The sequence below is a fragment of the Bombus huntii genome, chromosome 9 (genome assembly GCF_024542735.1).
Source record: "Bombus huntii isolate Logan2020A chromosome 9, iyBomHunt1.1, whole genome shotgun sequence".
In the NCBI taxonomy this organism is placed as follows: Eukaryota; Metazoa; Arthropoda; class Insecta; order Hymenoptera; family Apidae; genus Bombus; species Bombus huntii.
In genome coordinates this window covers 7,712,828-8,706,173 of record NC_066246.1, presented here as the reverse complement: position 1 = coordinate 8,706,173, position 993,346 = coordinate 7,712,828, and the positions used below count along the sequence as shown (strand labels likewise).

The 993,346-nt window shown below is 36.1% G+C and overlaps 8 protein-coding genes, 3 long non-coding RNA genes and 1 pseudogene across 26 annotated transcripts; 4 read left to right on the top strand and 8 right to left on the bottom strand.

Annotated features, from left to right (window-relative positions):
• Window positions 1-72,270: 72,270 nt before the first annotated feature.
• Window positions 72,271-93,556, bottom strand: LOC126869244 (uncharacterized). Its single transcript, XM_050625512.1, has 5 exons — window positions 93,178-93,556; window positions 86,815-87,053; window positions 78,315-78,455; window positions 77,454-77,591; window positions 72,271-76,357 (listed from the first exon to the last, which is right to left on the bottom strand). Exons 1-5 carry the CDS (start codon window positions 93,524-93,526, stop codon window positions 76,145-76,147), a joined length of 1,080 nt encoding a protein of 359 aa, XP_050481469.1. The 5' UTR covers window positions 93,527-93,556; the 3' UTR covers window positions 72,271-76,144.
• A 41,040-nt stretch (window positions 93,557-134,596) lies between these two features.
• On the bottom strand, window positions 134,597-164,912 carry LOC126869224 (uncharacterized). 5 transcript variants are annotated; one of them, XR_007690849.1, is made up of 13 exons: window positions 164,759-164,912; window positions 164,555-164,688; window positions 164,323-164,480; window positions 164,069-164,234; window positions 163,732-163,987; window positions 163,510-163,647; window positions 162,103-163,421; window positions 161,916-162,017; window positions 161,768-161,811; window positions 160,717-160,788; window positions 159,399-160,019; window positions 138,630-145,359; window positions 134,597-138,537 (listed from the first exon to the last, which is right to left on the bottom strand). XR_007690849.1 is itself a non-coding variant. In XM_050625480.1 (12 exons), the coding sequence occupies exons 1-12, from the start codon at window positions 164,781-164,783 to the stop codon at window positions 159,992-159,994; spliced, it is 2,322 nt and encodes a 773-aa protein (XP_050481437.1). In that variant the 5' UTR covers window positions 164,784-164,903; the 3' UTR covers window positions 159,481-159,991. The 5 variants fall into 5 exon arrangements, 4 of the variants coding, with proteins under 4 accessions (XP_050481434.1, XP_050481437.1, XP_050481435.1 ...); XM_050625480.1 differs by lacking the exons at window positions 134,597-138,537; window positions 138,630-145,359 and having other exon boundaries at window positions 159,481-160,019; window positions 162,103-162,486; window positions 162,607-163,421; window positions 164,759-164,903; XM_050625477.1 differs by lacking the exons at window positions 134,597-138,537; window positions 138,630-145,359 and having other exon boundaries at window positions 159,337-160,019; window positions 164,759-164,903.
• Window positions 154,785-333,035, top strand: LOC126869238 (Kv channel-interacting protein 1). The gene is made up of 7 exons (XM_050625506.1): window positions 154,785-154,908; window positions 157,466-157,637; window positions 157,718-157,792; window positions 303,110-303,298; window positions 311,796-311,869; window positions 322,747-322,959; window positions 330,384-333,035. Exons 2-7 carry the CDS (start codon window positions 157,523-157,525, stop codon window positions 330,492-330,494), a joined length of 777 nt encoding a protein of 258 aa, XP_050481463.1. The 5' UTR covers window positions 154,785-154,908; window positions 157,466-157,522; the 3' UTR covers window positions 330,495-333,035.
• LOC126869248 (uncharacterized) lies at window positions 205,568-293,260 on the top strand. Its single transcript, XR_007690862.1, has 3 exons — window positions 205,568-205,799; window positions 291,386-291,685; window positions 293,114-293,260. It is a non-coding gene; the product is annotated as an uncharacterized LOC126869248 (long non-coding RNA).
• Window positions 333,036-339,299: 6,264 nt separating the features above from the next.
• Window positions 339,300-341,556, bottom strand: LOC126869237 (protein farnesyltransferase/geranylgeranyltransferase type-1 subunit alpha). The gene is made up of 5 exons (XM_050625505.1): window positions 341,186-341,556; window positions 340,366-340,720; window positions 340,075-340,275; window positions 339,806-339,989; window positions 339,300-339,725 (listed from the first exon to the last, which is right to left on the bottom strand). Exons 1-5 carry the CDS (start codon window positions 341,322-341,324, stop codon window positions 339,618-339,620), a joined length of 987 nt encoding a protein of 328 aa, XP_050481462.1. The 5' UTR covers window positions 341,325-341,556; the 3' UTR covers window positions 339,300-339,617.
• Window positions 341,557-342,759: 1,203 nt separating this feature from the next.
• LOC126869228 (heat shock 70 kDa protein cognate 5) lies at window positions 342,760-347,471 on the bottom strand. Its single transcript, XM_050625484.1, has 11 exons — window positions 347,262-347,471; window positions 346,788-346,849; window positions 346,525-346,670; window positions 345,796-345,919; window positions 345,391-345,699; window positions 345,016-345,178; window positions 344,470-344,926; window positions 343,996-344,292; window positions 343,698-343,885; window positions 343,447-343,587; window positions 342,760-343,365 (listed from the first exon to the last, which is right to left on the bottom strand). The coding sequence occupies exons 1-11, from the start codon at window positions 347,352-347,354 to the stop codon at window positions 343,282-343,284; spliced, it is 2,064 nt and encodes a 687-aa protein (XP_050481441.1). The 5' UTR covers window positions 347,355-347,471; the 3' UTR covers window positions 342,760-343,281.
• Window positions 347,472-348,442: 971 nt separating this feature from the next.
• On the bottom strand, window positions 348,443-356,477 carry LOC126869226 (peroxidasin-like). The gene is made up of 8 exons (XM_050625483.1): window positions 356,337-356,477; window positions 352,679-353,450; window positions 352,004-352,431; window positions 351,284-351,531; window positions 349,670-349,919; window positions 349,420-349,538; window positions 349,141-349,300; window positions 348,443-349,039 (listed from the first exon to the last, which is right to left on the bottom strand). Exons 1-8 carry the CDS (start codon window positions 356,390-356,392, stop codon window positions 348,961-348,963), a joined length of 2,112 nt encoding a protein of 703 aa, XP_050481440.1. The 5' UTR covers window positions 356,393-356,477; the 3' UTR covers window positions 348,443-348,960.
• Window positions 356,478-357,631: 1,154 nt separating this feature from the next.
• Window positions 357,632-360,371, bottom strand: LOC126869229 (U4/U6 small nuclear ribonucleoprotein Prp3). The gene is made up of 5 exons (XM_050625485.1): window positions 360,101-360,371; window positions 359,627-359,838; window positions 358,730-359,516; window positions 358,292-358,649; window positions 357,632-358,207 (listed from the first exon to the last, which is right to left on the bottom strand). Exons 1-5 carry the CDS (start codon window positions 360,243-360,245, stop codon window positions 357,811-357,813), a joined length of 1,899 nt encoding a protein of 632 aa, XP_050481442.1. The 5' UTR covers window positions 360,246-360,371; the 3' UTR covers window positions 357,632-357,810.
• Window positions 360,372-360,508: 137 nt separating this feature from the next.
• LOC126869243 (U4/U6 small nuclear ribonucleoprotein Prp3-like) lies at window positions 360,509-364,264 on the bottom strand (annotated as a pseudogene).
• Window positions 364,265-367,755: 3,491 nt separating this feature from the next.
• Window positions 367,756-953,718, bottom strand: LOC126869231 (nucleolysin TIAR-like). 9 transcript variants are annotated; one of them, XR_007690850.1, is made up of 12 exons: window positions 950,233-953,718; window positions 949,609-949,918; window positions 707,290-707,347; window positions 506,407-506,494; window positions 437,195-437,270; window positions 430,459-430,561; window positions 396,906-397,086; window positions 389,039-389,168; window positions 386,363-386,604; window positions 381,162-381,342; window positions 379,072-379,183; window positions 367,756-378,037 (listed from the first exon to the last, which is right to left on the bottom strand). XR_007690850.1 is itself a non-coding variant. In XM_050625491.1 (11 exons), exons 2-11 carry the CDS (start codon window positions 949,858-949,860, stop codon window positions 378,029-378,031), a joined length of 1,320 nt encoding a protein of 439 aa, XP_050481448.1. In that variant the 5' UTR covers window positions 949,861-949,918; window positions 950,233-953,717; the 3' UTR covers window positions 367,756-378,028. The 9 variants fall into 9 exon arrangements, 3 of the variants coding, with proteins under 3 accessions (XP_050481448.1, XP_050481447.1, XP_050481446.1); XR_007690853.1 differs by having other exon boundaries at window positions 367,756-377,274; XR_007690852.1 differs by having other exon boundaries at window positions 367,756-377,252; window positions 950,233-953,717.
• Window positions 583,210-588,413, top strand: LOC126869247 (uncharacterized). 4 transcript variants are annotated; one of them, XR_007690858.1, is made up of 3 exons: window positions 583,210-583,546; window positions 585,946-586,139; window positions 586,480-588,413. It is a non-coding gene; the product is annotated as an uncharacterized LOC126869247 (long non-coding RNA). The 4 variants fall into 4 exon arrangements; XR_007690859.1 differs by having other exon boundaries at window positions 583,210-583,550; XR_007690860.1 differs by having other exon boundaries at window positions 583,211-583,546; window positions 585,973-586,139.
• On the top strand, window positions 591,311-917,326 carry LOC126869250 (uncharacterized). Its single transcript, XR_007690866.1, has 4 exons — window positions 591,311-591,904; window positions 690,994-691,063; window positions 744,485-744,553; window positions 916,986-917,326. It is a non-coding gene; the product is annotated as an uncharacterized LOC126869250 (long non-coding RNA).
• Window positions 953,719-993,346: the final 39,628 nt, after the last annotated feature.

The following is a 993,346-nucleotide window of genomic DNA, read 5'->3' as shown; positions in this document are numbered from 1 at the left end:
TTTTCGTCGTTTCGTACGAAAATTCAAATTCATCTACTACAAATGCGGAAATTTCGTTCCGTGAGTAACGAATATCTCTTTCATTTTCTTCCATATAAGTTTGAAATAACACATCGTTATCATTATCTTCTCAATCGAGGAGGAATTCGATGCATGATAAAGATATTGATGGTTTTTGTAACATTTCGATAAAAATAATAAATTATCATTTATCTACTATTTTCTATAACGTAATTATGAGTAACGTTTGCTTTTCTTGATAAATACGACTTACTGAGCTTACTAGATTAACATATACTACTCATGTAATATACTTCAAAAGCAAACAAAAGAGCGGTAGTGTAATTTAAGAAACGTACACCTGTATGTTGGACCGCCGCAACCAACACGGTTACGCTAACGTTTGCATATCTATCAAACCGCCGTAACCAATCTGGTTAAGTTGACGTACGCGTGTACATCGAAGCGGTTTGAAGGAATAGAAAATACAAATAATAGAAACACATAACACGAAATATGTAACTATACGCACATATAAGTACCGAGTATTCTTGATGAATCAAAGAGAGGATTGGCTTTTTCGGAAGCTAGATTAATCCGTTAAATAAATTCCTATTGTACGACTCATTGAGAAGAACGATCAGTTAGACTCTTATTGTAAAAAGTTCCGCTATCGGGATAAGCTCGGTGGTCTCTTTAAATGACTCGAGTGGAGTTTCGTTCTTTCCGATTACATCGGATGCCACTGGTATCGTACGTTATTCAACGTTCACGATGCCTAATGGTCCATATTAAGCGGGCTGCACCGCAATTATCTACGTCACCAGTCAAAACTTGACCGGGACACCGATTACGTGGCTGAATTAGGTCGGCAACGGGTGCAATTAATAACGAGGCGACACATCCATTAGCCAGCAACCGCACGAGTCCTCCTCGTATGGTTTCTTGGCTTCTCCTTCGGCATCGATCTTCTGGCGTAGTATGTGTATCCCGATAACATCTTTGAATATTGATTCGTCTAACGATGAAGATCGCCTGTAAAAAATACGCTCGACCAACAAAATGTCTCCTCAAATTGATAGGTTCCATAATTCAACTCTAATCTTGATGATACAATGAAGGATAATAACTGAAGATTATACACACAGATTGAACACTTCGCGAACATGATCAAGGCGAGTGTTTATCGCGCGTTCTACAATACTTGCACAACACGATTATCTTGTGCTCTTTGTTGCTCTAAATGTATGTATAGATATGACGTTAATCATTATATATGTAAAAAGTGATTACTAGTGGTAACATTTTATTAAGTATGATGTATCAAACGTGAAGTCATATTTACGTCAAAATGGTAATATGTCTTTATTACAAATTACGATAATGACATAAGGAATTTTCTATATACGTACATATGTAAATATTTTTTTTTGTGTCATACGCACTTTGTGTATAACATACAGTAATACTGATATTTGTTACTAAAGCATTAATATTTAATTTTCAATTGTATAAAAGAATATCTAATTGATAATAAACTTTCCACTGTATTGTTTCTTTTTTATAGCGTGTTCAAAATATTACCAGAAACTGAAACTGAGAATATTCTGCTTTGTATTATTACGAATTGAATTAATTAGTTTTACGCTCAAACTTGCGTATTTTTATGAATAACTAACTAAGCGACAAATGTATTTGCCTTTGGTAAAATTACACTTAAATTACATTATATTCTTTTTACAAAATCATCCGAAAACATGTGTTTCCATTACACACTAATAATCATGTTACTTATGTATATAACTAAGAGAATCGTAAAAATAGAACTGAAAGGTAGTCCAAATAAATTGTAAGTTTTTCTATTGGTATATTTGTATGGTTTTGTATAATGTATTGTATCACAAGTGTGAATGTTTAAAAGAAGTGTTCATTTTTTCTCATGCAAACTTTACAGTTAATATTCATATGTTTTTTATTTAAATTTTTTATCAGTAGTGAAGAAAATTCAAAACATTCTAGTTTATGAAATGTCACTGTGAAACATATATTGATTGCACTTTTACGAGCAAGAAATAACCTTCTATTATAATGACAATTTCTTTCTTCCTAGTTCCTCAATAAAAATATGTCCTACATAACTTGACACATGATCCATAACTTGTACATATGTATGATTTATTTTCAAACCATTGCTTCATACTATTATTTCTAAATTTCGTTCTTCAATATTTCATTTCGAACGATTATATCTGAGATATATAATCTGAGAGGAAATGTTACAAACTTCAACACTTTTATATTATAAAGGTATTCTAACGACTTAACTTAATGTCATTTTATCTGTTCTCTCAATTTTAAATTTCTAATTTATCGCTTGTGGATTGATCGATAAGATTATACGTGCACATTTGCACTTACGCACCTAAAGAAAAGTGTAATAATGACAGATCAATATCATCGACTGCCTTTCCAACTAAAGATTCCATCCATATCCTTTGTTCTTCAATATCCTGAACTCCTGTTATTACTATCTTTCGCTTACTAATTGCAATACAAGCAACAAATTATTGAAAACAGAAGAAAGATAGAAATAAAAGAAAAAACAAGGATTACGAGAAAATTAATGTAATAGCACATGAACTTATTTTGCAGATAAGCGTAGCATCTATCGTCTGTACGATTGAATGGTTTCGATCGACGGAACCTGCGTCATCGACGATTGACACGACGCCACAACGTTACGGTGACGTCGTAGCGACGCGACTTTGCAATACCGTCTCTAAATATTTGTTCGCGACTGAAGTGAATCTTCCGGGAAATGATTCAAAGCCCGTACAGTGTGCGTTGTCGTAATTGGAAGTATATCAACCGGAAACATGATGGCACGCTTTTTCTTCCGACATTTTTTAACCCAGCTAAGATAGTTCGTAGCCGACCTATTACCGTTAAACACACGTAATTCGAATTTTCCAATGACTAAAACTATACCGACAGTGGAGAAATCTCGCACGTTGTAAAGGTTAATCTTCTCATTCCCACGCATATTTATCTTCCAAAATCAGCGCAGATTTGTCGCGTGGAATCGCATCTTTTATGACTCAGTCAATCTATTTTCACGGTCGTACAATACGTTTTAAATATACGTCCCCTACGTTGCTTATAATTTAAGGAATAATAGGTACCATCGTATAATTCTTCAAACGACAATTTTATCGTCACAATGATACTTTCGCTCTCACGAAGAAAGGATGCGACTTTGCTGCAGGCAATATGAATGCAGATTCCATTCGTAGACAGTCGTAAGTTTCATATTCAAATTCGTAAGGTTTGGCCCGCGTCAACCTGTCTTCTGTGAATTATAGCAGTGACACGAGCACGGATGAGTCGGGTAGATTAAATAAGCAGAGGAATCTTAGGATCTTATTTAGGATCTTGGGATTCCTCGCATCGAGAACAGTTTTATTTGATTGTTATAGAGGGAAAATGTAACGAAATATTTGCATTTCCTATCTAGAATCGAACTGCGTTTATTTAAACCAGCTCGAGGATAAAAAATTCATGTAGAGGAATTCAGCGATTCTTCCTATTTTACTCATAATTTCTCATTCAAATAATAGGAGTTCATATTCGGATACATGGTACAATGGTACACATTGAGAATAAATATCGAGATTGGATATCTCGTCTTTCTAGTTGAGCTGGTTGATGAGATATCTCGCATTCTCTATTTGTCAACCAAGAACAGTTACTTAGGATTAGTAAGAAGACACAATGTTTAGAATTTTGTTTTCGAAATCTTTTAAGTAGTACTACTGATAATTTTAACTATGATCAATCAACAACTGCAAAATTTGTAAAAGTTAAACGAGTTAGAAATATATATAATTTAAAAACATTTTTAAAATTAATTATTTAACGCAATAAGAACTTCTTACTACATAATAACAAACCATAATGACAATATGTGATTCAACAATATTTGACACAAACGGATAAAAATAATCAGTAGTCGTTGTTAGCAATAAAATATCGGTTCTGTAACAACATCAAGATCGTTCTATACAATACGTTCATGTACAGAACTTATTTAATCGGAAACTATCTAAAATTCCTTACCAATATCTAAACTTCACTTTAGAAATCAAAGTACGTCCCAAGAAGATCGTAACAAAATGTATGCAAAATTTTATCAGCCCTCAGCGTACAGGTAGGATTATTTTTAAAACGCGTGTCATCGGCAACCGTTATCGATCGGAGCAGAAATTTCGTACGATTTCGTGGCAGCTAGTGACCAAGTGTATTCCGTACGATTCCATGTCCACGGGAAAGTACATTTACTGCGTGAATCGCGGACAAAATTCACACACGACTGACGAAAAGCGAGATCAATAAAACGTGGCTACACAAAGAGCGTTATTTTCACCCGACCGGATTTCGCGGCGATAAGATAGACGCGAAGGAGCGCATTATGTTCAGTGGCGTACACACGAATGCGCGGCTCGGAGCGAAAACTTTTTCGATGAAAAGCTGTTAACGGCCGCGTTTCGACGCGCTGGCCTCACTCGTAAAACCGACCACGTAACGCGTCCCACCGCGACGTATTCGTAAAACGCACGCTTAACAGCTTTTACGAGTCTAATAATGCGTCAGCGAACGCGTGCGCGTATTCACGCCGCGAAACGAATTAATTCCCGTCGCGACGGCAAACTGGTTAGGACGCGTAGTGCTCGCTCTCGTCGCGCGTGCACGCTGCCTGCGATCCTTCACGATCTTTTCCATTGATCGACCTTTCCGCGAGATCTTCCCTTCAGTACGATGCTTTGATACCATGCACTAATACGCTGATTGGTAATTTAAACTGTGAATATTTACTCGTGTAACTATTTGCTATACTATTATTATTAATTATTTACATAATATTTACTCGTTAATCTTTCAGCCGTGGACGATTTTCATATCTTTTGGAAAAAAACGCGAAATTTGTATCGCGCATAAATTTATCATAAGGAAAATATCTTAGTAGAATGCAAAAGACGCGACGTGCTCATAGCACGTCCAGTTAAAATTAACAGAATAAGCAGATATAATTTCGGTGTCATTCGATGCTGGTGAGTTAAATACGCAATAAACATATGACGGTTATTTATGATATTTATTTGTTATGGAAAATTATGAACCAAGAGTATGCAAAATATATCAGCTAAGAATATAATAAATCCATCTACGATACAATATTTCAAAATAGATGTTTAATGATATCACTGTATACGACATTGTGTTATAATAAATTGTAAGCATTTTATTTTTTAGCATTTCGTTGTTTAGCAGAATTTCGTAATAAGCAATTCCCTTCAATTTCACCAAAACACGCAACGAAATATATCAACCATCAGAAATACTATAAATCGAAAGAACCGATATTAATACAATCGTGAAAGAGGTTGCAGAAGTAACGTACGTTCCTAAAACCTTCGGCATTATATTTTGCTTTGGCATCAAACCGGCGAAATCATCGACGTTTTCGTAAATACATTATGATAATTGTGAAATAATGAATTTATAATTCCCGCAAATGATACATGATGGCTGCGGCCCTGCAAATTATATGGCACGGCAAAACAATTTCTGTCTCTCGTTTTCTCGTGCTCACGCTCCCCGCGGTGGACCCCGTTTTTTGCGCTAATCGTCGAAATTATCTGCGTGAGAAAATCGCGAAAAACGCGATATTTGCCCTTCTTCCATTCGTCCGGACTTCTTTCTGCCTCTCCGCTCCCTTTTCTTTTTATCCTCCCGGTTCCCGAAGCCTCCGTGCGAACGCAAATACGCGCGTAATGATACGTCATTTCGCGGGGATTTCTGCTCGTCCTGTTACTCATCGTTTATTGGTACAAATATTACGGGCACCGGATATAAAAGTCACCGTAATGACTTCGGCCAAGAATGTTGATGATACGAAGATAAGGATTCCGTCGACTGATCCGAGCCGCTCCTCCGCATTATCTTTAAAATCACCACTTTTTCTTGTTCCTCTTAATTGCATGATCGTGACTTACCCGTGAAACGATTAACTTTAGTCGTGACTTCTTGCTGTTACGTCTACTGATGTGTTTTAATAAATGCACGATTGTTTATTCAATGTACGCGTCGATAACTATCGTAGAAAGGAACTAGAATTGCATCAGTAATAGTCGCTTCATCGCGTTCTCTGGGTACGAAGGATTTGAATTAATGGAAACGAGCACCCATCTATCTTTTTACCTCGCTTTCAGCGATTACGTCGCTTTCACGTCGTTCCTCTATCGTTTGTATTAGTTCGTAATCGTCCATGAGATAAGCTCTGTTTTCTAGCTTTCATAATCAAAACTATTTGAGCTGTCGAAATGGCCAATTTCAGATTTCGTATCTTTGCAATTACTAGATATATAGTTTTTGGAAAGATTAATGTTCATTTCTATTAAGATAAAAGCGTCATATCTAATAATCTATTGTTATTGCAGCATTTAAATTATGCTTATCCGTTATAATTATCTATTATCTTTGTAGTAAATATCAAATCGGTAAATTTAGTAGCTTTAAAATTTTATTTATGTGAAATATCGCTGCCACTTAAAAATGACGTACCTTTCACTCGGAAACAAAAGAATGTATTTTGTTAAACGTGTAAAACATTTGTATAATAAATATAAATGCGTATATTCAAATCTGGTATTATAAAGATTACCGTTAAAATGATTCTGTACGAACAGTGTTGGGATTATGATTTTCGTATTGCTTTGCTCTTCCGTAGGTGTGGATGCTCGGTAATTACATAGAGTTGGTCGCTGGACGACGAAAACCAACACCCACTTAAACATACCGAATGCTAAATATTAATGTATATTTAAATAAACCTTTAGTGGAACAAAGGCTGTACTTCGATAATTTCGTTGCCTTCAGCTGTTCCGAAACAAAGCAAGAGGTTAATATCGATGTGCTAATTAACAAAATATTCACACTTGTTGCGTTAGTTAATTAACGCGATTTTCTGAAATTGTCTTACGCCGTTAACGATAGGCATATACATACTGTATTTAACAGATGTTCATTCGTGTTATATTGTTACCGTAAATTTTCCTACAATTTATTTTAAATCGATTGGTCATTCTTAAATGGAACTATATCGTTAAAACAACTAAATTTCAAGAAACGAAGACAATAGGAAAGAAGCAATTATAATGCAATAATTGTTAGATTTTATCAATGTATTTCCCCGAGATATATGCATCTGTTAACATTGAAATTAAGATAATGAAGAAGATGAATTAAGGGTATTCCATGGATGGAATTTCCATTTTTCAAATGCATTATCATGCAATTATCTATACTTTATTCTACCTATTTATATAGTATCTATATTAGAAGCGAGAATTGCATGTTACAAACTTGAAGATTTTATATGTCTCGTGAAATTACAAAAAATATTAAGAATTTGATCGATTCTTCATTTATTTTTACGATGATAACTGCGGAAAAATGTTAAATTATAGAGACGTAACAATTAACGAATTAGAATTTGTATTTTAATTTCGTCAATATTATTTTCTTAAAGCAGACACTTTTTATTTTCATATTTCCAACGGCACTTTGGAAAAAGATGACTACTTCATTATTTGGACATTTCAATTCGCGTTAAAGTTAAAAAATTATTTAACAGCTGCCATAATCTCATTCCTTTGACATTGTTTGTAGTTTGAAGTACGTTTATTCCATTTCAAATATTTCGTGCAACCCTGATTTTCTTATTTGCGTCTGATTTGAAATCATTAGAGGCAAAATATACATGTAGAGAATTGAAAAAAGCAATCAGTCATCATTTATAAGAACTACAGAGGAAATAAGCATCCTATGAGTAGGTAACTCGTGAGAAAGTGGGTAGCACACGTGCAAATGGGAGAAACAACCTCGCCATAAAATACTTTATTGATGACAGTCGATTAATTGAATCCACTGACTCCAGTATAATTCAAACGTACGTTAAGGTCACTTAATATTCCGTAACTAATATAGATATATCAATATAAAATATATCGGTCCATATAAGATTAGATCGCAGGTGAATTGGGCAACATTTGATAAATCAGGTACGATTTCTCTTGAACTTCGATCCTAGTGCAACAAGAGATTCCATTAAAATACCGGAAGTGCAAACCATGAGTGGTGAAAGCTGCAAGGAAAAGCCATTGAATTCATAATTTGTCGTTTCATACACGTGGGACTAATTTTTTGCGAATACGAACATTTTGTGGGCGTATTTTACGTTTATTCTAACGTGCGACATCTTATGATTATTGATTATTCTAAAAAGTTATTATTTTCTGATTATCAATTTTCCAAAAAAATCATTTATTCAAATAAAATGTAAAAGAAAACTGGTATATTATAAAAAGAAGTAGTTATTGAATTAAATATTAGATTTGTAGATGTATTTAAAAAATATATACATTTATTTAAATACCTATATCGTAGGATTAAATACTAAATAACTTAGAAAAAAATTGGAGCTGTTCCAGCGATCTTATAATTTTTGCAATGGTAAGTAGTTGCCGTTTACGATACAGGTTTATACATCGTTCTTTGACTAATAATTCTTAGTTTCTACATGTTTATAGTCTATCTTCCCACGATCCTCGTTTGTCAGATTATCGATGTCAACACATTTGTTAACCAAGTGCATTAACCGTACAGTGTGCTCCACATACGGATAGTTGTAATTTATTGTCCCGCTATATAACGTAAGTACCGAAAGATTTTATAAGAGCTTGTTTCTTTTAAAGAACGCAGTTACCACCTTAGTTGTGCAATTTCTGGCGACAGAAATATTCTACTTTTAAAATGTTTGATATATTTATATCAATATAAATAAAATGTTAGTACCCTTAATAAATTAGTTATTATCATATTATAATTCTTACACTCTTTTGTTTTTAACAATTAACGGGATGTAGGTGTAATGTAATTAATATATTTATAGATTATACTCGAGCAGAGATAATAACAAAATTACGATGTTACTGCGCGCCGGAGCAAAAAGTCATTATTTTTGTAAAACATGCGTATAAAACAGATATTTTATATTTTCCATTAGGTATGTATTACATAAAATAAATTTTGTAATATTTCTCTTAGGTTTTAAGTTCACTGGAAAATCTTATAATAAAAGATTATATAATTTTATTCTTGAAATTTGTATTGATGAATATCATTCATATGAAAACCACAAAGCTAAGGTACGGCAAATTACTTTTCTGTAAGGAAGCAATTTTAAAATTCTATTGAATTTTGTAGTTAAACATGTGGTGTTGCCATGTTCTTAAACGTTTCAAAAATATTAATTACGACAATATTGGTTATGTTGTTGGTGCTTTAGAGAACTTGACATATTTGTCAAGTTAACTATGTCATACAAATAAAATTCCCTTCTAGTCAGTAAATTACATTAATAGTATATATTCAGTATAATATAGTAACATAATATACTAAATATTATTTCGATACGATAGTTGAATTTACTTCTATGAAACTATTATAAATAAAGAGATAATATTGCTTATTGAAGTTTACAAGTTAGAAACCACTATATAAAATTGAATATGGACAATAGCAAAGCTGATAGCGAGTCAATTATCAAGCGTATAATAGAGTACAAAGATATCGTCTCGGTTAAACGGATATTGAAATATACTTTACGATGTTACTGCTGCTTTTGCTCGCCGGCTTACTCTAAACACCTACACGCAAAGTATGTACAGTGATACAAGTGATCGGAAAGATTCAATAATGGCAAAGTATGTACGGAGATAGAAGTGATCGGAAAGATTCAATAATGGCAAAGTATGTATAGAGATACCAATGATCAGAAAGATTCAATAAAGGCCAAGCTTTGGTGTCGCACTTGCAATTTAATAATCTTAAATAAGATAAAGTTTTCGAAAAATAAATAAGTAGATATAGGTAGATCGTAGAATTAATAAACGTTGCTATTCGGATGAAATGGGGAACGGGTGGGCGATAAAGTGGGAGGATTCTTGCTGCCGTGAAAGTAAATTTTCTTAACGTAGAGAAAATTTAGTGCAGTTCCTCTTGTGTCTCTATCTTAGTGCATTAATTTTTGTATATTAAGAGGGAAAAAGATAACAGTATATAGTACAATAGATAATTCTTTTATATAATAAATGTAACAGTAAGTTGTGGATTCCTCCATATACGAATATTAATATTCTTCATCAAAACTATATCCCTATATCACAAGATGTTACTACAACTTAATAGCGTTTGTTAATTGACGCGAACGAAGAATTTATTAAGAAAACATTCCTGCTGAACAATTTTTGATAATATTCCATAAGGAATATGAATAAAATTCTCCTTTTTTGTAGAGGAATATTTTGTAGGGCAATTTTTTTCTTTTTTTTTCTAGATTCTCCTTAACTCAATTGACCAGTACAGCCTTTCGAGTCCTGAAATGTGAACCGCTGCACGTCGCTGAAAGTATGCGCCAGTGAAGCAAGGTAGTAGCATTGATACAAAGATATGTAAATTAAGGCCGAGGTTCTGAAGTATATAACAGAATGGTAAGAGAGGACAGCGGCACGAGAAGGTATGGCGACTAGGTGCTCTGCTAACGCGAGCAAGGTCTGAAGGATGAGCCCGGATAAGCGTGCACTTTATTACCAGGACGTGCCCACGCGACCTTATTAACTTACTAACGATGACCTCACCGTCATTAACAAATTTCCAATATTACTACGATTTCGTTCGTGTTCTTTGCCTTCACCTTTCCTTGTCTTTCCCAAGCCCCAGCTTCGATATATGTAAATGGAATAACAAATATTGCTAAATTTATTACGTATTTATACGCGAGGTAGATTAGGTATATATGAAATATATGAAATATTACGTAGATCTTGAAAAAGATTTCTTCTTCGCCCAAATGATTTTACATATCATTCATTTGGTTATAAATTGGTTATACTGAATATATAATATGTTAATGTAAGATAAATCTTTGATTATGATATATAATTAGATAAGTGATATAAAAATAACGTTATAATCACGATATAATCATTAAATGATATACGAAATATTATGCCATTAAATGGTATTTCTATGATGCGTATTATAAATAAAAATATAGAAGGAAAATATTTTTTTAATATGGATTAAACAAAAAAGCCACAAATTAATAGGAAGTTGATATTTGTATATTTAATTATAGTTTTATGAGCACTAATGATAATTTTATTCATTGAACATTCCATAGTAGTCCACTGCTCAGCAACTATAAATAAGGGTTACTGATTTATTGCCAAAGAAATTAAACTTCGCATGGACGTATGTATTCATTGTTGCATTTCATAGCATGCAAATACTATATCAAATTATTTATTCCATTTGATTATTATTTAATAAGAAGAAGGCAATTATATTATTATTCATGTAACAATATAGGATAAAAGATAGGTATCTATACCCTATCTTTTAGGTACATGTATACCTATCCCCTACATATACATATATATGTACGTATGTATTATCGCCTTTTGCGACTATTGAAATTACCACAAACATTTCACACGAATTATCTTTAATGGTAATTAGAAATAAACTTTTTTACCAAATTCTAACATGTACCTTTCTTTTCTACGAAAGGAGCTTCAAAATTGCAACCTAATTGCAATATCGGACGTGCAAATAAACCCTCGCCGCTAATCAGGATCAAATACTTTGAACCCTAAAAAAAGTAAAATTTACGAAGCGTACAAACGTAATTAGTATCTGTTACAGATTACTTTTCGAGCAAAAGTACGAACGGACAGCAGCCAAGGAGAAAAATGAATCCCTTAAGATTCCGTAAACGATATCTAAATATAGGTTCGCTCTCCTTATAATTAACGAGCCAGTGCCGTGAAGTACCTGTTATCTGGTGGAGTGGGAACGGAGAGAGGGGTTGGAGCACGCGCGTACACACCCTCTCTCGTAAGAGTGGAACGGCCCTGTACACATTCTAGAGATTCTAGGTATATAGCGAAGCGAACGGCGCGGATGCACGCGCATTGTGCGCGCCGCCGAAGGGCAGACGGCCGACCAGCGATTCCTGTTGTATCGTTGGTTCCTTCTGCGCGTCCGTTTCGTTTCTTTCCTTTCGAATGTTTCTTTCTCTTTCTCGTTTTCAACGCGAGCTTTTTTCCTCCCGCGGCTACTCTCCCTCCGCGATTACACGCAAAGACAAATACAACGGTGATTTATCTGGCCGGTTCACGGGGACGTGCGCGTAATTTACCGCGACTTAATTGCATTTAATTCAAGCGGCGCAACTGTAAATCACAAAGCGTCGCACGTTGCGCGGGTCAGTCACGCCTGCTGTCGATACGATATAATTACGTCTATCAGCGAGTTCTGTGAGTAGATCGCGGTGGCGGTGAACTCGATCGAAGGAGAAGTTGCAGATTCGTTACGGGACAACGTACTTACATACGCCCCTCTATACGAAAGTGGATATACATACAGTGAGTCACGAAAGTATCCCAACACTTGTAGACGCCTTTTATGAATATATTATGCGTGTTATTCGAAACATTTTGAAATTTCATTGCATACCACTGTTAGGACTGTTTGACTATCATGATCATATTGGTGAAGCTTAAAAATCTGAAGACGTGTATAGAAATTATAGAATAGTTTAAATCGTCAATTATATCAATAAACCTTAGTATTTTCCAAAACCATAATTAACACGTATAATACGTTTACGTCGGCTATTCGCGCAATTTGTATATTAATCTTTTTATTAAACATATGTTTTTGGTAAATATCTTGTAATTTTTATATACATTTCCAGATTGGTTTCAAGTTTTACCAACGTAGTCATAACGGTCATGTCTTATTACAGCGATAACGAAATTTTAAAATGTTTTATACAACACGCACAATACGTACATGAAAGTTTTCTATGATAAGTGTTATACTTTCGTGAGCCATTGCATACCCGTGTCTATTTTCTCTTGGCTAGCGTCAATTTGCTTGGCAACAACCGCGGAGGTTCCTTGCTCGTTCTTGCATGCGCTGCTTATATAATTAAAAATCGCGTCTTCGTAATCCGGACCGCGTAAAGATACGTTGCTACTTCATTGCAATATATAATTGCTTATGTATGTGTAATTTACGATCCGCTTTGGCGAAATAAAAACATATTTTTTTAATCGTCCTGGACGGTAATCAGGAGAATTATATACTGGTACTCTTGAGTAGAGCAGCGCAATTAAGAAAGTAAGATCGCCTTGCTACCTTTGTGCCTGTGGAACGCACCGAGTATCTTATTTCATTTACAACCGAGATAAATTCCATGTAACCTTCGAATCTTTCCTCTCCGGAAAGTCTAAAGAGAAAAATGCCTTTCCGACCAGACAATTCATCAGTCGCTGAAGATTTGTAATTAAATTGATGATTGATCTTGACTCGCCTGTCGCGAAGGACAATTACTTTTGCATGACGAAATATTATTTATCGAATTTCGAATATGTAAGCATTAATTCTTTTTTCGCGACAAATTTATATAATTTGACAATGAATAAATCTCCTCAGAGAACAATCATCTAACTTGATAATGTTCCTACGAATATTTCGTAAAAATATTTATTTCTAATTAATACGATTTAGAATATAGTTGAAGTAATATTATTATAAAATTACAATTTTTATTGGAAGTAGGAAATAACGATGTCAATAAGAGTTACAAAGTTTTGCATGATTAAGAATTGTTATGATGCTGTCTGTATCCATCTGTTGCTTACACTGCCTGCCATTTCTAAGTAGAATGACAACGATTGAAAGAGAATAAACCAAAGCTAGTTTTTATTATAAGCTCCTCCTTTGTTAGAAATGTCCTCTCACTACAATAATGTTAAAAATAAAGTAATTTCAATGTCTCCATGCAAAACCAATATAAGATATTTTACGAAAACAATTTTATCAGTTTTATGTTTGATCTAGGCTGTATTATTCAATGAGATTAGAACAACATTATACATCTTGTGAGACTAAAAAGAACCATAAGTCACGATATATCGAAGTTCGAATATCTCTACCACTAGCTTCAAAAAACCGCACGCAATCTCTAGGAAAACGTTTCTACAAAAGGTTTCTAATCAGGTTAAGTGACGTTATTTCCTTACAAGAAATAATCCATCGGGAGTTGCTCGTGACACTGTTCCGATAAGGTCTGTACCGCGGCGGTGCAATGAAGACCAACGTAGCAAGGAACGATGAAGCTCAACGCGCGCGCTTATTAAATTTGCATATCGCAATTTATAGCACGAACCTCGAGCATCCACCTTCGATCACGATAGTATTGTCCCATCTAGAAAAAAAATCCGGAATTCATTCCGGTGTTTGAGAGAGGGGTTGGGTGGGTGCAGGGAGGGTTGCACTCGATGAGAACAGGTTGACCGAAGACTCTTTGCAAAGAGTCCAAATCGACCGTTCTTATTGGTGTTTCTTTTTGCAACGAGTCGGCGCACATTATTCGCGGTTCCTGAGCCGTGGCCCGCGCGCGGCGCTGAGTGTGCGACAATAATTTCAAGGCGGTCTCCTCGTAAATCTAGCCGACAAACTGGTACCACACCTCCGCGCGAGCGAATTTCTCTTATGGGCAAAAACCGACGAGATTGGCAACCAATAAGCGATCTCACGGGCGTTACCAAGTGTCTAGCATGCACATGAATACACGCGTCGTGACACGCTCGAATAGACACGTACCTTCTCGGACACGTACTTGCCTGTAAGAGTCTACGTTTTTTTCGCGCGTACACTCTATGTGCACGTTTATACACTGGTCAAGTGAATTCGACTGACAAAGCACCCTAGTCAGCCTGACAAATGCCTAAGGGACTGCGAAAGCGATTGTTCAATATCTTTTTTAAGTCCGACTGACGCTTCGAGTACTTCGCAACAAGTACTTTGCGAGGGAAAACTTTGAAGAGTGTACGAGCGCTACTGCAATTTTTATTTTTGCTGTTGACGAAATTCTAGAGCTTGTTTATTAGTATTTCGGTAGAAGATGTTGTATATACAAAATGTATATGTATTCTAGGTTTAGAAACTATGTAAACTACTTAGCAAATACTAGCAAATACAATCCTGTCTAATTAGAATACATCAGAAAATTTTAACGAATGTTACTTTATTTAATATTTTACATTCTAAGGTACGTACAGTGTATATGTATAATAAAGGTAGTAAAAAGACTTAACTTGTACCAGATATCACAATTTGTGCAGATATAAATGTTCTAATATTTATGGCCGGAAAGTTGCACGAATGCAATATCGAAGGTATAGGTATACTATTTTAATGTATTCAAAAATGCTATAAAAGCTGTCAATATACATTATGTTCATGAACTTTGTTACTTGACAGTGCCGTTGTTTCGTAACTTCCTTGCAGTTATCGTAAGATTTTGAATGAATATGATAAAATAAAAATAAATTTCATCTCATAAATATCAATTCAGATAATCTGGCATTACTGATAAAAGAAAGTACAAACTCTAATCTGCGTAACGATACTTTTACAGACTGAGTAATTCCTATGTGAATTATATTTATCTACTTATCGAATGTCTTAATAGTGTAGGTATATTTCGACTTTTTAGCATTTCTATCATCATTCGTCGATTACATCATTTGAGACGTTTACTACTGTCTTTAATTCATTGAGCTTTATTTCTTGGCCTTTCGATCTGAAGGAGAGTATGCAGCTTCTCTACGAGTTAGTATCAACTGCTGTGCAACGCATAATAATATCAAGAAACGTACGACTGTCGCGTTACAACAGACACTTAACTCTTGCCTACGATTTATGCTGAATGTGAAAACGCATGACATCATCCTGGAGATAGCTCAATTAGTTACAAAGATTTATAAATACACGAGCGCCTGGTCCTCTAAAGTTCTAATTTATCTCTCCTCTTCACCTTTACAATTGTCTCGGAATCGTTATTACTCTAATAAATTTATTAATTTTTAGAGACACAAAAATATATCGTCGATCTATTGGATTCTTCATAACGCGCCTTCTCATCTATTTTAATTAGACTGCGAATGTTTAGCCAAATCTGTACCCACATCTTTATAAACAATTTTCATATGTATAGGTATATTCACAAAATATAAATTTCGATAAAAATCCGCAGTCAATTTATATTATAAGGAATATAAATTTTGTTGAGTTCTGTTTTTTAAATTCTATACTTTACCGTTATTGCGATACAAAAAAATATAAAATGTTTGCATTAGTCCAACGTCTATTAATACTCCACTGCACCTAGAGGATTTCTTCTTGACACGAATCATCTCTCTAATTTCTTGCCCTTCACCATTACGCTACATACATACGTACGAGAATCATTTGCGAGAGTCGCATTATTTATGATTGAACATGAAATTGTTCGCGTCCCACGCTTCCATACGTACTTACCTTAACATAGCCATGATTGTCACATAACTTGATACTTCATCGTGCATCTTAATACATTCTACCCTCTCCGTTGTTACAGCTGCTGAGTTTCATTGAGATTAGTCAAGTTGCTTGAATTGAAATGGGGATATTTAATGAAAAATGATATTCAAAGAATTACATTCACGTAAAATGTCAATTACCATGAATATGAATATATGAAAACCATGATAATCCACGTTTCTCTTATAGAAGAACAATTCAATTCGTTACCCAAATAATTTCATATCGAAACTATCTTTTCATTTGATTTCGCAAGTAAAGTGTTCTTGCCACTCTTTCTTACATTTAGAAAATATTTCTTGCTGCACTTGAAGCACACACTCTTTCAATTGCTGCAAGAACAATTGTCATACATCCCTATCTTCCTACGTCGATGTTCTACGTCTTTTCTTCATGCTTCATCAAATTGGACCCGATTAATTAATATTTAAACGCTATATTGAATACAATGATGTGCCGATAGGTACTTTTCGTTGCTATTGATGCCTCCACAGCTGAGATTTTCGACCGTTAAATATTAAAAAAAGAGATTTATCTTTTCGAAAATTTAAAAAACACGATCGTGGACGGATAACTCATCCGTCAGGCGCGTCGTAAAGGATTATCGATGCCGTAACGAGCGTACGGGTCGCGAAATATCATTAGTGCGCGCAGTGGCGTAGAACGAAAAGACAGAGGGAATAATTCGTTGAACGCCGAAGGGAACGTAGGCGGCCCCCGGTACCATTTGTTTTGCGCTGTACGCGATAGGACAAGCTCTATCCGTCTTGCCAGGTTCTTCCTTTTCCTCGTGCGCTCCGGTCTCGACGAGAGGACTCGAAGCCTGGAGATAGTCGCCGGCTCATGGGAGTCGAGAGAGTTCAGAGACAGCACGCGACGGTATCGCGTAGCAGGAATTAAATCGATGATACACGGAGGACACGCTTCTAAATTATACGCGAAACCGGTGCCCAGGATACCGTTCGCGAAACCAACTACAGTGCAATTGAGAATACCTATGGCGCTGTGGCGTAGGCGAATTTTGACGTTCGCAGATGAATCGAGCTTTAAAGTATCGCGATAAACGACGCACGGGACTCGCGATGCAGAAACAGGTCAACGAGGTTATCTCGTTGAGAACGAGAGGTCCTGCTGGAATGCGATTTTTAATCTAGAATGGGGCTAGAATCTTGGGCCATTTATAAATGCGTTATCTTGTTGTTATACTTAAAAGTAACAAAAGTTGAAGCGTGTTCTTGAATTGTTTTCCGCGTGCTTTTAATATTCAAATATCATTTTGGTAATTGGAAAAGAAATCGATCCAACGCCATTTCGTATAAAATTCTACATTCTCTAGGTACGTAATTGGTGTTCGGCGTTTCAATAAAGAAATCTTGTTTTGATAAATTTATTTATTAGAAGGAGATAGCATAAATAAGTGTAAATACAGTGTAATAATATATATAATGTATCGCGTTACAAAATTCGTATAAGAAGAATATTAAAAAATGACTTCTTTTTGTAAATTATTGACAGTATCGTAATTAAGAGTTTTATTTAATATTCTTTTATAAAGGATTTTAATATTCACCGATAAGATCACATATCATGTTCTGATGAATCGATCAGCTGCTTGTTCAATAATTAATGATGCTGAATAAATTTTACGTTAATCATGATTTAGAATAGAGAAAGTTAAACAAAACATAGTGTGGATCAATTTATTCTGAAATTATGTGATGCAATCTCGTCTTATCTTAAGTGCTGTTGAATATAGCGATTACTGTCAGGCATTGCGATCAAGTAGATTATAAATCGACATATTGATTCGCATAATATTTATTCGTATTATCTCTTTACATCGACTTTTCGCAACGTATGTAGTAACTCCTTTATCTTCTATAAAGAAATATAAACGCCATTCAATCAAAAATCAAGCGCATATTATAAACGCGTGAAACACAAAAGACTGTTTACATATAAATTGAAGTCCGCACCTGTTAGTCTCTGCTGAACCGGATGTCGGTCAGACAACAGCGACTGCACAGAGTATTAAAGGAATTATGACGTACTTCCGTACTTTTTTTAATTCCTTAACGAACAAATTTTTTTCAGTTTAAAATGAGATAAACGTATAAATCGAAATGATGGAATTTTTTTTAGAATAAAAAACAACTACTATGCTGTAAATAAGTTTGTAATATATTCTCTACGAGATATTGTATGTATATTAAAATGTTTTAGTGCAAGATTTCGTAACTTGAATTCGTGAAGATCGTTAATATATTATCGGAATAAATTAATCCTCTAGATTAAAAACAATCTATGCTTCTATATGGTAAGTTAGAATGGTCTACCTACAGGTGATTAATCTTCTTCAATATGTAAACTCGTATTATTCTTCTGATTTATGAAGTTCGACACTTTGAATGGATACTTCATGGAACCGTGCAAAAAGAAGATAGGATCAAAGCGACAAACGATTACGATCGTTTAGTTCTGCCGTGATAATCTTACGTATTCCCGACATCGCTTTAATAGACTCCTTTTATTGCCCAGTTTGGTCAACAAGCAATTTCGTGTTGGCAGGTAGACGAAGCCAGTCCTATCTCAAGCTGTTACGAGCTTCTCGAACACCGCCTCTACGTCTTAAGTGGGAATAAATCTGCCGACCTTCGTAACTCTTTCCTTCGCTTCTCGCCTTTACCCGAAAAAAGGGGTCCTCGTCATAAAACGCGTTAATACGTTTAGTGGTGCCGGGGAAATGATCTCGAAACACGTGTCGCTATAAAACTCGGTTCTAGCGTGCGAGGATTTCAAAGCGGAGCAAAGTAAGTCGTCCGAACTATTTCGAAACGATAAGCAATCGTATTGATTTAAATAAACATCTTAATTGTCAGAAAATAAGTGTGTTACCCGTTTGTAACAAAACTATCTTGATTCGTGTGAATTAACATATTTCGAAGAAGCGTATTTATAATAGTAAAGAGAATACATAGTACAAAAGTTTCTATGATTAACTTATTTGATACGTCTCCTAGTAGTTTGATCTTGCCACTTCTTCTTCAATCAATTTTGATGCAATTGTAATTTTCTAACGTTCAAATATATTTTATTAGTTCTCGTTTCAAGTTCGTGTTAAAGTTCTCTCAAAGCATCGAAAACCTTTTTTGTTTATCAAAATGAGAACGAGTACAATTGAAATAGAAATATTCTAGGGTTGCTGCAGGGTCAATTAAAGCACCATACGTTTCGAATATTACATTAATATTTAAAACAATGCACATAAAACACTGTACAGTGTATTCATATGTATATTATGTTATGAACGAAGAAAAATCGCCCTTAAACAAGTCCTCCGTAAACCATCGCTGCGTCATTGAGAGAACCATTCCGAGTACAAGTACCGGGAAGCTTTCCATTCTAAAGTACCTTATGACGCATGCATTTTTCTTGAACGATCGGAACCTTGATCGGACCTTGGCCCGCGGACCAGGTGACACCCTCCAGGATTCGATCGATCCTCGGCGGTGGATACGACCTTGTTCGTAGGAGCTCCGCAAAGTGGAAGGCGGCTCGAGCTAAAAGGGTCGATGACGAGAGAGTTCGGAAATGCGCGTCCTACGTGGGTGAGTTAGTGCAAAGCCATCCTTCCTCGGCGAGTGCAGTCCTCACGCGGGTTTGGTCTCCAAAGCGAGTAAGAGACGAAGCAAGAGAGTCGAGGGGAAAGAGGGTCGGATAGTGGCTCAGAAGAAGCTGCAAGAGCAGAAGACGAAGAAGAAGAAGAAGAGGTGGAGGAAGAAGAAGAAGAAGAAGAAGAGAAAGAAAAAAACAGAGGGGAAAGAGGAAGAAGACTGAGAAGAAGAAGAAGAGGTGGCAGTAAAGGGGCAAAGAAGTGAAGGGCCGGGCAGAGGTAGGACGAAAGCTCAGGTGTTCCGTTTCTCGGGTCCGGACTCATCTGCGCGACGGTTTGGCGAACCCGTTGTCGGTGAACCGTCGGTTCACGATACCCGTTCTCATCTTCGCCCCACTGGTGCATCTCGCGTCCGTCTGCACGCCCACGCTACCGCAGGACTCCTTAAAGTCCTACTCACAAGCCGAATACTCGCAGCTATCGGTTTTCTCTGCCAACCAGTTAGCGACGATTGATTTATTTCTTGCTCTTTTTTGCAACTCATGCTAAGGTTTACTAAAGGTCTACTAGGTGCTGTTCTTGTGGGGTAACGCGGTTATATTGGTGTAAAGGTTCGCCACTTTGTTGTTGGAAGTGAAATAGTATGGAGTGGATGAATTGGACTGCGTACATTTTTTAATACGAAGCAAATGTTATATTTGAATATGTGATCGTTTTTATGTGGAAATATTTCTGACTCTTCGTAGAGGATTAAACTTCGGTTTTTGACGGGAATAGATTTTTTTGTGCTGAGAGAAGTTAATTTTTCTATTATTTTGTCGCTTTGGATATGAAGATTGAGACGTTAAATGTAATTTTGTAACAGCTCGAGTTTGAATGAAAACTATTCATATTTTTTTATCTTAGAAATGCATGCAAAATATAAACAAATATGTATAAAATCTTAAATTAAAAATAAAGAAACTTCATTCAAAGTGGAGTTGTTTAAAAATTGCAGAATACTAAAGTCGCCTTTACATCCCTACAAACAGGTTTATTCATTAACTTATTCAAAGAGTAAGATACCTTCTTAAACAAAATGCCTTCTAGATCCTCTTAGGAAAAACAGTAAAATAATAAGCATTTTAAGTTCAGAACAACGATAATAGAATACAGATAGATTTTTTAATTTATTTCATAAACATTCGGAACCATATTCCATTGATACCATAATAATAATAATTAAAGTAATATAAATAAACTTTTGCACAATAAAATGTAACATTGCAGTATTGAACAGTACGAAAGGTTACATTTTACTTTTAGTAATGCGGCTACGCTAATGTGGGGCGCAAAAACAAAACATGCAATAAGTTCTCGGAATATCAGTGTAGCACGTACTTTACGTTTGGTAACAGGTGAATTTACGTCCCAGTGGATTCTATTAGGCTTCAGTCTTACAGATTGCGACACAACCTTCCTCATTGGTATGGACAACTATGTTGCTCTTTTTTATTGACAACACCGACTGCGATACTAATTATTTCCCGCCATTAGAAGTAGCGTTTATCGTGTGACTGGGCTACATTTCTAGCACATAATGAAACTATTTTGCAAACTCGTCTTTTCTTGTCCGAACGTCCTACTTCCTAATTGGTTTCTGTTTTCCAAAATAAGATATCTAAGGTACGGATCACTAATTATAAACCTGATCCGGTTTTAGACCACTTTCGAACATATGTCGAAATGATTACTTTAACGGCTTAAAAATTTATCGTTGCTATATTACAGTACTGTTGTTACAATCTAAATACGTAAACGTATGTATACCAAAATACATACAAAAATGTATCGAATATCCAAAGCAGAATATTCATTGCAACATTTAGTATGTGTAACAAATCTATGCTTATCTTCTATTTCTTTAATTACGTTTATAACAACGTAAATTTGCATAAACGTTAACAAACAAATATCGACGAACATTGATAATTTTCTTACAATATATATATATACATATTTACAGCAAAGGAATAACCAAAATAATTTGAAATAACTTGAAATAATTCCTTCTATAATATATAGAGTAATATAATAAATTGTACAAAATATTTGCACTTTCGTTTGCCCTCGTTACATATCCTGCTGCCGTAAGGTAATTTCAATCTATTTAGTGTCGGACAGCCCTTAGCCTCTGACAAATCGTACGTACACCAATGTCGACAATACGAATACGACGAGTACACTAGTGTTGAGTGCAGATCTACCATGCGATTCAATACGCGTAAAAGAGATTGTCGGGCGTACGAGCAATTATGACCACGATTGCACTACATCATCCCTAAGTGAATCAACCCTCGCGTGGTAAAACACCGTCTTTGGATTTTGCTTGGCGCGTCACTGCGTGTCAAGAGACGGCTAACGACATCGCTGGATTTTCAAACTAGTTCCTGCTCTATAAACAGAAACCAACATGGCAACTTATGCGTGATAAATTGCAGAAAGGGAGGTCGCTCCGCGTAACAGATAGGATAGCAAATGTAACTTCGTGATCGTAACGCGATATGCTCGACAAGAATTACAAACGATGTCGATTGATAACTTTTCATTTGTTGTAAAAATCCTTAATGACGCGCATAAGAACCCAGAATAACGCGGCCGAGGTAATGGTGCAGTGCAGATCGATTTGTATAAAATATTTTGATGCAATACCATAGCTGTTGGATACTGTTAGGAAAAAATATATCCGCTATATAAAACGCTTTGAGTGAATTGAATTAGCGAGGCTAGTAGTGTACTGTTGGTATGCGTGACGAATATATGTACGTAGCTGGAACAGATAAACTTGCATTTCTACGTCTGCTGCAACATTAAGGAGAAAAGAAGTGTCTTTTTATCAAATCTACATCGTATGCTTGGAAATGTTGCAGAGGTGAATGGAAAATAATTGTGTATGCAAAAATCAATTAATAATTAGAATGCAAATGTTCATACATCTATGGGAAATTTAAAAATCCGTTATATTCCATACGTTTTTTAGTTATCATGACGTTAGTATTCTTCTCGGTGATTTTAATAAAAAATTAAATAAATCAAAATATTTTTTACCTTAATATATATCAAAATTGTTCTTGTGCCCATAATTCGCGATAGTTAAGCTTCGGTATTCCAAAGCTCTTCTTATACTTGCTCTTGTGTGCATGTAAATAGAATCACCGGTTTGTGGTTCCGTGCAGCGACTCCTGTTCTTTGTTCGCATATGGCCGATCATTATACAGCCGAATCATCGGTAGGTGCTTATTCTCGCAAACTATAGTACACACAAAAGTCCCGAGGCAGGTCCTGCGAACGTAACCCGAGATCGTGCGCATCGAAAACGTTTAGAAGACGTCCGTGAGTCGTTCGCATTTATGAGTCGTATGAATATAGACGGCCGGGTATTTCGCGGTGTGTGCCATGCCACGAGGTGTAATCTTTGTCCCTCACGCAACGAGGTGTTCTGAAAGGAAAGGGTTAGAGGCGTACGCTCGACGGGAATCGGGACACGGCGAGCTGCGTTTTACAATCGATTCTAGTTCAACGTCTATCGACTTTGTGTTATATCGTTTACGAGAAACGTATGTCATTTCATATATCCGCACGAATGATTCTTTCTTGGTTTTACGAGCAACCAAGACTTCATATGGAGCAGAGGTAGCGTATGTTATATAAACTTATTCTACGATTATTTTATTTCTCCTATATTTTGTACAGTTGGATACAAATGATTCCTTAAAGTTGTCATAGTTCTATAATTATTCCTAAAAGTTTTATAATATTATCTGGAGAAAAGATTAGTATTTGAAGCAGTATCCTTCTCCGTGTTTTATTACCAGCCTGTTCCTTCTAATAATCCATATACACTCTAACATAGTGACAAAATAGAACAAGGATCTGGCTGAATACAGTCAATCACAAAATCACTCATTAAATATAGAATGTTATAGTAAAAACATTGGCTTTGCAAATTTGTTAGCATATTGTTAGAATGTAACATAATTTATCTACTTTCACCTTTATTAAAGACAAAGAAGTAAAAAAAATATAAAACATATTATAAAATTTACAAACCCTTGTTATATCTACGTCCAACTATAAAAATAGTACGATTAATAGAAATATTATCAATATCTTGTATGTTTCTCCCTACTTAAGCATCAATAAGAAGCTACTCTCCGCACGGCATTGACAAAATTAAAGATTTTATCATTTTTAATGTAATTTTATCCCAAGATTTTTGTGAGTTAGTCTTAATTCTTTTAATTCCTTTAAAAAAATACGTTAATTACTAATTGTATCGATATGCGAGTATAAGTGATATCGTGACAAATTACTGCTAGTTTCTTTTGTTAACCAGGCACACGAAATTCCATAGATGTATGTAGACTTTCGTGACTGACTGTATAATAGGTACGCGATTTTACGACCGTTCTCAACGTTCATCATTACTAGCCTACGAGTTCGTAGCGAACCACATCCTCGCGTACGTCAAAACTCGCGGTTACTTCGATTTTACGATCAATCGGAAGTTTATACCCACCATCGACGTGTTTATATCGCGCGTACGCGCATCTCGATGCGCTCGACCGGGCCGGTGAATCACGTGGCCTACTAGCCCACGTGCTGCTCGTCCCCGAGCGAAAAAGTTTTGTCCATTTCACTTGAGCGACCAACCACTCGCCGCACCAATTTGGTACCAATTTCACTGCTACAAGAGCATTATGAAGACGTCAATCTTTGATGGGAGCGCTCCCACGGCGAAAGGTTGTGCGCACTGCTTGCGATTTAAATCAACGTCCGTAGGGCTGCTGTGAAAACGACAGAAGTAACTCGGTCCCCGAAAGGTATAAAACCGAGGGCGGACGTAGATCTATCGTCGCCTGCTGGAAATCGCCAACGTACCCCGTGTTGCGCCGTAGCATTCTTCCCGTTCAGGCTTTTCGGGTGGGAGAAGAAAGTAAGAGTAAGCGGGAGGATTGACCCTCTCGAGATTCAAACAGCGTCGCGTCGCTTCGGTAGCAAACGCTCGTGCGTGAAACCTCGGCACTTGCTTTAATTTTACAGGAAATTTATCGTATTGGCTAAGTTGAACGAACGAATTGCTGGAACGAATGCTTTATAAGCTTTGTCAGGGTCTAAAGCCAGTGTGGGACTGTAGAACGATAAACGATGCGTCGATGCAAAGTGGAGATTTATGGAAAGCTTGGGAAATTTTGTTGGTGGTTGTAGTAAGTTGAAAGAGAATTTAGAATGTTGAACTACATATTATTACTGTCTAAGACTGGAAAACTTTGAGATGCTATAAAGGTTGTCACAACTGCACCTTTAAATTCAATTAGGACCAATCTTGTAATTGTAACTCGTAAGTTCAGATTAAGTTCTTCTATTAATTCGATTACCGCCAGGGAATTAGGTAATGTATCTTCCATAGCAGGTAAGGATTAAGTATTTATTATATCGAAGTTTTAACGCGAACAAAACGAAAAAATGTTTAATTAGAATAAGCGTTTAGCCGATAAGCGCTTATAAAGGAAATGATACGACATCAACAAATAGTAGGATGGAAATGATAATAAATGAGAATAACTTTGCAACAAACAAGAATTCCTACAAATTCTTTCTGTTCTGCTGCCATTTCTATTTTGATAAACAGTACAGGTTCTATACTTATTTATAATGCACCGTACGTTGTTAAATTAGAAAACTATTACGCATCCTGTCACCAAGCGCAAATCACCATCTAGCAACGTTCATGATTGAAATAAATATTTCACGTGCGTAAAAAAAGAAAGTTGCATAAGGTGAAAGTGAAAGCGAATGACAAGTTAAGGAAGAAACGGAAAGAAGGAAACGAGAGCAAATCATAAATGTTTCCTTCGACAAGACAATTACCCGCTGCGAACGAAACGATTACACGCGTTCGGGGATCCAGCGAGACAAATCGATATACTCGGATTCGGAATTCGATGTTTGCCTCTAGATAATGGTCGAATAAACCGGCGAAAGTATCTTGTAACGAGGAAGATAATCGCGCGTCGTTATTAAGACAAGCAACACTGGCATAAGGGCGGTCTTGGGCGGCAGACTGGCCCATATCTTGAGCGCCCACACGTCGCTTCGCTCCGCATTGTCGTCGTCGAGTTTTACGCCAGGCCATTAACACTTCCACGACAAATGAAAGGGCCTTCTTCTCTTCCTGCTAGCACAGTGCGCCAAATGCACGAGCACAGACGCAAACTGAAGTGACACGTACACTACAGTTCATAAGTATCCAAGACACCTTGGACGATATGTAGTAACACTAAGTACGTGAGTTTTACCAGACTCAATTACAAATTAATAACGTGCAAGTTAATAATGAATTAGTAATTAATAAGGTGTGAATTTTTCTGTGTTTAAATTTGCAAGAAAAATGCGTAAAATATACATACTGCATGGACATGTATAAAATACCCAAAATACAGTTATATACAGTTGTTATAATACTTGATAAATGACTCAAACCCCTGTGCAAGTACTACTTTCTTGAACTATTTTCACAAAAATATGAATTTTGTGGAAAATCATAGTAATTAATAATAATGTACATAATATTCAAAAATATCCAAAATAAGGTATTCGTTATATTTACACGATTCAATTCATTTCCTTGATTGTATTGACAAAAGTTTGTCTTTTCGTTTTGCATTCGTCTAAAAGAACGTTACTTTGTGATAACTAACAGACCACGATTATCCATACGTTTATGAAAAATTGAAATGTGCAAAAAAAATACAGAATGCCCGCCATATGATGGCTACGAAGGATAAAATCATCGTACTTTGATTTTATTCGTAATTTTCTAAATAAAATACATGTTGTCGAAAATAAGCAAGTGTCAGGATACTTTTGAGCGGTAGTATATATCGCAACGCCCCCGGAACGAGCAATTACGGGGACGCGTGTACGCGCAGCACCGGGCCTTCGAGAATTATATCGCGGCAGCACGGATACGTTGTTACGCTCGAAATTCGCGACGGTAATGCTCAGGGCGAGAGCACGATAACTGCATCTTACGTGTACCTTACGACCCGGTTTCACAGTTCGAGGGACGAACCCGGAGGAGTGACACCGTTCGTAGGCGGAGAATTCATTCTACTTGAAAAATACCCAGAGCTTGCTGTTAATGGTTTGGTTTGCAAACTGTAGAGAAGTTTGGCAAAGGGGAAACGCGATTTAACATAGGGGCCAACTCGAACAACGTATGTACAAGCTTCCCATTGTTGCACCGTACCTGTTTACATCCCTGTAGTATTATTCGTCGGTATAAAGGTGTGGATTTAGAAGAATAAAGTTTCTCGCGACATATGCTGTATTATATCTAGAAATCGAATTTTAATAAAATAAAAAAGAATACAATGCAATATATGGAAATATAATGTACAAGTTGCGTGACAAATAATGTTTCGATCTTCATAAAAGTTTGCGGACAATAATTTGAAAATTGATTGCATTCAAGTATCTAATATCACTGTATGTTAAACTAAATATGCATAAGTGATGAAATTGCATTCGTCAGAGTTCATTCCGAAATGAATATTTGATCGAAATTGTAAAGTAGGATCGGTGTTGAAATCCATTTAATTTAGAGCTTCCTTTGTTATCGTTTTGCTTCACAATGCATCACTGTCAATGCTTTATTTTTATTATTCTATATCAGCAATTAAATTAGCAAGAATGCATTTTCTACTCATGAATCATTTATAGAATGTCTCGATCTTGGTAGTCTATGTCGCTGCCCTTTCGCGCGTGTCTCGCTGCATCCTACACATCGAAATCACTGACTCATGAATAATATGTTTGCACCACCGCACCGCAACTAAAAGCACAAAGATTCAATTCAAAACACCGGGACACACGTGAACACTTCCTCTTAAAAGCATTCAATGAAAATATCGTTTTATAAAAAATATTGAATAGAAATGAAACTGTTTAGAAATCTCTAGTCTATTTTCAAACGTTACAAACGGATTTCTACATACAAAGTGTTATAAGCGTCGGTATTAATCACCAAATTTTTCAATCACCTATTATATTTCATCATTTATATTTTTACGATGTTCAATTTTTCAACTTTGTCAATGTTCTTTTCTTATATAATTTAGTACCATATTTTAAACTATCGACATCTTATTTAAAGATTATATATTCTTATTTACAGATTTCCAAGTATCGATAACAAATCTTGACGCCATTCCTTCCAACAAAATTTGTTCAATTAATTTTCCATTTCGATAAAAACGAAAAGATTGACAAATTTATACGTTTGCGAATATAAATAGCGGAGATTTACGTCGTCGTTTAAATATTACAACAAATACTTTGAATATTTGGCGTATTATAATAGATCACGTGTATTTTATACACTTTTGCACATTCTAGTTTCCTATAAACCCACAAATACTCGTAATCTATTTCATATCGTATCGGTATTAATCAAGTTGTATTACCTGAACATGGCTGCGTTTCTGTAAAACGATTTCGCAGATAGATACAATGTATGTATCACGAGGGAATGTTGAAAGCGCTGGCTCACCTCCATCATGGCGTATCATAATTAAGGAAATCGGCTTATAATCCGACAGTTATGATCCAGTGTCCCGATCATAAATACAGTTTTGATTTCTGCGGTTCAGCACAGCAACTATTTGCAACTTGCAACGGATCGTTAATCGGCAACGATAAGTAAGACGACCGTTTCGGTTCCCGGTCGTGAGCAATGAACACAGATGCACAAGAAGTAAGAAAAGTATCTTGGTTTCACTTGGACTTATTTCGTGCAATAATAATCGAACGGTTCGCGGCGCAAAGCAACGCGATTATACCGCTACGCGTCCACTGGTTTCCATTTTTGTTCGCAAACTTCTTACCGTCGCGAATTATCCGTACTGCGTATCCTAATATGCGGAAAGCAATTAAACAGGCTCAACCTTCTTCGCATTGCACAGCTCCGCTGTAAACAACGGTACGTTCGAAAAACATGTAACAATATATCTCCGACATTGCACGAAAGAAATGCATTTAATCTGAATGCATCAGTTTTATACGTATAATGCGTTCCACGATTTCCCAGCAAATGGGAGCTCTTATTTTGATTTATACTTAAATAGATTTATATCTTTGAGAGCCATTTTTTACATGAAATTTATTACAACACCTTAGGATAGTTCATATCGAATGGTAGAAAGATTTTATAAACTACCTCCATGATGCTCGGTAGCAAGTAAGTCAACTAATTTACATCAATGATAGGTCAGCAGCTGCTCGAGGTTATGGTAAATGCATACCTATGAATATATGTAATGAATAGCATGTACGTATCCATTTTTGCTGCAACAGAAACGATAACAATGCCATTTGCGAGAAATTATACTCTTATTTGTGTTTCCAACTATAGACAAAGTAAAAAATTAGCATAAATGTGAGATACAATTAATGTAAATTCAGTATCACAAATATTAGCGTGAGTTGTACTAATTCCATCAAATTCAGAAAAACAATATATACATATATAAAATAATAACAAAATACTTTTTTACTTATTCAAGTTTAAGAAGATAATAATTATCTTCAAATCAATTTCACACAAACTGATCGAACTGAGATTTCCTCTCTCAATTTAAATATTCAAAATCGAACGATCAAAATCTACGATTTGCTTTTCCTTTCCTTTCACTTCGTCTGCTCCTCGGAGCGTCAATTACAACAGACGAGCCGTCTCGATTCCTCGCTTCTTATGTCACATAATCGGAATTTGATTTGGCCGAAGCAAACGTATATTATCTATGCAGCTGAATGAAGTAACCGCGGATAAATGCGTGTTTGCACATAAACACGCCCGGTTCTTTTCTACGACGCAGGTGTATGCATAATATCGTACCAAGTCATAAATAACGAGGTTGCCCTTTTCCCATTTTCATTAGCGTCGAAAACAGTAACCTCAAACGCATTCCTCGACGTATTAAATCTGAATGGAGGCGTATCTTATTGCGTGATACTGTATTCGCGCCAACCAGCACGAATTTACTTACCACGGTTTCCGTTTCCTTCAACGTTCTGATCACCCGTATACCTCGTCGAATCCTATCGTTTATCGATTTAACATAATCGCGATCGCTTCATCAAAGCGGACAGGCTCGTATAAAAGAAGACGCTCGTATACGAGGAGGTGTTGATTACCGAAAGCAGCAGTTCGAGGTGCATACGTGCGCGCACGCACACTCCAAAGGATCGAAGCTGGTGTTTTTTTCGTTATCAAGGATCACGACCAGCACAGCAGTGGTACGACCGGGCCAGACAGGCTGGCAACACGTGTCGCCCTAGGCAAATGACGTCAGTCCTTGTAAACATACACTGAATCCTGCTTTCCTACGGCGGTCAATCTCGGATACGACCACGCATGCCTTGCCAACCTTTGAACACCGTACATCCATTAAATCCTTCGACGATGGCAGGATTAGAAATTAATTTGAAGATAATACGAGACAACCGGTGTCTGTGCGGTCAGACGACCGTTCAATCGGTTTTCAAGCAAAAGAAAAAAAAAAAGAAATATTTCTTTCGGGAGAAACTGGATGATGGAAAGGCTATCAACGCGGCCCGTTTACGAAAAGACTTCTTATCTCTGCACAAATTAGCACCTTTCTTTATGAGAAGTGGCTGCTTGATGATGAATGATTTAACTTAATTGGGAATATTTATATTATTTCTTTGTTATTCATCTGTGTGACTTTGTACAGTTAAAATATTTTCACATTCACATTGAATTATGTGCAAGTTACTTTGATTTAACGCATAACGTTTTGAAGAAATCATACTCACGCCCAAAGATTTTAAAGTATATTCTACTTTAACAAAGCTTTAGTACTTAAATTGTTATTTGAATTATTCATTTACAATTCACCTTTTAATACAATTATTGTTACATCGATAAGTATATTTTCCTTAGCATGTAAAATATTAGACTCAATAATATTCTTTCATAGGCATTACTTACTTAATCTTGTCTAGTTTTGGAGTAAATATAATAACTAACCCAATTCCTTTAAACAAAGGCATGCGCGATTAAAATTTTACTTTTAAAAAACGACATTTTATAACCATCGATTTGATATAAATTTTAAATAATAACTTTAAATTCTGCCTCGGTATCGTTAAATATTTATTAGCAAACGCCGAAAAATGTAGATGAAGAATTTTCCACGTCGACGAAACACCAGGAACAGTTCCGAGCGATAAATCGGGCTCAACCTCGGTCCACCTTTTAATTAATCGATTTAATGCAAATCACGGCGGTAGCTTAGCCAACGGATACCTAGCGGTGCTTTTCATTCAGCAGGTATAAAAATGACACACCTGACGAGGAGTAGGCCACTGAATGGAAGTTACGATCCATCGAGGCCGGTGATGCTAATTTAATTGCCCTACGGTCAGCCAATGACTTCTGAATTGAGACATAGTAATAACTACTTAAGCAGCGACTAATTCACCAATACATCGGAGGTGTCCGCTAGCTAACGAGTTGACGGCTCGAAAATGAACTCCGCGCGCTATGTCCCGAAGCTAAAACCGATAACTCGTAAAATTAGAACTGATCTAACCTGAGAGAACCTCACAGAGGTTTTGATGCCTACGCACGACGGAATCGTGCTGGATCGTAACGCGATTATCGGTTGTATTGAATGTCAGTGATTCACCCGGAATTCTCGACTCGGTGGTCTTCGCTCGTCAGAAGACCTGCAGGATGAATCAGCTAAACTGCAGACCCGACCAAATTTACGCGTTCCCGAAACTCCGGTCGATAAACTAATATTAGATCGCATTCTCTACGTTCCAAGTTCTCATGACGCTATTAAATGACTTCCCTTATCCACTCAGAGGCGAATCGACTGGCTCAACGAATGTCAATACCGCACGTCGATCATTTTGAGGAATAATTCAGGTTTAATTTCAGGACGACAAGTTAATAATTTTGACAATTTTAATGACAAATTTAATATGTCGATCTTGTACATACGTATTTATTTTTGATGAATAAATGCACTAAACATCTTGTTAGGCGAACCGAACACCTTTTGTCTCCTTATTACATATAAAGTCGCAAAAGTGACTCTACTTACATCTTCTTGAATTCTTATGAAAACCTTCGAGCAACAATCTTATAATACGTATCCTTACTGAATTAAATTATTCCTCCACTGGCCTGAAACAATATGGAGTAATAAGAGACAATGTGTATAATAAGATATACCTCTTTATTTCAAGTTTGCGTGCATGTAAAGGACAGGCAACGTATTTTGCAATAAAATACGTATGATAGGGACTGAGAAGTAAAAACTGCGTCGGCGAGAACAAAAATTAAAGATGTGCATTGTCTCTTCTTTCACCTTGCTAAGATCCAGAAGAAGGCATTCTCCGAGATCCCGCAGTCATTCATTTTGAAAGAAATGTTTTCAAATCGTACGTTTTTATTCATAAGTTCCAAAACGTTAGATACGCCTTTTCCTTACAGTGTATTCGTATTGCAAGAACATTAATTTTTCATATAGAAGAAAAATCGTGGAAACTCTCGAGATAATTGCGATATGTTTCACTATATATAACATTAGAAAATATATTTTATACCGAATCCTGATAGATTTTTGAAATATTTCACTGAAACTTGATCGGTCCATTTGTTTTTCTTGACACTCCATCGCCATCACAGGCCCATCCACGTATACATTGCCGGATCCAAACAGAACAATCTAATAATCCGGATCGGTATAAAGTGGTATTTGTTGTCGGGCCAAAAGGTTAATCCAAGGATCTAAAATTCAAGGAGATCCGGGCCTCGTAATCAGTAAAAAGGTTGATTTGATGTCGATTGAGAATATTAAAGGAAAAGGAAGTAAAAAAAAACGGGAACAATAAAGGTGTCTGTACGCGGGTGTCCCGAGGTACGAAATTCATTCTGGTCGGAAATTGATCGAGTCGTTGAAAGCGACTCAAACGATCGCGCGTGAACGCCCGCGCGTTATGAATCAGCCAGTTGGTAATTGCGGCCAGATCAGATATAACGCCTTTTTGCGTCGTCATTTATCTATAAAAACAGAGATCTGGTGCAATGCATGTTTACAAATGATCAACACCACGCAATTTGTATTACGGAGTTGCAGATAAATGGTATTAATTACTATAGCTAATTGCGGATGTTTATAGCTGCACGGATGACGTTGACAATACGTAGTAACGTCAAAGGTATACGTGAAATCTTTTACCCAAATCTTCTCCTAATCCCTTCGATCTTTTAAGACCGTACAAAATGACTCGTGTATTTTACCCTCTTTTTTAGTTGCCTTTCTTACAGATGAGGAACTTGGATATTACCTGATAAGACAAAAAAGAGACGCTAATTGCTTTTTCATGTGTATCATTAACGTGTTGCAATTTTCCTTACACAATCTATGTTATACTTTTGCGTTAAAATGCGTACGAGGTAAGGCAAGAAATAAGAAGGAATAATATCATACCTTGCAGAGATGCACTTTTTAAGTTATATACAAGCGTTATTCTACGATTTTTCGTATTTTCTAGAAACAGAGGAAATGACAATAATGTGGATCACTATGATTTCGAGCTGTATCCAGTAATAACATCTATGAAAATTTTCCTTAATTTCTTGTTGTAATTTTTACAACGTTATCATACAGTTCCAGTCGTTCATTTTCATCTTACTGCGTAACGTCTATTGTTAGTGATGCAGTGAAAAGTTTATGTATGCTTCTGTGATTTACAACCGTTTACTTTGCGATTTTCAGAAAATTACAAAAGGTTAGATAAACTTTGAGAACTATGGTTTCAGAATATCAACAATAATTTGTTGTATATTATATTTCTTAATGTGAAACAATTTTGCATGGCAATAGTAATATAATATGAACCACTTATGTGGTATATCATATAATAATATATATTTCCTATTTCTATCAACTTAAAAAACTTAGATAGCAAGTAATTCGTTGTTTTAGAAGCCAAACACAAAATTAAATAAAAAAAATAAACAACTGTTTAAATGTCGCCTCTACTCCAACAAACAAAATAATTTTTAATCATGTAAGGAAAGCTTTAACATTAAATTGAATCGAGAAATCACACGTAATAATAACGACCCTTCTACACTTTCCTCAAACTTAAAAAATCTTTTCAACAATGGAAAACTATGATCAGATTCAAATAAATCCAGATAGGATTGAAGATGCACTGAACGTACTCGTATCGCTTGTCCCATCTGTGTGAAACACTCTGTATAATATGAGCCACACAGAAGCCAAACTAATCAACTGTATCAAAGTTAATTAATTGGATTCTGAAAAATTAAACACCAACGTATCGTAATAACGAAATTAAGAAACTTTCAGAAAATCATCTGTTTGGCTTCTGAGTGATTCATATACTTTAGATAGATCTTATCGTATATTTTTAGAAAATTTAGCCAAAAAACTCGATATTAACCAAAAAATTCAATATTAGTTAAAAAATGTATATAATATTTAGGGATAGTAAACGATTGGAATAAAATCGTAATAATAATGAATACTAACAATAGAATCAAGTACATTAAAAGTTTGAATCTAACTGTAAGATTTTAGACATTTCATAAATCGACGAGAAGAAATTATACTTTTAAGTAGATTCAAACATAGACATTCCAACACTGTATAAATACATGGTACATACGTACACACTTTGAGAAATGCAAGTGGTTCTTTCGAATACAATCGTATCTTGAACAAATAGATCTGGATCTTTCATGAGTATTTTAATCAGAAAATTAATCCGTGATAGCTTTGCGGTAGCTGTCTCTTTGTACAATGAATGAACATTAAATTCCAGCAAACTTGCATTGTATATTACACGTAATAATTTTTTCTTTCAAAGTTCAAGTACTTTTGCGAAACTCGATTATTTTAAACATGATTTATTTAACATTTTCTTAATGAAGTTTATGAACAGATTGTAGACATCAACATATATTAATTTATTCTTTTTCTAAAACTCTTACAAATATCTTTTAGAATATTTTGTTATGTTGCACTTATGAATAATTCTAGCCAATTAATTCTTCTTCTAATAATCCAGTTTAATTATTATATTCTGTACGAACTTATCACGTGTCCTAATACCAGTGAACAAGGGAGAACATACTCAAACCTTACAAGTACTCGTATATTTTATAGTTCCAAATTAGCCTGTATCCGCTTATATACCTTTTAAATACAGAAAATGCCAAATCAGATACCACAAAATGAAACTTTTAACGTTACTTTTAACATTCTATTTTAACATTAGACTTATTAAGCCCGGTTTTCAGACCTTTTTTACGATTACTAAAAGTATACAGATATTTTTGCCCAAATTAACGTTCATTTTTATTTACATACATATACATACATTACATAGTATCATTTGAATTACGCCGATTTATACGTAGAATATTTAGACCTAGTAATAGACATATCAGAAACCGGATATTGACTTGAATTCCTGACTTCGTATCGAACTCAATCCCATCACGGACGACGAATGGCGCACAAACTCTATCCCGTAATGAAAACAAGGCGACATAGCGGGTGCAGAACCTTCAACGTTAAATTCCTCGCATCCATTTTTCCCAGCGTAGTTACCACTTGGAAAGAGTCGGCTTTTGCCACGCATGCATTAGTCGCGATAGCAATCGTGCAGGTGGTATAGTTCAGACGTGACACGATTATGTCATCGGTCGGATAAACTGTCGCTCCAAGAACGTTACCACCTTACTTATACGGCGTCAGACTTCTCGTGGATCAGCATCGAGACACCTGCATACCTTATCGGCTTAGTTTACCGTCTCCATAGTTCCTCCTACCCTTCATGTTGTACCCTTATCAGCGGACAACCGGTCGTTCTTCGTGTTTACCCTAGGCTACGTCATTCTACGCGCCGCGAACCTGACGAACGCAGTGAAAATATCCTGCTCCGGCGAATCACCGCCCTCGTTAAGCCTAGAAAATCTCACGGCGTAAAGTTATATCGAGTTGTTGTACGTAGAACTGCACCGCAACAGGGCAGAGAAATTTACACGAGTTTTAGCTTCGATAACGATCAAGAGGGAAATCCCTAATTGCTTCATAACCCTTCGTGTTTATGGGCCGAACACATGGTATTAACAAGAGTTGGATGAAGAAACGATATACAACATCATACGCTCACTCACTCGTTTGCTTATTCCATCGAACAGAGTTGTGAAAATATATAGATGGCTTTTATTAGGAAAAATTTGTTTAGTTGACATATTTTACAGGCTCAGCTTGTATGTGACATAGATTGCGCGTGATCGCGAAATGAATATTTAGGTAGGAAATTAGACGATGTGTGACATTGCAGCCTACATTTCTTTTTAAATATCATAAATATCTTAATATTTTAAATATCATGTAGAAAATAATATTAAGCACGTCCATTGCTTAATATGCTTTTTATAGTCACGAAGAAAATAATAAATTAAAAATTAATAGCAATTCGTAAATGAAACGTTACGGTAACGTAACTTTTGTCTTTAATGGGTTAATGTAATACGTAGGTACCTTAAAAATAGTTAAAGAGTAGATTTGTGTTACACCCATATTTGAATAGCATGAAACGGTGTTTGCTCACAGTTTAAATCTACTTTCTAGAAAGAATACGTATACTGAAACTTTGTATATAAATTAAACATTGCGTAGATTTAAATACCGATATCGATTTTAGTTACGTTTTTAATTTAAAAGTAATTATTTAAAATGAAACAGAATATGTATATATATAACATTGCAAGTATGCAATGCGGAGAGGATTACAGAACTATTTTATTGTAGCGAGTAAGTATGTAAAGATTTGCCATAACTACTGCTAGTAGCAGAATTATTTTATCATCAGAGCCACACGTATGTATATAACCCTATACATAAATTAAAAATTTCAGAGGAATATACTTCCTGAATTCTTTTACGTTTACGTAAACACACAAGTCCCAAATATTCAGAATTCTTCGTTTTCGTGTGTCCAGTAACGTTCGCCAGCGTCTTTAATCACTAAATCTTTTAACATGATGTCACTGTATCGCTTTTATTGTACCATCTTGTCATAATTTATTATTTATATACACATAAATGCAAGATTGGAATTTTGAGTAATAATTTTGTAGCAAATTACAACAATATAGATGGAATATTTTTGGAGATATGTTAACGAATTGTAAATAACGAGTGATTAATTTTTTTATTGAAAGTCTCTGCATAAAAATGGTGTACAATGTTTCAAAATCACAGTCAAAATAAAAAAGTAAAATATATAAAATGAGCCCGAAAGATAGTATAATCCAAAAATCAAAGAATCGTTTATATCCAATAATCATTTATGATTAACATGTTTATCCGTAAAATAAGAAAGGAAGATCGAAGAACAATTCTTATTTCTTCTTACACGTCTACGCGCTTGTCGTGGGCGGTTCACAAAAAGTCACCTGACATGGTGCCAGGTTGACGAACTCAACGCGCTTCGTCTTTCTTTCCCTACTTACTCTCAAAACATGTTAATAACCTTCATATATTGTCCGCTTTCCTTTTTCTCGTGCCACTTCCACGTTTCACCCTCCATCACTGAATTAACATTTCCAATTTATGATAAAAATTGGGCGAATCCGTTGTTATTAGTTTGAAGTATATCGTCGTTCTTAATTGGTCATAAAGCAATATAAACGATACGATTATGGCATATTCGAAATGGGCCATGTTTTAGTTTTAAATAAATTATAATTAGGAGCATAATGATTTACAATTGGAATCGTATACTTTGAACATAGAATAAAAAATTGGAACGAAGTGGAAATGGAATAGGACAATACTTTGGAATATTAAATTGTATATAGTTTTGCGTAGTATGTGACAAATTTTCGTAATTTGTTAGTGATAAAATAATACATTTGCTATTTCACAGTATGTTCCGCGAAACTTCATAAGAGTGTCACAAGACTGCAACGAAGTAAAGCATAATAGCTGCACCAACATATTTCACGTATATGCTTCATGCATATATTCAGAATAAATTTCTTTCTTTAGTGGAAATTGCTTATTCAGTTATTTTCAATGCCTTTGGTGAAGTTTGCTGTAAGCAGCAACATCTGAATTTGCATATCATCGAACGAATAATGGACAAGTATTGATCGCGATGGAAACAATGTATTGAAAGGTCACGTACAAATTCTGTATTGCGATTAACATCAAGACATTTCGTGTCGGCCGGTCTGTGAATTGTAGGAATAAAGGCAATTCGATTAGTACACCGTGATTGCACAAACGTTACAACATTACGAATTCAAAGAAAACTGCATGTAACACGAACGCGTGGATTACAATATTAAACTGCAGATCTGAATTAGATCGTGATATACAATTTTTATATTTTACAGTTTTTACAGAGCAGTAGTTTTAAAACAATTATTCCCATGTTTCTAAGTTATTTGATCTTAAGATGAAAGATCTGTTCTTTCACTCTCCAATATTGCTTGTCATAATATAAAAATATTGAAGTTATTTAAAAGAATGTTTGTCTTTGGGCCTCACCGGTTCCTTTCGTTCATTTGTAACTATTTTTATACCAAAATATCCTTTTTCATCATAATTTTTAATCATAATGTGATATTAAAATAAACAAGTCGAGAAGACTATGCTTCTTACGTCCTTCTATGATCTTGAATTACATATACAATGACTTAGCAAATAAGTTCTTGCTCCAACGACGTATAAAATATACGTTTGATTGGTTATCATGACAAACGATGGTACGTAATTTATACAAATAACGTGTGAAAGTCATTCTGTCAACTAAATTACGGAAATTACATTAATTCGCAGAAGCCGGTTCGCAGAGGCAAGGGTAATTGTTTCGCAACTTAGCATGTCTGTCGTTGTATCTGGTTTCTTTCTTTTTCCCGAAATTCGAGATGATGCGTATACAGTGTGTAAAACACGCACATAGTCACGAAGAGCACGTACAACGCAAAAAAGGATGAATTAACGAACGGTTAGCCGAATGACTAAATTGTGCATGCAGATGCACCATTAATCGAATGAAAAGAAGGAAGATGGATAAAGATAGAGAAGGAGAAGCAAAGAGAAAGGTAGTTGAAAGAGCAGTAGAGCCCTCCTCTGGCCTACCCACACTGAACGATACGCTACCATAACTGGCATGACGTCACTGTCGTGACTGCACTCACCCATCCCACATTCTTTGTCCCTCTGTTCCCCTTTCATGCGCCCTCCTGAGTGATTATCAATATAAAAATGCGGGGCTGAATTTTGAACGATAAATCTGGGGGGAAAGTGATGAGCCGCGTGCCTTGGAGAATACCAATCAGCCGGTCCGACTAGATGTTTGCTCCCGATCTGCATAAAGATCGAGCAGCGCCGAAAATTATACCGAAATACACCGGTTAGAACGTTCTCGGATCCATGCCAGGATCTCGTTCGAGACCCATCTTGTTCGTTATTCGCTACTTCTCCCCTTCCTTTTCTCACCCTTCGCGGCTTCATGGCCGCGCCCTGTGAAACGTTTTCAACGACCTGTTGCCTCGAATCAGAATCCTTACGCTCGAAGCGCACGCGTACCAACGCGGAATCGCTGTCTAATCTTTCATGTCCGCATACCGGTGGCTTTGAAAACACGGCCCATGCGGTTTCGACTCTTTGCTCCGCAATGTTCGATCGATGGTATCGCGAACGCGAGACAGCTTGATAGATAGATATAATATGTAGTCCACGTTCTCCGCAATTCGAATTAGCGTGTACAGATATGTATAAGAGCATTCGCGTTATTAAAAGAATCACTTTGCTTGTTTCTCAATAAAATATTATCGATAAATCTTATTTAAGATTGTCTTTAAGCTTGTATGAAGATAAAGCTGTATATATTTGTATTTTGTTTCGAAAAACACGTTTTTTTTAATTGCATAATCTCTTGATTAGTAACGTAAACTGTAAGATACTGGAGATTTAAGAAAAATTGACAGACAAATCCTAAATTAAGAACTGTTGTATTGCATGCTTTATTCGTTTAGTAAAAAGAGCAACGACGATAACTGAAAGTATAAGTCGGCTTATCCGCATAGTCTGGATATCAGAACGTATCAAAGACATATCAAGAGCCTTCAAGGTCCCGAAAGAATATTTTATAAACTACGATTAGAAAAATTAAGTTCTATATGGGTAGGATAATAGAACTCCTAATGCTTTCCTAACTTTCGATAAGAATACGAATCTCTCAATCTCATATTTAAAATTCTACTCGTCCTGTTCCTGTATCTTCGATCGCCGCGAACAGACACGAGAAGAGACAAAAGCGCACTGCTCGAACGATAATTCAAAGTTAGAAACCCGTGAAACATTAACAACGCGCCGGCGAGTCCTAGTGATCGCAATTGCGAGCATTAGCGAAAGACGCGTGCAGCAGTGCGATTCGAAGTCTCGAGCCGAGTTTCTCCGATAGACAATTATCTCAACAAGCAAAACAACGATCCGCTGTTGAGGGCGAACATCTGGAACTAGCTGCTCGGGTTTATTTGTCACTGGACAGTCATTAAGCGACCGCCAGGGAAGTAAAGGCGGTAGGTAAGCAAGAGGAAACGGTCTTCGATCCGAGGACACCGACGACGCAGGAACGGAGGAACAGGTCGTAGCAAAAACGAAGTGCGCTTCTCAGAAACCGCGTAAACACCTTCGTGGCGTAGATCTTAGGATGCCGGCGGACAATGTAGGTATCCAACTGTCCCAGGCTCTTTTGCTACCACGGCTCCTTCTTCCACTGCCACTGAGATTCTTTCAACGTTACGCGTAAATTGTAATTATCTGAGAGTTGAAACTCGTTTATAATTCTTCCTGCTGAGCGTTCAACGTTTGCTGCGCGTACTCTGCCCCTCCCTTCATCCCTTTCTGAAAAAAGTCGCATTGTTACGGTTCCGTTTTTACGCCGCGCGTATTCGCTACGATTTCATGTTTCTGCTGGGTACGTGACACCTCACTGTTTTTGGAAGTTACAGTTGTAAGTTAATAATAACGAGCGTCTTGTATCGTATCGTGTTTCTGTTGTGTTACTTATCGCGTACAATGCAACAGCCGGTGCATATTACGTTACTAATTTGAATTTCTAAAAGCGTTATCGAAGGAACGAAGCAAATTTAGCATTAAATAGCCAACTTCTAATCGTTATAGGTTTGAATATTTGTTCAGTCTCATAAAGATATATTTTTTAAGGGTTGTTAATAATAATGGAAACTTATCTTTTCTTATGTTTATATATGTGGAACTTTCGATTTACATATGTACAATATAATATCGATATAACGAATCGCGTGTCTGAATCATGTAAAATATTGTTCAAATTGGGATATAGAGAAAAATTCTCGAAACAGGTAGTATAAAATAACTGATTAATGATAATTGCTTAACCTTTCCGAAAATATATTAATTCGCTAATTAGATTTTTCATGGCTTATTACTATACTCAACAATAACATGCGTATAAGATAAATAACTATTTATATTTAAATTTACGTTATACAGTTTAGTAGACACAACTTTTACCACGATATCTAAACGTAACTGTAAATCATTTGTTGCCTTCAACTGTAATTTAACAATTTAAAAAAAAAACAATGTATTTCAATTGTGAATGTAATTTAATCGATGATGTATAATATGTATACGACTCAATTATAAAGGAATGTCTTCACGGGGATTTCAATTTCGCTTATAAAAAAAAAAGGAAATTTTTAATTGCAGATTGTTGGCAGTAATAACACAGTAATCTAGTAACATACGAATGACAGTTAATAGGAATCTTGCAATTTATCAAGTATAATATTATTACAGTTAAATATAAATTGTATTAAAAATTATTCGCGCTTTCGTATAAACCATAAAAAAAGTATTTCAAATACGGTCTCTCTCAGTCGGTGGTGTTTACGAAAAAAAAAAGAAAAAAAGGAGAAAAGAAAAAAATACGATCTGCAACTCTTGCAATTTCTCATTAAAATATGTAAAGCCGGATTCGCTTTGTCGTTCGACATAAGGAAACGGCGTAGGAGGGAAACAGGTCTCCACGGGTGAAATACGATAAAACACCGACTTATCTGATCGTCAGAAGGTTATTAACTTGTCATATAGTTTTCACACACTTCGAATCTGGAGTAGATACGGTGATTCGTGCAAAATACGACGCAATCTTCTGTGACACGTACCATGGCCAATCTCTTCATCGGAAATCATTATCATAATTAAATCGGCCAAGAAATTAGTGGTAATTTAATACTTTAATCGATCGTAAAATAAGTTGTCCAAATTCTACTGATCGTTCGTTTCGGTAACGTAACTTATTGCTGCTAATGTTTCCATAATTAACGGTAACTAGTGTCAGATATTATCAATCTTTTCCTTAATGAACACGAAATGATCAGACGAACAAATTTGTAAAACATTTCTAATTCGCATAGAGATTTGAAATATTATTATATGGAGATAATTATATAGAAACTGGCATGTTTCATGTGCCTGTTCATTTATCTTCAATTATATCCCACGATTAGAATGTTATTTTATTATCTCTTAATATTACTAATCGTTGGTATTATATATTAATCTTCTTGATATAAAGATTTACACATTTTATTATGATTTTATTCTTCTACACTATACGCTTCATAAATACAATTTGTTTTTACTTTAATGAAATTTATATAATTGTTTCGAGTTATCGTAATTAACGTATCAATTAACAAATACCCGTTTGATTTGGAATTATTTATCGTTTTGATACTCCTATATAGCAACATAACGAGAAAGTAAAAGTTGCTGGGACTTTACGTAACAAGGTACCCGAAAATATCATCAGAATGTCTCGTTGTCTCTTAGAATGGACCGCACGAATGAATAAAAGGGGTCACAGGTTGCTGAACGGGTAGCACGCTTTCGAGGTAGATCGTCGGACGACTCGGCTGATCGACCGATATTCAAATTCGCGCAGTATCCCTTTAGTGGAATGCAGGCCACTCTACCGTCCGCAGGATGGAACCCGTGCGTGTGACTCCGTACAAGATGTACAATGTCACCCTTTAACCTCCACAACGGAGTCGGTGGCATTATTCCGGCTGCGTCGAAATTGGAGCGGCCAAACTCCAATTTAAGATCTCTGTATATCATTCTTTTGATGAAAGGAGGCCATTCGAGTGCTCTGAAGCTTTCGAAGGATCAACCTGATCAGCCAACAATTTATCAGGCTGCAATTTTCAACCATGAATTTCGTTGTGTGGACCGCGATCAAACGATGATCGACGTCGTCGCCGAGGTTTATCTTAGCCGTGGCTGTCATTAAAATTCAACCAACTGGCTGAACAAAAGACAAGGATCGACGTTAGTCTTTGGCTTGTAGTGTTAGTTCGGTTAGAAGTGTGACAAACGGACCACATCGTAGCGGCGCATTAAGCGCGATATTCGATGGCGCGCCGTTTCTTTTAAGTGCTGCGCACAGAGCAATGAAGGTGGATTAGCATTACGCGCATATTGTCGGCAGCGAAAACGTACGATCGTACGTTGGCATTTTCGACGGCTGCGAGATCTCGACCGGCTCAATGGGTCGCTGATTCCCTTCTGATCTCTATTTACGAAGCACTATCTTTCTCTCGGTCCTTTTCGAATCTAGAATGGTGTACGCCACTGCCGCGTTCCCTCGGCTCCAAAGGATTTCACTTTCACAATGGTAATCTCATTTTATTGTCATTGAGATATTACAGCCGGCTTTGCGGCTAATATCGCGTTTTCGTTTCAGTTCTAGGATGACGTTCATTGCGTATGAAATATGCATCGGAGGATGATGCGCTCGGATATTTATATCAGTAGGATAGAATAGCACTGGGAAGGTTAATGTAAATATCGTTAACTGAATTCTATCGTTACAATCGCTACTACTGTCATTAGCACTATTTATAACTTCTTACCATTTTTTCTAGTACATTTATACATATCTCGTGAACGTTTATTACGAAACGTCAATTTATAAATATCAAAGATTGAGATTGATTCGATAATAAAATATTTTATTATCGTATAGACCAATCGTGGGGCAGATCTTCATAAATAACATCGAGGAAATAAACTTTACGACAATTCCCGTATATTATCGGATAATTCAAATATTGCGCAACAACGAATGTATCCAACATTAAGAAATCCTATACTAAAACTAACGCGAAATCTGACAACGCGGAACAGCTAAAATATATTATAAAGAATGATGCAAGCAGTTTGATTAGTTCCTAATTGTTCGATCGCGTCTCGTGGTCTGGCCAGAGTCGCTGGCTAACTAGAGTCGGCCGATCTGGTTACGATGCAGGGGTAAAATTCGCTAACCGGTAAAAACGAGCTGATTAGAAAGCGGCAAGTTGCAGGTAATTCCGGCGCGGCACGGTCAGCCTAGCGAGCTCTCGTTTCTACACGGAGAAGAGAGCTCTCAGTTTGCGCGGGAGAGCAACCGCAAAAGAAGACAGAACCGGACGACTATCTTGGGCTAAGGACCAAGGACACGGAGGAACGTGGTTGTAGACGGCCACCCATACCGATCCATCCGTGGACCAGGTTATATTCCCACGTATGGCGCCCCGGGCAGCGGGCTCCAGCGAAACTCCTGAGACCCAAATTAAAGCCGTTGGTTACCTCCTACGAACTGTCCGTGGCCGGTCCACCGGTGCTGCATAATTAAAGGAACGTCATGTAATTGGACGTGAGCGCTCCCTTTGTTTCGTCCTTCCTATAGAGGACTCGCGTAAACTACTCCCCCGCTTTCTCTGGTGTCTCTTGCGAATTTTCGATCACCCGGTAACTGCTGATAGCAGAATTCGGGAAAGTAAAGTAACTTTTCATACTTTCGATTTATTTCTTGTTATTTGTTTGAATGTAGTACATATCGTTTACGTATGGTACTGTCTGTAACGTTCTCTTGTTCGCATTTTTACGAATATAATAAATAGATGTATATAAAACATGTAAAAAGATATAACGCAAACAGAGAAGCTACTGGAAATTACAACGAGTACTATATTTCGAATATGTTACTCATTTTGAATTGTTCCACAAATGCATAAAAATGTTCATCTAGTGCTATCCAGTGATAAATGTTCAAATATTTTCACGAGTATTTGTATGTTGTATATTCATCGTTATTTGTAGGTTGTATCATTAATTTACGTTCAAATTTTCGTTCGCCACGTTTGTAAACAATTTTTAATTTTCTATTTAAACTTGCTAACTTAATCTTCTCATGTACTATCAATTTTTTATTTTTTACTAATCCATTTTTTTTAATTAATGGTTATGAATTATTTATTTGTGGTCGATGACACATTATGTTTGAAAAAATAGTGATGAGCATCAACAGTTTTATTAATATCTTGAAACGGAGCTAGATAAATATAGGAGAGACGCGAGTCACGCTCCTTTGAATAATTTTTACTGCCGCTCTGCCACTAACGCGTTTCTTCGGCCATAGTGTGAGCTTGTGGTTACCGGTTGATTGGTCTGGTGATTAAAAAAGACGACCGAAGGCAGGCGAGAACATTCTACAAATCATAAAATGTGAAATATATCGTCGGAAGGCCAGTGAGTCGAGAATTCATTTAACTGTCGAGACTAGAAGAGAGAAAGCGAGAAAGGAATTTCTGTCTGTTGCGAAGGGGGTTGGTATTGAGGAAGATAACACAATGCAACGACCATCCACTGTAAGTGAAAGGGGTTCACGCATTAGCTTTTTATCACTTACGAAAAATACATTGCAGGCTGCTATCGACTGGATTATAAAACAGAATGGAATCCGGTAATATTCCAAATTGTTAAAATGAAATGTAATAACTAGACTGGGAATATTTATGCATTTATAGAAGATTTAAATATCCAAGAATATATAAAATATGAATATAATGTAAATTACGCAAGTATTATTGTCATAATATTTAGAGAGCAAAATTAATATTCGTATTTAATATATGTTTCAATAATCAGAAAACAAGTTTCCGTAGCGTAGATTCAGTCGTAGATAGAATAAGAATGAAACGACGGATCTACATCTCGCTCGATAGTCCGATTTAAATATTTTATCGATGTCGCTTTAATGTAACATAGTAGACATTGAACACAATTTTTATTGACAAATATGTTGAAAGAGAAAATAAATGCTTTTGAATTGACATATTTCAGAACGTGGGTTGAGCTTCTCGTACTCTTTGCATAAGTAATATACGTATCTGCGATTTCTATCGTCTAATAAATTATTATCAATCACCTTTACAAATTTGCCGAAGAAATGAAATGTTGCTTGACATTATGTGCATTTACTTCCAGTTTGCAGATTACCAATTCACGGACAAATAATTCTCATGCGATGTAAATTATTAGACAGAATGTTAAGATCTAAATTTTCATTGTAACGAGCTATGGTCACTTTTTCTCCTGATATATTCATCTTTGTTCTCTGACCGAACTCCCACGTGACGTTATCTGTATAGAACACTTCTGACAAAATCACCGAAGAATTACTTTCCATGACTATACTCGATCAAGATGATAAAATAATCTTAACGTTACCGAGCTCCTATTACCGGCAGATTTCCTCCGGCCGGTTCTTCCGGCAATGTCAGCTCGGTAGACACCTCGAAGAAAGCGAGCCGTCGCGTTATGCAAAACTCTCAGGGTCCACCTTGTTTGATTTGAAACCGGGGACTCGCCGCTCGAAGGCTTCGGTCAAGTGAAACGCGTCAATCGTACTTTTCTAGCCGACGAGGATCTCTCGATCCCCGCGAAAGTCGAAAGTCCGCCACGCGTGTCAAGAAAATCCGTCCGCGGATACGGACGTGGGTATCGCGCTTGGCTGCAGCAAAAAAGGAGCACCGTTAGCAAACAGCTTTAGACACGCCCCCTGACAATCCGTAACGTCGCAGAAGGCAATGGGCTGAATAAACGCAATAAGTAGAGCCGGCGATCGGTTTTCGTGGAAGCGAGTTGGTAAATCGGTTCGCCGCCTCGCGGGTCTCCTCGCGCGCCACCAGCAAACGATCGGCCATAAAAGTTCTAGGTAGCCGCGGGCCTTTCCCACGATTTATTTAGCTGCTTGTGACTACCATTGCGCCTCTGCCCTCGGCTCTCTACGTCGTGGTTAGCCACCAGACCTCGTACACACATTGTACCACGCCACATCCAACAAACGGGTACGCGAGGGCTGCTTTTATGAAATTTTAAATCACTCGATTCGGGAATCGTGCGAGCCTTTATTACCCATTCGAAGTTGAGACGCGTCCAACCCGCGACGATCCAACTCGTGAACGAACGTGAAATATCGTTCTGCCAACTAACCACTCGACGTTTACATGCATTCGGCGCAATTTATTGTGTTATCGTGGAATCTAATTTATACGTCCCTCTAGTTGACGCGGTAAATCGCGTCGGTTGGTATCTCTGTACATAAAAGTAGCGGAACAGACGAGGTATAAGAGTAGCGGCTACGTTACCGCGAAGGTACGATGCTTGGAAGATTGGTAGCATATTGCGTGGACGGTAGATTGATGATTCAACGTGATGTCTTTTTGCAGATATTAGGCGTGGTTGGATGAAATAGGACGGTGGAAGAGGTACTTTGTTTTGGTGATTCTTTGCCGGTAAGAAGTAAGGGATAAGAGTTGATCGAAGAGAAAAGCGGTTTTATTGAAAGGGAAAGGTTACTTTGTACTAACTCAATGACGTTAACGTAGAAACCTTCGATACCGATCAAGTATTGAGGTAGTTTCGCTATTTGACACGGTGGAGACTCTTCCTGGGAGCTTGCAATTTTAAAATTGTTAAAAACGAAATATACGATTTTTGGTATGCATTCAATTTCCCGATATTACTATATATCGTATGTTAAATATTATTGCCACTAGTTCGAAACTTAAACGACCTTATGGGCTGTTATTTAACTACAAATATTTTGTTGTAAACAAAAATTTGCATTCACGGTCAACATAATATTAATATTATGTGTATATGTATACATATATCTACGTAACCTGTAGGTATAGAATTTTATCATAGTTTCGTTAAGTTTTTTGGAAAACCTAACACAGTTTAGTTTATTTATAAGTGCAGCGCCCTTAGAGACGCGCAACCATACTTACAGGGATGCTGGCAAAGGAATGACACTAAGGAGCTTAAACGTAAGTACAGACAAAACGCGATAAGAATACTTAACTTTTGTACAAAAAATCCAATGATCGAATTAACTTTTCAACTTCTCAAACATCTTTTAACCCCCACACCCCTGCAACTTTGCGTTAATTATAATAATTAATTTATAATAAATTTTTCAAATTCTTTTGCATTCGAGTCGCAAGAATCGTAGAATGATAATTCGTTTAATTAGGTAATTCGGTATTCAAGTTATTCTAAAACTTTTCTCATTATGGCGTAATAAGCGATAGCCAGCAGAAGCGACGTTCGCCCAAATTCCGACACGGTTACAGTAAATCTGGTCGATCGTTCCGAGGGCCTTGGGAAAGTATGCCTTATCTACGTTCTTATTTGGTCTCAGTGTGTGCTCCGAATGCAAAGGCAACCCCGTTATCGTGGCGTGGCCATCTCCTGCGGGGCGGTTTGTTTTATACGCAATTACTTGATGAGTCATTTCGGTAATTGGGGCATATTTTTCCGGAATTTATTGACCGTGGAGGCTAGCCGGCAGCAAGATTAGCATAAACCGAGGATGACTTACTCGTTCTGTCCACCGGCGACATTTTAACGAGCGTAAACTCGCCGAGCTTTATTCCTCGTGAACGTTATCAGTCTTGTCTACCTTGCCTCGCGTTTCGTCCTACGCTCTCGACCAGCAACCTTTTTCGTCGTAGACGTGCACCGCGGCGCCTCTGTTTGACATTTGATCAGGCTTCCGCTGCTTGTCCGAAATTAGATGCATACTCTCGAGTTCTTACCTTTTTGCATTGCGTGATATACTGAATCTACTGGTATTATTATCTCTATGCACGCTATCGCTAAATGGTATCCGGGTACTTATTTATTTTTCACGAGACGTATTTAATTTATAAAGTTATAGATGACAAAACTGCAATCATATATATGATATATCGTGTGACTCGGATCAATTGAATGTTTAAAGCTAATACGCAATAATAAAAGTGGCCTTTCGATTTATTAGAATTGATATATGCTAAGTTACTGAAAAACAGAAAGAACCTTTTAATCCTCTGTAAGAAACCTGGAATCGTTTATGATTCCATCAAAATTTCACCGATGACTTTCTTCCAATCGAACTTTTATTTTTCCTGAAGATTCTCTTAAATTCAAGAGACGCGATCAAGTATCATAGATTTTGTCAGATTTTGTTAAAGCCTCGAACAGTAACGAAATTAAACGTAGATACGAAGTCAGCTTGCTCACGAAAGCTACGAAAATATTAATACGAATAAGAATATTCATAAAAAGTATAAGTGTTCAAGTACTGTCACGAGATACCATTTTCTTAGATTTCAAGGAATTTAACGTTCGATTAACAGTCGATTAAGAGGAAGCACGACGCACATTAGACAAATTGCATTTAAATAAATTCGACTAACCCTTAATCGTTTCTTCTCTCTCTTTACCCTTTGGTAACACGAAAGAGACAGAATGTAATCAGAGGGCAAGGAGGATCGAAAGTCGCGTATCGAAAGCAGCTGAACACGCGTGAAAGCCTCGAATACGGGACTTTGGACGGGGCCGGCGAACGGTATTTAAGCACGGCACGTTTCCTTTGGCAAAAGTGCTTCTCCAATCGGAACAGATAAATATTCATGTCTCGGGGGCCTTCTTCGTTCGTCTTTTGCGTGCGATGCATTAGCAGATGGCCGATCTAGGCCCAAGTCGGTCGATATAAACGGAGCATAAGCGTCCAAATGCGTACAAGGTCGTTATCTTAACTCAGCACCATTAAAAACGGGAATAGGCGGTGGAAAAAGGGAAGAGAAGAGAGAACGGATAGAGGCAAGATACGAAAAAACGGAATGAACAAGCGAGACGGAGAGTAAAAGAGCGGTGGTTCACGTTGGTAAGACAAGGAACGGTGGAATTGAGTTGTCCCGGAGGTGCCGGGTGAATCCTCCGTGAGCTCCTCAGGCAGGTTAGGTATGTTAACAAGTTAGGCGATACTCAGATAAGAATCATGCGCGATCCTTTGTGGAGTCCATGGTAACGCGACACCAGAAACAGTTCAGGCCGAACGAACGAACCACAGCCAGCTCCTTCGAGCTTTGCTCTTCTCTCCGCTGCTTTCCTTTTTCTAGCTCCTTATCCTGCTGCTGCTGTTGCTGCTGCTGCTGTTGATTCTTCTTGTTCCTTTCTCTCCACCTCCTTCTTCCACTGTTTTCTTCTTTTTTTGCTCGTTCTCGTGCTCCTCAACTCTCGAAAATAGAATGAGATGGGAGCTCAATGAACATGGCCCTGGTAGCCGTAGGCAAGCGTCGTATCTCTCATTCATTCGAGCGAGATCAAAACCGGCAGACCGCGGCTGACGAAACGTTCGCTACTTTGCTTTCCCACGTTAGGCCACCTTTTTCAGATCCGAGCTGGAAACCCGTTTTTGTGGAAATGACATGCTTTTTCGGTGAAGCGGAGACCATCTTGTAGACTTTGTTAAATTGATGAACCGTAAGATAGATGTTGCTAGCAAATTAGGACGTTTGTTCGAATAAATTCGTTTCTTGTTTGCGCGCGTTTCAGTTACTTCGTGATTTATGAGTTTTTGGTATTTTGTTCGGTCGAATGAAATTGTTAATATGTAAATTAAATTTACATTGAAAATGTCGATTTCTAATATATGAATATGTTGTCTAAAATAAACATAAACACAAGATATTCAATGCAACAAATTTTTCATTTTCCATTGTTATCTAGTTGTGGTTAGGAAAAAATAAATTCCTCCACTTTAATATGACTAATTCATTAGGATGAATTAATGCTATAAAAGAATATAGAAAAACCGACTTTTGTCCTTATTGCGTGTCTCAATTCTCCTATCACAGCAGTCGATCGTTCATTATTTGTTATAACAGTCATATTATAACAAATAAAGTTTATAAAGTTTAAGAAACTGTATCAATATTTGGAAGCTGATTTATGTCACACAAATTGATGGTGACATCAATTAGCAGAAGTCGGAAGGCGCTGCACTGAAACTCACATGTCCACTACGATGTCAAGTGTTTGACAACACATTACGCTTGTGTAAAGTATCCTTGTTACTGATGCACTTACTGCTGTGCCGAGGTAGGCACGCACTTGCGTGTAAAGGGACTACACTGCGTGGCGGCACCAACAAACGTTCGCTCTTGTAGTTTGCTTGCAGCCACAAATCACGTCGTCGCACGCCCTTAATTTTTCACGGCTCTCAGCCGCCATCAACCGTACGATACATTTCTCTCTCGCCCTCGAATGTGTGACTTACCTTTCGTTTCAAATTGACGCCTCGTTAAACTTTCAAAGCAATCCACTCCAAAATTTCGAATGCTCGTTTTTCATCGAACGTAATATTTAACAAAAAGACAAATTCGTTTGTTTAAGACAAATCGAATGAAAACGAAGCTGTACATCAATTTATGGTTAACTTAAGAGAAGCCAGAAACATAATTTTTCATATCACTTCATGTTTTACAAATCCTGTAACGTTCCTCTTTCTTGAATTTTGCTAACTAATATTCAATGCATTTAACCGCGTTATTTTAAAAAATATATCCCAACATTTGGCCAAAGTGATTTCTGAAGTCTCGATGCTCCTGTAATTCTTGTCAAACGTAACTTATCCTCGCAAGCTTCCAATCGTACCAATCTTAGAGTGCTTTGCGTTTAAACACCAATTCCAACGTAATCAGCCGTGACATATGTAAATAACAATAAAATTAATTTCAAACCAACCTGATTATAAGCAACGACAAGAAATAATAGGTATTGCGCTATGTGGTAGCGATACATCGATGATACTCCGTAGCAGCTACCATCCAAAGATTATTCAATCTGACAGCTTAGCGCCGAATCTAGCCCGCCTAATTGTCCGATAACAAATGATTCAAAACTCGTCGAATCATAACATCGATTATTCCGCGCATTAGATTTGACAAACGATCGATTTCCTGTAGCAATGGTGGAGAATCATCGATTGAAAAGTAGCCGTCGACTCGTGGTGTCGGCAAAGGAGGAGAGAAAGAACATGTTTTCGGGGAGGGCGAGGGAGGGAGGGCCATCTTTAGTTAGACGTGAACCGTATAAGCCTTGGATTTACGAGGCTCGTAGGAGGTAGGGCCTCTTATTGGTACAGCTCGTCGAAACGGCGTTACCAATAGTGGGAAGTATCAGCGCCAGGGTGATTTCTCTATTAGCTTTGGCCAGACCCCCGTGGCGTGGGCCCGAATTCTCCTCCTAACTAAAGGGCCACCTTGGAGCTTTGTGGGTAGCCGCCTTCTGGGGCTGACAACATCATGATTTTACCGGCTTTTTTTTTCTTCTTCTTCTCCTCCTCCTCTCGAACGATCAGATAGACGGGGACCCGAAACCAGTCAAAGTGGCCGCTTTTAGAAACGAACCGAACTAAAGCGCGAGAAAGCCTTGCAAGGATTGGTGGGAGTCAAAAATGCTTAGCTTTTGTCGCAGTAAACACATTTATGCTAGTTTTCTTTCGTGCGAACGCTGCTCAACGATATCCGCCAGAAGAAGGGTGGGAAAGTGGTATGGCACCCTCGCGAGAGAACGACATAGCTTCACGTCCCGCCCTTAGCATATCCCACGAGAGACCGTGACATTTTTTCGGTTTAAACCGGATCGAGATTATGAGGCTCGATATCGTTTGGACCACGATGGAACGTGGCCCCACTCTTACTAGGGGTTAACTGCTTTTGACGCTCCTCAGGGTTATCAGACTCTCTATGCATATCGCGCCGTCATCGTCTTTTCGGTAGACTAGGTGTTCTTTGCCTTCTTGTCGAACATCTTGCAATCTTAATGTGTGAATGCTTGTGATTCCACAGTGACGCCGTTGCTATACTACTGCATTAGGGTACATGATTCACGTTTATTTTCGTCAGTGTCATTTTAAAATCAATTCCTGGCTATGTTCAGAAAGTTGCATTCCATTACAATTCCTTTCATTCATTCGATAATATTTTGGAAGCAAAAGTAAAATGTGGAACCGTAATTTTTTAATGATTTTTTTCTTATGAATATCAATTTGATGAAATTGGATTCAAACAGTAAGGACACTAGGTTTTTACAAAACTGATTAGAATGTATTAATCGTTTATTAAAAGAATTGTTTACCATGTAATGATATAGATAATGCAATTTGCATTAATTATACAGAATCCTATGAAAGTGACGATAGAAGAACTATGTTCACGATAAATGGAAATGTACCTTCTACAAATTGCACTTCTCGTGGTAAAAAATTCTCCCGTGAACTCTCATCAAACTAATAATGATGTGATTAAATAAACAGAGAACAAGTATGTAACTATAACGTAAAATTATGTGGTCACTGCACTGAGAATATGTATGCAATTTCATACTTCGTATTTTGGCTATTTTATGTACATTTATATTCCACGCGCATTCTATACATTTAAACTTCCTACGAATAAAAATTCTCCGTCTAACGATCGCTAATTACTTAATAACATTACACAAAACTTCACTAACAAGAAAATTACGGAAGCGAAAGGCCGGCACGGCATTTCGCAAAATAAACGAAGGAAATCGGTCCGCCCCAGGGGACGGGCGCTTTCTCCTAAAGAGCGCCGTAAATTGATTCGGACTCGGTAACAAATCTAAACAGGTCGTGAGTATGTAGCTGAAAGAAATCGAGAGTTAAATTATCACGGTGCCTACTTAAGGAAGGGTGGAAAGAGGAATAAAAGCAGCAAAGGAAAAGAGCAGAAGAGGAAAAGAGAGCAGCAGAGAACGCCGAGAAGGAAGGAAGAAAGAGATCAATCGGATACCGGTGTGGTTCCCCCTGCCTATAGAAGAATAGTTCTGTTTGTTTGCGTGCTCGTGTGCATCCGTGTCCGATCGTGTTTCACGAGGTTTCGGTATGTGTCCCCCGCGGGCCCGACAACTCAATAGCCACATACAACACTGAGGAATAAGGCACTCTCGGGACCCGAAAACCGTCGTGTTTGGTCCCGACGATGAGTCCCCGGGGCTACTCAGGTAGGTCCTAACGAAACGACAAAGATAGCCTCGGAAGATCGATGCTTCTCGCTCCGACCTGAATTCTCTTCGTTCATCGTACAAGTTAGGATCTTCTATCCGACACCCCCTAACACCACCGCCGCTCGACATTCTCACGCTAATTGGCCGGCAGCGCCCCCCCCCCCTGTAATTTCATTAAGGGGGTCTCGTGCCTATGATGAGTTTAGGGCCCCGCCAACGCGCCTTCCTCTCTTGCTTCTGTCCTCCTCTCTTCCTCAGACCAAATATTTGCCAGGTTTGATGGCTTTACGGGGCCCGACACAGTCGTGAATCAGGGAATTGGAAGCTGTGTATCCTTCCAAGGATCTCACTCTCTTGTACCTTGTTAATCCTGCCAAATTGTCCGCTCGCTCTGTTCGAGCTTCCTTGACACGGATTCAGCTTTTGTAATTTGTTCAACATGATCTCGCTCATTCGCTGGAGTAACGACGTAACTAAAATTTCCAATTTTCTCAGTTACTAATATGTCGCCGTTCGATTTCTGGTCGAATAGAAGTGGCTATTCGATATGTTATCAAATGGAAGATAGTACATGTCGTTACCAAGCAAGCGAGAATTAAAATGTAACTTATTGCTCGACGTGTCTCCGACGAAAGAATTAAACAATCACTGCACAATTCACGCGATAACCTGTTGGACAAACTGCAGAGATTCTCGCATCCGGTCTATTTTTTCAAAAGGAACCGTTCCTTGCCTGACTCTGTAATAATTCCTGATGCTTGGTAAAAGCAATGTGTAATAGGTAGGTTAACCAGTGGAAAATCGTTCCGTCCATAGACCCAATGATCTTACCATCTCTGCAGGTGTCTCACAAAGCGTGACAGTGTGAAAGACGGCATGAAATCAGCTGGAAATTCAGTAAATTTCGAAGGCGGTTCATTAGGTTGACGAACAGCTCTTCGACATCCGGCGTTCGGTTTAGTCGGAAAAAAGATCCCGTGCGCCATTTATTTCACGCGTTTTGCGCCGCTTCTTATCCCCAGGTAGGTATACGCGTTTTCGAAGGTGCTTCCCGTCGGAATCACCGTGTGGGGTCTACTGGCACGCCAATGAAAGGCGTTGAAACGACAATGGAGCCCAGGAAGTGTACTCGAGTGATCCACCGATCGTTCTGCGGGTTCCTCGGGAATGCGCATAACTCCGAAACTTACCTTCCTCTCGTCTTCTTACCCTCTTTTCTTCTCTTTTTTCCTTTTCTCCGCCTTCCTTTGGCGGCACTTAACTTTGAGCCGTCGGCTACAATGCACACTCCTCGACAATGCAGGCCCACAATCCGCCTTCGCCTTCACCTTCGCCAGATGCGATTTTGATGTACTGACTTTTTTCCCTTTCTCTCTAAACTACAGGTCCACGGTGAACGCGCGCGTCCGATCCTTTAATCACCTGGCCGTTTTGCTTGCTTCGGATGCCTTTCATTCCGAAACACGCTTAATCGCGTACATTTCCGAAACCTTGTAGGTATACCGTTCTGGTACGTTCTTCAGAAATCACGTATTTGGAGTATGAATCTTGGAAAGGCAAATAAAAATTCGAGCGCGGAGAAATTTAAAATTTTATGCTGTCCATGTTCTGACACTGCATAGTACGTAGTTATCAAGTATATTCGATAGTTGTAATTCTCATACTAAGAAGATGAATGGGAGCGAAGAAGTGACGAAAATATTGTAACGTTATGACTACTGTCGATTAAAGTGTAAAACGTGTACTAATTGTAAGGAAATGAAACTGATAGTTACGTAGATTGAATACATAACGTAAGAAAAGAATAAATCTTATTGTCACTTAGAAAAAATCATTCAACTCCCTAAAAATATATCGCTGTAGATTTTGTAAAATTTCTATGGAAAATTATGGATTGCTATCTTTGGCCACTTTAGTATGACAATCTAAAGTGACCTAAGCGTGTAATATTAAAAAGCTTAATTGTCCGAATAATTAGAACATCCGTATGATTTTCTCACGTGAGTTTTCAAATCTGTGAAAAACCTCATGGAAAGTATTAGAAACATAAATTTAGTCAAAAACGTCTTCTCTTCCATCTGGAAGGTTTCTGATCTAAAAATTATCCTACGAGAAACTGTATTAACTTTCTTCCAAGAATTTTTGAATTCCAAAAGCTACTCTAATTCTTAACAAATAATTCGTACAACTCTGAAATAATCGGTCATTGAGAATGAGTATTACATCATACGGAAATTATTTCTATTGAATATATGACATTTTAAAGAAACTGTACCGTTAAACATTTTATTTTTAAAAAACGACAACTTAATATACGTATAAGAGTGTTTTGAACATACAAGGTACTGACTTCCTACCAATCACGGTTCTCGAGCAATCGTCTTCGTCGAGCTGGCAAACCGTAGTTCATGGCTGACCGTCTTGAATGCTCGGCCACAAACAATGTACCAGAGCGTGCATACAATTTGCCGGCGCGTTGTCGCCAACGTCGCGCAACGCGCGTTATTGCATCGTGGTCTGTTACGTTGTATGGAGTCCTTCAGGGTTCTTTTCCACGGCCTATGTGGCCCAGACGTGCCTCGGCATACGATCTGCTTGCTAGTGAAATCGCGAGTGCCATTGCTCACGACCACTCCACCACTGCACGCTCTTCAACAGGAATTTCTTCACCGATCACTCCACGTTTCCTTTGTTAATGTGCATGTTTCTATATTACATATGAAATATTTAATTTAAAAATAAATCTAACTTTTGTCCAATGTACAGGAATGATCCCCTAAAACTAAAGTTGTTTCCCCATTAATTGCTAAATTTCTGACGCTTCTTTCAACTACTAAGGATACCAGTGTGTAATATAGATAGATTAAAAGCAGAAACTAATGGACAAGTAAATGATTCGATGAAAAATATTCGATAAAGAAAGCAGTTAAGTACTTTACGTAAAACTTGCGTTTCGTATCAAAGTATCAATCGTATCAAGTATCGTATTCAAGTATCTAAAAACAATACATTGTTATACGTATAATCTCACTTTAGGAGTATTAGAAATCAGTAAGATATTTATTATATTCGGTATATCAGTGTATTATTATATTCAGTTATAATCAGTAAGATATTTTTCAATGATCTAGCGATAAAGTAACCTAGTTCTTATTATTTATTATAAATCAAGGAATTAAGAAACATTATGATGATAAAACAGTTGATATTTATATTTCTTTGCGTCGATAAAATAACGATAATTATATCATCACTTCATTACATTGCGCACACATTGAGACAGTAATATCTTCTGTCGACTTGATTTACTACGTGATTGCTGCTAATGTGTTACCCAGACACTTGATGTAGACTATGTTTCTAACGTGTCGGTAGGTTCAGAGATGGTGAAGGGCCTTCGTAGATCTCTTGAGAAGCATCCGCAACAGTCGGTCCGTGAAATCCCGATTTGCTCGCAGATTATGTTCGCAGATCGGCGAAGTTTGAGGAGCGTGAAACCAAGAGGGCGGAGCGTGACGCCACTTGATGCCACTACTTAAGTAGCACAAGCATTTTCACGCCATTACATTTGCCCCAAGTGTCGAGAGTTGTGCCAATAAGAAGCATCGTTTAATTACAGATATTAAGCACTAATATGTGTATTACACTACAAGAACCGTAAATACACGTCGTACGTACAATTAACCATCATTAGTGCTTTCATGTTCTAATGTTTCGATGGAGAATGTAGTCTGATCACTTTTACGTTATACGTATATGGCGTTTAAATATTGTGGAACAATTTGTAGCGGTTGATATCATTGTACTGCCTATTACATCAACGTTGTAAAAATATGTCCTTTCCTTTAAAATTATTATAGAAGAAACTTATTTTATATTAATAAATTATTATACAAATATTTGAATCTAAAGATAAATCAACAAGAATATCATATTTAGATCGTTTGAATTTATTTGCAATCACAGTGAATGTAAAAGGTATTCGTAGACTCTTTGAAACCCAATAACTTTTTTAAAATTGAGCCAAACGACTTGACTTTTCTCTAAAAAAAATCAGAAGCATTAGTTTACTAGATGACGCGTAAAAAGAATTTTGACAAAGTTACAATTAATCGGATCTACGAAGAAAGAAGTAAAGATCGTTTTTACAGCCTTTTTATCTGGACCTGTAATTAATATCTAAACAACATGTTTTGGAGATTTCTGTCAGGTATATACGTGCTAAGAATTTCGTCTAAATCGGTTAAGAATAGCGAAAATCGCAGTTTTACACGATTCTTCCTCTAAAATCTAAGGATTCTTAACGTCATTCGATCGCTTTCGCTTAATCCCACGTGAAGCGATTTCGACGCAGCAATGTAATGGTAGCAATGTAATGCGTAGCAAAGCAATGGAACGTGCATAATCTGATAGCGCATATAGTGTACACGATTTGAAACAAATCGACAGAAAGATGGAACGATAAGGCGGGTCGCGAAGGAAGGATCATACAAAGCGAAAGGAAAGCCACGACACAAAAGAGGGTGCTTCAGTTTCCCGGTGAATCAAAGATAAATAATAACCGAAAAGAACGACAAAGAAGTGGGCTAACCATGTTCGATGGACGAAACGTCGAACTGGCCCCTAAATCACAGCCCAAACAAGCCTATTGTTACGCATTTAGCGTGTGAAGGAATGTTGGCAAATCCGAAAGGGATTGTCGGCCTCTTGGTACTCGATAGAAGAGTCTGGAGTGAGAGACCAGTGAAAAAGAGAAGAACGGACGAGGAAAAGAAGATGAAGAGACGGTGGAGAAAGGACGTGGATAGACCTAAAGTGGCGCCAGCTTGTCGTGTTCGACTCTGTTCCTCTCTTTTTCCTGTCAACGCGCTGTCTTCTTTTCACCGATACATCTATATATGTCCACATAAGTGTCGGTACTACACTAAACGTGGAAACCACCCCCGTAAAATGGGACGCCGTCGATCACGTCGGCTAGCTGGGATTTTTCTACGATAATCGTGTATACCTTTTGGGTTTGGGCGATAGGAATCTGCTAGTTAGGCGCATTGTGACGCGTTCGTGAATGGTCAGAGCTTACGTTTATTCGACGATGCGGACAACTCGGCAGAAGAAAAATAACAGGGAGATATGAGACGGATTATTTTCAATGAACTTCTTATTATGGTTCTTTGTGAATGCTTTACGCGATGTACTACAAACGAATAAACCAATATAAATCGTCTTGACACTGGATATATGTGATTCATAATAAATTCCATTGCCTTCGGTGTAGTCGATACTTGACGATATGACAAAATGTAATTATTATTTTATTGCAATACGAGTTTAGAAAATATAATATTTCGTGTCTATTTAATAGACGTAGTATTAAGCGAAAATATAAAATTGGATTTTCAAGAAACTAATATAATACGATTTTACCGACAAGGGTCCGCTATATTACGTTGAAATTTCCAGATTTTATTTGTTGAACAGGTTATTTGAAAGAGTTGTTAAAAATAGAGAAATGCCTTCCTTTTAATACAACCACCATTAGAAAATTACCAATGTTCCAAAATTACCAATTTAAAATTATATTTAAAAAATAATTATAATATTACAATGAAGTAGTATTTACTATATGACACTTTATACGTTGAGTAAGAAATATTTTGCTATTATCTTTTTAAAATTCTACACAGACTAACGTTAATAATAAACGTTACGCGTTAAAAATTTCTTTTCTTACTGCAGCTCTGTTTAATACTGTTAACAACTAATAGCTGGTATAGTTGGCGATTGTCTATATAAAACATACGTCGAGCCTCCGTGCAGGTCATCAGCACCGTCGTTGGCGACTCACGTTCGATATCGTCACCTTCGGATCTTTGAACGTCTCTTCAAGCAACACGATAGTGGCCGACCCTCTCACGAGACTAACGAGAAACGAGATTCTCTCGCCACCCAACCACTGCAATCGATGACGCGTTCGATACAGCGAGCGTCTTCTGTTATATGAAATATAGGATCGATCTTCTACACCCGTTGGCTTGTTAGGTCGCTTTTCTCGGATAATCCACCGGCAACTGTCTCTGCTCCAACGATTCATTAGACTTGTCTTATTTCAATTAGTTTTCCTTTCAGGAAACAACTGACGTCGGATACAAGTTCGATGCGTTAAAAATAGATGCTTCTTACTTCCTCGAATAAGACCATTATATTTCGATCCAGTTTCGAACAGTTGTTTATTTTGTTACGAAAAGAGTCGAGAAATTTAATAGTCGTTGCAGGCCTTAACACGATAACTAAGTCTTAGTCACAGAAACGGTATAGAAATGTCAAAGCACGAGCTACTAGGTAGAGTTTCGGTCGCTAATATATTATCGCCTGGGCCGTGATGTATTTGACACGAGTGTCGGAAAAATTAAAGCAATCCTTCTGCGTGTATCGCCGGTGGTCTAGGTCGAAAAGCAGCCACCGCTCGTGGTAATCGGAGATGCTTGGATACAAATATGCGTGCATTAATAGAGGGCGGCTCTACGAGCGTTACAACAGGTACATTCTGTTAGGAACCGAAAGAACAAAAGTAGCCACAGTGGTCTGGACCTTGAGAAAAAATTACCGATTCTCTCAGGTATTTCAAACTTAAGTTGATTATTCGTGATGATTCACGCGTATATGGTGCATTAATTTATACATGTGTGTGCGTGTATAATCGTTATGCCGTATCGCAAAGGAATTGTACAACGTGGTAGATTAATAATGTAAGAGTTTACATAATTGAATTCTGCGTGATTTGCTTTGACAAAGAATCCCGGAGACACGAATGCGTGGTCGAGCGCTGTTTGAGAGATTGTAACGTTTATTCAATAATAATTGCACACATGTTTATTCGAAGTGCAAGGTAAAATAAAAAGTTACATATTTGATTCCACTTGTCTCACTTCGCTTTAAATCATTTAAATCGAATTCCATTTTAAAGATACTGCATTACCTTTGAAATACTCGATTTTGTCGTGTGTATTTTATAAATCTTTCTCGAGAAATATTTTATTATTTATTTCATTAAATGTTTTAACATCCTTATGAAACGTATCATTATGTATCATTTTTAAGCTAACAGTAAGAATTTTCTCTTTCCTATACGTTTCCAATTTTTTGACGATCGACTACATATAAATCTCTCCAATTAACACTAGAGCTACCATAGCAGTCAAATTGACTGGTTTTACAATTTTATTTTAAAATTTTTACTTCATGTTATATTTCTTTCCGCAGTGATATAATGACTTTCGTAACGATAACTAAAAGAATAATATAATGAATTTTATTTTGTTTCTTACGCATTCGAGCTCAAAATAATTTTGTATCAAGGCTACTTATACCAATACCAGTGAAAATAACTGGTACTTGTCAAAGTGTAAAAGGGTCCTGCAATGTGTTTATCGAACCCCAATTAACCAGTTTCCTCGTTTTCTACAACTTGCCACACGTTTTTTTTTTTTTAATTTTTACTGCGTATCGTTCGATATGATGATATCAGTTATCAGGAAAATTCCGGATCGAAATTACCGGTAGTTCTAGTGTTAAGAGACTAAAACGAGAACAAGAATGAAAATTTAAAAATTCGTATCACAGGATTAAGATCAAACATATTCTCGGTCATTTTCTCGATGATCCATTTCAAACTGACGGTCGACCGCTCGCTAATTACACGGCTGAAATTACATCGAATCGCGTTTCATCTGACTTGACGCTTAACAATCATGTTCGTTGATGCGCGACAAAATGGCGGGTAGCATAGTTACACGGTGTTCATACAGACGCCGTTATGAAGGGACTCTAGAGCTACCTACCGACCGGCTTATACCTTGGACAGCTCTGCCGAAAGAAATACGATTCCGCATTGCGGGGACAGCTCTGTTGTGGAAGCAAAGAGTGGGCGAAATGGAGGGAGAGGAAGAACGAGAGAGGGTACAAGACGGGACAGGATAGGACAGGACTAAGACCCCCCACGGTCAAACCTCGCACTTTCCCACGTGCGGGTGATCCCGTTTCATCCCGCCGACGAGATCTCTCCTCACCTCGACTCTGCATATTTTGCGCCTGGTCGACGCGGTACCACAAAACCAAATACCACAAACGGAACAACCAAAATAACTGTGGCTGGGCCACAGAATTTGTCCTCGGTATGATTTAACGACCGTCGCAAACTGTATGAACGATGTGAAATTTAACAATGTAGAAGTAACCATTGTAGAAAAGCGAAGGATTTGATACAAACGTTGTTTGGTTTTGATACCTGGAAATTTATATCATCGATAAGATATTGTTTGACACGTACGGTAGACAAATTGTTTGTGTCAAATATTGTAGATTATTTCATAGCGGAACAAACATTCCATTTGGTATCGTCATACTTCGATAAATTAATTTTTTTTCTATGAAAGATGTGAAAAATTCAAATTAAACGATGCAAGTGTTGATATACTTTTGAACGAATCGATCTTCCGTTGGAAATAGTGAAATATCGGTGATGAGTTCTATTCGTGCGATTGTAAACGATCAATTAAATGTATTTCACAATTTCCCCGAACTTCGTTGCAACCAATTTTCAACAACTTTGTCTCAGGCTCTCATCGTATTCGCGCATTCGCAAAGTTCTATTTTATGGAAAGTTGTATGTACGTACCAAGTCCTTTGCAGTATCTTTCGTAACGTGATTTAAAGCCTATTGGTCGCAGGATTTCAAATAACAAGAAACGAAATCGAACTGTTTACAATCTCTTCTCTATCTGTCGCCATTACTCGGGTCTGGAAATTGCCTGCTCATAATGTTATAGGAATCCTTTTAACATTATTCGGCCGAAGTATATAAAAGCAGGCGATATTATTGCTTTTGTATATGTTGTACGTATGTGTGTGACAAATCTACATGGAAGCCAGTCATCCAAAGCAGCTTCTTCCTTCTCCCAGCCGGTTCTAATGCGGCAAGCTCTTTGGGATTCTTGATGGTCGTTTCGCGGATGTTAACAAGGCATCAGCATGAGCCTCGTGCCCGGCTGCGGTCGGCAACAAGTGGGACGATGAAGAGGAAAGGCGCGGCAGCCAGAACGGCCTGGCAAACTGGACAACATCGATTCTGAAATGCTCGATTCACGGCAGGTTTTGCGGTTTGGCAAGCCTTTCCTAAAGGTCTTCATCCCATACGAGTTTTTCGTTTTAACATCTCGCGTTCTCCGCCTTTATCCTTTTCCAACAATTCGTTCGTCTTTCGCTCTCTCCTTCTCACCTCTTCGCAGCTAATTCATCGCGTATTTTCGCAACGCGCGTATTTCTCCAGACCGCATGCGAACGTTCTCGCTATTACTCATCGAACATGTTTACGTGTCCTGAAACACAGTGTTTCCGAGACAGAGAGAGAGAGAGAGAGAGAGAGAGAGAGAGAAAGACAGAAAAAGAGAGTAGATGCTAAATTACGGATCGCTCCGCTTTTTGCCTGCGGGAGACTCGAATCAGAACTATGAGGAGCATTTCCGCCGCTTGACGTCCTCAAAGAACACGGGCGATCTAGCGTCGAGTCCATTTGTAGTTTCCGGAGATTATTTATTACTAAGCTCCGAGGAATTATCACTGAGAGCATTTTAATTTATTTGTGCTTCGTCGTTTCCAAGCTTTCTGCGGTATATTGCTTATATTTGATGTCTTCTTCCAATCTTATCGAATTCAGGACAGAATACAAGTGTGGAGAATATGTAAACTATAACAAACTCTACCGCAAACGATACGAAGGTTCTGAACAACTGAATAGTTTCAAGAAATTAAATACACCATCTGTTACGATTTATATCAAATTGATACGTACGAAGATCATAGGAAAGAACATAAGTGACATTTTTCATTTCTTATAAGATGAAAATTTAATACGCTATCCAGCGCGATCTTAAATTTCATATTATCAAAATAATCCTTCTATCTCTATTTAGAATGTAAATCGTATGTTTGTTACTACGTTGAAGATTCTGCTGTGACTTTGACTATTCCAAAAAATACCGATTGCTACGAATCGTGTATTTGGCATTAACAATACCTCGCGGGTTTGAATGTTCGTATCTTCGAATCAAACAGTCCAAGAAGATTCAATGTACTTTTCCAACGACTTAATTGAACGAAGAAGAACAAAGTTGACAATGATTAATTTTCAGTTTCGGAATAACCATGTGGAATATTCTGTACGCTGCAATTTATTTTCGTAGTGCAAAATGCATTTTGCATGCAGAACGATGGTTCTCCTAAGTAAACTTTCGCCTGACAGAAAATCGCGTCTATGGTAAATCCGTTGTCGCTGAAGATTCGTCACGCGATTCTTTAGCAAAAAAGCGGCGCCATGTAGCTGTCGTATTGTAAAAGCAGCAAAACTAAAGGTGCCAAGGACTTTTGATTTAGTGCATTAGAAAAATGGACAAACAAACGCGCAGTTATACCTGCAAAAGAGTCCAAAGCAAAGAACCCTTAACCTTCTGTTTCCATTATCTGCAGCACGTTGTTTATTTGCTTTTGCAACACCTTAATCCGCCGCGAGGGATCAGTTTTACAGCTCTTCGCACCACCGGGCGCCTTCTATGCATCCACCTGGCCAGGGGTTAACCGACAGTTCCGTAATCGATGCTCCACGACTCTCAAAATTCTCGTTTTTACTCGGGAGAATAGCACGAAAGAAAGTGTCAATACCTTCTCACCGGACTGACAGACGCGTCTCCTTCATTTGCATTGAATACGTCCGAATGGACATTTGTCGAGTATCTGATGCGTTAAAATCGACAAATCTCTCTGTTTCGTTAGCGTAAATTATGAGTGGATCGTGGACGTTTATGGAAATTCATATTTTTACGAATACGATTGAAAAAGGGAAAAAGAAAATGAAACGCAAGTAGAAATTTCACTCGCTAGATATCGTAATTACACTTTGTACATTTTACATACGTTCGCGTGTATTCTCCAAATTTCCTGCTGTCTATCTTTACGTAAATGGAAGCTTTTCTTCTCGACGCTTCATTGGTATAAATCCAAGTATAAAGATTTTTTCGCATCTACGGAATTACAGGATAAAGAAAGAGATTCATAGATTTTAGGGAATATTTTCACACTAAGCGGAAAATAAGTACACAAATTCTTTTCTTTTCTTATTTGGAAGAATTTTACAATCAATTGTCATTGAGAATCATAAGTAAATTATTCTGGCGTGGTACTATAACTCGGATAATAAGTATTTATCGTATGTTTGATTCTAGTTGAATCTAATGTTTAAATCTAGAGGGTAATGTCTTTTTAGCCTGCGGATCTGATCCGTCGTGTCAAGTAATTGAGTAACAAATGAACAGATAGTCTGAGAAATTTCTAAATTGAAGAATATCGTTTCATTTTTAGGAAAGGAATAAAATTGAACTGATATTTTGTTCCTTAAATTCACAGAACGTTGCACTGGATGCTGTTTCCGATTGGGATGCAAAATGTACCTGTTTGTCCAACGCTATGTGTACAAAATTCTAATTTTAATCGATGTTCGATTCGATGAACTTCTGTTTGAAATCACAATACGAGGAGAAAAATCAGCCGTATCATACAAAAATCATACATACACCGCATTTACACCAACTACGTGTTTGTCTGCCGTTACGCCAACTATTCAAGAACAATTAAATTAAACAAAAACATTGGAAAATTTGCGATCATACCTTTAGATCTTGAAAGCGACAAGGGAGCGAAGAAAAGGAAAACAATTGGTACAGCGTTTGCACGTACGTTTGCTATTATCCGTGGGAATCAACGACGCGCGACTCGAAGAATTTTCTAATCTGCTGATCGTCGGCCTTGCTCGTTTACAGCGAATGGAACAACAGAAAGGGTGTCGCCGTTCGAAAAATGAGAATGCATTACCCCGACGCCTTCTCTCTGAGTTCTCGGGGAGATCGACGTTGGTGGTTCGGTGGATAGCACCGGCGTCGGGATCTGGACGCTATTACGAACGAAGTAGAGAGAAAAAGAGAGTCCGAGCCGAGAAAAACGAAGATGGAAGGCTCCTCTCCTCGCTCTCGGCAGGCATTCCAAAACAAAGAGCCGCGATGCTGCTTCACTGGTGGACAATATGTAAATCAGTGGCTGGCCGTGGTCACGATGTCGCGACCTCGTCGTCCCGCTTCAGACTACGTTCTTAAACCTTCGCCACCGCCACTAAACCGACTACCTTCGAGCCGCGACTACTTCCCATAAGGGTCTCAGAGATCTGTAACGATCCGTAATGGCTCGACGAAGCACGACGGACCATGTATTTTCTTTAACTCGTGAAACGACGCGCTGCCTGGTTATATCATCGAGTAATTATTTCAGAAATTTTGTCATTCAGAAATTTCTTTCGTTAGTTTCGTAATAGGAAACAGAGGAAGCAGCGGTATACGCTTCTGATTAATCGTGAAAACAGCGATTATATTGGTAAAATTTGAAGGCAATTTAAAAATATATGTATTTCACTTGTAAAGTGTTAGTAAAAAATTAATATACAACAGGAACGATGAGTTTGAAGACGTAATCAGCGCTGATGATGGTCTCGCTAAATACTGAAATATATCTATGCCTTCAATAAAATATCTCGTAACTTTTACATACGTTTACAAATTCCTTTCAAATTTTACCAATATAATTATATTTACCATGATCGTCTTGTCCTAATATAGTGGCAATGAAATTCCAAAATGTTTCGCATAATACATATGATATATTTATGAACAACTTCTGCAAAACTTAATGGAAATACTTCACCGAATACTTTCATCAGCCACTGTATGTAACTAAGGAAATGGAACATAAATAGAGTACCTTACTTCATCTGCTAAATATCATAACTCCTACTTACCTTTTTATACGTCCCTTTTATCATTAAATCTCTCATATGGATACATAAACATTCACAGTCTAATGATTGTAATGTAACAGGATCGAGGAAAGCTATAGTCATTGAAAATAGTAGTCCGACACCGTTCGGTCTTTCATTCCTGACCGTCATCGTTCTTCACGGTAGCAGGTTGCACATGCAGATCAAGATCGTTATGGAAATCCACATGGATACAGGAATGATGACGCACACCTCGGCCAGATGACTCCGGTTCCCATGCATTTTGCGAGGACGATCGACGATATTATACCAGTTCCACACCCAGCTTCTCGAACGCTCCTATCTACGGCAATTAGTCGTTAAAAGTGTTCGTGTGTTTCACCGGTTATCGGTTGTCCCACCCACGTGCCCGAATCGTCCACGCCGCGTTATCTCGCGACAAAATGCATCTCGTTGGCCCAGAGCAGCTGGTCGAAATCGTGGCTCGAACCACCGCGACGCGATCATCGTTCCCTCACAACCGTCGCTGTACCACACCGACGCTAATATTGCGAAACAGCCGAATTTCCATAATGCCGATCGTCCCTCCACGTTCCAATCTTCCATCCACCTTCTTTTTTCCGGCCGATGTCTACGTGCTGTTCAGCCTTCTCGGAAGCGGTCTCACGGTTCCCACGAACGGCACCTCTTTTCTCTGAAGCCATCTCGACATTGACCGAGAGAAACCGCGTCCTACGATGCTTCAGATCATGCTCCTATATAGATTCCTAGCGAGACAAACCGACGAATATACGTATCACGCACGATTGTTCGATTTTTCAGCGTTAGCTTCGTCACTTTGTCGTTCAAAGATTGCCAACTTTTCCAAGGGTTGATCTCGCAACGTTTCGATACTGTGACTAATTTATTCATCGGCGTAGGTGCACACGAGCAACGTTTTCGTCACGTATCGTTTCATTCGATATTCAAATATCCCATAGTATTTCTATTAGAGTCGTTCGTCGTTTACCACGTCTCAACGAATTTGTTTTCACAAGGGAAAGAGACTACAGCTACGAAACTATTATTAACTTTCATGCTATATACGTTTAGACAAGGCAGATACTTACTTAGGTTAGCCAGGCGTGTTTTCCTAACTAGCCTGTCAAAATAATAAATCTAAATCGTTCTAAAGCACGGTGTCCGTAGTAATAGGATGAGGGGTGAAAGCTATTAGTACGGAACCGCCTCTCAATCCACTGTTCTTAAAAATAGTTATATATTTGCTTTTCTGAGTGCGATCCCTACAATTTCAGATTTCACTTTAGAAAAACTAGAACACTTCCTAATTCTTCCTTAACAAGTCGGTAAGTTACACCATCGATACAAACGAAGAGAAGGCGTTTCTTTTCTTTTTTTATTATTATTTAATTTGTACTTTACAATTTCTCCAGCTGGACATTCGGTAAATTTTTCTAGTTTAAGAAGTATCTTGCGAGAGATAAATTTCGCTACAATTTCGTTCATCTTATAATTTTAGTGTTAATATAATAGTATAATATATATAATAATGACAGTTGAAATTTCAAGCTGTTTAACATACACGACACATTGATAAAAGACGTCTACAAGCGTTGAAATACCTTCGTAAGCCACTGTGTATTGCTGATCCGATTTCGATCGGCATGGTAACGATCAACGTCCTTTTAAACACGGAGCAACCCCAATCGTCGAATTCTGGCATCACACGCGAGGCGTTACGTCCACACATGCAATGGGTTGCAAGGCGCCCCGCCACAGCACCACTCAACTTTGGAAGCCTTTTGTCTCAACGTTATTGAAAGTTGTCTCGAGGGTCACTAGGAATGTAGCGGCAAGATGCCTTCGGGTATTCAAGGACGACAGAGGAAGCGAGTAAAAGAGAAGATGGTAAAGGATAGGGATAACAGAAAAGAGAGAGCTACCGGAGAATAGAAAAAGACAGGAGAAGCGAGATAGCGGGTGATGAAGGAGAATGGTGAGGAGGTGGTGGAGACTCCGTCCAACAGGCCATGCGGGCGCACTGTCCTAATTACAACGAGGCCTCCTATTTTTTTCGAGCTGAAAGGAGCCGAAGTATTTGCCCGCGGCAACGGAGGCTAGACGATTCCGGTCCGCTCCCAGGACTCGCTTCAGAAACGAAGTGCAAAAGGATCGTCGGCACTTCGCCGTCATCGAGGATCGGGCAAAACGAAAAAAGAACAGCCGCAAGGAAATGGAAGATGAAGAAAGAGAGCGAGAGAGAGAGTAGGATTCTCCGCGGGAACGTCGCAGTTTTCCCAGCCATTCATGGTACCGACCGATTTTTTTGGCCTCTTCTCACGACTCATTCATACCTCGCCGCATGAGATCCGATCGTCGATCCCTACCTGCATCATCAGCGAAGACACCGGCGAATCATCCTTTTCGGCCCTCTGCTATTGGGTCCACCGGTATGTATGCGCCGGACCTTTCGGATTCCACTGTTCGCTGCCGCCTTGTTAACCACCTTTAAATACTTGTCTGCTTTCTGATCATCTCTTTGTAACGGGCCGTATGAATATTTATATCTTCTCTGACAATATTTCAAAACACGCTCGGCTCCTCTGAATCACCGCGCGATTTCACTTTTCTACTTTACTCTTCTTTTCACATTTTCGCGCCTGTTTTCGGTATACGTCTTCTTATTATTAAACGTGTCGGGAATAAAAGAGCGAAAAGATTATTAGCAATCGTCTGCGGTCGAGATGAGTTCAATACCGTAATTTCTCTTATTCCTTTTACTTTCCGCGTCTTTTCAGTTTAAACGATACAACGTTGGAAATCTGTTAAAAAGCTTGAGTTAAATCTGGGCCAACAATTTTTTAAACGATGGAAATAGTTATTTACCGAAATCCAACTCCATCTAACTTTTTCGCTAAATTTAAAACACCGAGCGAATTGAGAACATAACATAATTTTGTTTACTTTGACGAAGGAAGAAAACATTGTAAACACTTTCTTGATAAAACAATGAAACTCATATCGTTCCTCGCGCTTCTCCTCTTTCTCTTACGTTTTAACAGAGATGATAGACGCGAAACCTTTTAAAAAAGACTGCAGTGAAATAATCAAAATTGGTACAAGTCACGAAATTCTACAATTACCATAATCCCAGACACCAAGTGTTTCATAATTAATTCCAAAGTTCGTATTCGACTAATGCTGAACAAGCTAGTTTGCTCGAAGCATGATTATGATAAAATTCGATCGTCAGGATCGTTCTCCAACCAAATATACGCAACGATACAGGAAGGAGGACTAACGATCTTAATGGCTAGGCAAAACATTGACACCTTGGCGGCGCTCGGGAAACCACCTGGGCGAGGACATAGAAGGGAAGGCGGGCAGGGATCGTCAAACAGACGGTCAGCACGAGTGAAGTGGAAATCCTTATGAGAAGGTAAGTTGGGAGAGCGATGACAACGAGCTAACAGCATGGGTAAACACGGCGGCTTGGGACAGAGCCGTGCTCGGGACGATGATCATGTACTTACGCGTTTCCTCTCAAACATCGAAGACGTAGACAGCACCGAACGCACAGCGACTCGGCCATTGATCATGGGAAACGACCAGTCGTTCTTGCTCGACTAGCAAATTCAGCAACGGGATCGAGCGACGATCGATACGCACCGCCATGACAAGAAAATCGAAACCGAAGAACGTGTTACAATTTTACAGGAAGCCACGCCAGAAATATGATAATTTCATTCTTGATATTTGTAGTTTCAGAAGGTGAGCTTTCACGACGATTGAATCACGTACCACGTGTGATTATTCAGCTTTCAATCTCGTCTCGGATCTTTCCTGAAGAAGGGAATCGAAATGTTCACGAAACGTTGGAACAAAGCGAAACGTACCGACTTCCTTCGTTTAATCGTCGTGAAAGTTTAAAATCTAAAACTTCATTTTTGTTAACTCTGAATTTTGTGTCATTTGACTAAAAAAAAAGTGTTTCAATACGAAATAGTCGAGGAAGGAAAATACCTGATTAGATTCAAAGGTATCAGCTTTTTGGAAATGGGTGATAGGTTCGCGATCTTTTGTAAGAAACGAATAAAGTTACTTTGTCGTTGATGCTAGTTTGACGTAATTAAACAATGTCATTTATATTTTTTAAATATTCAGGAAGCTTCAAAGTCGAAGGAAAAGATATCTAGCTTTAACGTGGAACTGGTTGACGACAAAATGTGACTTATCATTCTTTTCACCTGTGTCCTTAGTTCTTTTATGTCACATTCCTTTTAAGCCTCCAACCTTTTAAGAAGCCTTTTTCCGGTGCTGTAAATACCACGGAACGAAGTGATACCTCTTCATTACTGCTATCACTGGTTTCATTTACTCTTTGATTATTATTCAAAATGTTTCGGAAAGTAACTTTGTCCGATGGACGTGCTCGGTTATTGAATAAAAGTTTTATGGAATGCATATCGCAATCATTGTATTTTTGTATTTCGTGTAATAACGCCCTGACAATACATCTGTGTTATTTCTATATCGATTACACCGAATCATTGTGAAGAAATATCGCTTTATAGAAAAAGATAGACATTGTATATTTATTACATGTGTAGGTATAATATTTTAATAAAATATATAATGTCCGAATAATAGAACGTTCGAATAACAAAGATTCTCATTATTCAATTACGAACGTGTAATTCTGGACATGTACAGAGAATAAAAGAAAATTTGAAAAGAGAGAATTGATGTTTTATCGAAAACCGCTAATTGCCAATAACTGTACTTTTGCATTGCTTAATATCAATTTAATTGATTTCGTGTTTCTGTTTCCTTCGATAAATATTAAAAGGAATTAATTAAAATATAAATTAAAACTTTTATTTTCCACCTGATAAATATAATAAGAATACTGTCAAGAATACTGGAGTTCGCGCCAATAAATTACCATGCATTATAATAAAATATTCGATATTTGGATACACTGAACACTTAAAAAATAAAACATCTCATCATGCTTTCTAATTTATCTCTCAAACGAAGGAAAATACGCAAGAGGATTGGAAAGTATCGCCAAAATGAAATGAAACGCAAGATATACCATGTTGAACTGTCTTTGGTTTAATATGATACAACAGAGCGGACGTTCTAGGGTAGGGGCTCGTGTACATATTACATATTCACATATATAATTATACTTTGCAGCTTCTATATCATCAAATCTGTTTATGTACAACATATACCAAGCGATCAATAATTATTTTACGCAAAATTTTATATCGCCCGTATCGATCACGTAGAATCTGCCCGTGAAACGCATCACCGGAAACTACTCTAATATTCTTCCAATCGTTTGAATCAACGATCATTTCATCCAATTCAATTCCATAGGAAAAATGAGCTTCCTTTTTCCTTCATTTTTTTAACAGACACGTTCCATGTATCTTTACATAAATACACCGCGTCTAATGACAAAAGACGGGAAAAATTTGCCAAAGAAATAGCGTGCGCGCGGTGATTCGACGTGAAATTAAATTCGAATAAAAAGTTGATCGAATTCAAATTCAAAGAGAAATAAAAAGATAGAATCCATATCGGCAATCGGTAGGATTATTTTGCTAATCGACGCTCGAACAGGCTGCGCTGCTGCTTTCTGATCAATACGTGCAATTGCCGAAGTCCTTCCTAGCGTTTACAAATCTGCGACCTCTTTTCTTCTCGAATGTCAAACGCGTCCGATTTTTAAATAGATTCGTATCCTACGATGATTGGAACGATTCTAACTAAAATGGCAGTCTTCCTTATGTAAAAGAGAGAGAGAAATAAAAGAGGAAAATGAAAAAGAAGCTAAAAAAAATGATCGATACCGTCAAAGAATAAGTGACGATCTACTAAATAAAAAATATATAAAATAGCAGTGATAAAATGAAATACGCATTCGAGATCGATTCGTGAGATCGACATTGCCACACACATCGGCCTTTCTCTCCCTCTCTCATATTGTTTTATATCAGCACGCATAAGCGCCTTCTTTTGATACATCCTCTATTTATCTTTCTTCCTTTCCCTCCCCTTCGACGAAATCAGAACTCGGAAAAATCAGTTAGTACAATTCGACGATGATAATAATTAATCATGTGAGCGACGTTCGACGATGCATATCACAGATACGATGATATCGGATTGAAAGTGCGTCTCGTATAACGTGCATCCGCGTACACTTTACAAAATCACACGAACAGTGCGACCAGTCGTGAACTTTCTGCACGCTTTATACTAACTATCTATGGTAAGCTTATAGGCCGCCAATGACATGAAAATTAAATATGAAAGTAAGCGGTCCTTTCTTTTGCGGAACGGAACGCGCTTATCCGTATCCAAGTTTCGGATTGTAAGTACGAAAAGTCTGTGAAGTCGACCGTCTTCGAGCGAATGTCGAAGTGATACCTTACGCGACGCTTTCTTCTAGACAGGAAAGTGTATGGAATAAAAAGTGAAAGTGGAATAGTAAAGTTTCAGTAAAAATCGATGGTAGTAAAAATAAACGAATTTTACGAGAGATTAAAATCCTAGTACAGAAGATAAAATGCACTTGAATTACTGATAAAATTATAATACTTTCGAGTCATTGAAGATTACGTTTTGTTCAGCCTACAACAGTCTCGGATAAAAACGGAAGTATCAGGCACTATATATATGTATATATGTATATAAAACAAAAAAAAAAAAAAAGAAAAGAGAAATAAGGAAAAAAGAATAAAGAAGGAAAAGAAATTTTGTCATAAAAGCCCAGCCAGTGAACCAATGCCGGATAAAATTGATTTAGAATCAATCGTTGAAAATAAATCATCACAACGGATAAAAAGAGCGGGAGGAACGCACGTTGCGGATCGTATGTATCGTTATGAAATTTTAAATGTTCATACCGTAGAAAAGTACGTCGAGCGAAGGGAGTTGCAGCAGCAGCGCGGCGCGTAACGTAAAATGGCGTCGGCCGCGTCGATGCGTTTCCTTCTTCCCCTAATGATACTATTAAAATTCTACTAATAATATTAATAATAATAATTAATAATAATAATATATATCCTTCTGTATTTTTCCTATACTCTAGGTAATTTTAAGCTCAACTAGATACTTTAAATACAGTTAATCAGACATGTAAAATCTTTACAAAAATAAAATAAATAATCTGAATAAATACGAATATAATAATATTACAGTTAGTCAATAAATTATCATGTAGGATTAAGAGTGGGCGCGGATGGCTCGTCGAGAGATTTGTTTTCTTTCGTCGTCGATGATTCAATCGACGCCGTGCTGTACCTTTTTTCAGGGTTCGCGCGTGATATCACGCGGCATAGCACATACGCAGAAATTTCTCTTACTTCCTTCTCGCACGACACGCATAGTCTAAGTTAAAGCGCGAATACTGTATTTTCTTGTATACTTATGATATAATGCCATTGCGGCGCACAAGCTCGTTTAGACGGATTCCCTCTGAATCCTTTCCTCTCTCCCTGTCGGCTCAACTTCTTTCACGTCTTGTTCGTTTCTTTTCCCTCAATGAATCCCTGAATGAAAATGACAGTGAAATATTTGTTGGTGCCGCTGCTTTGAAACTTTCGAACACGAACGAAGCAACTCCGTTTTTAAAAGAGAATTATTCGAAAGAGAAAACACATTGATACATTGTCCAAATGGGCAGAATGATCATCGATGATTAGTGCTCAAGGAGAATAAGTTTGCAATTGTATAAACATCTATATTTTAAATGCACGCGGATTAAAAGTGAGATATCATGGAGTAAAATGTGAGTAAAATTGCCGAGTAAAATCAGATAGCGTTTTGTTAAATGACAAGAAAGAAATTTACGTTTAACGGTATAAAATATTAGAATGGGTCATTAAGCCGATAAAATGCTAAACTTTATGAGTGATTTTCTAAAAATCGATCGATGCACACGAGTAATTTAAGAGCACAATGTCAGAGCAGCGATACCAAACGTGAAAGAACTGATAAATCAGAACAAACTTAAGAGTACAACGCTTTGCTCGATGATGGAAATCTCAAGGAACGGTAAGATGTTGCACGGAACTGGTGTCTGTCATCTTCAGCGATCCTCTTCTATATAATAATTATACTTTGGACATGGATTTTCACGCGTAATATATATGACGCGTACTAGGTGTAAGCGCGTACGAAATCGAGTAATATTGACACACGTTCGTGAACTACGGCGGCGAAAGCCAATGGGCTGCTCATCGTACGACTCTCTGTTTCTTGTTGTTCACACTATCTCCTTGGTTGTCTCACTGTGGAATCTCGGTGAGCATCAACGACGGGCGGTGTATGTTATTGACGAGATTCTTGAACGATTTTCGTCGATTCTCTGTCTCAAAGTCATGCTAGTCAACTTGATACAGATACACACGCACACTTTCGCGTTCCGACGATACGGTATATCTGTCGGTTTCACTGTGATGCAGCATTATTAGCTGATCTGTGGCCGACGGATAGGCCGATCGTCGCCATGGAGACACATCTCACTGGAACCGAGAAGAGTAGGTAGCCCCTGGGCCTGCTTGGCAGAGCACGCCTAGGTTCTTTCCCCGTTACCCACTTTCTTCTCCAACCTCATGACGAGAGTTGGCCATCCAGGTTGAACTGTTCCGGTTTCCTGAGATGGGCGAGTCGTCGCCTGGTAGCCCTTCTTCGGCTTCCGCCTTGCCATCCTCAGGACTGCAGACCGCGGAGTAAGTGTTCGAACACTTGCACCACGTATTCCAGCCCGTTCATGTAGTCCCGAAAGATTACCCAGTCGCGTAACATGCGGGACGTCTCTGAAGATGCCAAGCCACGAATATCCGAATTCATGATGTCGCGTGACACGTCTGGCCGTGGAGATAGCTGCCGCTCCATCAATGCCACTTGCAGCTCGCACAACACCTGCAAATGTATATTTCCTAATGTTATGGTTCGTTCTGATGAACATCGAAGTGCTTTCTATGCGTAGGAGACAAATGTTAATTGGAGCGCGGATGTCCAAAATGATTTATGCTTTTGTAAGAACAATCAGAGAATACTTTACGAATACTTTAAATATTTCATACATTTTTGTATAGTGCATACATTCTATATATTTCTGTATACTTAAACTTTCCGTAAGCGAGACAAATATCCGCAGACTATTAACGGAAAGTCTCCTTAGATTTATAAATGAATAGATAGACGTTTACCAATCTAGTGAACGTATTCCGTATAAATTCAGTGGAATTGATGTTTCGATTCGAACGAGTATAGAAACATTGAAATATGGAATGCAAGCAATGTTATAGCGATATAGCTTAGATCTCTGATAAGTGAGTAATAATTTAATTACTGGTAAAAAACTTGGCTAACAAATGGTCTTGCGTTGTCAGAGTAGCAGAGACAGTCAGCGAGAAGTGCGATAATTTTGGCAGGAAAAATAAAATGCGCGTGGGAAAAATATATATTTTACATTTTGGCGATTTAACTCGTATCAGACTAATAAAGGATTGAACAAGTGTTTAAAGAATCGTAGTGTGTAATATTGATCATTAGTATGAATACATAATAATTCATAACCTATGTTGTATAATGTAACAAACGTATCAAAAAATATTCGAGGTATATAATGCTTTGTTCTCTCAATGTTAAATGGCTGGAAAAAGAACCGATAATAAGAAATCAGAGAAATCGAGTGGAAGTTGACTAGACAGAACAGCGATCCAGATTGGTCGAACGGACGATATAGCTATAAACTTTTTCACGAGGTTCGAGTGTTTAGTCGCGCAAGTTTTGCGTCAAACTCGTAAAAGCAAAGTATCTTTTTTATCGCGTTTGCGACAATAGAAGGTAACGTGATTCAGGCTAATAGCATTCAGTGAGATGGTACCATTGTGAAAGCTGTTCAGTAACTTGTTTTTTTTATCGGAAAAAATAAAGGGAACGGGAAATAAGATATCATAATTTAGACTAGCGTTCTCCAAGACAAAGTGTTTCAACGTAAATGTACACTCACCGTTCGCAGTGCAGTTTCGGTGGCCTTAAATTGCTTGCTAAACTGAAGGTTTAGATCTTCTTGATCCCAAACTACCTGTTCTAGACCCACTGCAAACTTTTGCATATATTCATACGTATCGATCAAGGCCGTATCAAGCTGTGAAAACAAGAAATTATTTTTTAATTTAAGTGTATCTCTGAAAAATAATTTGCATTTGAATTGATTCAAGGGAACAGTAAAAATGGACTGATCTTAATATTCAACGAACTTTGTAACTAGCTATTAAAGGTGAACATAAAAGTATTACATAAAGATATATAGATACTACAAGAGACTTTGTTATATTATCTGAAGTTTATTTAGAAAAAATTAATTCCTCCACTGTATATAATTAATACAGTTTATTGGAATAAATCGTGTAAGCTCGTATTTAGAGAAAAATGTGGTTTAGTGCAACTTTTACTTTCAATGCTTTTACGAAAATTTCCTTAAATTCTATACTTAATTACGTCAGTTTTGCTACTCAATCTATGACAAAATTACATAATGTCTAACAATACTTTATTTTTTATTGTTAAAATTATTAAAATATATACTTTTTCCACTTAACACGTGTAAATGAAAAATAATGTATAAAGCTAGGAGATTATATTAGCATAGAATGCATTAGGAGAACCAATTTCACAAAGACGATAAATGTAAATCTACTGCTAGGTCTTTAGGGCATGATGACTTGATTAATTGAATGTTAAATAACAAGTGACTCGAAATTAAACGTTTCGTTAATTACTGTCTTTATTTCTGCTATTCGCATTCTGTTAGTGAAGAAAAAAGAAGTAAACAAGCAGGAAAAAAGAAGAAACTGCTATCTATACATACTTCTAATCTGTCTAGAAATTCTTGCTCCAGCTGTTCTCCTAGTTGCTTGGGAATTTGCTGTTGCCCGGGAAGCCAATCGTAATGACTGTTTTTAAACGATAAGTGTAGCTCGGCGAAGTCGATGCTGAACGTTCGTCTAGCCTGTAAAATCACGAAAAAAATTGTACGTGTGATTAAAATGACGTTTGTCTAGAAAAGTGACATATTTTAAAATAATTTTCAAATTACAAAAAGACATTATACATCGAAATGTAGTTGAAAATATCGTACAATCTGAGAGCAGATGATTCGTTATATAAAAATAAATCAAATTCTCTTCAGAATCTTCAACCACAACCCATGTAATAACTAATAATTAAATTTCACCCGTCGTCTTTCCCCGGTAGAAAACGTATAAAAAGTAAAAAAGAAAAAAAGCTTAAAAAATGTTCAAATCTACTCTTCCATAATAAATCGTGTCCGACAGTATTCATTCTACTTACAAAGTCGTCGTACTAGATTTACTAGATCGTAACTACCTCAGCTGCGTTGTTTTGATGCCTTTTTGTACCTTTCAAAAAAAAAATTACGCATATTAGCTGAACATTATCTGTTTTCCTTATGAAACAACACGTGACGAATGACATCAAACTTAACTTGCGTAGACGTTATTACTCGTTTATATTCAAAGTTGATAATTTATCGATTAGGAAAAAGGAAAACACACAAAAAGAGCGGAGAATGCAGCATCGACGATAAAAGATCGTACACAGAGCAACAAAGTTCCTAACGAAGAACGTACATTTTTCTTCGTGTTAACTGTTATGCGACGTGCAAATACCCTATATTCGTGCGTCAAAGGTACCAATAATCGGCCATGAAACACCAAATGTCTTTATTGTGAAAGTTAACGCGATCGCGTCGTATCCAAACTGGTTCATATATATGCAAAATTTTCGCACTGCACCTTCATTATGGGAGCAGTATGGTTCAATAACAGGTTAGCGAGTTTAGTCACCGATTAAACAGGGAGCAGCGCCTCGTTCACGAGCACAACCTCTCTCGATATCCCTCGTTCCTGGTACGATGGGAACGTGGACAAGCCATGCTGACGGATGAGTAAGCGTATCGCGAGTCCCCATGCGAACGGTGCACGCGCCCGCCTCGAGCTACGTCGTTCACTTTTTGGGAATACCAAGGTGGCTCAGCTTGTGTAAAAGCTAGATCGTTACCAAGAAATTACTTGGAAGCTCAGGCGCCAGGCTAGTCCCGCTAATTGCGTTACCCAAGTACAGGTTCCATCGGTCTGAACGTTATGAATCACGAACCATGCGAACGAGTATGTACTTACAGAGTCGAGTAACGAGCTGAAAGGAAGGGAGAAGCCCTCGCGCGTATCGTGTCACGACTTCGGGATGCTCCATTACAGCCTACGTTCCGCGAAACTTTAAGCGCCGCGTACCCAATATAAAAGGATCTAACGCGATCACAAGGTCGCATCGGCACGCGTCCAAACGCTTCGTTTCGCGCGAAAATTCTCGTTTCATGGTACAGTACGGTTACCGGTCAATTACTCGGAATTAAAATCGCCCGGAATTTTTAACATTTTTTAATTGTTCAGTTCTTGAGTAAAACTTGGATACGTGAACGAATGGCTAATAATAACGTTTGTTAATCACTCGGGTATTATATATATACATATTATATTAGATTGTTGAGAAAATTCATAGCAGATGAATATACTCTGATATAGTGTCTAATTATTAGTAATTGCTATTGTAACCAAAAAGGTGAAATATGTGCAGGTGTGATCCTAATTCAATGGCCAAAGATCGTAGGACTCGTTCGATGACCCAGCCGCGATTGTGCAAGGAAGTTGACTTTAGCCAAAGGAAGTCGAAACTGCGATAGAAAAGTAATCCGATATTTTGATTGATGTAACAACATTGACGTTCATATAGGCAACTGGATATCAATGTTTGTATCGATTCACTCGAATTTTGTAAGACGAGACGCTGGTAGCAGATTTGACGCGGTGGAAGATTTGAAAAATGCTTCTAATCCATGTAGAGATATTTCATTAATTATATGCTGATATTGAATGTTAATATTTCTCTTCTGTAAATGACAGGAATTTTCATTCGTTGCCTTCGTATTTTATTTCTATAATCTTGAAACATAGTGAAACGTAAATTGTAAATACGATAATCTCGTAATGGTTTCATTGAGAGTTTCGACTTTGGCATACCATTGTATCATGGTAAATAATCAAACCCGTCGATTGAATCACTTAGTGATTACATTATAAATGCTTTCACGTTGAAACTACTATTTTAAATAGATTTAAAAAAATCGATCTGTCTCAAGCTGAAATAAGCACTTATTGTATCATCGAATGTGTCTTCGACCTCGCATCTCGGACCAGCTGGCCCGCACAAAGATAACGTAGTTATCCAGGCTCTTATCTGGCCCAGGAATGGAAATAATCATCATGCGATACTACTCTCACGAGCTGCAGACTGCGATAATACTTTGACAAGCAAACAACTAGAGAACTATGCGGCAACCTGAGAACTATGCGGTTGCCAGGAATAATTTCGATAAATTATTTATTAATAAAACGAACCATCAGTTAGCAAATCGGAGGTTAATCAGCCAATAAGAAGTAAGAGGTAAATCGAAATGTAAGTCGAATTCTATATTCGCAACTTGCAGAATTTGAAAAATATATGGATTGAAAGAAATGTCGGGCTGAAAATCCTAGTAGTATAAATCAACATTTTGGAAATTTAAATTTCCTCGTGTAAATACTTCGACTGTTAAAATTAAATTTAAAAACAATTAAGTTGTAATTTCGTTCTTCGCCAAGATACTTTCTCGAGAAACTTAATGAATTTTTAGAATAACGAACGCAGAACACTACCTGATGAAAGGTAGCAGAGCACTGACTTACACCACTACGATTGTGACCCTGCAAATATCTTGAAACGTACAGTGGTTCATGACAGTATTTGATCAATGACCACAGAAATGTTAACATTAAGCGTGTCATGTAGAATATTTTGAAATTTTATTAACGCTGTAACACGCTAATGAAATTTCAAAATGTTTCATATATAACACATATACCTGATACATTCATAGAAGATGTTCGCGAGCCACTGTACCTAAAATGTAAATTTGAAGTGTATCGCGGAAAGGCAAAACAGGAATAGAAAACGGCAGAAAATCGAAAGATGAAACGAACTACTCGATGAGTGGAATCCTCGCACAACAGTGTGAGCCTGTCGTATTTAAAGCTAGTCGTTCTCTTCGATCGGTAATCGATCCCTTTCCACGCCCAAATCATTACGAAACCCTTCGAGAGGACACAGATACCTTTCAAAATAGAGACTTTGTATTGGGAACATTAAACACGATGATTAAAACCGAGCGGTCATTGATTGCGTCACGAACTATTATTATCACCAAGCGTGTATAACATTGACTGTCCAGGGAACCCTTCAATACGCGGAGGAGCTTCATGAACAGGCATCGAAATGGGTAATTAAATAATTTTATGATTATTTTACGCGAACGGTTCCCGCGTATAACGAACGGTATAATAAATACGCGTTAAAACGTATTCTTACAAGTTCATTTCTGAATTGATCTTACAGCCTTTCCGCTTCATCCCGAATTGAAGTGTTCAAATGATCTACTGGAATTCCATCGGCACGTTTTATGGCTTATTTCTGCCGATGCTCGTTAGTTAACCACGAGTCTCTCATTTTTATTATATTTTCATGATTGTGATCGAACAAAGTGTCTCTACTTAATTGAGAATTAAACGCTCCGGCAAATTTAAACCAAAAGCCGAAACATATACCTGTATCGCTCTAATCCTATGATTATCTGCAACGAACAGTTGACGCTTCATGAAATTTATAGAAACTTTTCTGATTGTTGCTAGTCATACGTATTTCAATCGCTTTAAGGTCTAAACAGTGAACAGCTATTTTCAATTATTGATCCCTTCTCTATACTAATTGATGTTAACTATTATTTTTATTATTAATATCTACTAACTGTATATGATTATTTGAGATAAGATCAAAGCCCAAAATTGGACTAAAGAGTTTCGTTCGATATTTTATAAATTTGCGATAATTCGACTGTGTCGAAATACTTATAGTCAACAGTATACACAGCTGCGAGCCACAGGAACTAGAGAAGTTATAAAAGGTGGTGTTTTATCGATTTCGAAACCGAACGGATCGCGAATATCCGCAGGTCAGGTGAAATGCGTGGGTTTCTCGTATTGTTGCTTGTTGGAAGGCGGTCACGAAATGGTTTTAGCGAGCGAACGAATAGGAAAGGGAGAAGAAACAACGAAGAATGAAAGGAATTGTCGCTAACAACCACTGGCGGCGAGCAAATCTGAGACGCGGGTCTTTTGTGCCTCGTAAAAGTCTCCTCGGCCACACCGAGGCACGAATAATCGTAAAACCGGGCTGAAAACTGACAGGAAGTAGGCTGGCGAGAGTAGGTATGGTCTCTGTGGTACTCCCGAGGACCCGTCAAAATCAATTAGCCTCTCAGTCTTTCTTCTAGCGCGGCTTCACCGCTCCACCGCTTATTAGAAGTTATAAAATTTCGGTGCGACGGCCTCGAACCGATCGAATGGCTCGCTCTGTGCTCGCGACTCCACGAGACACAAAGGGAATGCTTCACGCGAATGGAAATCTTTTCAATTTCAAACTTTCCCGCTCGATTAATTCTACTTTCGTTTCAGAATATTTCTAGATCTACGAATTTTTAGGAATTTTCTGGGAAAAGAACTCGTAAGACGAACTGGTGAATCGAATAAATTCTCTTGGAAGTTCTGAGTCTAGTTTTTTCATTCTGTCTACGATCCTCGCGAATTTTGATATTCCAATCTTGCTCTCGTTTTAGCAAACGAGAAGTATCTTTAATGCTTCAAGAAAACGTTTAATTCGAAGTCGCGCATACCAATAAGACTTGTTTCATATATTGTTCAAACTGAAGATATTTTTAACCTTAGGTAAAAGTATAATTATGTCGAAAACGACTGAAAGAACGTGGCGGAGTTCGTATTGGTTACGTTCGAATTGATAATTATTATGCTACAGATCTTTATGCATTTATGGGACATATGAACGTGCAAAGATAATAAAAAAACACTCAAAGTACGGTACTCGCAGTAATATTTTCTAGGTAAAACGATTCTCTACCTACATATTTGAAAAATATGTCAGCATTAAATGAAACCGTACGGATCGACATCCAGCCAACCGAGTAGCAGAAAATACGTGTCGTAGTGCGTACTGAATGTATCGAGGTGAGTAAATGCACTGGCGGGTTGTATATCCGGTCTGCGCTTTAGTATGCAGGCAGAGTGCCGGTGTGGTGTATAGATGCCCCATCCTTGGCGGGGAGGGGCAGCTTCCGATTCTGATTTATTGGAATCCTCCGCTTCCGATATTTTATCCGATTCCTTCACGTACCGACGCGCATATACGCGACTCGTAGACGTCGGACTTCCTATCTACGAAGAACAGAATATCGGATATGTAATCACCCATACTTGCTCACGAACGTCTTACAAGGACGTGTCACACAAATCTATGTTTACCCGAAAGCATGGTTTTTCGCTTGTTAATTTTTCCCATTAATAGATATTCGACGCGATAAAAATCGAAATAATTATGATAAAATTACTTATGATAAAATAATATGATAATAATTAAAACGACTTGTGATGAAATAATTAAAAATACAAACAGTTGGAAGCGTGCAATCGAATAGCAAGAAATCTCCTATACTACTTAAAATAGCCAGCGGTTCACCTAAACCTAATACGCGACTATTTCTAATATTTTTAAGCGTGATAAATTTTAACGAAAGTCACTTGTATCGATTAAAATATCTGATACAAATACGTAGCAAAGTTCGCGCACAAAGGATTCGCGGATCGAAACTGTATCGCAAAACACGCCACGTGCATGCGAGAGCGATCAGTCTCACGAACTTCCTTGCTTCTCGGTATCCCTTGCTAATCTACCTTTTCCCTACGCTCTACAGAGTGTCTGTCGACGTTTAAACGATAACGAGGTGGACGGTGACGTCACTGGACCACCAGACAGTACGTCGCCTAGAATCGGTATCAGCACGAGCGTCCTTAGAGGCCCCCTGCCGAAGCTTCGGTTGGATCTGAGAAAGTTGGATAAATGTCGAGGAGAACGACGATAATTCTGTCTTGGTAGAACACGTTTCTACCTAAATGGCGCAACCTGCTGTTCAAAGCCGTTCGTTTTCCCAAGAAGGGCCAGAATAAGACAGAGAACGAAGGAGGGGGAGGAGGAGAAGAAGGAGAAAGAGAAAGATCGTTAGCGAACCAAACGATATCGGATTATGCGCTGACTTAGAAAACATCGGTATCGAGTATCGCGGAACGATGATGTAACGGTGACTTTGGTGGAGCCACAGGGCGGAACGAGCCCTATACGTACGAAGAGACACACAAATACCCTTTATGGTCGCACGCGATGAATGCTAATTCTCGCTGTCGTACACTCGCCTCGCGTAGGCAAATATTAGCGGCATAAGCATAGGAATCGGACCTTTCGTCGTTTAGTAATGGACATTCGGCACCAATCGCGCGTTGAATGTTCCTCCAGCTGTATTATAAAACTCGCATTACATTATAGATTTATAGTTTTGCTGCCAGTGACTTACCAGTGATTATCATTTCGTTCGACGCACTAACAATCTCGCTAAGTATCTATTAGAAGTAATAGTTTGAGTACGCGATGTAATCGATATTTTAATTCACGCCACAGTCGCTCAGTGTATGATATGAAGAAACAGGAAGCGCATGTAGAATGGTCAAGGATGAGTCAGGTGAGTCTAAGAATTTGGCGGGCGCGTAAGGACGCGCAGTTATAGAGACCCGGAATCGTGTCGACACGTGTGCACGATGTATAACTAGGGGGACGAGCTTAATCTATCCTAAAAAACGAGAGTAAAGTTTCGCGTGTGTAACCGTACCTTCGATCCTGCGGTTTCCACGTCTCTTCTTTCGGATCGTTTCAGAAGAGAAACCTTGAGCAACGAGAGGCCGAACCCGGTCCGTGATTTATTGTCCTTGGTTAGAGATAATAAGGCACGATCAGGCTGGGAAGATTCTTTCGAAACGAAGGATCTCCGTGCGCGGTCGCACGAATCTATTTTTTTCTCCCAAAGATCGCTTACATGTTTGATGATATACGCAAAAAAACGTGGCCGAGAGCTACCTGCCGGTACACAATACAGTGACAAACAGCGACAATGATCGTTATATCGGATATGCGACTGAAATCGAACAGTTTTTCTCCCGTTCGAACAATTTTATTTCCGGCGATTATAACTCTGTATTTCCAATGTGCAATTACGAGTAATAAAAATTACGCGTAATACTGGCAATAAGAGAAACGGGGTAATTTTATCCTGACCACTTTCCAATCCATCCCGCAAGAAAACCAATGTTTCAATGTTCGAATACACGGCGGAATCGACGACTGTCACCGTCTAATTACGTAACAAGAGCAGGCTATTTTTTAAAATAACGACTTGGTGATTAAAATTTGGTGAGAATATAAGCAAGTGAACAGCGAAAAGAATTACATATTTCATCGAAATCGTTTATCTGATAGTTGCAAGATTAAAATAAGAGAGAGTTTGCATTTCCACTTTGTCAAACAAGCATCGTTTATATATTTAGTAATTACATTTTTTCTACTTTCAAGTCGATGAATTAAGAATAAGGAAAACGTAATCAACAAATATAGATGATAACTAAGATAGCAAAGAATCATGCTAGAAGAATATAATTCTTGAGCAAATTCGAGAATAATATTCTCCAAAGAGTTAAAATAGATCGTTAACGATAAAACAATTTATAGAATATTAGAGAATAAATTATCCTCGAGTTATTTCTAAGATTTCGTTTTCATTTACAACTATGGCACGCTCCACTTTCATTTTCTCCGTATATGTATTATATGGTTTAATGTATTTGCTTTTCCTCAGATGATAGACATTTTATAATGCCAAAATTCACTAGTATAAAGCATTTATGAAGGAAAACAAAGCGGCGTAATATCAAATTCGAAAGTATATTCTCGAGCGGCTACAAAAGACGATTCGTAAGTCCGAGATCTCTTTCGAAGGTCTGTGCGACTCTACGATCAACGTCCGTACGACCGGAAGTACTGCCATAACTGCCTTCCGCTCGATGTCCCCTTTCCCCGTCCGATCCTCACCAGAAGTCACGTCAGTAATTATTGAACCATTGATGAACTTAATCTTCGTCTCTGATCGGCGATACCGCGCGCGAGTTGGATCGCACCGAAGATATCCCGAAAAATATTCGAGGCATTTCGAAAATGTTTCTCCGAGGGGAACGACGACGAGTATACACACGCGCGCGCGCGCTAAACGAAAGAGAAAAGAGGAAGATGAACGTGCAATCTGTACTCACGTAATCATCACGAAAAAGTTCCGCGTGCATCAGTGCTGTTTTCGCTTGAAGGACAACTTGTTGCAGAAGCTGCGAGTCTGTAAGCTGCACCACGTCCAAATCACCGGTAAAATCTTCGGCAGCGAGGCCACAAGGATTCACCCATTTCGGGGGAGAGTTATGTCGTCTACCCTCGAGGGTCATCGTCGGAGCGCTGTGCACCGAGACCACGAGCAGGGTCAGCAAAAGACTACCTAACCCTGAAAGTGAAATTGAACAACGAAATGATTACATGATCAACGCGATACAAGATTTCTATGAAATAACTATTTTATCGGCCGCTTTTCAGCGATATATTTTGATCGGTAAAGAAAGTAATTATCCAACTGTGGTCTTAGAGTTGGTTTAAAGGATTACCTAGTAGCAAGTTAAATGTTGAGACTTTCATACGTCTTCGACACGAAGTACATCAGAATCGAATAGAATGAAAACGTCGAAAAAGCAGTTGGGTTAATTTCGTTGGTATCGGTGGCTTATTTCGGTTTTATAGGTCTTATTTCCAATTCATGGATAACTGCTGCGGTACGTTATTAACGGAATTGTCCATGTATTAAGAAGATAAGAACCAGCTCACTGGTTGGTAGTAATCAACGATTTGACGTGAGACTCTTGGGGAGGATGCCCTCGAGAGAAATCATCCTGGAGCTTCCGGCTTGTTTCTTCTACCTTCCCCCCACCCTTCGATGCTGTCTTCGTCGATAGTAAGCGCCTAAATGGTAGATTTCGATCGAGACCGTCTTATGATCATCCGGCAGTTTCGGGATCACCGCTCGTCGAATTACATCCACGCGAATTCGTCGTCGCATTATTTCACGAGTTACGACCCTTGATGAGGGGCCTGGGATCACGTGCACCGCTACGACGACAAACCATCAGCAGTCGCGTACGCATTCGGAGGATGTATAACCACCGCAGTCTACCGCGTACGAGTTCTCTTCCTTCGTTTAAATATCGTCGTCTTTCTTTCCCGACGCTGACGAGTATGCACGCTTCAAGCGAATACCTTTATATTTGATTTGTAACGCTAGAATCGTTCCGATATCCGCGTATAAACGCCGTCGATCTGTCTAAACAGCGTTATTTGCCAACGAAGTATCAAAGTCCGGTCAACCGTGATACATTAAAATACACCGATCAAATATTATGATAGATCGCCGAGAATATCAACGCAGAGGATTTTTGTCGTTTGTCAAGTTCAACCGTTTCGCTCGATGTTCTATCATTTGCAGTTTCAATTTGTCGCTCGCTCGTTACCTGCCAATTAGCACGATTTCGATGCATCACCGATGCGATTACTTTTCATTCGCGGCGATATTCGCGAATACGCTAAAGACTAGCCGCGAATGAATTGGAAAAACTATCGGCCGGTGTGTAACGGTCGTATCAAGGACTAGAAAATGTAGGTATGTTGTGCGATCGTACGGGCGCTAACGAATTTAATTTTAATGTGCAGCTACGCGTGATGCAACGCGCATGACGGACGCGTTCTCGAGTCGCAAGGAGAAAAATAAGCGGACGAAGAAAGAGAAAGAAGGATACAGCGAAAAGGAGGGAACGAGGAGGAGGGCAGGGAGACACCTCGGACACTTAACGCATATTAATAAGCGGCTCTTAAGTGCGTTTCGCGTCTTAGTGAGAGAGTAATTTGCCGCGGGGAAGTTTGCGCCCTGAAGTAACCATGAAATCCGTGTCGTCGTGTGCACCGTGTCTAACGGTGATATCCTTTCTTCCTACTACATACCTAACATAATCCTCGAATCTCCTTTCGGATGTTAAAAGCCTCGATTCACGTGAACAACGACGGACTCATTCTCGATAATTCGATGGACAGATACGTGTAACAAGAAATTAGAAGACACACGTGTTAACTCTAATCGGACAGATTGGATTGGAATTCTCTGGAAGATAGATACATAGGTCACAAATCACGTATTCGCAGACTGTAGCAAGTTTCGATGAAAATCACGTGAATTTGTTTATACGTGCAGTTGCACCGAACTCGATGATAAACACACGCGCATGTTTTTCAGACAATTTCTTTCTGCGTTATGATGCATTTTGAATTGCGACGCATTTTGAATTACGCCGTTATACGAATGCAATACGGCGGAAAACGCCACGCGCGAATGTTTTTACGCGTTTCGGTGAATTTCAGCGGCAAAACAGCCTCGAAACAGTCAAGTCAGCAGAACAGCGATTAAGACGGTTAAACGGCGCAATTAGGATCTTTGCAGCAGCGTGGAAACGATATCGTCGAGTCTACAATTTTCAGTTAAAACATGCCGAAAGAAATGTGTACATACTTTGGAAAAAGAGTCTGTTGAATAATGCGGCAAGTATTTTTACCGTACAGAAGTTCCCATCGTAGAGGTAAATGATCTCAGCGTCTACGATTATATTTCCTTACTTGTCGTTCGTATACGCATCGTGTACTTTCTCCAGTTTCTTTAATTGCGCCGCGTTTTTACACCGCTGAAAGTTAATTGCCATACGATATGTCCTCCGTGCCGGCCAAATTTGTCCGGAAAGGGAATTACGATGATATGTGCTGTTTCGAGCAAGATCGCATTCTTAAGCCGTAAGAAACTCAAAGAGCCACCTGTGGCTCGTAACGTGCAACCTTGCCAGCTGGAATGCATCATCCGATATGCTTCGTTCACAAACTCAGTATGTACAATGTACATATCTCGGCTATCTCGGAGATAAATATTATTTGTTTCTTATGTAGGCAACCAAAAATTAGTGCAAGTTAACGTTTCATAAGGAATAATTTCCTTTGTAATTTTTTAAAATCAATTTACGTTATTAAATTCACGTAGCAATTATAAGAAAGAATTTCAATGATTTGATCGATATCTTTTTTGTTGCTATTTCTTCCTTCATCTAGATCCTACAATTTAATGAAACTTTGAAAATATCAAAGTATCTTATAACAATATGACAAAATCTTTATTTCAAATTATAGAAATTCGTTTTGTAAGCTCGATTAGCATGACAGACTTGAGTTTATAATCCTAATACGGCTTTTGTAATTTAACGAGACACGAATTTACTTCATTTACGTTTTTTCGATAACGTTGCATTTACGTAACTTTTACATATTATTTCACTACTTGCTTCTTAATGAGTTAAATGAAGCTTTCAAACGAGCTTCTAGACGAGTGACAAATGAACCGGTCTAGTGTTCTTCATCGAATCGCGCGATTTACCGCGGATATTCGGTAGACGGTCATCTAACGGTCGACGTTCGCATCTTTTGTACTTTCGCCCCGTGTGGCCTGGACGATGTAGACGGTACAGCTAGGACCTACCTCAACGACGACGCTCGGCGACGGCGTTCCAACGAAATTCCTGAGAACCCGCGGTTGCGTGGAAAAAAGTAAGGCGCGCAAAGCCGGTGGACACCGGTGCAAGCGCATCTCTGCTGTTGGTCGGCAAGAAGATGGTGAAAAATGCGGTAATGACGCACTGTCCTCGCATTGCTCGCGACAATTATACCCCATTACGCCCGTCCCGCCACCCCCTTATCAACCTGATCGTGTTCGTGCCCGGACCGAAGCGCGTTGCGGTAGGTCGCGATGCGCGCCAAGTGTACCTATACGTTCGCCGATTTATTACACGCCCTTTTCCGACTATTCTTGTTCCTTGTTCGCCATTTCTCACTTCAACGTACTTTGACACCGAAAAAATTTCGAAATCAGGGTTGATCACTTGGTCCTGATCGATAGAATCTTGTTCCATACACGCTAAATACCTTCAACTCTTATTTTAGTCGAACGTAACCTTCTAGTCGACGAAGATGAAGTAACTCGTACATTGAAAATGTCTCTACGTTTTTTCAAATGAACTCTTTACGTGGTAAGAAATCGTTCTGTCTTTAGTCTTGGTATGATAGGTATTCGTTTCAGGAATATTATCAAATACGGTAAAATCTTGCTTCTCCAAACTAATATACGTAATAGACGTTGTTCGGATAATCGAACGTAACTTCTTACGAGAGTTTGAAAATAAATTTCATAGTTTCATTATGCAAATACACGATTAAATAAATTCCAAAATGAAGGAAAAGTAATCTTTGCAAAACTCTACTTCTCGATTTATGGAATTAATCAGGCTGATTTATAAACGATTCGATTATTGGTATGAACAGAAATAAAAGCATCTAAAGGGAAGTGTAAAAATTTCTTTCAGTTTGTGTTCTAATTTTCCCGTTTTCCTTGTAATTCTCAAGTTTTCTATCAACTAACGATTTAGATTAATCAGCCTTTCGATACTCGAGGTTCTACCGTAATATATATACTATCGACAAGGATTTTACCATTTAGTCATTAAATTTGTCATTTCTCGTGTAATAATATCTGTGCTTAAAAAATATACCGGTTAACGAGTGGAATTGCGTACAGAATGGCGCATTATTCAATCTCGTATAGCTTTAGGGAACTGTTGCACGAAACACGGCAGCAACATGACGCATGAAAATTTTACGAACCGGCGCGCGGCATCAGTCAGGACTCTCCGTAGACTCGCGAGTGTTCAACAGGTGGGTGTGTCGAGCGCGTACGTCGCTCTTCGAATCGATGTCACATTTCTCACCGATTTCGCATCAAATTTGTCATCATGCTTAGTTATATCGCGCTCCATTCTACGTAATTCATCGTTACAGAACAGTTGTAAATGGAAAAGAATACAATCAATATATGCAATCGGATGAATTTCGAAGGAAACAACGAGCAAAGAAGAATCGATAAGAAGGACCGTTACAAGGAGAATGACTAATGCGTTCATCGACTTGTTCAATAGTGACGTCAAACCGCGAGAGAGAATGTCAGTAGGGACAAAGGATCAAGAAAAGAAGAAAACATTATATGATCACGTTTACGTGGTAACTGCTACGTTAAAGTTTCAGAACGCGTGTATTATCTCCCACTTTTATGATACATCTCAAAAGTCGAATTCTGTGACGCGTATCGATATCACATTAACTGTCGTTAATGTCGAGTCGAAGCACATTGCAACAGGTGATTCTTGTACGAACAGAATCTCCTGCAACAGTCTTTACTCCGTATTACAGTCAACTTGGAGAATATCGGAAATAGTAAGAACAAGGTACGTTTGTGTTCGTTTTATCATGGTGAACGCGTCCTGTTAGCGTTGAATGGATAAAAGTAAAAGCGTCGAATGAACGAAGAAGATTTCAGACCCCGGGAAAGATGCTGAACGATCATTACGTAAGAAAGTATTGATTTTACGTGAGTCAGCGTCAGGTGTGTTGATGTACATTGCACATTGAACGGACAGAGACATAGAGCGTTAATAAATGACACCTTTATAACAATATATGTTTTTTTGCCAACTGTTATTTGTTGTACGTTGACTAGTGTCTACGAGGTGCAATTCAATAGATGAGAGATAAAAAAATATATGTAAATTCAGTCGATACTAGGCTCATAAGTCCGCTAGTAGTCAGTTATTAGCTGATTCACTTCATAAAGCAATTAACCGATTTATTTCAATAAATATCAAAGGATAGAGTTTCTAGTGTTATTCTTGAGATAACTGATTAAAGAGCGAAAGAAAAGTTAAAAATATCGTATCAATTACACGTATGATGAGTAAACTGATTTATCTGTTAAGGACGACGACCGCTATACGAGCTGTTAGAGTTATTAATGTAAGAAATATGTAAATTAGTTGTAGAAATGAACGGAGAATATCTCAAAGTGTACAGATTTAGAGTACACGTTGTAGCTGGAAAAAGGACGCAATCTTTACTTTGACAACAAACATTCGGTCAAGATAAAAAAAAAAAAAGAATAGACTAGTTTAGAGCATAAAGTAGAATTTCTGGACTAATTGCTTGATATTCGCTTTTTGACAGTGACCACAAATTTTGTCAGAAATGATTTAAAATATCGCAGTGAGACATTTCTTGACGAATTAGTTACGAATATCTGGTGAAAATTCTTCCTTTGCTTCCCTGCCATAAAATGAAACGTACGTCGGGATTTTCGTCAATGTCAAATCGTTGTACAAAAATTATTCAGGACCAAAGTTGCTATCTGTCTAAACAGATCGCCTTAAACATTACGCGTGAATAAAATAGAAAAGAATCGTGCTTGTAAAAAACATTAGCGCTCAAAGTTGCATTTCGACGAGACAGATACGTTAGTTTCGATAAATTTTTAGATCAATATAACACATCGAGTTGCCAATTATGCAGAGAAGAAAGAAAAACATAGAGAAAGAACAGTTACCGCGCACATTTTCTTGGCAATCGTTGGTATCGAAACATCATCGTGTTCAGTAGTAAGTAGTTGAACTTACTCAGCCACGTGGTCGCAGTGACGGATGCATTGTATCTCGATCGTATCCCTCGATCGTCGTAAAAAGCAGGTACAGGGCACGAATCACACGATAAGTGTCTCTTCTTTTCATCGTTTCTTTTTATTCTCGGAGCGACATCCGCTGCGTAACATGGATTCTTATCCAAAATAGGTTTGTACCATTTAGTGGACGTTGTCATGTTGTTGGACGCAGTAGTATTGTTTAGACCGTTCGATGAGGTACGATGGTCAAGAACTCTGTGCGATGTGGTCCTTTGGTCACGAACTAGAATGGCCTCCATTGTCATTTGTCGATCGTAAGCGATCGTCGTATCCTCCTCAACTGTCATATTCGCATAGCACTTGATCACTCTCGTCGCACGCAGGCACTCGCGGTGGCGCGTGGCAGCCAAGGAGCAAGCGAGACGTATCTATCCTCGCGTGTCGCAGCACCGATGTATACCGTACTGGCTGCGTGAAGGCGCGGGTCAGTGGTACCCTGTCATCGAGCGTGTATTTACGTAGTTGACAGATACGAGTCGCATGGAGAATGCACTGTTATTATAATAGATAGCGTCTGTTTTCTACGATGCGGTATCGTTGAGAAAGCAAATAACGAGTTGTTAGAAGACAGGACCTTGATTTAGCCCACGCTCTTGACTAAATCATAGAAGTTGCCGATGGTTCGGGTTATCGGGTGGAACGTGTGATCACACTTGAAAAACTGTCCGCACAGAATCACAAGCCGTTTGGCACTGGTCCCGACACACGCGATGCACTGATTCTTATACGAGGGGGGAAGGGGGTTACGAGAGCTGTCTCAGAAGATGGTAGAAGGAGGGGAACGGTAGGTGCTTAAGAATGTGGCGGGGAGGTTCGCGTGGAAAGGAAAAAAGAATCAGCGGCTCGGTACACCGTTAAGGGTGGTCCGTGCGGTAGCGGTGGTAACAGCGGAGATGCTTTCTTTTCTTTCGTTTAGCGTCCCTATTCTCGGTTTTTCCCAGTTGCCTCTTGTTCGTGGGTGATTATCCCTTTCACCGGCTGTCTTCGTTTGATCTCGAGTCTCGGAGATCTTCTTGGATGTTCTTAACCCTCTTTTTGGCGATACCTTCTTAGTTGCACGCCAGTGGGGTAAGGTCGTACCATACCGAATGTCAGGAGGTGACTGAGGTCTTCGTTGCCCTCGTCTGGCTGACTGTATCGAGTGTATCACCTCTCGCCTCTGTCCGAGTTAACCACGGCGCAGAGAAGGTAGGTAGGTAGGTAGGTATAGAAACAGAGAAGGAGAAGCCAGCTATAGGCAGGCGAGCGAGCAGAGGCAGGCTGTTCGTTCGTCGTTATAGTAGGAGTGAACCTGCGTAAGGGAATGGAAGTGGAAGGTGGACTTCTGTCTGTCTGCCTTGCTTGTCGGTAGGTCGTTTCTCTTGTCCGTTCCTTCTCTATCTATTGTATTCTCTTTCGTTCTCTTTCCTCTTTTCCTTCTTCTTCCTCGACCGACGCGACGTCGTTCTTTTCCTCTTTTATCTCGTGCGGCCTGAGTGTATGACTATCAGTGTATGGTAGTGGCCACTCGGTCGACCGGTGCCTATATACGATTGTATAAAGGCACCGAAGCACGTGGCCCACACCCCGCTTTCGGTCAATCCTAAGTACCCCCACTATCATCCTTGCCCTTCCTTGATCACTCGCTTTCTCGTTTCTTTCTCTCTCCTTCTCCTCTCCCTCCCTCCCTCGTCTCTCTCGCACTCCTCTCTCATTACTTCTTGCTTCTTTTCTATTCTTCTTTCTTCCCCCGGCCTTCTTTTCCTTTTGCTCCTCCGCCTCCTCCGCGCTCTACCGCCTCCTGCCTCCGATCACATCCCTCCCCTTTACTTCACGCTCACCACTACCGCCTCTCCCACCACGTGGCACTCGTGGGTCAGGACTCCACGACTCATTCATAACTCCCCGCGAGCGACCAACTATCCCCACTAAACACCTTCCATCGGTTTACCCCCACTTTTCACATCGTAGAAGCCGGGCATCTAAACGAACCGATCTCGTCTTCGCCTCACGATCAGCTTGCTGGAAGCTCGATGCTACACCGGCACGTTCCGCGGCTCCTCTAACCGCGCCACTCACAGGTGCACCGTGATACCATCTGCCACAGATCATTGGACATCGTCCTTCAAACGGATGCTGCATTTTTATTTTCCTCCTTTCCAACAATCGAATGGGTCTTCTACCGATCCGAAATCCGTAAGATAATCGTTAATTTCCCATATTTGTTTAACACTTTTTATATACTGCTCTTTATAGTCTCTTAGACGTAGATATGAAATCTTTGCAACGAGATTTTTTCATTTTAATGTTTTGTCAGATTGATTTCTTCGTTAGTTCGAACCTACTCCTTCGTTATTACGTAACTTTTGCATTTCGCGAAAGAAAGTAGATAGATCGAATCTTCCTTCTCCTCCGTTTGTCAGCATGTTAACGAACGATTGTAAATTTCGCCGAGCGTGCAAACGTCTAAAAGGCAGAGGTAGTTACGCGGTTTTACATCCTACGCCTGTTTGATCCTTAGGACAGACATCGGTGGTATGTCGTCTAGAGAAGGCTAGGTCCTCACAGCTGCAAGAACGTTCCGTCGTTGGCACGCGAGCGCTTTTTCCGTACTCGGAACAGAAGACACGTCGTTAGTTGGTTCGTTTCCTCCATAAGAATCAGCGGTGCATTAATGTTTTTATAAATAAATCCGTTTCTGAGAGCAAGTTTTCCGTGGCAGGGGGCATCCCACAGGCGAACGTGTGCGTCATTAGCGGTGTTGTACGCGTGATTCTGTTAATTACCGTGGTCGTTGATAATCCAAGGCATGTCGCCACCGCGTCGAGACTTTTGCATGTAGCATCCATTACGCAAAGACGAACGTTCGGCCTCTCGAACATGCAATTAATAAGCGAGAACCGTGGCTCGTGACTTTTAACTACGTCAGAGTAAGCGTACTCGCGTGTAAGTGTGTACGCGGTTATGCACGGTAAGCATGTTTCCGTAGACATAACACCGTGGAACAACGCTAATAATAGAGAAGATGACGATAATAGTAATAATTACAGCATCTCGATGCCCGCGCTACAACATGGATTAATTGCCGTTGAGATTCTGATGATAACGAACGTATCGAGCAAAATGTTCGATGAACATGGCAATGACAATGAGCGCTTTACGTCGATTCTTTTAGCGGAGTATCTTACCCTCTCGCGATGCTAGACGCATTAAAACCAACTTATCATAACTGAATGACTCATTTGCATAGTTATACGTCTGCTTATCTATTATTAACGTGTTCTATGTATGAACGTTCGTGATAATACAGGTTTTTCTTGATTCAGCCTTCTCAAAGGAATTCGTAATCGATCATCACTCATCTCGTCGCAATATCGAAGCCAGAATGCAATAGATGTTTCACACATTTATAGGTATTATAATAGCAACATTATCGAGATTTCTACATGCGTTTTTATCTGTTAACCGAGTAATTTATTAATTAAAAATTTCTACAATTATTGAATGTTAACAGAGAGATATTAATTCCAGCCTTTGCAAATACAAATACATAAAATGATAAAAAACATTTCTGTAAATAAGAAGATGAATATAACCAAAAAATTATTATTAGAATTTGTAACGGGTTAATGTATCGAAGAAACGATAATATCTAGTTTGCGATTTTATCTACGATTTATCTAATATCTTCTTTTTCTTCCTTTCTACGCGAACGCTCTTCTTCGTTTGACATGTTTGAGAACATAATTGTTATCGATGTGGATGTCGTTAAATCTCAGATCAATTAGTTGCATGTTCACCTAACCGTGTACTCATCTCGCGTGTGCGATCGGCCCACCTCGATAATAAACCTTCCCCTTCTGAAAGTTACCCTGTGTCCTCTTTTTCCTCTCACTTGAAATCAATGATCACGTTTCTTTTTACCGAGTCTTCCCTTACTCGTATCTCGTAATCGTAATTCTGCGTGAAACCCCCATTAAATCGAAGGGAGGGATGAGCAGCAGCTTCGTTAACGTTATGACGAACGCTACTATTTCCGAAAAGGAGCGAACGATCTTTCTCGGTAGGACAAAGGCGAGTAAGTCAAAAGACGATGACATCTATTTCGCAGATTTTTTTTCGGAAGCTTCTCCAGTAGCATAAACATGTCATACTTCTCAGTAATGAGTTAGTAAATTCGTGTTAATTGTGTAATTTTAATAAGTCACTGTGTAATCGGTGTCTAAGTATCGAGAACTTCATATGGGACAGTGATCTTTTTATTTATAGTAAGATTCTTTGTTTTAAGACTCTTAGTAAGTACATCGATAAACAAAAGCACATTGACGTGGCTCCGTTCAACTGTCTTTCATCTCGAGACTATCAATAGAGGTGTAAATAAAAATTTTCAGAATATTAGTTACTCGCGTTTTATAGCCTAATAGATATAATAAATATTGTTATAACTCTGTGTACAATTTTATAACCCAATATAAACAGTAATATGATGTTTATAATTCATTTTACTTTTCATTTTAACGTTGCCATTTTTAAATGTTTAAATTTCCCTATTCGCACAACGCAGGTGTAGGTAGTTTAAACTATTATAACAGTTAATACTGAATTGACGTACGTGTTATAGTACAAGAATCGATAGAGAAAGGATTTCTAGATGACTAAGCGATTTCTATTACACTCGCTTTAGAAATCACGTTACGAGTGAGAACGATCGGACTAACGATTTGTAGGTTATGGTGCCACGGATTATACCACATAACAACGCAACTATTTTTTTATTACGTGTGTGACGTCACAGGAGATCAAAAATCTCGTGAAGCACGTATTTTACGGTAAAAATAGAAGCGATCTTGAAAGTAGAAGGGACGAATTTCGAATCAAGGCCAACCTCTCCTCCCGTGCCTTTCTTCTACTTTCGCCGCTATTGGTTTATGGTATAAACTGGTTAACGGGATGACGTGCGAGTTTTCGCAATGATTACGGCGGTCTCGCCAATAGTTGCGAAATGATTTCGCGCCTACGAAAGCAGACGTCTACGTTGTCTACGTCACGTTAATTTTCGGGGTCAAGTGCATAAGAAACGCTGTTCGAAGAATACCTCGTGTATGACTACGCATGTGTATCCCGATACATTAGAATACTCTGTTATATAATAAAAAGATAACCATCCTAGTTAGTATTACATCTGAACCATACGAATTAAACCATTGAAGAAATTAAGACAGGATAAATGAAACTTATTTATGTTATGAGAATCGGAGGTGTATTGAATATCAATTTTTTTAATGTTTATGTACCACATTATCTTTTTATACCGTTATATTATATTTTTTAATAATTAACGTTTACAAACAATTTAAACGAAATGGTCTTGACGATTGTAGAATCCTGTTATTACAATTTGCAATAGCGTTCAATTTAAAACTGTTCCTTTCTGATGCACGTATGGGAAATCCATAATGAATAAATCAAATTTAGTGCATTACTGTTCCCATAACGTCTCATCCCTTATTTTATATTACCTTTATATCTAATTCCTTTAAATATATTTCCCATTATACACCCCAAAGAAGTTATAAAGTATCTGGATATGTAAAAAAAAAATTACGCTTAATTGATAATAACAGGAAGGTTTATAGAATTCCGTTATTCGATTATTGCGAGAAATCTGTTATTGTTTTTATGTAATGTAAGCAACCCTATTCATTCAAAACTCATTATGTCATGTCATAAAAGGGATGAATGTTAGCCGTGTAATTAAGTACATAATTCAATCATTCGATCCGACAATCGTCCAGTCCTTTCTACCATTGCTCAACTCTTGTAGGATTATGCAGGTCGTCTGCTGGGGAAGTACGCGTGCCAATTCGAACCGTTGTTAATACCTTCTCCTGGAAGTCGCGTCTTGACTGTCGCGTGCGTACTCGTACATACATCATGATTCAATCGTTCACGGCCTCGATAACGCTCGGTATTTCAGCTCGGCCCTTGCCGCTCTACGAATTCACACCGTATCTAAAATTCTCAGGTGGACCACGATAATTTTCTATATGATAATTTTATAAGTATGCAACGACGATACGTGACTATATGTTTGTTTAACGGAACTATAAATGCGATCACGCGGAGTTCGTCGTTATCGAGAACACGTATCATATGCTTTTAAGCTTTCGCGATCACGTTGTTTTAGGTTCTTGAAAGATTGACAAGACAACCTTCATTGGAAGTAAATGCAAGATTAAGACGAATACAGGATGTCCTAGCTTTTTCTATGATAGACAAACATCATCAGAATGTTTTATTGGTACAAAGGAGGAAAAGATATAAACGCAAGTTTAAAGTTTATTAGAAAGTTAGAAGAAAATCACCTGATTCCAAATTGCCTGAAATACAACGTGAAGTGGAAAAATAATTTAAACATGGAAAAACTGATGAGCAAGTTTATCGTGTAAATCGTACTCTTCGGGTAATGAAACTGTGTATTTATAATGGTCGGCATCGTTTATTGGCGTCCTGATCGGAATCTGATTAACATCTTCTATGATTAATAATAAACAGGTGTGAGCTTCGTCAGTGACACATCCTGCGAGGAGTTGCAATTTAATTTAAACAGTAAGGTGTACGTGACCGTCCTCACGAGATTTTTCAGTAGGTTCGCGAGCAATCTTGAGTTGCGTACTACGTATACACATGATTCTTGTTATGTATACATAATATAAGTTATCACATCAGAATCATGACTCCCGATGATAACGGGAAAACGTAGCTGCACGCGGCATGAACATTGTAGAAGAAACGTAGAAGTACGCGTTTAGCGCAAATACCGCGTTACAAAGCTAATAGAAAATCTTGAATTTTCATTATTTGCCTCTTTTAAGCACATTGAATTATCTCTAAAAATATAGATATAAACGGCGTCCTACTCATGAAATTTTAATAATCACTTTTAGTCGAATTTATTATTAGTTTGTACGTGCAGTTTTCTTCAGTTTTTTCTCAATTACTTGTTCCAACCTTTTTGAACATCAATTGCTTGAATCTAACTTCTTACACAAAACTTTGTTCAAGTTCCTTCGTACCTTATAAAACGTGTTGAATCAAACTATTCAGATTCAAGAATTTCTCTTTGCACATGGAATGTGAATGGATTATTTAAAAATCTTTTGGTATCAATTTTATTTACATACGAACATAATACAAGCTAGTATAACATTTAATTTATCCCGATTTACTTAGTTGCACTTACAACTTTATTTCAAATACGCCACATTAATTTTTTGTTCCGACTTCCGAGTAATTAGTATCATTTCTTCCTTGACTTACAATAGAAAAACTGACCTTACTGCAACATACTCGCCAAACAAGTCGTGCCACATATTCCTGCTGCTCGTAATAATAACGCAAGCATATCCGATCGAAGGTATTACAATAAATCTCACGAGACGAATCACTTTTTATACTAAAATTAGCAACTACGTAATACATATTTTACAAATCTGTCTGTCATCGTCGCTGTGAGAAATTAGTCGTGTGCGTCACACGTGGACATCTAGTTTGATTATTTGCATGCAGGATTTTGTTTCCGGTTCAAATACGTTACACTGAGTTTAAGTGGTGACTAGACGTTACCCAGAAAACGTACGCGTTCCTCGTGGCGCTTGGCCAAAACAAAAAAAAAAAAAAAAAAAAAAAAAGGACAAGCGAAAAGAAGCCGCAGGAACGAGAGCAACGCGGTTCGAGCCGGTTGATTAGTGAGTCAACATGGATTATTGTTTCGCAGGAAATACGCGTGTTTTTCCGAAAATAAGCAGTGGAAGCTGTCATACGCAACCGGTGCGTGATGAATTCATCTTCTGCTAACATTTGCCACGATACACGCTCATGGTGTATGTTAGCTATGCAAATTAGCCTAATTTGGTATCACGCTGTTACGCGAGTAGTCACGCATTATCGCGTAATGTCTGTCATCATAACCGATAATCGCTTCGATAGAAATGAAAGAGAATAGTCGGAATCATGCATTCTGACCATCGACTGTTAAATGAAACATTACGTCGATATAATGGATTCGTTCGTTAGTTTGTTCGACGATCGTTATAAAATAATATTGAAAAACGATGCGAGAAAAGAATACGTTCGCGTGTACCTCTTCTTGCGACGAACATCTTTTCTAAATATAGTAAATGACATGTTCGTTGACAAGCAATGAACATCGGTGCATTTAACGTTACCATCTTTGAGCATCTTTAGCGCGTTCGTACTCCTGTTTGTCCTCCCCATACTTATGTTTACATAATGTTGTTAATTTTACATCCTTTTAGCTTATTTCGTTTTTTCCTGTTTTCTTTTTTTGACGTATAGTCGAGTCTAATACGTTATGCCGAAGTAATGCTGCTACGAGTACGAATAACGAACCTAAGTAAAGATTCCTTTGGTCTTTCAATATTATATCGAACACTTCGCTTCAATACTCTCAATATTAAGTGCATTCTGTACATGTGTGTACAATTCAATTTTTCACAAATATGGAATCGAACTTTGTTTGCATATAGCATTTCTTCTGAACTTCTTTGTAAATGTTAATATTAAACAAGAGCCAAAGCTTTCAAGCAAAAACACAACGATTTCTTCCTTGTGAATTTTCTATTCGCTCGTCCAATAATGCATCGTCTCGTTAATCTACGTTCTAATAATTCATGTCCCACTGCATCGTTATAATTCGAAATATTTATGTATAAAATATTTAGACACACATTATAGATCATCGGTATAATTCTATTGTTAAGCTACCGTCATTATTTCAAACTCAACGAATAAGTACAAACATCTATTGTTATATGTATAAGGAGAACTAATTCGACCGAGTGACGACATTCGAGAGCGAAGTTCGTTGGACCCTCCGGCTCGGAACATCCCGATGACAGAAGCCGCGTACTTTGGATCTCGCTTCTTCAACCGGTCAGGTTTTCGCGCTCGGTATTACGCGAGCGAATTCGAGGCGCGTACCGACGCGTTGCCCAGAAAAACGACGTTTAACTGGTCCAAGTGGAAAAGGCGGGAGCAATTTTTCGAAAGAGGCAATTATCGATTCGTGTGGTCCCCGTGATCGTGGCCGCTGCAAGAAGCGGATAGAGACATCGGCCACATTCCAGGGGTACGAAAGGCACGCCGAGAACCCAATAGGGACCTGCACGTTTTCTCTCTTTCTTTATCTCGCTCTTTCTGTGACCGTCTTGCTGTCCGTTTTGCCCTTTCTGCTTAACATTTCGGCCGCACAAGGACCACCCAGAACCACTCTCGTTGCCTGGCGCAATATTCAATACCCGAGGTATACCGGCCGCATGAAACCCAAAGAAACAGATAGCGGGTCAATCGCAAACGCGATTCTGCTCCCAAACCATTCCTGCCACTTTACCATTCCTGAACGTTTCTTTGTTGCTCAGTGATCACATATCAGTAGAAAATTTCACGCGATTACGGTATTCATATAGATTTTGTTATTAACTTTGTCTATCGGTGCATGAACTTCAATAGTCACGTGCAACGCTAATGCTATGCTTAATTGTACAACATGTTTATGATTTATATGCAACGATATCGTCTACAGCTTAATTACGTATAGTAGTATTCACTATAATACCTCCAGTGAACATTCATATGTTAATGTGTTTATTAATGTTCATCGCTTGGCAGAGATATGATTTAATTAAATACAAATGCCATGGATAAAAAAACATTTCTTTTTGGATTTGATGCCTTCATTGGCGAACGAATTATAGAACATTTGCAATGAATTTCTTATTAAATCTTGTTAACTTATTGAGTAACGGAGTATTATATGGGACAGAGAATACGTCCGATAAGAATAAAGGAATCGGTACAAAGAATATTAAAAAGTGCATTTCAGGTCAAGTATAATACCATAACAGGTTTACACTGGTAAAGTAGTGGCCAACTACTTGAAGGCAGGTAACATGACTAATTTGGACGAAGTTGAACGGAAGCGCAGGTCAGAATGTATTAGATTGAAACGAAATAAAATCGCTTACCGGTGCGATGGAGAGAGGTCAGCATCGAGGCAGCGGTGATTTAAGAATTTTCTGGGCCGTGAAATCAGCGTTCATTTATCGGTGTTCGTGTCAGCGAATGTTTTTTGCGACGCACCGAGAAATTACTTGCCATATGGATGGCCGCGTGACATAAAACGTCTCTGAGATTAATTCACATTCGAAAGGATCGATAATTTTTTGTGGATACAACGGTCGTGGAGAATTGGAAGGATAGTAAATTGACGAAGCTGGCTCGCGCACGCATATCAATGAAAACACGACGACGCCAAAGGAGGTAAACAAAAGACAGTGACAGTTCGCTGGCAATGAATACGTAGAATCACATTGTTTTCGTATTAAAATATGTATCTCGTAATTTCGTTAGAATTTTCCAATTTTATACAAATCTTGTTTCGACGATTCTATTGAAACGACTAGACTCTTTTTCTACATTGTACGACTTGATTTTCTTGCTGATGCGTACATACCATAATGAGAAGTCGCAACTGGAAAAAAATTAATGCGTTGTTAACCTATCACAAGTGATTAGCGTCTTTGTATTTTTACACACAGACGTTCTTGACCGACCATGAGAATACTTGTATTTACACATGCGTTTATGCACATATGTAATTATGAAAGTACAAATTTATGTATGCTGTCATTATAGTGTTTCTTACTTTAGATAGTGTTTGCTTAATTTTGATAATACTTATTTTCCTTTCAAGTTTTTGTAAACAAACAGAGTCGCGTTTATGTGTCCAAGCTTAATTTTTAAATTTCATTCTAGATTTAAAATGAAATTTAGGAAAATTCCGGATGCTTATAATTATTATTATTACAACATTATAGAATTATACAGATCGTTAAATCAATCGTTTGAAACGTATCTCGATAAAAGTGAAAGATCGAAGAAAATCAAGAGTGTAGGAAGTAAATTATACGTTATAACTAATCTCGATTTTATAATAAATTATTTTTGTAATGATTGTGTCTTTGCTTATTCATTAACTTCAATTAAGCCAAATTGGCTTTAATACCGATCAAATTTTATCTATTTTATTCTCTTGAATGTACGTAAACGTCTGTAATGTTTACTGTATACAGACAGAGACAATACGAATATACATAAAATTACTTTCGATCGATACATTTTTTCGCCAAACAGTTTCTCATTGTTCGATGTTTATATTTCGTTGAAATTAATTAATTGCAGATTCGACGGAAACAGATATATCATTTCGTTTTTGCCGCAACCTCCAAACATCGATATTTCCACCTGAACACGTACGTAAGGTAATCTCTCGGCATGTTTAAGGTAGAAAGAATGGTCATCGTTTAGTAAGACTTACAGGCGGCATTCCACGATACATTGCAGCGTAGATCCTCAGGCGACGAGTCCCACGCCATGGAACATTCACGTCGCGATCACGTTCGAGCATTTCACCCGACGTACGTTATCCGACCGTGAATGTCGTTTGCACGATCGCACGTTCTAACACGCACTGCCGCGTCTTTTCTCGCGGCACGAGCCGATCAGCTGAGCCAACCATTGGAAAATCGTACTCCTCGCGAATACCGACAACCTTTATACCACTACGTCCTTCTATAGTAATATATAACACGTGGCTAATTTTCCCGCGATATAGCCTCTAGCCTTTTACCGAAATCGACATAAATCTGAATGGCTTCGATGTTGATCATATACCGGCAGGAATTCGTCTGAATGTTTGTAAATCACAGATTAACACGTTCACTGTTGATGGAATTTTCATTGCCCACCACGATATATGCTGACGTGTGCTATACATATTCACAGATATGTAGACGTTTACATACATATTTTACACTAATTAACACGAAAAGTTTTTTCAAATGTCGTGATTTTTAACTCATCCGCGAAGTTAAACATTTTGAATAACTTATACCATTTATTTCTTGAATGAAAAAAGGTCGACGTAATACACGAATCGTAAAAATGCACGGAGTTTTGAATTTGACAATGAGATGTAAATACGCGATGAAGAAGATGTAAATTAATACAACGATTCAATACGTCTGTGACAAAGAATATGTTTTATCAATGTGTCTGTACTACGGTGTTTTATTGTGCTTTTGTCCACTAGATTACCATGCTTGCAATACTAATTTATACATAGCGAAAAGGTTATAGTGGTAGAAGAATCAACTGATTCTACAATATACATAATCACGGTAAAGTATCAAAAATAACTAATAATAGCGTAATTCAACGATGGGTATAATAATATAACAATAGCTTTGTTATATTGAAATTATATTGAGATATATTATATATGAAAAACAATACGAGTACTAGCAATAAATATCAAGATGATTATTTTTTTAACAAGAATACTAGAACGTTTTAATGAATTTTACGAACGTTCGTTTGTTCGCTGTTATAGTCATTATCGACTCCAAATGTGTACATGTGAGTATTATATACTTACTTAGCAATCGATTCTGGTGTTATTAGAGACAGCGACGTGTAAAGTTCTCAAGATCGGCAAAATTGACGGTAAATCATGGAATATAAGAATTCCAGTACTACTTCATGGAATCGCGAATTTGTAGAGAATCAACAAGTCATCGAGAGAGATTCTTGTATGTAAATATCGTAGAACCAATGTCACGAGTTTAAAGTTGTACGATGATCGGCGGCGCTCAGTTTAAATCAGCGGGTTTAATTTTAGGCGGTGTAACCGTAAAAACCGGAAACACATCCTTGAACGATCGCGCTTTATCAGCCAGTTGTTGCAATCCATTCAATCAAGCTTTAAAATTAAACTTCATTTGTCTTTCAACGCACGACGTTCGAAATATGCATTATACATTGTCCTTTCGGCATTAAAACGATCGTTAATGAAAATTCGTTTCCCGACTCTGTGTGTATACTGATAAGCAAACTGGCCATTTTTATGTATTTATAGGAGATTTCAAGGTACAAAAATACTCAGAATGCGTATAATATTAGAAGATATATAAAATATGCAAAATAAAGTACTTGCTATAATACGTATTAAAGAAAATATGATTAGGTTCCGTCTCCTACGTAAATATCCGGACAGTCTGTCATGATAAGCAGAAAGGACAAAGGAAATTTTGTAAAGAATGATGATATCCATTATGATGTCTCTTCAGGAATAATAAGAAGTACCGATGTAGAAGTTTGCATTAAATGTTCGTGTGTTTTGTTAAAAGTTTATTATGTGCTACGTATGTCATTAAGTAATAAGGAGAACGTGAATAATCTTTATTAAGCGAGCGCTATCCCACAACACATTGAATATTATTAACTCATAGTATGATCGAAGTTACAAACGTAATCATTTGTATTATTGCAATAAATTGCTGTTTTCGATGACCGATAATGCAAATTTTCTTTCAATACCACTTTTGAGGAGATTCAGTTGAGTATAATTTTCCGCATAAAACCATATAAACATTCTGCAATTTATCGCAATTAGAATAAGGAAAATTGCTTTCCAATCGCACTAAAGATTCATCATTCATGATCGGCGCGTATCCAGCATAGAATTGCACAGACACGAGTCTATCGCCACGAGAAACGAAACGAAACGAAACGAAACGTACAACGTATATTGCTCGATGAACAGCTATTTTTACGAATCTCAAGTAGAGATTCGACTTCGGTGTAATGGTCGGTGGATGAAGTGCATCCAAAATCGCCAGTCAAAATCGGCGTTATATATGTATATAATCGTAGTGGCCGAGTCGTAAATGAGTAAGGCAGTAAGGAACCGCGCGAGCCGCTACTTCCTCCGGGGATTGATTCACACTCGCCTTCGGCTCGTCTGGCCGTGCCTGTCTGCTATTATTTTTAGCGCGTGATCACGAAGCCGCGCGAAGAGAAGACCAGGGAAAGCGGCTACGGATCCGTCGCGATGCCGACCGCGTGCGTTAGCTCATCTCGCGGGCTTGGCTCGCATAATTGTCGGCCATTTCTGTCACCAAAGGCCGATCAGCGTGTTCGACCGATCGCGATCTAGCTACCGCACCCACTGCAAATGCTCATCCACCTGGTATGCTCGCGAAATCATCAGCGAATCGACACCGCTCCATTTTGCGCAAGTGTGCCTTCACTTGCGATCTAGAAAATGCACAAGCTCCAGAGAGAGACACGATTGTTATGCAGATTACAAGTTTCAGATACTTATTGCGTATTGTTTCATGGTTTATAGGCTAATTGAGAATTTTGCAATACGTTAGATCGTGGATTAATACATTCGCTGCTACTGAGATGTGAAGAACACAGAAAAGGGACGCAAGTAGGTACATTTTTGTTAATTTTCGAATTTTTTGTCACTGACGAAAGTAAATGCCATTTTATGATATTCTCATCTAATTTAGAATCATTGTTTTGACATAAAATATCTAGAAACTGGCAGAATCTGTTAGGTCCAAATGTCTAGTAAAGTTTCGCAGGAGCCAAAGATGTAACAGTAAAGCAAACAGCTCTTTTTTTATTATTAACGGCTATCTATTGTGTTGCTTCTCTTGTTTGACGAAGAAACATTTGTGCATGGAATATCGTTCTTTTCGAAACGTTATAAAAAGCAATGAATAATTACTTATATAAGTGTTTTCTATATAACGGAAAGTATAATGTGGTCTAGAAACCACGAAAGCACAGTGACACACGTGGAAACTCCTACCAGCCATTCTTGAATATCTAAAATCGCTCTTCGGTTGATTGCTAGGAACGATTTTATTCTCGATGAGTATGTTAGAAGTACAATGGGCTACGAGGATTTTCCAATTATGTCACAGTGAAGTTGCATTTTCTCTAGAAGAAAAATAACGACAGCTAATTTTACTGGAGATATTGATCTCGCGAAATTAATTTTATCGATTGCTTTTATCTATATCCGCGTATCGAAGGTTATACGGCCTTTAAAGTATTCAGAGGAGAAATACAGAGAATTTGGACAGTCGTTGGTCAGATATATTTATTACGTTATTCATTAAATATCGTTCTAATTAGAAAAACATACTTGTAGAATAATTTCTCTATGATAAACATTACGCATGACGAAAGTCATAGATGTGATTATTCACGTGTTTAATAAGTACAATTGACCTATTGTACTTTATAACTGTGGATGAAAATAGAATTCATTTCCGTCTAGCCAATATCCTCATTTTCGGAAGATTTTTCCAAGAAAGGGATATTAAGGCTACGTCTTATAAGTCTGATCACACGTCCGCTTCCGGACAGTAACGTTTCTTTCCTCACAGAAATTACGTTATTTACGTCACTACGAGGGACTTCCTCGACCTAAGAATAGCAGACTTTTTTAGCTGATGCACAATGTTATCATGACGCATTCTGGTGAGAAGAACAAATCTTTTAAAGTTGCACACGAAGAGACGATAGCTACATAAATGACTAAGCGTAAAGATTTGTTATTGAAAAGTTAGATTAGAGAATTTATATAACGCTATTTTACGATATCAATTAAATCAAAATTAGAATTACTAACGACATGTGATTTATAGGAATTTTAATATAATTTTCAAGTTTCTTCTATACGAAGTATGTTGCAGGCATACAGTATGGAAGTAACGATAGTAGATGTATATAACAAAGTTATACGTATAAAAGGTGTATAAAATTTCGTAAGAAAATCCAACATCTATAAAAATTCATAGTATTATAAATAGTACGGCGTTGACTTATGTATGAGTTCTACATCTTTGAAATCAAGGATTGGCGAACGCGAAAGAAAAGAATGATTATTAATCTTGATCACAAGAGTACGTATTCCCAACTACTGCAATTAAAATGCAGGTAAACATCATGGAATTTAGCTTATATACTGAATTTGCAATTAGCTCGTTTACACGTTTATTCCTCTACTTCCTCTAACTGTAAATGAAAGAAATATATCGCCTTTGCAACATCTTGTCTATAAATGGCTTATGTTCTGCAGTATACATACGCTTCATCCAATATTTCAAAGTGTTATAGTCTGCACGTTTTATTTTTTACAAAATCTCATGACTTTCTTTTTATGAAATTGTTTCTAATTTTATGAAACGAATGATTCTTTAAAACTAGATAGAATTTATTTACAATTATATAATCACGAGTTTTCTTCTGTTAATCATAAACTAGTTTTTCCATTATTTATTCATATATTCCATTTCTTATTCACAACCATTCTTACAAGATAAATGCGTAAATAAATTTCTCATTGAAGGTTTCATTAAACAATGAAATTGTTAGAACTATAAATATTTGATACGAGAAATACTAAATCTGCCCAAAACAAACGAACATATTTATGCAGATGCTGCTACTGCACGATTAACGTTGACTTTCGTTAAATTTGAAATATGATTATATGTACGTATCTATTTTATTCTCGTTATAGAATTCTGACCAGAATAATTTATGTACAATGCATATTTAAATATACGTTAGACAGTAGTTGTTCTAGCGTTAACTGTCTTGAAAGACTCAGTTTAGTTTTAAGTTACGTGGATCTTATACGTCTTCACACAATTTATGACAGCTTAAATGAATCGTTTACGTTGTACCATTCTAAGAAAGTTAAAAGAGAGTTGTAAACGGCAAAGCATATTAATTTTACTGTCTTTACTAAGCACGCGCAAATGTTGATATGTTTGAAAGAAGAATTATCACTTGGAAATTGCAAATCCCTCATATGTAGCACACAGATTGCACAATGTTCAAGTGTAATGCTATCGATTTTACGAGTTTCGCGTAGGTGAAAAATTTTACTACGATGACGAAGTCCGCCTACTGGAATTGCGATGTAACGTCATGGAAGCTACGTCACTGCGAATCTCTCCGATTTCCATGAATGAACCTACATATTACGTACTGTCCCTTCTTAAAGAATATGCCGTTATTTGGTAATGGCATTCAAAGTTAGTCACGTAATTCGGGTATTTTTCAGTAGCTCAGGAAACCATGAGTAGCTATGACTCTCCACTCCTTGATGATTCAGTTTTTATATCTTAATAAGTCGAATTAAGAGAGCAAAAATGCATAGAACGTAGATCATATGCAAAATTATACAAAATATCCAAAATAGAGTACTCATTACGATATTTAATGGGACGAAACAAACCTTCATTTAAAATCCCACTGTTTTAATTAACTTCTGAGGAATATGAATTTTTATACAGCTTTATAGTCTAGTTATTATGTATTGTATTATATATAACTCACCTTTCTTTTAAATCGAAAGCTCCTTGAGTTGGCTCTGTAACAAAAAAAAAAAAAAAATATAGAAATTAAATTAGTTTCTTTGGGCATTATAAAATTATCAAGTGTCTATAACAAATAATAATATTTGTGATAAAAAAACATTCAAATACATGAGAAACGAGTTTAAGGACGCGACGATAAAGTGTAAAAGATAGTAAAATGTAATATCAAGAAATCGAAGTACATTAGTATCTTCATCTATTTTATATCCGCTTGAAACGTTGTACGATACATAATAAGATATTTTTAAGCTTTATGTAATAGTCGTCATGCACTAAGGAGCATTTTATCCTGGTATATCCCTATATTTATCCTGCGGCTTTTAGTTACTCTACGCGTCAGGCTTACCGCTGTGGTAATAAATGGTCAGCGAGAAAAAGAGTAGTCATCCTTCGAGTATGCAGATATTGTTCCTTAATCACAGGTTTTGAATCATGTTCTCTTAGATGTTGAACTCGTTGATCAAGATACGCGAAGTTAAGTCGTTATATTGTCGTCTCTTTTCTTCTACCTTTCAAAAATTGTTCTTATTGTTTTCGTCATTTTTTGTTCATTAATTCTGTTTTATACACTTATAAAGAGCGTCGATGACAACAAAATTATATATCGCTTCAATAGAAGTAGGTTATATTTTAAATATTAGGTTATATTTTAAAATATAGGTATATAAAAAAACGTTCTTTCTTTGAATCTAACATCTCGGTATATCCATATTTTTATATATTATATAAATATATTTATTTAATTAAATATATGTATCTTTATTGATATTTGTTTATTTAGGCTTCCAATACTGGCCCACCAACAATTGATCAAATATATCGTACTTTGAAAAAACTAGCAAAGTTTCATTTGAAAAAGATCGTGTATACCATAGGTATGCACCAATCTGATAGTTTATGTCGTTGTGTCTCATTTTGCACGGCGCTCCTGAAAGAAATACCATGAAATCGAGGGGCTGAGGTGTTGAGATAAGATTATAAAAGATTCCCAGTGCAGACAACACGGCACCTGTTGCGCTCGTTTCCCCGTAATCACCCTGTATTTCAGTAGAGTGTGCACCGCCTGGGACAGCCGTGCGAATGGCATTTGTAAATCATGTATCGTTTGCATTTTCTTGACACTGCATACTGAGAAAAGCCAGTCTTCTCGGAGCTTTTGTTTTGGTATTCAACTGCATATTTTATTATGTTCTCATACTACATTATCATAACAATATATAATGCTTATAATTCTATACATACTTGCGTTCATTGGAATACCGACGTGTGAAGAAGTGACTGTTTCTTTTTATCATAATTATGTATTTCTTGGCCACGGGTGTATATTTAGATACACAGGTATAATTATAATCGACACGGGAAAGAAAGTAGTATCTTTATAATTAAAGCTATGGTTTTTTTTAACGGATAAAGTGGGAGGCTATAATTTTGAGGAAAAAGAGGATAGATATCTGCAAAAATTAGTTTCTCATTTTTGCAAAATTGTTAATATAGCTTTATATAAATTATATGTTAATGATACCAGACACTTTGTTCCTGTCTTATTCCACTTGTTGTGCACAAACCGGTATACAAACCGACAGTCATGTCGAATGGTATATTTTATTACGATATATTACTGCTAATAAGTTCCTTATTATTGAAAATCAATCAAACTGTATTTATTCTTATGAGCGAAGTTACGAGACATTATAATTACGCGTGATAAATATAAATGGACGTCATAGTTATGAAACAAAGTTCAAACTTATAAATCACGCAATCATAAACGAAACTATGTTATCCTATGTTTCGAAAATTTTCTTACAGACATATATTATTAAAGCTTCTATTTAAAACCAATAATCGTAAATAGTTAATTGATCTGATGTTCGTTAATAATAATTTTAGCGTTCAAAAAATATATATACCTAGTATAATATACCTGAAATAAAGTGTCGAATGGAACTTCATCGATCGAGTAGGAAAAGAACGCGAAGGCTTATGTGCGCAAGCAAAAGAGCGCAAAAATATCCGTCGGGTGGCAAAGATAGCGAGGAGTCGCGATCACGTGCAGCATAAGCTCTCGAACGCTCTCACGATGGCGCGTGGTTTGAGAGGCCGGTGCACACAAGCTGGCTTACACTTGTCGGTCTCGGAGCGTCTGTATGTGCACATCATTTCCTCCGGGTGATTCATCGCGTACGCTAGCTGCGCCCTTCAGGGTCGTAATGGCGGATCCTCACTCGAGGTCGAAAGATCGCACGATATCGTGTTACCCTCTCATAGGGTGCACCTGTGCACGAAACCACCTCGGTGGCATCGTGCCACACATTCTCCTTCAGATCACCCCACGTTTCTTCCTCTTTTCCTCTCTTCCACTCTTTCTCTTGCCTTTCCTCCACCGCTTTCCGTTCTCTCTTTCCCTCCATCCATTCGGACAGCCGTTTGCTTCCGATAAGATTGCCAACAGGCCCTACGCGATTGCGCTACAGTCAACAACACGTGCCCGGACATCGTGCGTTCATTCATAACCACGTTCATTCAACGCGACTACATAGTCGTATCGATTGAATCAATGATATAATACAGGAAGTTCATCAGCTTTCGAATCAACTTTAAAATCGTGTTCACAGGAATTTAACTATCCTTCGTGCGTATCTTCGACGACGAGCATTATAAACTGCACGTAACGCTAACTTGTTTGTTGGTAAAATTGGGAGCTGCATAAAGAATATCGAAAAATCATTGAGATAAATGCGTTTTTAATAAGACGTTCGTGTTCTCAGGCTTTTTATCCACGTCAATTTATTTAGAAAATTGTTGGTTGTCTTGATGTTCGTATGAATCAAAACAACGATGCCTTATGCTTTACTGGTGTGTCGAACACGCGTGCAACAAATATAATTATTCTAAACTCGCATTTAATGATTAGTAATATCAATTTGTTTCGTATTACGATTATGTTGCATTAATCACTTTGTGAGAAACGAACGGTTCAAAATAAAGTCCAGAAATTATTATTAACAATAAACTATCTAGCATCTATGACAATTTTTTTAGTTAGCACAATTTCGCGAGTTGTCCGTTGTTTGTTAGAAATGCATTGAAACGTAACAGGAAACCATTCAAAGAGAAAAGCCATTATGGTATCGGTTTGTCATAATATTCTTCCTCAATGAATATCACCTTACGTCGCTCTTTGCAGTTACTCTGATAGTGAGCAGATTCTACGCAACTGCGTGCCATTGATACTTTGTTCCTCAGTCACGCATTATTCATTCTTAATTTCTCTCTCGTATCCACTTCTGTATTCCTTTCTAATTGTTTACTTTCAGTTCTTTATTTGTGTCTTTCTAGTCTCCAAAGAAATTTATGCAAATATTTTAAATATTCAAGCTTCCAGCTTTTATTTATTAACTTGTATAACCGCAGCATTGCGGTTGCCTATATAAGGGTTGAGAAAGCGTGACCGAGATTATAATCCTTGGAATTTCCGGTGGAAGCAAAGAGTTTGGCATTTCACTAGAACTAAATTTTTTCGGGGTAGGTTCATGAAGGAAAGACGTAGTAAACGGGTTTGTACGTCCTGGAGTTGAATCATCGCGGATCAATTCCAGGAATGTTCCATTCATCTCGGAGCAATGTCTCGGACGCGGAAACCGAAGGTCTTGCGGAATCGACGAACCTACTCGCGGAAGAAACGCTTTTCTGACCTCATTCTCATCGAGAGTAGGCTGAATTCCACAGACAGTTGCGGTTTCGAGGTCGTATCTTTTTCAATAAGAGCCTGCTAAATTTTAGGAATACGTTATGTGACTTCTAATTAGAACAGAAAGCCATAGACGAATATGGAAATTAACATCAAAAAAAAAAAAAAAGAACGCGTATCGAGTCATTCCTAACGTGCGACAATTTAAACGTTCTCCTTATATTGGATGAATTTCTACACTACCTTCGATTTTGAATGCAACCCATTATGTACTTTTGCATTTTGTAGTGGAATGCATGTGAAATGTTTTTTTAAGCAAAACTTCAAACACGCGAAGTTTTTCAAGAGATTGTATATTTAATTAAAATAATTTTCATGTCATTGTCATTCTTATCTTGTCGTTAGATCTTTATGCAAATGCATATTTCTGTAAATACAGTTAAGGAAATGGGTTTTAAATAGAGATTTATTCCACGAAATGTAATGCAAATATTATAATAAGTACTATGTATATTCTAAATACCTTGTATATTTTTGTACAATATGTGTGTTCCATATTTTTTATAAGTGCATAAATATCGGCGGTCTAATTTAATATTTCATCCACGTATAAATATTAATTCTATTTAATTATAAATATACTTATAGAAATGATCGATGCATAAATTAAGAAACTATTTGCAAAGATAATAATCCATAAGAGCGAAGTCGAAGCTATAGAGCACTTAATAGAATCTCATATTTCATAATAAAACCTGTTTATTTCTTCGAAACAGCAAAATAAGCAGTCATCTTTAATTGCCATAACTTCTGCATATCATATAACTCATGCAGAATTCGTTTGTCTATTCTCTTTACCTTTCCTGTTCACATCAGTCGACGAGTAATCGTAAAAAGTAAAAGTCTACTTTTATTTGAAATATTAGTTCTCTCACTATGTAGATTATTTTCAATAATATCTCATATTTTCTGTTTTAAAATATTATGGACTACATTCTCTGGTCTATCTCTTGGTTCATTTTCTACAGAATTAGTTTCACAAAATTTCCTTAAACTGTTCTAACATTTGCATAAGCTTCTTCAAATACTACATACAATATACATTTTTTTACATTTTATATTAGCTAAATTTCCTCGTAGAAACAGTTAGGGGATGTCCCGGTGATTCACGGCAACACATGTACAATAAAATTGGCTACTGATCTAATATCAATTTCGATTATTTGTTCGATTTTAAATATACCAAATATTTAAATACTTATTTAAAGTTTGAAATATTAGAGATTGTCCAGAATCATCGTTTCAGACGTCCATTTATCTTGCACGTATTTAACACAAATTACGAATTAAATTACAAATTGCATCATTAAATTATTAAACAATAGATAAAGAGAAAATACACTGTTACCATTGCAATGTTGTCAGTTACTTAATTTTAATAAAAATATTGGAATTTTATTATACATAAATATACTACCTGTTACAATTTCTCTTTCATATATATCAACTTGCTTTACGAAGCACGATTACGAGGCATCTTCTAATGGTTTCGTTAAAGAATATCCGCTTACGTGCGCTTAACGCGCGAAAAATACACTCAATAAATATTTACCAGTAACGTCTTTAAACATTTGCCCGTACTTCAGAGAAACAAGTTGATTATTTGATTAGATGAAAATCTATTATTTTTAGACATTCTGAAAATCGAAATGGAACATTTCGCAATTTATACACCGGATCTTGGTGGTATGCTCTGAATCATTGTAAGTGAATTCTGCGGTCGTCCGGAATGTCCACGTGTTGGGCCCACGTTCGGTACACGTTTAGTCATGATCGGCTCTCGTTTTGGACTATTGCGCAAGATCAGGTCCCGTTACAAACATTTCGTGTCCTGAACAGTTTTGTTCCGGTGTAACCGCCTGACGCCAAATTCTTTCATTTTGTGCAACTCACCGATTGACCAAGATACGTGTACACGAATAATGTAATACAATTTATATTCTCTTCGCATGATCAAAATCATTGTTGCGTGTATTACTAAGTTTTAACGATTAACTTTGAAACGATTGCACCGAAATAATTAACGTTTATGGTACAATCATAATTTCATTGTCTCTACGTACAAAAGTGTTAAACGAGTATTTGTGTTATTCGCGTGTTTGGAATTTATTATTGAAACTTTGAAATTTATTGAAAACGTAGTCGGAAATTTGACTGGAGAGAAGAGTTGTTCGATATCTTGTGTATAAAGAATATAACAAAATGTATGGAATAGATGGATACTAAAAGAAATCTACTTAAAATCTGAATCTTCACTGTAAAATTAAGAGAAACGATTAATATATAATAATAATACGAATGTCGAAATTGATCAAAATGATGATCAAAAGACGTGTCAGTCATACATAGACACGAAGAGAATTAACTTCGTTGTATGGACGTCGATATATTATTGATAAAATTACTATTATAGTATTGATCTTTTATAATATAACATTTTGAATCAGATGATCATTTTTAAAGGTTTTTATAATGTCCTAATACCAACGAATTGGACTGCATCTATTTGTACTTCACTCGTATAGCTATCTTTCTATTCGACGACATAATTTCCATACCAAGGTGAAAGAGAAGGAAGAAATCGCGCAGTATACATTTATAACCATAATTTTCCCGACCATCATAAAAAGTACACTTAAAGTTTAGATCGGCTTACTCGTCTCGTAGGTCGACAGCGGAAAAACGGTGCTCCGTTCGAGTCATTCGCTTCCGAAGGAACTCACCTTCGATTCTCGATCGAGGTTACGTCCCATCGTTAAAGCGTTACAACATACTCGATATGAAGTTGCAATAATTTCTGGGTGACCAGTCACTCGGCCGAAGGTGACATGGAAAAAATACAAGGATCTTTCCCGTTTGTCGTTGTCTACGACGCGACCATAAGAATATTTAACGACATTCGCAACGATATTTTCCTGTCTCGAAAATGTATTTACCGTCGTGAATGACTGATCCACGATCGTAACCACGATTCTCACACTTGACGACGACCACGACGTCCCGTGTCAACGAGAATTATCGCCGTTCTAACATCCTGAGTCTCGTACCGGACCGTTTCGGTCAGTGACGCGTGACAATCCTGACTTCAATATTACTGGTTCGCGTGGCGAATTAGCATACCCGTATCATTTTTTTCGTCCGACCATAAACTTTGTCGCGAACGTGAGCCCAGTCATGTTATGCCCGAAGAGAGTTGCTTGCAATATGTATATCTCACGAGAAACGAGCTTCGCGTTCTTCGAAATTAGTTTTTTGTAGCAAAAAAAAAAAAAAAAAAGAAGGAAAGGAACAGCGGACCGAAAACGCTATGTTAAAAGGACTGCCTAATGTTCTTAAATGTTTGGGTGCTTATGCTTGGAATACTACCGAAAGAGGAACACAAAGATGTTAACGTTTATAGTAACAGCAGACTTGTTGTGTTAATAAAATATTATTTTTGAAATTTTGGATATTTAGTTTTTCATGTCCACACACTGTATATTATTATTTGAAATGTATAATTATAAATAAATGTAGAAATGTGTGTGTGTGATATAAGCGTATGTGTAATTATAAGGTAAAATTGGTTGCACATATCGGGAAGTTTATGCAAATACATATCAGTTTTATCAAAAGATAAAGTAAATTTGAATTGTACAACTTGTAATTTGATATCATCATTTCACTAGTGAGCGTTATCCGCACGCTCACGATATCCACATTATCAGATTTGCTGGTTCGTTCAACAGAGCCGCAGTTTGTAAATATAATATAATTATTAAAAAAAAAATAGTATTATTTAGCACGTTATTGGTGAAAGGAATATTATTACATTAAGAATATATATATACATTCTTATCTATATACATATTTCAAATAAATAGCATAGGTACAACTTACTGTTGAAAATTTATTTAACTATGTACATACGTGTATAGCATATTAAGAATTAAGACTTTTCATATGATAAGTTATAAGAACCCGACAAAAAGTTTATATATTATCCTTTACAAGGAAATTACCATAATTATACCTGTTATGCTGATTGTAGCTAATCGTTAAATCTATTCCATAATGCATATAATATTTGACGCAGAACACAAATGAAAAATTAACATTCTATTGTGTAACAAAGGGTTTTTATCGATGCTAAAATATAAACATATTTATGCAAGTGTAACTTCTATAAATTGACCCGTGTGATGGCTGGCGATTAAACGAGTGTGAAAACGGCTCGTACGTGCGTCGAGTTCCCGCGGATAATAGCTTCACGGTCCGAAGAAGACCATAGGTAAACCCCAACGCGATTGCTGAGTCATTATGCGACTCCGAGAAGCCAACTACAGAGTTTCTCAGTAACCAGATCATTTTCCTCTTAAACTGAACGTACCGCATATGATTATCCATTGAATGAAGCGATTACGGTCTATAAACGACATTATATTATGTAGATAAGGCAGCGAAATGGGCAGCTGCTTGTTTTAGTTGATAAAAGTCTTGCGATTAGTTAAACAATAGTTTAATGTGCTGCATAAAGGAAAAATGTATACGGCAGAGAATGATACATAGGTGAATTATAATAAATCGTTTATCGTCAGTTATAATGAGATTAGTTTTTTTCATCCATTTCATACTTTTGTATATAATTATATATATAATTATTCGAAGAAATCACATAAAGACAAGAAGATGCAATCTTCTCAGTTTTCTAACTCAGAATTCGAAATCTTTCTTAGGTTGTGAATAGAGTTTGCCAAACTCCTTTGCACAACCGAACTAATATTATTAGTAAACTGCGGCTTTTTATGAATTTATGGGAACATTAAAAATTCAAAAAATAGTCAGAGAGCTGATAATATGCAGAAACATATCAAACATCCAAAGTATGATACCTTTTACAATATTTGATAGATAGAAAACAATCTTCTATCTAAGTTCCGATTTTTTAATCAAAGATAAAAATTCATAAAAATATTAATTTGCATATATGTCCACAGCCTAGTTGTTAGCGAGGTTTGACAAGTCACTGACTAAAAGTTATTATTATTAATACATCTTCTTATACACAACAATGAAAAAAAGTGCAAGTGAATTTTTCAAATTATACAAATCAATTGTTTGCCCTATTCCGCTTTAAATTATAAAATCATCAGCTATTTGTGGTCATAGAAATCTACGATCGTTATTCGTTAATTCACTAATATTATTAGTTAAAAAATTAACCAAGATTATAAAAATCACCGTGTTTAGAAGCATAAGATAATCAGTTTGATTCCACGTTGGCAATAACGTTACTTCGAAGAGCAAAAGTTTGGCGTTACACGATCGATCTACGAGGACACTCTCACTATACGATCGACCTACTTCGGAATACCGGGTTTGGTTCCTCGTTTGTTCTTACGCACGTCTGTGCAGGTTTTGACCTGTTTCCCTGTGCACCTTCGTTCATCAGGTGAATGCTTATTATATTCACCTAAAACGATCTTCTTTTTACTTCCACTTGTTTGTCACATCACTCTCTCTCTTTCTTTTTGTAGGATTCGGTTCAGATTGCATTCTCAATGGAGGAGCGAATGCTTTATACACTAAATCGAAGTCTTAATAGGAAATCTGTCTATCAAAACATTTGTCTGTATTGCATCAGATGTCTCGCTTACGTTAACCTAAATTCTTCAGCTCTTTCTTTCATTTTAAGTAGTATGTAGCTTTCGAAAATCGTTTTTACTTGCAGTTACACTTGCATGTAGTTCATAAAATTTTTTATATAAATATATCGATGATACAGTAATTAAATTGCGGATGTTTATACGCTTATAGAAAATTTAATATCTTCAGGATTGAATCCTCTTTCTTTTTATTTTTTTGATTGTGGCAAAAATTTTATCGTATCATCTATTCCTATTTATCATTATACATTTTTTTATTTTTTATTCTTAGTTATATATCGAAGAGTTCTAACAGATAACTTATGATAACACATTAAGTGTTTGTTTACATGCAATACTATCGGCGGATTACAAGTTTAGAAGTAGAATTACCGAAGACAAATAACATACGCATGCAGATATTTTAAGTTTATGCTAGGCAAATAATCGTTCGTCTGGCGACGGATATTCTGTAAACGCTACAACTCACTTCAACCATTCAAGCGAACATGACGTTTAATGGTTTTAAAGGCAACAATAATGTACGATCATTAAGATTCTTACTTTGAAAATAATTTAAATTTTTATACATTTTAACCATAAACAATAAATCCAAGTTCTCTTACAATTCCTCAGCATCTGCTCTCATTTTTATTTCAACCAAGGACATTTGTGAGTACCTATCTTATAATAGAATTAGAAATTATTTAAGAAATTATTTCGAGAAATTATTTATTCAAATAAAAATAATAAAACATACCTTCATCTGATAATCGTATAATAAAAGAATTCGAAGAAAAATCATTTCTCCTTACATGAAAAAATTAAAAGAAACTAGGTAACGTACAACTAATTACTTTTCAATTAATTTGAAGAAACGAATAAATGTTGAAACCACTTGTTTTATATATATACAAAGGATTTACAGGAATGGATTTTACATGAATCACAACAATGATCGAAAAGTAAATTTATCAATCTTGTTTCGAACGATGACAATATCTTTCGAATATGCCACACATCTCGAGTGTAAATTTCCTCTATCACAAATGCATAATTTTCCGGTATGCTATGCAATGTCGTACAAAGTACAAGTGCAGTAAGAATCTTCTACGGAGCTCAAGTGTAAGTAAATGTTCGCCACGGTAAATCCCGAGTTTTTCCACACAGACACGTTCCTATGTGCGCGCATACGCACGAGAGTTGAATAATATGTTGGATAAATTATTACGTTAACGGCGTCCGTGATCTGACGCACGTTATCTCACAATACTGACCTCTTTTTTTCATTTGACTAAGAGAAACAGATACGTCCTACACCAGACAGGACACTTATCATCGATTTCTTTTCGTGAATTTAAAAACATATCGAACAAGTGTCTGATACATGTGTACGTGTTATCTATAGCAATTACACGAATTAAATCGCCATTACATTGACGATAAGTCAATTGATTCATTGACCTTCCTTGTCGATGTGGACATAAAAAATGTTCCGCATTTTTTCATTAGTTATTGATATTTTTATATCAGCCTATTTGAAATCGCTTTTGCAGTTTGTGATCGAAATTAAGCTGTTGAAATAAGAAATAGGTATTCCTATCTATTTTCCAACACTACCAATGCTTTATTAGCACCTTGACACTCACTTGCAATTTGTACTAACATTCTAACACAGAATTAAAGTATACAGTATTTTGCCTCGTAATAGAATCAATAATAATAATAGAAATCTCCGATATCAACTAAAATAAAACTCTATATTGTGCTTCCAATATCATATATTTCAATCTTCAATCAAGTCATAATTAAATTGAAATCATTATTTCTAAAGACGAATTGATATTTTATATAAATAACAACTTTCCATCATTTTTTATTCGAGCACTAAACTCCTTAAAAAGCTGTCAAAGGCATATATACTTTCATAATAATTCTCTACTTTACCCGTGTGCATTATACAGAACATTGTTCTTAGAAATTGTCTTGTATTACCTAACATTCAAAAAAGAAAAAAAAAGGTTAATTAAAAATGAACAGATTGATAACGACATCTCCAATTAATTACTGTCTCATTTACAGTGTCAGAGGAACGTTCGATTTTCGCAGTATTCCGTTTACGCGGAAATAGCGCGCGCGTTTCTAGACGAGCTCGTCGAGAAACAAACTAAATCAGTGCTCGATACAAGAAACGTTCCGCGGCGATATTCCTGCAACGTGAAGGAAGAGAAGACGACGAGCGCGGCGCGCAACGCCATGACGTGTATGAATCAGTCGAAGCAAGTGTAACGACCGAGTGACGTCAAGAAGGTTGCACAACGAAGCGCGCCGGTAATTCCAACCGTTAGTTCGGTCGATCGATTTCTAGATCCTCCTATGAACGCTTGGGAGATGGAACACAAATCACGCTCAGATTTAGTATTCAGAATTTGTTCCTTTGACCGTTCGAACGACACAGTAATCATCACGGAACACTAAATCGCTTCGTTTTGTTATTTTAAAATTAGCCACTTATTTCTGGTGATATTTGAAGTACAGCATTTTAATAAATATGACGACACATTTGGTGGTGAACTGTGTCTTACATGCAGAATAGAAGATTTCGTGGTTTTAAATTTTGATTTAGATGATATGTTCGTTTTAAAAAGATCGAAGTATCGTTCAAGTACCGCAGGTCTTTTCTAACTAAGCGATTATTACTCCTATTGCTGATCTTTCGGATCGATGGTATTCCTTGCAATACTTTTCATATCATTTTTTACGTACGCGTTGTTGTATTAATCAATGACGTTAAAAGTAGATATATTTGAGGAACACAAAATTGTCGGAATAAGTATAAAAGTACAATTTATCGCGGAATATCTGTGATGTCAATTAAGTTCATGCGTACTCGATTAATCTTCAATGACGTTTTTCTCAGAAATCTGGTTCCGCTTGAAGAAAATTTCTTTCATAATTCTGACTTAATTCATATTATAAAATTACGTGATTGAAGATACTAATTACGTTAGATTGAGAACGTTAATCCGATATTTTATTTTAAAACAATTGCAAAAAGTGATTTTTCTCATCTATCATACTATTATGTCTATTCTTTAAGATGTTGTAATAATTTCATAATAGATAGTCAGATTGAAAGTGAATTCTTACACATTATGAAACAATGTAAAGGAAAAATGAGGCGTTTCCGGGAATCCTCTCTGTTTCTGGTAGAGCTTCAAATAATTCTGGCAAAAGTTTGGATTTATTAGTGGAAAATCATATGTTCGACGTTCATAGATTTTTCAGATTCTTGACACAATCCGACAAAAAATAGCATAGCGAGATGTAAGGGCAATCGTTGTGACGTCACTAAGAACAGTGCCACTTGTGAGACATGGCCTGAAAGAATCACTGCAACACACCTTTCAGCGTGAAAGTGGAGACAGTTGCGAGTGAGTGAAAGTGCAACGTAATAAGGCCAATATGAATCATTGGTTTCCAAATTCACATACTGAGCGATCTTTTCTCTTCGACATGAGAAATAAATCGATCGGTTGCATCTTGAATACGTGCAAATTTGTGTTCGAAAAATAATATACCTACATACGTATCTTCTACAATATGTAACTTTTCAAACGTAAAAGAAAATAATGACTACAGAAATAAGATATTTTTTTTTAAAGAAATTTAATAAAGTATAAGATTCATTTGTTTATATTTCAAGTTCAATTCCCTCGCTATTATAATTTTGGAATATTATATTATTATTGAAATATCTTTTTTTTATTTCCTCCATAACATATGAATAATGATAACATTATGAATGAAACACAAATATTTAAATTGTATGTCCTATTTACCTTTTACAACGAAAGATATATACAACGATACTGTATATATGTATGTTATTTAAATGTAAACTTTGTCAAAAACATATAATTTTCCATTATTTTCATTAACTATGTTCCATGTATCTCAGATGGCAGCTTAATTTTTTTCACTTATGCCTTTAAACAATGAATCAAAGTTTTCCATCTTCGCACATAACGCGGTAGGAATATCATTCTGGAAATGATTCTGTGAATGGAAGATCGATCGCGATCTCGAAGAGACACGTCTCTAAGAATTGTTAATCAGGTCTATTTTTTCTATACCTTTGCTGCTGGCCTTTGTGGAAATTTTGATGATGTCAACGTCATGTTTGCAAACGTCATAATAGTTAGTACCTAGAACTCGTGATATTAGCCTTCGCTAGTAGAAAACTGCTTCATTCATAACAGAAAAATGTCTTTAACGAGCATAATTTTCATCGCACGAACGAACACGATGGAAAATTCTACAAAAACTAGCGCATTTTTATAATTCAAGGTTACCAGGGCTTGATAATAGAACTACCGAACCATCAAAATGACACGACATAGTCTTGACAAAAAAGAAAAGTTAATGTCAATAACTGCTATGATTTCGGGAAAAAGGGTTTGTAACGTTTAATTAGAGCATCTTATATGATATTATTTCAATGTTATACATTTTAATGAAACGTAGCGTAATTCTTTAGCGTAATTTAAAGAATCTTACCTACATGATTAAGCAAATTCAAAAGATTCTTATTGATTTGTTTGCGTTGATGTATGAAAGTTTCCTTTGAGAGTTTACGTGTCTAGATGAGTAAATGCATACACGTATACGTATACGTATGTACTTAATTGTACGGGATTATTCACTCGTTTACGTAATTAGGCTTCCTTATACCGTATGGAATATTTTGTTTCTCTCTGATGTAAGAGAATAATTCCAATTTCGATATTCGGTATTTTTCTATTATTTATCGCTATTCTTAACCTGGTAAGGGAATATTCTCCTGTGAAAGTCGCAAAATTTAATAATTCTCATGAATGCTTTTTAAAGCAATGGTACGTCTAAAGTTACAATCTTTTTCATACCTTATTTAGTACTTTTTACACAGTTTTAATTGTTTCTCGTTTTAATCTCGCCCGCAATAATCACTTGTTTAAAAATTGTATCTGGAAAGATCCTACCACTGTCATGTAACAAATGTCATGTGAAAACTGCTAAATTTTGCAACGTTCACAGGAGAATGCCCCCTTAAGCAAGAAAGACGAGTAAATTCGTCAGCCGGATTTCCAGTCTTCGTACATAATATAATTTCTTTACTTACAGATTCAATATCCTTTGACACACATTTCTTTTCTTTTTTTGAATAAATTGTATCATATTTATATCTCTAAAGATTAAAATAAACTTCACTGAAATTGATACTCTTTATTAACTTTTAATTCTATGATCGCAAATAGACCGACGACCATTATTCGTTTACAGGAAATTTGCAGATAGAAAATTGCAAAAATATGCGAAATAAAGCATTCGTTGTAACATCCAGAGAAAAAAATGAATCCCTATTTAGATTTCATTTCTTTATATATTCATAAAAAATGAGAAAATTCATAGATATCCAATGCAAATATAAATACCCATAATGTAGTCCAATTATAAAGGTTTCTCGTTAAGAGATAACCCGATTAACTGATAAGTAAAATATATAATTAACCATCATTGAGTCATTTTACGTAACAAAGTGTACTAGTTAATTTCTCACAATACAAGTATCCAACTATTAAATTAGTTATCTCTAATCGAAGGAAACCCTATAGGTGCATGAAAGAAGAAAAGAATCAGCCGAATATCATTGATACTCGGTCACGGTTAAGGCGGACTGCGTATTATTCACTGGCGACACGAGCGTGGAAGAGCGGAGACTCGTACACGTGGGTGCGCGCGCTCGTGTGTACTGGCGCGCAACATGTGGTCAGTGACACACGAAGGAATCGTGCGTGCGAAAAGTTTAAGGCCGCGATTGCGCTCGTGTGCGTCCCTCTTAACCATGCCCCTCCACGCTCACACATCGCTCGCGTATCATATACGTGTGCACACGACGCGTGTCTCGCGCTTATGTATCGTGTCCTGCTTCCTCTCTCTTACTTTTTGCCTCTTTATCTGTCCCTTTTTTTCTTTCTCTGTCTCTCTATCTGACAATGCGGCAAAGACCGCTGACCTTGGCCTGCTGACCATGAGTGTCGGCCGCTTGATTCGTTACGTTGGTAGGAGGGCGCTACGGTATTCGTACTTGCCAGGTATTCGCGGACTTCATCGATGCTTGCTTGCTCTACGCGTTTAATAGCCGAAATTACCGGCGAAATCAAGTTCTATAGGCGCTTATAAATCCGAATTTTATCCGATAGTCAAGCTTCTCTTCGTAAGGTTCGAGTGTTTCCTCGAGAAAAGTGTCTTATCTTTGTTGCGAAATGTTAGGAGATTTCTTATACAGACGGCTGATTGTTTGACTTGCTGATTGACGCGAAAACATGTGTCGCTTTTCTGTTTACATAGCATGAAGTTTGTGCACAAGGCGCACGTTAAAAATAGACTATTCATGCTTTTATGCATTATATTTATGCATTTATACCATATGCTAAAATATGCAAACTATATACAACACGTACAGATTAAAGATATACAAAATATCTTAAGCTAATATAGTATTCGTTACAATATTTAAAGAATGAAACTCATCTCTATTTGGGTTCTATTTCTTTTTTCTTTACTCATTGCATCCATAAAAATAAGAATGTGCATAAACGTTCAGTTAGTGTAGTTTTTTAACTATAAATTGACAAGTACAGGGAATAAGAGAAAATAACAGGTAACAGGCCAAGGAGCTAAAGAAATATTAAAGAGTGAAATAAAAACATTAAATATACGTGTAAATTAAGTTATAGTCATGAGGACCAAAATTTCTAAAACGAGTTTATAATATGTACATCAAGTACAATAGGCTTACTGTTAAAACCAATAAATAAAGCTAAAATAAATAAATTTGGATAACGTTAATTTTTATCAAATATATGGCAACAAATTTTTAAAACGAAATAGAGGGCATAGATTTAGAGAAACAAATGAAAACGAACATGGAAATCTACCGTGGATAATAGCAATATGCATTGGAATTTTACAGGATATGACATACATAATAGATAGATGATAATTTTGATTACAGCAATCTTATAAATACTTACGTATCTCTATAATACGATTGTTTTGCTTAAAATGGAGCAGAATAATATCAAAGAAAGTATTTACAGAACATAGATATGGATACAACATGTAATAAAAAAATTCATGAATTAGATCAGAACGAAGCAGGTTCGAAGTATCTGTGTCTCCATACGATAACGTATGTGAGTCACTATCACGAAGAATGAGTCACGAGATAAATGTAGAGTAGAAACTCGTAAAACACGTAAAATTTATACATATGTAATAGTATGAATTCTTAATCATTATATATTTTAACGGAAAGCAATATATTACATACTTTAATAATAGCAAATTTTTCATTACATAATCTCCATCACACATATAATAAAACTTATTGTACAGTAGTGATATTTTTGAAAAGAATGCATCAGTTGGATACTGGTCGTAACCGGAGACTAGGATTAGAGACAATCGAGATGTAGAATCATCTAAGATTGCAGAAATGCTCAGATGAAGTCAGCAATTTGATTAAGTAATAACAGTGTTCATATGTATATTGTACAGCTTATTTTCATCAGTTCAAGATCTCTTTGAGTTACTTGTTTATACTTCCTACAGTTTTACATATAACCGTATGTAGATCTATTTATACATTTTGAAGAATTATCACCTAAGTTTCCACGGCCTGCCCGATGGCAAGCAAATGCAACAGGAATTTGTGCGATATGCGCGTTTCTACGGCATGATTCATTTAATTTTTTCTCTCGAGTAGTAAAAGAGGTTTCTGTATACATAGTCCCAGAAAAATAAACATAAAAGACAATTGCAAACTTTCAAAATTTTAATTGTAAAATAATATTTTACAGACTTCTATCGCTAGATCATATTTTGATATTAATTGCTCTTCGGTAAAGGATAATTTGACAAATTTTTGTGAAGTATTATAACTGAGAAACACTGTAAAACATATCAATCTTTTTTAAAGATTGTGAACTCCGTAATTTCAACCGCATCGCTAATAATGTATTATAGTAAACAATCTATTTAAAAAAAAAAGAAAAGAGAATACTTATTCTTAAATGATATTAATTTATATGAAATGATTAATAAAAAATTTGAATTGTAAGTAAATCGCAAAGTTTGTATCGAAATATAAGCTACGAAGATATCCACGAAAATTTAGCTCTTTTTAATTCTACATTGAGCTTGAGGTTGTCAGTGTCGTGTGAACGAAACTTGTCGCACAAGTTTATGCGATGGTTAGTTTCTTTAATGTCCTGCTTTATTTCTCGCATTACATCTCCGTGAATAAAATACAAATACTCGGTTGAATTTCATCGTAGTACGCGCAGTATATTTCAGTATACTGTTATCCTGTTACCGTGATATCCTGTGGCACACGTGTCTCATTATTTGCAGGATAGTGGTAAAACAGGAATGAGTGGATATTTAAAATGGCTAGATACATATTTTCTGGTGATAAATATAACACAATTAAAACTAATTTCATCTCTATAACTATTTATATATATTATATTCTTTAATTACGGATCCAAAGAGAGAGAGAGAGAGAGAGAGAAAGAGAGAGAGAGAGAGAAGAAGTGATATAATAATCTTTAATTTCATGCAACTATTAACTGTTTCTAAACTTTTATAAATTATGCATGAAAGATTGTGTCGACTAAAAATAAGTATAGCTCCAAACGTAAGATAGATCATTTGTTAGTCATCTTCTGTTGGATAAGATCTATACGTGTAATTTATATGTAATTTTTAAACTTCAAATTTAGAAAATTATCGTATATTAAAAGATATAGTTGAAATATATATGAAAATGGAATAGGTGTATATTTTGTGTCATTAAAAAACGTACGACACTTCTCGTTAATTTTTGTCCCTATCTTTATCTGTATCTTCATTTAATAATACCACTTTATTTTTATTTAGTAAAATAACTAAATAAACTAAATAAAAATAAAATATGTTTATCTTTTAATCTAGTTTTACTCCAGTTTAGTCCACTAAATTGTAGCTATGTTTATGGTTAAAATATACTTTCTTTACATAAATTATGACAAGTTAAAAGCAATTGTATGCTTAATTGCAATGTTGTTACGTTAACGAATATTACTGTGTAATTAAAAATACGAATATAAAAATAAAAAACAGCTTAATCACATTGATCGCATGTATGGAGACATCTGTAGAAGAAATGATTAACCCGCTTGAATATCTACACAGAAATAGTGATTCAAATACATACTATGTCAGAAGGTACGCATATTAGCATAAATGATAGTGCACATAATTTGAACTATAGCGAACTTCTTTACCGATTGACTGATTCTTCTGTATCGACTGTGGAAAAAACCACGTGGTTGTGTATGCACGTGACATGCACATGAGTTTGAATAGATGCTCGCACTGAAAACGCACTAGTTCTAACATATTTTATCAATGAAAAAGGTAAAACTAAAATATGATTGATTTTCTAGAAATAACTCGCTTATAGATATACCTAATTATGAACGGATTCTATAAATATATAGTTTGAATAACACGATACAGTGTCTGTTCAATATTGCATAATATAAAAATTGAAGATTGAGCTTTATGTTGCCTCCAATTACAAAGAATAAACGTAACTTAAATATAATACCGTGTAAATCACATTATCGTGTAAATGTTACTTGGTCTTTCTTCGTAAGATTAAACTAAATTGTAAGTTTACAGCTAAATTTGTACACAATAGTTAAATTCCATTACTAGAACAATATTTTGTTTGCACTTTATTACACAATATTTATGGATATTCGTTCAGAAGAAAAAATTCTTTCAATGTCATGATTTATACTGAATTTAAAGTTAAAATTGAAAATAGAAAATGAACGTGGAACGTTTATTTTTCTTCATTTCCAAATGCTTTCTTTACGTGAAATATAGATTCAACTCTGACAAATGATAATGACAAGAAGAACTTGTATTTGTAACTAAATTTAGTTTTAGTTCCAACTGCAATTTATCGCTAGATAGAAAAACAAAATCATCATTAAATACGAATGATGTACATAGGTATATACATATATTATTTTAATATGTTGCATCTAGTCTAATGCTCGTTTACAAAAAGGATTTTAAAATAAAAGATGAAACATGTGACTTAAAAGAAAAATCTTTAGCACGATATTTGCCCTGTTGTAATGTATTTTCCAATTTCTACCTTTCAATGTAATACAAATACGTACTTTGGTTTGGCATAAAATAAGTGCAATTTTGATTTTCAAAAAGTATCAAGTTCTTAATAATATATACTAAGTATTGCAAAAACTTTACTGCTTTTTGGAAACAGGAAACGACGTAGAAAGCTACCTGAAGTATTACATCTGTTCGTTAGCTATTAATACAATACAACACACTTTATGTAACATTTTGTGGCCTTATACAAATTCAAAAGAAAATTTCCCGTGATTTGGCAATAGTAAAACTGAAATTAAAGTGCAGCTCGATAACTGACACAACTAACGTAACTACGTCAGGCTCGACTTATCGATTTCAGACTTGGGGTTGACCTCTAAAAGAGTTTGAGCCAATTTTAGCAATCATATTGAGTACATCAGTTTCAGAGGAATGTGCACATAGCTCTTGTCATGTTAATATCTTAATTGTCTTAATTATGTTAATTATCGTTATACGTATTATACATATACATAGTTTATCAAATTTTTAAATAATATTATATTGATTTCAAACAAACAAATCAAGTTGCAAAATGAATTTTATCAACAATAATTTATTTATGAGCATTTATATAAGGCTCGAAGTGCTTAAAAAATAAAATTGACTCGATTAGATAATTTTTTCAAAAGAACCATTTTTACCAAAAATATGAGAAATAAAAATTTTTCAAAAAGCATGTTATCGATATTACGTGAAATTATCCAGTATATCTACATTACGTAAAAGACTTTATAATACACAATGAATATTCTTAGTTCTTTAACATTGTTACAATAAATTACGTAAGCAATTATACGTATGAAGACTTATTCAAGATTATTCTTATCGATAGATACTGTCGTACAATACCACAAAACAGCATGATCTCACGAGAATGTTAAAGATAGATTGTTACACTTGTTTTAAGTGATTGTAGTCAAGCTACTTTGCACCTTGCCACCTTTTATTAAAATAACTTTTTCATTTTCATATACAATATATATTATTTATATATTGAATTTTTGCTTTCGAATTATAAGCAAATTATAAACAGTTTATTATAAAAATTATTAATGCATTAAAAATTTCAGTACTATAATTGTCATGACTATTTTGCAAAGTGCAGGACTAATTTTGAAGCTCAATAGTTTTCCATAGTTCATATATAATAATGTATAAACGACATTGTAATACTAATTATTATAATAGTCATGAATTGAAACAAAAACTAGTAAACGCGATGATGTTATACACTTTAAGTGGACGACTCGATAGTGTGTAATTTCTCAATGGAAGTATGTACATAGTGTAATAGTGATGGTTAAGTGATTGATCATCAGCAGTGATTTAAAGTATAAGTGTAAGTAAAAAATATGTAGCTTGTAAGTGTTGCTTCAGCTTAAGGTTATGACGCTTATGCTAGTAACCATAACAGAAGGAAAAAGACGATCATGATTATATGATATACGTAAATTATGTGATTTGAACACTGGAAGAGGAAGGGCTTGTTTACGTCATAGATAATTCGTATTCGACATTAATTTACATAGATTTAAATAACATTTCCCGATTGATTTCTGTGTATTGAAAATTTACGTAAGTACTTCGTTTCCTATGTATATTTGCAGTTTTAATATTGACATAAATTTGTATATTGCGAATGATACTAAAAAAGAAAGAAGACAATAATCGTTTTAAACTTGGTCAATTATTTCATGCTATAAAAGTACTATATACCAATACATAAAATAGTATAATAAAAATAATACGTAACAATATACCTATGTATTCGAACAAAAGTGTCGGTTCATTTAAAAATATTACGTAAAATTTTATAATCGACAAATCGCTCTGTTATGTTTCTATTTACATACATCAAACTACCTTTAGGTGGCTAGTTCTCTCACTATTTCTCATGGATCGATAATGGTTAAGATAATATCACAGTTTTCAAAAGTATAGCACATGTACTACGTATGCAATGGTGATAATGTTAATCCCTGATATCGGTGATATCTGCGATGTTAATGTACAATATTACACAAATATTAATCTGTATAATATAGAGCGCAGCGTTATGTAAGTATAAAAAAGACGATTGCATTTAATTGCTGTATCTCATTTAGTGTTGGTATTCAGGCCATTTTTATTAGCACAATAAATGTCTCTTTTGTGACGTTCGCTTGGAAGCAGTTACACGCAAGGTGACTGCCAGTAGAATATTTTAGAAACATGTAATCTCAAATCTACACTCTTTTGCAAACAAAAAGGGAAGAAATAATTTTTTATATAAATGTCACGTATTTCAAATTTACAGTTTGCTGATAAGAAAATAAGCAGTAATTATTGATATAAATAATAAAAAAATCTAAAGATACAAACTATATACTGTTCTGTAAGATAAACATCTAAGAACATCAGTGAAATATCCAAAAGCATTATTGGACTGAACATAAAGAAGTGGTAAAAATTTGATACTAAAAATGTAATATAGAAAATCACCGAACTGTGGATGTTTATGCATATTCATGTCATGAAAATAATTAAAAAAAGAAAAGCTAAACAGAGATTTTTTTTATTTATTCGCGTATTCACTTTACTTGGAATTCTCTCGTATTTGTACTACTCTCTTTCAATACATCAAAACACTTATGTGTTAATAAATATTATCTATTCAATGAACATAGTTCTCTTTTTGTGTAATATATGGTATATCAAATAGTAAAAAAATTTAATATCGCAGCAGCATGCATCTCGCTTTTCAAATATTTAATAAAAAGGATCTATATAGTCTAAGAAAACATAGCTTTGGTATTAAACTTAGAGTACAATGCACCGTAGAAAAACATATGACGAAATAATTCATAAACCCACACTCGTTTAATATCCCAACGCGTTCGGCGTTCTGCGTCACATGTTACGACAGAAAGTATACGCGATACCTGTTGGCAAGGAACCACGAAAATGTAGTTATTATACAATCGATGGTTGATATCTTGCATAGAACCTCTCACCAAGCCAAGTCTGATTCAATTAATGGAAGCGTTGATAAATTCGATTTTACGATACGTAACGTAACGATCGTAGAAGGAAGTAGAGGTTATTTGCGGCCGGCAGTCAAGGACTTTCTCTTACATAATACGTTCACACTGCTACAGCTACGCTATCCACGTAGCAATAATTATTACGATGCTATACAAAGAATGGAATCGTGTTTGACGATTTTCTAGTTCAGGAATTTCGATAACGAGGAACAGACTATTAATATCTATTGCGTGTTCGTTTGATGTGAACCGGCACCTACCACGTTGCTAAACATACTAGACAGAATAAACTACACGGTTGTGATCTAAAAACAAATTAGCAACCAGGAAATATCTATCCTTATACTTATAAAACAATTCTAACCTTAAAACTTGTTGGCCGTTCCTTTCGAACAAATAAAGCCTACTGTGGAATGTCAAATTCGAGATTTTCATTGAACTTCTCTTTGATAACACAACGATACAAAATGAATTACTTATCTATTAAAACTTACTATTTAAATCTTGTATTCAGGGGCGTTAATTTTATCAAACATCTACTATGAACAGGAACATTCAATCGTTACTTGCGTGCATAAAGACTTGCATTCATAATACTACTTTCATAACCTTCATTCATACATTTCTTGGTAAAACATGTAATAAAAACACAACACGAATGAATCAATAAAACTGAATATTAAAAACAACATACCGTTCGGAACCGTGAGAATTTGTTCGATGGGAGATCCGAATAGCGAGATCGATGAATCCCAAGCACGTATTCAAACACCGGCGTTTCTGGTTAAATGTCCAGGAATCGATCGGATCAATGGAATCTGACGATCCCACGAACACTGCGGCTTCTCAATGTCTAGATGCTTCTTGTAAGACTGGTATCTTTTCAAGGACGGAATAACGGTGCCAGAAGCGCGAACGACACAGTAAGCTGGTTAAACGGCTGGCCACCACTTCGGCTTGTCTTGTCCTACCTGACGGATATCCGGCGAAAAGCTCGAGACACGTGTCGCGACGCAATTTCCGGAAAATTTTGGAAGATCACGCGTGGCTGAGTTGCGAACGATGCTAGAAACGAACTGCCGTCGTGAAAGATCACCGAGAACAAGACGGACGGTTGTGCATATCGGTCTAAGTTAGCGTCGTATTGGTAACAACGTACACATAGGTGCCTCCTCCGCGCCACTATGTAGATATGTGTTCTGCTGCGACCGTGTTCAGAATCGCGTGAGAGTGGGGCGTCTGCGCTCTCTCGTTGGCGACCTTTATTTGCATGCAAATTAGTGCGCGGGCGTGTTATTACTTCCATGTAAATCGAGCGTGCGCCTTTCACGTGAACGCTTTTCCTGAACACCGCGAGAATTATTTTTCCTCCTCCCCTTTCTTTCATTCTCTTCCTTTCAATTTTTATCTACTTAAACCTTGATACTTAGCCTGATACACATTGAATTATCGCGACTGATTATTTTGATTAATATAACAGTATTTGAGCGATGATACGATTATCGAATAATGAATTGTGATTAGGAAGATGCGTGATACGATAACATTTTTTGTATATCGTTATTTCAGTTGAAAATTCGAGATTCTCGTTTTTAGGGCAAGGAATATAGAGCTGATCTCGTAGAAGTAGAAACGTGGGAAAATCTTGGCGTTAAACCGAGTGAAAAGTGTCTTTCTTGGTTTTTCTTATATTTAAATGTTGCGTCAATTGCTCGGTCAAATTATGTTAATTATTAATTAGGTAATAATTATTATTAATTAGGTAATAAATAATGAATGATAATTCACTGTGTAATTTTAAGAAGAAAGTTTGGACTGGTGTATCATATTACGTATGTTGTTTTATTCAATTTTTCGTATCTTTTAAAAATCTGATAGATTGTTTCTTTCACGTTTACGATTAAAGATCATTAAATGTGCAAGCTATTTTAGAATTACGTTTTGTTAGTCTATTTTTGAAGAACTATTTCTAAAAGTATGTATATAAACACCGTCTAAATTTGTGGCAGAAGCGAAGATTGACAGATTTTATGTCTCGAAATACGACGAAAACCAGGAACAACAGAATTGCGTTGGAGGTTTTATTTTCGAGAAAATCATAAATCTTTCGTAGAACAATTTCTTGTACATTCCTATCTAGTTGCGAATTTGGCAAACTCACGTGTATATTTCCAAATAAAATTTCAGCGGAAATGAAGCCCCCAACGTAATTTCATTATTCTTGATGTTTGTCTTACTTTCAGCTATATATATCTAACAGAATATGTGCTTTTACGTATAAAATTTATTCTCGATGGAATAAAGATTATTTTTAGATTGAATTACATAATATTACAATATCGTAAATTCCACATAAATTCCGCAGAAATATGATAAGTAACATTTGTTTTATATCACATATACAAATTATAAATTATGGCTAATGAACAATACTAACAGATAAGAATCTAACAGATAAGGATATTAAATTACGCCATTAAAGTCAGCTCTTACGGAATGTACCTACACATATATATTTATGTTTGTCATTAAACATAATTGTTAAACTTCGTAGTGCTGTAATGTACCTACATATTAGGCTATTATGATTTTGTCTTATCATGTTTAATTTTTTCTCATTCAATTCCCGATAAAATTTTTGAAAATTCATTATTGAAAACTAAGAACACATTTTGCTAAATGACCTATTAAGTTGAGTAGATTCTTTACAAATGTTCTATACATATCACGTATTCTTACTTTTTGTATCAATTGGATACAAGTTGATGTAAATTGTGACTTATATAACGATCAGAGAACAAGATGTAAGCTTCTTACTTACTACCGACGCCAAAAACATTTATTACGGAAATTGCATCAAGTTATGTTGACGATTAATTTTATTTTTAACTTAATCAAACGTTTGATATCTTAACAGGAGTTCAATACTCATACAATGATGCATCTCAGCGGGACGATTATCACGTCGTGCACCACATATATGAGAGAAATAAGTTTGATATTGATAAAATCAATATTTTAGTCGTCTCAGTGATTTAACATGAGAAGTAATTTGAATTTAGAATATTAAGGTAATCGTAAATTTTCGGATCCGTTTATTTATTTATTATCTGATCAAAATATTTTGTATTAATACTGTCACGCAAAAATCAATAAAACATATGTATTTGAAAAAATAAGTAGTAAATGGATAGTATTAATTTTATTAAGCTTATTTAATTACTTTCTTTATTGTAGTACTTCGTAAACTGTAAGAGTTCGTTCAAAATTAAACTGCTACGGTCGACTCTATGTGTATCTATTAATAAGAACCTGCAGATACCTAACAATTCGTGCATGAGAACTAAAATGAAAGACATTTCTAAGTACAGATAGCTAGAAATTAATAGGCGTATTAATCGTAATTTAATTTAAAATTTACTATAATTTCTTTAATTAAAATTAGAAACTTTATTTATAAAGATAAAATTTCTCAGAAATTTTCGAAGATTAGTTTTATAAAATCCTAAACTAACAAATATAGGACTAAAATTATTATACTGTTTATTATTATTATTATTATTATTATACTGTTAGTAACAATTTCACAATATCATGTTGCGTAAAATTCATTTTTTATATTTTATGTTGCATCAAAAAATTGCGTATCCTTTATCATAAGTTAAATTATTAATATACGTTATACTAACGTTATTATATGACTTCTTCTAATTCATATTTATACACGCGTGGTATAATCCAAAAAGTTAATACTAAATAGATATAGCATGCTTAAGAGGGCAAACAGGAAGCAATTCGTGTAAACATCTATTTGACGATAATTTCGTTATTTGTTTAATCAGTATCACGTAATTTATCACTTTTAATTGCTCAACGGGGTTACACAAATAAACAACTGTCATTATTATCAGTCGTAAAAGCTGTTTGTCAAGCTTCAATTATGTAACGTGCCCCAGAAGTTTAAACGATCAAATGTCTCCAATATGTCCTATAGGTGGAGATAAGAAAAAATATGTTATAAACATAAGTCTGCTGACGTTTTATAAAAAAGTTATAACAGAAATGCGAAACCTAAAGGCATTAGAAGAACATTATCGTGAAAAATTGATCGGGAAGAACACATTATTTGTTTCACGAGGTCATCAAATCTTACATCGTTAGTCTTTTATCAGTGGGGAATAGCGAAAGCGATTGTGCATCGTGCAAGAATCAATTCGCGACAAGAAGCAATAGAAAAGATTAATGGTTCATTCATTGAATAAATCAGCATTTGTTCACAATTGCAACAGCAAGATAAACATGAAATTCGAAGCGTAATAGACTCAATTTCCCTATGATGACAAACTTGTGTTCGAGACGAAGGGCGGCACTTTGAAATGGAAATACAAGTCAACTTCTTTTAACGTAATAAAGCGTCACAGACACGTGTTTATGCAACTTCTTCTTGTTTCCCGATCGCTTAAACTTGGGACACTCTGTATGTTCCGGAGTCCATAAGACAAGACTATAGAGGAAGACGATGGATTTGTTGATATTGATGACAAAATCTACCTCTTAGCCTACACACTATCTTTTAAAGTTCCATCAACCGATCGTCAGTGACTCGATAAATAAATAATATTTACTACAACTCTTTTACAACAGGTTTGCCTTCGATTCTTTCACTTGAGCTGGTTCGTGGAAAAACTGCCAGGCTGTCTCGTAATTCGTTCCGTGAAAGCGATACCTATGAATTTTCATGATTTGCTGGAATTGGCGACACTTTACGCGGAACCAGGCTATGCCTTCCACGATTTCATTCTCGTACGTGGAACGAATTCCTTTCAAAAGTTGAACGTGCACTAAAAAGATGCAGGTGAAGATATACATAAACACTTGCCTACTTTTTCTCTTGATATATATCTGCTGTATTTATGCACGACTGCAGATAAGTAAGGCAGATAAAGAACAAAAACTAGTCTGGTAGCATTAAGAGTCTAAAAGAATATCTTATATATCGTCTCATTCCAAACAAATTGAGATGAATTACTGTAGAATTACACTTTCGAAGAGATATAAAAATCACCACTGGTTGGAACAGCAGCACTATTTGACCTTTCAATTTGAGTGTGAAGCGATCGATAAAGTTATAGTATCGGTGTAGTAGAGAGAGAGAGCAATTGTACCAGTGAATGGTTTAACAGGTACGAGCCAATGGCAGAACCCGCATCTTCTGGTGCCACGCCCCATCAGCCTCCAACAGATCAGTACCTGGACCAGGATGCTCGAAAGGCAGATTTGAAATTGTCCTAACCACTTCAATCTGTATTGTGCATCCTTTGAAAATAACGAATATCGTATTCATTTAAAACAGCCAGGACAGACTTCAGCTAAGATATATCTATGAGTGTCCAGTTTCTATTACTTACAGAATTCTGTTACACGTTGGACGTGTTCCAAGACGGTATCATGCAAATGAAATCTCAGCACAAGGATTCCAAGTGCAGCCCATACTTTTTCAGTAGCGAGCTTACTGGAAATGTATAACAGGTAGCCATTATTATTACAACATCGCGACAAAATGGCGAATCAGTTGATGGATTGCAAAGAGTAAAAAAGGTAAATAGATATACACATGTAGAATAGATTAGGGATGAAATGACAAGACATTAGTTGCCGTGAGGATGTTATTAATCGGCTACTTTGATTTAGAATAGTAACATGAAAAAATGGATTTGTTAACGTTCGTAATTAATGTTTTATATTAATTTTATATAGATTAAAGCGCGTCTTTAATATAGAAATTTCCAAAATTTTACTAACGACTACTTGATGAGTAACATATAGTCTAAATCTACTCGAGTAGTATTTGAAATAAAATTTAATTCGACTTGAAGCGCTAAATTCTTTAATAAAAGTTGAAAATAATATTATAAGAGGTTATTATAATGTATCATAATTCATTTTAGATTCTGGAATACAATATCGTTACAAAATTTGAATTAGCAGATGGAATTAGTAAAGACAGTTCTTTAATATTCAAACTATTTGACAAAAATTATATAATACCAATCACTCACTCTCATCTGAATTATGTCGATTCAGAAACAATATACAATACATGTAATAGATGCATTGTTGTCCCTTTATTATACCATATACCTCACATCTTAGAGAACAGCCGCACTTTCTCTAAAAAGAAAGTACCATTAAATTGTTGAAATGAAACAACGCTCTAAGTTCTTATTCCCGCCAATTTTTATATTTTTTCCGAAAAAAAAGAACGAAATCGATATATTAATAGCATTTGAAAGTTACGTTAATCGCTGCTGTTTGTTCATTGGATAAGTTATAAGTTACTCCAAGTACAGTACATCGAGAAGCTTAAGCTGATCCTGAACGTGGCTCGATACCAGAAGAGCGGCGAGTTGTGACAACTTCTTGGAAAAGATTAGGCGTCGTTAGCGGCCTTCGCCGGACATCGACCCTGTCGGTAGTGAGTCTGTCTCAGCCTCAATGTTGCTCAAGTTCTCAGATGTCTAAACATCGAATTCTTCCATATAACGTGATCAACGTACGAGATCGAATATTTCCGTGATATGTTAATACTTCATTTCACCATAGGACTATAATTATAAGTTTTAAAAGAATCCGTATCCGGTAATTTTTAGCGGAGTGCCACTGCGTGCGCCATTTTGGTACCACGCTATTACGATTCGAAATGTTGCAATTTTAAAAGCAAATTGAAGTTTGAGTTAACTTCTCTGGCACAAGTTTTGATCGAGACTTTACCTCAACATTGATTGATTAATGAATCATCAATCCTGTTCATTTTATGGTAGTTGTGATTGCTTTTACTCAGATTACTTTACATTTCTATTAAAACACCGACTACCATATAACGTGAAAAATTAGAAGATAAAATGTAACGGACAGAGCTACGAATACTTTTACTTGCTTTAAAAGACTAAACTAATTTCACTACTCGTCATATCTTATTATTTGAAAATACTTTAAAACTACCGATAAGAGGTAACAAGAAAGCCTGGTTAAATTAGAACATTTTTACTATTTATCACACCATATATTCGAGGATAATTTGAAGAACGAAATGAAATCGTTGGAAAGAAGTAGAAGATATATAATTTAAATAAACAATGCTACGTCTCGATAACCCAAACCCAACCCAAATCAGGTTCTAAACTTTTCCACTACAATCGTATCACACATATCGATTTCAACGTGTCATTCTAAGCAACAAGCGTCGGTATTAAAACGGTGTCTAAGGAATCGGAGCCTCGTAGCACGTTAATTAAATCTTGTCAGAAATGGAAACAGGTAGTCATTGACGGTGAGAAGCACACGAGCCCTTAGAAATCGGCCCGGACAAAATCTCTAGAGGAAGAATGAAAGTAATGTCGTAAATCCTTTTGCGGGAGGTTCTCGCCGTTGCATTGCGAGCACTTGTGCAAGAATCTCTCGTAAGTCAATCCACTTCCCCTCCGATGGTTCGCCACTCCGGGTTTCCCACTCGACAGCCATCTCTCCCACCAAATCTGTCCGGGAAGAATCCGCAGAACGTTGGAAGGGATGGATCTGCCCTCCTCCCTGCTTCAGAAATCTTTACTCTATCGGTTAGGTGGAGGAACCTTGTACTACAAGATGGATAATTTGTCGTTTTAACGGCAGCGCACGCCGACGCAAAAATCTTGTCCTTCGACGAAACAACCAGCCTACCGGATCTCCTTTCTGGTTTTTGCGCCAAAGGGATACTGTCGGAAATATTCGTCGGAAGAATACCGCCCTATCCTTTCCGGGTTTCCCAGTGACGTAACGCTACGTCACGGAAACGCGTTACGCGTATTTCGTCAACTTATCAGTAGAAATTCATATATCTCGCGAGTTCTGATAAGAGAAAATGATTTGAATGTATTAATAAATGGGATTCCGTTTTTTTTTTTTTTAGTATTATATTTATTAATCTGTTAATCCGTCTATTTGACCTGTTTAATCTGTTGTCCTGGTCTCTTAGCCAAGAATATTTATAATTTCAGAATTAGTAACTAACGATGACATTCTAATTGGGTCAATCTTAACTTTTGCAAATATAAGTACGATATGGTTTATTTTTAATGGAAATGACACGCACAGTACGGCGGTTGAATGAGAATTCGGAATAAAAATCAAAATTCGCTGGTGGTCGTAGACCACGTTTGCCACGGTCGCACGTTCGCAGTCCACGTTCGCAGGTTCGCAGTCCACGTTCGCAGACGACGTTCGCAGGTTTGCAGACCACGTTTCCACGTTCCACAGTGCGGCATTTGAATGAGGATTCGGGACAAAAATCAACAAATGCGTATAATTCGAATATACAGTTTTATAGAAACTTGATATCAAAGCATGTGACACGAGTAAATTTTTGTTAATATTTTCGTTACCCTTTGGCTCAGTTGAATATTTATTTCCTTGGCCAACCACACGCGGTGACGTTCAAGCAAATAGTGTTGATACCAAGGACGATCTTTCTATTATTTCGTAAGGATCATGCACAAGTCATTTATCCCCCCTTTTATTCCATAAGATATTGTGTTGACACTTAGCAAAGGACAGGGAGTTTCCATAACTTAAAAAATTTGTTTGGAATAAATATAATCAGAATTACACTCCTCGACCAAGTCGCGATTGCGAATGCATTTTGCTAGAAAAGTAAACAACATCCAATGTAATAGTTTGTAGCAGAAAAAAGTTATATAGCAATGTGATACAATATCTTCTTGACACAGAACAATTAAAATTATAGGATAATTTGGATCCTTTTCTTTTAAGATCGTTCTTTAAAAAAAGAAAGGAATTTTTAAATTAGAAATTAACATTGTACATATCTTTGCTCAAATTCTTTATATTTAAGATGTAACAAACGCTATTTAACAAGAATTGGAAAACAAGAATATATAATTGAGTGAGTGAGCTAATTTTCATGCGATTAAATTTTAATGTACAAGCGATGTTTACTAATCCTCTATCGATTTTAGGGGGAATTATTGTTTACATTTATGCTATTTACAGACTGATGATATCATCGAATAATAAGACCAAAATCGAACAATGATTATTTCGATTTTTATTCACTGTATGACACACTATGCTACATATTAAAAACTAATAGATCCATGTATAAATAAAGAAATTGTTATATTCAAGAGATTGGAAATCCGAGTAACGAGTTAACTCGTTCTCCCTGGTTAACAAGTGAAAATGTAAAAAACGAAAAGACTTTTCTCACTTGTGACGTTCTTATTTCCTTTTTGTGTATCGAGTGATCCATAAATGCGCATAAACGATCGGTGAAACGCGTTGATCGATTTGCATAATAATCGAAGCAAAGCTTTTTGATATCGGAGGCCAGTATGACGCAAAGAAATATGTAAAAGTTGTCTATGTGCCATATGATATATAAATGAAAGGCGTTAACGGCGCGTTACTGCGTCGCCTAGTTAATTAGAAGAATTAATTAGCATCGATAAGTAGCATAATTAATATGCGCAACCGAGGCGCCTTCCTCCGGATGTCGATGCGGTGTCGAAGATGTCGCGATTTTCGGCATCGTGAAACGAACTCCCACACCTCCATCTTCGACCACCTACGATGATTCGTGCATCACATCGAATTAGCAGAATACCAAGGTTCGAAGGAAAAGTCTCTTAACTCGTATAAATCTTTATTGTACTTGATCGAGCGAATCAAACGAGTTTATTGAGAAAATGAATTTTCGAAACTCGCAAGTATTTGCATAAAATTAATACCGGTTCTATATATATTCGGCTGAGTTCCGTTTTGCGATTTTGTCGAAAAGGAACGTAACGTAACGAAGTAAGCAGATAATGCGTTGGCATATACTAATGTCATCGTGTTGCGTTCATGCTGTTTCTCAATGACATTCCACGGGTTTCATTCATGATGCGCTTGTTACTACGCCTTATTTTGGGTTCTCTGACTGTACGGTGTAAAATACGTATACAATTTAATGAAAGTTATGGGATTCAATATATTATTTAAGTTGATTCAATATACACCTGTAAAAGTGGCACTTATAATCAGAATATAAAGAATGTTATTTTAAAAGTTGTCATTTGTGACTTTAGACAACTAATATTTCGTAATACTCAAATCGTGTGTTTAATTATTAATAGACTGCGCGTATTTATGAATTAATGGAAATTATAAAAAATGTAGTTAACGTATCTAATTCGTAAAAATGTACAAAATAAAATGCTCGTTGGAACGTTTAGAGGATAAATCAAATCTCTATTTATATTATAAATCTCTATTATAATATTGTAAAAATAGTAAAGTAATAATATTACCTACACTAGAAACAATATTAAGACACGCAACGTTATTCTATCAGGGTGCGACGACATTAAAGGACAATTGTACGAATAGAAAAGAAAATGATGACAAGTGAGTGGCATTATTTGATCACTGGAGCTGATCGAGAATGTAATCATAAGGTCGGAATGAACGGTTGGCTCGCGCGAATCGCGACGATCATTTCTGACAGGAAGTCTGGCCAAAGAGGAAGCCTCGGTCTGCGTCAGCAGACGTCGTTCTCTACCGTACGCCTTTCGTGCCGGCTCGTGCCGTTTCAACTGCATTCATGCCTTTTGCATTTGCTCGTGCAGGCTTGCCGACAAAGACCGCCGGCGTGGCACTCGCATCGCATTTTCGATTACCTGCTCGACACAGCTCGCTCGTGTCTCGCACCCACGTTCTTTCATTCCGACTCCGCGTCCTCGAAACGAATGATCTGTATGCCATCGTATCGCTCGAACGATACGTCGTCCACCTTATTCTCGTTTACGAAACGAGCTGATTTGCTTATTAACACATCTCCTGCTGGTCACGTAAAAATACCTTTTTTTCGTAATATCGTTTCACCGTTGATTACCTTAAAGTATATCCACCTTGTACAAAATTGTTGTATTTAGATTTACGATTATCCTTTTAAAACATTGCTATAATCGATGAGGTACTTGATAGGAGAAGCAGGAAATAATACGTTATAGACAAGTAGAAGGACGACGTACTTTTATATGAACGATTAAGCGATCATACGAAACAGATGTATCTTTGTGTAATCAATGCGAAATATGTTAACATTTAGTCGATATGATCAGATGATCGTTCTATCGATTAAAAATATCATTGAGGATTGATCCATCAAAGAACAACGACAGATCAAAATTTGCAACCTTCTTCAGTGAATTTATTTTAAGTTGGCCAAACAGTTCTTTCGTTTACATATTGTTGTATACATTAGTGGTTATTTGTAACATTATTGAATTCTATTTTTAACATTGGATGTATTTTTGATATAGCATTTTCGTAGTAGGTTTAATATTCCAGTCAAAGTGTAGTATTTATACGTTGTTCTGTTTAATTTTAGAATTCTTCTGATCTAGTGTATTTATTATAGTACTTGCTCTGTGTTTCGCAGCAACGTTCCTTTATATTATTGATTTACTCTGACATTTGTACTTTGCGTGCCTATCTTTAGTATCAGTTTCACCATCACGTACGCCAATCGATCACATTTTCTACCGTGAAATACGCGATAAAGAAAGCTTGTTATTTTCCATTGTAACAGAACGTTATCAACGTTCGTGTTACACGTCAAAATGTTACATTGTGTTTCTCCCGGCAATGTTTCGCATAATTTAAGTAAAAAATGCGTTCAACCGAGCATTTCGTATGTTAAATATAAATTAAATCCCTAATCTACGTATTATGTACGTACTTTTAATTCAACACATTGTGGATCATTATTATCGCGCTCAAATTGATTTACTTCAATTTGCACAATTAATTTCTTCAAGAGTGATCATTTGAGAGATTAATAAATACTGTTGCACTCAGTTCACATTCGCAAAGGCTTCCGTGCAATTCGCGTTCGGTAACTGGGTGCCACACCCTTCCGTGCCGCTTCCGCCCTTCGTTGAGAGAAGTTAGTAGCAAATTGGAGACTCCCTTGCCTTTCCTTCCAGTAATTGGCAAGCGATGCACTGGGCGTTTTTCTCGGTCCGGCCCCGATCCGTAATTGCATCCGACCAGCGAACGGATCCACTGTGCACACGCATAGATGGAGGCAGGCCATGCTCGCTACAAAACGATTGAGAAACTTCTAAGTACATTGTTTCTCTTCCAATAGCCGACGAACGAACATCAATGTTCGAACGTCCATTTGTACCGAGCTTATTGATGGTCGAAGTTAAAGTTCAGTAAACAAGTTGTAAAACTTCTAATAAGTCGATTAATGTTACAAATCGTGGTTGCTTAAAGAAACTTTTTAGGGTTGAAATTTTCATACTAAGAATTGAATACGTGAAAGTAAGCGCGTCATAGTCAATCGGTAGAATAAACGAAATTTCCTATCGTCATCGATACGTTCAACTAACAAATTAAAATAAGGCAACTTCCTATTAACAAATTAGGCGACCTCGTCAATAGTTTTATGTTAGATCGATATTTATACAAATATACGTTAACGATGTTACGAATTATTATTAAAATTATTATGGTTGCTAACAAAAGCGATGATTAATTTCAACAAATTTCCCTTCCATTCGTAAGTTACAAACGTATTACTAGACTGCAGCTTTTTACATTTCATGGATTTGTGAGAAATTCAAGTGTGCAAAAATGTGCAGAATGCACGTACTGTGTGAAGATATATAAAATATCCAAGATAAGTACTTCTGTTATAATAGTTGGGAAACAAAACGTAATCTCTGCCCAGGTACCATTTCACCAGTGTTTATAACAATATGAATTTACATAAATGTCCGCAGTCTTATTACAAAAATCATTCACCGTAAAATACACACTTTTTCGTCAACTTAATTAAGTTTCCTCATAAATCATGTCACCCGAGTTATACTGAATAACGCGCAAAGAAATCTCTCTATTCCCAGAGGAACAAAGAAAAAGGATTAGCAAGCGACGGAAAACTATCGGTGAGAAGTTGATGGTCATACTTGCGCCCTGTCATTTCACAACTCGTAAAAGCTGCTCCTTCTCCACCTTCTTCTCGTTCTCTTCATTCGGTTGATTATTTCACTGGCGGATCGTTGGCCGATGACAGGTGAAGCCAAGTTGTGCAAGGAAGGTAATGCAAGAAGAGATTGGAAGCGATCCATTCGACCGGATATAATTGTTCCGTTACTAATTGACTTTTGCGGAGTACCTTTTGCGCGGATCCAGCCACCTACTTGCCTTCTTACGTTAACAAAGCTGATTTGCTTTACCTTGGTCTTCTGTAATAAGCGTTAATTCGAAGAATAACTTGTGCAAGTGGATCTTCCTTATTATAAGGAAGATATAACTGTCGATAGATTGTTTCTGTTTTAGCTCGACAAGATTTCATTATAGAACTTTCCGATCGAAACAGCACATATTTAGAAAAGTACAAACGTGGCTCACCTAACTCGACTTTTAGTTCTACGTAACGGGCTTGTTAAAGGAAAGAATATCTATCTAATAATAATCTTAGCTTTTTTACCATTGTCGATGTTTATCTAGAAATCGAAGATGAAACCGGGATTCTGGAAAGATCTTCGTTCCTTCGACAATGAGATGTGTAAAAAGTGAGAGCAAAGAATGAAATAGTTAATTCAAAATAAAATAAATAGAGAATTTATCTTGCGTAGTTAAAAACATTCAAATGATCGTATGTTACTAGATATATCGTTTATCTATCATTCGTATCTTCTGTTTGATTTCAGATCTTATAGAAAGAGAGCTTTATTCCAGAAAGAAATCGAACGAAAGTCTATTAACGAAATTCAACTGTTTTTGATCATTTATAGCATAGGTGTGAATAAAATATTTGTAACGGCAAAGTTTTGTTTCTTAAAGAATCTACGCCTTACACCTCATTGTATTTCCAATGTATCCATATATTATGCTTCACTAAATAATGATTCACGTTTCTCTGCTTACTTTCGATACGTCGTGCTATAATCGTCGTTACAGCTCCCACGATCTGCGTATATCGCGATCAATCGACTAGAACTATCGTACTGGTGATTAGGTATCGCAATGACAAAAATTCGAGGGGAGTCAAGTAAAAAGATCACGCACGTGATCATGTGTGCCGCGTCGTCATGTATTATTAGCAGGTAGCTTGTTAGGCGGTCGGTTTGTGGATAATGGCAGGTATTACAACACGCGACCGTTATTAACCCCTCGGTTGGTCTCCCTTGCTCTGTCACGACCCCCTTTAATCTGTCTTTATTTCGACCCTGTAGCCGCGGCTCGTTCACTCGATTGAGAGGAACACCCTACCAGACCAGATATAAATCATTATTCATAATAAGCTGTCGCGACAAAAAATTTCTACCGACAGATCTTAGCTACGCTAAATGATCGCCGTCGTAGTTGTCTCTCGCCCCACCGGATGACTCCCCACCGGTTCTTCAGAAGACCTCGAGGAGATCATCGCGCGATTAAAGGACGCCGCCTTGTGAGAATCCAAACGTTCTCTTTTAAACTCATTTTCAATTCGGAACTTCTGATTTCTAGAGAGACTAAGCGCCATCCTATAAAAGTAGATGAAATTATCGGAGATGACTGTTTGACGTGACCTAAACTCCGTCTATACTATATATATAATGAAACAATTGCCTTGAGCATATAGCAAGTTGTTTTTATACTCGAGCTGTACGATACATTCTTATAACTTGTTCTTATATAATTGTTGTATCTTTCTCATATCTTATATTCTTATATCTTTTGATTTTGTAACAAGTTTTTATAAGATTTTGTATCTTTTTTGTTAGTAATGGTGTCGAGTGTTAACTCGACAGTAGTAGCTTAGGTGATCTAGTCAAAGATTTTACTTCTTGCCGAATTTGATTTATAAATGATCATAAGAAGGCAATGAGACGTTGCAATTAAATGTTCATGTACCCTTAGTAACGAAATGATCATTTTATTATTTAAATTGTGAGATACAAAGGTAAATGTTTTAATTCACTATGTGTATATTTGACTAAAAATGAAATATGAACAAACTTTCTAAATTTTCTTTATAGATTGACTTTGTATCAAACCTTTTTCTAGAAGCGTAACATAAACTTCCATCGCTAATTTGTTACTAACTCTCAATAAACGCAAGTGAAGTATCTAACGAACAATCGATACCGATCCTATCCCATTCGCAACGAAACATGCTAACAGATTTGAAACACGGCATTCGTCCAGTTTATTTGAATCTTATAATCTAGTAACAAGCATCGACGACCGCGATCAAGAATCATATTCCCAGGTGGTTCGAACCCGGCAAAGAACACGTCTTCATTTTAGCAGTTCGAAGGTGGTGGTGACATTCCAATGGACTAGGACGCGGGCCGAGCGGAAAAGACACGATATTCCCGTGCACGTGGAGATCGATGTCCTGGAGAACGTGGTCTTCACTGTCCTCGTCAAGCAGCACCTCGTGTCCCGATCATCTTCGTCGTGTGGGTCCGAGCGTGCCGGACATAGCACCGCGTCCTCGCGATCGCCAGGGTTTTGCCGTTGCGCGACCCGAGTTTTTCGCTCGACTCTCCTCTGGCGGCAACTCGAGGCTTGGCAAGTCGGGAGTGCATTACACGCAATTAGACGCCAGGGTGGCCCCAAGGTATGTCCGATAAACGGTCCTCCTCTTCCCTTCTCCGCCTACCACCATCGCCTTTTCCTTCACGACTCTCTTTCTTTCTTTCTCTTCCTTCTTCTTTCTTCCTTTCTTTCCTCCTTTCTTTCCCCGTGCTTCTACCTACACAGGTCTCTTTTCATCTCTTTTCCCCTTTTCGTCTCTTCGTCGTTCCATCTCTTCTCTCGTCCCTCTTCCATTTTGTCGCAGATTTCTCAGCCGTACGATTTCTCTTCCTGCACCTTCCAATACCCGTGGAGCATAGCATGAGAAACAGACTCTGTGCCAAGCTTCGGTTCGTCTCCCCCTTTGCATCATTCCTCTCCATTCCTGCCTTGTCCTTCTTCCTCTCTCGGTAGTTCTCCCTGTGTTTGCCGTTTCTTTCATCCACAAAGGGGACCTTTCCTTTCGGAGCAAACGTCGCGGACCTATCATCCGCAACTCTATGTAATTCGCCGTGAAAATGACCATCATGAACTTTCAACCCCGCCGTGTGCGGCTACATATTACCTAGGCACTTGTTTTACAATATAATGTAATGTATATATGTACGACTTTTAAAATAAGCAGGAAATATATAATATACTCGTTCCATATCAATGATATATATATTCTCCATATAAAATTGCAAGATTCTAATAAATGTTCGATGTTGGTCCAAAAACTGGAATTTAGATTTATTTCAAATTTGACGTATTTATTTCTTCCTCGTTATTTTTAATATATATTTGGAAAATGAATTAAAAATAATAAAAATAAACAGTTGATTTATACAGTTGATTTATAATATTATACGATAGATAATAAAAAACTAATAACATAAGGACAATGTCCCATGGAAAAGAAAGAGGAATAGTGAAATAAATTTCGAATTTAATATGTACTATCTGTTAATTTAAAAATAATATCTCCTATTAATTTGCGATATTATATTGTATATATCGAAGAACGACGATACAAGGACAATGTTCTCTAGAGAAAAGAAAGGAATCGTGAAAGTCTGTTACACGAATTTCGACTACAACGTCGATCGTCTCGTTCTAAGAAAATGGGATGACATATCAACGGGCTTCAGACGTTCATCGCATTAAAGACTATGGAAACTGTAGACAAAACCAGAACACGTTTGATTCGCTTGAATAGTACCTCCCGACGACAAATACAATTGTGGTATGCGTGTCGCAAAGTGAAAGAGGCGAACAAACATAGTATCGCCTCGGTCTCCGCAAAAATGTCCAACTAATTATATTTGTGCGTGTGCGAACACGTGTTTCACGCTTGTACGGACAGTCAATGGAGACTGTGACTATCGTCGAACAGGTTGGCACACGGCCCTGTCGTTGTACAAGAGAGGCTGGTACGCTCTCAGAACAAAATGGGAGGAGACGAGAGAACGCAAGAAAACAGCTCATAGAAGAAGTACTAGCACCGTTTAAAGCAGGATGCGAACAGACCGGCGCGTTCTAAGTGTAATTACCATTGGCGCAATTAATTTAGCTAAAGAGTCCCGGCATTAATTTACAATGTGAGTCTCCCTCTTTCTGATGTCCTCTCCTCCTCTACTTAATGCCCTCGTCAACTGTAGCTGCCTGCATCGGCATTCCTTTCTCGCGGTTCTCATCGATGTACCGCCGTGAATTTCATCCGATTTATAAATCATCGTCGAAATATCGAGCCGTCGATGAAACTGCGGTAAACAAGCGTTCGCGTTGTAACAATGATAATTGACACTTATTACTGCATTTTTCTTTACAATTATCAGCTGCTTTCACAACGTATAAGGTTTTTATCCAAGTTTTGTGTGACGAATCTATGTTTTCAATCGTTTAACGTTTGGTAATTTAGCGTATAATAAAAGATCAAAATTAATAAAAGCTAAGAAATTGATAGATGAAAATGGAAAAATATTTCAGCGAGCGTAGCGAGCATTAAGATCAAAGATCAAAGATAGAAAGATCGTTGTGTATGAAATATCGAACTGAAACGATTAATTACTAAGAACACATTGATCACATTGATCTTTATTTCTCATATTTTATAAGTGATAATCTAAGCGTTTTTCTTTTCAAAACGCGATATATCTGTGACCTTCTATACAAACCATTTTCGAGGTATTAATTTTCAGAGTTGATATCTTGGTCGTTTAAATATGAAAATAATGTATTATACGTATAATATATAGCCAGTTAATAATATTTGTTCAATGATTTAATTATATTAACAATTAATCTATTTGCTTGCGCTTTTATAGAAATTTTTATAGAAGTAAAGCAATTCAGATATATTTTAGGGACTGTTGCGTTTCTTTTAGGAATTCTTACATCTGATAGACGTTAACAACTTTACTACGTAGCTGAACGGCTAAAGAAAATGGACAATGTAACTATCCAAGCTTGACTGACAGAACCAACTTTCTTCTAGTTTATAATCTTGTTACAGCTGTGGCAGATAGAAAGGTGGAACATTCGAATAGCTTAAAATTGCGATCTCTACACGAGATCAATTCTTCGATATTCACTGCAGAACACGTGTCTCTTCCGATTCTCTACTTCGATCACCTGGTACTTGAAGTATCAGCTGCTGACCTCTTATTTCCCAAGCACTTTATGTATTACAAGATAAGTTACCAGCTTTCGATTTAATATCAATCATTTAATAACAACTTGATTCGTAAAATTTGTCATTTCGTTAATTTTCTATTCGTAAGAAACAAATATTCAGAAATTGAGTCGAATATAGACTCTCTATTTTGTATTTTTGATCGTACCAACATTCCTAACAATAATTTATACGTTGCACGTAATATTAAATCTATCTAATAGAAGATGAGTTTTTTTTCAGAGCTGCCAAATCTATATTTTACGTTGTCAATCTATATTTCTATATTATAACTATATTAAATCTATATAATTTATATTAAAACAGAGTTTGACAAAGGATGTAAATTCATACATATACACAGCACAGCAGTTAATAAACGACTCTAAGACACAACTCGACAAGAAAGGTTTTATTCGAAAATTTCAATGTCTTGTTAACCCATTGCTGTAATATTTTGTCGGTTTTTTCTGCATGGACCTATTTTAAAATTAACCATTTATTCCTTTGCCAGTGACATCGAAAGTCAAGCGTAACGAAAGAAACAGAGGCAGTTTGCGTAGCCTGAAAGAATACTAGAATCTTGACACACCTTTAAAGCCATGGGTCAGTCATTGTGAATGGTGAAGTGCCGTGAAAAAGATCACGGAGCATTGTGCCCAGCACTGGCTTTACAACTGGGCGGGATGACTCCTAAATATTTTACAACTGCCTTACGGTCCTAACACAAACGACCGCCCGTCAGGACGCTCATTTTTTCCCTTCTAACATCTATATAATATTTCACCTGGTGGGACGTGCTCGTGCCTTCTCTATAGAATGCGAACAAGACAGCTATTTTGTCGCACCACCTTGATGCCAACCGATTTCACGCAGTCGCAGCTTTTCTGCCTGTTATTGCCGTGAGGCTTCGATTAGTTGCATGAGAAACTCGTATACCCAGTTCTGCTTTCATTTCGACATTTTTCTTACAATTTCAATTCAGCGTGGTCTAGAAGAAATCCGCAATTCTTTTCTTACACGATACAACTCGATCTAACATGGTTTAGTCGGAGATTTCGATATGATTTGGAAATAATTTATTATTTATACTAGATTTTGTTTGGAACTGATGAATTTTTTTCTTGGAAAGCTATTCACCGTTTAAGAACAGAATCAGATTGTAATGATATCGTTCTTGGAAAACTGTTTTATATAAGACGTTTCGTACAAACATTTCGTATATTAGAAATAACCAAACAAACCATATGAAAGCAATGGATCCGTCATTTTTCCCTTTCATCTTCAAAATACCAACAATACAGCATGTCTCCCGTATTCACCCTAATACATTTTGAAAGACAGAGACCTCTTATTTTCCATTAAGATCGCACGTTTGCTGTACGTTTGCCAAACGATCCGAATCCATAAATTCCCGGATGAGGAAACGTTTCGCGTCTCATTCGTTAAAGAAGTCTGTCGAATTACAGCGGAGCAGCGGAGTTGCGACAAAAACCGTCGAAAAGAACAACATTGCCGCGGAATGGTTGGGAAGGACGAAATCCTCGGTGTGGACAGTAGACCGCGTCCACGAGGCGCAATCACGAGCACGGTCCATTGGCATTGGCCGGTGGTCCAATTAGCGCAGCATCCGATAAACGAACTCGCGGCAGGGTGGCTGTGCAATTGCTGGTAAGCCGCCATATAAATTTCTTAGTAGAAGCCGGTCTCTGTACAAGCAGCCAGGCTAACTGTGCTGTATACGCCGAGCTGGGCTTTCTTGCGTGCTCGCGCGATACTCGCCTCGACCGGGCGCGCTCGCTAAAGGGTATTAAATGCCTTCCTTCTAGGCTGACCGATGATTCTGCCGACGACAGTTACTATCTGGAATTTGCCGCTTTCCGTCAAACGACCAGGAGCCACGGACCGAGGCTGTACAGTTACCCGTTGCATGGCGACAAAGCGCGCTTTTAAAACGCGGCCGTCGCGCTCTGCACGCAACCCTTCTTCTTCTTGCTCTGTCATTGCCCGACGCTTTGCCCCTGTTTCGGACCTTATTCGTGTCGCTTCGATCGTTCTACGTTGTTTCGGGGTAAATGTGGCAGAATGTCGGTTTATGCAGATGTATATGATATTTGATAAAAGAATTCCTAGGTATCATTCGTACTGATAGGAGTAGTGTACGAATGTGAGACTTGAAGACATGGGAAATTCGAATCTTTCTGCTAAGAATTCGCTTATGTTTTGTCAAGCTCTATCAGGCTGCGTTATTAGCGCGTAGCTTTAATCAACCTGCCCTTATTTGTCAACAACTGACAACAAATGACGCTTATATGGCAGCAGCAATTATCAACACTTGACATATTACAAATGACGCCAATGTGGTTTCAGCGGCGATCAAAGTGTTAATTGAGTTGTCACTGTTTTGAGAACACGTCTTTTGTATTTCATATTGCGATTCATCGCCGTGAGTCATTTCAGACAATATAAGGTTTCGATATACAGTTGGAGAAATTGGTACGAACGTTTCAGCTTTGAACCACCAAACTTGAAAATAGGACAACAACAGTTACGATCGAAATTCGAACAGCCACAAATATGTCCTCCAATCATCGTGCAAGTTTAAGATTTAGAATTCTTAAAGATTTCTTAATAATTCCCTAATATATCTCTTCTACTTTTGACTAATATTTAGGTACGTAATTTTATTATCGATGGAAGAAAACTAGGTTTTGTAAATATTTCTCACATTAGGATAATTACAGGTGACACTGAGAACTGCCAACTTGGCAAATTAACAAATATGTAAATAATTTCCCCAGTTTTGTTATTTGTATGAGCTATAATAACGGAGCAACAAGTTACGACGTTCCTATTGCAAACTATTTCTTATTTCTCCTGAATTCAAGGCGTAAGGATATCAAAACACACATAGTTTTACGATTTGTGTATTCGATTATACTAACCATGTCAAAGTCGATAATGTATCTATCGGTAACGTTAAAATCTTTTTGTTTTACGTTAAAAAATATGACGTCGCGTAGGAGGATTTGGCCTCTGGCCAAAGTTTCTTCTTCCGCTCGCTATTCAGCCAAGTTCAAAGTAACCCGCGAATAGCCTTTCGTTATCCTACAACCAACGAAGATTGCGAAGATTTTAGTTTGCAGTTTGGCATTCGCCAATCATCGCTACGTTCGTGGATCGCACTTCTTTCATATTCTTCGGTTCGATATCTTCGCGGTCGACGATATTTTTTTTTATATACGTACCATTGATTTGTAAATTAGTGTGCTGGGTGTAACTTGAGGACCAGCGATGTTGATTTTATGTAAGTTGCATGTTGCACAGCAGATTATATGAATAGAGTGATTGAGAAATATTCCGTTGAAATCCTTGAAGAAACTGCAACTCGAAGCCACGTGATGATTGTGTTATAAAACGTAAGTTTTCTTGTTCGTACCTTATGTTTATATTTTATTTAATAACGTCACCAATACATGTTCTTAATACCGTCGTGTAAATTGTGCAAATTTTTTACTATTTTGTGATATAAAAATTTTGATATAAAATTGATGTGACATTGAATTGACATTTAAGATTGCGCAACAATGTTATAGTACCGGTAGAAACAAAGTTATGATGTATAAGTTAAAAATGTATGCATCTGTAGTTAGACTATCGTATGTTTTGCATGTAACCAATGTAATAAAACTGCGTAAACCGAACAGGAATATTACTCTGACCATTTCCTTTCATCGCTTGAGTGAGATTGTCTTTTTCTTGGCAAAAGAATACACTTATTCCGAAGATTCATATCTGTCTATCTATCGATTTCTAGAATGTTATTTCATTTCTTCTACGCACAATTTTGTCCTTCCTGCAAATAGCTACCAAAGTAAATGTTGGTAAATACTACCTATAATAGCTAACTATTAAAATCTGAGAAAGTTGTATTTTGAAAACTTATATTATAATTTTGTCGTGCAAGAAATCCGGGGTTAACTTCAAATTTCCAAGGAAATAGTAGTATCAGGTTATCCGTTTTGTTATGTATACACTATTTACTTATTTATTAATCTAGTATAATTATTATATTATTCATATTGCACCAGCGCCATATATGTGACTTTCAATGGCATTAAAAATAAATTTATAGTCATCAAGAATCTTAGAAGTTTATGAACTATAAGAAAGGGTTGAGATTTCTAAAGATTGAAATTTGCATAGCAGTTTCTGATAATTGCTTAAACATCGTAAACAAGATAATAAGGCGTTATCAGAGTTAAATTTATCATGAGTTGAGTTTGTCGAGTTTACTTAGAAGACTTATCAAACAAATAGCTACATATATTACTTTTTATTTATAACTATAGCTATATTTTATAGTCTTTTATTTATAACTAATGTAATCTGAATATTTTCTTAAAATTCTAATAAATTAAAAATATAAACGATAGATATTTGCAGATTTTTTAAATCTATTAAAGAATAGAAAGTTAAACTTTGTTATTGATAAACTAAGAAATTGCTTATAAAATTTGAAATTGCTGTATTTGTAAAAATTGTATAACATAAATCTGATAAGACTTTATTGATTGAAACTATTATTATTATATATTGCAATATACTTATAACCTGCTAACATGATCTACATTAAATCCAAATGTGCAGATCTGTCTTACGAAATGTATTTTATTTAATAAAAAATATGCATCTTCCTGACTGTGCAAGATTGCACAAGCAAATATCGTTTATGCAATCAGGCTGGATGTAGAAGAGATAAGTTTGTGTCATATGTAATAACTAGGTCAACAGCATACAAACGAGCCATTAGTAATTTTATAAACGGATATACTTATCACATTAAATTCTTGAAATACGTCCAAATTCTATTAGCAAAAATTTATTATGACACTGTATTGAATATAAAATACTGCTATGTGCAAGAATACATATTATGCAGTGTCTCATATGTTCCACTGAACTACATATTTGTACTTCTGATATAAAGAGAATTATAGATTGGAGAAACAAAGTTTCTTTCCTTAATAAAACGAATAACTTGAGAAATAAATACTATCTAATATATTGATATTAAAGAATGTTAAGAAGAGAATAATAAAATAAGAATATTAATATTAAAGAACTTAGAAAGCAGTAAAACTTCTAGAAGTAAGAATATTTATATTAGGGAATTCAGGAAGGAAGTTAAGACTTTGTTCCTATAGTTTAATGCACAGGGTAATCCATTATTATAACCTATAAATGTTTATATTTCGGAAAGTAAGTAGAATCGAAAAATTTTCTTGAAGACGAACACGTAGATTTTTTGTAGTGTTCAATTCTTAGCTCTTGAAATCTCGCTTTGGTGGTATTCATCTTCGTTTAGCACAGAACCGAATTGCTTGTTGCGGAAGGTCAGGAATATGCATTTGTGTTTTCTTTGCTTTTGAAACGTTAGAATTGGCCAACAAGAACGAAACTAAAACCTCGAAGGTTTAATACAAATAATGCAAAATTTATATTTACCGTAATATTTAGAATAATTAGTGACCATTCTAATAGATGATAATTTGGAGTACTTTAGCTTTTAGCAAGCATCTTTTTCATATTTTACGTAAATAATGTAATAGCGTGAACAGTGGTGCTAATAAAATGAACATATGAAATATTCTCATGATTTCCATATCCATAGATAACAAAAACAATTAAATAGTTTCCTCAAATAAGAAATTATTTATTAAGTAGTATGTAATATTGTATTGTATTAGATACTGAATGTTAATAAATTCTAAGTTAATAACAAACATGAGTATTCTAGAATTCTTCTTCTAAGTAAACTACCAACGATTGAAAGAAAAATATAGTTGAAGAAAGATACAATGTAATATTCGATCAATCAAAGAACAATAATAAAGTGTGGGTTTTTGTACAAACCAAAGTTAATCACATTGCAACAGTTGTATTAACGTAAATTTTGTTATTATTTATTTTTAGCACACATCTATTACTTTCTCGCTGTGATTCATTTATCCACAAATACATAATATCAACATGGATATGGAGGACGATGTAAGCTCAATCGCAGAACAAAATACAAGATCACCTAGACGTAATAGACGTAATAGAATATCTCATAAAACAAGTTTTAGAAAATTTCTCAGAAATGGTAAGTAAATCTACATCAATAAAAAAGTTTCAAAAATTTGCGACTAAATAATATGCTTATTTGTATTATTTTTATCCAAGTTTGGCGCAAAATCGAAGCCGAGATTGATGGAAAAGAATACAAGAATACGGATGACAATGGGGATCACTATTTCTGTAAGTGACTATGTTTGCAAGTGAAATTGTATAATTCAATAACAATTTTTATATACGCATTTTAATAGATAATTTGATATTTTATCAATAAATATTACAGTTACAATACTTCTTTATTTTAAAAATTCTTCTTTATCTGCAAGTGGTAAGAAAGAAATTTTTTGCGTCGAAGATGAGAAGACAAATATGCAATATAATATTCATCTAATATTATTATATTTGCCGTGTAAAATGTATCGCTGTCTAACGTATATAATTCTCATTTATAATATCTAATTACTATATTTATACAAGTTTTAGAAATAGATGTAGTTGTTACCTATAGTTGGGAAGTAAAACTTTGTAAAATAATTTATTTTTAATATATATTCAGAAGTTTTTCGGGCGTAATAAATAAAAATGTCACTGAATGGAATAATAGACTCCTTAAGAAATAAATAATTTACTATTTAAGTTCATTAGCTATACAATAATGTTTTAAATATTATATAACAATATTAATTCTTAAAATGCATTCAGTAAAAATAACTGTAATTATATATCTCGATAGAAACGTTTAATATGCGTGATACTTATAAATCATAATACTACAAAGTTAATTAATTAATGTCTTCTTAATTAAATTTTAACTAAAGCAAAATACAACTAATCCTAATAACATTTTATAAGAAATTATAGCAGTCTATAATAAAAAAATTCTAAAAATAATAGCAGTATCTTATAATTCGTAATTCCAATTCCAAGTTGCATCTAAATACGTGAATGAGGCCCTAAAACGTGACGGAAAGGGTTAAACTTAAAAATCCTGAGCTAAAAAGGTGATATGTATCTATCTTTTATCTAACGGGCTAGTGATCTTTCAATTCGTATTTTGAAATTTTGTTTTAAATTACTAGAACTCTTCACTCTACTTCACTAGTTTTATAAATTATTGAAATCTTCTCATTAAAAGAAAAAGGTTGTAGATAAACAACAAATTTATTTATAAAAAGACAAACTCACTGCAATGTAATATTTAACACTACATTAGACGTAAGTATCCATAAGGTAAAGTATTCATAAGCGATTCCATCATCAAAGCAAAATTTGTTGCTTTGATTTTGAAATTTGCCTTTCGCCAATAAATTATTAAATACAAGTCTTCTTGTATTTAATATCTGACACATGACGAAAACTGAACTTTCATATCGTTGTGAGTATTTAAAATTATACTTAAACATAAATCAATCACTCAAAATATTACGGTAACACAGATGTAATATTTATTGCAACGAAATTAGAGAATATCGGATTTCTCTATTACAAAATACGCAATTCAATTTTAACATTCACTTATGTGATAACTTCTGTAAACATCAAATGTTACTTTGAAGTTATTCAGTTTATATTAATACTACTGATATAAAATTTTAATCATCAGAAGATACAATATACAAGGAGATTCTATCCTGAACTAATAACTAAAATACACAAAATGTTACCACACTACGGGTAAATATCTGTGGTTCTTATGCTCACAAAAAGATCTAGGTTCTAAGGTCGATTCGAATTTTTCACCCTACGATATGATTAAGTGACCGGAAGAATAAAAATGCATGCGACTTACCACTAGGTGCGAAGAATATTGTTATTAGTATTATCTTTGCCCGGGAAACATACGAAGGCACCGACCTGCATAATTAAAATGGTAGTTGTAAAAAATCTTTAACAAAAGAAAGATGGAACTTTATTACATTTAGAACTTTAGTAAGAATAAATGTTCAATCTAAAATCTGATTTTATTTCAATAAAGAATAAAAATTTGGAACTTCACTAAATTGCCTTCATGATTAACAGCAGTTTAAGCTATGAATAAGACAAAGTGGTATATAATATATAAAGATACTTACTTTTCTTGGTTTTTAAAGAGGTTGGATCCTTTTGAGGGGAGGGCTGATTCTAATACCGGAAAAGAGTATTTAAAAAGAAGAATATATCTGTGTGTGTGTGTGTGTGTGTGTGTGCGCGCGCGCGCGCGTGTGTGTGTGTGTATAAAAAAGATAAAAGACTATTAACGTGCTCGTTTAAATTACAAGCGACGGACAAACACTGGCGTTTAAATTCGCGTATGAATTCTGATTCAATTTATGATCACTAAGAACTGTCTTAATCTCAAAAATATTGGAGATAACTTTACGTAGCAAACACTGACTCTGCTGATCACATTACACACGGCCACGAATGTTCCCTGAAAATGAATAAAGGATTATATTAGAAGAAATTTAGAAAAGCTATATACACGTGTGTGCGTGTGTGTGTATGTATATTTGATATATATATCAAATGCCAGTTTGTGACAAAAACAGTTATATTGCGTAGTAGCTAAAAATCATGTTTATCAAGGATTGTCAATCAAGAATACTTAACCATGATACATATAAAAATCGTGATTCGTATAAGATTAATCCATATAGCAAATAATAGCAATCTACTGTTGTAATAGCATCAATTACGGATTCATCGGAATTTTATTACAAACTTCTAATTTTTACTAGTTATCATAATATACCGTTAATCAACAATTATTTATTTAATAAATAAATAAGAATATAATATGTAAATCTAATACATTTTTACACACACAATTCTACTTTACTTTTTAATATGAGATTATATATTAAAGCATCACATTAATACAATTATTAAGCATATTAAGAATTATATTAATTATATTCGACTATTCCTTGGCCTCTTAAATCGTACAGTACGAAAAGATATACATCAAATTCATTTTGCTCTTCACGATATATATTTCGCCTGCTCTATTTTTATCAACTTCCATGATTGAATTACAGATATGTAACTTTAATATTTCTTTAATCTAATTAATAGACATATTCGACAATGTAGAAAGAAATTTTAAAACTAATAATTTTAATTTTTACCTAATGGGATCTGATGTTCCGTTTCGCTGGACTTCCCGCGTAAAACTAACGTTTCTCCAAGACGCCATCAATCTATCGACCACGAGAAATTATATCGATGACATAATCGAATATCGCAGTATGTAATTAGTAATTAGCGATTGCACACTCTATAGTTTCACTAGTTTCACGAAAGTGACGGTCTTTAATTCTTTTTTTAATATTTATATAGACAAAGTGTATTTTTAAATTTTTAGACATTACAGTTTTTTAAAAAGTTGTAGATATAAATGTATGTATTTAGTTAGCTAGTTATAAGTTCTTTGCTTACAATTAGAGACAAGTAAAGTTTACTCCTTTCGAGTTCACTAATTAATTTTGATTGCGAAAGAGCGTTACATGTTGTTACATCGGATAATTCTGTGCTTTAAATGCTGTGAGATTTAGTGAGAAAGATGTCGATTGATAAATGTAATTTTTTTCTGCGATCAAACTTCAAGTTCTATGGCTGCAATTCAAGCTATGTAAATACATACATTCATACATACATACACACATCTCCTATCATTTATATAACTCTGTACTTGTAACATCGGCACATAACTGTAGTAGTGAGAGTGCAATGCATATATGTAACGTGTATTGTAATTTTACGCTATTGGCATTCTCTTGTAGATCCTAGATGATGTATGTTAGATTTAAATGAATAATGCTGTACATACTATCATTATAGAACCGTTTTCTTATTAAAATATAAAAACATAATGTATTTGATTTTCAACATATATATACTATATATATATATATATATATATATATAGTATTTACACAGTCGTATCTTAAATACGGTAATTCTTAATGTTTAAGGTACTCATGAAATTATTTTAAATAATAATATATTATAAAAGAAAATAATATAAATTAAATTAATATAGAAATTACATTTTCTTTACAATTCGAATTAGAAAAATAATATTCTCTACAACATAAAAATATTATTTCGAAGTTTAATACAATTTTTATATTTTAACATAAATTCTCATTTGTTGTATTATATTTGTTCCATACATACATATTATCGATTTTTATCCTTTTCTGAGGAACTATAGCAGGAATCTAAATTAATAAAACTTATTAATATTTCTTATTATTTTTAATATTCTTACATTACTTTCAATATTTCTAAATAGAAAACAGCCTAAAAGTATTTTATAATTTACCTTTTTGAACACTTTGAAATTAAGATGAGCTCGAAGTGATGAATTACTTTTTAGTGCGGAACTTATAACATTTTGTGCTTTATGTTTCCTTTTTTCTGTTTCCTGAAATTTTGAAGTAAAAATGATATACAGTAGAATCCCCTACTTTAGAATTTTTTAATGAAAGTTATATATTTATTAAACTTACCACAGAACATATAAGAGAATCTTCAGGTGTATTTAGTGGTTCTGTTGTATGTGGTGTAATTGAATTTTCTGAACATGTCGTTTCTTTATTATGCTTTTTCTCTACTTCTAGTGTTACAGGGCGCACATTTTTTAATTCTATTTTTTTATCGACTTCACACATTTCTTTTAAATTTGCGGCAGCTATACGATTATCAGTTAATCGAGCTGTTTGTTGCATTTGCCTATTTTCATCTCTTGAATTACTTGTTTTAAATATATTATTCAATGTATTATGTATGAAATCTTTATTAGAATTCGTGTTATTATTTTTATTTTGCTGTACTGGTTTTAGTTCAATTTCATCATCACTTAAGATTATTACTTCCTTTGATTGTCTCTTATCCTGTATATTACCGTGTTTGTGTAAATTCTGGTTATCATGGTTAGAATATCGAATGATTTGTGAGAACATATTAGGAAAAGTCGAATTGTTTTCATTAGATCGTATATCTTGCATACTTGCCTCTGTTGCTGAAGCATCATTAGGAGTTTCGTCTATGTATTGTAATTTATTACATTTTTGCTTTCTTGTAGGTTGTGTATCAGCAAAATTTGAATTTGATTGTAATTCTTGGCTACTAATGCTGCTCAGTGTTTCAGGAATAACACATTGTCTTACTTTCACGAATGTTGTTTTCGAAAGGTTGGAAATTTCTTTTGGTTGTGTAACTTGCACATTTTTCACTGTTGCTGAAGTATCAGTAGGAGTTTCTTTTATGCACTGTATTTCATTATATCTTTGTGTTCCTGTTGGTTGTGTGAAAATATAATGTACATCTGATTGTGATTCTTGACTACTGATGCTACTCAATGTTTCAGGAATAACACGTTGTCTTATTTTCACCGATGTCGTTGCCGAAACGTTGGAAATTACTCTTGATCGTGTAACTTGTACATTCTCTGTTGCTGAAGTATCATTAGGAGTTTTTCTTATGCATTGTATTTTATTATATTTTTGCTCTTCTGTAGGTTGTATGACAACACCACTTACATTTGGTAATGGTTCTTGACTGATATCCAATGTTTCAGGAATAATACGGTGTTTTACGGGTGTCGATATCGAAAACGAAGAAGTTGGTAATGCTGACACTTTGGCTGTTTCATCTTGTGTATCAAGATTTAAAATCTCACATGAATCATTCTTTCGTTCCGATCTTTTTAAAAGCTTTGCGAATTTATACATAGGATTGCAATATTTTTCTGTCGAACAATGCAATATTGCAAGACAAATTTCAACTTCAGCTATCATTCTATAATTATTTGCTTTCAATGCTTGTTCTGAAGAAGAAAGCACAAGATAATTAAGTACATATGACCAATAAAAGATAACGCTCAAATTATTTTATAATGTGTAATAATCACTTACGTATTGAATGATATGTACAGAAAATATTTTCCGTGATCTGTGTTGAATCATTGTCTGAATATTGTAATACAATCACGTTTGGGCTACAAAATTCTGTAGTTGTTAGGCTTGCTCTTTCAAATAATTGTGGTATTCCACCTAAAATATATTTTTTATTAAGAACAGTATTTAATATTTTATTCAGATAAGTCATGGATACAATTTTCAATTTTTGGTATTTACCTGCTATTCTAATGATTTTTTTATATTTCCTATATTGAGTTGTACTAAAATGTATAAATGTTAAATTTTCAAATAACGTTGTTCTTTTCTTGTTTGGAGAAATCAATACCTTTTTTTTAGCGATTAATGGTTCACTAATTGGTGGAACAAAATTATTTGAATCTGGGAGTTGTTGACCATTATCTATTGCAGATTTAACTTCGTCCCAATATTTCATTGTCACTATTGGTAGAGCAGAAGCCATAGCAGAGGCAAGCTGTTATATATCCAAATTAGTAATACTCATTCGATTAGGAAATAAATTACCCAAATTAAAAAATTTTCTCAAGGAAAATACCTTTAGTGTTAAGATAGCATTTCCTACTGTTAAATAAGTGGATGCCCTTCTCCAATCGCTGTCAGTAATTATTACACCATCAATTTCTTCCATCAATTGTTTTAATCTTTCTATTTCGTTATCACATAAAGTAGATACTGTTGTTATTATAGGCACATTTATCACCCTAATATGTAAATTTCCTCCATGTAGAAGACTTATATTTATATGTAACATTTTTAGATAAAAAAAAAAGTAAAAAAACCAAAACTTACTTAAATACATGGTTCTGTAAACCAAATCTTATTGTATCTTGATGTTTTAAAATACATTCAGTTTCAGTTAGTTGTATTATGTCACGTTCATGAAGGATAAAAGTACCATATTTTGACTTTAAGTCTTTTAGTTTACATATAGATGTTGGTTCAGTACTCTGAAACAATGTAAGAATTTTTATTTTGTAAACAGCATTTTCTTATTATATTATATTTTCCTGTTTAAAAATACCCTTATCTCCTCTAATTTTGTAACGCTAATTGAGGCATGTTCCTTGCTGATTGATTTATCATTTGGCAAAACAATGTCAGCTTTCTTCCTGCCGATTAACGTCTCTTGATTTGGTTTTAAATATATGCGGACACCTAAACACAAAAGCTAGAATAACATTGTCATTTATGATTGATCTATTACTTAATCGATAACAGAACGTACCTTGTTCATTAACCAAGTACCACATTATAATCAACAATTATAAAGTTACACTTAATTGACTTAGTTCACACATCTACAATAAGTTGACTCGCTCATAGCCTGGCATACGGTATATTGGTTAGGTATGCATGTTTATACCATGGATATATATATATAAAGATAGAGTGCGTGCATGAACGAACTGGAAAAACGAAGAGGGAATAGAAAAAGAATATGATATTCGTGCAGTAAATATGATAATGTAACACTAATCAATGAGTGGCATCAGTTTTTATGCCTGATTAGATAAAATTAATGATTAATTAAATTTTCTTTGTATCAATTCAGTGTACCAGTTCATCAGCTCTATTTAGTACAAAACAAGGAGACCTCTATTAAAAATTTCTTTTTCTTCAAAATTCAAAAGGTTTTCATTGCAAACAAAGTATAGATGTAAAATAAAATAGACATAACAATATCAATACGCTCTTAAGTATGAATCCCAGAGCCCCATTGGTATTTCTATTTGTGACCTTACTAATCCACTATAGAATAAGATTATAACAATTTTATAAAACAATGACAGGGATTTAAATGTTCAAATTAATTGTAATTATGAAGTTATGAATATGGTATAGACTTGGGCACATTTGATTTAAAATAAAATAAAAAGTAACAATACGAAATAATGAATTATTTTAACAAATTTATTATTTTTATTTTAGAAATAGCATAGCAAAAGTAACTTAACTTATATATACGTACATTCATACATTCATAAATGCATATGCATTTCTTTAGACTGAGCCGGTAATATCGCATGTGATATGAAAATGGTAAGAGTAGTTTCACAATATCGTGAATAGAGTCCGTTAGTAGCATACAAATTGTTGTGATCGAGACACACGCGCGCACACGCTCACGTATGAATAAAAATAATTTTTTATCTTCTGTAATATTAATCTTTGTAATAACGGCTGGTAATTCGCTTAAAACACAAATTAAATATATCGTACCTTTTGATATTTTATAGATTTTTATTTTATGAGTACATATGTATGTGTTTTTTAAATAATTGTATATACTTATGAAAAATACATTATAAAATCGCAGAGCAGTTTGCTGAATACGTAGTGTTAAATTTGAATGTAAATCAATTATTATCGTTAAGAAAGACAAACACATATTATAACGAGCGCATCTTCCTATAATTCGACAAATATATCTTGAGTCATTATGACCTCAATATGCTGCATTTGGACTAAGTAAGAGTAATCGATAAATTTATATGACATCATGAAAATGGAGTACCTTTTTAAGAAGGATAAATGGTTTAATTTGCAATTCTTAAAGGTAAACTGTAAGGATGAAGTTCTGTTACATATAAATAATTTTAATTAAAAAAAAGCTTCTATTGATAATAAATAACGAATGTGTTAAGGAATACGAGTACACTCGTGTATGAATGTATATTCTAGGAGAAGACAGGAATACAAATTTTAATAATTATAGTTGAGTTGCAGACATAGAATGCAAGATGGAAGTTCAGGGGATATCCTCTATTTAAAGAATTTCTCTATAATAATTCATTAGACATTCTCTTTTTTCAAAGAAATACATTTCATCAACGGTGAAAGGTAATAAGATCAACGGATTATTTCTTTTTATTTCTATATTAATCTTTTCTCCATGATCTCCTAATTGGTTAATATATATTTTAAGTATTAGTTTCTACATATACATAATAGATTTAAATTTATGGAAGAGATAGCATTTAATGTCAGTTTTAGTTTTCTGGGAAGGAAGAGGGTGACAGCAGTCAGATAGGTGGAAGAGAGGCTGTTTGAGCACAGCAATTTCCTTCTTAGCTCAGTTTACATAAAGGTTTATTCTGTGATGCTTTATTTTAAAAACTTCGACAGTGTAAGCAAAGATATTTTAATACAGAGATATGTTTATATAAAAACGTGTTTATGGACATTAGTTAATAAATCATGATTTATATTAAATTTCAACACATTTTACGCATCATCTTGTGTAATTCTATTTATCAGAATTATTTTTATTTCTTGCTCTTATTTCTAATTATTTTTTTCAGTTTATTTTTAAGCGAAACTACGATCTTTGGAAAAATAAGCTTATAAATGTCATAAAAAAGAATAACGATACAAAAATATATAAAAATTTTATTGAGGATATGTAGAGTAGTCCTACATTTAATAGAATATCGGACACAAATATTAATATACCTTCATGTTACGTAATGATCCTCGACGAATTGCTTCGCGAAGTCCATCTTCTTGGCTTATTTCCTACTACGAAGAAAGGAGGTTAACAAGCATGGAAGTAACGCTTCATGTATGTAAATGGATCTTCAGTAGGCTTAAACTGAAGAGCTCGGGGCTGATTTCGTTGTATGTACGAATATTGATCGACTCATTAAAAGTGTTTTCAACTGAGACAGCGCTATTCGAAATGCCGTACAGATCTATATATGTGTTTGCGAAAATACTATGTGTTTAACTAACTGAAAGAGAGTTAACGAACATTAGGGGTGCAGATCATGCACAAATTTCCCGAATGTTCAAATCGAGATACTAAATCCAATTATCGTTAAATATTCAAACAGTACAACAGCTGCATATGAGTTCGTAATTTGGTATCGTAGCATCCCTTCAAGTTGCTTATTCATTTAACCACCGAAGTATCCGATTCCGAGAAATCATGTTTTAAGATAATGTGAAATATTAGATAAGTTATTGCATAATATGAAATGGTCGATTTCATGAATATGTGAACTCATTCAGAAATTAGTTACTGATAGTGCTATTAAGTAATATTTATTAGATATCAATTTATGTTTGAAACTAGCCGAACACATTATGATCCGTATTTTGCCCATTGTTTTACTACAAGAACAAGATATTTACATATATACAATGATTGTTAAGGTTAATTGTGTTTTATGAGTATTTATAGCCGAACCATTTGTATTTAACCATTAATCAATCCCTAACTTTCCAGAAGTAATATATGCCAATATACAGGGTGGTTGGTAACTGATGGTACAAGCGGAAAGGGGGTGATTCTACGCGAAAAAAGAAGTCGAAAATATAGAATAAATATTTTTCGTTTGAGGCTTTGTTTTCGAGAAAATCGACTTTGAATTTTCGCTCGGTACGCGTGCGGTACGATATAACGGATCTCATTGTAGATCGTTGTCTCGATGGAAAAATTTAAAAAAGAAAAAAATAAAAAGAAAATTTTATTCTATATTTCCGATTTCTTTTTTCGCGTAGAATCACCCCCTTTCCGTTTGTACCACCAGTTACCAACCACCCTGTATGGATATTTAAATGTATTTCCAAAATTAATGTCGATATACTAATTTTTTACCAATTTGTTAAGTCATTTAAAAACTTAGATCTTCGGTATATACGTAGATCGATAAGTTCGGTTGTCTTTTAGAGTTATCAGCAAAGGTGCATTGTCCTTGTAAGTCGGGCGTTGAAAGTCATTAATTAATTCACATTTGGTAAGCATGTGCATTTATAGAACCCTAATTCCCTTAGCTATTGACATATCATGAACCTGAAATTGTGTCATAGCAATTAACGAGACCGTTGGCTGGGTAGGCATCCAGAGTCTGATCCCTCATGACCCTTCTTGTGTTATACATCGCTCCCATGTATTTTATGGTGAACAATAGATACAAAATATCATTCGTTTGTTCTGTTATCGCTTTCTTATTTTGTATTAGTATTTAAAATTCATTTTCTGTCAGAAGTGTTTTTATTTTAAGTAATAACGACTATCTCAAATACATTATCCACTGATTTCGTTAACTTTTTTAGTCATTTTCTCAAAACGGATAAAGATAAAATTGTAACAGTTTCGTCGAAAGTATTATTTAAATAATTGCTTCGACACAACATATGCATCAATAACAAGGAATATTAGAGAAACATCAAACTCTATATAGTTAGAATAAACGAATAGGAACAAAAGGTCATACTTGATTCTTTGGTATAAAAAGATCGACATGATTTTCCAATACAAAAGTTCGATGCGTCATATTTACGTTTATCAATTTAGAAAAATCGCAAAACGTTAATATAATCTACAGCTTAATAAGTGATTCATTTTTACAAAGTTTACTTCGATTTTTTTTTTTTTGTATTTCCGTCGATTCCAATAAATTCAAGAAAACGAAAATACTTTTTGATGTAAAAGGAATCCCTCAAGGGATTGGCATTGACCTCTATCGTATTTCAAAGTGTTCACTCGAGACGTTTCTTAATCTCGCTGTTCTATGCGACTGAAGCTTGATCTACTTTTATTCGCAACGATGAAAAGTTCTACCGTACTCGACAACGATCTCCCTGTTATGCAGGCTGCTTTACACAGCCATAGCTTTAGTCGACACTTTATCACTTTCATCGCCCAAGAAAACTTTTGCAATTAACGCAGTGTCAGCTAGAGAATGTTAATTTGACCGAGTTACCGACGCCCTCTATACGGTGAATACCATCACTTTATTATTCATTTTCCTGATTTGATTGCTATAATATTTTCAACAAACGATCCTCTATCTTTTCACTTTATCTACAAAAAATCACAATTTATATGTGAACGAAAATTATTAATAGCATGATGCGAATAGGTTTAATTTCTCGCGTGTATATGTCGTGTGAGATATTTGAAATTTGATCGTGGAATTTACAATAAATTATTATTGTTACATATCAATGAGACTTAAATAATAATTGTAGAAAGTAATGAACTTATTAGTGCAAGTTTCTAATGTAATTCCCTAAAGTTATTGTATGTGGATATTTGTGATGTTTAGTATCAGAAAAATTAAATAGATTAATAAATAGACACATGTGAAGCTTTTTTTATATGCATTATGAACTACAAGTTTTGTCAACTTCATATTCAGATAACAAAATTTGAAAATCGTATAATTCGTATATATGACTTACACAATTTTATTTACAATTAGAATCGGAATTTTTTAAGAAAACTATTTAAAAGTCACAATTGTAATAAGAATGTTTATTTTTATGTGTATATTAAATTAGAATTTTGTAACTTTAATACTATCTTTTTTTTTAATACTATCTTTTTAATACTTTTTTTAATTCTATCTTAATATTAAGTATTTTATGACTGCTTCTTTCTAATAAATCACTCTTTTTTATCCATGAACATAACTCAAAATGCTTACAGTGAATGCAAATTTATAGGTTTTCGAGAACGACTAAGACGAGGTGGCATTTACTGGCAAAAATCTGAACTATATTTAATACTTTCGGGATCGAATTTTTTTTAGCCTATAAGAAAAATTGCTTTTTTTATTAATTACGAATAATAGAAATACATTTCTTGAAATGATTCTGTGAACATCATAATATCATAAAACATGCATATTCATTCCTTAAATTCAAATATTTATTCATCGACACACGATTACTAGTAATCTGGTTGGAATTTGTTCGCCAAATTTTCGAACTTTGCTCTCTCATAAATCTTCGTTAAGTAGCGATGAATGAATCCGAACTTTCTACAATCTCTTCCGCTAAATAATGGTGTACGTCACCCAAAGTCTTAAGTGCTTCATTATCAAAGTCGACTGACCGGCCCGATTTTGGTTCACCTGAGAGATTAAGGTTACCCTCAGGGAATTTCAGAAACAGGTGTTGGCATTTTAACAAGTTTGAAGCATTGTTTCGCAAGTGTTCTGGATAACAATCATGGTAGCAGTGCCTTGCTTAAATATAGCAAACGAACTAACAGGTAACTTGTATGAAATCTTACAATTATTTCTGTATTCTATGCGAGTAAAATGTAGCTAAAGAAAATAATTTAAAAGATGCGGCATGACCGTTATAATTAATCTGATCATAAAAAAAATGTATTTGCTTTTATGGATAAGAAAAAATAATGATTTTGTTGTACAATACCTTATACTAATCTTGTTTGATGTTCTTTAATACGTAAAATGTCGCAATAAGTATTTAAAAGATCGATTAATATCATTAGTAAAATTGTAGAAATCACGAAATATAAATAATCAGTTTTAAAAGAGTTAGAATTCTCTATTACAATATCTTTGCGCGTTCTGATACGTGACGCAATAGGAAACACGATCTTTTTGATAAAAATGAAATCCGAATGAGTGATAAAAGCGTCACATCACCGGAAGCTCATGGATGAAGGGACTAAAATGTACTGTATGTGAGTAGTTTCCGTTCAGTCATCGTTCCGTTATGCAACAGAAAGCACGAAAAAAACGAAAATTTCAAAAATTGGTTACATTTGTGAAATTTTTACGTGTACTCCACCAATGGTCACTCGAATATTACCGAAAATTGTAGTTTGAAAGCCAGTGAAGATCGAAGCCACATTGATACACGATCGGAATTTATCCGTAACGATGGGAATATCGAAAAACGTGAAAGGAAATTTAACTGCTGGCTATTGGAGCTGGCTGGTTGCTGTTGAAAGCTTTGAATGTTTTCTTTTAGAAAGTATAATGCATGATACTAAAAGAAGCAACGAGAATTTGTATCTTTAAAATACTAGCGAAAAGTGTTGATAGTACATAAAAATGTTGCACTTATATACATATGTTTCTTTTATTTTTGTTTTATTACCTATACGTGTACAATGAATTTCAATAAATTATGCAGTTACCATTTTTATAATAGTTTAAGTATTTTTAGAATTTTTGTTTTCCAAAGATATATACATTATAAGATATATTGTTAGATATGTTGCAGTATTTCTAATATCATGTGAATTCATAAATGTTTTAACTATATTTTTAAATTGTTAGTTGAAACAGTATATTATAGCATAAAGATTATGGTATTAAAATATATCTAAAAAATTTTTATAGTTGATCTTATAACATCATCTTCATTCCTAGGGATTAGGTAAATTGCTTGTACTAAAATCTTTTTAAGAAATTGCATTAGAATCTTTTCCATTCAAGTGTTAATGTCTCAGTGCCTATTCTTCTCATGCATATATAGATACATGTATAGAATATTTATTGCTTCTTTCCATTGAGCTACAACGTTTTATTGATTTTTCTTTCTTCTTCAAGACTCACGTACATACTTGCATTTCTAGCCGCTGCTCGTATTTCTACGTTCATTAACTGTTTTATGTAATATTAGTTAGATTGCTCTTAAAGGAGAATATCATGGCAAAAGTAAAAGCTGGTGCAACTAAGAATAGGATTTAATACAAAAGGAAAGGATACTAATAAACGATACGTACGTCGTATTCTGGGCACATTGTTCGAAAGTTTTTGTAGTGACAACAATCTTCATCCAATTAATTAATTCAGCGTATTTGGATCTCTCTTTTACTTAAAAAAAGGATAAATAAATAAGGAAAGATAAATATCTTGGATTGCTAAATATTGCGGGAATACGATGAGTAATGAAATGGAAATTCAAACACTGATGTACTTTTGATTAAACGTTTCTTCCAATAGCAGTAACTACCAACAGCAGCAATTATTCCTTTCCGCGAAATGTTTCCCTTCTTCCAATTGTTACAAGATGAAACGAGTCATCTGCAACTCTCGCTTTATAATTCCAGCTTCATTAATTGTTCCAGTCCCTCTTTTCTCTGTGTCACAGAGATACAACAAACGTCTATTTCTGATAAAAGTCAAGGTACATGAGAGAGAAGCAGATAAGTATTTACTACATAAAAATTATTCCCTTGGCGTTATTGTACATGTACCTGCGAGTAATATTTTTGATCTACGAGTTCACGAATCTCATTGCTGAACAATAGATAAAATCATATCTTTATGAAGGATGAATGAAAAATGAAACCTAAATGGATTTATTTCATCCTGTAAACTTTATAATGTGTATATACTTCACTGTAAATGTTCTGTATATTTTTGCATATTATGCGCACTCTTTACGTTTTTGTACATTGAAATTTTCCATAAATGCATAAAAGTCCTGTGCATACTTATCATTATCATTAGACATGATGTGGATTATTTAAATGTGTGAAAACGTACAGGATGCATAATAATATTTTAAAATATACAAAGTACCCGAGAGGAAGTATGCATTATAATATTTGGGTGACACAATCCGTTTCCTTAACTGTATCTATAAAAATTTGATTCAAAAACTATTTTCAATTACTTTTAAGTATACTCAATGTACTACGTATACACACATTATTTCTTATATAAGTTTCATGTAGAAATTTGGAGCAAATGTAACGTACTTTTATCCCGATTTTGCAGAAGTTACAATTGTTTGTCGTCACGCTACCGGGGAGTATGAAAGATTTCTATGGAAATCACAGATACGTTGAATTACGAAAGTAATGATATAGAACGCGCGCTGGTTCCATGTTCTACATCTGTCGCATGCGTTAGAATCGTTATTCGATATATGTATTCGTTGTATGCCGTCGGGGATTCAGCTTTATGACCAGATGCTTGTCTTATGCTATGAACGAATTGTTTCCGACGAGTTGTTATTGGAATTGCTTCATGTTATTTGCGAGAAAAATACGAAGATTGGAACCTTTATCCTTGGAATGATATTTAGATTGTGAATGAGATTTGCACACAAGAATGGAAATTGTTGGTCTGTATTCAGTATTTCATGCGAAACATATTTTAGAGAACAGATTTTTTAGCAACTTTTGCAAAGTTATTTTAAGATCTTTTCATTACTAACAATAAAATCTTATGATTAAAAATCAGTTAAATAGTTCTCGAAATATCTTTCTGTTCTTATATTTCACGATGAAAAAGTTAATGATTTAACATTAGAAAAGAGTTGTTTGAAATGTGAACGAATATGTTTCATTAATATGTTTGTTAAATACATTGTATGTATGTAAATGTAGGATCGGAATCTTCTTATTTAGAAAGGAGTCTGTGAGAAATTATCGAGGACGCTTCCACGAAGTTGCTTAGGGGTTGGTTGGCTCAACTGACAGGAACGAGATATCACACGTTCGATTCCCACTATGTGGACCGACACTTTCTCTCAGTTCTTATGTGAATGCAGCAATACATTTTTGAAAAATGTAAATGAGAAAATAAAGACAGGAGAGTAAAATTTATTCAAGGATAACAATGAAAAATGTTAGCAATGTTTGCTTTATGTTTAAAGGAAACTCGATGATAGAATAATCTTACGTAAAGTAGTTCATAGATCATTTCATTTCTCTGTGCAAGGTGCTATAGATGATTTAATAAAATAGACGAAATTAATTCTTTACAGCATCATTCGAAGTTATGTATTTCCAGTCAGAAGTGCTTTTTATAATTCCAATTTTATTTCTTTTATTAAAATTATGGTAAAATGATTAATTTTCAAAACAAATAAGAACAAAAATTTGCCAGTATGTTACTTATTTATACTTTATTTCCGATACAAATAAATTTTCTACCTGTATAACATCGAACGACAATGTATCATTGTTTGATACCATGTGCTTGAACTATCAGTGATGATGTATGCTTTTAATTATATTCCATCCTGCCCATATTGTGATTTTTTAATATTCACGACTATATTTATAAATATTATTTATTGATTACGTATATAGACGAGCTCAGTCATTTATTACACAATTTTTAAAATAAAAGATACAATGATAATTCTATTAACTTTATTATTTATTAACTTTACAAATTTAAATCATTCATATAAATGAACAAAGTTGAACGTTTAATAAATAGAATCATATAGTTCTATTTATACTGTAATCATAAATGTAATCATTTATAATTATGATTACATTTTGTTAAAAATTACGAATACTTAATATCGCTTAAAAAAGCTTAAACGTCTTTCGTTAAAACGACATATTTTTTTTATATGAATAGTGTTTATGAATGTGAATATGAATTTAACTCAAGTGTGAAAATAGCTTTTACCTACTGATTTTACGGTTGAAATTTCATTCGTGTATTCCTGTACGTTCGAGAAAGGCAAACGTTAGAATAATGGTATTTTATTATTATCCGAATCGGAAGACAGTATATTTCGTTTCCTGTATTTGGTGATGACGTACTCTGAGCAAAGTAAGGGTGATCTTTCTCGAAGAATGAAGCTTCATAGCTTTCTTGTGAAAAATGTACGAAGCAAACTTCCATCAGAACATTGCTGCTAAATAATGTAGCTGAAAACGAGGAAGTTTGATTTTCCAGTTTACACACTTTCGTTCTAAATACATAATTCTTTTTCACTGTCACTTCTTTTTTGTCCTATTCTCATCCTTAGAAGGATGTATCCCAGAGGTAAAAGCACTGATTATATCTACACTTTACACGCGCGCTAGTTTTTAGACAGTGTAGAGAAACGTTTTATTTCAGTTTTTCACTGAGAAAGTATTTGAGAGGTTCTAAACCCTTTTATAGGTTATCTGATAGAATCTTTGTAGAACATACTTCTTTTGCGGTTTTATATTCGGTTTTATATTCGGCTTTATATACACTTCGAACAAATTGCAGCAGAATCTCGATTATTAGAAAGTTGATTAATGACACGATTGATTATAGTAACGTGAGTACATAGTAACAAAATTTACAAAATGAAAAATTTGAAAGTGTTTTTTAAAAATAGAATTTGAATGGAAAATTAAAAAATGAGAAAAGAAACTAACTTATTTAACAATTTTTGATCTTCTTAGTTCCCAAATGCCTAATTTTTTCAAATGTAATAAAACATTTCGAACTGACACGTTTATGTGTTACATAATCGTAGAAACAACGAATGAGGCTAATCTACCTAACGTTTACAAAATGCTTTTTATTTAGAGAAATGGGTCCTTGTCAAATAACTACAATATATGTGAAACATGCAAACAAATTATTTTGGACAACTATCTACCTCGCTCATTTTAAAGCATTTCAACGTAATAATTTTCTAAATATAAAAGTAAAAAATAGATACAAATAACACTGAAATATTTAGGCCATGGCAGGTAAGCTTAAAATAAAAAAGTTTATTTTGTGCAGATGATCCATTTATTCGCGTACGCCTACGCTCTATACCATGGTAGTACATTAGAGCACACTATGCAATAAGCGTTATATGTCCGATACATTAGGAAATATAGATATGCTGCCAAGTAGCAACACTATGCATTTGAGAATAATTGACATGCATAAATTCACTGTATTATGGGTTATCTATTCACGTAGACAAAAATCCTCAAATAAAAAACGTTCAAACAAATGAATCCTACTCGTATGCAAACATTTATCTTATTCACTAAATATCATAATGCGTACTACATTTTGGATATTTCGTATATTTTTGCATATTCAGTGCATTCTGTAGAGTTTTGCATCACTGAACTTTCTGTAAATTATTTTGACTTTTTAATTATATATAATTAAATTATTTAATTATATAAATTATTTTGATTTCTTAATACTTGTAGAATAAATTCTCCTATCTGTTACTATAATTCCTCTATTTCTAAGTGGCATTATTTTAAATCCACTTAGAGTTATATATACTAATGTTATGTTCGTAAGCCAAATCTTCGAATTGCAATAAAATATTCAACTGGAGTCCCATAAAATATTTCATCTCATTGCTATTTGTCTTCCTTGCCTACCCACCCCTCCCCCTATGTCCGGTAATTCGGATGTCGATAACGACGTCGTAGGTAGTCGTTTAATCGGGCCACGGCAAATCGAGGGAAATGCCACGTTACTCGCAATAATCTGCAGCACAAATTGAAGATTGTTTTTCTTTGTCTCTTTTTCATTTCGGCTATGCTCTTCCGACGCTTCTTTCACTGTCTGGAGCGATCATTACACGTCTACCATGGGCGATATTTTTTCCATTCGAACAAAGTAAACATTATTTTCGAATGACCACAAAGCAACGTACAAGCGACGTTTTCTTTTTGGTCTTTCTATTGGAAACTTTTAATACGCCGAACGTATATTGCGGAATGTGGTACGAAGTGGAAAATCTTCGCCAATACTCTATTTCCATCGATGTTTACTGTTTATTCGAGGAAGCTGTTAACTTTTCGAGGAATCGCTGAATAGTAGAACTGATGGAAAGCAAATAACGTATTCGATTGATTGATGCCGAGGAAATGGAATTTATTTATGTGTACGTAGCACGATCAGCGTAGTTCGTACAAATGATAAGCATGTCGATTAGGAATTAAAATTCTTTTCTTTTAATGCTGTAAAGTATCGTTCATTTATCTGCAAATCGAATATATTCAGGAAAATATTTAAATCAATTTAATGTATATGTATTAGGTTGTATTGATTCACGGCATTTCTCATAATACAGACCATAATGGAAGAGGGATTTGTATGATGAAGAAGTTCGAAGACAGCTCCGTACAAGTTCGAAACAATATTTAGTAAACATGACAAACCAAGGCTTGATATCAAGAGGTTCGACTGGTTTGGAGTGTTGTTGTCGATTTGTCTCAATGAATGAAAACTGGTAGATTATAATGGATAAGATTAATTTAATAATCGATACATTAATTTAATAAATTTCATAAATATTTCGTTCGCTATTTTTCCGCTTTATTAACTTTAGTACTTTCAACTTAACGCGTTAGTTATGCGTTGATTTTACTTGATGCGTTTTCATTAATCTATTGAATAATGTTTATCTTTTCTAATATCAGGAGGGAAGCGTCTAGTTGATGAAAGTATTTTTTATGAAAAAATATAATGTATTTATAGACTTTATAAAAATATTTTATTTACATGCAATAGAAATAATTTTCTGAAATATATATCACGATACATCGATCGAATCAGATACGTTCAAAAGCAATAGCAAAATGTCCACGAGCCTCAAAATTAATGGACACCTCGCACATATATTATCGCACTACACTCGTTTGTTCGAAATCAACCGCTGTTTTCCATGCTCCGTTGAGCAGACACCAGCAGCGAATTAATTTGCAGAGTTCTGCTTTACAAAGAACTACCTTCAAGTATCGAAATACATGGAAATTAGGGAAATGGAATTTACGAGGTGTGAAGAGCGTGCTTTACGCACTGTTTTTCCCTCTTAATTTATACGTGATATTACGCGTCATATGCAAAATATGTAATAGGCAGTTATTTAAAAAAAAATGTTTCAGTAGGACAGTTTATTTGAATATGTAGGTCAATTAATATTTCAAGTAAATGTATAAGTAATTGGTAGAGAATGAATTGGGGGAGCAACGAACGAGGTGGGAGTTATACCGGCGGGAATTCGTGAACGTCCCAGATTGTGGGAGTGTGAGAAGATTATAGTGAGACGCAAATGTGTGATAAGCAATTGTAGCAATTATGAAAGGAGAGTGATATCGGTTAATTTATATAAGCGTCGTTTCCTCTTGTTATAATTAACAAGATATATGAACGAGTTTATACAGATTGATACATATTATAGAGCCTGATAAACTGTATTCTTCGAAATACAAAATATACATCTCTGTTCGTAAGCATTAGATCACTTTGTCAATTCCATATGAAATGTAATAATTAGTCAAAATCATTAAGAAAAAGATTCATTCTTACCAGACTTACGCATAAAAAGTTTGTAAAAATTATTTTTAATAATAGATCCTTAACTCTAGAGAAATAACATATTCAAAATAAATTTCTCTGAATTTGGTAACAGCTATCCAGAAATAATAAATAATTATCTCAAACTTATCGCATCTCAAATGATTAAAACGTGATTCGTTTGTCCTTTTTAGTTTAAAAAAGATAGCATATCGATATCTGAAGTATTCTTTTTTTTTTTAGCAAAATACAGTTTTTATGTTCGTAAAAATCTTATTCATATGTATAATTTTCGTTTTATGACTTGAGTTACATATAACATATTCCATTTGACATTGTCTTGGCTTGATAGCTTATAACAGGTATTAACGGAAGAGTTTGGTGGAACATTGTTCACGTAACTGTAGGAGATACAATTTTATCTGTGTAATGGACAGCGGAAAGCTGCATATCGTACCGGATGGAACGAGTTCCTGGTTGTGCATCTATCGAATTGGTTAACCAGATCCAAACCCATAGGCGAACGTGACGAGATTGTTGACTGTCCTCGATTGTTTGCAAAATGTTCACCTAGCCTGTAGTCCTAATTTGTCTTTGTTGGGAATTGCGGTTTAACGCTCACTACATGTAGAATAACTACATTTATCACTTTGATATAAGTTTACTTATTTAAGAAATATTGGTATTTGTTACTTTAACGAAATTTTAGGCTATATTAATAATTTTCTATCCATTTGCGCGAAGTTTTTTTGTATCAGAACTAAATTTTATAGAACTGTTACAGTTATTAACAAAGAATGATTTTACAAATAACTTATTAGCATAAATTTATATATTCTAATATTTTTGTTTTTCACGAAAGCAATTTCCGGCACAAGAGTTTGTCGATGTACGTGTGTATATGTGTATACACGATCTTTAATTCAATATCAACATCGATTGTTGCATGTGTGTGTATGTGTATGCCTTTGCTCACTAGAGAGTTGACTTTCAAAGTGTTACATAGCAGAATAAAACTTTCTCGTGTACATATTTTCATTCACGATGCTGAATAAACGAGAGGCTCGGCATTTTTAACTTCATAAACAATTTAACACATATAGTGACCCATCCGTAACTTACAGCTGATATACCTCTGAAGTGGTGGTTTAACGACCGTGCGAAAATTGTTTCACGAAAAGGATACGAACATTTCAAAATGTATTTAACTTGAGATTCTGGGAATATTTATTCATTAGAACCAGCGAGTTACGTAAATAATTTAATTTGATGTACCTCCTAAGAGCGTGAACTGAAAAGTGTTTGAAAAAGTAAAATATAACATATGAATATACGACGTAATACTTAAATATCATTGCTGCATATTTTTATATAAAAAAATTAAAACATCATTTCGTATACGTGAAAATCCTTGAACGCTTGCAAGAAATAACATCGAAGGAGATAAAGTACCAACATTAGTAGTACTATTACATTAGCTACTATATTGGCAATGATAATATATTATTTCATTCATAAATGAACAATCTATATCAACAATATATTTTTTTATTAAATTAGTATATCGTAAAGCGTTTCTAGAAAACCTACCTATTTTTCTTAACCCTTCAATCGAAATCACGTTCTGTTTATTCTGTTAATTTCGATAGGCCACGCTATTATCGCATTGCATTTTTTGTAGTGCATTAAATCTATGCAAAGTATATACATATCTATATACACCTATTTATATAATTATAAATTTCATTCGCGATTTTGTACAAAGAAGTATGAAAATTGCCTGCGGCTGGAGCGTTGTAAATATATCCTTAATTAATTTTGGCCACGTGTTTATATGAAATTTAATTAATTTCTAGAAGTATATATTCTACATAAATGTTAAAATATTTAAAATATTTCAATCTCTGTTTTATTTATAATTATTTATAATTTAATTATTATCATATCTAACAACGAATTCACGACTGAAGCTTTTTCGTATTGCACTGTACTAACAATAAACAATTCTGACTTTTATAACACGTTATATGTATGTGTGTATTTAATATTATAGTATACTGTGAACTATGTATATCAGAACAATTCACATATTTGAATTCTTGGGTGATATGCACATACATAATATATGTCGGAGATTGGCTTGTGATTAGATTATGCACGTAGCTTGAACGTTATTAATAAACGTATTATAGGTAGATAGACGCAACGTATTATTTACTGCAATTTCGATAGCTAAATATTATAAATATACATATTGGAAATCTTTAAAACCATTGAAATTACTTCCCTTTCATTATTAACTTTAAAAAAAATAATACGAAACATATTTTTATTCCTCAGGAAGTTTCTTCTATTTTACAATCCTCACCGTTAAAAATAACTGAAGAATAAAAATGTTTTCACTGGAGTATCGTTTATCAATATGGTTTCAAGTTAATTTGAATATCGTGACGTTCTATCTTTATAAATTATCCGCTGCTCCAAGAAAGGTCTATTTTAGTAAAAGGATTTGGAATGCAAATTGCTTGCAAAGCGATATCAACTGCTGAAACGAGTTCACGGGGAATGATCTCCCAAGTTTCATTCGAAGCCTATAATGTTTCCTATGAATTTACTGTTTTTTCCCCCTTTTTCTACATGTACATGTATATGTTTCGTTTGATGTAAAATAATTGAAAATAATTGGCATATTTGTGTATTCCAATCGTTTACAAACATTTAATTAAACGCCTGTTTTTTTGTGATAATTATGGTAGGTCCATCATTTCATTTAATAAGCTGTAAAGAACGTAGTTAATTCGTAAAGTGATGAATTCAATAAGCTGATGAACTTATAGCCGCCCACGTCTGACGTGATGTTGAGTTATACTACTGAGCAGTGTCTCGCAGATGGGCATATGTACAGCGATGATTGGAGATTAAAGCATGCGTCTAATCAAGATGAATATCAATTTAACACCTCATCGTATGCAATGATATGTGATACAACTTTTACACGTTTATGACGTTGTATCTTACACATAAAATTAAAATTAAAAATATCGGGAAGTACACATAGTTTGTTGAATACGTTAGTACTGTAGTAGTATTTATTCAAGTTTTTTGTTTAACACCGATCATCTCAGATATTTGTAAAGTTTTAACACGTTCATTGAAATTTTTCAATTTTTAAGGCTTCGAGACAAATGCAGATAGATATACAATCCATATAGTTACGATTCCAGTCTTATCTCTTATCCTCGCTTCACTTCACTCGTCCTGTACGCAAGATCGTAACCCACTGAATTCTCTGATGGTAGTGTGGCGGGTGCCCGTGGCAACAGGTTGCCTAGCAACTGTAAACCTCTTACATCCCTCGTTGACTCGTTGGCTACGGCACAGTTGCTGACGCTAACGTTGCTGCGGTATCATCCGCTTTGTTCTTTCCGTTATACTATTTGTGGTATCCTTTTTTCCATATTAGTCATTTTGGCTATAAATGAATGATTTCTGATGAATCTTCATTTCGATGTTTCGGAATATACGAACGGTTTAGCTCACGGAATACCTCTATCAATATTCCTTCACGTGCACGCGGAAACATGTCGAAGGGATGCATAATATAAGGGATATCCTTCTTCTTCTTCTTCTCCTTCATCTTCTTCTTTGATAACGAACTGCCAGAGTTTTCGGGGAAGCTAGGAGGCATCTGGAATATCTCCAATTGTTCATCATTCTATCCAGCACTTGAATATGCGAGAGAAGTTTTGTTCTAGCGACCCTCTTTGCTCCGGTATTGGTGTAATCCCAGTGCCCGCGGCTAAACATTTTTCCAGAATAAATTTTCGAGAAACTCTTCCTTGACTTTCTCAGGCTCGAACTCCATTATTTACGTTGTATTGTTACTGGTTCAATTGAAGATATTCGATGCAGTAAACGCGTTTGATGCTCTTTTTTATTTGAATTTGTTTATGTTTTACACTAGAAGCTTTGAATGAGATATTTTTCTATCTTCGTGGCATGCAATTTATTTTTACTTTATTGCAACTTTCTTACAGACAACGATAGTAGTAAATCTCGGTTAAGGAATAGGAATTAGTAGGTGGGAAGTAATAGAGGTAATAGAAACAAATGGGAGAATATTATTCAAATATTGCGTACATCGAAATATTTAACATCATTGAATTTGTGCAATATGAATGCGTATAATTATATTACGTACTTAATCGCGCTTATGGATTACTAATTAGCTATCAACATGAATATTAATAATTGAATTATTTGAAATAGTGTAGTACTCAATTTTATAAAGTTACGTTTGTCGAGAGGATATATGTATTTAGACTAATAGGTTGATATTAGTAAGGTACCTAAACATTGAGTTATCTTCCACTTTATAATTAAATATTTTCTAAATTATATTAACCGTGTAAAATATATTATGAAAGACTGTTACTCGTTTTCGCAAAAATTGTTCAGGTGATTCAACTAACCGTAATCCAGACTCACATTTGCCAGTGCAACTTGCTTGTAAAAATTAAGTTTGACAATTTGAGGTTTCAGTTGTTCACGATGTTTGTAACTGAATTCTAGTTAAGGCCACTACTTAACTTATTTAACGAAGATAGGAATAAAAGTTTCGTAATTAATTCGTATTCAATAAACTGAAACACGTTATATACAATTTTCTACGGTTTACTTGTTATCTAAAAGCATAGAAACTTTTTTAAATCCACATTCCATTTATTTATTAGGATCCCATCAACTTATATTTAAACCTTTCTTTCTTCTTTTGTTTTAAATAGATCATGTAAATTCCTTTTCCTCTTTCTCAACATTTAAAATAAAATTTGACTGAAAATTGAATAAATGTTCGATTATAAATAGAAATTAAACAAACGTTTTTACTAAAGATCGATAGGTCATTTTTATTTAAAGTATATTTCTACTAATATTCTATAAAATGTTTGAGAAAAAGTAAGATTCGTGTAAAGAATTCGTTGGAAATATATTAGTTAGTGCGTTGTGCGAACGAACGACGTGCCACGATAAATCTTCTTGACAGTCCAAATCTTCACGAAAAACATCAGACATTTTGCTGTGAAAATCGTTTATCTCCCGTTATATGAGCTAAAAAGAATACGTCTGACCGATGAACAACGAATGTCAGATGTCATTTCTCGGCTTCGATATTATATTTGTCCATGTTCGTTTTTGAACTTAATTCCTTCTATTTTATTGTTATTGTATGAGCTGTCTTTTATTTTGTCACCTTCTGCTATTAATTTACACTTCACATGTCTGCTGTTAGTTTGAAGATCTACTTAAGGGAATTGCTTGACTTTTTTTTTGTCACGTCTTTTGCTGAAAAACTTTTGAATTAATTGTTATTTCCTATAGATTTTTTACTAAGAATTTCTTAATGCAAGTTCACGTTTCTGCGTTGTTGTTTAAAATGTGAAATATTTATTTATTGCAATATTATGTTATTCTTTTTTAGTGTTTAGTAATATTAATATTCTCTTTTAGAGTTTTATAGCGTATTGTATAGCTTTGTTCATAGTTTATACTTTATACCTTATTGTATAGTTTATTTATGGTTTTAGTTCTATTGTTGTTTAATACTAATCATAAGTTCCTTGGACTATTTTATGTGTGTTGTTATACACATAAATTCGTATTCATTTAGACTGGACACGTGCATAAAAATTTTATACATGAATCTAAGTCTGAGCAATGCCACTATCTACTTTATGTCGTATGATTTTTCATGAGAAAAATATCGAGAGTCCCAGTTCTTTCAACAAAATTCAGTCAGCATATTCTAGGAATAAAAATAAAAATAACAACAAAATGATGTATAAACGTAGGCTTAAGTTATAACAAAGTTACGAAATAACAACAAATTAGGTTTTCGTTGAATATATTGATTAAGCGAGTATTATATTCAACTATGATGATGGCTGAAATCGATTATGTGATTTTCAAGATTATCAGATTTTACTTGAATATGCGAATATACTTATATACAGAGCTTGACTTCTTTTGTTCGACGAAAAGTAATACAAGAGGCAAAACTTTCACAAAAAGTTATGAAATCTATTCCAAGAAATAAAGAACGCAATAAAGACAACAAAGACGTAGATATACGGGTCACAGTGCGTCGTATAAAAGTATAAAAACTACATAGATATTGAATATTTTTAGAATTTCCGTAAAATAAACTATCATTCCGTGTCCAGGATAAAAAAGCGTGTACAAATACTTCTTTTCGCAGATATTTTCAGTCTTTTTCTTTTTTTTTTTGGAGGGCGGGGGATTACGTAAGCAATAATAAATAACTTCTTTGCTTTAAATTTTAATAACATTTTTTACAATCTGTAGCAACCATATCATTTCATTTCTGTGAATTAAATAACGTCTATGTGAAATATTTGTACACAAGAGTCTTTTTTCCATATCCTAGTCTCTGCGAATAGAATAAATATGATTTGCAATATTTATTGTTCCGAATATAGTTGATACGAGCGTAATAATTAAAGTATTTGAAAGAGAGACGGCAATGTAAAATAAATAGCTTGTCCTAAAATCGAAAGTGACGTCATTTCTGGAATTAATTGTAAATGCAACGAGTTCAATATTCATCTCTGGCAAAATAATTTCAAACATTGACATATTGATACATGCCACCTATATCTCAATACATATTTAATTTTCTACTGTTTTGAATAATACAGAATTTCTATCAATTTCTAAGAAATAACGATTAATAATTTTACTAACTAAAAAGTTAATTAAAGAAAGCATCAAATTAATATGCGATAATACGAAGTGTAACATATTCTAGGCGTGATTCTCCTGTCTCTAGAGTCTGAGATATGTGATTTAGGTGTCCGTTTCACGTCTCTCTTAGATTTCTCACGTCATTTTCAGTCTATTGTAAGAGACTCGTACCAGATCTTAGGTTTTCTTAGGAAACCCGCTACATTAAGCTGCTTTACTGCTCGCTTGTTAGGCTGCGTTTAGAATAAACTTCGACGATCTGTTCATCGGGCTAGGTAACATACAGGCAGCTGTTGGAAAGAGTGCAACACAGGTTTCTCAGATTTGCCTCTTTCAAGTCGGGAAGGAATTCAGAAATGGATGTTACGGACCACAACTACACACCGATCTCGTGTAGTTGTGATCTTAAATCTCTTGAATCTCGTAAGACTGCAGTCGACTTAATCGTTTCATACTAAATTGATTAATAGCTTTACACATTGTCCGAAATTCTCAAAGTTAATTAAAATTTACGCATCTTTGAGATAATTTAGCTTTACGCGAGCACTTCCACCACTTATGTTTATTTACTTTTTACTTTTATTTACTTTGCTAATCGCGTACCACTTATATTTATAAGCAAATTGTCTCCGACCAATGCTAATAAGTTTTGTATGTTGTTCGACTTTTTTTTACCGGATTTGCAAATACTTTAAAGATTTCTGTACTTAAGCTTTTATAAATTGTATCGATCTTACTGGTTGTCTAACTGCGCACATTGTTCAGTTTACGAAGACTAACGGGTTTCGCCAGTATATCAGTGAATAAAGAAAGAAATATTCAAGTGTTAGAGAAATAATTTACAATCTTAACTTCCACTCGATTACTATGAGTTATAAACATACATGGAAGCTTAGATTACTTAATTTTAAGTTATTTAATCGCATTTTGCACTTTGTATTTTATGCGACGAGAATTGTTAATGGTACCTATTGTTTAGATAAAGAGTATAAATTAAATTGAAAATTTTATCCTAAAGTGATATGATGAACCATGATTCAACGATACCAATTAAGGGTTAAACAAGCGCGATGTAAAATTTATTATGAGTAACCAAAATATAAAAACACGAACCTGTGAAAATGCAAATAACTGTAACATCGAATTTCGAATAAATTCCAAATGTAAATTCTTTGCAATTTGATGGTTTGTGAATTCTTGAATTTGAGAAAGTAATCCAACGTTCTGCAAAATATTCCAATTTTTCGTAGCAATGCGATTTTGAAGAGTTCGGGGACCGGAAGCGTAGGTGGGAAAATGCCAATGAAGATTTTTTGGGCGATGTCCTGAATCTTGCATACGTTATGCACAAGCTTGCTGCATAGAATATGCAGCCATGCAATGCAGAAACGTTGCACGCGTGCTTAAATTGGGAAAACGAGTCCTCAAACGGTTCGTTTACGACCTTTCGAGATCTGACATCCTCGAATTTTCGATGTGTCAATCGAAGTGATCGGAGGACAGGGAGAGATCCTGAATTTAAATCCTCCAATTTCAATCGGAATTTCGGTGATTTTCTGATCATCAAGTGATAGATTTTTTAGGTTAATCCCAAAGCAACAAAATATCACGTACGTGTCATAAATATAAAATTCTGTAGCTGTTACATTTTAACAACAGCGTTACTTTAGCACTGTGTAACTAAAAAGCCGGTTTATTATTTAGCAACAATGATTATATTTTTCGATGAACTATGTGTTGCCTTGTAAAAAGCATAACTTACAAAGTTCACCGTTGATGAATGGAAAAACGTATTGAAGAAAAGAGAAAGCTTAACACGAAATTATGAATAGAGTTTTCGAAACGAAAGAATGGATCCCAGAATTTTTAATAAGTTTTTGGTTTACTCGTTTATAACAGTTTAAGTATCAGTTTACTGACCTTTCAATTTTATTAAAAAAGAGTAGATGGAAGGTGTTGAATGCTTTGAATAATCCTAATTTGATTGAGGGGTTGTACAAATAAAAATATGCGTTATGTAACAATTATCTTTACGTAGAACTAATAAAAATTGTATGGTTATTTAATTTCAAGGGTAATTATCATTCTGACATCAGCAATTACACATGCTACAATCGCTCTAAAAAAATGTGAAATTTAAGACGAAATACTTATCCTTTACGTGCTACATAGTACAAATACATGCTTACTTACAAAAAGGCCGAGATTCCTTCCGTTTATTCCGTCTCTTCTTCCCTGAGTGCCCGAAGTCCGGACAATTTTCTCGGAGTTCAAACGACTTCCTTCCTTTTTTCCCTTCTGTCTCGTTTGATAATATGGGAAGTAGGGAAGAAACGAAGATCGTGACAGTCCAGCCGATAAATTACGAAGTTAAAGTTGCCTCGCAAGCCCCGTTTTTTCGACTTAACGATATTAATAGCACCAGTGGAGATATTAATCTTCCCGACTGTCACAAGAACGGGAACAGACATTCGGTGTACATGCGCAGAAAAATGAACGGCTGTGGAAGATATCATGGAATAATTTCATAATTTTCCTTGAACTTGACTCTCGAAGTTTAGTCGAGATAATCCCGCTCAGACCACTTGTCGTATTTTCTTCCTTAAATTAGAGGAAATTACTAAAATACAGAGAGAAACGTAATGAAATAATATTCGTCGTCTGTTTTGTGTCTTTAATGTAATATATTCGACATTTTATCGGACAAAACTAATAATCAGATAGAAAACTAAATGGAGTAAGCGGTGAACTAGGAAGAGATGGTCGTGTGGTGTTTCTTAAACATATTTTAATTCCATACCATCCATATATATTCTAAATTTGATATTTTCTAAATACATAAACTTTATTTACAGTTAGATGTAGTTTAAAATAATGTAATAAAATCTTAATATTGTTTTAAATTATCTGAAATAATTTCTATTCGTGATATTCTCATTTAGATCAGAATAAGTGATCGTAATATTAATTTCTATAATAGTCAACAACTTTTTATAAGTTAAAGGAGAAACTCCAAGTGAGATATATTATATTTTTATAATTAAATTTGGAGCCACAGCTTCTCCTTAAAAGTGGATTAAGTGAGTTTGCGAGTAAAATAGGGCCATAAAATATGATCTTGAACTTAATGAAGTATAAAATATAACAGATTTATTTTAGCCTCAATTTGACGTTTCATTAATTGCGACCTTTCATATAATGATCCAATGATCTGAGAAACTTTCCTGCAGCTGATTAATTTTGTAAAGTCAATCCTGCATACGTTTTGTTTGCTGATAAGAGCAGGAGTTAATAATACTTAATTAACTTAAACAAATATGACTTTAGATACAATTATTTGCTTTTTAGCTCTCTTATTGATTTCATCTTGATTTTAATTATGTAGCAATTTAATTTACTATAATATAAGTATTTAATTGAAACTGATAACCACCATGGCTATCATATTCATTATGCAACAATTATCTCCGACTTCTTTAAAATAATTGCTTAAAAAATTCGTTTTGAAGAAAAACGTGTAATAGTATGGTAGCCATATGAAATCGACACGGAGAATTATTGTGTCACCATGTAGGAGATCCTCTTCTGCCGATTCACGTTTTGTATGTACGTGTGCATCTTCCATTAAAGAATTACGACACATATCGGAAATATGACAATGGAAGAAGAAGCATATTGGCAGAAGCGTCGTGATTTTCATTTTCGATACTTCAAAAGAAGATTTGATATAGAAATAGTAATGGTACGTGATAGGGCCACAAATATGTTATCACTTCGAACATTTGTTATAAATTGCAATGATTAACCCGAATGATTGAATGAATCTACGATATCCAAGAAAAGATCTAAAATCTGTCATTTTGGTGGTAGATCTAATATGAAATGGGATATAAAACAATTCTACTAATTTACAAATTTCCTTCTCGTGTTAATTGCTAGTATTGAAACGCGTTTGCATCATAAATGTTATTCAAAATGATCTTGTATATACCTATAACAGTTTTATGCGGTTCGTTGTAAGAGTTCCAGTCGTGTGGAATAAATGATTAATTCTGGGAATATTATACATTCCGGAGACACAGTTGAGAATTCAATTTAGATATGCACGTGGCTTGGAGATGCTGAATACTTGGTGGTTGATGGAATGATTTCAATTTCGTCTACAACACGTGCTTGCTGCATAGAAAATACATACTTGTCATGATATATATAGTATAAATAATGAATACGAATAATGTACATTTTACACACATCAAATAATCATATTATAAATAACCTGTTGAGAAGTACTATCATTTCAGTAGTATAACATTAAATTGACGTTCCTAAAGGGCAAAATTAAATTCTGCCTTTCTTTTTTTGAAAATTTTTCTTAATGAAGTTGCTTACTTAACTTAATGAATAATTAAACATATATATATATATATATAATATACTTGATACTATTGCATAAATAATGAACAAAATATAATTATCTTTATATTGTAATTTTTTCTTAGAATTTTGTATACATTATTATTAGAATTGTATACGTTAATCAAATTTTCACAATTTCGTTGTTGCTTGTTATGGAAATACAATTCTCCGAGGTTACGAAAGTATTTGATTATAACTTTGTCATTGAAGTGAAGATAGTACTAAGTTCTTTGCAGTATATGCCATCTTCTCAGTCAATAGAAACCAAGACCCGAGAAAACAAGGAGCCAATTAGTACGGATGATAGCTAAGGAGACGATGGATTCTGCTGCCTGTCCAAAACAGATATCTGACACGTTCTCTGTACCGGTTAGCACGATTCTCGGGCACGTTTATGCCACCCGGAATCTTCATTGATCGTATCTTGCTTCGAATTTCTATGAGACCCGATTATGATGTAAAGCTTCAACGTGTTCCGAAGAAATCCTCTTAGGAATTTGGGTTATCTGAAAAAAGAAAAATGAAAAACGAATTAAGAGTCAGCGTTTAAACAACAGAATTCACCGTCCCAATTTTGCCTATATCAAAAATTCAAATGCCTCCGTTTTAGTGAAGATTACGAACTTCAATAAAATTGTAATGCAACATCCAATTATACAATACAGCGCGCATCGTCATTTTTTTACGTACATAAAATATTTATATAGAATGATTTTGTTAATTCAAATCGTTTGTCACATATGTATGTTACATATGCGCCGGTTTCGCATCTGTATATTTAAGTTTTGTTAGAATCTACTATGATTACATGTAGGAGTTAAAATATGAATATGAACGATGGTACTTATAAGTCTTCAGCTATAGTTATTTTTATCTATCCTTTGCTGATAAAATAAATTTTATTTGATTTTGTAAAATATTTCGATCAGATTAACTTTAAATCTATACCGTTATATGTATAAGTATTTTCCTTTCTTGTGGAAACATAGTAAAGATTTAATTAAATTTTGAAGTAATGTTCTAATTAATTCAATCGAAGTTATTCGATTTTAACGGACATGTTTTGTAATAAACTGAATTTTCTTCAAGTTGAGGCACTTCTAAGATTTTGTTCAAGTTGTTTATAGCTATACGAGTCCTTATTGTCATATCGTTGTATTATTCATTGGAGAAGTCATTCGTACTAATTTCACTTAAACACACAAAAATTACGTTTACTGTACAGAAACTTTGTTTTACGCAAATTATACACATATAGATCGAAACTGTATATGGTCGCATAAGAACAAGCATTTTTATCGTTGCAGTTTTTCGCTCCTTCCACCGTTCTCGAAGTCGATAAAAGGTTTTTTTATCCTTTTTCTCTCGCGTTATTGGGAAGTAGGTCATCCATTAGTTGGTTAACTGCGCTGTTTATAGATTTTGTCTTAACGATGATGGCATGTCAAAATATGCAACTGGATATAACAGCAAGTTGAACAAATTTATACCAATTGCAACAACCTTTCGTTTCGCTTCTTCTTATTTTTTCCTTAATATTTACAGAGAAGAAAAATGAGAGTATTTAAGAATAAAAGTTAGTAGAAAAAATAGCAAGAAGGAATTTTAGTTGTAATTGATCACAGTACTTACGAGAATACTTGTTATATTCATCTTATTTTGTTCATCTTGCAAAGGTGTGTTGAAATGTAATGAAACCTTTCTTCGTCGAGACGCTAAATAAACAAATATAGAATATGTTGTTGCTATTGCTACGACTGCGAATATACAGTTTGATATGTGATATTACATGCCTTTGGAATCCCCGGAATTGCCTGGAAAATAATCATTTAATCATATGCTATATAATATAGTATATCTTATAGCGAAACAGGGTCAAATTATAATTTCTGGCAAGCACTGCGGAATATATGCACCAAAACCCAGAGGAAATTTGCAACACGCAACAATATGATCCAAAGTGGGTGCATCGATCATCTTCTCCTCTCACGTTATAAATCATATATAACGAATGTAATAAAAAAAATACGAATAAATGTGATTTATTAGAGAAATTATAAAAGAATTGAAATATTAACATTAAACTAAGAAATATTTCATTATTCAAAGTTTAATCGACTATTGTCTTCCCACGAAATTTTGCGAAATGCAATGTAAAAATAATTATAGGTACAATTATAATTTTTGCCACAGTCGTTTACCACTATTCACACAGTTTTCCATTATTCAGAAGCTTTCGATCATCGGAATTGCCCGAACAAAAGTGATCACCGATTGATCCAAGTATCGAGGTAAAAACTCAGAGCGTTTTAGTGCTTGAAATCGTTATTCAACGCACGCAACGCATAGTTGTATAAGTCGGTATGGTAATGCGCTGAATCATAATAATCCTCTTTTAGAAAGCTGTCCCCTATTTTTCGTGAGCGATTCGCTACCGGTGTTTCGGAAAATCCGAATGGCATACGAATCGCGACGGACAACAGGATCGGAGACTGAACTGGATTGGACTAGTATGTTTAGCCGAGCATGTAGAGGATACACCAGGGAAAAGGATTCCTTTCTGTCGGAGGAGTGTACGTATTTCGGCGAATAATACGGTAAACGCTAAAAAAGGAGCTTGAAACCCGTCACCCCGGAAACCAGCTTCCAACGTCTTTTGCATCAAAGGCACGCGGCTTGAAGCACACTTCAACGAGCGCGTTAGTCAGTGGTACACCAGTCGAGAGCTTTATAGCACACCGCGTTAGAACTGCCAACTTTGAAAAAAACGTTACGCTTTTACAAGATTTTCAATATCATATGATTCCGTATTTATACGTACGTGTATAATATGTTAGTTTTTGTCCATTCGTTTATACAACGATTCATTTAATATTCGGACATCAAGGTGTTCGACAGATTATTACTCCATATGTATATTTGTTTACGTGAGTAACATAATCTATGATATAGTGTTTAATTTAATAAAATACTTATGGCAGGTACGCTTAGCAGGAACATGGAATTTTATTTATTTTACTTAGAAACTTAGCTTTTTTAAGCATTTTATTTCAATATGAGCAATCAAGTTAACAATTTGTTAGCTTTAGCGCTCTCCTACAATCGATTTTTCGTATCTTGTAGAAGTAACTCTATGTGACGCATATTTTTACTTACAACTATTCGCTACTTTACTGGAAGATTGAAGTGGAGTCTTTGTTTCAACAACGTAAGTAGGATGTACAATAAATCCTCTTATATAATAAATCTGAAGTTTCCTATTTTGCGTGTCGTATTGTGAAATATAATGAAAGGGAATTTGCTTACAAAGGGAAGTTGCATACCTAACTATTTTTCTTCAATGATAATTTCGAATGTAAGAGGGTAAAATTTCACTCCAAGACTTTTGAATACCGTTCGCTTAGTATTCGCTTCGTTTCATTAAAGCTTCGTAGTTAGTTAGCTCATCTTCCTAATATTTCTTAAGGTCTGCCTTTCTCAGTAGAAAAGCACGACTCTCTTGTTTCACTTTGTATGACCCGAAGGTAAGGAAGATCTAATGAGTAAACCGAATTACCGGGGAAAAACAACCAGAGAACATGGTGTGGAAAAAATGTAACGATAAAATTTTATGTTTTGTCGTTAAAACCTATAATGCAAGGAGCTTCATTCATGTACCTAAGAACTGCAAATTATATATTTGTATCTTTCATTCTGCATATGTATACTACACTGATATCGATATAATTTTACAAAATGAGTGATATAAGAAATATTAAATTATTAGTAACCATATCAAATTTTTCGAGATAGAATTTGTATTATTACTGTATGATGAGATTTTTATGTTTTAATAGATAAATTTAAATATATTGAAAATTAAAAATTAAATAAAACTTAGCGATCAAACTTGTTGCTTGACCTCTGAACTCGTTGGCAAAGTTTCTTGAGTACATCACTAGTCGCTCTGTTTGTGTATATAAATGTTACAACAGCAATAAGAAACCAATTCTAATTACAAGGCTAGATAGAATACAACATAACGGAAAAGCTCTTTCCATGGAACAATTCGAGGAAAACAAAACAAAATCAGTGGAATAGTTCGAAGTGTAGTGGATGTGGTAGCAAACGTATGTACTCAAAATATCCTAGATACCACATGTCAGAACCGCAATTGGAAAGGCCATATTGCGCAGAGGTTTCTGCACGAGATAGATACTTGGCTATCCGAACGATAACAGTCGCGTATAGAAATAGGCGAATTTATACCCAAACAGCTATGCAGAAGAAACCAATCAAGTTTCAGTGCAATATACTGAATCATCATACAATATACCGGACCATGCACAACTGTGATTGGCAATGATAGATAGAAACATGTCGATCAACTAACATATCTAATTCTGGATCCGTGAGTAAAGACATACACGAAATGGCAATAAGCACGAACGAAATAAATCTTTTCCTTTTCTCCCTTATCTCTTTCTCAGGGAGGGTAATGTCGAGGAGTTCGAGAGTTTATATTAATTGTCAAGCGGGAAGAGCGTGACTATCAATTTTTCTCCGTCTCTTCGCACACACGATCGAGGTCAGGTAGTTTTATACAAACTCCTAAATTCGAATCACATCGTACCCTAAAGTTCTATACCAAATGTAATAGCAATTGTACAATAAAAAATAGTATTTCAATTGTTATCATCACAGCGTACATCAGTAAAAGTAAAAGTAAACTTCGAATTTCTTGATACCATAGAATATTTAGAAATAATATTTCCCCATATTGCTGTAGAAATGGTGGAGATATTTTAAATAGATAAAATTATTATCTCATCCTACATATACAGAACGTTCCGTTTTATTAAACAATTATCATAAAAATAGAGAGTACAAGCAGAACAATACTTGGATTCCCAATATTGCTTGATTGCGCATCATTCGAATTTTATGTGTTGATAACTTTGAAAGAGCATGTGGTGAACTGATACGAAGAGGTGGTGGATTCATTACGGCAAAGCAAAATCGATACGCTTAACATTTTGAAATAGGATATTAACACCTAGTGGACATATTGATCGCGCACCTACTCTTTTCTTCTGACGTAATGATCGCAAGTTTGTTGGTATTGTCTCTGTATTTTGTAAAGATATAACTTTCAACGTAAATTTATGTTCAAATAATATTTTTCTGGTTTGTACTCGTAGTAACGAAATTTGATTGGAAAAACTTGGAATATACGTAAAGACTCGTACAGTGCTTGTTCGTTATAGTATAATATAGGAATGTAATTGTCCTTAGCATTAAAACGAGGCAAAATCTTTATAATAGCGTTAAATACTTTGTGTGAATGGAATAACACTTTTAATACAGATTTTATACGTTTTATGTTTTGTCTGAAACCTATTTGTAAAGTTCATCGGTGTGAAAACTTTTCTACATATTCTTGATGTTTTGAGTACTTGGACGAATGCTTTAATAAATGGAAGTTCTTATCGTTAGCCAAATGTCATTTAAGAGTAGCTTATCGAATGCCTTCCAAATCATTGGAGTGAACTTAATGACAATAGATTGTGGCCGCATCTATCTCGAAAATTAATGATCCTAAATGTTTTTATATGCAGATAGCGTCTTGCATTAAAGTCCAAGAACTAGGGACAATGAGTACAAACCGAACAAGAAACTCGGAACTATAGAAATGATTCTATTCTCAAAATCACCATTTCCTATATATATAACTGTTTTAATTATCACTTTATTAATTTCATTTTAATTTTCAACCTTGCTACATTATTTATACCATTTTCGTTTAAAATATAATTTTATTCTAGCAGAAAAACGGAAACAATACATGAAATAATTTCTATTCTAGCTGAAATGTATTTAAGGATATCAACTTTAAAGCTATCTTTTCGTCAAGTATGTACTTTAATATGACCCTTTATCTAAAAGTAATTGTATATTATACTTATACTTGTTTCAACGATTGAGAGAATTCTGAAAGGTTTATGTATTTAATACTTTTATACTTAGAAAAGAACGAAATGTTTATATATTTACCATTCAAGTCAGCTAGCTATTTTGGTTAAAAAGATTATTAGTTAAAATAAGATATTTATTCAGATACCACGCAAATCCAAATTGCGATTTGTATTACACATCATCCCAATATTTGCTGAGCGGTAAAATTAAATTAATTAAATCCGGAGATTAAAGTAATACAAATATCTATATACAACCGTTCGAAGAAACTAAAATCTTTTTCTCTGTTTCTCTCTCTCTCTCTCTTTCTCTGTTCTCTTCCTCTCCTTCTCTGTGTAAAGATCGTAGAATTTAATTTTTTAATTCAGTTCTCAGCAAGATTCTTGACAATTCGCCACTGATGTGAGAAGTTCGCATTCAGGTATATAGATATAAAAAATACACTAAAAAGTTATCAATAACGATCAACTAAACTTTGTAACTCTGTTATGCAATGGTTAAAACGTATTGAATTCGGTAAATCATAATTTGATTAATTATTATCTCTAAAGAAAGCTATGAACACTGACGGTTTTATTACGAACTTTGCCATTTCATTCGCAACAATCTAATAATACACGAGCAACATTTGTATGATACTTTTATTACTCAAACGTGTAATTTATAACTTCAGGAGAAATCATTTATTGCATGCATGCAATCGCGATTAAAAATGTACTTTCAATCGGCGTCCTGAAACAAGTTGATTAACAGAAATTGATTTGTATTGCCTTAATATTTCCTATATATTACTCATGGAACTAATTAGAAATATTACGTTATTAATTATGCTCATTTCACGAGCATGGCCTAGTAAGTTCGAAAACCACAAATGGGATTTATTCCCTCGAGTTTATATTCTGTTCAACTTGATAAATTACTTCATTCCATTTGAAATTACTTTGCAGCTTATCCTTCAAATTTCTCATCAGGAACGCTTGCCTAATTTATTTCTACGCTATTTCTCAACTTTTTCAACTTCTTATAAATCAAACACTCGTTAACTGTAGAGAGTGTTATTGATAATTATACCTGGAATTGCTATGATTGTCATTATATGATACTCGTGAAATATGCGGTTATGTATTAACTACAATTCAATGACAGTTACAGAAATGTATCACAAGAAATATCATAATCTGTCATATCTGTTGCGAATATAATGAGAAGAGCTTGAGAGAAAGAAAAGAAATAGAAAGGAACTTGAAAGGATGGTTTATTTGATTAAGCTAAAAAAAATTGTGAACCGCCGAGTGGAGCAAAATAAGTGAAATAATGATTGAATTTAGTACCAATGAAATATTTATTATACTTTAAACAAGTAAATATTTATTATAATTATAGTATATAATTTAAAAATGATAAGAAACAAAACGCGGTAGTATCTTGCATATATGGTAATATGCTATCGAATAAAAGGTATATTATAAAGTAGTAAAGTTTCTTTAAACCAAGAAAAAATCTTTCTTGCAATATTTTTTAATCTTCACTTAGAACGAGGGACTAGAACATGGCCCAGTTATTAAAACAATCTTGCACATAATTGGCAAGTATGCTTGAATAACGATTTAATTAAAATACTTTAATTTCGTTCGAAATACACGACAAACACAATTCTGATGGATTCTATCAGAAGGGATCGTCACGTCGGAAATTCTTCGTTGTTTGACCTAGATACGATTAAAAGAATTTGCTGGTTAAAATGTCCTTATCTGATACTTCATGAAACTTTCATTGGAACATTTAGCTGTTGTTTAAGAATATCGAACATTTTCTTCGTTCAAAAAAGACATTCTGACAATCGTCAGTCGAATAGTTTTGGAATACCGAAGATGTTTTGGTAAAAAGGAATTCTTAACCAGCTTGTGCTGGAAATAATTTCAATTCTTAACTCGTCTGTGCTGGAAACAATTTTAATCCTTAAATTGTCTTCAGCTACTGTGTAAGAAACATTTATTTACTTGGATTACAAATTAATTATCAGGCATATTTAGGAACAGAACCTTTAATATGTTAATATTTTCAGTTTTTCTTTTCACCTTAGTGTATTATAAAAATTGTTAAGTATTATTTCCAGGCACGAGATATATATTTAAAAAATCATAAATTATTAACGATAAGCTATTAAAAAAACGACGCTCTCATAAATTATGAAATATTTAAATACACACTGAAATATGATAAAGAATAATTTTCTAGGACAGCAACAAATTTGTAAAATTCTTGTATCAAGATATTAACATACACAATTGATTATTTTAGTACGAAAAAAATATTAATATGATATTATTAGTAAATGCCTAAGAAAGTAACTGTGAACGTAATTAAGTAGGTAATGATATTGTTTCTTTAAGATGAAATGCTTTGCTATTGGAAGCTTAGGTTTGGGAAGATCATACCAAACTTATAGTTAGCTCAATAATTGAATTTTCTGGGCACATGAACTATTGAACTTCCCGTAAGAAATTCCCTTTGACTAATCAGGGAACGGTAATGACTTGTTACGTTTATAATTGAGTAAAGGTATCAACTTGAGAATTAGTTTCGATTAAGCCTCATTAAACTTTAAAAGTCTCCGTTCGATAATCTCAGGATTTAGAAATCCGATTATAAAAAGTAATATAAGTAATACTTCATTCGATTGTAAGTACAATCGATTTCCTTTCGTCTTTTTGTTATCATAGATGATAATATTCAGTTCACAGGAGTTGTAAATTCAATCAGTAAATAATAAATAATAAAGTTCAAAATAATATTAGATTAATAATATCAGAAAATAAAAATCATTTCTATTTTTTTGTGAGCCATATTATTTTCATCACTCATCGGAGCTATAAATATTTTGATGATAAAAAGATTCACGTGTATGATATACCAGTAACTAAGATGAAATTAGTTAATGAATAATTAATGCTACTTGCAATTTAAATTCAGTTGACGAAAAGAGACGCTCATTGTTCATATAATTACTTTATTTGTCACTCCACCTGATTATAGCCATGATGAAGTAAATAACTCGGTATTTATTGTTTGTAAAATACAGCTGTAGAGGTAATGATTCAAAGACAATTTGAATCCCTTAATTATTTTCATTATTTAGAGACTGATTAAGTTTTCCATTTTATTACAATTCAGTAATTATTCTTTGTGAAGGGTTGCATTCAGTTCATAAATTTAATTATATCAGAGTATCTCATAGAGTTTCATTTCTTCCAATGTGGTTTATGACTTAGTTTACATAGCATAAATATTATTTATTCATTTTTTTCTTTATTGTGTTAAAAATAAGTCCATCGTCAGTTTCTTCACGTATACTTATACTTTTGTTATAGCCTTTTGATAAAACTTTTAAAGACTTTTGTTGAAACTTTAGCACCATTTCTAACTGTAGAACATGATATCAAAGTTTGTATGAAAACCTATGGGACACCCCGTATACAAAGTTATCTACAACTTGCAGCGATAAACATTCGCATGAAACAACATTCTTTTTGACTTTTGACACATAACTATTTTCTGTCGGTAATGTAATTTAAATTGAAATTGTAGTAATTTAATTAAAGAACAGAAATTATTTGTGTATCGCCAGAATTATGTATCAAGTAAGTAATAACACATAAACTATTTCAAGAAATAGCCACACATCTAAAGCTTTCACAACATATAATACAATTATCGAAATTGAAGCTTCCGGATGTAAACCGAGTCTTCTCCGAAGACAACCCAGTATCGGTATATTTGTCATTCAATCTTTGATAAAGCTATGCGCAGTCCTGGCGAAATGTCAGAATATATCTTCCAAAAAGACAAGGTTTACAACCGAAAGCTGCAATTTTGGTAATTGCACACGTTTCGTTTGCACACTATTTGCGCGTAAATATAATACTACGATACGTTGCAAAAACGTACCGTATAGAACTGATTTTTATATTTTATATAGTATTCTATATATTCGCAATAAATATTCGAAAAATATTTTTTTCAGTTTGCAATTCTAAAAATATTCCATGTGCTTATTTTTATTAGGCCACTCTATATAATACCATAGATATAAATTCCATGTAATATTCCATGTAAGTTAAATTTCGACAGTGATAGATTATAACAAGGTATAGTATCAAAGTTTAATCATTAATCCTTTTTCCCTATGTTACTTATATTCCAGGCGAAAAATGTTTCAACTGGATTATTCCAACGAGTCTAGTTTACATTGAAGAGATTTTTATAAAAATCAACATTTATTTGAAAATAAAATTTTGCTACGAAACATGTAATAGCCTGCAATTTCCTGCTTGAGTGACAGAGTGCAGTTATCTTTTCCATCCATCAAAATACGTGTTAGAAAATGCATCGCATTTTTCAGAATAATTTATTTTGAATTTAAAATGAAAAGAACGAATTCGAATGGAAAATATCAGATCGTAAAAAATTTCATAATCGGACCTAACATAATTTTACTCGAACCTAATTAATTAGTATGCAAACACTAATATATAATAAATCAATTAGTGAATGCTATATAATAAATACAACAACAGTATGCAAATACCTTCTGTAGCTGTTGCATTAAAAAATTGTATCTATTTTATATTACAAAAATTAGTAAATGCAAGATTTTTATTTTTCGTTGTAGCTTCTCGCCTGCTACCCTTTTTATTCCTACAGGACGCGTATACATGTGTAATAGTATTGGTACAAGTTGCTGTAACAATATTTTGCGGAAAGATTTATTGAGGTCACATGATCGCGTCGCTTCGTGCAAACATTGCTACGCATTAAAGATGCACAGCTACATACATACAAATGTGTTATGATTCTGCGAGAATCTAATACAAGACAGATACACACAATGCTTCTCCGCTTTCAACATAAAACTTATGCGCTCTTATAAAGGTACTAAATTTTCATAAAGAATGTACTAAATTTTCATAAAGTATTGCTTAAACTGACTGATTCTTTCTACAACATTTGGTCCAAATGTAGTGTAAAATCGTCAGATCAAATAACGTGTTAGACGCTCCCTGTTATAAATTAGTTCGACTACGTTGCGATGCAAAATGCACTGCTTCTATGTACAGGATGCTCCAGCATTCACAGTACAATCATAAGTGATAAAAACGTTGATAGTATATGTGAAATAAAATTTCGTCATATCACTCTTCAAATAACTTGATTTTCTCGAAAACGAAGCATTATATAAAAAAAGCGTCATATGAATCGTCCCTTTGCCAATTTTACCATGACCGTTGCGACACACTGTATAGATACACACACATCATCGCCTATAAATATTACATTTGGATACTTTCACATTATCGTAAACATACAAAGTGTCCGTGTTTAACAGCCAAATTTTGCAGATGTTGTTCGCGTTTTCGATGTTTGCATGTCGCGACGTCCGTGTCAACGCGTGCTTCCTGCTTTTTACTTTCGCGTTCCTTCCATACTTGTCGCGTTACTTACAGGATTGTACGATTTCGGGAAGGTCCAATCCTAATCAATTTCCATCGTATGACAGCCATAGATCAATCGTTAGGATAATCAAAAAACGGTCTTCTTCGCTCGGACTTGTTTTCGATTAGCGAGCCGTTCGAGTGTCGTCGATACGAGTCTATCGCATTCGTATCGCGTGAAAATCTCACTTTTTCCAAATCTAATCGCGTCAACTTGTCTTTGCGAAAGTTTTAACTCGGGCGGTACATTCGTACAAAGTACAAGTTTATAAATGCAAGTTTGATGTATCATTTCCGTCAAAGTTCTCCGGTTACTTCGCCGAGTCTTCGTCGATTTACTTCACGCTCAGCGTTAAACAATCCCGGCGCCTCTGCAAATTGGATTCTGCGGTCAGCGGTCCGTTCTGGTACAGGTATAATTAAGCATAAAAGTCCCTCGAGGCTTTAGTAGAAAGTTTTAATAAAAAAAACGAAATACAAAGGGAACAATAACGGATTTACGATTACTACTATGCTATCAGACAAGAATAGGATTAAAATCGACATACTCATTAGCTACTGAAAAAGATTCGTTTGGCTTTATGGTTGTAGACTTGTTTCTTTGGAAATATTTAAAAGGAAAGATCTCTGCGAACAAGCCAACCATAATTCAACACTTAAAGCAATTAAAGTCACAATATTCGTCAGGAAATTGAACAAGTAATATATGGAACGTGTTACGAGAAATATTATTGATGCACGCACATACACGCGTTTGTAAAACAACTGGAAGAGGTCATTTGGCCGGTATCATGTTTCACATATAATTGACAGAATGATCCAATAAAGTAAAAAATATCCATTGATAGAGGATATACAGCGAAATATACTTTGGAAGCATGAATTTTATTCGAAAACTCTTACACGTATGTTGCGTAAGTTGAAAATAGATTGGAAAAATATAAAGTATGTAGAAATACAGATTAATAGTAATAAAAGCGTAGATAACTCAATATTATACGATCCCCATTTTTGTAACATTTCGTTTATAAATTATTTAAAAACAAAGTGACGAAGCTTCTTTTACGACACCCTGTGCATATCAGGTGATCTTTGTACGCTACGATGCGATGCATCTCGTACAATGAAACGACGCGTGCCAGCTTCGCGAGTGCACTCTGCTCGTCTATACGCCTCAGCCAAGCTACAAGATAGCGATAAGAGCACCGCGAAGAAAAGGCGCTTTCTTGCTAAAGATAAATACCTACATCGTCATCTCTGAAAATAGCAAATCAATACGTCTAGCCAGTCATCAGCCTTTGTTTCTCATATATTTCCCGAGGTGACCAACCTATTGTTGGTTATCGTCTATTTACGCGTGCCTTTGTCCACCTCCATCGTTTTTCTTTTATCACATCATTAATCGACTGATATCTAGCTGTTCTTTCAATTTTGTTGTCGTATATTTTTTACGCAACTAAATGATTGATATTCATTTACGTCGATTCAACAGATAGAAATGATTGATAAAATAAGAAAAAGTATTTATCAGAATAATTGGATTTACATACATATATTACGAAATATTCGAACTTTGATTTTTAACATTTATTTAGTGATTATTTAGTATTTATTTAGTAATTCATTAATTTGTTACGTAATGTATACAACATCTATTTATGTACCCATATCTGTTTAGGTCACGGAGGTTTGTAACAGAAATATTTTTCCTGGAATTAGTTTAGACCATCGCGAAGATGATTAACGTCGATCGATTAATAGCCAATCATTCAAGATAATAATTTTACCTTGCGAGTATTGAGAGGACTATGAATGAATTTCTAGTACTCCCACAGCCGTTGTAAATCCTTCAATTGTATCTATAAGCTGGCTTAATGTTAGTTTCGGAGTGGATCGGAGAAAGCATTACAACTGGATGCAATACTCTACCTCACAATTTGAACGTTGCTGATAATAACGATTTAAGTTTTAAATTTAATATTAAAATTATATAGATTATTCTTGTTATTGATTTCCTTTCCATTTTCCATATTAATATTATTTGGAAAGTATTCATATGTGTTACACGAATTCACATAGGAATGTATTAGCAATAAAAGCAGAATATGAGTCCTCTATTTACAGAGAAATGAACGATAAATTGGAATATACCTTTATATTATTATTATACCTTTATATTTTTATATTATGAGAAAAATGTGACTCTGTAGAATCTTGTGGTTTATATACGCATAATTATTTTTAAATAAATTCCTCCGTTGATATAACTTACTTTTTAGATGATGGACAATAATGTCTGCCCTACGTATCAGAAATCAATACAGAGGAATTAATTGAATTGGAATATGAAGTTCTGCCACTTCCTATCTTCCGACCTTGTTCCTACGTATTATTACATTTTCATGTACTTTAATAATTGTTTGCAGCAAAAATATTTTGCTATAACGACTATGATAATCGATACATCTTTTTAAATATAGTCATACCATTATAAATTAATATATTACATAATCAAATGATGTAATTATTCCTACATTAATCATACCATCAAATTCATCTTCCTACGAATCACGATCGTTGAAGTGATTTTGCTTTTATCACGATCTGGGATCGTGATAAGACACTTCTAACTTGTTCTGCTGTTCTTGTACTTGCCGAAACTCAAAAGGATTTCGACCTATCCTCCCTCTATCGCTCGCCATTATTTTCTTCTTCGATCTTCGACACTTCGCTAACTCTGAATCACTGATAGCACTTTAACCGCGAGCAATTCCAGTATGAGAAAACGGGAATCTCGACTTACCCTTCGAGATGCATCGGTCCAACAGGACCTTTCACGTAATCTCGAGACCCGATCAGACTCCAAAGAAAATATTCTCACACGTTAAGCCAACTTGATTTGCCAGAATTGTGGCACCGCAGTTGAATTATAATGTTTCTTGAGAATATATTATAGTCGTAAATTTATATCGTGACAATACCGATAGGATTCTTGCATGTTCATTATGTCATAGTTACAAAAATTTAAGCGATGATGCAGACAAAATGGACGAGTAATCTTTTAACATTATTCCTAAGTAAAATCTTGACCTATTATAGATTTGTGCTAAGGGTATACAGTCGTTCGTGAAAATCTTTACACATCCCATAAAAGACTCCCGTAAAATGATAGTTAAAAATATTCAAACACATGCATAGGGAAAAAATTGTGCTCGTACAATCTTGCCATTCCTAACTGTATTATGTCAATATACTACGGAGTTCTTTTTCCGCCTTTATAGTAGTTCTTATAGGGTACATTATAAGGTACATGGAAACTTTTGTAGTAAAATGTACGAATTTATGTGCCAAATAATATTTTAAGAACAATTCTCAAAGTGCTATATTTGATAACAATGATATTCATATGAAAGATAGTACAATAGATATTAAGGAAACTAGATTTCAGTAGCTGCTTAATTTACGCAGTTCTGATCATTAGGAACATACAATTTTATAAAATATTTGAATAAAAGAACTTTCTTTACTTCGAGAAAGAGAAGAAAAGAAATGCAAAACTAAAAAGTGTAGGCAGCTTAAACGTATACAATTTCATAACGGTTCACAAGTTTGCCAAGTTCGTGAAAGGTAGATCGAGAATGAAAGTGACAGACTGTGATGGAGGTTGATGTAACGCGAGATAAAAGCCACATAAGTTCACGAAGAAGAAAGCAACTGCAATATATCTGGAAGTTCCGAGGGTTGAAAGATCGTCTAGGTGGTTTCAAATTAAACTTTTCCAAAGAACGACTCTTTTCGTACATCTACATATATCATACGTTCTATGAGAGAAAAATTCTATGAATCGCATTAACATATTTTGTAGTAACTATCGTTCCTTATTATTCTTTGTTCCAATCCAATCCTAACTGTAAAAAGTTTCGTTAATCTCATTAAAGACGAAGTCTCACTACAAAATATTCTTCCTCTCTTACATATCTACTATCTTAGCAAAAACTATATCGTTCTAGAAAAAGCTAATGTATTAACGCAATAACTTTTATACACCGTAGTTACAAAATCCACTGATACAACGTACTTCTTAATAAAACAAAAACTCTCGTATATTCGAGAAAAAAAATGTCCTTCCCTCGCCGTTTTAATTTGAACCTACAAATACCTTGCAAGTTAAAAAACTCCGAGTTCCCCTTAAGATCTTTCGTAAGTTCTTACATAGCACGTCTGAACGGCGCAATAAAACGTCAAACATAAACTAAGAAGCTATCTCTTTATGCGGCTCCGTCCGGACTCCATTGGGAAATAAATAACAGTCAGCCCTTGTTATACGTCGTTTAACGGTCAATTATCTTGGGGTAATGCATTTTTTTGGCATTCGTGACGGAGTATGGGGAAGGGGAGATAATAATTAAAGCGGGAAAGTGAAAGAAGGGGAAAGGTGCAATGTAAAATTGAAGGTGTCGAGTGGCGAAGGACCGACGAGGCCACGTTTCGTAGACGTCCCCAGTGCGCAAGGGCGTTGGCGCTGACGACGAACGGTACTGGAAGTGTTGAGGGTGTGGGATCGTGGGGAGCTTTGGAGCTTCATGGCGGGATGCAGAGTGGGGATGGTTTGAGGAGAGCATGGGGTGGGACAACCAGAGACGACCGTACTCTCCCAGTCGTTCAGTCCGCGCCCCGACACGCAATCACGCGCACACTTCTCGTCGTTTCGCTGAGAATCCGAACTTTCCGTTTCCTTTTTTTTCTCTTTACGCTCTCGCTTGTGACTCGAGAGTTCTTCGAGTGGCTGCCACGCGCGTCTTACACCCGCCGATTCTTCTTGTTGTCGCGATTACTCTTTTCCCTTTCAACGTGACGCGACTACACGCGGTCCTCTTTGGTGAGTACTTTCTTTACTTTCAAACTTTCTCTTCCTGTGTGTGCTCGTGTTAATTAAAACATTCGACAACGTCGCGTAACATGGTGGCAGGTCCATTTTCCACGAATTTCTACGTATCCGTCGTTCTATACGGGTTTAATAAAATCGTTGCTTTCACGTTCTGTTCTTTTCTTTTTCTTTATTTCAAAGATATTACTGCGTATTCGAAGAATATTCGTGTGATTATGTTATTGAAGAAGTTGAAACGCGGTGTTGTACGTGGTGATCGAGAATAGAACGCTAGTTTATCTGATTTCGTTGTTCTCCTATTTGCTTTGGATCGTCGATGCGACCGCATTTTCGATACACCGCGTCCTCCGGCTCCATTTGGTTAATGAAAGCTGCGATAGGTGTCCTTTGTCCCTGAAAGTTACAAGCGGCAGAGCAAGTTGTTTCCGTAATTGCAACGGATACGCTAAGCCGTCATACCGAAGCACCGTGAAAACTCTGAAATGAAGTTGTTTCATCAACAGGATTTTTACTTAACCCGGAGACTCGATCACTGCCTCGGGTACTCTTTAAATGGAAAGAAGGATACGCGACAGGCTGCTGCTTTTCATTAAAGTAAGCCTAGCTTGTCAGTTTCACAGGAAATGGGTGAAATCATAAATGACAATGAAAGCGGTCGCTTTGAATTTCATTAAACGTTGAATTTACCCGCGTATATGGAATATTCTTCGGTATTTAGAGACGCGCATCAAAGCAAGATATATCAAAGCTATTTTCTGATTCGTACGCTACGCGATAATCGCGGAAATTTTTTCGCCCATAAAATGTAGCTTTCGTTTAAACTCTAAAAATATTTTAATAATGGCACCATTATTCTTTTCCAAAATTTACTTCTAACTTAATTGATACCTTCAAAAAGAAAACGAAGTTACTCCGACTACTATATTCTATTAAAATTACAAAATAAATATTATATCTCAAATAAAACGATTTTCTTTTATTTTACAGAATGTGTGTACATATTACATATAATACATATTTAATAACAATAATTTATTGTATATATAGTTTAGTACAATTTTAATTAATTTTAAAAGCATACGTTCCGTATCATGTTTTAAAGGATAATCGAGAGTTTAATGTCACGTATTTTCAAAGTATGTACGTACAGCTTCACTTCATCGAATAAACAAATTGGTAGGGTAGTTTATCGCAGTCAAGAAGTTGAACAGCGAGTTTCCGGTTTCCATAACTCAGTTGTGAACATTTTGCCCACTTTACGCGTACATGAATCAATCTTCCCTCTAGGACCATACATACGATTTGATGCTTTCTAAATTCTATGAGCTATATCGAACCTGGTGTTTCAAGTTAAACAGGAACTAATAAAATAATTTATGAAATGTGTCGTACAAGTGGAAGCAATATATTGGAAGATTATGAAAGTAAGTATTCCGCGAAACTTGGTTGTACCAGTGAAAAAGTTTGTGTGCCAACAATGTGAACACCCACTATTCGACTCAGTGCTCCACGAAACTTTATGCAAATTTAAACTTTCTTTCCGGTACTAATAACGTTGATGTAATAACTTGTTTTAGGAAGAAGTTCAATTACTCGAAGTTAATTTAGTTAGTGTGTTCTTCGGTTTACTTATTCGCAAACGACGGGGGAATTATTAATTTTCGCAGTACGTGGGTCAGTTGAACTTTAGCGTTCGATACCTTCGTCTGTATCTACTATAATACAGTTTATTACTATTCTTAATTTTTTCTATAGTTTTTTTGCCTTATATGTCTATTAGCTTCTTATTTTTTCCTAGTTTCTTTGCTATTAGCGCTAAAATTAATAAGAAAATGTATATTATTTATGTATGTATTAAATGTATGTGCAGTTTCAAATTAATTTTCAATATAAATCGTAGATACGTTACAAACTATAATTGGCTTTAGTCATGTAACTACACTGTGTTTTTCTAAAAAATGCAATACAACTTTCTGCTGAAAACAATTATTAAACAATAACATCTGCAAAAACTCCATACATTTCAGTGTTATATGAACTTAATATCAAAATAGAATATTTTTATTTCGTACTTTTATATTATTTTTATATTAAGGCATTTAACATATCGTGTTATTCTCATTTCAGACTTAAAACTTGTACTACATTAAAAAAATTTCATTATGGAAAACATTTCAATAGAGCAAAATTTAAGCTATGCATATATTAAATCCAAACAAAGCTGCGCAGACAAAGCAGGGAACTTATTTACATATGTGTCGTTACTGCTACGATTAATGTCAAAATGTAATTTAATATCTGTATAAAAGAAATTTCTCTGGATTAAAGTAACATTTTTGATAGCAAACTACCAATGTTATGACTAAACTGTTTCAGTTATGTCATATCACTATATTCGATTAAAAGAAAACAGTTCTACCAAAAATTTACGAAACGATCAGCAAATTTACTGGAGAGGCTCAACAAATCTATTCAACTGAATGTAAAATTTATTATTGCGAGTTCCAAATGAAATGTCGCTTCTTTCATTCTTAAATCATCTTCGAATAAAAAGCGCACTTTGAATGTATTTCGTAACGACCGAAATTATATATCGTCGTTGTGGTTGATCGCGTTGAAGATAGCTAAAAGTTTTTCCACAGGATCGTATGTGGAGATAAGGATGAACGCCATTAAACAGAAAAACGGTTTCCGATACGGATGCAGGGCAAAACGCGAAGAAACGTAGAACGCGGGCACCGGGGAAAATATCGTAGTATGTGGGCGCGGTGAATCTCAATTAGTACTGTTCTTTTGATTTTCCCACTGAACTTTTCACCGTGCGAAAGGCGTTGTAATTAAAGTCTTTGGCGTTGCGTTACACGATGGTCTTAATTTTATCACTTGAGACGCGACTGCATGGAGTTTGCTGGTAATTTCGTATTTAGCACCGTTCCGCTAGGCCTGTAGAAATTTACTACGTCTTGGGATCACCTACGGCTTCCCTTCTAGCGTATTAATTACTCTCAACCTGTTGTTGACGTAAGCAAAATGACTTAATCCGACGTTGCAAATTTTTTTCGCTAAATTTGTTACTTGAAAGCCTGGAGTAATTGGTAATATTAAATTGGTAATATTAAAGGTATAGAGCTTTTACTAGTTTTTACTCTTTTACTAGTTATATTATATAGTGTAAATTAAACGTAAGACATCTATAATTCTTAATTTGCGCGCGAAAGTTCAATTTTTATAATTATATTCACCAAAAAATTAAATTTTACATGACCCACTTACTTACTTACTTACAATAGAAAAATTTCTTAATATACTTATAACATCCTAGTTGATATGAATTTACTATATTAATTATCATATCACTTAATTTTATGATATTACAATAATACTCTACATCATAATTTCATAATATTAATTTATATATTGTATATATATGTATAATTGTAATATAATATTTATATCTATATAGTTATTAAATCTTGTATTACAATTACATTAAATGTTTCATTTTAAATTATATTTTAATTTAATTCTAGTATAAATTATGATTAATAGTTTCAGTTTGAAATTATTTTACATCGATACACGTATGTATATTCAAATTTTACTATGAGATTCAGTTTGTGTTCCGATATTTATCGAAAATCAAAGTTTTAGACAATTTCATGAATAATTTTCTCTGGCGTTCGTATTCACGTAGATTTTAATCAAAGCAAAGCTATCGATAATAAAAAAAAGTCACTTTACGTGTTGTTAAGCTTTGGCATTTCATTTCATTCTGCCTTTGGTGGTTTCCTATGCTCCTGTTACTAATTAACATAAAATAATATAATGTTGCGTCGGCGTGTTCAAATATAACAAGAGTAGTTAGTAATGGCATCGCTTATCCTATAATAAATAACAAAATAACGTCAAAATAAAGAAAAGAGCGTGAAGAAAGGAAAAAGAACAAGGACAGAATACGTGCAGTCACCATTAATTATGAAAGGTATTGAGTTCCTCTCCTGTTTCCCAAACATGTACTGCTAATAGCAGTGAAAAATTGAACCAAGGCTGTAAAATGCAAGAAATAAAGTAAAAAAATCTTCGCCATACTTTTATTGTTAGATAATACAGTATTATAACAGGTTGTCTAATATCGAATAGAAATCGTTAATGGAATTTAACGTTCAATAGTACAGTGTTAATAGAAGATCTCTAATATCGAGTAAAACTCGTCAATGTATTTTTATTGTTAAACAATACAGTATTGGTATAAAGGATATCTAAAATGGAAATAAAAATCTTGAAAATCTTGAAAATTACACTATACGTGTAATAGGTTTAGATTTTATTTATTACGGTAAAGATTTAATACATAAATTTTCAAGCTCGTTAAGCACGTTATTAAAATACGTGACGTGATTACAGATACGTCGTCAAGTGGATCGGTTAAATGTAATTAACAAATTATTAGTTAATTAATCAACGGTCGCGGAAGCCATACTTGTACATTATAGTAATTGCCGTGTTTTAATACTTTTATAGCATTTTTAAAGTACAATAAGTAGTTTATGCACACAAACGCACAAGCATGTACACACTCTTTGGTCTAGTATACTTCTATGTCGATATTTCTCGAAAACAAACTTCATATGAACAAATATTCTATATCTTCAACTTATTTTCCGCATAGAATCACTTCTTTCTTCGTTATACAATGATTATTTTTAAAGAAAACAATTAATTTTTTTTGTATAAAACAAAGGGAACTATCGTTTGTTATGAATTCAGACATAAAAGAAAATTAATATATATTTCTGTATACAAACGTTTGGAAACTTACGAACTATAAGTTAAATATCCTCATATTGTATGTATCCCATTTTCAGGATTGTGTGAAGTCAAGATAAATAATACGTATAATAATAATTTATAACAGTTAACAAATTTAAGATAGTCTGTTTTACTGGAATTTCTTTTTCCATTATTTATTGACAAATAAATAGACAAAAGACCTATTTACTATAGCAATCGCAGATTACTTTTATTTGATAATCAAACTTGCACCATTTAAAAATAGGAAATATCACAGATACAGCAAAAGTTTAATCGGAAGCATAATTAACATCGTTAAAATTATTTACGAGATAATTTTCGCCACATATGTACACAAACATTATTTATATGCTGCGATTTACAATACTAATAATAGCCATTATGATAAAGCAAGATTTATCGTGGCCATCAAAATGTTAACGAAAGTATCCACTGCTCGACGTTCATTGTTCCTTCATATATAAATCGCACGGTTTACGAAGTGAAACGTTCAATGTTATTGCAAGGTAGATTACAGCCAGCTAAAATGCCGTTTCGCGTTTCGAAAAAAAAAAAAAGAAAAAACAAAACAAAATAACGTAATGTTTGGCTCCGTTTACGAGGTCCGGTGAACACGGTGATTCTTGCCCTCGAAGTTAACCGACAGAATGATGTGCAAACATTACTTTCCAATCCTGTAAACGGTCGTCCCTGATATTGGATTCTCGGCGAAGTTCGCAACTTTTCCACGGAACGTCCTCTACTCTTTTTCCCACTCTTCGAATCCACCAGCGAAACTTGATTCATCTAACTTGGTCTCGTAGACCTGGCTGCACAGTCTTCATTCCGGTGAATCAACGCAAGAAGAAAATTTTCCAGGAATCGCCTCTTAGGTTCTTCGATTTCTATTCTCTGAAGAATTTTAGTTTGTACCAGATGTTCCCGAGATTCGATAGGTCAGATTAACTCGTGCGACATCAGCTTGCAACATGCGAAAACGAGAGGAAATTCGCCTTGTCAAAGTCTCAAAGAATTTTCAGAGGAAATTGTCCTGGTCTTGTCATATTATATTATTGAAAAAGTTCCTGGAAAATTCCCGTTACTTTAACCAGATTTCATAGTAGTATAATTGCTTCTTAAAAGTTTGCAAGTTCTTCTTTGATACTTAAGAGCGTCGTCGTTGTATAAATATGATGTTTGAATTTCGTTTAAAGAGAAAATTCATGCTTTCAATCTTGCAGGTATGTTGTAGTTACGATAATATTATTGTAGGAATCGAGCTTGAAATATCATTTCAAGTGTATATATTATAATGCAAAAATATTTATTAGTAAAGGGTTGATATTTTATTTTCATTCATTGAAATATATTTGTTTGAAAGTAACGTTCAATTTATACGCATTTGTAGGTTCATACGCTTAGTAATTACATAGTATTTTATTTTCTTTATGCGTGAATCTATTTCGATTCCTTTTATTGCAATTAAATATGTCAAAATAGTATATCCGTTTAGTATATAATACTCCATCACGTTTAATAAACATATACGAAATTTCTAGTTCGACCTAATTTATCTTGTTCTCATTTGGCACCTCTCGTTCGTTGCTGAGTTATTTGAAGGAGTTTTTCAGTATCGCTGGTGTACGGTACGCAAAACTTTTGTGAAAGCTTATGCCAAGGCGGCAATGTCCAAGTTCGACAACTTCAAGGTTTTCGATGGGTTTTTGTAAAACGAGCTGGCTGTTAGAGACATCTTGATGCAACTGCTATCTTCAGTACTCACTTTTTGACGCGGATCGATATTTAGGAAAGAGAATCGGAATGGGGCGGATATCTGTACACGAGTTTGAAAGTTAATTTTTAATGCCAAGATCAAAGCGATGAACCGATATTTTCTTAAAACTGTGCAGAGTTTTAAAACTTTAGAACCGAATGCTTCCGATTACTTCGATATTTCAAATATTTTTCGATTAAACATGTGAAATCACTTTGAGCTGTAACGCTGAAGCAAACATTTTTTCACTTTTTCTTTTACTTGAAGTAACTGATAAACTTATTCTGTTTTCATCTAATCGTATATGAATAATACCTTTCCTCTGATAAATTTCTCTAGATCTTCATTTTTTTTAGTACATTCTGTTGTAAACGTAGAATTGACTGCAATAATACAATTAATAATAAGAGTTTAATTAATTAAACGTTTAAAAAATAACATTGAAAACAGTGGATGCAAATCGGAAGAAATTATAGATGAGCAACATCATGAAAGAAGCATCTTAAGATTCGCTTGGCTGCTGCATGTTGCTATTACCAAACCATCAAGGTACATGATCTGAGAGTTTTACACAGTACTGTATATGTATAGTCAATAATTTATGACTACATCTTTCGTTGGTCCATAAAGTCGCAAACTTAATTCTCCACCAACTTAAAATTTTATAATTTCAATGTTTTATAAATTTCAACATCAATAAAATGTGAAATTAACTTTATCTCGCTTTCTGCGCACACGTGTCACAAAAATCACCATTTTATTTTCATTTACATTTCCTATATCACATTTTCATTTTTTTCTTACACGAAAACATTTCTACCGTTTTCCGTGTTTAATTTCTCTGTTTTAACGTATTTACGATGTGTGAGTAGAACAGAACGAGAAAAGATTACACGGTTGACAGGTTGCCTGAAATTCTGTTTCATTACGTTAAGCCAAAGCTGTTTCATTAAGCCAAAGCAAAATGGCAGCCTAATCCGTGATTTATAAAAACGTGCGAGGACTTGCCTCCATTTGAACGTCATTTTTTTCTTCTAGCAGAGTGTGCAATACTGTGCCGTGTAATTACCTTTTGTAAGCCGGTCAGTTCATTAATCTCGCGTTAATGAAACTGGCCCTACGTACATGGTTTGAAGATCGAATCGATCCCCGTGTTGTGAAGTGCTTTTCATTAACCGGTTGTACACGCAGTTTCAATTAAATTCAGCCAGCATATTCGGAAATTACAAGGGTTAAACGCGCATGCGTTATATTTTTTAAAGGGGGAAATTAAACGCTTCACCTGTGTCCCTGTTTTCAATGGTCAATTGTAAAAAACTAAACGGATGTTTCATGCACAAGAAATGTTACCGTTCCTTCATTCTCCCTCCTTCTCTTTTGTTTCGTTCATATTAGCTTCTTGAAGCTAAGTTTTATTATCCTTTGTAAAGCAGCGGTCTGCATCGGTCGCTTCCTTTTGTTTATCCACGGTTATTTCGAATACACGTAAACAAAGGAATGGGAACAATCGACGAACGCGGTTTCTAATTTAAAAAGAAGGAAAAATTTCAATCTAGGAGACCAGCATTTTACGTTTCGAGTTACGAATTTCGAGTTCTTACAATTTCTCCTGATTTAAATATGCGTTGATAAAAGTTCACTTGCGCGAATATGTTCGTCTCTTGATGGAATTTCCCTGTGTCACACTGTTTGCACTCCAAGAACGTAGACTAACGTTTTGAAACCAGAATGATGTAATTATGGAAAATGAAGCAGTTTTGAAACGTGTAACACACGTATATTGTATTAGATCTTTTTTCAAAGCATATGAAAATTTACAGAAGAAGAGAAATATGTCCAGAGAATGATCGTCTGTTTTGAGAGATAGCAGAAATTTGAAGACGATCATAAAATACTAAATATAAATCTTCCAACTTCCAATTAATTATAGAACATGATATTTATGCTACAAACTCGCGAATACAACTAAAAAAAACGAGGTAGCTAAAGCTTTATTATTATGCTTGCAAAACTTTTTAATTATTGTGGAATATTTTTTTCTCTGTAATTACGGTTTCGTAAATAATTAGAGTTTCGATATGTTAATATATTCATATAAAATATAGCGATACACATTTCGTCGACAAATAATTTGAAGAATGAAAGAGGAAATTCTAAGTATTTTAGGAATTCGTTTCGTCAATTTAGAAGTATTTGCACGATAAACATACGGTTTAGTTGCAGTTTAACTTTTGGAGAGTTGCTAAAGCTCGCAGAGTACTGGCTGCATTGACTTTGAACGTTCGTATCACTGGTATCAGAGATGCCAATTTATGTGGTTTCATCGTCACGTCAATTGGAATTTGTTTCGCATATTTACTGTTACTTCTCTTATATCTTATTCTGCTAATTATGCCAGCCATATTACAATTTCTATTACAAACATAGGTGATTGTGATTACGATAAGTTAAAATATGGAACTAATTAGGATTTAAACAAATTAGGACTTATTAGTACATGTAATAGTGAAAAAAATTGAATGAAGTTATCAAAAACTATTTAGTTTCATATAAACTTGCAAACTAAAACAATTACTGTAAAATATACGATTTTTAACTACTTTTATCAAAAATTTCTTTAATTGGATTTTTTCTTTCACATAAGATGCAAAATTATGATTCGTTACGATTAGCCGGAGAAATGTCATATTATAATAGGAGGAACTGGAATTAACCCAGATATTCCAATCATCTTTCTGTAAGAATAATCGCAAGCTATCTAATTTTACTTCTACCTTTCGCACTGTCCAACATCCGAACTACGAGCTATGTATAATACGCTTTCATATTATATTTTATCTCCCTAACTTTGAAAATAAGAGAACGTAACACAAAAATTCGAAAATCATAGATATCATAAAAGTAGGTCGTAATACCCATACATCAAAATGTACAACTGCAAACTCCCCTTTAAAATGATACTTTAATACAAATGTTCATCCTTTCGCGAAATATCTTAGTTAATAATCATTATACTTGCATGTTGAATCGATTAATATTTTTATGCAACAATCCCTTCTCGAGATAAAAACTCATCGTAACATAAATTAATAAATAATAAGTACACTCATACAGCAAAGTCTCTATTTCTAAATAGCTGTTTATTTGCTGTTTATATAATTTCATATTTTCACAAACACAATTATGAAACATACAACATAAACTTTATTTATTTATTTTTTCACGCTGATAACACTTTTGCACACTTATAATCGTCATATATTTATTTTTACAAAATTACATTCTCTATAGGTAAACACGTAAATATCAATTTATACAAAAACTAAATTAACTACATTATATTTCTGTTCCAATATACTGGTGGCAGAAATAAAACGAGAATAGGTTGGAGAAAGTTACATAAATTTGATCAAGGACCTACCTGTCGGGGCAAGATTCGTTGAATTATCGGGGTGAAATCATATTACAAAGGTGCCCTTGAAAGGAAGTAGAATATCATTACCCCGGTCGTTATTCCTAGGAGGATATCGATACTGTCGACTGCTTACTGGCATAGAGAGCCTACTCCTAGGACATATTTACGAGCTTGTTTTCCAGAAACAAGCCAACTTACGTCGAGTAAAAGTGTCCATCTACGGTGGTCGCCTTGGAGACACCCGGGAATTTCTTGATCCCCAAAGAACGGCGTCACTGACTTTCCGGTCGCCTTTGAGACAAAGCTAGGTCTACAAACGTCTATCTCGCGACCCCTCCTGAATATTCTCACAGTCTTTATCGTGTTGCATAATGCAGCAGCCGTCGTGGATCTTGGTCCGCCTGCTTTGCTTCTATTTCAATTAATGTCCATTGATTCGCAGCGAAGGAGGGAAGTTAGTTACCATTACCTACATACCTCGTATGGAGATTTGCATGAAAATTCACGGACGCTACGATATAACGTTAATCGGCGGAACAGCGGCAGGATATCAACCGGTGCTATATGTCTGAAAGAATTCTCGCATAAGTTCATCGTTATTCGAACGTCGACTATCGTCATATGGCGCATACTTTTCCTTTAATATCGTATCGTTCGAAGGCTTTACGGAAAAATTTTATGGGAAAGTGCTTTGCCGATACGACGAATGCCTCGCTCTTCGATATCAAAAGTTTTATATGCTGTATTTATTACGTCTGTGAACAATAAAACTCAGTGGGTGAGGCTTAATCAGGAATGGATAAAGGCATGGAATTAAATGAGAGGTTCAAAGGAAAAGTGATACATATGGTAGTGGATATATTTAATCTAAGGGCTGTGTGATGAGAAAGTGAAATACGTTTTAAGTAAAAGTATTATACGTTTCAAGCAATTTATCGGAAAATTTAAATTTTGTAATTATAATTTGTCGATAATAATAAATGTGTCTTCTTATATTCATACTTAATATAATGAGGAAAAGAGACGCGATTGTTATTTCGCAAATTATCAACAAATATTTCTTCAATGTCTTTTAAGTTTTGGATTCAATTATATTTCCTCAAATTGGCAGTATCTATAAAACAGAGCTGTTTGCCTCAGATTTCGAATAATCACAATCACATTTAGCTTCCAACATGATCTAAAGAAGTTAAGCGTTAAATATTCACGAGATAGATTGTAAAACTCTTTAGATTTTTCTCCGTCAACCGCTAATTTGGTTGCATCGGAAATGAGCGCCGATTAATTAGGCAGGCAACATGATTAGGAAATTCTTAAAGGTTAATAGAAGCGTGTGCGAAATATCGACCCAGTAGCTTTTGTACAGTAGCATCGCCATACAAATTGCTAACGAACTGTTGACGTTGTAAGGACGTCAAACATTCCGCCGTTTGGTGCATTCTAAAGATTTAAATATGTTTAGGATCGTAAGTTGTATGGAAATAAGTACACGGCAAGAATAATACAGGGGCAAAGTTTTAAAGGAAACGATAATAAATATACACGGAAAACACGAGATAGGATGCAGTTGCAATTCACAGAAAGCTTTTGTTACACCTATTTTCCTTTATCTTCACGTTTATATTGTCTTTTAAATACCCCTTTTGAACATTGTAGTTAATTGTTTGGCTACTTAACGTCCTGGAACCAGTTGCTGTAAAGTAATAATTTCGGGCTCGAATTCAACCCATAAAAATGTTAAAAAGGAACTTGTATAAAAGTTTGTATATCTAAATTGTAGATATTTCCGTATTAAAACGGTTCTTGACATCAAGCGAAGTAGTATAATATTATATTTAAATATTTTGTATAATTCTCCCTTTTATAATATAGTTTAAAAATAATTTGTATATGTTTCATTCTTTTTCTTAATTTTTATGTTATATAACTTCTTCTTCTAACCTCTTTATAAACAATTATCATAAAATTTCTCTTCTTTGTAAATGAATAGCATCTAACGTACAAAAGTTAGAAATTCTTCTAACTAGAATACTTCTTCTTTAATTTTTATTAGAATACTTCTAATAGAAAACTTCTTAAAGAATGAAGTATATAATATAATATCATATAATGTAGTATTTTAAGAACGAGATATATATAAAACATAAAAGTTGTTTCTTTATGTATTTATTAAATATCAACGATGAACTAATTTCGATTCAAGAACGCTATTTAAAAATAGTAATTATTGGGAAATTGTATTTTATATTTGTTCGAAATATCATCATTGCTTCCAATGTTATGTCTTATCTAAAACAATAGTTTCTAATCTGCGAATACCGAAAGTATTTGGAAGTAGCAAATAACAAGGATATTATTGAATTATCAACGGACTGAATGCTGATAGTGTGGTAATAGTATTATGTTGAGATCGATAGATATCTGAAATGAACATCTTTGGACTAACTGGAATTTAGACGTATTTGCATAATACGTGCAATACAGGTGACAATAAATCATGCAGAACTTGAAATTATCAAACTACAATCAACTCTATATGCAAATAATATACCACGTATAACACACGGTGTTAAACACATTGTGTTTTAATACGTAAATTTTGCACAAATGTACCTATATTCAATTACATGTATCGTATTTGATAGGCAAATAAGTTTCACAATCTGTTACTAAATTTTTACCGCATATGCCAAAATAAGATGGAAAAGAGTTGGATGCAGAGTATGATCATTATGTAACAGGTGGCTTTCTATGGCCTTGCTAAGTACCAATTTACACGCATGTAGGTTCTGAATGCATTTTAAAGGATGATAAAATTGAAGTACCGTACCGTTTTCCTTTTGAAACTTCCAAAATTAACTGTGTCTGCAATAGTTGGATGCGTTTTCTTTTAATAGCTGCAACAAAACGTGAAGCGAACGATGAATTTTAAATCGATAGAATTGATTTAAAGAACGATTTTAACAAAACTCGGTGATGATATTGTTGTATTTTTATGAAAAGTATTGGTGTTCAGTTTCAATCGCTTTCCTTCGGGAAATTTTTCCTTTTTCGATCAAAAGTGTCGATGTAGCTATATAAATAAAATTCTGATTCAATGTGATTAAATTTGCAACTTTGCTGATTTTATTTTTCTGCCTTATCGTGAAATTTGTGGAGCATGTAGAGCATGATCGATCGCGCGCATTCTTTCACATGATTTCGTATGCAAAAATGCACCCATCTGTTTCCACGTGAAATTCACCTTACATATGTAGATTGTAGATACGTGTGAATGTCGTATCTTGAAGATTTCCAATGAACTGTCGAAATAAAAACGTACAATCTTGATGGAAAAATAGCTTAATACCTTGCAGAAACGACATGGATTTAGAATTTTCTTCGTTCACAGCATATTTGCATACGTGATCTGATTATTATCTACATATAGAATATTCATGCCTACTTTGCATTCCTTTTCATCCTGACAAAATTCTTTTGTCTGCACGTATTTTAGAATCTTCTTGTATTTTGTATATATGATGCCTCAGGTTTTTCTCAACAAATGAGTTCATTAAATTGCACGAATAGAAGTAATAGAAAAGTATTATGTACGTATAAACATAGATGATAATTTGTTAAGTATTTTATTGAAAAAATGTAACGAAAATATAAAATACTCTGTGTATGAAAATTACTGTGATATTAAAAGAGATCTTTAGATAATGCAAAAAGTAATTACTAATTTATTTATTTTAACAATGTGTCTATAATCGAACGTATAACTGAATATTAGGAAATTTTATTATTTATGTTTAATAAAAGAATTTGCAAATATAACTGTTTATCTTGTCTCTATATTGATCTTTTATTATTCCATTGACTTATGTTACAAAGAACTAAATTACGTGTTAGAAAATGATATGTGAAGTTATATAGGTAAGGGAAGTAGTCTATATAGTTATTTTCTTTTTCTCTTAACCATTATATCAGTGAAACGTACTTTTCACATACTCACACGCAGACATATCACAAATAGACGATTTGAAGGATGCAGATCCGTTTCGGTGAAGAAGCTGCACATAGAAATAAACAGGCTAGTTGCAAGTTTCCTGAATCCTTCCGCCTGCTACTACGAAGATAAGGAATCGCTGTTGGGCGAACGAATAGATAGATACGAGCAATGGGATAAGACGAAACTTCTCATAAGCTTGAGAAATATGGTTCGATTTAACATCAGCAGAAATTCCGAATTATGGATATCAGTAGCATTTCCCAAATCTATGAAACAAATATGTTGCTACCATGCAACCGCGTGAATAAGCGAAAACCGCACGCCAGTTTTATTTATTGCACACATATCCATGATCTTTAATCAATCGCCCTGTGCCTAGACTTCTGGCAATTGATTGAACGACTAGGACATTTTTCAGTCGACACTTCGCAACTATTCATGAATCTTCCAACTGTTTCCAGTCGGTTTACCACTACGCGCCATTTTTCGACATTTCGTGTCGAAGTAATGATAAATCGCATAATTATTCTTGTCCTCGAACAGTTTCTAACAAGTTTCTGCAGCAGAATGGAAAGTTTAAATAAACTGCAGAAATTATAGTTCTCCATTAATCAATTAGGGATAATAACATCATGCAGGACTTTATGTTATATGATTATGATTCTGTACAAAGTATTCTTAAATATGTTGTTGAAAATATTTAATAAAATATTATATACGATACACGTCGTAGCATATGTATTTTTTATAATGTAAATATAAATGTTAATTTTTGTAATAAAATAATAGTTATTCTAAAAGGGAATTGCTATTACTTTATTGAAGCGTTAATAATTTATCCGTCGTTCGTATATAAAATTTAATTAAATGTTGGCAAATGTTCATCAAAATGTTACATAATATTCTAGGTACATTTGCAACATAGAGGAAAACGTTTATTAATACAACGAAATCAAATTATATTGTAACGTGATTAACGCAATTTATCTCAATATTTAGACCCTTGAGCATAACTGTTTATCCGCTTTTCACCTATTGCTCTTTTAAAACTGCACGTCAATAATATTCAACCGAACAGTCGTTCACTCATGTGAATCTAAAATTAATTAGTAGTTTCTATATACATGCTAATGTTCTGATGAAATTTCAGTAAAATTCATTACACTGTAATTTACATTGAGGCTGAATTTATATTAAAGTCTCAAATTTACTGATATTAAATTCTCAGTTGCAAAATTTAGTAAAACATGTACAATAGAGGAAAGTTTTCCAAATAAATTTTATGAAATGATGTTAAAGTTCGTTTTTCATTCAATAGATAACATTCTAACACTATAGAGAAGAAAATGAAGACATTACGAAAGTAAATATAAATTAAAAATTAGATATATATCAATCGAATTCATGATAATTCCTTACAGAATAATACGCCTTAAAAATGAAGATATATAATGCATAAAACATTAAATAATATAATATCTACAATAAATATTTTAATTGTGGTGTAAATGAAATAATAAAGTAAACTTTCAACAATGTATTCTCCTTGTATTTCAGCTCAACAAAAACGTTGCTGAAATTACTGAAGTGATTTGTCCTATTTTTAGCGACAGTGTCGCGATAGATATCACATGTAAAAAGTGACAAACGACATTGTCCAAAAGAGATTTTGATTTTAAAACCAATCACGTTCCAATGGCTGTAAAAACTTTGAGAAACTAGAAACAATAAAACTTACTGAATCAAAGTAGTCGAAAGACGAGAAGAGAGTCATTGATATGAAAAGAGGATACTCCAGTGACTGAAAATATTTCAGTTTTTAAGAATAAAGATACAGACTTTTACACACAAGTCGTAGAGTATGAAAGTGTAAAATATGAAGCTAGAAACACGGAAATTTTTTTATCGTGAACCTTATTACTAGCATCTTTTAATATTCATAATCCTACTATTTTAAATTTTGTTGTATTTATTAGTTTACTACGCTCCCCTTTTTACCTGGAATTTTCCAACTCGACGCTTCGCTTTCCAACATCACATTCCACTCTCCAATTTTTTCGCTTATTTTTAATTCGCTCGATCAATAAAAATCTCGAATATCTGTCCAATTTCCAATATCTACATTAACACAGAAAATAGAAATTCAATTTCTACCACCTACATTTACGTAGAAATTTAATTTTCTAGTTTTTAATGCCTTGTACATATATCGATCTACATCTCTTTCAACAATAAGAAACTTAAGTCTCGTAGATACGAACGAGGACCAGACAAGTTAAATCGAAACTGAACTGACCAAATATCGCTATTCTGTGATAAAAACAGTCGAATTTCGTCGCCAATGCTCGGAATCTGTGTTTTTTGTGATTTTCTTCGAGTTTCGTAAAACCAATGAATTTCTCTTATCAGAATCCAGCTTTGAAACAACGTAAAACGACGAAACGTGCACAGTGAAGATAGTAATATATAGTATGTTTGTATATATGTACAATATGCAATGTACAGCACAAGAGTATGTTTCAAATTAATACTCGTGTACATAACTAATTATTAGACTAGATGTTTTTTTGCTGCATTTTAAACGTGATACATATGTATATTATATATCTTAAATTTAATATATATTATATTTAATTATATATTTATTATATATATATTTAAACAACAATTGTAATTATAATATTTTAGTGTTGCAAGACTATATACTTGCTTAGATAGAACTGATTGCTTACCTGTATACAATGTATGTATATCTATTGCATCCTAAATTCTACATTATATTTTATTAAAGTGAACGTACCGAGTACAAAGATCGTTCACACTTGCGTTATACCAGATTACAATCGATAGCATGACGCAAACAGGATTAAGTCTGACAAATTAGTATTTCACGTCACTATAACATGTTAGAGAATAGAAGAGACTTTATAATAACATTAATAAGTCTATGAAAGCATAATCATATAAAATTACAAACAGGTACGCAAAGCATCGATTTTTTTAATTTCCTGTGTATAGAAAATTTTGTCTCTTTTTAGTGTTATTGTTTAAGATTGTTTATAACGAAGTGGTTGTTAATGTCGTTAGAAAACATACGACCTCTATTAACAATTTGTTAATCTATCTTTCAAGAATAACGTCATTCGTTTGCTTTTAAAACGTAGAATATTTTACGTCTGTAAGCATAAAACTCTTGTTCATCAACAAGGAAAATACGTACACATAGCTATTCGAGAAATGCGATGTAACTTGAAAATGAATGTTATATATTCATTGTCATGAGTTTATGTACATATGTACATGTTTATTTTATTCGATATTGCGTGTTATATCAACATGTGTAATGTGTTGTCCCTGACATAACATATGAGACACATATTATGGAAGAGTGCTTGTGTCATGTTAGATGAATTGAAATTAATGGCAAACGCATATTTCTGTTACATTGCAATTGGCCAAAATCACAAGATTATTAAAGTAGATAACATGACATCAAGATATAAAACTTGAATAACACTTCGAAAACATTCTACTGAGTAAAACAAATTAGTACTTCAGAGGAAAATAAAAAATCTATAGGCGATGAAATTTTCCCATGAAGATCTGGCTAAATGATTAATTGTGTGAATTCTTGTGAAATCTATATAACAAATAATTTGTGAATAACTTAAGGTAATCGAGTTAAGTGACTCACCCTGTATATCTTACTTGGAATTATATTTTCCATTTACTGAACTTATAGGGCAATTTGAGACTCATGCTGCGTATTTGCACTGAAAGCATTTCTAGAATAAGACCTACCAGTTAATTGTATGTATGAATGTACCAGGGATGCTGAAACTACTTTTGTACTTTTAGACAATTAACTAGCTTATAAAGCGAAATTGTACACAAAGAAACTGGGTTGAATAGTAAATGCAGCTAAAGAGAAATTCTATACAACAATTACGATAAAACGATTTAAAAAGAAAATTGTTTTGAAATATTTTTCACGTGCTACTAACTCAAACTACAAGCTTGCTTTTCACACGTATGATTTTAATTACATTGTCGGTGCAAGTTTGTCAACTATGTCTAATTGAAATAAAATATCAATATACCTTATTTATATATTGCAGTTTTAAATAAAAATCGTGTTGCCAACAGGATTGTGCATAACTGAAGCGAGTTTTGTAGAAAAAGCTTAGAGGCTGTTATGAAATCTTTTATTCTATAAAGGTGACTTTCGAAGGTATTAGAATGCAATATGAAAAACTATTTGGAATAGTATCAAAATCCACTCTTATATTCTCGAGGTTACTAGGATTTCCTCTTCGATGCATGTAGGATACATATAACGCATATACGAATATACATATATATTATTTACATGTGTATTACGGTATTGCACTAGTCTATAACATATCAATTTTAACATTTTTTATACAAACAGCTAACATAGGTTTATAGAAACGACGTATAGTTTACACGTATGAATACGATAATAAATCTATCCTTGAAAATCTATCCTTGGAAAAATGTTCTCGACCATGTTTGCTTTAAATGCGAGACTTCGACATCGACACATTTTCCTGTCGCAACCGCAGAACCAAACTTTCTACGATGTCAGCGACATAGCGCGGATGCTGGGAATTATTTACGACAACGCGTATAGCGAACAGCGGTTTGCTAGGACTTTCGAACCGCTCCTGCCGATTTATCGAGCTTAAGGGGAATTTAAGCTGGCGTGGGGTGTCACCTTGACGTTGCTCGATAGGTCCCCGATAAATTTTCTTTAATTGACACGATCATTTGACACGCAAGATCGATCAACGGGAGACCGATTAATTTGCGTCTACACGATATGCTTGCATGCATGTATACGATACCTTTATTTCCATGGTTGTGTAGAGTTTAAAGCGGCCTGTGCTGAATACGTTCACGCTTATGCTTCAGCACGTTGGAAATTCCCGTGTTAATGAAGATATTACATCTGAAAATCCTGTTAAATAGTTCGATTTTGAAAGACAGTTTAGAAACGAGAATGTTAATTGTAAAAGACGTTTGTAGCGCAGACTGGAATTTATGATCACTAAATCGCTGTAATTGAATCAACGAAATTTGAACGTGAAAACTTGCGATAAACTGCGACATAAATTCTATGCACAATCGAAATTTAAAACTTGAGATCACTTGAATTAGGATGGCCATGGTAATTGGTCCTCCTCTTTAAGTTAACAAATGGTTTCATTTCCTGTCCACCCCTGCTTGAATCGTTAGATTTCTACGCCCCTGTGAGATCATTCAGACAATCTGTTACATTTCTACCGCGTAAGTTCTCCTCCAAATATAGATCTCGTTTATAAAATATGTACTATCGCAAACGACTTTTATCTTATACTCTACTTCTTCTCCGTTTCTTTTGGTTCTTTTAAAAAATCTATGTCGAGCTTTTCGTAAAGTATCCGCGCTATGCAGCGTATTACATTCAGATGGGTTTCTTCCGCTTATGCGAAAATTAAAATAAAACAGCCACATCTGTTTGAATTATTAAGCCGAGAAAATGGACATTCACTTCGACCTCAGCTTCCAACGAGTTTGTGAAATTTAAGAATTAAAGAACGTCGCTGGAGGCGTTTCGTTTCCGGGATAAATTCAAATTATCTCGAAGTGGCATTCCAGGCTGATCCTTCTTCCGCTGTCTCTGAGAAGAGATTGGACGAACGTGAGCCCTCGAAACAGTTAGGTAAGGATAACCGAAATTCCTTTGGTCGATCTTCGACCGATTGAACCATTACGCGTCGCTAATGACCTTTCCGAAGTGACCGCGTTTATGACACTTTCGGCTAACGAGAACATGACGAACATAGAAAATAAAGAAAATATTGTTACAATTGTTAGAAGAAATCGTTCTCAATTCTGAAAGTTCCGATTCAAAAATAATCTATTACAACCAAATGCGTGTTTCATAAAATTGATTACGAAATTCTTCACATTTCTTTCTTTTTTTTTTTTTTTATTTCAACTGTACAAAATCGACAGACATTTTCACTATTCCTGTTTCTGAACTGTAGAGTTTGCAGATTATTAAAGTCTAAAAAGAGATAATAGCGCAAAGAACTAACGTCAAGAGAATACGGAAGATATATAAGAAGTTCCTATTCGTAAGTTTAAAGCTTGACACAGATCACAAAAACGAAATACGGGATTGCATTATCGCGCAGCAAAATACCTTTGCGGTTCACCAACATTGATTGCTTTTTCCAAGTGCTCCGTGAACCCGCTGTAATTGGACACAGTGGACTTTCGCAGCAATAGACAATTTAAGCCGGAACAATCACCTCCAGCATCAACGGTTTAGGAAATAGGAAGTTCGTAGAAGCAACGTCGAGGAGCTTTTTCACTTTGCAAAATTGTAATTTCTATACGTTCTAATATCTAAAACAAAGAGATATATTATAACTTTATTTATATATACTGTACATGGACTAATATTAATTGTACTATCATTATCAATCGATTCAACAGCACGGTGTTAACTTGCAATTCAGAATAAAAAATTACGATAAGAGTATTAGCAATTAATATTTTGAAACATTGTAAAATATTAAAAAAAAAAGTAGCTTTTACGCTTCAGAATTCACTTGCGAGATTTAATAAGCCGAATAGAAACGTTGTTTAAGTTTTTAAAAATTAAAAGAAGGAAATGTCAATAACAGACTATATGACCATTTTTCACGAAAAAGTTTCGCGTGGAATTCAACATAAAAATTTAATAAAATTTAATTCAATTTAGTGAAATTTATTTTACACGTTGTGAATATAAAGAACATATACATCGTGTATAGTACAAAGCCAAGAGACACGTACAAATGTTAGGCATGTTATGTTAAATCTGTAATATTCATCATGTAGAAAATTGTCAAATCTGTACACGTACTTGCAAGCTTTTTGTATGCTGAATTGTACTTGTACCATTTCAGAAACGTTTGACAAAAAAAAAAAAAAGAAAAAAATTCTCGTTCATATACCTATCTATGTAGATGCGACTGAAAAATAGAGGATATGTTTTAAATACGAATATGAATGGTTTCCTGCAGTATACATATATAGGTGATCGATTTTCGAGTGTTCTAGGAATTCTACGTTGAACTTGTTAACGACCCAAAGTGGGCCGTTTGTACGAGAAAAATGCGGAACGAAAATGTGTCTGTTAAAGGTTGAGCTGTGAAAAATAAAAGACTGCAAAAAAAAAGAACTTGTATACTATAAATAAGAAATCTTTTATGATAAAAATAATATTTATAATAAAAACTATATTTTTAATATACGCAGACTTGCTCCACAGATTGCATAACCTAATTGGTAATTCGTTACCTTTTTACAATCCTTGTAGACAGCTTCTGCCGACTTTTATCGAATATTTTGTATGATTATTTTGTAAGAATACAAAATTCTGATGAATCCATTTTTTTCTGATGTCCTAGATCGAATATCGTATTTCGAACAATACCAGTGAATGTCCTAGCATTTACGAGCGCATCAACGCTTTTTACAATATAGCAAGATATAAATGGCTAAGGGTTCGATCATTTCATATATTCCAATCTGGATAGGAATAAATTATTTCCTCATATTCTTGTTTCATTTTATTTCATTTTAAATCGCAATTCATAACGTAAAAAGATGTTAACGACGAAGTTAGAAGAAACGCGGTCATTCTAGCGTACTACATTTCACACAGGAGGCAATTAAGATATTCAGACATACGCGATCGATATTCTGTCATTGTTTAAACAGAAGATAATTCCGTCAGATACGTGTATACACATGCCTGAATATTGTAACACGTTGGAAAGGACAGTATTCGTGAATTCATAGTCTGCATCTGAAATGTTGATTGATGTTCCAGCGTTTCTCTTCTTTTTAAGCTGAAGAGAGGAGAACATCTCGGAACGAAGGAGTTTTGCGTCCAGAAGGAAGCAAACTAGCTCGCTATAAGATGACTATCGGATGAACGCGACCATTAATCATCGCGAGCACCGGAGATAGCGGTGGAAAAATGTTATCATATCCCGCATTATGATAGCGTCGTTACCGGCAAAATGCACGAATGAAAATTAAGTGGCTGCTTGGTGAAGCGATAGAAACGAATGACAATAACGAATTGTATTCCCACAGTTAGTTTTCTTTATGCGCAGTATCGACCATCGATCGTCGACTATCGACGATATCGACATTGCACATTTGTGACACGGAGATGTATACTATTGCTCAAAAATATTCGGGTGTTCGCTTACTTTTCACAGATGTATTAGATATATTTTTATTACAGAACAATAAAATTGTTCGATGAAATTGATTTTTAAAAGCCAATGTATAATAATAAAAGTTAGTTTGGTTTAGAGTTTACAATTTTGCGAATCTCAAAGTGTTAGTGGGTATGTTGGGTATGGAAATGTTTATAATTTTTAAGACAGGTGTAGAAAGAATAATAGAAAAACAAAATTATAATTTTATTTTATCTTTACGTTTAATGTGATAATTAACAGATTAAAATTTAATTATATTGGTTCATCGAAAGCAAACTTCAGAGAAGCTATTTATTTCACATGTACATACCTAATAAATATGAATATAGTATATATACATTTAGCATTCTATACTGGGTCGCTGTCAACCAGTTATTTAAAGCAGTTTTTCATTTTTCCATAAGTTTGTTTAAATTCTGTTTCGCTTAAAAAAGTTAAGGTAACACGTATAGTAATAAAAACTGCTGGATGATATTCCAGAAGCTTGGAAAAGGATTCAACAATTTTTGGGAGTATTTTAAAACAGGGAAACTTTAAAAAAATTCAGCAACCAAATTAAACGGACGACGTCACTACAAATAAAGTTTACAGACGAAGGGTTAATTGAAAATATGCCAGAATATAGTGTATGAATAATTAAAAGCTTCCGGCGTTGAGAACGTAATAAAAAAGTTGCATGATTAAAAATTAAATATAGTAACTTGGCTTTCTCCGAGAAAATTCTCCAATCTCTATATGAAACCTATATAAATATAAATCATACGTATGTGCATACATGGTGTTCGAGATACATCTTTCATAGCGTTTTCGACAGAGTGTGCAAGCTTCATATTGACCTTTCTTTAATGACTAGCAACAATTTACTGTAGAGTAATGGATGACTGATCGATCGAGCTCTTAATAAGACGCGAATGTTCAGTTGTTCACACTCTGGATATAGTTGATTTACGCGAAACCAATTTTCCAAGTTTCGATACTTTTCCAGTCTTTGTTAAATGAGTATAAATGAATGTCGACGCTGGAGCCTGTCTCCACTATTTTTCTTCGGGCACGTGCAGAATTAAAGCTTTTAATGCTCTGCCATTAAACTTCGTTTCTATATCTAATCCGTGTAGTAAAACGTAGAGTAAAACGTAAAAACGATTACTTTCCCATGCATTTTACATTTATAATTCATGCACATGCCATTTGTATCGTTTGAAAATATAAAATGCCGCAAATAAATTTCATCTGCGTTTATGTTTCGAATATTCTTTCAGGCAGAAAGAATTGACAAACTGACAGAAACACTTTATCCGACCGATTTAAATGGTGAAGACAGAACGATTTTGTTCAATGTATGGAAGATTGGAGATAGATTTTTACACTTTTTATTTGATCATGATGTTATTTCTGTTTATTAAATACTTTAGCAATTGTATCGTAATATCAAAGATACCCAAGATGCCTCAAAACGAAAATACGACACCAAAAAATATTAATGAAAGTGCAAAGATCTGTCTGTCCCTTGTATATCTTTGTGAACAAATGTAAGTATTCTACATACTGAAAACTTAGAAAACAAAGTGATACTTTTGAGAAAGATTTTTTTATGCGCATAGTACACAAGATATATAATATTGTAAAATAAAACTATGTCTTTTAATATACTTTCATCAAATATTGAGATATTTAATATTTTTATCTATATTTTTGTACTGTGAAATTTTATATTGATTTATTTTTCCGGTTCGACGTATCCTATTTTTTTTTTTGATTGATTTGATTCAGTGAGAAATAATAAAAGTTGTTATACACGACCAATTTTATCAACTATACGAAGTTTTGCTATGTAACTCGTTTTGTTTCAATATCTGTATTTCATATGCATGAAATAACTGACAAGCGATAATATTTGATATTGGTCTATACTAACGATTCTAGGAGATAAAGATGAGTTTAAGAGAATCTGAAAAATTGCTAATTGAAATTATCAAAACCTTTAAGAATTATTATCTTATTTGAAATGATAAAATATTTTATGTAATATAATACTATACGAATAATCTCCTCAACGTTTGGCACAATAAAATTAATTTTTTCGTATTCATTTTCAAAAAGAATCTTAAATTCAAAATTACATATATGTTGTGTATCTTTTAGAAATTCTTCTCCCACTCATTCTCTTCATATTTTTAACCAGTTGTTCATCTTCTCGCAATGACGTTCACCGTATGAAAAACTAAAATTTATTGACAATTTTTTAAAGTGCACTTTCAAGCAATGACACTTTCGTTATTCCCAACATTTCAAACAGAGATGCCATATCTTTCAAACACGTTTCAAGTATTAGTTCAACTTATGTTTTTTTCCCCTTTTCTCAAATTGAAAAGTTAATATATTCCTTCTAATTAATACGATTTAAAAATAATTTACAAATATACAAGCTAATGAAGAAGAACAATGGAGTAAATTATAGATTACATTAATTATATTCTTATTATGTAGATACTTATTAGTAATATTGTAATATTCCTAACTTACCTTTAAATTTGTTATTTTAAGCCTAAATTTCAGGAAATTAATAGTATCCTTGTGTACGCACAATATCGAAAGTTACGCAACCAGTGTATTCTTTCTATTCGCGTAGAAAAATACGCTCTTTCTCGCGGATACTCGATTTCTGGTCACTCTGTGAAGCAATTTTGGTAACAGATATTGATTTTTAGCTTCTATATCATGCCGAACTGCGATTCGTTTGTACAAAGCGCTACCATTCCTCATAATAACACCGATCATATTTGTACCTAACAAGTTTGAATTATTACTTGTCCAATTGTATCTTCTTAGCATCCTTCTATTACATTTTCTCTTAAAATTTTTTTAATTTCGATAAATTTTATTTCGTTATCGGGACGACTAGAAATAAAAATATTTCCTTTATGGAATCTCTGATATTGTGTTACTTATTGTTATTTTTATTACTTAAACTTTTTTTCTTACATATAATATAATATTTCCATATTCTCAAGCACTCTGTTCACCATCTGGAATCATAGTATTATCCTTTCTGTTCCTAAGACGACCGATATATCGTGCTCAATTTTCCTCGACCTATTTCTTAAGTTCTTTCTCGTCTAAATTCGTCTTTGCCTTTAAATTATGTGAAGGATTTTACTTTCTTTCAGTACAGATATTTATAGACAAGATGAACGTTCAAAGGATTCCTCGGATATTATGTTCATCGTTTTTTATACGCGTTAATTTATTTTGCCTCGTTTGCCTTTTTCATTACATGTAAATTCAATTTACAAATCCTACAAATTCATGTATTATTATAGACACAATGGGACGTTGGAAAGAACTAATTTCCTCTCGTTTCTCGTAATATCGTCCTTTTCTTTGCATATGAGAAATGAGAACAAAGTGTAAGAAGCGTACAGGTAGATGTAAGAAATAATCGTAGAAATAAACCTTTCTTAATGCTCTCGCATTTATACGTAGTTGCATTTAAACAAAGACAATTGAAGATATTTAAGCATAACGACTGCAATCTCTTTCAGAAGTCTCATCAAGAACGTGTCTCTCACAGTTAAATGTTTTTATTCGGAAAAATAAATTCTCCGGAATATTAATTAAATCTTTATTAGAAGAAAATTTCTCTAGGATATTTTACATTTGCCTCGACAATGCGTTCTAACTTTTGGGATATGTTGTCCAAGTGAAGCAATACGAATTTAATAAAACTCTAAACGTTCTTTCCAACGAAACACAGTCTTCTTTCTCTAATTTACTGCTGTTAATTCAATTCAGCTAAACAGATCTTAAACGTTTTACGTCTCTCAAAATTAAGAAAGTAGCGCTTGCAAAATGAATGCGTGAGATACATAACTGCGTACTCCTTCAAAAAAGTGGCTGGCAATTAAGAACGTATCAACGCGAATGTATATTGAAATTTCACGGCAGTTTCGTTACGAAGCAATTGTTTCTCGTTAAACGCGTGCAGCGTGTTTCGTACGAGCAAATGCGAGGCAAAAGCGCAATAAATTTCAATAGATTTTTACATCCTAATTCCTCACTTTCGTTTATTAGCCAACGAAGTCGAAACATAATGGCGCTGCTCTGAAATGGCGTTTACCATTGTGACGACATTTCGCGCGTGGGAACGGGCATTAAATGCGGCAATTAATTGTAGGAGCCGTGAACAGCGCTCTTAACGTTTTCCATTGATGTTGATCATACGTACCGGCCCTCTTTTCTTTCCCTTCTTTTTTTTTTTCAATTGTCAAGAAACGAAATTGGGGCAAAGAGGCCACGTATTGCAGAGAATTTTTCAGCCGTACAGAAATTATTAAAAACGTTAAGAACGTGAAATACGTGTCACACTCTAGTGGGAATTATAACGTAGTAACGCGATTTTTTAAATTCGTTGAGCGATAAAAATGAAGAATTTCTCTTACAGCCTGCGACTTATATTAACGACATCGATGTATGTATCGGGCGAATTTTGTCGTGAATTAATTAGACGAATTACTGGCAATGAATTAGAGGCGACGAAGAATTATCGCGACGTTGTTGTCACGAAATAAAGATTGGAAAGAATTTGTTGTAAGTCTTTGCGGAATTTAATAAAAGTTTTAATATCTGGAAAGCTTGTTAAAACCTTTTGTAACCATTAGCTTTTTCGTAACGCTTAGTACTTTAAGATTCTTAAACGGTTTTTAGAGCTCTGGCTTATTGCATTAATTACACTTGATTGTAATTCTCAAAGAAACCTAAGAAACGAAAACATTTATTAGCGGACTGTTCCCGAGCATTTACTAAAAGTGGGAATGCATTTAGTACGCTTCGTAGCGATGTTGTTTAACGCGGAAATAAGCTAATAAATAAAATTGCTTAAACGAAATGCAAGCGTCTGACAAAGTCTGAGTAGTCCCTCTACAGTTTGCTAATTAACTCCAAATTAGGAGTGAAAGCACATTTACCAGAGGAATTAAAGAGCACGCGCTACGTCTTCGTTCTATTCTTTCTGAGCAGTTTTGTAAATTTTGTAAATGTGCTTGTCCAAAGGTGGAAATGTAAAGTAAGAGATAAAAAGAGCAAAGCAATTGTAAACAAACGTGGATACTGTTCCGCATATTTTATTTGTTGCTGAATCGTCTGTGATGAAGCTCTTGGATTACATTTCCAAGCATCCCGTTTCTTTCCAAGTGAATTTTATATTTTTCATATGATAGGTGTAATGAAATATTACTTTTACAATTTTTAAGCCAATAAAAAATTGCAATTCGATAACATCAAAAACTTCCTTGTACAGGAAACATGTTGCCATGTTAAATCAAAATATTACTTTATTCTTCTTCATATCTATCAATCACAGAAATAATAGTAAATAAAACATATTAAAATGTTTTAAACATACAATTTCCAGACGAATTATTCGAATAAAAGTTGGGTAAGAGAAATAACCATGTAGCCCCATTAGTCGAAGAAAGGAACTACATTTTCTTATTTGGTACTATAATGGGCGAACATACGAAGGATTGAAATTTTGCCTTGCGTGCTTCCGATTTAACATGGGAGGAGAATGTCATGTGCATACAAAAAGGAAACGCGTTTCGGAAACGAAGGAACGTTGAAAAGTATGCCGGCGAAGGACAAGAAAGGTATCGTATAAATTCGGGAAAATTCTATCTCGTGCAAAAAATCAAGTACGTTTCTGTTGCAGAATTTACAGAGCGAATATTCTCACGTGATATTCGTACGTGGAGGTTGGGTAAAATGAAGCGAGAGAACAAATTTTCGGAGGAACATAAAATACGTACAGCTCAAGTTTTATTATGTTGACGGAATAGAATTCGTTTACGGAGTATACTGTTCGTACAGTTATAGATACGCGGAATAAAGTCGTTTTGTCGTTAATTAAGTTGTTTATATTGTTGCGAACATTCGTATTTCGCAGAAACCTCTGCGTACATAGAAAGCTGTGATAAAATGTTAAATAAAGTTATAAATACGAATTTAATCAAATCTTATTTTTCTTCTCGTCTCAGTGAAACGAAAAGGCTTTGCAATATTTTAAGCAGATAGTTATCATAAGACTGAAATGATTTTTTTCATATAATATATTGACCAAATTTTGAGATATCTTTCAGCGTTAGAAGAATACAATACGATATCGAGAATGATCGAAAGAGCATAGCGGAGTTAACCGTATCTAAAAATATAATAAAATAATCCAAGTTAATAGCTATTATTCACATGAAAATTTTATAATTTATAATTTATATTTATAATTGATAATTGTTAATTTCTCAAATATTAAACATAACTATAAATCTACGTATACTACAATTTTTGCATGTAACTGTAAATGTTACGGTTAAAATATTAAAAAAATGTAGATTATACGAACACGAAAAAATTTCCCTTGGCACTTGTTCAAATTCCATCGCCTTGGAAACAATGTTATTGTCAACATCTGGCTTTCTATAAATTCCTTAGAGAGCAATTAAAACGATCTTACACAGAATGTCTCCAGTAGTTTGTTTCGTTATATGTCTTACCCACGGTGGCGATACCGTAGAAAAGTTTCCAGCCAAAGAAAGTTCCCACTTTATCATTTGAAAGCGAGATGCCGAGAAAATTTCAGTCTCATTTCGCTTATGAATCAAGCGACTAATAATTATATTGTAGCATTAAAAAGTTTTTCAATATTGATTTCCTATTAAGTACAGGCATACAAAAGTTTATGAATATAGAATTTATATAACTTTGGAAGATACCAATGTATATTTTGTAATACCAACATCTATTCAGTAACGTCAAATCAGAGGAAATTTACGTAATTATGCAGTTAAAAATTATTTTCTATTAAGCGTATATATAACTAGATACGCCTAATTTTAATGTCTATTCCAATTTTAATAAAAGAAACTAAAATAAATAAAAATTTAATAAATAAAAATAAATAATAATATGTTCATCTTATCGATGCTACGGATGCTTGTGTAAGTGCAGAGAATAGGATATCAGAATGAAAAGGTATTGTACGGCGGTTGTCACCGAATTCTGTTATCCTGACCATATAAGGATGCTTTATAATGTGACATATTCCTTGACTCTTTGCTTTCCAAGGAATATCAGTGCCAGATAGCCCAAAGGATGGGAAACTCTTTTTGTGTGAGAGAAAATATATTAAGCAGACGCGAGTACATCTATTCACATGAATCTGTGTATTGTAACAGCCGCATTCTTTTGTGGCCTTTAGATCGCTGGTTATTCCGGAAACCAGCGGCTAATGTACCTATTTGGCAAATATTTCTAGACTAGGTGAATGCTCATATTCTTTTGCCTCGCATTATGCAGGCTAGCACATATTTATTCAAAGCCAGGAAAAACCTTTTGTTTTAGTATAATTAAAATATTACAAAGTTTTATCTATAACGCGTAACTAAATTTATTTAACTACAGTTATTCTCTATATTTTTGAATAATTTTATTTTCGTCTTATTTCAGTACGATTACAATATAAAGTATTACAATATACTACACACAAGTTGGTTTAATTATAATCATATGTTATTTTGTATGTTGTTATTGAGCTCCAAAAGTCGAATGAAATTTTAGCAATTTTTCATAAGCATTTTATTTTCATGAATGCTTTGTAGCAATCATTTAAATGCGATAACGATACTTGATACCTTTTCTCAAGGGGAGAAAAGTAAATCCGCTGAAATGAAATCGATTATTCTATTACGTGGTAATTAGTATGCATAGACCGTAAAGAGAGATATATTAAAATGCGTTTTAAGCCAATTCTAGTTTCGAAAGAAGTCATTGCTTTCAGAATGGAGCTATCAAAAGCAATTAAAGAATAAAAAGCATTTAAATTAATGAGAAGCAATGGCTTTCTCTCAGCTATTTATATACTTGGTAAAAATAAATACATTAATAAATTTGCAATTCTGCACAAAATGAAGGAAAGTTCGGAAGGATGAAAAATAAGCAAAAGCACTTGTTAATATTTTTATGATACATAAAATTATGATACACTTTTCATCTTATTTTGCACAATACAATGTTTCTTCATAGTTACGATGAAATTATTTTATTCGATTAAACTAAACAAATAAACATTGCAATCGTGTATTGAGAAATTTGTACATTTTTTTTGCTCTTAAGATTATCATTAAGGACTTTAATTTTGCTTTTTATTAATTACTCACATTTTTTTGTTACAGGTGAGTAGCTGTTTGAGGTTTATTTTGATCTTAGTAAGATAGTTCTTCAACGCCAGTAAATATTACGCTTTCCGTAAATTTCGTAAGTATTCGTAATATTCGTTTCTTTAATAAAATTCAATATTTAATCAAATAACAGAACAATGCATAATTTCTATAATCTATTATCATACCAATTTAATTATTTGTGCAAATCTCGGGCATTAATTAGTGCACATTAACGCATAATGATTAAAGAAAATATTTACCGTTATTTGATATACAGGGTGGTTGGTAACTGGTGGTACAAGCGGAAAGGAGGTGATTCTACGCGAAAAAAGAAATCGAAAATATAGAATAAATTTTTTTTTAATTTTTTCATCGAGACAACGATCTACAGTGAGCTCCGTTATAACGTACCGCACGCGTATCGAGCGATAATTCGAAGTCGATTTACCAACCAGTTACCAACCACCCTGTATATATGCTAGAATATAAATACTAAATACAAAGCACTCGATACCACTATGTTGAAAGAGATATGCACCATTGCACTGAAATAACGTATCATAACAAACAGCAGTGTAAGTTCGTCTTGGTATTGGCATATCTGACAACTTGTGACATACGCTTTTCAAACCGCATTCTAATATAAATAATATGACGTCTTATCTACGAAAGGAAGTTCGTAAGCACTTATTAAGTAACTATTGATTGTATCGGAAACATATATTCTCTGTACGATAAATTCTGTATCCTTAAAAGGCAAAAAGATTAAGAACTAGTAACCAATAACACTTCTTTTATATTTTTCAATATATTTGTAATTTTATTCGAAGCTTTACATAGTATACCTTTTGAATAAATTTACATGAATAGGAGTTGGAATTGTATATTGTAAATATGTGTCACAGATCAACTGAATTTTAAGAATAGTGCACATGATATTAAAAGTTTCGTTTCAAAGGTTTAAATCTCTGTTTATAGAAATTTCAGTTTAGAGCCGGTATACACAATTTTTTTTTAAACAGCAAAGAAATGTTGGCATCATACCAGCTCTTTAATATGCTACGTTTTAGAGAAGTCACGTCAATATGCAACTGGAATTAGGTTAACGTGCGACGTTATAGATGCACTATTGCCATTCCTGTTACTAATATAAATACATCAATGGTTTTGGATCAAATTGCGGAATATACATACTTCTATGTCAACATCAAAGATCTATTCGAAGCCCACTATAAATTTTCTCAAAGAAGAAAGGACATTTCCTTGCCTGTCCTTCTTTAATGGAGGTGAAAGCGTTTCCTTTACGACGAAACACCTAATCGGATTTTCCGAATATCACGGTCAACGATGGGCGTGACACGGTCGCGTTGAAATTTCCAGAGAATCTCCCAAGTGACAATTTGTGACAACACCGTTCCGCGAGTCAATAATAGCTAATGGTATATATGTACATACGTAGGATTACGTGCCACACCGGCCGACTGTGGAATTTGCCTTACCCTTTCATTCCCAAATTGCTTGATAACCGCAAACATTTGTTTGTAATGTTTCTATCCGTTACATGATCAATATAGGCAATTTAGAAACGTTTACGGATTGTTTGACACAAATACAAAAGCATAAAAGAAAAAGTACGTGTGTTGAATGTTACGATTCTCAAAGAACCTTCTGCGAATTTAGTAAACATTATTTGCTACTTTGAAAAGTTCAATGCTAATCACGTATCCTCAGAATGAAATTTACAAAAATTGGGATGGTTTAATTCGTACAACAAACCCGAGTATAATACTATAACACGGAAACGAGAGGTCGCAAAGGATCGGAAGAAAATTGTATGTATATATACCTTTCTTTCGCGCCTCATTTCCCTTGCTCTATTTATCTCAACGGAACTATATCTCCGTGAAAATAGAAAGCTGGGGAATTCACGATGAAAGGTTAGAGAAACGTGAATGTGATAACCAGTCGGTGTTGCGGTGGTCTGAAGATACGCGCACTTAGGGCGCACTCAGGTGTGCAGAAAATGGTGGGGATTAAGATGGTAGGGTGCTTGGACCGAGGAAAAGGCTGAGAGAAACGGATGCGAAGAAAAGCGTTAAGTTTAAGGCCTTCCAGACATCTTCAAAAAAATCGAGCTGGTAAAAGACTGTAAGGTTTAGAACGTAGAGTGCAGACGCTGTAGTAGGGCTACGTACAAATCTGCCAGTCACGTCATCAATTTTTCCTCAAGAACGAATTATTTTTTACTTTCTCTTATTTCTTCCCCGAAACAAAAAGTCATAGATATTTTAAATCTTATGTACTCGATGACTAATGATATATACCTTCACTAATTATGTTAAGTACATTACACTACAATACATACATCACTGGTATAAATCAAATATAAATGAAACTAAATATTCTTTTCAAAAAAGAGTGAAGAAATTATCAGATTTTTTGTATTCCGTCTATCTTTTCATTTTTGTTACCATTACAGTTTTTCTACTTTTAATCTTTTTTAACCATCTGTGAAATCGGAAATATTTATCTTCCTTTTTTATTATGAGATTAAAGAAGAATTCGAGTTCCATATAGCAAGTGCAGTGATAAATATATGAGCCAAGTATCGAGTACAATAGCGTTTGATTTCTGAAAAGTTAAAGACATTAATTATATACTCTGAGTGAAAAGAGAAAACGCTGAAACTGCTACATAATTTCAATAACAAGAAGGAAAAAGGGAGTAAAACTTCAATATCTTTAACCAATTACCCTGGTCAGTATGTCGACTATCGATTCTTGAAATATAGAAAGTTCAAATAAATAATGTCAAACCAACATACAGTAAGAAACGCATAAATGAAGAAATGCCCATTCCTAAGTTCAACTAATCGTATCATAAGAAACTTGCTTTCTATTTTGTTTTCTACAACGTAGAATCTAAGAATACATTTCTTGTACTTTGAAGCATTATAAATTATATGATCCAAATTTTTATTTCAAGTAATCATTATCAACTAAATTAAGTTAAATTTGATGTAAGGATTTTTCCTATTTATATACACACATTGCAAAAATATTAATGCGAAGCAGCAATTTTTTGTTTAAGCCCATTAACCCAAATAATAAGGAATTTTGTTTATACCGAATACAATTATTAGTACACGCTATGTTAAGTATATAAAATAATATTAGACTCATCGTTGTTTGCTTCATTTCCCATCCATCAAATTACGTTAAACGCAGGAAGATTTGATGTCCAGTCTCAGTTTCCTCAGTCCTTGTTCAAACGATAGAGATATATCATTAGCCTTTCACCATCGACATCTGCACACGCCTTTAACCGTCGCTTAAATGCACCTGTTTGTTGGCTCGACAAGCAACGGTGATTCGCCCGGTGGAAATTGTTTGCGAAATGGCAACAGATAGGGAGCACAGCCGTTAAATGTGTAGCGACTCGAACGCTAATGCAGCTCTCAGCATCGCGTCCATATTTTATTCATGCAGCTGTCAGCGAATATGAGAGTGAGGAAGGGTCGAAGGTCGTCACGCCGCCTTTCTCCGGATGTCCGCCACGATATAAGGGCCAAAGGAAAGAACCGATCATTGTCTTGCAAAGCAGCAAACTGTCCAACTGATCTACGTTGTTCAATATCATCAATCAATCCGGCTTTCGACTTCAATGGACACCGGTGAAAATGCCGTCACGTGATGCGTGAATCATCGATCCCTCTCATCATCGCACTCAGTTCGCTTACATGTAATCACGCTGATAGTGATTCTTCCTGAAGTACTATGCAACGTTCGCGAAATTTTCGTAATTGCTATCAGGCGATAATAATTCTGCCGCGATTCTCGAAGTTTGATACTTTAACTTTAATCGTAAAATTAGGACGGGAAATCACGCATATATCAATAAAAAATTTGTTCATAGTTTACTCAAAATTGAAATATTTTTAGGATTGACATTTTTGTGGTTTTACAAAAATCACATATTGTCAATTCTGGATACGAAAATAACGTTTGGAACTAGGCGATCGTCATAGTTTTAGTACTAGAAAGCCCAGCCTAGCAAAAATTATTATTTCCATTAACAAATATAGTTAATCGCAAGTTCCTGATTTTTAAAAGAAGATAAATGTTCTTTTGTGTCGTGTTTAATATAATAGCAATTTTTTGCTCGTAAAAATCGAGACATTCCTATAGTGCATGATTAATATCCTGCATCTCATACCCGCACTGACATTCCTGGATCACTTACAAAGCCCCTTCGTGCAAGTGAGTACGCAAGACTATAGCAACCCTACCTTCATCGTCGTTACAGTCTCCCGTTATAAACTCTACTCAGCATACCACGTAATACTTTTTTACTCTAAATCTGTAGTAGAAGACAAATTTTTGAAAAATTGCAATCTGATGATTTAAGAAAATAATGTATTTGTAATTCGTATTTTATCTTGTATCAAAGAACGTACATACGTTGTGCCACAAAATAACCTCTTTATGAAAAATCAAAATGTTTCCAGCATTAAGAATAAATCCAAACAGTCATTTTAATATTTCAATATACAATTTTTCAGTTAGAAGTATCACCTCCGATCTAAAACATTTTAATTAGAAAATATGCACTTCACAATTCAATTTCCAATCTTTCATATCTTTTAGGAAGCTGTGGTGTCTTCATGGGTGTTACGCGAAGTATAAAGCGACAGTCACGCTGAGGAATGAAACATTTATCAAACGTATCATCCACAGTAGACTTTGATGCTGTAAACAACGGGCTTAGATCCGTTTTATCTCTGTTAATTCAATCGTTTAACAAAAGCTTCATAAAGATGCAGCAAAATGATAGAATACGAGAGTTTCTGCGGATGACACGTAACCGGTCTTTGCCACGAACACTCTTATATGCATAGAAACGTTTCCACGTTTTCATTAAAGAATTCTATGCATCTCTAAAGACCTGCCGGGCAAGGCCTGACAACTTTCATGCATCACTGCACCTTTATAATTTCGCTTTTGAGTCATATTATGCCTTTGAACGTCTGAAATATTCAAAATGAAATTTGTTGTTCGCTGTTCCATGTAAGATCTGCGGCATAATCTTACCTTGATGAAACAGCCAGGCACTTCTATGAAGTCAAACATAATTTCTGATACTACAACCTATGTTTAATCGTCGAAGGAATAACATTCCATTAAGGAAAAAGCAATTTATGTATTACCATATATGTATGATATATTTATGTATTACCATATATGTATGTCCAGTGTATGATTTTTCTTTCTAGTCAATTTATCGCATAGATATTTAGAATTTTTCTTTTATATTTGTTATTTTATATGATTATACTAATATTGTTTCGAATATGTAGAAAGTAGTCGATGTATCATTTTTCTTATGACATCTTTTTGTTGAAGCGAGAGAAATCTATCGCGCTGAATTGATTTTGTGTGTTTCGATTAACCTCATTAACAGTCAATCGCGTTTTTCTTCCATCGTTCTTCTCGGCTGTTATTGAAGACACTTGCATTAAAGTTAATCGATATCCTATCTAGATAAAGCGTCGCTTCCTTCCTCAGACTTTAATAGTACTAGCTCTTTCACACGACGGTTGAGTGCTTCAACGATCTTTCAAACGATTTCTATCCTATAATCGCTTCATGAATATTACCCTTTGAAATATTCTTCCGATTTTCCATCAAATTAATCCGAAAATGATGAATCTTCAGGAGTGTCATGCTTCTTCCATGCTGTAGACGAGAAAATGCAATTCATACCCGTGTCATAAAAGCCTAATGATAAATCAGTGTAAAAAATGTACACGTGTACTACGAAATAATTAGGTTTCCTTTTTTATTAAAAATTATATTACGTTTATTAAAGTATCAGATCACAACACGTTGCAGATAAAATGATGAAACTCTTTTCATAAAGCTTTTAACGTTTCTCCTTCATTTATAGCGACCATTATTCTATGATAATATAATCTAATTAACACATAAATCTAGTAATTCCTTTGTTATCTCAAAATTAATTTGAGCCTTCTCACTCAGCTCAATAAAACATAAACTCCGTATAATTGTCACGGGTTAGCGGTTAAGTCTCAACTGCCGGCGGTATTTTCGCAAAGCATAATCTAATAATTCGTCTCGTTTCATTAAGACACAAATGAAGAAAAATTCTTTCATATTTTTATTTATTTTTTCTATTCTCGCAATCTCTGTACTACGAATAAGGAAATTTTAACTCACCATTGACCTGAACAATACTCTTCCGCACAAAGGACAAAACAGAAATTACGTACGTAATTCTTCGTTTTCGTACCGCTGCCAACGTGTCAGAGTCATCAACTTGCAACTTCTGTCTGCCAAAATTAAGAGCTAATGTAAAGCAGAATGTTAACAAAGGTGTTCATGTGTACGCATCCTGGGCGTAAACAGTGGACGTGTTGCACGCTGGACGCATATTTTGCTTCTGGCGAAACTAGATCTGCGACAGACATTGTTCCGTACTATACATAAGCTATGTACCTACTACTACGTAGTTCATGCACATGTTATCCCGTAACGAGCTGTGCTAGCAGGTCTAAGAACAGAAAGTAAAGACGCAAAGAGTTCATGGGTGACACTATGTTCCATATATCCTGCATATTGGAAATAACGAGCATCTATAAAGATTAATTGCATGAATTAACATTTTCTAAACGATTCTAATGTTCTATAATGGAAAGTTTTCACTCTAAATGCATTAAAAATTTGTTTTTACACGATAGATCTTGAAACAAGCAATAACTATTATCATATTTTTTCTGATCCGATGGTGCGAGCAACGAATTTTTTTAATTGATAATTTACAGTCGCATCAATCGTTGTGATAATTTATTATAAGCAATAAATCGTCATAAAAGTTACGTACAAAAGGGCATTGGACATGAATAACAAAAGGGGAAAAACAATTGTAAAAACCCTGATCTTGCAAAACGTTTGCAATGTTTGCTGAAAAACCGCTTTTTTGGCTTAACCCACTTTTTTTTATTTCGTCGCAGAAATATTATCGCACGTATACAGGGTGTTCCGTGAATAAACCGACAAACTTCGCCAGTATATTTGGTACAAAAAATGTTGTATAAATAACAGATCGGTTCAGCTTCGTTACCGAGATATGGTCTAAAATATCGATACTAGCTATTTCGTTGGAAGACTGTATACTCGTTTTGATCGGGTTGTGTGCATTGCGCCGTTTTACAAAGTTGGTAACGACGAAAAAACTTGATGGATTGACGAGACCTACAAAGAGTTTCAAAACACGGATTTCAAACGTTCATGGTGAACAAACTCGGCTTACTAAAGCTTGTTACTGAAGCTTAGCCTACTAAAGCTTGGACAGTCAACGTGTTTGTCGCCGTTTGAGATCATACTAATGTTCTCTAGAAGAGAAGTTGAAAATCAGCAAAGTTAGGATTGCTGTGAATAATGGAACACTGGAAAGATATTTGGATTTTTTATTGATCATAGAATGGACAATCGATGATAAAACGTATAACAATTGGGGACTTAAATTTTCATTTCTGAAAATTTCCTCTTCTTTGCTATCAATTGGTTTGCAACTGTGTCTTTTTCCTTCCAAGGATCCATTCTATGCATGAAAGGGTCGTAAAAAGTCAGTTATTAGTTCAAAACTAAACGAAAGTTGAAAACGAGAGGAAACAGAAGAAAAAGGAGGAAGCAGCGCACGGAAATAGATATCAAACGTATCTCAGACGTGCATTTTGGAACTTTTATATGTTTCAAATCTTTTCTCATTAATAATTTTACTACCAATTTTATCTCTACATTACTCACCAATTTAAAACCAAAGATTATTTTCATTTAAGTTTGAACTTTTCTTCTTCCTCCAAGTATCATCTAGAGGAACCATATTCAATAGTTAGTAAATACTAATAGAAAAAATAGTGAATATTAATTAGTGTATAATTATAAGACTAACAATTAAAAATGATAACTGTTTACATGTTCATTTATTTTTGTCTCCGACTGTACCTGTATAGAAACATAGCTTCATTATTTAAAAGTTAGCGAATTGATCGGTCCGTGGCCCTAGTATGCGCTCGTGGATTGATTGTGCAATCTCAGCGTGTGTTGGTGGAACGAGAGAGGAGGAAGATATACGGAAGAAGTTGAGGGATAAATAGTAGTTTAGCCGCCAATATCCGATTGTGGCACGAAACTGCATTTCACAAGGACAGTTTGGTGAAAAATAACGAATGCTTCGGCCGCTCCGCCTCGCTAGGGAAATTTATTTAAACGAAGCCATTCAATAACGACATCCCGAGCCAAACTGTCCGCGCTCTTCTCTTTTGGTTTCTCTCTTAGCCGATCTCACTGAACTTTCTCGACACTCGACCCATTAATTTTTCAACCAGTCAGCAATCCACCGCCACTTCCTCTTCCTTCTTTCCATCTTTCTTCGGCTATTCGTCCCTTTGAAGAGCGTTCATCCGCGGGCCGTGTCTTCGAATACCACTTAACCGGTCACCCGGCTGTTAGGCATGAATAAAATCATCATCGGTAAAGCGATGGGTCGATCGATCGATTCGTTATCAAGTGTCTTTTCAGCTAGCTCCATTCAGACAGTTCACCAACCTTCCTAGCAGCCTACATTGTGTACATATCGAGATCTTCTTGCTCGGTTATTGTAGAACTCCAATGTTTTCACTAAAGATTGGCGTTTGCATAATAATAGCGCAATTATTTGAAAGATTACATTTTAATTTAAAATGTATACGGTTTCCGTAATAAAATTGATAAGGGTAGCAGTAACGAGGTAGTAGCAGATTAATTTATTAGGGTGTACACTGCTGTCGATAAGTTACGGGATACTTGCCACTTCGAAATACAAGTTTTAATGGAACAAATCTGTGATAAAGTGTTTAAGAGAGTATAATTTAATTTTCTTTATGGTAGGTGCGGTAAATAAGAATTAATTTCATTTTGTAACTACAATATCAATCGTTTAAGTTTATTCCAAGTTTACTAAATAACAGGCTACAATTTACGCTATTTACGAATGAATTCTATTATTTTCATTCAATACCGATGTATTATTTCATTAAAAATAGGATATGAAAAGGCAGTATTCTCTTTTCGATACATAGCAGTTTCGTATCTTCAATATTATCTGGTTGATCGATCACATTTTATCGAATAGAGAACCTCCCCTTCGTAAACAGATTTTCTCCATTTCTACTCAGTTTCAGTTTTTATTAGTCTCTTGAGACGATTGCTTTTATGTGAACCTTCACTGACCATTTCTGAATTGGATTCCAATTTACGTGACAAATAGGTATCCTAGCTCTATTGATCCTCAGATTTCAAGCGTACGTCGCTTTTCAAATATTTTCGTGAAACGAAGATAGTGTCGTGTTACGACATGCAACTTCATTGATCTGGAGACAATATCCTGCATACTGGATGCGATACCGCCCTTCAAATAAAGCGTTTCAAATTGCCATCGGTGTAAAAAGAGATCTCCTTTCCGAATAGTAATCTGGAAGAGGAAATGTCGTTGCCAACGCGGTATTATAACTTCGAATGCTTTGCGAGTTCAAGCTGCATTAAATAGATCTGTGTTTTACTGGAAATCATTTCCATTATTAAGCCATCTGTTTTGTAATTTAAACGAGTTGCATCTAATAAATATCGCCTGAAAATAACATTTAAATCTTTCTACAATTCATGAATTATTTTATGCGTCCGTAAACAAAATATAGTATTTAGCATGATGTTATTGGACAATTGATCAACGTGTTACAATTAACGTAATTTTCTCCTATTCAGAAAATTAGATTAGGAAATTGTCTCGTTTCCTTGTATGAGAAATTGAAAAACGTATCTTACTCGTATTATTAAACTATTCGTTATTAATTTAATGAATTATTGAACATCAACTAATTTTGCAGTTACCATTAAATCTTCGGGAAATAGCTGGTAATATTTCACACGAACAAGTTATACGTATGCGTATAAATTTCGACAGTATATGACTTGTGTTAACGATAATGTATGCACATGCCACTGGCAAGTGCCTCTCGAATTTATGGATTTCAGTTTTACAACCAATATACGTTAAAGGGGTAAGAGAAGAACGTCCAGCCAGAAGAAATTAAATTTTGTTGCTTGTAATTACGAAATTTTCATTTATCGCAGCCTCGATAACGTAGGTACGTGGTATAAAACTAGAAATTTCTGAAGAGCGGATTGGAATGGCTTTTCAACAGTTCTTGAAATGGTATTAAAGAAACTTTGCACTAAAATTTCATCCATTACTGGAAAAGTCGCTATTGGCGTATCTACTTTCTCTCTCTTTCGTCCCTTCTCTTTTTCTTTTAATTTCTCTCCAATGAAAAAGTTGTCAGTTAACTGCATCCATGTCCAATAATTGAAATGACTTACAACAAAGATAAAAGCGATCTATTTCCGATTAAAGATAATTTAATTACTGACTCACAAGAAGAAATTGTGCATTGATAAATAACGTGATTTGGTTTTGTATGCAATGAAAAATGCGGCACATTTCATCGAAGTTTCCAACAAATCTATCTGACTAATTTCTTCGTGTTTAATCTATCTGCATAGTGTCTAAGATAATAGTTTAGATAGAAAAATTCTTCAACATGTACAATTTTAATACAATTTATGCAATTTATACAATATACAATTATAAAATTGTTATTTTATACAATATTTTATAGAATTATAATTGTATATTCAACTTGTAGATAAACTATAGTTATTAATAGGTAAAATAATTAGAATTTATATTAATAATAAATAAATTGTTGAATTAAAATTTAGCATTGAAGCAACGTTAAATTTCTATCAATTTAGATTTTTATTTAATTTGAAAGAGATTGAAATTAAACAAGGAATAAATGGCAAAAATCAGCTACAAATTTCTGTGACAAAAACAATTACGGAATTAAATCTGATATAATGCAATCGAATAAAACAATACTATGTTGTTGTGTAATTCGTTTCAATATATTGTTATCTTTTTAAAATAAATCATAATTATTTTGCATATACCATCGTATTCATGCCACTTTGCCGAATAGTAATACCTTTTCCAACTCGTTAATTCATATCCAAAATGAATAACAGCCAGATAACACTGGAATATTTTAATCATTACAAAATAAAGGAGTAATTGCAATGAAAAACGTATTGCTTTCGATGTGGTGAAACGTATAATCTGAATAATACTTCAATTTTAATTATCATTATACTTGTTTTCATTCAAATATTAAAATGCGCAATTGAGATTGTCGTTGTACTAATGTCAGATAAAGGAATACATTTCACATATGTATAAATGAAGTAATTTGGATAACTAAATTTATTCTGTACGCTTACAAATTTGATATACCTGATGTGACATAGAATACAAAGTGCTATATTTTAATATTAGTTTCTGCAATTGTTTAATTGTCTAATTTCATTTATCTAATTAAAATAACGTAACAAGTGCACATTTATGTAGGTCATGTTCGAAAATACATAGCTTATAAGCATCTAAAGAGAAATGGATCTACACGAAAAAATAAGTATGAAGTTTCGTTTCCGAATAATTTAATATTGAGCGTTTGCCGAGTACACATATATTTTTCAATAAAACGAAATATCACACTTCGGAAAAACTATTTCGGCAAAATTTATGGACTTCTTAAATTACCGATATCCCTGTTGGATCGGTCGTAATATGATGACTTGCCCATCGTACATAAACCCTGAATATAACACCAATATCATAGCACTGCGTGAAAGTTATTTAAAATTTTGCAGAAATTTTGTTTTTGCATTGTAGTTTTTGCATTGCAATATAAAAGTTATTAACATCAGAAACTTATTTACTATTCTTGGAAAAGGATGTAGGTCAGACCAGTCCATTCATAGTCATCTATGGTAAGATATGTCTATTATAGTACATACCTTCAGAACCAATCGAATTATCGATTTAAATCAAAATGCACTAGCAAGGGTATACTTTTCACTATCCTCTGAGCCGATAATACATGCAAATTTTCATGTATTTATTACATTTAAAAATTATATGTAAAAATTATATGTAAAAATTACATGTAAAATTACATGTAAAATTTTCGTAATTGTTTTGCGTGCATCGTTTATAAAATATCAACGTATTATTTGGTGAAACTTACTGCTATATAACTCCTCATAGGAAGTTATATGGTTTTACATTAGCTTTTCTAAAAAGTTGTTACATCATAGATTTACTATTTCTCTCGAGTACTTGTGATTTTGAACGCTAATTGTGGGCGATTAATAGTTAGAAATTACATCTTTCAGGTTAAAGGTACACGTATAAACTAGTTTCAATCTCTGGTTCATAGAATAAGGATCTCACGTTCAGCGGTGGATACAGTTTACGTTTTCATAAATTTTCGAATAGATCAAATCTGTGGGAATTCAACCAAGAGAATCGTCAGACCATATGATTTAAATCGTGTTTCTAGAAATTATTACACAACTATATTTGCCGTTCAAATATAATTGCAAAATGTTTCAACAGTTTCCTAATGATTTTCGAAGTTTTTCTCACTTTTTGTAGATTCTCACTAGTTAGAAACAGATATGCGATTTACCATGTAAATAGTTCCGAAGCTGTAGATTCAGGAAACGCATTATTGACTTCACTGTTATTGACCTAAGTTTGTGCAAATCCTACATAAAAGTTGATTGTTTTCGTGCACGAACGGTCAGCTGCAGCAATTCAAGGTTTCGAAGTTCCAAAATACGAATATGCCGGCAGGGTTTATACATCACGTTTACATCTCTGTCAGAGGATCCAAATAGAAAATATTTTTGTTGTATTTCCTGTTGACCTCGGTGGGTAAGTCAAGGCGAGCTTAGATTTACGTGTCAGCCAGGACAGTCGCGTTTCTCCTCTTGCGCTGATAACACCATTCTGATCGTACGTTATTCGTATGTGTCACGTAAGAGTTTTATTGCGAAACAAAGTAAATAGTGTACGTATTGTGATGTGAAGTGACCAGTGACGTTATAAAGTGTGCATCAGTGATAATTAATATTATAATTAATACACATCAATGGTTTCGAAGATTTCCGACGATTGGTGAGCGCACAAGTGAATGTAATACATTAACAATTAATTAATTTCTCAGTGCTCGTGTAAATGTTAGGATCGACATAAGCCTAGCAATATCACATTTTACGAGATGTAACATTGATCGAATCATTTTAACTCATAGATTGGAGAAGTACTAGATTATTCAAATATTTCATCATAGAAGTCCTTTTATTTATTGTATTTAAATAATAGATTGTGTTATAAAATATGTCGTTCGTGTGATACTTTAATCGATTCCAATCATTACTATCGAGAAATACACCATTGGTTATCGATTTTTGATAGAAATAGAAACGAAAAGTAAGCACTATCTGATACAAATAAATTTTCAGCGACTGACAGACAACTGATAACGCGTATAAAACTTTTTGCGATGAATCGACCTTTTCTAGAATTTTCTCACTTCAGATAAGCAAAAATCAATTATTAGCGGTATTTTTTTAAAATAACGGTATTCCAATTCACTGTTAATATGCTGTTATTCATAATTAAATACGAACATATAGGTCGACATCAAATTCTTTCATTCATTTATTTATTTCTTCACTAAAAAATAGCTTTCAAAAAATAATTTTTATATTTCGTACTCTGCTCATCAAAACGAACTAATTGATATACATATGTTGTATAATATGTTATATTTCGTGAAAAGTAACTTTGCCGGGGAAATATGCCCATTCATTTAACTTTTTAATATACGCGTAAATGTTAGATTCAAATAAATGTGTAAAACGTATATAGAACTAAGAGAAAGGAAAGTAGATTAATCTGGAAATGATTTCTCTGTTACTGGCGTACGTAAAACAATAGAAGAAAAGTGAAATAAAGTGGATTAATCTGAGAATTTACTCTGCAGAAAAGTTAAGAACGTTTACTACAAAAAGATATAATTTACGTGTATTTTAAACGCAGATAATAAATCAGACTGGGGATCCGTACATGCAAAAAGAAGATAATAGGAAAAATGTATGTATTGTGCATCCCTCGAGATATGTTGGCAGCAAGGGATTAATGTTGAACACGAAAACGGATAAAATATACGTTTAATCTAGTATTGTAAAAATATTTCTCTAATAATGTTATAAATTTTTTTATAATTCCCAATAGGTAGATAATTAATTAAAATGCATAAATGGATTAAATGGATTGATTTATTCAATAAATAATATAAACTAAGATATTACAGCATACGGAAATTCTAATGAAGTTTCAAAATATTTTGTATAACACAAATAATATATTTATAAAAAATATTTATAATTATTCAAATGCTTTCGTGAGCTACTCTATTGTATGTATATTTGCAATGCGTTGTTATTACGTGTCAGTAAAATACAAAACTTTTGTCTCACATATTTTTTAATAGTCCGATATTTCTTTCCGTTTTTCAAAAGAAAAATTTCAAATTACTAAAATTGAGAGGGCAAACAATTGTTATATTCGTTAGTATCATCAAGAGAACAAAAAGAAATACAGTCTCACAAGCTGTAATTCCCTTTGACAATTTTGCACATTGAACAACCTGGTGCTACGAGAAGATGTACGAATATCGGCTTGAAAATGGAACAAATTCCGCTTTGTCCTTTATTTCTATTTGTTTGCGCGATAATAAAAGCTCTATCGTAACGAAGAGCCAGACTGGTTTCCGTAACTGAAGCTCATAGTGGAGGCTACGCAGAAAAGTTTCAGGCCAGACAGAGTATTCTGTAGAAAGCAAGTAAGGAAGGCTGGTTTGTTGGGGAAATGAAAAGCCTGAAAATAGAATCTGGCAAGGTTAATAAACTTTCGACGCAGAAAGAAAAGCTGCCGGGAAATGGCAAAATCTCTCGTGTTATTCGCTTCGATTCGCAGAAGAAAAATAATGAAGCCAGGATGCAGATATAATATTGATTGCTCGTTAAGGTTAACAGTAAAATGAATTTTTAAGCAGATTGTTTGCAGCCAGATCAACCATCATAATAAGTTATTAACGACTCGATTGAAATCATTAGTTGAACTGTATTATTTATACGAAAAGTTTGTCCTAAAAATTTCAGCAGCTGCAATGTTTAAGCAAAATTTGTGTTGTATATAACATCATTGGGGATGGTATTTGATGAGTTTTCGTCTGTTTCAAATTTTCAAATATTTCCACGAATGTTTTAATAAAACTTAAAAAAAAGACGTTGTTGAAAAAGGAATATTGAACGTATCAGGAAAATATCCAGCTCAGGAGAAATAATATTATGATTTCATCCAGAAATTAATTCCCAGTAGTATCCTTCTTCCAGCGAGAAATAGGTCATGATAATGAGTGAAAAACAGTAGCATAAAATTTTATAAATCGATCGTTCTTTGCAAACCTTATGCTGTTATCTTTTCATCGTGAATCGGAGAACGTGTACAGAGATTAAGAGATATTTATTGCAAACATATATTTAGCAAAAAATGAATACACATAGTCGCATTTTATATTCATATTTAAGCATATAATAATACGATAAATACGGTTCCACTATCTATTTTCATCACTGTCTTATTTCATCGTTTAAATGCATTCATGATCTCTGGAAAATATTGAATATATTCTACCAAATATCTTGTAATTTCTATACATAATTACGATAATCGAATCTCATAACAATACCAATAAAATCTCAAAATTATGTATTTCTAATATAAATTATATAAATTTATAGCATAAAATATACTTTATATACATACAAAAGGTGCCTACAAATGTTCGAATTCCTTCCGTCAGCTCGTGTATGTATCATAACAAGTACTATTTCTTTAAAAGTCTTTGGCAAACGCAAAGTTCGACGAATCGAAGTTTCTCGCTATTCCCGAAGAAACCGTCGGCTTTCGTTCCACTGGACGCTGAAAATCCCTCGCGAATCTGAGGCGCGTTGAAGTTTGTATTTCATTTCGTGAGATTTATCGAGATCGTTTCCATCGCAGCACGCTACACATTGGGAACAAATCACGAGTAATCCGCGAACGCCACACGGGAGAAGAGTGTGCTCCCGTTCCATCCTCACTTTCCAGCCGCAGCCTGGATTTTATTTACTTGTTTTATCGAAATAGAAATCCTTTTGATTTAGTCGTCTCACAAACCAACACACAGTTATGATGAACGCGAAGCTTCACGGAAATGAGTTCTTTGAACGTCACAAAGGCTCTGATTGTTTCTTTTTTTTCTCTCTTTTCGTTGATCTATCTTGATGCACGGAAAGAAATGAATGCATGAAAGTAATACAGACAGAAATATTGTTCTTCTTATAGTGTATCTCCTTGAGAAATAGAACTATATGCTGTTTCGTATATTGGAAGTATAAATATTTTATACTATAGGTAAGGAGATAGATAAAAAGAATACATCGACAGCGAACAATTCGCACCTTCATCCTTTGAAAATGAAACAATAAAATATGATCGAGTAAGTGAATAGGAAATGTAAATATGTTCTAAGTAGTTCTTACAGTTAATAACGTAGGAATAGTAATATTTCCGTCAGGATATTGCGAATATTTATGGATTTGTGAAAAATTTAGAGTTGCACAAATGCACAGAATACACGTAGTTTGTATAAAATATTCAAATTAGTTCACATAAATATCCGTATTCGTTACTTATCATCCTACTATTCACATCCTACTCTTTTATTAACAACGATATTACTTTCCAATTAATTTTTGGTTAGAATTTCAATCTAGCTTCTTAAATTATATCACTATAATATGAAACGAGTGTGGCATTTTGTATTACATCGTAAATGTAACAAATGAAACTGCAAGCATAAAATCCAAAACTTTCCGTAACATGAATTAAGTCATCGAAGTTAAAATTACTTTAATGTGAGAAAAAAGTAAAACTTTTCACGTAAATGCATTGCTATAAAAGCACAGACATTGTGGCTATAATAATTTCATAAACATAAATATTAATCTCGTAAAAATGTTATTTACTCGCTATAAAATAATAATAAAGATTTGAATTGCCATGAGATTCAATTGTTTGAAAATAATCGAAATATTCTACTTCGTTCTAATTTTATTGCGTCGATGAAATAATATCGATCATCTTTTATTGCAAAGCTTCTATGTGTATTGATCGCGATTCTATCGTAAATTCCTTTGGTAGTAAAAGACTTTTTTATAATTTTGTAAAATTCAGCATTATTCTGTGGCATACTCTGTTCCAGAATCTACGCAGGAAAGGATAAATGAAATAGACCGCGAAATAAAAGTACTTTTAAAAACTACTGTGGCACTTACGCTGAATTACGTTATTACAGACATTCTGGTTAAAAGCACAAGAAGCAACTCCAAGTTTCTTAACATTTCTGTGTTTCTAAAATTTATTTGCGGTATAAACGTGCACACGTCGCTGATTTGTTTTGTAGAAGATAAAAATAGTAATTTCTTGCTAATCTTAAATAGGAACAAGTAGAATTTTATATTTTACATTCCAATATGTTCGAATATGCTTTGATACGTATTATCTTTTCAATATCTTACGCAAGATTTTCGCAAGATTTTAATGATACATGGTTAATGTGAATTATTTATGAAATGGTACGAAACTTTACTAACACAATTATTCGCGTGTCAAGATAATCCAATCCAACCACTGTATTGAATATTTGCATATTTATAAGAGACGTGTAAACACAAATCAATTATGGATTAATAATGTATTAATCGAATATGGCGTATCATTCGTTGAAACGAAATAGTTATGTTCCTAAATCCATTCTCTGATATTGAAAACATGTAATAAATTTGCAATTGTGTCTGTGACCTATATAATAAAATATAAATAAATATAAATAATAAAAACGAAAGCTGTTACTTGTAGTAGATAGTACAATATTCTGCGGTATCTAAAAATTATAATCTTAAAATATTATACATTTACATTTTTATATCATAAACATAATACTCGTGGTTTAAGCATATTACAATTGATCGTATGTGTAAAAGTTACAATATATCTTTGGGATTACAATTCTATTATTTTATATTAGCTATGAAAGTTTCGTTTGGAGGTAAAATTTTGGAAAAATTTGAAGATGGCTATCATCGAAAATACTTGTATTATTATTTCCTTCTTTATTTATTTATTTATTTATTCATAGTTCTTCCCTTCGAGGTTAAGGCGCGTTTCCAGTTGCATTTCTCTTTAATTTAAACTTGTGACCTACTTCCAGCCACCAAGTTTAACATCTTTCGCACTAAACATTTAGACGAATTTATTTTTATTACGTTCAATTAAGGAATGTAATATTGTAATAGCTTTGACGGTAATTTACTTTGCAAATTGTTTATATATCTTCGTGGAACAACATTATTCTGCAAACATTTATCTAATGAATATTTCTTCTCCTTGGAATTGTAATAGCCGTTTAACACCGCAAGATATTTTTGTTCGGTATGAATTTTCCGCTAGTGGTAATTTGTATGAACTTCCATTAACATACAGTTAGTTAATACAGCGTATTAGTATCTATTCATACTTCGAATAATGTGTAATACAGTAATGAAGTAATACTGATAATACTAACTACGCCCTTGCACTATTTTTATACGTATTTAGAAGAAAGATACTAACATGAATAATTGTTGAAAAAATATGAAGAACGGAATAAATAACGTTGTATCTGCGAATGAAAGTAAATGTAATATACATGGCAATTATAATGCTTGATAACTTTGATTTTATCGAATCACTGAATATTATAACTACTTAGTGCCATCTGTACAATGTATTGTAGTATCGAATAGCATAAACTCGAAGGATTACCAAACAAATTATTACGAACAAATCCTAACTATGCTTCTAAAATTGGTTGGAAATTGCTTGAAATTGTCTGAAATTACATACCTCGTGGTATTATATAAAATTACATAACACACATGTTGATCATAAAGTATCAATACAATTATTGCAGTTCGATCTATTTAAATTTTTTATTGTTTTAATTTTATGATTAAAATACATGTCAAACACGAGCAAGTGTTCAGATATCCTTGTGTAGTATTATATTTTATATTTATAATTTAAGCAATAGGATCATTGTCGATTATGGCGTGTGCTTATCAAGTTTGCGCCGGAATTCCTAAGAAAATACCGCTTTAATTGCTGAAACGACTTCGTTTTTGTTCAAGCCAGGTGCAAACAGAATATGGTATGATCCAATTCAGTTCACGGCGATAAGCCTGGGATTAAGAGATCTGATGTTAGGAAACGTAACGAAAGCTCCTCTGTCGTTCGGAGATTCACCGTGATGGATGCTTTCCATTATTCTGAATTGAATTGATCGAACCTGGAAATTGATCGAACCTGTTTGTCGTTAAATTCCACTGTTCTTCGATGGAACCTCTCTGATCATAAATTCAATGGAATTATATGTGGATGTAAAATGACAAGCGCTTTCAAAGTGTTTGAAAAACTATAGAAATCGTACATGGGATATAGCTGCCCCTCGGAACAATTCGTAAACGTTTTTATAGAAATTTTTGATGAAGTACACGCGCTATTCACAGCGTTTATTTGAAGTTCCTTTTAGGCGTTTGAATATTTCATTCCAGTTTTAGCTTATATCTGGATTTCTTTTCAGTAATATATAAGATTAGAAGGAAATTTTTAATTATCTTCTCATTGTAGCTTACATAAACAAAAGTATACTACATTTTACAATTTCGGATTAAATTCCAAATCAAATCAGCGCGTTCTCGAATTTTCATTTCAATTTGAATTGCATTTTATGATTCCAATGACGCTGCCTAACAATAGCGATTAATAATAATATTAGAGTGAATTTCCTTTTTACAAAATTTTTAGAGAAAAAAAATAATAAGTTTGATCTTCGAGCAGACTAAATTGAAATCTTTAACTGAATTTCTATTTGAATTCTATTCGTTTGAATACGCGTTAGAAACTTCACTCGATCAAATAGTAACTTCAAGCATGCAATGAGAGCAAGACTAACGTCTGTATCGAAGATTCAACCGAGAAGAATATCACGTAATTTGATGTACTGAAGGGAATTCTCAAAATCCAATATTGCTACTTCATTCCGATTGCAGTACGTTTTATAGAGTTATTCCGTAAAACAGAGAATAAAATTAAGAAAATAGCCCCATCTGCTAATTAAATTCCAGAGAAAATATAAACTAAAATCAGAGTGAAAATCCAAGAGAAATATATCCACCAAGAGGAGCTTCAAACGCATACGGTTTAATGGTTCGATTCAAATGAAAAACTTTTACAATAGTATCGTTTGAACAGCGTTAAATCAAAATCGTGTAAAAGCTTTTGGTAGTTTTAATTGTACTAAAAACACATTCTTTTGATCGAATTCCCGATTCTAAAAAATACTAGAGTGGCACACGATATTTTAAGGTTGATGGTATTAATCGAACAATTTGAGTTAATAACCAAATTGCTGATTAATGGATATAACCGTGTTGAACTGATGCGTGATACTTTTAAGGTCGATGATTTCCATTAAACTATTCAAATCAGAAATTAGTCACAAATCCATTTGCAATTAATGTATTGACACTCAATCTGGTGTACTATAATGATATGGCTTGTCTGCGTTACTGTCTGAAATATCTAATTAGTCAATAAGTAAATAGCATGTTTAAACTATGCACGCTATTTTTTCTTTAACTATTAAGAATACGATAAAAATTATAAATACACATGAATATATTTAAATATTATTATAAGTATGTACTAATAATATACATATAAACATAAAAGTATTACTTGATTTGATAGCGAAATCTTGATAGAATTCGAATCTTTTTATTATTCTATTTCTGTCGTGCATTATTTTTTTCTTTTTTTTTTTTTTTATTTCTTACACATTTGAAAACTCCTTGAATAACGTCAGTAAAATAGCGAACATATTGCTGATTTCTAATAGACGTTTCATATATCTAGCAGCAACTCACAACGTAAGTTGACAATCCAAGTTAGCGACGCGATTATTTCTAACTTTCAACTATCGTAAAAACTTATTAGACGATCCAAATTAACGAGAGACAACGATTGTAACGATATTGGTCGTTAACCCTTGGAGAAATGATATAGTTTTGAGGTCAGATGAGAACTCGAACGTTTCACCAGTAATTTAATGTTCAGTGACTTTTAAAATGTGCGGCCAATCGGCGCAATTCGATGTTATATTCATCACGCGATATCACTCGGAGATTCAAAACTGCGAATCTCGCGGACGAATGCTTTCCGTTTATTCACCCGTGTAATATATTCGCATGAGAACGCAAGCGGAAATCGTGAAACAACAAACTCACAGTGGAATTACACGGCATGCTAGGCTCTTAAAAGGTAAAATGCGGTATGGCATGTAACTCGCGTTCCATAATTCGCACCCGGCAAAGAGGTGATACTCCATAAAAATATGAATTAAACCATAACAATGAATATAAGACTTGTTCCAAGACAAGTCTCGTTTTTAGAGAAATAACGGTGAAAATTTTGTTCCAGGCAAAAGAATATTGATTGTTTAGTTGTTCTCGAGGATATATGAAAAATAAAAGATATATAAGGCACAAAAGGTAGCAAAGTAAACACTGATCGAATATGAAATGTTCATTAACCTTCGTAAGTAAAGCAGATTTGAAAGATAGATAAATTCTTAGAAAAATGTTGTACTTTTCTTTTTGTTTTTATCTGAAAGGCCTTAAAAACTTCCTGTAACGTTAAAATTCACGAAAAAGGGGGACATAAATGAAAGCACGGACGAAACGAAGCTCCGTTTCTGAAATACGAGTGAATTATAAATCAGCCATGAAACTATAGAGAAGATTCACTTGCATGGAAAGTTTTATAGTAGATTCAAAACGCCAGCGAAACTTTGTCAGCCAAGGAAGGAAAGACTGCGAACATCTGAAATTTTGATGGAGCGAAATTTTTTCGTCGTGGTGGGTTAGATTATTCTTCGAGGAAAATTTGATTCTCGTTGGCTATAACCTAAAAAGCTAAAAGTTTTATAAATGACAAGGCTTCGAGTATTAGCTACGCCGTAACAACGTGGTTACCCACTACGTGCAAATATCGCTGTCATGTTCGCAGCATGTGCAAGGTCTCCTGGCACGTAGCCTGCTAGTCGAAAAAGTTATCATGCTTCTGGAAAATACAGAAAATATGAGGCTAGGTCAACAACTTGCGATTTACTGAGCTCGATCTAATAAAGTAGAAAGGATCGATTTTCAACTTTTAATTAAGAATCCGAAGAGATAAAATTTAGATTGCCATTTTTATGCGACGTTTACACTCCGCGAGGGCTGAACTTTTAATTATATGACCTTTCTTTATCGCTATAGACACAGTCCCCTGTTACTTCTAGTTTATTTCTCACGCTAATGGCACAATCCTGCTAATCCGTACATTAATCTTTGCAAAAGGATGATCGTCGAGATAATTTCTGTACCTATTTTTCGACTTTCGATTTTTTGTTTCTCGAGCGCTGCTAAAAAACGTTCTCCATGGATAATTGGGATAATAAATTAATGACATGCAGTACAAATTTAATTAATACATTTAATTCAAAGTTCAAATAGAAGGGAATTATATAGTGGTATTGTTTTCAGAAACAATATGGAATAGGAGGAAAATGATATTATTTTGAGAAATAATATAATATGAAAGGGAAATGATATTGTTGTGAGAAACAATATGAAATAGAGGAGAAGTGATATTATTTTGAAAAAGAATGCGATGTAAAAAACATTCAAATATATCTGAGTTATTTTTCTCTATGCACGAGCAATTTCTCCAAATCTTTTCACAATGTTTTTCATTCCTGTAAAAATATTTAGTGTAATCTATGTTATATAATTATTTACGAAACTATTTTAACTTGAAGTAACGTTTGAATGTGAAAAGTTACTCAATTCTTGTCCAGCTGCTAGAGTAGATTCAATAACATTTATTGTATTGGGTAATTTTCTTCAAAAAATATAACACACTTATATGTACGCAAATATGCGTCAGACTCACAGCTTTTCAATTCATGCGCCTAACTATTAATTAGAGTCGCTTAATTAATTGCTAAAAATTGAAAAAAAGAAGCATTGAACGTTTTAGAAATGAAACGTATACGACACCACAAATACAAAGGAAGAAAATTGAAAATCCAATATCAGATTTAACAACCGTTGGAAACTAAATCTGGAAATCTGAAAACCGACGAGGAATATCAATATCAACTCTCATCGGCATAAGAAACGTTAGATCGCACAATATATATCTGCACGTTAGTGGATATTGAATCATTGTTTTTGACAGGATGGAATACTGGTGGAAAGACGGCGAAAAGCAGATACGATAGAAACCGAGAAAGAATGGAGATTGTTTCCCGATGAGATCTGTCTATTCGATGTCCGGCAGACATCGGTTACGGTTTACCTGTGGCGTACTCTCGAAATCTCTAAACGCACTTGGACGAAATGGAATTGCAAGTGACGGCAAACAATTTCGAACAGAGCGACGTCGGTGATAGTTGTGGAGCGTTGGATGGTGGAAGTGAGGCTGAAGGCGGCGAGAAAGAGCTGGGATCGGATCGGATCGGTTTCACGTGCACGGCAAATATATATGGGCGTTTGCCATTGTCCTGGTGATTCGCGGCGTTCGTGGTGGCGGCGGTGCTGGGTGCAGTATTACTTGGATCGATAGGACAAGTAGCGGGATGTAATTGAGTAGCGAGCCCACGACAAGTACCGGGCAGTATCAATCAGCACAGAAACGCTCTACTCGTGCGTCATCTATCAGACAGGATATATCGACGTAACTCGAGTAAATTGATGTGGAACATTGATTTAGGAACTGCAATTGCCACCTACATTCCAGCAATGCGTCGTCAACGTGCAGCAAGGATCATCAACGTTGCTATTCACATATTTCAATAGGTCTGGCTGTGTCGCGGCCAACGGATGTTCCGTTTTCGGGTCACCATGGGGGAAGAGGACGGTCACCGGATTCGGTGGTCCGGTGAATTTTTTTAAATGAAATGCTCTTTGCAAGCACCGAAATATTTTTGCATATGGAAAGCTCGTTTTCAATCGAACAATAGACTCCACTATTCACGATCGCTTAAAACAGACTTTTACTACTGGGAAAATTTTGCTATCACGCGTAACCAGATTTTTGCGTTAATACTTGCTTGATTTTTGCTTTTTAACTCATTAAGAATAATTTCTCATTAACGCAACGTTATTAAACGAATATAAATAAAGCAAGTTGTTTTGTTAAGGTACAGAAATGTATTAGAGTAATAGATGCATTGTACAAGAAAAAGCTCTATAATTTCCAAACGAATAATTTATCGTTGTGCTATAAAATTCCGTAATTTCTTCAAAATTCATAAAATCATAGAACGAAGATGAAAGATTATAATCACATGTTACATGAATACAATAGAATTCGACGTTATTGAAATATTACACGTTATAACTGACGTGAAACGTCTACTATGATAATAACACTTTGATATTTCGAGTTATTAAAATATGTGAGTATATATAATTCACATGTAACATTTTGAAATTCTAACGTTACTGACTACTGTGTCGTGATAATATTGGAAAGGCTACAAAAATGGTGATTTAATGTTTCCACTCAAGTAACTCTGAAGTAAGAGAAGTTCTTGGCATTTAATTGACTGTTACACCCTTACCGTTTCCGACAGATGGTTCTGCTCATCCATGAATACGAATTCTAAAGGGTTAAGGGGAAATTGTAGGACGTCCATACGGACGAGAAAGAGTCATAAGAATGTACCACCTGTTGCCATGGTTACCGTTTTAAGCCAAATGCCTTTTTCTGGATTTTATGTCACGTCGAACTATGTGATAAATCGAACTGAATTTTTATTTGCCAGTTATCGAGAACAAACAGGACGCTATAAAGCATAATATACGGTGGACCCAGCCAGGAGTGTTATAAGCTGTTTTCTCTTAAACTATTACAGACAAAGACAAATTTTTATCTTTTATTGATTCAGTAGGACTTTTTATAAAATCTATCGACTATCTTTTTACAAGGCCATCGAGGAGATGATTACTCTCAGCATTTTTAGCAGGACAATATACCAAATATTATAGTTCAGGATAGTCTTACTAAAAATGACTGTATTTTGCCTTAATATTTTTTCTTTTTGTTGAAGTGAAGAATTCTGTGAGGATAGCTACGACATGCATCGAAGTTGGTATATAAATTAGACGTTTTACCAAGTGTTTAAAACGATTTATGTGCTTGTTTAAGGTACTTTCGTGTGCTAAAATACATTTAAAATTATGTTGTAACTAAACCAACATTTAAATAAAGTAGATATGCTTGTATTTCGACATGATGAAACAAAGATAATAGGTATTATTGAATTCGTGTGTAGTTATCAATATCAATTGATATAAATTTGTACAAGTTACCGCCAGTCAGAATTATATTAAATTGTAATGATATTCTAATGATATTAGGAGAAAACGCGAATAAAATCTGGTAGATGAGCCAAACTGAGGAAATGAAGGATACTCTCTATTATAACCTCGTTAAGTACATTTATTTGATTGATTCTAGTAATTCACCGTCTCATTGCCTTCGAAAAGGTTCCATTGTAGTCTTTGAAGTTCACTTTTTCCACATATCCATGCACCTTCATTACGTATACGTACAATTTGCTCAATTTTGAGAATTTCATTAAAAGTCAAATTATCTGTAACTGGAAACGATCAAATAAAATTCCTCGCTAAAAGTTTCATTTGCTCAATTCATATTCACGTATGAATTAATACTTCTGATACTTTTCAGTTTTAAATCATAATGGAATATTAATAAGTTTTCAAGACTACTTCGTAACAATTGCTGTCTATAATTAGTTATTATACTTTAGAGAAATACTTACAAGAATTTAAATCGCATTTATAAGAAGGTATAACGAACATTAAAATTTTAATATTTTCATTCAAACGCGTGATGGACTCTTTGTACGTATCAATGAATTTCATTGCTAATAAATACGTGATAGCTTGCCATGATTTGCAAGCACGCGTAATATACGGCATATATTAAAGGAAATTAACAAGCTTTGAAATTTATTATTACCGTACCTTTTATAGTCATATTCTGTTGTATACTCTACATACATTCCACATGAATAAAATGACTAGCATTTCGTTTATTTCAAGCAGATAAGCTCATGAATGTAGCGTCGTTCGAATAACAAAAAATTAAAATTATGTATCATAAAATCCTATAAATTTAGCTTTCACATCTTCAAGTTTAATTTATCCCCAATAAATATACCAGAGGTTAACTATTACGGGAAATAAATAGACTGGAAAGACGTAGCTTTGGTAAGCAAGAATACATTTATAGTCACGCGAAAGGACTGAAACCGGATCGCTTTTGTCGTGACCGTAAAGCTCGAATCGAAATGTTATCCATTTCTCGTTAAAATCGTTTCTTTTCCGGCGTAATTCCATTTCCTGGTAGGCCGATCAGATCAGGTCGTCGAAACTAATGAAATTCAAAGACGTTGGTTTGGTTTGTTAATCACATTGAAGCACGTTTCTTCGGATTTCGTGCAGGCTTCCGAAGTAATACACGATCAACGTGTGAATAGCTGCAATCTGTGAACTTGTGTTTCAGCGTAGTTTCGCAATCAGTATTCGATTGACAAATTGAGAAACTCTTGTCCTCGAGATGCAACAAATTTTCACGTTAAGGACATTTTATATATTAATAAAAAAATAAAAATAAAAGCAGAATGAAATTGAATAATTCCGCGTAATTTCTGAGCGCGATTAATTATTTACATATTAATTACGGTCAAGCTATAAAGCCTATTGGAAAATGGCAATAAACATGGAAAATATAAAATCAACGATGAACAATTTGAAATTGCACGTATCTAAAAATGATATTTAAAACTGTACACATATAGGTATATACTGATGGCTATTTAAAATTATGTTTCTTATATTATCTTATTATTAATCAATATTTTACTAAAAACATTAATAAAATTTCATTTATTGTTTTAGTTGATTTAAAATTGTTTGCTAAAACGTTCCATTTTCGTGTTATCGAAATAATAGAGTACAAATAGTAATGTGCTACAGAAGTTTACTTTCATTTCACCTGGATTCTAATCTTATATTTGGTTTTATGCTCTTCTTCTAAGAAATGGTCTTGTCGAATCAGATCTACTCGAAGCGCACTACCGATTTTCAATCGGTGTAGCGAATCTTGTAATCTGCAACGAATTGAACGAGTTAGCAGTAAAATGTCGAAAGGAGCACAATCGTTTCAAAGATATCAAATTGATGAATCTATCGAACTCCAAACGAACGTATAGGGTATAGACGTACACGATCCATCGAAGTCATACTATTCATAAGAACGAAGCTAACTAAAAATTTGAGAAAAATAGATATTGTGTATTTTGAATTTAAATAAGTTTTGTCACTAACAGTTTATATTGTAATATTATACAAATAGGTTTAACACAATTTAATTTTTCCCTCGAATTTTATATATTTGTGCATAATGGAAATTAACTTCGCATTAAAATAAACGCGATTTCAGATGGACAGATAATTATCATGAAGTTAAAGTCAAGAGGTTTTGTGTCATTTTACAAAAATCAAATTTTCCATTTGATAGAAACATTAATTTATTAATATTTCTCATTAATTAGTTGTGAAATGTACTCTACCGTACATAGTTGTTTCAAGCACTCCTCATAAGTGATATTGGTATACAATTAGTCAGACGTCGAGCATGGAGCATCCACTGTCGTATGCCAGCTGTTATTGAATTTCAATCAAACTGTATTTTACTTAAAATAATTCACTTGACAATTTTATCATTATTCAGTTAATAAAAAGGACTTTGTTTAAGTAACTGGCATTCTGTTATTTTTATAATAGATATAACTATATGTATTAGATTATTTCATAAATAATGCAGTTTCCTGCAATACGTAGGTATACGTTTAGCAGTAACAGTACTTTTTCTCATTTCTACAATTGTTTGTTGTAAAACTTTTTAATAACATTCTTACTTTACAAACTTGTTTTTCAAATAAGTTGCATTGCATATGAGACGAGTCGATACACATTTCTTCGTTTCTCTATAAAATGCCACTAATAAACTTACATAACAATCTATACGAGAAGTTACAAATAAATTAAATAATATTCAGCGATTCTGTCGATGTATAATAATCTAATTACAATATTCTAAACTAAATTCTCTGACTATACGATATTTTCTAAGTAATCCAACAATAAATAGGCTTAAGTTAATGTTGTTTGCTTGATATAGATCCATTTTGGTAAACTAGGATTGGAAACATTAATTCGCAAACAGAACACGATATTCGAGCCTGATCGTTGGATATAAATCTATCAGAAAGATACAACAGGAGAGGGGAAAACTGGTTAAGAACATAATAGCGCATTGTCAGTAACGAAATGGCTTTTCTATAGACATCCCAAAAATAGGTTCTTTCTATATCTTCATTTTTTCGCACAAGGAAAAGCCTTTCAGCGCTAAGACGAAAATGGAACTTCCAAGAACATACATATGTACATTTCTCTTCTCCCTTTCCATTTATTATTTTATTCTTCCTATTCATGATTCATTTTTCAACGGTATAATCGTGAATTCTTTATTCCGTAGAACGTTTTATTTAATGATGAACTTCGTTAAAACTATTTTGTATATTATATTGTCATTAATCTACACTTATGACTTTATTAACTATTCGTAATATTATTATGGCTTGCTAGTATTTAATTTAATTTTATATAAATGTGTTCGTCATTACTCATACGTTCAATTCAATTTTTAGTTTTATATTGTCATTATTGTATTCATTCATTAATATGTAAATTATCGTATTGTTAAAGTAGAAATATATTTTACTTGAAAAATAAATTTCGTACGTCAGGAACATAATGAGTATCCTGTACAGTATGTATCTTCACATTTTTCAAATGAAATTATGTAATGTGACGCTACAATACCTACATTATAATATTTGTATCAAAAGAACAGTGTCGGAACATCAAACGAAGCAGAAGTATAATATTTAAAAATGAGAAAGTATCCATTAGCGTCCCAGACACTGGATACATTGAAAGCAATTCGAAATATTTCTCTCGCAGTTGTTTTGCATTCGCATACGTCTCTCGCGTCGTCGCTGACTAAGCGTTTGCCTAGAAGATGCATTTGGAATGCACTGTATGTTTACATATACCCGCTGTGAAGATTTGCAGGAACACTTTTGCGAATGTTTATTTTTCCTGGCGGATCGTTTCAAAGCCTCTGGATCGAAGAATACGTACTTTTATATTACCTTTATCGGAAATCCGTGCTGCGCCTTTCCTATCATTCCTTTGTACGTGACATGGCTGCAATTGCACGTCAATTTGAAGCCTTAACATTCGCAACTGAATTTCTGTTGAAGAAAATATAAACTTATAACGATTCTGTCGTCGTCTTCTTTAATACTATAGTATTTGAAATTTGTATTTTATTGAAAACATCAATCTTATACGGAATATTTGATTTCAAACGAGATATTAAATAAACGTATCGGGGTGTTCAAGTTATTTTGTTTACATGTATATCTTTAGATAGAATATTATAGCCTTTTTCGCTTTAGAATATTATACTTAGTATACTTACACATACTTTGCAAAGTAATTATAAAATAGTTTGTTTTTAAGATGAATTTACCATATGAAAATAATAAAAAGGTTTTCAACGTATATCCGTATTTGTTAAAATAATCGTTGTTATATAATAACGTACAAAATAAATCGGGAACTCTGGAACGTGACTTTATTTGATGGACACTGCGTATTTTGATAAAATCAACTCCAGCGATTAAACATATTGCAGTTGTAATTTAATATGGTATTTGTTTACTTTATACTTATTCTTAATATTTGTCTCATATGTGATATTCGGTAAAAATGATGGATAACACTGGCTATGGAATATTCATTTTCTACTAAATTTTAGATACTTTATTTCACAGTTCATTTCTCTTCAAACCAACAATGTTTTTACTTGCGATTTGAAGACTGAGTGCTAACATAAATCTTCGCAAATGACTGGGAAGAAATCGTAAGACTAGGAAGGTATTCTGGAATCGTCCCCAGTCTTTTCGACAGTATTTTGATTGGCGCAAAGAAAAGGGTGCTAGTGGTTCAGAGGACGTCCTAAGTCGAAGTTGAGCACTCAGGCTAAAGAAAATTTATGATACTACGAACTGAGTAAGATTTTCTAGAGAAACGTAATTTAACTTGACATTTGGTTAGGATCATGTATGCTGGATCAGCGGAACTTAGTTATTTCACTTTGTTTCCAATTAACTGTAATGTACTAAATACACGATAGATTAGTTCAGTTTAATTATTCCATTTTGCTCCCACTTAAATTAGCTTAATTATGGAATCTCTATTGCGAAAACTGTCATATATTAAAAATGTACGAATACGTCCTTGACTCACTGTATATTTTTTATAAGCACGATATCTATAACATGATACTTGATGATCTTTCGTAAACTTTCCGTAAAAGTAACTATTCTAACACGCGTTACTCGCAATTACAGTAGAGTAGTTCAACCATATTCAGACGTTCAATTATCCTCCTGAGAACAAAATTAAAAAAAAGTTTTATCTTTGTACAAAGTTTCGTCTAAAGCTTTGTTATCTTCGTCTCTTATAAACTCTGTGGTCGGAGATATTTTAATTTTCGCTCAAAAGATTCTTTAATTAGTAAGTTATACTGCTTCCCTTGGAAAAGGTTTAAGAAATTATACCTCTCAGAGCGAGAGGCAACCTAATTGACAATCTGCTGAGAGAAGATTTTAGCCTTTACTAAAAAAAAACGCTTCGTTTGGTAAATATTCTCTGCAGATATAATTCGTTTAATCTTCTGATTCGACTACGATGATAATCCTATACGCGAGATACGGTAAAAAAAAATAATGAGATTAATGAAAAATAAGAAAGACAAAAGTTTGTCTGCGAGCGAAAATGTAAAACGTAAAGAGAAATTGAAAAAGTAAAATACGTTACGACACTAAAAAAAGGAGGAACGAGTTTATGTATCTACTTGAAGAGAGAGCAGCACTCTTCACGATGCTGTTATGTCTCCATTTGTACTTTGAGAGATATCTTCAATCCATCTTACGTTTTCTTTGAAAGCATGAAATTTTGATCCAGTTCATTTTTTCTGAAGAGGATAATATTGATGTTATGACAAGATTATATCCTGTGTGTAGCAGATGATGCAAAACTTGAAATCAGTTTAAAAATAATATACAGTTTTTCATTTTATAAAATAGATTATAATATTTTATTTGAAAAAAGGCAGATTATATTTCGGTATCGTAAAACATAAATACTTGCAGAAATGAATTTCACATTTACACCTAATATTTCGTAATACTTTAAACTTTCTACATTTTCTGTGCGCGAATTTTCCATTCAATTTCATGTTAAATATTTTCTTAAATCGTTAAAAATCTGTTTAGTTTACTACATTAAGAACCAGATTGAAACATAAAAATTCAAAAATTGCAACGGAGTTAAAAGGAAATTCACCTGGCAAACATGAAATTCTGAAATATTTGTCACGAAAAAAGAAAATGTTGAGTCTATGGCATTTTGTGTGTTAACACAAAATTCAAACGTTCCCGAATGCTCGAAAAATAATTGTAAATAGCATACAACTGTTTGATGGTAAACTAGAACGAATTCACAAACGCTGGAGGCAATTTTAGCAAGCGAGTCAGCGATTAGAAATTAAAGCCGTGGCCCGTTTGCGGTTGGTGAGTGTGTGCAATTAAAGAAAAGCTGATTGCATTTGCATAGAAAGTTTAAATTGGTGTAAAACTTAACTGTCTGATCGTGTACCGAAGAACTTTTTATAATATGGGAGAAATCCATTCGTGCAATGCGTTTTGACGACGTTGTTCACTTTGATTCTGCGAGCATTTGTGAAACGGTATCTACTCACGAAGCAGGTCACGACGTTTTCACGTGAGATTTCTTCTCTTTCGCGAAAGAAGAGGAAAAGGTAGAGGAAAAAATACAGAGAGAAAGAGAAAGGAGCACCGCAAGTCACTCTTTACTCGAGATCTTTTTACATAGACGTTATCGGAGAGATTGCATTGATCCTTACGAATCGAGAAAGTGGCGCATCCCACCGATCCAACGTTGGAATAAAATGGAACCAGATAACCCACGAGGATCTCAGGGAAAAGAAACAACAGGCGTTTTTCTAGGGTTGCGTCGACCTGGTGGATTGCGTCCTTTTTCCTTTCTGTCGGAGAATTCTCAGGGGTATCAATAGCCAAAGCTACAGGAAATGTTCTTGAATTTGTGGGAAACGACTCCAACAAATTCTAATTCGGAGGAGGATGCTCTTGCAAATATCTATTTATTCCAAGTGTATCAAGCTGACTATGAATTATATACGTGGTGTATTAAAATATATACTATTGCGAACATAAATGATATATGCAAAGATCAAAGTTACCTTATTATTTTATTAGAGGGTATTTAACTGAAATTTTTCAGATACACTGGCCTATTCATGTTGTATTTGTTATACGAAATATTTGTTCATGAGTATTACAGTGCTATAATATTTAGATTATGGATATCTATACAATCCATATTTTTATGGATACAATTAAAAAGGTGGAAAATTAATAATAAGTAGAAAATTATTTCATATATTAAATATTGTAAGGAATAAGATATTTTAGATATTTATATATTTTTGCATATTATGTATATTCTGTGGATTTTTACGCCTTCAAACTTGTTATAGATGCATAAAAATCTGCAATTTAATAACGACGTAATTTAATATATGAATATTAAAAAATTTATCAAACTCACCGATCCAAGATAGAAAGCAAGCGTCATTACTTTCTGAAGCAGGCCACGTACATCTAAAAATATGTACAAAAAGCGTATCTCCTCCTTATTGCCGGAAAGCCTTCCATTTACAGTAAACGAAACGATGAATAGCGAATCTAGATTATATTTAATTTTACCGGATCGACCTTTTCAATTTTTGTAAAAATATCCCCACACAAAATTCAATCATATATTCCAATATCGAGGCCCGCGGAACCCATGAATTTTCATTAAAATGTGGTTCGCTCATTTGAAAGTTGATTTCTTGGCTCGCGATAAATATTCATATGGCGCATAGTCGAAAACTTTGCCGAAAAATCTTGGGAGTTGGCTGATTGGTCGCAACTATAAACCGACCAGAAGCAAATCGAACAGACCGTAGAGTGTAGAGGACGATGGAGTAAGGTGCTAGCTAGTAATCCATCATAATGATGACAATGAGAGAAATGGTAACTGGCTTGTCCGGCTTTACCTTTTGACAGCGCATTGTGGCCGATGACAAATGATTTCGCGTCCGTCCTATCAACAAAGACGCTTATCTGGATCCGTCGTGGAACTTAAATTGCCTATCTGTCATGGATATTTACCGTGGCTTGCTCGTTTTGTTTGTAGCCAGCGAGCGAGGACTGTCGTTCCTTTTTGCCTGAACGCAACACGCCCACCGACGCTCCATCAAAGAAGACCCAATTTTTCAACCACGCGACACGACACATACCCGTAGGCTTTTTCACTACGGATCAAATTACCGCGACTCCTTTTCCTTTTCAACGGCGAGAGAACACGCCCACCGATCGTGCCTCTTTCTGTCACTCGTCTATGGACCCCGGAGTTGTCGAAATCAAACGGATAGATGCGATTACTTGGAGTGAGAAAGGAAGTGCTCGATCCGGATTTCGTTCTCCCGAGATTAATGTCAGAGACAGGTTTTCTTTATTGAGGATTTTGAACCTCTCGATGGTAGTTTATTTCAACCTTACATTGAGTGATAACGAAGAGATTTAGGATTTTAAGACATAGATAAAGCTCACTTTCTATATAAAAAATTATATATACTTGTATATAAAGAAAGAAAAAGTGTATAGGTATCCTTGAATTTATTCGGTGGTTGATTATTATTTGATAGCTTATCGATAGAAAAATGTGTTACACCAAGCTTCAACCACCTATCTGCTCAATTTCCAACCCCTAATTTTCTTATTTCACGAAACGAAGTATTCCTCGAAAAGTTCATTCTATATTCTTTATTTTCTCTTTCATTTTTCATCCTTTTTCGGATAATAAATGCACAAGAAGGAAACAATGAACATTTTTTTATGAGAGGATCAATGAGCGCATTTGAAAAGGGAAATAATAATCACCTTTCAAATAGGAAACGATACAGGAAACGGTAGAGCCCATAATGTTTGGGCTATTGTACTTAAATATGTGTTTGCTGAAAGGGATTTTATCGCGCCGCATGTATTACAGTTGGAAATCCACGATTTCATTAATGCAGGGTCATGTAGACGTTTCCTCTCGGTTATTCGAAAATGTTGATTGCGTACTTTTGTTTGAACCGCAATTCCACTCGTATCTTTGATTGCACAATCGTGTTCATAATAAAGATTATCGTCACAATTACAAGATATCCTTTGATGAATCGAGTCCGTTCTGTTTAATAAAAATGTAGTGTGCTTCGAAAAGTATTGCACTACCAAACAGATGGAAGATAACGTTTGACGTAAAAATAAATCAAAATTGAGCATCGTGTTTGAGAATACCCGAGCTTTTGCACATTTGTCAAATAATAATATGTGATCTGTAAATGACAGATACTGAAAAACGGCTTTGTGGAGAGCACGTTGCAGAGAACTTATTGTTCAAGTCACATTGCATGTTTGATAGACAGATCAGACAACATTTCAGCATTTACTCGGAAATGAGTAAAATTTCAGAATGTTGTTACCCACAATCGTAGCCTGTTAGATTCTGTGGATACAAGCAACACGTGTCACTTTACAGTCGCGACAGTCTACCGCTAAACGCGTTTTAGCAATATGTCAATTTACATGAACGACGTTGCATGCCATTTCTGACGTTCATTTGCAATTCGCATGTATTTTTGACAGGCCATGGCTGTCAATCATAGCTACATTACAGGTGTTCTTTTCCTTTTTCTCGTGTTAATTGTTTTGAGTGAATTCAAATCAGCATCAGAATTAATTCTTATCGCTTCGCGTGCAGTTCCGAAGAGAATCAGAACTGTGATTTTTTAGTCAAGTTATCGTATTCTAGGTTTATTCTTACAGTCTATCAGAGATAAAAGATTCTGTTTAAATCACCTTTCTTAGAAAATATTCACTGGATATTTAATCACCTGGAAATAATTATAGTGGACAGTGATTATAGTGGAAAATATTAGCTTCTGTTAAAGAGGTGTTTTCTACATGATTTATCTGTCTAGCAACAAGCTGTAATCATTTAAAATGTGTATAATTTCAGAAAAGAATAAAATGGAATATATAAAAATAAATAGGTTGCAAAATATTATATATAATCAGCTTACTGTTTATTTTATGTTATGAAACTTTTAATACTTGGAATTTAAATATCAAAACAAAATCTTCAATCTATTTTTATGAATGAACAAAATGATCTACAATTCTAGAATATGCATTATCGTCGAAAATAGCTGATCTTAATTTAATGAATAATATGTTCATGAGTTAAAGTACAACTAAATCTGATTAGATTATAATAAGAGTAACTTTTATCTGACACTATCTTAGTGTAGTAAAAGAATTGCTGTACCAACTAAAAAATATTTAAAACAAAGTACAAGTTGAATATCCTTAGAATAATTAAAAGACCTGACGTATTTTCATAAGATATTATTGATGTCTCATAACATTTTAATTTTATACTATTTAACAAGGTTCCATAATTATGATTATCTTTCCTAATTTACTGAAAACATATTATCCATTTTATACTCTTGTATCATGAGAACCTAATATTTTAAATTTTCTTTTCATCGGCACGCCGTAGAGAAGAGGAACTATCAGTTTCCACCATACGCTAGTCATGTTGAAAATATAATACCGCGGTAAAGATCGCTGCGTAGTAGAAAAATTAAAAAGCGCCAGGCAAAGTAAAGTTGCTATAAAGTAATCTAATTTTGGCGCATACCCAGGTTTTCATCTGCCTTCGTTCATTACATGGCCACATGCAGAATTTTTCATATTAGCCACTTATCTTTAAAATTTCTCTCTTTATTATTGGTCTCTTAAATATATATCTGTCAGAAAATACTTTCGACTTTCTTATTATACTCTTGTCGGTGGTCTATACGTAGAATTTCTTTAATAAATCTCTTTTCTCAGTAGAAAAGTTTTAAGTTGAGTGTCCAACATAAGAGACAAATCTCTTATAGTATAATGAATATTAACGATAATACGATACATGGAATAAATCAATGAATTACAAAAATTTTAAAACAATTATAATTACTAAATTAGACATACTGTACATTGGTATTATTCCAGATATTTAATAGAATATATATAGAATAATAATTATTATCCTATAGCAAAACACGTATTCTCTATTATTATATTTTTCATTCCATAGCTCAAGGACCTATACAAATTTATGTGAAAATGGATGCCCAGAAAAGCACTAATCCCTAATATATTTTTCAAATTATTAACTCTTTTCCAAAATTTGTGCGTGAGTTGTTGCTACACACTTTGCTACTACTTGCTACTTCCCACGTTATTCTAAAAAATATGCGTTCAACCCACCAGTTTAAACCAGAGTTATTTTCATCTCATCGATATAAATGTTTACCCATTAAAAGAAACACAAGCGTTAGACATTTTTTTGAGAAATATTTTCCACATAAGTTTCACTAACATTCATCTGCCTGCTTGGAATCTCCCTTTGTGAGTTCCATTCGTTTCGTGTTCATTTTCTATGACGAAAGAAATGTTAGAGGAAGCATAGATAGGAAGGCGTGAATCAATCCTTCTTTCACATGCACGTTGATAAGAGAGGTATCCGGAAGTTTGAAATATTACGGTCACGTCTTTGGCGAAAGGGAAATCACGATCGTCAGCACTTGAACAAGGTGGGTCCACCAGTCCAGCTTGCTGGCTGGAAAAGTGCCAATCGGTTTGACCTACATTCGTTCGAAATGACAGTGGACCGAGCGGCACTCGTTAGGAACTCTGATTTCCTCGAGAATGCTAAAAGTTTCCACGAGCAGTCTTACGATTCGAAGTTCCTTTATCACTCTGATCTGTAGTATACAACTCGTGCCCGGTACAACTTTCATCCCTTTGTCCCCCAGCTTAACGTCAAATTCAGTTCGACCGAACCATATACCCACGATACCGAAACTAAGGAAATCGTAAAAATGGGGCGTATCTATGATGCTTCCTTTAATGTAGTCCGAGGTAGTGGATCAGGTCAGCTGAATTTATTATTGTTCTTATCCTTTTTGGGTAAAAATTTTTCGTTACGTTCGTAAAGATTGCCACGATCGTGGATTTTTATGCATTTATTGGAAATTTGAAAGTCTTACAATTGAATGCGCATAATATGAAAAAATAAATAAAATATCCAAGATATAGTGCTTTCTATAATACTTGGCAATATACTCAAAAATATGAATCTACATAAAAGTAGCTTTTATATTATTTGATTTAATGAGCTACCGAAAATTTGTATGATTCTACGATATCTGATAAAATCATATAGAATCAGTAAAATAAAAGAAAAATGCAGGAAATATATTTTATGCGATGTTCAATCTTGAGTAGAAGAGTAGAAATGCAGCCAACGTTTGAGATGTTTAGTGATGGGCATAGTGCCAAAGTGAAATACGCAAATACCTTATTTACGAAAGCTTTTCTCTTGAAAGCAGCTAATAGCTGACAAGAATTACTTTAGCCAAGAACAAAGTTCTATTTCTCTTCAGCTATGTACGTATTTACCATTTGCCACAAATATTAGATTTTTATATTTTCGTTGTTTAATGGATTAATTACCAAATAGACAATGAAATTATCAAAGTAAATTGTACTGGAATCATAAAACAAACTATCTTGAATCATACAAAACCTAATATAATAAATAACAATGTAGTTAATACAGTCAAAATAATGCTTCACTATATATAATAAATAATAATTTATATCGAACGATTTTTCATTTACATTGTTTAGATATTATCTATTATTTGTTGATATATTCTGAATATCTTTAAAAAAATATATTATCTTCACTTATTGAATACGTGCTATCTACATCATTTTGATAGGACGAATCGTTCTATGACTAGCATTTAATAATTTTTTTATTAACATAGAATTTTCATCCAATCAAACAGTTATTAAAATTCATATTAAAACTTGTCAGACTGTCGAGAGAGGTGAGAAAACATGTTTATAATTGATCGACGTCAATTTCAATGTTTGCACAACCGTAAACTCGTTAAAGCATGAATATAAATGAATATATTTACGAAAGAAACGAGTCATGAGAAAATTTCAGCATGTGCAATGTAACGTATGATTTTTGTCAAGCTATTCGAATTTATTCAGGCAGAAAAAAGCTTGGTTATGCATTCTGAAAAATACTGAATTTTACGAAGTCACTGACTTTAAATATTTCCAATTTATTATGACCGGATATCGATTTCTATTAAAAATTTCTTTTTAATTAAAAGTAACTTTAACAGCTTACACTAAAATTCTGAAACAGATTAAAGTGATAGTTTGTGCAGTATAATAATTTATAGAAGCGAGTATAAATATTCTTACAAAATATATTATTAAACGACAATAAAAATATATATTGGTGTTCAGTATGTTCTAATCTGACAAATATTCAAGATCGTGCAGGTAATAGTTTTGCTAGGCCGATTATGGCCTAATCGGATCAAATTGGTTATTCCATGGACGCTCTCAATTTGGATCAATTTTTAAAATGATATAATAGCTAAAAAAATGATATAGTCCAGCCTAGGAATTTAATTTGATACAATGACAAATTATAAAGTTACTTGAATTATGAAGTTTAATTCAATTTTAGAAAATTTCATGAAAGGGTTCATATCTTAATCTAGTTTGTCGGAAGTTCCAATTTGCGAGTCCTTTCACTGCTTTGTTGCATGTAAATAAGGTTTATAATTTCAATATACGGTAGCATAAATTATGATATCCCACGTGTAGTACGATATAAGCGGTTTATATTTATATCAAGTTAAATTAATATTACCCAGTTTTCACAGTTTCGTTGGCAACTGCAATTACTTGAGATAGTCAATGGTAATTTTTCGAAACGGATATCTAACTAAGTGGTCTATTTTAAATAAAAAAAGAAACCTGTCATATAATTAATTAAAATAATCTGTCGTGATTTTTTCTTTTTATCTTATAGCTTGAAATAACGCGAAACATAATTATTCCATTTTCTCAAACGACAACAATTACCCTACAAAAATAAGTGTAACACGAAGAATGAAAAACATTCGTTTGCTCGCGATTGTAGAGCATGGATATCATAACGGTGATTTAGTTCAATGATTTCCTTTAATATACCGCTAGTATTCGTGTAATCAGTGTTTACAAATACACGCGCGAACTGTGATCACTAAAAAATAAAGGTACCTGTTTCATTTTGAAATGGTAATGCGGAATTCATTATCTGGAACAATAAAAATGCAAATCGTTTTCGATAAATGAATTTTCGGATAGCCGACCGGAAAAAACAGCAAAGGTTAAAAGTGTGTGATAACGGGAGGAGAAAATCAATTAGGATTAAACGTAAATATTTATTAAAGGAAATAGACGATATATATTCTCGGCAAAAGATATTTATGCCAGCGTTTATCAATTTCATTTCAACGGTAGCTTTCAGATAATTGATTTTTTGAAACTTGATATTATGGAACTTACTTTCAATAAAAACTAAACGTAGTTTATTAATCTAAAAGCGATAATTGCGCCTGGATTGCGGAGGTGTACAAAAGTTTTCACTTCTTCAGTTATTAAAATTCAATTAAGATTGAAAGAATATCAGAGCAAAAAGGATATTTTGAAAAAATAAAACGTACTTGAATAATAAATCAGCACGATGAATATTGGTTTTCTCTAGTGATCAGATTTATTATTCGAAGATTGTTGTTATTGTTCCATTAGTTAAAGTACTTTTGTCATTATCAAATGACATTTATGTTACATTATCGCTTTTAATTTCAAACTAACTTCCAAGCCTGATTATAACTTTACGCTCCCTACATTTGTTTGCTATCCTCTGTAAATGTTAGATAGTTTATACTTCTGTTAATTATAAACTTCTACATACCTACTGTGCCAACCAATTATGCATTCACATGAAACAGTTTCGGAATTAAGCTCTAAATTATGAAAGTTTCGAATCAGTTTAACAGGATTTGTAATTTTCAAAATGTCAAGTTTACTACGTATACATATATACGTCTAGATCTTACACTAGTTCATAGATCATAAATATTAAAGAACGTGGTATCGTAAAAATGAAATATAACTGGAAATAACAGTAACTAAAACGAATATTCTTCTGGCGTATGCGTGTCCCAAAAGTACACGTTTCGAATAAATGCGGAATGGAGAATTGCACGATTTGATAGTCGAACCACGAAACAAACCACACGTGTTGCGTGTAGATCCTAGATCCTCCAAAATCTAGTCTTTCAAGTTTAATTACCAGCACTCAATCGGTTAGCCGATTATCACGATGATAACGTAGCAATCTCTATTATCGTTTCACCGACTGTTCTGTATCGCTTCGTTGGCATCGGTTCCACGCTGGGCTGCAGCTTTAACTGGACGGATGCAGTTCGGTAACGCTGTGCAACTAGCGATTTTGGCATGGTTAGGTCGCAGCTTACTAGCCACGTAAGTAATGTATTATTCTACCTGTTGCCCGATAGCTTCGCGGCCTATAGTGCCGAAGAAGAGGCTGTAATCTCGCCAATCCTTTTACAAGTTCGCAACACTTGCGACACATCCATCATTTATCCAGAATCCGCCCATTTCCTTTCGCTGTCTTTATATCCTTTGCTAAAGGAAATATCTCCTTTAGCTACACAATTCTGGTTACTATGCATCGAATGTAGGATAAGAAAATATGCATCGACCTGTACAGACTATGACCGAATATCTCTCAAACGCGAACAGGAAGTAATTTCTTATGCAAAAGTAAATTAAATCTCTAACGCAATATTCTTTCACACTTTACTTTCAACGATCTATCCGGTTTTTCTACGCACCCCAGACACTGAAAACTCACTCAGTTGCAATAAACGTTCACACTGAATTTCCAGTCTCACGAAAGTTTTCCAGTCTTATCCCTTTTAATGGTAATTGACGCGGCGTAAATTCACGCGCAACGAGAAAGCTTAAGTTGGTTCTTTTAGAATAAGGAAGATTTTTTGCAATGTCGTACAAGAACAGCCATCGGGATTCTGTGAACGTCGCAATTTGAAGAGGTCATCCCAATTTTCCTACAGGGTTTTCTCTGCCCCGTACATTCTGCGGAACTTTTTAAAGTTTCTAAAGTGTTATTGAATTTTTCGCAGGGAAAATTAGAGGCTGATATAAGTGATTTTCTTGAAAATTGTGGTTCCACTGAAAAGATTGTCTCTCTGCTACTATCGTTACCTTGGCTACATGTTGCATATTCTCTTTGTTAAATACGTTATTTATATAGACAAATATATCATATATTTGAGACACGTTAATTTTTTGGGACGCAATGATATCTTCTATGCTAAATTAGTTTCTTTGAAATTCGATGGTTTTATCGTTCGCGATATCTTGAACTAGATCGAACATTCGCAGTTTTTAACTAATCTTCCACAGGAGGTTACTTCTATAGAGGAACAAATTTTGAATAGAAAAATTATGAAACTTTTACGTAGACCAATTACTATCAGGTACTTTTATTACTGATCGCACATTTTATATTACACAATTGTAAATCATATCTTAAAAATTGAACTCTGTGTGTATTCATTGAAATACCTTTTGGTCAGAAATTTTTTATTTTCTAAATGAAGATTTTTCAAAGGGAATATCGATGTGCAAAGATCAATCTCAGTCCTTGGACCTGAATACAATTAGCTCAAACTGTGTCGGACGTTAATTACCGCATAATCAGGTTTCAACGTGATTTTACGGGCTACTTGATACTATCTCGACAAAATAACGATTCATGCAATTAAAGTCAAGATCACGGTTTTGCAGTACACACATTATAGATATCATTAAATTCAACACCTTGTTAAATTAAATAACGTCCAGATATCAAAAGATCCATGTATTTATTTTTAATAATTTACATAAAAATATATTTTACAATATTAAATTTTTAACAGAAGTCTGTTAATAAATTTAAAAGACAAATGTTTTTATCGCCAATATATGTTTTACATAAATTAACAAAAAAACAACTCGAAAGTGTCTTAATTTCGAAACTAATTAAATTAAATTTAATATTTTTAACATTTATTATAAAAGAATGAAAGAGCATCAACGAAAGATTAAAAAAGAAAATTATTCAATATATTTGATGAAAAAGTATCTTCGAAAAAATTTTAATTTTATTAAACTACACATTTTTAAAATCTACTTTGGCAGAATAAAGGAACAATGGAGAAAGATCAAAAGATACGATTAGTGAAACTATTTTAATCATTCGAACGAAATTACATTCCAGACGAAAGGAACATGTTTTGGCGTTTAACAGCAAGTAAGGATAAGTGTTCGAGCTTTTACGAAGGAAGTCATGCAAAGGGAAATAGCTGTGGTTTCTGCGGTTAAACGCCTTTGCATAGCATATTTATCAACCCTTATGGACAGTGGCGGGTGTAGGAATTTCTTGGAACATTAACTCATACCTCGTATAGCTATTCATCATGCTGAGTGCTTGCCCGTGTAGTTCTGCCTTCAAAGCGTACAATTTTTGGTTTTGCGCGGTCTGCAATTTTTTCCAGTTAATTACTGTAGCGATGATTAGCTATTTAAAAGAGATGTAATGAATCAAATCAAAATATATAGGCTGGAAAAATTGATGTGAAACATTTAACGCATAATATCACGAACAATAGCATATCATATTGTGTATCATCATCAATTTTTCTAAAAAAAAAGTTACTATAAAACTATATCTATTAAATAAATTGGTATATATAAAATTTACTTGTACGAAATTTCATCTTGATACTTGTAATTTGTGACTCGTAGAATTTCGTTTATGTACAGTGATATTAATTCAATTGCGCTAACCGATTCAGAAATAAAAAGATATTACCCGGACCAACACACGATATTCATAACAGACTTAGAGTAAGACGCTATAGTGAACGCAGCAGCTTATGCTACCGATGCAAAAATTTTCCGGCAAGACTGCGAATTTGTACTGCTTTCTCTCGTAATTGCGAGATAGCACGCGTTCGAATACAATGTAACTTATCGTATCGCTTTCTCTAAATGCGTGCAACGGGTAGAATAGAAAACGATGGGATTCGAACAACAGAAGGAATTGTCTCCTTCAATTAGCTGTTAATGTGTAACATGGCCGTCTGAAAAGCGTCAACTGTGACGAACAGGTAATCTGGTGACCGTGTTTCCTGCTTGGGAGAAGATCGATAGAGACGATGGAGACGAGAATCGAAATTGTAACGGTGTAGAGAATAATCGAGGACGAAGGCCTAATAGCCGAACCGCGTAATAGCGGTGAACCGGCCAATATCAAGTTATGCCGTGTAGGGAATAGGATATCAAATAGTACATCAAACAGTGTCACGCCTTGAGCCACTGTTAACGAAGGTTCGCTGACACTTGATCGTTTAATTAAATACTCCCAGGTGGCCTTATTTAGAGTGGTTTAAATGAAATTTAGTATCCTTCAGAAACGTGTGTTATATCCTGCCTGTATTATAAACCTGACTACATATCTTCCTTCGAAGCCTTCTCATAGTAGAAAATCATTTAGACTCCTGGCGGGTATATTACTGTTTGAAAAATAGGATGAAATTATGACTGTATAGACACGAGATTAATATCATCAATGTGAAAATGTTGGCTTAGATACACAGAGTGTTTAGTCTGCTTATATAATTTTTCAGACGTATAAAATTAATGAATTCTCTAGTCGTGACAATGTGTTGAAAAGAAATTGTTAATCCTGATTTATCTGTATTGTGTATAGAGTGTACAACATATAACAAACTTAATAATGGAGATATTTGAACAAGACGTACATTTTGGATATTCATTTATCTCGATCAATATTAGACAATTATTATATAATTATTGAAGTATTAAATATTATATATACGTAGAACGAACAAATGTAGTTAACAGTGCCATTAATTCTCCTTTCAAGGTTCGATTCCATTCCAAATTTCTAAAGCTATTAATTTTTGGTATAATGTAATATTTGTATTCAGAGTACTGAAACGAAAATCAGACAAACTTTAATGATTTATGTATACCACGTGTCAGCTATGTATGCTTCCAAGTAACTAGAATTCTGTTGGGATGAGAACGCTATAAAATTGATGAAATTTTAATAGATATTACGGAAGCGTCGATACCAATAAAAGTTTCAAAGATAAATTGACATATTATATTCGCTAATGGCATAGATAATCAATATGATACAATAATTATATTGGAATTATTCTGGAATATCATGATATTTCAATTTCGTAAAATTTCTTCCTGATTATCTAAAACGCAAGCTCGTAAATTCCAATTTTGTTTGAAGGTTTAAAAGTACCGATAAACTATAAGAGAATTTAATCGATTATGAAGAGTTAAAGAAATGGAAAAAATTTGCAAAATATTACATGCAAATTTTAGTGTTTGTCGAATATCTTCTCGTGATTACTAAAATAATTATTCTACAGGAATAACAGAGATTAAAGCGATAAAAAGATTTTTGGAAATTAAATGATTCTTTTTCACCATTTGAACATATTGGATTAATCACAAAGAGAGTATGGCAATTCCGTTTTGTGTGCACCAATCTAACCGCGGTATTAGCTTTGCAATACCAATGTAGACTTTAATTATTGTCTGTAGTACAACCCTATTGTTACGGTGTTCCATAAACTTTGATTATATTGTATGATTAATTCTCTGATTAACGGAATTTTTATTAAATGTAAACGCGATGCAAATTCAAAGTCGATAATTTTTTAGGTGCAGTATTTGTATTTATGTATTTTATATACAGCAAGATATTGATTATTGGAGGATCAATCAACGAAAAATTTGAATGATAGGATGGTTCCGCGTAAGAGAAATTGGAAAACGGGAATAAGAATTGAAATAAATTGTTACATTTTTATTCAGAAAAGTTCGTTCTTCTGGAAAATATCGGTATAACGATATACATAAATTTTATTTTTACGCTACATATTTCAGACAGAAATATAAACAACTATGTCATAGTAGAGTATAATTTCTAAATGTAAAGCATGCAAAGATAATTTACTAATTGCACAAAATGTTTAAAGAATGAAAGAAAAGAAGTTAGTTCACATATCATAAACATATACAAATATTTAATACACGTAATAATTTTCCAATTTTTCCTAGAAAATACCAGTTGAAAATATTAAACTAATAGTATTAAACTAATACTACAAATACTAATAGTATTAAACGAAGTATTAAACTAATTTACAGGAATATTCTTTTCATTGCATATATCGCTTAAATAACAGAGAAAAAAGGAGGACAGTTAATTCCCATATTATAAAAGTATTCAGACAGTTAATACACGAAACATTTTTCCAATCTTTAAATGATACTAAATAAAAACATCGCACAGTGCGTTAAAGTAGTATTAAACATGCTGTTTAAGCTTACAGCGTAATTTTCTAAAATATAAAACTGAAATTACGGTGGTAGTGATCGCATAACATTTCCACCGATATTATCATGTCAGAAGCTTGGATTCCGTATAATACGGTATATGTAGTTTAATAAACATTTCGGTGATATTTTCATCCTAAAAAATTCATTACAAAGGTACAGGTAACATGATCGTGGAAATTGCACTGGTCATGTTTTAATTCCCATTTCCAGCAGCTGCATTTGAAAAATTAAAGGCCAGCGCACAACATGCATTGTAAAAAAAAATCGCGCTTCGCTCACTTTCTCACTTGGCTTAGTTCCATTTACATTTAAGCATGGCTGCGTGAAATAGCTGGTTTAGAGAAACGCAACAATGCATCTATGTAGAAAAACAATGCAATGGTGCAATTCACACGATCACAAAGAAATAGAAATACGAACAAAGAATTTCAGGCACTCAATTGAATTAAATGACTTTGTAACATTTTTGAATAAAATAAAAACAGTCTTATATAATAACACATTCGATTACCAAATATACTTACCGAATAAGAACTACTATTTTCTCGGTCGTTCTGTATTTCACGCTGTGCTTGAGAATATTCTTCGCGTACATTAAAGCTCTTGGCCTCTTAAAGACTTCGTAATGGATGATAACAGAACAAAAATGAGGTTACACAGCGGTTGAAACGCGTATTTCTCTATTTTCTAGAATCAGAATTGTTCTTTTCCTTTTTCACAACCATTTTCGTGTTTCTTGTGGCCACGATGAGGCAGATAAGTATCAGTACATACGTATAATGTGTAGACGTAATTAAAAAAACTGTATTTTTTGGAGACATTTCCTTTTTCGTCGTATTTAAGACGGAAGTATTCTACGTTGAAGCTAAAAAGTTTGTATCACATATTATTATACGGTGTGCAAAATATTCTTATCGAATACGCATTCTACGATGAAATCAATTTTGATTAACATGTAAATCTTTTTTAATGTTATAATATTCTTGGAAACGTAATACTGAATGATAAACGAATTTATTACACAATACTTCTTAATACTTCTTAATACATCGTTAAAATTAGTTGTATAATTAATGCATAAATGAGAAGAGATTATTATGGAAATGAAAATAGCATGCAAGATAAAAGAGAAGAATGTTGGTCAAGCTGAATGTCTTGTTTAAGCAAGAATAAAATGGCCTCTCTATGATAATAAGGTCGCCGAATAAGATGCAAATACAGAGAATGTTCGCTTTAGTCAACTACGTGAAAAGATTTAACGATTCGCTTAAGCGGCACTATTGTACACTCAAGTTAAATTCTACCGTTGCTCGTTCTTCAGTGTTAACATGTTTTATTATCCTTTCATATTGCCTCTATTGTCGCACCTTCTTTTGATACTTGCTTATGCCATTTGTCATCTAGACGCAGACGACTCCGTGTAAATAGGGCAAACTTAATGTACTTAAATTTTTACATTATGTCAGCATTTTAAAAAACTGGTAAGTACGGTAAAAGGAAGGTGTTTTAATTTTTGAATCACCGTTTTGGAATTTAGTAGGGATCATATTATTTGCAATACTTATTATAGTAACCAATGCACATAACAACAACAATAACAAAGAAATATGAGTACAAATATTTAGCTATAAAATAAATTATTTTCTACCCACAGTATAGATATCTACTTAAATATTACACTTTATTTGACTCTTAATGGGCTCATTTTAATTAGTGTCAATGGTATCGTTGATTTCAGAATACAAATTAAGTTACTTAACCTTATTATAATGTGACTGAGTTAATTACTAATACGTGACTGTTACTACAATAATAATTATTATGTTAGAACGTTCATGTTGAATTATTTCATTTTATCACAGCTTTTGTTTCTCGTGTAACAAAGGCTAGTATATGCAGATTAAAGTCAATTATAAAATCTACCTTAGTAATCTACCTTATACCTACCTATCTAACCCAAAGTGATTCTCACATTTAATCCACCCAGCAATAGTAATTAAGAATCCCAAACGATTAAACGAATATTTTCGTTCCACTTCTTATCATTTTTATTAATGTAAACTAATAATAATACTATTAATAAAATAAAACTGTTATCTACGCAAAAGTTGATGTGAGACACGAGTGAAAACATCACCGTGTTACAAGTAAGAAAGTTTTCTAACAATACTGAATGGACAAAATACCTGCAAAAATTAACATTGAGAGACTAACGATAAAAGGATTGTACTTCAATCGGGATTGTGGAGCGACTAGGATTAGAAATGATTCGTTTAGAAACATCCGATGTAAGTGTTGTTAGTTAGTAGATTCGAGTTTCCTATGAAACAGCAAATGTACTCAGGATGAAGGCGCCATCCAGAGACAATGCAATGACGCGGCTTAGCCAAGATTTATACAGCTTTGCACAGCTTCGTGCATCCGTGACTCTGTTGAAGGAATACGGTGGTATTTGCTCTAACTTAAGCGTCCTAGGAGATGCCAAAGATTACTTACCTGCAACAGACTATATTTTAACTGATCGAATAGACTTTGCCTACTATTGGCTGGAACTGCTTGAAGTCGAATCGATCGATTGAATTTCAGAAGACCATAAATTAAATTCCCGCGAACTATAAGCTTCTTCAGAATTTCATAGCTCTATTTTTTTATCGTAAAAAGTCCTTTGAATCTTTCAATAAAATATGGCGCAGAGAATAATTGACTGGATCGTAGATATTATAAATTGTATATCACTATCATTTTGTCTAAAGTATCTTAATGTTTAACACGTGAAACTCAAAGTAATGTTTCCTATAAAAGGAAAGAATTTCACACGTGATAAGAACTTTTTCATTGAGATAAATACGCTAATTTTTGATAATGTTTCATACCTTTTCTATCTCGAATAACATTAACGCTATAATCCAAAGAAGTTCGTCACTCCTTGGAGCCACAAATGGATTAATTGATTTATTCTTTTTCCTAAAATAAAGCGTTGTTCTTCTACGTTTTCAACTTATTTTGTACCATTTTTGACATTTCAAATAAATTTTCCTATGCCATCATATTACACATTAATTAAAATAGCACATTAATTAACCGCTATTTACATTGCGAAGCACGTCCTAATAAAGTGGCCGGTCGAACCTCGCGCGTTCCAAAGTAAATAATGCATCGGTAGGGAATGAAGGCGCACGAACGATAATGGAGAGCGACGTCTGAAGGCTCTGGAAGCTTCCATTCCCCGGGGATTCTTCTTCGAAAGTAAACTCGATTGTCCGTTGGCTGGGGTAACGTGGTATTGCGCGTGAACTAGCTAGCCGCAGCGTGCATATGTATATACTAGAGACGACTCCGTTCTGTCGTTAGAGTTGGGCTAATTTATGCGCGGTAAATCGGTCAGCTTCGGTACGATGAAGTGCTGCACGATATAAGTTACGTGCACATAAAATATCTGTTATGTAAATCGTTCGACCGAAATGTCTAAGGCCCACGCGCGCGATATCTCTGTCTTCTTCGGCGTACCAGTGAAAATTATAGGCCGCAACCACATCGTAGCTCGGAGTATCCAATAGCGAGACATTCCTGCAAAGACTGCCACTAGGCTGGAAGATTTGTAGAAGGTGGCGACGATGTCTTCCTTGGCTGACCTCCACACGAGACAAGTTCACTCCCCGGTCTCGACCAGGGTCGGGTTCGTTCGTGCCGCGTTCATAAATCTTCTAACTTTAAAGCCTGATTTACAGTGAGAACATGAGTCACGACGATACACCAAGTAACACCGTGATACGATTGCCAGGTGAATAAGAAATTGCGATGGTCAACGCTTGCAATTTCCACGGTAACGCGTTCCTATCGTAATAGCGCTTTTATATGTTTTATGATTCAGGAATTAATGTTCTTATTATACAAATATATATGTACATAATATGTATTTTTATTAGATATACAATAATGAAATTATATAATTCTTGAATCAGAACATATATATGAATTAATTACTTTAACGATTAGTTATAAATTACTGATAACTTATTGATATTTATCAATATCTGCGTAATTATATTTGGTCCATGTGCTATATTATATTCTATGCTTTAAAATTATTTATATATCTAAACGTAGTTTCATTTCGCACTAAAATCGTCCTTTCACCTTTCAAAAATTACTGTAACTATCTAAGATACTGTGTATCGATAAGTTCAAAAGAAGAGGACTGGGGTACAAAGTAACACGTAATAAGTCTATTACTCGGATTCTTATCCGAAATTATTGCAAGAAACATATCAGCGTATTTTCGGTGTAACCTCGTTCTATCGTTAGAAAGAATTTGTCGTGTTCTAGAGAACTTGCGTAATTTGCGTAGAAAGATATTTAACAGCCGTAGTCGTAATATCAGCTTGTTACTCGATATTTCTGTAATGTTTGTGTCTTAGAGTGCCTCGAATTAACACAGTTCTATTACGATAGTATTAAACGCACTTACGATTAGTGGATTTCGCATAAATGTTAGCTACTCTGAAAGAGAAGCAGAAGAATCTACCGACCGGAAGTATTGATTTATCAAGCAACCGATGTTCACGTAGTGCAACACCTTGTTATCCTACGACATTCTAGTAGCAATGTTTTTTACTTATTTCACATTTGGTTTTCCTGATAGGCGCACGATCAGCTCGTAATAGAACTTCTTCCTTTTTCGAGCCGTAACATTCTCTAATTCGTTGTCCTCCATTTTCTTTATCGTCTCCATTCTTTTTTGCATTCTTCCCCCAATGCCTCTTTTCTTTTTTTTTTTTTTTTTTTTGATCGTTTTCTCGATCGTCGGCAACACCAACGGAAGACCTACATTGGAAACCATCAACGAATCCAAGAAGAAGATTGGGTGGAAAGAAAAGTGGTCCATCGTGATGGTCGTGCGGTGAAATTCAGAGTGGAAACTGGTAATATAAAGAGATAGTCGTTCGAGCAGATAGGAATGGGTTTCGGGGGAAAGGAATAAACCTTATACGACTGTCACGATCGATCACGTAGTTCGTTTTCCACGTGCAGACGCTTTCGCCACTTCCATCATCGGAATGTACACTCCATACTCGTTAGTGTTTACAATTTTATAAATTCCTCCGATATCTCGCTGCATTCGAATCTTGCGGAGAAACAGTAAATCTATATACGATTGGATTATATCTATACACGTAAGAAATAGTCAGAAGACAAAACACGATTAAAAACAAGGTCATATTGGATATATGTTTATATGAACTTTTTCTGTTATTTTTATATCCTTAGTACACCCCTGTTTTACTTTGCTCGTGCAAAGAGATAACGTATATTATTCATAACAATACAACGATGCTGGAAAAAAATTGAAGTTATTTTATTCGTATAGTATAGCAAGTATAAAAATCTAGTTTCACGTTTGTATCATAGCCATATTATTGTTCTGGATCTCTTACGGATTTGTAAGAACGAAATATCAACGGGGAGGTGGATCTAAAATTGACAGATATTCCCTTGGACGTAGTTAAAGGAATTGCTGCAATTACGTGCTAAAGCTTCACTATTAACGAGTACCCTGATAGCTGAAAATTAGAGCGGATAATGCAATTTAGCACGTAGGCTGGCAGATATCCATGAAAAATTGTCGATTTCATGGCTAACCTTAGACAGATGTCTATTCCATTTTCCAACAGCATGACGTAAAAAGTGAGAGAATTACGATTTAATAGATCTTGCCCGATTTGTCGATATGAACGAGGGTCGAATTACGTACTACTGTCATTGATATTGCTTAATATCTCTATCATTCGTTTGTTTTCTAACAACAATACTTTTTAACAAAAGATAGATTTGCATTTACAATAATTGAAGCTATAATTAATTGTTTGAACTGGATATATTTAATAGGTTTAGGCCATAACAAATAAAATTTCATCATAATTGTATAATTATAGTTGCTATATTTCTGAAATGCGTGATTTTGTCAAATATATACATAACAAAACACTTTGCTTTAAAATAGCTCAAATATTTAACACGTATTATTCCTTGGAGAAAATAGATTTCAAAATAATCGATAAAATATTTCTGCACGTTTTCTTGACAGTGGTTATTCGTAAAAGTAACGTAGACATTGTAAGCAGGAACAATACGTACACACGTGAATGCACGGACACGCAGCGGATTTTCAAAATCGATTTTCTCGGAAACTAAACTTCGGATGGGAAAATTCTATTCCATACGTTTGATTTATTTTTGTACCAGGTATTATCTTTTTCTCGCCTGTAGTACTTTCACATCCACTGTACTGCCCTATTTTAAAGACAAACAGTGAAAGGACCTCGATTAATGAATATATATCATATCTTTCAGTAAAAATAAACGAGTGAGAAAAAAACGGCTAAGCCAGTTAATTTCGTACTCAGTGTTAGAATTGTGTGAGAAAAGGTCAATTCCAAATAACGTTCGGAATCACCATGTTCGTGTACACCATTATACCAAAACACGTTGCAATAGCTTGATTACTAGGAATATATACTCTTTTACATAAAAAAATAAATAAAAAGATATATACAATTGACGACACAATAGACAGAAAACAAACAGAGTATGACTGATTATTGGATGGAATTTATTGGAACGTCGAACTTGTGATAAAATCAATGTTCGCACATTTCAAGCCCGCACCGTATCGGTATGTATGAATGCTTGAAAAATGTTACATTCCGCCTGTTTATACTGCATAATCTTTACGTGACGCGCATACAAATACCAAGCCTCTGACAGAACATTTAAATAAGCGATTGATAGACATTTTCTGGACGAGGCGATGCAGAAACATCTTGCTTGTCATGTGTCATTTACATACATTTCAACACTTCCACATTGTTGCAAATATATAGAACACACATCGAACAAACGATGCAGACATATTCTTCGTTATAATTTAAATTTAACAACATTTAATCTCAGCTATGACAAGAAGTGGGAAATTAACAGTAGAGAAATTTCTTTTATTATAAGTTTGAAAATATATATGTTTTTTATATCATCAATAAAAATATATTTCTTTTAATGGAATCGCAATTATTCAAATACATATGGACGAGAGTGTATTTGTAACTGGGAGCTCTTTCGATGGAATATTTACGAACGGTTTATATTTCTCTCTTGGTTAGGTATTCTTCTTGTCTCCATTTTTTATAGAATTCTTGAAAACCCGTGGTAATACCTAGACTTGAAACTACGTGGAATTCTTTTCGTTCGATATGCGCCTCCTCCATGTTCAAAGATGTTGAATATTCTGGATTATCATAAGCTTGCATCTCATGTAGTAATTTCGCAATAAATTGAAATTATTACGATTTTTAGGAAAACGAGAAATCACGGCGTATATCATTATAAAAAGTTCTCTATATTTTTTCAAATCATAAAAACATATCTTGGCAAAAAATGAAGTTACTACTTGATTAATTATGAAACTAGTAGAATAATATCTACAGGAGTTGCAATACGCGATTAAATTCAAATTCTCAAATCGGTATAGCGATGAAAATGAAATAAAATTTGAAGAATTTTTTAATTCTACCGTAAAAACAAAACATCTTGATGATACAACGCTATTGGCTATTTTCTACTGCTTAGTTGGTCTTGATGATTGTTCAATTGCACGCCCCAGATTCACTCGCACGATTTTCATATTGCCCCGATGAATTCTCTAAAAGATAGAGTATCTGTTCTGTACTTCCACTTCTCGAACCGTCCAGCATTTGACCAGAATCGAGAATAAGAGGATATACCTACAAAGTGCACAGAACACAAGGTCCTCTATTCCAAGTGATCTCGAAGATCTTCGTTCTAGTGGTACTTTTACGAGCGCTCTGGCCCCGACTTTATCGTTTGGACACATGTGCATTGTACATAAACCGTGTTCAATGAATATAGACAAGGAGCGCGTATTCGAGTTTCTATGGGTCGAAATCTCGTTAGTTCTTGTCCCCGAGCAATTAGTTATTACACGTTTTGCATATTTCCTTGTATATGCACGAAAATTAAACGAATGTTATCTGTAATTACTTATAAATCGTTGACATCATTCTTGGCAAGGTATTCGCTTCAATACGTTTGAAATACATATATTCTGATAATAAAGGAAAGTAATACTTACATCGTACGTGTTATTATTCTACTTTGCGTGACAACGTGATTTAGATAGAATAACGTTGCAAATAAAAAATCGAATATATAAGCTGGAATTTTCAACTGTTTGCTATGACTGGGATGATTTTTATCCAGGTGATTATTTTCAAAATGAATCGCAAATTAATTTTGTGAGATTAACTTAAAGGTACAAAGTCAAGAATATAGTATATAATCGTGAATTATTATGACTACGCTGGTATTGTTAGAAAAACAGCGAATTATAATTTAAAAATTGTATTTTTCACACTCAGAAAACCAACACACCACAAAGTACGTTACTTACATTTACACCCCACGAGCAAACAATTCTTACCACGTTTCCCCGCTTGTCGTCCACAAAGTATGGTAAATTTACAATTATCCTACTTAAAGTAGTATTTCTCGCATGCTAGTTAATCCGAGGATAACTACTCTTATCATCCTAGTTTATGTTTCTCTATTCTTTACAAGTGAAACAAATCACCTCGTTTAAAGCTGACTAATCTAGATTGTTATATAGATTGATTTAGGATAACTTCTACCTTCTCTCACAGACTATATAAACATGTATGTATGTGTTGTATACTTGATAGAAGATACTTCTAACAAATTAGATTTCATGATAACTAGAGAAACAAAACCCAAACAGAAAATTTGACCCTTCCAATATTTTAATGAGTGTTACACGATACTTTTGATATTTTGTATAATTTTGCGTGTTGTATGCATTCTGTCTATTTTTTTTTGTATTTAATTATTAAATAAATGTGTAAACACGTTCATATCCCGATCATAACAATCCCTTATTTTACTTACTTCGTTATTAACGCTACTCTTATTAACACCATGTTAACAATAGTTACGTTTTCATGCAAAAATAACAGACATGCTTCTCTTTATTGATTTCAGGTTCTAACAAGGCAAAATCAACGCAAAGCCAAACTAATTACCCATAACTAACCAGTGTACCCATTATGACAACTCTGAGGATTCCTCCGCATCGTCTTAAATCGTAAAAGGATCGGGAAAATAGCGTTCTCCGTGAAAAGGGAAACATCGTGAACTATCATCGAAATTAACGCATGTGTACCTAATCCATTAACACATCGTGGGTTCCGGATACCTGATCGACAAAACTAATATCCGAGGGGTTAATTTAAACACTCCATCTCTGAAGAGAGGGAACAACGTGGTTGTACGCGAGAAAGGGTGAGCACGTAACTATGTCGAAAAATTCCATTTTCTCCGTGTCCCAATTTCTCAGGGAGTGATTCTGTTCATAATGAAAATTAAAAGTGGACCGGTTTACCTTTTACCGAGACAGTTACATACGAGCCAGCTGAAATCTCGTACCTATTTCTAAATCAATTTATCCTCTTTTCATTTACGATTAAAGTGTATTTGCTTAACGTACATCGGGCTCTGAAATTTTATTAATTAATACTTGACGAACCACTGCTCGAATCGAAATGATAATTAAAATTTAAAGGACTTAAACAAAACTGTACAGAGCTTATGGTAGAAAATATATGAGTTTATTAACTTCATCGAATGCGAACTCGAATGGATCTTTTCGATTTTACTATATTAATTACATGTTCGAACAATGAAATATACAGATATTAAGCTTGATTTCGATTATTCAAGTAATTTCTGACCAAGTGTGCATTCACAGAAATCAAGTTATTCGATTTAAATTCGAATGGGCAAAGATTCGATTTATGTGAAATAATAAATTCACGCAGACAAAGTATCTCCAAGTTGTTTGACTCCGAGTAACTTGATTAATTCGTTCGTTGTCTAGGATATTCAGACGATGACTGTTCGAGTACGGAACGCTTCACTGTATTCAATTAATTATACAAATATGAGAAATAATCTTGTACAATAAAGATTCATAACACAGAACAGTTGTAATTACTATCGTAAGCTAAGTGCATTCACATTAAATTACAATAGCTTGTCGTTGAAAGAAGAGAAGTGCAGCGTTAACGGAGATGCACGTAGGTTATTAGAATCCGATGAAAACAAAAATTGAATAGGAAGAGCTTGTTTTGAAGCAAGCTGATGGAAACTCGATTTGCCCAGCGAACTCGACGGCTGTAGAAAAGATATGCGTAGAAAGAGCCGTTTTAAATCGCAATCCTCGTAAATTCTCTACTATTCCTCACGAATTCCGAGATCGCGAATGTATCCGGCTGGAAAATGCGTTACTGCCAGCTGTAAAGTATGCTGGGAAAGTAAGAAAAATCGCTGACATCGATCGATTTCAAATGCATAGCAGTAGCTAATACCGACATGCCATAGGGAAAGATCAGCTGCAAAGTTCTATTCATACAACATTAAAGTACGATCTAGCAATGGAAGACATGTCACGATATAGAATGAGACGATTCGCGGTAATCTTTGCATTCGTTAGAAATATGTATGCGTAATGCAGCGATTTCTTTAAATCGAATAACTCATTTTTCGTATGAGAGACCGTTTATAATATTTTTAAGTGTTATCGATGTTCTGATAATCGAGATTCCGCTTTACTTTCATTTCCAAGTAGCAAAGTTTCATGTAAATTGGAGAATACTCAAAGATAATCGAAGATGGAGAAACAAAGAAAGAACGAGAACAAATTTATTACAGGATTCGAAGAAGCCTGCGAGTACGGCGTCAGGAGATCGCGGGGCCCTCCTCTGAAAAAAGGGGCTCCGCACGAGAAGGGGCACGTAAGCGTACCCCTGGACCCGTCGTGGTGTTGTCCGCCGGGGGTGGCGGTGGTGGTGGGGGCGGAGGTGGGTGCAGACGCCGTGACTTGGAACGACGCGGAGGTGGCGGTCGGGGAGCTCCCTGTCTTGCCACCATCAGCTCCTCTGTCGCGGGGAGTGCGGGGGGTTGTGGCTCTGTGGTGGGGCTCCCCTCCTATAAAAAGCGTCAAGGTATCTTCTTCAACCCGAAAAAGATAAATGTTATCTTCACGAATTTTTATTCGAGCAATTATCTACAGTGTGATATTTTCTATATTTTTCTGATTCTTCCAATGAAACGTGAGAATTAATACCGTAATCCGTTTATAACTTGCATAGCTTCAAGTCAGATTTTATTATTTTTTTGAAAATAATTAGTTATCTTTTATTATTTTGTATGTTTAGCATATTGTACCGAAGTATAAGCAAGTTCTTATAATTAAATTCAATTTGCTTATTTGTAAATATAAATATTATTAATTGATATACAAGTATTAGTGATTATATTTGTAGCAACATTACAAAATAAGTTAAATCGAAATACTAATTATTATATTAAAATTTCATATGATATGTTGAATGTAATTTCGTAAAATAATTGAAACTTTTAATTGTCAGTTGTACTTGAACTAGAAATAAGGGGAAACGATAGAAAATTTCACGTAAGTAATGAAACTTTTTCTGCAGCAATTAATTAAAAAGATGTTCTAATAGAATCGGGGAAATTACGAAATATTAAAAAAGAATATAATAGAGGATATATAATTATAGAATAATTGAGGAATTTCCTAGGATAGTGTAGATCGGCAAAGTATTTACTATAAAAGATACAACAAATATATTATTGAAAGGAATAAAAATGTTTTATAGCACTATTGCATCTATTTGATAGATTTAGATACATGTTATTAATATAGGCATTTAAATGACTAGTAGATTATTGTTCTAATAAAAATATCACGATTTGCTTCGAAACATAAAATTTCATTCTCATTTGAAAATTCATCAAAATTCATTTTCAATATTATTCGATAATCAAAAATATCATTTCTCATGATAAAAAGGATAATCGCAAATGCTTTGTCAACTTTGAAAATAATTGAATGCAATGTTATGTAAGAATATACCTTTTACGTATTTTAATACAAATATTTGAGGCCATTATTTAACGGATGTACTTAGACAGACGCAATATTAAATCTTTGGAATATAATTCCTATCGTTTTAATCAAAAACGAGAACATTGGATTTATATGCTTATCGAAATACACAAGAGGTGGCTACAAATAACGTTTTATATTTTACTTTATGATCTGTATATTTTATATGCTTTATACATTGATGTTTACGTGCATTACGTGAAATAGCTCTTTTAATAGTTTTGTATTGAATAAATTTGATAGAAAGTCAAAAAACTGTTTCAGAAAATTACATAAACCCATATAATTGTTATGTTTCATATTTTTATTGATACTGTAAATAAAAATTGTCGGTTAAAAAATTGAAGATAGTTATTATAACGTTATCGTATTGATCAGACCATATACATAGTGAATAAGGAAAGACACCTAGTTGACTGTTCTCAATCTTATCTAGCGTGCCAGGTTAAATGTGTTAGACTTGCCTTCGCTTGTAAAGGCTTAGTGCTTTATTCAACCTTTCAGTAAATTTCACCCGTTAGGATCAAACTTTACACAGAAAATTTGCCTTGCATAAAAGCTTCTAGAATACAATATTACTTCCTACACTCATTCGACATAATATTCCAAATTATTATTTTAATAAATATTGATAAAACTAGCAGATTAATTCTATGCTCAGTTACATCTTATATTCAATATAACCAGTATTACGGAGTATACAAAGCTATTTGAAAGGTATATATACTTAACCTACAGTAAAATTAATAATACAGTAATAATATTATTTTCAAAATATCGATATAAATGTCAGTCTTTGCTTTTATAACGAATATCCACGATCTACTAAGTGAAATACAAAATTATAGGTTTGCATATTGCAGTTTGTTCATATCAAATTATAATTACGCAATGATTGTTGTGTTTTTCAATAAAATTATCGAAGTATTTATTCTAATAAATTATAAATCATTAATATAATAGCTTATATCAGGTAGTAAATGTAATATCCATCGTATGCAGTGATGTACGTCATTCTCAGATACAGCCTAAACATCTTATTCCACGTCACAGAGTATCTAGGCCATCATGGTCATTCTCTTTGTCCATATTCGACTTATGGCAAACATACCTGATCGTGATTAGTGCATTTACTTGATCAAATTATAGGTAATATTCAGTACCTAAATTAGTGGTAAATTATCACAAACTCTCTTTACTTATTTACTTTACTTACTTATTATATAAATTGATTCTTTTTTTATTTTATTTATTTTAACAGATTTCGAACTAAATAGTTAAGTTATAAATCCATGCAAATTGAGACAATAACATCTCGTATCTCTATCTTTAAGAAAATAAATAGTTCATTTGCATAAATATAGAAATCACTGTATTTCAATCTGAAACTAATAGCTGATAGTTAGTGATTAATTTAATATCTTGTTTTCAGTGATGGACAATTGATTTCGTTAATTAGTTTAAACACAGTTACGTGGAATAATTGCCTTTCAATTAAGCAATTTAACTAATTAAAGAACTAATTACCATTGCCCTGTACTATTCTAGTAATACCTCGTTTCAAAGTCAGTTAACATTATTACTACTGTGGCACCACCGCTTAATTCCGGAACACAATTACAGCTTATTTAATGTATGAATGTGTTCCATCTACTGTTATCATTCAAGCACATAATTTGTTTCCATAGCTACCGTTTCTAATTATTTAAAGTTTATTACAAATCGGTCGCTTACACAAGTAGGCACGCTTATTATGTTTATTACACGTCACTCTGAGTTATGCAGACAGATGCACACTGGTATGAACATTATGGTCAATTTATGCCAATTTTGGAATTCATTATTTGATAGAAATCTCTCAATGAATCTTCTCAAAGGAATAATGAAATTAGAACGTTAATCGTTGTTCAAGGTAGTTTATCGTCGGATATTATGCATTCAACATAATTAATACAACTTCATTTGAATACGTATTGTTAACAATAATTCGTAATTAAGGAATATGAAATATGTAATTCTCAATTACTAGTAATAATTCATTTACAAACATCCAAAATCTTCATCAAACTTTAGATACAATAGCATTACATTTAACGCCATTTTTATGCAAATTGTAATCAATTTTTTTAAAGAATTCTCTTTTGTATTCTATATAACATATTTTGTTTTTATATTTTATAATTAATTGGCAAGCATCCAAGATGTTCAGCGTGACTTTAATTACAAACAGCACTTCCATATTTTGATAGAAATTGTAATTCATAAATTCAACTTTACGAAATCCACCTTTGTGAATTTCGATCAAGAACGATGCTAAAAGAAGCTAAGCAGAAAATATTTTATCAAACTAAATAAAACCATTACGGCCAGTGGAAACATTTTATATATATATATATATTAACCGCACTTGAAGCCGTAAACAGGAATAGAAAAACGTCCACAGGGCACGAGGCAGATCGATAACTCTCGGATTCGCGTTAATTGAACTTTTTCATTCTCATGAATGTTTTAACGCCTGTTTCATGAAATTCTTCAACTGAAGCTGAATCTAATATTTTTAATGCCGTTCCCATGTTCTCGTTAAAAATTCAGCAAGTTTCATGCGACGCGGACGTGACTTTCGCCTGTGATTTACCCAAAACGTATATATCTTGTCAAGAATGTTGTCGTTTCAATGCGTCTCGCTCTAATCTCTATGTTGCTTTATGTCTAGAGATCTAGAGAGTAGCAGCGTGTTTCTGTACAGAGGTTTTGATAGAAGTTACGTCAGTGTCTCGAAACTACATGATCTCTGGCTTCCTTCCTTGAAACTACCCTTATCCGACTGTTGTTGCGTGTAAGGTAGCAAACAGAAATGTGCTTCGAGTTCAGGCTAAGCGTGATAAATGGAGGGAAATAAGCTAAACAGCCAGGATCAAGAAAACTACCAACCAGAATAATAGCAGGGTACGTTGACTACGCGCAGCAAAAGTACGAACCACACCTTTTTGCCGAACAATGCTTCTAAATACGTGGAAGCTCGAGAAATGTCATTTCTTGTTCTGTCTTGTTACAGTTTGCGAAATATATACAGGTATAACAAGAAAGTTTATTATAACGCTACGAATATAAAGTACAGTACCTTCTTACTATCATTTTATACTAATATTTATATTCGTATCTAATTTAAGCTTTTAAGTATTGGTAACACTGATGAAATTTAGGAAAATGTAACATAGTATTCAATTTTTCGTGTTTACTAATCACATACGAAAAGGAATTCTTCGAAGTATTCTTATCTTCGAGCAAAATACTATGTTACGAAATTATCGATCAAACAATTTCCTGTAAAAGTACGCATTTGTATAAACATCCACAACCTAATTCCGAGATACTTTATCTACGAAAATCACCCTTTCGCGAATGTAAATAGAAATGTAGAACAGATCATGTACGTATCGAGCGCTGAAACACACTCTGTACATTTTCACAAAAGTTCCACAAAACATACTACCTGCGCAACGTACTACTTTAGGCTATGAAATAACGAAGTCAAACGAACTTAAATTAATCTTTCGCTGTAAACATGGTCTCTTTGCTTTTGGGTAAATCGTGAGTTTAGTATTATATTGCACATCATTGCGCGTCGTTGCGCATCAAGCCCATGCAAAATATCGGTATTCTTCGAAATCTCGTCACGTTTAAACGTAACTAGCTGTATAATCTCGAAGGTACCGGTACCACCTGGGGTCGAGGTAGCCGGGGCCGTGGCAGAGGTCGCGGGGGCGGCGCGAGCCTTCTTGGTTCAGGCGTCGCCCCCGCGAATTACTCTCCAGGACTGCAGGGCGTAGCGCCTGAGCTACGGGAAGTAGTAAATATTCTTGGCGAGAGGAACCAGGTTGGCACACTCACAGGCGTGGGACCACCTCCGGGAACCTTGGACAACGATGGCCAAGGCGACGAAGAGGAAGGTGCTCCAACGAAAAGACCACCAAGACCTCTCTACAGGAGGTTGATCAATTACGTTCGACAGGCGTGGACCGGCGTGAAATTCGCTTTAGGTATTTGGCTAGCTTATTGTTGAAAGTATTCTTATGTAATGTATCTTTGCATGATAAAAATTCTATAGAAGTATTCGTTTATGTATATGTGTATATATACAGTGTGTCCGGTTTATCTAGAATCATTTAAATGTCTCGAAAAACATGAATGACAAAAAAAGAAATGATGATAAAAATGAAGAAAAAATGTTTCAGATAAAAATTGCGTGACGTAGAGGGAGGCACACTATACTCTTGCGTCTTTGATCTTGCGGTGACTTTGAAACCTTCTGCGAGAATGATATTATAATTTTTAAGCCAACACCTCTATTTTTTATTACGTATCCTTCGAGCTGATATTCAGACGTTTTCAAAACGCTACATACTTGTGACATAGGTAAACCTTCAAAATTTGTCAGAGCAATACAAAATAATACCTAGAAGTGCTGATTGGAATGGACTAACTGTTTTTGAAACGTTAGGAAACTGCAACCTTGTCTTCCGACAATGCCATACCAGTAACAGCATGATGAAAAATATTCCTGCGGTGTACATCGGATAACGCTAATGCTGACAACGCATCGAATTCTAAAATTCATATCTTGGTAGCGGATGGTGCAAAAGATATGAGTTTGTAATGTTCTGTATAGTAAAAAATGGAGGTATCCGTGTACAAATTTTAATATTTTCTTCATGTGAGGTTTTAATGTGATCAATCACTCTCTAAAATATTTGTATTGTGTTATTCACGTTTTCCCAAATATTTATAAATTATATATTTAATATATAATAAACCGGACACCCTGTGTACGAATATTGTAGTTGAAATTATACTAGTTTGCAGAGCACTTTATAGCATATTTTTGAATTACAATAGAATTTTTTTCAGCACATGTTCCTTTCTAAAATATAGTTTAAAGTTATAGAAGATAAAATTGTGTAGTGTAGAATACATGAGTATAGAATGTGTATTATATAGAACACTAAAAATGAGACAGTAAAATCCCAGTAGCGTTCACTTCAACGACATATCATTTTCTCTTATACGTGTTGCTGTTAACTATATTTTACTGAAATAAATAATTATTATTAAATTAAAATTGCAAATAACGAGCACCAATGACTGAAATAATCAATGTATGCTTTAAAGGTAAATTAAATTTCTTTTTTTGTTCCGTTAAAATCCATTCTAAATTTTTTGACTCACATCGAATTTATTTCATGCTTTTAAAGTTTATACTTTTGAACTTTTAGGAAAGTTCCATACAAGTAGTATTGTTTAAAACTTTTGACATAGCTTGCGGTATGTCTATTTAGAAAAGATTGCCGACATTTTGACAGGATTATAGCTAGTCTCCATCAAAAATTCAGCAACGCAGAGAGGCGGGTTTTCCGATTGTCATGTATTCAAATTGAATGTTCCACCATCATGAATCGTGGACTATCAACTAGGGTTGAACAGGAAGTGAGAAATATATTTTAACCCGTTATGTTGGGAACATAATTCCAATTGAAACTGTTCTTTATTTCGATTCTTTAAACAATATTGACTATTCATTTCGAAATTAATTAATGTCTCTTTCTTATTACGAAGCGATATTAAAATTTAGAAATCGACGAAAATGTACTTATCAGATCATTCTTCTACGATCTTATTACAATGTATTCAAAAACTTTTCATACAATAAACATCCAAATACTTTCGTGAGTCTTTGTGCGTTCAAAACTACACCGATATTTGGAGATTGAGCAAGTTACGTATTAGAATACAAATATGTTTTACAAAGTTCGTAGCAATTTATCGCGTGCATCATCGTACTCTAGAATCGTATCCCACGAAGTGGTTAGAACACATTTTCCTGAAACGTGTGAGTCTCCCGAGCTTCTGTTGCGAGGGGCCTTCAACTTGCTTACGTGCTTTACCCAGCCATCTATGTTGCATGATATTCCTATATGCTTCTTCCTCTGTATGTGCACGTACGCCTTTGTTTCACGTGTTTCAAGGGTTATTGTGTTCGACTTACCTCCAATCGACCTTCTTCTTCCGATGCCTCGTTGAGTGACTATCATCGCTTTACGGTTTTTTCTCGTTTGGCCGTATCGTGCTTAACTGAGGCTCGTGAAAAATTTAGATCGCTACTTAGAGAGTTTTCGAAACGTTCCTAAAACGATATTACAATTTATCCCAGTTTAATTGAAAACTCCTAACTGAGAGCATTTATTTATACAATAGGGAGAACAATATACAGTGGCAAAAGAAAGTATGGCCACACCATTGCATGCAATATAGCATTTATATAATTAATTAAGTCCAAGTATATTAAACTTCGTGTCATGTATTTTTATATGATTACAAAGTTTGATACTATGATATTTCATACCAAAATGAAATGCATAGAATGTAATAAAAGGACACTTCACCGGAGAAGAAAGGTGTGTGCGAGTACTTTTTCTAACCGCTGTATATGTATAGTATTATCTTGTAAATTTTATAATTTCGAAGCTTCGGAAATTATACTATGGAGGCATAAAAGATAACTTACTTAATAAGAAAAATTTAACACGTTCACTCCCAACCAGTCTTAGTTCTTTCCTGATAGAAAATCATCAGAAAGTATAAATGACAAACAAAAAGGAGGAACATCTATCTCTTCCAGAAAGTGAGATATTACTCAATAACAATCAACTAATGTATCGATTTGACAATTTCTTTTTCATATTGAATACGTATAGAAATTGATTGTATTTGAAGGAAGCAACGTTTCGACGCAAATTATAATCGTTCAACAGCAGTGTCTAAAAAAAGTAGGTTGATACTTCCTATCGATGGAACAACTTCCAATAAATTTCTTTACTGTTACTCGCACAAGCCACCGCCTTTCGTTCGCATGAAAGGTAAATGAATTCTGGAAAGCATTTTCCGGGCTGCAATTCAACGCCTCGTTTAATCGGAACGAATAAAAGCATACGTCGGTGTGCATCGAAACAAGCTGACAATAGGTTGCTCGTTGCACGCCACTCGCGGAAAATTCATTTAAATGTGCAAGAGGTACTGTTAGTCATGACTGGTGAATCGTCTACGCGCATCGATCGTACGTGCCTCGAATCCTTCTTCTTTTTTTTTTTTTTTTTTTTTTTTTTGCGACCGTAAAGAAACACAGACGTGCGAATATTAATTGTCCGACGTTTTATATCGTTCAGCTAAAGTGTTACTGTTAGAGTTGGAAAGAAAGAATTTCAAACCATCCGTCGTTCTGTTCAAAACGACAAATTACGTGTAAATACGGAATATTCTACTGTGCCGCTTGAAATACTTCAAATTTTTAGTAGACGCAATAGCTGACAAAGGTATTTGAACATCTTTTACATATTATTTCGATAAAATTTTCAACAAAATCTTATTACGAGATCTGTTTAGAAATTTTTGATTTATATCATTATTAGGAAACTAATTCGTCTTATAATATTTTATGATATATCGTACAGTAATAGAAATAGCATACTTTACATATGTGTACTGTACTAATTATAACCACGTTTCCTAATTTAACCATGTTTCAAATTTGATAGTTTGAATGTTGCAGTATTAATGTTGTGTAACTATATACGTATAATATCAAATACGATTATTTAATGTCATTTCTAAAATCATAAAATATTGCCCTTACATTGTTTATTATTTGTCAAAGATGAGTGATGTGAAAATTTCTTTTAGTTCCTCTTTTGTGGAATGTTTCGTGCTTTGTTTTGAAAAATAATGCGAATAAATATTGGAAACACGATATATTGTTTAATTTGACGATCTGTAGAAATCTAAAGAGCATTTTTCTTTCATTATACTGGCAAAATTGTACGATAAAATTTAATTGTATTATTATTAAATTAATAATCGTGCAATTAAATTTGTATGCCCAACAAATTGATTGTAGTCAATGAATTTTATGAACATTTATAACTATTTATTAAATACCGTACAAGCGTAATGGTTCTATTGAATATTTGTTATTTCCGAATTCTACGAAGCGTAGAAAAAAATTCACTTGAACAAGATCAATAAATTTTATACTTTAATACAAAAGCAGAATAGCACAGAATTGATTTATTATTTGGTATTCTCTTCTTTATCCCAAAGGTTACACAACAAACAATTTACAAGTAACTCGAACCACATGAATTGCACGATACTGTCTATAGAAAAATCGTTCGTCTTAATGAATGTACTATGTACTCTTTTTCACCATATACACATGATCAAGAAGAGGTATATATTGCATTTGCATACAAATAATGTGCGAAACGTGTATGATAATTAACATTATTCGTATGAATTTTCAATATTAACTAAATATGTTATGTAGTAAATAGCTATGATAAAGCCAGAATTAAGTAAAAAAAGTAAAGTATTTTCATTCAGGACTTCGTTCATGGAGTACACGTGTACTCACAATACCCGAAGACAACTAAATTAAACTTTACTTTCTTTTACTTTCTAAACTATACTTTTCTCAATCTTGAAACTTTCATACACAATATTTTCGCTTGCTATTTGAAATACCGAAGACATTTCAAGTGGACAAAATTAATGGAACACCCTACATACGTATTTTTGCAATTTAAAGTTACTATCACGGTACTCCGGAAAGTAAATTGCAAAGGGCAAATGTACTTGGCAAGTTTTTCCATAATTAACAGAAACCTTTGATTTCGATTTTACAGACTCGGAGTACGAAGAAGAACAGACCCCGAGATATAGACCCGACTCGTTGGCGAGTCTTTGTCGAGCTACGAGATTCACCGAGGCAGAGCTGAAGAGAATATATCGTGGCTTCAAGGCAGAATGTCCCACGGGAGTCGTCAGAGAGGAAACTTTCAAGTGCATCTACTCACAGTTCTTTCCGCAAGGAGGTGGGTGCATTATGGCATAATATACGAAAGATTTTACCATCGTTTTAATTAATGACGGATACGTGCCGGAAACTTAGCGGAAAATGAACACAGCATTTTAATTCGTTCAGCTAGGGATGCACAAACTAACTTTCTCCAACTCGACTCTATCCAATTTTTGTGATTTCTAGATAAAGCGTATGACGTAGTACTATCAATAGCATGGAGAAATAAATAAAGAAAATTATATTTTATACGTATATAAAATGTTAAAAAGTAACATGTAATTGTATAACAATACATAGTTACATCACCATGTTGCGAACTATTCTTTTACGGGATTAGATAATTTGTAATTTTGAATATTTAACCCTAGTACGTCCTTTGAGTCATTTTTTAATCAATCGTGTACATGAGCACATTTCTTTTTGAATTGAAGCGAAAAGTGGTAAAATCTAGTTATAAATAAGAGAGAAGTCATTGGAAATTCTATACTTATTTATTCGATAAACGATAAATAAAAACTGGTGTAGCATTAAAAAGTATGTTGATGTGAAATTCGAATATAAGGACCAGACGAATACTATTCCATTCTGTTTATTCGAAGTGTGTATTCACATTTAAATTCCCTCTGCTTCGCAGTAACGCGGAGCTTCGACGAAAACCATAAACAATAGGCTAGCTATATGCGTGTAGATACTGGGTAAAGAAAAACACAATGGGAGAGAAAGCACAATCGAATAGAGCAAATAGACCCACGATACTTCGTTGAATGCAGATATAGTTACCATGGTAACAAACTCTCGTATCAAAATCGTCCTACGTTTCAGCGTTTCTCTTTATCCGTAAAAACGATATCGATATTCGTCAGTGAATGGCTTTCTATCGATTTCAAATATTTTTGTGCTATCCGAGGCTTCTGTGTAACTTGCGAAAAGCTTGCTTTAAATTCCCCTAACGACAAAGACCCCTATTCTACTTTACTTAGAATTTATGGCGTATTCAATCAATCGAAGGGCTCAGAAGAAAAGTAGTATAAGCAATAAAATTTTTAATTCAACGATATTTACATATAAGTTACTATATTACATTTCCCACATTTATATTATAATTTTGTATTGTACATTTGTTTCAGAGAATAGAACTGCCAAACGAATTTCATTGTTCAATTGTTTTCATATATAACATATCGCTTTCTTGCTTATAACTATCGATTTGCTACCATGTATGTAATATGCGGTATGTATTTCAGAGTGAACGTTGCGTTAGTATATTCAGAAAGCTGTCCTAAAAATGTCACTGCAGTTTTTGATTGACGGATCAATTATCTTCGCTTTAATTAACACGTGTCGACCACTGTAAAAAAGGAATAACTAATCTACACTTCAGTTATTATTTGCTTTATTATACTTCATAGTACGATATTTACAATAATGATATCGATAAATTAAGAAGATAATAGAACCTTTTAAACCGTGTTGTAGAAAAAAAATGACTGCACCGCAAAATTGGCGCAAAAAATTGTTCATGACAAAAATAGTTTGTGGAAAATCCTTCAATTCTCCTATATAAAAAATATGTATGCGTAGAGCAATATAGTACCGGTGGAAGTTAAATTATAGTACGAAATTGTTCGTAGTCGACGTTCTAATATTCAAAGTCTTTAATCTGCAACGAAAAGAGTAAATTTATTGTTAAACGCGATTTTGGGAAAGCATTAGAAGTTTTATTGGTTTGACTAAGGTAAAAACCTAAGATTTTTGGTCAACGATTCTTTTAAACGTGTATATCGGATTTTGAGCTCAATCTTGATGGCATTATCGATTAAAGCATTTATGTTGGCAACGAGCACACATGGCTGAAGTGTCGTACTACTTTGTACGCAACTGTAAGTACACAAGACGACCTTCGATCCCCTGATAGTGACAATTTCTCTTCACGAACAATTTTATGGCTGAGTGCTGCATGTCGTATCGATACCGTCATTTGTTTGTCGTTCGATACAAGAGGAAGAACGATCGAGAATTTACGGAGGGCAAACCTCAAAATCTGAGAAAAAATGTTCCGACAAGCGTACAAATTCCAACCGTTTATTCTTCGTCGACGAAAACCAACAATATGCAATGATTTATGTAGCCTTAAAACTCTAACTCTATTTATGGAAAAACTTTGGTCAAAACGTTAAAGCAAAAACTTTTTTTAATTAAAAATTTAAGAGGCACATATTTAGCTACAGTGTATTTATAAGCTTTTATATAAAGCAATGTAGATAATTTTAAGAAAGAAGAATTACAATTTTTGTCATATAATATAATAGAAGAAATATTTGTTTCTATAAGAAAAATTAAGGAACAGGAATTTATTTATACTTAAATCATACAAATATTTCAGTAGTGAAATTTTAAATAATCAGATTCTATTAAGTTATATTTCTGCTTCGTGAATAATAGTAAATAAATGTGAAATCCACATAGTTTTTCGTAAATCTCGATAGTAATTACCGAGAGAATAAATTCGACTGTTCCATACGCGGTTGTTTTGCATAATAGTTGCGTGTATAACAGCTGTAGTATCTCACGTGTTACAATTTCACCTGCAACATTTACTACAATTTATAGGTGTAGGGTATTAGTTTCATTTACATTCGCGATAGTAGCGTCAAAGAAAGATCATCAAACTGATTGCCATAAAATTATTGTTATCTGGAAAAATTTATTACAAACGCTAAATAGAGTTTATTATTATTAGCTTCCTGTCTTACAAATGTAATTAACTTTCGTTACAAGTAGCAACTTTATTGTAATAATAATATTTCATTACCATTATATATAATCATGATTATTAATTATAATATTCATTAGTAAAAATATAAAAAAGATACAACAAAATTATTTTTACCCTTAATTGAGAGAGAGAGAAAGAGTAGCTTTTAAGCATTCATTAAATAAGAAACGTCTATTTGTTTAAACAACCAAATTATTATTGTTAATAGAGCAAGTTATAATTTTAATGTACTTTTTGTTCTAAGAGTTACAATAAGAGCGGCACTGGTCCATACTATCAAATACGACAAATAGAATTCAATTGACTACCTAAAACTTTTGGATGTAAGCTATATCCGATGGCAACATGGTTCCGACATTTCGTCGATCCTACTGATACCAGCCAGACTTGATACCAGATGTTCAGTTTCACGATCGACTAAATTATAACTCAGCGACGCGACGACTCGATCAATTACTTCTAATTCTGTGACTACTGTAAATCCATTTTCAAATCCTTCTTTACAACACGTAGTATGTTCATGAGTCTCTTATTGTGTCTTTTCGATCTATGTCAAGAAATCCAGACAATTCCATCGTTAATCGAACTTGCGTGAATAAAAGTAAACCTATACGTAAAGATTCTCGCCTGTAACTCTCTGTGAGATCAGTTGGTTCTCTGAAAAATACTCTTTTTTCTTTGTTTGTCATTTTTCGAAAACTAAGTGTCTGATTTGGAGCAGCCCTGATGAGATAACCTTCCTGAAGTAAAACGGTTGATTAAACCAGGAATTTGTGGAGCAGAAATATTTTGTCAAAAACCTCGGAGAGCTTATTATATTTTCTTTTCTCTCTTTTCATTTTTTCATGTTGTATTAGGAAGCTTGTGCTACCCAATCGGCGCTGACCCGAGTACAGCGTCGCAAAGCACAGTGAATTTTATGACTGTTAATCTGGGTTTCGCACCATTGTATTCGCCTGTGTTCCTCTGCGTTCCACGTATAATATATGTGATATGATGCGCTATTTTATGTACATATTATATAAAATATTGTACGCTACATCATATGAGAACACCGACTTCGTTATCACAGCCAAATACAGAACTGAGCGATTAGATATATTCTTGTTTCTCATGCTGAAATTTCAATTAAAGGTTTCCATGGTAGCACATTTTTTTGTAGATTCTCAACATTTTCATAAATACACATTGCCGAAATCGAAATTCCAAAATTTCAGTGCTATAAAAAATACGTGTTTTGCGTAGGAATTTAAGAGCAATATACTTAATTAGGTCACTCTCGTATATTTCTGTTTCGTTTCCAATAAAACAACCGAACATTTTCAAAAAATAATTTGATTAGTTATTAATATTTGCTTGACAGAAACAGTTATAATATTACGAAAATAATACATGGCTATATATCGAATTCTTTTCAATAACAATCAATTTTTCGTGATAAAATACAATACAAAAATATATAGTTGTAAATGCTAGCGGAGGTACAAGGGTCAAAAGGATCAGCCGCGAGCGTCTATCCCTGCTTCTTATCAAAGAGATACATGTTTGTACTTATCTAAAAGCCCTCAAGCGTTTCGAGAAGGTAAACGAAACTCTCATGTATGTTCGTGCAATGAAATGAGATTTATACCTTTGGATCTGTCGGAGGGAATGTTCAATGACAAAAGGACGTCCTAAGGTTTGGATCGATAGTCGAAAGTCAAAGAGGTGAATTACGACAACACGATACCACCCATTTTACTGAATAGTGAATTTTCGCTATAAGGTTGCTTACAGCAACTATTGTCTAACTTTGGAAAATTGTATATGTCTGATATAGTATAATGTACAATATCTAAATAGATCACATCTAATATCAATATATAAAAATACAATATTTCACGTCAAATATAGATTTGAAATTTTATTCGTGTAGAATTTGAAATCAATTAGATATATTGACATAATAAATATAGTGAAGTATCTTTATAATCTTTGCGAAAAATATTCGTTTCGTTAAAAGCTTGGAGCATTGTGATTTGTATAAGAAAGTATTCTCGTTTCAAAATGATCATCTAAATGTTGAAAAGCTAATAATACACAACACACGTTTTGAATTATAATTTATATACAAAATTAAATGTTTTAAAGTCACGTTATTCAGTAAAATCTGATCTTTCCAGCGCAATTAAAATACTTTAACTTTTCAACAGTATAAGAATAATTAAAAATCGTTGGCACGGTAATGTTATAAATTGGAAAATGTGAAAATATGATGAACCTTATTGTTAATGGAAGAGAAATACGATTTTTCGAAGCATATAAAAAATACATAATATATTACAATTGCTCTTAGAAAATGAAAAATTAATAATATAAATATGTTTTAAATAGAAATATATTGTATAAACTTAGGTGTATTCTTAAGAAAGGTATACAATATAAAATAATAAAGTACCCTCTAAAAACGTGCAGTTTCTCGATTTGGAGCTTGTGATATGTAAAATTAGTATAGGTATACGTGCTATAAACCGTTGTTTAGAAAGTAAAGTCGAAATTGACTCGTTGTTCAATTTAGAAGATAGTAAAAGTCTATTTTCATCATAAAATAGAATCCTTGTGCGGCGAACAAATTTAACTTATAATATGGTTCCCAAATTCTTCCATAGTAAACAGGAAACTCGTATAAAGTTGTAAGAAAGAATATCAGACGAAATGCAAGTGGGGAAAGTTATTGTTAGTATTCAATAGATATCCATTTCCGTTCTTTAAAAGAATATAACTTCCCAAATCCCTGAAAAATGTAAGTTTGATCTGCAAACTTTTACTCTCCTAAAAAACTATTCATTGCTTTGACAATATCATTCTTCTTTTACTATTCTTAATACTTTTCTCTCATATCTTCTTATGTCTCTCTTTTACCATTATTTATGTAGCAAAAGTATACTCTTATAAAATATTCATATTACACAGCGCAACTAATCTTTAATAAAGAAAATTATTTAAAAATTGATGGGATTCAGTTTATAATGAGCTCATCAGTTAGCCTAATTAATTCTAATTAATTTTTATAAACTTCATAGATTAGATGAAAAATCAAATGTGTGCAAAATACTTGTGTTTCGAATTTTCAATTCCAAATGGATAATTTTACATTCATTTACTTTTCAATTCCGTATATCGAGTAAAAATTTCGAAAGCAACTAGAATGTAGATTAGAGTTTGCTTTCGAAGATTTGGTCTCTGAGCAGGTCTTTTACCATAAAAATATTACCACTTTACCCCCAAGCGCAAACGTCGCTGCGTCGAATTCCCGTTCCAGTGAAAAATGTCCCAAGAATTTTCACAGTGAACGAAACTTATCTCAACCGTATAAATATTACTCGAGAAATACAAAAGATATCTTAGACTTTTTATGAGAAACTTTTATTGTTCGATAACAATCCTACTATATTTTTACTAATGTATTCGGTTAAATCTATTTTGTTAAACAATCAATGGGATAAAAAAAATTATCAGAATCATTTAGCAACAACAAACGCATAAATTTGATAAGTTTCATAACTTAGAGAAATCTAGTTCAATAACTGTTTCCAATTTAATATCGCATGTTTGTATAGACTTGGTACATACATATATACATTTATACGAGCAATATCGTCACTTTGATGGTTTCAATTCCTGTTATATATAGGAATTGAAACCATCCTATAGACATGTACATACGATTTTAATTGGCTATAAACACGAACAGTCAGAGATAAAAACAGAATAAAAGTAATTATAATATTCTCGAAAACAGAGATCAATACATGTATTTAAAAAAGAGGACAGTTTGTGGAAAATAAGGAAATTTATAAATATTTAGAAAAAATCTATTTATCATAATAAATAGCTTCCAATGCGCAAATACAAAAAAAAGGCGATTTTGTTTTTAATTGCAGTTGTTGTAAATTATTTCGCACGAAATACATTCTATTTATGTGTACATACTTCTTTACTTTGAAATCAACAAATTTGCAAATTCTACTAAATATTATGTTCTTAAAGGACTCAAAGTTTTTATATTTAGCGGAAAGCTTAAAAATGTTGAAATTAGATATTAAATTAATTAGTATTAATCTCTTTATAGTTTGTGATAGGGTGACATTCGGAACACAAAACTAATTTTTGATTTTTGTCTTGCCATCAAGTAATAGCATATCTGTCTTTCTCTAGAAGCCTAATTCGTACAAGCTTGACAACTTTAACGAGTTAATCTGCTTTACGCTGGTGCTCGTGCTAGCACAAGAGTCCCACTGTGATAATTCGCTGGAAGGAGTTGAGTACTAATTTCTAGACGAATCCTTTCAATTGAAGCAGCACCTCCGAGATTTCTGCTTAAGTAAAGACGAGACTGACATTCCTTAACCTTGACACTTCTCTACGAAAAGTCTCCTGTAACGAAAGACATGTAAAATATCGTCGTTCAATTTTTGGAATTATACATTTTATTAAACTGTTATGTAATTCTTTTAATTATTTTTTAAAAATGTAATTAACAAAGTCATACGTAACAAATAACATTTTTTAATGATTTTTCATAATTTTTCCTAATTTGGAGTCGTATTGAATACGTATCTAATTTTCATTCAAGTTTTATCTCATCTTTACATAATTATTTTGGTTATTTTAGCGACTTTGAATGAACATGCTACGAATATACATATAATAAATGTAAATTTACCAACATTCAGTTGTTTCATAAAGTATCAAACTGCTATCCTCGTTTCTTTAAATTCTATACATATATTTCCATTGAAAACTACGAATAATAGATTATTCAAAATATACTTTTCTCAAAGAACATGTATTGTAACTACAAGTTTTCCATAATATCGATTTATTTTGTTTGATAGGATAACGATTTTCTTTCGAAGAGAACGAAAGAAATGTGTTCCTTCTAACAGAAATAAAGTAGCATCTCCGTCAAATAATTTCGAGTATGAACCTCTGCTCTGAATTGAACTTCTGTTGGACAAGTAGAAGTTATTAGCGCACACCGGTAGAGTTTCAATTTACCATGTTAAATTCGACGATCTGGAAAGGTTTCCTTAGAAAGGTCACTGAGTATTTACCATCTGAGAAATTCAAGTGCTTATTAAGGCTGTACTTCTATGTATATTCGGTAGACTCTCAAAATTATTATTGCCAAGGGTTTTCTTTTCGACGAATCTTCTTTAAAGTAAAAATTCGGAGTTAATTTTGGTGACGTCTAAAAAATTAACTAAAAATTGTAAATTATTCGCGTTAGAAATATTAGATTTAAAATACTGTCCGTATCGATGTTTGCTATGCTTGTATATTATGTAGCTTTTCGTTTAGTGATGACATTTTGTGTTAGTGGAAAATGTGTTAAGGAAGACAGTTTTATCTGTCTCTTGTGGCTGTGACCTTTTTTTATGGGTTACCACTTTTATCTCTTCAACGTCATTTCTAATTCTATGAATGTGAAATCTGTTATTCGTAAATTATATTTATATTGCAATTTATATACAAGACGAAGTTATAGAGTCGAGTTGGCACCATTTACCTATATATATTTCCTTTAAAATTATTCAGTCTTTATCTAAAACACTTTCCAACGTATCGTTAATAGCTTCGAAGGCACTTGAAAGGATTAACATAAGCAATAATTTATTTTTCCTGGTGAGGTATAACTATACAGATATTCCACGAACGTGATTAAAATATCTACCTTTATTTACTTTTCCAGCTAATACTAGCCAGTATGCACATTACGTTTTCAACACCTTGGACCAGGATCATAGCGGTATTCTCAGTTTTGAGGTAAGCACGTTCTAGTATGTGTTACATTATTTACTGTTAACTTTATTTACTCGTGCAGTTCTATTATCCAAATTCTAAACCATTAAATTAAATAATATTTACTTAAAAATTCAAATGATTAAAAGTATTAAATTATTTAATCTTAAAATAAAATAAATTAAAACATAAAATTTAAAAAATATGTATTCGGTTAAGGTGCAATACTCCGTGTGCTTTAAAAATGGTTATTGTTAAACAACTTAGAAAAAAAAAACTATGGAAATAAAAAAGAACATAAGAAGCGATAAAACTAAATTTAACGAAGAAACAGGTACGATATTTGTACGCGAAACCTAAAGGAATTTTGTTTCGAGAGTCTTTAAAATCTGTCATAAAAATCTGTTCTAAAAATTCATCGAACATGGAAATAAAAACACTGTAGTACGAAAGCATCGAGATTCATCGTAAACACTGAAAAATTTGCTTTGAAACTGAATTAAAATCCAATCAGCAGCGTCGTTACTCGGAAAGCTGTTGAAAGTATGTGCAAATAAGGATAGGATATTAACGGCGATCGATTTTCAACAAAGCACTCAATTCTACTTCCAAGGGGAAAAAATGAGCCACTTTCAGATCTAATTATTACAAACCGTAGAAAAAAAATTACCAATTCGCAACGTTAACTACATTTAAAACCAGAATTACACTGACAGAAAGTCTCATTATCTACGAGATATCGCATAAACGGAATTGCCCATTATGAACTTTCGATACTCTCAAATGATTGTTACGCATATTTGTTGCCAGTATTTAAACTGTTAAATTATCATTAGAAAAAAAACTTGCACTTGAAATATCTTTAAAATGTATTTTATTCAGTAATATAGAATGTACAAATACAAATTAACATTAAAAGACTCAAGTGTTATACGTTGATTTATTGAAGTCAAAGTAAAGGGTGTAGTTTAGTGTGATATCTATATGTACCATGACCGTAGAACACTATAATTTCTCTGACATAGATGTTCTGATAAATAAGAGAGAATCTACAATACGGCTATGTACTTTATGGACATGAATCCTTAAAATTACATGTTTTTTTCAACTAAAGATTTAGTAGATTAATGTTTTATAGCACACGTTCATTGAGAAGTATTTTTAAACACATGTTTCTTGTGTCTCTTCTCTTCTTCTATTTTGTAATAATGTTTGAGAAAAGAATAGAAATCTCTTAAATAATAACTTAACTAATAACGATATAACCTAATATTTACCATTTCAGAAAGAGAATATGTTATAAATTTCGCGTGGAACCTAAAATATTTAAAATATACAGCAACGATTTAAAGCGAAAACGATTAACATGTCAATGTCGAGACAAAAGAATTTCTGCGCGATATTTGCAAATTTGCGCGATTGGCAAAAACGAAATACGATATATAAAGTAATATAATAACGTTTACCGCAATAATGTTAAACGCGTAATAGAATATTTCCAGCGCACACTAACAATACAAAAAAATAATTATAACGATATATTGAAAAGTAGATGTTACTTAACATTATAACGATTAATCGTGAAGTAAAACTACTTGTGTTCCGCTAGCTCCTATAAATTAGAATCCAATGCATCGTTTAAAATCGTTAAGTGTACCCATAATCCTCCTTAGATAAACATATTTTTTCACGCTAGATCGGCAAACTGGGTCGTTTATCTTCAAGCCTGATCTTTTCACCGTTCTACGCTCTTAAAAAGTCTACTTCTATTGCATTATACATTGGTCTGTTAAGTCGAATAGTTGGAACTGTTTTTTGTATATTTGTAAAACTAAAAGCTTCGTGACTGTGATTTCGCATGAATTGTCAATGACCTAGTTTCCATACAACGAATTGACAATGTAGAGTCAGATTAAGCTATTATACTCGCAGAACAAATACCTTAACGAACGAACTAAAAATGAAAGGATTAATATGCAAAATATAGAAATCGATATGATAGCGATAAAGAAAATTCCATTTCCTTTGCTCCGATACAAATTACACATAATAGCGCCATATGACCGATGCTTAAACGTTGTTCATGCATCGCTCGCTGAAGCAAGCATTTCAACGTCCCATATTCATCACGCGAATTATTGTCGCCCTTGTACAATTAGCCATTCGCACCGTTCAATTGGCAAGTGTGCTTCGAACAAATATTCGACGGAGATTAACGATAATTGCCACCAGCAGGATGCCACTAACGAGCACCATAGATCTAACTAAGTTTTCCAATCAATCGATGGTGCAGTCCAATTAATCGATGATTCGCGGTTAATTTGCCGACGGTGCAGCCGTTCCTCCTCTTCTGTTTATTATTTCGAGAATCGAGAAATAAGAAAACTGAGGGGAAGTCGTTCGAAGATAATTACCAACTAACATAATTATCTCTGAACGCTTCGGGCTGAAGATGTACCTTGTGTAATTAAACCTCGGGTTGCCCGAAGCTCACACATTGCAGTAGCTTTTTACGTCGCAAACATTTTCTCCCGTCTGTTCTTTTCGTTTTCTTCGGCACACAATAAAGCTTCTACAGTAGCCTTTGACGTCCAACCTCCTTTAATTAACTCCTTTTATCAGATTCTCTTTAACCACGTACATACAGGCTTGTTTATAGAACAATATATGTCAACTTTCGAGCGTCCGCCCTTTTTGCTGCTCTGACAATGGCGAACAATCGAAAATGGATTGTGTTCTCGTTGCGGTATGTCTTGACCATACGAGGTTCGATTACATACAGCTCTGTATTATATAATAATATTTTCTTTCGTTTTTCCTTTTTTTATTAATATTAATAATTGACATTATTAACAATTCTACTTTTCTCGCTTAATTAGGTAATTTAATTGAACAATATATGTTTATACTGGTATTTATGAGATGGTAACATATTAGTAAAATATCCAAGAATATCAGCTGACACATCTTCTTTAACAGAAATTTGACTAAAATTTAACTGAAATTCGATAATTAAGATGAAATTCTAGATAAAGAATTATGAATTTCGAAAGAATTAATCGGAAATCTCTTCTCTTAATACGTACCGCTGTGCATTTGTCTGCAAAGATGAAATGCAAACTCCAATACTTTGCTCGATGGTATTAAAATTTCTCGAAACATAGTTTCCTCTTTAAAAGTAGAATGTTTCAATTTCAGAGAAGTAAAACCTGAGTCGACATTTTACGTCCTGGAAACTTTCTACGGTTAATAGATCGAACAAATTTATCAGAATGTCCTATGAAATAACTTTCCAAAATTATGGAATATCCTTCCAAAATTATGGAATAACTTTCCAACATAATAGAACGTTAGCTTCTTGTTTTAGGACAAATAAAATTAACATCGCGTCTGAGAATTTACTATAATTTTCAATCAAATACATCGAGATTATATGAAAGAAATAACATTTTTCTCCTTCTTGTCACACGTTTCACCAACGAAAGAAGATTCAAATGTTAATAATACATCGACATTAGAAAAGTTTTACGTTGTAAAATTTCGCGTGTGAAAGAACAGAATATAAATGCTTCACCAGGTCGTTTCAAAGAATCGTTCCCAGCTTTCTTTCACAGTTTCTAAAATTGACCAGGGGAGGACAGCTTTATCCTACACGACATACATTATCTTGAACTGAAACGGCTATTGGTCCAGTAACACTTTCGGGTAATACACGTCCTTATCGAGCCGAATCGCATTACGAGCTCACCCTAAAATCTGCGAACGCGTGCAGATCACCGCTACTGCTTTACGATACGATACTTTTTGTAGAGAAATTTTTATCTCAGCACGACATGACTCCTCCATCTTCGACTCGATGGCACATTTTGCTTCTACACCGGTCGTTTTCCTCGAGACGACAAAAATGAGTTCACCGATTTTTAGCTCAATCGTATTGTTTTAGAAAGCCTCAATGTATAGTAACTAAGTATGTTTTTAACATAGATACTCGAGATAATGTAATGTTTCGAAATTTTTGATTATTTCTCGAAATGTGTAAATAAACTGAGCAAATTTAAAGTTATTTTTTGTTAATATGTAAAAATAAAAAATTTGATATTTGTGATAAAATACATTTGTATTTTATCTCGATAATCGTTTAAAAAAAGTTTTAGAACTGGATGTAAATACTAATCAAATGAGATACATACTTTATGTACTGGTCAAGTAGAATGAGTCTTTCAATTGATCGATAAATTCAATTTTCGTTAAATAATCATCCATTGCATAGACGTTCATGACTAAATTCACAATGTACCACTCAATGCGTTTTGTCCTTTAAGCTCAATCGAAATCGTGTTCAACGTTAAATCGCTGGCGGCATAATCACGAAGACCTAAATCAACAATCGCTATTTATTCCGGCGAGCATCGCTGTTTGCGATTAGGACTGTTGCGAATGTATCTCCTATATTTGTGACCAAGGCATTCCTACTTCGGCGTTATAATGCTTACTTACGCTACAGGCTTATTTGCCTACACGTTCACTATACAGCCTTGTTCAAATTGGAAATTAATGTTCGCTATTAAGCTCACTTTACGCAAAAACAAAGTTGGCAAACACGTTCTTATTAAGAAAATTAAAAAAAGCAAGATAAAGGTTTGTAAAAATAATAGAATATACAGTGAATCTCAAAGGTAATTATACTTTTGCAATTATTGAATTTGACGAATTGAAATAAGCGTATAACATAAATGAAATATAAATTAAAATGTATGCCATAGTGAATTTTTTAGTAAATTAATTATGTCACCTATAATCTCTCTCTCTCTCTCTCTCCCTCTTTTTCTCTCATAATCTTTCGAGGTTGAAATTTTTATTATAAGATGACCTCCAAAATCATTAGTACGCTGCACGTTAATTACTAATTTTCACATTCTTCTATATTAACAACAACTTCGTTGGTCATCTTCAACAGCTTATGTATATTAGATTTTCCATATAAACGCATCTTCAGTTTCATACGACCCCATAGAACAAAAATCTAAAGGCCATAGGTCGAGTAATCGCGGGAAGCATGTCACAGGTTCACCTTTTCCTAACCATTGACCATTAAAAGTTTCGTTCAACGATGCTGTTATAGTATATCTACAGGGACATTATCAAATAGGTCAATGTTTTACTTTTATCACTACAAGATATTATCGTATAATCGAACTGGGTCATCTCGACCTTATAGTATTAATCTTACATTAAAAAAAAACGTAAAATATAGCATTAACAATACAAAAAAATATATTAGTTTATAACCATGAAACAATTCCGCTGAAACAAAATTGTGCACATTTGACCGGTTAGATCGGAAAAAATTGTACGTTAAAGGGTTAACACGCGGAAACAAACAACGTTACAACTGTCTGCTTCCGATCCGGCAAAATGCCCGTAACTCGAACATCGAGTATCTTTAACTGGTTCGTGCAACGCACGAAACGCTCTCCATCGATTGCTTTCGAATGAAAAAACGCCGTCGTAACTCAATTTGCCATAATTGAAGCGTGTGCTAATCCAATTTGTCCCATGAGCATGAACTCCAAAGTGCTTTTGGCCGTGGCGTGTACGCGGCGTGACTCGTGTTGTAGGGCGTTATTATTAATTCTTTTTACAGTTTTCAATTACTTCGTACTGGAAGATGTCGAAGCCATTATTACAAAGTTGAGCACGTTGTATGCGCGACATCGAATAAAGTACACGACAAATTACTTCGTTTGTCTTGGTGCACGAAGGCAATTTATTCATAAGCGAGGCAGAGGCTGCCTGGCTTTTTACGTTTACTCGCATCATAAAGTTGTCGACGACATGTAGAAGACAATATAACGTGTCTCTTGGTAATAATCAAAACTTCAATGAAAGCGTTCCCGTGGCTAGAATACGACCGAATAGCAGTCGCAAACCGAGTAACAACGTATTATGAAGCACGTTTTTCATGTATTTTTCTTTATTATACTTCGTAACTTCGTTATTTGAAACTTTATTATCCCTTGCGCTGATATCGTGCAGATGATAGGTAGTATCTATATACTTTTTTTTATACCTATACGATATTATATCTACACTTTTTTTGTAAACTATTCAAATTATAACTAAATTTAGAAGTTTCGATTATTTTCCTTTGTACTAATTTGTATTAAACTATTGCGTCGTGTAAACGTGGAACAGACAATTTGATCAACGCAAATGGAGATTTATTAGAAACACGTAAAAAGCCTTGTTTCCAAAGAAAAGCGCGATACAAAGTGTAAAATAAGGATAGAAAAGCGGCTCGAAAGGTCCATGAAAATTTAAACTTTGTACGTAACTAAGATTAAGTATCGTTGCTACTGATTCATTTCGATCTTTGTAACACCTAATAGAAACAACACTTTAGATAGGATTAATGATTATACATGTAGAAATCAGATTGAACAAATTCTTGGTATATTTAGAATCATGGCTTATAAAAGTATAGAGATTAATAGCAGTGCTATATAATACTGATATTTATTTAAAAAATCATGATATTATAAATATCATTATCTGGGAAATATTTGCATAATTCTTATAACGTAGCATTCTTGTTATTTACATTTTTACGATATTTTTTGGTATATTTTTCGGTCACTAAAATGTATTGCTATCCAAAGAGATAGCATAATTTTAAGCATTTCACGTTCTCTTCTCTCTCACGACAATTGTACCCTTCGTTCGTTGGTCTTCACTGACCTACTCCAAGCTTTGACACCTGCATTCTGTTCAATGATAAACGCTGATTCAGCGTTCTCCCTTTTCACTATCGCCAGACTGGCGTGCGTATTTTCAAAGAAAAAGTAGGTCACCACCTTTCCGGAAATTCGATTGCCATTCAGTATCTTTTGCAGTTTAAATGTTGCACTTTGAAGTCATATCCTTCGAACCAATTGAAATAACAACTTATAACAAACTGCACTTCCCAAGACACGCTTCTTTCCCGGTGTTCTATGGATTCACTCAGAAACGTGATACTTTTCCACTGTACATTTTACATTCAATGTGTAATATTCATTTTACACGGATTATTGTTACTAATACAACCGAGAAGAGGATAATTCTATGTAAAAATAATAAGTCGGAAGCATAGAACGAAATTTCATGATTAATAGACAGCAAATGCTTCGAATATATAATTAAACTCCATACTGTTTTTCTTCCTTTAACAACTTGAAATATTGAATTTCAACCATATCGACTACAAAATCACTAGATAAATTTCATTCGCGGGTTATTCATAAATCATTTTAGATACACATTAAAGTTATTTCAAAATCTATTTTATACATCGTTAAAAAAATTCCACTATCGTAATATTCCATCGTGAAATACGTGATAATTAGAATCTTTTGCTTCATCTTGTTGATTTTCATATTCCTTTCCCATTTCTAGTTTCTCATTTATTTTTAACAAAATACTGTCCGTAAATATAATGCTGTTCTTATACTCATAAGGAAAATAAATTCGAGGCCTTAAACGCGAACTTCAACGCGAAACGCGAATTTCTCGGTATATGATAAAATTTGAACCGACTGCGTAATTCCTCTTTATGAAACTTTTCTCTCAATTTTGCAAAAAATCCGCTTCCTGTTCTCATCTTTCGCTTTCCTCGTTTCATCTCTCGAACCCGTTAGTGCTCTTTGCTCTCTATGCTGTTCGAAATGAGCCACGCTAACAGCGCCGACGAATACATCTCTTTAATGTATAAAGAAGTTACTAACAACGTACTGTTCGTACTGTGATATGGTATCCTTTAAAATTAAGGGAAAACCATTTTGGTCTCTTTAATCACAGTATTTATGCGCTTGTGCTTGTCTCTTTAAGCCGTTTTGCAAAGGTGATTCATTGAAAGGAGGAAATTCGTTCAAAATTAAAAGATTCTCCTGGATAAAAGAACCGCGGAATTCTTCGTATGTTTAGGGGCAAAGTAAGTTATTAATTTAAAATTAATTTTTAAAGACACAGGTAGAAATGATGTACGATTAATGAATGCGTAAATGCATGTACAAATTATCAAATCATGTTATACTTCCTTGCGAATGAAGACACATAAATATGTATTTAAAATTATACATAAATATCGAACGTTTTAATTAAACTAATATATCCGTAAGCTCGTTTTAAAGTATCGAAAGTAATAACGAGACAAAAATAATAATGAAAATAACTTCGGAATCATAGAATACCGGCAGAATTTTCGAGAAATTAATTCTCCACGCAGAACAAATATTGTCTACTAACTAGAAATATTTACAGTGTCACGTTAAACGATCTCACACTTTTGATCTTTAATGGAGCCCTTTTTTGTGATAATTTAAACTTCGCTGAAAGCACGAAACGCTTGGTCTATTTTAAAACGCCATGCAACGTCAATGCCCACTTTTCTTGGTGAGTGTAGTCGAAATTGCGCTTTCGCATATGTAGAGCGTACGGAAACGGAGACACAGTGTCGCTGCAATCATTCTCTTCCGGCGTAAAGTCAAGCGTGAACGAGTGGTACAATGGAACAGAGACGAAAGCTACTACGAGCCAGCTCCTCCATCTTCTATCGCCATTCAAACTTCTGCTAGAATTTCCATAATAATTATTGCGTCTGCATTGGAAATAGTTAGCCTGTGGTTCGAGCTACTTGTACGCGTAACGCCCACGTTTTATTTACCGCGATAATTCTCTGACATTTTTCATTTTCGCTCGATATATTTTAATTTTGTACAGAACGTAATTTATTTGCAAAGTTACAAACGTAGAACTCAAAGCAACGTCGATCCACGGCTCGTTTTTTCCCAAGCAAAACGACGTTTTGGCTTCCTGGTTTTCTGCTCAATGTATTTCAACCCTTTTGGCAGAATGAAATTTAATGAGAAAATTACAAATGAGCAACTCGTAACAAAAACGAACCTTCTCCGTGTTTGCCTTCCTTTAAGAAAACAAAAGAATACTCTAGTACCTTTAGTTTCAATATATGTACTTGAGTTTTCTAATAAAATATTCACATCACAGAGAAACCGCTTAAATTGTTTGGTAGAATCTCATAGCGAAGAAAGTTTCCATAGAATCTATCGATTTTCAATCAAATGAAACAATGCACAAATCAATATTTTATAACAGTGATTAACGTCTCTTGATTTTCACTAAATTAATTCGTACGCTTTGGTAAAATCCACATAGTGTTGTTATAAATCGATGAAAATGTGTGAATGTTTATGATCGTTAATGTGTCTGTTGATTTCATAAGAAGATTGTAAATGTCGTTTTCCATCGTCAATTTATCGCTAATTCGTGCATCATATTTTAGTAACACATTCGCGTATTGTTAATAAAAATCCTGCAAGCTGTCCACGTACTTATGAGCAGCAGTGTACGCTTTCACGTCGTGGCGAGTTTCCGGTTCGTAAGTTGGTGAACTGGCATTAAAGTTTATTACCCGTGGGACGATGTAGTATCTGTCGTTATCGTCGGACAGTCAATTATCGCGCGATTAAATGGGCTTTTCGCGTGTGCACTTTGATTTCGATTTAATCTCCTTCTCGCGTGAACAAAATCGAAATTTTACGAAAGCGATACAGCGGCTACCAACGTCTGTTACGTTAATGGATTTCTCGTTACATCTATCTTTTAGTATTGAGCGAGAGGAACTCGAAAACATTATTTTAATCACTATCTTTTGTGCGATATCGGTAACGCGGAATACGATAGTGCGTATAGTCGGGTAATGACAAAACTCGCGTATAAAACGGTGAATAATTCGATATGTTTTACATTCTTGTTCCAAAACGAAAATATTCATGCCTCTAAAATAGAGAAATTCGTCTATTTTACTGTGGAAACAACATTAATTGTACAAATTAAAATCTAATACTTTGAAATTAAATGATTCAAAGTCGAGATCGCGTACGAGCAAACAAATCGGGTGAAGATTAAATATAATTACAATGCAATAAATAATATAACTAGTTGAATTTAATAAATAAATTACTTAAATACAATAAACAATGCCGATCGATCTGTTATAAATCGTTGTGTAATATATCTACAAACATTGATAGAAAAACAAGTTTTAAATCTCATCGTAATGGGCTGTTTCAATAAAACAGTTCCCTAGGTGATAGAGAACTCTAGATATCAATGGCTTTCCCAATTAAACGACATACCATTAGTTGCAGTCTATATTCTATGGCATGGTATCATCCAATCGAAATGAAGGTGTAAATCGAATTTTAACTAAAGTATACAAGCTGAATCCACGATAATCTATTTAAATCGACTTCTCGTTCATTAATTAAACACACGAACGATGTTCGTCGTATTTTATTCCCTTTTCCATTCTCTATCGTTAATATTTCATCACGTTTCAATTCCTATGATATTCGTAACGCAGCAACTGATTATATCAACAATTTCGAAATTTTATTTTTCGAAGCGCGATTATATTAATTGTACCAATGATCAATAATATTGATGAAAATTGACGAGAGCCAAGAACAACGAAGACAACTTTTGTTTTTAATAAATAAAATTCCTTCATAGATAATAAAAAAAAAGGCGGATGACTGTAATCGTTTATAATAATAATCATCGTGCCTAACCAAAATCATTTAAGCTATGACGTGAATCTTTATACTTTAACTTTTTAAATTTGTGTTGTAAAAGTTATAGACTGACTTCTATTCTGAATATTCTGGTACGTTAATTTAACGCACGATGCTCATTTCCAATATTCATATTTCATATCATTTTATTGTTTCTCCTCTTCGTTCTCTATTATGGATATTTTGTCCGTGCACGAAACAGCGAACAATTTCAATATACGAGATGTCGTATCTAATACAGCAAAGACCAATTTTATTCCGATGTTGCAGGACTTCGTTACTGGTCTCAGCATACTGTCTCGTGGTTCCATCGACGAGAAGCTGCGCTGGACGTTTTCCCTTTACGACATCAATGGCGACGGTTGCATCACAAGGGAGGAAATGACGGACATCGTGACAGCTGTATACGAGCTGATGGGAAAATTTTCTGACCCGAATATGGACCATGAGGGTGTGCGAGAGAAAGTAGATCGAATGTTTCAGGTATGAATTTTTCCCTATTGTGCAGATTTCCTTATCGTGCAGATATTCATGCGTGAACTTTGATTAAAGTTCGATTAAAGTTTGCACAACGATAATTCATTACGTTACATTATTGTGTTCGTATGTTACATATTATACCAATACGTTAATTAGAAACTTAATGTGCAACCCTTGGTACATAGTTAAATTCATAAATCTTCCCTAGAGAACGATTCGATATAAAACTCGGTATAAAGCGCAATTTAAAATATCGTAAATCAAAAAGCAATTTTAAAATACATCGCGATAAATTAAATTAAAAAACTTTCGCGGCAAAGAAGAACATTGCTTGCGGTTAAATTACAGTTAGTGAAGTACAGAATCTCAAAGTTTCAAAACACAAATCGGTACTTTAGAACATTTCTTAAGAGTTATTTAATATAAAATGAAATTTTGTCAGCTATTACGTCCTTACATCTGTATATACTATTCCTGTAATTTTCTCCATATAACATTATTTTTGTGCCATGTTTCATGAACATCGAAAGCATATTCGTTCCATAGACCATTTGGTAAAGCACCAGCTATACTGTCTGAGAACTACGTATATAGAAATTTTTATAAAAGAAAAGTTATAATTATTTTCTTCTTATTGTACATTCATCATTCGCGTCGAAATTACTTTGTTAGCTTTAATATTAAATTAAAGAGAACAGATACATATATATTCGAACATAGATCGAGTAGCAGTATTCATTTGAACACGTTCATTTGAAATTGTTACAAGTATACATTGTACGCTTCACTGTACATCGTACAATCGTGTTACAAGAAATTCTGATTTTTACCTTTGTACAAAGTACATCAAACAGCTTAACTTATATAGTTGACAATTAATTTGTCGAATTGAAGAGTTGCTGGTATAGTGCGACAGCTAGAAAATCGATGAGCTACTCGATGATCTTTCATCGTAGAAGGTAACAATAGACAGAAAGTTTTCACAGGCTTTGACAAGCTTGTTCGTTCACTTTGACGAAGGAAAACGAGTGCTCGTAAAGCATCCAGTCGATTTCAATGATGCAAGGAAAAGCCTTTCTTTTTAGCGACTGTCACATTGTTAGCTGCGAATGACAATGTCTGCGATGATGTACTCGTACCCTTGTCTCTGTTATCTTTTTTCTACGTCGAATAAAGGACGATTCGTTTCAGCGAGACAATTTTGGTGCGGACCCCATACCACTGATTTATCAGAAAGGAGTTCCTGTTATCCTTCGTCTTGAGATGTCCTCAATTTCAACTAAATATCTTACGAAAAGAAAAGATAAATATATCATAGCATTATTACAATTATTCTTTTTACTAATACTTTTTTTTTTACTAATTAGCAAGAGTAACATTCAACAAGTAAGTGTATCAAAGCACGTACCAGATATTTCGAAAATCTTTTAAATACGTAACATAATTGTATTAGTAATTATGAAAATGGCCTAATCGCAAGTTAAAAACTAAAAGAGACTAAACTTGTTATTTATCTTCTATTATATCAATTTACATTATAATAATATGGAAACATTTTTTAAGATGCATATCTAATAAATTAGATAGATTGCATTGCAATAAATTGAACTGCAAAATGAAGTTTATAGTCATACAGTTAAAGCAAAATATACAGGGTGGTTGGTAACTGGTGGTACAAGCGGAAAGGGGGTGATTCTACGCGAAAAAAGAAGTCGAAAATATAGAATGAAATTTTTTTTTTAATTTTTCCATCGAGACAACGATCTACAGTGAGATCCGTTATAACGTACCGCACGCGTACCGAACGAAAATTCAAAGTCGATTTTCTCGAAAACAAAGCCTCAAACGAAAAATTTTTATTCTATATTTTCGACTTCTTTTTTCGCGTAGAATCACCCCCTTTCCGCTTGTACCACCAGTTACCAATCACCCTGTATACTTACACTAAATATCACTAAATATTGTTTTCTTTCAGAATTATTTCAAGCTTTGCCGATATTATTAGAATATTCGACTCTCATTACAGTGATTCTGAAATCTTATAACGTTTCATACAGTACATACGATATACACATAAAAATTTTCTACGACAAACGTTCACAGTTCGAAGTGGCTTTCGTGAGCCACTGTATATGTACGTAGAGTAAACGAATTAACAAGCAATTCAACGGTAAAATACTGTAATTATTTGTTGCATAATCAATTGATAATTTCCAATCTTCGTCTCGAGTGCTTGCTGTAGCTTGATCATGTTTATGCGCAAACGTCATGAATGTTAAACTTCTGCCACGAGGAATGGTAACGCGAATTTATTGGCAAAGCTCGTACGAAATCCAAGGGTAAACGGCTTGTTTACGGCTACCGGTTTTCGCGTTCACATATGCATGCACATATATGCACAAAGAGCTAAGAGAACTAACAAACACGAACCGGGGGATGAGTGGCGAGGAAACTAGTACGATTCTAACGTGAAATCGCATTGCAAAACATGCACTGACGTGCACTGACTAAATATCCAAAGTTCTCTAAGCGCTTCGTAGTCTATACTTTTCGAATCTTGTTGCTAAAGCTACCGAACTTCGCCGTGTTCATTCGACAAAATGTTCACTAGTTCTATGAAATTCAGGAATATAAACGCTTCATTCGACGCGAGATCAATGAAACTTGGAGATAAAGTATATATCCATATCTTTTACTTTCTTTATAACCAGATTATCGATTTTTACATATTTATATTAAGCGTGAAAAAAGAAAAAAACACAAGAACGAACGTAAGTTTAAAAGTATATGGTCGTATGCTTGGAACTAGAGAAGAAAAAATTATATGAATCCTAGCAATTTATTCGTTACTATCATATTCTTAGCATTATTTCCGATACTCTTATTGACTTTTTATTAAATCTACATGAGATACGGACGTTATTCTTAAATATTCGTAAATATTCTTATACATCAACACCTAATTTTTCGATTTTCCTATGACCTACAAAACAGATGTATTCTTGCATTTTCGACGAACGAGGACAGAAGCAACCGGCAGCAACACGGAATTGCCAATTTAAAGTTTGTTCCTCCACGATACAAAAGAAGAATACGAAGTTTAAAGTGGTTGATATTTCGTTTCTATCGATTACTTTTCTTCATCGGTATCCAATACCGGTACGCTTTACTGTCCAACGTGTCCGAATGAATTACTGTACTTCTTTATAGGTATTGTGCTTCCATAAGAAACTGCAAAAAGGATATTATACTACAAGTTTGTAGTTGTATTGTATAAGAATTGTTTCGTTGAAAATACATAAGCGTATATACGTATGTACGCAGACCAAATTCACAATCCTAATAACGAAATAGCAAACGTATCCCCATTGAAACTCCGACGACACCTTTGTCACATCGGCGCTCTTCCTCCTTCCGGTTTTCCGGAATACGACTCCTGGTTTCAACAAACGACGATGACGCTTCGTGGTGCGGTAGATTCAATCGGTGCTAATTAATCAGTGAGAAAGCAGATGTAACTGATGTGAGCCACGTCATACGCCGTTCGTTACTCCGTATAGACTTTTAATTAAAAATGAGCAACGTATAGATCGTAGAGAAAGGATCGAGGTTTAAATCAGATCCATTGTTTCTAAAAGCCGCTACCGAGCTTTCGAGAGCTCTTTACGCCCAGCCAAACATGCGGATCATGTTATGTTTAAAAACAGGGTCAAGCGGCTTCAATGATGTACACAAATAAATTTAAATCAGTTACTTAGCGCGATGAGATATTTTCAAGATTTTAAGACTTCGAGATTTTAAATAATCGTAGATTATTGATTTCACCTAAAGTGATATGTTATATTTATGAGAGAGTTGAGTCTATTTTTAACCATTAAGGGCATGATTTTTGTCAAATATAGTGAAAGATCTTGAAAACGCCAATTCACTGTTGTCACAATATTAGAGTTTGGATGTCAGAATGCCGCACCGTAGGATTAATAACACGAACATAAAATTACAATGTTAAAGTAAAGATGAATATTATCTGTTTTGCTATTTGATTGTGTTCGAAATTTAGCGAATGCTTCAAAATGAATTACATCCAAAATGTTCGTTCAAGCGCGGTAACCATTTTCAAAATTATTTCTTCTCTTATTAACAATATCATTATTATTTGTTCGCAGAATTATTAAATCTTGTACGAACGAAACAGTAAATTAAAGTAAGAAAAGCTTCTTAATTTATCGCAGGAAATTACATTATGAAAATCTATACGTTTCTAATTAATGAAATCTAAAAACATGTTTGATTAAAGAGTATCACATCACATAATATGAATATTGAATTTATGTTTGAAGAACCTACGTTTCGATAAATGTGACGGTGTCCATTACGTTATTGAATGATGCACGATAAAATGCAATATACGAATTCCAATGCACAAATTGATGAATGTAAATTTTTATTTCTCGATTTACCTCGCCAATAAAGCACATGAAATAAAATACACATTACTAATAATATTCATACGTTATCAATATACATAATTCGACGACCTTCTTTTAAAACTGCCAATCTAACGATATCCTCTTTTTACTTAAAATTATTAAACAACACCAGTCGTTAAATAACAACAGTTACTAAATAACGTGTCGTTGGAGCTTTCGCGTGTCATTAGAAGAAAACTTTACTTGGGAAAACTGATACTGACTGCAACACAACACAATATCTACCAAGTTTAATGAAGTGTTAGCTTAGAACCATGATTAATAGCAACGTCCAAAGTAAGCTTGTTATTAAATTTCTCCTTCTAGTTTTCTAAAGTAAATCTATATCATTGAAAACTAAAATATTCCGTATTAATTTTCACTCGATGTACATAATATTTATTCTGTATAAGCGTGTGAAAGATGTCAAAATGCCAGCTCGCTATTTAAAGAAAACAGAGAAGGAGGAAACCAAAGCATCACAGTTAAAGTGACATGTGGAAACGTAGAAGAGGAGAACAAATATCGAAGGTCGGAACAAGAAAGAATGTGTAAAATCTGCAAGAAGGATATTGGGACGTTAAAACATCTGGTGGTAGACTGCACCGGAGTAGAAAGAATACAACACGAGTGTAGAAAAGATTCTGACAGATGAAAGATAGGAGCAGGAAGGAATAAGGATAGAAGGAGACGAAGAAAGAAATGGTGGAAGAAATACCCAAGATTAAAAGGTGCAATAAGCAGACGGTTAGCAATAGGGGCTGCTGACGGAAATAATAGTTTTAGAATAGGAAGAACTTCTGGCGTGCTCTGTAACTCTTAGTATGTAGTAACTAGGTTAAGGATAACATAAGAATAAAGGAAGGACGAATGAGAAAATCGGACGAGAAAGTGTGTGATTAAAAAAATCGTAAGCGAGTCGAGCTTTTCGTTAAGAAAATCCACGTCAAAATGAAATAAATTATTATTATTGCTATTTATTCAAAAATCAATGAACTCGACTATATTTGGATAAGATTTTTAATAATTTAATAAAATTATTTAGTTTTTAATCGTATGAAAAATGATACTTATACATATACAGGTCAATTCAATTTATTGAAATTTTATATTATTATTGTTATATTAATATTATTATATAATATTATTATTCGATATATTACAATCAAAGTTTGAAGGATATTTTAATTTTAATTTTGTAAGACTTACGCGCTGCATATATAAAACGCGTGATTATTATAATTGTCACTTTCCATTATCCAGGGGAAATTCTGTATAAACACAGCGTACTATCGATTAGCAATAAGCTAGTATCCGTGGCATTCGATTTCTGCAGTTTGCGAAACACGGTTCTCGAATTACACACGAGCTTTGCAGATACCATCCTTTTGTCTTCAACCATTTCTCCTAGAATACTAATGAGCACCGACGTTTTCAGCATGGTGTGTAACGTTTCAACGTAGTTTGAACTTTACATTCAGTCAAAGCATTAACCACTTACGCAAAAGTTTACGTTCTCTAGTTCGGACGTTTAACATCATTAATTACCAAATTTGTAAGGGTTAAAGGAAACTTGGAAATTTTACAAAATACCATTGACTTTAAGAGTTTCATAAAATAACAGATATTTTCAGCGCATTAAAAACTGAAACATACCGATAATAAAGTTTCTTATGAAATTATTATCGCTCTCACGTGATACAAAATTACCTGCTCTCTCCAAATTTCATAAAATTGTAGGATATGGATGGAGCATGAAGTAATAACGAGGAAAATGTTACACAGATTCTTAAATTTCCTTTTTATAGTTACGATATAAATTTGATAGAATTCAATAATGTAAACTCATGAGAAAAAAATTACAAATAAAATGTTGCGTTAACGTAACTTCGATCTCTAACACGTTAACTGCCCGGTGGTCATCGGTTATGGTAAGTATTTTAGAATAATTAGAATAAAATAAATTTCACGGATAACATTGTCAAAAAATGAAGAGTACTCAAAGGCAGTATAATGTTTTGTAAAAATTAAATGTCGTGGTATAATATATTTCAGTCTATTTGAGCTTCCAGCACAAAATATAGTAAAATGAAAAAGTTTCCCGAACTTCTCTTCGTATTACAATAGATAAATACAGGGTGGTTGGTAACTGGCGGTACAAGCGGAAAGGGGGTGATTCTACGCGAAAAAAGAAGTCGAAAATATAGAATAAAAATTTTTCGTTTGAGGTTTTGTTTTCGAGAAAATCGACTTTGAATTTTTGCTCGGTACGCGTGGGGTACGTTATAACGGATCTCACCGTAGATCGTTGTCTCGATGGAAAAATTTAAAAAAAAAAGAAAAAATTAAAAACAAATTTTATTCTATATTTTCGACTTCTTTTTTCGCGTAGAATCACCCCCTTTCCGCTTGTACCACCGGTTACCAACCACCCTGTATACATATATCGTGAATCATAGACCTTTTTTGCATGATAACATATCTATGATAGATTATAGTATTTTGTCTTTTTTCGATGAGACATTACTAAAAAACGAATATTAATATTCGTATTTCTTTCGTCTTCCTTCATTTTAAGTATACTTGGTATTTTCTCGATAAGAACAATAAGAATGATTTACTTTATACCTCCACTGAAAATTAGTAGCCTGCGTCAGAAATCAAACAGAACTGATTTTCCACAAGGAACAATTATGCTTTATTCGATATTTTTCCTCAAGTCGACGAGAAATGCAATACTTCTCATGGCGAGGTAATACTTAACAGACTCGTATATAACACGAAGAGAAGTTCACGGAATTTCAAATTCGCGTTGACAATCAACGTGTTATCGGGTTAAACAAATGGATTCTGTTCGTACAAGGATTTAGATTCCGTAAAACTAGAGCGATCCTTTCGTCGCATTCTATCCAGCCGCAGAGAATTGAGAAAGAACATGAATATTTACGATTGTTGCAGAAGATGGATGGGAACAAAGATGGAGTGGTGACGCTGTCGGAATTCTTAGAAGCGTGTCGCGCCGATCCCGATATTTCAACGAGTATGGCTGCTTTGGACACGGCCTTCTGACACTCGGCGCGACCACGATACATGCCATGGACCTAAAGAGTTTCTGTTGATTTAGGAATATATCGCTCAACGTTGTACCTTATCTCCTGGACCAGGGGAATTTCCTCAAGGTTATTACGAGGATTTCGACCGAGAGATAGACTCGCCGAATCTCGAATTTCCGATGTCGAAACGCCTCGAAGGAAAACGAATGATGTATGATCCGGTTGGAACAAAAGCGTCTATTATTAAGTGAAATTCGTAGCGTTTATCAGGTGAAATTCAAAGACGATGTTTGGATGTATCGAATTCTTTTCTACGTAGATTTATTCAATAACGTATACAGAGTGGGGCAAAATTCAGATTGGTACAAACAAGATCAGAGAGGATAGTATACGGTTGAAAATGAAGAGAAAATCAGGAATAACAAAATTACGTTAGAGGCTTCGTTTTCGAGGAAAATACATTTGAAAATCAATCTAGTACGCGTACAATCGATTGATGACTGGCGTTATACAATAAATTTCGCTGCAGACAGTTACCTACTGTCAATGTTCTTGTACACGATACACTGTGTGACTGTCAATTCCTATCGGGCAAAAGACACGGCGATTGCGTTGGAAGCTTATGGTGGAAATATATTTGCTGCACCCTGTATACCATGCGACGTGTCGCGTCACGTATTTTCAATTAGCATTACGATTTGGTCATTGTCGAACATATAATACCGTAGATCTGCCGGAACGTCGATCAGATTTTCCACTTCTGAACCGATCTAGCCACTTCGAAATGATATTCTCAGCTACAGCAGCGTCTCTATAAACGATACATATCTTTTTTACTGTTTGTACGACGTTTCTTCCCATTTATATTAGCAGAGCGTCGAATGACGAAAATGCACCTTACTTTCCTTCGTCTTTACTTTTAACGTAAACACGCTCAAATTTGCAGAGAAAGACGCGTTAACCAGTTGACAGCGGAATTTAGTTTTAAAAGTTTCATACAGACAATGACGATACACGTCGAACGCAGGGCAAAAGCTTATAAAAATTTTACTAAAAAGGTAGAACGAAACGGGGGAGGATTACATTTTTATTCGATAAAAGATTCACAATTCATCGTTGAAAAGGGTATTATTATCAAAAAATTGTAAATTGTCAAAAAACAAAATAACTCGGGGAATAGCCAATATACGCAGTGAAGTACAGAGATGGGGATACATCTGAGAAAATAATCAACTAAATTTATAAAGAGCAGTACATTATACGAAGTATAACACGGAGAATAATCAAATAATCAAACTGTTTTTTTTATAAAATACACAACAGTTTTACTAAAGGTATAAAGGAAACGTACCGCTAAATGTCATTTATGTTACTTTTTACTAAGATTTTGAATTTTTACAGTAAATGGTAATTTTTTAGTTTACATGACGAGTATACGCGTCAACCGCAGAGAAATAAAGTTTTGGATTGACGTGTATAAAGGCTGAACGCAGTTGGCTGGTTAAAATGTCAGAATGCGGCGAAACGTTAGAGAACGTGTAACACGTGCTTCATTTTGAAATGGTGACATTTCACGCGTTCATCATGTCGCTGTGGAAAAACGCTACGAACTTTTGTTCCAACCTACACACTTTTTTTTCTGTAACATGGTCGCGTTAAAGAACCCTTTCAAACCGAAGATCACGAAATGGTCCTAAGAATAGAAGAGATTGTACTTTCGATATTCGTAGTTCTAGTTGTCCAGTGTGCGTTTCGCTAGGTAAGGAAGGATTAGATGAGAGATGAATAAGAAAAGCGTTAAACGAAAAAAAAAAAAAACAAAAAACAGATAATATACCATATGATCGTTAGTAGTTATGATCGGAACTTGTTGCGAACTGTGTCCGACAGTTCACTTTTTAAAGAACGCGCGCTACAAACGATGAACAAATATGCAAATTTAGAGAAAGCAAAAATAATAAAATGAGGAAAGAAGCAACTGTGCCATTGAGACTTGACGTAAATTGTACGTGGCATTCGGCATTATTCGTGCCAAAAAATACATATATTATAGTTCTATAGGAAAGGTATAAAAAAAAAAAAGGAAGAAACACAGACATTTGTGTGGAAATAATTGAGCTTAACTTATATTTGTTTTACCTTCATGTTCTTTACTTAAACAACAAATGTATTTTGACGAAGAAGAAATGGAAGAAAGAGAGACATCTTCACTTTAGCTGATATTTTATATTGAAAAACACGCATGCACGGTAACATATGGATTCTTAACGACTTACGATAACGACGTAGTCTAGTTTTCTACGACGACCATATTTTTTTACGAGGCTATTGCTCGTTACGTCGAGGCATAGCTTTTACATTTACATTTTATGTATTAGACTATCCGTTCCCGTAGAGATTCACGCTGTTTTTAAATGCAAACGAGGCGTTTCTTTTTATTCGCGTGTTATCATTGCCGAGAATACCACAAAAACTATCCCTCGTTTCGTTTCATTTTTGATACCACCATTGTTTCTTGTGAGAGCGAGCATTCCTAATTCCCCAGAGCCGCGAAAAATCTCAAACTTAATTCGTATTAGATATAAAACGATCGTAGATTTTATTCGTCGATTTCGACGAGATTGCGAATTACCGGTAGATTTTTTTAGTTTGCAAGACGAGACAATGTAGCGAGCGGAGATAGGTCACGTATTCGTCGCAAGGTGTTCTTCCCAGCGTGGCAAATAAAAACGGGTAGCAGTAAACGTTGAGTACGATTTTTAACGATAATAAGACACACGAATCGACACGTTGAACCTGTTCGGTACGAGCGTCGATAAAGTCAATCGCGATAATAATTGCTACGCCTGTACGCGGTCATCGGATGATACACGGCGGACGAGGGCCGTACCGAAAAGGTTGATCGAAACGCGCGACAGAATTTAGTAAAGGAAAACCGGTCGGCGAGAGTACACGAAGAGAACAAAGAGAGAAAAAAAGAGAAATAATTAGCATGAGACACGTAGAAAGTATAACAAAAAAGAGATATCGTAAAAAGCCGCTAAAACAGCTGGCCATGTTAAGCGGGACTCGTTGTTTCTAGTACGTAAGCAAGTAGATTAAGCGATATAATAAAAGTATTTATTTTTGTGACAGGTAAATGAATTATTAATCGTGGTAAGAATTTAGCTCGTAAAGACTGCGTGCTGCTAAAGAGAGAGAACGAAACAGAAAGATGGATGGTCAGGGAAGAGAACAAGATCGAGAAAGAAATAGAGAAAAAAATGGTGAATACGAGAAGGACAGAGGAAAAAGAAAGAAACGCGGGAACAGTCTATTGATTTCCCATTCAAAAGATCTTCGATCAGTAACCTACGATACCGAATTTTATTGTAATTACTAAAGTTTTGCGATGACTAGACCAAAGCGTCCGCAACGGGCAATGACGATTGCCGAGCGAAATATATTTAATCATTTTCCATCACTGCCTACTTCTGATTAACTTGTAAATAAGGTCGGTAAACTTGAACGAACGGAATAAAACTCGCGATGCATCGAAAACTTCGGATCTACTATAAAGTTCAACGCGTCTTGAGAAAAAAGGAACAAGACATAAGCGAAAAAGCAACGGAACAGTCCGAAGAACCGCTAGTCAAACTTTCTTTTCTATAGTACATTTGTGATAAAATGTCACGCGAATCGTGAAACAACCATATGCTTCTTTTGACATCGAATTCGCGTTATAATTCTCTGTTACTTAATTTTCCTAACAGCGATACGAAAAGAAAAAATTGCACGATGCATCGATAAGAAGCGTGGCTATAAGCAAGAGGAAAGGAAAATCGTGAACGAATATTTTACGGAAACGGGAATTTAATGGAAAGGACATGGAAATAGATCTAGCGCAGATCTAGTGCAGATTTTTAGCAGCGCCTACACTTAGACGATAAGACTTACGTATAAAAAGTGAGGCAAGCATTTCAAGGCGTTGCCTCGTATCAACTCGATCACTACCGCATGTCTTTGAAGTTACTGAAGTAAGTATAGAAAAGACAAATGAAACGGCGTAATTATGTTATCTAGATATTTTCAACCCCAACCAAACGTAGAAACTAGATGTCAGAGATGAAGCGTGAAATGTCTCACGCCCACGTCATGTTGATTGAGAATACGATAGGTCTAATAGGTTGTTTCCTATTTCCCACTGATTCGAGTATCGAAGTAACTTTATTATTTTTTTAAGACGAAATTCAGCTAGTCGTACAAACCCAGGAAGAAAAAATTATATAAAGTGGCACACGAATTGAAAGCGTAATGATGCTATTTCAAAAACACACTATCCTTTCGAAAGCACAATTTCATTGTACCATGTTAACTCTATCCTATACTTAGTCAACTCGCGTGCATGTTTTCGTACACGTATACATATTAAATACGCAATTAAAAACACGATCGTATTCACATACACACAAAGCGCGTACACATCATCACTAACAGTAAATTGTCTTGTCTTACTTATAGTGTGTCTAGAGCATTGCGTCTGTAAGATCTTGTATCTATGATTAGAAAAACTTGACCGATAAACAGCAACTACTGTACCGTTATCGGTCGTTAGCCAAAATTATTATATACGTATTTGACGTGTCTTTTAGAACGCCTTGAAAGCGAGGTAACAGCATGTAAGAAAAGATCAGAGAAATACTCTCAAATAACGGAAAAGAAACTCACAGCAAGATGAAAATTGAATTGGCGATCTCTCCGACGACAGGCGCTACAGTGTTACTTAAAAATTTGCATCGTATTAGGTCGTTCGATAAGTTTCTTTCGTTTTATAAGGAAATAATGGATGCGCAATATTTTCCGTTTTATATTATTTTGTCGAATTACGTATGATCCATTTTGTTCTATCAAAGTAAAGATCACAACGTTCGACAGATTAGGTTTGTATAAAGATACATGGTTGTAAAAGACGTGTCTGTAAAAGAAAGACACTTTTCGGACAACCTAATACGTGTTACATATGCTACGAAGAATACTGGAAAGGATATTCCTTTTTCAAACGATCTCGCAGAGTATTTTTCTGGTATTTTTCCTAAGGACCAGAATTCATATTTTTTAGAACGCGATCAAGGAAAAGTATGGAAGACGTTTTTCTTAAGTTCATCGATGTAGACAATAAAAACAGGCTCGAAACGTTGCATCGAAATCGTTTCTACGTGCATGCATCACTCGAGCGTTCGTGATTTTCATTCTATATAATTTCAAGCAAATAGATGATCATTATAATGCAAATAGCACCAACTTTCCAACAAATAGTAAAGAGCCATTTAACCGTCTGTAGCGTCGCGATCTTGCTTTCGTCGCATTCGTGTAAATGGTTTGCAAGATTCTTGCTACTGCGTTACCACACACCTTACACAAATATTTTTAACCGGTTTAAACATCTCTCTTCATTTTAAATGTACGTACGTATGTTATTTGGAATTCTTGTGAATTTCGAGTATCTATCTCTCGTATGATATTTTAGTGTTACATTTCATACACGAAAGGGAATAAAATATCCAAAAGAAAGTGTCGTACTAAAGTTCACGGATATTGGTCACTGAAGGCCATTAAGAGAAAATATCTACCGTGCCATTTCCACGTCGGTTATCCTTTTCTCAACTATATTATTCCGTCTGGCTATCTCAAAGGCCAAGTCGAGATGTGTTCCGTTCACTTCTTAATGCATCGCTCTAGGAGCAAGCACTCGAGCATGCGTCAGATGTACGATTTTCTCTCGATCGTGGCTCAAAAAATGGTTCCAGCCAACTAGTATCCATGAACTCTTCTGTCATATTATAACTGGAAACGATGTTTAAAATAGGTATAATCGTGAATTTTGTATTAAAACGGTTAATAATAAACGAGTAATGATCGCTCGAAAGTATTCTTCACGACGTAACGTAATAGCAAGCAATCTTGCGTTCTAGATATAAAAGATTCATACGTTAAAATTAGGAGGATATGTAATGGAACGCAAAATTTAATATAAAATTGATTACCTAATTTTTCATCGCGGTACTTTTAGCGAGAAAAATATAACGATAATTGATATCCACGTACAATGAAAACTTGTTCAATTGGCTCTATTTTAAACGACGAAAGGATTCGTGAGGGATACAAAATATTATGTAATATCTCGTCTATCGTAACGTAGGAACATACTATTCGAATAGGATTCAATGATCTATCTTCTCTATACGAAATCTATCTCCTTCTCGATAGCTACTCGCATCTTTATCGAGAATATTTTCGGTGGTATCTACTAGAAGTAGTATTATAACTGCTGGACAGAGAAATCGAAAGGGAATTGATTCGTGTAAAGGGCTCGGTGTCCCATAAAAGGAAATCAACTAAAGCGACGAGAGGTGTTTAAAGTTTAAAGGGTCATTGAGCCGATCACGGCCAATATGAGTACTCACAGAAAGCTACTAAATAAAACAGTGGAAGATTATGGTCGGGCTGTGCTTGTACTGGCTGACAGATGGTCCAAACGTATAGATTATGTATTCATTAAGAAAAGAATATTAATCGAGGACATAAAAATATAACTGACTGTGTTACACGGCGCACGAAAAAACCATGTACCAGAAGAATTACGCGTTTACATAAGAAAGTTTAGATAAGAATTGGAGATACCTTACTCTTATAAATCTTGTCCAATCGATTCTTTAGAAAACGTAAGGTTGATTTCAATGTATTTTAACTTTCAATCTCCTCGAGCGAAATGGAGAAACCGTTTGCGCGCTGTACGAGATTTCGCTATTCCTTGGAGATTTCTAATTCGTATAGATTTGAATGCATCCGAGACTAAACGTTAATATCAAAATCCCCTACTGCTCAACTCAGTGAATGTTAAAAAAGTGAATGGAAATGACACTCTCGGTTATTTATTATGCAACTTAACAATTTAACTCAACCATCCTAACTTCGACTAATATTAGCAATGACAACCGATATACATTTTCCGAGAGGCAAAATGTTGTTTACGAAAACGTGATAATTACTCGAATCACGAATATTTGAGGGAAGAAATTGGGTAACATCGCGTGCACGCAAGGAAAGTTAAATAATCATACGTTTTTCATTATTAAACAGCGTTAATATCGATCTTTTCAATGTAACCTACGTGTGTATGTAATACCTCGGATTAATTGTTTAAATAGTTTGAAAGTTGAAGAGGTAAGACGATATGCGTGTTTTCAGGCACCGTGCGCTAATCACAGCAAGTTGACAAAACAAATACTTATACGATATGTTACGAGTAAAGAAATTTAAACAATGAATATGAAGAAAGAGAGGGAGAGAGAGAGAGAGAGAAAGGTAAAAATATTCATACGACGGTATATTTTCAGTGTAAAGAAAATATATATGTAATATAATCCGTGGTAATAACTACGTATATCTTGTAGCTTTAACGTACCGATGGAAGCGATCTTCTTTATGAGCGTTTCGAAAATTTGAAATTTAAAAGAGTAAACGTTGTAAAATAATCACGAAAGCTATACGCTGAAAATAAATTCATATTTTTCTTTTAATAACATAGAGGAGAACTTGTTTCCGATCGGTACAAGCATATAATCGGATTATTCGTTTGAATGTTGATTGTTAAATGTTAGGATAGAGAACTTTAAGAAAAAAATGCCCAGTCTACAAGCATCGTGCATCGGAAGTATGTTTCGTTGCGTGTGGAATTCTGTTGTACCAGTCAAATTCTTTCATCGAAATGGAAACATCGATCGTTTCTTAATTTTGCCTTAAATATACGTTCTCAGAAACTTTAATCGTGTAATTTTCGCGTGTCACGTATCGTCTAATATGCATATATTGGCAATTAAAAATTAATGTTACTTTGTTATTTACACATATCGTTAAAAAATTTGTGTCATGTGTAATATCGATTATTCTATTAAAAACTTATAATATTACGAGGCGTCTGGAATCAATACCCACCAAATCCATTTCTTGTTTTGATAATTAATTTCGTGATTCATTGTTATTATTGTTTTGTATAGTTAACAAAGTCGATCGGACTTGGCGAGTTTTGATTTTAAATGTCTCACATATTTGCTGGAAGCTAAATATAAAAAAGGGTATACATACGTTAAAAGTCTTCTGTATTATTTACTAATGTGTACAAATAATTACAAATAATTTGATTCTATTGATATATGAAAATAATAATACATTGAATTCGCATTTCCGTATTATATGAAAAGGCTGCCCTAAATAATCTTTAAATTTATACATAATTTCACTTGATTTTGCATGAGAGAACGTACGTTTATTGTTTTATTTTCATAAGATATTTATCAAGTACTGGAGTCAACCTTTCGCAAATATAATTTATATGCAAGATTATTTATAATTTTTTCGAAACATAAATATAGTTTGATTTAAGAAGTGCAATCACTGCCATTGCTTCTTTGCAACGATATTCACTTTCCTTATTAGAAATTTTAACACTGCCTCAAAGGGGTGGCCATTAATATTTAAAACACTGGTATCAACGAATGAATTTGAGTTTATACTTACTGAAATAAATTAAAGTTTTAAAAACACACGAATATATTTTTGGCGACAAAATCATCGTTTGAAACGCTGCGTTCATAATTACCTTAATTATAACAAAGTCTATATAAATATATTGATATGATTATCTTAACTAGTTATTGTATTATACTTGAAAGTATGTAACTATTTTATAAATAAATAGATAATCAATGTTGATTGTTTTATATCCTTTCGTAATAGTATACCTATCAAGAATAAGGTCTTAACAACGAAAAAAAAATTATACTTTATAAAAGTCTTCACCATTTTTTATTTTCCCATCATAGTTACATAACTTATTTATTTTTTGTTACACTTAAAAATATTGCAGAAAGTATTATGAATTTGTTGTATATATCTTATAAAATCTTTCCAGTAACTAACTCTTATTTGTAAAGTGATTTACTTTAATTAATAATATTGACTGAAATGTATTATCAAATTTTATGAACAATATGCTTCATATATCAATATGTATTTCAAACATATAATACACAGTTCCTTTCAAATATATGAATTATAACATATTAATTAAAGTGGTGTTTTTATAAAAATGTAGAACAAACTACGTACTTATAGACTCTGACTTCATTTTATCCAATAATTGTTGTCCAAAAAAATCCCAATATCTCCTTCTTATTGTATCATGTTTCTCAGATAATTCTTTACATAGCTAAAGTTGTAATTATACGTACAATTATAAATTCTATTAGTATAATGCATAAATATTTATACAAGTAAAAATGACAATACCTTAAGAGCATTATTAATATGAAATATTGAATCTGGTGACTCATCTGTTATTGGTTTTTCTTGACAAATGTCTATAATACAGGCCAATAAATGATTAACACGGCAGCCAGCATTATACAGGTCTTCACATTTCTGTCTTACTTTTTCATTATAAGCCAAACCATTGCTATCATGCATCAAAATACTAAAATATGGTATATAATCCATACATTAATTAAATTACATAATTTACAAATATGGATTACATAAACAACAATGACAAACAGTACCCTCGAAGGTAATTCCAAGCACTTTCATTGCCTTTAACTAATTCTATTTTATCTAAGGCGTATTCAATTTCTCTGTCAATTATATCTTGTTCAAACTTGGTTGTGTTATTTATTACGAAATAACGTTGATTCCAAGCAGAATTATTACGAATATCTTCGTTCAATAAATGTTCTGTATATTCCAACTCTTTATCAAATAAACTGTACATTACATAAATAAAATATTGTTATTAGTTAGTATCTGAAATCATAAATTAACAAACATAATAAAGATAAACAAGATATACTAACTTAAATGTTTTTATACACCATTGACGATGCTGCCAAACATGATAATTCTTTGCATCAATTTTTAAAATATTTTCTGTAAATTCTAGTTCCCCACTAGCATCTTGAAGCCATTCAACAATAAGTTTCCTATGATGCCACACTTGATAGTTCTTAGAATTATATTCCGTTAGTATATTAGTAGATTTTAATTCATCTCGCAATTCTTTGCCGAGAGCTCTAAGTATCTCCCTCCTGTATTGCCATACTGTATAGTTTGCAGGATTAAGGTAGATACAATCTTCTGTTAAAGCTAGTGCACGCTCCGACTTTTCACCAGATTTTAAGATAGCCCGGAAATAGTCATATGAGTCCCTAACTTAAAACAATAATAAAATTTTAGTTAATAGAAATATTATATATAATTATCAGAAATATATAGGAGCATGGATGGAATATTTTTTAATTTCTAAACATTATGATCTATTTTATACAAAAAATAATAATGCACATGTTTTTTGCACAGATTTTCATAATTTATTTTTATTATCTGAACTATTTATGTAATATTTACTTTCTCTTTCTAACCATGAAATAGATATAATTAAAACTTAATATGATATATTTCATAATAAACAATGCGATATTGCATTAATTTACAGTTTTATTTTTCTATTTTAACACCTACTTAAATACTTATCTATTATATTTTAAAGTATATGTATAAGGTTAGGTTATAAGGCAGCGAATCATGATCAAGAATATAATACAAACGAAATAGAACTAAGGACCTTATTGTTATTTGATCATAATATACATTCCATAAAACATATAAAATACTTACATTTCTCAGAATAAGCAATTGAGACAATAGGATTAGGGCCGTCATCCTGCGGTACAGGAACCACATCTCTCCATTCTTCACGATCCCTGTATAATACCCAACTTGTCTCTTCGGAACTTTCGTCAGAGCTTTCCATCATTTTTTATTTTTACAAAAGACTAGTAAAACGACAAAAATGAAAATCTACTTCCACAACTGAACTACAATATCAGTTTTATGTTTTATCTTTTCAAACCTGTTAAAGCCTCCATTACATATAGTGAAATATCGATAATGTATCGATAATTTCCGCTATCGAAAACTATCGATATATTTTTTATGACAATCGATAATTTCGATATGTTTTATTCCACGAATGTGGGTTTATTCCGATATACCCCATGCACCAAAGTTTGAAAATTTATAGTATATGTTACTATCTATAGTATATGTTACACTGCTAGAGATGAATAAGGAAATCGCCGATGAGTATGGGTGGAATTCAATCAAAAGTATGCCCTACAAATTATCGCCTCTAGTGGTCAACCGACCAAACTTCTATATATGCCTACAGTTAATCTGACTATGTCGTTGGATGGACTATATATAAAATCTTATCACATCCATTTTTTTATTGCTGATAAAAAAGATATAAATACAATATATCCACAAAAATAATACTATTTATATATTATTTCTGCTCACTACAATTATAATATTTATACGTTATTTCCATTTTTATCTTTTTTATCGATGATCTCTATAGCAAGACACCAAAAGTTGCACTTCCGATACTTCATATGTTATCCATTACGGCTAACATTAAAATCGGTTACATCTTATTATGTTTATATAATTACGGTAATTACAAGTACAGAGTGCACATAAAGAGCGTGAAATAATCTTTATAAGAATTATTATTATTTTTGCTGCGTATTTTACCTATAGCCATTATTGGAGTTTGTTTTTTCTTAATAAATATAGGAACTATACGTATAAGTGTATATGATATTTGAGGTTCTATAATAATTTTATGTTTAACATTATACTTTAATCACACATTATTCTTATTTGTACATATTTGTGCATATACGATTGATTTTATTATTATAACTATGTAATTCCTATCTAATTCCAAAAAACAATTGTTTAAAATATACATAAATACCTTATAGAATTACAAAATACAAACTAGTCCTTGTACAAAATCTTTTCTCAAATTGTTCAATATTTTGTTTGGATATATACATTTTCTCTCATACAAAAAAACAAAAATGTATTTACCTATATATTAAAAACCAATTTAACTGAAGCTTAATGTATTAAAAAATGCAAATTTATGAACATGATTTACATATTGTGAAATAACTCAATATTTTTATTTTTAAATAGAAGTACCTTATTCAATGTTAACCAGGATTTCTGAAATATATAAATATAAATTGTAAAAATATTTCAAAGAAAATTTAGGATACATTTCAATAAAAAAGAATGAAATTCATTATTGATAGAACTTAATAAATATTAAAGTATTAATTACTACTTCTAACAGTTGCAAAAACATTTTATACAATTTTATAGTAAGACACTTTGCATATATTTACAAATACATTAATTTTTCATAAATTTATTAGATAACACATCAAAAACATTGTAGTTATATTCTAGAGCTGTGTGTTTCAAATAAAAAATTTTAATAACATCATATTTCATAATACAATATTACCTAAAATAATCTACATATCGCGCACTTCCTAAGGAATAATCTGTTTTGTATCGAGCATTCATCGCATTCTCTTATTATTTTCTCCCACATTCATACTGAATCAACAGTTTTACAATCGCATTTTTGTGAGCTACCAATTTTCATTACTGTTGTTATATATGGCCAAGTGTTTGAAACCAATGAAATTATGTTTTGACACTTTTTGCATGTAATGATACAAAATATGATAGCAACAAATGCTATAATGCAAGCAGTTATATACAGAGTTTACAATTTTACTTCTGATAACAAAATTGTAGTGCATAATAAATAACGTACTATGTATAGCATTTCTTTGCAAAGATTCACTTTACGTACATAATGAAAATTTGGTACATATTTAATTCTTGGATTAATTCTTCTCTTCTTTCTTCTCAGGCCCATCTTCTTGTTGCTGATGTTGATTTTGACTTTGTCCTTCTCGTTCTGCGGCCATCTATATATATAATCAAATAAATTTAATAAATATAATGAATTTAGTAATAATCAATATTTTAGTAATAAATAAAGTACGCACTTTCTTATACGCCATTTCAAACAGTTTAAGACTAGCTTGTTGTAATTCATTTGTCTGTCTCTTGATCTCTTCTGGTTCCGTATCGTCTTTCTTAGCTAATGTTTCTCGCATTTTTGCAACCAATTCTCTGAGTTTGTCACACTATAAATCATTGTTAAATGGTATTATGACAAAAGGGAAGTTGATTTGACATGGTATATCATATAATATCATATACCATGTATGTAATAATGCTATATATAAAGCCTTACTTCGTCTTGTGGCAATTGTGCTTTAAATTCTTCCAATTTGGATTCCGTATCGTGAATAATTCCCTCAGCTTGATTCACAGCTTCAACTCTTTCTTTTTTTACTTTATCTTGCTTAGCATATTGTTCAGCATTTTTCACCATGTTTTCAATTTCATCTTTACTAAGACCGCCACTTGATTGAATAACGACTGTAAATAAAAAATAAAAATTGAATAAATAAAATAATTTTGTTTGTGTGTATAAAAACTTAATTCATTCGTAAAAAAATATATTGGATTTAATTCATACGTTTACATACTTTGTTGTTCTTTTCCAGTTCCTTTATCCCTAGCAGATACGTGAACAATGCCATTGGCATCAATGTCAAATGTGACTTCTATTTGTGGTACTCCTCTAGGTGCGGGTGGAATTCCAACAAGAGTAAATTGTCCCAAAAGTTTATTATCACTAGCCATTTCTCGTTCGCCTTGGTGTACTTTGATTTCTACTTGAGTCTGACCATCAGCAGCTGTAGAGAATACTTGACTCTTTTTGGTGGGAATCGTTGTATTTCGAGAAATTAATCGTGTGAAAACGCCACCCAGTGTTTCAATACCTTAAATAATACATTAAACTTCAACAATTCTATGACCATAACTAAAAAATAAAAAATTTATTTCATCAAAACTCAGGAGATTAAAGTCTTCATTTTGTTCAGAGAGAAGATTAGTTGTTATAAACATCATAGTCTAAAAATAGTTTTGATGAAATATATAAAGAAAGAATCATTTACCAAGTGACAGAGGGGTAACGTCCAAAAGAAGAACGTCTGTTACATCTCCAGCAAGGACACCACCTTGAACAGCAGCACCTACAGCAACAGCTTCATCGGGGTTTACTGCCTTGGATGGTTGCCGTCCAAAAATATCTTGTACAGTTTGTTGAACTTTAGGTACTCTTGTCATACCACCAACTAATAATACTTCACCAATGTCAGACTTCGTTACTTCAGCATCAGAAAGTGCTTTTTGACATGGCTGAATAGTACGTTTAATTAAATCAGCAACAAGACTTTCGAATTTACTTCTTGAAAGCTTGAGGTTTAAATGTTTTGGCCCACTAGAGTCCATAGTTAAGTAAGGTAAATTTATATCAGTTTGTAAAGAACTAGACAATTCAATCTTTGCCTTCTCAGCTGCTTCCTTTAACCTTTGCATTGCCATTGTGTCTTTAGTTATATCTATGCCTTGCTGTACGCAAAAATGAAAATGTTGAAATATCATATATAATCACTTTTAGTACATATTAAAAATAATACAGATTACTTCAATATATATACCTCTTTTTTAAATTCTGATACAAGATAATTAACTAATGCATTATCAAAGTCTTCACCTCCTAAAAAGGTATCTCCATTTGTGGATTTAACTTCAAAGACTCCTTTTTGGATTTCCAAAATTGAAATATCAAAAGTACCACCTCCTAAATCGTATACTGCAATGCTAAAAGAATATACCATATATTTAAAGAGTATGCTTTTTTTATTAATCAAAATAATGAATAATATTTTATAAAAATAGTCAGAAAATAAATTCAGCATGTATAATGCAATAGTTCTAAGAGACGAAAAATAATGGCATCATTCTTGTTTTGATGTACTTTATATGCATTAATATTAAGTTTATAATATAATTAAAAATATTGGAATTCTCACATTTTATCTTCTGTTTTATCCATGCCATATGCAAGGGCAGCTGCTGTTGGTTCATTGATTACCCTAAGTACATTAAGCCCTGAAATTTGACCAGCATCCTTGGTAGCCTGTCTTTGGGAATCATTGAAATATGCAGGAACAGTAATTACAGCATTTTTTACTGGTGTACTTAAATACGATTCTGCAGTTTCCTTCATCTTTATGAGTACAAATGCACCAATTTGACTAGGGGAATACATTTTACCATCACCTCCTTGTATCCATGCATCTCCATTAGAAGCTCGAACAATTTTATAAGACACAGTTTTCCTAAAATTATAATGATTTAAAAAAAAATATTACATTTATTAACATATACGTGCGCATGCGCACACACACACATACACGCGTACAAAATGTACATACATATCCTTTTTGACTTCAGGGTCGTCGAATTTTCGTCCAATTAATCGTTTTGTAGCATAAAATGTGTTTGCTGAATTTGTAACTGCCTGACGTTTAGCTGGCATACCAACTAAACGTTCATCATCTGAAAGTTATTTATAATTAAAGTAATTTATAGAAAGTAATTTAAGTAAGAAAGTAATTTATAATTTAATTTAATTTGGTATCTTATGTTTTAATGTTTCAATTCTACTTGTATTATAAATAGAAATTAATTATAATATTGTATTTATTGTACAAATTGTTTTATTTAACATGACTAAAAATCACTATCTCATTCACTTTTAGTTTTATTTACGTACTATATAGTCTTTAAATAAATTTTATTTGTATGTTTGTATTCTCTGATCAAGAAACAGTTATTTCAGTACAGTACAAACAGATAAAAAAACAAAAAACACGACATAACTGAACAACACAATAAGACCTTTTTCACAAACTAATACATTGAGCAGAGAAAAAATTACAAAAGAAGTGAATAAACATATTTAATAAGCAGTGTGTCTTATGTACCTTACGAACTTTCTATGGAAATCACTCATTTCACTAGCATGTATAAATCTGAATTATTGATAATGTAAACTGTTAAATATTTATTTCATATATGTGAAGACATATTTTACTGCAAGATAAATATGTTTAAAACTTTAATGTTGCACTACTTAAGAAAATAAAATTTTAAATTCTGACCTTTAGTAAATGCTACATAAGATGGAGTTGTTCGTGATCCTTCTGCATTTTCTATAACTTTGGCTTGTTTTCCTTCCATAACTGCTACGCATGAAAATGTTGTTCCAAGATCAATGCCAATAACTGCACCTTTCACGCCTTCGGATCTAAGTAAATAATAGATTTTCATTCATGATATTTAAAAACATAGTTACATTATTAACAATACATAAAAATTAAATACAATTTTAATGCATAAAATAATTATAACATGAACAATTTACTTGTATCTATATTGTTGCAGATCTGTAAATCGTTGGGGTACCGCCAATGCAGGAACCGCAGCCTGAAAAATATTTTAATTTACGTATTCTAAATGTTATATTTAATATACCCTACTATAACATAATTAATTATAATACAAAAAAAAACTTCCTGTAACATTTGTTATAAATGACATATAAGAAAGACGTAAATGTAATAAATATCATGCTATCTTTTTATAAAATTAATTTAAAATACATAAAAATATATAATTTTTGTTAAAGGCAGGTCACGTGCCGGCTACGAAATAGCTAATGCTTAATGTTGATAAAAAGAACATTTAGCTATAGAAAACATTGAAAAAATAAAGATAGATATGAAATAATAAGTTTAATCCTATTACATGATCAAATAATTGTACAAATTCAATACAAGATAAAAATATTCGATAAATGAAATTGCACGCCGTGCCGTAAATCGCCATCGAAACTTACATTTTTAACAATTGTACTGAATTGTTGTTTTCTAGTAATGTCGTAGGTTATATTGCTACAACTACGAGTTAACAATCTTGCAGCGGTCAACATTTTGATTTTATACGTTTTATCCTTTCAAATTTATGAAAAACTTAAAGAGACGCGAATACTCCAACTTAATGTGTAATGATGCAACCTTCAGAGAGACTAGCACAATGCGCATACCATGTGCGCAGTAGGAACCTTCCATTTTGTCGACCAATGTAGAAAGTACTATTTGGCCAATGAGTACTCTGCCCTGGAAGAATATACGAATCAACGTATTCCATGGCCTTCCTGCTCTTCGTTACTCGAGAATTACCCCGAATATTCCACAACAGTATAGATATCGTAATCATTAATCAAACAAATGATAAAAATCTGAAATTAGGGAAATAAAATATATTATATAATATTTAAATTATTATAATATGAGTTGGTATATTTCATTATTTTATTATAAAAAGTAAAAGATATAATTAGTCAACAACGAAAATTGTCTATGGAAGTATTACATCCAGTTGCTTCCGGAGTTTAAAAAGTGATGCCACGAGATATTGTAGTTATGTAATACAATCAACAATAGTAAAATAATAATTAGCTTAAAATTTACAAGACATGCAATTAATTATGAATGTTATTTTAAAATGTGCATTATTTAGAAAGTATAAAAAAGGTTAATTATATAAGCACACTGTAATATTGTTATTTGATATCGTATATGTTGCAAAAATTTACAACATGAACTGATTTGAAGTATAAAGTTTTTATTGACAAATACTTCTCGTTACATTGTTTTAAGCAATAATCTATTATTCTCTTGTTTAATTTTTTGGACATTAAATAATTGTTGGTAGCTATTAATTTTATTGTAATGATAAAAATGAATGAAAATGTTTTTGTTGCGAATTATCGACTAAAGAGTAACCGGTCAGGTCAAACCGATCGGTCGATCTGGTCCTTTCTAAGGGTTTTTTTTACCTCACCTCGGAGTCGTTAGGTTTACAGCTCGGGGAGGACATGCAATTCGGAATTTACTAAAGAGAATGGGCCTGCCCCTGCCATAATCGGACGGCCACTCAAAATTCCGAATAGTTTTATATATGTATATTACGAGGAATCTATTTATATATAGGAATAATTATTGTAGAAATGAAAACATCTCTGTATTTTGATATTTTTTATTGTTCTTTAACTATTTATTATTTTCTCTAATCTGTCAGTTCTGAAAGATATTTGATGTTATTTTATGTACAGAAAATATGGGAGTGTTTATATTTCAATGATATATTTTTAAAATTTTTGTATTGTATATATTGTATGTATTGTATGTATTTTTTAAGTACAATCATTATTAATGTAATTATAGTTGTAGTTATTACAAAATGTATAAAAAATATTAAATACGACATAGTGAAAGAGATACACATTAGTATGTGCATCAGATACATAATTTTTAAGTAGTAAGTAGCAAGTGTGTGTTTCATTTATAATTACTTTTATTCATTTTTGATTTAATAATTTTTTTTTTTAATTTATCGTCTTGGAAAAGAAAATGAAATATACGGATTTATAGCTTCTATGATAAGGAACAATGTTGATTAACATAAGTTCTAGCGTTTTCTGTTAATAATAGCTATGTAATATTTGCTATGTACAATTACAAGTAGCTAAAAAGTTATGAATTATTCCTTTCTTCCCAAAATGAAAGATTCGGCGATCCGCTTTTGTGTATCGTACAGTTTATCACTTCGTTTCTAAAAATTAACATTGACTATTATTTCTTTTGTCTGAGGAAAATAACTATATACTATTATTTTAAAAGTTTATTCAAATAAAAATAAAGCAATAAACTTACAAAAAACGATCTCTTAGAAGAAACGCTCTAGGTTGCACCCAATTCAATCTTTCACCATTGTAACATAATATTTGCGTCATTGTGATTTTTCGGATCTCTTCTAATTGATATAAGGTAAACGATCCTGGGGTATTTCCATTCTCATACCAATATCTGTCACCTGTATTATAATTTATGAGATGTTACATTAATCAATGAAATTAATCATAAAATATATACTTCCAAAGCGAAGAGTCTTACATACTTTTGTAATGAATATAGACATCGCGGATCACTTACCAAAACGAATATTCCGAAAAGTGCGGCCCAATAAACAAAGAAACGTTGGTCCTAAGACTGAGTCAGGTAATGGTGCTTCCGAAAGCAATCCTGTTACTAAATCTATATCCTCTACATTTCTGTAAATTGAAAAAGAAACTGTAAATAGTACTCGTTTCAACAACTAGTTAATGAAACAAATTATTAACTATAAATTATAAATTAAAATGTATTCAGGTTCAAATAATAAATTATTATAATTATATCTTACTTATAAACATTTCGAAGTCTTTCTATAGTATCTTTGGACATTGCTCCTCTAAGATGTTCAAAACTACTGACATGTGCTAAATTACAAAATGATCGCCATCTGACATAAGATGGCAAACCATGATCCCTTCCCTGTTGTATGATCTGCGCAGCGTAATCCACGGGAATGTCGTTGCTTTTTCCATCATGGAAATATCGTTCCAAAAGTATTTCATTCAGTCCTGGTGGCAATGGCTTCCTAGAATGTCCCGCTGTCGCGGAAATTAAATCTTGCATCCTAGATCGTCATTAAAACCAAGTTCTCATGGGGCAATGTGTTAGCAGATCGTAACAATATTTAAAAAAATTTTATCTAAATTCTATATATACTTTTAACACATTTTAACATTTTTCTTTTAAATATTATTGTAAAATCTTAAAATCGTAGTAGATATGTACAATGAAAATATAAATTGGATAAAACCGTTTTAGTTTTCTATTTGACAGAGTGTAATATCCTAACAGAATTTTTATACGAATAAATGATTTTACATCGCAATATATCATTTCGATCATCGCTCATCATGTCATCGGGATATGTTATTACACAATTTAAAAATTATAAATTTTTGTATCTAAAGGTCTAGACTATTATGAATCTTCGAACCTACAGATAGTAAGGATCACTTAACGTAAATAGTCTATTACATTCTGTAACTGATGCATACTTCGAAAGGTTGCGTTAAAAACTTTGCCATTTGAAGCAACAAACGACTGTACAAACGACTCTAACAATAAATAACTACGAGTCAAATAATTTACTTGAACTAATGCCATTTGGATTGACACACATTATTGTACATTAACCGTAACTATTCCTTTTGTTTTGATTGGAGGAACAAATACGAACGAAAACTTAATTTTAAAGACTAAACAATCAAATATTATCAATTACGCAATCACAATCGAGTTTAGTTTTTATAGTTAATCAATTATAGTATTCATTTAACTGACTAGATCTAATTAGAATTTTATTTGATATATAATCGATTTCTTAATATAAATATTAATTATACTAAATATGAAACTGAGTAAAGAAATTTATTTAAGTTTCATAAAGTTTTTAAAATAGCATACTATTCGATGTTAAAAAAATGATATTGGAAAGTCCCGTAATATCACAGTCGATTGTCAAAAATTGTTGAAAGTTAACTATATTTTAATAGAAAAATGTTTACAATTAGAAATTTTTAATAAACCTATGATTAATATATAAGGTAGCTTAACGGTATCTTGATGATCTTTATCTGTAAAATTATGATTTTTAATAATTCTTTAGAATAGTTTAAAACATATTTTCTGTTCATGAAACGAAAGTACGTATCCACTACCATTTGGCATATCATAGCAGAATCCTCGTGTATTTACAGTATGTAATTTATGTTCAATAAAGTAATTGATCTTGTGAAACCTATAGTCAGACGTACACCAGACTAATCGTATCTTGTGCTATCACGTCGAACTCTATTAGCTACATGTATATGCATATAACTTTTGATGATTAAATCTTATGAGATGTACGTATGCTTAGGGATGTTTTTCATTAAAATTATATTTACATGTAATTTCAACTGACCTGTAGCGCCAGCAATCAGGCGATCAATAGCACCAGCTTCATAGAACTCTTGCGGAGCGTAGAAGGCCGATAGTAAGGACCTTTCTCCAGACTTTAACGCCGATCGCGAGTCAACTAGGTCGAGGGTTTTTGGGGTCAGCGTGGCAATGAAGAAGAGTCCAGCAGAGGCGGCAGCGTTTGAAAGTGTCGCATCCGTTCGAGTATCGTAGCCTCGAAAGTATCCTCGATGCGTTAAGCGTAACTGATATCTTCCAGTTTTCCAAAAAATCGAATCATTTTACATACACATATATACAGTAACATCCATAAGTATCTAGACACTATCAAATTATTGCAAATATGCAAGTATACTAGAAATGAAACTGTAAGGTTTAGTTTGAATCTCTGATCTTATTTCAGGCAACCATATAAAAAAGTAGTAAATATCGATGAGAACACTAGTTAAATAATAAGAGTATTTGATTCCAGCTATGGTAGCAGATAACAAACTGACAGTAGAGGAACGTTTTTCAATCATAACTTTAAAAATATAACGAATATATGAACCTTTAGATTGAAATGTACTATTGTAAGTGTCTAAATAGTTATGGGTTATAGTCATATCAATAAAATAACTATACAATTATTAATAAGACTGAATTAAAATTTTGTGGTGCGTATGTAACGAATGAAACTGTTAATCCGTGAAATTAATTATAAAAGGAAAGAGAGAACACGTACTTGTCGAGAGTTGTTTCTCCGAGAACAACGGGTAGAAACTCGTTGTAAGTTATATGCTCCATTTCTGCGATAACGATCCTTCTTGCTTCCTGATAGAGTCTCTCGTCATCCCAGTGAGGATTCAGTCGTCCTAGCTCTGTAGCGACTCGGTTATGTTCACGTAGAAAAAGTACATGCATTAGAGTGAGACCGGGGTTCTCGTTTACCCGTGAATCCCCGCTAAGAAAACATGGGAAAGCTTTGTTCGCGCTTCTGCAACTTTCATACTTAGGCGAAGGCATGGGCAAGTTCTTCCTCTGTGTATTAAGCAAACCACCCTTACCGGATCGCAGAGCTTGCGCTACATCTTCGGAACTCCCATAAACAGGGGAAAGGTCTAAGTACGATGACGCTTGGTTGATTTGCTGCCGAGGACCCAATTTGCATCCCTACGTAGAAAAATACTTTTACACTGTTTGGTAAGTACCGCGTTAAGACATTTTAACTAAGAAGAACAAAATTAATTTCTACTCAAATCCATCATAATTTATTGAACAAAACTATGCTGCTGATGGATAATACAAGAACAGACAAGACTTTCCCACTTATCTAATACTTAGTAAACACGTTACATATCAGGAATTCCTGCAAAGAGTTCCTGCAAGGGATTTCATTCACACGCTATATTTCAATTACCTGTAGCGAATTTCCTGGGTGCGGCGCCGATCTAGAATATTCCATGCAGCCGACAACATTATTGGCTCGGATTGGAAAACATTCTGGATGAAAGTGTTCGTAATCCACGTCGCAACATTTTAGTCTCGCCCCATCGGGTAGTTCCATCTTTGGCGTGTGCGCGAGATCGTGAATGAGGAATTGACCAAAGAGCGCGGTGAGCGCCATTAGATACGGATGTTTAAGATCGGATCCTCCGGAATGAACTCTCAAAGAGACGTCCCTGGCGCTAGGTAAATCTATACGCGGTAGAGAAACACCATCGACGTATTCAGTTGGCAAGAACCGTATATAAGCTTCTAGAGCTGCGCCCCAAGTCGGATGCAAACCGTTATTGCATTTCCCGCTGTGCGTTCTGTAGCGAGGATCGATCTTCTTGCAGCTGGCCATCACTTGCAAATATGTAGGCGAGTCAGGACAACTGATTGCAGTTACCGATGGTAATACGGAAGATGCTTCTTTTGATGACATGTTCAAAGCTTCTACCAGCATTACGGCCATCGTTTCTATCCGTAGAGCTTTCCTTGAGAGATTCTGAGCGTGTTCGGTCATTTCATGTGACACACCGAGGTACCATGAAGGAGAACCGTGATTCAAATGTGTCCGCGAGTTCAGGATTGCTCGCTCCGCCTGATCGTATTTCTCCATCGAAATATTTGTACGCCTACCCAGATCCAGTAACATATTTGAAGGTAATGTAGTACCTTTGATGAGTACCAACGTGGCAAGGAATCTGCGAATCGAAATCTGAAGATAGAAAATATAGCTTGTCTCTATCTATATTACCGCACATAATTATCCGAATATTACGATCGATCTGTTTTTATCTCATTATGTATATTGTTTCCACTTGTAGTTAAGCTTCAATTTTTGATAGTGAAAACGATGGTAACGGTTTATATATAATATTAAAATTCAATGGCAACGGCAGACCTTTAAAAGAAATAAAACTGTGGGAACAGAAAGCGTTTATATGATAATAAATGCTGATTCTTGCAGCAATTCTAGTTCGTTCGAGAGTAATCTTGTGAGAAAAAAATTCATCAATTATCTGTAATAAACTTGGGAATAACATACCCATAGAAAATAACTTTACTACCAGTATCGTGGGAACGAAAAGGTAACATTCATTTCTTGTTACAAGCACTACAATCATTGTTAGGATAAATACCTATTGGTATTTTATAATCTTATGGGTCATCAAGATCACCGTTAAAGGAATCTAATCATAACAAAGATAATATCTGCTAAGAACTTTTTTTTACCAAGCAATAAATGATAATGTATATAAATTGATTTTTTATATTTAATTATTTATAGCAATTACATATTATAACGATAGTACGAAGTATTCTTCTATATCGAAACTTACATTATATTTCTTTCCTATTAATTACTTTCTTCGTATCGAAGGAAACGAAAATGACTAATTAAACGTGACAAAAGCTGAAACTTTCGTAGCAGTATGAAACCCCTGACTATTAAGATTGTGAGAATATAGAAGGTGTTGAGAACACCATGATAATCTTGTACCTTCCACTTGAAGTGAACTCGTGAGAAATCGTGTATAACTTCTATTATACAGTAGTATACCTTGACGTTACCTAATAATTGTCATGTAAATTCAATGGTTGTGTTATTACCTAACTTGACAATGACGCGATAGAATCAACCATTAAAAACACAATTATAGGGTTGGGCACATTCGGATTAGAAGTTCGTGTCGTTTCTACATCCGCATTGCAATTGAAATGAAGTATGCGACAAAAATAACTAATTTTTCACACGATACAATTAAATATATATAGAAAAAATTCGTATTATAATTTCTCCATAGATTAATCTTCTCGTTAATAAAAAACGACGCCGACACGAAGCAAATCGCGTGACTGACTAATGTCTGTTCTGTTGCAGATACTGCAATGGATCCTAGAGACCTTGTCTAGGAGATGGCATTTCGCCTCATTCTGTACGGAGCACTGTTCGTCATTCTATTTATCGTGTCGTCTTATTTAATATTAAATTCATTCATCCTTTCATCCACATATATCTTGGAGTTAAGTCTGGTACTTAACTATTTTTTTTTATCATACCGACGGGATACACGGGCGACCTTAAGAAGAGATTAAAGAAGATTCGTTGTTTGACATTTAACTCTTTCCTGGTTCTTTTGTGACTTTCTTACGTAATCTTTTCTGCGTCCACGAATAGTGGCTGTACAAATCGATGAAAGTTATTTGGAAACATGGTTTGCTCTTGCTGAAGAAAATTTTCAAATTCCCAAATAAAAATCAAATTCAAAAATAAATAGATATAATCGTGCATACACGTTATTTTGAGATGTGACTTGATAACACTGATGTTGGTAAATCATTAATGCTATATCTATATCAATTATTTGACGATTCTTCCTGTTTCTCTATTTTTAAGTAGGTACACACATATAAGTACAATTAAAGTATATATAAAAAAAAATTCTGGTTGTATATATAATCTACTATATTTTAGAGTTTCTAAAAATTTATATCTCATATGATTTCATATATTTTTTTTTACTAGTAACTATTTTGAAATGTCTTTTTGTGAATGATGATGAACTGTCTTTTAATTATATGTCAAGAACATTACCTAGAAAATATATGCCTATAAATATTGATTTAAAAATAATAATGTAAAAGGAACCATGACCTTTAAGAAAAACATGTTTCATAATATATTTTTTGTCAAACTTTTGATGACATGGTGACAAAGGTATTCAACGCAATAAATTTCCAGTTTGAAAGATTTATAACTAAAAGTTAGCTTTCTGATACATCGGTATGTATATCAATAAGTCTGTTTTATATTGTATCTCATGTAAAATATACATTTTCCTGCACGAACATTAACAATTCTTCTTAATAAGAATATTTATAAATATCAATCTGATGCAGGTACAAAATAAATGTTATTATATTGTTATGGGTGTTATATTGTTGTATTATATTATTGTAAACGGATGAAGCTTTCCAAGAGTTATACATGTTAAAAATTTGTTTATATTAATACTATTATTGATATTTACTACGAAATTAATATTTATTCAAAAATAAATACATGTGATCTTTTTTCTAGCATTAAGATTACTTTGTAAACTAAATATTGAAATAATATATAAAATATAAATTACAAAATATTTGCTTGTAACAACTTCAAAAAATAAATTATGTAACTTTTATTAGGAAAATAAGTCACTGTGCATTGAGTGATTATACTCACACATGTTTGTTTTGCTGACACACACGTGTTTCTATGATCTATGCCAAATCCACTCACTGAGAAAGTAGGCGACACATTACTAATGAATTTTTAAAACATTTTTAGTTTCTTTTCATTAATTAATTAATGTACTAGATGAAATTTTAAACACATAATTATCTGTAATGTTGACATTATTTTAAAAATGCAAATGGAAAAATCATTTTCAAACGTTAAATTATGTCAAACATTCGGATGAAACAACTTTATTCACAAAAATTATTCAAGTATATAGTTGTAATCATAGGTCGCGATTCGAGATGTACCGAAGTATGTAGTCGAGATATCGTTTATCTCGCAAAATGAAAGCGGAAACACTCACCGTGACAGGAAAAGAAATATACCGTTGACCGGCCTTCGTTTCACACACAAGTACATTTTTTCCAAAACTATCGTATCAGTAGTAATTGACAGACAGTAATTGATTGTACATTAATTACAACAACGTATAACAGAATTCATTTGCCTCGTAAAATTTCGCAAGAACCGCGCCGAGTATACGCAAGAGCACGGAGCGGTAAACCTGAACTGAGACCGATCCTCGAACGAAAGTAAAACTGCAGTCCGTTCCGTGGGTTTAAAGAGTGGGGCCCAGTAAGAATCATGCTAGTATAGGATGTCAACAAGGTACGCTGAACCAACGTATATAACTCTTATAAATACGGTAAAAGCGCATCATTCCTGCAACCGGATTGGTATTATGAACAAGACCAAGGTTTACCTTTCATAGTCTATGTTATCCGTAGTCGCGGTTGGACGTACAGTTTCAAGGATCCAAAGTACATTAGCACTTTCGTGTACACAGCACGCTGTATGTGCATAATTACATGCATGTTCTTTTACAGCATACCTCTCGTATAGGGTCTTAGTACCATTATACTGTGCTAATTGACACTTATAGGCTCGACTATAACGTTGTCCAAAGATTAAGGTTCTTGGGGACGACGTTGCGAATGATTAACTGCGTTGGTTATGCACAGTCTTATATACGCCTACAATCCTCATGCGGCAATCCGTAAAATAGTATGTATTACGCGTCTCGTGCGATTATTTATGGCGCGCGTAGGGAGATAGATTACAATTAAGAGAGTGAAACAACTTTATAAGAATTATTTGTATGCTAATAACAATCTGTATCTGCTTTCAACAAACAGTTGATGTCAGTTGTTTCAAAAATAATCAAAGTTAAGTGATGGGGTCACATTTCTTATTGAATATGAAGATTTTTGCCTCATAAACGTGAATTTAATATTACATATTGGTATGTAAAAGAGAAAGATAAGTAAAATAATATGTACTTCGTGATTATTAAACTGGCTTACTTAAAGGTCAGTGATAGCAGATGAGAGTTATACAATTTTATATTAATATGTTCAATACATTCTTTAATAATATTTTTGAAAATCCTTATTCCTAATTAATAAGAAGTATAGTACTTATGTAGTCAACTTTCCTGTATTCGTAATAAACAGTACAGTTCTCCAAAGAAAAATTTATATAATAATGGATAAAAAAATCTTTTCTTAGATTGGATATAATAAATAACAAATAACTTCTTTTGAAAATTAAATTTTATATCTTGGATCCAGGGTTTCTATAACTGTTCAAAGATAAAACTGTTATTAAAGAGGCTTTGAGCACTTTTATTTTCGCTCCATGTGTCACTGTTTACATTAGTCATTTCTTGCTATCTTTTGCTCCCATGATAATTGTTTATTTAAAATGTATTGAAATTATCTATGATTGCGTTCATATTATGGTGTTAATATTTATTGCTGTAATTATAAAAACCGTTTCTAAGAATGAACATCGTCTGTATTTTCAAGCACTGCTCCACTATATGCTAAGTCCCAATAATGTTCTACTTGATGTTTCTTAAAATGTTCACGCGCCATTTTTTCAATCGGGCAAACTTTGAATTTGATTTCTCCAAAATGACGTTGTTTACTAGTACCTTCCCATACAAGAACACATTTGTTCGGCACATCATTTCCGTTATCTTTTATAATATCTTCCTCCCATTTAATCCGGTTCATCATTAGTCGTTTGTATTTACTTAATTGTTTGGCTCCTCCTTCAACAACAACAACATTGCAATCTCGGAAGAGCATTACACAGCCTGTTAGATAAAGTTGCTTTGCGTTTGTTTCCACTTTAAACTTTTTCGAAGCATTATTTAAAAGATCACGTATTCTGTAATGATAGTATTACTTTTTACATGATACGTATATGTATTATATAATTAGATAGTATTTATTTACATATCTTTAAGCTCACCTATAAACAGCTACATGTACACCAAGCGTGGTATCCTCTTTAATTTTTCTTGCCTTCTTTTCTCGTCGCTGATCAGCAGTAAGTCTTCGAGCTGCATTAGCATCCTCATGTGCCTTTAATCTTTTAGCCATTTGTTGTCGGACATGAGCTTCTATTTTCGTAGGATCTTGTACAGCTTCTGTACCTAATACTCGCATAAGATTCGAAATTCGTAATTTTGGTTCTGGTGGAGGTTCAAGACCTAATCGTATTTTCTCTTGTTCTTCTTTCCATGCTTCTCGTCTATTCTGCCTACGTAATTTCTTGCGTTCCTTTTTCGTTAAAAATACAGGCATATATATTGGTTTCAAAGGGTCAGCTAAAATAAAAAAAATAATTAACCAAAATTACATATTTGAAATAAGTGTTCTCTAAAAAAATGTACTAGGTAGTGCATACTTGGTGGTCGCATTTGCGTGGGATGTTCTACAAGATTTGTGATAGTAGAACTTTTAATGGTAGTAGATTCATCTTCGTTCGGATATCCTCCTGTTAATATAACAGAATCCCACCATTCTACATTAGGCACATCTTCACTAAGAGCTTCTGTTTTCGGCGCTATTAGTGCCAGTTTAGTTGCAGAACTTATACCAGTCTTTCTGGCAATTTGACTAATCTCATTTTGTAATTTTTCTAATTGGGCTTTCATACGAATTCTTTCTGCTAATTGCTGGAATTTTCCAGGTTCGTGAAATTTGAGTGTCCGTTTGCCTCGCACTGCCGGTTTGACACCTATCCTATTATCAAAAAAGTGGGTGTCTTGAATTTCTTCTGGGCCTTTTGATTCTTGCAATTGGGCTTTAAATTCTTCACGTTTTTTTGCTCGAATATTAGCTTTTAATGTTGGTACCACTTGTGTGAGTTGCACTTCCTTGCCGGTTATATCTACAGTTCTGCCAGATTCATCCAAAATTAGCGGAGTTGGTTTATCTGGGACACTAACATTTCCAAGTAATCCGGAGCTTAGTTTACTTCTAATTTGTGCTTGCAAAGCAGCAATTTTTCTTGCTTTGTCGGAGTCTGTCTTACTTAATAAACCTTGATTATACATGCTTCCTACTGTTGGTAAAGAATCTCGTGCTTTAAGTAGAGGTTTTACTGGGGCAACTTCTTCTTGTTTTATAGCTTTCAATGCTCTTTTCCTTTCCTCGATTTCTCTTTGGGCATTTGCCATCATTTGTTTTATCTAAATAAAAATAATAAAATAATATAAAATAAAAGCTATAATACTATATGAATTAATATAGTAAATATATCAACATGTTTATATTAGTTCACATTGACATGAGTTTATACCTTATCTGCAGATAGTTGTGCTTCTGTTGTTTTTTCATTTTTGACTTCATCATCCTTAAATCTAGGTTTCTTTGCATCTTTGTCCTTATCCTTATCTTCCACATGATTTCGTTTTTTACTTTTCTGCGCTGCTTTGGCATCATCATATATTGTGAATATTTTTTCCGTCAATTTTAAAGCTTTCTTGTCTTCCAATAAAGCAGATAATTTATCTACAATGTTGGGAATATTATAAAAATATATTATTTGTGTCATAGAAATTACATATCTATAATAAAGCTTATGATTACTCATATTAAATTATTTATAAGAAAATATAATTCTGATGCACTTCATTCTATGCTACGATAAAATAGGAATGTATGTGAATAGTATAATAATAGCATAATTAATAAATAGTGTTATAGTATAATTAATAAATAATACAATCAAATGATGTGATGATTGATAATCATGTAAGTGATTATTACAAACCTGCCGTTTTGCGTTTATCATAACCTGAAGTCATACAATTGACAGCCGTGGTAACAATAGCAGGTTCTCCAAAACCGAGAAATTTATGTACTGCTTTTTCGATTTGTGGTTTCATTTCATCTATTTCTTTCCTTGTTAATGCCATTTTATTAAATATGTCAATATTTGTTGCAAAGAATTAATTACGATGATCACGGTCGTATACAATATACATTATACATAGGTTCGAAGGGGATATCATTTTGATGTCATATGCATCTGTAATATTAATTCCTTTACTAACCGCATAGTGGCGCGATCATGAAATTACCCAAGCGCGCATGTGCATTTGTAGCGGTCTAGCGACTACTGCGCCTGCCGCTACATATTCGAATAGAAAAGAGAAACGAGTAAAGAGAAAAAAATGTGTGTACTGTGTTGTGTTGCAAAGGATTCGTTATCTAAAAAACTTAAAAATGTTGATTTAGAAAAGAAATGGGCGGACGCCATTCCTGGTATAACAAAATTTAACTCACAGTTGATATATGAAAAACATTTTAAGGATCATAATAAAAAAAGAAGTGATTCAAAGAGACAATCGTGGTAACATACTTTCTCCTGGTAATTCTGTAGTGCACATTTTATGTCGTTATAATGATATAGTAGTAGAACTATCTTTATCCTGTTTCATTTATTTTAAAATGTTTTGAATGAACAATAACTTTCCATTGATTATTAAGTGCTTACTTTAATTTTCAAATTTTGAGTCAAATAACGCATTACTTCTGTTACTAATGACAAACGCGTATGTGCGTGCTGGAGGAGTTTCATAATGGCGTCATCATGTGGCTAGTAAGGGAATTAAAATATGTACATCAAAATGATAACATCCCCCCACCACCAAAAATTGGAAGAGTTGCTGAACCTATGTATAAGATCGTGGAATTAATTCTTTTATAAATTCCTCAATTTAATACAAAATTAGGTACTTCACGACATAACCTCTATCAGTTAAAGAATCATCATAATATCTGTTTATACAACAATATTTTTTTCCAAATTAGATATTGGTAAACATATGCAAATATTACCGGCGTCACATTGCAGCACCGTAATTGTTATTTAGTTATTCAGGAGTCTTCAGTCATCGTGGTAATATATATCAGGTAATACCAATAAGTTTCCCAGGATGTTCACGAAAATATTCCTAGAGTATGTAATGCTAGTGAAAACTGAATATAGGCAATTTTTAAAATCAGTTTTATTACTAAATAAATAATAAGACTTGGGGAGGATACGTAGTGGTGTACTATTTAAAAATGAAAATAAACAATAGGTAAATTTTGAAAAATTGTAATATTTTTTTAACATATGAGAGTCGCCCAGAAAGTAATACCCGTTTTGAAATAACAACAATACAAATGCATTTTGGAAAGATTGACATGAATAAAGCTAGATGAGCTTTTATAAGCACATTCTATCGTGTTATATGGCTTCTATACGTAGATGGATATTATTTTCTGCACGACCCTCGTATTTATTAGTATGTAATATAAAATTATCACTATACTAAAATTTTGATGTAATTGTATATATATAAATACTAAAATATGTAAATAGATGAGATGTATACACTTATATAATCAAAATGGGTAGAAGAAAAAAAACAATTGTTATGTAAAAAGAACGTTAAAATTTTTTAACAAATCCTAATTTAAATTTTTTGAAGTATCATTATTTTGCTTCGTTCTGAAAAGTAAAAATGTTATAAATTAATTCAATCAGAATGTTTGAAGGTAAATATATAAATAAGGTTAAAATGTATCTTTTATACCTTATTATTTTATAAATTCTTTTATGTAGGCCTCCTTCTAAAAGCTACTTTTTACTTTTTTTTTATTTTTATTTCATATTAACTTAATGGGCTTTATTAATAAATTGATAATAACACAATATGTGATAATTATTACAATATATGAATCTTGTGAAAGAGACAAATGTTTTGCGCAAACTTCTGAAACCAGCTCTTTAGACTTTAGACACTGGACATCTGTTGCTGCAGAGTATGATAGAAATTCCTAAGAGGTCACTCACGCGTAATGAATCTAGATACAGCCCACGCAAACTTCTACGATACCAACTTTAGATGAAACTAGTGATGCAAATCCACAAAATAGCATATGTGATGGTTCTAAAAAATTTGTTACTTTATACATTTACCTCACTGTAGTTATCAATAATTTCTACACTATGTCTCCGCGCATATGGTTATTAATATGAAAATCTATGAAAGTTATATATCTTTTTAAAGCAGAAAGTTTCTAAACATTTGATTTATTAATGTGATGTACAAATAACATTCAATTGATAGTAGAACTTTTGTTACGTTTGTAATTTTGGTATTAAATTTCTATCATAGTAAATTTTTCATAATTTTATTTTTTTTGTTACTCTTCCTTATCTTATTTCAATAATTTTGGTGAATTAATTAATTTACTGTTCATTAGATAAAGTACAAGAAACAAATATATGTAAATAGAATTCTAAAAAGTATTGTTCCTAGTCGAGTAACAAGCTAATGAGGAAATTCAATGGAATTTTTAACAGTTTTGATCTACCCAATTTTAGTTTCGTAATATTTGGAAAGGAAATAGAAAGGTATTGCATTTTAAAATATATAGCGTTAAATCATGTTAAGTATTGAATGAGTTTAATAAGACTTACAGTATCATGTAAACTTGTTACAACGAAATGTATGAGGGTATAGGGGATGAAAACAGCTGTGGAGGATAGTCGAATAGCAGTGGACCGACAACCGCAAATGAGAATGGTAGAGGGAACTATGCTGTTCCACGCTTCCTTGGTGACCGATGAGGCCAATTCTAGGAACCACATTTGTTTCATTCGAAACTGTTGTTCTAAACTTTTCTGTTAATTGAAACGAAGAAATTGAAACTCGTAACTGTTGTTTTAGGCTGCTATCGAGCGGGAATTTTACAAAAACTGCGGATGCAGTGTGGACAAATACTGGAAGGAATCGAGTTACCTTCACTGAGAAATACATTGATTAAACCTCTTTAAATAGCCTTAAGAAAGCTTACCTGGCTGGAACTGTATAAAGAGGATTGGTAACTTCGGTTGAAAGCCGCTCGTTTTTTGCAATTAATAGAAATATCTTTCGCGCAAGATATTCTACGACCACGGTATCGATTATTGTACTTATGACACTCGAAGTTCATTAGTTTGTTGTGAAAGCATCGCAGTTAATTACGTTTGAATTAAGTTTATTGCAAGATCTTGTTATCATTGAAAATAGAAGAAGAAAATGTATTAAAGAAAATGATTCTAATAAAATAGAAAGAACTACTTTGTAGGGAAATTGATTAAATTGTAAAAAAAATGGTAATAAAGTAATTAAAAGTTAATAAGGTCCTGGCAAATGTCGTAGCAAAAATGTCCTTTTAATATCCATATGTATTCATTATTAATATTCTATGCTAAGCTAAGGCTAAATCCCAGTACTCTTGCGCCTCGTGTTTCTTAAAGTACTTCCGAGCACTTTTTTCACTTAGGCAAACTTTGAGTTCAATTTCTCCAAAATGATATTGCGTATTAGTACTTTTTCATACAAGAACGCGTTTGTTCGGCGTATCATTTTCGACCCTGTCTTTAATAATATCTTCTTCTCGCCGGACACGATTCATCATTAATCGTTTATATTTATTTAATTCTTTGGCTTCTCCATCAACAACAACAATATTGCGTCTCATAAGAGTATTACACAACCTTTTAGATAAAATTGTTTTGCAATTTATTTCCACTTTAAATTTCTTTGAAGCGTTATTCAAAAGACCACGTATTCTGCTACATGTACACAAATCGTGATATCCTCTTTAATTTTTTTTGTCTTTTTGTCCCATCGCTGATCAGCAGTAAGTTTTCGAGCTGCGTTAGCATCTTCGTGTTTAATCTTTTAGCTATTTGTTATCGGATGTGAGCTTCTATTTTCGTAGGATCTTATACAGCTTCTGTACCTAATACTCGCATAAGATTCGAAATTCGTAATTTTGGCTCTAAAGAAGGTTCAAGGCCTAATCGTATTTTTTCTTGTTCTTTAAATGCCTCGCGTCTATTTTGCCTACGTAATTTCTTGCGCTCCTTTTTTATTCAATATGCAGGCATGTATATTTAATTTCAAAGAGTTAGCTAAAAATTTAAAATAAGCGTTCTCTAAAAAATATATTAGATAGTGTATAGCTGGTGGCCGTATTTGCGTGGGATGTTCTACAAAATTTCAGATAATGGAACCTTTAACAATAATAGGTTCGTTTTTGTTCGGATATCTTCTTGCTAATAAAATAGAATCCCACCATTCTACATTAGGCAGATTTTCGCTACAAGCTTTTTACGTATGCTAATTTAATTGCATTTTGCAATTTTGCAATTTTTGACTTTCACGAATCTTTTTAACAATTTGGCTAATCTCATTCCGTAAGTTTTCTAACTGGGATTTCATATAAATTCTTTCTGTAAATTGTTGGAATCTTCCAAGTTTATAAAAATACGCTACGTATACGTGCATTACGATACGTACACGTATCGCCGTATGAAACCGGTCTTACAGTTCGACGCAAAGCCGTTAATCCTTCGCCGAACGCGAGATAAGATTAAAACCAAAATTACCAATTACTTTCCACTCTACGGCGTGTATACCAAAAAAAGCTTTCTCATCGAATTTCATTTGTAATTTATCTCGGTAACCGGGTTCTTTTTTCTTCGATGGTGTTAGGAAAGCGTACATTTTCATCGCGTGCGACGCGATATCGATGCCGCTAGTGGCAGCTCCACTGTCCGCGCGGAATACCGAAACGTACATCGCCATCCGTACTACTAATATTCAGTCAGTATCGGGTCAGTCGTGTTTCTTCGTAAATTTAACGATTTTACTGGCAGACGTGGCCACGTCCCGAAATGATGTACGGTTCGCTCGTATGACTCGGTAGCTAATGCTTTAATATGCGCAAAGGGTGCCATGCCCGTGTCACGCGGATTACCGCTAATTGTAGTTTATGCTTTATACTACGCTATTCTCTTGTACGTTCTGCCGTCCGTTGGGTATTCGATATATACAGGCCCGTACATTTACCTGTATAGGTGAACGCACTTCCTATGAGTATATAGCTATCCATCTAACAATTTGCGAGAGCGCGCTCATTATGCATAACGTACAGCTTGTACAAGTTAGTTGCTTCTAACTAAGTACAAATGTTATCGTTTCCGAAGATACCGGAAATTCGAAAGCTTCTTTGCTTGAAATTTACAAATCTATTTCGTATATTATCCTTCGAAAGTATTCGGGCCATAATATGAAATTGAACAATTTTGTTTTTTTTTAGTCGTCAGTTTAATGGTGAAAGTTTCAAAGCTATTAGAACCAGAAGCGTGCATTATCGATGATGATCAAATGGTACCTACTTTGATTTCATAGCGTGTCGTAATGCTTACACAACTCAAACACGTGACGGAAAGGAAATGTCAGAGATAATCATAATAGAAGATGCCCTATAAAATCGTACGAAAAGTTCTTTGATTTTGAGAGGGTGAACAGTCTTTGTGTTAGTTGAAGAAGAATTTCTTTTGTTTGACTTATAATTCAGAAAATAAAACCGTCTGAAAAGAAAGAGATCTTTAAATAACAAAATGGTTGTGCAAAGTTCGACGAATTACCAATACCAATTTTGTTATTGTATATTAAGTTTTAGAAATCATCATGTCATAATATTTTACTATACACAACAATAAAATAATTGCAAATTTCTTTTCAATTTGTGATTAAATTACATCGTGTCATATACATATGTCATACATACATCGTGTCATAACATAATTACGATAATCTCATTATAGCATAATGAAATTCGAAAGTTTTCTATGTTAGGTATTCAAATACTTTCCTGAATCGCTATATGTATTATTAGTCAAACAGGCTCTCCACTTAGAGTCCTTATCTTTAAAAATAACGCAACACTTTAGAAATTAAACCGAAGCGTAGCGTAGCGCACGTCCAAGGACAGGAAGTTCAAACTTTCTCGGTTGTCATGTCCGTGTGTTCGTCAGTTTCGCTAACATAACCGAGCACCGCACCCCTATCTCGCAATTAAACGTGCCTATATCCATACCGTGTATCCAAACAGAGGATCTCATGTATGTTCACGGCCAAACAACCGCGTATGAGTGAACCAGCATCGAGACAGTCGATTCGCGTGGATATTCTCGTCTCTTGGCACATCTCTCCTATCACGGCGACGGGCCATCGGTTTGTTCGTTCGTTTTCAATTTTGTGATGATGCGCCCGCGTGACGCTGGCAACGGCAACGCTAATTACACCGGTGTTTCTTCATCCGCGATCCGAATTCACCGGCGCGTCGTTTCTATTTCAAAATGTCGTTATTCCGGTGACAGTAAAACCGTACAGTCACTTTGAGTGTTCCGAATATCTAAATATGATTATAATAGCGAATGCGAGAGGATGATTCCGTTTTAATTAACGTTCCGCCGCGTCCTTGTACGATGTAACACTTTGTGTCGTGCATTTGATATATATTTAATAATACTTATTAAATGCTTAGATGCCACATAAGCAGAATTACACTGGTTTACGAAAGTATTTTGAACACACAGCGAAACTTTTATGTATATTCCGTGTCTGTTATATAAAACATTCTGCACTATTACTTATATACGTAATGTATATTTGGGAGGGATATTGGATACAAAAATAACTAGTTTGATGCTAATTAAGGTTAATAGTTGCTAGAGTTCAGAGATCATGTAGTTAAATATCACATATATGTAATATTTATTAGTATTTTTTATTACACAATATCAGACACAAAATGAATCAATATTATTTAGCATCGTGAAAGTATTTATAATAATAAAAAGTTAGACGTATTAATCTCAGAATAAAGTCAAAATAAGAAAGATATTATATATTTTCTCTTACCTCTTGTTAATTTCTTCTTTGCACGAATATAACTTTTATTAGCAACCATTAATGACTTGTTGAAAGAGATCTCAATTGTCGTGATACGCGAAAGGAAAACCGTAAACTATACATACCATTCTCTGGGAAGATATGTTTGATAACGTCAGACAGAACTTATGCTTTGGTTATATCGTTAATCTTCTAGTCATTGTACTTGTTCGTGTCGTTCACATAATCTACATTTAATCTACAATGCTCTTAGTGTCCGAATAAGCTTGTCGTATCTAATATGGATTTCTATCAACGAACAATATATTATTACATATTCACAATCGTTGAGAAAATCTTGATTATGAAAGTTCATGAAGGTATGCAAACATACAGAATAAAATCATGAAGGTAGTTAAAGGTATAATTCATTTTTCATTCTCGTTTATCATTTGACGTTGAACCTCTCTTAGCAAATGACGTAGGAAGATTAAGATATTGTGGAATTCATTTATGTAAGTAATTAGATAAACGCGAAAAATTGAGTAAACACGTTGGTAGAAGTTTAAGAAAATCTATAAAATTGTGTAAAAGGTTTAAATTGAGATTTCTACTTGTTTGGTAAATTGTTGTTACGTAATATAAAATTTTATACGGATATGCGGTATTTTGGGGTTAATCAGGAATAAAAATAACAATATACATTTTCTATAATATATTTTACATTATAAACCAACCATATATCATCATAATAATATCTTATACTCTTAAGCCTAAGCGTGTTTTATCCTATATTCTCGTTTATATACTTCCTTCATATTTATACTTTGTTTACTTCTTCATAGTATTTATATATATATTTTTTATTTATATTCATCATTATTTATAATATACTTTATATGCTATATTATGTATACATAATATCATACACGTTTTTTTTTCACGCACGTCCCAGGGCGTCTCGCGTTTCCATTGTTATATCCTGTGAAAATTGTCTTTTGGAGGTATCTTCCATCATTTTTCCCTATGTGCACGTGCACGTGTGCATCTATTTTTTTTCTTTTCTTTTTTTAAGTAATGTCACCTGTGTGATTCGTGTATAAAGTGTACGTTTGTATCATCCATTCCTATGTGTCTATCTGTTTCACGTGTACGTGTATTTTACTATTTTATAGGTATACGCGTGTACATATATGTGTATGTGTGTATTGGCCTGTATTCGCGCACGCGCACCTGATACATTATCGCGTATCATCTCTGTCACGTCGTTAGAAATTACATGTAAGTACATTATACAAGGTTTTGCCCGGTTGTTGCTCCTTGAGCTGTGTCCAGCGACTGCACATCTCCTAAGCTTAAGTGTATGCAACGAGGCTGCCATGGGACCCCGCGGGCCGTTCATCGAATCGCGGAAATACATTTCGAATTCTCGATTACATCATTGTTCACAATGCCGTTCAACACTTCGCATTAGAGTTTTGGAAAGGGATCTTCGCGACGTGAAAGTATGTCGGACGACGTACGATGGATGGATGTCACATGCCCCTTCCCTTGAGCTCCGTTGTGCCGTTTCTACACGTGATACATAAAATCTTACGTTGGATTTTTCCCCCTTTGTTTACTCGCGTTTTCTTTTTATTTTCTTTTTTTTTTTTGGTTTCTTTGTTTTGTTTGTTTGTTTTAACCCCGAAATACATACACACGATGAAGTGAAAAAAAGGCACCTTACTCCTTATCGTACGGTCGTAAGTGATATGCCGCATACCGCGCTGGGGGGTTGGAATGGGAGTGGGAAGGGGTTTATACGATATAATAATGGACCCCGTGACGCGCACGTCGGATCGTACGAAACACTATGAAACAATGAAGGAACGTCGTAATCTCTGTATGAATCGGACGTGATCGTAATTAGCGTTTATTATTAAACTTTTGTTTCTCCGAAGAACTTGTCTTTTTTCCGTCGAGGCGCGTGAATTTCTATCGTTCACACTTTCTCTCTCACACACGCTCACTCTTGTTCATTTATTCACTCACTTGCTAACCGATACATACACGTATTTTCTTTCTCATGCGCTTGATCGCTTTCTCTCTTTTTTTTTTCTTCTCCTTTCGCTCTTGTAATATCGTTGCGTTCCTTTCATTCGATGCAGCAAACGTATTACATATTCATATTTTTAAGGGCTCAGGGGGTCCGGCAGGCTAGCCACAACATTTTCTCTCGTGTCTGTTTCTTTCACGAAATACGTTTCAATGGTTTTGAAGTTTCCTTACGGCTAAGGGTATGTAACACAGTATGTCGCGGAGTACGCGTTAACAGGTGACGCGTCTTCCGCCCCCTTTTCCTGTTCTCGTTTCTAAGCTTATACTCGATATAATCTCTAGTTGTCGGCTATTATCTTCTTACACATTTATATCTGGTATGTATATATAATATACATATTTTTTTTTGTATTATACGTGTGTGTATATATACATATACATATAGACGTATGTATGTATACACATATAGATGCGCGTGTTGGTTTTTTGTAGTCTTTTTTTATATATATTTATATGATCATATACATATGTTATTTTAAGGTATGCTCGGTGACTACGCTTACGGCTCCTACTTTTGCTTTCTTTCGCTGTGTGCATCATCTCTTACAAATTTCTGTTAAACATTCTTGTGTTAACGCTAAACTGTTTTCACGGTACTCTGCATCGGTATTCTAGAGTGGCTTGACTGCTGCCTTCCTACCCTTTTGCCAGTTTCCGATTGACAAGATGACGTTACAGGTGATGATTGAATTCAAGCGGATAAACTTTTCGAAAGTTCAAGACTAGGTTTCCCGGTGTTTGACGTTTTTGTTTCCCCGTGAATAAAGAAAACCGTGCATGTCATCCATTTGTTAAACACTTGAATTATTTTCATTGCGCTCGTAACATTCTATATTTTTTTTCCTACTATGAATTTGAACGAAAGGAGAGCCAAGTTATCGACGATAAAAGCAGGAATTCTTGCGTTTATGTGCATTCACTAAACTATTACGTTTCTCTGCTTGGCCTACTTACATGCGTTGTATTTCATGGTTAACAATTATCGACGACGATATTTTCATGTTATGTTTAATCTACCAACATGACTTCTACGCTCTTTTTACGATGTTTCAGAATCCGATGCGATATTATTTGTACAACATTAAACAAGCGCAAACGGTTAAATACACAATTTTGTTCACCAATTTTCTTTTTCTTTCATTTGTACAAACACAAAATATTCTTTGTACACAAAGGACAGACGAATACTCCACTGCGGGCTGCTACAAAGAATCAGCAATAGCTGTGACTAAATCGTACGGTTACCTAGATCTGGTAGTTATCTATAGTTTTCTACGTCGTATTTCTCTAGATTCTTGCTACATATGCGAAACGACTCTATATATGTACAACGTTACATGATCGTTTAATTACTGTATATGCCGTGATCTTATTTGGCGCGTATCATCTCAGAGTAACATTTTTAAACAAATGTAACTACTCTTAAACAATGTTATTTTATAGGACGGTAAGATAGGTACACGCAGTCCGTCTGTCTGCGCATGGTTGAAGGAACGGTTGACAAATTGCGTAAAAGGATAACTTCTACGTAAAATAAATTTCTCCTATACGAAATAGTTAAATCAATTTCAATCATGAAAACTTTTTGTTCACGAAGCGTGTACAAGAACGAAGAATTTTATATAGGAATGTAACCACGTTACCAATTTTAATTATAGAGGTTGTCTACGAAACAATACAAGATACTTAACAAGCATTCTGTTTAAATTTCCTAATTCTACCATACAAACTTCATATTTTCATTCACCGTTTCACTTCTATCAAGAACAAAAACCGCTTTAAGCGGCTAATACTTGCGACTTACGCCACTGGATCTAACAACAACGTTACATTTGTTGTTTCTTTCTACGACTTCTAACGAAGATTCACGGACTTTGCTAAACAACGCAGTGATATGTTTTATATGTGCTTTATGCGCGTGTAACGCTTTTGACGCATTGAAACAGTGTTTCGTTGTATATTTGTTAAAAGCGAAGGTGTAGTGACTCGATATATAGAATATTAACAGGGCGTTCGACAAAACCGATGCGATGGCGTTTCCTATTTTCCTTCGCCGCCGATGCCGATAATCCTCTCTGTCCATTGTTCGTAAGACGTCGCGTGAAAGCATACTGGAACTTGGTTAATTATTTTCACTTAGTCCTCGATGAGAGGAACATGTACAAGTCTCTAAGTGTATGTTTCTTGAATGATTGTCGGCTATCATATTTGGTAAATCTCCACGAGAGGAATCCTTCTGTGTAGGAAATCATTTGTAGAGCGATTCGGTCGTTCGGCACAGAAGGATGGCAAGGAAGCCAGAAGACAAAACGAAGAAGAAAGGACATCGGGACAAAAGAATGTCACAAAGACGTGATACGTAGTAATGAAAGAAAGTCGAAGATGCCAGTAAGTGTGAAAGAAGAATAGGAGAGGAGGTTGGTAAAAAAAAAGAAGGAACTGGGTCGTGGTAACGCGAGAATGTCGTGATTCGATAACGGCTAGGCAGCTGGTATGCCAGCTTGCTGAAGCTTAAACGACACGACGGTAAAAATTCTTGAAACGGCGAGAATTGCGAAATATCGGACGCGTTACAGGGCTGTAGAAATTCTAGAGTTTGCGTCTCGAGAACACGGACGAAGGATGGAGGCAGCAGCCGCAGCTTGTTTCCTATATATTTTTATTTCCGTGTTTATGTCTTGTTGTGTTTTACGTTTACGTGTAGTATTTATGTGTGCGTGTGTGTATATGTCGTGTAACGGTGCTCGATGTGATTTGCGGATATAGTTATTGCGCTATTCATTTTTTTTTCGTGAACGTTTCTTTTCTTCTTCTTATTTGTTAACTTAGCGATCGTCAAGCTAGACTAGATTACTAAGCCTAGAGTTGTTGTTAAGTTTCTCGCCGCTACGTTCTCTATACGTACGCTGCCGTGTAGAGAATGTGATTTTGTTTGTACGTGTGTATTTACATACGTGTACGTGTGTTTGTGCGTGCGTGCGTGCGTGCGTTTTACCTGTACGAATGTCAGTGTACGTGTCATTTTGTATTCCTTTTCCTGGGCGTGATTACGCACATGACTTAGGTACCATAAATGGATTTGACCATTTTCTATTAGACGTATCACTCTAGCGTGCATTCTCTCTCTCCCATTCTCTCTTGCTCTCATCCTTCTGTATTGTTCGCATCATTCTCACCCTTTTTTGCCTAAATTTCTTTACACGGTTTTCCTCGATTCCACTCTCGCTTCGTGGTCGTTACTTTCCAAAACCCCGTGGTATCTTCTACTAATTAAATTACATTAATTATCTACTTATCACTTTATACTACACTTTGGTTTCCCCTTTGACGCTGCGCCGTGTATTTTACTTGGCTAGCTTCATTCACTTTATTACCTAGACAACGTACTCGAGACTAGCGGTAAGTTCTATACACGCCTTAATGCTTAAGGCGTCATTCTTCAAATACTTTTTACAGGATGAGGATCCCCGCTGATTCTTTAAAAGAGTGGGGGACCACTCTCTCTCTTCCCGTTGAAAGTGGAATCGAGTCGAGAAGTGAACTTTCTGGCAAGGGGAGTGATTATACGGCCGAAGGACGTAAGAGTAGAGTGTACCAGACGTATGATTTGATTTTCTCCTTCATCCCCCATCCCCCCTTTAATCGACTTTCTTTCAATACGACGCCTCGCGCTGCCCCTTAAATTCACGCTACGATTTACGTCGTACATTCTAACTCTTACCTGCCATTTTATTCGCCGCCCTTTTCCCTTTTTCTCTCGCTCGTTCCACTTTTCAGAAAAATAACCTATATTTTTATTTTTTTTCTTGTTTGTTCGCCTAACTAATAATGTACACGATATTTTGTTTCACTTATGTTCTTATGTCGTCTCTTAAAAGCTATTTCTTTTTTTATCTCACGCACAGCGCTTTCTTTTTTCACTTACGACGATTCAAAATAACAGCTTTCGTCGTCGCTGCACGTTTTGGTATTTATTTATTTATATATATATAATATATTTTTTGTATTTATATGTATGTATATATTTATTTATAATTCTTTCGTTTCTTCCTCGCGATCGGTACCGTGTCCTTTAGGCTGTGTATTTCATTACGTTTGTGTCGAGAAACAGAACTCCGTTACTGTTTGGAATAGCCAATGATTCACGTCCGCGCTTCACGATAACGTGTTATTGAATTTTGTATCACTTCGTTGTATGTTCGTGTAATTTCTTTTTCTTTTTTTTTTTACAAATGGCTCTTACCTCTCTCGTGTTTATCAATTATAAAACAATTGACGGGCATAGAGTGAAATATGTTTGGTGTTGGTTTTAAATCTTGGGCCACAATCCTTATGTTTTAAGTACACGATAAAAATTTCTCCATTGTACAAATTTTTGATTCATCTGTATAGTTCTCGCCTTAAACTTATCCGAATGAAAATATTCCACTGATCTCGTATCGAATATACAGAGTGTCAATTTGAAAACTACATAACAATATGAATAATCGGACGAAGATTCGCCGTTTGAGAAATAAACGTCAATAAATACCCGAGTCAACCGGGTAGTCAAATTTAAATGAAAATTAGTTAATTAATTCAACTAATTTAACAATTTCAACAATAAAATCGAACATCTATAAATCGTAATAAATTTTAACAAATAATCTTGCTACGTAAAATTTGTGAAGTTCTGTCGAGATGCTTTTCGTACTGGGAAGACACTAAGAGATTATCGAATTACGCGTAGTTGTCAGATTTATATACTTACATACGTTTTATGTTTCAGGCATAGAAACGTTTGCTCGTTTTCTCTCGCCGAATAGAACAATATTAGTTTACAAGGAATTAATGGTACGAAATATTTGTGGTCCGCGAGATGGACTGAAGGCACACCTTTTATATCCATATCCACGTACTACGTATCGAATCGTTCGGGAAATTAGTAAATTTACTGATATTTCCTAAATGCTACGTTGTCCCAAGCGGGTTTGATTTCGTCATTCTCTTGTATTCGATGCTCTCGCGATCTCATCAATTCTAACGTCTCGCAAACGTCCCTGTATCGTTCTTTGATCGTCGCGTTTTTTGATTCGAAAACGTTGAACGCTTTTGATTCGTTTAAAGCACGATCCGTCGTCTATCTTTTGATTAATAACAAAGTCGTCCATCTCTCTTTATCTCTCTCCCCGTTTTCTTCCCCCTTTCTCCATTTTTCTCCTTTTCCTTTGCCCGTTTTCCATTCTTGATCATCCCCTTTATCCCCTCTTTCTTTTCTTTTTCTTCTTTTTGCTCGTCTCTATTTCTTTCGTTTCTCTATCCGTTATTCGGTTCGCTCGTCTAAATCCTACGGGATTCATCGTATCATAACGAAACTCATGGCTTTGCACCCGACGACGCGCGCTCGTATGATGAGACAGTTTCATTATTGAGAAAAAAAGACACCGTACAAACACGGGCGCAAAGAGAGAGAGAGAGAGAGAGAGGGAGAGGGAGAGAGAGAGAGTGGGCGTCTATCAAAGGGTGATTTCGAACGGTCGACGGCGAAACAGAAGAAGTACGATACGGAAGCATCGGATCGTGCTTAAAACTGAAAGAGACGAAGCATGGAGTAAGTATGGACAGGTTACGAAGGTCTAAAGCGGGGATCATAGATAGGCAAATCAGATGGGATTACTTCGTCCTCGTTATACTTGTTAAACCGTCGTCGGTCTTCGCGTTCATTTTTTCTTAATCCCTAACCTGTTTCTTTTCTAACGATCTCTTCTCTCGTTTCTTTGTTCGCTACTATATACATATATAGCAACGGTTTAAAGGCTGAGGGATTTTGTTTTCCGATTCCGACGGAATTACACAAAGAGAGACAACCTTTGAAAGATTCAATCGGAGGACAGGATACGCGTTCGCGAGGAAGGAACTCGACGGATCTCTAATCTAACTTTCGTGCTGTTTGTGCAATGTGTCTATCTACGAATTGTTTAATCTTTTTTACTCGTCTCTCGCTTGTTGTATAATTTCTCATTATTCGCAGACTCTCGTTCGCTCACCCTCGTTCTCTCTTCCTAACATTCTCTCGTTCGTACGCGCGAGCGTATCCACGCATGCTTACACTTGTTTCTTACTTACACTTGTTTCAATTTCGTTTTTTTTTATTTCTTTTGTTTCGTTAGATTGGCCAAGTCGAAATTCGGGACGTCGGACAGACCATTTACCGATTCATTCCATCTTTTCTTTTTCTCTTATCGATTTCTTAAAACTCGCGTCGTGTCCCTTCTCTCCGATCTATGTACCCCTTCGTTGTTACGAATTCGTGGCTCACAAGCTGAATAGCTGAGAGCGAGTTACAGTAGAGAGACGCAGGGATAAACGGTTTGTTTCTTCGCTTTCCTAAGCTTAGTGATTTATTGCTTAAGCGTCTTAAAGTCGAGATTTTTCCCTTTGGTTCTATGGTATTCGTATTATATAAAAATCTAAGGTATAAGTTAAAAACCACGGTAGACCCGACACGATTGATTGGAGTCGATCGATCGCTGGATGACGCTTTGTTCAATCGTCGCTTCCTTACATCCTTTCATATCCTTTTATCTTGCTTTTTTTTTATTGTATCGTGTGTTACGTTTGTTTTATCTTAATCGCGAGATCGGCACGCCAACAGCATCGGTCGACACCCCTCGGCGCATACGGCTGATCTTTTATAAAAATATCCAACTGTCTAAGTGCCGCGTCAAAAGGATCAAGTCGAATAATAAAAACGGCTCTTCGACTGTTCTGCGAAGACTTCGTGCATGATTTGTCTTTTGGCCTCGAGTCTGATAATAAATATAATAACCGAAGGAAGAAGTCCTCGCAGTGGCGGAAAATGGATTAAGACACGTGGATCTTTCAGTTCCGTGGTTCACGATAGTCGAGTAAACAGTTCCTCAGGAACGCGGAATCGTTGAATTTCTGAAGGTCTGTTTCCGCCTTGCCGCCGAATTTCGAATCGTCCTCGAGTAACTTTTTATTATAACATACCTACCTAACTAGCTAATTGTTGAATTTCGTTTATAATAACTTTTTTTTCTGTTAAATTTACTTTATATAATCTTCACGAGTGTGCACGTGTTTATCGATTTCTCTTATTTATCATTTATACAGCACGATTACTTGACGGTCGCTGGTTCGCGCTCCGAGTAACGCGTTTACAGTTTCTTTTTACGTTTTCGACTTATTAATTTTCACTGTTAAGCCCAAACTACAAAAATAATGAATCCGGGTTACGGGTCGATAACTGGCGGCGTCCTATCGCTTTTCTTTCGCTCTTTTTTTTTCTCTTTTTAGGAGTTTATCGTCGATAAAGGAGTTTAGCGTCGATTAAATGGCGGAAAGTGCAAATCACGAGCTTGTTCAACATGCGTCAACTCGTTCGTCTCTTCCGTAATCAGTCCTTTGTGGACGATACAACACACAAAATATTGGTTGTTTACGCTACAAACTGTCTTTGATGATCACATGGTGGTCCGCGTATCCCGGAATTCGTGTTTCATTACTGAAGCTTTTGACACTACCGTGACGGCAACGCTATCTATTAATTCAAGCCGAGAGAGACACTACATTACCCTACAGACTGGACGAGAGGATACCTCCGACTTGTTGACGGTACCAGTTAGTTTTCTTTCCCGTTTAAAGATTGCCGGTTATATTGGACGTGAAAATTTTAGGGGAATCTGGAAGTACTCTCTTTTTTCTTTGTCATTCTCTCCTTACATTTTTTTTTTGTCTTTTTTTATCGTTTACTTTAAGAAATGCTTTTATAGATAAGAATTCATCCCCTTTTCCTGTCATACTTTTTTTCCCTTGCTCTGTTCATTAAAGCGATCGTTAACTACGTTCGGCAATTTCTGCCCTCTGCTTTTATGTTTCATCAAGCCGGAAGCGGCATGATTTTTGTTGCTTTTGCTGTCGCGGTGGCGTCGATGGTGACGGAAATTTTGTTGTTGTTGGTAGTTGTGGTAGTGGTGATAATGGTGGTGGTGGTGGTGGTAACTGTTGTTGCTGTAGAAGTTGTTCCTGTTGGTGGGGTGTACTTGCTTACCATCACACTAGAAGGCTAGGCGTCAGCCAGTCCTCATCCGCTAGCTGGACCGCAACCAAGAACACACTTTACCATTTGAACACACAAACGCTGGTTAAGTCTTGGTCCGAATTTCAAGAAAATAATAGAAATATTCTCGACAACTTTCTCTCTTTCACTCTACCTCTCTCTATCTTTCACACGTTTCATTCGCACATTCCACACTTTCGTTTTTCCTCTCGCTCTTTCCTTTTTAATTCTAAAAATCATTTCATTCTTGTTTCTCTATCTCTCCTTATGCCTCTCACATATCCTTCGCATTCCAACACACGTAGACTGGTCGATCTGAATCTACCTTTACCGTGACTCAACCTCAATTGCTTTCAATGTTGTAAAAGTGTGAGCAAATAATTAAACACATTATTACCCTAAGATAATTGTGTTGCTTGGCTTTGACAACGCTCAGAGGAATGTATCAGTGTGGTGTAAACGTTTTCAGATTATTTAAATGTGGTGTTCGATCAATAAACTATTCATTCTCTTATGGACCGATTATGAAACTATGGATCGATTTCAGAAGGGTAATTCCAATAAAAATATTAGCGACGATATTATTGGTATAACGAGACTTTCGTTCACTCTCTCGCTTTTGTTTCTTGCGTTTCTTCCATTCAGTTGCAATTTCATACGCAACGATGATATCCATTTTATAGATACGTTCTCCAGCGACACTTTTCTGGTTGAATACGAGGTTGAGCCAGGTTGTAGATGCAGTTTCCTTGACGCAAAGTGATATTTGAAAGTAAGGATAAGCCAGGCCGTGCGATGATAGTGGTAGCGATCACTGTGCCTGCGAATCGAAATATGTAAATAAAAATAATCCTTCGGATGGTTTCGAGTATCTCTCCTATTTAATAACGAACGATTCAGTGTAATATTTTCCTAGCTTTTTAACTTTTCAACAATTCTAATTTTTGCAAACTTTTAACAGCCACGGTAAGAAGGTAAAAATCTCTATCGATTTGCAAGTATCTTTTAGTAATTTTTATACTTTCTATTATGTTATAGATAGCTAGAAAATGTAAATGAATTATTCGTTATTAATTTGTACGTGTTATATTTTGTATATTTTACAGTATCGCATCGTTAAACTCGAGACACCATCATCGTATTTTTTTTCATAGCATTTTATTTTCTTATGTATTGTGACAATTTGGAAGAATTCAACGAGATACTCGAGTTTAGATAAACAAAGCCGAATAAGCGTGTAGTTCAGCCTTTATATGACTAATATTCGTGCACATTAAGTATCATGCAAAAGAGTATGATAGTGATTGTAATGCTTGGGCACACTTATATAAGCTTGCATTAAGCATGATTACATCATTTTCTGTTTAGCAAAATTTGCTGCCGAGTATATTGAAAATACGACTCGTAATAATCTTTACTTTTAAATAATACACTGATTAAAATGATTTGTATTAAAATTTTGTGAAAATTTGTTAAGCATTTGGATTATCTATATTATAAGAAACATAACATACTAAAACAGGAATAATTAATAAGTTGAATTTTGTTTATGTAGTATTATTCTTTGTGTCGGTTCATTTACGATTTTCATGAAGCACATCACTTGCATACAAGGTCTTGCATACTAAGATCTTTGAAAATTTTAACAAACCAAAGAAATTGTATATAAACACACTTTCAAACATTTGATATTATCAAGGTTTAAGTTTAATATACAAAGAGAAGCTTTTTAATCAAGTGATAAAATGGTAAAATTTCTTACTGTATGTTAACTACAATACAAAAATATTTATTACGATGAAAGGTTTTGGAAAACTTCATACTGTATGATAACTAAGATACAAAAATATTTACTGTGATGAAAGATTCTTATGCAGGATCTTGATAGGCTTTATAACTCTTTTTCATTAGTATTCCCTCATCTCGAATATGTATTGCTAGGCCCTCTTACTTCTTCAAATACATACTGAAATTAAAGAAAATACAGTATAAATTCCTTATATCACTAGAAAGTGTCGTTTATAGTAGAGTAATTCCATTATACGATTTCTTAATCTAAACTTCCTAGAAAGCTTATATGTAGCCTGTTGAAATTCATTAACTCTTATCGCAAAATTATAAGGGTACCCTTAACTTAGACTTCTATGTTTAATGCCACTTCTAAATCAACCTAAAAGTTGTTAAAAAGAAGTTTAATTGATAAATATCGATCTATAGATAATATTATATGTGTACGTATATTATACGTGTATTGTTATATTTCAGTATAAAATATATTAAATTTAATTCAGAGAAAAACTCAAATAGAACAATCAATAAAAACGATATTTTAGAAATAAAGTACAATTAGATTTGTTTTAATGTACTCTTTTTGCTTACAACAAAATAACTGAAAAATAATGTAAAACGTTATTACAAAATTATGTAATATTAGACATAATACGTTTTTAATTCCACATATGCTTGAATTTCAAGTTAACAATTATTAAATAGACTATTTTCGCTTTAGTGTTCAAAAAATTACCTTCAATATGCCGTTAAATTGCAATATACTTAACAAAATGCTTAACAAATATGATTATAATATAATTTCTACTTCCTTTTTTAATTAACAATTATATATGTTAATGGAGTTGTAACAGTTATAAATAAAACATTGACAATACGTTCAGGCGATTAGCGTTCTACGAAGCACAATTATAACAAGATTCTGGAACAAGTGATTATAAGATCCATGCAAGTGATTACCTGAAAGTTCATTATTTGAGCAAAGCGTAATCAAGCGTGGTTAATGAATCGACGTATATGTATGAAAACATGTACTGAAATCCATACATGTGGTACAAAGGTGTGGCATTACATAACACATGACATATTGGAATTTCAGACAACTGGAATAAAAAACACAAAAAGATTTTATCTGTCACATTCATCGAGATAATGGGGTCCTATTAACAGTTCTATTGAAAAGCCACTCTTAACACAAATTTTCGCAATCAACATCATTCAATCATCTCAATAAATCCTGTACTGTATACAGAAGCCAAGACTAGATTTTATAAAATTGTCATTATAATTTGATCCATTCATTCACTATCGATTCGATAAAAATTATCGTTGATACGCGATCAATCTTTAAAACACGAACAATATATCACTTTACCATGTCTATTATTATTATTATTATTATTATTATATGTATCGCAGTGATTTGTATCGAGTTAATGTGACAAAATTTGGGAACTGTATCAAAGTCGAATGATATCTTTTTTGTCTCAAGTATTATACAATATAAACTAGAATCTCGATTATCAGCATACTTAACAGAAATATATGTTAACGTGAAATTTGAGGATGATCCCTTGCAAGAAAGATGAAAATCAGGATAGAAACTGAGAGATTGTTATATTTTTACTCGAAAGCTTTTGTTTCTATTTAACATTTTAAACGCTATTATGGATGAAATTTCACCTCATATAAACTTAATATTACCATCCTGTAATAAAACAATGGCGTTATTCGTGATTTTTGTAAACAATAACTTTTTTTATTTCTTGCCTAATATCGAATAACGATAGAACACTTGATTATATTTATTTAGCTTTATCGATGCTTAAAATAGGAAAGATATCCTGAGATAAAATTCAACGCGTGATGTTATGAATTACAAGTTTTTTTTGATAACAGCTTCCAAGGGCTAATATCGTATGTATAACCTTCTCTCATACGAAAATAGAGTTGTTCCCCTGCGTATGAATCGTTACTATACATTTGCAACGATCGATGGTTTTCCAACGAATGGATCAAAATGACGACACTTGATGCAAAAATATATAAAGCAAAGTACGAGATACAAGTATAGGTTCGAATAAAAGATACAAAAGGTAACAAAGTATGCAATCGGATAGGAAAAAGAGAGAGAGAGAGAGGAAAGTAATGGTTACCTGGAACTGTTGCATCGGGTAGGCCATCATTTGTGCCGGAGGTGGTGGTGGTGGGGGTGCGGCTTGCACCCCTGGGGGTGCCGTGACCGTCGTGGCATGGTGTGGCGGTAACTGTGGTCCCCCAGGTAATCCCTGGCCCCAACCTGCTGCCGTGCCAGCAGCGTGGACACCCATTCCCATCCTGTATTTACACAAGTTCCTACATGTAATTTCCGTGCAAATAAACAACTTCGCTCGAAAGCTTGTAAATTGTCGCGAGTTTTGCAATTCAAAATGAACAACGTGATAATAACTTACGTCGGATTTGCGATAATTAAACTCTGGTTTTTTGTGCATTTCCGCGAGATCTAATGATGCAAAAATGCATACAAATGCACTTAATATGCAAGAATATGTAAAATATACAAAATGTAATATCAAGTGTAATATTTAGTAGATTAATTAAATTTCCGGTTAGGTTTCATTTCTTTGCCAGTGTTTATGAAGATATGAATTTTCATGAATATTCGCAATTTGCTAATAATTTGTGGAAAAGTAATAGTCGAATATTACTATGTACACTATCGTTGAAAAGTAGCCGGACGCTTGTTTATCAGTAGGTTTCTAAAATACGTGCATTAGTTATTAGGCGAAATTTATACGACAAGAAACGAAGGTAAAATCGCTCATATCACATATATAATTATGGGTAGCGTATCATTTAAAATCGTTGTAATATAACGTTTAGTAGTAAACTGACAGCTTTATATCATATTTACGTTCCAATGTTATAACACGAGATCTTTTATGGCTATGAATTATGTAACGTCAACGCCTACTCTCTGATAATACTTTTGACACAATTTATAAAGTTGTACACGAACATAACGAATATCGTAAAGATAAATCTATCGAACAAACAAAGTACCTGTATACAATATTTTCAAATTATCGAATCGAACAATTCTTACCTGCAGTGATTAAAGATTAACGAATTTAAATCATTTGTTTGACTTTACCCATGATGTTAAAAAAAGAAGTAAACTAAATATTTAGTAAATGCAGCTTAACAAATCTATACCAGTTTTGTGAATTTTAAAATGATTTTGGACACGAATTAAAGAAGCAATGGAACGTTCGCATACTTTATTCGCGTTTGAAGTTTTACATTTGTTGACCATTTTCTTTCTTTCGAAAATTCTTTCGAGAATGTCTCAGTGGTTCTTTTGACGGATGTTCGATTTTCAAATGTGATTATATTTATTGAAAGTGTTGGGAATTATTATAATTCGTTAACTCTTTTTACCATAATATTTAGAGATGTTATAACGAAAACGTTTCATTTTCCAGACGGTGCGGTTTAAACATAAAATCGCACGTTCCAGATTCATGAATATATGTATCGTTACATAAAGGTTTCAAACCCTTTCCTGTACGATGCACGCAACTGAAAACTTTAGGTTATCTAGGATGTGTTACATTACTGGTTTACAATCCTGGTAATGCTTGAAAGGCATTCGGGTACGGTCTTTAAGGGTGCCATTTCACGGATCGTAAGAACGCTGAAAGATATTCTGCTTGCCAGAAAGCACCCCGTTCGTTCCTGCCGCGTAATCTCTAAAAATTGCGCGATCGGCAAATGCACAAATTCGATTTGATGTCTGTGTTAAGAGTGCAACCATGTACCCGTTCGCTATTTCGTTTAACAATCCGATCGGTTAGGCATCCTATAAAAATTTGAGGAATAAAATTGTAATGTTATCACGGCGTTTTATGTTTCTCTCTATTTATATCGATCGGAAACTAAAATTTTCACCATCCACATTCAAGTTTTGGTAATAGTGATCGGGCTGTAAAAATATTCTTTAAATGTGTGTATAATAACTGATATATCTTTTTATTTGCACAAGAATTATTATATTTCAATAGCGTTGTGCCTACTCTATTTTTATATATTTTTCCACTGCTTTGCCCGTAATGGATTAATATATTGGTAATTGAAGTATAAGTATTATAATGGAAATAGACAGATGTTTCTATAATGTTTCTTCAATGAAAGTCAATATTAAATTTGATAAAAGTAAGTTGCGTATCTTTAGTAATTGTAAAAACAATCAGAAATTGTCATTTCTATGGATTTGATAGTTCAAGTGTAATTTTAAATCAAATATACCAAGCATTGTATGTACCTACATACAGATTACATAATATATAATACGTAATTATTTCGTGGAATGCAAATGACTTCATTTATGATACAAGTAAATAAATTTAGTTGCTATAGCTAGCAAATGTGACGCGGGTTAGACGTAAATGGAAACTCGAATATGGTTAAATTCACCAAAGGATATGTAAATTCGAGTGAACTGATTTAATGTGGTGATTTGGGGATTGATTAAATGCCATCAATTATACGGCACGTAGTAAAACAAGAAGCTCAATAGTCAGTAAACATTTTCTGAAGTTACTTTATTATTCTCGAGATACTCTTTCCCCTTCCCTCTTTTCGTGTTTTGTGATCTATCTTAAGCTCAACTGGTGCATCTTATTCAAATTCCATCGATTTGTCAAGGATAAATTTAATGTCAGACGATATTTAAAAATAATATATAGTATGTCTGACGTTTCCTTGGCTTTTGTGCCGCTCAAATCTCATAGGGAGTGTAAAATGACAGTCTCAACCCTTCAACGTATGATGCACACAATTGAGAGCTTTAGTTTATTTCGAACGTGTACCATTTCTACTTTACAGTCCTGAGAATACTCCAGAAGCATTCGGATACCCACTTTAAGGGCGTCATTTCATAGATCGTAAAAGCGTCGAAAGATATTCTATCCCAGAAATTACCTTGGCCTTTATACTATGTGATCCTTAAAAGTTGTGCTCTTTTGTGCTCTACACATTCTCAGGTTACAGTTTAAAGGCTGGCAATATTTACTATTTTATGACATCGTCAAATTTTCAATTAAATTTATTCACCGTTTTATTACCACCATAGCCGGAAGTCTCAGCCTGATATAATCGTTTGTACTAGCAAAATGTGATATAATATCGCGTTAGATAAAGCAAGCACATTTGTTGTTCGAGATTTCACGTTGAAGTCATTGGAAATAATTTGTATTATAACTTTAAAGCGAATGAAATATTGATAATTCACGAAAGATATTTATAAAGAAGCTATAAAATCTACTAATTATATAATAATAAATATATTCTTTGTATCGTCGATAAATAGTCGGTGTGTGTGAAGCTACTGTCTTCGCTCGGGAAATTGAAACAGAAAATCGAGCAGCGTATTGTTAAAGTTTGTCTACTTTTATTTTCTGGAATCAAACGAATTGCTGTCACTTAACTCGTTTCAACAAAAGTACATAGTTTCGTTTCAAGTAACTGCTTGTGCAGTAACTACCTAGGTTCGAATAACTATCTAGCTGCAATTGATCCTGGTTCTTTGTACAGAAAGATAGGTATGTGTACGAAAACGAAGACAATAGATACTCGTAACAAATCAGATCGGTAACAAATCGGTAAGAATAACATTCGTTTGTTTTTCACATTTACGTAAATAGTAGAATAAAAGCTATTTTTTATTAAGTAGTAAATTGACTTTTTGATCATTGATTATTAATACACGTGTGAGAAATTAAAAGTTGAAAATAGTTGACAGGAAAGTACAGCTTTCAAGTGTTCTATCACTGACTTTTGTAATAGAATCAAATATCTTTCAGATATCACAGAACATAATTTATTTTTCTTTTTTATCAAAAAGTTCTTATGAATACAGCAAAGAATATGTATATATTTCATATTATTTCATCTATAATTTTGTAATTATAATTAGAACTGAATGGAAATATTACATGAAAATATCACAAGTTCTGAGATCCCTTTATCAATATCATAGATGTATTATACACAACTATTAGGTAATTTTATTCTTACACTTAGTAAAAACATAAAGTTACTAATTATCTATCATTGTACATAGAAATTGATCATTTTTAAAGACTATAACTCTATAGCTTTTCTTAGCATTTCGCAGGAAATGTTAGTTTATTTCTGTCGGGGATTTCACTACGAATTCAACGATGTATAATAATGTGCAATTTTCATCGGTCATTTGCAGGCTATTGTGCCATGAACATTAGCGACGTACATTAACTTCAGCCAACGTTTTAACTTACGATGTTATAAGAACTGACTTGACCTACTGAGCTATGTTTACGTTTACTGGTATATATTAGCTACTCGGTACTTCGCCTAATTGATTAAGATCAATGATGAGACTAGGATGGTTAGGGGTTACACTATATTCAACATGTTGGTGTAGGTTTTAAGTAGGATGAACATCTTCTAAAAGGTTTTTGTCATATTGTTTTCATTTCGTTTATATTTCGTCTTTAAAAGTTTTGTTAGTTATTATTCATTTTTAATATATTTAGTAGTTTGTTAATGATAACAGAGCAGTAGGAGTACGTTTTCATGTTAAAACTGATAATTTGATTTATAACGGAATAGATATATTTAATACTTTTCCGCTATTACACTATAATTCTTTTTGTTAGTATTAAGGTACAGATAATTAGTTATAAATAAAGAAATAAAGACAGCAATTAGATTAGATTGTATGTCACCGTGTCTTCTAGATTATTTTTTGAAGTATGCAGTACATTAATACTAATTTGAAATATTCTACCTGTCAAGAAAACAAATATTAAAATATCATATAGGAAATTTAATTCTTTAATTAAATGCTGCTTCTACACTTCCAACAATTCGAAATGTGTACCAATGTATAAATAATATTTAGCGAATCTCATCTATAAAAAATATAATATATATAAAAGAATATTCGAGAGTAATACTATTCATAGGTATTTACTATTCATTAACACCTATATCAAGGAAATATGATAAATTCAGCGAGTCCAATACTGACGCTACATAACTCATTCCATATCATTTCACAGTGAATTATCCATACATCAGAAGAGAAAAACACTGCGGTTCTAATGACATTTCAATCCTATTTTTCCGAATTAAAATTATATTACCTTCTCGACGATTACATTATAATACACCAAATTCAATGCAAGAAAAATACAATTTACGAAATAAAAGTCACGTTTATCCTCACCATTTGTAACCTACTTAGATATCTAGCCGATAGTGTATAGTATCACAGAATTACCCTGTACGGTAAAAGCATAAGGGAGCTTACCCCATGTACTGCGCCTGTTGATATCCGGCGAACTGTCCATAAGTATATCCTTGCATTCCTTGGAGGAAGCCACCAGCTTGCATCTGCGTCGCTGTCGTAGGATAAGATTGGGGCGGATACCAGTATCCTAGCTGGCCAGCTCCGCCGACGCCACCGACGCCTCCGACACCCGCGACGCCTGCCGCCGCCGCGGCGGCAGCTGCTGCCGCCGCGTAGTATGGGTACGTCGCCGACGATAACGCCTGGAAGAGCACAGTGATCAATGAAATAAAAAAGACTAGGAGCATCGCCTAGATTTTATGCTTAACCATCTCTATACGGTTAAAGATGCTAATACTGCTCGTTTAAAACTCATCTTAATGCCTCATATATGCCGTTAAATCGTTATTGCATCAAAAACTCCGCGTTTACTGTAACGCGCTGCCGTTAAGTTCATAGGAATTTTCCCTGTGGATGGTTACTGGAAAAATCTTTCGATGGAAATATTGTTCGCGTGGGAAATGGATTGAATCGGTCAGATTGAAAATAAAAAGGAAGAAGAAATGCTAATCTTGCTTTTATAGATTCTTAGAAGGTAACTAATTTTTCTAACGTTTGCCTGATTCTTAAATGTTACGATGCTATATGACCAACAAGGCATCTACGTTTTGTATTTGCGTATATTTAGTACAAATGATATTAGGAATTGGAGGAAAGTACGTCATACAGGGTGGTTGGTAACTGGTGGTACAAGCGGAAAGAGGGTGATTCTACGCGAAAAAAAAAGTCTAAAATATACAACAAAAATTTTTCGTTTGAGGCTTTGTTTTCGAGAAAATCGACTTTGAATTTTCGCTCGGTACGCGTGCACATTATCACGTCTCGTTATAACGGATCTCATTGTAGATCGTTGTCTCGATAGAAAAATTAAAAAAAATATTTTTTTTTCTTCTTTTATCCAGTGCTGTTTCCTTTAACGGGAATGTCCTACGTACCCAGCATCCCAAAATTTTTCAAGATATATCGGAATATTTGAAGTTTCTTGTGTCTTTTAATCATTTCAGTGAAATTATATCATACAGGCTACCAGATAAATACTTCCTTCTGGTCTTCAAGTAACAAGGAAATTAGAAAATCAAGAAAACTGGATTTACTTGACACTTCTATGCGCATTCTAAATGCATCGATGCAATATCAATCGTTTTACAATCCAATATATTCATAAAATACTTCTGCAAGTGATTGGATACTTTCGTAACTCACTGATTTTCAGAAATTGTACCGGGATCTAAACGTTCACACCTTCTAAAGCTGCATGCGAACAAGCCAAAATCTTGAGACGTGAATTATCCTGTGCACCACCTGGCGATTAATTTAGCCTGGTTAAGAAGGAGATCGAACATGAAAGCAGACCAACTGCGTCGAGTATGAGACTGAGGCATGATGAGATACGTAGTAATGCGATATCCCGGTACTACTCGTGGGAGAAGCGCGTTATGGGAATAGGGATCAATTAGAGCGATGTCACGGGCCGAGTAACAGTGGATGGATGGACGGAAGTACTGCTGAGGAGAGTACAAGGGAGAAGAGGGCGTACTTCGGCTACCATTCCCAGATCGGACGTACTTACTCGTCCTACCGGCGCTAATTGCTAAGAGACCCGACAGACACACTTTAGAGCAAGACCCGTGAATAGACCGGAATCTTGCCCGATTCCCTGTCCTCCCTTCCTCCTTCCGTTTTTACTCTTCTACTAGGCTCGTACCAGTCGGTCATGCACTGAACGCAAAGCCCGAACCGGATGGAACAGGCAATCGAATACTGTAACTATTTCCTTTTTCCAATATCTCGTAGGAGGCTGGTTTTTGCGATTTATTCTTGGTAACGAGGCGCAATACGTTTGTGCCTTGCGTTTCTCTTCGATACGATCAACGTTCGTAGATATTAGTATTGTATGTTTAACGAAATGAGAAATATTCTTCTTGTTGATCTTATTAAGATACGTATCCTTAATGAAATGAAAATTGTTCGTCTATTTCGGTTTACTTGTTTTTGCTTGTAATTTAATGAAGATAAAAATCGCACGATAATTTAAGAGACCTTCTATTTTGAAATTATGCTTGCCTCTTATTTAGTTTCAATTATATAGAATGCTTACCAAGGACATATATACAATACGATCGAACGGACTTATATGATAATGCATTTGCCAAGATATCTCAATCCCTAATTCAAACCGAACTCATGTTCTAGTTCGAAGTGGACTTGGTATTAATTGCTAGGATCTTTGGCACATATCTCGAAGTTAAAACATAGTTCGAGCATAAACCTGCTGAAGGATATTCTCCTTGAATTTATATCGATTTCATTCGATCTTTTGTGTTAATCATGATATACGTATATTATGAATTCTGAAAGTATCCCTATTTTTATTCTCGTTACAATATTCTGTATCTTTATTCATTTTTCATACACTGTATTCGAAGAATTACGAAAGAGAATGTACAAAGGCCTTTTATTTCCCTTTCTTAGTTGGCCAGCGTTGTTGCCATTTTCCGCGATCGATGGAAGAAGTGATTGGAAACTTTATTTGAAATTTTATCTTAAGCGTCTCGTTTCAAACTTTATCCAGAATTCTGTCGCGAATTTCATTGCTTCCTCTTTCCATGAGAGGTCGATAAAAGAGCGAACGTTTACCTGTCCAGTTTGTTGAGCATTGTTCGGATCCCCGCTCTCCTTGCCCCAGCTACATTTCACCGTTTGACCATTGATGTCGGTGTTGTGTACTGCCACAATAGCGTGTGTCGCCGATTCTTTGGTAGAAAACCTGAAATACAACCAAACCACGAATTTCAGATTAGCTCTCAACGTTTCGTTCAAATGCTTTCACACTTAATAATTTTTAAGGTTCAACGAATTCGACGATCGTCAATTATTTCAAAAGAACAATGTCTCTTTTCATTTTAAATCCGCTTGTGCTGACAGACAGATAAATAAGAGCAATTATTTCGACAAAAGAATTATTCGATAGACAAAAAATATGTCTTTGTCATCAAATCTTTTCTAGTGTCGCATATTGAACAATTTCATCTCGTTTCACAAAGTGCTTAAAAATGAAGTAGCTTGTTTCAAACGTTTGTGAATTATGTATCGTCCAATGGTACTAACTGAAGGTTTGGATTACATCAATTCTTTATCTTAACTGTTCCAATTTTCCACATATTTTATTTAAGTAATACCGTCCAAAATTCTCAAAGAAAGGAAACGAACAGAAAAGGAAAAGGGACTTCGTTGAAATCTACGATCTCGAGCTGTAATATTTTTTAATAAAATCTTTATAACACGTTGCATCAATTTATCCCTAGAGAGGCAAGGTCGAAATTTCGGATTTTTGTTAGAGACAGCTGAGAGGAGAGCTGGAGATGATATGTAAGGACAATTATGCATATAGTAGCCTCTTTCTAAAAAGCAATTAAAGGACGGGCGTTAAAAATTCGTTTCAAGCGTATTTGCTACCGCCACGTGTTACGAGGATAGACGGAATTTACAAATACGCGTGCACGCCTGTGAAGAAAAATATGTAGCACGATCTGGCTGCACTTTTTTCCGCCAGTTACACGGAACCTTATTATCGTAGCTTTAACGAAATGGTCGGCTACTAGTGCTCTCAGCGACTCTTGCAGTTTAATTTATGCGAGTTTACCGTGCGCACGAATAAGCACGATAATTGTGAATCCCGCCGAATCTAGATTATACCCGTGGATCTAGAGATTCCATGTTAAATCGTAGTTTCGCGTATATGTATATCGTGCGGTGCTACTTTGAATTTCATACAGTTTGGAGAGCGTTCAAAGTGTATCGAGCATGTGAACAAACACCCTCTACCCTCGGTGATATTATCATTTTGTCGATAACGACCGAGTTAACCGCATGGCCTGCTGCTACTCCTATCGGTCGGCTTTATCTTCCTCTTTGTCGCGGATTATTTATTTATTACACCACGCGAAAATCAAAATGCCGCTGCTCGCACCGGATAACAGCCGGATCGCATTACTGAAAACGCAGACGTAGCCTTTATTTATCGAGTCCTTCAATTACGGCGAGGTTAAGGTTTGCCATTTGGCATTCAACCAAGATTCAGATGGGCCGAGGGGGTGGTATGTCCTCGTAAATGTCGTCTATGTAACCGGCTGCTGAAGGGGGTACGTTATGCCGTGTGGCCGGACATAAACACGTCGTTTTTAGAGGCATTATAAAGATAATCTTATATACGGATGCTTGCCCTGCAGGATTCGGGCTGCAGTTTCCGTTCGTTAATGAACGGGGTTGCATTACGATGGAGCGAATTCGAGAAACTTTAAACTATAAAAGTTAAGGACAAGAATTAATTCTCGCATATCGTGACTTTTCTTTTATTTTTTAGCAGAATATAGCAAGGTACTTAGGTAAGATATTATTAAGTTGAAATTCTATTATTTCGTTACGATTAATTTGATCTGTAAGAAATCTTTTGTATATTATACTTTATCCTTCGTACATCGCGAATGCTGTGTCACAGATTGTATAGAAAGATGCATTTTTAAATAGCAGTCTTCAGAATCAAGTGGTAACTCTGATTGATAAATGCTTTCTTTTAACGTAATACCTGTTTTTGTGTATTGTACGTGCCTTTGAATTGTTTGACGAACGTAGCAATGAGCGAAGTAACTTTATTGTTTCTTGAGAAACGCTTTGGATTCAGGTTTGTACGTATAAATCCCAGCAATGGACAACGTGCTTTGTAAAGCATTCAATTACGTGGGCAGATAAACTGATTTTGTAACGGGAATAATTTATTTCGCATTTATGATTCGAAAGCTTTATTGTGCCAAGTAAAATATCGTTTCACTGATCATTTTACTGTCAATTGCAAGAAACAGCAGTGAGTCGTGTTATTATAACTTCCAGTACACGCGAACATTTTTAATTATACACTTTATTACGCTTAGTTGTTATAACTTTGATAAATGAATTTGAATTTAACAAAGTAGGTAAAAGCTATCGTTTATTCCTCTTTTTATAGGCTTCGTGAACGAATAATAATATATATGATATAAAAACTGAATTGAAACGGAACATATTCAATTTATATCGTAAATAGGAAAACTAAATAGCAATATTTTGAAAAATAAAATTCACAGCAAAATATCTGCATCGATATTAAAATACAAAATGTCGTAAAGAAGAGCAGGCTAATATTTATAAAAAAAAAAAAAAAAAAAAGAAGATTGGGAGTATTCGAATACTAGGTGGTAGCACTTTCAATGCTCGTATCCCATATCCAGTTACTTTAAAACGTATATCAGTTATCGGCTGTCCATTCCAAGCACGTTTCCCAACAAAATTCGATCAATTTTCGTCGCTTGAGCGTCTCACGAGAGCTCGATCGTGGATTGACGAATACGACACCGGCTGCCAGCGAGGACCAACGAAAAATCATCGAATTTATCGAGAGATTAGGTCACTTTTAACATCCTCGCCCGGGACTGCCACAATAGGAGCTCCGTCCAGGAGTTCATTCTCCATCCACGTCTTCGAGTACGACGAAGGATGGTCATCGTCAGCAACCAACCCCTTTTCCATCGCCTCGTTCTCACACCGACCAAAGCCCGACCGATAACCAGTAGTAGATAAGATTCTTTCTTTTCACCGAGAAGAAAGAACCTCTCTCTCTCTTTTTCTTCGCCTCTCTTACATTCTCCATACTTCTTTTTCACTCCTCTGCAACGATCTATACAGTGTATCCAAGAGTAAGTCCATACGTCATCCCGAGATATTCGTTTCCGGAGTTTCTGACTATAGAAGAATGAAAGAGGGAAGAGCAATTAGACGGAAGATATCCGAACGACGGACATTGTCCACGGGTGGCGGAACTGCAGAAGACATACGAAGAGATTCTGGGGTAACAGCGATTGCTAGCGGCGGGACTACAAGAAAGAAGAATGATGCCGAACAGCATAGAACGTGCGCGAGAAACGTCGACCAAGTCAGACTCGAAGGAACTGCTGCGGAGAAAGAGTTTTTTCACCTCCTTATGATCCCGCCTTTTTCTTCCACAAGCATCGCTTGTTTTGAATCCGTCTTCTCATACTCTTCCTGGTTTTCCGATTCAGGGGAAAAATTGATCGTCTTTAAACTCTTTTAAAAAGAATCTTGAGCGAACTATGAAATATGCTTGTCAGAAGTCAAGTCGAATCCTCGATTCTACTTACCACGAATCTCGCAATTTCATTACGCTAAGATCAATGATTAATTCTCGAAATACGAATTACATATTCGTTTCTGTGAGTTAATTTGTTATCAACTGATTATTCTCTGAATCGCCCATTTTGAATTTTTCGTCGCTTTATTATATCGTAAAAGGATTAAAAGATATTGGTACGATATATATGTATGTACATCGAAAGTGAAAATGTTTCTCCGATCTGTCGATCTTTGTTACTCGCGTCCATTATGATCGTTCTTCCGTCACGCAAAATATCGCCATATTGCATTCTAACAATGGCTAATCGTGAAATGGACATTTAAAGGTATTGCGTGATGATGTATGCCGTTATTGCGATAACGTAGCACGTGAACTTTAGAACGTGTGATTGGCTGCCACAGAAGGTATGCGTGTGTGATAGGCGTATATACTACGTGCAACAAAGGAGCTAGAAAGAGAGAAAGGGACGAGCAAGACGGTAAATATGATTAGCGATCAGAGAACGATATACATTCTCTCCCCCACGTAAGTAGCCGCGAAGGCATTAGTCGTGAATCAGAGACGATTCCTTGAGTCATCCAAGTTATTTGATAGCCTTCATTTCTCTTGACAATAGAATTCAATTATTGGAACGTGTATTGTCTACTCTCTGTAGCGTATATGTGTATTTACGTGGCAAAGTGTGTGAAAGTAGAAAAAAATTACGATGCTTGTGAATGTCACCTTATTCTGGTATATCGATGGAAACGATAATATATTGATCGCACCGATCATTATTTCAATGAATTGTATTGCAGAATAACTTGTCAGATAAGCTGTCGTTACCTATCTATTAGTAATAAATCACAGCAATTGATGTGAAAGGCGAAAGACGGATTGGAATACATAGCTGGAGAACAAAATCAATTAGAATTCTTTCGCAGAAGTAGAAAATCATTCTTGACTAATTTTTTATAAAATATATCTTTGCTATTTTCGCTTGAAAATTCGAGTGAGATTATCTATGGAGGAATGCATAAGAATTGTACGTTATCATAACGTATAAGAATTTACTACAAATACAAAAATAACTGATACGCGTATTCGTTTTTAGATAAAATATGTACTATATACATAATGTACATATTTGTAAATTTTTCGCATCTATGTTAACTATGTTGATGGTACAATTAGATAATAATATGTTTCATCGTTAAATGTATGCCAGACGTTCAATAATTCTCGCTTTTATAAATACGATGAGAATGATCACTATGTGAACTTTAAAAATGTGGATAAAGTGATAAAACTTATGACTTTCATAACTGGTTGAGCCTTTACGACCTCAAAGCTGTACGTAAGATACAACAATTGCTTTGAAGATTGTGAAAGAAAGACAACTATATGAGAGAACAATACCTTATTTATTATAGTATACAGGATGCAGCCGAATAACGTATACAAGCGAGCACGAGGTGATTCTTTATGAAAAAATAAAAATAAAATATGGAATAAAATTTTTTCATTTAAGACTTAGTTTTCGGGGAAATCGAGTTTGAAAATTTATCAAATATACTTGAACGTGGCTAATTCCGGATTGGTACTAAATAATCGACAGGAGGTTGTTCAGGAGGTGCAAAGATAAGTCGAACATTTAGAATAAAATTTGTCCGTTCGGGGCTTCATTTTCAAGAAAATAAAGTTCCAACACGTTTAGTTAAGAATCGACCTAGTACACGCGTATGATAAATTTTCAAATTTATTTTTCTCGGAAACAAAGCGTCTTGAAAAAAAATGTTATTCTACGTTTTCGACTTATTTTCACACGTAGAATAACTTCCTGTCGATTATTTAATCCTGCCTAGTCCGGAATTAACCATATGCAAATATACTTCGTAAATTTTCAAACTCGATTTTCTCGTAAACTAAGCCTTAACAGAAAAAATTTTATTGCATATTTTGTTCTTATTTTTCCATAAGGAATCATCTCGTGCTTGCTTGTACATGTTATTCGACCGCATCCTGCATGTAATGTATATATACTATAAACAATTATTATTATTACGTATTAGTTTATTTTAGTTTATTAAAAATACATTTGAAACATTAATAATTTGACTCAGCTATGTATGTACCGTACTTGTACAAATCTATTTTACAGTTTCATTAGTGTCACAAGTTTTCATTTTACAGAATTAAAACTCTCGAACAAAAATAATTTCATACCTGCCGTTAAAAGTAAATTGTCTTTATTACCGCACGACGACTTGAATTGAAAACTGAAACTAATCACACGTGGAACGGATTGTATCACGCACAATTTGCCTGGAGGCAAATGAGAGAAGTTCATGATTGCAGTACGTGGTCTCTGAAATTGCAGAGTCATGATTATTTTCACTCTAATTGTATGACGACGTACCGATATTCGAAGATATCGATTGAATACGCAAGTGATTCTGGCCGCATTCCGAAATCAGCTATCAATTTTGAAAGCATCATTGCATCCCTGTCAGATGCCAAAAGTTCGGTTAAAGACATCATCGTGTTATCAGTGTACTCGGTAAACTTCGTGACGCATCCTGCCTCTTGCTTTTCGATTTTAGACGCTTGCCAAGCGAAATTTGGCAAAAAGGAACGTTGGCTCGAATTTATACTTTTTACCATTTTATTAAACCGACGTAAAGTACGGTTAATTAAACTATACGTTTTTTACGTCGATATTTATTAAGTGAATTTATCGTCCCTTCCGTTCCATTAAATATCTGTCTCTTATAGTATTCATTTTTCACTCGCGATTTTATAATTGATGTATTTAGCGTCTCTTCTATAAGATCCACTCAGTTTTCGTATTTTTCATATAATCAGGCTGCGAATATTCGTGCGTTATGAAAAATTTAAATGTATAAAAATACAGAGAGTACACGTAATATATATATACACGATATATACTGGTTGTTACAAATATTTAAAAGAAAAAGCACATTTAAGTGCAAATTCTTTAATTATGTTCATAAACGTATGAATTTGCATAAACGCATTCGCTGTTTAATTATATGATCAAATTACATGTAATTTATGTAAAAATTATAATATTAATTATATGTAGAAATTGGAGCAATCTTATATAGAGACTAATATAGCTTCTGCATACTACAACAACATACGAGAAAGATGGTGATATGTAAATGGTAGCGAGGAGGCCAAAGTAGATAGATTAGCATATGACATAATTATGAGTTAATTATTTTAATTTAAGAAGAATTTTCTTCCACAAGTTTTATCATTTATATTATCACTTTATTCTACATACCGTGAATTTACTTTTTAATAATCATTTGCATCTTATTGTTGACCTAGGAATAAAGCACAATACTTCAAGTAGAATATTTTTCCCAACGAATAAGGACATATGTATATCACAGAAAGATAGCGTTAATTAATAAACTTTCAAAACAAATGATTTCCCGAGATCGACTACGATCAGTCTACAAATAACTTTTTATGAGTTTTATTATTAGTTTGCAAAACTAATAACTTTAATATATCTAGCAATTAGACTAGCCGGTCCTAAAACTTTTTGTCCGCTGGAAGGAAATCCGGCTTTAGCGTGAAGAATTTATTATCTCAAACTCGGCGTTGTACGTGAGAACTTTTTCTATCGATCAGCTTAACTCCCGTTTTGCTCGCTTTCTTCCACGCGATGATCTCTGACTGCGGCGTACTTCAACGCTACTACCTTCACCGTGGGGACTTCCCGTCGCACTGACATCTCCGAGAGATATTACACGTAACGTATATCACCACGACATTTCAACAACAATGCGCCACAGTCTTCAGGGACGTCAAGAATCGAGAGATCGTCGGAGCTGTACACTTACGCGAGCAAACTTTTGAAATTAATAAGTTTCGAAGGAACTGCCCACGTTCCGCTTGTCTTCGTATATACTACAAGTTTTGTAGACCACTAATTTTCTAAAACAATCGTTGAACCACCGGGGAACTTCACCGTGGATTAAAAGAATAAAAATAGAAAATTATACCTTACTAGGATTTCACGCTGGAAAAGTTTGCCAGTTAATTATTGTTCGCGTTATTATAGATGCCATATCGTATTACATTTTTACGAATGCTTTTACAAATTTTGTAGTTTTAATTACGAAACATTTCAATTGTTATTTGTGTAAATTTCGCCCGCTCGAAACATTGTACGTGTACACAGCTTTATTTTGTGCATTATAAACGACTAATCAAACGAAAATATAGCCACCTTTATACGTGAACTCTTATATGGAAACTATATGTTATAAATTTGCGAAGATAATGTAAAAATTTAACGTTTACCTGATAAAAGCATAACCCTTGTCCTTGAATACACGAATCTCTTGGATGGATCCAAAAGGCGAGAAAGTTTTTTGCATTAGCTCTTCTGTTAGACCATTAGTTAGTCCACCGCAGTATACTGTACAGTTGGTCGGACTACTTTGATTGTACACTTCATCGAAAGTCAATGGTTTTGCGTTTGCTGCAAATAAATAAATAAAAAATGTTAGTTAAATTTAGATTTACTCCATTATCAGGATAATGCTGTGGATCGAAGTGATGACAAATATTTGTCTGTTTGTGTTCTCTTTTGATTACGTTACCTGTTAATACATTATATGTTTTATACTAAACATTCTAAAATATTAGTTACTCAACATACACTTGTATGCATATGTCTTTAGAATTTTCTAGCATACTTTAGATATATCAGTATCATACACTTTTTTTGTCACTGTCAGTTGGACACTTTTTTTGTCACTGTCAGTTGGACATAATAATAAAATCTTAATGATGTAAGATAATTGGTAAAGAATATTAAAAGGTAGAGAAAATTGTCTTATGTTAATAACGTCCGATTAGCATAAAATTGGATAATTAATTAGAATTTCGGATATTTGAGGTAGAAATTGATCTTCCGTCGATGTCGATACATTAATAAAGTCGTTAACACTGTCAAATTTGTAATCTAAAGTTCCTTGCAAAGTTCACTAGCTTCGCGAATTTACATCAAAGTTACACTTAAGTCTAATTAGCTGCAAAGTTTGCCAGATATAACTTTGCTGTGCTGCGGAAATTAATTGTAAAATTGCAAATAAAATATGTGGAGAATGGCAACGACGTTATAAAATTCGATCGCCGGAATATTAAATGCTTTTTAATCCCGATACCAGTCTGATAGAGCTATTAAATGGCAGGCTGCATAATCAATATCTTCACCATTTGGTGAACCAGTTAAAATCCCTGATTGCTTTATCTTTAGAAACTTAGTTCGTAGTTTGATCATTAATAACCTTCATTGAAAGTATGAACAAAAAAAAAAAAAAAACTATTTAATTTATGCAATGTATTAATCACGCCCGAAATGTTTCGTAACTTTAACAAAGTAAGGAACTCGACGAAAACCTAGCGGAAGATTAACAACTTTCTTTTTTACAATTTCAAAAAAGCCGTTATTTCGACGTTTCTACCGCATTCGAGAACATTTAATGTATAAACTATGTATAAGTTCATCGAAAGCTCCGATACTTATTGTCAGAGTAAAAGCTAATGCAAAACTGATGTGCGTTCGAATTATGGAAAATCTTTCTCTGACTCAACGTTTAAAGCTGAGATTTAAAATTGCTTCATTCTAAAGAAATATTCGACGTTTTAATGTATTTCAATATTTTTGATTTAATATGGTTATGCATCCAGTGTTCGACTATATTAAAACGTGTCGATAAAAGAAATATTCACACGTAACCAGCATTCCGTCTCAATGTGATTTATATTATTTGAAATACTACGCATTTTAAAGGGATTAAAATATTTACTTTGAATATACCTACATTGTGTGAGTTCAATGTGTTATAATATTTATGATAGAATATTGACAACCGAATGGTTTTCCAGAATAATGGACCTTAATGGAACGCATGCATCTACAACTTGTATGAGAAAAAAAAGCCGGTACGATAAAATGAAATGTTTTATATATATAATTTTTATTCATGACTACTCCATTGATAATTAATGGGTTTAGAATATACAATAGCGATGAAAAGACACTATCTTTTAGAAAGTATACACAGTTACATGCACGTTTGTTTCATTTATTGTCTCTCTATTTATCTTCAATGATATATGATATCTGCATTCTCAAATAATGATAACGTTAGACAGCAAATTTTGTCGATAGTTTATCGAATTTACGCTTTTAATTTCTTTCGTTCCTCATATTGAAGCGGCAAAAAAAAAAAAAAAAAGAAAAAATATAACATGCAATTACCTAATTACCAGTGCTTTAATAATCTTAGAATTCCGCAACAATGTCGCTACTCGGTGCAAAATTAAAAATTAAGAAACTGAGCTGGTACACGATACAAAGTCATCGATGCATGCGATATTCAATCTTATCGATTAGTTTCCTATCGTAAGAAAATGTAATCGGTTCTATCTGTAAACGAAGAAAAATTTGCACACGTTAAAGAAACTAACTTCACCGATATCTGTTTGCTATTATCCGGTGCGTCTGCTTTGCTGTTTTAGCATCGGTGATACCCGGAGAAACGGGTCAGGTTTGACGACGCGGAACTCGGTGCAGCAGACTAGCCGTTCGAGATATCGAACGGCAATGCCAAAGAGGTTGAACCCCGTCAGCTAAGTTTACGATCGTACGGGGGCTTAGCCTATAGTAAGGTAGCAGACTACGGGTGTAAACGCGACCGGTAAACCACAGCCTGTAATTGCCTCGTTCGAGGATAGAAGGTTCTCAGGACGTTGGAACGTTCCGTTAAGAACTTACCAGGGGGACGTTCTCTTCGTTTCTGAAAGCTCGGCATTATCTCTTTATTGCCCCCTGAATGTTATTCTCAGTATTCTCGGAATGTCTCAAACTCCCTTCTTCCTTCTCTGTCCCATCCTTCTCCCTCATGCGTTATCGGTTCGCTTTAAAAAATTTTCTTCCCGCTAAAACGCTTACGTAGCCACTATAATATCGATTTTTCTCTTGTGTCCATGAAATTATTATTTCCTTTTTACGAGGCCTCGAACCGCGCCGCTTTCGACGATCGATGTCGACCGAACGGCGAATGTCAAAGCGTTGCTCGTTTCGCGAACATTAGATATTGCCTGTAAATTTTCCTCTTTCATTATTTGAGACGTTTAGAGATTACAGGATATGCGGTCGGTCGATGAAATCACGCGACAAAGGTGCTGAACGAGCTAAACGCTACAAATGGTAACAGGTTCTAAGAGTTTGATCAACGATTCGATTTTTAATATCTCGCTTTCCATATAATTTAATTTTCTTCGGACGATCGTATGGTTGACGTTTGTGGTTTTCATCTGTCAGCAATCTTTGTGAGATTTTGGCAAAACTGATCACGTCTATCATCTTGACTGTCGTTTCTATTAATTATACAGTAGAGTATCGATTATTATAGAATTCTAAATAACGGGACGATCGATTATCGGAACACCGATCGGTGGAAAATGTAAGGGTGGTCCTTTGTAGGTGAGATTAGAAAATAAAAATAAAAGCCGACGTTCTTATTTCAATGTAACATTAGGTAACTTGTAAAATATTCCCCGAATGGTGTCTGCAGAGGGAATAAAATTTCTTCGACAAGAAATCTTTTATTTTTTGTGTATCATTGCATGCTCATTTATTTACATGTTTTGCGATAACAGGAATCTTTATTTTTATGTGTAAGGTTGTGTTATCAGTAATTATATTAGAAGTTATCTGTACCGAAGCATCTATATTATTGTACAAAACTATTTCATCCGTAAAATTTGCCATGTCACGCACAATCTCTTAGTCATGAAATGTGTTTCAACAAACTATGTACATAATGTTACTTATTGCAGAGAAAGTATGTGTTACATAAATCAAATGACCTACGTTTTTATTATATATTTTATCAGTGTAGAATTGTGTAATAGGAATTTAACTTAACTTGAAAAATCTTTCTGAATAATTAATTTTTTCAATAATATGCTTTCGCATTAAAATACGCATATTAAATTGTAAGTCGGGCATTTTTTCCTTTCTAAAAAAGACTACAAATTGAAAAAATTTTTTTTCTTAAACGTGCATTAATCGCAAATCTCTTTGTGTTTTCAAAAAATTCCAAATATCGTTATCAATTTTCCAACAAGATTTCTAAATCTTTTTTAAAAGTCTTTTAGAAATTACATTAATAATAATACTTTTTACGCTTCCCGCGTGAAAAATCATCGATCGAGAGGATAGCTATAACATCTGATCGCTAATCTACGATTTCTAAGTTAATAGGAAAGAAAGCCAACTGATCTTGTCGAATATACTTTTTCGTTCCCCGGATTTAATGTTGAAAAAAATCGAAATTCATATCGGAAGATCTATACGAAAAATTGCCACGAAAGCTTTAAGGGATAGTAGGCTGAAAAATTGAGGAGTTACTATAGATCCATACTATGATAAAGCTTTCATACTGGCAAGACTCTTTGAATGAAAATCAGCTTTAAAAGAAAAGATCGTAGAGATGAGATCGGTTCGCCCGAAAGGCTTCCTTAGATAGAAAGAGTAACCATTTGCGATCAAAAATTTTATCCGGGCTTATTCACGTTGAAAGTTTATCGACTTTTGAGTGATTCGTAACCAGCTCTTGTTTCAGATTGTATATGCTAAAAAAGCAGATTTATTAAAACCGTACAATTGAAATACAGTTAATCTAAAATAATTCCAGCGTTTTCATAAAATATTGCTTAACGATAGAATAAAAATGAACGTGTATTATTCGAATTAATATCGTCACATTTTTTTGATTAATGCAATGTTTCGTTGTTTAAATAAAGAGGAATTTCTTTTATCTCTAAATAGAAGAGTTCTCTTCGTTCTTTTTAAGAATGACAATGTTTGAATGAGATCTAATATGATCGTATAAAAAAATCATCCAATTAATATATTAAATAATCATATACAAAAGTAGAAATTTTTTTTATTGCAGATGACATAGAAATGAAGTATATAGCTATACAATTACATTAAAATAAGTTTACTACCCATGTAATTGTTGTATTCCTGATAAAACGTAACAAGTTTATCAGTTACATACTTGACACGAAGTACATACTTCGTCCTCAATTTTTTTTTCCATAACGCAATATTTACTTGGGAAAAATAAACATGAATTTTCTTCTAAAACATAAGCACAAATTACGAATAATATACGAAAGTTATTCGCGAAAATAGACGTGAAACGCATAAAACTCGCGGTAATACCACTTTCGACTGCTCGATGTTCATGTTGACGCGTTCTCAAAATAGTCATGAAAATTCAATAGTGAAAGTAAGTGACACCTCGTAGCAAGGAAATTTCCTGCGTCATTTCCTCCGTACCATCTTTCAATAAGTGACCTATATTTCGTGTGCGCGGCCGGCCATCAGAAGCGGATATATCTCGTTTAAGGAAATCTATCTGCTACTATATTTACTGGACCCTTCGATTCGCCGTGTCGTTGCGAAGGTGATCCGTGATTTATGGCTGGTGGCTTAGACATAGTCGGCATAAGGCTCGCCATTACCGGGAGAGCCTGTAGGTTCCGCGTTCGGCTCATTAGGCAGCTGATTACACGAACGCGGCTAAATCGAACTTCCACACACTCAATCAATGGCGACCCGAGCATGCTCGCTGAAACTTTATTCTTATCTGGCCAGGGGAACAACTTGGCGATCGGCTAACTAGATTTATCGCGTGGATCTAGGAACTTTTTACTTGCCTGAATTCTCGATAACTTGCTAGCCAGCCAGTTCCGACAGGTACAGCCCGAACAGATGAAAGATCAACAAGAAATTCAGGGGGTAAACTCGAAATTTTCCCTTGACCGTGCCAGGCTCGTGCGAACCGGCAGCGTCCCGGAGTTTCAAGATCAAATGGAAAGAAAAAAAGGACAGAACGTCGACAAGGGGATGGAGACAAGACAAGAAAAAAAAGGAGAATAGAAAATAATAGAGAGGCGAGAGAGAGAGAGAGAGAGAGAGCGTCGAGAAACGCAGGGAAGAAAGAGAAAACGAAGAAAGGGTGGAAAACAGGAAAGTGAGAAAGGAAAAAAGAAGGGCCGACGATGTTGGACTTTCGCAATATCTTCTCTCGTTCTTTCTTACACTCGGGAAGGAAGTTTCCACTTTTCTCCATTTTATGGCGAATGGAATCTCTAGTGGTCGACGATGGAACTCGAATGTACGTATCTCGTACCCCCCTTAAATAACGTAGATACTTGAAGTTTCGTTGGCACTGGCTACCCCCGTAGCGCGCCAATATTCCCCCGGAGTAAATTCATGCTAGCAGCCTTTAAGTGGACATCGGCTCTCCCTCTGTCTGTCTCCTTTTTCTTTACTGCCGCCCATCTACAGATATTTGAATAATTAGTTCCCAGGCTGACGCCGTATTTATAACTTTCCGCTGGCCTGTTAAAGCGTTATATCGACCGGGATGAAAAGATAAAAATTGCTTTTCTGCTCTCTTTCTCTCCCTCCTCGCCCTCCATCCTGCCCTTAGCTTCTCTTATTGTCCTTCCCTTTTCTCCTTCCTTACTTGTCTTTCTTTCTTGGTTTACCACAGCACCTGGTAATTGTTGTTCCGTAATTGTTATCCGTTTTGCGGTACTGAAGAAGCGCTTAAGTCATTGTCTGCGATAACAGCCCTATTTTGCAATCATAATGACGCTCGTAGAATACGATTATTCGAAAGCGAGTAGCGTCATTATATCTAGTATAGGCGAACTTTAAAGGATAAATATAAAGGTAAAACGTGAAGGATGAAACATTCTCTTTCCTAGTGCTTCGTCAACTTAATTTTCGACGTTTTAAGGCCTTCAATTACGTCTGTGAATCGAACCAACTTAAACGTGTAACATGATTTCCCTACTAAAGAAAAATATACGTGACACGTAAAATTAAATTTAAAAACAATGTTTATGGATAATACAATATCTATTATCTATTTTATGTAAAACAAATATAACGTATTAGAAATTTCATATCACAAATTCCCGTTATCACAAAACGTAATGCAATTACCATTATTTATTACCTATAAAAAGTTCAAAGTGTGTATTTTCTGTATTCGATATTGTAAACACTAGGAATCATAACGATAAAAAAATTATTATTTTTCAAATCGTTTCTTCTGAATCCTTCGTTTAATATCGACAATACTGTAACATTAATATTACTTTAGGTATAAAATAATGTTCGTTTCGCTATTTTACAGTGTATGTTACATAACACTAATCTATGATCAAGTAGATTGAATAAGACTAAAAAAAAATGTGTTATTACTAGAACAGTGTTAAGAGTAAAATCTTCCAAGACGAAATTTAATAACCACAATTCGACGCAGTAGTGTGCACGTAGGTAAAAGTGCACGTGAGTACAAGGAAAAAATGACATACAATATAGTTACAAAATAGTACAATAGATTGTGCGAAATATCACACGAGTTACTAATTGTCGTGTTCAATGTTACTTCGCAATTATTACTAGGATTTGTGCATACACATCTGTATCTTTTACGAAGCGTAAGATTACTCCGTTCCTCGATTCTAACTAACTAAATCAGCAGAATAATAGAGGTGAAAGTACTAAGAAACTAAAAAAAAGACAAAAGAAATTATTAAAAGTGAAGGAAAAAAGTGAAGAAAGATTCAGCGTACTTTAGCGTCCGTTTTACCTTGCTCAACTTGTACAACTTCTTTCTCTCTTTCTCTTTTCTCCCAACGCGTGTATCCCGTAGCTTTGCCTATCATTCTATTTTATATGTATTTTGTTGCACAATTTAGAATATTCTCATGTCAAAATATTTTTCAAACAGAGGAAAATAGACGAGCATGCATACTGAAGCCAATGTGTACATTGTATCATAAAACGTTATTGTATTATAAAACGTTACGACACAGAAAATTACTTTCAACGAAATTCGAACGATGACGTCGCTAAATACGTACATACACGTATGTATTATATATGCTACTTTCTATCGTATGCACACGCGTTGTACATGTATATACGTACGTATGCAGAGTGCCGAAAAAAAGGATTCGTTGCTTTAAAAACGTATAGCATTTTCGACCATCGATAAAAATTATCCAATTAGTGTAAGTTATTTCATTCATATTGCTTGATAATATCCTTGTATTATATATCTCTGCTTAATATCGTTAATGGCATATTTTTGTGTCTTCTTACTAGCACTGTTGCATTGCTTGGATCATTTTCAACTTAAATATGTTTTTCTAGCGTTAAAAGATTTCTCAAATTTAAGGAAAATATGAAAGTATCATTTTTGTTCCGATTTTATATCAAAACGTTAAAATATGAAACGTTTCTTTTTCCGTTGAAACGAGAATAAGACTGAGATATAAAAATTCGAAAGCGGTAGCAGGATTAAATGTAAGGCTAATTGTAAGATAAGGAAAATTGTCACTAGGCATTTAAATATCTTTGTCGTCTATTATGCTTCCTTTCTTATAATTCCTTTTACGCGTGTTCTCTTACTAGCGCTTATAACGCTCAGCAAACCTGAGAAATTCGTTCGAATCGGTAGAAGTGTAGATTGGAAATTAAGTTGATGATTAATTTGTGCAACATATTTATCGTGACAGGATATTTTCGCCGATGTTTCTAAATACTACACGTTAATAAAGACTTGTTTCTTTTCTTCAGTACCCTGAACAAAACGACCAAACAAGACTACCAATCCGATACAATACTTCTAATCAAATACTAAACAGCAGTTCGCTCACTCGTAACGTTAAGACACACACAACTCGAAATATCTATATGGAAATGTTCCTCGAAACAAACAATCGTTTATAAATCTATTTTGCAAAAGTTTTTCAAATCGTTGATTAATATAGTACGCGTCTAAGAATACTTGTATAATAGAGTGTCGATGATCTTTCAACAAGACAAAAAAAAAAAAAAAAAGAAAGAATAATAATAAGGACGAAAGAGAGAACAGCTGTATATACACGGAGAAAAATAATAGCGATAGGATATTACTTTAAATCAACGGGCAACGATTTAAGTCGATGCCAAGATCGGCATCGACTCGTTGCCTCCACTTCCGGTTGGTTTATCGTAATATCTTATGGCTGCAACAACAGGTAGCGGTGCTGATATTTTTCTCCACGCAAGAACGTATAATATAAAGTACGAAGAGTGAAAAATGGAAAGTTAAAGAGAATGTATAGTATAATTATGGTAATAATAAGTACAACAAAGATATAAGTAATGTAATATCAAGGTATTCGAAAAGTTAGAAGAAGTAATGGTATTAGAAAGAGATAAAAAAGTAAGAAAAAAGTATGAAACATATTTTGTAGTAAAGGGTAAATTAGATAACGTTCGTAGCTAGCTTGCTTTGAGTTTTGGTTACACTTACACACTTGTCTAAGCCCTCACTCCCTCTCCCTTTCTTTTTCTTTTTCTCTTTTGTTTGCTATTGGCCTTAACTCCTGCCGTATGTATCACCCTCCTGCAAAATATCCGTGTTAAAACGACACGTACGAGAAAATTGCGAAGTGCGTCGACGCTTCCTATAGAATACAATCGTTATTATGCATGTTCCGTTAAGTGGTCGTTATTGTTTAACGTTAATTGCCGTTTTGACAGAAACAACGGTATTTGAAGTTTCTTCTTTCGTCGATTATATTTTCAGAATAGTCGTTTATGTTTATCAAGAATCTATCGAAAAAATTATGTTTCAAGGATTATAGAATCGATATAAGGGTGAAAAGAGATTCTATTTTGAATGTGATTATGTTCTTTATATTGGTCTTTCTCGTTAAAGAGCCTCAAGTTAAATAAATCTTTTCAGAAATTGGAAAAACTTTTAAATGGATTTGAACAAATATCTAAGGGGATTTTAAACTTCAAAATTTAATTAAGAATTATGTTTTATCGTTTCATGCAAAGGTTTTAATAAACTTGTATATTGGATAAAAATATATGTATAATACCTTGCAGTTTATGTAGAAAATATACTTTTAACTGTTAAGAGATTATAACGAAAAGTATTTCAATTGGAATTGAGAATTGTTGCATCTTCAATTCTATTCCGAGGTTATAAATATGACAACTCGTTGAAATTAGCGACAACATATATTACAAATATGATACTCAGGAGCTATTGAAATATCGTTTAAATATACGTTAGTTTATAAATCAATTAGATCAATTGTCCAATTGAATGTTAAAATACTTTCAATGACTAGCTACGCAAAGTCTCGATTCTATGAAGCACATAAGAAATGTAGAAAAAGATACGTTCAATCATGAGCTTCTTTCTGCAAACGTGCAGCATTTAACGACCTTCGTCTTTGAATGGATTTCTTTTTTCCTTGTATTATGTCTCTCGCTTACTACTTTGACTGTAGTTTGTACATTCTTATGCTGTTCAAGTACTAACGACAATTTAATGGATCCACTCATAATGACAAAAAACTGAGTATTTCCGGGCCAGTTCCTTCCATCTCTTCAGATTATGCTATAAATAGCACGATACGTCTTTTTATGGACGGTATTGTACGATGTATTAACGTACGATGAGATCGAATATAATTTCTAAGTTGACGTTACAATCAAGCTGTAAAATTTTAAGACCAAATTTTCTTTCATGAGATAACAATCTTTACGAGGAAATGCCAAGATTCATATCTCCGTTTATTTGCAAAACTTAAACAAATATAAATTTGTTTGCCGGCTGCTTGCATCGATTAATATTACGAGTACAAGTTACCGTATATTATAACTAGCAACGTTTTAGGCAATTTAGCAGCTCTTGTATCGACTTCCGATCGTTTAAACAATCCATTGTTTATAATAAAACGTAAGATATCCGTATTTCGTCTGTAAGATTTTAACGTTATATTTGCCACGGAATGTTTCGTTCACTCGAACTGGAAAAAGGGTTTACGATCTTCTCGTTTCGCGTAACACGCCGCTAAAAAAGCTGTAACGGCTCTAATGTTTTCTTACAAGCAGCTTATTCCCCTCCGTCGCTTTGCATTACCATTTATCGATCTTATCGCGACAATACGCGCCACTATCAATTTCATCTTGCTCGCAGCCATAAACAAGCTATTACTCTGCTGACTGTTCGATTTGCAGCACGCGTTAGCCCCGTGTGCCCCAACTCGAGCAATGAAACAGTACTTGCTAAGTACGTCTCTCATTCAACGAGGCAGTTTAATAATCCTTAAAACGAGCACTCCAGATTTAATTACAGGGAATTGGGAGATCGGTCTGCTTCAGGGTTACGAACGTAAAGCCCTACACTACTGAGTATTCTTGAACAATAAACACGGACGCATGTTCCCCGCAGGGACATTATCAGGATTAATAAACCCGCGGGTTCAAACCACGCCTACCATACTTTGCCGAGACGGCTGAGTAACCGTGGCCGTTAAAGTTTCCGTATAATTTTGGGATAGGCGGTTTCGTTCCGCGGGAAAGCCGTGCTTCGAAACGTGAACACGCCAAAACTCTCGGCCGCGGCATCCAAACGTACGTGGAAGGGTTACTCGACTATTATTTATGAGCGTTGTTTCGTACTCGCCGTGCCGCTACTGTGATTATCGCCTACACGGCAACCAGCCACAGCCTATCTTCTCCTCTTCGTCTGTGATATTATCTGCTGGCTCGTCGTTATACGCGTCCCACCACGGATACGACCGATGCGCGAGAATCTTGTGCACGGATAAACGAAGTTGAAAAGAAAATTTATGGCCGCTCTTAACCTTCATCTGTTACAGTAACGGCGCTCTGCACGCGGTGTAAAGAGGCAGGCCGGTGATTGAATTGTAAACACGTATGGCTATACGTTTCTTCGCTCTTGCCGCCACTATTGATTAAGTTAATACCAAAGCGATGAAGGGTGAAGTTACTCGAATATTTTGGAAATGAAGTTTAGTCGAAGATCTTTTTCAAACTTCGTTTCCGTGTTTTAATGTTCAGGGCATTTGTCGATGGAAGAGATATTAGAATGCATAATGAATGTTTGGGTATTGGTTTGGGTATAATAGCTTTGATACGTTGATATTTATAAGAAAATTGTACTCGAAAATTGTATCTGTATGGACTGCGTTCGAAAGAAAAGTAAATGGAAACAACTGTCGAATGTTTTACGATTTCAATTCTTTAAGAACCAAGTCGCATTGTTATATTCTTATTATTTAGTAATCGTAGAAATATATTTCTCTGGATGGTCCTGTAAGGAAAACACCATACGCTATAATTTGAGACCAGGTTTAACGATAATAGATAATTATCTATTATAAATATATTATAAATTATAATAGATGTCATTAGATATCGTTTAGATAATTAAGGGTTAAAGCGGCGGAAACCAAAGTTTTATATCGAGAAGCAACATTCGTATGATTGTGTCGATGTGTGTGTCTTGCGTAAGTGGAACAACTATATCTTCGAAACGGTTCGAGATGAGAAAAATGTCACAAGGTAAAATGAACTGGTATGGAACGAAGCATGTTCTGGAATTAATTTTATGCATTTTTACAAGGCTAGAGTACAATATTTATCTCTTAAGTGTGGAGATATTCAGCGATGTATCTCGCTAGGAACATGAAAAGTTATGTATAGGTATAAAACTCATATGTCCGGCAATATAAAGGAAAGAATGAAAAAATATTCAGAATGTAATACAGGATCGTCCGAAGATTTATTATAGCGCGTACTTCTTTTAGATCAATAATGTTATGCTGCATATATATATATATATATATATATATATATATATATATATATATATATATATATGTGGGTACTTGGATACTTTTTCCCAAGAAATGAAAAGTTGTATCGATTAGCGCAGTGAAGAACATAGTGTTTTTATAAAAGTGCAATTTGGTGCAATTGCACTTTTCAGATGCGTAAAGATATATAAAGTTAATTCGCAGACATGCTTCATTCCATACCATTTCATTTTGCCTTATGACATTTTCCCCCGTCGCTAATGATTTTAAAAATACAGTTTGCCCTAGTTTCGTGAGACACCCTTTATATTTATGTACTCCCTTTAATGGTAACTAATCTAATCTTATGTGAACTGCATTGTATTAAGCGTCGTTCGCGGCTCTATCACACATACATATGTCGGTTAAAAAATTTTTTGTTACAACCATTCTCTTCGCCGGCATTGTAAAATTCAGTACATACATATTTTGGAATAATGTTAACTCCAAGAAAACTATCCTTAAATGTCACAATGAATGTATCTATGTATAGTACCTCCTTGATTGTTTCGGTTATCTCCGCCAAATGTTATTTGTTAGTAGTTAATTCTTTCAAGAGAGAAGGTAATTGTTGTTGTTGCCAGCGGCGCTACAAGTATAGACCATTAACCAAGATTTACTTCTATACTCGACGAGCGCGCGGTGGCCGTAAGACGGTTGTGGATTTCTAATAGAGGTGTTTTCGTCTGGCAATCGATTACCGTAGTAGAATCTGGAACTCAAGGAGGCTCGTAGAGCCAGGTCTGGCCTGGTGCTTCGTGCTCCGTTCTACGTGGTTTTCAACTCCCTTCTCTGCGCGTCGGGCCAAGCCAAGATTTGTAGTCGCGGCATAAATTCGAGCTTTCGCCCTTCTCCGACTTGCCTTAATAGATTAGTGGCCCCGATAAAGGTGTCCAATACGCGTTTCTGTGTATTGAGTCGTTCCTACTTACTGCTTTAGCAACGATTGATTCGAATTAATTCGAATTCTGATAAAACGTTTAACACCACTGTCGCATTCTAGCAAAACATTTAAAACACCTGTACAACCTCTGCTATCCTGTTCTCCGTACCCTCGTTTTTCAAGCGGAAGCATTTTCCTATCGCAAGAATTTTTCAAACATCCTGACTAAACGATCAGGGACACTGACCTCCGTTCCCTCAGATTGTCAAATAAAGACAACAATAGCCATCCGTTGTAAATGCTCTGTCTCGAGCCAAATGTAATATACCTTTTGGCGTGGCGTAGAATTTTAGCAATTAGTTTACGTGCTGTATGACGAGAAAGGTTGAAAATTGTTGCTCGATACCAACGACCTTTTTAGCCTTCAAGTTCGACAGTAAGTATGCACACATACACACGCACGCACACGGGTCGCTAAACATTGGTAAACAGGTGTAAAAACATTTGCAAAGGAGGATAGAAGAAGAGCCACATAAACACATAATTACGTAACTGAAATGCACAGGAACGTGTATACACTACACTGTCAAATATTGATACACGCAAGACCGTAAACGTGTTGGAGAAAGACAGAGACCGACGGTGTATGCACGCTAGGTACACAGCGACAGGAGGAAGCTTCATGCACGACACCGAGAGAAAGTGCGCACCCAGAGGCATGTAAGAAGAAAAGGAAAGCAAAGAGGGTGAACCGCGCGCGTTGAACAGAGACAGAGAGACGGCGAGTATGTGCAAGGGAAACCGATCCGAACGCTTAAAGAGCCACGGGGGTGTTCAACAGCGTTCCGCACTCGACGACGAAATGGCCTCCCGCCGCTTTATCGAAACGGGAAAACCAATCCTCTCTCTCTGCACCTTCGTTCGCCTTTCGCGTATGTGCCTATATTACCTTCGATCCGCATCTCTGCAAGTTCTGGCCACCACCTACAGGCACCAACGCTTACCCACCAGCTGCAACCCTTCTCCAACTCCTTCGTCCTCGACCCTATACCAACGTGTTCGGCATCTCCAGTCGAACCAGCCTCCCAACACTGAGTCGTTCACTATGTTCCCAGCAGGCCGCAACCCTCAGGAATTTCATTTCGTATGCCAGGGTAATTATATGCCGGAGTTTTACACACGCGTTCGTCCTTCTTTTACTGAGCCGTGTAAGTATCCCATGTAAGCGAATCCGATTCGAGTACCGTTCGGAAATGATTTCGTTCGGAGGATTGGCAGTGACAATAGTCAGTTAAGTGTGATGCGAGGTAGAATTAAACGATAGTAAGTGATGCTTGGATCTATCTTGGTTGAGATTAGAAAGTTGCTCTTGTCGTGTGATTTCTTTATCTAGTTGCTGGTGGAGATAGTTTCATTGGTTGAACGTATATATGGTTGTTTGTAAGTGTGCTTCATAGAGTATTGTTAATTTTTTTTTTTATTTAATATTTCACATTCACAATTTGTCCAATTTGGACATTTGGTAGAATTTTTTAGCTGTTTGATTATCATGTGGGTGGCTACCTTCAGCGGGGTACCATCTTCGTGTTTGTTAGGTTATATCCTTCATGGTATTGTTAAATGGCACTTAAATAATCAAATTCAAGATGGATTGTATTATTGAAATAGGAGAATAATTGTGAATGAAATATAATATTTATACTGTTACTGATATGCATATATTGAATATATATCAATTGATATGCGTGTAATGAAATGTAATAATTACCATATTATTTACGTACATGTTATTTCGGAAGTTTGATTAATTTTAAATGATAAATTAATCTTGGAAATGAACTATTTTCTGACATCTGTTCTTAACACTCACGTACATAAATTTTTTAAATTTATATTGGGATTAAAATGTAGCCTCATTAAATGAATCGATTAAATGACGCGTGGTGTATTAAATGAACAAATTCACTTGTTGAATTTCACAAGTGAATTTCGATAGACGTCACAACTTCTATTTATTCTTGTTTCGAAGAACGTCCACTTATGGCAAAAAGTGGCTACTCAAAGAAAAAAAAAAGAAAATAATGATATCACATTGCAAAAAGTAATTTCGTTTACAATACCAGAAGTCGCATTACTACCAGAAGTCGTTACAGAACTAATTTAAATTCCCTAAGAGTCTTAGATTCTTGAAGTTCTCTTAAAATTTTACAATCGCAATTGACCTAATTATCAGTTTTTCCATAAATTCCAGAAAAACAAACGATCCTGCTCGCACGTAAAAACTAAACTCCCACGACTCGTTCCAAATATGCGAACTTTCTCGAATTGCTTCGCTTAAGCTTAAACGAGGCACCGGCGACGATTTGTCCGGTGTTATCGAAAGTTTCGGAAGCGAAAGTCTTTCTAATCGCGGAACATACGGTCGTCCGTTTCATGCGGTTGTCGTATCCAGCGAGAGTAATCTATCCGAGAAAACGATACTGGTGAAATACTGAAAAAAAAAGGACGTTGCGAGCAGGAAAAGCGTATTATGGTGGAAGTTCTCTCTAATACGAAGGTGCTGATAGCTGTGATTGCTCGACCAACGACATAGGGATGGGTTAGTGGTTGTAGCGGTGATTCTCCCCCGCAACCACCCACCGGTTACTACCACAAACATCCATTCGAGTTTCCAGCTAGCACAGACTCTTTCCTTCGTTCTCTCTTTACTTATCCATCTTTGTTGGCAGCAGTGGCTGTGTTGCATCTAGCGACGATCGTCGTTTCCTCCGCGTCCGACCATCATTTACCCTCCCCTTGCCCCTGCGCCGCGATTAAATGGTCGCGAAATTGCGACGATTTTATGCATACCGAAAGGCTTGCAACGCTTCTGTTCTCGGATTATACCATGAATTAAAAAGTTGACACAGAAAAATAGGCTTCAATTTTCTTGAACAAAACATCGACCAAACTTATTGCTTCGATCGTAGATGTCTGATATGCATTAAAGCGGGTGCAATCAAATTTTTACACTTTTCTTCCAGTTAATCGAGCCTCTGCGACGATGATTAATTAATATAGCGAGAGTGTAGAAATACTTGATTTCATCGTATTATAGTCGAACGAAAGAGTTAGAGAGCATAAAAATTATAAACCGTTCCGAACTTGGAAGTTTTCAAAACTTTTAGAAACCAGTTATTCGATTAAACAAGCTAACAATCTTGAGCTCGTTGCTGCCATTGTTTTCTCCTTTTTCCTTTCGTTTTTCAACATTTCTCTAGTTTTGCCGATCGTTTGCAGAAAAAAAGCCTTACCTTCTTGCTCTGCAAACTTCATTTGAATATGCAATCATTTTCGACTTTTTAACTTCTCCCTTCTACTTTCATTATATCGAACCAGTGCTCGGCAAACATTATATATTTCATGTTCCAACTCGAATACGACAGAGTTCGCAATCCAGAATCGAAAAGTCAATCAACTATCATATACACACATCGTGATTGAAATCAGTTTCTATAGAACACACGAGTCAATCAGAAACGAGATAATCAATTCAATCTTTCTGTAAATACTTTTTTGTTTTTGTAGCGCATGGCCAGTGTGTTTAACATTTACGAAATAATGAATTCTTTGCAAGAGTTATATTAATCAATCGACAAACAAATGGGAAAGAGTCGTAGAATTAAACGAATAATATGCACACATATACACATATGTATACAATGTGAGCGTATAAAAACTACCATCTGAAACTCCTTATTTATAGACTTTATTAAGAAAAAGTTTCAAGTAAAATTTATTGTATGTAAGGAGTCTGGTTATATGAATACATTGCAGTTCCTCCAATAACTTTGAGATTTTTCATAGTCGCCATATATTTCTTCTAACCTCAGTCGATCCAGTTGCACATTCTCTACGCAAAAGGTATTAACCTATGTACGACTAACACGTTGTCTTTGTCGTCTGACTAAATTCCTTAAATACAATAAATTTCACTTCCAACGTTTCCTGACAAATTTAATAGGAAACGAATTATTTCAGGCGCTTTTCACTTTTTACCGACTCATCATCTACATAAAACGCATGAGAATATTAGAGAATATTTGCTATGCTTTTATACAACTAGCGGAGAAATCGTTGCAAATTAGAGTGTTCAGCGAAGTAACCGCGATAACCGAAGAGGGAGGAGCGAAGTTTATCGCGAAACATTGTTTCACTGGAAGCTACAGTATCTTTTCCGTTTCCTTCCGTGGAGCACTCTCAGTTCGCTGGACAACGATATATCAAAGCTATTTGCAATAATAATTTCCTTGGTCTATTTTCATGCAAAAAGATACACGGTCTAGCTGGTGCACTCGCGACCCCGGAGAGTGATGTACGATCTTGATTGGGCGAATCGAAGTAGACGTCGCAGAGGGAACAAACGAGCGCCGATTTACATCGGAAATCCGGCAGCGAAATTGCGGGCGAACGGAGTAGGTTTATCGGTACGATTTGTATAATCGTCAAAGTTTTTGGGATCCGATCGGGCGACCATGCGCGCACAGCGTCTCTCTCTGGCAAACTCGATCGATCTTCGCTACCGGGAATCTAATTTTAACCCTGACACTGTCAATTCGCTCTCGCTTACCGATTATTACCGCGAGTGGACCGTTTTTCGTGTTGATATTCTTCTTCTCAGAATCGTACACGTCCGTTCAATTCATATTACGATGCGCGTAAATTTGATTTTCTCAGGACTCTACTCTTTTCCGTAGTAGTTTTGATAATATTTATTTTCGAAGGGAATGTTTGTTTTATTTTATTACATTGTCAGTAAACGTTTAAAAAGTTTATTTGAACTTATATTTATCGAAGACTATTTATTAATTCAGCTATTCACCCGTCTGATAGAATTGTCGTATTTACCAATAAAATATATTACATATATAAACAAATTGTATAGAAAATAATTGTCAAATTTGGTATTCTCAAATATTTCTGTAGAAAATTGTAATTCGAATGATTGTATTTCGTTTGATCCACTAGACTCGGACTATAACAGTTCTATACACGTTTGACAAAATAAAGGGATTACGTAAATTGTGTTAAGGAAACAACTTTTTAAAGGTCTAACTCTATTTTCGTTGCTTATACCGCCGCGAAGCCTGTACTTTAAGATAAGTTTCAATGTACCATAGTAGGAGGAATGGCTTTCAATTGCTGCTTGAAAAAAGGACCGTCTGGATGTTTTAATGGGCGAATGGATCTTGCAACGACCTACTGTTTAGCTGCAGTCCGAGAAGGTAGTACAGAAAAGATACATGGCTAGGATACATTGTCTCTGGTGCGAAATACATCTCTAGTGCAAGCACTTCTCGCAACAATACCTACGGGACCGTGTGTTCTACCTGTACAGGTCAGGTTTCGAAGTATCACCACCTTCGAAAGAGGTCACCAAATGCATTCCCCCCAATGGTCTGTACCGATGTTGGAAAATTTACCGTGTAATTGGTTACTTTGGGATGCCGAGACTGGTCGAATTCGATCAATAAACCAATTGGGAAAAATTTATGGGCGAAAGAACTGTTAGGCGAACAAATGTTTCTATAATATTACCTTCATTTTTAATCTCTATGGTCAAGAAAGCTCGTTCCAAGAAGGTAAATTGTTCACTGTCACAGCACGATGGAAAGATCAATATCGTGATATCGATGAGTATTCGTAGTGGCTATTTAATCGAATTATTTTATTTTATTTTTGAAAAACCGATAGTTTTGTTTTCCTTATGCAATGCATCTTGTATGTGACGTAATTAGTATCATTGATTTATATGATGTTTTTTTTTAAAGATAACTCATTATAAACAACTAGGACACCCTTTAAAGTTAGAAGTTTTATGGAGTATATAGCTGTCTGGGTAATTTTTAATACGTATAACTAGGTGAAACGTCACATCGCTGTTTTATATCTTTTTAACAAACGAGCTCTCTGCGAAGATCGTTAAAAGAATGCGAAAGTTAATTTGGTATTAGGCAATTACATACTTACCATTAGACTGTTATGACTACGTTTTATAGTTCATCAAATTAGCCGAGAAAATACTGTTCCTACCAGCTACTACACTCGAAGAACGTTAAAGAAGTTAGAGACACGGAAAAAGTGTTTTGAGCCATAACAAAATTACGAGTTCAGATAAAACTACAATAGGTCGGACCGTAATTTATTCATAAAAGCCTCCGCCATTTTCTCACCTTCATAATGCCACCGCGGGGTTAACTTTTCACCTTCCCTTTATAAAATATTTCGTTCATCATTTATTGTTAGCTGCATTGTAAGTTGCAATATCCATAGTAATAAGGGTAAGCGGGAGATGCTCTGGAAGGAACTACTTTTTCAGTAACTCTATTATACGTGTAATTACCGACTTTATGAGCGGAGAGGCTAGACAAAAAGAAAAAAAAAAGAAAAAGAAAAAGAAGAAAAGAAAGGAGTCCCGGACGATATATGTATGCGGGCTGAAGCTGTAGATACAGCTGCTAGGCTGCTAAACTTTCGCGGCCAGGCACATGTGGCTGAAACGTAATGGCCGAAACGCCAAATCATTTAAGAACTATTATTCTTCGCGAATAATTCGATGAGCGACGAGAAACTCGATATGAAACTTTATCGAGTATGCTCGTTGCTTTAACAGTTTATCGATCGACGTACCTACGTGTCCCCTATCTTCCTCGATACCTTTCGCATTTCACGCTCTCTGGATGCACCCTCGGGGAGGTGAAAAGGGTGGGAGAGGAGAAAGAAGGACGCTTGGAAAGAGGAAGAACTAACAGCGAGTCAAGGATTTAAAGCGGCGCTAAGCTTCATCCCTTCTATTCCGCTCGTTCGCTTTCGTTCTCGACTCAATTGTAAATAACAAAGCTTCCAATTTTCTCCAATTTGGCAGCTTCGGACGGACACAAGGTGCGAGAGACCATGTTCCTACGTTGAATTCGTTCTTTTGCTATTCGCGAGCGGAACTTTCTCTTTGGAAATGTCGCAGCGTTTTCCCTTCCCGAGCCATGGATGCGCCACGGCTTTACGTCGAACTCGAAGAACGAACGAGCTGTCCCCTTCTGCGTTCCCTTAATTCGAATCACGCGCGGATTTCGTATTCTGTCCGAAAGTTTTACATCTCGCCGCATTACCGAGTCAGGAAGTCAAACTGACCCGGAGATACTGGAGCAGAAGGAATTGCAACTTCTCCGTTCGAATAGTTTAAAGAGCTCGCGCGCGGTAATAGTTTGCTCCTCTCTTCTCACTCGTTTAAATTGCGGCTAACAATTTCTGTCGATCGTGCGGCTGCGCGAACTGTATTACCTTATTGTATTATCTTAATGAGATAAGTTAAATTGCTACTTTGGAGCGAAAGTTTCCGGGGGAATATATGCTTGTCAAGGCGCAAGGGATCGATACTTTTCGAACGATGTACACTCAGCTTAAACGAATCTGAATTAGAATCCGTGTTGACGTTCGCGTTCGATGCATCGTTCACCAACAATTTTCATCAATTTCGCGCAGAGATCGAGATTCTATTATGCTTCTGCAGGTTATTCTGTTAAGCAGCGTTTTACGCCCTACCACTTCAGACATTCGCAACAAAAACGATAGATCTATTCTTGTCAGATTTTCCAACTTTTTAGAGAGGAATCTATCAAGTCTATCGCTAATCATCGAATTAATAGAAGCGCATAGTTAATCCTAAAATTAAATAGAAGGATATTTTTGATTTGACATCGGTTGACAATGTGAATTTAAAAATTGAATTTAAAAATTTCTCCCTTACAAAGAAGCAGAAAATGTGTTTCCTCGTGTTGTCTATTTATGAATGATTTATCAACAACTTTAAAAATCTCGCGAGTCGCGCTTATGTTTCACAACTTGATGGATAGGAATACAACGTTCGTATCTCTGTGCTAAAGGCAACAATTTTGTTTGAATTGCATCTCCTTAAATTAAAGCGCAAACAAGGATCATTTGCAAGGGTGAATACATTATTTCAATCCTTCGATTGCCGTGCACGAAGCCCGGAATTCATACGAAACAGGGCGCAAACGAGAGCACAAATATTGGCCTACCGATAAATTAGAATGCTTTGTTTGCGGTTGAATTTATTTATCGCCGCCGAAAGCGGACATCGGTAGTTCAAACAAAATTTCAAGTGATACAGATACGCTTTGAGCGGCCACTTCACATTCGCGGCAGTCACGTTACATCGTGCCACGAGATTTCATCGCAGTCTTTCCGAGCAAATACCACGCTTTGCGACCGTTCCGCCGCACTCGATGGTTAATCCCAGTTTCGGATCGGTCTATCGAAGCCAATTTCACCGTACCGTCCGGTTATCGATATATACGTGTGTGTATGTGTGTGAAGCATGCTTACAGGACACGTGATCATTTTCACGTTCGCGCCGATTCGGTGTCGTTGGTCGAGTTTACGCTGTAAATCTCAAACAAATTTTCTCTCGAGCTCGGCCACTTTTAAGTTGGCATTTTTGCAATTTATCGGTAGAGTTGCCACGACGCGGCTCACGCACGCAGCCCGTGGCTCATTTCCTAAGGGATATAGAATTTTCGTTCTGTAGCAATTCCAACCAATTTACTATTCATGCTGTTTCGATGTACGCTTAGCCGCGGGCTGTTGTGATACGGGCAACCAATCAAAAACTCTCGTCGAAACAACCGACTGGCCAGCCGTCGGCGCAACAAGCAGAGACCTAGGTTCATCCCCTACAGGCGAAGCTGGATTGTTGGAAAACGAATGAGAGAATGAGACGATGAGAGAGAGAGAGAGAGAGAGAGAGAGAGAGAGAGAGAAATAGGGAAATAGAAAGTAAGAGGGAGAATGCAGTGGTAAGAGGGTAGGGGTTTCCCTCAAATGGAGGGTGCACTCGTCTCTGTTGTTGGTAGGCCGTTTCGTTTGTTGACGTTTCATCCGAGCACCGCAGGTATTTCACCCACAGGCACGCATGTGTGAGCACAGTGCGATGTACACTTAGCGTACACCGATGCCGCGCGCTCGCGCTGCTAGAGAAAAGAGCACTTGACTCACCCCTTAGGCTATAAAAGTAATTATCGCCGGTTGTTAACGATTTAGCGTGCGTGCGCTTTCGAGATCGCTTTTCGACGTTGCCTCGAAACATAACCAACGGATAGCGATATTATGACGAGTGGTATTACCTATGACGAGCATAAAAAGAAAAAAAGATATTGATGTCGAAGTGGTTTTAACTGGAATCGTTATTCTACACGTTCGTACGAACAAAACGCGTTTTCGTGTGTAAACAAGCAATGAAATGATTTTCTTTTGCTTTACGTTTTCTTCGGTTATCCGTGTATTTGTTAATTCTTCTTTCGAGACAATCGTCAATTTTCTTTGACAGTTTTAGGCTATTTTGAAAATGTTATAAAACGAATCATTGTTTTAACTCGAAGTATGTTTATTTTCGTCGTTTTAATTCTATAGACATATCGAAGGAAATTAATGTCGAAGAAAAAACTAATTATTTAAAACATTTTTCACATTTATACGTTACGTCTATGATATTATGCATAAAATAAATGAATATATTATATTTACACATCTTCAGCAAACTTTAAAAACTGCATACTGCTAAGTATTTAAAGAACAGAATACTTTTAATTAGCACTTTTTACAAATTGAATTCAAATGTACACAGCATATTTCTTCTGGTTATGTACACATTATAATTTACAAGAATAATTAATTCATCATCCTTCTCCTATCTCTTTTATTATTTCCATGTTACAATTCTTACGACATAGACGCAGTAATACCTCTATTACAGAGATTCTTCTATAAATAGAATAACCTAATTAATCGAAATCGAAGCGTCCTTCAACGCGTTAACAATTGAACAGTTGTCTTTGAAAAGTAAATTGGAGCCGGAAGAACCGGGAAATTTCCAAAGTAAATCCACTTTGGGACAAGCTAGGACAAAGAAGAGCATTCAGTTGAAGACATACTTGGATTTAAGTTGATATTTCAATCGCTCCTATAGATCTATATATACCACTTCAGAGTGTAGCGTTTAAAACGTAAGAGATGCTGAATGACGACTAAAATTCTTGAAAACGCCCTGACCCAATTTTTTCTCCTTGGACGCACACGTCGCGAGTGTGCAATAATAATAAAAAAAAAAAATCCGCTGACTCGGCTGCCTTTGCTGACCGTCGTGCAGGTGTTAAGCTTGCGATAGGTCAGCGAAGACGTGCAAGTGGGTGGTTCGATCGTACGAGGGAGAAAGGGATAATGGAACGTACGAAATTACGTTTTGGTGTAAACTACGATAACTCGCCGATGAAAAGACGGATTAACGTTAAACAAGAACCATTTTAAAGGAGATAGTTTCTTTCCTATTCGACAGATAATTATTTGCAATTGCATTTAGTCGCGTTTCATTCGTATTTTAATTCGAGATCAGGATAATAACATTCTCTGTTGGCAATAGAATAAACCCCATATAACTATGGGGTTATAAATGCCTATAAATGTGGTTTCGTGTAGACGGTTAGCGTATCAATAGAATTTTGGCGTTCATGATGAAAAATAGAGTTTCTAAAGAATTTTAAGTCCAGCGTTCCAAATACGGTACTAACCGAATATTCTTATTTCAACTAAATATTCAAAGTTTCTATTTAGCGAGAAAGTTCAAGAACGGTGCGTAATTTAATATTAAGCGTGCTTGAGCACTTTCTAAGTGGTCCCCAACTTCTTGGATTTCCGAACTCGGTTCTACCTTCGATCGTGAGAAAAGCGCTGACAACTGCCTTGTAATAGAAGCTCGATGTACAGTATCGCGTTAAAGTTTGCACTACGATAAAGCAAAGGTAGACAGAGATTTGTATACGAATGCGGTGAAAAAAAAATCACCGAAACAAACGTGCGTGAAACGTGACTGGGACATTTATTTAATTTAGTTACCGAAGCTTGAATTTTGCGTTAGATAAATAGAGTAAAATCGTTATGTAAATACACGCATGCACTTGTTCAGAATATTCTAAATACTTTTGTCTAATTGGAAATTTTAAAAAGGAAATTATTATTTAAAGAAAAAATATAAACGAGCATCGAAAAGATCTTCCAGACAGAAGAGCAGTAATTAATGATACGTTGATTTTTAATTGCAATTTTTGTTAATGTTCATATTATTATATCCACGGATTACTTACAACTTCGCATTTTTTTCAACTGTTTCTTTCTACTAGAGGTATGCGTAACACAAATATAATTTACACTAATTATCTTACGCTTTTTATTTATTAAATTATAACTATACACTAAAATTTGAAACTGTATCCTTATTATATTTATCAAAGTTGGATCGATCTTTACTGGAAAACGTGGAATTGGATATATCTGTAGGAAGCAAAAATATTACACTTAAAATATGAAGAATAAAAATCAAATCTTTGCCGATAACAAATACCGGATCCTGTACGATACTATCGTATAGCTTCCTGTTCGTATTATGAATAAAACGAAAGGCCTTGGCAATACTTAACTGATAGTTTATTAACCACGTAATTGTGGAAGTGTCAGAACGTGATGTCGATCGATGGCGGAAAAAGACATGGAATAAGAGACAATTACGACGTCAGTCGATGACATACAGGTGGCACGTACATCTTATTTTGCAATATCCTTTTAATTTAATTTCCAAGCATATTGAGTCGACAACCTTTTACGTTTCTGTTGTTTCGATATTCGTAATATAAACCATTTAATATACTTACGCCAGTTGTTTTCCTTTGAAACGTCATCGTTCCATTCAAAAGTCTTCGATCACACGAATGACAATTGCTTTCGTATAGTTTCGAATCGTATACATTTTCCATCGAAATTGTAGTTCGTACGTTCTACGCTCAATACAAAATTCCTAGGAAATTCAACGTTCTTTCTCAAAATTGTAAGAACTTAACAATTCAGTTTCTTCCACTAAAAACGCTAGAAACTGAATCATTAGTTTCACTCGAGGAGACAAATGCAGGTTGCACGAGAAATCAGGGGATGAAGGATCGATTCAAGGGAAACGATGGATTTTGGTGTCTCGCTCTCTTGAACGATGGCACGGTTGTACCTAGAAGTCGATGGCACGCATTCGATACTGGTCGTATTCAAGCAGAATACGGCTAGGGGTTTCGTGGAACGACGTATCCCTTGTACGCGCGAGCTCTTGCGCACTTTAGTGTCGGGAAGCACGCCGCCAATTTCCAACACGACTCAACACTTAACCGTAGCAAACGGACTGGCCCGCTTATTCAACGCCGCCACGTCGGCTTTACGTCACCGTTGATGGACTGGTGTTCCGGTGCGTTAATGTTGCGTTAAGCCTGCGTTCGCAAATTCATTCGCGTGTGTGTACCATCTATACGCACTATTAGCCGTATATCGGCAATGAAAATTGGTCAGATGAATTGGCGTTAATTTCCTTTGAACCTTCCGTGTATTCGCTGCTTTACAGCCTCGGTTTTATAGGCGTATATTCAGGTCTGGATAGCTAACTGCCCACGCGATCCGCTGAAGAAACGCGGCGAAGTGGAAGAAAGACGGGTTAATTATGTGTTGTTATTTACGGTCTATAAAGACGAAATTCATTGGTTCTTTTTCGTTCGTTTACGATACTCCTGTTCTTCTTCCTCCTCCTTTTCTACTCTTTCCCTCGTATTTTTCCGCCTTTGCTTGTTCGCGTGCAACTTTGTGCGAGTTTGTAAATTTTCCAACGCATACATTAGGTTGATACACACGAAACAAACGATTTCACGAACGTATAAAGTCATTCAGAATTCAGTGATTAACAATGTTGTTACGTAATATTAAGCGGATGCAAAAGTTCTGCCAGTTTCTGAGTTATTTACCGGTATCGTCGTGTTCTCTTTAATAAATTATGACGAACATAAATAGAAATGAAAATTCTGTACGATAGCGATAAATGTCACAGCTCATATATTTCTTTTGTTGGGTCGATAAAAATATAAATTTGTATAAACACGTGTAGTTCGATTATTAAACATTGATATATATGTGATGTTAATTTTATGTAATTTATTACATTTTTAATACCAATGGATATCAAAACCCTCGTATAATTTCCTCGTGTTACGATATTGCCTACTCGTAATGTTGCATCCCCCGATAATACAGTTGATACAATTACTAACAATTAGTAACTTAATCGTATTTGATATGGTTGGTGGTATGATGTATTCTATTATTCTGCTACTATAGTTCGTCATATTGACTATATCGATTAGTCAAATGTACTTAATTTTCTAATTTAGGATCGTTTCAATTTCTGAATATTACGTTGCTACGTAATTGACTTTTGTTAAGAAATACTTGGTGTAATGGAAATTATATGAGCGATACACGATACTTGTAATGTAACTGTAATACGACTATCATTAATTTCATATGCTTGCTTTCTCTTATTTTGTATTTCGCTTCCAATTGCCAATCGAAAATTGATAATTATTCATTATCTAAAATTTACGATATAATATATCCGTGGTATATTTTTTTGTGCGATAAGTGTTCTACACAATAGTTTAGCAGAAATTATGATGCAGATTCTTTTGTTTCCTATCATTTGGAAATACATATTTTATATTCACGTACTTGTACACACATGATTATTAAATTATTAATATTAAATTATTTAACATTTATATATTATTAAATCACATAGTATATACATGTGTATCAATGAACTTACTTACTCAAGAACTTACGATATTTAATTGGAACAGTTTAATCCTACTTTTAAAATGCGACCATACGCGAATTAGTTTATTGATATTAAAATAATTTGAAACTTTTCGACTTGACCTGCCGAATTTAGATCAAAGTTATTAAAAGGGTAATAACGATGATGAAAGTTCTATGAAACACAAAGAAAGTACATTTAGACCTAATACCGGTATTTTTAAAAAGAAGCTTCGTCTTCGAGCTCTCGTTACTTCCGCTGGCTTTTAATACGGTATGGCAAGTTTCAGTTTTATATCTTTTGCGATAAGTTTCGTTTCAGAGATTAAAAGTCGGAAAATGAAAGAACGTCGTTGATTCTTTTAAAGAGTAGCGATGCGAAATCGACAGCAGTCATGGTTTGGTTACGAACGATTCAGAGTCGGCGGCGATACAAACTTTCGACATTAACCCAAGCCCAAGTTAGTCTCTTTCACACGCCAGCAATCGTATTTTTGCCTGACCGCAAAATTATCTAATTGCTGGGGCTATAAAATATTGACCTAGTTGCTGACGAACTTCGGGACTCTCTCAAATTAAATGCTACTTTGCCCCAACTGTGCTGTCTCTAATTTCTCCCTTCTTTCTTTTTCTTTTATGCTATTACGAGTACAAAAGGATTCCGTGCAACATATTACTTCTATTTCTCTTATGTACCACCTAACGTACGTGGTATAAACGTTGTTAATTCATTCTATTACATAAACGAAGTTTTTAAGAATTATTTCATTTCTTCCTTCACCGTAATTCGATGGAATATTAAACGCTAAACGTCTGCTAACGCGATGGATTTAAACGAGGTAACCTTTTATTGAATTAAACAATTATCCGAAACGACGTGTGCTAGCGCATCGCGAAATAACTTTCTATTCGAACGTTATGTTACTCGTTCACCTTTTCTTTCGCTTTAGCCGTGCTTCAGAAAAATGTGAAATTCTTCGCGTATAAGCTACGAGACGTAATATTGCATTGTCTGGTGGAGCGGTTGTTCCATTAAAAGCACTCACCTCGGCATTGAACTGCGCTATTTAAGCGCATGCATTATATTGAGACTATTTACTGTCTCGAGTGTTCTTGTTGTTATGGAGTAACGAGCTTTAAGCCGGCGACTCTCGCGAATAGGTTCAGATAAATAATAAATTGCATATAAACCGATCCAATATTAAGGCTGAATGTCACGAGAGTCACTTCATAGCAATCTCAACACTACGTGGATCGTGTTTGTTTATCAATAAACAGTGACATCAATAAACAATAAACAATAAACAATAAACAATGACAGTACATCGAAACGTCAACAGTTATTCTTGTATCATTTAACTAATTTTGATAGCAATGATTGAAACACGCAAGAATCACACAGCGACGATTTGTACAAACTTGCTACGTTTTGTCATGTCAAAATGCTTCATACTATTTTCATTATATTCTTTATTTCGATACTCAACAATTGGTAATTAAATTAAAAAAAAAAAGTTGAAAAGAATTTGTTGAAATATTAGTTTTAAAGAAGCCATTGAAAGATATAGCTGAACTGAATAACAATCAGATTGGTAACCGGATAAACTTTTAACGTTTATATGCTGGTCTCGTGCGTGTCAGAATTTCTCACTTGCACGAGGTAAGATAAGGCTTGATAAATGAATAAATGAGCCTTATGATAAGAGACATTAGAAAAAGTGAGAAATGGAAAGTGACAAATGAAATTCCAAGAAATAGAAAAGCGACAGTGGTAGGAACACACAAGAATTGCCAAAAAAAAGATGTCTTAAAGTTCGAGAACGTTAACATTTCGCGATTTTTATTTATAATCGAGTTGACTCTGCTTTTCTCATGTACCTTGAATTTAGTTCCATAACGAACTTCTAAAAGTTAACTGCTACTGGTAAATTTTGAAATAAAAATAATCTAAATTTATTATATGTCAATTTTGTATAATGGTATACGAGTATTACGTTAGAATCTGCTAGTTTATATCTGTTTTAAACATTTTACTGATATTCACGTATTGGTACTACGAATTAAAGTTATTCAGATATCTATGAATGCGCAAATATATTATGTACTCGTAAGAATCTCATCAATAGAAATTTGACGAAATAAGGCTCGTATATGGAAATATAAATCTAACCATATTGTGTGAAAATGAGTGGTCATTGACATTATAAAAAAAATTCTGTTTAACCAGCGCCAAGTTGCACGCTCGAATCTCGAAGGTTTTGTTAAAACGCGAAAGATTGCCAGCAAGATTTCAATTGCTTTGGATTAAACGACGGGCTACCCGGCTACGGTTGACCTTGGCCCATATTTCGAAGCTTCAATTTTTTCAGATTTTACTGCTGATAAATATCCTGAAGACGGGAATAAACTCTTTGAAAAGTTACAAACTTTTTGGGAATCTTATATAACTTCACCTGTCCCAAAAATGTTGCAACACTTTTGCCATCGTTTTTTTAAACGCGAAGAACATCAATTTTCAGTAAAGCAGTAAAGTTACAATTGCCTCTGTACTTCGTTACTAGCTCGAACGTATAAAAAAATCATATATCGTACTCCAACGTACAAAAAAATTTCACAATAATGCTTAGATATAGCATATACATGTACGTTTAAGATGTCGATGCAGAAAATGATACAAGTTCTTTGTAAAAGACGTAGAAAGTGGGCTGAATACAGAAACGCGTTCTACAGTAGAATATTACCCCGATAATACAGACATTAATACTACTGACATCCACGTGACGGACATGTGCCACTTCCCGGTAACAGCTACATTGTAAATTAAATATACGATATGCAGAATGTAATTAATATAATTGAAAATAAATAAATACCAATAGAAGCTATCTTGCCAAAAGTAGCCGCACGTTGCTAATAATTAGGAAAACAGAAAATCGAAACTTGCTGCTTCCAATATCAATTGGAAAGAGTCAATTCGATTCGATTATTAGAAAGAAAATTTCACGAAAATAATTCACATTTTACATTTCATCGCGTTGTTTCTCCGAGCTTCGATTTAATTCCATCTGCTAGTACATATAAATAAAATAGCACGACGCGGTTCAACAAATGAATTTTTAGCTAGGTATGTGTATAGTAGACGAGGGGAAAAATTTCATTAACGAGTAATCATTTTTCCTGATGCGAGATTTAGAAGAACCAGCCAACGAGGAATATTAAGCGTCGAAAGGTGGTCGGCAAGAAAGTATTCTCTGTGAATTTGGCCTATGCAAATACGGGTGAACGGTCCCGGTAGGACGAGACGGCGAGCCCTAGCTCGTCTAGTGAAAAAGTTTGGACGCTTCGCGACGAATACTAATTAAAGACTTGCGGAATGAAATTAGTTAGTAGAGGGGTCGGAGGTGACTACCAGGCTGGACGATGGGAGTCCCTGGGTCGACGACGAAGAGCCGCTTATGATAATATAATAATACTTACTTGGGTCTCGGAGTGCTACCTCCAAGCTCATTATGCGTTTAGTTCATAACTTCAATTGGATTCTTACTATCCTGCCTCGACTTGGAGCTTTATACTTTCATCGGGCCCTTGTCTTTAACAGTGCTAATTATCAAGCTAATGACGATTATGCCAACGAACGCGTAAATCACCCGTTGCCCTATATCTCGAGCCACGGTGAGGCAGCAATTCGTACAATTCCTTTCAATTAATTTGGAAATACCCTCTCGTGCGGAGTTGGCTATTGTTGCCGTGAAATTGTTTTTTCAGTTCCAATGAAGTTAATTAACAATGAAGCTTTGCAGATTATGTAATTGCACTCTTTCTTTCATGATTTATAGAAATTGTATAATGAATTTGATAAGTATCACTTTAAGAGATACAATTGTTTGTTATTAGTTCGTGGCGGAAGAATTATTAAAAAATATCAAAAAATAATGAAACAAGATGTTCGATATTTACAGCAAAGTGAATGTTACTGAAAAAGATAACTTTATATCGTATCTTATATCGCATCGTAATGATAAATTATACCACTTTTCCATATCGTTTAATGTAAAAGTTTTGATTTTAAAGGCAGAATTCAGTTAACAATATTATTCACATGTTTGCATAAGAAAACTTTATAGCAGTTTAAAGTAGATCAATCGGCTCCGGAATACATTAGATCAGTTCAATTATTTTAAATATAGTTATCTATTAGTATAGAAAAACGGAACTAATGTAAATAGTATTGCTTAAATTAAAAATTAAATAAAAAATAAAATTGCTTAAATTAAATTATGGATAAATAAATACCAACGTAATAATTTTCCTACAACGCGGTAATTATGGTACGGGAAAATATTGAATAAATTATCGAATATATAAACGATACGAACTTTAATCTAAAATATATTCTCTGCATAAAGCTTGGGAAGGTATTTCACGTTGCAACGCAACTTAGATCCGAACGATCAACTTATTAAGGTCGCGTGTTTAGGTCGCGAAAAAACAACGTCCTTATGTTCCCAAGGCATAAAATCGGATCTTGTCGCTGGTAAACATAAAGGTAAGCGGTATACACGTGAACAATATACGCTAACTTATTCGAGTAAACGAAAACAAAAAGGCGTGATAAAATAGCATGAATGAGTGGCTCGCATTAATTGTAGACACGCGGGCTTCTATTATAACCCGTTGCGCTCTTTTTCCTCTCCTCTCCTTTTTTTTAAATATTTCCACCTGTTTACGTAGGCCGCGTTACGCGCTGTGTCACCGTGAAGCACTATTTTTTTTCTTTGTTTCGTCATCGATCCACACTATACGTTGCATTCATCCGTTTTAAGGTTATATTATCTATTCACATACGAGACGTTCCAATAAAAAACATTAACGTAAAAAAATTACGTTAACGCAACATTTCATTTATAATTTCTTTTTAGTCGATTTATACTATTGAACCGTATTTGATCCACGTTGTAATTACGAAGAGGGATTTGTAAAATTTGCTCAATAATATTTATGTTGCTATTCTTTCCTCTACGTAGCTTCTATAGTTTGAACAAATTGAAATAAATACTCTGTAAACATTTGTTTCCAAATTATAGAAGCTTTCCTCGTACCTGCAATTTGTATTCCGCTGTATCTATTATTCTACAACGCTTTTTCAAACTTGTACAATAATAACTGACCTCTTTTTGTTTACGTTCGATCGCTATTTCATTTCTTCTGGAAGATGATTAATTTTTAAAAATAATTCCCCGTCTTGCTATTTTTATCTAAAAGAGAGGTTATTTTAAAAATCGGTAAATGACGATACAAATATATTTGAGAGCGCGAATGTCTGGAAAGTGATTCAGACAACATCAATAAACGCGGCTTTGGCTGTTTACCAGTGAATAATGATGACAATAAAGTAAACTGACGGACGGTCGTTAAAAATGAGGATGGACAAGATGACTCTATTTGAGATTCACAATAAACACGGCTGTTCACCGGTGAATAACGACGATGACAAAGCAAACTGACGAACGGTCATTAAAAAATGAGGATGATCAAGGTAATTCTATTTGAGATTCATAATAAACGTGGCTGTCGCGTAAAGGTGACGAACGATCATCAAAAATGAGAATGAACACGATTATTCTATTCGAGGTTCGCAAGACTGATGTTCGTGCCTCGTGACGATTCTCTCTTTCTCGTGCGCGTTGTTTCGCGAAGGAACAAAAATGCCCTCGAAATCCGTGTCGCGGTATCGATTAACAAACCCTTGAACAGGCCGGAACGTCACCATCGCCTTTGCGGAGCAATCGTTCGTGGTGAAACCGTTTTAAGCTGTCCCGAATGACGTGGTGAAAGCTTTCTCTAGCGGACCAACCGACTGGACCTAATCGAATTCCGGCTGCGTCGGCGAAAATTCCGCGCTCGTGAAGGGCCACCGCGATATTTAATTTCCCTTTGCCGCTTTCGTATGCACGACAGACCGTCTTAAGGGTGACGCTACTTCAACAGTTTCACTGAAAAACTACTATCTTCAAATTCCATTCTCCTTCCTTTTCGTTTATATATTTCTATCTGTTTCTTTGCTCGTTTAAATATATTTTCAGGTATCCGAAATGATCCATTTCACGAATTCATTGTTTCATAACAAAATCTTAATCTTCTATTTGTTCGTTTGTAATATTTATATAACTATCGAATACAGTTTCTACGAACATTTTCGTGTACGAATATCGACATCTGTTTTTTAAATGTATATGTATACGTCACTATAGTGTGGATAGGAGTTGAGTGTGTTATATGTGTACGTATCCCTGTGCCATTTTCCTATCTCAAAAGATGTGTACGTATAAACCACGATATATCAGAAATGGATATGTATCTTTCCCTGGATTCTCGATTGTATGATTCGTTTATTGCAAAGGCAATCATGCACCACTGTTGTATACAATAAAGATCTGAAAAAGTTACATGTACGTCAATACTCACCTTCGGATTTTGGTGCAGGGGGTTTGCGAGTCGCCCAATTCGTTCGAATACTCCTGCTACCGAGCCATTGTCCATTCATGGCACCGATGGCACTTTCCGCTTCCTGGAACAATACAAGCAAAACTGTACCTTGAAACTAGAAAACGTTACTAAACTGTACTTGAAATAAAGCAATGACGATAGCTTAGTACAATAGTACATAACTATATGCTATATGGTAAAAATTATTTCAAATTAATTTATAAAATATCAATATACCAAAAATTTGTATGTAATTTTATAAACGATTCGAAGACAGATTCAATCGTCGAATTAAAAAGGTTTTTCTTTTTAGACAGCAATTAAATGGATACACGTTGTTACACGGTTAACTACGAATGCGTTATAGTCATCATTTTTCGCCAACGGTGCAGCGGGTTATTCAATATTAAAGTGCCACCTTTCTATTAATGACATCATCTAAAATTAATGGTTCTATCTTGTTTCACAAATTTTTCAGCGTCCTTAAAAATGTGCCTCTCTCAACCAGTGCTTGCGTTGCAAATTGGTTCAGTTGTAGACAACCGGTGACCAGCCACGTTCTACGTACATAGTATATTCAACACATAGTCGTGATTTGAAATTATAGTTACAATGGTGTTTAGTCACGATATGTTTAACGTTTATATTAATTTATCCATCTTTTGTATAAAACTGTTGATATAATATTGGAGTTAAAAATGTTATATAATTATTATAATATCAGCTTATCTCATATTTCATACTTTCGTACCAAATTAATACAAACAATTCAATTTAAGTAATTAAAAATTGATCTAACAGGATTTGAAACACTGTTGGACTTTATTCTACAGTTTCATAAGATAGAAGTACGGTGGAATTCATGAAATTTGTAAGTAATTGAAGGATTAAAATTCACTAGCTGATTTCCAATAATCCACCGTCAAACGAATTTAAAGTAAGGGTAGTTGGCAAGTTTGCATTAGTCTTTACTATTTCAGTATAAACCAAATCTTGCCTCAATAAGATTCGATAGTTTCATTAACTAGATTTATCAATTAAATCAGAATCAATTCATTATTTCATTTCTAAAGGTTTGATGCTATGTAAATTCAGAAAGCGACGTCACTTTGAATTTTTACGTGTATTTTTATACATTGCAGTTTTGTAAAGATCGTGCAGAAATCAGTTTATTGCCTACTGTATTTCATACGTATACTAAATTTACGTATTACGTAAATTTACTAAATTTATGTATTACGATATGCTGATGCGGCGATTACATTTTTCTGAAACATTATCGAATGTTTACACAGCCTATAAAGGAGAAGTCACGAAGTAAGTGTGTTGCCTTGCGTTAAAAAAGAGATCGAGAACTGGAATAAACAAAAAGGTGAAACGTTACGACCAACAGCTAGAGGCCGTAACTCGCAGTATACAAGATGGTAGCCGTAACTTTTATTTACTACTGCTCTGGTTTTAGAAGCATAGCTCGAGTGGATTGAGAAAAGTGGTCTATTACTGTTCTCTGCATGGAACAGACGTAATAAATACATATGTACATATATATCACTTACGCTAAATGTACATGTATATGTATACATAGCCATCGAATGGAAATAGAAATAGTTAGCGCGACAATTGTCGATGCAATAGATCTACTTTCCTTTTTCCACCTTACATTCACAATATCGGGTTATTTTTACTTTCTCTGATAAATTCTAATAACTTTTCCATCGTCAGTATTTTTCCATTCTCTATATTTACATTTTAAACGATACTAGCATGTTTACCATTACAATTGTTAAATGTAAAGATCGATCGCTGATCGTATTTTACATAAAGTACATTTATCTGAACCTTATTCGTTAGACTGAAATTCTACTTAATAAATTAACTGAATTCATACAGACTGAATCCACTTATTTGACTCCTACTATGTGAACGAAAAATAATAGGTGGGAAAATTGCTGAAATCCTACTTATTCTTATTTATTTCTCACGAGTTCAGATAAATGGAATTCTATCGTATTAGGAAGCACGTGTTAAGAGGAATTGTTATATCAAATATAGTAAGAGTTTTAATCTTTCTAAGAGAGAACCATTCACAAATACAATACAACGTAGAGAATAAAGAATTTATTGCAGATGGTATTAGAAATTTGAGACCACGGAGTCGTTCCTTTCGCCAGGATGTTTCTCGATGCGGGTGAACTTAATACGAGCTTCGAAATTCTCTCCGATCTGCCGTATCTACCCTCGATTCTTCGAAATCCATGGGAATATATCCAGCAAGCGAATCTTCGATTACCGCTATATGTTCGATTTTCGATCGAACGTAAAATAAGCCTTCGTTTTTTAGTAAAAAACACTTTCAAAGTTATCGCGTGGCGACAGCGTTAGCCAGGAGAGAGATGATGCAGTTTGCTCCGGAGATGGGTAACAAAACAGGCACTCGTATCCGTCTATCCATAAGTCCATTACAGGATTCGTATGAAAAATAAGGAAGAATCGTGGGAGTGAACAGAAGGAGACAGCGAAGACGGGAGGCAGGAAGAGGCAAAAGCAGAACGGTAACCCATGGTAAGACGGCCGTGGAGAAGAAATGGATGTGGAATAACAGAGAACGACATCGGTTGTGACGCACACAACCGCGCGTATTTCACGTAAATGCGAGTAGTCCGTGACAGCGTGCCGCTGGCAGTTGGACGGCTCTGATGCGAAGAAGGACGGATAGGAAATCTAAAAATATTCTTCCGTCGCGAAGGAATCCCCCCGAAAAGGTTGACTGTTCGAAAAGCTCTTCGGGAGTATGTACGAAAGAGGGGATGTTTCCCTTCTTTCCTAGTGGCATTCCGGTGGTACCCCACCCTTATCGCCATTTGCGCCATTTCGAGGACTCTTGGGTCTGCCTTTTGCCTCGTTTCCCCAACCGTTACCTTCCATCGCTCTCTCGTCTTCACTCTTCTTTCCTCTCGAATACCGCGAGGAACTTAGCATCATACCATTGGCATCACCGTCATCTTCAAGCAGACCTTTCTACTTTTCTCTGTGCTTCTTATCCTACGACATCGTTGGCCTGCCCCCTTCCCCCTCCCCAATTCCCTTCGTAGGATAAAGTATTTCCGATTCGAATTTCCATTCCCGATATGACGCCGCGCGTTCGCGTGGTTAGCCTAGATAGACCGACAGACCGAATGCTCGCCTCTAAGCCGATTCTAAACTACGGTCGATAACTTGCAGTTTCCTAGCCTCCGACACCCTAACCCCTGGACGAGTAGGAACGGCTGAATGCACCTTCGTAGCCCCTTCCACTTTCCGTGACCAGACCGTTTATACGACACGCCGCGCCGCGTCGGCCGTCCTACCGACCTCGTCGCCCAGACCTGCCTAGTTCCAGCTGTCTAAGCACACATCAAATCGAATTTCTTGTACGGCCTGAGACGCCTATAGGCCATTCGTGACTCCCCGAGCAGCGACACCCAGCTGCTTTACACGCATTACTAAGTCATAGGCTCCATGGTGGCATGCGACGTCGGATTACGTGGCTCTAAAGAAACATAGACACACACACACATACACACATATATGTATAGACACGCCTGTTTTCACGTGGACGAGAGACGTGGCCATCCGATCTGTCGAGGCTTTTTCGACCGATTTCGAGTTTCTATCGATCGTTAAGGACATGGTTCCGAGATTTCGAACACGAACCGGGATCCATCGATCGGATATTTTATGGGAATATTATGTCGACACCGGAAATTTTGGAATCAACAGCCACGTGGAAATTAAGAATATGAAATGAATTTTTTGCTCTCCTCCCGCATCGGCTTCCGACCTTATTCCAGCTGGGATTTTATCGACGGAACGTTATGAAAGCCTTTTTTCCTCCCGATTTCTTGATTTATTGCCGACGGATTTATCGATTCTGCTTCTTGTCGTTTAAAGTGGCCGAACCTCTCGCTGATTTCGCTGTTGGCGTCATTTTGTACGCTATGTGTTTGTACACTATCGTGCAGTGCTATTTTTATTTCGTCTTCCACTAGGTATTTTTATTTTCTGAATGATATTTACGTACCTCAAACTCGTTTGAAAAAATTTTAGCGGAAAAAAACAGAAGATCTGGAAGAAGAGATGGGACATAATTTAATCCGTAAAAGTCCTTACGAGTATGCAATGTAGTTGGAAACTTAAAAAAGGTACGACAGATCCTAAATATTAGCAAGCAAAGTATCATTTACATTTTAATGAAGAAGGGAAACGATAGATCTCATTGATTCATCACTATTAAAAAATTTCTCGAATTTGTCATATTTTTCCACAAACTTTTACATTTTCCGTGGAACATAATTTCGTTCTGCCGCTTATTTGGTTAATTTCTATGGCCCGAGTTCCCCTGATAAAAGTATATAATGTATCTCTATAATTGCGTTAGACTTTAATTTCGTGTCATTAATCGGTGTCGTTAAAATTATTATTAACGTAGCGATGTGTCTTGCGGCATAAAAAGTAATAACGTGCAATTTATTGATCTGCAGTGAAGCTATAAAAGTTGGAAGCAGCTAGAATCAAGTAACAAGAATTCTCAGTGAGAATTGGTTAAGAACATTCTATAAGTTGCTAACATCATATAATAAAAAGAAAGAACAAATTTACCAGAATTCGAAAATTACTGGTATTTGTGTAAGAGCAATCCGTCATCTATTATTTCAATTGTTTCAAAGCTTATCATTATTTGCATCCTATTTTGCATCTGCAAAGATAAAAATATTTATCGCAAAGAAGAGATTCAGAAGATTAATGCAACTAAATCCTCTGTTTCATATGTTACAGTCTAGCAGACTTCAATCGATTGAAACAGGTGTTTCTTGTTTATCTACAAACCATAATCAGTAGAATTAGGATAGGTCACGCGGCTCTAACCCACTCATGCTTATTAGATAAGCAAGAACCCCAATCTTTGAACGATATAACGTACTATACCAACTACCATCAAGCATGTCACACTGCAGTGGAAAAACTGCGACGCTACGAAAAGAATAGTAAATCTGCTAAACGATATGAACAGACGATTAAATTCAGAAGAAAAGTTAATAAATCCTGCGCGATCTCCATTCACGCCATAGCTATAGCAAAATCTGTGAATTACCAAATTCTAATTAACGATATGGAATATAAACGAAAAAGCGCACGGCGATGTCTAATAACTTGGACGTCGAAGCAACGTTAAAATTAATACTAAAAACAAGACTATTTCTCCCACTAACCAAACGTAGCCATAATTTCGTCACTCCGGTTTTCTGCTTTCTCGCGCATTAATCAAAAATTCTATCCGTGCCAAAGGCTCTCTCGCCAACATTGCTCGGGGAACCTAGATGCGAGTTACACGGTTCGATGCTCATTAAACGCAGCGATCCCGAGCAACATAATCGAGGCCGAAGGAAAACGAGAATCCGGGGAATTCGCATTTCCTCGTACATCTTAAGAGAGCCAGGATGTTGGACGATGATCAGAGCCCGCGATTTAGGTATGTGTATCCGGCGGTCGAAGGATATAGTGGCAGTAGGATACGAGTGTTGTAAGGGTCGGGGGCGAAAGAGGTGAGCCAAGGGGCGGGGAAGAGTGAAGTGGAGAAATTTTCGCGTGTTCCTCGAGGTTAACGGAGACACCCGGAAAATTTATACTTCGGCAATAGTAATACCGTGGGTGTGAGGCAGGTGCCGGCGGTGGTCCAGATCGATAGAACATTAAAACAGAGGGGAAACGAGAGGGTCCGTACCTTGGGGGCAGTCGCTCCGACGAATAACCTCACCATAAACGGTGGCAAGGCTTCTTTTACTTACGGTCGTACATTTAACTTCGCCGTGATTTACGTCGCGGATTTTGGCGGGTCACGGTAAAAGTCGTTCCACACGACCCGTCTCCTTTCGAAAAATGATACTTTAAAGCGTCACGCGTTCGACCCTCTTTCCTATTTAATCAACGAAATTTCTCGCGCGAGTTACGGAGACACGGATGGGGAAAACGTGTACAGTGTACAGAAGCATACGGTCGATGTTCTTGGTATTTTTCTTTTCACAACGGTTTCATTTATATCAATAAATAAATTGTGTAATTGTTTTCATTACGTACTTTGCGTAGAACGTAATTCGGAGATTCAAATATAGTATTCATGCTCACGAGAAATACCTTCTTCAAGTTTCAGGCGAAGTTAATATCGTTTGGTTTGTCTCCGATTTGAAAGAAACAATAGTTGCTAGATGACGAAATGTTATTCTTAGTTTCATGTTTGTTGATATTGGTTCTTTAAATTGAGAAACATGAATCATTTTAAGCGTTCATTTTTTACCAGATATTAGGATTACCTGGTGCTTTTAATTAATTACGATGCGTATTGTGTACACTGTATTAATGGGAAGTGTTTGCAGTTAATGGGAAGAACTTTTAGTTGTGGTATATATAGAATCTACGATAGACGAGATAGTAACTACAATTTTACTTGTGCTATAGATTTCTAATATTTTTTAGAAAGGCAGCTTGCAAAAAAGAAGAAGAATAAAGAAGAAGAAAACAAGATTATATCGTAGCTAAGGCTCATTTTCTCTTGTTAAAATCATTATCTTAGCTACAATTTCATATCCTTTGAAATTTCATATATTTGCATTGTTTAAAATAATTACTTTATGGTCGAGCAAATTAATAACAAACGTAATTAAACTTGTGTAAGACTTACCGCTTTTTTAACAAAGGAAACGAAGCCATATCCTTTGGATTTGAGCGTCTGTGGATCTCTTACAACTCTGCAATCTCTGCAACAGAAACAAGTTCATTTGTTAAATATAAATTTTCTAGTGTGCTTGAAAATTACTTGCGGTAATATAACGCGAAAGTTTTTTCCATGTTCAAAGGCTCATTTCCATAATCAACCTTCCATCTTTCTAAATTTTAATTAAGCTTTTTTTAACAGCGATATTAGTGGTACGAAAATAACGTTTCAGCATTCCACGCAACATTGAACATATCTCTAATTAACCAAAGTAAAATCCAGAGATTTAAATTCTGCTAATCGTATAACATCCAACAAGGTTGCATTAAATTGGATAATTTACAATACTTTTTACATTTTTTCCATAATAGTTATACTTATTTCATGCATGCAATACGAGAGAGCGAAATCCAACGGGGAAAATCCAGCACTCATTTTCAATCGAAAAGTTCAAGCAATTTTCACAAGATTGAAAATTGAACGTACGAGTATTATTCCCTCGTACTGAATAACCAAGAACGAACTTAAAATGTGCAACTATTTCAATTACATCCTGTCCATTTGTTTAGTTACGTGTGTATGGAAGATATTTTTTTTTTTCTTGAAAAAGAAAGAAATTTTGTCTATCGACAGAACCTTACGTAGTTTTAAATAATTAAACATAGTGTCCATGTCAATGGATTGTAACACGGTTAATTAAGTTTATCCTCATTAAATATCTATCATTAAATTACCATCGTTGTATATTCTACGGTTCCTGGTGATTTAATTAAAACAATTCAAAATTTCCAATATATTCCAGTTCTTTTTTTTCATGTTGTAACGCAGTTGTAAGTTTCAATAAATAAGTAATCACTCCTATTTCGTAAACTGATCGAAAAAGCAGAAACAAGTTACAAGAAAGCAGTACGCGCTATAATCTTCTTATTACCTTGAATTAACAGATAGGGGTTCCGTGACATTTGGCAATCATTCCATTTACCTCATTTCCCCGATACAATGTAACACGAAAGCAACAGATTAGCGGAAGCAGTTCTTTTTCGAACTTAACGAGACACCTCTCTAATAGCGCGTTGCTTTTCCCATCGGCCGGTTAATGAGATGTAATGGTTTTTCAGAATTTCGCGGGACCGAAAAATCTGCTCCTGACCAGTTATTACGAATTAATAACGGCCGAACGATGGGTTCAATTTATTCCACGTGCCGGCGAATTTCGAAGCATTTCATGTTCCCTCGAAAACTGCCAACAACATTGTCGAGCGAGTTGGAGCCCAGTTGTTGGACGCCCTCAAATTCTTCCTCATAATTAAGATTCCAGCAATGCCTGTCAGACAAAATTAGGAATACTCCTGCACGGGGTAACTCCTCTGCGTCGTTCTTCTCTCGACTTAAATAAAATATTCTTTCGGCCAGTGGAAGCTGGCATGCGGCTCGAATAAAGTTTCAGGTTATAGGTCTGACTAATTTCTCGTCTCGTATCGCCCCTAATTTATTTTTCGTTGCGTACTGTACGATAGAATTCAATGAGAATGAGAGAAGTTTGAGGAAAAAGGACGTTGTTATTTTGTTTCCATTATCAACGAGAAGATCATTTATAACGCTTTGGTATTTTTATATTAATTTTGTATTTGATTTTTTCGAGAGCGAATCTATTTTATTTATGGCTGCTATTGACTGTAACAAAAAGTTGATTATACGTAGCGATATACCTGGGCTAATTACGAAGGAATTTAAGCGGTCCTTTTTGTATGAAAAATTATATATCGTATTTTAAAATTGAATGTCAATTTTAACGAATTTTAAGCTTAACATTTTTTCGTACGGTCCTGTGTGTCTTTTTTATCACTGGCTCTGTCGCGTTAAAATTTGATTAAAATTTTCTGAGTTTTACAATAGTTATAAGAAATTGAGGTATACAACTTACATTTTTATTTTTTACAATTTAACGTGTTATGAATTACTTAAAGTTATAAGTAAATGTTGAAAATGATGCAGTATGAAATGAAAAATATAATGTTTTATCTTGACATAATATTTGCGAGGAAATACGAAATTGTGACGTTATATATATTGAAAAATAAATTTTCATCTTCTGAGAAATGCTAAAACTTGACATTCCCACTTTTCCTCGTACATTTCCAATGTTAGATGATACATTCAAGTTTATCAAAAATATTTTATTCAAATAATATCTGGCAAAAAGGACAAACGGCCTAAGAAAGCCATCGAGTTTGTCCCAAATGCATTAAAATGATTGCAGAAAGACGGTTTGACAATGTTGTATTTATCTTCGTTACACTCTCCCACGCCAGTTCCTCGAAATGGAAGGACTCGATCCTTTTTTCGACCGGAAGAGTAATCATTAGACACGTAATGCGCGGAACATTTTTATCGCGACTTAACTTATTACGCTTAAAAGGGTCGGCAAAGAACATTTTCCATAATGCAACTGAATAAAATTGTGAAAAGCAGTAGCAGATATCGGAATCTTGGGAAGGCGGAGGAAAAAATTGAAATTGGAAAAGGAAAGAGTCGAGCTCCAAGAAAGATTGAAAAAGCGTTGGACAAAAAGACAGAACGCGAAAAGGGATGAAAGAGTAGGCAAGCAAAATTACGTGATTCAGGGAGCAGTATTACGTTAGTTTCTCGTCCTAGTCTTCTTTCTCCCTGTTATATGCAACCTTTTCGGTTTTACTTGTTTTCTAGCAATTTCCTCAGTCACTAGAGCAATTAATCGCTTACAGCGCGCGATTCGAAAGAACTGAACGCAACGAAACGAAATAACAGATAGGTATAGGCACGAGTAAAACAAAACGATTATAAAACACGCTTCGTGCACGAATCGAATGCTAAATGAAATACAAAAATAAGTTTAATTACCGTATATCAATCGTGAATAATTAGTCGAAGCAACGAAACTGTCTACAGACAAGTTGCTTTATTTCTATCCAAGAACTCTTTATGCCTCGATCTCATTATAATTTCAAACAAGAAGAAAATGTTTAACGTTCTAGGAAATGTTTAGCCTAAAAATCCTTGAAAATGATACGAAATTGAAAATGACGCGAGAAACGTAGCAGGATTAAATACCAGATTTATAATGTATAATTTATTTGTAAGAAAAATAAAATTATACGTAAAAGGATTAGCCAAAATATCATTTAAATGACGAATTAACTCGTCATTCCCGGGAAATAGCAAATTAAAAATATTGAATTTTTCTCACAAAATCTCAACTTCCAGTTCTGGTGGAACAGAAAATAATTACAGATATAATTGTGTTGCATGCGATGTTTCTTTAATTTCATTCTGCATTTTCCACGTTACATTCTCCGCCATGCAATAAACCGAGTTAAGAAGGTCAAGTACGAAGAGACCGGACAAGCACTAGTTTCGAGTAAATTTGACTCAAAACTACTATGTTGCGCAAGAAGCTAAACAAAGTTGCGGTCAACTGTAAACACGGCCTTTCAGCGGAGTTATGCATTTACTTTCTCTCTTCGCCACTAAATACTTATACTCGCTTAAATTGCTTTTCACGTCGACGTCAGTATTTAGTCAGCCCTTAATCGTCCTCGTTTTTACGTAATAAAGAACAGAGCGCGTCTTCAATGGTTAATCCACTGCAGATTCGCGAAGAAATAATGTTTAAAATTTTCGTGGTATCATTTCAGATATAATGATTGCAATTTTATTATAAAAGAAGGAATATCAACGCTCAAATTAGAAAGCTGATTTTAATTCCATGTGATTTTCATTTCTATGATCCGAGCAAATTATATTAGTTTTAGTTGAGTAGTAGCTTCCTCTTTCACCTTTTCAAATTCAATATAATCGATTTCTATGCGATGAATTATGTGATAAAGAGTAGAATAAAATTGAAGAATGATCGAGCTGGATCATATTCGCTAGATTCATTTACAATATAAGTACATTTTACAACGAAAGGATTGATTTTATACCTGTGTTAGTTAAAAACTTTTTATTCTTCGGTAAAGTACGTTGGCAAGAACTATGAATATCTAAAGTCTTCAATCTTTCTGATTATTACCTTATACGTAATATGTATATATGTATATATGTAAAAGCTATTAGTTTATGAACATCTACATATATAGATGTAATTAGTAATTACACTTTGTACCCAGGTCTATAAATTTGTTGTCTTCGCAAAAATGTTCCCTGTTCGAGATGGGCAAAACCATCATATCAAAGGCGGCCGTAACGCGATCTTTCACCAAATATTTCTTACAAATTACAGAGCAAACGTAGCAGGGAATCTTCTTTCGAGTGATCCGCGTGCCAGCCAAATCGCGCCATTGTTTCCTGCGACTTTTCAGTGAATGCCGGCGAATGTCACAGTACACGAACATGAGTAATAGTCAATATAAGTTAGATGTAGAGCACGCCAGTCGCATATGTCGTTGCCCACACTTCAAGTCTCCCACCCTTCGTTCTTCCTCATTCGATATAGCAGCCGCGAACTCTCCCCGCTGCACGTTCTCATTGCGCGTTTCAACCCCTGTCCACCCGTTCCAACCTCCTAGTGCTGTCCTCTTCTCTCGTCTCGCCTGTCCTTCCCCTCGACGCATCACGCCTCACCCCTTTAAACACGATCGGTCCTCTTTTCGTTCCCTCTTTTCGTTCGTGTTCTATGCGCGACACTTCACGAGGAACGAAACAATCGCCGGCAACGCCATGGATTTACGTTTTCACCGCTAAAAATCGTAAATTAATGCACGGTTATTGACGCGATAAATCTCGAAATTTAATTCAAGTTCCATCGAGAGCTGTCGAGATCCAGCGACACCCTCCCTTCCTCTTTGGTCGCGTGATATAACCGCGACAATGGCGGTAGATACGCAGCCTGCACGACAAAACCCAGATAGGATAAAGAGTTAGTTTGAATTTATTGCGAAACGTAGTGGCCGAACACGCGCGATGGCCGTCAGGTTGAATCTCGTCGTTGTCCAGCGCCGATGATTCAAATTCCACGCCCTAGACACAGCGTCCGGTCATACGAAAGCCAGGCATGTCTTTCATCCTATCAATCCCGAGCAAGTCTTTATTCCATCGGGCTGTCGCGATCCCCGCCACGACGTGTTTTATTTATTGGCTCGTAGCCTAGTCGAGTTTGAAACCGGAGCACCGTGAAACTGGTCCGCGACTATCGCGAAGCAGTTTCACGCAACTTCCGCGTGAACCGTTTTACGACTGATATTATACCTACATATATATATATATATGTACGAGTTTGACGATTTGATCAACAATTCCAATATGTATGAGTTTTTTAATACGTAAATGAAATGTGTAAGAAGATTGGCCAGAAGAGAGGAGGAAATTAACTGACAATGAGCAATGTACGAGTATTGTGTTTTTATAGTAATTGTGGTAGAACGTGTGTATAAACTTTGTTTTATGTGACATTTGAATGTCGGACTACGATGGGGATAAAGAGTACAACATTCAATGAAATTCGTTTATTTAAATACAAAATTTTATTTGCTTATTTCTGTAGCTATTTGTGAAAATACTAAATGTGAATTACGTGTTAGATCTCACTTTTTTAGGGTTATACTGATTTAATGTATTTTTATTTTCTAGATAGGTAGCCTGAAGTACAATGAGATTAGCGAGTTATTTCTTTCATGTTAGTTTCATGCTAGATATCGGTGTATATAATTAATTGTATCGAACGTCACAAAGCTGTAATTACGAGAATAGTACTTACAATATTCGACATAGCCAATTCAGCCTATTGGGATTTGTCTCGTATATTCATTGCAGCTAGCTGAAACTACGATAATATACTCCATGTTTACAATTAATTGTTTCGACTAATATCCAATACGCTTTTGTTGACGCTAGTGTATTTGTTAAATCGATCATATAAAACGAGTTTAGTCTTTGTTCTTTTTTTAAGAAAGTCTATTTGTATTACACGAACCTGTGAAGCGTTTTTGTACGGCAAAACTGGAATAATAAGAGTTCCGTATAAATGCAACGTTGTCTCGTCTTATCTGACTATCTCGAACAGCATGCATGTCAAAGAACAATAACGTAGCATGGATTGTGGATAGAATCTTGTCTTTTTGTCCATGTGTTTCCAACCCGTGAAACTTTTACGCGTTAACTGTCATCGCCTGGTACTTTTTCATCCCCTGTCAGCGCTACGTGGCAATCTAGTAGGTGCTATAGAAGCAGTTTTTCTCATCGCACAGGGACTCGAACTCATTAATTACCAATAATAAAAAGGAAGATGCGTCAGCGCGAAAAATCTTTGTACCGCGAAATCTTCCACCTTATCATCTTATAGGTAAGAATCGAACGGAACCGGTGGCGAAGAATATCGCTTTCGAAGGAGGAAAAGCATCGGAGAGAACCACGAGATTTGAATGCTGGTTGCTCGGGCTTCATCAATCTAACCTGCTAATCACTCGCGCAGAGTGTCACTCTGCTTGTTCGGCTTGATCGTTATCGTTCGTCGTTGTTGGCACGTGTCTCTACGTCTTCGTCACATTACGCTTCTTACATCAGTTGGTATGTTTGTGTTAGGTAGTTGGATAGCAGTGGTACATGGTAAATATGCAGATAATATCGTACATAATTCTAAAGTCTCGAAGTTTTGCACTCGGGAAGCATTTTAACATCTTTTTGCATTAATTCGATAACTAACGTGCGATGATTAATTTTAGTAGCCGAAGTTCCACTGTATCAGAATGGAACACGTAACGTATTTTCCTTACCAGCTAAATTTTGTATACAGATTTTACACATAGTTTTATACACTGTACAACATGATCTCTTGGATTAAAAAATTAGTATCTAGCTTTGCGAAACGAACAGCTAAATGATTTGCTTTAACAATCGCGTATTTACAAACGTCGCACGCAATTCTAAATCTATGAAGAAGACATCACGAAACGCGAGAAAGAAAAAGCTCGTTTTCAATCATCTCTATAAACTTGCACTATAGTGCAAATACCGTTTAGCCTAAACGACGTAACCGGAACCGATTAAATCGATTACAGTTCCGAGAATTCGCGGGAAATATCGTAATCCAATAATTCCACCTGGGTCGATATCGCTTCGCCTCTAACAATCGGCAATTTCGAATGGGGAAGGGGGAAAAACGTTTCCCGTTGTCTCGTATAGCAGCGGTGTGCGTCGACGAGGTTCGCGCGAGAACACGCGACACTGCAAATAATACCATACTACTGAACATAGCGAGCTTAGGCGATGAATTCGCGAAACCAGAAAGCAAGAACGTGGAAAAGGAAAAATGAGGAAAGAGAAGGAAAAGAATGGAACGAGGTTAGGAGAAATGAAAGAAGAGCGGAAAGACGTTCGATATCTCGGTAGTCCTTGAAACAAGGCATCGGTGAGGTAGACGACGGAGTTATCGTGCTGCCAGTAGAAACTATTCCGGTATCGGATGAAAACGAAAGGGCGCGCGGCGGGGGAGCGGAAGTGGAAGGGGGGAGTTTGCTTACTTTTCACTAAGTGCACTCAATGCTGAGCGCGCGAACTAATTGTCGGTGGGATAGGTTGGCCCCGGTCCTACTGGCTGGCTTGGGCAGAGGTAGATGGGGTTGGAACAAAGTCGTGTGTTCACTTACTACCCAGGGACTCTCGAAGATTCTAGAGTGGGCTTCGATTTCGAGATCGCGATAAATGAAACTGGTCGTCGTGGAAACTCGTTCTTCCTCGACCGCTTCGACAGACCAGTTCGTATTTCCCTCGTTGACGCGTCTAAACCGCTTATTAATGTTCCCAACGCGCTCCTTTTCTTACCTTCTCTTCCTCTTAGTCGTACCTTCTCTCGCTTAATTCGTCAAGATCCGTCGAAACTGTCGATCGAAATCAGAAGCATGTTGATTTATGGTGCTTATGAAATTTGGTGGGTCGTGATGCGAATAATTCCGGCCAGAGTATACGCGTGACTGAAATCGACTAACACAGATTACTTGAGATTCCTCGACGTACCAACGTATAGAGCGCTCGAGTATTTGGAATTCTGCGGGCTTAAGTTTGAATAATTGCGCGAGAACTGTAAGCGAGGAGCGTGACTATATTCTTTTAGCCGAGTTTCTGATATCTGGAAATATTGGGTACCAGGGAATATTTGTTTGGGAGAAAATATCATTTTGATATTTCTGCGTTTAAATGGATAATATATTTAATGCCAATCAGATTTTCAATATCCAAGATTACTTCTATCAAAAATTGTATTTCTATTTCTTTTTACCACGTAAAATTCTAATATCTTTTCCATTTCTTCTTTTACAGATCTAATAAAATTATTATTCTACCGTTTATAGATTTTTTTTTTAATTTCTATCCATTTCAGAAACAAGTATACAATTAATGGAAATTAATCGATGTTTAACCCTATCAAATGGTTACGTTGAAATACTTGTTTAATATATTATGATGCCATATACTCGTCATTTCGAAATAACAGCGCGTATACATTGAGCAAGAAATACACTTCTAATTGTAAGTTGCGGTAGCAGTATAATACATTACTACATAATTACTGTAGCAACCCCCTACAACGAGTTCGTCTTATTTAACTTCTCGGTAACTGTAATTATCCTATTTACTTTAGACGCAAGTACAACACCGGGCTTTGCACGGAATAATTTACCTTTTACACCTTCTTAAATTTGACTTCTCGAGCACTTTGAAATGGCTTCTGATTGTGAAACCGCGATAAAACGTACTGATTGTTGTAAGATTGTTTTATTTTAGACCAACTCGCTGATAGCCAGGGCGTTCATGCGTTTAATATTACTTTTATTTTGGAATAATTCGCCCCTAATATCAAAGAGTAGTAAAACTTTTACGTTCTCATTTCTGTAGATATAAATTTATATAATTTTTTATAATCTTAATCCTTGCTGAATCTTTCGGGTCATTTTCGAATATCAATCGCGTTTTTAGGTTGTTAAACTGTTCCTTAAGTTTGATGAAAATACGAAAGGATCGTTCTCGATATGCATGAAATTATGTTTCAACTTTATGCTAAAATAATTAGATTTATGCTTGAAATAGTAGAAGTGTATGAAAAGATTGGGATATAAAAAAAGTTCGTGGATCGCTGTAGAGTTAATAGTAAGATTAAACCTTAACGTAATGTGTATGTCAGATTTACTGTAATGTTAAATTAGTTAAATTAATATTTAAGCCATTCTCGGTTTAATAAATATAAAGAGCTTAAAATCTAGTTTCGAAATACTGGATTATACAAGTATAATATTTTAATGTAGTTTTAAAATTTTAGAAGGATTTTTGAACGTCCACCGTAGATCTTTTTTATTGCCCATGGTGCTGGCTATTTAAATTCCACTTTACAATACAAACGTATGAATAAAATCCTTACTTTTTAAAATCGTAATAGGTTCAGTCCCATAAACTTTAGCGACACCATGTTCGTTATATCAAAATATATACTCAAAAATATGTGCCCAATTAATTATAAAGTTCATATATTTTTATTGTACTAAACGTTTTATTACTTTGCGTATACGAAAATGTGCTAAAATTTTCGTCGTTTCCCTAACAGTTTGAGATAACTGTTTAATACTAAATTAAAAAGATTTTTCACATACAAATCGAGGTGTGCATGTTGTGACTATGTATATACGTAGATTACATATCGACTGTGAATAGTTTCAGAAATTCAAATTCCTACAAATATAACTAAAGAGATGGAATTTAAGTAGATATTTGTTAATATTTCATTTTTGATATTTTGAATATCATTGAATATTATACCATTTCTCTTTATTTTAATGCTCTTAATTACCATATACGTATTCTCAAAATCAGTTTTTGACAGATTCGCTGTAAATTACCTTGAAATTAAAAGCACCACCCGATCTCACCCTAGTTTATATTTTTATCTAGCAAGTACGCGTAAATCGGCAACTCAGATATGCTGGTCACTCGAACGAACAAATGGAGGATCGTTAATAATGTTTGCCACATAATGAAATTAACGCGAAAACAATCAAACGTTAAGCGATACTCGACTTGCAGTCAATAACGTGACGCGGTGGCATTATAGAAACGCGGCATCGTTGCGGACCATTATAAACCCTTTTTATCCCTGTTCACCGATTTACCTTTCGCCCCTATCGTTCTCATCCCTCTTTCGCCGTTCACCTCTATAACCAAAGGGTTAACCGGGTCTGGCGTAAGCGAGATTATTACCTAGATAACTGGAAAATTAACTGCAAAATGCGCTGTTTTACTCCCAGCGAACGGGGTTATGGTAATTTTAATAACATATTTATTGCTCCCCGACTGTCCGCGGTGGCCGCACAAAAGGCTACACGCTAGAATCGTAGGCGAGGACCGATAACGCGCTGCTGATTACGCTCGCGCTATTTTGCGAACTTTGTCGGCGCCGAATTCATTCGGGCGGTAAGCCAAGTATTGAGAATTTATGGGCTTTCTCTGCACCGGTGCGTGATATGCGTGTAATGTTTACGATATGAAGCGATTCGCATTGTCGTTCCTCCAGTACGCCCACGCTTAATGGTGAATTATTGCCATTCGATGAGCTGAGAAAATCGCCGGTCCCATCTTTTCAATTCTTCTTCTCCTCTTCTTCTTCGTCGTTCTTTTTTCTTTTCTTCTTTTTTTAGTATCAATAATTAATATTAATATAATTTCTAATTTGTGACTTGTAAAGCTTCGCTAATAATATTAGTTTAATCGTGTAAGGGAGTTCTAATAGTAAACTTTGCGAGGATGTAATATTTTTGAGACAGAGAGATAAAGATAGATAGATAGATAGATAGATATATAGAGATAGAGAGAGGGAGAGAGAGAGAGAGAGAGAGCTTATATCGCGGGTTAGTCGGAAACTATAATTCGTAGAAAATCGTAAACCACAATGGGTGTGGACATGGATGTACGTGTATATCATTTATATGACATTACAACGTGGTACGTTGGTCAGCGTATCGTGGTTTTGTTTTTTTTGCCCGTCAAATACGGCGAAAAGCTTTTTGAGCGAGAAAATGGACGGGAGGGAAATTCGGAGTAACGTAGACGAACAAATGGGCAAATTAATTAGAGCAGAATTTTAAAAAGCAACGGCCGCTAACGCGATCTAACCGGGAAATAAACAGCTCGTAATTTTTTGAGCCGCGCATTTCATTGCATTTAAGCTTCCGGCCGTATTTCTGCCGAGTCCTGGTGCATTCTTTACGCGTAATGGAATCCATCCTGTTGTTTACGCGACAATTATCGTGCCGCGGAATCCTTGAAAGCATGTTATGAACGAATTTCATTTGTCATACGTCATACTGAATTTCTGAATCGTTTGCAAAATTTTGAAAAAGAATATGCGTAACGCGCGAATTCGATTACGTAGAGACGATAATTAAGTTTGTAGGAAAAGAAAGTGGTGTTCTACATCGCATCAGATTATCAACCTCAAATTATGTGAGTGCATAAAAAGAAATACGTTAAAATTAAGTAACTCAACTCAAACTATTGTATGTCATCTACGATGCAACGATACAGAATGAGGGATAATTCTACGATCAGGAAAATCGCATGTAACGAAGCAATTACTCATGTTCGTTAAAGCTACTTTAATCGCAAACGACTGTGGATGCTTTTGTAAATGGACAGTTGCATCGGTAAATTTGTAGCTATTCGTTTCTAAGTAATTGTATAATATTAAACCGACCTAAGATAGGAAGAGATATTACGTCGTCGTCGAAAGGGAAGATTTAAAGGAAAAAGACGTGAAATCTTTCAAGCGAAACTTTTTACGATATAAAATTAACGAAATATATCGTTATCATTCTGGAAATCTTATTTATTTACAATACGAATTCTACGAAGTGTAAAATCAACATTATTTTTCTCTGAAACTTATTAATTATTTAAATCTCAAAGCTGTAATTAATGAACATCTGGGGAGAAAACAAAGAACAAAGAAGTTGTCGATAAAGTTTAAACCGTGTTTTGCTGGCCCCCAGCAAAGACTATACAAAGCAAAATATTCGATGAAAGCGCTGACTTAAAATGATCTTTGAAAATCTGACTCGCCTTTAGAAAATTAATGAACGCGAAACTTTCCTATTTCTACTTATCCATTGCAAAAAGTATACCGAACGACTTTCAACGCTGTTTCAAGGAAAACACACTCAAAACGAAAGCGCCCGGATTGACATTCAATTTTATGTAAACCATAAAAGATCTCCCAGAATAATCCGAAGCGTTCAAACCTACGTTACAACCTAATATTTTAAAATCTCCGAAGCACACTTCAATTAGCATCGATATCACAACGATCGATCCGATAAGAAGACTTATAACAAGAACGCTAACAACCGCGGGCAGCCCGATTTTATTTCAAACATCATTTATGTTTTCAGTTTGCACGTATTTTATCACCTTCGCAAGGGGCAGGTCCGAAAAACGAGATAACCATATGGGATGTGTGTCATACAAGTTAGTGATAGGTTTTACTGACGCTCGTTTCACCAGCGTATCGCTATCAACGGGTGACGTACACGCTGTAACGCCCGCAGTATTCTACACGTTGTCGAATGGCCAGTACTCGAACGAGGCTATTAGCCGGTGTAGTACTTCTGTTTTGAGGCATGGAAAGAATCCTCTATTCTCTCCACGCCCTATCTCACCCTCTTGCACATCCCCACCCTACTCTCACCCTGTTCTACCTTTTGCCCGTTGCTGCATTTTCGACCACTTCGCGATTCTCTGTCCGGTAATTGCATTGCTGTTTTATGACCTTTGAATGGCGCCTGTTGGATTACGTCAAGATGAGAGCGGATATCCTGGTCGTTAAACAATAAAATTATCTGATTACCGAAGGCGCTAACACGTCGTGTAATTTTACCCTCGACCATGTCTTTATCCCTGCAAGCTGGAAAATTTTGTTTGTTCGTCGGGTTTTCGTTCGTTTAGCCGTTGCAACGAGCACGCTCGCTGTGTTATATTCTTTTTTATCTCGTCGACGCACATTCGACGAATATGGTTAGCATACATTATTTCCCAGTTTTTATTTCGTCGAGTTTCTATCGTAATTTGCTTTGCGTTTTTGCCCTACTACATAGCGTAGATGAGCGACTACGACGAGAATTTTTTCGTTCGCATGTATATGGATATACGTATGTATATAGTTGTGTGCGTGACCGAAATTACAATTTGCGGACAACCTAATTATGGCTCGAAACTTTTACGTCAGAGTTTTGTCACTTATCTTCGTCCGCGAAACAAGTAACCGTTGCGATGTTTTATTTCTGCTTTCATACGTTCACCGTTTTTATATCCTAGCAAAAATATGTGCACAGGCACGTTCTCGTTTTGCCATTAATATTCAACTCGTAATTTCCTTAGTTTAACAAATATAAATACTATCTCTTCTCCAATGATATAATATATGTAAATAGCCGTACGATTGGTGTACAAATGTTCCTTTTAGTGTATCGAAATAAAGCGTGACGTAAAATAATAGTGCGTATACAGAATGTCTATTTATATGAAGAAAAATGAAATAACTGTGTGTTCGATTTTTTGTTATCGTTGTATGTCGTTATATATCGTCTATTATTTTTGGATTAGACGAATTTTAGATTTGTTATCGTGCTAGATTGCTCTGTCTTGTTTTAACTTGTTAAAGATTTCAAAGCAACCGTTGCCTCTATAAATAGCGTATCCAAGAATTATCCGCGGTATTCAAATTTGATAGATGTAATAAATTAATTCAAAAGTGAAGTATCCTTGGGTGGAAATTATGCTTTAATAATTTTGGTAGTATGGAGAATGGGTATATTCTATTGAAATATGAAGTTCAACTCATTAATATGTATTGTATGCTCTCAGCTATGAACCTATATTAAATCAAGGTAGCTAGTGCTATTAATTTAGCTTTAAATGAGTGTAATATCAATCTTCCCATGGTAGTCGATTCAAATCTAGTTCATTATAAATATTACAGATTCATTTGATAATGTATTTTTGTTACATAACAAGATTTTGTTGATGTCACAAGAGTACACGTGAAAGATTTTGCTAGAATTTCTGTTCTAGAATTAATGATGATTATATTATTTAAAAACAAGAAGTATGTACCGTGTGGGACCACAGTTGAATATTATATTTCTGTTTCGTTACAAAGTAGACATCTCAAGTCTGTATACGTGTGATCTACCATTTTATTTTTCAAATTGTTTAGATAAAAGATATTACGGTAGATTGCAAAAGTCAATTTTACGACCAATGAAAAGTAATATTTATATTTTATTCGTTGAACTTGCGGAATTACAATTGCATCGTTGTCATTATATCAAATGTAGCGTTAAATTATAGTACTTGCTGTATGTATGTTATATACTATCTTTTTATTCCAAACAGTAGATGTTTAACGTGATATTGAGTATTTATCTTTCACGATGATCAATTTATCAAACTTTCTCACGATTGACAAAATATTAACTAATCAGTTGCTGACGAATCTAACGAATGAAAATATTTATGAAAAAATTACTTACGACGTAAGGAAATAAGCGATTCCTAAATAATGGCATAACCAAACTAACAAAACTAATTGACTAAGAACATAACAAATTTCTAATTACGATAATAATATTTTTTTCGATTATATAACAAAGAAGATTCTGTATCTGTTGATAATAACAACTACACTGGGAAAAGTTACGCATTGCTCTAGGTTTCAACTTTTATCAGTTAGTCGGAAGCGAAGCTCGTTATTTCTTCGAAGACGTTACGGTGGCTTTGTAGGTGGGTAAAACAAGTTGCCAGGCCGAGTTAACAGCGAATCGGCCATAGTTCGAGAAAGTTTGCATCTATCGAGGTGCGGTTGATGGTCCATACACGCGAACTTACAATCTCCTTTCTTGAGGTTAACTTCGGCAAGAGCCAAAATAACGAAGGGTTAAGATGCTAAACACAAGGGGTGAGACTGTAGCTTGTCCCTCTGTATGGCTTCGTTAAGAGGATTAAACGGCTTTGAAGTTACGTCAACTGAAATTGTGCTAGATCGAGCGAGAATGCGTCTAGGTGAATCGAGAATCTTTTCTGACATTGATAAGTGGAAAGGATTTAAAGATAAGAAGCTAAAAGTAACTTCATTTTTTACTAATTCGTCAAATGTTTATAAGTTTTTTATATTATTCGAAACGTGAATCTCTACGATATTTGCATCGATAATAATTATTATTTTCTTCGATTTGACACCCAATTTTGAATTTTTATTTAACCATTTTGGAAAGCAAGTTTTTTTTCCCTTTTGATAAATTTTAACATTGTATCGATAATACAAATGAGACTATTAACGATGATATCTTCATCTCGGTATGCGATTAGAATAAGGAAATGTTTTTTTTCTAAAATATCATATCTGTATCAGAGGTGTCTGGAAATATTTCTTTTTAACTCTACAATTTTTTGAACAATTTATAATATACGATTTTGTAATGTTAATAACTTCTATAGAATGTTAGTTGAATTTGATAAATTATTTAGCTAAATGCGCATTTATCCAATGAAATCGCAAATTTCTGCGTTCTATTTGAAGGAGAGTTTGGCGAGTTCCCTAAAGAAGGCACAGCAGGAAAGGAAATCAATTGAAGCACGAAAGTAAAAAGGCAAGTCGACTCTATGAAGCGGAAAAGTTTCAAAGCCTTACAAATATTTGTAGAATAAAAGTGCTTGAAACTTTGTATTTGTTCGTTTTACAAATTTCAAAAATTTCCTAGCCAACATCAAGATCAGATCAATCGGAAGATTCGGAACTCGCGATATCTGCATTTCTTACTGTACGCGAACAAATTCTGCATAAGAGGCTAGTAAATCTTACCGATATGCTTATTCAAAGATGCTTATACAAATTTCAGCGTTGAGAAACAGCTTTTTACGTTTCTTAGTCGCGCTTTAATCATCCCGTGACACATTTGCCTTTTGCTATTTGATTTAACATCAATCGAAATGCCATGAGCAATATCGAAATGATTTTTAATTCCTGTTTCGATACCATTCGTTGTTTCCCCCTGATATCGTTTTGAACGAAAACATTTATTGATACATTTATTTGCATCTAACTAAAAAATATTTATCATTAAAATGTATTAAAGGGTTATACCACTTTCGTAGCTTTAAAAAATCGAAGCTTTTCTCTTTTATAATAGCTCGATGTAATAGTTTAGATTCTTTAAAAAAGAAACTATAGTAATCCATTTTTACGAAAGACAATGACAAAACATCTTAAAAAATACAATAAAAGTATCTTATACAAACTTGCCGCTACTCACCATTTTTACTTCCACCAAATGCGTATCAAAATATACGCGAGGAATTCGTAGATTCAATTTACCCGAAACATTTTATTGGAATCCAATTTTATCAAATCTTCTCAAAAATACGGAAAAGACCTGACAAAATTGCAATGTACCTTTCACGCTAATAATAATAAATTTCTAGTAGCCATTCTTGTTTCAATAAAAATAATGAAAACACTTATAAATTTGACAATGACTTTGTGGTTAATAATACTTCACAAGCTTTCGAATTACAAACGAGAAATCGCGAATCGCGCGTGTATCCTTAAATGCATCGAATGCTCCCACTGACTCGAAGAGTAGCGGTCCACATTTCAGGTGGTACACGTTTGCAAGAAACGCTCGGCGTGTGTAGCGTATATTCGCTCGAAATTCCTTTAGGATATTTTATTCGAGATCAGGTAGAGGAACGCGATGGGAAGATGGCTTGAAGAGTAAGATACAACGGGAAAACGGAGGGGTGTAGTTGGTGGTATTGCGAGCCCGCATCCCACGTGGGATGGAAGTTTGCTCGCGGCTTCGAATGCATTTATTCGAATCTTGATACAAGAATTTATTCCGCTCGCTCGCTCAGCGGTACGACCCGCCTTATTCGCTTTCTATTTGGCGACTTGCCTTTTTCGGTAATCTGTAAGCAGCCACGCAACCTTTCTGCTTCCTCTTGTACTATGAATTGCTAAATTGTCACGAGGGCGACATTTTTTATGAGTACAATTCACAAGCATCGATGATCAATGAAATGACTAATGGTTACGCTATAATTTGATGAATAACGCTTTGAAATAATACACTAATAATAAATTAAAAAATAATTTTTTATTGAAATATCAAGTATTTTAAGAATAGTTCAATGTACATAAGATTGCTTTAGGATACTACGACTGTTAGTAGAATTATCGTGTTATCAATATCGTAATTGGTAATTGTCATATTAATGACATGGAAGCTTGGAAACAATTCTTTCTATGTATATATATATATAAGTAATAAGGGATATAAAAGCATATTGAGTATCGATGTATTCGATAATACATGTAAACAAATACGGTGAAAAAGATATATTTTAAGATTATCTTAAGATTTATGATCATAGTCATGTCCGTGTAGAATACTGTTTTAGAATAAATTCTACAACATACACGTATTAAAGAATATTTTTCGATATTATGAGCAGATTTGTGTGTTATATCTCCTCAGTTTACTAAAATTTATATCGCGCAGATTAAACGAAACTGCGTTTTTTAATGAAGCCACGAATTTATACGTGTTTTACTTTAAAATAAATAGTATAATTTATTTAGAATCTATTTCAACTTTAGTGCACAAATGTGCATTTTGTAAATTTTACAATTATAATCAGATGTTTTTCCATATTACCAATCTTCAGAGATGTACGTTATGTATTGTGCGAAACGCGTGTTCTCATGTATTCGAACTATTAATTTAATCAGAACTATCGCGAAGTACGATAAAATACTTCGAGAAATATTTCATAGATCAAGCACAGACAACGTAGATTTGCGAATCGTATCAACAAATAATTAACAGGAGTTGTTAACTCTTGCTGTTTCAAACTAAACGATCCAGCGTAAGCGTATGCAAATTTTACTAGATGAATGTTTCGCAATGGTCGTTGAAACATTGCTACAGTGACGCGTATTAGAAGCAACATAATCCTAAACCAATAAAGTATACGCTACATGCATCCTGGTTTAGCTGTTCATTCATGAATTTAGTTGCTGCCTGTGTATCATTCGGTGAATATCGAGAATCTACAAAATATGATAGGAACCACAATTATGTACAAACGCATACGTAATATAATAACACAATATACGTGATACAATGTACCTTTTTCGTTCAAGACTCAGTTTTCGAGGAGACAGAGTTTAAAAATCATCAATTACGTTACTTTCTTAGACGACGAGTCACATATCAAGATGATTCTATTTAGAAAAATATATCGCTTGCTTTCCTTGTTTAAAGATATGGAAATACATCGTTTGTTATATTAATCTTGTCTTTCATTAAAAACAATCTTATTATTCGCAATTTTATGATTTAATTCCATATAATTTTTTCCCGCTAACGCAGATAACGCTCGTAGCAATTATATAATGTGACGAATATTACTCCGAAAAGAAATCAAAATCTATCAGGCAAAAATTAAAGAAGCTACAGTATTTCTCTCTTTTTTTGTAAAGGGGCAAGAATCGCCAAGGGTGGTTTTCCTTATTCATTCCCAATTTCAACCTACCAGAGAACATAGCTCAGAACAAACGTGCGAAACCTTTGATCCTTCGTGTCTACTTCTATGTACCACTAGACTACCATATACCACTTACATGTTCTCTCTGTTTGCGCTAGGAGATCATTCAACATTTAGTGGTCGTTTGCCAGGGATAATAAATGTCGGTTCGATTGCAATACGTGCGCGTCACGGATGTAGAGTCGATTTCGTTCGGTGAGCCAATCAGTCGAGCTGCGCCTGATTTAATGCGTTATTTTATTAGAAATCTATAAAGCTATCCAGATTACGCGGGGAAGGTTTATGGCTTGCCGCCAACCCACCAGATTCGCTCACCGCTGGCTCTTTCCACTTCGACCTGAACAGTTTTCGACATTCAACCTACCACTGGCGACCAGACCTCCTCGCGACCCGTGCTCACCCTCGACACGAGCCAACTTTGCCCGCTTCGGGGCGACAGCTACCCTTCCTTCTTTCCTTCGGCTTCGCCAGTTAAACGTGTCTCCTCTTCCAACGTACCGGAAGAAAAAGGACTGGCCGTTCGAGTCAGCGAATTAATTTATGCGCGGTTTTCTTTTTATTTGGGTCGAGTCACACGGACCGACAATTCTCACTCGAAATAGGTGGTACGAGAATGTCGCTGGGAGAATGGCAGTTCAGTTACATTCGAGGCTTCTCTTCTCTACCATAGAGTAATGACGATAAATGAAGTCAACCAATGGATTTAATCATTCCGAGGGAAGCTTTAAACCGGGAAAGAATGCCGTGTTATTAGACGACGATAATATCCGTAGGGTAATGACTAGAAATACAGCGACTATTATTAATATTGGCACACATACCTCGCGTAAGTAATATTTCTAATGTGTCCTTTATTAAAAAAGGAGTTCCACTTTTTGGTAATGCGAGGATGCTATAAACGATAGATATTTCTGAATGTAAAACTTTTGAATATCATCATAAATAAACATATATCTAAATACAATGTAAAATTTAGATATCACAGCTGCCTTCTTAACTTTGCAAATTCATAGGAATTAATATTTTATATACGTGTACGTCTTGTTCCTTTATTTTCTTAGTCAGGTTACTTTGAAGCTTTGTTCAGATTAGTCAAGTTAGCTGAATTCGAACAATTTAACTTCAACTAATTCGAAATCTCTTTATCAGTCTGAAACTGTCATTCACTTGGCTTCAAATATTGTCTGTCTCAACAATTATACTTTCGGCCGAATCTAACGGGATCTTTCCATTTTTATCTGTTTTGTATTACAGTGTTTGTTAACTATAGAGCGACATTAAAACAAAAAAAGTCAGGAAAATATGTCCGACATGTTTTCCCCCGTGATCCTCGATTATGATTAATATTATAACAAACATTTCACATATACATTCAATACGTAATTGTTCCCTTTTTATTTCCCATTAGGTATCCCTTTGGAATCAGGTTACTGGAACTGAAATCGAACTCAAGTAACTTGGTTAATCTGAATGAGGTTTAACTCAAACGACTTGAATTCGAGTAGATAGTATCTCGCGAAATCGAACCGTTAAATTGAAAAAAAAAATTTTTTTTTTTTGTGTTCATCCCAATAGGATCGTTGGTATTTAATGTCGAAGGTATTCTCGAGAGGGCCGCGATTCAGACTGAATGGTTGATCGTTCTTTGTTCAAGTCGGAATTTCACCTGAAGTGGATCCCTGAGAGTACGACAATGAAAACCGAAAGGGAAACGCGACTTCGAAAGTTTACCGAAAGGAGAAAAATTTTCCGCTTCCGTTTTTTACGGCCAGCGTAAAGTACATTTTAGGAAACGATTGCCACGGATACCCGAGTTTCTCGCCCCGAGGAAATTGGATTTCGTGGCTTTTCTTCCAATATGAATTTTTTTCGACGTATAACCCTTGATATAATTGGGCGTACAATGCGTTACCATCGAGATGATAAAACGATCCGAGCAAACTAGCCATTTCAGGTGTTCGTAATAAAAAGGATATTCTGTTAAATTTTTCGAGCTTTCAAATAACGACACGTTTTAGAAATCAGAAATGAAACTCGCAACATGGCGAAACAGATACCATAAGAAGTAATTTACCGAGTTATCCCATAATTAACGTTGTCATTTATCTTGCGGTTTCAATTTCTAAGGTACACGATTTAATGTACGATGATTACGATTTAACTATACATAACGCCGAATAAGATTACGTAGTATAATAAATATTTTGTTCAAAAGTTAAGGATATTTGAAAGGTAGAAATCGACAAGGGTAGTTTCTGATATAAACTTTTCTTTGTCTTTCCCTCTGGTATTTCAGTAATAAAAGGTCTAAGATAAACCAACGGCTGGAAAATGTTAAATATTTTCATAAATTTCACCATAAACTTTTTATTCCTCTCGTAAATATGCTATTTACATTAATACGATTTCATCGAGCCGCACACTATCCTGTATGCAAATATTATTTAACAGCGTAACACGTCACGCGTGAATGACGATATTTCAACATTCCTTCGCGTATTCCACGATAAACTTTTATTTCAAAGATTTTTTCTCACCCGGAAATCAACATTCAAACACATTCTCAAGCAACGAGAGAACTAAAAACGTAACAGTACTCGGTGAGAGGAACACGTTTCGATTCATATTTCCATGCAGTTTCCCGCGTTCAGCTGCAACCGGCCATTCCATATTTCCCAGCAGTTTCGCCGGCAGTCCGTTCATTTGAAAGTACAGTTGGCGAACAAATAATATCGTGGCACGTTCGCAGGATCCATCTGGGAGTTGACGTGACGCATTTAAAAATGTCTTCTATAATTCCACGATGTGGCGTGCTGGGCTGGTCGGGCGTATTGATTTTTAAGAGGGAAACGAGGAAAATGCGGCGAAGTCGCGACGACGACGGGCAATTGGTAAAGCCGCGAGGGGCATTTGTTAATATTGCAATATTGATTATTTTTAATGAGGATGCCACGAGCCGACCGACCGACTGAATAGCGAATCTGCTCTTCCGCGACCAGACTCACTACCAAACCTTTCCTTTCTATTGGCGTTACTTTTCACACGCGTCTTCCGCGATTTTCGAGCACCGTATACCGATATCTTCGCCCAAACAAACGAGCCCGCCCGCGATTTCTTATTATACGAAGCCGTAACACGGCGAATGGAAACAAAGCAACCGATATTGCGCGTTGCATTCATCCCCTCGGCGCTTACACGACTTTTCTCCCAGATGAAATATCTTTTATCAGAATGTTTTGATAATGCTTTGACTTTCGATGTGCTCGTTGACAGATCTTAAACGAGTCCGGGGACGGTATCACGTTTGAGAAAAAAAAAAAGTTTTATGAACAGAAATGTGTTTTAACGATTTTCTGCAGACGATTGTTGGATATAGTTTATAATACGTACTGTGTGTATTATGCAGTGACATACGAAAGCATTTTGAATACTCGGAAACTTTTTATTAATATACTATGTGCGTTATATAAAAAACATTTCGAAAATTTCTGGAGGACCGAACGAACGAACGATGGAAAGAGTAATTCTGTACAAATAGTATCACTGTGATATTTATTTGAATAAATTTTACTTTGCACAGAATCGTAATGAAATGTTTGAAGAGTATTAAAATATTTGCGATGAATATTTTCGAGGTACGGATTTTAATCAAACCCAATACACGCTTTTCCAACTGATTTTAAGATAGAACATAATAACTCGTGTTTATAAGAATTTATTTATTAATGTAACGTTCTACGTAATATCATTTGGATCTCTCTTGCAAATGCATGCCGTACTTTGATATTATTTGAACGGACGGATTATTTTTCATAATCTATTTTGACGAAATTTAAATGCAACGGTCTGCAAACAATTCCGATTTTTCTGTCCCGCTGTTCGAACACGACTCTTCCAAACAATGAAAATTTACATTTTCGAATGATAGATCGACGCAGTCAGCCTGGTCAACAGTTTTTCCTCGCGCAAAAGTTTTAACGAAACTTCAATCATTACCGTTCGAAAGTATGCGCCGAAATTTCCATGTCAAACTTCCACACATCACGATCGATAAGATATCCGCCATCGCATTCGGACCGTATGGACGAAATTCCGAAGTTACAACGGCTTCGCATTTCAACGTTCGACATCAAAATCGAGACATATGTATTCATGTTTCGCGATGTTTGCCAGTTCGGTTTGTTATTCCTATGCAAAATCTATCTCGACTTTTATACCCCGAATTTCACAAACTGGCAAAAACAATCCATAATGAAAACAACCTGATATCTAGCAGTTTAATTTTTCATTCAAGAATTATGTCTTCTGAGATTTCTCGTTTCAAGCGTAGTACAGCACTATGTACGTAAAATATTAGAATTTTTAATGTTTTATCATTGTTCTGTTTTCTGTGAAAGCAGAGCTATTATACCAAATGAAATGTTTGACGTTGGCAAAAACAAAGTATTAAAATTTAACGGATGTACGTATGTAGATTTTTTACTTGTTATATCTTGCTCTGTAAAGATATGTGTTTGGTTTGAGCACATACACGTAATTAGGAAGAAGTTTAGAAAGAATTCAAATAACTCGAATATAATGTCAAAATTGAATTTTATATAAATTGTTGTTGGCAAAATTTTTGTTCTATTTGTAAGTTTGAATAAGACGCACTCAACAATTTCTGAAGTATGTCGTAAGTTATGTATGTAAAATGGCGAATAGCTACTAATCATTAATTACAGCAAACTGAATATGAAATTCGTTTGTATGTGTTCTTGCGTTATGCGTTGATAGTAGTAGATACATTAATTAGTAGAATTTGTCGATACCTGGGTTAAGTTTCCGAGGTTAAACTAGGCTGTAGAATACTCTTGAAATTAAAACAGTTGAAACGTATCTCGTTGAATTTAGAAGCACATGTGAAATTAAATTAAAAACCGGAAAAGTGAAGCTAGTAATACAAATATTTAGAAAGAAACGTGTTTAAAAAAAAAGGCAAAGGAAAGACACATATATTTACGTTCATTCTCTTTCTATACTTTAAAATCCACTTAAAAAAATTTTTAATTAAGTTATTACAAAGAAAAATATATAAATTACACAATATCGTTTGTAAGGTTATCGTGAAAAATAATCAACGCGTTAACTTACACCTAACATGGTAAGTTCGAATTTATTAAATTCAACTTCGTGCTTGCTTTTTATTATAGAAACATCTAAGGTAGCATTTTCCCTTGGAATTTTCTCACGATGAACACGCGGTGACTATTCGTCATACTCCGTCAAAATTAATATTTCCTTTTCTTTCCCTGAGACACGACTCTGTCAAAGAACACTTTCCACGAGACTAACAACTTTTTGGTTGTGAGAGTTCATGTATCTATTCTAAAATGTCCGGACCATCAAGTCCGTTGGTTGAACGCAGTCTATTCATTGCAGCATCGCGATTGTTTTGCAGTTTTAATATCCAAGATGGTGAATGCCGTAGAAAATAATAGCGAAAGACGACACGGAGAAGCAGGGTGGTTGGTTGCGTTTTAATTCTTCCTATATCAGCACGGTCTGCGCATTTATACATTCGTCGCTCTAGATTTCTATCACGGGGCGATCAAAGAATATCGAATATGAATTTTGTTCAGTTGACTTACTCTCGGAGCTCGTCTTTCTCGTCTCTACTCGCTCTACAAGAGAGAGAAAGGGGTGCAACGAGAATAATGAAAGTTTGCAGGCAGCGGTAAATTGAGATAAGTTTTACGAAGGAAGTTATTAAAAGAAATATAAAGTATTTAACTGGAACCTGCCAGTTGAGTCGATCCTTTACTCAAGGAAATAAAAACGAGAGAAGTGGATTAAGTTAAGGCTTCTTATGGATTTCTTGGGTATTACTTTTGCGTGAATGAAAATCTACTTAAAATTTTGTAACGCAGCTTGTATCCAGGGGAATAATACCCGCTACGATCACAAGATAAAGGTAAACGAGAATTCTTGTTCCTCCCTTCTTGAAAACTGAATTAAACTTACGATTAATACATACCCGCTATTTCATCATCGACTTCTTGCGATTAGTTAAAAATTTGATAAACAGTGCTTCGTTCAAAACTACAATAAGTAACGAAATTATAATCTTCGACTTTGTCTCATATTAACTTTGTATTAAGTATTGTTTATTATTTTTAATAGATCAAACAAACCAGAGATGTTATCAGAAAGTTGAATTCTCGTCGAGAAGGAACGATTCCTCAATTCGAAGCTACGATAAGAGAATCGCGACCGCATCAGTGAGAACGACGGACGTGCCTGTTTGAAAAACAAAACCACGAAGTAGACGGATGGAGAAACAGGCACGGGTTTTGGTATCAGAAGCGTTAAAATAATAAAACGCCAGAAGGAACAGACGTTCCCCATCGGCAGTATCCACGAAAGTTTCTCCAACTTTATCGTGTACTCGAGAGTCATCCTCTGACTACCCTTTACTCTTCTCGTCTTCTCGAACTATACTTCCACCGCCCTAGAAGAAACTCCGTGAAAGAGGACGACGACGACGAGGAGAAGGACAACGACGACAACGACGACGACAACGACGACGACGACAACGACGACGACGACGACGACGACGACGACGGTAGGAAACACGTCAGCCTGGCTGCGCGCGCGCGCGCGTGTGTGTGTGTGTGTGTGACTTTTAAACCACTCGCCGTACAAGTTGACTTTTATTTGAACGAAGTATCAACAGGTATCGACCCAGGTCTCTTCCTCTATAGTATACACATCGCATCGTGCAACTCGACTTTCCTGCCTTGTTACTTGTGTGTGTATGTGTGAAGAGAGTCCCATCCCTTCTTACCGACCGGCTAACCGAACCGGCTACCGTCTATTTTCTACGATCAAAGCTAGGAAACCATCTTACTAGCCGCATTTGCAGCTCTGGAAATTGAACCTTTTAGATCCGGTGTAGATGAATAACGCGACATCGCATCGTTGCTAAATTGCATTGGTGGTGATAGGCGCATGATTTCGTAGGCTTATATCTTTAATCGTATTGGGTTGGCAACTAAATGATTGCGAATTTTTTTATTAGGTGGTATTGACAAAATCCGTAATCTCTTAGTTGCCAACCCAATAGAATACGTATGAGCATGTGATCACGCTATTAAGGATACAAGAGATCGAGTGCAAATGGGCGATGCATTGTCATTGCCATTTTGCAGTGGTAACGTTGTACGTTCAGTCTTAGCGTCATTATTTCAAAATTCGCATCTATTAAAAATCTGTCAAATCACAGTTATAATATTGTGCGAGACTAGAGTTGTGGCACCGTTGCATCTTTGTAACAATGGTGCGAGATTTTATATTTCTAATGATACACTGTGCCTGTACAAAGTTATCAAACGCGTTGCGATAGCAGAGTTTTCTTTCGATGTTCCGTAATGTTTTAACGTAACGTTTTGTATAGAGAATATCATGGAGAATCAATTCATCGAGAAAACAAATTTACTTGTTTCCGTGAAGAAAAAGGGCAAGTATATACGTCACAGGTGCAGTTACGAACAATGTGAAGTCAAAGAAAAATAAACTTTATCATAGCGTTCGTTTTTTCTATTTCAGTTCTTTTGATCAAATACGAGATGTAGTTTGCCCGAATTGTATGATTCACTCTATATTTCTGTAAAGAGTTAACTGTTGCAGTTGTGAAAAAAACTTCGTGACGAGTTGAAAGGTACTTCTTGTTCTTGATGGAACAACTCTGAAGAATATCGTCGACTTGTCGTAGAATGCGACAGAACACTTGTGGAATACTCGACTTGTTTCAAATTGTAAGAACACACTTTATTCTAGCAGACAGAACACCGATTCTAGTCTCAGCCTTTTTAACGAGGTAAACAATGTACATACTTGATCTTAGCTGCTAGGTTTTATTGGTTTTCTTAATGTCCTACTTTTCTTCAATTTTTTTAGGAACATGTAGATGCTTTAACCCTGCGTTTCGTACAGATAACATATTTGATTATGAATTCACATAATACAGTTCTTTAGTCCAATATCATTTTTCATCATATAACGTTCTTCATTTTTTCAAGACATGAAAATATATCATGGTAGAAAATAAAGTTATAACTTAGTTGAAATAAATGAAATTATATCCTAGCAATAAATAGCTGACATTTCCTTAAGCGACTGGCAACTAACCTCGTACGACAGACCTAAATAAATAAAAACTAAAAACCTTGTACGACAAGAGATTAATTTTATTTGTAAATTGAAAATTTTCTTTCGAGCAAAGTAGTCGGTACAAAAGATAATAAATTTCTATAATATCTCCTTTAAATACGTGTTTAATAAAAACGTGCCAGGAGCTTGAATTAAATATTTCATATTGTTGAAAATAATTTCCAACGATCCTTTTCCAAACGATTTTGTCACCGATCGATACTTCATTATTATTGTAGAAATTTCAATCGAACAGAAAATGCTCGACTGCTGGAACACTGTCACGTTCGATGATTGTTCATAATATTTGCAGGATCGAAAGTACCTACCAGTACTTATTGCTGCTGGTATTTGAGCAGAAACCAAAGTCGATCCGCAGATTTGGAAATTCGACAGAAAGGCGTTTAAATCCGTGGTCGATATTCCAATCGGATGAGCGGATAGTTCGAACGTAGGCAATGATGGGGGTACGATTGGAGGTGAAAACCAGGGGTAATCCGAGGGATTATTCACTCTGATCCCTGACCAAATATGTGTTCAACGGATGTCCGCTAACCACTATCACTACCTATCACTGCCTCACTTTCCATGCCTATCTCTCTGATTACTGTTCTATAGCTTGGTATTATATGATGTGAAAATGACTTCTCGCGTCCAGTGTGCACACCATTCTCTCGTGTGTGTCGCATATTATTGTATTGACTCGCACAAAAGTTATTAACTACGTGATGTGTTTGTTGTCTCCATTCGGGAACGTCGTTTTTAACTGTCAACTTGTGTATCGTTGAATTTTATAAAGAGGAATATTATATGTGTGCGAAATATATGAATATACATGAATATACGAATTATTTGAGTAGATTTTAACCAATTTTTATTATGTATACATATTGAAGCGTAAAAGACTGTATATACAATGTCTCTTTATTTAAAACCAATTAGTTGTCATGTATTTTAAATGGCATTTGCCATGTGCACAAACGGAAAACAAAAATTTTAATATCTCTTCTCCATGCGAAGCTATTTTAATTGTTTTATTTTAAAACGTAGCATTTGTAATTTTTAGTATATCAGCGTATATACGTATAATTTTAATTGCAAATAATTTTACAACAAAACAATATTGATGAGTCAGAGAACGAATCTTTCAGATAATCTTCTAATTTAGATTTCTCCAAATAGCGCACGTGGCAAAAACGATGTTCAAAATATTTTTTAATGGTCCTTACCAAGCTATGTGTAAATCTTTCCATATTACTTCCTGAAATTAACCTTCTTTCGCAATTACAATTCATCCGATACTTGAATTCCTGTTAAATACTAATCTCTGAACAAATTGAATATTCTGTTTGACTTTAATATTTAGTTTATGCACGAGCAGATACCTTTCATTTTAACATGCTGCCAATATCAGAAATATTTTATAGGAATATTTGCAATAAAATTGAAACGTTTATTAAAATAATTCAATCAAATTATTATATCAACATATACGTTCCGGAACGTTTCAAACATGCACTACACATTTGTTAAATATTTTTCGAATATCGTTTTTTTGTTTGTTATTCATATTTACGTAGATCTAATTGAAAAATGTTTAATGAAATGACTAAACACATAAACACAATCCCTACAATTCTTAACTTTAAGTTGCATATTTCTTATGCAAAAATAGATTAAAAGAGTAGAATACAATTTAATTTGCTAACCAAGTATCATAAGTACCATTGTTATATTGTGATGTAACTCTCATTACTGATTTTCCGAGAAGAATGTTAAATATTGGCGAATATTCAATGGAAAAATATATCACCCCTTTTAATATGGTAAAAATAGTACAATACATATATGTACAGTACATATGTAAATACTTCATTGTTATACTGGTACATTAAAATTATCTTCAACATGTATGTGGTACGGTTTTGTTTTTAATAAGATTACTAATATACCACTATCATTCTGAGTGACAGATATGTGAAATTTCTAATTCAAATAATATAATAAATTTCATTGACACATTTTTATATGTATTCATTCCTAGAGTAAATAAAATTTGACCATTGCTTTTCCTGTATATTCTACAATTGCGATCAAACAATTGTCAGAAAATCTTTATGTAAAAAGAAATTATGTTTATACGACGTGAGAGTAACGTGTGATTTGATTAGAAAACAATAGTATCATTTAGCAGCGGTGAATGGGATTCTATGAATGAAACAAGTGAAACACTTCTCATTAGACGATTAACTTCGAAAAGACGATTGTCTTGGAACACCTGCAGTGGTAATCACCTCGATTGACTCAATAAAGCAATGTGTACTAAACTACATACCTCATGATGCACACTTTACACTGGTTAGAGAGAATTGTAATGTTTCATTGTTCGTGCAAACAAGCCTTCTGCGAACGCGAAGTTTCATTGTCTCAATTCAAGTAACTTTTACGTACAACTAAATTGTTTTCGTGTTAAATAATTATATTTGGCTATGTGGTATATAAAAGATACGAATTATCTACGAATATTGTTCCTAGTTGTCAAAATACATCGTAGGCCTCTGAATTCATGGCATAAATGAAGCTAGCATATATATTTGACAAGTTTTCAAACACGGTTTTCTCGGAAAGGAAGCCTCTAACGCAATACTGTTCTTCATTTTCGTCTTATTTTAAGCCGTAGAATTTCTCTCACATCACCGTCAACAAATTCTACTAAAAATTTAGATTCACGGTATGGGTATATCACCTATGTAGATCTTGGAAATTAATTTAATTTTTACTCGCTACTTCATTCGTGTTATTATTCTTAAGAGAGTTTCCAAATAAAAAGCAGGTCTAGAGAGTAACGGAGTTTGAAATAAGCTATTTTCGTCGGTTTTTTGATAATCGCGTATTCAGACAGATTTTTACAAACGTTTGAAATGACTAGTGGCGTAATGCATGTATGATACTGCATGCTACATGTGTACATACGAGTTTCGATTTGGTCACAGAGCAACAGATGCAGGAAAAACCAGTCGTCTCGCACTTGGCCATAGGTCTGTAACTGTTTCGTACATGTCGTCGATAGTTTAAAAACCTGTAAATTTCAACTTCGAAGATAGGACGTGAGAAAGTGTCTAGTACATAGGTGACAAAACTAACGAAAATTCAGGATTGACTATTCGTGACGTTGCATTCGAGTTTGGAATTCACGATTCAAGTGTTGCGAGCTATCTTTACAAAAGTAGATTTAGTTCAAAGCACAACGTGTCTCTGTCACCCAACTGTCACCGAGAAATTTACTGAACCGCCCCTGTATTCGTGTTTCGCTTCATGCTAGACAAATTCAAAAAGATTTTTTCCAGCGTCTGGTCACGGCAGATGAAAAGTGAGTTTTGTGTAACGACGAAACGAGAAAAAGGACATTGATTGAAATTCGAACAGCGTCCTTCGGAGACTATTAAAAAAGATGTAACGATAAAAGAGGAACGCGTGTATATCGAGACACGTGTAGAAATGGTTTAGGCATTATCTACGAGTTACTTAATTCAAATACAATCGACGAGCTTTTTTATACATCTACGGTAAATACGATGTGAAAATAATCTCAAAAATCAATGATCGCTAAAATCTCCGGTTAGATAGATTTTTTATATCTATGTTCCGAAAGCTGTGTTCTAAAAGAATTGTAACTAACACGGTTAAATATATAATAATCTTTACCTGTTAGGTTCCAAGTGTTCTTTTCTTTCTCAACTCCGGATGAGCTTAAAAACGTAGCACTGTAAGGTACACGAAATCCGTGTTTCTCGTTCTCTGTGTTAACTACGCTTCGAATAGCAGTAATCAAAGATTAGATGATATAACGCAGATAAGAAGAAAGAAGAACTCGCCAACACCATTCCGGTTGATTCCAATTTTCCACGCTCTAAAATAGAATGCAATCGTAAAATTATACATTGAGACCTTGCGCTTATACCGCTCGCTTATATTGCACGTTACGTTGTTTCGCATGCTCGAATCCACCAGCCAATTACCAGCTACGAGTGTTTCCCATGAAACGCGAACGAGTTCATTCAGAAAGCGTAGTTGTCATACGCTGCAACTTCTTTATTACAACAGGCGTTGTTCGATTCGCATAGAGCGTCCTCGTGTCGAATAGTTTGAGTAAAATTTCCCGATCGACGAATCGCATGCACGCTGCGAGCTGCGCGTACCGATGAGGAAAATGGCGTAAAGGGGGAGGAGGTGGATAGGATGGAAGGCAGAGGGATGAACGGGCATGAAATTCTGCTCACTGTTCATGGGATCTGCAATAGTGGTAGCCGCGTGCTGGTCGGCCGAGCGGCTAGCCGAGTTGTCGGTGTTGACCAAGGAGAAGTTGCGCCATTATTTAGCGTTTGAATGCGCGATAAGAGAAATCGCGGCTGTTTCGGACAGACATTGTTTGGCCACGGACAACCCACGTACAAGCGTGCCCAGCACCCCTCGTCCAGATTTACGTGACGGTGTGCACTGTTCGTTCTCTCTCACCTCGTGCACCACCTCTATCGTCCTTTCCCCTTTCTCTACTTCATCATTCACAACTCTCGCGTGCCTTGTATGCAGTGTACTTACACGCGCGCGCCAATTGCGTTCTCGTTAGCTTTGTGCCTTATGAACGTCACTCCAATATCCTTTGGCGACAGCCGCGCAGAAAGAAGCTTTGACTTTGCGAAAAGTGGCCATTCACGCGAATCTACCTACGTGCCATCGTTCATAATTATTCGAATAAGCTTTGTTAAGCGAGACACCTGCGATGATTCCTGTTATCGCATGGTTTCGTCCATTGCCACGACTCTCTCTCTTTCTTTCTTTCTCTCTCTTTCTCCCTCTCTGTATACCACTCGTTAAATTTTATGGCCAAAGCGTGTTTTATTATCGAGATTCTACGGATTTTTCTTTTTTTTACGAAGGCATCGTGTTACAGCAACAAATATTCGAGCTTTATTCCTTCCGCACGTTGTTGATACTGGTTTGTTGGGAAAGGAATAAAGAATTGATAAATATCTATATTTTATATTTTATGTTCGAATGTTTATGTGCGAAGAGATTGCGAATAACGTGGCTTTTAACAGTTTTAATCGTTCGTACAGTAACTCGTCAAATAATTGTGAAGACTTCTGATGCGTACATATGTGTGTATACGTAAAGGTGAAATATGCAGTGAATTAAATAACTTTCCGACATCATAAAATTGTTGGCTCTGAATGCTTAAAAATTACAATATAAATTTTACCCGGATAAATGTGCATTTTCTATTTCTCTGAATTTTTAATTTTTATCTTTCAATTTAGTTTTTGCCGAGTGTAACATCCATTGTACTTTGTACTTTCAAGCATGTCATCGGGGAAAATCTGTAATTAAAGTTCACAAACATGGTTGTAACATTAGCCGGGGTCGAATGTAACGTTACAAAGTTACAATCGACCTGAACTGACGTAGTTTATCCGTTAACTACAGGCAACTCGTTCCCGAGAGGAGTCCCAATTTTTATTTTATTGCTATTTAATGAAGAATTTCAAAAGTTCTGACAATTGAGTTGTTTCAACATCTAATTTTAAAAACCTGAACAAACAGATACGTATCATGAAACAAAATAATTATTTTCTTACTTATATTTTCCTATTTACGTTGTTAACAATTTTACTTCGCTACACTTTTCATTGCTAAAGTATAACACCGATAGCCATGTGTTTTTATCTTTATCTCGAAAAATGTAATAAACATTACTTTATGATGGTTACTTTATCGTGCATTTTGTTTCGTTAATGTGCACGAGTGCAAATAGTCGATTTTTCCGAAAGTCTAAGCTGAAACAAAGATACTTTATCGAAAAAGTCGTTTAAGATAGCTCATGTGCAAAATGTGTATCTACAACGTTAATTATTACACGAACTGTAAATAAATGTTTAAAAATAATTCAAGGTACTCCAGATAATAAAAAAGTATTATATTCTGCGTACAATAATTCATCAAATGTCCAAATGTAATCTTACGGAGCATATTCATCAAATGATGAAACTTTTGGCTAGCAATGTAAAGCAATTGAGATAGATCGTTGTAACGTTTCGTTCCTATTGTTTGTAGGATTTCAGGCTTTGTACGCGTTAGTTGACATTTAAAGGGAAAATATTGCCAATAAATAAAGTTTCGTACAAAACTACAGGTTGTAAAGCACGTAGAATTGTAAAAGATGCAAAAATAATGAAACACGATGCAAATAATTTTTACACATTGCTTGGATTTTGTATTAAATTTGCACTTTACACGGTTTACTTTGTAATTGGTCTATGTTTTACCATTCCTGGATTATCGCTTCTCCTTCTTTTACGTATATCATGCGAATATATTTAGTTTCGTGATTTACGAAAAATCAACATTACTTAGTGAAACGATGAAATGAAAGAATCGAACCTTTTTCATTCTCCTTCATTTTTTGTTAATTATTTTACCTGTTAAGATAAATAATTAAATACTATTTGTCTGAAATATGAATGATGATTAGTTACTATTTTCTGTATGTATACAAATAGAAATATATTCAACACGTACTGTGCCAGAAATATAATAGAAATTCGAAGCTTCTTGTTAGAAATACTTGTGATTTCTGCATTAAATTTCTTTCGCCGTCATTACGCTGATAAATGAGCAACCGCATTATTAAATCCACTTTATGTATGTCCATTAAACACGCTCATTCGTTTGGGCGAGACTCGCCATTAGTTTGATGAAGTATTGCAATTTCCTGATTATAAACCCTTGTTTTTCTATGTATGAAATTTCAAGGCGGAACGAAAGTAGCTTCTGTTTTGCAAAGAGAACGTTACTCGACAATGTTCTTATAACACGATACCTTCCTTATTTGAACGAGTGACACTAGCTCACTTATCTCATGCTACAAATAGCAATGTTACTGAATTTATTTCATGTAATTATCCGCTATAATGAGATGTGATTTTTACAAAAAGCGTAAAGTGGGGGAGAAAACGGAATAATTCTTTCATTTTTCCTTAGAACAATTAGAGGATAGATCATTTTTAAAACAATGTAAGGTCGATACGAAATGTTTCTGGTATAATCCTTCTATGTTTTTTGAACTATTTTTAACCATAAATGTATATTTATATCGTTAGGGAATTTTGAGGAAAATATGAAAGAATTGCTATTGATACGCATAAACATTTGTTTTAATTTTATGCTAAAGATATCTCTGGGAGATTAGAACGTCTGTGTTTGTTAAAAAGATATATAAATATATGATTATATAGAAAATAAATTTCTTCCAAAAATAAACTTAAGATTAAAAAATTTGCAGTACTATAAGCAAAAATTTTTCATAATGACGATTGATTTTATGTTATTAAATTTACTGTTATAAAAATATAAAAGCAATATTATTAAAGTTCAAAATTGATTTTTATGCAATTTAGAATTCTAACATTTTCGTCGAATGAAATGACAGGTATTTATTGACACACATTCCAGTTTATTCGATACGTAATAACAGAATCGTAAATGCACAATTTTCCTACTATCCCCGCGTGACTTTTACGAGGCCATAATATTTTTGCGAATTTTATTACGGTTCCTTCGAGTTGGACTATCCTCCCTATGAATATCAAAACTAAAACCGAATTTCGTACTAAAGAAGAATACGTATAAAATTTTATATTCGTTGCAAATTGTGTCATTATCGCTTCTAAAAGATTGGACCAATATTCGTAATCATTCTAAAAGAAAAAAATTCAATCATTCGTTCCATGTTTAATAAAAGTATCGAATTTATCAGAAAAGAGGATAGTAGAAATCCGACATTCCATAACTTGAAAAATTTCTTTACACGAATAGTAGAACAAAGTTTTTATTACGAAGAATTTTCAGGAGAATCGCATTATTCTAGCAAATCTATTTCAAGTGACTATAAAGTAAAACTGTATTTCATCGCAATTATTGCAGTTTCATTGCTTCTTTAATCAGATCTCTTCCGCACATCCGTCGAAATATTCGACACGAGAAATGTAGTTACACTACCGTCTATAAGTTTCCGGACGCATTTGTCGATCTGCACGAAAGAATTCTACCAAAGTGTACGAATTAATAGCAAAGTAATAATTAGCAGCAGCACTTATCACATTTTCTATGGAATTACCAGACGTACCATCTAAATTACTTATTCAATAAACATGTCAATGACACATTTCTCTACTTATTATATATACATAATATTTAAATATCACTGTTTACATCAACGTCAGGTGTCTTTCTTTTTATTTTAGAAGACTCTTCTTAATCTAACTTATAATGCAAAAATTAAAGAATCTCAAGATAACGCGTTTTATTGTTCCATAGTGGCGTTTAAAAATCGATTTAATTGCATCCTAACAATCTATCAACGCGGATGTGACGACTATAAAGGATAAAATCATTGCAATTCGATTTATTGATAATCTTATTATGAAAATACATCTTGCCAAGGCTGAATAGGTCTCTTGATATTTTTCAAGGATAGTGCAACCGCGATTTTACGTTAAGAGAAATCACAGTGTTAATTAACCTACTGAGCAAACAAACGTTATTAATGTCTCGTTAATTGCGTGGTTTATCTATCGGCAAGAAAGCCGATCGAAGATCTAACGAACATATTCCCCGTCATCAATCAATGGTCCGAGTGACCACAGACGTAATACGAGGTCGTAATCCACTCTGTTGAATATCTTAGGAATGGACGATCGGTACAGTGCATTTGAGCTGTCTATTACTCAGGTCTCCCTGTACGGCGCATGGGACAGTATTGGTACATTATCAGTGGGCATTAATACTGGCAGCCGCCTCGCACTATCGCGTTGCACGCTAAGATAATTACTAGGTGAAATATCGTCCGGTAAAGCAACGTCGCCGGTTACGAGCACGTTGGGACCCAGGTATTCTCTCTCACCCCTTCCTCCACCCTCTCACACTGTTTCAGTCTTTCTACTTGTCTCCGTCACGATCGCCGGAATTTATCCTCCTCCTCTCTCTCTCTCTCTCTCTCTCTCTCTCCCTCCCTTTCCTCGTTCCTTTGTCTCTGTTGTCCAGCTTGTTCCATCGCTCTGTCCCTTTTCCATCCCCAAGCTCCCTCTTTCTTTCCCTTTAAGTGTTTGTGTTCGTGTCTTCTTCCCGTATTCCACGCTCGTCCACCCGATTCTTCTTCCACTCTTGCCGCCTGGCGCCTTCCTCACGAACGTGGATTTCGGTGGAGTTTTCCCGGTCTGACGATTTCAATTTGTCGACCGGAAGGAAGAAGAGCGGAACTCATTCGAACCGCGGAGGGCCACGACTGGTGTTGGGGTGAGCACGGCTAGTCCTATCCTACTACACTCGCCCTCCTTCTGGCTCGGCTCTTCGCGCTCTCTTTATTTTTCCCTCTGTTCGTCCTCCCATTATTTTCTTTCTCCATTGCGCTTCGACTGCCATTGTTTTCTGTCTCAACGTGAGCTGGAACTGGTTACTTGAGAGCTATCATGCTTAGGCGAAGATGTAAGAAGGACTAACGAAAGATTAGAAAGAGAAGGAGAGGAAGATCGGGACAGGGGAAGGAATTTCGTCAGGTTGTTCCGACATCGTCGAAATAGTTGGCAGAAGGAGGGATCTGGACGGGGGCAAGGAAAGGGGATGCACGCGGGGTATGAGGCGATAGGGGTTGCAAGAAAGTTGAGGAGACTGAAGAGATCGAGCATGATACGAAGCAGAAGGAAGGGGATAGAAAGCGTCACTCCGTCGAGGCTGATTTACACTTCAATCTACATCTAGCGTGGAAACCTATGTGTAAGGTTCGTCAAGTTTCTCGAACCGTACTCTATAGAGGGGTAACAAACTCTTAGCCTCGGTGATACAGGCATTGGTAAAGGCCAATGGCTAGTCCGGTGTCGGTGACCAAGATGCCATCCTTACACTTCAGAGCTTTGGAAGCATCTCATCTTCGCGATATTGCATTCTATTACTCGCTATGATCAGAAGCTGTGTTATTTAATTTTGTATGTCTACACGTAGATATAGAGGTTAGAGGTAACTGTTACTTGGATGGTAACTCTTACAGAAATACGTGAATATCTCTTTGTTTAGAAAGAATCAGCTAAAATACTTTATTTCGCTTGGAATGTTTGCTATCTTATTTATTAATATTTACCATAATATAATTACCAATACACGTGTTTTCTTTTTAGATATTAGAATATTTCCAAGAACGAAGTAAAGGACAAAATGTTAATGGAAGATTTATTTGTCAATTGCTGATAATAGAAACACGTCTCTTCTTTATACTACTTTAAAAGAGACGTAGATCCACTGAAATTAGGGACAGTTCTATCGCGAATAAATATATCTATCGTTCAATTACCTGCTGACATTTTAAAGTGTAACGTTGCTTATAGACGTGAGAGGGCGTGAAAGGGCGTGAAAGGGCGTGAAAGGTTTGATTATCTATGCTGACTATGTTAACGTGTAACAACACACTGAGGAAAATTATAATGGAATGGATAGAGCCAGCTTCCTTGTATTTACCGCTTTCACAGGCAAACATACTTCCGTGCAGTGTTAACAGTGTCTGTTTCCTAATTCTATTCGAATACTTCACGCTAGTTTCTCGTTAAACGTTCGTGTCTTTCGAGCGAGGAAGAACGGTTTCCTTAGCTGAAGTGTTAACATTAATGAAAGCGTGAACTTCTTTCGGCCGGATGCGCACACGGACTTCCGACTATAACGTGATTTAAGAAGCTGCTTAGTTTTTTATGTCACGAAGACACGCCAACACTCTCGACAAACGAGCTAACTGTAAATAGAACCCTATTCTTTTGAAGAATTTAGGAAGGAAATCGACCAAAGGTGAAAACGGCGTGTAGATAAGATAAGAAGTGCATAAATAATAGATTTTTAATCCGAGTCAGCTAGGAGAAATGGAACTCCACAAACGATTCATCCTTCTTTATATGAGTTCTCCAGAGAGATCGGTCAGCGAGAGAAAAAAAAGAATCTCTGGGATTCCCTTTTCTTCTCTTTTTCCCCATCTTCTCCCTTTCTTTTTCGCTTGGCGAGGATCTACGAAAGATTAAGATTTTGTGCTATTCTTCGTCGAGTTTCCTTGATGCTCGTGCGTCTGCTGAATTGCGAAGCCAGTGATATGCATTGAATTCCATTATGAACGAAAATTAATCGCAGACTCGAAAAATATTACACAGAATTCCTAGATACTTTTGTTTTTCTTGCAACACGATACAAGTTTTGCTTCAAAATATTTTTTGTGGCTTATTACTGACCTGCAAATTCATATTTGCATAAAAAGATGTGTTTCGTCTATTAGATACTTTATACATGTATTTTTGCATACTACGTGCATTCTATGCATTTTTATATCGCTAAATTTTCTACAAATATAAGAAGTAGTCTATTCATTATCGTTTATCTTTTATGATTACATGGCGAAGGTGAATTTGAATTTTTAATTCCTACACATATTTTTCTGAAATAAGATTTTTCTTTTAAGCACAAAACTCAACGAATATCATTATGGGAATATAAATATTATATTTCGATATTACTAGTAGCGTACTCGTCAAAACATTGCTGCACGAATTTTTTCATTCGTATTCTTAAATAATTTTCGCGTGTTTCATCACATAATAACATGTTCCGTGTATTTCTAATTCTACGGAAGAATAAAAGTGAGCACGCGAGATGTTCGAACAATTGATGTCTATCGAGAAGACACGCGCTTTGTCTAAGATGAAACTCGAAAAGGCCTCACCCGAACAGATCTCGTCCTTCGTAGTGGCATCGGTCAAAGTAAATTTTCCGATGAACAATTCTGTAATATCGCGAACGAGGCAGAGAAGGCTTGCTTTTTTTACGAAATCAACCATGTGTTTACACGACGTCCCAACTATTCGTTTTGAAGAGGCATAAATGTCGCGACGAAGATTGGAAATGTTGTCAAGGGCGAAGGCGTCTATGTAGGTGGGAGCACAAAGACTGAGAGTAACAGAAGAAAGGTACTGTTTATTGAAACAAACCAGAATCGAGTGCCGTGAAAGGGTATAGACTGCTGTGTAGAGCTGTACTCTCTGGAGATTCGCATTCGTTCCACATCGTTCCTAAATCTGCCACGATACCCCCTGTTCCGAAACTTGTAGCGCTTGCATGTCGTTATAAAATGCGCAACCAGGGAATACGAGAGAGCACCGGGAGAAAAATCATGACAAATTTGTTATAAACCGGTAGATAACGTAGCCACGATTTAGTTGCCAGTCATTTTTCTTGGAAAAAGTCGATTCTGTGTGATAGCCTGAGGATCCTGGGGTAAAGAGTAAGAATATTCCATTGTGAGAAATGGCATGGCCTTGGTGAGAGTAGGAAACGAAGCGATTGACTTATCAAAAATCAATGCCGACTGCCCTGGAAGAAACGTTGGCAAATGGAGCGTCCTGTTCGAATGGGTTATAAGTTAAGTGGTGTGGAGTGCGGTTTCATGCAGAACGTTTTCACCCGCGTGTGTGCGCGCATGTATGTAGTCGCACGTACATGAGGTAATTTTTGATATATGGCTCGCTTGAGTCGATCGCCAATTTATACTGTTGCCACGGGTCAAAGGAGGCGTATGGAAATCGTGTTCGAGGAATCACTATTCTTTTGAAAATTCACTTTGGATTTTAAGCGTCATCGGTGATTAGCATATGCATTGGACGTCGCTCCTATGTTCGTATTTGAATCTCCCAGATGTTCCCACTTTCATCTTTCGTTATATTATACATATCCTATGTCTTTCAACTTAGTGTTTCGTTACATCTAATTATATATATCGAATAATTATTTATTACCATTTTCAATATTCACTGCTATTTTTACGAGAAATTTTATTTCCGTGGATGTATCTGACAGCTCTTTACTGTCAAGAATTACGCAGTATCACATTGCTGGCCGCAGATATCAGAACATAAAACGTTAGAGCGTATCGCGTAATTATATTTCCGGAATCGCCGCGTGCAATTCGTGAAAATTCAAACATAATTTTCCAGCGACTTGAAATTATTTCCGAAGGGAATTTCATATTAAATCCGTTCAGAAAATAAAAGTAAAAGAGATGGTACAGGGGGAAGGGGAGAGTGGACCACGTTCAGAAACGAAACCGTTTCAGTTACAAATTAAACCGTATCGCTACACTTTTTGTCGCGCAACTTCAACGGAAAGGTCTCTCTATGAAACACGCGTGGCAAAATTAAAAGCTATGAAACAGAGAAAATGGTGGATCGCGTGATTTTCCTTAACCGCTTGAACTAAACCCTTTGCGGATTTTTATCAAAGCTTCAAGAGGCGTAACTCCAGCCCGAAATGGTTCAATCAACAGTCGCGCTGAGCACCGTTTGCCAGGCTCATAGATCCTTCGATTCCAAAGCATTTGAGTGTTTTCGTGTATTCGGGAACGGTGCAACACAGCCGTGGCCAATCTGTTCTCGGTGAGAGAGGGTCGTTCCAGTCCGCGCTTCAGGGCCGGTATTGGTTTCAGGTACGTTGGTGTAGATCAGCTTGAACATACGATCGACGGAGCATAGATATAACTATGCCTGTACAAACTGTCTGTTCTAGAAAGAGCAGGCTTGGCTGGCGAGGGCCGCTGGCCTTGCAATTGTGCCTGTGTTCGGCTATACGATAGAGTGTGGGTGGTTGCTGGTTAGTCGTGCGTGTGTGACTGAATGGCAGACAAGCTGAGGGACAAGAGGGCCGGGGGAACCGTGAAATACACGGCTCAATACTTCGCTGGTGCACGCTTTGTCGCGGTCAACCCCAAACTCACCCGCAATTCTAATTGTTACATGGGTATCGGACGCCTCGACTATATGTCGATACCCCGTGGCGAGAAAGAACGATTCGCAGGGATAACCGAACGTTTCGCGATCGCAATCGCAATGGTCACCTTGTTAAGCGTAACTGCCGCGAGACTATAAATTTCACTGTTCTGATTCCTTCGTTACTTCCCCTTCCTCCTCACCTTCTTTTTTTTCTCTATCACGAAACGCGAACGAAATGAAAACGTTTATTTCGTAATGATTTAACGTTCTGCCGGATAGCCGTTTCACGTTTCTCTATCGTTCTTGCCTTCGTTTCCTTTTTTCGGCCACGTTCATCGGTACCGGGCAAATTAGATTGAGAAGTACCTATAACGAAGTGGAATCAGCAAGTTAGGTTGAAAGCGATGTAAGAGCTTTGTGGTGATATGCATCGATTAATACTCGTGATGTGAAGTTGAAATTTATGAGCGTAGCATGTAGGAACTAATGCCAAAATGAATTTTGCGTGTAACAGCGAATAGCAGACATTGTTTTAATCTACGATGATTAGAATTCTCCTTGTTTGTGAGAATAAAAGTTATAAGATAGAGATACGAAGTTAATTACGGATTAGACTACGAGAAGCACGATCGAAGGCAAATTGATTGATTCTGATTTTGTTTCGCACGGACAGATATAGATATCGAGAAATTCAGAGATACACGTGTGAAAACAACGAGTAGAATTTGCCCGGGATCAGAGAAATTTGCGCTAATTTCAGGGAACTAGGACATATTCATTCAGAAACGCTATATGTACGTATTATATGCCACGCTCACACGTCTCATTCTTGACGAACAGCTATTTCCCACGAAAGCATGTTGCAGATTCGAACGATATACACCTACCCAATAAGTTCGATAAATTTGGTTAGAGTTTATAACATATTACAATGGCGACTTTCATCTGTATTTTATGAATTGAAAATGCTGACCAATGAAACGTATGTAGGATGTACATGTCCGTTGAAAGAACCGTATAATACTGTACTATGTATAATATTTAGGGCATTTGAAAGAAGTTACTCGAGGATATAGAGATTTCAACGAGAAATATGGACACGTGGCGTTTATACATCAATATTGAGAAATTATTTTAACTTTGCTAAATTTATCACAAATCACACGGAATAAAAATTGTACGTTTCTGTCGTTTACGTGCTGCTGCTTAAGCACGAAAATATAACGCATAAAAACGAAGATGAAATATCGAAGAAGTATCGAAATAAAGTAAAGTAAAGTAATAGAGCGAGAAAGGAGATCTTTCAATCTACAAATTAAACATAAAGATAACAACTGTTGAAAGCTGTTTTATCTTTTGTAATCTATACTTAGTTGACATTCAAATATATGAAATCTATGTTTCAGATGATTTATAGGTATAAATTAATAAACATGTAAATTGCCTCTTTGCCGTGTGCTAGAAGATTATCAACTATCCAAGCTATATTTCGTGCATTTACGTTATGAGATGAAAGTGAGAATATATTTAGCTCGGTATGCATGTGTAACACGCTTAACGGTGATCGATCGCGTTAATGTTGCTTCGTCCAGCAAATTCACACCTAGTAAGAGTATATGGACGCTAATTGCCATTTGTTCAAACCGTGTCAATAACTGCGTTCCATGATTCTCGTTTCATCACGTCTCCAGAGATGACTACAGGTGTCTGTACCTCATTAAATATAATTAAAAGCTGTTTCGCGCGTGCACCGCGTGTAACTATAGGTAAATAAACGCACTACTCTCTGAACATATAGTGGCCTGCAATATGTGAAGGATAAGCAGGCTTGGAAATAGATATTGGCATAGATAGATAGGTTCGTTTGCCTAATAAGACCCCGTAATCCTACGCTTTTAATCAAATGCTCGTACATCAGTTCTCCAAGATTGATTACTGATAATTTTTCAAACGTAAGGTGGTTTCACACGAATGGAGAAATATAATTCGTCAGCAGTGTATTACGATTATCATCCTCGATTATTTAAACGATTTTCATCGTCGGATATAAATTTTATTTTTCCGCGTGAAATGGACCAAATGGACGTGTTGTATTACTTTTTTCTCGATTTGAAATGAAGTTATTGTAATGTTACTTGATGGTCAGTACAGATATCGCATAATGTTTATCATAAATGAAATTTGTATAACTTGTTTAAATGCAGAATAAACAGTACAAATGGACATCGTTCTAAAAGTATTCAAGCATATGAAATATTTACGATTTCCGTGTTCAATTTGTCGAAACATGAATTTCAAATGCGCGATGATTTCGAACGTATGTATATTAAAAAAAAGGGAGAGAGAAAAAAGAGAGAGAGAAAAAAAGAGAGAGAGAGAAAAAAAGAGAGAGAAAAAAAGAGAGAGAAAAAAAGAGAGAGAAAAGTGGAATCATTTCGCCGATAAAATTATTGTTACGCGGCATGTTATCTTTCACATCTTGTAAATTGTATCTCGTTTCCAGCAACAATAAATATTACACTTGCGTCACATATTCTTCTGAAAGTTTGTATCAAATGTACGACAGTGTAACGAATTAATGGATTTTCTATTTATAAAAATATATTGCTCGAGGCCGTGTATGAGTGTACCCGCTATATGTACGGCATGTTTAATTCCAACGAGAGCATAATAAATTAATCTCTCACTCTTTCCCCTTTTTCTTTTTCACCCTTTCCAGGGTGTATTTAATTCATGCATAAGATTTATTTTCGTCGCGAGAAGGGATGAATATATCTCACCCTTTCTCAGCTTGGTTAGCTACGACTTATTAAGCGAAGACTATCTCATCAAAGTACTGTTTTATCTAATTTTATATACAGCTACGTGTTTATGTTCCTCGTAAAGTGCTGCATGGAATTTGTCTACAAAGCGCTTGCATACCAGTTAAACCTCTGGACGTAAACTTAAATTAATCGTATAAAATACCCCTGCATCTTGTTTGATTAAATTTTATACAGTCGCTGGCTAGAAAGAAAATATAACCATTTTGAAGCTTCGGCATTAAAATTTTATGAGATAGAAAATCGGACACTTAAATTCGTTGGTGTCATATAGAAATAATTTCGATTGTACTTGAAACCGTATTTGCTTAAAGCGCGGTTTTATTTATAGCAGTTGGTCTTATTTATGTCAAATTATTTTTAATGAGAAGACTTAACGAGAGATCTCTTGCTTCGCATTAATTTTGATGAAGCTTAACGCCTCGTTATCGTCAACTAGCAGACATTTTGCATACGCGGTACTTTGTACAATTCCGTCCACACGACAGAATTGACAAATATATATTTTGCTGTATTTTTGCGATTGACCCTGTGTAAACACAATTTTACGATAGTTAAGTAGCGTCCCTTTTTTCTATCTTCGATGCCATTTCCGATACATAGATACTATTTTAATTACTACCGCTTTAACGATCATCCTTTTTATAACAAATTACCTCATATTTTTCGTTTTAACGAGTTTTCAAACACGAAGGAACGATACGCTACATAAAATGTAGGCAAGTAAAGTATAATATAAAAAATGACACAAGATTTGTTCCATCAGTCTTTGTCTGAATTATATTAAGAATTTCACTTATACCAGAGAAGATATTAGAAATATTTGATAGCGTGGAGATATAGCACATCAATTCAACAATAAAAAAAGTATTGATACCTTTGATAATAGTTAAAAATGAAGGCTCTTCTACAGTCATTGTTATTCCTACAAACCACATTTTTTTTTATTTTCTTATTCACGTCGTATTCTTACCCTCTCCTAGATCTAATCGCGCGTGAAAATGAATTTATTACTTATCAAGCACCGCTCCATTTTCTTGTATTGCTTGTACTTCTGACTGAAATTGCTGTTATATCTGTAACGACCTAAACGAGAATGAATTATTAATCAGCATGGATTCCCTTATTTATGCGGCCGCTTCAATCTTAGTAACTAGCATTACACTCGCAAAGTAATCTAACAACCATAGTCACGAAACTCGCGGTTCGATCTCGCTGTGTATTGCTTCTCTCGCCCCTTTTATTCGTATATATTCATTCTTTCGTCCACGATCCGAAGGACAATCCCTTCCGAACAAACTTCCAACTTCCTTCAAACATTTACAACGCGTGCACACGCACCATACACCGTGTTAGTCGCAAATAAGTACAACACAATTACACGTATATGTGTATACGTGTGTTCGAATGCATTATATGCAGCCAATATTTCCCCATAGAATGTACGGTCGTAAGCGAGGCGAGCGAAACTCCGTACATCCGTGTAGACGCGTATGTATACGCACGTGCATCTCCTGCACGATGATATCGAAACGACATCGAGATATAAGCTACTGCAAATGCATATGTATGTACTATGTATCTGGAGGAATGCATTTCCAGATCTATATGCATATCGTACGTTAAATGGTACAGAGCGGGAGATAATCTTATTATTCCTTCAACATTTCCAATGAGATCACATACGAATAACAAGCTGCATTTTACGCGCGCCTATTAACACTGTGTTATTGGTACACCTGATATTTTCTTTTTACATTTGCAAACTGAAATAGTGTAAGATGATTATAGTACTGTTTAATGCGGTGAAGTTTAATATTCCTACGATATGTCTTCTTTCTTTTAAGTCTGGAATTGTTAGTTCGTTCTAATATGCTTCTCAAACGACCTACTTCGTTTGAATTAATAATACTTCTTGTCGGTGAATCTAATGTACGTAATCCTATTGTTTTTATCGTTTTGCTATTATAATATTACAACAGCCTGTTTAAAATCTGCAGTATATGTACGCAATCAATCAAAGTTGAAACACTGTCCTTTGTTTATTTACCAGCTAAAGAGAAACAGTGTTAGAATATAGCGACTAATACGCTTCATGTACTTTTTAATAAACATCATTTTTTGACATTATGTACTTTACTACATTTCGAATATATTCCATAAAAGCTACCAACTGCTTTCTTTTCCAAATGCAATGTGGCATTTTTCGTTAATGTAATTTCAAAACATTAAATATTTTATGTCAATATGTTAAAAAAATATCGTACTAAAGCTTACTTATACAATACTGAAGCTTCTGCGAAGCTAGCTAAGTGAGCAATTAACAGCTATCTCGAAATATCGTTTTTTGAAAATGTCTGCGTTTTTACAGGACTCAACCTATATCCAATATTTAAATCATACGTGTTACTCCATCGATTCAAATGATTAAAATTTCACCAAGCCAAAGAAATAAAATAGTAATGGATTGTAAATTTCTAGCCAACCACTTAAGTCACATTACCGATGCTCGGAAGGCTATAGGAGAGTGTCGTTTTCATAGCGTTTCTTTCGCACGTGAATAAGCGCGAGTTGGATACATCATTTACGACGTCTATACCGTGTCCTTCCGATTATCGTCCGCCTACCGTATGAAAATTGCAATAATCGTCGTAGTCGAACAAAAATACAGGAAGAAGCTTAGAGACGTTAAAGCGGGAAAGGTGCGTTTTTTCGATGGAACGCGAATCGAGCTGCCGCCGCCACTATGCGCCGCGTAATCCACGTAACTGTTCGCGTATAATACGAGGAACGTTTACGACCCGAAATTCCGACCAAGACCCCGCCGAAATTTCGGTGTGCAAGGCTGCACGACGAGCATCCAGAGCCACGTCCACATCCATATTCATGCGAACCGTAGCGGGTGGTGGGTATGCAAATAACAGTATAGGTTGAAGCGTACCGCTGGGTGGCTACGAAGGCAGGCAAGAGTTCGGGCAAAAAGAAGCTATGGGGCCACAGGGGAAAGGGAAGGGGATGGATGCGAAGGGCAGACGAGTGACGACGAGACGACGTGTTAGGTGACGGGATTTTTCAAAATGTGGAAACTAATATCGCGAGCTCTCTCGCGAGCTTCTTAGTTCGTGAGCCTTCTCAGGCTATGACTTCCAGCCTCTGGCTGCTACCTTCGCTCTATCTCACAACACTACACCGCCATGCTATGTATCCTCTTTCGACCTAGCTTCTTTCTTTACCTTATCCTATCCGCTTCCACATCACCGTCCTGGTCGCTCGCTCACCCATGCTATACGCTTTTATGTGTCGCGCACGTATATGTCTGTACCTACGCGCATATACCAAAGGGATGTATAACGTGGAGCTCTCTGACAGGTACCGGGTATCTATATAGCTGGCACACGATTCACGGTACACCGACTCTCATCGGACCGCCTGCGTCGTAGCGAGAGAGAGCTTTCTTTATTAAAGCTCGCCGGAGTGACCAAAATATGAGTTTATATCAACCTCGACCCTTCTGCCCGCTTTACCCTTCTAATGGCGCTACCTGATCTTACCCGACATGCCGAGAAAAGATGGACAGCCCTTGGTATGCGTTCTACGTACACCCTATTATTTTTAGGGATCGTCGTTCCGACCCGAGCGCCGACATCCACCAAGAATCAACTATACTAAATTATACGCCACACGCAAATGGCAAGTGTTTTTTGTGTGCAATAAATCCTTTTTTTACGTACATATTTTATTTTGTTTGGTGAGCTATGTGTGCATGCGATTCTTAGATTTAGTTCGTCGATTACCGTTGTCTAAAAATATCGCATTTTGAGATTCCTTTGTCATGAGACGTTCGCGAACATACTGTTGGACGAGTTTCGTTATTTTTATTCGCTTGAATATATTTCTTCTGTCATAATTTATCAACTTATCATTTGTTTTTCGAAGACCTGCATCTTTGAAATTAGCAGGTTTTCATTTTCGATTATGTCATATTAAAATTCGTCTGTCGAGCCATAAAATGATATGAAGAAATTGATAAATGTTTAGTTATCATGTTTCTCTTTTTTAGTCTTCATATTTTAGTTACAGCGGTATACTCTTTGTTTCTGAATTTTGCATGATGCCAATACATTTAATGGAAAGATACAGTTAAACACTTGAATGGCTTTGTAAAAATATTATGTATGTCGATTGCATTTTATTAATTTGTAGTATACTCCATTTGTCTTTAATTTAATGAATTATATGCATAAATTTCGGTAGAATTGTGGAATGTTCAGTTTCTGCACCAATGAAGATGAGGACACATAATTGTTTTATTGATTGAACATATGGAAATACAATATATTGAAGAGATTAGTTGTGAGAAATACCATTTTGAAATTGGGAAATTTCTAATAAAAGAATTTAATTTTACCTATTTTACCTATATTTTTAATACTGAAATTTCCACAGGAATATCTATCAAAAAGTAAATAACAACTATAATATTAGAGCCATGATGTTTCTCTTCGTGAAATCTTAAAATTCAATTTAAAACATTCAATTACAAAATATAATATAAATCTTCAAAATTACATTATAAATTTTACTCATTTCAGTTTAAAAATAGGAATACAATCTCGCATTCATTTTAACAAAATAATTGGGAACTGACAACAATAAATTATTTGTCCCAATTTTAAATAACATTCGAATTAATTCAATATGCAAATAAGAGGAAATATATATATATATATATATACGTGTCTTGACCACAAATAAACAAAATTTTATTGGAAATATAATGCAAATATCGATGGTATAAGTTAATTATTTGAAGTTGTTGAACAACTGGATATTAATAATGAGATAACTGTAGTAACAGAGCTGTATATTCTAAAAAATAGCCATAAATTATAGCGTATATATGGTATATTGTTTGCAAAAGGTTTCTTCGTTATATTATCAACAACATGTATTGGTCCCGCAACACATTTCGATAATAAAGCATATTTCTATGGAACTCTAGGGAATTATAGGAGCGTTATGGTTAAACAACTCACTGAATGAATGACGCTCCAGAGGGTATCGATTTTTAACCGATTTCATGATGTTCTAAAAAACCTAACTGGAACATCTGGCACAAAATATCCCAATATTACTTACTTGATGCAAGAACGTAGAAAGCAGACTATCAAATATTACAATGCAATTAACAACCTTGAACTATAATAATATCTGCGTAAGTCGAGTCAACAGAAAATTATTACGGTGATTTATTACAACTCTCTTTTGTGCTTACGTACTTTCTTATGTAATATTGCTACATACTTCAATTAAAACATACTTACTATTATAAATATGCACTATTTTCATATTTTAAATCTTTTTCAACCGACTTTAAAATAAGAAGTACTATGGAGAATGTATATATGTTAATACATACATATGTTAATACATACATGTGCAATAAAATGTGCAATTATATTTGTAAATTTGTTGGACACAAACAAATACATATATATAATTCGAACATTCGATAATTTAAAGCTTATTCCATTTAAAGAATTAAGGGGCTATTTATGCCATTATGTAAATGTTTGTAGATTAAAACGCCACTAATGTAAGTTCCCGATCTGAAATTTCCGTTTGTTAATTGTCGTTAATGGAATTATAAAATACTCTGAAAGTTCGACTGCAAGAGATGTATAGGTAATTATCAAGTTAGATGGAACTGGTTTTTTTCCGAACAAGATGAAAGTGCTAGTTTAAAACTGGAACATGAAATACTTTATGCCGCGTACGGTATGAAAATATTCCAGGATAGGTAATAAATTGTACTCCCTTTACAGTTCTGAGGGACATTAATTATGCATTTTCAAGCTTAATTTTATACATTGACGCAAATGAACGTCGTACGGCCGTTAATAAACACACGATGACACGAGAATTGACTGAATTAATTAATAACTTTCCGTTAAATTAAATTAAGCGATTCCAAGAATATTAGGTTTCTCTGATAAATCAAAGCGCCGTTTAATCATGCATGAACGTTGTAAATCGGAATGGTTTCGGAGCTCGAAACTTATGGCAACAAGAAGAAGATTTTGCCCTCAAAGTGTTAATTATTCTCAGCATCGGGAACCACTATGAGATTATCACATTAAATACATATAGCTATACACTCTATATACGTTACAGCTCTAGTCTCTCGGGCCAATTTCATCGTTCTTTATTTTTACTCGACTCCGTAGACATTCGTTTATGTAACATTTGCTTAACTCCATAGAGCTCGATATAGTTTACATTAGCAATGTTCGGCAATGTCAAGGGAAGGAAATTGACCAGGACCCAGGGACGAAAAGAATATCCGAATGAAAAAATTTGCGAACCATTCTCGGCAGGAACCACAAGAAAACTTAGGAGTTCACGCGAATAGGTCAGTCCTTAATATCCTGACTCTTTCCCCTGGCTTCCGCAACTTTGACTGCAGACAGTCACGTTCACGGATTCATTCACAAACATATACACAGAATGAGAGGGACGCACACTTGGGAGCTCAGTCAGCTAGCTCCTGGTTTCTGTCTTTCTTCTTCTTTCTCGTCCTTCCTTTACCTTTTCTCCAGCCCTCCCAGATTCTCGACCTCCTTCTTTTCGTTGGTTTTTTAGAGGTCCGAGTTGCAACCATTCTACGTTCAAGGCTCTTCCTGGCGATAGGTGGACGAAGAGGCAGAGCGGCCGAGGGAGCAACGTCCAAGAAGAGTCTTTTCAAATCCCTCGGCATTTAAATATTCGTACCAATTCCACCCCTTCTCTTCGTGGAGCTTCGAGCTCGCTCGGCCCCTCGAGCTAGCCTCGGTCGACCAACGAACCGACACGAATCGCGGTTGTATTCAAAGAGCTCTCGCCCGTGCTTTCTCTCTCCCTCTCTCTCTTCTACCACGTCGTTCCTCCTTCCATCTCGTCTCCAGCGTGGACGTACACACAGCTTCAGTCACCCTGGTACAGGTTTCCCTCTGTCCCTTTGCTGGCCACTCGATCTACCGTGTAGCAGTCCTGTTACTACCGCCGCTGCTACTGCTACTGCTGCTGCTGTTGCTACTGCTGCTACTGCTGCTGCTGCTGCTGCTGCTGCTCGGTACAGTTACAGAGGGAGGTGTGCGTTATTGGTGAAGCGGGGAAAGGCACTTTCATAGAAAGGCTGCCGTTTCTGGGGCTGCATCGTTTTACGTGTTGCGTCCGATCGTGAATACCCGACCCGCCGTCGCTGCCTTTATCTGTTTCTCTGACTCGTGCGCTCATTCCGCATCCCTTTCGAGGTCCTCTTTGTTCAAGCCAGTTGGCCAAGTACTGCCACCGCTAACGTCCGGCAAGAGCTCGTTCCTACTTCTTTTTCGACGCGCCACGCCGCGCTCAACGCGCGTCTGGTAGCCCCGACTCGACTGGCCTCGTCTAGCTTTCGTTTTGCTTCGGTTTCGATGCGCTAATGAAAAAAGTTGCCAATTGAACATCGCGTCCTGCTTGGCTTCGGCCAGCTTTCTCTTCCCTTTTCTCGCTCTCTCGTTCGCTGTTATCCTCTCTTTCCCATCCTAGCTTGTAATTACGATTGAAAGTATGTATATCGACGGATCATCTGTTTATTACGTTTCCTTTTACCGTGTGCAGGTATATCGTGCATACCAGCATCGTGTTATTACCTACTTTTTCATCGAAGGTGGCCCGCTTTCTAGTACGTCTCTGAATGTTCCGAATTCCTCGTACGATATTGTTGACTGCAGTGGACCAAATATCATCTATTTTTTGTATTTTTGTATGTACGTGTGTATGTATCATTTATGTTATAGTTATGAACAATCTTTAATTGTTCTTCGCGCAGACAAAATGTATAATCGTTCAGTTTTATCAATAGTCGTTTACATGGCTAATAGCGCTGACTAATAGTGCGTTAATCATACAAACATGAATTATTAAGAAAATAATTTGAAATTTGAAATTATTATAAATTGCATCAAGATAAAGGAGAAATGAACATTGTTTAGGTAAAAAGATGACGATCTCAACGACGTTGTAATAACTCTCGTTCGCGACTCTCAAGAATTGCATTATTTTTACCTAGAATTTATTTTATTTGGTAAATAAAATTCCATTCAAGTCGCACTGTTTCAAAATAAAAATTGTCATTTATATATAAAGTCACGAAGGTATATTCAACAAATCAATTAAAAAAAGATTACGTTTCATACACTCCATTCAGAAAAATCTCCGCTCCATTTAATCACAACGTCAGTTAATCCGTACTCTTCTTCGTCCGATAAATAACTGTCAAACTTAGAGAGTCTCGTCAGGCCATTCACTGCTCGTACAGTTTATCCTGGCGCGTTATTAAGTGCATCAATTTTTCCTGGTGTTCGGTAGATCTCGTCAATTCCCATAAGCAATCGACCGTAAGAAGAAGAAATCAATCCTCACTCTTCCGGACAAAAGAACCGTTTGAACGAGCGCACAATACCGTGACGGGATTGCGGTAGATTGAACGACGTTATTCATGGAAACTATACTGATTACCGAGTTCCGGGATCGAACAAATCGCTGCCAATACATCGAGCGGAATTAGTGAACTGTTTCAGATTGCATCTACCAGTAATGTGCAAGCAACGGAGGTCCGTACATTGTGCCAGCCTATGCCACGATTCATACGGTTTGCCCGATATGAATACGTTAACACCGGATAGACACGAGGAACTCTCGAAATCTACGAAGGACCCGCGGCAACGAACGGGATGCTTTTCCAGGTCGTAGGATATCCGGCAAACTGAGCCGAATTGGAAGTAGCTGGAGGAGCCATGGAAACCATTCGACTCGCTAGACTGAAAGCTAGAAGAGCCAAGTAGGGAAAAGGGCAGACACATATCATTGTGCCGTCGAGTGGCTTGAATATTTTAGTCGGACAACAAGTACCTGCCTGGACCTAGCGTCGACACGCTTCCACTTCGAGGCCGCTTCTTTTCCTTGCTGCTTCCTCTCTCGAGGCACGGAATGGTAAGTTGACGTGGTAGACGTACCCTGGCTACCGGACCTGGCCGACCTTCTTATTCTTACTTTCTCTATCTGGCTTTCCTTCTTCTACGTCTACCAACGCCTACCGTAGTACGAACGAGTCAAGAATAACATACCGAAACAAGAGAGCTGCAGGAACAAGAGAGGAAGTCGCGGAAGAGTTTCAAAAGCAGGAACGACGCGGCGCGGTGAAACGGAGAAGAGAGATAGAAAAAGACAAACTGTCGAGAAGCCTACTCGTGGAAGAGTCTGCGTTATAAGCGCGCACTTTTCTAACCTAATGAGCAAAGTACTCCTCTATACCGCTATTCCTAATTTCTGGCTTTGTCCGTTTCGTTCCGCCCTCCCTGGCCGTTTCTTTATTTTTAATTAAACACTGGTTCTTCGTCGTGACTTAAAATTCTCTTGCTGAATGATGTTTTCCGCGTTTCAAACTGTTCAACCTTCTGCATCCGCTTGAAGCTTCTTCGATGCTGTAGGTAGTGTATTATAGGGACCGTATTGTTTGGAATAAAGTTAAGGAGAAGGAATTCGTTTTTCGGTAGACCTACTTTCCAAATACTTTTGCCAGGCAACTTATTTACTACATAACGGAGCTACTGAAACGATAGGAGAGAAATATGGTAATAAGAAACGAATACCTTTTTGTAGTCATGTTAAAATACTTTCTACAAGCTGATATCTTCGCGCGATTCTACAAGAAAAGGTTAAAATACGAGGAAAGTAGGATTCCTTTCAGCTATTTTGAAAATATAATACCGTTATAACAATGTGCAAACAAATAAGACGCCTGGAAAATTCAAATGCAAATGCCGTTTTATACAAGTGAAGTAAGAAGCTGTAGGATCGAAAAAAAAAAAAAGGAGAGAGATACATCGCGAACATTTCTGAGAATACGATTTAACTCGCTGGGTCTACGAAGTCACGTAAATAGAAGGCAAATTAAGGAGGCAAAAAAGGAGAAGCGGCGGAGAAAGAGGGGAAAAATAGTAAAACTAAAAGGTCTGAGACAAGAATTGCGCGTAACATTGATTTCACCGGCTTCGACTTCTGGCAAACAAGATATCGAGCTTCAAAGCGGAACTCGTACGTGGGCTGTTTTTGGATGTTCCTCGGTCCTATCTTCTTCTTTCTATCTGCACAGGGTAAGGAGTAGCCGGAGATCCTTAGCAAGGTTTACAAAGAGAATGCACGATGCGACCTCTTACCAGATCTTTCTGTCCCCTTTTTCCTTTTACCGCCCTCTCTCTATTTCTCTCTTTCTCTCTTTCACGACTAAGCTCGTAGTACGCCCTTCTACGCTCGATATTTCAGACTCTAAGCATAATTTCAGCCCCGGTGGACTATACGCGTGCCGGGGGATTCTTCCGTGGTGACGGAGAGTAGCTGCCTCATTGAAATTTCATACTCGTTGACCTACCTACCAAACCCTACCTCAGACATGCTTGGCCAGTTCACCCGCCGTCAAACATCCTGAAAACTTCCTACCGGAAGAGTCAAGCCATTACACATCTTCCCCTCTTATCCCTTCCGCGAATGTTCCCTTTGATAACTTCGGAAAACCGTTTACAGGAAAACTCTTATACCCCCTACTCGTTTACGTCGACTGAATTTTAGACGATTTACATGAATTTAGTCATAAAAAAGATATTTTGAGATTTACCAGATAGTAACTTTTAATGGAATTAATTTAAAGAATCGAACTACGTCGCCAACACATAGTAAAGATCGTAGATTAATCTATGGACTAACAAATTAACCCTTACAAATTTTAAGTTTGTCTTTTTTCCTAATGTCCTTACCAAACATTTCATCTACAATCTTCACTGATATTTCTGCATATTTCTATTAATTCATTCGTCTTCGTATCTGAAACACAATTTCCTCGGCTATCGATTAATTATGCTCTCTGTATCACGTCGCGTATAGTATGTCCCATAAAAACATCGGAGCACAGAGTGATCTCGAAGAAAGAGACGTATCAATTAGCTATCCGCGACATAGAACGCGTCCAAAGAGCGCACGCAATCCTCGCTCGAACGAATACATCTTCGCCTATCAACCTACCTCACAGTATAGTTGCCGGTTCGCCGATAAACTTGCGAGCGCCTACGCGGGACAAACGAGACAATTACGAATGCGGCACGTAGGTACGTTAAAGGCGGTCATAACTATGTCACTGCTTCGTTGGACCGAATTCTCTTTGACTATTTGCCGAGGAACGAAGCAGCGGTGTGGTCGTGGCTAAGGAGGTTGGTCGAAACGAGACGGTGTCAGAGTGACAGAGACGAAGACAGAGACGGAAGAAGAAGAAGGAGAAGGAGAATATGAGCAGGAGACCAGAAGGGGAGAGAGGCAGTAGAAGAGGGTTGAAGAGATGGTTGGGGTGAGGCTAAGTTTACGGGGTCAGTTTGTTGAGAGACGGCCGTGGGGTAGAGAGGCAGAAGCAGAGAGCAACTGGGTGGTCGGTCGTAGCGAAGTCAGGGAGCGAAGAGGAAAGGATGGCGGCGGTGATGCAGGGAGCTGGGAGGTAAGAGAGGAAAGATTTAAACCCTGACAACGTCTCAAGTCCGAGTGCACCGCTCGTTCGGTAGATTCGGGCGCTGGCGACCGGCTACTATTACTATTATAACCCGGCACTGGGATCTGGGGTAGAATCCCCGGACGTTCAGACCGGAGGCAAAGGACTCCAGTCTCCGGATTTTAAGTGCCTACCGCCGAACCAGCGAGGCGCATTATTCGCCGACTTCCTTGAATCATTTCACGGAATATCACCCTCTACGACTGCCCCCTATTACACCCTCGACGCAACGACGCCACGTTGCATCTCTATATGCAATTCCGTCAATGTTACAAAAAAAAAAAAAAAAAAAAAAATAGGATTACCGTGACTCTCGCGGAGAGTGGGTGTTAATTATATAGGTAAAAGCGTTCGATGTTTTATAGCCGGGATGCATTCGGGAAAATTCTTTTTCGTGAATGAGTTCGACCCTTTCACAGCGTAGCGCAAGGCAAACATCCGTAAAATATAGCGCTGCACACCTGGCATCTTAAAGGTAATTATAGATAGCGCGATTATTAGTATTCATTATCGACGACGAGCCGAAAGTACGCATATTTTGCATCTGGCGTTGGAAATGCAAGAAATCTTACGGATAAAGAAATAATTATTTTTTAAGTTGGTCATTGGAAATTCTTTATCACTTCGTTGCATCATCAAAGAGTTAACATACTATAGGTGTTGTGTTAGTGTGTGAATTTATCAAATTATTTCGTAGAGTGATACGATTTTCTGAAAGTTCGTTTTTGGATTTTATTAATTTGAATCTAAAAGAGAAACGTGTTGGTAAACAGTTTTGAAGGATGTTATAAAAAGCTTGCTATGCAATAATCGACATGAAAAGAAATCAAGAAGTAACGCGATATATTCTTTATTTATTTCACAGATGTGTGAGTATAATTTAAAATTAAGATGAAATACGTTATTCATACCAGAAATTTGTATACAACTTTCAGAAATATTTTTATGAATGAGATATAATTATCAGATTTATTTCATCATCGGGTAAGAAATATCCTCCTCGCTAGTTACATAGACCATCACAGATTTCTCTCGTCGGATTGTGACTGATCTATGAATTTCAACTCCTAGCCAGAACTCTAGACCGTAGATTCACTTTGTAAACCCTGGCAGGAAGTCTCAAACCACTGGGAGAAGTAGCAGAAGCTCTAAGAGCCGGTTAGAGGGTGAAGACGAGGAATAGTTCTTGGTACATGAAGGAGTGATAATCTTAAGGGGTAATAAATCAAGTGACCGCACATTCGCAACACTCGCCAAGTGTACGGATCTTCGTAGACCTATAAACAGTGCTGTATCTATAAATCAATCTTCTTGCAAAATATCAATTACTTTGATTCGGTTCCGTTACCTATTATGCAACGATCTCATAGTTTTGGTGACCGTCTCTGCGGTTTAGACGTATAATGTGATCATCTACACTGACTGGCATTAATATTCAGACATTTGATAGATCGTCTGAAAAGCAATGCGATGCTTATAAAGTTTCGAACGATAGAACTTGTCGTGATAGAAGTTTTGCAAGGAAAACAAAAGACTAATAGGAAGGTAACGGAGAATTGAAACACGAGAAAATAAATTGCTGATTGATTATTGACAGATACTCGCCCATTTTCAATTAATATACCTATGCACCGAGAAGATCGGATGATCGACAGGATAATTTAATCGATCAAATTCCTCCATTTTATTTTTAAATGTAAATCGATCATGGAAAGATGCTATCACAATTTTCGAGTACAGAGAGAAATTAAAATTTAAACATTCAATCTATGATATATCAAGTATTTTAATAATAATGTTTCTGTTTAAAAGACCATACCGATACTCGTTATACGTTATCAATAGTTAAAGTTTTTAAGTATACAAGTAAGATATGATTTGTGGTAGTTATTGTTTGAGATTGGTATTATTGCACAGAGCAGAATAAAATGTGTTGACAAGTAAATAGCAGTTCGGTCAGTATGAGAAATACTGGAATGCTTTGGGATAGCCAATAAGAGGGTAAGTAAGTACGCAGCCAGTGAAAGCTCTGTAAGTAATAATTCTCTTCCACCCTCGAAACTCGATATCCGGTGGGGTAAGCTATTTCGTCGGATTTTGCTTTGATCCTTCGTCCACTTTAGGGTTTGGTTTCCGTACAGAGGCTGACATGTGCACTGGTAAACGAAGAAAACTGAAGCCATCGGGTTTCAAGGGGAATTATAGGAAATTTAAAAAGCGGCAGAAATTCACATCTGTAAAAACTATAATTATATAACAAATTATACGAAAGCAGGCATTTCCTTGCTTGATATATTAGCAGAAATAATTGGAAATTCGATTACCCAAGCCCCGAGTTAATATGCACGAAATTAAATCACCGCCGAATCAAACTGAACGATAACAATACTATTATCGAGTAAAGTTTTTGACACAGAGGAACTTTTACAAATCAGCTATAATTCTCGCTGTTATTTGCAGTCCTACAACCGGTATAATATAACAATCGGGCTGGAGTAGAAAAAATTCAGCTCCGAGACGATCTTCCGCCGGATAATGACGGTAAAATAGCTCAATTAAAACGATAAAACATATATTCGTTGGCAGTCGCAGAATTGAAAAAGTCCAGGCTGTATCGGTGCAATTAAAAAACTTCGATCGGTGAAACTATCGAGCGCTGCTCATCAATTGTGCGCCACGATTGGAGAATAAGAAGAAGAGGAAGACGACGATAAAAGAAGAACAGTCTCTTCCGCGCCCGAAAAGCAAAGGAGCAAAACAAGTGCAAAAGTGGAGGAGAAAAGAGGGAGAAAGAGAGTAGGCGAGAAAAAGAAAGGAATAATACAAGGAAACAGTGAAAGCTGAATTATTATGTCCGGACATTACAATTGAACCAGTCGTATCCCTTAGCTCTATCTAGCCGATAGTATGCGAAAGTTGTTCGTACTTTTACGGATAAAGATCTTGGGCAAAAGTACGGTCGTTTGCAAACTAATCGAGCTGTCGCTTTCTCTACAGGGTGTCGAAACTTTCGGAAGCTGTCAACTTTTCCAACCACCCTTCCTTCTTGGTTCCCATCCTCTCCCCTCATCCCAAACTCTGTCACCTCTTTACACGCCTTTCTGCAACGGCGACGATCTGCGAAGTAAAGCAGTCCCGTTTTTCGCTTTCTTTTTTTATCTTTTCGGTGGTACGCCGCCACTTTTCGCGCCCCCTCTTCTTTATGCCTGCCAAGAAATAGCAGCTGTATTTGGTGCGATTTTAAGGAGGACATTTGAAAAGCGTTTTCCGCGTTACTACCGTGTTATTTCTGGAACGCGGAGGGTCGATAGGAGAGTAAAAATATTATTCTATCGTCGTACATGCATAAATTTCGTTGCTGTCACCGGGAGTGGTTTGATGTAAAAAAAGGGGGGGGGGGAAGAAAAGAAAAAAGGAGCAGGAAGAAAGGAAAAAGTGATCCAAGTTCGAAAAATGGACTGAGAGATTGGAAAAATATAACTGTACCATTGAAACATTGTTTGCACAGCGATTTGGATCTTACGTCGTTGCTTTCCGAGTATTATCCAAGCGTTAAATTAGTGATACGCTTTACGATATTATATTTTGCTATTTAATTTAAATAGTCGAATTAAATTAATAGTAGACGACCATTAGACGATGAGTGAAAGGTTGTATTCAATTTTTTATTTAAACTTCAATAATTGATGCTTTGACATTCCAGGCAGAGATTTTACTTTCTTTCAATATACCATAATTACTTGTTTTTCTGTGACGAACAGAAACATTTTGTTATTTACATATTGGCTTATTAGTAGCTAAATGATTACACGAAACCGTAATTGGAAATCTGTTACACGGCAAAGGTAAGCGCATGGGAATCAAATGTTTGCTTCTGCTAGCGATTAGATTGCAAGCAATAAGCTGACCTCTGCCAGTTAGTCCTTCATATATGTATATACTGCACTAAAATCTTCGATCAATAGCTTTTGATAAGAAGATTAGCACATCGGATGCTAAATACAGTTCTGTATTTTCAATGTAAAGTACGTTGCAATTTTAAGTACATATACACGCGCGTGTGTTTATACAGTTCATAGTTCTTGCCATGACTAAGCCTCCAGCCCTCCAGCTATATTGCACATATGAAATTACTTTCCCATTTCTCTCTAAAAATGTAATTTCCTCCAGTTACATGGATGTATTTATACATTATTTATCATACATTGATAATATACGTAATTATTATACGTTATATGTAAATCAATAATATGTAAATAATTATCATGCGAAACAATATTACTCGAAATAAGACCACCGTAAGAAGAATACAGTGTAGCGTGTATTCAAATCACACACGGATTATTATCATCCAAACGAATTTACCAAACGACCAACACATATAATTTACCACAACTACGAATCGAATACCTGAAATTTCGGGGTGAGAAACTTCGTGATAGATAGCAGGGAAGATTTAACAACCGTGCATTTCTTCGCGGCGAAGAAACATTATTACCTTATCAACAACAACTAGCCGCGGATAAACGAGCATCGGCAAGCATTACCAACTAAGCCAGACAAGCAAAGTCGGATGCAAATGGCAATAAAACGAACATCAAAGGAAAAGTTTCATCGGAAACTGCCGGTTCGTAACGACGTCGCGTCGAAAGAGACCGTGCATTTTCGGCAACAGCTCGTAATGTACGGTCGCGAATCGAACCAAGAGGATAACTTTAGTAGCCGGATGTCGGATTCGACCTTGCGATCAGCTCGACAACTTTCGATACGATATACTTGCATCTCTGTAGGGGATTGCGTTCAATCGAGCGTTAACGAACAACGAGCAACCAACACCGCGAATCTGTCCGCTGATGATCACTGGATCAATGGAAACATGCTGCTGCTGCGAAATTGATAACGAGAGTCCGTAAAATCCTGCTGTTAGCGCTACAAATAATCCACGGATTGACTTTTTAATTCCGAGAATTTGATTTTGTTAGTTTGTTTGGTAAATTGCGTTGCGGATAATAGAAAGCTGATTGTGTGGAAATAGGAATTTTCATGGAAACAGAGATGACTGTTTGCTACAGTATAGAATATGGTAGTCCGCGTTTCACGTAATTAACCTAGGAATTCTTTTGCTATTTTGAAGATTAAATGTTTCAGATTATATGTTGTAATATATATTGTTTTTAGTAATTTCATCTGTTATCAGAAGGATTTCTAATTTCCAAGAATTAACCGAAGAATTTGAGGTTCCTTGCTGCTTTGTAGCAACTGAGGTATCATAAAGTCGTGTTATCTTTGATCTTATAATTGCAGGTGTCACGTTCAACGTGTATATCACTTTGGTATCATGAAGGCAGGTAATTATTCATGGATGTTACTAACGTTCACGAATTTTACTAATTTCGATTCTAATTTATTAGTGGACGTTCAGTCGCCCCTATCAGGTTCAGCAGCGAAATTGTAATTACAAGTTGATCATTTTCTCTCGGATTAATGACGATCATGGTATCCACTCAGAATTAAAGATAAACCAAACAATTATAAATAATTGTCACATTACACAAGACTTTAATAATAAAACTATCATTTGGCTGGAATTTCATCAATATAATAGTTCTATGAAAAGTGGATTGTATATAGCAGTCAATTGTAAACGATAGCTACAATGATTTGATAAAGATAAACATGCGAGACGCATGGAAAAATCACTTTATCCAAAAAAAAAATAATAGTAAATGTTTGATGGTTGTTTGTATCATCCGTTGCACGATAGTACACAAAATCTCGTCTATCGGAAATAACAATATAAAAACTTTTTAGAATATGAAGTTTTATCACACTCTCCCTATCGTTTTTATCGTTTTTCAAATACCTAGACGATTGTTTGAAATATGAATTGTTCGAGTATCGGAAATGAATCGACACGAACAACTGTTATAATAATATCAATACATTTTTCTATTATACATATTTCATATTAAAAACTGTTTCACTCTATTTATTTAAAAACATCTATTATTATAGATCTTATTTTATTATAGATCTTAAACATCTTATTTTCATGCAAAAAAAATACTATAGAATAGCGTCGTTACACGGCATTTCGCTAAAAACTATTCATTAATTCCATTCCTTCATTTCATTCAGTTTTCTATTTTATTCTCCACGGTACATCCACTTTTCTATTGTATTTTCAGTTCTCAAAATAACAAAAATAGAAGAGAAGGTTATTTCAACCTCCTTCTTTACATAAATTTCCCAATTATATCTCACGTTGTACTTTGAAAGAACAAACCTACTGTGGGAAGAATTCAATCTTAACAGATATCGCGCAACGATCAAGTGACAACGAAACGCAACGAAACGACTTTGCTGGACATTTTCTTTTACTCTCATCATTTTTATTACGTGGAATCAGCTCCTCGACGTTCGTATCGCTATTTAGCGGCCAGCAGCGGGTCCGCCCACACGCGTAAATATCCAGGTTCGTGTTGATGAACACGTACACACATTTATTCGCAGCGCCGCAGGAAAACTCGGCCGTATGCGTCTGGCAACGGTCTCTGTATGGAAACGACTCCCCCTGGGGTGGCTATATTAAAATTCCTGAAACTTTTTAATCTTTCCGGGGCGCAGTTAAATATTAATAACGAAATCTCGCACAGGGCAACGTGTTCCTCGACGCCGAGGGACACGTCGACCGCTGCTCGTTATACTTGTGACGACCTCGCGAGACCATATCGACATCACGCTCGTTCCTACCCTTGCTGTCTGTTTATTTTTCACGTACGCGTACGTGTTGGCGAGTATTCACAGACTTTGCCAAGTAAAATGTTGTTAACCGGCAGCCAGAAGGAAGCGGGCAAGGCGTAAAAGAACTTGACGTTAACTACGCCGTCGTGTATTATAAATATCGTAAGTTAGAATCTGCGCGACATTAAAGTAGAATGAGAAGAAAGAAAGAGACATTGTAGAGTCAGGTGCTTAGCATATAAATTAAAAATTTTATTTCTAAATATCTGTACTTAAGAAAAATAACGACTGTGATCTATTGCAAGCTTCTGAATCCACAAGTCGACATGGTTCTACGAAATCTGCAAAATTCTAATATCCACTAAGTTCGAGAGTCCTGTAGAAACAATTCTTAAGAGCTGTGACTCTTAAAAAAGTTTAAACAGCCTTAGAAATCTTTATGATTTAATTAGTTGTATTTAGTTCTATCTAATTTTAAGTCCAAAGGTCGTAATTATCGTAAAGTCTGTTGCAAAGCTTTTATACCAACATTCTTGAACGATCCATTTAAAAATTCATCAGAATCTTATTTCGAAGAAAGATTTGACCAATCCATTAAATCCTCAGAGGTGTATTTTTTACCCCCATTTACGACTGACTGTCAAGTATGTAGCCTCACGCAATCTTACACCAATAATCGAAATCCATTGTTTCAAGAGTCTGTCGCGTTCACGATGATTCTTTAATCAAAATAAAAAATAAGATTATGAAGTGTCTATCGTCATTGGAACAAGGAACGCCAAATGGTTAAGCAGCGATCAAATATTTGTACGATAAAATTAATCTGTCCAAAATCCGCTTAATATTCGATCGAAGACTAACGGTGTTCCATAATATACAACAAGTTTGATTATTTTCTGCGAAGTTTAAGATTAAATTTAAAAATGTCGAAGCTTAGGTGGCTCGAATAACTCAAGCTTGCTATATGTTTGCTAGTGAATACGCGTTTTGAGACGGCGGAAAAATGATATTTGAGAGGTTTGCCGTTCGTATTTGTCTATGCGTCAGTGGTGGTGGCAACCGCAAGGTGCAGTTATACGTATTAGTTGGCGCGCGTTACGGCGAAGGGTGGTTAAGAGTGAAGAGCGAAGGAGCAAAAGGAGGTGAGAGAGAAAAGCGGGGCCAGAGCTTACTTAGCCGCCATTTAAACCCAAAAGCGAGCTTTGGTTCTCCCACTGAGACCAAGCTGCGATATTAACAGCCTAACGCTGTACCGGATTGCCTAAAATACATGGTCCGTGCCGGAAGTATCGAGTTCTAGGTAGACGTTGCTGCCGTCGTTTCTATAGCGAGCTGGTCTCCACGTAATGAATGTATATACATATGTGTTAATTGAAACGCGGTTTAACTCCATGCCTTCTACCCAAGTCTATCTCTCTAGTGAATAGTTACATGGGGCTATTGCAGTCTTATTGCTTCTATTACACACAGACTTTTTATGTCAAAGCAGCGATAAAGAGCATTTAGCAGACACATTTAGACGATATGATTTCGTGTATATGCAATTATATTGTAACAAATTTCTATTGTTATAGCAACGTTGAAATATACTTAATATTCGTAAGAAAAGTAACAGTTTTCTCAGTGTAAAAACTTTCAAATCCATGTAGCCAAGGTCGAACATTGGCTGTAGCTTATTAAAAAGCAATTCGAATGAAACTGCGGACTGCTCTCCGGGGAACTACCAAGGGAAACAATAAAGTTCCTTCTTAACATTTTACGCTTTGTTAAATCGTTTTATGCGACACACGTAACATGCGCTAGATCGTCCTTACGATTAAAGCGGTTATTCTTTTGTATGGAATATAAGTTTTTAAAGGAATACCCGCGAAACTTTCATATTTTTTATATTTTTAGAACAAAACGGACGCGATAAAGATAACAAAGTGCAAAAAATAAGTTTCGATTCTCTTACTGTAAATATCAAAATTCAACATAATATCGTAGTCTCGTAAGACGCGAAGAGAATATCCGTATAAATGTTTGCTTACTGTCAAACGACATATCTCAGAATGCAAGAATTCTTGCGTTACCTCGTTTAAGAAAACGACGAAGTTATCACCCTATCTTAAAGCGCAGTCTATAGAGGACATGGCGTATTTTATGTTAAAATTTCTACTGAATCTCAACGTACACGCGAGAAGAGAATATTATTGTTATTTGTAGTGGCGTTGAGAAAACAGTTGATAATATTTTATGCAACACAGTTCAGACATGTATTCCTCTTTAGAATACATATATTTCTTAATTAGCTTAATGTAGCTTAACGTGCTTCTCATTAATATTTATGACCGCATTACACATTTTTTCGTCTCCAATTCTAAATTACATTACTTGTTAAAAAAGGGGCTATAACCACGTTTAATGTAACATCATTATAATAAATTCTACATCTTCTAAAATAATAAATGTAAACCTCGGTCAAAATATGTTCGGATAAAATAATATGGTAATTAACCTTTCTCGAATAACTGTTTATATATTTATCCAAGCGATTCTGCACATTTGCACACCATATACATGTATACATCGCCATGAAATAATTTCCTACTAGAAGTAGTAATAAGAAAGGCGCCTTGCAATTGTGATACAAGCAAAACAAGGTTCCGTACATACGTACAAAAAAATTGGAAAAAAAAAACAAAGCAGAATTTTTTCATCCGGGACTTTGTTTTCGTTGACTTTGACAGTTACAACGCAAATATTTGCAGCCAATTTTTTCGAAAACAAATCGTATCAAAAAAATATTATTCTACGGTTCTACATTTTTTTCTGCATAGAACTTCCATCCGCTTCCCGTTTGTACTAGCAATTACGAGACATCGTGCATGTTACAATGTAAGAAGATTTGTTGAACGCGATACGTATTTGCATATATTTTAATCTTATCAGAATAAATACAAATCTCTTAAATTTCATATTTTTATAATAATTTCTAGGAAATTCAAAAGTTCAGAAAAGAACTAACGAACATGCTAACACGACGAATATCGTAAATTGAATATTTTCGTTAACCGTGCGTTGAATGGAAAAATATAACTAATTCAAAGTGACTTCGACTGATCAAACGAAAGATAAAACGAATTGCACAAGTATATGGCTATTAATTATAACTGTGACAAATTTTTCATTCAAACGGATGTGTCTTTAACTTTCTCGGCGGTATGATAACAAGCACAAAGATAACAACCGTGACACGAACATAAAACGATATTCAAGGAAACGATACGCAACGATAAACGACAATGTAGCGTTTCTCAAAGCTCGTTCTCGTCCCGTACTTTCGCTACTCCATTCTTTTCGCAAACTTTTCCTCCTCTAATTTACAATCCTGTCCACTATGGCTCGCGATTCCTCGTTATCATCCATTTTCCAGTCACGTTCGCACGCTTATTTGCTCGTGTATACATTCTCCGGCTTCGCGTATATATTCTTTTAACGTGTACGTTACGTACACAAACGAGTACGGGTAAAATCTGAAGAAACCCCTCCGGGTTAAAAACTCAAATGTCATTGTCTGCATTGTGGCAGTCGGAGAGTTTTTCAGCGGAGTGTAACTGCGACGTTTGAAAAGTAGAAGTTTTAGAAATGCAGCAACGTGTTGGTGTGGCTAACAAGCGGCTGTTATTCATATGTGCTAGTTCGGCTATCCTTGCACGGATACGAGGATTCTTCAGGGCAATTAGAGAGGTTCCAGCAGCAGCTTAGAAACAAAGATTATGGCGGAAGAATTAACGTGAGAATCCTAAGTGATACTTTACGTAATATATATTTCTAAATAATCTTCCGAACCTTGCTGTTCATTAATGCGAATCATTAATGCGGAAAATCATAAATCGTTCTAGTTAGATCAGTTAAATTTTACCTTCATTCGTTCAACTAGACTATCTATCATTCTTTCAATTTTCCAGATATGTTGAAATATTTGAAATTCCTCGTACTCGTTTTTTTTATGTTTCAGTTAACGTTATTACCACGCTGACTGTTACGAAATAACGATCAAATATTTCAAACTGAACGAAGAAGAACAAAGACACGGCAAAAAAATGATAAAACTTGGCGTTTTCTCCGTTGGTTCGAAATGATGGATAGGGTATTTCGATTAAGGGTGGCAGAATTCTCGACAACCGATTTTGCGAAGGTGTCGAGCGACGGACCGATCGGCAGCCACAGGGAGAGCATACAATTAATCTGAAGTGTTTGCCATACACTGTGAGCTGGATAAGAAAAGCGTTTCTGGCGCAGGCCGGTCAAGAAAGAGTGTGCAACGTGGGAGCGGAAGAAAAAGAAACCGGAGGTGGAAGGTGCATAGAAAGAGGGTAAGGCGGTCGTAGGGCCGACAAGGGGCTGGCAGCATGCAGGGGTGGAAACACGACGGTTAGAGGGACGAGGAGGTGGGGGACACGAGGACGGCGCGGGAAAACAAAATGAAAGAGGAAAACCGCTGGCAATTTTTCACTAGCTTTTTAAAGCGCGGCTTAGGTACTCGTGGAGAGAGTTTGAATCGATTTTACCGGAGGGCCCCATTTTTCTGCCGTCTCCTTGTGGCAAGCGACGCGAACTGTACCTACTACTTCCAGCTGTTTCGCCGCCGAAACGCGAATGTCACCCTAAGTTCGGATTTCACATCGAGGTCCACGATCTCGGAACTTACCGCCGGATTTTCCTGTCAAACGAATGCTTCCCGGAGATACACGGGGATTTCGGAGATTAAGAGTACCACCAAATGTCAGGGTTTAAACGAGCACTATTTTTGGGTTTTTTTTTCTTCCTTTTTTTCCCCGCTACCCTCTCTTTTTGACGGTGGAACGCTGCGCGTATGAAAAGCCCCATTCCACGATCGAACACGGGTATCCGGAGATATAGGTGCATTATTCGAGATTAGGTTTTTTTTTTAATTCTCTTAAAGCTTCTCGCTGGTTTTTTTTTTTTTTTTTTTGTTATTTTTCCCCTTTCTTGTCAAGTTTCGTTCGTTTTATCGGATTCGTGCGATATACGATTACCTCGAACATTTCGCTTCACTTTGGCAAATTGATTTGAAAATGTCAATTTTGTTTTTGTCTTTGCGAAGAGTCGAAATGCAATTTAATGTGTCGAAAATGTTGTCGAAAGTTCTCACCTGTTTTCATAGTTTTCAGACGTGTCAGTGGGAACACTACGTGTCGGAGGGTAAAATGATAATTCTTCGCGCTTTTCTTATAATCCTGCAAATATTTTTGTTGTAATGGATGTTATACAATTTTGTGTAGCATATTCATGAACGGTACTGCTCGATACTATCGTAAAATTGCAAATTGTAAACAGCGTATGTAAATTGTATCGTGAATTGTAAACGGCGCAAATGAATTTTAGATCATAGTTAACTATCATAGATAACTATGTTGTGGTAATTAAGTTCATAATACGAACGTCTTAAGGAACTATTTTTTTGAGATCGTCAATCGTATCAGTTACAAATCGTTAATAATCGGCAATTAGATTTTCTATTTTGCACTGATCAATCTCTGATTCTTCGCTTTAATTGGCGCATTTATTGCCTAATTGGAAGCAATATTTGTTCCATATTTGACCGTTATTTATATAGTATTTCATTATGTAACAGAAGTTCATAATAAATAATTCTCTCCTAATCTCAACAAATCCACAAGAGAATATATCATCTGTCAAAAAAGTGACGGACTTCCCAGACAATGATACTGTACATATATAATAATTGCACGATGCACCCCAACTGACCGCGGAATAATTTGGAGTTTCTGCGAATTGAGAAAAAGTAAAACTACGTTGTTCCATAAATCTCGTTATAAGTTCGAGAGTGTAAATAAATAATAATAATAATAAAAAAAATAGAGGGTATAAGAAAATCGTTATTACGGTGCAATGTGCATAGTGAAAACACGTAATTCATTGCGAAATATTCAATGCAGGCTAGGCTCGATGACATAAAATCGTGATCTCGCTGCTGATGGAGTTTTTTTTTTATGCGTGAATTCGATCAATATGCGCCTGTCATTTCGATGTTAAAATATCAGCAAATGGTTAATATCATTTACGGCTCAGGCATGGAATTCCACGCGGCGGCGAAATATAATATTTCATGCAGGCACGATAACAAAATACTATACACACTTTGGCGAATGTGATTTCACGACTGAAAGCGCAGTGAATATTTAAACAACCACGTGCGTACGAGGGAAAAAATATATCTCACGTTGCGATGTTAAATTAAAAATACGCGTGACATCGACGCTTGCACGAATTTATGATTTACATATGGAACCGCATACGATTCGTACCGTCCTTTTCCTTCTTTTCTCTCCTCCTCTCTTTCTGTTCGTGTTTGCTATTAGACATTGAAAACCGTGCGTATTCGACCAATAACCCAGCATCGTATTTTTTAAACGTGCAAACGTCAATACATAACGATCGTTGAAGAGGAAATAGATCGGCGAAATCTGCGCGATTGATAAAACGAAATATTCAGATCTTCCTTCTCTTTCCCATACTTCAAACAGAATTTGCTCAATTTAGCTGCAACGGTTGGTCCTTTCTCTTAGAATCAACAGAAGAGGACAATACAATTGTCAACAATAGAGTTGATTGTACACTGTACAAAGTTATCCAGGAATATTGACACATTTCGAGTATACTATAGAATGTATCCATCCTGAAAATACCTACTGTTACAATCTTCCTTCCACTTGGCCTCATCTTTACTTTATATCGATAATATAGCAACTACCTGGAGAAATTGAAACAAATCTATCTTTCTATGAAATGAATTTTTGGCACAAACTCTCTATTAAAGATTAGCAAAATATCGAATATTGGTATTAAATATCAATAACGAAAATGTAGCTGTTTTTTTGTATTTAAATAGCGCTTTAATTTCAAATTAAAATAAAACCGTGATTTAATGATAATTAAAGAAACACAAGATTAAGAATTGTTAAAGTAGACGTTTCAGACATTATCATTCTTCTTCTTCTATAGTATGACTATAATTCCTAATGACAAACTCGCTGTCAGGTAATAAAACAAGTAATAATTAATAAAATAATTACGCGTATTATTCTTTGTACATATTATGCGCGACAGCCGTAATATATGATGATGCAAGTATTTGTGCACTGGACAAACATAAAGACAGTTGGAAGATTTGGCTGTATAAAATGTTTCTGAACCGCAGCACGGCTAGTTATTGTTGCATGCACGTAAGATCAGCGTTCACATTATATCGCTATATTATCACTCGTATACTACGAAGAGAACGGTAAGTCGTCTTTAATGAGCGAGATTAAGAGGACTTACGAGATTTCACCGAAAGGAGCGAAGGCTTCCCTCAAGGTCTGCGTCTCGATCTCTGGGCTCAGATCTCCTACGAATATGTGGTAGTGTTCTGAAAAAGATATACGTGAAATCGTTAAAAAGAATTCTTTGAAAAGAAGCGTAACGATAAAAATGGTTGAAAATATAGTAATAATAAGAATAGTCGGAGTAACATTTATTTTATAATTCTATATAAATTCTTGTTACGTTTCAAGATATATTTCATATATTTTATTTAATATCCGAACCGTCAAATTACACAAATAGAATTTAGCAGCCAAAATGTAAAACATTTTCTACCACAAATAGAAACAAAACTCATGATTTATTTAAGCTTCGTCAGTCAACCTTATTCATTCTATTAATTCGTATTACAATAAACGTAATCTTTCCTTTCCACGATATATTGCTATTTCGTCAAAAATAAAAATTTTGTCAGTCGTTAGACGATAATACAAATTCGGATTGTCGCAATTCACAGCAAACATAAAAAGTTCTTCGCAATTGACTTATTCACTGGAACAGCGACGTATACAGCGTGTACACCTTTATCCTTGCGTTTCATGGAAGATTGGATGAATTTGTGGTCTGATAAAACCACGACGATAGTCGGAATTAATTCACGGTCGGGATATTCGGCAGCTGGCAAACAATTTTAAATTAGAAAATCAGAAGCAAAGTATTGTTTAGTCTTTAAATATTCGAGCCAGTCTTTGCGTTATAGAGCCGGCGGAACAGCGGGCGAGCACAAAATTGGACGCGAGGGTAAACATGCTTTCATTGTTTCTATTAAAATTGCAAGAGTAATTTAACGGCGGCTAGTCCCGCTATATACATTAGATAAAATCCCGTGTATTCTAATAATGCGCCCGACTGTTCTTACTTTGTTATGCAAACTCGCTAAAGAACGCCGGGAAACACCGACCCCGCTATGTATCTCAACAAGAAAATTCAATTGGAAGCGGAATCACGGTGGAAAGTCAACGTCTAGATTGCGTCGTGTAAAAATAACGGGATACCGAAAATATCTTTCCATCAAAGCATTAAGGGCTGTTTACCTTGTGGAACGGCGGTGTTTGTTAAGCAAACCGAAAATACCAAGAATAATATTTAAGACGCAGCACTCGATCGAAAGTTACATATTTTTAAAGAACTTTTTGATATTTGAAAGTATACAGGGAGCAATGGAAAATAAAATAAAATAATAAAAACAAGACTGAATTTCTGTCGACGTACTGAGTGATTATAATGTTTCAGAAATCGACTTAATGTGTTTATGAGAATATTATGTAATATATTCGCTGTTAAATATTAGTCAACATTTTGTCTTCGTATAACTCTCTTTTTTAAATTTCGTTGCCAGAGAATATTACAAAAGCAAATTTTTAGTAAAATGAAGAAATGACAAGGAAGTTGCACGTCGTATTAATATCGGTGGTTAAGTATTAATCGCGTATTAATGCCACATGTCGTTTTATTGGCATGAACGTCTTCAAAATGATAGAGACGTTATTAAAGATGATGTTTGAAGTGGAAGAACTCCAAACATAAAGTAGTAATTTTCTTGATTTTATCTATCTGCTTTCGACAAACATTACAACAATTCTCGTTGAACCGTAATTAAGAGCTTGTTTCGTTAGTTTTATAGTAGGTCAAATATTTGATAATTGAGTATTACATGTGATAAAAAATAATTAACCAATCATTCTATTTTCAGTGAAAATGCTTAGAAAATAATTGTTTCAACCAATTTCGTTATTCTGTAAGTTTCATACTTCGTTCATGCCCCATAAAATACTTTTTATCAGGAAATGGAAACTGCTAATATCGATAAATAAAGTAGAAAAAAGACAATAATTTTCCAATTTCGAAACGAAATATTCGGATTATATTTATACAACTGAAAAAACAACGAATATGCTTATTCGAGTAAATCGGAATCCGACGACAAACATCATAAAAAGAGAAGCGAATAAACTAATACGCCGCGTGGTGAAAGATCGCACGGGTTTTCGAATAATTCTACCTCTCTTGATTAATCGGAACACTGTTGTAAACGAGCAATTAATATCATACGCAAACACGTTCCTTTAACCGAATTTACCAACAGCAAGTATAGCATTGATTTTCAAATAAGCTCGATGTCCATGATACTGATAGGTTTCGATAGGATGAGTTCGTACGAGTTGCGGCGACGAATAAAATTATAATAATCCACAACGTTAAATATTAAATTAGGTGACAGTAGCCATCAAACGGGTCCCGTAAACGGCAATACAAATAACGATCGAAGCCATATGCCATGCCCCGTGAACAGGAATACATTATCGACAACAAAATTCGAAGAGAAGCTGGCACAACAGGCCAGCGCGGTGTAGCACTCTGTGGTGAAGTGTACACGCATATTAAAGACGATCATGCTCAACGCTGACTCAGACGAGATTGAAAACTGCACCGTTCGACGAGTTATGGGAATCTTTAATGTGAAGCTATGGAAATTTTGTAAGGCAATAAATAATATTTGCGCCACCAAGCAGGAAAGACGCAGTAAAACCGTCGATTTAGTACAGCGGCCTGGTTGTTCCGAGTTCGCTGAATATGCATTTTGCCGCCGCGAAATCTGGTTCGTTTACTCTATCCCTAATTGCTCCACTTTGCTCCACAGTTTTAAGGTACATTCCCCGTTTCTACTATTGACGTGCCCGGTTTGTTGACCCCATTTGCATTTTTTTCCCCGCCGTGGTCGCCTGTTCGCAGACCTTTACCAAACGGTACAACTTCAACTTACGAATTTGAATTTGATCAAAAAGCAACTCGATCATCCGGTTGGTTAGCTCGATTCGATTCTGTCGTTTCGCAGAGAACAAGAGAGAGAGAGAGAGAGAGAGAAAGAGAGAGAGAGAGAGAGCCCTTTGCGGTTAAATTGGCTATCGATCTGCATACGTGATAGGGCGGACGGACAGATGGACGGTCCTAAGGTCCGTACAGCCAAGAAGATCTTTCCTTCTGTTCCTTAGGATGAACGCTCCATGATCGAAAATGGAAAAATGGTCTGGATAAACATTTTCTTCTAGCCAATATCCTCTCTGCCGTTGTCCCTTCTGTTACTCGCTACCTTCTACTCATTTCATCACCTCCCGCGGGTTATTCGGCAACGGGTAGGTCAGGATGAGTAGTCGAAAATCGAGTTACAGCTATAGGAGCTACTCGGTCCGGACGTCAGTTACTACGAACCGAGTATTTCGCCAGAGGAAAGTATAGAGGGCCAAGGTAGGCGTTGGAAGCGTTGGAAACGGAGGGTGGTCTGATTACAATCGGTTTGATGGTCTATCCTCACTGGTTGGAGGTTCCGGTGGGCACACACAGTGGCCCATTCTCGTGAATTAGCCCGAACCTCGTCATCTTCCCCTCCGCGTTCCACTGCCGACACCATCACATCGCACCGGGATCTTCGGACTATTAGGAAATCAGCAGGAAATTGACAAAACTTTATTTTGCCGACGGCTTCGTTTCCAGCCTCGTGCTTCGAACTTGATAACGCGAACACGTTTTTCATACTCTTCGACTGTTGAAAATATTGTTTCTTTGATAGACTCGTATATTCGAATCGATTTTATTCCGAAAAGCCTACGTCTTATTTCTTTCTAAAACTTATGTTTGTTATGCAGGATGTTTGGTAAGGATAGAAGAAGAAGTGATTTCACATGATCGAACAAATCGAAAATATAGCGTAAAATGTTTCTATGCGTTCAGATATATGTAAATTAGATATATAGCATTTGTTAAAGGTTGTATCATATTAACAAAGAATAAATTTATTGTAATTAGATTTGAATTTATGCGTCGTGTAATAATAAAATTTATTCACTGTGTTGTTTACAAATTGCCAAGGGTTGCTCCACTTTTCGTTATTGATGCACGAAACATTTCCCCCCGGCAAACGTGCATAAATCATTTTCGTATACAAATGATCTTCGTTGAACATTCTTCACCAGATTCTCAGACAGAGAGTTTCTAGACAAGATATCCACTAAATTATTACTCGAAACGTAACAGCTTCTATTCTAGCAGTCTACCGCGTTCGTGTCTATATCACTTTCTGATATGGTTCAGTCATGTCGACACGGAAATAAATGGAAGAACGGAGGACGGAGATAAAATATAGCGACGTGCGTTTTCAACGATATCTCGTACTATTTATTGTCATATTTATATGAAGAGACCTGCACTAAGGTGGATATAGAACCACATCGGAACGTTATTGAATTTTCTATTAGCTGTCTGCCTGTATAAAAATTTATTGTGAACATTAGCCTCAAACGCGATCGGCAGAGGCAACAGAAGTTCGCCTCTTTCAAACCAGAAGAGAAATCCAATGAAATACAATTTTTAACAGCTTCTAATATTACCAATATCTTTGAAATGATTTCTGCAAACGAACGCTCTATCTTTCGCATAGAAATTTATTCTTTGATATCCACTTTCAAATCTCTCAAGATAAAATCTGAAATATGTGCGCCTCGATTAGCATTCACGTTGCCTTAGCAATGTAGAAAGTGTAGAAACTTCTACTTTCAATTCAGCTGTTACATATTTAATAAAGATTTACGTTTCACATATACACCGTAAACAAATTACAGACGCTTGTGCAAATTGGTATTTCGATGATGTTTCGATATTTCATTTTTAATTTAACCACCGCAACCAAATACAATGTTATCGTTCTGGCCTCGATATTTTATACAAACGTACGATGAAAGCGCTAAAACGGCTCTTTCAATTTTTTAAACGCAGCGGTGTTAGTCTTATCAGTTAAAAAAAATTATTGCAGCGAGGGCAAGACTCGGACGGAAGCAGTGACATTTGACAGTTAGCTGGTCAGAAAAAATTCGACGTCGGCATCAAAAGTCACGACACACCTACCTATTCGGGGTCGTTTAAGCGGGAAACTGGATTTTCAATAAAGCAACGGCAATGGGGCATCATTTATTATTGCTGCCAAGCCTCTCTTTATCTCTTTCCCTCTACCTTCCGACAGGACGATGATTCTCATTTGACGACGGAATTGTGGCACAGCTTTATTATCGTCACCGTCATCGATGTTCGCTGCGATTGCAATGTCGACGCTAGGTATAAACGTATAAACGTCATTATTATCACGCTGATCGTTACGATCGTGGGATATCGCCAATGGAAAACGTGAATACGTTGTGAAATAAGGCTACTACCAAAGTCACGTTATGGTGTCGGCTGCATGCAATGCTTATGCATGTGTATGCAATGTTTATAAGCGTCTCACTTAATGTTTTCTTGTTCATCTTTAACTAAGGAAATCGACTTATCGCATATGTAAATATTGCCTATTTGACCAGTTACTTTTGATGTTATTATGCAGCTTTCTTAATGCATCGTCACATTTATATTGAGACTCCATTGATACATTTATATACCAATATATATACGCATAAATATTTTTAACTGGAGTTCAGATTAATGCATTGTGACTATCTTATGTGATTAAAATTTTCTGGGCAAGTAAGCCGTTTCCACAATAGTCTGGCTTAATTGACACATCTTGTATAAGATTAACGAGTATCTTAATATTTACGAATCAATCCCCGTTATGAATCCTGAATTCCCTGCCTCCCAAAAATTGTCTCTGGCAGCGAAAAGACGTAGTGTATTAATTAATTAATTAGCCTGGATTGCTTTACATTAAATTTTACATAGCAGATTTGAGTGCGCAATAACGTAGTACGCAGATTGAAACTCGAAGTTGTTCGATGTTGCTTTCCTTCACCTTCTCACCATGTATTCATTAGCAATTATGTTGTTGCAACACTGTCGCGGATTATGACAGTTTCGAACTCTAAGGATTTTAGTTTTACAATTAGCGTATAGTTAGATTCTTGTGGACGAAAGGAGAACGCATTCTTTGAAACATTCTACGCTTAACATTAACTTTGCTACGCCAGACGTAAAGGTAACTGCGTACAATTTAAAGTTATAAAGTGAAATGTCATCTTCATTAGCATCTAGAAGTTTCAAATAATTTACCATTAATCGAATCATCGTACAATTCGTAAAACCTGTACAATATAGTGGCAAGAAAATTGTTACTTCGGTATCACAATATACAATATATCCGTAATAAATAAATAAAGAATTTCGAGTAAAAATACTGTTGCTGAATTGTTAAAAATCCTTCCACTCTGAAATCAAGTCTCTGCAATTTCTATATTCCGTATTATTTTTCCCTTTTTAAGCTCAATTATCTCCGATACAGTAAGTGCTTTTAATACTCAGGTTTTTAATTTGTCTAGAGCCCTGTAAAACGATGAAATCGATTAAAAACCGTGACCGTGCAGCCGATATTACAAAGCAGTTTTAAGTCACGGTTTGCCATCACGTTAGAAAAAGGAAACCGCAATAGCTGGCTTTGAAACGGGGCAATCTCAAGTTTTTACGACCGTGCACCATTCGATCGAGCCACAATCGAACGTATACAAATCTCCGTTGATGTACAGCGCATCGGGACAAGCGCAACGTTGCGTCAGGTCGCAAGATAAACTGGCAATTTCAGCACGGACTTTCTTGGTCGCAATACGTATCACTGGGCGATTCGTATAATACGAACGCAGTTGAACTTACGAGACATTTCTATACGACCAGGAAGGGTAAGAATGGAATGCGACTGCTACGGGGAGCGGGGTCAGAAGTCAGTTCCATTGAAGCAGGACAATGCGAAGAAGGATGCACAAAAGTTCGAAGCGATCCCGTAGGGCATAGATCAAGAATCGAGAAACGGTTGGCTCGTAGATCAAGGATTTCCTTAATTTTGCGAGGCAACTGTGAAACGTTGATTTAGAGAGACTACTGTCGGCCCTTGAGACTTGCACGCACGCGTCCACGTTCAAGGAAACGTATGTACCTACCCTTTACGATCAGAGCATGGTAGCCATGTTACCAACACGGAGAGAAACCTCTATTAATTCTCCATGCGGCGAAAACCTAGCAGGGTGAACAGAATTGAATCTCGGTTTGGTTGGTCGCTTCCAGACCTAGCGGTGCATCGATGCACACGTGGTGCCCATAAGCCTGGACTTGGCTTACGTTCCTCGTCGAGAAATATGGGTCACCACGCAGCTGACACGCGACCATTCTGTATTCGTGACCTGTTTTTTTCGTTACATATGATTTTACAATCACGTCACGTTCCCTCGACCCTCCGGCAGAGGGCCATTAATACCCGCGGAACGATCAAGAAAATTGAAAGTTATTTTTCTTTCAGGACATTCAATGGAGAGAAAGTGGTCAATATTTGACAGAACGTGCGTCGCCGTTTTTCCTAGTTAAGAATTGAACGGTTTCCAGGTTAATAATTTCAAGAATATGAAGGCGGTTTTAACATTTAAATTGTACGTATCTGAAGGAAAAGATAAACAAAAGATATGTTTCGTACTCGAAAGTTTTATACTCGAAATTAGAGAAGAAGCATTTTTCTGCGAATATTAGTTGGCTGTGATTTTATAGCACGTTTGGAAGACTGACTCGATTTTAAGTTCGGTTTTGTTGGTTTACTTAAATTATTGGAAAGTACAACTGTCCTCTAATTTCTGTCCTGTAATTTCTTGAATTACAGCGGTATCAGATACTAGATGATTATTTTTAATATAACATATATACAATAAGACGAGTCACACCTTCGAATAAAATGGAATTATTAACGACACGCGAAGAGCACTGTTAAAAGCGTATCATGTCACAAGTTTTAGCATTTAGATAATACTCTTTTTTCATTGCATGTGAAGTTTGTTTCTATACAAGCTAATTTTAGGCTCTCATTGCCGGTGATATACGCGCGATTGCGTGCGGTATCTCATGTGTTGTGTCTATTTCTTTAATATAGTTCTGTTATGGTTATCATTGCGTGCTTCGTGATAGGAAATGTTTGTCACCCACGCTCATTCCTCTATATTACTTCTGTTTTTTAACACGCACAATTTTCTAAATGGATATCCGGCGTGTCCCGATAAAATTAAATGACGGACATTGTACATAACAAAACATCGCCAACCTAGATAGTTTGTTATTTGTCAAAACGGAAGAGTTCCAACATCAGTTCCGTAACAGTAATTACTAATTATCATGACCGGTTTAAATTAATGGCAAGATTACCTTAGGCTTACTATTATACTTCTTGGCATTAATAGTAGTATAGCTAAAAAAAATCAGCATATTGTCAGCCTATTTAACAAGCAACTGCTCAATCTATTTTCAATTTATATTAAATTGGTCGAATCATTTCTGTATGAAGAGGTCAGATAAGAAGAAACGGAATTAAATTATTAAATGTACTATTATAAGAATAATTAAAAAGATCTTCTTACTATCAAGAAAAACCAAATATAGATTTTAGTTTAGATAAGAGAATAATATAGAGAATCGTATAAAATAGGAAAAAAGCTACGAATGTAAAATAATATCTTCTAATTTAAATCGATTTAAAATCCAACCAACGAATCACACAAAGTCGAACGAGTTGCGGCCAATCAACGTTTAATTCTCACATTTGTATTCACCACTGATCTCATCCCTCCAATTCCTCGTGATTCTTGTTCTATTTCTCGCCGCCGGTAATAAACAGTTACCAAGCTTTCCTGTGGGACCTGAACCAGATTGACTCTCGTCGGGACATTTAGTCAATTGTTTCTAGCGAGAGAATTTTTCCACCAATGGTATCGGGTATCGTTGCGATTTCTACCAAGACATCAGCCATCGATTCACCAAAGAAAACGAGCCGTAAGATTCGCCGCCGTAACGCCTGCTTATTATCAAAGAATTTTGTCTTTTTTTGTTTCTTCGTATAATAAAATTTGCGAAGAAACGTTTAAATTCTAGCAACCTGAAATTCGTCGTTGAAACTACTTTCATAATCTTCAAGTTTAACTTCCTTAAGCAAACAAAGTATCAAAATTTGACAGACTCAATCTCATTTTGCGGACGATGGGAGAAATTGGTGAAATAGTCGACAGTCGATAAATGTAAAACGTATAACGCGCAAGACGATGACAAACGATAATCAACTTCTTAATTAATGACGTTTCGAAACGATTGATGCCCTACTTCAATTAACCTGCTTGTTTGGAATGGAGGGCGCCTTTTCACGATGCATTCAGTTACCGGTGGCTGGTCTCACGATTCGTTCTGGTCCGTTCGTAACAATGCCACGGAATCGAAAGTGTATTGTGGAACGCATAATAGAAGCACTTTGTGATAAATTGATCGTTCTGTTGGCAAGAACGTTCTCGCGTGAACGCAGTGAATGCTTGCTCTATAGCGAAAAATTGTCTCTGCCAATGGAACGACGAGCCACAGTCAGTGCAATCAGTTGCCGACCAGAGAATTTTGGATTCTATCACGAAGAGTAAACAATTTAAAATATTGAACGCGGCCGAGCTTCACACGTGACGGTTTGCTCCGATCCATTATCGGCGTGGCTAAGTATAATTTTTAGATAAAAACGAAATGTGACGGCGTTTCATTTTTCGTCTGTAATGGCACCACGACGTGCAAATAATTCTTATCCGCGGATTGACGATTTTACGATCGCATTGTTCAATAAATCATTGACAAATACTAAAATATTTCGTGATTTATCACTGTCCGTGTATTGTTCCTCCAAGCGAAGCGGTACAAATCATATTCGATAAATTTTTAGCTACTACGAAATTACAGAAAACGTTCGGGGACATATCAAGCTATAGATTTAATTCCAAAAATAATAGAGTCTAAAGGGTAATCAAATATTCCTTCATTTGTCACATCAAATATTTTAGAGCGACAGCGTAGAAATTGGATTCAAAAATGTGTCTCTTAGCTATGTATCTATAGTTAATTAATCAGCCAGAAAAATTCTAACGCTTTTATACAGCCACTACTATAAATTTGAAATGTAACTATTAAAAGACGTGATAGAATTTGATTATATTTCAATCGATAGAGATTTTTCGTTTAAAAGTATTTTCGTGCTCGGTCTTAAAAATACTAAGTTCAGTATGCAAAATCTCGCATGAAATATAGTATTGCTGACAAAAAATAAATTCAAAATGTAGGATCAAATGAAATAAGTTTTAATACTTAAAGTAAGTTTTCGTTATTGATTCTCTTCTGCTCTTTCTGCTCGTATTGAATTGTATGCTTCTTAATTATTATCCTACTAGTTTGTTATCGATATAAAATATCGCGTACCAGGTACGCATCAGTTTATTGATTTTGGTTTATTAATGTCGAGCAAAGTATACGCATGCTTGGTATATTTTCGAAATCGATCTCCTTGGCAAGGGAGCCTTATATACGCTTATAACAAAAATTGTATAATATATTTTCGATTAACCTTTTACGACGTGTACATCATGCGTTTTCTTAGAACACCCTATACGTGAGTCGTCGAGTCTTTGACATCGTATAGATATCACACAATCATTAAATTCGTGTTACCTTTTCTACATGACTGTCTCATGTATCTAAATAAAGCAGAAGGTATTCGAGCGACAGTTTCACAAGGAAATGTTTTATTTCACGGAAACATGAACAGTTTTACGAACAGAAGAAACGTTTAATATCAAGAACGGCGTGTGTTTCAATTCGCACGCAAGTCGAAGGCCGTAGATCCGAAGGAACGCAACAAACTGTTACGGCCTCGGCCTGTTCCGTTCTTCCGTTCGGTCCTAACAGCGCGCAGCTATTTCTCCCCTTTGTCTGCCGGTCGCTATCTTTGACACGTTATTGTCCGAACGAAATACGGATAAACTGTTGGTCGGTCGCGTCAGAACAAAGCGTTGCAACAGGGAGAAGCGAAAAATGCAAGCGAGTTGTGTACACGCGTCTCGAGGCCGTTTCCCCCTCCCCCACATGGCAGTTTTTAATTCGTCAATGGTGTGACAAACGAAAGAGCGTAAGGTTAGGTACAGACGAACCAGCATCGATAACGCTGCCGTGTTCAACTGTAAATCGTCGTGATTTAGGGGATGAACGACATATTGGCCAATGCATAGCTCAAACTGCGCTATGGCCGATGGTATACTGCCAGCACTGGCTCCTACGACGGCAGCAACGGCAGCAACGGCAACGCGATGCATGATGCATTGTCCCTAGACGAGCGTAGATAACGCCGGAATTGCCGTTGCTACGTTCATCCTCGGATTTTCTCGATATTCTGGAGGCGGTCCTTTGCTGATCATGTTCATTGCTGGCCATCGTCTATCACGCGACCGCATCTAATCGCGAAAACGAATGTCGATAGTTTCATGGGCAAAAGTGCTTTGCACAGGGTGGGAGGCGACCTTCGCTATCTTGGTTTCTGCCGACTAATTTTTAGGGCACGTGGTTGGTATGCTGTATTTGATATTGAAACGGCTTTTAAAATTTGTAGATTAGAAGGGGCATGCGTTTGAATAGTTTTTTCAAATAGAATTGTTCAAATGCTTTGAATTATTTTCTCTTTTAATTTTTTAAATATTCCTGGAATTTTTAGTAAGATCAATGAAAATATCTTTAGCGAATTTTGCTGGTGAAACTGCACATACCGCGGTTCTCTCGAAGAGCAGAATTTTTTTATCTTGCATTGAAATATAATTAATTACGATGAATTTTACTTAACAATAGATTTAAGTAGATCAATTAGATATGTATATCTTATGACGTTATTTGTCGAAAGCGAAGTAATGAAACATAAGGCATAATTAGGAGCACGATGATGAATATAAGAATAAAAATACATAAATTCCAAATGATAATAATTGGTTACGGCTATTTATAATCTTCTTTACTATCCTTAAAATAATAGTTCAGTGGTAACGGGACATGGTCTCTTTAAAATTTATTTCAATTTGATTTCACAGTCTATTAAAGAAGAATTTGATTCACATTCTATTGATTTTCCATACGCTATAAGGACAAGAATGGTTCGAGGAATTATGGTACATTTATAAGCGCTGTTTTCCGAGCGAATGCTTTCATATTTACCCATAATTTCTGACAAAAGTGGTAGCTGTGCTCCTATACGTGTAAAATATGTGCGTTACATATGAGAAATGTATTATAATTTTTACCAATCTGTTTCGTACTATTTAAAAGATAAAAAAATAATTTGTACAACCTACAAGGCAAAATAACATTAGTAAAGAGTCAGAAATATAAAAACTATACTTATACTTTGTAAATGGAAAAGTTATCTGAGAAGTTATCTATTGTTAAATCTACATTAGTAAATTACTTAATTTTTTCCATCCCCATGTTTATCGAAAGAGATAGAAATATTTGTTATAGCAGGTTGATATAAATAATATTTTATACCCGTGTATAATTTCGCAATATCAACTATTAGTTAAATACATAGAGTGTAGTCGTTTCGGTTACTTCATGCGGGATGTATTCACAGGAAAGATGTAATTTCCTATGCAATTTCCTGCATACAGTACATGTGTGACGCTAATCATCGCTATATTACACGAAAGGTCTTTCCACATTTTGTTCTTTTAATTTTACTTACTCCTTTTTAATATACGAACGATTTTTCAAAAACTATTTAGAAATTAAACGACGGACCAACTAATTTCTGTAGAATCTTTGACTGTCTTTAGTCAAATGATCATTTAACCAAATGTAATCTATATAGAAACACAAAGTTTAATTAAGTTAATTACGAAACGTGTCATTGACAACATCCAATAATGGCTCAAGATCAATTTTAACAATCTATGACAATATTTATGTTATAATATGTTTTATAAGTTCGATGTATCTTACTCCGTTTTATTTTCCAATATAATTAAGTTCAATTAGCATATCAATTATGAACGTTGTAAAGACAGGAAAATAACGCATTACAAATATAACAACACTTGTAATAATAATTACATTTTTTTTATTATCCCTTGACATAGCGATCATCAGCGGCAAGTGTCAAGTATTAATGCAGTTAGCAAATATCACCGCGATTATCAATATTTGGTTTTCCCCTATTTAGTAGCGTTTGTATAGAATCAGTTTAATGGAATAGCTCTAAATGCATTTAAATCTACATTTGACTAATGCCAGTTTCGAACTACGTACATATACATATAGTTTCAGCGCGTAATCCGTACGCACGCAGCACGAGTAATCTGCGAATTTCCATTACGAGTATCCAATTTTAGCTATAAATTTCCGTAAGCACGATATAGTGCATTGCCAGAAATGATCGATCGCCAATTTAGTTAAACACGTATAATTGAGAAGACGGAGAGCAATAAATGTAAATTATAGAATACGTTATCGTTGTATTTTCACCTCGAAACGCGCTAAATCGCGAAATCCAGCTTTCTATATTATTTTCATCTTCTTATTTGCATACGTTCTCATAGTGAATAAATTAAAACGATGACGTTTCCAACGACTCTAATCGATTTTAATCAACGCGTTGCCGCGTTATAATAAGATCGCTATAAATCATTAGGTTCCTTCGAACAATAGAGTCGTTCGATCAATCAGTGATACGATTTGCGTAGGCGTCGACATTTGTTCCCTCTGCAACGGCGCATTCATACGTTGAAGCGATTTAATTAAGTAGTTCAGTAATGTCACACGTTAGTTAATGCCTAGTTCGAACTCCATTGCAGTCAATGTACAACACGTATGCACAATACCATCCGATACAAATTGCCACTGATACTAGTAAATTTTGTTTGCACATTTCCTGAAACGCATTATCGATCACTAACAATTCCTTTCCTATTGCTACCGCTGCTCCACATTCCCGCGGTTATAGTTGCTCTCTTTGTATATATTGATATAACATTTCAATTAGAGAACAGTGGTAAATAACGATAAATCTTAAATTATAGAGTCGATGGTGAAAAATATACAAATACTGGTAGACAGAAAAAATAATAGATGATAATTGTGTGCTCGTTAATTACGTGAATTAATCGTTTTTAATAATAATAATACCGAACTAGAATTTTTATAGCAATATTGTGATTTTTATACAACTTTATAAGTAAAACTAAATAGATGGACAAATTGAAATGCAAATTGAATTGCGATGTAATAACAAGTACGTAAATCTTTCTTCGCATACATATGTACAATAGTATTATAGCTTCTTATTGCTATATTAATTAACAGTCGTCAATCTCTTTCACAGAGTAAATCAGAAATGTCAACGTAATGTAAAAACACAAGACAACGCGCGATTTATTACTCGTGAAATTTGTTAATATTAATTCAACGGTGTAGAAAGATCCAACTATTCCAACATTTATGACCAGCAGTGTATCTAAAAGAACGCACTAAGTACACGACAGGAACGCAAACGTATCTTAGCCTGGAATCAGCTTAATTAAACGGTCTGCGCAGGACGCGCGTCTGAAGTACGTATTCGTAAGGACCAGTACACGTATGAGACCAGTGTATACACACCTATCGTGTATCCATCAGCGTGCGTGGTGGCGCAATGCCAAATTGATGCTGTTTGCCGTCGCTCTAAGCCTCAATCTGCCCGGTTGTACCGGGACGATCCTAACACGCGCGTGCTAAGCTCGTCGCATTATGGATACGCTCCATCTATCGACGTAGCTGACTGCGAGCAGCTAGTAAAGCGTTAGCTGTCGCGAGGGGTGCTACTGGGCGCAGGTGTCAGGAGGTTAGAGGTGAAATAGCAGGACACAATGGCATCGTTGACGAGTGACAAACCGATAGAATGGCTCGTCGTTACGGGCAAAACTTTCCGGAAAAGGCGATTAACCACGGTACATATTTACGTCGAGGCCGTAATGGAGAAAGTTTGACTGTGAATGACTGGCTTCGCGATTATGCTCCGCGAAGATATCCGGATGACAAGATATTAATTTCGAGTCGTTTCGCGCGTCAAATACGCGTCAGCCTGGTCTCGTCGTTTCTTGCTTTTATTGCACGGCTGCCAGGATACGTGTTCCCCGGGAATCAGCCGGTTTAATGCAATTCGGTGGATGCTATAATCTTCTGCGAGAGAAATGAACGTGGCTTTTTCTTCGGCCGAACTGTTTCTCGAGAAAATATCGTACGGAAGGTTAAGCGGGGAGATCTGTTAGACTTCAGAAGGATTACTCGTCCATTGTGTCTTTCAATCTATCTTAGAATCAAGGAATTTCTTTATTCGAGAAAGTTGAAATAATTGTAATTACGGAGATGTTGAATATCAAATTCGTATGTATATCGTACACGCAAGAACGATAGAACTTATATTGAGTTGAGAACGTTTAGTAGAGCGATAGAGCTGCTCATGAAAGATACGTGTTTTAGAGTCTAGAATGTTAAAGTTAGAGAGATAGAGTTGAAATGCGAACAAAAGATACGTGACGAGAGTTTGGATGAATGTGTTTGAATATCTTTTAGAAATGTTGTCGAGCGATAAAAATTAAAGTACAGAGATGTGTGCAAGAATAAATGATTGTTAATTTAATCTCTTAGGATGAACGTTAAGAGTCAAAGTCCAAAGTTAGCTGAATGTTGAACATATAGAATCAATATACTCTTAGAGTAAAAATTTCCATTAAATATAATTTTCACTGTCTCATTGTATCGTCGTATCACGAGTCAACACCTGTCCACGTATTCAACTAAAGCGATCTTTTTAAAAGTTAAACGATTACAAACTGAAACAACGTTAATACAACTGCAATGGATTCCTATAATTCAGTTAGCTAAAAGAACAGTCAGAGAATCAAGTGCCTTCGTGTTGCGAGCCAATATAAAGTAAACCAATATAAATCTCATTGCGCCCGTAGGATCTTTAGGTCCGACCAGTGAAAGGATTAAACGTTTGATATATCGCTCAAATTCTAATCTGCGTTGAAAACCTACTTTATCCGCTAAAGCAATAGTATTCTTCGGGGAAGTTGTAACGCGAACGCTTTTTCGAGCGATTAAACATGGATTCTTATTTATCATTGGAACGGTTGCTGGCCGCGCTCCAAGAAGCTGTCCGGCCTAATAAGTTAACAACGTCAACACACCTATATGTGTAAAGTATTAACTTTAGCTTGATCCATTACTCGAGCGAAATCTCGTCGATTACACAGCAAATGTTTGCGAGTGGCCGAACCGATGTCGAGTATCGACCACTGCGTGACCACCCTTGGGTCGAGTTTAAGCGATGGTAGGCGGAAGGCTGTCAGTTGGAGGAGTTCGGGGGAAGTGATAGAGAAGGCAGGAAAGGGAAATGCTCTTTTTACGATGATCGAAAAGAGGATCGCGATTACAGGGTTCAGCGAGTGTCACGTCGCAGTTGGCTTTTTGCGCCGCAAGCACTTTCTCGTGATATGAATATCGTTTAGCAGAAGCTCGCCCGATCGAATTGTAATACCGATCGTATTTGCTGATTCGCGAGAGTGTCTGTTAACATGAACACTCGGATGCAAAGTTTCTAGGAAATTATGTAAATTTACCTCTTTCCTAGCGTTTTACCAGACAGTTACATCTCTCTGTTTTTAACATGCACGTATAACTTGTAAGAAATTGTTATTCCTAACCATTTTATATGTATATGTAACGTTGTACGTGTAGCACTGACTCATAAGTTATTAATTAATTAGACGATAAACGTATCTGTTTTCTGTAAAATTGGTTTTAAATTTTAGTACATTAAGTCAGCATTATAAAATCGTCCGATGAAATGTGTTATTATTATTAATAATTAATAAAAGATAACGTTTCTCACGGGCTGAAAAGAAGATCGAAATTCTGAAAAGGGTTCATCATCGCGATTACGATTTGTCAAATATTTGTGAATTTCGAGTGCGATTTTCCACGTGTTCGTGGATTTCAATGGCGAACAATTATTATAAGTAGCCCAAAACGTTGCGGTTCAAAATCGAAGTTTTAGAAGTAGGTTAGCTGAACGTGAAATAAACGTGGCCTATATCGATGTAATCTCCTTTCTGTCGTGTTAAATTCCTAGTCCTCTGATGATATTATAAAGATAGCGTATACCTTAACGGCAGTAAAGTTTATTACGATACATTATCTCTAAATAGTTAGGCGACACTGAAAGTTTCCATAAAATGACATTATACGATATACACGTATAATACGTTGTAGGTCGAAATACGATGTAAAAGAACGTTGTCAAATCGATTGTGGATTGATCCAGGCGAAAGGCTCTTTTTGTATTCGGAACGTGTCGCTTTTGAGACAATGGTCGAAGCAACGGCACAGATGTAATGTCTTTTTACATAGAATTTCCCGAAAGAAAAAGAAGGACAGACCATGTATGGCTGGGAAACGAAGAAAAAGAAAGAGAAAGAGAGGGAATGGTGGGTATGTCGAATGCAACGTAGGACAGCGAGAGAAAGAGAAGTGAGAACGGTGACCGACCAGCTCCAGAGGAATACAAATTCATGTCGATGCAGCACAAAGTGGCGTCCACCACTTCTCAACCTATTCACACCCACCTACCCCCAACTATCCAACTCTCTGCCTCGCACCGTTTTCCCCATCGTCTCTTCGACACTCGTCCAGGCGTTCCTATCGATCTAGGTAGTCTAAAAACTCCTGGAAACCACCGACGACAGCTTTTGCGGGCGCCGCTTAGCGGGACGTCGTCGTGCGGATACATCGTCGTCTACAAGGCATTGGAAAGAGAGCCTTTTTGCGCGTGGACGTCGTCGAGACTTCGCTTAAATAGCGTTCAAATAGAACGGAAGGAAGATGAGACAGAAATTGCCTTTAAATACGCCCAAGCAGATACGTGCACCGGGAAATATCGTTGCGTTCGAATGTTTGTCCCTTTATGGATTTTGTTCTGATTATTTGGCAATTATTTTCGGAATAGTGGAAAGTTATAATTATACGAGATAATTATTAATTCATTATTCTTTCTACATCTCGTACGAATAGTTTTTACAAATTCGTAATTGGTGATTTATATAGATCGTCTTGTATAAATTGTGTTTATTAAACATAAAATTCGATCGATAAACATAATTTACCCGACAATCAGAGTCGACTATAGCGTTTGTGCATTAGATCAGGATATTCTAATACCTATGATTATGTCAATCAGAACACAATTACGATGATGTTGTATAATTATCTACTGCGATACTTGTCACGATTTTCATTGGAATAAGTTAGATATCGCGATGGAGTATTTAAAGCTTAAAATGATGAAAAAGCATGAATATATATAGTATACAGAATACTGTAAAATAAAGCGATTCAATTTTATCACTAATAGACATATCTATATTAATAGAATGCTAAGGAGGTAAACGCTCGTCTACCTTGTTCTCGATGCTGCATCATTTCTAAATTTTCTATGTCATGTCCTGAGATGATCGAAAACCAATTCGAAGTTTCCTAATTTACGACACTTCCCGGGAAGAAAATTTTACCGCGTGTTCGCGTGATTAAACGTCTGTTACGTTGATGGCCTGCTTTCAGCGATAAGGACATTTACGGCTACGGTATATGGGCAGAAATATCTAACTGAGAACACTAATGTATCCTATTAGCTCGTTTCAGAAATATTAACAAAGTTGTACATTATACACAGCTATTTTATTTTATTCATCCCAACAGACATACACAAATTGCGTGCAAGCTAAACCTGAATAATTAAAAAACTAATATTCATAATTCTAAAATTATATTTATCCAAAGTACAACGCATAAATCGTTCCCACAAAATATCGAACGTTCTATTAATTATGCTTGCTTTTTATAATATCAATATTCATTCGAAATACGCTGTTGTAATGGGACATGCGATTAAACGTTTCCAGAGGCGAATTACATCAACCGTGGATTTCGCGATCAGATTTGGAATTGAATATTTCATTTAAATCCGAATCCCGCAAAGCATTTGCGTTACAGAGAAAAGTGGTTTATTTAATGTGTTCCTGAAAATCTGCTCTTTATTGTGAAAATAATTTAAAAAAAAGGGTCCTACAATATTCGCTGGCACATTACCGAAAAGTAAAAATTAATAATTTTTCACGAGCAGCAATAAAAATATTCAAAAGTATTCCGCGCAACTTGACTTGAATTTCAATTAAAAACTCGAATGCCAATTTTGTAAATCCGTTTTGCAGATTCCCGGAAACGTTGGTAGAAGTACTAGAAACATTACATTTAATAATTATGAACGTAATTATTCGAATATTTATCAGCGGAAATCTTGTAATTATCGTGAAAAATACTTTCTTAAATAACACAATACGTTTCTCTCTCTCTCTCTCTCTCTCTCTTTATCTCTTTCTGCCTCGATAAATCTAGACATATTTTAATATTCAATTTCCTATACCTAAATATTTTGCGTTTAAACTTCAACTTCGAAATCTTTTTCAAATATATAGTAACTCATCAAAATATCGAAGCACTTATCGTAGAAGACTTTCGATGTGTATCGTATAAAATATTTTCAAAATAATTAGGATTTCAACGAGATACGACTGTTACGATTGTAGTGTTAAAATGTGAAACCAATCGCGAAAATGCACACAGAAGTTGCAAGATATTCAGAGTTTTCGTTCGTTCGTGTTTTATATCGCGACTACGAAATCCACATCTGCCAATAATTGCCAAAAACATCGGCACGAGAGCATCGGCTCGCTCGAAATAACATTATATCCACGAGAGACGATTAGTAGCTGAAAAAGAAGAAGAGAAACATTCGCGTTACAAATTCAATTCGCCGAAGAAATGAAGTTGTCTCCGTTATCGTCGATTCATTTCTTTCGTCATTGGTCGACAGTCGAAAGACAGGAGAAAACCGGATAGGAAGAAGAGGAACGCGGCATCATGAGGAGGACGAAGAAATACGAATAGTATGAAAAATTGATTGTCAATTGGTGATTGACGCAAGAGGCTTGAGTACCGTCGAACTGTGTGACGTTCACAAAAGGTAGGAAAGTCGAGAAGGAGTAGACGAGGAAAAAGACCCGATGGAAGTGGTTTACGTGGTGGTGGTGAGAATGGCATCCCAGGAAGGGCAGGCCAGTCGCGGCCAAGAGTGCACATTCAGCAGCTTTGCTCGATCGCCATCGGAATATAAATTTGCAACATTATCGCCTTGAGGAGACTGCTATCCCCTGTCGGCGTAAGTTCTCTGACATGCGTCGCGTTCCCGAAACCAGCTCCAACAACTTCGACCACTTCAAATGGATTTTGAATTTCTCGACACCTCCATCCGCCGCGAATACCGATAACTCGATTACCAATTTATTCATCGCGATGGAATACTATCATCTCTGCTTTATTCACCGTGTCGAAGGAAAGGCATGTTTCTCTGCTATCTCATAGCTGACGGTCGCTTTCATACGACTACAGCCACTGCAACCAGCTTCCTAGCCAAAATCTAAGCCATCGGATTTCGTGGAATTTACAGAAATTGCTGTATATATGTACGTGATTGTTTCTCGATACCACGGATATGGAGAAGCTGAGAATTTTGTAGGCCAAACGTAGGAGCGGTGGAAAATTGGTGAGAAAGTGAGAATACAGTGGCGAGCGTAAATTTAAGAAAATGATAATTGTCATACTATTCTTGCTATATACTATTCTAATCAAATTGAATTATACGCATATTCTGCGATACGTGCAATGTATTTATTAGAATAATAAATAACGCAGTTGCTTTTAAATTCTGTACACAGTGAACCAATATCAAATTACGAAGAAATAACAACTTTAAGTACATACAAGGAGAATTTATTCTACTAAAATGTATTAAATTCACCGCATTCTTTTCACACTTGTCTTGCTTGAAATTAGAATTCATACACGATGATATGATAATTCTTGAAGAAATATACATACAATGATAAAATATATAGCGTTGAATATTTTAACGTCAGGATATAAATATGATTGTTTAAACGAGCGACAAATCAATCAACGAAAACTCCGGCAATAAATTGTTTACACGGGAACGAATCATCGTGGGGGTTTCAATGCTCGTGACAATCTTCGATAAAACAAATCGGCATTGCTCTTCTTTTGATACCTATATGCGATCGCGTAACTCTTTCGAGGGGCGATAACAGCAGACAGAAAAGAGGAGTTTTCGCACGAGACTCGGACACTTTTCTCCCACCCCGAAAAGCTCCGATAACTGAAACGATCAGAAAAGTTTGCGTAACGGTTAAGGGGGGAGGGAGGGAGAGGGGAAACCCGGTTGGCTTACCGATAAGAGGAGGGTGAAATTGAGAACAAAGAGCGACCGGGTATTCAGAAGATGGGTACGCTGTCATGTCGAGGCAGCGGAACAAGACTGATTGCTTGCATTGATCAGCGCTAGGTACCGTAGGGTTTGTCAAACTCCCTTACCCTTAGACCCTGTGCGACGTCACCCAGCCCACCTACGCTCCCGTTACACTCCTACTTCCTGCACCGCCGCGCTCTTAAGCCGTTCTCGCTTAGCAATCCACCGTGGAAACACGCGATGCCTGCCAGAATACTGATCCGGAAACCACAATTAACTAATGGACGACCGTCCCAGGAACTTATGCGAACGCTAGTTTCCGCATCTAGACATCCCCGCAACTTCCTGGATTGAGTCGTATCTTATAAACATCCCCGCTGCGCTTGACTCTAAGTTGTCATGATCTACCAAAGAACTTCTGGCTCCTGTGTCGTCAAACTTGCGTCGCGGATATATATGGCGTACGGTATGCTGCGTTGCGGTAACTGTGACTTCGCCTAACCCCTCCCCTCCCCACCCTGAACGGATCAATGCAATGGATTTCGCAACTGATTAAAGAGTTCCGCTTTTCTTGCTTCCCTTAATGAATTACCTCGGCGCCTGTGAACAGTGCGTGGGAACATTTTAGTAGAAGAAGCGTCAGATCGCAAACGAGATATCCTAAGCGGGAGTTGCGTGTCATTTGTGTGGCACGAGGGTTGAAGGTTGATTTACGCAGAATACGATTTAACTCTGTCAGGAGGGAGATTTTGAAGGGGAAAAAATGATAATTCAAAATGATAATGTTACCGTGGCAAAATTAAATGTAGAAATTGTACCAGAATAACTAGAACGGAGGTGTCACATGTTGCTGGTATTATAATTTAAAACTTTTGTTCGCTGTTTTCCTCGCACGGTGAGCAGTGCCTGATCTTTGTTAGCGAGGAACATCGAAATGCGTAATAAATTATTCAAGATTAACTTGTTCCTTCAATCCCATCCATCTTCTCTATGATTCTCAATAAAATTCGTATGTTCTTCCAAGAAAAATAACAAGTGAAAGGAACGTTTTCGAATTTCTCTATATATTGAGATTATTTCTCAAACAAATACGATTGTAAAATTGAAAAATCGCGAGTATAAAAGCGGCAAACGAACTATACCAAGATATACCGTTTGAAATTTCAGAATAATATCTCTATCAGTGGAAGATATTAGTCCGTTCTCAAAATATCAAAACTCTGAACCAGTTAAGAGTAATACAATTTAGAGTTTACCATTTCGCTCGTAGACAAAGACTTGTCAAGTATTCATAAGGAAGATACGCTTGATTGACAGGTGAAAACAACTTCGCCTGCAGATCATATTTCAGTCATCAAACGTGCTTGACCACGTAGATTTATGGACGGTGGTTCTATAGTGGCTCAAGTGAGCTGTTTATAACCCTGCCAACATCTCCTATGGTTAGACTGGTCAATGCTGCTGGGGCGTATGACCTAACAATCAAATAACGGTAAAGGGATCTATAAATCTTGGTAAATTTGTGCGCGTCGGATGAAAAGAGAACACGTGTAAATGAATGATCGATCAGTCGATTTATTGATTTCGATTTTCCCTTCGCACGATAAATTTCAGCGAAGCAGTCAGTTCTCGGTGAACTATTATTCTGATAATTCTAGAAATATACAAATTTAAATCGAGAAAAATAATTTACATAAGCAAATACGTTTAAAAGCTCAATGTCGTAATACCCAGAACACAAATATTTTACATCAAGGTTCAGCATCAAAATGCTCGAGTCGTGGAAACTCATCAGAAACTAGAGAGAGTTTACTTTGCTTAAAAAAACGTTCATACCGAACAAATTAATCCGAACGATATGATATTAATCATATACTTATCGTCTTACATCCAATATTCAAATTTCATACTGGCCACGTAAAAAATACTAAGATACAAAGCGATCGATACTAAAGACAATCTCGTCTTGCGTGTGACCTGTCAAAATATCGTCGAAGCTGAAAAGAACATTCGACGAGACCAGCTGATCGATCGAACGGTATAATTACCGCTGTAGAAACGAGAAAACGATCGTTCTTTCGTTCGTCAGAGACAGAGAGCTTGGATTTTTGAGCGACACCGGCCACAGCTTTCCGGTTCTTGCGACGGAAGTGGGTAGCGGAGGAATACGGGCACGAGGGTGGGGCAGAAGTTAAAAAAAGTTGATGAGTGATTTATAATAGGAAGAATAATGGAAAGTGGGTTGGACGGTGGATGTCGGTGAAAAGAGTGAGGGGCGCGTCGACGGCTCGTTTATTAGTGGAGCACGCTCTCTCCCTTACTTTACTACTGGCGTGGCTGGTGGGTCCACGGCCCAACAGAGTTGTAATTAATTACCAAAGTAATTATCTGATGATTTAAGAACCCACCCCACAGGTCTCGCACGCCGAAACTGAAACGAATTACTATTACCCATATCCGAAAACTAACCACCGGCGGCAGTAAGGCGCGAGTACCAAGGAACAAGGGAAGGGCTGCTGATGGAACATATCGAGGGGGAGAAACTTTTGGCTTCGTTCGGGTAAACCACTCAAGTTTGGCAATCAAGCGGTATCGTTGTACGACACTTTTATTGTTGCGTTACTCGCAGCATATCGATCGTTTCGTTCGATCGACTTGTCTTTTCCATCGAAACTGTACCACAAATTCGGCTGGATTTCTTTCAGTCGCTTCGTATCGGTGGATGAAATAAATATCTTACGATATCGAATGTCATTTATGCGACGGTATTAAACGAAATTTTGCGTATGTAATAAAAAGTTTTGTTTTTAAAGGTACAATATATTCTATGATTTAGCGTCGTTAATCGTATTGTATTTATATTGGGCGAGATCTCTCGCGTATTAATCTTTTATTGAATCTTTCGACGAAGTATCTCGCGCTCTAATGTAAAAGCAAGAGAAGTATCTTATTTAGAAATGCGCGAGCATTAGAACTGACTGCGAGCATGTTGTAATATTCTTATGTCTTTATTCATTCATATGTCATTAATATTCTTTGGAAATGTAATTAATTATGATATATGTATGTATTATCAATAGTTTGAGGTTCAGTCGTTACAAATATTTAATGTGAGATTAAAAGTATCACTTAGTGTTATGAAACAAAAGTTAATTCATATAATGAATCTCATAAAATTCTACAATTTTTGCAATTATTGCTTCTATAATTATATTTTGGATTAATATACGTATATCTGTGTTTTCTACTGAAATTTAATTTGATCATAATATCGCTCTCTTATCATAGTGGGATTAATGACGACTAATTAAATATCTTAAGTCACATGTGAAAATATAATATATTAATAAAACATACTGTTGAGCACGCATACTCGCTGCAGTTAAATGCGTTCAAATTAACCTTAACTGAAATTATATTTGATTACAGTGCTAAATGGTGTTCAATTTTCACTCTGACTGAGTTGAAAATTATATAAAAGCATCTACGTCTCCAGTGTGAATACTGACTGGTTTAATATTTGTACGTATGTAAAATATTCCATTACAGATAAAATATTAAAGCTTCGTTAACAGGTAAGCGCAAAGGATGACATAGAAATTAAACAATTTTCCTGTTCCGAATTCTTAATAAAAACAACTCAAGATAGAATTTCTCTCGCTATAAACAACTAGAACAGTAAGTTCATTTTCATTTTATACAATGCATTCCTTCAAAATTAAAGTTTGCAACATGTAATGTATGACTAGAATAACTATGTCATTAAGTTCAAAGAATTAGCTCCTATTTAAAAAGTAACAAAGCTTCAAATGTGTGAAAAGCATTTTTTTTTTAAATTCCATGGTCGAACGTTACACGTCTTTCAAGCCCTAATTTCACTTTCCCAGTGTCCCAGTAGGGAAAAGCATCGCGCGTCGACTTCTCCATTATATTCATTCTTGTTAACAGTGCTACCGTAACGACATATCTGTTGAGTAACGTCGAACTAGTTATACAACCGTCCGAAGTTCGACCGTGGGATATCTATAATTGGGTAGCATGTCGTACTGTTGTATACTATTGAATACCTCTCTCCTGCCACGCTCGTGTTTCACTGATACGCACTATTATGAAGTCCACCATCGAGCCTGTGTATATGGTGTTCGAAGTACATATATCCGTGTCGATTGAACATCGATGCTTAGTTTTCTATGGGAAAAATAGTGTCCCCAAGCGTTTAAAACAATAGAGATTTATTCTGTTTTCCTAATCGTTTATTCCACTAAGCCAATTTTGATATCGTCTACATTATTCGAATTTTATCGGATTCTCTCTTTTTCTACGATAATCTACGCACATTATTGTTATCGGTTACCTCCAAAAGCTTAGAACATTTTTAAATTTTGACAATTATTACGTCGTTAACGTTTTATTCTTCTTGGTTGGACATAATAGAAAAATGTCTAATAAAACTTACTGATTTTTCTCGATATCGAAAGAAAAGGTAGCTTTCACGCAGGATTGACATTGTATTGAATTTTACAGTTGTTATTCTACAAAGAATATCGTATTTTTCATCTGCAGCCTCCATGTTAATACGTACTTCATAGTGAAAGATGGTTACGCTAAAACTTTTGAACCACGATGTTGTATATTTTATGTAACTGCATTCATTTCGTGAAAGACATTCGCAAAATTTCATTTGCGTTGCCAAAACACAAAGCTTAGAATATTAATATCCGCGACGTTTGAGCGATGGTAAAGGTTCGTTAGTAAGTAGCACTTAACGTCAGGACAATCTAACGAGCCTGCGCTTATACGTGGAATATTTCACGGCATGACCGTAACATTCAAGTTATCTCGTTCGGGTACACCGTGCCGTTGATGTAAATCAGAAAATATTTTAATTGAAGACGCGGGAACGAGGTTTTTTAAATTAAGTAATTTCGAGGTGATTCAGACATTATCGATTCGTCGTAGATAAAGGGAAGACGAGATTAACATTCGAGTCTCGAACGATACTTCGCACTAATTATTCGATAATTAAGAGCTGTTGGAAGTTTAGCTTACTAGATAGAGTGAAACCCTTCAATTTCTTTTCTAGAAATCTAGAATTCTATTTTTCTTTTTGGTTACTTCTCGTTAGTGTGATACCAATTGCAATAATAATATTCCTTTAATCTCGTTTCTTAGTTAATATTATCTAACACAAAGTATGATACATAAAGTTAAGATACATCGGAAATGATTAGCAATGTACGATGTTTTGTTACCGGCTTGTTGAAAATTATTCATTGTAAACAACATTGTATAGAAACTAGCTGGTTCAATGAACAAATACAATCATTTAAACAACGTTTGAAACTATGTATACGTAGTCATCACGACAAGAACTATATTTCCATCTGAAACAATGATAATTCAGTTACTACTCTCAATTTTCATTTCAGAATTTTTACCTTGCAGCACGTATTTGAAAAATTAATTTTCCTACGTAGGCGTTATTTACACTGCTGTTGCCTTTGTATTTTTAACGCTCGAGAACGTAATTTTTCCATGTCAGCCAAGTGAAATTGTATTTTAATTGTTTTTAAAACAGCTTTATGGGAAGAGAAGAATGAAGAAAAGACGGTAATAAGAAGAAACTAGAAACAGAGACAATTTATATAGAACACAAGTAGCCATTACACTCGACATAATACGGCACCGTATTAATAACTATACGACATACTTCTATTTTGTAATCATCACTAACTTCCAGACGTTACAAAACATTAAGAGAGAAAAATATCCTGATTACAATTTTCATCGTGAAACTTATTCTTACAAGTATCTACCATCTGAGATTGCAAAATTCTGAATACTTCAAACCTGCAACTTCCAGCATATAATAACCATTCTTAAAGGTACAAATATGTAAGGAAGGAAACGAATGCGTTCAAAATCCATTATAACTTTTAATTTCCGCATGAACGCTTAAACGAGCGTAACGAAGGAGACGCTATTTCCGGGGCGTCGCTTTCGGAATAGTGTTTGCGCGCTTGCCGAATAAACCCTCGGAATTTCGTTCCTGGAGAGTTTCGAATCCTTCCCATCTGTGACACCGGGAATCTCCAACCTGTACGGTTTCGCCGTTAATGAGTGAAACGAAGATCTCACCGCTTTCTGACGGTGTTCGAGGTCATTAGCGGCAAGGACGCCGGAATCAGGGTAGCTTATGTCGTTTTCCATTAATCGCCAGCTAGCCGTGGTCCATACCTAGCCGCTGCTGCACCTGCCAACCTAACCTACGAGGGTTTCTGACAAACAGCCCGACGTGAAACTTTCTACAGGATGACTGGTATAGGGCGCAACTGGCCAAAGTGCGAGAATAAAGGACCTAGAAGCATTTACGGCGAAAACGACAGTCATAAAGGGAGCATAGAACAAACGCGGACTATGAATGTGGTGAAAATAGCATAAGGAAAACTTCTGTCACCGCTAGTCAATGACATTTAAAATAAATAATGCGAGTCTAATCGTTTGCCACATTCGATCTGGCAGTACACAGTGGCTAAAAAAAGAAGTATTGGCACGGCATTGTATTTATTATAGCATAGAGAGACTGATTAATTAGGTCCAAATATATCAAATTTTGTATCATTTTGTCATATGACAGTACTATACTAAAATTTGATACTACGAAAATGAAATTTACAGCATGATAAAAGAAAATTGCTTCATTGAGAGAATAAGGATCGTGAATATGTGCCAATACTTTTTGTAATCACTGTACATAATATTCTACCTACCTTCTGTGCTTCCCTCGGCTCTCTTTAATTTGACTACGTCGGCTATAGAGAAGTTATTTACAGGCTCTAAAACCTCTAAGTAGTCCAGTGCTTTCATATCGGCCCATCCCAAGCGTATAGAGCAATTAAAAGACTCGATCCGTGCAACGCTTCGTACACCTTCTTTTCAACCGCGTCTCCTTTAGAACGTGCCCACTAATGCCTTAAAGGAGTATTTATATTTCTAGCCCGCAGACTAAATTTCCAGAGACGTGTCCTTTAGCGGTGGAAGATTAACGCAGTCAATGTTTCCAGATTTTTCAGTCAATGGCCTCGTTTCGACCATAAATAACAGCTCCGTTACGATTCGCGCTCAATGGCGAATTAACTGTAGCTGTTTATCGTCCCCCTTTATTCTGAGTTAATCGCTAATTGATTTCCTATTCAATGGAAAAATTTGGCGGGATATATGACACCAGAGCCACCGCAAACTGCTCTGAATCGTTTGAAGCAAAGGGAAAATAAATTTACCTACATTTGGGTTTGAAATGTTGCGAATGATTGTTTCTTTGTTCAAGCAAAGCTTAATCAAGATATTACACTCGAGGGAATAATATTGTAACATGAAACGATACTTGCTAACTACGATTTCACACTATATTCCTATAATAGTTTCTCCATAACGAAATCTTTAATTAAATGAAATACATATAGGATTTATCGAATTATGTGTATCAAAGATACAAAAAAATATGTTAGAATCATAAATAGTCCACAAAGATCAGTTACACGAACCATAAATAAATGATTCGAAAATAAATAATTCACCACAATCCCATACAGACACCAATTCATTTAAACGTCATAAAACTATAGTATCTGGATGAAGGAAAAGATAGTATAAAAAAAAATAACAGAAAATATGAAACAAATCCTCCATATTCCTCTTCATTACCACAATACTAAAATTAAAGCTCCATAATGTAAATAAACCAGTTAATTGGGGAATTTAGTTTTAGAAATGTTTCATGGGGTTAGGTCGTGGAGTGTGTAAATAAATACAAGCGACCACGAGTATATTTGTCAAACGCAATCAACTGGTTAATCGAAGAAAGACTATAAACAAAGTTTATAAATATTACTGCGTCAATGCTATATTGATCTTCGATGAATGAATTCTGTGGAACAGAGATGCACAATGACGATCGTATTACTCGAATCTGACATAGGCGAACGAGATGGCAGCGAGATGAAGCGATGTTTACCAGCGAAACTTTCCAGCGAATCTAGACCAAGGCCGTTTTTAGGCAGAAAAACACAAGAGTTCGAGAACTTTTGAAGCGTGAACGGGAAGCATACGCCGGCCGATGTCTAACCCTAAATCCGCGGGGATGTATAAAGCAGGAATTGTGCGTCGAAATGCTGCAGTATCTGAGCGGGGGCCATTGTCAATTAATTTGCGAACCGGTGCATCGATCGAAACGGCGCGAAAAGGGGCGCAAAAAGGAACCTATAAACATTTCAAACGATCCGCATTCCTTTTTCTTTCAGTCTCCGGAGCTCTAAAAGCACGCACAAGTGTGCTCAATCTGGCACGATGCACTGTTGCAAAGCGTGCATTCGCGGAAAAAAATGAACGGCGGCGCAAAGGAACGAATGGAAAAGAGGGCACACAGTGGGTGGCGGGTGAGGTTCGCGGTGGCGGAAGCCAGACGTAGGAGGGTGGAGGGAGGGGGATGCAGGGGATGGACGAGGGCGAAAGAGTAGGGTAACGAGCAGAGTTCGAGGTAGACGGAAGCCTCGTTGGTATAAGGTTGGGGAGTTTGATAACGCAAAGGGGATTGCGCACGTGGGCGGCAGAAAAAGAGGGGTGGAACTGTGGTCGGGTGCAGTCTTGTATATAAAACATTCAAAAGGCTGTTTTTATTTCGGTGCGATTCAATGCATTCTATAGCGAAGACTTGCCTGCCTGGTTGCCCGGATGCCTGCCGTGCCCTCCTACCCTTCTTTCCTACCTGCTACCATCGCGTTAACCCCCTCCGCCCCCTTCTTTTGCTACAGCGGTTGCCGCGCATCCCCTGCCTTTCACCCTTCTGCCAGTCAAGACCGCTTCCTGTCTGCATTTCAAATTGATGGATTTACCAAGGAGAGACAAAGAGACCGAGCAAGGGAGAGGGAAAGAGAGTTGGGACGAAAAAAAAGAAAGAAGAAAAAAGAAAAGAAAGAAAGACAGCAGAAAGAGAAAAGGCGCGTAGAAGGCAGGCAAAACGCTTATGTATGCCACCGTTAGTCTCTGCGTATGCCTCCATTTAAAGAGGTTTGTATATTTTCCACGTTTCTGCGAGTTACGCGCGCAGCCAGCTACGCGATACGATGAACGAACATTTGACGTGGTGGTACGCTTTCGTGAATCGGCGCTCAGGACCCAGTATTCCCGTGGCCCGATGAACGTGGCCGGGATGTGGATGTCCGTTTCCAGATGTCCTGACAAATATAAATGTGCATACGTTCAACGTCGATTCTATGGAGATACGGCCCACGGAAATCACTGAGTGGTATAAACCGCGGAGATGTTTGAAATTCATTTTCCGTCAGAAGAGTTGGCAACGAGGAGTGAAATTTCAGAGAGGAACACGCAACGTACTTACTGTATTATTACGAACTTGATGTTCCATTCCATTTTGTTAATTTCTATTCCCCTGTCTCTGTGTATCGTGGATAACCGGTAAACGAAAATTTTACAAGCCTGGCGTCGTTGAAAAATTCAACTTTCGAGTAAAAAATTTACCGGTGAAATTAAAACGTTATTCCATAATGTTCCTGCCGGTACGACCACTTAAATATTTATTCGTACGTATATTCGGGAAATCTATTTCATCATGCATCGCTCGAGTACTTACCACGTTGTAGAAAGTTAAATTTCAAAAAACGAAAATTTGCATGTTAGATTTACCAAACGGAAATACAGCACACGAAATTTGGGAATATCAAATTTGCGAAGTGTAAAATTTTTAAACAAAAATCGATGTTAACTTTTCACGTAGAATAATGGAGGTTTCTTTTATTCAAGTAAATATTCGCGAAAATAAATATTAACTTTTGTATGGTAAATAATATATAAGAAAGTTAAACAAGTGAGTAATTATTAATCATACGATTTCGCAATTACAATTCATACTATTTTTCTTCTATAAGACCGTACGATTACAGAGCACGTACACCACTCTATCAATTGAAAGCTGTTGCTCATTTTTATCTCATTCAATCAAAAAGCTTAAAATATCTATAGAGATTAATGTTCGAATTTGAAATTAAAAGTAAATTCGAAGTTTTACTGTAACAAACGAAATAACGAAACTAAGTGTTTTCATGAAACAATACTGGAAACATCACGAGGCAAGCAAAATTATGGGCTTGAAGGTATCATTTCGTTTGGATATTTTATCTCTGCCTCTAAAAGGCGCGTTTTAGAGGTAATGGGGTCAGCCAGCAGCCGACATTGCGAATCTAGGCTTAACGATAAAAAGAAAGGTTTGTCTCTTCTATCGATTTTCCACTTTGTATCCTTGTCCCCCGCCGCTTTTCCTGCGTCACCGATTTAACGTCGATGCTTTACTACGGTAATTGATTAACCATAAAATCTTCCATGTCGAGGGCGAAATTATAACTCACCGGGCCGAGTTAAACCCTTTAACGGTGTACTACGAGCTATACTGATGTTAACGCCGATTTTGCGATCTATTGGCTTCAAGCGGCAGTCTTCGATGTTCTCCTCTTCTCCCCTCCCCCCAACCCTTTTTTTTCATCCACGTCTGGAATTGGGTTCGAACTTAGGAAGCTGCTGGATAACGTAAAACCGTTCGTTCAAAAGCGAACAAAGCGACTCAACCCCGGGCCGCTTTCGCGAGGGTTAATAATGGAATTATGAATCGCGTCGCGGCTAAACTTAATGCGATTTCCCTGTAAACCCCACAGTAAGCAGCACGGGCCGATCAATGCAAGCGTTATAAGACTCTGGTATATTTTGTAGAGCTTCCTCGTATCGTGATTCCAACCGCACTGATTCGCCGACTGATTATCTCCGGATAAATTAAAAGTACTGAGTAAACATGCACCGGAAGTTAATGTTCCGGCCAGATGCAATCGTGCCACGAAACCTTTCGAGCCTCGTGAAAATTTTTATACTTTGTCTTTGTTACCATACACACACGCACACAATGGTCAGTAATACATTGTACGTGACCGTACTTTCTTACAATGTATTGTAAATATACTTTCATTAAGAAGAAAAGATTTAGGATGATATTATATACATGACGTATATTTCATATATGTGAACTTGATAATTATACGATGCTTCGTCCTGCATCCTCCAAAGAAACTGCTTAAAAAATCTTTCTTTCCTTCTTACTCCTTAAAAATTCTCCTTTTCTTTTATTATTTAGGAAATTGAGCGAAACATTCAACGGACAGAAAATTTCTACGGTGGACTAGTAATTTCGAATACGTATCTTCGTTAATGTATTAACTTGGATAACAAAACATACATATAAATATAGTAAAAAAGTAAATTATAGTGTCAGGAATGACAAAGTAGTGTATGTACGTGAGTTGTATTTTATTCATGCGTGCAACAGCTTTAGAGAAACCAGCGGTTACAATTAAAACGAGCTAACCGGAATAAGAAATAAGATGCTATAAGACGAAGTCTTAAACTTCCCTTTTCATAGGTACGCATAGAAATGGCGCGAAATGGTAAGGTGTAAATTCTTCAGTCGAATTCATAAAATTTAAAAATATGTCATGCATAGTTGCGTTAGTCCACTACTTGTTTTTTAAATATTTCCTTATTAACATAGTAATTGGTTGAGAAATGTCATTAGATGTACTATCGATGAATATGTATGCATGCACTGTTGCATATGATAATTACGAACTTTTAGCGTTTACGCACACATACGTTTCCGTAAACTATCGTGCGCGATAAACAGCGTGCCGGCTGCGATGCCTAAGTTAAAAAGAAAGCGTCACCCGTGCAGAAATAACGAGACACAGCGCTCCATCTCGCGAACTTTTTATATTTTAACGAGATATTATCGAAAGAGTATACTGGAATAATTACTTTTAAACTGCTTTGCACGATTTAACTTGCAAGTAATTAATCTAAGAGAAAAAAGACGGTCATTCTATTAGAGATGGCAGGTCGACGAAAATCTATTTAAGATGTTCTATACGACAGAACGAACTACGCGAAGCAATTAGGTAGCCGGCTCTAACGAGATCCTCGAAACAGGCCCGTGAAGCGTTGTTCGGAAAAAAGGATCGCTCGCTGACGACAGCTTACGACTCTACCACGTTCACAACGCCTCGTCAACATCCGGTTTGCAACAACGTCAACTCGAACACGAAGTACACGGAACCACATCTGAAAGTACAACAAAGATTTAATTGGAGGATTACGGTGCACTCCGGTTCGTATCCTGCCGCAAAATGCGACTTTTATCTAGGAACAATCGAGGCTGCCTCGAGAGTTCTCGGTTGGTTTTTGGATTCCTGGCTCGTCGCGTGTTTACCGGCTCGTTGTTAGACAGACGGGTTCTCAGAAAAGAGAGAAGAAATTCGATAGATGAAGTACGGCGAAGGATAGCCTTGGAGGACAGAGGTACTACGTCTATGTGATCGGCGTCCGGAGGTTAAGGTGGCCTGGTAGCTGTAGCTGCCGGCCTAAAGTATAGCTCACAATGCTCGCCAGGGCGGAGAACAGACACACCGTGGCAGTTAGAGGCACGTGAGCGGCATGCTAGATGGTCCCACATATTCTATCCAACCGAGAAACCTTCTTCCCTCGTTCTCCGTTCTCTGTTCTCCGTTTCTCGTTCCCCGATCTCTGAACCTCCTGTTCTCGTCCCACCGGGTTTCCCCGTTGCCACGCTCTCGTTTCAGGCCGCGTCGCTGCCGGGGAGTTAGTTGCTTCCGTGCCATTTTCTAACCAGACTCAATTCAACCCCTATATAACGTCCCGCTCGCTTCTCCTTATCCTACTCGCTGAGAAACCACGCACGCTGCCATCTCGAATTTACGTGTCCAGGACAAGAGAGAAGTCACGAGCACCAGCAAGCTTTAATTAAGCCGACACTGCAGGACATCCCAACTATTCTATCGAATTCAGAGACGAGCCCCTGCCCCCTTCCCTCCTCATGTATGTTCGATCGATGTGAAACGATAGAGTCTCGCTTTTCCGACAAGGCGACGCGACTTTGTTAGAGACGAGATCCCGGTTCCGCGTTCTGCGGTTCCAAGCGACTAGACTTCACGATTATTAAAAATCTTCCTCGTTTATTGATAATATACCTGATGTGGCTCGTATATTCGTCTACGGTAGGGTAGATCAACGCTTGACGCGACTGGAGTAATTCGATGCGTGACACATTTCGGAAACTAACACCCAAACGATGTTTCATATGATTCTAATAATCTTGATGTATTTCTTACTGAGGAATTTTTATTGTTATTCCTCTGCAAGGTACGCGTATGCTTTCTTTTCCATATGTTAAATACGAAATATTGTAAATATTGTAAATATTGCAGGGAATATGTTAGTGTCATTATTCAGTCGCGATTGTATCGTTGAATGAGGACGGTTAAAGGCATCCATTACGTACAACGTATAAATAGATTTCTCATTTGTCTTTACACGTGTTCTCCAAATTTCATTGTGGTGTCTTTAAAATGGACCAAGTTGCGGCAAAGTTTGTGAATCGATGTTCACCAACTAGGTTGACCAACTGAACCTAACTCGTGTTTAAATCTTGAGCGTAACCTGGTTCTATATGTTTCTAGTTTAAAGTTATATCTTTCAATATCGTATATATTTAAATACAGTTGAAATAAATGTTATATGAAATGTGTCAGTAGTTGAGCAAAATTATTTCAGTATATTATCTGACGCTTAATAAAAACTGTCGATACCATACTCGAAATGTCACAGTTACAATTTTCAAGTCTAATCTTTTTCATAAGCACGTTATCCTATTTTTAGAATAGCGTTACGTTCACTCTTAGTAATGGTTGTTAGTTGCGCTTGGAAGAAACTTTCTTGGATTCTATTTCAAGAATCGCTTTACTGCAGAAATTAATGGGAAGATATAACAGAATTATTCCACACATTTATATTCTACACTGTGAAGCAGATGAATACAGATTAAAATAAGTTGTTGTTGTTATAAAATTCGATCATTAAGGAAAAACGTTTCAAACTTCGTGAGATATTATTAATTTTCATCAGCAATCTCCAAAATTATTTATACTTTCATCTTTTACTTTGACTAAGCAAACCAAGGGGATAAGAATAAAGAAATAACAGCTTTGTCTCCACTGATTCTTTCGCAATTCTTATTTACATTAACGGACAATTTGAAACCGACGAGTTCTTAACAAGATAAGTTTCGGAATTGGGAAATAGAATTGGATTATTAATGTGTCTGGTGATCGTGTTTGAATAATGCGAACACAAGATATCACTTCGAAGAACGTATTTATCTTGATTCATTTGAACAACGAAAATGTTCATTTTAGTTGTTAGAAAAATATTGCCGGTACGTGAATGCCGCGAGGAAGTAGAAGATTATCTCTACGTAGTTTGTTTGAAATAGTGCTACTTTTGTCAAAGCTGGTTCATTTTCGGTTATGGTAGTAATGCGAAGGACGTGATTGCTTTCGAAGCGACGTAATCCTATTTATTCAGTATAAAAATGGTATCCTATAAAACGAATAGCTCTACGTTCTTGCCAACCAGAAGAAAAATCATAATCATGATTTACTTTGAAAAATCATAAGAATTTGCCGTAGGTATATATATTACTGATGCATTCTATAAGTATGATTTAAAAATCACATATGTGCAAAGCGTGTGGTATTTAATTAAATAAATAATGTTTCTATGAGAAATTAATCAATTTTTGTAAACCAATCAAATTAGTCATGTTTAAAGTTATGGTTACGAACAATAATTACATCTTTCTACGTTCCGTATTGAAATTATAATTTGTAACTTAATTATAATTATAATTTCTAAATGCAGAATGTGCTCAACAGTCATAGTTAGGAAATACTTATTTTTTTGTTTCGAAAATATAGGTTTTAATTAAGAAGTAGATTATTTGGACGATAAACAAAACGATTCTACATTGGAATAATAAAGAAAAGTACATAGCAAGTGAAATGGATTAAAAAATATAATAAGGGATTTTACTGTATTCCTATGTAATACTACACATAGGCAACGATTTATCTTTTGTTTGTAATTAATATTGCACGAAATAATTTCATTATCAAAATAAATGGAATAGTCTGTTGACTTTCAGTATACTGATAATAAATTAGATGTTTTGTGCGCAAATTTTCTCTATCGGTATACAATGTATATATATAATTCAAGTAGCCCGGTTGACGAGACCAATATTTCTGTGCAAACACACATAGATTTCGGACGAGCGAGCCAGTTACAAACATAACCACGGCTGGTAATCTCGTGTGTATACACGTATTTAAACACGTACATGGCACCAGGGGCAGATACCAAGCTCATACTTGTCGTTCCTCTTCCTCCATCGTATCGTTCTCTTTCGTGTCCAAACTGTCCTCCATATCTCTGTCTCTCTCTTATATCCAGATAATTGCGAGATAATATTGTTACCTTGCGACACAAAGTTACGACACATATTTACACAAAATGAAATTTTGCCGGCAAAAAGCAGAGAACATCAAATTTTTAATTCCACACATGGTATCGTACGAAGATAATATACACTAAATTTTATCTTTTTGTTTCACGTTACGCAGGTATACTTGTTAAATTAAAGCTTCTTCTCTCAAAATTATGTACTGCCGTATTCGCCACTAAGGTGAACAATTTCTCTAATAGTTTCGACAAGAAACATTTAAAGAAGCGGTGTTTAAAATTGAGAATTATCTGGCGTCAGTACAGAGCTGATGCGTACTCTTCGTCACCGCAGGCTGCTGTGACATAACAAAGTGGCATAACTATCCCATGAGACGGCCGCGATGGAGGCCGGGCGTCATCCCGAGTTTCTTCGGACGGGAAAATAAATTCGTGTCAAGACAAATAAGCGCACTCGACGCCTTCGCCCCTGCCTATCCGTTTGTCCGCCTTGCTACCACACACCCTCTGCCCTCTGTTTTCTATCTTTATTTCTTTTATTCTCCGTTCACCGCACCGGTTCGGTTCTTTCTTACCCGGGTAACCAGGCTCTCCTCTCCTTTCTCTTTTTCCAGGCTTCTTCATCCCAAGAGAGGTAGACAGGCAGCTCTAGCCACCTCGGTGGTTTCCACCAGCGCTCCTTCAACTTCTTTCGCGTCACCAACATCCCACCTCTTCCTCGGTTCCGCCCTTTTTCCCACCGATTTCGACTTTCTTTTCCGGCTGTTCTTCCTTCTTCGTAATACGAGCTAAGCGATTCGGGGGCCACTGTGACTTTTTCCTTATCTTTCACAGCGTCGTTTTTTTGCATTCGTCGTCGTTCTCGCAATCCTCCGCCCTACTTTAGCCGCCCGCCAATATTTGCTCTCATCTTTTGGCTTATTGAGAACTGGTGAGAGCGAGAGCGAGACGCGGCAGCCAACAAAGTCAGGATCCGCCGGCAGCCTCGTCCGGTATTGGCTGTTCCAACGGTAGCAGACGCGGTTCTCTTCAGGAATCGGTGCTAAGCTAAGTTACCCTGATTTGTGCAAACTCAAGTCCTTTCCTTCCTTGCCTTGCCTTGCTTTGCCTTACCTTGCCTTACCTTGCCTTGCCTTGCCTCACCTTACCTGCTCACCTCTCATTCCTTCCTATCTATCCATTCCACGCCCCCCCCCCCCCCCTATCGAACGCCTCCTTCTTCTACTTTCGACCGGTCGATCTTTACTCTCGATCTTGCCGCTGCTCGTCCGGGATTTCGCATTCATCGACTATGGTTAATTATGATATTGCTCCCGAGACGCTGATAGCTTTACTTCTCTCCTGTCTGCTCGCACCCTCCTCTCTCTATTTCTATCATCTTATCTAGCCACCGATCTGCTCCTTCCCTCTGTGCGAAATCTTTGCACTTCGTGTTTGCACGACCCTCGATCGAACAGCCACTTTGTCCGTTTCTATAAACTTCCTTTCGAACGAAATTTTCACCGTAATACTCATTTTCATACTTCCTACCTCTCAAGAAACGCTCCTTTCTCTATTCTTGTCTCTACCAAATTTTTATCTCCTTCGATTTCCTTCCTGCCTTTCCGTTTTTCTTTCACTATCTTCTCGTGTGCACGTTCAAAATAGGACGTGTAATTTTCTTTTCAATTAGTTCTTCGATCAGACTTATAATTCAATTCATATAATTTAAAAACGAATCGTGGTACTATACACATAGACGTTTTGAATTTCTCCAAACATATACCTCAATCGCTATGATATAATAAGATCTGAAATTCAACAATAAGTACTTGTTTTTAATTCAAACAGTTTTAAAACTTGTCCAAATGTTTCGTGTATCGTTCGAGCAAAAGCGTGTCAAAAATTATTTCTCTCCTATTTGAAAAGATTGTTTACTACATTGGGTCTCCTATGGATCAACAATGTTATTCCCTTTCTATCTAGTGTTTGTCATGCCGCACGATCTTTGCTCCATTGAAGAGGCAGTTTGGTCGTTTCTTCAAAATTCGATTCGAACGGTTCGATCAGTCTCCTTTCTTGGTAATACCCACCTACTTCTACTCTATCGTGATACCTACGAAAGTATCCTTTCGAACCGAATGCCCGAGATGTCTGCTGAGTAAGACGGAACGGTGGCTCACGATTTTCTTCGTACCAGTACGTATTCGAACGGAACGCAGAATCCAATCTTACTCTTCGACTCGACCGTCCTCTGTTCTTCGTCGTTTCTTTCGCGGTAACGACTACGAGCGGAGTCCTTTTACCACAATCGGTGATATGTTTCAATAAAAGCCGAGGTTGTGTTTGATAGCATCCGCGAGAAACAATGCGCGCGGAAAAGCGAAGAGAATTAAAATAGAATGCCGCTTCTTCGTGTCTGTTTGCATGCCGGTTTGAAGGAATCGATAGAACGAAATATTTTCCCCTGTTTCTCGGAGTTGTAACTCTACTGAAAAATGTTCGCTTTACAACTGTTGGATCTTGATAAAATATTACGAATGTACTACAAAGCAACGTCGAATTAATAAATAAATTTCAAACCGATCGTTCAATGTATTCAATTATCTGAACACTTCAACATTCGTAAAAAAGAATTTAAGAAATCAATTTTTATCGCGTGTTACTTTTTGGTAATACTTCGTTTTAACTTGTAAGCGTTTTTCGATAGCATTCGATTGCATACTAATTTCGATATTAGCAAGAAAATTTCTTTCAAAATAATAAATTTCCATTTTCTATGATATTTAAGTTCTCCACCATTCTTCTTTTATTTCGTAATTAGAAATCAGAGTAAATACCAAATCGTCATTTTAAATTGATTTCGCGTACACTAAAAAATTCGAATTTCTATTGTATATTATATGTACAGCATCTTATGGAGATACCATGTAGCTTATGATCTCACCGAAGACGCTTAAAGTTTCTCTCGTCCAATACCGAACACAGAGGAACGGAATTTCTTTGTAGGAAACTGCGATCGATTCCAGTCAACGCAGACCATCTGTACACTCGAATCGAAAAACAATGCGACCACGTTTGCGAACGTGTATGCACGCGGTGATCGTGTGCAACACCAATAAGCGTGGACGCGCGCCGTACAGACACCACGATGTTCCAAATGTAGGGAAGCGGCTTAAGCAGACGTTTAAATTCAGTGACACGTAGTCAGGCCAGGCTGGTTTCGCCCCTTTTCCCACTTGCTTTTGCCTGACACTGGCAGCGTGGCCGCATGGCGACACAGAAAAATCAGAAATGGAATACTTGCCGATGGATGGCGACGGTCGTTGCATGATTTAAATCCACCCACCCCTTTTTCCAATGTTGGCCAAGGTGTAATGATCTGAGAAATTGTAGCCCGATATGCGATATCGATGCGGTCGGGCAAAGAAGCCAATATCTACGCCATGATACTGCCGCGCGTACACGTTCAATTCTATGTACTCGCCAGCTGACATGTGTACACGTCTGTTTCCGAGGATTTGTATGTTTTACAGTTCTTCCTCTGCTGCTTTTCTGCTGAGCATTTCTCCGCAAGCTGGATAGAGCCATCGTACGTAAAGGATTGTTCTGTATTCATCGTCAGTAGGCAAAGTGAAATTGTTTAATCGGTTAAGCACCAAGCAATGATATATTATATCATATTGTTCTGAATGCTTCTTAAAATGTCATGAATATTGCGGAAAAGAGAAGTATGGACATATTTGGATATATTTTTATATACAAAGGACATAATTATAATAAATAATGCATGTATAACTTCTTTATATGGTGATTTCATGAACTTGTAAAATCTAAGTGGAAGTAACGGCGACGAAAATAAACGTTAAGCTTATTTCTGGAATTCCATTTCAGAAGCGCTATATTAAGGAACAGAATGTAAATGTCATTTGTTTCAATCGCAATGTTATTTATGAACGCGGCGCTCGTGTCTTTCGTAAGATATTATTTTTGCGGAAGCAAGGAAACAAACTAAATGGATGTGTTACTTTACAAGAAAAATCACGTTCCAGATAAAAGTGCTTTAAAGGAAGGAGGAAAACCATCGAAGAGATTTCTTTTCAAAGCTGAGAACATTATTCCTCATTTAGAGAAGAAAGTATTGCAATAGGTTGAGAGACACTGCATAGTTAAACTCTCAGCGGGAAGAGGAGCAGTGGGTGGGCTACGAAGAGGAAACGGTCGCCATTTCCTGGTGACGCGAAGACTCCCAACCCAATCCTGAACCATCAACCCCCAACGAGTACAGTCTCACTTGTGGTGATCTATCCTCTGAATATTTTGATAAGACAAGCGTAGCCTCCATAGCGTTAGAAAACTACGAACTCGTGCTAATATTATTTGTAGCGACGAATGACTAGGTAAACAAGATAATACGAAACTATCAGAGACCAAAATACTCTAAACTACATATCTGTGTGAATATGTCTGACTTTTTAATCTTTGCTTCTTAACTTTAACTTCTTTATTACATTGAACCTTATTATATTGCATTAAAAATTACATATTTCGCGAAATATGTTTCTTATCACTATGAAAAAATTCTTTAAGATTATAAATCAAAAATGATAGAAGAGACATTTGAATCTGTCAGATTTTAAATTGGTAATTTTGTGAATAGAATCAAAGACCGTTTCACTTATTAAATAATACAACGAATATTATACTTTGAATATTTTATTACTTTTGCATATAATATATGTATATTACATTCGGATCTTCAAAGTTTCTACCGATGCATAAATATTCACAATCACAATTTATGCTTGGATATTATTCCTCTTACTGATAAATTTCGCTAATAAAATAACGCACTACACTGTGCTAGATTCATCAAAATAGACATAAAGAAATTAATATAATAATAATAGACATAAATATTTAACCATTAGGTCAAGATAAAATGTTATTAGACCTAATTAATAATTCCGTCATAATTCTAACAAATGTTAGAAAGGTAATGATTGAATTAATATCACACATGTCACATTTTACTTGTAATATTATGTTTTCATTTAATCTATCCGATTAACAGAATTTTTAATATCTAGTATGTCCTATATAATTTATTCAATGAAGCCAAAATAGAGCTGTAAATGCGTTTAAACCAACTAAATCTACACAAGCCGCTTTATCTCTGTGCGAGCAATCTATGCAAGGATATGAAACGTTAATGAGTTGATTTGTAGCGGTTCAACATGTATCTCAATTAATCGAGCCAAAACACCGGTTAGAATATAAATATACTATTCGCAAACTGGTTCGACATACTGCACGTATAATTAATGTTTCACGTGCCCATTGTGCTTGTTATAATACACGCAGAAGCTGAAAGTCGTACAGTGACCAATAAATAGCATGTTTTTTCGAATGTATGCTAGGTGATGGATCACACACTTATGCTCTCAGTTCTGTAAATTTACAATACGCTATATTGATGCAAACGTATAAACACAGACTTAATTAATTCCCATTGAACGCTATTCCGAATGAAGTATCACGAATGTTGTGTAAACTTGTATTGTTATTTCCTTAGCGTTAATAGATAAATAATATTTTGAGCATAATTTGTTTAAGAGAATCATCGTAGAAAACAATTAACTACAAATTATTTACAATTATAAAGATTCTATTTGACAAGACAAATTTTCATGCTAAGTTTATTGTATAGAACGCATTGCTAATAATTTAATATTCACGTTACACAAATAATTTTCTTATATAACATAAAGTTAGTAATAGAAGAAATATTTTATTTCGAAATGAAATGATAAATTCTTTGAATTTCTTTGATAACATAGATGATAGTACATGTATGTATAAATTAGTAACAATATATATAGACACGTAATAGATTCTCAACATATATTCGAATCACAGTTTGAAATGATTATATTATTTAATCTTTAACTTCGTTTCGGAGATAGATGCCCCTATTCTGAATGGCAACTTTTTATAAAGTAAGTTACAAAAAAGAGACAAAAATTGAATGTACGATACGACAATAAGTAATGATTCTGTATATAAAGTCTATAGATTATACGGATATTAATGTTATCCATCAAGAATGGAAAAAGTTGAAGTTAAAAGGATGGATCGCGATTCGAGCGTACCGCAGAAGACTCGATAGCTCGAAACAAATTAAAATCATACAATAACTTTCTATCGCACGGAGTTTTGTTTTTCAGATCGAATACACGTCTATGTCTTCTAAGTAATACTTCGCGTAATTGCTTTTACTATAGATCGATATAATATACAAGAGCCTATTTACTACTACGAGCCCTTGCATTGCATTATGTACAGGCACAGTTATGGTAGCAGTCTGTAGCTTATTGTTAGATATTAATCGTGCGTAGTCGATTGATTTTCAAAGCAATTTTTCTAGAGAACGAAGCTTTGTACGGCAAAAAATTACTCTATCCACTTGTATACAATAATCTCCCATGCTCCACTTGTATCAAGAATTACTACGCGTAAAAGATATATGAAATTACATAAAATATATTCGAGCGAATACTTCAATCGAAAATATAGTTAAGCATGCACAACGTTTACGTATGGCGTACATGGTAAGCAGATTGCGGATTTTAATGCAAATCTATATTTTTGTAAAAATAATTTAAAAGATAGATCGTATTAAATATCGTAATGAGTATTATATTTTCGATATTTTATGTATTTTCACGTATTGTATGGATTTGTTGAATCTTTTACGTTTTCATAAAAATCTGCAGTTTAATAAGACGTAACAGTGGTTCCAGAAACACGTTAACCTTCTCTTTGTCGGATTTTCGATAGCAGACCAAGTCACGAAATCCGGCAAAATCCCCAAATTCGTATTTCGGTAATGGATTTGGTCCGAAACGCAGCAATTCAGTGATCGAACAGTACGATAAATCAGACCCGCCGGTAAGACGCGAATTGTTATTCGTTCCTCATCGGGCAACGAAATGAAAGCACAACAAGTGACACGCAATTCCGGTAGGTGAATTTGAAATCGTTGGCGGACAAGCGTTCCAGGCCGGTCGTTTCAGCGGTTGCCGAAGGTAAAGCACGCTGAAAATAAATTATGCACGCACTTCGCGTACGAATGCGCACGGTTGGTTGGCCGGTGCTTTTCACGGGAAACGGCTTAACCGAGGGGAAAGGGTAGAGCGGCGTTAAGCAAAGAGAGAGAGATACACAGACAGATAGATAGAGAGGGAAAATGAGGAAGACTGTAAATTAGAAAGAGAGACTGGCGACGGGGATGGTTTGTGAACGGTGAGAAGGCGAGAGAAAGACAGCCGACAGAGAAAGAGAGGAAGGGAGAGAGAAAGCCAAGCCTAGAGTGGCGGTGGTAGGATACGAGGGTAAAAGAGGTAATGTGGGAGGGTGGGCGTTTCGCGCGGCATGGAATGGGCGGTAGCAGAGGACTGCAGGAAACTGAAACGTGGCCAAATCGAAATTAACTCGCGCGTAACAAAGCCGCGACTGAAATATTAATTATCTGAAAATTAGTTGGATATGGGTCACCAGACTGTGAGTTATGCGGCCTGTACGCGCGAGTGTGTGCCCGCCGTAAATACGTAAAACGCGGCTACTGGCCACCACGGTCTGCGTAAACCGTCGCCGCTTTTTTTCCCCTCTTTCACAGCCAGAACCGATCCCGCTCCGCCCATCTCACCCTCGGTATCTGACTTTCCTGCCACGGTATTGTCCTGAAAATTCATCCGTCGCGTCGCTGCATCGTGCTACGGTATAAACTTTCTCGCGCGAAGGACATTTGCCACCGGCCGCATCTCCGACCCCACCAACGTTTCGCCGTCAACCCTCTTCGCGTCGTGCATGTGGCCTCCATGACCAGCCCGTTAACTTTATCAAAGTCGCTTCCAGGTAGCCGGTACCATACACGAACGCGTCCAGTTTGTCCGCAACGATTCAATCTGTCCGATGGATTTTACCGCACCGAAGAAAAATACTACGGCGGCGGCCGGTTGAGTTACGATCTTCGTTTTTCGGGATGTATCGTTGATTTGGTCGGGCAGCGCGCACGAAGGTGAACTTGTTTCGGAAGAACGCGCTTCCGTGTTACCGAAATTAACTCGTCACTGTCTGGCTGCGTAATATACGTATCGCTGGCCGAATCCAGCATTTTTCCACGCATCGTTCTGATTCTTGCATAGTGGACGAGTGATTGATGCCATTCAACCAGCCGCGTATCTCTGACTCGTCCGAGAATGACATCGCTGACACGAATCAATCACGCACCGTAGACATATTTATGAATCTTATGAAATTACGCGTTCGGCGAATTAATTAGACTGGTAATTGATTGGCCTTAGGATAATATCTATTTTTATATATAACATTCGAGTTTTAGACGCAACTATTTACGTTCGCTGCCCTGGCTTTTATTTAGCAGGATCTAAATTATGAATTGGAATCATTTTAAGGAAATAATAGTAGCTGTCGCACATCGTGTATATTTGAAATGGAATCGAATATTCTTTACGTATATATCAGATACAAAACTAGCTATAATTTGCTAATTTCCCTTGCGAGCAATATATCTCGATCTGGGTAACCCGATAAGAATATCACGTTCAAAAGTTATAAAATAACCGAAATGAATTTCAACACAAAGCTGCACAATGTATAAAACGTACTTACATATATTAGCGGAATTTGAATTGATATCGTTCGAATGTCGCTAAACCCAGAATTCTCTGTTGGTAAGTACGCTGTTCGTATAACATTCGACTTTTCTCAGGTAAATTTAATTTTAGTTCCTGTACTTTCGAGCTCGCAAACATACGCATGTCGCAAAACTAAACTCGGGCAGGTGGTCAACGCGTGCTCCGGGAATGTAAATGGGGTCAATGATATTTGGAGACGCTTACAATTAGACGACGCAAAAGAGCGTCGAGGAAATCGTCGCACGAGGCTGAAGTCGTACACACATCGTCTGTACACACATATAAATGTTCAGAACCTTAAGTATACATCGGACTAGTGTGTACTCAGAGTCTAACAAGGGATAGCGCACGTTACAGCCACACAATCACGGTCGCTACTAATGGAAATAACACACACCTGACTTGCGCTAACTAACATTTAGTTCGAACATGGCGTACGGCTTCTGTTTGTTTGATTGTTTGCCAAAAGCCCGCAAATATTGGTCGATCCATTTACTATGCACGTTGTGCTCATCTCCGAACGCGTAACAGCCCATACGTGTTGGCTTTCCGCCGGTAGCGAAGCTTAAAAATATTTGAGTTTCATTATTGCATTGTTTTCGGATTAGTAAACAACGAATTCGTTTTTCTCGATAGCTAACGGAAAAACCGGATCATTTTTGGGGTCAACTCAGAAGGAAGCCTGGAGGAAAGAGGACAACAGGTTTTCTGTCGTTGAATCACATTTCGGAAATAATGAAATGTAACCAACGAGACGTGGCTCGTTCGTGCAACTTTGAAAGACCGTCGGCTGCTGTTTTCCGCCGTTTGGTTTTTGTAGTAACCAGAAAATATGGTGTTATTTGTCGGAAGTCATTGCTTCAGTGAAAATTTACCGCGAATCTGTGTGACCGCGACTTCTACACCGACGATGTAATAAACGGGTTGAAATGTAGTGAGTCAAATTACACAAACGAGAATTTATGAAATGGCCACGCGAGTACGACTGGTGCGTCCAATGCGTCGCCTGATGGTCTCTACAGCACTGCCGCCTCCCTCCATGCTAACCCCTTTCACCTTCGAACAAATGGCGCAAAATTAAGTTTTATTTTTTCCCCGTATTTCCTAACCGCTGTTAAAATAGCTCGTGTCTCCTAAATAATTAGATACGTAAAAGCAGCTGGGTGAAATAATTTGATTTTCCTCCAAAAAAAAAAAAAAGAAAAAAAAAACGGATAACGTTGGTTGAACATGGACTTTTGTTATCTTTCTTCTACTGTTCGAAATAAATTTATATATTACAATGTAAAATCTCTTGAAAAATAAACAGAATGATTTAGCAGTTTTCTCCAACAAATAATTTGTTTCGTTAGTTTAAAAAAAAGCAATATTCTAAAACAAATGTGTCTAGATATTTCCTTACTTACTAAATCCGATTGAAAATACTGTGCTATGGTTCATAGAATCGAAAACTTCAGTATGCCATGGAAGAACAAAATATAAAGCACAGAAAATGAAAGTACTTCGATTAAAACACAAATAAATTGTTCGAGTTATTCAATATATCGTGTTATTTAATAGAAATTAAACAGATATTTTTAACTGGCAGTTATTTCAAATTATCGCAATAAATTCTTCAATTCCAATTATCTTTAAAACCATCTAGCAACAAAAGATCGAAAATATTCGATTACCTGCGCTAGCTTTAAAATCGTTTGGGAATTCTTTGGGTGATAGGCCAGCAGCATTCGTCGCGTGAAACACAAAATAGTTTCGTCGCTTTGTTCGCTACTGTCGCCGCGCAATTTTCGTAGCATTCGCGGAGAACGACGTATTTCGCTGAAAGTCATTATGTCAGGAAAAATTTCACGAATCTGCGCGAGCGGTGCTTCTGAACCAACGATGTAATAAAGGGGATGAAATGCACTGAGTCAAATTACGCCAACGAGAATTTATGAAACGGGCACACGGGCACGTCCGGTGCGTCGAATGCGTCCACCGATGTCCTATACGAACAGCCGTGTTCGTGTTACCCATTGACGCCAGAACTGAAGCTGGTTTTTATTCGGCCGTACTCCTGTCACCCTTCCGCGATTCAACTTTCCTTTGTTGTCATAATCAACGTCCACGCGGTCGTGGTTATGGTTTACTATCGACAGTCTTGATGTTGCTGACGCAACGCTAACGACACTTTCGAATGTGCTTTGCAACAGAATTTGAACTGGTGCTACGAAAAATTTAACGAGTTTCTGAACAGTTTATAAAACTTGTACAGATGCGATTTGAATATTTATTTCAAGTTTAGAAACCAAGTTTGTTTATAAGTGTTAGGGTAACTATAAAAAGTTATACAAATCTGAATAAAGATTAAGAAATTATTTATTATTATAATTAGAACTCTTATGCAATAAAGAATTTGTATAATCAACAGCACGATAACTTCATCGATAAAGTGTAATTAAATAAAATTTCTACGTTATTTGCAGACACCGTCTGTCCTTTAGATAAATGTTTCAACTGATGCTAACATTCGTTTAAATCAGATTCAGATTTTCACCAGAGTCTTCTATTTAATATGCCGTCAAGTTCTTTACGAGAAACGTGTTCGACTATGCTTCGTGAGATTCCAGTAATATATTTATATAAAATATATTTTGGATCCGATATACAGAATATATAACGAATAACAGAAATAAAATTCTTTGTTATAATCACAAGTTGTTTTATGTGCATTCAGTGAAACATTAGGTTATGTCAAAAGTTTCTTTCGTTTCATAATTTTTTTCACAACAAAATATACAATTCTATAAAACATAATATTTGAAATATTAAATATCAATCAATATTTCCTGAATGGATAGATATACAAATTTTTAACAATTACCAACCAACGAATGAGAAACGTAGCTTCGAAGTTACATTGAATGAAAAATACAGAATGTTTTAGTAGTTATGAAGTTCAGCAGTGTAAAATTTGTTAATATTATAGAATTGAGTTTCACTATAACGCGTAGAAAGTTGGATATAAATTTTATAGTTAGCTTGAAAGCTTGGTTAAATTGAAGCTCAACTATGAAACCAGTTAATGTGAACATTATTTCTGAGTTTCATGATTTCTGTATTATTGCTATTGTTTCTATAGACTACCTACATATGTGAACTGCTATTTTTGTAACAAATACTCTACGATCGAGGCTTACAACCTAAGCTTGCAGACAATGAAGGATCTTAAGTGGAAGTTCCCTTTTTCCAAATGAAAATTTGATTCAACTTTGTTTCAGAAACTATTTTCTAATTTTCATCAGGATCGTCTTAAACCAAAGATCTCACTGTGCTGACAAAGAAAGCGTAAAAAAGGAAAGATCGAGTGAAGTTCAAGGTTGTCCACCGCAATCGTTTCTTTCTGTCCCTCAATTAGACGTAGCGTATCCTGTTCATCGGTCGACTTCGCGACGAACTTTGACAACCGTCCGGAAGTTTCCGCGACTTTGTTCATTCGTTTGGTCCTTCTCTTAAACCATCATACCTATTAGTTCCCAAGTTCTTAAGGTTCCATCGAAACTGTCTTTTCTAAGCTCGATAAGCTCTTTTCTTTGTCGAACAATAAAGAAATTTCAACAGAATTTTTGACAAACGCGCCACAATGCGATACGAAGTGTAACAAAACGATAGTGGCAATAATTTTTGAATCGTTTGAAAGCTGAATTCTTTTGTGAAACCAAACACAGCTGAATGTACACGCGAATACCACATACATGAAAAATAATTTCCTTAAAAGAAACGGAAATGTTAATACGTACGAACCGTAAAAGCATCGCGAAGCTAGCAAACGTGATGAAAAAAAATGAAAGCAAATACTGTCTGCATATGTTGAGCGACTGGAGTAGATCCACCTTCAAGTTTTTAATTTAACTTTCTGCTACTAATGAACGAATTTTAGAAACTTTAACGCAAACATCAATTTAATTTGTATCGTAGATTAATTGGCGTTTCTAACTAACGCGTTTTAACATACTCGTATCTAGAAGTCATAAAACGTTACATGCTTTCCTTTGCTTCCGTGAACGCCATAGCGATCGCACGATTTGAAGCTCTTCAAGATTTCAACTACTTCATTCGCCGCGATATGCAAAGATTATTACAAAAAATTGAAGCTTGGGTATCGATCTAATTACTTGACAAGCTTATCGATTTATTTCTGTACGATACTCTGTTGCGATCGAATCTTTTGCCTCACTTTTGGCTCTGTCTGAACCGCGAAACGGATTCTTAACGTTCTAAGAAACTCTTTCACGTAAAATTGAAGCGATAAAACATTTAAGCAATTGAAACTTTCCTCGTGTAATATAATATACGAATACCTAGGAATCTTCTCCCTCATAATACATAATAATAATGGAAACACGATTCCTCATAGAAAAATAAACCTTACAGTCTTTCATTAATTTTGAAAGAAAGATCTATCGATGGTTGAATCTGTTTCGAAAAGGATTCCAATTACCAAGTTATAAATCTGAACGATAACTCGGTTTCATGAGAGCCTTGAACGCGGCCTTATGGCTATTTGAAATCGCGCGAATCGATAAGCGAACGTATCCAGGAAAAAGAATCAATAGGGTCGTAACGATCCCGACACTTTCTCCCGTTGCTTTCGACCACTCGAACGAATCGAATTCAGTTATTCCTGGCAGGTCTCACGTAAAATTGGGTAGTCTGAGGAATATTGCTGGAAAGACTTGCCATAGTAGTACGCCGAGTAAGAAGGAGCACGGTGGAACGGAGACATGGCTCTAGAGATTGACTAGAGGGGAATCAGTGGAAAGGAGAAAGAAGAGTAAGGATCTGAGCGAATGGGGATAGGTTAGGGGAATATTAAAGGTCGAGAGTTGGAACACTGGGTAAGGGAACATGTGACTGAGAGAGGCTTCTATTCGCGTTCATTTAGTATTCCGTGGAAGATCTACTCCTCCCTATCTATTACTCTCAACTTCACTCGACCCACGCGCGCGTTTTGTCTTCGTTTCACCGATTTATGGATCGAGAACCGGGTTTGTTACGAGGTTAGCCATGTTCGAATTATCAAGCCACTAAGCCGTTTAGCCGGCCGCCTGTCAAGTCTCGCCAGTTTGCGCTCGTTGGAACCTCTTTACCGGCCCACAGTATTTTCAAATAGCATCCGAAGAAAAAGAGGGTGCGAGAACGAAGGAAAAGTAACAAACTGGAAGAAAAGGAGAGAAATAGAGTAGCTTCATTCTCCTACTCTTTTTCCTACTTCCCATAATATCTCCTTTGAGCTCGTGATGAAAAACTAAAGAGGCTAAAAAGCAACCATACCGCTCGCGCGCTTTCCCTTTGACCAGGACGAAGTAGACTGACGTATACTTAGAAAAACTGCGAGGACCGACGAAAACCGATCTTTCGTATCCTGGCTAAGCGAAACGCGCTCCTTGAATTTCTCTTCGGTATCCTTCGGTAACCGGTCGCCTCGATAATTCGCTGCGCGACTGAATTATTGATTAAAATGATTTGGTGGTTAGTGGACCGTGTTTTCGAGTTACAAGATTATATATCGGCTACGTGGAAGGAATTCATTCCATTACGAAGACAAAGGATTTGTAATGAAATTATAAGCGGATCGGATATGCGAAACTTAACGTTGTTGAGCCTTTAGCTGGCAGCGTTGTTAATTTCAATTTGTACGGTGTTAACGTTAATGAGTTGTAAAACATGGCACCGTGATGGGATCGATAAAGGCTGGTGACAGTGTGTTTTCGAACGTGTCGTTTGTCTTTCTATCGTGACGTTAAATAGAATTGATAATCGATTCAACGGATTGAAGCAATTTTTCAATTACACAACGCAATATTTGAAACAGGTATCTTTAGGAATTTATGTCACTTGCGTTACAAGTATGAATAATTTATACACGGCAATAAAATATTGGCAATCGCCGAATGTCAGTCATTTAAACGAAGCTTTCCGATATTTTATTCCACAAGATATTCCCTTGAAAAGAACGTTCAAGTCGTCACGTTGAATTATCTAATAGCGATAACAGATTGGTAGCGTCGATCTACGATCCTTTTATTTACGACTTAATAAGTTAATAACTTGTTAAGCTGCAATATTGTATACGCAAAATCGAGTATGAAAGGATTAAGCGCAACAAAATACTATTAAACGATAAAGTAAAATGTAATAAAAACTAAAATAATTTTACTCCAAATATCGTCAGTGATACATTTGTTAGTTATTAGCGAGATGAAACTAGGTTAAATCTAATTTCGTTCATTACGAGTCACAACGAGAAATTGTTGGAAAAAATGAATTGTGACGCGTGACATTATTCTTCGTGAGATAATAGACGGTCTTTAATCAAGCGGAACACGGTATAACGGAGAGTTTCTAAGCTGCGACCGTTTGCTGTTCGTAACTTATAATTGGTACAAGTTGAGGTAGATCGAGTCCTTTATTCGACCAATACCTTTTAAACATCCTTGAACGGATAATAGAAAGTTGTTTGTTTAACGTATTAAATTTCATTAATTAATTATAATTATATTATATATATATAATTATATAAAATAAATTTTTATTTTTCATCACCTTTGCGGTTACAATGACTTGAGAAAGGAATATACAAGTAGCTCTTTTCGAAGTCCAACGAGACGATGAAATTTCATTTGCTACTGTTGAAGTGCTTTCATGTAAATATTTCCATTGAAATGGAACACATGCTCCCTGCAAGTCATTCTTTCTTCCAGTTGTGAAACACGTAATACGCTTCAACGATGCAAACAGAATTTTGCTTTTGTAATCTGGCGAAAGTCTGTTAAACGTCTCGTTAAAAATCACGGTCGCCGTGAGATCGGAACGATGAAAACCGAGAAACTTTGTGCTAAATGATTCACTGATTTTATGAGGTCCCGTGGAACATGCATAATTTCAAACACACTGCCTCTGTCAAATTACAAATTAACATGTCAGGATTACAGACATACTGACAGAATTATTATATATATTAATGATATTTGTGCAACGCGAAAACAATACAGGTGTACTGTTTACCATTGATCAAACGACGCGGTCGTTGTTTCCCATTCAAATTTGCATATTAATTAATGAAAACTCTTTGAACTTCTGACTGCCGGTGCAACAAAGAAAAGTGTAATCAAGTGAAATATCGATTTCACTTGGATTACACGTTTTCGACTGTAAATATATGTACGCGAAAGTTTATCACGCTACTACCATCGAAAATCAAGATCTCTCGTTCTAGCTTTTACTTGGACTGCTAAAATAAGAGGATCCACTGAATAAAACGTACGATCGACGATGTATTTAACAGTAGCAGTTTCCATCTTTCTTTGTCGACACATTTGTCACTGCTAATTAACATAACTTTATTGCAGTGCCACTTTTATAACGTAAAATAGATTGTCATTATCCATATAATTATTTCTTTAATTCGTTTTTCGGTATAATTATATACTTACACATGAATTTCGTTATTTCTTATTAATTTTTATTATATAATATATGTTTAATAAAACTGAGACTATTAACGAATTATTGGAATACTGAACTTAATTAATATTTGTCACGCCAATATCGCAGACGTTGAAAACCTCGTAAGAGCGTAAAAATTCAATTGGCATCAGGCAGAATTAACGAGTTAACCTTTCTTAAGTAGACTTTTTCCTTCTGCCTCTTCCCCTGTTCTTCTTCGCAACACTTAGATGCTAATTAATATTCTACGTCCATTATGACGGGCTACTTTGAATCACAATTACGTGTCTTTCGTCGAATACTGCTTGAAGTATGTTTATTTAATCATTATGGTAAACTGGAATCATTTCGCGTGAAATAGTTACTCTTTCTTGGTATGCTCATTATGTTTGTTTTCAGTTTTATAAAACAGAACTATGTAAAATCTCATAAATCCAAATAGATAATTCTGTACTTTCTATCGCACGTATCCCAACACTTAGTAGGTTTTTATACGTAATTTTATAATAACGAAGGGTCATTATGCGTAATTACGTATGTTCATATTCACACAAATACAATGCAAACAAAAAATCCTTTCCTTAATATTCTATAAAACTATTTACAAATATAGTTGTATAGCCAGATGGGAAACCGTATAATAACTAAATCGCAACTAATTTTTCAGTAAAGTTCAATATCGTATGGTATGACACTGTCATCATTAATTAAAATTTTGAATAATCTTAAGCCAACAACTAATTTCTAATTTTCAATTTTAAGCTACGGTATATCAAAGCGAACAAAATATTTCGCGCGAATGAGAGCAACAAGATTTCAAAAAGAGAAACAGAGAGTGAGAGACACTGTACAATCAGATTTTCCTTGTAGACGGCTGAAAAACATTACGAAGGGTGATTCAGTACGAGCGTAAACACAAACGAAAACGAACAGCCGAGTGAAAACTGCCGTTAATTTTCGGAACAACACCGAAAAATCATTGTCGGGTAACGTGCGCATGGGAACCGCCGGTACACGTACCGAAAGAACAAAACGGTCTCGCGCGGCTGAAGAGCGCGAATGAGTGCAGGTTAAAATCAGATAGACGCTGCCGATCGATGAAAATCAACCTTTATTTTGGTCGATCGAGTTTCAAACCGGCGCGTTGTATGCACGCGTGTATCGTACGCGAACCCGTGAAACCGCTGACCAGGACTAGCGACGCTTTGTCATCGAGATTTCGGTCAATTTGCGGATTATCCTCGATCGCGGATTTTAATAGCGATAGGAAGCGCGGCCCACGGATAGACGTGGTGCACGTGCAAACAGACGTGCGTGCGAATTTACACTCTGCACACATTGGAAGGGAAGGTAGCCGCGTAGACGCGAATACATACGAATGTCCGCGGCTACTTCCACACCTGAGGGATCTATACGTGCCCACGGGGATTCCCGCTCCAACAAATTTCGTTGGAATTGGAATAAAAGTAATTAGAGACATTCGTGTCGTCCTGTAATTAGCTTGTGTGTGCACTTTCCAGCACGCTACCTCCCCGACGACTAATGCGATTCTTGTGACAGTGTCGTCCAATTTCATGCCGCAGTATCGCAGCCGGTTATTCCAAGAGACACGAAAGCCGTTTATCTATCTCGGCAAATAAAAGGAGCAAAGTGGTGGATTATAGGCAGGGAAACGAATTGGTATAGTTACGATCGCGAATATGATCCTCCTCCGTCGTTGGCTTTCCGTTTTTAGTTCCTTCTATAGTCCTCTCTGCCGATTAATATAGCCGTTAACCGCTGGAATAAATGTAACGGCAAATGAAAATCACTGGTTTGTCGATCGAATAGAAAAACTTGGAAGCTTGTACAGATCCGTTGATAATTTTTATGTAACGAATTGTTTTTCTTTTTTTTTTAATTTTTAAGAAATTAGTGGAAGATGGAGTCGGGTTTTCTCCCGAAGGAGCATATAGAATGAAAGCGATTGAATTAGATTTCAAGCGACGAATGTGATGATTTTTGCTCTCGTGTTACATTGAGTAATCTTATTTTTGTCGCTTTGCACTGAGATTTATATCTGAGAATATTAATTTCCATATGTTTAATTATTGTTTTATTTCATGTAGAAACTGTGATAAAAGAACATTTAAGAAATATTTCTCCATCTCTCTAAAGATGACATGATACAAATTTCTACAAAAGTTTAAAGAAATAAATAGTATTATACGGGAAAACGTGATATATTTACGGTTCTACGATCTCGACGTAATTAATATATCACTGAGGTAGTTTTAAGTAGTTGATTTGTTGAATGATCGGGCTTTAAGTATTCGCATTCAGCAAAATGCGAAATACGTTCAACCTATATTGAAACGCAATTGAGATGAGACCAAACTATTCTCGCAAACGGAAATGCATGCTTACATCCTGCAGTTTCACTCAACAAGACCATTACTCCACCTTACTATTATTCTCTGACCTACTTACGCTGCATCCATTGTCAGTAAAACCTGTTTAACTATCTTTATCCACGCTGCTGATCTCTATTTCTTTTTGTCATAGCCTAGACTTAAAGCTGCTGCATAACGAAGGAACTTCTCCCTCCCTCTTCTCTATTCCTCTCGTCTCTTCTTTCTTACTTTTTTACCAGCCACATATCAAATACATGTCTCGAGTTGAAATTCATGACACGAATTATACGTAAGACAGCATCAAGTAAGACTAAACGTTTATGATTCACAAAGAAGTTATTTACATGTATACACATATACACTAATTATAAATAGATTAAGATAAATTGGAAATTACAAAGTCCTGTTACAGTCGTTGAATTTCTACGTCTGAACCAGATTCTCGTTTTAACCAACAAGAAGAAATGTAATATTTCAACAAAATCTCTATATCAGTAGCAATTATTTTCTTTTTTTCGTCAACTTGTAAAGTTATTTAATGGAATAAGATTGGGTTAACTTTGATATTAGGATTTTTCCTATTTACATACTGATCATTATACTTATGTATCGAAAAGGGAAATTAAAGGATCGAAAATACAGCAGAAAATATCGCTTCGATATTTTTAGTTATCATAAACAACGAATCCATGCCCTTTCTCTCATGATGTGACGATATTTTCCGTCGTATTGTTCAAATTGACCAGCTTAATTTAAAAGAGAGAAAATCCATTTCCAGTCGGATTTAACAATAAGTCAAAAATGACACGTGTAAAATTGAGAAGAATAACGGTTGAAATGACAGTGAATTCAACTCGATCGGGCGCGCGTCACTGGTAATTCAAATATCATCAAAGCTCGTATCCAAACTCGTATCTCATTTCTGACTTTAATTTAAAGTCTAATACATCCAGCGGCAACGGCGAAAAAGATAATATTACGGTTACACGAGGGTTTCCAGCTGAACTTAAATATTTCCCCAATACCTCGTGTCCCAATAGTATGCAATTTTGACGTAACCGGTTGGCCTGATTTACCGTGTCCCTCGTAATTTCCACGAAAGCTCTTTAATTTTCGCAAAGGCTTAACGTGTTTCGGGAAACTACGCGAAACGTTTCCCCGCTGGTGGCATTGATTCATGGTTGCGCCTTACCATTGTTTTGCCGTCGTTTATAAATCACTATTAGTTTATAAATAGAAACCGGGACTAATAAATTTGCCTCTGCGAACAGCAAGCATCATGGTGCGAACACCATGGCAATTTAAGATCCTTCCATTTCACCAGGGACCACTTGCACAATTGAACTAATATTATTAGCGAAATTTTAGAACTAATATTATTAGCGGAACAAGCCTCAAGTTACATGCTACCGGTGCCAATAAATTCTCTCGCGTAACTGTAACAAGTTTGACAATAAAACAAGTAATGTGAACGGTGGATTCTACAAATTACATTTGACAAAATATAAACAGTCTGATGTAACTCAATCTGATGTAACTAAAACCGTAAAATCGCGGATTTATAGTATTTTCAAATTATAAGATCGTAAAAATTTGCTCAACAAGAATCTAGAACTCACGATTTGCCACTTGTAGGTGGGAAAGTTCATGACAGAAGTCACCCTTGTTAAATTTTTCATAATTTTTCATTATGCCATTATATTTACAATTTCGTGTACGTATAATACGTACATCGTAACACTAATTGCATTTTGTATTTTATATTTTTTCGTTTCTTTATACGAATAAATCGTGTTATATTTTAATAATACGCGTGTTAATGCGTCAAAAAAGTTCGTAGAGTTAGAATTTTTTCTATAGTAGTTTATATTTAAGGGGTGTGTACTTTCGTATGCGACCGAATGTATGCATTTCATTTCAGAAATTATTTTAGTTTCACTGTGTACGCCAAGTTGCGATGTTTAAAAGCGATGTTCGAGCGCGATTATAAATTTACACTGTTTATGTGCAAAGAGCGAGGATCGCTTATTTCGATTTGTTCATTCTACCTCAATCTAAATAAATACCATTTGTCCTCCTCTTTTCGGCGTTTAATGTCGCGGTTAAAAGCGAACACTCTGTGTGTTTAAGCATAAATTAATAATGACAAAGCTAATGGCCGGCAGCAGAATTTTACCCGCGAATAATTGATAATTTTGTACCGCGTTTATCTCTTTATGTGACTGTACGGCTTCTTTTTCCCGATATTATGCGCGATATAATTATATCTCAACCCGCGGGTATTTTAAATCCCTTTGAATTTTAATCGTTGCTTTGCCGACAAGCAAGTTTCTACGACATTTAATACCATAAGCTTCCCCTGGCAATGGAAACAAATTTTGTTTGCGAATCGCCACGCTAATTATTCAGCAAATTGTGAATTTTTACTATTACGTAACATAAATGTTCTACCGTTGAAAATACGAATATTAAAACTCGCTAGTTTCAGAAAATGAATATTTCAATGTACTTGGTATTTTAAGATCAATGCAATACTAGCATTCTACGTTCTAAAAATACAGTGGCTCTACAAAAGTATTTCAATACGTATGGACATCTTTTATGAACAGGTATATATATTACGTACGTTATACAAAACATTTTTGTCGCAGACATCGCGTAACTCGCACCTGATTAATAGCGCTACTGTTGCAAAATATATTATATAACACCTACGATAGAGTCATGAAAGTTATCCATGGCATCAAGTCACAGTTCAAATACTTTCGTGAATCACTGTACCAGTTGTACCTTCTAGAGTAGCTTTAAAAATACGGCAAATACACTTTCACAAAGTACAAAACTGCTGTCAGAGTGATCGATAAATTTCTTAAAATCAATTAACGCTCGAAACTATATTTTGCCAAATACCTAGGATATTTATTTCAGCCAACGAAATAACTCGCGAATATTAGTAAAATTACTGTGACGTTAGATTCAGCGTATGATAACGGTGCGCCAATAATTCACACATAATCCAAAACTGCCTTTCTATGCTTTCAGTAAAGCTGTCCCTGTTCCTATCCGTTGAAATGTTAAATACAATGAACCGCAGGCGGCAACGCATTCCTCCGGTCTAGATCTAGATCAGGCCCGATGAGATAAACTCGAAATTACGTTCAGTCCGATATCACAAATTCAACACCGCCATCAACGTTAATAACTCTGAAATGATACCCAGCGAACCTCTAATTCGGCCGTCTTCGATTCAAAAGCATAAAAGGGAAGCCGAACGTACGAGAGGACGTTTGACGTTAATTGCACAGCTCCGATGGACGAAGAAGAGGCTCCTCCTTTCTAGGTATCATCGACAAAGACGGGTTAATCCGTTCCGCGCTATCGGCCGAGCCGCTCGCGCGACGAATGACAATGGAGGTAGACAACAATGGTGGAAGAAAGAGAACATGGTTTGAAAGACGAGAGGAGAAGAACAAGACCAAAAGAAAGGGAGAAAGTAGTGGAGCCAGGGTGATGGCACGAGGAGAGAGAGAAAGAGAGGCAAAACAGAGGGGGAAGGGTGATAAGCGGGGTGAGATGGAGGGAAAGGGCAGAATCCAGCGAAGAAAAATCGTCGCTAGGTCATTCGTGTAACCCGCAGAACAAGCCGTTGTTACGCCATCGGGATTCAACGAGAGGATTGGGAGTTCGATGCCCTGCTGCCGAGACCAATGTACCTTCGGAAACTTTACGAAAGGGCAGCATAGATACCGGGTGGCAAGGGTGACATAGCAAAGGACATGCCAGCAGCCCATGGATAATAGTCGACGTGTCTTCTCCGGGAAATTAGAGAGACCGTGCGAAGGGAGAAGAGAAGAACGTCGAGGAGCACGGCGTTCAACATCGAGAGAGGATTAAATGACAAAATATCACTCAGAGAGGTGCACTGAGCGCGGAGCTTGGAAGCTCCGGCATTTGAGAGAGAACGATGGCTGCTACGTGACCAAAATATTCTCCTGTGGGTTGCGCAAGAAGCGAGACGAAGAAGGATAGAACGAACGGCGAAGGGTCACGGAGAAAGACAGAGACGGAGGTAGGAGAGCACCTGCACTCTTCACCGACCCTGAAATATATAGGGAAAATACCACTGTCTAACCTAACGAGAAGAGGACCTTGACCACCGATATGCAGTCACAGGTAGGAACGTGAATTACTATACTTTGGAATACTTATATCGAATCTCTGGCAAAGCGTTTGAGAAACTTCGATGACTTGCCGCTGGTACTTGTGCCGCATTTTGTTACGTATTGAGTACATATTAAGTGATGTAATTAAGGAGCATGCTCAGCAAAGCATAATAATGAATAGGCCTCGATATTAAATTTCCACGGTGAAACGTGGCCTTGAATGGTAGTCGACCTGATGTAAAATCTCTGTTTACATCGCTTTTGGTTTTATTAATACGTCAACTAATGAACGAATTTTGTATGCCTTGTTTATAGACGGAGTTTATTAAATAATAAAGTATGCGTTTCGTAATAAATGCACTAATTTTCACTGTTAGCATAGCAGAAGTATTAAAATTTTACGGATATGACTGTTTGTTTAATTTTGAAGTTTCAATTAATTCTAACACAACCGGTTACAGATAAAATTTTTACTGTTTTAAATTTATGAAATGGAAAATAACAATATTTTTGTGTACATTTTGGATAGTATATCAGTACAAATAACAAACACAACGGCGAATCAGGCAATTCGTCAAATACAGCGCTAAAATATCAAAATTGTACTTTAATCCTACGTGTCACAGTTATTGTATTTTCGACCAATCGCGGGGAGACGCAATCGCGAACAGAGACGTCAACGGGAGTCGTAAATTCCCGTTACGATTATAGTAATCGACACCACGAGTTGATCGATCCTCTGATTTCGGTTAAGACAACAGGGGTGATTCAGTTAATATAATACTATGATTCACAGAATTATAAATTATATATTTCCAACACTTAAGTTACACTGTTGAGTAGGTATAAATCGTAGATAACAACTTGTCGCACGAAGATAAGATAGATATACAAACACTAGAGCAAGGCTCTTATAATTGAATTTAATATGTTAGTGGACGTAGCACTAGAGGATGCTGAATAGAGGAAATGAATGTTCGATATTCCCGAGAACCGACTTAAATAGTTGATGTGAATTATACTCCTCTAGCGTTGTGCTTAGATTTAGACGTTAGGCGTTAGATTTTTGTACTTAGTTGTTGACTTTTCTAGCGGTGTAGAAGAAGTGAAGTACAGTGACGATGCTGTGTCGGAGGAAAGCTAGCGATGGGTGTGTCTAGTGCACGGGACCATCGGATTTGTTCGTGACATTTTTGGTCAGGAAAGTGAGAGCAGTATACATTGCTCCTGATTGGATAAACGAAGGTTGGTGGACTAGGAAGGGTCTTAGCCGACCTCGATAGAAAGTTGCTAGTAGGAAGCATCGTACGTGAGAAAAACTAACTTTCCCTTGTCAAGCTGTAGTAGACAATAGTCTTTAGAAAATAATTTGGAAAAACGATATTTGTTGGGTCTGAAGGACCTTAGCTAGCAAATTACTGAGATTTATGATGGGTCCTTAAGACTATTGAGGATACGCAGCAAGGATGAGCGGACATCTGGTTCTCGTCTGGCCCGCGGTATATGGCCTGGTCTAGGTAGAGGGTCGCCCGACGTAACAGTTATCAATATTCAATTTTTGCAAGAAAATTTGAAACTAGCCATTTTTTTTGCACGATACCACAAATGCCGTAAAATCAAGCTGGGAAGTCTTGAAAATAAAGAAATAATCTCGTTAGAATATATCGAAGAAACCACAAATTCATAAATTGAATTTTTTCCTGTGATAAATGTATACAAACTCTTGACAATTATCATGAAAACTAGTAATTCGTAGTTCATACCGACGCTAAAAAGAGTTTCTTTCATACGTTTTTCATTTTCTTATATTGAACATAACTTATTCAGTGACTCATCTTTGTACACAGAGTTTATCTTACCTTAGAAATATGAAAGGGAACAAAAGTTACTGATAAGCACGAACGCAGTTCGTTTGTTGGCATTGTACGTTAAATATTTTCCCTCATTGGCGCGACTTTTCGCAAGGTTTCGCGCAGCAATCGGGAGCATTCGCGAAAAGTACTCAAAACGAGACACTTGTTAACATCTGGCAGTAAACTTGTTATCTTTCAACCGTTCTTATCGCGCAGCCGGAGTTTTATACTTCTCACTCTTTTCTCTCTCTCGCTCTTCTATACATTTTACAACGTTCCATTAACGGCATAGTCGCGTTAAAGTGCAGCGTTCTTCCATTTTTTTCTTTCTCGTCTCTTCTTCGCTCGGTCCGCCCTGTACTGTCCTTGTTTCTCTCGTTTCCGTTTCGCGGTTCTCAAGAGAAATCTCATTTCCCCGTCTAGCGACGTAACCGACCCGCATTTTCACCTTTAACGAGCACCGCGAAGAATAACGTAACGCGCTAAATTAACAATTAAGACGTAAACGGCTGGTAATTAAGCGACAGCGCTGGATCCGGCAAGAACGGCTAAGCCGAGGAAACGAATCTGCAAGATGCAGTGGACCATAAGACGCCCAACCAAGGTAAAGAAGAGATCAACGCTACGCCAGACGGGGATGGTGTGGGGCAGGGAAACGGGAGCGGAACGAACGTAAAAAAAATGATGGAAGGGCGACGTGGATGCAAGATCGAGGGCGGAACGAAACAAAAAAGCCGGATGTTCCTGACGGTAGTCGGATAATGTAAAAAGGTTCCGTTTAATCCATGTGAGTACATTGCTAAGCTGTCTGCTGGAAATTCGGTATTTCTATCCGCGCGTGTCCTCCGGGAATACGTCTAGTCACGAAGAAAGTTGCAACAGAAATGAAATTAACTTCTTACGAGTACGACGCGTTGTTCTTACCAACGACGTTTTCCTTTTTTCCGCTCGCTTTTTCTTCTTCTTTTAATTTTATCTTGGAATATAGCGAAAGTAATATGAAAAGCAGTTTCTGAATAGAAGTGTCTTGTCAGACGGGACAGAAGCTGGGAATTTCGTGGGACGACTAATCATTTTCGAAAGCGCGGAATTTAAGCTTTCAAAGTTAAATGAGGGTGGAAACAAAGTGGACGTTTCGTTGGTTAAATCTTATTTAAACTCGAGGAAATTAAATTTATTCGGCGGCGAAATAAACTGAAACTTATTCCAAGTATCCCGGCCCTAACATTAATGACTTATCAGTCAGGCGTTCGATTACGCGATCCAACTCCAAACTTCATTCTCCTTTGTAACGTTCTCTTTTGACAAAATTAATAGCAAACACCGTCACGCCGACATTCGACGGAGAAACAACTCCATTTTATTGACAAAGATCGCGGAGAAAACAACGAGACGAAGTCTGTAATTCAAAGCACATCTAATTATAACCCTTCTTAACACGCGCAATGCTACTCAACGCGACGTTAATACCGCTTGCTCGAAAAAATCCAGTTAATCACACTTCCTCGAGAGATTTCGTCGGAAGCCTATTTCTCGAGCGGGCTTATTTAATTTACAGGCGTTTAACGCACGACATCGCTGGTTGGCTGGCGGAACGGTCGTCCCGCATAAGCAACGGCAAGCGCTTCCGCGCAAACAGCCACGGAACAGTCGAATTAACAGGTATAATAATAGTTACATAAAACGGTGGCGGTGCGAGCAGCGAACTATGAAATTCCTGTAATCGAATAGTTCGTAGGACTCTAATAACTGTACGAGTCGAATCTCTCGTACAACCCCTATTTTGCCAGCGTCAATCAATACGCGGACGTAACATTCCATTTGGCATGCTGAAACGTTCCCTTTGCTTTCGCTAGATAGAACTCGCAATGATATTGATTTTCTGACCCGATACACGATCGGTTTTTCGAATCTTCGTCTCGCAAACTGATTTCGGCTTGACCTGGTCCGAACCAGTCAGTTAGAGGGTTAATTTCACATCTCATAAAATTGCTGCTACGATCCGCCATTACGTCAAACTGAAACTCGTTCCTTGAAAAACGAGCATCGGCTTCTCGTTACTGTTGCGTCCGCGGATAGTTTCACCTTCCTCTATCGCGCACCTTCTTTTTCACATGCCAAGGAGAGAGCTTATAAGCGGGCAACGTTTGACTGGGACCCTACGATACAAACCGACCAGAAGCTTCTCCATCCATACATTCGATATATGCACCCATGCCGCCAATACATTTCAGCTCGATGCTTTCCAAACGCTGTTACCTTCCGAGATGTCGTTACATCATGAAATTTCGATACCAGTTCGAGAAATCTACTGTACGAATCGATCCAGATCGAATCGTCGATTCTACTACGTGCTACGAGATCTGTCACACGGTTCATCTCTGAAATACGAACGTTACTTTGCATTATTTTAGAGAATACGAATAACATTTTCATTACGCTTTTCTTTCGATATTGTTTTGGCTAATGGCTTTTATTTAAGTAGACAAATTTAAAAAAAAAAAGGAGCAATCCTACAATCTTACATCTGCTATATACGCACGACGGCTCGAGAAAGTATTTAAACACTTATGGAAACTTTTTCAGAATGACAAGACCATTTTCGTTAATGTCTTGTACAACTTGTTAGATGTACGCTTCGCAGCATTCTGAAAATTTATCAAATGTCGTCTACGTGTTGCGTTTAAGGCGCAATAACGAAAGAGACACATTATGCGCAATGCATGCGACGTCCAGTTTTATCTTATCGTCAGAGTAGTAAACCGATTTTTTGGAAGTGAGTGTTATATTTCTCGCGAACGGTTTGCGCGGAACTATTTTACGTAGAAGGGGACCGTCGTGGTGCGCCCGAGGGAGTAATACTGACCTGACCCCACAAATATCTGAGAGTATGAGTATAAAATTTTCGTGGCCCGGAATAGGATTGTTATTTTAAAATGTACAGTCGGGAGCACGATTAAATTGAGAGACCGGCTGGAACAAAGTGCAACACTTTACCGGTGGATATTGAAACTTCAATAATGAATACTTTGCATTTTCATGTTTTTCATTTGCGTCGAAGAAAATTGAACGATGCTCCCGATTTATAACGAAAATCGAAATCTGCAGAAAATGCTTGATAATACGGTCGCGTGAAATATCTGATACTATAGAAACTTTATATTTACACAATGATTATGTATACTGAACTTTTGGTTTCTATGTTTTGTCGAATTTTCGAGATAGAGACAATTATTGATCGTCATATATTCTAGTTAATAGTATTTGATTTCAGAAATATTTCAAATATGATTGCTACGATCAAAACTCAAAAATTATCAATGGCAATAAGCAGAGAGCCCCAGTGTTTGGACACCAAACGAAACTCTTGTATTCAGTTTCTCTTTCCAAGTTACTTCCATATAGAGGCAGGAAGTTTCTGACCACTGCTACATATTCATTAAAATTAGTCATCTGACACTATGATCTTCTCCTAATAAGCGTTAACAGTTAATCATTATTTTGATTTCACAAATTTTGAAATTCTTATTAAGAATCTCTTACGAACAGCGAAAAAAAAAGAAACGAATTAAAATCTAAATATTAAGCGTTAATATACAAATTTTTTCTTGAATATGATACAAATATGTGGGTGTTTAAATAATTTGACAACTAATAGAATCATTAGGGTACATGGGAATATCTGAATAAGAGAAAAGATGAGAATTGCTAGGTATGAAAGCGATAGATAGATCGTTGACCACGAGGTTAGCAAGGTATTGTTTCTGCAATCAAAGTAAGACGCATTACGAGCGACCTGCATGGCTCACGGACCTCTTTCCGTTTTAATTAAGATAAAGGTAATAATTCGAGCTACCGATACGAACCGGCTGGCGACAGTGGCCGGATTGTACGTAATATCAGGCTTCCGCGCAATCGGAAATTTACTGTTCATTTAAATTAAGATCTTCACACACGCCCTTTTCAAACGAAAGTATTTTCATTATTAATTCGTTATTTTCACCGGGCACGGCGGGTGTTTCGTAACTACCCTCGCATTTACGCCGGGCAGATCGACGAAAAAATCTACCGGCCATAAAGCTGCTGATTTTTATCTAAATTTGAACGTGCACGAAAGCTGGTTATACGCGTTGCTGCCAACACTCGTCTCGGACTCGAGGAATCGTTTTCTGTTTATGAGCCGGTACACGACCTGTAGAATTTTCACGTACCTACTCAAAGTGCAATTTTCGTCTCTGATTGAACTTTCAATCACGGCTTAACCGAAGGATTAAAATTTTTTACGAGTTAACAGTGAAACACCGTACGCGAATAACGAGAACACATTAATTCGCTTTACAGCTTGCCAGTGCTCGCTTCGAGTGTTCAATGTTCAAAGCTTTTTAGCTTCATTACCGAATTCCGTGATACAACCTTTCTCTTTTTGTCAAAACGATATATCCGTGTCTGGGGAATAGAGGAAGTAGCGTGCTTCGTTTTTATCACTTTGCCACAATTATCCGCCATATGAAAGTTTCTTTAGAAAACTGTCTCTTCTTTAAGAACGCTCGTAAGAAATATCATATAAGATTTTGTACGATTATGACTATATGTGTATATGATTCGATGATAAATAAGGGTGACTATCACAATACTATTGTTACTGTATTATTTCTATCTCTTTGTTAAACATAGTTCTTGTTTGACAATGTTCAGCGACAAAAACTTATCTATAATCTTGTCTAAAACGCAATAAAATTTGTCTTCAGGATAAAAACTTATATTAGCATGGTACAATATAAAAATGATTTCTCGAGTGAGGAATAAAGTCGATAACAGTGGAATAACACCAATGCGAAACGCTCCAAACGTATACTACATCATATCGTTTAAATAAATTTTGAGATGAAAGTAACAGAGATGGAAAAGTTTTAACATGTTTCAGACAGTAGATTGAAATTTTTCAGAGGTAATCGTTCTCAAAACCAACGAATGAAACAATTTACCATGTTACGCTGAAAAGTCAAATTAATCCTCCACGAATTCACGTATATGTATAGTATAGTACAAAATGGACCAAGTATCTCGGGTGAAATTTAACGTAACGCTTTTACGTTTCAAGGGTTCTTAACGCATTCTTATTCTCGTGAATACATTGTATTAATAAAGCATAAAATAATCTCTTGAAATTGTGCGATTTAAAAACTAATTGGAAACGTCTATACCATTTAGCGTAACGGAAGATCACTTTTAATTTTTAGGCATGAAAATACGAACCTGAATACAATTTTTTTTTGTCGTGTGCGTTTCTGTGAACCTCGATAAATTGAAACCGTTCAAAGATGCATTATTGGAAAACGTAAGGCGTGTATGAAGACGAAAAGTTTTTTTTTTTTTTAGAAGCGTCGGTAATTGTATAGATTAAAACCGACAGCTGTATTATGCTAGTACGGTGTGCAACTATGAAAGCTTTCATTCAGAAAATAAGTAGGTCGACAAGCGTATATCGAAAAAGTTTGTAGACATTTCATTTCCTGTCACCGACCAATAACGGTATTTGTTCCTCGTCTAGATCACCGTGAGCATTTTTTTTCAACGACTTTTCTACGCTGTAGCACGATGTTGTCTCCGTAGACACGTTCATAACATTAACAAGAAACATTAAAATATACTTGGAACACGTTTCTTACACTACTCTCTATATTTCGAAACGCGTTCAATACCATTTTCTCGCTTTGCGAGGTGAAAATAAAATCGACATATTATTACATTATTTCCCTTTGCAAAGAGAGGAAATGCGAGTTAGATTTTCAAACGATTTTGAAAAATCAGCATAGAGCTATTCTAGCACCTTGTAACGTGGAAAATGTATACAGAAATTAAATTAGAATATTTCTCTCTTTTTTCAATTCCCTACGTTGACGATGCTAAAGAATACACGATTTAACCTTTTTCTGCAAAACGAAAATAATATGTCAGTTACTAACGTGCATTATATTAGAATCTAAGATGTCAGGCTCGCGAGCTAAGCTCATTACGTAAAACTGTTTAATTACGACAGACAAACGGTAACGTTTACAAATGCTAGGGTGTGACATCTGAAAATGGACGAACATCATCTCTGGAGCATTGCGCGACTCGTCTCGACTACGGCACAGGGAGTCTAACTGGCATGCATTAAAGTAAAAAGATTGATGACACGTCCCGATATATGTACACGTTTGCGAGACGTCAATGCAAAATCTTCCGTGACTCGCTAATGTTTTGTAACGGTTCTTGTTCTGGCACAAACGTTGATAGATCGTCCCGTTGACCAATGACGAGATCGAAGTACATAGACCGTCGTCCACGAGAAGAACGATCGGTGCGCGCTCACGAGATGCAGGAACGAAGAACAAGGGAAAACGGGGAAAGGAAAGTTTCACTGCTTCGACAAATTTATTTTCTCTTCCTTTTCAAATTCGAACGGTTTTCCTGAAATTTTGTTAGAATGTCGATCGAGGTGTTGTTCCTTCGTAGGAAGCGACGAAACGACGCGTGAGAAAGTGTATTCAGAATTCTTTGTACAATTTTTATGTCTCTTGTAACCTCATTATTCCGAAGAATGAAACTTGAAGCAGTTTCGAAGTTTATGGATATATGTAAAGTATGATGAAAATAGAATCGAAAGGAAAACGTACATTTTTTTAACAGGTACCTTGTCAGATCTATCTGTCAAATACACGATTGCAATACGTGTCCGGATTTTTTTCAAACTTTACCAAGTCATGATTACTACAGTATTAATTAAATTTCGAAAAGTTTTGCATCGTGCATGTAATGTATCCATGAAAATTTTTTATAACAAGTATTCAAGTACCCCGTGAGTTTCTATATGAAATATTCACGCAAAAAATAATATATTTCTGAGAAATACAAGTAGATGTAATATACTTATAAAAAAAGTAAAAATCATAATAGAAGTTTTGTAGGAGTAAGTTTATTGATCTACTGGTAAAATTAACGAGGACTTTACTTTCTGAGAATTAAATTTCACACGCTTTTACTTACTGAGAACAGAAAACTCGAGAGTAATAAAGATTCAATTAAATGATTAGCAATTCGTTGCTTAATACTCGACGTCAAATTGATTATTTCGTAACAAGAAATTAATAGCCATATATAGATGAAGAGAAAGGTTGAAGAATTATACAAAGAGCTTATAAAGAGCTAAATTGGATCATTGATAGAATATAAATGAGATGCATTGTTATTGGAAGATGACACAAGCGTGTTTAATTCACCGCTAAGTTTCATTTATGCATGAAAATTTAGCCCGATTCAACATCTGCAAGTGGAGTTAAATATTTGATATTATTATACCAATAAAGAATCTTGAATTATCTGCGTATAATTCCAATATAAAAAGATATTGGAGATATATATGTATATTAATATCCCAACGAGGTAATTTTCCAAAACTCTGTATATATTAATTTGTATCACATTGCATATTTACTCTCTTTATCTAAATAGGAGAAGTAACAAGAAAAGAAAAAAAAACACAAATTCAATAGGTTTCAACGTGAACTGGCTGAAAAAATAAATCACAATTACCTCGACGCAACGTTGGCCCTCGATCGGTTGAGCGAGACTCGTAACAGCTTCGCTTTAAAACTCACTCCGAAACTGGACAACAACGTACATAATACACGACCACCACGATATCATCCAAAGATTCCACCATACTCTATATCGAGGCTTGTACGATCGAAACGTTCGTTGATAGATAGTTTAGTTGACCGACAACGAAGCGAAACTCGTCCGTTGTCCGTGGAGAAGAATGATCGGTGCACCGTCACGGGAGACAGTGGCAAAGAGGGAGGATAAAGAAAAAGAAGAAGGAGACGTGAAGGACGAGGCGAGGTTAACGGAAAGACGGGTAGTTGGGTACCTGCCTATTATTCACGCGCGAGATAGGTGCAACGGGTGGTGGGGGAGTTGATCTAGCTCGATCTAGAAGAGGCAGGAGTGAGGCCAGACTTAGGAAGGTAGGTTAGAGGTTCGTGGCGAATTCTTATAAATCAAAACAGACACGCTATCCCGTCTCGTAGGGTGTTTCCACCCTTTCCTGCGCCGGCACCTATGCCTTCTTACCTCTTTGCCTCGCGCGCCACTTGCCACAGAACAAAAGAGAGATGCCCATCGAGAGCAAGTAGGCGTACGAAAGAATCGAAGAAGAAAAGCCCAACTCTGAGGGGATTGGAAGAGAGTTAGCGTGGCTGATATTATCGCGTTTGCTCAGAATCGACGGTTAGCCGGTTTAACGTCAACGGTATCGTTAAAGGGAAGATGAGATTAATTTCTTCAGAAGGATGAAGGTAATTGGTATTACGAAGCTTTCTATCGAGATACGTTCGAGAAATTTTGGTCAAATATCTGCACTACACTGCGAAAAGCAGCGTATTGTTCTAACACGTTATTCTAACATTTACATACCAATTAATTACAGCCAAGTAGGTACATTAAGTTTCGTGTTATTTAGAGTAGTGCCTTTATATGAACAAAATTTGATACTATGAAAATGAAACGTACAGAACCTGATAACGACATTTTAGAACCACAAAATATTAATTTAAAAGGGAAGACCACAATCAGTAACCTTGTGTTACAATACTAAATTGGTCTATATCGATATTCCTTATTTTTTTATCTCGGACTATCGCTGTACTTATCACTATTTTGTATGTAGTAGTTCTTTTCTAAAGGAAACTACTACGTTACTGATATAAACTATGGTTATAGCGTTGAAAAGTATTACCACTCTAGTCATTACTATAACATGCTACTATCATTTACGAACACTAAGCGCATTTGAATATTGAATCTTTAATGTTATAGGTGTTGCCTCGAAACCCTATGGGTTCATCTTCCTACATCTTATATCCAACTTTTCTCTATCAAATACAAAATTGCTGCATAAACTTCAGACAAAGCGGTCATAACACGAAACGAAACCCGTTCTTTATCTCGGAATAACCTGCCTATCGTTTCCTTCCTACTGCTATTTCCTTCATAATTACGATACAATGGTAAAATTCTGACGGCTGAAACGTAGCTAGCGACTGGGTTGGTTTTCGACGTAACACACTCTCGTTGGCGGAGCAGCTGCCATGGAAAATAGAAAACAGAAAGCGAAGAAAACTTACGGGGGTTCTGGACGTGCATAGGAGACGGAGGGTTGGTTCGCGTGACGACAACCGGAGGAGGCATCTTGGCGTGCAACGCGGCCAGGCACGAGTTCGCCACGTCGTAGATGAGATAGGCGCTGTAGTATCGGCCCGCACTGCCCATTTTCAATTTATTCTTACCCGGTACCACCGCCATTTTCGCGTCCAACGTAGCGCAACACAAACACACACATACACCTGTACACACGGGGGATCGGCGCCGGTTTGCTTAGTTCAGCGATTACTACTTTTCTCGCTCGACGATGATCGACGCTGATTATCCAGTTTGACCTCCGGCCAGATTAGAACACCGGTCAGCCATCGCGATCCAAACTTTAGGTGTATATTCAGCAATATAACCGGCTCATCGCTTCCCCATGTTCAGTTAACGCTCGAGAAACGTGCATAACGCTGTTTACCGTTCGGCTCACCGTTCAGAACGCTCTTCCAACGTCGTCATACAACGAATGTGGAATATCAAGCGCGAGATTCTCGGAATAATCGCCTGTTTGTAATGTTACGATTATTGAAATCGTGAATGGCTTTTGTTGCTTGAAAATCGATTCGAATTACTATCTAGCACGGTAATGTACTCCTTGATACTCTGTTATCGTATCTCATGGCTTTATAAGCTTCTCTTATTCGATTTTCAAGTTTTCCTTTGTATTCGTGTATCGTTGCCTGATTCAACTAAATATTCCAAGAATAATAATTGGTAATTTTGAACTGAATACGAGATAAGATATTAATAATAATCATGTTCATTCTTTATACTTGTTAATATTTATTCGATATATGTTTTTTAACGGAAATTATTCATTGTAAAATATCATTACGGAGGTATGGTCATAAATTTCACGATAATAAATTTTACGAATAATTTTCAATAATATTTGATATTCTCTGGAAAAAGCGACGAAGATATAAAGATAATGGATGCTATTAAACCATCTTCGATAACACCGATAATACCCTGCATTTTGTCTTTCACAGCAACGCCGATATTCCTTACAGTTCGATTGAGATTGGTATACAATTCATTCAGAGAATAGAAGCACTCGTTAATCGAAACTTTCGCGACAGAGAGACATAAAAATCGAAAGCACTGTAAAACGATGCATTTCCATCATCAGTCGTAACTTTCAACACTTTCGCGAAGAACTTTCAGCGATAAATAACTTAAAGAAGGCTTGTTAAGCGATCACGATCGTTTTGTAAGTAGTTTCCGGTATAGACGCATCCTTTCTCCAATAACCATTTCATCCATCTCAAACGAATTCATCAAAGAACCATGAAATTTAGAACGAAAAAGAACGAAATCACTGCGCACACAATTATCGCCTATAACACGCGTCATGCATGTATTTTCCACGTTGTAACTAATTGAACATCGTAGAGTATCGCATACGATTCGGGCGACTTGTTAGCCGATCAATTTCCAAGCAGCCAGATCGTCTGGTGCCCGTAGATTGGCTCGAAAATCGCGCGTAACCTCGTTTCTGGCACGTACATTAGATGTTCGATCCTCGATCGACACAGAACGGACGCAGACGAGGCGCCACGCCGTTGCTCTGCAACAACAACGAAAATCACTCGACTCGATTATCCCCGGGGATCGAACTGGTATGACGCCTGTGTTTCACGTTGACGAGACGCTGGCACTGATTTCGATAGTGCTTCTCGGACACGGATCCACGATATACGACGACGACCGGCCAGATCGGTGGGCTGGGCAGCCGAACGGAAACGGTGCGGTTCCACGGACCGGAAGCCTGGACCGGAAGCGTCACGAGTCAACGGGCGCCTCACTGATTGCATGCCGCAAACTCGGATAGATAAAAACGATCGCTGACCGCTTACGTGGTCTCCATTTGATTACGCCGTCGTTGCTTTACGCTTGGATAGCTTTAGGGTTTTCGTACTTTAAACGGTTTTCGTAGTTTGAGGAAATGAACTTAAAAGTCTCGAGAACGCACCGCGCTCTCCTTCTTCTTATATCGTAACGTTCTCGTACGATCGTGGCCGTACGCGAAAAGTTTTTATGAAATTGTCATGCTTCTATTTCTTTTTGTGAGCTTCTTTTATAGCTTACAGGTCATGCAAGAATTGTGTTTTTTTTTTTTAGTTTATCGGCGATAAGGCTGACAGCAGGTATTTTTAGCTTCTAGTTAGGTTTGCTAACTTCATTACAATATCTTGACGTTCTGAATATTACGTGAATGATATTAAGCGCATCGTAATAAATTTAGTAGTCATACTCGAGTCAGTGTGTTACGTTTGAATACAATTATCTTTTAAGATATTGAAAAGAAATAAATGCACTATGTAAATGTTTACTTCTTTTTGAGAGAAAGTACTTGAGAGAAAGTAGTAGCTTTATTTGGTCGAACAGAATTGATATTGAAGTTCTTCCGAACGAATTTTAAGAAATGAATCAAAGTTAATATATGTTTCTTATGTGAAATTAATATATTTGTCATTATCGTTTGTTCAATTCAAAATTTATGTGACTTATTACGAAGAAAGTATTATAATTTGAATGACTTGTATCTTGACTATGACGGGAAGTGAACATTTCTCAGCAATGAATGTTTCAGAACGATGTAATTCAAAATTACCAGGAGAAATACGTTCTCCGGTGCAAAACGAATTCCGCAGTAATTTTTACTTGTATGCCATCAGTCTTGATCGCGTTTTCAGTAATTGGCAGTTTCATGTCCGCTAGCATTTCACACTGTTTCTCTCTATACGCCCTATTTCCGACGCGTTCCATATCCTTCTCTATATTATTGATCATTACCGGCAGAAATCATCATGCTGAGAAACAATGAACGTCACATGGTCATGCTCCAACTATTGACGCGTATAATTATCGCCGGAATCGATTACATGCCATTTTGAGCCGTGAATGGTGTGAACCATGAAAGGACTACGATACAGTATGTATCAAATTGAATGCGTCATCAAAAATGCAACAAGTAAGATGACATTTTTGCGTACATATTGTTAAACTGCAGCACTCTTCAGGACTAATTTGTGCATTGATAGTTTATTGAAAAATATGTTATCATAGATAGTTTGTCCTTTTTTATAATTGTGACAAAACTGAACTATACAACAATTATTAAAATATCCTTTCATTTACATATTTATCGTTATGTCAATATGACCAGTAACTATTGATAACTATGAAATATATTTGTTAAAATCTTTAACATTTTTAATAGAATTACATTGTGTTTGAAGACTGTAAGGAAAAACATGATTGCAAATTTTAATCAATGATCAATACCACATTTGATTGATTAAATATTTATGTTTGAATTCTAATCGCCATCTAAAAAGTATCAATTATTAAAATATTAAATATATCCGTGATTCTTTAGGAAATTTCATAAATTTATTATCTATTTATATCTTTGAATCTAACGACTTATCCGTATTCCAACTTTCTTAGGCATCAAGTGATACATAAATAAAGAAATCGACAAAAATAAACCTCTCATGTTTTTCTTACACACTTTTTATAATCTAGCGCATATTTTTACTGTCTGTATAAATGAACAATAACGTGTATAGATACTTCTACTTTTTCTAAACATTTGTATAGATAAAATGAATTTCTTATGAATCTTTCTTTATCCGAATCCACAATTTTTTATAATACTGAATATTTAATTCTTTCGTGTACTTTATGTTCTTAGTTATTTCATACTCTGTATTTCATATTCTGTGAATTCATTTCCACTAGTATTTTATTATAAACATACACATTTTTATTGCACTCGTCGTCCATCATTCCTTTTAAAGAATTCAAATTCCCGATGTTGTTCATTCTCGTATTAATACGTCGCAATACATTTGAATAGCGAACACATACGTTTTTCAACCAGGGAATTTGTGATACACGAATACAAAGATTCTATTAAAAAGTTCGATCCATCGGTTCCGAAAGAGCGGTAAACGTAGCGTAAGAGAGCGGGGCGAAAGAAATTCACGAAGAAAACTACAATGCTTTTCACGTCAAATTGCAACGACATAAAAACCAACCGACAAACGAAGATTAATATTCCGGCACGGAACGCTAACAGAAATGGGAAAGGCACCGCGTATTTTACATCTACAGCAAATAAAATCGACCTATAACTGCGGACTGGTCAATTTGTATCCTGTACAGTGTAATTACGATAGATATTCTAGTGATTTGTTGACTGGAACGTAGGTCTGTCTATTAATCGCGAGAGCGTGTTTGCTTTCGAAACCTCGTTGCTGCGCAATGATTTCTTGTCGATTGCCCTATAGCACGGTAATTAACCCATTAACACAGCGTTATTATACGCGAACATTTCACAAATTTTCCAAAGTGACGAGCGCATAAGTTTGCAAAAATATACAGATATCGACAACGAAACGTTAAACTGCACTAGCACAGACTGTGTTACAATAACGTATTCACGTTACTTAGTTACGCGTAATCTATACAACGTTGAGACACGTTGCGAAAGTTAACAAACTCAAATAGACAGAAAACTCACTGAAATTATACGATCAACGCACTCGACGCGAAAAACATATTGTTGCACGATTTTCACCAATTCTATAATTATTTTTGGAACATAATTGGCAAAGAGTCTTAAAATAATTAATTATCGACACCAATAAAGGGGTACACGTGCAGTATTGGTTCGTTAAGGAGAGACGCGGCAGGGCGTGTAATATTATCACTGAAATCAATCGATTACCTATCAACACGAACCGTGAAGACTACACCATGTTAGATGAGAAGGTATAGTACACGCGACGTGAAAACGAACACAACGACGCAAAAATTGTCCGAATATCGTAGGCATTGCTAAAGCGGCTGGAGTTCTACTGAAAAGCATTCGACCACCTAGCTTAAGAAAGAAGCACATACAAACACATTCTCGTGTCATTATAAAGCATGCAACAGTGGTCGGTAATGTGCGCCGTGTATACAAAGGCGTACACCGACAAACGTCAAACTGGATGAAACACCTATACGCCAGCGCTTCCCAATGTGCTTCGTTAAATAAATATTCATTATTAAACGTTTCTCTAAATTGCAAAACGATTCTACTTGTTTAATGTAAAAATAGCTTTTATTATGTGATGTACTTTTGCATTTGAAACTGTTTTTAAAAATTAAGAAAATTATTAATTAATCCTGTTAAGTTTTTGAAGGAATATTCGATTGCTGTTCTTCTGCTGTTAAATAATTTCTTGAGTCTGAAGAGAGTATAATCGTAAAATAAGCAAAGTAAACAATAAAAATAAATTTGGTATTAAAAATAATCATATGTCGGAAATTCTAGTAGTACATTAAATAATATCTTATGGAGTAACAATTCTTGTAGATATTTTTGTTTATAATCAAACCTAAAGCTCATAAAGTATTATATTGCTTTCTGAGATCAATGCTGCCACAAAAAAGAAAAAGATCAATTCTGTTTTTAATACATAAATAAATTCCACCGCTGCGGATCTTTCATCCTATACAATGGCATATTTCTACCTCTATTAGTTTCACTTCAGGGAGCAGGTGGAATGAAGATGCAAGACAATTAAATTACGACAACGAAATTATTTATACTCTGATAATAGTATCGATTACAAATGACGATGTCTCATAAATGTGGAGGCATTGATTGCACGTATATGACATGGCGAATCGATAGATCTGGGATGCAAAAAAGCTTACCCGTCTTAACCTTGCTACGGTATCCAAATTTTTGTGTTCCAATTTCGTTATCGTTTCAACAAACAAAAACACTTTTAATGTTTTAAGAATGACTGGCGTAAAATTGAAACGGGTAACTTTTTAACGATATAGGAACACGATAAAAAGAAAAAAAAGAAACAAGATAAAAAATGCAAATGTTTTAACCGTGTGTCTAACAAATTTCAATTTTTTTAATATTATCAACGAGTAAAAGGGACATATAGATTAATGAAGAAATCATGCAATTTAATTATATTCCGTGAAAAATAAGGCGGATACGTTTAACTAGTAACGTACACAAATATTATCCAAAAACTTCCACTATCCATTAAAAAAATTACCCAGGCAAATTCGATCATAGATGATAAAATTGGATGGAATAAAACGACATCGGCTACAATATTTCGACTGTCTATTGCTCGAAAACTGAAAGAGCGAAGGCTCGAGGAGCGTACGACGAGTAAATTAGTTTGGGAAACGCTGTCACAGAAGCGAGCATCGTCATATCGTATCACTGGGTGATTCGCACACCGAGAAGCCGGCTGGCTCGGTTACGTCGCGAACGGGCCAACGACAATGGACGCGCGACAGGAAGGCGGCCGTATCAAATGCTTAACAGTCGACACAATGCCACGTACACAGGCGTGCAGCTGCGCTCGCGAACGTGAGCCCAAGCCAGACCAGCGTGCGGCACACGTTGTCATTTCCGTCGTGAAACATTTGACCACGTTATAACGCTAATATCGCGCGTCACCGTGTCAAGGGTGAGAGTTGAATATTTAATTCGCGGTATTGTCGGAGCCCTCGGTGCCGCTCGATTGCTTCTTTCTTTCCGTCTCCTCTGCGCACTCGGTTCCGACTAATTAATCGTGAGATTTCTTTTGCTGCTGCTTGCGTCACGAGCAACGATTCCGATAATGGATGGCGGACGTTCATATATTACGTAGGTATATACATCAACGTTCAAAACTTTTGAATCACTTATTTAATGAGAATGGAACTTGGATTTATGAATTGGATAATAGAAAAAGTAGCGAAATGCAGCTTTTTATATAATAGATATATTTTAAATTAGAAAACATGCCAGAGAGACTTAAAAGGTTAAGTTATTACTTTATGTGACGCACGTATTTGTGGTTCTTCGGGTTTCGATCGTTTTTTAATACTCCGTTCCGTTGTGTTTTAAACTAACGCGTTCACGAAACGTCACGTTGAAACAAAGCGCAAACGTACTATTAAAGACGCGACCGAAACCCGAAGATCAACCACAAAACAAAACTAAAGCAACATGAAAAACTAAAATTATTAGTTCGTGTTTATTGAAAGTAATTTGAGGTGCGTATGCAAATACGTTTTAGACACGAAATTTGATATTCGTCTCTGAATATTCTGTTATAAAAATTCCTTTGCCATGTTTAAAATGATATATTGGAATAGTTAAGCTAGTGGAAATCTCTCATCAAATATATATTTTACAACATTTTAATCCCCTGTTGTAATATTACTCCTTTGCTCTGTAAATACACGTAACGCGGATAATTAATCTTACTAGTCCATTTTGAGTTGCATTTCTCATGTGGGATTCATGAATTCGTTAGAACTGAGGTCGTACCCTCCCATCATCATACAGGAATGTCTCATGTAATGTATATGCGTTCTAAAATACAGTCAAATACACGTTTAAGATAATAATATATTTACTGAATACTTAATTTAGTAAAATTTTAATATTTTAAGCACTCGAACTATCCTTGAATAATAAATTTGGTGGGATACATTTGTTAGTTATTTCATTTAATTATTTCATATAACACATTTATCTCTCAGCCGTGACATTCTAAAGTGTTAAAACTTTCTTACAAAACCTTTTACTATTAACATTTATTTTTAATGGTATCAAAATAAGACATCGTACATCACAATAAATCATAAATCATAAATGATATATCTCAACAATTTAGTAGATTTTAAGAAAATATAATTTTCCAGTGGAACATGATAAAGAGGGAAGGGAAGTGTTATAATATTTGATGTTGTAGTGCATCACTTTTGCATTTAAATTATATGTTTTTGAATCTGTTTATAGTTTATATGATTCATGAATAACTAGTCAAATCCATAGATACACCATCGAAGCGATCTGGATATGTATTAATGCAAAATGACAGATAATCAGGTACAGTGTACGGAATATGCATCGATCGTTATTGTCATCAAGTCATTGGCTGTATCATAACACTAATGTTCCAAACAGACTGTAGATTGCGGATGAATACTTAATTTGTGCCGTTATTAGATTTCAATCAAACAAGAGTTTATTTTTTCCTCAACAAATATTGAAAATAGTTAATTACGTATACGCATAGGTATATATTGTTCACTATTCTTTCTGTTTGGTTTCGAACGTTCTGTTAACTTTGAAAGAACACCATATACGAAAAATATTACCGGAACAGTCTGATGAATAGCAATTTAACGGTTTGTTTATAAATAAATAACGCTCTAATGTGATTCATGAAAATTAACAGTTCGGTTATAATAAACACTGCCTTTCCGATTAAATATCTATTTTTTAAGCTTCCATTAACTAGATAGTTAACTTAAATTTTTTCGATTATTCGATCATTCGATTGCCAATTTCGATGATGTTTCTACTATACTGTACTGATTTAGTTAAACTGGTAATAATTCTAAAAGAAATAAAATATAAGTTGACAAAAATATGTAGAATACATGGGTTGGAGATTTTTGAGAAAAGTTAAAAAGGTCAAAGTTTCAATATTTGCTGCAGGCGTAAGGCAATGGCCTGTATAGATCTTGTAAATTTGTCACAATAGTTACGTAATGGGAGTCAATGAATATTTTTGAATTGGCAACTCGCTTAAAAACCTAGTTACTTTTTACATTCTGTAAAATTGTTGGTAAAAATTTCATTTTCTTTTTACTAACAAATTTATGACTATCATACAAAGGTATTTATCGATACAACTTCCAGCTTGTGACCTGGAAAATATTAGTTCAATTATGTAAAAAGACGCACATGACGTGTTACTCTTATAGGAAAATGAATACAGAGTTACGCGTACCATGAAAATAAACTAATTTCATAAGACAAACATAAATGGCTGGTAATATTTCATAAGCCGAAGAGTTGACAGGATCTTCTGGCCCTTTGAATTTGATCAGAACATAAATCTCAAGGTATTGGTTGACCGAAGAAGCACCGCTCGAAATCTGTTCGATAAGGAGCAAAAAGGAAACGAATGGATGGATAAAATAACGAATTATGCAAATGAATTCGAATTCCATTAAGAAAGTTAAATCTATTCTTCAAACTTTTAGATGTACTCTTCATAAACTTTTTCGAAGGGTCTTGCTGCGAACACGTTGAATGGTAACCATGGAAAATTGGGTAAACCCGGCCGCCGGAATATTGCACGTTGTCATCAAAGGATTAATTGAAAATGGAGATGACATTGTCGCCGCTTGAAAATTACTGGGAATGTGGATTATCGGAGCGCCAGGTATAAACGTATGTGAGTAAACGAACCAGCACGCCAGAAACATTGTTATACTATCGCGAAATACTCGACCGCGTTACAAGGTTGATTTTGCAAACATACCGCAACCGGACTTACATTCCGTACAAATGAGCGCCCGTGACTGGCAAATTAAATAATTTACCAGTGAATTTAAATTGGAATCGTACAGAGGAGAAATTTCTTTTTCGTCATTATTATTTTCTGTTCTTCTTACTTTCCTATGAAATTGGTAGAACAGAACTTTCTCGAATTTCACGTTCTTGGCTAGAAAATTCACGTTGGATATAATTATCGAGTAGATTGTAGAGTATAAAAACTGATTCTGTGATTTCAGCTCTATTTATAATGTCACTTCGAATTGGGATATCTGAATTGACGGCATTATGATTGCAACAAGCCCAAAGGATAATCGCAAGTAATACGATAATTACCGAGGAAGCGCATTTTTAACACTGATTAATTAAGACGAAAACTTCAGTTTAGTACACGCATTTCATTCTTATTATTTGCAATACCGTTTTACATTTACAATGGTAAATGAACAGCAGTAAAGTAACTATGTCAGAATAAACCACTGTATGGATAAATGAAAGGTGCAAGCTCTCGATTAGACGTAAGAGGTTTAAAACTGAACTAAAACTATGAATTCAACGGCTGCTCCCTTAAAGTACTTACGTGGTTGGAGCTATATTAGCTTATTGTTAGTAATAATACTAATTTTATTATACATGAATGCATTGATACGCAAAATGTAATTTCGCGTTTACAAGAGCTTACCATGTACTGTATGTATATATGCGAAATAATTGAAGGATTCGAGATTAATTTACAATACCGGAGATTGTATATTTAGTACAATGATGTAGTAATTATAATGGCTACTAATAATATATAGATGCGTTATAGATAATTTCGAATTATTAGTTGTTACATATGATACAATTAGCGATTATAGACTGTTATGTAAAGTATAAACTATGTAAGTTTCGTGTAATGATTTGTGTAAATGTCCTTTCATTGCTAATTGTTTAGTATCGTTTATAATATGAATACGTCTGGAAATTATGTAAAAATTTACCGTACTTTGGATGTAAAGTGAAATTGTTATGAGAGATTTTTGCATGTCACGAAATATTTCTTTATTTCTAAAAAGATATAATATATAATGCGTAGAAAATGAAATGCATATGTCAATAGAATTAGTGTTTAAGAAATTACAAACTTCCTAGTATTATTTACATGTATGAACATGCACATGAAATTCGAAATTTTTGAAAATTTGCAATCCATATTTCAAGTAATTTAAATTCAAAATAAAATTGTTATTAAAACAAACCATTTTATATATAAAATGCTAATATTATATTAATAATATTATATATCAATATCTAATGCTATATATATAATATTATTAACAATAGTGTTATGAAATATATAATATTAATAATAGTACTATGAAATATTCTCCTTTCTTCCTAAAGAAATGTAATACGCATGTATACAACTATTTTAATTAGATGGAATTAATAAGCTGACAACACTACAACATTAAACAATAAATTTTTTCGAAATGGAAATATATTTTTCTTATACTGTATCAAATTATTGTAAAAATTCTAATAAAGAAATTATGGCGTTGCCATTGCGCGCGGGAAGTTAACTATCAGAATATGTAATTTTCAATAACAAAATATTTTGTGCGGTCATCAGAGGATTAATTGAAAATGGAAATGTCACCAGCACTGTACTGCAATTGCGAGTTCGTAGGTGGACACAGCAGTAGGTGTGAATGCATGAAAGAGCAAACGACAGTAATAGGTATTGTATTGCAAAACAACTGGCAGCAGTGCACTTTCGAAGAGTGTCGTATGCGTTCGTTAATTAGTTTATTCGGTCTATTATTATTTGAAAACTCCATGTTGAGTATGTCGCGTTATTGTGTACAAGCGAACGCAAATAATCACCATTCCTTCTTCATAAATGAGCATAAACTGCACTGCAATTACGTAGATTATTTTATCATAACAGAAAGAATGAGAGTAATAAGTATACAATATCGCTCAAAAGTATCTGAACATTCGTTGATTCTTGGCAAAATATATTTTAAGGACAAAATTACAAACAAATTAAATTGCTCCGATTTTATTCCTTATAATTATCATAGCTATGCGTAATAGCACGTTATGATCCGATTAAGCCAATATGTAATAATAAAATTGGGTTTGTAATTGGGAAACCTCATAGAAGTATTTTATTACTTGTTTTAGATCCTCTAATTTTTGACAGATTTTTGTTTGAAAATGTAATACCATTGCTTAGTGTTAATTGTGATTTCAATAAGATACAATTGGTTATTAAAGTGTATAATGTGTTAATAACGCATGTGTAATTAATTATATGCATTTAGTGCGCCTGATTTCCACTTAAGCTAGACTGGATTTCAAACGCATGACAGTGCAGCGTGTATCAGTGAATATTACTTTTTAAACATACTATTCATGACATCGAAAAGTATTTCAGATAAATATCGAGTAATATTGAGAAGGACGTAATCAAATGTCATTGATTCTTTATTCGAGACGAATGCGTTAGTTATCGTGTAGTTATATCTCTTAAAACATTATTGTCAGTGATACATTCAAGCCCTTCTAACTCATCTTTTATACTTCTTCCTATCTTTCTATCTCTAAGAAACGACAGTCCCGTATACACCTAATAAATCTAATAAAGTTGAAGGTAACAACGAAATAATAAGCATCTGTACATCGAATGTACATCGGAGGTAACTAACCGAAGCGCGTAATCCTCCGTGTCAGAATATTCCACATCGTTGTTAAAGGATTAATTGAAAATGGAGATGGTATCAACGCTGGTTTGAAATTGCCAGAATGTAAATGAATACAATAGACAGGCATAAACGCGTGTGCGCACGCGACAGACATTGTTAGTCCGTAGTGAGACACTCGACCACGTTACGCCACTAATTTCAAAGCGCATCGCCAACCAGTTGATGACGTAATACATGAACACGACGTAGACGTAGTATCGAAACACATGTTTATCGCGTAACGAACCTTTTGATGCGTGAACAACGACTACGGGAAAAATGGAAACGAGAGTCGCGTGATTCACTGGCCGCAGGAAAATAAGGGATGAAAGTTATGGATGAACAGCGAGGCGCGAGGTAATCGACATGGAACCGCTCATTTTTTCCCTCACTGGAGCAAAAAGTCTGGAAAAAGTTATTTCCGTCGAATCGAGGAAACGTTCGTTCGAAAATCTATTTAGCCTATATCACCTTAGACGGAATATCGATATTCATTATTGTAAATTGCGATATAATTGACAAGGATGTTCATGATGCTCTTTAGTAACTTTTTTTTACAAGACAGGAAATGTATATTGATAAAATTATTGTAAATTATAAAATTTCTCGCGATTTGTTCGTTATAATAGAATAATTCGTTGTGTATATTCGTTATAATTGGAAACTAATTGTGATTGAAAAATGAAACTCCTTTGATAGCATTTTCCGAATGGTGAACATTTCACCTACATATAAATAACTCTTACGCTTTTTTTATGTTTTAATAAAAACTTGATGTCTTTTTGTATCATTTATATAAGTGATTATAGATGCTATATTGTAGATAAAAAAATACACCATTATTTTAAAAATTAGTTCTAACAAAACTAATATTTTTCGATATTTTCAGTCGAAAGTCGAAGAAAAATATAAAATGAAACTACGATTGCAAGGCTTTGACTTTATTTCTTACGATAGGCACTAACCAACTATTTAAACTGTGCGACTCGTTTACATGGGCCATAGAGAAGCCCGACTATAAAGCAATCTTTAATATCGGCTATCCAGAGTCGCTATCAGTTCAGTATCTCTGAACTTTCAGAATCGCTTCCGTTATAGTGCACTTAATTGCCATACGATTGTTGGAAAGACTATGAAACTACAGATTAAGAGCGTTGGTACGTTCATTTATTTTCAGACACATGGAAGGCAAGTATGACGTAATTGTCGAATTTCGTTATACTATTGTTTGATATATTACTATTCTTCCAAATGTTCTTACAATAAAGTAAGGAAATCAAAAGAGTGAGAATTCATAAATAGTCACGATTTCCTAATGTATCTATTTCCTTATTATTGCATACTGAGATAAAACATATTTCATCCCATTTAATATAGTAACTATTGATACTATATTAAATGAATAATTTCTAATATTCCATTTCTTTACACTTACTGATTATCTTGAAGTTCTATAAAATAGAAATTTAATAAGATATATTACAATAATATCACTTGTTTATAATACTTTTTATACTAGATTAAGAAATAACAGTGTCTTTTAAAAGTTTAGACGGATACTAAATGTAGTACACATCAATATTGTCAAATTTGATATTATTTGATATAATAAGAAAAATAATCCATGCTAATATTACAAAGAGAGAAGATCTGTATTTAGGCTTGTATGTGTATGTGTCTGAGGTAATCTCAGAATCAGAATTAATTAACAAGATACTACATGCTTATGGTTAACACATACATCATTCATACTTCCCTTCCATTTTTGTTTCATATTACTCTTCCCTTCCCCTCGCTCGATCGTTTAATATTTAACTGACTAATTTAATGATTTACCTAGTTGCTAAATGATTGCTGCATGCTGGCCTTGAAATTTCAATTGTTCACTGAAATCTGTATTTCTGTTGCACTTGATTGATGGGACGAATAGCACATAACGGAAAGAGACGAATCGGTTGCCAATGAAACGCGTGCGCGCACGATCACACTTCCTAAAAACATACCAAATATATTATCGTACAAAGATAAATTCCCTGTAACGTGATCCCGGGGAAATTATGTCTTACGTCGTTCGAAAACTTGGCAGAAAAATTGGCAAACAAACTTTCTCACTCACTCATCGAGACGAATTTGTACGTTGACAAACGCGACGATCGATCATTCTAATCGATATCGATTGGCAATTGGAATAGAACATATTCGAAGTAGAACGAATTACCGACTCGTAAATGCATCTTTTCAATTCTCTTTTTCCGATCGAATACGCGTAAAACATACTCGATGCTCGTTCATTAATAGAGATACCGTAAAAAAATAGTTTGTTTGCTGTAGTATCATAACTCTACGGCGTAAATATTCGAAAATCGAAACGCGAAATCGATACAGTGTGTAGGAGAGAGAGAGAGATACGTTCGACTTGAATATCGCCATTCATCAGACAAGTTAACATACATTAATTACGAATATACTTACTCGTTGGCCGAAATAATCTCTTCTGTTGCGTTTCCCCAACGAATTTTATAATCACTTCACATTGATTTATACTCCTCTGTAAACACTATGTGATCGCTTTGAAGTAATTCGATTAAAACTGTAGTAAACATATACATTGCATAGTAAACGTTCGTCGCGACACGCCATCTGCGTATGCCCACGTATAACTGTCGCCATTACGAAATGTGTCTCGGCTCGATATGTTTACATTTTGTGCGGCTTCGAATTGCGTTTTAGTTTTGGTATCTGTAAGTTTACATTTTGTTCGGCTCGATCGCGTTCGCGAGGAAAACATTTCGTGTATTAGTACGCAGCGAATTGCAGTCAGGGTCGGTCACAAAGTGTAAAGTGTAAAATTTCGGTTACGAAGTGTTCTATGGTGCCGGTTCTAACTTGCGATGGAATTTAGGAGAATGCAGTGGAGACGACCGGAATTACGGTAAGTCCTTCGCTTCAATTATTGTCATAATATCGTGGATGGACGGTGAAACCGCCTATAACGCTAGGGATATGTCTTATGTTACGAGAAACAGCGTTATATGAGTCACATATATTATACGTACATATGTATATGGTACGAATCTGCGTTATGTGGAAACACGTCATATGGGGCCTTACTGTACAATATGGCGGAAAACGAATGTTCTCGAAAAACATACTGCGCCTATTTTGCTAACGTGTTTTGATTTCGACGCAATAAGATATACGATTACAATGAAAGGAACGTATCGATATAAGCACCCAAAGCTGTGCAGGATAAGCCTAACACAATTTATAAAAATCATTTGTACTTCCAAAATTATTTACCACTATATCCAAATACGCGTAAAAAACTTATATGAATTAAAACAATCAATTAACAATCTATACTACAGAATAACATTTTTTACCGTTTGAGATGTGAATATTAAATTCCTTTAAAAGAACTAATTTTTTCTTTTCCAAGTTCGATATTTTAAAACTTTCATTTTTAATTTTAAGAAGCATATTAGAATTCGTATTAATCTTTCTGGTCCAGTGGTACTTAAGGATCTTAAAATAGGTACATGCAACAAAGTGGCTAAAAGGCAATCACGTATTAACATACCCACGTATTAACTTCAAACACGATTATTCCAGCCCAATGAGTCCAACCATCCTTTACAGTTTACCGCATAGCAGAATATTCTAAGTATGTATCTACATATGTACGTATACACGTTGCATATAGATGTATCCTTAATATTTACTGATCTGCTTGTACACCTTGGTCTATATTTTTTGTATCTTTACTTTCTTTATTAATATTTGGCGAATCATACCTCTTATCGCTGTAGAATGTCGCACGCGTTCTACAATCCTTGATAAGTATAAATAACATTCTATTTGAAGAAAAAGATGCAAGCAAAGGTCGATTTAAGTAAATATTTGAGTGCAATTGAAATAGAATTTCTACTTTATCAAAGTTGAGATTCTGTACTCGTTTAACAGCGAGCTTAAAATTGTATTTAAAGAGTGGGTTTTCTTTCAAAATTAAATTTTTCTTTGCACTTTCCTTCTACTTCTCTACTCAGAAATGACTTTACTTCGGTGTGTAAGTCCTATTAGGAAGTGATCTTAAATCGATTTCGTAACATATTTTCAACAATCTTACACTTGTATATTTTATACAATTATACGTTTCTGGAATGGAAGGATTTCTGTTTGAGAATTTTATGCTTCGTGATACGAGTTTAAGCCAATTGAAAAATCTGCTTCGGAAATTAATCACGAGGCACGAAATCGTTATTTCAATCGTATGAAATCGTAGCAGGTCTTTTCCAAGTTTTCTCAAGAATGCACACCGGTGCAGACGTATTATCAGGCGAGCTTTCCGAGTTCGGATGTATTCTTCATTGTTCGTGTTACAATCCTCACGAGCACGGTGTCTCGCGTGTATTTCCTCGAGAAACTACATCCCCAGACTTTCGCGCGTATACGTATCCGCTACTCAGCACCTACGCGAATACACTCAACAGGTTCGCGCGTCCACCCACACAACTTCCCGCCACGGTACATCCAACACGACTCGTTTTGTTTTCCTAGCACTGACTGCGTTTTCTAAAGGTAAGCAAAACAATTAAATCAGTAACGAAGAACTTGTCGCGCGCGGAGTCACAAGAGAGTAGCCCTTCACGGGGAAGCTTATTGTGGCTTCCACTTCAGATAAGTGCTGTACGCTTGTGTATAGCTACGTTCAGCTCCGCGAAGCAATGAATCTCTTCCGCATCGGTGATTGCGCATTCGCGAAAAATTGCTCTGTAATGCGATTCCAGGGAAAATAAATTCACTGAAATAGAAAGATGCGTATTACGTAAGCTGTAAGCAATCGTTAAACGATCGAAGATTCAAATAAGCCTGTATTCAAAGTACGCCACTTAACACTTAAATGCACTTTAGATTAGGCTTTTCATACGTCGTTAAGATTCAGTGTATTGTTTAATTAAATTTAATTGGTAACGAAATAGATATCTGAATTACTGTAATCCAGTATACGGTAACACTGTATAGTAGTATACAAAAGTATTAGAATGTTTACAACAAAAAAGTTTATCTCTGTATCATGTCTGCGTTATGTAAAATTATCTTGAAATTTCATTAATTACTGCATTACAAAATGAGACGCGATTGTCGTGATTATATTGATCAAATTTGTAATCAATTTGAAAATGTACCTAGAAGCTACAAGATATTTACTGCAAATATGTATATTTAGTAAAAATTAGTATATAACGCGAATAGTCACCTTAGGCATATGTATATTACCCAAGTATTGAAAATAGTCGTTATTAAATATTGAAACATTTACATTAACATAATGGGTAAGTGATTATTGAAATACTTTTGCTAAATTACCAAGTTGCTAAATTTACCAATGTAACCACGATAGTCGATAGAGAAGGGTAACATTCCTCAAAATATATAATTGTTACACAACAGAAAAAAATTGGATAACATATCACAATGTATTGAAAAATCCCTGTATGGTATATGAACGAATATTTATTTATGAGATATTAAAAAGAATATACGAAATAAACACGTCAGGTACCGAGTTCGAATTCTTGGTTGTGGAATTATAGACGTGCGATTGGTCTCAAGTACAGTTCTTTGTGCAAGTTAGGCGGAGGGCACGGAAGTGGTATTACACTCCATTCGCGATTTCAAAATTTTGATCAATGATGATAACGACGAGAACGCGGAGTTCTCGAATCGAGTCAGCGGGGACGATAAAAAGCATCGGTTACAGATTGCGAAGAGCCACGAGAATGGAATAGCTTGGGTGAAGGAGAGACTGGCGAGGGGTTAAAGGTGAAGGGAGGAAGAGATGGAAGAAGAGTGAGTTCGTATTAAGGGTAATGGGCATTATCTCCATCGATCCCGGCTCACTATCCTACCACCCGACTCCCACCTCGCCCATCACCCACTATTCCGGAGCTGCTGGATAGCTGGTTGGTTCGTTCGAGTTGGTCAGAGCAAAAACGCATGGGAATTCATCCGTCTATGGTGAACGGTGGATCATAAAATGCGGGTAACTCGACCAAGAGATATCGGTGAGCGCATGCGTAAATACCGGAACTCTGGTTTTTCTCTTGAAAAAATAATTACCCATTGAAATCAGTGGATTTGTTAATACGCCGCTCGTTTTCGCGTGACGGTAATTGAAAGAACGTGCAGCGTTTTTCTCTCTCTTTTGTTCCTCTTTTTTTTTTTTTTTTTTAAATTCGATCGAACCTCCTATTGCTATCCTTAACTCGTAACCAATTAAATCGCAGTTTACGATAATTTCGCAAAACCGCTGTCGAACGATTAAATCGTGGCTAGTTTATGAAACTTTCGGTACATAACGTTATCTGTCATCCGTGATACGGCCAGCATATTATACTTCAATCTCTATTGTTTTCGCTAATATTTATCGGAACGCGATAAATCCATATCTACAGATGGGGAAGAGGATATTTGTCTGGCTCGAGGCAAATCATACGCGCGAAGCCTGGAAATCGATTTGTCACCAGCGAACGGATGAAAGTTTTAAACGAAAACGTCACTTACAACGCCTCGATCCTCGCTAGACTTTTCTATTTCTCTGTTAAAAGTAAATTCTTATTTTCGCGGTGCGCGTTGACCTTCGACTTGCATCGTTACGACAACAATCCGACACGTTCTCCATCACCGTCTCGAATCATTAATCCATAATGTGCAATTTGGTATACCAGCAATCGAGTATATCTCGATCGAGTAACGAAGGAACACGTTACACTTGCTGAATACGTCTTTTAACGTTGTCGTACCACACCAATCTGTACTGATTGTACCTGCAATTGGCTTTCGCCGCAGTCGCCAGTTAATCAGTATAAATTAGGGCGTGGCGTTCGCTGAAACTTCAAAATGAACGTCTCGTAATAGGGACCAGGCGATACCCGAACCAGAGTTCGGTTTTTACGAGGGTTTTACCACTTTTCCATTACTGGCCGGTCGCCTGTGCGCGAACCGTCAAGTGGAAAGAGGGTGACGGTGACTAATTGTCGCAAAGGCGATCATGATATGTCCCTCCTCGTAAATCTGATTGGCTTCGCTTACTGACCTCGCTCGCAATCTCCCCGGTACGATCTGCTCCTTGTCGCACGTATACGTCGCACTACGCCCAATTCGGGACGGCATTTTTAGATTTCCCGAAATCGACCGCGGTCTTTTTCAGCGATCCAGAGATATAAACGGTGGCCTGACGAAGGCGCCGCCTTTAACCGGATAGAAACGGGCTGGACGAGATTCTTATCGGCCGCCACTCTAGCAGGAAGCACCCTTCGCGAAATATATGAATCGACGGGGATGAAATGATGCGTTTGGGTTACGGTGACCGATTCAACTGCCACGAAATAACCGCCTTCAAATTATCAGTTAGCTGTCGTTGAATGATTTTTTAACTGCATAGCCAGGGAGCGCGGCACACGCCTTTTTATCGTGCAACGTTCACTTCGTACACGCTCGTTACACTGAAATGCCGAGGTTCGATTTTTGCCTCGCGCAATTTCCAATTACTTGCACGTTACTTGTGCTTGAGAAAGCACGCTGATCGTTGTCGATTCTGTTCATTCCGCTCATGTTACTCGATCTTACACTGCCTTGTTTCATAGAATTGGGAAAGAGTAAAGAATATCGACTGTTACGTGTCTACCGTGCACTATGTTGCGTGCCGATGATTAAAGAACGTAGAAACTTGGAAGCTTTTAATTTCGTATAATTCGTATTAAACTACACACGAGATACGTCGGTGGAAAAGTGATGGAAAATTTATTACGTTTCATGCACATAAGTGTGTTCACTTTTTAAGTAACTTATTTATCGGTTTAAAGAAAGTTGGAAACATTTTCCGTTCTCAATACACGCTTTAGCGTATATATATTCACAGCCTTACTTAAAAATTGATATCATTCGAAAACTTGGATAGTTTCCAGTTATTCATAAATTATTAATATAATATAATATATTTTATTAATTAAATTGTATCACTAAAAAGAATATTGCTTCTGGAATAGGTTCAAATGCCATTTCTGTAGCTTGTAAATTTGAAGAATTTAAAAAAATCTTTCTCATAGCGTAACTCGAAGAATTTATTTCCCATTTGTACCACCTTGTAACATCTCGAACATTCGGATGTATAAATTTCGTATTACTTGATTTTTGCTCATAAACTTACGTACTAATTGATTTTTACCTTATTACATTTCGTATCTAGAGAAAAATATGCGTTACGATTGAAGTTTGAATCCAAGTAAAAATAATTGCGATAGAATAGCTAACCTGAGAAAACCTCTTGAGTCAAATTTTGTATCTAATCCCTATTAATCTTTCGTTTATCCTCAAGTCGTTAAATAGCAACAATTAAATATTTAACATAAAATTTCAAGTTAGATACTAAAGTAAAAAATTAAAAATGTTTGGAATAAGTACATGAAGAATAGTAATAAATAAATGATTGGTCATGGTAGAAAAGAATCTTAATCGAAAAGAGGAAGCAAACAAGTGGTGACAGAAGTTCTCACAGTAGGAATTATCTTTCACGGCGACATCCCACAGCTTCGCGGAAACCAGAAGATATCTGGATAGGAACGCGACGCGCCACCGGCATTCCTTGTTTCAATTCCTCTGCCTTCTCTATTTCCCTTTCCATCTCTTCTCCTTAACTACACTCTCTTTGCCTGAGCAGGCCTTTTCCGATAAGTAGATCCCTATCGAAATTATCTAGAACATCCAGTTACATTATTACTGCGTTTGGGATATGGGAACCTGATCTAATAACCAAGTTCCTTGAAATTCGCTCTTGTGAACAGAAGCACAGTAATCCTTTGTAACTACAGATTCAAGTACATCGTTTAAGATGCTACTTCTAGAGAGGCGGGAAGGTTGAGAATCCGGAGGAATCGCATTTATATTATTACATTTCCAAAAAATATGTGTACTAAGAATTTGAACTATCAAAATTATAAGATGTTTGAAAACAGTAAAGCAATAAATAGTAATATGTTACGTTAGATAGAAATTTATATTGTATAAAAAACATTAATAGAAGATATTGATGCCTAAGTTATACTTTGTTAATACAAATACGTATGAGAAGCTGATTTCGTAGGTTTATTTATTTTTCTCTTATTAATTCTTAAGAAAAGGTTTTAGAATTGTCTGTCTAGATAAAAATGTCCCGTCAGATATCGTTTCATTTTCTTTCATTTTATCGTTACGTAGGGGATGTTATCATTATATAAGGACTTACATTCTTTTGTATTAATTTAGAGAAATTATGATTTATGGTCCTGTCAACCTTTTTCCCTTCTGATATTATTAAAAATGCTGGTTGATTATTTGGTAAATTTATCTTCCGCGTATGACAGGTTGGTAGGATAGAAAAGATTTTCTTAGATTTTATTAGTAGTTAAAAAAATAAATTTTGACTAATCATTGTTACAAAATCTACCAATGACTGAAGATTCTGTATTTCTTACAAAGTATTTCTTAAGTAGACAAAATCTGGCGAATTTTACGTCAACATTGTTTTGTTACTTCTATTATACAGGTTCAGCTAGACTCAGTTAATATTAATCAAATGTTATATAATTAATAATCAAATAAAGAATTTGTTAAAGTAATCTCATCTAATTTTATTATTAAAGATGCTTCTAACATTAAAAATATTTATTATACTAGCTTATATTTATTCTATTTCTTCCACTCTTATTTCACTTCTATGTAAATACATAATTCACATTTGAATTTCAAGTTCGATAAAGGAGCTTCGCTTCGTCAAAATAGAGAGCAACGACGACTGCTCGGATTTAGGTATCGCCCCTTTAAAACATAGGAGTTAAAAATGGTGAGGGTACAACGTTAGGGGAAGTTCTTTGATAGAGCCGTAACGAAAAAGTATGCGGATAAACGGGGTGGACGGGTGAGATTGTTGTAGTAACAGGAGAAGGGTGAAGCGTAATGTTTCGCGCGGCAGGACCCGCATGACGTAGCATTAAGATAGTATCCTTCCCTGGGAGAGTAATAAATACGCAAACAAACTTTCCTCGTTAACCTATCGGGGATTCGACAGATCATGGTCGCAGGTTATGTCGGAAACGTGAATCAGATAAAAATCATTCATTTCGCTTAAACGTGAAAAAAGATCTCTCTTCGTATTTACAACGTGATATAGAAAATTGAGGAGCGTTTTCATTTTTAGATTCAACGCTATTACATCGATGAAACGATTTAAAAACCTGGTTGCTATTAATTTCATTGATAACAGCTCTACATTCTCAATGCAACAGACTCGTACATTGAACGACGGTTTCCATACACGTACTTCTCACAGCTATTCGAAATGTTTAAAATTACATGTTGCGGTGCGATTAATGATTAATGTTTCAATGCGCTTAAATGCCACTTCGTCGGAACAACTCTTGTTCTATTTATCGGTAATAATTATTATAATTCAAATCTGTTATATATATTTAATGTTATTGCGATGAGATTTTCAAACCCGTTGCTTGTATTTGCATAACTAATTGTAACGTAGAATTATTGAATACGTATTTATATAATCACAATTATATTTCATCGCATTTTTTATTTTAAAAGCTAATGGTTTTTGTTCATAATATACGCTATGAATTCATTATGTCATTTGTTCTAGTCTGTTTCATTATTTCGTATTCTCATCACAGATAGTAGAATTTAGAGCAAAGTGATAAATAATATAGTAAGTATTTGACATGTTTGTTCCCTAAAATTCACTAAGTGAAAGTTCTGCCATGTTTAGGGTTTGATGAAATAGTTTTCAAGGAATCTTCTCGGCTATTATAATTTCTTCTTTGTTTTATCGTATCAGTAAGCTGAAATAAAAAATATATCAGTAAATGTAATTTATAAGTTACATTTAATTTGAGGCACCTGTAAATTGTACAATTTTTTCATTTACGTCGTTAGTTCGCCTTTTCTCAATTGAAATGTTTTATTGAAATTCGAAAGAATTCATCTTAACCCACCATACAATTCGAAAGAAGAAAATGTTTTAGCTAGAAACGGTTTCTGGAGTTGCACGTTTGTATCTTAACAATGTGGTAGGCTTCATCGCGGTATCAGTAACAATGGTGCGTATGAATTCATTTGCGGTTTCTCGCATTACAGTGACGTTAATCGTGCGCACGCGCCTCAATGGAAAGTGGTATTTTGTATAATACCTATCTTCAAACGTAAAACTGTTCTATCTCATCCTCTTCCAGCCCCTTTTCTTCCTGCCGCCCTCTTCGCGTACTCTCCATCTATCTTCGTTCGTCGAGCGTAATTCAATTCTCGGAGCGGAGTGGAAGCATCAAAATATTAGCATATTGATCAGCCTACCTCTGGCTGCTCTCTTAAATCCACAAGCGTGAAACGCACTTAATGCGAGCAACCACTTTGGCTGTTGCTACAGCGAATGCAATATCCGTCGCCTGTTGCGATCATCCATATTGTACCTGATCTCTGGATACCGATACAACCTTTCCAAAGAAAATGTTACGTTAATAAGTCGCTACCCGATGCCCAAGAAATGATACAACTTTAACACGATAAAGAGCGTGGAAACTTGACAAAATATTCGCTGATAAAGCTGATGTTTAGTCCTGACTCGATTATAATTTTAAAATAAAACGATGTTATGGGAGAGATAAAGGAATTTTTTTTTTTAATAGATATTCAATTCCAAGAATGAAGTAAATAACTGTTAAAAGTTAAAAGAATGTTAAACATATAAAACATATGATAAACATGTAAGGATTTTAAAAAGATTTTATGAGCAAATCCTACTACTACAAACTTATTGTTTTTTTTTTTTTTAATAAAAGCCAATCTTCAACGAAATCTTCAAGGGAATTAAAAGAAATGTCATCGGAGCCAAGAATTATACGTTTTGTATAGAATTTTCATCGATTTTAGATAATACATTAGAAGCAAAAGCCTATTCTATTAGTACGTATCTTATTCAAAGAAGAAAAGGTGTATTGTTGGTGACAAAGACCAAAACGGCGACACGTGAACGTGCCTAATGACCGCAAATTTTAATGCGGGGGCAACGTGCTTCGAGAGAAGAACGGTGTCCACGCTTGTCTTTTCAAACGACCCTCTCTCGCCACGCGACGATCTGATTAAGGCGAATTTCACGCTACAAGTAATTTTCGAGCTCATAATAGAATTCGCTCTATGTATAAAACCCTTGAAAAGTCTGAAAATAATGTAGACGACCGAAGTTTCAGACGTTCGAAGGCTGGCGGGGAGATAAAATCGACGAAACAAAAGCGAATTAATCCGCCGGGTTTCAAGCGGCCGTGCAATATTAAACGCTTATTCCGATTACAACGCGATTTGACGCGATTACGAATCGAACGTTTTTGGGCCAGCACATCGATTAATAGAAACGCGGTTTAATGAACCTGACAAATAATTAATATTAATGTTTTCAATTAAATAGTAACGAATCTCATTATGCGCGTGAATCTTTCCGAATTCACAATAAAATTAACAGCAAACGAATCGCCGATGCTAATTTACATACATACCACATACGTGAATTAGCTATCGTGTACCACAATTGGTATACCATAATCTACACCAATGCTAATTAACATGATCGTGATCGAAATTAAAACCCTTAACCCGGCGAACTGCGTTTTGTGCAATTATTTCGCTATCAATCTTTTATTAGATCCCCTCTACTCGTACTTCTTGTATAATGTTTGTATCTATGTAACTAATTGCAATTTTTAACCTGTGTGGTTCCGCTTGCAAAATTGAATTAATATTATTAATGAACTTTTACAAGCTATAAGTCGCAATATTTAATAGATAATAAATGCTACGTAATAATACTACATAGCAGTAAAGAGTTGGACAATAAAATGAACGAATCTATGCAACTACATTTTACAGATTACATGTTATCAGAAATTTGTAATCTAGAAGTTGTAATCTGTCAATTTACTGCAAAAAAATGTTATATTAGTTATTATTATTAGGTTATTATGTCAGAAAGTTTTGTTAGTTGATTTCACCACTGCATCGAACAAAACGATTTATGATAGATTGTGTATCTCGAGACGCGTGAAGCAAATCCAGTCAGTGAACACGACTTCCGTATGCGGCTTGCAGCTGCTACTTTACAGGTGGATGTACGATGATATGCTCTTGTCAGCTAGCTAGCCAGCATAGTGTTAGCCATCTAGTCAGTCAGTCAGTCAACCAACTAAACAGCTGTCACCCTAGTGAATACTACACTGCACTGGTTTGACACCTGCTGGTCGCTGAACTATACACCGTCGATCAAAAGTTAAGGATTATCTTCGTTAAATGCTGATTATTGAGTGATAATTTATGAAGCATTCGCTGTTCAGATATTTTCGGCTTGAAAAAGATTTGATGGATAATACCGTTTTCAAGCGTTCAAATGTGTCAACATTTTATTACCCAAAACTTGAATAGGATAGGATATGATAGATATCATCTAGGATTGCAGTAAACAGAAAGATTCTTCCAAATCGGAACTTCAAACTTGGGAATGTAAAGCGAAATGTTGGCCGTTAAAAAATTTTACGACATATGTTTGTCTTTCCCCGATGAAGTAATTTTAATTTAAATTTATATACGACGAAAAGCTTTTCTTGTATTTTTAAGTAGAAAAATAATGGATTTGGAACGACGTTTCACTGTTATTTTTTCTTCCAACGATTTGCATAGTTTAATGTGCGACACTGTCTTAAAAAGTTCAGCATATCACGGAAATAAAATTTTTGAATTTATAATTAATTTGTTCCACGATAGTTTTATCAAACTAACAAAAGATACCAAATAAAACATCTCAAAGATATTTCTTACGTTAAAATATAATTATGAGAATAATAATAATATAGGATTAAACTAAAATTTGAGATCGAAGTCGATTTTAGTTGTCAATGCTATTTTACCCAAAGATTATATTAGTTATATCTCATTAATTTAGTAAAAAAATTATATATGGTCTATATAGAACTATACTTCATTTTGGTTTACGTCAATACAATTAAACTCGATTTTTTTTCACATATTGATATGAACCAATTAAAATAACGAAGAGACACGGAAAAGAGAGAAAGAAGGAGAAAGAAAGAATGAAAAAGAAAAAGAAAGAAGAATATCTGCCTTTTCCTATTCAACGTTTTTCACCTCACTCAATCCATTCATGGAGTTAAACAGAAGAGAAACCCTTGTGTGACCTCACCATTAAGAATCTGATTACTACGTTAATGCATTTTTAGCTTTGAACAATACCAAAGCTCGAAGTTCTAGAGTTTCTATTAAGTGGTATACGTTTATAATAGATTAAATAATAAATAATTACTTATTTTTTTATACATGTATACCATAAGTACTTGATATTTCATGCCAAAACTTATCTTCTGTTCCTCTTACCGAGGAATTCCGGTCTGCTAGTAGATTTTAGTTTGCAAGCTGAACACTTCGGAATTTCCAGAATCGTTTTGTGATCACTCACTTGGTAAATTAGAATATAGGATTCAAGTGGTTCGCGTTGAACACGCAATTCATCGTTTCCATAGAAGTATACAATGCTCAAGAAGGTTCCATTACTTCGAATCAAAGAGAAGAAAGAAATAAAGTATTCGTTCGCACGCTCACCAGACATTTTTTCGCTGAAAAGCAATCCACGTCTGTTGTCGATCAAGTCTAACGGTGAGACTTTTTCTCACGGACCGTCTTTCATGGCTGAGTCTTCTCATGCCAAATTTTAGATTTATCCGTCGCCGAAAGGGGGTCAGATTTTGCTCCGGCAGTCGAGGCAGCCGGCCAACTGCACGCAAATCCATGCGGTTTTCCACGTGTAATCCACCAGACCTCGTCCCGCAAAAGCGGATAGAAAAGGATAGGAGCGATATTCGAGTAGGATCTCGATTCGGTGCGTCGTCCACTTCCGCGATGTTTCGTTCCTTCGATGTATCTTGGCGTCACTGGTGCACCCGTCTCTATATCCTGCCACTGAACCAGTATTCTTAGGTATCGTCGAATATTTCTGTCCGCCACTGAATATCTTTGTCCCCGCGACGATATCTTGAATCCTCCTCCTGTCGTCCCTCGCTATCTTCTCTCCGTCTCTTCTTCTATTTCTCTGTAAATGTGTGGCTATGTAACATGCCGATATATTCGAAGAGCAACGGGGGACGAGTGTACGTGACCGTTTGATACTCGTACGTCCGGTTTTTACTAGGGAAATGCTATCTAAGCATCGACCAAGGTCTCATTTTCAGCCAAAACAATATCATTTCGTTGCTGGTATGGGGTTTTCCTTCCTCTCTCGGGCCACTTCTCCGGTCACGACAGGTAGCGGTTCCGGTTTTCGCCTGGTAACGCGACTAACCGGACTCCTCTCGACAGTCATTCGGTCCTCTGGGTGTTTCGCGGCTATAGCGTAGAACCTGCACGATTGGCCAGGCAACAACACCGGCAGTACCACTAGCTACAACACTAGCTGCAACACTAGCACCACTAGCGCTATACCCCTTCGTCTCCATCAAGTTTAACTTGGCGCAGCGAATTTCCAAGTACCGTTTTACGAGTTTTCGTTGCCACTGGGAATAGACGGATCAGTCGTTACGCCGCTCGGTAAATGTTGTTCCCGAAGTGACTACTCTACCTGTACGATACGCTCGGTCGTCTCTATGGAACTGGTCGGATAATCAATTTTGCAGCGAGATTACAATTCGTTTGCGACGCTACCGGAAACACCGCTATATCGTTAATTAGCTGCAAATCAGTTTTACTTTTTCACTGCGATCCACCAGTTCCGACAAATTTGTTGCGATTCGTCCGAATCTCGTTGGTTTGCCGAATCTCGTTCCGTTCCGATGTCATATATTGTTTACTTTAGCTGGGCATGTTATTTTTTTTTCGCTGCGAAACTCGCTCATATTTGCATGCGTTTGTTTGCTATTGTTATAACAGAATTTTATACGAGCAAACATTTTCAAATGTTTGCTCTATGCTTTCTTTCTTGTTTGCCGTGCGTATGAAAGCTTACGTGGAAACGTTTTGTTTCCTAAGTACTTGTCAATCGTTTTATATGATTGTGACTTGTAAAGTTTCGCTAACAGTTATATTCAATTGTGCTGGTAGACCCAGATGAATTCCTAATAGCTACATAAGCAGTTAATTTCCAATAGTTCACACTGTAGCATATGTTTCAACTCTATGGAACGAAGTATTTTTGATCTTGCACAATACTCGATGGAAGTAGGATTTGATTTCTGTTTTCAAAGAACATGAAATATATTTTTTTATTTTTCAAAATCGGAATAGTTGCGTCAAGTAAAATGACATTTTCCCTCTAAATAATACAGAATAATACAGAAACATACACAAGGTGCATTCAACGAATTGCTGTGTGTTCGTGTCGACAACGTTGTGATAAGCGGGCTAATCCCTTAGCCGCTTAAGGGCCATTGCAAACATACCTAAGTGTGAAATGTACCCTATTTGTATGTATGTAAAATAACATCATGTTTCCAGAAAAATAACGACTTTTGAAACTTCGTTGCACAGTTTTCCTCATTTAAATTTTTATAAATCCCATTTGCAACCCTGTCTTGCATTCGACGTAATTTAGTTTTCTTCTCCTAAAGGGGAAAGGTTCTCTTCGTAACGTGAAATGAAATGTAAATCAGAAGATTAAATATAAGCACGCAGATTGATTTAAAACTTCTATCAGTATCACATATGTTGACTAAAAATGTCACTGAAATTTGCGATTATTTTTTTGACTAATATCGTAAAAAAAAATTAATTTGAACAATTTTATAAGTATACATTTTTGGAGCATGAAAATGTGAAATGCAAGTAGACCAGATAAAATAATTTTTGCTTCAACATTTTTAACTAAAAATCGGTTAACTACGATCAATGAATAGTCTAGTTAGTCGGCTCAATTGTGAGGATCGAATGTTGTCATGCATTAACTGCAATCAGCGTGTGTTATTTCCTAAAACGTTTTTTAACCGTACATTCAGTATAAATTTGGTGCCGTATACGAGATAGTGAAATTGTAGCTAAATTGTAACAGTAAAATATGATGAATAATTCGTAAACATAGGAATACGAATGGAAGTAGTAATATGAATTGTTGCATCACAACACAAAACTGGCTAAAAAACAAAACGAGGGATAAATCGGAGTTTGTATAAACGTTTTTATTAACTTTGTAGTTATACTTATCATATATTACGGAATATTATTTGAAAAATAGAAGAATGTTTCTTACTTCTTTGTTATAATGAACTATCAGTGTTGTATATTTATAATTATACTCATTAACAAATATCTCGATATTCTATTCTCTATTCCTTTATACTTTGGAACATAAATATTCTTTTTTTCAATCTCTCTCGTTATTAGACATAAAAACGTTCTTTGTTTTGCTTAAAAAAATCGAATCATTCTGAGTTTGTTTCTTCTGTTACCTTGCGCGCTATACACATCGTGCTAAAGATTTTCCTTCGTGGTATGCGGATATTGACAATCACCTGTGACTATAGAGTTGAGTAGTAGGCAGTCACGATATTTTTAGATATTATCGTGATAACGTGTAAGGTCACTTTTTTCTGGGTTTCTGATCAATGCTTTCAACGATTATCTAGTATTGGCATAATTCATGTCGCGACACATGCCTTAAATATATATACTTGCGTTGCAATATATAATAGGTAATTCAATTATTTAGATATGATCATCATAGATATTTAACACGATCAAAAATGCATTTTCTGAAAATCAGATATTTTGAATTACGTCACTTTCGAAACAAAAATTGAATATGATGAAATATTTGTAATGGTATTTAAATATTAAATTCATTACGCTTCATACTTGTTAAACCTTAGATATAATTATATTTTTCGTCCCTACTGATAGGAGAGTTTGTATTTCCAGGGAAAAATATAATGCTCTTTGATACTTCTGATAACAAAAGGATATAATATATTCGATAATATATACGATTATGACAAAATTCTGAAGTCATATCCCTTTTTGTCAGAATACTATAAACCATTGAATTAATCCTCGCACAGGAAATATTGAAAAGTACAAAAGAAGATCGTTCAAAACGAAAAACTTCCGTCGCTTTTGTATTAATAAAAACATTCCGGAAATTATTTAAAATAGGTCATCGAAGTTCGAACAAAACACGTAAAAGCGGAGTCGCACTATAAACGAAAAAAAAAAAAAAAAAAACGCGGAACGTTCAATTAATTCGAAAGTACGATATTTTGCGCGGAAACGAAAATAACGCCTGTTCGAGGGTTCGATACGAATCTGCACCATCGCAATTTCTACCAATTAATAATAGCAATTATCTATAGAATTAACAATGCCAACAGTTGTTACGACATAACAGCGACTGCAGTGGCTGTGATCAACGCTCAATATTGAACGTTACTTTATATCGGCCGACAGTGTAATTAATTAATAATCAAATTCAAACGCATCCGTGAGCAGCGGTAACGAACGAGCTCGGTCAGAATGAAGAGTCGTGTCGATAAATCCGTGCTGAAACCGAGACTACCAGCGAGAGGTCGAAACAAGCCGCAATCAGGTGGAAGGCGCAGAAAACGCGAAAACTTAAGCGGAACTGAATAAAGTGGCCTCGAAGCAGCCCGTTGGCAAGAGGCCGGCGACGACCGGGTGGCAGAGCTGGGATGGAAGGGTGAATATAGAAAGACTGGCTGGTTACCACCCCTGCAAGGTACCTATGTAGCATTCAGCAGCGCGGATGGTGGTGGCGCGGCCTGGCGCGCCAACTAAAATTGAATCTGCGGACGAAACTTCGGTAACCTCGTCAGGAAACCGAAGCTAAAGCCATCCATCGCCTCCGCTTTCGTCGTCGGCCTCTTTCCCATCGGCGTACCCATTGTCGACTTCTGTTCTATCTTGGAAAATTGCTACCTCTTTCGTTCATTCTCACCTCTCGCAGCCAATGTTTCTTCTTTTTTTATCTCATGGTTCTCCAACGCGGCCGCCGCCAACGTGATACCAAATGCATTCGTTCTATCGTATACGCGTTGATAGATCGAGGCGAGGCCAAGGGAAACTGGAATTTCTCGAGTTTCTCTCTGTTCTTCGAACGATTGGTCCGAACTTTGTTGCTCGTTAATCTCGTTGCAGAGTTTAAGAGCCATAGATAGTGATACTTTAGCTGGAATCGTTAATGCGGCTCGTTCATAAATTTCCAGAGTTTATGGGATCAATAATTTCAAATAGTTCTTTCGAGAGTAGTAATACTTGGTAAATTACGGTATTCCTTGCTAATCGTGATATTTTTCGATTTAATCCTGCTCGTGGTTTCGGTCAGAAGGTGTTACGTGTTTCGAATTCAATTATGTTCTATGAAACGAAGATCTTTCTTTACAATATACCACTTGCGTTTCACGCGAACGAAATGTTTCACAGTTCCATTCTACCGTAACGCAAATTTCCGGGTAGCAATTGTGTAATTGGACAAGGCCGGTGCTCTTACTATTTGAACCTTTTCAGTATACCCGTTTTGAAGTGAGCACAGTCGAAACACTGGTAAATGCTGACAACCTTTCGTCCAACTCAATTTCTGAATTACGATGTTCTTCGCTTGTGTTTGGACGAATTTCGTGTAATGCTAATGGGTGCCTTTTCGTTGTTACCAATATGTAAACAGCTAAACATGTTTACAGGCGGCTGCTCTCTGATAAAATATCTATATCCGTTCGACTAAATGTAAATACTATATCTGCATTTGCGATCATCGAGACAAATTTGAAAAATAAATGCGAAGCTATGAAAAAACATATTTATACACTCCCGTGATACTAATATATGTATCGATATGTTATTATATTTAAACATATATATATATATATATATATATTGGATCTTAATATACAGAGAATAAGGCTTTTCTTGCGTATCGTCGTATTCTTGCATGACATTATGTTAAATAATAGAAAGAATTGTACACTACAGAAAGTTCCCCCTCTTCTTCAACAAACTTCACTTGAAGCTTCTTGAGTGGACGCGAGAGCGCTAACGAAATTTCCGACCTATCTAAAGGGAATAATTTCGCGACGAATCCTTTACACTTTCGCTCCTTATTCCTATAAAACATCGGTAAACAGAATTAATTTTCTTATCAGAGCACGTTGCTTCCCTCGCGACGCTCTTCCTCCCACCCGACGCTCTCTCACCAGTTGTAAATAATTGAGCATTCCATCTCGTCAGCGTAGCGCAGTTTCGTGCCACTGGGATGTCTTCGTTATCCCAAACGAGTCGTTTGGTCGCGAAACGTGGAACCTTAACACCTTCGTGAAAGCAAAAATTCCCTGCTCCCAGAACGGTCGATGTATCCGGCACATTGCGTGCGTCCCCAAGATAAGTGCTGGAAGTGTGCGAACGTGAACGAGCTAAGGAAAAGTAACGGAGGGCAGGGGAGCAAAGAATGGGTGGCTCGATAAAGAAGAAGAACGGCAAGCTCGCGTTTTGATGGATCTCGACGACGAGATGACCAGCAGCATCTAATCCTTAAGTAATTAACAGGATTGATTCACGTTGGAGTCCGATACGGGGCCAAATGCCGTGACGTCTGGTGGTCTTCGATAAATTCCATGCATCCACTTACCTACGTAGCTAACGTGCATGCCACGCAGGTAGTATACGTGGCGAAGTGGCACGATGCCGGGACTTGCGCCCTTGTTACGCTCCCACGACACGTACACTTGCGATGTAACGGTAACTACAGTTAGTACGTGCTAAGTGTGCGCGGCTAGGGATTGCCCTATTGGCAGCTCTACGTATTCCGCGCTCTGGATTACACATACGTGGATAAACACGCCTTTGAATGCTGTCGCGCCATGCATTACGCCGATTTATTCCTTTTTCTCTCTTTTTCTTTCTTTCTTTTTTTCCCCCGTTTTTGACTCGGATAAACGTTAAAGTCTCTCGACGCTAACAGATTCGGCGAGTCTATCATCGAGATACAGCGATGTCGTTTATTTGTACGGTGGTCGACTTTACTTTTATGTTTTCAGCATTAATAATACAGCAAGTGTTATAATTAGCCATGAAACGATATAAAGGTCGGGAAATCAACAAAAACAAACTTGTATTATTATGTGTGGTTTTCGATTAATTATACGTTTGGAGATTTTAATCGCATTTCGTTTAAAACACATGGTTCTGACGTTGTAAGTTAGTATAAGATTACGTTATATTCAAGAAAATATTTTAAGAGCTTGCTTCGTTTGATTAATATAAAACTATTTTTGCCAAGAATCATTTCTAAGAGATGTTTGACTACTTTAGTGACAAATTCGATGGAAATAACGATAACAAGTAGAAGATCAATAATTTCTTAGACGTATCGTATGAAGGAGTATGTAGACTTATGTATATGTATAAAGCAGTATACAATACACAATACTTACTGTTAGTGCATTTGAATACAACCATAAATAATAATATTAAAACTGTCGTTAAAATGTCCTGTAATTTCTTTTCAATCTTCCAGTCAATTGATAGAAAAGTTAGAGTATAGGAATTTGAATCCCATATGTGTATCTTCTTTCTAGCTTTTTTTCAATAAGGTATGGAATATAGCCAAAGCAGATCTTAGAAGATTACAGAGTCACAACGATCGTTTAACGTCTTTGTTGGAAAACGTAAACAAACTCGCGTTTATAGAAAAGTAAATTTACAGAAAGCCAGGGAATATCCTCTTACTGCAAATCCAGGTCTAAATATATCGTTTCACGATAAAGTCTCCGATTTTTCTCAGTATCTTCTCTAAACTTTTATTGTATATCATCGCGAGTAAGCGATCGTTTTCTTCGTTGTAACAATATACAGGCTATTCTTAGTTACGGAACACGACTTTAACGATTATCATGCGTCCTAGATAAAAGATAACGGCGATAATCAATAGCTGGGGATTGACACGGACATAACTTTGCGTATTCCAACTTCGAAATTACGTAATCAAATATGATTTAGAAAGTTGGATTTCGATATCGTCATAGAAATTTCTGACGTTGCTCGGCAAATAGCCGCGAATGCTGAGACGCGTGATTTCGATCAAAATAGTTCATTCGTGTGGCATTATCGACGATCCGTATAATGCAACTATCTCTCCGTTTGAACGAACCTCTATTTCGCAGCGTCGATAACCCGTAAAAATCACTTTCCGTAATAATGTCAGTTGCCGTCTTCTTTCGTTACTTTTAATAACGAAAGAGGGTAGAAAAGAAACTACGTAACAGCATCGTGTGGTTTAACGAGCAACTTCGAATAACCATAGGAACACGAGGAACGAGCTAAATTTCACGATGCAAAATCAATGCGAGCGCAATTTGTAATCAGAGCCTCGTCGCGATCGCATGGATGAAATTGCCGTACTCGACTTACAACAACAACGAGAAAATTGGAGCGGCTGTGCGACAGTAAATACCGGTCGAAAAAGAAACCCTACGAACAAGGCGTATAGTAGTCGAGACACGAGAGAAAGGTTCAAGCACTCTTTGAATTCTACCGTCCTAGAGTACTGTGTAGAACTTTTGAACGTACCGACAAGAGTACGCTGATGACGTTCCGAAACTGAACAACGGTGTATACAGCGGATACATGGCCGTAACAACGGTTTTCATTGTAATCCAGGTACAAACAGGTACGTGCTAAGTACGCACAGTTAAGAGTTCCCCTTGTCTAGATACAACCACTCGACAGATTCGGTTTACCTGTGGATGACGAAACAGAGATATCTATTCCTGGTAAAATTATTTTTCTGCGACGTACCGTTGAACGTTTCGTCGTGGAAACTATACAAACGGAATCGTGGAAACAACGAGACGGTGCGTATTAGAAGGTACACGCGGTTCTACATGCAATGGAGAGCACTTACGGATGATGGAACGCTGTACGGTTTCGACGAGGCGATACGCAACGTTAAAGCACGATGTAAAGGATTTTCGTTGAAACGAAGAAAGATTCTGGCAGGAATTTCGTTCGAGTCGCGACTACAAAGTACTGGCCAACAGCCAACCTTTTTTTTCCCGCGGCTTTGTCAAGCCGGCGGCCGAGTTATAAATTTTTAATTGAGCTATAACGTTTCATCGGGGCTCACGGTAAATGTTTATTAGCCGGTAATTACCGGCAGATAATTGCTCTCGGCCGTTGGTAGATCTCTTGGTCGGGAACGAAGTCGCGCGAGAACGGCCGGTCACGAACGCTAATCGAGAAAAGTCGACATCCGTAATGGGAGCAATTAATTCCTGGCGATCAACGTTATTACTTTCACGAGCATCTTAGAAAGCCGAGACGTATATTCCAATTTCTATGCGGGTCACATCCAGATCAGCCGGCCTTGCTACTCTCTCTCTCTCTCCCCCCAACTTTCCGCCCCCCTTAGCCCCTCGCATACCCTACAAGAAGTTAGCACTTCTTTTATGGACGCCGGAATTGGAACACAGAATTGCGGTAGTTTCGCGGCAAAAGTATCAAAATGGTATGTATGAAATAAAAAGGGATAAAAATTTCTGAAGCTGTTGGTTTCATGCAATACCTCGAACTACGCCGGAATTATCAGGAGAGAGGAGACAGCAAATCGAGATAAATAAAGATGATTAGAGAACGCTGAGCTTATTTAGTAGGTTTTTGCCTCGTGGCAATGTGTCCACAGAAATTGGCGCCGTATCGCGAACACGACGCCGGAGGAGCTGTGTAAACCGCAAAATTAATTTGGCTATTTTGTTTACACGTCGATGAGGATGTAAATACATTAAACATCGAACAAGTATCGTAGGAAGAGAAAAATTTGTCGACATTCATAGCCACATAACGCGCGACGGTGCCTACATACTTTTTCCTTTCGTCGATTTTTTCGTTCCAAATAGGCGATAGAGAGAATGGAATGCTGTTTAGACGAAAAACGAATGGAACGTGGAGGTTCGACGTTATCGGCTTGATAACCGTGTCGAAACATTAACTGGCTCGCAGCTCCCTTCTCTCGAATACAATAATTTGATGGATGGGCATTAAGCGGTTTAAAAGAGCGCAAACCGAACAAGGATACCGACCTCGCGCGACCGTCCTAACGGCGAGAGTGTAACTTTAGCGACGTATATCGTTCACAGATTGACAGGAGCAACGGAGCATACTCGGCGGCACAATGTACCGGTTAAATTTATCTTAGAGTCGCGCTCGAGTGATAGTGCAATGCCATAAATCTGTAGTATAAAGCGGTACCTGATTTGTTGCCGGTTGTAGTTGTGTGGGTGAGCGTAGCTGCTGCGGTCAGCTTAGGCGGTTCTATCTTCTGCGGCATGCTGTGTGCCGGTATAGGTCCAGGATTCGTCATGGTGGTCATCGTCGTGGGCATCATCAAGGTCGACATGGTCAGCATCTTCGCTAGGTTCCGGTTTCGCCGTGGCGAACTATTGTCTTCTCAGCGATTCGTCACGTGATCCAAGAAGGATTACTAGTCCGCGGCACCCAGCGAATTTTCCACGATGTTATATCGTTCGATCGGGAAAACAATACCGTTGGATAGGTAAGACAGGTAAGACAAGTCGTATGATTGAAAGCGTACAAGATGTGCGCGTAGATCGTACAAGTGACAGCGATCGCAGCTACCGTGGATCAATCGCTGACGTTAATGTGCCGTGAACGTGGCATTACTCGATCAGTAATATTTTAAACTGACTGTCGGAAGCTGTCGTACGTCGTTTAGACGAGATCAAGAAGTCACTGCATACTACCGTCTGCGATCTATTTATCGCGACGTCGCCAAGATCGCGGTAACTCTTTTCCCTCGCGACATTACTTTACATCGCCGCACGACCCCACTTCGACCTACCGATATCTCTTGACATCTGCTTCGTTCAAGATCTTGTTCGATTTTCTTGAGTTTGCTTCCCTCGAAACTTTCTCGGCGTTTAACTTTTTTTCTCTCTATCGGGGATACCGCCACGAGTTTAATCTCCAACTAATCATGAAAATTTCCTCCTCTCTCTCTACGACGTTCCCGCGATTTGTATCGCAATTTCCAGTACAGATCTCTCGATCCACCGTAACGTAACGAACGTGTCGTTTTCCAACTAATCACACGTGATCTCGGTCCGCTTCTGATCCTCCGAATCGAACCACTACCGAAACTGCTTTCGCTTCCCGATGATCTTTTTTCACACCACAAAGTTTCCTTTTCACTCGTTCGTATGGAATTTTCGTCTCACTTGCACTTGACCCCGCTCGCGATAAATTACTCCGTCAGTTCGTGTCTATTTTACAGCTGGAGCGTGGACGCACCGTTGTTACGCAGTGGCGTGCGTGAAAACGCACGCGGTGCTGCGTGCGTGGCGCGTCTACACCGTGATGGGAAGGCCGACGCGCGTCGTGCCGACTGTTGTCGTTGACACTCGACTGATCTGCGACGAGGAAACGTCAACGAGTTGCGAACGGCTCGGTATCTCGGCGTGCACGAGAGAACAGAGGTGTTTGTGTCGCAGGGGGAGAGAGACTACGTGTGTGTATGTATGTGCGTGTGTAAGAGGGAGAGAGAGAGAGAGAGGGTTGACAGGAACGGTAACGACGACGGCTACGTCGACGACGACTAGAACGACGGCGACGACGTTCTCTACGCTCTCCACGCTGCTCGCGTTACGTCACGTCCGGCCGAGCGTAGAGTCGGAACTCGTCTGGCGGGGAGAGCGCGAAGGGACGCCTGCCTTTGCCTGCCTGCCAGCCTGCCAGCCCTGGACGCCCGCCGTCGCGACGCCCAGAGGCGCCGGCGTTCCCGAGCGTCCGCGGAATCGCACGAGTTAAGACGCGAGCCAGCAGTCGCTCGCTCGCCGCCAACCTGAAAGGGTTGCTCGATGCGTCCATGCACCACTGCTCTCGTCCTTTCGAATTATTCACGCTTCCTCCTTTTTTTCCCCTCTACTTGTCTTCCGCTCGTTTACTTCCCATTTCTTGTTTCCCCTCTTTTTTAACGAATATCGTATATGAAACGTTATTGTTACGAGCGCTTGAATTTTTTCCTGGATTCGTAGTAGTGATGCATTTCTAGATTTTAGCGAGGAATATCGTAATAGAAGCATCGTTGTTTGCGATTTTTTAGCAAACGTAATTAGAATCGATTAGATAAATAGAACTCGGATAGATAGATTAGATAGAATCCATTGAATTAATGTCTAGCCTATCAAAGTTTCTGAGGACGGAATGGCAGAGGAGAAATTGTTTTTTTCATTGTGTTGTAGTTTCTCTCTTCCGTTATATTTTGCTTTTTTAAATGTACTTTTATCTGCCAGTAATTCGTACCAGTTGCATTGAACTGAAGGCAATTTACTTCAAGCAAAGCAAACCTTAATTAGCTAAATTTTTTAGCAATGGGATTAAGAAATAAACTAGGTTATTCTTCGTATATAACAAATGAATAAATTAATAGAACACAAAGTATCTATGATATTTATATATCGATACCATTATTATATATGATATTATATCGATAAATAGAGATAGAGAAGGTATAGAAGAATTATATTGAAATGATATACTTCTGTCTTTTCAGAATAAAATGCTAATTAGATTTTGTATTGAAATTTTGTTGTAAAGCCGGATGCGATCAGCCGTGTACTAATCTTTATTTTCTATATTTTACTTGATTACATGCGATTTAAATAAAAACAACAAATGGAATGTAAGCTTGGATGGCAATCATGTTACTCGAATCACATTGTATCGGTGAATGCCATTCGTTAATCGCAACATCGTTTTATGTAAATTGGTTATCACGATAATTGTTATTATTCTAATAAATTGCTAATTAATGTATCAGTAACTTACATTTGTTATTGGTACAGCCAATAAATTATAACCCTAGTAAATTTATCTTATGAGTGTATTACATTGTTATACGTCAACTTGGTCTTATATTAGATAACGTCAGTAGTATAAAATTCATTAATTAATAACAGTCTGTTTACTGACTTCGATCAAGTTTTTCAATTATCGAAAATGTTTGATAAGGTACATTTCGAAACATATTAGAGGTGCTTATATAAAGCATTATTTTCTTCCATACGAATATTAAATTTAATCTAAATTTTTCAGTCGATTATCATACGTGCCTCTTATTTTGATTCTTTCAAAACGGTCAAGATTGCGCGTAAATTTTCAATTTGAACGATAAATATAATGTAAGTACCGTATATAGTACTTTATCGATTTCCCTGTTTGCTTTCTAGTATTGATTCAATACCAAGTACAGTTTTCTTCTTCAGTTAAACTCGTAATACATTATTGAATATATCACACATATTTATACGGATAGAAATTACTTGTACTTAGTGTATTAATCGTTTTACATGAAATCGAAAAGAAAATCAGTTGGTGTAATAAGTAAATGATGTTAAGGAAAATGGTTGAAAATTTGCAAGCGATCGAAAGATGATATCGATAGACATTTTTAACGTTTGGGTGTTATTTGTATGCTTTAATAAATGCTACATCCTTCATATCTATACAGACGGAAGCTGTTAAGTTTGACTGGTGTTCGACGCGTTTGTATACGAAAGTGTCGACCTAAGAGACGCGTTGTAACTGTTCGGGATTTGAAGTGACCGTCCGGCTATGACTCGGACAGCACATTTGTCATCTTTTGAGAAAGTCCGAACTTTCTATCTGCCAAGTTGGAAATTTTACGATGCGGACCTCATTAAGAGGCTAATAAACAATTTAAGTGCCCGATGGGTCAAAAGTAAACATCTGAGCAACAATCAGCAATACCTGAGGATACGCACCCACGAGAGTACAGAAATGCAAGATTTGCAATAATAGATACCCATCCCATAAAAACCAGGTAAGAAGGAAAACCCGGGAACAGAAAGTTAGTATATAAGATTAGGCGAGGCTTCTTGAGGTAGTTCTACAAGTCTTCATTAGAGCGTCATACTCTTCCTGTTACTCAAAACTGCAACTAAACTAATTAAACATAACATTATTCTGCATCTTAACTTGCTACTGATTCTCTTTGTGCATACTAAAGAATGCAAATAATTAAACTAAACATACTACTACTTCGCATCTTTAATTTATCTCCATCTTGAGCGTTAATCTCGTTCAAGGTTTGCGATATCAACCAATCAGTTGCATCTGACTGATCGCCAATTAATTGAGAATTAGCAACAGTGACTTCGAAGGAAGCGTGTTCGCTTAGTGCCATCTGCTATGCAAACACTTCACATTATGTTCTGGAAATATTCACTTCTCCTGGAGTCTACAGATGTTTGAACTTTCGGCGATTGACAGCTCTATTTCCATGTCTGGAAGAATATCGACTACTGCTTTGAAGTGGTTTGCGAAGCCCATTGATAAAAGAAAACGAGCTACTGGTAATTTATTTGATTTTTCAATAAAAGATTCCGGTATTTATAGAAACGTAGCATTTCGCCAATATTACATCCATTATGTTTTCTTAAAAACAAATATAAAACAAGAATTGTATACATTAACAATACATATATAAGTATTAGCAAATACTGTGTTTATACAGTTATTTTAAAAGTGAAATGCAGGCGAAACTCATAAGAGAAGTGATAGATGTGAAGCATGAGTTTTTAAGGAAAGTAATTTTTTCTTCATTTCATTCTAATCTTTTTTTTGTACATTAATTTAAAACAAACTCTTACAAAAAGTATGTACAAGCAAATACAGTATAGGTATATAGCATTATTTGAATTTAATGAAAGAAAGAAATTTAATTTAATTTTTTATTTTTAATTTCAACAGGCTCCTTTGTAATCAGCCATCTTAGTTTCAATAATAGGAAATTGTAAATCTCAATTGTAGTGAATTTCCGAATTATCCTTTAACGTTCAGGATTTTCATAATTCTCCGAGTTCTTTTTCTAGGACGAAAATGCATTTAGGGATCTTTTTCTCGAAAGTAATTATGGACCGAGTATCTTGTAAATTATATAACATACAATCTAAAAAGTTTGCCACGTATGTAATACAACCGCCGAAGGTGAACCGTGGCGCAAGCTTAAGTATAAACGCTATGGCATGATTTCGCAGATCTGTAGCGAAATCTGCTGCTGAATCCTCGAACAATCTGCCCGTAAGGAGTATACGCGTTCGCAGTGTTTGTAGCTGTTTGCCTTTGTGTGGAAAGTATCTTATCGTTGAATCTTCAATATTCTTCAGGAATTTTCGACCGAAGGTACTGTTACCAGAATAAATTTACTTTCAAAGGGAGTTCCCTACTCTCGAAGCAAATGGTTTTACTTACAATCGTATGCCAAGAAGCTACGTCGGATTCTTCCGCGTTTATTTAAAGCAATGGTATGCATGTCTAAACGAAAGTATGTGTGCATGAAATAAATGAAATAAGTTCCAGAAGATACCCTTATAAAAATTTTTTTATACTTTTCATTTTCGTTAAGAGAAATTCACTTATTCCCTCGACATTTCATTTTTTGCTTTATAGTTGTTCAACGTTGCCCATTATGTTTAAATCAATACTCGTATTTTTATTCCCTTCTGCAATTAAAATATGTAAATCGTTTATGCTGTATATGGATAATTTTATTTTTCATTTTATCGTATTTTATATTGTGATTTAAAGAATAAAATTGCCATATTTGGAAATGGATTGCTTATTTCAGTATTTAAACGACAAAAATTTTATTTCTACAAGATATCCATTATTTTAGGTATTCCAAAAGAATGTTTTTCTTTCATCAATCAATACATTTTTATTTTTATTTTTGAAATGTATTTCATGTAGAAACGATTAATTAACGAAGGTACTCAGTGAAAAAGGATTTAATGAATATATTAGCAACGTATTTATTTCGCAATTATTCTGCGAATTTAATATATAGATGCTATGCAAATGTGCAAGAGGAGTAATTTTTCAATTTATTGGAAACTTTATCGTATTTTATTATTCTCACTTAACGAACATTTGGACAAATAAAACGTTTGCTTTTAACTTTTCCGACAGTTATATAGATTTTCCCCTGTACGTGTATCATTGGCCATTGAATGCTACACAAGGGATAAAGTTTGGATAAACTTTGGAAGTACGTAATATTAAAATCAGTTATTTTATTGTCTTTTACTTGTCATATAAACATTCCTCGAGTAATTAGAGTTCATATCCTGCAATTCATGACTAATGTTATTATCTTCTATTAACGACCTCGACTGATTAATAAATGGATATGGCAAACAATTATGGAAAGTATGTTTTAAACTTTATAGTTGAAATTTTCAATAATATATATATTTACGTATGAATATCTTCATATCCTAATATGTAACATTTATTATATAAGTAGAAATTCCTGATATCACTTTCAAATATATTAATTAATACCTTAAAACACAATTATAGTCGATAATAGCTCTTGTAAACTTGCACAAATATTTCAATCAAGTATAACGTTAAGGAGGATATTTATACGTACTACTGATAATTTAAACAAACTCAAATGTAAGCATAAAGATATACATATCCGAAAATATAGTAATAATGTAGAAATATACTAAATTAATAATACTATAAAAATGTAATGAGTGGCTTTTTATTACGCAGATCGTACTAGAATATAATATTTCCCAGAACTTGATATTTTTTCACCAAAGATTGTCATAGAGAATAACGCCAATTTTATTTCTGTCGAAGCGCCGTGTGCATTACTCAGAAATAAAACTTAAAATTGAAATGACAATCAAAACGTATCTGTACAACTCGTGTGATATTTTCGAGCATTTGTTTACAATACTTTATCTTTGTGCTTGTATGTAATTCTTTATCTGGATCGTCAGACAATCACCTAACATTACATGTTCGTTACCTAACGTTACGTGTTATTGTTAGTGAAAGAGATCGCAACGTCTGACCCAATAACGTCTGTATCTACTTACCCATTAAGTGGCGCCGCTCGCTGGTGCTGGATCGAACTAGAGTGATTGCAATGCTACTCTTGGTTCGAATACTGAAAGGATTTCACCTCTGTTTTCGGTAACATTGATGCACGGCAAGGAAAGAAGCTACGGAATATATTTCCTCAGAAGTCGTAATTCAAAGTATCAAAGTGATATGCTGGTTACGAGTGGAAAGAATCGTATTAAGCGATTATTGAACGTAGTAATTATTCTCCCCTGTCTAACGTCAAAATTGTACGAAACACGACAAACACGAGTAAATTAATTATATAACCAAGTGTTGACGATTAAAATTAAATATGTAAAATTCGAAACCTTCAACAAAACGTTCAGATTTCACATTTTCAGAATTGAAATGCTAAAACGAAAATTGCAATCACATTTACTTAGAAATTCCACGGATGTTTTAACTCTCTTTTGATACAGTAACTATATTATCTCTGTACTGCCTTGGAAAAGCAATTTGAAACGAGTGAAAAAGAATATTTAATGGCAATTAAAAATTCACTGTTGGAGAGCTCGATGTTACTAATCGTAACAACCATATTCACGATATTTAAATGTGGACAGTGCAAATAAAGGAGCTTTTATTAACCACGAAACAGTTAAAAATTTTCTGAAAACCGCGAGAATTGTTAATAGAATTCTAGAAAGTAGACCGAGGTGCCGGGAACACGGTTGGCGATCATAACGTTTGTTAATGATAATTATAATTATTATTTATTACGGATGCAACCGCGTGTGGAATTTTTTTCAAGCATAATTTCAAGCGATTTATTTAAGGCGTGTTTCTATCGCGTTAAGTAGAGTAGAATACGTGACACAGAATGGTCTTTTGTAACACGCAAGTTTATTCTCAGCTTCGTCGCAACGAATCCGCGTATAATTAATCGTCGAAATTTTACTGCATGCCTCACGCCACTTTTTTTTTTCTTTTTCATCCTACTCGAATAAAATCCGTACAACGTTTCCGGAAAGAACCACCGCGTTACACGTGATCCGGTTAACGAAAATATTTCTAGCTATCATTACTTAGCGTGATTTACAAAACTACTTGCACGAATGGTAGCGTTGGCGAAGTGGAACGGGAACCGGCAGGCGGCTTGAATGTACGATTTGTTTAAAAAATAGATCACAAGCATCGACATCGAAAGGGCTTTGCGTGTACGCGACTCAGCTCCCAGTTTTTAAAACAGGAAACGCTTTCGATGTGAAGTCCGAGAATCCGAATATCGATGTACGTTTTACATTATTGAAAATACACGTTTCGTGACAAGCTAGGATTTTCAAAGTTTCGAGAAGGTATATCGAATTTACCTTTTCGGGGACCAGCGTGTAGCGCAAAACTTTTTTACTACTCTTGTCACAGCGCTTGTAGAATTTTTGAAGAATGAAAGAAATGTGAAATATAAAAGAAGATGAAATACGAGCGTTGAAGATTGCTCCCTGTTACGTAGATTTGTATTTAATGAAATTCTCATATTGTCGTTAATTCTGATATTAAACAATGATTTTATAGGACGAACTTCACTAGGGCTTTAATTTCGTAATGGTAACATTAAACGAAACGTTATTACACGATTAAAATGAAGCTAAATATTTGCAGTGTGATGGTTTAAGCATAAAGGATACTCAATTGGAAGCGCGAAGCAACATTTATTTGCAAATTCATGTACACAACTGGTGTAGGTACTCACATGTCTCTCTTGTAATTTAATAAAATTACGAGTTTCATGGTTTGTAAATTTGTATGCAATATCAATTTTATGCTTCGAAAATTAAATGTTTTCATTAAAAATTTTATACAGATATAATTTCAGTACTTTTATTTACAAAACATTTAAGGAAAAATAAAACTTAAATAGTTCGCGCGTTTTTACATTAACCATGAAACCAGAAAGCTTATATTCACACGATGAGAATTCTCAAATGATTAACAATTCCTCCCAAATATTTTGTCCGCTAATCAACTGTATTTTAGTCATTTTCTTAAAACAATAATCGTTGGAATTAACTAATCAAACTCATAGAAATGAGTAGCAAACTCGACGTTAGAATTTGTACGTGAATCTATTCGTCAGCTCGTTGCATTCCAAGGGGCCAGCCATCCGAAACAAAGAGAACGGTGTATAGAGGAATAATTCCTTTGGAATGTATAAACAGATATCAGAGGAAGGTTAAGTAAAAGCTGCCGCAGAAACGTTTACTGCTATCGTCCCGTTGTTATGCGAATCGTGTGCATCGTTATGCATCTTTAATTTAAGTCGAATCATGATGAAATTCCAGAATGTGGCAAGATCACCTTGGTCCCACGTCTTATCCCGATATTCAGAGAATGCGACTAGCGTCCGGAAGCGTCTTAGTGGCTTGCGGAAGAGCTCTGGCTCATGTTCAAACTCATAAATAATTCCGTTTGTGATCGTGGGCGTAGCAGTTGTCGAGTCGATGGAAGGAGGAGACAAACCGAGATGCGGAACGTACACGTGGTGACGCGTAGCCGACCGCCACAGAATCCATGAGCTATTGGCAACGGCCTGCCAGAATACAATCCGCTATTCTTCATGTTCATCGAGACAGGCTTTTTCCTTCGCTTTTTCACCGAGTTTGCTTCTTTCCCTTTATCCTTCGACAAGCAATACATTGCGAAATAACGTGTGTCCGCTGTCACTCAGAAACATATTTTTTCATACTGTTCCCGTACACTCATAGATCGAACGTATACTATCAGGTAACCAACAGAGTTTTGTTATTTTCTTTATGACAGAGAAGAAAAAAAAACGTAAAAGTAGAATTTGAAGAGGATCGTTTAATTCGTTAAAATAGTTAGCTCTGTATGCGAATAGCTTGTCGTAATGGGAAATAAGCTGAAGGAAAACTAATCAGGCGCGCACGCGGTTTGAATCAGAAATAATCAAGATTCGAAATTATTTTGTTGTTACTTTCTAACAAAATATTTTATAAAGTCAGTTAAACTCCATTTTATTTAAATTGGAGAGATGCAATGTTAAATCGATCATTTCATTGTTGTAATCAACTTTTCTAAATTAATACTGCTTGCAGAATTTGTCGAAATCCAATTCTTTAAACGTAAGATGAATATTTCATATTTCAGGCAGACGTGTGGAAATAGCATAAACAAAAAATCCACTGTTAGCATTGATCGAATTAAAGAAAAGTAATTTAAAGGTGCCATTGGCTAACGACCGATAAAATATTTTGCAGATTATTTAAAAAATAAAATGAAATATCGATGTAGGAATTCATAAACAGACCGTTTCACGCACAGATAGCATAAATATCGAACGATGACGTACGGCCGCCCCCGTAACTTTTTCCCCCCGTTAAATCAGGGTAGCGCGAGTTAACGCGGCATCGTAATTAATTTCCAATTCGTTGAGAATTAAAGCAAGAATCGAATCAAAATCCGAAATCGGTAACGAGTTTACTCGACATTACCATATTTGATCCGCTGCCGTAAAGAAACACATATTTTTGCATGCAGGACGTTCCGTTACAGCTAATTGAATTACACATTCATAGACAGGATGCTGCTATGCAGGAAGCACGAAAATAACAAATAAAAGCGATAGGGCTCCTTTATAAAAGCAGGAAAAGTACAAGACACGCGAGCGAAAGGATGAGGAAGGTGGATTAAGAACAGTTACAAGGTAAATAATAAAAGTTTCCTCTGAAGGATACCGATACAGCAGGTTGTACCATTATATTAGATAAGATTCCTCATTATCCAACTAAAATCCCGAACAACAGCGGATGCGGACCCGAGGCTGTGGTAGTAGTAGCGACTATACGCCTCCGCCTCCTCTGTTCTTCCGATCACAATCGCCTCGTGCTCTTCGAATTTTCGTTCCGATATGGAATAATGAAAGTAATACGAAAGAAAGAATAAGAGAAAGAAGGGAGGAGAAGAAGAAAAAGAGAAAACTCGCCATGAGTACAACTATTACCTGGCAGCAAATTTCAAAACGGGTGGAAAGAAAGCAACCGACACGATTTTTATTTTCTGCATATTAGTTTAAATTGGCTTCGTAAATTGGCTGTTTTACGGGAAATAACCCGGAGATGGGGTTCCGAAAAGAGGTACCGGCTACAAGAGAATCATAGGATTCCGTGCGACGACGAGGATACGGAAAGAGGAATAAGAGGACAGGAAAGAGGAACGAGGAACGGTATACAGATGGAAGTAGATGGAAGGATGGAGGATAAGCCTCGGGCGATTCGCTCGACATTGCTATGTTGCGGTAATTGTAGCTAATTAAGAGCTCGAACTCCCTCCTTACCCGCTCTCCCTCTCACTTACTCACTCACTCTGTCTCTTGTCTCTCTTCTCTCTGTCCTACGGAACACAAGATCCACTCTGCGTCTTCTCCAGAGGGTAGGATGTAACATCTCATCCGCTGCGTCTTTTCATCCGAGTTATCCCTTCCTCGTACCCTACCATCTCAGATGCTACATCAAAGTGATGGTGCGTTAGCACTGTCAGGAGTTAGGGCAGTTTCTAAACAGTCGCTAGAAGCGTTTTCTTTCGACGTGGATTCTAATCTGTTTTTCATTAAACCAACGTTCGTTGCAATTTATTAAATTGGACGATTTAGTAGTGTAGGCGATATGAAGAAACAGGGCCAGTAAATGGGGAATACATGTAAAAAATTCCATTTTTCTTCATTTCTTTGTTTTAATGACACACTTTGCAATTGGTGACTAAGTTGATTGAAAGAAGAATAGCTTTTTAGATATCAATCCTTTCAGAAATAGATGTCTAATTTTGTAAAAAGTCAAAGATACATCTAATAGCATAATAAGTGTAAAAATACATATTTAGAAATACAAAATTTAGAAAATATTAATTTGAAGAAAATTGAATACGGGACAGATTAAATGTACTCGATTAAAGTTACTTATATATATATATATATATATATATATATTGCGAGTATATTATACATCTCTTCATTTATTGTGTACGAGGATGTATTGTCTGTCTAATTTGAGAAATTTTTAACGAACCTCAGGTCTATAGTCATATTTCGACCGTTAAAAGTATCGATTTCCGTGCTAGATTTTCGTTTTTTCTTTCTTCAACTCTCGGTATTTAGTATTTTATAAATTAATAGATTTCGAATTATTATTCACCTGTTTGCTTCTATATTCTTAGTTCCGTATTCGTGAATGAATGCCACACGACGCATTATGTGTTTCGTTTACAGACGTCAAAGGACGAAGTTCATATCTATAATGATATTATAAATGAACACGAACAGCGAATCTTCGGCCAATTATACATGTATAGTCGCCAGCTGGTCTGTCCATTAGCGTGCTCCTTTAACGAGTTATCCACCTCGAAGCAGGATATTGTCTCACAAGTTTCACCGTCGTTACCACGCTCGCTTAGGTTTGATCGATGACTCCTCCATCGAGCTGATAGGCGACATCGGCTGCAACCCAGCTTGTACTAGGTATAGGAAGTTCATGCCTCTATCGCGTATACACATATGTCAAGCGCAAGACTAACGGGACAGCATGTCCGCGTGACTATACAAGCCGCAATGATGTATATAAGAATTTATAGCCGGCCATTAAATTACACTTTTCAGTTGCTCAGGGAAAAACGATGAGCTCTTCTTCGAGCAAATTTGATAACTTGTTTACGAGGAACGAAAAAAAGTACGCGATAAAATTTAGCAAGATTTTAGTGAAATAACTTTGAAAACAGAATATTCGAAATTGGAATACCGTTGTTGAAGATGTTTGCGTTACATTTTCGAGTGAAACTTCCTGTTCCGAGAACATTGAGTTTCGCACTTTGTTTTTCGGAAAACGAGTTTTAGTTTTGGCTTTTAATTTTTTTCTTTTTTTTTTTTCATTTTCTTCCTTCTCTTTTTACAGCCAATTCGATTGGACGAATGTATGTGTGCATCGTGTATTTGGTTTTTTCATCACTCTGTATTTTGTGTAGTTTATAGAGAAAGTCTGGGTCATGGGGAATCACTCGACCAGGTAAACAATTGTACGATCGTTTCACGCATCAGCAATTTGTAAATCCTGGTGTTGAAGATTTGTAAATTGAGGATTTTCGTAAATGCCTGCAGGAAGAATCGGGAATTGCGTGTGCGTGCATGACGCAAATGAAAAAGATTCTCTTTGTTTGTGTATCCTTTCCTGAGTAATAAATTTCAATTTGTGCTACGAAAATTCGAATATACGTCATTAACAGCCAGGAAACACACGGTTTTATTTCCATGTGTGCATTCATTTCGGCGACGTTACCTGTGGTAGCGTAAATTTTTTGGTGCGAAAGGAAAAAAAGACGCATATCCTTTGTTGCCGTGCGCCATCCACCTTGAAATGCGGACCGAATTCAAAATAATTAACAGTTGTCTGCACATACCAGTCACATATTTCTTCATTTTAACGTTTCCATTAATTTAATGCAAAATTATAATGGTCTTTTTAGTGACAAATAAAATTACCTACAACAGAAACAGAGGCTTTATATTTTAATGAAAGTTTTTTTTCAAATATACCAATCTTGTATTACTTGAATATTTACAAAAATATTAAACACCAACAAATGAACGTTAAAACGATCTATTATAACATCCGAATTTATTATTTATCGTTAGTATAAAAATATCTTCTCACCGGCCCTGCTAAAACCTATTTAGATGTTCCTAAAGCCTAAAGATAGAAATATGCATTTCTAAATAATTTGCCAATAACACGTGAACCTTATTCGTAGCGCCAGTGAAAAATAATTTGTTATTCTTATGAGTTTCATAGATGTTTTACTATTACTGTTTTACATAGTACGTGATATTAGATCTAACTAACTTTTGTCACTCGAAGTTTAGCCCTGTCTAGCGGAACAATATTTAGAATTATAAATACTCATCAAAAGTTTACGAAACAAGAAAATTTACAGCCGAAAGAAGAGATACAACTGCTCATCTTCTAAGCAACTGTGATAACTTGCGTTACGTGCGTGAGTTTCTGAGTTTCCTACAAAAGATCTGAACAAAAGTTGAGGCATTTAACAATCATAAGTTACATTTTACTTTGCTTACGATTCTCTGTGACTTATTAGGAAAACAGTGTTTAAGTATATAGAAAGTTTTATTTTATTATAAGAAGAAATGTCTTCTAGCTGTCATTTTTAATGATAGATTTTAAATAATTTTTCAAATACTAAATAAGCTGCTACATTTTTAAGTAACTTAAGTAGGGAATTTTGATTTTTGATTCAGGTTATGTTAAGATTAACAATTATTTCCTAATGTACCACTTGGATTATCTCAGCTTGACTTCATTTTAATATTTAAATTATTCGCACAGCTCTTCCTCTGCTAAAACATTATTAAAATATATGTTGATAAAATATTTATAATGTCTGTAAAATATGAATAATTACATCGTGATAAATATACACGAATGAATTATTAGTATAATACGTTGAATTTACAAAAACACATGGAGATTTCAAAATTACATGGAAATTAGTAGAATCTTTAAAAGATTCGTGCATTTGTTCCCAGTTTTTTCCCCAGTTATCGTACGAATATATTAAAATGACATCAATATCAAATAACAGGAACGTTCGTCATATTATAAACAGAATGTCTAACTGTGTTTGAAAGATATCTTGTATTTTCCATCGGTAGAAACAACAGAGGTCTTGTTTAGAGAAGTTCAATTTAATGAATCCCTCGAAGGCCTGTCATACAACGTCGAAACTTTCAACGTTGGAATTGAAATATTTGTCTATTGGATAGATTCCATACTGCGTCGAATATATATCGAATTAGAGATTTTTGTTTGTGGTATAACTGAAAGTATATACGGCGACTCATGAAAGTAAAACTTCATTTTAGAAACTTTAATTAAACCCTGCAACATGTAATATAAAATTTTAATTTCCCGTCTTGTTTTGCGTATCACGCATACTATATGTAAATTATTCGTAATTAATGTTGTAGGAAATTATTTATAATGCTACGTGTTGACCAAATAGGTCAGTGGATAGAAGATCACGCAAGATTACAACATCGCTTGGTTAGCAATTCAAATTCACTACACTCTTCCTATTCTCCTTTTTTCTATTTTCTCCTCTAAAGTTCATATTGTGTAATAACAACCCCTAGACGTTCATCAAGTGACCAATCGCTTTCTGTGCAAGTATTTAGGATCACAAACGCAGATAGATCAGTGGTGTGACTTGTTCAGCAGTTAACCTCAATTTGATTTATTACTCGCAACTTATGCGTAATCGTAAATAGGTACAAAAGTCTTTATTGATCGTTTCCGACGATAGCTGTAGAAACGTTTCGTGGGTGATTGGAAATTTTAGATGTTCGGACAAAATTTCTTCTCAGAACGTAAATTCTATACGTTCGCTATCAACGTCATATATGTGCTTGACGCAATCTTTTCATTCGTAAAAGTGAAACCAGACTTGAGATATGAAAATTCGAAGACCGTAGCAGAATTAAATATCCCTTTCGCGTTGACGTAATGACAAGTAACAAAAGGGTTAACAATATTCATGAATTTTTTTGTGACTTCCAATTCATTCACGCGTTCTAGCGCTCCAGAAAATCCTTCACCTCTGTTCACGTTCCACCGAGCACCGTTCGCTGATGTATCCGTTTAACGAACGGCCGCGATAACACGATCCACGCGTGTGCAAGAGTTGCCGTGTTTTCCGTGACAACCCCGTGCGAAAACACACGGACACCTGCGTATGCACGTACGCTTGTACACGCGTGGCACCTTGGTGGTTTGTGACGTACGGTCCTGCTCGTGCGGTGGACAGCAGCTAATCTACGTGTACGAAACCATTTAATACTGAAAGCGGAAAAGGTGGAGTGGGAACGCGTGTACGCGTGCACGCGAGAACGACGCGAAGCAAGAGCGCGTATACGTAGCAGCGCGGAGTTAGTGGTAGGAAGATAGGAAGCAGTCAATAATTCACGCATTACTCTTGGTTATTATGCTACTGTGGTCTACCGTACTCGTGCGGTCGGCAATTCGGCTTTACGTTTGCTTTACTAACCATTGTGCGGACCGGATAGATATCGGCCCGATCGCGTACACCGTCTCTGATGTACTAATTCGTAACCGCGCGCGCTGTGCCCGATAGAACTATCAACTTATTTATGAAACCTCTTCCTCTGCTTTCTTCCGTGGCTCGCTTCTGTATTCGCTCGCAACCACCGCGGTCCTCCTTGCCTTTTGTTGCATACGGCCTTCTCCGTCTTTCTCTCTCTCTCTCTCTATTTCTCCTCTCCTCCCTCCCCCTCCCACCGCCTTTCTCTACTTACCCTGAGTCGCACGTATCGCTTTGAACTCAATCTACAGGCACGGAATGCTCTCTCCGTTAGGAGAGAGAAATAGGGAAAGGGACGAGACGGAGGATCGTTGCGTGTACATCTTCCCGAATTGTTACGCGTATATATCTGCATGATAATGGAGCGCACGGATAGCTCTTGGCTGCGATCACATCTTCGGGCGCCGCGGTAATTTCCAAGCCTGCACGCCGCGCCGCCGAGATGAAACATTAGACTACGAGTTTCGAGCTGGTTGCCGGGATCGCTATCCTGGAACGGCGGCTGGATTACTCTCCAGCGAACCATCTTGATTTCCTCTATGGTTTCTTCGGACTGTCCTCTATGAAGACCGGAGTATTTCGCCATCGTGGTCATGACGTTCGTTTTATAGCCGCATAAATGCGGCCTGATTTAATGTTATTGGTTTATTAGCGTCGCGCCGGATGGTTAATCGGTTAATCAACGACGCGTGACGACAATCAATTCCAGCATGAATCAAATTTCCGACGATATCGTTTGTTTATGCTGTATTAACATTACCCGGGTATATAGTTAAGGATGTTGAATAATTTATTATGAATTCTGTATTGGGATAATGAAATGCTTGTGGCTTTTGGGAAGCAAATCTTTTCTCAAGTAATCTCGCGTTGTGAGTTTATTATAACAAATTTCAGGTAATCTTGCAGTTTTCAGACGTGCATATCGTTTAGTTTGTTAATCTGGGGAAATAGTGTGTGTAATTACATTCAGCCGGCGCAACGAATTAGACGAAGGTAGGCAAGTCTCTCATGCAAATGTGTGAGGTTATTAAATGGTCGGTTGAAAGGTTTCTGAGCTATAACGGACGTTTCCAGTTAATTCTTGTGGCAGTATTGTAATAGACTTCTAAAAATGAAAATAACAGTTTTAAGTTTTAAGATAATCAATGGAAACTACGTGTACGCATATGTATTTATGAAACACGACGTCTTCCTATATCCCATAATTTTAGATAATTCTTAAACAATGTTACAAAAAGCATTCATTCTTTTTTCCTACGATTTTATCATTTTATTAAAAAATTTTCCATTTCGATTTTATCGTAACAAATTCCACTTTTCTTTTCTCAGAAAAACCGCGTTACTTACGAGATGACTTAAGAGAACGATGGTGTAATAGATACTGAAATTTTTAACAATTTCCCCTTTTAAATGTTTCTTCTAGCTATTGTATACGCGATAATTTTGAGCGAAACAATTAAGCAAAGCATATTCGATGCGTTCTTCTCAAGTTCAAAATTTTATTTTATCGTTGTACCCACACGATGTACATATTTTCGTGCAGTGGATATCGATAGAGTTTCGCAAAGCATTTGCTAGTTGTTCATGGCACGAAATGTAAAAGTTCAGTGAAACAACGTTACGTATGTTAGACTGTGAAACATTTGTTATGGCAATAAAAATTACAATTATGCACGCGTGTATTTCCCAGATTATACGGTAACACGTAATGCGGTATTCTCCTAATGAAAAGATTAACGATATAACAAAAGTATGGCAAATATTGATGGAACGCGTTATTTCCATCCCTATCTCATCTGTATCTCAGGATGCAAGACGCGCTTGTTCAACGAAAAATTAAATGTCTAGCCGCTATTATTTACCTGGTAGTGACAGTGAAAGAGGGTAGAGGAGAAACGGAAAATAGGAAAGAAATACCTTGTCCGCATTGAAACCGTAACTTTCGCCTGTTTGTCTTACGCTAATTAACTGAACATGAAATATTTTCCGAGGACGCCTGGGGACTTTCAGGTCGGAAAAGAGAAAAGGAGAAGAATGTCAGACGGGATACTATAACCGGATATTTCTATCCCGAGTTTTTTTTTTTTTTTCTTACCTCTGACAGATCGTTAAACGTAATACAAAACTCTGCGTAATTTGCCTGTGAAAGATATTTCGATGAAAGATGCGTATAGTTTATGCAAACGATAAATATGAAATTAATTAAATTCACTCGCTATTTAATTCATGTCAAATTTTAATTTTGATTATTTAAAATAGATCGAATATCATTGGCATCGTGTACTGTAAGTTAATAGGCTTCTGCTTATGTTGCTTATGTTTGTTATAAATCCAACATAACGCAAAATATTTTGTTTTTACGCGAAGTGCGTGTAGAACGTACGTATAAACGGTGCTTGCTCTGTGAAATAATTAGCACATTTCCAATGTATTTTAAGTTGGCTAAACGAGCTACAACATTTTTAAGCGTAATTTATGTTTTCACTCAGCCCGGAATGACAATTTTCTCCGCTTCCTTGCAAATATTTATAAAACAATTTCATTTCTATTACGGATTTTGTAAAGCTTAATTTCATATCGAGGATGAAAGCAGAGCGCCGCGTTACTCGAAACAATTGAAAGAAACTGCGGATAAGGTATAGCGGGAACATTTATTTCCTCTCACAACGTCGAATGTTTTATCGTTCTGAATCGTTTGAATTTCCGATAGTGTATCGATTTAGCTAGTAGCATAAAAATAGTCGCCAAGATAACCCTATTTTTAAATCGTTACGAAATTGATTAAAAACGACAACGGCGAAGACCAACATGAGAGAATATCTTGCTACATTCATTCTATTTAAAAAAGTGATAACACAACGACGACCTGGTAAGAATTGATTCTACAGGATAAATAGAAGCAAGTTCTTCCTCCTCATCGTCTACCGGCGTTGCGTTCCTTTTAACGGCAGGAGGTTGGAAAAACGTCGAGGGAACCCGTTTGAAAAGTACGTACGTAACGGGAATTCATTTTCTCTTAAAACGTTGGCGAGTCTCTTTCATCATAAATGTTATTAATCGCCGGAGGGCCTTTCGTCCCGGGGATGTTCAACATTTAAGTGTCGAAGTTTTTCTACTTTCTTTGTGAGCTTTCCGTACCACCGGCTCCTCTTCGCTGACCCTCGCTCGCGAATGCTCGGTCTGACATCACCGGCACACGCTTTGCCGTGCAAAACGCTCGAGTTCTGTTCAAAACGTTTGTCTTAACGAAGTTAGACTCCCGTGTACAGCGAAGTTTTCCGGTTCGTGCCGCACGATTTGCAACGAGAGTTTCGCCGAGTCTCGAAATATATCTCCATACCTGGCCGGTGTGTACAGGCTTCCGCCACCCGGTGTGTACGATGACTGGCCAAATCGTGCAGGAGAATTCTTAAGATTTACTTCACCTTCGCCTCTCCGTCCCGTTCCGATGCTTCTAATTAAGCCGGCTACGCGATAATAACAATTATCCGAGTACGAACTTTGCACAGAAGTTGCGCGATGATTCCTACTACTTCGAGACACATACGAGTATACTGCTGTCCGAAAGTTTTGGCTCACACGTTATTTTATTATCATACTTTGGAAAACTTATATCTTTCAAATGAGAAGCTCGCTTTTTGAATAGGTATACCACGCTGAACATCATCTCCGGAATAAATATGATGCAGCCACTGGACTAACGAACATTTAATTAGTACGTGCAGTTAAATGTCTCTTGCTAAATTATATCCGAAAGATTTTTCGCTGATCTTGGCTCGGTTCAGACCAAGATTTAAAGTTTCGCAACTAGAAACTGACAATACCGAAATAATAAAAAGTTAAAGTGATCGTATTTCAGATTCCAGTGTATCTTTGTATAATATTATGTCACTCGCATTTCCAGATGGATATATATTTACAAGTTCAGCTATCACGATCATCAAAATGTGAGATTTTCTTAAATCGCTAAATTTTGGAAAAATGGTTAACGTAGAAGCATAATCATTGCAATCCGATTGGAGTAGCACGATTATTCCAGGAATATTATTGTTCTTATCAATGAACTAGCACCGAAGAACGACGTTAATGCGAATACCTTTTACAACAAAGTCCCAGTTGGAGCGATGTAGCAAATAGTTATGGCATCTTTAGTCGATAGTGGAGGCAATGGTATGGTAGTATGAGTAATACATTCCCGTCGAACAAAGCTGATGCATGCGCATATAAAATGCGGGGCTTGTTTGTCAAACACCGAACACGTTTCTTATATTCAAGCTTTTTCGATTTACGGTGCCGCGCTATTTTCTATCATCGATGCTAACGTGCTAGAAATTCAATTAACATCATGTCTGTGTTGTTTGCGCACTTAAGAAACGACGACGGAGGAGACTGAGAATGTCGCCGCTATAATTGTATCGCTAGCCGATCTGCATGAGAAGATAAATGGACAAATGCAACGTACAAATTGAATGGAACTTTAATGTTCATACGAACGTATTTGATCGTGTCCTTCCGTTTTCGTTCGAATTATTTATACGGCTGTGTATGTGTACTTCCCTGATGTTCCTGCATTATATCTGAGTAACGATTTGCAACATTGTTGATATCGTAATTATGTCTCGGCGTAGCTATCACAATATCGACAATGATAGAGTAGTAATCACTTGGTCTCCTCTCTTAACCTGACATCTTCGACGCTATTAACCCCTTAACCTACAACTACGGGCATAGCCCGTAGTACGTACTACACAAGTTGTGCGAATGGCTCGAAGGCTGCGCGAGCTTGCTTAAATTCTCGAATGTAAATCATAGGTTAGGGGGTTAATACTACTATTCTAGTCACTTCAAATCAACTTTTCAAACGCGTATTAAATTAATATAACTCGCAGGCCAAACTTCCTTCACGCAAATATCGCATCCTTCACGCAAGTCTCGAATGATGTTGGTTTTAATTAATTTTCTCCGTTCGGACATAAATGTGGGATGAAACGAGGACATTATCGTTACGAAGAAGTACGGAAGTCAGGTAGATGAAACTGAAGGATCCGACGTCGAACGATTTAGGTATTTACGTGCTCGTTCCTTCTGTCTGGAATTGAGCGTATCGTCTCGTGTCGGTATAATCGCCCGTAGAAATCGTACTTTTTCCCTGTGCCTGGTTTTGCTCAGAGATGAAAGAAGGCACGGAGACAAAGCAGAGGAACTGGCAATTTCAAGGTAGCGTTACGCAATTTACTGCCTTTTCTCCCTAGAAAAGTTCCAGCTAAATAAGAGAGCCAAGGTCTTATTAGGAGATGATGGGGGCGATGTTATGCCTTTCCACCATGGCTCTCGGAAACAACACGCTGCCTTAAGTTAACGGAACACAGACGCAGAAGAACACCGGTGGATGGAGGTAGTTTGTCAACTCTGGGGCTTGTTTCTAGCCCCAGTGAACCTAATTAAAGTCGTGCACTTTTCTTTCATTACCGACCTCCGTGTTCCATGCTCCCTTAAATTCAACAGTCACTCCCTTGCTCCAAATTACTATAAATGATCCGTGGGATATCTCTTACCGTTACCGTTGATACGTAATGGAAATTACTCGGATTGTGTATACGGTTCAACGTGTTCACTAGTTACGACCGTTGCTTGCGATACCTTGAGTATCCATGATTAACTAGAATAGTTATAGCACCAGTCTTTCTTCGCGTTCCAGCTATTCTGCTTCGGATTTGTCTCAACAATCGGAAGAATCTTTGCAGGATTCAAACTATCAATCGTTATATTGAAAGTGAATATTTATATTCAGCGATCACACGAGGAAATTGATTAAAACCAGTAACGTAAAACGTATTATTGTCCAAGTTCTATTTTCCGATCGAGACACGAATTTCAACGAGCTAGGTGTAGGAACAAACGCAACCGGGTGAGATGAATCTGCCGAAAACTTTGGCGAGGTTCGATTCTTTTTTCAATTAATATATTTCAACTCCCTGTGGAATTTAATCACAGGAAATCGATGGAAGCATCCGGCTTTTTAGAAGCGACCCTTCAACGTCGATCACTCAATGGGCAGGATGTAGCCGACTGGCGGAAAGGGGTTCCTGGTTACATCGTCCCTCTGGCCCTTTCCCCGAGAGGGCCCTAGGATTGCGTTCGTCCACGTACGACGCAGCGACGTGTCTCCCTTCCCCTCTGATACGTCGGCTCATCCGGAAGTCACTCCGATACGGTTCACTCGTCCGTGCGTTCCACAGCGAAGTTTCTAGCTCTCTGGTGAATTAACAACAACGTGGTCCGCTCTACTTGAACAGTCGTGTAATCTCACGTATAGGCTGTCCCTTCCATAAACGTGCAGAGCATTGTCGGTTGCACACGAATGCCTGGCTACCCAGTGGTTACGGTAATGAAATTGCTACGCTACCCCCACAGCTGATATTATTCCGCTTCCAACAGGAATACCGGCCATTGCGTCGGTTGGTTTAGGGACTAGCGGAGTGATATTTCGAGAAGTTTCCTCGAGTTATTCGCGAGCGAGCTCCCATTAAGCACGTATATTGTCCGCTCTATACCTGCCCGGATACGTTGCACCGTATGCCCGCACGCGAAAGATGCCTCTGCTGCTTTTCCTGTTCGTCCTTTTCGCCATCCACTCTCGCCGACCACCAACCCCACCTACCTTGGCCTTCGTTGGCCCGTCTCTCGCTCCGACCGGGTGTCGTTAACCGCGAATTAATGGAAAAGCAACGGCCGTTGTTTTTTCCCGAGTTCACTCGTATCCGTTGCACCATCTGTATATCTGGCTTGTGTCTTTTCTACGTGGTTTTTACGTTTCTCGTGCCGAAAGGAAGAAATAATTAATACTTCGTTCGAATAAATCTTATCGCTCGGTATGATTCGATTTAACGGAGGCTGGTGAAACCTGAAATGACATCCGGGCACGATTTATATATATTGCTCGTATATTTCTTATTATATTGCTCGTATATTGTTTATTAACAACACTGTTTCTTTTTTTTTTTTAATTATAATGAATTCAAGTAGAAATTATTCTAACAATACGTAAGCAATGGCTTTCTCTTTGTTTTATTTCTGATACATGATGTTTTGATATGGAATAATTTAAATTATAGCTTTTTCTTGTTCCTGTATTGATTAAAATTGAACATTCGACGTAATCCCTATCAAAATTATGCAATATTTTCCGATTCTACTTTCCGTATGATTTGCGTTCGAAGCGGCGATATTTGCCTTGGGTCGAATTCCTCGGAAAATCCGGAAAACGAGGCGAGTAATAACGAAGTATCGTGAGCCGTATAAAACAGTAAATGGCATGATATAGGATTGCAAGGTATAAATTACAGCGAAATTTGTAAATGAATCATTTCGTACGAAAGTATGAGAGTAACCGAGGGCATAACCGTGCAGTGAACATTCCTGTTTCTGTACTGGTACAGTCAATATTTACATAGCAAACGTCGAGCAATGAATTCGTGCAGTCTCTGTGAAATGACATTTTATGTTATGTTTACATTTTCATTACTTATTTCGTACACTATCAACTCAATGCAATACCATTAAATGCAATGCAAAAAAATGACTGATCAAGATAACAAATGAAAACGTTTTTTAATCCATAAATATTAGCATTAAAGAATTCGAGAATCTGTTTTTTTTCGTATACTATCAGTCCAATGCAATACCATTAAATGCAATGCAAAAAAAAATGACCGATCAAGATAACAAATGAAAAGGTGTTTTAATCCATAAATATTAGCATTAAAGAATTCGAGAATCTGTTTAATATCGCTTTTTGAAATTCCGATTTTTTAAGATTATATTGTCTTTATCGTTATATCACTCGAATATTAATTAATATTAAATGGAGCTAAAGAAAGTGTAACATTTAATTTCGAGAAACGAAAATTCTTCTGCATATCTGAACAATTTATCATTCATTTTGAACAAAGTAACGATATTTTAACCGTGATGTTTAATCGTACAATTTTAAGCTCACAGGTACTTCTCGAGTAACTGTCCTTTTTTGCAATGCTGAAAGTAAAGGGAATATTTTAGGTAATAAAGTTTAAAGGAGACAAGCTTTGGAACGAGTGAAAGAAAAGAAGTAAGAAGAAAGATGTAAGGGAAGTAAAGGGAAGTAGAGTATAGCGTAAGCAATAATGCACAAGGACGTTAAGTGAAGGGGTTAAACGGGAACAGCTTAAAGACTGGAAAGTTAATACTGGAAAAAAATTAGAAACTGTCGGGTACCTCTCGTTGTTTCCAGGAACAATCCGTGTACCTGTTATACATAGAAAACACAGGAATCTACGGCAGTAACTTACGCCTTCGAACAGAGGAATTGAGATGATAGAAGGAACTTATTTCCGGAAGGAAGTTAACCTCCTTTCCAGAATAAAATGGCTTTAAACGGATTAACATAAACCTTCCTGAACGTTTCTCAAGCTTTAACGTTACCTTTACTCTTTGCTCCATCTACAGACTGGAAATGAAAAATTTGTCAAGAATGCCTCTGTTACTATTAGTAATTTTACAGTAAAATAGTTTAATTATTAGAAAAAATACCACTGCTTCAGCAACATCATATGTATTGTATTAATATTGAATATTTTTCATATATTTTAATTAATTACACCTTTTTAAACAAAATGTATTTCCATCTATACAAATTGAAATATTTTCAATAATCGAATTAGTAAGTTAATAATCCTCCATTGTCATCAATAATTTCTACTCTTTGAACATTTTGATTTTGTAATCCTTATTATTTCCGGATTTCGAATTTGTTGTATTCGTTGAAACATGACTTGCTTTAGTATTTAATTTTGTTTAAAACATGTTCGATATCAATTTTTTTATATAAGATATATAACACGACATAGTCTCCAAGAATAGAACAAATCGTGTTAACAACTTTAACACCGTTTTATTGAGTTATGATATAAAAAAAAATACATGCACTTTATAAGATTTAAACATGCGCCAGCAGTTATATCGCAGGCAAAATGCTAAATAAAAGTCTATTTCAAGAATTAAATGTCGACACGTCATACGGCAGTTAAAATTAGTATGGTAGTATGATATTTGAATTTGAAGTACTGAAATAAAATGACAGAATTCTTGTTGACAGCTAATAATTTATAGAAGAATAATATCCAGTCATTAATTCAACAGGGGCACTTAATTTAATTGTAATTAGTCTCAGTTATACATAACGTGTTAGCTAGTTGACAGAAATTTCTGGGAAGCTCGCTTGTATTGATTTAAACATAGTCACGAGGTTCTGACTCGTAAGATTTTTTAAAATGGTCGTCACTACTTGCTCAAGGCTTTGCGTAACTTTTACGATAATAAAGAATTCGATTGACTATGTACCTGAAAAGTATTTCTCGATTATATTTGTTATCTTGAAACGAAGAGAATTTTCGGTGAAATCTTTTAATATATTTTTATATTCCGTTAGAAACGGAAAAATGTATTATGCCCTGTATGAAAAACATTTTTTCCTAAAAGCCGAACTTCATATGTTGAAGTAAAAACTCGCATTACCCTTGTCACGGCACAATGGTTCGTATTCTCGTTCGTGTTTACAAATGATATACAAAATAAACAGTCTTTCAGAAGGGAATATAAATAAAAACTATATCTGATTCAACTATATCTGCCATCGTTGCGCTTTGTAATCACTTTTTACTCTTCGCTGCCTCTTTCTGCCCGACATAAATAATGCTGTTGCCGTACCTTCCGCGTATTAAAATTTTACTCACTGCGAATGAATCCCTGATCATTTATAGCCATACTCTACACTTTATTTCGAAATAATAAAATCCATACTTTCGTAAATTTGAATCTTTAACAGAGTTATTTAAGTTACTTCTTATTCCAGTAAGAACCAGTGAAGATCTATTTTGTGCAAAAGAAGTTTTAATTAATTAATTTACATAAAACGTTTTGTTTCATTACTGTGTGTTTTTTCTACCCTCTGAGAGCGTAACAAAATGACGAAGAATACAGAATGAATGATATAGGAAATAAATACCTGTTTATCTTCAAGATGTGTGCAACAGAATCCTGACAAAAGGATATTCAACGCCGATGATTAATATTGCATTTGATTGAAGATTCTCGATATACCGTTGCAATTGTTATTTTGGAAATATTGTTAGAAATCTCGAAGCGAAGTAGAAGAATGTTATAACCTTGTTGCCATCGTAGGAGATCTGGCACGTATTGTGTAACTGATTCATAAAATATATTATAGGAAATAATGCACAGCGCAACGTATGATAAATTTATTTCATAATCCACTGACCGTAACCATATAGTACTTTTTCGTTTCCAATTCACCATACTATTCGTTCAAAGGTAAATTTATAGAATCGATTTAAGAAGATCAACGGGACTCATGCGTCTTCTAAACCATGCATTATAGTATATAGATCCTATTTCTTTCACAGGTTCCACGAAATAACGTTGGATACATCCAAACCCATCATATTTCACTTATGTTCAAAAACTCTATCAACCCTCTCGATCAATTATCACAATCAACGTCGTTAATTCTATATTATCTAATATTTCCGATAAATTGATATCTTCGTCTTCTCTATCGTTTCAAACGCGCAACATACTGTTCTTGTAACAGCTCGTGGAACGGTAGATGCGTTCTCACGTCTATTGTCTTACTTTAATTACGCTGGACACTCGATACGAACGAGCTTCGCGAAAACTACATGGTACACACAGAGACTAAATAGATGGCAGATTATTGTCTAGGTGTTGCAGTGAAATTCTGTGCTTGTAGATTAGCATTCGATTTTCTCTCCGCTGACTTAATCCTTCGATTAGTCGTAACGGGACCGCCGATCAATTAGGGCAGCGATAGTTTTGACTGTAAGGGCAATTTCTCCGGGACATAAGACGAGGATCGCGAGAGAAGATCAGAGTAGCGCCTAGGCATTTCGAAAATAAGCGGAAGGAAGAGAGAGCCACTGGCTGTCTGTATACAGCAGTTCAATTACGGTTACTCCGTTAACGACCGCGCTAGAAGGCCGATAATGTCGCGATACGGGTCAGGGGTTAGCCGTGGTTCCTTTATGCTAACGAATGCCTGCACACCAAGCTAGCGCACAGACCATCATATATCGACTATCGAAGATAGCAGAGAAACTAGCTGAAAACGGCGGGTTTCGGTGATTATTGCGACGGTCAATCTTGGCCGCACGGTTATTCGCGCGATATCTGCCCCTTTGGCGTGAACGCGCAACCAATTTCCCACTCGACCACTCGAAATCGCGGTAATTTACAAGAGACGTTTGCGTCGAATGGAAAGAGCTAAAATGGTATTTGCTGTGCCGCGCTGGCGTGTTCGACAACTTTTCTATGGATTTTTATAGTACATATATGATGGAATAGAATAATTTAGAAAAAATTAAGGACAATAGCTTGAAACGAATAGTAAACGGGAATGATATAACTTTTAAGAACAAAACAATAAGTAGCTTGTAACAAGTACAGTGTACAAGTCTGTTTGTGACTAAATCTTGTGTACAACTTCGCCTCCATCGATCAATACTTTTCATCGAATATTTTGTGATAAAGTTCGCTCAGATTGGTAAAGCTGCTTGAATACAAGTGACTTTAAAGTAAATAACAGGTTTATATTGGTCAAGATGTTTCGTGTTGCTTGAATGTAAGACACCTTCCAAACGGAAACCGATTTCTTAGTATAATCTACTCCCAGCTCGCGACAGTGGTACGAAATCGCACTATTCAGACGCATAGAAGACGTTCCGCGAAAACACCTAGAAAAGAAGTCGTACTACGAGCGATGGATCCGTGTTATAATAATTTATAATAATTTGTGTAGAAAATACGCATTTCATAGGAGTAGTAAATTTAATAATAAATGTTAATAAATTCACTGTAAATTTTTTTTCAACAAGCATTGATCATAATCATTTATCGAGAAATATTTTACATCACGAAGACCTCAAATAAAACGTAATTAATATACCCAAGTATAATTTATAAACTCTAATCCAGATATAACGAGCTGATATTACAGTTTTTCTATCAAGATGAACGACTCCGAGAAAAACCGGCAGTTTAAGAAAGTATTCGATTTCCCTTCGTTATTCGTAGAAATTTATACAACAATAACAATATGTATGAGAAGGATAATTATGATATCATTGTTGATTACCAATTACTAGTTTAATATTTGAAGTTCTCTTTAATTATTTTTCAGTTCAACTTCAATTTAGCTATAAATATATCAAGCAGAGATTAAAGAAAATCGCAAAATATTTCTATTTGTATATTTCGCTAATTTATTTATTCACCCAGTTCTTTATGGAAATATAATCAATAATAAGTATAGTTATAGATATTATAGCTATAACGATAGCTACATGCAAAATATAAAAAATTGGTTTCTCGACAGATTTTTAATTTTAATTTTGTCATTGTAAAAATTGTCACGGAGAGGTATTCTGATAGGAACGATGAAGAGATATGCTTGTATAGAATACGTATATACAATTTGAGGTTAAGTAGTTAATTAGTTTTTGAGGTATCGCGACAGCCAGTTTTGAAAATACAATTTTGTGAAAAACATTTCTATCCGTGCATGCGGTTTAAATTAAATGAAACACGCCCCAGACCTCTTCAATTTTATTAATATTTCGAATTTCCAAATAAAATTTTGCACACACACATATTATGGGTGGCACGCAGAGAGCATCAAGTTAAAAGGGAGTAAGTCAAAAACACAGAATAAATTCTTCTCGTTGCTAAAATCAGGTTTATGAAACACACGGTCATCTGAAATTTCTGTTTAAGAATACGTGTTAAAAATCGCAAATTCGCTTTTATTCGTCACTGTTTAAACCAAGAATCTACTAACCTAAATTACATACGGTGTAAAATAGATTTACCCTAAACTACGGTCATGGCATAGACTGAAGAGTGATATTGCAGTATCTATGAGCATAAAGAATACGTGAAGTGCATTCTGTATAAGGGTAAATCCCCCAGTTTCTTAATGGTAAACCTCATTTTATATGTGTATCCCGAGCGGGGTTATCTCTTAGGAGCTTTACAATTTATATTAATGGAGTCAACGCATGAACAAACAGAGAACAGTGTACTAGATATCATTTTCATAAGAAATACAGAGACAAATGTGCGTCGTATATATACTGAGTTTTAATATTTTAAACCTACTATTAACGTCATTATAACTGTAATGGAACTTGATGCACCCTCTGTTCCTCTTCTCTAAGATCTCTTTCTTAAAAGACTCCTTAATCTTCGTATAACATAGCAACTTTCACAATAATGTCACAAATAGTTCCATGTGATGTACCCAATAAGATACGATGAATGTGAAAAGAGTGCGTGCAGCTGGATCGAACAAAGTAACGAAAACGGGAAACAAAGACGGAAGAAGAACGAGAAGAGAAAACAAAACTGAAAACCTCTAAGGAGATGAACAAAATTATGACAACGAAAAGCAGAGAGAGAAAGTGGAAGGTTTGAATAGACAAATGGCCCCGGAGTGAAGGAAGCAGGTGGGAAGTTTGATCGTACGTGGTAAATGCTGGTGAGGGATAAGTGGTACAAGGTGGCTATAGACACGGAGGTGCAATGGGCGAAAGGGAGTAATAGTGGCAACCGCTAGCGAAGGATAAGAGAAAGAGAGAGAGAGAGAGAGGGATGAATGGAAAAGCGGAGAGAACGAAAGAAACAGAGGGAGAGAGGGCAGAGTAGGCAAGGGGGTTTTGCGCAATGCGCCCGCTGGCCCTGCAGTGGGGTTTATTTCTGATCTCTGCGTAAGTTCCTCTCTGTTTTCGAGCCATTGTGTGTCACGGGGTGTTGTAGTTCGCAACTTTTTACTCTCGGCCCTCAATCTTGATCCTTTCTTTATCTTGTATGTACAAACACGCGTGGTCTGATTTTTCCTATGACGTCGACCGTTTCAATCTTCCACGTAAGTTAACAACGCTTTTCAATGCAAATTGCTTATCTATATAATTTCGTATACGTTCTATGCATATTTCACTTTATTTTCCTTAGCGCTATATAATGTCCACCCTTTGTACTGAACGACAAGTGCTCGAATATTGCGTCTATAGCAACTCTATATGTGGTTCTTCTCGAACCATCGTTCTTACCATGCATCGATCTCACTAAAGAGTAGGTTATTTATGTGGAGGGAGAAGGGACTTTAATGTTCTCAAATTTTGCAGATTATTTAATGTCGTGATTCTATTTAGATTAAATTATGTTCATACGTTCTATGTATAATTGAACAATAATAAAATAATTTAAACTAGATACCAAACCCGTTATTAATTAGATTGAATTATGGATTTGTTCCCTCCGATTAAATTTATGTTAATATTTTGTAGATATATTTCTGTTACGAGATACAAATTTTAAATGACACTAACGAAATATTATTATGATTATTATGGATTCGCAATTAAAGCAATTTTCATACAGTTTTATTTTTTAAGAGAATATGATATTTCTTACCTTGAATAATACCTTTCTAAGTATTACCTTTCGTTTCAGTGGTATTTCTCTTTGTACAGGTCTTTCATCCGCATTATTTTATTTGTGCCGCCACTCGATACCACTCTAAAATATCAGCTAGAACATGACTTTTCAGCTCCAAGTGTATTATCGCGTATGTTTCTGCTCTTGAAATTCTAAACCACTTGGAAGATGAGAAGTTCCATTCGATCGATTGCTACTGATACATCTTGTACGGCCTCGAAAACGAAACGGACGTGTATAGAACCACGTTCTAATAATAAATAACGTCAAGGTGAACAAACACAATATTTAATCTTGCTCTTAATTCAATTACTAGTCGATCAAAAGTAAAATTACCTTATTATTTTCTACCTTTGTGTCAAAAAATGATAATTTGTATTACGAAGAAATATTGTACGTATCGTGGCTCGTGAGCTCGAAGGATTTCTATAGCCAGTATACAAATACTTTCATGAACTGCTATTTTATGCGAATAAATATTCATGCAACTGAGTGCCATATATTTTTGCAATACGAAACGAATCTATCGTGATTCATCGATAGAAACGTAACATTCGATGCATTTTGAAAACATTCTAAATAAACTTTCCGTCATTTCACATTTCGGATAGTTTTGATCTGTGAAGGATTGCATGGAAAAATACACCGGATATCATAAACAATGGTGGGATTTGTTTTCTTTAAAGCGAAAAGCACGATTATAGAAGAGCAACTAGCGCGTAAAATGTTGTAAAAGTAGGATATTTTTATAAGTCGTGGAAATGTTTTTCTCGACGGGTGAAGACGGAAGATCGTGGCTACGCGCGAAAGCAGCGGTGAGCCGGACGAAAGTCTATCAAATGCAATCCCAACGGACGTTTTAAAAAAGTTATACGGAAACAAAGGAAACAACTCGCGGGGAAAGCGAAATGGAAAAGTCGCTTTCCGCATTATCTGTTGACAATTCATTATTGGACCCGATACACCCGTTTTCGAATTCCAATAGCGAAAAGTTTCCCACACCGTACACTCTGTCCGTACCTATTCTATCGCAAACAAACAAACAGGCCGGCCGGTACGACCACGATACGACCTTCACTCGCACGACAATTCGTACGCGCACTTATACGAATCCTCGAAATAAACCCGTTACCGAAGGGAACGGCCGCCGCTACGCTCGTGTGTTTGTTTAGAAAATAAGAACGCGTCGTTGAAACTTGTATACCCAGCTCGCAATGTCCCCGCGCTCTTCTCATCCCCGTCCCATCCTTTCGCCCCTTCCATCTCTTTCACCCTTAACCCACGATCGTCGCATACCGGCGCGCGTATTCGCCCACCTCGATACGTCTCCACGTATTTTTCTTTCCGTATTCGGAAACTCCCCCACCTGCCGCGGGTTTTTCATTCCTTCCTTGTTATTTTGTCGACAATATTTTAGCGATAGTCTCCCAGTAATATTCTAGCGGGCCGCGTTGCAGCTGCAAGCTGCACGTGCACCATTGACGACTCGAGTACTCTTCTTCCATTTTCCTTCTTAATACTTCTGTCTTCTTCCCTTTCACGCCATTTTCCCTTTCTCTTACTCCTCTTCTTTCGCGACAACGTCTCTTCCTTCCGTCGTCTTTCCGTCTTCCGGCTTTCCTACCTTCGCCAATATCGCCGAGAGTTCTATTTTCTCACAGACCCCATCTTTCGAAGCCGATTCCTATTGTGCTTACACACCTGCACTATCTTCTACGTGCATTGGTATTCCACGTCCCTATCATATCGTATCACCCTTCTTTTTACGCTCGGTTTCTGGGTCCAGTTCTTTCACCGGCAATCCGTCTTGGTTTGCCCCCCTCTCTTGAATAATTTATCCAAAAAAAAAAGAAAAAAAAATTGGTTAATAATTGAAAAGCTTGCTCTTATTCGTGCGGCTCATATCCAAAGGCTGGAAAAAACTTTGAAAAGGGGGGAATGGTAGTGGAAACATTCGTTTGAGTACACCCGGTCAAACGTGCCCAGGGGATGAATAATGCTATCACGTTGTACCGCTATGCTGTTCATACGTGTGCACGCGAACACTTGTCCAACCTGTGATTCTGTAAAGAAGCTTACAGAGTCCCCACCGAAACAGTAAAATTGTTCCATCTCTGTCCATGGTTTCGTCATGTCCAGCGTTATTGTTATTATTTTGTTAAATTAGTAATTGGCTTCCTTTGAGCCACGGCTCCCTGTGCCGTGTTTCAGCGCGATCATTGTCATTCGCTGTTACGAAGTCGCGTTATTAACCGTTCAGTGTTTTCCGTAATTTATTAATTGGATCACGTTTTGCATGTGTAACGAGCGAGCACGATGGTACTCGCGTTACAATGAGCAAGATTATCGTTGCCACGGAAATTGCTAACGAAACGTCATAAAAGCTTACGGATCAATACTCGTAATCATGTAACTCGACTGACAATTGTACCTCCGTTAACGCTGAATGTAATTAGTATGTACGTTTACAATTCACTTACAAAGTAACATTAAGTGCTTTTGGTTATCGTTCACAGGGTACGCTACTTTATATGTATGGACCTGACGTTATGCTGATCTTTTTGATGCTTTATCGTAATTTATGGCGCTGTTCTTTGTTTCATAAGCGTATTGTAAATGTGCTATAGACGAGTAAGAATCCGAGGTTTTCATACAATTTTCTTCGCAGTATGTATAAAGAAGAATAAATCGTGTAGATGGTAAAGTGAAAAGAAGGTGCCATGGCCGAGCGATGGCAACGTATCGCGTTGTAAACGCACGCATGCATAACTTAGTGGTTTAATCGCGAGAGCTGCCAGGGCACGCGCAATAAAAGCACATCGAAAAACAAGCTGTGGCAATAGCAGCATCAGCAAGCGCTTGCTGTTTGTTGGCGCGCCGATACCGTCGCTACGTAAAGCACTCCAATGATGTTTAGGAGGGTAGCATAAGGCAGTAGCCAGCATTCTTGCGGTGAGATCTCGCAAGTGCCACAGGACAGCAAGTTGACTCATAAATCTAGTCGCTAAACAATAGGCTGAACTAAATGGTTCTTTTATCCTTGGTCCTTGTTATTGTTTTTATAATTATAACCGCAGTGAAATTTACGTAATTTGCAAGCATTGAAATAGTTTCGAAACGATCGTCCTCCTTTACTTTCACGCTACAAGTTCCACCGAAGCTATCAGAAATTCATTAAAACCTCTGGGCCACGGGAAATCTATCGCGTCCTTACCTTTAAACAGCGAACTTTATTTTCTTCGTACACTTAAACGTAGAGTAGGGGAATCGATAATTTCTATATAATAGAGAAACATCTTCCCGGTTATCGGTTCCTGTTCTTCAAACGAATCCAAAATGACGCATGAATAAAGAGCATGGTCCCTCGAACTTCTCGAGCAGTTCGACGTCTACTTTAAAAACTGGTAACGGGCGCATTGGTAAAAAGTGCGCATTCAAGTAGCAACGAAACTCCTTCGGTACTCTCGGCTTCCCTCCCTCTTTCCTTCCCCTCCACCCTCAGTCTCTCTTCGTCTTCCTTCTTTCTCTTTTTTTTCTTCTACCAGGCGAAAAATTTTCGAAGTAGGACGAATGGGCGGGAGAGACTCAGCGATTCACGGCGGAGCACTGAAAATGGTCCAGCATTTTCTCAAAGCGCCCAGTTGTTAAGGTTTTAAGTATGCAACGAGTAATCTGGCTGGTACCTCGAACTGGCTTCCACAGGCGACTTCGTTACACTACTGCGGAGGAACAAAAGCTGTTTCTCTTGTATTAAGTTTGTCGGTTCCGCAGTAAAACTGTTAGTTTACGCGGCTACTTTATTAATTAACGGAGGAGTCCGAGAGTATAGTGAATGGCGTCGGTGTTCTCGGTGCTCCCGTTTACGTCCAACCTTTGCCTTCTCGTTGTCTCGTTGCTAATCGACGTAGGAAACCTCGCCTGCTAAACTGCCGAGAATTCTTTCATCCTACGCTTCCTCGGTTCCTCGTTGGTTAAAACAGCAGAAAATTTGATACTCGTCTTCACGCTTTCGGTAAAAGTTTCGACATAACGGTTATCGTTCATGTCGGAAACTGTAATCGTGCTAGAAATTTTATTGAATTAAGGATACGAAATTGGTAATACAATATTATAATAGTAGCGTTGTTTCCACTTGAAGTACCGAATAGTAGTTGTATCGAGTATTAATTGTATTAATAGAGGGCAGGGGAATACACGTTTCGAGTATATGCACGTTATGTAATTTGAGTCTAAGCTTTAAAGGTTTATCATTGTTACTAGTACAATAGTTTCGGTATGAAAATATCGAAAGGGAAATAAATAAAGGAAATAATACATTTTTATCCACGTTAGTACACGTACCTTAGTCCTTTATCGGAAGGTATATGATACATCAGTAAAGATATATGAATCAACATATGTTATACAAAGAATAGGTGCACAAACTTTTAGAAATCATAGCCTAAAAATTAATATGCTCTAATACATTACCAATATATATACATATTAATGCCAAAATATTCCTTGATGGAATAATTTGAAATATTTCGACCAACATATCCATGCGTCTAATTTGTTAAGTTCATTTCAGCATCTCTTAACAAATCTATAAAAAACGATTGACGACATCTATTTCTAATTCTTCTAATTCTTCGATAATAGCAGCTGATCATTTGTCATATTCAAATCTAACACTCGTGCTATGATACACTACGAAGATGAATATTCCGCAGGTGACCAGCAGATGAGAAGAATCGGGGGAGGGGGGGAGCACGTAGTCCGTAATTACGAATTTATGCGGAGCACTAGTCGGTCGGGTGCTCATATATATTTGAACCGTCGGTGATCCGAAGAAACGAGCAGTGACGTAGTATCTGCATAATTCATAGTAGCCGTGAGCGGCAAAGGAAAAAACTTTCTAAAGAAGTGAGCGTTTCGGTGATTAGCATGTCAGAGAACAGGCTGGCTGGCTGTGCCTTCATCGGAAATTCTGTTTAATTCGGGCGCATTAGCTTAGCTTTCGAAAAAGTAACGTGACCATCGGACGCTGTAGACGCGAGTTACTGGGTTATATGAGACGATGGTGGCGCGAAACGGGATTCGTAGGGTGACGTTCAACCTTCCTGAAAGCGGATGCAAGAGGAAGGCTGTTATGGAAGAAGAGGCGGCGCTACGTTGGCTCCCGCTAGGGAAATTAAAGGGCTCCTTAATCCCACAAGACGAATCGTTGGCATCTCACGGAAAATTTCATTTTCTCCTGGCATAAACGGAAGATAATAAAAGTAAGCGCCTAACGCTTAACATATTGCCCGTGATACAACATCGAAGATCACTTCTGATCTATAGTAAGCAGCTTATCGGGTATTAGAGGGGAGGTGTCAGCTACCTTCGCTTCTCTGCCGCGTTGCTTTTCTCAAGCCACTCCGTTTACGCCACATCGAGAAATTGATTGATCCTGGTAAAGCTTGTTCTTTCCGCAATTGGCCATGCGGACGTTCACTTCTTAAAGTTGCTGCTTCTATGCGTATAAAAGGGATAAGACAGTAGTTAAGCTGATCTTGATGAACGACGTCCCGTAAGTAAGATGAAAACTCTGTAGCGCAAAGACCGATGTGAGGTTCTTTGATAAGAAAAATTGAATAACCGTACAATGCTATTAATAATAAATGTACAATAAATATAGTATAAAATACGAAAATGTGACACGAATATACGTAATGTTATTTTACAAACAAGGTTGCCTATTTGTAACACTTAAGCGGAGATTCAAGATATTTTATAAAATATAATTATAAAGTAGTATAAAGTTATGAAATATGTAGTGCTATTCATAAATTGTGAAAGGTATATATACAAGAATAAAATTTCTATAGAATTTATCACACTGAAGATCTATACAATACACAAATAACTGTCAGTATTTTAAAAGCTAACAAAATCGTTGACCATGCAAATACACAATCTCTGGTAACGAGTTTCTTTCATAATATTTTCAGAAACAAGCAGTAAATAGTATAAACATGTAGAATTGTAGGATTACAAAGTGCACATAATAATATGTCACCTGCATTGAGAAAGTGATAATAAATACTTATATATTATATACATAACAAACACAAGGAAATAATTAGATCCTTTTCTGTAGAAATAGCTATATGCATCATCTCCATAAATTATCCAATCAAAGGAAAGAAAATTTTCATTTCAAAGGGTATTCAGACGGTAGACATGACTTTATCGTTGGAACAATGGAGAATATGCAACGTGCAGAGAAACTGGGAGGAAAGAAGTTGAAGAATGTAAAGCATCAGGATCACTCGTCGTCGAGATCAGAAATTTCAAGCTCCGGCTCAGATCTCTCGAAAGATTGCAAACGTAGCAATTCATTTTGTATAAACGGAAGACGTTAACGGTAAAAATTTATGGAATGTCTAAAAATGTTTAAATGTTCTCGAGATATCTTATATGATATCCATGTGTGTCTCAATATGATATTATCTCCAAATGATTGTTTTTGAACAAAAGAAAATTAGAAACATTTTATCGTATGTGATTGAGTAAACTATATATATATATATATATATTATGACTTGTAAAGCTCCAATGTTCTCAACTTGTCGAACCAGACAGACAGTTTATATGGTAGAAGTGTAATGATTTTCCCCATTAGTATATGATTTCTCATTCGAATAATGAGAGTTCACGTTGAGATATAAATGGATTCAATAGGCGGGAATTTAGTTAATTGCACACTAGCTAAAATTCCATTCAAATAAACAGTATTCAGATAAATGAAGTTACAAAAAGAGCATGCTATTGTTGAAACGTTTCAATGATATCGAACAATATCGAGCAGAAAGTATCGAAGTTCTTATAATTCATCGTTTGTTATTTTTCCCCCTTTTTCGTATATATTCTTCTGGCGATTTAATGCGTATCACTATGGGAATGGGAATGAAAATGACTGTTTACAGTTTTTATAGTTACGCTTCACGACCGTCCATTACGTGTACAACATGTTTTCTCGCCTTGGTGACTTTCAATAAAATATACGTACAACCATACAGAGGTTTGTCCATTCCACTGTTTATTCAAAGCCCGATCGAGGGCCAAATAAAAGAAGCGAACAGACACACTTTTTCAAATAGTTTAACTTTGCCGCCACCAAGCGCGTTTCCGGCTTTCGTAGTGGTCACCTAGAGAAATACGATTCGATGATACGAATAAGAGCAATGATTTCATAGAATCGCAGGGTACCGACGAGCGGTCGTTCTTTTGCGATTTCAATTTCACATTGAAAGGTGGCTCGTCTAATTTCATTACCCAAAAACACTGTTTCGTATCGTCTGCAGCCACGGCCCGGGCAAATAAAAAACGGAAAAGGGTACTTTCTGGCTGGCGAAACAATGAGCAACGCTGTAACAATTTCGCTGGTAAAACGCTTGCACCGTATGCGCGTTGCACACTTCCCCGTGTTACTTTCAATAATTAAAAACTGCTGCAACAAGTTCAACACCCTGAACGAGCCACCGAGAAAATCTAAAATTCTAAAGCATCCCGCGGCGCTTGGTTCCGCGCGTATTTCTCCGCCCTTTTATTTCCTAAATTTCGCCTTTTCTACCGGCGCAACGATGCCGAACGATGTTGTTGCACTTGGTAAAAATTGCCAAACGACCGATTCCACAGTACGTTATTTTTCTGACGGCGTGCTCGCTGACGGTTCACGCACACGGACGCACGCATCGACGTACATATATGCCTACAGAGGGCCGCGTCCATCCGTCAGCTCGCCCGAGTGTTTATTCAGAACGACGTGGAATATGGAGGGGTGGCTATAGGGAGCGAAAGGCCAGCGGTGGAGAGCATGAGAGGAGGGTCGCTCAGCGAAGGGAGTTGGGGAGTGAGTTAGAGGGTTGCTTGGAACTGCACTCGCCCTTGGGCGTGTAATTACGCGCTTCGTTTCTCGAAAGCCTCCAGGGTCAACGCAAACGCGAACTGCTAGCCACGTTATAGAGAATGCTCTCCTTCTCTTCTGTTCTCTTTACAACTACGCCGATTCTTTCCTTCCCCCGTTCTGTTTTACGTTTGAATGCCTTCTCCTTGTCTCCCGTGCACATCCTGCTACCTCTCAGCACGATATTCGCAATCACCATCGGTCGAGTCAGCCCGTATCGCGTCCTTTCACTTTCCTCTTTAGTGTTAATTTTTGCTTTGACACGAAGCCTGGTCAAATTAGTCCACGCGAGGATTACATAACTAAATTGATTTTTGCGAATGATTATGAATGCAAATTAAGTGGTCTCCTAATTATTAGATCGATCGAACTTGGAGTACACCGGGCCACAAAATATTTAGGCTTGTCGGAAATTTACCGTAAATGTGATCAACAGATATATGCTTAATCGATGCTACGTAAACTCTCTGTTTGATTCGCTCAATATTTAGAGTTTCTCAATTCACATGATTTACATAAAATACCACCTCGGGGAATTGTGTTACGCATATAAAATAACGTAGCTTGTTGTACGCTGTTTCGATAAATACAGGGGCGATGGTAACGTAAACGTGCCGTGGGAATATGTTATATGTTACATACAAAAGAGAAAAAGATTGCGGCATGAATACGCGTTTACCTTTAAATACGATTCAATTTCCTGGAAGAATCGTCGAGGTCTTATTTTGTTGACGATACAGTATTGTTCCAGATGTATGTACGTTAAAATCAAAGCCATCTCGAACATTTGCAACTCTGCGTTCGCAACGTTAATTATGTATTTTACTATGAAGCTTAATTAACCGTTTAATTAATATAATGCACGTGACATTAATTGCACGCGACTTAACCGTTTAGCTGTGGACGTCGTTTAACCGAATGACGCGATGCTTGCGTATATTGCGACAGAATGGAACGTTAAATGCGGAAGCTTCTTCTTCACGTACATGTGTATTCTTTGTTTGATTCTTTTTGGACCTTTCACGGTACGGTTTCTTATATCAATATAAAAATGAATCAACAACTGTATAAACGTACGAGCAGAAAGCGAAACTTTATCAAGAAACATAAGATTTAGCTTCAAATATAAAAAGTGATACGAATCATTATTAATCATACGACTGTGTTATTTTTAATAATCAATCGTTCGATCTTTTAAACCTTTGTCATACACAGAAACAGCAACACATTATCGTTTATATTGTTTTTACTGATGAAATATGGAAGAGAAATTAAAGCTATAAATAAAACAGACATTTCTAACATTTTCCTTTTTGCAACAAAATCCATAATTTCAGAAATTGTCGGAATGCGAAGGTTTAATAAAGTTGCAAATATTATATCGAAATATTACGTTACTAATGGTACATCCATCATGCTAAAATTTGTTCGATCAATTTATTTTGTTCAACCTTGCTTTTCAACGTTACGTTCACTTCCTGCTTTTTAACAGTGTATTTTGCTTATTTATAAAGGGGAGTATCGAAGATTTGATTACGGTGTGTATCTTTTCTCGCCGTTATTTCATTTTCCACCTACATCGTATAATTTCCTGAAGTTTGTGGAAATTAAAATATTTACGGTACAATACAATGTTGCGTGTGTACTAGTTTTTCGTATTGTTTCACCACTTGGTTCACAATGGGTTAAACGAGAAACGCAATTATATTTATCTGTAATGAAATGTTTCTATACTTAACACGTAGAGAATCAGAAATAAAGAGTCAAAGGGGGAAAAATTTTATTTGTTTAAAACTTTAAAATTGTTTACCTTAAGTGGCCCTAAAATCCTTGATCTACGCTACTTTTTCACTTTGAACTTTCACAAATAATATAAGTTTACAATACTACAATTTGCATCAATTCGCGTTTAAGCGTGCAGTTTTGTTAAAAGGAGGTGCATTAATTATCACGTTACTCGCAAAATTAAGAAATTATGCTGTAGAACAGAACCGATATACGTCGTTCGTTACATGGGATGATCTTCATACAACTTTAAATTATTGGTGTTAAATTCGCGAAACTAGATGACTTCCATTGTGGCTAAACGGGTATGGAACATAAAATTAAAACGTTTTAACCCAAAAACAGCAATATTTCGTAATTGTGTCGTAAACTCCAACAATGGAAGCGATATCAGGATACGATCACGATATTGCATAATAAACTATGCTATCTAGTCCAATGTCCATAAATCTCAACAATGTACAAGACTAGATACTACACCGATATGTTTTAAGTATAAATACTTGTCAAATATCGAAAGATTATTACGCTAATAATTATCACGCTTACGTTTTCCCTACATCGCGTAACCATTTGTCAATCTAAATATTGGACATTTTTCTCCATAAGAATAAAAATTTTGAGAACAAATAATCAAGATCGAAATTCCATCTAAATCGACACTTAGCTTAACCGTTAAAGGAGTCGATATTATCGGGTACATTTTCATTTTCCGTGACTAAAAGATGACACAAATTCTAAAATTAAAACTGGGAGCGAAATAATTTTAGAAATATCAAAAGACGTTACAGCGTACTATCACGAAGATTTAATCGTCCATCTTAAATGTAATTTGAAACGACGTACTGATTTAACATCCGGATCAAGGTAAATCAGTTGCTAATAATTTAACCGTGAACCGTTTCCCTAGCCACCTAACAATACGAATATCAATCCAAAGGTAACTACCACGCGGTAGAACTTTGCGTAGCTTTTGACAATCCAGCGCATAATTCCCGAAGCAACGAGGCAACGGGCGTACCTTGCAAAGTCGAATCTGAGGGCAAACGCTGGCAGGTATGTTTTGCTTAGAGAGAACATAATGTATATGCTGGCTGTGGGTTTAAGGATAACGGGCAGAATTGGCCGAAGGGGCAGTAACGTCGGAACAACTGCTGCGACTTCCAGACCTAGAGAGTAGTAGCTCTAGTCCGCTCAGGTTACCGCAACATGCCGACGGCCTCTTGAGTCTGGACATCCTGGGAGTTTAGCAGGACGATACGCTACACCTTCCCCTTAGCCGGCTATGTTCGCGCTGCTGTTCTGTCCATTTCTCCGCGCCGTCTCTGTGTTTGCTCACAAAGCTTGCACAGAAAGGGAGAGGTTAATTAATTAACGAGTTTTTACTTAGGCCACGGTAGACCAAGCGAGGCCAACCCGGTCCGCTCCCGTTTGTTTGTTGTATCCTCGGCTTGTTGGTAACTGTTAGTCATTTATGTAAACGTAATTTGGAAGAGGTTGGGTGGCACTAGCCGCAGGCCACATTCCGCGCTAAATCAAACATAGCTATATTCCAACGGCCGAGCGCCACACGGACGAGCCGTGAGAGCTTAATGCTTCGAAAGCGTACGAAGGGTCGCGACGAACACGAATCCCGTGCCACCAGAAACTTTATGACCCACGGGGCAATACTATGCACTCGAGGGAAATGTTACTTCATCCTATCACTCGTATTCCTAGAAACCAATCTCACGCTAGCAGCTGATCGCCCAATCACGCGCCCTGTGTTCCTTCTTCGTCATCTTTTACGACTTTCCTTTTTCCCCTCGTTTTTTTGTTGATCGGCTAATGGACAAGGGTAACTTCTCAACCAGTTGTGCTACTGCGTTTACTGTTGATGGTGTTGAGTAGATTGGAGTTTGGGTGGTTAACATAGTATATACTTAGGGTCTCGAGATAAGATAAATTAAGGGGTTACGTCAGGAAGAGATGTTTAGAATTCGCGTAAAGTTAAATGGAAGGGAACTGCAAGTTGCTAATCTTATATTTTCATTAGCTTAAAATGCAGAAGAAGCAAAACAATCGTAGGTAAATGATCTCTGCAGTCCTTTAGTTGTCTATTAATTGGAAGATTATATTGTTATATAATTTTAGAAAATTATACGTATTTTTACTTCCGGATGATTCTGACTAGATGACAGCTGTATACGTTTTATCCGTCATAGTTGTCACGTCACTAGTTCATCGTCGATCAATTGAATCTCAATGCGCGACTAAAACTGTAAAACTGTAAAGTATACTAAAATGTTTCCTAACTACCTTGTTGTGTTATAAATTTGAATCAAATCTGGATGACAAAACTTTACTGGTTTGCAACCTATATGAAGAGTAAATTTTGAATTACATTTGATGCTCGTGAAACAGTACTGCGATATGTAATTCACGTAGTGAAGTTATTGAAGTTGCGGAAGTATCGTACCACAAATGAATATAGGATTCCCATGCTATACGAGCAAAGTCATAAATCTTCTCTTGATTAAATTAAACGAGAATCCCTCTTCTTTATATTCATTACTACTAATCAGGTAATATTAATATACATTAATATAATATTAATACAAGGATATCGTTAACGTAAAAGTATTAATACATTATTACAACATAATTAGTAATGTAATACATTGTTAATACAAACGTTGCACATTCCAATGTTTTAATTATGCTAATGTATTTTATTTACGATCTTATGCTAATTGTATTTAAGCGTCTTTGAATATATGTCAAACATTTATTGTGAAATAAATTCGTTTCCTCGACAAAATTTTCAAAATTAGATATATCTTCGGAGAGAAGATTCATTAAGACACTTCCAAATTTTCTTTCAAAAAGGCAGTTATTACTCTCCTGCAACTAACGTTAAAAGAAAGTACAATTAAGCGTAATATCTTTTCCATAGTCCGATCGATATAATTTGTTATATTATACTGCTATTTAATTAAACCAGAATGGTTTCACGTTACATTTATCAAACATGAGATATCCTACCAATATCTATCTCTAGCGATATCTATCACACCTACATATAGGTATGAATATCTAATAAGGTTATCTATCTCACCTCTACATCTAGTAGGGTTAATAATAGCTATTAATTTAATAACTTGATTTCTACGATATTCGATATTGTATTCTTATCGTCCACGTATAGACATTAGAGCAATTAATTACCTAAATTCATGTTAAATACCGCTATAAAAATACTGAATTGTCATACGATATCGGTTTTTCTTATAACATTTATTATCATTGGCAAAATGATCTAACAAGGGAAATTCAGCATTTCGAACATTCAGAAAAATTTGAAACTTTACAGATACTGATAACGAAACCACTTTTTTATAGAATCGAAACTACCTCTCCGAATAGTTTATATTAAAATAGATACACTGTTTTGTACTTCTACATAGAAATTCTAAATAGAAATATGATAATGTTTATAGCAATAACCACAAGTATATATAATAATAATATGTATATCAACGGAAATAATAGATATAAAATGAACGTATTATAGATATAATTGATATTTCACATATGAATTATGGTAATTATATTAATATTATTGTCATAAGCCGTATTAAATGTTGCGTAAACAGCAAACAGCTATGTCATATCCTTTTTCCACATAACCTTTATTATTATTATAGGAAAAGTGACGCGAGAGTGATTATGGGAAGAGAAAGTATAATGGCAAGAAATCATAGACGATAAATCGATTACGTTTGGCAGCACAATGCGTACACAGGTTTAAAATGGATGCCGATCGTGGGAAGCTCGGTCTGGAGCAACATCAAGTGCCCCGTTGTATACGATTTCTCTCCCTGCCTTCCACCCTTCCTCCATGCTTCCTCTCTCTTGCTCACTTTCTCCATTGCTCGTTCCGTTCCCTTCTACATCATTCACTCTCTTTCACCCTCTCTTTTTATACGTCTCCGTTCCTCCAGTGGCATTCACTTTATTTACGCGCGTAGAAACAAATACAGGTATATACGGTGTGGTACCATGGCCACCATAAAGGACTGTGCGCACCCATAAATCCCAATTACAGCTACCAATGGTGCAGGCTAGCGGCCGTGACACGCCGCAAAGTGCGGCCCGTCCATAAATTGTGCCGGGCCGGACGTACCGAATTTTCCATGCAATTTGAATAAGAGATACGCATTTGGGGAAATATGCACGTGCGCTCTCGCTTCTATGCACGGACGTTCGTCCATCTGTGCTCTTCAATGCGCGTGGAATTTTCGAAGCCCACCACGCTCAAAGCGCTGCCGGGCTTATTGTTTGTACCGTACGGGTCCGGTATTATTTTCGAATAAATTCGAATTCGGAAAAGGATCCCTGTGCACGTACCCATCGATTGACTCTCAGGTTTCAGCCCGCGGGCCGTGGCTTGAATTTCTCCGTAAACCGCACGAAAATCACTCCTCGTTTTTTTTGTTTTTCGTTCTTTTTTGGTTCCCAGGTTCTTTATTTTTGTTCCTTGATGGAACAACGACTGTAGAAGTTATCAGGAAAGCAATCGTCGAACAGCGAGATTTATAAAAAGATTTTTGAAAAGTGTCTTGTTTATTTTGTTTAGTCTTGCTTAAAGTCTTTCGCAGCTTAAATCCTGTTAATCTGCGGAATTTCACTACTCAAGCGTGTGTTACGCAGTGGTTAAAATATGTTTCGTGCGTTCAAAGTGTCTCTAATGTTTAAAATAGTTTATTTTAAACTTAAATTTAGTTTAGTCTTAATTACCAGAGGTGATATAGATTACATTATACAGAACTATTCGAGACTCGTTTTTGCTTAGAAAACTGATGTTGCTGAAAATTTTGTTAGGTCTCATTTATTTTCAATATTCCATTAACAATTCTCAATGTGTTTCAAAGCATTTATCGAAAACTGAGTAATTGAATCATTTAATATTTAACGTTAACTTTTGCTCGATCCATATATTTTTATTGCGTATCAATATTTTGATGTTTTACGTATATTTATTAGCAAATTTGTCAGCAAAAAACCGGGAAAACAAATACACATCGTTTGAGCTAGCTTTTATTGTTTAATTTTTTTCGGCTTTGTACTTGTTTCAATTGGCAAAACGTTTGACCGTATTTCCGAAAAATGAAAAAGGTGTAAAACGAAACGAGAGTTTTGCTTTTTCGTGAAATACATTCTCTCGCTTGATTCCGTTTCAGCAATATTTGTGAATAAAATTTATCGACCTTACCATACTCTAATTCTTTACCTCGAATAGCAGCATTCGCAGAAACCACAGGAGCTGCAACATTTTCGGGAATTTTGCTTTGTAATCCACTACGAAGTGTTAAGCGCTACACCCAAGAATTTCGCAATACAATTTGCTCCGAACAATGAGAATAAAACAAATGGAACAGCACCGCAAGGAATTAGAAGAACAAGGACTCTGACAGAATACATTTGCTTATTCATCACTTTATACATGGTAGTTACTTGTTCCTTTTCATTCGCATTCTTTACACATTGATTATTCCATTCTTTTGCTTCAGTTCCTCTTGGATACGTATCCCTGATTTAACATGTATCGTTGCTTTCTCTTCTGATAGATACGAATAAACTATAATTTATGCTTAAGTCAACTCTCAAATTTTATTCATTTAAATAACGTTTCATCCTCTTACATTTGACTTTCTTTCGCTTATTTGCCTCTGCTGCATTCTTTGTGACACGTTCGAACGAATCTTTCTACTGTCAGAAAGTCTCCGAAACTTAGGTGAAATAAGAACGAATCGTTATCGATATGCGTGATTTTTCGTTTCAATTCTACGCGAATGATTCCGCGAAAACAGTAACAGCCCATTTTTCAATTGGAACGATAGCGAAATTGGAACGTAAATAATTTGAGAATCACGGCACAGTTGATCAATTTTTCACCACTTCGCTCTAACCATAACTGCATTTATTCTCGCGTTTAACAACAGAAGTTCCTTGCAAACGATCGCATTAGCGTAGAAAATCATTTCCTGCCAACGTTATCCGGTACGCGTAATTCTGCTGAGGTCACATAAGCACGGGCGTATTCATACGTACAGCTTATTACTTGTTAATTCAGCAACTGTGGACGGAAGGATACGGCTTTGGGGTAAATATAGGGGAGCAAGCGAAGGTCCGAGATAAACTGTACGTTTGGCTTGTCACATAAGGCTGACCTGCGCGACAAAACATATCCACGCTCGCACATAGCCGCGTGTAGGTTAGTCTGCCTCATTAATGGTTAAAGCTAATGCCAGAGGCTCAGGACTAATGGAAATAATGCGACGACCCCTCTGATCTCGAACCACCGTACGCTCCTAAGGTACTTTCTACCGTAAAGTACCGCGAGGATAGTGTATCATCCGATTTACAAGATTCCCAAAGTTGTTCCACTAGAAATTTTAATGGAAGCATCAATTTTATTTCAAGGTTTAAAAAGTTTTGGATTGTACTTTCAAATGAAAGCATTACGATTTGTATCGTATATGATATTTTCGGATAATATTTGTTATTACGGTTAAGGTAATGTTTGTTGCAGTACGAGCCACGAGGTATATGATAATAATCATAGTAATCACATTTCGTGCATCAGGACAAACGAATTGACACAAGCACATGCGCAGCTGAAATTTCGACAAAGGTTGCATGATGAAACGATATTCCGTATGGTATGCACGCACATAGATATAAAAATCTATCTTTGTATTATAATCTCTTTCTCTATTATTTTCAATTATTTAATTAATATGACCAGGATTTCTGCACTTTTGAAACAATTTATATCGACGATTATAATTTCACGTTATTAACTAACAAAGAATCAGGTGTTAGATGATTTTGTGAAATATGCTAATCATAATTCGTTACGCATCTCGTTGTTAGCAAATATATGTAACTAAATACATGTATAACTTTAATGCAAATCGCAGCCGTAACGGGGGCTGCACTTAGTGCCTAAAAAAAATGTGGTAGTTTTTTCGCTTTCATGACGTAGAATCAGGTCGAAAGAGGGTCGGAACATGCGAGAACTCCAAAAGTAATGGCAGCCTCGCTGGGATTCACCGAGGAAAAATGATAATCTTGTCCCACATGCACAAGTATCCCTGCATCTTGGCGAGCAAGCGGACGCATAAATAACAAAGTGGATTTCCAGATTTTTCATATGAGGAACCTCTTCGTTTCTGGGGATTTATCGATCGCTCGGTTGGACCGACACTCTGCGCCACAGCCAAAAGAAAAGAAGCCAGCCAATTGTATATTTCGATCGGAGCAAAATAATGTGCCTCGGGCACAGAAGCCACGAACAGCCTCGTATGAAAATTGATTTTCGTTCGTCCATTCTAGCGCCGATTCCCCTTGTCGCTCGATATTTTATACGCACAACGATTTGAATAATGCCGTTCTCCCTCATAGTCGTTACTTTTAACTATACATAATGAAACGTAATAAATATTTGTTACTCGTAATAACGTTAATTGTAATCTCGTAGTTGACGATCATTTGTTTTGTACGAAACGGACGAAAAAGTCGAGCTGTGAGCATTTTTAACTTAATCGAAAATCGCCGTTCGTATCAGCAGCGAACGAGAATGCCGCGCAGTTGGATTGAAATTAATTAACCGATATTAAAACGCATGGGACAACGTTTGTTTAAGCAAATGCGTAACAAACGATAACCATCGATGAAAGCACGCGTGTACGTTTGAATCGAAACAAAAGCGAAATACAAGCGTCACCATGCAACATAATTCACCGGCATGGTAAAACGTAAGTTAACGCTTATGTTGAATCTCTGTTCCATAATCGCTGCGCGAAATCGACGAGTATAAATCAAATTGCACGGTCCGCGTGATATTTAGTCGCTTCGTAATTCATGTTGGCAAATTAGATAGCAATCTGTCTGACGTTAGCGAAAACATAAAAGAGCAGTAAGCACGCGTAAACTTGGAAATAAATTAATCAACTATTCGGCCGCCATGACAAACATAAGGAAAAAGTTGTCCCCGCCGCGTTTTCCCTGTAAAGCGGAATAGCATTCTGGTCTGCGCAGAAGTTACAATTAAACACAAATATTGAATTTACGTTTAGAATTTAAAATTACTTTTGAAACTTTAGGTCGAGCCGGACAAAGGCAGAATATTGAGTTTGATGCAGGAAAATGGACGTAGCTCTGTTTATCTTTATCAAATTTAACATAAAACCACTTACATCGCGTTAAAAAGCAAAACGTAATAATTGTGAATATTTTCTATCTTTTCGCATGAAAAATAGCAAAGTACCGGTGCCATTCAGTTCGTGTAGGAAAAATTTATGTTCGTAATTATAAATGTACGATGGACTCGAGAAAAGTAAAAACGTTATAAGATGTCGTAAGAATCTTAACGTACAGTTACATTGCTCCTTTCTATTTCAAGCTGCATTGTTGTATTATGTGTACAATGTCATGTCATATAATCTTGCAGGTTGCTGGCTAAGTGGCACGAGACGAACATCGAACATCTTTAATCATCGTAATCACTCTCTGATCTTCTTAATCAAACTCGAAAATTAATGCTACATAGGACATACTTATAATCGTATTACGTTCTTCACTTACTTTAATATGTAGCTTCACTCCTTAAAGTATGTTCGTGAATTTATGAATCACTCGGTATGGCGATATCGTCAAGATATAAAAGTTGAGATAAAACCGAAATTGTATACCATTTTACCTGTAAAATTATGAATAAATGACCCTATGCTTCCTTAAGATGACTATGAAAGCTGCTTAACGTAAAAGTAAACGAATTCTTGGAAAACAGCACTACTGTACTATATAATAAATGAAGTAGACGCTGGCGATGATAACGGGTTACAACGTAAAGGATGTCTACGGTCGATAGGGGACGAAGCAGAGAGTCGAGCGATCATGCTGATCCTTTTCGTTGGTCCGTACTATTCAAGCGGATAGCGTGTCGGTATAGATCGAGTATATAAAGTACTAACGATGAGTCTGTAACGGCTTTGCGACGAGATCTATAAAGTTATTCGTGCACGTGAGCAACTGCCGACTAACGGATCGCGTTTATTACGAGCCATAGCGCAACAAAGCACCCCCGACGCGATCCATCTAACCGTTCCTAAGGTTAAGGGGTATTGCATTAATGGTTGCACGGTGATCGCTGATCAGGAGGGTCGCAGGTTCTACGGCTCTAAGTGTGCATAGGCTGATATATTTCCTGGGAAAGAACGTTAAGTGACTAACTGGTTATAGTGGATGGAAGGTGTGTCGGACAGGCTGGAACGCGTTTGAAAAATTTATGTTAATTGCTATAATATAATGGTTTAATTGGTAATGGTATTATAGGCTTGTGCCGTATTAAGATGTACCTTCTGAAGTATCGTATTTAGCTCGCACGTGCTGTTACTCGAGATGGATTTTCTTGGAAGGTTATAGTTCTACTCGAGCGTTATAAAAATTTATGAATAGCTTTTACTTTGGACTTTAGAAAGGGATAAATATGGGTGAAAGTCTTTGTTATTTAAAATAGAAATTATATTAATGCCTGGTAACAGATTAATTTATTGAAATGTTCTTTTCTGAAATACATAAAAGACGCATACTTCTCGAAGATATGTAATTTATTTATCATACGCATAAAGGGTATACTATTTCATGTTTGATATAAGAAATTTGGTGTATCGCGTTTCTATCTGAATGTATACAACACGTTTACGAGTATGATATAAATGCTGTCGCAACATTTTATCAGTTGTGAAACTCAAAATCTCCGAAGAACACTTGCGCGTTTAGAAATCTATATTCAAACTGGTGAATCTGTTGCTGGAAAATTGCAGAACACTTTTTCCCCTTTTTCCTCTTCTGCTGCCCTCTGGTCCCATCCTAACCATCCCTACGGCGCAACGGCGGAAATGCGTTGTGAAATATTTAATCCAGTCTACTCCCGATCACCCCTAGCAACAAACCTCTCTCGCTTATTCTCGCTCTCTTTAGTCTTTCTCTCTCAACAGATTCGATGCCAAGCTCTGAACATCCGGTACTCTACATTATTAAATACGCGACACCGACCTCTGGTTGCTCTGATTTTATGGGATATCCGTGAACGAAATAACTTGTCGTTCATGATTCCTTCGTCTTCACCTGTCAATAGTATCAACTAACCTCGGGATAGTTGCATAAGTCTGGCAAGAGTTTATCGAAAGGTTCACTTCCCGTTGGAGCTGCTTATGTCATTGGCTAAAAGTAATTAACGGGAATTCGAGAAATTTCAACATCATAGGTATATTTAAAATGAGAAGGAACGATAGAAGTTAAACTGAAAAAGGCTATCTTCGAAAAGATGAAAAGAAGTTGTAAGACAATGATACTTATTGTTAGTTTCATTTCAAAGTATAATTACCTTACAACATCGTAGCTATAATAACCTTGCCTCCTTTCTCAGAACAGCCTAACAAAATTTCTATAATTGAACAAACTTTATGTTAACAAACGTTATGTTCATAGGTATCTGAAACGTAGATGCAGTACATTACATGGAATTCCCGAGAAAATGGCCGAAAAGTCATTTAAGTTAAAACGAACAATAAAGTGTCGTCGGGTAACCGGCAGGAAATCACGAATTAGACAAACTTTCTCAATTACTAAGATCTACCGCATAATTACAGGGAGCAGTAGTATATCCGGTTCTATCCGTTCGTTCTTAATGAAGCTGTGCCTATTAACTCGTCAAATGAACGGGCCGCCGCTACGTAACTGTGTTGTACGCCGTTGTAAAACTAGGCTTTCACGTTCCAGCCTTTTCTTATTTATGTCATGGCGCGCGGGAGTATGCAATAGGATTACCAATCCCTGTTCGCGTTGGCACACATTATAGCAAGCAGAAACATGGAAAAAAAGGGGCGGGGGAGGGCTAGGTGAACGTATGCTCGCAGTGACTAATACGCTCGTGATTGATTATGTTCCTTATCCGGAGTTTTATTAAAATTTTTAATTACTCCGTGGACATTCCACACGATCGATGATAACGCGTTTGAATTACGATAAACCGGCCGCAGTTTCCCCACGCGTGTGCGTTTGTCGCATAGTTATTATTTCTAAGCTGACCTTACGCAATGCGTGAATCATATCAGGTATAAATTAACACCGTAACAGGGCTAATGGCGACTGGTTGGTCTGCAAGTTTCCGTTGTAATTCATTCGATACGAACGCGTATCGCTGCATTTTAAGGTGGACTTCGTGATTTCTGGAAATCAGAATTAATTCGAATGGCCGGTACGTGAGCAGGCCAGACGGAAACGGGTGAATCGGCTTATGAAAAATATTGTCGGACCGTAGCTTTTGGTTACGCAACGCGCATAAAGCTTTGTAACTCGCGAGAAGAAAAACGAAAAAAAAAAAAAAAACAAAAATACATGGCGCATCGAAGTAATTTCGCCGATTTAAATTCATTCCGTTGGCGCTCATATAAAATAGACGAAGGTGTGGTAATTAATGTTTGGCCGTTAACCTTTGCGGTGGTTCTGTTACACAGCATAAACGCGAATGGGAAAACTTGTAACTATGTACATGTACCTGTTTTACAACGATACGAAGAACGATGAATTTTTTTAGAACAACATGTATATGGATCGATACGTATTTTAATGGATACAAAGATATGACTTCTTCGACTCAGTACATGGAAGATTCATTGAATTACAGATTTAAGTATTGAAAGGTGTTAAAACAATAGTATTCTTCTAAATATTTCCACATTTAATTATATGGCGTGTGTCTGTTCCTTGTTAAGATAACGTTCAGATAAATTATTTTCTACGTCATGTGTTTCTAATTGCAAATGGTAACAAAGTATACTTGTGACGTTTTATCGGTTTTGTGCTTCGTACTAGTTATTGTGCATTCTACTATTTATACTAGATACTTTAAAATCATTCACTGTAATTCTTTGTATAAAAATATACTCTTGTGTTATTTTATTGAAAATTGTATATGTAAGATTTTTGCAAGCAGACCATTATTGTCTTTAATAATATACAATTTGTCCTGAAGTATAGTTATCGTATCATTTAAATAGTTAATAATCCCATTAAAAGGTTATGTAAAATATTACTTTTGAAAAGGAATTGTTAATTAGATGCATATGAAATGTTTTCTAAACACAACGTTAACCGCATATGGCTACTTCTAAATATCCTACATTTAATCAGAATAATTTCCTCGTCGAGTCATGCATGACGCTAAAATTAATTCCAAGTCATGACTCCGTGCATTTTCCCAATGACTAACTGGTTTCATTATTCTAGTTTTTATAAAAGTTATCAGTCGTAGAAATCAAACATTTTTAAAATGGAGCTGTTACAATTTCTTTTGAAGTGATTTACGTATCTTAGCATTGAGTACGCGTGATTTATAGCAAATTTCTTTTTGTCGTGTCAAAATTTAACGTGCATTATTGGCCTGTCTTTAAATTTCAAAGAAACCACATATATTTCGTGCGACGACGATGTTATCTTTACTAAATAATTTCGTCTCAAACGTATTACTCCTGGATGTTAAACATTTGCACACATTTAACATAGCATGCAAATATAATCTCATGATATTCGTTACTAAACACGCAGTTTCCAATCGTTCGCGAAAAAAAAAAAAAAAAAAAGAAAAAGAAAGAGGCGGAGCGAAATCGCTTAGAGAGCAATCGTTCTTGCTTCGTGTTCGTTTGATTGTTGCGGTATTCGTAAATTCAGGATGTGTGTATGCACGTTGCCGATGGCTATCTACCATGCGACCCCGGCTAAATGGTCATAAACAGCCACCTACTCAAGATAACATACACGGTGGTGGATTTTGCTTCTGACCGTTCGAGCGTGTGTAATGATATTAATTATTAAAAGCATAGCGACAACAGGCGACACCGTCAAAGCATGTCATCGTCGACGGCACAGAGCTCGATCATTATTTTATTTTTCGTCGCGTCCTTTTTGCCCTCTCTCGCGTTTTTCTTCTTCGCTTCCTACTTCTGCCTTTCTCTCCATGTGTCAGTTATTAAGACCAGGTGAAAAGAAATGTCAAGAATCAAAGGGGCGAAGAGAAGTTAATTACCATTCTCCAAAATTTTCCCGAGGAGAAGTTCAACCCTTCAAAAGGCCGCGCCAGAGGAAGAAAGTTCTTAATAATACCGGCTTGCCTCGCTGCAATTCATGTCGAGCAGATAGCCGAGGAAATCTGATAACCATGAGTTCGCAAACGGCTGCGCTATTTAGTAATGAAGCGGGAGAATGCGCGCGCGCTCGCCCGAAAGTGGTCACGAGGATGTTGCGCGAATTGTTTTCGGATCCGAATTAAATCTGTCCCATTGATACGAATTCACTGGAATAATTCCCGTTTCATCGAAATTACGCTTTGTACCGCGTGATTAGCATTGGCTATGCAAACTAGGATTTATTATTAACAACTTGTTGATACTTTGAATAATAGCAAATGCGTACATTAAAATGCCTCCTTTTCTTTGCATTTTAGTTTTTCGTTGAAGCGTGACAGATTTTTAAAATTTGCCAGTCTGCTTCAATGGCAAACCATGTCGTAAGCGTAACGAATAACGTTGCCTGTGTAAAAGCTTTCACGATGTTCGCAGTCAACCTTATTCGACGAATACGCTACTACAATTTAAAATACCTATATGACGTTGCTAAATATTCTTTCAAATTAGTAAATCGATTTTGTTCTATTAACTATACTCAATCTTGACATTTATTTACACGGAGTTTCAAAGTAAAAGCGAGTTTTAGTGTTCGTATTATTTTCATCGCACATCGTATTTTGAGGAGACTTCAACCACTCAATGTGATTTGATTTTTGAACATCATTTTTGAATATTTGACGACTATATTATATTTCTCACGAGTAAATAACTATCTCCAACCTATTAATAATTAACACTTACGACATCTATTATATAACTACCTATCGTATTTATATGTAAAACAACTTAATTCGAGACAACGAAAATTAGGTCACTTGCAGGTGTCGCGAAACACGTTTCTCGAGCGCACGAAGCAAAGTAAATCTGTATCGTAAGAACGTATCGCGATAATTTGCGGAAAGAGTTCTTAAACTGTCTCGTTGATAGACCGCGGCCACTAAACGGCTTTTATACGCGCGATACCTCCGATGCTAATGAGCGACGGCGTAATTACCCTTCACCCCCCACCCCCCACCGACCAGCACCGAGTGGAAGCACCAATTTTCCCTCTTCCTTTCTTATATAGGAATCGAGCCGGGTTAAGAGTAGTCAGGAAATTACGAGGAACGGGTAATGCAATTCCGCAACGCGGCAAGTGGACAGCGACGCGGTGGTAAGAGGTGGAGCGCGAGGCTGTCTCCGGCCACCATGGAATTTGGCATTCCTGCAGCTCTGCCTAATTGCTATGGGCCACGCACACGAGGAATTAATAATTAAAATAAAATACAGCGGCGAACGGGTTCGCGACTAACCCCTTTCCCCTCGCTGGCGGCGCTGGTCGACTGGAGGGAGAGGCGCAGCGGTCAGACGTGGTAGAACCACGGGATACAGAGGGGTGCGTGGCAATGGCGGCAGTCGTGCTCTGGTTTTCAGCCCCGCAGGCAGTAATATACATAATTAAACATACGTGACTTATCTGCTGAAAAATGTTGCGTTTAACACCCACCCACTCGACAGAGTAGCCGTGCCCATCCCCCTTTTACGCTGTTCCCTCTGCTCACCCTGCGACCCCGCTGCCATCACCCCAAACCAGAGCGCGTGACATAGTGCGCGTGGTTCTCTGCAGATACCAGTGTATCGTGTGTCCGCGGTTTTCCAAATTATTTTTTTCTCCCCTTCCGCACCCCCGCCTCACTTCCTCCCTCTTCGTCTCGTTCTTTCTCACTCCGTTTCGTACGACACATCGCGTCTACGCGTATTCGTGTCCGTATCGTTCCCCACCTTGGTGTCCCGCGTCAACGGCTATGCGTCTATCGCGTTTTATTAACTAACGCGTAGCGTGCCAACGTCGTAAAAAGTAGCGGAAATTTATCTTTTACCTTCGTCCGAGCAACACGCGGCTTAAACGATGCTTGCGGAAACTTGCGATCTGGCTCGGTTTTCTGCCGGGCCTTTCAAACGTATCGAAAATCGTTAGAACAGTTTGACGACTTTCTTGCGTTTATTCTTGTAAATTATTCGAAGAAATTCTATACGTACATATGGAAATTTGATCGTACTTTAATTTGATATACACTTTGCACGATACCATTCTTTAATTAGTCAAGCGCTAGTAATTTATCTTCAAGGTAGTTCTTAGTTGTTGTTCTCGAGCTTTTGATATACGGCGAAGCGGATGCAAAATACTCGTTCAATGACCAATTATTTGCTTTTGTAAATTATCAAAGTATTAGAACGAGGATATGCAAATCATCGTGAAATAAATATGTACCAACCAGCAAGCTGGCAATCGCACGTTAAAGAGAATGTTTCGCGTTCGCATATGCACGGCCTCGAAGTCTATACTTTCCTCCTTCCGTGCATGTAAATATCTTCTTAGAATATCTCGCTCACTCACGTTAGGTCTAGATATGTATGTAATTGATGAATGTATGAATATAAATCAGGCTTGTTAATCTCGAGAAAGTGTCAACATCGGTTATTCTTATACTGTGGCCGGCCGCGATGTAGGGACAGCGAGACGAATTTCAAGGCATTAAGACCTCGATTTCAGTCAACGAAACACCGCAGGGACGCGTGTATAGCTATGGATTGCTGTTGCATCGCGACAATCTGATCGTACCCGGTTATTTGCAATTTCTTTACATCGCGCGTGGAATTACGGAGCATCCAATCGAGGGCATTAAATATACCTACGGATGTGTGTTGTCGATGGTAAAACTGAACGCGTCAATTAGCGCGATCGATCACTACTTGTTTCGACGATTAATTACCGAGCACGTCGTTACACACTCGACAAGCTCCGTAACCGCGGATGAAATCATTTCACTGTTTACTGCGCTCTCGTCTCGAAAACCAAAAGCGTGGCCGACTTGGTGGAACGCTGGGGATTATCGATCATCCGGGAACAAATCCACTAGAGAACGAGCTCATAACGAGCTTCGGTTGTCACGCGCCACACAGCAAGGAAATAAATCGCGCGCGTTGGAATTCCGTCGATGGGACGCCGCTTATTCTTATTAGCTGATAGACCACGGAAATTCGTTTCACCCAACCTGACGGCATCTGTTAAGCAAGCAGCAATAATGGACGCATGACCGATGAGCGGGCGCGCGAAAGGCAACCGGGGCGGACTTCTTTTTTTTTTTTCTTGACTTAAGAGGAGCTTTTTTTCTCGGGACATTTTAACAATGCAACAGGGGACCTCGGCTATCTCGGCCAGTATTTCAGCGCGATACCAGTCTGTGACAAATAGCTACCGATGTAATGAATATGAAACGCAAGCCCCGACTCGCTCGTTCCTGCAACCCTTTCACCCCTAACAATCCACCATGTACTATGACGTATAATGTTGTATACGTAGTACAGAGTTGAATCAAAGCATGTACCGCTCGCGCCACTCCTTTGTGTTCGGAATACTTAATTCTATCTCGCGCGCGTTACGACTTACTTAAATTTAATTATGGACTGCTCCGATGAAATTGTGCGTAATTCATGGTAACTGTATTATCTTGCCGCTAGGATTGCTTAATTGGTTGTTGGTTATATCGTTAAAACTTAAAGCGTAAATATCGACGTGGACACGTATAAGAATTATAACATCTTTTATCCAATTTTTCAAGCTTTATAAATTCTATACATACACATTTATATATACAGTTTTATTATTCTGTAGGGAATAAGTATATTATGCAACGTTTGCTTTGTAAATATGAAATATTCGTGGATATATATTAAGAAATTATTTGGTTAAATTTCTTATATACAGTGGTTAAGGAAATTATTTGCACATAAATATACCTATCTATGAACTGTACTTTCGTTGCCGATCATGTTTTTCATATTTTAAAGTAATTACACGCGGGAATGGAATACACAAATAAGAAATCGTTTCTCAAGACTTCGGCACGTAAAATAACTATACTAGTATTTTAAAGAACAATATAAAGAATCGAATGATAACACTGATTATTCATAAGAAGATTATTCGTAAGTCGATTGAAACGTATGGTGTCGTAAAGCGAAATATATCTTTTTATACTCAAAAGAACGAGTCTTTTTGTCTCCGTTGTATCTCGTCTTCCTAACACTAATCTCGTAATGGACTAGAACAAAGGTGTCTATGACGTTTAAAGAATAACAACGCTCTCTTTACATATAATCATCGATTAGACTGTCGTTAACTCGCGCGCATTAGCATAATAAAACTCGTGCCCGTGTAAGCTGTGGATTTTTCGAATTGATATATGCGTTTTCTTTACGCATCTCGACTAACAATTGCATCAGAGAATACAGCTATGAAATAAGTGGATACAAGTAGCTTTAGTTACGCCAGCGACGGACGCATGTGTAGTATCTTTACGCGATGTGTACGAAAGGATTATCCCACGACAAATGAACAAACAGCCTGCGTACCCTCCCTTTACATCCTTTCCACTGTTCCAACGTGTTGGAACTCCTGTCTTCCTTCGCAATCTCTCCTTTCATGCAGCTCTCTCCCTATCACTATTTCTCACTCTTACTTATCCTCTCCTCTTAGCTAGGTATAACGGCGCATGCTAATTACCCGGTTGACTCAAGTAAACCCCTATGAAACTGCAAGGGTTACGTGGCGTCAACCCCGTACTCTATACCTACATCTAACAATAGCTAACGTCGGAGTTTCCACGCAATTAAATTTCATTCGCTTCTGCTACACGACCCTTCCAGTTCCGTTATTTTTCTATTTTATTGTCACCCGCGGAATGGAGATGCTATGTATTTAAGACGCGTTCAACGTCAAGTTCCAAACGAGAGAAGTTTCTCAGATGTTAAACGTGATATGGGATTATAATCTTAATTAACAACTACTGTAATCGTTCAACTTTAGGGCTACTCACCAGTGAAAAGTGGAACATGTAACCTATCGTCTTACTTCTTTGTAGTCTTCGATTCACAGCATTCTCAGTAAATAAATGTCACACTTCTAAAATATCGTGAAATGAACATTACAAATTCACAGTCCTGCACGACAATTAATTCGAATGGATATGATTCGAAAGTTGCTATACCGATTCCATAATTTGATTCTTTACCACGAGCGTTAAAATCCAACCCCGATATCTTATATTTACGATGAATTTCACGCCGAAACACATGTGCGTTCAATCGAAAGAAATAAATTAAGTAAATCCAGCGAGACACTGCAACAAGCTAGTACAGTGATTGATCGAATCTCGTGAATGCACGCAGCGCGATATGTCACTGCCGTTTGATTAAATGCATTTTTTGACGAGCGTAAATTATCTGAGACATCGGCTCGTAAGAGGCTTATCTCTTATCAGTCATCCCGGGACAACGATGTAACAAGCTAAGCATTTTTGATGGCCGATGTCGTATCGACGTCCTTAACACGCGAACGTGATACGCAATCACTCATTCGTACTTTTTAACAATGTTCGACCATGCTCCGTTGCAGCCAGATTCACACGAATCCTCCTGATTCGCATTCGTGGACACCTGCTGCGAGATAAATGCATAGCGGCGGCACGGAATGAAATTTATGTCAAAGATAATTGTCACATTGCTCCGACGTCAGTCAAGTTTTTCGGCCGTCAACTACGGGAAAAATCTCCGTTCCCTCGTGTGCAGATGTTTTCTTCGCACCGACAAGCTCGTTATAGCCTCCCCGTATCAGCACGTGATCGAAATTAAACCGAACCTTGAATCCGACTTTCGCAAGACTTGGATCGATCGTTGAAACGTGAATTATAGGCGTCTATCATATGTGCGAATTCGTGTATGCGAATTTCCATCAATAGTAAACTCACTTGATCGTTAATTAGTAGATTGTGCGATAGTGTCAAATTCTATAGACAATCTGCATAATGTGCTTACTATACGTATAGCGGTTTTGTACAATCACGAGCTTCTAAAATCAGGTTGAAGGAAAATTTATTTAACAAAATAATATTATATATAAGATCTTTGCATTTTCTGAAAAAGTACTAGATATTTGACCTACATCGATTTCCAGACTTTACTTCATTCAAGTTTTGACTTTAAAAATTTCTGTAGAAAATTTGATCGCAAAACTTTGTATCTAAATAATCGAACGAAAAATTTCTTGCGATATTATTTCACGATACACGAATGAGATTTTTGGGACGTACGTTCACATGAATCGTTTTCATAAACCGTGGCATCGACTTTCCTTCTTTAACAAGATAAGAAATAGAATCCTGACTAAGAAGAGCTCGCGTGTCTCTCATTAACCTGAGGGAGTGCTCCGTTTTTCTATGGAACTAGGCAAATAGTTGGAACGGTAACTCTTGAACGAGCAAGACGACAGTTAGAACTTTGCATCAGATTCGCGTCGCTCACTTTAACTCCGCCTCAGTTTGGAATTGCTCAATGATCCGTCCAGAGAATTACCCTTAAAGTTAAAGATTATCCACGTCGCTTTACGTTTCTGCTTTTTCCTTCGAGTTATTACGTTATAATTAACTTTTTAAGGTGAAACGTATTTTATCGAAATTTATAAATGTACCACTTTGCATCATAATATATCAAAATTTGAGATCAATTTTATCGATATCAATTAATATAATCTATTACAGTAGAGCGTATTCAGGCGTGTTAGGGTTAATACATTTACAGGTTCTATTACAAAAATGACACGTGGTAAAAGTATACACGATTGAAATCTCCACAAATTTGGCAATATGAACAATAAATACAGTGAATTAAAATGATCTTATGTCAGTTGTATCTGCGTATGTGTAACAGCATCCAGCATTTATTGAAACACTATTATCCAAAGATATATATATATATATATATATATATATATATATATATATATATATATACATAATAGCATGATATTGCGTACTCTTAGAGATTTTATCAAATTTTATATAGAAGAAAAAACGTCGAATGGATGTAAAAAGCGTAATTTAAAGAGGTAACAAATATTTGCACGCTTTTAACGGTAACATAAGTGTCATTTAAGAGGTTATTTCGCGTTGAAATTTCCGCGAAAGACATTTTCATGGTCTTACGGTCAAGCAGACAATTCCAGTTTTCCATTTGCAGCAATTTTCTCGAGTAGCTACGTATCTATTTCGAGCCCTGTGGGATAACGTTTAGAGAATTGCATTACCAGAGCACCGCTCATGTGTAGACGGTTCGCACTGTGTATTGCGAATTTGTAAATAGCGTTACACTCGGTACACCGTATTGCGATTAGAGATAAATTTGTTAGTTAATTAATGCCTGCTACAACAAAGCGATTAATTAAATTACCAAACAAATTATACAGCGTTTAATGTTGTGAAATGATCAAAGCGATATTTCGACCAACTACCACAAATACCTACGAGATAAACTCGTTAAACCATATATCTTCTGTCTATGAATATTGTGTATCTCTGCCTCGTAAAATACATATTTTTAACAATTGTATGCCATTTGCAATATTCCATGTCAATTTTACAATCGTTAAATAACCTGGCAATCTTGATATCTAGAATATCGCAATATTATAATATCGCAAAGAATTCGTTGTTATCAATTAATTGATCATTATTAGCAATTTAGTACCTTTATTCATTATTGATTCATCTAAATCTTAAGTTGATTTCATAATGTTGAATAAATTGTTACAAATTACAATATGAACATACAAATTACAATGAATGATTGTACTATATACAAGTATGTTGGAAACTATCTCCATTCATATACAGGGTGGTTGGTAACTGGTGGTACAAGCGGAAAGGGGGTGATTCTACGCGAAAAAAGAAGTCGAAAATATAGAATAAAAATTTTTTTTTATAAAATTTTTTTATTTTTTTTATTTTTATAGAATAAAAATTTTTTTTAAATTTTTCCATCGAGACAACGATCTACAGTGAGATCCGTTATAACGTACCGCACGCGTACCGAGCGAAAATTCAAAGTCGATTTTCTCGAAAACAAAGCCTCAAACGAAAAATTTGTATTCTATATTTTCGACTTCTTTTTTTCGCGTAGAATCACCCCCCCCCCCCCTTTCCGCTTGTACCACCAGTTACCAACCACCCTGTATAACAGGATATAAATATTGTATAATTTTCTTTTCTATCGATAAGCAGCTATAATTTCGAGTATCATTTGTCCCGTCGGTTCGCATTGCTTCAAGAATCGCTTCAGCTTTGATTATCGGTTCCATTGATAAGGCAGGTTGCTTTCATAACGCTGCTTGATTCCAATTCCTAAGGAAAATCCCGAAGACCGAGTTGCCTAATAGGCGAACCGTTCATACCAGTCTAGCTAGCTTCTGGCGTTCTAGGTGGCATCGATTTTCAAAGCGTACTTGAACCTCTTTAACCTCTCTTGTGGTCGATCGATCGAGCGAACGCTTGTGACGAGGGAAAGGTGCGAGTTTAATGAGTGTTGGTATTCGATTTAATACGAGTGTTGGTCTACCTCTGATCGCCCTGCTTCGTGGACACGGCTGAAATGGCAAAGTTACCCGAGCTATCCGAAATGTTCAAGAACCGTGCAGCGAGAGATTTCGACAGGATACAGTAATCAGGTGGGGATGGTATGGACAGAAGAAATGGAAGTTGCTTGATTAATGATCGTACTTCGTGATCACGAAGTGAAATTCTGTAAAGTGTATACCGAGAAGAATGTCTTTTTTTTTTTTAGCAAAGAAATAGTAATAGTTACATAAACCGTAAATTAATGAATACGTAACGAGGGAATTTTATTGGAAATTGATAAAAGCGGATTATTATAATGGATTCTGTTTTATACTTTTTAGTGGAAAGCAAAGGTATGTTTTGTATGATATTGATTAAGTTTTACTTTAAGCTTTTATTCCATTTGAAGATCTTTATCGTTATGTAGAATTAGATGTAATTTCATCGTTAGATAAGTGTAATTATGCCACCATACACTTATTAAATTATATTGCAAAATTATAATTGTATACAGATGTACGTACAATTGTATGTATTGTGTATGTATATATATATATATGTTAAAGTCGAGTATGTGTGAAACACAACCAATTCATTTTCATTTCCAGAAAATGGGGAAGAATGATATAATTAGATCCCTAACTATACAATAATTTCTAGTCTAAAAATCAAATACTTTTCCATAGCCAAGTAATAACATTGAAGAGAAGTATGCATTTCTACGTGGTCGACAAGAAACGTGTCAATGCGCAGACAGCAGAAAAATTCATCTAGCAAAGGTCAAAGCCCCGACGAAATATTATACAGAGAAATCTGCAAGAATCTCGGAAATAGCTCGACACTGAGAGACAGGGAAAGAGAGTGAAAGAGAGAGAGAGAGAGAGAGAGACGAGTCTTTTACAGTGACGCTGAAGAAATTTTAAACCTCCCGGGGAGAATACTGGACGACAAGATACTCCAAACTTTCTTACGCGCTTATGGATATTGCACGCCGATTCTTTTCTAAACGATAAAGAAAAAGAGACATAAGGGGCGAGATGCAAAAAAGGTGATGGGGCGAGATGTAAGAAGTAGAATAGAGAAGAAGGAAGGAAACGGTGCGATATCCAGACTGTGTTTTATACGACCATCGTGAAGCACACACAGTGTGTACAAACAGTCAAGAAGTTGCTAGTATATGGGTGAACGTGTATACGCATCAGGCTCGTTGTGTACACGCTCACTCACGAGCGTGTACACACAATGCTATCGCTTATAGGAATGCTTATACACCATGACCTGCACCAACAGTGTGGCAGCGAGGGAAACCTCGGTGCAAACGTCATCGAGTACAGTGAGAGATTATGCGTGGAAAGGGGGCCGAGAGAGCAAAGGGAAGTCGAGGAGAGAAGCACGCATACATCAAATCAAGGAACTTGAGAGATCGACTACAACGTCAGAGGAACTCGTTCGTGACATGCGGTGACGTTTGACGTGATCTATAGCTACGAAGGCACCGCTTGTCTCTATTCATCATGCCGTATCTACTGACCTAATAATGAGTAATTACTTAATAATTCCAAGGAGATGGAAGGGGTAAACGATCTCTCTTGTTTTATCGCGTTCGCGAAACGTTAGATCATGGCCTGTTAAATTGCTATTTATAAATGTCTTTAGTTATTAATCTATTAATTGGATCCTTTGCTAGTTGGGAACTTGTAGCGCACAAGGTATTCAAGATCGATAACTGTAGAGAGATTCGCCGCAGGCTTTGCACATGTAAACGTGATAACACGTTTTTGATACGTATGGTAAATTTTGTAAAGAAATGATCGTTATTATTGAAATCGAAAGAACTTGAATGAATAAGTTGTAATCAGATGTTAGTGACATATTAATAATTAAAGTCGATGTTATACAGAGAAAAATAAATTAACCAAGGAGAAGATAATAAGAGTAAGAAAACGAATGAAAATATATCTATCGATTTATATTTAACATTCACATAATGTTACAATTTTTAGTAGAAGCTTGTATCTGGCTTGATATAATAGTTCCAAATCTACAGAAACATTCTTTATCCCATAATTACCGCTTGGGTACCTAAGAATTATCGAAGTTTCCAACTATTCCTTTGAGTAATATCTATTGAAAATATATATTGAATAAGTTTATTATGAAAAAGAATATTCGTCGGTTGTTAAACGTTAATTAACGGGTGGCTGGCTGAAAGGGGAAGTTTTCTCGGGCGGTCGCGTCGGCGAGATCGCGGCAGATTAAAGAAGGAAAAACAAACGAGGTGGTTCAGAAAACAAGGAAGGGGGCGACGGTAAAGGAGCCCGGATAAGGTTGCAAGACCCGTTGTATGTTTAATTAAGAAAAAATCCCATAACCCGCTAATGGGCGTAACGGTGTCGCCGAAAAAGAACGTAGGCACCACAAAAGAATAGAAGAAAGTGCTCTGCTTGGCGGATTTCGCGTGGCTACGAACAAGCCTCTGCCCTTAATTCCGTAATACGAATATATGCACGTACAGGCGGGAGAGGAAAAGAGGAGCAGGCGTAATGCACGCTCGTCTAAGTACAGTCTGTAATTATGAAATAACCCTGGACCCTCTTTACGCTTCTATTATCATAGCTTTTTACGCCAGCACAGGAGAAACCACGACAAATTTTTCCGTAGCTAGGGCCGTGCTCAAAAAGTCGTTCTCCATTTTTCTCGTTTCTTTCTCTTTCTACCTAGCGCGCAAGGTATCCGTACGCTTCGTCGTTGACAAGCTATCGTCATTGTTCCGCTGGTCGTGTCCTCTCGTTAAATGCCTTTTTCCTTCTACCCAACCAACTTTCGGTTGCATGGCTGAACTTTTTCGGATTTAACTAGATTTTCCACTCTCGGTGTTTATCATGTATCCCATCGGGGATAAAGTGATACATGCGTGTTCACGCCGCGGAGAAATCCGGAACTTTTGCAATTTTACCGAGTTACATTCGTTTGAATTGCATCCGTCTCGTATAATCCCTTGTATAATTTCGCGGCTCGTGTACAACCAGCTCGCTGCACCGTTAATGCTGCCGAAACCTACTTGCCTACGGTTTGTTAGCTTTATGGCATTGCGATTGTGCCGAAATAAAAGCTTGAAATTGATTTCGTTGGTTGAGAATAATTAAAAATCGGTTTCGAACGTGGTATGATATGAGTTTGATCCATACGCGGCATATATACGTATATCGCTTCGAAATGAATCGTTTAAAAACATTTGTCAAAGTTTGGCAGAATTTTTATTCTACTGAAACAGCTATTTGTTTCTTCTGTATTTTCTACTGTCACGAATTGCCTTTTCACCGTTGCCATTCGTTATACGTTCTAACCTTTCAACCGAATCATTAAGAATTAATAGAGACGAATTAATTTCAGTCGGATTAGTTCTGGTCCTTGCAAATGTAAATGTAATGTAACAGGAGATTTCTGAAATCCCTCAAGCTAAATAAATTAAGTTCTATTAACGAGCCGGATGACAAATAATTCATTTATCTTTCTCGATTAATAGCTTAGAAAGACTTCTAACCACACGTACCGTATCGCGTATCTTGCAAACTTCTACCGTAAATAAATTATCGATAAATTGTTAAAAATTTTTCAAGTAACCAGTTATGCATAATCATCGACGAAGACGAACCATATCGCAATTATACACGTCGTTCAGTCGCGTAACTGTAATCTTTCCAGGTGGATTTCGTTTGAGATTTCGTGGCAGCTGGTTACATAAGCTCATCGGGCCGCTCCGATTCTTGAATAATTTATGCCGACTTTGTTGAGAACCGCTGCGCCACAGAGACCAAGCATCGTGCATACGCGATAAGACAAGTGCAATGTATTCTCTGGCTATATGCGCGCACACACAGGCCTGACCTAGCACGCGCAAAAATCATGTATGCACGAGGGCATTCCAGAAATATGCCTTGATAAATAATAACTGAAGAAAAACAAAGTTTTGCGAATGTCGACGAAAAAATTACCATTTGTTTCGCCTCCTCCTACGAAGCAAAACATCCACGCAAGCTACTCGTATTCGCGTTTCAAGCAATCAGACACATGCAGTGTTATTTAATGTCTGCTACTGTTTCCTGGCTTTATATTTATCTTGTTTTATAGGTACATACAGAAACTGTTATACAAGGTTTTCCATTAACCCCATTTTACAAGCGCGTTGTTTTTCGTCTATGCGCGTACAGAAGGTTAGTTGAAACTGCATTAATGAAATGGTTTCCGACGAATGGTTTTGGTAATTGAATATCTCGAATTTTATTTAAAAGGAGTTGATTGCAAATTTTATAATGTTTCTATAATTTATTCTAGCCCTTCGAAATCATGTGCTATGCCGAGATAATATATACTTAATATATTCAAGTATAGACTTTATATATTGAAATTTTAAATGTATATATACAGTTTTGTAATATTCATAATTATTTAGACAAATGATAGTCAAACGATCTAAAACTTCCAAATGTTCCTGTTTATACATTGTTTACTGTATGAACCTGTTACAAGAAGACTAATCACATATTCATTTCAAGAAAGTATACTGAATATATCACGTATATAGAAATCTGTGGTGTAAAGAGATCAATGAGTAATAAGTTATGTCCATGATCAGAGACATTTCGTATTCAAATACTGAAATCTGCTATTTCAAACTATTTGTTTCACAATTGTTTCACAAATGTTTAAAAAGAAAGATATCGAAATGATTTGAAGCTTCTGAAATATTCACACACTTGTGAACGGTTTTCTAGTCTACCCTTATTCGTTACATTTCGTACTTAATTTATTCAATCGCGACTAAACGCGATAACGCGATATCAAAAAATACCAATTAATCATAACTTTTTCACATCACTGTACCGAACAACGAAAGATAAATCACGATTGAACGTTTTATTTTTCTTACATCTGTACTTGTATTACTCCAGACGCGTGTCTTTTAAATTACCTCTCTGCTAGCTACCACAGCGTTTTCAGCCTACCCTCAACTTTAATTTCGGCTGCGGACACATAGAAAAGAAAGAGAAGAACGAGTCGCATACTTTCGCCGTTCTACTGAAACAACTATCAGACGATACGTGTTGACGTCACCAAGCACAATACATGTGCAGCTAAGCGTGGCCGTTCTTTAGCTACGATATCCACGCGTTATACAGCCGCGTGGCCGCTTCAACGTTAGCAGTTACATCGTGTTTCACTAACACCCTATTCATTACCCTGCTCACTCCATCGACCTCGTGTACACGAGTCCGGTCTGCATTTCAGTCTGCTCGCATTAAAGCTCTAAATACCGTGTGACGAGCGCAAACGGCTGCCGTGTCAGGATGGCCCTATCTACTTCCTCCCGCCTCTTGGTCTCACTCGGTCTTTCCACGTCTATATCTTGCCTGCCCATCTGCTTTCACCCCCTGCCTCCTCTTGCCCCTTAACCACGGCATTTCTCTGCATATGCGGCTACCAGGCTATTCCCTATTAAAATCCGAAACTACTCGGGCAAATTTAGAATCTGCCAAGTTCGAGACGAATGTTACGAGTCGGGCTAAAAGCCACTTTCCTTTTTTCGTTCATATTACGTCTGAGTTTATATCGCTGTATCTACTGCGCGGCGTAACGAGGACAGCTGGTCATATAACATCACACGTTCGTTTTGTTATTTCTTTTTCTTTTTTCTTTTTTTTTTCAATTATTATTAAGCATTTGATATCTCATGTGTGGTTTACTTCCGTTGCAAAAGTATGTACAATGTTTCGTTTCGTCTAGTTCCGCAATTGGACTTGTGTAATTAACTTCTTTAAAATTTTGGTTTTACGTCGCATTGTTTCCAGCGTCATTTGTAGACCATTTATAAACGAATGTTTAAACAAATTCAAATTTTTATGAAATGACTAAGGAAATAGAGTTTCAACATAAATTTATTTTATTCTACAGTATTTATTACACATTATATTTAATAATTACTGTATTTTGGATATTTCACGTATTTCTGCATATTATGTGCATTTTAGTATTTTTAGATTTACCATAGATGCATAAACAGCTAACATTACATAACATTATTACATAACATTATTTTATCTACTTCTGTAACTTTCCTAATTTTTTCCCCTCTTAACATCTAAATCATTGTTGATCTAGATCTTTGATCGAATTGATAACGAATCTTATTGTACGCGATACAAAAGTTTCATCTTACGTACATGTCATTCAATCGCTTTACGTTCGGTTCGTTACGTTATATTGTAATCTTACAAGCTATGTTGAATACGAAACATTTCGGTACTGGTTGATAACTTCATTGGTTATTAGAATTGGTACTATAATCTACGTATGAGGAGAATCAAACCAACAGAGGAATACCAATTCCAGGAGATGATTCATTAAATCTGTATTCGACATGAGAGCTAACAGTACGTGTAGATAACAGTTCACGGTGGAATTCGATCTCAGATAGCAACTGTAATTGTTAATCGGTACAGGATATCGTTACGTATTACGAAGATATAGCGTGGAAAGTGCGAACGTTTATAATTTTACAAACTTTTATTATCAATACGTCACTTACATTATCGTTTCAAGCATCGTACTACAGGCGTAGTACTTATAAATGCTTTGTTCGTTGTTTGCTTTATGCAGTTTATGCACGTTACGATAACTCTCATCAAGCATTCCGTATGACATTTTAACTAATTATTATTGAAAGCTATTGTATCAAGAACGTTGTACATTATCCGTTATCACTAGCGATTTAGCAACCACGCTGGGCTGTACATTTTTAAAAGGTTTCGTCCACATCTGTGTTGCAAATTGTACACTATCGTTGCATATTTTTGTTTGCTATTGTTCTGTATGCTTGGCCGTCGCTGCTCGTTGTCGACGCGACCAGAAAATTTCAGGACCTGGTAATTCCATTAAACCTGCACATTATCATTCATCGAGAATTTGCAGTACGATGACAAATTCCACGAGATTCGCCACAACATTTGCCCTAATGTTATTTTCTGTCGAATTTAAACCGGTTAAATTAATAGAGGTCCCTGTTTTTTTATCGTTTATCAGGCACCGATCAAATCGTGGAAGTTGAAAAAATAATGTCGTTCGTTAACTTTTCTAACAATATTTAGGTACTGTTCCAAGTATTGTACTTTTCGGATAACGACAAATATAAGTAATTTTTATGGTTCTCGTTCCATTTCATGGAACAAAAAATTCTTTAATCCTGTTTCGTTCTTTGGATCATTTGTAGGTACTATCATGCTTTTTATTCTTAATCGATATTATAAATTTGAGTGCTAAAGTATCTCTCAAAAAATATTAACCCTTAAAGGCTTTTGACATTTCATTCCATACGAATATTATTATGCAATATTAATATTGATCTATAATAACCTAATCTATAATAATATTATTACCCCATAGAAATACCATCGTAATATTTTTAACCATTGTAAATAATAACTGTTTCACTTCTCGTTTAATATTTAATATAATCATAAAATTGCATTTAGTTGACTGCATTGATTTTTCAATTGAAAAACTAATTTATCAGAACGAAATTGCTCCTATCATAGCATTAATGTTTACTTCTTATAATGATAGCCTTTAAGGGCTGTAAATCTTCTCGCTTGTTACAGAAGGAATGCGGTTGAGACACACTATACGCACATAAATTCGAGATAGTAGAATTAAATCAAGTTGAACATTTATTAATGTTTCAACAAAGATCAAATACAAATATTTTATATCAATACGCTGAAACTTATCCTTTGAGTCATTTACCTTATTTGATCAGAAAATATGCATATATAGATAAATAAAAGTGCATTTATGGAAATTTATCGTTTATATGATTCATTATTTTCTGTATTATTTATTTTAAATGGTCAATTGTGTTTGTATATAAATAAATACCATGTTTTATAACATTACACATTGATATACACCATATGCAGTATTTATCCATTAGTATACAGGAAAGCATTTATGAAGGATTCATATGATTGATTCATGACGTATGATTTATAATTTTGCCATTTATTTATATATTGTTTCTCGATTCCAAGACGATACTGTTCGGTTCGAATACAAAATAATATCAGGATTGGGAAATAACATTCAAAAATGTCCTTCTCTGTACATAAACGTGAAACATATTCATGTATTTTTAGAACAGAATTGAAAGGCAAATATTACATGCTAACAGAAAAGATCACTATTCGTTTGTTAAAAATATATCTGGTACAATACAAATTTTATCGAAGTGCTTGAGCGAACAAACACGGTAGAAAATTTTAGAATAAACCAGTTCGACGGAGTTATGAAAACTTAGAATATTATCTGTTTAATACTTCTGCATGTACAAGGTATATGTTTCAAATATCTTTTTAGTTTGATATTAAAAATGCAGAACTACGTATATAGTTCCTATAATTAAAAGTCACGCACTTTTAATTATAATATTAACGTTGCCTTATTAATGCGTCAAGTGCTCCTTGAAATGTACTTTATAGTTACATATTTTAAGTATCTACCAACCTGTTGCATTTCCTCCTAAAGAAAAGTATGTTAAACATATATTTGTTGCGGCTGCGCGAATATTTCACGTTTAGTTGTCTCTATTTACTGATATAGAATATTTATGCCAAGTATATATTTGGTTACAAAACATGACGAAACGAAACGAATATTCATATTCCGATTCAAAGGGGAAATTTAATGCACGCTGTTAACACAGATTTTTTTTACTGATTTTTACTGATCATCAATCACATATGGAATCGTAATAGTTGTCTTTGGATACCGTTGTGACTGTATAATCATCGGATAATATCACGTTTAAATGGAAGCTTTCACGTATACTCTGTAGTCTATATCACGTAACTAGCGCTAAGAGGATCAATTGCACGGTGCATTCGGTTAGTACGCTGAAAACATAGCCTTGATTTCTCTACTCGCAAGGAAATTTATTCTTGGGTCTTTTTTTATACATGACGTTGGCTACTGTAGCCATCCAGTAAGACAAGTTCGATGCATCATATAAGCATCAGCTAGCATCGCGTTCATGTCAAGACTCTCATGAGTACCCAAACGAGTAGTTTGTACCTCAAACACCAGCGCACAACACTCGAGTTTGGAACTGTGAGAGGGTGACAAGCAGGATAAATCACACTGTCGTGTTTTAATCGACTCATCTAAGTAAGGCGGTGAGGACACGAGACTTAACTCCTCTGATCGTGAAGAAGATTATCATTAAATCTCTTTTCGTCTTTTCGATATACATCGTCTAACTAGTACGTTATGACTTGGTAAAATTATGTCCTAATAATAAAATTAATATTCTTGATTGTCAAACACTGTGACAGTATTTTGACGTTTACAAAGCTCTTGATGTTTAAGTTTGTTAATTTCTGAACTATGAGATGAGTAAAGGAGGTTCCTTGGTCAAATATTTACCTGTTCCGCGATACGGTCAAACAAAGGGAGATATGTTTTTGAATTCTACTCGTGCGTCATTTCTTCACAATTTCTATGATAAATGACAAAGTCACTATACGTGTTTTATCCCTTTGAACAAATTATCGATATCGGCGTCGGTCATAAGATATAACCCGAAATAGTTAAATTAAAGGAAAACATTCTTCGATGCGTCCTCCAAGAGCAAATGACAATTTTCTGCAAGAGACACGCACACAGCATATCCTTCTTATACGCCAGCGATGTTTGAACACCAGGAAATGTGAGTGTGAACAAACTCCTTAGTGCGTCTGAAGATAAGGAGTACGATAGCAGATTCTCGCACGAGCGCGTGTGACGTCGGCGAAGACGACGCGATACCTCAGACGAGAAATGGCCTCGTAAACACAGGGCGAGGAATTCAAAAGGATGAGATTAGTCGCGTACGTGGCTGGTGTTTCCACTTAGAACCGCGTCTCGCTATTTGCTATGCAAATAATCTATTCGGCCCGCCTCCCGGTGTTTAGTTGTACACATTCAGCCAGCCAGCACACGTTCCATCATAAATATGTATCATCTGGATGTAGCTACGTATCTAAATACACACAGAGATGTGGCACACAGACGTCTAGGCGTAATCGCTCGCGTCGCTTGTACGCCGTTTGCGTAGGCACACACGCGCAAAGGATTCACGCGAGGATACGTTAGCCTGAGAATGTTCGCGCGCGAGACCATGCGCGCTCGTGTCCGCTCCGTACTTATACAGTGTACGATGGAGCACGGATGCCAGAGAGGTGTAGATGAAGCTTGAAGAGGAGTGGCCAAGAGTAGAGTGGCAGGTACGCGCGTGCTTGCATATTAAGGCGTGTTCGCGGAAAATTATTTTTAATGCGCCCAATTAGAGAGGTACATGTTACAAACATGATTTTCATGGAAGATAAATGAATTTAATAAACGGAAGTCTCCGTCGAGCTACAGGCAGGAGCAGCGCGCGCTGTTAGGCGGCATATGGAAGCGACGTGTGTCTGAATACGAGCCACCCTCTCTCCTTTCCTACGTTCCGTTTCTACTGCACAGACCTGTACGGCTAATTATCGTCGACGGGATACACTTTACTACCACAGGTTCATGACGAGAAGCGCCTTACACTGGCATGTAAACGCCTGGCGAACAACGAAAACATAGAAAATGCCAGAAACGAAGGCGTAGAACGGACGCCTCTGGATATCCGCCACCTCGCGCTAATGAAACCCGTTTAAGGAAAATTATTGTCGATGCTAATGCGGACCGTCGATGCTACGAATCTCAGGGACATGGCTACTTAGGACAGACTGTACAGGGCTATCATATATGACGAGATTGAAAGGGGCAAGATAATATTAAAAATCGTTAGAGGAACGGACTCGAATTTTTACAGATCGAAGGCACGGAGTAGTAGGAATTTAATATGAAAATTACGAATGACTGTATCTGCATTACTTTACTGCAGAAGATAAGTTACAAGTTCTCGAGAGGAGTATCGCTACTGGTGTTGATGTTTTTAATTTAATTAGAGCAGTTTATCCGCATAAAACAATATTGCATAAGTCATAGCGAAGTGTTTGAGTAGGAATTATCTGGCACGTGCAGTTTTACTATTTACTTACATTTAAATACGCTGGATTTCAATTATAGCGATTGTATCGCGACTATTACACAATCGTTTTGCCATCTATTTTCATTTAACACTTCTCACTACAAACAGAATATCTCACAGAATTCTTGAAGCACTTAAATCTAATTAAGATACGTTCCAATTACTTTAATCACGGTCGAATAGCTTTACAACCAATTCCAGTGCAGATACCTTCCGTTAAATTAACCTATGCATACGTATCACTGTTATACAGAGAACCTCTGAAAACAAAGTATCCAGCGTTTCCGAGCAATTTGCGCAGATAGGTTTCGAGGCACGCTCTTGAACGTTACCTTTTACCATGCGAGCGGACGAGTTATGGCTACTAGCGTCCAGGAAAACGTCTATTCAGTCGGACTGGCGGCTGAGAGAAGTTTCCACGATCTCGGACCGTCCAACGTAACCGAAACCACGAACGCGTAGCGTTTCCAAAACGCATTTGCATAGCCACTGGTTTATACTTTTTCGATATCGAACTATGCGGTAGCGCTGCGGCCCAACACAGTCGATTCGACCGTGCGCGAAATTGCGCCGCTTCGGCCATCCTCTTTCCACCCGACTGGATTTCAGTATCGTCGTTACGTCGTTGCTAATTTAAGGATCTTGACGATCTAACTACTCCCCAAGGTCTCGCGTACCAGGCTCTTTCGTTGGTTTGCTGGTATCGTTACCTGCCCAATATTACGATACGATGGCCTTACTGTTGCCGATGGTAGCTTTCGGCTACCCATCACTTCTACCAGCCGCTTTTTTGTACAGCGTTTCAGCGGGGATACGATGGCTCCGACGTAATATTCGTCTCGAATACACTCACGTTCCGAGTTTAAAAGAAAAGATACTCTTGGGACTGGTTAAACGCTTGGAACTTCTTCGAGCGTTCCCTATCGACGGTTAAGAATATTGGCGAAGTTGCGCCGTTTCATTGTGAAAGTAGGTTCAATCACGTGTATATATATTGTTGTAAAAGGTATTTTAATAATAAATTTCAAAATGAGCACGGTCACCCAAGATTTTAAGTACCTGGGTGTGACAAACTGTGTCCTAAATGTTTGCAGTTTATTTCAATTGAGTGGAAGGGAATGTAAAAAAGAGAAAGACTAAACGCACGTGTGCTCGTTGAATGGAGTGGTCGTTGTATGGAACGTTGTTGTCGAGTTGAATCATTTTATGTTGTCCAGTTGTAGTTTTATATTGAATTGTAGAGTGAAGAACTAACCTGATATGTTTATTTATGTTTTGATTTACGAGTAAAACTATTCCAGAACTATATCCCTCTATTTAGTTACAAAATATCATTATATATGAGCGTTCCAAAGCGTTCCAAATAAGAAAACTAAATACTTTCGTACGATCAAGACGATTCTAGAAACAAACGTATTTCAATATATTTAATGCGATTTACAGAGGAAAATGTGCAAGTAAATCTCCTTTTCTGAATGAATTGTTCTTCTACGTGATTAGAATACTTCTGTTAAAATGTTACTTAATATTTAATTCTTCGAAGAAAATAAACTTTGAATATCGTTTAACTTGATCTGTCTTTTTCTAAATTTTTTGAAGTTTCAAATTAGTAATTGGTAAGTTTGATACATACGATGTAAAGTATTCTATTCGCAGATAGAATTTTTGAACAGCTTAGAAAGTTAAATTAAGATCACGTTAAAAATTCCATTATTACTCTTTCTAAGTTTCAACACAGTCTGCGTATAAGCTAGATTCTTACGTTTTCTACATATTTAACATTATTCTCCCAATGCGCACGTATCGGAGAACTCGTCATCTTCGTTTCCAACTTCTAAGCGACTCATTTACATCTCATAGCTAAAATATTATTCGATCTTATCCAGGATATCTCGTTTATCTGATTCCTAAATACCTTGGCTGCTTTCATGAGATAGAAATGGATCGTGTCAGAACAAAGTTAGTTGGTTCAATATGAAAAACTCTACGATTTACGAATTTCTTTCTCAAAGGTTACTTTTTTTAAATTTTCAAAGTCACGGATATTTTTTCTCACTGGAGATAGTAAGAGATATCTTTTTCGAACATTTCACCGCATCTTCTCATTACGTTCTTTCGCGCTTTAAAGAACAAATATTCAAGTACTAACGAATCTAAGATACACCGTATGATAATGATACTCCATGTAGTTATCGTTTAGTTACTTCGTTTCTACTTCCTTTCAACAAATTTATTGCGAGGTGTATGTCGACCCAGGAGCACAATTTCGTCGAAAAAGGGGCCGTGCATCCTGATGAAGGCTAATTTTGTAACCCTCTTGGGAAAGAATAACGCGTCCTACAGGAGCGAGTTAACGATACCGGAGCTCTTTATCGTCCACCATCTCCTCACGGCATCGTGAAAGTTTATAAACGATAGAAATATCCGACTTAACAACGGTTACAGACTTTCATAATCTTCAGTAGTATTTTTGCCTCTTTTATACGTATATGCATATAATCAGATGGCAAAGATACGAGAACGCGACGTTCACTGGCGCACGTTCTGGAAATTTAAAACAATCCGCACACTTTTCAAAATCGAAACTAAACTAGTTATCGTGCGCACGCGGCAAAGTTCGAGCGTTTAAGTTATTTAGGTTATATTTTTGCTTGAAGCACACAGTATCCCGAGATGTTTTCGCGCTTGTTTGTAGACTTCGTGAATAAAGAAGACATCGTATTACCATGCAAGGCAATTTCATACTCTATTCGAACGAACAGCTCTCCACAAGTCACCTTCAAGCTTTACCTAAACTCTTTATTACCGCCCTGCCCATTTCCACGCGGAGTTTATAGGGAATGAAGATACGACTCTTGAGCTCCTCCATTGGCAACTACCTGTATATTACCTGGCGAGTGAAGAAAATGTCTTTCGCTGGATAGAAAAATTATGTGTGTGAGATGCAAGTTTACTGTTGCTGAAATACCTTTCAGAGAAATTAATTCTTAAAAAGTGTCAGCGTCTTTGCAGCTAGCTATCGTGCGAAATATTTCCTTGTTTCTTAGTATAAAGTCATTACTTCTATTTCTTTCTATTTCAATTCACCTGTAAGAAAGAGTGAAGTCTTACACGGTTAATTAAGATCTCATAACATCAGTTATAACGAATTATTTAAGCAGACGTAATATAATGGAGAGTAAATGCGTTACTATCTTTTATCATTTTCAATTTAGAAATAAATTAACTCCCATTGAAGCGTTATTTTTGTATTATTGTGAAATATCTTTTCTTTCGCGGGTAGCTGTGTGCTTTCGTTAATACTTGATAGACAATTTAAAAGAATTATTTCGCAGATTTAGAAAAAGATTCAGCGATCTTCCAAAAGTTATTATTTCGTACAATTGTTCGTAGATTAACTTCGATATTTAAACACCTTAATTTCTTTAAATAGAAACAGTAATCGCGTTGCAAAGGAAAGAACAATGCTCGTAATATTAAATAGCACAGAATTCCATTGCACAATATCTTAATGGAAGCGCTCCGATGTAGTTATGTTTTAAGATTTATTTGTAGAATAACATTGACAAAACGTCGTGTCCTCGATTCTTAAAAATGTTCCAACGATCGTTCTTCAATTTGCAACTTGATGAGTGGATATCTTCTATTCATGTCGCATGATTGAAATTCCAATCCCCTGACGGTGCCGCTATCCTTTTGCTCGATTTGCATTTCCATGAAGCCTTCGGCTCGATCCTGTTAGCGATCAATTAAGAATTTCTTGAAGAAATGTAATCAATTAAATGCAAAAGCAAGAAAACGCGGCGCGATTAATCGTAGGAGGCGAATCTTTGCTTAATCAGGTATCGCGGTTGCCTTTATACCATGCGTGCAGTCTCATTAAGTTTTCTTCGTATGCACGTACGCCATTCACGGCGACGGTATGTGAATATCGATTATCGTAGTCGCCAGTTTTTAACAGCGAAACCACTTAATTGCCGCATAAAGTTTGCAGAAAAGTCGAATACACGTCGAATACACGTCGAATACACGTCGAATACACGTCGAATACACGTCGAATACACGTCGAATACACGTCGGAGAAAGTGAGTTCAATTTGTATGTAGATTTCACTATGTTGCTCCTGTTTATAGTATAAAATTCTAGGTTGTAGGATGTAATCATCTCTATTAGAATTTATATGCGGCCACGTAATCGTCTAAGGCTTGTTTTAGATGCGAGTGCATTCCAATTTCGTTTCGTGTTTAACGTACATCGAGAATTAAACGGTTATTGCATGCGTTATCAGTTCCTTTTGCAAAAATAACGTGAATAGGAAGAATAAAACTTTGTGCAATGATCGATATCTTCCTCTTTCAGAGCAACTTTAAACCGAACTAGCCATTACGAGAAAAATGTGGTTATTATTTTATCAAGTTGCAATTTGAATAACCGTCTATTCTAAAATATCTGAAAAAGCTAACCGTATATGAAACAATTTTTTAGGATACTTTTTTCATTATAAATACCTTTGCCTAAAAATATTCTTCGCTTTGGTATCATTTTACGTGAGATGAAACCATTTGCGGGGTGAACGTTGCAATTTGTAATTCTTTTCCATCTATTTGCATTATTAGATTCTATTTTTCAACATACTATGATCTGGAAAGGAAATGCGGAAGTTTGCTGAATATTCTTTTCGTCGTTACTAATTCCTCTGTCTAAACTCTATAGTTTTATGAAATTTGTTGAACTCGAAATATTTAAAGCACCGTGATAAATAAATTTTTCTTTTTAAATTATGGAAACTTTTTTATGTTTCAGACTTTCGTGGCGAACACCTGTAAAGAGTCGGCTATTTTAATACATTTTTTGTATCTCCACAAAAGAATGCGTAAGTTACCCACAGTTTTTAATATTACGGCGTTTATGTAATTTTTTGCACATTATTTTACTTACTGCCTGTACCTTAATCAAATTTTTATCGTATCCTACGTTATAACGAGTATGTTAAATTGATAAAATACAACGTCATCGTTATACTTTTGATGAAGCTACGGAACGTAACCCAAGTTCGGTCGCCGCAAGCGTTTCTCTTTTTATTTTCCATCGACTTGTCGTACTTTTTGGAGGCGAAACGGGTCGAGTCTGGAAGGTCTCATTAGTGTATAATTACCGCGAAATGAGCGACAGCCTGGCTAGGCTTCGTGGTTGCATCGCTTCACCTGTAACTCACTACTTTATTCTAGCAAACAACTACCGCACATCGATACACTATCGTGTAACATGTAACTGCTAGATCAGCAGTTACGATAAGCCGAGAATTATGTTGACAATGTTAGTGAGTGAAATACAGGTTAAGCCTACTGGCAGGTGCTTCTGCTGGTTGGCTTAAGACAATGTAATTAAATGGATACTGTGATAATTACACCTAGCGAGAGAGAAATGCATGCTTGCGAAGTTTCCATTTACTGGATGCTTCTGTGGGCTTGCAGCTAACTATCGTCAGTTGGCTTTTCGTTGCAATCGCGCTTTCCAATCGGTATCAACTTACTACTCTTTCGTTTTCATTTGTACAAAAATATTCGTATTCCGAAAAAATATCTATTGTCCGTGATTCATGATCGTAAATTTCGTTAGAAGCACGTTGATATTTGATTGTCACTTTGGAAAATTTATTGTTACTTCACGGTTTTCCATTAATAGAAATGATGAAACGTAGAAATACGAAAGGCGTGAATGGTATACATTAAAATTAGCACAGATAAAAAGATTTCGTACTCGAAGCCAATAAAAACGAATAACGTAGATATATCGTAATTTATGGCGGTAATAAAATTTGGAAAATTTTAGTGCCGATGCAGTTTAAATCGGTGCAGTTCTATCGCGACAGGGATTATTATTAATTACCGTGGAGCTGGCTACAATGCACTTGATGGTTCCTAAATAAAAGAAAATATCGACGTATGTAAAAGTAAGAAAAGATCATAAATTACAGGAAAGGGAATAAAGAGCGTGTATCCTGTGACTACTTTTGTCGAGTGATAAATTTTAAAGTAAAAGTACTATGCTAACGAACGTCGCGCTAGAAACGTGATTAATTCATCAAAATTTAAATGAATCGGCACCGTTGCGTTATTTCCGAAGTTCGTCGCGGTTTCGCGTGCTGTCATTCTTTGTTCCGTGTCAGAGATGTCATTTTTCCACGGACAATACTTATCGTCTTTGCCCGCCGCTCTCCTTTTTTTTCTCCCACCGGTCAAAAAACGAGTGACGCCCGATGTTCGACAAAATTTGCATATTTACTGGGCCGAACCGGATTCGATGCAAATTTCTGTTAAATCTTTTCCCATCACCTTCCCTGCCTAAAGCGGTCGTGTCCCGTTAATCCACAGGTTCGTATCGGAAAAATGGCCGCAGACACGTGGAGTAGCTTATGGCATGCCCGGTAGCAGTTTATTTAAAACACCTATGCGGTTTTTGTCGAACGTGCATCGTGCGCACGAATTCTATCAGAAACTGGCTGCTTTCGAACAACCGACTGACGTTTCATCCGGTGTCAGCGGCAGCTTTCAAACCATAGGAATAAAGAATTATAAAATTCTGTATCTCCAACTGATGAGAACGTTAGAATATGTCTCCGCCAACGCTTTGTCAATTTATGATTCGCGGCCTGATTTTTGATACGACAGTGGCTTCGTTCGATCGAATCGCAGTTAACAAGTTTCGGTCGGTTTGTGGAACATCGGTTATGTCAGAATATCGTTGTTAGAGCAAACGTAGACGTGAAAAGTGACGTATGGATTTTGGAAATAATAACGGCATCCGCATATATATCGCGGTCTTGTGAGAACCATTTTATTCTTTTATTATTTGTATAGCGTGCAGGTTAGATAATGCTGTGATTTTTATATGATGATATTATGATTATATGATGTACATACATAATTGGTAACTCAAATAACTTACGGAAGGATAGATGACAATTATTGGAATATGTACAGATGTCCTATCTAGTAGCTGACAACACATATAAAATGACTTTACTTCTTATCAATTTTGATAGATGCAAATGGATCATTGCATTCATTGATTCGATGATACCTATACTAGTTAATGAATATGCTAAACAGAATAGATAGCTATTGCACTATCGTCTGTTTCTATTTGCACGGGGAAAATGTTCTGAAGGAAGAAAATATGCTTGCATTGTCGGTGGTCACTCATCGCACCTTCTGATCAGCTGTTCAGTATTTCTGACCTATCGAGGTTTATGATCAAATAGTTTCTAGATCTTTCGACAGTTTCTGTTCGTATTAGGTTCTCCGGAAAGTGTCTTTCTTTCGCAAACATGTGTTTTACACTTTCATACAAACGTGAAACCAAATCTGTGAAATGTCACGGTGCTTATCTCAACAAAATAAAATGGAGCGTACATAATTCGACAAAATAATATAAAACAAAAACGTTGTGCGTCTATTATTTCCCCATACAACGAAAGAAACCTTTTGGACAACCTATTATTTCAGTATATTCGCAACGTGATGCATGTATAATGAAACTTAAAGTATTAATCATTCGTTTCCCCCGAGTAAAAAGAAAATAATGTACTGAATTAAATTAAAAATAAAAATCAGAAATAAATGAGAAAATAATGACTAAATTACAATGAACAAAAAGAAGTAATTGTAAAATTGCGTCTGGTCACTGGGATTGGACGAAAAAAGGACAGACAAATTTCCATTAAATCGATTTATTCATGCAAACAAAGTGTTACAAACCTGATCTATTGCCGACTACAAAAATTGTAGAAAGGATAAAGAAACAAAAAAAAAAAAAAAAAGAAAAGAAAAAACACGGCCGCGTATATATCGGGCACTCTTTGCGGCATAATCTTTACAACCGCCATAAACCCCGTTTTTCATATCGTTCGCAAGCTCCTTACCCATCTCTCTTTTTGTTTCTTTCCCCTAGGCACGTGTCATGGCGACAAAATAATTTTCCCTCCAAGGCGGATAAGGCTTCCCCAGGTGAATTTCTGCATTTTAAAATTACTCGGTTAGCTAACTGTAGGGGTAGATATACGGTGACGTGATTCATTTCTTCGTTAACGCTGTATTTCACCTCGTGATCGTTGCTCTTTCGCGCGAACACTTTCCGCTAAACCCCAACGTGGTTTTTATCGACAAAAGTTGTGCACCGTCCCGATGACGCCTTTGAAACTCACTACGATCGCATCCATTCAAAGTGCGCGTGAAATTAAAGAATCTCGAAGCAATTAAGCGTTGGAAATCGATGTCAGGTGGAGTGGACAGCTTATAACGCGAAAGAAAATTCTCTGTGGAGCGGCGGCGATTGATATTTAATTATTGTTCCGCCACTCAATGATAGCCGGGATCCTATTGTCGTTTCGAAACACAATTTTAAGTACACTTCGTTTTTTGTACAAATCGAACCTAGAGCGATGTATACATACTTTGTTTTATACTTTCGACAAACTCTTAAGACTATGTTGTTTGTCTCGATGTATTTTTCCTTCGGTGGTGTTCCGTATAATTTAATAAATTGAAACGATAGACATTCTATCAATAAATAATAGATACTTATTGTTACAAATTACACTGACTGACGTTCTAAGTTGTGATTTAACTATTAACTTATTATTACGATCATTTTTGCTCGTATGCTTGCTTGTAAACGCGAGTTCACAAGCTAGTTCGAACTTACCTCTGCATACGTTTCGCTTTACGTTAGAAAACAAATAATTGGAGAACTGCGTCTAGCCACTAGGATTAGGCGATTTAAACAGATTACTTGTGAAAAATTGATGTCGTACCTTTTCCTCGCAAACGTCAATTCGATTTCACAGGTTAATATAAATCATAATTATTTTCCAAACAAGAACCAAGATTAGTCATGCAATTACTGCGTGCAACGAGAAATTTGTAATTCTGAAATGAGCATACGCGAAAGGAAGGAACAAATCGAGTCTCGTCGCAATCCATCGTGCAGGAACGCAAAATGACAGGAAATAGCGTCGCGTCAGAAAACAGCATCCGAAAAAAAAGGTATTTGTTCCGATGTGGACAGTTTTTACGAAAGCAGACAGGGACATTCGCGTGGAATCAGAACACATACAGCAGCATTCGTATCCGCTGTACGTTTAACGAGTGCCGTAAAACGATAGGATGTTAAATCGCTGGCCATGTACAGAGCGCACATACTGGATTCTGTGCGAATGTGAGGGTAAAGAGTTGGACGCGAGAACTGCGATGCTGTGTTGTTGCATAAATGGCGGTATATTCTAGCAAAGAGAGGTCAGCTTATTCACGCTACCTGAGTTATCACACACCGGGGATTGCAGTGATTCTCACTGTTCAATATCGTAGTCTTATCCAACGATGTTATTCCGTCCGTTCGGGGGATACCACGCAACAACCCCTGCATCTCTCCCGAGAACTCTTAACATAGTAATGTTCGGTCACTGGGCAAGTCCGGCCGTGTTTATCTTCCGTGCCAATTCTTCTACGTTTTTAACTCACGCCAAGCTACACCGCGAACTCAGGAGACTTCGTTTCTTGCCCTTACGAATCTTTATTAACGACGAAAATTAGCAGGGTAATTTCTCAATTTCAAGGACGAATTAAAAGTATACTGCAAATTTTGATTTCCAACTTGCTTGCAAACTTTTGAAAAATTGCCGCGTAGTCTAACGTTTGAGTATGCTGGAGATTTGAAAATAAAATATATAGATATTGTAGTATCGTGGACAAAAAGGTCTAAGAGATATCGGGTAAACCATAAACAGTGTCGAATAGTTTCGTAGAAAAGGCCTACATGACCCTGGTCACGAGTGGTTGCGGAACATGTGCGTGGTGGGTCTAAGAAGAGTCAGAAGGGTCAGTAGAGAAGCCAGGGAGTGTGAATCGAGAAGTCAGAGAGTGCGAGTTGCGTTGTCGGGATAGTGTCGCTAGCGTTGTCGTGAGAGTGTGGTCCGCGTGAGAGAGAGAGAGAGAGAGAGAGAGAGAGAGCGAGAGCGTTGGATCCGTGGTGACGAGAGTTGCAAATTAACTATTGAGTTGTCTAAATTATAGTCCGTTATTGCGACTAGTTCACATTAAACAACCATCGTTCTTCTGTTTAATCAACATCTGTACAATCCATTTATTGTAAATAAATCATCAATAACATTTATTCCCGATGTTACAATATTAAAGATATGTCATAGATAGTGTAAAATCTTTAATGTGCGTATCTCAATTCTTTGAAACGTTGGATTTTGATAACATTGTATGAACGTAAAAAACGTTCAAGTCTGGGAGAGACCCATATTATTGTACCTTTGAATACTAAAGATTGTTTTGGTTTACAAGGTCTAGAGGTAAATGAACTCTGGACAGATTGTTATTGCTGTTTCTTGTCATCTTTAGATAGAGCTACATAAGAAGATTAAGTTTTTATGGTAACATTCGTCGATATAAATGTATGAACGTGTTCCCTAAGACAGTGTATTGTTATCCTTCCTTCGATCGGCATAGAGCATTGAGCGATTACAACCAGCATACACTACCTCTTGTAGTTATGCTGATTTTGATACATCGGACTATTACGAATTCATCCACTCGTTTCTTTATCAAACAAACCTACATGTTTGATCCACTTCAAATTGATCCACTCGATGTGATCGAAATCGAAAGAGGTGAACGTGTTGTGTTCGAAATGACGAGTGCCAATAAGAAACGGCAATAACAATCTGTAATTTACTTAATAACGCGTAATGATACATTTCCTCGTAAGAACCATGGATTGCTGGTGTATTGGTATTTTAATACCATATATGGAACATGTATAAAACCTACCAACCATCTAATCAACTGCGTTAAAAAGACAATTACACGTCCGAAATCGCCATCGTCACGCTGTAATCTGAGAACCATCGAAATCTTTCGTGGAAAATATCGAAAAGACGGTTTCCAAATTGAGTCCGCATTTTTCTTCGAACCAATCTGCGAGAAACGTGCTCGTAAGAAGCGGCCTGTGGCTCGAGGTTCCGCTTGGCACGCGGCGGCACCGTTTCCAAAGTGTGTAACGTTCATAAAAGTCACCCTGATCGGTGTTCACGGACACGTACGCGAGGCGTGTGCACGCGAAGTTCGGGCGAACAGAGGTGGAGCGTGGTTGCATTAACTTGATTAAAGCGCGTATCCTTCCATCAACGGAACGCCGATGGGCGCACGTGAAAATAATCTTTAAAGCGCCGAGTCCGCAAGAACAACGAATTTTTTTCGCGCAGATTTCCTTTGTAACCGACCGGGATAAAAATTGTACGGGGATCTGATTGTTTTCCGTGCGGTGGAACCTGATGGGCAAACGCAATAATCATCTCGTGTTTTTCTTTCCGCACCTGTAATTATCAGCAAACCTTGTACGCTGTTCGTTAATGCCCCCCCTACGGGTATAATCACACGCATCGTACGTATTATAAGCAATATACTAATTGTACACGGTTGGAAATTTTGCTACGTCGCATAGCGTAACGTCGCGTTGGGCAGCCAGACGTTATTCATTTCCTGGTCGAAAATCGGCTGACACTTCGACAATATTAAAAAACAATATTTGCCCCGGCGCTTTCGACTCGTCTATCCAATCTCGCGTTAGTCGCGCTTGGTTTCGATCGGCCGAAAAATCACAGTGCAATCTGGGAACCGCGAAACGCAACGAACAGGCTTTCGAATGTGGAACAACCGCTATAGACAACCGGGTCGAGACGAAATTTTCTATTTGCCAATGGAGGCCGGGAGTTGTAGATCAGTTCGATTCGACTAACAAATTCCAGCGATAAATTGTGGCTCGTGTAATCTCCAACGGCGGATCTCGTGCGACAAAATCGAGCACCGATGTTGAGAGGTTAAGTGACATAAGCCTGCAGGGCAAAGCCGCGCGTATCCTCGTGTCTATTAGACGATATATGATGGCAGCGTGCACGCGGCCTGATCTCGCAGACGCCCTCCGTACACGGGGGTTTACCGATTCCCTCGTCGACCCGTGCGCTACCCACAAATGCTATCCGCAGTGCTTTCACCGCACAACGCTACACACCACCGGTAGTAACGCGATACACCACGAGGTCCAGGCAGGATGCTACTGGGACGTGTGCGCGAGAACCTCGGTTTCCGTACAACATCGAGGACAAAGAGAATGCACGATGCACTTGTCTACCGCGCCCGATCCTATTCTCTCGGTTCATCGAGCTGATCGTGTCGTCAGTTAAACGCGGCTATTGCGCGAACGCGAATGTCACTACACACCTGTACGCCTCCCTAGCTCGTTTACAACTCGAGAGACCTGCTGGAACCCACCGTATCCGATTAATGACCGTTTCTTACGTCTCGCGATACGTACGAGGGATTCTTGGTTTTCTCGTTGACGATCGTAACGTTGCACGTGCTTGACTCTTACAAATGATACCTCGTGAGAATTTCTGGAATGCCGAGCCAGTCCACGTGCATGTACATGCATATGTATGGATCAATCCGTTGATTTGATAGCTCTCGAATTGCGTTGCGGGAGAATTGGAAAGCAAGTGAAAACTTCGTCACGTAATATCGGCTGTACCAAAGTTCACATATTAATACTCATTTTTGGATTATTTTTGTCGGTTCTGACGTTTCCCGCGAGAATAGCTTTCGTTTAAGTCGAAGTATATTTTTCTTGGCAAACTTTCCTATGCTTTAATGACTGGATGCTTTTATTCGATTAAATTGAAACGTTTTGTGTATCTTTCATATTGGACACTATCGTATTTACGGTATCGATGTATTGTAATGAGTAATGTTATCTGCACCTGTCTCTCGATAGAAATTCTTTCATGAAAACTTGTTTATTCGAACGTGAAGTAATCTTATAGCTATAACGTTGGTCACTCCTATAGAGGCTACCGGTCTTTTTTCTACTCAAATGATCCTGCATCTATCAGAATAAATGCGTAGTGATTAAATTATGTCAAGTGAGCTTGAAAATGAGAGGGAAACTCCATAACTTTCCAATATGATTCCAATAAGATTACAAACGCAAAATGCAATTACATTCATCGTAGGTTACGTTGGTTTCATATTTTTCAGATGCTTCATATTTAATTAGTATATCCTACCGTATAAGCCAAGCTCAGAGATTCCAAGACATTTCCATCAAATTAACTACATTTGCATTGTTTCTTTCATTTTCCATTTTAACAGTGTTGTTGCGCGCTCGTAATAAAAGAACGCTACTTTCGCCACGACAACCTTCTCTAATAAAAAGTAAACTGAAAATAAAACCATCAAAGAGCAATTGCTCTATTCGTTCGAAAAATTAACAAATCGTCGCGATAATTAATTAGAAATCCTATTTCGTACGCGAGTATTTCAGAACATTCGTTTGGCATACATTCATTCGTAATACAAACGTTGCTTATCATTTTAAACGGCATAAACTACGAGAAGGGTAACCGTTTCACGCGCGACAGTTCTAAAAGGAAGCTTGAGCGAAAGAGAAAAGGATAAAAAAACGAGAAAGAGCGCGCGTAAGAGAGAGAAAGAGAGAGAGGTGAGAGAAAGAAAAAAGAAAGAAAAGAAGAAAGTGTACAAATTACACGAGCGCGAGAATTAATGACGCGAATTAGTGAAAAATATTTATGCTCGCTATGAGGAGCGGCCACTGCGTGGACGGGTCGCTTCACAGCACAAACCTACACATTATTCCCACGTACACGTACATTAATAAAGAAACACGACTCGCGAAATTTCCTGCTCTTTCGCGAGTCATTAAATTTAAGTACCACGTCGAGGGAGGAGGTGGGAGAGAAGTTAGAAGAGAAGGAGGCGGAGGAAGAGACGGAGATGAAAAAAAAAGACAAGTTGGCGAATGAGAAAGCACGCGACAAGATGTATATACGCGAAAACGCTAGACGACAGAGTGTGAACGGAGCGAAAGAGAAGCGGAGGGATGGAACGAGCGCGACGAGCCCCGAGCGGGTAAAACTGGCGTTGGCGGGATGTACGTGACAGAAAATGAGAGACACGGGAAAGACAGCTTGTGTTTTGTTAATAACGATAACAGCTCCAGTAATGCATATAAACAGCAAAGGCGTGCTGCTTATGGTCTAACGGTAAACGCTTTGCCAGTGATAAACGGAATACGGGAGTGGGACTCGCGGTGTAACCCCTTTGTGCCGAAAAGCTCCGTAAATACTGGCACGATTATCCCCTGGCGCGATTCATAATGCAGGAAAAACGATGCGCGATTACGCAGTCTACCAGTCAAGCTCAATCCGGCTCTACACCACGACCTTCCAATCCGCTTTCTTTCTCTTTCCAGCCCTTTTTCTCTCGTTTCGTTCTACACCGTGCACCGACGCCATCCTATGCTTTCAAGGCTCGCAACTTTTGCTCTCTTTTTGTTCCTTCGCGACACTCCACCGACGATGATCATATGAAGAAAATGGAACGTGAATTCCCTTCTTTTTCAACCCAGCTTCCTTCCACGAGTTCGTCTTTCGGAATAGTCGTAATAACATCTTACTCTATGGAACGGGTCAAGGAATGTCCCGTTGCTTTTTGCCATACACGTGAAAAATGTTTTTGTTCCGATCCGCTGTAAAATGGACAAGATTTGTTCGTTATTCCACGATAGACGTGGAGGAATAGAATTTTCTAACCTTGTAGTTGTAACACATTCAACACGGTTGCTTGTTTGCTGGATGCGGATTTTCCGTGATATTCTGTGACAGGACAATTTTGTTTAAAAGTTTAGATCATCGTCTCGCTTGATATCTGTACTATCGGTGAAAGCTTGAAAATGTTTATAATGGGACGTGAAAAAAAGTACGATACAGTGAGTGCAGCTTCCTTTTCACGAATATTGCAATGAGTATTACTTTAAGTAGCTCTTAATTGTGACAAGATAATTGAAACTACAGTTACAGTATCCGCAAGTTCTTAAATTTACACGTAGGAAATGTTTGAAAATTTGTACATTTTGCACAACAGTATATTAATGTGTATGATATTTTACAGATATTACATAGCCATGTTGCGCAACTCGTTACAATTGCAATAACCTACTCGCATGTATCCCATCGTCCTCGACGTAAATCCCGATGACACGTTACAAGGCACCATAAAAATTGTATCCTTTTATGATGCGTATTATGAAGGAGATTTAAAACCATAAAAGTCCGAAAGGTTTCTCTCTTGCTGAATATAACTGTCAAAATCTCCTCTCATTACATTCCAGCTATACGTAACACAGTATATCATCTTTGGATAATATTCCTTTGCGTAGCTGATTCCCCAAGCATGCATTACGACCGTTCATAAACGATCATCGTTCTAAAGTTCTCATTCGTCGGTTGAAGTAACTTAGAACTTGTACGATTTCGGTATGACCTGATCTTCTGATTAATATACAGCTTCGATTTTCAACAGGAAATCCTAATCATTTATGATATGATAATATTTACCTATAAGGCAATGTGTAGAAAAATATCGTAATGAGAAGAATTATTTTACATAATTATTCCTGAAAAAAGTGTTAAAATACGTGAGGATGAATCTCATAGGCTTTCTGTTTAAATATATTTTTACTGAATTCATAGAGTTTACTCTGCTGCAGTTCCTTTCAAACCGATCACATTTCCACCCCCTCGAAAGCTATTCCTGCAAACTATAGAAACTAATACGTGTGTTTCTCATTTCCTAAATTATATCGAAAATATAGATGACTACTATAACCATACCAGAAACAAAATCGCTCAAACATCAAACGTTAACCATCGATCTTCCCCATCGATTCCCTTTATTCACTTATATACTTTAACGTATAGCGAAGCATTTTTCTAGGCAGACAGAAGATCGCCAATATCTTACGACGAACCTATAGAGATTCATATATCACGCGCTATGATACTGTATATATTTGCCGGTCCACAAATACGCTGCAAGTTGTAGCACGGTTTCGTAGGCTTGCGTAATATACGCTCGACCGGCGAGTAAACGGTGAGAGTCCGCAGTTGCAGGATGCGCAGGTGTACCAATGTGCCGAAGTTTCGTAGCATCCCCTTACGGAAAAGTAAAACAACCGTGGGCCTTCGCCGCCTTGGTATTCCTCGTCTCGGTTGTAGCCACAACGCGTACACAGCTATCCACTCTTCGTGAACGTGGGTAGGGAATGCGATCGTAGAGGATGGAAAACGATGGTGGGGAGGGGAGGTGGGGTTGGAAAAAGTGTGCTCACCCCGTTCAACGACCGTGCAGTAGTTCCCGACCATATTTACACAGAGAATAGGGGAGGCGCGTTTTAGTTTTGCATTTGTCCGCGGGGAGGTACGGCGCGGCTTCGAAAGGGGATCGTCGAGGGGTGGACAGGGGTGAAGGAGGATTCGAGAAGTATGGGAGGACGAAAGAGGGCCAGCAATGGGAAAGCTGGTCGGAAGAACGACGAGAGATACAGGAACACCATCTAACCGTTTCAGATGGGGCAACTGTACGACGAAGAGCGAGAGTAACAAGGGCTGAACAGAGAACGATATGGCTGAAACATGGGGAAAGGGGAGGCAGAGGATCGGGTCCCATGTGCCTGTCACGGTTTTACAAGTCTATAAAAAGAGGAATTTCAGACTGAGTTAAATATTGCCGCCACCCCTCACTGAATTTCAAACACGCACACGCATTCGTCGCCCGGGCGTACATGTATAATAGGAAAAGGACACACGTGTTCACTCTTTGGCCTTTCTCGTATGTACGGCAGGCTAGAGAGGTAAGATAAGCACACCTCCTTCTGTTATTTATGACATCATCGCTGATATTCAATGTTGTTACCCGATACTTTATTAAACTTAGTTAGACAATGTTGTAACATTGGAAGACTCGAGTAAATTTTTATAATACCTAATGAAAGGGAACGTTTGGTTGTTTTAATTAATTATTTAATTTAATTTTATTTATTAAATTTTATTTTTTTATATTTAATTTTAATTTAATTTGTTATAATCTTATTTACTGCTATCTGTAAGAAAGCACGGAAGCGTCAAAAATATTTCAATGAAATCATAGAATATTATTGGATTTTGATAATCTCGTGGCTTTTTAACTTGACTCAAGATTGATCTTATATAAGAAACTGTAGATAGGCTCAGAATTTAAATTCAACTCTTTCCAGTTTCCACTCGAATTAGATTTCAAGCGTTGAACAAATTTTAATTTGACAATGGAACAAATACGCGTATTTATTAAATTTTATGCCGTAAACTTATTTAATTAAACAATCTAATAATGTGAAATACAATCTTCTTTGTCTCTGTGAATTCCTGGTATTCATATATACTACAGGATACCTTTAAGAATTTAAATTATACTTTGTCGAACAAATATTCCTGAATACAAAAATGTCCATTTAACTTACAAAATATTATATATTTTAGCAATTGTTTCACATTGTGACGAGCGTTGCCTTCTTCGAACAGTCGGCACTTGACACACGTTGCTCGATATTATTATCGATGCTCTCGGGCAAATTATCTGCCATGATAAGCAAATACTTCTGGTATTTGCAAACGTAATTAGCCAAATGGAACGTCGGCGTGTATTTAATTATAATAAGTTTTCCCGGTTAATTGAAAGTACTTGCGGCATAATGAAATTTTTCCCGTCTTTTGTGCGTGCACAAAACACGGAAATTAAACGAGACATCAACGTTAAACAGAATTCAAAAGAGCGAAACGGAAAACACGGAGTCGAGCGCCAGCGCAAAAGCGTTAGAGGTTCTCTGCTTTTCGCGCAAAAAGTCATGATCTCGGAGGAGAGGACGGGTTTCAAAGAAATATTTTACACCGTGAACAATCCGCCGTTTAATAGTTTCCAATAACTCGCAGAAAGTAGTAAGATTTCGAATCTGCCAATCCTATTGCGTAATAAAACGCGAGAAATAAAACGAAGTTATTCGGGAAGGTAATTTTCAATGATTCATGCTGAAAGATATTTGCGTAGAATCATATTAATTTTTCTTTTCGTTTTACCTTTTTCGTTCTTTTCTTTCTCTTTTTTTCTTCTTTCTTTGCTAAATAGAAACGACGGAAATCCCTAGAAAGGAAGTACTTATGACGGGTTTACTGGTCTGCGGCTGTGCTTCTCCGTAGATAGGGGAACAGAGAGCGAAGGAGCTTACCAAGTGACGTACGTTTAATGCCTAACCACTGCTGTACCGGACAGCCCTTATACGCAGAAATTATAGTACGAATACACGAAACTGTTACTTCAAGTTCTACGCCGTAATTTTACCGATTCATGAATATGTACCTGATTTGTATAATATTCCATCTGATAACGAAACTTTTAAATCATTGTTCCGGCAAAATCGAGCGAGATGTTCCTCAAAATGATTACTCTGCTCTATATCGATTTAATTCTCACTTTGTTTTCTTCTTTCTAAAGATTATACGGCATTATACGCGAAATGCTATGTTTTATTCTTAATTTTCTACTTACGCGCATCGCTGGGATTCTCACCTACAATTTTCCCCTAACTTTCGCTAACATATTTTTTATTTCCAATTCGACGGTTAGAAATAGGGAAATGCTAATGAAGCGTTAAAATATGTGATATCGGATAGCTGCATAAAGTATGCGTAATAGGTAAGCTGCGTCAAGTATTAGGTTGCCCGAAAAGTGTCTTTCTTTTACAGACACGTCTTTTACGACAACGCATCTTTATACAAACATGAAATCTATTCTGTCGGACGTTGTAATCTTTATCTTGATGGAATAAGATGGATCATACGTAATTCGACAAAATAATGTACAACGAAGAATATTGTGCATCCATTATTTCCTTATAAAACGAAAGAAACTTTTCGAACTACCTAATAATTCGGCTGATTTACCGGAAGAGTGTGGAAAAATACTGAACCCTTCGGTAATAAATTAATACTTTGGAATGGAAAGACTGAATATTTTAATGTTTGCAGAATTACGTATATTCTCTAACTTAGCTTTTCGAATATTAGCAACAGCTTAACCTTCGCCCGTACATATTTTTCACGTGAAAGATGACGCTATTCTAAGAAAAATTGATCTCAGACTTTATAATTTACTTTTTTAATATAGAATGTATATATATATATTTATGAAACAACGTTTGTTACAAAAAGAACCCTATGTGTCAATCTGACACACGTTATTCTTAGCAAGTCCATTGACGACTATCTCAGTGTTTCATAATTGTTGCACAACAATTATGCGTTCATCGTACAACCGCTTTAGTATGAAGCTAGACATGTATAGCTTTGAATATCGAAATTTGATGTGAATATGAGGAAGGGAGGAAGAGCTTTGTGCCTTCTCTTCGTTCTTCTCCTCGCCGCGAGACAAAGCCAAGAACGATAATGCGAAGTCAAATACGTGCGAATGAAATCCGATGATTCTGAAGGGGGATCAATGTGAATGCATGTAAACGACAAACAGGAAAATTAATTATTTATCTTTCATTTCATCGATGTTTCACCATTGTGTCAATTTGACGTACGAGGGGCAGATTAAGTTGCGAAAGTAAGAGACGGTTAATAATACAATAGTAATCTATTTTACGCTAAAATTTCTACTTAGTTATACATAGTGTAAAATAGTTTAATATAAAGCCATTTATGCCCATGTTGCTATTTTATGTAACTTCTTTTAAGTTGGAATCGTTGCCGTGGTAGAACAGTGTTACTTGATACACCATACCCACGAAACTAATTCCATTTAAGTATCCGTAATTAACGCCTAAATAAGGACAATCTAGAACTTGCGAAAGGATTAAAGGTCAGCGATAAGATGTTTAGAGACCTACATATATTCAATTCCCACAGTAACTGTGAAGTTTCCGGGGCTATAAACGAGTAATTTATTCCACAAAGAATTAGCTAGAATCTGCAAATCGAATTAATGTAGATCTACTTGTTTCGCTTAATTCTCTTCTAAGAATTATTTCTTAAGAATAATTAACGCAACTTATAACTTCTTTCAAATATTATAATTAATAATAGAAAATAATGGTGAATTTCTAAGAATTAATGAATTATCAGAATAAACAATAGAAAGTGTGAATAAAATATTAAAAATAATAATGAAATTAATAATAAAAACCTAAGTGTTTCAGACAATACTTTGAACGTAATTGAACGCAAAGAAACCTGAAAGTAATGAAAGAAAAACATCTGTATTCCTAATAATTTATAAACTTGTTTGACATACGCTATCGCGTTAAATGATGTCTTAGAAAAATAATATATTATCGTAACATTGACAGCGCGTGCTGACTTTAAAATACCTACATCGTCTATTCGATAAAACGAGTCTCGATGAATTGAATATCGCAACGCATACAAATTAACGGACCTCTTTATATTGGCCGTGTGTCAAATAAAACATTTTTCACTGATACAAAGGTTTGTACTATGTAATAGAGTCTTTAAAAATATCCGGCTGATAGGCTTAATCTGTGTCCAAAGAAGGATAATGATTCACAATCTTTTGGAGCGTTTCAATCAATATTTAACAATAATTTGCACTTGCTGTATTAAGAAAATTTTAATCTCGTATTGCTTAATATGGAGGGTTGAAATTAATTATTTCATTTATATCGCATTTCGGTCAACGTTGTTCCATTGGGTATAGTAAATAAATTTTAAGCATAAGCATTGTATGCGCAAAAGCTAATTACGCTTCTGAAAACTTCATTAGTAATAATTACGTAACATGTAAGATTATAATTTAATTCTTTTTAACAACATTATTGGAATTAAAAGCAAACCCAATAACAACAAAATATTTGGACTAATTCATGAATACCTCCATTTCGCCATTTTCTACAATTCCTATTATTATTCCCTATTAAATTTTATTATTTGTTCCAGTTTTCCTCTGATATTGTTCCAGTTTTTGAAAACCCGTACAGTTTCTTAAATTGCATATTAATTAATTGACTTGCTATAACGTGCGTTATGCGTATAGTATAACGAAATCCTAATGTAACAGAAAAGGGAAAGTACGATTATCGACATCCAATTACATACGGAAATGAAAATATAAATTGTATATTACTTACTGCTGGTGTCCTGTTTTGGTTGGTTTCCCGGAGACGTGGCCCAGTTAACTTTCATCTCCTGAAACAGTCAAAGAAATATAAATTTATTTAAATGTGTAGATTTAAATGTGTAGTCTAGTAATAGTAATACAATTACAATTAGTAATAGTAATACAATGTATTATAAAATATATGAGAAATAAAACGAGGAACAAAAAAGGATAAAACATTTTGTTGTTTTATCTAACCATCTATTTATATGACTTTCGGATAAATTTAATAATTACCAACTAGTTGACATACAGTAATAGATTTATCAATTCATGCTCTCCATATAACATTGATGCGATTTAATTATCGTTGCCTCATCTGTAACTATTATATTTTCGCGTTTATGAAATAGTGAAAACTCATGACAATACTTGTAATAAATATCAATACATATGTCTGACATATTGGTTTGTAAACAGTGTACATGTATTCGTTCGTTATACACAGATTCTCAATTATCCATTCAGAAATAAACTGAATATCGTTGATTCAAGCAAAATTTCACTCTTAGATATCTTCCAAAAAATTTGTATTCCTGTGAAAAAGGCTCCAAACATTTGACTAACGAATGAATGTATAATGTAGTGGAAACGTTGATAAATATCGCAGAGTTCTTTCAGATTACTTGAGAATCCAAAATATTCAAGAAATTGAGCTTCGGTATAAGTGACCCGTTCCTTTGTGAATCGTAGACGATATATATTTAGATGGTAGCAAGATAAACAAAATTTTATATTATATAATAAAATATGAAATAAGAACATTGTATAATACATTAAATAACGTGTTATATATTACAAATATTATATGAAACATTATATAATTCAACGCTTAGATATATAAAATTCTGCTGCCTTAAGAAACCTTTTATTCTCACGGAGCTTTGGTAAAACTTCTCCAACTGAAAGCTAGACCACCTTTTAGAAATTCAATGTTCAACGCCGCCCAACTGTCGCGAAACATCCTAGATAACATTTCACATTTCACCACGTAAATTGTCGGTATAAAAAGATTGCCGTGAAAGAATGGGGTTATATCCAAGAGTGGAAGTCAAGACAAAGAAACGATCAAATTTATACCGGTCTGTTCACTAGCCAGACGCGTTAAACGTAAAACGTTTTCGCTGATAAAGCACCTATGCGGTTTCCCCCGTACATATCCCTGCGACAGTTGGATTTCCTCAAGTGACGAGTAATTTCGTTTACAAATTATCAAGTTAATCTTTTCGCTAGAAATCGGTACGGTAATCCGCTGGTAATCCGCAGCAACAGGAAGCGATATCACTGCCGAAAGGACCTCGACTGGCGGAAATAGGACATGTTGGGTATCGTCGGGTCTTAACAGATGTCATAAACTAGATTCTTTATGCATCGTGATGTACCCAACTGTCGACATAGCCGATATTCGATAAATAGCAAAGGTCATTTCGAAGAAACCGCGTACAAGTTGCGAATCCGGCTGAACATGTAGTAGAAAGTAAAGCAATTGAAAAATGCAACTGAAAGACGATTTTTCGTTGTAATTAATTTCGTCAATTCAATGTTACGTAATCCGAGGGATATTTTAATATTTATAGAATAATATAATTATATAGATAATAGATAATTCTCTACATAATCAACATAATCAAAGAGGCTTTTATCATTTTTCACATTCGTTCTATATCATCTCTGCGAATACAATAGACCATATAATCTGGTCGTTCATATAAGGAATCCTCTTGTTTCTCCCCATCATCGATAAGTTTTCGTTCAGTTAATAGGAGTTTATGTTCCCAAGAGGATCCATGAAAAATTTGCTTTTAAATATCTGCGTAACAATGTTGTAAACTTGCGTCGACTGCGAAGCCCGCGAGATCGTCACATATGTAAGCGTGCCACTACTATTTACGTCTTATCATTACGTCTTATTAAATTTACGTCTTAGACGTTGATATAACTGGATTGACGTTCGGCGGTAGTTGAATCAGCACTCAACCAATGTTCAGTTAATCAGGCGCTGCTAAGGTTTCGTTTATATAAATGGGGTTCGTATAAACGGAATTCCACTGTAACTATATCTTTGTAGCACTCATTTACAAAAAGGAGAAGACAAAAATTAATTCGATTTTCGGAATTAAGTCTAGGAAAAACAGTTCAATTGAAACTGAATTATCATTTCATAAAATATATTTATACGTTTAAATGATAAATTCAAATACGTAGATATTCATGAAATTATCATCGTGTTTAATTAATCATCATTAACGAATCGAAATCAACTCTGAACAAAACTATAATAAATGATTCATGAAGATGCACATTTACTTGTAATCTTATTATAATAATTATTTAATTCCTTGTTGCATATTTTCCGTTCATTTCATACAGAAGGAACAAATTATTGTTTCCAACACGGCTCTATACAGATGTGTTTCAATATAAAGTAAATTTCTAGTTACTTAGTTATCTGTATCCACATCTGTACAAGAGAATAGCGGTATCAAGAGTGAATTACTAACAAGTATACGTGATTATTGCGTGCAAGTTCAAAGGACTTGAGATTTCACCTGTAAACCAAAGTTCTAAAGCTAAGCTAAATGCATATCTACGAGTACAAGACTCGCTGCTTAGAATTTATGACTGGTTACACTGGTCGTAATTAATCGTGAGGAATATTAAGCGCGGCATGTATAGAAGTCGCAGGAGAAAGAGTAAAATAATAGTTGAACGAATAATATAGTAAAACCTTGCCATACGTTGCTATCGTAGACGGACTTAATGGAAAAATGGTGTCATCCGTACGGACGATACACGCAAACGATATGGCGCTAATATTGAATCGTTACTTTTCATTTTCTTAGTTATCTGCATCATCACGCTGGCATTCTTTGTACACTTAATTATTGCTACATTTCATCGAATACCGTAGGCAAACTTGTAGCTGAAACAATAAGAGAACATTATAGGAAATATCTCTTTATAATGGTGTTAAGTAGAATTAATTTATATTGTTCATACCTGACAAGGAGAAATTTTTCGTATCATATTTGTCGTATCTTTATGCTATTGATAGTTGCATATCCTCTGTACATTAGTTTTCTAGCTTTTGAAACAAAATTTACATTTATAATTTGTTGATTAATAACGGATAAATAACTATAAGTATCGATTCCTGTCATTAAAATTTGTCATAAATTTCTATCAGAGTGTTGGGATTAATACGAGCGGCGGTGTACGTCAGATACAAAATGGAAGTTCACATTTATTCCATATCGCCGATCACTATGACCTAATTCGATTACGAGAGCCTTGTATCTTTTCATTTATTCAAATGACATGACGCCTCCAGTTCAACCATCTACTCGTGTGTTTTTGCGATCATATCCAGGGAAAAGGACGTTAACTATGCGGTTCCTGAATTCGATATAATCAAGAGATAATTAAACCGAATTACGATGAAATTCCCGTACATAGGGAAAATACTCTGGTCGATAAAGCGTTTACGTCGATGAGATGCTTTGTTCGAATACCAACATGGTGCAGCTTGCAAAATACTTTATAGGATATATTCGTGAGCAGAAATGGAAAGCCACAACTAGCTGGTAAAATAAATGCCGTTAATGCTCTTTATTACAACACGTACGCTTGCTGAACGGGTGCAACAATACGCGTTTCATCTGCTTTATTAGCCATTACAACGTGATACCGATGCTCAATTGGAAAGAAAACGACGATGATCGAAATGAACAACAACGATAATTGATGTGTAATGCAATGTAACGCAGGTTTATCACACGATTTGTCATTTTTATGGTAGATTTACGTTTCCTCTTGGGATGGAATTCGTTTGTACTCGCTGTTGTTTGTCATAAACGAACAATTGGCGGTCGTTACGTTGTCGATTCGAGATGGTAGAGGAAGGCAGATCCAAAAAATTGTCGATTTTGAGGTATTCGCGAAGATCAAGTCTAGAAGTAGGCCATTTTCTAAGGTGAGAAATAAAGAGAAATAAAATTATACTGTTTGAAAGGGAGATTGTCACAACGCAACATCTGTTTTAATTCTTCTTTTAATAGTAAGTAATACGCATAAACAATATCTTATCAGAGATCCTCAAAATTGCAAAGATCATTGGTCCAATTATAAAACAAAATGTTAAAGAACGTCCACGAATAATTTTTTATTTCAAATTTATTTCAAATCGTTTTCTTAAAAATCGTATTGTTTTTACTATTAGTTACGTCACTGTTCTAACAAAAAAATAATGTAGATATTTATTGCGGACTAAGGAAATGCAAATTGTTCGTGTTATGTTTCATTTTCTATAAAGAATTTAGAACATTTTTTTATCAAAGATTACGGGATAATTGAGTTCTGAAAGACGTTAAAATACAAAAGCGAAAATTTTAAAATTTGCAGATCACCGGTTTGTACTGCTTGATCCATAGTTCGTATTATTTGAGATTCAAAGTGTCAATTAGTGACATTGATGGATTTCAAAGGTATGCTAATAAATGAAGGAAAAATGGAACTGTGCCAACATTTAGCAGTGCAAAATCAATGTTTGAACAGTACTTCAAAGACGGTGTACTGTATAGTAGCTCAATACTGATACAACAGAAAATTTATGGCCTTCTCGAAATTGATATTTATCCGCTGACAAATGAAATTCGGAAGAGAATGAAACGTGTCTGAGTTTGGTCAAACGTCCCTACGAAGTATTCAAAGTATGTTTTAAATAAACTCGACATTATTAGTTGACTTCATACGAACTATTTAATTATCTCTAAATATTGCTCGAGAATATATAAATGTACTTTGAAATTTTAAATTAACATACAATAATACATATTTGCAACATTAAGCATGAAACTGTTATGGTATGTTACTATTATTATTGTTGCAATTTAACCATAATAGCAAAACTTCGTAAATTTATTTATTGGAAGAAGCAGTTACATTAAGAAGGAAGTAAACCGCGTAACTTTTTATTTAAGTAACACTGAGTAGTCAGAGAAATAAAAACAGTAATATGACTACTTTGCTTTTCTTAACGTCTACCGTGCTAATTTGAAGTAAGCTTACTTTTCTACACGGCATTTAAAATGTGTAGCATCGCTACGAACAAGATAGCTTACGCACGCATTACATTCATATTTTTCTAATACAAGAAACATTATGCTTAATGTTTCTCCTGAATGTCATACGATGAACGAATTTCGTTCATCCGCATAGACAACAAAGTATATAGACAGCCGTATAATAAATCTGGTACGACAGCGTTCACCCTGTGCTAATGACAAAACAAAATACAACGCTAACGCGATTTAAACCATCGAGAAACATTTGGAAAATGAATGGGCTGAAAAACATGGAATCGTCGTCGATGCCGTGCAATTTTCCGCGTGTATATAAATATTACCGACATAAAGATAAACGTGGCCGAACTGTGATATAATATTTATATCGGTTTTCGTCGATCCCGTCCAATGAATATTTCATTTCGCTGTCTGTCGAAAATTATAAGTCGATAATCGGATCAACGTGGCCGGATAGGTGAACGCGGCTTCATAATCGTGCCGGGACAGGCCAGCTGTTTCGCAGGCCGAGAGCTCGTTTTGAAAGTTCGCCCTTAACAAATGCGAAAAATAATACTACAACGACAACGACGACGCGCGCAGAGAGTTGTTTCGTTATCCAAAGTTTAGTATACCTGGTTGGTACACCTTTCGGGAGTTCCGGCAGACTAGTTGCAGCAGATGCGAGGAAAGAACATGAACAAGTAATGTTACGCGAGGAAACTGCGGTGCAGAAAGAGGCAAGGATAAGGAATACCAAGGCTAGGAATAAGTAAGTAAGCGAGTGACTATGTAAGTAAGGAAGTAAGTCTGGCGGGATAAGTAAGTTAGGATAGGACGGAGGAGTGCCCAAGACGGCCGGTACGCTAACGTCGGGCCCGCAGTGTGTCTGCAGCAATTTGCAACTTTTAATAGTTAGTCCGGGTTGCGAGGTCGTCTGCCGGCCCAGAGCCCCGTTCTTTTATGGTTTATACACCGGCAAAGGAGGAAGTTTATATGCCGTAGTTTTGCACGGTTAATGCGCGCGCGACTCATGCCCACCTCTAACGGTGTGTCATATTTATGTGTCAACGGGTTGTCCCACGAGATCTGCTCTAGTCGATCAACGAGAGATTTTTTAACTTGCACTTGGAAGGTTCATGGTAAACACACAGATGGATATTGATAATTAAGGGACTGTATTCTATCTTTGTTAATGACACAATATTGATATACGTGCGACGATATACGACGTATTGTTAAAATAGTTTCGTGCAGTTCGCGAAGCCGCTCATACAACAAACAGTTATAATTTTATTATTTGTCAACATGAATTTATTGAACAAATTACATATTGTGTTCGAAGTTTTGACTGAAGTTTGAAGGGAAAGATTCTAATATAATTTTATTATATTATACGGTATACCTTACATATAAAGAAACAATAAATGTATGATATATTGATTCAAGTAATAACTGCCAGTGGTATAAAGCAATTCATTGCTAACTTTACGCACAGCTGCTTCGAGTAAAACATTTCCTATCTCGGTTTCAGCAACTTAAATACAAGCTCGACCGAGTTCACGAAATAATATCAAAAGGTAGAAATAGCGAGCTCAAGATTTTTGAATCGCGTTTTCTTCTACAGCAAGCAAGTACAATCCAGCACAGGCGACTATCGAACCGGTTGGCAAAGCGTAGCATACTCGATCGCAGAAATACCAGGGTTCGACATGGTACTTTAATGCGAGGCTTAGGCCGCGATAGAGAACCGATTACATATTGCGGACGCGAAGGTTGAGTTAGTGAGCACGGGCATCGGCAGGAAGTCGGGCAGAAATTGCAAGCTGCTGCACTTTTGACCTTAACTGGCCAGTCGACTGTCGGTCAGATATTTATTGTCCTATTATCGTGATTGATACGCGGCTGGCTGGCCACGGGCTACTATCTTACATAAGTATATTTAATGGTGGAAGGTCGTTTCGGACTTTCACATGACGAAGGGAGGCTGCTTCTTCCGTTGTCGTCCGACATTACGGTCGGTTGCAGCCATCCCAACTCTCCTACCTCCCCTACAAGCTTGCTTGTACGTTTTCTTACTTATATCTTCTTATTTTCCAACCACATGGCGCCATTAGTCGCCGCGGCACCACCGACGTTTCTCGCCTGCCCCGGTAATAAGTCACGGAAATGCTATCGTAAGGAATTTACGAGACACGGGGTTACTTTCCTCGCGATGTCGTTCAACCACATACTTTCTGTCTCTCTTGGCTACATCTTCTGACGATTCTTCTTACCGGCTCTGTCACAGATTTTATCCTGACTATCGACACCAACACTATCGTTCGTAAGTATTTAGACATTTCCACGTTATCGCTAGCATGTGAAGTATATCGATCAAGTATCAAGTGAAACTCCTAAATCTAATTTTCTGTGGCTTCCGATCTTAGCTTAGATAATTGCACAGGGTTGTTAACGAAAGTTAAATAGTTTCGATTAAAATCGCTCTATGTGTAATTATTAGCAGATATTCATGAAAGTATATATTAATTAGCATAAATAAAATGGTAAAACAGTACGATCGCTAAATATTGTTAGGACTCTTAGAATGAACGAAATATGCATTTCTTCAGTTATATTAGGAAATTTATATAAATTCTGCGAAGTATCAGTTCTACGCTATAGACGAATAAGAACGAAGTTTCGACTTAAATTTAACAAAGTATTTGATCGTTATAGCAAGAAGTAGAAAAACATTCTTCTATTATAATTCTGAAAATATAACAAACATATCAGTTTTTCGATTGAATTCCAACCAGATGCGCAAATACTTTCGATAGTGTACATCGTGAAAAACGTCGTAATAGAATAATAGCGAAACTAATAATAATATTAAATAGAATGCAGATGATACTTTCCTTTGGAATTTGCATTACTGCATTCTAAACAGAAACTACACCGATAACCAAACTGTATTACTTCAGTCACCACTTCTAATTGAATTTCTTATGCTAATAAAGACCAAGTTTCTAGTATTTGTATATCGCGTGAGAATGGCTGACGAATTTCTTTCCTTCGGCCGATTCTAACTCTGTACGAGGCACAGGCGTATAAATTTCACAATTTTCTCCTTGATTCTCAAGATAGACCAGTTGCAAATGATAGCGGCCTTTTCTGTTTTAAGCTGGTGACCTAAATTATTCTAAGTCAGTGAGTTATTGACTATAGGGTAAAAAAATTTCTGCTAACTAAGCACGAACGATCCTTCCTCATAATATATTTTACTACGTCAATAAAGCGTTTCATAGTGTAATGCGTCATATAAATTTTTGCAGCGTTCAGCTCGAGCTTTAAAGAAACCGTGTGTTCAGGTTCTTCGAATGTACATACGATTTTTATCGGATATTCTCTATTTCGTCCACAAACATGCTGCGATTGTATCTCTTTCGACGAATGATTGTATCTGCAGCCAATATCACACAGTTCAGCTAAGTATCAGCGTTCATTATGATATTAGTAAATATGGTAAACAAATTTTATTCTTATAAAACATTTATCTCGTGAATTTTTTGAACATGTAAATATACAACGAGAATGAAAATATTTTGCCCGTTTCTTTATATTTTTGTCAACTATTTAAAAGGAGCTATATAGTTTCTGCAATTTTATTACCTGATTTCTATATTATTTCATGAGCCTCATTACGATTTCTTTTAACTTAAACGAATATCGCAAATATCGGAATCGTTATATTAAATATAAAGGCCAGAATTGAAAAACACGATAAGTCGCATTTTCTGTCTTTCCATGATCCCGTTATTCATTCAAACCATTTACTCGTCGATAGTGTACACCGGGCAAACCTCCATTCGTGTTAAAGAGGTTGAGGAAACTGGTTGGAGATGTCAGGTAACGCACAAGCGCACACACTTCTCTTCTACATCGATGTCGATCCACGTGTACACCTTACCGCAGCTTAAGCGATTCTCGACGAAGGAGAACGAGAAAAGTGAAAAGAAAAGGAAGCGTTAGTAGTCTACGACTTCTGAAAGCCTTTAACACATTGGCTGCTGCCTCTAAATAAAGGAAATTTCCTTTGGGAATGACCATCTCTGCGTTTTTTTACTCAAATTACTTCACTGTTTCCCTGAAATCGATAGAAAGTGTTTTGTAGTTAAAAACATTCTGCGCTTCTTTCAGTCATATTCTCCGATAAATTCCTTAAGTTCTAGGAAAGTACGAATAATCCTCATTGATATGTCTTTGACTTTCCGTTTCAATTTCTTGTTAAGGATATTCTCGAAACGTTAACAAACACGGTGTTGATTAAAAACGAGATTCGAAGATATTCTAGGACTATTCTAGGACGAAGAATAAAGTGAACTTGATTGCACGGTTCACAAGCAACTAAAAACAGTTTCTAACAGTTCTGTTTACCACGAAACTTCTCTTTGTTAACTTCGCCAACGCGAATTCTTGTTTGTTTCGTACACATCGCCAAGTCCACGCGAATTTAAGAATTACGACAAAGCTTCGTATTTTATAGGAAAGTATGCGAAGCTCCGTTACAACGATGTAGTCTTTCGTGCGATATGCTGGTAGCAGCGGTTGGTAGGGACAGTGATTGTATACAAGCTATGGTGGTGTGCGGGGCAGTTCGTCCAGAACCGGAGGAATACTTCGCCCTACCGCACTAACCTATGATATATGATTATGCTGCATGCCCTCCGTTCGTATCTTATTATGTATTACCAAGGGTGTACACAACTACGTGGCTATTCAGCTGGGCCTGCATATCTCCAGCAACGAAATGGCTCGGTCTGTTCTCTCGCTATAGATTGGACGTTTTATCAAACAGGCTTGGACAGAAAAATTCACGAGCAATCGTACTGTCCGCCGGTCGATCGAATGGGTCAGTGAGATTCACTGGGACGATATTCGATTTTCACACGCCATACGAATTTACGTTCGTAGTCAGGCATCCTCCAAACCAATTGCAAACACTCGTAATAACAGCGATCATTTCGCGATGATAGATTCGTGGTACTATAATGAAGCGATTTATGTGTTTATTGACACTGACGCGACGAGGTTCGGCACAAAAATCAAAATTCATTGGCCACGTTCGCACGTTCACTGGTAAGTAAAGTTCGCATATTTTCAGGCTACGTGTTCACATAATGTGACAAATTCTCGTTGTCTTTCGTTGCTCGATGCATAAATTTTATTTCAATGTGACAAATTTTAATGCGCTAATTTTATATTTCTATAGATCGTAGGTAAACACTTTTTAATTATTTCATATATATTCATCAATATATTTGTTCTATATACCAGCCGATTGATAATTAATCAGCTGTTCGAGGAAAGACCTTTAACACAAAATTGTGAGTTGAATGTTTCTTATGGGTGAAATTGAAATTAAAAATATCAACGAAAATATACTCGTATATATCCTAGTTTTAATAGAAATATGCCTACACATTGTTCGAAACGTTTGAACAATGATGAAATTTGTTAAAGTATAGTACACGATTCAATTCGTAAAAGGTGAAACGAAAAAAGGTAAGAAATAAAATAATCATCATTAATTCTTCACGTTAATAAAAATATTAGTGTTATTTCTGTGAAGCACACATGAAAAGACATGTCAATTGTTAATTCATATATATATAAATTTTTCATTCAGCTCTCGTAATAATTTCGAATACCACATTTTTAAATATTCTATCGTAACTGAAATGTCCAATTTTATGCATATTTTACGCACTACGGTCAATGAAGAGTAAATATATTCGTTTTATACGATAGTTATTAATCTGTACATTTAACAATTACATTCTAATAAAAAGAAAAGGAGTCTGTAAAATAGTCCGTAAATGAATAGTTACTTAGGTTACAATTTCTTTATTATTTTGCCTGTCTATCACAAAATCCATTTAAAGGGCCAGAAACGATCCCTGATTAATATTATAAGCAAGTAGTGAGTCGAATTTGTATCCCGTGTGCCTCGTTTCAACCATTTCTTCAATAATATATCGATCCTCATAAATCGTTTCTTGCAGAGTATCATCGTACGCACGTTGAACGTCTGTCTACCCTAGCAATTCTGGGAATCGCACTAAAATATGCAAGGAGAGCGAAAACGTTAAATAAAACAGTCATGGACATGGTGCAATTAAGTAAAGCGATTTCAACAAATGTTCCTTCATTTTTCTTTTCTTTTGTTTTTTTCTTCTTTTTATTTATTTTATTCTGTGCGTTCTACCAACGTGAGTTTGCCCGCTACAAGAAATTTAACTTTCTAGCGATTTAAAATTCTATACAGTTACAGAGCGTGTCGCAAAAGAGAATGCGTAGGTTTTGGGGCAGCAATGAAATTTTCCCTTTTATGAAAAGCGAAGATGAAAGTTTATGACGAAAAACTAAATTCCAAGCAAAAGCGGAACGGGAGAGGGGTGGGAGAACCAATTGCGAAATTTGAATATTCTATTCGGCGCAATGTTCTACGTAAAATGATGCAGCCGAAATGGAGTTGACCTAAAAAGTAAATCACAAGTGAAGAAACTGGTTTATGTAAATCGTTCTTCAATCGTTTTACCGATCGGAACCACGGTGATACACCATGGTACATTTGAAAATACGCGGAAGCTACGAGAAGAGACGAACATAGAAACAAAAGCGACAAACGATCGTGTTGCTCGAAAATTTGTAATAAATGGATAAATGAGAAACTGGAATATTCTTCTGTGACGTTCACTTTATTCCTCGCACAGCTCTAGAAAGAAAATTACGCTGGACTATAAATTAAAACTGAAACTGTAGAAAATAAAGTCTTTATAAATCCAGATTAAAATTAATCCAGATACATGGAATTCAGTTGTGCGGTCCAGCTGCAAATTCTAATATAGAAATATTGAAGAAATTCCGGTCAAAAACGTGAGGAGTAATAGTAAGCGCCACATAGTTCGTTTCAAGCAATATGATAAGGAAAGATTTGTAAATATTAACAATGAAACAGAAATAGTCAATTTCAGAGGAGGATTTATTAAAACATTTAATAATCGCTCCAATCAGCAGGAAATCTGTCGGGTGAGACAGATACCAGAACGTTAAAACGCAGCAACCTTTGGACTTCAATGGATTTATGTATCAAGCTGCGCAACTGCCAAACGTTATGTTAAATTTCCAGATACAGCGAATGATTGTACGAGCACCTATCTAATATTATTACATTTAGAAGATTCGCTTATTGTCCATAGATGGACTATAAATAAACTTAACGGAAGAAAAGATAAAGAAAATAAAAATTATAAAATTATGTTTTCAATTCGAACACACGAATTTCATTCGACGACGAGAAGACAAAGAGAAACCTTGTACCTACCGAATTTTTAATGATATTCTTACCATCGATTCTCGAAAAGATTCTTGAATCTCCGCCGTGAAGAAGCAAGTATGAAGAGGCGAGAATAGAAAAATTGGCAAACACGAGTGAATTATGAGCTTGTGCTTGGGTGTTCAAAACGCGACGTAGTTTCCAGTAGATTTAATTACAAAAAGGAACGTGCAACAGTTATCTCGTGTGGCTCAAAAGAGAGTCAAATGAGAGGCGGGACAAAAGGCGGCGGAGCCAGCTGAAAAACAGGAAACGGCTAAGAGAATGCGACTGAATGTATGATGTATATATACTGGTCTGAAGTGCAGCCCTTCTTTCTTTCAGTGAATTTTTAGCGTTGCACCGTCGGTGAGCCGTGTGAAACGCAGTTTGGCCATAGTTGAGACAGCAGCACGGCGACTAGCGATGCCCTACGCATTCCTCACAGAAAGCACGTATCCGTGCGCTAAGGTTCACCGAGAAAACGCTTTAGATACGAGCCTCTCTTCGTAAGCACCCACCCTATGGAATGTGTTCCCCTTCAAGTGGCTCCTCGTCTCTCGAAACATTCTAAACGCGTGGCCTGCCTCTTCTTTCCCTTGTGGACCGACAAGTGCATCCGCACCTCTTCTTATCCACGTCAAACATGTTTACTAATTTCGATGGATGATGACACCGATAGCTGTAATATTAATTTTGTTTGCTGATTTTGCAATCAAGAAGCTTTTATGAATGTGAACGATTTCTGAAATATTGCATTTTCTATTATCGGATTGTTGCAATCTACAAACCTAAATCTATATATGCTTATGAATGGTCAATAGAATTTTTGTACAATATTTTGTAATTGTAGAATAGTTTGTTCACGCTTAAAATCATTCCAATGTATTACGTAATATTACGTGTTATTTTAAACGTTAATTACGTTTCCCTTTAAATAAATATAAATAATAGATGGGCAATGGATAATGGATTTGAAAAATGGATATAATGCTATTATTCTAAAATATATCCAACTTAGTTTCTCCGTTTTCTATTGGATTTTACGCGTATATAGATTTTTCTGAAGGGAACGGTAAAAAATATTTAAAAGCAGATATACGATTTTGTTTCTGATTTCGATAATGCCATTTAAAAACTAGGATATTTTGTAGTTTTATTCCTCGTTATTACACGGATATTCGATTTCATTACTTCACTGAACGCTCTCGTACTGTGCGATTATTTTATGTTTTTTAAAGTAACGTAATATTTTTAACAAATCTCACATTCATTCTCAAAAACATCGAGATCCCTTTAAATCTGGATTTTATATATTTTTTACGAGGAAATTTTTAAGCAACAAACCCATTGAAATAAGAGCCAATATAAAAATCTTATGGCTAATGCATGATATGCGCGTGTGTATGTGTGTGTAGTATAATATATTTTTCAGTTATACAATAAATATATTGAATCTTCTCTTTAAAATACATTTCATCTATCAACAAAAGAATAAATTTCATCCATTGAAATTTTCCAATATTTTTTTTAAAGAACGATGTTTCAAAAGAAAAATCGTTTATAACATTTCTAGCTTTATCTCGATATTATCCATCATGACAGTACGTATAACGTAGAACGTTACGTTAAACATTAAGCGATGAAGAGTAGGAAACAGATACGATGAATAACTAAGTTGAACAGCCGTAAATAGTTCAGGTAACTCCTGAAACAGGTTCCGATTGAACATAGAAGGTGTATTGCGTTTACAGTGTTTACATGATTTATCCAACGTAGAGTCTTTGTTACATATTTTATCCCTTTAGCTAGATCAACGTTTCATCGCGCAGGTCAGCTACAAACAGCAACTAGAATGCACCCTTTGTCCCAACATAATAAGCACAGAATGATATCTTCATAACATGCAACAAGTATGAGGAAAGGTAAGAAAAATATAATACCGAGATGCGAAATTAGTTATGAAGTCAGAGTTTAATGTATTCGCTACTTGTTACTTAATCCTTTGCACTGTAATTATATTTTTCTAATTTCTTCCCGACTCAACTGAAATACTGATCTTTTTTTCTGATTTTGATATCTCTTAATGTGTCTAAATTGTTTACTGTTCCTTTCAAATATTTATTACTTTATTGACAACATACTTATTCATAAAGTATGTATAATAATAAAACACCAGTATGTAATTTGTTATTATTTATGTTTTCCTAAAGTGTAATATTTTTTCTTCCTTCTCAATTTTTTCTGTGATAAATTTCTCAAAGCTATACTCGATATATCTATGGAAATTCAATCAAATCAATTCAAACAAATGGAAAATATTAGACGAATTATTGTAGTCGTTAATTCTGAAAATGAATCTATTGATTAAATGATCCGTCTAGAAAACGCCGGAGATACCTGACTGTGTCTGAACGAGTGTGATCGAAATTATTTCACTAAAGTGAGAAGTATAAAACACGAAGCTTTCGCCTGCATTTACATCTAATCTCAAAGCGATTTTTAAACAGTTCTATTTTCTATTTTTATGAACTAAATGAAATATCACATGAGAAAGACACTCGTGAATTCTGCGGGAAAACAGTATCGTCGCGCTTGCAACGATCTTATGGAAGCTTAGTAACGACGAATAAGTATCTTCAACAATTTCTGAAACAGAATTACCTGTTATTTAGAAAGTTATAGATGAAACGTATCTAACTGAAGCGTTAATTCCCTATACGAGTAAAGAGTAAAATTACAATCGAGAAGGACGATGGCTAATAATAACAATTTAAAGAAAGCTAATGTCTAGGAAATCGGCCAAGTGGTTTATCGAGCAAAGTGCCGTTCCTAGTTCCTTGGGTATTGCGTCCAATTGAATTTAACAGAGTCTTAATCCTGTCCGCGTGTGTTTCCTCGGAAACGAAGAAAGTAAAGTTTCACATCGACAGGAAGCCTCTGTAATCGATATGAATTTATCGGTGGCCACGTGTCCCCAAGCGGAATTATAGGTCGTTAATACGACATAATTGCACGAACGTAATATGGATAAACGAATAAATGCACTTGAATGTATAATTATAAAGTCCGATAGTTGTTAACCGTATTGCCACACAGTTAAGAGATATTAAGCATCGTTGACGTTATCTGTGTAACTCCTCCACCGATCCCCAGGGAGCGTTAAACCTGTTACGTTGATTATTTTGCGTAATAAAATGCCGAGTACGGTTTAATTGCGAAGCGTATTATGCGCAGTGCGCAACTTCCTGAGATAAACCCGTTGTCATATTAATTTAAAAAGAGACGACCCAAACGTAGTTTGCATTCTGGCAGATTTCAAGTTAATCTTAAAGAATCTGAGCTAAAACCTCTTACTACACCTTTATTTTGATATTTATCTATGTATATCCGAATCGGATGACAAGTAATAGAGTTGTTAATGTATTAGGTTTTAACGTATATAAAATGTTGGATTTTTAACAATTCATACTTTACTGAATCTTATTTCTATTCAGCTTCAATTGGTTAAAATCGACACCTAAAATCCACTGAATTATTGAGTGACCTGCTAATTAATGTTTTCCGAGATAAACTGTGAACGTTTTCTGATATAGATAACTTAATTGATACTGTTTTCCAACTAACTAAGTAGTTTAGCAATTACTAACTAATCACTCATCACTAAGTTTAGAACGCATCGTGACATCGTTGCCACTGTATCACGGCGCCTGTACCCTCGGCATAGTTTTCTTCAAGAGGGTATACCGATATCAGTGATAGACAGAACTTCGATACTGATACAAAGTTTCCTTCGCAATTCATGTATCTGAAAACAGTTAATATCTAATCTGTATCTGTATAGAACTTCGCTGTTGTATGTATCTCAACGAAAGGAAATTTCAGGTCAACGCAACGTTACTTCGATGATAGATAAAAATATCGACAGGGGTTAGATTTTGCCATAAAATCTTGGATAAATCCAAGTTTCTTATTCGCCTATTTCCTAAGATGTAACTATCGAATATAAGATAAAGATAGGCAATAAAAGATATATAACGAAATATTTTTCACGAAAACATTCGAGAGGATATCGTTTCTGGAATCGTTTCGAAGCCAATTAGAACCAAAAGATCGACGTTGGAACTGCGAATTAAAGCAGGTAAACTCGAAAATTTCGGTGTCTTGTAATAGTTATTCCCGATAAAGGTTCTACATAATCGTTTCAAGAACGAAAATCGGCTTTCGACTCTTTGCTTCATATATTACACAAAGGAATTAAATAGAATCATATTTTTTACAAATTGACAGAGAATCTTAGAAGAGAAGCTGTTGTACGGTAATACTTTTGTTTATAATTTCATAGCAAATTTAACAGGAAATGCATAAAAATTCTATTTCCGAAGGCCTAGAGATTTCTGACGACGTTCACGAACCATAGGGATAACGAGGTAAGACAAAAACAAAGCGAGGCAAGAATTTTAAAATATCCGCGCGTACTTTAACGGTCGTTTAGAGAAAGAAGACAACGGGAAACACTAAGGATGTTGACGGTAGATAACTTCCTTTGTTTCCCCTCTATCGTCTGTTTTCTCTTTCCTTCTTACTCCCTTACTTTGTCGACGATGAGAACGACGACAATGACGACGACAAGAGGAAAAGACACGGTGGCGCGCGTCGAGTTGTCTTTCTTTGACTGGCAGTAGGAGGAACGAAAGGTGGCGGAATACTGGGGAGCTACCGAAGTCGAACGGTGAATACTTCCGTCGATATTTAAATTCCGCATCGAAAGACGACGACGAAAGGAACGAGCGCGACGACAAGAAGGGCGAAAGCGACGCACACAGGTCACGGACGTTGTTTCTCTGACTTTGATCCTTCGAGTAATTACATTCTTTCAGTTTGAAGGCAAACGGAGTGCGTCAGCACGTTTCCGGCATCGCGCCCCCGAAAATCTTTTTCCTTTCCCTCTCGCTTTCCTCAGATTACACCGTTATAAGCTACACAGGCGCGTTCGTTCCTCTAACAGTCACACTTACAAGTTGTGTCTCTACGAAATTTTTTTTTTATACATTAAAACGTAGATATAGACACATAAAAACAAACATTAATTTTCACACATTTCTTCAGCTTGTTAAGAAAAAATAAGTAAAAATTAAAAAGAGGAAAGAAGTATTGCATGTGATAAATGCTGTCAATGACATATATCATATAAAATATAGATTGTTAGTTTCAATGGAGTGATCTAACTCGAATTTAACAGAAGTAATTATTGTCTCTTATGAACAACATTAGCTGAGAATTGAAACATGAAAGATAGCATCTACCAACTTTTACGAACAGCTAATTATATATTAATACGTTCAGACTACTTTTAGATTTCATGCAACCACGAGTAAAATTCATATGTTGCAAATGGTGCGCCATACATGAATACCTGAAGAAACGAAATTGGAAATGTATAGCATAATAGAGTAACATCATTGTGAAAGAATTACGTAGCAATAAATAATATCGAACTGTATAAGTAAATTGTAAATATCTTGTTTATGTCTTTGATCTTATTGAATTGAATATTTCAACAGCGGACGGATGAAAATAAATTTATTACAGTGAGCACATAACTCGTAATGCTTATATTAATATCAGAGCCGTACATTTTGCCAGTGAAAACGATATATGAATTTTAACAATAAAAGACAATTTGCACGATACCGTTTCATAATAGTTTATTAGTCGGAAGCATTATTACTACATCACAAATATTTACGCATTACAACAGATATTCTGGTATTTATATTTACGTCGCAAATTGCCATATCTGATGCAATATTGTGCAAATTAATCAACTCTCATAAATTTGTTGAGAAATCGGAAGCATAGACTAAATTCATTTCAATTAATTAACTGAAACCACGAATGATGTAGTCTAAATATTGAATACACGAGAGCACATAGTTTGTCGTGCGTGTTAAAATAGCTACGTACTGACATAAATTTCGTGAAAAATTATGTGAAATATTTTATGAATAATTTAGCGTAAGTTTACATTTCAAGCAACTGGCTATTTATTTCGAGTACGTTTGTCCGAACTCGAAGATGAAATGGCAACGTGATATAAGAAAATATGAGATGAAAGACATTAGATAAAAAATGAAATCAAGCACAACCACGGCGGAAAGTTTGAGAGCTTTCAGAGAAGCGTCCGGTAAACAAGAAGCCTGGTATGTCCCTAAGGAGTCTCTTTGACATTCTAGGAGGAAGTGCCTTCCACACATTCACCAACTTCTGTCCGCACTGTATGAATTTCATTCACGCCTAGAATGTGTACGAGTTCTATCGTAAATCATTCTGTTCATAATCTAGGGAATATTTATGACATTCACATTCAAATGATATTGAGAATAGATATACGTAATTGAAAATAATAATTGATTATAAATGGTATTTGTTAGAATTTGTCAATTATGTCAGTTTACATATAAAAGGATGAAAGATAACTATAAATATGATATATAAATTTGATAAAAATTTCAGTTGAATAATCTCATTTTCAAGCTAGTATGAGTTTTACGATATATTTTTGAAGAAACAACGTTAACGATGTCAATGCCTTAAATGTAAATTCAATAACAAATTGAATAATCGATGATAGTTTTATTTTCATATAAAACGTAGCAAACGTAACAAAGATGCTTCTAAATATATCGGTGAATAATGAAAAGAGAAGAAAATTCCCGATTTAAAAATTGTTTCGCGCCTAAACTGCTTCGAAAGTTACTAAATTCTTCGCCAAACGTTATTAATACCAAGAATAATTAATCTGCTCTGTTTCGATTATTTCCAATTATTGAACGTTTCTATTAATTTATAATCGTTTCTAGCCAAAATAAATTACTAAATATACTAAATGTTTAAATACAACGAATAATTCTACACAGATGTAAGTTTAACTGATTTCCCGCAAACTCCGCGGCACGAACTAAAATTTCTTTCGCGAAAACAATGTTCGAAGACGAGACAGAAGGTATCGTCGACGAGCACGAGTATCGAAAATAGCTTTCGTACGATTCAGTCGAACACTTTGATACATAGAAGTCAGACAGTAGCGCGCATTTCTCCGCGCGGAGATACGATTTCCTATAATAACGTTACTTTGCCCGGCACCACGTGCCGCGGTTTCATACATTCGTGTTTAATGCTTCCGTACAATGTTTCCCCGCGCAAGGTGGAGGCGGAGCGTCGGCGATGGCGGCAACTGGCGCGCGTGTTCCTAGCCTCGACCATTCTGCCGGAGGAAAAATTTTCATGGCAAAGTCTACGAGACCGGAGAACGTAGAAGCGCGATGCAGCGTGTGCTGAGAGCATAGAGGAGATGTGGTAGAAGGGAAGAAAGCAAGAGAAGTATCTGGGCAGACTCGCATGAAAGTTTAAACCGATGTTTTACGGTGGCTTTTTGTTTCGCGTGTTTTATTGAGCAGAGAGCGGATATTCACGTCAATCTCGCTCTCTTGCAATCCGCGAGAACCAGTGGAGGCTATACCGATCTCTCTTCTCTCCCTGCGGCTGCTCCAGCTCGTCCCATTGCCCTCTCGCGTTCCTACTACCCCTTTTCTTTTCGTTCTCTGCGTGTTTCTTCTTCTGCTATTCCCTCTGAATCTCTGGCCCTCTACCATTTTTCATAAAACTTTCAGTATAACCGGCTGGCGTAGGTACACGCGAGCGACAGAGGCTTCCGAGCGCCTCCAAGGAAGATTTTATAAGGTTATAGACTAAAGCTGGTATCCTTTTGTAGTTCTGAAAGATTGTTTAACACGCAGGAGAATACGAGATGTCATTTTGATTACGCGCTACAAAGAGACCCCCTCTTTTTCTCCATGAAATATTCCGGATGATAATGGATCAAGCGTATCCTATAGCTTTGAAATAATTCGGATTTTATCGTGTTAAGTAAGTCGTCGTAATATGGTACAAAGTGGTATAGATTCTAGGAGTTTAATATAGAAGCGACACAGAAAAAAGTCGTTAGTGAAACAAATTGTAATTTGTTATTGCAATTGAGGAGCTGGTAGCAATGACATAACAGAATCTTTTTCTCTCCAATTAAGACGTACAGGAAAGTTACCAATTCTGATTATAATTTTTCTCACAAGGATAAATGTTTCAATATTTATTTCAATATTTGTGATATATTTTGATTAATTATTTATAATCAGGCTTTTGTGTTGCGGGAGTATCCAGTAATCAAGCCAGGCCATCTCATTATCAAAGGCTGGCGAGTGTTTGCCTGCCTATTTATTTAGGAAATTCAACTAAATCTTTCGTCGCATCCGGAACAAAGATGTTGAAAGAACTATTCGATAACCCGAGCCGGAGCGAGCTCTTTGTGCTCGAAACAAAAGAAGTCTATCTCTAATCCCACGGGACGTTTCTTAACTAGAAGAGGCAAATGAAGAAGATAATGTCCCAGGAAGGAACGGCAGCTTCCTTTGGGTTTGACCTACGTGAACGAAAGCCCCTCGGGTCTTTGTCTGCAAAATTAAATGATAAAAACACGTCGTACTTCCGCATCACATGGGCTACGTCCCCGACGCTCTTATTCACCTTATTCCTGTTGCATCGTCCTTTCGCGTGTCTCGTCTCCTTATCCCGTTGTCCTGTTTTAATAAGAGATTTCGCCGAAACACGAGCCTCGTCCTTGCCTTCGTCCTTTGCCAGATACTTTACCATGCACTCTGCATCGTGATATCGCGTCATTTCTTTTACACCGAAAACTGAATAACACTCTCTATTCAGACAAAGGTTCGTGAAATTCTATGCTGGGTAATATTTGCCAAGCTTCCAAAAGAAACATAGCAAACGTGTGTCCGCATTATGTTCGGTACATATTGGCATGAATTTACTAATTTTTTGTGAGCAATCTTTGCAATGTTCGCAAGTTCGTAATGAATATCGTATGGTCGTCGTTGTGGTCTGAATTAGGTAATTTGAGCGAAATAGTACTTACATACCACATGAAATATTCATTAGACTTATGCAGTGGTGGAAACTTTTAGGAGCCGGAGGATTTTAAAAGGTGAAATTCATTTTATAACTATAAAATTTATATCCTCGTTTTGAAGTTACCGAAGTTGTATAGTAACACCTTTTTTAAATTTCACCTTGCAAATTTTGGTAAAGTTAGCGTGAACGGTGTAGCGTAAAACTGCAGAGCACGTTTTAATAACATACAATCTTAGATCAATAAAGCGTATGTTTACGTTCAACGCGAAGCTCAAAATTCGCACACGTACAAGCAATCTGGATTGCGTATCTTGCCTATTAAGAATTTTTCAGTTTCCGTATTTTTATTAAAATTTTTTAGGAGACCATATATATGTCCTATATACATACGTTGTATTCGTTAGTGCTTGCATATATTTATAAAATGTCCACTGTTGAAAATTAAAACTTTGACAAACTTTCTATTATACAGGTAATTATTTACCAGATGTTTGAAACGTTATCGAGGTTAAAGGTGGTTCACTGAAAAATGTTTGAAGCCGGATACAGCGGCTACAAAGTACATGCAGCTATGCATATGCATAGTTCATGGTATGGTAGATAAAACGATTGAGCTCGCGTGTATGCATGTGTGTTGCGATCGTTCCGTGGGGGGACAAAAAATTGAATTTAAGACCGTCGTAAATTTACATTTCGATCAGAATACTTTACCGGAACGCGATAAAAATAAAATCCCTAGTAGTGGTAGTCAAACAGTAAAGCTTTATGCAAACTCGAACGTTCGAGATCATAGAAATGTCCAAAATTCTGACTGGCATACTGCTAGCCGCGTTGATAATATAGGAATAATCGATCGACCGTGTCCCGACTGTGCTCTATGACAAGTATCGTCCTACGATGCTTCGATCATTATTACGTTTGTATACGAAAGAATTAAAAGTTCTCGACTCGGCGAATCGCATGAAACAGCGTCGATTATCAATTTACATGACTTATACGAATAATGGAGACAATCGTGTGTCAACTGCCTATTCCACTCTTTCGCTCCGTTTTTTTTTTTTTTTTTTTTTGCATTTTTATTCTTTTATTTGTCTCTGGAGTGTTCAGGTTAGTATACTGCTTCATGATCTCTAAAGGCGAGTTAATTATTTGAACGGTAGCTGTAAGTAGACACCTTGTATTTATGCAAGTTCCTATTTCATTGAATAGAAATTAAATTCCTTTTTGACAATGAAAGTTGTAAATAATATTGAGACAAATTTTAATATTGAAACATCTTATGCATTAAAATGGCGATTGAATGATTTCTTTTACCAATTAACGTGCCGAAATCAAACAGTTTTTCGAACAATGAAACGAGCAATAATATGATAATATCATCGCATGTTGGAAGACTCGCTACAATTCAATGGAAACGCATACGATTGAAACGAAGACAGGTTAATGAAACAGGAAAACGCAAAGGCGATAATAGACGATGTTATTTCTGGACGTCTGACTATGCATGTACATCTTCCACTGCATAGAACATTGTTCCCTGTTCGAACTACTTAGTAGTTTTTCGTTTATTTTTATCGTTGCGCTGGCTGTCTCTACTATCGAATACGCATGTGTTCGTGCCCTCTGACCCCGAAGCTACTATGGCTATGCGAGCTGTTCTTTTGCATTTAATCAATGCGCTCGGTTAGGTATAAGAGATGTTCAAAGTTGTACGATAAAGAAAATAATGGCAATTGTGCTGTTACTGTGCGAGCATATTGAAACGATAACTGTGCTAATAGAAAAATGTAATAAAGTAACATTGCATCGTGGGTAAGGTATTGAGTACACGCGGTATACGATCCAGTTTCTTTTCAATCTCTTGCATTCTTGTTTTCTATAAAATAACTTCAGAACAAAGCAGTTAACCGGGAATTGCCTGTTCTTGGTCTTTCGCTTATTCTGCCCTTTGCATTTATGCACAGCGAAAATATTATTCGTTTTATTCGTAAAGGAACGTCTGCCGCAGTGAAATTACGCTGTAAAGATAAAAATCGGAGCTTGCTTTATTATACCATTAAATACGGAATACTTTCATTTCGTAACATTTTTTGGCCGAAAAGTAAACACAATTAGAGAAAATCATATTCCTTTATTGATGCAGCAAATAAACAGCGCGAACGTGAGTGAATTTATCTCCATATTCTACCTTTGGATTATCGATTTACAAACATTGTTTTGTTTTAACGAAAATTGACTGTGTCAAAGAGTTTATGTAGTATTGATTAAATAAATAAACAAAAGCAAGAGATTACAGTCAGATTTTCCACGTTTCAGAGCGAAACAGTTTTAAAATTCAGTACGTTATCAAAGTTATCTCTCTATTTGGTTTTAGGACTAAACATGTATTTTTCCGCCTTCTTCGTAATTTGAAAATTATTGCTTACTGTGATATCAAAATATTGGAGATATCAACAAATATTGTTTGTGTCAACGACTATATCTTTACCTGGATCCAAGAGAACCTTTTCATCTTCAAATTGTTTTCTGTTAAACTATTCCTTTTCGATCCTAAAGCGACACTAAAATTAAAAAATTAAGAAAGACGTACCTATCATGTGTTTCTTCCATGATCTTGAAACATAAGGTACCTATGAAAGTTAATAAAACATAAAATACAACGAAACTGTTATTTATATATTTTAACCTGTACACAAAGTAAGGTACGAAGATCAAAATACATACCGAGGAGTAAAGCTTTTAGTAGACAGGATAACGATATTTTATGGTGAATAGTAGTTTACTGGCAACTATGTTTCGCTTTTATAGAAAATTTAAAATCTTAACAGCATTAAGGTACATCTTCTCGACGGACGGATTTAAATGTTAATTTACACGACAGTTTCCAGCAGAAGGTTGTGAAATGTTTGCTTACTCTACTGTAACGAATGCGTCTTCTGCTAATGAAATCACTCATAAAAGAAGCGAACATAAATAACGTCCATGAAATTGGATGCTTCGCGGTGTAATCAGAGTTACGGAAAATTCAGCCAGCAAAAAGAGGCAAGGGCATGTCGGAAGGTCGGTTATTTCCTGAAAGTATCCCATCCGTAAAGCGAATTTTGTAACGTATCGGCAGTATTCTTTCTGTCTATTGACGAAAAGTAATTTGTCGGTCCGTTCTTCCGTGACAATTCGAAAAATTAATTCCCCCGCTCCGTTGAAGAAATACATTTTTCAATCGTTGTTCAGTACGTAAGAAATTCTATCTTCTTAAATGCTCTTCACTAAACAATGTCCGTTAATCGAAAAGCGGTTTCATAAAAAGAAGAATATGGCTAATATATAAGATTGAAAACGATGGAAAATACTTAAGAGTACAATATTAGATTGATATAATAAGCAATACCATATTGCACGTATAATCTATTATTTTAAAATACAGCGCTATTCTAATCATCGATGAAATTTGAAATACACATTTTTACTGAATTAGAACGTTTTCGTTCTTTAGCATTTATCACTTCAGATCTGCCACCTTGGCTAACAAAAAGTCATTTGGAAAATAAGCTTATAGAACGCGAGATTTAAAAACTTCCAAAGTTATATTTCTTAATGGTTGATGCTTTTGATTTTCTCTTGTTGTAAGGAATAATCAAGAATTATGTTATTCTTTATTTTCTGCTCAGGATTTCCTATTATATTCAAAGGTTTTAGCATTTTAGATTACTAAGATAATAATTAATAAGTATTGTTATTGTTTCGCGTTCTTATTCTTTTAATTACATTTTTATCTTTGTTCTACGTTTTTCAAATTCTTTCTTTTTTTCTACAAACGTAAGGGGACTACGAAAGTCAAAAGAGTTCTGTAAAAGATTACTTATACTAAATATACTCAATGGCAGGATAGAAAAGTTACAGTATCGAATAAAATGAATTTGCTTTGTCGTTCGTCGGTTTGTCGTATGATTTAAATCCTTTGAATACTCGTTGCCGAAATATTTGTTTCACGTACTAGTCCGTTGTCTAGACGTTTGCACACGTGTTCAAAGCGAATGTCTATTCCGATAATTTTCTGCTATTTTATGAGAGATTCTTGCACATAAATTTTATACGTTCATCCGTGGAGCATGAGGACAGAATTATGAGCATCGCATGCATTATTACATGGAACGACTCCGCGTAGGCAAGTACGTGCCTATCTCCAGGGAAGTTTCGCCCAAAAAAAATATCCTGAAAGTTATTGCATTCGATTTTCTCCTGTCTAGAGGCTTTGATGTATTTCCACCAAGTTCATGATCGATTGCTGTGTAATCACAATCATCGATGCATTATTTAAATCCAGGTACGCAGATGTTTCTTTAAAATACCGACAATGTATTATATCGACACGTAATTTATAACTTTTTCGTTATTAATTGTTATTAGTACTACTGTGTTTTATACCTTTGAATTCACTGCGAGGTTATAGATATTTATTATCTGTATGTGAAATAAAACATCGCTGAAATTGAAAATTATGGAAATGTCTGTAGTAATCTGAATGATAAAGTTTGTTCGCTATCTTGAAAAACGTGAATGGATATACAAGTGTTTTTGATATTTCAATTAATTGTAAGGACTGTATTCATATATCAGAGGGAAAGTGACTGCAGATTTTAATTAATTCGAATTGATATTATACCTCTTTTGAAGACAAAGATTCATTATTTTCTACAGTTTCTTACAGAAAATTTCCTTTTACGTCGATTTATATTATTCGTTTAATGAAATCAATATAAAACATTCCATTTTGTGAAAATTGCCTTACCTGGTAAATATTATTTTACTATTTTATTATTATGTTATTTTACTATTTTACTTTTAAATTAATTTAACAATTCTCGCTCCGTACTAGAAAATATATAGAAAGCTACTTACTTATACTTAATAATAAAGATACTTATTTTATACTTTTAAAATTGTATTATTATGAATTAATTAACGGACTTGCATAGATTTCCAAGCAAATAATAATCATTCGAGATTTCAGTTCATGCGTGCTTTAAATAATAAACAAAAAAACGAACCTAAAAAGGCCATAAGACGTGTAATAATTACGATCATAGTCTGTAACACAGTGTGGTTACAAAAAATCCACGCGTAACATGTAACTGGTCGTATTATTTCCATTGACTCGTAGCAACGAGTTCATCGTCGAGTATCGAATGAACGTGGAAAAAGCAAGCAGAAACGACGAGAGAGTAGACAAGAGGTGAAAACAGAACGTAAAACAACGCAACGAAAGGAAAGCAACGAATGAACGAAGGATGGGCAACAACGTGGCAAAACCGATCAATGGGAAAAGCGAAAGAAGAAAGGGGGTGCAGCACGTGCCGCAGAAACAAAGGTCTTTTAGCGTGCATCGAGGTCTCACGCTTGTTCACGCTTACGCACGCCAATAACAAAAGTTTCGACCGAGCAGCGTGACAACGCGGTAGCGCGTTTTTCCGACGGTTTACCGATTGGTCCACCTTGGAGGCTGCGCATCCGGGCAAGTTTGATATTGGCCAGCGCGCCGGAAGACAAGCGAACCCTTGTGCCTTGCCATTGGCAAGGGGCGGAGCCAGCTAAAGCTTTCACGAAAGCTCTTTCTCCCTCTCTATCTGAACCTGTTCCTCACCTGTGCCGTTTCGTTCATTCCCTCTCCCTGTCCACGCTCGTTCGTTTTCCACCTCCTTGCAACCTTGTGCGTTCCACCACAACGAAAGCTGGCTGCCGGCGATGCACGAAAGCCTTCGCGCAATTTGGGTCACAATACCTGCCAGTTTTCTCTCTGTTGCCGAAGATTTCGCAGGCCGAGAATCAGCAAGCAACCAACCTAATCCCCCACCCGTTGTCGTGTGCACCACCTCACATGCCACAACTCATCGAATAGCTGCCTCGACCAATCGTTCCTCTCCGCCTCTTTGTATACGACCAACAAAATCCGTCACGACGAGGACTTATGAGCAGGCGTATAACCATCGCTATAACGAAGAAACACATACATTGCTCCATTGGACCGTCATAAACCGCACCGTTGCTTCTTCATAATTTTTTTCTCTTTTATACTTCGACAGATATCCGGTATTATCGGATGTCCGATCGCCGTTGATCTCCATTGGCAATAATAGCTCGATACGGTATTGCGTAATTATAGATGGACGATGATATCGTCAGATGGAGAGAATCGGTTTAGATGCATAAGGGGGAAAAAAAGAAGCGGAGAAGAGGATGGGAAAGGGGAGAATCAGAGATTCGTGGCAAGCTGGGAGCTAGTAGGTTGTACCGGAGGTTCTTAATAAATATATTAGCAACCCTGCTACTCCGAAACAAGCTCGCCTCATTTTCTCCTGGGGGTGAGATTTTAGCTTCCGACACCGCAAAGTATGCTTAAGATAATCAAGCTTGTCAATAATGTAAGGTAGCTACCAGCGGGTAAACAAGTAGCCGGGCGAATGCCCTGTGTAATCTTGCCTACATTTTGGACATTCTTTTGCCCGAAATTCCCTTACACTTCTTATTCTATCAACAGGCCATACCGCCTTCGCCGTTGCTTCTCCCTTTCTGTACTATTGCATGTACAATACAATTTAGTTGTCGTTTGGAAAGAGAATATGAAAGAATGTTAAACCGAGGAAGATGTTAGAGAGAAAAGTAATCATGATAGATAAAAAGTATATATTTTTTAATTACTTGATGTCAAATGTAATGAAGTTTTCAAATCGTAAATGGACGATCATCTCTGGACGTCGAAGACATATATCGTTTGACTGTTTTCTTCGTGCTTGGGGTAACATTGATAAAATATCAATAAACTAGTTGCTTTCTTACTTTGAATAGATTTATTGTATATTCTATAGAGGATCTTATTATCGAAGCTGAATTTAAGAATCGATTTAAATATTAACTGTATATATTTTTTAAATAATTTAAAATCAACTGATCGTATTACGAGAAGTTTTATTTCTAAACTTGCCACGTCGATTTGTGATTTTAATTTATTGAATTCCTCGCAAGAGCCAACACCAGTAAATGAAAACAATTTACTCGTCAGAAAGAACTGTGATCTATCAGGAGCTATAAATGTATACTTGCAGCGAATTCGAATATTGGGCTACTGTTAAAAAATGGATCGTTAGTACTTCATTAAAGATCCAAAAATGGCAGACTCCCAGGGAAGAAGACAATGATAGACGTTCGACGTGGAGAAGAAGTTTGACTACAGCATGACCTCGATTTTATGTGGAAGAAAAATAGCGTTCCCAAACCTAATCGTCGATTCAAGAATTCTATTCGTCCCTTTGGTCTAATCTCCAGAAGGTATTTCCCTCTGTTTCCCTTAATTCCACATCGCTGTCGCAGTTGCTTCCTTCCTTCGTGGTCGTGGAGGAATGGGGGGAGGAATGGGTCGAGCAGCTTAATTTTGATTCACCGGCAATTCGTGTACGGGCTGGTTTCGTCGGGCGCATATTTTATTCACCGGCGCGGAGAACTTTTGTCGTGGCCTCTAAATTTCGTTCCGGCCCAGCAGAGAGAAGCGAGAAAGATGTACGGGTCGACGTTGTCGACGACGGGTCGCTCATTAATTTCTAATGAAAGAGCAGCGGCCGGTGTCGTACCGCAAACGACGCTAATAAACCGTCGTGTTGTAGTTTCTAAATCAAGCTAATCAAATTCCGCGCACGTGGCGGGTTTATCGAAGGAAAAAGTTTCACAGGGATAAGGATGGCACGCGGTTTCTTTGGCTCGTTAAATATGCTATAAAAGTAACGAAGAAGTCCATTCTGCCGTATGACCTGTGGATACGAAGTTTCAAGTAGTTCGGAAGTCAGCTACGGAAGAAACGAATCGAGACTTCGTTACCGCTGAGAATAACCGAGTTCCCCGGTCGAATTAATTTAGACGAGCAGGAATTATTTAAATCAATTATAAAACTGGTTTTTTCTCGATTAGTCGGCTAATTTAGTTTACATAAAGAACGTTGACGATCGTTCAATTAAGCGTTGAACAAGCGAGCGAGCATGGGCGAAACAGAATCTTCTTGTCTCAACAGCTAAGAATAATAATTCTATAAATCATTTTCGTTCAAAGTGTATTTTTCGTTAATTTCGAATTATTTCTATACGGTTAAAAAGCTGTTCTTTTTTTCGACTAGTCGACTAATTTAATTTACATAAGAAACATTCATACGCTCGTTCAATTAAACGACGAACGCGTCAGCATGGATGAAAGAGAATCTTCTTGTTTGAGCAGGTAGCTTTTATCATTCTTTCTTTTTTCTTTTTTTTTAATTCGAAGTATAAATCCTTGGTTAACTTCGAATTTTCTCCATATTTCAGAAGAATCAGATATAACGTGTTTTTTTAATTTTTAAATGTAGAGAATGTAGATTTTATATGGTACAATTCCATCTATTATCGACATAATAGTAAATATCTTGAAGTGACCGTTCGGGTGAGTATTGTTAACTTACTCCGTGAAATGTTTATTTTACCGTTCGGAAAAATTGCTTCCTGTTCGTTTGACTAAACGTTTGTATTCACAACTGCGAACATTCTTTGTTATCCGCGTATGGATCGATAACTTCCCAGTTTCGTATGTTATATGAAAAGAGCTTTGAAAATTGAAGGTTGTGAAAAGCTTTTAATACTTTTTAGTACTATTTTAATTTACTTTCATTACGCTACCGGTGTATATAAAATTGTTATTGTTCCATTGCCAAGCTTCCAGTTTTATAAATTTTACGTCAGATATGGTGCACATATTACTAAAATTTCAATAATGAACTAAAACTTCAAATTCATGGGAAGTATCTTTAATCCATTAAGAGTCAATTACGTTACGATCATTCTTTGTCAATTAACATTGTTACACTTTCTTTTTTTTTTATCGCTATTTCTTCTTCCATCCAGATCTTATTCTTTTATATAATTATAAAAAAGATGTAATTATTTATAGTACTATAATAATAAAATTATTTATACTACTATGATCTTTCTGCCCAATCATGAAGATGAAAAATTAGTTGTCGAATAAAGGTTACCACCATCTATTACTTTTAAAATCTGTCGGAATATTTCGATTCTTTTCGTCCGTTATCGAGCAAACGAAGGAGTTCAAAACGTTTCGTTTCAAAGACTAATTCATAATCGAAGAGGAAGTCTCCTGTGTCGGCGCTCGTTTTGCATAGAAATGTCCTCGAGAGTGAGCTTCGAAAATTGAATTATTCGTATCAAACGTATCGGTGTCGTATCCAACTATCCTTTTTCTCCCTTTTTCTCCCTGTCCTCTTTCTGTCGGGAGAACCTTTTTCTCGTCGTCGACTTATTGGCTGACAAAAGATTTTCAGCGGAACATCGCTGGAAAATTACAACGGAGAAGTTGAGAATATTTAAAGGAGCCCGAGGGGGAATATAATAACACGTATAATGCGACAGTTCGAAAGATCCGCCCAGCGTTTCGGATCAAACTTCTAATGGCAGTTGGCACTCGTCTTTCAGAAACGATTTCAGTCGGGACGAGTCACATTAAGGTAACCCATGGAGGTGTACGATTTCATACGTCTTTGAGTAGAGGAGTTGTTATAGCAGACCGAAGTCATGAAGTTTTTGCCTAGCGTTCTCCATTTCCACCGTTGATACTAGACGTCTTAACTTTGTAAAATGCTATTTTGCCAAATTCACTTGCCTGGCTGTACTCGAGTTTTACGAGGACGCAGTTACACTTTGCGCTCCAGGAAAAAGGGAAGCTAGTCCAGTTTTGACTTTTTACGACTAAATGTACGGCAGTATACAACTGCAGTTATACCTGCTTTTTAAGTACAATATACTTTTTGGCTTTGATTGCCTGTGAGTCAGTACTTTTTCGAGTATTTTTCAGGCCGCGTTGTTACAGACAGTTTGCAAAAGCAAAAGCATCGGATTTTGTTATTAACGTTACTTTGTTCCGTATGATTATGTACATGACATGGAACACAAATTTCGAACGCTGTTATACGTATAAGGCAGATGCTTAATTAATTTTTTATTTTCTACGTATTCAAAGCAATAAGCGAAATATAGTCGTAAAAAACTTATTAATATTTATGCGTTTACTTTTTACGTTATTTATTTTCTATGCCACAGGAAAATATTATTAAAAACGTACTTTTGAGCGGAAAGTAAATTTTTATAAAAATTTTATTAAATCTCTGGCATGCTGAATAAATAAAGGTTTATGTAGAATCATGAGGTTTAATGCTTTCACAAATTTTAGCTTCTTAGCCTCGTAAAATTCTTAGCTCGCTTTACGTAACTGTAAAATATATTATTATTACAAAGAAATTATATATTTAAGGTATATAATCATTACAAAGAATTGAAAAGATTATTTGAACAACTACTTATCAACTACTTCTGCTTTACCCTTGTTATTTGCATTCTATCAATATTTGATACAGAAACAGTGTCAAAGAATTATTTCAAACGATTGATAATAATTTTCAATATATTACTATACATTACCAATCGACAAACATTTGATTGAATGACAAGGACAATTAAAGAGTGCTTATAGAAAACGCTGTAAGCGCCAAAATTGAAAAATTTCGCGTTTCCAGTGGGAATAGTTATTTTAGATAAGAGTAGTAATTTTAGAAAATGATGTCAGAACGTCGCATACACTTTTGTTCTTTTTCTTCTATGAATTTGGACTACGTTAATGCATAAGTTTTCTTTTCCTCTTGAAAAGCTTGTTCCTTGATACTTAATAGTGTTTTCTCCAAGCGCTCTTCAAGTTCATTGGCTCCATTACGAAACTTGTTGCTATGAATGTTGCAAAAGAATCTCATAATAATAGTCGTAACTTGCAACTCGTGCTTTGTACACTTCCTCTAACAATATTACTTCAATCAAGAAAAGGTCAGAGACCTTTGTTCCCTTTCTTCCCGATTACATATGTTATAACACTCTTTAGCTTTTCATCTGTGACTCTCTAAAGAGAAGTAGTTGAAGATAGCCGACAGTAACTACTAATACCATGAAAGATTGAACGAAGAAATCCGCGGATGCGCGTACTTTCTTGCCTCGAAGAAGTTGAACAAGCACCACTAAGAAAATCAGTAATCCGTCTCAAACTGAAGTTTCGTAGCTCTCGAGATCTCATGGCTTGACATTAGAAGGTCTAAAACGTCTGGTGCTTTCATCCCTTTCTGTCGGTTCTCCGAGGTCACTAATGCTCTGTGTCATCCTGTTGCGCCGGATTTCCGGTCAACCGCGTGCTTTCCTTTTTGCTCGAAGAAACAACAACGCGAAATGGATTCTCGACGACCGCTGGACTAATTCCTTCCATCGAGGAAGTAATCGTAAAATCCTATTATTGCACGCGTTAATGTTATATAGGCCACCTCTCAGGGAATATTGCAAGCTGCGTCGACAAGGAGTATAATTTTCTCATTTAAACGCTGCTTTATCGGGAATGTTTTAATCGTTGCACGTGATACCGACGGGCATGTGCCGTTTTTAACTAAACCCTCGCGTATACACCGCGGCGTTACGTCCCGTGATAAACGCTTTTAAATGAGGAAAGAGAGAGAGAGAGAGAGAAAGATATTGTACGCGAGCATGTATTATTTAAAGGTTCGCAATGAACTCGTACGTACGGTTCCGTTTAATTGACGTATTTCCGCGAAGCAGAGCTACCGCCGAGAGAATTTATTATTCGACCTGATGTTACTATAAAAAGTGTGTGAATATTGCGTTGAGAAGAATTCTCGCTTCTTGATGCTGAATATTTTGGGTAATTGTTAATAGAATCAATATTTCCAATCTTTTATTTAATTCTTCTATCCTATAGAAGAAATGATTGTAAAAATTACACGAAAGAACAAGATTTTCAGAATGAAAGTAGATCGATCAAATTATAGCCAGGCATAATCTGTATGCAAGCGAAGATAAATATTGGATAAGAAATATATTTTCTAAATCTGCATGCGATAATAAGGAGAAGAAAAAACGTGGAAGTAATCAAGTGAATAGCGAATGTGAAATAGATTCATGAATGATTTTTACATAAATCATGAAACAGTGACAGAAACGTGTATTTATTTCCTATTTCTTTGAAATAATACACTTCTTGCTATAATCAAGAGCAATCTGTAACTTGTTCATAGTAATAAGCTGCTTTTTCATATTTATCACAGTTAGCACCCTAAGGGTGTAACCTAACTATCTGAAATTATCGTTTTTTTTTTTCTAACTACACAAGCTATGCAAACATCAGTGTATGGAAATATATGCGATTTTACAGGCAAGTATATACGTATTACGGCTTTTACGGCGTATCGATGGTAATAAACTGTTCCTTTTCCCTTAGAATTTTTTTATGTTTAACGCAAGCCATTTGTGTGTTAGCGTTTTAATCGTAGATATTTATTTTTCGAAACGAGTACGATAATTTAGTCTGTCTAAAATTGCTTCTAGAGATACTGTGCATAATGTTATATATGAAAATTGTAGCAAATTTAATTACCGCATGCACGCACGTAAAAGAAAATGACGAGATTCTAAAAGCATAAGATTGCTCATTCGACGCACTTTATAATACTTAATTTTAACACCGGAATTATCAACGCCAGAACTTAGACGAGTATAGCGAAACTACCACCTATTATTTCAATCTGCTCTTTCCTTCCTTTCTTAAATCATCGATTAACTGGAGGCAAATTCCGCCTGAACTTAACTCGATTTTTATCAGGCTTTCCATTAAGGGCCTGTGCTTTGCTTAAATCGATGAACACAGAGACGACGTAATGCTCGCAAATTTATTTCAAACAGCTTTAAATCTGTACGACGGGCGCAATTAGAGCGGAAGAAATGGATCTTCTCTCGAAAATGTCGATCCTTAGCAAAAAAGTAGTATCTGGATTAAAATCAGAACATACATGTATAGATAAAGCAAAATATGTATATAAATAAAACTCTATATGCATATCTATCTTCTTAATTTATTTCATTAAATTAATATGACGTTTTCGTCTAACGTAAGTCTTTCGGAGACCAAACTGCCAAATTGAATCCAGTCTCTCCTGTAAAAATACATTGTAATCATAGATACTTAGACAGGCAACATAAAATATTTCTACTATTACAATTCCTAACAATCTTAACTTATTGAACGTTAGAACAAAACCGAAGCAAACGTTGAAAAGGTACTTAATTAATGTATATACTGTACGAAAAACTGGAACGCATTCTCACACGGCAACGGTGCGGAATGCCTAGCGAACCAAGAGGAGAATGGAAATAGGAGCAACAGAATTTCTGGCACCCACGGGCAGCGTTTATTGCGCGCGTATGAACAAAAAGTATGTTAACCGGGTTGGGTGTAACGAAAAAGTGCAGCAGCACAAGAGGACAGTTGTTCCATCCAGTCCATTTGGACTTTATGATGTTCTTATTTGTTGTCGCTTCGCTATAGGGCACTTAACCCAATTAGCACATCGTAGCCTCACTCTTGTATACTTATCTGTCTAGCTATCTACGCGCTAGGAAAGCTTACACACATACCATAGCCGGAATCTAAAATACCACTCCCCACATACTTGCATTAATTTAATTAATTTCGGGACGCACATATACGGTACATAATTACCGAAATGAAATTATAATAACTGGCTCCCACGGGGGGCAGCTTGGACGCTTTCGATGCCTTTTTCGAATCTACTTCCGTTCTTTTTACTACCCGAAACTGAAGAGTCACGCACACGCGTTTGAAATATAAAACTAAGGGTTTTATTAATCGTTAGGGGAAAGATTAGAGCGATTACGCGCGTTGCCTGTGCTACTGATTAATCTCGTTTAATAACGCAGTTAATGAATTTTGTTAGGTGGGGCATACGCTTGTGTAATAACTCAAAGTAACACGAATCGTAACGTTGCTGCATGCGTGAACTGGCACGGACTGTGCTATAAATTATAATACCTGCTTTATGAGTCCACCTTCTTTTCTTCGTGCGTGAAGAATTAAAGGTACGCGGTGTAACAGTGAATTCTGACTTTGTTAATATAAAAATCAAATTTTTCGATCCAGATCTCGTAGTTTGAGTATGTTTTAGAAAGCATTAGTCTGGTACATGCATCTTCGACGAATTTTTAAATTCGATTTTCTCGAAAATGAAGCACTGTACAAGAAAGTCTTATTCGATATTTTCACCCTGTATAATTTCAATAACAAAACTTGACGGTTTGAGTTATTATTTCATACCGTCTTCATCTTCTGAGTAAATTAATAACGATGAACTTCATTGCACGAAGTTGAGAAGTAGTCAATCTTTTATATAATTAATGCCCCTTAATCAAGTACTTAAGTATAATGTGTTAAACATTCGTCTTCGAACAGGAATTTTATACAAGTTAATCTATATTATTTAATAAATCTAATCCTATGTGTAGCCTAACTTAGTACTAGTTAATTAATCCGATCGCCAGCTTCTATCGCCTCTCGTAAAAGGCTACATTAAAGGGAACTACAGGATAAATTTTTCATTATATTATTACTATTAGTTTATAATCATTTCGTGAAAAGACATGTATGATATTGTAACAGTACATAAATTTATTGCATATTTTTTCATTTGCCTAAAAAGAAGCAAGAAATTCTTTCTTCTAAGGAAGTAAGAAAGCTGATTTTAAGGAGAAACGGGATTGCTGTAGTCAGACACTCTAAGAACCAGTGCATTAAGTATTACGTATATGTTATCATAATAATTTTCTATACATATTGCCAAAAAACCATTGTCCTAATTTGCCTTTAAATTAAACCCTTGCCCAGTCACGTAAAATCCCGGTTAACAAGAATCCTAATGCATCTATGAAGGTATTTTAAATCCTGAAACTACGGCCGTTTACATTTTCAAGAGCATAGAATCATCTTTTTTGCATGGCACAAAAAGCTTCTCTATTTCTTAGAGCTTGAGTCGGAAAAGTGCTTCTTTCTACAGTAAACGTTTTTATTCGGTAATAAACAATTCTCTGATTCATTAATAAGGACCCTGTTTTTTTCTTCAAACTTTCTATTCAATAAATAACAGTGTCATTGATATCGCATAAAATTGCAACCAGTTAGATTTCACAAGCTGTTAACGTTATGTCGTCGAACGTTCTTGCTTCAAAATTAACTTTATATATTTGTATTGTCTCGAGTTATCTATATTTGTATCGAACCGTTTATATATTTGTAGTCGTCGTTCTTCGATTCCATACATTTCATAAATGATTTTTTCGCGAACCACATTTAGATTCTTAACCGGTTAGCTGTTGCGACCTCTTTGAATAGTGTATACCTAAAATGTGTACCCAAAGTAAGCGATGACGAGTATACTTGTGAAACACAGAGTATGTGTGGCTGTTAGAATATTGAATTCAATTGTAATTAAATAACTGTTTTATTTTTTAATTTTATTACTGACAGGGCTCGTCAAAGACAGCTAACAAATTTTCTCAAAGTATTGTAACTCTCGCAGATAACTTTCACAAATTTCTTCGCCGTATTTTGAATCGTCATTTTTCATAAAAATAGATTTATCGTTTCTTTGAGAATCCAACTCAATTGTCAGCTTTTATATGAGATCAGTAGATATCATAGTACTTACAAATGACTGTAATCGGCTGTAAGTTACGAATGATCTGTAAGTTCTTCGATTATTTATCACGATCGAGGTCGGTACGTGGTCAAGGCATTTTTAAGATTTGCTTATTAGATGAAAAGTTTTACGATTCGTATTGCAGACACGAGAAGCGAGGAAGGTACGATAATGGTAGACGAGTGGAGAAGTAATGGAAGAAGACAGCGAATGAGTGAGTGAGTTTTATGTTTTATACCGGGCGTAATGTTTCGGGATTAGCATAGTACACGATTGTAAAACCCCCTAGTAGCGCGATACAGAAGCCACAGAGAAAGCATCTCCGCTTCCACTGACTACACGGCTTGCGTTTAACGTCCGAGTTTGCCATGTTTTTCGCGGCTGCGAAATTATTTTCAGAATCTCCCTGCTTCCTCGCCGTTTTTCCGCTTTCTATAGCTCGACCCTTGCAAATGCGACCGGCTGAACGTGCCACAGTACTAAGTTGCTATGGAAGACGCAGAACCGCAAGAAAAGAATTCTGTTTCGGTATAGCGCGGTATTAGTGGTTAAGCAGAAGATTCCCGCAAATATACAGCTGATGAGTTTGAATACGACGAGGACGGTAGAAAATTATCCACAAGATGTTTTACTGAAATGAAAGCATTCCTTTAAAAATAACGATGCTGTGTAAATGCTGTTAAGAATCTTGCCGAGTTCAGAGGAACGATTAATTAAACTGTTTCACGTTTATTTTAAAATTGCGATATTTCGCAATCAAATTTCTAATGTAATTTTTTTATACAAATTAGTGTATCATTTTTATTTTGCGTTCACTTTAACCTGTAATTTATACAAATATTACGTAGTTTCATTGTGAAATGTCAGTCCTATTTGACTTTCAGTGGCAACAAAGATACGAACAAGGTAAATACAATGTCTTGTTAAGTGAAAAATACAGATGTACGCGCCATTTCATACTTCTAACACATTTACAAGTCTACATTTATCTTACATGAGCGAGACTTTTGTCACGCATTTTATTTAAAGCGACGTGAATATCCAACGAGAAAGATATTCTTTTATTAAAACACTAAAACCTTGCAACACTTCGTTAGTTATTGCAAAAATTTCGAAAGAAATACCAGCAAAAACATCGTGTTCCCTTTACGACTTTACCATCTTAAATGGCTAATGAAACCAGCCTTGAAAACAAAATCATGCCCATTCGAAAATGTGCATATACGCATTACATAAAGATTACGAATTGGGACTCGTTTCCCCTGCTTGCACAGGCTGTATCGATACAGAAAAGAACGGATGCTAGCGTAGAAGCACAAACAGCAATTTAAAGGGGAAAAATCCATGGATATTCGGGAAAAAGAGGTGCGCCGATCGTTCGGTTCGTCCCGTAAGGCAGCATCGAAATTTTCTACTGCAAGAAACCAATTTGTTTGCCGATAGGGGAACACAGGGGGTGGCGAGGCGAAGCATGGCTCGTATCGGTGATCAGAGGCACGAGTGAGAAATTTTCTCTAATTCGGCCCGATGAGAAATGGACGTCCGGTAGACATAGAGAGTCGAGAGCTCGTATAGCGTATCGTATCACATCGCGTTCTATCGTATCGTTTCGTATCGTATCGTATCGTTCCGTATCCTATAGTATCGTATCGCGTGGAGCGGTAACGCGCGCGTCCGCTTTATTGTTCCATGGAAAAAGAAAACGAGGGGAGGATGGCGCGGAGCCGCGGAGGCAATCCGCGACCGGAAATTTAAAAAGTTGCGCAAATACGCAGGCCACGGGGGAGTTAAATGGGAGCCAAGGGGATGCGCCAGTGGAAGGGGCCAGTTAGTAGGTTCCCGGCCTGCGGGACAGAGACGGAGTTGCAGGCATACTTGGAAGGTTACGCTCGTGAAATTACGTAGTTCCGAGCAATTCGCATCCGAATGACTCGTGGAGGATCAAAGGCTTGCACGCCAGAGGTTGGCATCCTCTACTGATACTTTTTCGAACACCCACCAACTTTACTCTCTCAGTCTTTTCGTGCCTCTTTCACCTGACAGCAACACGCTTGATAGCTCCAAATGGATAGAGATTATATCGGACAGTTCGCAGAAAATCGAGGGGTGCCTCCTCACGGAATAAAGAGATTAACTGCTCCTCGAAAAGAAACCGTTATTGTTTTACGAAACACCAGTTTAAGCGAGAGAAAAGTTTCTGTAATTTAGCGATTTCGATTGTTGTTTAGATTCTTTATATACTTTGTTTCTTCCACTGAAATTAACATTTTCAAGTTTTCGTGAAATGTAGGAGCGTTTCTTTTTATATATAGAATATCATCACTCGTAATGTCTAAGAAGCAGGAAGATCTCTTTCTCATATTGAGCGATACGACATAAAAAATAAATTGTCTGCCTATCAAGTACCGTTCTACGAAATTTTAGTTTCTATGAAACAAGAAAAATCTCCGAGGATCCTTATAAAGTAACGGTAAGAGTGTTAGAACGTCAGATGTCGTCGTATTGGACATCCGTGGCCCGTTTAAGCATAGCAGAAAAAGTAATTTATCAAAGGGAGATGCAAAGCATGAATCATCGACGAGTCGCCGTTCAGTGTCGCTTTCTCCTAACGTTCTGCGCTATTGCATAACAATTAATTTCTCCATCGTTGTAGCTTGCGAGGTTAAAACAATAAGAGTACGACCAGGGTATCGCGAAGATTTATTGGCAATAATTTCAGCCGTGCGTGCGCCCATGAGCGACTTCGATGCAGCCATGAGCAGGCTCTGCACGGTTAAAATTACGTTATGCTTCGGTCGACAATTTTATCGCGTACCTACCTTAATATTGCATTTAAAGTTCCGCTAATTAACAATAAAATTACTTTCGAACATATCGTTGAAATACAATTTTTCCCAACGAGGACGTTCCTAATAGATGAAATAAAAAGACACCATCGATCATTTTTACATGTAGCTTCAGGTGATCTTCAATTAGCAATATTGTAACTGAATATTCATTCGAATGTTTAAGCAACCAGAGGTCGTAATATTTATTCGCGGTTCGATACTGAGAATGAACAGAAAGAACAATATTTCACGGTTGAAACGTGAAGTAAGTGCAGACGTAAGAAAACATGGTAAAAGTGATCATAAAAGTTGCGATATTAATGATAAACAAACGGTACGTACGGTTCAGGAATGTTTGAATTCATCGTTCGTTTTATTTCGCGCGAATGAGCAATGAAATACAAATATAAATCCACATGTTATAAAATTCCATCGATTCGTACGAAAACGTTTAATTTGTTTTCACGCTGTTTGCTTTACATGAGAGAGAGAGAGAGAGAGAGAGAGAGAGAGAGAAGAAGCTTTTTGCTTTTTCTAGTACTAACTCGTAATAACAGGAACGTTAATGGAGACTTTTAATCTATAGTTGGTGGTTGCGTATCAATGAATTACTATTGGATTTTGTGGTTTTATTTAATAACGTGGAAAACAAGAGAATATGGCAATAAAAAGTTTGTATGTCAATAGAAAAATAATCTTTTCTTTAAGCACTATCTTCGGTTAATTTTCATATTTCATGGAACTATTCTGTTCGATCTTTCGTAAGAGGAGATTATCTTCCAACGTAAATTTCTTTTAAATCCATTGGAAAAGGTTATTTTCAATGCCATAGACAGACTGCATCGTAGGATCTGATAGCCAGTGCTATTTATTCTTTCTGATCGTATTAGTAGCTGTCCGAGAAGCTTGCAACGAATGCCTTTTGGCCGTAATGTAGCAATTCCGTTTTTAAAATTAAATTTCCTTTGTATTTGCGGCTAGGGCCGCAAGACAATAGAATCACGACGATTGGCTGTCGATTTTAACGGAGCAAAGTAAAAACAGAAAGAATGCTACCACGATTCTGTTCGAGATACCTAGGCAAAACGAATGAGACTTAAGCCTCGAGGGGGGGAGAAAGAAATGTTAAAGAAAAACGGCGGATGAGAAGGCCAGTGGAATAAAATAAAATATCGGATTCCCCACGTACGACTGACGCGGCATTTGGCGGAAGATCTGTTTGATGTTTTCTCCGCAAGCCCGGCAGCGATGCCCATTTCTTCTATGTATTATACATATGAAACATATTCTACTGGATACACGAACAAGGAACGTAATGGTTACGAACTGCACGACGATTCATACAGGAGTAATCCGATTATTTCTGTATCTGCTAGAATCATGTACGACCGTTGTAAAAATATCGTGTTGTTTTCGGGTTCCATGGCGCGAGTTTACGGATACTTTGTCTTAAAATCTTTTACCTTTTTAGTTACCTGCGTCCGTTTACCACCAATAATTCGATATTTCACGTGTGTACGTTGTATTTGAAATCACTTTTTCTAAAATAAATTTTCATTCACGGAAAATTATTTGTTTTATATCGACTACGGATTCGATATATACGAATATGTTGGTCATCTTTGATAACATGTGATTTTAGTATTAGCAAATTTCATAGCATCGATGAAGAGGTACTAGAAAATGTAATGTATAAAGATATAGTTCTATTAGATTAAATGTCGAAAGGTATAAAAATACTTTTTAAGAATTGAAAAGGGAGTCTATTAATTGAAAAATAAACAGATTTTTTAATTGTTTACACTCCGCATGTCCAATTTTGTGTCTGATAATATTTACAATATAGCAATTGATTTATACGAAAAACAATCTTTTCAAAGGCAGTTTACCTTAATTTCGAACTAAATATTATAAATATCGTTAAGCAACGATTCACGAAGCACTTCACGTTGAGTCTGTAGACATTGAAAACTATTCGGGACAAATTAGGAAGGTCAGGGTGGTATTGTTAGTACTTGAGGCACTCACGCACGTACAGTGAACAAGCGTGTCTTCTCGCGTTTAGATCTGTTACGTGATGCGCATATTTCTCCTGCGGAGTCTGATTAATTAAAGATTTGCTATTGTTTAATTGCTAAAGATGCATTTTCGAGAAAGATATATAAAATATAAAAAATATATAGATACTAAATAGCCAAAGCAGTTCTAATAAATTACACTATCAACAAGAATTGATTCAAAATGAGTAATTAAAGAACATATAACTGCAGGCTTTCCAATCAATTTTAATTTAATTGATTAATAATTTTGGTTCTTTAAAATAAATTCAGAAACAGGTAATACAGAAGCAAATATATTTGCGTTTATTCTATTTTACAATTTGCGCCAGTGTTCTATACCCATTATAGTCTCGTTTACCTATGACCTTTTCGTCCTTATCCGAACGTAATGAGTATACCTATTTACATAATATATTGGTTACCTATAAATCATTGTTCTAGGGCAAATGTCATTATTGAAGTTGATAACGTTACAGGTTAATAATGTTACCGACATACACGTGAGCTGGCTATTTCCATAATGTACTTAGGTACTTTGTATACAGCAGTATGGGAATATGTTGTCAACTGTAACAATTACTTCTATTAGTGAATTCTCGCGACATTTTTGGAAACATAAATAGATATTTTAAGTTATTGAAATAATTCGAGGCACACATTAAAAAGCTCTGTTTTCAGTTAGGCGTATTAATCGAAAACTTCATAAAAAGATAGATCTGACTTTATTCCAAGACGTGGTTTTAAACATTTTGATACGGATAATAAGACGAAAGAAAGTTGAATCTTTAGAAAGTTGTAACAATTGCCATGTAAACTTTATCAGTTTCTTTCTACTATATGCTCATATCCTATTGTTCTACTTTAAACTTTGAAAAATCTATTCACTTTTCTCCCCGGCATTGTATACTATTTTCATAAAGAGTTGGAGAAATTTGCCGCAGAAAGATCCTTTCTCTATTGTAGCTTAATTAAACAATAAATTGCAGAAAAACAGTTTCAGCATTCCGAGTATGTGAAATTTTCAAATGAATGAGAAAATAAAACTCGTACGTAGCTACGTAATACTACTTACTACTAAAACATTCTCATAATCATTTTAACGTGAAGAATATTTTACGAATTTCTATAAATGATCAAAGTATTGAAAATGTCAAAACTACTAAAAGTAGCATAAAAATTATTTGCACGTCAAAGATTATCTTTTTTTGAAATTCTTTATTCTATTTTCTCCTTTCAAATTTATGTAACTAATTTAACATGTATCTAAAAATGTATATAAAATTATATTTTTCTACTGACGGTATTTGTATATGAAACGATAACGATATAAATGCGAACGAAAATTTTTCTCGCGAAACCCGGTTCCTTATTATTAGTTGCACTTTCGGTGATTTTCATAATACGCCAAAGTTTAGTAGTTTGTATCTGCGACTTCGCCGCCTGTCCGTAAGTCGTTTGTGACGGCCAGCAAATTAAAAACCGTCCAAGTTTTCAGACCGAACGTGTCTCGACGAACGATTTCAGCTAATGGCCGGAATATAACAGTAAGTATACAAGTAACGCTTTAATAAGAGTGAATCACGCCAAGTCTTCGACTGCCGGGCTATTCTCACGCTCAGGTAAAATTCTGATTTATGATACAACCATACGGGGCTATATCAACGGAAGTATTCCAGTGAAATACATTTCGAAAGGCGTAATGCAACGCAAAGTGTATGCTTATTACAGAGAAGATACAGTAAGAGTAAACATATGTAAATTTCTCCATACATTTATGTATAAGTATGTGTCTGTGTATATATATATATATATATATATATATATATATATATATATATATATATATATATATACAGGGTGGTTGGTAACTGGTGGTACAAGCGAACAGGGGGTGATTCTACGCGAAAAAAGAAGTCGAAAATATAGAATAAACATTTTTTTTTATTTTTTTTTTTTTAATTTTTCCATCGAGACAACGATCTACAGTGAGATCCGTTATAACGTACCGCACGCGTACCGAGCGAAAATTCAAAGTCGATTTTCTCGAAAACAAAGCCTCAAACGAAAAATTTTTATTCTATATTTTCGACTTCTTTTTTCGCGTAGAATCACCCCCTTTCCGCTTGTACCACCAGTTACCAACCACCCTGTATATATATAGAAAAATGTACATTTGTTTAGCTTTCTTTATTCGTTGTGAGTGAAATAAACTTCCGTCGAGGATACAAGTGTTTAATAAAAAAAAAGTTACCATAAATATGACTACCATGAATACCATTGAATGTAAACATGAATCTTGTACTAGAAAATTTAATTTTCTTAAAAATAGAAGTAAGTCGATTGATGCTACATTTTAATTTAAGCATCCTCCGCCGAGGATTGATGAAACGAGTTGTTTAATTGAACGTTTAGGTGGATGAAGAATGTATATATAAGACTTTTCGTTAATTTTTTTTACCTTCTCAGATCTACATCGAGCCCAGTCATATTTCTTCCCAAGCGGGGGGTCCTGTCAACGTTGGTCATCGTTTATAATCAAGCATATAATGAGTCAGAGACAGATCTGTTGACTTTTAAGTTTCGTTCGATCATGGTCATGACCCTGCTATCCTACCGGCGTCCAACATCACTAGCCATTACCGTTTCGTTCTTTCATTATGAATATTCATGAATCTCCGTGTCACATAGCCTTTGCAATCTTTCCAGCGTTATAAATCTTTAAGCACCGAGATTTCGTTTATACAGGATGCGATAACGAAAGGAGCTGAAATAATAGGAGAATCTCTTTCGAGAAAAAAAAAAAAAAAAAAAAATTGGAAAGATATTCTCAAGTGAAAATCGATGTTTTCTTTTGAACTCTTCAGGCTTACACGGAATACTTAATTGTTATATAAAGTTTTACAGTTAAAAATTTGTTCTTCTATCATTGATTTAGTCATAATTGCTCCATTGTTATCGATATTTTGTAAAAAGTACAGTACTATATGTAAATATGGTTCGTTGCTTGGTTTATAACGAATGAATGATTAATTTTAATGTTTTCATGAATTTTAACAAATCATTGAATCCTTGCCTTTGTTTATTATATTAGTTACGTATAAATTGGAATATTAATTAACTGTATTAGCTTATAAGTTTTGTTGTCAAAAGATTCTCTTATATAATTGAGAATATTTGTATACGTTTTAAAAGAATTTATATAGAAATAAGAAATACTGCTCGATAAATTTTCATGTTCTTTTGTAATAGGTTCAGGTAATACGTTACGGCAAGTATTAACAATTCTCGTAGTATGGCATTCAAAGGCCACGGAGTGTCACGGTTTAATACCTACATACGATTACTGGGAAACCGGAAATATCTAAAACATTTCCTCTAATAGAACAGGATAATCTTTCTGGCAGTTGCTAAATCGCAGCTTATGCATTCTGTGCGTGGTCCCAGCACACGTTGCATTGTTAATATCGCTGGAATCTGTGTACTCGTCTGCATGTACATGGCTGAGGTTTCCCAAGTGCTCACGCGTGTACGTTTCATGTGACAAGTATATAAACATTACATATGTATTATACGTATATTTACACGCCACTAAGGATACGTATGCACGGCATACATATCGATCGTTTATGCATTTAACAGTAATGTACGCATATTAACTGCACATAAGAAAGTTCAGCGACCTTTATCATGCTTAAATATTCATTAATGAATGTCATCAACGATCTGCATTACAGAAGACTTTGTACACTAGACGAACAGAAACTTCTTTTAATTTCGTCCTTTTAAAATTGTTGATATTTGTTTTGTTCGAAATAAATTGGAAGTAAATCGCACATGTAAAAAATTACGAAATTTCATCGTTTGAGAGATAATTTTTTTAACATAATGCCGATTACTGAAATGTTACTATTCACATTATTTATTGCTTGTGTATTATTGTATTTAGATCTGTTGTTGCTCCTTATACGTAGGATAAATTTAATAATTTATCTTCATTCATTTACGTGTAAAATTGTATGATATATACATTTTCGTATTGAATTTGAACAATTTCCATTGCCATTGATAAAAATCATTTAATTGTACTACTTGATTTTTTAAAATTAATTATAACTGTGCTGTCACGTGGGAATATTCAGAGCAGATGCTAAAGAATTAGGTAAACATATCATTCGTTTGGATTTAAAAAGGAGTGCAGTGTACCAAGTTAATTCCAAATACAAAACAGCATCTTTCAAGATATTGTTGTCTTTTCATTTTCTTCAATTTTCTACGCTACTAATTAGATACCTCTTTCCATCTATTTGCTTATCCTGAACGAAGGAAAAGTAATGATATTTACGAATCTGGAGAATGACAATCCGCAACGAGAATTCTGTTAGTCTACAGAAAATATACGATTCCTAGAACGTCATAGGGAATATTCTTCTGTCCCAAAAAATCTTTACATTTCCTAGACACTCTACATTCTTCGTGCTACAAGACATTAATAAGATCAAGTTTTAACTTTTGTAAGATTAGTATACTTGAACGTCACAGGCCTGAAGATGTATATAAAGATGGTGTTCTTATACCGATTTTATTCAACATGTATAAAGTAATTGTAAAAAGAAAAAAGTAATTAAATATCAAAATCAAAAATATAAGAAATCGTCACAGTCTCCCAATTTGTAGATGATCGTGGTAGGTATATGTTAAGTATTCGTCCAATATTTTCTTGAGATCTTGCACGACAGGTTTTTTTAATTAGAACGTACAGTAGCCTAAACCAGCGTAAGCGAAAATGATCGGAGCGAAGTAGCTGACGCAAATCTAAATTGGCAAATACAAATCCCCGTTGGCGTGGTGTGACGTAACCTGCAAAATAACTCCGACTAATAAATCGGCATTAATTCTTAAGATGAAGTAATGTCCTGAAACGCTGACTCTAACAGGACAATACGAACTCGCGGGGCGATTAAACATCCGGCGAGGCAAACACGCAGAGGAGAGTTTTCGAGATGTTTCATTTTAATCTGAGTTTCTCACCGAGTTGTTCTTCGGCGCTGCCTCCACTCTCACCGAAGGCTCCTCTCCTCGTTAAGGAGATACACGAGCACCGACCTTGTAAGTTAGTCCAGAGTCTTGATTTCCGACTTCTGCCAAGCCCCCTAATATCTTGAAACCGGTATCTCGAACTGTTTCTGTTTATTTTATACTACCTATTAGAGTATTCTTCGTTTCGCTCGAATTTGTTGAACGGATACCTGTGCATCGAGCAACTTTTTCTTCACGTCACTTCGCGATGAAAATATTCCAAAAGAAACTTGGTTCCACAGGGTATTCTTCTCGATACGTACAAGAAAATTAGTTGCTAATCATCGTTCATGTTTTAAACAGTCTCGTCGTGGAAGATATTTTTGTAGTAATGTAATCCTTGAACGCCTACAGTTGAAAACTAGTATGACATTATGACAGTTCATGGAGTAATTTTGTCGGAGAAATTCATCAAATTTTGTCTTGTTAATTTACCGGTTTGAATAATGATCAGTTTCAAGTTTGAATATATTATATATTGAAAATATTAAAATGTTTGCTTCTTGCGTTAATGAAAAGTGAATATCACGTACATCATTTGAAGTTTGAAGCAAGAAACGAGCAAAATACGTAGAAGGTGTATGTAAGAAATTATGTAAATAAAACAGCTGCGCGTAATTGCTGCTAGGAAATTTATAACAAAATCAACAGATTAGAAATAAAATAAATCTGTATAAATGTTCAGAGATGTTTCGAAAACTTTTTTAATAAATTGCTTGTAAATATTTTATGTTCGAAGTTTCAAAATACTTCTTCATTATATCGAATACGCTGTTCCATGTTTAAGGACACATCCTTGCAACACAAAAGTCCCCTCAGTCTTGATAACGTAACATACCCACGTATATAAGATAACGAGAAGCGGCGCACGAAATGATTGTAGCCGGAGGCATTGTGAGCGTTGCTTTCCATCAGCTATAGAAATAATAACGAATATAACAAGCAGACATTCCAAAGAAAACCAGATCGCTGACATGAGATAATAAGATACGCAGCGTATTTTATTAGCCTTCAATAGATTCTATTAACCAGAAACTTGGCCGTTTTACTTTCAAAATTTCCGCGTAAAACTTTGGCCAAAAGTGTTGACATCCAATTAGGTATTACTCTTCCTACGTACACTCAACTTCATTAGGATCAATTACCTTAGATACGCTCAAAACGTCGGTTATTCTGTTTATTATCCAAGAATCTTTACTTCGAAGTCTGTTTCGAATAATATTCAGAAAGTTGTCGGTTATGATTAAAACAGACCATCAACGAGAACGTGTACCACCTTGTTCTAACTATTTCCAGCAAGCGAAACGGAATAACAATAATTCCGAAAGATTGCACTCCTCACTTAATTGTTGTTTTCACTGACAATACCATGAGACCAGGACGTTTTATGTGCGAACGCGACATCTGTTTATACATCCCAAGTAGCTATCGACTTTCGCGAAAAGTAATGTTATTCGTTGATATTTGTTAAACCCGCTTTGCAGCTATTGTTTTACGAAAATGGAACATTGTTTTTATTCGCATTATTGTGATGTATTATTATACCGATAGCTAAATGCTAAGTTTAATTAAATGTCGAAATGAATGGAATAGGTTTTTTGCTTTTGCTAGAAATCTTCATTTCTGACATTTACAATGGATAGAAGGATAGGAAATTTATAAGATAAGGAAAAAAACAGTAATTTTGCAAAAGAAAATTATGTTTGACAAGAGCAATGTGCGCAATGTGATAAAAATCTTTAATATAAAAGTAACTAATTTTCATGGTTTACCAATTTTAAAATTTCTTTTATATTTATATTATCTCCTCTTCCTTTTTTTTGTCTAAATAGATTCATAATTTCTATATTTAATTATCTTCTAAAAAAGTAGGAATTTCGCCATAGCTTAATAGCTGGAAGGTGTATAATTACAGGATGTTATAATTGAAATTTTTAGGTTTCTTGTTTGTATAATTTTATTTCTGATGTACCGATATTTATTGCAAAATTGATTGTTTGATATGTTTTATTTTCTTCTGTTTCGTCCTGGTTTGGTTCAGGTTTAATCCCTGGTTTGGTTCTGGTTTAATCCGGATCTCGTCTCATCTTATCTTGTTTTATCTTGGCTTGTATTGTTTTGTTTGATACATAGAAAATGTATATTTTTTAAATCAAATGTAGATTTTGGTCCAAATGTAGTGGAATTTCTATCAACGTTTTTACGAGTTCTGTTAATAAAATATGTAAAAGCATTCCTATCCTGATTTTACCGCAATAAAATTTTATTTAAACAACTAACAAATTTGAAAATATTGTAAGTTCAAGACAGTGCGTTAATTTACTTTATCTTATTTTTTGATTCAAATTTTAATAAAAGTTAACTACGTTTACATCAGTAATTTTTGTATTCAGATCAGTATTTATCATGCAAGATAATTTTGTTATTCGTAAAAGATATTCCAACGATGCACAATGGTTCAGTATTTGAAATCTTATAGAAACGTTTTATAAATTTATTATATGTGTGTATCATACAAAACAACTGTAATGAAATATAATAATTATGATTATATTCGTCATGTCTCATTACAGTGCTGAAGAAATTCCAGAAAGTTTTGTATAGCACATAACACGTTCACGAAGATATTTTATGATAAGTGTTCAAATACCTTCATGAAATATTATAAATAAAAAATGTAATTTATTAATGCAGAAATGTTTACGCTTTTATTTAGAAATTTGATAGATGAATTAGTGATAAATATAAAAGTAAAATTAAAATGCAAGAAAATGAAACACGTGGAAGATAGTTTCTTTGAGCAAGATATTATTCATATTTCTCCCTATTCAATTTCATCGATGTTCAACGACCAAGTACATTTTCTTCGTCGTCTACTTCGTCCATTTGTCAAGTATAATATAAAGAAAACCTTCGAGCTCGCCATGGAGAATGTTTTCACGGAAGACATCATATTTTGCACAGTTCCGGCACGGATAATTACGAACTAAATAAACAAACATTGCGTCTTCGCCGAAAGTTTCACCATCTTCCGTATGAAGAGGAATGAGTTTGGCGTAACTAAGGGGAGAAGCATACATTCTGATGAGAAATTCTGAAGCGTAAACTTTGAGAACATCCGTTTTTATACGGTACAATTTGCGCTCATGACGTAGTATAGTAACTTTTCTCATGTATTAAACCATGCCAACCACAAGCATTTTCAAACTATCTCAACTAAGATTGCTCGAAGAAAACATAAAATTCGTTTAAAATCTATGGATTCTTGTTATTACATAGAAGATAGAAGCAATACAAGTATTCAATATGAATCGGTATCGATAAATTGATAACGCAGCGATTAAAAGGAATAATCAAAAGAATATTAATTAACTTTAATTTCTAAGAATTTCAATACACTTACTCGATATCAGTTTGTTAGTAAAATCATGTAGCGCTACCAATAACTCTATAGTTGATGCAACGTTCAATTCCAATTTTAAAAAGATACCATGGCGTACCATCGAATAAATGTACACAATGTATTTTTGACACAAATACTCGCCGAACTAATCCAATTAGTCATATTCACCTTTTTTTTCATTCGAGTGAACTAAATTAAATCCAGATATGTCAGTAACAGATCTCTCAGCAGAGAGCAGAGGATAAGATTGGGTACAGATTGGCAATTAGTGAAAGAGCAAAAGATTAGCAATTGGTGAAACACGGTGCTCCTGTGTCAAGGATCCTCACGAGACGGCGGTTATCCCAGTAGAAGCGGAAGATCGTTAGTTGAAATTGAACGAACAAAAAGGTGAGGAAGGTTAGGTAATGTTAAGAGTGCCAGAGGCAAAGCCCGATACGTATTTAACTCACGTGCTTGCCTAAGCCCGGAAATCAATCGGTTCTCCCGAACGAATTCGGCCACCCGTCAGACGAATACTACCTGACGAAAATCAAAACCTTCTATCGAATCGTTAGCCGCAAAATGGAAACAGCCTTTTTCTTCTTTTCGCGGAACGCACGCTCCTGCATACGTATTGGTTCGCGTTACATTTTTCTCGTTACGTCTCCCTGTTTATTTCGGTACAACGACCCCAGAAATTTTCAATTAATTTTTCAATTACTTCCTTGACATACCGTGTACTCTAGAGCCATTGTTTTTCTTTCTGTTCTCGGTTTGTAAAACAAACTCTAACAGTGTCCAGTATTCAACATCTGCGGCACATAATTAATTCCGTATTGTTTCTATACTTTACGATATTTGAATCATCTAGTTTAATGAACAGGAATTTACATAATGTGCATGTTTTATTGTTCTTGGTGTATTAATATAAATCACGCGTTGGAAATCTTCGCTACATATTTCTGTCGGATATATCGGGAAATGTTTAGAAATAATAATGAGAAATACATTGCGGATTCGGTGAAAGATTAGTAGAGTTGGAGAAAGTTTCTTAGTCATAGACATTTTATCAGAAGTTACAAACATTTTTAAGATTAATGTTAATTTTAGCATATTAATGTTGTGTTTATATTGATATTAAAATTCGTATTAATAACACAAACCAAAGAGAATAATGTGTATAAATTAAAACATCAACTATCGTGCAGTTAAGAGTATACGTAGATTGTTAGATCATATTATATGGCGAAATTCTTATCAATAAATTTTAGCAAGTTTACTCTCAAATTCTTCAAGGCGTTGGAAATAGATTATTCTTAATAAATGTCAACAAGTTGTAAATTAAATTATTTACATATTAATGAGAAAAAGGTGCTTAAATTGATCAACCATGTGGGATACGAATGTTAATGAGAATTAAAGAGGTTGCGTTTGCCTGTTTTAGTACATATCGTTAAGTAATATACATGTGATAAAATATCACTATGCCTTTGCAGGGAATTGAGATGCAGTTAATAAGAATGGTTTATTTAATGACATCATTTTTAGCCATGTAATTAACAGTTGGGAAAAAAAAGAAAGTGACATAAATTCTATTAGATATATAGACTGTGTTAATAGCGATTTTGGAAAATTAAATTTTCTTTAAATTATGCAGAAATTATTATGTAATGACGAGATAGATTTAACTTGGCGCGTTCCAAGATGTTTTCTATTTCACTTAATATACAGTACTAGAATAAAAATCAGACGTCATACTTAAATATAAACAATAAATAAGTTGTTTACTATTACGAAAACGATTAAACTTTTTACCATATTCTACAATATAATACCCGTAATTAACTCTTAACGAAGAGATAGAAAAAGTAATTCAATTACCGCGACGCCATAAAAAATGCAGAAGTTACAACGATCGAAAAACTTCCCGTTTCGATAACAGCTAAATAAATTACGTAACCAAGAGGTAAGAAGGGACACTCTAACGGGTTTTGTTATCGTTCTTCAGATAATAACGTTTGCCCGCGTTGCTCTGCTGTTTACTTGAAATTCCATTATCCTATTACCGTCGTAGGACATATTTGTCAATACTTGTAAGCACGTCCACACAGAGGCATAGAGCAGTTGGCAATATCTGCTCCCGTTAAACGCAATATCGTTATATTTTCAAACGTGTCCTATTGACGGATCGCATCGTGGAACCGATCCGAAGGGTTGCTTCAAAAGCAGCCGGCATCCCGATTACGACGGTCATTTTTCACGCGAACGTATCGCATCGAACCTTCGTAAACTTGGTAAACAGTATCGCGATGGGAGTTCCATATTGTGTTTTCCTGCCGGTAAGTTGGTAGGTGGATAGGCAGCAGTCTGTCTACGTGGCTGCTGCCCGTATCAGTTTGTTCGTCTATGTACGCACGTATTTGTACCTGTGTCTATGTATTCGTGTACAATCACAGAGACATAAATATACGTGCACACACGGATGCAGCGCGCGTATAGCCGGATCCAGGGCATTAAAGTTAAGCCTGTATTTTATTGGACGCGCGTATAAATCAAAAGCTTCGGCTAGTCAAATATTGGAAGCTTTGCATACGCCAATACAGGCCGGTGATGTACAAAATGCGGATACCTGCCTATCCGTTCGCGTATACCTGATTGGCCGGCTCGTTCTCATAAGTACAAACATGCATCATACATGCCGGGGCTATCTATCGATGTTTATCGCGGTCCGAATAAAAGCGTGCATTGTTTGTTTTACGGATAATAATTAGTCTGGCCGCGCTTATTTGTGAGGCAAATTACCGATTTTTAGCACGTCCCACGAGCATACCCCCACGAACTGCTTTTCAGGCAACTTTACAAGCGACGCTAATGTTTACTCTCAATACTAACTCCGCTCCGTTTTATCGTTCCGCAGATGCGCGCGACATTTTTGGAAATAATCAAGCCTCCATGTAATAACGTGTCCTATCCGATCTTTCGTCGTAATTATTTTCGTTCGATTTTAATAAGTCCTTCCATCGAATATCTTTTAATTTTGCAACAGAGAAACGTGGAATTAATGTATCTGGAATTTATAAATTATTGTACATTGATATATTGCACGCTGAATTGGAAAGGATAGCAATTGTACAGGGGGATTAACAGATTTTTCTCTGATAAATTAGCTATCGTGCTGTTAAATCATTTAACAACTGACTACGTACTTTGGATGTGCAACGTATAATGTCGGCTTTTTAAGCCCTTTAAACGTATAACGTGATTTTCAGTATCCGGGTTTCCTCTAAATAACAATCTGTTATTTTTTAAATACAAAATACTTCCACGCATAATGCGAATAATAAACGCTGAGCGAACTACAAACTAGTAATATTTTTAAAAGGTTACGTTAGCATTAATTTATCAAATAATAAAGCACGAGAAGGATACAGCTACTTATTTCACATTCAACGATAACGATACATTTGAATGATAATTTTTGAAATTTCAAACTGTGATTGGTATATTATATGATAACAGACTTTAAATTAACATTTTCTTTATTCTAATTTCACAGATTAGCTTAACGTTTAACTTATCCAAAAATCTGAGACCCTTTAGCCAACTTTTATTACGTTTAGCGGAAAGAACCGAAGCGTTCCGAGAGCGTTGTTGGTACATGCTTTGCGTAAGAGTGCCGCGGGTAATTTAGGCTGCTCATATACGCGAGTATGCGTGGCTTAATTTCATTATTACGTATAATGCCGGAAACCGCACCAGAGGCGCTAAAAACGTCGGTAAAAGGGATAGAAATAAAACCGTGCCCGTTGTTCGGCATACGTAAGACACAGAACGATGAGAAAAGGGTCAGAACGGCGATGACAGTGGCCCGCTTTTTCTTGTTTCGTTAAGTACGTCGGGGACTTGTGATACTGCAGATACGATTATCGTAGCGAAAAGTTAAGCGTTGTAAATACACGGTGCAACGAAGTAGCGTAAATGCAAGTGACATAAAACGTAAAGTGACATTCTTTGAAGTGCCTTTTTGACTGTAAATTTAAAAGAAAGAGCTCGCGATGAGAGATAATCCCGTGAAACCTTTTACCGTGATTAGAGTCATTCTGAACCATGTTCTTTTATACATCGTTTTACGTTTTCAAAGATAAAACTGCTAATTACCAAATCATAAACGCGCGAAGCTATAACGATTGTCATGCACGTACAACTAATGGATTATTACATGGATGGTATAATTTTAATTTGTCCGGTATTGCAACGCTTTTGCCTTGTTATTGACATTATACGAGACAACAGATACAACTTGATATACAACATTGTAATTTCACTTCTATTATCATTAAAATAAATGTTAATTAATGCGCTTGTTACCTACCGGTTGTTGGAAATGTCGATTTACAGTTGAAGTATTGTTGTTTAATTTAGCGAAAAAACCGGATTCGGTTTACAAGCGGTAAAATGTATACGATGTTTCAGGATGAACCGCGTCTGCGAAACAAGAATACATGCACGCGGTTATTCGTAAATTCCCAAGAAAATATTATGCAACGTGTCATGCTAGAACATGAAATAACATTACCTAAAAATTAATATATAAAAATTAATTTATATCTCAAAAACCTACTGGTAAAGCGGGCATCTATTTGTACGTACGTAGACAACAAATTGAACGGAGAAATTATAATCAACCTTGGCGTATCTTCAATTCACCCTTTCCCGAAGTAACATCTCTTGCGAAGGAGTTAATTAATATGTACACGCGTTAGCTGCAAACTCTTTTGCATCGTATTAACTTGCAGTAGCAGCAGAGTTAACTCGGGCTTGTTTCAAATTAAATACCGTACACAACGATATAACGTGCACGGAGAAAAGGAATCGTGGAATTTTGATTAGTTATTTTAGCAACGAACCTAGTATGCTTAAATGTATGTATTTCACAATTCATTTATATATGTACATATGTCGAACAATTTATATGCTATAGAACTATAGAAATATATTTCAGAAGCTTGATTTTTTCTCTTCTGTATCTTTATGTCTGAAAAGAATTTTATTGTCAAATGAATCTAACAAATGCAAGCAATATAAACGATTTGGAAATTAATTATTGCGAAAATAAAGTAAACTGTGTCAATAGTTTGATTCTATGGTATTATTTGTAGAGTAATTTAACACAAATGTAGCTCTAAGTATAAAAAAAAGTAATAACTAAAAGTATAAAAGTAGTAACTATGAATACATCGACACATTCGAGTTATAATTATAAGACGATATAAGCTAAAACAATAAAAAGAAATAGTTTATTAGTTGGACAAATATATAAACATTTACGTATAAACACTTATATAACTTCATTGATATTTTATTGGTATTTTATGTTTTATTAAAGTAAGTTCCCTTTATAATCATTTAAAATTATTATTTTTTTGTGATTTAATATTAGCCCTCGGTGCACGAAATTTAAAACACATTAATTATTTTAGCCATTGAATCTTATGTGTAATATGATTAATTATTCATTCTTTACATTATCATTGTTCATCTAACGTTTCAATGAAAATTAATTAATTGGTCATGAAACTAATGAAAAAGATGATTGAATATGACTCAACGAAGAAATATTTGAGGAAAAAAACTAAGATAAATACAAGATACGATACAGAAAATTATAAAATTCATATTTGTCTAGAATATTTTATTACAAATTTCCAGAACTTCACAGACATACACGTACAATAATATGTCTTATAACATTTCGTGTACCTTTAAAAAATGCTACCGCGAAAGCTCAACCTTTCTTACAGGCTCCTCAAACTAAAGATTTTTTCCATTTACATGATTTCTTACCCTAACGCTCTACTGAACAATAACCTTTATTAACATATACATAAAATCAAGAAAATCATATAAACTCAACTACTAACGTAATCCGAGATATAGGTACATATAGCAAACTGAAATTCCGTGTGTCAAAGGTTAAATCATAGATTACATTCTCGTATTCTACAGAATGTCTTCTCATATCAAGCGCATGATCTACTCGATAATCAAGAAATTCATAATCTACCGAAGATCTTCGTGAGATAGTAGGAGCAACAAAGTATCATAGATTTCGGTTGCTCGTATCGGAAACTACGTTTCCTTATTAGAGAACACCTGCCGGTTTCGTCACGTACGCCCACGATACAACGTACACATTGTCTGTCCCTCTCATCTAGCCAATCTTTCTCTCTGGCTTTGCGATATTCTCGTTGCAGAAGATACGTCAGACCTCGGCGAAGCTAGATAGAAAGTCAATTTGGCGTGATTCGAAGTAAGTCACGCGCACAGCGTTCATCTGGCTGCTTCCGGTTAAAACTTCCGGTCGGCGGCCAGCCAGTTTGGGCAGTTTGTTGGTGAACAGGGATGCAATTTAATGTATAGCCTCGTAGAGGTGTGTACGTGAAAGTACGTGTACATGTGTCTGTTGGTATCGCGCAAGTATGCGCCAACAGAGGCCGTTTTGCAAGAAGAGAAGAGTTTTTCACGAACGTTTAATTCGTTAAATTTATCCTGAATTTCCTCCCCTGGTTCTTTATTTTCGCCAGCAACATCGTTCTCAATGTTTTATTTAACGTGGTTATTAAGCGTTAATGAATACCATAGTACGTAAGTGCCTGCATGTTCAACAAATTATTCAATTTTTACGCAGTTTCCTTCCCACCTTTTTAATTCAATTATGAGAAACGTCTACGTTTGTGTCTTTATCGAACAGTCATAAGAGACATCACAAAATCATGAAACGTTTCATCTTATTTTGACAAATTGAAAATGTTAATAGCGGCACTTTTGTTCCACATTTTCCTTAACGTAAATGTTGCGTAAAACGAGAAAAACGTTGTAGATTGGAGATTTTTTTTTGTTGTACATTATAGTGGTCTTTAAGTAGCGGATAAAATGGTAATTGCGTTACAAGTAAAATATTGATTTTTACTTATCGGGGTGTACTTATTGAAAAATGCTGTGTCATGGAAAGAATTGATATTAAAAATCTATACGATACAACTTGAACGTGAAATATGTATAAAAAAAGTATCTGAAGGGTTCCTTCGACGAAGGAAATTTATATTTATCTCATTTTCTTTTGTTTTCCAATCCTTGCGGCTGCTAATTAATCCAGCAGTAAATATTAATATTTATATTATATTGTGCGAAAAGTTTGCAGCGTTTTTCATTGTGCATATATTGTGCATTGCATGTGGTTGATAGAAAATTATTTATAATGAATTTCTGCAAAATTTTCAAATGCTAGGGTTAAAACAAATATTATTGCCAATTCAAGAAAGAGATCGAATTTGTTTAATTAAAAAGGTTTCGTTTTCTAATGAGGCGACACTGAATTTCGAATGTTTATCTATTGTAGAGTGTTCAACTTTATTCATTCCCCATTTATTAAATAGCACACTCGCTTATTTTTGTCTCGAAACAAATCAAAATGCTGATAAATTAAATAGTCGTATAATTACCCGTAACTACTAGAAGAAGCTTATTACTGTAAGAACATTTGTTTGAAAAATTAAAAATACATGATGAAAAGTCATCGGAAAGAACGAACTACATATCATTTGATAAAGATATAAATCTATGGAAATTGCCTTGAAATCGTTCCGGAATTTCGCTACGAACAAGCCAACACTTCAACGTATCTTGAAAAATAAAAAGATGCTACATAGAGAGAAGAAAATGTGTCAATAATTACGAGAGGAAATCACGTTGAATGTTGCCTGAGGTAGGATTTTTGCGTCTAATTGAACGCGTGTCATTTATTCAAATTCGATTCACGATTACCATCGCCTGTTCCTACGAGGCTATTAAAAGCTAGTAAAGTCCTTGAAGGAAACTCCAGCGCCGGAAGCACCGATGGACTTCTCTTTTTGGAAATTGCGCTGCTGGTAGCCGGCCAAGCGCAGCCTCTTAATAATACATTTCTGTTGAATTGCTGCCAAGCCGATAATTTCAGACGCGGCGATAGTTCAGGAAAGATGCTGCTGCCATGTCAGAAGGACCTCCGCGGAGGCCGCACGAAACGTTGCACAGAGTAACGCGAAAGAATTTTCGAACTCGTTGCCCCGACTTTCGTCGAAATCACAGGAATTCGAGACGTAATTTAGCCGGAGACTCGAAACGAGTTCGACACGCATCGATCTTCTGTCTGTCTTTTTGCCACACAGTACACGCTTTCGCTCGTGAATGTATAATAGAAATTTGTCTACGTAAAGAAACAGCACGGAGACGCACAGTTGCTTGTCCGTGTATTACTGGCTTGTTCTACTTGTCGTATCGGCAACGCGCCGACATCAGGAGGAGAGTCACACGATAAGTAGAATGGATCGAAGCACGTTCGGAAATATCACGAGAGGCATGCTTTGTAATCGAACTTTCTTCTGCCGAAGGAATTCAAATTCAAAAGAAAAACAGGCCACGGTGACTCTCATTTTAGCGAACGCGGTCAGAATTCGACGCAGCGATGACTGAATCAAAAGAAACTTCGATATAAGTTCGACTACTCAATATGTATCGTTCCATATTCCTTGTGACTTTTTATTGTACCATGTGCCGTGTTGTATATGCATTAACTATAGCATAATGTAGATGTATATAGGATAAGACTGAGGATACTTACGCACATTCATATCTTTATGAATATAATCAATCAGATCAAAACCTGGATAAGAGGATAAAGTTATACTTTTGTTAATTGTGGCACAACATAAAAATTAGAAATGTAATACATTACAGTAAATGATAAGTATGATAAGATAGTATTTGTATCAAATTTATTATCCGTATGTAAGCAGTGTTAAACGATACTGATTTAATCGCAATGTCCCTCTCCTGTAGTTTGTTAACGTTTAACACCTGGCACGGTATACATGCTTGTTAATTACGAATAATTATCTCGTGTCATAGTGCAGGTGAACCCGTGGGATACTTCAACGCTGACTCCAAGGTTAACTACAGATTTTAATACCATTGATATTAGAACACTTGTTACACATAAAGGAGTACACAAGATGCCTTAATATTTATGTTTCAAAAATTCTTAGAAAAGTAATACGTATATGAACCATGAGCCATGAGCCATGAAATTAAGTACGTAAAAGATGTAAATAAATAGTTTAAAATGTTAAGGAAAAAGTGGCAGATGTTAAAATTGAGCTTCTTAAAAAATTATTTGATAAGACGTTGGAAGAAGGCAAAATTCGCTGTCGAGGGAAAAATTATTAACAATTTTTTAATCGAATATTTCCTGACAGATTTAAAATAATATCAAATATTTTTATATTCATTTGTACAGGTAAGACATTTATTCAGTAGGTGACCTAAGAATTTTATATAATACTATACATTTGTTATTCTGAAAAATAATAGTAGGAAATTGATGAAATAAAAGGAGAAATGAGAAAGGTCATAAATCTGTGTAAACTGAAGTGTAGAATTTCAAAACATATTTGTCCTACTTCGCTCGATTCGAAATCAATCATAAGTATTTTCTATTTTAATCCTCTTAATTAATTGAAACCCAAATACAAGTCATGCCGAAATCATTATTATCAGCTTTCTCATGACGGAAGCTGAGTCATTGGAGATCAATCGAAAACAACTACTCCGATTTCTTCCGTTTGCTTTAGCGATTTTAGTTTAGAAAAATCTGCAGTTCCATACGCTACAATGTTTCGAGTATCCAATGATGATATACCCAATAAACTGACATTATCGGAGAAGTTATCAATGAGACGATTAATTCATCAAAATTTTTTATCCATTTACGTTAACAATTCGAAACATACAGTAAAAATTTGGAGATCCCAGTAGGTTTTATGCGGTGTATTAAAAATCATATTAATCGATTTCTACAATGTATAAATTTCTATTGAAAAAAATGTTATAGGAATTAAATTGGAAAAGTTTACTCAAAATTTGAAGTATCTTCGTGGAATAATCTGCGGCATACATGGAACGAAATACCGCCAAATACAGAAAAACCAATAATTGGTAAAACTGGTAATTGAGAAATGTAGCGAATATACATGAGAAAAAATTCAATTGTATTCTCCACACGATAGATTTTTTAAAGTCCACCTAATCATCGGAATACTCTAACTTTCACCATATGTACTAAGAGGAAAATGTTCATAGATACACATACAAGTACGTCGTATACATCATCATTGGCTCGATTCCATTTCAACTATTCCTCGTCAATAGACTGTGCATATTTGTGCAAATTGCGTATGTATTTTTGTAAATACAACTCAAGAAATAGAGCCGTGCAAACTTTATAACGAGCGCTTCACTTTGGACATTTTGCACATTTTTACAAATTTATTTGCAATTAATTTTACATTAAAGTACCCCATAAATGCACCAAATATCGGCAAACTGTGTATCAACAGACACGAACAACTATTAAATACCAATAACATAATAAAACGTGAATCTACATATAAATTAAAGAACGAGTTGGATTAGTACACGAGTTGGATTTTCGGCTATTTGAACCCATCAAATCTCCGCAAAAGGTTGCGAAAAATTTTATCAAAGACGGCGCAGAGATTTTATTTTCCTTTCGACGGGACGGCATCTAACTAAAAAATCGTGGCTAACGGGGTCCCGGGTGATCTCGTTGCGCGAAACGCGACCGGAATTCGGCGCCGCGTGAGCTGCAAAAGCGGGGCGACATCGTGGAACGTAGCCCGATTTAGCGTGGTTCGTCGAGCCGTGCACACGCGTGGGCTGTACAGAGAAAGAGAAAGAGAGGATCCAGACGCTGTTCCACTCATACACGTGCGGCGATTTTCATTTCGTGCGTTACACCCCGTACGTGGAAGGGCTAGAACGCGCGGTTTCTGCGGCACCACGCGCCCCTCCTATATCATCGTTTAAAATAATATTGCGTCCAAAGGGGCATTCGCCGCTCTCATATCCGCTGCGACAAATCACACTCGCCTGCCGCGTAGCGCCTACAGTGATATCGTTGCTAGAACCGACCACAGAATCGTGCAAACTGGCTAACGGAGGAAAAGGGAGTGGTGTGAGCGCGGAAGCGAGAGGCGAACCGCGAACGACGAAGAGAACGAGACGATGAGGAGATCGTAAGCCAACCTGGGCACGAGCCCTCGCTGCTATCGTTATTTATACGGGTGCGCTTATTGCTTGATTTGATTAATAATTCGCGAGCCACGTCCCGGAGAAAGACTCGCGGGGAAGAAACAAATATGTGTTTCGCGGGGGTGAGGAGCGAGATAAATAATCGTCTAACCGTTACTGGCAAGGTGGAAACTGCGCCAGCGTATTCGAGAATTTCAGAACTGAAGCGGAAGGTTGCCGAAAGTGACGGGAGTTTCTGCTGGATCGACTTTGATCGCTATCACGGTGGCTTCGCCTTGTCATATATATTTCAAATTGATTCCGCAACGGAATCAACGTGAATATGCCAGCGAGATTGCTGTTGCACGTGCTGTAGTATTTCTATTCTGGAATATCTTGCGGGAAATAAAACAGGGAGGGTGCGATGATGCGACTGGAAAAAGATTCTTTCTCAGGAATTTGAATAATATATTTCTTATTGTAAAAATATAACTTTCTACCAAATAATTGTGTTAGATTTCTTCTTCGATAAAAAATAAAGTGAAATCGTTGTAACTCCTATCGTCAATAATTTTATGAAAGTAGAACGTAAAGAATAAAATAATATGGAAGTGAGATAAATTTTGTTGGTTCAGAATTCAACAATTATATAGCTGTAAATTACTTTTTGAGAAATAGTGACAAGAAGCATTAATAAAAGCATTACTTGATATCGTCTATTGAACATAAATGTAAATTTGCAAAATGTATATAACGCTTTAGCTCAATTTAAATATTTTTTCCAAATATTGTGTAAAATAAATATTATATATGATAAGTATTAAAACAAGTATTAAGTATGCAGAATATATGCAATATTTTAATATTACCATATATTGTTATTATATTATTATAGTAACTCGCGCATTTCATTAGCAGAGGTTTAAGCCTCGGGGCCTGTGGCCTGTATTTTCATTATGGCACAACATCTTTAACATTGCACGTAATATTAGATACATTTTAATTATGAAGAGTAATTAATTATATTTGTTTATCGTATAATCACGATTAAAGGATTCGTAGTGAACAAACATTCCGCAAAATGAAACGCGTATATCAGACGGCAGATATGATGTTAATGAGACTAATATTATGCTAAAATATGTGTAAATTCATATTTGTACTATGATACATTTTATGGAGGCAGATTTGTTCTACGATTCACCATACTAATTAATTTTTGCGTTACGTTAGCGAGTAAAATTCTTTGTTACCTAACTTAAATAAAACAATCATTACTGCATACAGACCTTAATGACGAAAAGTGTGTTTTATTGTAAATTATTATAAGAAGATAATTTTAAAGTTATTACGATGCAATATAATAAAAGTGAACTACGTTAGAAAATAATCGTTTCTGAAAATTTACGTTCGGGCAGCTAGTTGCGGCGAAATAAGTCATTGGCAGGTGCGTTAAAGTCAACGTAACTGATACGTATTAGGCGTAAGTCGATCGTTAAAACAGCTATAACCAGCACACAACGGTATAACGTTAATGAAGCAATTTCGGTATCAACACGTTCTCCGTAATGATAGTGTTACACTAACAATAAGATACTCATTGTGGACACAATATAAGTAGAAACAAATGACCCAGTATCGTAAACGCGAAACTTTTGTCCTCTAGCCAGACACCATCACAGCCACACTTGCCAACGACCTACCCTCGTGGTTTTTTCCACCGACGATTATTCTCTCCTTCGTCGTATCGTTTTTAATCTACATCTTTAACTAAAGCGTCGCATCAGTGCCGAAATCGTCTGAGCTCAGCTTACTCGATTCGCATTTCGTTGCCTCAGATTAACTAGGTTCTGACTAAATGACGGAGATTTATCAGATGGACTTCCACTGTCTTGACGTCTGGTGATTTCTAGGGTAGTCAAGACTTTGTAATGCCGAAGCAAAGCAACGCTTTTGAGCAAACTTGATACAAGCTTCTGATAAGTATAAGGTAGAAGAATAATTATCCTGTAAGAATACTACGAGTCTGTAAAATAAATCATTCGATTTGACAGTTTCTGATTTTGCAAATATAACTCTTTTTATAATATTCGTGTATAGCACGCGAACATACTTTATATTGTATTTCATGCTGTAGCGAGCGTATAATATTTTTTTCGTAATTCGAAACTGTTGAAAGGTTAAAGAGAAAAGTACTGTAGTAAAATAAAACTTAGAATACGCAGATAGTTCGTGGCGATTTCAAGTCAACTATTTTACACTTCAACTCTTTATTGTCTTGCATGTTCGGTGAGAAATTTTCAGAACATTTTTCTAGACGATATTTTTATAATGGCGTATTTTGTAGAAAGTTGTGCAACCGTTCTAACGTACTAAAAAGTACGAAGTATTTTAGTTTCTGTTCTTATAAAGTAAAAACTCTCTGAGTTTGATAATGAACTGCAGCAATTTCCATTTCATACCAAATGAAATAACTTACTATATGTAATACGATGGATTTATTTAGATACTTCAAATCAATAATGCTGTGAAACCCGCTATAAAGTTTTAGCAATTTATATTTGAGAAGTTTGCGAATGTTATTTACTTGATTAAAGATTTTCAGTTTCGAAGATTTTCAAAATTGACATTGTAATTATATTAGGTTGTCCGAAAAGGTTGTTCTTTCGTTTTATAAGGAAATAATAGACACACAATGTTTTTTGTTTTATATTAGTTTATTAAATTGTGCACGAACATAATAATAGAAATATAACGAAATGGAGCACACCTAATTCAATAAAATAATATAAAACAGAAATTGTTGTTCATCTGTTATCACCTTATGAAACGAAAGAAACTTTTCGGACGACCTATATACTTTCTTTCGAACACAAGATTTATTATTAAATGTTATTTAATTAACATTAGTTTTGCAAGTGTGTATGCCGTAAATAATGTCATTCTATATATACGATCGTGATTCGTGTTTCTTGAAGAGAAAAGGATTTCGAACTCAACTTCGTTAATCGCTGTCAGCGAGAGAATTATCGGGCAGAAATCCTTTCGAACAAGAGACGAAGTATAGACCAAAGGAGGATGGAATGCGACTGTGATGTATGAGCTTACGATTTAACTCTGGAATCAGAAGGTCGTAGTTATATCCTATCTGACAGTTACGCGCATTGCTGAAGCTAAAATTTATAGATATAGTAGCTTCCTTATTTGCGTCGTATAATTTAACTTTAACGTATAGAAATTTCTCCTAAACAACTATTCTAGATACCGCTCACTAAGATTCAGTTATATCATAAAATAACTTAACTGATACTTTTTTTTAATGAATTTAAATATTCTATTTAAGTGAATTCATTTTCACAGAGATTTTTTAGACATGTAGTTGATTCAACATTAAATAAGAATCAGCATGATCATTCTACTTTTAAACTATTACGTCAAACTCATCGTGGAAGTTACCAATGATATAAAAAACGTGCCACTTTCATTAACACATATTCAATGTTTCTTTTGTTCAACGTACATTTATAAAATAGATAAAGACGAGTTTTGCATTTGAAAATAATTCACTAAGCCCAATCTCAATATAATGTCATATATTAATTTCGTATGTTCGTTGATAGTCATTGTAATTTAACGTTTCAATTAATTTTCTTTTATCCGTTATTATCAGAATGTCGTAAAAATATAACAATTGACACTACACTTTCGAACAGAACAGGGAGTATTCAATTCGAAGCGCGTAGAGCTTACTTCAACAGTGATAAAGAAACTGACAATGAGTAACACTGGCGTTTGCACGTAGAGCGTCCCAATGAATGAACCGTGTGTTAGTGATCCGAAGTGGTAAATGTCAAAACTAGTCAGACAGACACGCGAATCACGCGACGTTGACAAAGAACTGTCTTTGACGGACGTCGATTGCATGGAACGTCCATAGAAAGAGGTCGTGAAAAGTCGATCGATCCCGGCCAACGGTACGGCAACACTCGAACTAATTATTCGAACAAATTATCGACAGGATTAAAGCAATTACTCGTCGTGCCTGATTAGTGCGTGAAATTGGAATTACATCGTGCTTCCGTGTAATTGTCCCGTCGCACTCTAAAACCGCATCCGCCTTTCCCTCTGATTTCCCTTCTTCCACGTTCAATTCCACTTTTTTTTTTTCCTCCCACTTTTCTGCGACATTTCTATATCGCGTTCATCTTGTTTCATGCATATGTATACTTTCAGTTCACATGGCGCGACCCATTGCTAACTGAACGATCTACTCAGCATAAATACAAGATGAATGCGTCGCGATATCGCGTATGTCACGTGTTATGGCCCGTGTAGCACATTAGTCTCGGCCTGGAAACTGTTAAGTAATTAAATATCTCCGATAATCATTACCAGGGCGAATGCAGTCTGGTAGTCGTGCGAAATCGCGCTTTTGTTTGCTACGGTCAAATTATCCCAGCTCGCTGTTAACGCGGCATTAACATTAACGAGTATATTGTTAAAACTCGCATGCATTTCCATTAGCCGGACGATCGAATTTGTTATCATTGGCGGCCGTTACTCCCGCGGATATTCCTGCTTTTATTTGTCGCTTTGTTTTTCGCACAAATATACCACAGATAACTTTGGCAACGAGTCATCCGTAAATCTTAAAATGATGATAGAAGTTATACGCACATTGTACGGCACTCACGCAACGCGTTTATGACCACCATGATAAATGGAGTCATCCCATATAATGAGAATAAACGTATTTTTGTATATTAAAAATACAAGGAGAATGACACATTCTTTTTTCTTTTTTTTTTTTTTTTTTTTTGTTTTTGTTTACTATGCTGCTATTTGTAGAATATAGTTCACGTGTGTGACATCGTAGTACTGTTACATCGTGTAAAAAGTACGTACGGGGAAACGAATGCATATGTGTTCGTGTAAAATTTTAAATTGTAACACCAGGAATAAATAGTGGTTTTCATACGGGAAAATCAGTTTTAAAAAATGTGTGAATTTTGACACTCATTCAAATAAAAGAATGCGATTAAATATAATTAAATATAAATACAACATACTCATTTATTACGTTTCTTATTTCAGATTTCTTATATATATCATTAGATTATATAATCTTTTTGGTATATTTTTCAACGCGACAATCTTACAGAGGAAAATGACATTAAAAAATATTAATAATACATTATACTGACAATATAAAGTTATAACTACGATTATAGTTTTGTGCTTAATCACATTTCTATTTGATTATGTTGTGTATATTATGGGTTATATATTTCATACATTTTAATCTAGGCTATAGTACTGAAATTTATTTATTTCGAAAAACTGTTATCCTAAATGGTAGAACTATTCTCGTAAATAATTTTTCAATAAAAGTTAACGAACTAGAATAAAATTGACGAAAAAGCAAGGAAATTAGAGCGATTATCCAAACGAATGAAAACCTTCTTTAAAAAAAGTTGCTTACGAATTTGTAGACAACGTTTGTGGAAGTAAATAAGGAAGCGTTTACTTGACCACACGTATAAGATCTGCTTGCAAAAACGAAGTTAAGGAAATTAACCAAGCAGGTTTTTATCGTGGCTGATAAACCAGACAAGCTGGAAGATTGGTCGAGAGATCGGTTAACCAGAAGGAAGCTACGTTTTATTTACGCGCAATTACACCCCGACTAATCGTTCGCTATGCAGTCCAAGCTGGACCCTAATTTTTTCCTCCCCGGTACTTCAACGAACCCATATTCGGGCAGTCACTGCAAGTCAGCCATCGCGTACGTTTTTTACGTGAGTTTATGCCACGGCAGAGGGAGAAACCATTAGCTGCCCTCGGGCTTCCATTTCACGTGAAGTTAATCGAAAAGTATCGACCGCGGTTAAAATGAAAAAAATTTCTTAATGGATTCATCGTGTCTACATGTCCGGGAATTAATAACTCGCGTATCTACATATAATACATTAGCGCCGTTGTTACGATACTCGTACAATATAAGTGCTACAACCTTTACGCTGAAATATGAAATAACATTCGTATTAATATTCATACGATGCATAACGAAAATTCGTTACGAATGTTTCGTGTAATTAATCCTTTACTCCTTGATATTAAAATTTCGTATTTCGATGCATTTAAACTTTTGAGTAATGTACAACACTTGGCTGCATTTTTAGATATTAAATATTTCTTCTGAAATATTTAATAGAATATTATAACGTTGAAGCAAGATTATTTCATAGGTAATATATAGTAATGCTGTCTTTTTCTCTGCTCTGTGAATTTCTCGCATAAAATCAAACAGTGACTGTCAAAATTCATAGCTTGCGATTAGAACGGTTGAAAACAACATTAATACGAAAATAATTGATATAAATGAATCGAAAAGAAAAATTCTATTTATCATAGTGACAATGCTTGGTCGTATACAGTGAAAATAACATTAAATAAAATAAGAACGTGTACATCGCAAGGAGATTACGTAGTCATTCCATTCTTCAGATTTATCAATGAAATAAAAAAAGATTTAAATAAAAGATGTTGCCTGACATCCAAATGCTCCGTCGCACGATCGAAAATTTTGCGTCAAAATCTTAACAATGTTTCTACAAAGAAATCCAAAAATAATCAAAAGTTTTAAATACACAATTAATAATGATATTAAATATTTAACAGTAATAACAGTGTTCTGCGAACCTCAAATATGACAATTTAAATATGTGTAATATATACGTTTTGTACTTAACACAAATTTCTATGTAGTCATGGTTAATGTACTTTGTGAACATTATGCTTATACGTATAGCGTTGTAAGTTGCGTAGTGCAACTAGGTAAAGCAATGTTTGCGGATATTTACAGAGTAATAAATGTCAGCTAAATTTTAATCCGTTACGTTAATACAATGTCAGTTGAAGCAATTACACGAAATTGTTAAATTGACTGCAAAATTAATATCATTCTGTGTACTGTCCAAAGTAACTTGTACGATAAACAGTTAGATGCTAGAAATATCAAAGGACGTTAGAAATAGTTAAAGTATCACAGGTATATAAATTTCCTCGAATTATATTTTGCTTTATATATTTATATATTATATATTTTAACTCTAATCCTACAGACTTTCCAAACTTCTGCAATTTTGACAACAGTCAGTGTTTTCGTTTCAATAAACGCGATGTTTCACAGAGAATTTATATATTACTGTGTTGGAATATAGTCTTCCTCGCTAATTATTGCATTCCACTTTGGAATAATGAACCTGAGTAACCAGTTAATTCATCTTCTCCGGTTAACACTGCCCTCCTCAGTGAAAATATCTAACATTTGTCAGTAAATATTAAAATATTTGATGCGATTACTAACTTATTGCCACCTATTTTCTACTTTTTAAACTAAAGTTTTATCACTCGGGCTATTACGATACAATTACTAAATATTTTTAATTGGATGAACAGATGCAAAGATGGCATAAAGGGAACAGTGAAACTTTTTCTAAGTTTTCTTTGATATATTTTAGACGTTTTAACGAAGACGTTTTAACGAAGAAGAGCAAGACAGGTTAAATGCGAACATCTTCGCCAAACTTCTACATCGACGGGAACTTTGAGATATCACACAATCGAACGATTGTAGGCGTCGAAATCATTGCGCGAGACAACAAGTGACATATCGATGATAGTTCGAGCCGAGTTCGTTAAGTAATGAATTGCGGAACATGACGATCGGATATCGACACCTTGGGAAACGTACCACCTGTCAGATGCATAAGTCATTCGGTAGCCCGACAATGCTAATAGATGCAACCTCCTTGCAGTCACGTCATTCGAAAATTAATTACAGTTGGTCGCGGGGTCGTAAAGAACAAGGACTGAATAATTAACGTAACCGTTATATCGCGCTCTGAGCTAATTATAGGCCCCTCCTTTTCTATTCGACTGATTAGCATATTCGTTAATTATCGGACCTACGTACAGGTGTATACATACTTGCACAGGACCCTGCCGTTCGCAAGCTTGCGTGCACTAATATTCGAGTAAACGTGCGTGTCGCAGATTGTACGAGTATGTCGGTATACATATATGCACGTGCTAGGCTACAATCTCCTCTACGATGGCGCAAACTGCATAAGTTTCCTCGTTTATGGATACGGCTATCATAGAACTTTCAAAGAAATTTTTTCTAGTTATTTACGCAACTGCAGGATTATTGTGGTTTGCAATAAAAACTGTTTCTGGGAACTGTATTGCTGGAAATGTAGTCATTAAACGGCGAACGAATATGCAAAGTTTGAAGACCACTAAAAGAAGCATCAAAAACTTAATGTGTACTTATGTACGTGGCGCTGGTAGCAGAAGTATGTTAATAGTGAATTTATAGTTTATGAAAATCTCATGACTATTTTTCTTCACACGAGTAGTATCGCGGCGTGTTAACTTTCACAATACGTTTTAGAAGAATCTATTGAAACTTTTCAAATGTAAACCGCGGTAACAATTTAAAATCTCAAAATTATACACCTCGCCAGGTGTGGATTTTATTCGAAACTGTTCCTTTCGTTAAAATGAAAATAAGATTGAGATATGAAAATTCGAATGATCCAGCAGAATTAATACATTCTACTAGCATGCTCGTTAATGAAAACTGAATCAAGAACAACGAGCATAGCATCGTTCACGTAAGGATGTGTGGAAGCACTTGGAGCGAAGATACAATGGAAAGGCAAGTTTACGCGTATTCGAACGTTTATCGCGGCATGTCGGGTGGAGCACGCAATCCCAACGTTACATACCTTGTGTCGTATTCGCAAAGCGGAAATACTACTGAACTGCTGTAATCCTCTTTGGTCGTGTTTACAAGTGCGAAGTTTCGAAAGTTCCAATCGTGAAATCGGTTTCGGTGCTACAGGTTGCGTTTGAATGGGTCTGAAAGGTAGCGAATGAGGAGATCGCGTCACCTCTCGAACACTCGAAACTCCTCAAACGGAACTCGGAAACCCATTTACGGAAAAAACAGCCACCGTTTTATGGAGAGAGTTCTACTGCAATTTCTTCGCGTTAAAATTTACCATTCTCGGTTTTCGAAGTAATTATATCTATCCAACTTTCGAGTGAATTGTTTTATTGATTCTTGTTCAACGCGATTGAAACGTTCTCGCTTTGACTACGCGTATTTCAAATAGCATTAACCCTGCTGTGTTTCTCGAATTTTTTTATATCTCAATCTCATATTCGCTTCAACGAACGGAAAACTTTTAATTTCGAAACCTTTATACATGAAATTATAGAGTGAAAGAATGCAACGTGATAAATCAGTTTTAATTGTAATCAGTTTAATTTATGAAAGAATTGTTTGAAAAATTAGTTAAAAGTATTCGTGGAATCATAAATTAGTAGAAGCAGAAGTTTTTTTAATTACATAAAACATGATGGCAATTATTTACAAAACAGGCGCCTTCACCGATTTCGATGACACCTTGAAATATGTTATCAAGGTCGACATACCGAACAACTTTTTCCTATACACGTTATCGTCGATCTGCTTTAGTTTCCGAGATATCCGCAAAAAATTTCGCTTCAATCTACGTTACGATTACGCTTCATTCTGGCGCAGACGAATGCCTCGCGGCTACTGTGAAGCAATTTAAGGTATTAGATAATAAGACATCTACAATCCGTAGTAAACTTGTCACATTTTCGTAATTTGAGAGAAATGACTATTCGATTATCAAAATCATACGTGTCGTTGAGACAGAAACTTTTGAGAATATCTCAGAAACTAAGCCGAATGACGGTAACATGTGGAGGGAAAAGTTGTTCAGAATGTTAGTCTTGACAACATATTTCAAGATTCTTGTAATCGGTGAGGGCATTCGCTTTGTAAATAATCGTTAACTTGGTATATCTTACTAGGTAAATAACAATAAGAAGTATAAATAATTGAATCAATTGATAAACTAAAATGAACTACGCACGTTTCACTCTATAAGCATAAATATAATTATTCTATTAAAGTCACGAAAGTGAATTATTATCAAAACATTGGGAAGTATTTGTAAACTACCTGTTGAAACGTAATCTGTGTGGATTTTCGCTACAACTTGATATCTTGAAACATAATCAAGGGATACATTAATCAAACTAAGCATACAGGTTCTCCAATGCGAGTTCAAACTCCGTGCATTCAATTTAACATAATTTAGTACAGGAGATTATTTATCACCTGACAATTTATTAAAAGCGGCGTAGGTATTTAATACCTGTATAGAATATTTTACAGGACACGAAAATATATTATACACTATTTAAGTCTTGTAAAGCAAAAGGTTTGAATAGCAATAGTTTTTATCGTATTATAATACTTTCAACCGTATGTCTTTTATCAAAAAATAAAATTTAATATAAAGAAACTTTAATCCGTGAATATCTTCATACACATTTTGCTCGATGCTGCTTTAAAGTTTCTAACACCATAGAGTTATCGTGAGATTAAGAAGATATTCCCTTTCTGATTATCTTAATCTTTGATATCGAAGTAAAAGGAATGTACCTATCATTTTTACACCCTGGAGTTTCAAAGTCGTTACAAATAAATTCGCATTAAATTAAAGAAAAGAAGCCTTCACTTAATCAACGATCGAAATCTCTAAGATTCAAACTTCGAGCTTACAAAAGGGTCCGAGAATATTCGCAATTTGTAGCACACGTACATAAAGAAAAAGAGTACAATAGAAGAATTTCCCAGAGATCAACAATCTCAATCGGCTTTCTCCTTCCCATTATCCGCGAGATATTTCTGAAACGACAAAATGAAAAAAGGTGATAATACTCAATTACGTAATTATTGGCGCGGCGCGCGAGGCGACGGCGAGGAAGCGGAAGAAAGAAAGATGTTCTTAACGACGATAGCCGGAACTGTTAAAGAGCGGAAGAAGAGTGAGAGTATCGTGTCGCGGCGAGCCTATGGCCAATAGTTTCACTGGCTTTTCACCGATAAATGAGCAATAATGGCGGCGGGTTGGGGTAATGGTTTCGTTTAACGCCCTCCGTTCGTTCGTTCGTTCGTCCGAGTATCGCTACCTCGGGACTAGCGGCAGCCAGCCAGGAAAGTATATTGGGGTATCGGTATATCGGCGCCTCGGTTATATCGTAGGAAACCGCTAGCCAGTTATGTATAGGGTCTTACGGCGAATGAAAAGTTTTGCTGGCTGTTCCTTTTATTTCGCGAAATCAACGATAACTTCTAAATCGACATGGCTCCTTGGGGTTTCAGCTGGCCGACTTCTCCGGCTTAACCACTGCCGTGTGAGTGTGTGCGTATATTGTATATGTTTTAGCTGGCCTGTTCGGTGAATTCAATTTAACCGCCTTCTTATTGGCATACAAATATTTATAATGCTCGAATTTAAAGTATATCAAGGCTTTATGTGATTGAAGTTACATTTGGTTTAAGTGGGAACTTTGTAACGAGGAGAAATGGACTCGATAAGTTCAGTTAAATAATGGAAATGATAGGTTCGAGAGTCCTGTATATGAGCGTTTTGTATTGACGTATATGATATGCAAATAATTTTAAGGTAATATTGTACTTCGAATCAATCGAAGGTTGCTATCTTTTAATATCGTTGTTTTGTTCGTACAAATTCTCGGTTTTATTTTAAGATGTACCAAATAGCGTATAAAATATATAGAAGCTTCTGGCTTGGATTTTATTTACAGTAAGAAAAGTAAATGATTTTTACATTAAAATATACGTATCTATAATGAATTCCAAGTGTTGTTACCTCGCTCGTGCTAAAAACTAAACATTTATGTGTTTATTTACGAAGATTAAGATTCGTATATTTTTATTCAAAACTTATTTGTATCTTGTTGACAATGCTTATCTTACGATCACGATCCCTTCTTCCAATGGATATGTAATATACTAATAACGTTTCGGGCAAAGTTGTTACGGTGTTCACTGTTTAACAACAAGAATCAACAATATCACTGAAGATACAGTAAAGATACAAAACAGATATGAAGCTAAAGCAAACAAACGAAAGAGCGGCGGAACGTTACTCTTTAAATTTTCATCCTTTGTTCCATCGGCAATAAGCAGATGAGCTGCGTTTGTACGTAGGAAATTGCAGGGAACGCAAAATATTTCTCAGCTGCGACAAATAATAAAGGCGCACCATGAAATACACGTAATATAATTATTTCTGATGGCAACAGTTTGCAATTTCTTTACTGTTGACTATAAAAGTACACGAATATATTTGTACTTAACAAATTAATATTAATTCCCTTGGAACGTAGAGTAAAAATATACGAAGCTATGGATTCAACAGTAATTAATTAAGTCTTATCGCTATGCTCCAGAATTACCGTACGCATTATACGTATTTTTTATATTGTGTAATATAATCCAAGATAGATGATGCATTTATTATGTGACGTAATTATGTATTATCGTATAATCACTAATGACCGTAAGGTGGATGCGACTTTACATTCTTAAATAATTAAATTGTACCCTATTAATATTCAACCTTTTAAATAAATATGTCTCTGGCGGCAGAGTTTGCCACGACATAGTCACGAATATAATCTTCTCTATTCGCACCTACCACCAGCTTTGAATCTATGTACCTACGTGCTACTGTTTAGCGCCACGCTATAAAGTTTTTGTCACTGTCTACAAATGGCAGTGAGAAACGAGAGAACCTGTCATGCCGAGCTAAAATGGTAGATTAAACGTCTTGCTGGTGGCTATTCAGAACGGTTCGTTTCTCTTTTCTTTCGTCTTTGACCAAGCCAACCAGACGATACATATCAAGATCGAAAACTAATCGCGCGTCGTCACGTCCGAACCCTCGATTGAACGTTAAAACCCTCTTTGCTACATTTTTGGCTTAGTAAATGTATGTTACATGATATTCAAAACCTTAAAAATATCGGTGACTGAAAAATTTGTCAGATCACGCAACGTCTTACATGGTAATTTAGATTCCAGAGAATGTACAGGCGAATCCATTACTTAACAAGTTCAGATCATTATTTTCTTTTTATATATCGGCTTATATGATTTGGAATATGATATACAATTTGAAAAATTATACACTTGAGTTCTCGGCATTTCTATAGTGACACAATCTCAAGACATTTAGCAAATATTGAATTAAAAAAAAGTGTAACAGTTAAAGAAGGTTTTGTACAGTAACAGATATGTTTTTAAATCAATTTAATCTTTTTTAATCCACAATATTACGTTATTATAACTAATCAGAGATAAATTTCTTGAGAAATGAGAATATTCTAGACATTTGAAAATGTATTTTACTCATGATCGATACACGATCATGGCATAAATAGCAGAGCATAATTATGCTTTTCATCGGGGCATATATAATTTAGCTTTTAAACCATTACTTAATTTAAATGTAAATGAGAGGATATGGAGGCACGTAATTAATTAAACTTGCTATACTTCTATTTGTAAAAAATAATAGACGTTCACACATATGCATAGTATTTTACAATATATAACAGGAAATAAACCATATTGATTGAACAATTACCTTTTGCGTACCATTGCCAAAATCACATAGAAAAGGAGTGGAGTTAATACACATTGTTTATGATAGTCCTGTGAATATTTATAATATTATGGCAAATATGCTCATGTTATAAACCTGCTGTCTCAATCCTGCACTCTCAATAGTGCACCTTCATGTACGTATATTGTGTTCCAGTACAACGCCATAAACTTTTTGTTATCTGGTCTGCAAAACAGCAATGAGAAACGAGCGAAGCTGTCGCGCTACTCTAAAATGGTGGATTAAACGTCTGGTTGGTGTGATCGATTAATTTCTCTTTTGTTCCTAGTATCGTCTACTTGTTTTATGAATCAATTACAAACCTGAGGCAAGTGAAACATATGATTAGAATACCTCAAAATATCACTGTGTACTTTCAGTTACATTTATTGAAATACATAAATTCCACAATTTCTGTACTAAGAAACAATAGTTAAGATAATGGATAGATTGATTTAATTAGCATTCTGTATTAAGAAACTGTATATGTTTCCTTTCTACAGAGATATGATAATACTTACAAGGTATTCATTGATCTATACAATAAGATAAAGAATATAAATTTTCATTGAACTTGATTCTGTAAACTTCCTTCTGTATTATATTTCTATATTATATTCCTCCTACATTAGTATGTTTTTACAAATCTGTATATTTATTATTTTCAGTTAGTACAAAAATTAATAACACCAGGATGAAACTTTTCTCATTTTGTCATCTAATCCTTTCTTCGTCGCTAAAGACACGTTATTCGTTACTATCTTTATATAAATTGCAAATAGAAAAACCAAAAAAAAAAAGAATTATCGTAAAGCTAATAAGAAATTTTACTTTCTCAACATTTTCAATTTTAATAAACGTGTCAATACTAAAACTACAGGACAGATTTCAATGATGTTACGCTCCTGTATTCTTATTATCTTTGTGCATTCGTAACGAAAATCAGTATTCTGCCTGCGAGATTCTATTGGATCTTCAATCAGATTATAATTATTGCCGGTGCATCGATAAGGACGGAGCAAGTGAAAAATATAATTGGACGAAAAAAGAACAGACGAACGAGGGAAGTGACACGAGAAATCGATCCATTCGAGTGGAGCAGGTGTAGTACGTACGTACACACGTACAGGTAATACAAGCAAAGGTATTGTACGTACATCGGAGGCATCCTTTTGAGAGTGCAGTTACGCTTTGTCGACCAGTCAAGGCTTTCCTATAACTGGTAGATCGAGCGATCGTGTAACCTTTCAACTGTATTTTGTCGCGCCTGATGTTTTCACTCTTTTCCTATCTCAGAGCCTATCATCGGGTATCGCGAGATCCTGAATTTTATCTATGCGATTAGGTTACGCTGCGGAATTGAAGGTTCGCTGGTATAACCATCAGCGAGTCAAAAACGATTTATACGTAAAATCTGCTACGAGATCCGACACCAAGTGTCGCATTTCGCGCTTGGTGTCCATACATTTTGTTGCTGCACGAGGGTGCGATGGATAGGGGCGAAGCTGTGCCGGCACAACCGAAAGTGAAAAAATCCACGAGAAGCACAGTCGAGCAGCTATTTCCATGATAGGCTGGCTATACTCCCGGAAGTTACGATATGTGCGCAGATTTGATCACTGTCCGTGATTTACTTCAGTCGATGGGTACCTACTATCAGGAACGTAATCATAATTTCTGTAATTCGAAGTTATCTTATATCGAGTTGCAATTTTGTTTTATATATCGAACATTTCTGTGTGCTTGCCGATTTGTTCGATCGTATATCGCATACGAAATTCAATCGTAATTGTTTTGAATGAAGTTTGCATGGAAAGCGATGTTGTTCTTATTTTTCAAAGTTGTGTTTTGTATCTATTCTAAGGATGAGCGAAATGATTGTATATATACATACCTGTATACTTTAATAAGATAATTAAAACGTGCGATTTTAACTGCTCAAAATTCATGTTGGATATGTGGAAATCGCATATCCATTATAATTTAATTACTCAGTCAATTTCAAAAAGTATATATACACACATATGTATAATCTATTAATCAATGTGTTCGATAAAAGGATTATATGAAATCCGTCGGATAAAATTAATACAAATCCCATTACAAAATTAAGACTGTAGCTTTCATTCTATGAAATCTGCGCCGAAATTTCATTTTTTCTTCAATTTTAATATCCATTCATTTTATCGATAGCAGAGTTATTTTAAAACAATTACTCCAAGTAATTATTTGAAAAGCATCACCACAGTTAAAATTCATAAACGACAATGTGAAAAAGCATAGTATTCGTCTGCAATTAGTAGCGGAGACTAAATAGAATTATTGCGAACAATAATATTGTTCCTTTTAATAGGTAACGAAGACAATGAAATCAAAATAACTAGTTGCTATGGGAACAATACTAAATTTACCATGCGGTGAAAAGACGGAATACTATAGACGCTATAGGAGATAAATCGTTGCATAAAACATCCACGGTGTGAAATGAATTGATGAACTATTTATGGAATAACTGAACAATCTAATTTGTGGCAGAGAACTTGAGACACGATTTGGATTCATTAGGCACACGTAGACAGGTTATGGTCACATCTAAGAGGAGAGTTAACAGCGGAGAATAAGAGCCGACGATGAGGTCACTCAGCAATGGATTCGCGGAAGGATTCTCAGATCTGAATTCGGAATTCCCAGCGTCCCGAAGTATCCTGCCTTCGTTCTACCGTGAAATAAGTCTGGGACCTCGGAGCCCGCTCCGTAGCTGACTATTTGCACTTAGCAACTAGTGGCGTGGCACCTAGGTGCTCTCAACTAAAATACTACGTTCCATCGAGTGCCTTTTACGTGGTAAGGCAATGCATACATTTAAATGTTAAATCTTTTCTACGCAGATACGGTCGTTTAATCGTACGGAATGTAATAGCGACTGTTGTACCAACGTTGTTCCCGCTCTCTCATTCTGCTGTTTCAGCTCGTTTCGATCTTCTCGTCGATAGCGCAGGAACAACACGGTACTTTCACGAACGCATAAATATTAACGATTGCGTCAGCGACAATTTATGAGGAAGTAATGCAAGCCAATTAAAGTTATCTATTTTAGTGAACCATTATTGACCATCGCGTATTCGTTACCACTAATTACGCAATATTCCCCTACTGAAATATAATTAATTATACCCCAAATGGTTCTAATGAAATTCTTCTACAGATAAGCGAGATTCATGCACGCACCTACGTGCTGGATTAATCAATAATTATTATCCGAAAAATTATTCTTTCTGACCAATATATCGCATTGTGAACGCGCGATTGTTATATCGTAGTACCCTTTTACCTGATGACATATGAACTATAGAGAAACATAATCTCTCTGTGAAAATGTAATATTTTTTTAATCGCCTCTAAAACCTTTAGACAAACAATGTTTCAACGAGCTGGATCATACACTATAAAAATGACACCGCTTAGTGCGTCTCTCAATGAACAAAATATAATATAGTAGCGATGTTTCATCATGATTTTATGAAACATCAGTAACCGAGCACAAAGCGTTATTTTCATCTAGCTAGAATATTTTTTGCGCGATCGTAGAATCCAAATGTTCCGTGTTCGCTTAGCATAATACCAAAACGAAGCAGGGGGAATTTCAGTGAATGACATTGGACAAAATGTCTAAAATGAGAAGGAAGGAAAACTTATTGCAAAAAGAAAGAAGAATCGCGGAAAGTGCATCCGTCTCTGTTTACAAGATGAGCATCGCTGGTTGTAAATCATAGAGCACGATAGGTAGCGCGACCGCGCGTGCTACAGGGCGAGGATGAGATGCAAGAAGAGGAATGTTCGTAAGATGGGTGAGGGTATAGGGCAGAGCAAGCAGGTCTGTTGGGAAATAAGGAGGCAAAGTTAAGCTCTCATACCCTTCTCCATCCCGTCGTTTCTTGCCCACGGCAAATAGCTATATAACCCTACTATATCCCATCCCTATCGCGCTAACATTACATCCGTTCCAGCTAACGTGACGAAGCTACCCCTCGGGGTGACGTAACCACCATCGTTTATCTATTTCCCTTATACGGTCAGATAGTTACAGTTTTCCCATCTCGTCCTTCGAAACGACTTCCATTCTGTTTTAATGATTGTAAGGAATAACCATGATCGTGGTTGACAAATTGTTTTAACGAACCGCGATCTCTGGAGTTCGTGTTAGCAAGACATTTGATATCTGGTGAAATAAATGGAGATGGTTCATCTTAGATTTAAGATAGGTAATTATGACGTGTAAACTTGTAATATGATATAAAAGATAGAGATAGGATCTATTTAAATCGTTTTGATCACGTAAGATCTTTTTGATTTGGTATATATTCTTTCATGTTTTATTGAATAATTTTGTTTATTAATTTCACGATCGATCAACTATTTTTTTTATTAAAGTGTTGGATACATTTATTATAATTTTATTATATCGAATTACAAATTTAATATTTATGAACTGAAGAATGAATAAGCAATAATTTTCAAAGGCTGAAATAATTAATGAGGCATACATTTCGCTCAGGTTAGAAATAATACAGGAATATATAAAAAAAAACAAGATTATATTTAGAATCTGAATGCTTAGTAACGCTTTTCGTACATGCTACTGTGCCACAGAAACGTCGCTTCGTGATTCATCTTTACGGTGTGTGTTAAACACCAACGTCCCAGATTTATCTAACTCATATCTGCTGTCCTGCGGAAACGTTTCGCAAAAAGAGCATTTTCTTCCTGCCGCGGCCATTAAAGCTACGTACGTGCTCTTTTTTCTCTGGCGACAATTTCCGAAAATTCTGTCGTACACATGGGTCAGGTGCTTGATCCGCATATGGCGAACAGGAAAAAATAATATCGCTCACAAAGCGAAACTTTGCGCGCGCACGATCCGCACCTAAATTTAAGAAATGTATTATTACGGCACGAATTACATGTAACTAACGTTCTCGACGTAATAGCATGTAAATCGAAATAAATCGTGGCAATAAAATTTATAAATAATATCATATTGAGGTCGCATGCTGTGATATTGTTTCTGGTGAACAAGATATACGTACGGACGTGTACAATTTATTCGTGCGTAAACTAAATCGATGTTTCAGAATTGCGGAACGTAGATAAGTGATATCGTGTGTTATTTATTGATTTAGAAATACTGATGAAAAAATTAGTAATAGTTGTGGAGAATTTTTCAGGTTCCTGAAATTAATCTTCTTAAACCGTATCAGCTAGTGCATAAAGCATTTGGTAAGTTTGTAAATTTTGAAATATTTATAAAAAGTAAAATTTGAAATATTTCATACGTTGCAATCTGTTAAACAATGTGGAATAAAAAAATATTGTTCTATATTGGCAAGGAAATATTGCATCAAAGAAATTGATTGCGTAAAAAACTCTGTCGCTGTAATTAAAACATGTTGGTATATTTTACTATTAGATCACACAACTTAACAAATATCGATGCAATAAAGATTTCTATTTGAGAGCTTTTATCTCGTTTTTCTTTATATGAATATTCCATTACGTACCTACTATAAAATTATTGCTACAATTAGAAGTATAAAGGTATATTAAATTTATATGGGTCGGTTATCGTTATCTAAATGTCACAGAAAGTATATTTTCATGTTGTATCATCTGCAGGTCGTAAATAGAAAAAAGCTCAAACCGTTCCAAACGTATGTTTTAATCAGATAAATCTAATACTATGCTACTATTTATCACGGAAAGTAATCTCTCTAATTGTATTAGTGAAATTATTGTTGTTTCACTGATTATATGTTATTTACAAAGTAATAAATAAGAATTATTCTAACAACGATTAATTGAATAAATTTTATATTAATTCCAATATGCAGAAAACGATCCTCATTCTCTCCACCTAAACCAAATGATCTTCTTTTCATACTCATGTTATCTATATTCTGTGCTACTGTACCATTACAGAAAGTTTCCTGCTTGCCACCGTAGAATGTCTCTAAATATTTTAGTTGAAAACTTTCGAAATTAGAAAGTCCCAGAGACAAGGCAAGATACTGTCCTCTGGAAGCCGTTTAAATCGTTCCTCGGTAGCGTGACGAGAATATGACGAATATCAGATTATCAGAGCGATATCATGCGTCGCGTGAGCGTCGCTTCGAGTCTTCAATAAAAATCATGATATAACGTCTCGTTTACGTGTCTCTTGGTAACACACATGCATCCTCGTGTCAACGAGAATACCACAAACCTTAACAACGCCGTTGCCTCCCACACCACGGAACGTTTCTATTCTTCGAAATCTTATTTAGACGGTAAAGTGATACGGTACACGATTCTTGTCGCAATATCTCATTCGCAACGATTCGGCGTGCAGGAACGCCTCGCTCGCGGATTTAATACGCGGAAACGGATCTGAGCCTGGAAATTGCATCGTCATGAGGCGCACGACATGGAAACGAGAGGCGTTCGACGTCCTTTGTCGCCTCCACCGCGCGAATATTTGCACGTTAATCCGATTAAGGAAGTCACTTTAACGGAAAGGAATGAAACTTCAGTGTCTTGTATTCGATGTCGCCGAAAGGGTGAAACGAAACACGGATCCGAATGTGTAAAATGGATCTGAAAGCAGTTTGGAAGATTGCGCCAGGTGAAAGAGAAGATAAGAAGGAAGATAACATTGAGAGTACGACGTAAAGTACGTATGTGAGATTGACTCAACAGTTTTGGGCGCTTTTCGTCGCACTTTGTGGTATCTCGTGCAAAAAGCAGTGAGCAAGTACATTTCTCTTAGGAATCTTCGTCGAGATTAGAACATTCCAACAGCATTTTCTGGACACAACCTAACAAATCGGTTAAACATTTTTGCTGTCCTATTACGTAAATATCAAATACGTATGTATTTCTTGCATCCTTCTTTTATTTTATTTCTTTATCATTATATTATTGTTGATTATTAACACGCAAACAGTACATGCATATGCTGTATTATTCATTTATGAGAATTATTAGTTCCCAGATTTTGAATTAAATATTTAAAATGGAAACGAATCACGATTAATAATATGTATAACATTAATCCTTTCCAAACTCGTAAACCTGGAAGCTGTTTAGATATCACTTACAAGTTACAAAAATATAAATCGTAGAGAATATCTTAGTATCTGTCACTAAAACCAGTCACATAGAATTTCCACGATAATCTTTGGACCACTGCCACACACACCAATAACTTATTCCACATGCAGGAACACACTGTATTCCATAATATCCAACAAAATATCCTGTTTACGGATCTATACCACAAAGTTCCGAAAAGTAAACCGCATCATTGCAAATAATAACGCGACCAGTCCTTGGTTCTATTTATCTGGTCGTTAAGAGAAATAACTGAATGGAGCACCTTTTCGGCAGAACCGATAGGGACAATGTTGCGTGAAGCACGCACTAGAATTCACGCGACTCCTCGTGAGCTTGCCGAACGAACGTCTGCTCGGTTTTCTCATTTTACGTGTAGGCGAGGTGGACGTGTATGTATGCGAATGCACGTCACCGGTCCCCTACGCGGCGTAACTTTCATCGCATGTATGCTCTGTGTAACGCTAGAGGAGGAAAAAAAACGTGTAAAATATTTCACAGACCTGAATTTCACAAGCTGCCGTCAGGTGGACCCTGTCCACGGACTTTGATTGCCATAGAGCTACACGTCGAGTGCATTGTGAGACCAGTGGAACAGCGTAAACACCCGCCGGCCAGTCGCTGTCGACGAGACGGAAATGTTTGAGGGGTCCTTTGTGAAAAATTACACACCGTCGTCGATATTTTCGAGTTAGGCTGCAAACCTATCGTTGGCAAACCCGGTGTTGATGTTTATTTTGATGGAGCTAACATCCTTGCGCGGGTATTGATTTTGATGTTAGCTAACCGGTCCGGTGAAAGTTCCTCTGCACCCACGTGCGCCCGAAGAAACAATTTTCTTGTTTTTCTATCAAATGTATTTACGTTGTGCTGTTGTTAATCCTTCAACGTCCATGCCGATATTAGAGTCGGGCACAGTCAACCAGCAATTTTTAACACATTTTCTATACTAACAACCAAGTTTTCGTATTTATAAAAAGAAGCTTGTCTTCTTTCACTTGCTGCATTATTGCATTAAAATTGATACATAAATACATTGATACATAAATGGAGAATTGCTATAGCAGGTATATCCTAGAATCCCAACAAATTTTATGTCACAATGCAAGATTAGAAACCGTATGTTAAATTTATAGACTTATTGCACATGAAGAGCTTGACGTTTGTTCATCACGTTGCATTGATTTTACCCTCGATGAATTTGAAGCGTATGTAGTGACATGGTATGATGGCAGAGAAGAGCAGTTAGGGGCGCAATAGTTTCGCGGTATCCGATTATCAAAGGGCTGTAAACTGATCCATGAGACCCACGATGAAGTCGGATCTGGTTACTTTGATATTAAATTCTCCTTTTAAACCTTACGCCTGCCATGCATTGCTTCTAACCACCGCGTTAATTCCAAAATCCTTTACTTTAGAGCACTGAAATCATTTCCAAGCTTCATGGCGAATATTAAGCAACAAATATTCATTAACCCTTAGACGGCGAAAGATTAATATTGGGGTGAAAAATGAATTAATGGCGCCTTCGCAGAAAGTAAACTGAACTAATCGAAGAAAAATTAACTGAACTGTTTATATTTCTTCCATCAAAATATTTTCATAACGACCGACAAAGATGATAGTCCTTGGACGACGAGAAAGAATTTCAAATAGTTCCATTTCCATCTTTTCTAAATTCATACGATATATCAATGAAAAACAAACTTCACCCTGCTCTATGTCTAATAATTAAAGCTGCTCTATCTACACCAACTCCTAAGTAAGTTCAGACAGTAATGTTTTATAAACACAGAATATCAGCTTCGTAAAATAATTTTGGACTGAATTGTGAAATATGAGTCGGTTGAAACCGTATCTGTTAGCGTGACCAAAACTCGACATTACTTTTCCATCAACCCTATATCTTAACATTATACAAAAAGTAACAACATACTTGCATAGAGCGAATAGTTGAAAAATGCCACGCTAAACAAGAAACCGTATATGATTCTTTCGACATAGGTACAGATTCGCATAGTCGATAAACTAGTGTAAATGAAGCATGATTTATTCGCATGACAGAAAACGAGGAGATTACGTCGTAATTTGGCGAACTTCTACCGCGTCGTAAGAACTCTTCCGTTTCCGTGCTGACTCGTACTAGAATCCGAGCCTATGCATTAATTCCAGTCCTAAAAATAATGATAGCGTGCCTCAGCTAGGAATTCCGAAAGCGAAATGCTAAGGGGCCTAGATTTGTAAGGGGTGAACGCGCGAAGTGGAAGAGCGCAAGGACCGAACAAGGAAGACGGAAGAAGGGACAGGCACGCTCGCCGCATTACTTTGTACAAATAACGCACGCCGCTGTAATTTGCAAAATTCCCGTTATTTTACATTTTAAACTAGAAAATAAAACGGCCTGGCTGGCGGCTGCTTATCCGCTCGGCGGGATCTCGATCCTATCGCCTCCAGTCACGCTTACCCTGCTGCAAGCAAGCCGGGCACGACTGCTCTGAAAATTACTGTACTACCCGTACGTAGCGTGAGGATTATTTTTTTCTCTCCCTTTCCCTCTCTCTCTCTCTCTCACATACACACACTCTCTTCCTACGCCACCCTACGCACGCCACCCTTTCCGCGTGTCCTTACTACCCTTCACCCTCTTTTCGTGTTCCAGTTCACCTCTCTTCTGTACATCGCCAAGATTTCAAAGAGATACCGGAGCCTCGTGTAGTCGCGCGAAAATTTCAAATCTTATCAACCACCCCCGATGTTTCCCACCTTATCAACATAGGGGTGTCGCGATCCTGGAATTTGCCCGAAAAAGCGAATACTGGCGTCATCTCGTGGACGTATCTCGAACTACGAATGTTACCCCTTCGTTGGAGGGGTTTTAGGGGTGAGCTTAACCCAGCCTTGGAGGGGATCGCGTAGAAAGAAGTGGGGGTAGCCTGTACAAGTCCATGTTACACTCGTCGAAACTTTGACTTTGTAGAGTGGACGCTAATCGAGTTTCTCGTATACGACAGAGTTTCACAAACGTTTTTAATTCATCTTCAATATTCGTTTTAAAAGCGACCTTTTCATATTGTAATACAATTTAACTCATACAAATAGCGTAATATATCTGCGACAATACAGAAATAAAGAATAAGGTATACGAGTATATGATCCACTCTACTATTGATCATGGTGAATATTTTTTGATAAAATTCATATACTTCATAATTACAAAAGTAACACTTTTTTCATTATTTTGCATAATTGTAGCTACGATAAAGCATGTTTTAACTATTCAAATTTATGAAAATTTCCACTGTGCTAGTTATTATGCTTTGCACTATACTATGAAGAAATTGAAATATATTTAATATGTACCATATATTAAATATACCACTACAAAGCCATTCTTCGATTCGAAAAAAGCTCGCCTCGTGCAGAATGGGCTAACTAACGGTTTCCCCACCACCAGCCTCGAACAGCCGGTGGGGGTGAATCGATACAGCTACGATACAACGAGTGAAGTCTCGAAACTCAAAATAGGAATGCGCACGCACCCCCTTCTATCGGCGCTCTATCGAGCCTTGAAACAATGTAACAGCCAGCGAATCATTTCGTCGCGAAGAGGTGACTCTTTCAACTCTATTCGCAACACGTATATTTTCACTGTTAACAGACGTCATTTCCAACCATCTCGTAAGTGTTTCGTTTGGATTCTCCACTACGCTAACGGGTGCTAATGAAGTGTTGTAGCTGCTAAGACGTAGTGGTCTATATCTATAGCTTCTTTACATAGTTACATTCATTCACGAATTCGGTTCATTCACAACTACGAGAAGTACGTGAATATAGCGAAGTTATGCACGTTTCACAGTTTAGGATAACAAGATAACAAGATATTTAAGTACCGTTGGAATGTTAGTACGTCTAATGTACGATCAAATGTAAATATCATATCGTCATTCGCGGATGCATTTTTTATTTATATTTACTATATTTACTATATTTTCTCTTAAACGGACATCGGAAATTAGTAATCTTTGGAGATTTCTATTTTATAATTAAAATTGCGTGCTCTTTCTACAATTGGAGATGCACGAAAGGGGATACGAAATTTATAGATGCATGTTCAAATATTCTTCTGATATTTACTGCTGTCTGTGTTCTTAGACATTTTAATAAGCGCTAGTACATTTTCGATTTCATGCATGGTAGATTAGAATAAAATAGTTTCTACTATTTATATTTATTTATAAAACTATACACATGTAAATGAGATCAGTATGTCCTAGATTTAAACTCCTTTGTTTTAACGGCGATTTTCATTGTCATTTGGGAAACGGTTTGTAAATGTTAATATCGATTTCAATCGTTGTTTAAAAAAGGCTAAAAAAGTCATCATCTAGATCTAACTGTTATACATTCAATGAACGTTATATATCTGATCGCTACTTCATTGATTCGCTTTTTACTTCATTGATTATAAAAATGATTATAAAATTGTATATTTAATTTCAAATAACATCATATCAATAAAGTGCCGAATAAATTTTCTTTCATAGAAACGTAAAGCGTAACTTAAAATGGCTAAAATTATTGGTTGTGTGTAATTTAATAACATGAAATGGCTGTAACCATTCGATGATCACTGATATTAAATAAATTATAAAGAATGTAACAGTTTCATGCCAGTTTTACATAACGTTTGACGGTTACGCACCTAAACATGCATTGAAATCACAATGTTTCCTTCGCGTAGTGGATCAAACTTGAGGTATAACTAAAGAAGAGCTTCTTGAAAATTTATCTTTAGGTCATAGAAAAGTATAAAATTGCCATTATTCTGAATTTTTACCAAATCTATATTAAATAAGTTGTTCATGTTTAACAAAAACAAAATCTGATTCTAAAAATAATTTTCTACGCGCATACACTATTATCTACAAAAAAAAGTCTACGAGAATTAAGTTGTACACACAGTGTTGTATAACTATCTAATGCAAGAATGTTATAAACACATTTATTTATCAGCATACTATAGAAAAGCTCCACGTACTTCTCGAGTCAATAAAAGCGTTTGAACGAGCAATATCAAAGTCAATCACTCTGATTAAGTGAAAACCCTTAGCTCTCTAATGATTCCTGAATTATTTTTTTACCTAATTTCACGTTCGTTTTAATCAAAATCAAGTCTTTCGACGTTTCAAGAGAATCGTTAGCGTAAAACGAGAAATCACGCACGTTGATAACAATTTTTTTCCGTTTCCCTCAAATTCAAGAGATTTTCTAACGACAGAAAAATACGAGTGGCTTGAAAATGAGCCAAAATCGCGGTAAGTACATGCATCGGGAATCTCGTCTCGTTCGAAAATTAATGCAGACATTGCTATTCGCGAAAGGCAAGCCTCCCTTAGAAGCGGAACAGAGCTACACTTTGAAAACACGATTCGAAAGCAAAATCATGGATTCTGTGAAACAGGAGACAACGGACAATGGGCAACGGGATCTCGAGGGAGCCATAACTGGGAGCTGACTCTCGCGTGATCGTAGTTGCTTAAAATGTCAGCTCGGAACAACGGTACAACTTTGAGACGCCTCCGGTCGAGATTTAAGGTTTAACCATTTGGCACATCGTACCAGAAATGGAGCGTTGGTACTCCAACGGATATCGATGGATCGTCGGATCATTCTGGATCGATCGACTTTTCACGGAGTGGCCTGGCGGGACTGTAAAAGGGGATGATGGGGTATACCTATGGGGAGTATGTCGGTGCACATCGTATAACGTACGTGGTATGCTGAAGGGGCGAGAGACAGATTAATGTGACCCCGTCACTGTTCGAACAAAGCTTCGCACAATGGCCGCACACCGGGGACACTGGACGGCTGGATTGCGTGGGACGGGGTTTGATGTTATAGGGGGTGAGGGCCCGGGAGGGCACAGAAGGAAGGGGCTTGACTGCACTGGATATATTACCCGCCACTCGCGGCTATCACCAATGAGATTCAATGCGCGATCACGTACGCTCTCTACGATACCTGCAAAAGTGTTGTCCGTTTTGTCTCTCTGTCCTTCAGTTCAACGCGTTTCTATTCTATCGTGATGCTTCGTACTTCGTCATGACTGTCGATGCTTGATCCGTTTGTTGTTCTTGGACTCTTTCATTTTATTCAGAATTTTTCTGTATTTTTCGGACTTCGCTTTTCGCAATTGTTACATCACGCTCTCGAAGGATTCGTACCAGGTAAATATGTCGTGGTGTTTGAACGTTGTTGTACATGTGAATGACTGTATTGTTTGGTAATCTATATCTGGCATTTCTACTCCAATATTTCGTACTGGACATGCAACACATACATACACACACATATAAATGCGCGCGAATTAAATGAATTTAAAATACGTTGTTTCAAAAGCAATTATGGAATTCCATAAAAATTATTTACAATGGAAAGTTTTACATATATTCCTACAAAGATTAAATCTTCGAGGAGAATTGTCCAACTGTACATTTGCTAATTACTCTTCTCTACGGTCAAGTACATCTGACTTTCATGTATTCGCAAAAATTGGTCCAAACTAAATCTCCAAACTATATTCGATTAATTTAATTCAAACAGAAAAAACACAGTTACCAACGGACCCCAATCCCCCGATTACCCGATCTTAACTTCGAAGCAACTCGGAAGAGACACTTAAAATTTCTCCAGGTCGATACACCGTCTCGGTAATTCCTCGCAGATGGGTCAACGAGGTGCACGGAAAGCGAAAGAGACTGTACTGGATAACGTAGCAACATCTGCAAGTAACAAAACGAGGAGCGCTCGTTTTCCAAGAAGATCCGGCCAGCGGAGATCGATATATCTGACGGTAATCGTTTTTTCACCGAGATAAAGGAGGACAGGCTCGTGTGTACGGTCTGTATTTTCACGGAGGTTCCATTAAATCACTGGAAAATCTGTTCCATCGTGAGTGCCATGGCTGTCACGGCGCTGCAGAATAAAGAGGGGCTTATTATAAGCGACGGTAATTCTCGAATAAATAACCGCGGTCTTGCACGAAGATCGAGAAGGGGACGCCGGGCTAGTGCGGCTGAAGAAGAAGGTGAAAGAGAAAGAGAAAGAGAAGTGGTAAGAGGAAGTCGCGGCGGAGACGAAGGAAAAGGAGCTGGGGTCGTAGGTGGCTGATTTATTTCGGCGCCGCAAAGATCTGGATCCGCGTACGTGCCCCGTGCCTCAAATTACCAACTTATAAACTCTCGCTCCTACCTTCGCCCTCTCTTCCCTCTCATTTTCTCCTTCTTCGTTTCACCAACGTTTCTCCCTATCCTCGGTCCACGAGGCGCCGTTCCTTGCACCCTTGCTCGCCCGTTCTCGCCAGGATCCTCTATACATCACCCCCTATTCATCGGGGAAGGCAAGAAAGTAGTGCGCGACTTCGTCGACTCGTTGACGGATTGAGAAAGGTCAGATTGTGCTTGCGGATAATCTAAGATATTTATAGAATAACGCGGCCTACCTTACTGCCTTGGATCGTCGGAAATCATCGTGAGTCGACGACTTATACGGTCTCCGGAACGTCTCTTACCTGAAACCAGATTACTCACGATTAGGCTGTTGAAAGGCTCCGGTGAATACGCGAGACAGATTATTTCAAGAAATCGATTCTCTGCGCGACGTTGGCTTAATGTTTGAAATAGTTATCGATATGTCGCATAAAATATTATTGTATTATGCTATACATGTTCTTCAATCTCTTTTTTAGCTTCTAATTCTCTTCTATTCTATTTTATTATATTATACGATTAATTCTATTAAGTTTCGTTCATCAAATCGAATAACTTTCATAAGAGAGATTGGTTCCTAGTTTCAATAGTCAGAGAAATAATAACGCGTATAAAAACGAACATAGTGCGGGAATAGCGAAATAGTTGGTAGAATCGAAGCAACTTTTTGTATGCGAAACGAACACGTAGAACTTTGTGAATCGTTGTTCAAACATCGTGTTCCCTTAATACTAGTAGAAAGTCTATCCAGTCCAGTATTTCATCAGATATTAAATACATAAAACTATGTTAGATAACAATCGAAAATTTCTACAAAAGAAACAGTTCGCGTGAATTATTTTCACTTGCGTGCATGCTTTAACGAAAGATCAATAGTCCTTTTGTACAGCTGTTGGCATTTCATTTCGTTGTGCAACTTGATGAATCTTAATCAAGTTGGAGTTGAAAGGATGGAAAAGGGGATAGACAGAGAAAGTAAGTGAAAGACAGAGAAACGTGACGACGTTAAACGAAAGGGTGAAGCAAGGAGCAAATCGAGCAAAATCGAAGTTTTTTTTGGCAGTGTTAGCGCATTTAATTTATCTGACGATAATGGGGCGAAGACGATATAGTGAACAGGAGAAAAAGGACGACCGACCGAGGGACAGAATCCCTTATTAAAATTCATTAATTTCGCCCATCTATGAAAGTTTCATTTTCATGCAAATCCGAGGAATAATCCAGCGGGAAAAGAACCAAATCGGATGACTTTGGAAGAGTTGCGGGGTCCCTGCAAAAATTTGTTCGCGTTCAGAGACAAACACGCCAGCCCATAAAAATCAACTTCGATAATAAAGATAAGCTGAATATGATAAGCATATTTTAAAATAGCCAGGTATTTGGCTATTCCATGATTCCATGATTGATATTCCATGTATTTTGACAATTAATTGCTCGTATACATACGTGTGTATATTCAGTTAATTATCAAACTTATATTTGTCAACCCTTCGTTTAAGTTCATTTCCTAACGACACGATGACAAAAGCTCGACGAAATTATTTCGTACAACTTTAAATGAAGTTTGTTGAAGTGCTTGCATTGAGCACGAAATATCTTGCTGGAAACATTTGGTTGCAAACATCGAAAATATACAGCGGTTCGGTACTCGAACTTTTATAGAACCTCGACTGCCTTTATAGAATCTTTTGTACATGATATACACCTTTAGATACATTCTATGTATGTAGAACCATAATCGTACAATTTCCAACTTATGTTAAAATCTTTACGTAATTTGAAAAGATCTAAGATTGTTGAACATTGAAACAATTTTAATATTAATTTAATTGATCTTTTTAATTTTGATTAAGTGAAATCTAATATGAGGAAAGTGACCAATCTATTATCTGACAATGTCATTACTCAGACATTGATACTCTGATTCAGATAGGATGCTCTATCTTACAATTAGTAGGTCAGGTTACATTCTAAATATCAAAATAACGTCTTGCAAACAACGAACCCTATACTCAAGCTTAAACAGGAAAGTTTGTCAAGACGTAATATAAAATACCTAGAAGTCAAGATGTTAATCTAAAAATCTCACAATGGCGTGAAATTGTTTCTTCGTTATCTGTTGCACGGTTCCGTAACCGCTCTAACCAACTTCGGTTCCCGTGGGACGTTACTAAATCAAGCGCACCGACCGCGAATTAATAACCCGTAAACTGTGCTGGTATTAATTCGTTTAAACAGTAAATACATACATCGAAAGCCGGGACACGCTCGATCAGATTTGATCCGTTGTAGAGTCGGGCCAGGGCTACGGACTCCGGACAAATGGACGTGACAGAAATCTGGCGCGGCGGGCAATGAGCGATCACGTGTTCCCAAGCGGTAACCTCAGAAGGAGCGAAATTTTCCAACCGACAGCCACGTCAAAGCGATTTGTCGTCGGGCTTCCGGAGAGAAATGCGAGCCGCCTCCCCTGTCCGTAGACGAAACGACCATTTCCTATGTCTCGAGAGTCGCCCTTGCCCCGTTTTTCTCTGCTTCCTCCGCTTCTCTATACCACTTCCGACGACCCGAACTTCCACTGTTCCACGTCTTTCGTCCCTCCGTCGTGCTATCTATCGGTTGTTATTTATTTAGAACGAGGGGATGAATGGTAGCCCCTCGATACCGAGCAGACCGTGCCACCGATCGCCGCATGCAGCCTTTTTCCACGATATGTATATACCGCAGATTACAGTTTATCGCGTTCATGCAACATTAGGCTTCCCCGTTATTTACCGTGTTTTCGCCGTTTTTGTTACTCCCAGTGCATGCCTCTCTTTCTTTGCCTTCTTCCACTTTACTTCAGCTACGCTAACACATTCTCCTAGACCAACCAGCGGAATTTCAGGTAAATCTGCAGCCTGATACGTTTATCTTATTTATATTCACGTAGTTTGAGAGATTTCTGAAAAGTGATCTTGCACGTATTAAAAATTGATAATTCTAATATTAATATTGACAATGAGTTCCAGATTAATTGGAAGCGAGAATTAATATTTCAGGATAACGTATGAAATCTGCATTTTCGCTCACGTTATTGTCCTTATCAAAAGAGACAGAGAGAGGAAGAGAGAGAGAGAGAGAGAAGGATAGGATTTAATTCCATGAAATTCCGAGGAAACGGTGAGCGCAGACGTGATACTTACGTACATGCATATTTCTTTCGTAACGGTATTTAACGCGACTTTCCAAGAGATTTTACGTTCCACTTCTAGTTCAGCCTCCGTTAAGCGGGTTAAAAGTTTTGCTCGCCTGGACGACGGTAGAGACGCACAACGATTATCGCGAATAAAGCGCATTGAAGACTTTCCTCGTGGCTTTCTTTCGGCTTGCGTTAAAGAAACGCTATTAATCACCAGGTAGGTGCGAAGTTTCGGTTTGCAAGAGCACGCGCGCCGTCTCGCTTTAGCCGCGAACGATGTTTGCGTAGTATTTTGTCATTAAGCCTTCAAGAGATCGCGGGCCGATCAAAGCTCGCAGTGGTGAAATGCAATTTGGTTTGCATATTTCGTGCTACGATCGATTCTTGGCTCGGTGCGCGAGTGAACGTTCGCCTGCCGACTTTCTGCTCCGGCGATTATGTTAATACGGATAACGAAGGTAACACACAACTGCGTGCCGCGCAGGGCGTGTGCTGGATATATTTTTCGAGCGCTTTTTCTTTTCTCCCTTCTTTATACGCAGCCCTCCACAAAGTCTCGTCTAGGCGACGTGCATAAAAATATGCGGACCTTCGAACCGGCGCGCGGCATGAGTTCACTGCATAATCATGCAGTCAATGAGCGCGAACGAGCTAACCATGCGAAAAAGGAGAGCGAGGAGAAAAAAATTTATGGTCTGGCGTATCGGGCTCGATATCATTTCAGAGCCGTGTGCTAACCTCCGTGATTCTTCTCCCATACAGCCTTTTGAACGATGAACCGTTTTGTTTAAATAAAAGGGGGTTTAAATAAAGGGGGGAGGCAGAATTTATGAGACAATCGAGGCAATGATTTCTGATAGGAGGCTGAATGAGTGGAATGTGGAAAATAAATCTTGCAAAGCGATAACTTTCCCCATTCGTTTACCATTCTATTTATGTGGAAGTTAATAGTTGTTATTTTCAGAATAGTATTCATGGGAGCTATTTACTGTTATATATTGCAACAGAAACGAGAATAACAATTTTCCAGTCACTTAAGATTTGCTAAATATTTTAAGTTATGAACACAGGTGTATATTTAGAATAAATCCGATAGCTATGAGCAGAGGTATATATTTAAAAGAAAGCTGATACAATAACTTTGAAATATTTTATTGAATTATAATTTACGATTTCCATATTTTTACTCCATAAATTAGATACGTTTGAAGGAAATAACTGTTCAGATACCGTCTTCTATATTTGCATCATGAAATAATTAGATTAACGATAAGATATATCACTGGAAATGTGAATAAATTAGAGGTTGTAGTTCGTTTAATCACACTGGAAAACCAGGATTTCATTAATTAATGGATTTCGTTTATTGTAAATGCAACGAAATTTCAGCTAGATTTCCTAATGCTGTCCCAAATACGATGAAATTTACTTGTCCGTGCATGTTTTATGATGGTATGTACGAAGTATTCGCCCGTTAGTTGCAAATATTTACCTTGCCTCTCGTGGTGCATTTACCGTTGTCCATGTTCACAGCACTGTTAGCGATAACAGAGCCTTTCTGTTTCTCGCTCTGCAATTGTATTCAAGTATGCGAAGCCGGTTTATGTGAAAACAACGAGAGGTGGAAGAGCACGAATACAACTTTATTGTAAAATAATGTGCAGGAAAAATTGATATTTATCGAGCTTTACGATGTAGCTATTGTTTATAGAATTGTTGCTTGCAATCATACAGAATTTTATCATCATTACGCAATAGCACTGAAAAGAACACTAAAAGATATCAGTTATCAAATAGAAATCGTATGAATATTCATGTAGCTCTTACTACGTAAACGTAGTTCTTTCATCTTCGATGCATTTTCCAATGGCTAAGACTCTCTAAGATCTCTGAAAAAATTCACATAATGTCTTCAAATATTCTGAATAAAAATTGTCATCAAATTTTTGATCTGTTTAAATATATTACGTGGTAAATAATAAAAAGTAAAATACACACAGAGGTGGAACTTTATATTTGAATTAACCGGGACACGAGATACTCTCGTTTACACAGTGAGGGTTAATTTTTGGTCGACTTTGTCCTATGCAAACCAATAATCGACATTTGAAAACATTGCTTCGTAATTACAGTAAGAAAAAATTCAGGCTGGATTGTCAGCACGTGTCCTGTTCGACTTTTTGAAAGACGAAGGCGGTCGTGAACAGAAGACAGGTCGATATAGCAGAGACTGTAACTCTTATCGCAAGGAAGCCGGCGGCGGAAGAAGAAACATCCCTCGTAAATATAGAAGGTATAAAAGCTACCCTTTTGATGGAGTGGGCTTTTAAGGGTCGGCCTGGTATCGGACCGTTCGTTCACCGCAGGATGACCAGAAGGATCGAATGGAGAGGCCGAAGGGTGAGCGGTCTGTGGACGTAGGATACCCGGCGTGCTTAACGACCATCGCTTTACGGGTTTCGTATTTTGTTTAAAATCTAACCATAAAGTGGCCATCGGTTCTAACCGTACTGTGGCATTCGCTATTACCAGTTTTAATGCATCATTACACTACGTATATACCTAACCTACATTCCCTATCACCGGCTGATAGCATAGGATATGAGGCTAAAGAAGGTATTCTGTAAAATGGCATTTCTTTTCAAATGTCGTTAAGATTCGTTTTAATGAAATTTCAATTTATTGCTGAGATATCGTGCAGGAACGTTTAATCGTGTATCGTAATAAAGTTGGCGTGATCAGAGTTGGCCGATAGTCTAGAGGAAATTATCTTTTGGTATTTTCATTTAGTCGTATCTTGTATCGCATAGCTCATTTCGTAAAAAAATTATCATCCACGAAGAAATACAAAATATAGGAAAGTATCATCTATGATCTGTAAATAATTAATTAGATGCTTTGTTCTCTGAAATATGTTTTTTGAAGGCTGTCGACACAATTTCTAATAATTTTTCGCGAAATGTAATAAATATGTTGTATATAATTAATGGAATTATTTTCTTTATGTCGAGCGACGCTTTTTATTTTTTTATTTAACAAAGGAGTAAATTTGTACGTGAAATGGCATGTTCGAAACAGCCTGCTATTTGTAAATTATAATATCTATATCTTAAAATCTTACGTATATGTACGTGTATACGCAGCTACTGTTTATACGAAGAGAAAAAGCTATCGCAGTTGCTTCCATTTTTATTCGACATATATCTTCGTCTATTTGTCTCGTGAAACGATTTCTGCAGATAGTGTATGATGATAGAAAGCATCATCGAAATTCAGAAGGAAGCGTCACAAGGTATTCCCATTTCCGGCGCGCTTTCCCGCTCATATGGTATATAAGGATATCAACGAGGCGATAGAGCTGTTCCCGCCTGGGGTGAATAACTTATGTTTACTCGCATAAATTCTCATATTCGGCGTCACTTAAACATTCGAAATTCGATCGAATTCAGGGAGTTTAACATTTCCAATCATTCCAGTTACTTCATATTTCCCAATAACTGTCGTATTGTAACTCATCATTTGATGTATAGTTATGAACAATGCGGTATTGTAGTTGGAATTATATTAAATCAGATACCGAGATAATGAATTTCACTGCAGTTCACGTTTTACTAAGCTCAATCGTATTGATTAAATACAACCGAAATTTGACTGCAATTACAAATGTTAAATAATAAAACTCAGTATTTCTTTATTGAATTATATAATTTACCGTATTTTTTAATTTTTGTAATAGATATTAATAGGTACATTGCGAGCGAAAGTGGACTAATCTCAGTGCTCGATGAACTAAAAAACTCACCGTCTAAAATAGATGTGAGCATAAAATATTCAATATGCTTGATCTCGTTATAATGTTTGTGTTTAATTTTGACAAAAATGAATTTCTTCTCTTTTGTATGATTTACATAGTTTACTTGAATATATTAAAGCTATAAAGTTACATTTGGAAAGATACATTTACTTACAGACTTACAGTTACTTTATTTTCGCTCTGATATTTCATTCGTGAGGAATAAGCTTCCTAGAAAGCAATACGAGATTCTTTAATTCCAGTTTATACGCGTCCAATCTTCGGAGCGGTAAGAAAAATATTACGTTAATATCCCAGATGCATCGTAAAGGTGACAGACGGACGTATATCGAAGCGGACACACCGGCAAGACATTATATTTTTGGAAAGCAACCAGCCGCTCCGGAGCTTACGGTGGCCATAAAGCTGTTTTATTTCCACCGAGCGGTTTTAAAATTCCACTCTTGAAATGGCGTGCGCAAGGTAAGGGTAGAGCAGCGAGGGAAAGTATCGTACAGACGGTGAAAAGAAGCGAGAACGCGAATCAAGACGACTTCAGAGGACGAACGTACGAACGCAGGCTCGCGAGTAAAAAATATAAATGTTGGCTCCCCTTCTAGTTGTGAATTCGAGAGGGTTGGACATTCATACATATGGGGCCAATTTACAAAAATTATTCAGACACCAGACGATCGTAAACGCGTATCATTGTCGAAGGATTTGAGAGATTTCGAAGAGAACACGAGCGGAAAGATGGAGGAATCGAGTGTTAGGCTTTGTGAAAGATGTAGACACTTGGCTCAAGTATTTCCATTTCGCGAAACAGTGCCACGTTCGAGAAATTCACGATGAGAAATAGATGACTTCGCGCACCTCTGTAAATGAGCAGTGCTGAAATGTTCCTGACGTAAAACGAGGACGTAAAAATAAATTCGAGAAATGTACTTGATAATTTTCCACGTTTCACGACAAGTCGGGGTAAATTTCCACGCGACCCGAATTAAACAAGTTTTTTTACATTCCGTTCGTCGCGAAAGAAACGAGGATAAACTGCACATTTTTAATCCAAAAGATACAGTTTGTCAAATTTCGAAGAGAAAGCTTTTCACGATATTGGAAAATCTACCCCAAAATCTACAGTCGGGCTTTCCTCTTTAAAAAGAGCTTTAATTCGCTGGCGTATTTTTGGCAAGTGTATCGGTAGATTTCAAACAGTTTACCTTTCGACGTTTTCATCCGGTTGTATTACTTTATATCTATAAATATGTGCACAAAACTTTGTTTTATCGAAATAAAATAATTTTGTGGAAATTTTAGAAAATATAATGAAACGACAAAAATTTAATACAGTTAACTCACAGTATATTTATTTACTCTAAATTGAAACATATGTTCAGAATACAACTATAAACTTTTAAACGCTCTACATAAGGTCTTCCTGTTATTTCATAAACATAATCATTTATATACAATTACCCTCAGTTGTACAATCTTTTTCTGATTTCCTTTGTATCTCTTTAAAAGACGTAGTTTACCTAGAAAAAAAAAATACACTTGACTATATCTTGACAAAAGGATAAAAGAATATTCGTACCGTAAAATATCAAAGTAAGCATAAAGCAGTACTTCGTATTTCACTTCACCTCTCTATTTGTATATTATATTTCCGGGCATTCAACGTAACTTCCCGTTATATTCGTGCGTTGTATAAGGGGCACAGCCACGATCGCGACCTGTCTAGCATTCAGTGAAACAAGTCAGTAATCGCTTTTATCGCTGATTCCGCTTACACGATGCCCATGGAGGCGGCTCGAGGCCGCGCCGTTCTCGCCCGAACTTCCACTAATCGTTGTTACGTAAACTTCGCACAAAACGCGAAGCGCTATTATTATTATAACTTTCAATAATCGTCCCCGTATAAATTTGTCAGAAAATGCCCGGCCAGAATGTTATCTCGGCAACTTCGCCGCCTGTATATTCCGCTTCGAATTCATAACAACTTTCCAAGTCACAGCGAAGCTAGGCCAGGCAATAAATTCATCTATGAAACGGCCTGTATAGCGAGGCAGCACCCTCGTGGTTATTTCAGTTTTCGCCGGTGTGGATTGTTCGCCCGAACAGCAGAGGAGGCACGAATGCACTAAATAAATAAAGTAACAACGCGTGGAAGGGTGCAGTGCTGAGACTCGAAAAGTAAAGGAAAGAATCGCCGCTGCCTGGTGCGCGCGCGCGCGCGCCACAAATGCAGAAAGAACACAGAGAGGAAGGCTAGAGAAAGAGCACAGAGACAGCGATGCTAGTTCGAAAGAAAGGGTGGGACGAAGAAGCGACGAAACCCCGCGGGTCACTCGTCCGACTTTGCGAAATAAAAACTCGCTTTACGGCCAGCTTTTATTGCGGCCTCAACGTTTCTTTTGTATCCCTTTCGTAGCGCGCTACAGTGGCTTTCAATCGGTTCAACGAATACATAGTTTACCAATGGTCTCCTCGGGAATACCGCGCTTCCCTTTTTCCCGACAGCTTCTATCCTCTGCTCTCTTTTGCCTCTTATTTCCCATCCATGTCGTGCTGCCTCTTTATTCCTTCGCTGTTGTTTTTTAACCCCCGCAAACTGGAGGAGAGTTCTCTCTCTCTCTCTCTCTCTCTCTCGCTCACTCACTCACTCACTCACTCAGTCTTCACGATCGTTCTTAAACGAAGCCGAACTCTTGTGATTCTTTGATTCCATCCATTGCGCTTTCTTAACCCATGAAAGTAACTTGAATTGCAGGATTGTTTGAGGTAATTAAATCTTCCTGAAGTAATCAGATTGCCGTTTCTGAGGCAACCGGCACTGAAGAACAATATCGCGGCCGAGATCCGTTCGTGTTGATTACTATCGGCAGAAAAATTAATACTCAGCCGTTTGGTGAACAAGCGTGGAAGAACTTTTGCAGCGTTTTGTATTGGTTTCAGGTGAAAAATGTCACGCAATGTAGCATACATGGTAGGGATATTAATCGAATTAAAAGTTCTAATGAGAATTGAAGATTCCAAAATGAGTCCGTGAAGATGAAAAGAGCGCGTGTGTTTCTTTATAGCTGTATCGTGATTTATTTGAGTTTGCGATGATTTAATTAAAAATTATATATTTGTAATAATCTGACGATGAAAAAGTCAAATATAGAAGGAAATTCTATACCATTATCGAATTTCTATCCACTTGGAGTTAGTTTGGATATCGTCACACCTACTTCAACTGAAAACGTGTTAAGGGTGCAATGGAAGGGTGCTCATGATATTCATTAGGCACGTAGATTGGTAATTAGAATTTTCAGCAAAAATTAATTAGTGCAATATCGAGTTAAAGCTAGCTTAAAATCAAAGCTACAATTTAACAAATTAAGGAATTGCTTAATAATCACTTGTACACACGCTTGTGAAATCCTGAAACTTGAACATTAACAATAGAAGTTAATTGGCGGTAAATGGAAATTTACATTACTAAGATCTTATTGTTAGACGAGTTAAAAATTCTTATTTGTTATCATCATTTTACACATTTTTCTAAAATTCATGATTTGTATAAATAACATCACGAGTACTCTTATACGATGTGGCAATTTCACCAAGGCTCGACAGGTTTGTTGGAACATTCACAAATAGGAATGATAGATACCTAAGCGAAAAATTTAGAATTTCTCGTTCTGGTTAGCTTTGATCAAGTGAAGATTAATTTCTCACGGTTAATTTGGCAATTAATTTGCCAAGAGGAAAAGTGGTTCTTACATCAAGTTGAAGGAGAGCCTGTCAAGAACACTGATTGAAATGTAGGGTAGAAAAGCCTCGGGCGGAGGATTCGAGGGTAGAATATTGGGGTGGTTGGGCAAAAGTGTCAGGCGCGCGATTTAAAGTGGCTAACAGCATACCGTATCGCAAAAATGATACTTCATTCTAGAAGAAAATGTTTGTAATCGCAATAACCTGGAAATTCGTAGAATGAAATACATTGCAGCCATTGAAACGTTTAACATATTCTTTTCTTCAATTTGCGTTGTATATAAACAATTCTGAGTGAATTTTTGTAATGTGTGCCCATTCTTACCATTTTCCTTGCTTTGTTTTTATATCGAACTCGCAAAGTTTTGGGCCAATACACTTCACAAGAAATCGTCGCTTATTGCTCAAGATTGGAGACTATTTCTGTCAGTTTACTGAAACAACAGGGAACGCACGCTAGATTTCAGTGTGACTTTCTTCGTATTTTTCTGGATGTAATAAACGAGTGGCGTTTGCTGCGGAGTTCGCAATTAAACCCTATATACGTAGCGTACATGCCACATGCACCGAGCACACTCTAGGCGCGGAGGGCAGGTAAAGCCCGTTTGTTTTGGAAATTGCGTTAATTTGCCAAGCGCAGACCGGCTGATTTTGTGAGTGACGTCGCAATCACTGCGCAATCACCGGAAACGAACGAATCGCGGAGGTGAACCACCGTGGTTATGTATACCAGCGCGATCGTACGCGTGCAGTTTCGTTTTAACAATCGAATTCTTGGAATAGCTATGTCGTGGAACAAAGGATTCCGATAATATTCCTATATACTAGGTCTGGAAGTTTCGTGTATCGTGAAATTAAAGATTTTCAGTTACAAAATCCGTTAAATTCAAGGAATTGCTGAGTTTACAGTTTACATGTTTGTACAAAGAAGTTTAAAAATTACGGACATCGAGATTTCAAAGATAAGAGTTTGGGAATTTGAGATTACGATATTGTATAACAGCATAATTCAAGCTTTCTTTTTCAACCAGAAAATTATTTTTATTTTAAATATACATAATAATGCTAATAGTACGTACATACATAATTTATAATATACACAATTATGAAGAAATTATACTACGTTCAAAGTAAATGATGTAAAGTAAGCAAATAGTTTTAAACATTATCACGAATCTATAATGCATTAATCAGCAATGATCATAAAGAATAAGTAGCCGAATTTTTTCTAATTCCAGTTAGAATCGAAAATGTTGATAATTGTAATTAAGTTAAAATTATATAATAAATCCTATTCATACGTAAGAAGGGAAATTAACCAAAAAAGGATGTACGGAAACTGTTTAAGATTGTCTACCAGGTGAACGCATAGCAGATTTAGTAATTAGCATTTTCGCTACGTCAAGTCTTGAATACATTATTTCGTGAAAACATCGTTGTAATTACAATGGCGTGGGTAAAGAGTAGGTTGTAATAACGTAGAAGAGAATGTTATGGTAAAATCCAGAGTGTCATCCTAGCAATTAATCATCTATTAATTGGCAAGAAAACGTGTTTGTCATCCTATGAAATTACTTGATCTTCAAGAGACCAGACTATTGGCAAGTTAAACGTTGTTGCTCATTATTTATAATTAATTAATACCCACCTCTTTGCACGTGAATCACTTACCTCCTAACTTGGAATGCAGTGCATCGTTTACTTCCCTGTTCTTTTATATGCAAGCGACAAAACTATACAGTAATTCAGCGATGCAAATGTACATATATGGTATATACAAATAAAGTATGTAATTATGAGCAAATTAAATACGTATTTAGATATTATGTATTAAGTATTACGTGCGTAAATATTAAACATTATTTAGCAGAATATATACGTAGAATCTATGAAATTAAATCGAAATTCATGTGAATGTAAATCAAGACAGAATCCAAACCGTTATAATATTGCAATTCGAGATAAAATTGTGAAAGAAATTAATGTTGAATACTCCTAATTCCGAATGCAAGTCACAGCTGTAATGAAAAGGAAAAAAATGTATCTTCATGCTTACCATGAAAAATTTCTCTTTTAGGTATACGGGTCAGCGTAAAGGCTTTAAAAACACGAGTTTAAATACACGAGTATTCTAATATAACTTGAATAACAGAAATAAAGGAATGAAGTCACATTTTCTTTATAACTTAATTTATAATCACATAATCAGTAATTAATATGCTGCAACTATAAATAGTGAAATCATGCCTTTATCTGCGCTTCCGTAATTAAACTATTGAAATTGAAAACAGTAAATGTTCTGATGCGATGTAGTGTACTCGTACCTACGCGTGTGTTGCGCTTGTATAATATAAAGTAACCGAAGTGTAATCGAATCTAGTATGAATTTCTCAGTAAAATTGGGAACACCTATGGTTTGGCTGCGGCATATAAATCGCATGGGAAATTTATTTAACTTAGCAGAAAGTTCAGCGTACAAAATGCGAGGACCGTGTTAAATGCAAAACAGCGGAGGTTTTCGTAACAAGTGACATAATAAGAATTAATTTACTTCAACAGAACGTACAGCGTACGTTCTTGTAATCAATGTACGTACGTACGTACGTTCATCCACAGTTTCTATGAATTTAATTAGATTAAATAATATGTAAGGTTTGTTAAGGAGTAAAATTGCGTGTAAAACTGATGGTACTGAAAGCAGAATAAGTACTGGGATAAATTTAAATGGGGAAGAATGTTAAAGTTGTACGTACAAAGACGAGCAATTTCTTCAGAAGCATATAAAGATAAAAGCAAAGAATAGAGATCAGATTTTGAAATATTATTAAGTTAATAATAATATAATTAAAAACAAAAACATATTCGTTAATAGGTGTGCTACATAATAATACGATAATAATGTTAATAATTCTGATATATGACAAGTTTCAAATATCTTAGAATTGTTAAGATAAAAAAATCATGCAAACTGACATTGTTAATTAAAATCGTTAATCATTACTACTGACGAGTAATATTTAATATGGGTTCTTTGTTTAAATATATAGAGACGTTTGAATAGAGGAAAAGCTTCGTGCATCGTAAGTAAACAGGTAGGGAAATGAAGAAAACATAAAAGGACGAAAATCCAAAAATGTTAGAGAGTGTCGTTGCAACGTGGTCTAAAAATGTTCTAGCTTGTTACATTCCAGACCTAATTAGTGTCCGAAAACCCTATTGACAGTATAATTTATTACCTTCGATTGATCATCACCAAATAATCTGAACTTAATGTAAAGAATATATGTACATTCATCGCAGAAGGTGGTTTTCCATGTTATTTACTCACCATTTCCTTTTGTCTTTTATCCACTAAAAATAATACCAAACTGAAACTAAACTATATATTATTGACATATCTTATGTTTTGAACAAATAGAAAAATTTCATATCAAAATATACTAACATTTATATTAACGAATTATACTAAAACGAATCATACCTACCTTTATACTAAATTCATATATCGGAGATCTCTCTATTTTCTATAGCCTAACACTATTGCTTTTTATTTAAGCAGAATTGACTCGTGTCACAAGCACCGATCTTTTACTCTCCAAGCAATTATCAGATACCATACATGCATGCTATAAAAATCAATGTCTTTCCGTGACGGACCCTACATTACGATAAACGTAACACACCGCGAGGCCCCCATTCTCGAACTCGACGCGCCGGAATAGAGGGGGCGGACACGTTCGAGTGGACACGTGTAACTTATTTTTCAATTTGTACCAACCACCGGCGACCCTATCCGAGGGTATGGTTTTTGCGAAATCAATCACACGTTATTTGCCACCACATGTCCCCGCCGTTAGCAGGACAGACAGAAAGAGTGACGACAGACACGGGAGGAACACGAGAAAGGAGAACGAGAACAGGATTAGAAAAAGAGAGATCTGCTCATATCGGGCTCGAACACCCGTAAAATCCTGAGTAAAAAGTCTGCAGATTTATCAGAGGGAATAAGTGAACTACGAGGAACACCGCTATCGTATTTCGTCAAGACAACTTTAAAATGTGCTCTTTGTATTATTTAGTATGCTATTACGACAGTATTTACATAAAAATTGTTGTGAAATTGAGAAGAAAATTGACAAATTGTGTTAAAACCAACTTGACAGTAGAAACAATAATTTTAGTTGTCCATTTGGATCTTAACTACTCAGATTAATCACGGCACAACTTTGTATATCAGAGAAGATTTTTTATTTTGAACAACCCCTGTTTTACAACGAATGGCTTAACTTCAAATGATACACAAATAAAGTTAGCATGTACCACGTGAAACAGATTTTCTGATACATAATTGATAGTGGCACAGCAGTAGATCTGTTCGAGGCCATCATTGTTCGAATATCTTCGGTACAAATAAAACGTGTAACATCGATGAAAGCTTTCGGGTTGGAAAAGTGTGCGCGATATTTGATGGTCCATCGTAACGGCAGAAAGTGAGGGAAAATCTAAGACGCGAGAGAAAAGAAGGAGATGAACGAAAAACACAAAACGTTCGTGAGCACGACCGAGCACTATCCTCGTACCTTTGTTAGTTCTACACATCGAGGCCCTGCTGTTATTTCAACTGCACGTAAGATAAGATCTTTGCGTTCGCTTCCTCAAAAGCTACTCGAAAGGCGCACCTGTATTTCGTTTCGTTGATGCTCAGATGGATCGTGCATTGTACCTTAACTGCGCGGACGTGTTTTAGGTTGAAAGAATCAAAGGCTGGATTGCCGGGAGGCGGAGTTCGGTTTAACCTTCTCCGCACAGCAATTTACTTCGAAATCATTTACCCTGCGAGCAGCGTCCGATAGAGAGAAAAGGATAGCGCGAAAGGGTGTCGAAGGAAGAGGCTGAGCCAAGGCAGAAGAAAGGCGAAAAGAAAAAGGGGTGCGCATTAGGGTTCGGAGGTTTCGAAAAATTACGTCAGTAAATTTCCGTGGCAACTATCATCATTTACCTAAACTCGGTGGCGTCGTGTAACCATTGCGAAGCGGAGATAGAAGCTAGTCTCTTACGAAATCGCGGGGACAATTGTTTTCCGAATGTAAGAGGCGAGTAGACCTAGCGAAGCGGTGCGAAGCCAAGTCGAGATGTACGATAATTGTTTGCAATTATTGGCTCGCCTGGGGCCAACTTTAGGATCATCTCAACATGCCCGGCAAATTGTTACCGTTGCTATCCTTGCTTCTATTCGACGTTTCTCCTGTCCTCCTACCCCCTCTCCCAGCCTTTCGTCGTTCAGTTTCTCCACCCTTAGCCCAGCTTTGGTCGCCCGCGAATTTCCTTCCTCCGTCGTTTCCTTTCTTACGTCTCACCCTGTTAGTAGTTAAACGACTCCTTCGTACCTTGCCAATTGACGAAATTGAACGCCATCCCCCTAGTCCAGCTCGATCTCTCGTTCGACCGATCGTTTCGCTTACATCGCCACCGGCTGAACAGCTTTTCCAGGAAGAAATTATCCTTCTAATGGCGAGATCGAAACGCCACGAACTTTACTTTCGCGAGGTAATGACGTTGCTTTGTGCGATATTGATGTTCCGACAGAGATTAGAGTAAAATAGTAAAGTATTCCTTGCAAATTTAAATATAATAGCTGTTTTTATGGTATTTGAAAAATGTTTAGGTGATATTTGTATCGGTAATTAATCTATTACTTATATATAAGATTTAATTGTCGAATGAGATTTTAAATTAAATTTTCAAAGGTATCGATCTGTTGTAATAGAAATAGATAAAAGTTTCTGAGATAGGAAAGAAATAAAAGAGAATATATTTTTTATTTTAGTAAATATAGACTGTATATATGCGTTTTCATTACTGTGAAATTTTGCATTGATATGAAATCTCGTCGTCGCAGCACGCTTTCTGACTTTCCAATTGTTTCGAATAATTTTTTTGAAAATCGAATAATTTTCACGAATTTTTTAAAATATAAACATAAGTTGATTCGCAATGAATGGATAACAAGTAGAATATATTTGTATATAACAGAGATATGAAAGTTTAATATATCAGTAGAATATTTGTACATTGACATGCAATCAAACAGTTACTACATTATAAAAATGTGAAAAAAACTGTTAGGGAATTCAACGCTTTGAATCGTAACCGCGTTTGATGTCTGAAACATATTACAACGAAAAATCTCTTTGAAGGTTTGGCGAGTGTTTTTTAAATTAAATATCGATAAAAACTAATTTTATTTGACATTAATACAATCGTTTGAACTTTTGTAAAATGGTGGTGAAAAAATATATGATATATTCAAAACAAATGGAACAGACCTGACTTTTACGATATGAATCGCAATTTCGGAATTTTTTAAATATTTGATATTTTTCATCTTTCTTTTACAATATCAGACAACAAAACTACCACATTGATCATGGTGAATATTATTTTTATGTACTTCCGATAACGTTATACTATAACAAACGGAACAGAAGTTTCTAATACAGTTTACATATGACCGATACAGATATTTCAAATTAATTAAATCTCATACTTTTTTTTATAATTTTACATTCAAGTATAAATTCATGACGTTATTGATAGTTCTTGTAAATTTTGATACAAATCTATTTTCTGAAAGTACTTGTATTTTATAACCTGCACAAACATTATTATCCGTATAATAATTTCAAATAAAGATTCAAATAAATTCAACGAAAGTAAATAAATCTTACATTAGAAGTCTAATCTCTGTATAATCTTCGATCTTCAATACGGAATTATTCGAATATCTTGTAGAACATTTCAAATAATACAGCAATGTAAGTAAACATGAAAGACTCAAGATATACAGGATTATCCTCTGAGCTAAAATGTAGAAATAAAGAGACAGAAGTTCGTCGAATAAAATCTACCCGTCATGGTAGATCCAGCTTGCATATCGTACGTATCTGTAACGCAAACAACGCCGGTGAAACAGCAAATCTTGCAGCGAGAAGATTCAAGACACGGAACGGGCGAAGGTGGTGGCTTTTGCCTTGAGATACGGCGATACATTCTCGGCCGTGGCCGTAGCATTAGGATTAACATTCGACCGAGCTAACTACCAGCCAGACCAGGATTCTCCGGCAAAATTTACGGTAACTCCGTGTTAAACGATAAAACCAACAACGGCTTGCTACAGGAGAAGAGAGACGGAGACGAAATGTGTATGCGTGTACGTATTTGCATGACTGAGAGAGACAACGGAGATATGGAAGAGGAAGAGAGACACTCGGAAAAGAAGGGACATGGTGGTGTCTCTTGTCTCTAGTATGTGCATACTGCAAGTATACTATACGCGAGAATGGTAGGTACGTATAGTAACGAGGCCCTCCATATTCATGGTGTACAACATACTCGCGCAAATTTAATCCACCTGCACACCCTTACCCTTGTTCGTCCGGCGTCTCTCTCTTCTCCCTCTTTCGTTCTCTAACCTTTCCTCTCTGTTTTGTCTCCCTTCCTCCTATCCTTTCTCTCGTGTAATTTTGTACGTTCACCCTCTTCTTTCTTTCCCCCGTTTACGCTGGTACCTGAACATTTCCTCCTAGCCTGCCATCGACACGTTCGATTATGCACTGTCAATATTTACCCGGACTCACACAGTCAGTTCGATCAAGTACTTCCACGTTTAAGGTATGAAACATTATGGTTCATGTCAGTCTCGTGTAATTTTTCTTTTTTTTTCCCCTTATTGTGTGTTATTTATCATTTGCTTTTTCATTAGGAGGATTATTAAGCTTTTTATTATGATCGTTTTGTTCGGTGTTTAGTCGCTTGACTTATCTTCAACTTAAATCGCAACGTTGTTCGTTGGAAGATTAAACGTTTTTATTAGTGCACGTCGTCGTTGCCTGAAGTTTCATAGATTTTTATCTATTACATGAACAGATGTCAAGTTTCTCTCCTCGTGTTGCTCATTAAAATCGCTTTCTTTTTTAAACTTTAATTGAAGCTCTCAATAGATCATGCTATCTGAAAAGTGGAACCGCGGAATCTATCAAATCTTCCTATTAAATCTTTGAATAAATTCGTTATAAGATGTTGATCAACTTTAACTTTACGATATGAGGCATTGCATAGTAGACATCCTATCTTCGATCATCTTATTAGACTATAAGATAATATAAAAATTAAGAACACTTTTGCTTCTAAAATGATACTATGAGCATATGAATACTATTCACAGGATCTTCTTTATATTCATATAACTGTATTAAATATGCTCTTCAAGTACATGAACAATATTCTTTTAAGAATGTTAGGATTTTTAGGATTTTAGGAAAAATTGGAAGACACTGAGAATATAATAAAAAATGAAATCCACGATCCTGAAAGAATATGAGGGAACACCGTAATATCAACACCTCGAAACCTGCACACCTACGTGACGCGTTTCTGACCATTCCTTTCTTTGGCTAGCTATATTTCGAGGTCAAACCATCAGCCACTGGCGTAATTCTCAAGAATAACATTTTCTCCTTTTATTCCTCACATCTCCGCCCAAATAACGAACAATGTTGATAAATTTCTGTCGGGGTCGAATATTGCACAACCGAGATAAGTAAAGTTCCGTTATCCTGGTTTCCGCCAGTCGAATTGACTCTTCTACAAAACGAGAGAAGATAGACGGTAAGAAATGTATATGCTTAAATAGAATCAGCGAAATGTTCGTACTCGTGGATGAATATACTGCTTGCGATCAGCGAGACACATGAAGTGACATTTGAACAAGACGAAATATTATGCTTGAAGAAGACGTCGAAATGAATCTAGTGGTACCAGCTTTTCGGCGCCACTGTGTAAGAATAACACTGGACGGATGGGCAAGGGCGTCGGGGATTTGTCTGGGACTATCTAGAATCAATTCAGTTATAGTAGTCAACCCCTCGAAGGTAACAGTGTAGGGAACCTTAACTCCCTAGCAGCGCCAGTCTGTCGGCTGTGTCAATAGCTGATAGCATTAGCACCACCTATTTCACGCTGCTGTCATATATTAAGGCGGCAGAAACTTAGGTCATTTATTACATAATCTCGTAGAAAAGATCTTTCGAATCGCATTCGAGATCTTAATGATAAGGGTGAGTGTCTATCTATGTTGTCATCCATTATTTCATGTACTACATAGAATTTTACAATATGTCCCCTAAATTATATTTATATAAATTATAATTATATTTATTTTGAATAAAAAGGAACGAATTTACAACTTTATAAACTACAGCTAAACGATTACGAAGAAGATAAGAGTAGTCATTTAGTATTTGTTTGAACGATAATCCATTTAAATTACAAGTATATTTTCTATGCTTTTACAGAGATTTATGTTGAAAAAAAAATAGTATAATGATTATTGACTGGGATTCATGTGATCCATGTTATACATACATACAGCTTTCTTACTTATACATCCGATTGAAACAGGAAACTTGTCAGAATTATAGAAATGTCCAATTTTCTGCTTGCAATTGCAAATCGAATACGTACAAACGTATTGAAATGCGAATATTCGAAGAGCTCGAATAGAATCGTGGAAAATTGCCCCTTTCTCTGCGCCGGAAACGACAATACTTTTTCGTTTCTGGCGAACGTTCCCCTTCGTGTGAGCTTCCGCGTGGAAAAAATCCAATTCGACGTGCCGATTTCATGACTTAACCTCTTAAACTTGCGCCAGCAGATATTCATAACTCTTGCACATACCCAGACGCGTTTTAAGAAGTGGTTTCGAGAACACACGTCATGATCAGATTTTATCAACTGGAATCGGTAGAAGATGAAAAGATGGGAATACATGAATTTTATCATATAATCGTACAAATATACGTTATTCTTGTAGATAAAAATGTTCAATTGTTGCTTTCTAACGTATACTTATGCATGTAATTACAAATAACTCCTACTATTATAATATAATATAGATTTCAATTTGAAAGAGATTATGCGCGCATACTTACCGATTTTCTTAATAAAGAACGTTGATTATCATAAAATGTTGGGACTATCCAAGTTTGCTATATTAAGGGTTATCTCAGAAAATCCTTAAATGTTGGCATGAAAATCGTGACAAAGAAAAAAGGCGGCCCCGTTTTTCTTAAGGATCGTGGAATGCTTAAGAAAATCTACTGCTTTTATTATTCTATAAAAATAAGACACTTTACGCGGCGAATGACCATCTAGGTTTCTTCAGTATTATCTGCTTCTCCCTTTTATTACTCATCTGCTTTAAGAGTCTCTTTGAATCTCATTGTTAAGGCATTAAACTTAAACTTAGCTCAAGTACCATTACTCACAAAAAGAGGTTGCTCGTTCGCATAAACTGATTCAATGTTCGCGAAAGTTGTACTCTACAATGTGAATTCGCCCAATGTGAATTCATTAAAAACGCCTTGAATATTACAGACAGTTAAAAAACAACTAACCTGTTTAATACGTTTTTATTAAAAACAACAACGAGCATTGTTACATATTCACACTCTAATTCTGTATATTCGTTTTCGCGGGAGAAGAAATAAAATAAAAGCCTTATCGAAGCATTTAATATTTAACACGATTTCTCAACTTCTTGAAGATTTCCGTAATCGTATTTCTGATTATGCGCGTCCAGCGACATGAAATTTTTAGACATTATGGTAAAGAACACCGTTCGATAATATTTAAGTTTGATCGGACATTATCGTAATTACGGAACAAAAAACTGACGAGTAAATTATGCAATAATTTCTACATTCTTTCTACTATGCCATTATTATTCCAGACACATAATTGGACGAAGTTTTCGCCGTTATTAGACGGCATCACGCATGCATTGTTCGCTTTACGCTTGAAAATTTCGTCTGGCCGATAATTTTTTTAGATTATGCGTTATGCATGTATGCAGTATCGTCTGTGCATCGGATTTACATTTTTGGACGATAAAACAGGAAGAAATCCAAGGAGTCGTTGTTTTCTCGTGTATCAAAGGCTATGCAGCCAGAGACGCAGCTTCGCAGGCATACTTAATGATACTTTGAAAGCTGCTCTTTACCGGTTCCGATTCGCTAGCTGCCCACGATAATAGAATTCAGCCCCATAATCCTGTGTTTTACGAGAGCTGTTGGAGATAAAGATGCTAAAATGAGGTTTCGAGCGGGAGGAGAACCGAGAAAAGGAAGAATGAAAGAGCATCGCGAAAAGACAAAGGGCAGGGTAGGGGGCTGGGGGTTGGGGAGATGTGCTGAACGAGAGGACGGAATAGACGAAAAGGAGACGAGAGAGAAGCTTGTTTTCTCCGGAGATAAAAATGTTAATTTAAAAATAAGGCGCTAGTTGGGATTAATAGGGTAATAAAAAGACTCGTTCCCCGAGAGCATTTTTCTTCCTCTCCTCTTCTACTCCGTTTCCGTCTTCCGCCTGTCTCCGGCTACGAAATGGGATAATTTAGAATTATTGCAAATTAGGAAGCCGGAACACTACGTTGTTTGCGAATAATAAAGCTCGTCCCGCGGGACGTCGAAAATCGGATGAAGGGAATGGAGTGGTTCTCGCAGGGCGACATCCGCGACATCGAGTTTCTTCCTAATCCGTTACAGAATATTCAATTTGCGCACGAACAATCTGTAGTTCTTATTTTCACGAATGACGAACAATTATTCGATACATTCACGGAAACCAGCAGTTTTGTGAAGAAGGAAAGAAAACGATCAGAATTCGATTACGATTATTCAGACACAGATCCATTCATCGCAATTTGAGATATAAAACGTGAAACGTGACTGTTCTGGATTGCGTTGTTTGATACAGAAGAAAATCATGATACGGTATATTACACGTGTGAAGCAAAGGTAATGCTTTTAACTTTCTATTTAGAATCGGAAAAGTAGGCACGCGAACGATCGCGTTAAATATTTCTCCGCCGATGGAAATGAGAATTTTCGACGCTGCATCGGCGCGAATTCCAGCGCGCGATACAAAATAAACGCGCGTTTGATAAAACGGGCCGCTTTATACCGTTCAACGTAAATTGCCCCATTATGACGAGACAGAACATCCGGAGCCGGCGCGTAAATCAAAATCTATAAAACTTGTTCCCGGACGAACTTTATTAACGACGCAGTTACGATCTGAGGGAGGTGAACGCTGGACGAACCGCCACCGCGTTCTTGTTGTTCCTATCACGGACACACGTTATCGGGGTCTCAGGTGCATTTTTATATTTCCTTGCAGACCGAGGGAAAAGTTTTAACAATCCTGGCTCTCGGGGGAACGTACCGCGGGAGTCCACGAAAAGTCACTTCTCGTATCTTCGGTACGCCGATGCTCTCTATGCTACCAATACCAGGTATATACGGGGCAGAGAGGTTAGTGGAGAAATGTGAGTCCCAAGGAAATGATGCAAGAAAGAGAAGTATCAACGTGAGAAGGAATAGGAACAGAGAAGGTTAGGAAGCAGGAGAAACGAGACGGGAGAAACAAGCGAAAAGAAAGAAGTGGAAAAAGAGCAGCTCCCCGATGGGGGAGAAGGAACTTGGAATGCAGTTTTCGCTTGTACATCGAACTGGATATCTTACCTATAGGTTTGCCAGAGGGGTGGCGGCCCTGGTCGACGGGGTTAACTTTTAGTGTCCCTTGTCTCTTGCAATAGAAGAAAGTAGCGGATAGATATCTACACTCGTTCTGTTCTCCGTCCTTGCGAGTCCTCGGTCTGGTGTTACGACGACGTATACGCGTCGCGGTAGGAATACGTTTCGAAGCTGGCTATAACAGAGGGATAACATTTTCGTGTTCCATGGAAAAGCGAGCCATGAGCTGTTTGATATTCAGACCGCGATCGGTGCTATCTGTTTATTCCGAAACAAGCGCGTCTCCCTGGGTTCCCTGTCTACCTTTCCATCGTTCTTCTTTTTCCTTCTTTCCGATGTACTTTCTTTCTACTCCGGCTTTATCTATCTGCATCTACATTTCCCTTTCTCTGTCTCGAGTGGCCCACCACCTACTTCACGTATCTCTTTTATAAAATTGATCGGCCCGTGGAAATCGAGGAAACACGTATACGCCAAGGCTACCGTCTCAGCTATCAAACAATGCGGTTGAAATACAGCAAACGAACATTGCTTAACCGAAGTTTGATCGGACCTCGCCACTTGTCGTTGTGGGGCTTGTTTCAAAATATTTCGTCGATGCTATCGTGTCGTGGCTGGATATTTATGGCGGAAAGAAATGATTCCCTTACACACGGTTTACGTGTTACTGTTTTTGCATGTTTCGTGATGGATTACGTTTAAAGAGTTCTGAACGATCGCGCTACGAGATTACAGTTGTCTGTGATATAGTGTATAATTCTCTTAATTTATTTCCATGCGAAAGAAAGGTGAAACAGCGCGCTTTAATCTCGCGGGAGATAGAGGGAAAACCGTACAATTTAATCGTGTATAACATTAATTTTGTGGACAGGTTGGTAGTACTCAGAGATTTTTATATGAACAGTATGTTGTACATGAAAGATTGAACGGTATGGATTGCATTCAAATTAAATATTATAATAATCACGCTTTATTACTGCACTGCGCAATCTGTATTTATATCGGTTATAACGATTTTATGCGTATTATTAACTATTTCTACACTTGAGGATTACATCTTGTTTGAATTGTAACTTACGTTTAGTTTTCAGATAAAAATACTTAACGTACGATGACTGTACTGGGTCTTTATGTAAAGTTTCACTAGTTTGGTTTCAAAAATTTATTAGTTAACCCACCAAAATCTGTGATATGGAAATTATACACCCACTTGAGTATTCTCTTTAATTTCATTATTTTTTTTATGTTTATCTTGCACCATTCTACTACTACATTTTATTACTATGCCATTGTACTAACAATACATCACTTACTCGTGATATTTATTATTTACCAAATTTTTAAGTGAAGAGCTATTTCTTTGTAAACAGATAAAATTCTAGCTATGAAAGGTTAAATCATGATATGAAATGAAATGTATCCTCTGAAATTACTGAACGTTATAATTGCATTTATATATAAAATATTATATAAAAAATATATATTATATATATTTACAATTTTGCTATAATAAATAGATTCGTTTGGGCCATATTTTGAAATACAAGCATAGTTCGTAACGTGATTATTAATAATATGATTCTGCAATTTTCCGTACAGCTTGGACCGTTTACATATATTTGAGTTTTCTCACATTTATGTCGGTACTTATATCCTACCGATGTCAATTAACTCTTATAAATATCAGATAAAGAAAATCAAATGGAGGGGAGGAAGAAATGGAGAGTATCCATAGCATGATTGAGCTATTAAAACATGTATCGTCACGCAGACATTGATAATTCTTTACAATTTCAATATTCGATCTTTCAGAACAGTCTAAATCGTGTGCAATACCGACTGCTTCTATTTACCTTCAAGTTTGCAAATGTTCCAACAGCTGTGGCGTAAGCCGTGTTTCGAATTCTGCTTCGAATGCGGTTGATACTGTTGTAATGTTTACCATTGCTTCAAAAACATCTTTCGAAAATACGTTTTGCAAAAAACATATTCTGTTGATAAAATAACTTCAAACAACGTATCTTTTGAATTTATATAACATATATTTATTTGTTTCGACAATTTATAGCTCTCGCTTATTTATAAACCAAATCATAGGGAATACAAATTGTTATAAGGAATACAATAAACAGCATATCTACTAGCGATAACAATTATTTTATGTATTATACACACGAGTAATTAAACGGCAATTATTTCATTCATAACAATATATACACGTTTGTAAATTTACGCTAAATGACCCTATGATTTTCCATTTAATCGAAATTATTTAAAAAAAACAACGCGTTAAAAGAATAGCTCATTTGTTATAATAAACTCTTATTATTACAACAACCGTTCAAGGTAATATCACACGTACACAAAACCACAGCGGAAAACAATTGTAAGAACAATTACGATATCGTTTTTCAAATCTCGGGACTCTGTAATTTAATCCTCGTTGAAACCCACCTTTCTCCTCGTAATAGTCAGAACGAAAAATAACCAGTTTTCAATAGCAAGTGGAAAACATCGAATCAAACAATTCATTTGCACAATTATTTTCTGCGTAACACATGCGAGCAAAGGATATAAAGATAAAAACGTAAAATATCCTGTACGTACGAATACGCGATAACTTTTACTGTGCAAGGGCTGAAACCTAAATATCGAAAGACGAAAAGAGCCAAACTTGTCCGTTGAACTTGTAAGAAGCCACTGGGAGTCCATGCACGTGACCGGAGAACCAACATGCGCGGCGAAATTATTGTCCGGAAACCAGTAGCCACCGCAGAGCAGGAAAGAGATACAGAGAGGGTGAGGCAGGGAGAAGGAGAAAGAGAGCGAGCCAAAAGCAAGTGAGAGCCGACGGACAGAGAGCTCACGTTCTGATTAAATTCTCGAGGAATTTAGGTGATTGCACGTTGATTCGATTGAAGGCATTTCATAGACGAACAGTCACGAATAAGGGGCCAATGAAGGCGCGTTTGTCAAAGGAAAATATCCTGACTTAACGTTTCTCTGACGGAAAGGATCGCTCGAAATCCACCTGAAATGGTTCTTACGTTCATTCGTTACCCTTCGTGTATGCTTGATGGAAGAATAGAAAGCTTAGTAAATAGGGTATTTTCGTTTAATCTTATCTCGATTCGAATTTAGTTATGATAATAATCATACTGAAAATTTTGATACATTTATATAACGTTTGAAGCTACAAAAATACACAGAACGCGTAATAACTTTCCACCAGAGAGGAAATCAATACTGATATCTGTAACATTAATTTCGAGTTAATAATAAAATTGATGGAAGACTTGATACAGATAAAATTCCAACTTTTTATTAATAGCACACCGACATATGTATAGAACAGAGTTCTATAGTGAGATAAGGTACGAACATTGTTTATATTGATATGAGATATGTAAATAGAAAACTCGAGAACGTCGATATAATTTTCAGAAATTTTACAAATAAATATAAAGAATATTTTCGAAGAGTGTATACAATAAGATTGGTAATTAAAAGAACTTCTGCACAGAATAAAATGAAATCAGACGTAATCGTGCCAGTAGCAAATTAGCCAAAAGAAAAGTACAAAATTAGAAAAAGGATACGCTGGGAAAGGTAATCCCGCCGGGAATTCTTTCCCTCTTGTTTCTTCGTCCGGGGAAATTTCATAACGCCCCTAAATATCAGAATCGCAACATCAAATTTCTGCGCTGATCAAATATCGTTAGAGCTGCGAGTCGCGTAGGCCGTGCGATACGTTCCAGCAAGATAAACAGGAATAAAAGCTAGAAATTAATATCCATGCGAGACCCGTAATTGGATATTGTCCGGTCGAATTAGAGTTTTAATTTCGCTAGGCGGTGCAGTGCCACCGGTGCCATTCAACCCATTTTTCACCCCTCGCTGGATGAACCGCACCAACAGCAATTTTCGTTTGTTATACCGATCCTCGGAAAACGCCGATCGAATATGTGGCCCTGAATTTCTGTGGAAAACCTGCACAGAGACAATTAGGAACACGTGCTGGATGGTCTTGTGAGAGGACAATGCTGCTTTTCAGAGAAGTTATTTACAGAACTTTTAAGATTGTACATCTTGTGAAACACCGCGGTTTGATTACAATGTGAACGCGAGGAATGTGAAAATCAACAGACTTCCCTGTTACGTCCTTTTCCACGTCGTAATCGACCAAATTCTATTTTTAAGTTATCACCAATATCTTTGCAAGCCAGATATCTTCGCCTATTCAAACATTCTTTGATTCTTGAAACGTCTGTCTAAACAGCATTCACATGTTTTGTCTGTATAAACCGAGCAACTGATCCATACCATTTTTGTACGCCAGAAGATCGATCTATTTGGCTAATCTCTATCATACAATAGTAATTTGTTCTTAACTTCTCCATGTATAGCAATGTGTTTTTTTTTTTCTTCTACGTGGTATCTTTCATGTACCACAGGGTTTATCTCGTATATAAATAAATTAATACAAAAAGGCGCGGTCGTCCGAGATAATCATGGAGGGAGCTTTTCAAGCTCTTTAAAATCAATAACAAAAATCAGGACACTAGAACTTTATACACTTTGAAATATTTCAGAATTTTATTATAGAAAAATATTATTGTTTGAAATAAACGGTTGTATGAATTTGTTTGATGCTATTATCATGATTCCTACGCTATCATTAATCTCTACTTTTTTTCCTTTTGGAAGTATTTTTACCTACGAGCTTTCGCACCCCGTTGTCGTCCACGCTGTCTGCGTCCTTCGAATCGCTTCATTGCTCTCGGCCTGTTTCACGCGCCACGATCTCTTTCTCATTTTCTCTTTTTTCCCTCTTTCGCTCTCTCTTTCGCTCTCTTTCTCATTTTCCTACCACCTCCAATTCTCGGTCAGCCTCGGCGAGACGAGGTTCGCGGGAAGCTGAAATATGCTGACTTTTACAGGCGACCGAGGGCCGTCAACGAGAGAATGGGAGAACCGAGAATGAAGAACGAGAAGGGACTAGACCACAAAGGCTGCGGTCGGCCCGATTTTACCGGCAGACGTGTCCCCGGCAATTATCGAACTTTTAAAGTCCGAAAGGGCTCCGTTACCCATTACCTAACGCTAGACACGTCCATTGTGAAATCGTCGACGCTTCGTGTCGTTACCCTTGGCTCATATCCTTCCCGATAAATGTAAGGCGCGAAAAGGAAATTCGCCGAGTGTTGAATTAATCAAATTTTTATGATTTTCCCAGGTAATTTTGTTTTGACGATTGACGTCGTTAAAACCTATATTAAAGGATAATTAACTATAGTTACGAAATAACTAAAATAATGTTAACTCCTATAAGAACGTAAGACAATTAGATATTCGATTGAAGGAAAACATGCTTTCGTTTCTACGAGAAATTAGAACAATTATTGATAAATTCGCAACGAATTTTCTAGCGAACGTGTTTCCGTGTTGCTTATCACAATTCAACGATGACGCGTAAGGAGGTCATAGGCAATAAAATCCCGATAAAATTTAACCGCAAACTGCGGCCGCCAACAAAACACCTATCGTTGTTAACTAAATGCGCGACACACCTAATCGTTTGCGTAATTTCCATAAATGCTCCATTCGCTTGAAGCCGCGTGCACGACGCGTAACATGCGAAAGTAAGCCGCAACTCCGCGTACTTTATAGCGTTCACGTGTCAAAGCTCGAACCTCGTTCGAAAATAACCTCTCTAGTAAGTAGTCAGGACTTCGTGCACGATACTACACATATATCTGCAACGTTTTATTCGAACGCGTGTGCACACGCGTCTTTGTGACCCATATAGAGACGATCAACTTGATCGGGCAACGTACGACAAAGCTAAGCGCGAAATTCCATGCTCGAGCAGATAGACAGACATATATAGACGCGTTACGGAATGCACGGTCCCTAGTTTGCAAACTAATCGACAATTCTCTCTTCCGAGCGTTATATGCATGGCGGTCGGTTTGAAGCGTTGCGGACGGTTTGGCCCCAGGCGAGATGCATGCATATTTGGCAGTCGGACAGACTTGTACTCCGGTATACCTTGTACCAGTAACGGTTCGGTAACGGCCCCGATATGCAAATATATTCATTACGTTCTTCGGTCATATCCCCTTTAACTTCCGACTACCGCACTACTCGCCAAAAACCTCAGTAGCAACGGGCGTGATCGTGCCATTGCAAAGCCAAAGCCCCCCTTATCATTTGACCGGGACTTTTCTGGCCCCTGTATGATTGTTAGTTGATATCGGATTGTCGTGTCCCGTTGCCTCAGTCACGTCGTTTCGAGTAAAATTTTACAGCCCGGGATAAGGGTAACGATGGCATTTAAGGGATTTGTATCGGGTATCGAAATGTAAGTATCGGCATGGGATATAAAACGCAGATCTTATGTTATACAGAAGATAATGTGAGATGTTAAAAAGAACATGCGTATATAGGATTTTGAGAAATATTATGTTGATTTGAACACAATTAATATAATATAATAGAGATGTAATGTAGTGAATGTGAGTTTCAGTTTGTAAATTGTTTGAGGTTGTAGAACATACCGCAGAAATTCGGAAAATAACGACGACATTAGGCGAAACGTTGTTATTCGTTAATTTATGTACATATCTTTGGTCATCGTTTAACGGTCTTGCTAAAAGATTTAACTTTAAAGATTTAAGTTCAGTGCATTTAGCACTGAAGAAAATGGATCGCTAAGTTGGAAATTTCTTAATAAGTATAGGGTTAGATAAATCGCTTTAAGTAATTCGCAATTTGAAAAGAACTTCATATAATCTCTATTATTTGTGAATATAAATTTACAAACAAACTGGGGTATTTAATTTAATAATGATATTGAATAAACGCATGATTGAACTACGAAATATGTAATAAAATCATAATGCACAACCGTGAACAAGTTTTTCACCGTACACTATAATTCTATTTTCTTCAGATGTATCATACTAATTACTAACAGTCATCAGGTATGAAGAAACTTTTATCTCCTTTCGGAGCAATCCACTAATTACTAGTGAACTAACAAAGTTACGCGCACCTTGGCGGTAACCCACGTTTATCGAGCAATCAATCACGGAAAGTATACATAGTATTATTATTCGAAAGTTTCGCGAAGTTTGCGTTATATATATAAACCAGCTAGGTTCAATAGAATACAGCGATCGAAGAAGGTATATACACTTAATATACAAGGTCTGATCATAAGATTCTAAGGGGATTTTAGGGTATTTTATGATGGATCAAAAAGGGATTTTTTTATATAAATCAGTTGTTATTAACTTTGTCTGGTTGAATTATTTTCACACGCATAACGGATCATATAAATTCTCTATATCTTATTTCGATGGATTTATTTTAGTAAAACAAAGTATTATATTCTGTATTTTTTAAAGCATATGTTTTATATTTTTTCTTTAGAAAAAGTATCCTGCACTTCGATATTAAACTGCGAATGTTTATACATTTATGATAACTGTAAATGTACAGAATGTACATAATATTAAAAAATATACGGAATATTTTAATTAAAGTACGTGTTATAATATTTAGATGGTAAACGAAATTTCTATTTAGCTTCCGTTGCTTCAAATGTCATCCTAAGAATATGAATTTACATAAAAGTCCACAACTTACTAGTCACAGTGAGCATAAAATACTAAATATTTCACAAAAAAACTACGCAGGAGATCTAACTCAATAAAATATGGGTAATTTATAACAAAAGGATTGATGCAATGAATCCCTGCATATTTTAATTTCATACATCATTCCTGCTGTCATTGACGAACGATGCTCTCGATCTTTTTGATCAGACCTCGTAAAGCTTGAACGAAACTGCCGCGGAGTATTCATTGACGTATCGTTAACGTTCAATCGGATGTTTTCAAAAGACGCATTCTAATTTCGATGTTCCGATGGATCCGAGTCGGTTCATCCTCCATAGAAACCATAGTGTGGCACATGCTTTGAACGGGGACGAGACATTGATTTCTAGATTCCGATTTAGATAGCGTCGCTCACACGTATATCTGTAAATTGCCACACACGCGTGTCACACTGATGCGAGGTAGGCCACGCTAGACGATAGGAGCATCGATATCGCGAGTATTTCTCGTTTAGGTGTATTTTTACCTACGCGAACCGCAGCACAGGCCTTATGCCATTTCATCTGGCCGCTCTTTTTCCTATAACGTGACTATACTCAGCATAGAAAACGCTCGGTGATATCTAAGGAACATACAAGGACGAAGCAAATTCAAGAAAAAAAATCAAGAACACCGGATTCGCAGTATCTTGGAGGATATTGTGCCTGGCGTAGCTTGAAATCGCGTTTCCTGAACGCTTCCTCTCTTCTTTCTATTATTTTCCTGGCATTCTTTGTGTTTCGCGCTGAAAACTTTTGTCATCGAAGCAGAGACCCAGACAACCGGAATAGAATTTGGCTTGATATCGGGAACAGGACTATTGTTAAAAATTATTCGCCAGATAATCTGATAAACGTAATACAAGAATATTTGTCGACTTATTAAACAGTGGGAGGTATTTTTCATTTAAACGGCGAAACAGTTTCCTTAATTTGTACGATAAATATGTATTATATATTTGAATAATATGTACATTAATTTAAATAATAAATATTTGTGTAAAGTATTATTAATATTTTGTATCAAATCCAAGCAAAATTATTTGAAATTTACATTTTAAATATATACCAAAAATATCAAAGAGACGTTCACAACGAAGTTTTACAATGTACATAACAATTTATGCGCCCGAATTTAATTTCTGAATGTTGAAATACGTATTTAGAAATGTATCGAAGCTAAACGAATTTCTATTGCTTAAACGAAAAAATGTTGGAACAGCTGAAATTGTTGCTAAAATAATACAAAGTAAACAAATCGGATATAGCAATCGATTAATATTTTATATAAATTATATTATATAGATTTAACCTGTATATAATTAATACCTGAACCGTTGAATTGCTCCAAATGTTAAATTCTAGTTTTAAATAGTGAAGAAGAAAAGTTTCCAAAAATTCCATATCTCTGAGATCTAATAAAAATTAACAAATTATTCCCGCAACGGTGTTTGCATTATTAATTTACTGGAAACAATTTTGGTTTAAGTGTTCTGGCACGTGGAACATAATAAATTCTGTTCAGCTGTAACGACAGTATCTCGTGCCAGGAATCCATGGAAAGTTTCTAAACCTCTCTATTCTTACTGGAGGCGTCGTCTTAAACCTAAAATGTGATTTTCATATATCCAGGGTGCGTATATCGTGCGTATATGCTGCTTTATATCCTGTCGAAACAATACGTGAATAGAAAGTTTAAATACGGTCATTTTATCTATTTAAACAAAATTTGATTGAAACATTTATATATCCATGAGATTTTTAGGTCGAAGTTTTTCACTGTATTAAACACTTTGAATTTAGGGGCATATCTTATATTTAACAATAGAAGATCATAGTAACTGTAAGTATCACAGATATCAATACTTTCCAATTGCGTACGTAAGCTTTGCACGATATTCCAAGTTCCTGAACTTATAGGTTTTGAAAATTTTAAAAGTTCTCTACGCAGTTAATATCGAAAACAATTTAAAGTTTTATAATCATAATCGATTTTCTATGTCGATTCCAAATCGAAGTAAAAATTCGTTTGTATAATTTTAATAACACAAACATATATTTACGTATTGTCACACGATGTGGACACTTCATTAACATAAGATTAAATATTTCATTAGTTTCTAAACCGCAATTCTAAAATTGTGGTGAACTTTAACGTTGAAGGATTTTTTGAGATTGTAGTTCTCATTAATATACTATTATTAAATATTCTATTTAAAGTAAAATTCTCATGTTTTATGTAGTTGAAATTTCACTTGAAATATGATAACTGTAGTTTTATTAGTTATTATGTACGCTGCTGAGTTATCTTCTCATAGCTAGTAGTATAAGTCAACGACAAAGATATCAGATAATGATTGTAGTTTATGATGCCCTGAAGTTTAGAGAATTCTCTTGTTTTTCAAAATTTCCTTTGCCTCTTTGTCCAATACTATTTTATCCAATTGATTAACAAGGAAGAAAATACGTACAAATTCACTTGGAACACAGAAAAACAAATGCAGCACATACCGTACAGATACACGTAAAATTTTCAATTTTCTTGAAAGTTTCAAGATCCCTCGTGACTTTTAAGACTTTATAAGACTTCTAAAGTGTGTGTGTATGTATACGTGTGTGTGTTTCAAAACTTTTAAGATTTCCAATACCTCGAAGATTTGAATAATATTTGAGGTATTCCAAAGTTCTAGGAAGCTTGATGCGCTCAAGGTTTTTGGAGACAATGCATCGATTGTCTCTCCTAAAGTTCATAAATTATCTTCCGACTAAAATACACTCGATTAAAAGTTTCGAATGATTAGTTGAAATATAAGGCAGAATAAATGTTAATATGGTTGAAAACATATAACGTATGTGACCAATGGAACTAAAAATTCGCATTTGTTTTATCAATTGTAGAATCTGATAAATTTATGTTTCACCTTCTGTTTCAAAATCTGACATGCAAATTCGGTGAAAATGCAAGAAAATGTATTCCGCTAGCCCGTGAAATTTCGTTCAAATATTAGCAACCTTTTCACATCAGTCGCTGCTACTTCGTCCCATTTTCAAAGTTTCAACTATCGTCGCAAAATCCGAACGCGAGCCGAGTAGGTTTCATTGCTGTCTCGAGATGATTTTAAAGGTGAATCAGAGTGCGGTGAAGAGATTCCTCTCTAGATGTCATCTACCTCGAGGGAGTTTCGACTAATTTCCCGTAGGTCCAAATCGAAATAAACCGTTAGCACCCAGCTAGAATCGTAGGACGGATGCGGCAGCCATAGGAATGTAAGTGGAGAGAACAAGAGGAGCAGGAAAGATCGATGTGCATATAGAGAGGAAGATAACGCGTGAAAGAAAAAGATGAATGATACGGGAAAAGTAGAAAAGGAGACACGTTGACACAATAGGGGAAGAAGGAAGAGCGGAGAGTTTCGAGTGGCAGAAGATGGAGAGACTGGAGTCAAACAGAAACTTGCCCCTTTTGCTCTTGACTCGCTACTCCCCTCTTTGCACTGCTGGCGTACTTCTCTGGCGTATACCTTGTAACGGCCGGAAATTTGGAAACTTGACACTACGGAGTGGATCGACGCGGTTCTTGCAAGAACACTTTGGAGTTTCTCCGCCGGACACCATTTTGCTCGCGAATGAAATCGTCCTACCGTACAACCTCGTTGTCGCTTCACTACTCCTTCCTGATTTGCACCCTCAGTTAGTCCAGCTTCCAGCCCAAAGCTCGTGCTGTCTTTGTTTCCTCGAGTTTCTTTCGACCTCGAGTTCGCTTAAATTATTCATAGTTCTTGGTAGTCAAATACGAAACGCATTTATGATGGTGTGCCCGTTTATCGTTTTAACAATCGACTCCTGTACTTCTTTTGACGCTCTAGTTTTGTTTTCAGACTGTAAAGTGACTTTGGAATAATCGTTGATTATTTGTACAGTTTTGGAGATATTCTTTTAGAAATCTTCATTATGTAATTAATTCTTCTGAATAAACTTAAATAGCGTATAGTAACATACATATATATAATAATTTTTAACAGTTGACTACAATTATTGTGTTTTCTGTTGATTAGAATTACTCGATAAATTTGGCACGCATGTAAATAGATAGAAATATATATAAAAGAAAACAAGTTGAACTTTAAGCGTAACAAATGTTATTGCCTGAAACGCGTCTGAAATATATGTAATATCGGTTCAACCCTTCTTTTCACGGGGAGGCATATTTCACGGGAAACATTTTTCCAGCGAAATCGATTCGTTGCGCTTTAAATCTCTCGGGTCGCGATAAAACGTATGCCCGATATTTTTACGCAAACACACCCCCTCAAAACTCGTTTCACCGTCGACCGTAAGTGGAATCGTTCCACAACTCATTGTCGTTCCATTAACCTTTCTTTCCCTTTTATTTCCAAATTTATCGCGACTTTTCTGCCACCAGTTTCCTCATTCTCGAATCTTCTTGTTCTTACCACGTCCTCGATTTTCCTCCCTTATTTCAATTCCGTGACTTTGTACATACGTATAATTATCTCAGTAATAACATAGCCGCCTCGCAAAGAACAACGGAGAACGAACAGGGAGGAAGAGAGCGAAAGGATGAAACAGAATGGAGAAGAAACAGAGAAGAAGGGACGAATGAGGAATCACCGGGACGCGAAGCATCGTACACCCCAAGAGACTGAGCTTTATAATAGCACCATGGAAACACAATGGCACCCTTTCTACCTTTCCATCCCGTTCATCGTCCTGGGTTGCCCCAGACTTACCCTTTCACCCTTTTCTCATACCCTCTCACATCCACCTGTGCACCTAGAAACTTTGCATAAATATACTATAACTATTGTTTCGCGAAAACCATTGGTGGCGGTATGCCCGGTTATTTATCGTTGTGGGTTAATGAATTTCCTCTTTCGGACTCGATTTATTGGCTAATCCGGCTCGCTCTCCGCGTGAATAAGTAGCCGTGCTTGTACCAGGATACGCCGATAGAAGATATCGGTTAAGGGAGGAAGGGTGACTCGGTCCACGAAGAAATATCGAAGCGTCAGTTGGCTTCTTTATTGCTCGATCTACTTTAATAAGCTGTTTATGAAAGAATGAGCAAACGAATGAAAGAGACTGCCTTAAGACGGGAACGTTTAAATAACGGATCGGAGGTGAGAAGAGGCGTTCATTAAGAATCGCTTCCAGAGGCAAGGGCATTTTTAATTATCAATTGAAGGGTTTCTCGCGCATCGTTGAGTTTTGTATCGTGTTTTGTGCGAATATTCAAGGGTTTACGCCTTTGTGGTTCAAAGAAGCGAACTAACGGAAATGCGAGACAGAGATGAATATTGCGTGGTGTACTAGTATCTTCATTGAATGCTTAACTCCTTAAGTGCTACGTTAGCGTAATTAATTAGAGTTTTCGAAAATCGAAATACATTTTCAAAATCACAACTATAAGTTCCATGTATTAAATCTTTCAGAACAAATGCATACATCACTGTTATCTTGAATCAATTTTGTAGAATCATGTTTTTATTCTACGTTTTACAGCAATAAAGACGTCGCGATAAATACTTCATTTCGAAAAATGTCTCTTGCTGCGCTAATCACGGAGCGACGTTTGTAATATGATTTCTTCAAAGTGTTTTTCCCCGAGCATCGCGATTGCTTTGTTAGTTGTGTAAGCTGCATTCTTCGTCGTTTCATCCAGCTTTCATTTGTTGAACTCGCTGCGTCGTAATTTGCAGGTAACAGTTAATTCGTTCTTCCCCTCGGTCGTTTCCCTTCCGTAGCAAATTCACGCCAACAAAATCCGCGCACTGGGAAAACAATTGTCAGCCTGTCTGCCTATGAAGCCTTCTCGCTTTTTTTCACGAGCGCGGAAGAGGATTCGTCTATGCTCCCTTCTCCCCTCACTTTCGCCAATATTCCTGCTCGATTTTGAGGGGAAGGAAAATCACGTTTGGCGGAAAACTATGGGGGTCGCCGTTTTATTAAAGACTCAGTTTCTATGCGACTTTATTGCCCATTTCAAGGAGTACGTAACAGAACAGCGTCCAATATCGTAAAAAAAATATTCCTGTGGTCAGTGATCATGCGAAACATCTCGGTCGTCTGTTACACGGCCGCTGGAAGGTTTTTACGAGCCACGTTGCAGAATGCACAGTATTACAGGTTACAAACAGTGATGGTGATTGCATCGTCTTGATTGCCGCTTCTTAAAGGAACAGTTACAAGGCTACAGTTATAAGGAAACGAGACAATGGATACTTGTGATGCATAGATACAATGAAAGTGAGATCAATCTGGTTTATGAAGACGTTTTATTAAGGGGTATAAGGATATATACACGTTTCGACAATATCTTTGCAGAAAAATTAATTTGATTGTAGTTAGGAGTAAAATGGACGACATTATTGTATTTGATCATTTTCACAAACCAGTAAATTTAAATCCATAAATAAATAAATGTAATTTATCAAAATTGAATATTTACTCACCATAGCTCGTCATATAAAGATACATTAAAAACAAAGTATGCATCTGTATCGATCTACATATGTCGTGTATTACGTAAGTCTGACCAATTTCGCAGTGCGAATGACTCTCATGGAACTGATTACGACGATCAGAATAAAACGAGAAAATTCAACTTGTGCGCGCGTTCTTTCATTCAAACGACAAACTCGGTTTGACTTCCATTCCATCCGAGCCCGGCGACTTTCACAAAACTGCAGCTGTATCGAATCGGCCTAGAATCCCATTTCGTTAAACGAAGTCTACGCCTACGCGTAGTTAGCATACATCCCTTTCTCCACGAGGGGATGTATCGCGAAAAGGAAGCCTGTCGCTCGGCCGGTTTCTCTATTTCCAGCGTGTTAATTGTCAGTACTCAGCAGCGGCACATGTGCGGGAAACGCTTGGCTATTCATGCAAACAGTTTTCGAAAGTTTAATCGGCGCATCCGACGGCTGCGCCGTATGGTCGTTCGTTCGTAGTTCATGCGAGCAGCCGAGAGACAAGGACAGCGGAGGAACAGGAAGGGAGAGGTCAAGGGAGGCCGGAAACAAAAGATAGAATCGAAGAGGAAGAGGGAAAGATGGGCGACCGAGAGTGAACGATGAAAGCCGACGAGTAAGAGAGAATGGTAACGCGAAAAGAGTCGAAATCAAGGGTTGAATGTGTACAGAGGAGAATAGAGAAAGAAAGAGAGAAAGAGAAAGAGAAACAAGCGTAAATGAGACGGAAAGAAAGGGGTTGCCAGGGTGGATAGAGGGTTGTGGGAGGGACACGGAGATACGCGGGAGGAAAATCAAGGAATAAAAGAGGAGCGGGTGAAGCGGGAGCGAGAGAAAAGTTGTTATCTACCTCACAGGTGGTGATAAGGCCGCGATTTGTTTTCACGTGAGGTTCCTAGGCATAGATTAAAACTGTTTAAGCTCCGGCCATCCCAGGAGGCGCCGTTCCTACACGAGTTTAATCTAACCTCGCTATTCCCCTGTGATATCCATCCTCCACCGTCACCTCTTTTCGCGTACGTATATTAAATCCTTTTATAAATGTTCTCGAAACCCTCCCTTTCTAAAGGGAAAGAACTTTGTCCGTGGGTGTCCTTAAAGGAGAAAAAAAAAATCGAATGAAACAACGCGGAGAAACGCGAGTACGGATAATAAACATTTTACGTAAATGTACTATCGAGAGAAGAAAATTAATGGAATATGGTAGGGTAGCGTACTAAACGTTGGAAAAGTTAGACGTCGAATCGATGATAAAACAAACTGCTTCGTTCCCTATTTTCTCGTAGTATTAGCACGAATTAGCAGTTACAATGCGATTTCGCTGGAGTTTTACTGGCTGTTTAGAAGTTATGTTCGCATGCGACGAACAAGTTGGTTGTTTTGAGAAAATTAAGTATTGATACGCACGCACCTGTATCTCGGGCGACCGGCTTATCGGGCAGGTTTCGATTCAATTGACGGTAACGAACTCTCATTTTCCCTACTTTGAACTATTTCGAGCCATTACGCCTTGCGAGCAGGTATTATAATCAGATTATTTTTCGTTGTAGCATAAAAAGTACTTGGTGTTTTATTTTGCTTCGTTAAATCAACTGAAACGTTGGAGACAGAAATATGGAAGGACAATTTAGAAGATATTTTTAAATGCCCAATCCGAGGCGGTGAATACGACGAATAAGAATTTTTTCAAATTTTCAAATTATACACAGTAATTACTCGAACAATGCAAAGCTGAATTCCTTCGAAATTACTATTGTAATCTATAAATCAGTTTAACTTAATTAGTTAACTATGGAGAAAGATACACGAACACGCAAATAACATTTGAGATCAACTAAAAATATCGATTTTGCGAAATTAATCAACGAATTAATCGCGTAAAATACTTTGCTGTGCTATAGCAATACTCAATTTTATCAATGTATACAGTGTTAATACGCGCAACCTGTGAAATTGTTTAATTCCACGAGTCCACTCGGCATCCATAATCCGCAGTTAGTGTAATTGGCAATTACTGAAAAGTCTTAGGCGAAGGGATGGGAATGACAATGGGCCAAGAATCGACCAAAGGATAATTTTAGTCCTTAATTCTTCCCATACCCATTTCCTCAATCGTGCCGGTAAAATCGATACGGCGATGCGCAAGGGATGTTTCCAATTATCGTTAACTATCGGCATGAACGAGATATATCGTATCGCAATCACGTGCACATGTACGCCTTAATGTAACTAACGAGACCTGTTCTCTACTCTTGCGATCAAACTCATGGCCCTTTCTCATTTACGAATAAAACGACACGCCTGTACACTGTACACCTGTCCATCGATTTCCGAAACATTGAAGGGTCGAGCGACGTTCTCGTTCAATTATGGAAGCGTTCTCGTGAAAATATAACATTTTCATGGAACCTGCAAGTTGTTTGGAATACTCTCCAAATGAAATTTTGCTCTCTCATGTCGTGAATATATATTTTGAAATGGTCTATTTATGTATTCCATTAGAATGCTTTTATTGGTTTTTAGGTTGTATCGATCAAGCACTTGAATTTTTTATATTAAAAAATTTTTAATTTAATATTGGTATTATCTTAATCTTTTATTGTAACAAAGGAAACATAATGTTAAAAAGGATAATCGTTAATGTCTCATCATAAAAATAAAAGTCAAGAAAGGGAACATAGCGTTAGAAAGGATAATCGTTAATAATTTCATCGTACAAATAATATACTGTAAAAGTTAAACAACTTTAAAAAAAGACAGTTTCTTCTACGATACAGTTATAAAACAAAGTAAAAGAGTATATAAAAATATTAATAAATCTAACAATGTCCGAAACTCTAAAACATCACAGCTAACACAATATATTGCATTGCAATCAAATAATAATAAAAAGATAGATATCGGACATTATTTGCGGGAGTAGTACAAAGGTGGTCGAAGTGCGTTTTACATGCACTTCAGCGGCAATAAATCAATCCTAGGCGATTCACTTCTCTCCTACTTCCCCGTTCCAGACATGCGATGTAACAATTACTGCTCGCTCTCAGCGTCATTCACAATATCTATCATCCGCAAAACCTAAAGGGGAACGTGGCCCGATGTTCGGTTGTCCCTCTCTTCGGCTAGCAATTTTAGGGAAGTGTGTATCATCACTCATCGTGCCTCCTACCAGGCAAATGATGCTTTCAGTCAAGTATTTAATTTCTGCGTTGTTTTACAAACCTCCTACATCGCTTCAAGTGCTAGTAATCTGCGAATGGAACGTCATACGCGAATGTATATCTTTTTCAAATACTGAATTTTAAAATACTTGTTCACGAAATCAGAGATATTTCGAGACTTTATAAATTGACTATTTTAATTTCTGGCTTTAATTTTTGTATCAACGTACTGGCGATAACAGAAATTCATTTTATAAGTTGAACGAATAAAGTTTGAAATAATATAAATTTGATCACAGTTCTACAAATTTGGAGTTTATATATCTCGATTTTATATTATTTAGATTTAGAATTATATTTATTTGCTCAAGTTTAGTTCTGATATAATAACGACACTGAACATAAATTTCCCATATACTCTGCAGGAATCGTGACTTTAAATGACATGCACAAATCTAATAATTGTCAGAAATGAATTACGAACTCGAATATTTATTCCCAACTAGGAATGCACGTCCAAAAATAGTTCCTCATTCTTATCTTCGTGATACTACTTCTGGGCGATATTTTATCTCGTAATGACTATAAAATCAAGACTCGTAAAGACCCAATCAAGCTATCCACATTTCGAATATCCTAATTAATTAATAAATCCTATTGCCGAGACGAAATACAATTATCCATAATTAGAAGGTGAGAAAATGAAGAAAGCATACCAAGAACGTTACTATCCTCCTGTTAATTGAAAAAATATCAAGCGGTATAAATACTATATTACGATTTCAAAATCATCGAACAAATTTACTCGTCAAATCGTGATAGGTAAGTGTACAAGCAAATTGCATGGCCCAAGTGTTAAATGGTCCCTACGCAGCGAAAATGCTACGAGTTTCAGATGATGCAACACGAGACTGTTCCTATATAATTACAGAAAAATAATGCTCGTCCGCGCCACGTGCGAGCGCAATTAAGATCCGTAGACGGCGTAAAGCGTCGAGATTCCTAGGTTGCTAATTACACGCCGCTTCGCGGTTCTTATGCGCCTACCAGCCAGATAGGTAGTTGGCAATAAATTTTCTGCTGTGCAGCCAGTGGCCGCAGCGAGCAAATCCGGCTGAGTTACGAAAGAGAATAATGTTAGCGGATGCATAAGGTTTGCCACGACAGCTCTAGTCGTTCGTTCTTATGTGTCTACCAACTCATTCTCAATTGGCCAAATCCGTGAGATTCAATTGAATCGTAACTGTTTCCTGCTGTTTCACAAACGATCAGCTGTTGTAAATGTATAACGCGATAACAGGATTAAAAGGTCTTGCGTCTGGAACTTTGTTTCAACGTATTAATTTAGTGGCATTAATGCTGACGAATATTTGATGTAGGATTAAGTGGTTGATGAAGAGGTTTCATGTACAATATATAGTGTGATAAGATAGAACCATTTTAAATCTTTTTTGATTCTGTAAGAAAAGTTATTTTTTACCAATTATTAATAATAGAAATGTATTTTGTTGGATGGATACGAAAAGAGAATATAATGTATTGAAATTTAATTTGGTTTTACTGGAAATGAACATACTTATAATATTAGGTATGTGCATTGAGAATGAAAGAGATAAATGACCAGGGAACTTCTAAATTTGTTAAGTATGTACATTACGTTAACATATTCTACATAGTCTTTTATTCTAATTAAATTACAATATCAATTTCATAATATCAAAAAACAATTTTTTCTAGAATTTTTCAATATATTAAATATTTTTTTTCTACGTAATAAAAAATCTAAATTTCGTCGAGAAAAAAAGTGGAATATTCAATATTTAGATGTCTTACATTTAAAATTAACATGAATATATCCTTGCATGTGAAACTTATCCGCGCGATTTGGAATATAATTTTGATTTTCGAGGAATTTTCCTGCAAGCGCAAATATATGCATCGCAATATTCCACGCATTTCCTCACAACATTCTACTTCCACCGATGATATACAACGAGTCGCCGCATCGCGTAAATATTTTCGTCTGGAAACAAAGTCGCCGAAGTGAGAGGCTTAGAAATATTTAATGCGATACATCGTCGAACGTAGTACGAATACACGGCACGATACGTTAAACGACCGCTTGCTTGTCTATCTCTGATCAAGCTGCAACATTAATGCGCCATTTATCATAATGGTCTGAAACGGCCTGGAAAAGAGACTAGGTATTCCGTTCTTCGTGAAACTTGCCTCGTTTATGAACACGCGTGCACATACGTAGCACCGGTATGCATACACAGTTTATCGTGGTCGATAAATTTAGTCGAAATTTCGTGGAAATCCCGCGTATTAAAATCGAATCGATAACTAATCTGTCAAGGGCTTGAACTTCCGATCTTCGGTGTTTAATGAACGATAAACTTTTCAGCTCGCAGCTTAATATCAAGACAAGTTAGGAACAACTTAAATATCAATCCGAATGGCGAGAGAAGCTTAACGTGCGCACGTTTTTGTGATTTCGAGATCAAAGTTTGTGTTTGAGAAGTTTACAGAAGTGGAAGCGAGGAGGTCTAAACTGTTTGGTGCAGTAGGTCGAACCTAAAGTTTACATAGCTATATTAGAAAGTCCGGCAGCAGTGTACGAGCAATTTTAATCGAAACTTTGCGAAATTCTGATTGTAAAGTTATTTTACCCTAAATCATCTTCAGTGGAAGTGTACGTAAAACTCTATGGCCAGATATTTCCAACGGTCTCCACACGCTGTTTTAATTAGAGTAAAAGTAGTTTTTAATCTCGTTGATCCAAGTTGTTACGAAAGTTGCCATTTTTGTTTAATATATTAATTAGAGTTTTAATTCTGAAGATATTTTAAGCCTCTCAAGTTTTACTTGAAATTTAACGGTTATCTTAACCATAATTGGCTGATTCGAAAGACGATGCGAAAAGTTCGAAAAAGGAAATATTTATAAAAAATGTAAAAATATACGACAGCAATAAATGTGTGTGTATATATACATTGTTATTAATAACAAACTATTCTTTAAAAGAACGTTAATACAATTTTCTTAATGGTACCATAATTTAAGATCTTTTGCTTTAAATACACATCATCTTAATTGATGAGACATTAACATAAAAAGAATGTATTGACCTTTTGTAACATAATGTTTTATTAAAAATGTAGGAAAAAATTGCTAAAATTGCACGTTATCCTATCACGAATTTATACAATTCTTGTAACTTTGTAATATTCCTTTTAATCTGATTACGACACAACTGAACCATCGCATTGTTATGCTCTAAACGTTATAGACAAAAACGAGATTAAGCAGTGTAATTTAATAGGATTTGCGGTATAATAGGATTACGGAAACTTCTTTCTTCGACAAAAATGCACGACAAGTATTTCGTAGAAAGTTTGTGGCCGGAAATAAAACTGTAGAAATGGTTTCGTACAAATCTTTCGCTAAAGTTTAACGTAAAAGTAATACAAAACATGTGAAGTCTTAGACAAATGATATATATTAGTATTTGTGTTTGTGAGTATTTTAGATGTATATAATTAGATATACATCGTAGTGTGTATTAAATATAGGATCTATGCATGTGTTACATAGGATCTACACGAATACTGTTACATTAATGCTAAGAATACTTCCATGGCGCGTGTCTTAATACGAGACAAAAAAATAAAAAACGTATCAAACTGTACTGAATTAACGTCACACAGAGATTCAGGATCACACGCATCGAAATGACTCGCTCGAGCGTCGTGATACCCGAATTACGCAGTCCGGTTGCATCAATAAATTTTCATTAACCGCGCACGATGTACGGCTTATTCTGTGAGAATACTCTCATTTCGCGAGATCCGTAATAGCCTCATTAATCTGATCGCGGAAGAGATGCCGGTGTGCTTTATGAAGCGTCGTCTTTTCAGGAAACGCTTAGAAAAAACCGTGCAGTTCTCGTCGCGGTGTGTATACAGTCAGCGGCCCTTAATAAATCTCCGTGGCATGGCGGGCCAAGCCTCGTGCTCAGGGAGCCCAGTAAATAAACTGGCCGAGTTTTAATTATTCCTATTTTCGCATCCACCGACCGGTCACGAGTTTTGCGCCTCGTTCCCTCGCTTCTTCTACCCCGTTACTGGCTTCGCCCCTCGCTCCGCGCCTCGTCCCCTCCTCTTTCTCTCCCTCAAGATTTAATTATGCAAATCGCAGGGGCCACTAGACAAAACCAATATTTGCTTGAGTTCTTAGATGGAGGTAAGAGGGGTTAGGAGGGGCTGGAGGAGAGGCAGAAGCGGCAAGGGGCAAGGGAAGCAGTCACGGTCGGCCAGGTAGGATTTCGCAACTCATAATCAGGGAGATTCATTTGCCTCGGTACATAAAAATATAATCTTTCGCCTCTTCTCTCAACTCCCACCATCTACACCCTTCCTTAGTCGGTGCCTCCTTGTCGCGATAAATACATTTTCAACGTGAATCGCAATAGCTTCTCTGCTAATTAAAGCGGCACATTAACGCCCTTTGCCGGATGGGATTATGCGAATTGTATTGTTGCCCTCGAGCATGCTTTCGGTAACCAATGCACACAAGGAAAACGCATAACTGCGAGCAATGCGCGCGGATCTTTGTGTAAACGAAAGGTAATGATATTATTTGCCCTACGATACATTGCGAAATTAATAAGCAACGCAAACCAGATAAGTAGGTAAACGGGGAAAGAATGGAATTAATTAGCGGAAAACGCAACCGGAAGAGAACGCTTCCGGACTTTTCGAAGCGATTTATTTTTTTCAGTGGAATCATTACGTGGATTGAAAAATGTACAATAAACAGTAGATCTTGCAGACATTCCTCTCTTCGATAAACATTTAACTCCTTTAGGTGGAACAATATTTAGCAAGTGATTGTTGCTTCTGAAACTGTAATATAATGTCAATAAGAAAATAATACTTATTTGACGTCACTTAGAATAGCTGTACATATCGTAACCATTGAGCGTGTGAAATAATGATTTTATCGAACGCTGCGCAATTTCCTGTAACGCGATTACATAAAAATCGTGTAATAATTATTTTCTCGCATTACGCAACCTCGTTACGTATTATTGAAAACCATTATTCTGTATTGTCGTTCTTCCAGCACCAAGAATTCTTGTCTACTATAGAAGAACACATAAAAGAGAAGTTTATAAATGCAGGGCAGCTGCCTGTTATAATTATAAGTTAACTTTCTCATGTAAATTTTTTAATTCATTCTTTGTCAAACTGACGAATTATTGTCGACGAATATTTAACGCTATAGATTCATATGTAAAATTCATAATAACGTAAACGCCGAGAATAATACAATCGCACGCTCGACTCCTACAAATTGACACCGCGACACCGTGACACATGCGAAATTACAGCCTTGAAAATCTGGATGTCGGATTAAATGCAAATAAAGCGGTATGCTTGTACTTATCTATTGTAAATTCCCTTTTACCGGAAACTTTTCTAAAGTAATTTAACTTCCATAGAGGAATAATTTTATTCATTTATATAAAAGTTCTTATAAGTATCCTGGGAAAAAACGGATTCCCCGGAAGAAAGTTGGCAAGTACCGACGAGAAATAACGCTTTTAGAGAAACAGTTGAAAACTGGTTCTCCAGACTCGGCAAGAACGAAATTATTCATCTTGTTTAACTTACTAATTACGATGTCATTCTGCGGCAAGCAGGTTTCTATCATTCGCATCTAGCATGCGTGCGAGACGTATAATTTAATGTGCCTTCAATTTCCTTTTCATATTCGTTATTGTTAATCCATTTATTCTTCCCTAATTTTCATTCTTTTCCGTTGTACGTGACGCTACCTCATTCCGGTTTACCTAACATTTTAACTCTTTGTACTAATTATACTATAATAATTATTACTAATTTTGTGTTATACACGTAAATGATACAAAAATATAAGTCTGAAGACTACTGTTCAATTTCACCTTATAAACTTCACTATCAGTTATTTAAAGCTAAAAGTGTACGTGCTACTATAGTATAGTACTTTGTACATGCATATTAAGCTGAATTTTCAAATACTGCAAATACTAAAAATTATACTAATATAATCACAGTGTCGTATCACAGCCTGTAATTTATCCACTCTACTAAAGGAAATAAACAATTCTAAACCAGTAATCACACAGCGGAATCTAGTTTTCTTGAATCTTTGTGGAAACTACTTCAGACCTGTACTTTAAGGGTTGGACTCTTGTAGTTACTTAATCACAAAGCCGCACCACCGTGCCTTAACCGAGCAAGCACGATATACGCAAGAACGAGGGTAATTACTATAATAAATCGAAGAAACAAATTACGTTAGTGAAAATTAAGATACATCGGAGCTCGTACAAAATAAATACGAATATCGTATATATTTGCTTTTAATTATTTAATCTTCTTTCTATCATTTAATCGCACAAATTTTACATAGTCCAATCGTCTTTGAAAAATTACTCTCAAATTATTGTTTTAAAAGATATTAAGGGAATAATTTGAACGTATCGTTTGAAGAATCCGAATGTAGATCGATCAGCGTCCTAAATGTTCATAAAGTTCAAACTACGCAGCAAACAGAAAGCGTTATTGTAACTTGTAACATTCATCAAAAGAGCAATTGCAACGCAATCGCGAGAATGGTAATAATTCAGGGAAATCGTTTCACAAATCGAGGATCGGGAGGAATCGAAGAATTACAAGCTCGTTGGAACAAAAGCCCTAACGACGACGGTCACGACAATTATTCATTATTTTCCCCCGGTTTCACCATGAAATCTCTAATAACGGCGGTGCTGCACCAAGGTACCGTAGGAGTTTAAAAGCCTCCCTCGCGATAAAAAAGGAAAGCCGGCGGTAGTCAAGCAGGTAATGTATCCAGTTAAAAGTTTTCCAGGTTCGCCGGAGAGGGTGGAAAACTTCTCAGGCCGTCGCCAAGTAAGGGGCCAAGGTGCCAGGAGAGACTAGAGATTGTGCATTTGTTATTCATGGGTCCAACGCTTCAGTTGGCTTTAACATTTCATCGTGTAGAAAGTAGGTGCTTTCATTGTAGACAGAGCGCACCTATGTAAGGCGAATACAATGCATGCGTGACCAAAGGGAGAACAATCGATTATTACGAGTTATTAATCGAAATTAGAAATTAGATGACACACTTTAAAAATATGCCTTGTAATAGTTAATAGCGTTACTTTGAGTAGGATGCTTATGCATAGGATTCATATACATTATCACTTGCAATACTATATCGATATCATTATTTATCAGATACTTTGTATATGATATCATGTATATCGATTATCGTGTGACGTGATATTAAATAATGTTTTTTGTTGCATATATCATGTATCAATAACGTTGTCTAAATTATTGCTTTTATTTCAATACCTATCACCGTTTATATCAGAAGCTTTTCTATCGATTTAGAAGATATTTCTAAGCAGGATGTATTCATACATATATAAAATATTAATTTTGTAGAGATTGTAGACTTTTCGAATTGTATCTGCATTCTTGGAAATAGTTTATCTCTCTTTTAATCGATTCATACAACAGTGACTACATCAAATCGTATTTACAATTAATAACAAATAATAATTAATAATTAATTTCATCGATAATACGTTGCAAATTCATTGTATCGAAAAATTATTGCGAGACAGTTACGATAAATTCATTGCAATGTATCATAATTTGCACGAAGCAAATATTTTGCATTGTCATAATCAGATTGAGTAACAATTATGAATTTTACATATCACTTTTGCACCTGCTTAAACGCTTTACTTTAATTTTATTAGTAATTTGATATATCAGCTATCGGAATTCGCAAAGTTTACAAGTTACAAGTTATTATACAATTCCAATGCGCCATCATTTACTGCGATAAATACGAAATCTCTTCATTGTGCGTTTACAATTGAAATTAATATTTATTCCTATTAACATTTTATTTGTATTAAATTCACCCAAAATGAATGCTCGAATTTATATCGTGCATCGTAAACTGAAATTATATCTCTACACAGATCACAAATAATACAGTAACACCTTAGTAACTTAAATCTCAAAGAAAAAGCGAAAATCATCGGGTTGTAGAGATTTTCATTTTCCCAATTTTTTAGACAAGGGACAATAAAGTAGCTTTTAGAAGAAAAATTTATTTTAACATGGCTTATGGGTTACGTCTGGAAATTTAAGCTCTCATTACCATTCTATCCGTAGTAATAAACAACTCACTGGCAGTACATTCTATCGCAGATACTATAGAATGGCAAAATGACCGTGCCACGACATCGCAATTTCTACCAATCTACGCGTCCGCAGTTTTTCATAAAACTGCACACCGTTGCAATTTTTTATTGAATCGACACCGCGTCGGTCAATTATAGGGCTTCCTCTGGTCAGTCCTTCGTAAAGGTACTGGGACAATTTCCAGTGGACACTGGCTGTCGATATTCCCCTCGTACATCTTTCCCGTGTAATGTGCAGCGAAAGGGTGTTGGTAGATAGAGAAGGGTAGCCGAACTGGCAGTTCGAAACAGCCGACTAACGATGAGGTGAAATCAGTACAACCAGAATCAACACCACGGCTTGATTTTTGCTGTATTGATTTTGCTGTTAATGCACCCACATGCGTGCGATGTTTAAAGCTTCGCTATTGATATGACGCTTCGTTCGAGCGACAACACGGCATTTGAACGAGGACTCAGGACAAAAATGAAAATTCGTAGGTTTGCAGGCAAATATTCGCACGACTGTAAGCAACGTACGCACGTTCTCGCGTTCCACAGTGAGAGATTTGAATGAAGATTCGGGACGAGGATAAAAAATTGCGTATGACGTGCAGTTTCCCTGAAATTTAATATCAGACGATCCGAGATGAATAGAACTATGTTTGTCGAATTATTATTAATATTTTCTCTATTTCCTGACTCGGTTTAAATATCGTGAATATTTATTTTCTTGTCTAGCCACACGTGGTAACGTTTAAGTGAATAATGCCGATGCCAGGAACAATCTCTCCATTTTTTCGTAAGTGTCATGCAGAAATCATTTATCTTCCCTTCCATTTCGTCAGATATTGTGCTGGCATTTAGTAAAAAAAAAAAAAAAAAACAGACTTTTTGCGTAGCTTTAAAAATTTTCTCGGAATAAATGTAGTCAGAAATTCACTCTTCAATCGAGTCACAATTACGAATGGATTTCACTAAAAAAAAGATGAAGAACATCTAATGTAGCAGTTTTTAGCAACAAAAGAGTTATATAGCAAAGTAGTATAAATCTTTCTTAACGCAGAGCAATCAAAATTACACGATGGTTTAAATCCTTGTTTTTTAATTGCTTCTTAAAGAAAAACAGACATTCTTCAATTGGAAATTAAAATTCTACATATTTTTCTCAAATTCTCTGTATTTAAGATGTAACAAACATTATTCGATAAGAATTGCCAACCAAAAATGTACAATGAACGAAATGTATAATTTTCAAGTAATTAGATTTGAATGTACAAACGATTTTTATTGTTTACATTTATGTTACTTATTTAATTATGATATCAACAAATAATAAGATCAATATCGAACAAAGATTATTTTAATTTTTTCCAATGCTTTCCGCACTGTGTTGGCACGTACAAATACTGTCGATCGTCGCGGACATGCAAATACTTCCCTAGAAATATTTCTAACAGTTTCATTAAGTTTACATTTACTTGGTCGTTTATATCTTCGATGACTGTCGTTCTTATTTGCTTCGATAAACGATGCAATTAGTAAAATGTACAAGTTAGATAATTAAACCATGATAATGAATAAACCAATATATTCTTGTACTGACATAGTTAACATAGACCCTAGGTACGTATTTTTCTTTATTTCAACTTTATTTTCATTTAATTTCGTCTATCAGGTTCTCTAAGTCTCTGTTTTTTCTCCGATTAAATTTTGTTACACTTTAATTCTTGCCAGAGTATCGTGGTTAAATACTCCCGTAGTGTGACGTGGCAGTAGTTTGAATGAAATTAGGTCAACCGTTTCTGAATCTACTCACTTCATTGAATAAATTTAACCGAAAGAGCGCTATATTTTACTTCGTAATACCAAACCATGTCCCTTGTTCTAATAATGTGCGTGAAATTAAATCCTATTTCCTGCCCTTTTTCTTTCTCTTCTTTTTAGTCGAAGATGTTAGATAAGGGCACGTCTTTTCGCAGAAATATCGTGGCGCTTGAAAGCAGCATTTTCGGAGGGAGCATAAATAGATGGGTATTTCATTATGCGAGAACGTCGCCTTTTTGAAAGCATCTTAAATTTCTCGAGCGACAGTTTTTTTCTAAGCCACTCAGAGAGTAGAGGACGAGTGAGAAAGGGGCGCTCAGGTGCGTCCTGCATCGTCTCTACGACGACGTTACTCGAAAGCCCTGGGATCGACGCTATGAAATTTTCTTCTTTCTTTTGGCCCACGTCTCTACCCGAAATGTCGTTGTTTTGTTTTGTTTTTTTTTTTTTTCGCTCAAGTGATTCGCGGATAAAACGAACGAAGTACATTCACATCAGTACTAAGCATTTCTTTCTTGCTCCTATTTCTGACAAGTTTATGCTGAATTTAAACAATTATTGCTTAATATGCAAAGTATTCTACAATTTTCCCAAAACTTCGATACAACAACAGAGAAGTTATTCTGATACTTCGTCACTTCGCCACCAAGTTTTGATTGCATTACAGCTCTTGCGAGGCTTAAAGGAAGTTTGCGCGAATGAACAGCAAATATAGGATTTCAACTAAAGAAGTTAAAAATTAGTATTACGTAGAAATAGTAATTGTATATACATATGTATAAATTATTCAAAGTATATGGAACGATTATAAATGTACATATTAGAATCTGAATTCTACGTAAACATAAATATTTCGACAAACTAAAAAGATATTCGAAAGCTCCCAAAGTACTGGGAAACTGATTATATTATAACGTCAAATTACGTTCACCATTGAAACCATTCAATGCTTATGTAAATCTTTCTTCGCTACCATTAATATCTTGCAAAATCACTTTAGAAAATTCAGAAGGAGAAATGAAATGTATATTATGAAGAAATAAATTTAAATTACTCATTCCGCGTGTGTTGTTTGTGAAAAAGAACCTTTCATTTGCATCACTACACAGTTTTTCATTTAATTGCCTGCATGTAAGTTAAAAGTAAAGTGGAAACAGCAAGGAAAGTTTGATCTGAGATCTCGCAACGAGTCCCGAATCGCTGTACAAAAGAACTACGAGCCAAACTGCCTGGCAAACAATTTCAAAGTAGATTTAGAATATAATTTTGTAAACTGAGCGTTCCGTATAATCTCGGATCTCCGCGGAAAAAAAAATGTTTAAGTCTGCGCAAGGCGGTCAAACTTGGTTTAGAGATCACGATTACAGCGATACAATCGGTGCTCATGTTTATACCGCAAAATCGATGCGAGCTTGTATGGAAAAGAGAGCAGCGGAGAGGCTGGGTGGTTCGTGGATATTGCACGAAATAGTATCGCCTATCTCGACTCACAGGGAAAGTAAGAACGCGAGGGAACGTAGGACGTGTTACACGTTCCCGACGAACCAAGTTGCTGATGGCTTAGGTCATGGTTTGACCATGCAAACCCCTTCTCGAAGCTTTAAGGTCTCGCCACCCTTCGCCACTTTCTTCGTCTACCTCTTTACGCGTCATTATAGTTACTAAGTTTTCGAAAACGCGAAACAGCTGCTGGAACGTGAGCGCTGTAATAAATAAAACGTGCCTGTGTGCATCTATAGGATATTTCAAAAGTTGTATACTAATAATAACAACTTAAGAAGCATGTAAGCGAATATGGAGTTAAATGGACGATAAGGTAATACAGATTGTTGAAAAACTGTTTAAATATAAAGTTGTTTAAATATAAGAAATGTTTAAATATTCCCTGAATACGATTCTTTAAATATTTAATTTTGAAGGAATTATTGATGAAATTGGCAAACAAGATCGATTACGATAGGTAGACAGAATTATTTAAAACGAAACACTGTTTATTGGTATGCGGGTCAATTTCGATGAGATTTTAACTACGAAAGAAAATAATTTAATTATTGTTCGAGATAATTGAAATACTGACATGAAACTTTTTAATGTCTTTACTTTATTTTACATACAAAGCTTGTTTTCTTTTCATTTGTATATTTATTTTGTAAAATTGGTTTTTGGACGGTGTGAGCTTTCTGATTATTCTTTTTATAACTTTATTCTTTGAAAGAATACTTTATTTTCTCCACCATATTTTGTATGCATCACATTGTTAAAAACTTATAGTATCACATGCAAATACTTTCAAATTTCAATCCTTAATATATAGAAATGAATAATATATTTAAAAAATGGTACCCAGTTTTGCCTCATATTCCCCTATGTATTGGGTGCTTATCAAATGTCGTTTTTTCGAATTTTTAATCTGACGTTCTAGTGGTACCAATTAAATTATATCCTGTTATTAATGATCGTATCCATGTTTGTTAAGACTGTTTTTTTTTTTGTTTTAATGAATATTAGGTATATGTTTCTGAAGTTTGATTCGAACTTTTTGAAACACCTTGTGGATGATACATTAAAATCGACAATGGTATTGCTGTTTTATTCAATTCGCTGTTGGGCTGAAAATTATATTTTTAGCCGGCGACAGAAAGAGAGAGAGAGAGAGACAATTAAATAATAGAGTATGCACGCAAATCTACATGGAAACCTGCTTTTGAAATTTTAATAAAATTTTCATAATAAAATCCTTTGATGCCAATCAGGGCATTTTTTAATTCGAATTTTGCTTCAGCTTCCTGCTTCGTTCGTTTCCTATATTTTGTCCTAGTTCATTATATTTCATAAAATAACGATGGAAAAGAAATTTTTACAATAGAAAATGAATAATGAAGGGTGCCATCGTAAAGTTACGAGAAGTTTATAAATTACGGGAAGATATCTAATTTCAATAATATCATTACATACAAATTTTAATCAATTAATATATGTTTTAGTAAACACATATTAAATTAATAATAAACAGAATTATTTACCTAACCAAGAATAAAATTCTGATAAAAATTCCTACTAACTTAGTATTGTTATAAAATTCACTTCTCTAAACTTGATGGTATTTTTAATAAACTTTTTATTCTTTTCCTTTTTTTTTTTTTCCTTTGAGAAATATAAATATTCTCGATCGTATCGGCCAATTAATACGCTTTGGTCGCAATTTATCTGAACAACGCAGAGGAACGAGCCAATCTATAGCCCGTAACCATCCGTTTCGCAGAAAGAATTAACGTACCAACCGAACAAGATTAAGAAGACAAAGGCGTGAGATTGCGGACTTACGTAATCCGGCCTGTATTGAAGTAGGCGTAACTTGTCGCAACGCGCAGCTCTTGGGTTACGTCTCTTTCACAACAGTCACGGGGGATGATACTAAAGAAGGGAAGTCTCCGGCATAAAGGGGTGAGCTTGCTGGATTAAGCCGGAATAACCACCGACGCGAACACGTCTTGCCCAAGCTTAACGGATGATTAATCTATCCGTACCCTCCGCAAACAAGTACCTATCGCGTATCTGTCTACCAACCCACCGATTGCAACGAAATGGCAAAAACGGCTGCTTCCAATTACCATCAAACCCGCTCGAAATCTCACGCTAATTCGAGCTCCGCTCGCTCACGTTCGTTTTCGAGACCACGAGAAAGGAGGGTGCGAAATGCATCGAACACGCTCGAAATTCTCTTGAAATGCTTGCTCGATCGTGCGCGTGGTGTAGCATCAAAGGAATTTTACAGACGCATACCTGTTCGGCTCTTTCTCTCTCTCTCTCTCTCTCTCTCACTGTGCAATAACGTGTATCTATGTAATGTTATTTTTTATAAAGAGAAATATTGCACAAAATTGTTAAATTAATGGAGAATGTGATTCTGTGGAACGTAACATGTTTTAACATTGCTTCTATGGAAGATTACTTTAATTTGAACAAAATAATGATTAAAGGTGTGCATAATTTTGTGATAAGGTTTGCTATCATTCATATTATTAAGGATTTTATTATTTGCTGTTATTCTTACGAAATTGATTATTACGTATTATAGTTGTTAAACAGTGGAGGGGGTGATTACGTGAATTTGGCATATTTTGTTAACAGCGGACTGTTATATGAGAAATTAATTTTCTTTGAGGAAAGAACGATCATAGTCATGAATCTTTCTGTGGCAAGGTTCCAGTCATTGTTATTAACAATTTTGTTTCTTATCTTTTTTCTTATGAAACGAAATTTTCAAACGACGGAGTCTTACTTTTCTAAACTTAAGAAAACAAGAACACCCTATATACTACCAATACATTATATCGAATATATCCGTTCGCTGAAGGCATTAATAATTTCATGTCTATTTTCAGCTCAACAAGTACAGATATTATTTAGTATCTCTCTAGTAGCACGAAATTAACATAAATTCCATGCACCGACGTATCCAGTGCAGCGAGTGACAGTCTCTAAACAAACCCGACCGAATTCTATTTATCATGCCTTGCGCAACCATAGAAGTTACCTCCGTCGGTGCAGTGGCACACTCTAATAGAGCGGAACAATTGCTAATGCAACATCCAGGTATAGTGCGCAGCCGGACTGATCATAGTGGTGGCCGTGAACGGGAAGACGATCAGATAGATCGCATGAATACTGCGGATGTCGTGCAGTGTCCGGACCTCGTATATATCCGTCGACGAGTCGGACAGACAGCGGACGTTCCAGCGGGACACCATCAACCCTGATTGACAACTCCATGCGTGGAACAGCACAACCGAGATTATCGGGTCTCCAGACCGGAAACTCGTTCTGCTGACCACCTCGAACCTGAACCGAATTCCACCTCTCGCGCCGTGTACGATTTCCGCATACAAAAGGGACATCGAACGAGCCTCCACCGTGCCTGACCAGACACTCGATAAGGACATTTCGTGGCATACGAGGCTGATTACCATACTAGACCTAGGTACAGCTATACTCTTAACACTGCTACGATGATTACTATGCGATAAGACGAGATTCGACATTCATGGTGTATTGATATTTCATTCTTATGCTTGGAATGTAAATATATATATTCTCATATTGATGGATTAATAATTTTTATATAATTAGTTTTGCATTCCTGGTATATAAGTTTATTTTTTTTTTTTTTTTTTTTTTTTTTTTTTTGAAGTATAAATACGATTTCGGTATTGGAAGTTTGGATAGTTTTATACAAGTAGTTTTATTGTCACGGTATATCGTTGTTTCATTCACTCGTTTCGACGGTAAATATGAATTCGGTATTGATAGATTGAATATTTTTCTCCACCAATCAAAATAACTAGAGCATAGTTTTCCAGAATATTTTGATTTCTATGTATGTATATATATATGGCATATAATAGGATAGATTCATATATATAATAAGTATATATCTACTCATTTTGTATAAGTTAAATTTTTATCACATTGTATACATAATATAGCGATCTATACATCGGCGTAGCGAGTACTTTTTTTGGTTCTATTTACTTAAGTAGTGTAATTATTATCCTCTAATTATTTCGTGCAGTACGTAATTAATTTCTTTTAGAGGAAGATTATACACTTCAGAGTTAGGATAGGTAGTTATCATACGTATAGATGATTGACATAAGAATATCGCGATATTATATATGAAATTTATTTTTGTAGTATCTACGAAAGAAAGTTGCAAGGTTTTCGATCATAAAATATCTGTATTTAATTTGGACATTAATTCTGTCTTAAAATATTTTCATGCGAGAAATACGTAAGTTTAAAGAAGGTAAACTAAAATGGAGAAAGTGATTCGTAAATATCTTCTCTATTTAAATATTTTTCAAAATCTTTGCGTTTCCTTACGTTTCTACTGAATCAAAACTAGGTTGCGAAAATAAAAATGTTTGGATTTACAGAATTTCACTTTCAACTTCTGGTTTTTAATCTTCTTCTCGTTACGTATCACGTTACTTTACAATGGTACATTCATTGAATAAATAAACAATATACAAATATCATTATTACGAAGTATTTCGAATGGACTTCATTTGCATAACTAAGAGCAAGAGTTATTTCTTTCATCCATTAAATACTTCAAGATGAAATAAATGCAAAATATATGCATATTTCGCATATTTCTCCTACAGTTATTTTCACCTAGAACAAGAATATTTTTAGCGACATGCCTAGTGAAAGTGAATTGCAACTAACTTTTCGCGAATATTGTGTTTCGTTTTCAACGAAACTTTAACTGTTTCCAGATAATGGCAGTAATTAATGAAATACGAAATACATAATATTTCAACAGTATGCAATTTAAACAATCGTACAAAGATATAGAAAATAATTTCTACTAAGGATGAAATTTCCATGACACTTTGATCAAGCTTTCAGCGAGAACAAAACTGTTTTACACTTTAATAATCAAAAATATAGATCCATACGTTCTTAAGTAGTAACTCTACCGACTGTCTGACTATGCGCGTACCACGACTACTAGCTACGTCTTCCACTAGTCGAGCAGGAAATTACCGTAGCACGTGGCGATAAACGCATGGTAAAGAATATCGAAGGTTGATCGTCCTCGTAACCGAGACAATGGACAAGGGTACTCGACTGGGCCTAGTCAAAAGGGGAGAAGGAAGGCCAGGGGCATTGGAGGAAGATAAAGCGAGGGAGAAAGTGGAAGAGGTTATATGTAGTAAGAGGGTACCACTGGGTGCCTGAGGGTGGTTAAAAAGGGGGTAGCTACGCGGAAAGGGGGCACCAATGTCTTGGCTTGCAAGCTTCGAGGTCCTCCCGTCACCCAATCACGTCCTGGCGAAGCTCGCCATATTTCGCGGGGCGGAGCCCTCTCCTCACTCTCCTCGCGCGACCGACTCAGCCTCTGTGTTCTACTATTATTTTAAACCCTTCGCTCTCTTCTTCTCGCTCGCCACCCTGCCCCCGTTATGCCCCTCTCGTTCACCAGTTTCATCCCCTAGTCTTCCTTACCACCTCTGCACCCACACCGCCTCTCCCTACGATCTGGTTCTCCGCTCTCCTTCTATCTCCCTTACTCTCTTTGACTCAGCTCACCTCACCACTCACCCCCTTTAGATCTATCCTCTGCTCTCTTTTACTCTCGCTCTCGTGCCTCCGACTACGACGGATGTAGATCTAACCCTCCTACCAAGCGCCTCATGCCTCCAGGCGGAGATGAAAATTTCCAGACTCCTCGCGATCGAAACCGAATTGTTATTTCACGAGGTAGTCGACCCGTTCACCCCCAGCTCGACCAACTCTCTCTTTCTCCTTTGCCCTTGGACCGGAGTTACACACCGAAAGTCCTTCCACCGTGCTCCATTCCCCTCTTTTTCCACTTACGTTCTCTTTCTTTCCGTTCCCCTAGCCAAGATTAAGGACCAGACTCGGTGGTTACTTTAGCCGGCTCGCTACGCCTTGTAAAAGATGATAGTTGTTGGGTTAAGTAGAAACGATCGAATTATTGTTCGTCATTCTGGGGTTGAATAATCGGGGGTTACCGAGAATTGCAATAGAATAACAAATTGTGGTCGATTAATGTATCGGGTCATTTTGTAAGTAATGCAGCTCTTCTGGGTTTGGGAGTCGTGAATTTAAGACGATGGAACTGTTCGTAACAACAGTTCCCGTCTGAAGGGAATAAAAAGATCGATAGAAAGTTCCTTTTTTATTTTCATTGGCAATTTAAAACTTGAAATTACTTTTGTAGTTGTGTATATGGTTTTTTGATAATTTTCTAATTCATTCGAAATTAGTGCAGTAGATACCAATCTCTTGACAACAGAGTCTGTTAAATTGTCAGAATTTTCAACCGAAGCTATCAAAATTTTTACGTAAATACATGGTTCACATTCCTTAGGAAATTAAAAAGATTGAATCTAAAATGATATTAAATCATCATCACTGCATAACTGTACAAATTCGCTATTCACAAAGAAGACTAGATATTTTTATTTACAGCAGACAGCATCGCGTTTACTTCAGTCGTGACCATGGCGACATATTTTGAAATCTCTTAGTCAACGTAATTAAAAACAATCGCGTCTCACAACCTAGCGACATTCTTGTTTATCTATCTCTTCCGTGACTTTCATTCTTTGGAAGAGAAATCTTTGGAAAGGAGCCGAAGAAAGTAAGCCGCGTCGCAGAACAGGACAGGCCATGGAACGAGGGAAAAGAAGAGAAAAGTACAGTAGAACAATCTTTTTGAAGCATGTTACAGAAGCAACCCGCGAAACTGTCGCGCAGCCTCTGGCATGTGTAAGAGAACGGAAAAGAGGCTTATGTACCCGCGATAGAAACTGCAAGGTGCACGAAGTACAAGTACAATTTCAATACGCTTATTTATGGCGGCGCGTCGAGAGGGGCAAGGGCAAAGGGCAGAGGCCACGAACTTGTTATTCACCTTTGTAAAGAAGATTTTACATGGAAGTCGGTCTATAACAAGACGGTTTTGCCTCTCCGCAACGTACACAGAGGCTATGCCGAATCTTTGACAACTGAGCGGGTACTTATCTGACCGTCGACTGAAAGACATAAAGGCGTTTGACGATATAAAGCGCTCGTCCGTGGACCGCCATAAATTCGGTTGTAGCGCTGGTTTTGATATTCTGCTTTGCACAAAATGACTCTAAATAATTTCGAGAGATCTTGGATGAAGCATTTTTTACAAATCTGTTTAACTGGTTTTCTACTAGTGGGAGAAAGCTTCGGGGAAATTTCGGACGAGAAAGATTTACGGGAAAGAGAAGCGAGGCTTCGACAACGGCCGACAGGAAAGAATTATTTCTATTCACGCGACGTACCTACCGATCTTATGGTAATTAGTATGACAGGCGTGTCTAGTGATTCTGCCGGTAACCCAATTAACGGCGATCTCGGTACTATAACGCAAATTTAATATGCAAGCCTTGTCGCGACAGGTTCTTCGAATTCCCGTCATGCTTTCTAACAAAGAGAATTACTGCGTCATCGGGGCTCGCCCAGACATGTGCGAATTGTTTAATTCAGATACAAGATGGACTGAAAATCGCGGTGTTCCGTAGAAACAGGGAATTCCATTCGTCGCTACAACACGATGGAATAAACTTGTCTCTTTGGTATGAAGCATCGTGAAAGGCCATTTTCTAAATAAGTGACTTTTAGTGGTAAGTAAACGTGGAAATATTCGTGATATAATAATAAGTGTATTTATGTTATAAAGTAGCCATTTCCTATATTAATCTGTTCACATGAATATTAATTCATGTGAAATATAATTGCAATAGGCAATCGTAAGCAGTCATTTTAGTCACTTTATTACAGGTCATGCTTTAATTATATGAACATTGATATTTTTATAGAAAATAAAATTGAACGGAGCATTAGTATTGATACGATGGATTCCACGAAAAGCTATAAATCACACAGATAAATAAACCAATATAATACTAATACGCGTGTATTATAATAAATAAATAAAATACAAAATTTGAATCAAATCGTATATTGCATCTAAAAATGGTTTGAATAAATAACGGCTTACATTTATTTACGAGCAGTAATATACGACCAGCTATATGTTAGCCTAGCCTTTGTGCAGTGAGGATAAAAAACGGCCCTTTGTCTGTTTTTACAGTAGCTCATGTTCTCTGTGACTTGGCTACCTAGAATTTACCATGACTCTGGGTTGAAAAAAAAGTAACGATGTGCCTAGCTGTTATAAATCGTTGTAAATTAAAGCATCGTACGCTGCGAATTTGTCATATCTTGCATAAGATAAAAAGTCGAGTTTATCCCTTCGTATACGTCAGGTACATATTTAGGCATAAAGAATAGCGGAAAATCGTTAAGATTAAAAATGTATTACGGTGGAAAAATGAAAAGAATATCTCGAAGTAAAATGTAATATGGTATTGCAGCCTTCTTAAGTAGTACGGATTTACATTTCTGCATCCTACATTTCTATAAACTTCAATTTTCTTTCGCTTAAGTTTCTTAATAACCTTCATCCTATTTTAATCTCCTTTTAACATCTCAGCCATATTCTAACACATTACCTTACAGTACAAAAATAAATATATACAAGTTTCCTTCTGTATGAAATTCAACTTCATAAATAGTAACGGTGGAAATAACTTAAAAATTAGCGCAAGACGAATGAAGAGATTTCCCTATTTAAACCCCATTCACAAATAAGACTCTGCTCGATAACTCCATACAAGGAAACTCCGTAACTTCCTACACTATGATCAGAAAGAAAGATGACAATGCGATAACCATGTCAGCGTATAAATACTTTCATCAGCGATATCTAATCCCCGGTCTCATTATGCAGTCATCGGGAACCGAACAATTTCTTGCGATAGCTGCTATGATCGAGCACTTCTGGCAGATGGTAGCTCGTCCTAAATTCCAACCCGCGGATTTTCTGTCAGCGTGGCCACAGTGCGATCGATGTTGCGCTCGGCCAGCCAATTTGTCGCTTACGAAATTACAGAACGGTATACGCGTACGTTGATCAGATTAGCATAACCTTGGCGAGAAGCGGCAAGAAGAGGAGGTTCCACTCGCGTTTTGGTCTCTATCGTCGTATATCGCGAAACGGTTAATATTTAACTGGCGGTTACGTTATAATGGCAAGGTTTACGTGCACCCGTTAACGAAGTGCCACAAAACGAGCCAGCAACCCAGGGACCTGCTTCCGTTCTGCACCCATGACTTGTTTCGTTTACGATAATCCGTCGTGAAATTAAAAACATTAGGGCCTCGTAAAGATAAAGATATTGTCCGTTCTATAACCAGCCGCGTTATAAACGAGCGCAGCGCGATATAACCCTCGGCACGATGGTAAGACCGACCAACTTAATATCTACATCACGTATTTCTCTTCCCTCCTATCTATTCCACCCCTCTCCCCGCCCACCCCCGCGGTACTCTTTCCTGTTCACTCGTTGGTACCACTACAACCGTTTCTTCATGCCGTGTAATTGACCATCTTATGTTTATCGCTCGCTTGATACATTTATGCTCTTACCAGTGCTCTGCACTACCATCGTGACGAGGTAATCGTATTGCGACCGTGCACTTTGTAATTTCAAGCTGTAACATTTCCAGGCGAACAGTCAGATGTCACGGCTTAATTCAGCGAAACGTTTTGCTGAGTTTTGTGACATCGTGTAATTGTAATAACTGTTCAATTTGTAGGAACCGACGTGAGATTTGTTTATATTCATTATCGATATTAATTGGTGAAATAACTTTATATCGTGTTTCATGTGAATCTATAATAAGGTTAATATGGTACAATCTGTGTTAACATTTAAATAATTTCTAGAGGGAATTATTAAAATAGAAACGACAGCTAAAGGCAACACTTTTAATTTTGTAAGGAATGATAAAATGTGTCTGTATTACACCTTCTATATTTTGTTTAAAGAATAATTGTTCATGAATGTATGGAAGTAATTAAAAGTCAGAAAGAATAAAAGGTTAAAAATATTTCAGTCCAAATATATACTTTGACTTAACAGAATTAAAATATGTTGTTAAAATACGTACAGTGCAACAAGTTTATTTTCCATTTTACACTAAAACAATGCAATCTATTTCGCGTAAATTTTACTATACGGCTTTAATCTCTCACGAAAATGAATTCACATTTAGAGTAAATGAGTCCAACAGACGGGACGCTTTTTTTCCCGATAAAATAACGTACATGTGGTTGCTTAGCTTTCCGCAGGAAATTTGTAACCATCGATCACGTGTCTAATGCAAGACAGAGTAAATTCAGAATGAATTGGATCTACGAGGTTGTTCCAAGCGCTGCATTTGACACAAGTGATTAAAAGTAATTTCAGTACAACGTGTTATTCGGGAAATCGGGGAACTTAAAAATTACGTCCAATAGCTCGTAGACCTTACTGATTTCCTATTTGTACGGTCCGAAATATTTTGAACTTTACTTGTTACTTTAACAGTTGCCTCAATGGGAATCATGAAACAACAAAATATATGTTTCAGTAAAATGCTTTATTATACAGTATATAATTATTTTAAATATTACAGGTTACACCAACACCAGTCACGACATTACATTTATGCATACTTGCTGAATACAAATGAGAGATCTCAGATAACAATACAGTACAACAGGAATTTTCTTTTGAAGTTGTGTTTTTCTTCACCTACTCATTTATAAGCAAATCTATAACGCAATGAACGCAATGAACAACTTTAAGAAAAAATTGTCTTTGTATTCTATTGTTGTTTGAAATTTTATTCATGTTCAACAACTACGCATAAATATGATTTCTTTAATTTAATTGTATGCTTTATGAATAATTCTGAAACGCAACGTAATATTAAATTTTGGAATGAAAATAATTAAATTTGAAAGTAACGCGTGTATAGTATAAATTACCGAATTTATCCTTAGATTTATTTGATTTTATATTTAACACGTTACAATATTTCTAATGATAGCTACACTCAAATTAATCTATCGTAATTCTTGTGTATGATATTCCATTTTTAAAAGTAAAAATCGAGAAATTACATTGAAATTGAAATCACTATCAAGGATCTACAAACATAGGTATCTACGTACGAATTTTTGATTTATGATGTAATAATGCACACAGTTTCAATGACACAGTGCAATTTGAGCCAACAGGTAGAGTCGCGAGTAAGGAAGTTTCACAGGAGATAATTCATCGCTAATCGAACATGGGTACGAACAGGTGCACAAGAGTTGGTTTTCACTTTTACTCTGCTGATCCGCCGCTGTACGTGATTACGTTCTATTATCGGTTGTTGGTCGTTGTCAAATGGGACTGGCGTGAGATCAAAATTGAATGACTATCTTCACTGTACCTTGAAAATATCTATTATATTACATGGATGCGATGATGGACACGCCCTGATAGCCGACATAATTGCGAAATCAATTTTATACCGAACGGGTATTTCAATATACGCTGCAGGCTTTCGGTGAAATATATTAAATTTATTCGAAATATCTGTAACGTTTTAGATTCGCTGATAAAACATTTACAATTTTCTTTGAAACAGCTTTCTCTATTTCCCCCTTCTCAAACCGACAATGATATAATTAGTAAAATATCATTAGCGAAAAAATAAAATAAATGAAAACCATGTTTTGCCAAATTTTTATTTTTTTATTAGTAACGTTAATCAATTGATAAATTAGCTAGATTAATTAGAAAATTGATCAGTAGATACTATTAACTTAGTTATTTAATTGCGTAGAAGGAAGTTTGCTGCATCTAAATTCATAGTTATCGACATAGGATCTCGATTAAATTAGTTTGTAACATGCATAATGAACAATTACATCTGTAAGAAACAATCATGGTCAATTATATGCATGAAACTATTATATGTGATTATCATGCGCGTAAACTATCGATAATAACAATATCTTAAGTACTTGCCAAAGCATCGATTAAATTGAAAACTTCTTATTTTCACAGTTTAGAATTATTACTCTTAATTCTTACAAAAATGAAAGACTTATTACTGAAAGTTCAGTTCAAGTTGCAGATTATATATAAGTATAAAGTAGAACTTAAGTAGAATAATCTATTTAAGAATTATCTATGCAGTTAGAATAACCCATGCAACGTTAGAAACGAATTATATTTGCTTTGAAGTATAAAAAAAATGGTACAACTATATCAGAAATTAAAACATTAAAACTATATTACCTACATTCGATGAATCCGGAATAAAAGCTCTAGATTTCAAGTCAAGCAACAGCACCCATAATCCTTACCTGTAACAAAATATAATGCCAAGTTAAAATTATTTACAAACTATAAAATACTGTTCATTGCTACATCAGTAATAACTTCATATATCAATAGTGTATTTCTTAAATTATTCCTATTACATTGTACGAAATAACAATTATTAATTGAATAAATATATTGTACATCGTCACTTTGCTATAGCTAAACAAGTACTGACCAACACCCACGCTTGTCTTCGTTCAACAGAATAAAATTCTATTTAGATAACAAGCTAACAATTATACCATCTAGTAAATTACGTTAATGGCGATCTGTGACTGATTGTTTCTTACTACATGAAGACATATCGTCAAGTGACTTAAGTGACTGAGCGTAGTTGAAGCCGAGGAAGAGCCGCCAACAAAAGAACCCGAGGAAAAGGAAATGCACGAACGCGTGATGTACAATATTGTTAAAAGCAGAGAAATAGAACAACGTAGCATACCGGTCCGTAGCATTCGAGGTCAGGCTGACAATGACAAATGGCATCGTGCACCGTCCTCAAATTTTCTTATTACCCCGTACGTAAGTTCTTGTTCTAGCGTGTTTCGCAATTTACGCTTTTCCCGGGGCACCGCGGTTGCCAGGGAATTTCAAGCTGAATTGTGTCCCTCAACCTTATGTACAGTATATATGTTCACAATTTCCAAGACATTAGGCATATGTCGTTAAGCTTGTTATGTTTAGAGTCACGTAACATTGAAAATGTACTCGCTATCTCTTGGCTAAATTGCGCTGGTTTTTATAGGATGGTTTACTTTAGATACTATCGGAGAACCACCGATTAATTTCTTTCTGTTCCTCGATTGAGAAGTATACTTAAATAATGAAGTTCATTGATAAACAACTGTGTAACTGATATTTTGTGTAAAAATAGCTTCTCTGTTTGTTTCAATGTCACAAATAATTTAATTATATTACAAACAATTATTTTGGACAATTATAAAATTTGAGATCTTTCTATTTGTTTCGTGAAAGGACAAGTTGATGTTAATTTTGAAAAAAATATCTCCTAGTTTCTAAATTTTACAAAGATAATTTATGTTTGAATAATATAAACTTAGGATTTTATTTTCGGATCGAAACATAAGGAGCATTCTGATTTTGTAATTACAGTAATTGCTATTCAACGATTATCGACTTGAGACATTAAAACATTCTTCGGTTATTTTTCCTGTTATAAATTCTTAATCGTATTGTGAGTACATTTACTGGTTGAGTAAATTGGAAATTTCACGTAATTCAAACAAAGGAAAAGGGATATTCCTTAATAGCTATGTAAACACTCGATTGATCAATGATTGAAGGGTCCAGAGGGAGAAGTTACGATAAATGAAAGGTGTCAGACTGAAGAAACGGCTATCTAAAGGAAAATCCTCGTTCTGTTATTTTCATCCACTTGATCCACTCCACAGATCCTCAGCTTATAATTACCACTTTCTCTCGAAATGAATATTCTTGGTGCTCCAATATCGCTTTCTAAAGATTACTTTATCTTAGTTTAAATGATACTTGTTTCTGGATAAACCACATTGAAGACTATGATTATTTTTATTCTTCTCACAATTGCATAGATGCATGCGACAATTGTAAAGAATACGCGAAACTTAATCGTTAAAAATTGTTGAACAGCGTGGGATAATAGAGATGAATGATCTAATGGGTACCAATCAAGCAGAGCAAACATTGAATTATATAAATGTCAAAAAAGTGTTCGACTTAAAATTCCATTTTCATATCCTCCAATAGTATATAACTAGATCTTAATTTTGATATATTTTTCTACCCAACGTGCCCTTAAGAAATTTCTGACATCTTTCTAGCACAACAAATTTATCATACCTCCGTAACATTGATCACAATCAGCCACTGTGATTTCCCAAACAAGACCGACTAATCATAAGGGCTAACTCACCGGCTCCCACGAGCAACGATTGAACACCGGCCGTTTGGCATGACATCTATGAAATTCAAAATACCTTACGCCCACGCGTCCACTCGCCTATGTCTCTCACGGGACTCTGTGTACACGTGTCTGCATATGTATGCGTGCAAAGAGAGTGAAAGGAGACGAAGGCCGTGGGCAGGACTATGGGCTTTTGCGAGAGCGGAGCTTGAGCGGATCGAGGCCGCTGGGGGCAGCGTGAAGAGCGGAGGATAACAGGGATGAGTGGGCCAAGGGGTATGAATCAAGCTGAGCAAACATTGAACTTCGAGATACGGTATCGCCACACGAAAGCTACACACCGCGGCCAAAGAGGAGTGTGGGACGTAGCTCGAAGTACACCTTGGCGATTACAATTCTCCCGTCCTCGGCCGTAACTCCTCTCCGTCTACGCCGTAGAGTCTACGGTATGCCGTGGTACGTCCCTCGTTTCGTAACTGGTGACTACCTACCGGTAGCAACCAGAATATGTATGTGCCAAATATTGGTAGTGCGAGACACGGTGTATGTTTGCATGGACGACGGAGTTGGCGCAAAAATTTCGGTGGACTTTGGAAAAGAGGACCCCGGAGCGTGTTTCGACAACCCCGTGGTCGACGGACCGTGAGACTGTCAAGCTGGTAAGACGGAGGAATTTTAAATACGCCTGGCCAACTTCGAGTAATTCGTTTGAGTTCTGTGTTTGTCCTCCCGCCCTGGTTACGACTGTTTGAGAATTGTCAGGGTACGTGTCCCTACGGCCAACGCAGTTGGAGTTATTAGAATTACTCGGGGAACATGTGGCTTCCACTATAGCGAGGCTTTAGGATACGATTAATTGTTGTAGTTCTGCGGATGACATCTTATATGAACCTCATCTTCTTTGCTATTGGTTTTAGTCATTTCTCGTTATCTACGCGTAGATAAATAGACAGTGTCGTATGTATTGTCTGAGGGGTCGTACAATTTTTTACTTGTTATACTTAGTAGCTACTTTTCAAGTAGGACTTTTCCGCTTCAAACATAAACTTGTAGTTTCATTTTCTGAATAATTGATATTTCGTTGAAAATTTCAGAGTAGAAATATGTATTTTATTACTTATTATTATTAATTTTATAATAATCCTTACTGTAGAAAAAATATTTATTAATAATTATTGCATCGACTAACATAAGCATCGAAATGAAATGAAATTTTGTAACTATCGAAAATATGTGCTTATGTAAAACGATATTCAAACTTCTTCCAACACATATTTTAACACGCTCAAGTATTTACAAACAGTTGCTAAGAAATATTTGGGAACTATGCAAATACGGTCTATTAAACTTTTTTATAAATTTCTTACAAATTGCTATTAAATATAATTCTTAATAATAAATTAATTATATCTACCCAATCGTTCATATAATATTAAAAGAATTCATCAAAATCTTTTTACTATCCTGTTGTTTGCAAAATATGATTTGTAAAAACATTTATAAAAGTACTCACAAAACAAACTTCTCGTGGATATTTCGCCTGAAGTTACGCAAGCTTCTTCTAAAAATACCGCTTTGAAACTCAGCGACGTCTGTATAAATATTATAGTATCTTAAAATACAAGGAGCTCGAAAGGTCAGGGCCTACGTTTTCCAGAGTTGCAGTAGACAAGGAATATGACGAGCAGGGTGGTCCTTTAAAATAGGCGGTGGCTAGGCTGCGCGAAGATAAGGGTGCGTTCGGCTCAGAGGTACGTAACGTCTCATCCCAAGGGATATCAGGAGAGTGGTCTCCCCATCTCTTATTTCCGAATGTTTTAGCCAGCCCCAGCTATATAACAGACGAGAATATCTTAAACGGGCGGGGACTTTTTAAGCAAGAACTTTATCGTATATACGCCGACAGCATCAGCCGAGATGGTCGAGTCATAGTATGCCAAAATCCTGGCCGATAAATCGTTAATACTCTAATTGGCAAAAAGGAGATGGAGAGAAGGAGAGAATGTGTAGCAGGCTTGTGAGAAGCATAATATACGGCTACTCTTCAGATTGACCGGGTATACACGCGAAAATTGGTTTCAAGCCCCGTGGTAAACGAGGCATCGCTTAGATCATCGTTAAATCGATATAAATTTAATAAAATGGAAACGTTAATTTGCCTTTGTCCCGAGACAATAGCCTCGTCTCCTCGCTTGCCAATGCTCGCAATCGTTGACGCGAGTTTTTAGGTAACGATAAAAGTGATGGAGGAGGTTTTCAAGTTGGCAGGGGTGTAACGAAAAAGTTTATCGCACGAAGAGGTAATTTATCGTCTGCTGCTAAGTAATAATAAGTTGTTCAATGAAAAATTACCGCGATAAAAATGTTACTAATAAATTATAGGTTGCAATTAACGAGCGAATATAGCAACGCCCAAATTGACACGTTCGATGCAACACGAATGAAGGTTTCTCGACGAAATTTAAAACGAGATTAAAAGTTTATGAACGAGATTACTATTCATCGTCTTGTATCGTTGCATGGCTTATACTTTGAAGAAGATTATTGCCGATTGTATGTCACATAATATCTACGCATAATTATAGTTTCATAAATTATTAGCAACTAAACGATGAAAGTATTCGTTTTCGGTAAAACTAGCTCCAAATTTTAATACATTATGTCTCCTTTACAAAACCATCTGGAAAATAATATTCCCATTATTAATAATTAATAAAACAGATACTGTCTTTCTCATAAACTAAAAGAGTTCCATCCTGAAAAAGGTGAAATACTTCAAAAGTATCCTACTCTGATTCCTGGCTATTACAAAATAATTCAAACAGAGCGTTACAGATCTACCAATTAGCTACAATAAACAGGAATGTAAGTAGAAATTGGAACCGTTAAACAGCATTTAACTCCACGATCTCCTGCAAGAACCATTTCCCAGGGAGTTTCCACGCGAATTCCTTTGTTCAAACGCAGATTACGAAGAAATTAAATTGTCGATGAACACGAACGTTACAAAGTCGACGCGGACTAAAATTCGTGTAAGAAGCAGACAGAGGCGTCGACGGTTGAAAAAGGATAGGACGGGGTAGGGAAGAAAGGCGAGAAAAGGGGAGAGAAAAGGAGAGAGGGAGAGGGGGAGAGAGAATGAGAAGGAGGTCGGCGGAGAGAGAATCTTTGTGCGAGTTGGCACACAATGGTAATGCGAAAGTCAGCTCCCTGCCGCGCCGGAAGTCGACGGTCGGCCATCTTTCCAACCGGATGTGCATCCTAAATGTCTCGCGAGGTTTGTATATACGAATTGTATATGGCATCCTCCTTTCGTTCTTATTTTCATTCTCCACTCTGCTCCTATTCTTTCTACATGCTCTACCCTTCATCCATTTTCAATGTCTTCTTCCTTAGCCACGTTTCATCATTTCGCCTTTTCTCCGGCTTTCCACAGTTTCCGTAGCCGACATTATCATCGTCGAGTTTCAACTCGACGACGGCGGGGACGCAACGACGTGATGCAATGCGAAGACGGGTTGCGTGTGGCGCGAGTTATGAAGCGGTGCCGCGGCGCTTTATAGGGCTATGTACGCACAGTAGGTGTTATACATTTACGGCATTGCCTTGCGGCGCATGCACGCCAACAATATAAAGGCACAAACGGGCAAGCAGCGAACGAGAAACGCATAAGGCGTCGTGCTGCACCCTCTCAGGACGTAGAGCGTAAAGCGTAAATCGTTGGACCGCTTACCGTCTTACATCTTCCATCGTCGCCGTTCCTATCGTGGCGCGGCGCTCTCACGAGTCCCAAACATCGTCTTTCATCTAGCTTTCTTTTTCCTCCCACTTGAATTTCATTTATCGTGTCCATCCATACGATATCGTATATTTCTTTACGGAAACGAGGAAACCTCGTGGTATAACTTTATCAAATTTCATTACTTCTTCCTTCAACTCCGCTTTAGTATGTTGTATCTCGCGAGGTCGAACACTCTTATCGTCTTCACCGTTCCGTTAACTTGACAAATGCTACGCCGGCCTGATCGATGGAATTGGCGTAATGGCACGAGGCTCGTGTTTGATACGGCACGCCGTAATACGTCGCATCAAACAATAACAATCGCAGGTGAAACGACATTGCTCAATGCTTGACAATGGTAACGCCCGTGAGCGTGAAACGATCGACAGCTCGATCGACGATAGGAAATTGTCAATATCGACGATACCTGGTCCGCTTCTGCTCGGTGTCGAGGTCAACGCTGATATGGACTTTATTGCAGTAATCACCGACGAGATATAATCTTACGAAGGCTTCGTACTATTCGTAGATTAATAAAGGCATATCACGCGATAAAAATTGTAAGAATTGAAAAGCTGTCGTGTTATAGAAGAATTTATGAAGGAATTTATGTCAGATAACTTCAGAAAGAATGTAGCGATGAGTTAATGAATAGAAAATTTGATAATAAGGAGATTATTTTACATTAGAGACGTTGACAATCTAAAGTTTAACCAACGAATTACTTTGTTAAAAATTCACTTGTATACGATTCTGCTGCTTCAGATTAAACGAATTCTGCTGTATGAACATGTACATATACGCACGTACACATATTTAGAAGTCGCCCTACGAAATCCTTGTACTTGCGGCATAGACACATATCGAGAAATTCAATAAGTTAAAGTACTGTTTCCCGTAGAAGAACTGTATTCGTAGGTACAAGCACTCATATACTTAGTGAAGTATTGATTTTCAGTAAATAACAAATGTTATTGACAGATTTCTTGGCAATTCCACAAGAACGCTCCTTTGTCCAATCTTTTTAATACATAAACCACCTGTTCCTAGATAAAGTTCCGTCGTTTCGTAATTAATAAAACTGAAGCAATCAGAGTTCTCTTAATCCTCCAAGAATTGAATTCTTTTTTAATTTGTGAGAAAAATTGTTTTTTATTGATTACTAGTATATTAATTTCAAGACATACGTGTGGTATTACGTATAAAAATGTACAATGAACTGATGAAACGACTACTGTATAACGGAGATCTTTAAACAGAAAATTCAAATGCAAAGTCACGCGTATCAATGACAATTCTTCTAATAATTTCCTCGGACTGAAGAAAGTTTCTAGCGAGAAGAAAACTACGATTCGATAAAAAAAACGAGATGAATATTGTAAATAAACAATATCAGAGAACGGCCATCGATAACCCGATAGCATTACGAATTTTGTCACGACCGCTATCCAATAACCAGCGACATAATCGATCGGATAAAGTATTCGTTAAAATTTCTAATATTATTTCTAATATCCAGAAGCTTTCAATTTAGAACAGACAGCAATAATGATTTGATGGTCTCCGGCGAAGTCGTTCGAAGGGGTTAGGTTTTGAAACAGTTTAGAGGAGGCGTGATAACTCCTATGTACGGCCGTTTAAAGTTAACCGAGATAAGGAACGATAACAAGCTACGAGAGAGTTACGAGGCAACGAAGAAACGAGGTCGAAAGATCGGTAATACCCGGGGGAGAGGTTTTTCTCACGAAGTGGTCTTCCGGCAGGAAGGGAAAACTGCCGTGTTCCGAGAAATATTCTGCCGGAGGTTACGGAGACCGTGCATTCGCGGTAACCCGGGATTGCATGTCGGTAAATCCGTGAAATTCTTTGATTTAGTTTACCAGCCTTCGTGCTCCACTAGTACACACATGTGAACAGACTGTTCTGCGAGACGAAGAGAAACAGAGAAAGAAGAAAGAAAGAGGCAGATTGGTGGACAACACGGTAGAAAGAGTCAGAGAGACAAGGGTATGTATTCGCATACGCCTCGCAAATGCAAAGATAAGCTTCAGGGAGCAGGATCACCGTGGATAAAGAAGCGCTCACGACACATCTTATTTCATTGTACCCTCTGCTCTGCCTCCGGTGGTTTCCTCGTTTTAAGTTATGGCTTGATTCCAGACGTGTTTGCGATTCCTTTTCGGCTCAAAGGATACTCGACACGCGTTACAGCGTCCCAGCAAACGGAAATAGAATGACCATGAAATTGGTAACAATATAGGAAGCGATTTCGTGTTAATCGATTTCGGTGCAGCGAACAACTTGGCTAGGATTTTAGCGAGATAAAATCGACACGTGAAGACAGGAATTCCGATACGTTGTTTGGATTGAACAAAAATTGTTTGAAAACTCTCTTCTATAGTGTAATTGAAATTCAACGATGAGAGTACTCCAACGTATTTCTATCTCTAGTATTTTAATAATTAAATAAATGAAATAGCGATGCATATTTCAAAATTCTATATCTCTCTCCTATTTGTTTTGAGCTTATTTTATTGTTCGAAAGTGTTACATATATGGCGATTGAAAATATTTCCAATTAATTAAACTTCCGTTCTTATCATTATGGAAGCGAACGGAAATTTTAATTCACAAAACGTACAAGTTCTTACAGATTTTCTTCTGTAAATGATTTTTTAAGTTTCAATAAAATTTAATCGAATTTGTACAGTTTACAACAGCGACAAGGTATCAACGTATCATTCATAAAATATTTTTTAGTATAAAATCAGTATTGTAGAGCGCTGTATACCGTCTATAAAGCTTTATGTCTTTATTAGCAATATTCATTAATGTTCATTATTATTCACAAAATCAAACGTAAAATAAGATTTACAACGAGAGGAAAGGTCTTCGGAAAATCGAGAAGAAAACGTGAAACGATATCTTTACCTTTTAAGACAGGTTACCGTGCTCTACTAAATCTTTCGTGTAAGCATTTCAGTCTTCTATTCCGCTCTGTCGAAATAAATCGACATGATTTGGATTTTCGCACTGACGAGATTCATCGCTTTACCTCTGAGACCGATGGTTTCATGCTTTCCCAGGGGAAAGATCAAGAAATTCCATTTCATGTTTTCGCTGCTGCTTTCACTCGAATGACATTTGTTATCATCGCAAGAAAATAATTTACACAGAAAACGTTACACGGTTTCGATTTAAGTTTACATGAATTCTTTCAAAGATAGATATTAATATTTATAATTTTCAGTTAATTTAGAAGACAGAAATCCATTACTATCAGTTATAGAATAATTAAATTAATAATAAAAAATAATAGAATATAGAATAATTATAGTACATGTAGAACTTAGCTCTAAAACATATACATACAACAATACATACAAAAACATAACTTTTTCGTTATAGGACTAATAATCTTATACATAAAAAAATTATTAAAATTTCATTGTACATAAGAAGTGGCATTTAAACTTTTTTTAATAATCTCCATGGATACTTTAGAATAAGTTGATGTCGAAAGATAAACACAATGATGCGTCGAGAAGTAATAAAGAACGATTGACAAACTGTAAGCCTTAACTGGAACTTTACCTTATTTACCGTCGTACTTTTTTCAAAACCTCAAGCAAGGCGCTGTAAAATTCGGAGTAAATGTCCTATCCGTTTGCGAACGTATTCACCGCGTCAATAAAAATAAAACTAACAGAGGCTCGAGATTTGTTCTGCTCTCGTTTGTAAACACGTGTAATACAACATTTCGTCGGAAAAGGAGCACGAGTGCTACTTGTGCAACGGTACTTCATTGAGAGAGCGTACAACCGGGCTTCTTGTAATGCCACCTATGTGTATGTAATTGCAAGGACTCTGCTGTAGCGTAAATTCGTTTAATGCACCACAGATTTAGCCCGTAAGCACATAATGATAGCAACCACCTATTTCGACTAGACACGTGATGCGCTGGCAGTTCGTATCTTAAATAACTTAACCAGAAGTTTGTATTCTCTATTTTTATAGTATTAGTTGAAAATGTTTGTGGAATTGTCGCGAACGTCAATTTTCGTTGTTAAAAATTATTTCGTATAGTATTAAATTATATTTTAATTGCAATAATCGTGCGTCACATGTATTGATTTGCGTAAAAAATTGTTGAAATTATTTTTTATAGAAGACGAAACAGTGTTAAGTCTAGTAACAGAAAATTTGCGTGGGATGACCCATAGTAATTTTTGTATTATACGTATTATTTTCAATTGGGGCATTGGAACATATATGTATACAAAATACAACTACTGTATTATTTCAGAAACATTACTATTGTCGTATGAAAATAAAATTGCATATGTTTTAATCTGTGTTCTAATTTGTGATTGTTTCAATGAATGAGCAACTTCTCCAATATGACGTTGCTTATCCTTCGATCCCCGTTCGTCTATTTTTCTTGTTTAGCATCATTTTTCATTTCTCAATCTCTTTATAGCATATTCTTCCTTCAGCCATCTATTACTCTTCGTTCACCTTTCAGCTTCCGCTTAACTCTCCCGTCCGTTAGTTTCTTTGAAAACAAGCACGTCTGAGGGAAAAGGTGTAGCACAGAAACTAGAATAGGGTAAGCTTAAGGTAGGGTAGGGAAAGATTAATGGAATCAACCTTATATTTACGTTTTCATTTAATCTTCATCGCTTTTCGAAAAAATCCCTTGTTTAAATTCGAGTCCTTGTCCGTTCGGTAATTGCGCGCACGCTGTCGCAAAACATTTTCTCTTTTTCCTCTCTTTATGACGATCCTCTCAACAAGTGTTCGATGTAAAAAAAATGTAATTGAATCGACAAAGTCAGAAATTACTCCGGTCACGCTACTGAACTTCACCAAGAGGTAGAAGTAAAAGCGCAGTACCTGCTTCTTCGCAGTAAGAAAATGTAACATTTTTTTCTTTGCGTCCTGGATCATCCTATACGCGCATGGAAATGAAAATTTGCACGCAAACTCAAATATGTTTTATGCATGGCTGTTATACTAGATATATAATGTGGTATTTGTATTTGTTAACTGTAATAGTGAAAATATTAGGAAGTTGCGCGAATTTATTCAAAATATAAGATCAATAAAATCAACGTTGATAGTATAATATAATGAACATACGTATGTATAGCGACGAGCACAAAAATAGGAACATCGATGACATTAAACGCTTCATAAATGTAGAATTAATGTTTGAAAGAAAGGAAATGATTTTTGTCATTCTTTCCGTTGTTTTCTCGCAGCTCCTTTAGGAATTTTCTGTGCAGCTACATATTTTTCATGTCTGCCATTGAATCAAGCGCATAAAGAAATATCTGTCAAGCACAATAAACTGACGACAAAATAGTATTTCCGAACAATTCGCAAATGTCTTAGAAACTGGTGCAGAAATGCAATGTAGGAAACGATAAAGATAAGATTTCGTTAGACAACAGAGCACGTACGTTGGTTATCGTCGATGTTTCGCGTTGGATTGTACATTTTCTCTTCTTTCATCCCTTCCCCTGGCTTTTGTAGCTTGCCTTTTTCAACTCACAACAATGCAGCAGCAGCTATTAGTCTGGCCATTTTGTTTGTACGTTCGTAAAACAGCGCCGGTTTCGCCGAACGAATTTTAATGAAATGATGAGTCACGCACTGCAAAAATCCACGTTCATATTCAATTCTGCTTTATATTGAGCTTCGATGAATGCTAGCTTCACGAGGGATTTCGTACTGCTCTTTATACAAATGATTTCGTTAACAAACGACATGCATGCGCTCATATCACGTATAACCTTCCCTATTTTAATTAATAAATTCATGGACGATATGCAATAAACAACAGAGATAAAACATTTAAATTTTTTTAAACATGAAGAATTGGAAGATTATTGACCGCTAGCATGATCCTATTAAATGTATGCGTCTGTTTTATTTGAATATTAACTTGAAATTTCAACTAAGAAAAGATATTGAACTACAATATTTTAATAAATATTTTCCGATAAAAAATTTGTAGAAAGTAACGATCTAATACATTTTATGCTATATGATTTAAAAAATCGTTTTTCCATTCAAATAAACCAAGTTGATCCACTAGCTAAGTTCGTACGTTTGATTCGAACATTTGAAATAATTTGTATCCTCTATTTGTCTTACTGGAAAATGTAAATAACTGAAACCACCATTGCCGCTACAGCCAGGCGTAATAAAGAAATTCTTGGTCAATCTCACCTTCAAGTTTCACGTAAGTTCCTAACTGGATTGCTCGATGAGAAACCGCGTTTTCAATCAATCCCTGCGTAAACAAGCGATCCTGGCACGACTTCCCTCTACTCCCTGCATTCCACCGTGTCCTCTATTTCTCAGACACAAGCGGAAGAAAATTGTAAAACGCGATGGGTGGCTTTTCCCTCATTGATATTCATCCGGTGTAGCAGTGCAGCGCGATTGGCTAACTACCCTACCATATACCAGCACGGTGTACCCTGCCATTTCTCTTCGTCCCTCTCCTCTGCTTGCTCCGTACTTCCCAAGCATTTCTTTTTACCTTTTCCTCGTTGCTCGTACACACTTAAACACAACCATACACGTGCCGTACAGCCACTGGCGCGAGTTATACATAAGCATTCGTTCCTTCCACGTTTTCTTTTTATCGATCTCCCTCCCCAACCCCTTCTTTCAATCTGACTCTCTTCATCCATCTTCGTCCAAGTGTCAATTCATGCTTCTCTTCTTCTCTCTCTCTCTCTCTCTCTCTCTCTCTGCTCCTCTTTTTCTTCATTTTCAGTCAACGACTGAACGACTGTTCTGGGTAATGCATCGATTCGTTTCTAGCTCACCCCTATAACACACGCTTCCACCACGTGTCTCTGTCTTCCACCTTTCTCCCTCGCTTATCCAGCTTCCTGCGCAGCTCTTCGTTCTCCGCGTTTACTCTTCTTGATTAGGCTTCGCGAATAATAAAGAGGAGGAGAAAAAGGTGGAAAAAAAGTGAGGGGAATAGGGCTCGACCGCGGTCTGCAGCACGTTGTAAAGACGTGAACGATGCAGTTGGAATGCAAACCATCGTGGTAGAGCTCGACGATGCATGGGAATAAAGTGAGGACGCCCGAGGGACACGCGCACAGAGATACGCAAATCGCAATCTGATTAATTGCGCGTCGAATCGAATCATTCCTACGTCCTGGTAATGTATGTCCGCCCACGCGAACGCGTCCCTCCGCGCAGTTACTCCGTCTCCCCCGGGAATAAATAACGAAATCCTTCTTTGTGAGACTTTATCGCTGGTTTAATTAGGATTTCACTCGGTTTACTCGATGAAGAGCGAGATACCTCAATGGCAATGTCGTTATTTTTTAGATAAAAATGCGGCGAATGGAAAGCACTCTGTAATATATTCTGCGCATTTGAACAATAAGAATTCTTTAACAATGTCATTACTATGTTCTTAATGATATCGCTGCTATTGTAGCGGTTTATATTATCAAATCTGGATGGTTGCGATAAACTTACTTGAATTAGATATGAAATTTTGTGATTCATAAGTATTTTTTATGTTGCAAATACAAATCCGTAAATTTTACCTCTTTGCAATATTGCGTTACAAAAGAAGCAGTGAATTTTATCTTTGCAATATCATGATGCAGGAAAAGCAGCGAATGACGTGAACAATGCTGTTCGAACGTACAGGATGTTCAGAAATTGCTTTTTTCATTTTTGATAATACACTGTGGAAATTAAATTAAAATGAAGGACGGATAAGAGCTTAAGCGTAAAAATGAACGTGGAAATTGCTAATTAGTCACGCTCTTTCAAACACTGTCATAAGATATAGAACAAATTTTATCATATTCGCAAATTAAAATCAATACTCTGCAAAGTCCAAGGTATCTTATCGAAACAGATAGAACCACGAACGCTGAATATAAGCTCATCGTTTAGAACAAACGATCTCGTAATGAATGACCGATTACGGAAAAGAATATGCAACGCAAGCACCCTATCACCTTCAAACTATCGAAACTCTTTTGCACCCCCTTCCAGCCCATTTTCCCACAATTTCGTTAGTCTGTTACCGGGCCGAAGCTCGTACTGGCACGCAAAACCAACAAGAAACCTTGCACGTACCATTGGTACACACATAAAAAGCTCAAATTTCAACGCCATTAGCCGTAAAAAAGAAAAATGCTCCAGCGATTCGGAACTGGCTGTCCTCCCCGCACCGCCAACCGCCTCATAGCCGTCTCCCGACTTCCCATTCAGCCCCTCAAAATGAAAGAAGTTACAGCCAGCAGCGGCGTCACTCATCGCCTGCCAGTACGTAATTACTCAAACGCGATTAAATGTTCCTGCCACGCCGTCGAAGAAAGAACTTCGAGCATTAGCCGGTTACATCAGCCGTAACGTATGTATATAATGCTTTGAAACAGCCGCGAACATTACCCAGTGATATAGCGCGGCAAAAACTTGGCCACTTTATTCATATGCCTCAAACTTCGTGTTCATAACCTTTCTCGACGCGGCCGTATAAAAAAGTGGGGTATGCAGTCGCCCCTGCACTTCCATCTTCCCCGGGGTTCAGCGTCAACCTCCGCACCACACGCTCGTCGACCGTTCCTATATATTTCTTCTTCCTCCGGCGCGCTGGCTTAAATATGCTTAGATTCCGGCGAGACTGATATTATGTTGCCCGGCCGCCAGAGGGTAGACTTTTCGAGATATTTCAGCGATGGATACGTACACCGCCGCGGAACTGGGAAACTTTCCACGGCCGTGAACGCGTACCTCATAGGTATTTCAGCCTGATGGGATCAAGGTAAAAGGGAAAAAGGTTTTTCGAGGCTTTTCAAAGCAGTTGTCAGAACGCAGCGAGCTTTGTGCAACTTTTTGGAGCATCATCGGGACCGGGCCGTCGACTTATTGTGAACCGTAGAATTTCGCTTCGACTCGCGTGTTTGATCACGCTGCCGTTAAAGTAGTAACGAACTTTGAAAAAAATGTGCAGGCTTCAAAGGGCACGTAATGCTCGAGACTCTATAACGGGTTTTCGAAAGTTCTCGGGGAAATCGAGTCAATTTGCCGTGGTTATTTCCGTGGGAAGAAAGCTGAACGTATTCTCTGGTAGGCACTTTGTTTGCGTTCCTCGTCTCGTGTTTCTCTCAATACGTTCGAAGAGGAAGATTGTTTTTTTATGATCGCGATCGCTGTCATCGATCATTCGCATTAATAGATATATTACATTCGATAAATGGTTACACAAGTCCATTTTTTGATATTGTACAAATTATCCGGACGATTTCTCTTATCTCAATCTCGAACTTATGTATGTAACTAAAAATGTAGTTGATGAGCATGTGTCTTGTTCTGGAAATTTATGAATTCGTTCCATTAGATTAATAATTTAAATGTGCAGTCTGATAAAGTTTATATGGACGTTAAAAAAAGATAAAATTCATGACTTAGCATATCTTCTGGAAAGTAAAGATATAAAAATTTGAATTTCGTTCAAATGTAAAATAAAAAACAGAGGCAACGTGCGCGTTCGAAATGTTCCTAAATTCAATCAACGGAATTCATTTTAAACTGCACGCTCGTCGGTTCCGGTACGCTTTTTATGACATTTACAAAAATAGCGGCGCCATATGTGTGAACATTTGTATGCAGATATAATTTCTTGATTATTGATTCAATGTAAATGAGCGGCCATCCTCATTAGTTCGATGCAACAGACATTACGTCCGCCTTGATTGCGTATTTATTTTTAATTTACGTCGTTGCTTTACATGCAAAAATTTCCACCGCTTGTGATTTATTAATGAAACGCATACAAACGCGTTTTTCGTACGCAACGTAATCGATCATCGATATAAATAACGCCCAGATATAAGTGAAAATTTTATGCAAACGAAGCACCGTTTATTGATTTATGATATACCAATTACCGCTTTAATTCATTCCTATAAAATTTTTCCATCTTACTGGCAGACGTAGTTAATTACAATATTAATAATATTTCATTAAGTTTGGGAGTATTTCATTCTTGTCATCAATTGATGATTAAAAAACTAATTGCATACTTTCGTAGTAATTGTATAAACGACGGATAAAGACTTCAGAATAATCAGCAGAATTCCTAAACACAAATCTTTTTAATGTAGCAAAGTAATCGTATGTTGGAATCAAATAGATCTTGTTTTACTTAACGTCTGCAATCAAACTTACAGATAATTTTTCATCTTAAATTCTATTTTCCATATATTTAATTCACAAACAATAAATCCGGATTACTTTACAACGTAACAGCAGAATTTCTCTTGGAATTGTTCCCATTTCAATTATCTTTGAATAATGAGTATATAAATCTGATTACGTAACGGAATTTATAATACTGACATACGTAGTTGATATAATGGAATAAACAATCATGCGAGTAATTACATAAAATAAAAATAACATAGAACAGCATTTAATTCGTTAATCAAATAATAAAATCATTTCGTTGCTGAAGTTAACTAATACATGATTATTTCATGATACGATCCAAGCTTTATTATTCCACAACAACCTAAGATATAGAATATTATTTTTTAAATATCTCATTTACATAAAAGTCAAGCCTGCTTATTAACAGAATGAAATCGAAATCGAAATCCTTTGAACTTCCTAAAATATGATTCTACGTTACGCAGCACGTATGTACTTATCGTTACCCACACGTTTACCTAGGTAAATATAAACGTTGAAAAAGATACGATTCATTGAATCGTGTATGTAACACACGAAACGTATGATAGGAGTTATCGACAGAAAGAAGAGAGATATTAAAATCTGGGAAAGGGATGAAACACGGGAATAACGAAACAGGAAAAGCGAGAGGTGGCGTTCGATCGAAGCATTCGAACGAGAGATGGAAGTCGAAAACCAGGAATCCGGAGATAAATCACGTCGAAGGTTGAAAGGCGGTAGTGTTGGAGTCAATGGCCCTTGCCCGTAGTTGCCCGGGTTTTTGGTTTTTGCTATAGCGTCCTCTTCCAGCCGGTTTCCCGGCCTCCGTAGTGTCCTGGGTAATGGACTAGAAGGATAATAATGCTCTGTTTTACAGCAACGGAGTGCGGCCTCTTCTTTTCCCTCGTTCACGTCAGTATATATGAAAACATCCAGCAAAATATACACCGGATACGTAGCTTCGTAAGTTTGAGAGATGGCTACTGGCCTGTATTTCTACTTCCATTCTTTCGTTCTTTTCGCCCCTTCTCTTTCCGTCTGTTCTTGCCATGCTTTTACCATTGTACGCACTTTCCATTCTATTTCAAACTATCAATCGTTACTCTTTTTAGAGATTTTTTGTATCTTTGAAGCCCCTTTCAATTATAATTTTGCCATTACGGTTTTGTATTAGTATCAATTTGTTCATATTATATTATATCATATACGGAGTATGATTCTTTTTACAAAATACATAAAACAAATCCTTTTAACCATATTTCTGTATATAAATTATATCACAACAAAAGCAAGCCTAAAAATAACACGGAAAATCACAGCAAAAAAGCAAAGTGTCTAGATTTTCTCAAGCAGTAACGTTCATAACAAAGCGTCAATGCAAAGAAATATCCCTCGTAAATAAACAACCGCGCAGGAGTACTATTTCTCCTTGTTTCTTGTTCACGTCTACGTACAGACGCAGACGTACAAGGCAGCGGGTAATTCAACGAAAGCGACTTGAACGCGACGAACATTTATACACGAGCATATCGCACAAGGCATACGTGGATAATAAGGGTGCAGAAACTGAAAGAAGTCAGGCCGTTAACTCGACCGGGATTAGCTTGGCGAATAACACCGCGAAGAATGAAGAATGACGCGATTAAACGCGTACGTACGGCAGAGAAACACGATCCTTCTAATCCGATTTCAAGGTGTCGTTGAACGCATAATCCTATAGAATTATTAACGAGCTGAGCAGAGCCATTAAAAATGTCTACCTGTCTACGACTCTACTCTAGTCGCGACTACTACTCGCACGCTGTCGTGCATTATCGTTGCGCTGTTCTCATCGGCCAACACACCTTCTTTTTCTCCACCTTCATCTTCCGCAATACAACCAATCGTTCAGCTTCACGGCGCAAACGTTCCTCCTCCACCGCATGTGTTCGACCCGCTGAGAATAGCTGCTAACAGCAAGTCGAACGATCGCGCTCTTTTCATCGACTAGCGACCGCGGATCGAGATATCGGATAGAGATTAGGCGCGATCGACAGCATGGCTAACCTGACTGCTGCAAGAGGGGAAAAACGTTGAAAGGAAGAGGTGCAGCTCGCTTAGTTTTTGCTCGAGTCCCGCGGACGGAGACCTCGGATTAACTCTCTCGGTTCTTCTCTCGACGATACGAGCAGATGGAAGGTGGTTGGTAGCGCACCGGCCAGACAAAAGAGGAAACCGTAGACGAGGGAAGAAGTGAGCGAACGTCAGACAGCGAGGGAGCAAGAGCGAGGGAATGATGGAAATGAAAAACGGTCGGAGGGAAAAAAGAACGAGCGAAACAAGAGGAGGGGGGTGATGACGAAGAATGAGAAGCCGAAGGTGGGTACACCTTCATAAATACTTCAGAGCCAGACTTCGAGAATTTTGCACCCCAATTCTGGTCGACTAATACCCGGCACGGTCGTCGGCGAAGAGGCATACTCGCGAAAGGGAAAGAAAGGCTGCCGGAGATGGAAAGCATACCGAAATATAGACTGCTGAGGTTACGAAAATTGACTGCTGGATAAAGCGAGATGTATTGTTGCTGCTTTAAATTTTTCTCACCTAGAAAAAGGGTGTTTTATGTGGTGCATGGTGAACGAAAGTTATATTATACATTTTTCTTCTGCATTTGATCGTTGCCAATGTCGGATTGATATATGTAAAATATCGTTCAGTTGTATATTAAATTTAGCGACCGCCCATTATATTTTGTTCTGTCGTAAAAGAATCTGAGATTCGTCATTCTGACAAAGTTGATAGTCCTAGCATTAAATAGTCCTTTCGTAGATATATACGATTGCGTATAAATCATCCCTAACAGTGATAAAAGGCTTCGGCCAAACGTAACCTGTCTATCGGTCATAATTGAGCTATATAAGCTTCTGACTGATAAGATTCTGAACGATTTACGATCGAGCCAGTGACGCATCATTGAAACAAAACGTAACTTTAGTAGGTAGGGGATTAATAGCGAAGGCACCGCGGACGTGCATGATTTTTGCACAGTTTATCGTTTTTATTTCCGCGTCCATTCTCTGTATCAGCAGTCGCGATCGCGCAACTTCGCGAAACAATAGCAATAGCGACGTAGGTATTATTTCAGTTTTACCGCAAACGTTATCAGGAACGCCATTCATAAAGCGGAGGCCACGTACTGCGTGCATCCGCGGCGCGGCGCGGCGTGGCCCGGCACGGTAATCAACCACGGCCAGAGAAATTAAAACGTTCGATTTTTCATGGCAGCCCGGGATGCGTCCTAGGGGCAGTTCATAACAAATGTAAACTGCGCAAAAGCTCGTCCCGTTGTTCTGGCCATCTCGCTTGCCATTCCCTATGATGAAGTATCAGTCCTCGTAACAAGGAACCCACAGAGCCAGGCGGCATTGCATGTTTTGGCTCCACGCGAATTTCATACGTGAATTCACATAACCGCGAGCGTCTAGCTACGGAAGGGTACGCGTGCAGTAGATGCAGTTTATTCAAACGAGGAGCAAGAGAAAGCTATTGAAATAAGTAGGATCGACTGGTTGAGGCGATGCAGTGGCGCAGATCTCGCTCTCTTACTCTTTCTCCCTTTCGCTCTTCCGGTCCATTGGTCGTCCACATGATTTAACCTCGCGTTCCGCTTTCGAAACGGCAAAGGGAAACGAAGTTGCTCTATGAGAAGCGCCGCTTCGCCTTTTTTCGTTTTACCTCTTCTCTCCTCCCCTAAATATCAAGTACACCGTCTGGAATTAATTCTAGATATGGCAGACGTGCACATAGAGATGGCTCATTCATCGACGGATTCGAGTATAGTTAGGTTTAATTTAGGAAATCAACACCTTGATGAATGCTGTTACGCGTAATTAGTCTCATCTGTTGGTTAATGCTCGTGTAGGTAGTTAGGTGTCTTTATGGAGGAGATTCAACGCCAGCGATATGTCGTGCTAGTGTATTGGGAGGTAGTTAATGCGCGTACAAATTTCACGTATCAAATGTTAGTTTAGTTTTCTCCTTGTCAAAATACGGCTGTTGAATCCGGAAATGAGGATCAATTTGTGTTTCATTTAGATATCGCTTCTTTGGACGAGTAACAGCTTGACGATCGTCGTTTCATGATTAATTTAACATCGTTGTCGATGATAATGCAGAATATGTTACCTCGATGCTTAAGTGAAGGATACGGATGAATTTATATTTAATTTTCTTGTGTGTGATTAATTATTTCTCAGGTAAAATATGAATAATACATAATTACAACCAGAACTATCGCTCAGTTAAATTACGATATTTAAAGCAGCCTTGCCCTCGTTTCTCTCTATGCCAAAATGCATTTCTTATGTAAGAATCACATACACACACGCGTACAATCTTGCGGAAAACCGCGATAAGTTCAGAAACATTGATCGCCGAAACAAATTCATCCTTGCACCGCATCTTCCCCTTCAAATCGCTCATGCTTTATCCAAGATATTTCTCCGTACGTACGAGGGAAAATAGGTAGCCTATTTCTGCGAGATCACCTCGTCGGTGATCGTATGTACACGTACACGGTCACGTGCGGAAACCAAGTGATACGATTTCAAGTCGATACATGGTAACGAGCAACGCGACTCCGTGTAAACGTGTATACGTAGAACTGCTGCTTGGAAGGTAATATCGTTGGGGTGAAATAATCGGACGGTTGGCCAAGACAAGAAAGCAGACCATACGGTAAGCTAAAGGTTTCTTTGCAAAGTCCAATCTCCCTTAAACGCTAAAGTTCCCGTATCGCTAAATTTCTTCCGCTGGCCAAACTACCTCCCCGCATTTTTCTCGATACTTCTCAATCTTGGTTCACGTTTTGTCCATGTCTGTCACTAGTTGTCGAAATTTTGGGTTTGGTTTCTCTACCGACCACTGGCTGCAGCGTGAAACTTTTCCTATAAAAGTCAACGATACGACGAAAATAAAAAACGGCATGGAGAATAATGTAACCGCAACGATTCTCGTCGATACAAGCGACTTCCGCTCACCGTCGGTGCATTTTCATGGTTCGCGTACCGAATTCCGTCCCGGATGGACTTTTAATATCCACGAGCCGCCAGCGACACGGCCGAAATCCCGTTTTCGAGTTCGACTATGAGTTGCGTGAAAAATATACCGCGCTCCGCGGACGGAGGCGAAACGAGTTCGCGTTTTACTTCTCCCATGATTTTCCATTACCACCGACGATACACAGAGGCGTAGAACGTTCGTGTAGGTTGGTTGACGCAGAGCTTCGTTCAGTCGGGCTATCGCGCGGAATGCGGTGCGCTTGACGGACGCACCGGTGAAATTGAAAAATCAAAACGCGGCCCGCGCTGAATTGCGTGTAATTATAATTTCAGTGGTGCCCCTCTTCGTCCCTTTCGAACACCCTGGCACAAGGACAGCGGCCGTTGTTATGTAATCGCTCTATCGATTTCAGATTTATCGTGGACCGTTCTAAATATTCGAATACTCGATAAATTTGACTCTATAATCCTGGTCGTTGTCAAGCCGGAACCAACTTTGAAGAATGAGATCAAATAATTTGTCGAAAATGGCAGGAAAATATATAACGAGTTTCTATTACACTTCGGTAAATAGGAATGCTGGTTGCTTTGATTAGAAATTCCTTTGATTTCGACTGATTATGTTAAATATTCATATATTACGTTTCAATCAAAAAGGAATGAAGTGGTTTATTTCATGCACTCTTCCCACTGTTAGATAACACGAATAAAATGTCAAAAGTTTTACACACACATGCCTATATATTTATTGTTTCTAAATTTTATTTTGCACCTCCGTCGCTATATCATTTCATTTTATAACATACAGCAAACAAATCGTATCGACTGCTTATTACTAATTTTTACTTCTCGGATCGAACTTTAACTCTGTGATCGATTACAACTTTTTCTCCCCATAAACAAGAAAAACTCCAGTTATGGAGGGTAAAAACAGTTCAAACGAAAACATCAACATACCAACGGTCAACATCGTTCTGGTAATCGAATCTCTAGGTTGACGTCGTACATGAGCAGCAGCCCCGCGGTGGTAGCCACGTGTCGACGTCGAACAACCTCTCCATAGGTTGCAGGAAAAAAAGAAAACATCGAAGCAGGCAGCCAGACAACGACGTCGGTCGGATACTCCCGCCTCCGGAGCAAACGGAGACCATAGCAATGAATGAAATCTACAGATGGCTGATTTCGGAACAACGTGGCGATGGATGTTTGCACGAGTGTGGGTGGGTCCAGCGCAAAACAAACAGGGCTTACCGCATTGATCGCCGTAATCCCGAACACGTACGTCGTCTCTCCTGCTGTGTATGCCTCTGTCCTAACTCTCGCCCGCCGACGCTTCCATCGTCCCCCTAGAACCGACAGAGAGAGAACCCATTCCATCGTCGCGGTCCCCGGCTGCTGGTGCTGCTGCTGCTACGTGCTCCCGTTCCACCTATCTGCGTGGCCAGAGAGATATTCCTACCTGTGTGCGAGTGATCGTGCGTGTGTGTCTTTGTGCTTGCGCGCGGATGGATTGTCACAACAGCCGAGGACACTAGACTAAACACTCCAACGATCGTGACCATCGAGAGAGACAACGTATTTCTACTGGCCGGGTAATATCCATGACAATATTACTCTTCCCGGTGAGCTTCGCCTCCGTGGCGCGCCTCTAACGTTCATCACTTTACTGCTCACGGTAATAACGCGAAAGATGGTAATAGGAATATGTACATACGTATCTCGATGGATGACAGTTGTTGTTTCCGGAATGCATGGTGTTTCTTGGCGCAATGATTTGTATATTCCAGATTATCGAACCTTCACCCCGGACGGGGACTTTCAACTGGGTTTTATGTAATTCCAATGTTGGATTATTTTAATGGGATAGAGCGTGATAATTAGACTACTCGTGATGACGCGATAATTTGTATCTTTTGAATTCGAATTGCAAAGCGCTTGTTTTGCACATAGATACATTAGATTGGTAAATTCACAAGTCTACTCGAAACTTGATTCTGTCCGAATTTAATAATAGGTGACATACATGCGAAATGTTTATCATTTTTCTTTTAATAGCTTTTGAAGATCCGTTTACAAATGCATTGATTAAATCAAAACGTATATTGAGCAGTATATATATAATACGCCTAATATGTAAATGAGATACATCAAAAGAAGTAGATTTAGAAACAGATCTCACATCGTAGAGAGAGATAAAAGCGTAGGTACGTCTAAATTAGAATTAAATTTGGTAATATAAAATATCGCAGGGACAGAAGTGGTAACAGTATTTGAATAGTTTGAATACGAAAATACAAAATCAAAGTGCTTTAAACTGAACACTTTCGATAAAACGCTTGAAAAAAGATTTTCGTAAAATGAACTAACATTAATGAGCAGCAAATTAGCTTCTGGCTGGAAACAAGATATTTCAACTCGAAAACGGAATGGGTAATCAAGGAATCGGTTAATTGTAGGGTCATGTTTTATGATACGCTTCCTGCACCCCTCGCTCATTATAGAATGCGAAGAAAAGGTTAAAAACTCCGGGGTTCTAGCATGAATTATAAGTTAGGGTGGAAGCTGAACATGTGCTGCGCATTAAACTTTAGAGACTGTAATTTTATTATGTTTAATAATTGAGCAGAATTATATTGGCTTACATACGACATTATTATTTGTCTGATATTCGTTTCACGAAATAAAAAGTTATTAAGGAAATAACAATAAATTCCAATTTATTGTAATTTGTTATTAATTTCTATTTTCCTCGTTATATCAATTTTAATAAAATACCCTCGCATATTCTTTACAAATATGATGCAACAGAGAACTGCGAACAAAATGTTAAACGAAGGAGTAAATGTTTAATTATCATTGCAATCGAATATACGTACAATATAGGATTACATGAAATTGACGACCGAAGTAAGTTTCATTGATTGCAATAATTACGTTTAAATTTCACAAAACGGATATCGATTATCGATATTAGCATTTGATAGGTACGTTCAACAATGGTAACAGAATGTGCATTTTGCTGTGATTTGACATTGGAGGCATCTTGCGTCTTTTTCTGTTTCTGGCAAAATTGTAATTACTGTAATTCTTGCATCGTATGGGTCAATTTTTGTTGATCATATAGTTTCATTGTTTCGAAAACGACAATGATGTACGACAATAGCAATATAATACGACATTAGCATCTAATAACATCTAATATCAGTTTCACTATGGAACAATTTCTATTCAAAGCATATATTTTTTTTTTTACTTCTTAGGCGAATAAATATAGCAACCTCCTTGTTAAAATACGATAGTTACATTAGAAATCCTTTTAAGGTGCATAAACTAAAACTCTAATACATTGCCTGATATTAAATAAATTTAAAGTTATCTGTTTCTCTTATGTTATCTATTATTTATTAAACAAGATTATTAACCGCATTCTATGGTAACATTCCCCTAACAAGTCCCTTAGACATAAAAGTCAGCTTTGTCAAGTTTGATGGATGCAACTGAACGTTCAACCGAATTTCAGTAGTACGAGTCAATAATTCGGCCATATGAATTACTGTATAAGCAAGGTGGTTAATCATATCTTGAACAAATATAAATCGTATTACAGACGCGTTATAAACATTACAATACGATATAATATCAAGTTAATAACAATGAAAAACAAGAAGAAACCATAGATGTTTATTTCCCAAAATATCCCTACTCCCTAATGCGCTAAAAATATACATTTCTCAGTAAAAGTATCACTCGCTATCCGTGAACTGTAATACCTAAAAATTATAAAATTCTATTGTTTCCTATACTTTCAGAGATGTCTTTTTGCTGATTGAGTATTTGAAACATCACCATGACTTACTCGTTCCTCCTCGTCCTACTACTTCGTCTCAATCGTTTGGTTCTACTACTGCTTCCTCTCTTTACAGTGTCGTTTAACATCGCGCCAAGATCGAAGCGTGGCCGTGGTAGGATTATCCGCGAATCCCGGATTCCAGGATACCTAGAGTCGCTTCAGTTGTTTCAACGCGATATTCGTGACTTGATTCCCGAAAGTAGCTCATTACGTGCGTGCTCTTAAGCGTATAAATAGGCGGTTCAATCCTTCCTGCTCTATCACTTCATTCGTACTTCTGTCGCTATCGTTGGTTCCGTAGTAGGAAGGATTCACGAGGATAATTCTTTCACATTTACGAACTGCAGTCGTAAAACATTAATTAATTTTCTAAGTTGAACTAAAGCGAAGCTAAAGTTCATATTTTTAGACGCCCCATTGGAATGTAGCAAGTATACACGGAAGATATTGCGAGTACATGCACGTACCACATATACATCCATCTAGGAAGCAGCAACATGATCGAAACTAACGACAAGGTGTGTCATCGTAATTCGTGGACCAAGATAAATTAAAAAGTTCCGCGAGTTCCTCGATTATAAGTTTCGTAACTTTCGGTCTCGAGACTCTGTCGCTTGTCTTCGAGAAGTTGAACTTCGCGCGTAACGGACAAGCTGAACGATTTTTCTTTTCATTCCAATCAGTTGGTTGTTTAACCATTTTCAACCATCTCAGATGGAAATTTAAGGTATCAATTAGGTTGAAACAATAATTTCTGATAAAACTGTTGACCTAACATTTTTGTAAAATTATCGAGACATTAGTATGGTATTTTTTATATAGAGCTAGCTGATGATGAATTTTTGTACTTACTTATCATTTTAAACAACTGATAGAATTAAACGTGACGATTTTCTATTCACGTATCGTCATGGTGTTAGTCAGTAATTTGAAATAACTCTTCGTATAAATCTTGATTCACGGACAGACAGTGACAAATTATAATAAAATAGAGAGAGGAAAAGATAAATGAAGTAAAATGCAGAAAGGTATTCGAGTTTATTCAAAATGAGAGAAACAGAAGAAGAATAACATCAACGCGATAGAACGCGGGAGACATATGTGCAATGGTTTCTGCTTTCCAGCAGTTGCTGTCTTTCCTTGTCTACTGACGAGAAGACTTCCGCATTCATACCTGTTATCGCCAACAGTTACCAGCACTTCAAACTTACTTTTCATCTATAAGCATGTTTTATATTTATTCAATCGTTGTTATTAATCATTTATGTCAGCCCGATAACTATATTACGGCTTGAAATTTATTCGAAGCGTTCGTACAACTATTACACGACAAAATCAAAAACAAAGGGAATCCATTTCGTCAATTTTGAAACTTTAAAACTACCAACAGTTTTTTCTCGAAAATCACAATCTAAGAAGGAAAGTAGGATTGACTAACTCACGTGAGACATTAATATTTACAACTCTGAACGACCAAATATCTAACTTTCTCGATTTAATATTACATTAATTAATCGTCTATGTAGCGACATCGTGCGAGCAGTCACGTAACGGCCAAAGCTGACTTGTCAAAAGCACGATTCGTACGCGGTTTGCGAGTGCATGGATGGAAAAAGAAGGAAACGTAGAGGAGAGGTGAGGACGTAGCTATCCTCACGGCACGTCCAACGAACGAAAAGTGATTGCGAAGTTCTCGGCGCGTGTTCGTGTAGCGACTGACGTGGTCAAAGGGTTGGTATAGTACGTCGTGAAAAGAGGCTGGCTGGCGTCGGGTGGTTGTAGCCAGGGTTTGATAGTCGGGCCTCCACGTTTCATTAGCCCCGGCGGCTAACTGTTAACCGACAATTTAAACAATTTTTAACTTGGAAACTTCATCGTATCCCCTGAGCCCCGGGCGTCGTTGAGCAGCAAACGGCGTGGATGGCAACGGGTCGGACAACGCTCGTCACAAACGAGCACAGCTTTGTTCGGGATTCGCGGTGAAAACAAGGGAAAATAAAGGAAATAAAGGAAAGGCGGGTTGGACACGAGATAGAGGAAAGGGGATCAACTTCGCGATACGTGATTATGGGAACGGTTAAAGTTTCGTATCGATAAAAGACACGGTAACTAGTTTGCGACACTCGGAATCGCTCGTTCCAGCTTTACTGCTAAGAAATCCTAAACAGTTTTAAATGCTACGTGTTGTGTAGAAATTTGCGACAAATTGTATTTATTATGTATACTAACGTTGAGATTAATTAATCATTTGAGACGTATTTGTAAAGATAATTAAAACTTTAATACACAGATAGGCATACCTTGATAAGTATATTATACAATGTACAATAATAATACAATAATATTACAATACATTCTGACTTTATATAGGACGTGGAAATTGGTGCAAATTGTCAAAGAAATGATTAATTGATCAAAATTTTGCATTCATGTAGGATGACATTCCTAAAAGCACAAGAAATTTGTAGGTGGAATATGATAAGTTCAGAATTAGATATTGTCCGCAATAATCTTCTAGGTTATATCTTGATAAAATTTGGTAATTTACATAGTTTTTATAATATTAAAGATATTACAAATTTGTCGAGTTTGATATTGAGCTAAAATTTAGTACGAAGAGCAATGGAAGTAATTCACAATGAATCTCGGCAAAGAATTCTTCTGAATTTCTATGATTTTGATGTTAGTGTAGAGAAATATGCCTATGTTAGAAAGTAAGGAATTTAGGTCTTGCTATTTTTTCAAACTTGTTCTTTTTAGAGAACTGTACAATTCTCCTTGCACATGTGCTTGCTCATTATATTCTTCCATGTGGTGGGACAAACATGTTTTCCGCACGAGTTTCTATTTATTGTTCCATAAATTCCATTTCAAGTAAAATGTACAATAGATTGCGAGCAGTGTCTGTACACTTCATTTTGTAATAAAGAAATTAATAAAATAAAAGTAAGAGAATAAGAGACAAATATCGAAAAACATAATTTGATTGTGTGATTTTTCGTTGCCTTTTGTTTTATACCTGGCTCGAGATATTTCTACAATATTAACCAATACAGATACCATTTTTATCAAATGCATACACTAATCGCTATACGAATAAAGAAAGTCCTTATAGCAAACTCAGCTTAGTTTTCCAAAATATCGCACTCATCGTTTACCCTACCTTTTTACCCTCACGCAATCAACATGCAAAGAAGAATCGATTTTGTAAATTTCGTATACCTCTGTCACACAACACATTGTCTATGAACTTCATTCCTTCAAACTGGCTTTCTCGCGTAATTCAGGCCGGTCAATTCGCCAATATCTCGTTTCTATTATACCGGTCGACGTGAAGCTGAGTAGCACACGACTCGAGATTTCGGGTGCACGGTATTGAAATTTTTGTGAGAAAGAATGCGACGAACGCGTTTCTCCCTTTTAGATGACGATAGGAAACCGGAACAGGTAACAGTGGCGTAAAGAGCCGAGAAAGAGAGAGAAAGAGAGGAAGGGAGAGAGAGAGAGAGGAAGAAAGAGAGGCGAGCGGTATTTCGATGGCCTGTTGCCGGCACGCCGCACGCCGGTAATATGCAAATAGCGCGGCTGAAGCGCGCCCATACGATGACAGAGGCGCGGACGAGGGCGAACCTCGATGGCGAGGGAGCGAGAGGTAGAAAGGATCGAATGTACGTAACTGTACACGTCGGCTTTGATCAAGTGTAACAGCCCTCCACGCTGGAGTGAACTCGATGAACGTTACGCGTGTAACCGTGGAGTGTGGAAGAATTTCGGTTGTAATTTTCCCGAAAATTTCAAACGGTTACCCTCCCTCCTATTCGATCTTCCACCCCTTTCTATCACGTTCCCTCCTCCCGACCCACCTCCCAATAAATTTTGCACGTCCACTGGCTACTTTTAGATTCGTATTAATAGCTCCCTTTTTTCCCCCTATTTTTTGACCTGATCGATTCGGCAAGTTCGTAATAATTTCAAAGTTCCGTGGAAATTGCATAGATTTTCCAAATTCCGTATGGTCGAGGTTTTCAAATGGAATGTAAAATATGTTTGCGGCAGATTGGGCTCTGATTTGAAAGACTCGCCGATACTTTGTGCAATAATTTTCAACGAACTGTCGTTAATCCTTTGTGCAAATTATTACAAAAATATACTTTCGTGAATATTGAACTGACTTTAAAGGGAAAGTAATTGGATGAAGAAACGCACTGGTTTTACGAGTATGACGTGTGTGCGAGCTCTTCAATGAGTTTTTTTATGATTTAAAAATCCTTCCATAATATCCGTTGTAACATACGTTTTATAAATACTTTATATGTATATTTTAATGAAGAATGTGAAAGTTACTGAATTTTCCAGAGAAACGTGTGTAACAATATTAAAACGAAAATTGACGTCGTATCAAAATATTATATCTGAACTTTAATATAGTAAATGAAAAGTATTATATGAATTTATGTTTATTAAATTTTCTTACCACCAAAGGTACATAACTTCATATTCCATTTGATAAATTTTTGCCTCTTTTAAAAATATTTTTATAACACAACGTTCGAATAAAGCGTTAAAATAATGACACAAAGTTCTAACAAAACATTAAAATACTATCATAACTCTCCTTTGACTCTTTTTCCCATTCTTATATATCAACATAGTTTCGTTACAATCTTTGGTCCATCCTTCGTTTCTTAACCACTTCTCTCTGTCTCATTGCACTTCGAGATCTCTTTAAGTTCGTTTCACTCTACGGACAGACCAGAGGAAGAGCAAAAAATTTCAAGATAGTTCGGTTAACTGGTGAACTTCTAGCGTAACTGGATGGTAACAAAGCCGTAATTAAAATAGTTTACAAGCACAATTGTACCAGCGAGGAGTCGAAAAGACGTGTTCGTCCGGAGAATAAGTCGGACAAGTGTTTCCCCGAGGCGAAGATCGATTGTATCCGGTGAGCCGGACTTTTCTTCTTCTTTGAAAACCCGATCGGTCTACATTTCTTTCCGTATTGTTCACCGCATCTTTGATCGTTGTTTCTGTCTGCCGTCCAGTTAAATGTTCTTAAACGAGCAGCTTTCAAGAATGTTACCAGCTACGTTCGGTATGCGGCCACGGATCGCGAACAGGGTCACTTCACTCGTGATCAACTACAGTGAAACTTCGCGTAACTTGCTTCAGCTTCCAGCCAAACGTCAACCCGGACGCTTTAAACGTGCGTGCTCGTCTCTCGTGCAGCCGCGATTACATTATCGTCTTTGTTTCCATTTTTGAGTATAAGACATGTGGGGACGTAAATAATACAGGTAATAATGGTACGAAAGCGACTTTCTTTCGTCAAAGCGGTTCGCGGATGAGCCAAGATGAGAGGAGGATGATCATTTCTAAAATGGTACAGATTTGAAAGGTAAAAGAGAAATGCTTATTTTTTGCGAGAGATCCGAGCGTCAGTTGCTATGCTGTAGAGAAAACGGAACATCTATAGGAGTTTGCGTCTGAATATTTGATATTTCTGTGTTCTTAACATTTAAAATGACGATTTAATTTGTTGAAAATATGACTCTGACTCGATATAAAGATTTTGTGTGACAGATGATGATTATTGAGTGTTTCTTTAAGCGTGTGTTATAAAAAAAGCTAACTCGTATCAAAGCAATTTTTATTACCTTCAAGTAAAAAACTACATACAGTGTCGGACATATAAATCACACGTACTTCTGACAATTTAATTGATAAGCATCTTTGAATACAATAATACAATAAAACATATTGCAGACTGAAACTAATCATAATTTCTCATGTTATTGTCCTCTTGTTACAACTAAAAATATGTGATACCTTGTAGACTGACCTAATTTGTCTAAAATATGACAAATATTCATAGGTTACAAATTATCTGCGAGACTAACGTAAGATTGGAAGTCGAAAGTTCAATCTTACATCGCACCTCGACCACGTTAAATGCAACCCTCTGCGCGATTATCGCGGCGAAATCAAGGCGCTAAGAAGGTTAAAGAAACAGTTGATCAGCTCATCGAGAGGAAACAAGAAAGTGTTTGGTAAAATCAAACGAAGGGGGTGGAAGAATGTGTATAGCAGGGGTTCGGAGGGGTTCTCTGTCGAGCAGCGACTAAAAGATAGGGAAGCAAACGGAAGAGGGTGAAAGCAGGATCAGAACGGACGTGGAGGACGATCCGGCCTCCGTTAGCAGCATATTGTAATGCGCCGAGAAGTTGGCGAATAAATCGAAGAAGCGTTGAGAGTAAAATTAGATAACAACTCCCGCTCTAGCTGCCGCCAGTAGAGAGCGGCTCTTCTCCAACTTTTAAGGACCATCCTCTTATTCCCCATACCATGCTATTCGTGCTACATCCCTTCCTCACTCTCTCTCTCTCTCTCTTTCTCCATAGCCGATTCGGGCTCTCCCTTCTTGACTTCGGTGAATCGTTCCTTCGCGAACCAGTCTTCGCGAGTCGATCCCTCCGCCATCGCCCCGAGGACGACAAGGGTCTTACCTTCACCCATTCATTTATCTGGAGTTTACATTATTAGGCGTTACTGCGTTTCAACATTTGTCCGTTTCGGAAGAATGAATTGCCTCGGATAAAGAAAAAACTTCCCCTCCCTGTTGAATACTTTCTTCTCGTTTCTTTGTCCCTTCGTCGCCCCTCGGCGGTTTCATCGAAGTTGCTTCCTTCCAGTTTACTATTGTACGCGCTATTTTCAGCGAAATTACGAATGATCGATGATGTTTGTGTTTATGGCTATCTTTAAATGAGATCCGAGTTTGTAGATCGTCGCGCCGTATGTTTCTACATTTTTCACTTCTATAAGAAATTAATTCAGCTTCAAATGGCTGATATCTGTGAAACATATGAAGTTAAACTGATAGATATTGTTAGTTGCTGTTTCATTTAGTTTCTCTATTTTTCAAATATACATATGTATATGTATTAGAAAATGTTTTTTGAAACATTTTCGTAGAGTATATACTACTTCCACGAGATTACACTTTAATCTTCTGATTAAATTAATCGAGTCAGAAAACCGCGGCAACAATCATGGTGCTCTGGTCATTGACAGAAGATGCGCCGTTTAACGACGTTTCTTATAGCCGGGGAGGGTTTGCAACGACCGCGAGGAGCCCAAGCAGAGATAAAACAAGACGGAAGCAAGGCGAGAGAGCAGCCGACTACGTGAAACAGGAGCGGATCAAACGAGCTATTAGACCCGTGTTACGGAAACCTACGAAGCTGCGGGCTAACCCTCGTCTGCTGGACCGTGTGTCTCCTCTGGGCCCCTAGGGAAGCAACGGTCTGACTATTACATTCCACCATTCACTGCCTGCAGCGTAACAATCATAAATCTTCACGTAGAGCCATCCCGTTACTTCGACTCCGTCCCCGATCCTGTCACCTTGTCGAGGTAAATACCCCGCTCCTTAATCTTGTCGCTGCACCGAGCCTAGCTGTCACGCGTCTCTCTTCGTTGCGGTATGTGTGCGTCCCCGGATGTATAACGTCGCCTTAGGATGCTGCCGGTCGTAACAATATGTGTTACAAGCCAATATAGGCTGACAAGTCGTATTACTTCGCGACGTCTCGTCGCGAACGTCGAGCGTTGATCCAGCTCCGAAGGGAAATTTCACATAGTAAATTACTTTATGAAAGTTTGCTTTTTAGTGATTACCGTGGATGTTATACGGCGGTAGGTTTTACGACAACGTACGGGACATGATTTATTGTTTAAGTTCTACAGCCCGAATAGTACAATGCTATTGTACTAACTGTCTATATAAAACATTGTACACGTTTAAGAATTCTGTACGGTGTACGTCAACCTCGTGTCTACGTGAGTTTCTAGTAACTCGAATTCCTCCATCAATTACAACCTTCAATGGGTTGCTTTCTTGAAAGACGAACAGAATCGTCCTATTTGGCAGATCGAACTGCAATCTCGTCCGTAGAAATTTTCCTTCGCTTCGATTCGATCGCGGTAATCGTTAGTTGATAGAAATTCACTAGAAATTCTATAATTCATAACATAGTAATCCGCCATTCGGACAAGAAAAAGTGGAAACTATGAGAACTAAACACGCGCGGCTATATAAGATATCCGGAGAGCAACTGTTCGGTCACGTACAATCCAGATCTTATCAGCTGTATAGTAGAAACGCTAAATTCTAAGCCCCCAAACACAGCAATCGCCCATGATCGTGTAATAAACACAAATCTTGTTTAATGGCAACCGACCAATACTATCTAGCATTACCAAACGGTCGATAAATTCATTGAAAGAACAAAAAATCTATTCTCTATATCGAATTCCCAATTGGGTTGTCGTAGAGCTAATTATGTTTCGAGTGACGAGATCAAATAGAAGGTTGCAGAGACAGTTCTGTATGTAGAAATGGACACGCGAGAGTACGTGGTGCAGAACGGTGGGAGGTGATTTAGCGGACGGAGTGAAGGGTGTAACCGGGGTACGGCAAGCACGGCGGTTTGCGGAAAACCGCAGGCAGGCTGAACCCGACGGATCTGGAATAATCATTTGCAGCCTGAATGCATTACCTGTGCAATTTATTTCGGTTTGTTTCGGTTTTGTTTCCATGATTTAGTCGAGCCGTTTAGCGTTCGAGCGACACGGCGTCGCGACAAGAAGTGGTGGCTAGAGCTAGGGTGCGGGGCAGGCAAAAAGTTACGTACAAGAGATAAAGGATGAAACGAGAAAGGGGAGGCGGAAGGGCGATTATGTTTCAGAGAACGTACACCGATTTCCTGTGTGCCTCTCTTTTCTTCGTGAAATTCTCCCGTTTCGTTCGCCGATGCGTTCGTTCTCCGGTTTCGATCTCGTTCCCTCTTTCGACTTCAATCAGTGTTCCCTCCCTTTTTCGCCAACCCTCCATTTCTCTCTCGCCTCCTCGTCGAACCGCCAACCCTGTGTTGTACAGGCGTGTTTCAGCCGACCGTCTATTGATTCCTGACGCGAGAGTAATGTTCTTCTATTAATGATCATGTCCTGAATAAATCACTCGATTAAATGGGTTCGTTGTTCGTGTGCACTCGTCGTTGGACCAGCGTCATCCCCGTTGGAGAATAAGCGCAAACAAATTGACAGTGACCAGCGGTGGTTATACGTGCCTTTGTAATGCGCTCTCCGCGCTAAAAGGTGATTCCTTCCGCGTTTATTTCATCCGTGTCATCGTCATTAGGCTTTGATAGCACGATGCGAAAATTGCTTTAAATTGCCCGCCGGAATGTGGAATTTTATAACACCAAGCACTTTATGTATTTTGAATAGATGATGATACTAATACTAATTTTTATGATATACGTGTAACATAATTCACTTGCATTAGTAATAACAGAGCGTCATTTGTTCTCGTGATATGTCAAATGTAATTACTTTTAATATTTAAATTCATCGTTCGTAACTTGAAACTGATCGATCGCATCGTATAAATTAATATTTAGTTCAATTATTCGAACATACCTTTTCGTAATTTCATAAATAATGTAAAGTACAAATATATTCTTGAGATACAACCGAGACTAACAAAATTAGCTTATTATATAAAAATGTTTCACGTAGTTCAACCTCTGAAAACTTTCCGAAACTTCTCTAAAAGGCATTTCAAGCTCAAAGGAAATTTATTTTACAAAAATTTAATTATTTTCTTGTTTATTTATATTTGTATTATAAAATTGCTCTCCTCTCTAATTGACTTAGTATTAAAGGACGAGATTTTATAGAACAAATACGACAATAATTTCCTTTCAACGTATACAAATAACAATTGCTGTAATATTCTCAAAAATGCGTATCTCTGAGGCGAACGTATTTAAGTAAATGCAATGCACACTACGCTACTAATGGGTATTTGAATTTACAAATTCCATAAAACAGAGTATTACGTTATGTTTATCACCGTACCCTTAAATACACGAACAGGATAGTAACAAAAGTACGGGAGAGAACGTGCAATAACGACCCTGTAAAGTGTACTGCAGTATCATGGTGTATAATTCTCTTTAGTCTCTGGTTAGTACACTTTACTATACCGTACTGTAATTTATCCTGCAGACGAAGATTTTGCTTTGTTCTAGTAAAGTCCGTATCCACCACTAACACACGCGAACCTCGGCAACGGAGGAACTGAATCTCGATTGTTTCCCATGAAATCTCCCCTTCTCGTTGTAATATTTACGGCATTTATCCCTTCTATCTCAGGCTCGATTTTCGCGGATCGCTGTGAATTAATAATTAAACTCGCGTTATGCTTGACTACGTAATTTAGCACATTATGAAAGGCAAGTAGCTCTTTATTGTGCCTCAATTTCCATCGAATTTACAAGCTACTAATTTTTTAACAACCGTGAGAATTCGTGCCTTTGTAAATTAACTGAAATTAAATTTCTTTGCAAAGAAATTTGAAATTCATTTAATTCGACGAAGAGATGATCATGTGCCTTACACTCGGGATAATTAAAAGTTACGATCTCAAAATATATTTTACGATACATATCCTAATAATATTTAAATGCAATATTGTACCGTACTTCGATGGGAGCGATGATGTTGTCAAATAATAATTTCTAAATAACCAAGTATAAATTTTCGTGTTTGACAATTCACTAAAATATATGATTTCCAATGATTTAGGAATAATACACATTTGATACCTTGAAAATATTTCAAAAGAAATATTACGTATCCCATTTGAAGAATTGAAAGTAACGTCGATGAGAGAGGAAACTAACAAATAATTAATTACTGTATTTTATATTCCCTTTGACACTATGCTGCTTTTGTTTGAAATATCTTTTCCTACAGTACCTGATTTTCCAACTATTTGCAGCTATCAGATGAAGTGTCTGTACAGAGATACTAAAATATGATACTAGTCGGACAGACGAAAGAAGAGGGAAACTGTCTCGCAATAAATGACGCGTTGATCGTATTCCCGATAGACAGTTTAATTTCGATTCGTCTTAACGAGAAAGGGGAAACACAAAGAAAAACTACGGAAGGAAGGGAAAGCAAGCATACGCACAGTTGGCTCACTTTTACGCGTCTCAGAAGTCTCGGATGCAGTTCGCAATTGGAATTGGCGTCTCGCGAGACTTCGGCAAATGAGACTGCATTGAGACAAATGGTACGGGAACGATGAATCATCGTACGTCAAAAGCATGAAGCAAAGCCACCATTTTGCAGCCGCATCACTGAACTCCGCGGAAACACAACCCGCGGTACATAAAGAAACGCTTTCTCTCCTCTTTTTTCCTATCTTCTCATTGACGAACAGAACTTCCACGGTACATCTTTGTAGAGTGAGCGTGGTGGCGTGATTGGAAAGGGCAGATTACAAATCATTGCCGTTACGAGAGCTGTAGCTCGGCAAAAAGAGAAAAAGAAAACTACCGACTCCAGCTTGTTCTTCAACGAGACTTGTTTTTCACCAAGAATATTACTATCGATACAAAGCGATTCGAGTTTCGTCGGGGATGCTGTCGCGACAGTGGGACGTTGCACTATATAGGATAGTGGTGTCTGTATACTTAAAAAGAGCTTTGTGTATTTTTATATTTACCCTGTGAATATTCTACCTTAATACGTATACAAAGAGATAGTGATCTCTGAATAGCATGTGTACAAAGGGTAGAAGAATATTGAAGATTTAGCCTTTGATTTGATAGAGGTAACGAAAACAAGTTTATAGGTCAGGAACTACTTGAGATTTTTGTCTCTTTATCCAAGAGGAAGATGGAAATCACGATGGTATTGCAAGCCAGCCAGTGAATATTACTTACAACTTCTGGTATTGACTATCTTTTTTCTTTTTTCGCTCTATTTAGCATTTCAATGTATTATCTACACCTGCATTACATCGTTATGTATAACATTTTACCGTACAGTACATATTAGGTTGTCCCAAAAGATTCTTTTGTTTCATAAGTAAAATAATAGATGCACATTTTTTATTTTATATTATTTCATGGATTTATGATCCATTTTGTAGTAATAGAATAAAGTGGATGAAACGTAATTGAATAAAATAATATAAAACAAAAAATGTTGTGCATCTACTATTTTCTTATAAAACGAAAGAAACTTTTGGGTCAACCTAATATTTACCTTTTAAGAGTGGTAACGTCAGTGTTTCTCTTGTATTAAGTAGTATAAGTCAGTCACGAATCACTGGATTAATGGACACTGGCTACTTTTATTTCACGTCATATATGTAAGATAACCAAGTACAACGACCAACCAATGTCAACTACAATAGTTACATTAATGACTATGTTATTACAGCCATTGAATAATTAATCTTATTCACTTCATAACTTAGATACTATTCAATTATAAATTAATTCCCATCTATTACCGCTAATTACATCTGCAACTTTATAAGAACAAAAATCGACAAACTTATTATTTTTAAATACAGATAAAGTAACGTTTCAATGAAACTATCAGCCACTGTTGTCTCGCGACCAATTGCATACTCACACCACTTTAGTCGGTCAAAATACTTAACGCTAATTACCAACTACTCGGGATAAGTAAACGAGGGAAGAAACGTGACTCGATTCTCGGCCGTAGAGCGAAAGACAAGAAATCGAAGCGAAACGGGGAAACGAACGGGACAGTAGAATTCGGGTGCTACAGGATGCACGTGCAAAATGTGTACTCGCGCACCACTTTCAGTTAAACTAGTTACCACACTGGAGACGGGAGAAGGGAGACGGCTGGAATATCGGCGAGCGAGAAGAGCGATAAGGCCGAAGCATTTTCCAATTAGCGTTAAACAAATATCCGCGCGATGTGAACGTCTTTCGCGCTCGTAACAGCAGGCAATATCCACGTAGCCGTGCGCAACCCCTCTTGCCTGGCGAGTAGAAACGAGGAAGCAGGGGTTGTTCATCCGTGAGAACAGGGGCGGGCTGTATCGAAGAAAGATAGAAACGGTAAGAAAGAAAGACGCGTAGTCGGAAAACAAGCAAGTCGAAGAATAAGAAAAGAGCGGTGGTAGAAGGAAACGTAAGAGGGAAGGAAAGTGTCTAGAGATGAGGCAGGAATAAACGGAGAGTGGGGGAGGGGGTTGAAGCTCGAACTGATGAACGCGAAAGAACTGAGTGGAATTTCGCATTTAATCAGGAGAGCAACGAGACCGGTTGGCTCTGACGCGGAGGGATAAGGAGAAGCGGGAAAGCGGCGAGGATAAAGCGTGGAAAGCGCTAAATGGTATCTGAACTGGTTCCTTTCTGACGGGTACGGGGCGAACAGCCATTTGGTCGGTGAGTCGAGAAGATGGTGAGGCTGACGAAGGGGTGGCGATAGGGGTGGTCTGTGCCGTGGCGGTGGGTGCTTTTAATCTTTCGCTCGTGCGAGGATGCGCCCATTACTGCAAATTAAACTCCCTCGGGAGCCTCCGGCGTGTGACTGCCGCTAGTGCCACGGTAATCTGTCCACGAAGAGCGTGTGTATACGTACGGGGCACTCCGTGTCTGGTGAAAAACGGTCGTGGAACCAGATGCCCGTCGCATCGTCCTGGAGTATACAGGATTTATGGTTGTCGTGCTGCGACACGCTGCGATCTTTACCGGAAGTGATCAACTTAACGCTACAACATAGAACTACGTGACTCGATATTTATTGATGACACTAACCGTTACTTATTCTGTGTTACAACCCTCTCGACCACAATTTCGTTATGCCTATCGTATCGTGCGTTCGTTCATGATCGTTCATGAGCGCGACACGAGAATACAGGATGATCGATAATTCCATAAAGTGGGGGAAAGTTTTCCTATGAGAGTTGTTTAAATGTAATTTTATTACATGATGTAAAAAAGACATATGTGGTTTATTTGTGAATTATATTTTGGAAACTTTTCTGCTTCACTGTTATTATCTTTAACATGATTTTCTTTTCTCTATATGCATATGTATATTAGACGAGTTATAGGAAAAATTGATCCAAATAATTAAATGTAATGCAAATCAATTTTAGCGTTTATATACGCTATTAGTCGATTGAGATTTAGTTATTTTCAAGGCAGTTCTACTGAAATAACAGCAAGAAGAAAACTGCCCGAGATATTGAAATATAACCACCGTTGTTTGCTGACGCTGACCGTATACACGCGAGATCCTCAAATTCAAGCACACTCTATATCATGTGTTATCACGGAAGGTTACGTGAGTTAAAGAAATAAAAAGGTGATGAGCTGCTTTACACAAAGGCAATCTTTTTCTTTGTACGTATTCATTGCCTCTCATAAAAATGAATGGAAACGTGTAATCGAAGATTTTATTACAGTTTCCAAATTTAGCGCTATTAGTACCGTTTTTAATTTCGCACTCATATACGCATTTTATATACAAGATACATTAACGTATCCATTGTTCATTAAAATCATCAGAATAATACGAAATAAACGTATTACAATGATAATCAGATGTTTATCACTCCTACAATTGTATTCATCTCAAACCATCCGAATACAATTATAACAAACTCCAGACAAGAATGAAACTTTAATATTGAACGTTTCAAGTGAGTTAACTTCGCATGTACCTTCACTCGCCTAACGCGGTCAAGTACGTCAGGATTTCGAAAGATTTTACAAGCTAGTACCAGAAGAGAAAGCTGTGAGATGCGTTAAATGCCATCGGCGCGCGGTACCGAAGGTCTCGAGTTTGATCAGCAAACCGACGCTTCCGGTCCTGCGTCCCCATACGCTGGCGTATGGTTTCCCTTATAGGCTGCTTTCAATCGTTCGTTCTTTTTTCTCCGTTCCTGATAGCCGCGTCGGACGAGCCGGTAGTCCTAATTGAATATCAGGCGAAATGTAATTACGGTTGGAATTCATGCTTCGTCGGAGCAAATAATTTGCCATGGCGTGGAACACAGTGGAATGGTAACGAGGGAGATAGGATGAAGGGTGTGCCGAGGGTGGCGCAGTGCGGCGGGCCGCGCAGCCGGAAGAGCTCGGATGCGTTATCAAAACTTTGATAATCCAATCGATTACCAATGCAATAATTGGTGGCCGAGCCGACGGAAAGGGGTGGGATTTCCGGTCATACTCGAATTCGATTCGAGGTAGGAGACAGTTAAGTGGTATGGGTGGATATTCTCATGTGTCGGGGTCGATGGGGCGTCCTAGCCAAGAGAAGGGGGCACGAGGTACCATTGTAAATTAACGATAAACGAACTGGCGCTCATCAAAGAGCCCCTACGCTCGTAATATCTGTCCGGCTAATCCATTTACCGACAACGGTAATTTTGTCCTGTCACCGCTAGAACCCTCCAGCCATCCAGTTTTCCACGATACACCATGAGGCCCGATTCCAAAATATGAAACAGGAACGCCTGTGCGATGAAGAACAGTGTTAAACCTGATTTTTTACGTTTTTTTAAGACGAAAAGATGAGACGTGATTAAATTTGTCAGTGTGGCATAGGATTTCAAATACATAGAGCACAAAGATACAGCGTTTCAAAAAGGCAGTTACGAACACCTACGTAGTTACATGGATTTGTTACTTTGCCTAGAAATGCAGAAATTCGTGTTCGAGATTTATCTTTCTAGGACGTGTCATTGTACATTATAATAATACCAACTTTTATTGTAATTTTTATTAATATTTCACCGAATCAATTTTCCCTCGAATTTTTATTGAAGTTCCATTACTCTTTTTCAATACTTTTTAAAATATTTTAATTAAAATAAAATCTCTGTGAGGCCTTCTCTGGCAAAGAGAATTTTATCGAGGGCAAAATAATGATAAGACATGTTATAAAATAGTACAATCACGTTGAATGGTATAAATGAAATCAGTACTAGAATAATATATTCACACGAAGTTGTTCTTAGTAAACAACAATTTCGAGCAATCCAATAAAGTTTTATTCGTACATACACAAGCGCGTGGCACCTTTCATACCTACTATCTGGGAATTGTTGGAACGGAAGAAGAGGCGAGGAACCGGTAAGCAGCTAATTTTGCTATATTTCCGCTTCCTCGGTTTCCGAACCCCGATTTTCGATAATCGGATTCTGCATCAAAATCCGTCCTGGAGTACTATGAGGCGGCGAGAACGTCAGCATTCATGAAATTACCGATGTTTGAGAGGTATGGAGAGACAGTTAGATTTCATAAATTCGTAACAAACGATCTAAAAGTTCGTCACTGTGCTACATTACTATTAATAATGTTCATCCTCTTACATTTAAATCTGTAAGCATTTCAACTAACCGAGCGATTGTCCAAGAATGCTCAACAGATAACAGAAACGAAATAAAATCTACCAATCATATTTATATATTATATTTGTATTTGTATTTATTTGTATTTGCTTGTATTTTAATAAAACGTTTCATTGAAATAAAATTTACAAAAATTCGTGATTTATCCGTCCGAATATTAATCCATTTTTTTCGTTATAATCGATTTTGAATATAAATTTTCATGATATGCAGAGAGTTCTGTAACATGTGAGATTCGTTTCAGGAATAAATTGTACATAATTGTAGATACATAACTGTCCATGAGTAGATGGATATATTAAAAACGTTAGTTATAATATACTTTTATCACGTAAAATTTTCCACTCGTCTAATATTTTCCTATTGAATATTCACTTAATTATTCAATATCACGGTACGAGAATAGAATGAAAATCACATGTAATCTACACAAAGGCGATGAGGTGGGAAAACGATCGGAACAGCCACGTAACGCTTTGAAAGCGGTATAGTTCCCATACGTATCATCCAAGCGACTTGTCCTATTGCGCGAAACGTAGAAGCCTCCAATTTGCTGCTATTAATCATGCCCTGATCGGCGAAATTCACACTCTACTCGAAGAGAGGTTGCTTTCGTCCAGTAGTATTCACACGTAACAGCCAATTGAACATCAAAGGTCTCTAAACGTTTGATGTTTCTCATCTTCTTACTTAATTACAGATACGGAACTTCTGTTACAGAATGGTGTTGCAAGAATTCCGTTTGCTAAACGGAAGGTCGCGTGACATTCGAATTATTGGCTCAGACTTAACAACCTATTTTCCGGGTGGATAATGGGAAACATGAAACAAACGTTTCTGTTTGTGGAAACATATTTATTACGCTATTTGCTCGACGATGTTATACCGGTTGCACGAAATTTAACTACGTTCCGTAACTCATCCTTGTTGACGATACATTTGATTTTTATTGTTTCATAAACCCTCTTTACGAGGTTCAGTTAGTCCTCGTTAACCTTATTATACAACATTTAAAACGTTTCATGTACAGTTCGTTTTAGGTTTTACTCTGTTCTCACACTAACCGCAGTTCCATTTTATTAGCTAAACCATTGGTAGTTAAACTGGATGTAATTATAGCGAAAATGAGCTATATATTAACTACCGTTGCTTTTTTCTGCTTATTAAATATTATTTTTTAATTATACCAATCCAACGGAAGACTAGTTTAATGAATATAGTTGATTTCATTTTTATTAAATCCTTCAGTTTTCATAAAAGATCGTAAAAAAGATACGAACTTAGCCGAAAGCGTATTTCAACGAAGATGTTCAATTAAGAATTATAATTTTTTCCCCGCCCACGAAACGGCCCGTATCTCAAACAGTGAAGAAAAAAGGGCGCTCATTCAGCTCGAGTTAGGCGTCCACAGAACCGCAAATTTCTGGAAAAGCACTTTGCAGAATATGAGATTCGCTTGAAACGCTAATGAAATCCGAAGGGCAACGAGCAATTTCTGAAGGTGGCTTACTGGCCACGGCTTAATCTAACTCGGAGCCAGACTTTGCGCCGCGGGAGTTTCGTGCCGCTAGCTCTCGAGGAAGCTATCTCCAAAACTTGTCCTCCTAAACGGGAAAGCATACGTCTCCGACAATGAAACTTAGTTCGATGAGAAACCCTGAGGTGTCGATTCTAAAACGCGCTGTCATCAAAGTGAAGCTGAACGTGTACAGTATGAGAACCGGCGAATTATCCTACTGATGTTCGCCGAACTAACTGGAGAGTGTGTTCATTAAAAGCGAACAATGTTCGGTGATTACGTTCTCGCGAAACCTTGCTCGATAAAAGTTGCTGACTTTGGGAAAACGAATATTTGTTTTATTTATCTATTTCGACCGTAGATATGTAAAGCAAATTATAGATAGGAAGAACTATAGAATATCTAAATATAAATTTATTTCGATATAAAATTGTAGAGAATAAAATGCAAAGGGAGAAGTTGTATTATGTGAATGTATGCTTTCATAAAATGGTGTTGATGGTCTGTACGATACATTTCGAAAATTTTCTGAATAATTAAGTAAGGCGTCACAGTAACATAATTAAGTAAGATGAAATTTGAAAATATACCTAACTCATCGAGTTTAATATACGAGTGTGTGTATGGAATTTGATAAATTATTATACATATTTTAGTAACAAATATTATTTACTTTTCAAATTACAACAATTTATTTTATTTTATATACCTCCACGAATTCCATCACACCAGAATTTTTAATTACAAATTTTATGAATTAAATAGCAATGTACCAATTACGGAAAATTAAGTTTGAGCAGATAGTTAAAGTCAACAAACGAAATATACTGCTAATTACAATAATACATAATAGGTGTTCGATATTTGTTTTATTTAGATTTCTATCAATACGTCGCATCCAGAGTGTTATTAACTTTGCACGTTGGCATGATCTTCCTTGTGGTAGCACTTTAAATTGAGTCTTCGCGTGTGTATGACGTTTAACCTAGCTTGACCCTCGTTTACTACACGATAACGTGGAAGTAAACGACAGAATAAGTTTACGCAAGCAAGTCAGTATATCAATATACGGTTTGACGTTGCAAAAACTAGGGGAAAAAGCATCTAGGAACAAAGTAAGCTCCGTATTGATTATCGATAGTCGTAACACACCTAAGTGGTAATATATGTATATACATATATAAAAATAATAGTTCGTTATTAAATAAAAAAAGCATAGCTGCATTTCATTACTTATTGCAAATGTTACAATAAAAATGTAAGATAGGGTGGAAATAAAATCATGAAAGGAAATTGATGGCTCAAAGAAGGATCACAGGAGTAAAAATCATAAACGATACTTCCATAGAAAAATACATTGCTCACCGAAATTGGAAGAATTTAACAGCCTGGACAGCCTGCACGTAGAGGGAATTCATAGATATAGAAAGAGGACGTGTGGTATCGCATATCGTCGGAATGATAGCGTTGTGATCATGCGATAGCTGCCTTTCTTGATTGATACACTGCCTCGAATGTCAAAGGTAACGTTATATTTCAGTCTGTGGACGAAAAATTTTGATAGCCTTGCAAATTTTAGTTTGAATGTTCCCTTTGCCTCGTCCTTCTATCCATTTTACGCATACGATATCTTCTCTTTTGAACATAAATATTTCGTATAATGAAATATTTCTATATAAATATTTCTCTTTAATCGACATTTCTGATAAACGAAGGAGAGTAAATTTATCAGGGCGAGAAGGAGATTTAAGTGCGGAAGCGTATCGTTGAACAAATATAATTCCTACGTTACGTGTAACATTAAGGTATACAAGGCTGAAAAAGATTTTTGATAGTAAAAAGTTTTGCGATACAATTTAAGATCGTAAATTTTCTGGCAGCTGCGGATGTAATTTTACTTCTATGCCCGTTATGATATTCTACAATGTTATTCATGGAATTCTAACATTTTGCGCAGTTCCTTCGTCAAGAATCAGTCGACACGGTTACAGTTTCTCTTTGTAATTTCCTTTGCGCGATATTCAACTGGATGATTATAAAACGCAAAAATGACAAAGAAACTTCAAAGCGTATGCACATTCATTACCATCTCATTTAGGATACTGAAACCAGAAAATCATAATCTTTCGGTATAAAGAGGATACACAGTGATGCAATGTTTAATTAAATCTTAGTATATATATATATTATATATATAGGTTAACTTTGACAAATTAAATAATGTCAAATAGCATATGAAAATCGATGAATATATCAAAAATGAAACGAAAAAAATTAAATTGACCTAAACTGATCGAATTTATTGTCGAAATGTTATAAATTTGTTATAACATATTGTTATAATATGTTATAAATTTTTCAACTAGTAACAAGGTATACGTTGTTGTTCAATAAAATGCATACCTTCAACTGAAAGAAACTTTGAAACATTACTTTAAAAAACAGCTGTGAAATACACGTTTATTCTTAATCTCAAATAAAAATGAAACATTCTTTTATAAATTTATGTATGCTTATATAATTGAACGATCTCATCCTATATTAGAAAGTATGTCAAGAACAAAAATAATATACAAACGATATATAATACACATAACAATTTACCATTGAATCCCTGTAATCAATGCATACCTCTTTTCAACAATACTCGAGGATCCGGAAGCATCGACTTTGTCGCGAAGAGCGATCGACACGAGAGTCCACGGCATAAAAAGATCATCGTTTGAATACGAAAGCGAGAAGAGAAAAAGGAGAGGCGCAAAGAAGAATCCGAAACGGAACGTATCAGTGATAAAGGGATATTGTTCACAGCGATGCGTGTGTGCGCGAGAAGCTAAATGGACGGATAAGCTTGCTCGAAGATGTCTGAGAGGCAGGCGGCTAGGCCTCCGCGGTGGTTCTCAGCCTTTCGTTAGGACACTGCCATCGTTCACGGTGCACTGATTTCGTGAGATTCCCATGACGCGTCCGAGGTTGAGCAAACCTGACGAACGCTGCTATTCTACCGAGGACTTTATTGGCTTTTAAGACGGGCGTAATTAAAATGTAAAGGGTTGTCAGCTCGCTCATCCCCTTTGGCGCTGGCTCAAACTCACTTCCTATACACAGCCTATGTTCCTGTTTCGTTATGTTGATCCTAATCTAGCGACGAAATGCTTTTCCACTTCTACTAAGAATAGCATGAAAAATAAATTATCCTCTTTCTACAAAGTATCTTTATTATCGGCTTCGTTCCTTATTTTTAAATTCTTTCAATTGAAATTTATATCCAGCTAAAATGATTATTGGAATAACCATTATATATTTATAATGATATTTATTACAAATCGAATCTTTCCTACTGCATTTATTCTTTAATTGGTTTAGAATGTGAACTTGTTATTTTAGTTCGTTCGTCTTTTAAACGAATACTGCATGAAGTACAACATAAAATTTAACATAGAACATTTCAAAAACTAATCTCGCGGAATTATGAAAGTAATGCGCTGCGAAAGTCCAATCGCGGTATGAATATAAAGCCTGACGATTCTCATTTCAATTTATGAAGGTTTGTCTATATTTACGATACGCCGACTTATTACCTTTTACTATCGACCGTACGATGAACATTTTTCTGCCGAAGTGAAACTCGCTTTCCGTATATTATCCCTTTCTCTATCAACAGCTTTTATTGCTCGCCACCGACTAGCGTCTGATTGAAACCAGGTATCTGTTCCCGGTTTCATAAAGTTATAGACTTTCCGTGACGTAGATATATACCTTGAATATTAACGTACATGTAAATATCACAGTGATAAGTTTATTCGAGCGATTATTTGTAATTTTATAAACAAACATAGCTACAAGCGTTCATTATGTTTTTAATTAAAATGAAATGTGGCGCTTCTATATAAAATATTAGTAAACCCTGGTAAAATATTCCATAAATCTACATGTAGAAAATCTGTTATATGGATCTTGCACACAATACCAACACAATAATTTAAGTGCAAACCATTACGTCTTCTTTGTGTAATCAAATTCAATGGACACCAATCGATCATCAAGTGCCACAGGCAAAGTCATACGATACATCGGTATTGATATTACATTAGCTTTCGCATAATACGGCATTCTTTGCGTTGATGTATCCTATACACACGTCTTTACCAGGTTGAAATCTGCCATCGCATAAAAGACGGCCACGTCCATCCGCGGTATAGCTACAAGACGCTTCGTCCTTGATATTTATCGGACGTATCTACAGTACACGGGCAGCGCATCCGGTATAATAATATCTATTTTCCGGGTGGCGAAGCGAGATGAGTAGAAGCTCGGTGAACGGGGCGAAACGAAATGGAACGAATCAGGAGAGAACAACTACCATGCGATGACGTTGACGACGACGTGCTGGTCTGTCGTAAATAGAACCCTGGCATAGAAGACAAATAAAATAAAACGAAAGAAAGTAGGACGACCGCTGAACAAGGGGAATGACACGTTAATGACGCGACAGTCCAACCGATATTACGTGCTTGTAATGCTGATTGTCTGTATTCGTCCAATATATAATTTATTTTATCGTTAAATAGAAATAACACTTTCTGTTTATTTTCTCTAGATAGTATTTCTTTATGTTGTTTATTGTTGTTTATGCAGAATTTTGTAATAGCAACAATAATCGATTCTATTACGAGTACAGATAAAATATAAGATGACTAAGAAAGTTCTCGTAGTTTCTTCATAATGAGAAAGTTTCAGACCTTTTCGCAAAGTTATTACTATATACACAAATAGAGCGGCAGTAAAAGAAACGATCCTTCGTGTCGTGAAATCATGACTTTTATAAATTCATTGTTTATTAGCATTGTTTCCATTGAAGAAACGCGATTATATATGTGGAAGTTATTTTATAATTTTAATGAGCAAGGTAGAATTTATTTGGTTCTTTAATAATTACGCGGAAAACAATATATGAACCGAGAATCCAAAGAAATAAAAATAAGCGTAAACATAATAATGAAAGATATACAATAATAATTAAGGCACAGCGAAGAATTGACAAGGAGATGATTTTAACTATTATAGAAATTAGTTTAGTTACTAGTTTAAACGCGAAAATTCGATATTACACACAATGCACCTTAAATGTCTGTAATAATAATTTCGTAGTTCTACAGAATTGCATCAACGATTCGACAGCGACGACAGTTAAATTAAATTCCGTGATACAGATTACCTAGGCTTCTTTCAGGTACAAAGCCGACCGAAACTAGTTCGTATCCTCGAAACCTGTTGATGGAACGAACTTTGCAAGCGTTCGCCAAAACACGACTTACGGTTCTTCCAATAATACGATACTTCGTCCTCGTTTGCCCGATACATTTACGCATTTTTCAGTGGCATCTCGTTTCGCCAGACACCGTGCTTCCTGTCACGCGTTGACGCGGACAGAAAGATATAAAGAAGAGAGAAAATAGAAGAAGGCTAAAGCGCAAAAAGAAGAGGGAGAGCCTAAATAAAAGAAATGCGTAGAGGCAGGATGGTTTCCAACGAGACGAGAGCGACGCTCATTAAGCTGCCTCGTGCAGGGCACGCCCGAGCAGAGATGGAAGAAACAGGAGGTTAAAGACAGGGACGAGGAGTCAATAGTTTTCACGCACGGCATTTAAGTGTATTTTATTTAACAGATGAACGCGCGAGGCGTTCGAAGCTTTGAGCTTTCTCTTTCGACGCGGTCTTCAGCTCTGCTATGCTCTCTCTCACCTTCTCTTTCTCTTTCTCTCCTCTAACCTGCCGACCATCTTATTGAGAATACTCGTTAATTACATGCTCATCCCTTTGCACGACCTTTTCACCCCCTCGACACGTTGCCGCCATCATGGTCGCACAGGGACCGTCCTCTCACTTTGACGCTCCCGAACTTCACGCTGCTTCGTGACGCGACTCAAAGTACGCGGGAAGTAGAATACCGTTTTTCAGGTTAGGCGAACCGGAAAAGAAGCGGCGAGCGAATTTCCTTCGATGAAACGGCTGTTCCTTCGAATTCTTCGTGTCTTCCGGCCCTTTGACTTTGTATTTTCTCGTTCCTCGAATCGGTCGAACGTGGAGACGATAAAACGACTGGCATGATGAACGACACTCCGTGGCCACCCTCCGCGTTCGAGACATGCTCTTTCTCTCTCTTCCTACATCCCTATGTTCTCTCTCTCTTTCTCTTGCTCTCTGTTTGCTTAATAATGGGACGGGTGAAATTTGTCGGAAATTAAGGGAGTAGAATATTTTTCGGTGCGCTAGCGTACAGCTTATCGCGTTTATTAATCTGCCTCCTTCGTGACGATGGTTTTTGAACTGTTAAGATTTTTGGGCAGATTTCTTCCCTTTATTTAATTAGAGCTGTCACGTATATACGAAAATATTTTTTATTGGTAAGCTTATCAGTGTGGAGTGCCAATTGTCGCGACGTTTCATGTGTTCACGAGGGCAATTGAATTCTTTAATAAAAGCAGGGATTTTTAAGTAAAAATTTACGCGAAGGATTTTTACCGGATGAAATTTTTCCAAAATTATCACATACCTGCTATCCTTTGAAAATTCTGGTCCAAAACATGGTGGAACGAAGACAGACACCGAGAAATGAGCTAATCGATTTGACAAGGTACTCCCCCAACAACCATTATATTCGCTATGTCCGTGTACGAACAACACGATATCAGCTTTCTGAAACACTAAGCGGGAGAGGAGGGCCAGCATCCATTTATTCATAGCGCTTCATAAATAAATGTATGAAAGTAGCGGCGGGCAGCTACCTGCCCGCTCATCTTCTCCCATCACGACTATACATAGGGGTAAGTTACCTTCTTCCAGTTGTATACATTTATTGCACCATAAGCAAGAAATCTAACAGGCGTAGGTTTTAACATCCAGCAAGTGAGCTTTTTACAAGGACGGACCATTTAACCGAGATCGCAAAGAGTTCCGCTCAAGTATGAAAACACGAAAGAGACTTGGCCTTGTAATTTATATACTGCACAGAATTGAAAAGATTCACGCGCGCTTACGTCGCGCCGACGAATATAAGGCTAGCTTTATGCCGAACTACGTAAGACGCGACACGTGGCTGGAATACGAAGTCGTAGACATGATTTAGCATAAACGCGAAAATTTTAGGGTACATGGAGAAATAAATCCTCTTTCTTATGATATTAACCCTGAATATGAAGTGCGTATTGCAAGAACGTTTACAAAGAGAAGAGAACGTTTTACTGCGATGGAATTAAAATATTATATGTCATTATAATACATTGCTAGCACAGACAAATTTGTTTAACTACGATTACTCTTTGTATCCTCTAATTATTATATGCTTTCCGACCACTGCATCCCTTTATTATATGTTATCTCGTATTCATTTGATCACTAATGCAAATCAAATTCAACTACTTTTGGTAATCAAACATGCAAATAAGCCAATAATTGAGAATGGTATGTTACCATTCCTGCGTTACAACAATACGTGATTATTCCTATAGTGTACATTGTCTGTATATGTCTCAATTAACCAAATAATTTATGCTTTTAAAACCGCTTTTATTACTATTAATATAAATATGATCCCCAATTTAATTTTCCATTTTTCATTTTAATTTTCTTAAGAAAGAAACGCTTCTTGTAGTTGAAATTTCCTTTTGCTAAAATGGATCTCGACGCTAAACCAAGCGAAGGATGTTAAAATGCCCAAAACCTTATTTCCAAATAAGCTGCTAAATAAAATTAAAGGAAACATGATTAGACTTCTTCTAACCCACGAATATAGCATTCGATATAATACACAAGAAACAGTGGCTGTGTATAAATATTTGTTTGAGCAAATTACTTTAATAAATATCTCTCGTTTCCCAACAAAGACTACGTGCCGAAAAACAGAGCGCGCGTATTTACATCTCGCGCCTCTGATGATGCTTAAGCAAATTCCACTTAAAGACTTACACGGAGCGGATAAAGAGGCGAACAAAAAGAGAACGTATCGTTGATTGCGCAAAGGGTTAAGATTATGTTCAAAGAACGGTGGAGCCGAGAAGGAAGAAAGAGAGGGAGAGAAAAGCTAAAAGAACGGAAGCTTTTGTTCTGTGTTTCGAGTTATTCCCAGAGGACAGATTAACCCATGATGTCTTTCACCCTTCTGGGAAGGTGGGCGGTAAAGAAAGGAAATAACAAGTATAGAAGGTGAGTGGCACAAGGTAGAAAACTTGCCGTTGTATGCTGTCTAGTTTACAATACAGGATTAAGCCAGAGACCGTGCTCCCCTGCTTCACTGCTTCTGTGAGCAAAACTTAAAGCTCTTGATAAGCTCTCCCGTTCTCTTTTTCGCTCTTCAACTACGCAAATCCCCCACTTTCTCAGGTACTTCCACCACGCTTCTCTTTACCTGTCTATACCACTATACCGCTCGAATAAAAATACTTTGCTCCAACGAAACGAAACATTTGTACAACCGCTACGTTCAGGGCACAACGGACGATTGAAAGAAACGAAGCACAATTGCCGGAAACGGAACTGGTGATGGGGCAACGCTTGAATCCACGCGCCGTTCTTATTTTAATTTCTATCCTTTCTCAAGCAGGGAACAATCTATGTTAGATTGTATAAGAGAGAGAGAGAGAGAGAGAGGCGAAAATAAGAGAAATTTTCAAACGTTTGTTTCTAATAGAACAATTCTCATTGTTCGAAGTATATTTGTGATATCTTGGAGAACATTACCTGTATATTTTATGCGATGCATTTTTCTTTCCTCTAAACGATGTGAAACATTTCATCGAGAACGCTGACATTTGTTCATATAGATTTGAAAATTTATTCTATTTTCTACGCAATGCATGCAGATTTTTGCAGAACCTATTTATAAAGAGATATTATTATTCGTAAAATCACGTCGATATTATTGAAATAATCCGACGTGTGAACCATATTGTCCATTGTAAGGGAAAAGTAATCGGACCAGGCCCCAAGACATGCCGTGACGTCGGGAGACTTCGGAAATATGATTTCATATATGGAATTACCGTTGTGTCTCGGGGAGGAAAATAAGATCAGGCTAAGTCGAGCACATTGTCCTGCGCTGCTGGTGATACCTAAGGGTTGGTTTCCAGTCACATGTCCAAAAGAAATACTAGCTATAGGCTACATGGGATAGATATAATGTTATGGTACGTTGACCACCACGGTCCATGTAGTTCCTGGGTCGGTGATGCCACGCTACGCTGGATTTACTTCACGTCCTCTCACTCCCTCTACTCTTTTTTCACCCTCGTTTTTACTTCCACCCGACGTAGCTACGTACATCATTCCCTTTTGCATTCTTCATTCTGGCCAATGTTGTAAAAACGCTGCTCCGGCGCTACGGTGTAATCCAATTAGCCTGTTTCTTCTTCGCCGACAAATTAAGCGTAGTGCCTCGCTGAATAAATGTCTTCGTGGCTCCCATTCGAATATCGTTTCTTTAAACGCGATTATGTTGTCTAATTGCAAAATTTATGCCAAGGTTGACAGAGTAATTCGGTCTAAAGTTTGTTGAACTTGTTAGCTTATAGGAACAGTGTACGTACGTTTGTTTGATTTATCTCTGGAATAATGCGGTGTGAAAGTGTAAAAAGAAGTGTCTCATTAGTTATTATACGCGGCGATTTATCAAATGCAAAATATATAAAACTGTCGCGAAACTGATTAACGATTCGTAATTTCTCATAACTTTCTTCAGTCATCCGTTCTAATCACGCAAATGTACTAACATCTTCTAACGAGTGTTACGATCTTATTTACCCAATCCATTTATCTTCTTCGTTCATTCAACACACTCGCCAGCATATCGAAGTATCCAGCATCACAAATATTCGCTCATATTTTTAAAATCACACGAAACACTTTATTCCTAAACAAACATGTGCAGATGTACCAGCAAAAGATTCCGTGCATTCGAATACTGCATAAATCAGTTACGTTGTACAAATAGAGCGATGATCTTCCAATACCCGCTATCTACCGCAACAATCTCCTTACGCTTTTACATTTTCGTATCCGCGAAGAGACCCTATTTTCCATGTCCGCGAATCAGAATTTATCGTGAAAACGGTTCTCGAAATTCCCTGGCATCGACTCCCGACACACGCTGTTACCCGCGGCTGCATTATTTAAATCTGTGCAGTATCGATTTACACGTCTCATACGTAAACGTCGATCTAATTTCCATTCGGTAACAGTGGCGGCGCGAAATAAAGGTTATCCCAGTCGCGGAGCACGTCCCACCGGTGAACGCCATGTTCCTTATTCCGCTTGGCGACCGACGACACGACGCGTTTTCATTCTTCGGCAAGCGAACTGTTATTGCAAATAGGCGAAATCGTCGTAGAAATCCGCTGCTATGGAGATATCATGCGGCTTGCGATATCGGGTCTGCGCGACGCGGAGAATAATTTTCCCATAGGAACCCGCCATGGACAGTATCGCGACATTCGAATCTGGAAAACCATCGACTCCTTTTCAGGGACGACCGTTTAAGTCTGATGTCACGTGCGAGAATTCTTAACCCGGATCACTGGATTCCGGTATTCCACGCCACCACGTGCAACTATTCGGTGTTCTGTTTTCAGCGTATCTTCATTTTGTGAAGCATAATCAGTCAATATCAGCGCTGTCGTGTATTAGAAGTTCGTATCGTTTAGAAATCGGATGAAAAGGCTATTGTTGGTAAGTACAGAGGATGGGGCAGTGATCGTAGAACAAGCGGGAAGCGGGCGATTCTACGTGAAAAAATAAAAAGAAAGAAATTTGGCATAATATTGTTTCATCTGTGGCTCCGTTTTTCGAGAAAATCGAGATTTGACAAGTATAATTCAAATTTGGCTAATTCCGGATTGGACCAATGTAAATAATCGACAGAGGTTTAAACTACACGAAGTAAATAAAAGTAATGAAAATAAGTAAAAAATGCAAAATACATACATTCACTAGGCAAAAGAATGTGCACTGAAAATATAATTATAAAAAGTACTTGTCTGATTATCCTTTTCTATGACCATATAGGTATTTAGACATTTTTATTATAGTATCATAATGTCATCAAGTCGATGTTATTAATCTAAACAAATTTAATTTAATGTTACAATATAACATTCGATCGAAACATCTGAACTCAAATGTATTTGTCCTATTTGTCCGCAAAATTAATGCCGCACGGACACTTTTGACCTGATGAAATATATCGTTACACGAAACTCGACTTGTAACAAATTATCTCGTCTTGCAGTTAAGCAAATCGTATTTAATAATATCTAAAATATTACTCGTTTTCTATATTTTTATCTTTTGTGAGAGTTACATTTTTTTCCATGAAAAGGGCAAATAAAAAATTAAACAAAAGTAAGAGGATAAATACGACAAAGTATTGTCAAATAAAATTTGAAAGTAAAATACAATAAAATGCGAATATATACGTGCCGTGCACCCTAATACCATGGACATTCTGTGCTTTGATATTTTTTTATATCGTTCATATTTTATCAGATAATCGCGCGCAATTTATTCGGAAAAATATTTCTCTGTCACGATATTCATCAATCCGTAAATAAAACAAACGCACCGTTATGCGTCGCGCCGTTTGCCCTGTAAATAAACAAAAATCTTTTATTTTCCGCAAAATCTGCCAAAATGTTTTGCATCTTTACAAAAACAAAAATCCAGTTGCCACAACCACGAAGCAAGAGTAACAAAACCGTTTCATTCATCATTCCCTAACACGTCACATTGTATTATACACCAGCAGCCCTCCTACATACCTACCATTATACTTTTCTAAAAATCGAATATAAACGAACACGATCGAGCCAACATTCGTGCAACAATGCAACGATCGAATTCATCCCAGTCGCTAATCCGCTAGCGTTTTCCACATACCATCGTCCCAAGTCCCATAAAATAGCCGAATTCATAGAGAAAATACAACCTGACGCTACAACAGCGTGATATTCCGAGGTTTTGAACGGACCACAGCGCTCTTTGTATACTCTTCATACACTTACAGGTGGCGTCGAGATACTATGTTACCGATTGACGGATTTCCCGTGGCGTTAAACACCTGCGTGTGCATACATGTGAAAGCATGGTAACGTGTCGCGTGTCGACACGAGGACAACTAGCCGATACGCAGCGTCCCTGATACTGGTGATGGCGATGCCGGTGGCGGAGCCGGTACTAGTGGTGGTGGAAGGCAACATGCCAAACTGTCAGACAGCTAGCGATGTGCAGCTCGGTTACACGTGTTCACAGGCCCAACTCTAAGCATCCGTATGCCAATACGATGCGGCTCCGACTCACCCTTCGCCCTTTCGCCGCCCAAACGCTTTATACTACGGCTATTTGATAACCCTTTAACGTCACTGTGACCTACTATGCTGCGTTTGCATGCACGCACAGTAGTTCCGGCCACCCACCGCCCGGTCTTAATCACTTTCAATCTCGCTTCTTCGTTTCGTCGTCGGTAGTAGGCAGTGCGAGGCACCGAGACGATTCCGTGGCTACTTTGGTTTATAGTGACGGATAGTTGCCTCGAAATGGCCTATTTCATTGGAATTGTGTTTCTTAGCGTGAAATATTCTGTTTATACGAAATTCTTGAATATACGTTTCATAGAATTATGATGGATATTATTTTTGAAATACTACTGCCATTTGTTGCAGGTGCTTTACAGATAATATTTTCTGTTATTATGTGTACGATCTTCGTCAAGTTTTGGAAACTAAATGGAAATTTTGTTTGCCATTTTTAGGGAAACGTTGTAACAAAATATAGTAATAGAAATATATTTTTCTTAAAATTTTTCCGTTTATTGAAAATCATTTCTTTTGTAGTACACACAAATTTAGATTTTTATATTGGCTAAATTCAGATTGTCAGAATCTCGACTGACGCATCAGCACGATTTTCAATCGGTCGCGCTGTAAGAACCGTAAAAACGTGGAACCTTAATAATCCTGTAAGTAACGTTCAATTACAGATCCCAGGACATCGGAAGCTACTAAAAGAAGTCTAAAGCAAAAAGCACAAACGAGAGGACGAGGAACAAAAACAAATCGTAAAACGACGGGAGGGATCGAAAAAGATGTAAACAGCGTGAAACCGCGACACTCTCGAGAAACTATGGAAATTCGAAGATCGTAAGGAGTCAGCAACAGCGAAAGGTAAGTAAGGTTGAAACGTGGCGAAACGCGAGAGCTACTCGATATCGGTAGGGGCGGACATAGTTATTGCTATGCATATGGTACGTCGAACAATAAAACGGAATAGCAGCGGCGCAATAGGTTCGGTAGGTTGGGACGGGATTTTAGAGTCGGTTTTAATCGGACTATCGAGACTGTGGATCGTGGAACCGGTGAACGTGGCGAGGCGAATTGTACCGAGCCAAGCACCATTCTTTCTCTTTCCTCGTTTTCCCGTTCTTCTCGCCCGTTCGCGAATTTCTAAGCGACGTACTTTACAATTTCCCTTTTAGTCCCGTTTCTGTATCCCCTCGCCTGATGCATCGACCAACCGATAGAGGGTTCATCGATGAGGGAGAAACACAAGTTCCGATCCGGTCAGACGACTTGTGTGCATCTCTCTGAACGTGCACAGCTGGGCTAGGTGTCGTTCGGTCTCGCGTGGATAGGTAAGAAAGAAGGAGCAAAAGAGAGATTTAAAAGCGAGGCTAAAGGGAGCAGGAGGGTAGCGGATACTGGGTTAGCACCGGATTGTATCTACTCGAGCACGAAACGGTTTACATTTACTAAAAGTTTCCAATTGCATGGAGCACACCGGATATCCACTCTACTTTCCTCCTTCGGAGATGTCATTTTACTGGCGGCGATGGCCGGAGAGATGCAAGCGACGACTACGGAGCCTTTCCTCTATCCCTTCCTCTCTCTCTCTTTCTCTCTCTCTCTCTCTCTCTCTCTCCCTGTCTCTGTCTTTTAGCGGCGAACGACTTCAAAGTCGTAGCGGGGAATCGTTTCGCAAATCCTTGGAGGAGGCGTATCGGGCCTTTTCGTACACCAGCACCTCGATTTCACTTCGTGCACTACCCCACCACTCGACTTTGTCTCTCTTTCTGGCTCTCGTTATCTATAATGGGTTTTCGCCGTTCCTTAGCGAACTACAGAAATCCCGTCTACCGTGTAAACCCGTTCGTCCTTCGGTATTATGGTCTTACAATTATGCAGCGGATTTCACGACACTGTGTCTACGTTGTCCGTTACCGTTCTTTTCTTTGCTCGGAGCAACATTACGCTTCGATAGAAAGAAGGCCTATCATTGTCACTTAGGCGTTATTTATATATTAGGCTGAAGTATTGATTGAGATTCTTAAAGAAAAAAAAAAGATTTGCGGTTGTAAGTGGTACAGATTTTAGCGAGTTTGAGGTCTGCGATGACTAAATTTGATATTATTTGATATACTGTGGCGAAGCTTGTGAAAAGTGAAACCTCTTCTTCTTACATTATTGCGTTTAATCAATATTCTGCTACGATTTTCGTTAACGAATCGCTGAAATGAGATAACGTCTCGTGATCGCCTTGTTACGTGTCAAATAAGGTGCTGACGATTTCACACAAACTATTCTTATATTGTGTAATTTTTCTGCGAGGAAGATCTTCTAGATTTCTATTAAAATATCAAGGAATTATCTTGGATAGCGTACGAACTTCTTCCGCCTTGATCACGGTCTAATTAAACATTCCGATGTTGCTTCGTTATCGTATGTTAATATATTGTACCATGATATACGTTAATATATTTCATATTTTAACTCGAAATTACCATTTCACGTTGCTTTGACAAACTTTGTCTAACGATCCGCGTAACCGGATATCTCTCCGCAGCCTTGTCAGAATCGCTTTAAAATTACATTGGTACATTCACGGCCAATGTAAACTCCCAGTTCAACGTTATTCCAGCGAGCGAATAAATGCAAAACGGTTTCCCAACCGTGGAGGGCCAGATTTCCTCGGAGAAATAATCGTTGACGAAGGTCGACGACGACGACGACACCCATGGATTGGATCGAGGGTCGGCCAGTAGAAACGGAACGTTAGGGTCCGGGAAAAGCCAGGCGAAAAAGGAAGGACGGTAGCAGGCGAGACGTTCGGCGTAGGAGAGAGACGGGGCTGGTTACAAAGTTGCGAATTAAAAATACAAAGAAGAACGAGATAGGCGGCGAACGGGGGTTGAAAAAGGTGGTGGAGGTTGGTCGAGGAAGGGTAAATTTGAGACAAAGGGTGGCACGGGAACAATGCCTTGTAATCTCGAGCCCTTAGAATAGCCCTGGCCCTGCGTTGCTCCGTTCAGCTCAAGCACGCCTTTCCCCCTGCGACCTACAGCGTATCGAAAGCACTGATTTTCGACCGCCTAATATAGGGCCAAGCGGTTAGTTTTCAATCGACGATCTGTTAAAATTATCCGAGTACAATGACAAGGTTGAACGAATTAACTTTTGCATGATCCCGCGAGAAGAGGTTTCGTTTTCGTGAACGATAACCGTCCAAAAAGCAACGAGAAGATAACGAATGTAGAACTGTCGGGAGGATGATACGATGGCGAAGGGGAATGGACGATGGCAGAGCTTCGGCTCGTAAAAACACGAGAAGATCTCGTGGCTGTGATCGTTCTTCCATCCTGGAAGAAATGTATGAAAAGCTGGCGAGAAAATAAGAAGCTCGCGCGGAATTAATGTCGCGTTTTATGACCAGCCGAGTGAAAACGATACGATGAAGCGAGCCACTCGAAGCCCATTGAATATGAACGACGAGAAATATTCTGGGCTCGGTGAAAACATTTAGTGGACCTGAAAGGTACGGTAATGTGAGTTAAGATAACGATTATTCATTGAAACGAGTTTGAATTAGTTGTTTCCTTTGATGTAAAATATTCTAATGCACGATATGTTTAATTGGTTATAAACATGTTTAAATGCAGCATGTTTGTATCTATAAAAAGATGTGAAAGCTTCTGTTCTAGGTTCCATTTCATTAAATTAATCGAATTCCGGTGTCATATCATCAAGTTTAAATCTAGTTCCACGAATTATTTTCATCCTCAAGTCACAGAAAATATATCGTAAATCCGCTTGTAAAGTAAAGATTCGAGGCACGGTATATCACAAAGTTCACACAATTCGGAGAAACGTGTTAATTGCGGGGATTTTTCTCTTAGCGTGTGCAACAGATATTAGAACAGTTGGCAACAGCTTCCTATTCACTCAGGCGATGTGGAATAGCGTTTCAAAAGTTCTTCGCGGCAACTTCCGCGGATAGGTACCTAGAAGACGGAAGCGAGTTAATAAAAGAAGAAGAATAACAGGATAATTTACATTGTCAAATTTTCATTGTGCGCCCTCTTGTCTGAATTATCCGGCCGTCTTTCTTCGCTTCGCTCAACTACTCCTTGCCGAGTCGCTACCCTTTCCCTAACCGAATCCTCGTCCCGCCGCGCCATGTTACATCCTCTTGGCAGTCTATCCACAAAGAAAAACTTTTGCGGATTACCATCTCGTCGTGGTTCTTGTTAATATTTATTAGATGCCCAGCGTTGGAAGGCAATGAGGATCGGCAGGATTGCCTCGTGTTAGGGGCAACGTAAAACTTTCGCACTCCAACTCGCCGCATTTTCGATGAAAGTGATTACGGTGGAAAATAAAAAAAAAAAAAAAAAAAGGGGGGAGAAGGAAAGGAGAGAAAAAAAGAAGAAGGAGAAACTACATCAGTGTTTCGCGTTGCAACGATCTATGAATATCCAGCTATTTAAGCTCACTGGTAGACGAACCTTTTCAAAAATTCATTTCAACGAGCTAAATTAATCTCATAAAGTCGTTCCTTCTTTTTTTTTTTCTTTCGTTCCTTTCTTTTAGTTTGTACTTCCATTTCCAGCGCCTCTGAATGTTAATTACGTGAGTATTCTGAGGGTTATACCTACAATACGATAATTTATAACCCGCGGATAATCAAGAGAAATGATTTAACGGCTGTTGTGTTAATTAGATTTCTTGATAAACGCAACCTAACGTTAATTAGTGGAAAGTTATCGTATGATTATTTCGACGAGAAAGGACTCAGGGGTTTAAGGGCGAATATGAGAACTATGAACGATGAGTTTATATTGGTGATTGTTATTTATGCCAGTTATTGTGTGTACATTTTTATGTAGTGTTTTTGAATTAATTCATATTATGGCGCGCATTCTTCTGCATGTTTTTTAATTGAGCTGCGTAGTTATTTAATCGAGTTGTTCAGCTGCTTCGACAGTTATACGTTAATAAGTATTTTATGCATATCGCGCAACAATTGCATATTGCATAAAATGATTGAATAAAAAGTTACGCTTCAAATTACAATCTTTATTAAGCTCCATATATATTCATAAACATCGTTGTGGTATTCATATGTATATTATTTTTTATATTGTGCGTGCGCGTGAAATCATTTGTCTTTAATGATGCGGCTATTATACGTCTGCTCTGGCATCTATTTCTTGTATTCTGTAAAATGCACATTTTTTTAAATATAACGCGTAGTATACCTTTCGCTTACAGCAATTAACAATGCTTTCAACCTTACATCACATTCCTTACAAACCTTCCGTACAAACTGTACCTAATCGTACGTTCGCCATTGTATACGTATTGTCATCCTCTTCTATTCTATTATTCTATTCTAATCTAATATTACTCCCCGACCAACAATAAATAAAAAATAAAACAACAGAACACTATAGTAATATTTGCCGATTATCATTTTGAAAGATTGAGATAAGCCTTTGAGATAATGGCGACTCTTTCCCCAGCAGCAACAACACTCGCAGCAAATTGTATGTAAATTTCTCGCAACATACTATTTCCCCTCCCGTGCAAACACGCCAATTCACGTCCCTAAGACTTCGAACTTCTTAACGTTCTAATCACACGGCTGGTAATTGCCGTGTCCCGGCATTGCACGCGCCAGGCACCATTCAAACGGCAGGCATTAGAACGTGGCTGTCGAGTATCACCGTAGAGAAGGGTGGCGCGTAGATGAGCGCTTCGTCGGCGCCGATCTACCGCAATCCTATTCTGGTATAGCACAGCGGGATGTCCACGGTGGTCGTCGCCTCGGTTTGCATTTCACAGCAGATATACGGTTATCTTGTACACGTCCGTGACAAAGCCCGTACGTTTCGGTTAAGCGCTATCTCGACCCCTCGTCCTGCGCAACATCCCTCCCTCATCTGCCGCCGTATTAATTACGGTACTCATTAAGATATCCGGTAATTCGCGGCGAGGCCGAACGCGTCTCCAGCCACGACGCCAGCGAGTATCGGCAGTGGGTTGCGCATGACGAACGAATCTCCACGGTTTCATCCCCGAGATAGAGGATGTAGAAACCAGCTCCTCCGTTTGGCAAAAACGTGATTTTCGTTAATTAATTGATAGATCGTCGGGCTTGATAGGGCGCAATTGTACGTTCTGTGTTTCGTGACCGTAACACTCGTAACAGCGTTTGACGCCGATTTCGAGGAAAATGGAAAATCAAGAGCGGCGTACGCCGCGGTGTATGAATGCGATGCGCGTAGCGAATTACCGCATGTGATCGTCTCTAGAATAATTAAATCTGATGCGAACGCCTGCGAGACTGTGTCACGTCGACAAGCCAGGTTGGACAAGCTAGAACGTTGGTGTGTCGTGGATACCAAACGAAAGATACCGCTGTTGTTAGGAATTGTCGTTGAGAATCGTTAATTCTATAAGAAGATTCTGGAGTTCCAAGTGCACTTTATATGAGCGATTTTTTTTATTTTTTTTTGGAACCTGAATACCGATGCTGGCTTGCATTCACAGTGGTTGTCTTCTCTTGTTTTCGTTGAGCGTAAGAAATATTAGATTCATATGCAAGTTCTGTCGTTTTTCAACAAAATAACGAGTTATTATTATATATAATGACATATTTGGCTCGAATATTATTTTTTGACTAATAATTTATTAAATGAAATTCTGTCATAATCGTTGTTCGTTGGGATCGTTGAAATACTTCAGACGGATAAAATAAAACCATATTACACGCATTCCATCTTGTTCAGCGAAATACCAACTTCTCATTAATATAATTACAAGTTCTAAGAGCATAATTAAACCAGTAATACACATAAAATGATACAAATTATAAATTTTACGTACATTTAGCTTCAGATAAAAGAAAAGTATTCGACAGTAGAACTGCTTGAAAACTCAAATTTTCTCGTCTCTTTCTTCTTTTATCAATTTAGAGTTAATTAAAAATTCTTCGATATTTGAGGCCTGAGATTCTTTATAAAGCAATAAATCTGAAGTATTAGGAAAGTAGGCAAATTATAAGCTGAGATGCTTCTACCTCTAATCAGTAGTTAATTTCGGTAGGTGTTTGAAAATACCACGAAACCGCAAATTTCCATTGAATTTTTGCACGTATAACCACGTATTTTTTCGAAATGTGTAACGTGCCTGGTCGATGATGAAGGAACGACACTAATAAGCAACTAACGGTCAATATGGCATACCGTGTTCACGGGGGGGATGATATAATCTCGACGATAACTAGTGACTCGCATGCGAGTCACGAAAGCGTCGCGAACTTGCGGAGCGACATGCCGTAAGGTCTACGGGTATAAAGTGTCTGCTGTCGAGGTCTCGGTACCGACGAATACTTGTCACGATCGGTTGAATGCTCCAACTTTTAAATGCAGCTATAAATAAGTTAAAATTATTCTGCAATGTGAATCGAATAATTATTAAATAATAGAGGCAACGTACTCCAAGGGATGGCGAAATAGTGATAAATATCGAGGGATATATGTATATATATTGCAAATAGAATTTTTAAAATCAGAAACAAACATTGTGGAAGAAAGTACTTTGTATTTGCAATTGAACATATATTGTGGTAGAGAAAAGAGATTTGCTTTAAACTCAACATCATGTTCTTACTTAGCGTATACATTTATCATTTTATTTATCTCGCTTTACTTAAGTCGTAGATCTAAATCCATACGAGCTAATATAGTTACTAATGATTCTTTCGCATGGGCACGACCTTAAAATAAATAATAAGCGAATAAACAAAACTACCAATTATTTTTAAACTACATAGATTATTTCGTCAAACTAGGTCATCGCTTAAAAATTCAATTTGAACTTTCACTAAAGAAAATATTCTTTTAACGTAACAACTTCGTTATATTGCAGCAACACGTATACTGTGTAAAAGAATCACACAAGTATTAAATAATATATGATCTCTTAAGTGCTATCGATCACAACTTCCTATGACACTTGCATGAGTGACGGAATTGAAAACACGATAAGATGGAAGGATCCACGCGTATGAGACACATCTACGGTCTAGTCGTTGCGTTGACTCGAAATAATTGATTACTTCCGGACGGAGCATTTTGGTAATGAAATCGGCGAACCTCGCTCGTTCGCGGCACGAAAGATGGGTGTGTTAACGAGGTTAGAAGGCCAGTTCCGGCCTGTAGTCGGAAGAGAGAAGAACCAGCAACCCCTATCCTCACCGGTTCAAAACCATGGAAAACCATGTTATAACTTCATTGCCCTTTTCGTCGGATCTATTAAACTCAGAAATCTTGCATATTGTTCTTCTCGTTACGCGTCATTCCCCTCTCTTCGAGTTTGGTGCATAATTACTACATTTTATAATCGTTATTTTAACGGTCGAAAGCAGATTATTACAAATAAATTATTAGTTGATTGCTACTAAATACGTTTTCTACTTGAATATGTGTCTTCGGTAACTTTCTTTCTGAAAAGATGTAGAGGTATTTTGCCATTCAATTTTTGCATTTCTTTTAATTTTGAGAAAGTTAGAAATTTATTCGTACACACAAAGGTATATCAGAGATAATAAACTTAGTCGATTATTATTGTTGATTAAATGTAGTGAGTTAATGGCGTAACTCTCAATATGTTAAAAAATATCTTTTGAAACTTTCTACTGAATTTGTCATCATTTTGTGCTCATGCAAACTTGAAGGTAACTTTCAAATATCACGCAATTACACGGCAGTGAAAAATAATCAAGAAATTGAAAACATTAAAACATAATGAATTCTGGAAATGCTTGTGTATATATGTATCAAATTTAGGAAATAGATTTATTGTTATATTCCTGCTAGAGAAATATCAGAATTACCAGACTGAAAAAATAAAGCACAAAACAAGCAGATAGCGCTTATAAAAGTTGTTTAATACGATTCAACGTTTTGTATTTCATTCCTCTTTTTTCACGTTGTTAAGTATCTTCCGCGTTCGTTGATTTTCTCTTGTTTCCTGAATAACATTTCGTATCGCCATCTCGCTGGGCCATTTTTGTCGCTGACCGTACGAGTTCATTTCAGAATCCTTTACACCTCGCAAAACGGAGAGTGCTTAAATTCATAATAGCCGCAAAATGTGGTGCGAATTTGCGATGTGCTAAAGTTAATTCTTGTCGGTTTTAAAGGGGGATTACACGAGCTGACCACACTCGGACCTCCTTCCGGCCAGCGCGTTAACCCTTTTTCCTCTCTGCATGCTCTCGGCTAGATTCCGCATGTTTAAGACTTAATCTACACGACGCGGCCGTGAAATAACTTCAACTGAATCCCAATAAGCAATGCGTAATGTAGATTTTCACGTGGATGAAATGGTACTACCAGTTATAATGGGATTTCGGAATAAATGTTGTTCATTTCTAAGCTCTTGTTGCACTTAGAGGTTGCAATTTATCGAAATCAAATGATGTATTTTCCTCTACCAGCCAGGTACCCGTACAATATGGTGAATATCGGATGAAGAATGATTATTTATATTCGCAAACACGTTTCGCCACGAATATTGCTTCCATAATAAATTGTAACGTATTGCCTACGGTATATATATTTCGGAAAAATTTTTCAAATTGAAAATAATACGTGCTGCAGGTTTAAATAAAAACGTCAGTCAAATACCGTACTCTATTTTTCTTTTAAATTGCTCACACAAATTTTTATAGGGACATGCTTTCGATATTTTCGTTATAAAATACAATTTGAGAGAATTTTTGATACATGTTTAATATTTACCCTGCTCGATATTTTACATTCGAAATTGACTAACAACCAGCTACGTTTCCAAAAATTTATCAATCATAATAATAATCTGATCGAAATATTTCATAGCGTTTTCTTCTAAACCCTATCAAAGTCTGGTCTCGTCGTGTGATGGTTACTAGGATACGCGACACCCTCTCCACCCCGTTAGCATTTCCCGTTTTACTCTTCTCCAGACCCGTTCCTCCTCGTCATCCGCCACATCGTGCGCTGATGTATGATTTAATGCTGGTTTCGAGAGTAGACCGAGGAGAGCGTAGAGCGAGTAGACTGGCAACGGAGTAAAGGGGGCGGGTGGGAAGCACGGGGTGGTTGGGACGGTATAAGGGTTTGCACGGTGTAGTGTTGCAGTGAGCTCATTAATTTACTAGCAAGCGCCAAAGGGTGGCTTAACAAGGCGCTAGCTTCCATTTTATTAGATAAAATTGAAGACACGTTGCAGAATGTGCTTCTTGAACGTGAAAGGCTTACGGATGCTATCGAATTCAAAAATGCTTTTGCTCGGCGCATCTTGTGGCATAACCGTTGCCGTTTACGCCACTTAACGAATAATCACCGATTAAAATATGATTAATCGCATATTGCGTAAAACGTTGTTTGTCACGCATCAACCTGCTAGCTTGCTCGTTTCTTAGCTAAAAGATTTCCCTGGAATTAACGATTAATAGAGAAGATTAATTTTAATTGTATCAGTTTTAACCATTGGAAAGGGTAAATGTGATATAAGGTATATAGAAACGGTATCTTAAAAATTATTCAGATACTGACAATATATACTCGTCGAATAATGTATTAATTTAAATTTTCTAGAACCAAGGAAGCTCTTTATTCAGGATGAAAGATATATATATATCACTGAAGAAATGATTGCAGGGAAATTGTTTGAATTTGTTTGGGTATAGAAAATATTAGTATCCAAAATTTCGGGAGAATGTTAACTAATTACATTTACACCTACAGAAATTTCCTATACATCTGTGTGGATTGAATAACGCGGATTATTTCAATATACTTGTGGCTAACGTACATTTATAAATCACGATGAAAGCGAATAGTAAAATGTCATTTAAATTTTAATGACTTCACGATAACCAGTAAATTCGTACTTACTACCCTTATAATGTATTCAAAACGCAAATTTAATTCGATAGCTCAATAAATAACATGCTTATTATTTCAAGCATTACTTTCATCAACGTTGTAATTACATAAATCGATGTAGATTAAAAAGTCAAGCGGTCGTTAAATTATTAACAATATATAAAACTGGCATCTATATCGCCAGTACATGTACGTAGTTGCAGGGGTTACGGTCGCGAATTTTTGGACGTTTTGACAAAGACGGGCAATCCATTTAAGGAAACATCTACGTGTATTTCAGCTGGATATCTGCGGTCAGTGACGTCTCGCAAAATGGCGGGCAGGCTAAGAGTCGCGAGACTGGGAAAAACAAAAGGACGAAGAAAAATAATTAATGTGGGTGTCTCATGTGCGCTCGCCTGACTCTTCCCTACGTTCTTCCCTTTCGTCCCTCTTTCTAGAAGAAGGGTGGGACGAGTACCAGATAAAAAGATAACGAGGCACCGCACCGGGAGGCTTCACAGGCCAGACGCGACAAAGGTGCCTAGTAACGTTACGTTTCAAGCTACGTTTCAGCTACCCGTGCATACATTGCCCAACTTGACTGTACAAACACGGTTTCAAAACACGCTTCCTTGGGAATGTAAACTTCTAGATAAAGAACATAATGCCGTGAGTTTTTGTCTCTCCTTTGAACAATGCTCTCTAAGTGTAAATTTAAAACGAATCCCTTAAAAAGTAACATGTTTAAAAATCTCACCCACTTTTTCCAGTTCTCCGTGCTACTTTATAATTCAAATTATAGCGTAAACTCGTATGTTGTACCGTATTATTAAATACACAGTTATATAAAAAGACGTCGGTTATTTTAGCTGCGTGGGATGTGCGAGTATTTGCTGAAAGAAATAAAAATGATCTTCCAGTTAGCGTGGATTTACGGATTGTACGAGTAATTAAGTTTTTTTATTGATAAAGATATATTATTTGCACTCGACAAACATGTTGCAATGCCAACATGGCAGGTAAATATTGCAGATTAACCAATGATAATATAGCCAAGCTTGATAGTATCTTCGTTAAAAAATTAGAAATAGGTTCCCTTATATGCAAAGTGTCATATATAACTCATTATATAACGATCGAAACAATGATTTTAAATGTATAAAGGAAGAATTCTTTTATGAAAATTTACGATAAATATGTTTGACTTCAGGTTTCAAGAAAATCAAGATTGGAAATCTATTATATACGTTTGATTACATTTTTATATCATTTGTGTTTGTATTAATCATTAAGCGCATATACTGTACACTTTTCAAATAGTTTAATTAATTCGTCTCACAAATTATCAGACTAAATTGAAACGAACGGAGGAATTGGAGGAGATAGTTAAACGTACACGTACCTCATGAATTTTCAAACTAGATTTTCTCGTAAACGAAGCTACAGGGTGAAACATTTTATTCTGTATTTTCGAAATGTGGGATGGTGTGACGTCAGGGAAGGACGTGGCTGATTGTTTATAAACGTTGTCAAGATATATTAATGTTGTCAAGGAGTGTTGTGAGCGTTACCAAGGTTTGTTAAGGGAAAAATTAGTGTGGAAAATTCTCTCAGAGTTGAATTAATCGTGGTCGAGAGAAGTTCGTCGTGTTGTGACGTAGAATTAGTGAGAAACGAATTCGCGAAACGCGATATTATATTCGATTTTGTGAGAGTGCAACGATATTGCGTTTATCATACTGTTTTTTCTGTCAATTTATAATATAACATTCCTACAGAAATATTACATCTTCATGATAATAAAACAAATTGTAGAACCTTTCACATTTTCTCCGAATTAATTTTCAACTTCGTATGCTCGAACACCATCCGTGTACCTGTTTATTTCGGTAATATTTTTTTATCACCTCTCACAAATTACCCTTTATACATTATAGTATAGGTTCTACCTAAAAGCAGCCCTAGTGGTATTCAAATTTCCCAACGAAATTCAAGTTCAGTTCACCGTAAATTACGAAAATTTACGAAAAAGGCGGTCGTAATTTTCTTCTAAGCAACGAGGCAGATATCAGGCATACTCGTCTAGAGATTTCTTTTCTCGCCTATACAAAAACGTTCCAACGACCCCGTGGTTCGCGATATGAACTTCTACATGCAAATCAGGCGCACCTAAACTGCAGGGAAACACGAGCTTTTCTGCGGCGGTTAATTAACCGGAATGCTACTCGGTACAACGTGACACGCTTTGGCGCTAAGAGAGAAAATACAAGGGGTTTGATCCCAGCATCCGGTCGCTCGTCATAGCTGTTGCTCTCCGAGAGGAAATAATAAGACATCCGTATTTATCCGTAGCTCAGAGGGGCTTCGTCAGCCTTCGTCACATTTCCGTGTCTATGGCAATTTCTCGAGAAGCCCTCTATCTTGTCTGACGTCTTCCATCGATTCTCTTCAGCTACCCTTGCATCCTATTTATCACGATGCAACGGGCCAACGTTTCCCATCTATTATCCGTGGATGATAGAACGGATAAATTCTCGATCAAACTTGTAGAAATTGGCAACACTGGAACGCGATATAAAACGCACAACGGATACTTAAACTACTTTCACGCTTGATTAATGACCAGTTCTTTGAATGGGAACAACAAGGGGATGTAACGTAGAGACTTTGATTTTTTTCATGATTTGATCCGTGTTTGAGTTCGATTCACGTTTTGTTGAATTGATTTCGTAGATGTACTGTTCATATAATTTTAATCGATTCTCGATTCTTTCTTACATAAAATTGTTGAATTATACGAGCAACGTAAAAGGTATACAAAGAAAAAAGAATAATTTTGTATAGAATTACTTTATACGAAGATGTATATATATACATGTATATACTTGAGAACGATCAGATGTTATACTTTTTAATTGAATATAATAGTTATGTCATACCAAAACATAATTCTAATATGCCGAATAGGAAATAACAATTTATATTTATCACATCCACACTATTAACATTCTTTGCTATTATAAATATTTTTATAAATACGGAATTATAATGCTTTATACACCGGCATTCACTATATCGAAATTGAAATGAACCGATACTACTTAACAACACTTCAATGGCATTTCAGTAACGCGCCAAACATATTATGCCCTGTCAATGAACGAGCAACGTTTCAATTATAAATACGAAAGATATGTTGCCATTTAAAGTACAAAAAGATTCCGTTGTCCGCAATAAACAAACGAATCCTTTGGTAAAACACACGATCGGTACGTACGGCGGCATCGTAGAAGTGGCGAAAAATATAAAACGACGCGGTGGAGAGCGGCATCGTGTTTTCGGGCAATTAAACATTTCCATTTTCAATTTCTCGTTGGCGCAGAGCGTCGGGGCGCGGTCGGCGGTCAGCCTGTGGCTGACGATCGTTGATTCGTTTATCGCCGATCTCTCTGTTCTTCCAACCTGATATCCCACCCCCTCTCCTTCTCGCTCTATCTCACCCCTACCTCTGTTCGTGTCGCTCTCTTTCCCGCGTTTCCCGCCCTCTCACCCAGCCCTCTTTCTGTTCGGTCTCTTTGTTGCTTCAATTTTTTTCGTGGTTTTCCATTTCGAGCAGCCTCGCTTCACCCCGGTTCATCGACAATCCCGCCATTCGAATCACCCTCGAGAATCGAACGGATACCAAGCAATTATTTAACGCTGCGTACTGTGGCTTCGGTTTGTCTCGTTGAAATACGCCAGAATCCCGCCTATCGGACCGCCTCTTGTACGAGGTGACAGTTTCATCGATTATCCTATTATCATTGAACGCTGAAAGCCAACTGTGCACTGACGAAATAAATTCGGATCTCGGCTAACTATTATCTGGTTATTGCAGGTTACCTGCTGAAACGGCGCCTGAAAAAGTGTGATTTCGAATAGGCCGCCAACGATCCTGCCACCCAGCGAAGCTCTGTCAGGGGCAGTGAAAACTTCACGCGTAAACACGCATTCCTCTATGTTCTTGTATATACGCGGTGTTCGCCCGCGCTTCTTCCTCTGTTAAGCGAATTATGTTCCATCCCGTGGCATAAAATTCCACCTAACGGCAGCCATTAATTGGTTTACATACAAAAAATTTTGCAAGACCCAGCTTCCACTTCCCCGAGTAACTCCATATTGAGCGTGGACGTATCCAATTAAATGAAACTTGCCTGGCAGCTTGTTCGTTATAATTAATAATTAAAGTGACGAAGGTAAACAATTACAGATGATACGCGTACACGACCGGCAATTAATTAGAAGCTGCCGCGTGAATACCTATTACAACGTGTGATTATCTTAAAGCTCGGAATACAAATCAGTTTCCAATTACGGCCGTTCGACGGAATTCCCATGGCATTCGTTCGTCACGCAGCCAGCTGCTGCTCCGACTGTTACCACGATTCAATGGCGAGCGACTCGATGAATTTTTTAATGAACGCATCCGGAAGTCTCTTCAGAGGGTCATGATTTATTTGAGTTTACCGTTTGCACGGGTAGTTTACCGGCGTGCAACGAGCTATTTGAACCAGGCCAACTACTAGCAGAGCGCGGCCGGTATTGTGTTAAGACCATCTTGGGAGCAAGCAGGTGCTTGTCCACAGTCTCTGTCCCACAGGAGATATCAGGTCCTCGCAAACTAGGAAATATATCTCGTAGACAAAGGTTAGCCGTGTCGTGGAAAACTCGTAAACACTTGAATTGTGTCGAAGAAAATACGATCGTTTTGATTACTCGTGCGCGATGACTAAAACGTTCGATAATTCTTTATTTCCGGCGCTATTCCAGCCTAACACATTTCTGAACGTTTCATGCAGTTTGCGTGCAACCGTCGCCTACGCGGAACTGTCACGAATGATTAAAATACTTCTGGGTGCGTTTCTTTATCGTCAACGTTTTTTTTTTTCTTTTTTCTTCTCTTTTACCTTCCTAGTTTCCCCGTTCTTTTTTCTTTCATTCGCATGCGTGTGAATTAATTAACGCCAAGAGAATTCGCGAGTTGCACAGATTAAGTTTGATCGAAGGAACTCATATGTTAGTTTATCGCGGCTCTGGAATATTTATGAAGGGATTGTGCAGAGTAATATTTGCTAAGCGCTGTACAAACATAATTCTGCCAACTTCGGGCGAACGTGTCCTAATTAAACGCCCGGGAGAAGTTTTAAATATTTTCAAACATACGCAATCCCTGTTCGACTTTCACTGTCCTGTGTTTGATGACATCATGTAATTTAAGCTCTAAAGGGTACAGATGACGAAGACCAATGAGATTTTACGACGTCTCTCTCTCTCTCTCTCTCTCTCTCTTATTGCCTCTCACGTGTTGTTGAAAGGTTTCAATCAAAGTAAAATTATCAGTAACTTTTGGAAAATTTTACTGTCACACAGATTCAATTTACTTACATACGTTGTCATACAAACACGTCATGCAAAATATGTCAAGGCGTCAATCGTTTGCATTCGATGTTCCTTTCGATCGAATTGTATTGAGATGACTTTTTATGCAAACATATAAAACGTTAATTTTCTGACTATTTATTCCCGCAATAAAAAATTTCAGGCACATAATAAGTGGTTAGATCTAATTCGAAGATACCAAGCAGATCAAGCGAAGATGAAACGGATATCCGCTAAACGCTCCTCGTTTCATAGTTCGTATATCCCTGCTCGTGTTTACAATAATAACGTGTCTCTGGTTCCAGCCAAATATTCCATATACATATAAGCAACAATCGAAAGCAATTACAGCAGCCCGGACATCGTCGCTGTTATGCGAGATGTTCGTCGTACTCCATTACATTGATTAGTAACGAGAGCCACGTAACCTTCTTGATTACCAGTGATCATTGATCTACCAATTTCGATGTAACCGATATGTCAAGAATTTCGTATCCAATCAACGTATAGGATCAAGGATGTAATTCTCTTTCGATCGTATATGTACTACCGTATATCCATACTAATACTGTAGTCATATAAATCAGAAATAGTAGATGCATATATTTGCTAGATATTATTTAACAAACGTTTAACAATATTTGACGTTTTAGTTATTTTTCCTTAGATCCTTTTTTCCTCAGAGGCAGTTAAAAATCAGTTCAAATAAAATATATCGTTTAACATATACCCTTTACTTGTAATTTCAAACGTTTTTATCTCTCGCAATTAATGCTTTCTATGCGTGACATCCTTTATCCAACGTTCAGTTTCTCTCATTTCTCTTTCCCATCCCGATTCTCGTTTCATCAATCAATTTCCATCGCGACAACGATTCATCGAGAGAAGAAAGGATGAGTTACAACGGCGACTCTGTGTCCGCAGTTATTTTAAACTTCAATGTCTTTCCTCGTTCGTTCTTAAATAATTTAGCTTGTGCATGTGTCAATTTTCACAAAGACAAATGTATATCATGTAAATGTACTGTAATACGCGCGATAGATTTTGAACAAGGTAATTCGCGTATTGTCATTCTGACATTCTACACGCAAGCAATCCGAACTCAGATAATCCAAGTTACGGTACAGGTGGATATTTTATTCGCGCCAAACGTACCGCGAAGAGAATGTTCACATTGAAAACAGACTAAGGAGAGGAAGGTGAAAGACGGATAATCGCGAAAGAAGCGGCAAAACGTAGAGAGCACTGGAATCTCTGGACGTTAAACCGGCATTGCGTTGCCCGCGGGATTAAAATCTTCAGTAAAGAAATACATACAGCTACTGCGAAAGCTCTCATTTGCAATCTACTAGCTGTGTCTTCGGTGTCTCACTATGGTCGTTTTTCCTCGTAAAGCAACAGAGGGAAATGGGAAAACAGAATCACGTGACGTTCAACATTTGTGAATATTTGTAATGTTCAGTGATTGATGTAAATATTTACAGATATAAATGTTACATTCTCATATATTTTCTAATCAAATTTATTTATTAAAACTATCTATAACTTTCTGAAGTCGACTATATGTATCACTCTAGACGAAACTTCAACGGTGTCATTAGAAAAAAGAAGATTACTTATTCTAATGGAACGTTAGACATCCTTAATGAACTATTAATAATTTTTGAAGGAGAATATAATAATTAAAATTAGTTAGAATCAATAACCATCCTCCAATAATTCTACGTCTCGTTAATTCTTCATCGGTAAATCCTCTATTCCAATAATCTTCCATTTTAATACGTGTACTCATTAAGCTTTCAGTCTACACAATCATCTCTATATATAACTATCATTAAAGACGAAAATAACACGGTAACGAACGCCTAACGAGGATACCACTACGAAACACAAACAGCAAATTAAACTCCATATTACGGAGATAACGGAAAATTTGCAGCTAGACCTAAATCGGCGAGCTATTAATGGCTCGCGATAGCCGAATTTGATGACCTGGCAATAATACGGTTAATTATTGACCGATAACTACGATAAACTTTGATAGCCATCGTGATTATAACGCGCTCGTAGAAACTCGCTCTCCCGTTTAATAAAACCCATAACCGTGCTCGTCTCTAGTCGCGGTGCATCTTCTCGATTCGTCTCGATCAAGGAGAGAAAAGAACTAAATAACGACCTCGTCGATAAACGACGTATCTAAAGATCAAAGAGGAAGGCAGCAGCCGAGGGAGGCAAGCGTCATGATTCAAAATCCAGAAAAGCGATCGACACGCACGAGTACCTGCTGCACGATCCTTATTTTCCTTCTTGCTGTATCCCCGTATTTTCTCTTGTCCGTTCACGTCTCACCTGAGATCCAGCTGCCCGTGAAACGGGGTTTCAGAGCACAGGCAACGCCTTTGAACGAGGGCCTGCATGTTGTTGCAGAGAGATCGTGCATCGTTCGACGAAGAGAAGGTGGAGGTAGAGAAGGTGAAGGAGGAGGAGGTAGAGAAGGTCGAAGAAGAGGGTCGGAGGTTAGCAAGGTATAGGAGAAGGTGATGGCGAAGGAGGTAGAAATGGAGGTGGCGGTGGTAGAGGGTTGAACGGTTAGAGGGTGGGGGGTTAACGACCCCGATAGTCGCGATAGGACGTGCGTGAGCCCTCGCACGACTGATTACGAGTGAGCGACCCTTTGACGATCACGATCGACCAACTTGATGCATGAGAAAGAGAGACCGATGGATACCAGCGGCTGGATAGAAGGAGAGAAGAGACACCGCTGCACATGTGATCGATCCGAGCGTGAGCGTCGAAGAGAGCATCGCCTTAGGGGCTCTACAGAGTGAAGGGGTTAGTTACACTGATGCGGTGTACGCGGCTACTATCATGTATCAGCGTAGATAAATCACCGGATGTACTTCGAGGCGCACACGTTGGGGAAGACGTCGCATTAACGTTTTTGCCGCGACGCGACCAACAGTTCCATCGGACGCGGTTCGATCGCGGCCATCAACGTTCGGTGCACGCGGGATTTTCAGACCGGTTCGCCGGATTATGCCGGGGTCCCGTTTTCCAAAACGGAAAACTTGTTCGCGCGAAACAACGTTACGCTAGCCTAGAAATAAACGTTATTCATTCTGTTCTAGATACCGACATAATTTTTGTTTTACTGTGCTCATTGTTTGGCGTCTATTTAATATTCGTCGTTGAGGCAATCGTTTAAATATATTTTGGAATTATATTGGTTCATAATTTTCTGTATTTCTTTATAGAGGCAATAGAGTAAAAAAGTTATATAATGAACAGATCTGACAAATCTAGTTCGTATAACATTTTTCATTTCTTATAATACGTACACTTTTTAAGGAGATGAAATTTGTAATTAATTCTTGCAACTATTTCAATTATTCATGTTCCCATAGAAGTTTGCTTATATACGGCGTAAGTGTAATTGCATCATTGAAAAGGGAAAGTTGGGTAAAACTCATCGTATTCTTCACCAAAGGCACTTTTTCATATATCCTAATGACTGCACAGATTAATTTAATGATGCGCTGTTATATAATTTATCTTGTTATGATTTATCTTATTATCCTTGTTATCCTATATTATCAGTTCAATCCTATTAATTGTAGAGACGATAATATGTTTGGAATATATGCAATAAGTGTATACTAAAAATACACTTTATTTAGTTATTTTCATTTATAATTTAATTGATTGCTCAATGAACTAATTAGGATTACTTAAAAAAAATGTTTCCATAACAAATCTTACTATTTAAAAGGATGCTACGGTAAATAGTAATTCAATTATTTTATTTTGAAGATATAATAATTACCATATCGATTGAACTTTTAATTATTGGTAGATCAACCCTTCCAATACCTTTAGTATTCTTAATAAACGGAAATTCGCGAAGATACGAGCAATATTCATGACAGTACACTAAAGATTGTTCCCTTTATGTTAAAATTCCGAAGCATTATTCTGTTTAATACGTGTATTTCAACCATGTCATTATAAAGGTATATAAATGCAAAAGCAAATGCAACGGAAACACAGTTATTTTAAATACACGCTATATTAAACTTTAATAGAATTCCCGATAAATAAACTTCAGCGTATAATTCAACGACCAGGCAACCGTACTTTCATTCAGCTATAAATTGGAAAAAAAGAAAAAACACAGCACACCTTGGCTTTATTTCAATTACTGTTTCATTTCCAGTCGATCATGAGCCTATTCAACTGTCCCTTGCATACAACATTTTTTCACCGAAGATAAAAATCTCTTTCAAAGCGATGGAATACGCAGTTATATATTATAACTGTGCAACGAAGAAAACGTATAACACCGATATTAAACGATAAAAAAGGAAAAGAGGTAGCAGCGGTGGGCGACTTAATCCCGGCTCCGTTCTTGAAATTCCAAAATCCCGTGGCGTACGTAAGTGGAACAGGAAACGGTATAGTCCGCGGTAACCGGACCTAATCAGGATACACAGAATCGTTCGTGAAGTTATGCGAGATATAGTCATTTGTGGACCCTTGAATTCGTATTTATGTTTGTAGCCGCCGTTTGGCAGTGGCGGTGGCAGCGGCGGTGGCGAGAGTCTCGTGGAATTGAAATGCAAATAGTGGGATTCGGGATGCAAATTCCGGTTGCACGGGGTAACGCCAGCCAGCCATCCTGAACGAATGAGCGAACGAACGAACGAAACACGGCCCAGGCCAGGCACGGATCAGTTCAGAACGGAACCAAAAGGAATGGAACTGAGTGGACTGCGGATAAAATGAGAGAGCCGGTTGGGCGGAGGGGTGAAGAAGGCAGAGGAAGAAGAGGGTGAGCGATGAGTGGGGCTGAGAAAGAAAGACAAAAAATTGATTGCAATTCGGCGCCACTCTCGGCTTGCTCGAGATAAAAGTAATGCGTTTCGTGCATAACGAGTCCCTCCGCCTCTACCCAACCCTCTTATCCTCGCGTGTTGCCCGCGTACTCTCCCTTCTAACCGCTAACCCCGTGCACCCCCTGCTTTATGCCGCCTTATTTCGTACTGCCACTTTGTTTTCAACTTTCCTAGCTGCTTTATGCGCTGCGATGTCGATGAGTAACTTCGATCCTTGCGATGCCTCGTTGGACGACGAGACTGAACGAGCTAACGAATTCATCGATGTACCAGAAGAAAGTAAAAGTTACGTAAGATACGTTAATGTTACGTGACTGTTCTTTACTTTTCTTTTGTACCTGTATTGCGAAATATCGTTGAATATTGAAGGTTATTTTACAAATCTGGCCTTTAATACTTTTATTCGAGACACAAAACAAGCGTTCGGGACTAATATCCGTAAAAAAATGTATACAGCTGTAGAGCGTATAATGAAAGTGTGTATACTGACCCTCTGTCAGTACGAATCAGGTAATGTTTTATAATCGAGTGTAAGAAGTTGGATTTTGAAATCTCATTTTGTCTCATTTTGTGATTCCACTTCTATCGAGAATAAAGGATCACTTTTTCTCCATCAAACTGTATCTTGATTTTTATATCTTATAGTATAGAAACAGCGAAAACAAAAGCACTATAGAACTCTAACACTGTACAAGACACTACTGAATGAGATACGAAACAATTGAACCTAAACGTAAGAAGTTCCAATGGTCTCGCATTATCCTGAAATTCATTCGAAATCTCAAGGCCAATATGTTTCCCTTTACAAAATGTCTATACTACGATAGTGTCTACTACTACTGAAGATGCGAGTTTGGACGATCAAGACAGAAAAAAGGTCGTTTCAGGAGTAACAGATGAAACGCGCGTTTTTTGAATTAGGTAATGACATTATCCAAAACGTTTAGCAATCCTTCGTCCTCTTCTCTCTCTTGTCGCTTGTACCGGATAGGATCGATACTTCGTAATTATATTAAGCAGAATGTCGGTGGCAGTGACTGGCCCGCAGCACGGCTTATTTCGAGGTAGAAGTATCATTGCATGGCGATGGACGACAATCGGACGGTTAACAGGAAGTAATTGGACACTCGTAGTTACCAGCCAGTGAGGCACATCTGTAATTCGCTGAATGAGTAGAGGTCGGTTGTCAGTATTAGTCAGATTCTGTTTTGCATACCTACCAACTTGCATACGTCGTGCTCATCAATTTTCTGTCACGTTTCCACTTATAATGTTGATTCGATTAACAATTACGCAAGTAGCTATTGGAACTTATCCGTGTCGTTGCGCCGCTCTTGAATGTGTAACCACATCGAAATTGTTCTATGTTGTTCGTTTTATGACGCTAATTATCAGCGATATTTCTCAGCCGTGTTAAATTTTGATGCGTGCTTACATTATTAATGTTATAACGGGAGTTTTAAAATACGAGCTGTATATACATGAGTTAATTCAACGTTATATACCGTGCTGAATGATTACAATTAGAGCTACGTAATAATACGCTAATGAATATAATTCATAGGACAAGATTATCTAGACCATATACTTTTCCTTTATTCTAAATATTTATACTATTTTGATCATAATAGCATCATCTGTTTCATTCAACTCCCTCGATGCTAGTCCACTTTGGTATTCTATGACCTTTCACATTTCTCTTGAATTGTCGTACTTACGAAAGGTTCGTAGCTGTATTTGCACTTTTTAAGAAGTTAATAGACAATTGTATATTTCGTATAGAATTCTAATTATGTGTCGTAATGAGAACGAAACGAAGAAAATCGTATGCTTTGAACCTGGTCGCTAGCGAGCTTTTAACTAAGCTGAAATATTTGAGATTCTACTGTTAAAAGAAGGACATACACTGCAAAGACGCGGCAAATTTTCATTTACGCAACTTATTTATACCTCCGCGACAAATTTTCTAAAACTATCCACTGAATGAGCCGTGCAAAGATATTGCTTCGACGGAATTTGCATTGACAGAGTACATCCAACAGAGTTTTTAGTTCTATCGATTTGCCGCTTAACAAGGGCAACCGCGTTGGACCAGTATGTTCTACGATGGTGAGGCTCGATGGACGGAAAGGGCAGAGGGTGTCAGACTGAGCATGCTGGTAGCCCGGCCCAGCGAGTACCATCGATTACGCTGAAATTAACATTTAAAAGCGGAAAATTTGCAAGTGCCAGGAAGGCCGACGCTGTGTTAACCGTGGACTGTACGGAGCCACCGTACATAATGCAACCTGCACACACGCGCGTTCTCGTTACCAGACGCGTTCAACCCGCGAATAAGGGGGAGAAAGAGAGGGATAGAGGGGGAAAAGCGAAGCCAGATAGGTGAAATAGAGAAAGAGGAAAAAGGAGGGGGAGAGGACACGCGAAAAAAGAAAGAACACAACGGAGAACAAGCGGACCGAATGGCGCGGGAATAACGTTAAGGAGAAAGAAAGAGAAAAAAAGCAGAGAGATGAAGAAAGAGAGAAGGCCACCCTCGCTGCTAAATGTAAATGTCCGGCATTTGTTACTTCGCCTGTATGACCCGCTGTTTGTTTGTATCTGCGGTACGAGTGCAGCACGGCGGAGGTGGAGACGAAGCAGGAAGAGGTGGAGGAGGAAATGATGGAGGTGGAGGACGAGCAGACACTAACAACAGCAGCGGCATGTAGCTGTGTTCGGAGTGTCCTTTTTTTGTTCTCGCTTTTGCTATCTACTTTTTTATTTCTGTCCTGCCCCCTACCCCTGCCCAGTGCCGTTCTCCGTAAGCCACCACTTCGGTACGCTCATTTGTAAAATTTTATGATGGTCCCCGCTGCGTTGTATCCATTACGGGGGGGGGGGGGCTGGCTACCGGTTTCTTTTTTAGGAATTTCATTTTAATTACTGACCCATCCGAGAATGTGTATGTGCGCGCGCGCGCTCCAAGACTAAACGTCGTATCAGATCGATCTGACGAGACCAGATATCCGTGGACCATCGAAATCTCGCGGAATTGTATCGTGTCCCTTGCAGGCTTCCCTTTCGGCGCGTAATTCTACGTGATCGCCGGTTGTTAACGGATACAACCGGAGACCTGTGGACGATAAACGGTCGCGGAGGACGAGAGTCGGAAGCACCGGGATAGAAGGGATATTAAAAGGGTAAAGGGCTGAAAAATTTGCTCGTCGATCAAAGGGTTTAACGAGCTACACCAAGGAGAGACGATTAGTCACGCAGTCGCGCGTACTACTCGACCCGTTCGAAAGGAGAACGTAGGTACATAGCTCGACTGATTATTTTCTAAACTGCTATCAGTTGGAACCGCTACAGCCGGAACTTCGAAAGTTGAGTAATATGTAGAGTTCGTGGCAGGCGATAATACACTTCTCGGCAATGCCCGAGTATCATATTTCCAGTTAGTAACAACTTTCCACGTTTGCTTCAGAATCCTTCGCGATTTCGCTACGTACGCCTCCGCCGTGTGCACGGCTGGAACTACTAGGGAATATATATATATATATTTTTCCGGCTGGCCTACCCCGCGGCACGCCCAGAATATTTAATGTAATTCAGGTTCTTATATTCCGTTTATTTGAGCCAATAATTAAATTAAATATTCTATCACTGCTTTCGGGAAATTATTCTTGAATATGTATTTATCGTGTCTTACTTGCGTCACGAAGCCCTTTTCATAAATGACTATCATGAAAATTAAAAATAAAAAGAAAAATATATCTTATAATTTTATACGTAGGAATTTAAGATTATGTACTTAATTAACTTACTATCATATGACTCCTGCAGAGTAACATGCAGTTACTCGGGATTAAGGCAAACCCACACAGTATCCTTACTTTCTTAAATATATCAGCTATTTTTATCATTATGTTATCGTAGCAGTCAAAAACAATATTGATATTCAGATGAGTTTGTATATGAAAATTATAGCATCATTGTTCACCTGCGTTTCACATATTATTTGAATTGCAAACGGTGTTGTGATTTAGTAGAGACTCTATAATTGTTCGCTAGGATCTGCCCGTTAATTGTTCATGGTTTATCCCCACTACTGGAGGTGTTTCCCCTTGAACCAGTTAAGCGAGTAATGTGACACGGTAGTGGCTTCCCCTGGAAAGATCTGTATCGCCTTCGTATCGGTGAAACAATACTAACGCAACGGCGAAACTTCTTTTTCCCAATTTTTTGTTGATAAAAATCTCATTAGCATACTGGTAAGATTTTCCTGGTTAAAATGAAACCAAACACGATATTGTTATAAAACTTGGTTACGTTGATTGAGCTTGTGAGTTTTTCTTCTTCGCTTGCTGTTTTTTTTTCTGCGTTCGCTCCTGTCGGCAATGTAAAAAACTTGGAGAATCTGTCCGCTAAAAGCTTCACAGCTGCACTGAATTTCATCAATTATCCAACGCTAAAGTGAATTAATAACCCGATTATTCTCGAATGGGGTAGTTTTCCGTACGTTTATTGTTCAGCATGCTGCATCGTCTTGATCAATTAACAGAGTCAGTTACAAATGTAAACCGATTTGAAGAATGACACGTGAAAATTTAACTTGCACGTGGCTAGAATTGTAATGAAGTGTTCAGACTAGCCAGGACTTGATCAATGTTCATTCAGTTAAAAGAAGATTAAGATAGGTACGACGGAAGATCGTTAATGGAAAATAATTGGACATTGTCATTTTAACTTTTGTAATATACAATTCAGGAACTATTTATTGAAAACTCATTTACTGAACAAAATTGAATTATACATTCTTTATACTTTCCATCTTCTAATTTAATCTAATTAATTCTAATTAATAAAAACAATAGAATATTACTATCATAAATACTGTTTTTATTTTGCAAAAGTGAACAAATAATTGAGATTGCACTTAACACTATTATCGTGAATGAAATTACTTAAGTTGCGTGATCTAGGTAAGAAGCTGTAGCATCGTTAAGAAAAGAAGCTTGAAACATTAAAGCAGAAATACTAAAAGCGAAATGTGTTATTAAACCCCCGTAATTACGGCGTTGATTACTCATAATTGGAGTGCAATATACGTAGGAAAAAAGAAAGAAGGAACAAAATATGAAATTACGCCATTCTTCATAAACCTTGAAATGTTGGAAATTAACGAAAATATGAAATTATGGAATTCCTGAACAAAGGAGAAATTTGATAGAACTTCGTTAAAAAACGAATTATATGTCACCTTCGATCTAAAAATTGATACATATCGACGAAAGATTCGAAGTAATCGATTCGAGACGAAAAATTTGAAGTAATCGTAAATGAATACCACGTAGATATCCCTTAAAAAAGGTTAGTTATGAATATATTGTTTGGTTATATATGACGTATTGAACACAGAAAGTAAAATAAGTTTTATATTGGTATAATAAAAATTCATATCCGAACAAAAGATCGCATTTTTATATACACATATAAATAGTTAAAGTTTTTTCACTACCTACAATAAGTATGTCACGTGACTGAATGTTCCAAAATGTATTTCGAATGTCCCATAAACTTCCTGTCCCGTGCCTTTGACAGCGTGCAGCGTACACAGCATGCAGTCGCACCGAACGCATCAGAACGATCATGAAAAATTGAACGATCACACCGTAAAACTGAACTTCATAGACGCCAAACAAATCCAGTGCATCGACTACGTATCTTTATCTGACATCTCGGTCGAACTTATTTCGACAATAGGCAGCAGCTTGAGCTAATAATATTCTTCCCTTCGGGGCAAAGGGAGAAGAAGTAGAGAAGAAGGGGGAGAGATGGTCTCGGGAATCAGAACGGCGAGGGTTACTTTCGTGCAGCAGCTTTTTCCTTCGTTCTATCCTACTCCTTCCCGCGATAGCCGTATACGTTTTTCCTTTCTCTTTAGCCTGACAAGAAAAGCATTGTGCTGAAAACTTCCACACACCGCGCCGAGCGGAGCCGCGCGCCGACGACTGGCGTACTTGTATGAGGCCGCCACTCTTTTGATATTTCAACGTAGTAGACGAGTGGCGTGTCGTAATGAAATCATCTCCAGTGCTTTGATCTTCCCCTCGCGCGCCTCGCTCCTTTCCACCATGAGCAACCTCCGCGTCGCTTTCCCTTGAAAACGGCTACGCAACCCCCCGTTCCACTCGCCACCGTCCCAACCATCCTGCCTCCTACCTTTAGCTAACTTTCCTCCACCATAGTCCTTCCTCCCACATCCCTACCACCGCTCTACTTCTTCCCAACCACCCTCATCATATCCCTGCCCGCCCCCGAGCATCGCTCCCGTAATGAGTTCCTTCTGCGCTTTCTTCGCCACGATACATTTTTACCATGCGAGAAGCAATTTCCTAATTATGGCAAGCGCTAACCGGTTGTCCTTTGTCGCGCGCCGCTCCTTTCTTCCGCCGGTTACCGTAGCCCAGCTCGGCCATAATTACTTTTTCGCGTAGTGTTTTTCGCACGACGACGTTAATAGACGCCTGGAGAGAATGCACGCGGCCACGAAGAAAAGGGACGCGTAACGGCCCGGTGAACCGCAATAATTCCGCCGCTCTAGGATGCTGCTGGTGAACAGTCACGCGGTCGCCACGAAGGAAACGCGCTATGACCGACGAGACGCCGCGACTTTCACTTGTATACCTCTTTATTCGTGAAAAGCTTTTCTTGGTATACTACCACTTTCCCTGGTATGCTACTACTTTTTCTAGTGTGAGAAATATTTGACTCTGGATCAACGATTGTAATAAAGTAATTTGAAATAACGCTCACGTTCGAATGTTCTAATTTTTATTTAAGCTGAATGTTTCAATTTTTATCTAACGGTTTTAGTTTTATCTGAAGCATCTAACTTCTGTATAATAGTTGCCTCGAAATACCTTTCAATATCCACGTACGTAATACGAAGTTCCATATTCTCTTTGCATATTCTCTGTTTTATTGCAAGTACAGGAACCTGCGTTGATTAGTTCGATATCAAACGTTCTCTGTAATTTAGCAAACCACGCATTACTTTCATGTTTCTGTTCTGTCTTTTGAAAAGTCAGATGGGACAGAATTTTTGTCATTCGTGTTTGCTTGGTCAATAGAAGATATTAAAAATCTACAACAAATGAAAATAAGTTTAGTAAACACGAAAGTTTTGTACAAATCTCTAATAGTGAAAAACATATGCGTGCAAATGGAATTTTATTCTTGTGAAATACAGCCTGATAAAGAAGACAAAGAAGATCTCGCTATGTCAAGCCTTGTCATCAATAAAATTTCTCTCTGAATGCATAACTCCTTTGAAGTGATCCAACGCGACGATGCTCATAAAGGGAAGATCCAAAATGATTGTGCTAAACACAATAAAGGAAGCGAGATCTTTTGAGGGCCAATAACACGATGCACGATCCATCGAGAACTACGGTGGACATTGACGATGATCGATACGCGGGGTAAGAACATTGAACAAGACGCCAAGAGACAGAATAGATGAAGGACAGGTTGCTCATTCTTCTTTGTATATGAGAACCACGACCGTGGTAGGTATATAAGATGTATCGAGCAACAAGGACTAACGGCCTTTAATTAATAAAGTTACGCGAACAACTCTCAAAGTCTTCCTGCTCCTTCTACACGACCTTCTACCGCTGTACCAGCTATTTCCCTTGCTTTAGAAATTCTGCTATTCCCTCCCTTCACCGGCTACCTCTCTTCTTTATCGTTTCTTCATTCTTCCGTGAAGACCTACCTACAGACTTCCAACCCTTTATTGGATGAAAGCTACACCTTATCTTAAAGATTTATTCCTATTCTCATTAATTGCGCTCGATAATCGACACGCGTGAAATTGCTGCATGTAGCGATTCACAAAACTTGGAAAGTCCAGAGAACAATCGACAAACTATGCCCTTTTTTACTCGAAACTTCGTGTAACGATTGTAGCCGTCTAACAAAATATATCAGAACGTTGCAACGATTTTTATACAAAGTTTGATGACCCACTTTGCAGTCAGTTGGAAGGTATTGATAGACTGAATAAGAAGGTGGATTTTAAAGTTGCAGAGGAAGAAGATGTTGTTACTTGTTATTCGCGTGAAAATACAACTTATTTCTTACATTTACATTTCTCTTATATTTTTACTTTTGGTCTTAGTATTTCCATACTATACATTTAAATGAAATTTACTTTTGACTTATATCTTTGATTAAAATTATATAGTATGTAGTCATATAAATCATCCTTTACTATTTGTATTTGGAAAAATAGTAAGACGAACATTATATTGGATTAATATTATAGATTTTTGCTTGATAATATGTTTCGAAAAATTGGCTACATATATCCATGGTGTCTCAATGTTAGAACTTACTTCAAGGGCCATTCATAAGCATATTATGTATGTCCTATTCGATTTCACATTTCTGAAATATTGTAGCGAATATTGTGTTCCCTTATCTGGTATACGATTACATACAATATGTTTCAAACACTTGAATCCTCGTAATAAGAGTTCTGAGTTCAATCTATTTACTTCAAAATTATTCATTCAATTCTTTCTACTCTACGGATGCTATTATAGCAACGTTAACAATGTAAAAATTATCTTGCGTATCATTTCCACCGATAAAATATGAAAAAAAATAACAAGAACACTTACAAAAATTTACAAACATTTATAACGTTTTTTTTCAAATCAAAATCGTTGAACAAAAACTGTAAAAGCGTGCTAAAGTCGATCTATTATAACAATTTTCAAAGCGCGAAGAGTTGAAAATTGCCTAGTTATCCGGTTACAAAATTGAATGAGGTTTCCCACAATGTTCTTCCTGCATAGCATCATATAATTGACGCGTAGCTCCCTTTCGATCGTTGCCGCAATGAAAAAGGTAAGTAACTGTAGAATCAGAATGTGTTTGAATGTGTTTGGTAATTGATAACTCGTATCGTAAGAATACGTCTTTTCTTCTCATCGACAATCCGGCGCCAACGGGGAGAAGGTCGTATCGTTTCAAGAAGTCCCATGCGGCTTCTGTAGTGGCATTCCAAGAAGCGGCACAAGGAAGAGGAAACGCCACCCGCGGATTGCCAGACTCTAAGAATTAAAGGAAGTTCTCGCTGGCTGGCAACGAGTTCGTGTCGCGCTCTCTGCGTATCTCGACGATGCTTGCCCAAGAGTAACTCAGCTGGCGAGTTATGGCTCGCTAAAGAAAATTGACTTGAACCACGGCCAGGATAATAAAAGCGCGTTGCTGCGAGGAAATGCGGGCGAGAAGAATGAAAGAAGCAATAGGACTCTTGCATCGCTCTCGCAGCGATACCGTGCACAAGAATCGAGATCGAAACAGAGAAATGTCGATATCGATAGGTACCAATTAAAAGTTATTACATCCTTTAGGTTATTGTGAAGCGTCACTGAGATTATGATAACGATTAAACGGTCAATCGATATTAAGATTTAATATATGACGGATTATGCGATAGTATCGTGCTATATACTATAGCTAGTTATTACTATATGTTCGTTGCACATGTTAACCTCCGCTGCGATCATTGAATTTTTATATTTCGATCTTACTTATGTTTCAATAAACGGAGGAGGCTTTTATTTTTTAAATCAAAAAGTTAATATCAAAAAGTTAGTATTATTAAATGGCGATAATATTACAACCTAACTTGCATAGAAATCATACATACTACTAATAATTCTTTCGTATTTGCTTCATACTCGACACATCTTTTAATGTTAAGAAAACAAGATAATATAACAGAATGAGTTAAATTGTACGATGATAATGTGCTCAGAAAAATTTAACTTTTTGTGGTTCTTCCTTATTCCTTTTATTTTTAGAACACGAAACATATCCTTTTGTATTAAATCTTAATACAAAAAGAAGGAAGAAGCGTATCAATGTATTATTGATTCAAAAAGTATGAAACTTCTAAATAGCTTTTGGAAACAAGTTATTAATTGTAAATATCAAGTTTAGATAAAATATCGATTCAAATTCGAAAACAGTGGTAATATCACAGATATTTTAATTAAGGACGTTAAATCTGCAGTAAACAATCTATGATTTTAAATAGAAATATGATGTGCGTGAATATTTGACTTGCTTTTCGCATTTGATAGGCTACAGTTATCGAAAAATACATGGCTACACGAATAAAATAAAAGATAAAAAGTATTACTTCAAAGATGGAACGAAAGTATGATGACTTTTCTCTATGAATATTTTAAAGAAGTGAAATTTACTGTGCTTTGGAAAAATCCATCGTTGCACTGCTTCTATCTGTGATTATAACAAACTTTAGGTTGTTCCGAGTAAACAATTATCGATCGTGGGGACGATTATTCATGAAATATTATCGTTTGCGTTAGCTGTGAATATTCCAATGAATTTCCATATTATTAGCATATAGTTTCCTTTTATCAACAATTTTATAAGTTTACGAGATATAAGTGTTCTACTTTAATTCTTGACAGTTTATGATACTTTAGTAATTTCACGAATAAATAACAAAGTAACTTTATAAATATTAAGCCATCGTGTGAGAAGTTAAAATAATATTTTCTTTGATTAACGATAAGTAATAACAATTAAATACAAGGAATGGAATAAAATATTATACAGAAGAGAAAATGAGAGAAATTAATTTTCGTAAATAAGATCATGAAAGTTATCTGCACGTAATAATAATTATGATCACAATAATTTTGCAAAACTCCCAGACCACGATACTGTGCAAGACCATAATTTGCACATTAACACGTGTTATTGGTAATAGATTTATGCAACAACAGGATAATAAGCCGGTTTTCAATAAATAAACACGCGCAGACAAGGTCAGCTAATGAAACAGTATACACGCAGAATAGATTACATGAACAGTGAATTGTTATTTTATTTATAGTTGGTCAGTTCCGATTTTACATTTAACTGAATAGCTCGAATTGAATCACCGATATGTAAACCAGCGAACTGGAATTCTGGTAACTCGATGATAAACGGCTCTGTCCTGACTATTGAGACACGCACATTATTTTTTAACTGTCACGATCAGCAATGATGGATTGGAGGATTGTTGCGTGCGATATTCCTCCGAGCTCCGAAACGAAAATCCATCGAACGTTTCGCTTCAACGTGAAGAGCGTTTTTTGCATATCGCCGTAATTAAAACTGTCGCTAATGGTAAATAACTTTGATAAATGTAAAATCGAAACAGTTCATAAACCGTAATTAACTTTTGGCGTAACTTAATGATCATGCCATTGAGAAGGCTAGAATAACAGTAAAAACTCCTTTGTTCTCATAATATAATACAGAATATCTTTTTTGAGAAAGTATTTAAAATGATTGAATTGTATTGCTGTAAATTTTTGTTATTTCCCTAAAGTGTTGTTTTACAGAGGTCGGTGTTTTAGCTTTAAGCTTTCGTATACGTTTATAGTTTCTATCAAAGTAGTTAGGTTCTATCATATAGTATCGGCTATAAGCATTAGGATACTCGTGCTGATATTTAACATAAATTGAATTCTCGTTATCTTATCATAAATCTGTTACATCAATTGCATCATACATACTTCATAATCTTAAAGTATTCAAATTGAAGTAAGATTTATCAGAGTTGATTAATAAATATAAGGAATAGAATATTCTAATTCTTATGTCCGACAGTATACAAAAATTTGCATATTGTTAATATTTTTTGTATTGAATGCAATTGTCAGTTGAAGTTTTTATCTCTGTTCTGCTATATTGTTAGCCACGCATTCTTCATCAGGTACTAAACATAATATCGGATGTTATTCTATAATATCAATAACAGCAGAAAATCGAAGCTGTCAATTCAATGTAAAAGTATCAGAAGATTAACCAGAGATTATTTGTGAGATCTAAGGAAGTAAGAAAATATTTTCAGCGTGTACCGCTTCACTGTTGCTCAAATAATAAATGACCTACAAATCCGACCAGTGTTCGCGGTATGGTACCTTCAAGATAAGCCGAAAACTTCCACTTCATTGGGACGAATAGGAATCGTGCATCCAATAGAAGAGCATGAAAAAGTGATGTAACATTGTTTTTACCTTATTCGGCGTGGTTGCTTGTTGTTGCGGCGAACAGCTGGTGCTGTGTATGGTCGGCTGGTTGGTCGTAGCCGGTACAATGCCTTGATGATTCAGGTGGCTCAGCTGATTGAGCTGCGTGAGTTGTTGCGGCTGCTGCACCGGATTCTGGGTAGTGGCTTGTAGCTGTTGATGATGCGTCTGATGCGCAGGGTGGGTCGTCTGATGATGCGTCGCGGGGAAGGTGGGCACCGTGAACGGGACGAACAGCATCGGGCTGCCGAGGATGTGCGCACCACCTCCACCCAATGCCCCCGTCTCCTCCCTACACCTTTTTTGTGCGTTTTTGGTTTTGGATAACTCTTTTACTCCATCAACCGTGTTTGTTACTTCGACGTGCTACTACGTTATACTTTTATTATATTGTACTTTTTTTTATTTTGTCAAACACTGCCGACGACGACGACGAGCAGAGTAGAAGCGGATGTAGCGGTAGTAGTACAGGTAGAAGTAGTAATGGTAGTGGTTACTATTTGTAGTAGTTGTAGTAATAGTAGTACTAGGAGTAGTAGTAGTGGTAGTAGTAGTAGAGTACTATACGTGTCGAAGTGAAGCTACAATGTATGTTTAGTAATTTATTATTACCTGCACTCCTGCCCCAGCCCCTGGTGCTGGGGGTGGGCGTAGGGGGCGGCTCGGACGGAGGTGGTGGACGCCACCCTCGCTACCCTCAGCGATAGGCCGCCCCGCTGACTGGTAAGCTGGACCGAAGCTGGCTGGTGATTGCTATGCACGCAGCAACAGGCACGGCAACCAATCGGTTGTTGTTGACTCGGAATAGCCTGGAAGTGATGAGTTATGGGGCCCCTGGGCCCCGTGGAGGAGGGAGAACACGGGTACACCCCAACCAAGCAGCCCACCACTGCAGCCCCGGGGCCCGGTGCACTCGGTGCCAAGGCGCCTGTAGACGAGGCCACCCCAACCTCGCTGGCCCTTCTGCAACCACTGCACCACTGCACCCACCCTCCTTGCTGAGGGGTCTGATACGATCTACTAACGCCGATCGTTGACCCGGACTGGACCACTTCCACCTGGGTCTCTTTAAGTTCACGATCTCCTGCGGGTGGGATCTTGCTACTTTGCAGCTTCCTCGGGGTAACCAACTTCCACCGGTTTTTTAATTATCGTTAATCTTCGAGACACTCGGGAGCTTGCTTCGTTGCTGGATTACTCGTTAATAAAATTCTCAGCCGCTTCACTTCGACTTTGCCTATTTTTCACTACCTCACTTTTTTTGTATTACCTATTTGATCGACAAGATTTTCGCGGATAAAACGATTAAAGTCACCTAATGTTTTGGCTAGATGCGATTATTTGTCAAATTATCCGTTATCGTTGTATAAATGTGTTCACACCGTCGAACTTCGTTGACACGTTGCTTACACAAAGCTAGAAATCGGTAAACGGATATATAATTACGAATCACTATAATCAGTCTTTATGTGTTCGAGCGCACTCTTCGAACGTCTTAAAATGTTACACAAGAAACAAACGCTTTACCGAAAACTTCTTTGATACGTATCGAGAACTCTCGGCGTGGTCGATGCACACTCATAACCACGTGGTCGACTTGAGTAGCCTCGCACGTCGATCTTTCGGATTGCCGGCACAAATACAAATGGAGAACGAACGTTTCCTCCGCGACAGGTTTGGTCTCGGTAGAAGTTAACGGTGTTGTATTGCCAACAGAAACTTCCTACAGTCGAGTAAAGTGGTGGAATGAGTCGCGGTATAAGCCGGTATCAAATATTAAAGACGCCGGGTTTGCCGGTTCAACAAGTATACAATTGATTGCTCTCTTGTTTCCCCCTCGAGATAACTGTATTTGTTGAAAAGCTGTGTTTGCGCTCAGCTACTAGTAACGTTTCCTCATAAAGTCGGCGCACTATTAACCAACTTTTGTAAAAGTAAAAAGCCCAGCTGCTCGTTCAGCACTTCCACTGTAGATGAGTACGATGCTTCCGGCCCAGCGAATTCAAACTAGGAACACTGTTTCTTTTTTTTTACATTCACCAGATATTACGCTCACGTACGGAACTATATAGAAAACGGAATCACGGAACGTTGTTTACACGACGTTCTTTTTGAAACGCGTTTCTCGATGAAGAACACTACAACCGCGGTGGTACACCTTAAGGAAAAGTGTCATCAACAATTAGAATGGCATATCTACAATTCCTGTAGCCTTGGCTCTCTGGACCTTCGTCCGTTACACTATTTATCTCGATCTTTCACGAATGTATCAATTGCGGAAGACGCTCCGCGTCATTATCGCGTTCAGCGTCGTAGGAAGATGCAACAGAGATCGCGATCTCACTACCGAGACACCGAATCGTTATCTATTGAGATGTTCTTCCTTTTCTTCGTGTGAAACTTAATCAGGCAGCGCGTCCTCGCGATTCTGTAAACGAGGACGAAGACACGGCGGGTGGAAAAAGAGGGAACCTAACCCGTAATGTTGGAAGGTCGCTCGCCGACTGACTAGCACTTCCGCTCAGGCTGTTGTGCGATTCAGAGTGGGGGATGCTTCGTTGGGTTGTTGTGTGTAGGGGCTGGTGGCGGTGGGTAGACTCGTTGGTTGGTTGGTCGGGGTAGTTGTGTGTGCTCGGCTCGTGCTGTGCGCGGGAAACCAGGGGGTTTCGAGCCTCTACAAGCGGCACGGCCCGGCAAAATAGCGACCAGTTTCACGTGGCTCGTACTACCTTGAGTTTAACTACTTTTCTCTGGAGCTTTACCGCATCGGTTGCGGAGAATCTTTCTTCTTGGCGTCGATATCTCTCGGCCGAAACGGAATTCCTCTGTTTTATCTTCTGTTTGCAGTGCATGTAGTTTGCTGGGTGTTCGTTCGTCGTATTTTTCTTATATCGTACCAACCGACGTAATTTTATAGATACTACACGAGTATACCTTATTTATATCGTTTTTGCGTTATTTCTACTCCGTGAACTTCCTCGTGGCAGTTTAGCCGACAGATGGATCTAACCAAGCGTGGAACGAGTGACAAGATAGTACGTCGGAAGGGCTTAGGCCGCAGTCAACGTGGACAGAATCTCGGTAGCGTCGAATGATTATTTGGAAGAATTATACCGTCGATCAGATTATTGTGCTATTGTCGTTGGTATCTTTTCACTTTCTTTATTTGAGTCACGCGAATCAAGAATAATTCTTTATATTTAGCTAAATTTTCGCGTTGCCTCCGATCACACGGAATTCACTAGCCAGCATTCGGTTGCACAAGTAGATCGTGCGATCTCTCCAATTTTCGTAATTACCTAGAATTCTAGTTTTTGTCAACTGTGGCACAACGATATTGAAAGGAACTCGCAGCAGCCGTCAATTTTTAGATTTCGTCTGCAAGATTAATAACACGTTTGTTACAACGAATCCAAATACTTTACCATGCGTAAGGAAATCGAAGGATTCGTCAAATCTGTCTTTGTCAGATTCACGAGAAGCTTCGAGAAACCGATTTCCAGCGAGCGAAACATCCATCCGACGGGCAGCAACAGAATCTCGCGAATCATTCGTGATCGCACGTGCTCGACCGGTTCTTCACTGTCAAACACCCGGGTAAACACTGAAATATGCACTCGGAAACACAATTCACAACAGTGGTTGCCCAGTGAAACACAAACAGCTGAATCGACACTCGCGCCGTTGGAACGGTCTTCCCTCGTTGAAAAGATCCTGCTGGATCAAGATCACGCCGAAGAACGACGTAAAAACGAATTGGTCCGTGAAACGTACTTCTTTGTACGCGTGCGTCGTCGTGTGGCTTGTTGTGTTTACGAACCGCGGCTGTATTGGTGGTTGTGGTCGGCGCGAGGACGTAGACGAGAGAGCGCGTCTTTGACACGAGGGATCGAGGCGTACGGGCGAGAGCGTAGGGGGGAAAAATGGACTAACACAGAATGTGGAGGCGAGAGGAGGATGCTGCCTAGTGGCCTAGTGCGTAGCGAGCTATGGATTTGGTGGAGCGCTGTGACCTGCACGTAGGTAGGTAGCGTGGAGACAAGAACCGTGTATCGCAATGTATCGCGGTGGTGGCGACGACGGCGGCGGCAGCGGCGGCGGTGGTAACTGGAGGGGTGGTCCGTCGGGCTGGTGGGGCGTGTGGGTGGTAGGTGGAGGGAGCCTGGTTCGTTCCTTCGTTCCCTCGAGGTGGTGGAAGAGAGGGTAGATCGGACGTTTGGGAGACCGAGGGCGCGCAAAGCGCCCTAGCTCGGGCCTTGGAAACGGCTGTTCGTGTTACTGCTCTTGGTATTGTTTCACCTGCATCGCTTTTTAATTATCAATTTTATCGTCCTTCGCAACCCCCTATTTTTTTATCTTGCGTTCCCTCTGATTTTCACCTACCGAAATTCCTAGAGATTATCTGTTGTTGGTTAATAACTCAATAAGTTTCGATAAGTTTGTGTCAACGATTTGTGAAAACCAGAGGAATATTTCATATGTATTTGATGATGGTTTTGTTCTTTTTCTTGTGAATTAAGTTCTCAGTGGAAAATATATGAAAAATAAGTACGTATATACTTATGGTTATTAAACGTTTACAACTTTGTACGATTAGTGATTCCGTTTTAATACAAGTCGACGAATATACTTTCGTTAGCTTTCTTTCGAAACTTTATTGTGAATGAGAGATTTGTATTGAGTTAGAAGTGTATCGAATAAACGTAGATGTCGAAAATGAACGCATGTATTTAAGTTAAAATGAATTGACATATTTTGTGTTCGAATCGAATATTCTCTTGTCATCTCATTCGCAATAAATGCTGCTCCTATTTCTTTATTCGCAGCGAAGTTACATAACTTCCAGTTACATTCAGATTTCTAGCAACGCTTCCATCACGTCAAGTCTATCGATATATTTACGTAATACATCATAACTCATCCATGTTTTATAAAGTGTCGCCTACGTATGCAACAATGGGATTTATATACAATGTGATTTGCAGTAAAATATGCATAGTATGTGTTCAACGCTAACAAAGAAGAATGAATGTCACGTTATGTTCAATATTCTTTATTATCGGTTTGCAACAGTGTTTTGAGATATTCGCAAACTTCATCCGCATTTCGATATTTGTTTATAAAATAAATTTCGCAGCACTTCGTTGCGACTATTCTTTTCATTTTTAATTATATAGGAGCGAAAATCTACTCTGTTGACGAGTATTAAAAAACTGGACAAATGTTTATGTTAAAACATCAATAACGAGTGATGAGCGATTTGGGAAATGTACAAGTAGGATATGATGAATGGTGTTACGTGAAAATTTAATTGCGCGTGGTAAAATAGTACACGCGTGTGTAGATATTGTGCGTGTGAGATCTTCAGAAATACAGTATGATTGAAAAACAAGAGACTTCTATGTAAATTATTGGAAAAACGATTCAAAGAGAAAGTATTTTGAAAGAATTGAGATCATTTTGAGAATAAGAGTTGCCCGTATTATTGTTTTATTTCTATCTCATTATTTAGGTATATATAAGTACTGGAATACCTTTTAATATTTACTCGTAGTTCAAATTAAATGTTTCTCACTGTTCTCATTTTTTAGTTATTTTATTTAAAACCTTTTATTTCATTCGTACCATGCACGTTTTATAACGTAAAATATTTTAAATAAAGTAAAATTTGTCCGTGTTTATCAATAAATGTAATAGGTGTGCGCCTATTTATGTCCGGTGCGGCAGAATTTTAGAATAAATCCCAAAGTTTTTAAGGCAAAATTTTTTCTAACAAATGTTATACTGTACAAGTTAGTGAAAAAATTAATTGTCTCCATCACGTTCTAATTCTAAAGTTTATAGAAATTTAAAATTCTGAACCTTTCACGTAAAATGTAAAAAAAGAAGAAGGATCTTTTACTCTTCGGCGAGACGGGGCAAATTAATTTGTTCTTTCCCGTCTTCGTTAGTTGACTACGAGGCGGGAATAACCAAAGACCTGCGGTTAGCGACGCATCGATCGGCACCCGTCATTTTTGTCCACTTTGTCACGTGTGTTAATTAAAAATTGCTCGCGGTCATTGTCGTGGAAGAAATCACGCACGTCCCTGTAATTAAATCCTCGATGAATTCTCGTCAATCGACCGTCAAGCAATCATCGACGCCCAACCATTCACTGGCACGCATACACACCCTGTGATTTGAACATTTCGTATTTTCAATCGCATCGCTAGAGCAGTTCGAATTTATTAATTATGCCTCACATCGGTCATTGTTAAATTGGTGCTTTCAGAACCACGGCAATTAACTTGTATTAACAATGATATGCGTTAGGCGAAATAGAATTTTGTCCCGATTTTATTTGTTCCTCTGTTTAATAGAGGTACCATTCAGTCAGGGCATATATATTATCGTTAAAATAGTAGAATATAGTTCTGCGACATCGTACACTTGCGATTATTTCTAATTAGTCCTGAATGAATTTTATGATTTTATCTAATTAAGATTGATTTCCAGTACTTTTTGTATTCAAAGTATTTTTTTATTTTATAACAATCAAATTTCATACCAAACGTGTTAGTAATTTCAAATATGTATGTTTGTTATATTATATTTATTATGTTTAATGATACTTACGTTTTATCTCTGAGTTTTTACTTTTGACATAACTTTGAGAAAAATTAATTTCCTTGAATTATTGTTAATAGATTTGAGAACATTAAAGTTACTTTGCTCGAATGAAACTCAAATTCTTATATTTGTATAAATAAAAATTCTTGTACATGTATGATAAGTTCATTTAAACAGTAAATATTTTAACTAATACGATTAAATTCCTACTTGAATATTATCTTACATGATACGCTCTATGTATCACATAATAACACAATTAATCAATAAAATATTTCTGATTCAGTAGCTTTCAATATTAATCATTATATGGTTTAGTTACTCTTGTATTTAACATAAATTTCTAAATTATATAGTTTTCACGTTATCCATAAACCAAGAATTTCTCTTCTCAAAGCTTTAAATGCTTCATGATCACAATAACGCGCTTTACAACTAGCGAAACTCATAATGCCTTATAATCTTGTATGTATCTCGAACATTTAACACACAAAATTGCGCTACAGTTCATAGCACATATTCTGACACTTTGGTAGTAACATTACACAAATGTTCCAGTAACGACAATTTAATAAAACTAATGTTTCACATTTCCTTATAGAATTATTAAGTTATTATTGGTTTTTATCATTTTAAAATAACAAATGAAATCATTGTAGAATCTTCTTACATATAAAAATCCTATGTTACAAATGTTTATTGTTCTTGTAGAGAAAACTTGTGTTTTTGTCATAGTTCTCAACAAAATGTTTGAGAAATATTACGCGCCATAATATTCAAATATTAAACATATAATAATATTGCTTGTCTTAATAATTATATTCAGCTACCACAAAAGTTTGTCAATTGATTAACCATTTTGAAGACGCTTACATTTTCGGACCTAACAGGATATTTTCATTTCCAATCGTATCATATTAAAATCCTTCTATTTTAATAACAATAATAAACCAACATCGAAATAAAAAAATACACAAAAATGTATTTATGCGTCTTTCTCCTATGATCTTCGCTAAATTCCACAATCGAATTACACCTCCTTAAAAGTGAGCAAACGTTCAAATATTCGTGAGCATGTAATACTCAAAGTCTCGAAGGAATCGAATACTCCTCCCTCTTCTGCTTAGAAATCAAAGAAACTCTTGAACAGCAAAAAGAGGAAGAAGGGCTTGATATTTAGCTGGTTTCCACATCTTTGCGTTTCGACGAGTCATCGATATTTGCCGCAGGACAAAGTGCGAGCAGCAAGCACGACCTGCACTTTGCGTCCGGTAAATTTCGTATTTTCACGGCTAATGACTGAGGAACGAGACGGTAATGTATTCTATGCGGAACATCTACTATGCGCTTCCCATTAGCATTTGTAATGCGCACCTACCCCTAACTCTGGCCCGCGAGCGTTGACGCTCCGCGCAAACCCATCAGCGGTGCCATTTATAGCGGTGTGTTCCGTGTTCCCCTGCCCAGAGAAAAGAGTTTACTACTCGTTGCTGGGGAATATGTTAATAGGACGCGGCGAGCACGCGGCCGCGTTATACCGCGAGCCGTTCGAGGATCACGGCTTCTCCAGGTTTCGAGTATTTTTCACCGGTTGCCACCGAAAAGCTACGGCAAACCGTAGAAAATAGACGCGCCATTAAGAACCTTTCACACGTCACTCGAACGACGTGCGTCGTTACCGTCGTTTGTCGCTGCTCTCTGCAGTTTCGCTCTGCCGTTCAAATTCTGTAACGATTCTTATTTATTCCTATTGAGACGGGAAAATGTACGGTTGCCAACGTGATTGTTCCTTACCAGCTCTTACTCATCGGCATATTGTCATCTCGGTTACGTTTGACGGATTATTCTTGCTGTTTCCTTAGCTGTTACGTGGTTAAATTTCAAGCGTTAAAAGTGATAAAGTGACGAAACAGTGAAGTCGTAGTGAATGTGGTAAATTGTGTAAATTCGGATGTTTCATATGATTAGAGAAATGGAACATAAGTTTTACTTGTTAAGTTTTACGACGAGTATTATACTTTTAGATATTTTACATACGTTGTGGTAATTTTAATGTACATAATAAAGTATAATTGTATTGTAATACATGTGTTTTAATATAATAATTGCGGTATATGGAATGAAATAAAAATGTAAGTTGAGGTAAACTGGAAAGATTCTAAAAAATTCTGGGGGATATTATTTATAGTTCGAAGTATTAGTTTGGATAATTCCAAAGTTCTGAGTTCACACATCTAACCGCTCACATAAGAATTTGGTACCTTAATTAAGCAATTTAGCAGAAGTATCTCTAAGTTGATGAATTTATGATATGAGCAAGTTGCTAATATCTGGCGAAATCGCCAGCTTTTTAGAAGATCTATTTCCTTTCAGAACGTTTATAATTAATTCCTGCAAGTACAAAGAAGTACTTAAGTAGTTAATACGCCGCCATCAACTTCTCTACGAAGAATATTCTTCATTCGGAGAAGAATATCTGCTTCGCCTTCAATCTCCGTTCTATTCTGCTCAATTCCTTTGATTCTGAAATAAAAGAACACCTTATCATCATCGCTTTCCTATCTATCACACGCACTATCTTCGACTTTTTTTCTTGCAGAAGAATTTTATAAAAATACCAAAATAATGTAATAAACAGAATAGAATGATCGAAATAATCAGTTTCTTATTTCTTCCATTCTGAACAATTGAACGTCGATGGCTTGTACGCCGAAGCTGCTTTAATCTCGGTGAAAAACGCTTGTTCGAGGCCAAAATGTCCACTGAGACTCGAAAACAGGTTAAATCCGTAGAGGTGATGACTGCGAAGGCGGTGAACGCAATAACGGATAAGCGGGGCCATCGGACAGTTTGCGAGCACCTCTGCTCCTGATGGGCCGGACGATGGAGAGACAGGGATATAGGGAGTCGGTATATTTATAATGACCCTATATGTATGCAAATGGCTGCATATCGTACAGACCTATCCCACTCGTACTCGTACGTGACAGAGGGTTCGGTCCACGTGTCCTTCCTCCTCCTGTTCTGTCTACCCCTCTTCTCTCCCCTCCCCCTCTATTTCTCTCTCTTTCTATATGTCTGGCTCTTTCTCATCCCTCAATGTGACTCTTGGATCGCACAAGTCTGTCTATACATACGCGTGTATCAGGGCGAGCGAATAACGAGTTATCGTTGCGCCGCGAGGGGAGAGCAAAATGCATCGATTGCGCGTAAACGCGAGTTGACGCGATTTCCAGGCGAACCCGTGCCGCAATTTCGCAGGCAACGGGCTCTTTCCGCGCGTGTAACGCTCGCGCCAGCCGCGATCTCGCCCCTAATACTGCGACGTCGATCCTATTGGCAGACCGTGGCATCGGACAGAAATTGAAACTGACTATAACTTTCGACGAGGCACCGACCAGGCTGGTGACGACGAAACAGAGACGTGTGGTTAACGACTTTGAAAGCTTTTGATACGAAACTCGATGTCGCGTAGCACGTGTCGTTTTCGATTATTAGCTGACTCTCTAGTGTACGTCGTTTGTGAGAGTAGTGTCTGAAAGTTATCGTTATATAAAAATACGTGTTTCCGCACGTTCGCGGGGAGACACGATCTCGAAGAAGCGCGCCAACGGGAGTCGTAAATTCCCGTTACGATTTGCTAATCGACGCCTCGAATCGCTCGATCCCTTATTTCTTTTAGGATAATAAGGGTAGTTAAATTAAAGATAACGCTGCTGCTAACAGGTTATTATATATTTTCACAAACCAACAACTTCGGTGTAACACAAAATGAATATTTGCTATGAGATGACTACGAATGAGTGCGACCTAAGTCTCTAGACGGATTATCGCGTATACTGATGGATTTGTCGACTCACTGTATTCGAATTGTTGACCGCTAGACGAGATGCTTGATTGAGACTGTCTGATCTTCGGGTGTAAACCCGGTCGAAGGATGTTGACTGTTCGAAGGATGTAAAATCAGTGATGTTCGGAGACGATACTGTGGCGGAGGAAAGCTAAGGATGGGTGTGTCTAGCGCACGGGGCCATCGGATTTGTTGGTAACGATTTTAGTTAAGAGAGTGAGGGAAATAGGCTTCGTCGTTAATTGGTTAAACGAAGGGTCTTAACCGCCCTCGAGAGAAAGTGGTTAGTGGGAGGAAAGTTGCATCATACGTGAGAAAAAAAAACTTTCCCTTGCCAAGCCGTAGTAGACAAAGGTCTTTAGAAATGCTTCGGAAACAGACGTTTGTTTGGTTTGAAGAACCTCGACTAGGAAATTCCTGAGATTTATGGAAGATACTTGAGACTATTGAGGGTACGCAGTGAGTATCCGAAGACATCTGGTTGCCATCTTGCCCGCGGTGTGTGGCCTGGGCTAGGTAGAGTGTTACGCGACGTAACAATACGTATACAGTGACTGCAGAAAGTACTGGCTTCTTTCATGAACGTATGGACTATTAAATGGTACGGAATTCGATATAGTCGGATTTGATAAATACAGCAAATACGTATATTGATGCCTGTATGTGATTGAAAGTTTAATATTAAAGGAATGTCATAATTTTAGACGTAAGAGTATGATGTATAAAAGAAAATACTATAACAAAGAGGTGTTGTTTACTGTTATTCGAAAATCTGCTTAATTGATATGAGATTAAAATATAAACTTTCGTATGTTAGTTTTTGTATGCCCACACTTAATAAAAATTGTATACCTGTAACGCAATGACAACTTGCAATAGCTCGTATTAATATTTTATTCGTCAAAGTTTACTTTGATAATTGTGATACTAATTGTTGATAGTAAATGTGAAGCAATGGGAGCGAATAATTTGGTTTAATAACAAAACCGTTTCTGTAGTGAAATGGTAATAGTTAATGGCTATTCGCTGAATAAATTATTAAAATAACGCTTGCCTCTTTTTCCTCACAAATTACGGATAATTTGCAGTGGCTTTATGTGCTTACGCATCTGGTCGCGTGATTTAAAACAGTACAGTATAACCACCGGAGATTAAAAATGGTTAATTTAATTCATAATACATGCATACTGTTTAAGCAAACACTACAATCAGTAGGTTTAGAGAACATAGAACCGTAAGTGCTATTCTTTCATGTTAAATATAAATCGTTGATAATATGAATTACACACGCAATTTGTGTCAGTAAATAATTATTATGATAAGAAATGGAATTATACATAACCATACATGGAATAATAATACTTAAAAAGAAATTATTCAACTAATGGTATTAAAGGTATTACAGTGATTTAAAATAATATTGTACACTTCTTCAGTATTTAAAATAAAAAACAATGAATACGTTATTAATAAATGTTTATAGTATTTAATTCGCAATGTTTAGAATTGTATTCGTTTGTAAAATAGGTAAATATACGTTTCAACAATACAGTAACTATCCAAATTAGCTTGCAAAATTTCTATTCCTTGAGATAGTTATGAATATTATAAAGAATATACAATTGGATAAATCATCATATTTCAAGAACATATTTTATATCAAATGTTATTCTAAATTGCATTTTTCTTAGAGTGTATTAACAAAAAAATTCTTCTAATTATTTAAATGCAAAAAATTGATTAAAGCTTGTTAAGAAACGTAGATATACGTTATTTGTTGCTTTATTTGTGTACACGTGCTTACACTCTAGCTCCTAAAAGACTAACGTGAATTTCAACGAAAATTTAAACGTTGCCGCTTGAAATTTCATCACGAGTAAGCACCTTAATGTGCACAATGTAAAAACACTCATCTAATTTACTAATAATTTTCACAATTTAAAGTTACTGTGAAACGATGGGAGCGCCTACATTAGTTGACGCGGATTTTTCACAGCTGTGGTTATTGGGACAGCAAAACTGCCATGATTAAAAACGCTAACGGGCTTTTTGAATTAGGATGCAAAACGCGCATCGATCACTTACCGCTCTCAAATTTGTTTGCCGTGCGCGTCGATAGGATGCGTTGCAACGCGCATAAATTATAACGATAAACATGTTATTTATACGCCGACATAAATTAGCTATGCTAATTTCTGCTGATCAGGACGAAACTGCATTTGGGACAGCTCGATTGCCGACCGAACGAAAAACCTATACTAAATTCACGCGTGAAAATTCAGCAAAGCGAGATTGCAATAAGCAACAAAAAACGCTTTAGCAAATGTTATGTATCATGTATGATTCTTATACACATTTCTAAAATCGAACTATAACTGAAAATAGATGCCACTTAAATCGATAATTTCTCTATCTCGAAAACTGTATTACGTCAGATTAATAATTATTACTCTATCTGATAAAAGAATATTACGAAGTAAGCATTAAAAAGGAACATTTTCCAAAATTGTTAAACTTTTATAATTACGAAAATTTTGAATCTTAGCAGCGCGAATTGTTCGAATTATCAAACGGGGCTTCAAGATTTGAATCGTGTCCAATTGTTCTTCCGTTCCAACGTTGCGCTAGTATTGTAATTAGCTTCATCAAGATTCGAAAAACATACCGATACTGTGCGAATAAATTTACCGAATGAATTAAGTTACGTTTCTTTAACTTGTTTCTTCACAAACTATAATGATAAACGAAGCTACGATAGGTAGGCTAAAAAATAACAACAATGATCGTTAGTTTCTCTTAGAATTTATTTTAGCTCCCATTGATCATGTTTTACAACCCAGGACCGTGAACTGTCTTAAATAATCGCAAGTTTAATCGTGTTTTGCCACGTTCGAACAAAGGAAAGGTGTAACCAAAGATAAGTATTAGAGAACAGCATATTCGCCATTTTCTCGATCCAACTATTTGGTGCGGATGCTCCGTAAACTTTTCGTTGATTGCTTACATAAATCACAATAATTACCTGAGTCGTTTATTAAACGTATTTAATAAAGAAACGAGTGATAAAATTGTAATAGCCGATTATATTAAAATCACTGTAAGTACAAGTACAGAAATGGTGTACACAACAACAACAAACAATTCTACTCCCATATTCACTAATTACTCTATTATTAAAAACTGCCTTAGAGAGCACGTTCGTTTGTTTATATCAACAGAGTCCGGTTGACGATTACAAATAACGACAATAATATTTTGCCCGGAGTTTGTTTATCTTGTAACCTAGCAAACCAAAACAACGTTGGCATTCCAAAGCACAATAATATGAGTCTCTCCCGATTCAAATCTTCCATTGATTCATGTACCGTTACATATCGCACAACAAAATACATTTCGTATTTTGTAAATGCATTTCACAGAATTTCGTAAAAAGACTTTCACAACTATTCACGAAAAGAATGTACGTACCGCGTTGCAATAAAGAAATAGATTTAGTATGAAACTTATTTACGACATAGAATTACAAATAATAAAAAACCGACAAGCGATACACATGTTAAACTTGCGTTTGTTCCTTCAAACCCTTCTTCGTAAAATATACTCAAAGCCATAACACAGATTCTTCACAAGATCGGAGCATAAGACGCTTATCACGAGAACGCGTACCGTTCCATAGGAAATGAAATCACTATCCACGTCGGAGTATCGAGCTTGTCAACGTAGAAATCTAAAGAGAAGCATAACCGACCGATTGACAGGAGGAGTTAGAGAAGCTGTGTGGATAACACAGACGTCTCGCTTTCTGATACGCAGGAACAGCATGACGAACGGTTCGCCCCTCGCTGCGGTCCTTTGCATAGCCGGAGGGAGCGCGGCAAAATTCCAGGGAAGATTAAGACGTGGGGATTTGGGGGTAGAGCAAGCGGAAAAACAGGAACTAAGGGCAAAGAACGGAAGCTTGGCTCGCGGCTACAGAAAACCATAGCCAGTCTGCCGGTAGACGCGGCACGACCTGCCTCTATCTTTCTTACACGCAACTCACGCACGTTTCTTCCGTCTTGGCTCTTCCTGTTCTATCTTAGAACGAAAGTTCGGCTCGTCTTCGTCGAGAGAACCGAGACGGTTCTCTCCTCCTTGCGATCGCAAGAAAGCTCAATTTCAATTTCGAGCCCCGAGGGTGTCGTTCCGAAACGAATATAATTATACGGAATAATTCTGACACAAGGGAGAGATGGGCTCGACCGACTGGCGGAAGAGGGCGGGGGGAGGCGGGGGAGGGAAGAGGAGAAGCTTCGGTCCTGAGTCTGCGAGAAGGAAGTCTCGCTTTAAAATGGGCGACGGGGGTTACTGCGTGTAGTCTAACTACCGCATCGTCCGCGGTTATAGGCTCGCCCTTCGCGTTACGCACGGCAAGCCCGTCGAAAGATAGCGAGTGCTTAATGGCCCAAAATTCCTGCCGTCGTGGAATGCCCTGAATGAAAATTAAGTCAAGTATAGAATCGTTTCACCCCTCCGGTGTCCCCGCTTCGTGACGTGCCGTTCGAAAGAGCGGTCCCGCGATTCGTGTCTGTCAAGGATTCATGTTGCGTGTGTAGTTCTTTTGTCTCTTCTTTCGGCTTGGAATTTTCGGCTTGAAGGTTTCGTTTGTCGAATGTCTTTCGACTGGATGGATCGATGATACGATTCGTTGTGAAATAATTTTCGAGATAGTATATTATTCGGATAATATATTAAAATATAATATGTAATATAGACTAACCTATGAGGGCATAAAACATTTATATATAGCGAATCAAGTGAAAATGGACCGTATGTTGTCAGGTGTCGCCTACGTATTGTATAACGAGCCTACTTCTGCTAAAAGTTATATTTCTTCGCAATATTATGAATGCGAAATATTTTCTAATATTAGAATATTGTTATATTTGATTTGCACTAATATCCCTGTCAATCGGTTTAGTCGTTAAACTATACGTTGTCTTTTTTTACTAGAAATCGAAATAAATTTTAAAACAATAATTTATGTATGTATGTTAATTTATGTATATTTATTGAAAGATTAATAATAACGAAGTAGCGAAAGATATTTTTGCCGAAAAATTATTTTCGAAACTCTTTTATATATGCAACGGATAATATACAGTATTTGCATTTATTACAATCAAACACTAATAATTATTATGAATTTAATTAAGTAAAATTTAATCTACGGAATATGCATAACTGCAAAGTAAATTAATTAAAATAGAATTAATTTCGAAAATGTCGCTACGGGCGTTTTCATCGACTATTTATATCAACTTAATTCTTTACGAGCGGCTCATGAATTAGAAATATTAATTCCTCAGCTTGTCGGAGCGTGAATTTATATCTCAATCATTTCGTCCCCTCTTATCAATTGCCCCTCGTCGGAATAACTTCACACTTCTCGGCCACTCCTTCTTCGTCTGTTCACCCCTACTTTGACCTATCTTCTATCTCTCTTTCGTCCATCCTCTCCGCAGCGAACTGAGATGAAGGCACCTCGTCCCATTACCCGGATATTAGCCATCGGGGACCCACGAAGATGTTACGACTTGAATAATTTGTTTCAATGTAATTACCAATTAACCGTTCGCTCGTGGATCAACCAACTCGAATAAAGTAGATTTATTATTGATTACCGAAAAGTTTGTCGTTGCATGTCAACGTTGTAAATCATACAAAATGCTAAGCTAAATACAGGGTGCTGAAAAAGTATAGAGACATATTTGTGAAATATGAATCTGAATATCAAGACAATGAAAAAATGTCATCCGAAATTATATCTTATTTTTCAGATTATAAACGGTTCAGTTCTTGCTTTAGGAAAATAGAATGGTACGAAGAATGATAAAACAAATATAATCAGTGTTGATATATGAATAATAATTCCACTTGTTTAACTTAATTTCTGAATTTAAAATGCTGCCACAAAGTTTCTCCCGTAATGGCCCCTAAATAATAACCTACGTAATTACTATTGTATTTTGAACGCAAAAATGAATTATTTGTAACTCGAAAAATAAACCTCGAATGATATTTTCGTACATGAACTTTCTTCATTATCTTGATATCTAAAATCACAGCTTATAAATATCAACCACTTTTTTTAACACCCTGTGAATTTGAACGATGCGTTTTTAAATAAAGCATCGAATCCTCTTTGTGTGGGAACATTATATGGCGCGCAGGAACCTCTGCTCACATTTGTTCAAACAGCATTTGTCGGAGTCTTTCGCGCCACACGTTTTCGAACGTATACACGCGCGTTCAACGCCGAATATTGCCCCGGCACGTTCATAATTTAAACAGAAAATTCACGAAGGAGGATTCATTAACATTAACCGGGCACGGAGACAGAAACGTAATTAATAATTCGAAATTGTGGCCATTCCACGGCTGGGATATCGATAATCCATAGCGTGGTCTGGCACTCTTTCGCTTCATGCTAACTTTTCGGCTGTACGAAACGTTTTGTTGCAAAATTTATAGAACGTCGATATTTCGTCGGTTTATAAACAATGCACTACACGTGTATCCGAGTTTGCAATTTTAAAACGGGGTGGGTGCAGTGCCATGAATAAAATCATTCGTAGTTTGATAAAGTCATCCGTTCTCTTGTTTTTATAATGCAATTCTCGTTTGTAAACTTAGATTGGCCTTTATATAGCTGTAGTGTATTTTGATTAGAATGTCTCCAGAAATAAAGTTATGTATATCGTCGGAATATTCGCAAGGAAAGAGAAACGTTTTATGACTGTAGAATCAAAATATTGCTACAAGTTATTCCATTTTATATTCTCTTGTATTTGCTCAATTACGCTGTTGTCAACGCGGTTGCATTATACGTATAATCCAAATGTAACTACTTTTAATAATCAATAATTATATGCACGTGTATAAGTAAATATCTAATGGCACAACAATATATGGTAATAGCTGTTATTAACTTTGTTGCAAATTTGTACAATGATGTTTATGATCAAGTGTTTGTATTGAAATCACATAGTTGCCACTGCAATGTAAATTTTCATTGTTTCCCCGATTTAAATAAAATCTACTTTCGTGAATTACATTGTACAAAAGTATCGGTAGATGAAATGACATTTGAATTTCTTTGCCTAAACCTTTACGCTTCAAGCCTAATTAATTAGGTTAATGGCGAGAGAATATAATTTTATGAAGATACGTCAAAGAATCTGGATTTTTGTGTTGAACATGAAGGACATTTTCAAGATGAATGAATCGTTATACTTGCACCTGAGGGTATGCAGAAAGCACAATATTCCAAAGAAGGATTTCTAGATCAAAGACGTCATTGCACTCCGCAACTTTCAAAAATAAAGTATGATATTATAAAGGAAGGAGTCGACTGAACTATGACAATAAAACTTCTGACATTTCTTTGAAATGTCACATCATGTTACGCATTAGAGAAACCAGAGTAAACCAGCATCTTTGTTTCCGAAATTAATAAAGTATTTTCGCTTTATACGAGAATGTAAAACGAATGTTTGTAATAAACTGTTAAGTCTATTTTTATTTCGTCGATATTGCGATTTAACATGCACAATTCAATTATGATTAAATACAAATAAAATATCAAATTTCAATAAAATAATCAGGATAATTCTGATTCACGAGATCTCATGAAAACAGAAAATGAATGCATGTTGCTTTCAAATAATGATAATCATCTTACGCATATAGAGAAATGTAATAAAGATAATATAACATAAAAAATAAATACTTAAATTTGTTTCTTAAATTTTCAAGCTACTACATGCAATTAATTAGCACTGTAATATTTGTTTTTTTATTTATTACATAATCTTGTTCTTCGAAATACATTAATCAATAGTTACATAAACTGCTACGTAAATAATAAAACCTAATTAATTTCCACTTCCTGTTGAAATCATTAAATATCAACATCCTTTTTAATTTTTAAATATAACACTGTCAGACTTACTATTGGCAACACATTTATATTTCGTAAGGTAGCAGACACATTAAATTTACTGCATATGTTCAAATATTATACTCATATTAACAGGTTGCAAATTATCGACGTAGCGGAATGAATGGAACTGTACACAAATAAATTACTCTTTGTTTTATTATCTCTGCATATACGAGTACTATACATATACCATAACTCAACCATCAGTTTTATCGTCAGTGTTATTTGCACTAGTAGGCTTACTCGAATTATTTTTTCATCTTTGATATTTTTTCTTGCACCTAAACTACACCATATCTTCCCATTCTTTCATTACAACGTCAAACGCCAATACCGTTTCATAATATGTAACAAGTCTGATTATTCTGTGGATAGCTTAAAATTGAATTTTATAATATAGAAGCTCAAGCGATTTAAATAATCTCTACCTTCCTACATTTTCTTTCAACTTACCACAAGATGACCAGGAATCTAAATTCAAAAATAGGAATCCGCTGTTCCACAAATCTGTATTCCACGTACGTATAAACCTTCAAACAATCAAACATGAATTTCTTCCCCTCGATCGTGCGCGGTCGCATCTTCGAATGGTCTTGGCTACCGAACGACTTTTCGTAGGACCTTTCAAACAGATCAAGTTATCAACGCCCCTCAAAATCCGATGATATTCGTTGGAAACGAGCGCGCGAACGAGGATTCCAAAAGCGTGTGGGGGTTTGAAGTTTTGGAATCGTGCCGCCCTTTCAGGGTTCGCCATTCGACGCTGGTGCAGAGAGAAGGCGGGGTTCTGTTCCGAAAGGAGATTCCAGAGAAGATTAGGAAGACCGTTTCAAGACGAACGGAATCATCGTGCTTCTTGGAGCTTTCGAGGATATCCGAGGGAAAGGGATTCCACGGCAGAGTAAGAAGACGAAGGACTAGATTGCAGCTCGGCACGCGTCGCTTAGCGTGGATTCTAGAACAGACGAAGAAGAAGAAGGGGAGGAGAGTCGGATGGCAAACGAATCGTTTAGGATTCCACGCGGTATCCTTTCGACCTTGTCGTTTTCCACCCTTCTCTCGCCCACTCTCCTTTTTTGTCCTCAACCCCGCCCCTCTCCCCTGAAGCCCCATTTCTCGCATGTGGAAATAGTTTTGTCGCACCTGCAGGATTTATAAGCCGTTCCATTTCACGCGGCGACTCGTGTTATTGAAAGCGACAACAAATTCCTCGAATGTCGCGCGGCAGGTGATTTTTCTGGATTACTTTTAAATATCGTTGCTATCGTGCCAGTGTATAGAATATTGATACACTTTCCCACCCCTGTGACGCACGGTGAAGTATAAACAAAACGTATGGAGTTCACGAATCCCTGTTCCACGTGCCATTTCTATCCTTGTTCCTTGTGATTACAGGAGTAAATCCGAAAATTCGCGCACGAGGAAGAAAGGTGGAAAAACAAAGCTGTAACTGTTAGTATTATAACTTTAGAACTATACAACTTTTAGATGAATCATGTATGTACATCAGTTTTGTCTATCTGATATATCTTCGTAATCAGAAATAGTAAGCTAAAATATCACTCCTATAAAAGTTGTGAGATTGAAAGAAACATTCCAATATAAAATTTTGCTCGCCTACATTGATATGCAAATAACGGAAATAATTTGCGATACCAATTTTAAATTGAAAAATTTATCTGACGTGCACAAAACTAAAATTCAATTTCCCTTTGTGCGCGTTCAAAAAATTTGAATGTTACGCGGCTAAAGCGATTGAAATGTTGGGAGTCGACGTGTATTCTCGAACTTTCAAGTTGCCACTCACTTTATTTTCTGCTAGCAACACTTTCAATTTCCACACTCAATAGATAAATATCAGTGCTGCCTGCACGTGACGTGGCGCATCCGTCGCGATATAATTTACGTCTGTGCTTGTAATGTAGTTGGTTTAGCGTTTCAACCACTCTGATTTATCCTACTAACCGCGATAGTTTGTCAGGAAGACAACATACAAAAGTGTTACAACCGCTGCTTGTTTTCCACAGCGATTTAAGGGAGAAGATAATATTTATATCGTTTTACTAGGCATAATGAAAGGAAAGAAATTTTTTGTTTAATCGATTGTTTATAGTCGTATTGGAATTTCATCATTTTTGGATGCATAATCCATACAAAATCTATAAGAAATATGAAACTCTCAAAGTATAATAGAAAATGAAATATCTAACTGAAATAAATAAAATGTAATGAATCTGTTATATAAAATATCAGTTGTACATATAATTATAATGTTGCACATGGCAATATTTTTAATATCTGTGATATATACTTTAGTTAGATAAAAACCAGAACATAAGGAGCAAAATTTACATATAGCGAATTTAAAACAAATTTTACAATTTACCCTATGTAAATCTTAAGTTAGTTGCATCTTTATTTAGCAAAAAATGTAACGATTTAATACTTGACTCCTTATTGAATCGATAGAACTTACGATGAACCCGACGCAGAAGAAATATGTAATTTGCTCAAAGATTATTTGTCACACACTTTATTTTTCGTTCGTTAACCAATCTATGCGTTATTATAGTAGCGGTAAAAAATAAAAATGGCTAATTTAAATGCATTGATATGTGTAAAAAGATGCTTATAAAAGACTGAAAAATAAATCTACAATTTACTTGTAAATTATCGTTGAATATTAAACAGTCTATTTGAATATTTCTTACCCAACTTCACCTGCCAACAAATTGCGTCCCGTAATCACAGACGCTCGGATATCGATTCATGAGTTTTGTATATTGTACCTGCTTTGTTGTTTCACTCCATGCATTCAAAATTTTGTGACACAAGTGTAGATTATAATAAAAGTTACCTCCTCTTGAAATACATTAGCATTAATAAACATTTCTTTATCGTAAACCAGGAGCTGAAATTACCAACCGCATTCACAATAATTTACATAATAAATAAATACATTACCCTTGAGATAATTAAACTAATTATCTTTCTAATTTGAAATTGTAATTAGCATAGGTGATAGCATGTTTCACAACATAATTTCATGCTCTAATTTTGTAAACAGATTATATAGCATATAGTAAATAAATGTTAACATTAGAGCAATTAGTCTTTAATGCGTATGTAAATATGCTCTATAAATGTTTATAAATAGCTCAGTAGGCTATTTACACACTCGGCTTTTTAAAAAAAATATTCAAAAAATTTGACCAAGTAAAAAATCCTACATTCCTGACAAAAATGTTATTATATATGTAATTGGAATACAAAGAATTACTCAAAATACTACCAAGAAAACAATAGAAGGAATTTATGAAATAATATTGTATCAACCGGAACATACGACAATTTACGACGATCCGCGAAATCGGATCAAACCGTTTGAAGCTAGAGCTTTCTTTCACGAGAATTTCAAACTACGAGCGGCGAACGTGTCGCGAGACGGTCGATGATGACGAGAAGTCCTCTCTGTTGGCGATGGCTGCGTCGCGGAACTACCCCGGAGGACCTTAATTAATTTTCGTATCCAGCCGCTAATACCTCACGAACCAGGAACGGGGCGGTCCACGCTCGAGGCTTGCCGAGCTTTTTAAACTTCAGAGCTTTCGTCGCGAGGGAAGCCAGAGTGGCATGAGGTGGATGCCCGAGTTAAAAGAGGTTCAGAGAGACCGAGAGCAGAAAAGAGAAAGGAAGAGAGAGAGAGAGAGACTGAGAGAAAGAGAAATAGATAGGCGGAGAAACGTAAGGAAAAAGTATAAGGGAGGAAGGAAAAAATATATCGGGAAGGAAGAAGAAGAAGAAAGGGAAAAAATGAGAAAAAAAGATAGTAAAAGGAAAAGAGAAAAAGATAGAGGTAAAAGTAAAAGAAGAGCAGGGGAGACAGTCGACGTCGTCGGACGGTGATTTAAGGCTCGGCGCCGCGCTTAGTTCTCTAAACATTTTAGCCGACCTTATTTCGCCTGCATTATTTCAACGTTAAGACAAGGCAGAGCTCTACGTCGGAGTAGTGTGCAAGGGCTGGTTCTAAGAGGAGCAGGTCGGGGCTTAAGAAGAAAGCTACCGGCTCGGTTAAGTGGGCTGATACATAAATATGCGATTAATCAAGTTAACTACCTCGTCGTGGATGCTTTCTTCCCTTTCTTTTCTTCCACCACTTTCACGTTCTTTCCTCCCTTTCCCGACGGTTTTTCTCCGTTTCCCTCGACGAAAGCGTACTTTCTCTGTTTTTCACCGAGACGATGATGGCCCCTGCCACTGTCACGGCAAATGGGTAAATAGAGCCATTCGCCTAAACGACACCCTGCCATGCGCATTATGCGAATCCTGCGGTGTACAAAGCGCTCGTCCACCAACAAATGACTCGTGAAACGAACCAACACCGACACCGATTCTCCCGCGATCGTCTGTGATCGACGCTTAGATATTGTAATTCATAGTTGCCGTTACGCGAACCTAGCGTTACACGGATCGTGAATTTACTCGTTAACGGTATACGCAGGACAATCGGGCTTCCCAGATTCAGGTTGAGATAGTTGGCCAGAAGTAAGGTCGGTTTAAGCTTTCGGCGATTTAATAATGACGCGGTTGAATTAGAATGAGAATTGAATCTGTTGAATTATTTGTAGATGTTAACGTGAAGAATTAACGAACGACATTAAACGTGCAATCTTACTTCTTTTACCACAGTAATTTAAGCACTTCTGTAAATTCTAATTCTTAAGAAAAATAGTATATCTAATTTTCGAGGTGTAATCTTAAAAAGATGAAATATACATAGATATGATATTAAAATTGAAGGGAGATGCAAATTCACTTTTGCTGAAAATTCACGTGTTCTATGTTGAAAGACGTACCTCAATTTGTAACTTTTCTTGATAACAATCCTATCTTAATAACGATAGGATTTTCTATTTTATGATTGATAACATCTTAAGTGATAATGGATCAATTGTTTACTCGAGTATTATATTCACGTATTGGGTCAACCGGAAAGTCCATTCTGATTTACATTTCCATTCGATATACATTTATTGAATTATATAGATGCAATTTTGTTCCATAAACCTTTTTCCATCTTTCACGCAATTTGGATATTTTTGAATATGATGTTTCATGTTGACCAAACTCCTTAAAAATCGGAACGAACTTTCCGGGCGACCTAATATTGTATATACATGTATTCTGGATTTTTCTAATAGACTCTAATCGGCCAAGTCGATTAATTATCGTTTCCATAAAAAAAGTTCAGTTCGATTCTAGTATCGTATATTGCGAACTTTCTTTTTACGTTAGTTCGAACGAGCTGACGCGAAACAGCAAAAAAGAAAAAGTAAACCGAGCGTGAAAGTGATACCGATATCAAATATTGATACGCAATGTAACATTTATCGTCTGATCAGGATCTAAATAGCGTCACGGGTTAAATAAACACTCCATTGCTACGTTATCTTGGCAATAACGTATAACTTCACGCTGGCAATAGCGCAATACAAACTGATTATTCTTCCTATATTGGGATGTCCCATGCGGACTAACCCGTACAGTCAAGCATAGTCGTAGATAGCATTTAAAATATTACTGCGGAATTCTAAATTACCGTGGACTATAAAATCAGCGCAAAATTACATATCGACGTAACGTTAGTCATTTCAGGCTTTATCTTGCTTTAATATGTATCTATCAGCGCCAGTTAATTTTAATTATCGGAATAAATGACTTGGACGTAATATGAAGTGTTGCTGTTGTCTCGTTTCTAGTTTATACAGTGTCTGAAAGGATAAAGAGGTTTCAGTTGCATATTCCTTGACTGTTGTACGTTTGTAACCTTAAAATATTACTTTGTTGTATCGGTAGTTTGAGAGACTAAAAACATAAAATATTTCGTTCCCGGGCGTAATACAGATTTTGACCATTTTATATGTTTCACATGTTTCATAATTAATACTTTGCTATTGTTCCCCGTAGTGGTATTAAACTGTGAGCGCTGCTCGTTTTTTCCAAAATTTTACGAGTTGACCTGTTTTCTCGTTAAAATTGTCGGGAAATCTCTGTTTAACAGCGAAACAGTAGCCTTTTCCTCTTTAAATGACTGTTGAATAAAGTATTTTTTGGCTGAAAACGTTATTTCTGAAATTACTACGATACAATGTTGAATATAAGAAATTTTTATTGAATATAAGAAACAATTTTTGCTTCACAATTTCTCAACATAATTTCTCAATATCCAGTTATTCGACATTCAAAGGAATCTATAAAGGAAAGATCAAAACTATTTTTAGAATTATGAACATCGAGTATATCGTCGAAATAACAGGTTGTCGTTGATAATATTGTGGAATTAATTTGTAACCTTATCGTTACATATTCAATAACAAGGCAAGTCTATTCATTCGCGAAATAGAAAATTAATACATTAACCAGGAATGGTAACAGGAATAGCAATTAATTGATTATCTAGAAATAATAACAGAAATGGTAATTAATACATTACGTGGGAATAGTAACGTTAATGATTGCAGATTATTATGTCATTAGTTATTAATTTACTAGTGTAATAATTATTGACTCAGAATTAATTAGAGTTAATTAAATTTAATTTATATGACTGTAGCGATTGAAAGCGATCGAGTTAATATTAATCGATGTATAGTTAGATGTGATTGCAGGGATATATTGGCTGAAAAATATATAAAAAAAAATTGAACAGCAAGAAAGAGCGAGTACAATTGACATTTGTTACGAGCAAGTTTGACTTGTAATAGTTTATAATATTGCAAGAATTTCATTCTAATAAAATCAATTATATACATATAATGACATTTATAAGGTACATAAAACTAACGCTCTTCCTTCCTTACAAAATTCATACATATTTCCATAAAATCCGAAATCGTAGTAGCTCAGCTTTTGTATCGAGAAAAGAAACAATCTCGATCAAGTAAAAATACAACGTAAAACTTCTTCCGAACATATATGATTGTTGAATCTCAGTATACGAAATCACAGTTTAGTCTCAATAATGAATAGTTTGGGAGGGAGATTAATCCTGCTACGATCTCCGAATTTTTATGATCCAATCTTCTATGGCAGGATTCCTCCAAATTAAGAAATTTTTTATACAACACAAATACAGAAGAAGTTCGTTTATTCGAACCGACCGAGGGATAAAATATTTCGCATAACCGATAAGTTCGAAGAATAGAGGCTCACTTACTATCCCTACTAGCCGTTGCTATGAGTTTCGATATTGGAGGCTATCGTTCGGATAGCACACATTGAACAATAATTTCGGCACAAATTGTGTTAAACTATATGTCAGCCTAGAGAAAACACAAACGTGTACGACTTCAGAATGCCCGTTCGTGTAATTGAAAGTACGTTTGAACATGGTTCGGATAATAGAGGTTCAGTTACGAGTTCATATAACTGACGGTAGACAAAAACTGGTTCGTATAAATGGGTTTCGGATAAACGAATTTGGAAAATGAACCGATTGACGTAATAAGGTTAAAATGGGACTTCGCGTATATACAAAAGACCTGGAAGGTCATGCACACACGGTACAGAAGCATTAAACGACGAATCGATCGTGGCTTTCTTTGCCACGAGAAATCGATATTAATATATTGTTCGTCGTTGTAGAATCAATTTGTTTGTCGTTTGCTCAGCACGTTTCAATTAATGGATATTTACCGCGGCGGTGATGTTTGCCGTGTAGATGGTAAATACGATTTGTCGTTTTAACCGGCGGTAGCCGATGGTGCACAGTCGAATGGCGGCGTGTAAGCCAGCGAAAAACAAAATCGTGTGCGGGGTAAAGAGACTTTATCAACGTCGTGCAGACGGACCGCCTGTAAAATATAAATACCGTGTTATTTGGCCATAATTTATTTCCACCTAAAGGATGCGAGCTAACGAATGAATGACTAAAAGCTCGGCTAGCGAGTCTCATCGCGTTCTGAGGATACGAACTGAATCATTAGTGCGAATTAATGAAGCGTACGATACAGGTACACAGAGATGCGTTTCATTTTCCATGAGAAAAATGTTGCCTCTTTGGTAATCAATCTAAACCACTTGGCATTGGTGTATTTTTGACAAGATGCATTTTAATTGCAACAATACGGATAAACGAAACTTCGCTAGTTTTACTTCTTATAATCAGTAAATTACAAATGTTCATACGATTTTATATTTTTGTAAGCATAATTAATGAAATATGACAATCGTAAAGAAAATAAAATAATAATAAAAATCGGACATTTCGTATGTGTAATAATCTTCTCTTTAATATATCTTCTCTTTCGCACGAAAGACGGTACAATTAAACAAACCCAATACTCCTATCATCAGCGGCAAAACTAGTACAAGAAACGCGCCTCGTAAAAACAAACTCCCAGAGGACAGGAGGAGTGGAAGAGCGAGTAGGACATTCTCGAACTCGAACTTTCCAATCGGCCGTGTGCTCCGGCGAAGAATTTAAAATGCAATCGGTACGCGCCGGGAAGAACAATAATTCACGTGGAAAGTGGCCATCTAAAAAAGCGAAGTAATCTCTGCAGCTTGTCCCTATACCCGTCCGTAAATCTCCGTGCGCCCCGTCCGTTTCTGCATAACGGGTCACGGAAGTCGAGCACGAGAAATCAAGGGAGAGAAGAAGTAAAAACCGTTGCCGTTCCTCTAATAACCAGCCACGCTCGTATTCTCGCGAAACGACCAAGGCCACCTACGAACTTTGCCATACCCTTTTTCGACTCTGCGTTCGTTTCGACCGACGATGGTGCGGAGAAACAGGGGAGATGGCCTGTGCCGTGTGTTGCAAATGAATCGTTAAAGTACGAATGGCAGGAGAGCGCGTCGGACGTGTAGGAAATCGATGCCTGAGTAAATGATTTCTACGGTGCTCAGAGCGGCCCGTAAACGTTCGCGCTTTTCGCGCGCGTACACACGCGGAGGTAAGCAACATAAATCTTCCGGTAAGTCCCGGCCGTGTTCATGTGTAGGCGCGTGTACGCTCGAATACCCGTGGCCACCCGCTCGTCGAGTGGCCGGGTGATGCTGCTACGTATAGCTTCTGCACTTCTAATATTGCACGCGTCAGTGCTGAAGTATTTACGACCAGCCAGATCGCATAAGAACGCTGCCACGCTCGAGGCGCGTTCGGCTTCTATCTTACGCTGCTCTTTTTCAATATGAAAATTTCGCGCCTCGAACTGAGCACCTTCGTTTTATAGCGGCTCGTCTATTTCACCGTGTACAAACATTTGTCCGTAAGCTTGGGATGATGCGTTTCTTGATAGTTGGGATTGAGCTAGGATTGAGTGGAATCGAAGCGAATTTGCTGAATTTTTAATGAATAGGATCCGTATTCTATACTCTATACTTAATTAATATCCCTATGTTGAGCTACATGATGACATGACCCGGCCGAGATAATAAATAATTGCATGTAATAATAAAATAATTACAACGACTGAAAAAGGTATTTGCACGAGTATGCTTACTTTGCCGTGAGGTATCAGATTCTACATTTTATTTTCATCGATATCAAATTCTTATAATCGTTAGTTCTCTTTCTCTTAGTTTCCCGTATACGTTTTTCACTATTCACACATATTACTTCTCTTTTGAGTGATCTTTCTATTTGCGTTGGAATGTTACGACTCGCATCAAAGCATTCGCCACTTGTCCTCTAACCCTCTTCTCGAAGAGCTCTTTAGATTGAGAAGTTTCCTCACCTTGACGTACCATGCATTCGACGTAAGAGTCTTGTAAACATGTACTACTCGCTCTTCTAGTGAATATGTACCATAAGGCATAGAATGTGTATCTTTTCCTCTTCTAAAATTATAATAAAGTACAACAGTTGCAGTTCCATTCCTCTTTCGTCCTTTATTTCCAGATACGCATATAATTCCGAAGAATATTAGAATTTATATATATATTATAATTTGTTATATACCTGTTTTTTAATTTTGTATTAAATGATAATAATCCTAATCAAATAATTACCAAGAACCTAAAATTTATGGTTATTGACACAGTTAACGTAACAATAGGTTTTATAAAATGACTGAATTTGTTTCGATGTGTATAAATACTTGACGCTACTTGAAGTATCTTCTAATTACAAATTCAACCTTCTATCGTATAATTAGTCTACGTAAATAACTAGTATTGTAATCCAGGTAGAAAGTACTTAATCGGAGGAAAAGGAGATTGAGGGTGGAAAGGAAAAGTTTGTTAATTGATTTATGAAATAGTTTTCTCATTGATTCCGGTCTTTAGAAGCTTGCGTCAATAAAAGACAGAAAACAGTTAGTCGATATATTTCCAATATATCGACAAAACTATTGTGAAAGCGTTTAGATGTACCATAAATTCATAAATCCTTTGATACCTTTAAAGCTGTAAACGACAAGCAATGTTCTCTAGTACCGCAAATGTAAACCATGTAGATTTTCCCAACGTATGACAAGAAAAGTAGCATACTTACTAAAGAACCGATAACTAGCAATTGTAAACGAAATGTTTATTCATAATTAACTCCTACTCAAGCCATATGTATTATTTGTTATTTGGTATTCTTGACCTCAACGTTATCAAATATCTTCAAACAAGACACGTTTCGTTCCTCCTATGTCATTGTGATTGCGGGAGAAAGCAACGCTGTGTTACAACGTTAAGTAACGCTACGGTAAAGAAATAGAGGATGGAAAAATACGCTTTGTAGTTTAGAGGGGAGTAACATCGGATAAAGCACACTTTACAACGTTGAGTTGCATATAATGTAGTTTTGTCGAAACTAAATGCTTCGAGAGAACGAAGTTACCTAGTGTCACGTCATTATGTCATTACACCGTACTCTGTATGCGAATGCTCGTGCAAAAGCGAGTAACGGCGCGCACGTTCCTTAATTCATGAAGAAACGACAAAAACATAAATCTGTTAGAAAGGTTATAATAGATTAGCATGGATTTTTAAAGTTATATTATAAGTTAAATAGAATACAGCCGGGTTATTTAGAAATGAAAAATTCTATTAAAGTAATAAAAAATCTTATTACCAACCAATTTTGCAATATTAGTAATATCATCAATATTTTGGCAACCTTTCATTAACGTATTATTATGACAAGTAATATCGAAATGAGAAAATCAATAAGAAAATACTATGTTACCTTCCTTTTCATTAAAATTACGTCTGTATACACTATCCTATTCTCGCAGTTATATGCGTTCTCGTAAACTTCGTATGACCAAATGATCATCCTTTGGAAATGCATAAAAAGCTTCTGCATCTTGTAATCTTCTCATTTAAATACTGAATAACCTGAGGAAACTTTTGCTTTGCGGCTTAGACTTAAATCACATTGAGGGAGAGACTAGGACATTTTAAAACATTTGGCCAACGCATTTGGATCAGACGGACTTATGCACATTCTAAACGAATTCACTGTGGTGTTAAAGTCCGTCGCGAAGGTCAGAACATCGAGCGTTGAAAGAGCATCGGTGAGCAGAGGATGCGATGCAGAGGGCATAAATATTAATTGTTCGAAACATGTAAATACGTGCGGGGAGAACTGCAGCGCGACGGGTTTAGGAGGAAACTGCAACAGCACGTGCATCCCAAATGGACCATTATTCCATCAGCGACACAAACTGTTGGGTAACTCGGTCGAGCAAAGTGGTTCGTGGACTCTCCTTTGGTTTCGAGTTTCGGTCCGGCAGAGACAACATGAAATAGAACGCGGAAACACAGGATAGCAGTGACCGGAGAGAAAATGGTCAGTTTAATTTTTGCGAATGCTTGCCAGAAATAATCTTTTGCTCGGCCTGGTTAGGGTTGATTGCTTGATTTCGACAAACATCACTCGTTCAACCAGTTGTAGCGGCGCTATCGTCGGGTATTCGGTCTCCGGGAATTAGGCTGCCGTCCAACCGACTGTCCTTCGCGGTCGGCATACCAAATACACTCGGAATTTCCAGTTTCTTAATCCAATTAAGTGTGGCCATGGTGCTTTGCCATGGTACGTACGAGACAGGCTGATGTTACGACGTCGAGTACTGCTTTTCACATCATTGTATCCGTTGTAGTTGTTAGTTTTATTGTAAAAGACATTTTTCCTTTAGATAGAGGAAGATGAAGGTATTGGAAGTGTTCTCCCATATCGATTACTGAACATCTTTGGGTTACTTGATTCTTTTCTTGATAAAATCTGATCGGTATAATGTTGCTTCGAGTATTTTCGAAATATTTGACGTACGTATTTCTTTCATAGAATGCGATAAAAACGAAACTGACCTTCGTTAAATAAATTATAAAATTGTGTCACTGTGTTAGTGTAACATTCGATACAAATATTTGAGTCTGTGAATATTTCATTGCGTTAATCACGTATTAGTATGGATTCTGTTTGTGTGTCGACATCCATTTCAATGCGCCCATACTGAACTCTTATATACACGTATATATCTAGTGCATGCATATAACCAATGAATATCTAGAAAACAAAAAGATATTGAATAAATATTAAGCTATACCAAGTTTCAATTTTCCTTCGTCAAACTATTTAAAATCGATACTACTCGTATGATCTATTCACGTAATGTAGGTACATGCATTTCGAGAAAAATTCCTTTAAGTATTCAAATACTCTCCGCCACTCTCTGCTGCAAGATCCTACCAAAATTGACGATTCAGAAACGATTGAAAATACACGACGTATCACGTTGATTAGAAGCAAAATTCACAAAAGGCAGGAGAACGTCTTTACCGATTCCTTGCTGGCTGCGCCAACAACTTGACGAGGTCTGGAGGAGAAGGAAGAAAAGGGAATCTGTATAGAAGACACGGGGGAGGGAGCAACGAACGTTAATATGGAAGACAGGATGAAGGAGACGCGGCAGGATGTGCTTCAGGCGCATTTCACGCAAAGTTCTAGGTAGGTACAAGTTTTAGACCGAACAGCTTCCTCCTCCGCTGCTTTGCCACGTTCCTTAATAGATAGGTCCCACTTCCCGAGACACACCTACCGCCAACCACCGGTATCTCATCCTTACGCGTACACCTGTCCTTCACACCTTCTTTCTCTTCTCGGACCTGGATATCTTCCCCAAGATTTAGTTTCAAGAGTAAAAATCATCGAGTCGTTGAACTATTGCCGCAGACTAAGCAAGATCTGTCGTCTTTTGAGACAACCGAACATAAATAAAGAGATTTCTAGTACTAAGAATCATTCGCCAAATACGTAATCAGTATGCACCATATTTTCATAGTCGCAAGTCTGTCACTTTGGGCGATACGTCGCACCAGTAAGAAAATTTTAGACGGCGCCATTGTATAATATTCAGAGACGATAACGGCAACCCTAACAATTCAAGACATTAATTTTGCCGCAGGCTTGCAGCTTATAGGTTCCTCGTAGTTCTTGCTTTTTGCTCCGTTCACTATTCTGGATTCTCTGTTTTCGACTCGAGTCTGGACTCTGTTCCCGACCCCGTTCTGTTCTTCATTTTCAACCGTTCCCTCATTTTGAATATGTCACTTAGGTTTTTACGGACATTATTCGGAGATAAGGAATTTCCATAAATGTCTTGAGACACTTCGGTAACTTTTATCGTTATAGCTAAGAGTGATAATTTAACCTAACATAGAGTGCGTCACGAAATTATTTGCAGACTTATACGAAACAAAATTTATAAATAAAAGGTACGTTCTAATATCAATTGCTTTCTTTGACACGTTTATTTCTTCAATTTTCTGAATGATTTCAAATATTTCATTTCAGTATTGAATTCTATTGCAAAAACAAGATATTTTTACATTTTAGTTGTTTCAATAAATCGATCACTATTTCAATTACCTCTATCCGCAGACTGTGGATGGCGATTACGTTTCTTATGGAACAACGAGGGCATTAACAACTAATTGTAATTTCGCATTTCGGTATTTAGCAGCTTCCCAACGCAAAATTGAACCGAAATCCGTGGCTGCTGTTTAATGATCGTATACATTACAGTAACTATTAAACAGGGCTTAATGATAATTCGTGCATATGGATCGCGAAAGTTATAGAAATCGCAACTTAAAATCACTGCGATTAGCATAAATTCCATTTACCAGTTGACGGTTATTCCTGTGTAAATGTAAAAACGCATTAGCGTAACCGAGTTACCTGTACGCGTTACAATTATTTCCGGCGTCATCGATTCAGCTACGTTCAATGTTGCAACTGAAATGCCTTGAAGTTTTATGGGTTTGCAATTTGATCGTTTTCTTAGCGCTTCTTTCGCAGGGGAGCCTTAATGATTGCGCATTGTCACGAAAAGAAGGAGAAGGGGACAAAGGCTGGCTGTGTTCAAGACCAAAGGGGTTTTTTTTTAATAAGCGACTGACACCCTTCTACCGCGATCCGCTTACCAACCCTTTCTTCGTTGGATAGAGACAAATATTCAGCCAAGGGAAAAAATAACGCGACGGCGGTAGGGTTCTGCCCTCAAGACTCATCCATCCTCCGGACTGTGATAAATGCAGCTGGTTAATAAAAACAAAAAAGGAAAAAGGCACGATATTCTGCCCGCGAGAGTTTAAACGTGAGAAAAACCTGAACGATTTATATCGTTCATTTAAACAATACCTGAATTTTTCGTTTCGCTGTGGCGTAGCGGTGCCCCGAAACTTTTTAAAATCGCAAGCAAAGGTGCTTCGTATCCATTTAAATTTTGATTAATGTTACGGTCAACCATTACCAGCGCAACAACTATCTTGGAGTTTAGGATTTAAATAAAATAATGTATATTTTACAGTGCGGATAAAATATAATCGCGCTGTTTAAATATAAATAGTTCTTAATTATTTACTAAATTTTATTTGACGTGATTTTCAGTGCACGAAATATTTTATCATCGTATTCCTTCTTTTTGCATATGCGTAGGTTTTGACATCACGTCGCATACTAACTTTCGTTAAATGTATTAAATACAATTACTGGAGAAATATCGAGGATTTAGTTTCCCACAAATTTAATTTCTGTTGAATATGCATATACATATGTAATATATAATATGTACGCCAAATTTTAGTTTTTGTTACTAATGATATCGATAAACTAGTTTAATTTCTGACATTACTCAAAAAATATAGTTCAGTAAATTTATTTAATACAAAAAGTTCTCCCTATCTCTACGTGTAATTTTAATGAGATTGTTAATAATTTTTATTAACTGCACTTAATGTCAAATATTTCATATAAAGTTCAATTCATCTAAATTAAAATTTTTATATAGAAGCATACGTATATATTGATTAGAGAACGCGTCTGACAATAAACAGTCCGTTTTCACTTGATAATTTTCTAGAAAATATCATTACACGTTATGAGTATATTCTATAAAGTAATTATATATACTAATCGGGTGAAATTTTCTATATATCCATACATCTCGTTCGCATTAATATTTACTTCGCATAAAATGATGGCTACTGGTGCGCGCCAGTTCGAAGTATAAATATAGTTATAATTTTATTCCAACGACACTCGGCAAAACTTCGACCAGAAATTCGGGATTCATCTGTATTCTAACACTCTGCTCATAACAATCCTGCGGTAATCATGATTAGTCAAATTGACCGCCATGGATTCGGAATAGAGAGCGAAAAGGGGGAATCGAGACGCGAAGAACCGAGTGTAACTTCGGCAAGTTTGCGAGATTAAGATTATGCAGAGAATTATTCAGAGTAATTAAAATGCAGATGCGTCGCACAAATCATCGAGGTTTTTCGGTGCGTCGAGAAGGGTGGCCCTGCTTTCTTGGTCTTTACATTTTTCTTCTTTCTGTCGAGAAAGGCGTTCTTGTGAAACTTCAAGTGATTCCTTCCACAAAGACAACGTACATGTACGTATATGAAATAATAATGTAAATTGGAAATACGGGGAATATTTGAATCGCGTCTTTTTTTCATTCTTTTTAGTTGCTTATACATTATGAATAAAATGAAAAACGTCATTAGAGTCATGTATCTTCTACAATAAAAATTATCACTTACGTAGATTGTTTGTTCCGTTCAAATCTTTAACACTGTTAGTGAATTTATGTATCGTTAGGATACTTATCAACGAATAATTATTGTAAAAATAGCGAAGTTTAAGGAATTTCATTGGAAACGTGATGATTTTTGTCCGATAAGGTACAATAATTTTGAAGCATATATGGATTAAAGTTTCGTCTGTAAAATATTTACTTGTTCAAGAGAAACAGATAATCTCTCTTGCAAGATAATAGTTCATTCGCCTAACTACTTGAGCAGTTAAATTTATAGACCTGGTAGTCCTGCAAGGATGCGCGTTTAGTGGTTTTCCAACCCTGTGACTTTCTCCCACGGGCATACTGAATTATATCCCGGGAAAAGGGAACTCAAGAGAACTCAGTCATTTAATCAAACCTAACTAGAGAAATCTATGAACATGGCTTATTTATATAGTCCACATATGAAAACAACGATGTACATCTTTTAATTAATTTCTATACTTGCTATAAGCATTATTAGTGTTTTCATTAGTAATTAATAGTAACTTTATAAAATATGTAGAAACATTTCCAGGAGAAAAAATGTTTCATCCTATTGAAGTTGAAATTTTGTTATAGACTCTTGAAATATCGCATTTTTGTGCTTACATCAATCTGCAAAACTCTCATTCAGACATGCAAGATAAATTCAGTGACTTTTATTCTTTTCCACAATTCTTCTATCTGAAGCGTGACAAATAAACGTTTCAAACGAATATTGAAAACTTGCTTATAGTCCCACAACTAACTTCCAATGAATGTAGAATTTCAGAGTAAATAGACAATAATAAAATATACAAATATATTAATAATCAACATCGTTATACAAATATTCTTGTAGTATAATAAACTATACCTATTTCTACATACGTTATAATATTCGATTAAAATTAATAGTACCTCATGAATTCATGAATTTTATTTCCCTTTGCTATAAATCTTCTATTACTTGTGCAATTTTATTAAATGTTCCATTCCTCGTACAAATTGTTGGAGACAATAACAGTAAATTTTTTACATACAGAAGGAAAAATTAATGCAAAAGCTATTAATTCTGCTTTTTACGAATTCGAATACTTTCCGCTTAGATTATTTATACAATGCAGCAACGATAATATATACAAATGAAAGCTGCTATTATTCGCCCATATATCATGACGAAGGAAAGTATTATACACGAGAACAGTTACATCGGTTACTAAGTCGCGATAATTTCTAATACAACATATTTTAAACGTAATTTTATGGCTGAAGAACAGCGATTCGAAATAAAATTACAACGCGACTATACACAAGGTACAAGTAAAAAAGCATCGATAATAAATGACCAATGAATCGATGCATTTTTCATTCGGTTGAGCTCGATATTTCTCGTGTTGAAAATAACATTAACGTCATGAAATGTCACATCTCTGTCGATTTAAATGGAAACAGGAGCATCGTATATATTTGTGCGTGTATTATTAAGAATTGTAAATGGGTACACATTCATTTCGGCTTTGTAAATCAATTATGGTTTCATATTTAATCGGATCATAGCACGCGCGCGCGCGCGCGCGTTTGTTTTATTTAACAATGTCGGGGTGGTGTACGTTTTAAATATAAATCCGAGAATGATGGACTAAAAAGGTCGAAATCCTATACTCGTACCAATACAATTAGCGTGTTAATGGCATTATCCCAAATGGAGATTAAAAATTAAAATACTTGAACCTTGTGCAGCACGCCAATTGCCACGAGAGAGCATGCATAAAGATATGTAGGGTAACATAAAAAAAAAGAAAAGAAAAAAAATCCGAACACCGCATTCTGCTACAAATTATCGAAAATCACGTAAATCGGCGTCGATGATTTTTGTTTAATTGATTAATTCAATAATCGTTTGTTTCAGTACAACGTATAGCGTTTTAATGGAATTCGCCATCAGAGCCGCGCCGATAATAAATGCATCTCCATTTGTGAAGATAAATATGGGATTTTCGTTCCTATGAATATTTATGTAATTTCGTTTTTCTTTTCACCTGCTTACCCTCGCAGAGAGAAAGCTTAGTAGTTCATCCGCTTTTTAAAAATCAAACAATGCGAACACTATTGGAGTTGAAAACTGAGTAGATAATTGAGACGGGACGATATTTCGAGTAACGTCTGGTGTCGACAGTGTTGTGCACAATACAAAGATGCGAGATTATATCGCATCATATAATATCAAAACGACTAGTGTAAAGATAAAAGTATTTCAGTTTTCAATATGTTCTATGCATATGAGTTGAAAGTATTTGTCATAAAATAGAAAATATAATACTTTTGCGCAAAGAGAAATATAGATAAGCAACATCTGAACAGAATTGTTCAATTTATACTGAATCTTATTATAGAAATCTATATATTTTGTATATACAGAAAGAATATTTAAAAAACAAAATAATATATAAGGAAATAAACAAAATAATTGATAAAAAGTTACAATCATATTATAGAACTAGAAGAATCAGGTATGTGAACCCTTTAGGCCAATACGTATCAATGTTCCAGGAAATAAGTTGGTACACAATCCTCTGCCTTAAAACAAATGGTCAAGTAGATGAAGTTGGAAAGCAGGAAGAAAGCAGGTCGAAAATATAACCGGTCCTCGAGTAGCGATCCAACGAATTGATAGTTAATTACCGGGAAACGGGGGTGGCTCGGATAACGGATGGGACAGGACGTCGGTGTAATTCACGAGGAACGGATTTTCGTGTTCCTTTATACGAGACGTAACGCGAGGCGAGCGACATCAGGGTCTGAACCCTCCTCGAATCTTTAACCTGCCGGAACTGAATATTTAACCTGTCTCGGCGAGAGCACGGCAAAGAACGAGATAGGGATGAACCGAACAGAGATAGTACCTCATCCAGTCAGATAGATTCGCGTTCGTTTTAAACGATCTGTCGATTCGCGTCTCACAGAATTCCAATCAGCTTTTGCCGGTCAATCTTGACCTGTCGAAACCACCGTGGCTATTTTTCTAAACGAACTCGATCGGGGTGCGAATGGAGATGCTGAAGAATGAATTAATACATATCAATGTTTTTCTTTCCTTTTCTATCTGGAACGGAAAGTGTTTTTACTTAAGCGTTTTTACTTAGGCGTTTATTTTACTATTGAATTGAGTTGTATATATGTATTTTCTTCTTCTAGCATTATCATGAGGACCGTGTGTTGCTTTGTGAAAATGGATATTTACTACTTATAGAAAAATGTAACGTTGTTTATTTTAATATCTAAGGTCTGTTTAATACTTATTTATATCAATGTTAGCGCGAGAACGTGAATCGTGCTATGTTGTGATATATGAGGAGTAGAGGGGAAAAGTACGGTAAGTCACATTTTCCATTTTTTATGGGAGAATTTTTCGAATTCAGCACGTTGTCAGTTAATCCCACGTTATAAAAATTGACAAGATTAAAATAAATATCTCTTGGTAGAACGGCGTATGCTATGTTGCTATTGAAAGGGATATATTTATTTTTCATATAATACAATCTTTTTAAATAATCGGAAAATTGAATTTAGGAATTAGCTCCACTTTCAGTGCTATATTTTAATTTCTAAACTCATCGATTTCTATTTTCATATTTGAAAGTTATTACATGCCAGCGATTTTCTTTTACTGCTATTAAAAGCTACGTAGCTACGCTTGGCTTAATTTATAAAACTTTCGAAGCTGTAAATTTTAGAAATGATTATCAATACGCGAAGTTACAATGTTAAGTAAAAAAACTATCCTTTTTATCCTCTTTAATGTGAAAATTAGAAGTATTCTTATCCACGAAGTTAGGATAGACGAAATACTTTGCCTAATGGGCACTTCTACCCTTCTACCCTTCTACTTCCTCGCAAAGTAGCTCATAAGTAATATTAATACAAGAAATCTATAACAGGTATGAAGTTTCTCATCCTGAAAGGAAATAAAGTGGGAAGAGAAGAGTATAAGGAAAAGAATCCATTAAAGGTTGAAAATAGGCTTATATATACCAAGCTCTTTACACTGCGTCAAAAGTCGAGCTAAAATTTTTGAACACTTCTGGGAGTACATGTAACTTTATCCCGCCGTAAGTTTAAACTACGCGTTCAGAGGAAGAACTTCCTTCCGGTCATGTTTAATTCTCTGCTTCCTTCCTTCGTAATATTCATCCTGCCGAAAAAAGGAACCCTTGACTTTGTTGAGTTTTACTGGAATATAGCTACTGTTAAATAACACTTATTTGCTTCGTAATATATTTCTTAATATTCTTTCGTAACAAATATGTAATTTTGTACGTTATTATTGGATTGCCAATATTCATGCAAATTCATAGTTTTATAAATAGAATTAATTGTAAGACATGGACCCTATTATTATTAGATAGAAAATAATATTACCTACTAAATATTATAACAGGTACTTCATCTTGAACGTTTTATGTATTTTCTGCGGTCTTCTTGTATTCAGTGGTCTTTCGTAGCTTCAAATTTTTTATAAATGCATAAAAATCTACGATGTGGTTACCACAGAAAAAATTAACAATGCAGTGAATATCTGAGATATATGTATATGTAATATAAAATGTGTTTTGCAAGCCAAGCTATTTATTATTTACATTGACTTTGACTCCTCTTTAATTTTTGTGCATTTTATAAGTTTTGTTCCTTGTTGCTCATCGTTCATCATCGCGCCCATTCGAGCTGTAGCAACGGTAATTAATTTTCTTTTAATTCGCGAGATTAATGGATTGACGCGATACACTTTATTGAATGGATGACTTAACGTTATTTATTGGTTTATTTAAACATTTCTTTAGTAAATAACAAATGTTTAAAATAAAATACACAAAGAGCAAAGCATAGCTGTGTTTGCATTGGAAGTAAAAAGTTACGTAAGAAAATAATTTTTCTAAGGAGAATTTTTTTAATTATTAATTCATTCATGCGCATAACGATAATCAGAAGGAATTGATTTACGTATATAACAATAAGAATCGAAAGCATAAAAGGGAACATAGAAAATATTCAAGATATATATATATAATTATTAGTCAACACAATTAACGTAAATCTTGAGTTTCTTTCTTAATAAAATTAATTGTCCTAGTTATCTTGTATTAATCTTCAAAAATGTTTCACCATTCTAAAGTTCAGTGAGAAATCGAGTAGCGTTGAAATGGATTAAAAAGCTGGCATTTAAACTGGCGAAACAATTAAGTAACTTTGAGAAAATTTGTTTAAAGAACGATTTTTATGAAATTATCGATGCAAATTTACACGTGACAGCGCTATTCGTAGCATCGTCGTAGTTGAAGCTTCCTTTTTTTCCCTTTATCAAGGTTAGCTTAAATGCGCATCATATTTCAGATACACAGGAATAATACTATTGTCACTGCTGCCAGCTGTTACTAAATGACGCTATAAAGTAACTTTATTCCAGCTGTCGCGTTTATATTATCCGCTAAATGCCCTACAGTACACTTTACACCGAATTTAGACGTGAAAATATGCAGTTAATCTTTTAACTTGTGTTGGCTGCGATCGAAGGGACTTGTTTTTCTGCCAAGATGTGCCAGTCTTATAGTCCGTCTAAATTGAAATAAAGTAATTTGTGAAATGTACGAAAATGTATTCCATAGAATCTAATATCAAATAGTATGTGGAATTTATGTACATCTATATAAGATTTAGGTATTTATTCCATTAATCGGCCTCATAATTTTATCGGAATAAACCGATTTGCCATTATTATAAATATATTTTCTTCAATAGCTTTTATATTAAATATTATGGAAATCAGAAATCTTAAAATTTGTTCTTACTAAAAATTGTTTTTTTAAACGTTTGGAATTATATAGCATCTTTCCCGAAAAACGAACGAACACGTACAAATAATTATTTTTCATCGTGTATTATAAATATTCTTATTTACATTTATTATTAATATTTACACATTTTACATTTATTGATTAATATTGCTGACAGCACTTCATGTACCTCGAACATATTTATATTATCTATGTGGTTAACACTTTCAATCAGTTTAAATTAGTTAACATTGTACAATTATCTGCGCATTAAATCCAGTGGTTTATTGATTCCGTTTGACAATGACGTTCGACTGATTAGCGGTAATTATCAATGACTGCAAACGTAGTCTTCAGCTGAGCGTCGAACTCAATTCCACTTCACGTTGTAATAGATATTAAGCATTGTGTATTTGAATACCAATCAAATGGAGCGAAGTGTTTGAACAAGTTTTTCATTAAGATCAGTTCGAAGTTGGATACGTCCTACAAAAACAAATTTTCTTCACTCTCAGGTATTCTACATTCTATATTTCACAATCAACAATAGTTTCACAATCATCATCGATTAGATGAACGATTAACTACTAAAATTCTCTTCACCGCAAAATTAATAATTTAGCATGATTTCAAATCTAATGATATCAATCAGCTTCAGTCGTTGACAGTATGCAATTAATAGTTGATATTCGTATGCATCAAATAGGACTTTGATTAAACTTTGATTAAATGCGTAACAATTAATGATAAATTTTTGCAGCATCAATTGTCAACCAATTTCATCGATCGTATAAATCAAATTCGATTTTGAGTGATTAACTTTCTGTAATATAATTTTGGTCAACATTGCCATCAAACTAACGTTAAACTTTTATAAGTTTGAGTTTAATCGTTATCGTTCAGTAGAAAGCTAAAAATGTACAATAATAGATTACGAATACCTAAATTATTTCATTTTACATATTTTACGATATTTTTATCTCAGATACAGACACGTCCTTTAGAATTCAGTCAATATTTGTAATGCAACATTTCTCTATGCTCAAAGACAGATAAACATGGCACAGAATATGTATTCGCAGAAGCATTAGCATTAATCTCGAGCATTGAAACTCATGGATTTCCTCCGTGGACTGTTTATGAAGAATATGAAAATGTCGAATCAATTTTGCGTATCATAGGACGCTTTTTAGCCGTATCAGTTTACAGAGCGTTCGATACAATTAGAATGCGCTTGTATCGTTAAATTAATGCACCTCGTGATATCTGCTCCACATGGAAATTGTATGCGATCGCAGATGTCCGCACAGTTTTGCACGTAATACACGATACGTATGACTGCATGTGTGTATTTAATAATTAGTTTATCTGACTTAATTATTTCAGGATTCAAGCCTTCAAATAGGAACACTGATTCACATCTTTATACTGACTTATACTATAGGCCGTTATCTACAACGGAAAAGTTCTTTAATAATTGTACCAATTTCAGGTATTAAATTTGTCGAAATTAATTTTTGTACATCAATCTTGCGTTTAATCTCGTCTGAAATGATAGTTGATCCCACCTAAAATGATAGTTACTGGCTTACAACTGATTTTACGTTATCCTTGTATTCGAAGTTTTCATTGTAGAAATGTGTCATAGAAATCAACGTTACTTACAACGTTAAATTCTGAGTCTCGAATGTCATTTCATTGGATTTAAGAAGATAGAACATTGAACCCTCACTCGATACAAAAATGCAATACTACAAGAATTGTTTAGTAGCGAGACAACTTCTTTCACTCGTAATATCACTTTCTGACCGAACCTTCGTCCAATCTTAGCTAAAAATCTCAGATACATCGGTGGTCAAATAATATTTCTGATACTCGTCTAATGTACCCTGACCACTAAAGAAACGACCATAATCACACTTAAAATGTTATCAAATTATTTCTAACAGAATAAAGATCTCGCGGTTACCTGGAAACATTGCTACCTTCCTCATCTATTTTACGGAACTTACTGTTCCCTCTTGATATTCTCCACTTTTCTCGTCGAACGAACATTTTCATGCAAACACGCACGCCGATGATAATTCAAGACAGATGACCGAACTCTCGACGAAACACGGATGGAAGAATCCAAAAATTGAGGGAGTCTCGCGAGTTACGTCGATAAGCACTGTCGTGAAAAGGAAAAAGGGGGAAAGAAAAAGATGAGAGATCCTTTATATTCTTTCGGCGAGGCAGCGCGTCCCGTCTAAATGAAGTGTTGAAGAGCTCTGCTAACACGAATGCGCGTTGGTAAGAGTAACACGCGCTTTGAATCGCGAAACTACAAAGGGCCGCCGCTGGGCTAATTTGTCTGAATGAGCGAACGATGGACTATGGGGGTACCACGGGGGTTGGACCTAATTCTGGATAAACACCCTTTCATTATTTCAGAACTGCAGCGAGTCCTTTCTAAACCGTACCGCTGCCCTTTCCACGCCAGTCTTGTCCTTTGTCCTTCACGTGTTGTCTTGCAAGACTGTGCGGGACTGGCTCGCGTTTGTCACCAAAAATCCAGTAAGATCGTCTTTCTACAACGAAGACCGCCACCGACTCTCCTTAAGCGTTCCTCACCCTCACTTTTGTCCTTGCTTAATTGATTCGTCGAAGAACAGTTTTACGAGCCTCGATTTCAGCCTGAGCGGAGAGATTGTTCGAGGTGAATGGAAGAGAGAAGCGTGAATGTGATTATTATTGACAGAGTTATCGAGGGGATCGATGGGAAAGGGAAATGATTTGTGTCGGCTGCTCCTCGGGACGATTGAATTATTGAACCATGGAGGATTATCGATACGTTACACGCCAGAGGTGGGATTTACCATGGCACGTATTTAACTAGCTTCTTTTACTGCGTTTCAATACCTTACCGATTGAAATCAAATGTTCTTGTAAAAAATACTCGAATCTCATTGGAAATTATTAAAACTTTCATTAATCAACTGGTTCTTTTTTGCGAAGAAATTGTCAATTGTTTGTTGCCGTAAGAATAATTTTAATCCGAGTAGGTTTTTTTTCTATTTACGCTACGCTATCAACGCTAAGAATCATGTAAAGCTTGTAAATAGAGAAATTGATTTTGTACGACAGTTATTTGTTAATATTTAGCGTAAATAATAAAAGTTCGATTAGTAGCGAAGCTGTAATATAAGAACAAATCTTTAATCCATAATTGAAACAATTACAAATAGATAAAGTATTTAAATGTTAATCACTTTTAGATATACATATAAGTGTGACTACACGAAATATTTTCAGGTGTTGGAAGTTTCAATTTCCGCGGCGAAGGACGAATTAATCGTCAATCTCTGAACGTGACAAAGTTTCAGCTCGTCTAACTTGCGGTACGCAGTAACGGATGCGA

Bases quoted from the DNA above. Each gene is read 5' to 3' on its own strand.
- LOC126869231 (XM_050625489.1), bottom strand. From the start codon at position 949,860: ATGCTGTTCGTCCCGTTCACGGTGCCCACCTTCCCCGCGACGCATCAT. The intron at 707,348-949,608 runs GTAAAAACAATG...TGACTGTTTCAG, and splicing joins AAGCAACCACGCCGAATAAG to GAGATGAAAGTTAACTGGGC. The intron at 437,271-506,406 runs GTAAGTCCTCTT...TTTCTGTTGCAG, and splicing joins GCTCCTTTCGGTGAAATCTC to AGATTGCAGAGTTGTAAGAG.
- LOC126869229 (XM_050625485.1), bottom strand. From the start codon at position 360,245: ATGGCATTAACAAGGAAAGAAATAGATGAAATGAAACCACAAATCGAA. The intron at 358,650-358,729 runs GTATGCACTACC...TTTTTATTTTAG, and splicing joins CACGCAAATGCGACCACCAA to CTGACCCTTTGAAACCAATA. The intron at 358,208-358,291 runs GTGAGCTTAAAG...CTATCATTACAG, and splicing joins GTACATGTAGCTGTTTATAG to AATACGTGATCTTTTAAATA.
- LOC126869244 (XM_050625512.1), bottom strand. From the start codon at position 93,526: ATGACAGTTGAGGAGGATACGACGATCGCTTACGATCGACAAATGACA. The intron at 78,456-86,814 runs GTGAGTACAGAT...GTGATTTTACAG, and splicing joins AACTTTTTCGTGATGATTAC to GCTAGACGAACGTTCAGCAT. The intron at 76,358-77,453 runs GTGAGTGTACAT...ATACATTTGCAG, and splicing joins CCGAAACTGCACTGCGAACG to GTGTTGTGCGAGCTGCAAGT.
- LOC126869224 (XM_050625477.1), bottom strand. From the start codon at position 164,783: ATGTGGTACTTGGTTAATGAACAAG. The intron at 160,789-161,767 runs GTATGTATGGAA...CGTGGTCGATAG, and splicing joins AGGATAAAAATCGATAATAT to ATTGATGGCGTCTTGGAGAA. The intron at 160,020-160,716 runs GTAAAAATTAAA...ATTCATTTTCAG, and splicing joins GGAACATCAGATCCCATTAG to GGAACATTCGTGGCCGTGTG.
- LOC126869226 (XM_050625483.1), bottom strand. From the start codon at position 356,392: ATGTACTTGTGTGTGAAACGAAGGCCGGTCAACGGTATATTTCTTTTC. The intron at 351,532-352,003 runs GTACGTGTTCTC...GAAAACTGGAAG, and splicing joins GGAGAAACAACTCTCGACAA to ATATCAGTTACGCTTAACGC. The intron at 349,040-349,140 runs GTAAGTTTATTG...GTTAATTTTTAG, and splicing joins CTTCTAAGAGATCGTTTTTT to AAACGAAGTGATAAACTGTA.
- LOC126869237 (XM_050625505.1), bottom strand. From the start codon at position 341,324: ATGATGGAAAGCTCTGACGAAAGTTCCGAAGAGACAAGTTGGGTATTA. The intron at 340,721-341,185 runs GTAAGTATTTTA...TATTGTTTTAAG, and splicing joins AATTGCTTATTCTGAGAAAT to TTAGGGACTCATATGACTAT. The intron at 340,276-340,365 runs GTTAGTATATCT...TGTAATGTACAG, and splicing joins TGGTGTATAAAAACATTTAA to TTTATTTGATAAAGAGTTGG.
- LOC126869228 (XM_050625484.1), bottom strand. From the start codon at position 347,354: ATGTTGACCGCTGCAAGATTGTTAACTCGTAGTTGTAGCAATATAACC. The intron at 345,920-346,524 runs GTCAGAATTTAA...AATAACTTTCAG, and splicing joins TTATGTAGCATTTACTAAAG to ATGATGAACGTTTAGTTGGT. The intron at 345,700-345,795 runs GTATGTACATTT...TTATAATTTTAG, and splicing joins CCTGAAGTCAAAAAGGATAT to GAAAACTGTGTCTTATAAAA.
- LOC126869238 (XM_050625506.1), top strand. From the start codon at position 157,523: ATGGATATGGAGGACGATGTAAGCTCAATCGCAGAACAAAATACAAGA. The intron at 303,299-311,795 runs GTGGGTGCATTA...TTACTTTTCCAG, and splicing joins ACAGTTCTTTCCGCAAGGAG to CTAATACTAGCCAGTATGCA. The intron at 311,870-322,746 runs GTAAGCACGTTC...CCGATGTTGCAG, and splicing joins GCGGTATTCTCAGTTTTGAG to GACTTCGTTACTGGTCTCAG.